This window comes from Ips typographus, linkage group LG1, assembly GCF_016097725.1.
Source record: "Ips typographus isolate SLU linkage group LG1, UJ_Ityp_2.0, whole genome shotgun sequence".
Taxonomy (NCBI): Eukaryota; Metazoa; Arthropoda; class Insecta; order Coleoptera; family Curculionidae; genus Ips; species Ips typographus.
In genome coordinates, this window is record NC_138422.1 from 15,609,835 (window position 1) to 16,763,267 (window position 1,153,433).

The 1,153,433-nt window shown below is 34.7% G+C and overlaps 55 protein-coding genes, 18 long non-coding RNA genes, 1 other non-coding gene and 1 pseudogene across 126 annotated transcripts; 41 read left to right on the forward strand and 34 right to left on the reverse strand.

Moving 5' to 3' along the window:
- The first annotated feature begins 27,063 nt into the window (after positions 1 to 27,063).
- Positions 27,064 to 53,243, forward strand: LOC145724408 (putative polypeptide N-acetylgalactosaminyltransferase 9). The gene is made up of 10 exons (XM_081972686.1): positions 27,064 to 27,229; positions 40,955 to 41,146; positions 41,207 to 41,333; positions 43,025 to 43,175; positions 43,573 to 43,681; positions 44,658 to 45,246; positions 50,631 to 50,883; positions 51,775 to 51,914; positions 51,972 to 52,082; positions 52,138 to 53,243. Exons 2-10 carry the CDS (start codon positions 41,127 to 41,129, stop codon positions 52,408 to 52,410), a joined length of 1,773 nt encoding a protein of 590 aa, XP_081828812.1. The 5' UTR covers positions 27,064 to 27,229; positions 40,955 to 41,126; the 3' UTR covers positions 52,411 to 53,243.
- A 739-nt stretch (positions 53,244 to 53,982) lies between these two features.
- LOC145724416 (enoyl-CoA hydratase domain-containing protein 3, mitochondrial) lies at positions 53,983 to 55,748 on the forward strand. Of its 2 annotated transcripts, XM_081972700.1 has the most exons (5): positions 53,984 to 54,151; positions 54,379 to 54,494; positions 54,916 to 55,051; positions 55,106 to 55,290; positions 55,342 to 55,748. In XM_081972700.1, exons 1-5 carry the CDS (start codon positions 54,116 to 54,118, stop codon positions 55,730 to 55,732), a joined length of 864 nt encoding a protein of 287 aa, XP_081828826.1. In that variant the 5' UTR covers positions 53,984 to 54,115; the 3' UTR covers positions 55,733 to 55,748. The 2 variants fall into 2 exon arrangements, with proteins under 2 accessions (XP_081828834.1, XP_081828826.1); XM_081972708.1 differs by lacking the exon at positions 54,379 to 54,494 and having other exon boundaries at positions 53,983 to 54,151.
- A 3,010-nt stretch (positions 55,749 to 58,758) lies between these two features.
- LOC145740479 (28 kDa heat- and acid-stable phosphoprotein-like) lies at positions 58,759 to 60,135 on the reverse strand. The gene is made up of 5 exons (XM_081996086.1): positions 59,972 to 60,135; positions 59,545 to 59,747; positions 59,342 to 59,484; positions 59,157 to 59,293; positions 58,759 to 59,106 (listed from the first exon to the last, which is right to left on the reverse strand). The coding sequence occupies exons 1-5, from the start codon at positions 59,979 to 59,981 to the stop codon at positions 59,045 to 59,047; spliced, it is 555 nt and encodes a 184-aa protein (XP_081852212.1). The 5' UTR covers positions 59,982 to 60,135; the 3' UTR covers positions 58,759 to 59,044.
- A 231-nt stretch (positions 60,136 to 60,366) lies between these two features.
- Dhdds (Dehydrodolichyl diphosphate synthase subunit) lies at positions 60,367 to 61,541 on the reverse strand. Its single transcript, XM_081996085.1, has one exon. It carries the CDS (start codon positions 61,312 to 61,314, stop codon positions 60,433 to 60,435), a length of 882 nt encoding a protein of 293 aa, XP_081852211.1. The 5' UTR covers positions 61,315 to 61,541; the 3' UTR covers positions 60,367 to 60,432.
- Positions 61,542 to 61,684: 143 nt separating this feature from the next.
- LOC145740480 (COX assembly mitochondrial protein homolog) lies at positions 61,685 to 62,366 on the forward strand. The gene is made up of 2 exons (XM_081996087.1): positions 61,685 to 61,888; positions 61,942 to 62,366. Exons 1-2 carry the CDS (start codon positions 61,801 to 61,803, stop codon positions 62,265 to 62,267), a joined length of 414 nt encoding a protein of 137 aa, XP_081852213.1. The 5' UTR covers positions 61,685 to 61,800; the 3' UTR covers positions 62,268 to 62,366.
- Tsen2 (tRNA splicing endonuclease subunit 2) lies at positions 62,257 to 63,642 on the reverse strand. Of its 3 annotated transcripts, none has more exons than XM_081996083.1 (5): positions 63,512 to 63,642; positions 62,968 to 63,411; positions 62,725 to 62,844; positions 62,504 to 62,661; positions 62,257 to 62,448 (listed from the first exon to the last, which is right to left on the reverse strand). In XM_081996083.1, exons 1-5 carry the CDS (start codon positions 63,585 to 63,587, stop codon positions 62,317 to 62,319), a joined length of 930 nt encoding a protein of 309 aa, XP_081852209.1. In that variant the 5' UTR covers positions 63,588 to 63,642; the 3' UTR covers positions 62,257 to 62,316. The 3 variants fall into 3 exon arrangements, with proteins under 3 accessions (XP_081852209.1, XP_081852208.1, XP_081852207.1); XM_081996082.1 differs by having other exon boundaries at positions 62,950 to 63,411; XM_081996081.1 differs by having other exon boundaries at positions 62,725 to 63,411.
- VhaSFD (V-type proton ATPase subunit VhaSFD) lies at positions 63,616 to 72,510 on the forward strand. 5 transcript variants are annotated; one of them, XM_081996076.1, is made up of 10 exons: positions 63,616 to 63,759; positions 64,371 to 64,452; positions 67,105 to 67,294; positions 67,354 to 67,572; positions 68,596 to 68,730; positions 70,765 to 70,899; positions 70,951 to 71,175; positions 71,229 to 71,363; positions 71,418 to 71,617; positions 71,806 to 72,510. In XM_081996076.1, the coding sequence occupies exons 1-10, from the start codon at positions 63,687 to 63,689 to the stop codon at positions 72,005 to 72,007; spliced, it is 1,596 nt and encodes a 531-aa protein (XP_081852202.1). In that variant the 5' UTR covers positions 63,616 to 63,686; the 3' UTR covers positions 72,008 to 72,510. The 5 variants fall into 5 exon arrangements, with proteins under 5 accessions (XP_081852202.1, XP_081852203.1, XP_081852205.1 ...); XM_081996077.1 differs by lacking the exon at positions 68,596 to 68,730 and adding an exon at positions 69,247 to 69,351; XM_081996079.1 differs by lacking the exon at positions 68,596 to 68,730.
- Positions 72,511 to 74,654: 2,144 nt separating this feature from the next.
- Rpn11 (regulatory particle non-ATPase 11) lies at positions 74,655 to 76,006 on the reverse strand. The gene is made up of 4 exons (XM_081995774.1): positions 75,705 to 76,006; positions 75,543 to 75,643; positions 74,997 to 75,492; positions 74,655 to 74,940 (listed from the first exon to the last, which is right to left on the reverse strand). The coding sequence occupies exons 1-4, from the start codon at positions 75,880 to 75,882 to the stop codon at positions 74,780 to 74,782; spliced, it is 936 nt and encodes a 311-aa protein (XP_081851900.1). The 5' UTR covers positions 75,883 to 76,006; the 3' UTR covers positions 74,655 to 74,779.
- A 122-nt stretch (positions 76,007 to 76,128) lies between these two features.
- On the forward strand, positions 76,129 to 86,665 carry Top3alpha (topoisomerase 3-alpha). 2 transcript variants are annotated; one of them, XM_081995768.1, is made up of 19 exons: positions 76,130 to 76,361; positions 76,418 to 76,627; positions 76,692 to 76,944; positions 76,998 to 77,168; positions 78,011 to 78,186; positions 78,242 to 78,487; positions 78,546 to 78,693; positions 78,751 to 78,887; positions 78,941 to 79,128; positions 82,216 to 82,383; positions 82,439 to 82,573; positions 82,668 to 82,788; positions 82,847 to 82,991; positions 83,049 to 83,093; positions 84,872 to 85,081; positions 85,142 to 85,252; positions 85,306 to 85,553; positions 86,270 to 86,474; positions 86,536 to 86,665. In XM_081995768.1, the coding sequence occupies exons 1-19, from the start codon at positions 76,281 to 76,283 to the stop codon at positions 86,562 to 86,564; spliced, it is 3,027 nt and encodes a 1,008-aa protein (XP_081851894.1). In that variant the 5' UTR covers positions 76,130 to 76,280; the 3' UTR covers positions 86,565 to 86,665. The 2 variants fall into 2 exon arrangements, with proteins under 2 accessions (XP_081851895.1, XP_081851894.1); XM_081995769.1 differs by lacking the exon at positions 76,998 to 77,168 and having other exon boundaries at positions 76,129 to 76,361.
- Positions 86,666 to 86,815: 150 nt separating this feature from the next.
- On the forward strand, positions 86,816 to 89,605 carry Cby (beta catenin antagonist chibby). Its single transcript, XM_081995779.1, has 3 exons — positions 86,816 to 87,108; positions 87,244 to 87,359; positions 89,347 to 89,605. The coding sequence occupies exons 1-3, from the start codon at positions 86,940 to 86,942 to the stop codon at positions 89,416 to 89,418; spliced, it is 357 nt and encodes a 118-aa protein (XP_081851905.1). The 5' UTR covers positions 86,816 to 86,939; the 3' UTR covers positions 89,419 to 89,605.
- Positions 89,595 to 96,058, reverse strand: LOC145740309 (general transcription factor 3C polypeptide 3). Its single transcript, XM_081995771.1, has 14 exons — positions 95,952 to 96,058; positions 95,562 to 95,887; positions 95,298 to 95,504; positions 95,060 to 95,242; positions 94,773 to 95,007; positions 94,606 to 94,720; positions 94,264 to 94,545; positions 91,366 to 91,496; positions 90,862 to 91,097; positions 90,670 to 90,810; positions 90,441 to 90,608; positions 90,092 to 90,244; positions 89,837 to 90,036; positions 89,595 to 89,777 (listed from the first exon to the last, which is right to left on the reverse strand). The coding sequence occupies exons 2-14, from the start codon at positions 95,662 to 95,664 to the stop codon at positions 89,625 to 89,627; spliced, it is 2,307 nt and encodes a 768-aa protein (XP_081851897.1). The 5' UTR covers positions 95,665 to 95,887; positions 95,952 to 96,058; the 3' UTR covers positions 89,595 to 89,624.
- On the forward strand, positions 95,926 to 97,327 carry LOC145740310 (uncharacterized). 2 transcript variants are annotated; one of them, XM_081995773.1, is made up of 4 exons: positions 95,926 to 96,210; positions 96,281 to 96,807; positions 96,857 to 97,096; positions 97,156 to 97,327. In XM_081995773.1, the coding sequence occupies exons 1-4, from the start codon at positions 96,161 to 96,163 to the stop codon at positions 97,314 to 97,316; spliced, it is 978 nt and encodes a 325-aa protein (XP_081851899.1). In that variant the 5' UTR covers positions 95,926 to 96,160; the 3' UTR covers positions 97,317 to 97,327. The 2 variants fall into 2 exon arrangements, with proteins under 2 accessions (XP_081851899.1, XP_081851898.1); XM_081995772.1 differs by having other exon boundaries at positions 95,930 to 96,210; positions 96,268 to 96,807.
- Positions 97,328 to 97,364: 37 nt separating this feature from the next.
- On the reverse strand, positions 97,365 to 98,206 carry LOC145740313 (nucleoside diphosphate kinase 6, mitochondrial-like). The gene is made up of 3 exons (XM_081995777.1): positions 97,875 to 98,206; positions 97,663 to 97,823; positions 97,365 to 97,609 (listed from the first exon to the last, which is right to left on the reverse strand). The coding sequence occupies exons 1-3, from the start codon at positions 98,084 to 98,086 to the stop codon at positions 97,464 to 97,466; spliced, it is 519 nt and encodes a 172-aa protein (XP_081851903.1). The 5' UTR covers positions 98,087 to 98,206; the 3' UTR covers positions 97,365 to 97,463.
- Positions 98,207 to 98,283: 77 nt separating this feature from the next.
- Positions 98,284 to 102,603, forward strand: RnpS1 (RNA-binding protein S1). 2 transcript variants are annotated; one of them, XM_081995775.1, is made up of 6 exons: positions 98,284 to 98,497; positions 101,149 to 101,250; positions 101,360 to 101,479; positions 101,649 to 102,021; positions 102,074 to 102,222; positions 102,280 to 102,603. In XM_081995775.1, coding segments are annotated over exons 1-6 (936 nt in total). In that variant the 5' UTR covers positions 98,284 to 98,495; the 3' UTR covers positions 102,470 to 102,603. The 2 variants fall into 2 exon arrangements, with proteins under 2 accessions (XP_081851901.1, XP_081851902.1); XM_081995776.1 differs by having other exon boundaries at positions 101,372 to 101,479.
- Positions 102,604 to 105,610: 3,007 nt separating this feature from the next.
- On the reverse strand, positions 105,611 to 106,873 carry LOC145727436 (uncharacterized). Its single transcript, XR_014177910.1, has 2 exons — positions 106,521 to 106,873; positions 105,611 to 106,459 (listed from the first exon to the last, which is right to left on the reverse strand). It is a non-coding gene; the product is annotated as an uncharacterized LOC145727436 (long non-coding RNA).
- A 128-nt stretch (positions 106,874 to 107,001) lies between these two features.
- fl(2)d (Pre-mRNA-splicing regulator female-lethal(2)D) lies at positions 107,002 to 114,381 on the reverse strand. Of its 2 annotated transcripts, none has more exons than XM_081980071.1 (4): positions 114,189 to 114,381; positions 113,823 to 114,025; positions 113,554 to 113,678; positions 107,002 to 108,723 (listed from the first exon to the last, which is right to left on the reverse strand). In XM_081980071.1, the coding sequence occupies exons 2-4, from the start codon at positions 114,001 to 114,003 to the stop codon at positions 108,058 to 108,060; spliced, it is 972 nt and encodes a 323-aa protein (XP_081836197.1). In that variant the 5' UTR covers positions 114,004 to 114,025; positions 114,189 to 114,381; the 3' UTR covers positions 107,002 to 108,057. The 2 variants fall into 2 exon arrangements, with proteins under 2 accessions (XP_081836197.1, XP_081835508.1); XM_081979382.1 differs by having other exon boundaries at positions 113,823 to 114,005; positions 114,189 to 114,380.
- A 235-nt stretch (positions 114,382 to 114,616) lies between these two features.
- p115 (General vesicular transport factor p115) lies at positions 114,617 to 127,029 on the forward strand. The gene is made up of 15 exons (XM_081978192.1): positions 114,617 to 114,832; positions 114,959 to 115,131; positions 119,036 to 119,212; positions 119,264 to 119,513; positions 119,571 to 119,723; positions 119,776 to 119,938; positions 119,993 to 120,167; positions 120,230 to 120,342; positions 120,397 to 120,609; positions 120,665 to 120,805; positions 120,858 to 121,070; positions 125,640 to 125,860; positions 125,920 to 126,048; positions 126,103 to 126,230; positions 126,288 to 127,029. The coding sequence occupies exons 1-15, from the start codon at positions 114,755 to 114,757 to the stop codon at positions 126,433 to 126,435; spliced, it is 2,475 nt and encodes an 824-aa protein (XP_081834318.1). The 5' UTR covers positions 114,617 to 114,754; the 3' UTR covers positions 126,436 to 127,029.
- A 5,053-nt stretch (positions 127,030 to 132,082) lies between these two features.
- Positions 132,083 to 179,732, forward strand: LOC145740590 (uncharacterized). The gene is made up of 8 exons (XM_081996164.1): positions 132,083 to 132,576; positions 143,835 to 143,984; positions 144,042 to 144,204; positions 144,473 to 144,748; positions 144,805 to 145,024; positions 175,419 to 175,748; positions 176,250 to 176,484; positions 176,541 to 179,732. Exons 2-8 carry the CDS (start codon positions 143,841 to 143,843, stop codon positions 177,075 to 177,077), a joined length of 1,905 nt encoding a protein of 634 aa, XP_081852290.1. The 5' UTR covers positions 132,083 to 132,576; positions 143,835 to 143,840; the 3' UTR covers positions 177,078 to 179,732.
- A 7,981-nt stretch (positions 179,733 to 187,713) lies between these two features.
- On the forward strand, positions 187,714 to 190,837 carry LOC145730168 (uncharacterized). Its single transcript, XR_014178556.1, has 4 exons — positions 187,714 to 187,906; positions 189,242 to 189,314; positions 189,372 to 189,466; positions 189,656 to 190,837. It is a non-coding gene; the product is annotated as an uncharacterized LOC145730168 (long non-coding RNA).
- A 4,188-nt stretch (positions 190,838 to 195,025) lies between these two features.
- Positions 195,026 to 319,832, forward strand: LOC145730078 (uncharacterized). Of its 16 annotated transcripts, none has more exons than XM_081981103.1 (10): positions 195,031 to 195,544; positions 196,241 to 196,460; positions 196,897 to 196,969; positions 197,027 to 197,115; positions 197,290 to 197,398; positions 203,125 to 203,354; positions 223,711 to 223,743; positions 308,106 to 308,182; positions 319,463 to 319,567; positions 319,726 to 319,832. In XM_081981103.1, the coding sequence occupies exons 3-6, from the start codon at positions 196,963 to 196,965 to the stop codon at positions 203,289 to 203,291; spliced, it is 372 nt and encodes a 123-aa protein (XP_081837229.1). In that variant the 5' UTR covers positions 195,031 to 195,544; positions 196,241 to 196,460; positions 196,897 to 196,962; the 3' UTR covers positions 203,292 to 203,354; positions 223,711 to 223,743; positions 308,106 to 308,182; positions 319,463 to 319,567; positions 319,726 to 319,832. The 16 variants fall into 16 exon arrangements, with proteins under 16 accessions (XP_081837319.1, XP_081837229.1, XP_081837198.1 ...); XM_081981072.1 differs by lacking the exons at positions 319,463 to 319,567; positions 319,726 to 319,832 and adding exons at positions 308,240 to 308,344; positions 308,513 to 309,713; XM_081981111.1 differs by lacking the exons at positions 223,711 to 223,743; positions 308,106 to 308,182; positions 319,463 to 319,567; positions 319,726 to 319,832 and adding exons at positions 203,795 to 203,867; positions 203,925 to 204,029; positions 204,170 to 204,411; positions 302,730 to 303,289 and having other exon boundaries at positions 195,042 to 195,544; positions 203,125 to 203,378.
- On the reverse strand, positions 204,952 to 301,125 carry LOC145730182 (uncharacterized). 2 transcript variants are annotated; one of them, XR_014178559.1, is made up of 3 exons: positions 300,836 to 301,125; positions 294,418 to 294,480; positions 204,952 to 205,272 (listed from the first exon to the last, which is right to left on the reverse strand). It is a non-coding gene; the product is annotated as an uncharacterized LOC145730182 (long non-coding RNA). The 2 variants fall into 2 exon arrangements; XR_014178558.1 differs by lacking the exon at positions 300,836 to 301,125 and having other exon boundaries at positions 294,418 to 294,521.
- On the reverse strand, positions 212,591 to 213,435 carry LOC145734001 (uncharacterized; annotated as a pseudogene).
- LOC145732750 (uncharacterized) lies at positions 213,265 to 215,019 on the reverse strand. 2 transcript variants are annotated; one of them, XM_081985244.1, is made up of 4 exons: positions 214,730 to 215,019; positions 214,456 to 214,668; positions 213,699 to 213,855; positions 213,265 to 213,619 (listed from the first exon to the last, which is right to left on the reverse strand). In XM_081985244.1, the coding sequence occupies exons 2-4, from the start codon at positions 214,599 to 214,601 to the stop codon at positions 213,509 to 213,511; spliced, it is 414 nt and encodes a 137-aa protein (XP_081841370.1). In that variant the 5' UTR covers positions 214,602 to 214,668; positions 214,730 to 215,019; the 3' UTR covers positions 213,265 to 213,508. The 2 variants fall into 2 exon arrangements, with proteins under 2 accessions (XP_081841370.1, XP_081841362.1); XM_081985236.1 differs by having other exon boundaries at positions 214,456 to 214,663; positions 214,730 to 215,016.
- Positions 227,766 to 230,447, reverse strand: LOC145724003 (uncharacterized). The gene is made up of 3 exons (XR_014176901.1): positions 229,745 to 230,447; positions 228,484 to 229,092; positions 227,766 to 228,423 (listed from the first exon to the last, which is right to left on the reverse strand). It is a non-coding gene; the product is annotated as an uncharacterized LOC145724003 (long non-coding RNA).
- LOC145723996 (uncharacterized) lies at positions 232,783 to 237,220 on the forward strand. The gene is made up of 5 exons (XR_014176900.1): positions 232,783 to 232,804; positions 236,471 to 236,521; positions 236,798 to 236,863; positions 236,924 to 237,096; positions 237,151 to 237,220. It is a non-coding gene; the product is annotated as an uncharacterized LOC145723996 (long non-coding RNA).
- Positions 237,242 to 241,390, forward strand: LOC145723987 (uncharacterized). The gene is made up of 5 exons (XM_081972047.1): positions 237,242 to 237,430; positions 238,259 to 238,462; positions 240,586 to 240,693; positions 240,854 to 241,066; positions 241,131 to 241,390. The coding sequence occupies exons 1-4, from the start codon at positions 237,242 to 237,244 to the stop codon at positions 240,887 to 240,889; spliced, it is 537 nt and encodes a 178-aa protein (XP_081828173.1). The 3' UTR covers positions 240,890 to 241,066; positions 241,131 to 241,390.
- LOC145723979 (uncharacterized) lies at positions 249,463 to 254,344 on the reverse strand. 2 transcript variants are annotated; one of them, XR_014176898.1, is made up of 2 exons: positions 250,964 to 254,344; positions 249,463 to 250,898 (listed from the first exon to the last, which is right to left on the reverse strand). XR_014176898.1 is itself a non-coding variant. In XM_081972037.1 (2 exons), the coding sequence occupies exons 1-2, from the start codon at positions 251,720 to 251,722 to the stop codon at positions 250,875 to 250,877; spliced, it is 783 nt and encodes a 260-aa protein (XP_081828163.1). In that variant the 5' UTR covers positions 251,723 to 251,729; the 3' UTR covers positions 250,696 to 250,874. The 2 variants fall into 2 exon arrangements, 1 of the variants encoding a protein (XP_081828163.1); XM_081972037.1 differs by having other exon boundaries at positions 250,696 to 250,898; positions 250,964 to 251,729.
- LOC145724934 (uncharacterized) lies at positions 258,158 to 259,917 on the reverse strand. The gene is made up of 2 exons (XM_081973438.1): positions 258,879 to 259,917; positions 258,158 to 258,390 (listed from the first exon to the last, which is right to left on the reverse strand). Exons 1-2 carry the CDS (start codon positions 259,668 to 259,670, stop codon positions 258,163 to 258,165), a joined length of 1,020 nt encoding a protein of 339 aa, XP_081829564.1. The 5' UTR covers positions 259,671 to 259,917; the 3' UTR covers positions 258,158 to 258,162.
- LOC145726701 (uncharacterized) lies at positions 272,640 to 273,061 on the forward strand. The gene is made up of 2 exons (XR_014177643.1): positions 272,640 to 272,775; positions 272,825 to 273,061. It is a non-coding gene; the product is annotated as an uncharacterized LOC145726701 (long non-coding RNA).
- On the reverse strand, positions 278,404 to 280,054 carry LOC145730069 (uncharacterized). Its single transcript, XM_081981061.1, has 4 exons — positions 279,413 to 280,054; positions 278,930 to 279,015; positions 278,553 to 278,842; positions 278,404 to 278,482 (listed from the first exon to the last, which is right to left on the reverse strand). Coding segments are annotated over exons 1-4 (420 nt in total). The 5' UTR covers positions 279,415 to 280,054; the 3' UTR covers positions 278,404 to 278,440.
- LOC145729983 (uncharacterized) lies at positions 282,795 to 309,713 on the forward strand. Of its 2 annotated transcripts, XM_081980996.1 has the most exons (10): positions 282,795 to 283,692; positions 284,046 to 284,182; positions 284,448 to 284,546; positions 284,891 to 284,955; positions 285,162 to 285,756; positions 286,305 to 286,519; positions 302,069 to 302,141; positions 302,198 to 302,302; positions 302,457 to 302,714; positions 308,786 to 309,713. In XM_081980996.1, exons 1-5 carry the CDS (start codon positions 283,529 to 283,531, stop codon positions 285,183 to 285,185), a joined length of 489 nt encoding a protein of 162 aa, XP_081837122.1. In that variant the 5' UTR covers positions 282,795 to 283,528; the 3' UTR covers positions 285,186 to 285,756; positions 286,305 to 286,519; positions 302,069 to 302,141; positions 302,198 to 302,302; positions 302,457 to 302,714; positions 308,786 to 309,713. The 2 variants fall into 2 exon arrangements, with proteins under 2 accessions (XP_081837122.1, XP_081837130.1); XM_081981004.1 differs by lacking the exons at positions 286,305 to 286,519; positions 302,069 to 302,141; positions 302,198 to 302,302; positions 302,457 to 302,714; positions 308,786 to 309,713 and adding an exon at positions 285,812 to 285,950.
- Positions 316,450 to 318,755, reverse strand: LOC145729818 (uncharacterized). The gene is made up of 5 exons (XM_081980742.1): positions 318,247 to 318,755; positions 317,958 to 318,187; positions 317,684 to 317,774; positions 317,367 to 317,629; positions 316,450 to 317,214 (listed from the first exon to the last, which is right to left on the reverse strand). The coding sequence occupies exons 1-5, from the start codon at positions 318,372 to 318,374 to the stop codon at positions 316,538 to 316,540; spliced, it is 1,389 nt and encodes a 462-aa protein (XP_081836868.1). The 5' UTR covers positions 318,375 to 318,755; the 3' UTR covers positions 316,450 to 316,537.
- Positions 319,833 to 329,174: 9,342 nt separating the features above from the next.
- Swip-1 (EF-hand domain-containing protein D2 homolog Swip-1) lies at positions 329,175 to 345,269 on the forward strand. The gene is made up of 4 exons (XM_081980970.1): positions 329,175 to 329,492; positions 343,870 to 343,978; positions 344,569 to 344,742; positions 344,797 to 345,269. Exons 1-4 carry the CDS (start codon positions 329,323 to 329,325, stop codon positions 344,932 to 344,934), a joined length of 591 nt encoding a protein of 196 aa, XP_081837096.1. The 5' UTR covers positions 329,175 to 329,322; the 3' UTR covers positions 344,935 to 345,269.
- Ero1L (endoplasmic reticulum oxidoreductin-1-like protein) lies at positions 341,557 to 343,740 on the reverse strand. The gene is made up of 3 exons (XM_081980753.1): positions 342,959 to 343,740; positions 342,561 to 342,904; positions 341,557 to 342,317 (listed from the first exon to the last, which is right to left on the reverse strand). Exons 1-3 carry the CDS (start codon positions 343,585 to 343,587, stop codon positions 341,914 to 341,916), a joined length of 1,377 nt encoding a protein of 458 aa, XP_081836879.1. The 5' UTR covers positions 343,588 to 343,740; the 3' UTR covers positions 341,557 to 341,913.
- A 403-nt stretch (positions 345,270 to 345,672) lies between the features above and the next one.
- LOC145729956 (uncharacterized) lies at positions 345,673 to 346,591 on the forward strand. Its single transcript, XM_081980958.1, has 3 exons — positions 345,673 to 345,988; positions 346,042 to 346,193; positions 346,248 to 346,591. Exons 1-3 carry the CDS (start codon positions 345,800 to 345,802, stop codon positions 346,516 to 346,518), a joined length of 612 nt encoding a protein of 203 aa, XP_081837084.1. The 5' UTR covers positions 345,673 to 345,799; the 3' UTR covers positions 346,519 to 346,591.
- LOC145729785 (mitogen-activated protein kinase kinase kinase 7-like) lies at positions 346,588 to 366,657 on the reverse strand. Of its 2 annotated transcripts, XM_081980705.1 has the most exons (8): positions 366,391 to 366,657; positions 365,964 to 366,260; positions 364,905 to 365,084; positions 364,612 to 364,851; positions 362,326 to 362,562; positions 362,197 to 362,272; positions 347,794 to 347,987; positions 346,588 to 347,105 (listed from the first exon to the last, which is right to left on the reverse strand). In XM_081980705.1, exons 1-8 carry the CDS (start codon positions 366,469 to 366,471, stop codon positions 346,854 to 346,856), a joined length of 1,557 nt encoding a protein of 518 aa, XP_081836831.1. In that variant the 5' UTR covers positions 366,472 to 366,657; the 3' UTR covers positions 346,588 to 346,853. The 2 variants fall into 2 exon arrangements, with proteins under 2 accessions (XP_081836831.1, XP_081836840.1); XM_081980714.1 differs by lacking the exon at positions 365,964 to 366,260 and having other exon boundaries at positions 366,391 to 366,656.
- Positions 366,658 to 366,851: 194 nt separating this feature from the next.
- Rim2 (replication in mitochondria 2) lies at positions 366,852 to 377,866 on the forward strand. Of its 3 annotated transcripts, none has more exons than XM_081980814.1 (6): positions 366,852 to 367,126; positions 367,274 to 367,911; positions 371,135 to 371,286; positions 371,474 to 371,575; positions 371,737 to 371,996; positions 376,026 to 377,866. In XM_081980814.1, the coding sequence occupies exons 2-6, from the start codon at positions 367,871 to 367,873 to the stop codon at positions 376,464 to 376,466; spliced, it is 996 nt and encodes a 331-aa protein (XP_081836940.1). In that variant the 5' UTR covers positions 366,852 to 367,126; positions 367,274 to 367,870; the 3' UTR covers positions 376,467 to 377,866. The 3 variants fall into 3 exon arrangements, with proteins under 3 accessions (XP_081836940.1, XP_081836930.1, XP_081836949.1); XM_081980804.1 differs by having other exon boundaries at positions 366,856 to 367,126; positions 371,414 to 371,575; XM_081980823.1 differs by lacking the exons at positions 366,852 to 367,126; positions 367,274 to 367,911 and adding an exon at positions 370,338 to 371,067 and having other exon boundaries at positions 371,414 to 371,575.
- LOC145730186 (uncharacterized) lies at positions 373,299 to 373,822 on the reverse strand. Its single transcript, XR_014178560.1, has 2 exons — positions 373,685 to 373,822; positions 373,299 to 373,509 (listed from the first exon to the last, which is right to left on the reverse strand). It is a non-coding gene; the product is annotated as an uncharacterized LOC145730186 (long non-coding RNA).
- Positions 377,867 to 380,946: 3,080 nt separating the features above from the next.
- On the forward strand, positions 380,947 to 386,954 carry LOC145729730 (uncharacterized). The gene is made up of 2 exons (XM_081980612.1): positions 380,947 to 381,689; positions 382,293 to 386,954. The coding sequence occupies exons 1-2, from the start codon at positions 381,335 to 381,337 to the stop codon at positions 385,469 to 385,471; spliced, it is 3,534 nt and encodes a 1,177-aa protein (XP_081836738.1). The 5' UTR covers positions 380,947 to 381,334; the 3' UTR covers positions 385,472 to 386,954.
- On the forward strand, positions 385,680 to 386,683 carry LOC145740106 (uncharacterized). The gene is made up of 2 exons (XM_081995464.1): positions 385,680 to 385,717; positions 385,789 to 386,683. The coding sequence occupies exons 1-2, from the start codon at positions 385,680 to 385,682 to the stop codon at positions 386,681 to 386,683; spliced, it is 933 nt and encodes a 310-aa protein (XP_081851590.1).
- Positions 386,955 to 388,105: 1,151 nt separating the features above from the next.
- Positions 388,106 to 389,323, reverse strand: LOC145729995 (uncharacterized). Its single transcript, XM_081981016.1, has 3 exons — positions 389,102 to 389,323; positions 388,856 to 389,008; positions 388,106 to 388,350 (listed from the first exon to the last, which is right to left on the reverse strand). The coding sequence occupies exons 1-3, from the start codon at positions 389,232 to 389,234 to the stop codon at positions 388,154 to 388,156; spliced, it is 483 nt and encodes a 160-aa protein (XP_081837142.1). The 5' UTR covers positions 389,235 to 389,323; the 3' UTR covers positions 388,106 to 388,153.
- Positions 389,324 to 393,610: 4,287 nt separating this feature from the next.
- LOC145729976 (UPF0047 protein YjbQ) lies at positions 393,611 to 405,942 on the forward strand. The gene is made up of 3 exons (XM_081980983.1): positions 393,611 to 394,030; positions 398,323 to 398,459; positions 398,517 to 405,942. The coding sequence occupies exons 1-3, from the start codon at positions 393,871 to 393,873 to the stop codon at positions 398,730 to 398,732; spliced, it is 513 nt and encodes a 170-aa protein (XP_081837109.1). The 5' UTR covers positions 393,611 to 393,870; the 3' UTR covers positions 398,733 to 405,942.
- On the reverse strand, positions 401,285 to 530,641 carry LOC145730057 (uncharacterized). Of its 2 annotated transcripts, none has more exons than XR_014178531.1 (2): positions 530,528 to 530,635; positions 401,285 to 401,418 (listed from the first exon to the last, which is right to left on the reverse strand). XR_014178531.1 is itself a non-coding variant. In XM_081981044.1 (2 exons), the coding sequence occupies exon 2, from the start codon at positions 524,717 to 524,719 to the stop codon at positions 524,291 to 524,293; it is 429 nt and encodes a 142-aa protein (XP_081837170.1). In that variant the 5' UTR covers positions 524,720 to 529,585; positions 530,528 to 530,641; the 3' UTR covers positions 522,370 to 524,290. The 2 variants fall into 2 exon arrangements, 1 of the variants encoding a protein (XP_081837170.1); XM_081981044.1 differs by lacking the exon at positions 401,285 to 401,418 and adding an exon at positions 522,370 to 529,585 and having other exon boundaries at positions 530,528 to 530,641.
- Positions 408,215 to 413,551, forward strand: LOC145729777 (uncharacterized). The gene is made up of 8 exons (XM_081980692.1): positions 408,215 to 408,407; positions 408,766 to 408,861; positions 409,617 to 409,785; positions 409,846 to 410,016; positions 410,068 to 410,413; positions 410,627 to 410,939; positions 410,998 to 411,165; positions 412,985 to 413,551. Exons 2-8 carry the CDS (start codon positions 408,791 to 408,793, stop codon positions 413,430 to 413,432), a joined length of 1,686 nt encoding a protein of 561 aa, XP_081836818.1. The 5' UTR covers positions 408,215 to 408,407; positions 408,766 to 408,790; the 3' UTR covers positions 413,433 to 413,551.
- LOC145729943 (uncharacterized) lies at positions 414,313 to 415,420 on the reverse strand. The gene is made up of 4 exons (XM_081980937.1): positions 415,224 to 415,420; positions 415,022 to 415,174; positions 414,781 to 414,960; positions 414,313 to 414,720 (listed from the first exon to the last, which is right to left on the reverse strand). Exons 1-4 carry the CDS (start codon positions 415,281 to 415,283, stop codon positions 414,463 to 414,465), a joined length of 651 nt encoding a protein of 216 aa, XP_081837063.1. The 5' UTR covers positions 415,284 to 415,420; the 3' UTR covers positions 414,313 to 414,462.
- On the forward strand, positions 415,562 to 436,520 carry LOC145729739 (uncharacterized). Of its 2 annotated transcripts, none has more exons than XM_081980626.1 (10): positions 415,562 to 415,698; positions 415,749 to 415,802; positions 415,865 to 416,000; positions 421,634 to 421,808; positions 421,866 to 423,590; positions 428,536 to 428,788; positions 428,840 to 429,039; positions 429,083 to 429,231; positions 429,293 to 429,411; positions 435,434 to 436,520. In XM_081980626.1, the coding sequence occupies exons 3-10, from the start codon at positions 415,875 to 415,877 to the stop codon at positions 435,648 to 435,650; spliced, it is 2,964 nt and encodes a 987-aa protein (XP_081836752.1). In that variant the 5' UTR covers positions 415,562 to 415,698; positions 415,749 to 415,802; positions 415,865 to 415,874; the 3' UTR covers positions 435,651 to 436,520. The 2 variants fall into 2 exon arrangements, with proteins under 2 accessions (XP_081836752.1, XP_081836762.1); XM_081980636.1 differs by having other exon boundaries at positions 415,563 to 415,698; positions 429,095 to 429,231.
- On the forward strand, positions 438,712 to 440,239 carry LOC145730175 (uncharacterized). The gene is made up of 2 exons (XR_014178557.1): positions 438,712 to 438,852; positions 438,913 to 440,239. It is a non-coding gene; the product is annotated as an uncharacterized LOC145730175 (long non-coding RNA).
- On the reverse strand, positions 446,354 to 501,319 carry shep (RNA binding motif single stranded interacting protein alan shepard). Of its 5 annotated transcripts, none has more exons than XM_081980665.1 (12): positions 500,932 to 501,319; positions 490,857 to 491,295; positions 469,734 to 469,881; positions 468,499 to 468,725; positions 466,215 to 466,495; positions 464,850 to 464,908; positions 462,566 to 462,657; positions 461,038 to 461,167; positions 460,828 to 460,985; positions 460,630 to 460,767; positions 457,674 to 457,922; positions 446,354 to 453,523 (listed from the first exon to the last, which is right to left on the reverse strand). In XM_081980665.1, exons 2-12 carry the CDS (start codon positions 490,923 to 490,925, stop codon positions 453,407 to 453,409), a joined length of 1,668 nt encoding a protein of 555 aa, XP_081836791.1. In that variant the 5' UTR covers positions 490,926 to 491,295; positions 500,932 to 501,319; the 3' UTR covers positions 446,354 to 453,406. The 5 variants fall into 5 exon arrangements, with proteins under 5 accessions (XP_081836791.1, XP_081836775.1, XP_081836797.1 ...); XM_081980649.1 differs by having other exon boundaries at positions 462,518 to 462,657; XM_081980671.1 differs by lacking the exon at positions 490,857 to 491,295 and having other exon boundaries at positions 462,518 to 462,657.
- Positions 495,556 to 495,961, forward strand: LOC145730190 (uncharacterized). The gene is made up of 2 exons (XR_014178562.1): positions 495,556 to 495,740; positions 495,799 to 495,961. It is a non-coding gene; the product is annotated as an uncharacterized LOC145730190 (long non-coding RNA).
- LOC145730041 (cytidine deaminase-like) lies at positions 502,341 to 503,295 on the forward strand. The gene is made up of 3 exons (XM_081981043.1): positions 502,341 to 502,660; positions 502,770 to 502,938; positions 502,992 to 503,295. The coding sequence occupies exons 1-3, from the start codon at positions 502,603 to 502,605 to the stop codon at positions 503,212 to 503,214; spliced, it is 450 nt and encodes a 149-aa protein (XP_081837169.1). The 5' UTR covers positions 502,341 to 502,602; the 3' UTR covers positions 503,215 to 503,295.
- Positions 503,226 to 504,245, reverse strand: LOC145729949 (AN1-type zinc finger protein 2A-like). Its single transcript, XM_081980950.1, has one exon. The coding sequence runs from the start codon at positions 504,032 to 504,034 to the stop codon at positions 503,384 to 503,386; it is 651 nt and encodes a 216-aa protein (XP_081837076.1). The 5' UTR covers positions 504,035 to 504,245; the 3' UTR covers positions 503,226 to 503,383.
- On the forward strand, positions 504,417 to 506,109 carry LOC145729885 (erlin-2-like). Of its 2 annotated transcripts, none has more exons than XM_081980844.1 (5): positions 504,417 to 504,712; positions 504,803 to 504,906; positions 504,958 to 505,147; positions 505,204 to 505,355; positions 505,495 to 506,109. In XM_081980844.1, exons 3-5 carry the CDS (start codon positions 504,979 to 504,981, stop codon positions 505,960 to 505,962), a joined length of 789 nt encoding a protein of 262 aa, XP_081836970.1. In that variant the 5' UTR covers positions 504,417 to 504,712; positions 504,803 to 504,906; positions 504,958 to 504,978; the 3' UTR covers positions 505,963 to 506,109. The 2 variants fall into 2 exon arrangements, with proteins under 2 accessions (XP_081836970.1, XP_081836962.1); XM_081980836.1 differs by having other exon boundaries at positions 504,565 to 504,712; positions 504,767 to 504,906.
- Positions 506,279 to 508,344, reverse strand: LOC145729860 (uncharacterized). Its single transcript, XM_081980792.1, has 7 exons — positions 507,816 to 508,344; positions 507,686 to 507,767; positions 507,464 to 507,628; positions 507,324 to 507,407; positions 507,045 to 507,270; positions 506,719 to 506,858; positions 506,279 to 506,668 (listed from the first exon to the last, which is right to left on the reverse strand). Exons 1-7 carry the CDS (start codon positions 508,013 to 508,015, stop codon positions 506,405 to 506,407), a joined length of 1,161 nt encoding a protein of 386 aa, XP_081836918.1. The 5' UTR covers positions 508,016 to 508,344; the 3' UTR covers positions 506,279 to 506,404.
- LOC145729848 (uncharacterized) lies at positions 508,664 to 511,154 on the forward strand. Of its 2 annotated transcripts, XM_081980778.1 has the most exons (8): positions 508,685 to 508,924; positions 509,172 to 509,331; positions 509,381 to 509,447; positions 509,499 to 509,660; positions 509,711 to 509,788; positions 510,081 to 510,282; positions 510,721 to 510,839; positions 510,899 to 511,154. In XM_081980778.1, exons 1-8 carry the CDS (start codon positions 508,744 to 508,746, stop codon positions 511,127 to 511,129), a joined length of 1,200 nt encoding a protein of 399 aa, XP_081836904.1. In that variant the 5' UTR covers positions 508,685 to 508,743; the 3' UTR covers positions 511,130 to 511,154. The 2 variants fall into 2 exon arrangements, 1 of the variants encoding a protein (XP_081836904.1); XR_014178476.1 differs by lacking the exon at positions 510,899 to 511,154 and having other exon boundaries at positions 508,664 to 508,924; positions 510,081 to 510,394; positions 510,446 to 510,833.
- LOC145729810 (SET domain-containing protein SmydA-8-like) lies at positions 510,916 to 515,561 on the reverse strand. Its single transcript, XM_081980733.1, has 9 exons — positions 515,411 to 515,561; positions 515,233 to 515,350; positions 513,422 to 513,635; positions 513,182 to 513,359; positions 512,973 to 513,133; positions 512,202 to 512,428; positions 511,949 to 512,108; positions 511,551 to 511,738; positions 510,916 to 511,426 (listed from the first exon to the last, which is right to left on the reverse strand). The coding sequence occupies exons 1-9, from the start codon at positions 515,423 to 515,425 to the stop codon at positions 511,182 to 511,184; spliced, it is 1,506 nt and encodes a 501-aa protein (XP_081836859.1). The 5' UTR covers positions 515,426 to 515,561; the 3' UTR covers positions 510,916 to 511,181.
- LOC145730163 (uncharacterized) lies at positions 515,710 to 518,511 on the forward strand. The gene is made up of 3 exons (XR_014178555.1): positions 515,710 to 516,356; positions 516,420 to 516,489; positions 518,310 to 518,511. It is a non-coding gene; the product is annotated as an uncharacterized LOC145730163 (long non-coding RNA).
- Positions 530,642 to 531,768: 1,127 nt separating the features above from the next.
- Positions 531,769 to 534,586, forward strand: LOC145729931 (putative gustatory receptor 28b). Of its 2 annotated transcripts, none has more exons than XM_081980924.1 (4): positions 531,769 to 532,064; positions 532,933 to 533,444; positions 533,505 to 533,594; positions 534,238 to 534,586. In XM_081980924.1, exons 1-4 carry the CDS (start codon positions 532,040 to 532,042, stop codon positions 534,286 to 534,288), a joined length of 678 nt encoding a protein of 225 aa, XP_081837050.1. In that variant the 5' UTR covers positions 531,769 to 532,039; the 3' UTR covers positions 534,289 to 534,586. The 2 variants fall into 2 exon arrangements, with proteins under 2 accessions (XP_081837050.1, XP_081837041.1); XM_081980915.1 differs by lacking the exon at positions 531,769 to 532,064 and adding an exon at positions 532,685 to 532,824.
- A 1,193-nt stretch (positions 534,587 to 535,779) lies between these two features.
- Mnr (Membrane-bound Notch regulator) lies at positions 535,780 to 626,138 on the reverse strand. Of its 4 annotated transcripts, none has more exons than XM_081980880.1 (6): positions 626,075 to 626,138; positions 539,967 to 540,040; positions 538,961 to 539,063; positions 538,778 to 538,902; positions 538,258 to 538,563; positions 535,780 to 536,471 (listed from the first exon to the last, which is right to left on the reverse strand). In XM_081980880.1, coding segments are annotated over exons 1-6 (789 nt in total). In that variant the 5' UTR covers positions 626,077 to 626,138; the 3' UTR covers positions 535,780 to 536,292. The 4 variants fall into 4 exon arrangements, with proteins under 4 accessions (XP_081837006.1, XP_081836992.1, XP_081836983.1 ...); XM_081980866.1 differs by lacking the exon at positions 626,075 to 626,138 and adding an exon at positions 545,978 to 546,147; XM_081980857.1 differs by lacking the exon at positions 626,075 to 626,138 and having other exon boundaries at positions 535,780 to 536,225; positions 536,352 to 536,471.
- On the forward strand, positions 559,741 to 827,966 carry stg1 (stargazin-like protein). Of its 2 annotated transcripts, XM_081980762.1 has the most exons (8): positions 559,741 to 560,391; positions 624,215 to 624,780; positions 817,943 to 818,035; positions 818,093 to 818,233; positions 818,290 to 818,485; positions 826,141 to 826,326; positions 826,389 to 826,433; positions 827,057 to 827,966. In XM_081980762.1, the coding sequence occupies exons 2-8, from the start codon at positions 624,513 to 624,515 to the stop codon at positions 827,460 to 827,462; spliced, it is 1,335 nt and encodes a 444-aa protein (XP_081836888.1). In that variant the 5' UTR covers positions 559,741 to 560,391; positions 624,215 to 624,512; the 3' UTR covers positions 827,463 to 827,966. The 2 variants fall into 2 exon arrangements, with proteins under 2 accessions (XP_081836888.1, XP_081836896.1); XM_081980770.1 differs by lacking the exon at positions 826,389 to 826,433.
- On the forward strand, positions 620,149 to 622,353 carry LOC145725839 (uncharacterized). Its single transcript, XM_081974734.1, has 2 exons — positions 620,149 to 620,304; positions 621,966 to 622,353. The coding sequence occupies exons 1-2, from the start codon at positions 620,238 to 620,240 to the stop codon at positions 622,295 to 622,297; spliced, it is 399 nt and encodes a 132-aa protein (XP_081830860.1). The 5' UTR covers positions 620,149 to 620,237; the 3' UTR covers positions 622,298 to 622,353.
- LOC145730944 (uncharacterized) lies at positions 638,630 to 642,472 on the forward strand. The gene is made up of 3 exons (XR_014178714.1): positions 638,630 to 638,871; positions 640,570 to 640,628; positions 640,695 to 642,472. It is a non-coding gene; the product is annotated as an uncharacterized LOC145730944 (long non-coding RNA).
- On the reverse strand, positions 678,464 to 678,920 carry LOC145728734 (uncharacterized). The gene is made up of 2 exons (XR_014178152.1): positions 678,753 to 678,920; positions 678,464 to 678,693 (listed from the first exon to the last, which is right to left on the reverse strand). It is a non-coding gene; the product is annotated as an uncharacterized LOC145728734 (long non-coding RNA).
- Positions 794,306 to 795,488, forward strand: LOC145726207 (uncharacterized). The gene is made up of 2 exons (XR_014177537.1): positions 794,306 to 794,623; positions 794,720 to 795,488. It is a non-coding gene; the product is annotated as an uncharacterized LOC145726207 (long non-coding RNA).
- LOC145733477 (uncharacterized) lies at positions 804,327 to 811,323 on the forward strand. Its single transcript, XR_014179218.1, has 2 exons — positions 804,327 to 804,400; positions 810,535 to 811,323. It is a non-coding gene; the product is annotated as an uncharacterized LOC145733477 (long non-coding RNA).
- Positions 827,967 to 830,820: 2,854 nt separating the features above from the next.
- On the reverse strand, positions 830,821 to 855,441 carry LOC145725348 (calcium-activated chloride channel regulator 1-like). Its single transcript, XM_081974072.1, has 4 exons — positions 854,905 to 855,441; positions 835,008 to 835,161; positions 833,102 to 834,949; positions 830,821 to 832,910 (listed from the first exon to the last, which is right to left on the reverse strand). The coding sequence occupies exons 1-4, from the start codon at positions 855,055 to 855,057 to the stop codon at positions 831,439 to 831,441; spliced, it is 3,627 nt and encodes a 1,208-aa protein (XP_081830198.1). The 5' UTR covers positions 855,058 to 855,441; the 3' UTR covers positions 830,821 to 831,438.
- Positions 855,442 to 907,151: 51,710 nt separating this feature from the next.
- Dhpr (dihydropteridine reductase) lies at positions 907,152 to 917,493 on the forward strand. Of its 2 annotated transcripts, none has more exons than XM_081980903.1 (4): positions 907,152 to 907,323; positions 915,562 to 915,803; positions 915,865 to 916,050; positions 917,007 to 917,493. In XM_081980903.1, the coding sequence occupies exons 2-4, from the start codon at positions 915,563 to 915,565 to the stop codon at positions 917,282 to 917,284; spliced, it is 705 nt and encodes a 234-aa protein (XP_081837029.1). In that variant the 5' UTR covers positions 907,152 to 907,323; position 915,562; the 3' UTR covers positions 917,285 to 917,493. The 2 variants fall into 2 exon arrangements, with proteins under 2 accessions (XP_081837029.1, XP_081837019.1); XM_081980893.1 differs by having other exon boundaries at positions 907,153 to 907,323; positions 915,507 to 915,803.
- Positions 917,494 to 961,193: 43,700 nt separating this feature from the next.
- Positions 961,194 to 962,981, forward strand: LOC145740108 (uncharacterized). Its single transcript, XM_081995465.1, has 3 exons — positions 961,194 to 961,615; positions 961,734 to 962,332; positions 962,936 to 962,981. The coding sequence occupies exons 1-3, from the start codon at positions 961,229 to 961,231 to the stop codon at positions 962,979 to 962,981; spliced, it is 1,032 nt and encodes a 343-aa protein (XP_081851591.1). The 5' UTR covers positions 961,194 to 961,228.
- Positions 962,982 to 981,081: 18,100 nt separating this feature from the next.
- On the reverse strand, positions 981,082 to 981,768 carry LOC145736309 (uncharacterized). Its single transcript, XR_014179885.1, has 2 exons — positions 981,602 to 981,768; positions 981,082 to 981,544 (listed from the first exon to the last, which is right to left on the reverse strand). It is a non-coding gene; the product is annotated as an uncharacterized LOC145736309 (long non-coding RNA).
- A 38,444-nt stretch (positions 981,769 to 1,020,212) lies between these two features.
- On the reverse strand, positions 1,020,213 to 1,020,302 carry LOC145740536 (U6atac minor spliceosomal RNA). The gene has a single exon (XR_014181473.1). It is a non-coding gene; the product is annotated as a U6atac minor spliceosomal RNA (small nuclear RNA).
- A 27,848-nt stretch (positions 1,020,303 to 1,048,150) lies between these two features.
- Positions 1,048,151 to 1,049,956, reverse strand: LOC145730001 (uncharacterized). 5 transcript variants are annotated; one of them, XR_014178519.1, is made up of 7 exons: positions 1,049,827 to 1,049,956; positions 1,049,557 to 1,049,752; positions 1,049,257 to 1,049,491; positions 1,048,774 to 1,049,145; positions 1,048,563 to 1,048,715; positions 1,048,350 to 1,048,509; positions 1,048,151 to 1,048,292 (listed from the first exon to the last, which is right to left on the reverse strand). XR_014178519.1 is itself a non-coding variant. In XM_081981041.1 (5 exons), exons 1-4 carry the CDS (start codon positions 1,049,915 to 1,049,917, stop codon positions 1,049,340 to 1,049,342), a joined length of 396 nt encoding a protein of 131 aa, XP_081837167.1. In that variant the 5' UTR covers positions 1,049,918 to 1,049,942; the 3' UTR covers positions 1,049,010 to 1,049,145; positions 1,049,224 to 1,049,339. The 5 variants fall into 5 exon arrangements, 4 of the variants coding, with proteins under 4 accessions (XP_081837167.1, XP_081837161.1, XP_081837168.1 ...); XM_081981041.1 differs by lacking the exons at positions 1,048,151 to 1,048,292; positions 1,048,350 to 1,048,509; positions 1,048,563 to 1,048,715 and having other exon boundaries at positions 1,049,010 to 1,049,145; positions 1,049,224 to 1,049,350; positions 1,049,414 to 1,049,491; positions 1,049,557 to 1,049,743; positions 1,049,798 to 1,049,942; XM_081981035.1 differs by lacking the exons at positions 1,048,151 to 1,048,292; positions 1,048,350 to 1,048,509; positions 1,048,563 to 1,048,715 and having other exon boundaries at positions 1,049,027 to 1,049,145; positions 1,049,257 to 1,049,350; positions 1,049,414 to 1,049,491; positions 1,049,557 to 1,049,743; positions 1,049,798 to 1,049,942.
- A 3,195-nt stretch (positions 1,049,957 to 1,053,151) lies between these two features.
- Positions 1,053,152 to 1,054,528, reverse strand: LOC145730157 (uncharacterized). The gene is made up of 2 exons (XR_014178553.1): positions 1,054,363 to 1,054,528; positions 1,053,152 to 1,053,289 (listed from the first exon to the last, which is right to left on the reverse strand). It is a non-coding gene; the product is annotated as an uncharacterized LOC145730157 (long non-coding RNA).
- Positions 1,054,529 to 1,055,660: 1,132 nt separating this feature from the next.
- LOC145729799 (putative inorganic phosphate cotransporter) lies at positions 1,055,661 to 1,078,497 on the reverse strand. 2 transcript variants are annotated; one of them, XM_081980728.1, is made up of 9 exons: positions 1,078,347 to 1,078,497; positions 1,076,050 to 1,076,267; positions 1,063,586 to 1,063,799; positions 1,063,434 to 1,063,532; positions 1,063,158 to 1,063,384; positions 1,062,951 to 1,063,100; positions 1,062,764 to 1,062,896; positions 1,056,190 to 1,056,431; positions 1,055,661 to 1,056,128 (listed from the first exon to the last, which is right to left on the reverse strand). In XM_081980728.1, the coding sequence occupies exons 1-9, from the start codon at positions 1,078,393 to 1,078,395 to the stop codon at positions 1,055,946 to 1,055,948; spliced, it is 1,515 nt and encodes a 504-aa protein (XP_081836854.1). In that variant the 5' UTR covers positions 1,078,396 to 1,078,497; the 3' UTR covers positions 1,055,661 to 1,055,945. The 2 variants fall into 2 exon arrangements, with proteins under 2 accessions (XP_081836854.1, XP_081836848.1); XM_081980722.1 differs by having other exon boundaries at positions 1,076,050 to 1,076,279; positions 1,078,347 to 1,078,487.
- LOC145729723 (uncharacterized) lies at positions 1,056,953 to 1,065,643 on the forward strand. Its single transcript, XM_081980602.1, has 3 exons — positions 1,056,953 to 1,060,891; positions 1,062,442 to 1,064,773; positions 1,064,837 to 1,065,643. Exons 1-2 carry the CDS (start codon positions 1,056,953 to 1,056,955, stop codon positions 1,062,496 to 1,062,498), a joined length of 3,996 nt encoding a protein of 1,331 aa, XP_081836728.1. The 3' UTR covers positions 1,062,499 to 1,064,773; positions 1,064,837 to 1,065,643.
- LOC145730188 (uncharacterized) lies at positions 1,078,483 to 1,080,700 on the forward strand. The gene is made up of 2 exons (XR_014178561.1): positions 1,078,483 to 1,079,267; positions 1,079,333 to 1,080,700. It is a non-coding gene; the product is annotated as an uncharacterized LOC145730188 (long non-coding RNA).
- A 65,936-nt stretch (positions 1,080,701 to 1,146,636) lies between these two features.
- LOC145738747 (uncharacterized) lies at positions 1,146,637 to 1,147,445 on the forward strand. The gene is made up of 2 exons (XR_014180847.1): positions 1,146,637 to 1,146,838; positions 1,147,308 to 1,147,445. It is a non-coding gene; the product is annotated as an uncharacterized LOC145738747 (long non-coding RNA).
- The last annotated feature ends 5,988 nt before the right edge of the window (positions 1,147,446 to 1,153,433 follow it).

A 1,153,433-nucleotide genomic window follows, 5' to 3' on the forward strand; every position in this document is an offset into this window, starting at 1 on the left:
AAAATTGAAATTGAATAAACCAATCACGTGACGTTAAAAAAATTAAATTTGTAACTGTCAAAGTTGAAATGTCAACAGGATAAAAAAAGTTGTTTAAAACAGAGTCAAAACCAGTTACGTCACTCTAATAAATACAGTGTTGAACTTGAAAATTGTCTGGGACGTCAAATTGAAGCTGTCAAAATTTAAATTGATTTGACACCCCCTCGATCGTATTTTATTTATTATTAGCGACGCAGAGAAGCTACAAATAATTTTCCATAGAAAATTTAACGTATTACACACCGTTTTTAAGATATTAACCAAACATACTGTTTTTAAAAATAAAAAGTAAATTTTTGACTTTTTTATAGATATGTTTGTGCAGATTTAGAATAAGCTAAGGTTTACGTTTTCAAAAATATTGAAAAAAATATATAACAAATATATAACAATTTAAAATTAAAAAACAACGTAGAAATTTACACTTTTTTGATATTTTTCCATATAACCGTGTAACACCTAGGTTTAAACTTGGTTACAGTCTTTTAAAGCACTTTTTGTGCGTTAACACATTTTCGAAAATATCTCCCTGAGAAGGCCCTTTAGAGCAAAAGTATTGCAATCTGGTGAAGGGTGAAATTCCCTACAACTTTCCGTTTTAACACTTTTATCATATTTTTCCAAATAACCGAGTTACGCTTGGCTGAACTTGGAGATGACACTTTTTGAAATATTTTTTAAGAATTACCAAAAAAAATAAGAATATATTCATTATAGATTCATTTTGACATGTTTTAATTGTTTTATTTCCACCAGTTTTTCCAAGGTCCCGTGATATCTGTCAAAGTCACGTGACTAAATTCCGCCAATTTGGCCGTTTTTTGTGAAGTGTCACTTGACTTTTTTCATCATTACCCGACCATTTTTCTACGTGTTTTTTAGATCACGTGACACGTTTTGCCAAATTTACGTTTTTTAAAACTTTTTATTCACTCTTTCATTCAATCGTGAATAACTTATGTATTTGACATATAATGTATGGACTTTTATATGTCGGTGGATAGCCAATAAAATGGCTTTTCCAACGATGTTACTACTTTGCTTGATCCGTTGAACCATTTTGCCGATAAAAAGCGTCAAAGTTGACTAATGATTTCTGTTTATCATGCATTTTTTTGTTTGAACCTAAATAACTTCCTTATTTGACTGACATGGTAAATACTTTAATATGTCGATGGATAGCCAACAAAATAGGCTTTGTAAAAATTTTACAAATTTGGTTAATCGGTTTGACGGTTACTAACCAGTGAAGTTGACCTTTTTTTTTTGTTTTTTTGATGCAGTATTTTACTCAATCGTAAATAACCCGCCAATTTGGTACACTCTGTGTAAACTTTTATACATCAATGGATAGCTAATAAAATGTGCTTTCCAACGATATGGCAACACTGGTTGGATTATTTATTGGTTGAGCCGCTAGATGGCGTCAAAGTTGATGCATTTATTTTCCACTTTTGTTAGTGCAGTGTTTCATTTAACTCGCTTAATTGGTCCATACTATATAAACTTTTGTACGTCAATAGAGAGCCAATGGGCTTTCTAAAAATATGACAACACCGGTTGGTAGGTTAAACTGTTTGGCCGTTAGAGGGCGTCAAATTTAATAAATTTTTTTCTCAACCTTCAGATTCCAAGCAACTGTTTTGAAACGTCTAGTGACATTTTAACGGATCAGAATCAACTTATGCCATCTTGGTGTTTCTGACCTTGAAAAACCGTTTGAGAATCGCTTGTAATACTTTCAAGACTCACAAGACCGTTTGAAAGACACTGGTGACATTTTGGTGTTTCTGAGCTGCAAAAAACTGTTTGAACGCTTCTAGTGACTTTGTTTACGCATTAAAACACAGTTTTGGAACCACTAATACAATTTTGGGGTTGAGCTGCAAAAAAAATACCCAAATAATACCCAACTATACTCAAATAATAGAAAAACCTTGACACCCACGGACATAAACATGCTCCATAAAACGCCATTCATTTGTTCAGCCATCATGCTGTTTTACTCATGACTTACTCGATTGCAGTATAAAATTTCTACGTTGATCTTTAATTTATTTCCATAATGTTATATATTTTTTAACAGGTAGTTTTTCGCTTATTCCTGGTCTGCAAAAATATATAGGGATTTCCACTTATGGATATGTAATAGTATATTACGTTACTAGTGCTGTAAGAAGCATTTAACGCACGATATGAAAAAAGTTACGCGTAAATTACGTGTAATTCCATGAGTGCGTAAAATGCCTTGAATGAATGAATGAATGTAGTTAGATGGGCTTCCTTCGGAGAAGACACTTAGGCCGCTAGCCGGGCTCATTGTGACCCATCACAAGCTAGTACCCCTCCAATTCGGTGGCCCTGACAAAGCTGCAGAGCCTTCTTGGCCGGGTACCTTGAATATCTAAGGGGTTGATCACACTCTTACCCCAAAGCTCTTTTCTGATCGTCGCAAGTGACGGACACTGTGTGAGAACATGTATCGGAGTTTCCTCGTCTTCCAGACACAAGCGACATATCGGATCCTGTGACAGACCCAGAATGTGCATGTGTCTTCTCATCTGACAGTGACCCGTGAGAAGTCCTGTCACACATCTGAGGTCCTTTCTGGATAATTCCATCAGTGACTTCGACTTGTTCTTTGAAAAGAAGCCCATGAGACATCGCGACTGCCGCATGCCTCCGGCCTCCTCCCAAGCAATATCGGATCTTTGCCAGAAGATACGGTCCACAATGGCGGATCCGACCGCACCGGCAAGTCCTACAATAGGTTCGGGCCCTACGGGTCTCTCTTTGGAGCCACATAGGGCCAACCTGTCCGCCTCCTCGTTTCCCCTAACACCGGAGTGCCCTGGGACCCAAGTTAGGCGTACCTTGGCCATCCGCGCGAGCGACAAGAGTGTTTTCTTACACTCCAGCACTGCTGCCTTGCTGTCCGTACAGATAAATATATCCTTCCGGTATAGCGGTGAGTTTAAAATGAACTCCCCGCATCGGATGATCGCAAAGATCTCGGCTTGGAAGATGGTACAGTGGCAGCCTAGAGGGAAGCTAAGCCTCGTCCCCGAAGTTGCACCATACACACCTGCCCCTGCCCCCGTCACGGTTTTGGATCCATCTGTAAACCAGACGTCTCCATGCGACGGGAGGATAGAGTTTTGAGAGAAATTCCAGTCCTCCCTCTCGGATACTACAAACTTTAGAGATCCGCTTGACAGAAGCGTCGGAGGCACCCGATCCTGCTTCATCAACAGTTCCGGGCACTCCCTCAACGCCTCCCCCCAGCCCCCGAGATGACCCCACGATTCAGCTGAGTCTGTAATCAGCATATTGGGACCTGCCAGTCTGTGGGCTGCCCTGGCGGCTTCTTTTTGTATAAACAGGTGCAGCGGCTCGAGCCCATATAGCCGCTCCAGTGCCCTTGTTGGGGCAGTTTTCATTGCACCTGTAATACAGACACAGACAAGTCTTTGAACTCTGTCCAACAAGGCTCGTGACTTGGCCGTATCCATAGCTCCGGACCAAACAATCGCTCCGTATGTTATCATTGGGCGAACAACAGCGCAGTAAATCCATCGAAGGATTCTCGGCTGGAGTCCCCACGTTGTATCAGAGGCCCTTTTGCACGCCCAGAGAGCATTGCGGGCCTTCCCGGTTTTGACTGCAAGGTGCTCGTTCCAGGTCAGCCTGGAATCTAGAATGACCCCTAGGTATTTGACCTGGGATTTGTACCCCAGAATGTGGCCGAACAGATTTAAGTCCGGCAACGGCCCGAGTTTTCGTCGTCTCGTAAAGATGACGACTTCCACTTTTTCCGGGTTCACAGAAAGCCCCTCCCCCTCACACCAAACCTGTGTTGATCGAAGGGCAGCGTGGATATTCCTCCTCGACAGGCCCCCGACGGCACGACCACTCGAAAGAATGGCCACATCGTCCGCGTAGGCCTGGGCGTAGACATCTGCGGAGTTGAGTCTCCACAGCAGAGTATCAACAACTAGGCACCAAAGAGTGGGCGAGAGAACGCCCCCTTGGGGGCATCCCCTGGCGACCCACGCCTCCGACGTGACTGCGTTGAGCTCCGCAAAAACCTAACGGTTGGACAACATGGTTTTCACCCACCCGGCCACCACCGGATGGGCGCCACGCCGCTCAAGGGCTTGGCATATCGATGCAAAGGAGGTGTTGTCAAACGCCCCCTCTATATCCACAAACGCCGCCAGGGTGGCGCATCCGGGCGCTCTGCCCTTCTCCAGCCTCTGTACGAGGTGATGAAGGGCGGCCTCCGTAGACTTACCCGCCCTGTAAGCGTATTGCTTCTCGTGTAGAGGAGCCACAGTGAGCAGCTCCTCCTTAATATGACAGTCCACAATGCGCTCAAGAGTCGAGAATACGAATAGAAGCTCGAGAGGCTGATGGGACGAAACGATTTCGGATTAGAATAATCCGCCTTTCCCGGCTTAGGAATGAACACGACTCTCACTCTTCTCCAGGCCTCAGGGATGTACCACAGAGTGAGCGATTGCCTAAATATCCTCAGCAGGACCAGGGTCATCTCCTCCGGGCTCCTCTGGAGAAGCGCCGGAAAGATACCGTCAGTCCCCGGGGACTTAAACGGGGCAAACGAGCATATAGCCCATTTCACCCTTTCAAAAGTAACGATACGGTCTGCAAACGCACGGTCTGCCCGTACGTCACACTTTCCGCTATCCGTGAGTATTGGCCTTACCTGACTCGACCGTGACTCGAAGTGAGTCCCAAGCATGATGCCTAGGGTCTCCTCCGATGTCTCGGTAAAGCCCCCCTCCGGCCGGGCCACAGAGCCCAGGCGCAAGCACGACTCCCTCCTGAGGATCCGCGTTAATCTGGACGCCTCAGTGGTGTCCTCAATGTCCGAGCAGTACCTCCTCCACGTATCTCTACGGGAGTCTCGTATCGCTTTCTTGTAGAGCTTCTGAGTCAACTTGTGGTTGTCCCAGTGTTCTACAGTATTGATCCTTTTTGCTTTGTTAAAAAGCTTACGGACCTTCTTACGGTGTCTCTCTAAGAGAGAGTTCCACCATGGCGTTCCTCCAACTACCCGTTCCTTAGCCGGGCAGTTGTGCTCGTATGACGCTAGTACGGCGGCGTTGAGTTCCTCAACCGAGGCCTCAACGTCCTCTGCCGTGCGCGTCCTTTTATACATGACCCTTATCCTACTGGCCAGCTCCTCGCTGTAGAGGCTCCAGTCAGTAGTCCGGGGGTTCCTGTAAGTGGAAGAGGGGATTGTGCTTATCCCCTCGACATCGAAAAGGATGTGTCGGTGATCGGAGAGGGAATCCTCCTAAAATGCCTTAGAGCACGTGTGACGTACTATACTTTACCTACGACCAAATGGAAAGTCCTGTTTTCGCATTCATATAATTCAGAGTAACTTTTCATTAAAAAGGTATATTTTAAATGTATTGACATCATATTTGTACTAATCATAGGTATTATGCCATTAAAGAAAAAAATAATAACGTAATAAAAAAAATTCACAAATCATGTTACTTAAATAATTATTAGTGTTGTTCTTAAAATAATTATTTATGGTGACATTACAGTTATTAAGAAGAAAGGGAAAACTTGCAGTAATATTACTTGATGTGTTTGCTATTGCAGATAATATTAGACGAAGTGGTATTTACTTAAAACTGTATGAACAATGCATTACGCGATGATCTCCATTTAATATACTCTGATAAAGAAAGAAATACCAGGTGTCCAAGAGCACCCTGGACATAGGAGATTAACATGGGAAAACGGTTTTGATTTTTTTGCGCCTGTACGGTTGATTTGATTGAAAAATCGTAATAATGAAAGTTGTAGTACCTATCACGGACTAGTTTTCTGTATTTTTTTCAGATCTGTAACTTGAGCCTTTTAGTCGTAAAACACGAACATAAATGAGAAAATTTTAACTTTTTACCTGCACTGTATAAGCGGTTGTCAAGCAACCGTACCAGCAACAATGATCTGTTTACCCGTTGCCCGACAACCGCCTATACAGTGCAGGCCAAAAGTTTAAATTTTCTCATTTTTGTTCGTGTTTTACGACGAAAGGGTTCAAGTTAGAGATCTGAAAAAAATCCAGAAAACTAGTCCGTGATAGGTACTACAACTTTCATTATTACGATTTTTCAATCAAATCAACCGTACAGGCGCAAAAAAATCAAAACCGTTTTCACATGTTAATCTCCTATGTCCAGGGTGCTCTTGGACACCTGGTATAAACAAAATCAATTTTTCCCTACATAGAGCGATAGTTTGTGGCCGATCTTAAAACTGTGCGTTTTTTTACAGCTGTGCGTTTTTTTTACAGCTGTGCGTTTATTTTACTACTGTACGTAAAGATGTTCATTACGTAACTATTTACACTGAGGTCGTAAGTAAACTAAAATTAAACCCTGTTGTGCAAGTAACAAGCTTAAACATCTGTTTTGTCCCTATTATTGCTTCTTTAACATATTTTACAGCTACATGTCACTAATATTAAGACTTTATTGGTGTTTTACGTTTTTGGACGCGACAACGGAATATTATATTCGATACCGGCAAGCGCATATCGCAATACCCGTCCTGTTGCGCTAAATTAACGGTAATGACAGACAAAATGCGGTAACTGTCTTATTTGTTATGCAACTTTAAGCTCAACCGGAGCTCGGAGACTTCCACGCCGATAATTTAGTATCAGAAACATGTGCCCAAATCGGGCCGTTATGACTGGAAGCTCGTAAACTTTGACATAGTGCTCTTTTCAGGCTAACTATCGGCGAAACCCAGTTAGCCACCAATGGTGCGGTCTATGCCCGAAGTTCCTAGACTTGGACGAACTTTTACGAGCAGAAAGGCAGCAATTTATGGTTTTAAACTAAATCCGTTATGCAACGTCTGCTTTAGAAGCGGTATTTAAACTGAACATCAACAAAACATTCAATTTATTTCAATTGAGTTTGCTCGATCATAAATCAGTGGTAAGAACATAGATTATAAATTTTTCAATTAAAGACGGTTGTTTTCCCTGCTACCTAATGATAGCGTAATATAGAATCGTGCGATCATAAATCTTCCTGCCCAGCTTGCTTTAATATCGTTAAATAAAAGGAGGGTAAACAGTCAGTAGTATTCTTCGTTGGCTCAAAAATAAACACCTGGTGGTAGTAAGAAAAAAAGTGGAACGAAGGAAGGAAAAACAATAATATTCTCTGTTTAAATCTAAAGTTCCATTGCCTCCCTAAGCCCGCTCAACTTAATGTGAACAAATGGGTCTTATTGAGCCTGGCAAATAGGGGAAAACGAATAACGCTTCCGATAAATTTAATACCTGAACGAAATCCTGTCCTGCCTCGCTCTTGATCCTTTAATTCGCAAAATGCAGAATCACACATCCCCATTTAGCATACGCTGATTTATACGGCCGCTCTTTGCAATCTCCCCTATTTTAAGTTTAAATCATCGATTTGCTTTTGTTTATCTTGCGTCATCTACGCACAGATAATCCTTAAAAAAAAGTAATAAAGAAGCGTTCATGACGTGCAAACCTTATGTGCTCTAAATGAAAGGATCAGAGCAGGTGTTTCAAAATGAATTTCCCTCGAGTCCAGTTATGGAATTGCCTGTTTCCGTCTGCCGTATCTGTCGGATCATTCGCTAGTGGCCAATTTGTCTGGGCCAATTTATCTTTTTGTTAATGATTTACTACTTACACAAAATCTCTAAAGGTGGATAATATTGTACTTAAGACACTGTAAACGTAACTCTAGTCTAGACAACGCAGATTTCTTCCTTTGTAAGTATGATGACTTAAATGACGACAGCAGAGTACCTACACTGCCCTGTTAGTTAAAAATATGTTTTTATCCATAACGACCTAAATTGGACTTCGCTACGAATAATTCTAATTAAATCTTTAATTAACTTAATAATGTCAACAGCTTCTTTAATTTTTATTTTCTTAACTTTTGTGTTTTTCTTTATTTTATTGTTTATCGGTTAGAAGCCCGTGAAATAAAGTTCAATTTGTAAAAATTTTTGATTAGTTTCGAAAACCAATTTTTTTGCTTTTATTTTAACATAAAGATGTGTTGTTTAGATTAGTATTTCTGGATGATTTTTGTCGATTCCCAATACAACAGTCTATGTCTCAAGAAATATCAATTTATCTGAAAAAATTGGTAAAAACAGAGAGTAAAAGTGAGTAAACTGTATCTGATAGGGAGGGCAAATCCAAAAAAGCAAAATTTCAGTGACATCTTCCGGGAAGAAGACGTATTGCTTTTTCTAGTAGGAAGTAGCCTAGTAATTCAGAAACAATCAACTCTAATTCAAATATAATAAAGTAAAAAGGTGTCCATATCCACTATAGCCAATTATTTGGAAAGAAAGTCAACAGTGAAACAAGATAATAACGAACTCTGCTAAAAATAAGGAATAAGAGCAGAACTATTTTGACAACTAAACAGATTTGTTCAACAAGGTAAACAAATTGTTTGGTTGAATGAGACAGGCTTTAACTTATTTTGTCGTCGAACTGTCCAAAGACCCCAATGTTCATTTAATCGGAGTTATTTCAACTGCTGGTATTGTAGTAATGATGGAGAAAGGAAGGGGTTGGTTTACCAAGAAGTTGGCGAATGGATGCAGTCTCTGTTTCGAAGATGGGAAGATATGGGAAACCATCTGCGGGATCTTGTAGTAGTATGTGATAATGCACCTTGTTTTACACCTCTTTTAGAAGGTGTGTTTCACGGAACAGAGCTCATCTGTTTAGCACCTTACTTCCCAATGCTAAATCAAATAATGATTTGGTAAAAAGTAAACACATTTGTAAAAAAAACTTAAGAAATCCAGATGTTTTTTCTTCAGGAGTAGCTGAGCAAAAACTTCTTTACCTGGAACGTACAATCAATGTGGTCATTGAATTCGTTGTAGGAGGTGATTGTGGGAAAGCAGACCATCATTCTTCAACTTTTCTAAATATGGCTGATGCTGTTGTTGGAACCTACATTTTCAGATTTGTTAATTTTATCCACAGATAATGTATTTTATGAAATTGCCTTTGAATGGTCTGAATTTCATTTGTGGGTTCTGAATTACAGTTGCTATTTCTGAATTACACGTGATGGTTTCCGAATTGCAGTTCAACTGTGAAATTCAGAATAGGTAAACTGGACTTTCCTGAACTACATTTGGAAATCGTATAGTAGAAAATAAATAGATTGATGTTGTTAGAACTGCTGACAAAAAAGACACAGGGGAAACATCAATGTCAAATTTAAATTAAAAAATAAATGATATTACAGGTTATTATAGAAAGTGATGTTAACGACTGTAAAAGAACAAAATGATGCTCGATTGCACCCTTAGCCTAAACATTGATTGAACACTTATTACGCGATTATCTAAATCTAATCTAATTTATGATTGGTAATTAAAACAATCACACACAGTATTTTAAAAAAAAGTATTACAAACTAGAAAAACGCAATAAAATCGAGGAAAGAAAAATCACGCGATTCGTTGCCCACTTTAACGCGATTCGAGTCGTTTTTTTGCTCTAAAGTCATTATCTTGAGCAACACAAAAAAAAATAAATGGAGGCTATTCTCCGGCATTCATTTAACATTCCGTGACACAACTATGCTGCCGCTAGGGCCGGAGAAGAACCGTTGACAACATAAAGGTTTTACATATTAGGGTCACGAGAGGCGTAAATGGAATTTCGGTAAAAATTGTAGGGATTTTTCAAGTTTTTGTCTTCTCCAGACTTTTTTGTCGTTGTAAAGGGCCGTTTTTTGTCTCAGACGAATAAACACAATTGGTCTTGTGAACGTACATTTTGGTGCTAAATTTTACTAATTTTTTATAGAATATTTTAATGAGTTACTGTTAGAGCACAGTGTAAAAATATAAAACCAATTAAGCAGGTTTTACACCGCAGTTTGATGTTAAAGACAAACTTTTTAAAATCTTCAATCCCAATTCAGCTGGAAATGTTATTTTATTAACGTCATCGGTCATTTTTGCCAATGAAAGGAAAAATACATAACCTCCAGAATAAATGTGTTAAGCCTCTAATCGGCAAAGGAGCCGCTCAAGATGTTTCGGACATAAAATTCTCATCCTCAGGAGCTACAGAGGTTACAATAATTTACAAAAATGATTCTTAAAAATAAAGAGAAAACCTATCTGACCAAAAATGTTTAATCTGTCATTACCGAATTTAGAGGATTAATTTATAGTTTAGTTTTACATGTAATTTAAATTAAATTGTATCAAGTTGAATTATGTATTTAGTAGCATATAACGTTAATAATAAGTACACATTTTTCCTAACTTTTCAAAACTTATAACTTGATTGCAGATGAAGATGATAGTTGGTTTCAGATTACTGAAGACAGTCGGCCATCTTGTAATATTTCTTTAGGCATGTGTATTTCAAGCAGAAATTTCTAGAAAGAAAAAACTTCACTTGTATAAAAGTATTAATTAATTGGCTACTAGACAACTAAGATTTAATTAAAAAAACTACCTTTCGTTTATTACAATTAAAACGAATCAAAGCCACCGATTACAATCTCGTGTTGCTAAAACCGTCCACCTGACCAACTAAACTGTAGCAGTAACGGGGAAATGCAAATTTTTAAATCCCACTGTTCTGGAAAAAGCGCAATTCAAATAACCACAAACCGCGCAAATAAAACTCAATTTAATCGATCCAATTTTTGAGAACAAACCTTATTCAAACAGTTTAGTTTAAGTGAAACCGAAACTCGCAAGAGCAATGTCAACATAACTGTGAAACTTCGCGCAAATAAACGTCTCTCAAAGAGGTAAATTTGATTAAGTTTACCTAAATGCTGGTTCTGCTTTTACGAATATTTTGAACCATGTTTGTTTCGAACGGAAATTACTGGAAAGTTTCGCAGTATTTAAGGTAACTAGACGGCAGCATTAAACCGACAATTTGGAAAAGAAAATTAAAGAAACCGCCTTTATAAACTCTAAAATGATTACAAATTGGCTCCAATATCGATTCCCGGAAATCCCTGATGAAGAACGCCTCGAAGGAGAAACGAAAGAACCCCTGATTACATCTTCATATTCAAATTTCTTTTACATCAACCAAATTTTTTCGGTTTTGAAGTGAAATTATTAACGCCCTACTGATTGGCAGTTTGTTTGAGGTGGATTTCCATAAAGAAAAAGCAATTATAGAGCCATAAAAATGGAACCAATTTTTTTCCTCAGCGCGTCCAGTATTAAACTGGAGGTTAAGAGATAGCCATCATGACGAACTGCCTCAATTAGATTACTGGACATGTTGAAATCCTTAACCTCATCAATCATTGTGTCTGCCTGGTGTATATTCTACTGTGATATATGGATTCACAGAAATGTATTAAGAATGCGGAATGAGCGTTTTTTTATGTCGGGAAATATCAGGACCGATCGGGTATTGTTTCGATCACTTTCCAGGAAGGATTAGCATAAATATGGCTGGAAACTTGGGGCCACTTTGCAGCCCAATTTGCCGGTCGTATCGGCCTCAAACTTTTCACATAAAATCAACTAACTAATAGGGGATGGAAATGGGGTTGCAAATTGCAAAATGGCACCTAGTTATAAATACCATCAAGCTGGCACTGTTGCCAAGTGATGTTTATGATAATTTCTCGATTGTCGGTAGCGGACCATGAACTGTAATTAGGGGTAAAATATATTGATAAAAAGAACCAGTAGGTACTATTTTTAATCAAAGTTCGAATTTTCATAGACTTTATACATGGTAGTCCAGTAATTATCACTATTGCTAAATTTTGTCAAATTAGACAGCAAGTTCAATCCAATGTCCAAATGTCTCCTCTCTACAGTTCTGCACTTTTAGTTTTTCAGATATCGTCACTAACCTCAATTTTTTAAATACAAACCTGGATTTGACAGTCCCGTTGTTTTACAATAACTTATTTTGGTCTTCCTCAATGCAAAACTTTCATAACTTTTCCAAATATTGTCAAAAATAGCCATACAACACTGTACTTATAGATATTATCTTGTTTATCCTAAAATCTGAAAGAACGATTTGGCTTATAATACTTTGGCGGTATTTTGGAAAGTTTTAGATATTATCCTACAAATTTGCAAAATGCTTCAGAATCTCTTCAATGGCTGAATATTACAAAACAGTTATATAAACCTTAAGAAAATTCTGAATAATCAATCATTTTGGTCCAAATACATGATTTCATTTTTTTTGATAGTTTTCAGAAAAAGTTACATTTTGACAATGTTTACATAAGATCGCTCGGTTTTGCGTTAGAGGGCGTCAACTTAAAAAAATATTAGTCTGTTAATACCCTCGAAACCTGAGTTAAGAGAGTTACAAAAAGCAACATTTTGTTATCACTATCAAAAAAGGGAAAAAAGAACTCAAAATTTGTTCGCTAACTCTCAGTGTTTTAAAACTCTTTCCAAGGACTTTCAAGCATGACAAAAATATTCCAGAGACCAAAAATAGACAAAAATTGTCAATGTCATTTAAACTTAAAAAAAAGCAACGTATTTAAGATCAAAAACCAAAATGTTGGCTTTACTGTTGTTGCCCTATAATTTCTAGAAAAACTGGCAGTTTTGCAACGGCATTTCGGCAGTATTTTGTGAAAACGAGAAAAAATACTGCTTTCAAAATCAAGTAAAATTATTGATTTTGTAAAATTGCCACATTAGATATTCGTAGCAATTTTGAAAAGTTGATTTTTAAAACAATCAGTAATGGTAAGCTTGCAGTAAGTTACTTTCTCTGAAGACTGAAAAATCGTTGTCTTCTAGATCTACGTTCAAAAACCAGTGCATTTTAACGCTCAAAACTCCTTGAAGATTGTTTCAAGCGTTTTCCAGGACAGTGTTCTTCATTCTTCTTATTTTTATAAATTACGTGTCTGTTCATATGGACAGTGGATCTTTTTGCCGATGATACGAAGCTCCTGAATACTCTGCCGTTAGTGCGTCTATCTCAAAATATTTCAAAAAATGTCTAGATACTGTTTCCAAAATTCTTTGAAACTTAACGAAGAACGGAATGAGTTGTGTTTGTGCAATACACGAATTGCATCTCAGTATTTTGGTTAGAGGTAAAACCGGTTAAATATACTTTTATGAATTTTAATTCCTAGTCATTCATTATGATTACTTACTTTTCCAATTTTCCTGCTGCCCTAATTTAAATGCAACTCCACAAGTCCATTACAATTAACTGTATAATATTCCTAACACAGATGATGGTATTAACCGAATATTAAACGTTCCATTCCCGCTAATTAAACTGATTTTAATTTCTGTAATATGCTTCAATGTATACATTTCTGTTACACTTTAATGTAAATGCAATACTCAGTAAAACCAAGAGAAATCGGAACTGTAAATGCTACAGCCTCGGGTCGTTTGCAAACGAGACAAACGCAAAGCAAAACACTCGTTAAGCAAAACGGTCCGGTAAACAAAGTTAGGAAAATTTACATTCGGAAATAATTCAGTACCTTTTACAGTTTCTTATACACTCTCTGATTGTAGGACATCTAGAATGAATATTATTTTGTGTGCATTTCCTGCAATGCAATAGATAAACAAAGAATGGCGGAAATCCTCATCGAAATTCAAGCGGGAGCAACTTTAACTGAATCCGAAATCTTCGGGGGCCCAACCGCTACCTGCGAATTATATGCAGAGTTCCGCAATAATTTTAATGGTCCCACTGGATTTAGAGGGAAGTTGTTTCGTAACTGGGATAAGGATTAAGAGAACGTCTCATTTGCTAAAACGCTTCAACCTACCTACTCCGAATATATGGATTTCGATTTGCACTGGAAATTTGTTCCGGTAGCTGTTTTGGATTGTTATTGGCTTGTTTCAATCCTGTGATCATACCGAAAAGTGTACTTTAAAGCACGATTTTTTATGACGGAAGTAGTACTTCACGCAAAAAGCAAATCACAATTTGAAAAAACTGAAACTACACACCTTTTTCTTTAAAATGCTTACGGCGCTTTACTATCAAATAAACTAGAAACTACATCATTTTTATCATCTTCATTTTCTGGCACACTCTCACTAACTTCATTGTCTGAGCTATTAGCCTCTTTTTCTCTGTGGGATTAGTCACTTTAATCTCAGGGATTGATCTATTTGATGTGACTTCATTTTTCCCAACAGCTTAAATTATTAAATTTTTACTCAAACTTGGCTCTCAGTAGTGGTGGATGGTTGAAGGTGCTGCTGCTACAACTTGCTTCAAACACATTCACATCATTAGTACTACTACTGCTACATCCTCCTTGAGCATCTAGTGAATCTACCTCTCTGCTTGAGCTTAGAGGACAACTAATCTGGAAATTGAAGTAACCAGAATTATAAAAAGAAATGTCTTAAATTTAATTTAACTTTGAGAACAGGATTCCTGCTTAGCTATTACAGGAGATCTAAGTATTATATCACCTCTTTTCAAATTCTTAAGTGTAGGATTTACCAAATTTGTGTAGTTTACTATACCTTTTTTTCACACTTCATATAAATGATTATAAGTTTCTTCTCGATCTGATTCTTCAGCTTCCTACAAAATGGAAATGGAGCTGATGTTCTACAAGAGTATATACCCTTTAAAACTCTATCAATTTCAGAGGTTGCAATTGATATAGAGCCTTCTCAATATCATCTTTCTTGTAAGCTTCTGTGTCTAATAAACTGAGGCAATTCCTGTGAACCATACTGAGTTACTTCCTGCCCTCCATGACCATCATACGCTGCAAAAAATGCTGTGTCCTCATCAAAGTCCAGAATAGCATTATGTGCATCCTGAAAATAAAAAAAGCACCCACATTAAATGACTACTAAATGTTTAGAAAAAACTAGCTGGATTTAGGTACTTTGATTAGGTAAATAACTACGATTGTCTTCGATGGTTCAACTGGTCTAAAACGAAAAAAACAACCCTGAGGAACAAATAGCCTAGTCTAACAAAGACGAATAGTGTTTTAGAAGTTCGTCGTTCGTATGACACCTTGATGAAGAGACCGGTATTAAAATTTATAGGTCTGAAAGGCTCTAGCCCCAACGTCATTTGTTACCCTTGTCCACCCCAAATAGACAATGCTAGACGATCTAGCAAATTTTCGTTATTGCTGATTCACATCCAGATAAACTGGCATTGAGTGTTTCGCTTACACCTTCGGCTAAAAACGAACGTAATTAGACTTGCTGGCGATATTTCATAGGGCTGTTTCGTGTTTAGAGGAAGCGACGACAATTTACGATAAGCGACACAGGTACACCTATGCAAGTCCGTAGTAAATTAAAATTATGTACAGTCCAGGATTTATTGCCCATTTTTATGGTACTGTTGTACGTGCATGACCACCGCAGATGTAATGGAACGATACATAAATCAAAATCCCACGTTTTGCACCGAGTTGTAGGCGGATTAATGTTAACTGAATTGGTTATCTTCTTGGGAATAAGTCTGCAGGATATATCTAGATAGGTATTATAAATAGATGTCAACTCTAATCTATGTAGATGACTGGGTTTGAATTTAGCACCTACAGCACAAATTGACTAATTTTTGGATTCAGTTTTTTTAGTTTTAATAAACAATGAAACCATGGATAGGCATAATTTTGCTATACAGTACACTGTGACAATAACTTTGTCTAATAAACTGGACTATTATTAAAAAGTGAATTAGCCTGGGGGAATTAGAATCCTATGAAGATGTTGTTTGATGTCCGACAAATAAACGCAGCAAAAGCCTTAAAATCAACGAAATAAGCATTTTTCAGAGACTTGAGATATTTCTTTTGTTATAGTAATATTTATTTTATGAAAGTCTAGAATATTAAAATTTTAATATTGATTTACTAAAAGGATAAGAAAAATACAGGATGATTGATAGTCAATAGTATCTTAGATGCTTGATGATATTTGATGATTCAGTTATCTAAGTTAAGAGTGTATTCTACTATAATTTCAAGCCTCAAAAAGTGGTATCAAGTTTTATATTTTAAATGAGACACCCTGTATATTATTGTACTTTTCTTCCACTATTTAATATTACATTTTTTATACTTCATTCTATGGTTTATATTTGGTATTTTCATTACTTCAAAGTATTCTTTCAATTAAATTTTTATATATTTCTGGGATTATTAGAAAATTTTAATTTAAGTAGCTTCAGTATATCATGCATTATAGTTTGGAGTCAGAAAATTGGTTCTATACCAGGTTTGTCAAAATTATTTTTTCATCACCAAACACAAAGGACATAAAAAGTTTATTTTATCAAATGGATCCTCTTGTGCTTCTAAAAATTTGTATCATGTTACTGATTTAAACAATGTCACTTAATTTGTCTATTGTCTACTTATTTGAAAAATGTATACTTTTTGAAATAAGCACAAATAAATGAATTTCTATGCTACATTGTGGGGCACTGTGTTCACCCTGTATACTATACTCACCATCGTATTATAGCAGATAGTATTTTTTACTAAAATGGCATGTCCAATCATTATGTAACTATGAAAATAACAGTGTTAAGAACTACCAAAGTGACAACTCTTAAAATCCTTTAAAAAGTATTAAATAACTGTCGTTTGGCATTTTAACTATACAGATTGTTTCAATCTTTTGAAGTGGTCACCATTAAGTTGTATTTTAAAAAATTTAATAAAACGTACAGACAACATGAGCTCTTTTTTATGTTGCATAGACTATTTGAATTTGAAAGATGAGGAGCTTCTGCACATATTTTACATTTTTCTTGGCAGTAACTTTCAATGGCGTAGGTTTTAAGGTTGAGAACAATAATTTTACGTCTTCTACGTCACTGGAGAAATGAGCGATTTGAAAGCAGGGTTCTAAAAACAAATGTTTTCTACACAAACAAAGGTGTCAAAAGCTCGAATCATTTTTATAACGATAACCAAAGAAAAAATAATTAACAAATTAATAATTAATTGTTAAAAGTTTTATTTTGTGTTCAGGTTTTTATTTTATTTATTTACACCCTTTATAACTAGACAAAGAGTTTGACAGGAAATTACTAAAACATTAAATTGAAATCTGAACTTAACAGTGTTCAGATTTCAATTTAGTCTATCAATCTGTACCCTAAAAATTTCTTTTATTTGACATTTTATACTATAAAATAGAGGAAAATGATATATTGGAAACACCATGTAATTGTTAAAATAATTAAAGTTAGTAAGTTAAAGTGAACCAACAATGAGAAACTTACATTCAGTTCAATCCATACTTACTATTAAATAACTCAGTTAACTTGAAATTTTTTGTAAATAACAATTATACAGGATGTTGAAACTCGATTTGAACTGCTTGTTTTCATATGTTTTTTTTTATTTTGACTTTTGACATATTTGACACCGCTGTATTAGTTTTCTAGTGATGTTTTTTTGTACAGTGGAATTGGTCAAATTGAAATTTCCATTTAGGCTAATTTGTATTTATCACTGTAAAGTATTGACTACTAAAGAGTTATTTTTTGTATTTGTTTTGTTTTTGCATGTTATTTGATATTTTCACTAACGAGACAATAGGGACACCACTGCTCATTAGTACTAATTCTTTAATTTGTCATCAAAAAATAGAAAACTGAAATACCACACTTGAGACGGTCGGTGTATCAGCAGATCAAGCTCATTAATCCCTCTGACGCTGTATGATCCTTATTTAACTTCAGTTAACATACATGATTGAGTAGTGGTGGATATATTTAATTAAGTGATTAAAATAATCCGTAATATCTCTTCTGTACAATAAAACTTCTGCAACTCTCCATCTAATAATACCCTTATTAGTTATCTACCTACTTGATATAGGAATGAACCTTTCAGCTTCAAAACAATTTTTCTTTTCCTGAAACTCAACTTGATAACGTTTTAACTAAAATAGATCTTCCCTGGAAAAATTTCCACGAAAAATCCACTTATTCTTGGTATAAGTCTGGATAAAAAAGCACAAGGAGAGCCTCTTTCTGGATATCAGGACGGTTTCAAACCTGTCTCGGCCTGAAGAAAAATGAAGCGGAGGACGAAAGCCGGTACATGGCGAGGTGGGCTCTAACTCTATTACAAAGACATCAAAGGGCGAGAAACTTGATAGGTTACATGTCGTAGGCATCATCTATTATATTACGTCTGAAGGCACATAATTAAATTCGACAAAACGTCGTTAAGGACGCCTTGAGGTAATCCTTGGCGACAAGCGTATCCCTTTACGCGTTATAACTATGAACAGAGGAACTTGTCAGGGACGTAAGTGGAAATTTTAATCCTGCGGTCCGGTTGTTCGGCACCAGTTTACGGATTAATATGGAAGCAATTTAACTTTAGTGTTGGTTTAATTCAATAATTATGCAATCCAACCTTAAGAGAACTAAAAAGAAAAGTGCATTATAGCAGCTGACGAGTATTGTTAGATCATCTTCCGGGAATTCAAAATGGCAAGGACGTGGATGGTTTTATGCGATTTTATTTGAATATCCTACTTGATAACCATCTTGGAACCTTGATAGAATTAGCACAGCCGGTTGGAAGTGTCGTCATTATGTGTAACCGGTAACATTTTTTCAATTTATTTCTTTACTGCTTTTGCAAATTTATAATACCTAGTGCCTGTGGAATTCTACCTCATATTTTGGGGTCAAAACATGATGATTTAACCAAATTTGTCTAAATAGTGATGGATGAAAAGCCCCTGATGAGTAATTAGAGGTATGTGACAATCAGGATTAAATTGAAATAATAAGTGACAGTTCGATTTTGGTCGGACAGTTTGGGAAAGATTTCATGAAGGACTAAGGAATTATAAGTGGAAAGAGATACATGATGAGAATGATCTAGTAAGAGAAAGCAGTAAAAATGCAAGAATTCTGCAAGGAGGAATAGAAGATAATTAAAAGGAAAAAACTAGACGGAAGTGATAAGAGTGAATGGTGAGATGAGAAAATGAAGAAGAATAGAAAATTGTTGAAAAAGAAATATCAGTCAGCCTTGGTTGGTTTAACGATGCTGCTCGAAATCTGTCATCAATTTTGTCACAGACTTTGTCCTTCTCATGATCATGCGTTGTGTGATGGTGTGGAGTGAATTGGACTGTTTACCACGTGATGGTTATACATAAATAGCAGGGTCTATAACTTATTTAATTTTTAAATTACGTCGCTTTTTAACCCGGGCATGCTCAAACTTTAAGTCTAACTTACCTAACCTAACCTAATCTAATTAACTTCATGAAAACTTCGATTTGCCTCATTTAGCTCTTTTTCTATCTCGAAATCTTCTGACTTTATAGTCAAATTTGGCAGCACAAATAATGAAATTTACGGTTTTAGTGCTCAAATTTCAGTAAAAATACTAAAATTTACAGTTCTAGTGCTCAAATTTGACATGAAAAATTATGAGATTGACTGTTTAACTGCAATTTGCACCGTCGAATTTCAAGCCCGGCTTAAATTAAGCGAGGTTTAGGCTGTGACGTTATACAACTGTATTCTACACAGTCTGAACCGCACTTAACTTAAGCTTGGCTTAAAATATGACGGTGCAACTGGGGGTAAGTCCCCAAATTTTACAGCACAAATAATGAAATTTACTGTTTTAATGTTCTAATCTGACAGTACAAATAATAAAATTCACTATTTTAGTTGGCAAATCTGACAGAAAAAATGATGAAATCAACTGTTTTAGTGCTCAAATTGAACAGCCTAAATAACGAAATGTACTGTCTTAATGTTGTAATCTGACAGTAAAAATTATGAAATTGACTGTTTTAGTGTTTAAACCTGACAATATAAATAGTGAAACTTAACTGTTTTAGTGTTAGAAAGAAGGCAGTAAACATGAAAAAACTGGATATTTGTCTAATCAAATTGGTCGCCTAATCTGATAAAATAACTAAATTTTATTAATAAAATTGACGATTCGTATTTAAGTTAGTGAAATTTAAAATTCAGCAACCAAGTTTTGCATTTGAAGTTGACAAAATTAACTTTTTATTGATAAAATTTACTGTCAGAGAAACCGAATTCAAAAAATTGAGTATTTAAATTTGCAATTTCAAATTAGGAATTGATCTGTTTTATTGCTGAAATTGAGTGTTTACTTAGCCGAATTAATAAAAATTTTAATTTATAATAATTATGAAATTTACAAAAAAAAATTACCGCTTGAGAAATGCTATTATCATTACAAACACTTTTTTCGACGACTTACTTTGAAAGTACCTCATGTACGCTTCCATTTAGAAGCAGAAAGGGGTTATTTGCCGCGCGCGAGCAGAAAGAGAGATTTTCTGCTCTAGAGCGTTTTCGCTTTCTACTAACAATCTAGTCACCAACTTTTTTCGGCGTTTCCATAACAACGCTTGACATACCTGTTTGAAATAACCACATTCCGTCAAAGTGATTTATCGGTGACAATGAGTTCGAGCGACGAAAATGATGTGAGTTGTCCTTCTAATCCACCCCACAGCAGTCGTCGAAAAAATATCGTCTATATTTCGAGCCAAAAGTACTTTTGCCGCTTTTACATGATTGCAGCGTTCGGCTTCGCCTCAAGCTGCAAATTTCATGTGCAAGCGGCAAATATATACTTTCCGCTCTTAATATAGAATATACTATTATCACACTGTGCATTATGTGACTCCAAAAATTGCTTGTAATGTTTAGGTTACGTGCTCTAAAATTGAACAAAACTGTCATTTGGGTGTTATTCGACGTTGCAATATCTCCGCTGTTTTAAACACTTTCAATTTCTTGCCAAAAATTTAAAAATCAACCTTTTTGATTGAAACTGCTAACAATAATATTGAAAATGTATGCAAACCGATTAATCTTCTCTTTTAGAAAATGGAATGCCACATTGGCGTAGAACTAAGCAAATTAAATCATTCAGTGTTGGGAGTTGGGACACAATGTATTTGAAAAACTAAACTAATAATATAATTTTTAAAAATTGTAAAACTTTGTTATTTATTAACGGAAATTCAGTGATTTTCTTGAATTTACAATGCAAATGAGAGATATAAACATAATCCCAGAAATTCAAATTATGTAAATTTAATGCTGCAAAAGAAAAAGTGAAACAATTTCAACACCTAAGCATAAATCATATCTATCTTGAATCTCGTCACTTACGTAAGGCCGTTTTTCTAGTGCATTTCATATAACCAGCAATTAAACTGTTTGTCTGGTTTTCTATAATAAGTATAATCGAGGAAGTTCTTCTCAGAACGGTTCACACCGTATAATTTCGGATATATTCCCACGATTGGTCGGTTAATAGGCAAACGTGTAATCTTAGTATGATTTCGATGAAAGTAGATAAGTCACACATTTCAGCCACGCCGCATTTTTTCTAAACTGGTAAATCGCTCCTTCTAGTCACATTTCCAGGTCAAAACTAGCCTTAACATACTTCCAATTCCTTCAACTTTTAGTTCATCGACAGTACCGGAAAAGTATAAAGGTGAACAAGGCCATTTACACTTCTTGAGTGATTGCTGTATTAGGTAATAATTACCAGAATGATCCCGTTCTTCTCATCTCCTTTGCAGGAAAATATTTGCTGTTCAGTTCAATCTCTTAAAAGCAGGTAAACAAGCCGGGAATACACGTTAGCCTACGTGCTTAAATCTCCACCCTCTGAAAGTGGTAATCGGCTTATTTGCAAGTCTAATCAAGGCAAATTTTGAATTTTGTTAGTTAAAGTCTTAACATCAGATTATTTCTATCGGATAGACGGTTTTTAAACATTTCAGCAAAGCAACTCTAACCGTTTTCGAAATGTTTGCAAAAAGGGTCAATAAAGACAAAATTTGTTTGACGAAATTCAGTGTGCTAATGGGATTCACCGTAAAGTTCGTAAAGCACGTCGGCCGGAAACCAACCTTATCATCTTATATTAGTTCGAGGTGAAAATTTTTGATTAATTGATTTATACCTGTTCAGCAAATTTTCTTTCATATTAACTCCACTTGCATTTGTAGAAATCACGACAGTGTTGGTAGTTTTGGTCAAAACCTGCCTTTTCTGGACAAATCACATACTATGAACATACTGCTCATTATGTGGATTGACGATTATCCCGCAAATTACCACGAAAAGGTTAAAAAAGATGACATTTTTGAATAGTAAATCTGACAGAAAATAACACAAAGTTTAGCTAAATGATTATAATAATAATATATTTACTATATTGTATAACAAGGGTGAATAAGATGTCCTTATCGCACAAGGACGAAAGCTTGAGATTTGACATTTTCCTGAAAAATGGTTCCTAAGGAAAATACAATCCTTCAAAGTTTTTGTCATAAGTGTCAGACCGTTGCAAAAAATTAATACAATAAATAACACAAAAAACGAAAATAATACTTAAGTGTTCAAGTTTAAAAAGAAAATATTTTACAATACAGTACATCCTATCTACATTATTGGGGCCAAACACCAAAATAAAGTGGAAATTTCCGTTTTGCCATTGTTTAGCATTAAAACTAAGAGCATAATATGGTAATTGCGGTATCATACAAAACTATTTAACACAAACATCTGTTAAATTATAGTTGTACTGGTTCAGCTTTAGATCATTTCAGTAACGGTTGTTCATATTTTAAGAGCTTTGGCATACTCAAGTGCTGTTAAAAGTCAACTTATACAGAAAAAAACCAATTTATGATTTTATAATTAAATTTTCTTTGCTGTTTAGTAAATTTGAAATACTTATGCTTCAGTATAATAATAATAAAAATATACTTGTTAAATTGTGTTTAACAATACTTTTTACAACCGTTTTTAAGGCAAAAAAAGAACTACCTTTGTAGCACTGTATCTTTTTTAAATAAAGTCTTTCTTTTCTACTTAAAACAAAATGTAGACTAATATTATTTAATACACTATAATGGCCATTTGCACCTGTACTGTCACATTCAAATTGTAAGTTAGTAGAAGAGAGAAGTGAAATTAAAATACGTTACTGCAATCGATTATTACATCTTCTTTTGAAACGTATAACAACAACAACAATAATAACAATTCATAATAAGATGCAGGAAAGGTTGGGTTAACTATCTTTATTATAAAATCGTTTAAGATGCACTGGGTGCTTTATGATACAATGACTATGTCTTATCGAACCTAACCTAACCTCGTAGTCTTTGACTAGTAATCGAACTATCTTTTTGACATATCGAAAAAATACGAAATGGCAATATTTAATTTTGGCTTGTAATTGTTCAATAGCTTTTATCACTGCAGCTAAAGTGTGATGTAATTAAAACACTTTTTTGTTTTGTGTTTCTAAAACGCCACAAAGAACTGTAAATTTCCTTTTGATCATGTTGGATTGTTTGATTGTCGGTTAAAAATTGCCATTTTTTAAAACCAATGTAATTGGTTTATTTGCATATCTCACTCTGAAAATTGTCTGAGATGGTTCATATGCGTTCAGCCAGTGACAATTGCATAATTATCCGTATCTTTAACTGGTAATGAAGTAGCCAATCCTGAAGGAGTAAACAAATATTGTATTTTTTTTATAAAACATCCTGTATTAAGCAAAATTTAGAGTGTTATGTTATTAGCTATGGATAGTGCAATCTTGCAATACAGATCACTGTCAGAAGTATTCCATTAAATAATTGTTTTTTTTTATTTGAAATAATATTTTTCAATTATTGACAAATTAAAATAATAATTTAAGTTTTACGTATTTAAGTAAACGTATCAGACAGTTTAAACTTCATGTATCTTTAAAAAACTATTGACAGCTTAGTACTATAGTACCAATATAATACTAAGAAATTAAAATCTTGTCAGTGTGGTGTCAAATTTAAAAGAAAAAAGAATAAACCAGATTTTTTTAATTTCATTTAACTGTCACTTAAAATAAAACAATATGTTTACCGCAATAAGTACCACATTGGTAAAACTCTTCTTACGGTACCACTACCAAGCAAACAATGACGGTTTTTTCACCGCAAGGACGTCATTCACAGATTCCTAATTTAACGTATGTTAAACTTAAATGCCAGATGACTATTGCGGCTCCTTTCACTTTCTTAACCTACAGAAGATCTTTTGTTGGCGTATACCGCAACCAATTTGTTCATTATTATTGTGCAAAAAGGCTATTTTGAGAGATATTTTAAAGTTTAACGCCACTCCTACGATATTCTTTTAAATATTTACTTAATAGTTGCCCAACAAATGCGGAAAGTGATGTTATTCCGTATGCCGATCAATGCGAAGTACAGTTCGGCTCTGCAGTTAGTTCTATGTGGAAAAGTATTTATTTACAACATTTTTTCTTTGGGTCTATTATAAACGTCAATTTTAATGTGTACGGCCGGATAAGAGCGAAAGTAGAGCGGAAAGTAGCTTTATCGTACAAGAGCAGACTGAAATTATGTATTTTTTTACTCCTACAGGAATATTGATTCATTTCTTAACAGTGTAGAGAAAGGATAAGTGGGCCACCTACCGAACGAATGTGGAATCCTAAACTTTTCACAACTGTGAGATATGAAATAGACCAGTCACAAGAAATTTTCAGCGTGCGATATGAAATAGACCAATCACCGACAATCTTCAGCGTGGGATATGGATTGTCATCCTCACTGACAGTTGGCACCGAAACATTGCATTTTGGCTTATGTTTTGGGGTAACAAAAAAGCTTTTCTAGTTTCCGTTTGTGTTCAAAAATTGAGTGTTCCAAGTAATTCCAATTAATCGTAGAAAATATACCCTGTAAAACTCGAGCGAATTGTCTATATTGCCCTTGTCTGATTGGTAATTTGAAACTTTCGTCCTTGTACGATAAGGACATCTTATTCACCCTTATTATACAATATACTAATTTAGTTCATGTGTTTACATATTTTTTTAAACAAATTATAGGGCAATATACAGGGTTATTCACGTTATTCGACACGGAAAATTGTGACTATACTATTTATTAAAAAAAAGTTTTGATTCTAAGGGATATAGACCTATTGGAGGTATCTTTTAAAAATATTTTCAAGATAGTGTACTGGTTGTCCCAAATGCAGAAAAAGTATCAAAGTCATGTTTTTTTCAAATGGAACACCTAGTATATTACTTTATTTTCAGAATCTACGTTGAGGTTTGATAGGTCTAAACTTTACAGTTTTTCCGATATTCGTTATTTTCTAAAAATGTAGACCAACCACCATTACCCACCATTAACATTTAAACATTCGATCTATCTTTGAGTTTTATTGATCAAAATTTGGCTTGGGTGCTGATACCAGATTTGTATGATCCAAAAGTGAAAATTATCTAGCTCATATAGAAAGTCTCAAAAAATCACTCAAATTCGGTGCGAGTTTGAGAAATGTTCACTTAGAAACTGACAAGAAAACGCGAACAGTTAACCATAGGAAACCTCAATAATTTACGATAGATAATTAAATTTTCCATCTACTTTAACCATAAAATAGGTGGTGTTTAATTTAATTTTGACAAGTTATTAAACAAGTTGTTAAAGTAAAAATTTTGAGACGTATGAGCTAGGCAATTTCTAACTCATGGATCCTAAAACTTGATCATTTAGCAGTTAAAACCTTAAAATGTGTTCTAAATTTTTACAAATTAACGAATATCTGAGAAACTGTAAAGTTTAGACGTATCAAACCTCAATGTAATTACCTTTTATTTTCAGCGTAGATTCTGAAAATCAAATAAAATACTAGGTATTCCATTTGAAAAAATACCACTTTGATACTTTTTCTGCATTACATCTTGAAAATGTTTTTTAAAGATACCTCAATAGGTCTATATCCATCTCAGAATCAAAACTTTGTTGAAAGTGAATACTTTAGTCACAATTTTTCGTGTCGAATAACGTGAATAACAGAAAGTACAGAAATAAAATTTGACTGTCTTAAAAACTGATGCCAAATTCATGGTTAATTATAAAGTGACCATACGTCCGTCATTGAAGAGGTCCTTAACATTCGTCCGTCAAAACGTCCGTATTTCCAGTATTTTCAATGTATATGAAATTTTACAAAATAATGACAACTTATGTCCTGCCTAAATATTACTACACAGAGTGGTTCAGTAAAAAGCGTATGCTACGTGTAAATATTTACACGTAACAAAATATTTGCACGTAGCATACGCTTTTTACTGAACCACCCTGTGTTCTTCATCGTGCACGCTTGGCGTTACCCGCTAATCTAAATGTTTCTAGTAGAAATATTTACATATGTCTTTTCTTAGTTTTTTTTTAATTTACATTTTTAAATTTTTGTTACCAACCAATTCAAAAAGTACCTAGTTAGTAAAAGTAGAGATATTCTATCAAATATTTTGTTGAAATTTTTCTCAGTGTTTTACATGCAGATTTGCATGTAAAATGTTTTCTGTTTTTTTTTGTAAATTATCTTTTAAATTGTAGATTTTTGGGCGTGGTTTTTAAAAATTTTTTGGTGCTAATTTTTTTTGCCCGTCATTGCCACTCAACAAATATGGTCACTTTATTAATTATTTGATTAATCTAACAAACTTGAAGAAAACCAACTTGATGGTTATATACACATCCTTAGGGGCAACAATCTTGAAATAAGATCGTGCAACTGGCCCTAAATTCGAACAACTAAAGCCGTATATTTCTATATGCAAATCAACCCGTCAGATAAAGTTGGTGCTGGAAAGTTGTCCGGCGAAAAGTTCTTTTACTTGCGGTGTGCATATCAAAGTTACGTCTTTTGACTGCAACGAGTTAAAATCGCATTTTTTGAAATTAAACCCGACTAGTATCAATAACAATTTTTGTAGCGTATGGAAGTTTTCCTTTGGAAAACTTTTCCGCAAATTATTAACGTGTTTAGTTGAAAGTTTTGGTGCGAAAACTGCCGATAGCTTCGCAGTAATCGCAGTTCGCCGAGGAGGTTACGATAAACTCGTCTTCAGTTTGTCGTAGCGTGTGTTGGGGTACAGTTATTGGATTCGATACGGGCATAACTTCTCGATCGTCGAACTCCTCCAATTTACTCGAACAAGTGTTTTTCCCGGTGAATTTAGTTTGAAAGTTTAGGTGATTTTTATGCTGGATTTTAAAACGTAACAGTGCAGAAAGTGTGAGTAGCGTTGTTTGTTATTAGTTTAGTTGAGCTCTTTTTTTTAAGCAAATATTTTTTTTAACTAAAATTTTATTTACATGTTGTATTATTGTATTCGTTTATCAATTTTTAACAATTGAAAAAACATGCATATAAAAGTGCAATTAAAAACCCCAAACTGAATTAATTTATAAAAAATCAAACAAAATGATATTGAATTTTAGATGCGCTTTGAGTTGTTTAACTGCAATGAACAGTGGAAACAATACAAACTATTTAAAAATAATTTTAGTTTTGGTTTTACTATAGCTATTTATGATGGTTAAAAGTTATAATCAGTGTCAATCATTTTCTTTAAAAAGAAAATCTTTTTATTTTAATATTAGTGTTGCCACAGTATTGCAACATTATTAGATAGTGAAAATTATTAAATTAAATTTTTTACTCAATTTTTTATAACATGTCAAGTAAAATAAACTTTTCCTATATTTATACTTCAAAATTACACATAGTTAGTTATAATAAAATATGAAAAACACCAAATTCAATTTATGTATTGTGTAAAACGACTAAATTATCTATTTTTACACAGAAAAGTGTATACCAGTGCGACATATTATATTTTTAGATGAAAAAAACTCGTTTTATTCATTTCAGTGATGTATTACTTTCTATGATTTGTTTGTAAATAATCAAAAATTTCAATAAAATCTATAATAATATTTTTTGTTGGCCTTGACTTTTTTTCAAGTTTCTGTTAGGTTAACATCAATTGACAATACCTGTCAAACAAGATTCAGTGATTGTCACATATTTTTTTTATCAATACTCTCTTAAGTACTTGACTCTAAGAGTAAGTATTACCAATGTAAAGTAATAGAATTTTTTGGTAGGTGGTTTATACTCCTTGTCTGGAGCAAAATAAAAAAATTATTTTTTTTACAAGTTACGACATTTTTCCAATTTTTGGAAAGTTTAAAGTGCATTTGTTTTGCTTATTTCACCTAATATGAGGTCATTTCGAGGGTTAGACCGCCGATAATTTTTTCTACACCAAAGTGCCTTTTTGCATACAAAATACCGTGAAAGGCCTTTAAAATACCTCACAATGCTTCTATTATTGCTCAAAATGCCTTATAGGGATAATGCCTTAAAACTGCCTTGAAATACATCAAAATGCCTTTAAATTATTTAAACTGCCTCAGGATACCTTCAAATGTTTACACATTTGTGGCATTCTTAAATTTAGTTATAAGTCCCCTGGTATTGAGATAATGATAAATCTTGATGAAATACACCCTTGAAATTATTTTTTTTTATGGTCACGTGGCAGTTTTTCAAAACGTCATAAGGATTATTGATTCAATAAAAATTACTTCCTCAGGTTACGTGACTGCTTTCCAATAATTTTAAAGATCCAAAAGCTTAAAATTGATTTTTTTAAAGGTCCCATGACAGTTGAATTGATTTTCTAAGGTCAGGTGACTGTTTTTCCAAATTCTGACAAACAAAAAATATTTTTTGTACAGTTGCCTGAAATTACGGGTTATGTTTTGACGTTTGCACGAATCTTCTAACTGTCATAGTAGCCAAGTTAGCACGTGTCAAATGACACTTATTATTTAAAAGAAACAGTGGAAAAATTGGTAGTTTAAATTTAGACTGTAGTCAAATTGTAAGAACTAGGTCACGTGAGTTAATAATTCAATTTTTAAGCTTGCAACATTGTAAAGGCCAGTTGACATTGTCAAAAACAGTCACGTGAACTTCAAAATGTAGTTTAAACTTTAAAAAACGATAAATTAAATTTATACAGTTGTAAAAACTTAAATTGCCAAATACACGTTACGTGACGTTGAAAACGCAATTCTGCATGTTCTTGCAACACTGTAAAGGCCAGTTGACATCTGTCAAAATTAGTCACTTGACCTTTAAAATGTGGTTTAAAATTAAAAAATTTGGTAAATTAAATTTAGACTATTTTAGACAGTTGTAAAAGCTGAAATTTTGAAGAGACACATTACGTGACTTTGATTATGCCATTTTAGAGGCACCCGTCAAAAACAGTCACGTGACTTTAAAATGTAGCTGAAAAATTGGTACATTTTTGTAATAATTTGTAATGAATATGTTTCAACTCAATATCATGTAACAAAGATTTAACCATAATAATTACATGTGCCTATGCTGTTCTGTTCAATTTTCAGTCAATTTTGTTATATTAATACACTACATTTTGAAATATACAGGCAATGCCTCAAAATACGCTCAAATGCATAAATATCTCAAAATGCCTCGTAATACCTCGAATTACCTCGAGTGTGTACACCAAATTACCTCGGCGATGTATCCCTCGGGTCATTTAGTATAAATGTCCCCTTTGCTGTACATTGGAACTCTTCTGGAGCAAAATAAAAAATTGGCAAAGTTGCAGTTTTGATAAAATGTGCATTTTTCCAATATTTGAATTTATTTTCCATTTATTTAAATTTCTATCAATTTCGATATCAAATTCATTAGAAATAACTTGAAAATACTATAAAATGAGCCAAAACTGGTATCTCTAGCTGTTCAAACTTCCAAGATATTAAATTTCAAAAAGTTGTTGAAAAACGCCTCCTAATACCCCCATTCTTTCATATTTTTTAAAAATTAAAAACTTTAAAGTGCTTTTTTATGCTTATTTTATCTAATGTAAGGTCATTTGGTATAAATATGCCCTTTGCTGTGCATTGGAACCCTTCTTCAGCAGAATGAAAAATTGCACGTTTTTCCAAAAAATGTAATTTTTTTCAATTTTGAAAGGTTTTTTTGGTTTAAAGTGCTTATTTCATCTAACTTAAGTATAAATATATCTTTTGTTGTGCATTAAAACTCTTCTGGAGCAAAATGAAAATTTGCATTTTTCCACTTTTTGAAGGATCGTAGCTCCTTTATTTAAACTCCTATCAATTTTACTAATCCGTCACTAGAAAGAGAACTAAACTAAACTAAAATTATGAACTAAAGATTACATCAAAGAAAAACGTTAGTTTTGTAGGTATTATTAATACAAAGGTGACATCTTTTGGAAACACCGAGGGAAACACTTTGTCAACCGCCTTATGAATATTTAAAATACAGTAGCTTAGCAATACGTTATCTAGCTAGTATATAACTGAACAAAATTTTATTAATAATAATTAAACATTTTTTTGATCAGTAAATATCGTTACCTCATAAACATTGTTTAAATAAGCATCTATAATAAACTTGATTACCTAAACACTGATTCATCTTATTAAGTTACTGGAAAATTCACACATTGTATGTAAAATGTTACGTTGGTGGATTATAATATGACACGATAAGTATTGAGAACAAAACCGTTTATAATAATCAGGCAGGTCATGTTTATGTATGGGAAAACCCAAATGACTAACTGCGGTTAATTATCGCAAAAAAAAGTTTACAAGAACTCTCACGAAAACCACTTCTGGTCCACTCGAATTTTGTAAACCTCCCATCAATTTAGGCTAGTTTCTGACACGCTACCGAAAGTGCTATTAGGCCAGACGAGTTTACGTTAAAACCAACTGTTCACACATTATTAAATTAATACTTTCCTTTGCAATCTTTCCAATTAGGTTAGATGAATTTCACCTGAACATCCACCTACAAAGCAGCACGCAGGAATTCCTAATTAATTAAAATTGAAACTTCCGTACATCATAAATAATATCTCAAGAACTTTGGGAAAACTATTCGAAAGTTTTATTTGACGTCTGAAAATCTCCAGCCAAATCGATGAACTTTCGTAGTTTTCTCGTAGCAATAACCCCGAGTATAAATATTTGAGGCGTCGATAAAACATGACTGAAATTAATCATCAAGTAGAAAAGTGGTACTATTTCAGGCTTTTATTAATAGTGTGGTCGTTTACCATAATAGAAATAAAGGTTCCAAATATAAACTTTTTAAAAGTGATGCTTTAAAACGAGCTTACATATCAAATATTGCATTGCTAGTGTGATGTGCCAAGCACAGTCTCCTGTGACGTAGAAAAAGACATTTCAATTTTATAACGTTTTCTCGAAAAAATATCTTAAACGGCAATTTTTCCAGCAGAAGATAACTTTATAAACACAAATCACTATAAAATAAACATAAAACAACGTATAATTTCAGTTTCGTTTTCCTCGATGGTTGACGTTTGGTTAAAATTCCTATTAGACATACGTAATGAATTCCATCTCACTCAACTCACATGTGCCTTTCTACGTCATAGATGAATAGTGTACCAAATAAGTGTGGTTTTCACAGAGGTTTTTTTCGCAGTAAAAAGTTGTCAAATATCACTTAATCAATTTTATATGGGCTTAATCCTCTAACTTAGAGGAAACACAAAATTTCTTAAGGCCTTTCCACGTGAAAGATAAGCGATCTCTGCTTTGCCGATGACCCATAGCCCAGCCACACAAAAGATAATTAATGATGATAGATTAGGAAAAATCGTGACTGGTCACGATCCCGGAATTGCAAGTCTGTTTTGTGGTCATTATTGTGTTTTATTTATTGACGTTATACGTTTCGTGTTATGTCCCCGAAACTTGTAGAGTCATTGTGGTGCGCCTGAAGAAGATACTTACCAGCAGTGATGCCATTTCTACTGAATTGTCCCAGGGACAAATGATAAAAATAAGTTTTCTTTTAGTGAAAAAAATTTTTGGAATATTCTTCATAAAAACCAATATGCAACTGGTATGGTTAGATTATACAGGGTGGTTCAAATCATAGCACATAGCTATTTTCAGGTATCGGCAGAGTCAACCGTTAATTACAATAAGTCAATTGTTGCATTTTATTTTTTTTTTATTAGCAAAATTAAATGACAAAATGATGATTTTTAGTGTTAATTAAAACAAAATTGGACATTTCTCTGTCTTGAAAAGTAGTAGTACATATTCTCGCAGTGTAAGTGAAAACGAAACTCAGAGTCGATCTCCACAAAATATTTATTTATTAAGTTGTTATCTGTCTAAGGCATTGTCTTCTGTGTTGCCTAAGGCAGATAACAACTTAATAAATCGAAAAGTAGTAGTCCATATGCACGCAGTGGAGTAGTGAGTGTAAGTGAAAGCAAAACTCAGAGTCGATCTCCACAAATATAATAGTATATGCAGAATTGCATTTTTAATGCAGAATTGCATTTTCAACGTCACGTAACGTGTATTTGGTAATTTAAGTTTTTACAACTGTATAAATTTAATTTACCAATTTTGAAAGTTGCATTTGAAGTTCACGTGACTGTTTTTGACAATGTCAACTGGCCTTTACAATGTTGCTGCAAATTGATTTATGAACTCACGTGACCTAGTTCTTACAATTTGACTACTGTCTAAATTTAAATTACCAATTTTTCAACTGTTTCTTTTAAATGATAAGTGTCATTTGACACGTGCTAACTTGGCTACTATGACAGTTAGAAGATTTGTGCAACACGTCAAAATATAACCCATAATTTCAGACAACTGTACAAAAAATATTTTTTGTTTGTCAGAATTTGGAAAAACAGTCACCTGACCTTAGAAAATCAATTTTAAGCTTTTGGGTCTTTAAAATTATGAAAAAACAGTCACGTAACCTGAGGAAGTCATTTTTATTGAATCATTAATCCTTATGACGTTTTGAAAAACTGTCACGTGACCATAAAAGAAATTAATTTCAAGGGTGTATTTCATCAAGATTTATCATTATCTCAATACCAGGGGACTTATAACTAAATTTAAGAATGCTACAAATGTGTAAACATTTGAAGGTATCCTGAGGCAGTTTAAATAATTTAAAGGCATTTTGATGTATTTCAAGGCAGTTTTAAGGCATTATCCCTATAAGGCATTTTGAGTAATAATAGAAGCATTGTGAGGTATTTTAAAGGCATTTCAAGGTATTTTGTATGCAAAAAGGCATTTTGATGTACAAAAAATTATCGGCGGTCTACCCCTCGAAATGACCTTATATTAGGTGAAATGAGCACAACAAAAGCACTTTAAACTTTCCAAAAATTGAAAAAATGCTCCAGACAAGAAGTATAAATCACCTACCAAAAAATTCTATTACTTTATATTGATAATACCTACTTACTCTTAGAGTCAAGTACGTACCTAAGAAAGTATTGATTGAAAATATGTGACAATCACTGAATCTTGTTTGACAGGTATTGTCAATTGATGTTAACCTAACAGAAACTTGAAAAAAAGTCAAGGCCAACAAGAAAATATTATTATAGTTTTTATTGAAATTTTTGACTAATTACCAAGCAAATTATAGAAAGTAATACATCACTGAAATTAATAAAACGAGTTTTTTTCATCTAAAAATCTAATATGTCGCCCTAGTGAGAGTGAAATTTGAATTACTCTCCATACACTTTTCTGTGTAAAAATAGATAATTTAGTCGTTTTACACATAAATTGAATTTGGTGTTTTTCGTATTTTATTATAACTAACTATGTGTAATTTTGAAGTATACATACAGGAAAAGTTTATTCTACTTGACATGTTATAAAAAATTTTCACTATCTAATCTTGTTGCAATACTGTGGCAACACTAATATTAAAATAAAAAGTTTTTCTTTTTAAAGAAAATGATTGACACTGATTATAACTTTTAACCATCATAAATAGCTATTAAAACCAAAACTAAAATTATTTTTAAATAGTCTGTATTGTTTCCACTGTTCATTGCAGTTAAACAACTCAAAGCGCATCTAAAATTCAATATCATTTTGTTTGATTTTTTATAAATTAATTCAGTTTAGGATTTTTGATTGAACTTTTATATGCATGTTTTTTCAATTGTTAAAAATTGATAAACGAATACAATAATTCAACATGTAAATAAAATTTACAAAACTAAGGCATTGTCTTCTGTGTTGCCTAAGGCAGATAACAACTTAATAAATCGAAAAGTAGTAGTCCATATGCACGCAGTGGAGTAGTGAGTGTAAGTGAAAGCAAAACTCAGAGTCGATCTCCACAAATATAATAGTATATTTGTGGAGATCGACTCTGAGTTTTGCTTTCACTTAAACTTAATAAATATTTTGTGGAGATCGACTCTGAGTTTTATTTTCACTTATTTTTTTGTCTGTCTTAAGTAAAAGTGAAAGTAACTAGATAAAATTCTTTTTAAAAACTATCTAGAAAACAAAACATAATACTCGTTCTGATAGTTGGTAACATAGTAACTTATGTTTAAAAATATGTTCATCCATTGGTAACTCAACAAACACTATTAAGTAGTAGTAACTCGGTTCTTAAGTAGAGAATGTACATTTCTTCAATTAGAAAAAAAGTCATTTTGGGTAATTAACCTGGTAACTGCAATAATTTCAAAGTTAACTCTCTTAAGTCTAGAGATTGTTTTTTCCCAGTCTTCTTCGTCCTTAATTAAAAAGATTGACTCGAATTTAAGTCTAAATTTGACGGTTCTCAGGTTAACAGTTGAAAATTCAGTTATTTCAATGGTTGACAGAGTGTTCCGATGAATTGATTGGTTGCCTTGAAGTATCTTTTTGACCACCCTGTTTAGTCATATAATGAAATTGTCGTTGATTAAATTTTAAAAAAGCTGAATTCAACCGTTTTCTTTTAAACTCGGAAATTTTACTCTCTCATTTGGGACTTTATTTCGTAAACTAATCCCAGCATAGCCCATGGCTGTCCTATAGTAAAACTGGCAAATAACTAAGTCAATTAGTAATAAAAAAGCATATTGCCACCCATTTGCACCGTCGTATTTTAAACCGAGCTTAGGTTGACTTTGATTTTGAATGTGACAGAACGAGTGAAAAATGTCACAGTCTGAACTATACTTGACTTAAGTACGACGGTGCAATAACCCCTAAACTAAATTAAGAATGTCTCAGAATTAGAGTGTCTCAGAATTTATGTGCCAACCAATGCAGTGGTTAATTGGGAAAATTATTTTTTAATTAATATTTTTTTGTTGGCATTATAGGTAACATGCCTTCTACTTTCAGATAATACTACAGGGTGAATCAAAATGCAAATTGACTATAAATTATTTTTGTGGGATCTCTTCTATACGTAAAGTGTTAAAAATTACGCTGTTGCCAATTGTTTAAAGGTTTATTAATAAAACTTTTTACTATCAATTAACTGAATATAATAACAAAACAAAATGGCCTGATATTGACAGTGTCTACTATATTAGTCCAGAATCTGGTTACACACAACTAACTACAGATTGATATATTTTATTTTAATAGTGAGTTCAAAAATTGCTCTTACTTTCAGAAAATTCAGTTGTTTTAACTTTTTAACAGTTACAAGCTGATTTAATCAAACATATTTGTACAAAATCGTCATCAATCACTTCAATCATTTCATGTGAATTTATAAAATATAGACTCTACATTATTATAAAATGTAAGAATACAGAATTTCTTTGAATTGAATTGAATTACATCTAGCTATTATAAACAGTAGCCACTTGGCAACCGTGCTTTCCAAGAGAATGTAAAAGATCATGCTAGATGATAATCTTTTTTTGGCGAAAAAAATCAATTACGCAAGTACACGTACAGTTTGAAAATGAGATAAGTTCAGCAAAATAATTACGTACTCTGCGTTTTAATAAAACAAGTTTTTACTTGTGATGACTATCTCAGACATGATTTGTGTAAAACCTTGCTGAGGATGCGCCCGAAGATTAAATCTTCTGTGTAATTGCGGCAAAAGTAAACAACTTTTCACTTTCTTCCAATCCGAAGAGAAACTTAAAATGTATTCTATATGTTTAATCTTCCATAGTATTAGTAACGACCAATTTCTATTTATTGTAAAATCAACGCCACATTGCACAGACACTTGAAATGAAGAAATCGGCCATACAAGCAAAATTGCCACATTTAATCTTCAATTAATGTTAGTGAATTGTAGGTAGGTAATGAAATGTCGGATTTGCATTACTTTTATTAACGCAACACTCTAATATTTCATACTAAATTATAATTGATTTCAACTAGTTGAAAACCGGAAGAAAGAAGAGAAATAGATGAAGATAATGGAGTATTAGATTAAAACAAGAAGTATTAAAATTTAACAAAAGAGAGGAGAGAAGGTCATCAGATTAAAAGAAAAGAAGAAAAGATTCAAAATTTAGGTTCAATATGGTTATTATTTACATGACAAGTGTCATGTAAGGTTTGATGTATTATAGTTAATATACAGGGTGATTCCAAAGTTGGTGCTTTCCTTTCACCTGCGAATAGGGCTTCAAAAAATAAGGTTTTTTTTCTTTGACGCTTTTTCGAAATATGAACAATAACGAAGATACAGGGTGTCAAAGTTTTAATAAAAAAATAAAAATTTAATGATTTTGGCCAAACCACATGAAGTAATTAGACAAAATTTTGTAGGTGTCAGTAGCTACGTGGAAAGGAAATTTTCCAAGAAACAACAATTTTCTTGCGTTTACCAGTGACGCGCGTATAATTTTTTTAAAACATTTTTGAAAAAAAATATTACTCTACTGGCTTTTTTTCAACATGAAATTTATTATTGAATTCCTTGTTCAATTCTAAAAATAAAACCCCTTTTATTATTTTTTGCACCGACGCACCGCTTTCGAGTAACAAAATAAAAACCGTCTTAATGCGTGCCTAAAATTAAATGCTGTTTTAATTTAAAATGTCAAATTATTAAAACTTAGTTCGAAGGCGGCTGAAATATTTTGTTTTTGTTTATGTCTGTTGATAAGGAATAACCTGTAGTTAGTTAAAATTAAATTTATGTTATTTTTTATTTTGTTTTATTTTCAGTAAAACTTTGACACCCTGTATCTTCGTTATTGTTCGAAAAAGCGTCAAAGGAAAAAAAACTTATTTTTTGAAGCCCTATTCGTAGGTGAAAGGAAAGCCCCAACTTTGGAATCACCCTGTATAAATAATAACCGCTTGTTGAAGGATGTAGGTACTATTATTTTAGCATTTACACTCAGACGTTCAAAAATGGACTAAACATTTTTAATTTACATATTTTATATCTATATTTACTACACACAGACAGTATGTTAAAGCAGTTAAAGATAAGAAAATTAAATAAACCTTGAAATTATTAACAGCAGGTTCTAGCACCCGGCTGTAAATTCTATAACAAGTTTTTGGGTCACCAAATCTAAACATTATTGCAATAATTATTAATGCTAAGACAAGTTCTGACGAAATGTTAAAAAACAGTTATATTTATAGAATTATTTTTACAAAAACGATAAGTAATCTCATTTACGACAAGGTCAATAACCTGGCTCATTACAATTTGACCTAAGCTTTGATTGTCAAATATCCCAATAAAAAGTCAAACTGTGCCAAATCTGGTAACTTAGCAAGCTATTTTGTCCCATTCGGTCAATTTCACTGAGATAAGAACGGATGCTTTTATCATAATAAGAGGATGTCGTTTATAGTGCTTTTAGAAATTTACTACGAAATGAAGTGAACCAACTGTCTTTTCATCGAAAAATTACATAATTGTGAGGAAACTCGAAATGTATTTAGTATAAAAGACTCATATACATATAGTTAGTTAGATAATACTGTAAATATTCTTGGAAGAATGTTTATTGTGAATCAAAGGCTTATTATTAATAATAATAAAAATCTTTTGATACTAAACCTCATTTTGCTTACTTCGGTTTGTACTAACAATTTATTTGAATATGTATTTGACTGCACTATGTATGTATGTATTGTATACGTAACCACCCAGTCCTGGCACGGACTGCAACAATACAAATTATATCAATTTTCTACCTTGAGATAATATCGTCATAATTTGGCGTCACTGATTGGCCAGTGGAACTCCCATCAAGCATCAATGCACTATTCCATCATTTTAGTATTAATCACGGCGGTTTAATCGATAGAATTGTTTTACGATACAAATGTACTAATAGATAACTTAATCAATCAAGTTATTAAACAAAAGCGTATTGCTTTTTTTGTGACACCCTGTCAAGTCACCAATTTTAGGAAGATTGACGCACTCTTTTTTATTTTTCCTGTGCCATTAGATCTATCATTTTAACACATTTTTTCGTTCTTTTTTTTATCAGTTAGCCTACTTTTCAAATATTTGGACATTTAGCCATCTTATTTATTTCAATACATTTTTCCGCTCTCATCAGTTTTTGAGAAAACAGGATTTGAAAGGCCGTTTCTTCTAGAATCAGGACTGTTATTCATTTTGCCTTAAAAGTGATTTCTTCACAGATATACGAGGTAACGAAAAATGTGCTGCAAATTTCAATCCAGTGCATTTGATGGGTGAGATAATTTTCATCCATTTTTTTTTAATTAACATTCTTTCTTATGTCATTTTATGAGTTTGACTGATATCTCGGGACATGTTTGGGGGTTTTTCAATTTTTGGTCTGCAACAGAAATTACGTGGTGTTAATGAAAATGTCGTTCTTTTTTCCCCGATTCACCGGAATAACATAAATGATCGTAATAAGATAAATCGTTTCTAAAAGTGTATTCTATGTAAAATCAGCGACGTACATTGAAGGTTAATAAAACATTTTTATTTTATGTCGTACAAGAGTGGCAAAAAATGTAAGGAACTGGCACGTAAACGAGGAAACTTTCCAAAAGTTGATGTATTTTGTTTCGCTTGTTAGTCGTGGAAAAAATTGGATATTTACATTCTCTTAATATTTATACAGGGAACAGTAACACTCAGTCTTCACAATAAATTTATTAGGTCTTTAAAAACTTGTTTGAAAAATGCCCAACATGTTTCGAGCGCAGTAGCAGCTCATCATCAGGGGCTTTACAAAATTACAAATTAAGCTGTCATTCAATATAAAAGTGTTTTTTAAAGTCAGAACTGTCAAATTTTACTCCATGAAGCTGTAAATACAACTTACAATGTCATTCCTCTAAGACATATAATTAACATTTTAAACTTTCATATCGTGGATGAGTGAGTTTTGTCAAATTTGGCTCAATAGAGCTGTAAAAACAATTTACAGTGTAATTGCTCTAAGAAACACATCTATTTGAGAGTTCATACTTTCATGTCACTGGTAAGGGAGTTTTGACATTTATGACAGCTGTCATGTGACGCAAGCAAAGTATAAAGATGTTCCTTAACGTCAAAACTGTCAAATTTGTCTCCATAGAGCTGTAAAAACAACTAATTGACATTTTATACTTTCAGTTCACTGATAAGTGAGTTTTGACAATTGTGACAGTTGTCACGTGATGTAGGAGAAAGTATTAAAGTATTCTTCAGAACTGTCAAATTTGGCTCCATGGAGCTCTAAACACAACTCACAGTGCAATTCCTCAAAGAAACAAATCTATTTGACATTTTATACTTTCAGGTCACTTATAAGTGAGTTTTGACAATTGTGACAGCTGTCACGTGACGTAAGCCAGTATTAAGTAGCCCATTAACTTAAATTTTAGAGGATCCTAGAAAAAAATAGAAAATGTATGTCCCTAAAATGTATGTTTTGAGCCTCTTTAATTTAAACTCAATAATTATGTAATTTTAGTTTTTTTTTCTCCATTGTAAGATTGTTACAGCTTTGAACTTTAAGTTAATGGGTTTTTGAGAAGTTTCCCCTTAAAACCTAATAAATACTTGACAGCTTAATTTGTAATTTTGTTCTAGCCCCTGACTATACATAGACATACAAGTTGGTAAGTAATTGGGTAAAATGTGTATATTTCCTTTAAAACAATTAAACAGAGTTTAAAGAATCTTTCGTAATGATTTAACCTTAAGTTTTAACAAAACCGGTTGGAGATGAAAACCATACCAAAAAAGTTGTTGTGGTAAATGCCAAATAAGCGTAATATGAATACTAGCAGATACCACGTACTGAAGCGAGAGTATTCAAGGTAATCTGGTAGGTACAAAACAATAACATGCCATGAAGCAGGCACATCTGCCCAGTTACAAAAATCAGAACTAAACGCATTAAGAATTGGTTTCGTCATTTCTTGTTTTCGATTAACACGGATTTTGATAAAGGCCGTCTACTTTGAAGTATCGAAATTATTCGGTGGCTTTTTGTCTGACGAAAATGTGAATGTCAACGGAATTTTAATTATGCATCCTTAATAATGTCGGAGCCAACCAATTAAATTCGCCATGAAAGCTAAAAAGCCAGTTTTAGGTTTTATGAGCGTTTTTTCTCGTTCGGGCTTATTTGTTGTTCCGTTTTCGATTGATTTCAGTTCATTAAATCAGACTATTTCAGAACATCCAAAGTTATTGGCAAAAAACATGAAACTAGTGGCAACATCGGTTTTATCAACAGTCTTAGTAGCTGATGTGTAGATCATTTATGTTCACCTAGCTTCTCAAAACTAGATATGGGCTCTAATTCTTGAAAGCAGGAAACGGAATAGTCAAGAGTTGATGGGATGTGTCAGAACTCAGAAGTAGCTGACAATAGCAAGTTCTTGTCACATCTTTCTCTTGATAACTCTGTTCCCTCATTTCAAGACACACCCTGATCGACCAACACATCTAATTCTAAAATAAACAGAAATTTATTATACAGCGTCAAATAAGCCTCTGGGGATTATTTTTAATTGTCATAACACATTGTAAACCATCAAAATTATCATTCAATTATCTCCACAGTAAAATCTTGCCAACTACCACCTACACAAACCTTATCACCGATGTGTTCATCAAACTTGTTCTATTTAATTACAGATATCCACTGGCTTATATCTAAAAAAGTCAGCTGTTCGACACTAGACCGGTATGGCAATCCTGCAACGGGTTTCTTCATGATAAACGAAAGTTCTAATCTTATCTGGAAATCGTAATAATGTTGATAAGAAAGTCTTGATGCCAGTTGGAGTTGGACCGGTGCATACACAACATGGTGTTTTGTTTCAAAAAGTAAGCAACACCTTAACCACAACCAAAAATAGTTAACTAATTGGTGTTTAACGTTTTCAGGTCGTTTCTGTTTAAGTTGGCTGTAATTGTTGGTACAGCATGGTTTACCATTGTAATGCTGATATCGTGGGATTCTGGTTCGGAAAGGAGGGCCAGAGTGCAAAGTTGGCAACGAGAACGCAACGATGTAAGTATGTTTTTGATTGCTGGATTCAACAATTTAATCCCTGATTATTTCTAATTTTGTGTGTAACGATGTATAGGGTGATTATATTTTATTCAATAGCTAACTCCGTTAATTTTTACCTGTCAACATAGTTCTTTTTCTCAGATATTTGGATGTACTATTTCTACTTACGGTTGAGACACCATGTTTTGTTGCTTCCATTATAAGTTTAATTAATTATAAATGTAATTTATCCAATGGTTTTTCCTAATATATTTTTGGAAGAATCAAAATGTTTATGGGTGAAGAAGGATCCGGTTAACTGGAATATGCAAAGTGTAAATAAACTACTGAGAATGTGGTAGTTATCAGGAAAAGGAGCAAATTTGTTTAAAAGATTATCCAAATATTAGATACAGTAGCGTGCACACAGACAGATAATAATGAGTATTAAAAAGTAATAACCAAGTAAATCGCCCCTACTGAAAATATAAGTTAAATACAAACAACATGTTTTTGCATCTCAAAACTCAGTTAATTTTTACAAAAATTATATCAATGAGGACGAATTTACGTTGAAACAAACCACTGGTTTAACGGGATTTACCATTATAATAAACAGAGATGAGAAACAAAACTTTACCCTATTGACAGTTCATTAAATCAGCCAGCCAAATAGCCATTAACATTAATTTGATTAAAAATATAAACCCAAATTTATAATGCAATTTTTGACTTAAAAAGTGTTCTACACGGTTCAGTTAAAAACATAACTTCTGCTCCTCAAAATTGACAGCTCAAATTTACAAAAATCATGTCAATAAGGACGAATTTACTTTGAAACGAATCACTGTCTTGAGGAAATTTATCATTTGTAATAAACAGTGATGAGAAACAAAGTTAAACCTTATTGACCCTTCATTAAATCAGCTTGCTAAATTATACTTATTAACATTAATTTCATTAAAACTTTAAAAACTGGTTTATAATGTAATTTTCGACAAAAGTGTTTAAAAGACAGTTTTACACAGTTGTGTTAACCTTGTGGTTTACTAACCATGACCAATTTTGACGAACCTAAAAGAAAATTCTAAAAGATACAAAAAAAGTGCAAAAATAAAATAGTTTCAATGAAACCAAGAGATTGAAAGAAAATGTTTTTAGACATCAGTGGCGTACCACAATAAATTTTAGGCGACATGATTCCTAAAAAGTATTAATTTGTACAATCTTGCAATCATGTGACAACATTGAACAATGTCGATCACAAAGCGTGTAAAAACTGGGGTAAATATCTGATGAACATCTAGTAGGTAAACGGTAAAACCGGTTAGATTTCAATTAAAAAAATCAATCAAATTTCAACATTCTGTATACCAGAAATAAAGCTTTTGTCAAGAAAAATAATGTAATACTAACAATATAAAAACTTAGTTGTTTCGCTATACTTTAAAAACTCAGGCAGGAAAAGTTACGGAAAAAATTTTAAATAGAAAAACAAACCCCATAATAACAGACTTTTTTCACAGTCAGGAAATTAATCTGCTCCGTAATTTTATCGGCAATTATCTTTCATCTAATTACGGAAATAAACACTTCCTTTATTAGCAAGATAAGCTTTGTCCTATACAGTTTTGTGTACAACAAAAAGTCAATATGATATCATTTTTATCTAATAACAATTAATTAATTTAATTGGTTTTTAATTTTAGATCAACGAAGAAGCCGGTCCTTTAATACCCTTTCAAAAAGAAGAACAAGAAGAACCAAGAAATGTTATTGACGATAATTTAGTATTAGCACCTCCACAGGATTTGCCTGGTGAAATGGGAAAGCCAGTAAAGTTACCAACTAATCTAACAGGTAATTTGTTACATTGTGTTTGTTAAAAAAAAAAACAGAATTAAACTTCTATTATAACAATTTAATTCCTGAAAATTTTTATAGAATAATAATAAATAAATAAGATTTTCAGAGGGTCAAAACATATAATATTTTCTGAACCGTAAATAGGAAGAAACTTTTGAAACTTGGGAATAATTCAGGATTATAGTATTACCATTCGAGTTAATTCATGAAAAACTATTGCATTTTTGGTGGTTTTCGAATATTTAGCACCTTAATTAAATTGGCTTGCAACAGAGACACATTTTATCAAATATCTGGCATATTAAAACAGCAAAAAATCTAAAAACAATTTTAATTACCTCTCAAACTGACTGATCAAAAGTTTTGTAAATACAAATTTATTGCTTTTTAGGAGCTGTAAAGAAAATGGTTGATGATGGATGGATGAATAACGCCTTCAATCAGTATGTTAGCGATATGATCAGCGTACACAGAAGTTTACCTGATGCCAGGGATGAGTGGTATGTATACAAAAGTGCAGTTTTTGTCTTAAAATATCTCTACTTGTTCTTCTTGAGCAATTAATGTCATTAGAATTAATCTCACCTGGAAGCATGGAGAAATAATAAATGTGAATTCAATAATTTTCAATACTGCGACGGGTGTTTAACCGTCTAAAACCAGCCATACACACATTTCTACATTTTTTTAGTATTTCGAATATTTGGTAAAAAATTGATAACAAAACTACAGTTTTTACTGTGTTTAGCTTGCTACTCACACATTTTTCACTAAAGGTCTTATAAATTGATTGATTGTCAAAAGCATAGATGTAAACAAACGTTTCTACAAAATATGTTGCTAAAAACTATAGACAAAAATTAGCCCTACCCGAAAATTAATAAGATTAACTGATCGATGTAAAAACTCAACATAAAAGAATTAGTGCGCCGATTTTGGTCTTAATCAAATAACTGACTTATAATAAAACACACATTAGAACAAACTCAGGAACAAAGTTAATAACAGTTCACTTCATTTACATTGTTCCAAGTTTTTTTCTATTTTATAACGTCATCCAAATTTTGTTTGATTTTCATTATAAATAGGCTCAACGTTTTAGTAACTGATCCATATCGGTGGGTTTTACAAAATAAGCATATAGTTCGGAATTTGAAACATCAAATATACAATACCGTTAATAATATTTATCGATTCTTACCCTCGGTCGCTTTATGAAACTTTATATCAAAACCCACCGACAACAATACGAGATTACCAAAAGTTTCAAAATAGAAACTACCCAAAAGGGAGATAATTAGTATCAGTGAGCAACTAAACACTTAATAATTAGTATAAATGACAATCAGTAGCTGATTACGATTAATCAGAGTTAGCTTAATTACAAACGGGGACAGGGCTTAAAAACTTTATCCTTGAGTAGTAATTTGATGTGGGGGGAATCCATTAATCATGTCAAATTTTGAAATATTTCAGGTGCAAAAAGCCAGGCCGCTATTTGAAAAACCTCCCGAAAACTTCGGTGGTGATTTGTTTCCACAACGAAGCTTGGTCGGTACTTTTACGTACAGTACATTCAGTTATAGACCGCTCACCTCCAGAATTGCTTCATGAAGTAGTGCTAGTTGATGATTTTTCTGATATGGATCATCTAAAAACTCAACTAGAAGATTACTGGGCCAAAGAACCAAAAGTTAAAATCGTAAGAGCCCCTAAACGTGTAGGTCTAATTCGTGCTAGACTGTTAGGGTACGAGCAGGCCACTGGGGCAGTCCTAACTTACCTGGATTCTCATTGCGAGTGTACGGAAGGGTGGTTGGAGCCGCTTCTAGATAGAATAGCGCGTAACTCCACCACTGTAGTATGTCCAGTAATCGATGTAATTGATGATACTACTCTAGAGTACGTTTATCACGATAGTACCGGAGTTAATGTGGGTGGATTTGACTGGAATCTGCAGTTTAATTGGCATGCGGTACCACAGCATGAGAAAATACGACACGAGAATACGGCGGAACCTGTGTGGAGTCCTACGATGGCTGGTGGACTGTTTAGCATAGACAGAGTAAGTTGATTTTTTATTCACATTTAAGTAAAAGGTAGTTGTGTGCAACATCTGGTGACATCTGTACTCAACTCTATGAGTTAGAAAGTACAGATGGCGTTCCAAAATCTAGGAACAGCACCATTAATGCCGCATCATTCGGTAAACACCGATCTGATTGGTTGAAAATGGTGAGATTTTGTTTTTTGTTTATCAATCCCAATCCTCTGACCGGTTTCGCCGTATTACGGCTCATCAGAGAGGCTATAGGGCTTGATAACCAAAGAACAAAACCTTCGTTCCAGTATAGTCAACTGGATGCCAGAAATGATAGTTGTGTGCAACATCTGGTGACATCTGTACTCAACTCTATGAGTTAGAAAGTACAGATGGCGTTCCAAAATCTAGGAACAGCACCATTAATGCCGCATCATTCGGTAAACACCGATCTGATTGGTTGAAAATGGTGAGATTTTGTTTTTTGTTTATCAATCCCAATCCTCTGACCGGTTTCGCCGTATTACGGCTCATCAGAGAGGCTATAGGGCTTGATAACCAAAGAACAAAACCTTCGTTCCAGTATAGTCAACTGGATGCCAGAAATGATAGTTGTGTGCAACATCTGGTGACATCTGTACTCAACTCTATGAGTTAGAAAGTACAGATGGCGTTCCAAAATCTAGGAACAGCACCATTAATGCCGCATCATTCGGTAAACACCGATCTGATTGGTTGAAAAGGTGTAAAAGGTGTCGCACAAGTTTTAAGAGTTATTATTGGACAGGTTGATGGTCTGATTGATATCTTCTGACCAACAATCTATATCACATCTGCTTCGACAGACTGGCAATGTGGCAGACCTTTTTTGTCAAGTTCATTGATTTGTAAGGATTATCTCTTCTCACCAGTGATTCACTATAGATAATTTTAAAATTTCTATTTACATGTAACAATTTTCTCTTTTTATCACCCCTTAATGGTTATTAGGTTAAACTTGTGCAACTACTACATCCTACATCTGATACTTTGTATACAAGTGAAGTAAAAGAAAACCGACTATAGGGATAACCGTGTAATGGGTGTAACGAACAGAAACAAACATTGATAATTGCATGGGTGAGATAATGACAGAAAACCAAATAAAACGCCTAGTCGGCGACAACTTCGCCGCCCTATAGTTTGCCAGGGCCACCAGAGATGGACGAGCTGACGAAGAAAGAAGAAATGTAGGACAATAAGAGCGCCAGAAGAGCCCCTCCATCATCGGGGATATCCTTCTCCCAGGGCAGAGGAAGCCGATGCCACTCTAGGAACTTCCCGAAAGGGAAAATTCCTGGACTTGTAGCGACTTCCTCTTCCAGACCTATCCTTTTGGTCTACAGCTATGGGAGGGTAAAAAGCAGTAGAAGCAGTAGTCTTGCTTACCGATCAGACTACTTACATAATTAAAACCACAAACAATTGAACCAATCCTAATATTTATTTTGATGACAAGGGTTTTGTTTATCTGGCTTTTGTATTTATTAATTAACCTAAACAATTCCTAAATATTGTTACGATTTTCCCGTGGGTTCACACAAAGTCAATTTAACTCAACAATTAATAAATTTATTTACACTTCAAAACACTCCGTACAATAATTAACACAGCTACTAAAAACACTACTACAATTCCACAATTACTCCGCTATTTAAACTTTACCGCGTTCCCAAATTCACTACTTCACTACACTCTCGCCGACGTCGACACCGCTTCTTTTATATTCGCAAACCACGTTCTAGAATGACCGCAAAACGCTTCGCGATTTGCTTCGAATATTCCAGGTGTCGCTTCCAAAGTGTGGCCTACTTTAACACGCGCCCGGCCAGATATTGCGGCGCATCGGTTTCATCGAGTATCGAGCATAGTAGGCCCAAACCGTAACACTGCCCCCCTTTTAAAGCTGATCGTCCCGATCCGCTTCATCTAATCCCTGGTATTTCTTGAGTCTGTCCAGATGGACAATTTTCATCTTGCCTTTGGGGCTGCGTTGGACTCTGTACGCGACGTCATTTAACCTTTTTACCACATGGTAAGGTCTCTCCCAGTGTCGTTGCCATCTTTGACTTAATCCTTTGCTCCTCCTGGGTTGAAACATCCACACAGCATCACCTTCCTTATAATTGCCACCAGTTGGTCTGTGGTCCAGCGTCATCTTCATACGGTCGTTGTTTGGTTTCATCTTTTCTCTCTCAAGTTCCCGAATTGTGATGGATCCCTTCTGTAACGAACACTGGTCACACCGTTTACACCATTCCTCAACGTCCTTTCTGAAGTTAATCCAGTAAAATCGATCTCTTATTCTAGCCAAAGTCTGGTTTACTCCAAAGTGTCCTCCTCCGCGACTGTCATGTAGTTCTCGCAGCACATTCTCTTTGCAGGAATTGGGCACTATTGTTTGGTAAACAAAGCGTTTTCCGTCTGGACTTTCCCATTTGCGAGTAATTAAGTCATCTCGCAGTCGAAGCGAATTCCACTGCAACCAGTAACCCCTTACTGTTGGTCCATATCTGGAAATCTGTTGCCAATCCGGTTTCAAATCCTTCTCCAACCATCTTCTGATTACTTCCAAATCAGAGTCTGAGCGCTGTCCTTTTATTATGACTTCCTTAGAAACGCTGCTCTTCATTCTTTTTGTAGCCTCTTTATCTGTCACCTTCGCGATTTGACCAATCCTCCAACCATTATGAATTTGTCCTTTCCGGTACCTTAAGTCACTATCAAAAACTTGACGATCCTCTACATATCGCGGTAAATGTCTTTCCGGATTCTTCATTTCCTGCTCCTGGTTACGCCAGTTCTGCGGGGTCGGTAAACGAGACTGCTGTCTGCAATTCCATTGGTAATGTCCTTTACGTCCACAAATATAACATGTAATGTTTCCTTTAGCAGAGGAGTTCCGGTGATTTGTTCTGATGTCCTGGTTTCGTCGACACTGTGGGTTTGGAGAACAAGACCGCTGTCTGCAATTCCTTCTAATGTGTCCCGTACGTCCGCATCGATAACACTCCACTCTCGTGATCGGGCGTGATCGTTCTAATTGTGTGGACTGACTATTTCCTGATGCTGCCATTTGTTGCACTAATTGGCCTACCATTGCTTTAATTTCATCTATTAATGTAGCAACATGATCGGCTGGCGGTACTCTTTCCTCTTGAATAGGCTCTGGCTTTAAATCATTGCACGCAGCTTCAATTTCCAGCGCTCGAATCAGTAATTCGCTGTTGTTGCTCCCTTTGAACATCTTCAGCCATTTCTTTACCTCCGGATCTCGAATCCCATCTACAAAATACTGTGCCACAAGTTCTTCTTGGACTTCATCCGGGACGGCTGGGTAAGCCAGATGCACAAGGCGACGAATTTCGGTTTCAAACTCTTCTAGATTTTCACCAGTTTTCTGCTGTCTTGCCATTAATTGCGTTCGATACAGTCCTTTCTTATGTTGATCCCCATAACGACGTTCTAATGCAGCTACTAATGCTTCATAGTTGCTTCGTTGGGCGATAGGCACCGTCTGTAACAGCTCCAATGCAGGTCCTCGTAATGCCACTATTAGTGCTACAGCCATTTCCTCGTTACTCCATCTATTTGCATTTGCAGCGGCCTCAAATTGGAGTTGGTACATTGCCCATGAAGTTTGACCATCATATGTGGGAGGCTTGATCTTGTTGAACCCGTTTCCGGTGAACACTGTAGAGCTGACTCCTCTGCTGTCAATTTTCTGCTCTAAGTCGCGTAGCTTAATCTCAACATCATTCTGAATTTTATTAATGTCGTCCCGAACATCATTTAATTTTCCCTCAACATCACACTCCATCTTTTTGAGACTATGGGTTACATACTCTTGGATTTCTGTCTTGTTCCGTGCTAGAACGTTCAATATTTCTACGTTACGTTTTTCTTGCCGCTCTCTATCTTCTTGACGCATTTCTATATCTTGTTGTAGCATTCTTTCTTGTTGTTGTCGAATCCTTTCTTGTTCTTCCCTCTCTTGTTGTCGAATCCTTTCTTGTTCTTCCTTCTCTTGTTGTCGAATCCTTTCTTGTTCTTCCTTCTCTTGTTGTCGAATCCTTTCTTGTTCTTCCTTCTCTTGTTGTCGAATCCTTTCTTGTTCTTCCTTCTCTTGTTGTCGAATCCTTTCTTGTTCTTCCTTCTCTTGTTGTCGAATCCTTTCTTGTTCTTCCTTGTCTTGTTGTCGAATTCTTTCTTGTTCTTCCTTGTCTTGTTGTCGAATCCTTTCTGTTTGTTCTTGTTTCTCTTCTTGTTTTTCAAGCATTGCCATAATAGCTGCAAGTTGGGCCTCCATGTTTGCACTTTGACGTCTTGTTATTGGCATAAAATAAATTTAACACACCACTGTTCCGAAAATCTCTAGTCCGGTTCTGAACACAAGTCTCTAACCCGAAGTTTAGTTCCAATTCACGTCGCACTAAAGTCTGATCGCACTTCTGACACCAATTGTTACGATTTTCCCGTGGGTTCACACAAAGTCAATTTAACTCAACAATTAATAAATTTATTTACACTTCAAAACACTCCGTACAATAATTAACACAGCTACTAAAAACACTACTACAATTCCACAATTACTCCGCTATTTAAACTTTACCGCGTTCCCAAATTCACTACTTCACTACACTCTCGCCGACGTCGACACCGCTTCTTTTATATTCGCAAACCACGTTCTAGAATGACCGCAAAACGCTTCGCGATTTGCTTCGAATATTCCAGGTGTCGCTTCCTAAGTGTGGCCTACTTTAACACGCGCCCGGCCAGATATTGCGGCGCATCGGTTTCATCGAGTATCGAGCATAGTAGGCCCAAACCGTAACAATATTTAGCAATCGAATTACTGTTGCATTGCAACACCTTGTCTACTGGATTTTTTATCAGGATTTTCTGTCTTTTTCTCCTATAATCGGTTTTTCTTTTACGTTCAACTTTAGATTGAGATACTAGAACCGCAGAACGGTCCGATTACTGTAACTTTAGTTGAACGTCATCAAAGTGAAAAATAACAGCGTTTTAGCGTAATTCCTGAGGTTGTTGCGTTTTTTTTTTTGAAAAACTAGTTGAACACTGTTTGTACTTGTCTCTTCTCGTTTACTTTGTAATTAACGTATTGCAAAGTGCCATTTTTGGTGAAGCTACTTAAAGCCTGAATAACTTAATTTAATTAAAATGAGTCCGTGTCTTCTCGTTAAATGTTATAAAAACAACTTTCCTTTCTTAACCAAAGTAAATAAACTAGTTCAGGGTCCACCATTTTGTATCACAAAACAACAACAAAATCAAAACTAAAGTTATAATAATCAGGTCGTATATTTAGTTTAATAAAAGTTACTAAATTACTCTTTGTTTTTCAGGAATTCTTCACCAAACTTGGAACTTACGATGACGGTTTTGATATTTGGGGTGGCGAGAACTTGGAACTGTCCTTTAAAACATGGATGTGCGGTGGTACTTTGGAAATTGTACCCTGTTCGCATGTGGGTCACATTTTCAGAAAACGTTCGCCCTACAAGTGGCGAAAAGGAGTGAATGTTTTGAGAAGAAATTCGGTTCGATTGGCCGAAGTATGGCTAGATGAATACTCAAAGTATTACTATCAGAGAATAGGTATGTATTCCATATAATTCATCCAGGGTAGTAGTCAGGTATAATGTTACTTAAAACTTTAATTTAATGGAAAATCCAGTACTGTATGAAGTTTCAATAAAGCACATTATACATACCTATTATAAAAATTAAGGATTGAAATTATCTAATTTTTCTGATAAAAATTTAGGTCAAGACACATTTTTATATGAAAAACTGCATGAACCAAACTGAAATTCCCTGAGTATTATTATAAATAATTTTAAAGATATTGGACGTTAAACTATTCTATGGCCGGGCAATGAAACTGAAAAATCCTTTATAGTAGGTATTTAGAATAATGAAACCATTATAGTGGAGACAGTTCATTAAAACAAAACATAGCAAATTATGACAGTTTGATAATTAATATAAACCAATAAACCAGCCTGCAGTCAGAAAAGATATTGCGGTCATATTTCACCACAAGAATTTATGACAAATACAATAGAGAGAGAATGATAATAATAAATAAATCAATGTCTGCATTATCGTATATTTTATACAAATTATTAGGAACACGTTTGGGTATAGGCCTCTGCATTCATTAATGTCAGTGGTAATATGATTCAGCGGCGTTCAGAATAAGTTTCAATTGAACGTAATCAATTATTCCAATTTAGTGTTATTTTTTAGTGTTTTGTAGATGTCAGTGAGTTTACGAGATACTTTGAAATCTTTTTTCCATACCTCTTTCATACGTCACAGAAAAGTAAAGTTTTCCCTAACGTTTTTTCGCAGTAAAAAAAGAAAAAATAGGTGTCAAATATTTTTCTGCATACTTCCTAAATGTTTTGGTTTAGGAACCCATTTAGGCAATAGAACTATTCAGTCTTCGAAACAATACTTAATTTGCCAAACATTTTCTTAAAGGAAACGACAGAGGTGATTTTGGTGACGTCAGCTCTAGAATAGCCCTCAGAGAACGGTTGGGGTGCAAAAACTTTAAATGGTACCTGGACAACATTTACCCTGAACTGTTCATACCTGGGGAAGCCGTAGCTAGTGGAGAGGTACTTTTTAGTTGGTTTACATTTATTTATTAGACCTACTGAATTATGAAATTTTAGATGCGTAATTTGGGTTTTGGTGCCCGAATTTGCCTAGACTCGGCGGCTCGCAAAAACGACATGCACAAACCAGTCGGACTTTATCCTTGTCATAAACAAGGAGGCAACCAGGTGAGATTTAGGTTTTTTTCCCAAAAAAATATTAATTGGTGGTGTTTCTGTGCAGTTTTGGCTGTATAGTAAAACAGGTGAGATCAGACGTGATGAAGCTTGTTTAGACTACAGCGGCCAAGAGGTTATTCTCTACCCATGTCATGGTAGCAAAGGCAACCAGTACTGGGATTACGATTCTGAGAAAAAGCTAATTAAACATGGCAGTAGCGGTAAATGCATGGCGATAAATGCGGCCAAAACGAAAATTGTGATGGAGTATTGTGATCCACAGTCTGAACCACAAAAGTGGGAATTGGAGAACTACGACAAATCCAAGTTACTATAAATCTGTGACTAGTCAATTAATTAATGTACATTTTCACATTTTACTTAAGACTCTTTTGGAGTGAATTAAGATAGGATGAGTGAGGACGTGTGAGTGTGAGAGTAGATGGAAATGCTCAATAAAGTTAAAATGGCAGTACTGCTCAACATTCCACTTATTGACTGAGTTAGTGTCTATTGTAAATATTATCCGCCGTTAAAGTTGTACTTAATGGTCTTTTTATATTCTTTAGCTTAATGGTGCATTACTGGGTAATGCAGATATCTAAAAGGCATATCTCGATCCATTCATCACTTTTTGTACCTATACATATCAAAAATTTATATGTATATTTCATTGTGAATGAGTTAGAGAAAGTAGGTTATTATCGAATTTGATTTAACTGCCTGCTATATTGTTTACGTTATGTATTATTACGTTTAGCGTTGCCTAATTCATTGACTTTGGTTTGCTTAAAATGTCACTTTTATTACTGTAAAGTTTAAATTGAATGTTATATTAGAAGACATATAAAAGGCTAAGTGCTATAATACGTGAAATTTTTCATGTACGTAACTCCTCTTCAACTTCTGATGAGTATAGAAAGCGCAGGTGTTAATTGAGTTAAAGTATATAAAAGCTTTCTATACTTAAATTTGGCTTGTAACAATTTTAAATTGGCATAATACAAAATAATGAAACACGTAAACAGTTAGTGTCATTCATTGTCTAGATGTTAATCTATAGGCCAGTGTATATATTATGTTGTATTTTAACTTAAGAAATATTTTTATAATGTGCCTTATTCTGTTTAAATGACAGTCGAAATGTTGGATTAAATAAATTGAAATTTTTGTTATAGTATTATTTACTTATTCAACTTTTACAAATTATGAAATAAAGAAACAAGTTTTAGTTTATTTAACTAGTATATTACTATAACCAAAATAAGAATATTAAAAAAGAAAAGGCTTCCTGTCCAAGAGATATTTTTAGGAATTTTGTATTTCACCCAGTACTATTTCAGTAAATTAATCTAACTCCAAAATATAAGAAAAATAAAAACAAAAATTTTCTAAATATTCGAATTATACAGGGTGATTCCTAAAGAATAAGAATTTTGGAAACTGGAAATACTACACATGAAATGGTGGCGATTAAGGGAAACATGCCTAATCCGACTGTTGATAGTTTCGAATATAATTTTCCATTCTTTATGAATCACCTTTTATTTCCGAGCAAAATTAGTTAGCAGTTATTTTTTACTTATTTATTTATTTAATAAAACCTGAAAAAAAAATTTTATAAAATTTTTTGCCACTAAATTTATATATTTTTAGGACGATAAAATCAAATGTATTAAGAATAAATAGGTACTCAGAACTGCTCAGAAACTAAAATTTGTCTCCCATAGAATATTTTCGTATCGCCTCTAGGTAAATACATCATTCATGGCTTAGATGATATGATATGAGACCGAGACTCGCGTTAGTCTATCCTGCTCTTTAAAATGCTATTAAAACAGTACAACAAATGCACCTTGTCAACATGTCAACACACTCACTTTGACAAATGACAGAAATACAAACTTATAAATTTCATTTTTGAAAATAGTTAGGTTAAGATAGGAGGTTTTGTTTATTTTTGTTACTTTTTTAAATGTTGAAAATTAAATTTAATTTGCAGTAATCGTGTACCTTACCCAATAAGGTCGGATCGGAAACTGATGAACAACATGTTTGTTCACAGCTTTTTGTTCAAGGTGAGTTTTCCAGTCTATTTGGCAAGCTTGCAAAAGTGAAGATATTGCACATCATCCTTATCATAAATATTCAATTATTGCTTTTATATCAGTTGTTTTAGCAATTTTTAGTGTATTAATTATGTATGCTATTAATGTTATTAAAATGCATTGCTTCATTCACTGCTTTGCTTTCTCATTTGACTGTAAATTATAAAGACTATACATTATACAATTTTATATTCCAGACTTCTAGACCACCATTCAAAAGTTGCCTATTTCGACATTTATCGCAGACTCCAAATCTAGTGTCCAAATTTACTAATGGTGTTAAAGAAATTGTTATGTGTAACTCAAAAGCCAGGTAACTAACATACAAAAGGCCAAGCAAAAGGCACAGACTGATGAACAGTTTAGCATTGGGATCATTTCAGCTATAACTTTTTTACCTGTCAAATGATGAATGAACTCAATATCACTCAAATACTATATCAAATATACTATTGATTGAATATGCAAGTAGCTTTGTTTAGAATTTATCTAGTGTAGTGTCACAGAACAGAGTTAACAATCACATTTTAAAACAAACTGGCTTTGAATTATTGAGGGTCCCCAATTTTACTGCTCATTATGATTCATGATTCAATATACTTAATGTAAGGTAGTAGTTTTTGATTAAATAATAAAGTTTTCTCAAATCCCTACATAATCAAAAACTTGTAATCCCAAGCTTAACTAACCATACTGTACTTTTCTACTCAATATTGAACTTTTAAATTTTAAAGGAATGCTCTTTCAATATCAATGATGACTGATCTCATAAATCAAATACACCAGGATGAGCACAATGAAGAACTGAGAGTTATAGTAATTTCTGGTGAAGGTCCAGCATTTTCAGCTGGTCATAACTTAAAGGAGCTTGTAAGTCACTAGGTTGGTTATTGGTATGCAAGCTGAGTGGTGGAATTATAATAGGCCGACAATCATGATAAGCAAATGACATGCTTTAACACAGCCTCCCAACTAATGAACACTATAATTGACTGTCCAGTGCCAGTGATAGCAAAAGTTGATGGTATTGCTGCTGCAGCTGGCTGTCAATTAGTTGCCCAATGTGATATTGCAATTTCATCTAATCGCAGTAAATTTTCAACTCCTGGGTAACAATAAATGGATTTTTATACATTTAAGTTGCATTTTGGCTCTTCCAGAGCCAATTTTGGTATATTCTGTTCAACACCAGGGGTAGCTCTAGCCCGGTGTATCCACAAAACTGCCGCTTTATACATGTTACTAACAGGTAATCCAATATCAGCAGAAGAAGCCTATAGAATGGGTCTGGTTACTAAACTATGTAGTGCTGAGGAACTGGATGGAGAAGTGGAATCAGTTTGTAACTCAATTAAAGCAAAAAGCAGAGAAGTGATACAACTGGGAAAAAAATTCTATTATGAACAAATACAATACGATATTCGGCAAGCTTATGAGAAAGGTGGCGAGAAAATGGTGGAGAATTTACAAATGCCTGATTGCAAAGAGGGCATAAAAAGTTTTATTGAAAAGAGAACGCCACAGTGGGGAAACAATTCAGTCAAAAAATAAATTATCTAACAACTGACTTTGTAGTTTATTTTCTTGGAAAAATATAATACCATAAAAAAGAACCATTAAAAATACATATAAATGTTCAGGCCAAAGAGGATGAAAAGAAAACCTTTTTTGTATTTCCTACCAATCAAAATTCCAAATTTAAGCTAATGCTGTAGAAGTACAACACCAGCTTAACATACAAGGTGTGCATTAAGCACATGATCAAAAGGGTACTGTGACATTCTTTAGATCGAAAGGTGACGATTTGGCGTAATTGTCATTAGAAAAAAGTGTATGGTTCCAATGCTATTGATGGTCAAAGTTCTTGAAAAAAAATCTATTTTCGGAAATATTTAGAGAACGTTTCCATGGATTTTAAGTAAACTTGCTGCGGATTTGTCTCTAAGTAAGGCTCGTGGTTTTATGAAACAACCACGTCCATTTGCCTTTGGCAAGTGCTAAGTTCTTCAGTGACTGGGTTCAAAAATTACCAGAACTTTTTATTTCATCGTTGAAATTAATTAATCTGATGTATTGGTCCTTTTTCAAGGCTTTACTATTCTTGGTAAAAACTTCTAGCATTCATAGTTCTTCCGCAAAAAATGTTTTTTTGTGTCCCCCTGCGATTTACCATTTTACACATTTTTATTGCAAATAACGTAGCCACCAGTTAATTTGATAACTACAAACTAAATATCAAAGTTTTGACGTTGGTAAAAAAAATAAAACATAATTTTCTATTGAAACTACCAGCCAGATCTCAAAAGCAGAAGATTCTCAAAAAATAGAAATTACAACAAATGTTCGATATGCCCACCATTTGCTCTGATGCATAGCTGGATTCTTCAAATAAAATTGAATTGAACCCTACTCAACATTTCTGCATCATCCCGAATTACGTTCGCCTCGTTCTGCACCCTCACAGCAGTAGCGTAGACTATATATTTTAAGGCAGCCCATAAAAAAAAATCTAATGGTGTTAAGTCGGTGGACCTGTGGGGCCATTCGACACTTCGACAGGAACATCTCTCCCTATCCTTCCGATCCAATTGTGTGGGAAAGTGTAGTTTAAATGTGCCGTTACATTTCTATTAATGTGAGGAGGAGCACCATCGTGCATGAACCACATCTGAGCACGCACATTGAGAGGGACATCCTCCATTAGAACAGGCAAAGTATTCACTAAGAATTCCAGATAATTTTCACCATTCAAGCGATGGGGCAGGATATAAGAACCCAGAAGAATGTCTCCGATGATACCGGCCCATACATTTATGCGGAATTCCAGCTGAAAGTGGTTAATACGCCTCACATGAGGGATTTCTTCTGCATAATTATGGAAATTATGTGAATTAAAAACACTACTTCTAGTAAATCCAGCTTCATCAGTGATCACCAAATTGCCCTGTCTCCCGTAAACTTCTTTCAATCCTTGCAAATGTCCGGTAATCTGGAACTCGTCGATTTGGATATCGCGCAGCGTAGACGCGAACTCTCTCAAGCAAGTTGTCTTCGCAAAACCCTAAGTGGGCGGACATAACGGAGCGCCGACCATCGCTCTGACCATAGCATCGTACCCTAGCATCGTTCACAAAAAATAATAAACGCATAGTTTTAAATATATATGGTCATAACGGAGCGCCAAGCCGCGCTACGCGCATAGGTCGGAGCCAAGGTCTGGCACCATCGAACCGAGCTTAGTATTTTTTAGACCTTGGACCAAGGGGCATGCTCATTTAGTTTGTTTAAAAGGTAATCGAAAGTAGATCTTCAATCTCATATATTCAAAAAAACGGTCCAAATTTTTTCTTAAGTCCTGATATATAGATGATGAAATTCTCCATAACATAAACAAACGTTTTTTGTTGAGAGGATGCACTGTTCTTTATTGTGATGGATTATACAGGTGCCACATTTTAGCACTTGGGATTTCATAAAATGTCTTCCTCATCTGAGAGGATAATCCATGTTTATCTCAGCCTCGTTACCGTTTAACAGGCGCAATGGCGCAAATTAACAAAGGTCGAAACTTCGATGACCACTCTTGAGTGAGGCCCAAAGCAAGGGTCGACAGTACCATGCTTTGGTCGGAGCGAGGGTCCCCGTTATGTCCGTACCCTAAGACTTGGATCATGCCAGTCATTTCTTCATTTAAAAACGCCATTAGCTTTGTTTGATAGTTAATTTGTAGTTATCAAATTAAATGGTGGCTACGTTATTTGCAATAAAAATTTGTAAAATGGCAAATAGCAGGGGGACACAAAAAACATTTTTTGCGGAAGAACTATGAATGCTAGAAGATTTTACCAAGAGTAGTAAAGCCTTGAAAAAGGACCAATACATCAGATTAAATAATGAAAAATTAATTTCAACGACGAAATAAAAAGTTCTGGTAATTTTTGAACCCAGTCACTAAAGAACTTAGCACGCAAAGGCAAATGGACGTGGTTGTTTCATAAAACCACGAGCCTTACTTAGAGACAAATCCGCAGCAAGTTTAATTAAAATCCATGGAAACGTTCTCTAAATATTTCCAAAAATAGATTTTTTTTCAAGAACTTTGACCATCAATTGCATTGGAACCATACACTTTTTTCTAATGACAATTACGTCAAATCGTCACCTTTCGATCTAAAGAATGTCACAGTATCCTTTTGATCATGTGCTTACTGGACACCCTGTATAATTTATTGTAACCCCCATCTTAAGTTATCAATATCACATTTAATCAGGGACATAGGCTAGTGGATAGTGAGGCAACAGTCAGCACAGTGGATTGTTTGGGATTGGTCAAAAAAAGCACCTTTCTCTGCTTTTTCTTGACCAATCACAAACTGCCAAGGGAACTTTGACTGACTTGTTTAACAAAAATTGTGTTGTGCTGATGTAATTATCTGTCTATTGAGACTATTGTCATTTATTTATTATTACTTTATCCAAATATCCACAATCTGGTTTTCATAACATTTTGAAGAACTTTCTTGTGAATAAGTATTTCTGGGAAACATGCACACTAAAAAACTACTTACAAAAAAAAATTGTAACTGCTAAATGATTTTATTAATGTAAAAAAGTATGACAAACATCATTAAAGTAACTTTTTTGTCAAGACCATTTTATGAATTCGAATCCTACAAAAATGTATGTAACTAGAGTCATGAATGAAAAACTTGAAACAGAGAACTAATATGAAAAAAGTTATTTAGTGTTGACTTTTAATTGAAAAAAAATGAAAATTAGTGCAAATATTTCAAAACAAAACTGATTACATTCATTATGTATAATAACATGAAGTGCTTAAAATTTAAACTGCACAATTTAAAGCTACTTCTTTCCTAAAGCTTTTGAAGTGGCAGCAGTTTTAGCTTTGGCAGCATCTTCTTTTTCTAGAATAATATTAACTCAAAAAGTTGTTAAACTAAGGTTTTTTACTAACCTTTCTGTTCAGCTTCTCTTCTCTTTCTTGCTTCCTCACGTTGCTGCTTTATAATAGCTAACCTAGCCAAATCGGCCCTAGCTTGTTCAGTTTTACCTTCTGCATGCAGTTTTTGGTAATGAGCTTGAGCTTTTTGCCTACAACCCAGTTTACTCAGATTGGCCAACCCCCACTATCTTACTTACTTTTCAATCTCTTCCCTTTCCCTTCTAGATAATTGAGGCTTATCACCTAAATCGGCAGTGTCTAGTTTAGTAACCTTTTTCAGTTTTTTTTGGACCCTGTTTGGATTTTCTATTTCAATTAGGTTGGAAACACCTTTGGCCTTCTACAAGACCACAAAAGGTGCAATATAGTACAAATGGTGTTCAGTCTTTACTGAACTTACTCCTTGTTCATCCTCACTACTACTCTCCTCTTCTTCACTTCCAGACCCCTCACTACCTTCTTTTCCCTCACTTTCCTCACTACTAGTATCACCACCATGCTGTTGTCTCCACCTTTTTTTCTGTTCTTCTTTTCTTCTCTCTTCTTCCAATTCTTCAGGGTTTGTAAACTTGCGATTGCGTCCTTTGTGATTAGTGTATTTACCTATGAAAATGTGATGCAATTTTAATGTCTGTTTTTTCTAGAAACAGTTTTGGCGACAAATGTCCACTATGATTTGGTCTAAATATATGAACACAGCGAGAAAAATTTGGCAATTCTTTCTCAATACGGTCAAAGGCGTGGAATGCTAAAGTTATTTTTTAGTTTAAAAACAGTTACTTAACCTGTTATACCTTCATGTTTTTTGAATAAAATAGGGCACTTACCTCGCGGCATTTTGGACAAACGTAAATTAATAAAATCAGGAGCAAGAAAGTACGAAAATTTGAAACAAATTCCCGGACAATTTTTTTTAAAAGCACTAAACTTTTAGTAAACCTTTTGTCTTTAAAGTGGAATATAAAATAAAATTATTTTCACTGACAAAGGACAATATTGACAAAGTTAAACGACATTTGACAGCCTATGTGGGAAAAGTTCAGTATGTGAAGATAAAAATAGTCATGAGGAACAAACCAATAGTGACGTCATTAGTTGGACACTCAAAAATTAAACCCGCTATTACTGCCATGTTCTGGAGAAAGTAGTATGTACTAATGGTAACGCCTTTTATAAGCTATTTTTTGACTAATAATAATTACACTAATAAAGTAAAACACAATTCTACAATAAATGTAATGGAATATATTATTATGTCTATAGATAATATAAACTGTACCTAAAAAGTTTACTTTGCATACACTTGTAACTGCTCCAATCTGTGTGAGTTTAGTTTGCTTAAAAACTCTTTAATCCTATCATTGGGTTCATATTCCTTACTAGAATTCTCATTCTCAGTTTGATCATTTAGTTCTTGATAACCAACTTGGAATTGGAAAATACAGCCAAGCAAGTGCCAGATACCAAACTCAGGCCATAGAACTTTGTTAAAATAAATCTGACTCCTGGATGTTTGCCACAAAAGAAAATCACTAAGGCGCACCTCACCAGAAGTTCTTATCAAAATATCAGGATCAGGACTTTGATTTGTGTATAAACAATGTGACACTAAATCTTCATCTATATCTTCAGCCTGAATTTCCCCTCTTTTTGCTGCTTCAACAATGACTTTTACACTGTTGGTAATTTCATCTCTTGAAGTATAAGGGAATGCAACATTAAGAATGGCATTGGAATTGTCTTGTGTCATTAGAACTGCTTTGGCCATGAGGTTTCTTAAGTCTTCTGGAAGAAGTGTAAGATTACCAATAACTCTTATACACACACCATGTTCCATAAGTTTCTCTTGCTCTTCAAACAACTTGCTAAACTTTTCTCTAGCCAACTGCATTAACTGGTTCACCTCCTCTTCACTCCTCTTAAAATTTTCAATACTAAAAGCGTACACAGTCACCTCTTTAATACCCAATTCCAAACACCAGCTCAGACAATCAGATAGTTTATCAAACCCTTTCGAATGGCCCTGGACCTTTTCTACATGCTGTTTCTTGGCATAACGTCTGTTGCCATCCATTATAATGGCAACGTGCTTTGGAATTGGACCGCATTTGAGGACTTTGATGCAGAACTTTTGGAATGTTGTCAGAGAGTTTTCAGCAATCCAGGACATGTTTGTTGTACGTTCTTAGTTTTTTTCACTTAACACCGATTAAATTACTCTGTGTAAGATTTATAGCATAGTAATTGTTAGTCTAATGATATGATAAGTGTTATATTATAAATATTTCATCATTTTTTCCTAATTACATGATACTTTTGTGTTGTCACTGTTGTCAGCTGCTCCAGTGATCCCACTCCTAAACTAACCTAACCTCAAAACTCAAAGTTTATGTTAAATTTTATAGGTTATGTTATGTTGAAAGATTTTTTTAAACCAGTTGACAGTCGAAGCTGACATTTTGTGGGATATCATGTGATTCATAGAGAAAGTAAGCTATGATGATCACATGAGCAGCCAAGAATTAAAGGGATATTTTGACTATTTCTAACTTAACCTAACCCTAACCTAACAATTTTCAACTTCATCTTTACTGTGGGGCTGATTGGGGCTTTATATTGATATTTTTATTTTAAGACATAATTGTTTAACCAATTTATGTTTAGTAATATGCCGCAGCAAGAGACCCAAACCCCAACCAAAACTGTACTGTCCCCGAAACTGGGTGGTGGTCCCCATGGAATTGGTACTTTTAAAAAAATTTCTGTTAGTCAGAAACTTCTATGCCAATTAATTTAGGTGACCCTGATGATAAATCTTTACGTAAAGTGGAGGTGGATGTGCTGGTTGCCAAAAAAATGAGAGATATAGCCAGAGAGGAAAAGTGTTTCAAAGAAGTTGCAAGCTTCACAGAGTGTTGTAAGGAAAATAATATACTAATGGTAGTGAAGTGTCGAAAAGAAAACTCTGAACTGAAAGAATGTCTAACCAAGTGGTATAATGATGAAGGATTTAAAGAACACTGTAAAAATTTGTACTTAGAAGAAAGGACTGAGTATAGGCGTACTGGAATCCCTACAAAACAAAGACTAGAAAGTGCAAAAAGACTTGGAGTAAATATGTAGTTAAAACTTTATTTATAAGTAGTTTGGAGTGATATTAAAGTGTTGTTATTTATGTGGGATCTTCTCGTTCTTGAGAAGCAATCCATCTTTGAACCAGAATTTCTTTAATTTCAATATTAGTGAAATCCTCATAGTTGATTGCATTGTTTTCAGGCCATTTTACCCTACATATCAGTAATTCCTAGAAATATTATTAGTTAATTTGTAGGTTTAAGGTATGTGCAAATTTTGCTCACTTTTCCTGAAGTTTCACACAACCTGTTCAGGCTTAACACTGAAAGGTTATCCATTGAATGATTGGTTAAGTGTTGAATTGTCTGGTTGTCTTTGTCCACTACCTCAATGATTATCACATAAGTAGAGTGATAAAATGGTGGGCCCTGTTTGTATAACACTACAAATTATAGAAAAAATTAGGTATTCATAATTAAGTTTCAGTTAGTGAAAGCACACTTACTGAAGTCACCCCCAAATTTAATTCCTGGTTTAACAACCCAGTTTTTAGCTCTGTAGTAGTAATATACTACATAGTTTTTTACAAAATTTGGATCTGTGGCTTCAAACAGCTTCCACAAATCTGGAATTTGTAATGTATAGTTGTTTGAAGCAACATCAAGGCATTTAACCACACTGACAAGGAAAAATGCCTCTTCAAGCCCCAACCACACAGTTTCTTTCAAACCTGAATAGTCAATCTCACTTTTTGGTTGTAAATTTGTGAAATAGTCTTCAGTGTCTGAGTCACTGTCTGGTACTGTAATAACCTTCTCAGGCCTTTGCCCTTTGCAGTGTCTTGTCAGTTCTTTCCTGTGGTCAAATTGTCGTTTTCGTATAATGTTAGTCAGACCAGGTTTAATAAGTTGTGGATAACTTCTAGAAAAGTTTGCCTTGCCAAAGTATCCCTTAGAAATAATGGCTTTCATGGCTTCAATATCTTCCACAACAACTGTGAAGCCGTTAAAGGAGCACTGAAATCTTTTCACGCTACCATCCTTTTTTAAAACAATTGGTAAAGGCAAATCGGGTGCCAGTCTGCAATGTTTTTTTCCGTTTTGGTTCCGGGACTTCCATTTTATTGAGGTTTGTATTACCCGCTGGGGCACTTTAAAAACTAAAATATGAGTGGATTTGTTCTTTTCTAGTCCTAAAAGATAAAAAGGAATACTAACTGTTTAAACTAAAAACAGACCTATCCGCTAATTATTTAAGGTTAGAAGATTAGTAAACAATTTCCATCAACCAACCCACGTCTCCCTTTGCAAGGCACGTGACAATTGTCATTGTCAGCTGGTTTTGGTGGAGAAGGGTTACGTCAAACATCACAAGACCCTTGTCTTTTGCTAAAATTTTCTGTTCCAAATTCTGGCATAAAAATTTTGCCTAAAAGTAAAGAGCAATTAGTGCAAATTAAGTGAAACAATGGCGGGTAATTTAGCGGGGGCCGACCCTAAAATCAAAGAAATTATGACGTCTCTAGACGACGATAAAATCGGTAAGTTTTCTCAATCTTGTTTGAACCCTTTTCAACCTAATGCGGCTGTCTTATTAAAAAAAAACTGGACTCCAAAGAAGCTGAATAAGCAATGGCATAACGCAAATAACAAATCCAAATCCAGTTTTATCAGATTCGATTTTTGAAAAAGTAAAAAAATAGGCGTATACTCACGTGACTGGGTCAGATCACAGTAAATGGGGTACCTACTTGTTTACATTTCAGTGGATTAGGCTCTAAAAATACACAGAGGCGCCAAAGTTCACTTTCTCTTTCAATTGGTGACCTTCACTTTACAAATGACTTGTTAGTTTCATAAATTAAAGCTAATTAGTGTATTATTACTGTGTATAGTGCACTAATTCATTATAACTAAAGCACCATTTATTAAAAAAAAAACTACACACTGCATTTTCTAGTGCAATTCAATGGAATAAAGCTAAATTTAAATGTTTACCCTTGGTTTCAATTTATTAGTATAAATAGGATTACAATGTGAATTTCCAAACTCTGGCAATCTTTGCTGATTCTATTTTGGTGCTCCTAGCAATTCAGGACTATTGTCATTTGTTTTTGCCAGTTTTAAGTGAACAATAGAATACCCATTACAGACATGCTGGCGGCCACTAGTGTTCTGCAACAAAAAGCCACTGACATCAGGAGTCAGAAAGTCAACTGGCAGTCTTATTTCCAGTAAGTCATTTTAGCTTAATATACAAGTGATCAACTGATACAGTTTTGCTGTCAATGTAGTGTTTAATATGTTTAACAAAGGGTCAAATTATGACAATTTAAAACAAGTGTGTACAAAAGTGATAAATTAAAGTTCAAATTAAGTGTGAACTTTAATTTATTAAGGTTATTCTGTGTGTGAGAATCTGATTGGTACATTCAAGAATAGAGTCAGTAGACATAAAGTAGTATTGGTTGGAAGTTATGTGTGAGAATCTCTCATTACAAGATAGAGAGAGAGAATATCTAATTACAAGTATCTGGAAAATGCTCAGGAAAATGGCAACAATTGTTTGAAATTGAAAAAACCTTGCATTTTCAAAGGAGACTCTCCATATACAGGATGTACCAGTGTGTACTAGGAAATGTTAGTAATACAAATCTCTTGAAAGGGTATAGGAGATTTAGATAGTAATATTTATTTTGTTTCTCCATTCTAAGTTTTAAAGTTTTTGAGATTTTAACAAATTTTTAACTTTGGTGACAAAATTAAATCTTCATTCTCTATAGCCAATTTAATGTGGATAACTTTTTTGTAAATAGTTTTGACCATTAATAACTATTACATTAATGCAATTTGGGTTACTCACTGTAATCTGAACAATAACCTTTACAATAACCAGCATTAACTATAGTTTTAACTACAATGAGTTATTGGCTTATGACGTTTTTAAAACGATTTCAAAATTCAATTTTTGATTATGGTTAAATGTCACTTGTTGTTACTTTACTACTTTAATAAATAAAGAACCCAAACCCAATTATTAATTTAAACTGTTAAAAGGATAAATCTAAGAAAATTGGCATTTACAGGTTGACAATAGACAATTTTGCAGTATTTTTTCAATTACAAAAATTGTTTTCATTTTGAAGGTGTTTCCATGCTATTTCTATCCTGATACAAACCCAAAAAATTATCGAATCGACATTGAGGTGGAATAAGATTGAAACTGAATTGAAAACAATTCACAGAGGACAAAATTCAAAACTTAAAACGTTTTAAGAACGTTTTAAACTTGTATGGAAACATTGTAAATTGTTTAATGTGTCTAACAGCTGGAAGAATATAATATGATGAGGTCGGTGATATTTTTTTAGAGGTCATGTCGAATTGATGGGAAGTTTTATGAGTACTTGTTAAACTCAATTATTCTCTGTAGTCTGCACATTATAGAAGCAGTCCTGCACACTATTTCAGAAGTAGAGCTTTGTCACCATTATCTTTGTGTTGTGCTTAAAGTGTGTTTGTAAAACTGTGCTTTAACTGTTCCTTAATGTCTTCAAGAGAACTGTCATCATTGTAGGTATATCAAATTTTGATTTTTTATTATTAGTTTCTTAAGTTCAAATAATTCAACCCAACTTTTGAAAACATCAAATTCAGCCAGGTTGTTGCTTTTCCAGAAGCTTTATCATAATATTATCTCGTTTTTTTTTGAAAGTTGATTGATGTTGATTGAAAGTGTGTGCTGGGAACCAATTGCCTGTAACCAGTACTGGCAAGTAATGTTTATAAAACTTCTCATTAAAATTCGTTTTTATTGAATTATTTGACCATTTATGAAGCAATAAAGTCATACATCACTGAAATCGGATTAATAGTTGGTTTTTGCCTAAAAAGTCAATATGACGTTCATAAGAAACAAAGTTGTGATGATGAAACGTCAGGTGTCCCACAATAAAAATCAGAGATGGGAAGTATAATGCACTTATGTATTATACATAACTTAATACATATAGAATATGTAAAGTATAGAATGTTTTATACATGAATATTGTACATTTTTTAATATTATGGCGGTAAGTTAGAATACTCAGTGTTTAAATAGGTATATAAGTTAGTAGACACACCAGCAAATAAAAAAACAGTTTTAGAAACAAATAGTTCTGCCCACATTTACCATTCTGACACTGATATTTTTTTTTGGAGTAGGTTGTGTCCTGGTCGGACATGTACTTATTTATTGAGATATTATTGTCTAGTACTAGCAGGATTAGTCTTATTACTGCAGAAACAGTGCTCATTTTTTAAATATAATTGAGCTATTAAAGAATCATAACTGATAATAAACAGAAACAACAACCTAATTCCAACCTTAATCAGACAAAAAGTGACTGTATTGTCACTGTTTGTGTGTGTGTGTGTTGTTATGTCATGTCATTATACACACTTTATACATTTTTCATGTATAATACAGGATTTTATACATGTAATGTATTGTATATATTTTATTAATTATACATTTATACATACATTTACCCATCCCTGATAAAACTTATTAGTTAGCGTTAGCGCATGCCACGCACAATGCAAGCTTTTACGAATGTAGACCATGTATTATGAAAACCAACAGAGAATTTACGTCCTGAGTTTGGTATGTGAATATTGCCGGTTACAGAAATGTTTCTGTCTATCACCTTACCATTGATTAATGCCCATATGACTGGTTGTCTGCATTTCGGAACAAGTCCAATTCGTTTGTTAATTTGTGTATCAAAATAAATAACTCATTAAACCAGATAAAAATCTCAAAATGTTTTGATGTAAAACTGTATCAGTTGATCATTTTTTTGAACTACAGCAAACAGCAATTAACCTCACTCTTTTGGTAGATCTCAAATGATATCTCAGGAAGACTACAACTTTATTGTAGCCTTTGACATCAATGACAGCCAGAAGAAAGAGGCTCTATTGAAACGCGACAGACATCAAGCAGCTCAAACTTTGTTAAACTTGTTAGGTCATGTTTCTAGGGATCAGACCCTCCAGTACATTCTTGTTTTGATCGATGACATGCTACAAGTACGTTTCCCATGTTCTTGTATACTAGAGAAAATAAATTACTACTTGATTAATTGCAGGAAGATCGTTCCAGAGTGGAAATCTTCCACGAATATGCTAATGCAAAGAAGGAGTCAGTGTGGGCTCCGTTTTTAAATCTTTTGAATCGTCAGGATGGTTTTATTACCAACATGACCTCCAGGATTATTGCTAAAATAGCTTGCTGGGCTCAGACACCTATGGAAAGGTCTGACTTACACTTTTACTTGACTTGGTTGAAAGATCAACTGAAGGCCCAGGTAATTATTGCAAAGTGCAATGGTTTGCTTTTGGACTTTTGCCTGATTTTTTTTAAGGATTTCTTTGGTGGAATTTGCTCAAAGTTTGCTTTTTGAGCAGGTTCTTTCTTGGTTGCTTTTTATTCAAACTAATGCTTGCGAATGCTTGCTTGTGACTGACCACATACTACTAAATTTGGTAAAAAAATTTTAACACTACACCCAAACTAACTTTTATTAAGTAATAATTGAGGTTATTTAACATGAAGCACTTTACTAAGTTAACATGATACATTTAAATGGAGCCTGATGATAATTTAATCCTGTATAGATGGAGTTGTTGTTGAGATTTGAGTTTTAGGGGAGTATTAGTGAGTGGTTTTTCTACAGGGTGTTTTACGAAAAATGCGTCACAGTTCAGGATATGATTATGCATGAAAAAATAACATTTGTTTTAGTATTCAAACTATGTTCTTAATTTGTTTTGTCACGGGTATACAGAGTGTTAAAGTTTGAATGTGAGGTAATTTGATAGTTAGTGTCATGGACTAACTGACAGTTGACATCACAACCACATGGCATTTGTGAAGTTTTGCTCTATATTTGACAAAAGGATGAATTTCTACAATTGTACATTTGGAAGATCTTCTTTCTGTTGTTTTTCTCAACAATTTTGAAATTTAATTTTCATGTCCGTAGATTTGCAATCAAAGTCAAAAACAGAACTGTATAATATGTATAGAGCTTAGAGTAATTTATTTATTCCTTATGAGTAAAAATTTTCGTTTTGATGGAACATGCGGACTCAGAAACAAAGTCTTGGGGACAAATGTGTATAGAACAGATAATTTAATATTTTGACTTATGGTTAATTTGGATTTATGGCACATCTTGGATAGCAAATTAGAGTTATTTTTTACGCATAATCTAGCCCTAAAATATAACACATCAATTATGTGAAACACCTTGTATATTTTAAATTCCACAAAAACTGATGTTTTCCTAAAATGCGCAAGAATAAAGTACTGATCAGCTCATATACAGGAACTAAAAAACAAACTGCATTCAGCTAAAGTGGTACCGAAAAAAGAAATCCGCGGGTGCTACAGCATCATTGCGGGTGCGAATTCCATCTTGTTTGGTATGTCACTGGCAGATGACGCCAGGATTGCCCAAGAGGTATTGTGCGCGCCCCTTATAGCCAGTTTTTGGTAACGTTTTGTGTTTAGTGTTGTTTGTGTTGCCAATAACACACACTAACAACGCTTATGTCTGAGTTTTTTAATACAGAATTTTCAATAATTTTATAGTCAATATGTAGTTATTAAAAATGATTTCCTAGATAAGCAACAATGTATCAGTCAAGTGTGAGCTCGTTTTTATTGTCTTATGTTTTTTTTTATGTGTTAATAATTCATTGTCATCCAGTTACATTCACATACACTGACTTCACATTAACAATGTTTTAGGGAGAATTTCTGTTACGATTTGGGAGGTATTAGGGACGGTTGCGGGCTACCATTGTGCGCGCTTTAAAAACCAACATTAATATCTCCTGACCGGGAATTTTTTGTGCTGATACACCCCTTTTTAACTATGTATTGTAATTTCCAAGCACGAAAACTTCCTTTAGTCACTTTAGGCTAATGCATCCAGTAAAATTGTCATAATTCCATTCTGGATGATTGGTTTTAGTACGATGAATTGGCGGCCTCACAGCCTTCAGATTCACTTAGGGGCGATGCTACAGAACATTATTCGGAAAGTCGTTTTGACGAGCAAGGGCTTGCTGAAATTTCGGTATATACACTTTTACACCATTACACTATACACATCCAGTAACATGGTCTAATAGTTGCCTCATTATGATCCTCTTGTGTTTGGGTTTATTTAGAAATGAGGCAGCTGTTAAGCAATATTATTAATTAGTCAGGGCATGCATTTCATTTTTCAATCCTTGCGACACTCTCAAAATTAGACTACATTTTACTTTGTAAAACAATTCCTCCTTTAAATTAGCAAATAGAAAGTTAATTTAAACCCTGATTTTGAGACATCAAAACTTTTTACTTGACTAAAATATTGTTTAACTTTCAACAAAACGACTACATACAATAAATACCACAACATCAAATACATGCATATTTTTGGTTTTTCGGATTTCTCTATAGGGATATAAAGATCAATAATGGAAGGTAATTGCATGTTTGTTGTTTCGTATATCAGATATATTTTATAATGTTTAAATGTTGGGTGTTAATTTAAAGTTGGTTATATGTCATCAAAATTGCATGGTATAAATAGTGGTAGGAATATTTATAAATAGACCCAAATTGCATGCCTTATGGCCGATTGCACCAACGTGTTTAAGAACAGCTACAGATTGCATCTTATTTGTCACTGGTTAGGCCAGACATAAATACCTACATTAGTGCAATTGGTTATTAATAATTTAAGTTTACTGTAGTTTAATATGTTAGAGGTTATGTTGCAGTAAGTCATCTGTATATTATACATGCTTGTATGGGTAAAACTTTATATTTTCACCAAAGATTATGGAGTAGGATTTTGTACAGACACCTTGTATATCTGAGATAAGTCGGCTATTTGATATTTTGTAATATACAGATGCACTTACTACTAAACTGTCCATGATAGTTTTGTATCAAACACATTTTGCTGGTAAGTCTCAGTTAGTTTTGCATTTAATATTACAGAGACGGTGCCAAGGGCACAGCATTCGTTTTCACGCTCCATGGAGCGTGCAGAGCGTTTTTGACGTCACAATGACGTAATTTGACAGTTGGGCAAATTCTGCTTTTGCCAAATTACGTCATCGTGACGACAAAAACGCTCTGCTCGTTCCATGGACCTTGAAAACGAATGTGGTCAAGAAAATTTCAATGTCTTTGACTACGTTTTTCTCGTAACCTTCAATCTGATTTTTAAAGCGCATTAAACGTCAAAAAACAATTTTTTGTCATTTTAACGGTTGATACCTCGAAATTAGGCTGTCCCAATTACCGTGAGGAAACTGACGTAAAGATTGTATTTACACTGATAAAAATCTGAACTTAAATCATGTCCTAACGTAAACAGTAAAATTAAACCCGCAAATCATCTGATCGAATTGAATTGGTCCGAGATCAACGTAGTAACACTGTCTTCTGGCTTTAACTTCCTAAACCGTTATTAAAACTTTCCGTTATCTAGAACAATGAATACATCCAATCAGTTGCCAGATGTCTCCAAATGATGCTCCGCATCGACGAGTATCGTTTCGCTTTCGTTTCGGTTGACGGGATTTCCACTTTGTTGGTCGTGTTGGCCGGCAGAGTTAACTTCCAAGTAGGTTGACTTATTTGATTGACGCTGTTATGTTAATTACGGTAATTTAAGGTGCAATACCAGTTGATTTTCTGCTTGTGGGTGCTCACTTTCAATCCTCTTCTGGCTGAGAAAATGAACAAGTTCAATGTGATCCCGATTTTAGCGGACATTTTGAGCGATTCCGTTAAAGAGAAGGTCACCAGAATCATCTTGGCTGTGTTCCGCAATTTGATTGAAAAACCTGAGGACGCTCAAGTTGCTAAGGAGCATTGTATTTCAATGGTTCAGAGCAAGGTACATTAACTAAATCCTAGATTTTTCTATAGTTAATTATTGGATTGGTCAAGGTTTTGAAGCAGTTGCAAATTTTGGAACAACGCAAATTTGACGACGAGGACATAATGGCCGACATTGAATTTTTGTCTGAGAAGCTGCACTCCTCCGTGCAGGATCTCAGCAGTTTCGATGAGTACGCCACTGAGGTAAGGTTTGATTATGTTTGTAAACTATTGCGTGTACGTTGAGAGTTATTAAAGGTGAAATCGGGACGCTTGGAGTGGTCGCCAGTGCACAAGAGCAAATTCTGGCGCGAAAACGCTCAACGACTTAACGAAAAGAACTACGAACTGTTGCGCATTCTAATTCATTTGTTGGAAACCAGCAAGGACCCTCTTGTACTGTCTGTAGCTAGCTTTGATATTGGGGAATACGTGAGACATTACCCCAGAGGAAAACAGTGAGTATTGCCTAAAATTACCGACTTTTTTGCTATTCATTTGCTAATAATGATTGTAATTACAATAATACTTGTAAATGTATTAACTGATGATACTCTGTAAATCATGTGTGTATAATGATGATCTTATTTATATATATACCCTTGATGGGTTATCTTATACGTTAAATAACCAGTTTTAATTTTAGCGTGATTGAGCAATTGGGCGGAAAACAGTTGGTGATGCAACTACTGGGTCACGAAGACCCCAACGTACGTTACGAAGCCCTGTTAGCCGTTCAAAAATTGATGGTGCACAATTGGGAATATTTGGGACGCCAATTGGAGCAAGAAACCGGTGTCGACAAGGGAGCGCCTAAAAGTGGCGCCCCCGTTGCGGGCAAGGCGTAATTTCACCCCATCTTCAACCACTTTGAGCCAGCCTTAAGTCGTAACAGTATTCCCATTGTTTTCTTTTCTTTTTGTAGATATGGCAACCGAGCGCAGAATAGTTCCGACACTTCTGTGACTTGGCTAGCGTAATTTTACTCTTGTCCGTTCTTGTATATAGAAGTGCATGCTAGAGTCGCCACAGCTTGGTATTTTAAAGGATGGTCTATATTAGCCTAGCAATATGTTTTCTCGTTTTTTCAGGTTTAAACAAGTGTTGAGGTCCGTAATGTTTTGTAAAGCTGTGGTATCTCTTTATACGGTTAAACCACGTGTTAGTTTTTGACATTCCCAAATAATGGTATTACTTTAAAAATATACATACATATAAACTTCATTTTAAAAATTGTTTTCAATGATCTTTTAAAGGATATTTAAAAAATAGTCTGAAGATTATTGGTTATTGTTATTCGCCTGTTTGTTTCTGTAAAACATTATAAATAATAAAGATAGTCTATGATAAATGGTTTTATTTATTTTTTTCCTGTGATTTGTTCTGAATTTTGGAATGAGTAAGATGTTAACAGATATGGAAATTTTAAAATTATGCATATGATAACGAAAGTGAAATATCGGTTATTTGTAATTTTTGAAAGAAAATTGTATTCAGGTAAAAGAAAGCCAAAATCACGTGCTACATTTTGACGTGTGAACGAACCTTCTAGCTGTCATAGTAACCAAGTTAGGAACTGTCCAATTGTGACACCTTCAACATTTCTAGTACAGTTGCACTCTTGTATTTCATGTCATATATCTTGGTTATTTGTAATTTTGGAAAAAAATGTATGTAAATCTATGCCTGAAATAGACTAAATGATAAGTATACACACGGTGGCAATGGAACTGAAAATTAATTTAAGTAAGCAGCGTGAGATGGCACCACCAAACGCATATTCACGTAATTTTAAAGCCAGACGCAGCAATTCCCATCTTAACTGTTGGAAAACATCAGTTTTAATGCGGCGTTGTCTAGTTGACAAATCACATTTTTTGTTTTGTTTCTAGGCAAAAAATAACAGATTTTGTGTGTATTTTCTTTAATTATTGTGTTTCACTTCCTTGTATTTTTAGTTTAGTTATTTGTTATTAGTTTATTTTTAATATTTATCAAGGGCTCTTTTATACTTAATACATTATGAATTCCATGTTTAATCTTAAAACACGTCACGTCACCATTTGCACCTTAAAATGAGTCACAAGATTTAGAGTTTAAAACTAAAAAACGGTCACGTAATCTTAATTTAATTATTGAAAATAGTCACGTGACCCGTCAAATAATATTTTGGCATTTACAGTCACGTGATCTTTAGGGTTCCGTTTTGGCATTAAATAAGAGTCACGTGACTCTTTTAATAATATTTTTAACATATCTAAAACAGTCACGTTACCTTTAGGATTCCGGTTTGACGTGAACACGTTTTTAATTGAAAATGCATTATAAAGAGAGTAACGTGTGTCTTTAAAAATATCAGTTTAAACTGAAAAACGAGCATGTGATCCTTTAAATAACATTTTGACATTCAAAACTGTCATGTGACATTATAAAATCCATTTTTCTTAAAAAAGTCAGGAGATTTGAAAAAAAAATAGTCTAAACATAAAAATTGTCACGTGACGTTAAAAATTACATTTTAATCTAACAAATAGATACGTGATTTAGTGGATCAGTTTAAAACTAAAAATCGGTCACGTGACCTTCAGGATTCTGTTTTGACGTTAAAAAAAGAGTCCTGTGACTTTTAAAATAAATAGAATCTTTATTATCATTACCTCAAACCAGAAATTCTTATCTTGTTTAGTTTTCAAAATACGCGGAATTTAACTCAAATTTATTTGAAAAAATCAAGTTTTCTTACGCAATTCAGATGGAATAGCAAAAGAAACCGGATTATAGTAAATACTGCAAAAGTTGGCAACTATGTCTGCAATGACGAGCTGTATTAGCGCCATCTCTTAGGGTTTCCCTACAACTGAAGCGGCCGAAATACATTAGGAAGCCGTTCAAGCGTAAACGGCTTCCTTTTTGGGTGCCACTTTAATTACATTGCGCTGGTCTGTACTTATATTCAGTTAAAAGAATGTCAAAACTACGACCTACTAACTGTCACAGGGGCTGTCAAATTATGACAGCTTCAAAAAGATTTGTTTAGATTTTTAAAGGAAGACAAAATTACCAGGGACATTTGGACGTTTGAAGGAACCTTCTAACTGTTATAGTAAACAAGTTAGCACGTTTCAAATAAGTACACCTCTCATCTTAAAAGAGATACTGATCTGGGGAAATTGAGTCGACAGATGTGGCAACCCTGAATAGTTAGTTCACTTCGTCAAAGAGGCCCACGTTTTTCCAACCACAGGAATTAAAAACTTCTGGAGGTCAAAATTACTGAATCAAGAGTTTTGACAACTTTGGCAACATTGATATGAATTTAATTTTCAAGCTTTTCCACATGGAAGAGATGTTTTAGCATATGAAAAACTGACATTTTTCTGGTTTGTGAAAATTTGGAGTGAGTTTAAATGCCAAAGATATGCTGAAAATTCTGATTTTTTTTTGATCCCCTGTAATAAAATTCTTGTATAAGTGGTGATAATAAAAACAATGAACTTACAAGAGCATTCTTAATTTTAATTGAAAAATAAAAAGACAAGACTTAAGGTAATTACTTAAAATCCAAATTTAAATTAATACAGAAAAGTAATGATATAACCTTATAGTAGTTCTGAAGATATTTACTTAAACACCACAGTATCCAACATAGCCCCAAGATACTGAACAATGTTATTAGTCATTAAAACATCCACTTTTTCTTCCAAGTGTCTTTTTGGGTCTTGTTTTCCTACATTCTTAATTGCCAGTTGTTCAGGTGTCATCTTCTCTTCCTCCTCCAAAGCTAAATTAATTTTTAAAAACTCATTAAAAACAGCACAACAAAACAAATAAACAAACCTTTATTGTAATTCTTGGCCAATTCCAACATCTCAGCAACAGTTTTCTCATTAGTACTGCAATTTTCTGTGTAATCAGCCAAAGTAAGACCATCCATCCAAGATTTTTTATGTAAATTCAACAGCATTTTCTGTTCCAATTCATTTTTTCTGTAGTTTATACTAATTGAGTAGTAGTGTCTGTTTAAACCATGGATTAATGCTTGAACTGATGGTTTTTGCAGATGACCTAAGTTGGAGGTTGTTTGTCTAGGTTCCTGACCCAGAACCATCATATTCGGGTTTATCAGTCTGAAAGCGTCGATAACAACTTTGCCCTTTACTGACTGGATTGGGTCCACAACCACAGCCACTGCACGTTCTGACAAAGCTTCAAATGATTGTTGTGTGTTTATGTCTACTCCAGAGAGCCAACAGCCGAAACCTGGATGAGAATGGTACCAACCAACTACCATTTCAGGTCGACCAGTTTGCCGAAGCATGTCCAACATTTTTGCCTAAATTTCCATACTTTAAACACAAATTATTAATAATTCAATTAACTTACTTGAAATACCGGATCTACAGCTTCTACACTGACTCCTGTACCAGTCTGGGGCATGGCAAACACATCTATAACTCTTACTGTATAGTCATCAACAAATTCACCTAAAATAACCCAGAAAAAACACTTAAAAACTGTCTTAACTAAAAATGTTGTGATATTCACCTAACATTAGACCCATAACTTCCATAGGAACGCCAGCCCTACCATGTTTTAACATTTTTAAAAGGGCTAATGAGGAAATGTATACTTGTTCAGCAGTGTCCACTACAGGGGCATCACTCGGTGCGGGCGCTTGACTTAATCCGGGCATTCCACCGCCTAATCTTAATAGTCTGTCCATTTTAAATTTACTTTAATTGAATAGTACCGAAAGCACACTCAAAAACTTGTGTTTTGTGATGAAGAACAAAAAGTTTTGTGCAGTTGCTGGTTTTGTGACTTGCAATTAAAAATTTATGGAAAATGACAAGTCATGGTATGACAGACAGTACATAAAGTTTAAATGTCAAATTTGACATTCTTTTTTAAAGAAATCTGGTCAAAAAGATGTTTTGTAGGGTTATGGTTTTATTCCTTACGTCAATGTGCTCAAAAAGACGAAAACAAATGTAAGGCATGAACATAACCTTAAAATGTTTATAAACCGGGAGAAATGAAAACAAATGAGAATATACAAATAATTTAATGTTAAGCCTTAAAGTAATACAATTTTAATGCCACGAAGCTAACACCCCAATAATGAAGTACTTAAATGTTGCCGAGAAGAACGACGCGGCTAAAAACATTGCTGCCATCCTCGCCAGAGGAAACTCTCGAAGGGTAAATAAAATAGTTCAATAAGTTTAAAAAAATTAACTTTCTAACTAATTATTCAGAGAGAAGGTTTATCCCCCTACAACAAAATTTACGAGTTTAATGCCACTGTATTTGGTGAAGACTGCCAAATGGTGATGACCTCAGTTTCAGGTCATTTACTAAATTATGAATTTGCTTCCATATACCGGAACTGGCAGGGCTGCAACCCTTTAGTGTTATTTGATGCTGATGTAATAAAGTGTTGCCCTAAGGATTATGAGAAAGTTAAGGTGTGGGTGTTACAAACATTATAATTTGCAATTGTCCCTGTAACTGAGTTACCTTGAATTGCAGAAAACACTAGAAAGAGAAATAAGGTCCTGTCAAGGCCTAATAATATGGACCGATTGTGATAGAGAGGGAGAAAATATTGGTTTTGAAATTATCAAGGTTTGTACTGATATCAAACCACAATTGAGAATATACAGGGCAAAATTCTCTGAAATCACTGCGGCTTCAGTTTTTAGAGCTTTAAACACACTAGGTCAACCTAATAAAAATATCAGCGATGCTGTGGATGTACGGCAAGAGTTGGATTTGAGGACTGGTAAGTTTTGTTGGGGTGATTGAGGCTTTATTAAGTAGTAAAGGCTGTTGTAGGGGCAGCTTTCACCAGACTTCAAACATTAAGGTTACAACAAGTTTTTCCTCAAAAGTTGGCTGATAAATTAATCAGTTATGGCTCTTGTCAGTTTCCTACTTTGGGTTTTGTGGTGGAAAGGTATCAGGCTATTGAGGATTTTATTCCTGAAAACTTCTGGAGAATAAAAAGTTGGTATAAGATTAACATTTTTAAGGGAATAAAGAACTAGCAAAGTTTCTGTAATAGTTAGAAACTATCACTTTTTATAGGGTCACAATTTTTTTGAATCTAATAACTATGAGGTTCTTGTGTATTTTAATAGATAGAAGATTTTGAATTATTCATTAACATTTCCTCTGTTTTTACACACGGATATGTTAGAAATAAAGCAAAAGTATGATTTTTTAAATATGCAATTTATTTTTTAAATTATTTATGTTATACAGATCTATAGCTGGGGGTAGTTTAATTAAAAAATGTAATTTAATTATTTTCAAGAGTTTGGAGTAATTTAATCAGTTTTGAAAAACAAAAACTAATAATTGATTTTTCATTATAATCAATTGTTCAACTAAGCAACACAAACATGCAATATAAAAATGTAAAGCAATATAAACATGTTTTAACAGAAAATAAGATAATATTATAGTGATCTTCATTTTAATGCGCTTCTTAGTTTTATTTTTACTCTTTGCTATTCAATTATCTTTACAGAAAAGGCCAAAGGTCTTAAATCAGGGGATCTTGATGGTTCTTGGGAAACACCTTTTTCAATCATAAATTTCACTATAACTATACTGAGTTTAGGTAAAGAACAGTACAGATTAAACCTAATTACTTAATACCAGGCCAAGTTTAAACATAAAAAAATTGTTTTTATTTTACTCATTTTTAGGCTACCTTCTCTAAAAAAATTAGTATTTGATCCAAACTTTTTTTTTTTTTAAACTAACCCTTTAATTGAAATTTAATATTTGTAACATTTGCACTGCATAACTTTATAATTTTGTTTTTTTTTTGCAATTTAAAGTGAATCACACTGTAAAGGAACTGACCACAGATTTCACCTGGAAACGTGACAGATTATTTGATAAAAACTCCTGTGAGGCTATTTTAGATCATTGCAAGGAAAATCCACTTGCCACGGTGGAAAGCGTGGATAGTAAGCCTAAAAGCAAATGGCGACCTTTACCTCTAGACACTGTTGTATGTCTTTAATTCATAACATTGTACCAAGCTTTTCATTCAAACTGTATTTAAGGAAATGGAGAAAAACATTTCTAGAAAATTGAGAATCAATGCTAAAGAAACAATGAAAATTGCAGAAAAGTTGTACACTCAAGGTTTTATCAGTTATCCTCGTACCGAAACAAATATTTTTCCTAGAGAGTTGAATTTGGTTAATTTAGTGGAGCAGCAGCAGGTTGACAATCAGTGGGGCCCTTTTGCCACGAGAATTATGAATGAAGGAGGCCCTACGCCGAGACAGGGCAAAAAATCAGATCAGGTTAAGTGATTGGGAATGATGAGAGCGTTACATTAGCCCAGTTTTGGTTATTTTGCAGGCCCATCCTCCGATTCACCCCCTAAAATATGCAGATAATCTGCAAGGCAATGACAAACGCGTCTATGAATATATTGTCAGGCATTTTTTGGCCTGCGTGCATAAAGACGCCCAGGGTTATGAAACTACAGTAAACGTTGACATTGCAGGTTTGGTTTTAGCTGTTTTAAACGCGATTTAAACTTACAAAGCGAGTTGTTTTGTAGGGGAAAAGTTTACCGCCAAAGGACTGATAATTTTAGAACGAAACTACCTAGACGTTTATACTTATGAAAGGTGGAATGCCAAAGAAATAAATAATTATGAACAAGGAGATACGTTCAATCCAACCGTTTTAGAAATGGTACTTCATTTTGTCGTGTAAACGATTTTAAACTAGTGCGCAGTCAATTTTAGACAGAAAGTCAAACGTCTCCCCCCAAATTGTTGACAGAAGCTGACTTGATAGCTTTAATGGAAAAACACGGTATTGGAACTGACGCAACCCATGCTGATCACATAGATACAATTAAATCACGGGAATATGTCGGTATGAATGATATTTATTTTGTTCCTGGTACTTTAGGAATGGGATTAGTAGAAGGGTAAGTACTGATGTAGTTTTTGTTTCCAAGTATCGAAAAAATCGAAAAAAATTTGTAATAACAATAATAATAAATCTCTTTATTTCAAAATTATGTTATAACAACACAAAGTGAAATAGCGTCAGGGAGACAAAGCATGCACTTCTTATCTTCTATAAGTTGCCGTAAAAGTCTACTAAACTATATGGCTCTAAATCAATCAAGTAACGACTTAGTTGTATTTTCAATGGTGTCGGACCACTTAGGCATATTAGTCTTTGTGGTAAGCTGTTGAATATTGACAACTTCCGCAGGCTGGTTCTTGTTGATTCCCCGAGTTACTTTTGTTACTGAAGGTACTCGTTATAAAAAAAATTGTGAGTAGTTTATTTGACATCGGTAGTTTTTGAGTCTTCTCTGATATGCCAGACAGTTCATGTCACGCACTGAATGTTGACTTTTCTGCGCTGTGTATTTCATTTTAACACAGTTAGTACACTTCAATTCTATTGAAGGGCAGTCCCTGCCTCTATGATCTTTTGCTCCACATTTATGATAACATAACTACAGTACTTTGCCACATGTCCAAAGCCACAACTTTTAAAACACATAACGAAATTGAAAAACGTTCTTGAACGTAAACTTTCATCATATCAAAATTTACCGTTTTGAGTTTCAAAAACCACTTAGCGATTGCCGGTGGGGCTTGAATAATCCAATTCTCTTTGGCGGGGTTACGACATGGTCTCTTAGCTATGACTTTGATCTCTGCATTTATATTAGGTATATTCAATTCGGTTTGAGTTTCGTTATTCATTCTAATCAGCTCGTCAACAAATTCTGTTTCTGAGTAGCTTTTTAGGATTCCCGTTATCATAAACATTGGATTGATTACTTCAGTTTTATATTATTCTTATTTTCCAGTGTGTTCTTCAGGTTCTTTTGTTGACATTTATTTCGGCTTTCAAAAACTATTGCTACGCTTTTCAAATGCTTGATATTCTTAAAACTACCATCTGTAATCGATCCTTCAATTTCTTCTTTTAGTTGGCGCATTGCCTCTTTTGGGACTAATGTTATCAATTTTAACAACCGTTTCCAGCTTTTTTGAAGTTTCCGTGTTGTCCACGTTTGCTTTTGCTGTCCATTATTTGGTTTTGTTATTTCCACATTTTGTGGTACGGCAGCGTATATGTTTTTTGTTTGGGCTTAACTGTTTCTTGGTAGCCAGGTTGGGGTGTATCTACTGTTTCCAAGTTGTCCTATTTGGAGGATGAAAAAAGCCAAATTTCTGTACATGACAGTGGTCATTAACTTCCTCATTTGTGTGATGTTTAATTTGGTCTAGGGCTTCAAACATATCATTAAGTATGTTGCTCATTAGGATTTCTGTTTGCTTTTTAGGTGTTGAAAGTACATTGTCTAGACTTTCACTGAAACTTACTGCATTTTCTTTTGCAACTTTTATTCCCTTACATGGCTTTTTGTGGCAGTTTTTCTCTCCCGGTGACATAATAACAATACGATTTCGTTTGCACGGATTATCGGCTACTAAAATTTCGTCCGTCTTCTTCCTTAGGTCCTTTATTTGTTCTTTTGTCGGTTTAGATTTAAAGGCAAATATGGAACATTTGTTGGGTCTGTTACAATTCTTATGAAATATTCATTGTTCTTTCTAACTGTCTTTACTACAAACAGATTTCTGCCTCGTAGATCGATTTTTTTATAGTTTTACGGGAAGGCCGAATGTTAAACAGGTTTTGTTTCAAGCATATTGTACCATTCTACGCATAGAAACCCCACTACAAACTTTTACTTCGCACTATACTTCGTGTCTTTACAACCAATAGTGACAAATGATTATTTAATTTTGAACTGACAACTTCAGTCAACCATGGGAATATCTTATGATTTTTTGAAGAACAACCAAAAAAAATAATATTTACATTTTTTATTATTGAAAATATTCTCTTTAAACCCAAAAAAAAAGTTTTAAAAACTATATTCTTTAAAAATCCTGCCAGTATGACGTAGAAAGCTATTAACCGATGAACGATCAGAGATTGCTTTAAGGAAATAAAAGGAAAATTTACCTTAACTCGAACCAACGTTCAACAATAACAACAACCTTCCAGTGGTAGAGGTTGTTGGTGCGAGTCCAGCTGAATGAAACAATTTTTAATTTTTTTAAATGGCAACCTTGCTTTTGTTCTGCACGAGGTTAAAGAGCATTTAAACTTACCTAGTTCCGCCGAGTTGTACTTTTCAACTCCTAGCGGTTTGTTTCATAAGACCGCAACAAAACGAATTTTATGTTCCAACATTATTTTATTTCCCAATGATCTAAACCCAAATGTAAGTATCTGGCTACAACAAGATGGAGCTCCTCCTCACTTTGCAAGGGCTGTTCGAAATTATCTTGACAGAACATTTCCAAACAGATGGATTGATTTCACCCCATTAGATTTTTTCTATGGGTTATGGGTTATCTTAAAAATATGGTTTATAAGGTGAAGCCAGGAAACATCGAAGATTTAAAAGAACGGATTAAACATGAATGCCAATTAATAACACCTGCGGTTTTAGGAAATGTAAAGCAAGAGTTTAATTTGGGATTAGGGTATTGCCAGCCACAGAATGGTGATTTGAGTAATTGATTTGGTAAGATGTTTATTAAAAGTAATGTTGGAACATAAAATTCGTTTTGTTTCGCTCTTATGAAAAAACCGCTAAGAAGTAAAACTCGGCTGAACTAGGTAAGTTTAAATGCTCATTATTTAACCTCGTGCAGAAAAAAAGCAAGTTTGTCATTTAAAAAATTATAGTTGTCTATCATGACTTTTTTGGCTCAGGCTGTATACGTCTGGACTGGTTCATAAAACGCGCAAGAAAAACTTATAGTTGACCTATTTCAATTGAGTCAATTTAATTATAGCGAATTTATTCCAAGTTACTTCATCTAACAACTTTAACAACAAAAAGTCATGGGAGATTTTTCAACATACTAAAACGACATTTCTAAAATATGCTGCTCTATCGAGTACCATATTCTTGCTAATATAAACCGACTAACTGCCGTCTAATTAAATAAACCTACACTTTTTCTAGATATAACGACATAGGACTGGAAGTGTCTTTAGCTAAACCAAATTTACGTGCCGAGTTCGAAAATGACCTGAAATTAATCTGCGATGGTCTGAAAGACCCTGAAGTGGTTAGACAGGATCAAATCGCAAAATACAAAGCTGTTTTCACAACTGTCGCCGAAAAAATGAGGCATGTCTTCAACCATTTTGCTAAATTTGACATTTTTAATAAATTAAACTTTTAGGCTCATCGATAATACGTTAGCGAACAGATTAGGAGATCAACCGCATAATGTTGGAGCAGTCAATGTTCGGAATGGCGGTGACGATTTTAAGCCCGCTTTAAAATGCCCTAAATGTGGTAGAGACATGGTGGTTAGGTTAGTTACGTTACTAATGGTCACTTGTAGTATGAACCTATACAACTGACTAAATAAATTCAAAAAAGGTGTTTACAAAAATATCAAATTCTAGGACTAAAAAAGACGGAATTGGAAAGTTTTTGTCTTGCGTAGGATATCCAGATTGTAAAAACTCGGTCTGGTTTCCTGATATTGTCACTAACGTAGAGGTCGCAGATCAATCTTGTCCAGAGGTAAATGCATCTTTGCAGATTTCGTATATATGATTATTTATTATTTCGTATATTTTAGTGTGGACCTGATTGTAAACTACTCAGGTTCACTTTTCGACCAAATCCATATCCCGGAGAACCTAATCCTACTAATTTATGTATAGGCGGCTGTGATACCAATGTGACTGAGTTGCTAAATATAAATCTTAGTCGTGTTAGAAGTGGTAAGTGTGCTTTAGTTGGTTTTTTAGGTATTTTTGTAATTTTACTTAAAACTTTAGTCAATGGGGTGCGGCAGCCACAGGCAACTAATAATGCTGCTTGGGGTAAGTTATTGAGGTAACACTTTTTTAAAATTTGAATTATGTTTGCAGTTTTTATAATACACCATGTTTAGGTACAAACCAAAAACAGTTTAGGTAAAAACAGAAATCGATCGGTTCGAAAGAAACAGAAAAATGTGTGCTTCACAGTTTCGTGAATTTACGTTTGACAGTTGTGACAAATATTTAAAGATGCGTGCTTCCTCTGAATTGACAGTTCAACGTAAAAACTGTCAAAATTCGCTCGTAAAAGTATAAATTGAATTTTTTGCTTTTGATAAGCAATTTAGGCGATTCTCACTAAAAAATATCACTTTACATTTCCATGAATCGAATTCTGTTCTTCGAACAGCTGTTTAATCATCTGCCCACCCTCTATATTGATGATCAAAACGTCAAAATTTTGTGTTTTAAAATAAACTAATTTAATTATGAAAGTGTAAGAAAAAGTTGTAGTTTATTTGTTATGTTAAATGAACCACGTACATAATTGTACAGTAAAATAGCATTTTCTGAAAAAAATTAACTTTTGAGAGGTGCCTGAAATATTTGTTTTAGTTTCTCTTTTAAAATGAGTTTGTTTTGAGGTTTGCGTCACTAAAGCTGGATTCATAGTTCTAGTTCCGCAAGAAGTAAGAAGTAATCAGTAAGCCGCAGTAAAAATAACCAATATACTTGTAACACTCTAATTCATAGTTGGATAAATAAGCACAAGCCGCATAAACCACAAGCAGTAAGCAGCAACAAATGAATCATTTTTATTCCTTACCTTGCTCTTTACTGCTTCCGACATAGACAACTGGTCTGTCTTTACCCCCCTTCATGGATTTTTGGAATATCATTTGACAAATATGTCTTTTGCTTTTGCCTAAAAATGGCAACCGGCAAGATAATAAATAAAATTTTGATGGTTTATAAGACTTTGGGTTATTTCCTTCTTACTAAAGTCGAAATATGAATTGACATGGCTACTTTTTACTCCTACTGCTTGCTGCATGCCGCTTACTTCTTGCGGAGGCTCAAGAGGCCTGATTAATCAGTCATTTGGAGCTCTTTGGAGCTTTAACTCGAGTTTAGCGACTATACTAGCCAATAAAAACAGTTCTAATAAAATTAGCGGAAAGGCATTAGGCCTATGGATATAACAACTAATGATTATCTGAGTTTATTTCAAAATTTGTGCCTGCCACTGTGTATTTTTTAAGATTGGCTCTATCGAATAGAATACCTATAATAAAATAATTACCAATGGATTGCCATATTCGTGCTGTCCTAGTACTAAGATAGGATTTTCGCGCATACTAAAAAAATTTATAAAAGAAACCGTAGCAGTATTAATGACGTTTTTACAATTTACAGCCCATCCCTCGATTTTTTGAGATATCATTAGTTACTTAGAGGTATTTAGGCTTTTTAAAAATCGAGTAATCTTTTCTATACATTATTGCCCTTTAAAAATTTACTTATTAGTTTATAGGTTGGTTAGAAGAGTCACATTTTCTATAAAAATACACCTTAACAACAATTTATCTTTATTTTTTTTATACATTTATAGCTATTCTAAAAATAGTAAAATAAACAAAAAATTTGTACCTCTAATTTTTGTTTATTTATTTTTTCAATGTATTGCTGTTTCTTGTACCAACTTTATTTGGAAGGATTCTTCTAGCGAACAGCTTTGAGTCTTACCTTTGTACACCCTGAAGTTCACTGCAGCTCCTTCATTTAAAGTTCAAATTCAAACTTTATTTTCTGTCTTAAATGTTTACGATTCGTTTTAGTTAATCTTGATCCTCCTCCGCCTCCTCCTGTAGTAGGAAATCGTGTTGAAAACAGAAACAATAATTTTATCAACCAAAATCCGGCTCCAGGTGGATCGAGGAACCAAACTGTAAACAATATGAGTTTTAACGATCCACCCCTAAACAGAACGACCACTGGAAGTGGTACTGTTAATAGGCCCAGCCTAGGTAACATGCCTGGTCCTTCTGGTATGTTCAATCACATTTTTTTTTAGGTTTGTTTCCTAAAGCATAACTTTGTTTTGACAGGAAGGAGTAGTTTCGGACAGCCAGGAAATACCAGTCAAAATGACGATATCGTATGCAGTTGCGGGGAACAAGCCAAAAAGCTTACAGTAAAAAAGGATGGTCCTAATAAAGGTTTGAATCACAATTAATTTCAAATAAAGCTAGCAAACGCCAACATTTTCCAGGTAGACAATTTTACGCATGTGCCCGGTCGTCTTGTCAATTTTTCTTATGGGATCCGGACGATCCCGATACAACTAATCATAATAACACTGACCGAAATCAACCTGGACGCGTTAACAACGAGGTTAAGTGTCAGTGCAACCAGATTGCGGCTTTAAGGACTGTAAACAAAGATGGTCCCAATAAAGGTCGACAGTTTTACTGTTGTCCTAATATGAATGGGTGCAAGTTCTTTCAGTGGGCCGATGAGGTAAGACTATAACAAGAAAAATTTAGTTTTTTTGGGCCACCCTGTAGCAAGTTAGAGTGAGTCGTTCAAAACCCGAAATCACCAATTTTTTAAGGATTTTTACAGAAGTTTTGCCCTTTGAAGTTTTTTCATCTCTCTCTCGCTGCTAGTTTAGGAAATATTTCACAAAATCAATTTTGGTAAAACTTTGCCTGTTTTTTGAAGCCCAGCAACGGTAAACCACTCAAAAAATACCATTTTCCTTCTCTTTCCAAGTGGTGTGTTCCAAAATTACTTTGTGGTTTTGGTGTAAAGGATGAGTAAAAAAAGTGAAGGTTGTTAATGTTTGGTCACCCTGTACGCAGTTTTAGTGAGAATTTGTCGGTTTAAAATCCAGATTCAATTTTCTTGACCATTTTTACCTAATTTTCATCCTCCGCACTTTTTCCGTATCTCTATTAGGTTAGGATTTATTCAACAAAATCTATTTTGAAAACCAGAACTACATTTCCTTGAAAATGTGATTCCACCAAGAATTTTGACACCTGTTGTTACACTTTGTTATGACTTTTCTTCTGTAGCTAGCGAATTAAACGAACTTTTCATCGACGTATAAAAGTTGGTTGGTTGGTTTTAAAGTTAGGCCGCTTGAGAGCGTCAAAGTAAAGCAAGTTATCTTTGATTTTATTTAACTTTGAATAACTTCTAAAACTAAATCAAAACTTATATTTAACTAGACTAGAGATGGAAATGGAAATGATGGGGGCGATGATAACGACTTTGGTGGTGGGGGTGGAGGAGGTGATAATCTCAATTGGAGCTTCAAGGCTAGACCCTCAAGAGGACGGGGGCGAGGTCGTCCGGCGCCATATAACAAACCTAAAAGAGGCGGCGGTACCGGTACTAGAGGTAAACGGAAATGCGGCCGGTGTGCTCAAGAGGGTAAGTAGTAATATTTTGTGGTTTGTTTCGTCAGTTTACATAAATAAACTTTTTTTAACAGGTCACACTAGAAATAATTGTCCCAATTAATGCCGTTGTGTGCTTTAATTAATTTTAAGAAATTATGATTTTGTGTTATAATTTATAATGGAAGAGAAATATATTTTTGCAATATCGATTTTGTAAATTAATTGCAGTTTTATTTTGATAACGGAGATGTCGGATAATTTAATCGTGACGTCACATTTGCTCTGCCCACTCCATGGAGCGTGAAAACAAATGTATTTCATCTTTCCATCACGCATGAGAAACCACGTAAAACTGTTACCACGGCAATAACGAAGCAAATACAAACAAAACAAAAACTTCATTCAAAACATTTCACAGAACCTTTCATAGCAAAAATCTAGCATCAATTTTGTGACTTTCTTTAGTTAAACAATTTTAAAAGTATACTTACCAGTAATGCCGTTGTTTGGTAATAAATTTTCACCGCGAAAAACTCCGATAAGAAAAAGCAATGTTAACGTAAACTCGGATAAACTTTTGGAAGAACTGATCGGTGAAAATCGAGCAGTAAAAATTTCATTGGGTGATCAGGCTTTGGTGTTTGAAAACGGCGAATGGGTTCCATGTAAGACAATTATTATTATTTTCTTGATTGAGGTTCTTACCCGTTTTCCTAGAGTTATATGATTATTAAAGTGGCGATCAGCGGCTTAGAAGATAAATAAGCAGTTATAGTTTTTGCCTTTTTATAATTTTTTAGGTTCCGGAAAGAATAGTTCAGCTCATAAATTGAGTCAAAAGCTGAAGAAACGCAATCAAGAACTGCAAGAAGAAAACAATTTGTGGAAAATTAAATTTGAAGTCGTCCTGAATATGGTAAATATACAAAATATTGGAAAATCTAACTAAAATATACCATCAGGTGTCTGAATAAAAGTGGTCAAAGGCTGTCTCTATATCGTTTGTTCAGTAATAAAAATACAAAATAAGCTTCTCGTCACAGAAGGAAACAGTGCAAATCTTTTTAACTCATTTTTTAGCCTCGTTATTGAAATATTGAAAAACGCTTCTCAACGGCTCTTCTTCTTCTTCTTCTCAGCCCGTATTTATCCCACACGCCTTTCTATTTCTAGCAGTCCAGGTCCAATTCCTTCCTGCAACATTCTGAATATCGTCTCTGGGGCCTAACCAATGCTTCGTTTGGTCTCTCTTGGTTTGGCACCAAACTAGTATCCTATGTGCCCACCTGTGGTCGTCCTGCCTTGCCACATGACCAGCCCATCTCCATTTCAGTTGTGCCACAAGCCTTAGAACATCTGTCACATCAGTTCTACTACGAATTTCCGCGTTGGGGATTCTATCCCTTCGAGTGATTCCTATCATAGCCCTCTCCATTGCTCGTTGGCTGGTTTGCAGTTTATTGGAAAATTTGCGGGTAGTTGCCATTGTCTCTAGTCGATATGTGAGAACCGGCATCACCCAGGCATCAAACACTCTCCTTTTCAAATTTTTAGGAAATTCACTAGATTTAAGGATAAATCCTAGTCTGTCAATGTTGGAGGCCTCTACAAGTGTCCTAAACTTTTCAGAAATCTTTTAAAATTGGCAGAGGCCTCTAGAATCATTTTGGAAATGCCAGAAGCCAATAAATACAACTCAAAACCTCATAAAAATTGCCAGAGGCCGGTAGAATTATTTTGAAAATGCCACAAGCCTATAAATACCACTCAAAGTCTTTCAAAAATTGCCACAAGTCTCTAAAATATTTTTGGAACCTCTACTAATGTCCCTTACCTTCTAATATTTTTTTCAATTGCCAGAGGTCTCTAGAATTATTTTGGAAATGCCAGAAATCTGTAAACACTACATAAATCCTTTCCAAATTTGTTAGAGGCCTCTAAAAGTGTCCTAAACTTTCCAAGAAATTTTTAAAAATGGCAGAGGCCTGTAGAATCATTTTGGAAATGCCAGAAGCCTATAAATACAACTCAAAACCTCACAAAAATTGTCAGAGACCTCTAGAATGATTTTGGAAATGATACAAGCCACTAAATACTACTGAAAACCTTTCAAAATTTGCCAGAGGCCTCTACAATCATTTTGAAAATACCAGAGACTTCTCAATATTCCTGAAAATCCCTCAAAAACTGCCGGAGGCCTGTAGAATTATTTTGAAAATGCCACAAGCGTCTAAATACACCTTAAAACCCTATTCTTCTTGTGATTTCGGAAGATTGATTTTCTTTGCTAAGTTGAATTTTGTGGCCTAAGTAAACATATTCGGAGACAACCTTCAGGGGTTGGTAGTTAACGGTCACCTGGATGTCTTCTGTACCTATGATCTTTGTTTTGTTCAAGTTCATCTCAACCTCCCGAAGCATGTTTTTCAGCTCTTCACCTGTGCTGGCAACGACCACAATATCGTCGGCAAATTTGAAGACGTTTTGGAAAGTTTTGGTGAGAGGTGTCTCCTTGCCTTACTCCTCTTTTGATTGGAATGCTGTCGGTTTTTAACTCATCATCTATTTTTACATGAATGGAAACGTTATTATAGATTTGTTTGATGAGGTTTTGAGTATCTAGAGTCGATCCTTGCATTGTCTAGGGATTCTAGAATTGCCCAGGTTTCGAAAGCCTTTTGGTAATCGACAAAGGCCAAACTCAACGGTTGTAGAGCTTGATTGATTGGCTTCTTGCTGATGTGAACAATTGTAGTTTGCAGATACTATACAAGGAATAATACAAAGGAAAATCTTTCTTTTTTCATTCCCAATGGTTCATCTAGCATTTTTTTACAACATATATTACAGAAATGGTATATTCAAAACGACCTAAATATGACAGAAGCATTTTTTATTTACAGTTAACGGAAACTACCGTCGAAAAAGAACTGCTAGAAAAGGAGCTAGAGAAACTTAAAAAGTCCAGAAGATAACCATTGTTTTATCAGATATAAGTTCACGAGTAGTTTATTAATTGTTAAATTATTAATAAGTTTTTAACAAATTATGTTCCTCTGCTTTCAGCAGCCTCAACAAACATTTTCCCTCCTTCTAAAGTTCCAAATAGACAATACGCACTGAACTCAATGAAATAAATAATAAACAAATAACATTCTTAAAGCTGTAATATGTAACAAAACTAGTCAATCACAACATATTTAAACAAAATTCGTCGGGCTGCTTCAAAATTCCCAGAACTTTTATAGATAATATGTAAGTTGTAGGCGGCCTCCTGTTTAAGGTCCAAATACTCGGGATATTGCTCTAAATACTTGTTTTGCACCTTAAAAACCTGGAAAACAATATACCGTCAACAAAGACTTGTAAAGTGTACAGTTAGATTAACATTACCATTTTGTAAAAATGTTCAGCTAAATAAAAAACTCCTATTTGTTGGTACATTCGACCAAGGTTGTAGTAGACTTCCTGTTGCGCGTATTTGCTGCGCCGCTTCGCATAATTGTAAAACAAATTAGTGACAGTTTCCACCATGGTTTGTTTAGACAGAGCCAGTTTTTTCCTTTGACAGTATTGTTGCAACATTGTTAGCGCTATTTTAATTAAAAATAGTTTATACAAAGTAGACACAAACCGTTATTGACTTACCTATCATAAAAGCGGAATAACAGTTTTCGGTATTTTTATAGTCTTTTATAAAGTAAGTCAAACAATGTGAGTAATGAGCTGCCACATAGTAGTGATTGGCTTTCATCAATTCTTTCAAATCTGGAGGCATTTTGGATTTGACGGTTTCAGCCTCTAAAGAAAATAATAAAGAATGTTTGTAGATTAATTATTGTGTAACAAAAAAATCCTTTAAATGCTGGCTTTTATCACAATCAAACCATTAAATCTGAGACATTTTATTGTATAGGCGTTCGTGGTGACTTATTTTAGTAACTATATTAGTACACTGAATCTCTTTTGCTAAAAATTAAATTAAAAAGTAGCTTACCAAAGAATCGATTGACTTTCATGCTCTCATTCATAGCCATAAGAGAGAAAAAATTCCAGGCATTAGTGTTTTCTGGTTGCTGCAAAATAAATCCCCGGGCTATTAAGTAACCATGATAGTAATCCTTGGTGAAAATGCATGCAAAACAAGTGATGACCAAAATTTCCGCTAAAAAAAATTTGATTTTCTTACTGTTCGACTATGTATTACGATTAATATAAAAACTTACTGAAATGGCTTGTAAACTTTTTCGACGTCAAACCCATAAACGCAAACTTCTGAAAATTCGTATAAGCTTTAGACTTGTAAGCAAATTGTAGAATGTCTAAGTAGAGTTTGTACTCGTCCTCAACTGAAGGCTCAAAAACGCCTAAAATCGCAAAAATTAGAACGGTCTATCACAAAAGAACATCAAACATACTGGATAAACGAAACTCCAAATCGTCTCCACCCTTAACCATTCTCAACTTGGCAATTTTCGTCCATTTTTCTTTATTACTTGACGTCAACACCATTCTCAGCTCCTCGTAGTTTTTAAATACGATACAATGCCTGGAAAGGAGCAGTTCGCAACATTTCCAATAATTATCCAAATCTCCAATTTGCTTCAACAGTTTCATTTGTTCAATAAGCACGGCAACGTGTAATTTTCCTGAACTACAATAATATTTTTGCAAAAATACTGAAAGTACCATATTTTCGGAAATACAATATTCAGTGACGTAATCTTTGGCAGATAAGTTACAAGATGACGTGGTTATACTAGTAACTGACAAATCAGAGTTTTTGTCACCTGACACTATCATAAAAGAATGGCCATGATTTTTACACTTCAATATTTATTTTCTTTTTCCACGTTTTATTGTTACTGTTACCGTTACTGAATATATTTTTAATATCATGGTGTAATCTCGAATTTATTTACCTTAAATCTTGGGAAAGTACTTCCAAAGCTTCATCTTTACGGTCCTGTTGAAGCAAAAGCATTGCTAATGGATACAAGACGTCTATGTGGTTGGGAGCTAGTGATATTACAGTTTTATAGGCTTCAATGGCCTGGAATTTCATTAATATTTACGTAATAACTGATTTTTCCAATTTTGTTATTAAAGCACATTCACATTCATGATTATGAGCAACTCACGCTCATCATGAAGGTAAGAGATTCGGAAAATGTGTACTGTTTGTCTGTACTGTACTGTTGTTATGTGAATAACAACAGTACAAGTTTGTCTGATTATTTTTTTAACAAGTCTATAATTTTGACCCTTATGTTGTTGGTTTGAAAACTAAAAAAATTGAGTAGTTTTTGGAAAATATTTACATGTGCATAGTTTTTCAAAACTGATTACGCTGGTGCGATGTGTTATTTTGTGGAACTGGTAGAGTTGCGCAAATTAAATCTTTATGTAATTGAAGGTGAAAAATTGCAAAGGCTTCTAAAATTAGTTTGGAAATACCAGAAATCCCTAAATACTACTGATCCTCTCAAAAATTGCCAGAGGTCTCTAGAAACACTTTGAAAATTCCAGAAGCCTCTAGGTACTACTGAAAACCTCTCAAGAATTACCATAACCAGAGAACTCGAAATATTATTTAAATAGTCTCAAAAATTGCGAGATGTCTTTAGATTCAGTTCCTTCCTTCTTAAATACTATTGATCTTCTTTGAAATTGCCAGAAGCTGTTATAAAATCATTTTAGAAGTTCTAAAAACCTATAAATTTTACTGAAAGCTTCTCAAAAATTACCAAGGGCCTTTAGAAACATTTTGGACATACCACAAGCCTTTGAATAATACTGAAAATCTCTCAAAAACTGACAGAAGCCTTTAGAATCACTTTGGACATACCAAAAGCCTATAAATACAACTCAAAACCTCATAAAAATTATCAGAGACCTCTAGAATGATTTTGAAAATGCTACAAGCCACTAAATACTACCAAAAACCTTTCAAAAATTGCCAGAGGCCTCTACAATCATTTTGAAAATGCCAGAAACTTCTCAATACTCCTGAAAATCCCTCAAAAACTGCTGGAGGCCTGTAGAATTATTTTGAAAATGCCACAAGCCTCTAAATACCACTCACCAAAACCTTTTAAAAATTGCCACAAGTCTCTAAAATATTGGAACCTCTACTAATGTCCCTTACCTTCTAATATATTTTTTAATTGCCAAAGGTCTCTAGAATTATTTTGGAAATGCCAGAACTCTGTAAACACTACATAAATCCTTTCAAAATTTGTTAGAGACCTCTACAAGTGTCCTAAACTTTCCAAGAATCTTTTAAAATTGGCAGAGGCTTGTAGAATCATTTTGGAAATGCCAGAAGCCTATAAATACAACTCAAAACCTCATAAAAATTGTCAGAGGAATGTAGAATTATTTTGAAAATGCCACAAGTCTCTAAATACCACTCAAAACCTTTCAAAAATTGCCACAAATCTCTAAAATAATTTTAGAACGTCTACTAGTGTCCCAAACCTTCTAATATTTTTTATAATTGCCAGAGGTCTCTAGAATTATTTCGGAAATGCCAGAAATCTGTAAACACTACATAAATCCTTTCAAAATTTGTTTACACACTTGGACACTTGTAGTGTCCTAAACTTTCCAAGAATCTTTTAAAATTGGCAGAGGCCTGTAGAATCATTTTGGAAATGCCAGAAGCCTATAAATACAACTCAAAACCTCACAAAATTTGTCAGAGACCTCTAGAATGATTTGAAAAATGCCAGAGACCTCAATATTTCTGAAAATCCCTCAAAAACTGCCGGAGGCCTGTAGAATTATTTTGAAAATGCCACAAGCCTCTAAATACCACTCAAAACCTTTCAAAAATTGCCACATGTCTCTAAAATAATTTTGGAACCTCTACTAGTGTCCCAAAGCTTCTAATATAATTTTTAATTGCCAGAGGTCTCTAAAACTATTTTGGAAATGCCATAAATCTTTAAACACTACATAAATCTCTTAAAAATGGCCTCTAAAAGTGTCCTAAACTTTCCAAGAATTTTTTAAAATTGGCAGAGGCCTCTAGAATCATTTTGGAAATGATAGAAGTCTCTAAATATAAAGAGAAATAACAAAGTCAAAGTCTCAAAATTAGTTTTATTAGTGTATTTACTAGAGTTTCGCCTGCTAAGGTATAATAATACAATAAAAACTTAAATAATATGTTAAAACAAACACTACACACACAAACACGGCACACATACATTTAAAATAGTACTGAAGGAACGATAATATAAAGTTAAAACGGAAAAAAGTGGTAAAATTTGTCAAGACATTGTTGTTTGGTTGGTGGCATGGTTAATCAGCAGATTCTTCTGCTGATAAACCTCTGAAAACACTTTACCATTTTTTCACCTTCTAACTTTATATTATTGTTCCTTACAAGTAGCCTTACTAGTACCTGCTTCCTTACTAGTACCATTTCAAATGTATGTGTGACAGTAGTGTTGTAGTGTATTCAGCCTAAAGTCCTCTCAAGCTTGGTTATTTAAAATGTTTTGAGTGGTTCTCAAAGTAAATGAGATAATGCTCTTAATTCTATTGTAGGGACGTAATAGATTGTGAAATCAACGTAAATTTCTTCAGTGTTGATCTTTACAAAAAGTATAAATCTTACACAAATCAAAATAAAAACTTTCAGGTAGCAGAACCAGATCAAAAAGGGCAATTTCTGTATTTTTCTCATTTTGGAAAATATCATATCACCAGCTTTTCAGTTTCAATAATTTAAGTACTTGGTAATATACAGACAATTTAAACACAAATACAAACACTGAACATGCATTAAAACAAAATTATTAAAAACTTACCTGATCAAACATTTGCAGATGTGTCAAACACTCGGCGTGTTTCAACCAGATAGCCGCCAAAGAAAAGTTCTTACTTTTCACTAATGGAATCAGCAAGTTTAATGCTTGTTTATAATAATGGTCTGATACAGCTGAAGCCATTAGAGCTTCTGCTATCTCCAAATAAACCATTCCACTTGTTTCAATGTTGTCTTTCTCCAACATGCTTTTAATAATCGGTTCTACCAGTTGATAAGACTGCAGAAAAACTAGACAGACAATAAATTTGGTTTTGATGTCAATCTACAGTAAACCAGTTGTTTGAATTAAATTTTAAATTATAAATTGAGGGATGAGTCTTACATGAACATCTTCAGGCATTTCAAATGAGTTCACTGTTATATCCATGTTTGTTCCTACAGTAACGTCAAATTGAAATCCACAAAACTGAGTGAAGATATCCAAACATTCAGAGTATCTAAAAATATTTAATTTGACACTTATTTACTACTAAAAGGATGATTTTTTACCTGTGACTTGTCAAAAGCAACTCAAGAGTCATATTTAATACATCTTGGGTTACATTTTCTGGTATTCTATTCAGGCAGATTTTCAAAGCATCAATAGCTCGAATGTAGTTTTTTTCTTTGTAATATTCTTTAGCAATTTCAGTGCAAATTGATAAGATTTGACTGGATTTGCTTTTTGGCAACACTCTAGCTAAATGTAACTTTAAAATGGGAACTTTCCTTCTCCATGTAGGACCTAGATTAGATTAATGACTAGATAAAAAAGTAGAGCAGTTTGGTTGACCTACATTTTTCTAAAATCAAATTAATCCTTTTAAAATGCAAATCGGTTTCTTTTGGTTTTGCTTTGATAGCTCTACTATAACAACTAATGGCAGCAATTATTTGATTATCCTGGATTTCTATATCTGCCAGCCGACACCAGATGTCCACATTTGAGGGCTGTAAATGGGCTGCCAGCATCAGAAAACCTAAAAAAACACAAAAACATTAATAGATTTTCAATTTAGACAAATTTCTACTTACCTTTATATTTCTTCACATTATGACTCTCATACATTTGAGCCAACGTTAAATAAGGCTCAAAAGCATCAGGAGCCTGCCTGATAATTTCAAAACACATTTTCTTTGCCAACTCGGTTTTGCCTCGAGCAAACTGAAGATTTGCTTCCCCCATAAGACCTCTCAATGAGGGAGGCAGTTTGGAACTAACTTTACTGGATTTTGGAAGAGCTGAAATGTTAAACATTTCTAGGAAAGGTGTTTAAAGGTAAACGACAGTGTCTTTACCTTCCTCCAAATCTTCTGAAGGCATTTCCTCATCATCTTCATCAATCTCAAACTCATCTGTTATGTTTACAGGGATGTTTTGCAATAACCGTTCTTCTTCCATTTTCGAAAAGTGTATATTACCACTGAACTTATTTGATATGTTTTTAAACAGTGTAATCACAAAAATGTCTCATATTTTGTATTTGGCTTGGAAAGTTATTAGCTTTTTAGGGTTATGTTCCGTTTAGATTACTACCTAACCTAACTTCTTCTTCTTTTTTAATCAACAACAACATGGCATTGGTATTCTGACCAATGACGAACGAGTTCCAACACTGTTGCCCCTAGCAACCCAGTTTGTGTTTGTTATGATTTTAAAAATGTTTATTATTTATCTATTTTTCTTACCTTGACTTTCCCCAATGATAAAAGCTGCATAAACTATTCAACAAATAATCAATGAGTTGACAATGCACTTGACCACTCTAATAATAGCACAGTTCCAGGTAGTTTCTGGTCTTTCCTCCCTTGACATGTGCTTGAGTGACATGCAAAATTTTTGATAACTTTTGTCAAGTAAAAAAGGGAAAATAGAGCCTTCAAAATTGCAAAAACTTATGAATCAGTATGCATTCTACAACTTTGAGGGGCGTTTTCCCCGAGCCAAGTAAGTCCAACTCACCAGTTACACCAATGAAACCACAATGGAATTTTTCACTTTTAGAACCTGTTTACAGGAGAAATTTTATTAAAGAAAACGTCAAGTCCATAAAACAGATGCAGGGTATCCTGCAGGAGGCCGGGGTAATACAGCCCAAAAAGCGATTGTCAGCGCAAGACAAATTTAGAAATGTTCCGCGTCTAATAAAATCTAGAGAGAGTACAACAAGTAAAAGTTTAGGAAATCTTAGTAAAGCTGACGAGGATAAACGACTTACTCACTCAATAGAGTCTCGAACTCTTAGTACAACTAGAAATGTGAAATCTAAGATGACAAAACTGAAACTTCCTAGAAGAGGAAAGCTAGTTTCAGACAGTGCCAAAGTGAATAGTGGAGATGAGGAGGAAAGTAAGCTAACTCATCGTGCAATGCAAACTGAAAGAGAAGAAGATTTGTCTCGGCTGTACGACACTGGAGTAATTAAATATCCCAGCCCTGGGATTGTTAAATCTCCAAAGAAAAGCCCAGTGAAGAGTAGATCACCACCACCAGGTGGACATGGTGATGAAATTGACACAGTTATTACAGGAATTGAGAATTTGAGTAAGTGCAGTAGTAATTGAGCTAGTTTTTACTTAAGTGATTTTTGTAGCAACTGATGAAAACAAAGACTTTATAAAAGAAAATAAAAACATTAAGACAAGGGCTCCAAAGCTTAGCCTGGTAAAAGTAATGGCACAAGCCCCTTCAACTTATCAAAGAGGTGTTGTGCCTAAGTATCTCAGAGATAGAAAAGAGGACACTACAGTGGAAATTGATGCTGAGTGCCCTCCTGGCCATATTTTATTACCTGAAGAAGAGCGCAAAGAAACTTTAAGGGTTTTGAGACAAAGTAAGCTAATAAAAGGAGATTTAAAAGTGTCTACTGAGGTTTTTATTGCTGGGTTTCAGGCTATGCAGATAGAATACAGGAATTGAATATGATGCCAGTGAGGAATGACACCCTAAAAATGAGGAAGAGGAAAATGGAAATTGAGGAAGAGTTGAAGAGGATAGATGGGGGAATCAAAGTGTTTCAAAGACCAAAAGTTTTTGTTAAAATAAATGCTTGAAGCTTTAACAATTTTTGAGTTTGGCTGTGCTTTGAATAAAAAAACCTACAAGATTAAAAAATATGTATTAGGTATACAAAATTTTATCAAACAACAACAATAATGACTTTGTATAAAGGGGTAACTGCATTTCAAACAACCAATATTCTACTGTTCCACTAAATGTACAAATTTGTCTGGTATAAACTTCAAACACCCTGCATGAAACTTTGGTTCTTCTTTGACAAACCACTCGTCATAGTTAAATTCAGGAAAAAATATTCCTATCTCCCGTTTGGCCGTTTCTGGACTATCTGCAACATCTAAGATGCAGTAAATGAACATACACTGCCGAGTTAAAACATACCAGAGCCATGTGTAGCATTTCGTGTGTCTGACAAACCATACTTTCCTCTTATAGTGTCCGGAGCTTCAAATTGAGCTTTATAAACTTTAGTGGGCCCCATAAGGGTTCTCCAGTCTTTTATGGCATTCTCTTTGGCTAGTACATATAAATCAGAATCGCCACTAAACAAAATTGTCTTGATTGTTCTTAATCATTTTTTTGCTCTTACCTACCTAGTCATAAAAGTGACCAGCCTGTTGTAGAAGAACTTGTGCTTATGCTCTTCATAAAACAATTCAGCCTCTTCTAAATTGATTAGTTTTCGTTTTGATTTGACTATTTTAAAGTTGGAGTTTAGAATGAGTTTTTGTATGGCGCTTAGGGCAATGGGATTTTTGATAACGTGAGGTTTAATAATTGCTAGAGTTAGTTGTAAAAGGGCCATTTTATGTTGTTGTGTGTTCTGACAACAATTTTCAGCATTTCTTCAAGTTACTTAAATTTTGGTCACTTGCTTATCATTTTTTTTGATTAACCTAACCTATAAAATTTATTTATTTCCTCTTAAACGATAATCAAACAAAACTGACACTTAAATGACAAAAAAAAAGACATTGACGTATGTCATCAAAACCGCTAAACGCTAAACTAAACATGGCAAACAAAATGGCGACGCCAAACTCATTCAAGCCAAGCTGAAACAAGGGGTTCATTTAGCTTGTTTTCTTTAATATTTCGATTCTGCTTTTGAAGTTTTAGTAGTGCTCTACTAATTTAGAAATTGGTTTAGTCGACGTGGGTAATTTCAGTGAATTTCATTATCCAAGTGTGGTGTACCTCGTTTGGTGCTAAAAATGTAAGTTTTGTAGAAGTTAGGTTAGAGTATGCATTTGGAGTTTAAGTGAAGCTCTTTTAAATATCACCTATTTCACATTTCACAACAACATGTATTTAGTACTGGCGTTTTACTTTGGCAGATTTTAGTACAATTTAATTCATATTAGTGTATGGCCCAGTTTACTGTTTCAACCACATCAGAGTAGAACAGGATGAATGGTAAACTTAGAAAGCAAAATAAATATAGTGCTGACTACTTTTCTAATTCAGACTAAATACTCACAGGTTTTCTGAAATCTTGCCCAAAGTAGTGATTTAACAGACAGTTAAATGCAATTTATACTGTAATTTCTTTCAGTAATTTTTTGTCACATTTAAAACCAAACTCAACTTAAACCTGGTTAAAATGTGACTATGCAAATGGGGGTTTATGAGGTAGTATCAGAAAGAAAACATAAGTGTTTTACTATAGTCTGTTATTAACATTAGTTTTCATTCCAATTCATCAACCTATCAAGTATTTTAGCCAGTGTGGACTGTAGGTCCTGTTATCCAATGAATAACTACTACACTTGTCTCTTTCCAAGTCTTGGGAATTTTTGCTGCTTCAGAGTATCATCATAAGTGAAACATTTCTTCCTTCCATTACATGATTTATACATTATTTATTTGGTATCCTGCCAGGTATTCTGTCATCACCAGATCACCACATTTTTTTTCAAGAAAATTAGTTACTTTGTTACCAACAAAATTCTGTGAGGACAAAGCACTTAGATTATAATTTATACAAGTAACAAGCACCTGCACCAATTCGGCCAATTCCTTACTATTATATAGGTAATATTGTTTCTGATCACTTTTTAAAGTGCAAGAGAGACAAAGATCAAAATATTGACATTGGCATCCATACAGCACAAAATTTAATATTAGCAATAATAACCATACTTCACATTCTTCAGATATTTTGTTTTGTTAGTGACTGCTGTTTTTTTTCTATGTTTTTCTCTGTAAATGCAACACTGGGTGTTTTGTTGTTGTTTGTTTCAAATAGGGCTAGCATAGTAGATTTTGTCTAAATTTTGGAACCAGTGTGAAATATCAATGTTGTGCTATTGTGGAAATCATTTTCTCATAATTAAAAAAAAATCTAGATACCTACCAAAATTAAATAGTGAGCTTTTCACATTCAATAATTATTTAGAGTGAGAGAAGTTACTTACTTTTCAATCAAAATCAAAAGTGGTTGTTGGTTGTAAGGTTGTTTATAACATTAACTATTAAAAATGATAAAATGTTAACAATAAATTTACTCTTAAATGGAATTATTAAGATCTAGAATTTTATGAAACATGGGTTTGTAGTCAAACTTATAGTGACTAGACTATGTGTTTGAGCTTTTCAAGTTTTCTCTAATCTCTAATAAAAGGCAGTGAAACAAATAGAAGTCCCCTTACTAATGAAACCAGCATGTTTCATGCACATGAATATTTGGTTAAGGTTGGATGATATAATAGGGTTGCCGATATAATAGGGTTGCCGTTAAATTTGTCAAATGATAGTGACAAGACAAGGTTGAAGCGATTTAACTAAACATTAACTGAATTTTACTAGGAAAACAATTCCGATAGGAAGGGTTCACATTTGTTTTCTTTTTTTTTTGTCATTTTAAAAACGTTCTCAAAACGTTTTGAGTTTTGAATTTTGCCTTGTAAATCCATTTTCAATTCGGTTTCAATCTTATTTCACTTCAAGGTCGATTCGCCGATTTTTGGAATCGTATCGGGATTGAAGTAGCATGGAAACATCTTAAAAATGAAAACGATTTTGAAATCGAGAAAATACGTCACAATTGTGTATTGTCAACGTGTAAATGTCATTTTTCACTTCTTTAAGTTAGAGAACATAACTAAACATTTTTCATTTTATCATTTGAATTGTTTCTAATTTCCAGGCTAATTTCATTAATTGTTGTTACTATAATTACGTTTTACCTTATCATGGCTACCAGAAATGTTTGGCTGGACAAAGAAGTAAAACTTCTACTGGAAATTTTTCAAACAAAACATCAATCGGTGTTTTGATACCAAGAAGAATAAAAATGGAGAAATTTACCAATTGGTTTATGAGGAATTAGTAAAGAAAGGTGTAACTACTAAGAACGTTTTGCAAATTAAAAATAAATGGAAAGCTTTGAAGTGCATGTATTATAAAATGAAGCATAAAAATGGGACAAGTGGAAAAGTCCGTTCAGAGTGCAACTATTTTGCCATGCTTGATGAAATATTGAGTGCCAGACCATCATCCAGTTTGTGGGGTGGACACTCTTGACGAATATGAAGAAATAAGTGCATCGGAACTCAAATGACACGTCTCAATCGTTTCTGCGTTTTGTCAAACGCTCAATCTAGTTTCAATATGGAATTGAAAACGATTTGAAAATTAGCATGGAAACTCTAACAAATTTCAATTTTGAGATCATTTCCGGACGGACGGATTCCGCCGATTTCCCATTCAATTGAAATTAATTGATTTGTATTGTTTAGGATGATTCTTGATTTTGATACTCATTGTATGTTTTACGAGAAAAACGTGGTCTGTGTCAAAGCTTTTTAAAAATAACCCACATGACTACATATCACTTCAAAATGTTTATAATTTAATTCTATCTAGGGCAAAATCAGGCACGGATCCAGAACAGGATTCCAAAGAAACTAAGAAGGACAGGGGGAGAGAAAAAACCAAACGTTCTGATTCTAGTAGTAGCGATAGCAGGTAACCACAATCATAACATCAGTTCATTCATTTAAAAAACGAAATTAACAACCGGCGTAGTACATCTCTAACAACTTAGCCTAGATAAGATAACAAGTAATCATTTTAGCTCATCTGATAGTTCATCATCGAGCAGTTCAAGTTCCACCTCGTCCTCACGCTCTAGCAGTTCAAGCTCAGATTCATCCAGCAGTTCCAGTGGAAATGACAGGACCAGACCCAAGAGACGGTAAGTTACTCATCGTACAGTAAATCTATTATATTATACAGGTTGTATAAATAGATAGAAATAGAAAATTCTAATAAAGAAATAAAAAAATCTTTATGAACAAAATCTAAAATAAATAAAATCTAATTCTTTGTGAACAAAAGTCACCTTTTCTCATCTCTATGAATAGATCTAGGTCTGCAACTAAAAGGGGTAAGGTGCGTAGCAAGAGTCACAGCAAAGACAGAAAAGACAAGGACAAGGAGAACAAAGATGTGAAGGACAAGAAGGATGACAAAGGTGATGCAAAGAAAGATGATAAAGACAAAGAGAGGCGAAGTTCTCAAACCAAGGACAAGGACAAAGAGAAGGAAAAAGACAAAGATGGAAGAGATGCTCGACATCGCTCCAGGTCCAGATCACCGCGTAAAAGGCGCAAGAGGTCTCCAACTCCGCGTCCCACTAAAATCCACATCGGTCACTTAACTAGAACCGTAAACAGGGAGCATATAATGGAGATTTTCAGTGTGTACGGGACCATCAAGCACGTGGAATTTCCTAAGGTGTTTTTAGTTATACTTGCAAATTTTTCCAAACTAATTTAAATAATTCCAGGATCGTAACCACGCAAATTTAGGTGCGGGTTATTGTTATGTGGAATATAGTAACCCTGACGAGGCCGAAAACGCTATGAAGCACATGGACGGCGGTCAGGTTGATGGACAAGAAATCACCGCCGCTCCCGTGTTGATACCCAAACCGAGGTGAGCATTTCAACTGAAATATATTGAACTGGATGATTTTGATGACTTAAATTGTAGGATGGCGCCATTAAGGAGGTCACCCTTGCCTCCAATGAGACGAGGACCCTACCGAAGATCACCGCCTCGGTTTAGAAGGAGATCCCCTCCAAGGAGGATGAGAAGTCCTCCGAGACGTAGACCGGCTCACTCTAGGAGTCCGCCACCCAGAAGGAGAAAGAGGTCAAGCTCAAGAAGCAGTTCCCGATAAGTAACTAAATATTCCTTTGGTGTTTATACGAATGATGAAACGTAATTATTAATAGGCATTTTGACTTGCGTTATTGACTTTGTGTGTGTATTAATGCATTTTTATTTAAAATAAAAGATTCAAGCTAAGAAGTACCATTGTGGTTTTTTTTTCATCATTATTAAGTCAAATGTTGATTTTATTATAATTGACATTGGTTGGGTTATTTGAGGGAGTAATAAATAAGCTGTGCTATAATAAGTGTAAGTAGAAACAATATTATAACAGTAAATTGTAAATTCACGTTTTTCTTGGTTACAAAATGTACATTCTTGTCGTCTGTAGTAAAACTATTGTTTAAAGAATCAGTATAGTTTCAGCATTTTTGTAAAAAGTGACAAGTTTAGTCGCTCGCATGGTAAGTATTTCAAAATGCCATTTTTGCAGAAAACTTAATGGATGCAGTGTTTTTAAGAGAGTGAAGCATCAAAGACGAAAAAACATGGTGAGCAAAATAAAATTGCTACATTTCCTAACAAAGTTTACAGAAAGTGTAAGTTGGGTCATTTTACTCATATCATTTGTAACTTTGAAGCCAAGCAACAAAAACTGCAGAAAAACTTTGAGTGGTTGACAGTTTTCCGTGAATTTTAAGGAAAAAGTAAAGTCCAAGTATTAAAAACATCAACAATCACAACCAACTCATGAAACAGAGTATCAACTTATTGGACAGAATAACTTAACAATTATTGTCACAAGGATAACCACGTGTGTTATTGTCGTAAGGCTAGAGACTTCTCCAGCCTCCCAAGTATTTATTTTTGTTGTTCCCTCCTCTATAGGTCCTTGAGGCTTTTTAGTTTTAAATTTTATTTTATAAGTAGTTTTAGACCAGGAGCGAAACTAATTAAAAGTGCCAAGGCGGAAGTGGTCGTCATTTAAAAAAAAAAATTGTTGAAAATCAGATTGAAAAAAAAAAACTTCAAAAGTTCTCAAGAGAAAAAATAGTAAAAGAAAAAGAAAAAACTTGGAAGAAGCTCTGAAGAGACTGGCAAACGTGTTCAACTGATGGTGTCTGTCTCCAAGTTTGTACTTCCCCCAGTAATTCAGACATTTGGACCGAAACCTTTAAAGAGACTGGAAAGGTGTTGTTTGGTTAGCAGATTTTCGGAAACAGCTTACGTTTGAGCTATTTTCCAAAAATAAGAAGTTCGGGGAGTTTGTCCTGATCAGGCAACTTTTTCTGTTGATGTTTGGACACTGAATTGACAGCAGAGGAGGATCCGACACACAGGCAAATAAACGCTCAACATATTTTTGTACTATGTTAAAACCGTATTTCATTTTGCAATGAAACTTTGGGTTATTGTAAATAAAGGATCGTTTTATTAAACTGAGGGTGCGTAATGACTCATTTGTATACAGAGTCGTCAAAAAAAAATCATAAACTTGCCACTAAAAAAAATGAAAAATCTCAAGTTTTTTAAATAGAAACCCACATTTTTTATGACGGAATCATTTTGAGCATTAAAAATGACTATAAGTTTCAATTTACTTGCCTATACCTAAATCCAACCCATTTCGTTTTATTTGAGAATAAACATTTTTTATTATTAAAACTCCAGATTTCTCTCTCTAATTACGTGTGGATTTATGTCACACCAGTAGTGCGAATTATGTCTATTGAACATTCCATTTTTAGTGAATTTGGCCTCGTCGCTCTAAATAATATTATTCAAGAACAATTCATCTCCATAGTGAGTCAGCAAAAACTCACTAAAAACAACTCTCTTCGGAAAGTCAACCTCTTTTAAGTGTTGCACTAATTGAAATGTTGATGTCTGATTCTACGGAAACTTGTCTTATGGAGGAAATTGGATTTGCAACAAAATAGCCCAAAATTGCAATTTCTACATTTGTATTGTTAGGGATTGGTTTTGTCCCGTATTGTTAAAATTTTCAATTATTTGCTTGACAGCTTTTGGTGATGGCTTTGGTTTTTGTGGATAACGAGCGGCAAATACCTCACATGTTCTACTCACAACTTTATCACATTCTCCGTAAATAATAAACAGATTTAAGTAATCTTGGTTTGAATAATGTAAGAGCAGGTTTATTTGCAGTTGTCAAAACACTCAAAACTAGTGTTATTAACATGCCCTGCAAAATCACCGTGTGTCAAAAGCATGACAAACTAGAGTACCAGCTAATCCCAACCATGCAGCCTAATAAAAAAATGTTTATTCTCAAATAAAACGAAATGGGTTGGATTTAGGTATAGGCAAGTAAATTGAAACTTATAGTAATTTTTAATGCTCAAAATGATTCCGTCATAAAAAATGTGGGTTTCTATTTAAAAAACTTGAGATTTTTCATTTTTTTTAGTGGTAAGTTTATGATTTTTTTTGACGACCCTGTATACAAATGAGTCATTACGCACCCTCAGTTTAATAAAACGATCCTTTATTTACAATAACCCAAAGTTTCATTGCAAAATGAAATACGGTTTTAACATAGTACAAAAATATGTTGAGCGTTGCAACTGTCACTTTTTTGGAAAACATCAAATATTTCGAAAACGGCTAGAGATAGGCATAGGGCATTCTATACAAAAGTTGGTCAGAATTTTGTGAGGAATCCAAATAGGTAATAATATATAGGGTGTTCTATTTAAAATAAGAAAGTTGTGATCGACTTCCGGTATAAACGGAAGTGCAACCATCTTGAAAATATTTTAGTTAGATTGGGCATGCCCACATCAGTATACAGCCTAATTTTCAAAACTCTCCTATTTCTACGAATGTTTGCAAATAAGCTACTTATTATAAAAAAAATTTCCCGCACACTTTTTAAAATGCTGATTATACCTTGCAACAGTGGTTTTATATAGACTATTATACATAAAATCTGCTTAGAATTTTGCGTAGAATTCAAAAATGTAATAATATTCAGGGGTTTCATATAAAAAACACGACTTTTTTCACATTATTCTTCCGTACAGTTTAGGTAAATAAACCACCTTGTCTCTGTCTTTGAAAATGAGGCTTGTTTCCTTAGAAACCAAAGCTCATTGTCAAACAACGCATTTATATGCAATTTAAAGTCTACAACAGTGTTTATTCTTACTTATTTAAGTTAAAAAAACTATTTTAATAATAGATATCACTGAAGATGAACTTCCGGAAGATGTTCTAAAAGCCGCCAACATGGCTAGTTTGCAATTGCTGCCTCTCAAATCGCGAGAAAAATACGAGAAACAGTACGAGTTGTTTACCCAATGGTGCGAACAAAAGGGGATAAAAACCTTAAAGGAAGAGGTACTTTTAGCGTATTTTGTTACTTTAAGCAAAGAATTCAAACCTAACACAATGTGGTCAAAGTATTCAATGCTCAAAAATGTAATAAAAATAAAAAGAGACATCGATATCGGAGAATTTTATAAGCTCACTGCATTTCTGAAAAAGCAGAATGTTGGTTTTAAACCTAAAAAGGCGAAAATTTTTACAAAAGAAGAAATATTCAGTTTTATGAACTCCGCACCAGATGAAATTTACCTGTTAATTAAAGTTGCCACTATATTCGGACTTGCTGGTGCATGTCGAAGGGAAGAGCTAGCCAATTTAACCACTACAGATATTGAAGACAAAGGAAACCTCATAATTGTTAAAATTAGGGATTCCAAAAATCATACAGCAAGAAACTTTATAATATCAGAAGAAGTTCATAACGGAACCTACCTGCAACTGTACAGAAGATACACCGGCCTACGTCTAAAAAAGTCAAACAATCGTTTTTTCCTAGTTTACAGAAAGGGTAAATGTTTTTCGGAAAGTGTTGGAGTAAACAGTTTTGGAAAAATGCCTTCTGAAATAGCTATTTTTTTGAAGTTGCCAAATCCAGAACTCTACACAGGGCACAGTTATAGTCGATCATCGGCAACGTTCCTGGCCGATTCTGGAGAAGGAATCACTGACATAAAACGCTTGGGGGGTTGGAAATCGACTACGGTAGCTGAAGAATACATTGATGAATCCACAAGTTATAAAAAAGGATTAAGTAACAAAATTCTGACCTTCAATCCTAAAGAAAGTGAAGCAGTTCCAAGTACCAGTATTTTACCTTCAGTTGCTCAATCTGCGATCAATTTAAAAAACGCGACCAACTGTACATTTAACATTAATGTTGTTAATAACAATAAATAGTTATAAGTTGTTGTTTTTAATATCAATAAAAATTAAAAACAAAATGTATAGATATTTCATTCGTAGAAAAAATATTGTTCCTAACACGTGTGCAAAGTAGTTTTCCCGCACTTGAAGCTTATCCGAACTCCGCTTCGCGTCGTTCGTCTAACTGCTTTCGCGTGTGGGAAAACATAACTTTGCACACTGAATAGGAAAACTACTATTTCCAATATCAATCGATGTCTTTCGTCGTGGGACACCCTGTATTGTCCATTCGTTATTTGTTCGTAATGTTTCAACCCTACAAATAACAAAGTATTTTCGTTTCAAAATGGCGCGTAGGGGCAACAAAGAAATCAAAACGCATAATTTTTAAAAAGACATTCAGATTTATTCATCAGTTGAATGCAAAATAGTTTTGCACTACCTGACTGGCGAACAGATACCCGATTGTTAAATAATTTGCGTTAGCGGAAAGCAATAAAAAATAGAATTACTATACAATCGGCAATTGCTTTTCCGCTAACTTTTTTCTTTCAAATTAATTAGAAAAATTCAACTATATTTACAAAATCTGCATTCAATAACCTTTTAACCTAACAATGCTTACGTTAAAAATTTTAATATACTGTTCTTCAGTTTGTATTGATTCTTATTCACTCACTGACCACATGCAAATTACTTGTAGACACTCTCCATGGTACTTTTACAACTGAGATTATCGTTTTACAGGGTAGTCTTCTGGGAATTGTATCAAATGATTATGAAAGATGTACAAATAATAAAAAAATTTGGCAAACCACTTTTTAGTGCGAAAATAGCCTTTTTTTTGGTAAAGTAAACTATTTTGGGGAAATGGTCAATTTTAGCTAAACTATTGCAAAAATTATGTATACATTACATGCATAAATTAGGCAATCGACTGTTAAAATTTATCAATTAAAATAGGACTTTTTAGATGCTGCAGTAAATGATATTCTTGAACTTCATACTGCTGCTACCAAGTGATTGGTGGCTTTCTTGAATGATGGCCAACATACTATAAACAAGCCTATCAAAACAGGTAAACGGACATTGTGTGGTTGATTTTTTGAAGTTAGGTACAAAACATCTCCAACACTGCTTCAGGCAAGTGTTTTATATTGGGATTATTTATTAAGCCTTATTTATTAATTACCCTAGTTAATTTTGATGGGTTGCCAGATATTCGTTTTTTATTATCCTATATTGTTCATAATCAATTGATACATGCAGGAGGTTGACAGGACCACCATGTACAGTTTGACGTGCACAAAAAAATCAATGTAAAAAGTTTAATAGTTTCAAAATAAGTGATTTTAATGACACCAACCGCAGATGTAAAAGTACTTTGTCCTTCCTAAAACAGAAGAAACTTACGTGTAGTAAACCCAGCCGATAAACCTCTTATTCGATATCCGAGGTCATGACGACGTCCCCATTACTACTAATCACTAAAGCATCGTCCTCATTAAAATCGATACTTAGGACAGACGATCTCCTAATTCGTTTATTCGCATGTGTCCGACCTAACTCGCTTTCCGAGTCCGTCCTTTCAGCGTCACAAACACTACTATTTTCACCGTTGGTCCTTCCGTTCGTTACTTTCAACATGCCAATCTCCTTTTGTAAAGTCTGTGCAAGGTCTTTTGATCGTTTCAGCTCGGTTTGCAGGAACAATATCGTGCTCTGCATCCCTTCGACGTCCTCGTCCAAATCTGCAAGGAATGAGTCCAGCTCGTTTTGGGACTGTCGCACCTCTTCGGAGAAGCTTTTTTGCAGGGCCAGGTCGCTTTCCAGTTTGGCTATCCGTCCCGAACTGGTCAGTTTGCCCAATTCTTCGTTTTCCTGGTACAACAGTCTGCATTTCGCCATCAGTCTTTTGCCGGTATTACTGTCCGGGGTAAACTTCCAGGCAGATAGCTCGTTCTGTATGTTTTCCAGTTTGGTTTTGGTGTCTTGCAATTCTAATCTGAGTTGTTGCAGGATGCTGTTTACTGCTGGATCTAGCATGGCCGATCGGAGAGATGGTATCGTAGGAGCTTGCGAGTTCTTTAATTCGTTTAACTGACACTGTAGACAAAAGAAGTTTTAGTAAGGAAACGGCTAAAGGAGCACGGAAATGCGAACCAACCAACCAAAATGTTCTTAACTATAAGGCCGATAGATACTGAAAAAAAAGCTTCAGCGTGGGAATTAAGCAAAAAGAAGTGAATTAGATCTTGCATTTTGATGTGATGTATCATTATTAAAAATAGACTCCTAGTTAAAGTTTTTGATATTGCCTGCACCGTGGTGAATGCACTGCAATGGTACAGTAACTTTATTTATTTTGCGAGCAGATTTCGTTAATAGCCATCCTCATCGTTTACAATTTCTCAGATTTTTAAATACAAAAATCAAGAAAGATTTGTCATTTCTGAGAACTGTCTCCCACTTGATTGTCTCAAAAAAGCAAATCCAATTTTAAGACAGTAATGAATAGTATACTTACACCAAGTGCTAGTTTACAAACCTACTTGTGGCCCTTTTAAAAAAATAACATTCTGTATTCTAAAGATTAAAAAAAGTATTACAAAATTACTCAGGTTGTCCCAAAATTCTTCGGTGACAAAAGAGTAGTGTTCCGTGAAACATTTTGGAAATATTAAGGTGTAGTGTCTAAATATCTTTTAATTTTTGAAGAAAATTTATCATTGTTATATTGAAAACGGGCAAAAATTGGTTATATGGTTTTAAACCGTACGATACACGATTTCAATTTTGTTGTCTTGTAGAGCACGCCATCAAGTACACTTAACCTTACAACTATTTTAGACTAATTTTGAGCAACGCAAATTAAAAGTTTTGTGGAATAACTAATATTTTAAAGCCACCTGATCATTTGACTGATTTTTAACTAATCGTTTTAGTATTAAATTCTGTACCTAGTCAGCCTACAGATTGTGCTAGTTACAGACTGCCATATTTACACAAAATTGAAGGCAGTACAATGAACATTTCTATGTATTGTTAGGTTTACATACAAAAGAAAAGAACACTCCAACTTCCAAGAATCATTTAAATAAGAGGGAAGATCGTTAATTAGTAACAGTTTTGGCGACACTGCATCTTTTTTCCTACACATTATGTAATTATTCTGTAGATCATACGCAAGGTACAAGGATTAATAAAATTTCCATCTTAAGCTCGATTTAAGCCGTTTTTCAAATGTTAATTTCCTATTCCCAAAGTTATCCAGATTATCTTGTATTATGAGCATATAAGGGGGATCCCGTTTATGTTGGCCAAAAAATTATAGAACCAACAGAAATGCTAAAATATGACTATTTTACGAAACTTGTGTTAATAAAATTTCGGATATTTTCGAGATACAGGGCGTTAAAAGTTTTAAAATTAATTTGATTATTCAAGTAGTAGTTACTGAAAATTCACCAAAGTTTAATGCTGTTGGTTTTAGAAAGTGTAATATCAGAATTGATTAGTTTTACGATTAACTAGTAAAGGACCACTTACGCTCTTAGACCTATTTTACCTTATAACCTTTTAGTTTTTTTCTATGTAGTCTTAGTAAAATTTTGAGCAGTAAGTTTGATACTAATGGATAGAACAAACCGTTCTCAAGTTATTCGCTTCCAAACAATTTTTGTGAGAGCAATGAATATTCTATAATAATCAAAGTCAGCAACATTTGAGACACCTTATGTATGTTAAAGTTAAAATACATATTGCATTGTAATACTAAGCATCAATTCTGATTTTGCACTGTTAAAAACCCCCAGCATCAAATTCTGGTTAAATCTATTTTCAGTAACTATAGTGGTTGAATAATCCTAGGAATAAACAAATTCATTCATCAACAATTAATGATCTGGTGATGGACTAAATAATGATCTTAATATTTAACACTCTGTATAAGAATTTTAGTTCAAGGAAAAACATTGATAGTGTAGGTACTTTCCATACATAAAATTAAATCAAATTTTCTCAAAAAGTGGTTGCAGTAATTGAAATCGGCCAAACTTGGTTCTTCAAAAGTTGTCATAGTTACTATTGTACTGTATTTCTAGGTGATCTTTTTTGCAAATTTTCAAATCAGTCAACAAATTTACCTTAAAAAAATTGGGGGATTCGTTATATTTGGTGAGCAGTTTATAATGCTTACAACTTTTTCATAGGAGTGCTGACTGGATAAAGATAGTTTTAAAACAAAAATGTGACAGCTTTTCTCTCTTTTGGGGTCAAAAACTGGCTTAATTGTGGTCATAATAGAGATACTTAGTTTTGAATTTAGGGGATTATTTACCAACATTACAAAACAGAAAATTGGGCGTTACTATCTCTCTCTGTCTGTTAGGTACTATCAACATTTACTATGTCTATGCTATTTCATGCACACTCAACCTTCTGTAATTATTCAGAAACAACGAAATTATGTAATGAATATACATATGAAAAAAAAAACATTCTAATGTTTATAAAGCTCCTGAAAAATGTTTAGTACATTTCTGAAACACTATAATATACTAAACATTATAATATTCAGTAAAATTGCTAGAATTTCTAACTAAATTACCATTATCAACAGCAAAAACAGATGTGTATCCTTATCATGTAATATAAGTAAGGAATTGCAAGAGTCAATAAATATTGGAAAAATTTGTTAGTCATTATTTTACTGAATTTACCTCAGTAAGGTCATGGTCTAATTTCAGGTGAAAATATTGGCAGATGTGTTTTTGGCACCATGAAGTTTAACTGAATTAGATTCCAACAGCAACTAGAAAAAACGGCAAAATGTAAACAGTATAGTGATAACATACCACAGTGAGATAATTGTCTGTGACTTCAAATTAAACAAAATTAGGTATTTCAGTTTTTTTTACTTGGATTAGAATGTTGTGAATGTGAATACATATTTATAAAAAAAACAGTTTTACCATCAATGAATGATGAAAACTGAATTGATAATTTTGAAATGAGAGGCTTTAAAACTTTCTCAAGTCTTGGTGTGGAAGGCAGCAAATGGCTCAGATGCAATCTGACATAAAGGTTTGCTCCTGAGATAATAAAAGAGTCTCTTTGTTTAAATAAATAATTAGATCAACATAAAAACAAAGTTAACAGATATTTAAATTAATGTTCAGCTGTGAGAATTAAGAGCTGGTAATTTTGCTTAAGAATAACTTTATTCTAAGGATAATTTCTATGGAAACTGTGAAATCAGACCCTATTGGTAATTTCTATAGAAATTATCCTAGCAATAAATTTATCTGAAGGGGAATATTAGAAGAACTGATGGTAGATCTACATGTACAGCATTTGCAGAACAAAATTACAGCACTGTTGGTGATTTGTCAAAAACTGCTGGTTTTTCTTGCCCAATCACAAACTAACAATTGTTCTGTAATTTCTCCAAATGCTGTACATGTGCACTTGATTTAAAACACAAAAATTTAGTATTTACTTGGTTATTCATTTTCAATGTGCTTTTTTCCACATACTACCAAAGAAGCTGCTTACTGCATTAAAAACTTGGTTTCTGCTTACCTTACAATCTCTGTTATGGCTCAGTTTATAGTGTCTTTTCATTTTCTGTTATTACTCAGTTAATACAGATCAAGATATTAATACAATAAGATTATTAATTTTTATTATGACTTTTTAGTGATAGGTCATTATGTAAAAAATAGGAAACCTTTAATTGGCGCACTGCAAAAGCAAAAACTACCACATAGTCTAGTATGTTACCTCTTGGCTTTATTCAAATCAATAAAGAGTTCAAAAATAAAAATGTTTATATCACAACCAAAATCACAGATCAAATAAGTATGTAAATAACAATTAAGTCATAAAATTTGATTCTCAATTGAGCAACTGACAACATTTGTTACTGTCCATCATAATCAAGTACTCAAAAATAACATCTAATCTATGTCATGCTCCAAACTCTCACATTAATAAACAAAATTTTATTTCATGAGAATTGTTAAAATGTAGTGTGAATAGGGTTGGATTGATTTAAATTGTGTAGTTTTAACAAAAAAAGTTTATACCCTTTTAAAACTGTAGTAGTAATACCTCAAGTAATACAAAGTGAAAAAATGAAAATTTTACAATGAAAAAACTTTGTTTTACATTTTAATTCAATATATCCTAAAGCAATTTAAAAAAGTCAATCTAAAGTAAATTATATGATTAATTAATTTATTTCCTGTAATTCTTATTCTGTATGACAACACCACAGTTCTAAAATGTTAAAAATAATTTTTCTTTCTATTGAAAAGTCTAAAAACATTCAAAAACTGGTGTTAACATAAAAATATGTGTGGCCATAGACAGATTTAAATACAAGTTAGGTATAGTAACTATCAATTTTTGATTCCTAGCCAACCACTTACAGTTAAACACTGTTTGCTAATAATGTGGTGAAGTAGTTAAACCAATTAAGGTCCTTTCATTATCATGTTTTAAATTTAATTAGCTGAATAAAACCTATCAGCACCATTCAAATGTATATCTTAAGAAAGTTCAGTCCCAAGATTTGTTTTAATAAAGTCTAAATATGCTTATACTTAGAGTTCTTAATGCTCAGTCTTCACTAATTAAATAACTGAAAACTGATAAACTATTATTAGTCTTAAAGTCATTATGTTACTGTGAATTAAGGTCCCCAATAGTTTGTTATTGTCTGCATTTACTTCTGGCATCCTACTCCCAAACTTGGCCACTGTTTCCCAACCCTCCCATTCACTATTATTACTAAACACTCTGGAGAATCAATTCAGGGTAACCCAAAGACCTGTGACGTCTGCATCAACCAATTTGCTTAAACCACAACCGCACAAACACTAGCACATAGTTAAGAACATTTTGCATTGGCCAAATTGGAGATATACTGACCATGTAATCTTGAGTTTCTTGTTCTTTAGCAGTTAAACGGCGTACCAACATTTTTTCGCGCTGTTGAGCTTCATGCAGTTGACTTTGTATTCTGACATTGGTCTGATGTAACTCATGGATATCCCCTGCAAGATGGGGTAAATTACATAGCACCACCTCAGATTTCACAAATTTGCATTCATATTGACGCACTTCACATCACTGCACCAGACATTGATACAGCACCATATTTATTTTTAAAACACTAACATAGTAACTGAACTAAGTACCTTCTTGTAGATTCAGCTTTCTTTCCAAAGTTGCAATGTAGGAGTCTTGTTGGTGCCACCTATTCACCCACTCAGTTGGAGTAAGAGATGCTATTTCCGATTCTGAGATTAAGACTCTCGAAGGCACTTTGTCCTTCTCAGCTGGACTGGAGGGCTGCTGGACGTCACCTTGTCCTGACATACCTATGAATGTTTGAGAAATACTGACTTTATTATGATGACAAAAATCATTTCCATATAGGAGTTTCCAATTGACTTTCGATACAAAGACAACAGTATATTGACTTTTTCTAAAATAAAATGAACAAGAGGGCCCAAAAAGTAGCATTGGCAGCGCCATGTCAAATGAAACCGGTCCATACTTACTTTTATATTCTCTAACGATTACAGGAATAACTTCACTATACTTATTAAAGTATATGGCAAGACTGATTTTTATTTATTTATAACACGCACCGATTAGAAGTTAAGTTAAAACATCGCAAACATTTCGGGCAAAAATAAAGCACAAATCAATTCCCACACGCGGACGCCATTTTGAATGAAATGCTGTAAAAGACTGACAATGACATTAATGACACTTGCCTCCACTATGACTTTACATTATGTTTTATCACGTGAGCTGCTACACACGCTTTATTATATGATTACCTGACCGGTTATACTCGGTCCTTTATGATTGGGCTTCAATTTTATTATGCCACTCTATTATTGTTAAAGTTAGAACGAGATGAAAAGATGACTGAACCACTCGAGAATAGTTGTTTATTTTACATTAAACGTGTTGACATAATTAATCGTATGACGTGCGTAGTAGGTTAGTTTTATTTGTGTTGACAATTTTCCAAATAAAAAAACTTAAATTTGTATATTTTCCTTTTCTCTAAGGAAAACACCCCTTATAAATAGCATGAATATATGGTAAATTAAGAATGGAATATTTTAAAAGCGGATTAAAGTCAGTGTTAGGGGGCCCTGCCCCTGGAACTCAACCCACCGGTGCGGAAACGGTAGGTTATTTAAACTTTGGGCTTCCAACAGATGTTTGTTTATAACTTAAAATTTCTTCAAATCTCTTTAGTTTATTTTAATTTAAATTGTGTGTAACTTTTTATACTATAATATTGCAATTTTAGGTGGAAAGACTTGTGTCAAGAGTCAGTAGTAGCACTTTACTAGAAGACCGAAGGGATGCTTGTAGAGCATTGAGAGCCCTATCTAAAAAGTACCGAATTGAGGTAGGTGCTCAAGGTATGGATGTTTTAAGGCAGGTACTGGAGTTGGACAGGGCAGATCCAGAAATTATAGGGTAAGAACTTCTTTACTTTTGATTTTTAAAATCTCCACATTTTTAAAAGTACCTACCTACTTTGAAAATCATGAGTATTTGTCATTGTTGTTGAGTACATACCATTGTATTAAACAGAGGGTTGATTTATAGAATTATAGAAACAATTACCATTTTTCTGTATTTTCAAATCATTTATGGAAAATTTTGGCATTCATGAGAAACTCAACAAAGAAGGAACAGCAAATTCAATCTTTATTGTCACCTTTGAAAAGTGCTGATTTTGTTTTAGGTGCAGAAAACCTCTCAATGTCTCAACTCCTAAAAAAGTCTCACATTTTGCAGTTAAATTTTTTTTTTGGTGTAACCATAATCAGCCCTTTAAAGAATTCTTTAACATAAATCCATGTCACCAGTCTAGATAACTTATATCTTTTAGGAAATCAGTCACCACTTGATTTGACCACTGGGATTTTTTTAAAGTTATTAAGCTTGTCTCAAAGTATGAGTGCAAATAAAGGTAAAAAAAATTATTTCAAGATTTGTAGACAAGTCAACTAAAGTTAACAGTCTTTGAACTGTAATGCAGGCATTCAGTCATACTGACAATAATCAGGTAGGATGTGACCATAATGGGTCCAAAGACTGTCTGAAAAAAATACATGAAAAAATCATGGCTTCTATTTTGTTTTTAAAGGACCATAGGTCCATGTCTCTAAATTTGGGGGTATTTTCTGTATTATGATTTATATTTGTGCATGTGTTGTGAGTGCTTCTGAGATGTGGGGCTGTCTTGGTGACTTCCAGAGTATCAGATAGGTTGTAATGTTATTTTGTCAGAAGTAATAGAGTGTGTAGGTTTAATCATGATGAGTAGAGTCTGGATTTCTAGAAATTTTGCTTTTTGTAAATAATAAAAGCAACCAACCTTTGACATCTAATGTGAACGATTTATGCAAAAACGTGTCATTTGACAGATTTTGTTAATGCTTTTTTTTTTTCTTTATTTTGTGCTTATTTTAGTTTTTTGTGCTTATTTACTGCTATTTTTGTATGGTTTAACTAGTTTTTTACAAAACAAACTTTTCAAGTTTTAAAAAATAAACTAAATTAATAACTGCTTTGGCAAAAAATTGCTATATTAAGATATTGAAGGCTTCTAAATGACAAAAACATGTTGCAAAATGTATAAATATCAATTTATAAATTTAAACTGACCAAAAAAATTTCAAATGCTACTGAAGTAGTCTAAAACAATGTAAAAACATTCCAAAACACTATAAAACCTCTAAAATGCCTTGCAAAGCTTACTAAGCAGCCTAGAACAGTCTAAAAGCTTCCAAATGCTTTTAAATTTATTTAGAAACTCTCAAAAGCTTCCGTATGCTTCTAAAGCAGTTTAACAGCTTCCAAAAGTTTCTAAAACCGTCTGCAAGGTTTCAAATGTCTTAAAGGCAGTCCAGAACCTTCAAGGCTCTTTAAACTGCCCAAACACCTTCCAAATGCTTCTAAAGTAGTCTAAAAAGGTTTTAAAACACTACAGAAACTCCAAAATATGTCTAAAGCCTTCCAAAACAGGCTAGACGCTTCCAAAAGCTTTTAGAACACCCTAACTCTTCGGTTTTAGGACCCATTTTATTCTTGCTTTATATAAATGACATTGTGAATCTTGACATGTATGGGCAGTTTACACTGTTTGTGGATGATGCAACTATTCTGTGGAGTGGCACAGATGAGCAAACATTGACTCAGCAAATAAACCATGACTTGTGTCTTATGAAGAACTGGTGTGACGCTAATAAATTGTCGCTTAATATTCTAAAGACAAATGTTATGTCATTTAAATGTAATTTGGGTCCTGTGTATGTTGAAAATCAATTATTGAAAGAAACAACTCAAAGCCGATTCTTGGGACTAATAGTGGATGACGCATTAAAGTTTGAATGCCATATAAAAACCCTCAATAAAAAGTTATCATCCAACTGTTTTTAAGAATAATTTCAAATGAGCTGGATAAAGGCTTATCAAGGCAAGCATATTTCGCATTGATAGAGTCCCACTTGCGTTTTGGCGTATGTTTTTGGGGATACTGCACTGGACGGCTTCTGCATGCAGTATTTGTCTTGCAGAAAAGAGCGGTTAAGTACTTAAGCGAGGCTAAACCTGGTGACTCGTGCAGGCCGCTCTTTGTTGCAAACAGAATTTTGCCAGCTTTGTTTATTTTGGAAACGGTGTCCCTGATGCATAAGAAGTACGGCACGACCCTGTGTGAGAGTTTGTCTGCTTATGTCACCAGGCAGTCATATATGTTGCCATTACCTATTCCGGTGACCTCTCAGGTGCTTAACTCATTGGTGTATAATGGACGTGGGCTGTTCAATCATTTGCCTACTGGCATCAGAAAGATTTCTGAGGGGGGCAGATTTAGAAAGGAGGTCAAGATGTTGCTCATTGAGAGAGCCTACTATAATGTTAGTGAATATTATGCAGAACGGTTTTAAATTTCTAATTGTCTTTATGTGCATATGTACCTCTAAGTTATTGAAATTGTTTTTATACTAAACTTTTATACTTACATGTAATTTGTTAGTGATAACGTGACTGTGGGTTGGTGAATTTGTATTTTTATCTTTATTGGTATGTGTATAGTATGGCTTTGTTTACAACTATTTTTAGTTAAAAAACAATAAAGCGTATTTTGATTTGATTTGATTTGATTTAACGGCTTCCAAATAATCTTTAACTAGTCAGAAGCTCTCAAAAAATTTCAAGGCAGTCTAAAAGCTTCCGTATGCTTCTAAAGCAATTTAAAAGCTTCCAAAAGTTCAAATTTCCTATGTCTTAAAGGCAGTTCAGAATCTTCAATGCTCCTAAAGTAGTCTAAAAAGATTTCAAAACACTACAGAAACTCCAAAATGCTTCTAAAGCAGTCGGAAGTCTTTCAAAACTGTCTAGAAGCTTTCAAAATCATTTAGAACAGTCTAAAAGATTCCAAATGCTTTTCAACTAGTCTAGAAGCTCCCAGAAGATATTAAAGCAGTTTAGAAGCTTCCAAAAAATGTTGTGAACCGTGTAAGAGATTCCAAATGCCTCTAAAGCCTTCCAGAACCTTCAATATGCTGTTTAAACAGTCCAAAAACCTTCCAAATGCTCTCAAGTAGTTCAACAAACTTTTGAGAGCTTTCAAAACAGTCTAAAATCTTCTGTATGCTTCTAAAGCAATTTGAAATCTTCAAAAAATTTCTAGAAGTTGTACTCAAAAAAATGTTGCATCTCTTAAAGAGTTTTGTGCTTTTATACATATTTTTATGCTTTTTTGAAGAAAATAATTTTGCTTTTTAAGCGCTTTTTTCACGACTTGTGCCTTTTAATCCAGACTCTAATCATGAGTTTTTGAATCAAAACCATGCAGTTTTGTGTTTCAAAATGGCCGCACAAATGCGGCCTTGATCTTTAGAAACCGCGGTGATCCTTCACATATTTGTAGCAAAATTAAACTTTAAATTCGAGTTTGTTAAAAATGGTATCTTCTAAGCCTTCCATGACAAGTTGAGCTATAGGCGGGTTCTCACATGTCAGTTTCACTGACGTAGTTTGAGTGATTCAGTGATACTAAACACATTATGAACGTGAGAACTAGTTTTTTTTGTTACTGAAAGTGGGAAGTTACTGATTATTTTTTATATTGTTGATTTTCTCAAATTTGTATTTTCTTAAGAGAGTATTTTCTCAAGAAACAAGAAATATAATTCAATGCCATGGATTTACTTTATCAAAAAAACCGCCTCCACAAATAAACTTATTAAACAACAATACACTTTTTAATATGACTTAAATTTTAAACCAATTAGGTACTTATAAATTTGTGGAAGTTAGATGATTATTTCTGGTTCATTACTGTTATTTATCACATTGTGAAATTTAGGTATTGCTTAGATACTCTTTGCAATATCACTTCCAAAGAAGTGTTTGAAGAGGAACAGGAAAATGATATAAATGTCAACATAAAAGCGAATCAAGGTGAACAGTTTACAGAAATGTTTTTGAAAAACCCTGAAAACTTATCATTAGTTCTTGGGCTTTTGGAGGAATACGATTTCAGGTATGTTACAGGGCTAGACAAGTTTTAAATACTATAACTGTTATACCACAGAGTACGTTGGCCAGCTTTAAAATTGTTATTATCATTAACAATGTGCAAGCCTAAGGAAGTGCAGGATTTAGTGTTGGTAAGCCCCATGGGAATGTCAAAGTTAATGGACTTACTGGCCGAAAATAGAGAAGTTATAAGAAATGATGGTGTGTTGCTACTTATACACTTGACTAAGGCTAATGCCAACATTCAGAAAATTGTGGCTTTTGAAAATGCTTTCGATAAGTTACTGACTATTATCAATGAAGAGGTTAGAATTGTTTTGAATTGTGGTGTTGGCCAACTGGAATTTGTGATTTTTTTTAAGGGATATACTGATGGAGGGATTGTAGTAGAAGACTGTCTGCTTCTGATGCTAAATTTGTTACAAAACAATACCAGTAACATTAACTTTTTTAAAGAAGGGTCCTACATACACAAACTTGCCCCTATGTTTGTTTTACCAGAAAATTTAGAAGAGGTACTCTCTTAAATAATTTTTATATACTTTAGATTGTAAAGTTATTTATTAGGTGGGGTGGAGCCCTCAAAAGGTATCAAACTTTCATTGTGTGTTGCATTTAGTGAGGACATTGGTTTCCCCAAACAATCCAGCACAAATTATTACAAGCTGTCAGAAAAATTTGAGAAATGCCAATCTGTTAGAAGAACTTTGTAGTATTTTAATGGCTAGTGGTAAACTTTAAATGTTAATAAATGATTTAGTTTTTTTTACCACGGAATTTTCAGGTGTACCCGCTGATATATTGACTGAAACTATTAATACAGTGGGTGAGGTGATTAGGGGTAATTTAACTAATCAGGAGTATTTTGCTAATGTGTTAGCTCCCTCAAATCCACCAAGACCTGCTCTAGTTGTTTTGATTATGTCCATGGTAAATGAGAAGCAGCCTTTTGCTTTAAGGTAGGACTTTTTTTTTACTTGCAATTTTAATGAAGTTTGATGACTATGTCTGATCTTATTAGGTGTGCTGTGCTTTATTGTTTCCAATGTTTCTTATACAAAAACGAGATTGGTCAAGAATTAGTAGTTCAAACGTTACTACCAAGTTCAGCCGGAAATACAACGGTAACCACTGGTAACTATCATAAAAGATGTTTGATATTACAGTTTATAAATGGAGATTTTTCAGGACAGTTGTTGTGTAGCGGTCTTTTCAGCAACGACGCTTTGAGCAACTGGTTTTCCGCGGTCGCTCTTTCGCATTGCCTAATAGAAAATCCTGCTCAGAAAGAACAACTTCTCCGAGTGCTTTTAGCTACTAACATAGGGGCGCAACCTGTCACTTTGTTGAGTCAATGTGCTGTTTATTTGCAGCAAACTAGTAAACTACAAGCTAAATTAGGTAAGTTTTAAATTTCCCAAACTTACAGACTTTAATAGTGTTGTTGTTATGCCAGGTATTTTAATGTTGCTTTCAATGTGGATGGCACACTGTCCTGCTGCTGTTAAAATATTTTTGAACGTACCTGGAGCTATGGCTTTTTTGACAGCCCAAACTTCAGCCACCGAGTTTGACAGTAATGCCGAGTTACTACAAGGTAAGTTTTTTGTGTGGGTGAAAAGAGTCATTTATTATTTAAATGTTTTCAGGATTGTGTGCTTTTATTATGGGACTTTGCGTTCTTTTTAACGACAATACCGTACAAAACTACTCGAAAGAAAACTTATCACAATTGATAGAAAAACGTGTGGGTTTGGAAACGTACTGTAAGAAGTTGAATGAGATTTCTAGGCACGAGTTGTACGCAAAAGCTGCCAAGCAACCTCAAATTAAGGCAAAACATTCCACCGAACTATTATTAGGTAAGTTTATTTAATTTTTTGTACACCACAATGCCTTTTTGCATTCAAAATACCTTGAAATGCCTTTAAAATACCTTACAATGCTTTATTATTGTTCAAAATGCCTTAAAACTGCCTAAAATGCCTCATATTACCTTGAAATACCTCGAAATGCCTTTAAATTATTTAAACTCTCTCAGAATGCCTTCAAATGTTAACCTACAGGTCTACATTTTACTTTTACTACATTCTACTCTTAAATTTAGTTATAAGGCCTGTGGTATTGAGACAATGATAAACCTTGATGAAATACACCCTTGAAATTATTTTTTTTTGGTCACATGTCTGCTTTTACAGTTCCTTTTTCCAGGTACTTTTGTCCCTTGTCAAAATGTCATAAGGATTAATGATTCAAGAAAAATGACTTCCTCAGGTTACCTGATTGCTTTTCCAAATTTTGAAGACCCAAAAGCTTAAAATTCATTTTTTTAAAAGTCACGTGACAGTTTTTAGGTTAGGTTAGGTGACAACATAAAGGTTTTCCCAATTTTTGACACTTGATTTGATCTTGGTCAAATGGGGAAAGTTTTAGAGAATTTTATGTGAAACTTATTTCCGGTTTCCAAATTAAATTATTTTTTTCCGTTTTTTGGAAAACGTCAGAGGCTGCATTTTAAACACTCTTTAACAAAGCCAAGGAGAGTTTTGAAACTAAGACATTATTAAGGCATTTTTGTACGTAGAACACGATGACGTAATTAGAAAAAATCTATCGTCATTGGTTTCCGAGATATGGATGATAACTTTGTAAATTCTTATGGCCGCCTTCAAGATGGCGTCCTCCATATGTCGGAAACCAATGACGATAGATTTTTTCTAATTACGTCATCGTGTTCTACGTAAAAAAGTACCTTAATAATGTCTTAGTTTCGAAACTCTCTTTGGCTTTGTTAAAGAGTGTTTAAAATGCAGCCTCCGACGTTTTCCCAATTTTCCGGAAAACGGAGAAAGATAATTTAATTTGGAAACCGAAAATAAGTTTCACATAAAATTCTCTAAAACTTTCCCCATTTAACCGACTCTGTAGCTTTTACGGTTACAGAGATCCCAATACATGTAGAACCAATTTGGGACACACCGTATAGTATTTTAAATTTAGACAGTGGTAAAATTGTAACTACTACGTCACGTGACTTTGATAATTCAATTTTTGAGCATGCAACACTGTAAAAACTAGTTGACTGTCAAAAACAGTGACGTGACTTTCAAAACGCAGCTTAAACTTTGGAAAATTGATAAATAAAATTTGGACAGTTGTAAAAAAATTAAATTGCAAAGTACACGTCACTTGACGTTGATAATGCAATTCTGAGCTTGCACCACCTGTAAAGGCCAGTTGATATCTGTCAAAATTATCACGTGACCGTTAAAATGTGGTTTAACCTTTAAAAACTTGGTAAATAATAATTACATGTGCGGTCAATTTTGTTATATTGATACACTTCGTCTACTACAATGTATTCCTTAAAATATCGCAGAATTTCCTTTATTTAGGTTTTATTTTGCTCAAAATTCCAATAAAAATATCGCAAAACATTTTGAAACATACAGTCAATGCCTCGAAATTCTATGAAATGCCTTATCTTGTATTGACTTGTAATATCTCAAAATGCTGGTAATACTAGCGACTCATAATATCTCGAATTACCTCGAGTGTGTACACCAAAATACTTCGGCGATCTACCCCTCGGTTTATGCTTTTGATACATTTTTTGTATCTATTTATGTCGGTTTGATCGTGTATGAAAATTGTAGAATTGTCCATGTTAATACAATGGCAAGGACAAACGCATACAACTCGCTTGTTTCCTTCCACAAAAGGGATGCACTCTTCTTAATTTTAAATTTTGTTTCCGCTGAGTCTTTATTTTGAGTTTAGACTCTTAGCTTTTTGCAAATTTCAGTCCTTAACAGCGTCTTCTTCACGAAAATTTAAAAAATGAAGAAAAGGATTTTATTATGTCACTTTAGGCAGAGTAGACGCAAAATGACATTTTTCGACTACTGATTTTGAAAGTACCTCATGTCAGCTTCCATTTCAAAGCAGAAAGTGGTTATTTGCCGCACGTGTACAGAAAGTGAATCATTTTCTGTCCTAAAGCGTTTTCGCTTCCTACTCACAATCCAGTCACCAACTTTTTCGGCGTTTTCATAACAACGCTTGACATACCTGTTTGAAATAAAGCCATTCCGTCAAAGTGATTTATCGGTGACAATGAGTTCGAGCACCGCCTTCTTTACAAGAAAGCCTAGAATGTGACTTTTAATGGCGGCGTTATCGGATTTTTTTTTGTACGCAAACCTATGGAGATGCAGTAGAAAATATGTTTTTTTAAATTTTTTCGTGTAGTTGATTAGAAGTTGTGAGTGAAAAATCAAAGAACGCTTCATTCCTGATCCAGATATGTATAGATATGGCTTTTTATATCCAATAAAGTCCAGCCAAAGCAAGTTTGGTTAGAACCCTTTGTCTTGGAAAGTACAACAAACTAATGTAAAAACTGCTCAATCAAAGAAAATTTGGAAATCCTTGAATCTAGGTAAGCAAAACTGGTAAATGGGTTTTATATTATTACCAAGACCTTTCTTTTAAAATGTAAATGTGCCAATAGAACTTCTAAAAGCTGTCCTGTTTCTTCAGAGTAAACCTTTGTTGCTCTCAAAATGCAGGCGGCCTCAAAATGTAACTCACATAAGTCACATACCAATGTATGTAAGAGGCAATAAGTTTACTGAATGAGAAAGCATATTGTACTTACCACTGAGTATTGTGTTGGAGTAAAATCATTCCACTTCAAAGCTTTCAACCACTGTTGGGTTCGAGCAGGGTCTTTTGGAAAGTAAAAGACTGACACTTTTGGGCCTTTCACCAAATTGCTTTTAGAAATTTGGCAAACAACCAGTGGACGGCATATTGTAGAGGCAATAGAATTTAAGTTAAAAAACCAACCACAAATTATAGAACAATGAAGGAACAATAACAATAGTGATAACACAATAAAATGAACACAAACTACACTTTCACTAGAACAATAAACATATAAACAACAATTACTTTGGCAAGTAATCCCAAGTCTTGACTTTAAACCTTAAAAATTAATTTAATCATCCAAAAACTCAATTTCCACAATACAAACAAATGCAAACTGTCAATCCCATATTTCGGCCATATTGGAATTTTTGGCATGCACCTTCTTGGCTTTCTTGTACAGAGGGCGGTGGTTCGAGCTATAGTCAAATTTTTACCCTTTGAGAATGACGTCATGCAGTTGAAAAAACACGCATGTCTGGAATTAGATCACAAGTTTTAACCTACAAATGCTTTGAAAAATTAGTGTGTTCAGAAGTGACTGATGATCAATTGGGATGACATCTGGAAACTGTTTCTTTTCGTACTCCAAAAAAAGCAGCACATTTAGAACTAGCATTTGGGCTTGCTCATTGTAGCGCATCATTTTTATACCTTTGATATTTGCTTATATCAAAGTGACAGTAGAGCTCGAATCAGCTAAGAAAAGGCCACAGGCGTCATCAAACGATGATGTCACGATCTCTGTACGTCTCGCTTTAAATATTGCTGCTCTCGTTACTTTCCAAGTTGTTGCAGCCAGTCAGTGGTGTGCTATTATTTTATCAGTAAAATGAAACGTTTTCTTCGTTTTTAATAAAGAAAATAAAAGACAAAAAGTTTTTCAAAGGAATGGAAACTCCTTCTGCTTCTTTCTTCATAAATTGTAAGACGTTACTGACGATTTCACGGCCTTGGCTGTGTATGATAACACCTTTCCTTCCAACCTTTTTGGAAGACATTATGACAAAATAACGTTTTTCATTCATAACACTGTGTGAACTTCAACTGCGACCATCAACAATACAACCAAAACACCAGACTAAAACGGAACCTAACCTAACCCCCTAAGTCTCCCTGTTCGCCACTACATTTTTTTAAACTTGGCAACACCGTTTAGAGTGCCGGCTAGTAAAAGCATATAAAAAGGTCCATCTGTCCCTGGCCGCTGCCGCATCTGTTTTAATTGTGTCCAAGTAAAAACCGTACTACGTTGCCAAGTGGCTTTTTGACCGCTTAACAATTTATTTTCGGGAATATTTTAATAGGACGCCTCTGATTATATCTAATGCGACGGCAACTGTAGAAGGAGAAAGAAATAGTTTTAAAAACTGCGTCATTGATGATGCGGTGGCCTTTTCTCATCTGATTCGAGCTCTAAATGTCAACGTTTTTAATTTGACAGGATGACAAAATTAATAACGTGCCTTTTTTGTTAAAATTGTTTATTTCACATGTTTGATATGCGAGAATACGAAAATATACGAAAATGATGTGAATTGTCCTTCTACTCCACCCCACAGCAGTCGTCGAAAAAATATCGTCTATATTTCGAGCCGAAAGTACTTTTGCCGCTTTTACATGATTGCAGCGTTCGGCTTTGCCTCAAGCTGCAATTTTCATGTGCAAGCGGCAAATAACTACTTTCCGCTCTTAATATAGAATATACTATTTTCTTGTAGAATTCGAATTTTGCAAATTATTCAAAGCAATGGAAGGACTAATCATTCAAGCTCTAGGAGTACAACGAGATTTATCGAATGGAATATCCGAATTGAGTCTCAGCGAGCACGAAAACGCCCTTTTGTTACAATACAAAGACTTGATCCGGGATCAAGACAAAAAATTGCAAGAGTGGCAAAGAAAGTACGCTTTCTTGCAGAAACAATTTGAAGACTTGAAAGTATGGAAAACGTTGTAAGAATAAATAGTAGGGTTATGTAAGTTTTGTTTTGATTGTAGGCCCAAATGGATGAATTACAGCAAAGCAATATTCAACTGACTGATCAAAACACAATTTTAAAAGCTCAAGTTTCAGCCGGAGCTTTACAAGTTAATAACGTTAATCCAGTTTCACCACCTGAATCTGAAGTAGGTTCAGTATTTGTTGGGCATGCACACACAAGTTTAATTTGTTTATTTTAGCGTCAATCCGCTTCTGTTCATGAAAACAACGACGCATTACTTCAAAGAATACATAAATTGGAAGCTGATAATACACGTTTGGTGAAAGTTGAAGAGGAACTGGCTGAAAAAACTTCTGAACTAGAAAGGTAATTATTATAAACAGTATTTAATTTGCAGTGTGATTTATTGATGATACTTTTTAGTTACCAAAGAGACCAAGACGACCTATTGGAGTTATTGACCGCGCAGGACACCAAACTGAATAAGTTTAAAGAGAGGTTAAGGCAACTGGGCGCTTTACCGAAAGAAGACGATAGTTCTTCAGAGCTTTCTGATAATGACAAAGAGTGAGGAGGTGATTATGTCTAGCAGAACTTTATTTAATTAAGAATTATACACACTCTGTCATTCCAGCAGTATTCTGTGTTAAAATCTAAGAGTTGTAATAAGGCTAGATTTAGCTGGACTCGTTTTTTGTCATTATTTATTATTGCTTTCTACTTTTTTTTCAATAGGCTTTTGCTCGAAAATGGCCGTTAACTCAGTTGATTTGAGTTTTGTTTAACTTTTGCGTCATCCGTATTAAGAGTTGAAAACTTAACAAAAGTAAGTAAGTAAATTACAAATTAAGAAAGTATGAAATTTCATTAGTTTCTGGATAAGTTTTTAAAGTTTATCTGAATAAACTTTGGTAGTCTTTGATTTCAAAATTCCAATAGAAAGGCAGTGACTGCATGCAAATTTTACTTTCTGTTATTGTGTTAACTACTTTTTCTCACTGGTTTTTAAATCTGAATTGGACATAAGTAGCTACAACTAACGTACAACGCATAATTTATACTTATTTTGTCATTTTATGGAGCATTTTGTACATACTTTCCTTATCGCATTGTTAGTTTTTACTTATGTTTAATATTTAAATAATATATTATTGTTTTTTTTTTACTTGAAGTCTTTATGTGTCCTAATTAAATCTTTGGTCAAAGAAAGTTAATCTGCGAATCTATGTCTATGTTTCTAAGTTGAACATAGCGGGTTCCGAACAATAAAAAAATACAACTTTTCTTTTCGAGAAACGGCCAACGTTTCGACTTTTATTAGGCTAAAAAAAACCAAAACACATCTCATAAACATATGGGATAATAAACATGCCATCTACTATAAAGAAATGTTAGAATTAAATTTTAATAAATTAAGATTCATTTAAAACTACCTTGTAATAAAAAAAACTAAAAATTATTGCTAAAACCAAAACACAGTGACAGAAATATATGTACAGTGTGACCCATTTAGAATGGAAACACCCCTATAAAATTTTTGGTTATTAACCGATTTCAATGATTTTTTTTTTGAAATAATTAGGAATGAAATGTCTATTACGGGAGAAAATTTTAAATATTTATTTCAGTTTTCAGGTCATATTACGATACTTTTTCTTGATAGAAAATGGAGAAATTTTATTAGCGATTTTTTTATTGAAAAAATTACTACGCCACTGGATCTATAGTGCTTTCAAATAGCTGTGACCAAAATTTCATGAAAATCCATTCATTAATAACAAAGTTATGACAAATTAAAATTAAAAAATCCTCTAAGCTAACGGTCACAAAAGAAGACCCTGCATCAACTGTTGCCATAGAAATGGTGTTACTATTTACTTGTTTATTATTAATTATTAATTGATTAATTTCTAAAAAAAAAAAAAATCAAAAAAAAAAAAAAATTTTGGTCATAGCTATTTGAAAGCACTATAGATCCAGTGGCGTAGTAATTTTTTCAATAAAAAAATCGCTAATAAAAATTCTCCATTTTCTATCAAGAAAAAGTATCGTAATATGACCTGAAAACTGAAATATATATTTAAAATTTTCTCCCGTAATAGACATTTCATTCCTAATTATTTCAAAAAAAAAATCATTGAAATCGGTTAATAACCTAAAATTTTATAGGGGTGTTTCCATTCTAAATGGGTCACACACTGTATAAAAACGTACATGTAAATGGCATTTTCATTAAATTGTAACAACAAAACCAAAAAAATTGTGATTAAATGTGTGCATAATGTCATTTACGTTTTTCTGTATTTCTGTCACTGTGTTTTGGTTTTAGCAATAATTTTTTGTTTTATTTTTTGTTGTATTTTTTCATTGTTCGAAACCCGCTACTCTGTTCAACTTAATATTGTCACTGACGCTAAGAGTTTTGATATGTCTATGTTTCTATGAAAACGTGTTGAAAAAGGAGTTTATAATAATGAAAAACTTTACTTTTCATAGCAATACGGTTTTAGTATTTTTTACAGGTATCATAAACTGGATCATGAATTTAATAAAATGGTTTTGTAAATGGACAAAGTGTGACTGTTTTCGGATTATTAATAAAGCTGCAAAATGTTACTCCAAAATAAAACGACAATATAATGGGCATTTATGTCGCTAATATCGCAGTAATTATCCCACTAAAAGCTGGGATAAGATATTTAATTACCTTGCTTTACGTTCTTTAGATATTATGTTAAGCATACCAGAAAGAGATACTTCAGACCTATACAAGAATTATTGAAAAAGGAATGTATACATTTGATACTAAATATTCCATATATTCTTAGGAAAACTTGGAGAAGTCTTAATTAGAATTATATCCAATTGTTTTTTTTTTAAACGTAGTGACGACTTAACGCCTTAATTTTGATTTGCTCTTATATGCGGACATGACTACGATAGAAAACTAGTGTAGCACCAGAACTAAGGCAGAACCTACGAGGATGGTGGTACCGGGTGAGCGCGTCCGAGGAGCAAGGGGAACCATCGGCGGCCGAACACAGAACAGTTGAATAACGCTCCCGCTGCCGTGGAAGGCCCAGCCGTGGCTACCGCTGCACCAAGAGGTCGCGCCGACCCCACCAGCTCCGTTCAGGTGCAGGGACGTTGGGTTCTATGCGTAGGTACCGGCCGGAAACCGGTCGCTTATCGTTTGGTGCCACCATTTTTCATTACTAATTCATTTTAGTAAACAAAGAAAAATGTCAATTGTTACTGATGTAAAATGTTAATTCTGTGTTGATGGTGGGTTTCATTGGATTGCGATAATTCAAATAATTGTACAGGGTGTCTAAAATAAGAAGTTGTTTTTCGTCCATATCGAACAAGCTATTAATATTTCTTAAATCCTATTGTGATTCCATTTATTTTGTGATTCTAAACGTATCTCAAAACAAATCGACTGATTTGAATGTTTCAACGTGTTTTGACGTATATTCTTTAAACAAGCCATCTTCTAATACAAACCATAACAATTGAATAGGGTAGAAGAGTCAGGTGATACCTTATTTGAAGGGTTGTCGATAAAAATAATTTAGACTAATAAACTAATAAAAATTTCAAAAACATCTAAAATACAATTACAATGTTCACGTTCGCATTTCAACAAATAAAATCTGTTTATCGTTAACTTATATCACATAACAAAAATTTCAAATTATTCGCCATTTTCACACAATAAAATTTTGGATTTTCATAAAGACTTTTAACACATGATAGTCATACTATGTGGTTTTGGTAATGAGAATGATGATTTAGTTTGTTTCCCGTAGTTGTTTACTTCTATGAAGAACTTGGCCACTAAATTACACAAAAACCGAGATTATTGTAAAGTTGTGATTAATTAATGACTCACAATTAACCGACTTTAGTTTATTTATTTGTATTCAATTATAAGGAATAAACATATTAAATGTGGCTGGGCGTTCCCTACTTCATATGTTTCATGGAAGTATGTGTCATAAGTAGAGTCCGGATTTCTAGAAGATTTGCTTTTTGTAAATAATAAAAGCCACCAACCTTTAACATCTTATGTGAACGATTTATGCAAGCACCCGTCATTTGACTGATTTTGTTGATGCTTTTCTTGCTTTTTTCTTCATTTTGTGCTTATTTTAGTTTTTTGTGCTTATTTTAGTTTTTTGTGCTTATTTACTGCTATTTTTGTATGGTTTAACTAGTTTTTTACAAAACAAGCTTTTCAAGTTTTTAAAAATAAACTAAACTAATAACTGCTTTGACAAAAAATTGCTATATTGAAGGTTTCTGAACGACAAAAACATTTTGCAAAATGTATAAGTATCAACTTAAAACTGACTGATGAGACTGAAACAAATTTAAACTGACCAAAAAATTTCCAAATGCTCCTAAAGTAGTCTAAAAAGGTTTTAAAACACTACAGAAACTCCAAAATATGTCTAAAGCCTTCCAAAACAGTCTAGAAGCTTCCAATGGAATGGCTTCCAATGGAAGCTTCTAGGACACTCTAAAGACATCCAAATAATCTTCAACTAGTCCAGAAGCTCTCAAAAAATTTCAAGGCAGTCTAAAGGCTTCCGTATGCTTCTAAAGCAGTTTAAAAGCTTCCAAAACTTCAAATTCACATGTCTTAAAAGAAGTCCAGAACCATCAATGCTCCTAAAGTAGTCTAAAAAGATTTCAAAACACTACAGAAACTCCAAAATGCTTCTAAAGCAGTCGGAAGTCTTTCAAAACAGTCTAGAAGCTTCCAAAAGCTTTAAAACACTCTAAAGGCTTCCAAATAATCTTCAACTAGTCCAGAAGCTCTCAAAAAATTTCAAGGCAGTCTAAAAGCTTCCGTATGCTTCTAAAGCAGTTTAAAAGCTTCCAAAACTTCAAATTCGCATGCTTAAAAGAAGTCCAGAACCATCAGGCTTCTAAAGTAGTCGAAAAAAGATTTCAAAACACTACAGAAACTCCAAATTGCTTATCAAGCAGTCTAAAGCCTTTCAAAATAGTCTAGAAGCTTTCAAAATCATTTAGAACAGTCTAAAAGATTCCAAACGCTTTTCAACTAGTCTAGAAGCTCCCAGAAGATATTAAAGCAGTTTAGAAGCTTCCAAAAAATGTTGTGAACCGTGTAAGAGATTCCAAATGCCTCTAAAGCATTCCAGAACCTTCAATATGCTGTTTGAACAGTCCAAAAACCTTCCAAATGCTCTCAAGTAATTCAAAAAAGTTTTGAAAGTTTTCAAAACAGTCTAAAATTTTCCGTATGCTTCTAAAGCAATTTGAAATCTTCAAAAAATTTCTAGAAGTTGAACTCAAAAAATTTTGCATCTGAAAGAGTTTTGTGCTTTTTACAGATTTTTATGCTTTTTTGAAGAAAATAATTTTGCTTTTTAATCCGGACTCTAGTCATAAGTCTTTACTTTGTTTCATTGTTGCAATTTAATATAATAAATTAAACTTCGTCTTTTTGTAAAGCAATAATTGCTCAAATCAACCGGTAGAATTTGATAATTTGTTTTGAAGAAAAATAAAATGTTCACTCCACAATTTGATCGACTTATTGATAAGTGACACGATACTCTCTACAAGGAGTTTTGAAATTACATCGAAATTTTACAGTCATACTGATACATCCGGTAGGTAAATGTCTAATCTTTTTATATCAGCAGGATTTTAAATTTCAGGTCGTTTGGGAGAAAAATCAGCTACTTTCCTGTGAAAAAAAAAATAAAATAAGAAAAGACGTTAGAAAGTTAGTTTTCAAAGTTAGTTTGATTCTAATTTTTCACTGCGAAATTTTAGGTAGTGTATTAATTTCTTGAAGCAGATTATTGAAGCGTCGTGATCAAATTTTGGTCCTTGTGCGATATGGACATCTTTTTCACCCTTGTTGTACAATATACTATTGTAACTATCTCAGAATGAAAGCCACGCTCTTAAAGTTTCAATTTTCTTAAAAAAATCAAGGGTGTGTGGTGGACCTCATTCACTCATCGAAAGAAACGTTAAAACAATTATTTATTAAGCAAAACATAAAAAATTCATATGTGTGCGTGTGTGATCAATTATTACAAAATTGCTTTTCTCTCATTCTCCTCTTTACGTATATTAATACTGGAAAAAGGTGTGGTTTGAAAAATAAAAAAAGCATGTTATTGTCTTTTTGTGGTGTCCTCTAAAACTCTTTTCAGTCGGCCTCTTTCATTGAAACGATCCCACGCAAAAACTCCGGCCACAACGTTTTCATTAGAATCGTAGGCCGGCAGAACCGCGGTACCAGCATCGGTACCTCTCTCTCCTCAGTTTTCGCTCAGTCCTATTGAAAGTTGGTGCGCGCGTTTTGTCTGATTCTGTACACTTAACTGGCTACTGCACTACCTGACTTTTTCAATGTTGTGGTACCATTTAATGTGACCGATTAGGGGAAACCATCCCCGTAATGTCACCGGATCAGGTGTGCGGTTTACGGTGATTTGTACGGCGAGTTACGCGCTAAGCGTGCGCTTAAGGGTCAGTTTCACTTGTTACGGTTTCGCGTTGTAAAACAATTTTTATTTAACATTTTTGGGGTACTGTTTTTGTTGTTGTTTACTGTGACCCTGAAGTGATCGTGAAGAGTTTTTGAACTGTGAAATGAGGACTGCATTGTTCAGAAGGAAAAGGAATTGAAATTTACATTTGAATTAACGAAAAAAAAAAGGTATGTTTTTTAAAAAAAAACTGGTGTTTTTTTGTTTAACCGTTTAATTTATTTAAACGTTAAGGTAAAATTGATGCTAGAAGATGAATAATGAATGTCTGAATAATTTGAAAGCTCAATACAATGGTACAATGAACATCCATTTATAAATTGTCTCTAATATGATGGTAGTAGCATTTTATGTAGTCATACCATTAACATTATGTATTATATCAGAAAATATACAGGGTGTTTTATAATATATGCGCACCACTTTAGAATAATATGGTAGTTCGTCCAAAAAAAAAAAGAAAGTTTCTATTAACTTACGCTCTAAAATGGTGTGTTTTAGAGATACGGTTTTAAAATTGACCAAAAAAATCGCTTTTTTGCAAATTTCTCCGAAACCTTTTATCGTTACAGAAAACCGCTTTTGCGAGCACTTTCTACTCATAATAAGCTATGTTTTGTGTGATTTTTTCTTTTAGTCATAATTGTTGAAGGGGTAGTGGGTGTTTTCTCCCCCCAAATTCTACCCTACTGGAAAAAGTATGGTTTTGAGACGCCGATTTGAACCGCCTATGTTTTCTACACAAAAAGCGCCATAAGCTGTAAACTCAATCGTTTTTGAGAAAAATCAGCTTTTATGTTGAAACTTTTTTCATATTTTTGGACGAGCTGCCATATCCTGAATTTTGTGCTTATATCATGAAACATTCTGTATTATTTAACCCAATTATTAATTACTAAAAAAGAGTTCCTAATATGCATTGTATACGTATTCTACATTTTGGTATCGTAATTATTTCTGGGACATCCTTTATATCATTTTGTTGTAATAACAGTGGTTTTAGTTTGGTCATTAGCGGGCAGATTAGTGAATGTCTGGATATTTTTAAGACTTTTATCTAAAATAATTTATACAATAAAAAACTGCTTAAATTGAAAAATTTATTTTTCTGTTAGATACCTTTATTTTTTAGGAAAAAATTAAAAATCAAAGACGTAATATCGAAATACAAAATTATTGTAAGATTTATAACACAAACCATTTCAAGTGCATGCGGAGACATAAATAACAATATTTTGAATAAACCTCTTGTATACTATCTGACTTCAAAGTGGAAAAACCTAAAAGAAATGTATTTGGGTATTTTAGTTTAGGATTAAGTTTTTTTTCCATTTAATCAAAAAAACAAAATATGAATCAAGAATATGCAAAATAGGTAGGTATATCTAGCCTCTCTCAACGTTTCCTTTTTGTATTTATTATTAATTATCAAAAACACTATATTTGGTAGAAAATGGTGAGGTTTTGTTTTTTGTTTATCAATCCCAATCCACTTAATTTATTAACTTTTACATGTTTTCAATACTTCAAATGTTTAATGCCAATATACAGGTTGACTCAAACTGAAATAGACTGTTCAAAAATTACTTTTACGTTTTTCATATTCCACAAGTAATCACCTAATTGAAGGTCCCTTAAGTAGAATTCTATGGTGTGTGTATTAAAAAGACAAATTCTGCTGAATCTAGTTTTTGAGATATGATAGTAAGTTACTTTTTTTTTAAATTAGAAATATTATCATTCAGTCTACTGTGATTGTAACCAAAAGCATATCTCTTATAGGTAGAGACGTTAGTATATCTTTTTAATCAGTTGTATAACTTTGTCATTTAAAGTTTCAAGAAAAGTGTAACATAGCACATATTCCGCATATATCAAAAGTTATATGAGCTACTTCTTATGTAAGTGAAAAGAATTTGTTCAAACTACACAACTTTGAGAACCTTTTTTTTTGGTAAAGACACTCTTTACCACCCTGAAGGGTGATGGTTAACCCTTATTTTACCTAGTTTTCAGATATGTATAGTAAGCAAAGTTCGTGTCCCTAAACCTTAAGATAAACAACTAAAGCCAAACGGTCCTTTAAGTATATTTTAATAAGCAATCCCTCGGTAGAGCCCTTATACCTACAGCATTTTTAAAAACAAAAATTTGTTTACTTATTGAAAACGACTTATGTGTGGTTTTTCAAGATCTTTTTCGATTTGACAAAACATTTTCTGAAGAAACCTTAATCATTGATTTGACGTAACTTTGATGGTTTAGAAGATAGCAGTAGCGGACCTTGAAAATTGGTTTACTCTTGATAGATAGGTCTTCTTAAGCGATTAAACATGTTTGAGAAACGATATTGAATCTTCAAATAGTAGTTTGAACATCACAAGAATACCATGTCAAAGAACACATGATAAGGGCAAATCATCTACTCGACAATGCTGGCAAAGAAGATAGTTATAAACCCAGGATCAATAGAGAATGGTCTAAGGTGAGTTGACTTAGTAAGTTTGAACAAACCACCAAAATGACGTTTTCGATTATGAAATTTAACAAGAATAGTACAGGAGAACAAAAAAAATTTTGTTGAGTTTTATTGTGGTTTAATAATGGGAACGTTAATCATCAGCACCAAATATGGTTTAAAAGAGTATTCAAACTTTCAAGAATTCTACTCAGTATTGGTAAGTAATAATCATTGCTTGAGAATTTGAAAACCTCACAATGGAAGAAAATAACATTCACGAATTAATGAGAATCAATCATACGAGCAATCATACCTTTATATCGAATCTAGTCGAGAAATTGACACTTTGAAAAATCTGCGAGGGCACTAGTAATTTCGAACCGAGTATTACCAAGATTGATATGACAAGAAGTTCCACCTTTCACTTCACATCAATCATATTCTCCACTTGCTGCTTGTACGTAGAATCCGCAATATTTGCTTAGAGCTTTTTGTGCTTACTCACTGATTTCTTTGAACATTTTAGTCTCAGTCAATTTACTCAATTCAATTAAACTGCAACCATGTAGTCTTGTTGTAAAATCGAATCAGAACATAAAAGCATTTTTTGCTGAACTGTTGCTCTTGGAAGATATTTTCTGTCATTATTCGATAAATTTAAGTGACTTTAGGATAAAGGTAGCCGGAAACTTCTCTTACATATTAAAAGCAGTAAGTTGGTGGCATTTTTTTTTTCTTAAGACCCCAGGTAGGGTTTAAAAAGGTCTGCTTGAGTGGAAAGTTTCAAGTCAACGGTCAGGTAGATTGATGGTCACACTTTGGTCTTTCTTTTCAATTAATGTTATTGTTCGTATATCAGTGGCATTCTTTGCTACTAAAAAAATATATGAACAGATCACCCTGTACTTTTTCAAGTGATTTCTTATAAATGAGTAAGACAAGTAATAATAAGAAATTGCCACTCCCAAAACCAAAATAGAACACACCAGAAAAACCGCAACGACCGACAAAAGAATGGTTAATCAAGTCGTGCCATAAGAAAAATTCTGGTTAAACCCATTTTGTTTAATTTTTTTTTGCAGGCGGCGTTTCTTCGTATTTCAGTAGACGTGACCATAATTTTTAATAGTCGTTTATTATTTCAATTGAATTCGTAAACAAGCTTATTTTCTAGATCGTATATGCAAAGTGCCATATAAATTTGCATACGCAGCTGTATAACGATGTTAAAATGTAAATATACAAGTACCAGTCTCTTTTAGTTCCAAGAGAGCATATACATTTAATTTTTTTACTCTAAGTTGTTTTAAAATGGTACCGGTAATGGTATAAACTGCTGGTCATTATATGTTTTAATAAGAATGTTCGCTGTCATTTTGTAAAATAATAAAATCTCGTAATTATTAATCTGATTACTTTAGTATTAGTACACTGGGACAAATAATCAAATTTATGCTAAAAGGGAGATAAGTAAGATGTTGACAGTGTAATAACAATTTGAACAAAGTAGTGTGTATTTTCTATCTGAGCCTAAGATATTTTAGCAAAAGTTAAAATTTTGAGACAGTAATGCTCAATTCAACATTGCAATGGTTGGCCCTAAATTAGTAATTTTCTTGAAGTATGAAAAACTTATTTTCTTATTTTACAGTTGCCTTACGTTAAGAACTTCTTTAAAAGAGTTTTAAAATTTTGAAAGTAAAAATTCTGGGCCATTAAATATATCTAAAATTTTGGACTTTGACGCTCCCTAGCGACCAAAAACAAGAAACTCTAGAGACTTGACTATCTCTGGTCTTTTTGCTCTTTTGAGCGAGGTTGTTGAATCATTGAGTTGCAAAGGATGTTAACATTTTTAATTCTGATTTTAAAATTTTGCATAATCAAAAAAGGCCAAACTTGGAGAGTAAATTTGAAAATTTTGGCTTGAAAAAGGAAAAACTTGAAGAGTTAGTTTGAAAATTTTGGGTTGAAAAAGACAAAACTTGACTTCGGTACCATCAAAACACTTTATTTAAAATAGTGCAACGTTGTTAAATTTACTTTTTTTGGTAATTAGGCAAAATTTTACAAAACCCCGTATTTGGGTCAAAAAAAGTTTGTTTTACAACTGGGTTTAAAAAAGATGAGGGTGACACGATTTTTATTAGTTTTTACATTGAAAATATAGATGGCAAAGTGAAATTGGTAAATAGTGCGACAATGCCAAGTTTTTTTAGACAATCAACAATGTTGGCTATTTTTAACAATTTTTGGAAAAAAGATAGTAGTACTAGGTTTTAAATGAGAAGGATTAAAACGATCAATTGTAAATCACAGTAAAACGTTGCCAAATTTTACAAAATGTGGGCTGTTTCAATGATAAACAAATGTTAATACGTTAGACAACAATTAATTCAACAATAAACAATAACATGATTATACAATAAATTTTGAGTAGCCTCAACGGTATTACTTGCCTGAAGTTGTTACATTAGAGATTTAGAATAAAGGTAGGCCAGAAAACATCCAGAAATGGATTTGTATTTCTTTGGATACATTTCCTGATGATAAATTTCCCAAATCAATGTACATGTGGTAGATGACTGAAACCAGAACTAATCTAAAACCAGGTTTGTAATGACAAAATTCAAATTAACCGCTCGATATCTCAGAAACTGACTGTTGAATTTAAGTTTTCATTGTGTACAAAACTAATAAGTTGTGAGATTTGGATTTATTGCCAAAAAACTTTTTTTGTGAATTCTGATGGTTTTCAAATATTTCCAAAACAGTATTTATTTAGCAACAGTGCTTTGAGCTCTTAACTTGTCATCGATTTTGATAACATTTAGCCTAACATTTAACTTATACGGTTTATCAACAAAACCTCCTTGTATTGCATTTCAGTTATTTGAATTTTTTGATTATTTTTGCTTAACAAAATGCCACTTTTCCAATAATGTGTAATTCATTCTGTTGAGAGGAAACACTATTTGTTTACATAACTGTATTCCCTAAGGTGGTGCACGTATAGATGAATAGATCTTTATGAGTGTATAAATAGTATATTATAAACCTAGGGACTAAAGTGGTTCTTTGACGGTGACGGTGAGTCCAGAAAAATCCTCCCTGCTGGATTAAAAGTGTCTCTTTTATCCCTCAAATGAGGGATTAAAAGTGCATAAAGATAATTATTTTTAAATACAATAATTCTTACTTTTACACTATTTACACATGTAGTTTAGAAAGCGTCAGTTGAATTTTAGAAACCATAAGATGAATTTAAAAAATATCACTTATATTTCAGAAAAGGTACTTTCAAATTTAGAATGATAACTTTGATTTTCGAAATTGCAATTTGTATTTCAGATTAGTCACTTGTATAATAGAAAAGAGCAGTTGGATTTTAGACATGGTCATTTGTAATTTGGAAAATTAAAGTTGAGCAAAAAAAGTAAATAAATAAAAAAAGTAAATAGTTTAACGAATATTTTTAATAACATTGTGGTTTCCTGCCTTTCGAAGACGAGATACCTGGTTTTCATGTCAAATAGAAGGTCTCTATCGATAAAACATTAAACCCAATAATAATTACAATATACAAAATGTTTCAAAAGTTACGGCCAAAAACGTTAATTGGAAGGCAGTTCTTTGGGGTTCGATATTTCCCTTAAGAGTGACTTTAAAAAAAAATTATATGAACAAATCGTATTATTTTGACCTCCCCTGCATGCCCCCGAGGGATTGTCATATAGTTATGGGACACACTGTATATTTTATATAAATGAATACTCCCGATGGGCGGGTTTTTTTGCTTAAAGTGATATTAAAAAAAACAATGAACTAATAACCACATAGAAACACAAAAAAATCTGAAATTGAAATAACGGGTTCTAAAATACAAGTGACCTTTTCGGAAATACAAGTGACGAATCTGAAATACAACTTACGTTTTCTAAAACCAAATTTACGAGAATGAAATACAAGTTATAGATTCTGAAATCCAACTTATATTTTTAAAATCCAAGTGATATTTTCTAAACTACAGGTGTAAATGGTGTAGTGACAGTTATGAATACATTAGTAGTAGTAGTTGTAGTAATAGAATTTTGAACCTATTTTAAGAAACAATCTTCATATGAACCTATGCTCCATTCCTCCTAATTTGTCTACCAGTTGAGGTTTATTTCAAAACCATAGACAAAAAAATGCAAAAAACTTGTGACTAGTAGTGTAGTATTTTGTAACTACTAGTTTTTAAAGAACTATAATTCTTAAGCTAATTTTTAATAAACATTCTTATTGCCTTTCAAAAAGCAGCTTCCGTTTAAACTTTACTATTTTATGACAGCCTTCGGAATAACCCCATTAGAACCCAGCAACCCATTGACGACTAACTTTATGACCATCCTAAAATAACTCCTTTCAAACTTGCAAAACCGCTTAGGGGCAACAAAAAGTCTAACTTTAAAGGTCCTAATGGCTTTTATTATAGTGTCTCAAATCGCGGTCTCAGTTTAGTGTTTGTTTTCAGCATCTGGTAGCTTTATTTCCGACTGTTTAGACTCCACAGGGCCATATAACTCGTCTTGCAGTCATAAAATATACAAATAGGAATTAAATAAGTTAAGCTTTTTTTGGTCGGGTTACGCCATCACTCTATAATCTCTAAAATGGTCCAATTTGGGTCATGCCCATTAATGAAGGCTAGCAATTTTTGCTTCAAGCCGGTTGACGGTCGTGTTGTCTGGAGGCCAACGTCCTGTATAACTGCTGTCATTAAAATTGCAAAATCTCCTAGAAATAAATTAAGAGGAAACGTCGTGACAAGCCGAATATATGAGCCATCCGAGTCTATTAAACAGTAGTTTGTTTATTCAACTCCTAACTGTAAATCGACTTCTGGTCGATGTTTTGCATAAACACGTGGGCGCAAAACATCAAAATATCGATAAAGGCTGGCAAATTGCTTGGCACATGTCTAACTGCCGGATTAACAGGCAACAACCATTACGAAAACTGTTCTTTACTTTTTAACGTCGACGACTTTGATGGTGCTGCAGTGAAAGATTTGTCTTTACCATTCCCATTGCCCACGAATACCATATAGCGACCATCTGTCGAGAAGTAAGCCAGTTTACATAGCAGCCATTTTTTTCTGGTCTGATGTGTACAAAGACGACCACAAGTATGTCTTGAGCAAACACATCAAATGGGTATTTCTTGGTTTTCTACGAAACCAACGACAAACACGGTTCCATAATAGATATGTCAACATTCAGTACCTACGGTACACACGACTGAAAATTACTTTGTACCTGAATTGTTGTACGCAGCATCCTTGGCTTAGCTTATGATTGTTGGGTTGGTTTAAAAACTTTCAGGTGCGGAAAAGAGGAGCTTTTGTGCCAAGTTTCGTACCGGAACTAAAGTCAAAAGTGCATATCAACGTCATTCCTACTGCGCTCTACAAATTTGAATACATATTTTTATCTCAGCCTGATAATTTGGGTATGGAGCCATAAACTATAATCTTTACGTAATTATGTAGTAACACAAAGAAAGAACCTGGAATTGCGCGTGTAATTTAATTTTTCTTTAATCACGCAAACTGTAATGACTTCCATATGTATATGAAAAATCAATGAAAAATGGATTGGCATCACAGCATCCCAATAACAATTATAATTTCTTGGTTCTCATAGTCTTGTCAAAAATAAGGTTTCAGTGACGTCAAAAGTACCACTCACACTGTAAAACGTTAAGAGTGATTAAAATTTAACAAACCTTTTTTTTCTTATTAAAAAAAAAAACATTAAAAACTGGCGTAAGATTTAAAATTAAAATCAACTTTTATGTTCTCTCGCATGAACAAATGAAATTAAAAAAAAATAGTTTGGTTCATCATTACAAAAATTGGGTGATAAAAGCAAAAATGACATATTGACAATACTGCAAAATTTAGTTATAGTCAATCTATAACTAAAAAATGTCAATTTGGCAAACACTTTAAGCATTTGGTAATAAATTGTTGAATACGTTAATTTGGCAATACTGTATTAGTTTAGTCATAAATTAAAAGAAATGTCTATTTAACAACATTGTAAAAGTCTGGGAATTAGGAAAAATGTCAGTTTGGCAATGCTGAAGAAATTTTATCATAAACAAGAAGAAAGTAGCAATTTAGAAACACTCCCAGAACTTGTTAACTAAAAGAATGTCAGTTTGACAACACTGTAAAAACTGACAATTAGGCAAAATGCCAGTTTGACAACGTTGCAGAAATTTGATCATAAACAAGGAAAAAGTAGCAATTTAGCAACACTCCAAGAATATCTTAATTACAAATGTCAGTTTGGCAACGAGGCCTGCTGAAGTCTGCTATTAATTAGGAAAAAGACACTTTTGCAACACTGTAAAAATATTTAATCATAAATAAAGATTGCAAAGCAACATTGTCAATGTTTAGTCATAAATTGGAAAAAAAGTCAATTTGTCACAATGTGATCATAATTTAAGTCAGCTTGGTTCAACACAAGTTTGTACATTTGTTAAGAAAAAAAAAATGTTACTTTATTATCATTGGAAAAATGTAATCGAAAATTGAAAAAATATCAATTTGCCAACAATGTAAAATTTTAGGCGGTTTGATTGAAAGAAATGTCATCTTGTCAACTTTACAAAAATGTGAGCCTAAATAAGGAAAAGCAGTGTCAATTTGGCAACATTGCACGAACCTGTCAATTTGTGACGTCATACTAATATTATCTGAGTTTTGATATAGATTCAACGGAGCGTGTGCTGGATTTAGAAACACTTTACGATTGCTATAAAATGACACAAAACTTAAATGTAGATAATTTAAAAACTATGATGTAGATATTGTGACATTGCAACTTGTTTAATTGACAATAATTAACAAACTTTATTGCCGTGATCTTGTTTCAACGTGCAATGAAACACTGTTGCCATTATTTATTGGTGAAATGGCTTTAACAACTTTTTTACATAGAAAATTAGTTTACATGTTTAAAGTACCTTATAACTCATATTTACAAGCTGCACAAGTTCACATGGACAATGTCAAATAACTGCTAAATCTTTTTTTTTTTTACACCCAAATAGAGAAATAGCCTTCTGCCAAAGTCATCATTTACAACAAATAATTTGTGTCATCCAAACCATAAATAAAATCTGGGGAATTTTTTGGTAACTTTTGTTTGAGCATGTTAAACTTCTTCATTTGCTCTACTTTCTTGGAGCCATTATTTCAAAACACACAACCTAATTTAAATCTTCTAAATAAACACTAATCTAAGCTTATTTATTGCTATCAAATTTGATGTTCAGACAGAACATCAGTTTTTATATCTATTAAAAAGAAAAGTTTTCAATTCAAATTGTTCCATTTAGCCTACTCTGTACCATACCACAACGATGCCAACCTAAATCGTTAACTATTTGTAGTAAATGTAATAAATGGCAATATCTATATTTTCTCCAATTAACAACTGGTTTTACAAATGTAATAAAATTAGTCAAATTCATATCCGTTCTATGATGGTGTTGCTAATCGCTTGGCGGCACCTTTGATGATACCCACGACGTTATTTAATAATTTATGTACTAAAAATTATATGACTTGTTATTTAAGTTAGCGGAGTAATAATTTTCGTAACATCCATTTTTACAATGTTTGTGTTGTTACTTTCTGGGTTTATCTCATGCAGTGTAACTCAGAAGTTTTCAAGCAGGAATAGGCGCAACATGTGCTCGATAAACATTTGAATATTCCGCAATAGATAAATGGGTTTCAATTGGTGCGATACACCCAAGAAGCCGAAGGTAGCCACCTAAATATGGTAATCAACTTTATATATTCAAATTAAACCGTATACAGTGACATTATATGTATTAGAAGTGTTCAACCTCCGCTCTGTTTGCTTAGGCTGTCCTGGCCTCATTTATCGTATAGATTAAACGGAAACTAGCAGATTAGCTTTATAGTTTGATAATGACTAGAAACACTCTGAAAATGCCATTTCAAGAACCATCAATGCCCCACCTCATCTACCGCATGTAGAGTGATAATAATAGAACGTTCATTACTCGAGTTGGTGTGGAGTTCAAAGTTCGAGAAGCATTAACTACGAATAAAGCACCATTCAATTTAGAAGTGTAAAGTAAGGCATTAACTGCGTCTCTAATTGCACAAAACCGCTTGATTTAAATATTAATGTGCATGCTAATCGTCTTAAGTCGAAACCTATGCATATGCATCAGTTCCTAGAACTATTAACCGTCCATTACGAATACAGACTCTTATTCAACCTAATCATTAAGGTCAAACTCGTATCCGTCAATAAGGTCATTTCGGTAGCATAGCAATTTACCTAGTAAGTGCGGAAACTGATAATTTTCTGTTCACATGGACAATAAGCATATTATGTCCTGTCACTTTGCTTATATTTGACTTGGTCTTTGAAATCAAAAATAAGCATGAAATATGAGTAGGATTATCATATAGTGCATCTAGAAAATTATATATTGTTTAATACAGTGGTTCTTGATCTTTTTTTTTTAATTTATTGACGGAACCACTGTTATGTTTTATTATTTTTCAAGAAAGTAATTCTTTGAAAAGGAAACTTACACCTTAAGCTGTACTTTTGCGAAACAGACATTCAAATGTAGTTAACCAAACATGATTCTGCACTAATTTTGATGGACTACCTATGAAAATACCTCAAAACCATTTGCAAAAACGATTAAAAAACTGCAAAAAGCAATTACCACTAAATTAAATTTAAAAATTCAAGATCCTGTATACCATAAACCAATGAAACTAATGATATAGCTAGGTTCCACCACTGAAGTAGAAAATCAACTTCAACACAATCACTATAGTACTGAAAAGTACAATATATGCGGAAAAGTAAACTTATCAGCACGCTAGTAGAAAAGTAACTATTTCACTTGTTTCAGGCAAAAATGCCCGAGACTGCGACATCATCATCGTCTGAAGATCGGCCGTTGGCCCTTTCAAGGCGAGACTTTCCCTTGCCTTCACCAGGAGGTTCTACACGCTCATCTTCGGGCAGCCGATATGACGGACAAATTCCTTATCATCATCAAGTAATTTACTCAAAAAAGTTGTAGGGACTTGGGTGATGATGTTATGGATTGTTGCAGGTTCCATTGGCTCCCACAATGGGCCACCACAGAGAAACTTCGGCTTTTGTTCCTGTGGTTCCGTCTAGAAACATGCCTCACCCTATGCTGTATCCCGGGGACATTCATCTTTTAGGTTTGGAAAATCGGGAGAGAACCGCTGAGGGAGGCAAAAATGTTGAGGGTAAGAAACATTAAAAGGATTATGAATTATGAGTAGATCTGTTGAAGTGTATTTTTGCCTTTGGATTTGCTTGTAAAAGCTTGGTATAGACAATTTTTCACTAAAATGAAAAGTTCTACTCTTACATTATACCTACAATATTTGTCCTGATTATTTACTATCTAAATTTTGCTAGTTTTTGTGAAAACATTCTCAATATTTGGAAGATTGTAACAATCATACTGTAACAAACTAACAATAATAGTAAAGTTGTCTTTACCTTTTCCAGCTTCATCTTCAACCATGCGTAAATCCAGCTCTTTTGACATAATGGCAATGATGGCCGACAAGCGCAAAGAATTGCAACTGCGTGAAGAAGCTGTTTGCGTAGCAGCTGCTCACGCAGCTGCGTTAATGTTGCCACCACCACGGCCCGGTCCTCCAGGTGGTATGATGGAGTCTCCAGCTGGACAACCACCCCACGGATACCCTGGATTTTTGCCAACCAGTCCAGCTCAAGCTGGAACTTTCACTTTTCCTGGAGGGAGTGCTTTGTTTCCTCCAGGTAATCTTATGATCAGTCTAGTTGGTAGAATTTAGCTAATCAGTTTGTGTAAACAGGGCCACCACAAATGCATGCTCACTTGGACCGGAGGTTATTAAGGGCACCAGGAAGAGCATCCAGACCGAAAAAACAGTTCATTTGCAAATTTTGTAACCGACAATTTACCAAGAGTTACAATTTGCTTATTCACGAGAGAACCCACACTGATGAGAGGCCTTACAGCTGTGATATTTGCGGGAAAGCTTTCAGAAGACAGGACCATTTAAGGGATCACAGGTGAGTTTTTGTCCACTTAACTGTCGGAACGTAACCTAAAAAAGCGACTATTCATAAGGCTTATTTTCTTACCGCCGCGACTTAATTCGAGAATAAATGGTTCCCAACCAGTTTCTTTTGCTTGACAATCGGCTTGATTCCATTATAAATTATATTATTAAAATCTTCAATAAAAAGTGCCGTCCCATATTTATCAACGGATTAAAGCATTCCGATGGCTTTTTATGAGAAAGCGAGATAATGACGATGATGTAGAAAATTTTGAGCGGATCGTATATGGTGTGTTATAATAATAAGAGGATTTCGAATTCAGTAAGTACATAAATTTATTATTGCAAAAAATAGAGTTGTTAATAGATTCTTCCATATTAAAAACAAATTAATTATTCAGTGTTAAAAATCTCATAATTTTTATATTTTTCAGACAACGCTTTGACAATAACTTTTTTTTTATGATCTGTAAATGAATTAATTTTTATAAAACAACAAAATGCTCACATTCCATTATCAGGCAGCATACTAGCAAAATTGATAAAACCGGAAATGAGTTAACCTTAATAAGAAACATTATAAAATTACAGTCCAATATGATTAACTTAACAATTTAACTTTAATGTTGGATAAACTGGATCATACAAAATTAAATCTCCATTCTTGTACTCTTTAATTGCTAAACAACTGCTAAATGTAATTGTTTCGATTAGCAATTTGCTTTTAGAGTGGAACACGTTGTTAATCTGTAGAATTAGATCTGCTCGATTAAAACTAATCAACGACTATGGGAACGTTATACAGCAAAACATCGCATCAGCTTCTTGCAAGCATTTCGCGTTTAGCAAAAAACTTCCACCTACTTATGGACAGACAAGCGTAACAAATGGGGCAATGACTAATTCACGATGAAGATTAATTGCGTCACAATTTACTCGAGTTACATAGGTAAAATGAGATAAAAATTGTGGAAATTTCATTACGGTGAGACCACCCATCGACAATAGATTAACGTAATCTGAATTGCCATTTCCGACATTTAAACCACGCTATTCTGTTGGTAACTCGTGTTATTGGAATTAAAGAGCAGAATTTCTTAATGTTGTTTTTAAAGTGTCGAAAGTTTCTCTCTTTAACTCAGAAATGCTACAATCTGAAAATGCAAAATGTTTTGGTTGACATGTGGTTCTTAAAAATAAATAATTATAAAGTAATGATTTAGTTACAGTTTCGCTTTACAGAGTAGCTAACTAAAGCTAGAGCTTTAGGTAATTATTCTGTGGTGTTTATAAAGTTCTCTATTTAGACATTAATCAACACTATGGGTTGCATTTGATTTTTTTTGAATTATCTGGTCTTAGTAAAAGCGCCATCTGTCGACAAAAGAAACCAACTCTAAACAATCATTTATAGTGCATCTGATAGATAAATACCTGTTCTTTTCAATGGTGCCAAAATCAATGTCCCAGGACAAAAGGTTTTAAAATTATCGCAGTTTCTTTTAAACCACTTTGACCACACCCACCACTTTATTTCATGAAATGGAGAAAAAAGGTTTAAATCAAAATTGTTACTAATAAACGTAGCTTTCCTTTGAAAGTATTTTAAAAGTGCCATTGTGTTTGAAATTTTAAAGATATGCACATTTTTGAATCAAAGTTGTGTACCTTTCCTAAAATTTAAAATATTTTCTAGCGATTTTTTAAGACCCTTTTTGTTATTTGGACACCCTGTACAAAGTGTGTAAATTATTAAAACATTACAGGGTACTGTGACACTATAAAGAAACAGATTCCTTTCAAGAACTTTGACCATCAACTGCACTGGAAGCAGACAATTTCTTCTAATGACAATTACGACAACTGTAATCTTTCGATCTAAATAGTGACACAAACGCTGTTCAGACGATGCAAAAACAGATTTGCTTTCAAGAACTTTGACCATCAACTGCACTGGAACTAAACAATTTCTTCTAATGACAATTACGAGAACTGTCATTTTTCGATCTATGTAGTGAAACAAACGCTCTTCAGACGATGCAAAAACAGATTTGCTTTCAAGAACTTTGACCATCAACTGCACTGGAACTAAACAATTTATTCTAATGACAATTACGACAACTGTCATCTTTCGATCTAAACAGTGACACAAACGCTCTTCAGATGATGCAAAAAACATATTTTTGTTCAAGAACTTTGACCATCAACTGCACTGGAACTAAACAATTTCTTCTAATGACAATTACGACAACTGTCATCTTTCGATCTAAAAAGTGACACAAACGCTCTTCAGATGATGCAAAAAACATATTTTTGTTCAAGAACTTTAACCATCAACTGCACTGGAAGTAGACAATTTCTTTTAATGACAATTACGAGAACTGTCATCTTTCGATCTAAATAGTAACACAAACGCTCTTTAGATGATGCAAAAAAACAGATTTGCTTTCAAGAACTTTGACAATCATCTGCACTGGAAGTAGACAGTTACAACTGTCATCTTTCGATCGAAAAAGTGACACAAACGTTCTTTAGATTATGCAAAAAAACAGATTTGCTTTCAAGAACTTTGACCATCAACAACACTGGTACCAGACAATTTATCTAATGACACTTTTTTCGATAGAAAAACTCACGGGGCACTCTCTGTATAACCTTTAATTTTCAACCAATCTCACATCTATTGTCATTAATTTTCAAAAACTTTTGAGCTCTAATAACACAATTCCACTAGATTAGAGTTAACAGTCTGAAAGTATTAATCAAAAAGCCGGACAATAGCACAGACCTGAGCCCCTTTGACAGGTTCACTTTTTTTAATCTTCTTGGTTGGGGTGTTTTGTTAGTAGAAAAGGGCCAGGTAATATAACAGTGGCGTGCTCGAACTTTGCACTCGCTGCTGGTGGTTTCAATGGGTTCCTATGTGGTTTAGGTACGTCACTGGTTGAAAGTGCTAAGGTAGGCAACGTGACGCCCACAAATATTCGGTCAAGGGATTAAGAAGACAGTGGAAGAGAAGAAAACACTCGGTATTCAAACCGTGCTTTAAAATGGGAGATCCCTATCTTAAGATCGACTTCCACTATTACAGCCCAGACAAAAGGTTGTTGCGGTTATAAATTGAAAACTCTAAACCATTACGAATTCTGTTTAGGTTTTGCGTTTGGATTCAGCCGTTGTCTACAAAAATCAGCCAATAAATTCCCACGAAATATTCATCCTTAACTCTAAAAAAATGTCTTCCCATCAAAAAATCTTTCCCATCACTTCTAAAAAAATGGTTCTAAATACAGCGGGCTAATTGACCACTTCGAAACCGATCGGTCCTTGAAACGGTAATTATGGGGTTAGGCGGAAGATTGCATGTAAATTTTCGAAAATTATTAACAAAAAATTCATAAGGAAGACCAGCCAGACCTCTAAAAGTAATTACTTTTTTCTCTGAAGTTTCATTAGACTTCGAATTACACGGTTGTTTTTCTACAGCTATTATTATACCACGGATTTGGTGTGGGCTGTTTTATAGGACGCCGATATGTTTTAGTAGGGATTCGTTACAGTTATTGTTTTCGTAATGGCCCTGGAGCATTATAATAAAAACATACACGTTTCTTATCAGGAAAATTAAATCAAAAGTTTTTCCTACAAATCGGCTTTTGTAAAGCAAATCCGTGGATATAAATGACATTGTAAAACCATAAATTTAACCGATTTTAAACAATTTGTTATGAATTTACGTTACTTATCAGTAATACTGGTTATTTGAGGTAATACAAATTACAAACAATCGTTAATAATTGGCAATTTGCTTTGATTTAAAACTCAAACAAAATCTATTATCTTTTTGCTTAGTTTAAAGCGTTTTATTAAAAAAAAGAAAAATTATACAGAAAACATAGAAATTTAAGATTTCGACACTTTCCAGTAAATTAAATCGCAGTATTTTAGCATCAACATTTTTTAACGCATTTAATCTGTCAGATGTGTGAAGCAGCAAGATGAAAAAAGATAACCTGGTGATACATATTTTTGCCTTATGGCTTCATTAAGAATGCTAGCAAATTTGTAGATTACAATATTTGTCGTTTTTCACTAATATACCAATATGTATCTAGATCTGTTGGGATGCTTGATGACATGTCACCGAGTTATCTATCATACTAATCGAACAACTGTTTTTTTATTATTATTAATGATGGGTTAAGTATTTTTGAAACAAAAAATGTTGATGTATATTAATAACACTTACTGTACGAACACAAGAATCTGGAGAATTTTCGATATGGGTGCGGAAGTTTTGAAAGATAATCCTTTAAACGAGACAATACATTGCCAAAATATGCGGTGATTGTAAGCTTTAACTTATTTTTTATCTTCTTTTAGTAAAGGAGTTTATTGAAAGCCCATGGTCATATTACGGCATAATGTGCTATCTCTTTTCTACTGTTTTTTTTACTTATTTTTGCAGTGCTAGCTTGTCTGATTGAGAAGAATGTAGTTACCTAAGTTTCTAAAATGTACAAGGCTATATCAACGTTATTTGAACTATTTTTGTGTTTGAAATAATGCAACCATAGATAACACAAAAATAAATAATTTAGCATTTGTCCAGTTTCCAAACACAATATTTTTTTAACTGTTTTGAATGTTTTTGTTTGGATATAAATAGAGTGCAAATTTCTAGAAATTTTGCTTTTTGTAAATAATAAAAGCAACCAAACTTTGACATCTAATGTGAACGATTTACGCAAAAACACGTCATTTGACAGATTTATCCATGCTTTTTTTGCTTTCTTCTTCTTTTTGTTCTTAATTTAGTTTTTTGTACATATTTGCTGCCATTTTTGTATGGGTTTTATTTTGTATAGATTAATTTACAATTCCAATAGCTATATTGAGATATTGAAGGCTTCTGAGAGATAAAAACATACCAATTATCTGTTGCAAAATGGGTATCAATTTACAAATTTAAACTGAACAAATAATTTCCAAATGCTCCGAAGTAGTCTAAAAATATATAGAAGCTCCAAAATGCCTTGCAAAATTTTACAAAACAGCCTAGAAGCTTCCAACTTATCTATAGAAGCTCTCAACACATTTATGTATGCTTTTAAAGCAGTTTAACAGCTTCCAAAAGATAATCGTCTAAACCTTCCAAAAGCTTTTAAAACAGTCGATAAGCTCTCAAAACATTTCAAGACAATCTAAAAGTTACAGTATGCTTTTAGAACAGTTTAAAAGTTTCCAGAACCGTCTACAAGGTTTCAAATGCCTTAAAAGCAGTCCAGAACCTTCAATGCTTCTAAAGTAGTCTGAAAACCCCACAGAAACTCCAAAATGTTTCTAAAACAGTCGGAAACCTTTCAAAACATTCTAGAAGCTTCTAAAAGCTTTTAGAACAGTCTAAAAAATTCCAAATGTTGTTTAACTAGTCTAGAAGCTTCCAAAAAATTTTAGAACCGTCTAAAAATTTCCAAATGCCTCTAAAGCATTCCAGAACCTTCAAAATGCTTTTTAAACTGTCCAAAAACCTTCCATATACTTCTCAAGTAGTTGAAAAAGGTTTTAAAACAATACGGGAACTCCAAAATGCTTCCCAAACAGTCGAAAGCCTTCCAAAACGGTCTAAAAGATTCCAAATGCTCTCAAACTAGTCTAGAAGCTCACAAAAGGTATCAAAACAGTCTAGAAGCTTCAAAAAAATTCTAGAACTGTCTAAGAATTTCCAAATGACTCTAAAGCATTCCAGAACCTTCAATATGCTCTTTAAACTTTTCAAAAACCTTCCATATACTTCTCAAGTAGTTTAAAACAGTTTTAAAATATTACGGGAACTCCAAAATGCTTCCCAAGCAGTCCAAAGCCTTCTAAAACGGTCTAAAAGATTTCAAATGCTTTTCAACTAGTCCAGAAGCTCCCAAAAGGTATCAAAACAGTCTAGAAGCTTCCAAAAAATTCTAGAACTTTGTAGGAATTTCCAAATGCCTCTAAAGCATTCCAGAACCTTCAATATGCTCTTTAAACTGTCCAAATGCTGCTAAAGTAGTTCAAAATATTTTTGAAAATTTTCAAAACAGTATAAAATCTTTCTTGACTCAAAAAAAGTGAAAAATTTGCATCTCTGAAAGAATTTTGTTCTTTTTTTATGCTTTTGTTGAGGAAAATAGTTTTCACGATTTTAGTGCTTTTTAATCTGGACTATAATCATAAAAATGAAATGTCCAGTCAGCAGTGGACCACCACATCTCAAAGAAAGCAAAATTAAATCAGACCGACGTTCTGGCGGTCTGTGATTTTTTTAATTTAATGGCGGCAGTACCTCATACTGCAGACCGTACCCGAAGTCAACACACTCTCTCGCCAAGATGCCCGAGAACAGGTTTTTGATGGTACTGGAGCATTCGCTACGGACTCGGGACGTCTTCTGCTCTACTACGTGACTAGGGAATTTTCTTCTCTTTTCTCTTTTCGACCAACCCGTCGTTTTTTTTTTCTTTGGGGTGCATCAGAGAATGACGATGATGGAATGCCATCCATTATTGCCTTTTTTCTTTTGTCGTCCGGCGCATTAATTATAGGGCTTTTTTTCGATATGGCTTTGCGCGCGACCGACTGATATTACTTCATTGAACTCTCTCATTGTCCGTCGTAATTCAATTCTAATGGCCGTAAAGTAACGGCACAAATTGCTATTTTATTGCCATGCCGCCATTGTTAATGCCACTTTATTAAGTCAACCATAAATTGTTTTTCTCGTAAAAATCGTCCGTGTTGCGCACGGCGGGGGCTCCTGAATGTGTGTACTCGACTGTTGTGTAACGTCTAATAAGCGTGGCCGAGTTTAGAAATCTTGGAGACCAAACCCTTTATTTTTTACACTTTTAAACGCCCCATTAAGTTTTTAATTATAACCCCCAACAGTAAAAACTCGACTTGCACCGGCACTTTAAGCTCCATAATATTATATTTCAGTACCTCTACACTTGACCATTAGAAATCCTTAGATAAAAACAGGCTTGATGGTCTCAAGTAACATGTATTTATTGAGGCTGTGTGGATACTGTTGCCTTTTATGTGGTATCTTTCACTCGGTCATGTGATATCAAATTTATACGTACTTTCGTAACATAAGGCGTAATTTGATTAAGGCAACAGTGAAATAAATTCTAAGGTGCTAAACAAGAAGACGATAGGATAAATCCTTCTATAATACTGACAGACACAAAAGGCAATTCTTTTCACCGAGAAACACATGTTTAACGCACCACACGTGACTTAAATACTTGCAAAAATGTGAAAAATGTAAATAAAAACTGATTTTCTTTATTGGTCGTTGAATGAATTCAACGAAAATAATAAAATAGTTATTTACATTACTACTAGTGTGGTACGAGCGATTTTATAGTCACAACTGGGAAGTATTGTCATTGCTGATCACACGAGTCCATTAATTTGTCATACCACACGGGTAATGTACAATATTTTATCTACGATCTACACAGAAATTAGTAATTTTTTAACTTTAACTTTGAGTTACGTAATGAGAGATTTTACAGCCACTAGTGCGATAATTGTTTTATTGCACCATCTTGAAGTTTATAAACATATTTACATACGACCGTCAGTCTAAATAGCCAATTACACACAGTTTTAAGTTACGTAATGACCTTCTTTACGCATAGTTATAAAAAAACGCAGTTTTACGGTCGACCGTCAAGGCCAAATTCCAATTATGTGAGTTGGTAAAACGATACTTTATACTCGTAAGTAAAGTCCGTCTCACGTGCTCTAAAGCATTGTACACACTCATGAAATGAATTACACACATTTTGTGCTTAAAATGCTTCTACGTAACATGCTATTATGTAACAAAACTAAAAAAAAGCAAGCAAAACCCAAAACAGTGACAGTTGTAAGAAATTTATTAATTAATTTCTGAATACTAATACTGAATGTTAATAAATTTACCGCCACTGGTTATTTACCGGTAAAGTAAAGTAAAATTGTCTAATTTGGAAGATATCATTTTCCTGTCCTGGCTGTCATTAATTTCACTCAAGTCATTTTCGGTCAATATTGTCAAAATAAAATCCTGAAAAATATAGACTCAATAAAAGGCTGTTTTGATTTGTTATTTATTGTTCTAGAGATTTTGATTTATCAATAATAAAATAAGTAAAGTAAAACTTTTCAGAGAAAGGGATTCTTGTACCACATCAGTTCCAATTATACCGGGTGATTCCAAAGTTGGTGCTTTCCTTTCACCTGCGAATAGGGCTTCAAAAATAAGTTTTTTTTTCCTTTGACGCTTTTTCAAAATATGAACAATAACGAAGATACAGGGTGTCAAAATTTTACTGAAAAAAAAACAAAATAAAAAATAACTTAAATTTTATTTTAACTAACTACAGGTTATTCTTTATCAACAGACATAAACATAAACAAAAGATTTCAGCCGCCTTTGAACTAAGTTTTAATAATTTGACATTTTAAATTAAAACAGCATTTAATTTTAGGCACGCATTAAGACGGTTTTTATTTTTTTACTCGAAAGCGGTGCGTCGTAGCAAAAAATAATAAAAGGGGTTTTATTTTTAGAATTGATCCAGGAATTCAATAATACATTTTATGTTGAAAAAAAACTAGTAGGGTAATATTTCTTTTCGAAAATGTTGTTAAAAAATTATACGCGCGCCACTGGTAAACGCAAAAAAATTGTTGTTTCTTGGAAAATTTCCTTTCCACGTAGCTACTGACACCTACAAAATTTTGTTTAATTACTTCAAGTGGTTTGGCCTTTTGGTTTGTGGTGTGGTGGTGGTTTTTAAAATAAAAATTTAATGATTTTAAATTTTTATTTTTTCAGTGAAACTTTGACACCCTGTATCTTCGTTATTATTCATATTTCGAAAAAGCGTCAAAGAAAAAAAAACTTTATTTTTTGAAGCCCTATTCGCAGGTGAAAGGAAAGCACCAACTTTGGAATCACCCTTTAACTTTTGACAAATAATATGTTTTTGAGATGCGAAAAATGACGTGATTTTTGCAACTTTTGAGCACAGTTTGACAGTCAGGATCAAAGTTGCTTGTCAAATCTACTTGGAGTGAGAAAATGACAGTTTTAAGCAAATTTTTAGAATCCTCATCAAATTTCCCATCCAATAACCTGAGAAAATAGTAAAAAAATTTGGTACATTCAGGGAGAAAAGCAATGTCAAAATTTGAACTGACAGAAACACAGTTTGAAAGGGACAAAATTGCCTGTAAAACCTACCCGGAGTGAGAAAATGACAGTTTTAAGCACATTTTTAGAATCCTCATTAAATTTCCCATTCAATAACCTGAGAAAACAGTAAAAAATTTGGTACAGTCAGGCAGTAAAGCAGTGTCAACATTTGAACTGACACAAACACAGTTGGAAAGGGACAAAATTGCCTGTAATACCTACTTGGAGTGATAAAATGGCAGTTTTAAGCACATTTTTGGAGTCCTCATTAAATTTCCCATCTAATAACCTGAAAAAACACACAAAAAATTGGTACAGTCAGGGATAAAAGCAGTATCAAAATTTGAACTGACAGAAACACAGTTTGAATAGACAAAATTGCCTGTAAAACTTACTCGGAGTGAGAAAATGACTGTTTTAAGCACATTTTTGGAATCCTCATTAAATTTCCCATCCATTAACCTGAGAAAACAGTAAAAAATTTGGTACAGTCAGGGACAAAATTGCCTCTAAAACCTACTTGAAGTGAGAAAATGACTGTTTTAAGCACATTTTTGGAATCCTTATGAAATTTCCCATCCAATAACCTGAGAAAACAGTAAAAAATTTGGTACTGTCAGGAAGAAAAGTGGTGTCAAAGTTTGAACTGCCAGCAACACAGTATTTGTAATTTATCGGTCAAATTTTCCAGGTAAAATAATTTTTGACATTGCCGCTGCTTTAGATTATGGTCCCTAAATCTTAAATATTAAATTAACATTCATACACACCTGACTAAAAAATAAATAAACTTGGCTTAAATGAATGTCAACTACACTCGGTTATTGAAGTGAAGGGTGATTTTTAATTAGTGAATTTATCCTAATTAATCAAGTGTCGCAGCTACTGCACGAATAATCAGTTGCTTAACATTAAAAATTAATTACAATTTGTCAACTTAATTGATCGTGTAATGGATTAGTAGTGATCTGCAATGAATTTAATTCTTGTTAAAGTGGTTAACGAGTAATCAATGGTAAAGCGACAAGGTGTAAAGGAATGAATAACGACTTGTCATTAACAAATCCTTAAAAAGGAAAATGGTACAATTAATATGCATGGTTAGCAGTTTATGTATAATACAGGGTGTCATGATTATTAAAGCACTGTAAGTATTAGAAAAAATTGGATTCTTACCAGTAATTCAAAATTCCACAGAGAGTTGTTGTATACTTTGATTCTTATTATCTAGAATTAAGTATTATAAACGATAGAGAAAAACTTCTGACTCTACATTCTGTTCTAGTTTAGGTAATTAATTTTGTATTATTTGGCCTGTTTTATGTCATCAGTTGGTCACAGGAAATCAATTAGGTTATCTGATAAGTGATCATGTGACCAACTGTTAAATTATGTTACTTTTGAAGTTTTGTGCTATCTTTGTCGAGAACATTGGTTTGCAATGGCTTCTTCTTTCGGTTAATTTCGTTTATCTAGTCATGTAATATTTCCATATTTATGCATGAAAATCAACATACAAAAAATACTGTTTAATAAAGTATTAAATTGTCATTACAACAGTAAGGCCATACACTAGTTGGGCACGAAACATCGAAGATGCTATTAATAAAATACTGGCACTGGCAGGTATTTAGCTACTGTTTTTATCAACCCTATTAAACCACTAACTCGAGGTTAATAGGTATCTTCATTCCTGTTAAGCCCTAAAATATCTAAACGAGCATTACTGTCAAATATTTTAGATAAAAACGGCTACTCTTAAGCTTCGGGGAATAGCAAAAATTCCTCAAACGGCATCTAAAAGTTTCTTCTTAACTATAAACAGCATTTTCAATTAAACCAAATGTTCGAAACTAATTGGCATGTGAAGAAGTGATTAACGAATCAAAAATGGTCGTACGTGATAAAGCCGTACATTCTAATTAAGATAGAGAGAAATAGAAGTCTGTTGCTTTACCTCCCTTTGGTATTTTAACGAGATGTTATGCATGCGTTCGACCGCATCAAACCAATTTGCGATAGTGCAGGAGGCGATATGTGCTTTCTGGAGATTTATTATCTAAAAATGTTTTTTAAATTATGCATCTGTATGCACCTCTTTTCCTGCGTGCGTGTGGCGCTTTTCTTTGTCATTACATATTCAAAACTAAATGTTTTATTTACTCAACTCCCACTTTCGAGAGCGTTGAAATCTTTGTAAGCTAGACTGTTGACCTCTCCTCCAGGTGTAACAATCATAATTGTGCTCGGCCATTACAATATTTCATATTTGGTTTGAATGTTTAAATAGGCTTTCTCTGTTGCGTGGGTTATTTGTACAGGGTGTTTTTTTGTTTTGTTTTGTAATTCGGTGAATTGGTATGAAATTAAAATTGTGATTGGACCACACAGTGTAAACCGAATTCTCCACTGCTGTTTTTAATTGGATTACCATAGATCCAAACCACGCTCAAAAGCAATACAGCTCTTAATCATTTTAAGGAAATTTTATAGGTTTATGAGTTGTTTTTGATAGTTGCGACGTGTGATCTGTCACAATGATGCTACCTGTCAAATACAAATCCGTAAAGCTATCAAACTATAAAACATTGCTTAAAGATGGTACAATCGGTACAAATCATATTTAATGCTTGCAGATAGGGGATTAAACACACAGCCTTCTCCACAGCCAATGTATTAAGTCTTCTAATTAAATTAACCCTTCACACATACACCTCCACTGCGAGAAAATGGACTACTACTAACTACTTCACTATGATATTTAATGCTTGTTTATAGGCCTACGAATACAATTTTGACAGTCCTGACATCCGAAAAATCAGATCCATTAAAAGCTATTGAACTAAAATAATCACTTGAAAAGCGTTCATATTATTTTAAATTATGTTAAATGTACCGGGTGACCCAATAAGACTGTTCCTCGGCCATATCTCGGGAACCATTCGTCGTATGACTTTGGGATAAAAAAAGTACTGGGTAAATTGGCCATGAAGAATCGCTGGAAAATATTTTCAAGTTCGAAAAATGACCACGAGAGGTGCCAACTGCCATCTTAAATTTTGAAATTTATTATTATAAATTTTTAAAGAGAACCAGGTTATCTAGCATTTTCGTAACCCATATATTATCCCACCATATTTTGTCCCACCACATAAAGCTATAAAACTACACAATACCTTTTTAAAAGTACTGTTTTAGTTGTATCACATGACATCTGTTTATTGAGACCGGATGTAACGCTTTTTTGAGCATATTTTAATTAATATTTTTTTTTTAAACTCTGAAGCTGTTAAGTAAATTTAACGTATTTTTTTGTCTTTTAAACTAAAGCAAACACTGTCTTGACAGTAAAAAAAAAAACAAGTTTATTTTTGTTTTCGCTTTAAAGAAAAAATGTCTTTTTTTATATATTTTAACCTGTCATAAACTTGGAAACTGTCAAATACCACTCTATAAAGCTATAAAATTAGAAAACTTGTTTAAAAGGAATACAATCACTTTAAACATATTATTATGTATTCTATAGTTTCGTGAGTTGTTTTTTTTATCAGTTTTATGTAACAGTCTATTGTGGATATATTTCGCTGTCACAATTGTGATAACTGTCAAATACAACTCCATAAAGCTATCAAATTAAAACATATTACTTAACATGGTAGTACAATTAGTTAAAGTTAAACTACGTTAAATGTACTTTATAGCTTCAAAGTTAAGTTTTGACAGGTAACGCGTCTATTTTGTCTGTTACAGCGGTGGTAACTGTCAAATAACCCTCTATAAAGCTATAAAACTACAAAATCTCCTTAAAAGCATTGTTTTAGTTAATACTAATTAATAATTGTCGTATTGTAGGTCCTCGAGTAGAAATTAGACATGTATCTGTTTATTTGAGCATATTTCAATTTTCAATCTGTCATAAAGTTGGAAACTGTCAAAATCTTCTTCATGAAACTATATAATGACTCAACTAGTACAATCATTTAAAATTCACATTAAATGTTTTTAGAACTTCACGAGCATGATTTTTGACAAGTGTGAAGTGCAGCTGTTTTGTTTGAAGCTAGTTCCATATGTCAAAATGCTGCAAACTGTCAAAACGTATGAAGGTCTAAGTTTAGCAAAAGCCGTTGTTAATTTTTGCCATGATTTGCAGATATTTTTTAAGATTTAAAAAAGGCAGGAAAAAATTTTCTATCAAATTTGAGCTTCAGACAGCACAGTCTCACTTTAACGTGTCCAACCTGGCCCACCCTGTACAGTTTTAAAACAAAGTAGTCAAAGCTCTAATTAGCAATAATTAGATGGTGACTTTTCACACCCTGATTGTTTGCTTAATGAGGAGGATATTCATCCAATTATTCACGCGCCATTATGTTCGACTCCTGAAGCAATAAATTTACTTATTAGTAGTCAGGGCAGGTGTTCCACTTTTTCTAAACTTTTTTGCTTTATATGTGGTGACAAGTACAATTCTGACCAATTGACCAATTATCTGGCGACCGTTAGCTCACTAACTGATAATGGCCAAGTCCGTCCCTGGTGGTAGGTCCGAGTAAAAGCAGGAATTTTATCGGCCAAAATCAGTCGTGCGTCAAAGAGGAACTGGTCGAGCGACTTAGCTGATAGTCTCTAGATATCGGTTTCCATCAGTTTCTGGTACAGGTATTCTCTCTTAAGTTAAAAGCAATTAACAGACCGATCTTAATGGACGGGCCCGACACGAACCTTATTCCGGCCAACAAAAATTCGAACCATGATTTTAATAAAAGCAACATTATTGACCTTACATTCGTCCTGTTCAATTGCTGATTTCAAAACCAGAACCGAACGGATAATAATTATTCGAAATTAGTTGCGACCGAGTCAAAATTCTTCGTGACGCCTTCCGGCTAATTTATACGCTCGGTGAACTGGCGATTTTTCAAAATATGTTATTATTATTGTTTAAAAAAAAACGTGTCGTGGGAACCAGTAAGCGAAACACCCGTCTAGGAAACAATTTACATGAGTGTTTGCGGTTATAATGCCGACCGCCTAAAGCACTACCAAAAAATGGGAATGTCTTCGCAGAAATGCATTTTGCAATTTAAAAAAGTATTTTGCAATGCTATGTCTCGATATGTTAGACTTCTGCAATGAAGTATCAAAAGCATGGAAATGCTGAAAATCCTGGATTTAAAATAAAACTGACTAAACTACTGATGTTCTAGTCTGCATATTGGTTACTTTTGAGCTATTCTACGTCTGTTGGGACCACAATGGACGCTGAATTTGGCTCGTTCGTGGTCAATCTGTGCCAAATTGTATTATTTCGTCTCAAATCCGGCATAGATCGATTCTGCTGATGTTCTAGTATGCAGATTTGTTACTTTTGAGCGATTCTACGTCTGTTGGGACTACATTGGTCGCTGGTTTTCACTCGTTCGTGGTCAATCTGTGCCAAATTGTATTATTTCGTCTCAAATCCGGCATAGATCGAATCCGCTGATATTCCAGTCTGCATATTTGTTACTTTTGAGCCATTCTACGTCTGTTGGGACCATATTTGACGCTGAATTTGGCTTGTTCGTGGTCAATCTGTGCTAAATTGTATTATTTCGTCTCAAAACCGGCATAGATCGATTCCGCTGATGTTCTAGTCTGCATATTGGTTACGTTTGAGCTATTCTACGTCTGTTGGGTCTACATTGGTCGCTGGATTTGGCTTCTTCGTGGTCAATCCGTGCCAAATTGTATTATTTTGTCTCAAAACCGGCATAGATCGATTCCGCTGATGTTCTAGTCTGCATATTGGTTACGTTTGAGCTATTCTACGTCTGTTGGGTCTACATTGGTCGCTGGATTTGGCTTCTTCGTGGTCAATCTGTGCCAAATTGTATTATTTTGTCTCAAAACCGGCATAGATCAATTCCGCTGATGTTCTAGTCTGCATATTGGTTTTCTTTTGAGCTATTCTACGTCTGTTGGGACTACTTTGGTCGCTGGATTTCACTCGTTCGTGATCAATCTGTGCCAAATTGTATCATTTCGTCTCAAAACCGGTATAGATCGATTCCGCTGATGTTCTAGTCTGCATATTTGTTACTTTTGAGCTATTCTACGTCTGTTGGGACCACAATGGACGCTGAATTTGGCTCGTTCGTGGTCAATCTGTGCCAAATTGTATTATTTCGTCTCAAAACCGGCATAGATCGATTCCGCTGATGTTCTAGTCTGCATATTGGTCACTTTTGAGCTATTCTACGTCTGTTGGGACTACATTGGTCGCTGGATTTCACTCGTTCGTGGTCAATCTGTGCCAAATAGTATTATTTCGTCTCAAATCCGGCATAGATCGATTCCGCAGATGTTCTAGTCTGCATATTTGTTACTTTTGAGCTATTCTACGTCTGTTCTAGTTTCAGGGGTCACTAAACTACGTCTTTCTAGTTACAAGGTTTCCAAAATGTTTTTCTTTTTCAGTTTTTGTCAATATCGTCAAAATCGTTTTAATGGGCCTGTCCCACAATTTTTTTTTATTTCATAACTACAAAGACGGATTGAAAATATTATACCCGTATTTTTTTGTTTTCAAAAATATTAAGTCTAAATAGAAAAAAAATGATGATAAAAACTACATTAATCTCATGTTTAAAACGCCCGCCGCCGGTGACGTAGGTACTACACTATCAACCAATCAGCGACAAGAAGTCAAACAGATGGCGTGCAATAGCCAATAAAATCGCCCAGAATTACGTACGTCACATGCGCGCCAAAACAGATCTTTTAAGTTTAATGGACAAATTCAAACTAATATAGGAACATTTACGACCATAATTTTTTCTTCAAGAATATGAAAAATTAGTTTTTTGATCCTATTCTTTCGATTCCAGTCACTAAAACAAAAATTTATGATATGTGGGATAAGCCCATTGCAGGACTGAACTTTTGTGCATACATTGCCCTTATTAATCCTCCGTTTTCTTCGACCTTATTAGACAGACATTTTAAGTTATCAAAAGTGTTTCTTTCTTAACTTTAGAGTACTGTATCATTAGTATAAAATCAACAATTTCTAAGAAAAAAAAATAAAACCAAATATTTTAATAACATTTTGAACATCTTTTTTTAGTTCAATTTTTACCGTCAAAAAGACGAAAGTTTAAAATTGAATCATCAGAGTTAAGGTAAAAAACTTAAGAGTTTATGTGTGGTTTAATCTGAAAATTGAATTTGTAAGTTGAAGATAGACTGTATATTGTTACTGTTCTATCTTAGTTCCAAAAATGTGAAATTATACGTTCCAACTAAATTCTGAAATCAATTTATATGTTTTGAAATTGAAATTTGTTTGAACTGGTTATAAGCAGAATTAATTCCTTGTAAACAATGTTTAAGGGTGTAGTCAATTCGAAGCTGGAGAAGCATTCTCAGCTGTTTGACAATAAGGAAACAATTCGAAAAACAAATTTTAATTTTTTTTGAAGTCAATGACCATAATTTAAAACTGAAAGTTAAACATTAAAAACAATTTAAAGTTTGAAAGTTAGAGCAACTTTAAAACTTTAGGACGTCAAGCAGATGATGGATGGTGATGGTGGGCAGATGGAAAACTTTTAGCTAGGTTAATTCAAAATGATACCTTTAGATACTATACAAGTGTTTGATTTGCTGGAATTAAGTCAAATCAACAAGGACCACTGTTGGTTGTCATCCTAAGAGCTCTAAAATGTTTTTATTGTATTTTCGGTAGGATCACAATAAAATACACATCTAGGATGCAAAACTTTAATACAGTGATAAACCTTAGATAAAAAAACGGTTTTTTACAATTTTTTTTTAAAAAATTGTCAATACCGGTATAAAACAAAAAGGCAACAATACTATAACTGATACAGAAACAGACAATACCAAAAACTTGGTAATGTGTGTGTCTCTAAAGTGTAACTGGTTGTCCTATCTCCAATCTAAAACACCTAACACAAAAAATGGATTTTGTTTAATCATATCGTGTAGTAACATTTGGTAATTAAGTTTAGGAGGTTTGTCGCCTAATTGCCTATCGAACTTACATCCATACGAACATCGATTAGCTAAATAAAACCGCGAGATTCGTCTACCGAAACGATTTTACCCACGTCGGATTATTATTAACGATAATTATAACTATTAGCGCATTTAGATAACAATAACAACGCATTAATCATGAAACCGTGCATTCCGAAGATAACGTTGTAAAACGTTTTATAAGGAAACGCGGCGTTAGTAGTGCATCGATGCTGGCTCTCGGGAGTTTCTTCATGAAGAAACCGCTCTTCTTGAGCGCACTAACCTTGAATTGCGTTCAAAGACCGCTCGGTTTAAATGAAGCACAGGGCAGCTATTCACGATGTTACACAAAACTTTCTTCAACTGTAATCAAGTATTATTCTTGGTAAAATAGAGAATATCAGTGTCAACTCATTTACTGATTTGATTTTACCTTTTACTGAAAAATAATTCAAAGTTCTTTACTGATGCTTGATATTTAAATAAGTAATGTAAGAAGAAGACAACAAGAAGTACTTATATTATAAAATTGACTAATCCCTATTGGCAAACGCATCTATTTACTGATTTTCCAAAAGGCTATCTACTGACAAGAAGTTAATTCTTCTGGCATCACTGTAATAGAATAGGCCACCATGGCCTAATCTCTATATTGCTAGATAGTTTTTAATACTGTTCTATACTTCTATCATGGCAATTTACAGGTTTTTGGCCATTTTTTTTCTGTTACGACGTGAAAATATCATATTTGAGTTTTGACGTTTCAGTTTTTGGTAACCATCTTCAATTTTGTTGTTTCTAAACATCAAAAACATTTTACATTTTTCAGTGTTAAAGTTTAGTCTTGTAGTAAAAAACAGATATCTTTTAAAATAATGCTTCATTGGAAAAACTAGTTACCACAGTAGATTAGTAGGTCACGTGATCACTCTGTTGACGTGGTGGACAAGTAGTGTTGATTGACCTGATAAAGCTCATTTTCTGTTAAAATGTAAAAATCCAAAATGGCCTTTATCACAAAATACAATGCCGATGACGGTTGCTGATATCCAAAACGTCGATTTAAAATATGATATTACCAGATATACCTTTTAAAGATATCTTTAGTAGTATATACCCTGAATTTGGCATAATCCGGTAAAAACACAGTAACTTGACAGTTTCACTTTACAACTATTGAGTAAACAAAAATTAAAATACTACAAATCGATATATTGAAACACCCTGTCTCTGTCTAATAATTGAATTATCAACTATCAAAGTGGAAACTGTGAAATTAAAAATTTAGTTCAATCGGTCTTTAATACTAAATGACTAATACTAATGAGTGTTATTTGACAATAGGCCTATCCCACATATCATAAATTTTTGTTTTAATGACTGGAATCGAAATAATAGGATCAAAAAACTAATTTTTCATATTCTTGACGAAAAAATTATGGTTGTAAATGTTCCTACATTAGTTTGAATTTGTCCATTAAATTTAAATGATCTGTTTTGGCGCGCATGTGATGTACGTAATTCTGGGCGATTTTATTGGCTGTTGCACGCCATCTGTTTCACTTCTTGTCGCTGATGGTTGATAGTGTAGTACGTCACCGGCGGCGGGCGTTTTAAACATGAGATTAATGTAGTTTTTATCAACATTTTTTTTTCTATTTAGACTTAATATTTTTGAAAACAAAAAAATACGGGTATAATATTTTCAATCCGTCTTTGTAGTTATGAAATAAAAAAAAAATTGTGGGACAGGCCCATTTCCCTATAGACACATACAGGGTGGCAAAAAAATTTGTTTACCAAAATTAATATATTGACACAACAAAAAAATCAGAAACGTAATTTAGTACAACACTTGATCAAACGATTTTCTTGTTTTTAAACTTTAAACCAATTTTGAAAACTGATTTCTATTGAATTAAAAAACCAAAAAATTTCTAAGTGAGTAAGTTCAGATTGACTTTTGCTCAAAAAGTAAGCATCACTGATGGGAACAAAATTTGGTAGACTGATCATAATCAATTAAAAGTTGAAAATCTATTTATGAGTTAATACTTACTAGAGGGCGTGATATACCAGGTGTCCAAGAGCACCCTGGACATAGGAGATTAACATGGGAAAACGGTTTTGATTTTTTTGCGCCTGTACGGTTGATTTGATTGAAAAATCGTATTAATGAAAGTTGTAGTACCTATCACGGACTAGTTTTCTGTTTTTTTTTCAGATCTCTTACTTGAGCCCTTTCGTCGTAAAACACGAACAAAAATGCGAAAATTTAAACTTTTTACCTGCACTGTATAGGCGGTTGTCGAGCAACCGTACCAGCAACAATGAAATGTTTACCCGTTGCCCGACAACCGCCTATACAGTGCAGGCCAAAAGTTTAAATTTTCTGATTTTTGTTCATGTTTTATGACGAAAGGGCTCAAGTTAGAGATCCGAAAAAAATACAGAAAACTAGTCCGTGATAGGTACTACAACTTTCATTAATACGATTTTTCAATCAAATCAACCGTACAGGCGCAAAAAAATCAAAACCGTTTTCCCATGTTAATCTCCTATGTCCAGGGTGCTCTTGGACACCTGGTATAACAAAAATTACATTTTAAGGTTAGGGTCTTGTTTCTTGACAGTTTAGATGCCTTACATGATATTCTTTGTCAGAATTTTGACTTTTTTTTAAACTGGTAAGTTTGAAATAGCGACTTTTTCAGGTCACATTTAAGTGGATAATCACAACAAATGCACCAAATTTCAATTCAGTTTTAAGATTAAAGTTTTGTGTTTTGATCTACTTGAAACCTTTACCATAGTAATTTAGATAAACAAATAGACAATAATGTCAAAGTCTTCTCAGTTATCTAAGAAGAAATTAAAAAAAAAAACATTTCTTGGTTACCGAAGATTAACTAGCTAAGTTGGCAACCGTGATTGGGATTTGTAGCGAAGAATTCCTGCAATAGCAGCCCAGCAAGAATTCTGCATTGAAGAAACGCACCTGTTCGTAAGCAACAAAGAGGATGGCTATCTTTTATCTTCGTTGGAGCGAAACGGGACAGAAATAGATCAGTCTCGCAATAAAAAGAGATGGGACGATTGCAGCGAGCCGGATGATGGCCGTTCGCTTGTAATAATTTGCATTTGCCGTATCTTCAGTGAGAGAAAGGTCAGCTTTCGGGCCTGTAATTAAAAAAAAACATTCACACAAAATGAAGATAATCTAATGCTGTTTTAATATTATTAATGATCTATACGGAATATCAAACTAAATTAGGTTGACGTCACAAATTTCGACCTACCAATTTGACAGTTGTGGCGTAGGTAATGGTATAGTTGGATTTTTACCTTTTGAAAATGACGTCATCTTTTTACATCTTTGTTTATCGCATATCAAACATATGAAATAAACAATTTTAGCAAAAAAGGCACGTTGTTAATTTTGTCGTCCTGTCAAATTAAAAACGTTGACATTTACTGTCACTTTGATTTAAACCAATGAGTAAAAAGAACAAGTATCAGGAGGTAACAATAATACAAATTATAACCCGTTTGTGCATTAAGCGAGGGGGACGGAAGTCCACCATCTTTGATTGCGCATTCGCCTACTGCGCAGTTGAATTGACGCAGTCATTGAAAGTTTGGAGTTTCAAACCCGCAAAAATTTGTTGTTTGTATTTGTTGTAGTATAGTGTTAGTTTGTTTTGTTTGTTTGTGGTTCTTTAACAGTTGAGTTTTGCAAATTTAAATTAAGTTGTACAGTGGACAAGATTAAATTTAGATCTGATAGTGCCAACCGGAAGTTGACGGCCGCCATATTACTCCCCCCCCTCCCCCTTGTTTCTGTCACCCACTTTGTTTGCTATTGCTCCTTCCTGCTATGTTTACATTTTTTTTATTCATTGATTTAAACGAATATCAAAGGTATAAAAATGCTGCGCTACAATGAGAAGGCCCAAATGCTAATTCTAAATGTGCTGCTTTTTTTCGAGTACGAAAAGAATCAGTTTCCAGATGTCAACTGAAACTCTCATGATCACTCATTTTTCAAAGCATTTGTAGGTTAAAATTTGTGATCTAATTCCAGACATGCGTGTTTTTTCACCTGCTTGACGTCATTCTCAAAGGGTAAAATTTTGACTATAATATGGGACGCTATTCGGACGCGAAATCTTTGATATTTTGTCACCAGTTGCTTAAAATCATAAAACCATCTGGAAAAACTGTCTAAATAATGTTCATTCAGCTTTATTTTAAGGCAAAAGCATGGAAAAGTGTCCAATTAGTGTTTGTAACTGCTGATTGACCACTGCATTGATATTTACAGGGTGTCACAGTTTTCAAAAATGACAGGACACTCAAATACACATTTTTTTTTTTATTAATGAACTAGTTGAAATTTCGGAAATTTCTCGGTGTTAAGATAAATTAGAAATCTCTAAAAACAAAAATTTCAAATTAAAATTTTTCAAAAAAAGGTGGTCGTAATTTGAAAAAAAAAATTTTTGTTTGGTTAATGCAGTATTACTTCAAATGTAACTTATGTTCTTTAACTTAATTGCTTCAATTTAGAAAATAACTACTCTTTTCTATTTTAATTAAGTTGATTTTTAAAAATTTCTAATTTATCTTGACACTGTGGTAATAGTTATTCTGTGACACCTTGTATTAAGTAATAGCTGAGAAAGAAATAGTGTTCAAACTTCCCATAAGCTGTCTGTTTACTTAACCATTTTTAAGACTTTTTGAAAAGGTCAGATACAAAAACATTACGAACAAACTGTACCATGAATATTATTTGCCTTTTTGTGTTCTACGTTATGGCAACATTGCAATTTTTTCAGCTGTGACGCAATCCTAGTTTGATTTTCCGTATAGACTAGATGATACACTTTCTAGTCATGCTAGTTGTAACTCGAGGATCTCGATCGAGACGACGAAGAGAAATAGAGATGGAAGATAGGGAAGAAATATGTTATATTTTTTTAATTAATGGCCGTAGATATAGCGTGATTGGCCGGATGGCGGCGCTGATATTGCAGCTTTTTATCTCCGTTCGAAATTAATTGTCAGCCAGTAATGGAATTGATATTGAATGTGGAATGGCTGCGAGATTGGATTTTATGACGTGCTATTAAAAATTACGTTCGATCGATTCTGCGGTTAATTAAACTTGGGGGGTTTCCAGGCCAAGATTTTCCTAATCAAATTGGACCTGAAAAAAACGAAATTTAACTTCCAAGTTTGATTGAGCTAACAGTGGCAGGAAACTAATTTCCGAAACGTTGTAAAACACACACGCATCACGCTCCCGTGATTCCTTTCCATAGTTAATTAGATGATAATCGTTCTTGTTTGGTAATTTACTTTAACGGTCTGCCAGCCACTAGAACGATTTTTTTTTAAATGCAAGTTAACGTATTCAATCTGTTGTTCTACATGGTCGAGGCATCTGTTTGTTTTTCGCACCCCATTAATTTTACAAACTTGAAAGTTTAAGCGAGTACACGGCATAAAACTTATAAATTATTAATAAAGTCATTGGGGTAGGGCTTGATTAATGATCTTCTTGATAGAACTTTTGCGGGTTATTATAAATTGTGAATATCAGTTATGCGTGCTTGCGAAAAAAATGATGATATACGTTCTCGCTTTTGGAGCATAATAACCGGTACATGGGTAATTAAACACTCGGTATATTATAGCTTATAGGACGATATATCAGGGATCTTGTCGGGTTTCGAAAGAAAGAGGTTTTTTTTATTTGGGACAGAACATTTCTCAATATTGTCAGTTGTATAGGGTGTCCCGATAGACTAAAGGACACCACAAGGTAACAATGTTAAAAAAATTCTCAATAAATATTAACGAAAAAGGGGTATTTTTTGGCTTATTTTAAGATAATTCACGCGAAAGATTTTGTTTGAATTATATAGGGCAAATTATACAGTTGTTGACAGTTGACAGATGACACTAGAACATACTTTGATAAACAATTACGTCGCAACGGTCAAAATATTGACCATCACCATATTATGATTTGACTTCCTGAGCTGTTCAAGACAAACCTTGACAGTTTGACGATTGTACCTCACAATTGGCCAAATAATGGTCATGAAGCTACAAAATCAATGTTGTCTCTATCTATGCAAGTCAACGTACAATTTTTGTATGACATATTGATGACTGCAAATTAAACATTGACAGTTGTGACGTACATGACAGCTGTTACAGGGTGTTAGTACACCCAACAGCACAACTCTCTCAATAAGACCTTGAAGGTATAAAATACATTTTGAATGTAAAACGACCAATAAACTTACTATGATTTGACTGCCTGAGTTGTTCGAGGCAAAGTTTGACAGTTGTCAGGTGACACTAAAACGTATTTTGAGAAATCAGTTATGTCAGAATTGTCCAAATTAAATCATGAAGGTACAAAATCCATTCTGTCTCAATCATTGCAAGTAAACAAAAAATGCTATGATTTTGTGAGTTCTTCAGGACAAACGTTGACAATTGTGACGTATTGGACAGCTGTCACAAAACAATAAGTCACTATTTATACTTTAACTCTCAAAATATTGACCATGAAGCAGTAAAGCATAAGTAAGGTTTTCCAACGTTTTGTGTGCAAATTACAGTGTGATGAAATTTTAATTAGTTTTTCTGTTCCAACTTTTGCAGTTTTACAAAAGTTTTTCTTTATAACACTCATATTTTATATAATTACAGTTGCATGATAAAATATATTCATCACAATTTTTCATTGGCCAAGTTCAGTGGGTGGTAACTAGGCCGTTGTCTGGTAGCTTTTAAACCATTAATCAGTCGCCCAACAAAAGTTCACGTGGTTACAGATGTTATAAGAACACATACTAAGTTGTCTTGCGTAATCATAAACAACGATAAATTATTGATTACTTAATTGTATATTCATTTATTCATTGAATTATTATTTGATATCATACAGGATGGGCCAGTATCTCAGTATTATTCACAATTTAAAAATATAGTTGTTGTATTCACTCTGTTGAACAGAGAAAACAATAATTAATTAAGGCAAAAGTTGCAGAAAAACGATTTGGATTAGTGGCGATTGAAAACCCGCATATTGCACAAAGATCACTATCCATGACATGCTGATCTTAGTGCCGTTCAACAGATCCTGAAGGCAAATATAATTCATCAATAAAACGTGCAACTGCACGAGAAATTACATATTGTTGATTACAATGCCGGACGTACATCTATGGAGTTATAAAACAACAACAAACCAAAAATAGCTATTTATGTAACAAGTTACGAAAAGTGTAAATGTTTATAAAAAACGCAAAATGGCAAACTTTGGTTTTATGTATTTTATTTCCAAAGTTAATTCTGACATTAAAAAAAAAAATAAAACTGTGACATTCAGGATCCGTATAGACGCTAAAAAACGGAGTAACGTGACCTTTAAAATTAAATTTGATTGTTAAGGGGGGGTTTGAGTTATCAAAGGAAATACAAAAACTATCAAATTCACCACTTCCACAGTAACATATGATGGAATTTTGTTCTGTTTTCTTCTGGTGTTTCCAAGATTTTCAACTTTTTTGCAGCAAAGTAGGCAAAAATTATGGACTTCAAATTCTGTCAACCAAACAAGTTAATTAAGTTATTTCTATTGAAAAATAATGGGATGCCAGTATAAGCCATTTTTGCTTGCTATGGTAAATCCTATTGACCATACTGTTTGTTTCAAACCAATATGAACCCTACTGATATTAATGATAGAGCTTTATGGTTCTGATGAACGATCCAAAAATTTTGGAAACTATTGTCTTGTCGTGCAATAGGGACGTCATATCCACCTTTGTGGTACAATATGCTATATTCCACAACTATTAACGATTTTAGACTTAAAAAAAATATTATACTACTACCGCCAGCTAGATTCTGGGCAATTCTGGGTGTCCCTATGATAGTAAAGTACTTACGTACCTCATTTGTTTCTTGAATGGTTAAGAATTTAAATTTGTTGTTAAATAAATACCGAGATGTTTAGTTAACTGTGAAATATGCGTCTAAAATTAGCCAACCATACTGGCTTATACCGACCACATATGGTATGCTGTTGATTCCCGACAAAGACAAACTCGCAGGATTGAAAATAAAAAGGACAGAGAGTCCGGTTTCGATTTAATCTGAGGCTGCTCCGGTTAAAACCCTGAAGAATGCGACCCGGCTTGGGTATATCTTCAGGGATTAGTGCGAAAGCATTAATTTAGATTCCCAGAGGTATGCGACTCCTATCAAGCATTTATTTATGAAGCCTAATAATTCATTAACCGTTCTAAGCTGAGCTTTTGGTGAGTTAACGCGGAATTAGGTTAACAAATTTGCAAAATAATAACTCACGTTTCGCTCCTTTTTCGTTCGGTCTACACGATTTATGGTGCTCAACTACCATGAAAATCTCGGATTGTGTCGTTGTAACATGGTTCATTACGCAAAACGATTGACCTCCGAGTTAATTTACACCCAGTGGGCTAAATTAGTGACTGAATAATCAGAAAGGGCTTTGTAGGTAGAATTGAACCAGTCGAAAAGAACTGAGAGTTAGTTAAGAAGAATCATTATTTATTGGAGGTAAACACACTCAACGTTTCTATTTGAACTATCAATTTGTAGATTTTTTACAAAGTTTTGGCAACATGTTTTATACACCTGACAACTAGTAAATTAGTAAAAAAATTAATTAATACAAATTTTATAGGACCTTATTGGTTCTTCTTAATTATTGTCTCTACTACCTGTCAAGTTGAATATCCAGTAAATTATTTAGATGGATATACAGGGTGTTACGTATTAGTGTTAAGTACTTGTGCAGATGAAATGAGTACAGAGGAAAATAAATCAGAGTTCACTTTTGACAAAAATTGTGAAAAAGCTCCATCTTACAGTTCTTTACCTAAATTTTACGATGGTATAGTATATTTGAGTGAAAAACGAGTACAGTTCCTGGAATAAAATAAAATAAGAACACTATGCAATACATAAACGATCAGCATCCGAGCAGTATTACATCTGAAGATGATCCTAACGACATTATTGACTTAGCACAAGTGGCGAGGACAATAAGAAATGGTGAATTTTAATAGCAAGCTACTATTTTGGTTTGTTATTAACCATCTACTAAGTATCTTTTGTTTATATAAAATAGTACTTGTTTAACCACCATATTTTTTGAGCTGAAATTTTCATTTTCTGTATACTGAAAAACCTAAGAAAATGGTTTTCCTTCTTTGTTTTTTTGTATAAAAAGAGTTAGAAACTTGTTGTTCCTATTTCCACAAAAATGTTCTGCGTGACTCTGACCTTTTTTTTCCTGTACTCTTCAGATATTCAGAAGTTTTGATGATTCAAGATGTAAAAGGTTTATTTTTCCAGTTTTTTCTATACAGCCAATACCGTTTTTGAACTACTTAGCTCAAACTCGGAAAACAATTAACTTTCTCTAGAGCTGTGTTTGAAAATTGAAATTAATTAATAACTTGCAAACCATTAGAATTAGGTATAGGGTTTTACAAAAACATGTTTCATTTAAAATACCATTTTTTGATACAAATGGCAATGGCGCATTTTTGAAAACTTTTAGAACAATAGATCAGGAGGTATGGAAGGCCCACGTAATCAAGTTTTCAAAAGTGTTTCACTTTTCGTTTTCTAGAAACGTCTAAAATACTATCGACCATCTTTTCCCTTGTATATAAAAACTTAAAAAATCTAATGGCTCAAATTGGCTTCAATCAAATCGCATGTTTACAGATATAGCAAGCAAACATGGTCCATAATGACATCATTTAATTTAATAGACTATTTAAGAAACAAGTTCAAAGTTGTATTCATTTTTGCTTCAAAGGATTTCTAATGCCCGCAGAGCCTCAACTTTTGAAAGCATTTCTGTCACTTCCTCTTTATGTTACTTATGATAACTCAGGCAAATATCTGAGGAAAGTAGTAATAAAACTAATCAAATGACATTGTGATTTAAATTTGCCTGAAACAGATTTCTATGATTACATGTTTTCACTATCAAACCACTCTATAAAATAACTGGAGCAATACAATAATTAACAAAACTCCCTGTACACTACGCCAATAAAGTTTAGCCACATAAAATTAAAACGCCCTGTATATATGAGCAAATCGAACTGTCCCCGATATATTTGCTTGATCAAAGGCAATTTGAAGTGATTTCCTGCTAACTGATAATAATCTCCAAAATGAGCCCCGAAATCATTTCCCAAGAATTTCGATCGGTTCGTTAATTGGCAATAATGATGCCACTGCAGTTCGCACGATAAAATGCGGTTGCATGCGGCCAAATATAAAACCAAACTGATTTGGAAGTATAATTAGGGAAAAAGAAACCTAAAAATAATTTCGGAACGGTTTGTTTGCCATCCAAGTTTATGGCCAAGCCGAGTGAAAAATACCATGCATAAAAGGAATACGTGACAAGCGTTAAGAAATATTTTGATGAGACTAGAACACGCAAGTGGTACTGTTCGCCTGCCATCAATAACATATTTATGTCCACCCTATTATTTTTTAATTAAATACGTTAATCTTTGTCAATAACAACCAACCATATCGAATAAAACCATTTAATATAAAAATATACCAAGCAATTTTCAAACAATAGATACTAGATATGATCTGGTTACCTGTACTATCTGGCTGGACTAATTATATGCAGACGTATTTCCTAACCAAGTGGATTCGTTTTTGAGATAAGCCGTTGATTTATTGTCTCGAAAAACTAAGATCCATTACCTTAAACCTGTTCCATTCAAACCTGAGATTGAGACTGTCCGTTTCCTGTAAGAAGATTAATCTGTCGTTTGCTCTTTTAAGGAGTGTTTTTTTTTTAGAGTCAGAAACCCACACAACTCTCCCGAGACTATTTTAAATGGACCACAGTCTAGTACAGACAAGTTAAATTGATGTATTTATGTTTATGATGGTGTATAGTTTGTGAAAGTTGTTGCAACTGATGTAGAAGAAAAAATCAATTTTCTAGCTTATGTTCGGTTTTATATAATTATTCCTTGCTAAAAGAACTAAAATTGGTGGACTATAATTACAACAAATTTTATGTTTAGTTTGAGTTTTCACCACTCCTTTAATAACTTAAATATTTTATTATTCCAGATCTTCGAAAGTATATTTTTTCTTATCGAATTTTTCTGTTACAGAATTTGAGACATTTTACACTACTGACGTCAATTTTCTGAGGCAGCTTACATAGGCAAAAATCCTTTCCAAAAGAGATCCTTTCTTCATTTTCCCAGATATTTTGCTGTCTAAAGTTATAAAGACAAACCTGTATATGTATGTTTTATTTTTCAAATGTCAACAAAATAAGAAATATTACACCTTTTGCTTTATAAGGTGCAGTTCAATTAAAATGGCCGTTACGTCATAATCTTTCCTCTTTTTGTTGTTGCATATAATTTAAAAGTGACAACTAACCTAACCCAAACTTTTTTTTTACATTAGTTGTCCTAATTTACAAGGAGAGCTCTTAAATAATCAAACAGAATTATGAACACGTCATAACCGCTTAATAAGCGTTCTTTTCAAAAAATATTACATAATTTAAAAAAAACATCTTTTTTAAATTTTGAAGAGTTTTAAGAATTTCTTTTAAAAACACCAGGTGCTTCTAGAATAATTTAAATAAAACCTACAAGAAGCCCCTAAACTTTCAAGCAAATTTGGGTTATTTGCTGATGCTATTTCTTCACCTTCTTATTTTCAAAACTATGAAATATGACGCATTTGTAGTAAAACACCATGGAGATTTTTTATAAAGTGGCTGAAACTCCTAAAAATATTTTCAAAACGCCAGATGCTTTTACAACTATTTTAAAATTGCCAGAAAATTCTGAATATCTTTTAAGATCTATTGTAAAAAGCAGATGCTTCTGGAATTATTTTAAAATTACCAAAAGCTCCTAAAACTCTTCAAACCAAAATTTAGACTATTGTTCATTATCGCCACAATTTGATTAGTATTTGGTGTTTTTTAAATGTATACAATACTAATTAAAATACAAGGTTTTTGAATCACTCTAATGACCATCATTAACAACGATCGTAATAAACACTTTATGGCTGCTATTGATGAATCAATTTAAAACTTCTTTTAGATATCAATAGATACACTCCAGTTCCATTAAAACCCATTAGTACCTACAAATAATTTATTGTGCTTTTATATTATGAAATTTTTGGTTGTTACTACAATTTTCAGGCAATATTAGAGACTTTAAAATAAGTTAAGTAGTAGCAAACAAGTAATCATCCAGAAATTTTTAATAATATAACAAATCCACTTAGCAAAAACCCAAAATGTCGATTTCACTCCTACTTTTACCGACTTTCACATATTAATTGATGTTTTCATTTAAGTTTTACACTTACATAATTATTAGCATTAGTTCACACATTGGCATGCGGTAATTAATATTTTACAGCCAAGCAAATACCACATAATTTGGTTAAGTTTTCATCATTCTTTGAACAGGAAAATTTCTAATAAATTGTGGGTGCAGTTCAATAATGTTTTGTTCAGTATTCTCGTGCAACAATTTCAAAATCTGCTCTATAAACCGGACTTGAATTTTTGATCGTGATATGCAAATAGTTGCGGTTTTTCCTACTGCTGATTTACGTTAATAATTTATAATTTCTTGGAATGGAATTGTCCGGTGACTTTAAACGCTTGCAATTTTCTAATTATAGAAAAAAATCATAAAACTTTTAATTGCACTAATACCTTGTAATGTTCACACGCAGGTTTTTACCATAAACCACTTAACACCATCTAGAAACCGACCTTTTCACTACCTTGACCGCAAAAAGCCTATAAAAAAAGCTAAAAGCATTTTTGTCGGTTTATAGAGGTGTTGGAACTAATATCACCCAGTCGTTACGTCCATTAATACGGACTTGAAATCCCGATCTGATAGCCCCGTCATATTATATGAAAGGCATTAACCCAAACTTGTTCCTATAAAGGTATTCTCGAGGCTCGATTAATGATGATCCAGTTACGCGTTACCCGATACCAGTGGCGTAACACTTTTAATCTCTGTTACAGATACATCCATTCGAAGGAAAAACCGTTCAAATGCAACGAGTGCGGCAAGGGATTCTGCCAGTCCAGGACTCTGGCCGTGCACAAGATCCTACATATGGAAGAGTCACCGCACAAATGCCAAGTCTGCTCCAGGTCTTTCAACCAAAGATCCAACCTGAAAACCCACCTGCTTACCCATACCGATCATAAACCTTACGAATGCAATAGTTGCGGAAAAGTTTTTAGGAGAAATTGTGATTTGAGGAGACACGCCTTGACTCATGCTGTTGGTGATGTACCTCCTGAAGGATTGGAGGAGGGGGAGAGGGAACGGATGTCACCCAGACCTAGGTAAGTTAGTTTTTGGTGGATCTACCACTTGAAATGTCCTAAAAGCAATTGTTTAATATTGTGTTAATTGATGTATAAAAGAATCTGCCTATGATGAGAAAGGATTTTTATGGTGATACTAAGGATACCAACTCTGGTATTGTTTGAAAGTATTAATATTTGTTGAATTTGAAGATATTCAAAGATAAGTTAAAATTTTAGTTGATAAAGAAGTTTTACAACAACGTGCACTTTTTGCTAGCCCTATTTGTGTAAAAGTATCGCCAGTACTTAAAATCTGACTTCAATCAGTTAATTGAAAAGAAAGTTAGTGACATTTGCACAGATTTTCCTTAATAACAAAATTTAAGTGACTTTTCACGCTTAGTGATACTATACAAAAGATTTCGGTTTTGAACCTTCCAATCAAAACCCAATATCTATCAAATTTCTAATTTGTAAAATGAATTTTTACTACTGTCTGATTTCTATTGAGTCCTTCAAGAAGCATTCCGATTTCAGGTCACCTTCTCAAGATTCAAAAGATGACGGTTCAATTAGAGTGTGTTCACCTGCACCAGAACGCACCCACTGCCATGAACCGACAACCACTTCATCACCCTACACAATGAGACCTTCTATGGATAAATTAGACTACAGACACGAAATCGACGATGAGGACGACGATGAAGATGATCCAGAGATCGATCCTGGTCAGGAAGATTGTCCGGAAGTGCTTAGCGAGTTGGAACCCGAGGTACTTTACACTCTACCTTAAATTGGTTTTTGGTTCTAAATTAAAACTTTTTATAGATCCCAGTGCGGCCATCACCACCACCACCTATGCCCCAGCTTCAGATACGTAGGGACTTACTAGCTAAACCAAGCACGATCACCAGTACCATCACCAAACCTTTAGAACCCACTTTCTTGGGAACTTTCCGGAAACGAGCCTTTGACCAGGACAGACCCAACTGTTCCGCAAGCTTAATGGGAAGAACCCCGTTAGGATCACCTAGACCTAGAACCCCATCAAGTTACGGGCATTCCAGACCTCTAAGCCCACCGATGACTTTACGCATGGGAATGAGCCACTCGCCTTATCATCAAACATTAACTATGGCCGGTATTCAATCTGGAGGAATGTTGAAACCTCCGGATGGCAGTAGTGGAGGGATGATGTGCATGCCGGGGACTTCGAAGCAAGGAGGCCAAGTGTCTCCTAATAGTACACCTAGTGATTTAAGTATGAAGAAAGTGGATCATGGAGGTGGTTCGCCAGCGCCAGCTCCTGCTAGACAGCCTCCCAAAAAAACTGGATTTACTATAGCAGATATTATGGGAAGATAAGTGTAGGATAGATGTGACAAACTGTTGTACAAATTTGTATTTTGTTGAAACTCATGTATATTGAAATGGTGTTCCGGTGCCTTGCTGAAGACTTTAACAGGTAATTTAAGTTTATTTTGGCTCACCTTTTTGAAGTTGAGTTAACTAACATTAGTGTAAAGATTGACTAGACCAAAGGTCATATTTATGTCATCAGGCCCTTTGACGGCATGAAGTAAACTTTTTTTTATTACCAATAAGAACTAAACTTAGTTATTATCGAAAAAAAAAATATTAAAAATACCAATTTGATTGAAAATGATCAATATGATATCTTTGTGCAGATACTGGAATTAGAAACATAACATTGAAATATCGCTTGTTTTTAAGTTATAGGACTTGCAGAATTATCTTAATTTTGTCAAGCAATAATTGTTATTAAAAATAAAAATTTTATACGAGTTTTCAGTAAACATAAAAACAAACATTAAACTTATTATTTAATATTGCAACTTTCTAATGCAAAACTTTTCCCAAATTTTGAATTGTGCATTTGACAGATTTATAAATTTGAGGAAAACTTCTGCAACGGATAGCATAAACTGTTTTCGTGATCGTTCCCAAAAAATGTTTTGCTAATGATCCTTAAAATATAAATTGTTACAAATTATAAAAATATAGAAGAATACATCTTTACATAGATTGGAAATCAGCATTATTCGCAAGTTTTACGCATAACCCATGGTATTTTGTGTCATTAGAACGCAGGTGGAAGGTAGCATTTTACCGCCCACAACGCAAATGCGGGCCGTAAAACTTTAATAATTAATTGAAAAAATATAATGACTCACAATACAATTCAAGGTGATTATGGTGACTATAACTATAAACTGACAGTGTTCATATGGACTACTACTTATCGATATAAACTGACAGCTGGCACGTCAATAAGCCTCTAACAACTACCTAATTGTGATAAGACATGCACAATAACTAGGTAGTTTGTTAATTGTAACTGCCCATTCAAAACCCATGATTTAAAGTCCCATGTGCAGTAATTGTGTATATCAACAGGTATATCACAGCACTGTTTGCAACTTGCCACTAAGAAATTCGAAGTATTTCTAGATTAACCTAAAATGGGATGTTGCCAGCAAATTTTGGTTGTTTTACTAGAGTTGAAATAAATATGGTGTAAACTACAGTTTGAACTGAAATATCAGCTGTAATTCTTTAGTTTCAGCCTTATGTATCCCATGACATCTATTCACTCTATTGTTTTGACTACCAAATTTAGCACACTGCTCATATATGAAAGAAGATGAAATGACGAAAACAATAATGAGAACTATGAATATAATTTACTAAACTAAGAAGAAACATCAAAGAGCAACATGAACATGTAGGAGAATGGTGTTTATTTTTGTTTCTAAAAGTATAGGATTTTTGAAACAAGCCATTTTCCACATACACTTTAAATTGGTCTTTGTCTTCTGAACGCACTTCTCACTATTTTTCTCATTTTTTTCTCACCAAGATAAATTTACTCATTTCTGTATTTTACAAGTAATTGTCAATTGTCAATAAACGCCCTTATTAGATTTTTTTACAGAACGTTTTTGTTTGTAGTGTGATTTTTTTTTCTCATATTTCACAAAAAATTAACAATAACTAACGTTTACCAAAAATTCTAAAAAATGGAATAAATTTAAATCTTCTACACATTTAAAAGAAATGTCATATTGGCCTTTACAGTTTAAAGAATTTTTATAAATAATAGACGTAACTGAGTTTTGTATTAAATATAATATTCCCTAATATTTGGGATGGCTGCTACTGCCCCAGAGGCTAACTTTTCTCTGGTTTCCCCTAATTATTTCAATCAAAATGTAGTTAACTCAACCTTTTAAAAGCTAGTCTTACAATTATTTAATAAGATTTTTAGTAAGTAAGTACCATCACATTTTGTAATTTTTATTAATTTTAAGTATTAAACTGTTCCTTGTTTATATTTTTGTATAATCAAATATATTCTTTGTACATATAATATTAAAAAAAGGGACCATTACTCGCAATTGTGTACATAGTATTATATTTTTTTTATGTTATCATAGACTCAACGCAGAATTATTGTTTAAGTTGTATTGGTTATTGTCTCACTCTGTGTAAATGTGGTTTATTATTAAACAAAATACACGTTTTAGTACAACCTTCTTAGTGTAAAATAGTTACACCATAATTAATCATTCTGTTACGCTTTAATTTATGTTCGTTTTTGCAATATTTTGTTAGAATTAACCAGTTATTTTTATTATAGAAATTAAGAACATTTATGTAATAGTTTGTCCATTCGACACTTCTAAACCGTGATTATGTATATGTGGTTGGTTGTCCGAAATCGTTTAATAAAAATACAATGTTGTTAAAACGGCTGTTTCTTGTAAATCACTGTGTATTCGAATTAGTTGATATGGATTGATACATACATAATAGCATTATTATTATATGCTTTTAAGGATTATCAAAAATCACAATGTATTGGATGTTTTCGAAAGATCTCATCAATGGTTAATAAGTTGTAAAAAAATGATTTTATATTGTTAGATTTTTTTGTTTAACTTGTTTAAGAATTGTGTAATTTTGTGATTTTTTTCAAATAAATGCATGTCATAAGAATTGATTTTTATTCCAATCCGAGCTCAATTTAATTATAAAAACGATATTTGCAGCTGTCCTTGTGTAGAGTAAAAGCAGGATAAGTACGTAATCATGCGAATACATTAACAATCGTACTGTCATCGTTCGGATATAAATTATCTATGCAGGTTGCGGTTTTGTTTCAATTTTTACTTTAATTAAGTAAGATGCAAATTAGATTATTGGGTAGGGCCGTGATCGGGACTTATTTACAACCGTGACTAATATCAATAAAATTACGGTTCAATTAAGCCTTCAGTTTTATGTCTTACACGGTTGTCTATTATACAGGTTGTTCTACGGCAAAAAATATCTATCGATTTATTATAATGTTTAAAATTACCTTTTTCGACGACTTACTTTGAAAGTACCTCATGTACGCTTCCATTTAGAAGCAGAAAGGGGTTATTTGCCGCGCGCGAGCAGAAAGAGAGATTTTCTGCTCTAGAGCGTTTTCGCTTTCTACTAACAATCTACTCACCAACTTTTTTCGGCGTTTCCATAACAACGCTTGACATACCTGTTTGAAATAACCACATTCCGTCAAAGTGATTTATCGGTGACAATGAGTTCGAGCGACGAAAATGATGTGAGTTGTCCTTCTAATCCACCCCACAGCAGTCGTCGAAAAAATATCGTCTATATTTCGAGCCAAAAGTACTTTTGCCGCTTTTACATGATTGCAGCGTTCGGCTTCGCCTCAAGCTGCAAATTTCATGTGCAAGCGGCAAATATATACTTTCCGCTCTTAATATAGAATATACTATTATTGCTGCTAAATACACTTTTTTAAATGAATTAAATTTTTATTGCCAAAATCTCACATTGGCAGTTATTCTGTCATATTCAAAACCAAACTCAACTTAAGCTTGGTTGTATTTTAATTAGTGATGAGTAAATTACCGGTAAAGTAAATAATTTTCTCCCTGACTGTATCAAATTTTGTAGTGTTTTTCAGGTTATTGGGTATGAAATTTAATGAGGATTCCAAAAATGTACTTAAAACAGTCATTTTCTCATTCCAAGTGGGTTTTACAGGTAATTTTGTCCCTGACTGTTCTTTCAAACCGTGTTTCTTGCATTTCACACTTTGACACCGCTTTTCTCCCTCACTGTACCAAATTTTGTGGTGTTTTTCAGGTTATTAGGTATCAAATTTAATGAGGATTCCAAAAATGTGTGTCATTTTCTCACTCCAAGTCGGTTTGACAACCAACTTTGTTCCTGACTGGCAAATTTTCAAACTGTGCTCAAAAGTTGCAAAAATCAGAATTTAGAAAAGCTTTCTTGCAGTTTTTGATACAAAACGTGTTTCTGACATGTATGACAGTTATTTTGACAGTGGTCACGTGACTTACTAGCTAAATTATCCTCCAAAAACCATGTGATATCTGTGACTAAAGTCAAAACTGTAAAAATTTGACTAGAATTTATAAGAACTACAGTTTAAAACAGTTTTCGAAACAAGACGTGTAGACAATTGTCATTTTATAAATGTGAGTTACAAATTGTGTCAATAATAATATATTCAGATTTGCATCATTTTTCTCATCTCAATAACATAAATTAAACATGAGATAACAAAGAAAAGTGACAAAAGCTGAAAATGCTATTTTTTTAGAAAAGGCTATACTTGTTCATAACAAAGTTATAAAGACTGGAACATTTGGTACAAGAATAACTTTGGTAGAAAAATTTTACTTTTATTTTTTTTATTATTTATGAATCAAAATTTCTAAAAAATTAACAAATTAATGACAGCCATGCCAGGAAAATTATATCTTTCAAGCAAATTTCAATTAGACCGATACATTTATTGGTCAAATTGGAATTTACTGGTAAAATTCGTAAATTTTCTTGTCACAATGAATTTTCTTTTTAAATTTTACTTACCTTACATATTTCAATCTCACCACCACCCAGACATATAATAATATTTTGACAAAAGCTCCCATTTATCAAAATATAGGTTTACATACACGTATTGTGTTTATATTTGTATGTAAAAACATACATTTACCAAACCGACAATTTCACGCAAAATAAACTGACACGAGAACAATAACTATTATTATGAGTTTAAATTGCAGGAAATGCACCTGCACACCACATCCTCTGTCACAGCCTGCAGTAATGTAGGATACCCAGTGGCAAATTGAAAAGTTCACCTGCCAAAAATTACCTTCGAATACTGCAAAACCAATTAAAACCCATTCGTACTTATTACATCCGGTTAGGGCTTGTGTAGCACTTTTCTAGTGTACTGATCATTAGTCATTGAATACCAGCATGGAGGTCAATACAGCACAATTTCACTATAGGAAGCCGTTTATTATGTTCGAAATGGCGATAGGTGTCGATTTCATTGTTCTAGAAATAACTTCTCTATAAATGTGCAAATTGATTGATTCTCATTCAAGTGTTGTAAGGGGACCACACCCTTTCCTGCGAGTAGTAGCCGTACATTTTAATCTAGTCGTGTTGAATAAATAATAGAGCTCAATGAGTTCACAGAATACTCTGTTACTCATTCTATTCATCTTGTGTGGTAAAAAGCTGTCAGTTTTCTAGTTTCCCGTATAAACAAATAAATTTCTTATTTTAAAACCTTATATTTTCATTAAGCCGTTGAGCTAATTCAAGCACAAGAAGATTACAACGCGTAAACCAAACAAAAACTACAAAAATTACTGAAATTACAAAAAAAAAAATACAATTTTGAAATTTCCGCCTACATCAATGATATTTTTAGATTCCTGAGAAACATGCCTGGCACATAAACTAAAGGGACAAAGTAGCCAGGCACGTATTGGGAATATACTTTCATATACTGGGCACATATCTGGCATATATTTGAGAATATACCCCTGTCTGAAAGTAACTGCCAGGCATACAATTTTGCTATGTGGGTTATTAGTAGTTAGTGCCAGATATACCTATTTGGTAGAAATTACATTTACTCTGATACACAACTAAAACTGTGTATATTGATTGATGTTAGGACAAAACATTTTCTATGTTCCTATTTTACTTTTCTGTGCAAATAACTTTTGCTGTTGTTCATAAAACTTCTCATACTAAACTCAAACCAACTTTTTATTGATTACTTGGTCATTTATGAAGCAAATCTTAAGTTATCATATACATCACTGAAATCAGAATAAAACGCACTATTTTGTCATAGGTTATATCCCGAGACGTTCAAGTTTTATCGGGTAAACTGTGCATAGGTGATTTTTTGCAAAATTTTGCTTGGAAAATGATTGAGACTAAATAATTCGAAGATAAAATCCTGAGACCGCAGGTCGAAGGATTTTTTCCAAAGAATTATTTAGTCGAAACCATTTGCCTAAAAGAAAAATTTTGCAAAAAACCTACCAATGCACATTTTACGTGATAAAACGTGAACGCCGAGGGGTATATGTCAAGATTATTTCCTGAAAACTCACATTTTAGTTTATTAACAAGAAAACACCTTAGTTAGAACACAAATACTAAACTAAACGTGATGAAATTAATGATAATATTGAACTCACCCCAGCAGACGACAGATTTTCGTTCAGCCATGTATATTTTTGTTTACATTTCAGATTGACAATCAGACGTCATAAATATTTTAATTTATGTAATTTTTTAATGGAAACTACGTTATAGTTTTTATTAATTGTTAATATTGAAGAAAATAGCTTAAATTTTATAAGTGTCTAAATCCCGTTTCGTTTAATATCAAATTTTCTTCAAAAAACGTATTCGAAAAAGGTAGGTGGTGTTTAATCACTGTTAAATTTTAGCAGCCAGGGATTTAATCAGTATAAAACGGTTTCCATTGGTGGAACTAGAAAGGTTCTCGGAATTTGATTGGCTGCTGGTACAATGAAGGAAATAATCGTCTAAAAATCTAATATGGCACCTACAACAAAAAGTAATGCTGAGATGATGACGACCGAAAAACGAAACGGCAAATATGAAACCATCATCGTATATTTAAAAAATAGTGAGAGTAAAAATGTGCTTTCGGTTTTGGAATATCTTTTCATATAATCTTATAAATAAATAAAAACGAAAATAGTTATTTTCCTAGTAAGTGCGGAAAATGATATTTTCCCGCACGCTGACTGAAGCGCTCGCTAATAGGGAAGGTACTTTCCGCACGTGATAGGAACATCATTTTTTGTACAAGCGTTTCCATTAATTGTAAAAAACAATAATTGAAATTAAATGATAAATTAAATTGAAAATAAAAATTTTAATAATTGTGAATTTAACAATATTGTTCCTTACATATACATTCATATTAATGTAACTAAAGTATATAAAAGCACTTTAAAAATATTAAGTACAACAATAAAAGTTGATTACCATAAATGGGTTATTGATGTGATGAATTACCTCTAATCTACTTGTTACTTATTAATAATAAATGAACAATTATTATATGGAGTAATCATTTAGAATATGAAGTGCGGGGAGATCCTATCGGTGAGGGTCGAATTTGAATTACCCTCCCTGTAGAGGACACTTAAAAATTATGTTTGAAACCAACGTATTTATTGGCATTTTAAGTGCCATTTGAAACTAAATCAGGCAACCCGTTCAAGGTTTGCCTGATTTAGTTTGTGGTACCGTTTCTTCATTACACACGGTACCAAAGTTTAAGTTAACAGCGAAAAATATCATAAAATTATTTATAATAATACCATATTAATATACACTGTGTGTAAAAAGTCCGGCAACCCTGAATTATTTCGCAAAATATACAACTTATTGAAAAATATCCTATATAAATATTGACGCACTTTAAACGTTTTACCGTTAGGTGACATTCAGGAATATACAGGGTTAGCCACAATATGGCAATGAATTGAGGTTATGTTTTTTCTTATGGAATGACCATGTTTCAATGACATTTTCTGATTCGCTCTCTCATTCTAATCACATTTCATGTAACATGTTGTATGGTTATCTTAAACAGTTTGGCAGCTATTTAATTATTAAAGAAAACTACACTTTTAAATAAGTAAACATTTTTTATTTGATTAAATGCTGAAAATGTGCCCCTTGAACTTTCTGACAATGAGCTAAATTAAAATAAAATTTTTCAATGACGTTTTGTAACATGTCGCGTGTTATAAGGTTGCATTCATCCATAATTCTTCTTCTTAAATCATCTAAATTTGTCGGTTTTGTTGCATATACCTTATTTTTTAAGTGACCCCATAGAAAATAATCTAGAGGCGTCAAATCCGGTGATCTAGGAGGCCACTCTATTGCACCTCTACGACCTATCCAACGGTTAGGAAACACCTCATCCAAGTACGCCCGTACATGTCTTCCAAAATGTGGTGGCGCACCATCCTGTTGAAACCAAGTATGCTGGAAATTCGGTCCGACTATGTTAATAATTGATGGCACAATTTTTTAATTAATGTTAAACTGTTCCACGGTTTCAAAATACGTCCTCTGCCTACCGCCAAAACCTCTTATCATAAGCAGAGTTACACGTTCCTTTTCTGTAAGGGACATTGTGTACAAAAAATTATTGACACTACCAGCTAATGTCAAAAATAGGTACCCGCAATCTACTATCAAATGTAACAATCAGGTAAAGGTGAGAATTACTATCGATAAACATGGGATACCATGAAAGCAAATTTGTCTTTAATAATTAAATAGCTGCCAAACTGTTCAAGGTAACCATACAACATGTTACATGAAATGTGATCAGAATGAGAGAGCGAATCAGAAAACGTCATTGAAACATGGTCATTCCATAAGAAAAAACATAACCTCAATTCATTGCCATATTGTGGCTCACCCTGTATATTCCTGAATGTCACCTAACGGTAAAACGTTTAAAGTGCGTCAATATTTATATAGGATATTTTTCAATGAGTTGTATATTTTGCGAAATAATTCAGGGTTGCCGGACTTTTTACACACAGTGTATAGTTACTCAGTACATCTGATAAAATTAATAATTTTGGTGAGAAAATAGTATATATTTTTAATTTTGGCGACTTGTACTTTTTATTCTTCTTTCAATTATTCTTTTTTTAATCTGATGGTAAAATACAAATTGAAGCCCGAGAATTGTATTCTCTAATTTTGAGGCTTTTTCTTTTTTTTCTTCTCCTTTTAAATTCTTTTGATCTGATGTTTTTTGGAACGATAATTATATGATTTATATGCTTTAATTTTGACGCTTTTTTTTCTTCTTCTTTCCTTTGAATTCTTCTTAATTTAATATGGCAGACATAAAGTATACTTCCAAAAATTATTTTGTCAAAGTTTCGAAGATATTATGTTACATATGCCAACAATTTAGTGTTTGCTAAAATTATAAGAACAAATAACAAACATCTGATCAGCATCGCCCTCTAGTGACTAAAGTTAAAAAGTATCCAACTGATATCAATTTCTGCTAAGTTATCGTCAATTCAAGAACATTTCCTTTTTTAACAGAACGCTTCATAGCTTTTTCTATGCCTGTAAATCAAACCCCAAGTATTTCTGTTTACGGAGAGAGGGCGCTGTATGTTAAATGCCTACTGTGCGTTGGGCATAAATGACGAGCTGTATTAGCGCCATCTCTTAGAGTTTACCTACAACTGAAGCGGCCGAAATACATTAGGAAGCCCCCTTGAAGTGTAAACGGCTTCCTTTTTGGGTGCCACTTTAATTACATTGCGCTGGATGTCTGTACTTATCATAAGTCTATGGCAATAGGAAGTAAGAGGTTGTCTTGGCTCAGAAATGACTGAAGTCAGACTGTTGAGCTTATGCACATGCACGCCGCTCGAGATTGAGAAAGATATAGACATCAGATCGTCATCGAGACTACCAACGTTTCAATTTTCTAGACATAGTACCAGAAGAGAAGATATTTAAAATCTAAAAAATAATAAAAAATAAATAAATAAATAAATGTATCTGAAATCCCGATACTTGTTAAGTAAAGCAGTTGCTTCATGTCTCACTTTTGCATTGAAATTTTGAAAAGAGCCAATATCAACTCTAGATAATTGTATATAGGTTTAGCTGTGTTTGAAGACTGTTTTTCAGAACAGGTCCACTCATCTATTTTGCCGAATATTTTATTTGCTGGGTTGCTGCGGCTTTGCCATCTAGTATTAGTAGTAGCTCCAATAGCTTCCAATTTGTAGTCAGGAATTTGCTCCCTGAACTTGTCCGGTCTCGCCACGCGGATTAAGCGTTGTCGCTAAACCTAGTAAGGGCAAAACCGTTGAACGCTCTCATTTAATACGCATGTGTTCATATTGGAGCAAGCCATCGCGCGGTTTCGTCGTAACTTGTCAGTTTCTGAAGAAGAGGGCGCCAACATTTTTAGGCTGGAGGGCGCACCGGCATAGGTCCCGGCAGCCCAGCTCGGGCCTGCAATTGCATACGAAAACCTAAAATAACACTAGACATTAGACATTTATTTAAAGATATCTATTTTACTATCACATTTGACAGAATGGGTTATGTATTTGAATATTTGGTTGCATACAACTACCAAAAATATTATCTTTGTTGATCAATGTACTGTTGAATTTTGCAAATATTTATATTGTACCTAGATCTGTGCAGTTATAAAACCTTGTCAACCGGCTAATCCGAATCTTATAATCTTGATGCTGGTATTGCTGGCCTTCAGTTTTTTGTTAAACAGTATGAATATGAACTCAATATATTTTTGACAACCGTTGTTATTTTATGGTTAATCACTGAACTAAACACATTTTAATTTTGTAATTTTTATTATAAATACGTCTTGGCGGTTGGGCTCTGATCGAGCAAATCTTAACAAATGTACGTTTGAATAATCTTTTAATTTTGCGAAAATAATATCCTAGAATTTTAAACTACCCGCACTATTTTCACCGGAAATAGTAGTGGGCGGTGAATTGGTGCTAGTTGCCATGCTCCCATTTGTTTCAAGAACTTTGATATTGATCTTCACCTTCGACTCGGGTCATTTTGCCAGCGGGCGTTCGAGAGACTAGACCGACGGGAGCGACTTTAGCTGACAAGATGGATTTTCTTCTACTTTCAATGATGTCTGAAGACAAAGTTTGGGAAAATGGATAGTTCGGACAACGTTTTCCACCACAACCACCAATTTTTACTCAAAAAGCAGTTATACCAGTTAGGTAATTTTGCCTTACCGGCCATTTTGTTTTTCAGGATTCCCATAGCTGCTATTTTGCTTTCGAATAGTGGGTCCATTTGTAAACGTCCCTGTATTTATAAAATAACATTTTTTTATTATTTAGCACAGACGAATTTCAGGCAATTAGTTGCCAAAATATTGATTTTCTAAAGGAATGCACACATTGACGCGAATTGATTCGCCGCGATAACGAAGCGAATATTTCGCGACACAGGCGGTAGAGAAATTCGTCTCTCCTATCACATTTGCGCGAATATTTCGCGACACGTAGGAAGTCAAAATTTGTGGGTACACTTGCGCAAAAATTTCATAAGACATATTTTTTTATTGATTATATAGAAAGATGGATTCTTCAAGCTTTGAAGAAGAAGCAATAGTATTATTGGCTGCTTTAGAAGATGAGGAAGGTGAAAAGTAAGGCATTCTAACAATTTTTTATTAAATATAATTATGTGGAAACTTTAAATTCAGTAGCGCCTTAACATTTACAGGACAGGAAAATGTTTAACGTCAATTGAGTAATAAAAAGTAACATTTTGTGCTAAAGTTGGTGTTTTTTTTTTTTAGAAAAAAGCTCTGGACACATGATATAAATTTGGAAAGAAAAGAAAAAGACGAATTTCATACACTCATGCCACAACTGCGACTAGATAAAAAGCGTTTTTATAAATATTTCAGAATGGACATTGCTTGTTTTGATGAAATATTAAATCTAATTAAAGATGACATCGAAAAACGATATACCAATTTACGAGAACACTACCAATTTACGAGAAGACTTAAATCGTATAAAATCGGATATTTCTTCACAAACTCCATTATCATTTCAGTTGAAGCCATCTTTGATTCGCAACGAAAACGACAGGAAACGCGGCTTGTTGCGAAAGAAATAAAATTCGCTGGAGTTTCGTTGTCGCCAGGGGAAATTTTCGCGCCAGTTTGTTGCTCCTCGTTATACGCCAAAGACTTTGAGTCGACGAATATTTCGCGAGGCGAAAATTTCGCCGTCGCACCGAATTATTCGCGCCAGTGTGTGCATTCCTTTATGCCTCGTAAAAAGGGATGGTCTGGGTCCCATGGCGGCCATTTTGTGATGGTTTACGCCTTTTTTGTTCATGTTTCCGCCATTTTGAATCACCCAACCCAAATTAACTACAATTACTTTTGGCTTTACTTTCTTTAAAAGGGTGTGGTCATCCTAGCATCCATTTTGGTTTCATTTCAGTTTTTTTTTGAACATAAATTAGAAATTTGCATCTCCCAATCATACCTAAATACCTAATTATTGAATTAAAAACTTACATTTCTGTTCCAGGTTTGAAGAGATGCCATACTTTCCAACTTCCTTAAGGACCCTTGTAACGTGTGAATTAATTATTTTATGACAGGTGAGAATCATAATCAAGTTTAAATTTTCTTTTTTTAATAACAGTTTTATTGTGCAGAAAGGAGCTGAGGAGTGAGGAAGGATGAAAACCAATCTGACTTGTACCATGCAACCTTCCCTGAGGACTTTGATACTACAACAGTTGACAATCAGGTAACATACTTTTGAATTGAATTTGGTTTCCTTTGTTGTAAGTGAAAGGAAAACTAGTCACACAGTCTCCTATTTTCATAATTCTTGTTACATTTAATTTTTAGTTTCCAATTCTAATTATACATTTTTACTTTTTTACATCCAGACTTGAAAGAATAATGTGTTACTTAACTATTTTTTAAAATTCAGGTGGAGGTGGACTGAAGCTTCTGGTCACATGGCTAGGATGGAGGTACAGGAGGTGTTCAGCATGGATCTGGAGTCTAGCAAGAAACTATGAATTTACTCATATAGGTAGGTAGGGTTCTTTTTACTTATCACTTTAGCCTAGTTACCTAGATAAGTTTAAATTATGGTTGAACATACCTTACAAAGTTTTACCTGGTGTACTTTGTTTCCTTGTGTTGATGTTTCTCTATTTCAATATATTTTGGTTGTATATGGTTAGTGCTGCAAGTAGAGGCATTAATGCTATTTAATATTTCTGCAGTGAAATATTGATTGATTTTAAAAAGTACAATACAGGAGTTTTGGCTGTAAGCTTTTAAATCTTTATTAATCTCTTAAAATTGAATTCAGATTTTACTATTGATGGAAAATCATAAAAAAAATGGTTTAGGTTTGTCTACCTGCAAGTATGTTCAAGCAAAGCAAGAGTCTCAAAAGGACCAGTTTTTATTATCAATATTTCTAACCTTGATAGAAGTTTGTTTGGGAAATCAAGATAATATGCTTACTTTACAAAAAAAATCAAATTTTTATTAATAACTCTGGTGGTAAACCTTTTGAGACCCTTCTGTTTAGTTAGTAATTGTATTTTTAAGGTTACTGTTTTTGTCTCTTTATTAACTCCACCATTAGACAGTTGGCCCAGTTGATTTTCTGAAATAACCAGAATCAAATGGGTCCACTTTCTAAAGTAACTTTTCGGATTATCAAAACTGTATTAATTTCTCATGCATTATTTTTGTAAGCTTCACAATCAAATAAACATAATTTAAAGCTGTGATCACTCAAGTACAGAATTGTGAAGCTTATTTTCAATATCCCCTTATTTGTGATTATTTTGCCGTTTGTTTGTTTTCCCTGGTATTTTTTCCCATTTAAACCAAAACAAATAGCATCAGTTTAAGTCATTGTAAAGTTTAATGTTTGTTTAAATATTTAATTTTTAACTGTCAATTGCAAGTTTTTAAAGTTAAACCTTACATTGACATTAAACTGAATCCCAAACTGGACAAGATGCCCGCAAAAATGGTTCAAAGCCAACTCAAGGATATTTTGCTGTGTATAATTTGAAGATAAGCAGATGCCATCCATAGAAGCCAGGCTAATGAGATTGTAATTGAAATAAATGCTTATTATAAAATATTAAGTAGTTTAATTTCTATACCGTATAACTCACAGTTTCAGGAGATAGGTACATAAAAATAATAGGTATACCTACTGAAAAGATATTGATATCTTTTTATCACACAAATCACTCCTGGTATTTTTTTTACAGGGATGTTAAAAAATAGATAGTTTGTAGGTAGTTAATTGTTGAGCGGTTTTTGTTTTCGGAAATTTAATCAATTTTGAATGATTGACTGGCGGTTTTTTGGAAGTCAAGAAAAGAAAGAAGATTAGAAATAATAAGCATCGAATTGATTTGAGTATTCCGCTGGAATTCGAGAGGTCTACACCGGGCGTGTTAATTAGGCTACTTCCCTTGAGGAGATCAAGCGAATTGGTCGAGGCGTGTGACATTAAATCCACAAATCTCACCAGGAAGAGCTATCATTATCTTTGGAAGACGTCCTGCTGCAGCAGGGGAAGAAGATTCTAAAAAGCCAGAAGTTTCCACGTTCTTCGAGACCGTCTCGGGTTTGAGATAAACCCTTTGGCATCACAGCAGATAAAGGATTATTCTATAGTGCGGGGAGAGAGGGCGTGACGTGCGGTGATATTAAAAGAACAGTAACAGACTGTAAGTAAAGTAATTTCTTTTTAGAATTAAGAATCTTTCGAACTCATAGATAACAGTATTGTAGCAGTAATTTTTAGTTTTGTATTTTGTGAGAGAAAGTAATTATATAATAGGTTAGTTTAGGTTTATTCGTTGTCCTAATAACACAACGTTTTGGCATCCCTGTATGGTATTTCTTGTTTTGCTGAATTTAAATTCTAAATTCATTTGTTATTTTATTTTGTGGTTCGACACTAGGAGTGATTTTTTGTGAGGTAAAAATGTTCAAAACAAACGGGCCTTCTTGTACTGTTGGAGAGAACCGGGATGGCAGTCAGGAATCCGTTCAGGAAAGTGAGGTGGACATTATAATGCAAATTAATAAATCCAACCCATTTCTCTCCACGTCAGTACAAGGAAGGTCATCCAGTGTGAATCATAACACTACATAAATAATTCTTAAATTAGCTTGCATGTCATTAGTCATGTGTTACCATAATGAAGTTACTTTGGATTTAAGCCCAATTTTTGCGACGTAACTGGTTTTACAAACTAGAAACCAACGTACTTTTGCGAGGAAGGCTGACGTCATGTCACATTTTTCAACCCGGTTTGAGGAAAGCGAAACAACTCAGAAGCTGTGTTCATAAAGACAGTCATTTCAGATTTTTTCCTTAGTTTTCAGTTTATAGGTGAACTAGCTAGTAGGGCTAGGACGGTTAATCCGTCGCCAAAATACGGTTTTTATCTCCAATATATCTCAAAATGGCGCAAGATATTGGTGAGCTCATAGACATCACTAAATTACGAAAACTTGAATACTTAAGATATATTTTTCGAGGAGGAAACTATTCGCTGTTACAACTCGTTCTGAACGGTAAGATCCAAGGGCAACAGGAAGTAAGAAGTTGTCTTGACTCAGAAATAATAATTTATTTAAAATATGGTGGCAATTTGCTGGGCCCCTTGCTAGGGCGGTGGACGCCCATAGCCAGAGGGTGCCAGCACTTACATACATTTAAAAAAATTATCAACATTTACTACTTAATTTCCTAAGGAATAGCTATTTATGTATTAAGCTCGCAAACATTCACTTTTATGCGTCGAGAATGAAGTTGATTAATTCGAAAGCATGAAAGTCACATTGTGCGCATAATACATACTGTACCGTCGTACTCCTTAATGACACACTTCTTGTACAACACTGTATATTGTTTACAAACAATAAACTGACACTGACTTTTAACCTCGTTATCTGACAACTTCGACTTCACTACAACCATCAACTCAACAACTAACTAACCAGGCCTGGTTCAGCTGCTTATATAGGCTTCCATGGTTTCTAGAAAGTTCCCAAATATTCATGAATTTCTCTCTCACACTCATTAAGCTATAACATAAATCTCTCTCTATATAAGCAACGGAGCCAGGATTTTCTAGAACACAGACAAAAGAATGTAGAACGTAAACAAAGCAACGTAACATACAGGGGTAACAACAAATAACTAAAGAAATCCTAACTAATAATCAAAAGTTCGCTTCGCAACAATACAATATCGAAAAATGCATTATTACTGAATGTTCGTAGAAAAAGTAACAAAAACAAATATGTTCACAAATATAAAGTTCTTGTTTACAAATTAAACTTGAAGACTTTTTGTCGTAGCCTGGATTGGCAAAGATAATCAATAATGGTGTCTGAATCTAAGGAGTTCAAAATATCAGCTTCTGAGTGCATTAATAACAAAGATTTTAAATTTTCGTTTGTCAAAGACGACCTTAACTTGGATTTAATAAGTTTTAATTTAGAAAATGCTCGTTCGCAAGAAACTGGAGAATGGAATGGTTAGAAGAAATTTGTATACTTGTACACATGTTATATTCTAATATAATTTTATAAGCACACTTGATGCAACTGTTGCATGATGCCGACGCGTTGCACTGGATCTCATGGTCTTCATCATCATCTTCTTGATCGTCGTCATCATCATCGTTTTTCTCGTCTGAGACATCTTCATACGCATACTCAGCGTCCAATCGTCCATACTTACATTTTAAATCTGGGGCCAAACATTCATGAACGATCTTTAATACGATCTTTATTTCTTTAAGCTTTTTTTCGTCAACGTTTAAAAGTAATTTTATTTTCGTTAATGATTTAGGATCAAAATATTCTTGGGTCGAAACATGCCATATACAAGTAGAGCGATTTGTGCTGCACAAAGCGGCTTTCTATAGTTTGAACAGCCTCATCCACAATTACGAAAAAGATCTTTACTGTCAACACTGTCATCTTCAGCAAGTTCTCCTGCCATTTTCTTTACTTTCTTCTTTCTTTTATCATCAGTTATTTCTTTGCCAATAACGATGTCATTAAGAGTTTCATTGTTGTTTGCTCTTTCTTCAAGTCTCTGCGTCATTTTTAGAACAAAGCATTGGGCTGCTTTTAAAGTTTCAGGAAACTTGTCTCGTAAGCGTTTTAGTCTACTATAAGAGAGGACTCAATATTCCTCCATGCTTGGGCGTAGTCTAGATTCTTTGTTTGGAGATAATCCGATATATAGTGGCGTAGTGATTTTGAACACTTGCAAGAATACCATGCCAATAACTATTGTATCGAAATCCAGATACTTGTTAAATAAAGCAGTTGCTTCATGTCTCACTTTTGCAATGAAATTTGTTGATTGTGAAATTTTGAAAAGAGCCAATATCAACTCTAGATAAATATCTAGTAAATGTGTTTAGGTTTATAGCTGTGTTTCAAGACTGTTTTTCAGAACAGGGCCCGTCATCTATTCTGCCGAATATTCTATTTGCTGGGTTGCTGCGGCTTTGCCATTTAGTAGCTCCAATAGCTTCCAATTTGTAGTCAGGAATTTGTTCCCTGAACTTGTCCAGTCTCGCCACGCGGATTAAGCGTTGTCGCTGCAGCGGTAACCGGTAAGGCAAAACCCTTGAAACGCTCTCATTTAATACGCATGTGTTCATATTGGAGCAAGCCATCGCGCGGTTTCGTCGTAACTTGTCAGTTTCTGAATACCTAGGAGGGTGCCAACATTTTTAGCCAGGAGGTAGCACCGGCATAGGTCCCGGCGGCCCAGCTCGGGCCTGCAATTTGCATACGAAAACCTAAAATAACACTAGACATTAGACATTTATTTAAAGATATCTATTTTACTATCACATTTGACAGAATGGGTATGTATTTGAATATTTGGTTGCATACCACCACCAAAAAAATAAAATTAGAAAGCCTTGTTTTCTCTTATCACGTGGTACTTCTATCTGAAAAGTTCAGGCGGTCCCGTGATCAAAGCCTTTGGCGTATCATGTGACAGACATTTGACAATACGTATTCTAAAAATAAAAAAATAATATCTTTGTTGATCAATCTACTGTTGAATTTTGCAAATATTTATATTGTAGATCTGTGCAGTTATAAAACTTTGTCAACCGGCTAATCCGAATTTTATAATCTTGATGCTGGTATTGCTGGCCTCCAGTTTTGTGTTAAACAGTATGAATATGAACTCAATATATTTTTGACAACTGTTGTTAATTTATGGTTAATCACTGAACTAAACACATTTTAATTTTGTAATTTTTATTATAAATACTTTTGGCGGTTGTGTTCTGATTGAACCAATCTTTAACAAATGTACGTTTGAATAATCTTGTAGTTTTGCGAAAATATTATCCTAGAATTTTAAACTACCCGCACTATTTTCACCGGAAATCGTAGTGGGCGGTGAATTGGCGCTAGTTGCCATGCTCCCATTGTGTCAACAAGCTTCAACTTTGAACTCCACACTCCACACCGCCTTCTTTACAAGAAAGCCTAGAATCTCACTTTTAATGGCGGCGTTATCGGATTTTTTTTTGTACACAAACCTATGGAGATGCAGTAGAAAATATGTTTTTTTTTTATTTTTTCGTGTAGTTGATTAGAAGTTGTGAGTGAAAAATCAAAGAACGCTTCATTCCTGATCCAGATATGTATAGATATGGCTTTTTATATCCAATAAAGTCCAGCCAAAGCAAGTTTGGTTAGAACCCTTTGTCTTGGAAAGTACAACAAACTAATGTAAAAACTGCTCAATCAAAGAAAATTTGGAAATCCTTGAATCTAGGTAAGCAAAACTGGTAAATGGGTTTTATATTATTACCAAGACCTTTCCTTTAAAATGTAAATGTGCCAATAGAACTTCTAAAAGCTGTCCTGTTTCTTCAGAGTAAACCTTTGTTGTTCTCAAAATGCAGGCGGCCTCAAAATGTAACTCACATAAGTCACATACCAATGTATGTAAGAGGCAATAAGTTTACTGAATGAGAAAGCATATTGTACTTACCACTGAGTATTGTGTTGGAGTAAAATCATTCCACTTCAAAGCTTTCAACCACTGTTGGGTTCGAGCAGGGTCTTTTGGAAAGTAAAAGACTGACACTTTTGGGCCTTTCACCAAATTGCTTTTAGAAATTTGGCAAACAACCAGTGGACGGCATATTGTAGAGGCAATAGAATTTAAGTTAAAAAACCAACCACAAATTATAGAACAATGAAGGAACAATAACAATAGTGATAACACAATAAAATGAACACAAACTAGGTACACTTTCACTAGAACAATAAACATATAAACAACAATATATAATAGCAAACAAAAATTACTTTGGCAAGTAATCCCAAGTCTTGACTTTAAACCTTAAAAATTAATTTAATCATCCAAAAACTCAATTTCCACAATACAAACAAATGCAAACTGTCAATCCCATATTTCGGCCATATTGGAATTTTTGGCATGCACCTTCTTGGCTTTCTTGTACAGAGGGCGGTGCACTCCACCCTCGACTCGGGACTCGGTCATTTTGCCAGCGGCCGTTCGAGAGACTATACCATACCGATGGGAGCGACCTTAGCTGACAAGATGGATTTTCTTTTACTTTCAATGATGTCTGAAGACAAAGTTTGGGAAAATGGATAGTTCGGACAACGTTTTCCTCCACAACCACCAATTTTCACTCGAAATGAGCAGTTATACCAGTTAGGTAAGTTTGCCTTACCGGCCATTTTGTTTTCAGGATTCCGATAATTGCTATTTTGCTTTCGAATAGTGGGTCCATTTGTAAAGGTCCCTGTGTTTATAACATAACATTATTTTATTATGTAGCATAGACGAATTTCAGGCAATCAGTTGCCAAAATATTGATTTTCTTTTGCCTCCTAAAAAGGGATGGTCTGGGTCCCATGGCGGCCATTTTGTGATGGTTTACGCCTTTTTTGTTGTTCATGTTTCCGCCATTTTGAATCACCCAAATTAAATACAATTACTTATTGCTTTACTTTCTTTAAAAGGGTGTGGTCATCCTAGCATCCATTTTGGTTTCATTTCAGTTTTTTTTTGAAAATAAATTAGAAATTTGCAACTCCCAATCATACCTACCTAAGTAATTATTGAATTAAAAACTTACATTTCTGTTCCAGGTTTGAAGAGATGACACACTTTCCAACTTCCTTAAGGACCCTTGTAATGTGTGAATTAATAATTTTATGACAGGTGAGAATTATAATCAAGTTTAAATTATCTTTTTTTAATAACAGTTTTATTGTGCAGAAAGGAACCTGAGGGAGGATGAAAACCAATCTGACTTGTGCCATGCAACCTTCCCTGAGGACTTTGATACTACAACAGTTGACAATCAGGTAACATACTTTTGAATTTGGTTTCCTTTGTTGTAAGTGAAAGGAAAACTAGTCACACAGTCTCCTCTTTCCATAATTTTTGTTACATTTAATTTTTAGGTATTTTATTAATTATACATTCGATACATCGACTTGAAAGAAAAATGTGTTACTTAACTATTTTTTAAAATTTAGGTGGAGGTGGACTATCTGGAGCTTCTGGTCACATGCCTAGGATGGAGGTACAGGAGGTGTTCAGCATGGATCTGGAGTCTAGCAAGAAACTATGAATTTATTCATATAGGTGGGTAGGGTTCTTTTTACTTATCACTTTAGCCTAGTTACCTAGATAAGTTTAAATTATGTTTGAACATAGGTACCTTACAAAGTTTTACCTGGTGTACTTTCTTTCCTTTTGTTGATGTTTCTCTATGTCAATATATTTTGGTTGTATATGGTTAGTGCTGCAAGTAGAGGCATTAATGCTATTTAATATTTCTGCAGTGAAATATTGATTGATTTTAAAAAGTACAATACAGGAGTTTTGTCTGTAAGCTTTTAAACCTTTATTAATCTCTTAAAATTGAATTCATATTTTACTGTTGATGGAAAATCATAAAAAAATGGTTTCGGTTTGTCTATTACCTGCAAGTATGTTCAAGCAAAGGAAGAGTCTCAAAAGAACCAGTTTTTATTATCAATATTTCTAACCTGGATAGAAGTTTGTTTGGGAAATCAAGATAATATACTTACTTTAGAAAAAAAATCAAATTTTTATTAATAAAATCTGGTGGTAAACCCTTTGAGACCCTTCTGTTTAGTTAGTAATTGTATTTTTAAGGTTACGGTTTGTGTCTCTTTATTAACTCCACCATTAGACAGTTGGACCAGTTGATTTTCTGAAATAACTTCAGAATCAAATGGGTCCAGTTTCTAAAGTAACTTTTCGGATTAGCAAAACTGTATTAATTTCTCATGCATTATTTTTGTAACCTTCACAATCAAAAAAACATAATTTAAAGCTGTGATGTTCACTCAAGTACAGAATTGTGAAGCTTATTTTCAATATTCCCTTAATTGTGATTATTTGCCGTTTGTTTTCCCTGGTATTTTTTCCCATTTAAACCAAAACAAGTAGCATCAGTTTAAGTCATTGTAAAGTTTAATCTTTGTTTAAATATTTAATTTGTAACTGTCAATTGCAAGTTTTTAAAGTTAAACCTTACATTGACATTAAACTGAATCCCAAACCGGACAAGATGCCCGCAAAAATGGTTCAAAGCCCCCTCAAGGATATTTTGCTGTATTATGGTTTGTACACCTTAAGAAGAAGATGCCCGCCATTAATTTTGAAGATAAGCAGGATGCCATCCATAGAAGCCAGGCTAATGGGATTTTAATTGAAATAAATGCTTATTATAAAAAATTAAGTAGTTTAATTTCTATACCTTATTACTCAGTTTCAGGAGATAGGTACATAAAAATAATAGGTACCTACATAAATAATTCTTAAATTAGCTTGCATGTCATTAGTCATGTGTTACCATAATGAAGTTTGGATTTAGTCTCCAATATATCTCAAAGTGGGGCAAGATATTGATGAGCTCATAAACATTATTAATTACGAAAACTTAAGATATATTCTTCGAGGAGAACGCTATTCGCTGTTACAACTTGTTTTGAACGGTAAGATCCAACCAAGGGCCATAAGTATAGACAAACAGTGGCAATGGAACTGAAAATTAATTTAAGTAAGCAGCGTGAGATGGCACCAGTAAACGCATGTTCACGTAATTTTAAAGCCAGACGCAGCAATTCCGATCTTTTGACTGTTGGAAAAACATCAGTTTTTATAGACAACGCCGCGTTGTCTAGTTGACAAATCACATTTTTTGTTTTGTTTGTAGGTAAAAAATAATAGATTTTGTGTGTGTTTTCTTTAATTATTGTGTTTCACTTCGTTGTATTTTTAGTTTATTTATTTTTTGTTATTAGTTTATTTTTAATATTCATCAATATATACTTAATACATAATATTATCACATAAATTCATAAATTTTATACTTAATGAATTATGAACTCCATGTTTAATCTTAAAACAGTCACGTGACCATTTGTACCTTAAAATGAGTCACGAGATTTAGAGTTTATAACTAAAAAACGGTCACGTAATCTTTAAAATTAAATTTAATTATTAAAAATAGTCACGTGACCCGTCAAATAATATTTTGTCATTTACAGTCACGTGATCTTCAGGGTTTTGTTTTGGCATATATGGCATAAGAGTCACGTGACCTTTAAAAATAAAATTTGAGTATTAAAAATCGTCATGCGACTTTATGAACTGTAAAAAGAGTTACGTTACTCTTCAAATAATATTTTTACACGTTTTTAATTAAAAATGCATTATAAAGATGGTAACGTGTGTCTTTAAAAATATCAGTTTAAACTGAAAAGCGAGCATGTGATCCTTTCAAAACTGTCATGTGACATTATAAAATCCATTTTTAATCTTAAAAGAGTCACGTGACCTTTAGGATCCGTTTTGAAGTTAAAAAAGAGTCACGTGGACTAAAAAATTAAATTTGAGTATTGAAAATCGTAACGTGACCATTTGCACATTAAAAGGAGTAACGTAATTTAAAAAATCTCAGTTCAAACTGAAAAACGGTTACGTGACCCTTTGTGTGTGTTGTAGTTACGATGGCCACTCGTCAGTGAGACGTTCAGCCAGATTAAATAACGCGATTACGCGATACACGATTACATAAGTTCCGCGGAAGAGGCACTTGCGTGCGTCTGAGAAACTCTCATCTCTCCCGCTTGCGTAAATAAGACTAAAAATTGCCTTAAGGGCACGATCCGAGTGAAAGATATAGTCATTCCTCGTGGAAACTATAACCGTCACTGTCACATCCACGTGGTCTTGACCCAAGGACGGTAAACAGTACAGGAGTGCTTAATCCCATAAGCGCAATCTTGCCGGTATCGGCTCGGGCCGGTGACGATTTTTACGTCACCATGGGTCTCTCGCGTTCGCGCGATTGTTTTGCGCGATGCGCGATTGCAGTCGATCATTCACGAATATGATCTCGTACATAGCATCTCGGGCGAATATTTAGCGTATTGTGCACCCGAAGGCCCACTGTGACGTCAGAATTCATTCGCCGCCGGGAAACAAAATCGGCCGATCGAGCAATCCTTGACTGTTTAATATCCTTGGTCTTGACCTAGGTTTTCACCCTTTCCGCCGCTTGGAAGTGCACCGCACAAGACAATTCCCCGTAGACCTTTAGGAATCGACGTTTCTACTTAGAGGCCCCACATTTTCACTCGACCGGCTGCGGGATTCGGTCGTCAACTTCAAATTTCTCTGAACACCGTTTCAAGAAACGTGGTTTCTTAGCGACAAAAATGGCGCCTAAAACAGACGTGCGATACGTTTCAAGTTGAAAATCGAAGTCCTACGTGACCCTTTAAAAATTATTTCGATATTTACAGTCACGTGACCTTCAGGATTTCGCTTTAACATTTAAAAAGAGTCACGTGATTTTTAAAAAAATGTTTGATTATTGAAAATCATGCGACTTTATGAACTGTAAAAAGAGTCATGTGACCTTTAAAAATATATTTTATTTTTGAAAATCGTCACGTGACCATTTGTACATTATAAGGAGTCAGGTGACTCTTCAAATAATACTTTGACATCTAAAACAGTCACGTGACCTTTATGATTTCGTATGATTTGCACTGTAAAGAGGGTCACGTGTCAGGTCACAAAATATCAGTTTAAAAACTGAAAAACGATTACGTGATCCTTCAAATGACATTTTGGCATTTAAAACTGTCATGTGACATTATAAATTTTATTTTTAATCTTAAAAGAGTCACGTGACCTTCAGGAACTGTTTTGACGTTAAAAAAGTCAAGCGATTTGAAAAAAAAATAGTCTAAACATAAAAACTGTCACGTGACGTTAAAAATGACATTTTAATCTTACAAATAGATACGTGATTTAGTGGATCAGCTGAAAACTAAAAAACGGTCACGTGACCGTCAGGATTCTGTTTTGACGTTAAAAAAGAGTCCTGTGTTAAAATAAATAGAATCTTTAATATCGATACCTCAAACCAGAAATTCTTATCATGTTTAGTTTTCAAAATACGAGTAATTTAACTGAAATTTATTTGAGAAAATCAAGCTTTCTTAAGCAATTCAGATGGGATAGCAAAAGAAGGCGGATTATAGGAAATACTGCAAAAGTTGGCAACTATGTCTGCAATGACGTGCTGTATTAGCACCATCTCTTAAAAGCCCCCTTGAAGTGTAAACGGTTTCCTTTTTGGGTGCCACTTTAATTACATTGCGCTGGTTGTCTGTATTTATCATAAGTCTATGGCAATAGGAAGTAAGAGGTTGTCTTGGCTCAGAAATGACTGAAGTCAGACTGTTGAAAAGCTTATGCACATGCACGCCGCTCGAGATTGAGAAAGATATAGACATCAGATCGTCATCGAGACTACCAACGTTTCAATTTTTTAGACATAGTACCAGAAGAGAAGATATTTAAAACCTAAAAAATAATAAAAAAAAAAATAATAAATAAATGTATCTGAAATCCAGATACTTGTTAAGTAAAGCAGTTGCTTCATGTCTCACTTATGCATTGAAACTGTGAAAAGAGCCAATATCAACTCTAGATACCTAATTGTATATAGGTTTAGCTGTGTTTGAAGACTGTTTTTCAGAACAGGTCCACTCATCTATTTTGCCGAATATTTTATTTGCTGGGTTGCTGCGGCTTTGCCATCTAGTAGCTCCAATAGCTTCCAATTTGTACTAATTTGTAGTCAGGAATTTGCTCCCTGAACTTGTCCAGTCTCGCCACGCGGATTAAGCGTTGTCGCTGCAGCGGTGACCGGTAAGCGGTAAGGCAAAACCGTTGAAACGCTCTCATTTAATACGCATGTGTTCATATTGGAGCAAGCTATCGCGCGGTTTCGTCGTAACTTGTCAGTTTCTGAATAGGAGGGCTCCAACATTTTTAGGCTGGAGGGCGCACCGGCATAGGTCCTGGCGGCCCAGCTCGGGCCTGCAATTTGCATACGAAAACCTAAAATAACACTAGACATTAGACATTTATTTAAAGATATCTATTTTACTATCACATTTGACAGAATGGGTTATGTATTTGAATATTTGGTTGCATACAACCAAGGACGGTAAACAGTACAGGAGTGCTTAATCCCATAAGCGCAATCTTGCCGGTATCGGCTCGGGCCGGTGACGATTTTTACGTCATCATGGGTCTCTCGCGTTCGCGCGATTGTTTTGCGCGATGCGCGATTGCAGTCGATAATTCACGAATATGATCTCGTACATAGCATCTCGGGCGAATATTTAGCGTATTGTGCACCCGAAGGCCCACTGTGACGTCAGAATTCATTCGCCGCCGGGAAACAAAATCGGCCGATCGAGCAATCCTTGACTGTTTAATATCCTTGGCATACAACCACCAAAAATATTAAATTAGAAAACCTTGTTTTCTCTTATCACGTGGTACTTCTATCTAAAAAGTTCAGGCGGTCACGTGATCAAAGCCTTTGACGTATCATATGACACATTTGACAATACGTATTTTAAAAATAAAAAAATAATATCTTTGTTGATCAATCTACTGTTGAATTTTGCAAATATTTATATTGTAGATCTGTGCAGTTATAAAACTTTGTCAACCGGATAATCCGAATTTTATAATCTTGATGCTGGTATTGCTGGCCTCCAGTTTTATGTTAAACAGTATGAATATGAACTCAATATATTTTTGAAAACTGTTGTTAATTTATGGTTAATCACTGAACTAAACAAACACATTTTAATTTTGTAATTTTTATTATAAATACTTCTTGGCGGTTGTGTCTGATCGAGCAAATCTTCTTAACAAATGTACGTTTGAATAATCTTTTAATTTTGCGAAACTAATATCCTAGAATTTTAAACTACCCGCACTATTTTCACCGGAAATCGTAGTGAGCGGTGAATTGGCGCTAGTTGCCATGCTCCCATTGTTTCAACAAGCTTTAACTTTGAACTCCACCCTCGAGTCGGTCATTTTGCCAGCGGCGGTTCGAGAGACTATACCATACCGATGGGACCGACCTCAGCTGACAAAATGGATTTTCTTCTACTTTCAATGATGTCTGACGACAAAGTTTGGGAAAATGGATAGTTCGGACAACGTTTTCCACCACAACCACCAATTTTCACTCAAAATGAGCAGTTAGGTAAGTTTGCCTTACCGGCCATTTTGTTTTTCAGGATTCCGATAGTTGCATAGTGGGTCCATTTGTAAACGTCCCTGTATTTATAACATAACATTTTTTTATCATTTAGCACAGACGAATTTCAGGCAATCAGTTGCCAAAATATTGATTTTCTTATGCCTCCTAAAAAGGGATGGTCTGGGTCACATGGCGGCCATTTTGTGATGGTTTACGCTTTTTTGTTGTTCATGTTTCCGCCATTTTGAATCACCCAAATTAACTACAATTACTTTTGGCTTTACTCTCTTTAAAAGGGTGTGGTCATCCTAGCATCCATTTTGGTTTTATTTCAGTTTTTTTTAACATAAATTATAAATTTGCAACTCCCAATCATACCTAAATAATTATTGAATTAAAAACTTACATTTCTGTTCCAGGTTTGAAGAGATGACATACTTTCCAACTTCCTTAAGGACCCTTGTAATGTGTGAATTAATTATTTTATGACAGGTGAGAATCATAATCAAGTTTAAATTTTCTTTTTTTAATAACAGTTTTATTGTGCAGAAAGGAACCTGAGGGAGCTGAGGAGTGAGGAAGGATGAAAACCAATCTGACTGGTGCCATGCAACCTTCCCTGAGGATTTTGATACTACAACAGTTGACAATCAGGTAACATACTTTTGAATTTGATTTCTTTTATTGTAAGAAAAACTAGTCACGATTAATTTTTAGTTTCCAATTCTAATTATACATTTTTACATCCAGACTTGAAAGAAAAATGTGTTACTTAACTATTTTTTAAAATTCAGGTGGAGGTGGACTCTGACGCTTCTGGTCACATGGCTAGGATGGAGGTACAGGAGGTGTTCAGCATGGATCTGGAGTCTAGCAAGAAACTATAGGTGGGTAGGGTTCTTTTTACTTATCAGTTTAGCCTAGTTACCTAGATAAGTTTAAATTATGTTTGAACATACCTTACAAAGTTTTACCTGGTGTACTTTCTTTCCTTGTGTTGATGTTTCTCTATGTCAATATATTTTGGTTATATATGGTTAGTGCTGCAAGTAGAGGCATTAATGCTATTTAATATTTCTGCAGTGAAATATTGATTGATTTTAAAAAGTACAATACAGGAGTTTTGTCTGTAAGCTTTTAAACTAAAAAAATATCTTAAAATTGAATTCAGGTTTTACTATTGATGGAAAATCATAAAAAAAATGGTTTCGGTTTGTCTATTACCTGCAAGTATGTTCAAGCAAAGCAAGAGTCTCGAATAGACCAGTTTTTATTATAAATATTTCTAACCTTGATAGAAGTTTGATTGGGAAATTAAGGTAATATGCTTACTTTACAAAAATAATCAAATTTTTATTAATAAAATCTGGTGATAAACCTTTTGAGACCCTTCTGTTTAGTTAGTAATTGTATTTTTAAGGTTACGGTTTGTCTCTTTATTAACTCCACCATTAGACAGTGGACTCATTTTCTGAAATAACTTCAGAATCAAATGGGTCCACTTTCTAAAGCCACTTTTCGGATTAGCAAAACTGTATTAATTTCTCATGCATTATTTTTGTAAGCTTCACAATCAAAAAAACATAATTTATTAAAGCTGTGATGTTCACTCAAGTACAGAATTGTGAAGCTTATTTTCAATATCCCCTTATTTGTGATTATTATGCCGTTTGTTTTCCCTGGTATTTTTTCCCATTTAAACCAAAACAAGTAGCATCAGTTTAAGTCATTGTAAAGTTTAATCTTTGTTTAAATATTTAATTTTTAACTGTCAATTGCAAGTTTTTAAAGTTAAACCTTACATTGACATTAAACTGAATCCCAAACTGGACAAGATGCCCGCAAAAATGGTTCAAAGCCACCTCAAGGATATTTTGCTGTATTATGGTTTGTACACCTTAAGAAGAAAATGCCCCCCATCCATAGAAGCCAGGCTAATGAGATTTTAATTGAAATAAATGCTTATTATAAAAAATTAAGTAGTTTAATTTCTATACCTTATAATTCACAGTTTCAGGAGATAGGTACATAAAAATAATAGGTATACCTACATAAATAATTCTTAAATTAGCTTGCATGTCATTAGTCATGTGTTACCATAATGAAGTTACTTTGGATTTAAGCCCAATTTTTGCGACGTAACTGGTTTTACAAACTAGCTAGTAGGGCTAGGACGGTAATCCGTCGCCAAAATACGGTTTTTATCTCCAATATATCTCAAAATGGCGCAAGATATTGGTGAGCTCATAAACATCACTAATTTACGAAAACTTGAATACTGAAGATATATTTTTCGAGGAGGAAACTATTCGCTGTTACAACTCGTCCTTGCTAGGGCGGTGGACGCCCATAGCCAGAGGGCGCCAGCACTTACATACATTTAAAAAAAATTGTCAACATTTACTACTTAATTTCCTAAGGAATAGCTATTTATGTGTTAAGCGCGCAAACATTCTTTTATGCGCCGAGAATGAAGTTGATTCATTCGAAAGCTTGAAAGTCACATTGTGCGCATAATACATACAATATCGAAAAATGCAATCATTATTGAATATTCGTAGAAAAAGTAACAAAAACAAATATAAAGTTCTTGTTTACAAATTAAACTTGAAGAAATCTTTTTATGTCGGAGCCTGGATTGGGAAAGGTAATCAATAACGGTGTCTGAATCTCTGGAGTTCAAAATATCAGCTTCTGAGTGCATTAATAACAAAGATTCTAAATTTTCGTTTGTCAAAGACGACCTTAACTTGGATTTAATAAGTTTTAATTTAGAGAATGCTCGTTCGCAGGAAACTTGATTACGAAAATGATCTTTATTTTGATTTCTTCTTCGGGAGAAGTTCCAACACTGTCATCTTCAGAAGGTTCTCCTGCCATTTTCTTTACTTTTAGGTTCTTTCTTTTCTCATCAGTTATTGCTTTGCCAATAACTATGTCATCAAGAGTTTTATCGTTGTTTGCTCTTTCTTCAAGTCTCTGCGTTCATTTTTAGAACAAAGCGCTCAACGCTTTGTTCTAAAAATGCTTTTAAAGTTTCAGGAAACTTGTCTTGTAACCTTTTAGTCTACTAAGAGAAGACTCAATATTCCTCCATGCTTGGGCGTAGTCTAGATTCCTTGTTTGGAGATAATCCGATAGTGGCGTAGTGATTTTGAACACTTGCAAGAATACCATGCCAATAACTATTGTATCGAAATCCAGATACTTGTTAAGTAAAGCAGTTGCTTCATGTCTCACTTTTGCATTGAAATTTGGTGATTGTGAAATTTTGAAAAGAGCCAATATCAACTCTACACCATTTACACGTAGTTTAGAAAGCGTCAGTTGAATTTTAGAAACCATAAGATGGATTTAAAAAATATCACTTGTATTTCAGAAAAGGTACTTTCAATTTTAGAATAATAACTTTGATTTTCGAAATTGCCATTTGTATTTCAGATTAGTCACTTGTAGTATAGAAAAGAGCAGTTGGGTTTTAGACATGGTCTAAACAAAATGAGAAATTATATGAACAAATCGTATTATTTTGACCTCCCCTGTATGCCCCCGAGAGATTGTCATATAGTTATGGGACTCCCTGTATATTTTATATAAATTAATACTCCCAATGGGCGGGTTTTTTTGCTTAAAGTGATATTAAAAAAACGATGAACTAATAACCACATAGAAACACAAAAAAATCTGAAATTGAAATAACGCGTTCTAAAATACAAGTGACCTTTTCTGAAACCAAATTTACGATAATAAAATACAAGTTATAGATTCTGAAATACAACTTATATTTTTAAAATCCAAGTGATATTTTCTGAACTAGGTACATGTGTAAATGGTGTAGATAAATGTCTTTAGGTTTAGCTGTGTTTGAAGACTGTTTTTCAGAACAGGTCCACTCATCTATGCTGCCGAATATTTTATTTGCTGGGTTGCTGCGGCTTTGCCATCTAGTAGCTCCAATAGCTTCCAATTTGTACTAATTTGTAGTCAGGAATTTGTTCCCTGAACTTGTCCAGTCTCGCCACGCGGATTAAGCGTTGCCGCTGCAGCGGTGACCGGTAAGCAGGGATGGGCGACGTATCATAGCAAATGTATGTAATTAATGACATGTAATTAATTAATGGAAGAATTCTTCGTGTATTTATTGTAATTAATACACCAAAATCTAGTCCACCATATTATCCAGAAATATACGTTCTTGGATAGTATTAAGGATTATTATCTACATAATTTTTTTTGGAATATAACGGTTAAAATTTATTTTCAAACGCGTTCTTAGCGTAAAACCATGCTACAAACTTTATTACACAGATTTATTACTTCAGAAAATAAGTATCAAATAAAAACACCTACAAGTAGCACAAATAACAAAGAAAATATAAAATAAAAAGTGAATTTAACATTAGAGAAGGTCATGAATTCAAAACTCAACAACAACTTTGAAATTTTCTATTCTGCAACTGAAAAAATTTCATCTTCGGAGCCGTAATCAACTTCAACATAAGGATATTCATACTTTAATGTAAAATATATTTGTATTAATTTTTTTTGAATTGTCAAAAGTTAGCCTATTTCCAAGTAGGCTATGAATATTTCCCCAGTTTGAGAAAAGCCTTTCAATTTGAGCAGACGAAGCGGGAACTTGTAACAACTTCAGAGCTAAGTCACCCAAAATTGGAAATTCAGTTTTTGCTATTCGCCAAAATATTAATGGTTTGGAAATTTTCTTTTCGGAAAGTACTGCAAACATACCTGTGAATTAATTCAGAATATTGTTACGATTTTCCCGTGGGTTCACACAAAGTCAGTTTAACTCAACAATTAATAAATTTATTAACACTTTAAAACACTCAGTACAATAATTAATTCGGCTACTAAAAACACTACTACAATTCCACAATTACTCCGCTATTTAAACTTTACCGCGTTCCCAAATTCACTACTACACACTCCCTGTCGTCGACGACGCCGCTTCTTTTATATTCGCAAACCACGTTCTAGAATGACCGCGAAACGCTTCGCGAGTTGCCTTGACCATTCAAGAATCTTCCAGGCGGCGCTTCCTAACTGTGGCCTACTTTAATACGCGCCCGGCCAGATATTGCGGCGCATCGGTTTCATGGAGTATCGAGCATAGTAGGCCCAAACCGTAACACTGCCCCCCTCTTAAAGCTGATCGTCCCGATCCGCTTCATCTAATCCCTGGTATTTCTTGAGTCTGTCCAGATGGACAATTTTCATCTTGCTTTTGGGGCTGCGTTGGACTCTGTACGCGACGTCGTTTAACCTTTTTACCACATTGTAAGGTCCCTCCCAGTGTCGTTGCCATCTTTGACTTAATCCTTTGCTCCTCCTGGGGTTGAAACATCCACACAGCATCACCTTTCTTATAATTGCCACCAGTTGGTCTGTGGTCCAGTGTCATCTTCATACGGTCGTTGTTTGGTTTCATCTTCTCTCTCTCAAGTTCCCGAATTGTGCTGGATCCCTTCTGTAACGAACACTGGTCACACCGTTTACACCATTCCTCAACGTCCTTTCTGAAGTTAATCCAGTAAAATCGATCTCTTATTCTAGCCAAAGTCTGGTTTACTCCAAAGTGTCCTCCTCCGCGACTGTCATGTAGTTCTCGCAGCACATTCTCTTTGCAGGAATTGGGCACTATTGTTTGGTAAACAAAGCGTTTTCCGTCTGGACTTTCCCATTTGCGAGTAATTAAGTCATCTCGCAGTCGAAGCGAATTCCACTGCAACCAGTAACCCCTTACTGTTGGTCCATATCTGGAAATCTGTTGCCAATCCGGTTTCAAATCCTTCTCCAACCATCTTCTGATTACTTTCAAATCAGAGTCTGAGCGCTGTCCTTTCAATATGTCTTTCTTAGAAACGCTGCTCTTCATTCTTTTTGTAGCCTCTTTATCTGCCATCATCGCGATTTGACCAATCCTCCAACCATTATGAATTTGTCCTTTCCGGTACCTTAAATCACTATCCAAAGCTTGACGATCCTCTACATATCGCGGTAAATGTCCTTCCGGGTTCTTCATTTCCTGCTCCTGGTTACGCCAGTTCTGCGGGGTCGGTAAACGAGACTGCTGTCTGCAATTCCATTGGTAATGTCCTTTACGTCCACAAGTATAACATGTAATGTTTCTTTTAACAGAAGAGTTCCGGTGATTTGTTCTAATGTCCCGATTTCGTCGGCACTGTGGGTTTGGAGAACAAGACCGCTGTCTGCAATTCCTTCTATAGTGTCCTTTGCGTCCACATCGATAACATTCCACTCTAGTGATCGGGCGTGATCGTTCTAACTGTGTGGACTGACTATTTCCTGATGCTGCCATTTGTTGCACTAATTGGCCTACCATTGCTTTAATTTCATCTATTAATGTAGCAACATGATCGGCTGGCGGTACTCTTTCCTCTTGAATAGGCTCTGGCTTTAAATCATTGCACGCAGCTTCAATTTCCAGCGCTCGAATCAGTAATTCGCTGTTGTTGCTCCCTTTGAACATCTTCAGCCATTTCTTTACCTCCGGATCTCGAATCCCATCTACAAAATACTGTGCCACAAGTTCTTCTTGGATTTCATCCGGGACGGCTGGGTAAGCCAGATGCACAAGGCGACGAATTTCGGCTCAAACTCTTGTAAATTTTCACCAGGTTTCTGCAGTCTTGCCTTTAATTGTGTTTGGTACACTCCTTTCCTATGCTGATCCCCATAACGTCGTTCTAATGCAGCTACTAATGCGTCATAGTTGCTTTGTTGGGCGATAGGCAGAGTCTGTAACAGCTCCAATGCAGGTCCTCGTAATGCCACCACCAGTGCTACAGCCATTTCCTCGTTACTCCATCGATTTGCATTTGCAGCGGCCTCAAATTGGAGTTGGTACGTTGCCCATGAAGTTTGACCATCATATGTGGGAGGCTTGATCTTGTTGAGCCCGTTTCCGGTGAACACTGTAGAGCTGACTCCTCTGCTGTCAATTTTCTGCTCTAAGTCGCGTAGCTTTATCTCAACATCATTCTGAATTTTATGAATGTCCTCCCGAACATCATTCTGAATTTTACTAATGTCCTCCCGAACATCATTTAATTTTCCCTCAACATCACACTCCATCTTTTTGAGACTATGGGATACATACTCTTGGATTTCTGTTTTGGTCCCCGCTAGAACGTTCAATATTTCTGCGTTACGTTTTTCTTGCCGCTCTCTATCTTCTTGACGCATTTCTATATCTTGTTGTAGCATTCTTTCTTGTTGTTGTCGAATCCTTTCTTGTTCTTCCTTCTCTTGTTGTCGAATCCTTTCTTGTTCTTCCTTCTCTTGTTGTCGAATCCTTTCTTGTTCTTGTCGAATCCTTTCTTGTTCTTCCTTGTCTTGTTGTCGTTCTTCTTTGTCTTGCTGTCGAATCTCTTCTTGTTTTTCAAGCATTGCCATAATAGCTGCAAGTTGGGCCTCCATGTTTGCACTTTGACGTCTTGTTATTGGCATAAAATAAATTTAACACACCACTGTTCCGAAAATCTCTAGTCCGGTTCTGAACACAAGTCTCTAACCCGAAGTTTAGTTCCAATTCACGTCGCACTAAAGTCTGATCGCACTTCTGACACCAATTGTTACGATTTTCTCGTGGGTTCACACAAAGTCAGTTTAACTCAACAATTAATAAATTTATTAACACTTTAAAACACTCCGTACAATAATTAATTCGGCTACTAAAAACACTACTACAATTCCACAATTACTCCGCTATTTAAACTTTACCGCGTTCCCAAATTCACTACTACACACTCCCTGTCGTCGACGACGCCGCTTCTTTTATATTCGCAAACCACGTTCTAGAACCACCGCGAAACGCTTCGCGGGTTGCCTTGACCATTCAAGAATTTTCCAGGTAGCGCTTCCTAACTGTGGCCTACTTTAATACGCGCCCGGCCAGATATTGCGGCGCATCGGTTTCATGGAGTATCGAGCATAGTAGGCCCAAACCGTAACAATATTGTTACGGTCTGGGCCTACTATGCTCGATACTTCTTAACGGGCGCTCGCTTCGGGATGAAACCGATGCGCCGCAATATCTGGCCGGGCGCGTATTAAAGTAGGCCACAGTTAGGAAGCGCTACCTGGAAAATTCTTGAATGGTCAAGGCAACCCGCGAAGCGTTTCGCGGTGGTTCTAGAACGTGGTTTGCGAATACAGTGCGTTTTTTTTAACGCGCAACATAGGATTTTACGTGTTAAATTTTTAAGCCCATGTTAGACCATGTTGTTTTGGAACTACAAGTGTAAAACTTGACGGGTGTGTGTTTAGTACCCTGAAGCTTAAGTAAGTTTAGCAATTCGGTCTAAAAACTGTTTACAAACTAACGAAAAATCATCTTTTTTTGAAAAGATTTTATCTTTCCGTGCTCCCTGTATGCATGGTAGGTGCTTGTTGTTTTTGATACTGGCAGGGCAGGTAGCAGGTAAAATTTGGTGTATAAAGTAAAACAGGGTGGTCAAAATGCGATTATTAACTTTATATCAAGAATTAAGTACAGAAGAAGTATTTTTTAAAATAAATTGTTCAAAGTGACCTCCGTTTGAAACCAAACAGTATACCAAACGATCATAAAATGCCCTTTTGACGTTATAAATAAATATGTCACTCTACCTGCTACCTGCCCTGCCAGTATCAAAAACAACAAGCACCTACCATGCATACAGGGAGCACGGAAAGATAAAATCTTTTCAAAAAAAGATGATTTTTCGTTAGTTTGTAAACAGTTTTTAGACCGAATTGCTAAACTTACTTAAGCTTCAGGGTACTAAACACACTCCCGTCAAGTTTTACACTTGTAGTTCCAAAACAACATGGTCTAACATGGGCTTAAAAATTTAACACGTAAAATCCTATGTTGCGCGTTAAAAAAAACGCACTGTATAAAAGACGCGGTGTCAACCGTAGTAGTAGTGAATTTGGGAACGCGGTAAACTTTAAATAGTGGAATAGTTGTGGAATTGTAGTAGTGTTTTTAGTAGCTGTGTTAATTATTGTACGGAGTGTTTTGAAGTGTAAATAAATTTATTAATTGTTCAGTTAAATTGACTTTGTGTGAACCCACGGGAAAATCGTAACAATATTATCGACAAAAATCTTATGTATTTCAAAATAATACCTACTTGTATTTGTATTAAAGTGATCCAATTCTTCAATTCTCTGTGAATTTAACACCTTTAAAAAAACATGTTTATTTGACGTTTATGTTTTGCTGATAATTTAGGGCTATCATATGTTGGATGAAGAAAATATGCTGCCAACGAATATATATTTAAAGCCATTTCTTTTCTTTGTTCTAATTTCGAAGCAAATTTATCAGGAAGTTCAATGGTGTCGCGATAAGGACACCATCTTGTCTCGACAGGGAGGTTTAATCTGTGTCCTTTAATTATTATTTGTTTTTCAAACTCAGAATATTTAAATGTTTTCAAAACCAGAGAAACCTTGTCTACTATTTTTTTATCCAAAATATCTTTGCCCAGAAGATTTGCTGTATGGCCGTTACATGTGCTGTGCCATAGTACGTGTTTCAAAAGTGAACCTATTTTTACCATATTACTCGCATTGTCGGAAACCACTGCATAGAACTCAACATTGTATTGTTCTTTTGCTATTCTAATAGACTCGCTTAAAATTTCTGCTATTTTTTCATCAGTTTCTGCCTCTATGGTAATGTCCCATGCATTAATAAAAGCTCTTTTTCCGCCTACTGTATGGAGCATTTTTACCAAAATCTTGCTATTGGTGGATGAATTCTTCCAGCCATCGCATAAAATAATACCTTCGGACCCGTTATTCATGTAGATTTTACTAATGCATTCATCATAACATTTTTTTAACAACGTCGTACTACCCAGGCATTCTATTTTCGTATGAAGGCCGAATTGATTTAATGCAATTTTTTGAAAAGCGGTGAATCCACTATGGAAAATGGTAAATTTCATCCAAATATAAATTTAGTCAACGCCTGGTCAATTTTTTGTTGTTCTTGGTCATTAAGAAGGTCAACAAAATCAGTATTTTTTTTTTCGCTTTTTAAGTAATGGAGAGTTTTGTGCTTTTTCGGAAGTAAAATTAGAGGCGGCAGAGTTACTTTAAGAAGTTTCTATTTCAGTGACTTTAACCGCTTGTACTCCGGAAGAAGTTGACCACTGTAACAAAGTTACATAACCATCCTCTCCAACAATGTACTCTTGCAAAGTTTGCTAAAACAAAAACATAATAATAGATTGCAATCATTGATGTTAGTTTAGCTACTAAAAATTGTTTAAAAAGATAACTTACCAATTCTTCTCTATCATTATTGATGGTTTTTGTGTGCAATTTATCAGACTCTTTATTAATGATTGAAGAAGATGACCGAAGTGGTTTTTTAACAGTACGAGTATTTTCGGCAATACTACTATCAACATTGTTGTCACTGACAAGTGTGCATCTATTTCTAAAAAAATATTATACATAAGCTTCAGTTTTACAGCCACAGTCAACCATAAAATAATAGTATATTATGTTACTAGGAGTAGAAAGAGGCGATTATTGTGCTGAGCTCAGAAGATTGACCAAAGCGAAGCTGAGGTCGACAAATGAGCGAATCGCACTCTACTCCCGTGTTACATATACCTACAATTTTTTTGTCAAGCGTTCTTCAGTTTAATTTGCAAGATATCCACTGATTTATTGTGACAACCACAACATCAACAACCACAACCCCATTTAACTTCGCCAAAACGTCAACAAACTGAAAATGTTAATGTCACGCACACCCATTCATAGTTTGTCAAATATGACAGTATTGACAATATTTATTTACTAGTACAATAATGAAAATCCATTGTTGTATTAGTATCATAATGTATTATTTAGTATTATTTTAGACCGCTTGAAAAAATACATTCTCGATTGCCCATTCCTCCTGTTACTCAGAAAATTATCAAACAATTCAAATATTATCTTGAGTCTAAGGGTTTATTACAACTAGTTGCTGTATTATAAAACTAGAAACGCTTAAAATCAAAGATAAATTAAAATTTGTTGTGTTTACCTGTGTAACTGAAGCCTTTCGCCCGATGTATTTCTAATTAAATTGCCGCAAACCTTACATTTTGCCGCACATTTTCCATGTTCTCTTACCACCTCAAAGTTAAGATTGTTGTCTACTTTACTCAGTTTTCGACCTCTTCCAGACATTTCAATTGGTATGTTAGTAAAACCCAACCAATTCAAATACAGGTGAAGGGTATTTTAGGAACCTAACCTCAAAATTGAACAACTGACGTAATTAATTACATTTGCTACATTAACGACGTATTTGTTACATTAACTACATTAACTTCGCGTGTATGCAGTTAATTGCAGTATTCATGTATTTGCCCATCTCTGCCGGTTGTTATGTATCCTGACTTAGGATGTGACAAAGAATTCACAGCATGAAAGTATCCAAAAACTTTTATTGAAAGTTGGAGCACACCATTTTATTATTACATCTAGCTAACCAACCATATGCACCTAGAACCTAGAACCGTCTAACCTTATTTTTATTTACCGTTGTCATGGCGTGTCAATCATGACATGACACTTGACGCTTGACAAACTTAACATTTAAAGTTGGGAACACTACATTTCCCATCCGTTTTATTTTTTTTTTAAATAATATCAAACCATAGGAAAAGTGATTAAAGTGAACAGAAAATATTAAAACTAATCCTTAAACAAAAACTACAAGTTAAGCCATAAAGGTGGTTTTATCTCTTGTCCTGAACGAGATCTAACAACTGCTTGTTCTTGAACTTTATCTTGAACCGGAGTAGAAGTATTAGGAGTTGTAAAACTCCTATTACTCATTAGGCATTTACGAATATTCTACCGGTAGATAGTAGATACCTACCGTATATACAAGTACCCCATATTAACTGTTGAGATGGTGAACGTTGGTACCTCGTCTAAGTCTTCTATGACGTACTCATCTGCACTACTCACTGGGTTCCGCGACAGGCAGTCTGCATCCTGATGTTTACTCCCTTTCTTGTACACTACAGTGTAATCGAATTCTGCTAGCTTGAGAGCCCAGCGTGCCAACCTCCTTGAGTGATCTTTAATATTATGAATCCAGCATAAAGCGTGGTGATCGGTTACTATTTTTACTGGGTGTCCATAAATTAAATGCCTTAAGTAGGTCATTCCCCAAACTGCTGCTAGTAACTCTAATTCGCTGATTGAATAATTTTTTTCCGCTTTTGACAGCGACCTGCTTATATAGGCTATAGGGTGTTCTTGTCCGTCGTCGCTCTCCTGTAGTAGAATTGCCCCTATTCCTTCTGTGCAGGCGTCTGTATGCATTGTGCAGCCAATGTTGGGGTTGTAATGTTTCAGGACTGGTGCTGAAGTGAGTTTTTCTTTTAGTATTTGAAATGCTTCTTCTTGTTCCTTGCCCCAGCAGAATTTGTTCTTTCTTGTTGCCTCATGCAAGGGCCTAGCTAATACTGCGTAATTTTTAATAAACTTTCTATAAAAATTACATAATCCCAAAAAGCTTTGTAATTCCTTTGTTTTCTTAGGGGTGGGAAATTGCTTAATTCCAGCTAACTTATCTTCTTCGGGGCTTATTCCTTCACTGCTTACCGAGAATCCTAGAATTCTTATCTTTTGCTGTAAATATTCGCACTTGCTTGGCTTAAGGGTTAAATGTGCTTCTCTCATTTTTTGAAACACTTTTCTTAATTTTGTGATGTGGTCATCTAGGTTTTCTGAGTAGATTATAATGTCATCTAGGTATATTAGGATGTCTTTCCATTTCATGTCTTTGAATATCCTATCTGCTAATTGTTGGAAAGTTGCCGGTGCGTTGCACAGTCCGAAACTCAACACATTAAACTCGTATGACCCGTGTCCTTGTGCCGTAAATGCCGTGTATTGTTTTGACGACTCTTCAATTGGTATTTGCCAATACCCTGAAAACATATCCAAGGTGGTAAAGTACTTGGCATTTCCCAGATATGTAAGAATGTCGTCGATCTGCGGTATTGGGTAGCAAGATTTTTTAGTCACTGGGTTTATTGTTCTTTTGTAGTCTACGCAGAATCTAGTAGAGCCGTCTTTTTTCTTCACCAGTACAACTGGGCTTGCCCAAGGTGAATGGCATGGTCTTATTACGTCACACTCTAACATTTCTTGTATCTGTGCGTCAATGATTTCTCGCTCAGTTTGAGACACTCTGTAAGGGCGACATTTGACTGGTTTATTTTCCGTGACCTCTATTTTATGTTCTATGAGTTGTGTTTTTCCCATGTACTTAGGTGATTTACAAAAAATGTCCTCATATTCGGTTAGTAAATTTTCCAGCTTCTTTTTGAATTCTTTTTCCGTGATGTGATCTAATTTATGGTCGTCTAGTGTTACTACGTCCTCTTCAGTTTTGTACGTTGTATAGAGGTGGCTTATGTCTTCATTTGTAGATTCTAACCGTGCTATCGTTGTGCCTTTGAAAATTATTCTATTTGTGGGTCCTATGTTTGTCAGATTTACCGTGATTTCCTCTCCGGCCTGATCTAAGCTGCACAAGAGGTTATTGCGGACCAACCACCCTTCGTTTGGCACCATGAGTTTTTTGTCGTACCCTGGGGGCTGAGGTTCAACTTTTACTGCTTTCTTTTCCCCTGGATTAAGGACGCAATCTTCAGACATTCTTATTTTTTCAGCCATGTTTTCTTCGTCCTTTACGAAGTACGGCAGGGCGTCCCATGAGCTGCCTTTGCTCAGTTTATGGGGTTTTGGCCGCGGGTTCTTATCTTTAGAGACCCATAATGTTAGGTTTGTGTCTTTGAATTCCTCGTAGAGTGCATTTTTAATTTCTGTCCAGTCGGTTTTGTTATTTGCCGCAGTCGACCTAGGGATGGCTATGTTAGAGATACCGTTCCGTACTGTCCATTCTTTTAATTTAGTGCAGCAGTTTTTGAGTGTCTGGGCGGGCGTGCATTCGCCATTATTTCCTATTATTGCCATCTGTAAGATGTGCCTGTTTCCTTTTTGAAAGCTGGTCGTACTGCCTAAGCTTATATTGCCTGTTTCTTTTTCCGCTAGGTAATTTCTAATGGCTTTTCCAACTCCTCTGTCTTTGCTTGGCGTTGTGGAGCACGTAAAGGCCCATGCAATGTTGCTCGGCAAGCTGAAAATTGATCCGGGCATTTCTCGGAAAACTTCTCTCCAGCTTCGTATGCTGCTTTCCTGTCTTGGCTCTAATTTAAGATTGTGGGTGCTTTTTATATTCTGTCTTAGTGGTATAATCATGTTTTGTGCCAAGCTGAGCGTGTTCATTATTAAACATATGGAGGCCTTCATTTCCCTTAAAAATTCCATCCCTAATATCAAAGGTTGGGGTGGGCCTGTCAATACTGTCGCTTTCACTTTCAATTTTCTTACTTTGTTGCCCCTAAGTTCAAGGGATGCCCATGTCTCTCCTAGACTAGCTATTCTTTGTCCTCCTGCAGTGAGTAGTAGGGTAGGGTGTTGGCCACGCTTGTACACCCCCTCTGTGAGGTGGTGGCTTATTATGTTTAACTCTGCACCTGTGTCGATAATTACCGGTACATAGTAACCGTTCACCACCGCGTTGATGTGTAGAATTTTGCAGCACGTTGGGCCCTGAGTGGAGAGGGTGACAGGGCTTAGTTTTGCCACCCCCTGGCGTTTGGGTACTGCTGCCTGCTTCTGCAGACTGCAGCAAAGTGCCCTGGTTTCCCGCAGTAATAGCACGCGGGTTTATTGTCTCTAGTTCTTGTGGAGACGTAGTGCCTTTCTGGCGGGGGCGTGCGCCTTGTATCGTACGTCCTTCTGGGTGGTGGCGGGGTTCTTTCTCGATAGGGGCGGTTCACTTCGTAGCTTGACTGTTGCCTGGGAGCTGAATTGTACTCGAATTGGCGCTGGGGTCTAAATGCTGGTGGTGGGGTGGTTTCTACAGGAGCGTTATCCATTGTAATGCACAGCATTTTTATTTCATCCAAGTTTCGAGGGGCCCGGTTGGGGAAATGCGTGAGCCAGTAGTATCTTGCTCTGGATTCGTCTCTTAGGCCGTTGTGAAAAATTTCTTGGAACTCGTCAAGGTCGACCACTTGCTTGTACTCTTCGTATAGAACCCTTAGGTCGTAAAAGTAGTTTTTTGTTGGTTCCAGGGACCCTTGTTTCCTTTCCCGCACTTTTGAGAGTAGCCGTGAATTGATGTCGCCGTCACTAAACTCGATTTTAAAGGCCTGGCAGATATGGTGCCAATTACTGTCGCGGTAAGTTTCTTTATATTCCCTGTACCATATGTTTGCAGCCCCCTGTAAGAAGGAGTGAAAGTACAGTATTTTTAAGGCATCATTCCAGTTGTTAGCCACCGCTGTTCGCTCGTAGGTAGCTATAAATACTGGTGCTGAGTCTGTACAGGGATTGAAAGTTGGGGGGCTGATGAACTGGGGTAGTGCGGGTGTTTTTTCTCCTGTCTCTACAGTGGAGATTGTAACGTCTGCCATGGCGTTGGTGCCTATTATCACTTTTTTTCTGCTTTCTAATCTCTCTGATTGTGCTTGTGCTAGCGGGGGTGAGTTTTTCTCTCTTATTGTTACGTCGAGTTCGCTTTCTGTATCCTCGTTGTCCCCCTGTCCGCCTTCTTTCTTTTCAACTATTGCTTTTTCTTTCTGTCTCACTACAGTGAGGGTGATGTATTCAGGTAGGCCCTCTGGCTCCTGTCTTCGTGTATCCCCCACACTCGAGCTTCTATGTCTCGGTTCAAACGGGCTGTCTGGCTTTATTGACCTCAGGTTGTATTTCCCTCTATTCATTCCTTTTTTTTCCCCTTCGCCTTCAGTGGCTTGGGTTGCGAGGGTGTGTCTACCAATATGGAGATTACTAGACGGGGATTGAACGGAGCGCCTCCACCATGTCACGTTTAGGGGTGCGTAGTGAGGGATGGTAGAGAAACAACCTAGGTCACAGGCAAGCCTCGTTTATTATAAAATAATGTAAACTATACACTTAAGAGGGGTTATGCTTACCCCCAGAATAAAAGGGCCAACACGGCCGTAACTGTCGTATAGCGCATGTGAGTTCGGGAGAGACGAGTGGGGGTTTTAGTCCTTCAGCTACACCGTAAAGGGGCACGCAAAGGTGTTCTTGTACGATGCGACCAAAAGACCAAGTGTACAACTGACAGGGTTAAGGGTTCTAACGGTCACTTCAAGTTGCGAGAGAACCCTTCTCTTATCAGCCTGGGATCCTAAGAGGGTAGCGAGCCGTCCCACCACTTCAAGTTAGAGACTGTTGCTCGCCGACCGACCCGGAGACCAGTAATTTTAGATGGCCAGCCTTGCTGAATAAATACTCGTCGATTGACCCAGATTCCTACTAGACTTGCTGACATATGCGATTATTCGGTGTATAGTACGTTTGTAAATGTTGGGAATCTGTGACAATATGTACCCGGTTTATGATTTATGGATCGAGAAGTTCCGTCGGTAAATTAAGAAAAAAGTGACTTTTGACAGGTTTTCCGTTAAAATTTAGAGTCATAACCTCAAAAATTAGTTTATTGTTGACGGTTTGTCGGTTTGTTCCACAATTTAGCTAGCTTATGAGATTGACCTGTTAAATTAAAATGGATATTGGAATATATTCTGTTCGCGAGATGGAAGTATGCCGATATTATAAAACATTTCAGCAATGAACATCTGGATGCCAGTCAAGTGTCAAAGACATATCAGGAATAGGAATACCAGTCGCGTTCTAAAATTCATTCAACCGTAATGAACCAGATCCTTAAAAGTTACACCGATTGTGGTAAACGGTGGAATTAGCTGGTATAATTTTCGTAAATGCCTTTAGTCTCCCTACGCTCAGTATTTGGTGTTTGTGGTGTCAGGCCAATAGATACACCAGATTGTACTGCCGATGCCGGCTTAATTACTTCACTAGACTGTCCACTAACGTCAATATTCGCACTTTCAGAGGCACTCAACTTATGGGGCTCACCCAATTCCTCACTGGAATAGGTCTCTACCCTAGCACCGCTCGCATCACTTGCACAAGTTCCCGTAGATAAAGATAACTCATCATTTCCAGCTGAACGCAAATTGTCAGCATGTACAAACTTAATGTCGTTACCTACCGATACTAAATAAGTACAAAAACTTAATACTTTATCACTTTTCCTTTCTGCCATAACTTGGTTAACTTATTTTTTGTAAAAACACTTTCTCCTAACTTAAACAACTTTACTCCTCTTTTTGAGTTTGCTTTGGTATCATTTGTAAACTTATTATGGCAAGAAGGTTTTAACAAATCAAATCTTGTTCTAGGTTTTATTTTGAAAATACTTTCCGCTGGAGATATTCCAGTCACAGTAGATGGAGTATTCCGATGGTTAAACAAAAAGTTTTGTAGTTTTGTCACATTAATGTCTTTAGAAAGATTATTTCCTTTCTGAGCATATAACGCCTTTTCCAAACCTTTTTTTACGACCTGTACACTTCTTTCAGCAATCCCATTACTTTGTGGGTGGTATGGAGGTGTTTTAACAAGTTTGATCCCATTGGCTTGGCAAAATTTTTGAAATTCATTAGAACTAAAAGGTGGGCCATTGTCTGAAACTAGCTCACATGGTAGCCCAAAAATAGCAAACATATCTTTTGCATTTGTTCCATTTTCCATTAGTTTGACATCAATCCATTTTGACCTTTGGTCAACCAGTAATAAAAAAACACTCTTAAACTTAAAAAAAAGAAGTCTACGTGAACCCTGTAAAAGTTATGAGGCGCATTAGGCCAAGCTGACAAACCCCTGAATTTGAAAAGTTCTGAAGTTGCTGGCATACTTTACAAGCAGCTATAAATTTATCTAAATCATTATTTATGCCAGGCCACCAGCAATACGACCTAACCAGCATTTTAGTTCTAACTATCCCACAATGTTGATTATGAAACAGTTGAAGTACTTTAAGTCTGAGGTTATTAGGAATTAATCCTCTATTTCCAAGCAGTATGCAATTTTTCTCAACACTTAACTCAAAACGCCTTTTAAAAAATGGCTTTAGGTTTTCATCAGAAACACTATTGGGTCATCCAGAGATAGTTAAATCTTTTACTTTACACAAAAGGACATCTTTAAGCGTTTCCTTAGCTACATCACTAGAATTAAGAGGAATTTGATCAATCAAACTAAATGAGCAAATAAAGTCAGGCACCTCTGTTTTTTCGGTACAGGGAAGGCGCGATAAACAGTCGGCATTAGAAATCAGGGACCCCTTCCTATATTGAATGTCATAATCGTAACCAGAAAGTATCAATGCCCACCGCGTTATCCTAGCTGCTGCCGCAACAGGAATATTTTTATTTCTACCAAATATTAACTGTAGAGGTTGATAATCAGAAATCAGAGTAAACTTACGACCATATAAATACTTATGAAACTTGCGTAATGCAAAAATGATAGCCAATGCTTCTCTCTCAATATTGCTATATTTTTTTTCAGCAGCTGACAAGGTACTTGATGCAAATAACACAGGTCTTTCCAATCCCTGAACTTTATGACTTAAGACAGCTCCCACACCATACCCACTTGCATCACATGTGACAAATATGGGTAAGGTTGGGTTATTATGCATCAAAACTGCATCTGAAGTTAATAGTTTTTTGCTCTCTTGAAAACAATTTTCACATTCATGAGACCAATTTTCATCGAAATCAACTCCTGACTGACATAATTTATAAAGAGGTCCTAACTTCAATGATAAAAGTGGAATAAATTTTCCGTAATAATTTAGTAAGCCTAAGAAAGATTTCAACTCAGTCACTGATTTTGGAGAAGGAGCTGATGTAATTGCCTTAATTTTTTCTTCTGTAGGGTGTATGCCTGACGAATCTATAACATGACCCAAAAACTCTACTTTATTTATGAAAAATTTACATTTTTTTTCGTTCCCTTTAATGCTATATTTATCCAACCTCCTAAAAACATTCATGACATTCGAAAAACATTCTTCAATACATGAACCAAACACTTGAATGTCGTCTAAATAACATTTAGTATTTTTCAACCCTGACAAGACCTGAGTTTCCATAACTGTTTGAAAAATTCCAGGGGCTGAGCTAATCCCATATGTAAGCCTATTATATGCAAATAACCCTAGGTGTGTATTGATTGTCAACAACTCCTGTGATTTATCACTAACCCTTAGCTGTTGGTAGGCCCCTTTTAATAACATTTAACATTTAAGGTTGGGAACACTACACCGGTAAGGCAAAACCGTTGAATCTCATTTAATACGCATGTGTTCATATTGGAGCAAGCCATCGCGCGGTTTCGTCGTAATTTGTCAGTTTCTGAATAGGAGGGCGCCAACATTTTTTGGCTGGAGGGCGCACCGGCATAGGTCCCGGCGGCTCAGCTCGGGCCTGCAATTGCATACGAAAACCTAAAATAACACTAGACTTGACTAGACATTAGACATTTATTTAAAGATATCTATTTTACTATCACATTTGACAGAATGGGTTATGTATTTGAATATTTGGTTGCATACAACCACCAAAAATATTAAATTAGAAAGCCTTGTTTTCTCTTATCACGTGGTACTTCTATCTGAAAAGTTCAGGCGGTCACGTGATCAAAGCCTTTGACGTATCATATGACAGACATTTGACAATACGTATTTTAAAAATTAAAAAAATAATATCTTTGTTGATCAATCTACTGTTGAATTTTGCAAATATTTATATTGTAGATCTGTGCAGTTATAAAACTTTGTCAACCGGATAATCCGAATTTTATAATCTTGATGCTGGTATTGCTGGCCTCCAGTTTTCTGTTAAACAGTATGAATATGAACTCAATATATTTTTGACAACTGTTGTTAATTTATGGTTAATCACCGAACTAAACAGTAAACACATTTTAATTTTGTAATTTTTATTATAAATACTTCTTGGTGGTTGTGTTCTGATCGAGTAAATGTTAACAAATGTACGTTTGAATAATCTTGTAATTTTGCGAAAATAATATCCTAGAATTTTAAACTACCCGCACTGTTTTCACCGGAAATCGTAGTAAGCGGTGAATTGGTGCTAGTTGCCATGCTCCGATTTGTTTCAAGAAGCAAGAAGCTTCAACTTTGAACTCCACCCTCGACTCGGTGCGGTGATTTTGCCAGTGGCCGTTCGAGGGAATTGGCCGACGGGACTGACTGACCTTAGCTGACAAAATGGATTTTCTTCTACTTTCAATGATGTCTGAAGACAAAGTTTGGGAAAATGGATAGTTCGGACAACGTTTTTCACTCAAAATGAGCAGTTATACCAGTTAGGTTAGTTTGCCTTACCGGCCATTTTGTTTTCCAGGATTCCCATATAGCTGCTATTTTGCTTTCGAATAGTGGGTTCATTTGTGTCCCTGTATTTATAACATAACATTTTTTTATTATGTAGCACAGGCGAATTTCAGGCAATCAGTTGCCAAAGTATTGATTTTCTTATGCCTCCTAAAAAAGAATGGTCTGGGTCCCATGGCGGCCATTTTGTGATGGTTTACGCATTTTTGTTGTTCATGTTTCCGCCATTTTGAATCACCCAAATTAACTACAATTACTTTTGGCTTTACTTTCTTTAAAAGGGTGTGGTCATCCTAGCATCCATTTTGGTTTCATTTCAGTTTTTTTTTTGAACATAAATTAGAAATTTGCAACTCCCAATCATACCTAAATAATTATTGAATTAAAAACTTACATTTCTGTTCCAGGTTTGAAGAGATGACATACTTTCGCTACTAACGCTGACGTCATGTTGTCACATTTTTCAACTCGGTTTGAGGAAAGCAAAACAACTCTGAAGCTGTGTTCATAAAGACAGTCATTTCAGATTGTTTCTTCCTTAGTTTTCAGTTTATAGGTGAACTAGCTAGTAGGGCTAGGACGGTAATCCGTCGCCAAAATACGGTTTTTATCTCCAATATATCTCAAAATGGCGCAAGATATTGGTGAGCTCATAAACATCACTAATTTACGAAAACTTGAATACTGAAGATATATTTTTCGAGGAGGAAACTATTCGCTGTTACAACTCGTCCTTGCTAGGGCGGTGGACGCCCATAGCCAGAGGGCGCCAGCACTTACATACATTTAAAAAAAATTGTCAACATTTACTACTTAATTTCCTAAGGAATAGCTATTTATGTGTTAAGCGCGCAAACATTCTTTTATGCGCCGAGAATGAAGTTGATTCATTCGAAAGCTTGAAAGTCACATTGTGCGCATAATACATACAATATCGAAAAATGCAATCATTATTGAATATTCGTAGAAAAAGTAACAAAAACAAATATAAAGTTCTTGTTTACAAATTAAACTTAAAGAAATCTTTTTATGTCGGAGCCTGGATTGGCAAAGGTAATCAATAACGGTGTCTGAATCTCTGGAGTTCAAAATATCAGCTTCTGAGTGCATTAATAACAAAGATTCTAAATTTTCGTTTGTCAAAGACGACCTTAACTTGGATTTAATAAGTTTTAATTTAGAGAATGCTCGTTCGCAGGAAACTTGATTACGAAAATGATCTTTATTTTGATTTCTTCTTCGGGAGAAGTTCCAACACTGTCATCTTCAGAAGGTTCTCCTGCCATTTTCTTTACTTTTAGGTTCTTTCTTTTCTCATCAGTTATTGCTTTGCCAATAACTATGTCATCAAGAGTTTTATCGTTGTTTGCTCTTTCTTCAAGTCTCTGCGTCATTTTTAGAACAAAGCGTTGAGCGCTTTGTTCTAAAAATGCTTTTAAAGTTTCAGGAAACTTGTCTTGTAACCTTTTAGTCTACTAAGAGAAGACTCAATATTCCTCCATGCTTGGGCGTAGTCTAGATTCTTTGTTTGGAGATAATCCGATAGTGGCGTAGTGATTTTGAACACTTGCAAGAATACCATGCCAATAACTATTGTATCGAAATCCAGATGCTTGTTAAGTAAAGCAGTTGCTTCATGTCTCACTTTTGCATTGAAATTTGTTGATTGTGAAATTTTGAAAAGAGCCAATATCAACTCTACACCATTTACACATGTAGTTTAGAAAGCGTCAGTTGAATTTTAGAAACCATAAGATGGATTTAAAAAATATCACTTGTATTTCAGAAAAGGTACTTCAATTCATCAATTTTAGAATAATAACTTTGATTTTCGAAATTGCAATTTGTATTTCAGATTAGTCACTTGTAGTATAGAAAAGAGCAGTTGGATTATAGACATGGTCATTTGTAATTTGGAAAATTAAAGTGGAGCAAAATAATAAAAAAGCAAGAGCAAGTTAATAAAAAAAAGTAAATAAGTAAAAAAGTACATTGTGGTTTAAGCAGTTCAATGAAAAATCGATTTATCTCGAAAACTGTTTATTTTATCGAAATAAAAGAAGAGTACAATTTTTCGATAAAAATGTCAAGAGTATCCATTAATGGCGTTTGCAGCTGAAAATAATGACAGCTGTCAAAGTTTAAGCAAATTGTGTCTTAGGTCCAGTTAGTTCCGGCCTTTCCATGACGAGATACCTGGTTTTCATGTCAAATAGAAGGTCTCTTACGATAAAACATTAAACCCAATAATCATTACAATATACAAAGTGTTTCAAAAGTTACGACCAAAAACGTTAATTGGAAGGCAGTTCTTTGGGGCTAGATATATCCCTTAGGAGTGACTTTAATAGTTATTTACATTACTAGTGGGGTATGAGCATTTTTATAGTCACGAGTGGGAGTGTTGTCACACGAGTACGTTAATTTGCCATACCCCACGGGTGATGTACAACATTTTATCTACGACCATCAGAAGCAGCGTAAAGTAAGAAAAAAATTCATATTTTGTGCAATGTGAACTATTTAGGAACGTCTCGTATATGCTTGCTACGGGTAGTTATTTGTTACCCTTAAATTTTGTCATCTACGCTGTACTGTTTTGGTGTTGTTGCTATGGTGGCCATTTGTTTCCACATATTACTTAAGCGACAATTTAACAGTGTCAGTCACAAATTTTTAAAAGTGCATTTCGTTATGAACATGTCTGAAGAACTTCCGTCAGATATTGAAGAAGCTGCCGCAAACGTGGTATCTGGCTTGTTGCCTGCCAAGTCAAAGGAGAAATATGAAAAAATGTATCAAAGTTATGTTTAAATTCAATAAACAATTACAGCAGAAATTTTCATTTAAAGTTGTTTTATCGCACTAGTGCGATAAAATCGATTATTATCGCACTAGTGCGGTAAAATCGCTCATTACGTAACTCAAAATGAGCTATGTAATGAATGATTACCATGCTAGGAGTAGATAATAGCTATTTATGTAACCAGCTACGAAAAGATCGACTTTGTGTAACGAATGAATGTTTGTAGGGCGAGCGCAGCGAGGTCCTACAATTTGAATGAGTTACACAATAAGACATTTTCGAAACGTGTTGCATACATAATTTTTTCTAATTTTGACCAAAAAGCGGTAAAAACCATCTTTTAAAGTGATTTAACAGAAATATTCACTTTCATAGCACCTTGTATAAACAGTGACAACGACATGTTATGATGGATGTCGCCCATATGTTTCTACGGAAATGCATAAAAACAGGGAGTGATGAAATGAACTTTTCATAACTAGTTACATAAAGTGATACTTTATGTAACTAGTTACATAAAGTAAAACGTTTTGTCACTCTAATCAGTTTTGAAAAGTGTCACTTTATATGCCATAATTAGAAAAAAAAAATTATATGAACAAATCGTATTATTTTGACCTCGCCTGTATGCCCCCGAGAAATTGTCATATAGTTATGGGACACCCTGTATATTTTATATAAATTAATACTCCCGATGGGCGGGTTTTTTTGCTTAAAGTGATATTAAAAAAACGATGAACTAATAACCACATAGAAACACAAAAAAATCTGAAATTGAAATAACGCGTTCTAAAATACAAGTGACCTTTTCTGAAACCAAATTTACGATAATAAAATACAAGTTATAGATTCTGAAATCCAACTTATATTTTTAAAATCTAAGTGATATTTTCTAAACTACATGTGTAAATGGTGTAGATAAATGTGTTTAGGTTTAGCTGTGTTTGAAGACTGTTTTTCAGAACAAGTCCACTCATCTATGCTGCCGAATATTTTATTTGCTGGGTTGCTGCGGCTTTGCCATCTAGTAGCTCCAATAGCTTCCAATTTGTACTAATTTGTAGTCAGGAATTTGTTCCCTGAACTTGTCCAGTCTCGCCACGCGGATTAAGCGTTGCCGCTGCAGCGGTGACCGGTAAGCAGGGATGGGCGACGTATCATAGCAAATGTATGTAATTAAAATGACATGTAATTAATGGACGAATTCTTCGTGTATTTAATGTAACAAATGTAATTAATACACCAAAATCTAGTCCACCATATTATCCAGAAATATACGTTCTTGGATAGTATTAAAGATTATTATCTACATCATTTTTTTTTGGAATATAACGGTTAAAATTTATTTTCAAACGCGTTCTTAGCGTAAAACCATGCTACAAACTTTATTACACAGATTCATTACTTCAGAAAATAAGTATCAAATAAAAACACCTACAAGTAGCACAACTATATAACAAATAAAATAGAAAATATTATAAAATAAAAAGTGAATTTAACATTAGAGAAGGTCATGAAACCAAAACTCAACAACAACTTTGAAATTTTCTAATCTGCAACTGAAAAAATTTCATCTTCGGAGCCGTAATCAACTTCAACATAAGGATATTCATACTTTAATGTAAAATATATTTGTATTAATTTTTTTGAATTGTCAAAAGTAAGCCTATTTCTAAGTAGGCTATGAATATTTCCCCAGTTTGAGAAAAGCCTTTCAATTTGAGCAGACGAAGCGGGAACTTGTAACAATTTCAGAGCTAAGTCACCCAAAATTGGAAATTCAGTTTTTGCCATTCGCCAAAATATTAATGGTTTGGAAATTTTCTTTTCGGAAAGTACTGCAAACATACCTGTGAATTAATTCAGAATATTATCGACAAAAATCTTATGTATTTCAAAATAATACCTACTTGTATTTGTATTAAAGTGATCCAATTCTTCAATTCCCTGGGAATTTAACACCTTTAAAAAAAACATGTTTATTTGACGTTTATGTTTTGCTGATAATTTAGGGCTATCATAAGTTGGATGAAGAAAATATGCTGCCAACGAATATATATTTAAAGCCATTTCTTTTCTTTGTTCTAATTTCGAAGCAAATTTATCAGGAAGTTCAATGGTGTCGCGATAAGGACACCATCTTGTCTCGACAGGGAGGTTTAATATGTGTCCTTCTTTCATTATTATTTGTTTTTCAAACTCAGGATATTTAAATGTTTTCAAAACCAGAGAAACCTTGTCTAGTATTTTTTTATCCAAAATATCTTTGGCCAGAAGATTTGCTGTATGGCTGTTACATATGTGCTGTGCCATAGTACGTGTTTCAAAAGTGAACCCATTTTTACCATATTACTCGCATTGTCGGAAACCACTGCATATAACTCAACATTGTATTGTTCTTTTGCTATTCTAATAGACTCGCTTAAAATTTCTGCTATTTTTCAGTGACAACGACAAGTTGACGGCTGTATCAAAGTTACATAACCATCCTCTTCAACAATGTACTCTTGCAAAGTTTGCTAAAACAAAAACATAATAATAGACAGTGGCGGCTCGTAGTAAATTTGAAAGGTAGTGCATAAAATGAGGGCCAATTAGCGCCGCAGACGAAAAATTTTTTAAGACCACGCCCAAACTTCCTACAATTTTAAAATATGTAATTGTTTTCAAATATTGCACACTAACGTTAGGAAATACTGGAGGCATTTTAAAAAGTCGCGAAGAAAAATAACACGTGACTGATAAGAAAAACCCCGCGAGCACGATCTAATTGTGCAGACGGGCCAGCTTAAAACATCGACTGACTCTAGACAGTCGCGGGGTACAGAGGGGGCGGACGGCGGAAGTTCGACCAATCAAATTTACTATACACATGAGCTGTGCACTTGATTTTATCACGGCACACGGTGCACGGTGGCGGCGGTGATCCGTAATTCGTCCAGATTTCGTTTATTTATTAATAAAAGCTTATTTATTTCCAAGATTAATACTTGGTATTAATAGAAAATTATTTCAATCATTATAAGATTTATAATGAAAATATGCATTTTTGGATTCAAAATTTGGGAGTGCACGTGCACATGTGCACTTATTGAGGAGCCGCCACTGATAATAGATTGCAATCATTGATGTTAGTTTAGCTACTAAAAATTGTTTAAAAAGATAACTCACCAATTCTTCTCTATCATTATTGATGGTTTTTGTTTGCAATTTATCAGACTCTTTATTAATGATTGAAGAAGATGACCGAAGTGTTTTTTTTAACAGGACGAGTATTTTCGGCAATACTACCACAGTCTAAAGATATAACATAACCAGTCCGATCACTCTCCGAAAATCGTAAAATTTACCTCACCTCGCGTCCCCCCTAAAGTCGACTTGCCAAGCAAGAATCTAATATTCACAATGACTAACTGAACATTGTGGGATAAAGACGGGTGAAGTTTCGTATGTTACGTTATTTTTGCTGCAGCGTTTATTTTCTTGTGACTTGTTTTAATGAACTTAAACATGGCTACCAATGGGTATTATTGTTCTGTAGATGATTGTTGTGTCAATTATCTCTCTTTCTGTCTTGAAAATAAATGCTGATTTGCTTATAGAATTCTTTCGGTAATAACAGCTATTTGAAAGCACTATAGATCCAGTGGCGTAGTAATTTTTTCAATAAAAAAATCGCTAATAAAAATTCTCCATTTTCTATCAAGAAAAAGTATCGTAATATGACCTGAAAACTGAAATAAATATTTAAAATTTTCTCCCGTAATAGACATTTCATTCCTAATTATTAAAAAAAAAAAAAATCATTGAAATCGGTTAATAACCTAAAATTTTATAGGGGTGTTTCCATTCTAAATGGGTCACACTGTATGTGGAATTATAGATGTAAAAGGAGAATGCTGGAAATAAAGGTATGCAAATATGTTGTTCTAAAATGTCCTGTGGATAGTGAAAGAACGAAGTAACTGCTCACAATGTTTATTTAACACATTTTTAAGTGAAGAAAAAAATAATTCCGACGCCACTGACCGATCGGACATCTCCGGCTCCGGCTTGCTGGAATCCGGCAGTACTGAATAGAGTGTGTATTTTACAAGTCAGCATTGGAAGATGAGTACCTACTAAAAAACTATCTCCTCCTGCTGGATTTGGTAAGTTTTTCTGGGTTTTTAATGTTTTGTGGGTAAGGGTAGGGCTCTCGTGGAAAACGCTATATTTTTCGTATTTTTAAAGATATGGATCTGAAACTTTCTGTATGTACAGGGTGGGCAAATAAGCGAGGTAAGCGGCTGTACCTCCGAAACTAATGATCGTAGAGAGTTACGGTAAAAAAATTTACAGGTTAAGTAGGCAAGGGAAAATGCTGGAAATTATTTTCAAGTTTCCAAGATGGCTACCAGAGGGCGTTTGCGCCATCTTGAATTACATCAAGTTACGTTTCTTGTGATTTTCCCCAATGAAGGTAACAAAAAAGTATTTGCGTTTTAATGTTAACTTAAACATTTTTTGAAAAAAAACATTTTTCTCTATCTTTCGAAATAAAGTGGTGGGGGGTATTTGAATGTTGTTTTAAATAAATGCCTGTAACTACGAAACGTCTTTAATACATTTGGATAAATTTGGTATCATTGAAAAGAGCATTTCTTGGGCTTTTAGGTTTCTTCTGATAATGACAGTTGTGACCTAAACGGCCGCCGATAGAGGGCGTTATTTGATATTATAACCAAAATAATGGATTTTCTCAAAAAATTTAAATGCAATGATATGACTTTTTGTAGACTAGAAAATAGACAAATGACTAACCAATAAGCCTGCGCAAACCGCATCTTATTTTTTTTTTCTTTTTTCTTTTTTTTTTTTTTTCTTTTTTTATCATTTGTCTTTTTTCTAGTCTACAAAAAGTCATATCATTGCATTTAAATTTTTTGAGAAAATCCATTATTTTGGTTATAATATCAAATAACGCCCTCTATCGGCGGCCGTTTAGGTCACAACTGTCATTATCAGAAGAAACCTAAAAGCCCAAGAAATGCTCTTTTCAATGATACCAAATTTATCCAAATGTATTAAAGACGTTTCGAAGTTACAGGCATTTATTTAAAACAACATTCAAATACCCCCCACCACTTTATTTCGAAAGATAGAAAAAAATGTTTTTTTCAAAAAATGTTCGACTTTAAGTTAACATTAAAACGCAAATACTTTTTTGTTACATTCATTGGGGAAAATCACAAGAAACGTAACTTTATGTAATTCAAGATGGCGCAAACGCCCTCTGGTAGCCATCTTGGAAACTTGAAAATAATTTCCAGCATTTTCCCTTGCCTACTTAACCTGTAAATTTTTTTACCGTAACTCTCTACGATCATTAGTTTCGGAGGTACAGCCGCTTACCTCGCTTATTTGCCCACCCTGTACAGTGTGAAGTGTTGGCTCGAATCTGACGTTATCAGATGCCGGTTCTGTGACCTTGGGGGCGACCTTGAGCTGTCAAACATGACAAATTTCAATTTTTTTTTCGTTTTATTACCCAGAATCGTGAAGAGCATCATCAATAACCCCTATACCAAATTTGAGCACTTTAACTTCAATAGTTTTCCCTCTACGTCAAGTTAGATCTAGCAATTCCTATATGCAGAGTTCACGTAGAAAACGCGATAATTTCATCATTTTTTGAGACAAAATTTTGAAATTTGGTATATGGGCAGGGTAATTAAAGGGTTTGAATTTACCAAAGTCTGTTTTTCGCTATTTGATCTTCAAGGTGACCTTGAACTGTCAAATATATGTCAAAATAAAGGTTTTATAAATGTTGCTTTAGGAAACGATGAAAAGCACTATAGATAATTCACACACCAAATTTGAACCGTCTACGTAGCCCTGATAGCTTTCTACGTCAATATTTTAGTGCGGCTCCTAATGTGAACAAAGCATTTTGTAAAAAACGCCTTAACTTTAACAGTTTTTATAATAAAAACTCGAAATTTGGGATACCAACGTTCATTCTAGATATCTCGAGTGTGCCGTTTTGTCAAATAATCGTGATAATGTTAAAATTTATTTATTTTTTTCTCAAAACTGTAAACGGTACTCTCCAAAATCCCTATTTTGAATTTAGTGCTTCTAGGTTGTTCCGTTATTATTATAGGTGAAATTATTTTCATCTTAAAAACATTTCGAAAAAAAATTTCAAAAAATTTCTTACGAAATCATGTCTTGTACCTGGAGTAGGTAAGATAATACCAGTTTTGTATTACACATAAAACAATTTACTCAACTAATGCTATGAATGATGATTTCTAAAACCCCAAAAAATTATATAGAAGATAATCTCCGCTCTACAGCAAACGGCAGTGACGCAATAATTATATAGTGTCGTTTTTTCAGTTTATTGAATAGGAAATTCAATGAGGATTCTTTAAAGCAGTAATTTTCTTAATTCAAGTGGGTTTTACCGGCAATATTATCCTTTTCAAACTGTATTTCTGGCAGATCAATTTTAACACCGTTTTTCTCCCTGACTGTACCAAATTTTGTACTATTTTTTCAGGTTGTTAAATAGGAAATCTAATGAGGATTCCAAAAATGTGCTTAAAACAGTCATTTTATCACTCCAAGTGGGTTTTACAGGTGATTTTCTGCCTAACTGTCCTTTCAAACTACGTTTCTGGCAGTTTAAACTTAACACCGGATGTCTCCCTGACTGTACCAAATTTTTGAACTATTTTTTCAGGTTATTAAACAGGAAATTTAATAAGGATTCCAATAATGTGCTTAAAAGTCATTTTCTTACTCCAAGTGCGTTTTACAGGCAATATTGTCCCTGACTGTCCTTTCAAACTGTATTTCTGGCAGTTCAAACTTAACACCGGATGACTCTCTGACTGTACCAAATTTTTGGACTATTTTTTCAGGTTATTAAATTCGAAATTTAATGAGGATTCCAAAAATGTGCTTAAAACAGTCATTTTCTCACTCCAAGTGGGGTTTACAGGTGATTTTCTGCCTAACTGTCCTTTCAAACTACGTTTCTGGCAGTTCAAACTTTAACACAGTTTTTCTCCCTGACTGTACCAAATTTTGGACTATTTTTTCAGTTATTAAATAGGAAATTTATTGAGGATTCCAAAAATGTGCTTAAAACAGTCATTTTCTTACTCCAAGTGCGTTTTACAGGCAATATTGTCCCTGACTGTCCTTTCAAACTATATTTCTGGCAATTCAAACTTGACACCGGTTTTCTTCCTGACTGTACAAAATTTTGTATTGTTTTTTCAGGTTATTAAATAGGAAATTTAACGAGGATTCCAAAAATGTGCCTAAAACAGTCATTTTCTTACTCCAAGTGCGTTTTACAGGTAATATTGTCCCTGACTGTCCTTTCAAACTGTATTTCTGGCAGTTCAAACTTAACACCGGATCTCTCCCTGACTGTACCAAATTTTTGGACAATTTTTTCAGGTTATTAAATAGGAAATTTAATGAGGATTCCAAAAATGTGCTTAAAACAGTAATTTTCTCACTCCAAGTGGGGTTTACAGGTGATTTTCTGCCTAACTGTCCTTTCAAACTACGTTTCTGGCAGTTCAAACTTTAACACAGTTTTTCTCCCTGACTGTAACAAATTTTGGACTATTTTTTCAGTTATTAAATAGGAAATTTAATGAGGATTCCAAAAATGTGCTTAAAACAGTCATTTTCTTACTCCAAGGGGGTTTTACAAGCGATTTTGTCCCTGGCTGTCCTTTCAAACTGTATTTCTGGCAGTTCAAACTTAACACCGGATTTCTCCCTGACTGTACCAAATTTTGTACTATTTTTTCAGGTTGTTAAATAGGAAATTTAATGAGGATTCCAAAAATGTGCTTAAAACAGTAATTTTCTTACTCCAAGGGGGTTTTACAGGTGATTTTCTGCTTAACTGTCCTTTCAAACTGTATTTCTGGCAGTTCAAACTTAACACCAGTTTTCTCTCTGACTGTACCAAATTTTGGACTATTTTTTCAGATTATCAAATAGGAAATTTAATGAGGATTCCAAAAATGTGCTTAAAATAGTCATTTTCTCACTCCAAGTGGGTTTTACAGGCAATTTTGTCCCTGACTGTCCTTTCAAACTGTATTTCTGGCAGTTCAAACTTAACACCGGATTTCTCCCTGACTGTAGCAAATTTTGTACTATTTTTTCAGGTTGTTAAATAGGAAATTTAATGAGAATTCCAAAAATGTGCTTAAAACAGTCATTTTCTCACTCCAAGTGGGTTTTACAGGTGGTTTTCTGCCTAACTGTCCTTTCAAACTATGTTTCTGGCAGTTTAAACTTAACACCGGATGACTCCCTGACTGTACCAAATTTTTGGACAATTTTTTCAGGTTATTAAATAGGAAATTTAATGAGGATTCCAAAAATGTGCTTAAAACAGTCATTTTCTTACTCCAAGTGCGTTTTACAGGCAATATTGTCGCTGACTGTCCTTTCAAACTATATTTCTGGCAATTCAAACTTGACACCGGTTTTCTTCCTGACTGTACAAAATTTTGTATTGTTTTTTCAGGTTATTAAATAGGAAATTTAACGAGGATTCCAAAAATGTGCTTAAAACAGTCATTTTCTTACTCCAAGTGCTTTTTACAGGCAATATTGTTCCTGACTGTCCTTTCAAACTGTGTTTCTGGCAGTTCAAACTTTAACACAGTTTTTCTCCCTGACTGTACCCAATTTTGTACCATTTTTTTAGGTCATTTAATAGGAAATTTAATGAGGATTTCAAAAATGTGCTTAAAATAGTCAAAGTGGGTTTTACCGGCTATTTTATCGTTGACCGTCCTTGAAACTGTCAACTGTGTGTGTTTTGGCAGTTAGAACTTTGACACCGCTTTTTTCTCTGACTGTACCAAATTTTGTAGTGTTAGTTCTTATTCCAAGTGGGTCACGTGACTGTCTAGCTAAATTATCCTCTAGAACCACCTGACAATTGTCATTACCTTTAAAACTCTCAATCTGTGCTCAAAAGTTGCAAAATCGAGGTTTCGAAAAGTTTCCTTGCAGTATTCGATATAAAACGTGTTTCTGAGATTTATGGCAGTTATTTTGACAGTTTTCACGTGATTGCCTACCTAAATTTTCCTCAAAAACCACGTGATATCTGTCACTAATGGCAAAACTGTGAAAACTTGACCGGAATTTGGAAGATTTTAGCGTAGTTTAATACCAATTGTAACGCTTTTTAAGTGGTTGCTTTAGTTTAATAGCTCTATGAATCCAATTTTGCCAGTTGACACGTTCGCAACAGGTTAAATTTGAAATAGGCATTTGTATGTCAGAACTGTTATATTCATAGATCTATAAACAAACATTAAATGAGATTTGTCCTGATTGTACTGCCTTTAAACAATGTTTTATAGTTTGATAACTCCATGGAGTTGTATTGACAGTTACCACCATTGTGACAGATCGAAATATATATGACAATAAACAGCTACACGTCACAACTGCCAAAAAACAACTTATAAAACTATAAAATCATTTATACTGAATGTATTGCTTTTAAGCAAGTTTGGTAGTTTTATAGCTTCATGGAGTGGTTTTGAGAGATTCTAAGCTTGTGACAGATGATCGAAATATGGTCAGCGTTCGTTTTCATGCTCCATGGAGCGAGCAGAGCGAATGTGACGTAATTTGAAAGTTGGTCAAAATGATATGATGACATTATACAGTACGTTCACCCGACGTCAGCGGCTTAGAAGCTAAGTAAGCCAGTCATAACAAACTAAATAGGACCGCTTACTTAACCTCTAAGCCGCTGACGTCGGGTAAACGTGCCCAATGTAACGACTGCTTTGGAACAGTGATTACCATTGTATTCCCATTAATTATAATTATTATTTACAATAGCAGACATTGATCCACAAACTGGAAAGTATGTTTTTACGTCGTATGAAATGAAAGGTGAGTTTTTCATGGATAATTTACTTGATATAATTCTACCAGTTGCTATATTTGTCAGCCGAAATAGTTTATTACGTATAGCGGGCAGAAAGAAGATCATTACGGTCGTGGTAGCTAAAAACGCAAATACTGTTATGACGTTGCAAACTCAAACTAAACTGCGTTACGGAGTTGAAGTTACGGAGTTGAAGAACATTTGTGTTATTCTAAATTAACAATTATTGATTTCTTCAACCCCACAAACAGCACTAAAACTGAGAAAAAATTTTTTTTTAGATTTTCTAAAATTTGTCGGTGCTCCTCCTCAAAACCCACCACCAACATTCGGCACTTCCAAACAAGGTATTGCGTTCATTTACATTCTGTTTAACTACACTAAAATGTTTCATTTACCTTGATTAGCCTACGTAACAGACGAAAATGAGCTAAGACAGCCGTCTAAGTATCGTAAATCTACCGAAGGGGATCGAAAAGAACTTTTTCAATCTGTAGATAGTGAACCCCAGAAGAAAGAACAAAAATCAATCACAAATTCAAATGCTTGTCGCGGTTTACTAGGAGTTTCGTCCAATCAGGTTTGTTTAATTTTTGAAATGCTTATTATAGGGTTAACTTATATAAACTTTCAGAAAATGCGTACATAAATGCGTGAAAATGATGCGATGAAAATGATGCGATACATAAATGCGATGAAACAGGTTGCTGTTGTTCAGTAATGGTATGTATATTATGTCGACCATTAGTGAACAACAACAACCTGTTTCGGACAAAAAAATAAACCAGGATCAATCACCGCAACCGCAATTATTAATGGACGAGGAGGTTAATGATGAAGACATTAAAACTCCAGATTCAGTGTCATCTGAAGAGAGTTTTTTACGCATGGAACGATTGTGCAAAGCTCCAAAGGTACTTTCTTATTTAGCATTTTTATTATCTTAATAACAAAGAATGTTACTGAGTAGAATACAGGGTGTTTCTAAATCAGTGTCGTAACAGAAAACTGTAGATTCCGCTCTTTAGTTTTCGAGATACAGGGTGTCAAACGTTAAATTTCTTTTCAGTTTATTACTAATATATTAGGAACCGTTTGAACTACAGGCTTTTATACAGCGTGGCTTAATTTGCTTATTTTTATAAACCCCACAACTACTAAGAAATTTAGTGTCAGTTTACACTATACGTTTAAACCTTCTGACATGTTTTAGAAACTGCAAGGATTTCCTGAAAGCTTCTAAGAGCTTTCTAATGTGTCTAGAACGATCTACAAAGTTGTAAACACTTCCAGATCATTATGGAAGCTTTCAAAGCGCGTAGAATGTTCTAAAAGCTTCTACGAATGTTCTGGACGCTTTCAAAATCTTCTGAGATGTTTTAGAAACTTCCCAATCCTTTTATAATGCTTTATTAGCTTCCAAAAGGTTCTACAACTTTCTTTTTTGTTTTTATGTTTTTTTGTTTCTACTTCCACAGCATTCTAAAATTTGAATCCAAATGCCTAATGCTTCTACGACGTTCTCAAATTTCCCAAAAGCTTCTGAAATGTTTTAGAAGCTTCTCCAAATGCTTCTACGACGTTTTAGACAGTTTCAAACGCCTCTAATAGTTTCTAAAACGTTTTAAAAGCTTTAAAGAGCTTCTACGACGTTTTATTAACTTTTAAAAGTCTCTAAAAACTTCTAAAATCTTCCAAAAGCTTCTACGACGTCCTCAAAGTTAACTTATATAAACTTTCAGAAAATGCGTACAAAAGTCAATATTATGTCGACCATTAGTGAACAACAACAACCTGTTTCGGACAAAAAAATAAGCCAGGATCAACAACCGCAACCGCAATTATTAATGGACGAGGAGGTTAATGATGAAGACATTAAAACTCCAGATTCAGTTTCATCTGAAGAGAGTTTTTTACGCATGGAACGATTGTGCAAAGCTCCAAAGGTACTTTCTTATTTAGCATTTTTATTATCTTAATAACAAAGAATGTTACTGAGTAGAATACAGGGTGTTTCTAAATAAGTGTCGTAACAGAAAATGATGCGATACATAAATGCGATGAAACAGGTTGTTGTTGTTCATTAATGGTCGTGTATTATGTCGACCATTAGTGAACAACAACAACCTGTTTCGGACAAAAAAATAAACCAGGATCAATCACCGCAACCGCAATTATTAATGGACGAGGAGGTTAATGATGAAGACATTAAAACTCCAGATTCAGTGTCATCTGAAGAGAGTTTTTTACGCAAGGAACGATTGTGCAAAGCTCCAAAGGTACTTTCTTATTTAGCATTTTTATTATCTTAATAACAAAGAATGTTACTGAGTAGAATACAGGGTGTTTCTAAATAAGTGTCGTAACAGAAAACTGTAGATTCCGCTCTTTAGTTTTCGAGATACAGGGTGTCAAACGTTAAATTTCTTTTCAGTTTATTACTAATATATTAGGAACCGTTTGAACTACAGGCTTTTATACAGCGTGGCTTAATTTGCTTATTTTTATAAACCCCACAACTACTAAGAAATTTAGTGTCAGTTTACACTATACGTTTAAACCTTCTGACATGTTTTAGAAACTGCAAGGATTTCCTGAAAGCTTCTAAGAGCTTTCTAATGTGTCTAGAACGATCTACAAAGTTGTAAACACTTCCAGATCATTATGGAAGCTTTCAAAGCGCGTAGAATGTTCTAAAAGCTTCTACGAATGTTCTGGGCGCTTTCAAAATCTTCTGAGATGTTTTAGAAACTTCCCAATCCTTTTATAATGCTTTATTAGCTTCCAAAAGGTTCTACAACTTTCTTTTTTGTTTTTATGTTTTTTTGTTTCTACTTCCACAGCATTCTAAAATTTGAATCCAAATGCCTAATGCTTCTACGACGTTCTCAAATTTCCCAAAAGCTTCTGAAATGTTTTAGAAGCTTCTCCAAATGCTTCTACGACGTTTTAGACAGTTTCAAACGCCTCTAAAAGTTTCTAAAACGTTTTAAAAGCTTTAAAGAGCTTCTACGACATTTTATTAACTTTTAAAAGTCTCTAAAAACTTCTAAAATCTTCCAAAAGCTTCTACGACGTCCTCAAAGTTTCCAAAAGCTTCTGAAATGTTTTATAAACTTTCAAATATTTTTCTAAAGCTTCTAAAAGCTTCAAAATGTCAATAAAGGCTTTCATAACCTTTCACGACGTTCTAGAAACCGATAAAAGCTTCTAAAAGCCTCTAGAATGTTTTTACGACGTTCTAGAAATTTTGAACAGCTTCTTAGAGCTTCTACAATATTTTATGAGGTCCTAGGAGCTTTAACGATGTTCACTAACAAATTCCAAAAGCCTCTGGAATGTTCTATACACTTCTACGCCGATCTAGACGCTTTCAAGATTTTCTAGAGACCCAAATGCTTCCAGAGAGTTCTAATAATCTTTGATATGATTGTGATGGTAAAAGTGTTTCATATGCTTCTACGACGTTTTAGACACTTTCAAACGCCTCTAGAATGTTTTAGAAGCTTCAAAGAGCTTCTACGACGTTTTAAAGGCTTCAAAGAGCTTCTACAACGTTCTAACAATTTCCAAATGGCTCTTCGACGTTTTATTAACTTCTAAAAGTTTCTAAAAACTTCTGAAATGCTCTCAATGCTTCCACAGAGTTGTAAAAGTCTTCGATATGCTTCTACTACGTTTTAGACACTTTCAAACGCCTCTAGAATGTGTTAGAAGCTTCTAAGAGCTTCTACAATGTTTTAGACGCTTCCAAGGTCCTGTAGACTGTTTTAGTAGCTTCAAAGAGCTTCTACAACGTTTTGTAAGCTTCCAAGAGCTTCTACGACGTTCTAACTTCAAGGTAATTTGCGAAGGTATAATACTATAAGTATTTTAGATAGTTTTTTTAATTATCATCGTATTATCTGGTCTCCGTAAACATTTCGTCCACCACCCTGTATATTAATACATAATGACGATACAAACTATGGAAAAGGTTTATCTGTTATTCAAAATGCTAAATTTCTATGAGTAGGTTGTTATTTTTCCTGTATTTTGTTTAATTTAATTATTGACTTTGAATACTCAGGACGAAAATGTACCATCGCAGAGTGTCGAGATTGGTCAAAACGATCAGTCTCGAATTATAGCTAAATTGAAACAAGTAGTTCTGTTGGATCAACAATTATCTCAGGAGGTAAGTTGTAGCTTTTGATGTGCATTTATTAGCCTGTTCTTCATCATTACCTTGAATCCTCCTAAAATTAAATTCTCTTGGCATTTCCTCTAAAAATGTCTGTCTTTGTGTTTAGCGAATGATATAGTTATTTCATAGTAATAATAAAATTGAATGTCAGATCGCCGAGAAACAAGCACTACACGCACAAAACTGAGCGACTATAAAAGCCCTGACGGATCAGTTGGCTTCTGGTGACGTAGACAAGCAAGAAAACAAGGAAAATCGTGTTCGCAGATCGCGCAAGTCACCGAGGGACTTGCGCAAGTCAGTTTTAACGAATAATTTGGTCCGTACCGGTCAAAAGTCGACTGTCCGTGATGGTTCTGCACAGGTAAGTTACTATTCCTTTACTAATCGGGACATTTTTGATTTTTTTTTATTTTTTTTTGTGTTAGAAAGCTGTATTTATGTACAATTCGACTAGGAAAATATGTAGCGCCCTTTTAACGCCGAATATTAAAAATGTCAAAGACGGTCAGCTTCGGAACAGTTTGCAACAATTAAGCATGAAAATTCAGGAGCAGTGCCTTATGATACAAAACACTCCCTGAAGGAAGTGAATATTTATATCTACATTATATTTGTTTTGTTATTTAATTTACTTTTCAAACATTTCTGTTTTTAATTATTAATATATCAATAATCAATATAATAATATTTTGTTTTAAATCTCCTATATTTTCATATTGATCTTATTATTCTATAGGTAGGTAACGTGACAAAAGAACACTTAAAACTGAACCACTCTGTATATTGAGTAATTAAACATGGAGGTGTTGTAGTAGTTTCTCTAAAGGTTTTAATTCCATCAACTTGGCTATTTATGATTTTGTCGGGGGCAATACCACAAGAGCTCTCTTGGTGTAACTGCACGAGACCTGTTGTAACTAAATCACGACAGCGTAGCTCGAGTGATTTTGCCAAACAGGTCGAGTTTTGTACCATAAAGAAAGTATGAGAAGACAAGCGGAAAAATTATCCTGTTCAAAATCTGAGCTCCTATGGTATTTGATAAGACAATTCCATGAATATAATCAATAATATAATAAGACTGCGACTGCCTTGTACTGGCAGAAATACATTCTTCTGGTTCTTTTGATTTTCTGCAGTAGAACTCTATCCGAAGCGAGCCATAACCAAAACAATACGAACTAACATCAAAATTGACAGTGCCAGCAAAAACCTCAAGGTGAGACATTGCAACAATAGAAGTGTAGTGAAAATCCGTGGAAACGATGAAATCAACAGCAAAATTTATCCGATTTTTTTATCCGCTAGCAAACTCTCTTCCTTATTAGCCGATAGCAAACCGTGTTTTGATGACGTATACCAGGTGTCCAAGAGCACCCTGGACATAGGAGATTAACATGAGAAAACGGTTTTGATTTTTTTGCGCCTGTACGGTTGATTTGATTGAAAAATCGTGATAATGAAAGTTGTAGTATAGCTCGAATCAGCTAAGAAAAGGCCACAGGCGTCATCAAACGATGATGTCACGATCTTTGTACGTCTCGCTTTAAATATTGCTGCTCTCGTTACTTTCCAAGTTGTTGCAGCCAGTCAGTGGCGTGCTATTATTTTATCAGTAAAATGAAACATTTTCGTCGTTTTTAATAAAGAAAATAAAAGACAACAAGTTTTTCAAAGGAATGGAAACTCCTTCTGCTTCTTTCTTCATAAATTGTAAGACGTTACTGACGATTTCACGGCCTTGGCTGTATATGATAACACCTTTCTTTCCAACCTTTTTGAAAGACATTTTGACAAAATAACGTTTTTTATTCATAACTCACTATGTGAACTTCAACTGCGACCATCAACAATACAACCAAAACACCAGACTAAAACGGAACCTAACCTAACCCCCTAAGTCTCCCTGTCCGCCACTACATTTTTTTAAACTTGGCAACACCGTTTAGAGTGCCGGCTAGTAAAAGCATATAAAAAGGTCCAAATGTCCCTGGCCGCTGCCGCATCTGTTTTAATTGTGTCCAAGTAAAAACCGTACTACGTTGCCAAGTGGCTTTTTGACCGCTTAACAATATATTTTCGGGAATATTTTAATAGGACGCCTCTGATTATATCTAATGCGACGGCAACTGGAGAAGGAGAAAGAAATAGTTTTAAAAACTGCGTCATTGATGATGCGGTGGCCTTTTCTCATCTGATTCGAGCTCTACCTATCACGGACTAGTTTTCTGTATTTTTTTCGAATCTCTAACTTGAGCCCTTTCGTCGTAAAACACTAACAAAAATGTGAAAATTTAAACTTTTTACCTGCACTGTATAAGCGGTTTAAAATCCTTGATCATCTGGCCGAATCACAGTATTAGGCATTTACGAAAATTATACCTGCTAATTCCACCGTTCACCACAATCGGTGCAACTTTTAAGGATCTGGTTCATTACGGTTCAATGAATTTTAGAACGCGATTGGTAATCCTATGTCTTTGAGATCTGGCATCCAAATGTTCATTGTTGAAATGTTTTATAATCGACATACTCTCCCTCCATCTCGCAAACAGAACATATTCCAATATCCATTTTAATTTAACAGGTCACTCTCATAAGCTTGCTAAACTGTGGAACAAACCGTCAACCATAAAGTAATTTTTGAGGTTATGATTCTACATTTTAAGGGAAAACCTGTCAAAAGTCACTTTTTTCTTAATTTACCGACGGAACTTCTCGATCCATAAATCATAAACCGGGTACATATATTCGGTATATGGGTAAAATTTCAGAACGGCAATGGTAGTTACCAAAAACAATTTTCGAACGCTCTAGGTTAAACAGGTATCTACCGGTAGAATATTCGTAAATGCCTATTGTGTTCGGTCCGACCAGAGATCTAAGGGTTTTCCGACCAGAGATCTAAGGGCTTCCCGACCAGAGATCTAAGGGCTTCCCGACCAGAGAACTTTCCAATCGGGGATTGAATAAACCTAACCGGGACTGCTCCGTCCAGGGTTACTTCAACAACTTCAACACTTGTCATTACCTCTGGTCACCTTTTTGGTTGCCGGAACAAGTGTTGAAGCTGTTTGTTCGTTTTCCTTGGTGATCTCCTGTTTTCTGCCTTAGGTACCTGTCACCAGTCTCTGGACCCCATTCCCTACCTGGAAATCAGCGGTGGCCACTACTGGCTACTGGGGACAGGATACTGGAGGTTCCAGGACCCAAACATCGTCCTTAAAAACTGGTAAGGACAGTTAGAGACAGTTTGGCACTGGTAAAACTTTTTCTGTTTTCATTTTATTTTTAAATTCAATTTCATCAGTTTCATTAATTATTTTTAAAATTCTTTCCTTTTGTTTCAATAATTTGTATTGGCAACTTTGTGAATTTTGTTAATATTTGTAAATTGTAAACGTTGTAGATTTTCTTTTGTAATATACACTTTGTTTGTGATATTTGCGATATGATTTTTGATACAGAAATCCGATTTTTCCTGGTTAATTTAACGCTTTATTAACTTTAAAAATACAAAAACAAGCAGAACTGGCTAACAACGAAAAAGTCTCTTCTCTCGTCCGCGTTGTCGCTGCCGTGCGGAAGGTCACCCCACCACCGATTGTCCGCGGCGTTGCCAAATGCAAACATCCCGGCGACCCTTGAAAGACCATGGCTTTCAAGAAGATATGGGCAGAAGGCACAACCTCTGGATAGCTCGTTTAAAGGTCCCCTCACTGGTTTGGACAGTTACGACGCGCGGAACTTCATCTGGTCCCAAGTGGAGGTCGGTTATTCTTCCTAGTTTCCAGTACAAGGGGGGTTGGTTGTCATCAATAAGTACCACCATGGATCCAATTCTTAGTCCACTATCCTCTTCAGAGCGCCATTTTGTTCTCTCTTGAAGACTAATTAGGTAATCCTTGCTCCATCTTTGCCAAAACAATTGACCCATTTGCTGAAGCCTTTGAAACTGGTCAAGTCGATTTTCTGGTAAGTCCGTAAGGTCATATTCGGGAATAGATAAAAGTGGGCTACCTATCAGGAAGTGACCAGGAGTGAGACAGGATAAGTCGGATGGATCATCAGAGAAGGGAGTGATGGGTGCAGAATTTATTGCGGCTTCCACTAGGGCAAATAATGTTGTGATGCCCTCAAAAGTTAAAGTTGATTTTCCGATTGTACGTGAAATATGGTACTTAGCGCGCTTTACACTAGCTTCCCAGAGACCTTCGTGATGTGGTGATCGAGGTGGAATAAAATTCCATTTAATAGCATTACCAAGTAAAAAATTAGCAATACTAGGTTCTTTGACTAATTCTGGAATCTTTTTAATGATTGATTTTAATTCGTTACTAGCACCAGTGAAATTTGTGCCGTTATCACTATATATGATCTTGCATAGCCCTCGGCGGGATACAAACCGCTTTAATCCATTTAAAAATGAAGCACTTGTTAGGTCTCCAACCGCCTCTAAATGTACTGCCTTTGTTGTAAAACAGATAAATATACAAAGATAAGTTTTTACTAATGCTCGGTTGCGTAAAGTGCCATCTTTAGTAAGAAAAGGACCCGCAAAATCAACACCGGCTATATAGAAGGGACGATTTTGAGTAACTCTGTTTACTGGAAGATTAGCCATTTTTTGAATAAGTGGTCTAGGTTTTACCCTGAAACAAGTAACACAGTTTTTCAAAATTTTCCGAACTGCCCGGCGACCGTGAATGATCCAATATTTAAGACGTAGCATGTTTAAGACTGACAAAATACCTGCATGAAGATTTCTATGATGCTCGTGCATTATTATTAACTTAGTTAAAGGATGATCAGGCAGTAACAATGCTTGATGTCTCGCTTCGTAAGGTAAATTCGATTTGTCAATTCGACCCCCAACCCTAAGTACTCCATCAGAATCTATGATAGGGTTGAGAGAAAGTAGTCTTGATTTTTTGTCTAAGGGCTGAGAATTTGTGATACATTTAATTTCATGTGGAAACATTTCTAGTTGAGCTAATTTTATCAATGTACAAATAGAGCGGTCAATTTCATCCACTGCTAGAGGCCCAACTCTTTTAGGTTTAGCGTTTTTGCAATTATGATAGAATCGGAATATGTAAGAAACAACACGAATTAAACGAGAAAGATTTGAAATTCTATGGAATAACTCAATATAATTTAAGTTTCTAACGCTAACACAGGATACAGTCATCTTGGTTTCAGGAAGATCATATGGTGGTTTTGGCAATTTTGGCCATTCAGATTCCATGCTATTTTGAAGCCACTCTGGTCCGCACCACCATAGTCTATTCGTTTTGAGATTTTCTACACTAGTGCCTCTCGAAATTAAATCGGCGGGATTATCATTAGTAGACACATGATGCCATTGGGATAATTCAGTATAGTCTTGGATTTCCGAAATTCGATGCGCAATAAAAACTTTTAGATTACTTGGCGATAATGCTAACCATCCCAACACTATCATACTGTCTGTCCAAAATAAAGTTCTGTTGATGTTAAGATTTAATGAGGCTTTAACCTTTTCACACAGTCGAACAGCCAAAACAGCGCTACATAGCTCTAACCTTGGTATAGTGATAGTTTTGAGAGGCGCTACCTTGGACTTGGCACTTAACAGTCGAGTGCAACATTCATTGTTATCGTTTGTAGATTTTATATAAATGTAGGCAATGCATTTACGGGGCATGCCCCGTAGGCAATTTGTGAGGCATCACAAAATATGTGTAACTCATTGTAGGTAGAATGAGGAACAAAACAATGCCTAGTTATTTTAAACTCGCTCAATGAAGGTAACTCGGCTGTCAGTGTCTGCCAGGGAGTCGACAAGTTATTGGGAACCGGAGAATCCCAATCTTGATTGCATGCCCAAATTTGCTGTAATAAGATTTTACCTCTAACTATTACAGGAGCTATTAAGCCCAATGGATCGAATATACTAGCGACCGAAGAAAGAATGTTACGCTTTGTTATTCGAGTCTGATTTATTTTCAGAAAATTTGTAGAATATGATAAATAATCTAATTCGGCCTGCCAAAATAGGCCTAGTGTTTTTCGTTTCTCTTCACTGCAAATGTACAGTGTAGTTTTATTGTTGTCATGATTATCATTAATTAAATGAGAACAGTTAGATCCCCACTTGCGAAGATGAAAACCATACTGATTTAAAATTTCCGAAATTTGTGTCTTAAGTTTGATTGCCTCGTCAACGCTCTCAGCTCCCGTAATTAAATCATCTACGTAGAAATCAGTGAGAATAATTTTGGAAGCTAATGGAAAAGTTGTGCTATTTTCAAGGGCCGTTTGTTGTAGTGCCCGAGTTGCTAAAAATGAAGCTGACGAGGTACCGTATGTAACAGTTTGCAACTGATAATGGAAAATGTCATCAGTAGGATTTTCCCTCCAAACTATACGCTGAAGGTCATGCTGATGAGCCGCTACTTTGACCTGACGGTACATCTTTGCAACATCAGCGGTCATGACTATAGTATGGCGCCTAAATCTGATTAAAATGGAAAAAAGTTCATCTTGGATACTAGGACCTACTAATAACATGTCGTTAAGTGATTTTCCAGTACTTGACGGATAAGAGCCATCAAAAACTACCCGTAAAGAGGTAGTGGTACTGGCTTCATTTATAACACCATGATGAGGTAAATAAAACAAATTATTTCCCTCATTATCGATGTTAATGCTTTCAGGTTTGATCCTAACCATATGGCCTAGTTCCTCATACTCGCGCATGAACTTGATATATCGTTCTTTAAAATTTGGATTTTTTGAGAATTTTCTCTCCATTGCCTTTAGTCGTTTAACTGCTGAATCTAAAGATTCACCTAGGACGCACTCATAGTTTTTTCTAACAGGTAATGTCACTATAAATCGTCCATCTATATCTCTCCCTACTGTCTCGGAAAATATGGTTTCACATTCATTTTCCTGTTGAGAATAAAATTTCCTAGTTGGATACTCATCCACTAGCCAAAATTGTTTTAACTGTTTTTCAAGATTTTTATTTATTTTTTATTTATTTATTTATTTAGGTACACTTTACAAACACCCTAGGGGGTACTTACAAGTAAAGGAACAGTTGAGCTAAAACAGTAGCTCATAAGGTAACAAAATAGCTTTCAAATCGCTTAAGGTAACAAACAGAATATCTGGTATCACATTAGTAGAGATCAGCTCATTGCACTGTAAAGTCATATCGCTGAGGGGTGAAGCCACAGACCTATTATCAACATAGAAAAGGCTGGGGGATAAAATTCTTAAATTAACTTTAGGAACTTTGAAGTTTATATAATTAATCAGATCACAGCCAGAATGTTTAGTGTTATTTACAATGTGGTAGATGAAGAGAACAGCCTGAGTTTTCCTCCTAGCACCAAGAGCAGTCAAGTCAAAAGTGACAAGCATGCTACTGTACGACACTTTAAAAGGATACACATTGTTTTGTTTTACATATAAATAGCGCAAGAACCTTTTTTGAACCTTCTCAATTTCATTGCTATTAGAAAAATCAGCTGGTGACCAAACATTAGAGGCATATTCAAGATGTGGCCTGACCAGTGCAGTATAGAGCTTGATGATTGTATCGATGTTGAAATCTTTGGTATTACGTATGACAAAACCCAGTAATTTAAACGCCTTGTTTATTATATAGTCATAATGGTTATTGAAAGCAAAATTACTTTGAAATTTAACTCCCAAATCCTTGACCTCATTGCATCTTTCCAATTTAGAACCTGCTATATAGTAATCTCCAGTTACCAACGTACGCCTCCTGCTGTATGTGACAATGAAACATTTTTTAATATTCAGTGTCATATTATTGTTATAAAACCAAGCAGCGACCTCATCCAAGTCACCCTGGAGAATGCTACAATCAGCATCGTTGCCTATCTGTCTAAAAATCTTAAAGTCGTCAGCAAATAACAAGCCGGTAGAGCCTTGCAGGCAATTCGGTAAGTCATTAATAAAAATCAGAAAAAGTAAAGGCCCCAGGATACTCCCCTGTGGTACCCCAGAAGTTGCAACATAATTATCGGACAATGAGAAGCCCACTTTAACAGTCTGCACACGTCCAAGCAGGTAGGAACTCATGAGCCTCAGCACTCCACCAGAGAACCCCGCCTCCTCAAGCTTACGTAGTAGTACACAGTGATCGACCTTATCAAATGCCTTTGCACAATCTGTATAGATGACATCTAATTGCTGTTTATCACGCAAGGCATCTGCCACATGCTCAGAAAAAACGCACAGGTTGGTAACTGTTGATCTGTCAGGCAAAAAACCATGTTGATACTTCGACATGTCACAGCGCACATATGAATAGATGAAATTATAGATAATCCTCTCAAATATCTTACTAAGAGAATTTAGTAAGCTGATAGGTCTGTAATTGCTCACATCCTCCGTGATTCCATTCTTAAAAATTGGTGCCACCACGCTTTCCTTAAGTCTACTTGGAAAAACGTTATACTTCAGTGATAAATTAAAGATATGCTTCAAGGGAGCTACTACAGCGTCTACACATCCCTTATAAATGTATGTAGGAACGCCATCTGACCCAGTACATTTTTTGATTTCAATGATCTAATACTATTGATAATATCATTATCTGACAACAAGGGAAATATGAAGCCCCCCCTGCTATCGAAAGTATTTATGTGTTTGACGGAGTTACCCACTTCATACACAGAACTGAAATGATGTGCAAAAGCCTGCGCAATGTCACGCTCATTTGTAAGCGTAACATTGTGAAAACGCATTTTCTCAGGAATGCCGCTATGTTGCTGTTTCTTTGACATAAATGACCAGAATGTTGTAGGATCTTTAGCTAAATTGTTTTCAATACTTTTTTTGTGGTCAAGATGTTCTAACCTAGTCTGATGTTTAACCTGACACCTCAGAGTTTTATAATAAATTTTATCAGCTTGACTAGCTCTATTCCCAACTAATAAATTATGTAAATGATTTTTCCTCCTTATCTTACGAACCAGATCAATGGAAAACCACGGTGGATACCGGCTTTCCCCATTAAAAGCTCCTAGGGCTCTTAGGGGTACTGATTCATCTAAACAGTTGTACATGTGTTCATAGAACATATTCAAACTATCATCAACATTGTCACAACACAGAACATCTGACCAATTGCAGTGGCCTAGTAATTGATACAGTAATAAAAAGTTACCCTTTGCAAAGTCATATTTATATGCCTTGTGATAAGTTTTAGATTTTGTGTCTCTAGAGAAGAGAGCCGAGACTTCAAGAGCTGGATGATAAGGGTCCTCATACAACAGAGGATTACTAGCCCTTCCAATTTTCAGCTTGACATTCGATAATACCAAGTCCAGGTACCTATTCATAGAGTTACCAACACAGTTCAGCTGCCCCAGATCATTGAGGTTCAAAAACTGTCGCAACAATCCATGCTTGTCACCCCGACCCAAATGAAAAAATGGCAGGTTAAAGTCCCCTATGATTAATACATTTTCTGATTTAATATTTAACAATTTGTCACTAAGGCTGCGTAAAAAGCCCTGAAATGTATCAACATTACAGTTAGGCACCATGTAAACTACACATAGATATAGAATATAGTTTTTAGATTGTATCCTAACCAAAATACTATCACTATCACAGTCAAATTCAATTTTTTCATAGGAGAATAAATTATGCTTAATAGCTATAAGTACCCCTCCACCTCTACTTAATTGTTGACACTGTCTGTCTTTCCTAAAGACTATATACCTATCATCAAAAAGCTCACCATTAGAAATGCCATCACAAAGCCATGTTTCAGTGAAAGCTACAATATCATAATTTTCTGCTAATACACTAAGATAAAGCGATTCAGTTTTAGTTCTGAGACCACGGACATTTTGATAGTAAATATTAAGAAGGGTTGAGCGAACAGGAACAATGCAATCTGAGATGTTATTATGTTGTACCTTTAATGATTGGGATCCAATTCCTGTGTTGGAGTCCTCTTCCTTGCAAAAAAACGAGAAACCAGAGCACCATTTGGCCAAACTTCTCTCTTCCAGGCATTGGCAAAATGTTCTTTCTTGATATTGACCTTAATAGAAGCATACAAATCTGGATGCTTGGACTGATGGGGTTCGCATGTCACTTCAGGAAAATTGGAAATGAGAATTTTTTTCAAATCCTCAGGCTTGGTTCCTGGGCTCAATCTAGATACATGTAGAGAGATATATTTAGGTACCGTTAGAATGTTGTTAGTATCGTCGCCGCCTACAAGAAACTGTCTGCCTCTCCTACGGTTTCCATGCATGGTTGGTAGATTAAAGTTATCGCTGATCTCAGAATCACCCAGCTCCTGAATGTTCTTCATTACTCGATGTTGTTGGGCTTGCAAAACTGCCGTATTTACGGCTGAATTCGGTATTTGTTGGGCACCCAAAGTGCTTCTCACTTGTTTATTTAGGTTGTTATTCGCTGCCGCTGACGCATAAGTGACATTTGGGGTGTTTCCGATGTTGCCACGTCTCGAAGATAACGATAAAGATGAAGCATCCCTAGCAGGGGCGCCAGAACTACTGGGCACCTGCGCGTGTGAGTGACCTTTCAGTCCTTGACCATTGTTGATGTTGACTTCTTGCCGAGAACAAACTGAGCTGGGATTATTAAGTTCTTTTTCGTAGCTGGCAAGAAGAGCCTTTTGTAGGCTAATTGAGTAATCTTTCTCATTTAATAGTTGATCTTTAAGGACTAACTCACGTTTCAAACACTGTACTTCTTTTTCAACAATATTTACTTCCCTTGATATACCCGAAGCAGCCATGATGGTTGTATTAATAAATTCCAGGCACTTCGGTTTGCACTCATCACAAAACCAGAATACATTCCCGACATCCACTAATAACTTTTGCCAGGAGTCCTTAACACCTACGCAAATTAAGTGAAACTTTTTTCGGCACAATTTGCAGCCTATACACTTTGAATTAACAATAAAATTGTCGGAGCAGACTACACACACTTCGACATCGTCCGCCATGTTTTCATGTTTTCATGTTCCCAGTTAATTGCAATTTGATACAACCAAATTGCAATTAACTGGGTTAAGACTAAAATTAGCAGATATTAGACCCGTAACTACCCATCCAAAATAGGTTTCTTGTAAAATTGGCATATTTTTGCCCAATTCCCTTTTTTGAGGAAGTAAGGATTGATAAAAAATGGATACACCGAGTAAAATATCGACTTTACTTGAAATATTGAAATCAGAATCAGCAAGATTAATATTCGGTAACTTTAGTACTGATTCCTGAAACGATTGTGATGGTAAACGTCCCGTTATTTTGTCAATCACCAGAAAATTAACATTTGTTTTATATTGATTGTTAAATGACTTAATATCAGTTGAAGTCAAAAAAGACACATTTTGAGCTGCACTTCCTATGCCAAATAAAGGAACGTTTGTTTTAGTCAACTGTATACCTAATCTGGAAGTCAACCTATGTGTTATAAAGTTTGATTGGGACGCACAATCTAACAATGCACGGCACTGATGCCACTTACCGTTTCCGTCAGCGATTACTACCATTGCTGTTGGCAACAGCGGTTCAGACTCAACGCCTTGACAATGAAACGCTGAATAAGCAGTCAATGTTTGATTGGGTTCGCTTCTAGTATCAGGCTCCAAACCACCTGGAGGAGGTTCTTGATCCTGATGCAGTAACGTGTTGTGCTTTTTCCCACACAATCTACATCCCTGGGCTATACAAGAACTCACCAAATGATTGGAACGCAAGCAATTGAGACATAACCTTATTTGCTTGACTTTTTCGATTTTTGCCGATAATGATAAATCAGTAAACTTTTTACAATGATAAATATGATGATTAGCATTACAAATAATGCACTGCATGCTTCCCCCATTATGCTGCACGGCGTAACCATGCCTACGACCTTGAAAGTTTACCCGTTTTTCAAAATGAGAAGTTTTAACTTCATGTGGTTTTTCCCCTTTATGACGACTCTCTGTTGTTTCTTGTAATTTACTTTTATTACTTAAGAACTGAAGTAACTGCTCTAAATCAGGTTTTTTTATTTTTTCACTTATAATGAATTCCTCCCATTGAATAACTAGTCGTTGTTCCAATTTACTAGTAATTAAATGTATTAACAGTGTTGACCAACTCTCAACAGGTTCACCGAGTAACCTTAATGCTCTAAATCGTTTATTAAAATCATCCAGCAGTTCCCTCAATGTATATTTATCTCTGGAAACTGTTGGAAGATCAAACAATGCTTTTACATGATTTTTTATTGTTAAACATTTATCCTCATATCTCTCTAACAGGAGGTTCCATGCAAGATAATAATTCTGTTCAGTAATCTCTAACGATTCCAACAATCTGGCAGCACTGCCTCCAAGAGAACTCAACAAATAATAAAACTTTTTTACCTTATCGATTGAGTCATCGTCATGGATTAATGCTTTATAAAGATCCCGAAATTGCGTCCACTTTTCGTACTCACCATAAAATTTGATTAACTCGATTGCAGGAAAACCTCTGGTTCCCTGTCCTTGAGAACTAAATCTCGGAACGCCAACTGTTTGATTTGCTATAACAGGTTTTTCTTGTCTTGAATTTGACAAATTATCACTTGTTTGCTTGTTTTCATAATGGCGACGAATTACTTTAATTGCTTTGCCAGTACTTTCATAATATATATTTTCAAACAGTTCACGTTCATCTGATTCAAGTTCCCCTTGATCTAAAATTTCTAGTCTTCTTTGGACATCCAAAAATTCCTTTAAAACTGTACTCTCTATGACTCTTAACCTTAATTCCAAATTTTCGATTTTTTCTTCTTCAAAATTGTCAACAAACCTAGCAAATCTTTTGACTACAGCTTTAATGTGTTCTCGATCAATGCGTAAATTTGCAATTTGATTAACTTCACCCTCGATGCCCCCATTGGGGTCAAAACTAACACTCATATTTCACGATTTAATAAGGTAATTTTCCACCGATAAACGTTATTAAAATAAATAAGCCACAACAAATTTATTAAAGTTTCGGGAGAGGAAAACAGGATTGGACTTACCAGCTGCTTGTTGATTCGATTATCGATTGTTTTCGATCTTGTTTCCATACGATTTAAACACCATAACCTAACATCCGACCTGCCGTTTCTCGATTTTTGATTTTACGCCGATGCTGTGCTCGATTTGATTTCAATGGCAGCCGGTCAACCTTGGTTTGGATTTGCTTGTCGTCTTCAATCTTCGATGTTTGGACGTTATCCACTTATTTTTCCATGCGGCCGAAGGACCAAATGTTTGTGATATTTGCGATATGATTTTTGATACAGAAATCCGATTTTTCCTGGTTAATTTAACGCTTTATTAACCTTAAAAATACAAAACAAGCAGAACTGGCTAACAACGAAAAAGTCTCGTCTCTCGTCCGCGTTGTCGCTGCCGTGCGGAAGGTCACCCCACCACCGATTGTCCGCGGCGTTGCCAAATGCAAACACACTTGTACATAGCATAAAGGTCAGTTTTGATTTCCTGCAACATATTCAAGTGTTCATTTACAGCTAGCTATAATCTCATGCAATTAAACCACGACCTTGAGCAATCTAATTTAAAAATGTTGAAATCTCATTAACGTGAGGTTTCAGCATAACAACATACTCTGAAAAATCATTAATGTAGATTATAAAAAAAAAGAGGACCCAAAACTGATCCCTGCTGAACACCTCGTTTTAGTGGCAAGACAGAGGACAGCTTTCCATTTGCCTCGACACATTGAGAGCGGTCCAGCAGATAAGACTCGAAAAACTTTAGACAAGCAGGGCCAAAATCGATCTTTGTCAGTTTCTCCAACAGCAGAGCGTGGTCAACGCAATCAAATGCCTTTGAAACGTCATAAAGAGATAACTGCACTTGATCACCCCTTTCAAGCCCCTCAACAACGCCAGATATAACAGCGCGCAACGCTTGCACAGTTCTCTCTTAATCTTTACACCTGCCTTCCTTAGATTTGATAAAATTGGTAAATAAGAGAGAATTCTGGTAGAGCCAATTCTTTACGTGGGAAGAAGCAAGACGAATGGAATAATTACCTATAGTTGGGACGTTTTATGAGTGAAAACACCAATGTCACCAATTTTTGCTAAACAAATAGAACAAGGATAGATATAGTTTTGATGATCCCGTCCGACGTTGCCAGTACTATCACAAGCTGCAATTTTCTTCTTGGTTTAATGATATCTAACACGCAAAAGTTAAAAGTGAACTTTTAATCCCTCATTTGAGGGATAAAAGAGACACTACATTAAAAGTAATTTTAATCCCTGGGGGATTTAAAGTAAATTCTTCCAAATTAAACAATAATTTTATTGAAATTTTATTTATTTGTTAAAGTGTAAGGACGAAAAAGGATAATTAACATAAACATAACTTAAATCTAGTTCTTATTATCTAGTTATTATGATATATATTTACATTTATATTGACTTTGGTGCAGTTTGCAAGGCTAACGAAGGGTGGACAATTGGAAGCAACATTTTTAGTAGTAAACATATTCTGCACTGTAGGAGTTTGATGGTACACATCCAGTTATATGTGTATATGATGCGTGTCTTCTGTCTGAATCTTTGACAAGACATTTGTGACAATTGACATTTGAAAGTGCTGTGGCGTCTTGCTGAACTAGGGTTCGATTTCTGTGCTAATTGTCACGTGTTGTGTACCTAGGGTTCAACGAACTTGATCGCCAGCTGAGTTGTTTCTGATTAAGGATACACAGGGATATTAATTCCTTCACAACAGTTTATTGATAACACAACAAATTCCACTTGGAAAATAAAAATTATGATTTTTACAGGCTACACATATTGATTTGCACTCAGAAAAATGCAGAATGTTCATAACTGCTCATCATTGAAAAACGTGTTACTGTCCGCCAACTGCCAAAAGTCACACACTTCACCGTCTGTGTGTTTTCTGTCATCGTGGCTGGATACTCCATATACCCCCCCTCCAGTGACGTCGTCACTGTTGTCCTGGAAACGGACGGTTTTCTTGCTAGACAAGATGTTCTGATTGTGGAAGGTATAGTCATGGTCATGACGAACTGCCGCTGCTTGGTCTTCTTGCAAGATGTATGCTGGCTTGACTCGGTCTAGGCTAACCTTGGTCACATGTCCATTCACGCGAATGTCTATGGTTTTGTCATTCCGTGCAATAACTTCGTGTGGTCCGGTATAAGGTGCTGATAGAGGTCTACGCACCATATCTTCACGCAGAAAAATGTGGGTCGCAGTCTTTAGGTCAGGGCTAACAAACGGTTTTTGTTTTGAGTTCCATTTTGTAGGAGCTGGTTGCATAAAACTCAAATTCTCCTTCAAGTTTTGCATGAATAGGCTTAAAGGTGGTGAATTTTGATTCGGTGAAAACATCTCAGATGGTAATCGTAGTCCTTCTCCATACAAAATTTCGGCTGAGGAATATTTGGCGTCATCCCTTAAAGCTGTCCTTAATCCAAGGAGTACTGCAGGGAGTGCTGATAACCAATCCGGTTTGTTGTGAGCTGTGATGGCAGTTTTTAACGTTCTATGGAAACGTTCTATTTTTCCATTGCTTTGTGGGTGGTAAGCTGTAGTCCTAACTCTTCTGATGCCCAACAAAGTATAAAAACTGGTAAATAAAGCACTCTCGAACTGAGTTCCACGGTCAGTTATGATAATCTCTGGTGAACCAAATCTGGAAATCCAATGCATAAAAATTGATCGAACAACTGTCTCAGTTCGAATGTCTGCTACAGGAATAACTTCTGGCCAATGTGAATAACGGTCAATTAAAGTTATGCAGTATCTAAAGCTTTCACATACTGGTAAGGGTCCAACAATGTCAAGGTGTACACATGAAAATCTAGCTTTAGGTGTGGGTATTGTTAACAATTCAGTTTTTGTGTGTTTATGTACTTTTGACCTTTGGCAAGATATACATGTTTTAGCCCACAAATGTACGTCCTTGTTCATTGATGGCCAAAAAAACTTTTCTGTCACTAACCTGCGTGTTTCCCGGATGCCTGCATGTGCCAACCCATGGATTGAGTCGAATACTTGTTTCCGAAATCCTTTCGGTACGTAAGGTCGAAATTTTCCAGTGGATGTTTCGCAAGTTAGGCTAAGTTTTAGCGCTGGAAATTTTAGGTTTTCAAATTTCATGTCAAGCTGCTGTTGGTATTGTTTAAGTTCTTCGTCGTCAAGCTGTGCCTTTGCGATCTCTTCATAGTTTAAAGAAGCTGTATATGAAATTTCTTGGACTCGAGACAGTGCGTCTGCTGCTTCGTTCTCTTCCCCTTTTAAGTACTTAATGGTTGTAGTAAATTGACTGATGAACTCTAACTGTCTAGCACGCCGTGTTGTTTCTCTGGAGTTACTGCTATGTTTTGTCTGAAAAGCATAAATCAATGGTTTATGATCAGTATAGATAGTTACTTCTCTGCCCTCTAAGTAGATTCTAAAGTGTATCACAGCAGCATATATAGCGAGAAGTTCGCGGTCGTATGTGCTGTATTTGACTTCTGAAACGCTGAGTTTCTTTGAGAAAAATCCTAAGGGTCGCTTATCACTCTGCTGTAAGACAGCTCCAATACTGGTTTCTGATGCGTCGCAAATTAACGCTAATTCTGAATTGTCTGGGTAAGCTAAACTTGCGGTTGAAGTCAGACTTTCTTTGCAACTTTGAAAAGCATTTTCCATACTATTAGTCCAATCTATCGGAGTTTTATCGTTCTTTTTTGTCTTGTTGTGGAGAACGTCATGAAGAGGAGCTTGTAGCTCAGCTGCATTAGGAATGTGTCGCCTATAAAAGTTTATGAGTCCTAAGAAACGTCGAAGTTCTTGAATGTTAGTAGGTTTCTTGTATTCTCGTAAGGCAATGGTTTTCTCTGGAAGTGGTGAAATTCCGGTATTTGTGATTCTGAAACCCAAAAAATCAACTTCCTTTTTACCAAAGTGGCACTTTTGAATGTTAATGTTTATGTGATGAACAGCTAGTTTGTCTAATACGAGTGAAACATGTTCCTGATGTTGTTCGAAGGTCTCTGAAGCAATCAGAATGTCATCGATGTACACAAAAATGAAGTCCAGTCCCCTTAACACTTGGTCGATGAATCTCTGGAACGTCTGTCCGGCATTTCGTAACCCAAATGGCATCTTTAAAAATTCGTATAGCCCAAATGGAGTTGTTACTGCTGTTTTTGGAATGGATTCACTGGCAACTGGAATCTGATTATAAGCTCGCACGATGTCCAATGTAGTAAAAAAATTAGCTTTATTAAGAATGTACACACAATCTAACATGTTTGGAACAGGATACCTGTCTGGCACAGTTACAGCATTAAGTTTCCGGTAGTCACCACATGGCCTCCATTGTCCATTCTTTTTAGGGGCAAGATGTAAAGGTGATGCCTAAGGTGATTTGGACGGTTGACAGATGCCTTCAGCGACCATCTGTTCAAATTCCTTTTTGGCTGACAAGTATTTTTCAGGAGGTAATCGTCTAGGGCGACTTGTGATTGGTACAATAGCAGGAAACGTCTCGATTAAATGTTCTGCGGTCACAGTTGGCATGTTAGCTTCTGGGGTGTTGGTTTTCTCTTGATAACGCTGCAGAATTGCTTGCCAAGTAGTGCTGACCTGTGAAGTTACAAAACATGATAAAGAAATAGAGTGGTCATCTTTATTTATTGTGATCTGATTAATCCTGGACCTGATGTGAGTTGTGTTGTCAATTAGCTCATTGTTGGCCACATCAACTAACAACTGATAATGTCTGAGGAAATCTGCACCCAGGAGTGGCTTTGTCACGTCGCAAATGTAAAAATCCCACTTAAATTCTCGCCTTAATCCTAAATTTAAAAACAATGGCTTTTTTCCATAGGTGTGGATGGGTGTGCCGGTTGCTGTGTACAGTGTGAAATTAGTAGGCTTTAAGTTTTGGTAGTTAAACACAAAAGTTTTTGGAATAACAGAAACGTCTGCGCCTGTATCAATAAGAAATGACAAGTTGTTGCGTTTATCATGTATATACAGCCTATTAATAGTTTGGTTGTCAGATGCCGATTTGTTTCTGGCATCCGAGGTGACATCTGACAACGTATTTAGTTTTTTTGATTGGTACTCACCCCAGGGGTAAAGTTACAAGGTTCTTCGCACTTACGGGCTTTTTCACCATACTTGTAATGGAATCTGCACATGGGATACTTCTTTTCCTCTCTAGTTTGAGAATGCTGTCTACGCCTAGATGTGGACTCCAGTTTCTCAATTCTTTTTACCAGCTTATCGAAATCCTCCATTGTAATTACCTGGGGGCCTTGTTCTTTGACTGGCGGACGTAAAGTGGCCTCATTAAGGTAGGACGAACTGGTGTGTTCAGCAATAGCGTCGGCAGTTACCCCAAGTTCCATTAAGTTGCCTTTGGTGGCACTTAGTATGCCCCTCATGTGGCTAGGCAGTCTCTCCATCCATACATTTTTTAGGAAGGTTTCATCCATTTCAGGTGCTAGGAGTCTCATTTCCCGAAGTAAGGTGGAGGGTTTCCTGTCACCCAATGACATTTCATTCAGCAGTGTCTTAAAACGTTTGGTATCGCTTAGGCTGTTTTCTTTGAGCAACCTCTCCTTTAACTGTTGATAAGGATCGTCGTTTTCCTGAGGGGTGTTGGTAAGTAAGTCTAAAACAATGTCGCATTGGTCCTCTGCTAATACGCTGACAACCGCGTCAAATTTTGTAATAGATCGGGTGATGTTGGCTGCACGGAATTGCGCTTCAGCCCTACCAAACCATGCTGCTGGCTTGGAGGTCCAAAAGGCGGTGAGTTTTAGGGAAACTCTGTTGACGTCCAGTGGTTGTTGTATTATACGATTTGGCGGCTCAACCATGCTTGTGTTGTCGGAATTATCCTCGTTAATCATCATTTTGTGTGTCTCTGGTCTCTTATGATATTTAGGACTTGGGAGAGCTTAGGTTTCGGCACCAATTGTGGCGTCTTGCTGAACTAGGGTTCGATTTCTGTGCTAATTGTCACGTGTTGTGTACCTAGGGTTCAACGAACTTGATCGCCAGCTGAGTTGTTTCTGATTAAGGATACACAGGGATATTAATTCCTTCACAACAGTTTATTGATAACACAACAAATTCCACTTGGAAAATAAAAATTATGATTTTTACAGGCTACACATATTGATTTGCACTCAGAAAAATGCAGAATGTTCATAACTGCTCATCATTGAAAAACGTGTTACTGTCCGCCAACTGCCAAAAGTCACACACTTCACCGTCTGTGTGTTTTCTGTCATCGTGGCTGGATACTCCATAGTGCGAACGCGTAACCTCAAATAATGACTCTGATATATATATACAGTGCGTTTTTTTTAACGCGCAACATAGGATTTTACGTGTTAAATTTTTAATCCCATGTTAGACCATGTTATTTTGGAACTACAAGTATAAAACTTGACGGGTGGCTGTTTCGTACCCTGAAGCTTAAGTAAGTTTACCAATTCGGCCTAAAAAGTGTTAAAAAGCTTGCAAAAAATCATCTTTTTTCGAAAAGGTTTTATCGTTTCATACTCCCTGTATGCATTGTTATTTTTTGTTGTTTTTGATACTGGCACGGCAGGTAGCAGGTAAAATTTGGCGTAGAAAGTAAAACAGGGTGATCATTAACTTTATATCAAGAAAGTTAAGAACAAAAGAAGTATTTTTATAAGTGAATTGTTCAAAGTGACCTCCGTTTGAAGCCAAACAGTATTCCAAACAATCATAAAATGCCCTTTTGACGTTCAAAAGATGTCGGGTTGTGATGCAGTCAAAATGTGTCACTTTACCTGTTACCTGCCCTGCCAGTATAAAAACAACAAGGAACAACAATGCATACAGGGAGTTTGGAACGATAAAATCTTTTCGAAAAAAAATGATTTTTTTCCAGTTTTTAATCACTTTTTAGACCAAATTGGTAGACTTACTTAAGCTTCAGGGTACTAAAGACACACCCGTCAAGTTATAGACTTGCAGTTCCAAAATAAAATGGTCTAACATGGGCTTAAAAATTTAACACGTAAAATCCTATGTTGCGCGTTAAAAAAAACGCACTGTATAATAATAACCACATGGCACGTTTTGTGTAGCCGAATTATCCTAATTAATTTAAACAAAGTTCTTATTAAAAAATACAAAAACTAAGTGGGGAGTGTTTTAACAATATCCCAAAAAACGCAGGATAACTCATTTATCCAAAAATAAAGCAAACTCAAACATATGGTCCTTCGACAAGTGGATATAAGAATTACCAGCCATCCAGCATCAAGAAAGCAATTGGAAATACCCAGGATATCAAGCTGTTTATGTGTGCAGTAAGGGCATTGGGCAACTGAAGAAAACAAATCCTTCTTTCTGTATCCTTTCGTACCTGCTTGGGTCTCAAATCATAATAGCTTCATTAGGACAAACAGTACCAAATAATAAATCAAGCCGAGTGTTTTACTGTTTATATGTCATTTGGGGCATTTTCACTCATTTACTCACAAATCAATTACAGGGAATAGTTGAAAATGACTTCTCCAGAACAACTGAAAGCTTTAACAACTAAGCGTGGACAGATTAGACGTAAAATTACTCAATTTATCACCTACTTAAACAAATTTGAGCTGTCTGGAAATGCTGATTATTTTGAGTTGGATGAGAGATTAAATAAAGCTGAGCAAACTTGGGAATTGTTCGATGAGGTTCAGTCACAGATTGAGCTTATTGATGATACTGAGGTAAGTGAAAGGGACACATTTGAAGATCAATATTATTCTGTAATAAGTAGAGCAAAAGCACTGTGCTCTCAAGATCCTAGAAGAAATGTATCAAATGTAAATATTCAAGCAAAATCAAGTTCCCAGTCTGGTGATAGTCAGAACACAGTGGCAAATAGCTCTACAAAGTCACAAGTGCATTTACCCTCGTTAGATCTCCCTACATTTAGTGGTGCCTATGAGCAATGGTTTGGTTTTGTGGACACTTTTAGTGCCTTAGTAGACAGTAACCAAGACTTAGCAAAAGTACAAAAATTCTATTATTTACAGTGTTCTTTGAAAGGTGAAGCTGCTCAAGCTATTAAAGCAATTGATGTCACTGAAATAAATTATGATTTAGTTGGGACATACTTAGGGAACGATTTGAGAACAAGAGGCTAATTGTTGATAAACATATACAATCCATAATTAATTTAACTCCTATAAAACACGAATCAGCATCATTAATGCGCATATTTTTTGACACTCTTCAAAAAAGTGTAAGAAGCTTAAATTCTTTGGGTCAATTAGTGGACACTTGGGAGACTTTATTAATTTTTATTTGTGTGCAAAAGCTGGATTTGCATTCCAGAAAGGAATGGGAAATTATGAATCCTGATAGAAATCAATTTCCCACATTTGACAGGTTTTTAGGGTTTTTATCTAAAAGATGCCAATTATTGGAGAAAATTGATTCTGATTTTACTAAGCAACACAAGGTTAAAGATGAAAAATATACTACTAAAAATTATTTAGGGCTGCAAGGTTCTGTTATTTGCAGTTTTTGCCGTAACAATCACTTTAACAATCAATGTGAAACTTTTTTAAGTTGGCCTGTAGATAGGCGCTTTAAAGAAGTTAAGAGGCTTGGGTTATGCACTAATTGCATTAGGCCAGGTCATACAAACAAACAATGCAAATCGACTTACTCATGTAAAACTTGCAAGAAGCGACATAGTTCATTTTTGCACTTAAATGAAAACAAATCTACAGAACACACAGAGCATATTAATAATAATGTAGACAATTCAAATATAAACACACAAACACCACCACATACATATTTAATAACAGAAAACAATGCCAATTCTAACACAAATTTACATTTACATGAATTATCAAATGGTAAACAGAATCTTGAAACAAAAATATTTAACAATCATGCTAATATTAACACAAATAACTCAAAGATCATACAAACTGTATTACCTACTGCAATAATAAATATACTAGATAATTTTGGCAAAATTCATGAATGTAGAGCCCTTTTGGACTCTGGTTCACAATCATCCTTTATTACTGAGGAACTAGTTTCAAAACTAAAGCTAAAAAATTACAAATTATCATTGCCAATAACAGGCATTAATCAAACTTGTAAACTTATTAAAAATCAATGTAAAGCTACCATACAGTCACAATTTAATGCTTATTCAAAATTTATGTCATTCCTTGTTATTGATAAGATTGCTGGTGAAATTCCTCAAACTTCATTTAACCTAAGTTGTATTGACATTCCAAATGTCAAACTTGCTGATCCTGAATTTTATAAACCAGGAAGAATTGATGTCTTACTAGGTGTTGAAGTATTTTATGAACTTCTTTGTATAGGTCAAGTAAAAGCTCACCCTAATGGTCCCATATTTCAAAAAACCAAATTTGGCTGGATTGCAGCAGGCCAAATGCCATCTCATTCTTTAATGTCCAACTCAGTTTGCAAATTATCAATAATAAAGCAAGATTCTAATCAAATGCTTAGGGATCAAATTGAGTTGTTCTGGAAAACAGAAGAACTTGCATTTCCTAGAAAACTGTCCAGTGAACAACAATCATGTGAGCAGCACTTTATAAATAATTATACAAGAAATTTAGATGGTAGATTTTCTGTGGGTTTACCTGTACGCAATAATATTAATCAAATAGGAAACACCAAAGACATAGCCATAAGGCGCTTTCAAAATTTAGAGCGAAAATTAAGTCATAATTCTGTACTGAAGTCACATTATGTTAAATTCATGCAAGAATATTTAGATATGGGTCACATGACAGAAATTAAGGATACGGATATTGACGATGAGCAAGCACTTAGGGTTTATCTTCCACATCACGCAGTAATAAGAGAAAGTAGTGAAACCACCAAGCTACGTTGTGTTTTTGACGCAAGTTGCAAAAGTGACAATGGTATATCCCTAAATGACTGCTTGATGACAGGTCCTGTGGTCCAAGATGAATTGTTTGATATCATTTTAAGATTTCGTACATTCAATTACGTTTTTGTTGCTGATTTGTGCAAAATGTACAGGCAAATTGAAGTGCACAAAGACCAGAGAAACTTACAAACTATTGTGTGGCGTGATGACTCCTCAGAATCTATTAAACATTTTGAATTAAATACATTGACCTATGGTACTGCTTCGGCTAGTTTTTTGGCAACAAGAACTCTGGTTGAAATTGCAAACTTAAATCAATCTAAATATCCTGAGGCTTGTGAAATGATCAAATCTAGCTTTTATGTTGACGATTTAATGGGAGGTGCTCAAACATTACAGGATACAAAACGAATAAAAGGCGAATTAACTAGTATCATGGCTTCAGCTCAGTTTGAATTACGAAAATGGAATTCAAATGACAAACGTATTTTGTTGGATTCTAACTTAGTTGATATGCCTGAGCATTACATTGCTGAAAATGAAGATAGCAAAGTATTAGGACTATTATGGAACTCAAATTTAGATACTCTTCAATACAAATATCAACCAAGTGAGTCAAGGAATTCAAGAAAAATATCTAAAAGATACATTTTGTCAAGTATTTCAAAAATCTTTGACCCACTGGGTTTGATTGGACCTTCCACAATCCGAGCTAAAATAATAATGCAAAAATTATGGGAATCAGGTAGTGGATGGGATGAGTCTGTGTCGCAAGATGTTTTTAATGCTTGGAACGACTTCGAAGCAAAATTACATTGTTTAAGCCATATTAGATTATCTACTTATATTGACATCCAACTACATGGATTTTGCGACGCGTCTACTAAGGCGTATGGCGCTGTAGTTTACATTCGTGCTGTTGATTCAAATGGCAGTTGCTTTATCAAAATATTATGTGCTAAGTCGCGCGTTGCTCCATTAAAGACTATATCATTACCTAGGTTGGAGTTATCCAGTGCTGTTCTTTTGGCTAGATTAGCTAAAAGAATTAACGATACGCTAAATATTACCTTTTCAAGCATAACCTTGTGGTCTGATTCCACAATAGCTTTAGCCTGGATAGCCTCGGAGCCTAATTTGTACAAGACTTTTGTCGCTAATCGAATCACTGAAATTCAAGAACTTACTCCAAATTGCTCATGGAGGCATGTAGATTCTAATTCGAATCCTGCAGATGTGATTAGTAGAGGCATAAGTCCTGATTTGTTAGAAGAGTGTAACTTATGGTGGCATGGGCCTGATTGGTTGAGTAGCAACCTTGATCTTTGGCCTCGTAAATTTAATGAAAGTGAAGTGACTAATATAAACATACTTGAGAAAAGACCCCTAAAACAATTTACATTTGTGTCTGTTATGAAATTTGATATATTCAAAAACTATTCTTCAATAACTAAACTTAATCGTGTGTTTGCATATTGTATGCGTTTTATAAACAATGTAAGATGTCGTAAAGAAGCAAGAATGCATGGTAATTTGAATGTAACAGAATTGGAAACTTCTTTGAAGATTCTAATAAAAATTGTACAGCTCGAGGAGTTCGAAAAGGAAATTCATTGTTTGGAAAATAAGGTTTCAATTTCTCGAAAAAGCAAGTTGTTACCTTTAAGTCCCTTTCTGGATAATGAGAAAATTTTGCGTGTTGGTGGACGCATTAATAATTCTTCTTTCGACTTCGAACAAAGGCATCCAATATTGTTGCCTGCTAAGCACATCTTTTCTGAATTGTTAGTTAAATATCAACATTCAAAAGTACTGCATGCTGGTGTTCAAACAGTTCTTTTTACATTGCGTAATAAGTACTGGATTATTCACGGTAAGAACTTAGTTAAAAAGGTTGTGAGACAATGCGTAACGTGCTTCAAGGTAAATCCTAAAAGTGTACTTCAGCCAATGGGTAATTTACCTGAGGTAAGATTGAAACCAATTCGTCCATTTTTAAATTGTGGAACGGACTTTGCGGGTCCCTTTATGATAAAGGATGGCACTTTAAGGTCCAGAAAATCAGTCAAGGTGTACGTTTGCGTATTTATTTGTTTTGCAAGCAAGGCTGTCCACTTAGAACTGGCGGGAGATCTAACCAGTGAAACATTTCTTAATGTCCTAAAAAGATTTATTGCGAGAAGGGGAATTTGTAAAAATATTTATTCAGACAACGGCTTAAATTTTGTTGGTGCTGATAAAATTCTTAAAAAACAATTTACTACTGTATTTGACTTTAGTTCGGATGATAATTGCATTCGCGATTACTTGAGTGAGAATGCCATAACATGGCATAGAATTCCTGCTAAATCACCGTCAATGGGGGGACTTTGGGAAGCTGCAGTAAAACAGTTTAAACATATTTTTAAGCGTATTATTGGCAAATCATTGTTGCATTTTGAGCAAATGTATACACTTTTAACCCAAATTGAAGCTGTTATAAACTCAAGGCCCATTACTCCCATATCCAACGATCCTAATGACTTTCAAGCGTTATCCCCAAGCCATTTTCTAATTGGAGACATCCTCACAAGCCCGCCTGAAGAAGACCTGTCCAATTTAGCTCTAAATAGACTGACAAGTTACCGATTGCTAACACAAATGAGACAGCATTTTTGGAGGCGGTGGTCCGTGGACTATATCAATTGCTTACAAGCCCGAACCAAATGGTTGTTTCAAGAGGCCTGTAACATACCAGTAAATACTCTCGTAATTCTGAAGGAAGACAATCTTCCTCCGCTATTATGGAAGATGGGACGTATTACCGAGGTGCATCCTGGTGCTGATGGGATTGTGCGCGTGGTGTCCGTAACAACTACTAGTGGCGTTCTGAAGCGGTCGGTGAGAAGCATTTGTATCCTACCGATTTACCAGGAGGAGCAGGTACCTGATGTTGACATTTCAGTTGAGTCTGTCAAGGCCGGCGGTATGTAGGAGTTTGATGGTACACATCCAGTTATATGTGTATATGATGCGTGTCTTCTGTCTGAATCTTTGACAAGACATTTGTGACAATTGACATTTGAAAGTGCGAACGCGTAACCTCAAATAATGACTCTGATATATATATATAATAATAACCACATGGCACGTTTTGTGTAGCCGAATTATCCTAATTAATTTAAACAAAGTTCTTATTAAAAAATACAAAAACTAAGTGGGGAGTGTTTTAACAATATCCCAAAAAACGCAGGATAACTCATTTATCCAAAAATAAAGCAAACTCAAACATGCACATACGTAGCAGTCGCCGTTGCCGTTGTCTCATTTTCTGAAATTGATCTTTCTATGGTTGATGCTGATGCCATATCAACATCGGAGAAGACATTGGTGAATATTTGATCGGCAACATTCTTCTTTTGATACAATGAATTTTCAACATAACCTTCAGCAACAGAACTGCTTTTCCAGCCACCATGTCTTTTCAACACATCTATGGTTGATCCAGAGTCGGCAAGTAAAGAAGCTGATGATCTGCGAAAACAATGCCCAGTATATAGGTTTGCGTTTGGTAGTCTCAAGTAGCCAGCAATTCTCCTTGGTAGCTGTCTAAATGTATTTTTTCCTATGGGCTGAGTCAGGCATTTCCCATTTTTGTAAGACACAAAAAATCGTGTATGCTTTGTAGGTGGCCTTAGACCAATATACTTTCGGGGGTAATTGCACAAGTGTATAAAAATTACCGATAATTTTGCATGAAAACTTGTTATCTCTTAACTGCATGAGTTTATTTTCATATTTTTTTGGCGAAAGAGCCCGACACCGTAGGTGGAGGGTTTTTTTAGAAAAAAATATGAAAATGACCGAATGCAGTTTGCAAAGATAACAAGTTTGAACGCAGAATTATCAGGTCATTTTTAAGGCACGAATGTAATTTTGGGGAATATTTCCCGAATAAAGAAAATGTTTTGGTTTTGTTGCAACTATAGATTGCTCAATGGAGCTCAATGAGCAAGTTCCAAACCGTTTATTAATTTTTGTTGACATCGCGTTTGACATTGTTTGGTTATAAAAAGTCAAAAAAATGCGCATGGACAACAATTAGTGTACTAGCAATAGGCTCTACAACAATGCAGTCGTTATAGATACGTACAGTGCAATTATCGAAATGCAATTATCACTTTAGAATGCAATTATCGGGGGTAATTGCACGAGTGCATAAAAATTACCGATAATTTTGCATGAAAACTTGTTATCTCTTAACTGCATGAGTTTATTTACATATTTTTTTGGCGAAAGAGCCCGACACCGAAGGTGGAGGGCTTTTTTAGAAAAAAATATGAAAATGACCGAATGCAGTTTGCAAAGATAACAAGTTTGAACGCAGAATTATCAGGTCATTTTTAAGGCACGAATGTAATTTTGGGGAATATTTCCCGAATAAAGAAAATGTTTTGGTTTTGCTGCAACTATAGATTGCTCAATGGAGCTCAATGAACAAGTTCCAAACCGTTCATTAATTTATTGTTGACATCGCGTTTGACATTGTTTGGTTATAAAAAGTCAAAAAACTGCGCATAGACAACAATTAGTGTTGTGTCTTGGGCTCTTGGGATTTGAAGAAGACTCTTTCAATGGGCACTGCATACATTTATTGATCACATTAATATATATATATGTACAAGGACAATTTTTATTAAGACCAACATGTGCCCTCGTTCATGGTTGAGTAGCAAGCGAGCTGGCGGGTCATCGGTCGTCCACCGGCTTCCCCCACTGTCCAGTGTTGCCGCTTTTCGAGGGAACGCAATACATCACATTTCCCTCCCTTCTTAATCTATAACTATACTATATGAGACAACACATGTGTGCGCCATGACAATCGAAAGGTAACCAGGCCTACCCCATACAATACTAATTAGCATACTCAACTAAAGAGTCCGGGACTTCCTACCTAATCCTTGATAAAGTCTCTCAAATGAACAGACGGTTTCGACGCGCGCCCCGACCTTGTGGTGACGCCACCCTTAGCCGCAGGTCCACCCCCTGCCTGTGTACGCTTGTCGTACCTGCACTCCATGACAATGCTGTCTCTTCTCTGACTGGTTTCTACGCCTGGACTTTGTAATCCGGCGCCGGCACCAGCTCTTGTGTCTTCAGTTGCAGCTTTTGAGGGTGTTTGAGAGCCTACATCTACGAACACCTCCTCATCTGTTGAGGTTTCGCTGTCAAGATGCCCCACTGGTGTCTCATTCGAGTTCCCTGTAGGAGTGGCATCCTGGTGGTAGTTACTCTGCTTTCCTTCTTCTGTCCACCCTGCTGCTATTTTTCCCGGTTTTATTGAGGGTTGTCGCGGTTCTGCTGCCTGTGAGCACTTTCTGTTGTCCGCTTGGTCAACAGCGCCTCTCACGATTATCTGATTTTTGTGCCTCTTCCACAGCTGTCTAGTCGGCAATCTGCACAAATACGTGGTTGCTCCTATCACTCTCTCAATGACTGCCTCAGTCCAAGCTTTCTTATTTATTGTTCTATAGTCTCTTACCATTATTTCCTCTCCCTTCTCAAACCTTTGCTTGCATTGTCTTCTTTTACTTGTCTCACGTTCTTGATGCTTTACCATATTTTCCCTGGCGGATGTTGCACTCTGCGTTGCTGGATCTACTACCCTATTTCTTACTTGATCCAGTAAGGTTCTCAGTTTGCGGCCAAGCATCAACTCTGCTGGGCTCACTTTGGTAATGCAATGGGGAGTGGTTCTGTAATTTAAAAGAAATCTTGCAATTATAGTGTCAATGTCAGTGTTGCTATTCCTCTGATCGTTCAGCGCAGCTGAAATTTTGTTTTTGAAGGTCTTCACTGCGTTTTCGGCTGCTCCATTGCTTTGACTATTATAAGGAGGGATTGTCACATGTTTGATACCATTCTTTGAGAAGAATAGTTCAGTCTCTGATGCTACAAAGGTTCTGCCATTGTCTGAACAGACCAACTCGGGCAACCCGAAGCATGAAAACACTCTTCTGAGGTGCTTGATCAACTCTGACGCAGTCATACCCTGGACAGGTACCACTTCTGGCCATTTGGTGAATGCGTCTGTGAGCACCAAGTAATTTTTATTCTTGAATAGCAAGTAATCAATGTGAACTCTCTGGAACGGTCTAACAGCTACTGGCCATGGAGTTACGACCTTTGGTGGGTCAGGCTGCGTCTTGAGACATGCAACACATGATTTTATAAGGTTTTCTATGTCATTATCGATGTTGGGCCACCAAACATATGATCTAGCCAGCTGTTTGGTCTTAACAATACCTAAATGGCTGGTATGAAGTAGATTTAATACCTCTTTCCTGCATGAGCTCGGAATCACCACTCTGTGGCCCCACATAACCATGCCCAATTCCTCATGAAGTTCATCCCTCTTTGAGTATAAGTTCTTCTCTTCTACCTGCAGTTCCTTGGGTTTGCATGGCCATGTTGTCTGTGCGTATCTTGCTACCTTCTTCAAAACTCTGTCTTTCTTAGTCTCCTCTCTAATCTTCTGCGCGTCGAGTGGCCAATGCTTGCTGGTTTCTGCAAAGCTTATGAAGCATTCGGGCTCAATCTCTCCCACGTCCGGCGGTAGCTCGTTCTTGCCGTCTGGTAATCTAGATAAACAATCGGCGATAAAATTGTTTTTGCCTTTTATGTATTCTATACTATAATCAAACCCAGACATGTACAACGCCCAACGCTGTAACCGATCTCGACTTCTTACTGGTATGCCCTTATTTTCGCCGAAAATTCCCAACAGTGGTTTATGATCGCAACGCACGATGAAACGATGCCCGATCAAGAACTGCTGAAAATACTTCAGTCCAAAAATGATGGCCGCTGCCTCCCTATCTATTATAGCCATTTTTTTCTCGGACTCAGCCAGAGTCCTGGATGCCATGGCCACTGGCCTTTCACTTCCGTCGGCCTGTCTATGGAGCAACACCGCCGACAAGCCACTATCGGAGGCATCAGTCTCCAAAATCGTAGTTTTAGAGGGATCGAAGTGGGTTAATACTATGTCCTGGCTAATTAGTTTCTTTATTAACTTAAAGGCATTTTCACATGTGGTGTTCCAATTTACAGCTTTACTACTATTACTTACGTTGTTCTTCAGAAGTTCGTAAATTGGCTTCATTATGCTTGCCAGGTTCGGTATGAACTTAGCATAGTATTGCACCAGCCCACAAAAAGATCTCACCTGTGTTACTGTGGTCGGCCTTGCTGCATTTTCTATAGCTGCTACCTTCTTTTCGCACTTCTTTAGGCCTTCTTCGCCTATTACGTGTCCCAGGTATTCTACTTCTCTCTCGAAAAACTTGCATTTTTCCGGCCTTACGGTAAGCCCTGCTTCCCTCAATCGCTGTAACACTTCTTCACAGTTCCTAATGTGCTCCTGAGTGCTCGCGCCAGTGATGCATATGTCGTCTGCAAACACGGCCACGCCTTTTAATCCCTGCAGAACTTGCTCTATCGTCATCTGGAAAAGAGCAGCTGCTGGAGACACCCCAAAAAGCATTCGGTTTGGCCTGAAAAGACCTAAATGAGTTGTGAGTGTCATTGCTTCTTTTGACTCTTCTGAAAGCATTAACTGTGTATATGCCTGATTGAGGTCCAATTTAGTGAACAACTTACCGCCCGATAACTGATCAAAGATCTCATTTATGCGAGGTAAGGGGTAGTGGATATTTTTGTCTAAACATTTATTCACAGTCGCCTTATAATCGCCACAAATTCTTACCGTTCCGTTGGCCTTCCTGACTGGCACTATCGGAGTTGCCCATCTTGAATTTGTCGTCGGCTCTAGAATGCCTTCCTCGACCATCCTCTTTATTTGCTCTTCCACTTTTTGTCTGTATGCCAGGGGAACTGGTCTATGCCTGAGAAAAATGGGTCTCGCCTGCGGATCTATGGGTATTGTGACCTTGTCGTACCTGTAAGTTCCCAAACGATTCGTCAAGACATCGGAATATTCCTTCAACAGCCTGTTCCTGTGAGAACACTGCAAGACTGAATTAACGTTTAATGATATATTGAAAGCACTGAGAAAGTCCCGGCCTAACAAACAAGGTCCCATGCTATCAACTACATAAATCTTTATTGTTCTTACTTTGCTGAAGGCTCTTACATTTGTCACAAAGTATCCTAATGGCCTAATCATTGACCCTGTGTAACCACGCAGCAGTATGTGATCTACTTCAAGCTGAACATTTGGAAGACCCTTTTTAAACACTGACCTGCTTAGTGTGGTCACACATGATCCAGTATCAACTTGCATGCTGAACATTTTCCCCATAATTTCAACCTGAGCAACAAATCCCCCTGAACAACCCTTATGTGTATCTACCTTAAATATGTCCCTTGCGACCTCTGCTTCTTCACTTGCCTCCATCAGAGCATTTTGTCCCCTCACTGTGGCTCTGCGACAAGCTCTCTCCAGATGGCCCTCTACGCCGCATCTTCTGCATCTGTAGTTTGCATAACGGCAGCTTCCTGGGTGGTTCCTGCCGCACACTCCGCACTTTGATGGATTTCCCATCTGTTTAGCACTTTTGTTATTGTTTTTCCACTTGTCGCCATTGCCGCCTCCATCTTGGAACTGGCTGCGCGCGCCCTCTGACATGCCCATCGCTATGCCTGCGCGAGCAGCAAATCTTCCTCGGTGACGGTCCGCCCTGTTGCCACTGTTCGCTCCGTTTCTAACCCAATTGACTTCCTCACGCTCGTGCTGGCTACTTTCTCCATTCTTTACTTCCTTCTGTACCGCCAACTTTAAAAGACTCTCTAGGGGCCTATCTGAATCCTCTTCGCATAATCGGTCCAGTATTGAGCCCTTCCTCAATCCTGCCATAAACTTCTCCCTCAAAACGAAGGTCAAATTTCCTTCAAAAGCACAGTTAATGGAAAGTCCTCTCACCCGCACGTACCATTCTTGCGAGGTTTCGCCAGACATCTGAGTGGCCGCCCAAAATTTGCTTCTCTCGCGCCACACGGATACAATGGGGCTGAAGTGACCACAGAGTAGCTTGGTTAGTTCGGCATACCTTTTGTCTTTTGGTAATGCCGGATAAGTCAGTTCACGCAATATGGTATAGGTGGATGTTCCAATTAGGCTCACTAAGGTTGCAGTTTTTACAGGTTCTTCAATTATTTTGTTGGCGGCAAAGTACTGGTCCAATTTCTCTTGGTATATCTGCCAATCATCGGTGGCATGGTTGTATTCCGCCATGGATCCGATCAAGGCTGCCATCTTGAATATCGCCGGTCCGGTCGGTCCTTCTCCTCGTGGGATCCTAGCCCTTTACTAGTTTTCGGCTAAGTATCCCATCCTCGTCGCCATTTGTTGTGTCTTGGGCTCTTGGGATTTGAAGAAGACTCTTTCAATGGGCACTGCATACATTTATTGATCACATTAATATATATATATGTACAAGGACAATTTTTATTAAGACCAACATGTGCCCTCGTTCATGGTTGAGTAGCAAGCGAGCTGGCGGGTCATCGGTCGTCCACCGGCTTCCCCCACTGTCCAGTGTTGCCGCTTTTCGAGGGAACGCAATACATCACAATTAGTTTACTAGCAATAGGCTCTACAACAATGCAGTCGTTATAGATACGTACAGTGCAATTATCGAAATGCAATTATCACTTTAGAATGCAATTATCGCTGTCATTCTGGTGAAAATGCACTGCTCATATGGGACATTTAACACATGAGGGAAATATTCGCTGTCATTCTGGTGAAAATGCACTGCTCATATGGGACATTTAACACATGAGGGAAATATTCGCTGTCATTCTGGTGAAAATGCACTGCTCATATGGGACATTTAACACATGAGGGAAATATTCGGGGGTAATTGCACAAGTGCATAAAAATTACCGATAATTTTGCATGAAAACTTGTTATCTCTTAACTGCATAAGTTTATTTTCATATTTTTTTGGCGAAAGCGCCCGACACCGAAGGTGGAGGGCTTTTTTAGAAAAAAATATGAAAATGACCGAATGCAGTTTGCAAAGATAACAAGTTTGAACGCAGAATTATCAGGTCATTTTTTTAATGTTGTGTTAACTATTTATACAGTGCGTTTTTTTTAACGCGCAACATAGGATTTCATGTGTTAAATTTTTAAGCCCATGTTAGACCATGTTATTTTGGAACTACAAGTATAAAACTTGACGGGTGGCTGTTTCGTACCCTGAACCTTAAGTAAGTTTACCAATTCGGCCTAAAAAGTGTTAAAAAGCTTGCAAAAAATCATCTTTTTTCGAAAAGGTTTTATCGTTTCATACTCCCTGTATGCATTGTTGTTCTTTGTTGTTTTTGATACTGGCACGGCAGGTAGCAGGTAAAATTTGGAGTAGAAAGTAAAACAGGGTGATCATTAACTTTATATCAAGAAAGTTAAGAACAAAAGAAGTATTTTTATAAGTGAATTGTTCAAAGTGACCTCCGTTTGAAGCCAAACAGTATTCCAAACAATCATAAAATGCCCTTTTGACGTTCAAAAGATGTCGGGTCGTGATGCAGTCAAAATATGTCACTTTACCTGCTACCTGCCCTGCCAGTATAAAAACAACAAGGAACAACAATGCATACAGGGAGTATGGAACGATAAAATCTTTTCGAAAAAAAATGATTTTTTTCCAGTTTTTAATCACTTTTTAGACCAAATTGGTAGACTTACTTAAGCTCCAGGGTACTAAAGACACACCAGTCAAGTTATAGACTTGTAGTTCCAAAATAAAATGGTCTAACATGGGCTTAAAAATTTAACACGTAAAATCCTATGTTGCGCGTTAAAAAAAACGCACTGTATAGTTTTATCTTAACCCTATGTTATGTGTTTTTGTAAATATTTTTGAAAAGCAATAATACGCCAATACTGTTTGTCATAAACTTTTTTTAACTAGTCATCAACGTACCTGGTCATAGTTAGAATGCCATAAAATAATTTTGATTTTTTATTTCTGGAAAATGTAACAATAATTGAATGTAAAATTTTATTTTAATTGAAAAGTACTATCCGATAATAAACTGCTCGTCAAAAAGAATGGGACAGCAAAATTTTTGCTCTTTTTTGAGCGGCTGCTTCTTCAAATTGATTTACTTGATTCTAATAATTTTTTTGAGGATTAAAAGGTATTTTCTTCCTCTTTCATTTGACCTAAATGATCTTTTTGAAAGGTGCCACGGATCCGAGTATACAGGGTGTGACTGAGGTGTAGTCAAAAAATGAAAAATTCGGTCTAACGCCATTTCTCGCAAAAAAAATTTTTACGTTTTACAATAGCCTTAATCGAGTCTTGTGGTCAATATCTCTAAACGTTTTCGCCAGTTTGGCGATTAAAGGCCGTTTACAAAATTTATTGCAACATTTTTAAAATGTGGTTACTTTTGATTCTCTTGTTTAAAATTAAACAATTTCTTTAGATCTTTTGTGGAAGAAGAGCGGGATTAGCAAGTTTACACTTAAAACTACCCAATTTAAGTAAAAAACATACACTGCAAGATACAGGGTGACCCAAAAAAAAAATTTGAAAAGAAAATCATATGTTTTATCATAAATCTTAGCATGGTCAGTTATTTTAATGGAAAATAATGATATTGGATAGAGAAGCACACTATTTGTTTAGTAATCCAATCCATATCTCTAGACGTTTTCGCCAGTTTGGCGATTAAGGGGCGTTTACGATATTAAAAAAATGGTTCTTTTTAATTCTCTTGTTTTAAATTCGAAATTATTGAATTTAAAACAAGATTAGCAAAATTATATTTCAATTCACCCATTATAGGTGAACATTTATAAACCGCGAACCTTTATAAACAGAGTGGGTTAAAAAATCATACAAAAGATAAATCAAATGTTTTACCATACAAATAAAACATGTATCTTTATTCGGTAAATTTACTCGAAAATAATGGTTTTTAATTTAAAAAAAAAACAAATCCACAGCATTCATATCCGATGACTTTGCGGGCTACAAACCCATTTGTTGTTAATACCTTGTCGGTCCCCCAGCAGTTTTTTGCAACTCCGCAACCCTTCTTGGCATGCTATACACCAACTTTGCAATAAAATTTTGGGGAATTGCCTCCCATTCAACCCTCACCATTTCTGCCAACTCATTCAAATTTTGAAATTCATGCTCTGAGCCATTTATTCTCAATTTCATTCTACTCCATACGTGCTCTATTACGTTCATATCCGGTGACCTTGCAGGCCACTCCATTCGTTCGATGTTGTTCTCTCTCAAAATTTCTTGTACGATTCTGGCTCGATGTGGACGAGCATTGTCATCAATTAAGATAAAACCGTTCCCAAAGTTTCGAGAAAAGGGAACAACGATATCACGTGTACCACGATAACCGCTTATACAGTGCAGGCTAAAACTTTAAATTTTCGCATTTTTGTTCGTGTTTAGCGACAAAAGGGCTCAAGCTAGAGATCTGAAAAAAATACAGAAAACTAGTTCGTGATAGGTACTACAACTTTCATTATTACGATTTTTCAATCAAATCAACCGTACAGGCGCAAAAAAATCAAAACCGTTTTCCCATGTTAATCTCCTATATCTAGACAACAAAATGAAATTCACTAAACATGTAAAAAATACAAGAACTGAACTCATTAAAAGAACAAAACATTTTAGATCACTAACTTACAAAAATAAAGGTATCAGTACCAAAACTGCAACATAAATTTATAAATCCTTCTGCAGACCACTTCTAGACTATGGAAACATGCTAATGGCAAACTCAACTCCGAAAACTAAACAACACATACAAACAACGGAACAGATTGCTCTAAGACTAATAACCAAAATAAGACACCCAGAAAACCCACTCCACAACCCATCCAACCAACTTCTCTATGAACGTACAAACATGACCAAAATAACTGACAGACTCGTACAACTCCAAAACAAATGGAAAAACAATCCACACAACTGGACTATAATTACTCCACTGTGCTTAACAAGACCAACTAGACAATCCCGTTACCTCTTTCCCGCATCCACCCTGTTGGAGCACTTCCAATAGAATTTTTTTTTTTATCTATAATTTGTAAATATTGATTAAAATTAAGATTGTAAATAACTAAAAATCTGTAAACATGGGCAGAAAGACCACGTGTGGTCGATAGCCTTTTTTTTTCGTATGGAAAAAATAAAGATTGTGTATACAGTGCGTTTTTTTTAACGCGCAACAGGATTTTACGTGTTAAATTTTTAAGCCCATGTTAGACCATGTTATTTTGGAACTACAAGTATAAAACTTGACGGGTGTGTCTTTAGTACCCTGAAGCTTAAGTAGGTCTACCAATTTGGTCTAAAAAGTGATTTTAAACTGGAAAAAAAATCATTTTTTTTCGAAAAGATTTTATCCTTTCATACTCCCTGTATGCATTGTTGTTCCTTGTTGTTTTTGATACTGGCAGGGCAGGTAGCAGGTAAAGTGACTTATTTTGACTGCATCACGACCCGACATCTTTTGAACGTCAAAAGGGCATTTTATGATTGTTTGGAATATACTGTTTGGCTTCAAACGGAGGTCAATTTGAACAATTCACTTATAGAAATACTTCTTTTGTTCTTAACTTTCTTGATATAAAGTTAATGATCACCCTGTTTTACTTTCTACGCCAAATTTTACCTGCTACCTGCCGTGCCAGTATCAAACACAACAAAGAACAACAATGCATACAGGGAGTATGAAACGATAAAACCTTTTCGAAAAAAGATGATTTTTTGCAAGTTTTTTAACACTTTTTAGGCCGAATTGGTAAATTTACTTCAGCTTCAGGGTACGAAATAGCCACCCGTCAAGTTTTATACTTGTAGTTCCAAAATAATATGGTCTAACATGGGCTTAAAAATTTAACACGTGAAATCCTATGTTGCGCGTTAAAAAAAACGCACTGTATATATATATCTCCTATATCCAGGGTGCTCTTGGACACCTGGTATATCCATTTAAAAAAAATGGACTTTTTGCAGTTTTTTTATCTGTCCGACTAAAAGGTCGGTATATTAACCACACTGAAGGTTTTTTTCATTTTTTGTGTCTGGGCTTTTCAACCATGTAGTATTGTCTAACTGAAGACAAAAGGTCACATCAGCAAAACTGTCAGGACTTGAGAAATTAATTAAAGTTTAGACCACCGTTTTGCTGACAAGTTCACCATTTTTATAAAATATCTAAGGAACGGTGCGATAGGTATAGGGAAGTATTAACAATTAATTACTAGCCTTCTTGCGAGGAATTCAAAAATGAGATTAAAAACAGACTTCCATTTAAAAATCAAAAGTTGGTGTTTATTCTGACGGATCTGGCAACACCGCAAAGTTCAAAATATTTTAAATAGAGAGATTGGACCCAACCTAGGCTACACTCGAAATTTCAACAAAAAATATTGAGTTGTTCTCTAGATACTTCTAATTAACCATCACCGTGAATCACCCTGTATAGTATATTATTAAACATTCCTAGAAAAAATAAGTTTCAAAATTGTTGCTGTTCAGGGGGCTTATTCTTGAAAGCAGGGAACGGAATTCTCAAGAGAACTGTTGATAGAATGTGACAGAAGAAGCTGACAATAGCGGGTTCCTGTCACATTCTACAGGTCTTTCTCTTGACAATTCCCTTCCCTCGTTTCAAGAATACGCACCCTGGTGGCTGTAACGAGTTGGCAGTAAATAAAGCAAATATGATATTTTCAAACAATTTTATTCTGCATTTTAGCTTTTATTAATTAGAATTGGTTAAATATCTGCCGCAAAAGGGCTGCAGCTAATTGGTTTGCAAAAAGAAGAAAATAGTTATTATTTAAAAAATATATGCTTTATTGCTGTAAGCTTACTACTGGTAAATTGCAGGCCCCAGCCACGGCCTCGCCCACCTCCACGGCCTCGCCAACGGCCACCGCCACGGCTTCGGCCCCAACCTCCCCAGCCCTGGCTTCGTTCTTCGCCGCTAGTACCTGCAGTGCCGCTAACACCTGCAGGACCGCTAGCAACTGCAGGGCCACTAGCACCTGCAAGTGCCACCTTGCACGTGCCCCCCTGCACCTGCAAGTGCAGGGGGGCACGCTGGCCTGCTGACCAGGCTCGGGGCGCTGGGGGCGCGGTTCTACATCCATCGACATCGATTCTGCAAAAAAAAAAAAATACAAATTTTTTCGATTTATTTAAGTTTTGGTGGTGCGATAAATTTGTTGTAAATGTTAATTCTACATACCATCCGACAACAACAGTTCCTCTTCTGGGATGGATGCCAGAGTAAACTCTGGCATCTCACCCCAATGTACAGCATTATTTTCGCTCCTGAAACAATTTGGTAATGTAATTGAAAAGCGGGTAATTTAAACAACCAACAATGTAGTCTAGTCTAGTGATCGACCGATATGAAATTTTGGACCCATACCGTTTTTTCCTTCCCAAAATTGGTAGCTTTTAATTCTTTATAAAAAAATGTCGGCCCCGCGAGGCAGATATTTTATACATATATCGGCCGCTATGTCGGTATCGGTATCGGTCGATCACTACTAGTCTAATTTTACTAAATTAAACGCTGGGCAATTAAAACATATCTCTTAAACTTAGACTAATATTTTAACTGAAATTTCTTTGAAAGAAATCTAGCGGTTTCTTTCAATTTGCCAGCAATTTAGTTACTTAACACTAGATATCATTGATGCTAGACCAGTATTTAATTACTTACATTTTTCCAGCAACTGTTCACTCCACCAACCAAATAAAAATGAATGTACTATCCAGCAAAATAACTGACGCCGGACAAAATTGGAATGGTCGAAACTTTAAAATAAACAAAGACAAAAGACAAAAATTATAAGAAAGATGAAGAACGAACATTTCTGACCGTTACACAAAGCGTGCCGACTTTTTTTTAATATCTCTGACACCAAGTCTTTCAGAGTGGAGAACATTTGTCGGCAAATTAATCCGTGCTTTCCGCGAATTTTTTAAATCTGAATGTCATATGCGCTGGCTTGCTAGACCACAGTCTAAAGATATAACACTAATAGATAGATATATCTTCGAGGAGAACGCTATTCGCTATTAAAACTCGTTCTGAACGGTAAGATCGAAGGGCAATAAGTATAGACAGTGGCAATGGAACTGAAAATTAATTTAAGTAAGCAGCGTGAGATGGCACCACCAAACGCATATTCACGTAATTTTAAAGCCAGACGCAGCAATTCCGATCTTTTGACTGTTGGAAAAAACATCAGTTTTAATGCGGCGTTGTCTAGTTGACAAATCACATTTTTTGTTTTGTTTGTAGGCAAAAAATAATAGATTTTGTGTGTGTTTTCTTTAATTATTGTGTTTCACTTTGTTGTATTTTTAGTTTATGTATTTTTTGTTATTAGTTTATTTTTAATACTCATCAATTTATACTTAATACATATAATTATCACATTCATATACATAAATTCATCAATTTTATACTTAATGCATTATGAATTCCATGTTTAATCTTAAAACAGCCACGTGACCATTTGTACCTTAAAATGAGTCACGATATTGAGAGTTTAAAACTAAAAAACGGTCACGTAATCTTTAAAATTTAATTTAATTATTAAAAATAGTCACGTGACCTGTCAAATAATATTTTGTCATTTACAGTCACGTGATCTTCAGGGTTCCGTTTTGGCATTAAATAAGAGTCACGTGACCTTTATTCTTCAAATAATATTTTTAACATCTAAAACACCTTTAAATGCATTATAAAGAGAGTAACGTGTGTCTCATAAAATATCAGTTTAAACTGAAAAGCAAGCATGTGATCCTTTAAATAATATTTTGACATTCAAAACTGTCATGTGACATTATAAATCCATTTTTAATCTTAAAAGAGTCACGTGATCTTTAGCATTTCGCTTTGACATTAAAAAAGAGTCACGTAATTTAAAAAAATGTTTGATTATTGAAAATCGTTATGCGACTTTATGCACTGTAAAAAGAGTCATGTGACCTTTAAAAATATGTTTTATTTTTGAAAATCGTCACGTGACCATTTGCACATTATAAGGACTCTTCAAATAATACTTTGACATCTAAAACAGTCACGTGACCTTCAGGATTTCGTTTTGACGTTAAATTAATTGAAAATTGTCACGTGGCCATTTGCACTGTAAAGAGGGTCACGTGTCAGGACACAAAATATCAGTTTAAACTGAAAAACGATTACGTGATCCTTCAAATGACATTTAAAACGGTCATGTGACATTATAAATTCCATTTTTAATCTTAAAAGAGTCACGTGACTTTCAGGATCTGTTTTGACGTTAAAAAAGTCAAGCAATTTGAAAAAAAATAGTCTAAACATAAAAACTGTCACGTGACGTTAAAAATTACATTTTAATCTTACAAATAGATACGTGATTTAGTGGATCAGTTTAAAACTAAAAAACGGCCACGTGAGCCTCAGGATTCTGTTTTGACGTTAAAAAAGAGTCCTGTCACTTTTAAAATAAATAGAATCTTTATTATCGATACCTCAAACCAGAAATCCTTATCATGTTTAGTTTTCAAAATACGAGTAAATTAACTCAAATTTATTTGAAAAAATCAAACTTTCTTAAGCACCTCAGATAGTAAAAGAAAGCGGATTATAGGAAATACTGCAAAAGTTGGCAACTATGTCTGCAATGACGTGCTGTATTAGCACCATCTCTTAGAGTTTACCTACAACTGAAGCGGCCGAAATACATTAAGAAGCCCCCTTGAAGTGTAAACGGTTTCTTTTTTGGGTGCCACTTTAATTACATTGCGCTGGTTGTCTGTACTTATCATTTAGTCGATGGCAATAGGAAGTAAGAGGTTGTCTTGGTTCAGAAATGACTGAAGTCAGACTGTTGAAAAGTTATGCACATGCACGCCGCTCGAGATCGAGAAAGATATAGACATCAGATCGTCATCGAGACTACCAACGTTTAATTTTTTTAGACGTAGTACCAGAAGAGAAGATATTTAAAACCTAAAAAATAATAAAAAAATAAATAAATAAATGTATCTGAAATCCAGATACTTGAGTAAAGCAGTTGCTTCATGTCTCACTTTTGCATTGAAATTTTGAAAAGAGCCAATATCAACTCTAGATACCTAATTGTATATAGGTTTAGCTGTGTTTGAAGACTGTTTTTCAGAACAGGTCCACTCATCTATTTTGCCGAATATTTTATTTGCTGGGTTGCTGCGGCTTTGCCATCTAGTAGCTCCAATAGCTTCCAATTTGTAGTCAGGAACTTGTCCGGGCTCGCCACGCGGATTAATCGTTGTCGCTGCAGCGGTGACCGGTAAGGCAAAACCGTTGAAACGCTCTCATTTAATACGCATGTGTTCATATTGGAGCAAGCCATCGCGCGGTTTCGTCGTAACTTGTCAGTTTCTGAATAGGAGGGCGCCAACATTTTTAGGCTGGAGGGCGCACCGGCATAGGTCCTGGCGGCCCAGCTCGGGCCTGCAATTTGCATACGAAAACCTAAAATAACACTAGACATTAGACATTTATTTAAAGATATCTATTTTACTATCACATTTAACAGAATGGGTTATGTATTTGAATATTTGGTTGCATACAACCACCAAAAATATTAAATTAGAAAGCCTTGTTTTCTCTAATCACGTGGTACTTCTATCTGAAAAGTTTGGGCGGTCACGTGATCAAAGCCTTTGACGTATCATATGACAGACATTTGACAATACGTATTTTAAAAATAAAAAAATAATATCTTTGTTGATCAATCTACTGTTGAATTTTGCAAATATTTATATTGTAGGTCTGTGCAGTTACAAAACTTTGTCAACCGGATAATCCGAATTTTATAATCTTGATGCTGGTATTGCTGGCCTCCAGTTTTCTGTTAAACAGTATGAATATGAACTTAATATATTTTTGACAACTGTTGTTAATTTATGGTTAATCACTGAACTAAACACATTTTAATTTTGTAATTTTTATTGTAAATACGTCTTGGCGGTTGAGCTCTGATCGAGCAAATCTTTAACAAATGTACGTTTGAATAATCTTGTAGTTTTGCCAAAATAATATCCTAGAATTTTAAACTACCCGCACTATTTTCACCGGAAATAGTAGTGGGCGGTGAATTGGTGCTAGTTGCCATGCTCCCATTTGTTTCAAGAAGAACCAAGAACTTTGATCTTCACCAATGAGTAAAAAGAACAAGTATCAGGAGGTAACAATAATACAAATTATAACCCGTTTGTGCATTAAGCGAGGGGGACGGAAGTTCACCATCTTTGATTGCGCATTCGCCTACTGCGCAGTTGAATTGACGCAAAGTCATTGAAAGTTTGGAGTTTCAAACCCGCAAAAATTGGTTGTTTGTATTTGTTGTAATATAGTGTTAGTTTGTTTTGTTTGTTTGTGGTTCTTTAACAGTTGAGTTTTGCAAATTTAAATTAAGTTGTACAGTGGACAAGATAAACAAGTATTGACGGCCGCCATATTACTCCCCCCCTCCCCCTTGTTTCCGTCACCCACTGGGTTTGCTATTGCTCCTTCCTGCTATATTTACATTTTTTTTATTCATTGGGTTAAGCAAAACAAAATGAAAAGGATGTTAACAACTTTTGACAAATTCAAATTTTTTTTAGACAAGTCTATTAAAATATTGATATTACGGTTGTAGTTTTTAATTTATACTGATTTATACGTGTGATTTATACTAACTAATTCGTGCGCGGTGTTTTTATAGTGTTTTCTTTCGTTTGTGCAATTTTTGCACAATAGGTTTTTTTAGTTTAGTTTTTTACCTTTTGGCTGGGTTTTACAACGACTTTTGTCACTATGGGCAAGACGGGATGTGCCATAAAGGGGTGCAGCCCTTCAAAACATTCCCGACGATTTCGTTTTCCTAACCCGGAAAAAGACAGTGTTACTTTTTCACTGTGGAAACAATTTTTAAGACAATTTGTTTTACTTCTTTGTTCTAATATGGAAATTTATAGCAGGTAAGTTTTCAAGTAAAGTTCATTTTTATTTGTTATAATGTTAAGGTAGTAAGAGGATTACTATAAGAGGTTTTCAAGGAGGCAAAGAGAAAATAGGTTTAATGATTTGTAGAACTCAACCAAGCTAACAAGCTTCTTAGTTTATGACGATTATTTTGGTAAGTATAGTGGAAAACTAATGTATTCTTTTGCATAAAGTGCGTTTAAACAGTACTATGACTCACTGACTAAGTGACTAATAAATGTATCTGTTTTAATACCCTAGTTTTGCACTATACCTAGGTACTACTAATAGTAGTACTTAATAGAAATAAGGTACAGTAGATAAAAATGAAACTGAAATGTATTTTCAGGTATTATGTGTGTGAAAAGCACTTTTTGCCTGAAGACTTTAATCCATATAACAGACGCATGCTAAAAAAGGGAGTGATTCCTTCAAGGTTCCTACCAAGTCCTTGCCAGCAAGCACCAAAGGACACAGATTTCCCAAGTAATTTTATTCAAATAAAAATATACCAATACAGTGATGTCGCGCATGTTAGTATTAGTATTTTTTTTTAATTAAGGTTTTGTTTTCTGGAAAAACTGCTGATAGCATGTTGGGCAATTCCATTTAAAATCTAATAAAAAAAATTGTGGTGATTGAGTGAGTGCTCTTTCGTTGCACTTACCTAACACCTTCACTGTGTGAAGAATGTGAAGATGAACTTATATACTTTTCGTTTTTGTAATATGTGAAATGTTTGTTTCCCTAGACCTTCCTAATGTAGACCTTCCCTCAAAATCTCTTGAAATCCCCTCCATTGACAATGAAAAATTAAAGAACTTGCCAGATCAAAGACCATCAACTTCTGGTAAATATGAATACATATAATTATTTGGTATAGTTTGTTTTTTTCAAAAGTTTAGCTATATCATATCCCGCGTCACCACATTACGTTTGAATGAACTGATTTGATACATCTATAATTATTAGGCACGTATTCACCAAAAAAACGTGCAAAAATGAACAGGACCAAACATTGGTTTGACAAAAAAACATGCACAAACCAAATCAAATTACATACACTCTTTAATTCTCAAATTCTCATACAGGTATCTGTGCATATCCAGTATAATAAAATTTATAAACCTGTTATGTATACCTAGGTTTATAAATTTTATTTAAGTAAATTTTCACAAAGTAATCAATCAACAGGCAATCCTAATCAAGATGTGCTTCCATCTTCCTCCATCCATCCAAGAATGAATCCCTGTCTTCTGGTAAGTTTCACGTTTTAAAGAAGCAAAATATTTCTAATTTGGGTTTGAGATTGAAGGTTTGCTTGATGTTTATAACTAACAAATAAGAAAGAGGGAAAGAGAAAGAGACATATTTTTTTTTGTATAACAGGCTTTTCTTACATTGCAGTTTAATTTGTCCTAAAGAAATGATAATATTAATTATTAATATTGTTATATTCATTTAGGCATTCTTCAAGCTGTTGGACTGAAAAGGTCCAGTAGATTATCTCCTATAGCTAAGCGGTTGTATTCTGAAGTTGTACATTTAAGGAAAAGCTGCAGGCAGTTAAAAAGAAGAAGGTCGCACGCTATGAAAAATTCAGCTTTTAGAAAGAAAACTTGCTTAAGGGAAAAAGCCATTACTTGGATAAGAAGTAGTTTTACGGAGGTTGTGAAATTTTTTTTTATTTCGCAAATGCTGAGTTCCGGAAAGAAACCCAAAGGTAGACGTTTTTCACTAAGCGATAAGCTGATTGCTATTGCCATATGGAAAACCAGCAGTGCAGCTTACCTATTAAAAAGAATTTTTTCTTTGCCGTCGCTGGTTACCCTATCTAAAGTTTTAAGAAAAATAACAATTAACCCTGGAATTCACACAGTAGTGTTTGATGGACTAAAGGAGTTGGGGACAAACATGAAACCTCTTGACAAATATTGCGTTTTAATGTTTGACGAAATGTCTTTATCTCCAGAAATAAAACCTAATTTTCCAGTTGGGCACATCGAAGGGTTGTTGATTATGGGTATAGAAGGACTGGTGATATCGCCAAGCACGTCCAGGTACTCTCAATGGATTAATATATTACTTCGTAATACATTATTGTTTCTTTTTAAGGTATTTATGTTGAAAGGAATTTCATCTAACTGGAAGCAACCAGTTGCTTTCCATTTTGTCAAAGATTCGGCAAGCGCCCCAGAGATTGTCAGGACTATTAAAGAAATTGTGCGAAACGCCAAAAAGTCGGGTTTTAAAGTAGTTTCGTTAGTTTGTGATCAAGGTACAAATAATGTCAAAGCTATTAAAAGTCTACTTGATGAAACAAGATCAAAATATGTGAGACAAAATTTGGAGATGAGGCATAGAGTTATTGAAATTGATGACGAAAAATAATTCCTTTATTTGACACTCCCCACTTATTGAAAGGAATGAGAAATACCCTGTTGAAACATAACATACAGTTTCATCATGATGGTATTTTGAAAACCATCAAAAAAGTGGGAAGATTTGCGGAGTGCTTGGCAAAATTATTGTGTTGATGTGGATTTGTGCCTATTAACCAAAATTACTGAAGGTCACATTGAGGAGAATAAAATGAAAAAAATGAAAGTTTCAGTAGCCGCACAAACTTTGAACTCCACCCCCGACTCGGTGCTCGGTGATTTTGCCCAGTGGCCGTTCGAGAGAATAGACCGACGGGACTGACTGACCTTAGCTGACAAGATGGATTTTCTTCTACTTTCAATGATGTCTGAAGACAAAGTTTGGGAAAATGGATAGTTCGGACAACGTTTTTCACTCAAAAAGAGTAGTTATACCAGTTAGGTAAGTTTGCCTTACCGGCCATTTTGTTTTCCAATATTCCCATAGCCCATAGCTGCTATTTTGCTTTCGAATAGTGGGTCCATTTGTGTCCCTGTATTTATAACATAACATTTTTTTATTATGTAGTACAGGCGAATTTCAGGCAATCAGTTGCCAAAGTATTAATTTTCTTATGCCTCCTAAAAAAGGATGGTCTGGGTCCCATGGCGGCCATTTTGTGATGGTTTACGCCTTTTTTGTTGTTCATGTTTCCGCCATTTTGAATCACCCAAATTAACTACAATTACTTTTGGCTTTACTTTCTTTAAAAGGGTGTGGTCATTATAGCATCCATTTTGGTTTCATTTCAGTTTTTTTTTAACATAAATTAGAAATTTGCAACTCCCAATCATACCTAAACCTAATTATTGAATTAAAAACTTACATTTCTGTTCCAGGTTTGAAGAGATGACATACTTTCCAACTTTCTTAAGGACCCTTGTAATGTGTGAATTAATTATTTATGACAGGTGAAAATTATAATCAAGTTTAAATTATCTTTTTTTAATAACAGTTTTATTGTGCAGAAAGGAACCTGAGGAGTGAGGAAGGATGAAAACCAATCTGACTTGTGCCATGTAACCTTCCCTGAGGACTTTGATACTACAACAGTTGACAATCAGGTAACATACTTTTGAATTTGGTTTCCTTTGTTGTAAGTGAAAGGAAAACTAGTCACACAGTCTCCTCTTTTCATAATTTTTGTTACATTTAATTCTTAGGTATTTTATTAATTATACATTTGATACATCGACTTGAAAGAAAAATGTCTTACTTAACTATTTTTTAAAATTCAGGTGGAGGTGGACTATCTGAAGCTTTTGGTCACATGGTTAGGACAGAGGTGTTCAGCATGGATCTGGAGTCTAGCAAGAAACTATGAATTTATTCATTTAGGTAGGTAGAGTTCTTTTTACTTATCACTTTAGCCTAGTTACCTAGATAAGTTTAAATTATGTTTGAACATACCTTACAAAGTTTTACCTGGTGTACTTTCTTTCCTTGTGTGATGTTTCTCTATGTCAATATAATTTGGTTATATATGGTTAGTGCTGCAAGTAGAGGCATTAATGCTATTTAATATTTCTGCAGTGAAATATTGATTGCTTTTAAAAAGTACAATACAGGAGTTTTGTCTGTAAGCTTTTAAACCTTTATTAATCTCTTAAAATTCAATTCAGATTTTACTATTGATGGAAAATCATAAAAAAGGGTTTCAGTTTGTCTATTACCTGCAAATATGTTCAAGCAGAGCAAGAGTCTCAAAAGGACCGGTTTTTATTATCAATACTTCTAACCTTGATACAAGTTTGATTGGGAAATCAAGGTAATATGCTTACTTTACAAAAAAAAATCAAATTTGTATTAATAAAATCTGGTGTTAAACCCTTTGAGACCCTTCTGTTTAGTTAGTAATTGTATTTTTAAAGTTACGGTTTGTGTCTCTTTATTAACTCCACCATTAAACAGTGGACTCATTTTCTGAAATAACCTCAGAATCAAATGGGTCCACTTTCTAAAGCCACTTTTCGGATTAGCAAAACTGTATTAATTTCTCATGCATTATTTTTGTAAGCTTCACAATCAAAAAACATAATTTAAAGCTGTGATGTTCACTCAAGTACAGAATTGTGAAGCTTATTTTCAATATCCCCTTATTTGTGATTATTATGCCGTTTGTTTTCCCTGGTATTTTTTCCCATTTAAACCAAAACAAGTAGCATCAGTTAAGTCATTGTAAAGTTTAATCTTTGTATAAATATTTAATTTTTAACTGTCAATTGCAAGTTTTTAAAGTTAAACCTTACATTGACATAAACTGAATCCCAAACTGGACAAGATGCCCGCAAAAATGGTTCAAAGCCACCTCAAGAATATTGTTACGGTCTGGACCTACTATGCTCGATAGTTCTTAACAAGCGCTCGCTTCGGGATGAAACCGATGCGCCGTAATATCTGGCCGGGCGCGTATTAAAGTAGGCCACAGTTAGGAAGCGCCGGACCTGGAACAATCGTTAATATTCGACGTAAATCGCGAAGCGTTTCGCGGTCATTCTAGAACGTGGTTTGCGAATATAAAAGACGCGGTGTAAACCGCGGGAGTAGTGAATTTGGGAACGCGGATAAGTTTAAATAGCGGAATAATTGTGGAATTGTAGTAGTGTTTTTAGTAGCTGTGTTAATTATTGTACGGAGTGTTTTGAAGTGTAATAAATTTATTAATCGTTGAGTTAAATTGACTTTGTGTGAACCCACGGGAAAATCGTAACAATTGGTGTCAGAAGTGCGATCAGACTTTAGTGCGACGTGAATTTGAACTAAACTTCGGGTTAGAGACTTGTGTTCAGAACCGGACTAGAGATTTTCGGAACAGTGGTGTGTTAAATTTATTTATGCCAATAACAAGACGTCAAAGTGCAAACATGGAGGCCCAATTTGCAGCTATTATGGCAATGCTTAAACAAGACAAAGAAGAACGACAACAAGACAAGGAAAAACAAGAAAGGATTCGACAACAAGAGAAGGAAGAACAAGAAAGGATTCGACAACAAGAGAAGGAAGAACAAGAAAGGATTCGACAACAAGACAAGGAAGAACAAGAAAGGATTCGACAAGAACAAGAAAGGATTCGACAACAAGAGAAGGAAGAACAAGAAAGGATTCGACAACAGAGAAGGAAGAACAAGAAAGGATTCGACAACAACAAGAAAGAATGCTACAAACAAGATATAGAAATGCGTCAAGAAGATAGAGAGCGGCAAGAAAAACGTAACGTAGAAATATTGAACGTTCTAGCACGGAACAAGACAGAAATCCAAGAGTATGTAACCCATAGTCTCAATGATGTTCGGGAGGACATTAATAAAATTCAGAACGATGTTCGGGAGGACATTAATGATGTTCGGGAGGACATTATAAAATTCAGAACGGTGTTGCGGAGGACATTAATGATGTTCGGGGAGGACATGATAAAATTCAGAATGATGTCGAGATAAGCTACGCGACTTAGAACGGAAAATTGACAGCAGAGGAGCCAGCTCTACAGTGATCACCGGAAACAAGATCAAGCCTCCCACATACGATGGTCAAACTTCATGGGCAACGTACCAACTCCAATTTGAGGCCGCTGCAAATGCAAATCGATGGAGTAACGAGGAAATGGCTGTAGCACTGGTGGTGGCATTACGAGGACCTGCATTGGAGCTGTTACAGACTCTGCCTATCGCCCAACAAAGCAACTATGACGCATTAGTAGCTGCATTAGAACGACGTTATGGGGATCAGCATAGGAAAGGAGTGTACCAAACACAATTAAAGGCAAGACTGCAGAAAACTGGTTGAAAATTTACAAGAGTTTGAGGCCGAAATTCGTCGCCTTGTGCATCTGGCTTACCCAGCCGTCCCGGATGAAATCCAAGAAGAACTTGTGGCACAGTATTTTGTAGATGGGATTCGAGATCCGGAGGTAAAGAAAATGCTGAAGATGTTCAAAGGGAGCAACAGCAGCGAATTACTGATTCGAGCGCTGGAAGTTGAAGCTGCGTGCAACGACTTAAAGCCAAAAATCAGGGCCGTGACTATTCAAGAGGAGAGAGAACCGCCAGCCGATCATGTTGCCTACATCAATAGATAAAATTGAATCAATGGTCGGCCAAATAGTGCAACAAGTGGCAGCATTAGGAAATGGTCTTTCCACACAGTTAGAACGATCACGCCCGATCACGAGAGTGGAGTGTTATCGATGCGGACGTACGGGACACATGAAACGAGATTGTCGAGTAAGGATACCGTCCCGCTCTCCAACGAGGGACGTACAACCATCCAGAAGGGACCAGGAAAACTCCCACTAGTCAACATTACGGGGCGAATGTTGACTAGCGAAGACAAAGCCCCCAGAATTATCTCCATCAGAAGCCTGGGTAGATCAATGGGAAGCCTGAACGTAGATGGAAAGGTGGATGCGATGAACGTTACTTTTACTTTGGATACCGGTGCGGCAGTATCTTTGATCCGGTCAAACCTTGTGGATAAAAGTCAAGTTAAGCCTTTACGAAGAAGTATTCTCCTGCGCACTGTGACTGGAGAATCGGCTAAAGTTTTAGGAGAAATAACAGTCAAGATTTGCCTTGGAAGGATTACGTTTTACCACACCGTGTTAGTAGCGGATATTGAAGATGAATTTATTCTGGGAATGGACCTGATTCGTCAACATGGATTTTCTTTTGATCCCGAGCAAAATATCCTAAGGTTTGGAAGTGAAGAGTTCATCCTGTCAACCAGTCACCGCTGTGAAGTCACCCATTAATGTTTTGGCATCTCAGACAGTAAAAATAAGCGGCAATTCCGAGCAAATAATTATTGGACAATTGGAGCAGAATTCTGGGAGCTGTGTTGGACTTGTACGAAACCCGGACCGACCAGGAAGATGCCTCATTGGGAAATCACTTGTAAATGGAGGAAGTGAAGTCCCAATAAGAGTTGCAAACATTTTTTCAGACGACGTCAAAATCAACAAAGGCGAAATTATTGCGGTATTCGAGCCTGTAGTCAAATAACCAATTGCGATGGGTTACCAGAACAGGAGGAGCAGTTGGGGGAAAACAAGCTCTTAAATGAACTTGAAAAGACCTGGAAACATCTGTCAACACCACAACTGAAGAAGGCTCGGAAACTGATTTTGGACCATGGCAGCATATTTGGAACACCGAACAATATGGGAAAAACTACCATTGTAAAACACCGAATTAACACCGGCAATGCACAACCGATTCGACAACCACCTAGGAGACTACCAATAGCCAAACAACAGGAAGTGCAGGAATTAGTGGACAGGATGCTTGACGACGGAGTTATAGAAGAATCCTGCAGCCCTTGGTCATCACCTGTTGTTCTGGTCACTAAGAAAGATGGATCAAGCAGATTTTGTGTAGATTACCGAAAACTGAATGACGTGACCAAAAAGGACAGCTATCCACTTCCCCGTATCGACGACACACTGACGACTTTGGCAGGATCCTGTTGGTTTTCTACTTTAGATTTGAAGAGTGGGTACTGGCAAGTTGGCATTGAGGAGCAAGATAAGGAGAAGACTGCTTTTTCTGCTGGAAATGGGCTGTACCAATTCAATGTGATGCCCTTCGGACTTTGTAATGCTCCTGCTACGTTTGAAAGACTAATGGAAATTGTGCTTCGTGGCCTTAACTGGAAGACTTGCTTGGTTTATCTGGACGATATCATGGTGATGGGAAAAAACTTTTGAAGAACATCTGGACAACTTGCAAGAAGTATTTGCTAGAATAGGTGGTGCCCATCTCCGATTGAACGCCAAAAAGTGTTGGTTCTTCCAAAAGCAAGTCGAATTCCTTGGGCATGTGGTGTCGGTCGACGGAATCCAGACGGACGACAAGAAGATCCAAGCAATTAGAGAATGGCCAGTACCAAAGGATAAACACGAACTCAGAAGCTTTCTAGGACTTGCCACCTACTACAGACGGTTTGTGGAGGATTTGCCAACATCGCAGCTCCGCTACATCAACTTACTGAGGACAAAACACCCTACTGTTGGAATACCCAATGTGATCAGGCGTTCAGAAGGTTAAAAGCATCACTTTGCTCCAGTCCCATCCTCAGTTATCCACAACCAAAAGGAAAGTTCATTTTAGACACAGATGCCAGTAATTCTGGTATTGGAGCTGTATTGTCTCAAATCCAAAACGGAGAAGAACATGTCATAGAATACTTCAGTAGGAAACTTACCAAAGCAGAACGGAACTACTGTGTTACGAGAAAAGAGCTACTGGCAATAGTAAAATCAGTCGATCACTTTCACAAGTACTTGTACGGACAGGAATTTTTGATAAGGACTGACCATGCGGCACTCAAGTGGCTCCTCGGAATGAAACAACCGGAAGGGCAAGTAGCAAGATGGCTTGAAAAACTCCAGCAGTATAATTTCAACATCAAGCATCGACCCGGAAAGCTGCATAATAACGCAGATGCTCTATCAAGAAGACCTTGCGCCGAAGATGCAACATTGCCAGAAACGGAACAACGTGAAGGATGTTGTGTCCATCAGAATGGTTCAGCTGAAGACCAATGATGAATGGAGTCCCGATGAGATTAGGAAGGATCAACTAGAAGACAGCGACATAGGCCCATTGTTGTTGAGAAAGGAACAAAGCGAGCCAAGACCAACATGGCAAGAAATCTCTAGCAAAGGCCTGACGTTCAAAGCACTTTGGGCTCAGTGGGACTCGCTTGTGGTTGAAGGCGGCTTGCTAAAAGGGCTTGGGAGAGTGCCGATGGAAAAGAGATAAGGAAGCAGCTGGTAGTTCCCAGAGGAAGGGTCGACCACGTACTGGAGGAAATGCACAATGGAAAGACTGGTGCTCATTTGGGAGTAAATAAGACTTTGGACAAAATCCGGCAACGCTTTTACTGGGTGAACTACTGCCAAGACGTGAAATCATGGTGTCGACAATGTTCCATTTGTGCAGCTAGCCACGGACCACAGACGAGATCCCGGGGACCTATGAAGCAGTATAACGTAGGATTGCCGTTCGAACGTTTAGCCATAGATGTCGCTGGGCCTTTTCCTGAGACCAACAGAGGCAACAAGTACATTCTTGTTGCCATGGATTACTTTAGCAAATGGCCTGAGGTGTTTGCGATTCCAATCAAGAAGCCAGCACAGTCGCTGATATTCTCGTCGAAAATGTCTTCAGTAGATTTGGTGTGCCGTTGGAGTTACATTCTGATCAGGGACGAAAACTTTGAGTCCAAGCTCTTTCAGAGGCTCTGTGATCTGCTAGGCATTAGGAAGACCCGAACAACGCCGCTTCATCCTCCGTCGGATGGCAATGGTCGAGAGATTTAATAAGACCATAGAGCAACATCTCTCAAAGGTTGTTGATCAGCATCAGAAAGATTGGGACCAGCATATTCCGCTCTTCTTGATGCTTATAGAGCAGCAGTCCACAACTCAACGGGACAGTCACCATCTAAAGTTCTGTTTGGTCGAGAACTGCGACTTCCATGTGATGTGGTGTTCGGATCTCCAACAGGCCAAAGCACAACATTGAGAACTACGTTGACGAGTTGCAAGACAGATTACTGAACGTCCATGATCTGGTCAGGGAAAGTTTGAATCTAACTAGCGACAAGATGAAAGCTCGTTATGATCTGAGGGCCAATTCGGGAGGGTTCCAGAAGGATGATAAAGTTTGGTTGTTTAACCCTCAGAGGAAGAAAGGCAAATCACCAAAATTAACACCTGTTTGGGAGGGACCTTACAATGTGGTAAAAAGGTTAAACGATGTCGTGTACAGAGTCCAACGCAGCCCCAAAGCCAAGATGAAAATTGTCCATCTGGACAGACTCAAGAAATACCACGGATTAGATGAAGCGGATCGGGACGATCAGCTTTAAGAGGGGGGCAGTGTTACGGTCTGGACCTACTATGCTCGATACTTCTTAACAAGCGCTCGCTTCGGGATGAAACCGATGCGCGCCGTAATATCTGGCCGGGCGCGTATTAAAGTAGGCCACAGTTAGGAAGCGCCGGACCTGGAACAATCGTTAATATTCGACGTAATCGCGAGCGTTTCGCGGTCATTTCAGAACGTGGTTTGCGAATATAAAAGACGCGGTGTAAACCGCGGAGTAGTGAATTTGGGAACGCGGATAAGTTTAAATAGCGGAATAATTGTGGAATTGTAGTAGTGTTTTTAGTAGCTGTGTTAATTATTGTACGGAGTGTTTTGAAGTGTAATAAATTTATTAATCGTTGAGTTAAATTGACTTTGTGTGAACCCACGGGAAAATCGTAACAATATTTTGCTGTATTATGGTTTGTACACCTTAAGAAGAAGATGCCCGCCATTAATTTGAAGATAAGCAGGATGCCATCCATAGAAGCCAGGCTAATGAGATTTTAATTGAAATAAATGCTTATTATAAAAAATTAAGTAGTTTAATTTCTATACCTTATTACTCAGTTGCAGGAGATAGGTTACATAAAAATAAGAGGTACGCTACATAAATATTCTTAAATTAGCATTGCATGTCATTAGTCATGGTGTTACCAATAATGATTCGTTTGGATTTAAAGCCCAATTTTGCGACGTAACTGGTTTTACAAACTAGGAATCAACGTACTTTGTGCGACGAACTCTGAAGTCATGTGTTGTCACATTTTTCAAACCCTGTTTGAGGAAAGCGAAAACAACTCGGAAGCGTGTGTCATAAAGACAGTCATTTCTAGATTGTTTCTGACCCTTAGTTTTCCAGTTTATGGTGAAACTAGCTAGTAGGGCTAGGACGGTAATCAGTCGCCAAAATACGGTTTTGAATCGCCATATATCTCAAAAGGGCGCAAGAGATTGGGGAGCTCATAAACCTCACTAAGTTACGAAAGACTTGAATACTGAAAATATATTTGCGAGGAGGAAACTATTCGCTGTTACAACTCGTCTTGCTAGGGCGGTGTGGACGCCCATAGCCAGAGGGCGCCAGCACTTACATTACATACATTTAAAAAAAATTATCAACATTTCTACTTAATTTCCTAGAATAGCTATTTATGTATTAAGCGCGCAAACATTAACTTTTATGCGCCGAGAATGAAGTTGATTCATTCGAAAGCTTGAAAGTCACATTGTGCGCATAATACATACAATATCGAAAAATGCAATCATTATTGAATGTTCGTAGAAAAAGTAACAAAAACAAATATAAAGTTCTTGTTTACAAATTAAACTTGAAGAAATCTTTTTATGTCGGAGCCCTGGATTGGCAAGGTAAATCAATAACGGTGTCCTGAATCTATGAGTTCAAAATATCAAGCTTCTGATGGCATTACTAACAAAGATTCTAAATTCTCGTTTGTCAAAGACGACCTTAACTTGGATTTAATAAGTTTTAATTCAGAAATGCTCGTTCGCAAGAAACTTGAGTCAATGGAATGGTTAGAAGAAATTTGTAAATACTTTTGAAAGTTATTGTAAACCGTACACAATTTAATTTTCTAATATATTTTATAAGCACACTTGATGCATTGTTGCATGATGCTGGAGGCGTTGAACTGGATCGCATGGTCTTCATCATCTTCTTGATCATCGTCATCATTGTGGTCCATCGTTTTTCCTCGTCTGAGGTATCTTCATACGCATAGTCAGCGTCCATACTTACATTTGAAATCTGGGGCCAAACATTCATGAACGATATAAGTTCTTCTTTAAGCTATATTTCGTCAACTTTTAAAAGTCATTTATTTTCGTTAATGATTTAGGATGAAGATATTCTTGGGTCGAAACATGCTATGGCTGCTATGTCCAAGTAGAGCGATTTAGAGAGCTTTCCATAGTTTGAACAGCCTTATCCACATTACGAAAAATATCTTTATTTTGATTTCTTCTTCGGGAGAAGTTCCAACACTGTCACCTTCAGAAGGTGTCTCCTGCCATTTTCTTTACTTTCTTCTTTTCTTTTCTCATCAGGTTATTGCTTTGCCAATACTATGTCATCAAGAGTTTTATCGTTGTTTGCTCTTTCTTCAAGTCTCTGCGTCATTTTTAGAACAAAGCGTTGAGCGCTTTGTTCTAAAATGCTTTTAAAAGTTTCAGGAAACTTGTCTTGTAACCTTTTAGTCTACTAGAAGAAGGACTCATATTCCTCCATGCTTGGGCGTAGTCTAGATTCTTTGTTTTGGAGATAATCCGATATGTGGCGTAGTGATTTTGAACACTTGCAAGAATACCATACCAATAACTATTGTATCGAAATCCAGATACTTGTTAAGTAAAGCAGTTGCTTAATGTCTCACTTTTGCATTGAAATTTGTTGATTGTGAACTTTGAAAAGAGCCAATAGCAACTCTACAACCATTTACACATGTAGTTTAGAAAGCGTCAGGTTGAATTTTAAGAAAACCATAAATGGATTTAAAAAATATCACTTGTATTTTCAGAAAAAGGTACTTTCAATATTAGATAATAACTTTGATTTTTCGAAATTGCAATTTGTATTTCAGATTAGTCACTTGTAGTATAGAAAAGAGCAGTTGGATTTTAGACATGGTCATTTGTAATTTGGAAATTAGAGTGGAGCAAAAAAAGTTAATAAAAAAAAAGTAAATAAGTAAAAAAAAAGTACATTGTGGTTTAAGCAGTTCAATGAAAAATCGATTTATCTCGAAAACCGTTTATTTTAATCGAAATAAGAGAAGAGTACAATTTTTCGATAAAAATGTTAAGAGTATCCATTAATGGCATTTGCAGCTGAAAAGAATGACAGCTGTCAAAGTTTAAGCAAATTGTGGTCCTTAGGTCCAGTTAGTTCCGGCCTTTCGAGACGAGATACCTGGTTTTCATGTCAAATAGAAGGTCTCTTGCGATAAAACATTAAACCCATAATCATTACATATACAAAACTGTTTCAAAAGTTACGACCAAAAACGTTAATTGGAAGGCAGTTCTTTGGGGCTAGAATATCCTTAGGAGTGACTTTAAAAGAAATTATATAAATAAATCGTATTATTTTATAATACGATTATAAAAGATGTATATATGCCCCCCTGTATATGCCCCCCGAGAGATTGTCATATAGTTATGGGACACCCTGTATATTTTATATAAATTAATACTCCCGATAGGCGGGTTTTTTTTGCTTAAAGTGATATTAAAAAAAACGATGAACTATAACCACAGTAGAAACACAAAAAAATCTGAAATTGAAATAACGCGTTCTAAATACAAGTGACCTTTTCTGAAACCAAATTTTACGATAATAAAATACAAGTTATAGATTCTGAAATCCAACAAGTGATATTTTCTAAACTACATGTGTAAATGGTGTAGATAAATGTGTTTAGGTTTAGCTGTGTTTGAAGGACTGTTTTTCAGAACAGTCCACTCATCTATGCTGGCCGAATATTTTATTTGCTGGGTTGCTGCGGCTTTGCCATCTAGTTACTCCAATAGCTTATAATTTGTACTAATTTGTAGTCAGGAAATTTGTTCCCTGAACTTGTCCAGTCTCGCCACGCGGATTAAGCGTTGCCGCTGCAGCGGGGGACCGGTAAGCAGGGATGGCGACGTAGCATAGCAAATGTAGGTAATTAAAAATGACATGTAATTAATGGACGAATTCTTCGTGTATTTAATGTAACAATGTAATTAATACACCAAAAATCTAGTCCACCATATTATCTAGAAATATTAACGTTCTTGGATAGTAGTAAGGATTATTATCTACATCATTTTTTTGGAATATAACAGTTAAAATTTATTTTCAAACACGTTCTTAGCGTAAACCATGCTACAAAACTTTATTACAGATTTATTATTTCAGAAAATAAGTATCAAATAAAAACACCTACAAGTAGCACAACTATATAACAAATAAAATAGAAAATATTATAAAATAAAAAGTGAATTTAACATTAGAGAATGTCATGAAACCAAAACTCAACAACAACTTTGAAATTTCTAATCTGCAACTGAAAAAAATTTCATCTTCGGAGCCGTAATCAACTTCAACATAAGGATATTCATACTTTAATGTAAAATATATTTGTATTAATTTTTTTGAATTGTCAAAAGTAAGCCTATTCTAAGTAGGCTATGAATATTTCCCCAGTTTGAGAAAAGCCTTTCAATTTGAGCAGACGAAGCGGGAACTTGTAACAATTCAGAGCTAAGTCCACCCAAAATTGGGAATTCAGTTTTTGACATTCCGCCAAATATTAATGGTTTGGAAATTTTCTTTTCGGAAAGTACTGCAACATACCTATAATTAATTCAGAATATTATCGACAAAAATCTTATGTATTTCAAAATATACCTACTTGTATTTGTATAAAGTGATCCAATTCTTCAATTCCCTGTGAATTTAAACAACCTTTAAAAAAAACATGTTTATTTGACGTTTATGTTTTGGCTGATAATTTAGGGATATCATAAGTTGGATGAAGAAAATATGCTGCCAACGAATATATATTTAAAGCCATTTTCCTTTTCTTTGTTCTAATTTCTGAAGCAAATTTATCAGGAAGTTCAATGGTGTCGCGATAAGGACACCATCTTGGTCTCGACAGGGAGGGTTTAATCTGTGTCCTTCTTCATTATTATTTGTTTTTCAAAGTCAGGATATTTAAATGTTTTCAAAACCAGAGAAACCTTGTCTACTATTTTTTTATCCAAAATATCTTTGGCCAGAAGATTTGCTGTATGGCTGTTACATGTGCTGTGCCATAGTACGTGTTTCAAAAGTGAATTCATTTTTACCATATAACTCGCATTGTCGGAAACCACTGCATATAACTCAACATTGTAATGTTCTTTTGCTATTCTAATAGACTCGCTTAAAATTTCTGCTATTTTTCAGTGACTTTAACCGCTTGTACTCCGGAAGAAGTTGACGGCTGTAACAAAGTTACATAACCATCCTCTTCAACAATGTACTCTAGCAAAGTTTGCTAAAACAAAAACATAATAATAGATTGCAATCATTGATGTTAGTTTAGCTACTAAAAATTGTTTAAAAAGATAACTCACCAATTCTTCTCTATCATTATGATGGTTTTTGTGTGCAATTTATCAACCTCTTATTAATGAGTGAAGAAGATGACCGAAGTGTTCTTTTAACAGGTCGTTGATAGTAGTATTTTCGGCAATACTACTATCAACATTGTTGTCACTGACAAGTTTGCATCTATTTCTAAAAAAATATTATACATAAGCTTCAGTTTTACCAGGCAGAGTCAACATAAATAATAGTATATTATGTTACTAGGAGTAGAAAGAGGCGATTGTTGTGCTGAGCTCAGAAGATTGACCAAAGCGAAGCTGAGATCGACAATGGGCCTATCCCACATATCATAAATTTTTGTTTAATGACTGGAAATCTAAAGAATAGGATCAAAAAACAAATTTTTCAAATTCTTGAGGAAAAAATTATGGTCGTAAATGGTTCCTACATTAGTTTGAATTTGCCCATTAAATTTAAAAGATCTGTTTTGGCGCGCATGTGACGTACGGAATTCTGGGCGATTTATTGGCTGTTGCACGCCAACTGTTTCACTTCTTGTCGCTGATTGGTTGATAGTGTAGTACGTCACCAGCGGCGGGCGTTTAAAAGATGAGATTAATGTAGTTTTTAATCATAATTTTTTTCTATTTAGACTTAATATTTTTGAAAACAAAAAAGTACGGGTATAATATTTTCAATCCGTCTTTGTAGTTATGAAATAAAAAAAAAATGTGGACAGGCCCATTGAGCGAAGCGCAATTATCGCACTCTACTCCCGTGTTACATATACCTACAATTTTTTTGTCAAGCGTTCTTCAGTTTAATTTGCAAGATATCCACTGATTTATTGTGACAACCACAACATCAACAACCACAACCCCATTTAAACTTCGCCAAAAACGTCAACAAACTGAAAATGTTAATGTCACGCACACCCATTCATAGTTTGTCAAAAATGACAGTATTGACAATATTTATTTACTAGTACAATAATGAAAATCCATTGTTGTATTAGTAACATAATGTAGGTCTACGCCGGCAGTACAACTCAATAATAAGCTTATTTTAGACCGCTTCAAAAAATACATTCTCGATTGCCCATTCCTCCTGTTACTCAGAAAATTATCAAACAATTCAAATATTATCTTGAGTCTAAGGGTTTATTACAACTAGTTGCTGTATTATAAAAACTAGAAACGCTTAAAATCAAAGATAATTAAAATTTGTTGTGTTTACCTGTGTAACTGAAGCCTTTCGCCCGATGTATTTCTAATTAAATTGCCGCAAACCTTACATTTTGCCGCACACTTTCCATGTTCTCTTACCATCTCAAAGTTAAGATTGTCGTATACTTTACTCAGTTTTCCACCTCTTCCAGACATTTCAATTGGTATGTTAGTAAAACCCAACCAATTCAAATACAGGTGAAGGGTATTTTAGGAACCTAACCTCAAAATTGAACAACTGACGTAATTAATTACATTTGCTACATTATCGACGTATTTATTACATTAACTACATTAACTACATTAACTACATTAACTACGCGTGTATGCAGTTAATTGCAGTATTCATGTATTTGCCCATCCCTGCCGGTAAGGCAAAACCATTGTCCTTTACCGTTGAAACGCTGTCATAATAATACGCATGTGTTCATATTGGAGCCAGCCATCGCGCGGTTTCGTCGTAACTTGTCAGTTTCAGAACAGGAAGGCGCCAAAATTTTTAGGCTGGAGGGCGCACTGGGACGGATAGGTCCCGGCGGTCCAGCACGGGCCTGAAATTTGCATATGAAAACCTAAATTGACACTAGACATTAGACATTTATTTAAAGATATCTATTTTACTATCACATTTGACAGAATGGGTTATGTATTTGAATATTTGGTTGCATACAACCACCAAAAATATTATATCTCTGTTGATTAATCTACTGTTGAATTTTGCAAATATTTATATTGTAGATCTGTGCAGTTATAAAACCTTGTCAACCGGCTAATCCGAATTTTATAATCTTGATGCTGGTATTGCTGGCCTCCAGTTTTTTGTTAAACAGTATGAATATGAACTCAATATATTTTTGACAACTGTTATTAATTTATGGTTAATCACTGAACTAAACACATTTAATTTTGTAATTATTATTATAAATACTTCTTGGCGGTTGTGCTCTGATCAAGCAAATCTTTAACAAATGTACGTTTGAATAATCTTGTAGTTTTGCGAAAATAATATCCTAGAATTTTAAACTACCCGCACTATTTTCACCGGAAATAGTAGTGGGCGGTGAATTGGTGCTAGTTGCCATGCTCCCATTTGTTTCAAGAACTTTGATATTGATCTTCACTTCACCCTCGACTCGGTCATTTTGCATTTTGCCATGATTTTGCCAGCGGCCGTTAGAGAGACTACATGTCGATGGGACCGACCTTAACTGACAAAATTGATTTTCTTCTACTTTCAATGATGTCTGAAGACAAAGTTGGGAAAATGGATAGTTCGGACAACGTTTTCCACCACAACCACCAATTTTCACTCAAAATGAGCAGTTAGGTAAGTTTGCCTTACCGGCCATTTTGCTTTTCAGGATTCCCATAGCTGCTATTTTGCTTTCGAATAGTGGGTCCATTTGTAAACGTCGCTGTATTTATAACATAACATTTTTTATGTAGCACAGACGAATTTCAGGCAATCAGTTGCCAAAATATTGATTGTCTTATGCCTCGTCAAAAGGGGTGGTCTGGGTCCCATGGCGGCCATTTTGTGATGGTTTAACGCCTTTTTTGCTGTTCATGTTTCCGCCATTTTCAATCACCCAAATTAACTACAATTAATTTTGGCTTTACTTTCTTTAAAAGGGTGTGGTCATCCTAGCATTCATTTTGGTTTCATTTCAGTTTTTTTTGAACATAAATTAGAAATTTGCAACTCCCAATCATACCTAAATAATTATTGAATTAAAAACTTACATTTCTGTTCCAGGTTTGAAGAGATGACATACTTTCCAACTTTCTTAAGGACCCTTGTAATGTGCGAATTAATTATTTTATGACAGGTGAGAATCATAATCAAGTTTAAATTATCTTTTTTAATAACAGTTTTATTGTGCAGAAAGGAACCTGAGGGAGCAGAGGAGTGAGGAAGGATGAAAACCAATCTGACTGGTGCCATGCAACCTTCCCTGAGGAGTTTGATACTACAACAGTTGACAATCAGGTAACATACTTTTGAATTTGGTTTCCTTTGTTGTAAGTGAAAGGAAAACTAGTCACATTTAATTTTTAGTTTCCAATTCTAATTATACATTTTTACTTTTTTACATCCAGACTTGAAAGAAAAATGTGTTACTTAACTATTTTTTAAAATTCAGGTGGAGGTGGACTGAAGCTTCTGGTCACATGGCTAGGATGGAGGTACAGGAGGTGTTCAGCATGGATCTGGAGTCTAGCAAGAAACTATGAATTTATTCATATAGGTGGGGAGGGTTCTTTTTACTTATCACTTTAGCCTAGTTACCTAGATAAGTTTAAATTATGTTTGAACATACCTTACAAAGTTTTACCTGGTGTACTTTCTTTCCTTGTGTTGATGTTTCTCTATGTCAATATATTTTGGTTGTATATGGTTAGTGCTGCAAGTAGAGGCATTAATGCTATTTTAATATTTCTGCAGTGAAATATTGATTTATTTTAAAAAGTACAATACAGGAGTTTTGTCTGTAAGCTTTTAAAACCTTTATTAATCTCTTAAAATTGAATTCAGATTTTACTATTGATGGAAAATCATAAAAAAAGAGTTTCGGTTTGTTTATTACCTGCAAGTATGTTCAAGCAAAGCAAGAGTCTCAAAAGGACCAGTTTTTATTTTTTTCATCAATATTTCTAACCTTGTTTGAAGTTTAAAAAAAAAATCAAATTTGTATTAATTAAATCTGATGGTAAACGTTTTGAGACCCTTCTGTTTAGTTAGTAATTGTATTTTAAGGTTACGGTTTGTGTCTCTTGATTAACTCCACCATTAGACAGTTGGCCCAGTTGATCTTCTGAAATAACTTCAGAATCAAATGGGTCCACTTTCTAAAGTAACTTTTCGGATTAGCAAAACTGTATTAATTTCTCATGCATTATTTTTGTAAGCTTAACAATCGAAAAAAACATAATTTAAAACTGTGATGTTCACTCAAGTACAGAATTGTGAAGCTTATTTTCAAAATCCCCTTATTTGTGAATATTTTGCCGTTTGTTTTTGCTGGTATTTTTTCCCATTTAAACCAAAACAAATAGCATCAGTTTAAGTCATTGTAAAGTTTAATCTTTGTTTAAATATTTAATTTTTAACTGTCAATTGCAAGTTTTTAAAGTTAAACCTTACATTGACATTAAACTGAATCCCAAACTGGACAAGATGCCTTCAAAAATGGCTCAAAGCCACCTCAAGGATATTTTGCTGTATATATTTTGAAGATAAGCAGATGTCATCCATAGAAGCCAGGCTAATGAGATTTTAATTGAAATAAATGCTTATTATAAAAAATTAAGTAGTTTAATTTCTATACCATATAACTCGCAGTCGAATAGATTTGTGTGTTTTCTTTAATTATTGTTTCACTTCGTTGTATTTTAGTTTATTTATTTTTGTTATTAGTTTATTTTTAATATTCATCAATTTATACTTAATACATAATATCATCACATAAATATACATAAATTGATAAATTTTATACTTAATGCATTATGAATTCCATGTTTAATCTTAAAACAGTCACGTGACCATTTGTACCTTAAAATGAGTCACGAGATTTAGCGTTAAAACCTAAAAAACGGTCACGTAATCTTTAAAATTAAATTTAATTATTAAAAATAGTCACGTGACCCGTCAAATAATATTTTGTCATTTACAGTCACGTGATCTTCAGGGTTCCGTTTTGGCATTAAATAAGAGTCACGTGTCCTTTAAAAATAAAAATTGAGTATTGAAAATCGTCATGCGACTTTCAACTGTAAAAACAGTTACGTTACTCTTCAAATAATATTTTTACAACGTTTTTAATTAAAAATGCATTATAAAGAGAGTAACGTGTGTCTTTAAAAATATCAGTTTAAAACGGAAAAGCGAGCATGTGATCCTTCAAAACTGTCATGTGACATTATAAAATCCATTTTAATCTTAAAAGAGTCACGTGACCTTTAGGATCCGTTTTGAAGCTAAAAAAGAGTCACGTGGACTAAAAAATTAAATTTGAGTATTGAAAATCGTCACGTGACCATTTGCACATTAAAAGGAGTAACGTAATTTAAAAAATCTCAGTTCAAACTGAAAAACGGTTACGTGACCCTTTAAAAATTATTTCGATATTTACTGTCACGTGACCTTCAGGATTTCGCTTTAACATTTAAAAAGAGTCACGTGACTTTAAAAAATGTTTGATTATTGAAAATCGCGACTTTATGAACTGTAAAAAGAGTCACGTAACCTTTAAAAATATATTTTATTTTTGAAAATCGTCACGTGACCATTTGTACATTATAAGGAGTCAGGTGACTCTTCAAATAATACTTTGACATCTAAAACAGTCACGTGACCTTTATGATTTCGTATGATTTGCACTGTTAAAGGCGGATTCACGTTCGTACTTACAAAGTCATTGTCGTAAAAAGTCGCACACGTAAAAAGTTAAATTGTATGTAGTTATATGAGGCCGTTTTCAGTAGGGCGTGAAACGACGCAACATAGAGTTCGTAATACGGCGTACTTCTACGTGACGTAAAAGTCTGTACGATTTCAACTTTTGACGTACAAATTAGTACGTTTTTACTCTTGATTGAAGTTGACAATCGACTGACAAGTGGTAATGAATAAAAATTTAGCGGCGTCGGCCGGAAATCTGTCGCAATTAAACCTAAATTGTTTTATTGTTTTTTGAAATGAATGTTATGTTTATATGTATAGTGAAGGGCAGTGTTCATTGTTTAAAAAAAATTTTACTTGGCACATTTCATGACTTGTGCGACAGACGTTCCGCGTACCAAGAGAACTCCATTTGTTGCTTTAATAATTTCTACGCATATCTATGTTATAGTGTTATACGACTTTTTACAACAGAGAAGTCTCAAGTGTGAACGTGAATCCGCCTTAAGAGAGGTCACAAAATATCAGTTTAAAAACTGAAAAACGATTACGTGATCCTACAAATGACATTTTGACATTCAAAACTGTCATGTGACATTTTAAATTCCATTTTTAATCTTAAAAGAGTCACGTGACCTTCAGAATCTGTTTTGACTTGACGTTAAAAAAGTCAAGCGATTTGAAAAAAAAATAGTCTAAACATAAAAACTGTCACGTGACGTTAAAATTGACATTTTAATCTTACAAATAGATACGTTATTTAGTGAATCAGTTTAAAACTAAAAAACGGTCACGTGACCAGGATTCTGTTTTGACGTTAAAAAATAGTCCTGTGACTTTTAAAATAAATAGAACCTTTATTATCGATACTTCAAACCAGAAATTCTTATCTTGTTTTGTTTTCAAAATACGAGTAAATTAACTCAAATTTATTTCAAAAAATCAAGCTTTCTTAAGCAATTCAGATGGGATAGCAAAAGAAAACGATTATAGGAAATACTGCAAATGTTGGCAACTATGTCTGCAATGACGAGCTGTTGTGGGCGACATGCCTTGCAAATACTGTCTCTCACAAATATGCAACCAGCAATACAGTTCTAATTCTCCAATATCACGCCGTCATTCCAACACAGTAGATAAGTACTTATATAAGTTCCACGTCGCATACTGACGTGTGTATAAGGCAAGGAGCTGCCAAGCCTTACTGACGAGTCCAAAGGCAGCTCCTGGGACGAAACACACATTACTACGTCATTCCCCTCTTCTTGGATGTAACCTCCAAACTGTATTAGCATTAGCGCCATCTCTTAGAGTTTACCTACAACTGAAGCGGCCGAAATACATTAGGAAGCCCCTTTGAAGTGTAAACGGGTTCCTTTTGGGTGCCACTTTAATTACATTGCGCTGGTTGTCTGTACTTATCATTTAGTCTATGGCAATAGGAAGTAAGAGGTTGTCTGTCATGGCTCAGAAATGACTGAAGTCAGACTGTTGAAAAGTTATGCACATGCACGCCGCTCGAGATTAAGAAAGATATAGATATCAGATCCTCATCGAGACTACCAACGTTTAAATTTTTTAGACATAGTACCAGAAGAGAAGATATTTAAAATCTAAAAAATAATAAAAAATAAATAAATGTATCTGAAATCCAGATACTTGTTAAGTAAAGCAGTTGCTTCATGTCTCACTTTTGCATTGAAATTTTGAAAAGAGCCAATATCAACTCTAGATAATTGTATATAGGTTTAGCTGTGTTTGAAGACTGTGTTGCTGCGGCTTTGCCATCTAGTAGTAGCTCCAATAGCTTCCAATTTGTAGTCAGGAATTTGCTCCCTGAACTTGTCCGGTCTCGCCACGCGGAAGCGTTGTCGCTGCAGCGGTGACCGGTAAGGCAAAACCGTTGAAACGCTCTCATTTAATACGCATGTGTTCATATTGGAGCAAGCCATCGCGCGGTTTCGTCGTAACTTGTCAGTTTCTGAATAGGAGGGCGCCAACATTTTAGGCTGGAAGGCGCACCGGCATAGGTCCTGGCGGCCCAGCTCGGGCCTGCAATTTGCATACGAAAACCTAAAATAACACTAGACATTAGACATTTATTTAAAGATATCTATTTTACTATCACATTTAACAGAATGGGTTATGTATTTGAATATTTGGTTGCATACAACCACCAAAAATATTAAATTAGAAAACCTTGTTTTCTCTTATCACGTGGTACTTCTATCTAAAAAGTTCAGGCGGTCACGTGATCAAAGCCTTTGACGTATCATATGACAGACATTTGATAATACGTATTTTAAAAATAAAAAAATAATATCTTTGTTGATCAATCTACTGTTGAATTTTGCAAATATTTATATTGTAGATCTGTGCAGTTATAAAACTTTGTCAACCGGATAATCCGAATTTTATAATCTTGATGCTGGTATTGCTGGCCTCCAGTTTTCTGTTAAACAGTATGAATATGAACTCAATATATTTTTGACAACTGTTGTTAATTTATGGTTAATCACTGAACTAAACACATTTTAATTTTGTAATTTTTATTATAAATACTTCTTGGCGGTTGTGTATGATCGAGCAAATCTTAACAAATGTACGTTTGAATAATCTTTTAATTTTGCGAAACTAATATCCTAGAATTTTAAACTACCCGCACTATTTTCACCGGAAATCGTAGTGAGCGGTGAATTGGCGCTAGTTGCCATGCTCCCATTGTTTCAACAAGCTTCAACTTTGAACTCCACCCTCGAGTCGGTCATTTTGCCAGCGGCCGTTGGAGAGACTATACCATACCGATGGGACCGACCACAGTACCGACCTTAGCTGACAAAATGGATTTTCTTCTACTTTCAATGATGTCTGAAGACAAAGTTTGGGAAAATGGATAGTTCGGACAACGTTTTCCACCACAACCACCAATTTTCACTCAAAATGAGCAGTTATACCAGTTAGGTAAGTTTGCCTTACCGGCCATTTTGTTTTTCAGGATTCCGATAGTTGCATAGTGGGTCCATTTGTAAACGTCCCTGTATTTATAACATAACATTTTTTTATCATTTAGCACAGACGAATTTCAGGCAATCAGTTGCCAAAATATTGATTTTCTTATGCCTCCTAAAAAGGGATGGTCTGGGTCACATGGCGGCCATTTTGTGATGGTTTACGCCTTTTTTGTTGTTCATGTTTCCGCCATTTTGAATCACCCAAATTAACTACAATTACTTTTGGCTTTACTTTCTTTAAAAGGGTGTGGTCATCCTAGCATCCATTTTGGGTTTATTTCAGTTTTTTTTTCAGTTTTTTTTGAACATAAATTGGAAATTTGCAACTCCCAATCATACCTAAATAATTATTGAATTAAAAACTTACATTTCTGTTCCAGGTTTGAAGAGATGACATACCTACTTTCCAACTTCCTTAAGGACCCTTGTAATGTGTGAATTAATTATTTTATGACAGGTGAGAATCATAATCAAGTTTAAATTTTCTTTTTTTAATAACAGTTTTATTGTGCAGAAAGGAACCTGAGGGAGCTGAGGAGTGAGGAAGGATGAAAACCAATCGGACTTGTGCCATGCAACCTTCCCTGAGGACTTTGATGCTACAACAGTTGACAATCAGGTAACATACTTTTGAATTTGGTTTCCTTTGTTGTAAGTGAAAGGAAAACTAGTCACACAGTCTCATAATTCTTGTTACATTTAATTTTTAGTTTCCAATTCTAATTATACATTTTTACATCCAGACTTGAAAGAAAAATGTGTTACTTAACTATTTTTTAAAATTCAGGTGGAGGTGGACTTTGACGCTTCTGGTCACATGGCTAGGATGGAGGTACAGGAGGTGTTCAGCATGGATCTGGAGTCTAGCAAGAAACTATGAATTTATTCATATAGGTGGGTAGGGTTCTTTTTACTTATCACTTTAGCCTAGTTACCTAGATAAGTTTAAATTATGTTTGAACATACCTTACAAAGTTTTACCTGGTGTACTTTCTTTTCTTGTGTTGATGTTTCTCTATGTCAATATATTTTGGTTGTATATGGTTAGTGCTGCAAGTAGAGGCATTAATGCTATTTAATATTTCTGCAGTGAAATATTGATTGATTTAAAAAAATACAATACAGGAGTTTTGTCTGTAAGCTTTTAAACATTTATTAATCTCTTAAAATTGAATTGAGATTTTACTATTGATGGAAAATCATAAAAAAAATGGTTTGTGTTTGTCTATTACCTGAAAGTATGTTCAAGCAAAGCAAGAATCTCAAAAGGACCAGTTTTTATTTTTTTCATCAATATTTCTAACCTTGTTAGAAGTTTAAAAAAAAAATCAAATTTTTATTAATAAAATCTGGTGGTAAACCCTTTGAGACCCTTCTGCTTAGTTAGTAATTGTATTTTTAAGGTTACTGTTTGTGTCTCTTTATTCACTCCACCATTAGACAGTTGGCCCGGTTGATTTTCTGAAATAAGTTCAGAATCAAATGGGTCCACTTTCTAAAGTAACTTTTCGGATTAGCAAAACTGTTTGTTAATTTCTCATGCATTATTTTTGTTTCACAATCGAAAAGACATAATTTAAAACTGTGATGTTCACTCAAGTACAGAATTGTGAAGCTTATTTTCAATATCCCCTTATTTGTGAATATTTTGCCGTTTGTTTTCCCTGGTATTTTTTCCCATTTAAACCAAAACAAATAGCATCAGTTTAAGTCATTGTAAAGTTTAATCTTTGTTTAAATATTTAATTTTTAACTGTCAAAAGCAAGTTTTTAAAGTTAAACCTTACATTGACATTAAACTGAATCTCAAACTGGACAAGATGCCCGCAAAAATGGTTACAAATCCACCTCAAGGATATTTTGCTGTATTATGGTTTGTACACCTTAAGAAGAAGATGCCCGCCATTAATTTTGAAGAGAAGCAGGATGCCATCCATAGAAGCCAGGCTAATGAGATTTTAATTGAAATAAATGCTTATTATAAAATATTAAGTTGTTTAATTTCTATACCTTGTAACTCACAGTTTCAGGAGATAGGTATAGTTGGATTTTTACCTTTTGAGAATGACGTCATCTTTTTACATCTTTGTTTCTCGCATATCAAACATGTGAAATAAACAATTTTAACAAAAAAGACACGTTATTAATTTTGTCATCCTGTCAAATTAAAAACGTTGACATTTACTGTCACTTTGATTTAAACAAATATCAAAGGTATAAAAATGCAGCGCTACAATGAGCAAGCCCAAATGCTAGTTCTAAATGTGCTGCTTTTTTTGGAGTACGAAAAGAAACAGTTTCCAGATGTCATCCCAATTGATCATCAGTCACTTGTGAACACACTAATTTTTCAAAGCATTTGTAGGTTAAAACTTGTGATCTAATTCCAGACATGCGGGTTTTTTCACCTGCATGACGTCATTCTCAAAGGGTAAAAATTTGACTAAATAATTCTTAAATTAGCTTGCATGTCATTTGTTACCATAATGAAGTTACTTTGCATTTAAGCCCAATTTTTGCGACGAAACTGGTGTTACAAACTAGGAATCGACCTACTTTTACGACAAACGCTGACGTCATGTCACATTTTTCAACCCGGTTTGAGGAAAGCGAAACAACTCGGAAGCTGTGTTCATAAAGACAGTCATTTCAGATTGTTTTTTCCTTAGTTTTCAGTTTATAGGTGAACTAGCTAGTAGGGCTAGGACGGTAATCCGTCGCCAAAATACGGTTTTTATCTCCAATATATCTCAAAATGGCGCAAGATATTGGTGAGCTCATAAACATCACTAATATACGAAAACTTGAATACTGAAGATATATTTTTCGAGAAGGAAACTATTCGCTGTTACGGTAAGATCCAAGGGCAACAGGTAGTAAGAAGTGGTCTTGACTCAGAAATAATTTATTTAAAATATTGTGGCAATTTGCCCCTTGCTAGGGCGGTGGACGGCCATAGCCAGAGGGCGCCAGCACTTACAATACATACATTTAAAAAAAAAATGATCAACGTTATGGAGACTAACGCCTAAGTGGGCGGACATAACGGAGCGCCGACCATCGCTCCGACCATAGCATCGTATCCTAGCATCGTTCACAAAAAATAATAAACGCATAGTTTTAAATGTATATGGTCATAACGGAGCGCGAAGTAGCGCTCCGCGCATAGGTCGAAGCCAGGGTCTGGCACCATCGAACCGAGCTTAGTATTTTTTAGACCTTGGACCAAGGGGCATGCTCATTTAGTTTGTTTAAAAGGTAATCGAAAGCAGATATCTTCAATCTCATATATTCAAAAAAACGGTCCAAATCTTTTCTTAAGTCCTGATATAGATGATGAAATTCTCCATAACATAAAGAAACGTTTTTTGTTGAGTGGATGCACTGTTCTTTATTGTGATCGATTATACAGGTACCACATTTTAGCACTTGGGTTTCATAAAATGTCTTCCTCATCTGATAAAGAAGATAATCCATGTTTATCTCAGCCTCGTTACCGTTTAACAGGCGCAATGGCGCAAATTAGCGAAGGTCGAAGCTTCGTTATGACCACTCCTGAGCTAGGCTCAAAGCAAGGGTCGACAGTACCATGCTTTGGTCGGAGCGATGGTCCTAAGCGAGGGTCCCCGTTATGTCCGTACCCTAACGCAACTAAAAACCAGCTTTTATTACTGAACCATCAAATAAAAAACGACTCACCAAACATAACCGCAGACGGACACACAACTGATCCCAAACAAGACGTAAAATACTTAGGGATAACACTGGACCAAAAACTAAAATTCACAAAACACCTTAAAAATGTCCGGACTGAAATCATTAAAAGAACAAAACACTTTAGGTCACTAACATACAAAAAGAAAGGCATTAGTACAAAAATGGCAATTCAAATATACAAATCCATCTGTAGACCGGTCCTGGACTACGGATACTTACTTAGAGCAAACGCTACGGACAAGACTAAAAAAATATACACAAATTACTGAACAGATTGCTCTAAGACTAATAACAAAAATACGACATCCTGCAAACCCATCCAACCAACTTCTCTACGAACGTACGAACATGACTAAAATAACTGACAGACTCATACAACTACAAACCAAGTGGAAAAATAACCCAAACAACTGGACAATTGTAAATCCACTATGCATAACAAGACAGACTAGACAATCCCGTTACCTTTTCCCCGCTGTCACCCTGTTAGAACATTTTAATTAATTGGAGCTTTTTTTTTTTTTTTCTTTCTACTCAATGTATAATTTGTATAGATTAATTAGAAATAAGATTAACTGTACATAACTATTAAAAAACATGTATACATAGGCAGAAAGACCGTAATGGTCGATAGCCGTTTTTTCCTGTTGGAAAATAAAGATTGTTTATAGGTATAGGTATATATACAGGGTGTCTAAAAAGTCTGGAATATTGCAAATATCTCGAAAACTGCTGATTTTATTTTTCTCAAAATTTGCGTCTTGTTAAAGTAAATAACAGCGCATGACGTGAGGGTGAAATGAGGTTCGCAAGTATACAGGGTCAGTCACAAAGTATACCAACTTTCTTAATTCAAACCTAACACACTGTATATTACTTCAGATTTTAAGAGTACTCATAAAGACCAATTCAACGATATACGATTTTTTTTTTTTTGATTTTTTTTTTGTACCTACCTATAACAATGATAGGTGTAACAATGACAGCTAACGTCAATATAATGTTAAATTAATTGGCAAATTTTCCTATTACTTAAAATGGTGTTTTAGAGTGAGAAGGAAAAGACTGACATCTTAAGTATCCTTCTCACTCAAAAACACCATTTTCAGTAATAGGAAAATTTGCCAATTAATTTAACATTATATTGACGTTAGCTGTCATTGTTACACCTATCATTGTTATAGGTAGGTACAAAAAAAAAAATCAAAAAAAAAAAAAAAAATCAAAAAAAAAAAATCGTATATCGTTGAATTGGTCTTTATGAGTACTCTTAAAATCTGAAGTAATATACAGTGTGTTAGGTTTGAATTAAGAAAGTTGGTATACTTTGTGACTGACCCTGTATACTTGCGAACCTCATTTCACCCTCACGTCATGCGCTGTTATTTACTTTAACAAGACGCAAATTTTGAGAAAAATAAAATCAGCACTTTTCGAGATATTTGCAATATTCCAGACTTTTTAGACACCCTGTATATATATATATATATGATCAACATTTCCTACTTAATTTCCTAAGGAATAGCTTTATGTATTAAGCGCGCAAACATTAACTTTTATGCGCCGATACTAAAGTTGATTCATTCGAAAGCAAAAATTTCGAAGCACTCATTCGAAAGCATGAAAGTCACATTGTGCGCATAATACATACAATATCGAAAAATGCATCATTCTTGAATATTGTTAGAAAAAGTAACAAAAACAAATATAAAGTTCTTGTTTACAAATTAAACTTGAAGTCTTTTTATGTCGGAGCCTGGATTGGCAAAGATACCAAATCAATAACGGTGTCTGAATCTATGGAGTTGAAAATATCAGCTTCTGAGTGCATTTAATAAGTTTTAATTTAGAAAATGCTCGTTCGCAAGAAACTTGAGTCAATGGAATGGTTAGAAGAAATTTGTATACTTTTGAAAGTTCCGGGTATTGTAAACAGTACACATATGTAATTTTCTAATATAATTTTATAAGCACACTTAATACAACTGTTGCATGATGCCGACGCGTTGCACTGGATCTCATGGTCTTCATCATCATCTTCTTGATCATCGTCATCATCATCGTTTTTCTCGTGCCTTAATAATGTCTTAGTTTCAAAACTCTCTTTGGCTTTGTTAAAAAGTGTTTAAAATGCAGCCTCTGACGTTTTCCCAATTTTCCGGAAAACGGAGAAAGATAATTTAATTTGGAAACCGGAAATAAGTTTCACATAAAATTCTCTAAAACTTTCCCCATTTAACCGACTCTGTAGCTCTTACCGTTTTCGAAATCCCAATACATGCATCACCAATTTGGACCACACTGTATTTTACATGTGTACATTTGACAGAATGGGTTATGTATTTGAATATTTGGTTGCATACATCCACCCAATGAGGAAAAAGAACAAGTATCAGGAGGTAACAATAATACAAATTATAACTCGTTTGTGCATTAAGCGAGGGGGACGGAAGTTGATAGCGTATTCGCCTACTGCGCAGTTGAATTGACGCAAAGTCATTGTCAGTTTGGAGTTTCAAACCCGCAAAAATTTGTTGTTTGTATTTAGTGTTAATTTGTTTTGTTTGTTTGTGGTTCTTTAACAGTTGAGTTTTGCAAATTTAAATTAAGTTGTACAGTGGACAATAATAATAGTGTTTTATAGTGCCAACCGAAAGTTGACGGCCGCCATATTACTCCCCCTCTCCCCCTTGTTTCTGTCACCCCCTTTGTTTGCTATTGCTCCTTCCTGCTATATTTTTTTTATTCATTGCATCCACCAAAAATATTATATCTTTGTTAATCATTCTACTGTTCAATTTTGCAAATATTTATATCGTAGATCTGTGCAGTTATAAAACCGTGTCAACCGGCTAATCCGAATTTTATAATCTTGATGCTGGTATTGCTGCCCTATAGTTTTTTGTTAAACAGTATGAATATGAACTCAATATATTTTCGACAACTCTTGTTAATTTATGGTTAATCACTGAACGAAACACATTTTAATTTTGTAATTTTTATTATAAATACTTCTTGGCGGTTGTGTTCTGATTGAGCCAATCTTTAACAAATGTACGTTTGAATAATCTTGTAGTTTTGCGAAAATATTATCCTAGAATTTTAAACTACCCGCACTATTTTCACCGGAAATCGAAGTGGGCGGTGAATTGGCGCTAGTTGCCATGCGGCATGCTCCCATTGTGTCAGGCCCACTAATCTCAAATAGGCAATGTGAAGCCTTGTTCTCTGATTCTTTCGAGACCCAGGGAGAGCCACTGTATTGTTTTTACATCTAGATGGTTTTGTGGTTAAGCAAAACAAAATGAAAAAGATGTAAACAACTTTTGACAAATTCAAATTTTTTCAAAGTCTATTTATTAAAATATTGATATTACGGTTGAAATTTTTAATTTATAGCTGTGATTTATACTCTTAGCTAATTCGTGCGCGGTGTTTTTATAGTGTTTTCTTTCGTTTGTGCAATTTTTGCACAATAGGTTTTTTAGTTTTGTTTTATAGCTTTTAGCTGGGTCTTTTTTGTTACTATGGGCAAGGCGGGATATGCCATAAAGGGGTGCAGCACTTCAAAACATTCCCGACGATTTCGTTTTCCTAACCCGGAAAAAGACAGTGTTACCTTTTCACTATGGAAACAATTTTTAGGACGATTTATTTTACTTCTCATAGTTAATAATAATTTATAGCAGGTAAGTTTTCAAGTAAAGTTTATTTTTATTCGTTATAATGTTAAGGTACTAAGAGGATTACTATAAGACGTTTTCAAGGAGGCAAAGAGAAAATAGGTTTAATGATTTGTAGAGTATGTGTTTTGTATGTTCATTTCCTTAAAATATATATAATATATTTTGCATACACTGGACTTTGTTTTATTTACCTGTTTCTTGAACCAAAACCATGAAAGAAAGACTTAATTTAATTCAAAAAGCCCGCCAATACCTACCAGTTTATGCAAGTCTACCAACAGATGGCGCTTTTAAAAATCTGTCATGACAATAGAGACGTAAAAATGACATCTGACGACCATCAAATGTGAACATGTGGCGACCCCTATGACTCGAAAGAATTCATACATACAGTGCTTCACCTTATTAACACGGAGATTAACATCTATCTAGTGTATTAATCTATGCATTGTGTCAACAAGCTTCAACTTTGAACTCCACCGGCCACCCTCGAGTCTCGAGTCGGTCATTTTGCCAGCGGCCGTTCGAGAGACTACATGCCGATGGGACCGACCTTAACTGACAAAATGGATTTTCTTCTAGAGATCGAATCACCTAAGAAAAGGCCACAGGCGTCATCAAATGATGATGTCACATTATCTGTACCTCTCGCTTTAAACATTGTTGCTCTCGTTACTTTCCAAGTTGATGCAGCGAGTCAGTGGCGTGCTATTCTCTGCTCAGTGAAATGAAATTTAATTAACGTAAATAGGTGTAGTTTTTGCTTTTTCATTTCATAAATTGTATTAAAACAGGATAGGTAAGTAGGTTTTATAAAACAAACCAAATACATATACATACATAATATTGACGCTTTGAGAACAAAATTGGCCTAGGTCTCTGGTCCCATTTCTTTAAATATTAATTTAAAAAATAAACAAGAAAACAAGCAAAGGGTAAATTAAAAAAACATACAGTGTGTTTCGGTTAAAAAGATCTGTGCAAATTATTTTTCTGCTGTAGCTGCAGGGTGATGATTGATGAAGAATATTAAATACCAATTAGTTTAAATCCAAATTATATAACTTAACTTAGGGCAATGTTAACCACAAAAAAACATTGTCTTGGGGCAATTAATCAATTATTGGAAGATAAAAATAGGCAGCTGGTTTCTTTTTTCAATTATTCTTAATTTGAAGGTCCTACAGTGCAGCTAGACCTTGAAAATGAAGTCTCAAAGTAACTTTCAGCTTGCCTTTGCATCGTTTTTGATATACAGGGTTTCATGAAGAAGAGGTAATATTTGAAATTTGTTATCTTTGTTAAATTTAATAATCATATATTTTTATAAATTTGATAATTTTGTTTATTTATAAATACATATACATATACAAATTACGAATTCATAACATAAAACAAAAATCCAAAACTTAGTCTAGGAGTGAGCATCCTAATTCTTCTTCGGATAAACTGGCATCACATTCATCATCATCATCACCAAAATCTTCATCGCTATCGTCAGATGAACCAGTGTTAACAGTAAAAATAAGCTGGTCCACTGTATCATCAAAAATATGCTCTTTTTTTATGAGCTCCTCTTCATACTTTTTTACATGCTGGCAAATGTCAAACCACTCTTTTTCAGACACCTCTTGAAATTTTTGTTTTGTTAAAGCTTCGGTATCAGACAATTTAAAAGTGGTATTATGAGCTGCTACCCAATTTTTAACCAAAGCCCAAATTTTTTCTATTGGGTTTAATTCTGGATGGTAGGGTGGTAAACGCAACACAAGATGCCCATGTTGTTCTAACAGCCTATCTAAGTTATATTGTGGAGGAAATCTAAATTTATTTTCTTGTATGATTTGATACAGCTCTGGCTTTGTTAAATGAGGATCTGCTGGGATTCCTTTTTCCACTAGCCAACTTAACATATCTCCTTTTTTAGTAGCCGTTGTAATATTTTTGTTAACAGTAACATTGTGGTAGGCTGCATTGTCTATAATAAGGACTGAGCGGTCAGGTAAATTAGGAAGCAATTGCTTTTTTACCCAAGTCATGAAATTCTCATGGTTCATATCATCATGATAATCTCCTGTTTTTAAACCTAAAAAAAAAAAAAAAATCATAGTACAAACATTATGTGTCTTATATGATGTGTAAAATGTGGTTAAACTTATTAATTACTTGTTATATAAACTTATTTTATTTAAGCAGGAGGAAGTACTTAAGTAGGTTTGAGGTGTACATAAATATTACCTGACTTAAATATAAGCAATCCATTTTCAATAAATCCTTTTTCTCCACCTGCGTGCACTATTATAAGGCGTTGTCCTTTAGAAATTGGTTTCCTTTGTCCTTTGTCATGAATATGACTACTGTGAATGTATGTCTCATCTGTATATACAATATTGCGACCTTCTGAGCGGTATTGCACCAATTTTTTTAAAAAATTTATTCGTTTTAAGCGAATGTCATATGATTCACACAAGAATTTTCTTTTGTCTGGTGTCTCCTGCCACCTACAAAAGATAAAGTTATTTTGATGTACATGATTGCCAAGATGTAAAACATACTTAAATCCAATGTTCTTAAGCAATCGCCCTAAGCTGCTTACACTAATGGATTCAGTCAAGATTTGCTGGTCAATAATTTTTTGCAAAATACCTGTAAGATAAAAAATAATCCCATTTTAGTCTAAATTTTGTTGTTTTAAATTTTCAATTAACACATTATCAAGGTTTATACATATAGCAAACTAGGCTTACATTTAATTGTAAAAAACATGGTAAGTTCTGCTAGAAAAACTCTGAAGACTCTGTAGGTATACCTAATGTATTATAAACTTACCTTTTAATGTTGGAAGTTTTTTCTCAAGAATATAGAAATCATAAATAATTTCTCTGATTCTTTTGATTTCATCAGGTTTGATGTTATCCAATTTTAATTTTTTAATCTGTCCCTTCTTTGTAGGAGTCTGAAATGATGAGCTTGGCCCTCCCCATTCAACATGTAGTGCTTCTCTAGATATCTTCTGCACAGTAGATCTAGACACCCCTGTAGCTGCTATAGTTCTCTCTCTAAAATGATATTTATTATATTATTCAACGTTTTCGTCGTTTTTAATCAAAGACAATACCTGTAGTTTTTCAAAGGAATGGAAACTCCTTCTGCTTCTTTCTTCATAAATTCTAAGACGTTACTTACAATTTCACGCCCTTGGCTGTGTATCACAACACCTTTCTTCCCAATCTTTTTTGGAGACATTATGACAAATTAACGATTTTTACTTATAACACGTGAACTCAAACTGCGACCATCAACAATACAACCAAAACACCAGACTAAAACGGAAACTAACCTAACCTAATTTTTAAACTCAACCTGTCCGCCACTACATTTTTTTAAACTTGGCAACATCGTTTAGAGTGCCGGCTAGTAAAAGCATGTAAAAGGGTCCATCTGTCCCTGGCCGCACCCGCATTTGTTTTAATTGTGCCCAAGTAAAAAACCGTACTACGTTGCCAAGTGGCTTTTTGACCGCTTAAGAATTTATTTTCGGGAATATTTTAATAGGACGCCTCTGATTATATCTAATGCGACGGCAACTGTAGAAGGAGAAAGAAATAATTTTAAAAACTGCGTCATTGATGATGCGGTGGCCTTTTCTCATCTGATTCGAGCTCTACTTTCAATGATGTCTGAAGACAAAGTTTGGGAAAATGGATAGTTCGGACAACGTTTTCCACCACGACCACCAATTTTCACTCAAAATGAGCAGTTATACCAGTTAGGTAAGTTTGCCTTACCGGCCATTTAGTTTTTCAGGATTCCCATAGCTGCTATTTTGCTTTCGAATAGTGGGTCCATTTGTAAACGTCCCTGTATTTGTAAAATAACATTTTTTTATTATTTAGCATATACAGCGAATTTCAGGCAATCAGTTGCCAAAATATTGATTTTCTTATGCCTCGTAAAAAGGGATGGTCTGGGTCCCATGGCGGCCATTTTGTGATGGTTTACGCCTTTTTTGTTGTTCATGTTTCCGCCATTTTGAATCACCCAAATTAACTACAATTACTTTTGGCTTTACTTTCTTTAAAAGGGTGTGGTCATCCTAGCATCCATTTTGGTTTCATTTCAGTTTTTTTTTAACATAAATTAGAAATTTGCATCTCCCAATCATACCTAAATAATTATTGAATAAAAAACTTACATTTCTGTTCCAGGTTTGAAGAGATGACATACTTTTCAACTTCCTTAAGGACCCTTGTAATGTGTGAATTATTTTATGACAGGTGAGAATTATAATCAAGTTTTAATTATCTTTTTTTAATAACAGTTTTATTGTGCAGAAAGGAACCTGAGGGAGCTGAGGAGTGAGGAAGGATGAAAACCAATCTGACTTGTACCATGCAACTTTCCCTGAGGACTTTAATACTACAACAGTTGACAATCAGGTAACATACTTTTGAATTTGGTTTCCTTTGTTGTAAGTGAAAGGAAAACTAGGTAGTCACATTTAATTTTTAGTTTCCAATTCTAATTATACATTTTCACTTTTTTACATCCAGACTTGAAAGAAAAATGTGTTACTTAACTATTTTTTAAAATTCAGGTGGAGGTGGACTGAAGCTTCTGGTCACATGGCTAGGATGGAGGTACAGGAGATGTTCAGCATGGATCTGGAGTCTAGCAAGAAACTATGAATTTATTCATATAGGTGGGTAGGGTTCTTTTTACTTATCAGTTTAGCCTAGTTACCTAGATAAGTTTAAATTATGTTTGAACATACCTTACAAAGTTTTACCTGGTGTACTTTCTTTCCTTGTGTTGATGTTTCTCTATGTCAATATATTTTGGTTATATATGGTTAGTGCTGCAAGTAGAGGCATTAATGCTATTTTAGTATTTCTGCAGTGAAATATTGATTTATTTTAAAAAGTACAATACAGGAGTTTTGTCTGTAAGCTTTTATACCTTTATTAATCTCTTAAAATTTAATTCAGATTTTACTATTGATGGAAAATCATAAAAAAGGGTTTCGGTTTGTCTATTACCTGCAAGTATGTTCAAGCAAAGCAAGAGTCTCAAAAGGACCAGTTTTTATTTTTTTCATCAATATTTCTAACCTTGTTAGAAGTTTAAAAAAAATCAAATTTGTATTAATTAAATCTGATGGTAAACGTTTTGAGACCCTTCTGCTTAGTTAGTAATTGTATTTTTAAGGTTACTGTTTGTGTCTCTTTATTAACTCCACCATTAGACATTTGGCCCAGTTGATTTTCTGAAATAACTTCACAATCAAATGGGTCCACTTTCTAAAGTAACTTTTCGGATTAGCAAAACTGTTTGTTAATTTCTCATGCATTATTTTTGTAAGCTTCACAATCGAAAAACATAATTTAAAACTGTGATGTTCACTCAAGTACAGAATTGTGAAGCTTATTTTCAAAATCCCCTTATTTGTGAATATTTGGCCGTTTGTTTTTCCTGGTATTTTTTCCCATTTAAACCAAAACAAATAGCATCATTTTAAGTCATTGTAAAGTTTAATCTTTGTTTAAATATTTAATTTTTAACGGTCAATTGCAAGTTTTTGAAGTTAAACCTTACATTGACATTAAACTGAATCCCAAACTGGACAAGATGTCCGCAAAAATGGTTCAAAGCCACCTCAAGGATATTTTGCTGTATATATTTTGACGATAAGCAGATGCCATCCATAGAAGCCAGGCTAATGAGATTTTAATTGAAATAAATGCTTATTATAAAAAATTTAGTAGTTTAATTTCTATACCATATAACTCGCAGTTTCAGGAGATAGGTACATAAAAATAATGTTAATAAATCTTAAATTGCATATCATTATAGTCATGTGTTACCATAATGAAGTTACTTTGCATTCAGTCTCCAATCCTATATCTCAAAGTGGGGCAAGACATTGATGAGCTCATAAACATTATTAATTACGAAAACTTAAGATATATCTTCGAGGAGAACGCTATTCGCTGTTAAAACTCGTTCTGAACGGTAAGATCCAAGGGCAATAAGTATAGACAGTGGCAATGGAACTGAAAATTAATTTAAGCAGCGTGAGATGGCACCACCAAACGCATATTTGTGGGTATTAATGTCCACAAATAAAAGGAGGCAATTATGCAACAATACTTCTAATAAAATAAACGTATAAACGGAAACGAAGCGTAAGTAGAGTTTTGCGGCTAATTACTAAACGCTCAAGTCTCTAAGTGACAGTCAACAATAACAATTGCCAAACGGTTGCTGAATACGTCACTGAACTAAAGTCTGTGATGCCGTGGAACTACCGGTGGACAAGGTTGGCTCCAGGTGATCAGGGAAAGGCATAGCGACCGCCACAGGTACTCCCCCCCCAAGTGACTTGGCCATAGTCCAGTTCAATCTGCCTGGTCACTGAAACGGACCTTCTTCTTCCGGGAGTAGGTGCGTAGGGGTGCTGTCGAAGTTGAAGGTCTGCCTGAACCACCTTGAGACTGTTGTTGAAGTTCTTGGACTGGACATCGCTCGATAAAGGCTGGCTTAAGCCGCTCCGTTGAGACTGTCACAGCTTCGCCTTGGATCTTGATCTTGAAAACCACGTCGGAAATACGTTCAAGAACTTCATAGGGGCCTTCGTATGGTGGTTGCAGAGCTTTCTTCACGGCATCAACTCTAAGAAAAACATGAGAACAAGTGAACAAATCTTGGTGAACAAAAGCAGCTTTCTTATGATGATGAGCGGCAGGAATTGAACGAATTAATTGCATATGTTGTCTAAATTTTTCAAGAAAAGGTTGAGGATCAGGGAGCATAGCGACATCTGTGAAGAACTCTCCAAAATGGCGGGATTTTGATGTTACTGGCGGCGAAAACAGGCGCGCCTTCGTTGATTGGGCCGTCTCCGTTCATTTTTTAATCCTGGGAGTAGACTTCCTGGTGTCTTCACAGTATGTTGCTCCTCAGTTGATCCTAATGCCTCCACGATCACGTCGGGGTCACCAATTTGTGGGTATTAATGTCCACAAATAAAAGGAGGCAATTATGCAACAATACTTCTAATAAAATAAACGTATAAACGGAAACGAAGCGTAATTAGAGTTTTGCGGCTAATTACTGAACGCTCAAGCTCTAAGTGACAGTCAACAATAACAATTGCCAAACGGTTGCTGAATACGTCACTGAACTAAAGTCTGTGATGCCGTGGAACTACCGGTGGACAAGGTTGGCTCCAGGTGATCAGGGAAAGGCATAGCGACCGCCACATATTCACGTAATTTTAAAGCCAGACGCAGCAATTCCGATCTTTTGACTGTTGGAAAAAACATCAGTTTTAATGCGGCGTTGTCTAGTTGACAAATCACATTTTTTGTTTTGTTTGTAGGTAAAAAATAATAGATTTTGTGTGTGTTTTTTTTAATTATTGGGTTTCACTTCGTTGTATTTTTAGTTTATTTATTTTTTGTTATTAGTTTATTTTTATTATTCATCAATTTATACTTAATACATAATATCACAAATATACATAAATTGATAAATTTTATACTTAATGCATTATGAACTCCATGTTTAATCTTAAAACAGTCACGTGACCATTTGTACCTTAAAATGAGTCACGAGATTTAGAGTTTAAAACTAAAAAACGGTCACGTAATTTTTAAAATTAAATTTAATTATTAAAAATAGTCACGTGACCCGTCAAATAATATTTTGTCATTTACAGTCACGTGATCTTCAGGGTTCCGTTTTGGCATTAAATAAGAGTCACGTGACCTTTAAAAATAAAATTTGAGTATTGAAAATCGTCATGCGACTTTATGAACTGTAAAAAGAGTTACATTACTCTTCAAATAATATTTTTACACGTTTTTAATTAAAAATGCATTATAAAGAAGGTAACGTGTGTCTTTAAAAATATCAGTTTTAAACTGAAAAGCGAGCATATGATCCTTTCAAAACTGTCATGTGACATTATAAAATCCATTTTTAATCTTAAAAGAGTCACGTGACCTTTAGGATCCGTTTTGAAGTTAAAAAAGAGTCACGTGGACTAAAAAATTAAATTTGAGTATTGAAAATCGTGACGTGACCATTTGCACATTAAAAGGAGTAACGTAATTTAAAAAATCTCAATTCAAACTGAAAAACGGTTACGGGACCCTTTAAAAATTATTTTGATATTTACAGTCACGTGACCTTCAGGATTTCGCTTTAACATTTAAAAATAGTAACTTGACAATTCGTTATGCGACTTTATGAACTGTAAAAAGAGTCACGTGACCTTTAAAAATATATTTTTTGTTCAAACGGACGTGAAGTAGTCACTTCACGTACAGTTTAGCAGCCGTAAAATGCACTTTTACGGCCCTACGTCCGAAAAAGAAATACAGGGAAAAAGTAAATTAACAATCACTATGTCACCGTCTATGCTTATTATTGCTTGCTGGTTACGATTTTTCTATGTGATCACTGTGTGCACCAATTACAGCAGTACACCCATCCATATCAGTACAGCAATCTTCGTCTCTCAATTTCATTTTTGCGTAAATGAAAAAATGGAAATTATTTCTGACAAGTAAGAGTCAGTCTATTATTTAACGTAAAAATACCATTCTAGCCCCCCCCCCCAGCCTAGGTATACAAATAACTATTATTTTTGAAAATCGTCACGTGACCATTTGTACATTATAAGGAGTCAGAGGTGACTCTTCGAATAATACTTTGACATCTAATACAGTCACGTGACCTTTATGATTTCGTATAATTTGCACTGTAAAGAGGGTCACGTGTCAGGTCACAAAATATCAGTTTAAAAACTGACAAACGATTACGTGATCCTTCAAATGACATTTTGGCATTTAAAACTGTCATGTGACATTATAAATTCCATTTTTAATCTTAAAAGAGTCACGTGACCTTCAGGATCTGTTTTGACGTTAAAAAAGTCAAGTGATTTGAAAAAAATAGTCTAAACATAAAAACTGTCACGTGACGTTAAAAATTACATTTTAATCTTACAAATAGATACGTGATTTAGTGGATCAGTTTAAAACTAAAAAACGGTCACGTGAGCCTCAGGATTCTGTTTTGACGTTAAAAAAGAGTCCTGTGACTTTTAAAATAAATAGAATCTTTATTATCGATACCTGAAACCAGAAATTCTTATCATGTTTAGTTTTCAAAATACGAGTAAATTAACTCAAATTTATTTGAAAAAATCAAGCTTTCCTTAAGCAATTCAGATGGGATAGCAAAAGAAAGCGGATTATAGGAAATACTGCAAAAGTTGGCAACTATGTCTGCAATGACGAGCTGTATTAGCGCCATCTCTTAGAGTTTACCTACAACTGAAACGGCCGAAATACATTAGGAAGCAAGGAAACTTGTCTGTACTTATCAATTAATCTATGGCCATTGTTTTTAGATTGTAATGGAAAGACAATGCTATGGCAATAGCAAGTAAGAGGTTGTCTTGGCTCAGAAATGTATAATAATAGACATCAAATCGTCATCGAGACTACCAACGTTTAAATTTTTTAGACATAGTACCAGAAGAGAAGATATCTCAAAATATTCAAGAGTCACTAAAATTAATAGATATAATTATTCAGAAAATAAAATGACGGAAAACAAAACTAGAGATATATTTTTTCCATCGGATACATTGCATTGATATCTGATATAGAAAAACAACACCAAACATTTAGTTTTTAATTCTAAGACACTGTATTTTACTCAGTGTTACGGATTGATTGTTCAGTCTAAAATAACAGCATTTAAGTATTAAACTTTTACTTAATAAGTCGAACGACTCCCTGTGTATTAGGCTGTTACAGAAAGTCCGAAAGTTTAACAAGCTTGTTATTTTAGTTGGGTAATTACACTGTCAGGTTATTATTTAAAAAATTACCAACTATGCCTACACGGAACATCTCATTTTGATTAACATTCTGTTACAAAAACGTGTCATGTACCCCACGTACGACTTATGATAATTATGCGTACGGAAACTGAGTAATAACACACTCGAGAAGAAAAAGTTACGTTTAAAGGAGACTGCTCTGCTAAAAGCGGAAACAAGGAAAATCACAATAAACGAAAGGTGAACCGTGAGCAGATTGCCAAAGAGGAAGGAACTTCCGTGTTTTTACACTGAAGAAAACAATGTAATCGATTAACAGGTGACAGAGGATTTCCCATCGATCACAGATTTCACTTTCCTTTTTTTCGAATACATAATCGCGATCAAAATGCGTTTGATACGTGCTACCATTCGGTTATTTAATGGTTACTATCGAAAGTCGTAACCTTAAACAGCTGGTGTATACGAATTAGGCAAAATGTTGGTAAAAATGTGTTAAATTATATTAATGAGAGTGAAATTTCTTATATGCTTCAACAACCAGGAAATAAAACCCTTTGAATGTGAAGGAAGTGGTTAAACCTAATAATGTTTGCCAATCCATGCAAACAGGATGTAAACCCTTGCCCTTTTTTTTTCAATTAACCTAAGTGTACACAGTATATTCTAGCTATTAGATTAGTTTATATCATTCCAAGGATGAATCGCAATCTAGATAAAATATAATGAGACAACCGAGCGATTGTTGAAATATTAGTAATAGTCATTAAGTGGCTAATTATTCAACTAAAATAAACTGATTTAATTAAACTTTATTAGTAATAATGATTTTTAAATCATGCTGGACTAATATTAGCTTAGCTTTATTAGAGTACAGGGTGGGCAAATAAGCGAGGTAAGCGGCTGTATCTCCGAAACTAATGATCGTAGAGAGTTACGGTAAAAATATTTATAGGTTAAGTAGGCAAAGGAAAATGCTGGAAATTATTTTCAAGTTTCCAAGATGGCTACCAGAGGGCGTTTGCGCCATCTTGAATTACATAAAGTTACGTTTCTTGTGATTTTCCCCAATGAATGTAACAAAAAAGTATTTGCGTTTTAATGTTAACTTAAAGTCGAACATTTTTTGAAAAAAACATTTTTCTCTATCTTTCGAAATAAAGTGGTGGGGGGTATTTGAATGTTGTTTTAAATAAATGCCTGTAACTTCGAAACGTCTTTAATACATTTGGATAAATTTGGTATCATTGAAAAGAGCATTTCTTGGGCTTTTAGGTTTCTTCTGATAATGACAGTTGTGACCTAAACGGCCGCCGATAGAGGGCGTTATTTGATATTATAACCAAAATAATGGATTTTCTCAAAAAATTTATATGCAATGATATGACTTTTTGTAGACTAGAAAATAGACAAATCACAAAAAAAGAAAAAAAAAATAAAAAAAAAAAAAATATTAAGATGCGGTTTGCGCAGGCTTATTGGTTAGTCATTTGTCTATTTTCTAGTCTACAAGTCATATCATTGCATTTAAATTTTTTGAGAAAATCCATTATTTTGGTTATAATATCAAATAGCGCCCTCTATCGGCGGCCGTTTAGGTCACAACTGTCATTATCAGAAGAAACCTAAAAGCCCAAGAAATGCTCTTTTCAATGATACCAAATTTATCCAAATGTATTAAAGACGTTTCGCAGTTACAGGCATTTATTTAAAACAACATTCAAATACCCCCCACCACTTTATTTCGAAAGATAGAGAAAAATGTTTTTTTCAAAAAATGTTCGACTTTAAGTTAACATTAAAACGCAAATACTTTTTTGTTACATTCATTGGGGAAAATCACAAGAAACGTAACTTTATGTAATTCAAGATGGCGCAAACGCCCTCTGGTAGCCATCTTGGAAACTTGAAAATAATTTCCAGCATTTTCCCTTGCCTACTTAACCTATAAATTTTTTTACCGTAACTCACTACGATTATTAGTTTCGGAGGTACAGCCGCTTACCTCGCTTATTTGCCCACCCTGTACAAAGGTATACTTTACACCACTAATGTTTATTATTTTATTATAATCTATTCTTATATGTCATTTTGTTTTTAAAGAAAATATTAATAATTGATATCACGTAATCTCTATATATTCAGGGTTTTACCGAAAATTCGGTATAATCGATCGATGTAGTACCACTCGCTAGAACCACCAGGTGGAACGTTCCGTATAAAAGGGCCTATGCGGGTGTAACCTGAACATAAAGGGTGTACCAAACCAAATAGCTTACATATTTACAACGTGGATCTATAGGAAATTGCTGCAGCTGCATTTTATGCTGCATATGGCTGCTTGTGTTTATTTTTATCCATCTACGGATTGTTTAAGTATCGATAATGGATAAATGAAACTTACTAGTGGTTTTGTTTTATCTCACTGAAAACACTGGGAACATTATCGTAATTTTATATAAAAAAGTACTTAATTGTTTATTTTCAAAATTACACAAAAAAACTAAATCTATTCTGCATTGCATGATTGCTGTTATGATCTTTAATTATTATTATACCTAGACAGACTATTAATGTTATCATAGTTTTGTTTACAATTTCTTATCTAGTATACTAGGATTGATGCAATATCATCCTGAAGTGGCTGTGCATTTTGATTGAAAAATTGATTTATGATAGAACAACAAGCACTTTATGTGCAATATAAATGTAACCCTAATTCACTAAATACACTCTAAGCATTGTACTGTATGGTAATTAGACTCCTCGTCTAATTAGAGACCCTTTTCATATTCCCCTGTTTAGATTTTGCCGCCCGCATTTGTATACGGACAAAACGAATGCACTTAATGGCTTAATAACGCACAAGGCTGCTTCAATAAATTGCTGATTTTACAGAATACGTCAATATAGACGTATTTTTTGTCCCTTATATTCATAAAGCATAAATAATGCATGCAAAGCGGGTTTGACATTACTTGATGATTTTTACTTACATTCTGATGATCAAAAGTCGTGAAAAGCAAAATACGCCCTAAATAACAATAATAAGTTTGTTTAATCAATATCACTAACTATAAGTGACGTCAATAAAGTTTACAAAATTTTGGGTTTTTTCAAACAGCTTGTTTAATAGTATATTACATACTCAGGTCGAAAGTGTTTGATTTCTTTCGAGAGATTAGGTAGTTGGTTTATCTCGAGACAGAAATTAAACTTTCCACCGTAGTTTGTATACTATTTTATTTTCAACCATTTATCAAAAGCTCATCGAACTTTTAATAAATCATTCAGTGAAATATTGATTGCTAATAGTCTCTAACAATAAGGTAGTATAGGTGTACAAGTAGTTATGACTTCAACCATAATAAACGACTGGTGATTTGTTTACAATCTTGACAACATCATTATTGTGCTATTCCGTCTTTAATATTTTGAACTGAAACGTTTCTTAAAGTGCTTTTAACATGGAGATTTCTGAAGACATTCACCCGGGTGGAAAGTGACATTTACCCAGGTGGAAAGTAAAAGCAGGTAATTTTCATCTTTCAACCTGGTTTACACATAAGAAATAACGTTATTACATACCTGGTTGAAAATAAAAACTGTTACTCATAAGTAAAGTTGTATCTCTAGATTCTAGAGAACTTTTGCTTTTGTGACTACTTTTCTTTGTTTTGTAGTTGTCACTGTAATTTCATATTATATACCGCTTCTCGTCTGCAACTGTTTTTTTTTGTCTTCAATCTTCATCATGTTCCTTTTCCCTTTTTGTTTTATTAAATAAATGCGAATTTTTACATCATGCACTTATCATATATCTAGTTTACTAGTAGAGTTTTAGCTTAAGCATTTTTATACTTATTTAAAAGTTTGTAGTTATTTTTTCATGTGATTCCTTTTGTCGATCCTTCGGACTGCGCTTCTTTAAGTTCAAGCCTGAACGACATAAGTTTTTAGTTTATTTCACTTTTAAAATTTTAAACCAGTATGGACAGCTTTTTACAGATTTGGTTTTCACGATTGTATATCTAGATTACGTTCAGTGTTTATTCATTCATTGGGGTTTTTGCCGACGTTTCTACGTACCTAGCAGGGGCGTACAAGGGTGAGGTACTGCGTTACGAACCGGCCTCCCCCAGCTCGGCGATTTCCTGGTGCTTGCGCATTCGTCCGAAACAGAGTTTAAAATACTACGGATACCGCAATGTTTTTATCAATTCAAGTTTGAAATTGCGCGCCTTCGGTTCAGTGTTCATTCATCTCACGTGCCGCATTCAGTCGGGTGATTTTGTAATTTTGTGAATTTTGTTTTAACGTGTAATTTTGGTAAACATGCCCGCTGACGCTGAACTTAGCTCGGTTTTAGTCAGGAGACAGGAAATTAACGAGGCCCTGGACAGTGGGGCAGAAGTCAAATTCAAGTACAAGGTGGTCAATATTTTTACGGAGTTTCACGAATTTTCCAGGAAGGAAATCAGACAGTATGAAGCTACTTTTAAAAGGTAACTATTCTGAAATATACAGTAATAATTTCCAGTCAGTTTCATTAACATACAATATTTCAGTCAGAATTTGCTATAGAAATTCAACTTATTGCTCTCTTATCAGTGTTAAACCAGCTCAAGTTTTTACAGTTTTGTCAGTCACGAAATTATTTTTTAATATTTTAATACTTTCGCATATACCTTTGTATTTACATACTTGTTATAATAATCTGCTTATTGCGTTTTTTGATTTTTCACTTCGTAAATACGTTACATGAAACGTAAAAGATGACGAAATCCATATACAGGGTGTCCCTGAAAGGTCTGGTGTCAAAATAAAGCGATTTAGCCATATTTGCCTTAATCCAAAAGTTGATACTTACAGAGCTACTTCTGGAGACTGTTTTAGACTGAGATTAACGTACATTTAGTAGTTCAAACGCATTTTTCTCGAAAACGGTTGCCCATAGCGACATGACTGAGGTATACCTTTTCAAAGCAGAAATAACAGGCAAATACGTCTTTATACTCAAAAGTGATTAACCGTTACCGAGAAAAAAATACAAAGGAATTTAACAAATTGCTTGAAATTTGTTAAAAATTGCTTGAAACTTTTTCCTAGGATACTATACTGACCGCCGCCATGTTGGATTTAAATCTGTAATTTTTACTAACTTTGGCATGAAGAACACGAATCCGGTGTCCGTTTTGCTGTAACTGCCGCCATTTTGTCACCGACCTTAAAATTATGACATTTTTGACAGTTTTCAAGACATGGCACCCAAAAAAAATGGCATTTTAACAAATGACACTTTACCTCACATATCTATCATTATCCTGAACTAATAAATGCAGTTAATGTTTTTCAAAATTCAAACATTTTCCAAAAAAATTATGGGGTAAGTTTTTAAGGTCAACGGGTGAGTTGTACCTCACTCAAATCGTTCTCGAGAGATTTAGCAAAATGTCCGTAAAAAGGTAATCAAATTTGACGCCCTCTAGCGGCTTGTTAAGTTGCCAAACGGGGCAACTTAACAGTGCGCGCTCAACGTCACGTGATAACTTCATTTATTAGCTACCTACGATCATATGATATCTCTATGGAATGTTTAATCAATTCATTTTTGGAAAAATGCACCGACATTTTCTTCAAATGAAGGGTTTTCTTGGCCTACTACACTGATCACCGTCATATTGCATTTGTAACTAATTTTGTCATGGAGAACATGAATCTATTGTCCGTTTTGCTGTAACTGCCGCCATTTTGTCATTGACTTTAAAATTAGGCCATTTTTGACGGTATTCAAAGACAGCTAAAGTAACATTCACATAACATGCAGTGTATTTGTACTGTTAATGGCAAGTGCACTGCAAGAAGTAGACAAATGACAGCATTCACAATAAACTCAAAATTAAAATTATAAAATAGGAATCAGGTTAAGATTTCAGGTACACAAGACATAAACGTCATACTAATAATAGTAACCATTGTCTAGACTTCGACTATTTGTTTCAAAAAAGATAATTAGGTACAAACTAAACAGACAATCATAAACAAATACAAAAAAGCATTTTTCAAATTTTCGAATTTTGAACAGTTAATTGACAACAGAAATACGCATGTGTCAAACGTCTGAAATGGCTCTCCTTATTGGTTGCTTGTATTAAGGTGGCAAAACTTAAGAGTAAAAGCTAAAAGCTAGATAGGTTTTGCACTACTATTAAGTTATTAATTCCACAGTATACAAGTATGAACAGTACATTAGTTTATAATGTACCTAACTTTTAACAGTACACATACCTTACCCTTGCAATAGCCATAAAGTTTATGTGAATGATGCTTTAAGCAACTCATAAGTTGTTGTCATACATCACTGAATTCGGAATAAAATGCTGTATTTGGTCGTGTAAAAATCCAATATGGCGTCCATAACCAAAAAGAAAGTTGATGATGAACGAAACGTCGGACGGCAAATATGAATCCGTCATCGTATAGCTGATAAAAAGTGGTACTGAATTTTTTTTTCGGTTTTGGGATATATCTGCAAATAAAGTTAGAAATAAATAAAAACAAAAAATCAAAATTTCAGTTTTTTAGTAGTAAGTAAGTAAGTAATTAAAAAATCGTAATTTCTAAAACTGCATTTGGTTCAGTTTCAAATCGCTCAACGTTGCCCCAATTTAAACTTTTTCGTATCTCTTATAGTTTCCGAGATCCCAATGGTGAGGGTCGAATTTGAATTACCCTGTTTGGGTGTCAAATTCACCTAAATATACTTCTTAATTCATAAAAATATTTTAAATTTTCCGCCAAAAATGTTAAAACCTAATTTTTCGATTAAATCAGTTACAAAAAAAATAAAAAATGTCTGAAAATCAACCAATTTTAATCATCTTTATTAGAAAATGAATTAAAGGGGAAATTAAGGGTACCTTAATGCGGATCTAGGGAAATCGAACCATAAAGCAGTTTTCTATACACAAACTAATTACTTGAACTTAATGTTATTTACTATACAAGTGTACTGTCTACGTACAGTGCTTAAAACTTGTTGGACTGAACTGCGTTAATTAAACTTTTAATACTTTTTAGTATGGTTTCAGACTAAAAAAATGACAAAACAAGGTGGTGCTATTGACACTCCCTAAATTTGTGTTCATTAACAAAAGTAATTAATCACTTAATCGTTATAAATCCTTAAGGTGCGAATAAGGTTTAATTCCTCCTTTCCAACCCTCTGTTTGCATGCGCATAGTATGATTTCATAATTAAGTAATCAAGTATAAAAGCAAGTACACACTAAACAAAAGATCGAATTTTAAAGTTTTCTCGGATGTCGACGAAATTATCAGAACGACATTTCTTATCAATGTTTGCAGACTGCTTTATTTTATTAATGGTAGACGCTTTTCCTGCTGAACTTTTATTTAAATAGGACAACCGAAAATATCACACAAAGGCCAAAAATGACTTTACGGTATATTCTCTAATTTTAGAAACCATTTACCCCCGGGAACGTTTATTTGCTTTAATAATTGAAATCAGGGTAAATCTATGCGGGTCAGGTTAAAAATAGCCGGTGTTGGTTCACTTTGGCGAAGCTGATGTATTGATTTTCAAATTAGAGCTTTGTCAAGGGTGCACTAATAAATTAACATATACTTTACACTTTTAGTCATTAATGAATCAGTGTGATACGTATCATTAACGATATGAATCATTTAAACTATAACATTGGACCGCGCATTGGCAAGAAAATGACTAACTGTTTACTTCCTCTATATTTTATACTCGTTTAAATTGAATTGTTATTGATATACAACAAATCAACACCGTGAACTTGAGATTTATTTAATTTTTCCTCGCAAATATAAATAGAATTCCTTGGATGGTTGCAAGTTACAAGGCTTCGATCTGCACATGTTACGCATCGTAAACAACTTAAGAAACCCAAAGCAGAAAATAGCGTATCTAGAGATAACAATAATAAAAATTGCTGCAATGTTTTATTATTTTTATGGGTTTCTTGTATATACACATACGTGTCGAGGCGAACGAGATGTAATCTCAGTTTAATGCCTTCTTGTTTGTAAAAGTCATTCCGCTGCGAAGTAAAAGCCTAAAAAACAGGTTGATAAACCATTCCATAGAAATGGAAAATGTGTTCGATTGAACTGTCGATCTGACTGGTGAAAGGTCGTTTCTTCTATCTTTGCACGCAAAAATTATCTTAATATACACAATAATATTGCCACTGAGAATACTTTCACGCTATAATCAAGTATCTAATATAAATTGCCAGCGATTTTGTTGTTAAGACGTTAAGTGAGAAGATTTGATTGTAGAATTGGTCTAATAATACTAGTAACATTTACGCGCAGAAGTATTTGGTTTAAAATTTACAGGGTGATTCAAAATCCGGTGCAGTATTTTTAGGACCGTGCGACCGTCTATTCGAAAAAGTTAAGTTTGACATCATAACTATTACATTGATCGCCTTGTATATGCCGATCCAACGTCAAAAAATGTGCATAAAAAAATTATAAGTATAGTAATTTAGATACCAAGGGCATTATAAGGACCATAAGACGCTCAGACTACACTAACCCAAAGGCTTTCAGGCCCATAAGTCTAATGAGCTTTACTGAAGGCAACGTTGAGCTCTCTCTAAGATAGTGGATTTGTTTCATGCTGTCCAGTCGCAGCATTCAGGCGAAATGCACGGAGATCGGTCCATGGTGGTTGCCGCAAGGTGCTGTCCTCAGGGAGAAGTACTCTCCCCTCTGGCCTGTATGCACAGGCATATGCAGACGACATAGTTATTCTCTGTAACGGAACAAGGGACAGGCTTCGCGGCGCTATAGCTAGGGCGCTGCGAATGGTCGATAACTGGTGCCACCTAGTCGGGTTAAGAGTCAACCCGGCAAAAGCACAGCTTATGCTCTTCAGCAGAAAGCGTGACCAAGGAATACGACCAGAGATAATTCTCTCTGGTGTAACACTAAACTACAGTCAGTCGATTAAGTACCTGGGTATCTACCTGGCCGCTAAATTGTCATGGTGGGAGCACATAACTTGTAAAATCAGGAAAGCTTCGTTTGCACTGAGGACTTGCAGGAGGGCTTGTGGTGGCACCTGGGGATTACAACCGAAGGTGGCCCACTAGCTAAGCTAGCGCTTACTGCGCCATAGTCAGACCTATACTAACATATGGGGCCCTTTTGTCTGGTGGCCATGTGTGGAAAAATATGACGTGCGCACACAAAGATAGGTTACATAGGCTCGCAAGCACTGCGATAACGGGAGGCATGAGAACTGCCCCCACGAGAGCACTTGAAGTGCTGCTCAACTTCGTGCCCTTGGACCTTCACATAAAAATGGAAGCCATAGGGACAGCATATAGGCTGCGCACTATGGATCAATTACAAGTTTGCACGTATGGACACTCTTGTATATGGGATTGGGCCACTGAACGGTGCCCAATACTTCTTAGGAGTAGTGACCATATGCCTAGAAGGCTACAGCCCTCAAACTTCCTCAAAGTTGTAATTACCGAGCGGGAGGAGTGGGAGAATGGAGCTGCTCCGGGGGTCGTCCGTGATGGATCCAACTGGTTTTCGGATGGATCCAGTAGAGGGGGGCTGACGGGAGCAGGTGTCTGCGCTGAGACAGGCCAAACAGCGAAGCACTTTGCATTGGGTACACACGCTACTGTATTCCAGGCTGAGATGCTTGCGATCCTGTATTGTGGGCTAGAACTACTTTTGGGCCCGCGACAGGAAGACACAATTAACATTTGTTCTGACAGCCGAGCTGCCATCATGGCAATCAGTGCTGAGGTAGTGCACTCCAAATTGGTTCTGGAGTGCAAAACAAGCCTGGAAAAGCTGGCCCAAAAGAACGACATACGTCTTGTGTGAGTTCCGGGACATGCTGCTATTCCGGGAAATGAAGAGGCGGATTGACTGGCAAAACTGGGCACTCTGAAAGTGCCTGTTGGTCCAGAGCCGACTGTGGGGATCGCCAATAGCAGGGTGATCCAGTCGCTAAAATCTTTAGCCCAGCAGCTGTTGGGAGGAAGAACGCTGGGACTCCGCCATAGGTATGAGGCAGGCCAAAGAACTCATCAGTGGCCCCTCAGTCAAAAATACAAAATACCTGCTGGAACTAAGCAGAGAGAACTTATAAGGGCAATGACCAACCTACTGACTGGCCACTGCCAGCTGAGACGGCATCAGTACTTGATGAGTATAACCGAGGATCCTACTTATCGAAGATGCTTGGAAGAGGAAGAGTCGGCAGGACACATCTTAATGTGGCGTCCAGCCTTCACTCGTTCGTGGACAACATTCCTGGGACAGTCAATAATGACGCCCAGGGCAATCAAGGAGCTAAGACCTAGCAGACTGGTTGACTTTATAAAGTCGACTGGACTGCTGTAGCTACCAAAAACCTCGGGACGTGACGGGCCCATACAGGAGGCCTATACGTTTCTGGGGCGCTGCACCCCCGGTTCGCCAAACAAACAAACAACAAAGGAAAATAATGCATCAGGTTGATAGGGTAGAACACGAGGGCCTCTGGCCCGAAGGGTCTACTTTGACCGTGGGGATTATTTCGTAGAGAATTGACCTTAATAGGTGTCATTGACGAAATAATAGCCCTCCGCCCTGTTGGACATATGCAAATTATTGCATATGCAGTGTGGTCCAAATTACACTGTATACCACCACTCACTGTATACAGGGTGTCCAACAGTGGACTATTTAGTGGTAATAATTCTCTAAAGGGGGAATAGAATTTGAATATTTAGAGAATTTTCTTTTTTATTTTTGCTAACTTTACTGAATTCCTACTGAGTGAAATACAAAATTTCTTGTAATATTTCCTGCGCTCTGTTCAGAAAAAAATTGTCAAAAATGTATTAAATCTATAGTTTTGTTCTGGCTGATCAATTTTGATTTGCCATATAGCCAATAAGGTTTTAAGTTATTTTATTAGATTTTAACCTACAGGATGCACTTGTTAAACGCACAACAAAAAAACAGGGCATTAAAACCGGCCGACCGTCAAGAAAAACAACTATACATATAAAACATTAACATGCTTTTAGGCTCAAAGTGCTCGTACGTGCGTTCTTGAGCTTTTAATGTGTTCACACGTTATAAAGTTCACAAGTTTGCAGGCCTATATTTGCCTTTTAGAGCCCAAAAAATATAACCATTCACGTTCCACAAACAGAACCGCCTTTTTTAAGTGCACGTGTCATGATTTTACTCTTTTGTATATAGATTATGCTATTAGATCGTTGTACTCTCACTGTGTGTGTGTTTGGTTCAAAGAACGTTTTCTTGTTTGTATTAACTGGGCGTTGGTCATATATGCATCCAAGGCCTACGGCCTTCAAAATGAATGATTGATACTTTATAGTGAATTTATTAAAAATTGGGTTTTAATGGTTTGTTTGCATTATCCATCATCGATCCGGTGGTCCGTGACTAAAAACTGTACGATAAGCTTCTAGTAATTGTTTTATTATGCAAGTAAAGTCACCATGAAATCATTATTAGGACATTTATCATGGTTTTTCCCTAATAGGGACTGACAAAGAAAACTGTGAAGTGGATTGTTTTATATTACACGGAACCGATAGGTAAACTAACAACTTGTCCACAATGGGTGTTAAAAGTGAATCACGAGGGACTTTCACCTCATTTGGTAACCGTAATAATTTAATTAAACAATAATTAAGCAGCGTCATTGTTTTTTTTAAATTTTTCGATGCAAATCAACGTTATAATGAGGTACTAAATTGAGTCAGTAAAAGTACATTAAAAAAAAAGTACTTTCAGAAGTCATAATTAGGTAAGTACCTACAGGGTGTTCAATTTTTGTTGGGATATTATCTGATTTTGGAAGCTTTGCTGTTTCTCTGTTAGTTGTTAAAGTCGATTATTTCCTTCCTATCAATTTTGACCAATCGCTATCAAGAATTAGTATGACAAATGTAAATTTTAAGTGGAAAAATCACTTGACAACTGTCAACTTAGCTGTCAGCAGTTTTTCCGGAAAAAAAATCGAAAAAATTTCACACTCCTCACAGCAACATAAAGAATAGTGTTACCCTTTCTAGCTTGAAAGTTATTGTTCTTATTAATTATTGTTCTTATTGTTTTAATTAAAATAAAATGTTTATTTAACTCAGGAAATAATCTTACCAAATATCCCTATCGTGTATCTAATTTTTCCTGTGGAAAAATTGGAATACTCGTTTCTAAGTAGTTTGTTTTAACAAATAGCATGAGCGAGAGTGGTTTTAAAAATCATCCGAGTCGAAGACGAGGATTTAAAACCTCTTTGTTAAAACAAATTACTTAGAAACTCGTTTTTCCGAATTTTTCCGGAAAAATTAAATGCACTAGGGATATTACCCCCGAAAAAATAAAAACTAACATATTTTTCAGAGAATTCAGTGGCATAGTTTATTTTTACATGTCATGGTTTTTGACATACTGTTCTCGCGGTCTGAGTTTACCCGTGCGTCATCCCCCTGTGATTTAGAAGTAGACATGCATTATTGACTTCATCCTTGTCTATTGTTCACTTTCAGAAAGGGTAAATATCTAAGTGAATGTCTTCCAAAAAAAACATTTACTGATTAGCGCTTCTATTTCAGTCATTGTCAGTTTGACAACCATCGAAATTTATTTGATTTGTTTACTATTAATTCTTTTCCGTTTCTTTGTGTTGTTAATCATTTATAAAGTTTTCTATTTACCACACCACCACAGTTCTTTTAAGAGCTATTGTTTCTACGCTTTTAACATACTGTAAGTACTTTCATAATATTATTAATAATATTTTTATTTTTTTTATGTCGGCTGTCACGATCTAACCAAAATTGGCACAATTACTAACCTGTTTTCAAAAAAAAAGTGGGAGTGTCTATTATGATTTTTATTTAGCCATTTGGTTTTTCCTAAATTCGGAATTACTTACTATTACAGTATTTTTTTAGAAAATGCCTGGAAAAATTCTCTACAGACAAGCCCAGCAGTTAATTCTTAATCTTTGTGAATATTTTGAATTGGAAAAAACTAATGGAGGACCTTTAGAAGCTTTATCATCTGTTCATGAAGAAAATAAGAAATTTTAAGACCTTACATATTCTTACTGACGTATTTTTTGATACTAGAAGGTTGCAGCTGCTTTGAAAATTTCCCGCAAAACTGTTTATTCGATTCGGGAAAAGCAAGCAAGTAATCTTATGATTTCCTCACCTAGAAAACCTAAATTGAGACGTTATAGACGGGTCAAGACCACTGATTTATCTGAAAGCACTAAAATGGATGTTCGAAATACATTATATAATATGTACAACGATAGTATGTTAATAATAGTAAAATATATCTACTTTTGTAAGAAACATCTATTAACATTTCATTGTTTCCAGAGACTGAGATTTTTGGGTTGCATTATAGATTTTTCATAAAAATTTCTTCAAACATATTAATAATAAAGTCATCGAAAAAATAAAATAAGCGTCTAAAATGTTTTCCAGCGGGTTTAAAATAAAATAAGTAGATTATTGCAACCTGAAAATGAAATATGAGATACTACAGCATCACTCAGAATGTCTTATTGAATTTTTAATTTGTTGTATTTATTTTAGAGAAACATGTAACCATCCAGAACCTAAATCAAGAGCTTAAAGTTAAAGAAATACTACATATTGGTGATACATCTCTGCGAATTTTGGTAAATAAATTAGGTTTCAAATTTAGACGGAATTCTATGATCCAAACGGAGACTTCTCATAAATAAAAAATGTTATTTCGGTCAAGATATTTTTGATAGAGCTTTCTGATAGAGCAGAAGATATTTGCTTTGGCATAAGGTTGTTTTAGTGCAAATTTGCAGCCAAAGATGTCTACTTTCTGACTGACAATACACGCAAAATTTTAAACCTGACGAAGCTTTAGACACGCCCTTTTCTATAATATGAACACAACAGGTTTGTTGACAAAAACTTGATTTGATTCATATAATTATAAATGACGTAGCATTCGTGACGCACGGGTAAACTCACTCCGCGAGAACAGTACCTATACTCCAAAGTAGGGGTTTTTAAATAGAACACCCTATACAGGGTGAGTCTGAAAAACGACACCTCCTTGTTATTTCTTAAAAAAAAATTGAATGATTGTTAAATTGAAGGTGTTATACTTATACTGCTAACTATTATTCAGGGTAACTCATAAGTGAAATAACAGTTAAAGCAATGTTTTTTTTTTAATGAAATTCTGTATATTTTATTGTATAGGTATTTATCAAGTACATTAAATTTAAAATATTTTTTATATTACATGTTATTGCCAAATATTAATTATTTTTCAAAAATATTCAACATTTTATAAAATATGACAGTTTTTATTACGTGGTACTAGGTCAGGTTGGGTCTAGTATGGTAGTGTCATAATTTATCCAAATTAATTAAAAATAAATTAAATTCCATTGTCTTCAAATGACCGTCAATTTACAATTATTGTAACCGTCTTTTATAGTTTTCCATAATATCTAATAAAGTTTGTTTGGAAATTGTATTAAACCCAATCAAGGTGCGTCATAATATATCATTTGATTTGATTATCTGCTATGATGTTTGCCTAATTCAAATTTCTAATTATTATTGACAGTAGTCGAAAGGACTATCATTGGACACATCAGATACCTAGTATCAGGTAATAGAAACTTCCTATTATTTAAATACGAAGTTTTGGAAAATGTTGAATATTTCAAAAAAATTATATTAAAATATTGCAAATTTAATGTTCTTTTTAAATATCCAATAAGATATACCGTTAAAAAAACGTTACCTCAATTATGAGTCACCCTGTATAACAGTTTGGTGTTGCAACATATACAGGGTGTCCCATAAGTAATGGTAAATAATTTAATGGAGTCAAAATAATTCGATTTAGCACAACTTATCTCAGACAAAAAGTCAACAGAAACAGAAATACAAGGGATCAAAGTTATTTTTTTAAAATGCAGTTTTTTCACTTAACACGCGCTCCCCTTGTAGTTTCTTGCTAAAATTTAGGTATTCGAGGGTGCCAAATTTAATCATCTACTCAGTTTTAAGCCAGCTTATAGAGATCACCATCTAAAACCAGTGATTTGCTTTAAAATCACTTTAACTTTTTTCTGGTAAGGCAAAGTGACAACTGAAATTTGAGTATCGGTTTTCCAATATTTTTCAACAAAAATGGTATACTTAGTTGGCATCCTTAAGATCAACAGTTTACGAGATATTTGCAATTAAAGTATTCGGTACCAAACATGATTGCAATTTGTAATCTTCTTGGAGGATGGAACCTTAGATCATTTCTCATTACAAGTGAGAAATTACTTAAACAAAAATTTTCTGAATCGTTGAATTGGTCGGAGAAGCCAAATATCATGACCAGCACCCAGCACCAAGTTGATAATTAAATTTGCTATCTTCAAAAACCCCCGAATATCTAATTTTACATGAATAACTCCAAGTAATTAAAAAAAGACCATTTTAAAAAAATAACTTTGACCCCCTGTATTTCTGTTTTCGTTGAAATTTTGTCTGAGGTAAGTTGTGCTATGTAAATCGAATTATTTTGACCCCATAAATACGTCACTAAATTATTTACCATTACTTATGGGACACCCTGCAGAACATATGCACACCTAGAATTATTATTTGATTTTTTTTCTTGTTTAGGAAATAACAAAGGGGTGTCGCTTCCCAGACTCACCCTGTATATATTTTTAATAAGTTTAATATGGCCTTTCTAACAATATACAGATGTGATAAAACTAAAACTGGTCATAGGAAAACCGTGTAACTGACAGAGAAACCCTGCTTTAACTGCTTACCCGAACTCCGCTTAAAAGTACCACTTTTCGCACTTTGAAAAGAAAATCGAGGCCAATTAAACATTACGTATAGATGGTAATTAAACTTATTAAATTTGCGATGTTATTCGGTTCGGCTGCAGTAAAAGAAAGTATTAATTAATTAAATCGGCGGTTCTATTACTGACCAACTTTTGTCGAGATTTGATTACGGAATAAAAGCATCTTTGAATTTTAAATTAACATGATGTTGTCGTGCATATTTTTGAATTAACATCAAACAACAATAATCGATTAATAATTTATCACAAAGATTGGATGGGCAGATTAGAGATGTGCGTCACACCTCTTCTATATTATACCACCATAAATTAACTTTTTTTCGTAATAGTTGTTAGATTTACATCCTACTAATAGAGGATTGCCTATATGGTACAAGTGTGGGTTAAATGTGCGGTGGGGCAACCTTTTTGTGTAGCTCCTCTGTCACTTTTTGACTTGTTAACTCCTTAAGGAGAAAACACCTTAATTACAATCTGGTAGAGGATGAAATTTCCTACAAATTTAATTAACCCAAATAACGGAACTACGAATTAAAGTTTAGTCAAATTTTAGTTTCAAAAAAGCAGTTTGGTGCACTTTCTTTCTTGTAAACTCTTAAAAAAAAACACAAAGGTGGTTAAAAAACTACTAATAGACTGATTTTTATATTAAAATAAACAGTTTAAAAACAATAATAATAAATAATTGCAATAGTATATACATCACAGATTACCTAGTAAATTATAAATGCAAATGCATGTCACTTCTTCTCTATATTTAACATTTTTTTTAGGATTAGTCTAGAGGTGTTTGACAATATTTCAGCAGGATTAAACCAAAAATAAATGCAACTTCCATCCACCACACAAAGTCATGGAATAATTTCCTCTACAGAACATTAAGTATCTTTTAGCCTACAATCTAAAACCTGGCCAAACTGAAATATACAATCAGCACAATTTTAACCAAAATAGTCCAGACAACCAGAATCTCATTCCTCTCGTACTATCTCAACATTTGCCTGAAATCGTCCAATTTGTAAATGCTGGTGGACAAACGTCCTATAGCGTTTAATAGAGACACAATTTCGTTACGACTCAGTTGCATTTCTTTTTTATTGACCAAATTCCCGGACACGTCATAGTCGAATTGACCGCTGAACAAAATCTTCAAGGCTGTGCCCAATCCTTGTGTTTGTAATTTGCCCCACAACCTGCATTTGTCACACCCCACGCAGTCCATTATACGCGTTATATTCCTAAAATGTTGCTTGAATTCGTACTTTAGTTTTTCTGCTTCTTTGGTGCCTTTAAACATGCTAGTTTCGTCGAAATGGTCCGGGAATTTTTGGATGACGGACAGAAGATCTTTCATGGCCATTTGGGTGTCATAATCCTCAGAATCATTACCTGAAATTAAGATGGAGAATTATCAAAGTTTATTTTGACAGAAGAAATATTAAAATTATATAATTTTATATAAATTTATCTTGGACCATCTCTACCTGTAATCAATCAATAATTATCCTTTTATCAGCAGACAGTGTTTATAATGCTCTAAGCTGCTAATACTATTTACAGCCCACACACACACACACATAAGCAAAAATAATGTTATTAAAAGATAAACTGATAATTAGCCAAAAAACCCACCTGTATAGTAACCTTCACGCACCAAATAGGGAGCAGCCTTGGCAACAGCTCTAAGTTCAATCAAGTATACAAAGTACAAATTTCTCAACCAATTTGGACCTTCTCCACTAGTAAATTCTGGTGAAAACCTCTTTGTGAACTCTTCCAAATTAGGTCCCCACTCTCCTTTAGGATCTTTCAAGGACAACCCATTTTTGTTTGACAGCAAATAGTTAGCACACAGATGGATATTGATGCTGGCGTGCAAGCCTGAAATGGCTCTGTAAAAAGCCCTTTCTTCCAAGCACATGTTGTTTAACATGGCTGTTTGTATGTAAGAATTGAAGCTGAAGCTTTTCTTAGGTCTGAAATTTTTTTTTTTAAGTCAAAACTGAGCTGTAGCTAAAAATTTAACCTACCTGAAGCAGTTTTCTAGGTAAATGGTGCGCCAAATTCTGTGGGCGGACTCACCAGCATATCCAGTAAACCTTTCTGGGTTCAAAAGTAAATCCACATATTCCGCCCCCTCACCTTGATCGTCTTCTTGACAAAAATTATCCTGGGCGTCATCATGAGCCGCCCACCGTTGCACATCATGTTGTGCTTTCTGACTAAGGGTCTTATTAAGGTAGCCAAGATTGTGATGTTCATTGCAGTTTTCATTGGGTTTTTCACTGTATTTGTCATGATTGCTCTTTTTTGTCTCACCCTTTAACCCAGCAGGAATGGCAGTTTCTTCGCAGTACTCTACGTGACAATAACGCATAGCGCACCGACTGTCGTCCGCCCAAAAGGGACATGGTCTTTTTAAGTTTACTTTGAAAAATCTAAAGTAATCTTTGACCAGCAAACTCTGCAACCTTGGGTAGATTTTCACATTGTTAAAGCTGTCCACCGTGTCGATATTGCAAGAACACTCGTCTATTTTGCCTTGCAACTGGCAAAAACACTCATCTGGCTGTGGTTTAGTGGGTTGATTGAAAAAAGCCAAACACTGGTTAAGTATGGTCGCGCACAATAGGAGCTTTGTTACGTTGATGTACTGCATTGTTATGTGACTGCTCTCTCATTTCGATAACGGGATAAATGAATGTAGCACCGGTAATTTTACTTATCCATGCCAGAAATTGTTTTGGGTATGTGATGATGCGAACTGATAAGCAAACTAGCGACGTACACGTACACTGGCACGTAAACATTCAACAAACTGTCCGAATCAGCTGTTGGCTTTCACTCAACCGTTTGTCAATAATGTCAAACGTTGCGGTAATACGGGGACTGTCAAAAGTTGAAACCAGTGGCGTTACATAAAATATTTTTTTTGTTTCAGGTTTAACACCAATAAGGATGGTTTTTTGAGCCTGGACGAGTTGAAAAGGATGATGGAGGTTCTTGGGGCTCCGCAAACCCACATTGGCTTGAAGCAAATGATAAAAGAGGTATGTTTTCGTATTTATATTAGTTGTAATTGGAATTTCTACCCCAAAAAACCTTGTGCTGTGTTGCTAGTTGCGAGATATTTAACAGAAACATATAGTTATATTTAGTATAGATAGGACTATGGTAACAAGAAACTGTCAGTAAGTCCATAGACAATCTTCCTGATAAAATGATCACCTGACTGAACACCTGTTGAATGACGTCACATCGGTTTTGGCACACTGACATCTGTCATTAAATTTATTTTACATTTTATATTCTCTATAATTTGGAAATTTTCGAAGATGCTATTAGTTTTGACATATTGATTTACAAAGACAAAATCCAACATTAGAAAGTTTCCAGTGTTGCAATTACTTCTTCAAATTAGGACACCTGTCAAACTGACAAGTTCGCTGTTTTTGACTGGGAACGTTCAAGAGGGTTGGTGTACGTATTAGAGCAACGTTGCCAAGTTATGCAATATATCCTAGAGTCTAGGAAAACCTAACTTAAAGCTTTACAATAGTTTTTCACATGGTTTCAGTTAGATTAAGTACAATCAACATTCTACAAAATTTGTATATTAAAGTTTGATTAATGACATTAGGTGGATGAAGACAATGACGGTCGTTTATCCTTCCACGAGTTTATGTTGGTATTCCGGAAAGCTAAAGCTGGAGAATTGGACGAAGATTCCGGATTGGGTCAATTGGCGCGCTTAGCCGAAATCGACGTGGAAAAAGTCGGTGTCAATGGAGCTAAAGAATTTTTTGAAGCAAAGGTCTGTTCATTTAATTCTCTATTTCATAATCGTAACAATAAACGTGAATTGCAGATAATTGAGCTGTCCAAAAAAAGCAAATTTGAGGAAGAAATCCGCCAAGAACAGGACGAAAGAAAAAGGCTGGAAGAGGAGAAAGCTGTGAGGCGGCAACAGTTTTTGGAGAAAGCGTCCATATTTAAGTGCACTTAAAGTCAAAAATATTGTATGATTTGCTATAGTATTATTGTAGTTTTAACGGATAAATCATATTGATTTTAAACTTATTGATACGTCAGATGCAATAATATTAGTAAAACTGAAATCGGATTTATGATTTTTTTATGCCATTTACTATGAATGTCACTATTAGAATTTTTTTGTAGGTTTGTCATTTTATTTTATAATGCTACAAGTTGTGTTATTTTATTTTTATAAATTTACTTTTACATGATAAAAAATAACTGTTAAAGTTTAGGCGTAAACGATTTTAAGTATATTTGTGATAATAATAATTATGAATTTAATAAACTGTAAATGTTGATTGAGTTTGTGTTTCAATCCATAGAAGAATAATTTGATAAAAGTATTAATGTGAAGTCAAGAAAATAAGTAAATAAATAAAAATAAACTAAATTAGTTATAGGTATAGACTGTATTATAACTGTTTTCTTTTCTTCACTCTGTCACGTGACCGCGTTAGTTATGGACGGCATAGCACCTCGTGACACGTGTCTAGGTCTATCTGATTCTACACATTGACGCTCGTAGTTTTTGTACATTTTTGATAATTGGCAATAAAAATAGGTTCATCTGTTTGTAGCCTCATTCAATTTGTTTTTTTTTATTGCTTTCATTAAAAATGTATATTTCATAAAGCAATAACGGCACTAGTAACGCTACTGCTTTCTAAAATTGTTTTGATTTTGTTAGCACAAAAACATAACCTCACTTTATCTGTCAGTCTGTTATCTTTTTTGACAGAAAACTGTTTGTTGTTAATGTGGATTGCAAGGGAGATTAAAATAAAACATTTCAGATTTCCACTATTTCCAGTTTTAACACAATCTAAACGAGAATGGCGGACCTGAAAAAAGACTTGGACGAGTACCTTCTATTACAAAGCGACCAAAAGAAAAATTTCAAGTTGACAATGCCCGCAATTCCCCTACAAAAACCTAACATTTCAAAGTGGTTTCAAAGAGAAGAACCCCCCGAGGACGAGTCTTGGTATCAAGAAACTAGGAAACAGTGTTGCCCCAGTTTAGTAAGTGTATCAGCTGCTAATTGTAACAGGCTTAACATTGGTGAATTGGTTAGACAAGATTTCAACGAATGATTCTGTTTGCAATCTGTATTGGTATGGGAATCTTGTGTTTTTCCATATCCTTGATGTACTTGCCAGTATTGTTGTTCAAAGCGCGGAAATTTGCGCTTTTGTTCACCTTAGGAAGCTTATTTTTTGTTTTAAGGTAAGGTGGTGTTAAGTTTTTATTAGAGCCAGTACATAAAGTGGATATTTTTAGTTTCTTTTTTCTTTGGGGGCCTTTGGCCTATCTCAAACACATGTTTTCTCGAGAGAGGTTAGCGCTGACTGTGGTTTATGGGGGTACACTATTTGCAACATTGTACAGTGCTTTGCACATGCAAAGCACCCCATTCACTGTGCTGTTTGCAGTGGGGCAAATTGTCACATTACTGTGGACTGTGGTATCAAGTATTCCAGGAGGGACAACAGGGTTGTCCTTTTTCTCAAAGATGTTCACAAGAGGTGGTGGTAGTGCACTGCCAATTTAATGCTCTCCTAAAGGGATTGTTAAGTTGTCTTTATTTATTTGTAAAGTTTTTAGAAATAAAACATCCAAAGCTCCTTAAGTATGTTTAATATAAAAATATCTTTATTACAAACTTTAGTATAATATTATAGTGTTCTATACAAACTTTTTAAAAGATGATAATATCAACTTTGTAAGTAACAATAAATTATCACAAACATAATAGGAAAGATCAATAATTCTTCCCTTATTGTAACAAGTAAGACAATAATTTAATATAATATATAAAAACAGTCTGCATCCAATCCAAACACTCACACTAAGACTTTCATACAATATGGCACAGAAGAGTAATTATTATTGGTGGTTGTCTTCATTTTGGAGGTTGTTTCGGGGCACCATCACCCAACCATCTTCTGAATTTCTCACTGTTGGATTTTGCTGGCCTACGGTGTCATCATACTGCTGCTGCAAGATTCCTCGAATTAACTGCAAAGAATCTCTGTCGCCTTGCAGCCGGGCCAACGTTCTTTGACGTTGCTCGTCTTCGCGTTGACGTTTCAGCAATTCGTCCCGTTTTCGCGTCAGAAGAACTAATTCCGTTTCCATCTAAAAAGAGTTGATTAGATATTAATTTTTGCATGTTCATAAAATCATTAAAATTCAGATTTCAAGAATTAAATATTAAAATTTGAATTAACGCCACCTTTAGCCCTCTCTCCAATAAAAGGAAGTTTTTAGTGTATAGTAAATTTTTTGATTTTCATTCGAATTTTCTGGGGAAAATTGTGAATTTACGGCAAATTTGATTCAACGTGCACAAAAAATTTGGTGACCAAATTCGTGGATGTTCACAAGACTGGTAAATTTTATTGCTACACGAAAATCTTATTTTACTTTTTTTCTCAAAAACCAATAAATAATTCGCGATCCGGACGAGAGCGCGAGTGTTTATTTTCGTTTCATTAGCATTATTCGGCTAGAAAAATAAGCGCCCCGCGATGGGCGATAAACGAAAAATGCTCTCCATCATCAAATAAAATTCCAATCGGATAGGTTAACAAATTACTCGGTTGCAGGAATTCATCCCGGTTTGCGTCAGAAGGCGTTCAAATTCGATTTGAAAAAAAATTTATCGAGGGTCTGCTAAATATTTACGGAGCGCTCGGAACTGGCATATTTTTAGGAAAAATCGACGGCGGGATGAATGAAAACCTCGCGTTGGTTTTACTCTCGTTTTGATTCAGAATAATTGAACGCTTGGTCAGTTAAACAAGGCAACATTTTTTCCACCTACTTTTAAATGCTGGCGGAGGAGTTTTTTGTGCTCCTCGTATTTTTCCATGGAAGCTGGATCGTCCTTGTCGGGCGTTGCCGGTCTCAAGGCCGGATTCAAACTGCTCAACAGCTCATCGTCTAAATAGGGATCTGTGTGAGTGTGGGTGATTTCTGATGTAGTCAGAGTACCGGCCGTAACTGTGTTCTGCGAACCTGAAACAATGTTTATGTTAAAGTAGGGTACCTTGGAAATATAATAACATTAAATCAACATTCACAGCATTGAGGCCATTATCAGGTGGAACAAAGTCTTGTAAACTTCTTTTACTTTTGTGATAATTGACCATCATATGACGGTTATTTCAAAGAAATACTCGGTTGCCAAGGGGTTGACTAGCCTTTCCTTCAATGTGACGGCTAAGCTAGAAATGCATGACCCCCTCACTGACACCGCAGGAACACCTACAATGGGAATGGCCAGTCGCATGGCTCTCCCTAAGGACAGAAAATCGATGGGCGGCAGAAGGTCACAGTTTGCCTACTCAGTGTATACTACTAGAGTGGATGATGAGGAGAAGCAAAACTTTGGGTTGGTTTGCTGATTGCAGAGTGTAAGTACCATCGCAAGAAAAAGGACAATTAGTCAATGGACGAGCTGTGGAAATGATCAGCAAATCGTCTTCGGAGGACGAATTAGGAGTGGGTGACTACACTAGGAATTGGGCTACGCATCTGTTAGTTTCTTTTAACATTCCAGTAATTTTTTCTGACTCACTATAATATCAGAGTGTTCAAAAATTAAAAAATTCAAACCTTCAATTTAAAACTTAATTCTGATAAACAGGTACTAAATACAGTGTGTCAAAGATAAAGAGAGCCACTATGAGGATCTTGAAAACGGTTAGAGATACAGATTTGGTTTTTTGGATTATGGCCTTATCATAAAATGACATTTAGAAAACATAGAATTATTTTTCCGTTTTTGAGATATTTTGTGACTTGCAAGTTTGACAGGTGGTAATAAGAAATCAATCAGGCTGTCTGATAAAAGGGTCAAGTGACTACTTACTGAACTTGTATCAAATAAATAGAAGAATTGACTTGAACCTCTTTACTGGGTAAATGACTGCTTTTTTACAGCTTTCAGGTCAAAGTCTGGACGACAGTCATCCTCATATCGTAAGAAACGTCAGTGTATCGGCTCGAGAAAAATGTTGCCCAAGAGGTACAAGTATCATTCGGCACGTCACTGAACATCCACAGCCTGCCACCACCGTAGACAGTGTGACAAGCCCCAGAAGTGGATGCAAGCCTAATATTTGATCAATCTGGCAACTTACGATTTTTATTATAGTAATCAGAAATGTGACAACAGTACGAGCTGTCAGGACGTTAAGTGATGGAGGCACCCAACGAGTGTAAAATTTGAAATATTGTACAACACAAATTATAATAATAAAGTCGTTTATTTCCAACAGGCCGACGCCCACTTACAGGAAATTGAAAGTATACGAATTCAAACTTAAATAATTAATAACTAAATACTAAAAACTAAACGAAAGACGAACAAGAATGAAGTTTCACAATACAATCACAAAAAGGTAGGGGGAGGAAGGTGTAAAGGATATGTGCTTGTGGACAACAGGATTGAGGGGGAAAAGCCGGAGAACGAGCGAAACCTGTGCAACAAGAACGAGAGACTGTCGCAAAAAATATCTGAGTCAGCCGCTACACAGTTATAGCTGTAACAGGCTTTGTGTATAGGGTCTTGGGATAGGATGTTGGACCTCGCAAATGCCAATGAAAAAGTTGGTTTGACCGCCGTACGAGGAATATTAAACGAAACCCGCTCTAACAAACATGGGCAGTCTATTTTAGAGTTGGTAAGTTTATAGAGAAATGAGGGTGACTGCAATTCCCGACGTACAGCCAGAGGAAGTTCTGAAAACCTAAGAAGAATACGGTTATGCTCCAAACCTCTTTCTGGATATACATTATCCTCTCTAAACATCAAGTATTTTAGGAATCTTCTTTGCACGGACTCAAGAGTTTGAATGTGGGAGTGGTATATAGGGGACCGCACTATTGAACCGTAATCCAATTTTGATCTTACATAGGAGTTATACAGCAGTTTGATAATATCCTGGATAGCAAAATGTTTGCAGTTTCTCAAAACAAAGAGAGTATGTAACAATGGCAGAGCTACTTGACAATTTCCCTCAAGACACCAACTGCTTGCTGACTTGCTACGATAAACCAAATGACTTTCAAATTCGGTCCAAAAGTTAAGCATTAATGCTTCGAAAGTATGAACCATTGTTAGATCTATTAGTATTCACCATAATCATAAAAAAACAATTTGCTGTTTGGGACTCACCGACAAAACATGGTATAATCGTCATAATACACTCGAAAACACTAACTCGTTAACAAGATTTCAATGCAAAAACATCTAAATTTATATCAAAAGATAAACTGGCAAATCTCTTTAAGATAGCGCGGAATTGAATCCACTTACTGCTGAATATCATCTTTATTATGATATGATTCACGAGTGGTCGCTGCCAGGAATTTCACATGATTTGAATAATTTGGGCGTTAATCATCTGAGAAATATACAGAGTAATTCAAAATGTCACAACACATTGACCACATGGTCATCTGTTTTTGATTTGGAATCGTTAGATGACTAAAACAAGGTTTGAGCTATCTAAATGCTTAACCTCCATAGGTGCTTTTCAGTGATTAAATGTTTAGGAACAAAGTACTCCGACGTGTATAGTTGTTCTTCTTTGCCTAGCACCGGAACATTCAAACTAGATTTGAACTGTATATACTTAACGGAGCAACAAGTACCAAACACGGAGCAGTGTAAAAGCGAAAAGTCCGCACCCACTGGAAGGCTCAAAAGTAAAAACCGATCAGTCACTAAAAAGTCGTTCGTTGCATTCACCCTGTATATGATTTTCGGTAAAATAAATTCATCACGTTTTCCAGGTTGTTCGGATACATAAAACTAGTTCAAGGTGGCGGCGCAAAAAGCCGCAAACGTAACCGGAAAACCACTTTTGGCCACCGAAAACACTTAAATAATGGTAACATTAGCGAATGGGCCAATGAAAATATTATGACGATGAATCAATTTATGACAGGATTCCGCTTGGCCAAACCGCATAGCGAACACTCTCGGTTATGTAAACGTAAATACAAAAATGTTGCCAGGAGCGGCGTCGTCTGACTCGCCGCACTCTGAATCACTTTATTAATTTTTTGTTTGTCTCATAGAAAATGCGACTAAAAAAACACTAGTGTTTCCTATTTTAAGCTCACAGGTCTAGGCGGAAGCAAAGCAGTTTAAAAAATCAACGCCCCAAAAATTCTGGCAGCGATTTGGCTTTGAATGTGAAAATTTTAAAAATGAGGTTGAATTGAAGTTTAAATCTATTTTATTGATATAACTAACAGTTTTGTTCTGTATCTTTGTAGATTGTAGTAGAAGAGGTTTGGCAGCATTGTAAGCGAAGCATTACAAAAACAACAACTTTTTCCATTTAACGGACCATGTATCTCTTCCCATTGTCGAAATAGTACATAGTGTTTTAGACACTCTGTATAGTAAATTTTTTCTATTTGTTGTTATATTCTTGTTTGACAAAATTTGAAACAGGAGTTTCCAACCTCTTCAAGCTTCTAACTTCCTCGTGCTTGTGCATGGCTTCTTTTGAACAATGAACATATTGTCAAGTAGTTAATAAAGGCTTTTTTAAATGCAGCCATTTTCTGATTTTTGCGAGTTTTTGTGGCTGAATTAAACTACAGAGACGTTTCTGCGACTTGTCAAAAGTTTATATTTCATCTTCTGTATCAGATCGGGTGCAGGTCTTGGTAATTTTTCTACTATTGTTGTGTGGGTAGCTACTACTGGCTGTGAGATAGGCCCATTTTGTGAAAGAATAGAAATGTTGCTCAATCTCGTGTTATTTCTGGTATAGAGAAGTTCCAAGCTTGGTGTGTGGCAAGTTTTTGATAATTTATTATATTTTACACACATATTGGCCAACATAACATTCACAATCTTGATTTGCTAGAGAACTTTAGTTTCCTTTTTACACACATTTCCTTGTAGAATATTCCAAAAGCAGCTTAAGGACGTCATTTTGCTACGATATTTGTCTTTAACTAAACATTTTTGTGATTTTCTTCTTCATTGTCTAACAATACTCTCCAAACTTGGTTACTTTCGCAAGTTTCCGAGCGCGTTTTGGTTGTGGGTGTATTGAAACGCAGCAGCGTTCAAGTACATGCATATAAACATCAAAAAGTGATTTGCATTCGTCGTGCACGTAAACCGAATCGAAAAGGGTTTTCATTTTTAATGGAGAAACCGATAATCCAAATGTCATAACAATATATTGAGTCCGTCCTCGTAGCCAACGTGTAGGCAGTTATGTGAGGCCGGTGGGCGTATACAATGCCAAAAAACCCGGAAATTTATTAATGAAAATCATTCTATCCGCGCACAATAAACGTTATCCGGGTTATTTTGGCCGGGTTTACCTCGTAAATGTTTCACTTGTGCAGTTTCTTTTTGATGCCACCGTGTGCATAGTTACACTTTTAAGTATTTGTTTTGTCCGTTTTGCTTGTTTCGAAACGGTGACGGGACAAGGTTAACGCGTTTTCAATTATCCAATTTGTTGGATTTCGCGAGTTTTCCCACAGTTTTCCAATGCTTATTTAGAAAGGCTACGTGTAAATACAATTCAGTTGCGTCCAGATTGCCAATCCTTGTCAGCGCTACCATAATTAATTCTCATCTTAAGTTAGATAAAGCCAAAATTCTGCCAGATTTTTGATGTATGGATTTTTTGTCAAATGAAGTATTTGTCCGTCAACTTTTTTTTCTGTTAATTATTACAAAAATCACTTCAAACCCATTTAAAAAAAGTTATACTTTTACATGGTTTTTTGTCTATTTTCTGTTCTTTAGATAAACGAATTTAACCCTGAGGATGGTTTGTATTAACACACCAAAATACAACTTTGACAGTCTTAAGGATGAGAGCACAGTATTTCTTTATCAGAGACGACTCGACAGTAAACTCCTCAGTCCTGAAGAACACACGTTTGGCGAAGTCTATGAGAACATTATAGGGTCTCTGACAGAAGCCACACAAGAGTCAATAGGAATAAAGAAGAACAGCACCAACAAGAAACATTGGTGGAATGGGGAGATAGAGACAATGGTTCAAGAAAAAAAACAAAAATATCTGAAATGGCTAACTACAAAAAATGAAGAAGACCTTGAAGGGTACAAATATATTAAAAGGCAACTAAGAGTGCAAATTAACAGAGCAAAAAACGAGTCTTGGGATAGGAAGTGTGAAGAAATTAACAGCTATATAGGAGGAAGAAAATGTTCAGAAGTATGGAAATTTATATCAACTGTCAAGAACCCAGGAAAAGACGGGGCGAACATTCAAGTGATTAAACCCGAAGAATGGTTAAAACACTACAAAGACCTACTTCAGGAATCTAGACAAGAATATTTAACTGAGTCTCCAAGACACTTCAATGTGCAAGGAGAGGAAGTTGAGGTATCTGAGGAAACAGTGAGAAAAGCTGTTATGAACCTTAAACCAGGTAAATCTAGCGGTCCAGAAGGAATATATTCCGAAATGTTAAAATATGGAACTCGAAAGCTCTTTAGAAATTTAACAGTTATTATTAATAAATGCTTGAACGGACATTCCGTCCCTAAGGAATGGAAAATGGCTCTCATCTCCTCCATTCACAAAAAAGGAAATAAACTGGACTGCAATAACTATCGGGGCATCTCGGTTACAAGCACATTGAGCAGACTGTATGGTAGAATTTTACGTGATCTCATTGAAGAGGATTATAAAGGAAAAGAAGAGGAAGAACAATGCGGTTTCAGAGCAGGAAGATCATGTACAGACAACGTGTTTACTCTAAAACAAGTTATAGAGAAGAGAAGTGCTAGAAACTTGGAAACGCACCTAGCATTTGTTGACCTACAAAAAGCCTACGATACAGTCCCAGTATCAAAACTATGGAGGGTCTTAGAGCAATCCAACATTAATCACACCTACGTAACAGCCCTTAAAGAACTATATAGGGAATCAAAATCAAGAATTAGGGTAGGCAAATGTGTCACTGAAGAGCTTATGGTGAATAAAGGATTGCGTCAAGGATGCTGTGTCTCTCCCACTCTTTTTAAAATATACATAGCGATGGCACTAAAAAACTGGAAAAGAAAGGTCCAGGGAATGGGAATAGAAATTGCTGATAGTTGCTTGTTTACCCTACAGTTCGCAGACGACCAAGTCATAGTAGCCAATGATAAAGAGGATGTGCATTACATGATGCGAAAGCTAATAGAGGAATACAGAGAATGGGGCTTAACAGTCAACATAGCCAAGACAAAGTATCTATGTGTGGGAACTCAGGACGGAAATTTGGAACTGGACAATGGCCAAGAAATCCAGTGTCAGGAATATGAATATCTGGGCATTACATTCGACAACACAGGAACAGATGTAAAAGAAATCGGAAAGCGAATAGTCAAAGCCAAAAAAGTAATCTGAGCTCTGAATGGAATCCTATGGAGCAAAGAAATAACCAAGAAGCGGAAATTTAATATCTATGAGGCAATGGTAAAAAGCACCCTCCTATATGGATCAGAAACCTGGAGAATTTCAGATAGACACAAGAAAAGAGTTGAGGCAGTTGAAATGGATGCAATTAGGAGATCGATGCGCATTTCACGAAGAGAAAGAATAAGAAACGACATCATAAAACAACGGATGGGAATAGAAGACGCAATAACACAGGATATCGAAAACAAGCAACTTACGTGGTACGGACACGTGGAAAGAATGTCAAATACCCGATGGCCTAAAAGAGTACTTCATTGGCAACCAACAGGCAGAAGAAAACGAGGAAGGCCAAAACAGGAGTGGCAGAAAACCATGCATAAATGCATGAGTGAGAGAAATCTAACACCTGAAGATTGTGAAGACCGAAGAGGCTGGAAATTAGGTGTCGGACAACGTCGAAAGACGTTCTAAACCGGCCTATATATATATAGGATGGTTTGTACAGGAGAGGGTGGGTCAATAGTACGAAAAAGTTCCATATCTCTTTTAATTAGGTATTGGAAAGTTATTAATTCTAAGTGTTTGAGAGAATAAAATCAGTTTATAGCTTTTTTTTTGAATGGCCCTGTATCCATTTTCAATAGCCAAGACTTTATTGTTAAGTAATATCTTGAGTTGGTAATAATAATTTAGCTTGTACAGGGTGATTTATTTTATTTTTGCACTCTTGTCCTCCCCCCTTTAATACGCTTTTTTTAAGTATAGAAAACTGGTGGCAACTTAGTAAAAATGTCGTTTTCAACTCGTCAAAACTTTGTTCAAGACACTAAACTACTCATAACTTGACAAATTTAAGTCAAACTAAAAAACTAATTTTTTAGTGTTCCAACCTTCCTTGAAAAGAAAGTAACAAAACGAAGTACCAAAAATACGAAAATTCCTCTTGATCTAATCTCACTATTTCTTCTTTCGTTTGTTTTCGCTATGTTGCCAAAGCAAATGTTCTCCTTGGCCATTACTTTCTTAAGAAATGCACTATTAGATAAAAATGCGAAGGTAGCCTCAAAAATTCCTTTGCTAAGGAGATTCCTTGAAGGAGTGATTATTACTACAACCTTTAAATATTCAACAATTTTAGACAGTACCTCACATTTTTTGCAAGTTTGTTAAAAAGCTGTGTGATTTTTAAATCTGTAATGAGTCACGTATACGATATGCCAGCAGGAAGGATTAAAGCTAGATTCATTTGGTCGAAGATATTGAGAAACGTTATCTGTCATGTTATTACGACTGAACATTGGAAAACATTTGACAGAATAATGATTAAACACTTACCAGTGCTAGTTTTACACTCTCTGAATATAATCCAACTCTTGTGGGTACCGTGAGTGGTAAAAACGCCGGCCAAAGGACAATCGCTCATCATTGTGTCTTTTATTAGAAAAAAAGTCGATAACCGAACCAACGGAAGGACAAAAAACGGACAAGTCCGAACCACTTGTTGATCTACATATAGAAGATCCAGAGTCAACGCACCAAACTGTTCTAAAGGAAAAACTGGCGCGGTGCGTGTTCTGGCACCGGGCCCCAGGCGTATTTTCGAACACGTCATCATCAGGGATAAATTTAGGAACGGGGACTTCGCGCGCCACAAGTTACTCGTAAAAATTATTGTTGTTATTTAGCGATTAATGTTGTTGAACAATTAGTAAAAGTCTCCAAATTGTGTAGTGGCGCCCTCTAAAGTTTAAAACAAAGCGCAGATGCTTTCTAGTGAAATTCAGTAATAAAACACCAATATTTATAAAAAATTAAGACAAAATCTGAAGAAATTATCGTATAATATACAGCAAGCCACAGTAATTGGCGATTACGTATATCTTTTACAGCACCATATTGAAATATGTCGAGGATTAATTCACCATGTTTTTCTTATAATTTCCAAAATGAAACAGTTTCACATTTATTTACATTTGGCAAATTAGAAAAGTGAGAGTTAATTTTTATTGTCCAAATGAGGGTGATAATAGACCATTCCAGAACACATGACTTTGACGGAGATCTGCCATGTTTGCTGTGGGTTAGATGTCACAGTAATACCAATCAATCTAAATGATATAACCACCAATAGACACGGTTGCACTTCAGCATTTTTCATTCCGTGTTCGTATTTTCTGATTTTTTTGAAGCAGATTTTTCTGACCAATCAGCGTATTGACAGCTCTTTTTAATTGACACTGTAATTCAAATTTTCTACACCTTTCAGTCATCTCTGGAAACCGAAACACAACTTCCACGTGTCTAATCAATAAACCGCAAAAATAGTTTAATGAGTTCACGTGGCCTTTTAGTAGAGTAGTTAAGGGACGTGTTGGTGACTGAAATCTAAACATTTGAGTGAAACCTGGTCACATCCTCAACGACGGGAAGTTCTAAGTTAAATTTAAAATCGCTCGATACTATGGAAAACGTAGCGTGTCCTGTAACCTTGCGGGACAGGCAGTCGAAATTGAAATTGCTTGTTTATTTTTCACTCCAATACTTCCAGTTATTTTAGGAAAAATTGTTTACCAACTGGAGAGTCGTAAAAACGAACTTACGGTTCATGCACCGACGTGAATCATTTCCTCGCATAAAACATTATAAGTGTGTATTATACTTGTAATAAGTTAAGAGTTGGTATAAATATCACCTCGCACCGATTAAATTTTAAGTCGATTTGCGTAATCCCAGTTTAGTACCCCCCAGGGGTTTATTTAAAGGCACTTTAAGTGAGCTATCTGTCTCATAAAAAGAAAAATAAGTGTGGTTTGTTTGGATTCCGGGAAATTTAAAGTACTTATTTGTAGAATACACTTTTCAACGAAACGACTGCTGGGGCCGTTTGGTTTATACGAATTGACTGACATTTATTGAGATCTCCCACAAAGTATACACGGTTGTTAATTTATTCGGCTGAATAATTGCTTTTCTTTTTTTAATCCGGTCAAATGCGAGTGTCACACTGTTCGGACGCTAAATTTAACCGAGTGACTAAAGAGATCCGAATCTTGTTTTGGCCGACCCAGCGTCCTCTTTTTTACCTTTTGGCCGGACAGTTTTAGACTTTTATAACCGTCGAGACCTAAATACAGACACAAAATTCCAATCAAAACACGTATATCGTCTGGACAAAGTCTGTAAAATTAACTCTGTAGTATCTTGAGAACAAAAGCTTTTCAAATAGATAATACAAGGTTTCCTATTTTGTCTTTTTCCTTCCTGTATTACGTTTGTTAATTCATTTATATTTCATTCAAATCCTACGCCATTTTTGTTGTGGTTTTAATTCAGAAACAGGCCATTTTATAAGTGAAAATACGTAAGTTATACATATTTTTTCGGAAAAGTGTGCTTAAGTTGGCACTATTCTAGCAACGTCCTAGCTGCCACAATGAAGTGAATTGAAAATTCAAGATTACTCATTCAAAATTAACGGTAAAAAGATTAACCATATTAAAAGTGATCTTTACAGTGTTTTCTTGTGTTGTTCGTTTTACGGAATGACGGCGTCATTCACACACTGCCTGATTTATTAAAAAATGTCTTTTTTAGCCACCTAATCCATTAACCAAACCAACTGTGTCAGTGGGTTATCCTACTTATCTCCAATTTTTTCGATGTCAAGACAGATAAATGTCTGTACCTACTTTAATATTTTGCTATTTATATTCACAGTTAAACACTCTTCGACAGCGGTTTGCTGTTTGTTGCTATATTAGACGTAAAAATAGGCGTTAACTAAAGACTCTTAGAAGTCAGTTCCATTCCCTCAGGCATAAACTCTAATAGTACTAGTATGTACTATAATTATCTTTATATAAATTCAAACTTTATTTCTTTAGCAGATTAGCTTTTCTCAGTTTTCTTATTTGGCTATTTAATAATATTTACGTCAACTTTTTCATTACGATTCCAATAATCAAATATTTGAGTCACTTTTCGTAGTAATTACAATTCCTTTAGCGTTATGTATAGCTCCGGTCGGTTTTATTTTGTAAACTTGTTTTCTTAGGATCGAAAATACATTTTCCAAATTTAGACTATTTTCATTTGAATGCTGGATTTATGTATTCCATAAATTACGGTTTCAAATCAGTCATTCAAAAACATTAGTCACTTTTCTGATTCAAATTTGATCAAATCTGACTTTAATTGCAAAAGCACGTTTCCGGTAACAAAAATTCGACACACAAAATCACCGCCAGATATCCTAGAAACATTGTAACCACATAGTATAATCTGAGATGCAACAACAATAATAATAATGATCGGTGTTGAAAAGATGACATAAACTAAAAATATACGTGGATACGGACTCTAATTTCAAAAAAGTATTTCGAGATTTAGGTTAACGCAAATTTATTGTTCCGGAAAATATGACTAACAGTGTTCTATTTTCCCTGAAACAACAAATGCGTTTTACAAAAAGGAAATCAATGTTATGATTTAGGCCGATATACAATACGAAACCCAAAGTGCAACGGCACTAACGAAATTCAGGCCGTATGACTCACATGGATAAACTTGCCAGACTATTCAAGATATTACAACATACAGAAATAAACTACCACAATATTAATGTGTCGCTGTTATCGAGCAACTAACAATTTTGCTGAGACCTTAATAGCTTTGGGGGTCCAGGTCCTGAGCTCGACAAACTGGCCCAATTTAATTCCCGGGAAAAACAACTACATGTACTTATGTATCCAGCGCTGGCAACCATGACTCAGAAATGAAGAGTTTCACGAAACATTTTCACTGTTTCTGTTATGGAAATGTGACTGGTATTGAGGAAACATAACTACTCACCCATAATAACTACCACCCCAAGTTGTCTTTACTAAATCACTGTTGTGAAGGAGAATCCAATCGAAACCTCTACCGCGTATTAATTAGTCTCAGATCAAGCGATACTAATTAAGTCAGAAGTAAGAAGAGGCATTGAAGCGCGATCGTCCCGCACTGGCCCGGTGGTCGAAAAAAGGACAGAGGGATGTCCGAAACGACCCAATTATCCACGCATAATTTTCTAATGACATGCATTGCGATTCCCGTTCGCCGGTTCGCCAATTAATTTCCACGAAAATAACACCTGGCCGATGATTTAGGACGCGGGAAATGCTCGTTTCGTGTGTCGTTAAGAATGAGTAACTTCAGGTGCTAGTTAAGTTGGGTTTTGTAGTTGCAAAGCCAAAAAATGCTAAAATTTCACTATAGTTGTACTAGACTTGCGCTAGTCCTTCGGATTTTGCTGATTTTTTATTACTTTGGTTCCTGTTTGTAGTGTTAACGATTAAAAACACAAAATATAAACCTCCGATAAACGTATATTCTTCTCCGTCTTAGAATTTTTCCTTTTGTTCCTTTTTCTATTATTATTTTTTGTGAGTTGGTGTCCTTCAATTCAAAGTAGTTTCCTTTGGTAGTCATATCTTTATTTATATATTTCAATTTGAAAAAAAGCGAAAAAGCATAGACTCTAACTGAAAAGACTTAAGTCAGTTAAATAAAAAAGGCGGAACAACCGTAGGAATGCGTTTATGATCAAAAGTGTCCTGATAAAACATGACCGAGATACACGAAGCATTAGCGTAATGATCATTTGATTCCAAATTATAACACAAGTTTACCTTCAATTCAATGTGTTGTCCGGTGCAAAAGCAGTTGAAACTCTCCGTTTAACGCAGACACTATATAACTTGCACTGTTAGCAAACTCATTAATTTTCATGATGGAAAATCAAAAGAAACTAGAATGAAGACACAGTCATAACAATTTGTCAGCAATACTAGTCTCATTGAATAAATGTAATCCAAAAAAATTGCAAGTCAGTTGCTTCTTAAATTGACGTTTTTTTTTTAATTTAAAATGATTATTCTTTTTAACCTGACCTTTTTGAACCTTTATGAGAATATTAAATTTAAAATTTGGGTAACTGCATATAAGATTAAAGACATAATACCCAAACCAATTTCTAGTCAAATAAAATCCTGTTATAATGGATAAAACTTTATATGTTGCATACATCCAATTTACAGAATAATGGAAGCTGAGCATCTTTTTTCAATTCTTACGGATCTTCCGAACGCCATCCAATAATCCAAAATAATCAAAGTGAGTAAAACACGATAACTACGTGACTCAATAGCTATTTATGTAACCAGTTACGAAAAGATCGATTTTGTATAACGAATGAATGTTTGTAGGGCGAGCGCAGCGAGGTCCTACAATTTGAATGAGTTACACAATAAGACAATTTCGAAACGTGTTGCATACACAATTTTTTCAAATTTTGACCAAAAAGCGGTAAAAACCATCTTTTAAAGTGATTTAACACAAATATTCACTTTCATAGCACCTTGTATAAACTGTGACAACGACATGTTATGATGGATGTCGCCCATATGTTTCTACGGAAATGCACAAAAACAGGGAGTGATGAAATAAACTTTTCATAACTAGTTACATAAAGTGATACTTTATGTAACTAGTTACATAAAGTAAAACGTTTTGTCACTAATCAGTTTTGAAAAGTGTCACTTTATATGCCAAAATTAGAAAAAAATCCTTACTTTAATCTTCAATCCGTTATTTCAATCGGATTAACGATCTACAATATAAACGTATTCAATATTGCTTTTTTCATACACCGTTGTATAAACATCTTTTATCAGAATAATAAATATAATGGGTGGCTAGTTTGAAAGGGAATAATCGGGGGCAATACCATAAGAGCCCAGATTTAGCCGGATAATTTTTGTGCTTGTCTTAGAACACTTTCTTTTTGGTGTAACTGCACGAGACCTGTTGTAACTAATTCACGAGAGCGCAGCTCGAGTGATTTCGCCAAACAGGTCCAGTTTTGTACCATAAAGAAAGTATGAGAAGACAAGCGGAAAAATTATCCTGTTCAAAATCTGAGCTCGAATGGCCGATAGCAAACCGTGTTTTGATGACGTATATATGGCATTTTTTGTACATGAGTGGAATTGTCATAGGTTATATCCCGAGACGTTCAAGTTTTATCGGGTAAACTGTGCATAGGTAATTTTTTGCAAAATTATTTCGACGATAAAATCCTGAGACCGCAGGTCGAAGGACTTTTTCCAAAGAATTATTTAGTCGAAACCATTTGCCTAAAAGAAAAATTTTGCAAAAAACCTACCAATGCACATTTTACGTGAACGCCGACGGGTATATGTCAAGATTATTTCCTGAAAACTCACATTTTAGTTTATTAACAAGAAAACACCTTAGTTAGAACACAAATACTAAACTAAACGTGATGAAATTAATGATAATATTGAACTCACCCCAGCAGACAACAGATTTTCGTTCAGCCATGTATATTTTTGTTTACATTTCAGATTGACAATCAGACGTCATAATATTTTAATTTATGTAATTTTTTAATGGAAACTACGTTATAGTGATTTATTAATTGTTAATATTGAAGAAAATAGCTTAAATTTTATATGTGTCTAAATCCCGTTTCGTTTAATATCAAATGTTCTTCAAAAAAAACGTATTCGACAAAGGTAGGAGGTGTTTATTCAGTGTAAAATTTTAGCAACTAGGGATTTATTCAGTATATAACGGCTCTCATTGGTCGAACTAGAAAGGTTCATTGAATTTTATTGGCTGCTAGTACAATGAGGAAAATAATCACATTTAATTCGTTGTTTCTCTCATTGAAATTAAGCTCAAGTATCAATGGCTTACTCAATCCAAAAAAAAAGTGGAAATAAAATCAAACTTACATGTAATTGGTACGCATACGTCTAGGCCGGGTCTAGTCCTAATCTCATAATTGGCATTCTCCAAGTCCCAACAGTGCTACAAGCAACAAAATAAAACAACCTTCTACTGAAAGATTACGAAAATCTTACAGGATCAACTTCAACGTTAAGCGGCGCCATATTCAAAGGCGGTTGGGGCAAAGTGCGAACGACATCGGCATCTCCATTGGTATTGGATACTTCCGTAAAAATGTCAATCTCCTCGTCCTCTTCTTCCAAGAGTTCCTCCTCTATGAGCTCTTCCTCTTCGTACACATACTGAGTAACTTGTATCGGTTGGTCGGCTCCGGGTAGGAGCTCACAAAAGTATTTCATTTTTGTCACGATCTAACCAATAAAAAATTACATTACCTGACAGTGTATTGAATTAGTTACGTTATAATAACGATAACGACACCTATTGGTTTTAAGACCAATAGGTGTCTTTTAAAGCGAAAAGCTACCGCGCCCCATGAAATAGAAAACAAAAACAAATCAGATACTGTTCTCGCGGACTGAGTTTACCCCTGCGTCATCCCCCTGTGATTTAGAAGTAGATATGCATTATTGACTTCATCCTTGTCTATTGTTCACTTTCAGAAAGGGTAAATATCTAAGTGAATGTCTTCCAAAAAAAATCATTTACTGATTAGCGCTTCTATTTCGGTCATTGGGGTCATTGTCAGTTTGAAAACCATCCAAATTTATTTGATTTGTTTACTATTAATTCTTTTCCGTTTCTTTGTGTTGATAATCATTTATACAGTTTTCTATTTACCACACCACCACAGTTCTTTTAAGAGCTATTGTTTCTACGCTTTTAACATTCTGTAAGTATACTTTCATAATATTATTATTAATATTTTTATTTTTTTTATGTCGGCTGTCACGATCTAACCATAATTGGCACAATTACTAACCTGTTTTGAAAAGAAATTGGGAGTGTCTATTATGGTTTTTATTTAGCCATTTGGTTTTTCGTAAATTCGGAATTACTTACTATTACAGTATTTTTTTAGAAAATGCCTGGAAAAATTCTCCACATACAAACCCAGCAGTTAATTCTTAACCTTTGTGGATATTTTGAATTGGAAAAAATCAATGGAGGACCTTTAAAAGCTTTATCATCTGTTCAGGAAGAAAATAAGGAATTTTAAGACCTTACATATTCTTACTGATGTATTTTTTTTTGATACTAGAAGGTTGAAGCTGCTTTGAAAATTTTCCGCAAAACTGTTTATTCGATTCGGAAAAAGCAAGCAAGTAATCTTATGATTTCCTCACCTAGAAAACGTAAATCGAGACGTTATTGACGAGCCAAGACCACTGATTTATCTGAAAGCATTAAAATGGATGTTCGAAATACATTATATGATATGTACAACGATAGTATGTTAATAATATAAAAAAGTAAGTAGTAAAATATTACTATAATATACTTTTGTAAGAAACATCTATTAACATGAGGTTATGAGTTCATAGATTTTTCATAAAAATTTCTTGAAACATTAATAATAAAGTCATAGAAAAAATAAAATAAGCGTCTAAAATGTTTTCCAGCGGGTTTAACATAAAATAAGTGGATTGCAACCTGAAAATGAGATATGAGATACTACAGCATCACTCAGAATGTCTTATTGAATTTTTTTGTATTTATTTTAGAGAAACATGTAACCATCCAGAACCTAAATCAAAAGCTTAAAGTTAAAGAAATACTACATATTGGTGATACATCTCTGCGAATTTTGGTAAATAAATTAGGTTTCAAATTTAGACGGAATTATATGATCCAAACGGACACTTCTTATAAATAAAAAATGTTTTTTCGGTCAAGATATTTTTGATTTGCTTTGGTATGAGGTTGTTTTAGTGCAAATTTGCAGCCAAAGATCTCTACTTTCTGACTGACAATACACGCAAAATTTTAAACGTGACGAAGCTTTAGACACGCCCTTTTCTATAATATGAACACAACAGGTTTGTTGACAAAAACTTGATTTGATTCATATGATTATAAATGACGTAGCCTTCGTGACGCACGGGTAAACTCACTCGGAGAGAACAGTAGGTTAGGATTCAAATTTATTCTCTCCTTTTAGTTATATTGCTGTCTTTTTTTAATTCTTACATATAGTCGAAGCTGACTGGCGAATCCTCAATTAGATAAACGGGATTTGTTGACATGACTTAGAAATTGAAATATAGAAGAAACAAAAAGTCAAACAATATTCCATGGATAGGTGAATCCAAAAACATTGTGAACAGACTTTATTAATACTTCTCTTTATATACAATTTTAGCACACATTTTCGGATTTTTGTGGGTTTTCTCCTTTTTTTAGAACTCCATATTCTATATCAGGTTAGTTTGCAGTTAGTTAACATAAGAAAAATATACCTCTTGCATGCTAGGTCGTTTGTCTGGATTAACATCCCAACTGTCCGTCATCACTTTCTCGATACAAGCAGGACAGTTTCGGATCAACGGAGGTCGTTTTCCTTTATGCACGGCCCACATGATCTGAAAGGCCGTACTTGCTTTGCTGTGAAAGGGCTTTCTTCTGGATAACACCTCCCACAGAATGATACCCCAACTGAAGACGTCGCATTTTTCAGTATACTGCGACGATGTAAACACCTGCAAGATATCAAATTTACGGTACAAACTTGTGTCTAAGTATTTAAAAGTACCTCCGGCGCCATCCAAGCTGCCGATCCTTTGTTGTTCGTCATGTAAGTGTTTTTGTCGGCTGCGGTACCAAAATCACATATTTTCAAATGGATGCCCCCATTTATTAGCAACAAATTGGGAGGTTTCAGATCTCTGTGTATTAGAGGCTTTGGTTTCATTCCATGAAGATATTCCACTCCCTAAAAAAGGATATTGAGTTTATTACACCTCAAAATAGCTCAATAGTAATTTTCTTAACAAGTGCGGAAAGTGATAATTCCCCGCACGTAATTGCCATTGAACCAGGGTGCCTCTTTCCGCAACGGAGAAGGAAAACTTTACTACAGAAAGTTCTAGCAAGCTATAAAAATTAATGTTGTGTAAAACAGTTTAATGCATTTAAAAAGGTGAAACTTTAATTACAGAAATAACAGTTTTGCAGCTAAATAATAAAAAATCATATGCAGAAAACCCAACAACTAGGATTAGAGAAGGATAAATAAAGTGCCTGTCACAGCAAACCAAAGGAGATTAAGTTTTGGTATTTTTTTAAGTTATGTAATTTCAAAACAGGTAGACAGATTCAGAACCATTTTTGGTTTGATTTATGGACCTTATTTAAAACTGAATATCTACTTTGATCCTATAACTTAGAGGGCAGTGCTTGGATTGTTTATCACAATCCAAGTTTCTAGTTCAAAAAACTTGGTCACTTAAAATATGATAAGAGATTGCGTTTTGAATTAAATTCAACCAAACTTGTAAACAACAATCAGAAATCTTTATGTAAACCTGATATTTACCATATTGCTCATGAATTAATCTTGAGAAAGCATTGCCTTTATTTCAGGTAAAACTAAACTAATTTCTAGGCAGCAAACAACCACATCCTACCTTTCATAACATTATTTCCACTTCTCATTAGAGTCAAAAATAATAACAATAAATCTAATTCTTATTTAGTTTGATTATTTTTAATTTTAAATTTTTATATACTTCTCTATATGACTCTTCTAACTATTTCAGTAGCATATCACTTGTTCTACTATTCTTATCAATTTTCTATAAAATAAACTTACTTTGGCACATTGATAAGCCCATGACATTGCATGAGCTAGAGTATAAGCCAACTTGGAGTTGTGTAATACATTAAACAAAGAACCACCCTCTGCATACTCCATAACAAGAAAAAAATTTACTCCTTTGGTGCATGCTCCATACAGTTTGACAATGTTCTCATGATCTACTCGAGATAATTGCCGCACTTCAATCAAGAAGGACTTTTTCTCATCCTCCCTGGTTATATTTTTTATGGCTACAGGTTGGTTTCTCCATACTCCTTTGTATACAACTCCAAAACTACCTTCACCAACAGGCTAAAAACAATAGATTTTAAGTTATACATTAGGAAGTTTTGTCCATGGACTGATACGGTGATAAACGCTGGTTCAAAAAAAAAACTGAACAGAAAGTTGGGGAAAAGTGTCCATTTTCCAAGATATTCACCTGGTAACATTCCACTTCCTCTGGGTCGATTTCTCTGGTATTGAAATGGTTTTCATTGTCGTGGTTTATGGAGGCCGCCATTGAGTCTTGTTTAATCACATATTTGTTGCCGAAATGTTTTAAACAAAACTACTAAACCATTATAGCGACAATGTTTAGAAAAATCACTGGCAAAACTGAAATCAACTTTTTTTTTTGGACATCTATCCAGAAATCAGAAATACTTCTTGACAACCAGTGCAACCACCAGTTGTCACTCAACACACATAACTGTCAGTGTCAATGTTTGATTTCGAAGTCTGTCAGGTGTAAAATGAACGTCAAATTTGAAGGTTTTGATTGGTGAAAAGTTTTTAACATCTTTTTATCTTTTTTTAACTGGTGAAAAGAGATTTCGCTCTCTTTTTCGCAAAAAAATTAACATGAAAAATTCAAATTTAAATGTACGTTTTGTATCATTTTTGGTCTATACGTTTATCAAAGATGTTACATTTTCTGTAAAACCTGCAATTTATTAATCTAGAGTTTGCGCGGAATGATCGGATTGTTTTGCGCAATGTTGTGGGCATTTGCGTTCAACTCGCGCTTCGAATCTTCGAAAAGATCGTTGGGTTCGTTTAGTACAAAGTGGTAAACAAGTTCATTATCGTCGCCAGCAAAGTAAACACGTATTGTGAAACGTTTGGCAGGTTACGTTCGGAATTATTCCATTTATTAATACTCTGCATTGTGCGCTGTAAGTATCTGCTAGTCCCTGTTATCCAAGCACTCTGTCCTGTTTATAATTATAATGTACACAGTCTATTTTTAACCGGACAAAATGTCCGAAATTAATGTAGGTTAACGCTACGTTGTGATTTTCACGTTGTTTTATCGTTTGTAGGTCCTACGCATTACGAAATCGTAGGAAAATTTTTGAAAACCTCCAAAAAATCCCGACAAATACCACGGCCGGCAAAACAACACCACGTGATCAATGCGATACGGCCCAATGTGGTGGGGGTAGAATTCGACGTTTGACAGATTTCCGACCTAGATGTTATTGTCTACAGGGTGTTCAAGCAAAACACGCCCTTAAGAGCAGGAGGACGAAGACCTTAAATTGGACTCGTTTTCGGTTTCCAGCCAGCTAGTGACCGGAATTTTGAATTTTGTTTACGAGTGCGGTGTCACGTAGACGAGGCTTCTCGTTATTCCGCGACAGATGAAATTGTTACAAAGAGACTTGTACACATCTCAGTTTAATCCATATTATCTGCCTGTGAGGAAGTATTCTTTGTATTTACGGTGAACAAACCACCATGAGCCGGTTATAAACCACAGTTCCACATGAACGCTATGTAGAAAGCTTCAAAGTTCAACTAACTACAACAGTCAACAGCATATATCTCTAGTAAATAGTTGTTTTGCAACATTAATTCAACTGTGCCTGAAGTTTCCAAAGTATTCTATCAATCAGGATATCCATCCTATTAATGACATGAACCAGAAGGACACTGTAATTCACTTAATTGCTGGAGGGTAAGTTTATCATTTTTAATATTCCTAGAGCAGGGGTTTTGGCTCTATAGTACGTTAAACCAAGCTTAATTTAAGTGCAGGCCAGATTGTGACTTTATTGACTGATTCTGTCACATTCAAAGGTTATCCATGGTGGGGGGTTTACTAAGTCAGTCATAAAGTTAGAGAATGAAATCAACATCAACAAAACTCTAATATAGATTATTGGTTTTATTATGTTCTCTAATTACTAGTGCAACCAATAAATAAGTCAAGTGAAATCAAATACACTAAAAATAAGATTTTTTTAACTTTAATAAACACCCAATAGTCAGTACCGGTCAGTACCTACTAGTACAAAAATTAATTCATATAAGTTGTGTTTTTAGCACCTAGAACATTTTTAAATTTACTATTGGACCAGTTAGGAACAACTTTTTTAAATAGGTTGATAAAAGTTCTCTATCCCTAAATAGGGAAACTCAGTTTACTGGGTTCAAAAAGTCCAGTTTTTTAAATGGGACACTATTTCTATTGCCCTATGCATATGGAAATTGGAATTTAAAGTAAAAATCACAGTGCCATTTGAAAGTAAACCACCCAGCCAATTCCCAACATTTTTTGTTTATGTTTATATGTTAGTTGGTTGTTGGGGTAGGGTTTCTTGATTATACACAGGTTAGGGCAACTGATGCCAGTTAACCCCTGAAAACACCATAAAATTATGAAGGCAGTGCTAAATTCTTAATTAAAATCATTATTCAGAGTTTGAAATGTGTTGTGCTAAACTGTTAAAAATGGCTTAATTTACCTAATTGAAGTGAACATGTAAAAATAGAATTTTTTATGATGATTCAATGACTTAAAAAATTATATGTTTGGAGGAAAGAATCCCTGATTTACCATCAATAAATTCAACTTATGATTAGTAACATAGGGTTGAGCTGAAGAGATCTGAGATCTGACCCATTCCTCAATATTGCACAATATTGATAGGGAAAGAGCAGAGTTATAGAGACAATGCTGTTATTGTTGATAACATCAATCCGTTTTGGTATTCTTAATTATCCATAGGATATCTAGTTTTGTCAATAACACTTTTGATGTATTGCTTCTTGATTTTCATTCAATAAAAAGTTTAAAACTTTGAAAGAGAATTATTCTAATCTGAAATCATTTAAATGCTTCTGTTATTTTGGTTATATTATACCTTTCTTGTGTCACTCATCTAATCAAGCTAGTTGGTCTTAATGACTTCTCAATTTGGAGTGAATCAAAATCCTTGTTTTGACCTTAATTAAGTTTTTACTCAAAACGTGAATTAATCAGGATTTAGTCACACATTGTTAATGTGATATGCATAATAGATAATTTATAAACAGATCAAGCACATTACACTACACCATGTATTTGTATCATGCATTTGATACAACATAGATCATATTGGCTTTGTTGAACTATTATTATAAACATATGGTTATAGCGGTGTAATTCCTTTGTACATCTCTATTTGGATCGTTGATCACAATTGGAATAAGTATGCATATTAAAAAGTTCAAATACACAGGCAAAACATAATATTTTCACGTAAACAACGCAATATTTTCATTTCATGTGTATCAATCATAATGTAGATTACATTCCAGTTGTAGTAGTTTGCTAAAAAATAAACCATCCTTGATAGGTTTGAGTTGTTTTGAATTAGTTTATTTTTAACTACAGCACATTACATGGTGATAAGCCAAAACTTTCCAAAAGTTAAATTTGTAAGTTTTTCCTCCAATTTTACAATAGTTACAGAAAATAAGGAGGCTGGAGCCAGTCTCAACCTTAATTGGGTTACTAATCCAGACAATTTGTGATGCAATTATGTATTTATGAATTACTCCTCTATAAATAGGTGACATTAAAACTTTTCAAGGCTGGGTAGGTTAAATAACAACAAAATTGCGTGAGAGTATTCTATAAATTGTAGGGGATCAACTGAATCCCAATTTAGTAGTATAAAAACAGTTCAATTTATCCTATCAGGATTATGTTACTCCCAGTTTAGTTACCCGTTATTACTTTCCCATATTTACATCATAGTACATATTGATAAAAGTTGTACGGGAAAATGGAAAAATAATAAATGTTTGTGAAAGTCTTGTTAAAGCCTGCATTATTTATACTCTAGTTCAATTGTTATTAGTTACAGTGCTTGAAAAACAACTTATCACTCTCTTAATTCCAAACTTGTATATTATAATACTCGTTTAAGTCTGGGAGCGAAAACAACACGACGTAGTAGCTACAATAATAACAATAATTGATGTTTTTTTGTTGTTTTCCATAGGAAATTAAACTGCTTTTTAATCAAAGAGTCTAATTTTAGCACATTCTTGGGTGGAATGCTTATAAGATCTGTTGAGACGGTTTCCTTTACATTGTCATTGTGGTTTCAGTTAGAGAGAAGTTTAGTTTTGGAACAGGACCGGAGTTTATTTAAACACAGACTAGGATGTGATTAAATAGTGTATTCAATTTGGAGAAAGTTGGGATTATGCTGTAAAAGCTTGAGTCTAGAGGCTTCTATAGCAATTTTAGAAAATTTTCCACCACACCTGTGTGGTAACTTATTAGACTTTCAGACAAGTGGTTGTTTTGTTATCCATAGTCGTATTTGTAAATTTGGATTTGTTTTTAAATTATGCAATCATATTTTTATGAATAGTCAAGGAATTTGCTATAAATCTCCTTTTCACTGAATGAATTTTAATAAAAAAATATCCGCACAACAAAGCCAACAAACTTGTATATGTATAATTTGTTCTATAAATATATTCCCATGGACTAATAATATCGAAAGTCCAGCGAAATGCCGGTGGTCTATAAAAAAAACCCAAAGTGCTTTTAGATTGAAATTGATTATTTAATTGGGAAAAGGGGGGAAAGTTCTGGACTAATTTAAATTATTGTGCTTCAGTTTTCTCTCTAACTAAATTGCCAATTTGTTGCGATTTATGTATAGAAAAGTTGTAAAATGTTTCAATTTTTTTTACATGTATACTGCGTATAGTTTGGCTCAATGTTAGCACATGCGCACTCTGTTTGTTAGTTAAAATATTCTGCCAAAAATGGTGTGAAACTAGAGGGTACCAGAAATTTGGTCAAAACCCGGCTCACATTACAAAAAGTGTAATATAAATCAAACTTAAGTGACTACATATTAATAAGAAACTGATTCAGACTGTATAATTTTTAGAGTTGCTGGTACAGTGGGCGCCATTGTAACATGTCCACTGGAAGTGGTAAAAACCCGCCAGCAGTCCTCCCGTGGAGGCGGTATGCTGTCGTCACCTGGAAGCGACGCCCCACCCCAATCGAGGAACCTAAAAGTACCACCATCATTCAATGGTAAGCCGCTTACTCTTGGACTTTAAACCCTGTCTAAAAACGACCAGTGACGTATGTATTATAATGTTTATGTCGGTTTAGTCAGTAGTGTGACCGTAATCAATATAGCTCGATTGTTTTACATTAGGTAAGCGTAGGTTATGGACATCTACACCCTATGGCCGGCCTCAAGTTGTGGCTCTTTCAGGTTTGACAGCGCCACCACCCTTACGAATCGGCAACGATATGGGCATTGCCCAATGTATACGGCATATCGTTAGGTACGAAGGACCGATGGCTTTATTTAAAGGTAAACACAACTTTTTCAGTCAAATTTATTCATATATAACTGACCTGCCAAATAACCACGGTGCCAAAAAATCCAGTTATTTTAGTAAACCGTACTTTTTAACAAAACTTTCAACACTGACATTGACTCTTTGTCAAGGATTCAAATAAATGTTTTTGCAGGTTTGGGCCCTAATTTAATCGGTGTCGCACCATCACGTGCAGTATATTTCTCCACCTATTCCCAGGCTAAACGGTTCTGGAATAACGTACTGCCCCCCGATTCGCCGGTGGTGCACGTTTGTTCCGCCTCCTGTGCCGGATTTATGGCCAGCACCCTCACAAATCCAATTTGGTTCGTGAAAACTCGACTTCAACTCGATCTTAACAAAGAGAATCCCATCACTGCCATTCAGTGTGTCAAACGAATTTATGCTAAATCGGTAAGTTTTTTTTTTGAGTAATGGGTAATTATAAATAATGTCTGTAATAACGCTAGAATGCTGCTAATAGGGCATGTTAACGTTTTTTTACCTTTTTGTCATTGGTGGGAATATTTATGGACTTGTTAATTAGACACATATGCTAATATTAACTGAACGCTAATGGAATACCTTATAGAAATTTTCACTCATTAGTTAGTGTTTGCAATTGCCACTCACATGGATTTGTTATTATTTTGTAGTGGTTTTGGTCATCTAATGGTTTTGTTTGTAATATTGTAATAAATTTGGCTGGACTTTTATCACTAAATTCAATAAGTACAGTCAGAGTTTAATTATCAAAATTCAGTGTCTTATTTGGAATTTATCTGGCAGGAAAAAGTTGCTGTCATGTGACTTTTGACATTACAGACATTTTTGTTGGGATATGCAGTTTGCTATGATCACATTGAACAAATCTTTCCAATTAAGAGTGATTTATTTCTATATTTTTAATAATTGTAATTAATCTACTATTATATTAGTAAACAATCTCAGGCAAAAAGAAAAAAACATTCTGAGATTTTGCACCTCTGTTTAATAGCCGCTCAAAACCAGCTTCCCACTTGAATCAATTCTAATAGCAGACAGTAAAAATAATTGTATTGACGTCATACACTTTTTGGAAGAGAGTTTTACATGAAATCTAAGGAATGTTTACGTTTGCCGATTTCTTAAGGTGTTTTTGAAGAAAATTTGAAAAATTTCCAGCCTATATCATTTTATTTCAAATGTGATGCTGGAAGAAGATCTAGTATTTCTTTAAATCTATGGAGAGTATCAAAAATAAACCAACCAATAGGGTCGTTCAGCATGATCTTATTTCAAATTTGTTTACTTTTATTTTGATAGTATTTAATGCTAGAACGCTTTGTCCAAAATTTCAAGTCATCAACTTCAACCGTTTTTAAACTACAAGGGTTTAAAGCAGAGGTTCCCAAACTTTTTTCTTTCATAGACCACTTTTAAAATCTTGCTTGCTTCGGTGGCTCCCCACAGCAACTACATTTTCACTATATTCCCAAAACTTCATAAAACAGATCTAACCAAGGAAATTTGTGTTGCGGTTCAGTTCCAACGACGAATTAAGTTTTCGAAAAAAAAGTGGGAATTAATTAATTGATTTTGTGCTGTGAGTGGAACAAAAGTATAGTTTACTTTTTGACATGTACTCACAGTTAGCAGCAGTTAACGAATTAATTCTCACTTACTTTATTCAGAAAACTCTCCAGTAGGAGTGGTAAAAATAAAAAGAAAAAAATTGTATTTTCTTGTGTTGTATTTATTCAAATATGTAATTATTACACTATTATTAAAAATAAAAACATAACGTAACTTTTACATCTGCAATGGCAAACACAAAATAGTCATCAAGTTTAGTGGGTTTTTGATGGAAGGAAACCAAATTTTAAATAATCGACACTGTACTGTCGACATTTTTTCTTAGATTCAGCCATGTTTCGTATCAGTTTACCTGTAAATAAAAAAAAAATATGTAAAGACAAGTAGAATTTATGAAACTAGTAACTGATCCCGGCAAACTGTACAAAATGTGCAAAAATCAAGTACCTACTTAACCTACCTAAAAATTGTAAAGTAAATGAACAATCCATAAAATTTAAATTATAACAAATAGGCAAAGTACTTACTTTTCTCGACACCGGCAAACACTAACATCAATTCACTTTTCTTGTCAAAACTCCAGAAACAAATGAGTAACGTTTATCTTTGTTATTCGTACTTATATTGGTAAAGAATCAAACAAGTTGCGGGACGGTCGACGTTGCGGACCCCCACCTACAAATTGTGAACCCCCATGTTTTTGTACTTTTTGTTACGCTAACGTGGACCCCCTTTCTGTCTGCCGTGGACCCTTGGGGGTCCACCTGGATCTCTTTAGGAACCTCTGGTTTAAAGTTTAAACTTTGTAGCGCGGGAAAATACGGAGATTCAGCCGTGACGTCACGCCACGCGATGCCCCTATCCCATAGTACGCGGAGCGCCTATACGTTAGCATCTAAAGCCACGTATTCAACAGTGTAAATGATTTTGTTTTATTTTTCGGGACTAGTTATTATTACCTTAACTGTAAAATGACACAATTATTTTAAAAAATGTGCAATTCAAATATGGCTCAAACAGATAGTTTTTACCAAAGCGGAGAGCTACCATACCAACTTCGACAAATAATTTTAAACAATTTAGAAATTCTGTTTTTGTAAATTTAAATTTACAGATTTTCTTAAGTAGAAAGTTCCAAAATTAACATGTTTATGATTATGTATTATTTCAACAGGAACGAAGACTTTATTATCAGTAAAATACCAGAAGTTATGTATGAGGTGTTAAATTGCAATGATTAGCATATTTCTTCCAAACATTCTCACTCATTTGTCGTATTTGAAACTGAGTTTCGTTTTGAATGTGACAGAACGAGTGAAAAGTCACAGTTTAAACTACACTTAACTTAAGCTTGGCTTAAGTACGACTGTGCAATAACCCTTAAATCATTAAAAATCCGTCCGTGAGTAAATAGCTTAATATTTAGTAAATAAGATTGATTGACCGGTTGTTCTATACAGAGTGATCCACATTTTTTTGCAAAAGTTTTATCACGTTTTCTATAACCAAATCAACTTTACTATATAAACTATTCCACAAAAACTTTGTTACAGAAAAACCAGGTGTTCATGTTTAAGTTAAAAGGAAAACCGAGAGAAAAAGAGAAACTTTAATTTGTTAATTCGTTTGAGACATTTTATACACACGCGCATAAACTAATAAAACAAAATACAAAATTGAGCAAAATAAACCTTTACTCAGCTAAACTGTTTTGATTTTTTTACTAGAAAACAGGAAAGAGATAAAGCCCAGAGACCTTTTCTGTTATAATATAAAAATATATCATTTTTATTTTTTGACAATCGGAAGAGTATGCGACTTTTGTGCTTAAAAATAACCATTCATGTGCGACTTTACGCGTCACTAGCAAACCTAACGGTATTTTGTCTTGCAAAATATGCTTCTTCTATATCTCAAATGGTTTCAACATAAAATCGGTTTTTATTTATTTTTTTAAATAAATAAGTATTATTTGTATTATTTCTGTAAACAAGCATTTTGCAAATACAGTTTAGGTAACCTGATTATGTCAATTTTAGTCGAGATTTCTGTGCAGCGTATTTTTGTGTTTCTATTGAAACTTGCCACTGCTTCTTAAACTTTACGTTATTCGGCAAGGCTTTAAGATGTTCAAAGTTCTTCAGGGACATTGTCCGATGTGTTTTTTACAATCTGGTACAACACGATAATTACAAACAGCTTTATTCTTAATAGATAATCTTTATAAACGCACAATTTTCACTAACAAAGTCAAAACACGAAATAATAGTTCGTACTATACGCGTATTCCGTGTATAAGCGTGGCGTGACGTAACGCGTAGACACGCCCCTTTTTGCCGCTCACCAAGTTTGTAGACAGATTTAGATCATTTAGAGATATCAGAAAAAAAAATGTCTTATGTTTGCATAAAGTTTCAAAAACTAAAATAAAAAAAAAATTCTGAACGATTCCATTATGAAAGTTATGTGAATGGGTTAAATATCAGAAATACAGGTTGTTTTAGGGTTAACTACCAACTTACTTTAATAATATTTTTCACCCCTAAAAAAATCACAAAAAAAAACAACAAAAACCATTAAAATGCCTTAAGTGACCTGAAAATTATGTCGGTAACAGTTATAAGAGACAAGAAAGTCAGATAATGACGTCACTGCTATTTGTTTTGATTTGGATCTTACCAACATACCAACCGAGTATCACGAAATTGAGTTTAATTCTTGCACAAGGCTAGTGCAATATCTAAAATCAAAGTGACGTCATTTGACAAGATTGTAATCAGACTTATTGATGAAGTTACTGACTCCACAACTGTTTTGGCACATTGACACTTGTCACAAAGTTATTCTGTATACTTTCATTAATTTCAGGGCATACTGGGGTTCTACAAAGGCATAACCGCCTCTTACATGGGCATCTCCGAGACGATCATTCATTTTGTGATATACGAGGCGATCAAAGCTCAACTGATCTCCTACCACGCGCACGACACGGAGGAGCGCAGCTCTAAAGACTTTCTCGAATTCATGGTGGCAGGCGCCATCTCCAAAACGGTCGCTTCCTGCATCGCCTATCCGCACGAGGTCGCTCGGACGCGACTCCGAGAAGAAGGCAACCGATACACGAGTTTCTGGCAAACGTTACAATTAGTGTTTAGGGAGGAAGGCATTAAAGGCTGTTATAGGGGATTGAAAACGCAACTGGTACGACAAATTCCCAATACCGCCATTATGATGTCCACCTACGAGGCTGTGGTGTATATATTAACCACCCGGTTTAATACCGAGTTCTATCAGAAAGAGGAGCACTGAGTGAGTGATAGTATTTCATACAGGGTGGCTCGTGAACAAAAAATGATGATGTGGGTTTAAATGGAAGTCAAAATGCTGTTAGAAAATTAGGAAAGAAGTCAGATAGTGAGAGATAATGAATTAAATGAATTAATCAAATTGCTTGATTAGTTCCTGGGTGGTGTCACTTTTGCCAACAAGCATTATAAATACAAACAAATTATTAAAAATCCTAGAAGTGGCAATATTTTGCTAAATGTTAGAATGGCTAGAAGACTGCCATATAGACAAAATATGTGTTTTGTTTCTATATTAAAATATACGATTTTTTAAATGAAACACTCTGTATATTCTTGCGTTATTAAACTCTACTGGTTATGGTCTGGAATCTGACCTAAAAAATATCTTCTTCTAAACACAATTCCGAAGATATTTAGATCTAAATTAGGACAGTGATGACAAATGGAATAAATTCTGTTTTAGCATTCAGAAACCAAAAACTATGATTTCTTAAATAGGATACCCTGTATATTTTTACGTCAAATTCTTCTGGTTATGGTCTACAATTAAGCTAAAATCTCCCATGCTAACCATGCACCGTTTCGGAGATATTTAGGGCTAAACTAAGACAGTTAATCAGTGATAACAAATGGAGTAAAATGTGCTTTTTGCATTCAGAGATCCAAAACTACGACTTTTTAAATGATACGCTCTGTATATTTTTACGCCATTAAATTATGCTGGTTTTGGTTTATAATCTAAAATATCCTGTACTTAACGTGTGCAGTTTCTGAGATATACAGGGTGAAACCTAGTCAATTTAAAAAAAAACACTCGACCAGACACTCAAAAATCATTGTTTATGATGATCCATGCTTGCAGATCATTAGATTTAATGTAAATTATCAAGAGATTTAATGTGATAAATGGATCTAGTAGAAAAAATTGGGGAAAGTTACGCCCCCTAAAGTTATAAATTTCAAACTACTTTATCACATATTTTAACTTTCTCCATCATTAATTTTTGCTCAAAGAGTCACACGTTGCCTAATCTACGCTTCGTTTTAGAAGGTTGTTGTTTCCGATCTTAGACTTTTAGTAGATTTTTATCTAGATATAAAGCGGCCATTTTGTTGTGTGAATGATTTACGTCCGATTCGAGTTAATAGAGTTCCGGTATGTTTCTTTAGATTTACCGATCAGGCAGGTTAATAAAGAAATTTTTTGTTTTCTAGCTGTCTTGAACTGTGTTGGCCTACCACGCTGTATATGATTATACTTTATAAATTAGGTTTATCAATTTATTGTTTGTAAGGCTAAAAGTGATAATCGTAGTCAAAATTTCTTTCGTTCCTAGAATTGATTATATTGTTTATTTGATGGTTATATATATAAATAAATACAGCTTAATTTGTATGGTATTCGGTTCGTTTTTATACTGTAATAGCAAAAACTGCTTAAATCCTGGATTTTAAGATTACTTGACATGCAAGTGAAAGCAGGTTAGTGCCATAGAAAACATTATAAATCTAGATCTCCATCTTAAATAGGAGGCCATGAAGACACAAAATTTGACATTTGATCAAAAGCTATTTTGTTAGAATCCGCCGACGGAGGGAACCACTTAATTTTTTTTCTAAAAATCACGTAACCCCATGATTACAAAATTATACGCAAGCCACGTGACCTTTGGATCATATCGCGTTTAGATCCGAAAATAACCGTCTAATTTCCTAGTTGTCGTTGTTGTTGTCACTATGACATCTATTTTGAATTTAAAATTTGAATATCGTTCACTAAAGTGTTAAAAGGTATTAAAAGTAAAGTCAAAGTTGCATATTTGTGTTGTTTGTGAGTTTTGTGAGTGATATGAGGGTGTCAGATTATGGACCAAGAGCAGCAGCAGGTTTCCTAATCCCGAAAAAAACCCCAAAGCTTATGAAAACCTTGTTGAAAATGACCTAGTTTTTAAACTCCCGTCATGAAAATATTTATCAAGTGCGTATTGTTGAATTACTTTTTTGTTGATAAATAACTTATTACCTATACAGTATAAAATAGCATCACAAATAGTATGTTGTAGTGAATGAATAAATGTAGTTTGATGGGCTCCCTACGGAGAAGACACTTAGGCCGCTAGCCGGGCCCATTGTGACCCATCACAAGCTAGTACCCCTCCAATTCGGTGGCCCTGACAAAGCTGCAGAGCCTCCTTGGCCGGGTACCTTGAATATCTAAGGGGTTGATCACACTCTTACCCCAAAGCTCTTTTCTGATCGTCGCAAGTGCGGGGCACTGTGTGAGAACATGTGTCGGAGTAGGACATATCGGATCCTGTGACAGACCCAGAATGTGCATGTGTCTTCTCATCTGACAGTGACCCGTGAGAAGTCCTGTCACACATCTGAGGTCCTTTCTGGATAATTCCATCAGTGACTTCGACTTGTTCTTTGAAAAGAAGCCCATGAGACATCGCGACTGCCGCATGCCTCCGGCCTCCTCCCAAGCAATATCGGATCTTTGCCAGAAGATACGGTCCACAATGGCGGATCCGACCACACCGGCAAGTCCTACAATAGGTTCGGGCCCTACAGGGCTCTCTTTGGAGCCACATAGGGCCAACCTGTCCGCCTCCTCGTTTCCCCTAACACCGGAGTGCCCCGGGACCCAAGTTAGGCGTACCTTGGCCATCCGCGCGAGCGACAAGAGTGTTTTCTTACACTCCAGCACCAGCGCAGACGTCGTTGAATCAGCTTTTAAGGCAGCCATTGCTGCCTTGCTGTCCGTACAGATAAATATATCCTTCCGGTATAGCGGTGAGTTTAAAATAAACTCCCCGCATCGGATGATCGCAAAGATCTCGGCCTGGAAGATGGTACAGTGGCAGCCTAGAGGGAAGCTAAGCCTCGTCCCCGAAGTTGCACCATACACACCTGCCCCTGCCCCCGTCACGGTTTTGGATCCATCTGTAAACCAGACGTCTCCATGCGACGGGAGGATAGAGTTTTGAGAGAAATTCCAGTCCTCCCTCTCGGGTACTACAAACTTTAGAGGTCCGCTTGACAGAAGCGTCGGAGGCACCCGATCCTGCTTCATCAACAGTTCCGGGCACTCCCTCAACGCCTCCCCCCAGCCCCCGAGATGACCCCACGGTTCAGCTGAGTCTGTAATCAGCATATTGAGACCTGCCAGTCTGTGGGCTGCCCTGGCGGCTTCTTTTTGTATAAACAGGTGCAGCGGCTCGAGCCCACATAGCCGCTCCAGTGCCCTTGTTGGGGCAGTTTTCATTGCACCTGTAATACAGACACAGACAAGTCTTTGAACCCTGTCCAACAAGGCTCGTGACTTGGCCGTATCCATAGCTCCGGACCAAACAATCGCTCCGTATGTTATCATTGGGCGAACAACAGCGCAGTAAATCCATCGAAGGATTCTCGGCTGGAGTCCCCACGTGGTATCAAAGGCCCTTTTGCACGCCCAGAGAGCATTGCGGGCCTTCCCGATTTTGACTGCAAAGTGCTCGTTCCAGGTCAGCCTGGAATCTAGAATGACCCCTAGGTATTTGACCTGGGATTTGTACCCCAGAATGCGGCCAAACAGATTTAAGTCCGGCAACGGCCCGAGTTTTCGTCGTCTCGTAAAGATGACGACTTCCACTTTTTCCGGGTTCACAGAAAGCCCCTCCCCCTCACACCAAACCTGTGTTGATTGAAGGGCAGCCTGGATATTCCTCGCCAGGCCCCCGACGGCACGACCACTCGAAAGAATGGCCACATCGTCCGCGTAGGCCTGGGCGTAGACATCTGCGGAGTTGAGTCTCCACAGCAGAGTATCAACAACTAGGCACCAAAGAGTGGGCGAGAGAACGCCCCCTTGGGGGCATCCCCTGGCGACCCACGCCTCCGACGTGACTGCGTTGAGCTCCGCAAAAACCAAACGGTTGGACAACATGGTTTTCACCCACCCGGCAACCACCGGATGGGCCCCACGCCGCTCAAGGGCTTGGCATATCGATGCAAAGGAGGTGTTGTCAAACGCCCCCTCTATATCCACAAACGCCGCCAGGGTGGCGCATCCGGGCGCTCTGCCCTTCTCCAGCCTCTGTACGAGGTGATGAAGGGCGGCCTCCGTAGACCTACCCGCCCTGTAAGCGTATTGCTTCTCGTGTAGAGGGGCCACAGTGAGCAGCTCCTCCTTAATATGACGGTCCACAATGCGCTCAAGAGTCTTCAACATGAAGCTCGAGAGGCTGATGGGACGAAACGATTTCGGATTAGAGTAATCCGCCTTTCCCGGCTTAGGAATGAACACGACTCTCACTCTTCTCCAGGCCTCAGGGATGTACCCCAGAGTGAGTGATCGCCTAAATATCCCCAGCAGGACCAGGGTCATCTCCTCCGGGCTCCTCTGGAGAAGCGCCGGAAAGATACCGTCAGTCCCCAGGGACTTAAACGGGGCAAACGAGCATATAGCCCATTTCACCCTTTCAAAAGTAACGATACGGTCTGTTGTATCTATGTACATTTTCTAGTTTCAACTGTCATCTGTTAGCTGAAAAATTTTGTTTTGAAAAGTAATGTCAACGTGTAACTATAACCTAAAAAAGGGAGATTATTGGCGTTAAGTAAAAAATAGGCACATGTTCTTGATATCTTTTAGGGTTTTAATCCCAATCCAATCTAAAGTTTAGTTCTAACACCGAATAAAGTTGAATTCGAGTAAAGGGTGTTATATTTTTTCCCGATCCAGAGTGCAAGAGACAACTCCAAGGGCAAAACGGGTAGTTTTGTTCGAGGGCAACATTAGTGGCGACCGTGACAGGACTCTTGTGACTTTGGTTGGGGTTGGACAGTTTTGTAGTGTATTTTTTGAGCTTTTGGGGACATAGTATGGAGCAGCTAAGGAAGAATAGAAAAATTCTGCGTACTATGTTTACAAAGAGTGCCAATGATTTGGAAGAGCTACTAACTGGTGAAGAGGTGAACTTAGATGTTCGAGTGGCCTTCGACATGTTGAATAATAAAGCTGAGAAGCTAAAAGCTCTCAATGAGGAAATATATGATCTACTGTTGAGCGAAGATACTGAAGAGGACCTCATAATGACGGAGTTAGAAGCATGTGATAACTACATGAAGAGATTCTCCTTATTAAGTTTACGTTACGAATCCCTCATGCAGAAAGATAGAAATGGATACCATGCAGCTTCAGGAAACCCGGAAACCAATAGTGTTGCACCGTTACAAGGTAAACATAAGTTTAAGTTGCCTGTTATTGAATTTAAGACATTTTCCGGTAATATCAAGGAATGGTTACCATTTTGGTCACAATTTCGCAAAGTTCATGAAGACCCTGACATTGATTGCAATGATAAAATTGAATACCTTATTCAGGCTACTGTTCCTGGCAGTAGAGCCAGGTTACTAGTAGAAAGTTTCCCTGCTGTTAAAGAAAATTATCCTAAGATCGTTGAGTCACTAAAATCTCGTTTTGGCAGGGAAGATTTGCAAATAGAGGTGTATATACGTGGTCTGCTGCAGCTTATTATTAACAATGCTACCTCTAGTAATAATATAGACGTATGTTCACTTTATGATGGCCTGGAAACACAAATTCGTGCTTTGGAGACTTTAGGCATTACCACAAGTGGATATTCAGCAGTGTTGTTTCCTTTGATTGAGTCTTGCCTACCTGAGGACTTATTAAGAGTGTGGCAGCGATCGTTTATTAGTAGTAGTATACCATCAGAGCCACCAGATGTTGAAGCAGTCAGTCTCGAGGCCAAACTAAAACATTTGCTACATTTTCTGCGAAATGAGGTTAATAATGAGCAACGCATTGTTCTTGCAGCACAGGGATTTGGTCTACGTAGTGAAACTGTGGACAATTTTCAAGAGACCCCTGTGAAAGCAAACTCCCGTCGACAGCCTAGTGCCAGTGCACTGTTGGTGCAGTCAAACCAGAAGCCAAGTCCACCACAACGAGAACCAAATAAATGTGTATTTTGCAACAGTTGTCATGACAGCCTAAACTGTTTTAAAGCCCAAGGTATGACTTTGGAGAAGAGGAAAGAGTTGTTGTCTTCCATGAGGGCTTGTTTTCGATGCTTGAAGTTGGGTCATCAGTCACGGCAGTGCCATGCCAGGGTTAAATGCATAATTTGTGGAAAGTCACATGTAACCCTTATGTGTTTCAGTCTATCAACAGGTGGAAAAGCAGTGACAGAGCTGAAAGCCGACGAAACTCCCGCGTCGACGTCCAACGATTTTTTGACTTGTACTAATGGGACGGGTTCTCATGTATTTTTGCAGACTTTGAAGGTTAACTTGAATGGTCCACATGGTTCCAAAAGCGTGAGGGTACTTATTGACACTGGTTCACATAACAGTTACATACTAAAAGCCACAGCAGACTCATTAGGATTTTCTATAAAACAGAATTTTAAAATACGCCACTGTTTGTTTGGAGGAGTGTCATCTGAACAGAACCACAATGTTTATGATATTTGTTTAAGTCAAGGAAATTACAAGTGTACTTTAGAAGCTTTATCTCAAAATGTTATTTGTACAGATGTTTTGCCTGTTTTTTATGGACCCTGGATGGACGATTTGAGGCAGAAGGACATTCCCCTCTCTGATTTTAATACTCCAGGCCCCATAGAGGTGTTGATAGGGTCGGATGTAGCTGGGAAGCTGTATACTGGACGTACCCTTAAGCTGACAACCGGTTTAGTTGCTGTGGAAATGCTACTTGGTTGGACCCTGATGGGAAAGGTACCAATTGATAGACCTTTAGGACACACTTTAAGTGCTATAAGTTTACTTATAAATGATGCTTTACTGTCCCAACTATGGGATTTAGATACTTTAGGAATTCGTGACCCTTATGAACAACGCTCTCGAAGAGAACAAGCTTCGGCGGCAGTACAGCTCTTTTTAGAATCTGTTCAAGTTACACCAAGGGGTCGTTATAAAGTAAGGCTTCCCTGGGTAGATGGACATCCGCCATTGCCTTCAAATTATGAGCTGGCACAAAAACGTTTGAAAAACACTTTGACGAAATTAATCACCAGTCAATTGAGGCAACCTTACGATGAAGTTTTCTTGGAATGGATTAAAGCTGGGATCATTGAAGAAGTTAGAGAAAACCAGGTAACTTCATTGGTTCATTATTTACCTCACAGGCCAGTCGTCAAGGAAAATAGCACTACCAGAATTAGACCAGTGTTCGACGCGTCAGCCAAAGACAAACAGGGACCCTCACTGAATCAATGTTTAGAGACTGGCCCCAACTTAATAGAGCTGATACCAGACATACTTCTTCGTTTCCGTCAACATAAAATAGGTGTGTCTGCAGATATAAGAAAAGCATTTCTACAGATTAGTATTCACGAAGCTGACCGAGACTTTCTGCGCTTTTTATGGGTCGATTCTGAAGGGAATGAAATAATTTATCGACACAAACGAGTAGTCTTTGGTATTAGAAGTAGTCCATTTTTGTTGGGGGCTACCTTAGAGTACCATATAAATCAAGGTTTGAAGGAATGTAGTCTTGAGTTTTCCAAACAAACTTTAGAAAGACTTAGTAAGAGCTTTTATGTAGATAATTGTGTTTGTAGTGTTCCAGATGAAGAAAGCTTGATTACTTTTCGACGAGAAGCCACTACATTTTTGGAGAAAGCATTATTTGACTTGAGAGGGTGGGAGTTTTCTCATCAGACGTTACCAGAAAACAGCGAACCCGTGACTGCGTTACTTGGAATGGAGTGGAACACTGACCAGGATACCTTAGGTTTGAATAAATCGCTGTCACACTGTTTTGAACAATTTCTGAATACCCCTGTAACAAAAAGAATAATGCTGTCTGTAGCTCAAAGAATATTTGATCCTATTGGGTTTACTTGTCCTACGACATTGGTTCCCAAACTGCTGTTGCAACTGACATGGGGAATGAAAATAGGTTGGGACGCTGAGGTTACTCCGGATATTTCCAAAGACTTTAAGAACTGGCTGACAGAGTCAAAACATCTTTTGGACATCAAGATTCCTCGTTGGATTCATGCAGGATTGGAAGACGCAGAAGACTGGACGCTGCATACTTTCTGTGATGCAAGTAAAACTGCTTACGCAGCTGTTGTTTTCTTGCGTGGAGTTAAACATGGTAAGGTTTTTGTTACTCTCCTAGCAGCGAAAAGCAGAATCGCTCCAGTGAAAAGAATAACTATACCACGATTAGAACTATTAGCAGCGGTGATTGGAGCGAGGTTGTATTCTTCAGTCCAGCAAAGTTTACAGTGTAGTTATGGAAGTTTTTTCTGGACTGACTCCTCTACAGTTTTAGCTTGGATTCGACGACAGGAAGAATGGAACGTATTCGTCACCAATCGAGTCAATGAAATAAAAAATGCAACCCCCTTCGATGCGTGGAGACACGTTCCTGGCCATCTTAATCCTGCAGACCTGCCATCTCGTGGATGTTCGGCCAGTCAACTTAAAAAATCAAATTGGTGGGAGGGCCCAGAATGGCTTTATACAGCATCTGATAATTGGCCTAACCAATGTTCACTAACAAATGAACAAGAAGTTCAACGTGAACGCAAGAAAGGGCTTGTTACCTCATTATTAGCCAATAATGATTGTAGTATGACCGTAGATGATTGGCATATGACTTATTTCTCTAAGTATTGGAAAACCGTCCGAATGATAGCTTGGATATTTAGATTTTCTCATAATGCTCGATTTCCTTCCAGACGATTACAAAGTGTCTTGTCTACTGAAGAATTGAGTAAAGCAGAGACGTTTATATTTAAGCTGCTGCAACAACAGTCATTTAAAGGAAATGAAGAAAAACGACTTGGAAGTTTTGATTATTTTGTGGACAAATCGGGTATCATACGTTTGAAGTCTAGAGTGAGTCAACGCGACGATACTGACCAGTTTCGTTACCCTATTATTTTACCTGCCAAAAACCAGCTGGTTGAAAACTTGATATTTGACCTTCATATTAAATCGTGTCATGTTCGAGCATAGGGTCTATTGGGGATACTTCGAGAAAACTACTGGATCCCGGGCGGTAGGCGAGTTATCAAATCCATAATTTCTAAGTGTGTCGTGTGTAAGAGACATAACGGTAAATCGTACGTCGTGGATTCACCTGCTCTGCCGCGGGACCGTGTTCGCGAGGCTGCTACATTCGAAGTGACCGGTTTAGACTTTGCTGGACCTTTATATTTAAAAAATGGAGAAAAGGCATGGATATGCCTTTTTACTTGTGCTGTATACCGTGCGGTGCATTTGGAACTGTGTACTTCACTGTCGGTTGTTAATTTTCTTCAAGCTCTTCGTAGGTTTATCGCTAGACGAGGACGACCACGGACCATTTACAGTGATAATGGGACTAATTTCGTAGGGACAGAGACACTGTTCAGCAAGCTGGACTGGGATAAAATTACTACGAAAACCAGTATAGAACGTATTACCTGGAAATTCAACCCTCCGTCCGCACCCTGGTGGGGAGGATTTTGGGAAAGGTTAGTGGGAGCTGTTAAACAACTTCTCCGTAAGACTTTAGGACGGGCGTCGTTGAATTACGAGGAGCTAGTCACAGTATTGTGTGATTGCGAAGCAATTGTGAACTCCAGACCGTTGACGTATTTGTCAGATGATCCCGAAGAACTAATACCTCTCACTCCCATGTTCTTTTTGAGAGACCAGGCGAGCAGTAGCGTTTGTGACATTGATGCAATAGATGGTCAGTCACTTTGCAAAAGAGTTGTATATCTCAGGAAAATCCGAGAAGATCTACATCGAAGATTCCGAACTGAGTATTTAGGTCAGTTAAAGTTACTAAACTGGGGAAAACGTACAACAGAACCTAAACTTGGTGATATTGTCCTTATTGGCAATGACAATGAGAAACGCCTCGATTGGACTATGGGACGGATTTGTGAGCTGATGCCTGGCAAAGACGGACAAGTACGTTTGGTCAAAGTGTCTACTAACCGAGGAACCTTTATGCGGCCGATTCAGAGACTTTACCCTTTGGAATGTGTGCAGCAGGTTAAGGTATGTGAACCAAGTTCGTCCGAATGTGTTCCTCAAGTCGTGAAAACCACCTCCAAAAAGAATGGTACAGATGAGGCTGATCCAGAACAAGAAGTTCTGATCCCTAGACCGGCTCCAGTGATGCAGAAGATGACTAGAAGCGGGCGTGTGTCTAAGATGCCCAAAAAATACTTGTAAATTTAAATTTGATTTGTGAGTCACTTGATTGTACCTTTTAAGTGACTCAGGTGGGAGAATGTTGTATCTATGTACATTTTCTAGTTTCAACTGTCATCTGTTAGCTGAAAAATTTTGTTTTGAAAAGTAATGTCAACGTGTAACTATAACCTAAAAAAGGGAGATTATTGGCGTTAAGTAAAAAATAGGCACATGTTCTTGATATCTTTTAGGGTTTTAATCCCAATCTAAAGTTTAGTTCTAACACCGAATAAAGTTGAATTCGAGTAAAGGGTGTTATATTTTTTCCCGATCCAGAGTGCAAGAGACAACTCCAAGGGCAAAACGGGTAGTTTTGTTCGAGGGCAACACGGTCTGCAAACGCACGGTCTGCCCGTACGTCACAATTTCCGCTTTTGTAGTGTTATCTATAGTATTATTGAATTTGCGTTGGTAAAAGCGTTATGGTACGACTTACTACTTATTTACTATAGTACACACCTTTTTTTATCAAAACTTGATATTAACAAATAGAAAAAACAATAAAACATTTCACATCTTATAGTGAAGGAACTTTGACGCCCTCTAGTGGCCAAACGGTTTGATCAATCAATTCATGTGGGGATATTTTTGGTAAGCTTGAAATCTGCTCTATCCTTTGTTTTCTATGAGATTTTGACGTAACTTGTCAAATAAGGGAGTAAACTATTCTAGAGTGTTTATTGTTTTATGTAAACCAAATATAACCGGCTTAGCAAAACATATCTAGTGTGCCATCCAAAACGCCCTCTCGCGGAGAAATTATGATAATAGCTATGTCCAATCTCTCAAAACGTGACTTCAAACAGTAGTTGGATTGCGAACGCTCGATTCGAAGTGAGTTGGTATCGAATCGGGATTTTAAATGGGTTTTTGTGATACTTTATGAATTCGAAACAAAGTGAAATATTTGATAGTATATTTGATAAAGCGTTCTCTTTAGTGTCTGACTTGTATCGAGTTCACAGAGTATCACAAAACAGCATTTTCAATCATGATTCGAGACACTCCGACTGCAGTTCCATTGACATGTAAATTGAGATTTATAATGTTTTCTATGGTTAGGGCAATTTTCATTTTAAATTTAAAGAAATGTCAGATACCATATTTTTCTTTAAAAGTTCTGAAATTTTACATTGAAAATGATTAATTAAATTAAATCTTATAGATTTTTTTTACACTATCATTTATCATTAAAATGATTTTTGTTTAATTTCACTAGCAAAAGTACAAACGTTACATATGTTATGTCACGTGAGTAGTGTGCAAGCTTTCAGGTTGCTGCTTTTTTTGGCCAATCACGAACTACCCATCGTGTTGAATTTTTACGCAAATGCTGCACATGTGAAGTTACGATGATGTTTGCAGAACATGTGGACCTAAAATGGACAAGAAGGTACAACACAAGTGAAAAGTGTTTACTATATTAAGATTATGTAAACTAAAACTATTTTAGGCATTTGCGGTTTTGTTGCTAACTGTCATTTTACCGATTTGTATCACGTTCGCCACACCTTTCCGAAAATTGCCTCTCTGGAACGCTGTTGTAGTTGGTATTAATTGTTCTTTTTCGTTTTCGGCCGGATTAAAACCAGCGGCGTCCTCCTTCTGATGACTTTTAAAATCCGCCTCTATAATAATTTCTAGAGCTAAAACACAAAATTAAATAACCTTTGACCATTGTAATTTCGTAATTTCTTACTAATAACAACATGTACTGATTGTCTCTAATAAAGATCTAGAGTTTTTTTAGCTTTTATATGTTCAGTAGAACTATTATTACAGGTTTGATCTAAAAGAAAGAACAACTTGTTGGCACTAAATTCGGTTATAAATAAATGATTTAAAAACGTGCCTGTAGAATGAAGTGCTCAAATGCTCGAATAAGCTTTGAAAGGAGGGATTTTTTGTTTATTTTCCTCTTATAGTTTTACTAAAGAAAGTGTTGAACTAGATTATGCAGTGGCGTGCTTTATGTATATCAATGTAAATTTATTAATTTGTGCCAGAGTACAGAGAATATCATGCTATTGATGATCTTGTTTCCTATTCTCTTAGTAAAGTGAACATTCCACAACAAATATAGTTCTTCTTAATTAATGACTCTTATTTGTGGAACATTCTCTGTTTGAAATGATTTTTGGAGTTAGTTACCTTTTTGTAAATCTATTCCTTCCATATCTTGATTCCTAATTATTTTCAGTCTTTTACGAAATTTTGTAGCAATTTTTTTTCTTTTATAGTCCGCTTCTATTTCCTGCTTGGTTCTAGGAACTCGAATCCGCACGCAGCAACAGATTAACACGACTATAAACACATCGATATGGGAGTTAGTTGCAAAAATAATACAGAACAAAATCAATAAAAGTAAACTATAACAAATAACTGGAAATTGCTTACTCAGAATTCCGAAAGCGCACGAACAAAAGAACATTAAATGCCAAATGCGAAATTTAGCGTCCTGCCACGCGGGTCGTTCAATCCAAGGTTCGTTTTCGCTGTTCGGATTAGGCTCGAAAGTCGCCAGAGACATTTTTTTTTTCGTCCGGTATATTGTACTTATAGTTTTCCGTTAAATATTTGAAAAGGACACGGACAGCGCGAAAAACACAAGGGACGTCTTCGTCGAACTGCCGTCCGGAATTATAAAAGAGCCTTGGGCCGCACCCCCCCGTGGCTATCCGTAATTAACGGAACACACCCTCGACCATTTTTATTTACCCGACATGAAACGTGTGTGTATATTAATTAAAATATCCATACAATTTGGTTTTTGATTATTTATTGTTATATAATAATAATAATAATTGTATTGTATAATACCGCTAACATAAATTGTTGTAATGAAAAAAGTATGTATCAGGAATGGAAAATTTCAAAATTTTCCAAAATCAATATGATAAGGAAAAAGAAACACTACAAATCATGTGCTGGACTGAAGATGAAGAAAAACTCAGTGACATGTTTGCCGAAGCGGATGTGACGTAACTTGTAGGTTAGTCACAAAACAATGGCCGCATTCATAAGAACACATCGATTACCAATCGCTAGACAATGTTATTATGAATGCACTGAAATAAATCGATTACTGATGGAAAAAGCATTACATCGAAGTCAAAATCCGATTTTTCGTTCGCTAATCGATTTGTTCTAAATCACATTGAGTATGTTCACCCAATGACGTGAGCGGCTTTAGACGCTAGAGTAAGCAGGCATAGCAAGCTAAACATAACTGCTTACTTTAAGCCGTTGATGTCGGATGAACGTAGCCATTGATGTCGTTTTTGCACACTGACACATGCCACTTACCTCTATCTTTGTCTAGACTCTAGAGCATTGATTTCCAATAGTTTTTATCAGGGAATTTCTATGTATTGTCAGAGACAAGCCCAGTCAAAGACAATAAGGTATTGTCACATTATTATTGGGAACTGTAAAACTTCCATACCTGTGTGTAATATAGTAATAGTTATTTACCTAACAAGTGCGGGAAGTGACACTTTTCCGCACGTTGATTGCAGGTCCGCTATCGAGTGCGGAAAGGACACTTCCGGCACGTATTAAGTACAATATTTTTCCTACTATCCTGCAGAAAACTACAATGAGAACATACTACACAGAACTGAACATGTAAAAAAATAACTAAATATAACGTATAATTAAACTATAATAATTTAACGAAAGACATTAAATTATCAATGCAATCTAAATCGTGCGGTAATATATTCTATATTAAGAGCGGAAAGTACATATTTGCCGCTTGCACATGAAAATTGCAGCTTGAGGCGAAGCCGAACGCTGCAATAATGTAAAAGCGGCAAAAGTACTTTCGGCTCGAAATATAGACGATATTTTTTCGACGACTGCTGTGGGGTGGAGTAGAAGGACAATTCACATCATTTTCGTAGCTCAAACTCATTGTCACCGATAAATCACTTTGACGGAATGGCTTTTTTTCAAACAGGTATGTCAAGCGTTGTTATGGAAACGCCGAAAAAGTTGGTGAGTAGATTGTTAGTAGAAAGCGAAAACGCTCTAGAGCAGAAAATGACTCACTTTCTGCGCACGTGCGGCGAATAACCACTTTCTGCTTTGAAATGGAAGCGAACATAAGGTACTTTCAAAGTCAGCCGTCGAAAAAGTTTTTTACCGCACTAGAGCGGAAAAAGTGCTACTTCCGCCATGACAAATCGTGCGGCAAAGTACACTTTTCCGCACGATTGTAGGAAAAAGCATAAACCGGCACTAAATGAGTAATGAAACCCTTGTACGTCATCAGTACGTTTGACGTTTTCAAAAACCGTTCGCGGGCTATCGTTCTCTTTTCCTCACACGACGGACACAGGTGTACATTGTTGTCAGATGGTTGTCAAACTGCTAATTTGCTGTTTTTTTTATTGTAAAAAAAAAGGTAAAGCAATTTTCAGAGGGATTAGGTAACATACTCAATATTGATAAAAATGTTATTAAAATCTGTCTGTTAAAAAAAAACTCTCCATTTCTGCATATAAATTTACAAAAATACAAAATTTATATAAAAATCGTGTTTTATTGGTAAAGAAAAATATCTGGCAACGCAGCGCGTTTAAGTTTAACGTCAATGACGTACAACGGTCTCGTTAGTGTCATCTACTATAGTAGATTTTTGTTAAAACACAAATTTTTTTTATCCACATACCTCGCTGTCTCAAGTTAAAAAGACCATCTGGTATATTAAATCACTTGACTTATGCATAAAAAAAGGTGTTCCAAAGAAGCATTAATTCACATACTGCTGTACTTTTCTTTTAATTTCTGCTGAATATACAGCTCCTCTATTCGTTTAAACGTTTCATCTGACACAATTACATCTACACCATTTACACATGTAGTTTAGAAAGCGTCAGTTGAATTTTAGAAACCATAAGATGGATTTAAAAAATATCACTTGTATTTCAGAAAAAAAAACTTTCAATTTTAGCATAATAACTTTGATTTTTGAAATTGCAATTTGTATTTCAGATTAGTCACTTGTATTATAGAAAAGAGCAGTTGGATTTTAGACATGGTCATTTGTAAATTGGAAAATTAAAGTTGAGCAAAAAAAGTAAATAAGTAAAAAAAGTAAATAGTTTAACGAATATTTTTAATAACATTGTGGTTTAAGCAGTTCAATGAAAAATCGATTTATCTCGAAAACCGTTTATTTTATCGAAATAAAGGAAGAGTACAATTTTTCGATAAAAATGTCAAGAGTATACATCAATGGCGTTTGCAGCTGAAAATAATGACAGCTGTCAAAGCAAATTGTGTCTTAAGCAGGTTTTACACCGCGCTTTGATGTCAAAGAAATTCATGAATTTATTCATGAAGCTGCTTCAAGGACAAATTTTACCAGTGTAAAACAAAATTTTATGTCAAATTTACCTTCAAATAATTTTACTTCAAATTTTTCACCAAATAGGACAGGTTCTATTTTCATCCAACTTATTTGATCAAACTTGCCGTTTTGCGTAATGCCAACTGAGAACAGATAAAAACGAAAAGTAAAGTGAGGTTAAAATCAGAGACTGACTATTAGTATTCAGTTGAAGCTGCAGAATTCAATACATAAATACAGTATTCAAGGCGATTATGAGATTTCAAAATATTCAAAAAACCAGAAAAATAAGAAAACAAAGTAGGAATAATCTTCTTGGTTGGCCAAACTGTTTTCATTGACAGCTTTGACATAAAAGTTTGATAGGTGTAAAACGAAATCACATTATGCTTCAAGAAATTCATGAATTTATTTGATGCATAAAATTTGATCAAATAAATGTGTCCAATTTCTTTGAAGTAAAACTTTTGGTGTAAAACCTGCTTTAGGTCCAGTTAGTTCCTGCCTTTCGAAGACGAGATACCTGGTTTTCATGTCAAATAGAAACTATCTTTCAATATAACATTAAACCCAATAATCCTTACAATATACAAAGTGTTTCAAAAGTTACGGCCAAAAACGTTAATTGGAAGGCAGTTCTTTGGGGCTCGATATTTCCCTTGGGAATGAATGACTTAAAAAAAAAATATATGAACAAATCGTATTATTTTGACCTCCCCTGTATGCCCCCGAGAGATTGTCATATAGTTACGGGACACCCTGTATATTTTATATAAATTAATACTCCCGATGGGCGGGTTTTTTTGCTTAAAATGATATTAAAAAAAAAAACAATGAACTAATAACCACATAGAAACACAAAAAAATCTGAAATTGAAATATCGCGTTTTAAAATACAAGTGACCTTTTCTGAAATACAAGTGACGAATCTGAAATACAACTTACGTTTTCTAAAACCAAATTTATAATGCAAAACCATACAAATAATGAAATACAAGTTATAGATTCTGAAATCCAACTTATATTTTTAAAATCCAAGTGATATTTTCTAAACTACATGTGTAAATGGTGTAGTTGGTCACGTGACGCATACTGCTTTTCCCAGCAACATTAACACGTGATAAACTGTCGACTGACGTAAATAAAATAAATGCGCGCAGACATGGCCATTTTTAAGGGTTTTCTGAATACCTAGGTATTTATTTCTGATTAACTTTAGAGAATGAGTGAAATGTTAAAGACTTCCAAGTGAGTCGCATGAATAAAAAATTGAGAACATAACGGCAACGTTGAACTTCCTCTGACACCTACGACTTCTCCATCCTGATCCTGACCCCAATCAGATATTAGGGCTAATAAATTACATTTCTAGTAAAAACAAACCGCATAATGTTTTTTTGATTCCGTGTTGTTCGGAATGCTTAATTAAATGTAAACTACGCGCAAAGAAGGGGGAGGGGCGGTGCAATAAATGTAATAAGAGAAAAGTGCGGGGGCTGAAAATTCGAATTAGGCGCGCACCCCGTCCGCGCCCGTCCGAAAAACACCGGTGACGTCCGAAGTGTCAAATCAGCAGAAAACGAACCGCTCGTACTGCGGTTAGGAAAGGGGAGCCAGTTCTCGTAACCTTTTTTTAGTTTTCCTCCTTTAACAAATAAAAACACTAGTCAAACAAATCTTAAATGAATTGCTCATGATAATAATGAACTCGACCTTTCGCAGTGTATTAGTGGCGTTTGATTATTCGTGATCCGGGTGCACTGTAAAGACGTTCAAACTGGCGACCGACAGCGGCAGTGGCAAGTCAAACATGGCTTCTTCGGCCAGAATTATCCAAACTAATTCGGCCTGGTTTCAAAAGAAGATAAACCTGAGGCCGCAACATCGTGGCGTTCATTTGGTGACCGAGGAGATTTTGAGACAGATCCCTGAAATGTCGCAGTTCGCCATGGGGCTCTGTCACGTTCAAAGTAAGTCGCCCCCTTTCCCCCCAGCACTCTCCTCGCTTACATTTAACACCCTACTTAAAAACGTTACTTTTTAACATTTTTGTTGTCTTTATTGGCCTCACGCGAGGCGTTAAGGCCCCCTTTATAATCTCATTGATTGCCCTCACTTCATAAAAATTCAATAGTGCTCAAACATGTGTGTTTGCATTCTTGGAGGTCACAGGTTGACCCATTAAAAATATTAACATTTTTCCACCCCTGTGGGCTAACTTCCATCATTTATATTATGAACAACTTCTTTTGTACTTTCTATGTATGTCAGAGCCACATGTTGTAAATTATAATAAATCTTTGGCTTTAAATTGCTATAGGAAATTTTAAATGTTATCAGGATATTGTTAACCTTGACAATTTTAAAGCAAGATAAAGTAGATACTTGAAATAACATCAATTATTTATGTTTTTTAGCTTGCCATGTTTCTATACAACTTAATGGTAAATACCATCTACTCTGTGTAGAATTTTAATTATTTTAACAAAAAACAAGTCTGGCAAGTGTTGAGTTGACTGTAAACTGTGTAAAATGACCTTAAATTATGCTGCAAATAATACACAGTTTACTCAGTTAAGTAGAAGTATATTTCAATATTTCTCATATTAAATTCAATTTTGTTGAGGCAATGTAGATTTATCACAAGGATAATAAGAAAATACATTAAACTTCACATTACAATAATTATTATGTGTTAACCCTCAATTTTGTAAATAAGGGTTAAATGCTTGGTTAAATGTCAATCTAGAGTTTAACTATTACAGTTTAAATTCCAGATGGAAGATAAACAAAAACCAGTTGTACAACAGTGGTTCAACCTTCAAACCTGTTTCAAGTAAGAAATATCCTCGGAAATATCACTATGACAGCTGCATATTTTTTAAGCAAAGTTCAACTATCAATTGGCCTTTCAAGATACAAGATAGGTACTCCCTCTGGTGATCAGTTTTGAAAACAGTTTTGGGCATTCCAGCTGTCATTTCTCTGTTTGTTTACACTGATTTTGGTTAGGACTTTAGCATTGGTTTCATAAATATGAAGTGACCCTGTCATATTATTTATAATGTTAGGTTAGGAAGGGGTTGCCCGATTTTAGTTCAACTGGCGCTGTGATCTTAACTTGAAACAACAATAGCAGTTCAAGTGTCATTGTATAACTAACACCTCCATAGTCATTTTTTAGTAGTTAAATAAATAACAAATGTTCTTTTTCTGTTTGGGTAGTTACTTTTTTTGTCTAAACATTCTGTAAAATGTACAATAAAAAGCAATAATTTTTGGCTCTCTCTAAAAATTAGTCTATCTCCACAGTCCACACTCACCTGACATAACTAACATTGAGTTATAGGAATGGGTTGTAGGGTAGGTATTTTGAACTTCCAGACTCTAGTTTGAACCAGTTCAAACTTGTTTTTTTGCTAATTTCCATTAATAGAGGGTACTTTCTGACTTCTGGTTAATTTAGGGGAAGGGTGAGCCTTAGTTTCTTTATCATATTGTACTTTTGTATTGGAATTATTAACAAGCTTTTGTTATAGGGCACAGGGGGAGACAGATGGATGGAAAAGTAAAAACATGTTTAAAATGCAGCTAACACTTTTACTATATTCAAATTGTTAAAGTTGAGCTTTTCTCTGATCTGACTAATAATTGTTTGCACAAGTTTTTCTGGATGTGTTCCATTTAAATGGGGGTTTTTCTCAATATTCCTGAAACCTGTCTTTCAAATATTGATAAAAATGGGAACACCTTATAAACAGTTCAAATCATAATTGGAGCTGTAAATTTTAATATTTTCTGGAAAGCTAGGAGCATACACCAAATAGGTAGGTACTTCACTAAATACAGCAAATTTTAGAAGTAAACCAGGAAGTAAAAATAATGGTATTTTAAATTAAAATTGAATTAATTAAATATTCTTAAAAATTAATAGCTCAAATTGGATTTTTTTTTGTATTTCTCCAATAGGGCATATTTGCTATGTTATGATACATGAAAAATATTTAAAAATACGCCCTCTGGTGGTCAATTTAGGAAAAAGTTTTGGGGCATCTCAGCTGTCATTTCACTGTCTGTTTATGTTGATTTTGATTAGGTTAGGTTAAGAAAGGGTACCACAAACAATTAGGCACTCCAATAAAATCTCAAGGGCAAACACAGCCATTAAAACATACTTTCTTATGAATTTGGCAGGCATTTTATGAAATATCAACTGAAAGTCTTTAGAAAATTGCTAAATTTAAGCTAAAACTCTATGGATTCATAGGAAAGTGTGTTTTAATAGTGATGTTTGCCCTTCCAAAAGTTTCAATCAGTTGTTTTTGACATTTTATTGGAGTGTCTAATGCCCCAACTACAGATAAACATAAATAAAACATGTTAGGTTAGGAAAGAGTTGGCCAATTTTAGTTTTAAATGATGTTGCAATTTTAACTTGAAACGCTAATAGTATTCAAAAATATAATAATATACAGGGTGTATAAATAGTTTTTTTTTTTATTTCTTGATATTAGTCTTTAGTTTAGATTAGTCTATCTATTAAAGGAATTTGACATTGTTTCAGCAGAATTTGTGCAGAGCATAGACAACCAATTTTCCATTTAATAGCTAGGGAAAATTAGGTAAAAACCCTGTAAGGAATAGAGAAACATTAATAATTGTGGAGTGAAGTAGTAGTCCATGGGCCGAGTATGCAGAACCACAGCGCTGACGATTACTGACGGAATTTTGTCTGAATGTTTAATCGTATCTGATGTTGCAAAACAGGGAATCGACGTTTTAGTTGTCCGAAACAGCGTTCTATAATAACGCGCTCTCTTTTATGTAAATTATTATACGCTATTTCTTGAGGTGTGACGGGGTTTCTATACGGTGTTAATAGCCATGGTGTTATGCCGTACCCTTCATCGCGTAACAAAAGTCCATGACTGTCGTGCACCGAGCCAGGCCATTGAGCATCTACGGATGTAAAACATTATTTTCCGTCACAAGTTGCTTGCACATTTATACTACACTAGCCTTTCCTATTGTTATACTCGTCACCATGTAGCGATGGCTTTATTATTGGTACATGAGTGCAATCAATTGCACCAAAAGCACAGGGAAATCTATACAACTCTGCCCATTTGTTGATTGCCTGGTTAGTCGAGTTTTCTGTAGGAAATTTAATCCAAATTCCTGCCTTTTCAACTATTTTTGGTAAAACGTTAGATATCGTTTTACATATTGTTGTTCTATGAACTCCTTCTTTTCCGATCCCTATTTGAAATCCAGGATCACTTAAAAATCGCAAAAATATTTGCATTTGTTTTTTTGGACTCAATGCACCCCCTCTAGTCTCCACTTTTGGCTCCAAAAAATGGTTAGCTATCCACTCAACATTTTCTTCACTAAATCTATACAGACCGTGGTATGGTATTTCAGGATAAAATTTTACAGATCTTATATTCATAAATGCAGCCATTTCTGCCAAACTGTGTAACAATACTAAATTTTTAAGACAAGGTTTAACAAGCTTGCAAAAATGTAAGCTTTTCCTTAATATTCTTAGTAATTGCTTACTTTTATTCACACCATGTTTAGACAATGCTAAAAACTTTAGCTTTTGCTAATTGCATTTTTAGTAAAAGCTAATACTTATTTTTATTCACTGCAAACTAAGCATTTGCTAGGAAAATGTAAGTTTTAGCTTTTACTGAATTTTTATTCACACTGCTCCATGTTACTCACAGTGGAGGTGAAATTATAAAAGCGGTGAAAAAACACGCAACCTTCTCCATAGTCAGGACAAAATGGGTCAAATTTTGTCCTGACTGCCTTTAGGGAACTAGTGGGATTTGGTCAAGGGCTGTAGTTTCAATATGTAGTGTAGTTTCGTGTGTAAATTATTTTTCTTTTTTTTCTCCAAAATAGATTTATTAACTCTGTAATGTTTCACAAAGATTTTTTTATATAAGTTCAACCTGGGTCTCACTGTCTCGCCCCGTCTATAAAGACAGTCGGCGGTATTTACCAAACTTTAAATCTCTGAAGATGAGCATCTATACATGTCAGGCGTTTTGACTTTTACCTCAGTTTGAGGGTCAAATAAATATATTGTGGAGAAGGTTGCGTGTTTTTTCACCACTTTTATTAATAATTGTATGTGCGTGGCAAAGATAGAAACACTCCAAGTAGGCGAAAATTTTGCTGCTCCGTTCATGTTCTATTACAAAAAAATAAGAATTTTTGAGTTCCAACTAAACCTTTTTGTATATTTCAGTACTTCATACGAGTGCTAGTTTAGCGCTAAACGAAAGCTGGGACCCTGACGTCAGAGACGACATGGAAATGATGTTAAACAAAATTGTTCCTGAAGGTTTACCTTATAGACATTCCTGCGAGGGACCAGACGATATGGTGAGCCATCTCTAGCTTTATCTTTGAACGAATAAACTAACGGACAACATATAACAGCCCGCCCACGTAAAGGCGTGTTTCCTCGGTTCCTCGCTTACCATTCCGATCACCGAGGGTAAGTTGAACTTGGGCACGTGGCAGGGCGTCTGGCTGTGCGAACATCGGGACCATGCGGGCTCGCGCAAACTTCTCATCACGCTGAATGGGTGTTTGCGGGACGCCAATTGCACTCCTCTCAGTCCCGTCAGTCCAATGGCGAGCACGAGCAGTTAGGGAAAGCACTCGGGGCATTCTCTGTCCAAGCACTGAGAATGGCCCCGAGTTGAAACGTCTAGTCTCCAATGGACTACAACCAAATATACCTAACGACAATATGTACATAGGTGTACATTGTATCATAATTTTTTGGGAATTGGGTGTGGGGTTATGTTATGTTTTGTTTTGTTTGTTACGGGTCGCTACTTCTAAACATGGAACAGTGATTTTTGAATTGTGTTAGTTTCGCTGCAACGGAAACATCACTGTTTTATGACGTTTAGGTGCTGTGCATTTTAATTGTTATTAGTATATGGTTAATTTTCTAATTTCGTGCATTTAAGCAGCGGAAGCGTTAAGGTTTAAGCGAACTGTACTGAAGGAATATATTAACACAAATCAGAGTACATTTAACGTTGTAAGCGAGTGTTACTCGAGTTTTTTTTTGCCTTAGGTAAAAATCTATGGGATACGCGATTTTCTATCTTTTACAAAGCAAAACGAGCCGATTTAAAAGTTTTTTATAATGTTACTCACAAATGCCTTTGTAGTGTTTGTTTACGCATAGGTTACTATGGCGAAAACAATAACTTTACGTCCTATGGCTTTCCACCATTTTACGGCCCGTTAGGACCATCCAAAGGTCATTTGTGCGTAAAACGTTGCACGTATCATTAGCCGAAAAATCTTTCTTTTTTCAGTTCGTGATACGTAAAAAGCTATTACGCAAATAGGAGCACTTTACGTTTTGCGTGCTAGGAAACCGTCAACGATCTTTGCTATCCTAAAAATAAACAAAAATCTTGTTAAATCTGTTCACCTGTTGCGAGTACTTCTCGGCTTTAAGACAAACTCGACAGATTGTTCGGAACTTCCATCAAAATGGAGTTTCTAACAATCTCAAAATCGATGTAAATAGTGTTATTACGGGTTTTGTATATAGTTGCGTGTTGTTATGGACTGATGAGTCTGTCTTCCTTCTTGATGCAATATTTATTTCATATACAGTGTGGTCAAATTTTCTTAACAATTTTGGTTAAAGAAAAAATTGAGTTTAACTTCTAAACTTGTTATTTGAAAGTATGTAGTTTGTTACTAAACATTACATATTTTATTCAGTCTTCTACTGCATGGAAATTTCAATATTTTAAAGCTATGTTGTCAAAGTTACGCAATTCAGAGCTCAATTAAATGCGTCGTTTCAGTACAGAAAAATGTCGAGTTTTTACAGAAATATTTGCAGAAAGCTAAAACTCTTAATATTACTGATAACCATAGAAAACATTATAAATCTAGATTTACATGTCAATGGAACTGTTTGAAGTCACGTTTTGACAGATTGGACATAGCTATTATGATAATTTCTCCGCGAGAGGGCGTTTTGCATGGCACATTAGATATGTTTTGCTAAGCCGGTTATATTTGGTTTACATAAAACAATAAACACTCTAGAATAGTTTACTCCCTTATTTGACAAGTTACGTCAAAATGTCATAGAAAACAAAGAATAGAGCAGATTTCAAGCTTACCAGAAATATCCCCACATGAATTGATTGATCACACCGTTTGGCCACTAGAGGACGTCAAAGTTCCTTCACTATAAAATGATAAAATGTTTTATTGTTTTTCTATTTGTTAATATCAGGTTTTGATAAAAAAGGTGTGTACTATAGTAAATAAGTAATAAGTCGTACCATAATGCTTTTACCATCGCAAATTCAATAATACTATAGATAACACCGCAACATACTATTTGTGATGCTATTTTATACTGTATAAGTAATAAGTTATTTATCAACAAAAAAGTAATTCAACAATACGCACTTGATAAATATTTTCATGGCGGGAGTTTAAAAACTAGGTCATTTTCAACTAGGTTTTCATAAGCTTTAAATAAGTTTTTTTCGGGATTAGAAAACTTAGGAAACCTGCTGCTGCTCTTGGTTCATAATCTGACACCCTCATATCACTCACGAACAACACAAATATGCAACTTTAACTTTACTTTTAATACCTTTTAGCACTTTAAAGAACGATATTCAAATTTTAAATTCAAAATAGATGTCATAGTGACAACTAGGAAATTAGTCGTTTTCTTTCGGATCTAAACGCGATATGATCCAAAGGTCACGTGGCGTGCGTATAATTTTGTAATCATGGGGTCACGTGATTTTTAGAAAAAAATTGAGTGGTTCCCTCCGGCGGCGGTTCCTATCGAAATAGCTTTTGATCAAATGTCAAATTTTGTGTCTTCATGGCCGCCGTTTTAAGATATATCTATATTTATAATGTTTTCTATGCTGATAACCACTATAGAGATTACCAATGAATAAAAAAAATGTAAACATAGCAGGAAGGAGCAATAGCAAACAAAGTGGGTGACAGAAACAAGGGGGAGGGGGGGGGAGTAATATGGCGGCCGTCAACTTCCGGTTAGCACTATCAGATCTAAATTTAATCTTGTCTACTGTACAACTTAATTTAAATTTGCAAAACTCAACTGTTAAAGAACCACAAACAAACAAAACAAACTAACACTATACTACAACAAATACAAGCAACAAATTTTTGCGGGTTTGAAACTCCAAACTTTCAATGACTGCGTCAATTCAACTGCGCAGTAGGCGAATGCGCAATCAAAGATGGTGGACTTCCGTCCCCCTCGCTTAATGCACAAACGGGTTATAGTTTGTATTATTGTTACCTCCTGATCTTCTTTTTACTCATTGGGGATTACTGATAACCTAACCTAATTTATTTCCTGAGATTAATGTCATATGTAAAATCTGACATTTTCGGTGCCTTAAAGCTTAGTTTTCATAGCCGCGTTTTTGTCTTGCTGTACCAACAGGAAATAAGTGATCTGACGTCACTTATTTCCTGTTGGTAGAAGAAAATTTTGAAAATGACAACCTAAAAAAGCTGACAATTTTAAAATTTAAAAAAAAATTGTACACACATGTTTGACAAATTAGTGACGCGCCTAAAAACGCCCTGTTCAAAGACAACTATTGTTAACACCAAAAAAAAACAAGTGACAGATCTGTCAGTTGAAAATTTACCGTTGACCAATAGAGAATAAGTGGTTAGGACAACTAAGTTTTAGGATTAACATCAATCAACAATCGATTAAAAATTCAGGACCCAGTTTGTCACGTGATCATTCTATTTGCAAATGGCAATGATTCACGTGTACAACATCAAAATGGCTGTCTAACCTAATTAGTGGTTGATGGATGTTAGTTGCAAGGCATTTTTTGTAAAAATCATCACCATAACATTTGGTAAAGACATTCATTCATATTTTGTTTATTTTAAAATGGAAAATTTAATATGGCATGGTCCATGGAGCGAGCAGAGCGTTTTTGACGTGACGATGACGTAATTTAACAAAATCATAATTTGAACAACTGTCAAATTACGTCATTGTGACGTCAAAAAAGCTTTGCTCGCTCCATGGAGCGTGAAAACGAATGCGGCCGAAGAGTTGTCAAGAACCGAAACGTCGTATCTGAATTATGACATTTCCACGTTGTACAACTGGAAAAGTGGTAAAATAATTTTCTCCAAATAACTGTGAAAAAGTTGCCTTTGAGCTTCGGTTTTCTGCGAACATCTTCGAACAACAATTGAGCGAACAAACAGTTAATAAAACTAAATTGATTCAAAATGAATGTAACATCTTATTGACCACACTGTATTACATTAAGGGCCGGTACTTTCACCTCCGAATAAATTTATTCTTAGGATAATTCCTATAGAAATGACGGAATTGACCAATAGCAGCGTCTGATTTCACGGTTTCCATAGATATTATCCTTAGAATAAAATTATTCTGAACTGAAAGTACTGGGCTTAAACTGAATAATATAAGTTTAAACATTGTCCGAACTACTTTATTTCCACTTTGAACACGAACAGGGTATAAAACATTAATTTACCATTTATTTTCTCACTTGGTTTACATTCCAAAAATAATAATCGTAAGAATTGTGTGGTTAATCCGTTAAACGTTAATTTTTCGCCCCCCAATGCGTGAAAGGAATATTTCCACTTTTGAATGTCGCACGTTGTTATTCACACGATTTTCATTTTTAGTCTTGTTACTTTCTGTCGGAATATCGGAGTAATTGTGCTAGGGAAACAAGTCGTAGACGGCAGAAGTTTAGTTTTGTTTTAAAAAGTCTGTTGTTGCAAGTCGTAAAAATTACTGGTTGGAACTTTTTTTTGATTCTTTGCAGTAGTTTTTAGGGTTTTAACAGACTCGGTGCAGCTCAAAAGAAAATCTATGAGAGGTATTATTTAAAGCAATTTTCAAGCAAATAATATGTTTTTGTAGGTGATTAGTAAGTGAAATTTTTTAAGGCGTGGGTTTATAATGTCTCTATCACAGTTGTTATAAGGTAAAATAGACTAAAATCTATGGAAAATGCATTTTATATGATTATTAACAACAAACGGACAAAGTTGCGAGTTTGTGAATATTTCCCAGTCACCTACTCGATAATTAGTGACTTTCATTTTTCTTTTCTTTTATTTACATCTTCAATAACAATAATACTTGTAAATATCGTTGATGGTAATACACAAAATTGTATTACTACTTAACTGTATTCTAGCCAAATCAAGTTTTAGTTTAATGGCAATGTGAAATTTGCTTTTCCGGTACTAACCTAATCATTTGACATTTAAACTGATTGAACTGTCTAAATTACTCTAAATAAATAAAATTGCAATTCGCTAACACTGACAATGCGAAATTCTCAGAAACAGTTTATTAAAATTTGAACACCTTTTCTCTGAAAATAATGAAACTTTTAAATTGTATCAGCATTTAAATATTGAAAGATGATGTTTTCAAGTACTTGCAAATCTTAAACTAATAGACCTTTCTGCTTCAAAAAGATTTTTTTTTATGTTCTAATATAAAGATCAAGGATTTTGATAACTCGTACCTTGGTGATTTGGACAGATCCAGAGACCTAGTTTTAATTATTTTTATTTTGCTTTGTTTTTAGTAATACTTTATATGTTTTTTATATACTTTAAATTGTTCAAAATTTATTGATCACCACCAACGTTAATGTATGCATTGCATATACGTATAATATTTTGATGTACTCTTTCAAAGATGCCAAGTTTGCTTGTATTTCTAAAGGATCATGATCCCATAAAGTCGAATGAGAGTTAGGTCGGGAGAGCGTGGTGGCCATAAAACAAATTTAGCCAAGGTTCGAAAAAACATCTGCAAATATTAATTGAAGTTGGTCAATTTTAAATCACCTGTAAGTGAGTAACACCCTGTAGATTGATTCTATTTAACTGTGTTGTCGAGACATCTATTCCTACGCCTTATCCACTACAGGACTTATTGGGAAAAACTTGCTTTTGCGACAAAGTGCAGAAACAATTTATTAGCGTGTCTAGACTTACGAGTAAAAAATTGTATAGGTAACTTAGTCGATTCACACAACTATTCTTAGGTAACAAAAAAGGAGATTTAAGGTGTTCGCTGTGATCTTGAAACCTTCGAGGATTTCCAGAAACGGTGAAGATCTTAAAATGTTTGTAATCTTAGGACACGAATTTGTAAATAAGTGTTACATCGTTTTCTTACTTGCATTTTTTACATTCCACCACTTACATAGCGTTTATTCGTGTTGTTAAAGCGACTGTACTTATGTTTATCATCTGTTGGTTTGTAAATATTTGAACTGAAGTCCTGTTGAATATTTTGACGATTTATTATTATGAGGTGTGTTGCAATGACAAGGAGTACTTTTTGTATCTTAACTGCTTTGCTTCGATTTGCCACAACGTTTCAGCACCGAAGCACTATGATAAAACGAGCAGGCTTTTTGATTAGTTTTTCAAGAACTGTCATTGTAATAGAGGGAGTCGTAAGGAAAAAGTGTACTGGTCTGATTAGTGCCTTTGATGTTGTTTGAAACGTCGAATCTAAATTTACGTAATAGCCCTTGCCTCAGTTTAAACAAAAGCACTAACAGACCACATTGTGATTTATTAATTAGTATTATTTTTTGTGTAATTTACACTTGGCTTTGTAATAAGAATTACCTTAAATGTGTCTTTTTGGCATTGTTAATCCAGGAGAAAAATCATCGCACAAAGAATTGTGGACAGAGGTATTCCATAGATTATTTATAGCAAGGGTAACTTGTCTGTTAAAGAAGTTGCGCGTGCCTATGTCGTACCTAAAAAAAAAACACCATTTCTTCGATATGGCAAAAATACGGCTTAATATAAGCTGAATTACGTCCCCGTTTTATTTCAATAAGTAATTATAGCGTCCACGCATGTACAGATAATTTAAGCACGTTTTTGGCCACGTATTTTATAAGTATCAAAGTATTTTTTGAATTCTGAATTGATGCGCTTCATTGCAATTCACACACACAAATTTTTAAGCTAACCAAGCCGTTTGAATGATTTTACCCGTCCGTCCTTCGTGTATAACTTTCTAAAAAAATTGTATAACATGTACTTTATTATAAATTAATATAGATTTGCAGCAGCCAGGACACACGCCCGTGTATGTATAGCGCCGCTAAATAGGGTAGCTGTATTTTTGCCTTTCCATCAAGTATAAATATTACGATTGTATCCAATCGGATTTATTCACTGAATCCGGGTCTCTTACTGGTTTTTTCCTTCAGACCCCCAAAAATGTCCTGAAAAGAAAAGCAATAAGCGTCCCAAACTCACTGATCGATTATTAAGTATAGGTCACTGCCACTATCGCAAACAAATCTGTATATATTATTTGTTTTAGATTAGTTTTTTTTTGCTTTGCTCACAGATTGCGTGAGTTTGCAATGCAACTAAAAAGGATCTTAAGCCTCAAATTAAAAAAAAAGCAATGCAATTTGTTATTTATATAATTATGTACAAAATAACTTTTATTATAGTTTAGGAGCCGCGAAGCCCCTTTAGAATGTTAAAAAAAAAATAATAATAATTCGGGCATATCAAGACGATTTTTGGGTTGTCCTCGCAACTCGTTTTCGTTTATCTCCTAAGTTTTTCGGGTTGAGGGAGCCGTGTAAAATCTGTGGGTAAACGGTAAAAAACTGATCCATTGTACGTACTGAGTACCAAACGAGGGTGAGATTTTAAAATGCGATCAACTGTTTCTTACAGTTGGTTTTGCGTTCTATATTGTACCTAGCGCATAATTTGCATAAATGAAATAAAGAAAATATTATAATTTGGATTTTTTTTCACACCCGGTAGTACCAATATTTTTAATTTAGAATGCTAGGTTATTATGAAATTATGTAGATACTACCGAAACTGTACAGTTTTCTGTAGAAAGTGAGTGGGAATTATTTGGAGGTTTAATTATTTTAAATGAAACACCCTGTATTTTATTTGCTCAATCGTAAAATTTCTTATTTCTGATTTCAGATGTTTGTTTTTCAGGTTACTTTTCAGGTATTTTTTTATATTCTAGACGCGCAAAACGTTGATATTTTTTGTTTTTTTTTATAAAAATTGACAGTTTCAGTGATAAAAAATAGTCGTTTTGACTTTTTCCGTCTATTTGACAACAAGTCAAAACATCAATTCCTATTTCTTCAAATGTGACACAAGTTTTGACGTTCTAAACTATTTTTTTACTGTAATTCTGAGCATTTTTGACAGAAAAAATGATCATGATATTTTACTGTTTTTCAACGTTTATGGCATTGAAAATTAACTGAAACGACTGCAAATAGTCCAATAAGTACACTACACTTTGAAATTGTAACATTTTACAGCATTTTGACTTTGATTATTTCCTTCCTATCAATTTTGACCAATCGCTATCAAGAATTAGTATAACAAATGTAAATTTTAAGTGGAAAAATCACTTAACAACTGTCAACTTAGCTGTCAGCAGTTTTTCCGGAAAAAAATTCGAGTTTATGTTCGGTTATGTTTTAAGGGCATCGGTAAAGCAAAACCTCTTATGGGAGATTCAATGCATTTTATGACAATCTTTTAACCCAAATAAAAAAAAACTAGGCTAGGTATTGCAGTTTTTTAAACGGCATATGAAAAAAGACACTTGCTAGAATGTGCGAAAGTCAATATAATTTTAATAGTACGTAAATTAAAATATTTAGAAGCATTTTATCAAAATGATAAAATTACCATAATTTTCAAGTCACTATTTTTCCTACCTGCAAAACTTTTTTGGTGACAAAAATAACTTTCGCACATTCCCCAAACCTTTAGCTATTTAATAAAAAAAAAATCACGTAAATAAGTTAAAAAATTAAAGTCGTAATTTGGGTTAAAAGATAGGACTAAAAAATTGCTCGAATTAAGGAGCGGAAATCTTGCATCTTTGTTCCATATCACTCTAGGAGCCTCGTCGCTTAAACAGTAATGTCTGTGTTAACACTGCCGTAGTTATATCGACAGAAACAAAGAACGAAGACTGTTTTTTATATATTTTTCTACACGTAGGCCAAGCATCGCGATCGAAAAACGTAAAGTCTTTACCGATCCCCTTAAGTTATTGTTCTTATTAATTATTGTTCTTATTGTTTTAATTAAAATAAAATGTTTATTTAACTCAGGAAATAATCTTACCAAATATCCCTCGTGCATCTAATTTTTCCTGTGGAAAAATTGGAATACTCGTTTCTAAGTAGTTTGTTTTAACAAATAGCATGAGCGAGAGTGGTTCTAAAAATCCTCGTCTTCGACTCGGATGATTTTTAAATCTCGCTCATGCTATTTGTTAAAACAAATTACTTAGAAACACGTTTTTCCGGAAAAATTAAATGCACTAGGGATATTACCCCCGAAAAATTGACTAGAATGACTAGAAATAGCGCGTTGAATGTTCATGATATTTGAATATTTTTTTAACGTTTTGATTTTGCAAACTGACAGAAGTGGGCAAGTCCATTTTCATAAAATTTTACTTTTTTTAGTTGTTTATAAACTATTGCAAAACGTGGTTCGTGATTTTCTTCTGTCAAAAAAAAATTGTCCAGAATAACCTAACATTGTAAAAAATCAAAGGTCGCTTAGAAACTTTTTTACCTAAGTCCATGCGACTTTTAGGGTAAGGTACAAGGTCATCATTTTCGTTGGACCACCCTGTACAGCATTCAGAGAAACTGCTGACTCCAAAATTATCGTATGCCAGTTAGATGGAAAACGTTGCTAGGAAATGGTGAGTATGATATTTATAGTTGAACGTCTAATAACTTTTAATCATGTGAAGAAGATTTTTGTTTTAGGCAATATACAGGTGGAGCCACTCATCCATCCAGTTAACAATTTTTATAATTTAGACTCAAGTTATAACATCTTAACGCTCTTCTATGCACTAAAACAATCAAATTGGCAACGTTTTAATGATCTTACCAGCATGACAATAATTAGTAAATTAGTCTTATTTAACTTGTAATACTGTAACTTTTCTTCTGAAATGGTACCAAACTATTCAGTACTACACCGGCATCTGTCGGAATTTACACTCGTTCTTAGGAAAGCACAAACAGAAATCGTAAAGTAGCGGGAGGTCTCGGAAAGGACTTGAAACCATCAGAAATTAGGCTGGCAAGAGTACAAAGTTGCTTCGGGACAGTTCTGGCAGACACATCAGTGCCTTTCGTACGGGTCTGTACTATGGTTAATTAAACTTCAATTAAACTTTATTAAACTAAAAAGGTAAGTTACAATATTACATTTTACCATTTTAGTTGGTTATTATTGAAAAATATCAGGCTTTTCTTAGTGAGGGTATTTATAGTAGTAGTTATAAAGTCCCCTATCACACTTATTTGAGGGTTGAAAATAATTTTCATAAATTTTTCAAGTCAAGTTTTTCAATAATAAATCTAAAAACGACTATTTTGCAACAGTCTCGAGCATAACAAGCAGACCTCGTAGAGTCCAGGGGTCACAGAGGTCCTTTAATCAATATCTCAAAAGCTTATTTCATTTTGTATTGACACTATTTAGCAAAACATACCCATTAATTTATTGCCCCGAACAAAATAGATAATGTGTATTGTGTATTTCCTAGGATCTCACATTAGGAACCGCGCAAAATGACACCCAAAGTTCCTGTTTTAGTGGTTTTTCTGTTGTGTTTCGCTCGGATGCTGGATGCTGCAGTAACGTAAGTAAAATCAAATTATTTATTTCACTTGTTAAAAGAAAAAGAGATTTTACTGCCTGTGTGTTTACACTGAAACCATCCATAAAGTTCAAGCCTCCAAAGATTGAGACATCTGGTCTTTTATGTGCTTTTCCTACCCCGCTCATGATTAATGAACTCAGCCAGTAATAAAGGCACTAAACAAGCCGGTAAACCAGATGTCATAAACTGCCCGAGGATGTGGTAGTAAATCGGGCCCAATTTCGGCCAAACCGGAAATTGAAAACTCCGACAGCCTTTATAATTCATCCTTCAGTATGTTTGTATGTAGCCAAAACAGTCGTACCAGAAAGGGGGTAAACGAACTTGGGTTTATTTTTACATTTCTGCCAGGAAAATAAACGAATGAGGCGCCAGCTGTATTCTTAGCTCATATAGACCCCATTTTAATGCACTTTATTATTACAAGTACAAAATGGTTTAAAAAAAAAGCGAAAACTACATGTGGTGTCTTTTGGTTTTTGTTGTATCAAATTGATATTTAATTTTTTCCCTAATATATTGCAATTCAATCTTTTGACAAAGATGGAATAACATTTTATGACTGATTATGTAGAGTAGTCATGTGGTGAACTATCATATACCCAAAAGTTTTTCCCATTCCACGTTTATTTGATCAGCTGAAATGTTTATTTATTTGACCGTCCTGTATTTCGACTGACTGAACGAATGCAGGCGTCAGTATAATTAACCTCGTTTTAATTGCATTTTTCCAGAACGGAAGATATCAGATTAGCGATTCTGTCCATGGCAAATGTGGCTCGAAACACGGACGACAAACTCGAACGGCACGAATTCCGAGAAAGGCAACTGGGCGAACAAGTGAAAAAAGGCTTAATCAACATTGACAAAAGAATCAAAATGTTGGACCCCTTGAAAGGCACTGTAAATACACTCTTAGTTTAAAGAAGGACGAATATATACAGGGTGGTCTGCTTGTTGTAGGTCAGTAGGATCGACGAGAGGTTGGCCGCGGTTGAAACCATCCTGATGCAAAAAGAAAAAGAGGACAGAGAACTGCAGCTTCAGCAGCAAAAAATCTATGATGTAGTTTTGAATATTCAAAACCAACTACCCAACTTGATTGACCAGCTCAATCAAGATTTGAGTCAGAAGGTTGGTTAGATTCAACCTTTAATAATTTAATTTATTCCATAAAATGTACAGGTGTTTATGAGTGCACCTCCGGCAGCCATAAGCGAACCAGTGATGACCAAAAAAGACTTCACCGAAATGGAGAAGGAGGTGGTGAATAAAATGGACAAGGTTACCACCACCATACAGAGCTTAGAGCAGGAACTAACCAAGATCCGTCAAGAAAATTTGAACAGTATTAACGACATTAGCAACAAATCGTCGGAAAATTTAGAGAAAGTAAAGAGACAACTGGATAATAGTGAAGGCTTACTGGCTAAGTACGAGAACAAATTGGCCGAGTACAATAATCGAATACCTCAGCTACCAACAATCGATTACAAGGAACAAGATTTGTGGAAGCAAAATTTAATGGAAGGTAAGAATAATATAGTATTTTACGGATGGAATTTATAGAATATTTTGCCGGAAATGGCGCTTTTCCATTACTTTTTTTTAAATGTAGTTCTTGGAATGTTTACGGAAATCCGTATTATATTGAATGTTTGAACCTTGTTTGTGAAGTAATTATACAGCTTACTTATAAACTTGCTCAAGTGAACTTTTACTTATTGACAAACATCTATTACAGTTTTGGACAACCAAAGAAGTCAAACCAACGTAATCGTCACAGACCTAAAGCAAGTCCAAAGCCAAATTGGCAGTCTGTCCCAAAAACAAGACGTCGAACTGGCCAACAACCAAACACTCGCCAAACTACAAGAAATCAAAGAGGGTATCCCACAAGACACTTTAGGACCCTTAACCAAGTTGGAGACAACCATTAACAATGTAAGGGAAGAGTCTGCGAAAAACCATGAAGCGGTCAAGGCGTCTTTCAACGAGCTCACCGAAATCACCTCGCATCTGACCGAAAGTTTCTCCAACAATTACGGCAACATCAGGTTTGCGTTGGTTTTTCTAGTATAGAGTTAAGAGAGGGTAATCACAATGGTGTTGCAGAACTGAAATCCAGAATATTGGTAAAATGGAACAGGTGATAATGCAAACGGCAGACAGCGTTTTGGATACTAAACGGCGTTTGGAGTATGGAGTGCATCAAATTATCGCCGAAGTGGATAAACAGATGAAGGCCGGATCGACTGAAATTAATCAAGGAATTAACGAAAGGTATTTTGCGAAATTATTTTGCAGCGAAAAATTAGGATTTCACATTTTTGGCGAGACACTAAAAATATTCAAATAAACAGATTTTGAGAAGAACGTGAGTTAATAAAATAGAAGTTTCCAAATGTGTCCCAGACATAATTATCTCAGATTGTCTGTGGATTTAGTATAATGGGTGGTAAACAAATGATAAATTTGATAGTATCATCTCTTAAACGGCCCATACATTATACAATTAGTTGTACGATAGATTGAACATACAATTGATGCGACAAGTTGCACATGATTTTGGCCACAAACACAAACGATCTGAGCATCAATCGGTCTTGAAGATTTGTAGTACTTTTTAAACTTCTGTAGCACACAGAGCTGACAGAGCATCATGCCGCCTACGTTGTCAAAAACAAATACAGCAGAATTGAGTCCGATTTATCCTATATCAAACGCCGTCGTACGACTTGTTTGACGACAGCATCACACACTATGCAATTATCGTTTCGACGTCGACGGTCGAATCAGTGTTGCCAGGTCCAAAACATTTACTTCCCTAGAAGTTATGTGAAAAAATCCCTAGAATTTCCCTAGACATGCTAATATCATAATAATGTAAAGTTTTGTTATTAAAAATTATCATGGTTATAGAAAACACATTTTCCTGTACTTATTCGTGTTTTTCTAATACAAATAGTTGATTTGTAGTTCCTATCATCAAGTGAAAACAAAGGTTTCCGGCTAAATGAATATCCTCGAGTAAGCTTCTTTGTTTAGGTTCGAGACGGGGAATCCCGTACCTTTTTTAGGGGATTCACCGCCAAGCATAAAAACATTTCCCAACGCACGATATTATAACAGTGAAACTGAAGCAGAGGGCGCGCCTAATTGTAATTTACCGTTTGATCTGAGTGGGCTAGTGTTTATAAAAAGAAGTATTTCACTAAAATATTAACCAACTTAAACGTTTTTATAACAAAATTTCTGCAAATGTCGCTGCTTTAAAAATTTCCCTAGAATACATAAAAAATCCCTTTTTCCCTGAAGTGTCTTTTTTTCCCCTAGATCTAGGGAAATTTCCCTACCACTGGCAACACTGGGTCGAATCTACCTGACGACAAGTTGTACAATGTATGGGCCGTTTTACACACTATACCTGCTAATACATTACGTCATTTCCAATGTTACTTCCCATACTAACAATATCAACTACATATGTAGGTACTATCAAATTTTCAATTTTTTTGTTCACTCATTTTACTACTTTTCATAGAAAGATTAGACAAATTTATGTATTGAACAAGTTTAGAAACTTTCATTTTATGTAAGTTACGTTTTTTGCGCAACTTATTACGCTGAAATCTGTTTGTTACTTAAATTATAGAATTCTAACTTGTTACATTAATATTGCTATTTTCTATTGTAAAATTCATACAAATTGGTAAAATACGTTATATTTCCTCAAACTACTTGATTTTTGATCGGTCAAATTGGTAAATCTTTGGTAAATCTTAAAAGATTACAACTCTAATTATACATACTTTGTAGCAAACATTTGAAAAAATCGCCACTTTCAAAATGTTTTCAATTTTCTCACAATGTGTTGACTTACAACGACATGCACTTTTTTCATCAGAGTCGCTAGTATGCTATTTTGCTGACATTTCACGAAGCTGCAAATATGTTTTAGCGATTATTTGGGTTTATTTTTACCATAAAAGACAAAAAGTCGAAAAAATCTCTTATTTAGACAACCATTCCGTTTTAAAACAAAAGTTAGCATTAAAAGTTCAAGAGGTTGAAAAACTATTTATATGATAATTTTCTATAGATTTGAAGCCTTTGAGTTATCCATTCTAGACGAAGATTCAGGAGCGTTACATAACTTAACATCGAAAATTCAGGAAGAAATCGGTCGAGTTTGGCGTCAAATCGGCATCATGCACCAACAAATGAGCGCCAGCACTGACACTCTGAACAAACTCCAAAACCAAACCGACTCGTACGTGAACGGTTCGCTGGACGTAATGGACAGCATGAAAGGTAAAGTGACGCAAATCACCGGCAGAATGACGGAAGTGGACGAAAACTTGAACTTTCTGCTCGGAAAGTTGTCGTTACTGTCACAAGAATTCAATCGGATCAAATCGGGCCTGGGGTCCACGCTGGACGAGATTCGATCCAGTTTTCAAAAAGTCCAAGAGAAGATTAAAGACAAGGGACCTGGGCCGCACAAGATTGCCAGTAATGAAATTTTGGACTCTCCCACCAGTCAGTGAGGTGAATTTGAAAACGTTGTATTCGTTAATGTTAAGTTAAATACTGTCAACTGATTAAGTGTAGGTGTCTTACTTTTATGTATTTAGGTGTAAAATAAAGTCAAAAAGCGTGGCATTAAGTAAGTTCCTGGTATATTGCCCTATGTCATTGCAGAAATGCGGTTTTTCTCTATAAATGAATTATCAATATCTTTTTTATGAGTATTACTCCATGTATCACATAAAACATACTAAAATGCATACAAATGCCTTGTAATTTTGTTGATTATTTTTGAAAACTATTTTTGAAAACGGTCTTAACGTGAAGTCATTTTACAGTTTGTCACGTGACACCGGTTCATTTTTTAAATACCGCTGAGAATCGGAAGAGCATGAGTATTGCCCATACTATGTAATAATTAAATTGTTGGTTTTTATTTGCACATCAAAATCTATTAACCAGTATTACACAACAAGACAAATAATAGACAAAATTAACAAAATACAAAAAAGTTGGGTTCTGGATCTGTCACAAATTTGCATTGCAGTGTTGCCAGCTGAGCCATTGCTCTACTAACTTTTGGTCTAATTACTTTAATTTTAAACAAAAAAACTTGTTTACTATTTTGAATTATATCCACAGTAGTTGCAGCAATCACATATCCTTGAAACCAATTAAAATCTATTTATGGTAGAACTCATGTTTGCATGCCATATCTCTCATGTTTGCACTTTAAAATAGGGATTTCGAAACAAAAGTGAGAATCGGCCATATTGATGACGACATCCGATGAAAATAGGGCCCCAGCAGGAACATCCACGAATTTGGAAGTCGTCACATGGGACAGACTCAAATTCATTACTATTTTTAGTATTTTTTAATGTTAATGTTGGACAACAGTTAAAAGTAAAAAAAGGCTTTATTTAAAAGTTAAGATGCTAAAGTAATAAATGAATTAACATTCTAAAAAGGGAAAAAGCAGAAATATAAAATGGTACGAATATACCTACTTACTATTTGGCCTAACCTAACCTACACTGAACATTTTTTTCAAAGAACCAACTGGACAATTGGTTCAATGTCCACACTATTACTCAATTCAGCTTCATAATCCAAGTAAAACTTGTAGCAGCTCAACAAACTCCCTCTTTCAGTAATGGTAGCTGTTATATAGTAAGTTCCTGTAAGTAGATTGGAGGACAATGATCTTGCATTTCCTTTAGAAGACTCAGAAGGAAGTGTGTAGGTTATTTTGTCAGGAATTTTAAAAAGTTGAATTTGATTTTCCGAGTCCATGTGGTAAGTGCCCTGTTTGAAGAATATTTTTATTAAATGTTGTAAGTTGTGAATTCAATCTAATTAGATTACCTCTGGAATAGGACACCTGCAGGGAACATTGTCTTTTTGGAAGTGCTCAGGACATTTTTTATTGACAGGTAAACCAAAGGTGCACAAATCACTAAAAGGACAAGATCCTATATTGTCGATACAAGGAATGGGTGTCCAAAAGTTCAAAGCTTTCACATAAAACTTCACTTCAAGTGTTGCCTATAAAAATTGAAGAAATAAATAAAAAAATCACTTGTGCTAAGAAAAACCAAATTATTACCTTAACTGGACTGTTTATGGTATAGTCAGAAGTTAAGGAACCATTTACGTAAACGTAACTATTTTTTATTTCAAAGTGAACATCAGAGACTGTAACTGGGTAGTAAACATTGGAATCGCATTGTTCAATTTTGTAGGCCTTAATGTCAGAGGACTTAAAGACAGAGAATTAATTTAAATTCTTAAAGGAAGTTGACACTCACCCCATAACCTTTGGTTGATAAGAGGAAAAAAAGAAATAATGACAGCAAAGAAAAATTCATCTTTAAACACTAGCAAGTTCTTAAAACTCGATTTAATGTAATTTATAGTATGAATAAATGAATGAACAACAAAAAGCAAGAAACTGGGAAACCCCCCAACTGCACGTTATCCGTTATCACTCACTCACGCAAAACTTGATGTTGATAAGTTGTCCGGCATATAAATCCGATAACTGGTTATCATGTGTCCAGTCTATCTGTACAAGTGATGCCCGTCACGTGGTTTTATTTTTTTGACTTGACAGTTTGCTGTCTTGTGTACTAAATGTCAACGTCAGCCACTAGTTGTCAACTGTCAAATAAAAAAAAACAAAATGGAACATCAAGAGAATAATTATTTTTGTAGTTTGTTTTCTTTAAATTAAAAGAAAAAATAAAGGAAGTAAATTTGTATGCTTTTTGAAAATAGATGCTGGTGAGTAGTAAAAATGTATTGTGTGTTATATTCACTATAATTTGTTACAGAAACTAGTGGTCTAAACCTTGCATATAAAACACCTAATCCAGCCAGCTTTTAAGGTAAATAAATACTCTACATTCTGTACAGGCATTAGGCAAACATGAGTTATTTCTACAAATAGGGACGCATTTATGGATACCCCGGTGTCAGAGTCAAGTGACCACAGTGAAACTATCAAACCGTCTGGTAGTAGCTTATCTAAAGAGGGTTACAGTTTGGCTAAGCAATATGAAACAGACTCACCAATTTTCAGTAAGGTAGGCAAATCTTAAGTTTCTTCTTAGTTTTAAAATATTTAATTAAACAGCCTGCGAGTTTTATTTAAGTACAGTAATTATGCATTGCTCTTAAACCTGGTTTTATACATATAAATTGTAGTGTAAGACAAAGGTATTGTCATCACTTATGTAGCTATACTCAAACAAAAATATCACAATGGAAACATTGCTATTGTAAAGATCATACTTTCTTAATCTGTATCCCAGTATACACATATGGATTGTATGTAAGAACCTCGGTCCTCAGTAAGAACTAATCTCCATTCAGGCAAAGGTATTTGACTCTTTTGCAATCATTGAGACAGACTAATTTGTGGAAAGTAAAATCCATATAACCTAGAGGCTAGAGGTATTGGTATTACCTTTGAAATATATTAGTAATATCTTTGACTGTCAATAGAAGCATGTTCACTGAAGCTTAATAAAAGCCTACCTCATGTCTGTTTTTTTTTAATATGTAAAAACAAACTGCAGAGAGAGATAACATGTAATGCAGCCCAGAGGTAATCAATAATATTGTTAATAGGACTCATTAATGCAAATAATCATGTAGGAATTGATTGACAAAAGTTGAACTACTTTGACTAAGGTTATTCATGCATTACAGTTGAGGGTGTAATGAGGAAAGGACACTTAGAAAAAGAAAAAGGACAATTATTCATAGAGTTGTAGTCTAGAAGTTAACAGGATTGATATGTCTATTAAATCTCCATGACAATTGCATTGAAATCCTCAATTTAATTCACAATATTATTGATAATCTCCAGGATACTTTCCTTATAAACTATCAGCTTTCCAGCAGAGTTTTATAAATTTGTTTTTCGACGACTGACTTTGAAAGTACCTCATGTACGCTTCCATTTCAAAGCAGAAAGTGGTCATTCGCCGCACGTGCGCAGAAAGTGAATCATTTTCTGCTCTAGAGCGTTTTCGCTTTCTACTAACAATCTAGTCACCAACTTTTTTCGGCGTTTCCATAACAACGCTTGACATACCTGTTTGAAATAACCACATTCCGTCAAAGTGATTTATCGGTGACAATGAGTTCGAGCGACGAAAATGATGTGAGTTGTCCTTCTAATCCACCCCACAGCAGTCGTCGAAAAAATATCGTCTATATTTCGAGCCAAAAGTACTTTTGCCGCTTTTACATGATTGCAGCGTTCGGCTTCGCCTCAAGCTGCAAATTTCATGTGCAAGCGGCAAATATATACTTTCCGCTCTTAATATAGAATATACTATTGTGGCATAAAAGTTTTTAGTTTTATCACACAATGGACAATTTTTCTACTCACTTTAATTCAACCTCAAATTTAACTTGAAAATCAAATAACAAATGTTTTGGTCACTTTTAAATGTTTTGGCCAGGTAGTTTAATGGCATTCTTGAAAGTACCATAAAGACACCAAATTTTCCAAATAGGGTATCTAAATACTCTTAATTGGATTGTCATGATAAGTGTATGTATGATAAATTTCAATGCTAATTTTATCAATTTTACAACAGTTTTAAGAAAATCAATATTGTCATTATTACAACATAGCTATTGCTCACAATACACCAGTTATAAAAAGATAGCTAGCTATGCAGTTAAATACTACAAACAAAGCAGTAAAAATCATCAGTTGCCATTTAGTAAGGTATTAATTCAGCATATCTAGAGGATATTTAATAGGAATCCGTTTATGTTAAAAAAGAACACAGAGAGGGATTGCAGAGTTAGTTTCTTTTAAAAACTGATAAGACAAGTTGTAGTGGCTTTATTTTTGCCTTTAGAAATAAGTGTTTATGGCAAATTATAAAGTAAAATAGGGTGACAAAACAATGTACTAGTAAGGTAAATGTTTTGAATGGAACAAATAAAAAAGCAAATGCCACTTTTATAACATTATGTACCTTTCTATTACATTGCTATGTCATCCTATTTTTCTTTGATGTTTGCCATAGTTTTTAGTATTTTCGGACGTAATACTAAACTGCTCGTCAAAAAGAATGGGACAGCAAAATTTTTGTTCCTTTTTGAGCGGCTGCTTCTTCAAATTGCTTTACTTGATTCTAATAATTTTTTTGAGGATTAAAGGTATTTTCTTCATCTTTCTTTTGACCTAAATGATCTTTTTTAAAGGTGCCACGGATCCGAGTATACAGGGTGTGACTGAGGTGTAGTCAAAAAAAGAAAAATTCGGTCTAACGCTATTTCTGGCAAAAAAAATTTTACGTTTTACAATAGCCTTAATCGAGTCTTGCCGTCAATATCTCTAAACTTTTTCGCCAGTTTGGCGATTAAAGGCCGTTTACAAAATTTATTGCAAAATTTTTTAAATGTGGTTACTTTTGATTCTCTTGTTTAAAATTAAACAATTTCTTTAGATCTTTTGTGGAAGAAGAGCGGGATTAGCAAGTTTACACTTAAAACTACCCAATTTAAGTAAAAAACATACACTGCGGGATACAGGGTGACCCAAAAAAAAATTTGAAAAGAAAATCATATGTTTTATCATAAATCTTAGCATGTTCAGTCATTTTAATGGAAAATAATGATATTGGATAGAGAAGCGCACTATTTGTTTAGTAATCCAATTCATATCTCTAGACGTTTTCGCCAGTTTGGCGATTAAGGGGCGTTTACGATATTTACTAATTTAAAAAAAAAAATGGTTCTTTTTAATTCTCTTGTTTTAAATTCGAAAGTATTGAATTTAACACAAGATTAGCAAAATTACATTTCATTTCACCCATTTTACATACAAATTGAACTCTGTATGAATGCAGTTTATAAGTTTTTACTTAAATTGGGTAGTTTTAAGTGTAATTTTTCTAATCTCGTATTTCATCCGAAAAAGATCTAAAGAAATAAATTGTAAAAGTTTTTAGTTTTATCACACAATGGACAATTTTTCTACTCACTTTAATTCAACCTCAAATTTAACTTGAAAATCAAATAACAAATGTTTTGGTCACTTTTAAATGTTTTGGCCAGGTAGTTTAATGGCATTCTTGAAAGTACCATAAAGACACCAAATTTTCCAAATAGGGTATCTAAATACTCTTAATTGGATTGTCATGATAAATTTCAATGCTAATTTTATCAATTTTACAACAGTTTTAAGAAAATCAATATTGTCATTATTACAACATAGCTATTGCTCACAATACACCAGTTATAAAAAGATAGCTAGCTATGCAGTTAAATACTACAAACAAAGCAGTAAAAATCATCAGTTGCCATTTAGTAAGGTATTAATTCAGCATATCTAGAGGATATTTAATAGGAATCCGTTTATGTTAAAAAAGAACACAGAGAGGGATTGCAGAGTTAGTTTCTTTTAAAAACTGATAAGACAAGTTGTAGTGGCTTTATTTTTGCCTTTAGAAATAAGTGTTTATGGCAAATTATAAAGTAAAATAGGGTGACAAAACAATGTACTAGTAAGGTAAATGTTTTGAATGGAACAAATAAAAAAGCAAATGCCACTTTTATAACATTATGTACCTTTCTATTACATTGCTATGTCATCCTATTTTTCTTTGATGTTTGCCATAGTTTTTAGTATTTTCGGACGTAATACTAAACTGCTCGTCAAAAAGAATGGGACAGCAAAATTTTTGCTCTTTTTTGAGCGGCTGCTTCTTCAAATTGCTTTACTTGATTCTAATAATTTTTTTGAGGATTAAAGGTATTTTCTTCATCTTTCTTTTGACCTAAATGATCTTTTTTAAAGGTGCCACGGATCCGAGTATACAGGGTGTGACTGAGGTGTAGTCAAAAAAAGAAAAATTCGGTCTAACGCTATTTCTGGCAAAAAAAATTTTACGTTTTACAATAGCCTTAATCGAGTCTTGCCGTCAATATTTCTAAACTTTTTCGCCAGTTTGGCGATTAAAGGCCGTTTACAAAATTTATTGCAAAATTTTTTAAATGTGGTTACTTTTGATTCTCTTGTTTAAAATTAAACAATTTCTTTAGATCTTTTGTGGAAGAAGAGCGGGATTAGCAAATTTACACTTAAAACTACCCAATTTAAGTAAAAAACATACACTGCGGGATACAGGGTGACCCAAAAAAAAATTTGAAAAGAAAATCATATGTTTTATCATAAATCTTAGCATGTTCAGTCATTTTAATGGAAAATAATGATATTGGATAGAGAAGCGCACTATTTGTTTAGTAATCCAATTCATATCTCTAGACGTTTTCGCCAGTTTGGCGATTAAGGGGCGTTTTAAGTGTAAACTTGAGTAAAAAAATCAATCAATCAATTTGAAGAAGCAGCCGCTCAAAAAAGAGCAAAAATTTTGCTGTCCCATTCTTTTTGACGAGCAGTTTACGAGAGCTTTAAAAATACCGATAACACTAGCGGACAAAAAAGTCCACCAAAAAAGTTTAAAAAAATAACAAGTTTAACAAATTTTTGGAACACAACCCTGAATTGCATAATATCCTAAAATGGACCCATATGCATTGGAAAGGACCAAGAAAAAACTTGTAGCACGTAAGGTTTTCTTGTTACATTAAACAAACCAGAAGCAAAAAGTGGTATTATAATACATATAATATGTATTACAAAATATATTTTACCAGTGATTTAAATCTGTATAGCGACTATATCTAATTTATATTAAGTTGAAATCTGATAACAAAGCAAAGATTAAAAAAAGATATTTGAAACACACTAAATAGTTCTAGTTTTTTCTTTGTATGTGGGGTGACCACTTTCTCTCTTTAAAAACTAGCAAACGTCACCTATCATGGCTGGATTCCATCGCCCTTGTTACCTAGTTTCCATTGTCCTGATGTGTGAACCACCCTTAACTTAAACTTGGCTTAAAGTATGACAGCGCAAATGGGGGTTTGTCATATCTGCTCTGCTCGCTCATGCAGGGCTTAAATTAACTCAAACATGGCTGTTACAAGCCAATGTATAAAGGTCTAATGAGCGTATTAAAATTAAGGTCCAGGTGGGTCCCTCAAGGGTCCACGGGAGTCTCAAAGGGGTCTACGTTGGCGTGACAAAAAATGGGGGTTCACAATTCGTAAGCGGGGGTCCACAAACATTTTTCTGTTTAACTGTTTACAATGTAATATGATAACCATAATAACAGTGTAATAATTACATTTATGAGTAAATACAACAAAAGAAAACATACATACTATTTTCCTTTTTATTTTAACACTCCGAATGGAAGGTTACATTATTTATAAATGGGATTCTATTGGTACTTTACTTTCTTAACATCCATTCACAGCACATCAATTAATAATTAATTAACCAATTAATTTTCACTTTTTTTTTTTGAAAACTGTTAATCGTTGTTAAAACTCAGCCGCAACACAAAATTCCATAGACAATTTTTTTGTTGAGTTTTGAGAATATGGTATAAATGTAGCTTCAGGGGGTCCACCAAAATCAGCAAAATTTATAAAGTGGTCTATGAGACAAAAAAGTTTGGGAACCTCTGTTCTAGAGCTTTATGGGTATTTTTTCTATTACAACAAATCATATGCACTGTAAAATTAATGGTCTGAATGATGTTACAAAAATTGTGTCAGCCTGTATTCATGATAGCTTGGTTTCAATATCCCCGTACTTAATAATCTCATTTTTTCTCAGTTGTACGACCGAGAGGATGTAAATTGCACACCCAGTACATTACACAAAGTAAAAACGTGGATAAACAGTTTAAACAAGTTAAATAATGATGTTAACAGCAACTCTGATGAGGGAGACTTGGATTTTTATGGGTTTGACAACAAATCGGATAACAAGCATGACAAACATACTGAAGGTAAGTCTGCGTTTTTACAAAACGAAATTACATTATATTATGCCAATTTGTGCGTAGGTGGGGTCCGACAGTATCGTCGACCCTGTATCACTTCACCAAACCGACAATCCGAAATTAAGAAACACTCTCATCCCAAAGCTATTAAGAGAAAGAAAGTTATACAGTTCGATTCCCAGTCAAGTAGTAAATCGAACAAATCGGAATTTGACAACCCTCCAAGTCCAGAAAGTGAGAAAAAGAAGGAGCTCTGCAGCTATTTGCAACTCATGAAACCGACCGATAAAAAAACTGTGATGATACTACAAAATCGCAGATCGGTAAGAGTGAAGAACTTGAGTATGTTGCAAGAGAAACGAGAAATGGAGCAGAAACTTAGAGAGGAGAATTCCGAGACTAGTCATGAAAATGACGGGTCAAGATTGGAGATTTTTGAAAATTGCAATGATGATGGTTTTAAATTTCCAGCTCCACAAACAAATCTTCTAAAAATATTTCGGGATTTTAGTGAAGAAATGGATGGTGATTGGTTCAGGGGCTGGAAAACTCAGTCCTTTGATCAAACTTGTAAAGTTAATGGAAATTCAGCACAAACGTCAATTAAATTGAGTAGAATGGATGACTCTGGAATAAATTCACATAAAGATAAGTCGTCCGACCAGTTTAAACTGCCTAAACCACTTCCATTGTTCACAAAAAGTGTTTGCGATTTTGCTGAAACAATACAGAAAGAGGTTTTACCTTTTGGTGATGTAGAGGAAAGGCTAACTAGGAGTTCAAAATCGCAAGTCAATGGCAAAAATTTAACAGAAATGAAACTTTCAATTCCTTTCAGTAATTTGGGAGGTAATTTTCTTAAATCCCAGACTACTGTATTGGAAGAGAAGTTCTCATCTCCATTAATAACCAAAGGAGACAATATACTAAAAACAAGTCTTGTAGATAGTTCAAAAATTAAGAAAAAGAAATTGAAAAATAGCAAGTCTCCTATTAAGTTTCAAAGTAGTTTTAAAATAAAACTAGTGCCGAAAAAGAAGTCATCACCGATTAAAGTAAATTCAGATATAACCCAGAAACCTGAACTTACAACTTTGAAAGTAAAGAAAGAAAATCTGAAAGTACAGTCAAATTCCAATAGCAAGAAAAAAGAACTTAAACTTCTTAATGATGAACTGCCTAAAGTTCCTTTAAAAGACACTAACGATAATCAAGACCTTCTGCCACATGAGAAATGCTTTGCTGCTAAACCATTGCCTTTAGATACTGAAAGTACAGCCGTTGAAGAACCTCAATCCAGGATTTTAGCAGTTTTCACATACAAAGAAGGAACAAAATCACAGCAAACACTATCAGAAGCAAAAACCGAGTTTCTCTCCAAAATTATGGATATAGAAAAAAGTTCCGATGACGAAGACACTATGTCACTAAACGGTCGGGAACACACAAGTCCGGTGACTTCAGTTCATAGTCCGGAACCCTTGGAGCAGTGCAATGTACCACCAACACCATTTATTGCTTTTAACAACGATAAACCGGACAAACCGTTGCACGGTTACTTGACTTTGTCCACTAAACCAACGCGAACTGCGATCGAGCCGCTGCAGAGTCCAGGAAATTGGGTGTTGGCCAGTCCAAGCAGTCGACAAAAGAGAGATCAGCATTCGATACGGGTGGAGAAAACGGACGGGCAGTTGCTGAATATTTTCTATGTTGACTACAATCTGATCGTTTGTCAGGAGTATTTGGTGTCGTTTTGGACTCAGACTGCGCTCGGAAATGTACTAGGTAAGTGTTTGTTCTTAAGTTTTCCTATCAGACATTTCGTATAAAATTATTAAATACTGTACGACTGGGAATTTCTTTGCAACGAACTTATGTGTGAAACTTATTCGGTAAATAGGCTGCATTCATAAAAGCAAATCGACTGACAATCAAAAAGTCGCATCCTAAATGTTAAAATAAACAATTTTACAGAACATCATACTACATAAACATTATGTCATCTAGTGACAATTTAAGATAGTCAGATTAAGGAAGATAGACAGTAATTATTATTCGAATGTGCTGATGTCTTTCCATTGTTTTAATGTCATAAAAATAAAGTGGTATTAAAACCAATTAAAAGTGTCTACAATCGCTTTGACCAATTTACAAAAAGATAAAAGAAGTTGAAGAAATTAATAGGTTATGGGCCCAGTCCAGGAAAACCGGAAAAGTAAGCAGTAATTATCCTAAAAATGGTGAGGTTTTGTTTTTTTGTTTATCAATCCCAATCCTCTGACCGGTTTCGCCGTATTACGGCTCATCAGAAAGGCTATAGGGCTTGTAACCAATGAACAAAACCTTCATTCCAGTATAGTCAATTGGATGATCAATGATATACTGGAATGAAGGTTTTGTTCTTTGGTTATCAAGCCCTATAGCCTCTCTGATGAGCCGTAATACGGCGAAACCGGTCAGAGGATTGGGATTGATAAACAAAAAACAAAACCTCACCATTTTTAACGAATCAGATCGGTGTTTACCGAATGATGCGGGATTAATGGGGCTGTTCCTAGATTTGGAAACGCCATCTGTACTTTCTAACTCATAAGGTTGAGTACAGATGTCACCAGATTTTGCACAACAACTAGTAATTATCCTGTATCCTGTTGGGAAACGTATTTTGAAAACCTGAAGGATAAGACAAATAATATACAAATTAAGGCGACAATCCCAAGTAATTTAATTGTAAAGCCATTTGATGGAAACGGCTTCTCAAATTAGGAGTTTTGAGTAAGATTTTGTCTTGAGCAACAAGGTGTTTTTTGGAAATGTTGGAGAAAGATCCTCCGGAATCAACAGCCACAAATGAACTTGCAGTTTTTTAAAAACGATATAAAAGCTCGGAATTTAATTGTCCAGTTATTGGCTGATAATGTTCTTGAAATGGTGAGAACCAAAACTACGGCTAAAGAAATCATGAATGTGTTAAAAGGTACTTTTCAAAAGCAAGGAATAGCAAACCAATTACATTTGCAGAAGAAATTAAGAAACATGAAATAGTACTTTGGAAAAGGAAAACTCAGTGAATTTCTTTTTGAATTTGAGAAAACAGTCTCAGAGTTAAAAAAAACTGTGGTGGAAACATAAATGACACAGAGGTAGTTACACAGTTATTGTCTGCAATGCCAGATAACTATTAGGTAGTTACCACTGCAATTGATATTATTTTTTGTCAAGGGGAAAGTAACATCTCTCTTGACTTTGTAAAGAACAAATTACTTATGGAGAAACCAAGACAAGAAAAGGACAAGGTAAAAGAGGAGAAAGAAGACACATCACAGTCACATGCTTTTTATGGTAGAAAGGATGATATAGATATCCAGGATGTCAGCCAGTAAACAAACTACAAATCGTTATCATCTCCTGATTATAGAAGTGGTGCGACCTCAAGTGAAAATTTTCCATTCCAGTTTACAATTAATGCGACTTAACTATACGAAGTTACAGTAGAGAGTGATCTAGGAATTTAATAAAATAAAGCAAGCAACCTAAAATGTACAATAAGCATAATAGCAAAATAGCATAGTCCCATGGGAATAACGGAAATAGGCATAACTTCTAGGTGTTTTACCATTGGTAATTTAGCAAATTTAAAAAAAAAAATTGATATGTAAATAACTGTATTTAGGGGAGGGTGGTATATACAGGGAAGTTTTTCTTTTTTCTTTGATAACATTTTTGTTTTTTTAGATATAAATTTCATCTTCAGAATTTAAATAAATGTTACTACTCTCTACCGATCGACATAATAAGGTAATCAGTTTTTTTACATTTGACAGAAAAAAAATTAAGTCCCTTTATATACCATATGTCCCTGAATGGACCACCCCATGGTATAGTCAAATTTTTACCCTTTGAGAATGACGTCAAGCAGGTGAAAAAACACGCATGTCTGGAATTAGATCACAAGTCTTAACCTACAAATGCTTTGAAAAATTAGTGCGTTCAGAAGTGACTGATCAACTGCCTTGAAAATCATATGATCATGAGAGTTTCAGTTTAATCATCATTCATTCAGTGAATTATCACTTAAAGATCTCTTCTACTCCTAATAACATAATATATTATTAATGCTCATTGATTTTGTGGTGTGTTATTGTGCTTTGCACAATAAAGCGAAAATAGTAATTTGGCATACCAACATTACCAACTTCTTTGTTTTTCATAAAAGCGGTTATTTTGGTTTTACTGACCGACATTTTCTTAGAAATGTTGGTGAATTAGGAGTCGTCAGCTGGAATTCCACACTTTTTCATTTGGCATAGGGTAGGCAGTACTCACTTTTATCCTGTGATGCTCTATCATACACATTGGAATAACCAATTGGGATGACATCTGGAAACTGTTTCTTTTCGAATTCAAAAAAAAGGCAGCACATTTAGAATTAGCATTTGGGCTTGCTCATTGTAGCGCAGCATTTTTATACCTTTGATATTTGTTTATATCAAAGTGACAGTAAATGTCAACGTTTTTAATTTGACAGGATGACAAAATTAATAACGTGCCTTTTTTGTTAAAATTGTTTATTTCACATGTTTGATATGCGAGAAACAAAGATGTAAAAAGATGACGTCATTGACGACAAATGCTGTTTTAAAAATTTCGATTTTCCGAGTACTTCCGAAGATATCCGAAAAAAACTGAAAATTTTACTTTTTGTTTTTATTTATTTTTAACCTTATTTGAAGAGATATCCCAAAACTAAAAGCATCTTTTCATTGCCACTTTTTCCTAGCTATTCGATGATGGATTCAAATTTGCCACACGACGTTTCGTTTTTGGTCAGTCATCATCAACTTTCTTTTTTCTTATGGGCGCCATATTGGATTTTTATCCCACCAAATATTACGTTTTATTCTGATTTTAGTGATGTATAATAACTTATGATTTGCTTGGTAAATGACAAAATAATTCAATAAAAACTATTTTTACTTTAGTTACTGGCTTTGAGTTAATGGGCCGTTTTCTAAAATGTCATTATTTGACAGTACTTGTCAAACACGATAATTCGGACAAACATTAGAGCAAGTCAATCGTAGTTAAAAATGTATCTAGATAAGAAACCCCCGCACAAAATGTTATTATTATTCAAGCATTGCTGAACTATTTAGGCTCATCGGAAGAAGAGATTTGTTAGCATTATTTCTAACTTAAACAGTTCATTTATGTTTCCAAGAGAAAGATCATCATTTTAGGAACTTTATTTTTTGCCAAATTTCAATTTTTTATAATGTTAAATGCAAGTTTATAGTTTTTTATACAGTAAGTGACTTAAACCATTTTTTATTCATTCATATTTATTCGAGTGAATAAACCTGTTTAAGTCACGTGTTTGATACAGTATTTTATTAAATTTCGACTTCTTATATTACAAAAAAACTAAAATGACAGTTCTATTAAATTTGCACCGCGCCCCGTAGATGTGACATTGATGTTTGTTTGTCTACATCTATAAATAGGCGAATGTCATTCAGAGTGATTTAATAGTCATTTATACAGCAAGTGACTTAAACCATTTTTTATTCACGAAAAGAACAACTTGGTCCAGAGCGTAGCGAGTGGCCTAAGCTCTTCGAGTGAATAAACCTGTTTAAGTCACGTGTACACCTTTGTGACTAAGTATGTTCAGACCAATTGCGTGTGACAAGTACTACCAAGTAATCTTCATAAAACGTCTCATTAACTCACAGCTAACTAAGGTAAAATTAGTTTTTATTGAATTATTTTGTCATTTATGAAGCAAATCATAAGTTGTTATACATCACTAAAATCAGAATAAAACGTACTATTTGGTGGGCTAAAAATCCAATATGGCGCCCATAAGAAAAAAGAAAGTTGATGATGGCTGCCAAAAAACGTCGTGTGGCAAATTTGAATCTATCATCGAATAGCTGGGAAAAAGTGGCAATGAAAAGATGCTTTTAGTTTTGGGATATCTTTTCAAATAAGGTTAGAAATAAATAAAAACAAAAAATCAATTTTTCAGTTTTTTCCGGATATCTTCGGAAGTACTCAGAAAATCGAAATTTTTAAAACGGCATTTGGTTGAGCTTTACATTGCGCAACTTTGCCCCAATTTAAACTTTCTCGTATCTCTTATAGTTTCCGAGATCCCAATGGTGAGGGTCGAATTTGAATTACCCTGTATAAAGGGACAGTAGGATAAAATTAAAGAAATTGATGCTTAAATAAATTTTTTGCTTTAACTTGTACTAAACATTGAACTAAAATCAGTAATTCTCTGAGTTAAGTAGAAAAAAAAAATTATTTGACATTATATTTGGCAAAATCAAAGTAAAATGTCATATGATTTAAAGCCCGTTCTGTTCCTCCAGCTAATTTCGCGAGTTTACAAATAATATTGTCTTTGGCCACGACATCTTCATCTTTGATATCAGGAAACATGAAATTGTAGGTCGAGGTATTCCTCATAAAGTTAACTTTGGACGGTCCCACTATACACCACCAAGTTACGTCCCACTAAATACCACCGCGCCCTGTCACAATAATCATCAAGAGGGACAAAAATTACAAACAACATACAAGTTTAAAAGGTTCATTAATTTTCAACATGATGGCCCTGGTGGTTGATGTCCCGATATATATCATGTCCCGGTGGAGACATCACTCTATCATACTGTATTTTTATCATTAAAACAGCTGATTTACTGATATTTTAATGTAGGTGCTCAAAACATGTGGTTGAACAAGGGCAGCGTCCAACGATTGTCAATGAGCAACAAATGTACATTAAAGGAGTCACTAGAAATGGTCATTTCTACCGAAACCAATTTTGCTTACTTGGAGCTCTGGACTAAGGAGCACCAAAGCGAAATTCGTGAAGGCCCGGTGGCCGATATATTTGCCGTAGTGTATTTCTGGACAAAAGGTCGCAACTGTTTGGATAAGAAAGTTTTGCAACTAGAAAATATTAAAGGGTTAGTTAGGTAGAAATTGTTCGTTTCGGAGTTGTCAGGATATTCTTGTAGTTTTGCGGATGATGTGCAGTACTCGGTGTTAAAATCCACGCCAACGGTTATAGTCAGTTGGCACCTGACCAGCAGCGAGCCGGAGAGTAAAAAGACTTTCGTACATTGTTACCAATTGACTGCCGATTTTCAGTCAGTAGGAAATATCAGCGAATTTGAAGCTGTGGAACATTATGTCTCATCTTTGCATAACATCGAAGGTATTTTTGAATAAACACGCAGTTGTTAAAGTAGTTTTTAAAGGGGAAATTTTAGGATGCGATACTTTAGTAATGGGATGCGGTGAGAATAAAATCACCTTGTGGAACCTGGATCGTGGTTACGTTCTAGCAACTATTGAAATGTTGGACATCAAGTCGCCGTTGTCCACATTGTGGGTTAAGTGTGACCGCGTAAGTTTTCATGCCCTGTCAAACTTTAGTTTTTTTTTTAATGATTTGTGATTTTTTTTAGGGGTTTTTATTCACTTTACAACAGTGTGTGGATAAGGAACTCAGGCTTATTGCTATTCATGGGATGAATCATTCCTGGAAGAAACTGGCTAGTTATGTTCCTCCTGATGAATATGACAGGTAACAATTTAATTTTTTTAATTAATGGACACCTTGTGCGCCAAATAATGCAATTATTAATTTTATCGTATCATTGAAGATTAAAACGATTTTATATGAAATCTTTATTAATAATTATCAACATCATAAATGTTTATGATTTCATAAATTCCTTCATAAAACCTTAGTTACTAATAATACGTTAATTACGAAGGACAACAGGTTCGATAACAGAATAATATTACAACGACTTTTCATGAATATTCAAAACAATATGTTTTGACAGTTTTCAAACTTAACGGATACTACGTTTGGAGTCTACAATCATATTTATGTGTTCTGAAGGCTGATTAATGGCCGAGTATGCATTCCTCTTCATTTCATCCGGTGCCCTAGGGCTTAATCCACTGCCGGAGACATCGCCGATTTGAAATTTGCGAGCAATGGAAACTTTCTTTTAGATACCCTCTAGCAACCTTCGTTGATTCCCATCCACCAAGTTCTTGTAAATCCAATATATCCCCTCCAGCATTAACAAGAAAGTTTGCCGAAGATCTTCTAAAACGGCCCATACATTATACAATAAATACGACAAGTTGTACAACTCGGGTAGGTTCGACCGTCGAAACGATAATTCCATAGTGTGTGATGCTGTCGTCCAACAAGTCGTACAACCCGGTTGAATCGTACGGTATTTTGACTGACTGGAGAAAAATTTATCGTACGACTGCGTTTGATATACGACAAATCGGACTGATGTATGCGCAACTCACGACTTGTCAAATACAAATTCGACATAAACTTAAAAAAAGAACTTAAAACTATGGCAAATATGGAGACTAATACATTTTGGACTGAATTTATTGATCTCTATCGTGAGCAGGTTTGTTTGTGGGATGTGAAATCCAATGAATATGCCAATAAATATAAACTTTTTCCTAACTTTTCTTTCATCATCAACTAAAGCGACCACTATTGCTGGTCTATACAGGGTAATTCAAATTCGACCCTCACCATTGGGATCTCGGAAACTATAGGAGATACGAGAAAGTTTAAATTGGGGCAAAGTTGCGCAATGTAAAGCTCAACCAAATGCAGTTTTAAAAATTTCGATTTTCCGAGTACTTCCGAAGATATCCGAAAAAAACTGAATATTTGATTTTTTGTTTTTATTTATTTCTAATCTTATTTGAAGAAATATTCCAAAACTAAAAGCACCTTTTCATTGCCACTTTTTCTCAGCTATTCGATGATGGATTCAAATTTGCCACACGACGTTTCGTTTTTTGGCAGCCATCATCAACTTTCTTTTTTCTTATGAGCGCCATATTGGATTTTTAGCCCACCAAATAGTACGTTTTATTCTGATTTTAGTGGTGTATAATAACTTATGATTTGCTTCATAAATAACAAAATAATTCAATAAAAACTATTTTTACTTTAGTTATTGGCTTTGAGTTAATGGGCCGTTTCATAAAATGTCATTATTTGACTGTACTTGTCAAACACGATAATTCGGACGATCATTAGAGCTTTTAGAGATTTTACCTTAGTTAGCTTTGAGTTAATGAGACGTTTTATGAAGATTACTTGGTAGTACTTGTCACACGCAATTGGCCTGAACATACTTAGTCACAAAGGTGTACACGTGACTTGACTTAAACCGGTTTATTCACTCGAAGAGCTTAGGCCACTCGCTACGCTTGTGGACCTAGTTGTTCTTTTCGTGAATAAAAAATGGTTTAAGTCACTTGCTGCAAAGTAACTATTAAATCATTCTGAATGACATTCACCTATTTACAGATGTAAACAAACAAACATCAATGTTACATCTACGGGGCGCGGTGCAAATTTAATAGAACTGTAATTTTAATTTTTTTTTTAATATAAGAAGTCGAAATTTAATAAAATACTGTATAAGACACGTGACTTAAACCGGTTTATTCACTCGAATAAATATGAATGAATAAAAAATGGTTTGTCACTTCCAAAATAAATAACTATAAACTTGCACTTAACATTATAAAAAATTGAAATTTGGCAAAAAATGAAGTTCCTAAAATGATGATCTTTCTCTTGGAAACATAAATAAGCCTTTTAAGTTAGAGATAATGCTAACAAATCTCTTTTTCTGATTAACCTAAATAGTTCAGCAATGCTTGTATAATAATAACATTTTCTGCGGGGGTTTCTTTTCTAGATACATTTTTAACTATGATTGACGCTCTAATGATCGTCCGAATTATCGTGTTTGACAAGTACTGTCAAACAATGACATTTTTTAAAACGTCCCATTAACTCAAAGACAATAACTAAAGTAAAAATAGTTTTTATTGAATGATTTTGTTATTTATGAAGCAAATCATAAGTTATTATACATCACTAAAATCAGAATAAAACGTACTATTTGGTGGGCTAAAAATCCAATATGGCGCCCATAAGAAAAAATAAAGTTGATGATGACTGACAGAAAACGAAACGTCGTGTGGCAAATTTGAATCCATCATCGAATAGCTAGGAAAAAGTGGCAATGAAAAGATGCTTTTAGTTTTGGGATACCTCTTCAAATAAGGTTAGAAATAAATAAAAACAAAAAATAAAATTTTCAGTTTTTTTCAGATATCTTCGGAAGGACTCGGAAAATCAAATTTTTTAAAACAGCATTTGGTTGAGCATTATATTGCGCAACTTTGCCCTAATTTAAACTTTCTCGTATCTCTTATGGTTTCTGAGATCCCAATGGTGAGGGTCGAATTTGAATTACCCTGTATAGTATATAACAACTTCTGTGTGCTACAGAAGTTTAAAAAGTACTACAAATCTTCAAGACCGATTGATGTTCAGATCGTTTGTATTTGTGGCCAAAATCACGTGCAACTTGTCCCATATCGTACTAACTAATTGTATATTGTATGGGCCGTTTTAACGCAGTGACCAGTATACATATTAGGATTTTCAAGTGAAAGATACTCAGCTATTTTTTGAGGTAGTTTAGCGAAGAAATGAATGCCGCAGGGCTGTCCTGTACATTTTCCTTTTCTATATGATAGAAACAATCTTCGGTGAGTAACATGGGATGGCCTTAACATTGCATACTTTTTAAATAAAAGCACAGGAGGCGAACTCCGTAACGATGTAGGAAATAGAAAACGCATAGAAATAGACAAGAAAGAAAATTTCTTTCTATTAACTGTTGGTACTCTCTAAGCTATTTTCACATTCGGCTGACACCGTCAACAGAAAACGGGAACTTATCGTTCCTAAAAACATTGACTAATTTCTAGTAATAAATCTAGGGCTTTTACTTGTTTCGTCGTATTCAGGGTTAATGACAAGTATCAATGACAATAATTTGAATAATTCTACGTTTTTTACTTTCTTTTTCAGTAATTAATCATATTTTTAAGTTTACATTCTAAAATAATTCGTTTTGTTGCCATTTTTGTTGTTGGTTTTATTTATTGTAGTTCTGCCTCTTCGGTTTCTTATTTTCTTGTTGGACCACTAATATTTTTCAGTTGCTTGTAAACAATTTTTATGCATTTTGTGAAGAAAGTAGGATGGGACTTTAGAATGTGTTGATGGAACCCATATAGCCATAACACAACCATTCCATCATGAACAGCTTACACCTCAAAAACAATAGTTAATAGATGCAAGGGGGGTGCAAACACAATCAATTGGTCCCCAACCTTATTGACACAATGTTGACACTGACGGGCATAAAGGTTAAAAAACAAAACATTTGAAATTTAGGAAAAGCAAGATTGGTAAATACAAAATTTCATAACCGCAAGAGATAAAATCGTAGCAAGCCCTCATTTGGTCTTTCTATTTTATACAACCCGAATAGCTACGTTGAGTGCCGATCTTCACCAATTGAAACGTAGAGAGTACCATATATTACGATAGAGAAGGGTTTTCTATGATAGCAAAGAAATTTCCTTGCTATTCGTTAGAGAGTTCGCCTTCAGAATTGACTTTGCCCTCCGATACTATCGCGAACGTCCGTTTTTTGTGGGTTTTGGAGTCGGGAATAGTAACAATCAGCTTGTCCTCTAAAACGTCAACATCTTCCGTGGTCATCTTGGTTAGTTCATTGGTTCGGCAGGTTCCTCCAATTCCAATTAGAAAGGCCACTTTTAACATCAAAAACTCCTTGTCTGGAGCAGAACGTACAAATTCGTTGATTTGTTCTCTTGAACCCTTTAATTTTTTTGCTCTATATCCGACGTTTTTCTTCTTGATAAAACGTATTAAAGCGCCGTATTTGTCGATTTCCACTCTTTCGTTGAATTCTAAGGTCGCTCGTAACATGAAATATTTTGGCCATGAAGACGAAGCAGAATATTCTGCAGCGAGTTTTGCAAAATATGCTAGCAACACCGTTTCTTCTGCACCTCGAACTTGTACTTGGTTTCGCCACACACAAAACTGTTCATATTCTTTCTCGTACTGGAAAGCAAGTTCAACCTTATAGGGCCGAGTTAATAAAAACTAAGCTTTTCCTTTTAGTATGAAGTATAAGCTTTAGCTTTTACTTACTAGGAAAATCTAGATATTTTAAGTAGTTACTTAAAGTTCTTATTTGGTTTTTCTTATTACGTATTAATATTCATGTTGTCTTTTGATATTATATGGTATCGTACTTAGTAGTATATTTACAACTGCAATTGAAAAATTATATTTTTTATTTCTTCTCGTCTCTGTTGACCACGGTGACGGTCGTTGTTCAGCTCATTATTATCTTCCACAACTTCTTCACCATCGTGATCCTCGGCGGCTACTTCTTCTTCGTCATTTGGTAATTGGTCATTTAAATACTTAGCAACATTATGCAGAACCACAGCGCTGACGATTACTGAGGGAATTTTGTCAATGTTCAATCGTATCTGATGTTGCAAAACAGGGAATCGACGTTTTAGTTGTCCGAAACAGCGTTCTATAATAACGCGCTCTCTTTTATGTAATTTATTATACGCTATTTCTTGAGGTGTGACGATGTTTCTATACGGTGTTAATAGCCATCTTGTTATGCCGTACCCTTCATCGCCTAACAAAAGTCCATAGTTCTGTTGACGTCTTCTCATCATACCAAAAATATTTGATCTTCTTAAAATACGACTGTCGTGCACCGAGCCAGGCCATTAAGCATCTACGGATGTAAAACATTCTTTTCCGTCACAAGTTGCTTGCACATTTATACTACACCAGCCTTTCCTATTGATATATTCGTCACCATGTAGCGATGGCTTTATTATTGGTATATGAGTGCAATCAATTGCACCAAAAGCACAGGGAAATCTATACAACTCTGCCCATTTGTTGATTGCCTGGTCAGTCGAGTTTTCTGTAGGAAATTTAATCCAAATTCCTGCCTTTTTAACTATTTTTGGTAAAACGTTAGATATCGTTTTACATATTGTTGTTCTATGAACTCCTTCTTCTTTTCCGATCCCTATTTGAAATCCAGGATTAAAAATCGCAAAAATATTTGCATTTGTTTTTTTGGACTCAATGCACCCCCTCTAGTCTCCACTTTTGGCTCCAAAAAATGGTTAGCTATCCACTCAACATTTTCTTCACTAAATCTATACAGACCGTGGGTATTCTTCGAGCCGACTTTCTTTTCTTTCGGCATAAAATTTTACAGATCTTATATTCATAAATGCAGCCATTTCTGCCAAACTGTTTAACAATACTAAATTTTTAAGACAGGGTTTAACAAGCTTGCAAAAATTTAAGCTTTTCCTTAATATTCTTAGTAATTGCTTACTTTTATTCACACCATGTTTAGACAATGCTAAAAACTTTAGCTTTTGCTAATTGCATTTTTAGTAAAAGCTAATACTTATTTTTATTCACTGCAAACTAAGCATTTGCTAGGAAAATGTAAGTTTTAGCTTTTACTGAATTTTTATTCACGCTGCCCATAGTGTTGGCTGCAGCCAATATATTATCAGGAATATCTAAATTTTGCATGTTTTTAATGCGGACAACAAAAATTACATTACTTTTGACTATTTTTTCTGATTTATTCTAGATTGAAAGGAGTGTGTGTAGAAAACGGCGTAGTCGTAGCGTGCTACGACCAAGGAATCGTCTGTTGGAATGCCCACACCTCCGAAACAATGTTGGAATCGCCCCAAAGCGACGCTCACTACATTTCGGGAAAGTACATAATAACGATAGCGAACGATCAGGTAAACCTCAAACACGCCATTACTTTTCTACTGTCAGCCGATGATCAATCTCTTTAAAAATTACCTTTTTACGTATACTCGTTCGGAAAAAAAAAAGTAATTTGTTGAGACCAATTGTCAGTCTGACGTTCCTTGTAGGGAGATTTAACATTTTATATGAAGATAGTAAATAGTACAAATTATTTCCGTACGTACTGCAAGATGTCCTAAATGTAGTAGGTATTAGTGGGAGACTATGAACTACAATTTTGATGTTATTAATTAATTGGGGCTTAACCCAATATTTGGTAGCTTACTACCAAACGTCAAACCAACTTTATGTGCTACTGATGTAGTTTTTCTAATGGTATTAGCCTGAAATAGGTGAAATTACTAATTTTTTTTTTACAAAACGACAGGAAATCACATTTTTTTAACAATTCTCAGACTTCACAATATTTGAATACTTTCTTTATTTAAAAAGATTATGAATCGCACTTAAAAATGTTTTGTATTGAAAGTGTAGAAGAAGCAGTGCTTCAAGTGCTCAACAGACTAATTATAGGGAGGCCCAGCCAATGGTTTCAAATGGCTGAAAAAAACTTTGTGGCCACAAAAATAGAAAGACGTGACAATGCAAATGCTTGGATTGTGACAAATGTCGAAGCAAACGTCTCATTCAGAACATTTACTTGTCTAGCGCATTGTTGCGTGATTCTATTTTTGTTTTATTTTTCACATCTGTATCTATCTTGTATAATATTGTAAATATTTGAACTGATAAAGTTTCATATGTCGTAAGTTGTATGTAATTGGTAATTATTTTTTTCCTGTACGTGATTTTTGTATATAAATCTAATACGATTGAAGGAAATTAAGTTATCTAGAAGAAGCTATCAACGAAGAAGTGCACTAGTTTTATAACAAAATAAATGTCTGAAATAAGAACGATTAACTTGTAATCAATGTTTAATACCTTTCATACCACGAAGAGAGAACTATTGGCGGAAACATGTGTCAGTCTGACTGTGGGGCACGTGATTATCAGATTTTCTGTGTCAGTGGTCAACTGTCCAATGAGGATCACTTGTGAACATGTTTCCATCTTTGTCGGGAACAATGGTTTGCAATAGTTCTTTCCTATCGTTGATTTCCTTCCTATGGATTTCCAAATTTCCATACCTGTATACAGGGTGTCCCGCGAGGTGGGACAAAATTTTACTACGAGTTCTTTAGGTGAATTCGAGTCGAAAATGTCCTATGAACATGGGTCCGCAAATGCTTCCTTACCAAGATTTTTTTAAATTTAATAGTGTTATGTGCCAAAAACTACAATAATGCCGAAAAATAATTTTATTTAACAATAATTGCTCAAACTGTCCACCTTCACATTGTAAGCATAGTATTGTCACGTTAAGGGTTGGTTGAGGGGGAAGAATACTCAGGTTTCCACAGGTAACCCACTCTTTATTACGTAATAGTGCCTTAATCTCTAGACGATAATCTTACCCCCAGATGGCTAAGATGGCGGGGATCATGACGTGGTCTGGCTTCTAGGCAAAGGTACACGGAGGGCAACGCTTTAGCGGTGGTGAATGAACCCTAGACTTAGGTCCGAGGGCATTCACCGAGCCGGCAAAGACGCGAAGAGCCTAACAAAGGGAGGTAAGCTGGAACGGCAACTCGTGCTGCGCGTCCACACTAATTCCTTTGTTAGGGCTGATCTAGGGTGTGGCACTTGGTCACCTACTGCTCCACTTTTAAGTTGCACAATAGGCGTACCCAGACTAACCCGGAGATCAGTCAGTGACTTCCCTCTGGGGAAGACCCCAGAGTTCGGTAATCTGTACGTGCTTTTGGTGCAGTATTTATACCCACATCATGACCCCAATTCGCCAATATTGCTGACACAAACATTGTACTGGGGGAGACCGGGGCAACTTAGGGTAACGGCGCCTAGTGTAATCTTTATGTTACATGCCCCTCCCCTAGAAAGTGTTCGCCCCGAACACTAAAAGCGAAACTTATACATAAAGTCTACATATACTAATGTTAATCTTAAATGCTATAGGGTGTATAAAGGTGGTGGAACGAGTCCTTTATTTCTTCACCAGATTACAATATAATAGCTTAATATAGTAGAGATAGGGGTGTACTTTAAAATATCACAAATGTTACATTGGGTCACCTTTCAACCTTGCTGTTGCGTCTATCTTATTGCCTTCCTTATTAAGCGAAATTCCGTAAAATTGCTCATTGTACCCTTCTTTGGCACCATCGTCTAAGTGGAAACGCTTCACCTAGGCTTCATCTCATCGTAGTGCCTTCTCTTGGCACTGTATTCTCTAAGCGGCAAACTTCATCGCTTAGCTTCATTTCTTCATATTCTGTCCTTTTGCGTGCTCCTTTAGCACACCTATCCTTGGACAAGTATATTTCTTCCTAATTAACGTGAGCCCATCTGGAGATGCTTCTTCAGCTCGACTTATTAAAGACTTCGGGTGCACACGAGTGTAAGTAGGACCGTCGTGGCGGGACCCATCTGAAGATGTCGGCTTCTTCAAGACATAAGGCTAGTTCGCTTTTCAACAAGGCTGTAGCAGTTGATCGATAGACGCAACAAGATTGCCAGGTTGACCCTAAAAAAAAATAAAACAAGATCCCAATCATTACTTTGTTTGCCATACATCTCTTAAAACATAAATAAAATCATTATGTAAACCTGTACACTTTGTTGTTGTAACCTAGAACTTCATAATTGCACGAATTTGCTAGGTCATCACATACCTACACTTAGGTCAGGGATCGCGACACTGGCCTAGAAATCAAGATATTGTAAATAAATAATTGCGCTAACTATACACATATTCTATGAAACCTAATTAAGAAAATTTTCCTTTTACCATACCCAATATAATACAAAAATAATGTGCTGCTATGCACCAAAAATGTTGCGCTATGGTTGCCTTCTTAGAGCGTCCTACAGGCCCCTCCTTGACATTGCCCTACTCAGTTCAAGCAACTGTGGACCTGCAGGCTAGCCCTTTTTCTTCCACAACCTATCATTGTGTTTTCGCTATGTCTCTTCCTTACCCTTCTGGCCCTTGTCTTAGCTTATCTTCTTCCACTTGAGCTTCTGTACCTTTTTCCTGCGCCGTTAACTGCGTCTGCGAGGGCGTGTCCACTAATGTGAAGATTAGCAGACGGGGATGAAACAAGGCGCCTCCACCATGTCACGTTAAGGGTTGGTTGAGGGGGAAGAATACTCAGGTTTCCACAGGTAACCCACTCTTTATTACGTAATAGTGCCTTAATCTCTAGACGATAATCTTACCCCCAGATGGCTAAGATGGCGGGGATCATGACGTGGTCTGGCTTCTAGGCAAAGGTACACGGAGGGCAACGCTTTAGCGGTGGTGAATGAACCCTAGACTTAGGTCCGAGGGCATTCACCGAGCCGGCAAAGACGCGAAGAGCCTAACAAAGGGAGGTAAGCTGGAACGGCAACTCGTGCTGCGCGTCCACACTAATTCCTTTGTTAGGGCTGATCTAGGGTGTGGCACTTGGTCACCTACTGCTCCACTTTTAAGTTGCACAATAGGCGTACCCAGACTAACCCGGAGATCAGTCAGTGACTTCCCTCTGGGGAAGACCCCAGAGTTCGGTAATCTGTACGTGCTTTTGGTGCAGTATTTATACCCACATCATGACCCCAATTCGCCAATATTGCTGACACAAACATTGTACTGGGGGAGACCGGGGCAACTTAGGGTAACGGCGCCTAGTGTAATCTTTATGTTACAGTATAGCTCTTTTAATGATGTGGCTGATAGCTTTCCCCATAACACGGTTGTTATTACTTAGGTCGTTAGCGATATTATTAATTTTACAAAGCAGTTCAGCCCTGGTATGTGATTTATCTGCATACACTAAACTCTTCATATGTCCCCACAAGTAATAGTCCAAAGGATTTAAATCCGGTGAGCGGGGCGGCCAAGAAACTGCGCCCCTGCGTCCAATCCAACGTCCAGGAAAAGTGTTTCAGTCACATTTCTACTACTGTGGGGCGGAACACCGTCATGCTGTAACCATATTTATTGTCTTCTTTGTATCGGAATATCCTCTAACAACACAGGTAGTTCTTCTCGTAAGAACTGAAGGTAAATTGCAGATGTCAAACGACCGTCAAACACATAAGGGCCGACTAACTGATAACAAACCACACCAAACATTAACCAAAAAACGGTGTTGGAAATTTCGTTCAATTGTTGCATGAAGATTTTCAAACTGATAAGAATGGGAATTCCTTAAATTATTGACACTGTCTCGGGTGAATGTAGCCTCATCGGTGAACAAAATGTCATTAACCAAATTGCGATGTGTAATTAGCCAATTGCAGAACTGCATACGAAGGCCCAGATCAGTGAGCTACAGAGCTTGGACTGGTTGCAGATGAAATGGGTACAAACCAAAGTTATGCATTGTTCTCCATACAGTCATTCGGGTAAGACCAGTGCGACGTGATATTCTGCGGACACTAGTCGATGGTGACCGTTCTACACTATCCAGTATTAGATCTTGGGCAGCTGCTGATGGACGTATGAGAGAAGCATTTGGAAATGATCCTGTTACTCTCAGTTGATTAAAAACTCTCCCAAATACTCGTCTATCAGGTATTATTCTTCGATTTGGATACCGACGGCGGTATTCAACCACTGCTGCTCTACCACTTCCGTTACAATATCCGTATACTAGCAGCTTGTCTGCATATTCTTCATTTGTGAAAACAAACATGACAATAATTTGTGTTTGCACAGATTAGTGTGTCAAACTGACGCAACTACTGTAACAGAATAAAGAATAAGAATCGAGAAAAATAAACAAACAAAAGTATCCATGGCACTTGGCCTACTTGATGTTGATAGAATGTCATACTAGGGATAATTATTATTATAGCATTGTTCATTGTAGTTTTCGGCACAATAACACTATTAATTTTTAAAAAATCATTCTTGGTAAGGAAGCATTTGCGGACCCATGTTCATAGGACATTTTCGACTTGAATTTACCTAAAGAACTCGTAGTAAAATTTTGTCCCTTACCTCGCGGGAGACCCTGTATTTGTAGCCATAAAAAAGTAATCTTTTAATATTGATATAGAATACAGTGTGTTCCATTTAAAGTAACGAAACAAAATTGTGGCGGGCACTCCAGAAAGTCGGTATACTTCAAAACCAGACGATTGATGCTATTTTGATTTTTGAGTAATGCCAGTTCACATGGTGCACCAAAGTGATTTAGTCAATTTTGGCACTCTATAGCGGTCAAACGGTAAAACCTACGGACCACTGTTACTATATGGTTTTAAAAACCCATATTAATGACTATTGATAGATGTATTAAAGCCCTGTGTGTGCCTAATAATCCAGTTATTTAGACTTGAATGAAAGGGTGCACCAACATTTTTTATTTAACAGTAAAAGCAACACACCCCTGGTGCCATATCGTTGGTAAGCCCAATTCAGTGGCTGTCCATGAACATATAAAATGTCCAGAGAATTATGCCAAATAAGCGAGTTATTTAGAATTAAATTACTCCGACTGAAGGTGATATGCCTTTACCGTTTTAAAGCGCATACAAGGATTACCAGGTATAGTAGACGGCAATAAATCGGCCGATGCACGTCATTGACGTTTAACGCGCCACGTTGCCAGAGATTTAGTTTTTCCATTAACACCCGAACTTTACTTAACACACAATTTTGTATTTCTTTACTTCTTATATACAGTGCGTTTTTTTTAACGCGCAACATAGGATTTGACGTGTTAAATTTTTAAGCCCATGTTATTTTGGAACTACAGGTCTAAAACTAGACGGGTGTGTCGTTAGTACCCTGAAGCTTAAGTAAGTTTACTAATTTGGTCTAAAAAGTAATTAAAAACTGGCAAAAAATAATTTTTTTTCGAAAAGATTTTATCGTTTCATACTCCTGTATGCATTGTTGTTTTTGATACTGGCAGGGCAGGTAGCAGGTAGAGTGACATATTTTGACTGCATCACGACCCGACACACCGCCCTCTGTACAAGAAAGCCTAGAATGTCACTTTTAATTATGCAGATGCAGTAGAAAATATGTTTTTTTTTTTTTTTTCGTGTAGTTGATTAGAAGTTGTGAGTGAAAAATCAAAGAACGCTTCATTCCTGATCCAGATATGTATACAGGGTAATTCAAATTCGACCCTCACCATTGGGATCTCGGAAACTATAGGAGATACGAGAAAGTTTAAATTGGGGCAAAGTTGCGCAATGTAAAGCTCAACCAAATGCAGTTTTAAAAATTTCGATTTTCCGAGTACTTCCGAAGATATCCGAAAAAAACTGAAAATTTGATTTTTTGTTTTTATTTATTTCTAATCTTATTTGAAGAGATATTCCAAAACTAAAAGCACCTTTTCATTGCCACTTTTTCTCAGCTATTCGATGATGGATTCAAATTTGCCACACGACGTTTCGTTTTTTGGCAGCCATCATCAACTTTCTTTTTTCTTATGGGCGCCATATTGGATTTTTAGCCCACCAAATAGTACGTTTTATTCTGATTTTAGTGATGTATAATAACTTATGATTTGCTTCATAAATAACAAAATAATTCAGTAAAAACTATTTTTACTTTAGTTATTGGCTTTGAGTTAATGGGCCGTTTCATAAAATGTCATTATTTGACAGTACTTGTCAAACACGATAATTCGGACGATCATTAGAGCTTTTAGAGATTTTACCTTAGTTAGCTTTGAGTTAATGAGACGTTTTATGAAGATTACTTGGTAGTACTTGTCACACGCAATTGGCCTGAACATACTTAGTCACAAAGGTGTACACGTGACTTAAACCGGTTTATTCACTCCAAGAGCTTAGGCCACTCGCTACGCTTGTGGACCTAGTTGTTCTTTTCGTGAATAAAAAATGGTTTAAGTCACTTGCTGCAAAGTAACTATTAAATCACTCTGAATGACATCCGCCTATTTACAGATGTAAACAAACAAACATTAATGTTACATCTACGGGGCGCGGTGCAAATTTAATAGAACTGTAATTTTAGTTTTTTTTTAATATAAGAAGTCGAAATTTAATAAAATACTGTATAAGACACGTGACTTAAACCGGTTTATTCACTCAAATAAATATGAATGAATAAAAAATGGTTTGTCACTTCCAAAATAAATAACTACAAACTTGCACTTAACATTATAAAAAATTGAAATTTGGCAAAAAATGAAGTTCCTAAAATGATGATCTTTCTCTTGGAAACATAAATAAGCCTTTTAAGTTACAGATAATGCTAACAAATCTCTTTTTCTGATTAACCTAAATAGTTCAGCAATGCTTGTATAATAATATTTTCTGCGGGGGTTTCTTTTCTAGATATATTTTTAACTTTGATCGACGCTCTAATGATCGTCCGAATTATCGTGTTTGACAAGTACTGTCAAATAATGACATTTTATAAAACGGGCCATTAACTCAAAGCCAATAACTAAAGTAAAAATAGTTTTTATTGAATTATTTTGTTATTTATGAAGCAAATCATAAGTTATTATACATCACTAAAATCAGAATAAAACGTACTATTTGGTGGGCTAAAAATCCAATATGGCGCCCATAAGAAAAAAGAAAGTTGATGATGACTGACAGAAAACGAAACGTCGTGTGGCAAATTTGAATCCATCATCGAATAGCTAAGAAAAAGTGGCAATGAAAAGATGCTTTTAGTTTTGGGATATCTCTTCAAATAAGGTTAGAAATAAATAAAAACAAAAAATCAAATTTTCAGTTTTTTTCGGATATCTTCGGAAGTACTCGGAAAATCAAAATTTTTAAAACAGCATTTGGTTGAGCTTTATATTGCGCAACTTTGCCCCAATTTAAACTTTCTCGTATCTCTTATGGTTTCTGAGATCCCAATGGTGAGGGTCGAATTTGAATTACCCTGTAGATATGGCTTTTTATACCCAATAAAGTCCAGCCAAAGCAAGTTTGGTTAGAACCCTTTGTCCTGGAAAGTACAACAAACTGATGTGAAAACTGCTCAATCAAAGAAAATTTGGAAATCCTTGAAGCTAGGTAAGCAAAACTGGTAAATGGGTTTTATATTATTACCAAGACCTTTCTTTTAAAATGTAAATGTGCCAATGGAACTTCTAAAAGCTGTCCTGTTTCTTCAGAGTAAACCTTTGTTGCTCTCAAAATGCAGGCGGCCTCAAAATGTAACTCACATACCTATGTATGTAAGAGGCAATAAGTTTACTGAATGAGAAAGCATATTGTACTTACCACTGAGTATTGTGTTGGATTAAAATCATTCCAGTTCAAAGCTTTCAACCACTGTTGGGTTCGAACAGGGTCTTTTGGAAAGTGAAAAACTGAAACTTTTGGGCCTTTCACCAAATTGCTTTAATAACACAATAAAATCATCACAAACTACACTTTCACTAGAACAATAAACATATAAACAACAATATATATTTCTTCAGTCCACCAATATGCTGGTTTCCACCCACCTATTGCTATAGTTTTGTTATTTTCTTGACAACTGTCCAAAGTGAAGTTTTATGTCCAAGTAGAAAGATAGAGAATTTTGTTATGGAGCGGTATTCGACTTAACAACGCGCAGAAATTGTCAAATTGTATTTTCAAAACTTTTCTTCATAATTTTAACTCAACGCGGTTTTAGGAGATCGCATCTCGGCGATCGCCGAGCTCCACACGGACAAACAATTAGTTCGGACTGATGTTCGCGCAGAACCCAAAACTTCCAAAAGAAGACGTGCGGCGCAATTAGGGTTATCCGAGCGAACTTTAAGAAGAATTTTGCACTTAGACTTGCATATGTATCCATATGATATTCCAGTCCATCCATCCAATTGATATTCAAAGACGTTTGCAATACGCACAAATCGTGATACACATAGCGGAAGCAGAACCCAATTTTTGGCAAAATTTGATAATTAGCGACGAGGCAAATTTTTGCCTTTCTGCTCGTGTTAACAAAAAAAAATTATCGGTTTTGGGGAATAGAAAACCCGCGCAGCATTCAAGAGAACGTGCAGTTTGATCGAAAGGTTGTTTTTTGGTGCGCAATATGTTCAGATCGAATCATTGGACCTTTCTTTTTAAAGATGCCAGTGGCGATGCAGTTACTGTTAATGGAGAACGATATCGAACAATGATACGTGAATTTCTACGACAACAGTTGGAAGAACATGGCTTACAAAACTTCTGGTTTCAGCAGGATGGCGCTACAGTCATACAGCTCGTGAAACTGTCGCTCATCTTAGAGACGTTTTTCCTACCAAGCTGATATCAAAAAATGGAGATATTGAGTGGCCGCCTCATTCCCCTGATTTGACGGCACCAGATTTTTTTCCTATGGGGGTACTTGAAAAGTAAAGTCTACATTAATCGCCCACAGACCATAGAAGCATTAAAGGCAAACATTCGCGAAGCAATTACTCAAATTCCACTTGAATTATTGAGCAAAGTTATGTTACAAGCTCAAAATAGAGTTGATGGTCATTGTCTGACTAGTCGTGGCAGTCATTTACTCGATGTTGTTTTTCATACATAATTTTACATGTTTTTATAGAGAGTTTTCATAAAATAAACTTAAATTTTTTGCCCTGAATTTTCTTCTCTCTCAGAAAAACTTGGGTGGGTAAATTTTGCCGCACCCTATATAATAGCAAACACAAATTACTTCGGCAAGTAATACCAAGTCTTGACAATAAACCTTAAAAATTAATTTAATCATCGAAAAACTCAATTTCCACAATACAAACAAATGCAAACTGTCAACCACTATTTTGGCCATATTGGAATTTTTGGCATGCACCTTCTTGGCTTTCTTGTACAGAGGGCGGTGCCCGACATCTTTTGAAAGTCAAAAGGGCATTTTATGATTGATTGGGATACTGTTTGGTTTCAAACTGAGGCCACTTTATACAATTCATTTATAAAAATACTTATTTTGTTCTTAACTCTCTTGATATAAAGTTTGTTTTACTTTCTACGCCAAATTTTACCTGCTACCTGCGGTGCCAGTATCAAAAACAACAAGCACCTATCATACATACAGGGAGTATGGAAAGATAAAATCTTTTGGAAAAAAGATGATTTTTTGCAAGTTTTTAATCACTTTTTAGGCTTAATTGATAAACTTACTTATGCTTCAGGCGGGGTACGAAACAGCCACCCGTCAAGTTTTATACTTGTAGTTCCAAAATAACATGGTCTGACATGTGCTTAAAAATTTAACATGTGAAATCCTATGTTCCGCGTTGAAAAAAACGCATTGTAGAAGTTATACGCAGTATTTCAACTAGCAATCTGGCAACAACGCACACAAGAGCGTCACAGGTCGCAACTAATCGCTAAGCAATACGAATGCATTTTCAAAACGCCAAACTCACTGATGACGTGCATTGCTCCCATTAGTGCCGCCGACCATAGTTCCTTTTACTGTTGCACATATACAAGGTGTTCGTGTCATAACAATTGTAAGACAGTAGGTTAGGACCTTGCAAAACCTAGAAAAACTGTTGAATAATAGCTCTAGTGAGTTTAAACCCGTTTTCTACGACAGTTTAATAATATTATTAACTCGTTTTGAATAGATAATAACACCCCTGGGTAATCAGTCATGGTACATCCTTCCCTTTGGTCATACTAAATTATTTGGGTAAAACATGGTAATTTTTTAGTAAACAAAATGACACTATTGGTGTATTTTGGACAAATACAGTTTTTATTTTACCAACACAAAACTTACAAAATAAAAACAAAACATACTTAAACTTATAACAAAAACACTTACGTTAAGACTTAGTTGCTAGGTTTCTTTCCAACTATCATCTAAGTTTTGGCCAAAATATGAGGTCGCACCACGCCGCCTGAAACGAGCCGTACCGTGATGGCGGCAGTCAATACGGACTAAAAAACGCGACGGTACGACTACACCCTCAGCCTATTAAATATATCTATATAAACAGTAACTTAGTTATCCCATACTTTAGCCAGTATTTTTTTTCTTAAGCCTAACCTATCTTGTTCATTTCTTAGTCTAGAAAATCTATCGTTTTAACGCTAAGTACTAAACACTAGACCTAAAAGCTATTCTAAGCCTACAAAAATGCTTACGCATACATGTACAATGATCGTTCACTTAATAGGTAGTCGTTTGAATGTTCTAAAAATCATTTATACACCGTCAGCGTGGAGGCATGAAAATAACTCGATTATCGTCTATCAATATTTTCATTAAAAAGTAATGTCAATACTATGTTGTCACCTTACTAGCTGGATTCCGATGACATTCCGCGCCCCCAAAAAACGTCGTATTTGTCCAAAACATGTTTTTCTACGATTTTACAACTTAATTAACAAGTTCCATTCGCTCACTATATTCACAATCAGTTCTCGGTCCGAGACTCGTTCCCAAAAAACAACACCATAAACAGTGTGTTTTTACTATCTTCACTAAATAAATTATCTTCAACAAAAAAAAAACAAGCTGTAAGTTTTGCGTCTAAAATGACGCGCGGAATGCCTCCAACCCAACACCTCAAAAATCTCAGTGAAGAGAGCTCGAATCCAACAACAATTTAGGTTCATTTCATTAATAATAGTCTCTGATCCGATACAAAATGAAATTATTATTCGTTTTACTTTAAAAGTCCAAACCGCTCTTAATAATCTACTTTTTCTGTAATTACTCATTTGGGAGGGCGATTACGATTTTAAGACACTGTTCTGCAAAAGCAGACGGTTATATTGTGCCTCGTTGACCCTGGCCTCCGTGTTTAGTTTTTCCGGGCCCCGAACTAACAACGAACGCAACAAAAAAATTTTCATCTATCACACAGAGCTATAAATTTAAAAATTCCGTCTCGTCGGTTCAATTTTTAAGTGGAAAAACACCGAGTTTAAAAAAATATATTGAAATATTCTCAATTTTTCAGTTTATCCCTGTCAATGGACTCTCTGAAAAGGCACGATTTTAAAAAGTAATCATTGAAGCACGTTAGTAGTCTTGTATTGCCTCAATTCACTTAGCCCCCTCCTTTTTTTACACTATAACACTTTTCAGTCTAAACGATGCGTTTTTTTTTTTTTAAATGGTTGTTTGTGGTGTTTCGTGTGGTATAGTGAAAAAGGCAGGGAGCCGCCAAAAAACTACTTCATTGGCTAATTAATCGTAAAATAACCGGGAAGGGGGTCGACAAGTCCGGTGACCATTTTCTAAAACTCCTTCCTAATTACTAGATACGACTGAAAAATGTGGAACATCACAGCTTGTAGGTCACCGACAAGCCGATTGCGCCACCCCCCGGAGATGGTGCTAGTTTATTAATTAGTTATTTTGTCAGTCCATTTTTTTTTCAGAATGAAAAAAACACAATTACTATAAGTCGATAAATAAAAAAATTGCTCCTATATAAATACAATTAAAATAAAAATTGCACTAATAACTTGTATAAATATAAGAAATCCGCGATGAAAATTATCGTTAAAAATTACGACACTGGAATGTCTCATGCACGTGTGGGTGTTTGTGTTGTATAAAAAAAAATTGTTTCAATATGGTGGTCGTGCTGGAACATTCAAACTTATGGTGGTTTAAAAAAAATACGAATAAAAATAGTAGTGACAAAGGGTACAGAGTAGGACCACCATTATGGGTGAGCTAACGCAATAAATACAGGGTGGCAAATCTGAATGTTTACATAAAAAAATCGCAAACTAGAGGAAATTGTTAGAAACGGTTAAGTTTTTTTTTCAAATATTTGATTTAATGGCATGCCACAAACCTAAAACCAGTAGGACACTTTGTAGAGCAGGCGTTAAATACGGTTATTCCATTTGTAGAGAGAGAACAATTGCAATCTAATGCTGTCCACAAGGATGAAGAAAACAATTAAAAGTTACATGTGAAAATCTGCCGGAGTCGGATGTGACGTAATTCGACAGTTGGTCACAAGATATCAATAAAACTTTGTAATAAAGTGGTCATGTGATTAGTTGACAACGACGAACGATATTACACCTGTTCCGGTAAAGCGATAAGTTCCAATTTTTTCTTTATCTTTGTAAAGAAGAGAGTATTGGTTTGCAATAGTTCTGACTCTTCCTATCATTTGATAGTATACAGTAACATGTAACTGTACTTTTGACGTCACTGACACCTTTTCTTTGACAGACTTTAGTTACTTTTTCTTGCTATGCATAAACAATACAAAAATATGACGTTTGTGATTAAACTGCTGTGACCGAGATGAGAGCGACAAATAGTCACTTTAACCATCTTTTTCTGACATAATGTCAATCAAAAGTACACTTTTCAAATTATGTATAGGAACCGGTGGTAAAAAGAAAGAACCATTAGAAACCAATTGGTTAGATAAAGGTGCCGACAAACTTCTGACAAATGAGAAACTTATTGACGTTTCAAGATAAGAGATACTCCCTCTGGTGATCAGTTTTAAAAACAGTTTTGGCCGTTCCAGCTGTCATTTCTCTGTTTGTTTACGTTGATTTTGGTTAGGAATTTAGCACTGGTTTCATAAATATGAAGTGACAGTGTCTTATTATCTATAATAATGTATAATGTAGGTTAGGAACGGGTTGCCCGATTTTAGTTCAACTGGCGCTGCGATCTTAATTTGAAACGCCAATCTGTTGTGTGAGTCACTTACGAAGTTTTCTCCATCTTTATGAGGAAAATCGATTTCCTATGGTTTTCTCTTCTTATCCGTTCCTACCTATGTATAATTATCCTACCTGTCATTTGACACGTAAAATTGTACTTCTCAACTTATATTACTATAATCTGGTGCATTACCCCATGGAAAAAATCTGGAACAACCTGTATCGGCTAAAAAGGAAAGAAACGCCAGTTTTTTTTGCTGGGGGTACTGTACTATGGATTTTCACTTTTGCCTCCCTCAAATTTGTCCCGCTTTTAGTGTTGACACTATTTTGTCAACCCTGCCTTTGTCCTGACCCTGGCTCGATTCGAAAAAATAGACTTGCAAAGCTAATTTGATAGGAATAGAAATATAAATTTAAACAGGACATAGAAAGATGTAAGTCAAAGTAAGATAAAGAAAAATAATTCTTTTCTATTCCCTTACATAGTTCCACTGCTGTTGTATTAACTAATATGTTTAATTTCAAGAATTAATTCGTGGAATTGTCTGATTCATTCCAACTCAGTGTTTTTAATCCAGAATAAAAAAATCCTATTTTCCTGTGATTTACGAGACTGCGTATGTAAACATCTAAATCCACCCTGTACATTATCAACAGTCCAAAATAAGGATCAACAAAAAAAAATATTTAAAACAGTAAAATACGCTCAACCAAATAGACCAATAAGACGATATTCGGAAGTTTTTAAATATAGACGTTTCTCTAAACATTATTTTTTGAGGAAGAAGTGTGTTTGTTATGCGTTATTTGATTCAATAACTCGTGAGCAGTTTCGCCGCTTTTACCTGCAGTATAAGTGTTTACAACTACCTATGTAGATCGTCGTCGAAAAATAAAATACTAAATTTACCTAACCTATGCCGCGGATACCGGCAGCTTGCGGAAGATCAATAAGTTTTATCATCGTTTTCACTGTCCGAACCACGCACGTAATTTATCAAATTTTCGCTCTGACCCCCGTAAATCACTAGTTCGTTTTTGATGGAAGCCACCAAACTCACTCTTTTACCAACCCACCACACGAGAAAAAAATTAAACGTTATTTACATTATGCGTCGTACTTTTTTTGACCGATAGCTGAAACAATAAATATTACAAATAATAATATAAAAGAAAATCTTTGACTAGAATTCCGTTGAATTTGATAATTTAGGTGCGAAGCTTATCGGAAGCGTTCAGCGTTATGGACACTAAAATGGCCTTAAATGTAGGAAACGAAATTCTCGAAAGTGTTGACAGAATGTCACAAACCTGGTTGACAATAATTACAGATTTCCGTCACATTCTGTATACATTTCTATTGACAACTCCGCCTTCTTACGTTTCAAGAATACGGCCCCTGAAGTGTATTAATATGTACAGTATGTCAAAAAAGTATTTTAAAAAAGTCAAAATGTCTGATATTTAATAGAAGATCTGAACGATTTATTTAAACACCCATAACGTGTGAATATACAGGGTGTCCCGCGAGGTAAGGGAGAAAATTTAACTGTGTTCTTTAGGTAAATTTGAGTCAACAATGTCCTGTAGGTAAACATGGGTCCGTAAATGCTTCCTTACCAATATATGATTTTTTTAATTTAATAGTGTTATTGTGTCAGAAATTACAATTCTATAATAATTGCCTCTGGTATATTAAGAAGTATATTAAGCACATACGAAGAGTTTAGTGTATACAGGGTGCCGGTTTACGAGCCTCACCATGGGGATCTCGGTTATTTGAAGAGATACAAGGAAGTTTAAATTGGGGCAAAATTGAGCAATTAGGAGTTGGGTAAAATGCCGCTTTAAAAATTTAAAAATTGTTAGTACTTCCGGAGATACCCGAAAAAACCTAAATTTTGGAAATTAGTCTTTATTTTTTTACTAATTTATTTTATAAGATAACTGAAAACAAAAAACACTTTATCATTGTCACTTTTCCTCCTCTACAACGTGATAATATCAAATTTCAGATCCGACGTTTCGGTTTTTAGTTACCATCATCATGCGCTCATAAGAAAAATTAAAGTTGATGATGGTAACTGAAAAACGAAACGTCGAAAAAAACGAAGAGGATGAAAAGTGACAATGGTAAAGTAAAGTGTCTTTTGTTTTCAGTTATCTTATCAAATAAATTAGTAAAAAAATAAAAACTAATTTCCAAAATTTCAGTTTTTCCGGATATCTCCGGAAGTACTAAGAATTTTTTAATTTTTAAAGCGGCATTTCACCCGACTCCTAATTGCTCAATTTTGCCCGAATTTAAACTTTCTTGTATCTCTTCAAATAACCGATATCCCCATGGTGAGGCTCGTAAAACGGACACCCTGTATAGAGAAATCACATACCAGGGCTGAACTGCTTCGTGAAATTAATAATATCGCTGACGACCTAAAATAACCAATGTGTTGGGAAAAAATGGGGAAGGTACCAGCCACATCATTAAAAAGGCTAAACTATGCTTATAATGTGAAGGTGGACAGTGGAATTATTGTAGTTTCCGCCACAATAACACTATTAAATTTAAAAAAAATATATCTTGACAAGGAAGAATTTGCGGACCCATATTTATAGGACATTTTTGACTCAAATTTACCTAAAGAAGACATAGGGAAATTTTTTCCCTTACCTCGCGGGACACCTTGTAGAGTGTCTAAAACACTATATACAAGGTCACCGAAAAATGATGTTTGAAGATTTGATATTTTTGGCCAATTACACCAATACAATATTTAAGACTAAAGTTTAAAAGATAAATTGGGATTTGTCTATATGAGTGGTTCAAATAACCGTTAATACTCCAATTGCAGCGTTGCCAATCTCTAAGTTTCCCAGATTTCATGTCATGTAGTGAAAGTGATTTATAATTTTAGGCTGTTTTTAAATCAAACTTTTAAATACACAAAATATGCTTTGGATAATGAAGTTATCTCATTTGCATTGAAATTAACTGTAACTGTAAACACAAATGACAGGCAGTATCACCGTCAACAGCTTAACAAACAGAAATTCGTGATCAACCAAAATATAACCCTTTTTGAACACACTGTACATAATCCGCCGAACCTGTGTTAAATCCGTTAAATTGTGTATGTGTACGCTGGGACGCACACGTTCAGTAATACATCTGACATGTTACGCCATTTCTAACATGTCAGTTATTACATACTAAACGTGTGTGTTCAAGCGCCTGTGCCAACAACATGTTTTCTTTTTTTTTTTGAAACTAGGAACATACTGTATCAAAAATATCTACTTTACATTTTCAGTCCGTTTATCATGTTTTGTTTTTGCAGTAACATAATAAAAAGTAAATCTTGAAAACACACACCAGTCGATCGTATTTTTTCCTACTATAAACGAAACGCATCGCAAAGAAAAACTATGTACACGTTACCGTGGTTGAACTTTAAAAAATAAAAGATTCTTTGTATATTTTATGCAAACTACCTTGAAGCGGGGGTAGCCACAAAAACAATTCAACAGACGTGATAAAGTTAAATTAATTACATAGCAAAACACCAGGTTTGGCTAAGTTTTTATTCAGCCACTTTTTTGACTTTGCTAGTGTAAAATCTTAAAACTATTGTGGATCTACCCCGTCACATCTACTAACGACGAGAAATCCACGCACAAACCGCAAAAAAAAAACTAACTTTTAACTAAAAAAATCTTCTTAAAAAACGTTGTTTTCAAAGATTGATTTAGTTAAAATTCAACTGCATTCGACATAAATTGGTTTTTGCCGCGTGCGTCCAAAATTAAACTAAATATAAAAGAGTCGCGTGAACAGCTAAGTACAGGATTTGTACCGGGTCAAATAAATTTGCATGTAGAAAATTAAATACGCAGGACGCGTGGATAGTTAGTTATGAAATGGCACCGTGGATTAAGTAAATTAACTTCATATACTTAAGCGAGTGCCCTGAAGCCCGCGATCTGTCTTTATTGGCCCGGTACCCTGGACAAAGACCTCACTTAATTAATACCAATTACGTTACTGTTTACTTAACACTTTTGTTCACGCCACTCGGTCAATGAAACGACTCTTATCAATAAACTTACTGTTACTAAGTTAGCGTCTAATCTACTTTTGGGGCGCCGACTGGTACGTCACATACGGGTCTTCCGGACTAGTCGCGTTGCTAGTATGCTCCAAATCTGTTGGTATGGGGTGTAGGATAGGGTAATGAGCGAAGTAATTCTGCGAAAAGAAAAAAATATGTAAAGGTGGAATCACAATCAAACAGCTTAAAGACAGAAAAGTAAACTTGTTTAGTTTTTGATCAAGAGAAGATTGATATTTTCAGGTGAAAAAAAAATCCGTTTCAACAGACTGACACAAAGACTATGAAGGCTTTCACGGCCGGTAAAACTGAAATACAAAAGTTATCCGGGCTCATAAGCCATGGTCCAAACCGGTGTAGTTCCAATGTGGTTTTGGACCACGGCTTATAAGCCCGAATAACTTTTGTATTTCAGACTGACACACATGTCACTTCTCTGCAGTTTTTCTCCATCTCTGTCGAGAGTATAGGATTGCAGTGGTTCTTTCTTTTCATCGTTGAACTATGGGTAATCCTAAAATTTCCATACCTCTAGATAGTTATGGTCTTTCCATGCCTGAATTGAAGTGGATTCAGTTCAGTTAATAGCAACTTAACAAGTACGGGAAAGTTTTTGGATTGTGGTTCGAAGTAAAACAAGTATGGTCTATTTATTTTCCCGTGGCGGTTACGTCATCATTTGCCTTGCTTGTCTATTACATGCGTTCCGAGCGCGATAGAATTTTGACGTCATCTAGTCACGTCGGCAATGAATCAGGACGACAAGGCTGGGAAAATCGGCCGCCATTGTTGACAAAAAGTAAACAAAGAAACATTTTTTATTTTTGATGTAAATTTTACAATATTTTTGATTTAACTTGTTTTTAACTGCGATACTACGTGTGAGACTAGATAATGTGTGTGTGTTTCGGTAGTCAGTTTTGAAAATGCCACCTTCTTAATACACTTTACAACTCATCAAGAGAAACATTCTGAAGGAACTAGAGTTTGTGGAACAGAAAAAGATGCCTTTTCTAATAGAAAACACTGTCACAAGGAAACAGCCTATATAGGTATTTACTTACTCCCAAGAAGAGCTTTTACAAGAACACTACAAAAACCAAGTTTATTCAAGCCAGTGGTTCTTGAGAGAAACATGGATATAGAGTAAAGGTGTATTTAGCAGAAGCTGACAAGGTGATTTACCTAATACTATAAAAAGGACTCTGGTAGAGGTATTAATAAGCTGCTAATACTAAATAGCTTATGTTTCAGGTACCTTTATTTGCCTAATCTGGAGTTTGCTTATCATGCTTTGAAAGGGTCCAAATTTAAAAAGTCCCATTATCAATTGCTCTAAAAGACTGAACAAAAGGTGTTTGAAGCAATGGTTATAATGGTGTTGTCAAAATCCATATGCAGAGTGTTGAAAAAACAAATTTCTAATAAGTTTCAGGTAATATTAGAAAGATACAAGTTACTTAATACATAAATTTGATCAAATGCCATTATTTTGCAGAATTAGCCCTTATAAATTTTGCCGTATCTTCTCTGACTATAGTTGGATTTTTACCTTTTGAGAATGACGTCATCTTTTTACATCTTTGTTTATCGCATATCAAACATATGAAATAAACAATTTTAGCAAAAAAGGCACGTTGTTAATTTTTTCGTCCTGTCAAATTAAAAACGTTGACATTTACTGTCACTTTGATTTAAACGAATATCAAGTATAAAAAAAAGAAAATCGGGTATAAAAATGCTGCGCTACAATGAGAAGGCCCAAATGCTAATTCTAAATGTGCTGCTTTTTTTCAAGTACGAAAAGAAACAGTTTTCAGATGTCAACTGAAACTCTCTAAAACTAATTTTTCAAAGCATTTGTAGGTTAAAATTTGTGATCTAATTCCAGACATGCGTCTTTTTTCACCTGCTTGACGTCATTCTCAAAGGGTAAAATTTTGACTATACAGTGTGGAACAGCCAAATGGAATAAATTCGATAACGAATAAATGAGAGCGTTTTGGGAAAAACGCTTGGACACGTCGATTTGTATTTTTAGATGCGCATTTATTAAAAAAAATAAAAATTATATAGGGTGTGTCATGTGACAGTGGCCGATACCAACTTTCTTATTTTAAATACAACCCCCTGTATATTATAATTTTTTTGGATTCTTCAGAAAATTCTAGACATAATTCATGTACAATGTCCCATACCTATCTTCAACTGTTTCGGAAATATTAAGTGTTTTCAGATGTATTACAACAATTAACATTAAAAAAAAAAAATTATTTTATTTCACAAATTCGCTACATTACACTCAATACTTATTTTCACGAATATTTCGAACATCTCTAACATTGAAATTAATGTTTTTTTGTTTTTTTTTACATTATTTGTAAAATAAAATAATTTTCTTTTTTTAATATTAATTTTAAGGCTAGAAACAGATGGTGCTACTGTTAAATACTTTTCCATCAGATAGTAGGTTAAATTGCTATTTTAATTGTATTATTTACACATTATAAAATATACAAATAAAATCTTTAAAAAGTACACTCGTTTCTTTTTTATCTAAGAAGTCTAGTTTTCTTCATAAACAATCATAAAATTATATAATTTCTTTAACTGAGGTACCTACCTGCTCTTACAATAAATTGAACTGAAATTGAAAAAACATGTTAAATAAATCACACAACAAAACCAAATATTTAATGCTGGGTAAATTTACAAAAGAAGCAAGTTCTTAAAACACCAACAATTCTGTTAAAACACTGCTTTAGGATTTAATAGTCCCCAGGATACACACATTGCCTTTCCTTTCTTGCAAATTTTATGGAATAATTCTTGAAACGTTGGTATTGGGCTGTTAATGACTCGTTTGAATGCACCTATTTGTGATGTTCTTTCCAGATAATTTAAATTGAATGTGGTTGTTGTTCCCAAGCCAAAGTTTGATTGGAACTTTCCGCCTTTGTTTACCACCAAATGATGTAAGTTTTCCAGTTTGGTGAAGAAAAATCTTAAATTCTACGAAGGTCTCGCAATAACAACACTAATTAATAAACTTAAACAACCCCAAAATTAAGTTTTTATTTCTTCTGTTTGTAGTTTTTGGTGTTTTTCAACTTTTTAAAATTCCTAACCTCAAAATGTTTAGTCGACTGTCAGTTGGACTATGCCTATATAGTGTATGGTGCCACATCTTCCACGAGCAGATGTGAACCTGATTTCGAAAAAAAAAGCCTTTATTGCATGCAAAACAAGTTAGATTCTTAGAATGTTTTTTTTTCAAAACAATATAGTTTTCTCATTTTCATTTATAATTGCTTAATGAAAGATACGTATTGTGAGGTTTAAAGGAGGAATTTGTCAATACGGCAACGTCCAAACAGGTGATTAAAAAGATGGATAGCCTAGCTTGTAATAAACGACGTGCGTAAATTTCAATATGGCGGAGCACTTGATGACGTAACCGCCACGGGAAAAAAATGAACCATTTCATAAATAGAAAATGCCTGTGTATTTTGAAACCTTTCAAAACCAAACCTCTAAATCAGGGAAGAGACTGCATTCGTGTTTCAGATATTCCGAATAACCTCTCCTAAAATCCCACTTCTTTGACATGTTAGGAATAAATGTGAAAGTATCACGTGGTTTTTGGGAGGGATAAAGCTAGATTCATAGTTCTAATTCCGCAAGAAGTAAGCGGCATGCAGCAAGCAGTCGTAGTAAGAAGTAGCCTTCCGCAAATGTTTCAATTCATAGTTCGACGCTTCGACGTTAGTAAACTGACAGACTACAGATTATTTGACAGTTTATTTTTTCTTGTTTACAATATAAATTTGGTTAGAACTTTTTATTTCTATTCTATTCATGAATGTTTGCTGAATTTTACGGAAAATGGATTATGTCGATGACTATTCTATCATAGTAGCTGCAAGTAAGCCAAGTGAAAACAAAAAAAGATCGGATACTTGACAAATGATATTTCGAAAACCCACAAATGGGTGAAACAGGCAGCCGACGATGCACGAAGCAGTAAGAAGCAAGGTAAGAAATCAAAATGAATCATTTCTTGCTGCTTACTGCTTGCAGTTCATGCGGCTTGCGCTTATTTGTCAAACTATGAATGAAAGTGCTTCAAGTATATTGTTTATTTTTAATTCGGCTTACTGCTTGCGGATTTCAAACTATGTATTCAGCTTAAGGGCCAAAAAACCTCATACATTTGTAGCAAGAATCACTCAGGACTCGTGTTCGAAAAAAAAGGTCGTAACAGTTTTAATTTAAAAATTGGCTTACCTGTGGAGGAATAAAAGTCCCGGCCGGTTGCAGATGCATGGCGCTCATCTGGGCGGTCAGTTGCGGAATGACGTTCGTGTACTGCATGGGCGTTTCGCCAGCAGCTGCGGCCGGCAGCATCAACGGGATACGCGCCTGACTATCGCGCGTTTGCACGTGTCCTTGAATGGCGTACGCTTCGTCTACTTGCTGCACAGTCGCGGGTTGCATCACGTACTGAGGCACCCACTGGTGACTATACCCCGGGTACTGCGATGAAAATATACAGGGTGATTCAGGTTTTAAGACACAAATTTTAACCACGTATTCTACGTCTAAACATAATGCCAGTTTGCTCTAGAAACTATATCCCGGAAATGCGTCTTTCAGGAAATACAGGGTGTTGAAGTTTTATATAAAAAAAAGAAGGTTGCCAATTTTACCAGCAGTCAATTCTTTAGTAGTCCAACGTTGCAAAAAATGCATTGAAGTCGAAGGACACCATTTTGAACAATTATTATAATTTTTGATCAAATGTTTAGTTCTTTATTGCTTACTCGATAAGTTCGAACTTCGATTACTCGAAAACGGTGCGTCGGAAGAAAAATTTCCAAGAGACCTTTTTCCTTCAAAATTAAACGGAAAATGGAAAAATCAATTTTATTTTTATAAAAAGGGTACCTTTTTTTCTTAAAAATTATCAGGTGACTTATTAATACGCGCGCCACTGGTGGAGATAATAACAATTTTTTTTATTTATAAATTATTTATATTATTTATAAACAAAGTTTTATTAAAATATGTATAGGCGTTTTTGAAAAAAATAAATAAATTTTGTATTGTTTTTTATAAAACTTCAACACCCTGTATTTCCTGAAAGACGCATCTCCGGGATGTAGTTTCTAGAGCAAACTGGGATTATTTTTGGACGTAGAATACGTGAATCACCCTATACAGGGTGTCCCACGACGAAAGACATCGATTGATATTGGAAAAAGTATAAATAGGAGAGTTTTGAAAATTTGGCAGAATACTAATGTGGGCATGCCCAATCTAACTAAAATATTTTCAAGATGGTTTCACTTCCGTTTATACCGGAAGTCGATCACAACTTTCTTATTTTAAATAGAACACCCTATATATTATTACATATTTGGATTCCTCACAAAATTCTGACCAACTTTTGTGTACAATGCCGTATGCCTATCTCTAGCCGTTTTTGAAATATTTGATGTTTTTCCAAAAAAGTGACAGTTGCAACGCTCAACATATTTTTGTACTCTGTCCCGTATTTCATTTTGCAATGAAACTTTGGGTTATTGTAAATAGAGGATTGTTTTATTAAACTGGGGGTGCGTAATGACCCATTTGTATACAGGGTCGTGAAAAAAAAATCATAAACTTGCCACTAAAAAAAATGAAAAATTTATTTCAAGTTTTTTTAATAGAAACCCACATTTTTTATGACGGAATCATTTTGAGCATTAAAAATTACTATACGTCTCAATTTACTTGCCTATACCTAAATCCAACCCATTTCGTTTTATTTGAGAATAAACATTTTTTATTCATAAAACTCCAGATTTCTTGAAAATTTCTCTCTCTAATTACGTGTGGATTTATGTCACACCAATAGTGTGAATTATGTCTATTGAACATTCCATTTTTAGTGAATTTGGCCTTGTCGCTCTAAATAATATTATTCAAAAACTTGTCTTATTGACGAAGTTGGATTTGCAACAAAATAGTCCAAAATTGCAATTTCTACATTTGTATTATTAAGGATTGGTTTTGTTTTAATAGCTTTTATCTTCACAGATCCCGTATTCTTAAAATTTTCAATTATTTGCGTCACAGCTTTTGGTGATGACTTTGATTTTTCTGGATAACGAGCGGCAAATACCTCACACGTTCTACTCACAACTTTATCACATTCTCCGTAAATAATAAACAGATTTAAGTAATCTTGGTTGGAATAACGTAACCGCTACGGCATATTTGCAGTTGTCAAAACACTCAAAACTAGTGTTATTAACATGCTCTGCAGGTCTCCAATATCACCGTGTGTCAAAAGCATGGCCAGCTAGAGTACCAGCTAATCCCAACCATGCAGCCTAATAAAAAAAATGTTTATTCTCAAATAAAACGAAATGGGTTGGATTTAGGTATAGGCAAGTAAATTGAAACGTATAGTAATTTTTAATGCTCAAAATGATTACGTCATAAAAAATGTGGGTTTCTATTTAAAAAACTTGAAATTCTTCATTTTTTTTAGTGGCAAGTTTATGATTTTTTTTTGACAACCCTGTATACAAATGAGTCATTACGCACCCTCAATTTAATAAAACGATCCTTTATTTACAATAACCCAAAGTTTTATTGCAATATGAAATACGGTTTTGACAGGGTACAAAGATATGTTGAGCGTTGTCACTTTTTTGGAAAAACATCAAATATTTCGAAACCGGCTAGAGATAGGCATATAGGCATATACACAAAAGTTGGTCAGAATTTTGTGAGGAATCCAAATATGTAATAATATATAGGGTGTTCTATTTAAAATAAGAAAGTTGTGATCGACTTCCGGTATAAACGGAAGTGCAACCATCTTGAAAATATTTTAGTTAGATTGGGCATGCCCACATCAGTATACAGCCTAATTTTCAAAACTCTCCTATTTATACTTTTTCCAATATCAATCGATGTCTTTCGTCGTGGGACACCCTGTATAATTAATATCAGGCTCCTTCAGTTTTGGATGTAAGAAAATCAACAAAACCAACATAACCAAATATGAGTTATACATGAAATTATTAGTATATTAATTAATATTCATTTTCGCGTTCAGTTGTTCAAGAACGACCTCATAATAATTTCAAATAGTGACGGTTTTGCAAAGCTCAACATATTCATCCAAGTTTTATAAAGCTCTGTGTATTTGCTGAAACGCTTCTCATTTCTATTCCGTTAATCTTACCTGCCCCAGTCTGTAATTATACGGACCAGCAATCATATGCTGACCAGCTACACCGTTTGTTGCCAAAGCCTCCGCCGGATAGGCCATGGCTCCCATGCTTTCGCTAGTGTCACGCCACTTCATAGCGTTGTCATTATTCTACACAAAAACTCGAACTTAGTAATCTATCAAAGCGAATCTTGCACGTGATTCGCTAACCTTATTGTAAAGATTCTTCTTCTTGTTGCCGCCATCGGCAAACTTGACCAGCAACGGTTCCTTGTAATTGGTCAAACAACTGTTGTTGAACAACTGGATTATTTGCTCGCACTTCTCTTTGGACTCCATACGAGCGAAACCTACTCCCTTCGATATGCCTGAAAATCCACATTCGAGTTCAAACTCCTAGTCGCGTAATCCAATTTATACCTTGAGAGTCACGCAAAATTCTAGTCGATATCACTTGGCCGTACTTGGAAAGCAGAGAATCCAGATCAGCCTCTTTGAAATTGGGTGGCAAATTAGCAATGTATAGATTAGTTGGGTCTTGTTCTTGTTGCTGTTAAAAAAGTCGTGTCAGTCATCTAGTTTGTAGTTCCACAGGTGACAAGTATTATCATTTACGAAGGAAAACCTTCATTTCTTCATCGCGTACAGGTTGAATTGATACGAAAAAAACTTACAATAAAATCCGGGAAGAAATGTCGCTTTCCCCTCTCATCCGTATTACACAATCACTTTACGCTCAGTGTCATTTATATATTAAAACACCATCATCATGTTCAATGCTCTCCACACGTTTTAAATACAAAAAAATTAATATTACTTCATGTTAGTCAGATAGTGCCACAATCCAATCAAGTCTGTACAAATTAATGCATAGTAGATTACCAATATATTCTTGTATTTACTTTTTGTACAACATGCAATGCCTTTGAGGTTACTGTACAGCCATATACACTAGTATTATTATGCCCAGTTCGCAGTAAATTATAGTCAAATGGGGAAACATAAAAAAAACAACAGAAAACGAAGCCGTGCTACATTCGTCAATACCTCCGGGTTTATTTTTTAAAGTGAGGCCAGCGGTGTAAATTCAACACAATCAAAGGTGGTAAGTTTGTTTTTTAAGCAGGCTCGTAAAATACTAAAAAATATTACTGAAAAACAATAAGCAGGAGGTTTAATAATGATCTTAATAAAAAATAGTTGAAGTAATAAAATAATGAGAAAGACTGATCTTAAATGACCTTGTAGCAAATGAAACTGAATAAAGAAATTGAGAGAGTAAATTAAGAAAAAACATTGAGGACTGGACATAATAAGTATTCTACCTGATTACTGATGTTTACTAATCTGCTAACACTGGTCTTATTAGAAATTTCTGTTAACTAAGTTTAGCATGAACGATCACTAAACCCCCTTTTAGTAAAAAATTTAGCTTGAAATAAATACGTTTCGAAGGAACAGCCTTGCTGGTTTCGCACGCATTGCCATAGACGTCGTAGATCGTTTTTCTACGAAAAAGAAAATCTTTAAGGCTTTTAAGTGTTATAACATTATACTAGAACTGGAAATTTAATGACAAATTACTATTGAAAGTCACTTTAATAAATTTGGAAAACCATCTAAAGATATCATGCACCTATGCATAGCACATCACAGTCTAGACTACGAGTCGGTATTGAGAACACAATATACAAAACTAAAGCCGATTCTAGTGCGTAGGTATTGTCGGCAAAGCGCCCAAGCCACCCATTAGAATCGAACTTTTCCGTTTATTATCGAAATTTGTTATTTCAAACGTTGTCACAGTTACTATTCCAAAGCTTACGGGCAACGTTAACACTGACTGAACGACACGCAGTAACCGTGTCAAAGTTTCGGAGTAAAGCTAGGTATTACTTGCATGCAAACGTACAGTGGCTTGTCTACGATGATGATACCAAATACCCACTTTCGCCATTTGTGCCTGTATGTTACGGGCAGTCAGCGCTCTAACCGCTCCTTCGGCCGCCACTGGATTGTCGAAATCAACGAATCCATATCCTGAAAAACGAATTCGATAAAAACATACACTCCCATATAGTGTAGATTAGTTTGATTCGTGAACATCATCAGACTACAGAAAGTTTTCAGAAGTTGTAAGGTTAATAGTAAAAGTTTAAAAGTGTTGTTCATACCAAATACATAATCGGGTCACATAATGGTTTCTGTCGTAAAAAAAATACTGTAAGCATCTCTACCAGCTTTACTGATATAAGACAAATCAGAGGCTTTGCTTTGAGTAAAGCTGTTCTTAATACATTCCTTCTAATAAAATCTACCACATTGTTGAGTGACATCATATTACTATACAAATATGAAAAATTCAAAGTAATCAACGGTAAGAAGAGCTATGCTCTCTTTTGAAATTTTATTTCCTACAAAACGTTTAACCTCTTCAAATTTCTTTTTTGTTCAAACGGACGTGAAGTACTCACTTCACGTACAGTTTAGCGGCCGTAAAATGCACTTTTACGGCCCTACGTCCGAAAAAAAAATACAGGGAAAAAGTAAATTAACAATCACTATGTCACCGTCTACGCTTATTATTGCTTGCTGGTTACGATTTCTCTATGTGACCACTGTGTGCACCAATTACAGCAGTACACCCATCCATATCAGTACAGCAATCTTCGTCTCCCAATTTCATTTTTGCGTAAATGAAAAAATGGAAAATATTTCTGACAAGAGTCAGTCTATTATTTAACGTCACATCAACAATGCATAACCAGCAAACTTAACGATAAACGTCACCGTGATTGCTAGACCCTTCTCATTTTATTTATCAAAAATTAAGAATTTCTAAATAAATATCGTTTGAACAAAAAATTTTGTGTACACCTCGGCCGTGAAATAATTTTTTCGTCCTCAAGATTGTTGTCCTCGGCCGTAAGACGGCCTCGGACGCCAAACTTTCTTTCGGCCGAAAAAATACCATTTCACGGCCTAGTATACAAATAACTATTGATTTACATTTACCTGACAATTACAATGTTTCAAACAGTTTTTATTATTCAAATTTTCTTCTATTCTTAACTTAACCTAAGATGTTGAAAACTTTATGCATAATCCTTTCAAAACAATATTTATTTTGTAAAAAAAGCGAGTTAATAATTTGTTGACAGCAAAAATTGCAACATTTTTGATATACCAAATTTAAGTCTCACACAGTTGATCTTTAAATATTAAGTGTTTTTTTGTTCTGAAACCACGTGGCAAACATAAATCTTATTAAATACCAGTTTTATGTTTTGTAAATAGAATCCAACAAGATAAGATCGATTACGGACAATACAATTTGTACCACGCGAGTAAGTCGAGATATTCTAATCAGACGTAAAGCTAGTGGATGGTGATTTTGTTATTAATCCCTTGGTACAGTCAAATGCCCCCAAAACGTCATTGAAAAAATTCGATATCGTAAAGGGGCGTTGACAATAAAATAATAAATAACATACAAACCCACTTTAGTATTTACGTGGCTGAAAGTGGATTTATTGATTTAATTTATATATTTATTATTATATTGTTCCTATCTTAGGCAATCATTAATTGATGGATCAAAAAGCTAAAGCAAAATGCTTGAAAGACTGTATTTTTGCAATACACACTGATCAAACTACTTGTTTTATTTCTCTTTCCGTGTATTGGACACTAATAGCATCTCGTGTACAATTACCAACTAAACAGATGACAGAACTAATAGGTCAATTGGAAAATCTTTCTCAAAAAATTTAAATTGCTTTTCACCGATTTCATCTCACCAGCAGGTATTTAAAGTCGTAAACCAATAATCAAAGTTTGCAAAACGAGGAAACTGTTATTACACAAATTATAGACATTACTGTTACGTTGTGATTACGATTACTGATTGAGTGTACGTGAAAATTGTCTTCCGTCTTCTTTACACACGTTATCAACTATCTCAACAGGTTTAGTTAATGCACAATCTCTTTTGAGATATCTGTATGTGGATTTTCTATTATATGCTAAACTCCCTGCTGTCAATCAACATGATTTTGCTCTAAAATGTCTACGTAACTGAACCGGCATTCCCGTCATTAAAAAACAGTTCGAAACAATTAACCACGGACGGGTATTAAAAGTGAGGAAAAAGACAATAGTGGGATGGGTGCGGGATTCCCGTTAATTATTGTCAATAAAAGTAACAAATCACCTTCATTAATCAGACTTACCTTTACATTTATTTGTATTCTTATCTAAGATAGCTTTGGTAGAAATAATAGTACCATACCTGAAAATGAAAGTTACGGGTAATTATTCATGATAATGTATACAAAGTGGCTTTGCATCCATAAGAGGCAAATTCTTTAATTGTAAAAAATCTTGGTAAAAACACACATTTTTGTAAAAATAGATAATTGTCCAGGTCATAACAGTTAATTTCTTTGAAAAACACCAAAGTTTCAAGACAAGCTTGGTTTAGGTGATTGCGGAAATAAACATACTACAGGGTGTTCAAACTGATAAGCTGTAGTCTCACAAACTTTGGAGTTTTTCAAAGTGTTACAAGGCGTTATCTTAGAAGCAGTTCGAAATATCTTCTTTTCCAGCTTTAAAAAGTATTAATCAAAACATAATGATTATTTATTAGGTTTTATGTAAAGTCTGCGAAAGATAAGGTTTCAGTGACGTCACACGTATAAAAAACTCTAAAACATTTTTTTTTTCGTTTGCATTAGTTATACAACGGCGAATACAATTCCTTTTATCTTAGGCAGCTATTATAATCAAAGATGTTAAAGTGTTCTAGAAGACATTTTGCTCTAAAAGTGCAAAGCAACTATGATCGCATTTGAGACGACGCTCCGACCTCACAAAGCAGAGCGAATGTGAAGCCACGATGACGTAATTTGACGGTAGGTTAAATTACATTATCGTTATGTCACATTCGCTCTGCTCCTCCATGAACCTTCAAAACCAACGAAGCCTATGTCATCAACCAATTTGTCTTCTGTTTCAGAAATAATGAATGAAATCAAAAAAAATAATAACAAATCATAAAAGTTCTTGAAATAAAAAGACAAAAATTGTTTTGTAAACACAACAGATTATTTCAACAAGTAAGTGTTTAGTTTCTATGTAAATAGAAGATTTAGTCCTGATTAAAAATAACTCGATTAATTTCTCGGAAACAAAAGCAAATTAACTCTATAGAACACTTGGTATATCCTTGCCTGATTAACAAATTACGTTTGAAAAGTAATCAGGCACTCTAATGGGCGTTTTATCTGTGGTTTTACCAAAAATAGAACTATGAGTTTTTACTAATATACCTCTTATTAGTAAACTAGTTATTACTAATACAGAGTGATTCAGGTTGATGGTTAGAAGTATCTAGAAAACGACTCACTATTTTTCGTTGAAATTTAGAGTGTAACCTAGGTTGGGACCAAACTCTCTATCTAAAATATTTGAAAAATATTGAGTTGTTCTCTAGATACTTCTAATATACCATCACCGTGAATCACCCTGTATACCTATAACCTTTTACAACGACTTTTTTGTGACAAAAACAGCAAAAAAAAACAAAAACTTACTGTTGGCACATGTTGACCAAATCCTTGTCGGTCGTAGCTGGGTTAAGACCCCGTATATACAGATTGGTCTTGCTGAGTTGCTCAGAGCCGTGACTCTGGGCGGACCCATTAGACGACACCGAGTTGTTGACCGCGTTGGGCGGTTGTTGCTGCATGCCGCCGGTTTGGTTGCCGCCCGATGCGCCGTTGCCACCGCCTCCCGATTGGCTGCCGCCCGTGTGGCTACTGGAACTACTCGCGTTCGACGGCGAGGTAGCTGACGGAACCCTTTGATTTCCGTACTAAAAAAGATTTCTCATTAAAACACTATCGGTGACATGATTTGCTGTTTTTTATTTTAAATTAAATGTCACTGCACCTAACCGAGTGTTAGAGCAAAATGCGCACAAATCAAACAAAGGTTTGAATGACCAAAAACACAAAGAACTTTAAAAATTTGGTACAAAAGATAAGATAAAACAAATCGATTATTGAAACAATGCGATCAAAACAGTAACTGTGAAAACTTGCAACCTTGTAACTAAAAACTGCAGTTAAATGTAAAGTGCTCAGATTACATACATATTTACCCTTTGTAAACAATATAATTACACTATATTGAGCAGTTGGAAAACTACTATGTGGCACAAGCAATACATACCGTAAGGTAGTAACTTCTGGATTAAACTGAACAGAACCAACCTGTCTGGAAATGGTATGGAGATAACATTACTCCAGGTACTTTTTCGACTATGAAATTACACGCAGAAAAATGCCTCTAATCGGCCGTGCTGATAAGAGTTTTCCAAAAAAACGTCGATAAGTTTCGTTTACATAGCACCACTACCGTCAATTTGCCTTTTCTAGAAAGTACTGATCACAATAATTTCTGGAAATTATACTTATTTTTAATCACAATTATTAAATGTCGAAAAAGGTCATTGATTTAGGCTCAACATTTGATCTAATCTAGATTTATTGAGTAGCATTAAGTTGCAAAATAATGCAATTTGTAGTGTGTGGTTTTGGAATGAGTACGTCAAAATTGATGGATTAAAATGTTGTCATAATAAATTAAACGATGTCATAATAATTACTAAGCGAGCAATTACCGTAAATAAGCGTAACTGACCCTTAGCCAGGAAGGAGAACGAGCCGAGAATATCAATAAGACAGGCCAAAAATGGCCGATTATGATTTTATTTCCGGGCTGGTTGAAATTTCCTCAGCAGAGACATCCGCTTCGAAAATTTGAATAATTAAAGGGGCATTAGACGCACCGAAATCAAAAGTTCGTTGAACTGAAGAACAATCTCAGCCTTCTACTTTATGAATATCAAAAAGGTATTTTTTGTTATTTTTTAAACAAGTTAAAGATTATAACAGTTAACTTGTATCACAATTTGTTGTGATTCTTTGAAAATATGAAATAGTACACAAGCAACACATTTTTGCAACATTCCAGCAAATAGGTCTCAAATATAACTTTCAATACCCCCAAGTTTACAAATAGGTGTCGCTTAATAAAAAAAGTTACACTTGAGATTATACGATTAGCATAAAAACAACATACATTTACCTGGAAACTGACGTGATAAAGAACTTTTCAAAAACTTTTCAAGATAGGATAAAAGTATTAGTCAGCGAAACAACCTAAGAAAATCTCAAAACAGCGATTTTAAGTTAGGAAAACGGTGCCTGCGAGACTGGAAACTTGGGAAATAAGAGGGAAAATATTTGACCTCAAACACTGATTTAGCAAACTTTTTGAAGAGAGCATGCTCCTTAAGATTTAAATAGCAAATATGTAAATTTATGTTTGATGACTATTTTCAAATTGAAGGTAAAAGTTGAACTTATGAACGTACAACTTATCATACGTGTGGCATTAAAATAGGTAAAAACTTATTGGGGAAGCCCTACACTCCTACTACAAAAAGAAGAGTTGTAAGTATGGTAAACTCTATCAACAGAAGCTCTCAATTGAATAGCAGAACAAAAACAAAATTATTAACTTGTACCCGCTGATCTAATAAAAAAGACATTTTCCGACTGTTTTTAGAAAACTGTTTTTGAGTGAATACTGATCAGCATCACCTTAAAACAAAATACACTTCCCACTGCTAAAGTGCATACTTGCAATCAAATTAACCGGTTTAAATATAAATATAAACGTAAATTCTAAAAAAATACGGATCTGCGTCAGTACCACAGCCTAACAGGCAATCAAACACACAATTGTCGCACGGCTTCCGAAAAAAAAAAAACCAAGATCCAAAGTCCAAATGCCCAATATGGTACTAACCGAATTAGCGTTATTGTAGTTGGAAGCGGCGCTACTGTAGGACACGTGCTGCTGCTGGTTCTGCGGTAGCTGGGCGCTGGGTGGTTGCTGAGTCTGCGCCGTGGCTGGATACCTTTGGTAGGACTGGTAGGTGGCGCCGACTGCTGCGGGATGTTGGTGTCCGGAACCCACGTTGTTCCACTGGCCGCGGTAGCCCGGCGTCTGGTGCTGGGTGGCCATGGGTGCACCTAAAACATATTTTATTATTATCTCGGTATGTCAGCCTAAAAAGTGAATAGAGAAGTACATCAACTTTTAGTTCGGTTTATCTAAACTAGGTATGAAGTAGATCACTAGATATGTATTCAGAGAAGAGGGAATACAGGGATATATTCCCTCTGGTCTCCAACTTATACTCGTAAGATATATTTATCGAAGGTTTAGAAAATACCGACCACGAAATGCTGCTGAAAGGGAACGTCAATTACAGGCCGGTACGCAGACGACACAGTAGTATTTGTCGACAGCCTAAGTGACTGAAAATTAACACAAGAAAAAAAAACAAGTTCATGATAATAAGTAAGCAGGAACTGTTTCCAGAGAGTCCAGTAAAAAAGTGTCAAAATTCACTTATTTGGGAACGAATATTAATGAGCAATGGGACCACTCTCAAGAGATTAAGTGCAGAATAGAAAAAGCAAGACAAACATTTATCAAATTGTCAAAACTTTTTAAAAGGCAGAATTGGCACCTAAACATCAATCATCGATGTTACGTTTGCAAAAAACCCAAAAAACTTGAAACATTTGACATATGGGTATCCAGGAGAATTCTGAGGATCTCATGGATGGACAAGGTGTCTAATGAGTGAGTAGTGGGAGAATGAATAATATACCAGCTTTTTCAGGAAATTCTCCAGGGGAAGGTCTATGGCAAGAGAGGATCTCGAAGATGCAGGATATCATGGCTGAAAAACTTAAGAACATAGTTTTCCAAAACTTCTTTCACTGAATTATTCAGAACAGCCGTAAACAAGGTCATCATAGCCAGGATGATCGCCAATATTCGGAACTAACAGACACATGAAGAAGATGATATGTATATATGTTACACGGGAGTAGAATGCGCTTCGCTCAGTTATCAATTGTTCCTCTTCAGCTTTCTTCTATCCGTTTTTGAACATAGACCGGTTTTGTGCTATCCGACACCAGCTTCTACTCCTATTGGGAGAAGAAAAAATTAAAACTGGTACTAACCTAAGGCGCACCCCTTGATCGGTGCTCCACCGGCGCCTGCGAACTGGTGCTGCGGCCCGCCGGGTGACTGCTGGCCGAGCTGGTGATGCGTGTTTTGTTGGTGATAGTGCCGACTAACTCCGCTCACGGCACCGCTAGAATTGTGTGTCTGAAACGGAAGGAAAAAACAGTTAAAAACCGTTCCACGTAGCAAAAGATACATTGCAAGGGAGGGTCAAACAACCAGCGTCAGCCAATTTAAAGGTCATTCAACATCGAATTCCCGACTTTTTTTAAGTGCGCCAATCGAGTGCAACGAGTTAATGCCCTTTGCTCCCGGATGTCACGGTGAGCGTGAAAGTGGCATTCACTTAAATCAAACGACCAAGTGTGTCATAGACGGCGAGATGTGCGTTTTTGGTATGCGGTTTTACGGTGAGTGCCTTGCAATTCGCATTTGGCCTTCACTAAAACGGAATTTTCTGAAGGTCACATCAAGGCGATTTGTGGGTTAAGTTTCTAATGGCCGCAACGTAAAGCGGATGGCCGATTTATAGCCCTTGGATATTTTACTTCTGTTCTGCTGCGAAAAAATGAAGGTTAATTGGGACATCTCGGTCAGGACAATGTGCCCGATAATTAAAAAACCGGAATAGATTGTATCTTTCGCAAATTGCACCGCCTGGCATATGGTCTCAGGCTTATTATCTACCACTAGGTGGCATATTACCACTTTACCTCAAAATCATAGGAAACCGACTGGAGTAATATCAGATGACTGTTTTCTTGGTTCTGTTGGCCTTAAACATTTTGAATTGAACTCAAATGCAACATTCTCACTAACTCTATTAATGACAAATCATTTGTTTTACATATACAACTGTATTTCTTGTATTTACAACTTTGGAAATCTTCAGTTTCACTTCCGCTAAAACTTAAACTGGCAAAAAAAGAGTTATTTCAGTATTACAAAAATGACCATTAATGAAATTTTGTATGTCATGTATAAAAAGTGAAAAAATTTGATAAATAGTGACGTGACTTTGTTAAAACTGAACTAAAATTTGTTTGTACAATAACTATATAACTATTGACCCTACTAAAATTTTGAGTTTTTAAGATCACGTGACCTTGGTGAAATTGATTTCTTTAGGTCTCTGAGATTTACAATTACATTTTGACGATCACGTGACGATTTAACACTCTAGACATTCAAAGTTGGAATTATCAATTAGAGAACAATTCCCATCAAGTTTGAATTATAATTTATTTTTAGTATCACGTGACTGTTTCAAAACTTTGAATTTTTAAGATCATGTGACTCTGGTCAAATTGAATTTTTTTGTCTCCCTGAAATTTTGAAGATCATGTGAGCATATTACAATTTTTTGTTTCATATTAAGACGGCAAACCTGAAAGGGTTACATTTTCAATTGCAAGACAGTTTCATTTTTATTATCATGTGACAAAATTAGAAAATATCAAATATTGTGGCTGAAACGATTTGGAGTCCAAATCCAAATATCAACATCACAAGCAACGTCATCAAAACAAAATATTCATCCAGATAAAAAAGAAGAGTGCATTCTCTCTTCTTTTTCCTAATGTTGATAAGACGTTACCACAGATTTTCACTGAAATTTTTGTTGTAGTAGTTGTGTTATAGTTTTAGGTAGTTTTGTTAGAACTTTTCTCTTGAACTCGAACTATGCTCTCTTATTTTTTTAATAGCTCTTCTTTTCTCTTATTTCTTCGTCCAGTTGGGTTGGTTTATGAATTATCAGTTTTGTGTCATTATTAGAATTGTTAATTTTCATTAGATTTGACTTAAGACTAGTTTGATAGAATTGAACCGAACCAAAAAATGATGATCCTGAATTTCCTGAAAGTAATAGAAGACGTACAAAAGTTCGTACAAAATTGACTTTCAGCTTGAATGAATAAACAACAAAACCTTGATTTACCAAAAAAACGGATCAATGAACCCAAACAACATTCTTTGCAGTGTCTCAACTATTCCGCGCTGGTACCGTTAGAAAGTCCAAAAAAACCCAGCAAACGCGTACACGCCGTCCAAACAACAAAATAACGCGACCAAACGGACAATGCAACGGCGACGACGGGCGTCGGGTAGCGGCAGTAAAAGTGGAGCAAGATCAGATCCGAATCCGGAGGACCTGGTGCGAAAGAGGAACAAGTGACTGTCGCTAATTTAAATACGATTCGCATCGTCAAGCAGACGAGCAGTGACCTTGGAAGGTCGACGGCCGTTAAGTAGGCGCTGCCCGGCCTGCTTAGATCGTTTGCCCGCTACGTGCGACCGACGCAAGACGTCAGCGGACGGGTAGCTCGATTGCGACGTTGCCAAGTCTACCGTCGAATATTTCAGAATCGCGTTCCCGATCCCGGATTTTAATTTTTAAAGCCCTGTCAGGGCCACCGACCACGTTGCCAACTCAACCACAAAAGGACAACACAGTAGACTAGTGAGAGAAGTGAAGCGCCGTAGGCGGCGGCTATGTGAACTGTTCTTAATCACTTACATTCTCCTACAATAGGATGAATGAATGACTTGATTGAACCAGAATCAGACAGAAAAGTTGAACCATATCCGTTTCTTTCTCTCTGCGATTTCCTATACATAACGATCATATGAGCTATTCTGCTCGAATTATATACAGAATATAGACATGTTGTTTATCATTGGGGAATGAAATTTACTAGAAGGCTTTTGTAATTATTGTAATGTTGAATGTAGATGTAACAAAACAAAAGTGAGATGAGGCTCAAGAACAGCGGCGCAAAACTGAAATAGAAATTCGCGGGACATACAATAAGACAAAAAGACGACCGATGGAATAAAATTATTCTAGAGTGGAGAACGGAGGGTAACAAACGTAAAAAGGGAAGACCACAAATATGATGGTCAGATGACTTGAAAAAGTACTCTGGAGTAAAATGGACACAAATCGCCAACGATAAAGAGGCATGGAGGAAAGAAGAAGAGGCCCATATCCAAAGATGGATGTTTAGGGCTGTTTAGATAGCGATAGAGATGTTGATGTGGTAATATTTAAAGGTTATTAGATATTCAGGATGTTCAGAAACATGACCTCCAAGACAACCAAAGCACCCAATAATGATACAGAGATGCAGGTCGTTTTAAACAAAAACCAACTGTTTTCCCCTAGAGTTATCAGTCCGCCAGCAAACGATTGACAGTTGCCTGGAAGTCCTAGAAAACTAGAATCTTCCATAGTAGGAATACAAAGACAATTATTTACAAATTGAACAAATGGTTAATGAACGCTGACAGGAAGCATCAAAGATATGTGAAGTCACTGACTTGAATCAAGGCATTAATTCACAACTAAAAACAACGTAACCCAACTAACGAAAGCGAATAACCATATCTTCCGCTTTTAATTGAATTGTTAATTTATATCACTTTAATAATCGGATCTTTGCCGGTACTATGTTAACTGATGTTAATCCACAGAAACATGCTAACCGAAGCGAGCCTAACTAATCAGATGAGCCTATGCTATGTTATTAAATGGAAATGATTGACATTACAGTAGTACTTACTACTTTGCATTTCTTTTTGTGCTGATCAGGTGCAGCACAACGAGTTTCGATCAAAAGCACGATCGAGTAGCTCTCGCATAGGTAGTGGAAACGTTATTTGCTTTTAATAGTATCAATTCCAGAAACTGCATGAAAAAGTAAACATTTCTGACTCGTTAACTTTTTTCGAAGAAAAGTGGACTTTCATCGTTATTCCCCTTTAGTCTTCAGCTATTATTGCTATTTCACCATCTTTTCTTTAGTTGTTCTATTATAGGTTATCTTAGAGGCTTCATCTCCTGCTCAGATTTCGTTAACCAAGCTAAACCGATCACCTGTTAACTCGACTTTACGAGAAGAAACATCAACTATAAGCGCAAACAAACTTGAAAAGTTTATAAATACGACGCGATTACATAATACCAACTATTTAGCAAAAGGCTAAAGGTCTCGTAGATTAACAGTGCTATATAAAGCCGGCGAATTGCAAAAACAACCGAACGGATTCTACAACAAAATCAATGTAGAAAACAGTCTTGATGGTGACTAACAAACATAATATTTTCAATATTACAAAAGTTGTGTATTCCATTAATATTCTCAGAACAGAAACATGTAATAGATAATATATTTTGTGCTGTTTCGTAGAATTTAGTTCCGCCTTTACAATAAGAATATGTCCACAAAAACGTCGTAAATCTGCATAAAGATCAGGTGCTGATGACCCACTTGTCATTTTTTCTAAAAACTTCTCAAAGATTTTTGGCGAGTTCTACCGGATCCTTTGTGCCAATTCTTGAAAATAATAAAATTCAAATCTGTTCACGGGGTACCAACTGGTTATGTAGTCACAACCTTGACCTAAGACAAGCAGCAGCTCAAATTGCACTCTGCCAACCCGAGCTTGTGAGTATAATATGAATGTCCCAACAGGATTACTTCCTTATTAAACGTATTCTCGGCGTGTTGATGATGGATAGCGCGTTCGTGGCCACTGATTAACGTCTAATGTTGATGATCAAGACCCGCTAAAAAATCCGTTACCTTAATATGGCCGACTAATTAGCTCGCACACAAAATGACTCTCTTCCACTTGTTCTTCAGCAACACAGCAAAATGCAGATCCGCGACGAGCCGACAAATTGCTCAAATCAAATCCGCGGTGCTGGAATCTTTCCAATCAGTGCCGAAAGGTGCACCTATGCTTTTCCTCTTCAAGAATCTGGGACATCCGAGGTCGTTTTACTTCAGTTCAGTCGCGGAGATAGTAACCGGGCATTGGCGTACTTCGTCCGCCTACAGGTAAATAGTAAAACCGAATTTCGCACGCTTCGGACACAACGGTCACTAAATTGGTTTGTCGTCGTTGCACGACGATAGTTTTGTGTGGGGGTGGTCGGTTTGACCCACAGCAGATGTTTGTGTTATTTCAGCTGGTCGCTGGGGTGTCCAATGGCACCGATTTGATTGCCGAAAAACCATTAGTGGGTTAACATCCATACAAAATGAGTGATGAGATTAGATTCATTGACTTGCTAGACTAAGTGGTCTGTGTAATATCTATTACTAATGACAGTTGGAGGATTAGACGTCGGGAAACAAATCTTGTCAAACAGGGATGGGTTATACCGGGTGTATCACGTAATGTCACCACTTAGTCAAAGTAGGACAACATAGTTGTGCCATGAGAAAAGCATGTTGCATCCGCACAACGGTTTCCTAATGACTTTCTTTTACGTGTAAAACAGTGATAGACCATAACAACACCCTTGGTCGACTAAACTACTCAACCAATATGATACAACAAGGATTCTTATTTGCTTGAGTCACATGACAAATATAGTTGATGAAAGCCTATTAAAAACTACTGAGGATCTTAGAATACACCTAGTAAAACCAGCTGAACTGATTCGGAATAGCAAAAATTACCAGTTTGTGACTTGAGGGCAATGGTGACCATTTTGCAATTTTTATAGATTAAATTAATAAAAGTTTTAAAAATGTTATCTCCCAGTGGTTTCCAGAAATGGTAAAGGATCCAATTTTGGTTAAATGGGAAGTACGTTACGCTTTAGCACCATATTTTGAATTTCCCTGTAGATACTGATATTGTTGATTTCAATATAGCATAATATGATTGGGTATTTAACCAAAATTGCAAGTCAAATTGTTTCTCATCTCAGTTTTCTTTCTCATCTGTCATCTCAGCAACGGTAAGAGATACGAGATTGGTTAAAACTTTTTCCTAACAGCACAGCAGTTTAACGTCAAAGCAACCTGAGACCCTTTACATTCCTGAAAAGACACAATCGTAACTTCTTTTAAGGTTTAAGTTTATCAGTCCTATTTTGGAAAAATCACCCTAACTACCTAAATGACAGCAATTTCCAAAAGTTTTAGTAAATACACCAAGACGGAAAAACTAGTCAAACTACACAGTTAAAAGGACGGAAAAACAACATTACCAAAGAGTTTGAGTTATGTGTCTTCTTTGACTCTCTAGCTCTTGTTATTTGACGGTTTAGCGGTGTTCGAGTCAAATTCCACCACGTGACTGCTTTCTGCCAAATTGTTAATCATGTAATGTAACTGCTCCTTGCACTACACTTTCAACACTATAACTGTAACTAATAAAACTAAATAACCTCAAAAGAGACAAAAACGGTATATTACCTCCACGCTTGGTTTACCGACTATTACAACAAAAAACATTAACTGAATTTTTTTGCTTAAAAAAAACATTGGTGACCTTTTCATCAGGAATTTCCATACTCAACACCTGCGTATGATTCAAAGCTAGGCGCATTCCTGGGGCCGCGCTATGACGTCACCCGAATGCCAGCGGTGACAATTTTCTTTCCAATAAGCGCGGATAATTTCGTCCGAGGCAAAGCCTTATTCGAAATGGAGGAAGTTGCGCCATGACCGCGCTTTGTTCCATGGGTTTAAGATAGCATACGGGTGTTTTTAATTATTTATTCTCGGTAGTGTAGTGAGTCAGATTTTAATTGCATTTGTGTGACCCTCTACGCGGGTTATTTACATTATAAAAAAGGTTTTAATTTTTCTATAACAACTTAATTCTACTACAAAGGTTGAAAAAAAAGTGATTTGGGGGATGAATAAGTGATACGGGTCAAAATAATTTGGTGGCGGTCTATGAGAGTCTAGGCTAGATGAAAATTAGGTAGTCTGAGAGCGTAAAATCGGGCGGTCCTGCAGGCCCCTATCGATGTAGCTAAAAAAAAAACGAGAACCGTTTTACTTCAAAACTGTCTGTACATTCTCTCTAGCAAAAAGTAATTATCCGGAGGCTAGATGGATAAAATTCGTGGCCTTTTAATAACAGACAAGCACATTTCGATAGAGGAGGATCAGCGTTTTACATTTGGCGGTACCAACCTTTACAAAAGTTCAACGAACGCGTCGAAATGTAAACGTCATGGTACGGTTCGTCTTTGGCCCAGAGATTCTAAATTTCCGTGCCATTTGAACGGTCGACGTCTGGCACGCCCCAAGGCTATTTTGTCAACATTTATTTTTGGGGACGATCACATCTTTGATTCTCTCTATAGAGCGAGCATTCGCCATCGGCGACTTTAACCTTTCTTTCTTCGCCTCGTTTATCATCCGATTAATCCCCGCAAAACACGTTAACCAGGTACCTTTGCCTTAATTAGCGCCCCCATAAGTGCCGTGTCGTAAGCTACCCGTTAACGGGGAATAAACAACTCTTCCGTTTCGACCTAAGCCGCTTTAACCTTGATTTATGGGCCTATTTATCTTCGTACTACCTCAGTACGGTAGGTAAACCCCGAAAAGTTCATAAACAATTCAAGCAAAACACGACTCATTAAGGTATTCCAAGAAAATCTGGAATAAATGGGGATTAAAATACCAATTTAGCTTGGATAAACCAAAGATCTGGACAATGATGCAGTAGACATTTCTAGGAAAAAATGCAGCTAAAAGCAAATATCCAATCTACTGGTAAGTACGTAAATAAAACCTGAACTGCAAAAATACTGATTGCAAGATTTACGTCAGTGTAGGTAAACACTACAATCAGATAAAGCTCCAAAATTAAAGTTGAATGGACATTAGGCATGGAAAAGTTCCTAATTACTAAGGTTCGAACAAATAACGCTTAATCATCACCACAAAGCTCATATTGACGGTATATGAAACGTGTTATTCGGACCTAAAAGGGCCAAGAATAGTCTGAAATACAAAGAAAAAGGTTTGTTGAAAACCCTTTGATGTCCACTCTGTTTACGACCTAAACAATAATTGAGCAGAACACTAGGACTAAATTGGAAAAGTATTAGAATGCCGACCGAAAGTAAAATGTTTACGACCTTTTGACCGAACAATACGACTTGGCTTGAAGGGTTGGCAAACACACCAAGGAAATGTCAAAAACAGCTTGGTAATCTTCTCCGTTATAACTAGTTTTGGATGAGATATTTATCTGTTTTTCATCTTTTGCTTGTGCACAGTTTTGGTAAAAATCTGTCAATATTTATAAGAAAATCTATGTATTTTTTTTATAGTAAAAATTACCAAAAAGGCGTTTTCGAGATTTTATTGACGGTCCTATTGAAACTAACGGATACACATAGGTTTATGACATTATATACATGAAATATGTATAAAATTTGTCATAGAACCAAAAATAAAACAATATACCGGGCTTCAATAAGCGAGTTGGTTCTGTAACTAAATTATTATGGCCAATGCAGTTTTTCCATAATATATCAGAATGGTTTTGTTTTTGGTTTCGAGATATAAACATCATTCAACTTCTGAGGAAATCAACTACATGATTAAACTAGACTAATTAACAGACAGACAAACAAATCTTCAGATAAGATACAGAAAAATAATAACACAAAATGGTAACATTGACATTTAGATTGTGTATTTGTTTTTGATAGGAAAAAGGTGAGAGACCTGTGGAATTCCTAAATATGCGACATGACCTTCACAGGCTATTTCAGTCTGAAGAAACAAAATTAGGCAATATTTTCTAAATCATCTATGTTACCAAGTTGAATGGTCTTCTAAATCAGATAATGACAAACAAAATGTTTAATAGATTAAGTAAAATTCTTAAATTTCGTCTTTTATTAAAAAAAAATCTTAAAAAATTGAGCACACAAATTACCTGCAAAAATCTTTAGAAAACTTGAAAAAGTCATAAAGTAACCAGAATAAATATACAGAATCCATTACATTTGGTACTAGATAATCGAAATTATTTACATCAAACGTGCTAAACTAAACTACCAGCGTCATTCTGAACTTTTGCGGCCCCCACGATGACCTGACTTAGATCCATTTAACTGCATACCAAGGAGTTGTCATACAACTATGCAAGAAGTACATTTTAATTTCTGTTGACGTTAAACTTTTTTATTAGAAATTTCTATTATTTAATGTTAAAAGGTTCATAAATAACTCAGTGATCCAAGGCTCATTCAATCCTTTATCGAGAATTTGCTCTATTAAAACTTCAAATTCTGTTGATGATTGAAGAGGCTAAACACATGAGACTTACAAGTGAATCGTAATTACACACAAAGACTAATAAATATCTCGTTTGCTTCACCTTGAATGTTAGCCAAAACCTTGAGTATGGTTAATTTAAGATTTGAACCAACCCTCTCATTTTTCTTCTTTGTGAGACAAACGAGGATTTTCCTGATAATAATGACTAAATAATTAAAGTACATTTTTCATTGATATTCAGTGAATAATAAATGAAAAACCTACCAACACTTATCTACTGTGGTTTTTTTTACTCTCTAATCCCCGCACGAAAAATGGTGGTATGGATTTTCTTGTTTATTTACAGCTAGTAATAACTTTTCATATTATTTGATAAAAATGTAACACAAAGTGGAGAAATTTGCCGAGTAATATTTATACGGTTACAATCTAAATAGTTACATGTTGTAATCACTTTAATACTAAGTAGTGAGTTATTGACTGGAGTAGGTTATAAAAAAATAGCGTTATGATGTAATGGAGGCAGTAGATTTTAATCTACGAGCGTGAGTAAGGTTTTTACAATTTTTTCAAAAATACAATTTAAGTCCGTAAAACGAAAGGAAACTAGCTAACAATTGATGAGTCACTCTGGTGATTCTCTCTATAAATATTTAACATTTGTGAGATTTTTAGTTGCAAGACGGTGCCACGTAACCTGGTACTTATTGGTACCAACCCTGATAGAAAATCACTGACAGCAGCGGAATTTGATAAAAACAAATCGCCGTTTTATCAGAAAATAGTCACTCACCTAAAAATGGTTTGTATGGGGGATGGAACCGGTGCCTTTTTTATCCTGAAAGCGGCCGGGGGTGGAGAATTTTGACACCGGCGGTCGGTTCAAAACCCCGAACAAAGACCTCAATTCGATCGGAAAAACAACAGAGCGCGAGTCTGACACACAAAAAACACATGCATAGATCACATGATCGTCGCCCCAAAGGTTGTACACAGGAAATTCCGAGACTACCGACTGAGGACGGAAACGAACGAATTCAGCCTCAGACCGACTTTCTCACTACTCAAACGGTGTCCAACTTCGGACTGGTGCCACTGGTAGGTTTGTCCTACGCGCAGCAATTGCGGAAGGCCCAATGAGGTGCGCGGCAACGTTGCCACGTTTAGCCTTCAACAATTTGCGATTCAGGGGCCCCGAATACAAAAAAAATAATGTAAGCGACCTCCGTGGTCGTTCAACTTTTTTATCCAAATGTCTAGTAGATTACGGATACTTTCGGGTTGTAGCGAGTAAACGAACCAAAATCAACGATACACGAAAGATTAGACAAAAACATCAACAGTGTCATTTGTCGCAATTGGTCATTTAATTAATCAGCTTACTAATTTCTTGCTAAAAATAAAAACACAGCACATAATAAGATAATTTGGCTGGATTTGAACCATTGACCGACCTGGGGCTAATGATGATTCATTATGCAGAGTTCAAATCCGGACAAATTTTCAACTAACAGATGATTGGTTATTATTATTTTTATTTTTTAATTTTTATTAATTCTTTGTCCAATTTTAGGCCCAACATTACGTAACGTGTTTTTTGTACGTATTGTACTGAACCAACAAATATCCATGTTTTCCTGAATCGGTAATTAAATAAGCACACTTAGGTGAAGATAAACTCTTGGCAAATTGACATGGATTTATCATCAAAATGCTATAAAACGTAAAAATCAATCTAATTTGAATAGTAAAGGAGAATCAAATCAAAATTAAAACATTCGGAAACGTCAATTCAACTGTTTTTAACTCGAAAACGTGAAAACTAGACTATTAAACCTGGTTTCTTAAAAATTTCGTAATTATTTTGTCACGTAACAGTCAACTCTGTTTAATTCGAAAATGACAACTTCACATTGTTAACTATTGACAATATTCTAAAAATTAAAATTGTTTTGAAGTTAAAAATACAAATTTATACAAAAAAACCGTGATTTGATGGGTAAACCGCAAAACAGAAAGGAATAAACAAATCGACACTGGTTTCTGTTTATTGTCTTTATCAGAAATGTGGCAAATCACTTTTTTTCTATTTATAACATTTGGGCTAAACTTTCTATGTTTTGCACTTTTACAAGTCAGTTACATACATTTTGTTGAATTATTACAAGAAAACTAAAATCTGTATAGTCCCCTAAAGTCCCTAAAGCCAAGCAGCTTATGATATTTTGAAGATGCACACTTCCTGTCGTACCGGAAACCGGAAGTAAGTCTCAATTTGTCTGTTGTAAATGAAACATCCAGTAGTAGTAGTATTACAAAGTATTACATTTTTCAATGCTACTCAAGATTCTTAATATACAGTGAGGACGCGCAGGTTGAAACAAATTCATTTAAAATTAAGGGTTTGGTTTTTTGGAAATACGCTCCTACACGTCGATATTTATTTTTGTCTGCGGTTTTTTTTATTGTAAATGCATGTATACAGGGCGGCCCAAAAACAAGTAACTAGCATCAACTTCATTTTTTCAAATAGAATTACCTATTTTTAATTTTATTTTTGAATTGTGCGTCAAATTCCAAGTAGGAAAAAAAATTAAATAAAAAAAAATAATTTAATTTTTTTCTTAATAAAAAAATAAAAACAAATATTTTTTTAATTAAAATTAACTTATTTTTGGTCCGCTAATTGTATGCATTTACCATAAAAAAACCGCATGTATACAGTGGGGTCCAAATTGGTGATGCATGTATTCGGATCTCGAAAACGGTAAGAGCTACAGAGTCGGTTAAATGGGGAAAGTTTTAGAGAATTTTATGTGAAACTTATTTCCGGTTTCCAAATTAAATTATCTTTCTCCGTTTTCCGGAAAATTGGGAAAACGTCAGAGGCTGCATTTTAAACACTCTTTAACAAAGCCAATGGGAGTTTTGAAACTAAGACATTATTAAGGCACTTTTTTACGTAGAACACGATGACGTAATTAGAAAAAATCTATTGTCCTTGGTTTCCGAGATATGGATGATAACTTTGTAAATTCTTATGGCCGCCTTCAAGATGGCTTGCAAAGTTATCATCCATATCTCGGAAACCAATGACAATAGATTTTTTCTAATTACGTCATCGTGTCTACGTAAAAAAGTGCCTTAATAATGTCTTAGTTTCAAAATTCTCTTTGGCTTTGTTAAAGAGTGTTTAAAATGCAGCTTCTGACGTTTTCCCAATTTTCCGGAAAACGGAGAAAGATAATTTAATTTGGAAACCGGAAATAAGTTTCACATAAAATTCTCTAAAACTTTCCCCATTTAACCGACTCTGTAGCTCTTACCGTTTTCGAGATCCCAATACATGCATCACCAATTGGAACTACACTGTATACAGTGAGGAAGCGTAGTTTGGAATAAATTTTTTTTAAATTAAGGGTTTTGTTTTTTGAAAATACGCTCGTACACATCGATTTTTATTTTTGTATACGGTTTTTTATGGTAAATCCATGTATACAATTAGCGGCCCAAAAATAAGTTAATTTTAATAAAAAAATATTTTTTTTTAATTTAATATTTTTTCCTACTTAGAATTTGATCCACAATTCAAAAAAAATATTAAAAATAGGTAATTCTATTTGAAAAAATTGATGGTAGTAACTTATTTTTGGACCGCCCTGTATACATGCATTTACCATAAAAAAACCGCAGACAAAAATTAATATCGACGTATAGGAGTTAAATAAATTTGTTCCAACCTGTGCGTCCCCACTGTATATCTTCAATGCTAATTATTAATTGTTTTTACTAGAAGTAGAAAAAGTAACCTAATCTTAAACCCGCTGAAAAAAAATTTCATTTTAGCCACTTAAAATTTACCAATCATAATTTTTTTGATACGTCAAATGTCAGATATAAGTCTAAAATGAGGTTATACAGATATAAGAACTTAATAAATAAAAATATATATATAATAAATTTAATAAATAATAAATAAATAAGAAGTTTTTAAGACAAAAAAAAATGTGAATCAGGCAACGCTGTTGTCAACTGTTTTGCGTCACTGTGACGCAAAACACCCAGTTTTATTGATACGTCAACCAGTATAATGTATTGTTATTAATATAGGATTATTTATTAATATGACGATTAGTTCGGTTTACCACAACTCTAAAAAGTCGTTTCAGCACTCTTGAATTTAAAAAGACATTAAGCTACGTGCTCTGTCATGGTAGAAACATAATGTTATGGTAAGTTCACGTGTGCAGCGTTTGCGTAAATTGCAGCACTGTTCGTAGTTGGTGATTGGTCAAAGAAAAAGCAGCAAGCTGAAAGCTGCTTTTTCACCTATCACAAACTACCCACTGACTACGAACAACATTAAGATGTGTCACTTTGACGTATAAGAAAGTGCACCTTATATTTGGTTTAGACTGTACCTAAAAACCCATTTTGTAGATAGTGACCGCAATTAGACGAGAGCAACACTGGTCAAGTACCAGTGGTACCGGCCGAGAGCAGAAAATCGTTCTTCCGAGCGCACGACCAAGAACCTAAGAATGTCCGGTATGCGATTACAGTAAGTGACACAGATGCCGGCCGAGGTTGTCGGCCATTATTAATATTGTTTATCGGTTTTCCATTTTGTTTCCATCGTCCGCCGCTCGCGGTACCACCGGCGTTTGTAGTAAGACCCATTGATGATGATGGTTGATCATAGAAACGAACGCCCTGTACAAATTAGGCTAGCAATTTCGCGTGGCTAACCAGTTTCTATATGTGGAACGGGCCTAATCCCGTTCGGTGGGTTGAATATACTCGCGGTGAAAAAAAAATGGACTCGGATGCTCGTGACGTCAATGATTGGTTCCGGTCTCGTAAAGCCGGGTCAGGCCGGCCATTTGAGTAGTCTTAAGGCGCAATAAATTTGATTTTTATCTTTTCAGCGTAAATCTTTTTGTTTTTAGAGTCACTAAACTTTGATGAAGATATCGCACCGTGAAAAAGTTTTTGCTGAATAGATTCATGAAAGCCACAAGCTTATCTATCTACGTCTATTCCCAAACGACTAGGCTAATATGTTTGTGAATATGACCCAAAATAGAAAAGCTATATTATCCAATTATGGAAATCCGATTAAACTAACAGTCATTTTTTGCTAATACACCCTGAGAGGTCAGTTAAATTCGATAACATGAAAGGATTATAAAAATGGCGACAAGAAACGTGACGCTGTTATATCCGAAACGGCGACACCAAATATGAAGGTTTTGTCGAAAACGAAAAGGGTCATAAACGTACCAATCTAGTACCTGGAAGGCAGAACTCAAGGTTGTAAGCCTTGAAAAGAAATTGCAAGTAAAGGAGTTACACCCTCTAATGTGACGTCACGAGTACCAAAAAGCCTGTGTAAGGCCCAGTACTTTCAGTACAGAATAACTTTATTCTAAGGATAATATCTATGGAAACCGTGAAATCAGACGCTGCTATTGGTCAAGTCCGTCATTTCTATAGAAATTATGCTAAGAATAAATTTATTCGGAGGTGAAAATACCGGCCTTAAGTAAACAAAGATTTCAGTTTCTGTTTTGTTTGTGTTTTCTAGAAAAACTCAATATCAATATCTGAAAATGGATAACTCCCAGTTATTTGACTTTGAAATATACGTGAAGGCAGTTTGAACACCATTTTTTTAGGAGGTTAAGGTCAACTTTGACCTTAAATATCCATACTGGGTTTCGTTTACAAAAATAAAAAAAAACTGCCCAAGTATTTTTTATGTTGAACATTATATCGTGATCAACTTTCATATAAAGATTTTTGTCGAAAAATCAATAACTTTGTTTATAAGAAATTTTATCTTAAATCAAGCTGCTCTATCGAGCGTCGTTGTTTTGTTAGTATAACCTAACTCATCCTGTATAAATATGAAGGTTTAACAATGCGAGAAAGTCTTAAAAATGATAGTTATCTAAATGGGTGCATAAATGAGAAAATAAGTGAAAAAGACTAATAACCCTAATTTCCAAAACAATTAGCTCAAAAATTCCACGTTGATATCTACTACCTACTATCTCTAACATTAACGACAGAGTAACTTTTGGTTACTTAGTTATGATTCATTTTAAGTAAACTGGTCCTATCAGTCAACAAATTGTATAGTCCAACGTTTCAAATTACTTGCTGGGACAATTTGTTGAAATGCACATTTAAAGCGGATTTTATTACCTTCAAGTCATAAAACCGACTCGGTATAAGAGTATTTACGTCCTTGTCATTACTCATTGGTATTGTCTGCGAACGAAGTCTAATTAGGCTTAAAACGTCAGAACCGATTTATCTAATCCCAGTAATGGTTTTCGGAATGTTTAGTCATTATCGCCTCGACTATTCAATAAAACTAAAGGGACATCCTGTTCAAAATTGATAAGGTCCTTAGATAAACAAACAAACCTAAGTGAAGGCTGGAGACAAAATAACTTGGCTGCATTTCCGGAAAGTGCAAACAGAATGTGAATTTAGTAGCATATACGATCGACCTCGACTTCGTATTTACTATAATAAGTCGGTTATTTTTGTCCAGTTATTCCTCACAGCGGCTTTCTTTGTTAAACCGTTAAAAACGACACCTGACAATGCAATACCAAGGCAATGAATGAACTTATTTCTACAGGACATTGTGCAGTTAATTGAAGTATTCGTCAATCATGTCCGTTTATCACATTCAACTTCATTAGGGTGAACCGATCAACATAAGTCATCTTTTATCGGAATCCGTTATCTCGACTGGGATAATAAAATCGTTTTTGGACATGGGAACCACGAAGATAACGGCGTTGAATACTTTGTGACTCTCTAGGAGATGATTGTATGCGAGAGAGAAACAATCGTGAACGCCAAAGATTTAAGTATGTAATTCGAGCAAGTGAAACTGACCCATTCCAATCCAACCTGCGTTTTATTAGCAACTCAACGAAGCGTAATTTCGCAAACCAAGTCGATATCCGAACCCGGATGCTCTTCGTACAGTAGAAACTACGCCTTGGGGGCCCCGTTCTGCACTTTTATTAATGACGAAGCCGTGAGAGATCGATAGTCCTATCCTATTCATAATTACTTTTCTCTTTTCGGATCGACGCGAACGTTCAGTTCAAAGAATGCAGAAAACACGTTTGAGATTGTCTTGGACGATTTGATGAAAAACGTCGCAAGATTGACTGAAAGTGACTTTTCATCCCAACAGGGCGTGGTCACTGACAGAGAAACATTGATAATTGCCGGCGCGAGACAAAGACAGAAAAAGTCTAGTAGACGAAAACTTCGGGGCAATGTTGCCAGAAGTTTATCTAAACTCAACAGGATTAATTGTATAATTTTATTATTTACCTATTAAAACATTCCGATTTATTTCGATGAATCAGTGTTCCCTGTTTGGTCTGGTTTCAGCATTTATTTTTGAATAAAATGAAAGACGATTAGTTCCAATCACAAAATTAATTTTGCAAGTTATCTAAGTTGACAAATTCAAAGAAACATTTGACAACACTTTTGACTTTCTTTAAGTTTTCTGTCTTTGTTTCGAGCCTACAATTACCAATGTCTATTACTCGGTTTTTGTTTTATCACACCCGTACCTAATCTATTATGAATGGTTCTTGACAGTATTGTAGACATATACCGTTGATGAATTCAGTCAGCACTGCCCCTGATGCATTATTTACAACGTTTTGAGGCGACCTTGATAAATACCTAAAAACCTGTAAGTTGGCGTGTTAAACACAAGGAATGTCTTAAATAATTCAGTACGGCATTGATTCGCACGGCGCATATTGATAATGTAATGTCATGCAAATTGGCACCCTTCACCGATGTTACGCAATCGAGATCAAAACAAACCCGTTTCACATGCCAAGCGTTAACAGTTATCTGTATACTGATTTTTTAGCTGAGATTTCATGGTTGCCTCTTTCATTGATTATACAGCCACGACGGTAGTACCTGGAAATTAATCAACTTAACCTCATAATTATGTCGGGGCAATTGCACTACCAGCGATAAAAACGGGTTTCTTATGAGCATATACTTTACAGAGTGTTTCACGTCCTGGACGATCACTGTCATATCGCAGTTACTAATGTTCGTTTCCCTCACTTGGGATTAGGGAGGGCTTAGATATGTTACGTTTAGACTGTGATATTTTCCACTTAATCTGTCTTACCGACTTGCGAGTGTTAAAATGGCTAAATGGCCTAGGCCCCACAAAATGATGTTCGAATTAATTAAACAAAGTTACTCTACGAATTTAAAGATCGTTTGCACGGATTTTTCTTAAAAACAATGAAACTTAAGTGTTAGTTAAAATAAACCAAAGAACTTCACCACGTAAGGCTCAGTTAATCTATTCTGGTTCGTCTTTATCATCGTCAGTCACAGATTAGAACTATGTTTTCTTCAATTTGGAAGTAAAACAACATTCAAGATACCAACCATAAAATAAGTTATCTAAACTTTCCAAGATTCTGTCCTCGGTCTCTAATTAAAATTTTTGGCATTGCATTCCTTGTAGATCAGAATCAAAAGTACCTAATTGTAAGTTCAAAAATAGTTCATTTTTGTATTAGTCCCTTGCAAAATTAAATCAATAGAAATGATTTTTTATTTGCAGAATTTTCTGGTTGAAGAAGCTAAAAACTGACAACAGTTGTTTCTTTTCATTCCAAGCAAAACAACTACACAATAACTAACTTAACTTCTTACAACCACACTACACAAATCAACAATTTATAAAAAAGCAATAAACTAAACTCACATAACCCATTGACGCAAACTGGGTGAATTTTTGTTTAAATCCAATTTTGTCACGCGAAACTGTCGGAAACTGTGCGCACTTATCGAAACTGAAATCGGCAAGGAACTGACAAAGACCCTGCAAAAAAGGTTCCAAGAGAAGATTCGTACTACCCCTCCACCCTCCGCTACCCTTAAGTCTTCTCCTTCCTACCTTGACCCAATATTTTGGCTGTAACCAAAATTTACTGGTGAAACGGTTTACACCCAAGCAATTCTATTCAAATTTAGTCAGAAAGTGAATTCCCAGTATATACAGGGTGTCCCAAACCAAAATAGACTTTTAGTAAATTAAAAAACGTATAATTATAGCAGAGTACTTCTTTCTATATTAATGACTCAATGTTGATGGATTATCAACTTTTATTTTTTACTTAAAAATGGTGCGTTTATAAAATAAAATAAAATTGTTTGATGTATTTTATAAAAAACCAGTAGCGTAATTTTTTCAATTAGAGTAATTTTTTGCAGAAACAATATTTTTCTTGCCACTGCAAAAAAAAATAATTTTCAATTTAAAATAAAAAATTATGTTTTCTTGTTTACAGTTACGTCAAATAAGCTCCGGAAACAAATAAAAACACATATAGAGAGTCGAATTTGGGACAACCTGTACAACGATTTTCTGCCTGATCTGTCCTATTAAAACACACAGAATAGTACATTGATCTTTTGGATTTAGTTCCAGGTCACGTTAAAAATTCTATTAAAATTTATGGAATGGATGGAAAATGGGAGTGCTAGGCAGTATACTAATATACAAGGTGTGACAAAAGTTCGTTTATAACATTCAATGTGCATAGTAAACTTCAATAAGAATCCTTCAGTTTCAATTCAAATTTAAGTGAGTTTTTAGGAACATAGAGAAAGAACCTACTCGCACAATCATGTGTGTTATCACCACAAATATGTTATCTATTTAAGTTTTCTAAACAAGAACTTATTAACAATTATTAATAATTAGTAAATTTGAGAGGTTTTGCATTACCGGCCATATTGAAAAAAATTATAAGAGTTCACTGACATCCTCGAAAAACACTTTTTAGATGATTTTGATAGATAAATCCGAATTATTTGATTGATAACATTCTGAAAGGTTACTACTAAGTGGAGGAATGGCAACAGAATGGCCATCAGGATCACCTGATTTAAATCCTCTGCCCAAATGACCCTAAAAATGGTAATCAACTTTATTGATTATTTCTTGTAACGTATATGAAATAAACATGTAACAGGTGTTTTTGTATCAAAATTAACTCTCCAAAGCCGTTTAAACATGAGTTGAGTAGGCTGTATTGATAACTGCAATTGCAATAATAATAATCAAACGTGACGTAAACGACTCAAACAATTCAATTGAATGCTTAACGTGACAAAGTATGAAAAACGTAAAAGTAATGTAAAAAACAATAAGCGACCCAATACTTATTTAGTGTTATTTCTGATCGTTTGTTAAAACACGCTCTTTGTGACCTTTGTTAAAAAAAAAAACTGATAAGATACTCCTAAAGGAATCATTAAAATTTCTGAGTAACAACATAAATCACTGGCCAGTTTATGATTAAACTGTAATAATGCAAACTTGATAAAACACAAGGACACAGAAATCTCCAAAGTTAAAAACAGTGCAATAACTCATTCGAAACTCTACTATTACATGTGGTTATTTATTAATCTGACACATACAGATGCAAAATGCTAATTTCGAAGGTTACATTATTATAATGTGACGCTTTTTACTGGGAAATAACAAGTTTAGTTTAATACCATTATTACAATTTAGAAAAACACCTTACCAATTATTTTTGAATGTTAGTTTATTTGTGCTAAACAAATTAAACAAGAATAGATATAATCTTAGTGAATCCGATCATAGTTATTAGAATTTTCTGGGTTATAAATTTGAAAAAGAAGTTCAGCCATGATACTTAGTCTGAGTCTAGGCACTACTGCATGCTTTGGGACTCCATTTAACTCCTGTTTCCCAAATATCACAAGAAATAAAGCAAAAAAGCCTGACAACAGTCACAATTAAAATCAAATTTATGAAATGAACAAAATTCCTAAATATCAGTATAAAGATAAACGTTACACTTGTTTCCGCAAAAAAACCATAAGATTTTCCGTTGTATGGTTCTGGTCTGACCACTTGGTGTCTCTAGCCGTTTTTTAAGTCAAAATGCAACAGTTACACCCACTTGTAAATCGTTTTTGTAAGCTCAAGTCGTAGACAGTTTATAGTAATCAGAGTTTATATGTAATTTTGACGTACCTGCCAAAATATCCGAGAAAGATTTAAGTCACAAATCGCACACGAATTTAAAAATTGTATTTTCGAATTGAAAAATTGAAATTGTTATTTTTTGTTCATATTAGGACTTGATACTTTAAAATGCAAAAAATTCACAAACGTCATGAAACATACTTGAAATCCTTAAGAGAATCTAAAAATATTATTATATACAGGGTATTTTAGAATAGTGAAGTTTATAGCAACTTCGGGTATACCTAGAGTGTTTCCGTGTGTGAATGTTTCCGAAACGCATTTTTGAAGCGACACACTGTATTTTAAAATATTTCAAGACATCTTTTCGGAATTTTCCATTAACGATTGGCAACGTCGCAGCTGTCACAGCAAACTAAAACGCAAATAATTTGTCATCATTAATGAAGCGCATTCGCCATCAGTGTAGAAGATTTGCTTTGTTATTGAATAAAATTTGCTTTCTTTTTTTTGTATGGCGGAAAAATATTGACAACCTTGAAGTTGAAAGACGCATCCGCCATTAAAACCGAAAAACAAAAATCTGTTCGTGCAAGCAGTTTCCAGAATTAATTAACTTTTTGCCATAATGAGATAAACTATAAAATTATCTTTCAGTTTCTATGTACCGAAAAACATGTAAAGAAGCAGATATTTTACTATTTACCCGGAATGTTAATTGATAATAATGTTGTAAAACATAACAAAAATAAACACGCTGACGATATCTTTGCATAGTAACTAGGCTTACTGCTATTGTTATTAATTTGTATGACATAACGCTGCGTTTTGAATGGGTTTTGCCCGGCTTAGAATCAACATTGATTAGATTCCCGGCTTGTAAATATAACTAAACTTGAAAACAATTTCCAAGACCGGAAAAACATAGAAAGCGAGTTTGAGGACCGAAGCGATCCATACGGTTAACAAAAAAAAGGGGGTGCAAAGGATGCAAGGCACAACAGAAAACCTACCGTCACTTTATTGTAATTAATCTTATTCCTAGGATTCGAAGAGCTACTATTATCCATTCGAACCGCCATAGTAGAAAGAATTATCACAGATCAGGTTGCATCAATAAGTCAGGGTGTGTCTCCAGCCTTAAATGAGGGTCATCGCACACAAGTCGGAGGTCATTTCGCGGCACTTTTCGTCCGTTTTCGGGTACCTTTTTGGGTGTCGGGGACCGGTCTATTGGCCGCCCGCGATCGCGTCCACGACGTTTTTCATTCGCCACTCCCCTCGTTTTTAATCAGTCGGACACCATTTTGAATTTGGCCGGATAGTTGCGCGAATTTCCTGCAACCGTCGCCAGGGGACGCCGCGTCCTGCGACGACGCCGCCACCGCGCACTGACCGATATCTATCTTCCTGTGGGTTGATGTGCTCGCGACGCCGGCCGTCGACGTCGCCCTTTATACGAGGACAAACCCAAAAGTATTATATTCTATTATGTCCAAAACAATTTAGTAAGGTCAAAATTCAAATAGAACAGTTTTTTATTAATACTCTAAACCTAACCTAAACCAATGTTGCCAGGGATACCGTTTTTGTAGTTCTTCTACCGTTCTCCTGCCATTATGTTGGTTGTGAATCGTTTTATATACTTTTTCCGTTTATTAAATAGGAAATTTAATAAGAATTCTAAAAATGCGCTTAAAACAGTCATTTTCTTACTCCAAATTATTCTCTAAAACTACGTGATGTCTGTCACTATTGTCACAATTTTCAAAATTGTACTAGAATTTGCAAGAATTACATTTTAACACAGTTTTCAAAACGATTTTCTGAGATTTAACAGTTATTTTGACAATTATTGTCACTTCATAGTCTTGCTAAATAGTCTTCTTAAATTGCGTGACAACTGTCACTAACGTCAAAACTGTCAAACTGTGCTCCAAAGTTGCAAAAATTAGGATTTAAAAACGTTTTCTTGCAGTATTTGATATAAAATGTGTTTCTGAGATTTATGACAGTTATTTTGCCAATTGTTACTTCATAGTCTAGCTAAATAGTCTTCTGAAATCACGTGACAACTGTCAATAACGTCAAACCATGCTCTAAAGTTACAAAAATCAGGGCTTAGAAACGTTTTCTTGCCGTATTTAATATAAAACGTGTTTCTGAGATTTATGACAGTTATTTTGACAATTGTCACGTGCTTGTCTAGCTAAATAGTGTTCTACAATCACGTGACAACTGTCACTAACATCAAAACTGTCAAACCATGCTCAAAAGTTGCAAAAATCAGGGTTTAGAAATGTTTTTGGGTCTTGTTAACTTTAGGTATCCACGAATTTTACGTTAATTTTTTTTACAGTTAGATTACGGCTTCTATAGTATAGACCAAAAAAACAGTTGCGGTAAATTCACAATTTTCTCTCACCACCTTAAAATGTACGATAATTTGGTGGAAGAATCACACTTCACCTGTCAGGAAATCAGCTTTTCGGCGCTATGTCGGTTCGATGTTGCCAAATGATCTACATAATACCTATGACCTCGAAAACTGCGGCAATTAAAAACCAAAATAATGCTTGGCAACCTAGTAAATAATATTTACAACCTATACTAACCGGACAGACAGGTTGCCAAGCATCATTTTAGTATTTAAAAACTGCAGTTTTTAAGGTTAAAGGTATTATGTCGACCATCTGGCAACACAGTACCGACACATCGGCGAACAGCTGATTTCACTGTGTTGTAAAGTCTGATTTTTCTACCAAATCATCGTAAATTTTTCTCTTCTACTGACTTTTATCCCGGTTTTCCGAAAAAAATTGGTTATTTATACTATACAGGATAATTCAAATTCGACCCTCACCATTGGGATCTCGGAAACTATAAGAGATACGAGAAAGTTTAAATTGGGGCAAAATTGCACAATGTAAAGCTCAACCAAATGCCGTTTTAAAAATTTTGATTTTCCGAGTACTTCCGAAGATATCCGAAAAAAACTGAAAATTTGATTTTTTGTTTTTTTTTATTTCTAACCTTATTTGAAGAGATATCCCAAAACTAAAAGCATCTTTTCATTGCCACTTTTTCCTAGCTATTCGATGACGGATTCAGATTTGCCACACGACGTTTCGTTTTTTGTCAGTCATCATCAACTTTCTTTTTTCTTATGGGCGCCATATTGGATTTTTAGCCCACCAAATAGTACGTTTTATTCTGATTTTAGTGATGTATAATAACTTATGATTTGCTTGATAAATGATAAAATAATTCAATAAAAACTAACTTTCGGAAATACAACACTTTAATTTACCAAAATACAAATGACAGTGTCAGAAAATTCAGACGAGTGACAAATCTGAAATACAACTTGCAATTTTTTAAATCAAAGTTATTATTCTAAAACTGAAAGTACCTTCAAACAAACAAATTACATTATCTTTAGAAGTTTTTGATCACTCGTAATAAAGATTTTATTTATTTTACTTGATAAAAAATTGTTTTCTAACCTTCAAACTCACTTGACTCGGTCAGCAAAAATCATTTTGCAGGCCAAAAGAATTTAGTAACCTTCAGGTATAAACAACTTACATACAATAGACCCTACCATAAAAGGTGAAGTTCATTGTCTACCCTAGATTTACAATCTACTAGGCTTACTTCTCAAACTTTTTTTAAGATAAGTCAAACAAAATGCAGGTGTTTTCTAAAGAAACCAGTTTTCCACCCTTACAAAGTGGTTCCTTTGAAGAGAAACAGAACTGAATTGATTTTGAAAAGTGCATGTGCAGTAATTTCTGTTTTTAATACAATTATGTTTTAACTTAATAAGCAAACTGGATAACTTCAAATTTAGTATGTGACTAGGCTGCAAAATAAAAAAATTTAAGAGTTTCAGCATTTTTTATTCATTTACTCATTTGGAAAACCAATGAAGTGGTTTCCTTTTGATTGGCTGCCCTGTATACTTGAGGCTAAATGCATACGGCTTCAGTGTGGAACAATTCAGATTAACAACGGATTTCATGATAAGCCGGCATGTCTCTAAGTTAAGATGAAACGCAGTTCAAAAAAGCAAAGATATTGTTAGAAAGTCTTTTTGGGGTATCTGGTTTTAAAATGAGTCATTAGCTTAAAGAGAGGAGTGTTTTTGAGTACACACCTGACATTTTTTATAATGCAGATGATACTACTGTAATCTTATTCACAAGCTGTAAGAAGTAAAAAACAATCAACTAAAGACATTCAAATTGATCATTACGGCGGAAATAATCTTAAAGCTAAGTGGAGATCCGATACTCCGACAGTGAAAGCAAAATCCAAACAAAAACTAAGGATCAACGAATCTAAGACCATTAAACTCGTCCTCATTGCTATGAATCGCCAAATAATTCGGCAGCTGTCCCGCAACCACCAGGCCGACGCTGACTGCTGCTCCAGCGACGTCTAGACTCTAGATCCAAAAGGGCTTTAACCCTTAGCGCGTACTATGCGGAAGCTATCTGTCTACGGGCTGACGCCCCTTTAGATTAGAAATAAATCTTTGCTTTAAAAAAAATCGCCCACCACATTTCGTGAGTTCGCTTACTTTGCGACTATTTTTAGATTTTAGGCCCATTAACGAGCGGTGTCAGCAGGCACGTACGCTTTTTAAAGAAAAACAGCCTCCCTCAAATTTCGGGGGTGCAAATGATTGACATTTCCTTAAAACTGAGCTTAAAACTATGTGCGAGTAGAAGGCATTGAGTGACGACACCCTTAACAGCTCAAGCATTAATTGTTTTTATACAGGGTGATGGATGGTATACTAGAAGTATCTTGAAAACTACTCAATATTTGAGTTGACAGCAAATAACAAAAAAGAAAATTAAAAGGTTCAAACCGTTAAATTAAATAATGTCAGCTGGAAGTAATCACTAATCATCTGGAGGACAAACAAATTTGTGATGAAGACAAATTTAATTTAAAAAAAATACTTGACTTGTTTGTTCAATCACCTGACTAACTTTAATAAGACTATTGACAGTTTTTCAAAAAAAAACATTAAAACGTCACTTTAAGACTGTTACAAAACAGCGATCTTTCTATAGAAGAAAAAGCTGCTGTTGCAACTGAATAACCATTTGTCAAACGTCCTCTCTCAGAGACATTGTCACTACGTTGACAAATCAAAATTTGTAAATAACTAAGTTAAGCTGGGTTTATACAGCGCACAATGCACAACTTAATGCATAACATAGAAAGTTGGCTTTACAGTAATGCCTACTGTCGTTTATACAGCGCACAACACTTGCACAATACCGCATAGAAAGTTCATAATTTGTAACTTTCTATGCAATTCTTATGCGAAAACAGCTGTACGCGTGCGCAAAATTTTGTAATGTCATATTTTGACATCCGCCGTCCGTCATTGTATTGTGTTATTGTTTTGCTTATGAATTGTGGATTTGGATTGTTTAAGAATTGTGGTTTGTTGTTGATTTTGTATTTGTGATTTTTGTGCAATAAAAAGAGTAAAAGAGTTTAGTGGTAAAAATTATCTAGAGCTAATTAGTTTCTCTTTACATCAAGAATTTATTAAACAATTGCAGATGGAACCTTGGCAACAATTGGGGCTTCTACTCTTGATGGGTGCTGCAGCTACAGCATTAAACTTAGATGTCAAGAAAACGAGAATACGGAGGTTTAAAACGCGACCCATGAATAGAAAACACAATGAACAGTGTTTTTGTAAAAATAGTTCAGTTTGCAGAAAAACATGATACAGAGCCGTTTTTCAAATATACGCCTATGACTCCAGAACTGTTCCACAAGTTATTAGCTCTTGTGGGGCCATTCCTGCAGAAAGACAAGACAAAAAATCCAATTAGCCCAAAACAACGTCTTGCCCTCACTCTGCAGTAAGTATATTCTCAATTCCAAATAAAAATGTGTAGTATTGCCAGTTCTGTTTTTCAGTTATTTATCAGAAGGTTATTCTATACAGGAAATAGCATGGAATAATAACACCTGAACGCTGCCATCTTGTGTTGCGAGTGGTGGTTGGAATCATCAGGGATGGCATGGTCGGTTTGTGTTGGCTTTCTAAATATGGAGAATTCTAATATATTGTTGTTATTAAAAATGTTTTTTTTCCCTTTTCCAACTTTACAACAGCAAGCACACCTTTTTTGCCTTATCGTCCTTATCTGGGCTTGACATGATTGACAAATGGCAAGTGACAGAAAAATAACATTTCACATTGCAATGACATTTATCACGTGTTGTCATAAACTCTTTTCATTGGTTAAAAATTATATGTTGTGCGACTGTATAAACACCAAAAAGAAACACTTGTGATTTCTTGTGCAATGTTATGCATTAAGTTATGCATTGTGCGCTGTATAAACCCAGCTTTACTGTAACTAAGAATAAGTATATGATGTAGTGGGACGCCTGAATTTTTATTCTAAATTGGTATTGACGTATTTATCTTAAGACAATCAAATCGTTTTTCCGTAACGTGTGATCCAAGAAAATGAATGATGAACAAATGAACGTAATTGATTTTCAGCGATTTGGCAACAATGCAATTTTCTGTCAGTGACGACATCCTATTTATTAGTTTTACCGTATACTAGTTTCTCCTAATGCTCTTCTGCAACTTTGTTGTTTTTGATTTTTTTGGCATATTTTAATCATACTCGTAACTAATGAGTATTGCAATACATATTGTGTTTTTTTTTGTATAAATTTAGCCATTTTAAAATCTAAAATCTACGTAGGTATATTATGAAAAACATGTGCAAGTGACACTACGTAGCACAATTTGGGTCGTGTTTGGTCCCAAAGGGAAAAAGTGTTGTCCCGGATTATTTACGTTCCAAATAGTCGGAAACGGCTATTAAAAGCTCTAGGAAAATGGCATAAGCTCAGGGAAACCCAAAAATCGTATTTTTCGAGTTTTTGCCAAAATTTGACGTATATTTTCCTTATTTCTTCTTTTCTTAATATAAACTCAGAGTTATTGAGAACAGGCAACATCAAATTTTGTTATAAAGTAATTTTGCAAGAATCGCAAAATTCGTAAAAGTGTACCTAAATTTTTAGTTAACATGTTGGGTTGTTTGAGGTCTCCTGAACATTCTAGTACCTCACTTTGACAAAAACACGAAAAATTTCTTTCCCCGGCTAAAATATAGACCAAATTTTGGCAAAAACTAAAAAAAAAAGCGATTTTCCGATTCGGCTGAGCTTATGCTAATTTTCCAAAGGCTGCCAATAGCTGTTTCCGAGTATTTCCTGTTCCAAGAACCCGCGACAACACTTTTTGTCGAAGGGACCAAACACAGCACAGTAAATAAAGTATGACACATTTAGAAACTACTTTTTAGCTTACTGATCATTCAAATTAGAGAATTCATTCCAAAAATTATCAATTTTTAGTTTTTAAGCATGTATCTCTATTCAGAAAAAGGATTACAATTTTACATACATTTTCAGGAAGTTAATAAGTCAAAAATGGTTACAGTTAGTTCTTTTCTCACCTAAAAAATAACTTCCGGTAGATTTTGTGTCTATCTGACTAAAATCGGTAAATAAAAACCACCCTGTAGGTATTATAGTGCAAGATTTTCGTAAAAGTACGAAACACACTACAATTAAATTAAAAAATGTTATTGGATTTTCCATTTAAAAATTGAAATTGGTATTTCTTTTCGACTGATTGCAATAATACAGTTAGGGCTCGACCTGAGTAACCATACAAATTAAATTAAATCCTTCTAATATACTATCAGGGTGACAGTTATGGGGGACCAAATTGGAAAATTATGGAAAAGCAGCTGCAACTCCGTAGCCGAAAAATAACCCAAATAAAAGGATACGGGGGTGTTGCTATCCGGAATAGTTCATTGACAAAGCAGCTGCGCAGCAGACTTTCACCCTGAAAAGAGACAAGATCAGGGTAGGCGAAAGAGGCCATCGACCTGTGGGTGTCGCATCGAACTTAGAGCTAGAGACAAACCCTGAATAGCCCAAAAACACGCCTGTTAAACAATAGTTGTGCGACAACTGAAATCCCATAGCAGAAATTCTATACAGCTTTGCTCTACTCCAGAAATCCGTGACAAACACGTCAATAACAACCGTTCCAGATTTCAAGACTCTATTCAACTAACGCCCAACACGCAAATATCGACAACGCTCTATTATTGTAAAACGAGATGATAACAAGCGGAAAACGCACCCACAAGGAAGTTCATTGAGAATACGCCCGGTATTCAGCGTACAGAGCGCCGCATCCAGAAATTCGATTTTTCCACTATCCCAAAGCCAGACTGCAACGCCTATACTTTGATTTATCTTCGTGCAGTTGCTATGGCGTATCGATTTTTATTTGTTTCGTGGAAAACCCAAGTCAACTGGTTCTATTTGTTGAGAGTAAATATAGCAATTATTGTGGTTGCAATAAGTACGGTTAAAACACACAAGTTTAGCTGATAATGTGAAATATTCAGATTTTTAAAACATTGCAAAATTATGCTGTTTATTAGCGCATGAAAATTAAATTTGAAAAACATACTTAAGTAAATAAGTAAGATTCCGAAAACACCTATAATATGAGGAATATCAGGATCAAATTGCAATAAAAAAGAGACCATAAATAAAAGAAGTCTTATTTTTCTAATGATTAGTTGCAGATTTATATTAAATAAACTAATCAATAATTGATTAAACAATTATTGTTTTTTTCAATTGGACAAATGAACCTTTTGCTGAACCAGAGATTTTTCAGAATTTTTGAACCAGAGATAAAAATATCTATAATTAAAATAATTTAGAAAACATACCTAGTTGGATTTCTACTTTAATTTAAAGAGTAAGTATTTCTAGGACAATTTTCATATAGATCCTTAAGTATAAGATAAAAATTACTAATTAGTACTTTTGGGTTTGTCTTTATCTAGACAAAATAAACATCATCTAACAAAACCTAGTAGGCTTATAATGATTATTTTACTAATCAAAGATTGGTCTGCTAAGAAAATAATGAATTAGTGAATAGAGAGATACCTAACTAAAATAAATAAACAATCAACACACAAATGCTGAACAAATGGAAAATATGTATAAAAATAAATATGTCCCTATCATCAAGCATATCTTTGGCATTTGGGGCACATCTGGTACTTCTATTTAATTGCTTTGTCAAAGGTTCAGAAAGTCATCTCATTATTACTTGTCAAATAATCAAACATTAGCTTTTCTTGACAGCTTACATTCACAAGTCTTCCTTTCACTACATTTAAATGTGTTCCTCAATACATTCCCAAATATTCAATATTTTTAAAAATTTAAAAAGCAACAGTTTTTATTTTATGACATATTTTAATGTTTATTTACTCACATCCAGTTTGACACTAAGACCTTGAACTAATTCTAATTTTACTTATTTAATCATCCTTAGCTAGCTATAAAACTTTTGTTATCAAATTTCTGAAATAAAAGAGTAAAAGAATCTATTTTGTAAGCATCATTGCAAGCAAACAAAATTTCTTAGAAATAAAAGCTTCTTGCCTTTGTTGCTTGCTTTTAGCATAAAAATTAAAAATATATTATATTTCTAAAAAATTGTCATTAAGAGTAAAAATGTTTTTAAAATGAAGTTTTTCACAGGGTTTTACTAAATATAGTTATTCAAAGTTCTAGGGATCAAGGGAACTGCTATCCACCTAATCACACACAGCACAAAATCTTCTGTGACTCTGTTTGGATTATATAACTTTATCTAGTTTGATCTCTTTGACTCACACTCAATAATGATTCCTGACTGTATCTTGTTGCCTATGTGTTCTTGAGCCAAGCAGTCAAAATGTCAAATTCTTCTGTGGCTAGTTTTAGCGCTCTGTACCTGTATCTTGTGAATAATTATTTTACTAGTTTGGAAGTTTATGTTTCGGAATTGGCTTCCCTTAAGTACTTACCTTCTTCGGAATAAGAAAAGTACAAGTTCATCAAGGAGAGTCTGACATCTGGTATAATTATCGATTCTGGTCATGATTTGGATATGTGTAGTGATTATGATTTGGCTTGAATAATTTACAGAAGCAAATGACTTCCAGATTAATTCAGCTGATGCAAAAAGTGTATAATATGCAGGCTTTTCAAAAATCTACTACAAATGACCTAACAAGTAAAGTAAAATATAGTTTTTTGATTATCACCACTGCCAGCAACATCATTGATTTTCTTCCAAATAAACTATTTGTGTGTGCTGTAGCAGCAAAACTTGTAGAATTTTAAAAAAAACAGAAAAAACTGAATATTTTTTGTTTCCGTTTTGTTGAAATGTTTTTGATTGTCTCATTAAATAAGTAATTTTATTATTAGTAACATAGATTGCAAATCATCTATTATATCTAACTTCTGGGCTGTTTATTATAAATAGTCCAGAAAATCTCAGTCTCTGACTCCACCCCACCACCAATTTATGTTAGAGCATGTCAAGGACTAAGGTTAGAGAAGATAAAGACAACTCTGGCTGTTCATGTTACAAGATTAGAACAATCTCAATTTTAACCTTCCTCTTTTACTTCAAGGATCCCAATTCCTAATTCCTACCACATTTACTCCTTGAAAAAACTATTGACATTTTTTTCATTTAAATTATTTGAGTTTTAAAGAAAACTTGAATGGACACTGGAAGGGAATAACATATTAAACCTAGAACTTATATAACAATTTTCTTGCAGCACATCAACTGTCAAGAAAAGTTGAGATTAATTCAAATTTCTGGAAAGAAAATTCTAGAATTGGTAGGTACCACACCTTGAAAAAATTACCCTAAAGGAATCTGAGACGTTAACTAATTTTGATTTTACTGTTTTATAGTTTCTGGATTTTGCAAAATAATTTTTTCCTCTACTCTTCCATCAAATTGCATCTAAACCAAGAATTGGTCAATTAAAGTTTTAATTGGTATATTATGCAGATAACAGCCTATCTGATAATAAGGGTCAACACTCAATAGTGGGGATTCCCAATTAGCGCTGTTTAAAATGATTAATATGGACAAATTGCCACACATCAAATACTTTAAGGACAACTTACCTGGAACGTTTGGTCGTATTTCTGGATCGAAATTTTGACTGACGATTAAAAAGGCACTTTTCGGTCGCTGCTTTGAACCGCACGAAATTCGAAAAATCAGAGAAAATTTATCAAAAATCACTGAAAACTCAGCCCAGAACGCATACGCCCTTCCGAATTTGACAGATGTCAAAACGCCCCAAAAAAAATTATTTTGGTGGAGCGTAGCGGCTAAGAGGTGCCGGAAAACGTTTCGACAAGCTTTAAAAGGCCGCGACACCGGTACTACGCTAACTAATCGCCGAAAATCTACGGAAAATTGATGAAAAACTTTAATTACTTAGAACCCGATCAGCATCCGACATTTCTGTAATGTCATAAAGATGCAAAATGCAACGAATGACGATCTCGCAAAGATATGCGCATATGTGAACGTCAGCTGGCCAATTGACGTTATAAACATGCAATCGTTTTGCCACATGACTACGATTGTAGCAGTTGTTCTCCTTGTTTGTTAGTACAAGGTAAAAAGGGAGCACAACAGACCAGAATGCACATCAATACTCATAAGAAAAAATATTAAATACCAGTGGTGTTCTGCCATCTGTGATGCACACGGAGAAACACTGCCTTTGGGAATTTAATTTAAATTGTATTAATAATTACACTTTTAGTCGAGTAGAAAACGTACGTAAATCTACAAAATTATTTTAAATTGTAATTATGTAGTTTATTAAAATATAGTACAGTTAATACTTCACAGTATAAATATACATAATTTATGTGGATTTAAGGGGCAAAGCAGAATTCTGTAATAAATATTTTTGTCCTGTTGTCATTTTTATATTTTATCAACTAATGAGAGGTCATCGGTCACAGTCAGTAGTTTTAAGTAGGTAGAAAATCGGATCTTTTATTAAAAAATCACAATTTTTAAAATAATTTTGAAATATTAGCGCATTTTATTTTTTTTTTACTAATTAATCGATTTTATTATTGTTTTTTAGTTTTAGCTTAGTTCTTTGGTTACCTCAAGAGTCTTAATTTATCAATCCTCAAGAGAAAAAAACTTTTTTGTGAAAGATGACAACATATTTTGGGGTAATTTTGCATTACAAAGTGAATTGCAATTTAAACTTAGTTTAATAGTAATTTTGTTTTGTATGTTTTTATGGCTGCAGATTTCTTAATATTATTAAATTTTATCAGTCTCTGAACTCATATTATTGTTAAATATATGTATGTCCTCCAAGGTCCCCATTTGATTGTGATGTAAGATGTAATAACTATTTATCTTCTTCTGTTCTTTCCAGATTTCTTGGGCACTCATCCAGCTCAGGGCTCACGCTCTGATAGAACAATTTAGTGATTTTATAAATGTACATTGCATATGAATTTTTTAAACTTTGAATTTGATAAAAAAACTAACAATTGATTTGAAACTTTAAATTAAATTCCAAACGTTTAGCAAAGTGCTGAATTAATATACCTAAATCAATAATCCAATCATAATTCCACATTTATCATGTGCACAAAAATGAACAAAGGCAAATTTATCTTATCATTTCAAAAACTGGAAATGGAAATCTATAAAAACCCATCCTAGTTTATTATGTTTCACAACAGTTTGCTATCGATTTTTTTCCATACGAACCTACAGTGCCACACCTGTAGAAAAGTGAAACTTAAGCTATGTCCAAAAACTCCTCAAACAACAGTAACAATAATGTTTACAAGCTAAAATTACTGGGCAAGTACACTTTTTAACATAACTAACCCTATCGTGTACATATGTCAGTCCTTTGGTCAGGATTGTGTAGGTTTGTCCTTGAACTACATATAAATAATCCTACTTTTAGATGCCAACATCCAAAATCTTATCAGAGAAGCTACAGAGGTCAGAGAAAATGCTTATTGTCCCTACAGCAAGTTTAAAGTAGGATCTGCTGTACTATGTGAGGATGGTACAGTTTATACTGGGTGTAATGTAGAAAATAGGTCATTCACTGTGGGAATTTGTGCTGAAAGGTTTTATCTAATAATTTAACAAAAATTTTTGTGTATTTCATTTGTTTGTTTAGATGTGCATACAGTAAAGCAATAAGTGAGGGTAAGATGAATTTTAAGGCTGTTGCTGTGGTGGCTTATCAAGCAAATCATTTTACTACACCTTGTGGCAGCTGTAGGCAGTTTATCAGTGAGTTTGGAAATGTTGATATTTATGTATCAAAACCTGGTGAGGATGATGTTTTGTGTGTAAATTTGCAAGAGTTACTGCCTTATCAGTTTCAACCATTCTTTTAAAGAGACTGCTGTGATTTGAAAGCAACATGTAATTGTTTGGTTAAAAATGTAGACTATTTGACAATATAACTATATTATAAATTGTTGTATTACTTAGCTTAATTAAACATTAAAATGGACCCTAAAACCTAAGGAGTGTAAAAGGTAAGTTGTACTTTATTTGTAAAATTTAAGACACATTGCATCTATCTCCTCTAGAACTCCTTGAAGCAGTTGTAGCCTGTTCAGCTTGTAATTGCCTCGCTAAAGCAAAGTCCAACTCTTCCTGACTTTTTTTGCTTCTAGTTGTGTTATCCTGCATTGACAGTGCTAAGGCTCTAGCTAAAGCTTCATCCTCACTCATTCCATTCTGCAAATTATTCCCTAAAGTATTCCTTCTAGCTTCAAAAATCCATCTTTGTCTAGCACCACGTCCTTCACACTGGTGATCCACAGTGTGACGATGTTTTAGGCAAAAATTCAATGAACATTCATTACAAATCACTGGAATCACTTCTTTTGTTTTGCACTTTTTGTAAGAGCACCTGTTTGTGAACACTTTTCTCCGGGACTTGGCTGGATCACTTTGGCAGTCAGCATCTATGTGGTTACCTACTACATAGTCAGGTTGCATACCTTTTTGGACTGGTATGGGAATGTTACACAAAGGGCACACTGGTACCTGATTGTCTTTTTGGTAGGCTTTTTGACATTGGTGGTTTGAGTAGCGAAAGTGGTCATCACAGAACAGCTGCTTGCAGGCGTCACATTCAATCGGTAGAAAATCGAGTTTGTTGCAGTCCTTTTTTGAGCAATGTTGTCCGATGTGAGGCAATTCCATTATTTTTCAGATCTTTGGTATCCTATTTGAAGATAAATAAAAGCTAGAGGGACTGGGCACTGATTATAGACACTACGTTTACTGAACTGAAGTTGACTATGTTTTATTGATTGCTTATATTTATAGTTACTGGAAAGTAATGTGTAAAGATCTTGAATATTCTAGTAGTAAATGTTTGTTTGATGATGAAATTACAAATTTAACAGGAATTTCAAACTTTCAAGTCATTGTTAGTAAAAAAAAATATTTTGACACATGACATGACACTGACAGTTTACAGAAGGGTTTGCTGGTTATTTACTCTTTCTTCTTCTTTTAGTTCTTTTTATTTCACCTTTAACCTTATTTTATTTTAGAAGATATTTGCAGGGGCCCACAATCCACAATGGCAAATAGTCAAATGCTACAGATAAACATAGACAAAGTGACCAAATTCAAGATTTAAATCTTATGGAATTTCTCATTCTCACTTTTATAGCTCTCCATCTCTCTCTCTCTTAAGCCTTTGACAACTTGGCATAAAATGTCACAAAAGTAAACAATAACTCAACCTAAGAAAACAACTTGTTTTGAATTTGATAATGGGCAAAATATCAATATTAAAAGAATTACTTAATAATACGTACTAACTATCGTGAAGCATGTTTCCATAGACACTGAATACATCCTTGAATGCGGGTAAGATCGATACTATCCTCTTTCTTTAGCTTTACAGCCAAATATTTGGTGCAGATTTAGTCACTATGCCTCTTTTTCATTACAACTCAGTATTAGAACACGCGCTTATTGGGGGTATTTTAACGACCCTTTTTCTTATTTCCAATTATTCTTTGCATAGAATTGAGGAGGGACATGTTGCTGTTTATTTTCGGGTATGTTAAGTAGTCTGCGTTTTTCTGGTTTAATTAAACACTTAAATGTAGGGTGGTGCCCTACTACCCAGCATGAGCCACCCCGGTTATCACATGATGATCCCCCTTTTAACCTCATATAAAAGTGTGCAGGTCACTTTACAAACTGATGAGGTCACTAATGTACCCTGTGGTACTAGTGGAGGTGTTATGATTTATTTTGACCGAATTGAGGTTGTAAATTACTTAAATGTTAATTCAGGTACCAACTGGAGTATTTCAATACGTTTAAGATGATGTTAATATTGTTAATTTCAGTCATGGATATTGTAAGAAACTACACTGCAGACTATGATAAAACACTGATTTTTAATAAAATTCATCATGAGTTGAATCAATTTTGTAGCATCCATACTTTGCATGAGGTTTATATTGATCTTTTTGATCAGATTGATGAGAACCTAAAACAGGTGGGTAATTGCATTTTTTGAGAAAATTTGGCAAATTGTTTTCTAAATACACAAAATATAATAAAGGTAAAACACTTGTTGAAATGAGTGCCACTTTGTTTTCTAATTTAACTTGAACTTCAAAACTTAATTTTTACAGGCTTTGCAAAGGGATCTAGTTGAAATGGCGCCAGGTTTAACAATCCAAGCCGTCCGAGTAACCAAACCAAAAATTCCAGAACCAATCAGAAAAAACTATGAATTAATGGAAGGAGAAAAAACCAAATTACTCATATCGATTGAGCACCAAAAAGTTGTGGAAAAGGACGCGGAAACCGACAGAAAACGCGCACTAATCGAAGCTGAAAAAGTGGCTTTAGTCGCCAAAATCCAGTACGACCAGAAAATCATGGAAAAGGAATCGCATCAGCGAATGTCTCAAATTGAGGACGAAATCCATTTGGCTAGAGAAAAGGCGCTAGCAGACGCGGAAGGTTACAAAATGAAGCTGCAGGCCGAAGTTAATAAATTGTTGTTTACTAAAGAGTATTTGGAATTGAAAAAGTACGAGTCATTAGGGAGGAACACTAAAATTTATTTTGGTGAGAACATTCCTCACACGTTTTAGGGTGAGGCTTGTGATAAAAGAGTGTTGAGTTCGGTGCAAGAAAACCAGGAGATTTATGAGAGTTAATATTTATTTATTTTTTTTTGTTTTAGTTTAGTTCATCTGTAATTTTGAATAAAAAGTAATTTGCTTTATGATACTTTGAAATCTGTATTTTTATTATTTAACTGTAGGTACAGGGTGTTTCAAAAATTCAAGCCACATCAATAGTATCTCAGCACCCCTAAGAGATAGGGGGTCGGTTAAATTAGGGTTGCGCAATTTACCCCAATAAAATGCCGTTTTAACATTTGAAAAATTCACAAAATATACAAAATTTTGAAAAATCATTTTTTATTTTTCAGTTTAACAAAAATACTATGAAAACATAAAAACTGATTAAAATAGAACTAATTTAAGTAGAAAATATCAGAATATGGTATACTTTTTGAGCATCTTAATTTCAATTTGAATGACGAGTTTTTAACTCTACAACACTCTTACAAGTGTGGAGTTGCCTTTGCAAGATTTCCCGAATTTTCGTCTTCCAGTCAATGCAAGTTTCTTTGAAATTCGCCTCAAACTCGTAAACAGTTAAATTGCCTGTTTCTTTCAACTTTTGAAAGTCTTCCAGAACCAAAATTTTGGGATTTTTTTTCTCTGGTCCTAGACGCACTTCTGTCATTTTGATGTGCTTTTGGTATATGCGTTGTTCACCATTTTCCTTCTGAAATTTGTTAATTTTTGGCTGTGTTACGAAATTTGAAAAAGTTATACCTTTGTAACAAGTATTACTTTGGAAAACAAGTGGAGAGTGACAGTTTTTCCTGCTTCAATAAATTGGTTCTCAAAGTAGTAAGTTCCGTATTCATTGTAGTGATCCAGGGGGCAATTTCCGATTAAAACCGTTTGAGGTCCTAGCCAATATATTAAATAATATAATATATTTGTAATAATAATTGTCACTATGCGATATTTTAACGGAGTCGTAAACCATATAGTGCAATTTAAGGTTTTAAATATAAACTTTTTCCATTTAAGTTCGTCAATTTTCATTATACCGAAAACAATTTTTGGTTTACGAGCTCATAAAACTAACTCACGGAAAGTAGATTCACTTTTACTGATTGGCCCTAAATTAATCTTCTCCAAAACCAGTTTTTTGTTGCACTCATTTAAAATTTCTGAAATGATTTCCAGTGTTTTTCCAATCAATTTTGTACTGCCAGGGTCAGTGGTAGCACGCTGTAAAGCTTCAAATAAATTCTTGTATTGTACCAAACGTTGGAATAGGAAAGCTCCTAGGCTAATGTCTATTACTTGTTCATCCTAGAAAATGTAAAAATTTGATTTTTTAGTGATTGTCAATAGTAGTACACAACCTTTGAAGAAGATGCTTTGATTTGTATTGAGTGGAACTTCTGGTCTTTCATGAAAAAGCTCTTATACGTGTGGAATAGTGGCTCCTATACAACACGAGATTGTTAATTAACTATGTTTTTACTAATAAAATGTAACTTACATAATCGTAAAACAGTTTTAACATTTCCTCTAATTGATTAGTGGATTTTAAAGTGTTTGCGAATTTCACTTGCAACTGCAGCAAGTCATTGAGAATATTACTAACTTTAACTGAGTCCTGTTTGATTTCTTGGGACTCATAATGTTTAATTGCGTAAATATACACCTAAACCCATATAAAGAACATTTCAAGAATATAAATTGTGTTTTCAAAGTGACTTACCGCAATGTGTCCTTCTAGTTTACTCACATAACTAGTTTCAGTAGATTTTATTTCCTCCAATATACTCGAACATTCTCTAGAACTTTGAACAAATTTTGGTTTAAGTTGAGTTTACTTTTAAAGTGCAAACCTGTTTGAATTGTTTGGAGAAATTGATCGTTCTTGCTGATTGGTTGAATCCTCCGTACTAACATCAGCCTTTTTTCGACTACTTCTGCGTTTTGTGAGGTCATTCTCCAATTTTTCCAACAACGTCAAGCTTTCGGATAACATTCCTTGTAACGTCTTTTTTTCGTCCGTATTCGGTGGTAAATTTTCACCGTCATCCATGACACATATTTTTATATACCTCACACTATTTAAAACCACACCATTATACCAAAAGTTATCAAAACCCAGTTCAGGCTGATAATATGGTTAGAATGATTATGATGATGTGATAAAATGTAATTAATTTACTAGGATAACGATCATAATGACAGAAAAGTAATAAAATTAGTTCGAATTTTTACTAGTCAATTCAATTTAATAAAGTCATACTGAATCAATAAATGCTAAAATTGTTGATAACTGAAATATTGTTCTGCTGTATCTGTTCTGATTGGTAATAACATTGCAAATTTATTAGCAATTTTAAGAAAGCTGTCAATTTGGCAACATCACATAAACTTTTGGTACTATTAGAAAAATGATCAGTGTGGTAACGTTGCAGAAATGAGATAATTGAGATAATTTTTATTACTAATAATTTTAGAAAAACGCCGATTTGACAACATTTATATTTTTTAAAAACCTTGTTGATGTACTTTTGATTAAGTGAGCTAATCCTTTTTTTCGGTTAAACTGTCTAAACTAATACTACCAATAACGAATAATTATCACATTTAAGACATAAAATTATTTATGGCGTTCTTTAATAACTATCAATTATGATAATCAACTATACACCCCAATTTGGAAAGATTAGAGATAATAATAATCTAGACAATAGTCTCAGAAAAATCCGCTGTACGTATGTTGTATTGTGGAACAATCAAAGTGTGACTGCACAATAAATCATGAATCAATCTCCTTACGGTCCCGATAGCTGTTTGCGTCCTGATGAAACCGAGGAGAAATTCAAAACGTTAAGAACAAAAATACTCAGTTCTTTGGATTCGACAGTGAACGATTTGAAAACTATGGGTTTTGGTTTTGCCAATCTTGCCACAAATGAAGTAGAGGATGAGTTCTTATCAGGTAAGTTTTACAATTTATAAAAAAAAGTTGCATCTTCAAATGGTCTGATAGTTTCGCAAGTTTAAGAGTAAAATTATATGTTTTGATATAGAGTATCTTTGCAAATACCTTGAAACCTTCAGAGCAAAAATAAAAAAAAACAGGAAAAAGCTGTTGGAACCGAAGAAATGTCTTTGAAAGTATTTTAGTAGGTTCTTAAGAGAACAAAAAGTTTTTTCAAACTTTCCTCAGACAATTTGTGTTGTAGATGATCACGAGTACGAAAACTTACATTTAAATACCACCGAAAGACTCAACAATCTAAATATCACAGAAGCGTCAGGAAAACAAGCAACAAATGACCATACGGTGTGTTTGAAAAACAACTTTTCCAACACCGAACATCAACGTCAATCTGTGCAACTATGGTGAGTACACAGGGTGTTTCATTATGAAAACTAGTTTTAAATGTTACAGTGTAGAGACTGAAGCCATCAAGAACTGGGAACGCAACTATTTACAAGAACTCCAAGGAATTATTTCGGCAAGTTTGCGCTTTTTTACGGTTCAGCAATTTTTTATGTCCATATTTCAGGTGTACATATTTCAAATTCATAACGAACTCGTGTATCCGCAAGATGAAGTGGAAAAATTGAGCAGTTTTTTGAACGATTTGCTAAAGCATCAGGAAAACTTTCAAAATGCGATCAATTCAGCTGGTTGTCTCGAAGAGGTAGCCCAAACTTTTATGAATCACGTAAGAATTGGAGTTAAATAGAATTTTTGGAGTTATAACAAATGTTTTAGTTGCAGTTGTTCCATTGTTATAACTCGTTTTTGGATGTAGCCTACCAGTTGCCTTTAGAACTTACCATTGACATTACTGTAAGAGTTGTTATGTTTAAAAAGAGTGGAACACCTTTTTTAGTTGAATTTTTACATTTTAAATAAAGGCAAATTTGTGTACTTTTGCCAGTAGCAATATGTTGTTGCAAAAGTTCAAAACATACAGAAAAAATCAAAATTTTTAGGCAACAAAACATTTTTATTACTATTTTCTTCTTTTTACAAACATCATTATATCTAAAAATTGAAGATTGATAGTAACTGTGTATGTCCCCTCTTTTTGAACATTTATTTTTGAAATATAACAATAATTGTTATACATATCTTTCAGAAAACAGGAACGGAATCTATTTCCATAATGAGTACGTTACTTAATGGAATAACTGAGTATAAAATCACACTAGAGAAAATCACAAACATCCGACCAGTAGAGTTTAAAAAACTCATACAATTTTTAGATGGTCTTAGTAAGCGAATATTACGTGACAGAGATATTGAAGTTCGACCGAAAATTATGTTAAACGATCAGGATGGTACGTAGTTTTAATTGTACAGCGTGTTAAATGTGGATAAACGTTTCGTTTTCGTAATACAGGAGTTTAAAGTTTTTAGTTAATTTAATACAAAAAACAACGTTTGCCGACAGTAATGATTACTCTAAATTATTTAACACTTTTGTCTCGTGTATAATGATAGAACATTTTTGTACTAAATGATTTAAAGATGAAATTAATACTTCAACTCCCTATATTATGCAAACGAGACCTTCTTGTACATTTTTGCTTTATTATAACATATTTGTCACATTGTGTTTAAAAAATTCTAATAAGAGAAATTAGTCTTCCAATAGAGAAAATAATATTTCATAAAAGATATGCATCATTTGTGTTCCATCATTTATGGAGTAAACCAATCAACATCTTGTATGAAATAGTATTAACGAATATTACATTTTACTTTTCTTATTCTAGTAACATCTTTTGACTACGGCGACTATTTACAAACTGATATTTTTAAAGGCATAAGTCCCTACAAAACCGACGTGGCCTTGCATATGTTCACTAGGGCTCTAGTTATCTCAGAAGTATTTGTTGAAGTTTCCTGAGCTGTTTGAAGGAAAAATTATAATTTTTTTATTTTTAAAAGAAGAAAAACGACACCGGGAAATTTCTTGATCACATTTATTTAAACCACGCTCTTCTACTGTCCGACGTCACAAAGAAATCCCGCAAAGTTGAAATACAAGACATGGACAAATCGAGAATCAAACACACCACTGTTGTTTACACGTTTAAAGCTTCTAGCGAAGATGCGCGCCAAATTTGGCTGGACAAATTTAAAACTGTAATGTCAACTAATAATGTCACAACTACCCTATAATATAAAATTTACATTACTTAAAAGATTTGAACTATTTTCTTTTGTACGCCATTTAAGCGGTTTCCACCAGCGTATCAAAGTTTTCTCTGAGTTGGTCGTAAGCGGTTTGTGCCATTTGTCCGAGTTGGCCTTCGGGCTGGGAAACCGGTTCGTTTTTTAAAATTTCCACTGCTTTTCCCAGAATGTCGATGGATTCCTGCAGTTTGGCTTTGAAATATTCTTGAGTGATTGCACCATACTGGTATTGATGTCTCGAATGGATCATTATAGGACCGTGAAGCTCGTACAATGTTATTCCTTGAGGAAAAAAAATGTCACTTACTTACTGTGTTTGGTTTTTACTATTGCTTTGTTGTTTTAAGTAATGGCGCAAATTGCCATGTTTGATTAATATAGTTATTTCTACATTAAAAAAAATTACCTCTGATTCTAGATAGTCCAGGCTCAATAACATCCAAAACTTCCAGAAGTTGCTGACATAATTCAATTTTCCTTTCCATTATGATGTCAGGTAAATCCTGTAAAGTGTAGCCTTCGGCTTTTCCATAGAGTTGGGATAAAGCTGCCCTCAGAATGGTCATGTAGGCGTTTTTAGGGTGCAATACCGATCTAAGCATAAATTGTTAACTTATTGAGCCGTTTTTAATGCACATTAATTTATAAAAAGCAACCCAAATCTGTGGTTTCAAAACATTATGATTGATCCTAAGAGCATCTTCAGGCGAGAAGCACTGAATAGTACAGTTCCAGAACATTAAGAAGTAAATAATTCATATCAGCAGAATTTAGTTACTTTGATATATGTTTAAAAAATCTTACTTGTATTTTTTAAAAATGGTCTCTCTCTGTTGGATTCCCTCAGGTCCTCCAATATATTCTACCTGATCGATTTCGTTCTGGATGGCAGCAAAGATCTTCCTTAGAGCAGCTCCGTGAGTTTTGTAGTCGCAATGAGTGCATTTCCATTCGCACAAATCGTCTGAAAATTGGGAATAAAATTCACAATTATCTATATAAAATTAATGGTAAGAAATCTAGACAGGGAAAAACTTTGTAAGTGATTTTCACTTACCTAAAGGATTAGTAGCAATAATGACTCCATTATCGCATCTCTGACACTTCAAACTGCTCATGTGAGTACCCAATTCTGTAGGGTCAGCACATCGAGGGCAAGTACACTCAAAGTATTTGCTCTCCCTTAGGAACTCCCTCCTAACCAAAGTGGGCCAAAGGGAGTAGGTGTAGCTACTATGCAACTCTTCTCCTTTTGGAATGTCCACGGCCGCCCTTACTGTCACCCTTCAAATATACTCCCATCAGTTTCAGAAATAGTTCAGAAATTATAAAGACCATAACTATATCCTACTCAACAAAAAGAGCTGTTAAATCAAAAACTCTCTTTTGATTAATCAAATTTTGGGTTTTGGTTATGTTTAAAATGATATCATAATGTCAAAATAAGATATGACTGGTATATGATATAGTAAAAGTATACGCACATACTTGTTATGCGTATTTAGATAACAGACGAGCAAGACAAACAGCAAAACAGCATCACTTTGAATAGATATAAACTTTTGATCATAATAACTGAGGAAAGAATTAGGCACCTAAATTATAAAAAATCTTTGTTAATCAAGTTTTTTAGAGCTTCACCTAAAATTGGTCAATTACTGGTGCAGTTAGAGTTACTGCTGTATTGACCAGATTCAAATTATTAGATTTGGTTTTTTTAGTTAAAACTAGACTGAATCAGTCAACTTTAGTCCGAACTAGGTGAAATTAGAATTAGTAGATTGTCAATATAATAATGGTTATTTTTCAAATATTATACACCACTTACAAGCAATCTTGAAAATCTCCGGTTCCCTGACAATCAACTGCGTGGTGAATATTGGAGACGCAGTTATGGGAGAGAATAGCCAATTTGGGGTATAGACACCTTATGGTGTAGCAACTGGGGGTCCGAGCTTCGAAAGCGTTCACCTCCAGAATTCCACACACCTGATAAAATTTGTTTACTTAAATTCCTAATTTCCAGTTACTACTTACTGTATGAATCAAATCTTCGGGGTATTGCTCCAGTTTGCAAGGACCCCTGATGTACTCCACCACGTTATGCTGGTTAAACTCCCACACTGGTTTGGATTTTCGGATATCATTGTGGGCCTCCATTTTTGCCACCTGTTCTTCCCATGTTTTAGGGTCGCGATCTTTAGCTAACAACACTCTGTAACATTACTCTTTAACACACAAAATCTAGAACTTAAAGCTAGAATATAGGAAACTCACCTTAAGGGAGTGATGCATTCGTACTGGAGACAAACGTCAGTGGGGTCTTCGACGGACTGGAATTTCACATTGGCTTTAGCGAAAATGGGACATTCGTTTTCTTGGTGTACTTTCAAGGTTTCGCAGTTTGCGCCGCAAACTGGCCAAGAACATTTCGAACATAGGTAAGTGCAATCTACGGGGGCGTGACAGCCTAAACATAAGCAAGGACTATCTAGAATTGATAAAAAAATAAAATTAATTAATTTATAAGTGACATTACATAAAAATAATTTAATTAAGTATTTTTAGTTTTTACAGTGTTTTCAACAATCTTTTGTCAAAGTGGTTATTACAAACATTTTCATTTATATTGAAGAAACGTTTTACAAACGTCGAATGTTTGTCCTCAGGTACATTCGCATCTAAAACACTGTTTTTTGGATGATTTCGCAATTCAAAATGTATAAAGTTTGTAATTAAATAGAAAGACTAGAAAACTAGCTTTTGTTTTTGTAACAACATTGTATGGGTTCTTAAGGCACTATACAGTGCGTTTTTTTTAACGCGCAACATAGGATTTCACGTGTTAAATTTTTAAGCCCATGATAGTCCATGTTATTTTGGAACTACAAGTATAAAACTTGACGGGTGGCTGTTTTGTACCCTGAAGCTTAAGTAAGTTTACTAATTCGGCCTAAAAAGTGTTAAAAAGCTTGCAAAAAATAATCTTTTTTCGAAAAGGTTTTATCGTTTCATACTCCCTGTATGCATTGTTGTTCTTTGTTGTTTTTGATACTGGCACGGCAGGTAGCAGGTAAAATTTGGCGTAGAAAGTAAAACAGGGTGATCATTAACTTTATATCAAGAAAGTTAAGAACAAAAGAAGTATTTTTTTATAAGTGAATTGTTCAAAGTGCCCTCCGTTTGAAGCCAAACAGTATTCCAAACAATCATAAAATGTCCTTTTGACGTTCAAAAGATGTCGGGTCGTGATGCAGTCAAAATATGTCACTTTACCTGCTACCTGCCCTGCCAGTATAAAAACAACAAGGAACAACAATGCATACAGGGAGTATTGAACGATAAAATCTTTTCGAAAAAAAATGATTTTTTTCCAGTTTTTAATCATTTTTTAGACCAAATTGGTAGACTTACTTAAGCTTCAGGGTACTAAAGACACCCGTCAAGTTATAGACTTGCAGTTCCAAAATAAAATGGTCTAACATGGGCTTAAAAATTTAACACGTAAAATCCTATGTTGCGCGTTAAAAAAAACGCACTGTATACAATGAACTTAAATTTAACAAAATAGCACATCTCTTAAATGTAAACCGATCTGGATATTTCTCCAACATTTTAAATGTATATGTTATACTAGTTTTACAGATGTATGATATTTTGTACAGGGTTGGTCCGTATACAAAGTTGATAAATTTTTAATGGAACACACTGTATATTTTCAGAGAGATGATAGATCTTTTTCTTCTGAATCCAAAAAAACACAATAATTTGCCATTTACTTTAGCCGTTTTTTACATTTAAGTGTCATTATCTCATTTTTGCAAAATTAGCAGTTTTCAGATAAAGAAACTAGGTAAAAAGTAATAATCAACATATTTTTTTTACAAACATTCAATAATGATGCATTTTTCGCTTCCAAATCTCAACGAAAAGTTACCCTCGAATGACTGAATTTTTGAAGATTTGAAAGGTCATTCTCAGAGCATAAAAGTCATACTTTTTGCGCTTAATACATAAATAACTAATAAAGCTTCATCAAACGTTTAGATATCGATTGATTTTTGTTTGTTTCAAGGGATTTGACTTACCAGACTTAGGGCCGTAAGCAAGCGGCAATTCGCTAAAAATAACATCCCCCGCTTTCACATCCTGACTGGCAACAGCATACCGACCCAACTTTTCATTTTTCTCCACTGTAAACAAATCCTACAGAATCCCCCACTATTAGCACACCATCACTGGGTTAATAATTTACGCATTACTAACCTTTTTATCCCCCATTACGATTCTCTAGGGTTAATTCGGGTAATTAGTGTACTTTTTCAGATTGTGACTGACGTTCACACAGGCAAATTTGTTTTCGAACTATCTATCGCATAATATACACTGTTTGAGATTGCATTAGGCGGTTATTTATATATTTAGACTCCTGAGGTTAAAAATAGGTTTATTTGGAACCTGTCGGTGTTATGGTTCGAATATTCCAGAGTGAAATTAAACGTCTTAATTTCGTTTTGCATTAATGAAAGTCTGGCATCGTATCAACAATAATGGACAAGAAACTACTCAGGGTTAACTTTTGCTTATAGTATGCAAAGATTCTATAATTGCTCAGTCTGAAAGTTTCAGGCTAGAATTCCCCTGGCTTCATAAATATTTTCAATTTATTTCGGTAAATTAGGCTCTTAGAATGCTAATTGGTCCGCCATTCTTCGTCTCAGGCCTCCTTTTATATTGTCTTTCGTTCTTCCGAGTTGTCCTAACGTTTATTAAGGTAAAGTTTAATTGTCAAATGAACCGAAAAAATAACGCGAATTTCTCCGTAACATTTGACGGAAACGACGCGGATTTCTTCGGAAACGGCCTATTTTATCAGTGTAGCGGATAATTGGTTTTCGGGAATGACAATCTTCAAAATTTAGATTACCGTCGAGGTCTTTTGATGGTCCCCCCTTTGTGAATAATTAGATTTCAGTCAAGAGTTGCGAACCGATCAGACCACAACCAAAAGACTCGACTGAATTGGGTTTTACACTTTAATGCACGTGTCTTTTTCTCGTTACTTTCTATAATGTTAGACAAAGAGAAAAGTGTTTCTTTTTTGTGGTCAGTATCCTATATATTTAAGATTTGTTAGGCATACAAATTATATTGTTTACATATTTTCATTGAAAGACCAGTGTTGTGTAGTAATATGAATTTTATCGCTCTGGTAAGTACTTAATGGGATTTTGCAAGGGAAGGTGGGTTTTTCAGTCCGAAATTATTATTGCAGTGCAAGTATGCTGTTTTTGTGCTATCCATGATGCTGACAGTATTATGGGCAGCTCCTTCATCTCAAACAGGTAACTGCATATCATTATAAAATGTAAATATGAAGCACTTGTAGCACAGGTATTCTCTTCTAGTAGAGGTTTGTGGTTAAATTTCGGTGGTCCACTAAAAACAACTTGTTATACCGAATAATTCCAATTCTTGAAGAAACCTAAAAATATTTCTGCCTGTAAAATACATTTTCAGAAAATGTAGCTTGAAAACTGGCAAGGTGGGTAAGTTTATGATTGGTCAAAAAAAGCAGCTTTCAGCTTATTGCTTTTTTTTTACCAATCACAAACTACAAACAGTGCTGTGATTTAAGCAAATGCTGTTGTTCAGTTCATTACAGTTCATAGTTGCATGTTTCAAATTTTTGCTTTTAGTGTCTGATGAGTCCAAATGCCTCAAAAAGCAAAACTGGTCACACAGAAATAACACAATTTTGAGACTTTAGGACTGTCTCTTTTAGAACTATTTCTACGATTTTGCTATTGAGTGTTAGAAACAGGCTTAATTTAACTTATGGTTAAAGTGGTATAATAGGAAAAAAAGCCTCAGCTATATTTAGGAACTCTTTGAATAAATAATGCAAGATGTAACTAACTTCTGTTAACAATTTCTCGACAAGCTGGTGGACCACACATTTTGGTTTCTATAGAGTTACATTATTACCTAAAATCTAAAAAAATGAAATAAAGTTTCCAATTTTAGGTTGTCCTGTTAAAAATGTACTGATTTTATTGTTTACTATCACAAAAGTTTGCATTCACTAGTGAAGTTAAATAGAAAACGTCATATTTGTCTTTTGACCAACATTCTACATATAAGTTTCTTTTATGGGAATATTATCAAAAATAATATATTGTTATGTATTGTGTCAGCTCTTAAAGTTTAATGTGTGGAAGGGCAATGTTATTGTCATGATTATTATTATTATGAAGTTGAAGATGAGATTCACCCAAATCCACCTCTTTTCCAACCTGCATGATAATACCATCATAACTGGCATCAGAATCACCCTGACCATTCATTCTGTTGCAGTAAATAAAGAAAATTTAAATAAATAAAAAAATATATATATTTGAATAAAAACCTATTTTAGGGATGCCAAGTTATTTTTCCGGTAAATAACTAAACCTATCTAACTTACTTTCTACCTAAAAAAAACCTGCCACTAAACATATGATAATACAATTGTTTTTTATAAACAAATTACAAACTACTTACACCTAATACTCTTCGCCAAAACAGTCCATAACACCCCGTCAGGTAAACAGCTCGGAGGCCTCCTTGGTTACAAATTCAACCACTTCTGGAACCGGCCCTCTTCAAAATCGGCTTCACTGGACAACGTGCAATAATTTTGGTACAGAAGCTGGTAGTACTTGATATTACTCCCAGTAACTCCGGATCCGTAAGGAAAGTAGCTTTCTAAGATCTCCTGATCTTCAATACTGTGATTTTCTTCGAACTTTTAGAAAATTGACTTTCCAGCTCTCATTAAAAGTCTCTTGAGAACTTTTCTCCCACCTTCTACCTCCACGTACCACCTTTTTTTTTTGTTCACCTCCTTTAAAGTTTATGAGGTAATACTGTTAATACAATACTAATGACTACATATACAACCCTACTAAAATTAACTATAATGGAAAACATTTGACATCCCTACAAAAATTTATCTTTTCTATTAAAAAAAAATAAATACATTTTCTTGAAAAATTATTATTTTTTACCATACGATAGTAACATTCTGATATTAAGTTTCTCTTAGTTAGTATTTTAGGTACATTAAAAAAAATCATATTTGTTGATGTTTCTACTTAAAAAACCATAATTTACCCTTTTCCAGATGATAGAAGAGGCAAACGAAATCATCATCGTGGAGTGACAGGTCCAGTGCATACTTTTGTGAAAACGGACAAAAACGCCCACTTCAAATGGGGAGTTCGTCACCACGGTGGTCACCAATATGCTGGAAAATAGTCTTGAAAAATTCCACTTTGTAGTCAAGTATTAAGCTCAAAAATAAAGTACGGATTTTTAGTAGAAAACTGAGTTATTTAACGGCTAAATTGTTGGCGTGCAGTAATTCTCACATAACTCGCAATAATGCGGGCCCTATCCGCCGCCTTAAGGATTCATTTTCATTAGTCCCTAATCAAATTAGAGTGGGTTATTCTCAATTACCGCGAGAGATTTGGATAGAGTCATCCGCAATTTTATTAGGTCATAAAGCAGTTGAGCGTCGTTATTACGTTTTAATGGCGGATTTATTATGGTGTATATAAATGCGACACAAAGATCCGCTTTGATATAAGACTAGCGAGGGAAATTACAAAATATAAACCTATTTGTGCTCAGCGGAGATTTTCATATGTATGTTAGGGTTAATTTTTGGGGACTAATTGCACCAGAGTCAACTATATAAGTCAACAACTTTGAGATAAAATTTGTTTTAGTTTTGGTTGAGTTTACAAAGTTTACCAAAACTGAAAGTGATATAATTTACAGAAAAGATTTTTTTATGTTTAATAACTAGGATTAAGTTGACCTTTACTATTTTTTGTTAACAGACCTTAAGTAATAATATTGTTAGACCATATATATTTTGTAAAATTCGTACAGACGGTATAGGTATATTAAAAAAAAATTAAGTATGTAGGTACATGTGCTGTTTGAGTGAGTGTTTGGGAGTCAGCATGTACAGCATTTGCGTAAATCACAGCTCAAAAAAGCAGCTTTTAGATTATTGCTTTTTCACAAACTAGAAACTGCTGTGATTTACGCAAATGCTGCACATGTGAACATACCATTAACATTTGAATTTCATTGCAAAAATTACGCACCAACTGGTACATTCCTAATTAATTGTTTAAGGTTAACTGCATCAAACCGCAAATACAAACTTTATTTAGGACAAAAAAAACAACAAACTGACACATCTGCCCTCAATCCGGATATTAACGGGGCTGTGCGAACTTAGGGGGCGCCATTATTCGGAATTATGTTCTTACTGCCTACTTTAATCCAGCGCGGCCCTCTATAATATATAAGAGTCGGGGGCTCGGATTTCCCACCCAAATGATTTGCGAATTTGTTTTCTTTCTACCCCTTAATTAAAGGGTTTCGAACGGGCGAAAAGTGTCTGAATTAATTAGGGTTCTCGACCGTTCAGGTGAGAAATATTCGTTTTGTTTTCGGAGGATCTGCGATAAAAAAGTTTGATAATTTATTTTAGAGCGTCGGGATGTTTACTTGATACCTGGATATAAACGGCTTTATTAAATTTTATTGAAATTTGCCCTAAAAAAATTAATGAGAACATAATGAATGGATGAATATTGTTATTTCACTATCCCTAGCGGCCAAAACGGCAAAACTTAGCTTTCGTCGTCATAGATTGGGTCTGTCAGGTGTCATAGGGTGGATTTTTATACCAAATTGTAGCCAAAACGATGCTTTATTTGACCACCCTGTAGAGTTTTTTCGGAAAAATGGTTTGTTATAGCGACAGGAGGATAAATTTTAAAGCAAAATTAGGCTGAAGTACTAAAACACACTGTCTACTTTGACAGGTCATAATTCTGATTCTACGACAGTTACAGAGTTGATTTTTTTACCGGTTTGTAGCCAGAAGAATGCTTAATTTGGCCACCTTGTTGTTTTGGCCACTAGCATTGTCAGTAAAATGATTAGTGATTAGTGGCAGTTCCAGGCGGACAAATCTCACAGTAAAAACGGGATGAACTACCAAAATGCCCTGTTTGCTTTGACAGGTTATAACTCTGGTTCTATGATAGCTACAGAGTAGATTTTTTTACCGGTTTGAAGCCAAAACTATGCTTTATTTGACCACCCTGTAGAGTTTTTTCGGAAAAATGGTTTGTTATAGCGACAGGAGGAGAAATTTCAAAATAAAATTAGGCTGAAGTACTAAAATACACTGTCTCCTTTAACAGGTTATAACTCTGGTTCTATGACAGTTACAGAGTGAATTTTTCTACCAGATTGAAGCCAAAACTTTGCTTTATTTGACTAACCTGTAGAATTTTTTCGGAAAAATGGTTTGTGATAACGCCAGGAAGAGAAATTTCAAAGTAAAATCAGGCAAAAAAATAAAAGTTGTAAAATTTGTTTTAAAGATTTAATTCAGCTACTAAAAACACTACTACAATTCCATTATTTAAACTTTACCGCGTTCCCAAATTCACGGAAGCGGCGTTGTTCGGGTCTTCCTAATGCCTAGCAGGTCACAGAGCCTCTGAAAGAGCTTGGACTCAAAGTTTCGTCCCTGATCAGAGTGTAACTCCAACGGCACACCAAATCTACTGAAGACATTTTCGACGAGAATATCAGCGACTGTGCTGGCTTCTTGATTTGGAATCGCAAACACCTCAGGCCATTTGCTGAAGTAATCCATAGCAACAAGAAAGTACTTGTTGCCTCGGTTGGTCTCAGGAAAAGGCCCAGCGACGTCTATGGCCAAACGTTCGAATGGCAATCCTACGTTGTACTGTTTCATAGGTCCCCGGGATCTCGTCTGTGGTCCGTGGCTAGCTGCACAAATGGAACATTGTCGGCACCATGATTTCACGTCTTGGCAGTAGTTCACCCAGTAAAAGCGTTGTCGGATTTTGTCCAAAGTCTTATTTACTCCCAAATGAGCACCACTTTCCATTGTGCATTTCCTCCAGTACGTTGTCGACCTTTCCTCTGGGAACTACCAGCTGCGTCCTTATCTCTTTTCCATCAGGACTCTTCCAAGCTCTTTTTAGCAAGCCGCCTTCAACCACAAGCAAGCCACTGAGCCCAAACTGCTATGAACGTCAGGCCTTTGCTAGAGATTTCTTGCCATGTTGGTCTTGGCTCGCTTTGTTCCTTTCTCAATAACAATGGGCCTATGTCGCGTCTTCTAGTTGATCCTTCCTAATCTCATCGGGACTCCATTCATCATCGCTCTTCAGCTGAACCATTCTGATGGACACAATTCCTTCACGTTGTTCCGCTTTCTGGCAATGTTTGCATTCTTCGGCGCTAGGTCTTCTTGATAGAGCATCTGCGTTATTATGCAGCTTTCCGGGTCGATGCTTGATGTTGAAATTATACTGCTGGAGTTTTTCAAGCCATCTTGCTACTTGCCCTTCCGGTTGTTTCATTCCGAGGAGCCACTTGAATGCCGCATGGTCAGTCCTTATCAAAAATTTCTTGCTTTGGTAAGTTTCCTACTGAAGTATTCTGACATGTTCTTCTCCGTTTTGGATTTGAGACAATACAACTCCAATACCAGAATTACTGGCATCTGTGTCTAAAATGAACTTTCCTTTTGGTTGTGGATAACTGAGGATGGGACTGGAGCAAAGTGATGCTTTTAACCTTCTGTGTAGTGATTCTCGCCCTTTAATTGCATAACGCTAACAAATTCCCTGTCGCGTAAAACCCGCCAAAGATTTAAACGTCCGGACCTGCGTAAGTCATTACCCAGCTCGAAAAACGCTCCTTATTTGGTCATGAAACGGATCGCGATAGAGTGGAGGGGGGTCTACAGTGGCCGAGCAAGCGCGTAGGGGAGCCGGGCGTTGGCAGTCGGGAGTGAGAATTGCGAATGCGCGTGTCGCGGTTCGGGAAAAGGCATAATACGGTGCATGCGTGTGCGAATCTAATTCGAGTTTCGTTCAGAGTTTTTTTTTGTTGCTGTCTCAATCAACAATCGTCTAGGTGGGAGCCTGCGATTGCTGACAAGACTAATTGGGACTACGAGCGGCTATCCTTCTAGGCTGGTCTTTCTTTCCTTGGAGACTGGGTTTCCAACGTAAAAGGCGCAGGAGGGGTAGCGACGTGGTGAAGTCGACCGTCAGGTTTTGTGGTTTGAGTTTTAGATTTAAAGGAAAGTTATTTTAACTGAAAATTGATTCCCATCGTTTCTTTTGTCGGTTTTAGGTAAGAAAACCGACTGGCATCCCTATTTGGATTAATTTTTTTTAATTTGATTCATTTTTATTTGTTTTACAATTTCGGATCTTTTGATCGATTTTGATACCGAGATTTCAAACCCTGATTCTCTCCCAAATCTGTCATATTATGGCCCAGCGGCAGTAGAACCCCCTCAGAGCGCTACAGGGCATCGCGAACCGGTCGCGGGTTGTTTAGAGCGAGGAGACGCCGGTTTGACAAATCGACGCGTCCGTTTTGACGATATCTGAACGCCTGATCACATTGGGTATTCCAACAGTAAGGTGTTTTGTCCTCAGTAAGTTGATGTAGCGGAGCTGCGATGTTGGCAAATCCTTCCACAAACCGTCTGTAGTAGGTGGCAAGTCCTAGAAAGCTTCTCAGTTCGTGTTTATCCTTTGGTACTGGCCATTCTCTGATTGCTTGGATCTTCTTGTCGTCCGTCTGAATTCCGTCGACCGACACCACATGTTGAAAAAGCAGTCTTCTCCTTATCTTGCTCCTCAATGCCAACTTGCCAGTGCCCACTCTTCAAATCTAAAGTAGAAAACCAACAGGATCCTGCCAAAGTCGTCAGTGTGTCGTCGATACGGGGAAGTGGATAGTTGTCCTTTTTGGTCACGTCATTCAGTTTTCGGTAATCTACACAAAATCTGCTTGATCCATCTTTCTTAGTGACCAGAACAACAGGTGATGACCAAGGGCTGCAGGATTCTTCTATAACTCCGTCGTTAAGCATCCTGTCCACTAATTCCTGCACTTCCTGTTGTTTGGCTATTGGTAGTCTTCTAGGAGTCCTAGGTGGTTGTCAAATCGGTTGTGCATTGCCGGTGTTAATTCGGTGTTTTACAATGGTAGTTTTTTCCATATTGTTCGGTGTTCCAAATATGCTAGCATGGTCCAAAATCAGTTTCCGAGTCTTCTTCAGTTGTGGTGTTGACAAATGTTTCCAGGTCTTTTCAAGTTCATTTAAGAGTTTGTTTTCTTCCAACTGCTCCTCCTGTTCTGGTAACCCATCGCAATTGGTTACTTTGACTACAGGCTCGAATACCGCAATAATTTCGCCTTTGTTGATTTTGACGTCGTCTGGAAAAATGTTTGCAACTCTTATTGGGACTTCACTTCCTCCATTTACAAGTGATTTCCCAATGAGTTATCTTCCTGGTCGGTCCGGGTTTCGTACAAGTCCAACACAGCTCCCAGAATTCTGCTCCAAATGTCCAATGATTATTTGCTCGGAATTGCCGCTTATTTTTACTGTCTGAGATGCCAAAACATTAATGGGTGACTCATAGCGGTGATTGGTTGACAGGATGAACTCTTCACCTCCAAACCTTAGGATATTTTGCTCGGGATCAAAAGACAATCCATGTTGACGAATCAGGTCCATTCCCAGAATAAATTCATCTTAAATCAATATCTGCTACCGGTGTCCAAAGTAAAAGTAACGTTTATCGCATCCACCTTTCCATCTACGTTCAGGCTTCCTATTGATCTACCCAGGCTTCTGATTGAGATAATTCTGGGGGCTTTGTCTTCGCTAGTCAACATTCGCCCCGTAATGTTGACTAGTGGGAGTTTTCCTGGTCCCTTCTGAATGGTTGTACGTCCCTCGTTGGAGAGCGGGACGGTATCCTTACTCGACAATCTCGTTTAATGTGTCCCGTACGTCCGCATCGATAACACTCCACTCTTGTGATCGGGCGTGATCGTTCTAACTGTGTGGAAAGACCATTTCCTAATGCTGCCATTTGATGCACTAATTGGCCGAACATTGATTTAATTTCATTCATTGATGTAGCAGCATGATCGGCTGGTGGTACTCTCTTCTCTTGAATAGTCACGGCCCTGATCTTTGGCTTTAAGTCATTGCACGCAGCTTTAACTTCCAGCGCTCGAACCAGTAATTCGTTGCTGTTGCTCCCTTTTAACATTAATAATGTCCTCCCGAACATCATTCTGAATTTTATTGAGACTATGGGTTACATACTTTTGGATTTCTGTCTTGGTCGCCGCTAGAACGTCCAATATTTCTACGTTACGCTTTTCTTGCCGCTCTCTGTCTTCTTCTTTGTCTTGTTGTCGAATCCTTTCTTGTTCTTCCTTGTCTTGTTGTCGAATTTTTTCTTCTTCTTTATCTTGTTGTCGAATCCTTTCTTGTTCTTCCTTGTCTTGTTGTCGAATTATTTCTTCTTCTTCTTTATCTTGTTGTCGAATCCTTTCTTGTTCTTCTTTCTTTTGTTTAAGCATTTCCATAATAGCTGCCAGTTGGGCCTCCATGTTTGCACTTTGACGTCTTGTTATTGGCATAAAATAAATTTAACACACCACTGTTCCGAAAATCTCTCCGGTCTGAACACAAGTCTCTAACCCGAAGTTTAGTTCAAATTCACGTCGCACTAAAGTCTGATCCCACTTCTGACACCAATTGTTACGTTTTTTTCGTGGGTTTATACAAAGTCAATTTAACTCAACAATTAATAAATTTATTTACACTTCAAAACACTCCGTACAATAATTAATTCATCTACTAAAAACACTACTACAATTCCACTATTTAAACTTTACCGTGTTCCCAAATTCACTACTCCACTGTCTGAAACCGCTTCTTTTATATTCGCAAACCACGTTCTAGAATGACCGCAAAACGCTGCGCGATTTGCGTCGAATATCGAAGATTTTTCCAGGGGTGTCGCTTCCTAACTGTGGCCTACTTTAACACGCGCCCGGCCAGATATTGCGGCGCTTCAATTCCATCCCGAATCGAGTGCTCGTTCAGAAGTATCGAGCATAGTAGGCCCAAACCGTAACACTATAAATGAATAATATTGAATTCACTTACTTAGGTAATTTTGCGATGGAATATGTTGATTCGTCTGTTAACATTCGTTTTTTGTTTGAGTGTTTTGGGAAAAGTACTACAGATAAATCCAACAAACCATATATCGTTGAAACCGTCTCGACGTGTTCTATTCAACAGTTGAATAATATACAGGATGTTCCATTTAAAAAAACATAAGTTTGGCCTGTCTCACTTTTTTGGGACATCCAGTATAATTCAAGTAAGTTGCGTTCAAATTTTTAGAGCAAATTCTACAACTTTTGTATTGACATTTTTTTTTCTAAAATCCTTAACCAAAAAGTTAAATGGGGGACGGTTTATAATGAGACACCCTGTACCAAAATGCACTGTTCGCTTTGACAGGTCATAACTCTGGTTCTAGGACAATGGATTTTTTACCGGTTAGCAAAAACTGGCTAAAGTACCAAAACACAAAACATATTGTTTGCTTTGACAGGTTATAATTTTTGTTCTATGACATAGTGAATGTGACCGGTTTGAAGCCAAAACTATGCTTTATTGGACCACCCTATACAGCTTTTCGAGAAAATTGGTTTAATAACAGCGCCAGAAAAGTCACAGTAAAAAAGTTGAAATGTTACATTCCTTTACATGGAATTTTTCAATTTTTAGAGCTGTATTTATCCAAATTGTACGACTTTGCCGAAATTCAACCTTCCTTGTATCTCTTCAAATAACCGCTACCTCCATATGGCTCTAAAAACCGACACCCTGTATATATTTATAGACACTTTAGAAAGTGAACTAATTACAACCCTAAATAATTTCCAGTAGCTTTTTCTCATTAACCGCCAAAACAAACTTGTTTTGTTTGCGTTGGCCATCTTCCAAGTCTCGATGCATCGGAGGGTAATACAGTTTTAAATTGTGGAGCTGCCCTATCGCCCGAATCCATTATCCATCTTGCGCGGAATAATCCCGTACAGGGGTGATTATGGAACGCATAAAAACAACGTAAAAAGGACGTAAACGGGTCTTGACGGGCCTCGGTTGTTTATGATCCTGGATAGCGTCGAATGTGTCGGCCATGAACGGGCGCGCCACCACAATACTCCTTTAAAATTAATGTTTGCCAAGAAACTAGGTTAAGTGGCAGTCGACGTACTTTGTTTACTGATTTTTTCGTCAAAATGGCGAGTGCGCCGACAGTAACTATAAAAATTATAGCCCAAATAAACAGTTCTAATCCAACGTAAAGTGTAGAGTTTTTTCATTCACGTCAAGTTTCTTCCGCCCACAAAACCAAGTAAAGTCGGAAACCTTGTTAATGACGCGAAAAGGTAAAAGTTCATTGGCTGACCTTTCCGAAAAACCAATAATTGCAAAAGGCTTTTCGATAAAACCAGAAAGAGGGGGGTAAACCGACGAAACCCCTGATGCCGTATTTAGTTTTCCTCTCGCTTTTCTGCACTGTTCATTTTTATATCCCCCTCGGGGGATCCACATTTCAAAGGTCCTCGAAAAAGATTGGCAGAGTCGAAATGATAATGTTTTGCATTAAAAAGGGAGAAGAGCCTCCAGAAAGGATAGAAATCCACGGCCGGGGGCGAATAATTACGGACGATTTGGCGAGTGAAGAATACAAATAATAAAAAGGGCTCCCCTCCGTACTCTGGCGTATGTTGGCTTTCAAACCGTTGACAATGTTGTAAAGGAGCTATATTAAAAAAAAAATGTCGAGCTTTACCGCTTCTCTTTCTTCTTTCGTCGAAATTATGTCATAATCGAGCCCGTTAATTTTTTCCAATTGCTTTTGTTTGCTTTGTTAAAAAAATCAGCTTGGAGGATTTTTCCGCCTAATTGCTTTTTTATTTAACAAGTGGTATTTAAATATTACTTATTTTCTTAGACAAACTATCATTACATCCCAGTAGATTTGTTAAATCACCAGATTTATTTTTTATTCAACATTTTTCTTGATAAAAATGAAGGATTTGACAACACTGCGTTTTTTGAGACAGCAACGTAACCACTTTTCTGAAAGTTGTGGAAAACGAAACCGTCAATTGAATGCTCTAGACAAAGATAAAGCTAAAATTTGTAAGCGACATATGTCTCGGTCACAACAACAGTGACGTCATTTAATAGTTAGTCACCTGATCAATCTATCAGAAAGTTTGATTAAAATCTTATCACCAACTGTCAAATGACGTCACATCCGTTTTTGCATACTGACACATTTAGAAAGTTTTGTCTAGGAGCATTGATTGCAACAGTTTTCTATGACATAAATTATCAGATGTGCTTTTGTGTACAAACATTTGAATATTTGTTCAACAGATATAATTTCCAGAAAATAGTATATTATTAACCATGTTTAGACAGAAGCTTTTATTGACCGCATGTCAAGTTTAAATGCCGAGGAGCGAAGTGACGAGGGATTTAAGACATAAGGTTAATAAAAGCTGTCTAAACCGTGGATAATATAGCATTTTTTCCACTATTAACAATATTTTTGAAGGTCCTTTTATTGAAAATTTAAAAATTTAAGATAACAACAAAACAACAACATGAAGAGATAACCCACTGCCCTCTATACTAGAAAGCCTAAAATTCCACTTTTAATGGCGGCGTTAGCGGTTTTCGTTTTATACACAAATGTATGCAGATGCATTTTAATTGTGTCGTGTTATTGATTGCAAGTTGTGAGTGAAAAATAAAAAAAATGTTCATTTCTGATCCAGAGCTTTTTTATACACAATCAAGTCCAGCCTAAACAAATTGGTTAGAACATTTGTCCTGGAAAGCACAACACACAGCAAACTAGTTTAAACACTGCTCAATGTAAGAAAATCTGTAAATCCTTGAAACTAGGTAAGCAAAACTGGTAAATGGTTCTTATGTTATTACCAAGAACATTCATTCAAAGTTATTTTTGTTGCTCTCACAATGAAGGATGCTTTAAAATGTAACTCAAATACCTGTGCATGTAACAAGTACCTAATAAGTTTACTGTACTAGAAAGCACTTGTACCTACCATTGAGTATAGTGTTGGAGTAAAATCATCCCACTTCAAAGTGTTCAACAACTGTTGAGTTAGATCCAGTTTTTTGTAAAGTAAAAAACTGACACGGTTGGGCTTTTTCCTGAATTGCTGTTACAATGTGGCTTGAAAAACTTATGAACGGCAGCAAACAAAAATAACTTACGCAAATAACCTCAAGTTTTGATTTTAAACCGTAAAAATTCATCTAATCCTCAAAAAACTAATTTTCCACAATACAAACTCACTACTATTCCCGCCATATTGGAATTTTTGACAAGCACCTTCTAGGCTTTCTAGTATAGTAGGCGGTGGACAACCTAATTTATTTGTCTCTGTCAAGTCAAGTATATTTCATATGTCAGATGTCTTAATGGACATTGACATTATTATTTACCTAGGTCAATAATATTTCCTTTTTTGTCGTGTTTGTGCCAGACTCTAGTCTGGTTCTAACTAGAGATTAGACTCTATTTTTGACCTAGGTCAACAATGATCATTAAGGTACAGAAAACTAATTTCTCAAGTTACTAATCGGTCAATAATGGTATGTTTATTATGTTAGTAGTGGAAAAAAGTCTTAATTCAATGGTTTTTAAAACCTCTATCTAAATATTCCTAAAAATACACGCCAATGTTCTTTGGCTGGGAATGCGGCCTCAGATAGATCGGTCACAGGGTCAAGCAACACTACTGCGTTTGACCCTCCCATCACGGTAGACCAAAAGGATAGGTCTGGAGGAGGAAGTCGCTACAAGTCCAGGAATTTTCCCTTTCGGGAAGTTCCCAGAGTTGCATCGGCGTCCTCTGTCCTGGGAAAAGTATACCCCCGCTGACGGAGTGGCTCTTCTGGCGCACTTCTTGTCCTGCCTTTCTTCTTTCTTCGTCAGCTCGCCCATCTCTGGTGGTCCTGGCAAACTATAAAATGTCCAAACAGCCGGCTTTCGTTCGTCTGTTTTTACATCCTAAAGTTTTTGGGATGTTAGGGTCTGCTGAGTGGGGGATGGTTTTCCCCCTTTTGCATAGGCAAAGCGGGGGAAAGTGCCAGGAGTGCAGTCAGAGCCCAGTTAGCACCGGGATAACTGCAGAAAGGTTCTACCCAGATTTTGAGAATAAAATTCTCGCCACCCGGGCGGAAGGCTGGTTGGTCCTGAATTGTCGTCTATCTGAAACAGAAAGAAAAACTTATTAATAAAATAATTACCCGTTATCCAGTAACTGGTATCGGGGTCGTTTGTGGGGTGCTTCTAGCTCCGGGTCGTAGTTCACTGCTTCTCGCAGTAACTGATTTTCGCTGCTTTCCGCTTTTTGGAATATCTTCACTGCGCTCTGCTTGATCCAATGAATAAAAAAAATGTAAACATAGCAGGAAGGAGCAATAGCAAACAAAGTGGGTGACAGAAACAAGGGGGAGGGGGGGAGTAATATGGCGGCCGTCAATACTTGTTAATCTTGTCCACTGTACAACTTAATTAAAATTTGCAAAACTCAACTGTTAAAGAACCACAAACAAACAAAAAACTAACACTATACTACAACAAATACAAACAATAAATTTTTGCGGGTTTGAAACTCCAAACTTTCAATGACTTTGCGTCAATTCAACTGCACAGTAGGCGAATGCGCAATCAAAGATGGTGGACTTCCGTCCCCCTCGCTTAAGGGGATCGGTAAAGACTTTACGTTTTTCGATCGCGATGTTTGGCCTACGTGTAGAAAAATATATAAAAAACAGTGTTCGTTCTTTGTTTCTGTCGATAAAACTACGGTAGTGTTAACACAGACATTACTGTTTAAGCGACGAGGCTCCTAGAGTGATATGGAACAAAGATGCAAGATTTCCGCTCCTTAATTCGAGCAATTTTTTAGTCCTATCTTTTAACCCAAATTACGACTTTAATTTTTAACTTATTTACGTGATTTTTTTTTATTAAATAGCTAAAGGTTTGGGGAATGTGCGAAAGTTATTTTTGTCACCAAAAAAGTTTTGCAGGTAGGAAAAATAGTGACTTGAAAATTATGGTAATTTTATCATTTTGTTAAAATGCTTTGAAATATTTTAATTTACGTACTATTAAAATTATATTGACTTTCGCACATTCTAGCAAGTGTCTTCTTTCATATGCCGTTTAAAAAACAGCAATACCTAGCCTAGTTTTTTTTTAATTTGGGTTAAAAGATTGTCATAAAATGCATTGAATCTCCCATAAGAGGTTTTGCTTTACCGATGCCCTTAATGCACAAACGGGTTATAATTTGTATTATTGTTACCTCCTGATACTTGTTCTTTTTACTCATTGGCTTGATCCTTTCCATTGCGGTGGTGAACTTCAAATCTCGCTGGATGTCCACGTTTCTGGATGTCACCGCTGACCTGAGCGCCTAGAAATACAATTTTAATCACACATGCGGTAAGTGGTACTTTTCCGTCTTTGCAAGACGGAAAAACAACTGCAGCAACTGCTTCAACTGCAGTCTCGTGCAAGAAAGTACCACTTTTCGCACTTGTTAAGTGTTGCATGTTTTAATTAACTATCTGTCTGTTGATGTATGGTAAATGTCATATCTTATTTTCCTTATAGTTTAAATCATATTATGTCTTTTATATTATATTGCTCCGTTGTACTGTATGTACCTAACCTAAACCAACATTGCTGACTTGAACATGTGACTAACTATTTTATTTTAATTTATAAACATTGTATGCGTAAATTTGATAATATGAACACAAGTCTAACGTATTTTAGACCTTAGGACCCTCATAAAAAGGCTGAAAAGTCCCCAAAAAAACAATTTTTTTCACAAGATGTATGGACTGCCCATAAAACACCGAAGGCGGCCATTACTGACACTTTTTCTCTTGTTTTATGTTGTCAGCACGACTTTCGGTCAGCAACTAAATCATAAAGGTCCGGAAAGATAGGGTGCGAAAATCTACGAGGGGTCTTCCTAAAGTTTATCCAACAGTCTACCGATAAAGTTACGGTAGATGCGAAAAATCCTTGTACAGGACCATTTTTATGTCCTAATCGTTTCTGGAAAATTGATGTCTTTTAAACGGCTGCAGCTTAACTTTCCTAGTACAAGTTTAAGTCTAGGCCGACCAGATTTACCGTGGTATGGCTAGACGAGTCCATATTTTTGCTGAAAACGTAACTTTCCACTGAATTATGGGAAATTAAACTGATAAAATATATAGCCCCGGTGAAAGCTTAAGGACCCCTCTTTTTTGCTTTCTTTATGAAAAAAAAAATTCCCTAAATTATTTCTGACTGATTTTATCAAAAAACCTGCTCATTAAATTGGAATTCTTGATATTTGTCATCCAGTAATGAGGAAAACATGGAGCTGTCGTATTCTTTGAAGTTATTCCAGTTATTCTGCAATTTATTCGTTATGTGTCCTTACTCTTTTGAAACTAATAAGCGCACTTTTGAAAACAAAAAGTTTACTCCATTTTCCCTATTCCAACTCATAATTATTGTGGTGTTTTGCGTCATTTTTCCGGGAATTGACTATTCTTATTACAGAAATCATTACGTGTCTCTGGGTGTTACGGTAGATACTTTACACACGATTTTCTACTTTACCAAACAACCGTTGTGTGTTGCTTTGATATTACTCATTCATTTAAGACGTGACGATATCAACAGCTTTCTAAACAGTTCAGCTCAACTGGATGAGAAATTTTACAAATTACTTCGTCATAAGATATGTTACCGCACTTTGAAAAGGAGAGCTGACTGTTTTATACTATTAAGTTTCATTGAAGGAGGATTGTACATGTTTGGATTGGTTGTGGATTACAGTAAGTATTGTTTAAGAACATTTTTTCTAGAATTATTATAGCCAAAAGATCTAAATTTGCTTGGAAGAAATTGCTCCTGCAATAAGATTTCCCATGATAAGCAAAAGTATTCGGGTTTTGTGAAGAATAGCTAACCACGAATTTTGAGTCAATTTTTTTTTTTTGGGTTAGGTTACGTCCTATGTAGTACAGATAAAAAAGAAAAAATGCGAACGATCCACAATTTTTGTCACAAAATCGTTCAAAAAATCGATGATTTTACAAGCATTTTGTGGAATCTGATCAGATGATTTGGAAAATTCGTCTGCGCTGTTGCCAAATCGCATGCCTAGTCTAAATATTATTAAAAAAATGCTAGGTGAACCTATGCTAACCAAGTGACTGATCACTTAGATGGCAACAGCGGACCAAGCATCTCGTCGTAGTAAATTCGTGGTTAGTTATTGTTCACAAGACCCAAGTATTCTTTATCTAGATGTGAATATAAAATACGATCTACGATCCTCGACATAATGACAATAAAAAAACAACGAAAACAGTGACGTAGTGTAATTAATCTAATTTTAATGGACATAAATGAAGAAAATCAATTGTTTGTTATGGTCGAAGTTCGTTTAACACAAATTCACACTCTAAAGAAATTTTCCCTAATAATGGATTTGGCGATAAGACGAGAATTGGTTAATTTTACAACGTTGCAAAACTTGATTTTTTGCTCGTTTTAGGAATATGTTCGATATGGCAACATGGCAACAATTTGGTAATAAATATTCTGTGAAAAATATGTTTGTCCTACGGTTTTCGAGATACTCATACTTATTACATAAATACTAACAATAACCGTTTAACATAATTTCTCTTCATACAGGAGATCGTGAATGGAACGTGATCAAAATCGGAAATCTTCTGATCCATCTCTTCTTCCAACAAACTCTGTCAGCAACAAAATACCAGTGGATAGTGTACCACTATATATTAAAAAACCAGATCAAGTTAATGAACCAGTACCTGACAATTCTGAATTCTCCTATTATTCATCCAAGAAACACGAATCGAACTGTTTTGTTGGAGTCTGCCGGTATCTACAAAACGGTTACAAAATTGGCTAGAAAATTGAACGTAGCTTTTGAATGGCAAATTCTGTTGACAGTACCTGTGATACTCACTCTGCTACTGTACGATGCTTTCTACTTAACCCAACTCAGAGAGAAAAACTTGTCTGAGGCGTACCATATACTGTTTGAGATTTTTATGGGTGCTGTTTACCTGTTTACAGTGGTGCTAGCCAGTACCATGACAGTGCAAGAAACTGAGAAGTATGCCATTAATTTGAAGAAAATAGAAGTAACACACGTGAATGATTCGGTGCTTGAAGACATGGTACTGAATGTTATCGTACCATCTAAAAATGTAATAGTTGTTTATTCTGAATGTTTACAGGTTGAGGCTCTTTACATGCAAGTTAATTACGGGAAAATACGATTTTCTGCGGTTGGGGTTTTTGCAATCGATGCCAGTTTACTCACAGGGGTGAGTAATAAACACTGAAAATAGTAGTACATAAAATATGATGGCTAATAGTCGCAAAGTGGCTAACAGTGACGCCAATTTTCCTGAAATGTTCCTAGTACGTTACTTTGACATTTAGTGCATCTTGTTGTTGAACACAGCTAAAGCGAATTTTAACATGGCAGATCACACAATGACGTAACAATGACTTTCTCTATACTAAGGCTATGGCCGCATTCGTTTTTACGCTCCATGGAGCTAGCAGAGCTTTTTTGACGTCATGATGACGTAATTTGGGACAACCATAATTTGACCAACTGTCAAATTACGTCATTGTGACGTCAAAAACGCTTTGCTCGCTCCATGGAGCTTGAAAACGAATGCGGCCTCTATTAAATTAAATATTAAATTTGTTCTTTAGCTGCTATTTCACCTACTTTTTCCATTTTAGCTTTGTTTTTAAAGTTTTTATTACATATAAATGATCGCTGAAGAGAATAATTTGAAAAAAATATAGAAAAATATAACTCATATTTGGGTTAGTGCTAGAGTTTAGAATGACATAAATGCTATGCAAATTACCATTACCAGCACGATAACTTTGAATTTGCATGTTTTCCCGCTATTTCAAATAATACACTTAAAGATAATTGTTTGATTTCAGGCATGGTCAACTCTAGCATCCTACCTAGTAATTCTCCTGCAAAATAACTAAAAAAGGACAAGGAAACGCGCGTTCCAAGTGAATTTTTGGTCGACGTCCTACATTGCTTCAAAGCCTCTTATTTTCTAATTGCGAATGTTTCCTGGACGAAATTAATTACGGCCATTGTTGGCCATCTAAATAAAGGACAAGGCTTGGCAGCGGTAGCAGGACAATCTAGCCGGATTCTTTAAAGCTTTATTGAGTTTTTAAGTAGTGCGCACTTTTCGCTCTCATCTCTTTGTTGACGTGTCAAATATTTTACGTGCCTAAATTAAAATAAGTTTCCTAATAAAGCTTTTCCTCACCAGTTATTGTGGCAATAATTCAGAGGTTTAGGCGATAGGAGACTGACATAAATCCACCTGAAAAGGAGAAAGCACAAAAGGTCGACGACAATTATTCTAGAATAAGTTTACGCTGGTGTGCCCTCTGTCTGTTTTAGTTGTTGCAGTCCCTAAAGGGTGAACTATACCGTCCCCCAACTCTAAATTCCTCTGCATTAAACAAATTACTTTATTACCAGAGGCCGTATTACGAGCAAATGAATATATAGGAAGAGGGATCCAACCGTAATTTTATTAATAACTACTGTAACCCAACTTTCAACATGTGTGTGTGGCCCAGTTGATGGTAGAGTTTCGGTTTTGCAAAGTTGGACAACTCCTTTGGTTCAGGTAACTGGTTTAATTGTGTTTAATAGCAGCTATCTACGCTTCGTTTCGGCATTTACTCACTGAAAGTTTTCGCTTTGTTCTGGTAAATTCAATGCAAAAAATCTAATTTTGCAAACATGTCTGTAAAACAAGTTGAACTTGAAATAATACCAAATTTGAAACAAATTCGAAATGAAGGCACACCAATGAAAAAGCATATTATTTACGTAGAAAGTTAATTGATCTTGCTGTTCTTTTTGCTGATCACAATCAATTTGGACACATGTGGACTTAGTAAGCATGAGAGCTAATATGTTTATTTGTATTTGTTTTGATTGGTACCATACAAATATCTCAGAAAAAGAGGGAATGCGGAAATTGATTGCTTTCTTCTTGGTCAGAACAAGTTAGTCAAAAACGCCATTAGTTTGTATAGTATTGCCTCTCGTTTTATCAAAGGGACTTAAAAGCTTTAAAAAGTATCCAGAAGGAACAATTTTTTTTAATATTAATTTTTAGGTCTTCTGGCATCTTTATAATAAATCCAGAAACTAAATGACATTTATTATAGAATCTTAGAAGGTTTAGGATGCATTTAGTGACTTTTCAGAGTAATTCCAGTTGCATCTGGAAATATTGAAAGTTTTTTGGAGAAACTCCAAGTGTTTAGAAGCCTCTGGCGACTTGTTAGCATGTTTTTAGAGATGATAGAAGCATTTCCGCACTTTTTAAGTAATTTTCAACTAAACTCCTCTCTCTGGTAGAGCTTTTCAAGCAAGCAAAACTTTATAAATGGATAAAAACATCATTGCACAACAACCCTTTAAGGAATAAAAAAACCTCTAGATTTGCTTACAACTAACAGTATTTAATGAGTATTGATTTACAGCTTTGATCTATAACAACAATCAAATGGAGTATATACACTAGAAAGCTCGAGTTAATCACAACTAAAGAATTACAGACAAATTAACTTAATGGAAATGTAAATGCAAGTAAGGTAAGAAAAATTTGCAGAGGTTATTCTACACAACAATTTCAAAACAGGAAGCTGCCAATCACCATTTAAAAGCACAATGACGATACATGTACTCACCATCACTCGTCGGTAGAACACACACACAATTCAAACAAAACAAAACATAATTAATTGGTTACGGAATTATTAAATTTTTTAAAATGTATATATAAACAATTTACAGTCTTTTTTATTAGAGTAATTCTTAAAAATACCGAGTTCTTAGGGTTGTAAACTCCTGGCAAGATAATAGCTTAAGACTGCGTAGAATAACCCTGCAAACAAAAGGGTGGATTAGATAGAGGAAAGTATACTAAACGTAATAAATAAAGCTGCAAGACTTTAGCTGCGTCCTCCACCAGATATAGCCTTGGTAATATAATCCTTTAAGAAACTAGTACCTATTTTCTTCAAGCTTTCGGTGATTTTATCCGTTAAAGAACTGCCGGAATTTCTTTGCGGGTACTGTTGCTGGTAAGGATTGTAACCGCCTTGATAGCCTGGGTATTGTTGGTAACCACCTGAAAATTAGAATCAAGTTAAAAAGGTAAAAATCAGTACTTTAAAACAAAAAAAAAGCGAAAATAGTAGTAGTAAGAAAGTGGAAATATCAGTGTTGAGCATTGAAAGGACAGTAAGAGAGAATAAAGGAAAAACAATAAAAGCAGAAGAAACAGGAAAACTGCTGTAAAGGAAAACTACTGTAAAATAAAAAAAAACACTTTTAAAAGCAGCTGTAGCTTGTAATTATACCTCAATAGAGCCCCAAATTTGTTTGTTTCTTACGACACCTGACAGCTGTCCTGTCAAAACATATTCAGCGCTAACATACTGGGTACTATTTCTTCGATAAATCGCATTACGAGTTGTATTTACAGTTCGGTTTTCAACTTGAAACGTATCGCACGTCAGTTTTGTGAGTGCCATTTTTTGTCACCAAGAAACCACAAGGCGAACTCTCTAACGAATAGCAAGGAAATTTCTTTGCTATCATAGAAAACCCTTCTCTATCGTAATATATGGTACTCTCTACATTTCGATTGGCAAAGATCGGCACTCAACGTAGCTATTCGGGTTGTGTAAAATAGAAAGACCAAATGAGGTCTTGCTATGATTTTATCTCTCTTGCGGCTATGAAATTTTGTATTTGCCAATCTTTCTTTTCCGTCGTCTTTTAAAATTCAAATGTTTTGTTTTTTAACCTTTATGCCCGTCAGTGTCAACATTGTGTCAATAAGGTTGTGTCGGGGACCAATTGATTGTGTTTGCACCCCTCTTTCTTTGTTTTTGAGTTTATAGTTAAAGTGTTAATGCATATATTAGTTATTGTTTTTGAGGTGTAAGCTGTTCAAGATGGAATGGTTGTGTTATGGCTATATGGGTTCCATCAACACATCCTAAAGTCCCATCCTACTTTCTTCACAAAATGCATAAAAATTGAAACGGTGTTCAGAGAAATTTGAAGTTGACGACCGACTTCCGCAGCCGGTCGAGTGGAGATGGTGGAACCTCTAAGTGGAAACGTCGATTCTTAAAAGTCTACGGGGAATTGTCTTGTGCGGAGCACTTCCAAGAGGCGGAAAGGGTGTAAACCTAGGAGAAGACCACGTGGATGTGACAGTGACGGTTATAGTTTCCACGAGGAATGACTATATCTTTTGCTCGGATCGTGTCTTTGAGCGATTTTTTAGAACTTTTTGTAGCTATCTGGGGCTCAGGGGCTCTAGCCCGACTATCTGAGCCTCTCTCGTAACGAGCTGGCACAATACCCCTAGCTGGTAGTGCCATAAAAACCCAAAAACAACAACAAGTTGTGTTTATAGCCTTATAGTGTTAAATTTAACAGTTGTGACATTAACAGAACTTGATATGCTTTTTATGCAGCTGTGTACATTCACAGCAATCACTCTGCACATTGTATTTATAGCTCAATGAATCGAAATTTGACAGTTGTGACGTTCAGTGACGTGAGTATCAAAGTGTTCCTTAACGTCAGAACTTACAAATTTGGCTCCATAGAGCTGCAAACACAACTTCAGTGCAATTTCTCAAGGAAACACATCTATTTGGCATTTTATACTTTAAGTCACTAGTGCTGGTGGTTTTGACAGTTATGACAACTGTCACGTAACGCAAGAAACATATTCCGTAACGTCAGAACTATGAAATTTAGCTCCATGGATCTTTGAGTACAACTTCCAGTGTAATTCTTTGCGCATGACGTAAGAAAAGTATAAAATGGCCAAGAAAGTCCTTTCTGTGAGTTCTTCAGTATACAACCGTTGAGTACTTAAAAAAAGAACCAACCTTGATTATAACCACCTCCTTGTGGGTAACCAGCATAACCATTCTGGGGGTATCCTCCACCTTGTTGGGGGTATCCTCCACCTTGCTGTGGATATCCCCCACCTTGGGCCATGCCAGGGTAACCAGACCCAATTTGTCCACCCTGGTAGCCTGCACCACCACTTATAGGACGCACATTTGGTCTTGGTGTCGTTTCTCCTTTGGGTATTTGAGGGTATAGATTACCACCTCCTCCGCCCGACGAGGAGTCACTATTCGGATCCAACGGGGCGCTTGCGGCGTGAGTGTCGTAACCGACGTGTCCGGCTGGAATTTCCAAGAAAACAAAATCACAAATTTCCCCGATTTGTGTTTATCTGACCGGACTTTTCTCTCTCCGGTCTATTTAATCTGATTAGGGTCTGTTTACGTTTGCTGTAGATAATGGGAAATAAAGTTGTGTTTATTTTATTGGGATTTAACGAAACTTGATAAGGGGGTTTCTGATTCCCCAGACTTGGTTAAAGGAAAGTTTTCTTACATTTGGACGCGTCGTTTACGCATTTGGGCGTCGATCCGTCCATTTTACATACTTGACTGGGCGGACACACGTAGGTGGCACAGGTTCTTGTGTTTCCGCTAGTTTTTTTCTGACATGTTGGATATCTAATAAATACAAATTGAGGTCAACTCTGATTAAAGGGAGGTAAGTAGAAATACCTACGATCCACATTCTCCTTGTCGTTGATAATACGAACAGGGGTCACTTTGCATTACACACTCTTGATTTCCAGGACATCCAATGTCTTTACATGATCTACCATATTCTGGAACAAAAGTTATTAAATCTGGAGTAATTAACATAGAAGGGTAGTTTATTAGACTCTAAAATGTGGTTATTTCGTATTTTTACTCGACAACCCCTACCAGGTGTATTCATTAGTCAATTGTCAAATTTGGATTTTTAACAGCTTGAGTCAGTAGCTACTATTCTGCCTACAATTTGAACTTTTTGAACAGTTTTGTAGGGTCACGTGACTGTTTTATTTAATTTGAATTTTGCCAGTTTAAATTTGCCGTTTCCTAACATTTTCAAGTTCAAACCTACGTATTCGGATCACGTAAATAACACCAATTTTTTTAACCTGTTAACATTTGAAGATGACTGACGTTAATGGTTGTTTTTTTGTCAAACTGATAGATCAAACATTTTTGTGTATGCTTTTGTCAGAAAGTATACATGTGTGGTCTATCTCTCAAACATTGATAGAAAAGTAAATCTCTAAAATAGGATCCACAAAACACTAGTTTAAAAAGCAAGCATTTTAAAGAATTTTTAACCAAATATTTTTTTGCTGTACTCTAATGACAACAATGCAACACTTTTCACCTATGACGTCATAGTGACTTAATTTGATTTCCCGGACACATTTTATAGTCATGTTTTCCTCACCACTCTTATTTAAATAAGCTAGATAGATGTTTTGCACCATGTATAACAAACATTGAACTGAATCTAAAATCAGTGTTTATTTTCTTCCACCATTATTTTTATTGTGTTTTTTAATGGGATAATAATGGTTAACTGCCTGATTACTCTAACCTTGACTTTCAACACAACCCAAAGTCGTCTTTGGTTCGTTTTTAGCAATATTCGTTTAGTTAAGATATATCTCTGGTCAGTAAATGTAAACGAAGCCGAATACTAACTACATAGTTACCAAACTTACTTGTGAAACAATGTCCCGACTTGAGGACGGCCAGGAATGCGACTGCAGCGACAATTTTCCTCATAATGCCAAGCCTAGAACAATAATAAACATCGACTTGATAAATTATATCATTAGATACTGCATATGTTATTTATTTATTAATGTTTAAATGTATATCAAGCATTTGGTCAATTTTAATAGAACAAGTACAGTTTTATATGTTTAATAGTATGTAGGTATGTTTTTTAGTAGGTAGATTATAGTGTCATTAAAAATTTTGTTAATTATCCTGGATTCTACACCTTGAATTACCAACCGAAAAAATCCAAACTTAGACAGGGTAGTTGGAACAAAATTAAATCATATCACAAACGGCATTACGCTAAAGCTAAATCAATCATTTTCTTCTACGCCTTACCAGAATTACGCTTTTCATATTCATCTCCATTTTTTACTAATTTTTGAAAATATTTTATACAGAGTGGTGCTAAATACATTGCCAAATTGTGTGTTAAATGAATTAAGAAAAAATTTGACACAAACTATGAAAAACACTAGTCAATTGTACTACGCTTTAAAAAGACAAACCCTCGATCAAACCTATCGAAAACACATCCTAACCAACTTTACGTCTTTCTGCTAAACCTAATTTTTCAGAATTTCGGAAAGAAAGTTCTTTTGCTCCGAAATATGATTAAAACATTTAAAGAGCGTCTACTTAAGAAGAAAGAAGGAAAAAAATAATAAAAAGGCAGTAATTAGAGGCAATTAACAATACTAACATAATTTCGCTCCTTGCGCGCCCTGTTCGTTTCGTCGCCCCATTTCCTGCTAAGAGTTTATCAAATTTCGTTATAGTTGCCTCCTCTCCCGATAAAATCGAGTTATTCACTTAGATTCAAAGTGCCTATCAATCTCTCCACTTCCCCGTAATTGTCCCCTAAAGAGGGGATGAAGGGGAAGAGTTGACGAAGCAAAGATTCCTTAACTCGATGATATTACATCATTCTACTCCTGTTAATCATTTATTATTCAGTCGGATTTGTTGTTACCCCACCTTTCTAGCCTCAAAACAACTGTCATCTAGTATAAGTAAGCTTTATAAGACTGGGACGGTAAAAGCCCTCTTAAAACACTAGAGAGGCTCCGATCCGCCAAAATTGAATAATTTCTTCTCCATTAGAGCCCCTCTCTCGTTCCCGTATTGATACTGCGGAACATTTTCCCGGGTTATCGGGATATTAAACTTTCAATGTTGTCTTGACAGGTTAACGTAAACCTCTTACGGGTCTTAAAAGGAGTCCTGCATCGGAGGCAATAATCGTCAAGTGGATATGGTGCGTAATCAGATTACTGGATATTTATGGGACCATTAGAAAATGTTTGTGTATGACCTTTTGACCCTATCTAAATAACTTTTTCCTGCAACTGTTATGCTATTCACTAGTTTTGAATAGATAACACCCATTACTTACTCGTGAGTAATGAGTCATTCACGGGTAGGATCATACAAACAAGATTTTTTCATACATTTTGTATTTTTATATGTATGTACCAGAGATTTATTTTTGGAGAAAATGCCAAGAGAAATTAACGAATTTTAGGAGAATTTGAGCGAAAAAAGAAGAAAATTCAAGCAATAGAATTTGGATTAATTGGAAATTATAAAATTCTAAGTAGATGTATTTCTTGAGAATACTTTTATACTTTTCTTACGTCACGTGACAGCTGTCATAACTGTCGAAACCCGTTCACCCAATGAGTAAAAAGAACAAGTATCAGGAGGTAACAATAATACAAATTATAACCCGTTTGTGCATTAAGCGAGGGGGACGGAAGTCCACCATCTTTGATTGCGCATTCGCCTACTGCGCAGTTGAATTGACGCAAAGTCATTGAAAGTTTGGAGTTTCAAACCCGCAAAAATTTGTTGTTTGTATTTGTTGTAGTATAGTGTTAGTTTGTTTTGTTTGTTTGTGGTTCTTTAACAGTTGAGTTTTGCAAATTTAAATTAAGTTGTACAGTGGACAAGATTAAATTCATTAAGTAATTAAGTTGACGGCCGCCATATTATTCCCCCCCTCCCCCTTGTTTCTGTCACCCACTTTGTTTGCTATTGCTCCTTCCTGCTATGTTTACATTTTTTTTATTCATTGCGTTCACCAGTAACCTGAAACTATAAAATTACAAAATAGTCGCTTATTTGAGGACTTACACTAAAAGTTGTGTTTGAAGTTCCTTGGAGCTAAATTTAACAGTTGGTTTATGGAACACAGTGATGCAAAAAGTGTTATAGAAAAAGTGTCCCGTTTCTCAGATGTTTGAGGCCAAAGTTGGACTTAGCCCATAAAATTAAATTGCTAAAATTACTTCTGGAACTACAAAATGAGCAAAACTATAAATATTACTTTTAAAATAAAAAATGGAATACAAATTACAGAAATTATTTTTAAATTATAGTAAGTAAGTATTGCAGTAATTTGTTTTAATCAGCTGTGAATAATATACCCTGGCTCCTGCTTTTAGTCTCTTTAAATATCAAATACATCAGAAGTATATTATTAACAATAGAAACTCAAATTACAACATCAAAAGTGACAAAAAACTCTCTATAAACATAATAATAATTATCAATCGTAGCACTGAATAACTATCCAACATGTCCATAAATATCATAATTATTATTAAACCTTGCGGAAACAGGAGAAGCTTTTGTCCCTTTCAACATTGTAGATTATTATTAATATTCATTATTATTCCGCATTATCTCATCTTGTTACTGGGGCGCTAAATATGCTGTACAGCATTGTTATACGGTATAATAGGCTTTAACCATACGTGTGCGAAAGGGAGACGAAAAGGCTTGTTGATTTTATTCAACAATAGAGAACGCTGTCATGTTTCTAGCGGAAGCTCTTTTATTGCAAAAAGCCTCTGTTAACGTTTTATTACGTGCTGAAAGTGGAGAATTCTCGTTTAACGTTACGTGTATGCTAATGTTTGACGAGACGGATTTAGTTTGCCACCTTTATAGAAGGGAAAAAGACTAGTTTTTTTGTGATACAAATATTTGTCTGATAACTTGTTTGTTTTAAATATTCACGGAGCAAGTGGAATGTATTCTGGCAGGTAAGTTTTGCCAGGAATAAAGCAGCAGAGTATCCAGTTTAAAAAGTGAAGTCATAGAGTATATTGTTTCGAAGACCTTTTGATTCTCGTTAATTACCAAGTAGGTCAAATTAACGTATTTAGTCACATACAAGATTTTTTTTAAAAAAAGTACCATCTGTATTAATTAATAACGTTCCAGCAAAATTTTAATTTTTTTCTTAAAATCACATTGATGACCCCCAGGCTCATCATTAAGACTTTTTCATTTAATGTCACTTTCAGATTCAGTTGAAAACTATAAGATTGTTCCAATCAAACTGAGCTAATTTACATCGGTAGTAAGTCGATCGGTATTTCCGTAGATACTAATTTATTATTGTGAATGCATTTTTGTTCTTTTCAAGGAACTTGTATTATTGCTGGCAGAACCAAATATGGTTGGTATTTTGTCACTGTTTTATCGAATGGAGGTCGCCAATTTGTGTAAAACGTTTCCTATGTGAATTTAAAAATGACTAAGTGATAATGTATGCCGGTTTTCGAGCAAGGATTTCCTCGTAGTATGGCTTGTTTAAATTTTAAATCTAAATATGGAGCTGAGTAACTGCGATGTAAACAAATATGTTTTACTGCAAATTTTTGTTAAAATATTTGTGCTTTGTACCGCTTATTTATTTATGTAGTTGCCATATTGGAAATTTGTACTGCATAAACATTAAACCAAAACAGACGGTTTTATTAAAAAAATTTAAAAAGAAAACAGCTAATCACTTCTCATGAAGTGGTCACGTGCCAACTGTTGAATGACGTCACATCCGTTTTGGTACACTGACACATGTCACTCTGTAGAGCATTGACTTGCAATACTTTTCCCTTGCAATTTGCACGTCATTGAGTCACGATGACGAAATTTAACAAAACAATACATTACATTATACACCGTGTCGTTCGGTTTTTTATTATTCACGACAACGGTGATTTTAAAAAGCAAAACAAATCACAATTTCAATATGCTAATACTCGTAATTCATTTAATTATTTATTTTATTTAGTTAAGGCAAAGTAAATCCAAATTCCCATCATCTGAAGAATCAATTAACAAACCAAGCAAATCCCGACAAAATTGACAAATACCAATAACAGTTTTAGGTGTCAGGTTCAGGTAGTCAGGTGACCTTAAAAAAGATAATTTACGCTGTGAAAATTTGCTAAATGAAATTTAGACAGTGACAAAATTTTTAACAGTCACGTGACTTTGACAATGCCGTTTTTGATCTGGCAACACTGTACTAGCCAAGTCACGTGACGATAAAAAGGTAGTCTGGATTACAAAAATCTTCAAAATCTTATTTAAACAGTTATGAAGGCAAAAAGTTGTAAAATAAAACTGACTAAAAAATGGTAATTTTTAAGCTGGCAACACCGTACTGTCAAAGTGACACTACAGTTAAAAACAGTCACGTGACCATAAAACATGTAGTTTCAACTGTGAAAATTTTTGCTTTTTTTTTTTGCTAAATCTCAGTTAGACAATGGTAAAAGCTTAAACAGTTAAAATATACGTCACGTGACTAAAATTGAAATTTTTGAACTGGCAACATTGTAAAGACACAGTGGCACTAGTCAAAAACAGTCATGTAACTATAAAAAAAGAAATATAAGCTGTGAAAATTTGCTAAATGAAATTTAGACTGTAGAAAAAATTTTAATAGTAAAATACCCGGCACGTGATTTTGGAAATGCAATTTTTGAACTGGCAACACTACCTACCGTACTAGCCAAGTGACTCTAGACAAAAACAGTCACGTGACGATAAAAAAGTAGTCTGAATTACAAAAATCGTTATGAAGGCAAAAAGTTGTAAAATAAAACTGACTAAAAATGGTAATTTTTAAGCTGGCAACACCGTCAGTGACACTACAGTTAAAAGCAGTCACGTGACCATAAAAAATGTAATTTCAACTGTGAAGATATGCTAAATCACATTTAGTATCCTACCATTTTTCAATTAAAAAGTTTATTTTTAGCATCTAAACCAGTCGTTAATACAACTGAAATAAACGAAAATGTGCTGGAAATTGTTCCATATGCCCCACAAAGTCGTCAACAGCTGTGAATGCCAGCATCCGGTTCAATAAAATAATTTTGTTCATGTGAAACGTTCATGGTTTTCCCAGCACCGTGGGTAGTTTGTGATTGGTTAAAAAAGCAGCTTTCAGCTTGCTGCTTGTTTTTCATCACAAACTACGAACAGTGCTGTGGTTAATATTGCAAATATCCCACAAATAGTATTATTCCAGGTATTATTGCACTTCTAAACCATAAAGAATTCCATCATCGTTTGTTGTAATTTGTTGGAAAACTAATTAATAAACAATGACCCCTATATCCTCATATGCCATGCCAAATTGATTACCTGGAGAATACTCTTATAATACTAACATCTGATTGTAATGCTGTATTGTTGTGTTGTACTACAATGTAAAACCTTGAAGCTTTAAGAGTCAGGAGGTAAAAACCAGTATAAACAGAATAATAATTGTAATCTGCGCCATGTAAAAGTATTACAGTTCTTAGAAAATTATAGTGTTAAGGTTGTTGATAAGAAGTAGCAGTGGAACAAGTAGTCATAAAGAACTGGATTTTCCCATCATATTCTCAAAATAGCTTAGATAAGTCTTGCAATATCTTGGCTCTTTGAGTATAATAAAAAGCTGAAATTGCAAATAAACAGATAATGAAAAACCAATAGTGATGATAAACTTTGACCCAAATATCATAAACACTATTTATACACTTTCTAGTGCACAAAAATTTCACCATATTTCGGATCAATCTTATTGTAGTGACGTAGCAAGTGAAAGCACCAATCAATTTGCCAAATCAGATACATCCCTTTGTCAGCCAATTAAGCTCACCTATTTCGTTTCTTGTTTGGGGAAATCCGACACAACTACACACAGAAACTGGCAGCAACACAACACCACAACCTTAATCCTAAACTAAAAATACGAGTAGTCGATTGAAAATTACGCAGCTCGATTCGATTTCGTCGTAAAACCGTATTGACCAACACTACACTAGCTAGACCGAATCTCTTACTTACGGACCTGACCGTGAGTAATGACGTCATTATTTCATGGTTAACAACCATTAGTTAAGAATAATATCATGCTGGCCGGTTTGTGTAGATACAGGGGACCGTTCGATAGTAAGTGGGTGTGGCATAATGCTATATTATGATTTTGTATCTAGTAATTGTTTACAAACACTGTGAATGACCATAAATTGTTATATTTAGGTATGTAATAATGCCGTTATTTACCGGCAAGGTAAAGTAAAATTTGAAATGTAAAAGTCAGTGTGACAGGAAAGTTTATCAATAAATTTATTGGTCAAATTGAAATTTGCTTTAAATATATCATTTTCCTCTCATAACTCTTATTAATTTCTTTAAAGTAATTTTCGGTCAATATTGCCAAAATGAAATCCTGAAAAATAAGCACTGAATAAAAGACTGACGATTTGACTTGTTATTTGCTGTTTTAGAGATTTTGGTTTATCATTAATAAAATAAGTGAAGTAAAACATTTCTGACAAAAGCTATTCTTGTACCAATTGAGTTCCAGTCTTATAACTTTTTTATGAACAACTTCACTTTTCATTATACCTCATGTTTAAATTATGACAAGTAATACGTTTTTGAGATGAGAAAAGTAACCCGAATTTGAAGATATTTTTACTTAAACAATTTGTAATTTACATTTACAAACTGACAATTGTCAAAATAACTGTCATAAATCTCTGAAAACAAGACTTGTTTTCAAAACTGTAATAAAACTATAATTCTTACAAATTCTAGGCAAATTTTAAGAGTTCTGACATTAGTGACAAATATCACGTGGTTTTTGGAGAATAATTAGCTAGGCAGTCACGTGACCACTGTCAAAATAACTGTCATAAATATCAGAAACAAGTTTTGTATCGAATACTGGAACTAACATTTTTGCAACTTTTAAGCACCAGTTTGACAGTCAGGGACAAAATTGGTTGTCAAATTTGAAGTAATAAAATGACTGTTTTTAGCACATTTTTGAAATCCTTATTAAATTTCCTATTCAATAAACTGAAAAAACACTACAGGACTTGATACAGACAGGAAGGAAAGCGGTGTCAAAGTTTGAACTGACAGAAACACAGTTTGAAAGAAAGTCAGGGACAAAATAGCCTGTAAAACCCACTTGGAGTTGGAAATTGGTTCTTTCAAGCACATTTTTGGAATCCTCATTAAATTTCCTATCCGATAACCTAAAAAAACTACAAGATTTTGTACAGTCGGGGAGAAAAGCGGTGTCCAAATTTGAACTTCCAGAAACACAGTATTTGTAATTTGCTGGTAATTTACCGATCAAATTTGTTCTATTATTGTAAAATATTTACTTTACCAGTAATTTACTATCACTATATTTATGTGACTTACTTGCGATTCCTTCTGCTAATTTTAAAGTTAAATTTTCTTGGATCTGGACAAATATCACTAGGAACAGGATGAAAAGCCGTACCGGGGTGACCCAATAAGACTGTTCCTCGACCATATCTCGGGAACCGTTCGTCGTATGATTTTGGGGTAAACATTTTTTTAGGTAAATCGCAAATGAAGCATCGCTGGAAAATATTTTCAAGTTCTAAAAATGACCACCAGAGGCCGTAACTTCCATCTTAAATTTTTAAATTGCATTTTCTATGAATTTTTAACAATAAACTAGAGTTTTTTTTCCTCATTTTTAAAGCGAATCATTATCTATCATTTCCGTAAAAAATAAATTTCTGTTATTTCAAAAACCAAGATGGCGTCAGGTATTTAATTGTTTTTGCAATAATCTGCTTTAACCTCTTAACGGTTTGACCAATTTTAACAAATTCAGTATTGTTGAAAAGAGCATTTCTTGGGCAATAAGAATCAACCAAAATATAGTTAATTTAGTTGAATCTTTCTGCGCCAGGGGGCTACTTTTGACACCATGAGTCAAACTCCAAAAAAAAAATTAAAAAAAACCAATGGAATGATATGACTTTTTCTTTATGAAAATGTAGCCAAATAATCAAAACATCCAAATAGGCCAGTGAAAACCGTTTTTCAAATTCTCGTTCCTAACCTGAAATATTGAGAAAATGAGATTATGAGATATGGTCGAGGAACAGTCTTATTGGGTCACCCGGTACATAGGGATTTCCGAAATTGCAGCAGATTAATGAGGAAAAACATGCTCAATCAGGAGATCTACACGTGATATTGTGTATGAGAAAATTGTTATTAGAGTACATACCTATATTGGCACACATTTGTGTGCAAGTATAAGAATCCTGAAAAAGGTAAGTAGTAATGCAAAGTTGGTCAAATTGTGGAATTATTTTCATGGAAATTCATTATTTAGAATTTCTAGAGTCAATTCAAGACAAATTTCAACTTTATAGTTACCAATTTCGTTCTGTTTTTCCATTTAAAAAAATGTGTTTTTTTATCAACTTGTGATATTCAATTAGTCATTTCCAAAAATTTTAATTTTGTTTTTATTATGTGTGCTTGTTTATCAAGAATCATCCAAAATCAATTGGCAATTTTCTCTTTCAAGTCTTTTTTTCGGCCTTTTAAAACCTTTTTTGTTTATTAAATTCGGCTGAGACATTTAGAAACTCCAAGCCTTTAAAAAAAGGTAAAAAAAATTGTTGTATGGATCTTTTCCGTAAGCAGTTTAGGTCGAAATGACATCACATTTTTTAAATTAACAAATTAACAAAACATGCATTTTCGAAACTTTCACGTTTTGCTACTATTGCTGTTTAGAAGTCATGTTTAGAAAGTTAAATTTTTTTCAAACGGTCTAATTACTTGTAATTACCTACTGTCCTAGAGAATAAAAATTGACGAAACAAAAATAGGATAACGTAACAATTGCAAATTGTGATAGTGACAAATAAAAATGCAAACGTCACATTCACAACGTTCACTACAATCTTGCCAAAACTATCAGTACTAGAGTGTAAAGTTAATTTGGAAATTTTCTGCATTTTGTTTAAACGTGAGAAGGTATAAAAATATTTGTTCACAGTATTTCTGGGTTTGGTTTGGTTCAGTAAAAAATAAGCGATTCATATAATCATAAAGTAAATACGGCAGGCAACCCACAACACAACCTTTATGTTAAAAGTCATCTGGGACGTCTAAACCTACATATTCCGCCTTGTTTAACTCGCTATAAACAGAAAAGAGATAGGAAACCTGTCTCATTCTACGTCACTCGAGACAACAATGTGTATACAGTGCAAGGTTTTTCTGGCAATTAAAGGTTACCAATAGACCTTTTGACAGCTGTTTCTTACTCACATTGTGTTGCCACATTTCAAAATTATCCAGGTCACAGTTTCAGTAAATAAAATTTATTAAAAACAGAGTTTCCTTTGATTTTGCAGTGTAAGTAAATTTTGACCGTTGAAGTTGGATTTTAATCAGTTAAAACCCAAAGAAGACTTCCAAGTTGTGTATAGTGGAACAAGTGTAAACTTCCTCTGGGTCGACGTTTCAGCTGATTTATACAGTTTATATATATTTTCTCACATATAAATGGCATGATTTCCAAAGGGACTCGACGTCGTATACCCGAGGGTTTTAATAAATGGCCCCGCCAACTTTCATTCGCAACTCGGCTCCTTTTTTTATATTTCGGGTAGGTAAAACGTTGCTAACTTGAAAAGTTTACTCTAGTAACGTTGACTTGATGTGCTTTCCTTCCCCTCGTCTCGTACAGTTTTTAAAGGGCGTAAGGGCTGCTGGCTAACTTTGCCAAGTTTGAAGTAAATTACATAACCGGGCGATCATTTTTTAATTTTTTTTGTAGTGTAAACTGCTTCGTTTCGCCTCTAATTCCCGCAGTATAGGGACGTGGTCGTGAGCTCCTGGAGTTCTGAACGGCGATGGCAATATGTGTTTCCCGGGGATTTCCTGTGGATTTTTATGTCAGCCGGTATTACGGCAACTCTTTTAATTTTAAAGAAAATAAATTTGAAAAGCGCAAGGTCGTCGACAACTTTCGGCGTCAGATATTGGCTGCGAAGTTTTCCCTCGAGGTTTCTACTTTTCTTGCGGTATATTGTTTCTGTTCTGTACAGTGTCGTCACGTTTTTACTTTACTTTTATGGAAGTTTTCAAGTTGCTGTAATTCAAAAAACTTAAATTATGCATTACTACAAAATATAAATATTAAATGAACGGGAATAGTAATTATACAATGTTGTTAGAAATTGATATTTACCTCATCCATAATGATTGTAATGAATTTCTTTATTTCTAATGTGACTAAGGCTGTGTTACTTAAAAAAGTTGTATTGTGAAGTAAGTAGTAAGGTTACCAAATGGAGTTTCAAATGATTGATTTGAGATCCAGAAAAACTATGATTGTCTGTCATTTCCCTGAAAATGCTACTTTGCCAATGATATGGAAAATATTTTAGCTTTTATTACGTAACGTTTACTTTTAAAAAAGCAGCATACCTAGTGATCCCCAACCCTCTTACAGTCGCGATTTAGCTCCCTAACTATTTTTTGCTATCTCGACTGAAGACAGTCACGTGACTTAAAAAAATATTCCAAAAAAATTTAAAAATTTTACAAACATTTCTACCATTAAGCTAAACTAATTAAGACAGTAAAAGACGATTTTCATAATTTGAAAATTTTTCAAACAAATTCATGGGTTTGAAGAAAAAATGTTTTATTTAATAAAAGTTGCGTCTCTTTTAGGGACACATGATAAAAATATCACACTGCTAACTCAAACCGTTTTTGAGATATTTAGAAAAATATCCAGAAAAGAAAGTTTGACGCCCTCTAGCGGTCAGTCGCGGCAGCCTACCAGTGCCCACTCAACGTCACGTGATAGCTCCGTTTATTAGCTACATACATTCATGGGATGTGTCTATACGTAATGTGTCAAATAATCAAGTTATTTGCGATTGTTTGGAAAAATGCACCAACACTTTGTTCAAATAAAGGTTTTTCCTGGCATACTATACATATTGGATTTAGACGTGTCAAGGTGGCTATTTTAACTAATTTTGGCATGAAGAACACGAATCTGGAGTCTTTTTTTTCTGTAACTGCCGTCATTTTGTCACTGATGAATGAAATTAGGGCATTTTTGACCGTTTTCAAGATATGACAAATTTTGGTCAAGTTTTAAGTAAATAATGTTATGTACCGCTGTTGCCTTTACGGTTAATTTACAGTTTTTTCATATTATTAACTTACTATCAAATTTGTGACAAAACTTAATTGATTAAATAGGTTACAACAAGTGACTTAAGTTAGACAAAGTTATCATCTATATCTCGGAAACATCGAAGATAGATTTTTTCTAATTACGTAACCGTGTTCTACTTGTCTTAGTTTCAAAACTTGGCTTTGTTAAAGAGCTGTACGCAATTATTTAAAATGCAGCCTCTGACGTTTTTCCAATTTTCCGGAAAACGGAGAAAGATAATTCAATTTGGAATCCGGGAATAAGTTTCACATAAAAACTTTCCTCATTGAACCGACTTTATTGCTATTATGGTTACCGAAATCCCAATACATGTAGAATCAATTTGGGACACATTGTATTCATGCAATTTGACTAGGACTGGACAATCAAAACAACACATTGTTTGCTTCCTTAGTACAATTAAGTAATTTTAAAATTTAAATCCAAAATGGTTCTTAAGAAATTGAATTGAAAAATAGCTTAGACCTTTATACCTGGTGCAACCAGTAGTCAACGTAAATAAAATTAAACACCCGTTACCCTAAGATTCATTGCAGCTTAAACTGGGGCTATTATTTTAATAGCTTAAAATTAAACCCCGTATCTTAAGGTAACATTATTTTAGTGTCTTCAGCGCCCAATTTGCACTATTTATAAAAGCCATTACGTCTCGGATAATAGGGCTTCACCACGTCGTCGTAATTCTGTTAAATTACTCTATCAGTTTGGTAGATTTGAATAATTTTTCGGTTATTTCACACACACATTGATTTGTTGCGTTCTATATTTTCTGTGACTGAATTTGAATAGTTTTCAGCTCGTTGGTCAGGTAATCTCGTATACGAAGATAATCGAAGAGAATAGCCGAAAAGATAATTTACAAGGCGAACTTTTAGCTAGCGTAGCTTGTCATATTTTATTCATACCGGTATGCATGCGAGAGAATGGAAATCATGGGGATTAGCATAAAACTCCTGTCCGAAACAAAAAGAACACAATGATTTACAAGAACCTTTTTACAAGCGTAAAAAATGTTTACGAATCTAAATACGACTTAGTTCCAACTTTCATAATAATATACAAACTGGTGCAGAAAACAAGTTTGGCAGCAGCTGTTCCATTTCCTTAAGGTGGATTGTCTGGATTATAATCACCTACCCTAAAATCCAGTTAAGTTGCTGATTGGGAGATGGTTTTAAAAACTAACCTCAAACTTAGACTTAATGTACACAATTTTGTGGTTGCGGTACGAGTTTTCCAGGAAACTACACTTTTCCCTGAACAAAAGTGAAACACGACAAGTTTACACTAGTTCAGGCAGTCTTAAGACCCTCATCACTGTTCCCTTTCTTTGTACAAGGTAATTCCGGAAATAAAATAACTTGGCTCCTTATTGTTTGGACACCTAAAATATTCCAGTTTTGCGGTGGTAGTTTTCCAGATTTTGTCGTGCCAAATTGTTTAATATAAAAGCTGGGGACTGGATAAGATCGCGCGAAACGTGACTCAGTTTTAATTAAGCAAGTTTACCTTCACTTTCTGGAGACGATAGGTGGATGATTGTTCGTCGTCACCATCTGCGGCCGGTCAATTTATTTAAGATGGCCCTGTCAACCCTAATAGAATTGCTAAAGCGATTCGTACACGTCAAGGTTTCGCTAAATTTATTTCCGGTATCTTTTCGCGCTCGAGACAATCCCGGCTACATTTCTTTCTTTGTCTATCTGAACGAAATCTCTCGTAAACTATCCAGAAAAATTGCATCCAGCCTCCGGAAACCTCGGCTGAAAATAAGCATATCCAGCCAAACGTGAACCCAAATTGAAAAGAATCGTAAAGTTGTTCATAAACCATGAGTAGCGGCGCATATACTCAAAGATAAGGTCCGCGTTTTATGTCTATTCCTCTTTTTCCAACTTAGCCACATTTCTCCGATTTTACGGGACTACATAACTTGAAACATTTGCACCACTCACTGACGTTTTAGGTTAGGTGAGGTTTTGCTAGTCAAACGTGCCAATGTGTTTCTTAGTAGTAGTCTTTGACAGTGTTGCCAATAACTTTTGCTCTTTCCTATTTTTGTTTGAGAAAAAAATATACCTGTATATTTTGGAGTTTGAAGATAAGCGGCCTCTAGCGGATTAGACATAAGAATTTAGAATTAAAATATAATAATGTAATGGCGTTTGCGATTAGCATGTTTAGTGCAAAACTGAACCTATCAATCAAAAACGCAATAAGTCTATATGTACAGTGTGTCCCAAATTGCTTCTACATGTATTGGGATCTCGAAAACGATAAGAGCTACAGAGTCGGTTAAATGGGGAAAGTTTTAGAGAATTTTATGTGAAACTTATTTCCGGTTTCCAAATTAAATTATCTTTATTTTCAACCAGGTATGGAACTACCTAATTTCTCGACAGAAATCAAATACTTTCCACCTGAGTATGTAATATACTATTCTCTGTTTTCCGGAAAATTGAGAAAACGTCAGAGGCTGAATTTTAAATACTCTTTAACAAAGCCAAAGAGAGTTTTGAAACTAAGACATTATTAAGATACTTTTTTACGTAGAACACGATGACGTAATTAGAAAAAATCCATCGTCGATGGTTTCCGAGATATGGATGATAACTTTGTAAATTCTTATGGCCGCCTTCAAGATGGCGTTGTTTGGCTTTGTTAAAGAGTATTTAAAATGCAGCCTCTGACGTTTTCCTAATTTTCCGGAAAACGGAGAAAGATAATTTAATTTGGAAACCGGAAATAAGTTTTACATAAAATTCTCTAAAACTTTCCCCATTTAACCGACTCTGTAGCTCTTACGGTTACAGAGATCCCAATGCATGTAGAACCAATTTGGGACACACTGTATAGCATTTGTGGTTACGTCATGTCATCACGTGGTGTGTGATTTGTCAAGAAATTGTATATTACATACTCAGGTAGAAAGTGTTTGATTTCTGTCGAGAGATTAGGTAGTTTATCTCTAGACAGAAATTAAACTTTCTACCATGGTTTGTATTCTATTTTATTTTATTTATAATAAATCATTCAGTTGAATTGTGATGTTGATTGATATTGATTGCTAATAGTCTCTAACAATAAGGTAGAATACGTGTACGAGTAGTTATGACTTCAACCATAATAAACGACTGGTAATTTGTTTACAATCTTGACAACGTCATTATTGTGCTATTCCGTCTTTAATATTTTGAGCTGAAACGTTTCTTAAAGTGCTTTTAACATGGAGATTTCTGAAGACGCAGATGTTACTCATCATCACCTGAGCTGTGAGCTGTTGCAGAGGTGGCGGCACAGTCTCTTAACTACAAAAAGTAAGCCCAGATATGACAAAACGCATATTGACGTTCACCCGGGTGGAAAGTAAAAGCAATTTTCATCTTTCCAACTGGTTTACACATAAGAAATAACGTTATTACATACCTAGTTGAGAATAAAATCAGTTTTCCTACTCGGGTGCGGTAAAGTGCACTTTGAAAAATGTTGTACCTAACACATGCAGAAAGCGTTTTTCCCGCCTTTCAACTGCAGTCTCGTGCGGGAAAGTACCACTTTCCGCACTGGTTAGGTAACTAACTATTTCAGCTTATTGGAGCAATACTGCTTGTGTGTGTGTGTGTGGACCGTAAAAATCTCACAATAATCGTCTTGAACTGCTCTTACAACTTGTTCTAACCGCAACACGACCGAACATATACAGGGTGTACAAAAAACATAACGAAAAATAATTACCAGTTTACTGCAGAAAGTCATTCTGAACATTTCTGTTCTATTGCAAAATTTCCGTAACTCTAACCGTTTGTGAAATAATCGATTTTTTTCCTTAAAAAGCCCCAAATGTTTGCCTTAAATTGATTTTTTATCTAGTGCTAACGCAACACGATTATACATATAAAGGGTGTTCAAAAAGCAAGAAGGAGAACAGTTAAATTTGAAACTCATGCTCTGACAGTTGTGACCGCGTTTACCCGGTTATAAGTGGGTGTCAACCTAGTCCACTCGATGCAGAAGTCATTTTGAACATGTTTGGTCCCTTTTTGCTGCTAGTTGTGATAGCGTTTAGTCGGTTTTAAGTGGGTGTTAACCTAGTCCACTGGGTGTGCATAAAAATGTTGAAAATTCCGGTTATTTTAGGGGTTTTAAGATCCATAAAAATCTCAAAATGTTCGTCTTAAACTGCTTTTTCATCTCCCCTAAGCCGCAGCATGATTAAACACATAAAAAACAGGAATACTTTATTAGTTTGGATCGTTTTACATTTAATTAGTGTGTGCGGGGTCCTAAGAAGTATTATTTCTTGTAGCCACTACGAAAAGGCCACTAGGATTTAATTAGATTCGACACAAATACTGTTAAAAACTTAAAACACGTAATTAACAAAAATATAAAGTTACAACACTGAGAAGAAGACCGTGCATTCACAAAACCGACCCTGAGTCATTTTTTTTTTCAAAAAACCGGTTTAATGTAAAATCAAACAGTTTTAATTAATCTCTTAACGCCTGTATTCTGCATTTCGAATCTTTTACCAAACCGCTCAAATAACTACAACAAACTACTATTAACAATCAAAAGAAAACAACAATAAAATTAAGTTATTTCTACAACAAACGATTTGGATTCAAGTTTTTTTATTCAAGTTTTTACTGAACTTCAAAAGAAAAAAAATCTTAAGTTAGAAATGATAAATTTGGCGAGTTTACATTTACATTAACTTACTGACAAAAAAAAAACTATATTTGGCTACTCTTTTTTAATCTGTTTTAATCATTATTCATAAAGAGCCTTAAGCCCTTTACATCCTTATTACAGATAAAATTAATTCCAAAAATTTATAGTAAGTTTACAACCACTTAGATTTATAAGCTTATATGGGCACATTAAAGGCTTAAGTAAAGAGGCTTTTAGATGTTCAAGTGCAGTAAACTTTGGAAACTTGATATTTTTTAATTATGAACCAGTTTTTCGTTGAGACAATTTTAAATTTGCTTTTTTTTTAGTGAATGTCTAAAACTTTTGCATTAATGCACTCTAACTACCTTATACAGGGTGTGAAAGTGTGTGAAAATGTGTGAAATTTTCAAGTAGTCCCCAATTGACCAATCATTTTTTGTTTTTTTTTTTAACATAAGCAAGTGTTATTTAGATCAATATCTCCGGACGTTTTTGGGCTTTTCCTAATTAACGTCCCTTGTCTTAAAAAATATTGATTTATCCGAAAAATACGACATTACAGTGCTCAAGCTTGAATTAAGTTATGGCAGCAGCTTTTAATGTCATGTCATTTTAGTTGGGTGTAGATCCGATATTATCTATTACATAATTTTTTATACCAATAAGATCGTACAGGGTGGCTAGAGACAATCAAAGTGGAACAAGAACGTCTGCGAAAATAAAAAAGTATTACATTACACTCACTTTACTAATAAATATTTTTAACTTTTTTCTTTACATAGTAACCGGAAAATGGATATAACCAATTTGCAATTTGTATCTATTGTCTTGAAAATAAGGATTTTTTTTTCAAGAAAATAAAGAAAATTTATTTATTTAATTTATAGAAAAGGTACATTTTTGTAAGGATGTCAAGGGTTTACCATTATACAGGGTGTCTAAAAAGTCTGGAATATTGCAAATATCTCGAAAACTGCTGATTTTATTTTTCTCAAAATTTGCGTCTTGTTAAAGTAAATAACAGCGCATGACGTGAGGGTGAAATGAGGTTCGCAAGTATACAGGGTCAGTCACAAAGTATACCAACTTTCTTAATTCAAACCTAACACACTGTATATTACTTCAGATTTTAAGAGTACTCATAAAGGCCAATTCAACGATATACGATTTTTTTTTTTTTTAATTTTTTTTTTTTTTTTTTTTTGATTTTTTTTTTTTTTATTTTTTTTTTTGTACCTACCTATAACAATGATAGGTGTAACAATGAGAGCTAACGTCAATATAATGTTAAATTAATTGGCAAATTTTCCTATTACTTAAAATGGTGTTTTTGAGTGAGAAGGATACTTAAGATGTCAGTCTTTTCCTTCTCACTCAAAAACACCATTTTAAGTAATAGGAAAATTTGCCAATAAATTTAACATTATATTGACGTTAGCTCTCATTGTTACACCTATCATTGCTATAGGTAGGTACAAAAAAAAAAAAAAAAAATTAAAAAAAAAAAAAATCGTATATCGTTGAATTGGCCTTTATGAGTACTCTTAAAATCTGAAGTAATATACAGTGTGTTAGGTTTGAATTAAGAAAGTTGGTATACTTTGTGACTGACCCTGTATACTTGCGAACCTCATTTCACCCTCACGTCATGCGCTGTTATTTACTTTAACAAGACGCAAATTTTGAGAAAAATAAAATCAGCAGTTTTCGAGATATTTGCAATATTCCAGACTTTTTAGACACCCTGTAGTTAGTTTTAGTAGGATTGTATGTAGTTATTAAGAAGATTAACAGTATTACTTGATGAACTTCAAGGAGGTGAAAAAGGTGGTACGTGGAGGTAGAAGGTGGGAAAAAAGGGTTTTTTTGTTGTTGATTGTCAAGAGAGACTTTTAATGAGAACTGGAAAGTCAGTTTTCTAAAAAATTCGAGCAAAAATCAGACTATTGAAGATCAGGGGATCTTAGAAAGCTGTTTCCTTCCGGAACGGAAGTTACTGAGGGTAATACCGAGTGCTACCAGCAATTGTACCGTCTAGTCCACGTTATGACATGGAGCAGATTGTGATAGAGGACCTATTCCAGAAGTGGTTAAATCGATAACCGAGGAGGCCTCCCGGCTGTTACCGAGATACAGCCTTTGCAGTTAAAAATCCACCTCAACGGAAAAGAAGAAGATTGGTCAACTGGCGGTTTATTTTGGACAATTTGGACTCTTTGACGAAGAGTATTAGTTGTAAGTAGTTTGTAATTTTTTGTATTAAAGATATTTGTAGTTTCAATGATATATTTAGAAGCAGGATTTTTAGGTAGAAAGTAAGTTAGATAGGTTTAGTTATTTACCTTAAAAATAACTTGGCATCCCTATAATAGAATTTTTATTCAAGCTTATTTATTTAAATTTTCTTTATTAAGTAGAATATTAGAATGAATGGTCAGGGTGAATCTGATGCCAGTTATGACGATATTATCATGCAACTAGGAGGTGAGGGAGATTTGAGTAAATCTCATCTTCAGGATGATAATAATCATGACACTATCATTCAAATGCCGTTCTATGTTCAACATTATCTGTTACATAATCTGAGTATTTTTCAGGACAAGGCCCATATTTGGTAAAACCTTACAGGGTGTCCAGCAATAGTGAGTAGTAAAACTTGAAATTGTTTGCACAAGTTGTGCTTCCACTTTAACTGTATCTAAACACCCTCTATGGTTTTAGCGGTCAAGGGAGTTAACTTAAAATTATGCAACACATAATATGGGACCTACACGTGACTTACAATGACAGTTCAAAGCTACTGCCTTAATCGAGATTGAGCAATGCTATGTCGCAATTTTTGGATAAACCGATAATTCTTGAGTCACAGGATGTTAATTGGGGAACGGCTAAAAACGTCCCTAGATAGACCTAAGCAACATTTCCTTATGTTAAAACAAACCCAAAAAAAATTATTGATCATTTGCTTCTTTTCCACCCTGTATAGTACAGTGGCGGTGTATTTAAGTCAGAGTTTTTTTCCATCAACCAAAAGCCAGTAAATTAAGCTCAATGAGAGTCCAAACCGCATCAAAATTTGTCGTTTCGTTTAGAAATGGCAAGGTTTTAGAAATTACCCAAAAAAATCACTGTCCCGTTTGAGGGCAGTTTATTGACAATATAAAATTCTTTTTTTACAAACGGATTAAAAATTCAACTTTTAACACGCTACTGAACTATTAAAAATAGCATTTTAAGGCTCTAGTGCTTTCAAAAAGCGCTTTAAAGCACTGTTAAAAGTAAACGAATAATTATATGTTATTTCGTACTATTGTCGGGACTTCTTTGTGGCCTTTCTTCCAGCCTCATCAATCTGTTCCATGGCACTTTCTTCATTCACTTATGCGAGGAAGTTCATATTAACACAAAATGTTTATAAAATGGATGACAGCCTTCAAACAAATTTATTTTTGAGGGCAACAATGATCGTTATGGAATTATTGACAAATGGAACTGGTAACTGACTGTTTGCAGAAAAAGAATTTCTCAAATAATACAAGGAATCATTGAAATTGTACGGTATTCGTGTTAAAAGTGTTTTTAAGGCATTCAAGCGAATTCCAAATTTTCACATTCGTGCCTTAAAAACGCACTTTTAACATATCATAAACAGCTATTAATTTGGTAATTTTTAATGCTCTTTTCTTTGCTCATATGTTTGTTCATAATGTTGCTATTGATAGCTTGATTGGTAGAATTATCAAAGCATTATTTTGTTCATAAAATTCATTTCAATTAATTCAGTTAGCTGAAAGTTGACAAACAATTATTATTGATGCTTCATGCAGTTTAAATTATTAAATAGTTTGTTACAAGAAGTATTTGTCAAATTTGTCAACCGCACAGAAAAAATTCTCAACAAACTTTGCTCTATACTGAAAACAAAAGGTGCATCATACACCCACCGGTTATGAACTACTGCGGCAACTTCAGATGAGATTTCAATTTACCAGCTTAAACGTTAAAACATCGGCGGCTCTCCATAATCTCGTTCGACCGCACAATGCAATCTTAATCTTTTATCTATTATCAGTGTCTAAAACTTTGCACTTTGCACAAAATTCATGGTAAAATCGGGGCGCAGGCGTTAATATTTCGCCGTCGTAAAGGGCGGTTGACGCTGGATTTTCACTCAGTTAAGGGCGCCTTGGCACGCCGATGACGCGTCGTAGTACCGGTGAAGGGCCGTAGCGCCGTAGTTTCGAAGCCACGTAGATCGTAGCTGGTGAATTTTGGTGTAATTGGTTCGGGGTGGTGTGCTGTGACGTTGGAGGATTTTCTTGGACATTCTAAAACAGGTTTGTTAGCATAACTACACGGTCATAGAAAATAATTCAACTAAACCGGGGTTGAATAGCAAAGTGAAAAATTTAATAAAAGTTTAAGAAAGTTTCCAGGCTGATCGAAATACACGAGGCACCCTCGCTTGATATCGGACGTAATGTTATTCAAATTTATGCCCGGTTCGTAAATCAAAAGGAGCTATTTACGCCGCAAAAAGTTACAGTGTGAATTTACTAACTTTGCCAAGCTACTTGAACTTTAATCAAAATGTATTATTGGTTGCAGCTCTGTATTACCTTAACAGTCCCCTATCTCTCTCTCTAAAAGCTGATAAACGCTACTGCGATCTCCCACTAATTAATCAACAATATCAATTCTGCCAATTATTATACGTAACCTCCCTTATGGGAGACATTATGAATGGTAACCTATTATGCGAAATGAATTTATTTCGGGTTTAAATGTAAACCTGTTTTGTTTGCGTTCGTGCAACTTAATTGAACTGTATGTTTAATGTTGTAATGTTTATTGTAGCGTGTGTGTAACAGGGAGGGGGCAATAGATAACCAAATTTAGAGTCAATGAGTAAGTAAATAATAACAGAGTGATGTTGTTAGTTTCCATGAAAATACTGACGGTAAATGGGATTTTGTTTTCATAATTTCCGATGTTACGACACACCTTTTGTTTATAATTGTTATTGTACTGTTTGTAGTGGTAATGGAAGACTCTGTTTTGTTTGAATCTATATAACTTTCTTATTTGAGTGACATGTTAAGTACGTTAATATGTCGATGGATAGCCAATAAAAAAAACTTTGTATAAATATGACAACTTTGCTTAATTGGTTTGATAGTTTGGCCGCTAGAAAGCGTCAAAGTTGACCATTTTTTTTTTACTTTTTTGAAGTATTTCACTCAATCGTAAATAATTCGCCAATTTGGTACACTCTATGTAGACTTTTATACATTAAGGGATAGCTAATGAAATAGGCTTGTAATACTTTCAAGACTCAGAAGACAGTTTGAAGGACACTAGTGACGTTATGGTGTTTCTACAAAAAATCCAAAATTTATTTTGGAGATACCCTGTAAAACCATCGAATTTGAGACACCCTGTATACGGTGAATGATTGATTTTTGACCATCCTCTTAATGGTTTAATTTTGATTTTAGCAAAAAATTGCAAAATAAGAATCTAGTAGATATTTGTCTGTTTTATTATATTCTACGTAGAACACAGGGTGTCCCAAATTTGAGTAACAACCCAAACTTACTATTTTTACCTTAACTTATTATTTTTTGAATTTAAATGAGAAAACTCAAATTATCTTAGAAAACCAGGTAAACATAGCTTTTCTATTAGGTATATTAAACAGTAGTCTTCCAGTAAATAGAAATTTCTGTATAACCTCAAACAACACAATAAATCGTTAGTCAAACTGAAAAATTGTCTCTCAAATTGTTATAGATTTTCAACATCCTAAATCAAACACAATCATAGATATTACATTAACAACCTGCTTGCTGCTTATATTTCTGTCTGGATATAGAAAAAGGTAGTACCCACTATAATTTCGAGAAAGCTATTTGTCGAAACAGAAAAGTTTCTATAAATCCTAAATGTCAATCAAAATGAATAATGATTTTTCTGGAAATAAACTTGAGTTTATTTGATTTTTTGTTCTTGGGCTAAAATCGTGTTAAAACTTTCCAATAAGCTAAAAAGTTTACTCTGTTATTTTATCTCAAGGGCACAACAGATTTTATGTTTCTAAAATATTGTAATGCACGAATTTTAAATAACATAATTAATTTAATTTAATTTATGTCTCAATTACTCTAATTTTTATTATTTTATGTCTCGTATGTTCTCCATTTTTCATAAAGAAAATTATGTAGTGCAAACTGTTGATTACCTTTCTCATTAACCTTCAAGACAAGATAACACTAAATCTAGTAAAAACTTAACCCTAAAATTAAGTATTTAAAAATTCCACACAATTCCAATTCAAATTCCATATAACCAAAAATAAATTATACTAATAATTACTAGCTGAAGATGAGCTTAATCATTTTCATTTAGAAAGTTTTCTTATACCGGATATCGCAAGCACTCCTTAATACTCCAGTGTTGTTCAGTCCTTGTAACAGAGTTAAAAAGGCTTTTAGACAAAAAACAGTAACAGCACTAAACGACCTAATATTCTGCTCTTATCACACTTTTTTATACTTTCCTCCTTTTCCAACTTCTTTCACTTTTGTCCTCCGAGTTAATTCGAGAGGTAACGACCCGAGAGCCAAAATAACTTCCCAACTTCTCAAACAATATAATTAACTGCTTTGCTGCTGTCTTATCGGGAAGTTTTTAATCAGCGACAATATAACAATGAATTTTCCCCCATTTTTTTTGGAAAAGTATTTAATTGAAAGACTGGCTGGGTGAAACGGTTTATGACATTGATAGGACTGTAGTTTGAGTAAAGGACAGAAGGCGAATGACACAGAGGGGAGGTTTTTAAGTTTCGAGTTTCCTAATTTGCGACCGGGACGTTTTTGCAAAAACGGGTAGTCTCATTAGGGACGGGCTGGAATATCCGGCGGGAATTGCGGAAATTAAGTTAATCGCGCGCATAACGGCAAAAACAGGCATAAAGGTTTTATCAAAAACCGCAAAAATTAAATTAATCCACTGGAATTACCGACGCGTTTTCTGTTTTATCACTAGGCATTCAGAATTACTGCTCAATGACAATAAATGTCTTTTTTTTACCTCTACTTCTCCCCTGCCCTCCTCACTATTAAAAATATTTTCATCTTGCTGTCACTTCCGGTTTAACCGGAAGTTGATGTCAACTAGCTTATTTTAATTGGAACACCCTGTTTATTACAACTCCTAACCAGAATGAAATAGAGCAAAACGGCTTCCATGTTCTTATCTTAGCTTTTTGAGATCTATCATTTGGTAATATTTTTAATTTTGCCAGGTGTCAAAAATTGTATGTCAGTAAAAAAATTAAAAAACCTGTCAAATTTTTCAATATGACCACGCAATAGATATCAAAAAGTTAAGATAAGAACATGCAAGCCGTTTTGCTTTATCTAATTCAGATTAGAAGGTATGACACTCCAAAAATTAAAAATGTCATTTTTAAACGTCAATATTTCGAAAACCGTTGCAGATAACTATAGCTTATGATTTATCAAAAATATTTGAAAAGGACTCTTCAAAATACAATGATGTACAGGGTGTTCCATTTAAAATAATCAAGTTGACATCTACTTCCGATTAAACCGGAATTGACAGAAAGATGAAAGTATTTTTAAAATATAGCACGCTTCGAATTTATCTTACATCCATAATTTCAAATTTCTATAAATATTTTATCCTGATAAACTTTTAATGAACGGTTAGGGTCTTTTAGACAGAAGCTTTTATTGACCGTATATCAAGACACAAGGACAATAAAATCTGTGTAAACCGGGGATAATATAGCGTTTTTTCCACTATTAACCATATTTTTGACGGTCCTTTTATTGAAAATGTAAAAATTTGGATAAACTATATTTGGATCACTATTTGTTTTCTATGACATTTTGACGTAACTTGACAAATAAGGGAGTAATTTAGGGTCAAAGCAATGTGTGTCAAAAAATATATGATTTTATGGTGAAGGAACTTTGACGCCCTCTAGCGGCAAAACGGCAAAGCGGTGTGATAAATCAACTCATATGGTCATATTTTTGGAAAGCTTCAAATCTGCTCTATCTTTTGTTTTCTATGACATTTTGACGTAATTTGTCAAATAAGGGAGTAATTTAGGGTCAAAGCAACGTGTGTCAAAAATAAAGTTTAGTTCAAATAAAAAAGTTCTAATCATTCAAAAATTGAAAAAATGCCATTTTTGCAAAAAGTCTCTGTCAAGAGTGTCAAGTCATATTTTATATGTCATATGTCTTAATAGACATTGACATTATTATTTACCTAGGTCAATAATATTTCCGTTTTTGTTGTGTTTGTGTCAGACTAGAACTAGAGATTAGACTCTATTTTTGACCTAGCTCAACAATAACTATTAAGATAGAGAAAACTAATTTATCAAGTTACTAATCGGTCAACAATAGTATATTTATCATGTTAGTCGTGGAAAAAGTATTTTATATTATACTTATAGCTATTTGAAGATGTCTTATTTCAAACAACAAAGTATGTGTACTTTTTACAAAAATCACATTTCTCACATTTCATGGAAATATCTTACTTTTCCTAACAATATACTATTTTTAAGCATTTTACCCAAAAACGCAAAGTGAAAAAAATATCAGTTTCTGCCTTGTTAGGTAAACAACAATTTTGACGTTTTACAGAGTAAAACTATATAAAAAATTAATAATAACAATTCTTCTGGTCAGAAATAAGATAGTAATTTTCAATAAAGTTGATGCGTCAAATCCCCGGTGCAGACGTAAAGTTTGCCCGTCTCTCCGTTTTCCCAAAAGGAAAGTTATACTAAAACAACAGGCCGGAAGCTAACAAAGTTTGCGAGATTTGTTGGTCACTTTTATTTTGCTGCCCGGGACTTTTATAAGAATAATACGATTGTCGAGTCTTCAAGGCTAATTTCAGAAGGCCGCTTTGTGCCCGCTTTCTTGGTCCCTTTTGCAGCATTATTTTTGTTCCTCCTGGATAAATCCCGTTCGTAGTGAATCCGCACCAAAACTGACCAATTATTATCATCAGAACTGGCAAATCTCTAAAATCAACTTTTCTCGTTTGATTATTTGGTTCTAATGGATGAATTCTCTATCGGGACTAACTCCCGAACAAACTTTTGCCATCTACGTGGGAGTGTTTGTATCGTCTTTATATGAAATTAAATTTCTCGGTTTGCCGTTGTGGAAACTTTTATGAAAGTGCCAATTTCCTAGTTTTTGCGCGTCGATTGGGAAAATTCACTCGATAATAATAAAACTACCAGCACTTTTACTTTCTGCATTCAATTCAAACAGCGATCTGGCTATGATTACCTTTCAATCTGGCTCTCTCATATAAAATGCCTGGATTAACAAATCCTTTTGCCATATCGTTAAAATACCATTTACACGTTCAGGCTGAAAATTGAGTTAGATTTTTGAAAATTTGTTTTTTGTCGATTGATTTCGAATGAAATGCGTAGGTAAATTAATTTTGCTTTTAACAGTTTTATCAGTTGAACAAATGTTGCAACAGCAAATAAAGTCTTCAAAGCGATAGCAATATTAAAAATAGCCGAATCAAAACTAGCTAATTGAAGAACTTTGGACGGTTAAATTTTCAGGTAGAAAATGAATACCTTATTGTTATTTAATATTATAGTAGTACCTAAAGTAATTATTTAGAGTTCATCGGACAACATGACAAGAGGAACCATTTGAATCCATCTTTATTACAAGCACTTCATGCAATAGTTCGTTGTCATTGTTTTCGCATGTTTAATTTTTAATTTTAGTTACCTGTATATGTAAATTTAGTGCCATAAACTATGTTAGTGATTTGAAGTTTGAATGCTTACACTGGCAAAAACCTAGAAGTTAACTGTTGACCTGGACAACAAGAAGTTTGTAAAACTTTGTAAATAAGGTATTGAAAACTTGTAATATGTAATTTCTTTTGAATTTCACCACAATTTGGACAGAAGTCAAGTCTTGTAAAATTCATTGAAGATGTTTAATAAAACTGGGATGGGACCTCTGTATTTTTCTTCCATGTCAACTGCTGAAAAGGACTACTAAAGTCAAATTGGAAAAGCCATCTAAAAGAATGAATTTAAGAAAACTTTCTGCAAAGCCGAAGGAAAATTCAGAACAGTAAAATTAGTACTTAGTAAATAAGTACATTTTCCGAGGCTCTTACAGGGTATTTTATGAATCAAAAAATATTGTTACGGTTTGGGCCTACTATGCTCGATACTTCTGACCGAGCACTCGATTCGGGATGGAATCGAAGCGCCGCAATATCTGGCCGGGCGCGTGTTAAAGTAGGCCACAGTTAGGAAGCGACACCTGGAAGCATCTTTGATATTCGAGACAAATCGCGAAGCGTTTTGCGGTCATTCTAGAACGTGGTTTGCGAAATAAAAGAAGCGGTATCGACGGCGGGAGTAGTGAATTTGGGAACGCGGTAAAGCTTAAATAGTGGAATAATTGTGGAATTGTAGGAGTGTTTTTAGTAGCTGAATTAATTATTGTACGGAGTGTTTTTGAAGTGTAGATAAATTTATTAATTGTTGAGTTAAATTGACTTTGTGTAAACCCACGGGAAAATCGTAACAATATGTATATAACTTTATAAAACTTTTTTGTAGACAGCAAAAAACATAGTAAAATGGTTAAGAAACTAAGGTAATAGAAAGATAAATGATTTAAATGTGTTCAAATAAAATAAATGTGTAAAACATTTACTTTTTTATTAGATTTTTACGTCATCCCTTTTTATTTTGATTTTTGCCATATTGAAATTTTGTACGACTTTTTGGGAAAATCTATAAAAATTACGTTACCCAGCTCTTGGCTCTGGAATTGTGTAAAATAAATTTTCTTAAAATTGATGGGGGCATTAAAAATATACACCAACTCGCTTGTTTTAAATGAAACCCGGTATTTTGTTTCTTTTTCGGAAACTACAACAAATTCTAAACATATTTTACGTATAATGTCACCACCTATCTGTATCCGGTTCTGAGATTTTTATCTTACATCTTACTGGGTGTAACTCTGTTAGACTCCAGTCCACTAACCAGTTAGACTCGAAGAAACATCGAAATAACCGAGTTAAATGGTGTTCAAAGCGTACAAGAAGTGAATCCCACTACACATTACAAGCACGCTGAAAAAAAAATAAAAATAAAAATAAATAGTACAAAATTGAATCTAGAACAAATAATTCAATTTATAAATGTGTGCAACGATGGAGTTACATGTGTCCTACATTTTGAAGACCCTTACTAAGGCGTTTTAAACTACACAGTCCTGAGGATGACCACCAACAGTGGTCGAAACGTCGACTCGTGGTAGACAATAAACGTCTGCTTTTTTCTGGCCTAATCCAACCAATACCACTTAAGAAAAAATACCTTACAGAGGCTACTACCAACCAACTACATTAAAACTACAACCCTGTTAGTTCTGACCGCGTTTACCCTAGCCTTAGTGTGTGTGAACTTAGTTCACGGAATACAAAAAGTCATTCTAAACATTTTTGGTATCTATAAAATTTTTCGTACCTCTAACCGTTTCCAAGATATTTGACTTGACTGACTACTTTACTTTAAATACTTTATAGCACAAAAGCAAAACGCTTACAAACAAATGTGTACAGAGCAAAAAGTTTTTGCTACATTTGGTATAATAAGACTTAACTGCGTGTTGTGTTGTTAAATTATAATTATTTTTAATGAAATTATTCATTTGAAAGTTTCAACTGTTTTAGAGTGTTGGGATACTTCCAGTGTACGACAAAGGAGCAATTAAAAAACTTTTGCAATTTTGAAGTTTTGGCCCATTACCTTTCAAAATAACTACCAAAATAAAAGTTTGATGACTTTTTAGTTTTAATATGATATGTTTTCTTCATATTCAAATGTGGGTTAATTTTTGTGATCAATCTTATATTATTTTGAATTATTTCACACTCGATAAATTAGGCAAGATATAAGAATTGAATTTAATAATGTTTGTCTAGTTTTCTTGTGCAAGAAACAACTATGGCAGCTACATATTTTGCTAAAATAAAAAAGAAACTTTAAACAACAGAATTTACTCTTAATAATAACTAGAACTGATAGCAGCTACGTAAAAACATTTTGAATTTCACTAAACCGTAAAAACATGACCCAGTTGATAAGCAAGTCATTAGTCATTCTCGAACTATAACCTATCCCGAATCCCTCCGGCTATGCTCTGTGGTCTTTTTCCACAAAACGCCATTTTCCTCTGCGGAGCCATTAACTAGCAGTGCCAGTATTTAATAAAAAGGGACTTGACTGACGGCCATTAAAGGAACGCCCGTGGGTCAACGTATTCATAAGGTCGAATTACAAATACAAACAAAACAGGACCTCTCCTATGACGTCCTGCGGGAGAAATCGTTTCGTCTTAATGGCTCTTGTCCCGCAGGAAACTGGCTCCCGTTATTTCTTTATTTCGCTTCAGTTTTTACGGCTTTGTCGACCGACCTCGAACTACAAATATTTATTCGACAAAAGGGGATCGAATGTACAAAAGGTGCGTCCTCTAAGTGAAAATTCCATCAAGATGTTTTTTCGATTGATTCGAGCATTATTGCTCGGACAAATATTTATTTACAACTATCTATTTATATCTATTCAATAAAATATAAAGTGGTTACCCTACTTTAATATCTTATAAAAAATAAACCAAATTGAAAAAGGTTAGTTTAGTCGTCATATAGAAATTAAATATACAAAGTTTAAATACATTACATTCATATTATTAATTTTTGTCTTAAATTTATATTTCTGTTTTCTAGTCTCTGGGATAGTTTTTCTACGTTTTAAAGTCATTTGAATGAGTTTTTCAATTTATCAAAAAAATTATATTTTTTTTCATAAATTTTTCCAGATATCACTTTTCAACAACTCAAACTAGAAGACTTACAATACAATCAAGAAGTATAGTCCTTCAAAGGCTTTTACCATGCTACTGTTTCAGCTTGTTATTTCAAAAAACTTTGCAATTTAGATGTCTTCTAGCGGTCCAAGTGTTTTTTTTTTAATGTTTTTCAATGTACAGGGTGCTGCATTTTCGATGGTTTTACGGGGTACAGAGAAAACGGTAATAGATAGAAAAAAAGGAGCAAACGTGTTCTGATCTTTTTTTCTGAGCTGAGACGACTGGCGAAAAGTGGGCGGCGCAAACTTCTTTTGTTTAAAAGATACGGGGGGTTTTCGAAAATTGGTAATTTTTGAACCTCTTCTGTATTTCATTTGCTTTTAAAGTTATCAACAAAGGAAGAACGGTTCCCGGTAGAAGTTTTCATGTAGAATCCAATGGCGTAGTCAGTTTTTTTCTATTCCGTTTAGTTTCTGACATATGACAGTAAGTTACATTTTTTTAAATGGAACATCCTATATATTTTTACGTCATTTAATTCTGTTGATTTTTACCTTTTCAACGGTGTATTACAACATATAAGTTTGTAGAGGTTAATCCTGATATTTTCAAAAAAGGCCTTTGCTAAGCTAAAAAAAGGCCAATATCTAAAATACCAAACAAATCGGAAATCATATACACTAACACATCAGAAAATTAAATATTTTTAATAAATCTTATTAAAAAATCTAAGTTACAAACAGTTCTACCGTCACTTTAATAAGAAAAGTGGCCATTTCTATTTTCTACTATTTTTAAGGTAGAAGTTGAAAAAACTGTTTATAAACGACATGTAATATGTTAATATGAACATATTTTGTTTCGACTGTGGGTATTTTTATACATATTATTTAGCACTTTTTTGTTAAGGAAACGCTTTTTTTCTAATTACCAAGATTAACGTTTACAAACTTATGTATTTTAATACACCGTTGAAAAAGTAAAAATCAACAGAATTAAATGACCTAAAAATATATAGGGCGTTCCATTTAAAAAAATGTAACTTAGTGTCATATGTCAGAAACTAAACGTAATGGAAAAAAACTGACTACGCCATTGGATTCTACGTCAAAACTTCTACCGGAAACCGTTTTTCCTTTTTTGATAACTTTAATAGCAAATGAAATACAGAGGAGGTTCCAAAATGACTAATTTTCAAAAGCCCCCCGTATCTTTGAAACAAAAGAAGTTTGCGCCGCCCACTTTTCGCCAATCATCTCAGCTCAGAAAAATAGATCAGAACACGTATGCTACTTTTTTTCTATCTATTACCGTTTTCTCTGTACCCCGTAAAACCATCGAACATGCAGCACCCTGTACAATCTAAGTGGTCTCTTAAGTGGGAGAAAATTTGCGTAATTATGGCCTTAATAAAATTAAGGTTTTTTTTTTTCGGTTTTTCAGATATTTTTAAAACAGTGAATTTTTTGTGAAAAAATAGCATTTTGTCGTAAAATATTGAACATTTATTTGACCCTTACGCCATTCTAGTTTTGTTTGATTTTTACTACTTCACATTACAAACTCATACTTTCAGAATTAAATATTAAGGTTTCTTTTCAAGACTTTTTTATGCTAGTATTTTATGGATTATAAAAAAAAATCCAAAAATATCTGGAAAACATGGGCTATGGTATTTCGTAACTCTTAGGGTTATGAAAATAAACTTGAAATTCTCTTGTTATTTTAAACGAATTATTGGTTTATTGGAGCTATATTTATCCAGATCGAACCCGATCGAAAAAAGTTAATAAAATAGAAATATCGAGAATGAAGGAAAAATAAGAAAATATGAACCGGGCGTCGTAACGCGATAAATTATGAAAAATGAAAAGCACACTGGCTGCCGCCATAACAGTCGACAAACTAACTTTCTCCACCCCATAATTCGTTTTTCATGTATCCCTCTCCCACTCGATAAACACAATAAGCATGTGCTCCATATTCTCTCGTAAATTCTTGTCTCGGAGAGTGGAACGACGGCGCCCAAAGCCTGGAACAGCTTTCCCCCGTTTCCTTTCCTCTGGATATGTGTGTGTATATGTATCATTACTTATGGAAAAGCTGGAAAATTGACAGGCCTAAACCTTGGATACGGAGAAATGTATCGGTGACTGTGAGTGTTTTCTTTCATTTTTAATTTTGATGCGTGGCTGTGCACTTTTCTAGATCAATGTCACTTTAAAATGTTGAAATATCGTTTTCGCTGATGGCTTTTTAAAGCTTTTGCCTTTGAATTGTATTTTATTTAATTTATAATATGAAACTTTGAGCAACTAATGTCAAGTAATTATTTCATGTAAAGGGATGTGATTAATAGGTTGATTTTACATTATTTTGTATATCAAAACTGATGGAGTAATGAAGAAATATTTATGTATAACAGCTGCAAAAAATCTGGTTTCGTGTAACGAATTAAATGAAAGTGTGTTATTATTTATTTATCATCGATTATCGAAACAAAAAAATATTGCAATATTTACATAGGAGACGTTCTGTTTGTATTAATAAGATTGATTTCTCAATTCTAATCTATTCAAGTGCATTGAGTTTTATATTGAATTCAGGGTTTCCAGAGCTCTAGCCCTTTTATTAATTATTTATATTCTTAGGGTATACAAACTTTTCGGACACCCTGTATAGTAACAACTGTATGAACAGGGTGAGTCAACGATAGAGTAAAGTTCATTATCTCATTTGTATCGAGAAATACAATAAAATGTTAAATACAAAAGTTTTAGAGAATATTGAGGTGCACACTTTAAAATTCCTTTTGGATATATAAGGTGGTTCATAAAGGCGTGGCAGATTAAATATAACTTTTTTCAATAAAACCCCCGATTTCTTAACACATTTTTAGATTCTCTATGAAATTATTTATTAGGTCCTAAAATTAAACATAGAGTCCAAATATCATTTAAAAAATGGTTTATTTTATAAAAATCTTAAGTTCGGTATGTTTTGAAATTTGGAACACCCTGTATACATAATAATAAACTACCTAAAATAAAGTATATACAAAATATGAATCTAAAAGATTTGTGTTTCGCAATTTTATTAGTGAATTTGATAAAAAAATTAAATAAAGGAGCCCTTCAAAAAATGGAAAAATGCGCATTTCGTCAAAAAGGCAATTTTGACAATTTTTTATACTGAATATAAAAAAATAAGAATAGAAATAAGATCAAACTAAACGTAATTCTAATTTATCAAAAAGAAAGAGAAAAATAGTTGATTACAAGTACAAGACACAGAAGAATAAGGTTAGTACAAAAAGGGTGTGTGTTAGTGGATAACAGGATTTAAAGAGAAAAGCCAGAGAAAATGATAAATTCTGTTAACAAACCTTGAGGGTGTCCAAAATAGCCATTAAGATATACAAATAAAATTGTAACAGGCCTTATGCTGAGCAATTCCACACAGTTGTGAGTATGTCTGCCCTCCTAAAACTCCATAGAGATTTTAATTACAGCTAGTCACTATAGACAAGAGAATATTGACCAAAACCTACTACTCCACTGAGAGTGTTAAGTACCCTTTTCTCATGTAAAAAAGGATTATTTGTGTGTAAAATGATTACTGAATTCAAGCTTTGGCCGCATACGTCAGGACATACGTAATCTTTGTCTTTTCACACCCTATACGAAAATTTACTACTGTTTGTGTTTTTGGTAATTACTTAATAGTTAATAGTTACTTTTTACATCACGTGAGTGCCACCAAATTTCATTGACAAACGCTACACTTCCGTACAGTGAAGAATCCTTTCAACTGTAATATCTCGGAAACTGCACTAACTAGATAAAAACAGATAATTTCGAAATCGTCAGCCAGACAATTTACGAGGCAATTTTGAAAGCTGGAACGCACTTGTTCGCCGCAATATTCCAATCGGGGACCGATTTCCAGATTTTTAATTAAATAGACGGTAAAATGGCGTCAAGGACCCGGGTACTTAATCTTTCGTCATAAACGTCGGTGGCGGGCGCGGGCCCGATCGTCCAATAAAATATACAATCGAAAATTCTAATACCGGTTATCCGTCAGGTTTAAATTAAAACCGGGAGCGAATTTATTGCCCTTATCTCTGTCGAATATCAATGGAACACCGGGGAGAAGCTGGAATTTTTGCTCGAGCGTAATTTTGCGGGATTATTTTTTGATCGAACCCCGGACACCTGTTAAAAGGGCGTGCCCCGACGAATTAGCTTCGAAAACGAAAAATAAAAACACCGACCATCTGTTGCTGTGACTCGGCAATTTAATACGAAATTGTAAAGTTTACACAGAAAATATGAAAGGTAAATGTTTAATCTGGAAATGGCTCGGGGATGGGGGGCGATAAAGAGGGATGTCCCCGTAAAATTTTTATAAGGGCGTTAAGAGGAAATCCTGCACGAGAATCGAAAACGCTCGTTCCAAGAAACGTAAAACCTTTAAGGCCCAATTTGCATTTTTGTATCGTCTTGTTCCGATGGCTTCAAAGTCGATTGCCACTTTCCTGGATGTTTATTTCGCTGGACCCAACTATTAAAAGAAAACACGATTCTATCGGTTCGTTAATATTAGATTGAAAAATCTTTCGCAAAATCATACTTCCTTGCAAGTCGTGAAATATCAGACTGACAACAAATTTTCTTGACTATCTGATACCTTTTAACTGGGGGGCGATCCACCAATTATGGCCATCCTTCTAGTTATGGTCACTTATCTACAATTATCTTTTTTTAAGACAAAATTCATAATTTTCCTAAATTAGAAAAGAAACCTTTCGAGTTTTTTTTAAAGTAGCGTCCGATGGAAGGTAGTAAAACAGAGTGGTTGATGTTTCCTTCTGGGAATATAAATACATATTCGAGTCATGCTTGCCTAATAAATATCACAAAATATCATTTGAACTTACAATACATTTATAAATCGATAATAAGAAAACTACCAGTGGTTTCAATTTGTATACTTTTGTTTTCAAATCTGACCTTACTAAAACAGTCCCACACAACAGATTCGGCAGTATACTAGGTTCGCTGAATGGCAGCTTGACACATATTCCACCCTCGATAGATCCAAAGCTGAGAACGTATATAACGTTTTATTTCCACAAAACAAGAGAGCCGAATTGACACAACATGGAAAGGGTCTTTGTGAACCGTTGAGGGAAATGGCGTTTGATATTTGGCAAGTTACACAGGCAACCGGATGACGATACGATTTAATTCGGCTTATTAAGTTGTTTGCGGTTAGGAACGCTTTGAATTCAACTTTATGAGTTTTAACGGAATAGTTCGTAATAAAATATTAATAAACTAAGTTCAGTGGGTAAATTCGGAATTGCGGTCGATTCGACATGAATGAAATGCGGGCATAATTATTCAATAGTGCATAAAATTGAGAGCCATTGAAATGAGCGTTTTCTTTAAGATTACACTTGCCAATTTATTACAAAATTATCAGGGGTAATACTACGAAAGCTTTAAAATTATCGATAGATTTCATGATAGCATGTTTTCCATAATTTCACGAGTCTTTTAGAACGAGGGAAATTTGTAAGGAAAACATGCTAGAATGAAAATTCCCTGGTTAATTGAAAAGCTCGAGCGGTATTTAGTGAGAATATTTCTCGAAATGTCACCAAAATGTTTCATTTTTAGGTTGAATTATATTTAGCCATTAACCACATTAAAAATAAATTATTATACTGTAATGTTAAACAAAAAATATCGAATATCCGTTTATTAATACTTTTGCGGCCAACGTCACCATGTTTGAGTCAAATAATCATAGGTTATATCCCGAGACGTTCAAGTTTTATCGGGTAAACTGTGCATAGGTGATTTTTTGCAAAATTTTGCTTGGAAAATGATTGAGACTAAATAATTCGACGATAAAATCCTGAGACCGCAGGTCGAAGGATTTTTTCCAAAGAATTATTTAGTCGAAACCATTTGCCTAAAAGAAAAATTTTGCAAAAAACCTACCAATGCACATTTTACGTGATAAAACGTGAACGCCGAGGGGTATATGTCAAGATTATTTCCTGAAAACCCACATTTTAGTTTATTAACAAGAAAACACCATAGTTAGAACACAAATACTAAACTAAACCTGATGAAATTAATGATAATATTGAACTTATCCCAGCAGATGACAGATTTTCGTTCAGCCATGTATATTTTTGTTTACATTTCAAATTGACAATCATACGTCAAAATATTTTAATTTATGTAATTATTTAATGAAAACTACGTTACAGTGATTTATTAATTGTTAATATTGAAGAAGATAACTTAAATTTTATAAGTGGCTAAATCCCGTTTCGTTTAATATCAAATTTTCTTCAAAAAACGTATTCGAAAAAGGTAGGTGGTGTTTAATCACTGTTAAATTTTAGCAGCCAGGGATTTAATCAGTATAAAACGGTTTCCATTGGTGGAACTAGAACGGTTCTCGGAATTTGATTGGCTGCTGGTACAATGAAGGAAATAATCGGAGGTAATATCCCTAGTGCATTTAAATTTTCCGGAAAAATTCGGAAAAACGAGTTTCTAAGTAATTTCTCTCGCTCATGCTATTTGTTAAAACAATTACTTAGAAACGAGTATTCCAATTTTTCCACAGGAAAAATTAGATGCACGAGGGATATTTGGTAAGATTATTTCCTGAGTTAAATAAACATTTTATTTTAATTAAAACAATAAGAACAATAATTAATAAGAACAATAACTTTCAAGCTAGAAAGGGTAACACTATTCTTTATGGTTGAAAATGGTGAGGTTTTGTTTTTTGTTTATCAATCCCAATCCTCTGACCGGTTTCGCCGTATTACGGCTCATCAGAGAGGCTATATAGGGCTTGATAACCAAAGAACAAAACCTTCGTTCCAGTATAGTCAACTGGATGCCAGAAAAACTTGCACACAACTACTATTCTTTATGTTGCTGTGAGGTGTGAAATTTTTTCGAATTTTTTCCGGAAAAACTGCTGACAGCTAAGCTGACAGTTGTTAAGTGATTTTTCCACTTAAAATTTACATTTGTTATACTAATTCTTGATAGCGATTGGTCAAAATTGATAGGAAGGAAATAATCATAATTATAATTTATAATCTGGTAAAATCGCAAAATAGATTAAAAATCAAAAAACTCAAAGAAAAATGGAATTATACGTGGAAATACACCAAAAAAAGTAGGTAGGTATCTGCCAATTTGACAATTAATTATACAGAGTGAGTCAGTAACACCTAATTCATGAAATCTACTTTGCTATTATCATTATCTAGTCCATTAAAGCTTCTATACAAATTACACAGGTTCTGTCAAATCATCAATCAAATCAAAGTGCGTTAATTGTTATGGAATGTTATACAAAAGGTATACGTGATATTAATTAATTCACTCCCTACACGAGTTTTGTATCGGAACTTTAACTTTTTTTATTACTCCACGTTTTTTCATTTTTTTCGCCGAATAGTCAGAATAACTCCAACATCAATAACCTGAATATTTCACAGCAGGAATTCGATTTGTTGGAGGGCGACGATGGCTCGATCGTGTTTAGGCCATTTAGTTAAAGCGGCGATTCGCTGAAAGATATTGTAAAACGGAATTCGATAGACTTTTTATGCCAGAAACGTTCTCATAATTCAGATTGCAAAACGATTTAAACCTGGCTTACCAAAAGTCACAGTCTAAAATAGTATATTCTTCAACGAGAATATAATTATAGCTGTTACTCACGAATATAAAGTTATAAATCGAGTGAGTAATTTAACCATTACATGCGAGCAGAATGTTTTGGTTTTTTGGGTACGTGTGTTCGCTGCTCTTTTAATATTAGATGGATTTAAGTGTTTTTCTGATATAATGTTACATTGGTAAGGTAAACATTTAATTAACGAAATAGAGTAACACGTTTTGTCTGGTGTCACAACTAAACGCATGAGAAATAACCGTGAGTACTCATTACTCACGAATAGGAGGCAACAAGTGTTATTATCTACTCAAAACTACATACTACTTTGAGCAAAAGTGCCTATTTTCTAAATTTAAGTAGTTTTTATACACCTACAGGATGGTTAATTTTTGAAAATTGGAAAATCAGTTGTGGGCTCTATAAAATAAGAAGTCAAATGAAAAAGTCTGAGGATGTGAAATACACTTTACATGTACAGGGTATCCGATTATAATTTACTAAATAGGTTTTTAACTAAATTTTGATTTTATATGATAGAATGTTCCACTCAAATGCCACTATTTTGAAAATATTTTTGATAATCCAATATAGATAGCTCTTCAGCTTCGTTACATCAGAATATGATTTGTCCATAATGGATTGCGGAGGTTCATCGTGGTCCACCCGGTATATAGCACATCAGGTGTCAAATGTCAAAAATAACAAAGCCCTCTCGTTGGGCTTTTCCATTTTTATTTCACATGATAATTTAATCCCCCACATTGGATTTTCAGGATAAAACGAAACAAACCGGTCCCGATGCCACAAAAACAGCAGGGAAAAAGCATTCAATCAAAAGGTCCGATCAAATAATCATAATCTATACACACTTCGACCCCTGATTTTCAGACTTTCATTACTTCCGGTGCCAGTTTATCGATCCGTTTCTTCGGCGAAAATGAAATTGTCCGTTCTCCAATCTCCCCATTTTCGGTAACTTTATTTTTTTTTGCTTTGAGGGAGCTGTTGTGTTTTTTCTTGGTTCGCCATAATCTCGTAAAAATTACTTTTGTCAACGGTTTTTATGGGGCTCGGATAAAAATCAAGAAATCGAAATGATGTCTTGTTAAATTGCTACGTTGATATATTGCGCTTGGTGGTTGTTTCTTTTTTTTGTCAGTTTTTGCCTCGGACTGTAGTAAATGGATCGCGATTACTCGACCGGGATTCGATATTGTGGGTTTCTTTATTTTTTGTTTGTTTTAGATTGGACCACAACGATAGACGCGAGTTTTTTTAGATAAATATTTTCTGTCGTAGAATATTTATTGGATAATTTATTGAACGGTCAAAATTGTATGAAGACCAAGAACTAAGCCAAGATTCTTAAGTCAGACAATTTTTGGTTAAATAATGAAAATCAGCCGGTTTCCTGTTGAACCTTTCACCCTGTATATCTCTGGAACTGTACACAGTGTACAGGGTGCTGCATTTTCGGTGGTTTTACGGGGTACAGAGAAAACGGTAATAGATAGAAAAAAAGTAGCATACGTGTTCTGATCTCTTTTTCTGAGCTGAGATGACTGGCGAAAAGTGGGTGGCGCAAACCTCTTTTGTTTCAAAGATACGGGGGGTTTTCGAAAATTGGTAATTTTTGAACCTCTTCTGTATTTCAGTTGCTCTTAAAGTTATCAAAAAAGGAAGAACGGTTCCCGGTAGAAGTTTTCATGTAGAATCCAATGGAGTAGTCAGTTTTTTTCTATTCCGTTTAGTTTCTGACATATGACAGTAAGTTACATTTTTTTAAATGGAACATCCTATATATTTTTACGTCATTTAATTCTGTTGATTTTTACCTTTTCAACGGTGTATTACAACATATAAGATTGTAGAGGTTAATCCTGTTATTTTAAAAAAATACCTTTGCTAAGCTAAAAAAAGGTTACTAAGATTAACGTTTACAAACTTATATGTTTTAATACACCGTTGAAAAAGTAAAAATCAACAGAATTAAATGACCTAAAAATATATAGGGTGTTCCATTTAAAAAAATATAACTTACTGTCATATGTCAGAAACTAAACGTAATGGAAAAAAACTGACTACGCCATTGGATTCTACGTCAAAACTTCTACCGAAAACCGTTTTTCCTTTTTTGATAACTTTAATAGCAAATGAAATACAGAGGAGGTTCCAAAATGACCAATTTTCAAAAGCCCCCCGTATCTTTGAAACAGAAGAAGTTTGCGCAGCCCACTCTTCGCCAGTCACCTCAGCTCAGAAAAAGAGATCTGAACACGTATGCTACTTTTTTTCTATCTATTACCGTTTTCTCTGTACCCCGTAAAACCATCGAAAATGCAGCACCCTGTACACTCTTTGTAGTGAACATACTCGTAGTGTAATAGGCAATGACAAGAGCTGAATCGTAAACCGTCATAATATACAGGGTGTCTCATTTGAAATAGTGCCCTTTTTAACCTTTGAATGGAAAAAAAGTTAAAAACAGGACAGATACTAAAATATTAGTAGGTTGGATCAGATTTTTGATAAACGAAAGATATTTAGATTTGCAATACTGATTTTGAAGTATTTAATTGGGACCTCTAATTGAAAAAGGAGGAAATATTAGAACGCAAAGCCTCATTGAAAACATTAGTTGATAAACATATACAGGGTGTCCCATAAGTAATGGTAAATAATTTAATAGCGGATTTAAGTGACCAAAATAATTCGATTTAGCACAACTTACCTCAGATAAAATGTCAACGAAAACAGAAATACAGGGGGTCAAAGTTATTTTTTTAAAATGGTCTTTTTTTAATTACTCATGAATAAGTTGGAGTTTCTTGGTAAAATTAGATATTCGGGGGTTTTTGGAGATAGAAAATTTAATTATCAACGCAGTTTTAAGCCAGCACGCAGAAGTCGCCACCTGAAGAAATTAATGCGCTTTAAAATCGACATAACTTTTTTCTGGTACAGTCAAGTGACAGCTGTAACCCGAGTATCCGTTTTCCAATACCTTCTTGCAAAAAAAGGTATACCTAGTAAGTATCCCAAAAACAAACGGTTTTCGAGTTTATTGCAATTAACCATAATATTTATTATAATTTTTTTTTATAAATGCAAGTGACCTTAATACATTTTTAAAAAAAAATAACAAATTAATTGAAATAACTATCTATTATTGTTCCAAAATGTCTCAACAGTATTTTAAGTTGAAATTAATAACTTGTCTTGGTTATCTATTATTTCTTCATACCCAAAATGCTTCAGGTAAAAATCTGGAGGACCAATTTTCGAACTTGGTGCTGGTCATGATATTTGGCTTCTCCGGCCAATTCAACGATTCAGAAAATTTTTGTTTAAGTAATTTCTCACTTGTAATGAGAAATGATCTAAGGTTCCATTCTCCAAGAAGATTACAAATTGCAATCATGTTTGGCACCGAATATTTTAATTGCAAATATCTCGTAAACTGTTGATCTTAAGGATGCCAACTAAGTATACCTTTTTTGTTAAAAAAATATTGGAAAACCGATACTCAGATTTCAGTTGTCCTTCGCCTTACCAGAAGAAAGTTAGAGCAGAGTGATTTTAAAGCAAATCACTGGTTTTAGATGGTGACCTCTATAAGCTTGCTTAAAACTGAGTAGATAATCAAATTTGGCACCATCGAAAACCCTCGAATACCCAATTTCAGCAAGAAACTCCAACGGGACCGCGTTAAGTGAAAAAATGCATTACAAATTCTCAGTAAAAACATTAACGAATCACTGTTTTGATTATTCTGCATTTAGGATTAGATCGTTCATAAGTTTTACCATCTCCATAGTAATACAGTTCAACTTTAGCCACAAGACAAATTTTGAATGATTTATTCTAAAAAAGATCATGAACTACACGAATGGTTTACTGAAAACCAGCTATAGCTTTTCAAGGTTGTAGTAGTATTCGACACATTATTTAGATCTAAATTATATTACTATAATAATTATTATCGAATGTAGTCCAAAGAAACTTTCCAATATCACCAACTGAATTTCGTACAGAAATTTACTATTTACCACACGGGTGCTGTAATTAAATTTTACCGCCCTGTTGTCGACAAATAAAGCAACTGCGTATTGTCAATTGAATGGGCGTCGTGAGCTGAACAATGCTGGAAAACATCACACGTCATCAGTTGTACCAACCCCAATAGGCCACTAATCTGAAATTTTTGCTATTTGGAGCGAAATGGTGTCGGCCTAGTAAATCGCGAACGAGAGCCGAATTTTCGGTTATAATTAAATATGTTTGTGTTTGGAAAAGCGATGACGTGACCGGAATCCAAACGAAGTGCAATGATTGATTTCGAGTTGGCATTGAAATCGGGTTCGATTTCCGGACCAATAAACCGGTTTGGTGGAGAGAAGGGGGAGAAAACTTGAACGGAAAGTTTAAAAATTTCGCGTACATTATTCACTCGATACAATCATACGGGGGTTGGAAAAGTTGGTGAACAGATAAAAACTGCAACCGTTCGGTGGAAAATATAAAATGTCCGGGGCGTGATGAGAATCTCAATCTGGACACTTTGGCAACGAGAAACGATATAAGTTTCCAAAAGAAATAACATAATCTAATAACGGCGTACGCTTTTCCTGGACGTTGAATCGAATAAATGGTGAAACCGGCGATATCATCACAAAGGAAGCAACTTTAGCCTTAATTAAGTGTCCTGCCATTGTTTCAAATAAACCCCTCGAAATTTTGTAGCAATTTAACTTTTAATTTTTTTTCAGTGTTGAATGTCCGGCCTTATTAATTGCGTACTAAAGCGGCAAACGTAAAAATAATTAAAAAAGTTCCCTAAGACTGCTCGCCCTACAGCCATTCTGCAGTTTGCGAGATTGTTTAAGTGTTACTTAAACTGTTTCAATAAGTTTTTTTTAATGAGAAAACTATCGTTTGTTTTAATACTACCGAAACTGAACTTTACAGATTAAAGTTAGTTGAAATGGATTCGTCAGTATCTGTTTACCCATTAAGTCCAACAGTTCGTAACAAGCTTATTAATAAAAGCTTTAAAAGTTTTAATTATTATTTTTCTTGGCTCGTTCTTGTTTAAATCTAATAATAATTATAAAAGAGCGATTGCAAATTTGAATGAAATAGTCATAATTGCACTAACACCAAAGAAAAGTATTTATTATATATTGATATTATAAATAAGTTATTACGAAACTAAGGAAAATTTTGTACAAAGAGTTTTAGTTGAAACAAAAAAGTAAAAAGTAGTAGAGTAACTTAAGATGATAATCTCTTTTATTATTAGCAAGTAACCGACATTTTGCTCTTTTATTGTAATCTTCCTCAAGTCTATTTTTTTTGGTAATTCACTTATCTTAGTTTGAGTTGTGGTGTAAAATTTCAACATTCTGTAACTCGATTGTTTTTTGGAGTTCAAGGAGGTTGAACCACTCAAATTAACCGTCTTGAGCTCCTCTTTCCAATGGTGTTGAGCAAAAAATTCTATCTGAAAAATTGCGTGCAGTGTGGGTAAAAACAGTCAATCACCATAATTTTCATACACACTCTGTATACTGGGGTTATAAGCCGTGGTCCAATTGAATTTCTTCCTGACGTTTCGTCCACATCTGCGGCGGACATTATCAAAGGCGATGACGTAACGGTCGAAGTGCTCTTCCGTACCTCTCGACGATGACTGGCTCGACCTTTTTTTTTACATGTCAGGAAGAATGGCCTCAGATAAGCGGGTCAAGCAAGACTACTGCTTTTTACCCTTCCATCGCTGTAGACCAAAAGGAAAGGTCCGGAAGAAGGACTCCGTTAACAGGCAGTGGCATTTCCCTTTCGGGAATTACCAGTGTTGCAACGGCGTCCCCTGTCCTGGGTAAGAATGCCCCGGCTGACAACGGGGCTCTTCTGCGCTCTTCTTATCTTGAATGTTTCTTTCTTCGTCAGCTGGTCATCCTGGTGGAGGTCATGGCATATTTTTGGATGATCAATAGAGTTAGAGGGCTAATCAATTAATCATCCAAGAATATTTGTGAGGAGTTTGGATCGGAGGTTAGGAGGTTGATTTCCTTACCCTATTGCCTATATAGGCAGGCGGGGGGAAATCTGGGAGTGGGGGGCTGTTCGTTTCCACTCCGGATCTAACAAGGTGATCTCTTCCTTTCTGTTGATGATGTTCTCGTGCTTAAAGACCTCAATGGCTTCTTTAGTTAATCTAGGATAGTAACGCTGTGATCGATCCAAAACCTCCACCTCTTCAAAACGAATATCATATCCTCTAGAAAGTGCATGTTCTGCTACTGCTGATTTTTCGGTCTGTCCTAGTCTGCAACTTCTCTTGTGCTCTGTTATTCTTGTGTTGACACTACGTTAAGTCGTTCCAATGTATGCGGATCCACAGCTGGAAGGGATCCTGTAAACTCCAGAAGCCGATAAAGGATCCCGTTTGTCCTTGGCCGATCTGAGACTGAGTTGTATCGTGCGGGTTGGTTTAAAGACGGTCTTGACCTTGTGCTTCTCTAAAATCCTTCCAATCCTATCTGTGACCTTGTGTATGTATGGTAAGCAAGTCCAACCAACTTTCTCTTCAACATCCCCCGTTTGTTGTCTACGTAGTTCGATGTTTCTTGGGCGAGTGGCTCTGTTGAATTGTTGTCTACTGTATCCGTTCCATCCGAAAACCCTTTCCAGATGTTTAAGCTCCTTTTCTAATTCTGATGGTTTGCAAATCCTTTTTGCCCGCTCCGATATGGTTTTGATCAGTCCTCTTTTTTGGCTAGGGTGAGGATTAGATTTTTTGTAACTTTCACCGTTTTCGAGTTATTTAAGAAAAACTGTTTGTTGCAACAAATTTACAAATCAGTGAAACTGTAACCTAAAATTTGAACACTGTTAAAGACAGTCAGGAACAAAATCGCTTGCAAAACCCACTTGGAGTGACCGAATCATGTTTTTAAGCACATTTGGAATCCGCATTAAGTTTGCTATCTAATGACATGAAAAACACTCAAAATTAGGTAAAGTTTTGGAGAAAAGTGGTGTCAAAGTACAAACTGTCTGAAAGACGGTTTGAAAGAACAGTTAGGAATAAAATCGCCTGTAAAGCCCACTTAGAGTGAGAAAATTACTGTTTTAAGCACATTTTTGAGATTCTATCTAATGACATGAAAACATTACAAAATTTGGTACAGTCAGGGAGAAAAGCGGTGTCAAAAATATAAACTGTCTGAAAGACTTATCTAGACTAACCTAACCTATAGTTATATGCCTTGGAATTAAATCACTATTTTGGTAATGATTAAATCCAGAAATAAAGGACGTTCAGAAGATCCTGAAAAAGTAATTGCAGAAATAGGACTGTTCCGGTTCTCTTTTCTTGTTTCTCTCTGGCTATTTTTGTAGCAACGAAAAGGGCATCGTTTAGTGCCGCGTGTAAAACATTCGGTTAGCCATATCGGTTTTCCGACTCAAAACCCCCCGAATGGGGGCCTATTTAAATGCAAAAATCTATTTTTATCCCCTCTCGACGTTTTACTACACAATTCAACGCGTTACACTTTACTTTATTGTCAGTCGACATAAACACAAAACAAAATTGAGAGTTTTACGGCGAGTCGTTTCACCTTTTTCCTTCGAATCGAAACCCGTTACCTTTACGACGACCGTCCTTTGTTTTAGTTCGTTAAACGGCAAACGATGGAAACGCAACAACTTTTTTCAATGAACCTCGCCCGGAATCAAAGACACAAAAGAAATGTGGAATTCAATTATGAAGTTGCAACGCTGGCCCCCTGGTTTGTCCCAATCAGACATTGTTGTCGGGCCGCGAGTTAATGAAACCGAACAATCGAAAAAATAGTTGATTTTATGTGTTTTGTGTACCGTGTCATTCATTGATAATTAAAAAGTGTTTGATTTACGAATAGGTTTGATGTTGTATTTCATAGAAAGTTGCTTTTGAGTGACTATGGCAACATTCAAAGTAAAACAGGATGAAGCAACAATATGTAATGCAACGGTAAAAGTTTTGAATGTGATGTTTGTTTTTTTATTTGTCACATTCAAAACATTTAGTTTTCTACATTGTTGCGACATTCTCTTTTTTACCTTCAATATGGACACACTATAAAATGTGTGTCATACATTTATGAATTATGCTACAATTTAACTTTTAGGAAACGTCTAATCTTAATTAATCTTTTTCATTGCTTGATTGATTGAAGTTTGGAATTGTTAGTTTATTATCTCATATCATATCATTATCACCCAGTATACACACCAAAAACTGTTAATAAAATATTTGATGCAAATTTTCACCTGCCTTAAAGACTTTAAGTTGTAGTATAACGCTTTTTCCCTACTTTTGAAGGCTAATTATTTTTTCTTTAAAATCCCAGCAATATTTACGAACAGACAAAATTCATTCATCAACCAAATTCATTCAAAATTGAACATTCCCTAGAATTCTACCCCTCCTTCAATAAAATACTCTTTTTCAAAAGATATGTGGATGACATTTTTTGTATTTTTGACGGAACTATTCATATTTCTTAATAATTTACACCATTCAATCTCATTCACCATGGAATTAGAGAAATCCCATAAACTACCTTTCCTTGATATTTTGCTTTACAGGTTTTATAATCACATTGAGTTTTCCATTTATCACAAACCCACCAGTACTGACTGCATTATCCCCTTAAACACCCCCCCCAATCCAATCATCCTCTCAATCAGAAGGTTGCGTCCCTAAACTCTTTCTTTAACCGCGTATTTAACATACCAATGTCTGAAACAAACTTTAACTTAGAACTTTCTTGGATCAAAACAGTTGCAACCAACAATAAATTTCCCAATACACTAGTCAATAAAATTTATTTTAACCATTTTAAAAAATTTGTTAATAAGAAATTAATACACCAAGACACGTCTGAAAATCCAAAATTCTTTTCCATTCCCTTTTTAGGCTTTCTTTCACTTCAGATGAAAAACATTTTCAGGTCAAATAACATAAATATTTGCTTCAAAGTTTCCCATACCTCCAGACATTTCCTTTTTAACTCCAAAGATCCTACTCCCCAACTGCACAAATCAGGCGTTTACCAACTGTCCTGTTGCACTCCCGGATTTAATGCTCTCTATGTTGGTCAAACGGGCAGTAGGTTCTCCACTCGTATTCACGAGCACACTCGGAAGTACTTGAAGTTCACCAACAACCCTAACCTAAATACCATCTATATGAAATCCAATTTTTCTCGGCATCTTCGTCTGAATCGCCAAACCTTCAATGCTGAACAGGGTTTCAAGATTCTGCACGTGTGTGCTAAGGGCAGCCTCCTCAACCACCTTGAGGTGCTTGAGATCAACAAGGCTTCTGATGATAGTGGGCACAACTGCCTGAATGATCAGCTTAACCATACATCAACTTCCTTTTTTAGGTCTCTAACCTTTTAATGCTTCCTAATCCCTTGTAAACACCCCCAGCACTCCCTCTTCCACCATCCCCTCCTTCACCAGCGTGTTGGTCGGTGTTCGCACTTTTTCTGGGGTTTACCATCTTATTTGAGCCCTTAGCTACCCTCATTTTGCTCATTCTGTTGTCCACTTGCCACCTGTTTGCTAGTTTGGTGCATTGTTTATCTAATTTTAACTTTACATGTTCTTGTATGAATGGTTGCGGCTTTAAACCTTTTATTGTTAATCTTTGATTGATTTGTGGGTTGCAGAACTATCTACCTGTCGTCACTTAGGTTATTGATTTTATTGTAATCCCCTCTTAAACGCTCCCCCTGCCTTTGAATTAACGGCTTATCACTGCAATTTTTTCAAAAATTTTACATCTCCATTTTGTTTCCTGTTCGATTGTCTCTGCCGTGGATGGTGGATTAAATCTAAAGTTATCTTTTTCTCCTCATAGGGTCTAACCCAGCCCTTAAAAATGGGTCTAGTTTAAGGTTTTTGTTTTGCAATTAAATATGTAGTGTCAGGTTTTTTTCTCCATAATCAGGTAATTATTCAATTTTAAACCTTTTTTATTCATACTACATGTGTTAAATTTTATAGCTTTATCCCCCCTTTAAACAACTATTTAAATTCATAAAATCTTTATAACATGGCTCTCACTGTCTCCCCCTTTCTAAAAAGACAGCCGGCGCATTGATTGTCGAGTTGAGGTAGGTTTTCTCGTTTCTTAAACATCTGTTACACATAAGTAGAGTAAGTTATTCTTGTAGCTCCTGAAGATGGCCATTTATATGTTCGAAACTAGTAGAGCAGGCCTTACCCTTTGAAGGTCGAAATAACGTATTGTGGAGACGACTGCGTGTCATTCCCTTCCTTTCGTCATTCAAAATTGCCTCTGAAACTTAGTTTTTCGTTTTTCATCCACATTTACCATTGATATTAATTAGAGAGTGATCAAAACAATTTCAGTTGACACTGAAACTCTGTATAGACTGCATTTTATGCAAAATTCAACTATTTTAAACTTAATTATGTAATAACCAGAAAATAATTCACTGCATTATTTACAGTTAAAATTAAATTAAATTTACAGTTACATCGTTCTTTAATTATAACGAGATTTTCTCTGAGACTTTTGTAACGTTTCAACGCCTGTTCACTTTTATCTGCATTTTTGGTCGAGTTGTTGCGAATAGCTTGAAAAAAATTGCAATTACGCCAAAGGTTTTGCTGGAAAAAGTCGATCGATTTCCGTTTTCCATTATTTCCAGCGAATCGTCGCTTCAGCTAAATGGCCTAAACACGGCCGCGACATCTTCGCCCTTAACGAATTGATTTCCTGCTTTGGAGAGATTTGGCCGCATCAAAAATTAATTATTCCTCCGTAGCCCGTTTATTTAAATTGCTGTATAATTGGCACGGTATTGGATTCTTATTGAACCCACTTTAAAACCTGAATTTTGACGCTCACACTTCGATAATCAAGAGGTCGTTAAGTCTCTTAAAACGAAGTCTTAAATTTGACATCTACCTATAGCTTATAAAAAGTAGATAAAGCATTATATTGAAAAATATAAAGCCTCGTTTATATAGCAAATAAAATTCTAAAGAAAATAAAACAGAAGAAAATAAGCATGTAGTAAAATTCGATAGTGTGCTAATACAGTAAAATAAAATAAATTAATATAAAAAATAACTTAAAAGTTTGGCAAAAATGCAACTTTTATTTAATTTTGCTGCTAGTGCAAGCCACCATTATTTTCTGATTTTTAAATGTTATTGCTGCATTTATTGCCCTTATTATGCAAAGGAGGATGCTGTAACCCTGTAATATAATTGGCTGTATAAACCAACGATAACATATTGATTCAAAATCAATAATAGAAGTATGCTAATGTAAATATTTTATTTGTCAATTTATTAGAAGTTATTTTCCGACATAAAACAAATTGTCACTAATAACTTAATATACCCTAAATATTGTTATTTTAAACTTAAATCACTTTTCATTATCAAAAATTTACATATTTTATACCCTGAACAGTGACTAATCCGTCTTAATCCGTCTCCGGTCTAATACACCTCTTTGTCTTCTGCCGGTATTTATCGGCTTCAAACGGATCCTGAATAGATCCAACTCGTTTCGCGTTATCTACCCTAAGATCAATAAGAAACTTTAGCAGTTTACCAAATACCGACAAAATTAGGAATGTTTAAAAGTTGTGTAAAGAGCCCGCGTTCGTTTTCAAGCTCGAGAGCATTTACAAAAACTTTTGTCCCATCGACGTGTGCAAATCCTCGAAAATGTCGTTTTCCATGAGCGCCCCATTTTTTTCTCTTCTTTGTCTTTGGATACTTTTTGTATTGTCGAGTGTTATTAGCTACTTTGAAATCTGCAGTTTTATTTACTTTATGATTTCTGTAAATTAAATGAAATTAGCAAGCGACAATACGTTCAAATTAGTGTAGCACCATTTTTGTTTGTAAAATGTTTGATGGCAAAGTTAAAAATAACCGACGATTATTTCGCAGTCTAGACCGGTTCCCATTGATTTAAATTTTTCACCAGCCTGTGCCGGACGTTACGAAATATCATTTTCCAGCCTAAATTCGAGTTCCAAACCAGATTAATGGGTTTTTACTCCCGCACAGAGCTATTTAGCTAGGAAAAACACGAATGCCATTTTTGCATACATTAAACAGAAATATTATGTCAATAAAGTTGTTCGGACTGAGGTTTTATTACTCTAGCGGTGATTGATGAACGTCCTATTTTAGCTTTATGGGACGGCTTTATTTGACGTAGATTTTCCAACAAGTTTACCAAACAAAAGTCGTATAAATTACAACAAAACTGGTGGATTTTAAAAGTGTATTATATAACAAAAGATTGGTAATTTAATTGATGAGCTTATTCTAGTAAATTGAGATTACTAAAATTATATTAAAGTAGTCATTTAAGACCAATATTCCAGCAAACAACTTCTGAAATAGGAGTATTTTCAAAAAGGTTGTTTTAGTAAATTTAGGTGACAAAATTAATATTTGAAAAATTGGTAGATTACTGAAATTTCTTTTTTTTATTTTAAATGAAAAACTGTTAGATTGTTTTTAGAAAGGTTATTCTAGTAAATTTAAGCAACTAAATTTACATTAATAAAATCAATAGATTAGACTTAAAAAAAATATATAGGCAAGTTTTAAAAGTAATATTGTCAATACAAAAAGGTTTAAATGTTCAACATTTGTTTATGTGAAAATTAGGTTAGAATTCGAAAAAAGTGTGACCGTACCTTAAATTATTGGAACAAATTTATCATTATTAAAAAATTCAATTTTCTGCGTCGATTTTCGGAAATACTTTCTTGAGATATATTCAAATACTATCTACAATACTTTAAATTAGCTCAGCAACAAGAACATAATTTTTGTTATTGTTGCAAAATTGCAAGGCAAACCACATCGTAATCAGAAAAAAAAACTATAATCGAAAATGTAAAATTTGAATATGGTTGACGATGGTAAAGAATAAATATGATATTGCCACGTTGTAAAAAAGGAAAAGTGGCAATATTAAAGAATTCTTGTATTTTCAGTTAACTCATCAAACAGATCAAACAAAAAAATCAGAACTGATTGAAATGTCCGGTTTTTCGGATATTTCAGGAAGTAATCAGAATTTTTCATATATTTGATTCTATCAGCGCTTGTGAGATTCTTTTACTTACACACCAATTGTGCCATCCTGCAGATTAAGTTAAGTTAGGTTAGGTTATCGGTAGGCAGAATTGGTGGGTCATAACTGCAAAGATTGTGAAATAATCATTTTTGCACTGTACTCAGGATTGAGACAATTATTTGGTTCTTCTAGCTAGACCAATTGACCGTTATTTGCACAGTTTTGCAATAGCCGCCTCTGTACTTTTCATAAACTTTCTCTGGTTAATTTTGTGTCTGGGAGTTTCGGGAATGGCCACTTTTTCCTTAATATAGTCGATCGATTTAAAAGTGGAAACGGACGAGAGCCCCCATCTACTCCAATCTAAATTTAACTCGAAGCTGAGTGAAGGTTTTTAGTTCTGGCTTTATGGTTTTTGGTCTTCAGATAGCTACGTTCGTTTAGGAGATTGGATTTCTTCAATGCTTTTTTTCCGCCGGTAAGTGACTCTAATATTTTCCGAGTAGCTCAGAGAGTTACCGTTATTGTCGGTACAAAGTGTACGACAGGAAAATGTCCGAAAAATAAAAAGTGACATCTTCCTGTTTTATTACTTGGGAAAGTTCTTGGTGATCACGTACTAACTTTGCAGCAAGACGACCAAACTGAAAGCTTCCATCATTTCACTCGTTGTCAAGTTTTTTTTTTTTGTAAATGGCTTGGGAGGGTGGGTAATGCTCCCACCACAGCTTTTAAACGGCATTTTTCAAAAGGCCTGCATTGTCGCTTTTATGATATTATTTGGAACGACGGCGGCGTGCTCTGAATTGTGGCTGAATAAAGAACAGACGAAAAACAACATATTTCACTGAAACCGACGGCCGACCGTCAAAAATAACTCGTTTAATAGAAATATGAATTTCAACCGGGACAGAGAACCGCTTTTTCGGTACACTGGAAATAGAGTCCGCGCAATTTACGTGACGAGAACGAGTTGTCAGATAAATTCTTCTCGTTCATCGTTTTTTTTTGTTGTTGTTTAAGTAATTAAAATTTATAAAAAAATTCCTAGAATTTTTGTTTATTATGGAAACAGTCAGCACTTTTGCTGGCTGATGAAATCCGTAAAAGCAATAGAGCGGTGTCAATATGTTCCTGTTCTTTGGTAAAACATTTTGATGCCATGTTGTCGAATGAATTCGTAAAAAAGGATTGTTAAGTCATTTCTGCACTGACTGAATTTGAATCTGTCAAATTTTTTTAACGGTTCAATATCTGTCTATGTATCTAAATTATTTTTATAAATTGAAATGATTCTCAAATGAACATCACTTGAAAATAGTTAAAAAGCATAGCAAATTTTTTGTTTACAAATTATAATAAAAAAATAGTTTTTGTTAGTCACATTTAGGGCCTTGGACCACCTTCTAGTTATTTCTTAATAAAACTCTACAATCAAATTAGGTAATAAAATAGGCTAAAACCTTCTAAATAATATCGTGCTAAACTAAAACAAAACATTACCATCGTGAATATAATGAAATCAGATAATCGTATTTTCGACAATTTCATAGATGATGTCTGCATCAAAATTAAAAATTTACTTTGGCGAATAATACATTATTTGCAGATATTGGACAATATGTATGCAGTATAATTAAATCAAACTGGTTTATGTTTTTTTTTCTGTGCCGCTTGATTGTTTGTTATCTTTTAGCTAGCAATTGTTTTAATGGTAGTTTTGGAAATGGGTAAAAATTAATAAGAGCTGTTTTCAGTCAAACACATCAATTTTTTTTGGAAAATTATACAGTGTGCACTAAAATTACAATACAGAGTGGATAGCGACAATTTGTCGTGGTCCTGATTATGTAAAAGCCGTAAATAAGGACCATAATTCTGAAAATTTGAAAAGGACAGTTCATAGACAATATTTTCAAAAAAGTGCGGTTATACTGCAAGTAGATAACAACTCGCTTACTTTGAAATTTAAATACAACACCCTATACAGGGTGTCCCACGACGAAAGACATCGATTGATATTGGAAAAAGTATAAATAGGAGAGATTTGAAAATTTGGCAGGATACTGATGTGGGCATGCCCAATCTAACTAAAATATTTTGAAGATGGTTGCACTTCCGTTTATACCGGAAGTCGATCACAACTTTCTTATTTTAAATAGAACACCCTATATGTTATTACATATTTGGATTCCTCACAAAAATTCTGACCAACTTTTGTGCACAATGCCGTATGCCTATCTCTAGCCGTTTTCGAAATATTTGATGTTTTTCCAAAAAAGTGACAGTTGCAACGCTCAACATATTTTTTGTAGTTTATTCTGAAATAAAACGAAATGGGATGGATTTAGGTATAGGCAAGTAAATTGAAACGTATAGTAATTTTTAATGCTCAAAATGATTCCGTCACAAAAAATGTGGGTTTCTATTTAAAAAACTTGAAAATTTTCATTTTTTTAATACGGTTTTGACAGAGTACAAAAACGTTTTTGGATAAACATCAAACATTTCGAAAAAGGCTAGAGATAGGCATAGGGCATTGTACACAAAAGTTGGTCAGAATTTTGTGAGGAATCCAAATATGTAATAATATATAAGGTGTTCTATTTAAAATAAGAAAGTTGTGATCGACTTCCGGTATAAACCATCCATAAGTGCAACCATCTTGAAAATATTTTAGTTCGGTTATATCAATCGATGTCTTTCGTCGTGGGACACCCTGTATATTGTTTCTTTTTTGGATTCTACGACAAATTACCATATTTAACATATTTCAGTTCATGTACAGGGTGGGCCAAATTGGACGTATTTAAATGGGTGCTCTTATTAATAGAGATCCATGCAAAGAGAGAGATGCGTCCAAATTGACCCACCCCGTACAATGTCTTATAATTATCTGTATCTGTTCCTAATATCATTTTGTGCATTTTTTTTTCAAAACTTTTCTAAAGAACAAATTGGAGAAAGAACTCAAAAACCCACAAGTCCTTTGTGCTCAAGGCTACTCTTACCATTATTATTGTAAATCGAATAAAAAATGTAAGTAATGAAAAGATGGGAAGAAGATGAGGTAATTCCTAGGACAACTCACCAACAGAACTTGATAACTTTTGTTAAATTTAAACAAAAGATACACTCAACAAGTAATAGTCATTACGTAGTTACAAATTAAAATATCATCTGCTGTTTTGATCAGTTTGGTACCAGACAGCTACAGCAACAATCAAACTAAATTGAGATACAAATATTATCTTTGCGATATACTGATCAAGTAAGAACTTATTGAAAAAGTACTTTTTTTCGCATTACTTTGGAATCTCAGTATTCTTGTTGTTGTTTCATTTATTTGTTCAAAAAAATTGGTTTTCTATTGGATCTGCTAGGGTATAAGGGCACGGCCATAAAACTGACCTGAACCGTACAAAATCAGTTGATAACGATACATTATTAACGGGCCAGAGATGGGACTATCCGGCACATAAAGGGAGTAATGCCGACCGGTGATGCTTAAAATACTAATAAAATTATACCGCGATTCCCTTGAGGGTTGAATAGTCTTCGTGTGTAAGAACTACTTTGAAGCCTATACGGAATGCATAAAATATTTCCCCTAACAAACGCCACGCGTTTTATTAAAGCCGTTAACGCAGGCACGAGGACATATGTTTAGATAGACGCGTCTAGATAGAAATTGATGATAATTGCTTGTATATGGTAGCTGGATGTGATAAACGAGCAACATTTTGGAGTATGACAAATTATACGGGTTGCGATTTTGGGTAAGCTGTCGATTTTACAGGGATTCCGCCTTGAATGATATCCCTGCCATGGTTCGCGGATCGATTTACACTTTAATGGGAAATCAACTCGAAAAAATCTAAATAAATCAGTCTCTAGATGATTTAGTGCTGCTGCAACGCTCAAACTAAAAATATTTAAGTATAAAATGGTGATTATGAACTATTTTGCTATTTGTTATGATACTGCCATGCCATGCCTATGCAAATATGCTACGACATGTTTAATAGTGTGTTGTTATTTAGTTTGGTCTTGGGTATGGTAATATTCTTTTATGGTATTCGATCGTATTATTGAAGCAACTGAAAATAAAATAACTTAACATGTTCCCAAAGGCCGAACGCTGCATCTCGTATTTTAGAATTCCCATCACGCTCTTAGAACTGGCTAATAAACAGTTTGGGGTGGCGGTGGCGGTGGCGTCTGCTATGATCGAACCTATCACAGACAAGGCTGCCGGCACGTTCTTGGCTATATTTTATCCAAAATATCGCACGCTTCAAAATTACATGTTAGTCAATTTGGGCGTCGTCCTCGAGTGCAATGATTAAAACAAGGGAAAAGATTAAAAACAAGCCTACCGCCATACCGTCGCCGGCACGCTGAATTAATTATGCGCCAAAACATACACGAGGGCGGCGGTTCACGGCTCACTACTGTTAATCACATTTCGGCTCGTGCGAAACAAAAGAGCAAAAACAAAAGAAATATAGCGGAAAACAAAGGACGCTCGGCTTGCTTCCGGATACGACCGTTTTGGCGGCAAACTTGTTTATATCAAAGCCGGCTGCGCTTCAGGTCTTCATTTGCTTTATAAACCGTGGTAAACGGCTCAACGTTTCAATCCACTTTGATCTCTAGATGACAATTTGACAATTCGCACCATAAAAACAAAACGAATCAAGGTTACTAGGACCGGGACAGCGCAGTTAATTAAACGTATGTACGCGACGCGATAAAGCCGGACGATGCTAATTGGGAAATGAATCGAACTGCCATGAATAAAAGGGCTCTGTTCATTTATCAGGATTATTTTGTATTTTGCAAATGGCTTTAAAGACTTAAAAGGTCGTTAAGTTAGGCGTCAACTTAATTCCTTTGGAATTTGAAAATTACTACAATACCGGCTGTTTCGAATGTCATCCATGGTAAAATGCCACTGAAAGAATAATCTTGTTGGTGACATGTATAATTTGAGTTTTAATTATAGTGACGTCAAAATTTCAAATCCGCTTCAATATGCAATAACAGAATATTTCACGTACAATCAGCCACTTCAAATCTTTCGAAAATAAAGTAAAATACAAACAATTCACTAACCCAGAAATCCAATCATTTGTTTTAAAACTCTTAAAATCTTCAACTACTATCACTCTACAATTTAAATAAAAATAAAATAATGTTAATTTTTGCTTGAAAAAAACGAGTGTTTCAGTGGGATTAATTACTTTAATAAACGCTTTTACCGATACCTTGTGTCACAGGTAGAATTAAACCACTTGGTAGAAAAAATATAATTTAATGACTAAATAGCAGTTCAAATTAAATGACAAAATGGTCGGTTTATCAATTCAGTACATCGGAATAAAACCATCAAACATAATTCCCAAAAGTAACACTTCAAACAATACCTTTTACATGCACAAAATATTACAATAATTAAATCATACTTACACTTGTTAAACAATGGATTCTGGAGGGTTTGGCACTCGCGATTATTATAATTTAGAATTGGTTTACTGTTTCATAAATTTACGAACCCGATGCGGGTTGCAGAAGTTGGGACTACTACATTTTGTGGCACGAGACGGGGTTTTCTGACTGTCTTCTACCGTCTGCCTTACTCACCAATGTTACCAAGTCAACATATTTAATGACGGAAGAATAATCAGTCAAAAAACGGTAGATCAAAACAAATTCATTTTACATTATTATACAGGGTGTCTTTTAATAGTTGTCAAAAATTTTAATCATTGATTTTTGCTATAAATAATATAAAAACCGTACTTCAAAAATACAGATTTTTCATTCATCATTTTCATTTTTTTATTAATAATTGTTAGAACACGTGGTTTTAAATGATAATTTAGCTAAACAGTCACGTGACCATTGTCAAAATCATAAATCTCAAAAACACTCTTTATATCGAATACTAAAAGAAAACGTTTCTAAATTCTCATTTTTTTCAATTTTAGAGCATAGTTTGACAGTTTTGACGTTAGTGACAGTTGTCACGTCATTGTAGAACACTATTTAGCCAAACGGCCACGTGACAATTGCCAGAATAACTGTCTTAAATCTCAAAAACACGTTTTATATCAAATACTACAACAAAAAGGTTTCTAAACCCTGATTTTTGCAACTTTAGAGCATAGTTTGACAGTTTTGACGTTAGTGACAGTTGTCACGCCATTGTGGAACACTATTTAGCTAGACGGTCACGTGACAATTGCCAAAATAACTTTCTTAAATCTCAAAAACACGTTTTCTATCAAATACTACAACAAAAAGGTTTCTAAACCCTGATTTTTGCAACCTTAGAGCATAGTTTGACAGTTTTGACGTTAGTGATAGTTGTCACGTGATTGTAGAGCACTATTTAGCTAGACGGTCACGTCACAATTGTCAAATAATTGTAATAAATCTCAAAACCCGTTTTATATCAAATACTACAAGAAAACGTTTTTAAACCCTGATTTTTGCAAATTTAGGGCATAGTTTGACAGTTTTGACGTTAGTGACAGTTGTCACGTGATTGTAGAGCACTATCTAGCTAGACGGTCACGTGACAATTGCCAAAATAACTGTAATAAATCTGAAAAACACGTTTTATATCAAATACTACAACAAAAAGGTTTCTAGACCCTGATTTTTGCAACTTTAGAGCATAGTTTGACAGTTTTGACGTTAGTGACAGTTGTCACGCCATTGTGGAACACTATTTAGCTAGACGGTCACGTGACAATTGCCAAAATAACTTTCTTAAATCTTAAAAACACGTTTTCTATCAAATACTACAACAAAAAGGTTCTAAACCCTGATTTTTGCAACTTTAGAGCATAGTTTGACAGTTTTGACGTTAGTGACAGTTGTCACGCCATTGTGGAACACTATTTAGCTAGACGGTCACGTAACAATTGTCAAAATAACTGTAATAAATCTGAAAAACACGTTTTATATCAAATACTACAAGAAAACGTTTTTAAACCTTGATTTTTGCAAATTTAGGGCATAGTTTGACAGTTTTGACATTAGTGACAGATTTCACGTGATTGTTGAACACTATCTAGCTAGAATGTCATGTGACAATTGTCAAAATAACGGTCATAAATCTCAAAGACACGTTTTATATCAAATACTACAAGAAAACGTTTCTAAACCCTGATTTTTGCAACTTTAGAGCATAGTTTTGACGTTAGTGATAGTTGTCACGTCATTGCAGAACACTATTTAGCTAAACGGTCACGTGACAATTGCCAAAATAACTGTAATAAATCTGAAAAACACGTTTTATATCAAATACTACAAGAAAACGTTTTTAAACCTTGATTTTTGCAAATTTAGGGAATAGTTTGACAGTTTTGACGTTAGTGACAGTTGTCACGTGATTGTAGAGCATTATCTAGCTAAGCGGTTACGTGACAATTGCCAAAATTACTGTAATAAATCTAAAAACACGTTTTACTATTAAATACTGCAAGAAAACGTTTCTAAACGTTGATTTTTGCAACTTTAGAGCATAGTTTGACAGTTTTGACGTTAGTGACAATTGTCACGTGATTGTAGAACATTATTTAGCTAGACAGTCACGTGACAATTGCCAAAATAACTGTCATAAATCTCAAAAAATCGTTTTGTTTCGAAAACTGCGTTAAAGTGATCTTCTTGCAAATTCTAGTCAAATTTTGACATTATTGACAGACATCACGTGGTTTTAGAGGATAATTTGGAGTAAGAAAATGACGTTTTAATTAATTCAATAAACTGAAATAGTAATAATAAATTCCTTCCCGTAATACTAGTTAGAACTGGTGACTGACGTGTATTAAGAAATATTTATTGAAGGATGTTAGGACTGACTCAAATGCAATTTTTATCATTTCTAGTAAAGCATATGGGCATAAATTAATAAAAATTGATTCGGCAGGTTTGACAAAACACGTACGTACTTTTAGTTCACACAATTTTAGATAAACAAACCGTAAAAAATGTCAATATTTGAAGAATGAAGTTTACTTATAATGATATCCCTGTAACATTAAGTCTTTATGGATCTTTATTTATAATTCAACGCCTTTATTTTTGTTAATTATTTCATTTCACAAAAAAAAACACAAATGCCTATCATATTCTCCTGGATTATGCCTTATAAAATCGTTCGTTGCGAGCGATATAGCGCTAGGAATTTATAATCTAAATCAACACGAACACCTTTATTCAGAGCATAACTCCGTAGATCTTTGAAGTGAGTTAATAAAAGTGCGCAAGTGAACTCGGTTTTTCGCATTTTCCATCCCGTAAACACATTCTAAACGTCCGCGTTCGGATTAAGCATAACTCGGGAGGTTATTGTGCAAGCGGAAATGCGCGTTATTGGCAATAAAACTTTGAATCAGGGTTTATGTTGTTTGCCGAACGCGCGCATTATAAAACTTGGGGAGAGCGGTTTCAAATAACTGTTAAAGGACCATGAAAAAATTTCATTACCGGTCATAATGGTGCCGACGTGTTCACTTGGTAATGCGGTTTTGAAAAACAAATTTGCGGTTGTTGCGTTATCCTGAATAGAGTTGTCAAAATGAAATTGTAATATTCGCTTAAAGTCAGAGTTACTGTTATTTTTATTTGGAAAAATACACTATAAAGTAAAAATTACTAGAATTTAAATGAAAGTTGTGTTATTCAGGGAATTTGTAGGTGACGGAAATCTGGAAAAGCGAAAAAAATATGAAACATTTTACTGATAAACCCAAAGAAATTGAACATAAATAAAAGGAAATAAATAGATAAGCAAAGAAAGCATTTAAAACTGTCTAAAAATTCATAGAAACGTAGAATTTTCATTGAATCAGAACAGTTTACTACTGGCAAAAGTGCTGTCACCAATAAAATTCCGTTTTTTGGTAGTAAAAAAATATTTTTACCCTAGTTTGGTGGTGCTCAATAAAACTTTTAACAGCCTCAATTAAACGACATTAAGCGTCCGCATGTAAAACGTTCCAACAAACCGCACAGTTGGGAGTTGTGCAAACGTGTCGTAACATTCAACCGTGTCGCTTGTGTAAATGGGGCATTAAGTTGTTTATGAATAGGACAGTATCACTCTATTTTCTAACCTTACACGGTAAATGCCAGTCAATCATGTGACTCATTTTCAGGCATGTCATCGCATTTTCATAAATTTCGGGCCATACTCAAAACTGGGCCTCTACGAAAGGTCCAGTTTAAGATTCATCCAGTTCTGAAGCAGTCGCCGGCCAAACTTGTTAATTTAGAGACAATCAAAAGGCTACCCAAACTCACTGAACGGATCGTTGAAAATCCAGGACAGCAGGAACATGTCCGCAAACAGGCTAAACGAATTCAAAAAACAATTAGCATGATTCAGTTAAGAACCAAACGTAGAAATGAATTCCGTAAAGTGACCGATTATCCCGATGATTTAATGTAATCAAATATGGACTAACAACCTAATAAAGTTTTCATCTCATTCGTTTTACGTGGTTTTAATCCATCAGAATCTTTCTTTGTGATTAGGGTCCCCAAATTTTTGTCCTGGACTTATTATATTTTAAAAACGAAGGGGGCCGCCGATATTAAATTTCCAAGATTAAGGTTGTAATAAAGCTATTTTTGGATACTTCTGAAAATTGCTTTGTTGTCCTTTAATACTTAAAAGGTTTTACTTATTAAACCAAGTTATGCGGTAAAAAAAAAATCTTCAATGAAATCAGAATTTTAATTAAGGTAATTTTTTTTTCAGGTTAGTATGGTGAGCCGTTGGACGAATGGCATTGCACAGATAAGAAATAATAAAATATCCATAAAAGATTCTTTGAAAATACGCTAATAAGGGTAAGTAAGATTGAAATGTTAGAGAGATATGGCAACATCTTTTAGGGTCTGTTTTAGGGTATTTCCTACATATTTTGGTTATAGGTTAACCGTCAGTTTGGCAACGTTGGAATACTCTAACAATAGTTTGTTTTTTGTAAATGGTTTATTTGACAATATTGCAACAAGTTTGTTCTAAATTGCAAAATAATCAGTTTGGCAAAGTCTGCAGTTCGGCAACTTTGGAAAAGTGAGAATATAATTTATTTTTTTGGAAAACAGTTGATAATGTTAACGTAGGCATTATACAGGTGGTCGTCCGAAAACTACATCGAACAATGGAAAAAGAGCAAATAAAAAAATTGGAAAATTTTGCTACTCACTAAAGTCACAATTTTGACAGGTCGTAGACCCTTTTTTTGAACTCTTTTTTTGAACGCTATAGAGAATAGTATACAGTGCGTTTTTTTTAACGCGCAACATAGGATTTTACGTATTAAATTTTTAAGCAGATGTCAGACCATGTTATTTTGGAACTACAAGTATAAAACTTGACGGGTGGCTGTTTCGTACCCTGAAGCTCAAGTAAGTTTACCAATTTGGCCTAAAAAGTGATTAAAAACTTGCAAAAAATAATCTTTTTTCGAAAAGATTTTATCTTTCCATACTCCCTGTATGTATGATAGGGGTGCTTGTTGTTGTTGATACTGGCACGGCAGGTAGCAGGTAAAATTTGGCGTAGAAAGTAAAACAGGGTGATCAAAATGCGAATATTAACTTTATATCAAGAAAGTTAAGAACAAAAGAAGTATTTTTATAAATGAATTGTTTAAAGTGACCTCCGTATGAAGCCAAACAATCATAAATGCCCTTTTGACGTTCAAAAGATGTCGGGTCGTGATGCAGTCAAAATATGTCACTCTACCTGCTACCTGTCCTGCCAGTATTAAAAACAACAATGCATACAGCGAGTATGAAACGATAAAATCTTTTCGAAAAAAAAATGATTTTTTGCCAGTTTTTAATCACTTTTTAGACCAAATTGGTAAACTTACTTTAAGCTTCAGGGTACTAAAAACACACCCGTCAAGTTTTAGACCTGTAGTTCCAAAATAACATGGTTTAACAGGGGTTTAAAAATTTAGCATGTAAAATCCTATGTTGCGCGTTAAAAAAAAAACGCACTGTATACCACAAAACGAGTCAAAAATTGCATTTATAGAATATTGAATGACTTTAAAACCCTAATATTTCATATTTCTTTTACGAAACATTTGTGACAAAAACGTCTGTTAGTAGAAAACACTGTTACAACAACACGCATCACAATGAAGAAAAACTCATAAGTATACAAGTACTTAAGTTAGCAAATTTACAATTTATGATTATAGGAAAACTGTTACAATAGTTACACTTTTGTAGTTTTTGTGTCATTACAGTAAATCATCAACATCACAGTTAATGAAGTTAGGAAAGTAAGCTTTATAAGGAGCTTAATGTTAATTTGACAAATTGGAATAATAATATAAGGAATAAGAATAAAGAAGCAGTATTTAATAAACAAAGACTATATTATGTACCAAATAAAAATTGGTCAATTTGAATACTTAACATATTTAAATTTTAAATTCCAAAAAGTCAAAAAAAAAATATAAATTTATATAAATTTTTTAAACTTGCAGAAAATCAAAATGTTTACTCAAAGTTTGCATTCATACAAAGAAGTCTAAAAACACGATAAAAAAATAATCAAAAAATCAAATTTTAATCGAATTAAAGAATAACGGGATTGTCGTATCCCTTACTATTATGTTCACCAAATCTACAAACATGGACCTCATCGGTCTTAAATCAAGCGGTAAGCAGAGCCCTAAGGCGGAAAAAAACGAAGTCCACAAATTAAGGTTTTACTTCGATTACGAGCTTATGCAGGGTGTGAACTGGAAGGCAACCCGACGGCAATTACCAGAAACCAAAGACCTTTTATTTGCCTCGATGACCGGTCGTATCGTTTCTGCGATCAAAACCCTGCGGCTTGGACAAAAGCCAGCAGGAGCTGGCAAAATTAAGCCAAGATTTACTCGCGGGAGTTAGACTTATCCCATGGATCTCTGCAGTCTTATCGGACAGTTTTTTTAAATGTTTGCGGTATAATTACGTCCCTTAATCATAGATTACAATTTTGCTTTATGTTAGTCTGTTAAGAAAATTCGCTTTATGAAAATATGAATAATTTTTTTTTTGCGTAAAAGCTTATTACTGTGAAGATACAAAGGTTGATGTAAAGTGGTTTGAGAATAGTTCAGAAAGGAATTAAATGTGTAAACCAGTGATTTGCTTCGAATTTTCTGTGGATTCCAAAGGTTTACTTAAAAGTATTACTGTTTATTAAAGAAAAACTCTTGAAGATTTTTTCTGGCATCTTTTCTGTTTTATTTCTACTCTAAAAGTAAAAACTTCAAAATTATTCAAGCATTTTTCTTCAAATACAATTGCCTAAATTTAAAATGAATAGGTTCCACACTTTTGACGTGCTCCGTAAGTTATGACCTTTGGATCATATGGACTTTGAGTTTTTAACACTTTTTTACTAAACTGAAGTTCAATATTTTATAATTTTTCCGACAAATTTGTTTATGGCTCGAACGAATTATCAAACTTGTTGTTTTGTCTGTTGACAACACTTGAAAAAAAAAACATAGTTTACTATTTTCTTTTTGTCATGTCAAATTTTTATTTTGCTCCAATGAACAGCAAAGGGTATATTTATACCAAAGAATCTTAAATTAGGTGAATCAGGCGCAAAAAAAGTTTACTTTAATTTTTTAATTTTTAAAAAAAATTGAAAGAATGTTTTTTCTCAACTACTTTTTGAGATATAGTATCTCGGTAACATGAAGAACTAGAGAGACGAGTTTTGGCTCATTTTGTAGTATTTTTTATCCTTTTTCTAATGGCGATTTAGCGAAATTGATTCGAGTTCAAATAAAAAACATGAAAACTTATAAAATGACAGTTTTGATAAAAAGTGTGCAATTTTGGCAAAATTTTGAATAAAGGACCTTAAATTAGGTGAAATAACCACTTTGAACCTTTCGAAAATTGACAAAATCTATAAGAGGGTTAAATATTTCATTTCCTTTCACTTAAGTATCAAAAAGTTTCAATTACAGCCAAAATAACATTATGGTTCAAATTTGCTTGAAATAAGTCACTATTTTAATGGGTTTTGTTGTAACAATAGTTTGAAGCAAGACCCAAATTACATAATTTTTGTTCTAAATAAATGAAGACATTAAACAATTTTTCAAGGAGAATTTTCACGTTTTTGACACATCTGTTTCCTCCAGGTCCCAGAATGCTTTAATTACAAAAAAAAAAACAATCAATTCCATTACGGTTCTTTTTGATTTAAAACTTTTGATAATCCTCTTAAGAGATATTATTTAACATCATCTCACGCACGTCACATGTCAGTTGTCAAACAAACCACAACAAAAGCTATCTACAAAAGAGGCAAATAATTAGATCGGGATCCGTTCTAATTTCATTCAAATTTGAATATGGCGCGGCCCGAAGCGATAAAAGGTTTTATCATCAGGACTTTTTTATGCTGCGGTCGGAAATTAATTTAAGGCTTAATCCCAACTTTTCGGGGGTCCGTTTGAGTGAATTCGTTTTATAAAGGGCGATTTGTTGGATGCGGTCGTTAAGGGTTTGCCCGCTGTCAGACCTTCCGGACCGACCGCAACTACGGCCCTAGTGGCCGGTGAAAAATGGCGTCCAATGCGTTTTTGGTCATCAGCACCGTCCCTTTTAAACTTGTTGTTCTAGCAGGTGTTAAGCCTGCAAATTTGCCCGGCGTCGATTAAAACGTCGGCCTGTTAACACCTCGTAGATAATCCAGTTATTGCTTTTTCACTGATTTCTTATTACAAGTAAGAAAATTTGCATTGTTGCCATAGTGTAGGAAAAAATGAAATTAACTTTAGTTAAGATTATTTTCAATAAGAGAGAAGGGTGAAATAAACATCTGTGATTATCGTTTAATTCGGATCAGAATTATTAATTCTTCAAATTAAGAGGTTTGGGATATAATTTCTAAATCCAACCAATGAAATAAGCGACGAAATCTTAGGTGAAATATAAAACGTATTTAAATTCAGTTAATAAAATACTTCAATTATATAAAAACCCATTACGCATTGTTATTTCGACAATACAAATTTTAATTTCAGTTTTAGTGCTGCTTTTCTTAAAAATAGGGGGCTTAGGTTAGGTTGGAATTAAATAGAACTCAAAAATGGTATGAAATTATCTGTTACCTACGAAATACTAAGACTATATCCAATCTAGACCAGATGAGCAAAAGAAACAAAATCAATACTTTTTTCTTTCTTCTTCTGTTACTTGTTTTCAGTTCTATTAACATCAGACAGTAGCTAGGTCAAATCAACTTGATAAGGTTTTTTGTTGTAATTTATATTAGCACACACTGATATCAAAATATGTGACGTCATCATAAAGGAGTTTGATTTTCCATATAAATTACAACCTCAATGGATTTGGGTGGCATTCAAGTACAAAAATCGAACGCCATATGTCAGCCATTGATAAACCTGGAAAGGCCATTGAAAAGCTAATAGATCATTGCAATATGGCGCATTCAAAGACCAACGTACCACATTCGTCTCTGTTTGGCTGCTGAACAATACCAGGCCGCACTTGTGCACGTCACCTGTATAAATCCTGACAAAAAAACTTTTGGAAAAAAGCCTTTACTGTTTATTTGCCAACCAGGAAAACCCATGAAAATATTATTTTACATATTTCACTGGCAAACAACGCTCGGTAATATTTCGACATATTTTCTACGTCACGTCTGAGATACTTGAACATTTTTCTGCGAATTCTTGTTAGGAGAACGCCCCGAGGCAATGTGGATGCGGGAGAGTGAGGCAAAGACTAACAGTATAAAGTTAGAATTTTACACTATCACGGTGGAATTTCCATACAGAAGCGTTTCGGAAAACTTTCCGTTGGAGAAACGATATATAGAGATTACGGTTTGCATACAAAGCGCTAAAATAATAGCCTGGCTATTTTCTCCAAATCGGCATAAAGGCGACACGATTTCAAATCTTACTCGATCAGGTGCTTCACAATCAAACGACTATCATATCCACACAAGTTATGACTTTCACTCAATGATTTTTATTCCCTTTAACCAAGCTGGAAAGTTGGTCTTTCCAACAATTTTACGTATAAGTCATAATATAGAAGTACGTAGACCATATTCTTAAAGAAACAGTCAATAATTAGCATCACTTAACAAAACAATAAATTACTGCACAATAATGCTGCAAATTAACGAATTCTTAAGGTTCTTATGAAGAATGAATGTAATTTAAGCTTTTGTTTACCATTCACTCCAAGACATCAGAAGTTTTCTGAGTCTTTAACTTAATTAAATTGGTTAACTCATCACTGAGGATGACATTTTAGGCCAGTTTGATGGATTTTAACAGTACTCCAGAAGTCTGGATCTTCCATTCTTTAAGAAACTCATCAGGATAGTCACCAGTCTCTGGTTTCGTTTAATGGGATTATACTCATTATATCATTCTTTAGGAACATTTCCAACTGTATTTCTAATATCTTCCTCATCACTAGTGTCATGGTCCTCATGCTCATCACTCACACTTAGTTTAGGTTCATTATCATCTTTCACTACATGTGCTAATCTGTCATTATCTGCTTTACCTTCTTAAGCAGAAGATGAAGCATAAAATAATACGACTTCTTCATCTAAAAATTTTTCTTCATGGAGTACAGAAAATCCATAACTTACGCAAAAATAAAGTTAACAAAAGAAAAGTTTTCGACATGACCATAGACAAGGCAATAAATCGGAAACTGGACCAGCATCGAGTTCGATAATTTGGTCGTCACTTTACAGCACTAAAAGCGAACAAACGCGTCTCCGTGTTCCTTCTTTTGATAAAAGATTAATCCGGCAAGGTCTGATCTCATTCTCACGAAACAGTAAATCCAGGATTGCAATAATGGCGAGAAAAAGCTGAAATCCACACACCCTTTCCGCCATTGTTAAGCGGAGTTAAGTGAAGCCATCCAGCCGAGTCTTTATGGCTTCCTGCATTGATTCCGGTCTATAAGATTCGGCCGTGAACGAACGATTCGGGAAATGTGCAAATGTTTTAAGAACGTTCCCGAAACTTTTATCGGACACGTTGATTGCGGTTAACAAGTGGAAAATATTTACTACAGGGAGGCAATTAAATGAAAGGGAAATTTTACGAACCATTTTCAATCCTCCCCCAAACCTTCAGCAAGTCTTTAAAACTCCGGACGTTTATTAAATCACTGTGAAACTTTAATGTAATTTACAGGAGCCGCCAGGAATTTATTATTTAATAAGGGTACCGTGGTAATGGGCGGGTCGCTGAATTATTATTTTAAATTTTCGGAAAACCTTGGGGTTATAAAAAGCAACTACCCTCAAATCAGCACCCTTTCAATATATGCGCTCGTTAAACCTCCCCTTAGAGTCCCTTTTTCTATCCAGTATCCAGTTGAACGAATGGACTGAACCTCCGATTCGAATCTGGGATTATCGTCTTTCTACAATGTTCCAGAAAAACTCCCAGAGAGATGCATCGATATTGTTACCGTCGACACCCCTGAAGTATAAAAGGAGACGGCATGAATGAAGAAGACATCATCATCGGAAAATCGACATCCTCGCTCAGTTAAGCCCTCAAAGATGTAATGCGGGATAAGTCGCCCAAGCAAAATCTAATTTGCTGCCACGAATTTTTCCGTAATCACTCTAGCTCTAGCTAGATCACTAATCTTTCTTTTGATGCCGCCACATCGTCGTTTTCTATTGAACCGAGGGGGGATTTAGCAAAATAGCAGATTATCGTTTCCTGAATTTTCCATCCTAGAGAACGTCAACAGAAACTTGCTCTCTATTAATGTATCTTATTTAATATATTCGTTTATCTGAATTTGCCATTTTTCTACTTCAAGCGTGGTATAAATGTGAATAAACGGCACAAAACTACCCCGTCAGCCGCCCACTTTGCATTTCTGCCACTCGAAACTAGGCGTGGCGTGAATTATTGCTCTTATTATTGCAAAGGCCATTGCGGCCATACAAGAATGATGATCCTCGAAATGAACTCTCTTAAGCGGTTTCGTATTCTTTCGCGGTGCCAGAGAAAAATCCATTCGTTCTGTATTTAATGGCCATAAAATAAACCCGAGTGAATAAATAAATTTATAATTTAGCTATTAACAATATTCAAACGTCAAATCAATCAATGTGTGAAATTAACGTTTTCAAACTAAAAAAACTTTTGTTTCTTAGTTGGTGCATTTTTTCGTATTAAGTAGGGTCTATTTCTAACAGTATATGTGCAAATTTTAGCAAATACTTGTAGTGTCTAAAATATTGGTAAAAAAATAACATTAAATAACTGATAATCAATTTTTTTTTTTTTTTTTATTTTGTCGGCAATCCAAAATAACGGTAAATTTAAATAAAGATTTCTGTTCAAAAAACGAGCACTTTAGTTTAGTTATACAGGGTGTCCTTAAAATGTGCTAAAAAAAATGCTGCCACAATTTCTTGAGGCTTAAATATCACAATCTAACCCTACTTATTTTAGTCCAAAACTCGGTCCAAAAGTGGCTGATTTAGTCAAAGTAGCAAAAACACAATTTAGTTTTAATTTCTTGTAATTATTTTTTTTATAATTAGCGCATTTCTTTAAAATTCGTCTGGGGGACATTTTGTAGGGTAAAATTTGATATAATTTTTATTGGCAGATTTAGAAGGCGCTATGCAGGCGCCAACTTTTTTGAGACCCACTGTATTTAACAGGTTTATTTAGGGCTTTTGAGACATTTGAAAAAAAGTGCGGCGTTTTATTATTTATTAAGTAAAATAAGCACAAAAAAACATTTGAATTTTTTAGGAAGTTTTTCAAAGTAATTTTTGAAATTTAATATTTTGGAAAAGTGAAGAACAAAAAAGGCGAATTTTGGCTCATTTTTCAACCATTTGATAGAACAGGATAAAAATACATTTTTTTTTTTTTTTTCTTTCTCCATGGGTCTGTCGGCTGTCAGCTCCAGATAGCACGTAAGCCTAATGGCTTATTATACTGTCCCCATGTTTGTGGTACTTTAGTTACACCAGTCCATTATCCCTGTTTCCCGTAGGAGGTGAAGAAGGTCCTTGCTTGGTGCTCTTTGTATCTCTTTCAGTACTAACTTAGTTTTCCCGAAGATTGTTTGTCGCCTTTGACCAAGTGCTTCACATTCACATATGATGTGTTCAAACGTTTCGATTTCCTCCCCGCATAGTCTGCAGTCCAGGTTATCATCGAATAGTTCCATGGTGGACAGGTGTTGTCTCACAGGTCCATGCCCTGTGAGAAGCGCTGTTAGGTCTTTCAGTTCTTTCCTGCTGTACTTTAGCAGTTCTTGAGCCTTATTTTTATTTGGTCCTGCAATAGCTTGCTTCCCATGCTTATTTCCTGGGTACGTCTTCCAGCGTTCCAGGTGTTTTGTGTTGATCCATTCTCCAGTGACCCGTCTTGTTGAGCATCTAGGTATGCCTACAGATGGTTCTGGTCCAATCATGTTTGCATTTGAGCCTTGCCTGGCAAGTTCATCTGCTTTTTCATTTCCAGGAATGCCTGAGTGACCTGGTACCCATACAAGTTTTACCCTGTTATGTTCTGCCAGTTCCGTAATTCTCTGTAGACACTCATCTACCAGTCTTGACGATGTTTTGCACGTAAGCAGTGCTTTCAAGGCCGCCTGGCTATCAGTTATTATTAGAATTTGCTTATTTTTGTAAGTCCTTCTAATGTTTTCTTCTATGCACCATAACAGAGCATATATTTCCGTTTGAAAAACTGTGGCGTGTTTTCCTAGTGGTATGCTGATGCTTACCTTAGGTCTCTCGCCATAAACTCCTGCACCACTTCCCCTTTCCTGTTTAGATCCATCTGTGAACCATATTAGACAGTCCTGGGTCAGTTTTTTCGCATTATTTACCCAGAATTTTTGATCCAGTATTACCTCAAATTTCCTCTGAATGTGATATTTAGGACACATGTAATCCGATCTCATTTCAAGAATTGGATCCCTTACTGTGTTCCAAATTGATGTTGTACCTGTCGTTGTTATGTTCCCCGGCAGGTCAATCAAGTCCCGGAGCCTTTGGTAAGCAGATCTTGCCTCCCCTAAAATTATTAGGTCCAGTGGAGGCAGGTCTAATATAGCTTCCATGCTCGCAGTAGGAGTGGTTCTTATTGCACCAGTTATGCCTAGACAGGCCATTCGTTGAATCCTCTCTAGTTTGTGTATCGCAGTGTTTTGCATGACTTTTGGCCACCAGCTTACAGCTGGCGTAAGTTATTGCTGGTCTGATCACCCTGGTGTACACCCAGTGCACCATACCAGGTCTGAGACCCCATGTTTTTCCATACATTCGTCTAACCATTGCAAATGTGGTTACCGATTTGTTTATGACCTTTTCCAGATGCTGGTTCCAGGTTAGTTTTGAGTCTAGGATGACTCCTAAATACTTAACCTCTCCCTTGAATGTTAACTCTTCACCATGAAGATAAATTGGTCCAATTCCATCCAATTTTTTCCTTCTGGTAAATGAGACGATGGTGGCTTTTGTGGGGCTTATATTCAGCCCTTCACTTGCAGTCCATCTTGCTACAGTATTTAGGGCCATCTGCATCCTTTCCCGTACTGTACTTGTGAACTTCCCTTTCACCATGATAACTATGTCGTCGGCATATCCATTAACATGGAAGCCTTCCCTGCTCAGCTTATTGAGCAGTCCGTCAACGACAAGGTTCCATAGGATAGGCGATAGGTTACCACCCTGGGGACATCCTCCAGCTACTTGCACTGAAAGACTTTCACCCATGAGTGAAGAGTGTACCAATCTGTTTTTGAGCATGCCCTTGATCCACCTGCAGCAGGTGTCATCAAGTCCTCTTTCTATAAAAATACATTAGTTTTGCACTGAACATACGAAAAAAAACGAAATTACTCACAACACGACCACCTGAGTTTACACCATGAATTTATCCATGAAGTCATCTCCTGTAAAACCCACTTGGAGAAAGAAAATGACGATTTTAAGCACATTTTTGGAATGCCCATTGAATTTCCTATTCATTAACCTAAAATAACACTACAAAATTTGGTACAGTCAGGGAGAAAAGCGGTGTCAAAGTTTGAACTGCCAAAAACACCGTTAGAAAAGACAGTCAGGGACAAAATTGCCTGTAAAACTTACTTGGAGTAATAAAATGACTGTTTTAATAACATTTTTGGAATCCTCATTAAATTTCCTGTCCAATAACCTAAAAATAACACTACAAAATCTGGTACAGTCAGGAAGAAAAGCAGTGTCAAAGCTTGAATTGGCAGAAACACTGTTTGCAAGAACAGTCAATGACAAAATACTTTGTAAAACCCACATGGTGGAAGAAAATTACTGTTTTAAGCACATTTTTGGAATCTTCATTAAATTTCCTATTCATTAACCTAAAAAAAACACTATAAAATTTGGTACAGTCAGGGAGAAAAGCGGTGTCAAAATTTGAACTGCCAGAAACACCGTTAGAAAAGACAGTCAGGGACAAAATTGCCTGTAAAACTCACTTGGAGTAATAAAATGACTGTTTTAATAACATTTTTGGAATCCTCCTTAAACTTCCTGTCCAATAACCTAAAAATAATACTAAAAAATCTGGTACAGTCAGGAAGAAAAGCAGTGTCAAAGCTTGAATTGGCAGAAACACAGTTTGCAAGAACAGTCAATTACAAAATCGTGTGTAAAACGCACTTGGAGGAAGAAAATGACTGTTTTAAGGACATTTTTGGAATCTTCATTAAATGTCCTGTCCAATAACCTAAAAATAACACTACAAAATTTTGTACAGTCAGGGAGAAAGGCAGTCTCAAAGTTTGAATTGGCAGAAACACTGTTTGCAAGAACAGTCAAGGACAAAATCTCCTGTAAAATCCACTTGTAGGAAGAAAATTACTGTTTTAGGCACATTTTTGAAATCTTCATTAAATTTCCTATCCAATAACCTAAAAAAACACTACGAAATTTAGTACAGTCAAGTAGAAAAGATGTGTCAAAATTTGCACTGCCAGAAACACAGTTTGAAAAGACATCCCTCTGGGAATCAAATGACAGTTACAAAAAAAATAGGATTTTAACGCCCTGTATCTCAAAATTTTCAATGAATGTGAAGGGGCTCATTTTGTAGTATTTTTCGTGCTTTTCCCAATGCGTTTGAATGAAATTGGATTAATGTTGAATTAACCTACTTCAAAATACTATTTCTTGTACAATCAACACATACATTCCTAGTTAAATATAATAGTCCCAGTTAAAATTTATAACGTACAATTTGTTTTGTACTTCCGGGCGTTTACGCCCCTATTTGCGGGCGTAAAATATCACTTTTACACCCATGGGCTTAAAATTAAAAAAAAAACAAATTAAGCAAATAAAGCGAAACCCCGTGAAATAAAATCAACATACGGGATGACTAAAGTGATACTTACACCTTAAAAGTTAAAAATATAATTATTTAATTATTCCCGTTGTACAAACAATTTTGTTTGCACCTCTGGCGTAAACCACTTTTACGCCCTTGGTGCAAAAATAACTATTTTGTACTTCTGTGCGTAATAGACCACTTTTACACTCTCATTTCCGAGAGTAAAATAGTACTTTTACGCCCGTGGAACTAAAAGTGCCACTTTTACGCCATCAGGGCTAAAAATAACTATTGTCTTGGCAACGTTAAACTATTCTGCTTGCTATTGAAATTTAACAATGACACTATGAAATAAAGTAACACATTCAAATTACCTTAGAAAATAAAGAAAGTCAAAACTTAAAAGCAAAATAACTCTCAATTTTCTGTCTGGCTAAAAAATGAGTTTGAACCTCTGGCGTAAAACATGTTTACGCCCGCAGGTAATTGCGTGAAACTCCCTTGATACAAAAAAAAAACTATATCAGTTATTTTAAATATGCTTGCTCCAGTTTACTGTCCATGTTCCCTAAAATAGGCAATGTACGACCCCAATTCCACTGATATTGGACCCATTGTTTATTTGTTTAGGACCGAACTAACAAAGACAAACACGATGCATTGATAACCAAACAAACATCTGAAAGGCCCTTTGAACTGTTCGTCCTGATTTATTGTTTTAAAATCTTCCCCAATGTCAGTGGCGTGGTGTTTTACGGTATAGGATTATTGCCGGAAAATTTTAAATTTACGATCAAATTATGCGCGACGCTGAATTTTTAATAGGCGAGCTTTGATTATTTTGTTAACGGTTTTAAATAACGTTAAAATGATTCGTTCGAGGTTTCAGTGCGGCAAAATAAATAGAGAGGAAAATTAATTAAATTTTGATGCCACCTAATTTCGATTTTTGATGAATTTATGAAGTTTTTTTCCCTGTTATTGTGTTTTGTTTCGAACGTGCACCTTTTCCCTTTTGAAGTAAATTAAATTTCACGCTTTCTTTTCTGTAAAGGTATAAAAAGGTTCAATTTTCAATTTATAGCCAGTTTTTCTAATATTCGCAAGACATCAAAATATTATGTTACGTTATTTACATAGTTCCCATATCAAGATCCGGGTAAACACGCTTGAAAATTTATTCCACTGTTAGCATTTCAAATATGTGCCCGCCGTGCAATATTTTATTTAAATATTTTTCTGTATGTGGCTTTTCCTTGGTAAATGTAACTTTAAACTTAGTGTTGGATAATTGTGTTGGAACCATGATTAACTAAACTGTTTGGCTAATCTCCAGCTACGTCAATACACTAACTAATTAATTAATATAGGGTTGTAAATCGACACAATCAATAATTTAGCGTTCCTCGTGTTGACTTACGAGATATTCAAATTATATCTGTATGCCGATATGTAACTAATTGGCTTCGTGTTATGCACGCCCTTTGAGTTTACAGCGCATAATCAAAAGGGCCCTAATCAACAATACTGTATGTAGCTTCACACAAATCGGTCGCAGTCGGAGCGGAAATTCACACTAAAAATTCGCGAATCTCTTTTTCAAAACATCTACGTGTGGAACTTTATCGAGGAAAGTTGCCGGTGTCTTTAGAATGCAAAAAAGTTCGTTTTCGGTCGTAAAGAAGGGAGCGCCGCAAACAACGTATTGTCAGAGGGCAAATTGAGGCAGCTTAGCGTCTCCCTTGGGAAAAACGGTTCTATGCGACCCAAACTGGCACGTGAATACCCTGCTAAGTTATTTGATAATGCTTTGAATTTCTCATTGCTAATAAACTCGGCAATTTAAAAAAAAATGTGGCAAACTAATTAATTACAATACAATCAACTATTTTTAGTTTGTAACATAACTGGAGTAGATAAGACTCTACCTTACATACATTTTATCTATCCACGTTGTCAATAGAGCAAATCTGTATTTATAAAGGACTTGACGTTCTAGCATGACGTATGAAGTCATCTCAGAGACCTCAGAATGTCAAATCTTAATGACGTCATTCATTGACTATGAGAAAAGACTGTGTGTTCTTTCGATTTTGGTAAATCAAAATACTTACTTAATCAAGTAGGTACATTTAGTTCTCTACGTGATTAAGTAGACTCTTGAATTATTTTGTAGCCCAAAAATTTCAAAACCGCCAAATTTGTTCTGAGATATTGACCGAACCCATTATATGACTGACTATGGATGTTCTAAAAATATATCAGCTATTCAGCTTTAGGTTGAAATGCAACAAATTTGCAGTGCATTTTTCTGTACTTTGAATATCCATGAAAAAATCTATTTTGTTCAAAATCAGTCTTTCAAACTGTCTCTCTTTTTTTTGTGTTTTTTTTTGTTTTATAAATTTGGCTGAAAAAATTGATTTACCCCATTTTTGATCAAAAACATGAATGAGTTGAAATGATTGAGATGGTTAATTGACCAGAAAATTCAAAAAAGGAGACGAACTGATAAAAGAAGATCTGTGGAATGAGCTAATATTTTATTAAGTATCCATTGTATTGTTACGATTTTCCCGTGGGTTCACACAAAGTCAGTTTAACTCAACAATTAATAACTTTATTAATACTTCAAAACACTCCGTACAATAATTAACACAGCTACTAAAAACACTACTACAATTCCACAACTATTTCACTATTTAAACTTTACCGCGTTCTCAAATTCACTACTACTCTACTACTACTTCACTTCCTGCCGTCGTCGACGCCGCTTCTTTTATATTCGCAAACCACGTTCTAGAATGACCGCGAAACGCTTCGCGGGTTGCCTTGACCATTCAAGAATCTTCCAGGTAGCGCTTCCTAACTGTGGCCTACTTTAATACGCGCCCGGCCAGATATTGCGGCGCATCGGTTTCATTCCGAAGCGAGCGCTCGTTAAGAAGTATCGAGCATAGTAGGCCCAGACCGTAACACTGCCCCCCTCTTAAAGCTGATCGTCCCGATCCGCTTCATCTAATCCCTGGTATTTCTTGAGTCTGTCCAGATGGACAATTTTCATCTTGCCTTTGGGGCTGCGTTGGACTCTGTACGCGACGTCATTTAACCTTTTTACCACATGGTAAGGTCCCTCCCAGTGTCGTTGCCATCTTTGACTTAATCCTTTGCTCCTCCTGGGTTGAAACATCCACACAGCATCACCTTTCTTATAATTGCCACCAGTTGGTCTGTGGTCCAGTGTCATCTTCATACGGTCGTTGTTTGGTTTCATCTTCTCTCTCTCAAGTTCCCGAATTGTGATGGATCCCTTCTGTAACGAACACTGGTCACACCGTTTACACCATTCCTCAACGTCCTTTCTGAAGTTAATCCAGTAAAATCGATCTCTTATTCTAGCCAAAGTCTGGTTTACTCCAAAGTGTCCTCCTCCGCGACTGTCATGTAGTTCTCGCAGCACATTCTCTTTGCAGGAATTGGGCACTATTGCTTGGTAAACAAAGCGTTTTCCGTCTGGACTTTCCCATTTGCGAGTAATTATGTCATCTCGCAGTCGAAGCGAATTCCACTGCAACCAGTAACCCCTTACTGTTGGTCCATATCTGGAAATCTGTTGCCAATCCGGTTTCAAATCCTTCTCCAACCATCTTCTGATTACTTTCAAATCAGAGTCTGAGCGCTGCTCTTTTATTATGTCTTCCTTAGAAACGCTGCTCTCCATTCTTCTTGTAGCCTCTTTATCTGTCACCTTCGTGATTTGACCAATCCTCCAACCATTATGAATTTGTCCTTTCCGGTACCTTAAATCACTATCAAAAGCTTGACGATCCTCTACATATCGCGGTAAATGTCTTTCCGGATTCTTCATTTCCTGCTCCTGGTTACGCCAGTTCTGCGGTGTCGGTAAACGAGACTGCTGTCTGCAATTCCATTGGTAATGTCCTATACGTCCACAAATATAACAAGTAATGTTTCTTTTAGCAGAGGAGTTCCGGTGATTTGTTCTAATGTCCTGAATTCGTCGGCACTGTGGGTTTGGAGAACAAGACAGCTGTCTGCAATTCCTTCTATAGTGTCCTTTGCGTCCACATCGATAACATTCCACTCTAGTGATCGGGCGTGATCGTTCTAATTGTGTGGACTGACTATTTCCTGATGCTGCCATTTGTTGCACTAATTGGCCGACCATTGATTCAATTTTATTTATTGATGTAGCAACATGATCGGCTGGCGGTACTCTTTCCTCTTGAATAGTCTCTGGCTGAAAGTCATTGCACGCAGCTTCAACTTCCAGCGCTCGAACCAGTAATTCGCTATTGTTGCTCCCTTTGAACATCTTCAGCCATTTCTTTACCTCCAGATCTCGAATCCCATCTACAAAATACTGTGCCACAAGTTCTTCTTGGATTTCATCCGGGACGGCTGGGTAAGCCAGATGCACAAGGCGACGAATTTCGGTTTCAAACTCTTCTAGATTTTCACCAGTTTTCTGCTGTCTTGCCATTAATTGCGTTCGATACAGTCCTTTCTTATGTTGATCCCCATAACGACGTTCTAATGCAGCTACTAATGCTTCATAGTTGCTTCGTTGGGCGATAGGCAGAGTCTGTAACAGCTCCAATGCAGGTCCACGTAATGCCACCACCAGTGCTATAGCCATTTCCTCGTTACTCCATCGATTTGCATTTGCAGCGGCCTCAAATTGGAGTTGGTACATTGCCCATGAAGTTTGACCGTCGTATGTGGGAGGCTTGATCTTGTTGAGCCCGTTTCCGGTGATCACTGTAGAGTTGACTCTTCTGCTGTCAATTTTCCGCTCTAAGTCGCGTAGCTTTATTTTGACATCAATCTGAATTTTATTAATGTCCTCCCGAACATCATTCTGAATTTTATTGAGACTATGGGTTACATACTCTTGGATTTCTGTCTTGGTCCCCGCTAGAACGTTCAATATTTCTACGTTACGCTTTTCATGCCGCTCTCTGTCTTCTTCTTTGTATTGTTGTCGAATTCTTTCTTCTTGTTGTCGAATCCTTTCTTGTTCTTCCTTGTTTCGTTTTCGAATCTTTTCTTGTTCTTCTTTGCCTTGTTGTCGAATTCTTTCTTCTTGTTGTCGAATCCTTTCTTCTTGTTGTCGAATTCTTTCTTCTTGTTGTCGAATCCTTTCTTGTTCTTCCTTTTCTTGTTGACGAATTCTTTCTTCTCGTTGTTTTTCCTTGTTTTGTTTTCGAATCTTTTCTAGATCTTCTTTGGCTTGTTTAAGCATAGCTTCAAATTGGGCCTCCATGTTTGCACTTCAACGTCTTGTTATTGGCATAAAATAAATTTAACACACCACTGTTCCGAAAATCTCTAGTCCGGTTCTGAACACAAGTCTCTAACCCGAAGTTTAGTTCCAATTCACGTCGCACTAAAGTCTGATCGCACTTCTGACACCAATTGTTACGATTTTCCCGTAGGTTCCCACAAAGTCAGTTTAACTCAACAATTAATAACTTTATTAATACTTCAAAACACTCCGTACAATAATTAACACAGCTACTAAAAACACTATTACAATTCCACAACTATTTCACTATTTAAACTTTACCGCGTTCTCAAATTCACTACTACTCTACTACTACTTCACTTCCTGCCGTCGTCGACGCCGCTTCTTTTATATTCGCAAACCACGTTCTAGAATGACCGCAAAACGCTTCGCGGGTTGCCTTGACCATTCAAGAATATTCCAGGTAGCGCTTCCTAACTGTGGCCTACTTTAATACGCGCCCGGCCAGATATTGCGGCGCATCGGTTTCATCCCGAAGCGAGCGCTCGTTAAGAAGTATCGAGCATAGTAGGCCCAGACCGTAACAGTATTAAGGATCGAGATCTCTTTTCAATTCTTTTTCTTTTAATCTAAGAAGAATCCAATTTATTTTACAGAAAATATATTTTTTGCAATATATTTTCTGATTTTCTGATCTTTAAATTTTTCCTTTTTTTAGTTTGCTAGAATATAATTCCAATTTCAATGACGAATGTTAAAAATGTTTTTATTTGCCGCTGAACCTCGATTAATTTTTATTAGTTTTTTGCTTCTAATTTGTATGCCAATTACATTCAGGTTGTTAATTATTAATTAAATTTATTTCAATAAATTTACAACAATAAACTCAATTAGTATTGAAAGTGTGTGGAGAAATGTATAACTAGTGTAACCTACAAAAACTAAAAATAATAATAGTGGGAGTGACTACGTTACCGAAACTTGTGAGTGACTCTATTAACTGTACAAAAAAAGGCAGTGTCTACAGTTTATTTAACAACTTTTATTGCATATTTCAACAGTAACTCACTTAAAATAATTATATCAACTAGTTTTAGCGTCTTTTCTTTCTTTGCTTCCTTTCCTTGGTGTTTTTTTTTCAATCTGCTTTTTTTTTCTGGAGACGTTTAGATTGTCGATTTTTCTATATCCAATTTGATAGTCTTCTTCTTTCTATTCGGTTTTAAATTATTTGGATTTTATTCTGGTAGCTTTTTTTTCTGCTTTTCTTATCTTTTTGTAATTCATCTCGTGTTTTAGCCTGGCAGAAATATAATTTTGGACGCAAGAATTATATAGTTTTACTTTACTTTACTTTACTTTAAAAAACAAATTTTTTTTCTTGTATTAGTGATAGATGAATGTTGAGAAAAATTTAATTTATAAAATAATTGCTATGACATACATAAAGCGATCAAAATACGTTAAAATAACCTGAGAAAATTGTCAAATGCATGCAGTTTGCGGTTTTGGTTTGGTAACAAACTAGTTTCAGCAAACGTGTTTCTGCGTTAAAAAAAATCCTCTATAAACGAAAGTGTGCCTCAGAAAACCAATTTGACAAACATTTTACAAATTTAGACTAACTAACGCGTTATTAGTAGCTCTGCAAACAAGACCAAACACGAATAACCAATAATAAGAGCAACAAAATGTATAAATCCATCTGAAATTCAGGTCAAAACTTGATGATTAACAGAAATGTTTCTTGCAATAGTTCGAATGCTACTTGATGGATATTTTTTAGTTTTAAGCAGTTTTCATCCGGAAATTATTGAGAAAATGATCTTACAAACAAATATTGGGGTAAAAAAGAAGCAAACTGAAAACTGCATTTTACTACTACTGTGCTGAGATTTAGACTGCACATTAGATTCCACCAAAACACGCTTTATATTAAAAATTTTAGTTTAATATTGACTTGACGTAAATTGATGACACTATTTCAAAGTGTCTTATCTCTAATGATAACTCTACATGTGCACCATTTATCAAAATCTCAGCATAGTGGGTATAGTTTGTGATTGGTAAAAAAATAAACATCTTTCAGCTTACTGCTTTTCACAAACTACGAACAGTGTTGTGATTTACGCAATTACTGCATCTGTGGACTTACCTTTACATAAAACAAATCATTATTAAAGTGTACTCACCATTATGTCATCATTCGCAAACTTCCACTAGGTTAACGAGCCTCAAGCAAACTCGATTCGTCACAAGCCATATCTAGATTACGAAATCTGAATTTAATGATGTCGTCCCATTAAAATCCGGGTCTTTGGAACCTAGTCGAATGATTTGCAAAACATGAGTGAATTAAGAAAACGGGGGGGTCGTTCCAGATTCATTGGTGAACGCATCCCTTGATAAATTACTAACCCCTCCGGGGGGGATTGTTCGCGTTCAGTCATTTCCGATAACTCGTCATGGTGACTTATTATGGATGGACCGGCTCGGCTTTTGTACCGCCTTCGTAAAGTATATTAATCTTCTTGCTGTTTTGGTGCAGTGCAGTCGGGCGTCGAATACAAAAGAGTTTTCTTACGTCATTATCATCTGCATTTAGCCGGAAGCTTCATTATCTTGAGGTGAACGATACCGGAGGCGTTATAATACATATCTGCCACAGTGTTTTTCCATAGAACATTAGCGTAATGGACTGGAAAGGACACACACACACACACACTCAACTTGCCAACGTAATTATCTGCGAACTAAATATGAGTAAATCCAATTAGAAGTTATTTTATTCGGTCGGCAACGTTATAACCGGATTAGTTGCGCTCGGGACGTGTTTATTCAGTGTCCGACTTCATCCTGTTGTCGCACCCAAATCAGCCTCGACGAAGATTCGTCAAGCTTGAACCTTTCGGGACGTTTTATATCTGAGCGGTTTGTTAGCTCCATGTAAGACTTCGTTTAGCTCGATTACATTAGATGTTTTACAAAAGGAAAACCCAAGGGGAGGGTCGGTTTTATTTAATCATGGGATTCGCTTTTAGATTGCTTTTGCTTTTGTAATGTGTATCTCTTGGCGGTCGGGTTATTCTTTCAGGCAAATTTTCTTCGGTTAAAAAAAAACGGGTTTTGTAACGACTCAAAAGTAAATAAATTACATTCTTCTACGGTTCCTCAAAAGCAAACATTTTTAAATTTGAGATTGTTACACACCAACAAAATATTTGTAAAACTTTTCAATGTTCTAAAGTCAATATTTAATTTAGTTTGATAAGATTTTCATTATTTTGTGACGTATGATTCACATTTATTTTCTTACATTGACAAGGTTCTAACAAAGTGTCCCGAAAGATATCGATCAAAAAAGGAAATACCACAAACTACAAGTTCTCAGTCAAACTATATATTAATGTCCACTTTTTTCCTTATAACAAATATGATTAATAGGAACAATTAAACAAAAAAGTTTAAATATCTCAAAAACAGTATAAATCCATTGTAAATTTGTACTGTCAATCCTAATAGTACGAGATTGTACCTTATCAGCGTTTTGAACAAATATTGTAATAAAAAAAATTGTAATGATTACAGAGAGTTAAAACAGGTCAACATGCTTTGCTGATTTTAGTATAAAAATTCAACAATTTTCAAGCGTTAGTTCATCAAATCAACGACCACGATGAAAGGTGCGGTCTCTCTATTTTTGGTTGTCACTATGACAGTTTACGTCAATTCTAAGGGTTTAAGTAAGTATTCCAACTTGTTATTTGTATACGTTGGCTATGAAATACCATTATGTTGGTAAAACTAAAGTTTCACGGTCGAAATTTACACAAATTTTTTTGTTTAAACGACGTAAACTATACAGGGTGTCCGTTTTACGAGTCTCACCAAGGGAATCTCGGTAATTTGAAGAGATACAAGGAAATTTAAATTGGGGCAAAATTGAGCAATAAGAAGTCGATAAAAATGCCGCTTTAAAAATTGAGTATTTCCGGAGATATCCGAAAAACAACAAAATTTTGGAAATTAGTTTTTATTTTTTTACTAATGGCTTTTTCGATTGGCATGTTTAATGCAAATCAGTGTATTGGCATGTTGTTTCAATGACATTTGATAGAGTAGGATAGAGATACATTAGTTTTGCACTAAACTTGCCAATCGAAAAATTAAGATAACAGAAAACAAAAGACAAACCATTGTCATTTTTTCTCCTCTACAACGAGGCATCATCATTTTTGATGTTTAACGTTTCGTTTTTTAGTTATTATCATCAACTTTCATCTTTTTTTATGGTCGCCATATTACATTTTGGCATGTTTGAATAGAGCCTATTTTTCTGATTACGATGATGTACCATATTTTATGGTTCAGTCTTGAAATTTCGTAAAAATCACAAAAAATATGTTTTTGCAAAGAGGAGCCTTTAAAAGGACATCTCAAAAGTCCCTCGATTAGTCAAATGATACTAGCCACGTGACATTACTGCCATTTGCAAACTAATGATCATGTGACAAACTGTCAGATGATGACACGAAAAGCGCTCTAATTTAATAAATTGTTGACTGATATCATGTACGTGGACACTTTTAGTGAAGATACAATTTGTGTTATTTTAGGTAAACTGTAACAAAATACATTTTAAATAAGAAAAATTCCATCTAATATGGCGTGGCCAAAACAAAAACCTAAAAACTGATGATGGTTGTCAAAAACTGAGATTTTTATGAAATATTATAAAAAGACAAAAAACGACAGAAAAATTTCAGTTATTTTTAGATTCCTCATCAAATAAATCAGAAAAGACCCAGAAGTGTACGATAAAATAACGTCAATCAATAATTGATTAAAAAGTGTTTGAAAATCATTGGTTTGAAAATTTCAATGATGTCACGTGAAAAAGTGTCAAGTGACTTAACAGGGAATTGTTGAGCTGTTATTTTCAAGAAACTTTTAATTAAAACATAATTTTCGTTATTTTCAATAAACTGCCAATTTGAACCATATCATATGACACATCCCCATAATCAGAAAAAATATATATAATTGTAGAGGAAAGAAAGTGGCAATGGTAAAGTGACTTTGTTTTCAATTATCTTATCAAATAAATTGTTAAAAAAATAAAAACTAATTTCCAAAATTTCGTTTTTTTCGGATATTTCAGAAAGTACTAAGAAATTTTAAATTTTTAAAGCGGCATTTTAATCGACTTCTAATTGCTCAAATTTTCCCCAATTTAAACTTCCTTATAACTCTGCAAATAAAAGAGTTCCCAATGGTGAGGCACCCTGTAGATACCGGCCGTAAAAGTGAATTTCACGGCCACAAAACAGTACGTGAAATAAGTACTTTACGTCGGTTTGAACAAAAAATATATTTTAGGTTATGTAATCTTGTGGCTTGCTAGGAGTTCGTCGAGGCCTTTCGGAAGTCGACTGCTCTAATAATCAAGGCGAACTGCTAATTGATCCCTGGGACTGTACTAAATTCCTCCAATGTGCCAATGGGGTGGCCGTTGAAATGCCTTGCGCAACTGGAACCGAATTCAGCTTGAGCAATCAAGTTTGCGTCTGGCCTTCTGACCCTACATCTGTATGCAACCTGTCTGTGACCACTACAACAACCACAACCACAACAACCACTACAAGACCTACTACAAGACGTACCAGACCCACAACACCCACTAGACGTACAAGGCCAACCGGCACCACTCTAGCTACAACCACACTTTGTTTGTAAATTGTTGTAAAATTCAAAACAAAAATGAAAAATATTAAATACACGTTAAATATGAACGAGTAAAATTTTGCTGTACTACCTTGAACAGTGCAGATAAAAAAGTTAATTAACCCTACTTGACAAGTGGAAATCCTAAAGCAAGCAATAGAACAAAGAAATCAGATAATAAAAAAGTCAACATTTAATTAAATATCATTGTAATGTATTGTTACTCTTAGATGCAAAATGACAAGCCTTGACAAATTTTATATATTTTTTAAATTTTTATATTAAATAATAGGAACAGGTGGAAAATGTTTTATTGTTACGTCAGCCTTTTTTATTTATTTTTTTCGCATATGCGACACCCTAACTAATGTGCTTGTATTTAGTTCTATAATAAAATATTTTTTTTAGAAGTCAAATTAATTATTTCCCATATTATAGAGTATACACAATACAAATAATAATATTTTTGCTTTTCAATTTTCTAATTAAAGGAGTTAGAAATAAAAATTTAAATGACATTTTTGCCTTTAATTAAAACGCTGAATGTGTTCTTTGTTTTCTTTTAGTTTATAGTGTGTTATTTCGAGCAAATTATACAGGGTGTCAGGGTTAAACGACCAAACCTATACCATGCCTAGAGAATTGGATTTTAAGCAGAAAGTTGTAATAAAGTTGTGTCCGAGAAAGTTGTAAATGCGTTGATACAGAGATACAGGGATTCAGATTTTTTAAAGATTTTATAATATAACCATTCATTCTTGACATAGCAAGATTCATTTTTCTACATAAACTTTAGGATCTCCGCAATTACAGTGGAAAATTTTAATTGTAACTGTTTCATACAATTTTTTATGGGAATATTCATGCACTTCTAGACATTTTTGCAAATAAAGAACATGGAGACAGATACGAAAAAAATGCAAGAGACATAAACGTTTCTAAATTGAAGAAAAAATTAGATGGCGTTCTTCAAAAAGGTTTGGGAGGATAAAATTGACCCCTGAAAAAGTATCACCCTGTACATTTTCACTACAATCTGAACACTGTAATTGTGGAAGTCCTAAAAAGTAGTGTATGTAGAAAAACTAATCTTGCTATGTCAATGTATGTAATAAAACCTTTAAAAAATCTGAAACTTTATCACCCTGTATCTCGGTACAACTTTCTGCTTAAAATCCAATGCTCTAAGCATGGTATAGGTTTGGCCGTTTAACTCATCCTGTATATTACACTTTTTATATCGGTATTTACATAAAAATTTGAAGTACAGATTTCTTAATTTTGTAATTAGACATTTCAACCCTTTTGCTTCTAACCCCTTTAATTAGTTATTATTTTTTGTTGTTAATAGAGGAAGAAATCTGTAATTCTTTTCAACAAAAAAAAAATTAGCTAATAATAGATTTTCAATTTTGACGTTTTATACTACTTTATTCACCTGTAATACCACGGGATTGTAAATCATTTAGCGGGAAAAATGGTAGCTTAATCAAAACGTGCAATCTCGACACCGCAGCAATGTAAGCAGTAACTAGAACTGCACTAAGCGTTATCAGTTCGGGCTGTACGTAAAGATTTAGCCAAAATCCATAAAATATATCACCCGCTGGGGATTTCCCCCCTGGAAACGAACGAAATTGGTTTAATTTATAACCCGGTTAAAGCAGCTCAATAGCGTTTCTTTGGCGCTTAAGCCGGGATATCCGTATTAATACAAATGTTCCACTGAATTGACTTGTTCTCGCGGTCCTTGAAAGCTTCGGTTACGGTCCTACCGCAGTACATTGGTAAAGTGAACGAGATTTAAACCATCTTTGAAAGAATGTTTTAATAGTTACTTATCTATTTAGTGCGAAAAGTGATACTTTCTCGCACGAAAATTGTTTTAAGTGACAGTGCTCAATCATTAAATTTTTTTTTATTTTTCAGGTCTACCATGTTTGAGGTCTGAATAAAACCAACTCCAAGTGTCCAATAGTTGGATTATCATCAAGATGGCGTCCACAAAAAAACGCAAACGCTAAACGGTCGCGATTTACCGTTGTTTATTCGGTACATAACTCAAAACCTCTATGAAAATAACCAGGACAAATTTAAATTAATACTTGGAGAATAATATGTAAACAACCGCTAATAAATCTAGAATAAAATGTCGGGGGTTTTTGCGTGCGGACGACGATTTCGGACATTTAGCCGCGGACCATAAATCGTTTTTGTCCCGTCCAGAATGGCCCGCCTAAATCATCAGAACTCCGAGGAGTCGGACGAGGAGGAATTGATTATAAAACCGCTGAAAACGAAACTGGACGTGTTTTGGTTGTTAGTGCCGGTTCTGTCCACTCTTAGTGTCGCTAGTGTCGTGGTGTCCGTGTGTACCAACGGATGGTTGCATACTATGGAGCGCATGCCCAATCCCCGCTACAACGGCACCGGAGACATGGAGTTTTTGTCCAAACGAACCGTGTCGGGTTTGTGGACCTACTGCTTCACTAACCGTAAGTTAACTGCAACTTGTTTAACCGCATCTTTATGAGGATTATCCTTTGTGTTCACTCGGTGAGCTGGTATATATAAGTTTCGCATAAAAGCGGAATTTCCATATTTAATCCCCTTGAAGGCTGCGGAGCTCAATTTACCAACACGCGTTAAGCTTGTTATCGCGTTTTCGCCAAGAGTTCTGTTTTACTTTCTCGCTTATTTTAAAGCAATTTATCAAAATATATAAATTAGCTACCGACGTTTCGGATCATTGTTTCTTCTTTAATTAATTACCTAGTCGTGAGGGTAATTAGCGGAACAGAACTTCTAATATGTTTAGTACGCATAATTTACCGGATATGACACACATTTCGGTTAAGAAATTTATGAATATTTTACCGCAAATATTTGAAGTTTGTAGTAATAAACCATATTAGTACTAAAAAAATATTTATTTATTTAATTTCATAAGAAACTAAAATAAAATGTAACTTTTGACACACTGTATCCCGAAACCGTTGAATTTTGATTTAGGAATGTATGTTAAGTCTGATTGTTATATAGAATAGAGTTTGTTCAAGAAACACATGAAATGATTATCAAAAAGCTTAAAATATAAAAGCATAAAAATACCGAAAGCAGTTGCTAAAACAAGTAATTTGCATATATCTTTAACTGTTTCTCAGATATTTTATGTCAAAATTTGCTTTCGCAGACCAAACTAGTGTATAGTGTAAGTGTAGTACGTTTAGTGTAATACTTGTATAGTCACCTACGATTCTAGTGATTCAAAGCAATTTATGAATTGCATTTTCTTTCTTCTCTCAGTTGTTCCCCATATAACTTTTTAATTTTATCATATTGGCAGGAAAATCTTCACAAGTTTTTGCAGTTGCTCTTGTGATGGTAGTCTAACAAAATGATGCAGTAGCACTCATTTGGTAAACAACAACTCTGCATTATTAGAACACGTATTTTGTAATATACTGTTAATTAATATTTTCTGCCGCCACTAACTACACGAAAGATAACAACATTACATTTAGGAAAAACCCCATGAATTTTAGTTAAAGTGATTACAACTCGACTGCAGAAATTTAGAATTTAACCCGGACTTCAAAGACAATCTAATAATAAGTTAAATTAGAGATGGCTGTTTTCTCTAATTACTCCACCAGCTACTACAAACGTGGACCGTTTCAATTAAAGTCACTTTACAGTCAATCTTATTTCATAAAATTGTCCTCTTTAATGGGAAAGAGCACACGAGTCAGACAAATTAATTTACATCCCAGTTAATTAACGACTTACATGCTTTTGACGGTAATTTTTCGACTACGCCCAGCCAAATGCGGACCCTCAATACGCCAATTAGAGCCGCGCTCTGTGTTTCGTCACTATTGCGAATGCATTTTGCGACAACCGGAGAACAACTGCGATGAAACTCGTTTAAGAAGGAACCATACAATCGTTGCGACTGAGCGGGATTAGATGGGTAATTAAAAGGTACAAGTTTAATTTCATTTAATAGTTTGCCGACTACACTGTCGTATTTCTAATTAGAGATGCTGAACTCGCCACAAATACGCTCTGAAAGTTTCAGTTTGCTTCAGTTTTCAACTTATTCGAGTACCGGTTTTGATGATGTATGCTTTAAAACTCTTAAAGGGATTGCAAATTAAGTAATTTATTATAGGAAAAAAGTTTGAATTTACCTGCGTCTTAGTGGATGATTAAAATAGTAAATAGCTTGCTTGAAATGTTTTATTGACAAAAATTGATTGTCCCAAAAGTACAGTGTTTTGTCTAGCTTGAGTATTTGTCCTATGAAAAAGGATAGTTCGTTCGACATTTTTTCCGTTATTTTTGACAGTTAATACAAACAATTCTTCGGCCACTTATTCCTAATACTCCTCTTTTTCAAATTATTTAGTTTATAGGGTTTCACTGGATCCTTTGGAACTGTTCTAAATAGTTGACTTTATGTTGATGTCGTAAGATTATACAAATTAGAAAGAACATAATGCACTATCTAGAAATACGATAGACACAAATATACAGGGTAATTTACCAAGAACTTATTATGGAAAAAACCGTAATGACCAATTCGGAACATTTGGTAGTATAGGTACCAAACACGATAGGAGTTCCAAGTTCATCTAAAATATATTCAAAATAATGGCAATTTAGGTTATACCGGAACCTATTTCATGTTAACTGTCATATAATTAATTGTATGCGTTTCTGATGTATTTCTAAAGTCATAAATTCAATAAATTATGGCTGCTGGAGCAAAAGAAGTTGAATGTCGATACAGACATTTTACATCAAGTAAAAGGCGTAAAATTTGACTTAAAATTCAAATAAAAATTGGTTTCTCTATGTAAAAAATCATAAGCTTTGGTTTGATAGTTGTGTGCAACATCTGGTGACATCTGTACTCAACTCTATGAGTTAGAAAGTACAGATGGCGTTCCAAAATCTAGGAACAGCACCATTAATGCCGCATCATTCGGTAAACACCGATCTGATTGGTTGAAAATGGTGAGGTTTTGTTTTTTGTTTATCAATCCCAATCCTCTGACCGGTTTCGCCGTATTACGGCTCATCAGAGAGGCTATAGGGCTTGATAACCAAAGAACAAAACCTTCGTTCCAGTATAGTCAACTGGATGCCAGAAATGATAGTTGTGTGCAACATCTGGTGACATCTGTACTCAACTCTATGAGTTAGAAAGTACAGATGGCGTTCCAAAATCTAGGAACAGCACCATTAATGCCGCATCATTCGGAAAACACCGATCTGATTGGTTGAAAATGGTGAGGTTTTGTTTTTTGTTTATCAATCCCAATCCTCTGACCGGTTTCGCCGTATTACGGCTCATCAGAGAGGCTATAGGGCTTGATAACCAAAGAACAAAACCTTCGTTCCAGTATAGTCAACTGGATGCCAGAAATGATAGTTGTGTGCAACATCTGGTGACATCTGTACTCAACTCTATGAGTTAGAAAGTACAGATGGCGTTCCAAAATCTAGGAACAGCACCATTAATGCCGCATCATTCGGTAAACACCGATCTGATTGGTTGAAAATGGTGAGGTTTTGTTTTTTTGTTTATCAATCCCAATCCTCTGACCGGTTTCGCCGTATTACGGCTCATCAGAGAGGCTATAGGGCTTGATAACCAAAGAACAAAACCTTCGTTCCAGTATAGTCAACTGGATGCCAGAAATGATAGTTGTGTGCAACATCTGGTGACATCTGTACTCAACTCTATGAGTTAGAAAGTACAGATGGCGTTCCAAAATCTAGGAACAGCACCATTAATGCCGCATCATTCGGAAAACACCGATCTGATTGGTTGAAAATGGTGAGGTTTTGTTTTTTGTTTATCAATCCCAATCCTCTGACCGGTTTCGCCGTATTACGGCTCATCAGAGAGGCTATAGGGCTTGATAACCAAAGAACAAAACCTTCGTTCCAGTATAGTCAACTGGATGCCAGAAATGATAGTTGTGTGCAACATCTGGTGACATCTGTACTCAACTCTATGAGTTAGAAAGTACAGATGGCGTTCCAAAATCTAGGAACAGCACCATTAATGCCGCATCATTCGGTAAACACCGATCTGATTGGTTGAAAATGGTGAGGTTTTGTTTTTTTGTTTATCAATCCCAATCCTCTGACCGGTTTCGCCGTATTACGGCTCATCAGAGAGGCTATAGGGCTTGATAACCAAAGAACAAAACCTTCGTTCCAGTATAGTCAACTGGATGCCAGAAATGATAGTTGTGTGCAACATCTGGTGACATCTGTACTCAACTCTATGAGTTAGAAAGTACAGATGGCGTTCCAAAATCTAGGAACAGCACCATTAATGCCGCATCATTCGGTAAACACCGATCTGATTGGTTGAAAATCGTGAGGTTTTGTTTTTTGTTTATCAATCCGGCGAAACCGGTCAGAGGATTGGGATTGATAAACAAAAAACAAAACCTCACCATTTTCAACCAATCAGATCGGTGTTTACCGAATGATGCGGCATTAATGGTGCTGTTCCTAGATTTTGGAACGCCATCTGTACTTTCTAACTCATAGAGTTGAGTACAGATGTCACCAGATGTTGCACACAACTATCATTTCTGGCATCCAGTTGACTATACTGGAACGAAGGTTTTGTTCTTTGGTTATCAAGCCCTATAGCCTCTCTGATGAGCCGTAATACGGCGAAACCGGTCAGAGGATTGGGATTGATAAACAAAAAACAAAACCTCACCATTTTCAAGCTTTGGTTTGTTATTCAAGTCAAATTGTGCTGAAATATTTTTAAATTTGACGCTCTGTGGCAGCCAAACAGTACGAACTACGGTCTTTAATGTAAAACCGCAGATTTTGACTATTTTGACTCATTTTTTGTAGGTCGTCAAATAATCGAGTCATCAGGGGTCAAAACAAAATGTGTCAAACAAAATTGGACTTTTAGTTTTGAAGTTTGGTATACCCAAAAACACAAGTTTAGTATAGATTTTGGGTCAAAAAAGGTTTACGTAACATGAATAGCGTCGAAACTTTGTCATTTTTGGCAACATTGCCTAATTGTTATTTCTCTAAAAAATGTTTAAAAAGTTATATTTGGGCCAAAATCACTGATTTCCAACTGACTTGTGTCTGATAGTCTATGATTATTTCTGTACTGTATCACTCAAAAGTTCATTGGATTAAAACATTTTGTAATATTTTTTTTTGTCGAATCCGCATTGGACATTTGTGTGAGTTTGCCCAACTTGGACTACAATACAACATAACTACCACTTTTGTTGTTTTTTATTTCTCTTTTTGAATTGATTACATAAACGAAACTAACGCTCTAAAATACTCAGGTGGAAAGTGTTTGAATTCTGTCGAGAGATTAGGTAGTAGCTTTATCTCGAGACAGAAATTAAACTTTCTACCGTGGTTTGTACACTATTTTATTTTCAACCGTCTATCAAAATCTCATCGAACTTTTAATAAACCATTCAGTTGAAATATTGATTGCTAAGAGTCTCTAACAATAAGGTGTACGAGTAGTTATGACTTCAACCACAATAAACGACTGGTGATTTGTTTACAAACTTGACAACGTCATTATTGTGCTATTCCGTCTTTAATATTTTGAGCTGAAACGTTCCTGAAAGTGCTTTTAACATGGAGATTTCTGAAGACGCATATGTTACTCATCGTCTCCTGAGCTGTGAGCAGTTGCAGAGGTGGCGGCACAGTCTCTTCACTATAAAAAGTAATAAGCCCAGATATGACAAAACGCATATTGACATTCACCCGGGTAGAAAGTGACAATTACCCGGGTGGAAAGTGAGTACTTTTGTGTGTGTGTGTGTGTAGCTGGTTTACACATAAGAAATAACGTTATTACATACCTGGTTGAAAATAAACGTAATTTTTCGACGACTTACTTTGAAAGTACCTCATGTACGCTTCCATTTAGAAGCAGAAAGGGGTTATTTGCCGCGCGCGAGCAGAAAGAGAGATTTTCTGCTCTAGAGCGTTTTCGCTTTCTACTAACAATCTAGTCACCAACTTTTTTCGGCGTTTCCATAACAACGCTTGACATACCTGTTTGAAATAACCACATTCCGTCAAAGTGATTTATCGGTGACAATGAGTTCGAGCGACGAAAATGATGTGAGTTGTCCTTCTAATCCACCCCACAGCAGTCGTCGAAAAAATATCGTCTATATTTCGAGCCAAAAGTACTTTTGCCGCTTTTACATGATTGCAGCGTTCGGCTTCGCCTCAAGCTGCAAATTTCATGTGCAAGCGGCAAATATATACTTTCCGCTCTTAATATAGAATATACTATTACATATCGCGTCTTATAATTAAATTAATAAATAACGTACACAAATAAAATATTTGTAGTGTTTATTTGTTTATTTTTTATAAGCAAAAGTGAAATTGAATTTAGTTTTCAGCCTTTTTTAAGAGCCCTGCAGGATATTTCAGAACATAAACTAAAAAGTAATTGTTTTAGTTTAAAATGCAATATTTATGTTATTGTCCAGCACTGGTATTTTACCTTTAAAATGACAATAACATTATTTTTTTATAAAAGCAAAAACTAACATAATTTGCTAAAATTGAAATATGACAAAAACTACCAAGGTTAGATGCATGACATTATAATTATAAAAAAAAAATTAAAAGCCACAAGAAACCTAAAAATAAAAATACAGGGTGTCCCACGACGAAAGACATCGATTGATATTGATATACAAGTATAAATAGGAGAGTTTTGAAAATTTGGCAGGATACTGATGTGGGCATGCCCAATCTAACTAAAATATTTTCAAGATGATTGCACTTCCGTTTATACCGGAAGTCAATCAAAACTTTCTTATTTTAAATAGAACACCCTATATATTATTACATATTTGGATTCCTCACAAAATTCTGACCAACTTTTGTGTACAATGCCCTATGCCTATCTCTAGCCGTTTTCGAAATATTTGATGTTTTTCCAAAAAAGTGACAGTTACAACGCTCAACATATTTTTTCTAATTTTGGCATATAAAGTGACACTTTTCAAAACTGATTAGAGTGACAAAACGTTTTACTTTTCGTAACTAGTTACGAAAAGTATCACTTTATGTAACTAGTTATGAAAAGTTCATTTCATCACTCCCTGTTTTTATGCATTTCCGTAGAAACATATGGGCGACATCCATCATAACATGTCGTTGTCACTGTTTATACAAGGTGCTATGAAAGTGAATATTTGTGTTAAATCACTTTAAAAGATGGTTTTTACCGCTTTTTGGTCAAAATTAGAAAAAATTAATTACTACACATATTACAAATTGTACAAACATTCATTCGTTACACAAAATCGATCTTTTCGTAGGGTTAGGTTTCGTTAGGTTACATAAATAGCTATTTGTACTCTGTCAAAACCTTAATTCATTTTGCAATGAAACATTGGGTTATTGTAAATAAAGGATCGTTTTATTAAACTGAGGGTGCGTAATGACTCATTTGTATACAGGGTCGTCATAAAAAAATCATAAACTTGCCACTAAAAAAAATGAAAAATCTCAAGTTTTTAAATGCAAACCCACATTTTTTATGACGGAATCATTTTGAGCATTAAAATTTACTATACGTTTCAATTTACTTGCTTATACCTAAATCCAACCCATTTCGTTTTATTTGAGAATAAACATTTTTTATTCATAAAACTTCAGATTTCTTGAAAATTTCTCTCTCTAATTAAGTGTGGATTTATGCCACACCAGTAGTGTGAATTATGTCTATTGAACATTCCATTTTTAGTGAATTTGGCCTCGTCGCTATAAATAATATTATTCAAAAACAATTCTTCTCCATAGTGTCAGCAAAAACTCATTAAAAACCACTCTCTTCGGAAATTCAACCTCTTTTAAGTGTTGCACTAATTTAAATGAAAAAGGGTGAAATTTATGTTTCTTCAGGATCCTTTGAATTGAGCTTTTGGATATGCCTGATTCTACGGAAACTTGTCTTATTGACGAAGTTGGATTTGCAACAAAATAGCCCAAAATTGCAATTTCTACATTTGTATTATTAAGGATTGGTTTTGTTTTAATAGCTTTTACCTTCACAGATCACGTATTCTTAAAATTTTCAATTATTTGGTTGACAGCTTTTGGTGATAGCTTTGGTTTTTCTGGATAACGAGCGGCAAATACCTCACATGTTCTACTCACAACTTTATCACATTCTCCGTAAATAATAAACAGATTTAAGTAATCTTGGTTTGAATAACGTAACCGCTACAGCGTATTTGCAGTTGTCAAAACACTCAAAATTAGTGTTATTAACATGCTCTGCAGGTCTCCAATATCACCGTGTGTCAAAAGCTTGGCCAGCTAGAGTACCAGCTAATCCCAACCATGCAGCCTAATAAAAAAATGTTTATTCTCAAATAAAACGAAATGGGTTGGATTTAGGTATAGGCAAGTAAATTGAAACGTATAGTAATTTTTAATGCTCAAAAACTTAAAATTTTTCTTTTTTTTTAGTGGCAAGTTTATGATTTTTTTTTGACGACCCTGTATACAAATGGGTCATTACGCACCCTCAGTTTAATAAAACGATCCTTTATTTACAATAACCCAAAGTTTCATTGCAAAATGACATACGGTTTTGACAGAGTACAAAAATATGTTGAGCGTTGCAACTGTCACTTTTTTGGAAAAACATCAAATATTTCGAAAACGGATAGAGATAGGCATAGGGTATTGTAGACAAAAGTTGGTCAGAATTTTGTGAGGAATCCAAATATGTAATAATATATAGGGTGTTCTATTTAAAATAAGAAAGTTGTGATCGACTTCCGGTATAAACGGAAGTGCAACCATCCTGAAAATATTTTAGTTAGATTGGGCATGCCGACATCAGTATCCTGCCAAATTTTCAAAACTCTCCTATTTATACTTTTTCCAATATCAATCGATGTCTTTCGTCGTGGGACACCCTGTATAAATAGTCAAAAAATGCATCTAAGCATACTCTAAGTCGATTTTAAGGACAGCTTAAGCCTAGTTTATAAAAGAAATTTTATTTTTAGCCGTAACTTTAGCATTAGCAATAAATTTAGTAATAACCTTAAGAAAGAAGGGGTTTTATAAAACTTCTAGTTTAACCATAGAGTTTTCTGAAAATTAACCTAACTTTAATGTATTGCTGCCTAATGCTGCACTACTGCACTAAATCAATAGTAAAACATTTCTGTTTAGATATTTCATAAATAAAGCACAAATTCAATCTTAACAGGAAGTTTAAATATTAGAGATTTAACTTTAGTATTAGCTATAAGAAAATTTCAAACCAAATTCAGCAGTTACAGCTAAATTTAAAGTAAAAGTAAAATTTTGTTTATGAACATCACAATTTAAAACAACTAGCTCTGTTCTTAATGCTGAAGTTAAATTTTGTTTTATAAATCAGGTTTTAGGCTAAGTTGAGATTTGACTGTGACAGATTAGTTGCAAAATGTCGTATTCTAAACACCCCTTATCTAAGATATCTTTCAAGCCATCTTAGCAAGTGTCAGGGAAACTGGCAAAACTATTGTTTATATGTCTGGAAACCAATCAGATAATGGGCTTTCTTTACTCTTGACTCACTTTGTAGAATAAACTAGCACTTATTTCTGTAAAGGTGTCACATTACATATAGTCAACAACTAGACTTTAAAAGGAAAAATCTCCACTTGTCATTTGCAGACACCGCGTAATACTGCCGTTGGCAAAAAAATGGGGGAGGAAATGTGTACGGGAGAGGAAAAGGTATATACCATTACGTAAAATGGGGGGCGGAATAAGAAAATATGGGGCGGCAAAGAAACGATTCGCCCAACGCATTTGCCTTTTTTTCCTGTTGAGATTTTACTTTCAAATGATGACGGCAATGAAAGTGACAAGGCGAAGACGTAAAAAATTGACTTTTCTCTCCCAGATGTCTCTGTTAAGTTGGCGAATTTCCCGGGGCAACGATACAATGTCAAAAAGGCATTTTTCATCTGCTTTTGCCCCACGTACAACCACGTTCAACATATATCTCGCATAATAAAGATTCATTGCGGCAATAAACAGTTATTTCGAGACTGTCGCATCTTCATATCGTTTAAGCGCAAACACCTCGTCCTGCAATTTTTCCATGAAATAAATCTGTCCCCGGGCCTTACTTGGTTATTCATACGTTTCTGCATACATCATGCAACGTTTGAGAAAGTGGAAAACTAATTTGTTAAAAAGAGATTTATTCCGAAAGGGGGCTAGAAAAAGCACCACCGACTCCAAAAATCCCCGGGCCGATTTGTTTTTATTACCCGGACGTTTGTAAATAAATCTGTTGTTTTGTGAAAATTTAATCACAACTTTTCTAACTACGTCTGGAAAATAAATTTCAATTAACGCCGAGCAAAAACAACAACTAGAAACTAACGTACGACGTTGCTGCAATATATTCTACGTTTAGGGTCAGCAGAATCTTTTATAAGGGCAAAACTCGTTTCCAAGTTGCTACAGATCAAGGAAAACCCATCAAAAAATCTCCAATCATATTAACATAACTTTATTAAAATTACATTCGGTTCGCTGCTGTTTTAGAAGCAATTCCAAGATTGAACCTCGAACTTTTAATAAAACGGAGCGAATTTGAAACGGAAATGAGCTCCTTGAATAGACATGTCGTTCTCCGACTTTAGTCTCTTTGAGTCAGATTTTTTCCACTGTTATTGCCATGTCGAACCCTTTTCATTCATGACCAGGACACTTGCCCAATCTTGGCCAGTTGTTCGATATGATTCTTCGCGAATTCCCCATCCTTAAGTCTATAGGTGTAAAACTGACGGACTGGGAAGCCTTTAGGGTATCGATGGATTTTTCCCTTTAATGGAGTTGTCATGTTCGCGGTGAAAATGTTACTTTTTCCCTTTTAAGGATGTGAAAACATCAGTTCCGTAAAAGTGGCGCTTTTATAGGTTCCCTTTGCTAAAAACTACCGTACCCCAAAAAGTTATTACGTCCTTTGTTGTTTGTAGTGTTTGTAATATCAAATTTACAAAAAAATTTCAACTCTCAATTATTTATGGCGTTTTTGATTGACAAGTTTAGTTCAAAACTAATATATTTGTATCCTGCTCTATCAAATATCTTTGAAACAGTGTGGTCACCAGTTTTGCACTAAACATGCCAATCGACAACGCTATTAGTCTCTAGCAAGTTAAAACATGAGGGTCTCGGGATATGATCTATGAATATACTGGGGGATGTATATTGGGAAAATTAATCAAGTTCCTCAATAATCTAGTAGCTAAACAATGTGAACCTAACTGAAATGAGAACAGTCAGGTAATCAGTTGACGACAAAACGGGAAATTAATAAACCATCTAGCAATCTAATTAGATTTTGTTGGCAACAGTTTAGGATAATCGCGATAGCAAAAGGGGTCCAGAACGACACGGAACTAATTAACGGGCCGTTAGTCTCGGCTTACACAGCGAATTCTTGTTGTCGGTGGCCAATTTCCGATCGATCTATTGTTCCCATTAATTGGCCCACTTCGACTTGTTCAAACTTGACACGTCAAGTACTGTTGCGACAAGGATCGATCGTTTTCGGTTTTAACGGCCCGCGAAAAAACGCCATTTGTTATGATATTACGTTGCTTTTGATTGGTGCTAATATCTGGTAAACCCGATAGTTTTTTCTGATTTTTGCATTTTGAAACAATCTGAAAGTAAATCAGTTTTTAAGTTATTATGATGTGATTTTTTTTCGCTTTTGATCGGATTTTTTGCGTGTCAACTTAATGAAAAGAGAAACAGATTTAATAAAAATTATAAAATAATAGTGCATCTGTGTACTCCACAGAAGAAACATAACTGTTAAGTGTTAACTACTGAATTGCTTCTAGTTAAATAATCATGAGCTAAAAACAAACAAATTTATGTAAATAACACCCGCAAATTCCATTAAGATATCAGTTTAATTCGTACCATTGTCGATCCTCAGTAAATTTAATTTTGTATTATAAAACCGTTAATTTTACGAAGAGAAAATGTGTTAAAGATTCAGTTGTCTGCACTAATTCACCAAAATGCAAATGCAAATGAAGTCCAAAATCACTGATCTAACAGAAAATCCCTTTAAAATGTTAATAGGTTTGATGCCAGTTTTGACCTTTCATACATCAAATCATGAAGATACAACTGCTTATGTTCTTTTCTTCCGTTTGTCTTTGAAAGAATAAAGTAAAACACCTCATTAGAGTCAGAAAGTAATTTGAATTTTTAAAATTTAGAATACAATGTTTAGATTAAATTTTGTCACAATGTAACCAACTCTGTATCTTTTACTGTTTTTGAGATTCATTCACTCCATCAATTCTTCTCTCCTTTTTTTCTTTCCGCTTCTTTTTTTCACCTGTTTTTGTTTTTTAAATCTTTAATCTAGTAAAATACAATTCTTTCTATCCATTAATTTTGCCGCTTTTCGTTTCTTTTCAATACTTCTTTTCTTCTATTCTGTTAATTCTTATAATTTTTTCTTGCGTGTCTATTTTAAATGGAACACTCGGTATTATATTTTGCTTTGCGTCCCAACCAAATCTACCGCGGTCCTGTATTCGAAAACTACAAAAAATAACTTTTTCAAAGTTTCAGAGTTTAGTATTTGACTTTGGTTGTTCAACTTCACTTTTTTTAATTGACTACTTTGTATATTGTTTATTCTCCGCTTCTTCTAACAATTTCAATTACGTTTATATTCATCTGTTTTCGATATATGTACTATAAACTTTTTCAAATAAAATATACACATATTTCAATCTGTCTAGAAAATATGACATAAATTAAAAATGCCATTTTTTAAATGATTTTGACACAGCCGACAGTCTGAACCAGCTAAAAGAGGTTTTGATACACTCTCTAAAATATACTTTGACATTTGTAGTTCTTAATTAAGGTGGTTTATAATTGTTAAGATATTACTTTTATTATTTTATTACTTTTATTGTTGAAGCTATTTCACTAAAAAATTGTTACGTCGCTATAATTTGATAACCATAATATTTCGACAACTTAAGCTCTTCCTCCCTTTTTACCTATTTTTGGTTTCGCAACTGCTTTATGTTGTTTGTATTTAACCTCTAAATTAGGGATAGAATTTAGTTAAAAAGTGACTAACGAACCAGTTTTTGCTTAGAACAAAACTGCGTGTAAATAACAGGGAGTGTCACGTTCAGTGACAGCCCAACAGCATCGACTAGGGGAGAGTAAATACTCCCAAGCAGTAATCGCTATTAAATTGAATAACTTTAGCGTAGATTAATCTTTTTCTCGACGTTAAAAGCATTACTTTGATTAACGTAATAAGTGCTCTGGTAATTGGACATCGTTAAAGTGTATCTCGGGTTCTTTCGTTAAGAATTCTACGAGGCGAATATTGCCAAAAAACTACCACCAACTGCTCAGGATACTGTACACTCTTTGAGGGAGAAAGAATATTTTAACGTAAATCAGCCGCGGTTTAATTATTTTATTTTAAATTTCAAATTACGCTCGAGAGTCGATTTCCATTTTTCTGAGTGGTCGCGAGAGACTTTTCGCGGCCCTCTCTGAATTATGTGTTCGAAAAATCGGACAAACGGTTTAATTATGTAAATCCTTATTTTCGTTTACTCAGTTTCACTGTTCCGGGTTCTGTTTGAGGTGGGCTTATTTACTTACAAATGGATTTAGGACGCGAGTTTTATGTAATTTTGTTGAAATTTAGACTCGTCTGAACGGTGACTTTTTATAGAAAACGTATAAATTACTCATTTTTAAGCTTCAATTTTAATGCATAATAGTAGGCATTATAAGGATGAGGTCGTAGGGTAGAACACGAGGGCCTCCGGCCCGAGGAGTCTACTTTGACCGTGGTCAGAGGGCATTATAAAAAATAATGCCCTCACCTAAGGCCCTTATAAAAAATAACGCACTAGGGCATTATTTCTTAGATAATTGACCTTAATAGGTGTCATTATTGATGAAATAATAGCCCTGTCGGACATTAAATTGATTAATTGTCACTCTAGCATCTAGAGCAATTTCGGTTGTCGTTTTTCGACTTTGTCGTGAGAGTTAAATAAAATACATCACAGACACTTTTTAATTACTGAAAAAATGGTGTCAAAATTTACAAACTATAATTAATTTTTATGATATTTGAAAAAAACTATTATTTCAGAATCGTCTTATTACTATATCTTATCACCAAATTTTGGCTTATTTTTACTTTCAACTATATCTTATAAATAGTAGAAATTCAACTTTTAAACTTTTTTCTACAAACATTCAATAATGATGCATTTTTCGCTTCCAAATCTCAACGAAAAGTTACCCTTTACTGAGGAGTTTACTTTATCACGCGTTGCCAAGGGTAGCGAGCGATAAAAATTTTTTCGCTTGCTGTCCAGAGCAACGGCCACAATGCATGCCATTATTGGAAATGTCAGTGTCACCAGTTCGATGTCAGTATTCAATTGTGTGTAGTTTTGATCCTGTTTTTGTGTACCTACGCAGTAAGTTTAGTTGTATTAGATATTTAGCGATGTTTGTAGAAAAAATATTGTATGTATTACGCGCACAATGTGACTTTAATGCGCTTGAATGATTGCTTGAATGAAAACTTCATTCTCAGCCCATTAAAGGCATACTTTCTGCGCTTAATTTTGTAGTATTTTTTATCCTTTTTCTAATGGCGATTTAGCGAAATTGAGTTTGAAAAAATTACAACCTTCCAAAAATTTAAAAAATGAAATTTTTGGTCAAAAGTACAACTTTTTATTTTGCTTCATAAGGGTTTCGATGCACAGCAAAGGGTATACAGGGTAATTCAAGTTCGACCCTCACCATTGGGATCTCAGAAACCATAAGATTTACGAGAAAGTTTAAATTGGGGCAAAGTTGCGCAATTTAGCTCAACCAAATGCTGTTTTAAAAATTTGGATTTTCCGTACTACGAAGATATCCGAAAAAAACTGAAAATTTGATTTTTTGTTTTTATTTATTTCTAACCTTTTTTGAAGAGATATCCCAAAACTAAAAGCATCTTTTCATTGCCACTTTTTCCTAGCTATCCGATGATGGATTCAAATTTGCCACACGACGTTTCGTTTTTTGTCAGTCATCATCAACTTTCTTTTTTCTTATGGGCGCCATATTGGATTTTTAGCCCACCAAATAGTACGTTTTATTCTGAATTTAGTGATGTATAATAACTTATGATTTGCTTGATAAATGACAAAATAATTCAATAAAAACTAATTTTACTTTAGTTATTGGCTTTGAGTTTTTTATTGAATTATTTTGTTATTTATGAAGCAAATCATAAGTTATTATACATCACTAAAATCAGAATAAAACGTACTATTTGGTGGGATCACGCGAAAAATCCAAAAATCCAAGAAAATCCAATATGGCGCCCATAAGAAAAAAGAAAGTTGATGATGACTGACAAAAAACGTCGTGTGGCAAATTTGAATCCGTCATCGAATAGCTAGGAAAAAGTGGCAATGAAAGGATGCTTTTAGTTTTGGGATATCCTCGGGGATATCTCTTCAAATAAGGTTAGAAATAAATAAAAACAAAAAATCAAATTTTCAGTTTTTTTTTTAGTCGAATTTGAATTACCATGTATACCAACGGACCTAAAAAAAAATTAAAATTAGCTGAAATAACTACTTTAAACCTTTCGAAAATTGCAAAAATAGCATTTTTTGTCAAAATCACCAATATTTTTTTGCCCCAAAAGAGTTCCAATACACAGCTATCCTTATAGGTAGGAGATCGTGAACAGACTTTACTATACGATTTTTTGCTAATAAATAAATAATCTTTTATCACCGCGCATCTTCAAAAAATTTCTTTACTTACAATTCCTTCAGATTCTCTAAATTTAAACAATAATGTTGTCAGCTGTAACAAATTTTTAAATCTAATATTTAAAGCTTGCAATAAAACCACTAGTTTCGAATGTGGCAATTAATAAATCCTACAACCTTCTACCCTCATCGCTCTAATTAATGTGCCGAGTCCGCACCCTGAAGTGTACACAGAAACATATATCTATCAGCGGTTGTGATAAATTCGAAGTAATTTGACTAACATACGGTAAAATTACAACGAAACATCACCGATGAGACTAAAAAGGGAATCAGTAGTCGGACCGTGAAATTCCCAGTCACGACTTTCCCTCTAATTATTTTGTTTTTAATCAGAGTCTGGCGGAATGAAAACGGTTGTTGCAGTTTCCACGACCATTTCAGCGAAATATCAGGTGAACATTTATTACATATTATTAAAGTTGTACGCTAAATCGCACGTGTCCTTCTTTACTATTCAGGTAGCGTCACTAGGCGCCCCATTATAGAACGTAACATTGACGCCTATTGTTGATGTGGAAATGCAACCAACGCGACTACAAATTCCACTACTTTGCAGGTAATTGATAATTTTGCGCCATTACGGAATGGTTTCAATTTTATCAGCGTCCAATAGCGTCTCAAAGAAACACCGATTCCAATAATGGGACAGATGACGTAGGGGACAATACCGGTCGTTATCCCTAAAGTGCCACGTCGAATATTGAAACAAAACGGCCAGCATATCTATTTATGGTTTATACACAGTCGAGCAGAAACGTGGGGGGAAAAATTGGAACGTCGTCCTTTGTTTTCAGCGGTTTCAACTGACCCGGATGGTCAACGAAATATGAAAAGGAGTAGTGCAAAAGCGATCCGGAATATTCCATGACCGGATACGAAGGAGCGTTTCCGATTATTCCGCCAGAAAAAGCCTTCCGGACATGATCGCTTTGAAAATTCGCCCTAGCGCGTTTTCGCGCGATGCAAAAGTCATCGAGATCAATTTTTAGAGTGTCGATTTATTTTTTTGTGGTTACTTTCTGATATCAAAGAAGCGGATTGCTTTGAAACCGCCCTAGCAAATGAGAGGGGATGAATTTAATTCATCTAAAATGGGTTTAGTGAACTCGGTGATACACGTTTTGCATTCTAGGCATTAAATGTTCTATGCACGTTAATGGGACTAATTGCTATTCTACTGATAGATTTCGCATTATTTCCAATTTAATTGGAAATTTAATACTGCAGCTTGCTCCCGATACAAAGCCGGTCTGCATTAGGTATTTAGTTTATTAGAGCTTTACGCCACAACTACGTTACTTTGTTAGAATGAATGAGTTACTGTTAAGCGAATGAGAAAATTTCACTACCTCCATTGCTCTAATTAATGTTTGATTCAAGGGTCAGATAGTTTAATTATCACATTGTATTTATATAAAAAAGGAGTAGTAGTCCATATTCTTTCAGTGGAGTTGTACAAGTACAAAAGGAAGGGAATGACACGCAGTCGTCTCCACAATACTTTATGTCGACCTTCAAAGGGTAAGGCTTGCTCTACTAGTTTCGGACATATAAATGGCCATCTTCAGAAGCTACAAGAATAACTTACTCTACTTATGTGTAACAGATGTTTAAGAAACCTACCTCAACTCGACAATCAATGCGTCGGCTGTCTTTTTAGAAAGGGGGAGACAGTGAGTCCCATGTTATAAAGATTTTGTGAATTTAAATAGTTGTTTTAAGGGGGGGAATAAAGCTATAAAATTTAACACATGTAGTATGAATAAAAAAGGTTTAAAATTGAATAATTACCTGATTATGAAGAAAAAAACCTAACACTACATATTTAATTGCAAAACAAAAACCTTAAACTAGACCCATTTTTAAGGGCTAGAGAAAAAAGATAAGTTTAGATTTAATCCACCATCCACGGCAGAGGCGATCGAACAGGAAACAAAACGGAGATGTAAAATTTTTTGAAAAACCTCAGTGATAAGCCGTTAATTCGAAGGCAGGGGGAGCGTTTAAGATGTGATTACAATAAAATTAATAACCTAAGTGACGACAGGTAGATAATTCTGCAACCCACAAATCAATCAAAAATTAACAATAAAAAGGTCAAAGCCGCAACCATTCATACAACAAGATGTAAAGTTAAAATTAGACAAACAATGCACCAAACTAGCAAACAGGTGGCAGGTGGACAATACAATGAGCAAAATGAGGGTAGCTAAGGGCTCAAATAAGGTGGTAAACTCCAGAAAAAGTGCGAACACCGACCAACACGCTGGTGAGGGTGGGGATGGTGAAAGATGGGGTGCTGGGGGTGTTTACAAGGGATTAGGAAGCATTAAAAGGTTAGAGACCTAAAAAAAGAAGTCTCACTATCTTCCCCTTTCTAAAAAGACAGCCGGCGCATTGATTGTCGACGTAGGTTTTCTTGTTTCTTAAACATCTGTTACACATAAGTAGAGTAAGTTATGCTTGTAGCTCCTGAAGATGGTCATTTATATGTCCGAAACTAGTACAGCAGGCCTTACGCTTTGAATGTCGAAATAAAGTATTGTGGAGACGACTGCGTATCACTCCCTTCCTTTTCTACTTGTATTTATATGTTTTGAAAGCTGAAATTAGCAAACAAGTTACATTCTGTAAACCGTTAAAGAATAACAAGTGTTGTAAGACACATTTTACGCACGATTGGAACAGTTCCATGAATGGTTGCTTTATAGCACGAAGTATCTATTATATTTATAGTATATTCTATATTAAGAGCGGAAAGTACATATTTGCAGCTTGCACATGAAAATTGATGCAATCATGTAAAAGCGGCAAAAGTACTTTCGGCTCGAAATATAGACGATATTTTTTCGACGACTGCTGTGGGGTGGAGTAGAAGGACAATCATTTTCGTAGCTCGAACTCATTGTCACCGATAAATCACTTTGACGGAATGGCTTTATTTCAAACAGGTATGTCAAGCGTTGTTATCGAAACGCCGAAAAAGTTGGTGAGTAGATTGTTACTAGAAAGCGAAAACGCTCTAGAGCAGAAAATGATTCACTTTCTGCGCAAGCGCGGCGAATAACCACTTTCTGCTTTGAAATGGAAACGTACATGAGGTACTTTCAAAGTCAGTCGTCGAAAAAGACTATTACATACTGTAGTGTACAGGGTGTCTTAAATTCGATGGTTTTACAAAGTATCTCCAAAACTAGCAAGGATAGAGCAATGCTCGATTTTTGAGAAACGAAAAATGATGCAGTCGTACCTTTTTTTTCAAAAATACTCTAATGGAATCTTGTAAAACGTAAAATTCTCTACAACTTTAACCTGTTACACTTTTTCGATAATTCTTTAAATAACCGAGTTACGCTTGTTTGAACTTGTTTAGGGTCTTTTACAACAGTTTTTTGTGCTTTGACACAGGTTTTAGGGAATATCTCGCTGACAAGGCCCTTTAAAGCAAAAGTTCCCTAATGCAATTTTATAGAAAGGGAAATTTCGTATAACTTTCCCCTTTTACACTTTTTTGCAACTTTTCCAAATAACCGAGTTACGATTGGCTGAACTTCGGGGTCTCCCAATATTTTTTTTGTATTTCATATTTTTCAAGAATTACCAAAAAAATATTAGATTTTATGTTCAAGCAGGTTTTGACAATAGTTAAGGCTTTTAACCAGTTTTTTTAAGGTCACGTGATTTTTTTTCCGGTCATTTTGACTTACCTGTTTCTAAATGTTTTTTAATTTTATGTTCTGTCAAAGTCACATGACACGCACACACCATTCTGTCATTTTGACCGTTTTGTTTTGTCTCGTGACTTTTGTCCGCTATTTTGACTTTTTTTTTATTTTAAATAAAAAAAAAATCACTTGAGTTTTTTCATGAATATCCAACTATTTTTTTCACGTGTTTTCTATATCACGTGACACGTTTTGCCAAATTTATTTGACACAAATATAATGTATGTCGATGGATAGCCAATAAAATGGGGTTTTCAACAATATAATTTTGCTTGCCATTTTGTAAAAATATGACAACGGTGGTTAATTGATTTTACGGTTTAGCCGCTAAAAGGCGTCAAAGTTAACCATTTTTTTTTCCTTTTTTGATGCAGTATTTCACTCAATCGTAAATAACTCGCCAATTTGGTACACTTTGTGTAGACTTTTATACGCCAATGGATAGCTAATTTAATGGGTTTTCCAACGATATGGCAACACTGGTTAATTGATTCATTGGTTGGGTCGGTAGAGGTCGCCAATTTTTTTTTTTAGTGCAGTGTTTCATTTAATCTTAAATAACTCGCTTATTTGGATCACACTATACAGGGTGTCCCACGACGAAAGACATCGATTGATATTGGAAAAAGTATAAATAGGAGAGTTTTGAAAATTTGGCAGGATACTGATGTGGGCATGCCCAATCCAACTAAAATATTTTCAAGATGGTTGCACTTCCGTTTATACCGGAAGTCGATCACAACTTTCTTATTTTAAATAGAACACCCTATATATTATTACATATTTGGATTCCTCACAAAATTCTGACCAACTTTTGTATAGAATGCCCTATACCTATCTCTAGCCGTTTTCGAAATATTTGATGTTTTTCCAAAAAAGTGACAGTTGCAACGCTCAACATATTTTTGTACTATGTTAAAACCGTATTTCATTTTGCATTGAAACTTTGGGTTATTGTAAATAAAGGATTGTTTTATTAAACTAAGGGTGCGTAATGACTCATTTGTATACAGGGTCGTGAAAAAAAAATCATAAACTTGCCACTAAAAAAATGAAAAATCTCAAGTTTTTTAAATAGAAACCCACATTTTTTATGACGGAATCATTTTGAGCATTAAAAATTACTATACGTTTCAATTTACTTGCCTATACCTAAATCCAACCCATTTCGTTTTATTTGAGAATAAACATTTTTTTATTATGCTGCACGGTTGGGATTATGTGGTGTTCTAGTTGGTCATGCTTTTGACACACGGTGATATTGGAGACCTGCAGGGCATGTTATTAACACTAGTTTTGAGTGTTTTGACAACTGCAAATATGCCGTCGCGGTTACGTTATTCAAACCAAGATTGCTTAAATCTGGTTATTATTTACGGAGAATGTGATAAAGTTGTGAGTAGTCCATGTGAGGTATTTGCCGCTCGTTATCCAGAAAAACCAAAGCCATCACCAAAAGCTGTCAAGCAAATAATTGAAAATTTTAAGAATACGGGATATGTGAAGATAAAAGCTATTAAAACAAAACCAATCCTTAATAATACAAATGTAGAAATTGCAATTTTGGGCTATTTTGTTGCAAATCCAACTTTGTCATTAAGACAAGTTTCCGTTTCCGAATCAGGCATATCCAAAAGCACAATTCAGAGGTCCTGAAGAAACATAAATTTCACCCTTTTTCATTTAAATTAGTGCAACACTTAAAAGAGGTTGACTTTCCGAAGAGAGTTGTTTTTAGTGAGTTTTTGCTGACTAGTCACTATGGAGATGAATTGTTTTTGAATAATATTATTTGGAGCGACGAGGCCAAATTCACTAAAAATGGAATGTTCAATAGACATAATTCACACTACTGGTGTGACATAAATCCACACGTAATTAGAAAGAGAAATTTTCAAGAAATCTGGAATTTTTATAATAAAAAAATGTTTATTCTCAAATAAAACGAAATGGGTTGGATTTAGGTATAGGCAAGTAAATTGAAACTTATAGTAATTTTTAATGCTCAAAATGATTCCGTCATAAAAAATGTGGGTTTCTATTTAAAAAACTTGAGATTTTTCATTTTTTTTAGTGGCAAGTTTATGATTTTTTTTTGACGACCCTGTATACAAATGAGTCATTACGCACCCTCAGTTTAATAAAACGATCCTTTATTTACAATAACCCAAAGTTTCATTGCAAAATGAAATACGGTTTTAACATAGTACAAAAATATGTTGAGCGTTGCAACTGTCACTTTTTTGGAAAAACATCAAATATTTCGAAAAGGGCTAGAGATAGGCATAGGGCATTCTATACAAAAGTTGGTCAGAACTTTGTGAGAAATCCAAATATGTAATAATATATAGGGTGTTCTATTTAAAATAAGAAAGTTGTGATCGACTTCCGGTATAAACGGAAGTGCAACCATCTTGAAAATATTTTAGTTGGATTGGGCATGCCCACATCAGTATCCTGCCAAATTTTCAAAACTCTCCTATTTATACTTTTTCCAATATCAATCGATGTCTTTCGTCGTGGGACACCCTGTATAACGATTTTTACATCGATAGATAGCCAATAAACTGAGCTTTCTACAGTTATGACAACATTGGTTGATAGGTTAAACCGTTTCTCAGTTGAATTACTATTAATATATTAAGAAGTAAGTTTGTTATTGTAAACTAAATACCTATATCCTAAACCAATTGGTAGTTATTTAAAACTATATGATCGTAACAATTACGTTATGATTTCTATCTAATATTCTCTGATATAGCAAGAAATGGTAAAGAAATCATTTTTCTTTAAAAATAGGGTCATATATAGGGTGTCCCATAAGCAATGGTAAATAATTTAATAGCGGATTTAAGGGACCAAAATAATTCGATTTAGCACAACTTACCTCATACAAAATGTCAACGAAAACAGAAGTACAGGGGGACAAATAATTTTTTTAAAATGGTCTTTTTTTAATTACTCATGAATAACTTGGAGTTTCTTGGTAAAATTAGATATTCGGGGGTTTTGGAAGATAGCAAATTTAATTATCAACGTAGTTTCAAGCCAGCACGCAGAGGTCGCCACCTGCAGAAATTAATTCGTTTTAAAATCGACATAACTTTTTTCGGGTATAGCCAAGTGACAGCTGTAACCCGAGTATCTGTTTTCCAATACCTTCTTGCAAAAAGGTATACCTAGTAAGTATCCCAAAAACAAACGGTTTTCGAGTTTTTTGCAATTAACATATTGACCTCAACGCATTTATAAAAAAAAAATTAAAAAATTGGTTGAAATAACTGTCTATTATTGTTCCAAAATGTCTCAACAGCATTTTAAGTTGAAATTAATAACTTGCCTTGGTTATCTATTATTTCTTCATACACAAAATGCTTCAGGTAAAAATCTGGAGGACCAATTTTCGAACTTGGTGCTGGTCATGATATTTGGCTTCTCCGACCAATTCAACAAATCAGAAAATTTCTGTTTAAGTAATTTCTCACTTGTAATGAGAAATGATATAAGGTTCCATCCTCCAAGAAGATTACAAATTGCAATCATGTTTAGCATCGAATACTTTAATTGCAAATATCTCGTAAACTGTTGATCTTAAGGATGCCAACTAAGTATACCTTTTTTGTTAAAAAAATACTGAAAAACCGATACTCAGATTTCAGTTGTCACTTCGCCTTACCAGAAAAAAGTTAGTGTGAGTGATTTTAAAGGAAATCACTGGTTTTAGATGGTGACCTCTATAAGCTTGCTTAAAACTGAGTAGATAATCAAATTTGGCACCCTCGAAGACCTTCGAATACCCAATTTCAGCAAGAAACTCCAAGGGGACCGCGTGTTAAGTGAAAAAATGCATTTTAAAACAATAACTGACCCCTTGTATTTCGGTTTCTGTTGACTTTTTGTCTGAGGTAAGTTGTGCTAAATCGAATTATTTTGACCCCACAAATACGTCATTAAATTGTTTACCATTACTTATGGGACACCCTGTATAGGTACATTGTCGGTTGTAAGTAAAGTCAAAAATGATCAAACCAGTGTAATAAAATTGCTGATTACCTAACTTAAAGTCAGCTATGTAATTAATCATTACCATCCTAATTGTAGATAAACAATGTTTTGGAAAGCACAGAGTAATAATTTGTAAAATACGAATATATTTACAGAAGATATTTAATTTAAAATTTTTTGTTTTGTTTACTGGCCTGTAACTGCACTTCCATGCAAAAAAGTATTACTTAGACAATCTGGGTAGAATTTCTATCTAGCAAATCTTATTACGGCTATCAAAAAAAAGTGTAGTCAACAGCTTTAATAATCTGCACCCAAAATCCATAATAGAAATCCAACTTTATGAATGTGAAGTGAAGTAAATTTTATATGCGATATTAAATACGCCAGTAGAATTTTCAATTTTGCATACCGAAAAGTTGCAAATCCCGTTGCTCGCTGCATGTAAATGCATAAAGTGCAGCGGATCATGAAACACCATAACTTTCTTCACAATTATTCGGTTTTCCCAGGCAAAAACACGCCGAACGCGAAATCTTGTTTATGGCCGTTGGACGTATAAAACAGGCTGGAAACGCGCCAAGAAAATCCGGCGACCGTGATGGATTTTTAACGGGACGTATTTGATATATGGCAAATATTATCCAACGGCAAAGCGTATTATCTCCAGATCTGGTTTACGGGCAAAGAGAATCAGAAAATCAAATAAATATTGTCCTATTTGAAATGCTGTGGAGGAGTTTGCAGTTGTCGGGGAGACCTAAAATAGAAGCTGCTCGAATTTCTTTATTCTTTGAAATGTACCTAACGATGCGCTGAATTACTGCAGCGAAATCTTATTTGGGAAATGCACCAGACGTATTTCTTTACAAAACATGTAATGTTGTCGTGGTTGGTATTATGTCTGTCTCATATTTTATTCAAAATGCTCTTGTAAAGACAGTGTATACCAGAAATTACTTTTTCGGTTTGTTACCAAAGTTGTAAGCGATATTTGTCATAACCAGTCATGTTATGATATACGCTTGTTTATTGCATACATAGTGTCAAGTCTCTGACAAAAAGAAGCCACTTTTCTGTTCGCATCCGTTCGAGGCGGAGGCATATTTTTATTATATATACGTCTTGAACCTTACCCGGAAATATGAACTTATGCTCGAATTGAACCTTTTATGTTCCACGAATAAAAGTCTTCGAAACCATATTGAGTGCATCGCATAAATTCGAGAGCGGCTTTTATCGACATGCACTTTTTTTTGCAAAAAAACGCACTTGAAAAAACAAAGCAAAACAAAAACTCGTTTTAAGAGGCCGCTTGTCCTCGCGAATTTGAGCGTATGCCCTTTTCGTATGCGGCTGCTAATTCGATTCCGTTACACTTTACGCCTCTGAAAAGTTGTAAAAGCACATCGTCGCGTTTCCGATGCCAGTAAAAATGCTTTGTTGCACGCTCTCTTTAATCTTCATAAAAGGCAATTTGTAATACTCCTCTTGTAAAATTCCTTTCCATACGTATCGACATAAAAGCTATATAACACTGTTCAATGACTCAATTATATAATTTCCATACAGGAATAAAGTATTAGGTTAAGCTATACTGGTCTTTAAAAAAAAAGAACTTTATAGTAAAACCCTCAGTGAAATTAAAGTTAGAGACTTTTAAATGCTACTGGGAACCTTTTTCAAAGTGCCAAAGGGTTCTACCTTCTTAGAATTGTTTTAAATTCTAACTTTCCAATTCTAGCTATTTTTTTATATTCTAGCCTCTGGCCTCTAGCTAGAACCAATTTAAAAGTGAAACATCTCAATCCTGCTGAGAACCTTCTGGAAAATGTCAAAACGTTGTACAAGTATTTAAAACATTTCTAGAGTGATTTTAAATTGTGAGAGGTTTCTGAGACCATTTTGAATGTTGTAGAAACCTCTAAATGTTACTGAAGACCTTTTTAAAAGTGCCAGAGAGTTCTACAAGTGTTTCAAACCTTCCTAGAATTGTTTTAAATTGCCAGAGGCCTCTAGGACCATTTTGAATGTGTCAGAGACCTCTAAACGCTACTAAGAACCTTTTTAAAAGTGCCAGAGGGTTCTACAAGTGTTTTGAACCTTCCTAGAATTGTTTTAAATTACCAGAGGCCTCTAGGACCATTTTGAATGTGTCAGAGACATCTAAACGCTACTAAGAACCTTTTTAAAAGTGCCAGAGGGTTCTACAAGTGTTTTGAACCTTCCTAGAATTGTTTTAAATTGCCAGAGGCCTCTAGGACCATTTTGAATGTGTCAGAGACATCTAAACGCTACTGAGAACTTTCGAAAAAGTGCTAGAGGGTTCTACAAGTGTTTTGAACCTTCCTAGAATTGTTTTAAATTGCCAGAGGCCTATAGGACCATTTTGAATTTGTCAGAGACCTCTAAATGCTACTGAGAACTTTCGAAAAAGTGCTAGAGCATTCTATAAGTGTCTTAAACCTTCTTATAACTACAAAAGGAAGGGAATGACACGCAGTCCTCTTCACAATACTATATTTCGACCTTCAAAAGGTAAGGCCTGCTCTACTAGTTTCGGACATATAAATGGCCATCTTCAGGAGCTACAAGAATAACTCAACTCGACAATCAATGCGCCGGTTGTCTTTTTAGAAAGGGGGAGACAGTGAGACTCATGTTATAAAGATTTTGTGAATTTAAAGTTGTTAAAGGTGGGAATAAAGCTGATTATGGAGAAAAGAAAAAAAACTGACACTACATATTTAAAAAACAAAGACTTAAAATTAGACCCATTTTAAGGGCTGGGTTAGACCCTATGGGGAGAAAAAGACAAATACTTGATTGATTGTCGAGTTGAGTTATTCTTGTAGCTCCTGAAGATGGCCATTTATATGTCCGAAACTAGTAGAGCAGGCCTTACCTTTTGAAGGTCGAAATAAAGTATTGTGGAGACGACTGCGTGTCATTCCCTTCCTTTTGTACAGGGTGATTGATTGAATTTTGACCACCCCCTTAACTTCCTTAATTTTGATTTTATCAAAAAACGTTAAATACAAAACTAGTAGATATTTAGGTCTACTTTATTCTTAGATAAAAAGTTATTATAGGGTGTCCCAAATTTGAGTAACGAACCAAACTTATGTTTTTTTAAATGCAATGACCGACTTTTTAATCGATATTTGAATTCTACGTCAAATTCTAGGCCTAATTGATGTAAAATGTCTGTATCGATATTCAACTGTTTCCGCAGCGGCGTTCTTCATTGATTGAATTTTGACCACCCCCTTAACTTCTTTAATTTTGATTTTAGCAAAAAACGTGAAATGCAAAATTAGAAGATATTTAAGTCTACTTTATTCTTAGATAAACAGTTATTATACAGGATGTCCCAAATTTTAGTAACTAAATTAACCCTTAATCACATAGTCGAGGCAACATTGCTAAAGTAACAGATGCTGCTTCGGAAACAGTTGAATATCGATACAGACATTTTACATCAGTTAGGCCTAGAATTTGACGTAAAATTCAAATATCAGATAAAAAGTTGGTCATTCTATTTAAAAAAAACATAAGTTTGGTTCGTTACTCAAATTTGGGACACCCTGTATAATAACTGTTTATCTAAGAATAAAGTAGACCTAAACATCTACTAGTTTTGTATTTAACGTGTTTTGCTAAAATCAAAATTAAGGAAGTTAAGGGGGTGGTAAAAATTGAATCAATCAAGGACGCTGCTGTGGAAACAGTTGAATATCGATACAGACATTCTACATCAATTAAGCCTAGAATTTGACGTAGAATTCAAATAACGTATAAAAAGTTGGTCATTGTATTTAAAAAAACATAACTGTGGTTCGTTACTCAAATTTGGGACACCCTGTATAATAACTGTTTATCTAAGAATAAAGTAGACCTAAATATCTACTAGTTTTGTATTTAACATTTTTTGCTAAAATCAAAATTATGGAAGTTAAGGGGGTGGTCAAAATTCAATCAATCACCCTGTACTTGTACAACTCCACTGAAAGGATATGGACTACTACTTCTTTTTGAAAACTTCTTATAAATGTTTTAAGGTGCCAGAGGACTCTAGATTTATTTTGAAAGTGTCAGAAACGTCTAAATCCTACTGAGAACTTTTTTAAAAGTGCCAGAGGGTTCTACAAGTGTTTTAAACCTTCCTACAGTTGCTTTAAGTTTCCATGAGACTTTAGAACCATCTTGATTGTGCCAGAAATCTCTAAATGCTACTGAGAACCTTCTTAAAAGTGCCAGAGCGTTCTACCAGTGTTTTAAACCTTCCTACAGTTGCTTTAAGTTTCCATAGGCCTTTAGGATCATGTTGAATGTGCTAGAAACTTCTAAATGCTATTGAAAACCTTCTTAAATGTGCTAGAGCCCTCTACAAGAGTCTTTACCCTTTCCATAACTGTTTTAAATAGCCAGAGGCCTCTAGAACCATTTTGAAAGTGTCAGAGACTTTTCTAAATGCTATTGAGAACCTTCTTAAAATTGTCAGAGGGTTTTACAAGTGTTTTGAACCTTTCTTGAATTGTTTTAAATGGTCAGAGGCCTCTAGAACCATTTTGAAAGTGTCAGAGACCTCTAAATGCTACTGAGCATTTTACAAAAAAATTCTAAACCTTCTAAGAATTGTTTAATGGTTGGTATATAAACATTGATTAATTGGTCGCATAATTTATAAATTATTGTAGCCTCTGTTTTAGTTATCAAACTGTAATCATTTTGACAATCAATCCATATCACATTTAAACACCGACATACGTTTTTTGCTGGTCATTGTGGCGCAACAGTTTGAATATTGTATTACTATTCTAGGCTTTCTTATGAATCCAAAATCACTAAGACGCTACCTACATCCAGATTAATAAACGAAGACCTGGACCGACAAAGCATTGCCGTGCTTTCAATTATCCAAATGGATGCCGATAACGCAGATGCTCTACTAACAATGGAGAGCTCGTATCTAATTAGCGATGCATCATCCTTAGCGCACAATTTGATTTCGGTTGACGGTTATAATGTAACCTGGGCACCGAAATGAACTGATTTATGCCGTAGATAACGCGTAAATTTATTATTAGAGGGTTGTTGTCTAAATGGGTGCGTCAGGAAATCGATCCGGACTTTTCCACCTCCGTGGAAACTTGAGAGTGCTGGGTGATCTATTAATGCCTTGTAGTGAGTGAGAGTGTTGCTCGTGACGGCCCGGTCTAACGATTACCTCCAATTACGGCTTTAATTAGCACGAAGACGGATAGTAAAGGGTTGCCGATGTAGATAGCGGTATTGTTAACGATGCTGGGGTGTAAAAGGCCAATAAAATGTGAGTAATGTAAACTATAACGATAAGACGGGCGAGACATAACACTTAACGCGCCCCCCGTGGAAAATAATCTAAATAGGGCATTATTTCGACAAAATAATAGCCATTATTAAAGCGAAGAGTTTCTATTTTCTTCTGGCGGAACGACGCCCTCGAAACTCAACACTCGGTAACGTAATCCCTCGCGAAAGTTCATAACTCCGTAAGTTTCAGATTTAAGTTTAGGAGCCCGCGAAGTATGTAATCTTTATTAGCATTCTCATGGTTCTTGTTTAGCTTCTTTTATTAGCCGAGGAATGGGTTGTAAGATAAGAGTTATAATTGCTGTGGAATTTCGTGTGCTTAACACTACGGAACTCTTTTCGTTTTAGTTTTCCAGAGAAAAATCCCATTCATTGAGTTTTTCAGTTGGAGAATAGTTGCAGACGGCTTAATCTGGACTGCCAGCACATAAACCGACTTTAATCAAGACTTAATTCGACCGTAATTTTTCGCTAACAGGAACGAAGGAGCTCCTTTGTATTCATAATAAACCGTTCCGACTATAAAAAGCCATTTTTGGACGTTAACACGAAAACTCCTTAATAAAGGACTGCTACACAGACGGTAGACTTTAGTACGTGAGAAGAAAAGGCGAATATGTTTTACTCGGCTACCAAGTAATTTTTACTCCGGGAACGTTTAAAATTTTGCTCAGTTTTTACCCGGCAGTATCGCTTTCCGTCTGGCTGAAAGTTTGATATGTTCCAGGGGGAACTCGAAATATTCCGGCCGTGTTCCTCAGGCTGAAATTTCAAATTAATATCGCGTTCTACCTCTGATTCCGGTGTAAAATCTCTTATTTTTGCTTTTTCTTCAACACTTCCCGGTCGCCTTTTGCGGTTCCGCAAAAGTTGGATAGTTGTGTGTTTGCAATTTATTGTTTTACTGCTTTTCACTTTTGTTAATGGATTGCTTGTTCCTGGACTGGAGATGTAAAATGTGAAAACTTTGTTTCACTCTACAAGTGCTACGCTGCTATAAAATTGCAAAGTCCAAGAACGTAGTTGTTGTTTGTACAAAATATATGGATACATTTTTGTAAAAAAATTGTTTCTGCAATTACACAAACTTAACTGAAGCAGGTTTTTGACAATCGATAATAACTTCTATCAGTGCTCATTATTAGAATAACTATATTATTGTATTGTTGTCTGATATTTTCTAAAAATAAATGTTTAGATTGGGGATGTAATATTTAGTGACTAAACTATGTAAAGTAATGAATTGTAATGAATTTCCTTCACATTTATCACCTTTAATGGGACCAATTAAACAACAGAATAGTTTAATACCATTTAATTGATGAGAATGACTTTACAGCCATTTATAGAACAAAACTGCACACATCTTAATACACTATTCACTAGAAGCTATAGCTACGAAAACTTAGCTTATAAACTGCCACAAAGGCTTAATGCTACTAACTTAGTTAAGTAAAGTACAAAACCCTTTAATAATATTTTGCCTCATCGACAAAACGTTTTTTTTTTGGGTTTCTTGGTGTCCATATAGTTGCAAACGGCCATTAAGAGCTTTTGGAAAGTTATTATCATAGGCTCAGGAAAATCGAAAAATCGCACTTTTGGAGTTTTTCCTAAACTTGGCCTATATTTTAGCAGTGAGCAGAAATGTCCGGTGTTTTTGTCAATGTCAGCTCCTAGTATAGTCAAGGGACCTCAAAAGGAGCCAACCCACAATTATGGTCCTAACCTAACCTAACCCATAATCTACTTAAATTAGTCCATTGTTACCCATTTCACGTTCATTCATTTTCTTAAAATTTTTATTTTTTGATCGGGCCTGGACGAAAGGACGGAGGAAGATCCATATTAAATAGAACAGAATTTTTCGACACCAGTGGGATTCGCTAAAATATCAAGAACTATAGTATATTTAACTAAAAACATTGATTGTTACCGATTGTGGAATTTTTGTTATAACTAAATTTGATGTTGCCTATTTTCGATAACTATTAGTTAATATCAACAAAAGGAAAAATGAGAAATAATAAAACAAGAAATTGCTCCACAGAACCAATAATTATATCACATTTACAGGCAAGTTGCCGCAGTTAAAAACATTGCCAATAGTCCGTTTTTTGACTTAAATCAAAAAAAAATTACTATGGAACCTGCTCCGCTATTCTGACCGGGTTAGGTAAAAATTTTTTTTTTTATAGTTAAACAAAAAACCGAAAAACGCTTATGATGGGTAAAAATTGGCCTAAAATGACCCCTGACCCACCTAAAACCTCACATTGACCAAAACACCGGAAATTTATTCTCCCTGCTAAAATATAGGGCAAATTTTGGCAAAAACCTATAAAGTGCCATTTTTCCTGACCTTATTCCATAACTCTGAAAGTTCCCAATGGCCGCTTCTCACTATTTCGGACCCAAGAAACCCAAAATAGTATAATTTTTTTTGTGGTTTGTTTTTCCCGTGCGTGCGTGACAGTCATGCGAGAACGGGAAAACCCATTTCGAACGTGTAATGAACGATACTTTTCATTATCAGACTCTGAATAGTATATTTCATTACCAGTACAGAAATGAGGATTTTTCCGCGCGCGCGTGACAAATGTCATGCGCAGCAGTCATGCAAGAACGGAAAATCCATTTCTGGACGAGTAATGAACGATATTTTTTATTATACTTAGGTACCTGAAATCAACATAAACAAAAAATATCGCAAAAAATTATTAAGAATATCGGGAATATTTATTTTTATTTTTAAAACAGTAAAAATGTAAGTACATACAACTCAAATTAACAAAAAAAATACAAGTAGGTAATTCTAAGAAAATTAATTTTGGACAGAACCGTTATTATTAATAGTAATATTTATTGTACAATTCGTATTATTGTTGAAGCTCAATCCCTTTTGCATTTCTTTTTGTTGAACTAAAGACTCTGCTAAAGATGTTGAAGCGGAGTGTTCGTGTGTGCTTTGGTTCTCTTGATTGACTGTTACAGATGTTGTAGTTTCCAAGTTACAAGGGCTAAACAACTTCCGTGATACTTCAATTTTTCTTTGTATGGATTCTTCTATATATCCTTCTGCTACATTGGAAGAAAGCCATCCTCCGTGTCTTTTCAAAGTGAGCAAATCACCGCCGTTTTCCACCAACATGGTTGCCGAAGAGCGCCTTAGCCCATGTCCGGTATATTCTTCGGGATTTTTTAGTTTTAGGTATTTTGCAACAAGTTTTGGAATACCACTGATAGTATGGCACCCAACATGTTGAGCGTAACATCTTTGGTTTCGGTATGCAACAAATAATCTTCTACTCTCCATATGTTTAGGGCGGAGATCTGCGTATTTACGGTAAATTGTACAGGGATCGAATTTGCAATTTTCATTGGTAATGGTAAAACTTCTTGACCTGTGAGTTTTTCCATCTCGTAAGAACACGACAAGGAAACGCCCATTATCTTCCACATCATCTAAACTCAAACGTATTAAATCATCTCTGCGGCATGCACCGAAGATGCCAAACACTAAAATTACTTTTGCTAGTAGATATTCTCCATCTGAAGCTACACATTCTTTGGTATATATCCTACAGCTTGTCGTTTCAAAAAAGCAATCGTTTTTGGATATTGATGGTGAGTATTTTCTTTTATTGCTAAACAACTCTTTAACATAGAGAATCGACTCCATAAAGTGGAGGATTTCATAGTGTTGGCTTTTTCAGAAAAATATACTAAAAGAATATCGTCACTCACAATTTTGAGTCGTTTCTGAGTCCGCCATTCGGTAAAACTGTTATATTCTTGTTCATATCTCAACCTGGATTTCACTGGTAATAAATCTGCACTCACTTCTGCCGCTCGTTGTAAGATATTTTCGGGAATATCCCGATTTTCTTCACAATCTGAATTCATTTTTGCAAAATGTAATAAATCACCGCCCTCTGTACAAGAAAGCCAAGAAGGTGCATGTCAAAAATTCCAATATGGCCGAAATATGGGATTGACAGTTTGCATTTGTTTGTATTGTGGAAATTGAGTTTTTGGATGATTAAATTAATTTTTAAAGTTTAAAGTCAAGACTTGGGATTACTTGCCAAAGTAATTTTTGTTTGCTATTATATATTGTTGTTTATATGTTTGTTGTTCTAGTGAAAGTGTAGTTTGTGTTCATTTTATTGTGTTATCACTATTGTTATTGTTCCTTCATTGTTCTATAATTTGTTGTTGGTTTTTTAACTTAAATTCTATTGCCTCTACAATATGCCGTCACACTTGTTGTTTGCCAAATTGTAAAAGCAATTTGGAGAAAGGCCCAAAAGTGTCCTTTCCTTTCCAAAAGACCCTGCTCGAACCCAACAGTGGTTGAAAGCTTTGAACTGGAATGATTTTACTCCAACACAATACTCAGTGGTAAGTACAATATGCTTTCTCATTCAGTAAACTTATTGCCTCTTACATACATAAGTGAGTTAAATTTTGAGGCCGCCTGCATTTTGAGAGCAACAAAGGTTTACTCTGAAGAAACAGGACAGCTTTTAGAAGTTTCATTGGCACATTTACATTTTAAAAGAAAGGTCTTGGTAATAATATAAAACCCATTTACCACTTTTGCTTACCTAGATTCAAGGATTTCCAAATTTTCTTTGATTGAGCAGTTTTTACATTAGTTTGTTGTACTTTCCAAGACAAAGGGTTCTAACCAAACTTGCTTTGGCTGGACTTTATTGGATATAAAAAGCCATATCTATACATATCTGGATCAGGAATGAAGCGTTCTTTGATTTTTCACTCACAACTTCTAATCAACTACACGAAAAAATAAAAAAAAACATATTTTCTACTGCCACTCCATAGGTTTGTGTACAAAAAAAATCCGATAACGCCGCCATTAAAATGACATTCTAGGCTTTCTTGTAAAGAAGGCGGTGAAGAAATACATAAATACTTAATTTTCACTGACAGAAAATAAAATTTGTCATTAATAAATAAATCGTTGCTATAGACACATTACTCGTTTCTTTTTTTTCTTCGGGTTGCCATAGGATATCTAGTATCATGGATATCTATGTTTATTATTAAGCGCACGGAAAGAGTATTTTATAAACAGTTGAAAATGTAGTATTTTCTGTTAAGTATAATAAAAATACCTTGACATTGATAGTGACAAGAAAATTATTGTTGTTTAAAATTCATGCAGGTAGTTGTGACATGTCAATGTGTTATAATCGATTTTAGGTGCAACTTGAGCTCATATTGTAGCATAAAATCCATATTGGATAGTAATCTAACACACAAGACTCTTAAAAAAATGGTTTATATGCAAGAAATAATACGTTTTTGTTAGCGCCCCGAAAATGGGCACTTTCGAGCGTCCTCACGGACGAATACGGAAAAGATACATTTTTTCGATAAATTAGGCGAGAAATAGATAGTTTTCAGAGGCGTATAATGAAAAAACATTTTTAGTCGATAGGACTTGGAATCGTTTTGGGTCTTATACCTAATTTAACATAAATCTTATACTTCTAAGTACTACCTAATATACAATATACATTATTTTTGTTGGATGATTTGGAAATGGCTTATTTTAGCGTTATAATTTGAATATTGTTTTAAAAAATGAAATTCTAAATTCAAAGTATAAAATCCATATAATATGAAACCCTCAAAAAAAAATTTCTTGCTCATCAACAGACTTTGACATGTTGTGTTATAACTCATCTTTAAGTTAATGCAGACCTATTTTCGAATCCGATCAATCATTGATTAGAATCCTCGTCATATTTGACACTACCATAGACTGCTCATATGCAAGTAGCATTCATCCGGCATACCCCAATCAAATCGTAACATTAACATTATAAATAACACTGATTGATTTTAGAATGACGCGATATATCCACCCGGGAACTAACTGACAAAGTAAATAGAGCAAACCACATTAGAGGCTCTCTCAAATTCAGCGTTATGACATTGAAACCATTACGTTCACCTGTCTGTTGAGTATTATCAATTATTATTTCAACCCCGGCTGCGAAATGCTCAAGAGAATGACGTGCTAAATTGATTCGAAACCACGACAAACGAGACAGACGAACGTCTGAATCATATTCAATAGGTTCCTTACGGCTTCGCCGTGTTACCCTGTTTTGTTCTTCTTCTCGGCTTACGATCTATCAATAAAAAGCGATTGCGAAAACGATGAGGGTATTCGCAACAATAGTTTCCCCTCAACGTAACGGCAATACAAAACGTGCGGTTTAACGACACAATAAACGTAAACGTTTATTACGCCCTAATTGCAAATCGTACCGAAAGATATAGGGTAATAGCCTTCAGGCTCTTGTATTTTATTTGGGAGTTGCCTTTTTGGGGTAGCTTGCCTTGAATATTAAGCGACTGGTTGATTTAGTTGATCTAGGAGTTTAGAAAGTGTGCCTTTAAAAGAAAATATAACAATATAGTCGTTTACGTTTTTTTGAATAAGTTTCTATAATTATGATACTGCTTTCATTCCATTTATCAAACGCGTGTTGGCATAATTTATATTTGTGAAGTTTCCATTTATTATAAAGGTGGAGGTGAAGGTTTCACATATATAAAATTGACTACTTTTGCCAGGAATTATATATATCACGTTTCTTGTATATTGGTTTTAATTTTAAGACTTTGTCTTAGTTAAATGTTATCTTAATGTGTTTTGAGTTTTCAATATTTTGTTAGGTATACAAGGTATAAACAGGTTTGCAAAAAAGTAAAATTTGATTCTGATTTCTAGATGGTTTTCGCTGTTCTAAACAATAACGAAGATACAGGGTGTCCAAGTTTTACTGAAAAAAAAACAAAATAAAAATAACTTAAATTTAATTTTAACTAACTACAGGTCATTCCTTATCAACAGACATAAACAAAAACAAAAGTTTTCAGCCGTCTTTGAACTTAGTATTAATAATTTGACATTTTAAATTAAAACAGCATTTAATTTTAGGCACGCATTAAGACGGTTTTTATTTTTTTTACTCGAAAGCGGTGAGTCGTAGCAAAAAATAATAAAAGGGGTTTTATTTTTAGAATTGAACAAGAAATTCAATAGTAATTTTTATGTTGCAAAAAAAACCAGTAGGGTAATATTTTTTTTCGAAAATTAAAAAAAAAAATTATTCGCGCGCCACTTGTAAGCGCAAGAAAATTGTTGTTTCTTGGAAAATTTCCTTTCCACGTAGCTACTGACACCTACAAAATTTTGTCTAATTACTTCAAGTGGTTTGGCCAAAAACATTAAATTTTTATTTTCTCAGTAAAAGTTTGACACCCTGTATCTTCGTTATTGTTCATATTTCGAAAAAAACGTCAAAGAAAAAAAAAACTTATTTTTTGAAGCCCTATTCGCAGGTGAAAGGAAAGCACCAACTTTGGAATCACCCTGTATAAATGTATTACGAACAAAAATCAAAATTGACAGTGCCAGCAAAAAACTCAAGGTGAGACATTGCAACAATAGAAGTGTAGGGAGAATCCGTGGAAACGATGAAATCAACAGCAAAATGTATTCGATTTTTTTATCCACTTGCAAACTCTCTTATTCCTTCCTTATTAGCCGATAACAAACCGTGTTTTGATGACGTATATATGACATTTTTTGTACATGAGTGGAATTGTCATTTTCATTTAGAACATTTTTAACGAACAATTTCTCTGTCAAATTTTTCATATAAATAATATATGGTTTTTTTTCTTCTTGTAGAAGATTATTAATATGACTGTTGCAATTTGCATGTTCTTTACGTACTTTTAAGTGCAAAATTCCACTTTCCCAACAAACCTTTTTGGAGCAGTGAGATCAAAATTCGGGTCAACGAAAAGAAATGAGTAACTCGTCTCAACCAACTTACAGAACATATCTCCAAAAACGGATTGTTTTGATGAGAAAACTGTAAAGATAAGCTTTAAGTAGTTTATTTCATATTTCACGCTTAAAACTGCCTGTGAACTCATATGTTACAGTTAGACTGTGAGTGATTACTTATCCGTTTATCCACTGGCAATATCCTACTTATCCGTTCTCTAAATTGTTTAGGAATAGACAAAGTTTGTTATATAATTTTTTACAAAATTCTTAATGAACAATCACGGTTTCATCTACAGCACTACAGCCACTGAATATATTAGTCAAAACCTCCTGTATGAAGCTGGATATTAAACGCGTTGCGGTCGGATAACGGTTTACGCCAGAGAGTTGATATTCTAACCCAATTTACCCCTTTTGATCCAATAAATAAATGCGTGTTGCGCCATTGGCAAATTGCAACTGCAGAACAAATTAATTAATAGAAACGCAACTTTGACTATTACTCGCACTCGACTGGCTGCTCCTTATTAGGACCAATGGGGTAGAAGACAATGGCCGAGCCCGAAGGGTCGTTAAGCAGATTGCAAAGGCCAGATAGCGGACGTAATCGTTATTAATGTGCCGCTGCGGACCAATTAACATAATAATCGTACCTGAGTTGTAAGTTGTATATGTTCCGCAGTTTGTGTATATGTTTGAAACACTTTCGACGGGTTCAATTACTTTGAAAGCCTACGAAAAAGCCAATTTCCCTACGAGTCTCCAAACCGCCACCTGATCTTTTAAAATGCCGTCATATATCGCGCCGACAAATATACAGGGTCTTTACCAAAGGGGGCGGGTTCTCGGTATTAATTTAACGACGTCAGACGTCGCTATGGCGCATACTTAAGGGGGTGAAATTTAAGATTATGTATTGTGTTTGCGAAAGTTATTTACGTGATGGAACTTCCATACACACAAGCGTCACGTTACTTCAAACCGAAACAACGAGAATAATCAATACGAAGGCGAATGATGAGCAAAGAATGCATAAGTAAACAACGGGCACAACGTCACCGATTCGCAAACTTTCTTAGCTTTACTTAGAGCTAGCGCTAATTATAAATCTTAGATAAACTTTTTCTGGAAGCGCCACTAAAGCACTAAAACCAAGTTTGTCAAAGGGATTTCAGCGGCTTCGGCATGAGCTGAAACTTTGAAAGGAAAATTAAAAAGCGCGTTCTTAAATTATGCGAAAGTCGTACCAACTTTCTTTTTTATTGAAAGCTTCAAAGACCTCGTTAAGATTACGTAGATTAGCAACAAAAATTTTCTCTCTAAAAACTTGCATGTAACCTTACAGCATTTTTAAAATTAGTTTTAAAAATGTTAACAAACTCTCAGCCCTCATCAATTAAATTTATTTGCTTTTTACCGTAATTTGTTTCTTACTTATTGGTTTTCTGTCAAAGATTGTTTTATTATAAAAAAAATTGTGATATTATAAGTAACATTATTTTACCGATACCAAAGTACTTGTGCATACGCACGTTTTTATTAAACTTGTTGGGTGGCTGCATGGGCCATTTTTTCCATTTCGTGGGGGGCCCATTTTATGGGATTTTCCGCCATTTTGTATGTACGATGAGTCATTATTTCCTTGAATATGAACAAAACAGAAACTGTGCTAATATTGTTGCTTTAAAAGTTGCAATAAAGTCAAGAATTATTGTTTCTGGTAAAGTTGCCAGCGCATTAGTCATAGGTTATATCCCGAGACGTTCAAGTTTTATCGGGTAAACTGTGCATAGGTGATTTTTTGCAAAATTTTGCTTGGAAAATGATTGAGACTAAATAATTCGACAAAAAATAATTTTTTCCAACGAATTATTTAGTCCAAACCATTTGCCTAAAAGAAAAATTTTGCAAAAAACCTACCAATGCACATTTTACGTGATAAAACGTGAATGCCGAGGGGTATATGTCAAGATTATTTCCTGAAAACTCACATTTTAGTTTATTAACAAGAAAACACCTTAGTTAGAACACAAATACTAAACTAAACGTGATGAAATTAATATTTCAGATTGACAATCAGACGTCATAATATTTTAATTTATGTAATTTTTTAATGGAAACTACGTTATAGTGATTTATTAATTGTTAATATTGAAGAAAATAGCTTAAATTTTATGTGTCTAAATCCCGTTTCGTTTAATATCAAATGTTCTTCAAAAAAACGTATTCGAAAAAGGTAGGAGGTGTTTATTCGGGGGCAATACCACAAGAGCTCAGATTTAGCCGGATAATTTTTGTGCTTGTCTTAGAACACTTACTTTTTGGTGTAACAGCACGAGACCTGTTGTAACTAAATCACGAGAGCGCAGCTCGAGTGATTTTGCCAAACAGGTCGAGTTTTGTTTCATAAAGAAAGTATGAGAAGACAAGCGGAAAAATTATCCTGTTCGGAGCTAGGAGGTATTTGATAAGACAATTCCATGAATAGAATCAATAATATAACAAGACTGCGACTGCCTTGTACTGGCAGAAATACATTTTTCTGGTTCTTTTGATTTTCTGCAGTAGAACTCTATCCGAAGCGAGCCATAACCAAAACAATATGAACAAAAATCAAAATTGACAGTGCCAGCAAAAATCCTAAGGTGAGACATTGCAACAATAGAAGTGTAGTGAAAATCCGTGGAAACGATGAAATCAACAGCAAAATTTATCCGATTTTTTTATCCGCTAGCAAACTCTCTTCCTTCCTTATTAGCCGATAGCAAACCGTGTTTTGATGACGTATATATGGCATTTTTTGTACATGAGTGGAATTGTCGGGGGCAATACCACAAGAGCTCAGATTTAGCCGGATAATTTTTGTGCTTGTCTTAGAACACTTTCTTTTTGGTGTAACAGCACGAGACCTGTTCTAACTAAATCACGAGAGCGCAGCTCGAGTGATTTTGCCAAACAGGTCGAGTTTTGTACCATAAAGAAAGTATGAGAAGACAAGCGGAAAAATTATCCTGTTAAAAATCTGAGCTCGAATGGTATTTGATAAGACAATTCCATGAATATAATCAATAATATAATAAGACTGCTACTGCCTTGTACTGGCAGAAATACATTTTTCTGGTTCTTTTGATTTTCTGCAGTAAAACTCTATCCGAAGCGAGCCATAACCAGAACAATACAAACAAACATCAAAATTGACAGTGCCAGCAAAAATCTCAAGGTGAGACATTGCAACAATAGAAGTGTAGTGAAAATCCGTGGAAACGACGAAATCAACAGCAAAATTTATCCGATTTTTTTATCCGCTAGCAAACTCTCTTCCTTCCTTATTAGCCGATAGCAAACCGTGTTTTGATGACGTATATATGGCATTTTTTGTACATGAGTGGAATTGTCAGTGTAAAATTTTAGCAACTAGGGATTTATTCAGTATATAACGGCTCTCATTGGTCGAACTAGAAAGGTTCATTGAATTTTATTGGCTGCTAGTACAATGAGGGAAATAATCAGACTAATACAAAACTTTCTGTGTTTATTGCTAAATACAGGGTGTCCCACGACGAAAGACCTCGATTGATATTGGAAAAAGTATAAATAGGAGAGTTTTGAAAATTTGGTAGGATACTGATGTGGGCATGCCCAATCCAACTAAAATATTTTCAAGATGGTTGCACTTCCGCTTATACCGAAAGTCGATCACAACTTTCTTATTTTAAATAGAACACCCTATATATTATTACATATTTGGATTCCTCACAAAATTCTGACCAACTTTTGTATAGAATGCCCTATGCCTATCTCTAGCCGTTTTCGAAATATTTGATGTTTTTCCAAAAAAGTGACAGTTGCAACGCTCAACATATTTTTGTACTATGTTAAAACCGTATTTCATTTTGCAATGAAACTTTGGGTTATTGTAAATAAAGGATCGTTTTATTAAACTGAGGGTGCGTAACGACTCATTTGTATACAGGGTCGTCAAAAAAAATCATAAACTTGCCACTAAAAAAAATGAAAAATCTCAAGTTTTTTAAATGGAAACCCCCATTTTTTATGACGGAATCATTTTGAGCATTAAAAATTACTATAAGTTTCAATTTACTTGCCTGTACCTAAATCCAACCCATTTCGTTTTATTTGAGAATAAACATTTTTTTATTAGGCTGCATGGTTGGGATTAGCTGGTACTCTAGTTGGCCATGCTTTTGACACACGGTGATATTGGAGAACTGCAAAGCATGTTATGTTGAGCGTTGCAACTGTCACTTTTTTGGAAAAACATCAAATATTTCGAAAACGGCTAAAGATAGGAATAGGGCATTGTACACAAAAGTTGGTTAGAAATTGCAATTTCTACATTTGTATTATTAAGGATTGGTTTTGTTTTAATAGCTTTTCTCTTCACAGATCCCGTATTCTTAAAATTTTCAATTATTTGCTTGACAGCTTTTCGTGATGGCTTTGGTTTTTCTGGATAACGAGCGGCAAATACCTCACATGTTCTACTCACAACTTTATCACATTCTCCGTAAATAATAAACAGATTTAAGTAATCTTGGTTTGAATAACGTAACCGCGACGGCATATTTGCAGTTGTCAAAACACTCAAAACTAGTGTTATTAACATGCCCTGCTGGTCTCCAATATCACCGTGTGTCAAAAGCATGGCCAACTAGAGTACCAGCTAATTCCAACCATGCAGCCGAGCATGCAGCCTAATAAAAAAATGTTTATTCTCAAATAAAACGAAATGGGTTGGATTTAGGTATAGGCAAGTAAATTGAAACTTATAGTAATTTTTAATGCTCAAAATAATTCCGTCATAAAAAATGGGGGTTTCCATTTAAAAAACTTGAGATTTTTCATTTTTTTTAGTGGCAATTTTATGATTTTTTTTTGACGACCCTGTATACAAATGAGTCGTTACGCACCCTCAGTTTAATAAAACGATCCTTTATTTACAATAACCCAAAGTTTCATTGCAAAATGAAATACGGTTTTAACATAGTACAAAAATATGTTGAGCGTTGCAACTGTCACTTTTTTGGAAAAACATCAAATATTTCGAAAACGGCTAGAGATAGGCATAGGGCATTCTATACAAAAGTTGGTCAGAATTTTGTGAGGAATCCAAATATGTAATAATATATAGGGTGTTCTATTTAAAATAAGAAAGTTGTGATCGACTTCCGGTATAAGCGGAAGTGCAACCATCTTGAAAATATTTTAGTTGGATTGGGCATGCCCACATCAGTATCCTACCAAATTTTCAAAACTCTCCTATTTAAACTTTTTCCAATATCAATCGAGGTCTTTCGTCGTGGGACACCCTGTATAGCTGCATATAGATAATAATGGGTTTAGCATAGGGTGAAAAATAGTTTATTTTCAACCAGGTATGTAATAACGTTATTTCTTATGTGTAAACCAGGTGGAAAGATGAAAATTACTTGCTTTTACTTTCCACCCGGGTAAATGTCAGTTTCCACCCCGGTGATTGTCAATATGCGTTTTGTTATATCTGGGCTTACTTTTTAAAGAAGAGACTGTGCCGCCACCTCTGCAACTGCTCACAGCTCAGGAGACGATGAGTAACATATGCGTCTTCAAAAATCTTCATGTTAAAAGCACTTTAAGAAACGTTTCAGCTCAAAAAATTAAAGACAGAATAGCACAATAATGACGTTGTCAAGATTGTAAACAAATCACCATTCGTTTCTTATGGTTGAAGTCATAACTACTGGTGCACCTATACTACCTTATTGTTAGAGACTATTAGCAATCAATATTTCAACTGAATGATTTATTAAAAGTTTGATGAGATTTTGATAAATGGTTGAAAATAAAATAGTATACAAACCACGGTAGAAAGTTGACTACCTTATTTCTCGACAGAAATCAAATACTTTCCACCTGAGTATGTAATATACTATTTCTAAATATTTTTGGTCTTTTGGAAAATGTAGTAGTGTAAAATAGGTTTTTGATTTTTTTTTTTGGAAATGGCACTGAAATTTTCAAAATTCTCTATATCCACTAAATTTAAGGTTTTAGGGGCCGTAAAAAGCTTAAAATGTTAGTTTTGAAACTCTCTTTTACCCTCCATTAATCTTGAAACTGTCAGATACATACAGGGTGTTCACAAATGCTGAAAAATCCATTCATAAATCAAAAACCTGCATGTCTGCCCTTTTAAAATTTATTTTAGAATCATATCTTATTCAGAGTGATCTGGGAGCAGAATTTTCAAAATGTCTCTCTAGGTTTACAAACAAGATCAACCATCCAGCTTAAATCTAATAGTAACCAAACAATGTCTTGTATTATTCATGACCTTCGCAGTCGACAGCCCAAAAGGTCCGATACCTCAGACGACGGCAAATCCCAGTTTCATATCTGCTAATGAATGTAGGTCCGTGTTTCTCCCTTAAATCCCAAACCGGCAACCTGTTGCCGTTTGGCTTTAAATATTTTAAGGGCTCGCGTTGCTCAGATCGAGCTTAGAAAAACCATCAGCCGAAGGGTCGCAGACCATGCTAATTGCCTGGAGAGTATAGACAGGACCAGTTCAATTTAATTTTGAGGGTGCTTTGTATTTGTGTTTGAGGTTTTGGGGTTAGACGGTTAAGGACGGATGCATCCGTTCTTATAAAGTTCGTTAGGCAAATTTCCGACCCACTCTTACGTATGAATAAGGGGAACGGTCCATAAATCGGGGAAATCACGTCAAAAAAGCCATAATCTAAATAAATCTTTGTGGAGAGAATCAAAGCGGTTTTCAACTACTTGATATTCATGGAAAGGCCGAACTGAGGTCTACCATAACCAATCATAGAGGGTCGATCCTTTACGATACTAAAAATAGCACCTGCAGGATTATCTTGCTTGGCTGCATTTCTTATCACTGTGATTCTCTTTATAGCCACGGTGGTTTCGTGACTTTTGTATGAATTGTTATACAAGGTGTTCTTTAATATACGAGCAAACTTTCAGTAGAGTTAAAGAAAGTTTCTATCACACTTTACACATTAGTTCGCAATGAGGACGATTCTGTGTTTTTCAGGAAAAAAATTACTTCATTTTGAAAATTATATTTTTTTCTTCTAACTTGACTCTTATATATTATACGTTGAAAAAAGTTGGTCATATAAAATTGTTAAACGCTGTCAATTTTCAAATTTTTGAACAGCAAAGAATAATGACTTTTCAACTTAAATTTGTCTCCTTAACTTTAAAGATTAAAAATTTTAAACACTTTGAAGTAAATTTTGATTTTTCTTACTTTCAACAAACGTTTAAAATATGATTTTTAGTCCATTTCAAAATCTAAAAATTAACTTTTTAATTCAAATTTTAACAGTATACATACGTTCTTAAAAATTGATTTAAAAACATTTACAAGCAATTTTGATCTGCTTACTTTGAATACTGGATAATTGACTTTTGAATACGAAATTTAATTTGAACCTTTATTTAATTTATTAAAATATTTGTATATAATTTTTCTCAAATTGACTGTGAAATGAATAAGTCAGGATTCACGTATTTTAGCTGCATAAACAACTCTATATCTGCTAAATATGCTGTATTGAAATAATACAATGAAGCAGTTCCACTAACGTTAATTTAATGATATTAAGTTATTTAAAAATAACCTGAAGTACAATTTATTATCTTAATAAGATAAATGGGACAATTTGAAAATTTCTCAGAAACACAAAAGAACTAAAGTGCCTTAGTGAATTCTGTCAAGCGTTTACCTGTTAAATTCGGTGAAATATCGGGCTGTTCTCCGTAACTGGAGTATTTTAATCCGACTGCGTGATCGATCTTTTAAGCGCAAAATTACGGACTATATAGCCCGAAGATCCAGTTGTATAGAAGCCAGACACTCCATCTCAATCAATTTCGATTGGACTTCCTATATTTGTACTTTACTCTGCCGCTCTAACAAATACTGACTGATTAATTGATAACGTGAAACGGCTAGACGAATGGGTGTAATTTTGTCCTCCGGATTAAGGTGATTCGCTGTCTCTTTTCCGTAAAGCTTTTGGATTATGTAAGGGCCGAATTTCGGTACTTTTGTTCTTCTCCTCCATCAAATTGTCCGTAATCGCGAAAATGTCCTCGCGTAGCAATTTATATAAGCCCCGATACGCCGGTTGCGCCTAATGTTTCTGTCGGCTCGGTCGCATAAATCAAAAAGGAAAAGTTACTCCAGAACACATTTGCCTTTCCTGTCGACACGATAATATATTGTAAAAGTTTTTGCTTTCTCCTACCGCAAAAAAAAATCGTATCGAAATTTCCAGACCATTCTTCTCGCCGGCGCAATCCTGAAAAGAAACTCCTGACCGCAGTAAAAAAGTTTACTAGCTAGTTTAAACAACGCTTTAAATTGATGATGATAGCTTCCATAGACCACTGGAATAAAATTGCTCATCCGCATTTCCATTAGTGGCAATTAACCAATTTATTTACTGCGAAAACATTGTTTGTAGTGTTTTGGTTTGAAACTGGGTTAACGTGATGGATTTTGGTTGATACACCATCCGAAATAAGTGTATTTTCTGCAATTTTGTGTGAAAACATAATGGTTTTCAGTTGGAACCTAGTGAGTACATGTATCGTTTTTTCGGAAAAATCTCAACTTGAATCATTAGTTTGTAAATCGAGTCTCTAAATTCAGCTTCCTTTTGCATTTGCCTTAGTAAATACAGTACCTAAATTCGAGTCAAATTTAACCCAGGTGTCGATAAAGTGGCCCCGAAACTAATAAGCGTGTTTCGATCAATTTGACTGCTTTATAGCGCTCTCGGATTCACTAAAGGTAACTCCACACTAGCAGTAAACTATTTCGGAATGGAGTTAGTAGTTGGAGCAATATTCGTGAATATTTAATAGCGATTAATTGTTTTGATCTTCAGATGTCGATAAGCACCGTTTGATCGATACTAAATTTGGTATCGAATCGGTTTTGTTAAGTGTTTGATCGGCGGATTTATAGTGACAGGCAAAATTTACAGTAGAAACAGAATTAAATGCAAATTTAATTGTTTGGCTTTTGTTTTTCGTTGTTTTTTTTTTTGTCAACGTTTATAGCAAAATTGCAATAATTGTTACAGGATTTGCCACCCAACTCTATATTTCGTTGCCAAAATGACTAGCGCCAGTCATTTTGTCAACGTTGAAAAGCTCAAGAAGCTTTAAGTTGGTGTGGTTGGAAAAACGTTGGTCATTTGGATAAACTGAAGTATGTCGTTTAATGACAGGCTTATAGTCACCATAGACAACTTAAAAATAGACACTAAACTGAGATAGAGTAGCCTGAATTCAGGCATATGAGTATTCTTTGAAGAAAAAATGACCGCAAGAGAAACTCAAGTCATGTTTCATCATCAAGATCAACCTGTTTAATTTTTTTTCTGAATCCTAACCCTATTTCCTATTTCTAACCTGCGTTTCTAAGGGAAACAATTGTTTTGGTTGTATTTTTTTTTGTTTTGTGAGTGTGTGTGTTTCCTCAATCCGTTATTTTAACAACATGGGAAAAGCTGGTTCAGTGATTCCTGGTTGCCAACCAGACAGTGGTGGTAGCCGCTTTACGTTTTCCAACCCTTCTAAAAACCCTTTCCGCTTTGCTCGTGGAAAAGGATTTTGAGCTTTTTGTTGATCTGAACCAGGATCTGGACAATGCGAACAGATATAGAAGTAGAAAGAAGTAGTAGTCCATATTCTTTCAGTGGAGTCGCAAGAGTACGAAAGGAAGGAAATGACAAACAGTCTTCTCCACAATACTTTATTATGACCTTAGATGGTAAGGTCTGCTCAACAAGTTTCGGTCACATAAATGACCATCTTCAGGAGCTTAAATCGGTCGATCAATGTGACTACTGTCTTTTTACAAGGGGAGAGACAGAGAGACCCATGTTATAACGAAATAGTGACTATAACATAGTTAAGTAGGTGAACAAAGCTCATTATGGAGAAAAAATTAACTATAGCACATTAAATTAAAATTAAAACTTAAACTAGACCCATTTAGGGCTGGGTGAGACCCTAGGGGGAAAAAAAGATCTTAAAACTCGTGCACCATCCACTGAAGAGGCGATCAAACAGGTTTTTCACCTGTTTGATGCCTGTTGTTGATTTTAAGATCTTTTTTTCCCCCTAGGGTCTCACCCAGCCCTAAATGGGTCTAGTTTAAGTTTTAATTTTAATTTAATGTGCTATAGTTAGTTTTTTCTCCATAATGAGCTTTGTTCACCTACTTAACTATGTTATAGTCACTATTTCGTTATAACATGGGTCTCTCTGTCTCTCCCCTTGTAAAAAGACAGTAGTCACATTGATCGACCGATTTAAGATCCTGAAGATGGTCATTTATGTGACCGAAACTTGTTGAGCAGACCTTACCATCTAAGGTGCAAATTAAGGTATTTTCTCAATATTTATACAACATACCTAATTTAGGTGTTACTAAGATTTATTAAATTAATACAAGGATATTAATTAAGATGTCAATATTATGTTGCAGTATCCTCTGCTATCTTTATTTACTTCCTGTTATTTTACTAAATAAATTTATATCTATCTTTAGTTGCGACATATGTGACAGAAAATGCAGTCAATGTCTCTGAAATTACATACTTACCTACTAAGTATGATTTTGTAACTTTTATACGTCGATGTTATAAATCTGTGTTGATTTACCTTATAGTTATTTAACGCTAAGATCGACATCGACGTAAGAAAGTCGCAAAATCATACCAATTTTAACGTCATAAATTATAAAGAGAACCGTTTAAATCCCACCACATTATAATTTCCTTTACCATTCAGTAGATGGCTCTTCAATCAATATGTGTGGTGCTGGGGCCAGCTAGCGGCGACAAATTCTTCAAAGAACTGGCAAAACAGTGACTCACCGCTTAGTATTGCAGATTTAGTTCTATTTATGTTAGGTTATGATAGTCACCTGACGGCTGTCAAAACTTATTCGCGCAACAGTGCCGTCAAACTGTAAAATTTCAAATAATCGTGTCTCTTTGATGAATCACGCCACAAATTGTTTTTTATAACTCTATGGAGTTAAATTTGGCAGTTTTGACATTAAATGACAGTTTAAGACGTTAAATTTGACAGTAATGACACTTCACTGTGTGGCTTATAGTCAAGTGACACTTGTTATTACTATTAAAACTCATTCAGCGGTGACATAAAACTATCAAATGTAAAAGAGTCTTACTTTGTATTTACACCTCAATGGAGCCATAAATTTGACATTTGTGAAACTAAGTGACACTTTGATATGTTTCTTACATCACCTGACAGCTGTCAACTGTGACGTAAGTATCACAAAGTCAGTAGGTACTGATAAATTTCGCTCCGTGGAGCTGTAAACACAAGTTACAGTGTAATTCCTCAAATAAGCACCTAGTCGTAATTTTATAATTTCAAGTCACTGGTGAAAGGATTTTGACATTTAGGACAACTCTTACGTGATATAAATATAAACGTGCTTTTTAACGTCAACACTGAATTTTCGAATAGTCTAAATTCCATCTCCTGAATGATTGCTTTTTTGAATGTGCATTTGTCAGTTATTTCTGCATCGTTTTCTTCAAAAATTGTTTAAATTCTCGTTGACACTTTCTCCAAAGAGAATTTTGAGAATTTTTCATCTCTAGGTGACATTGTTCATCTGCAGTCATCTCAGAAAATCTATACTTTCTATACATTGGCCTTAAGTAACCATAACAAAAAAATCATACAAGTTTCAAGCTTTTGGTTGTTCCAAATCTGTTTACATACTGTCAGCACAATTTTACGGAGGAGAGAGGAGCAAACGCACTTGTAGAGGCCAAACCAATGTAGTCACTACTTATCTATAGTCAAATTTTTACCCTTTGAGAATGACGTCAAGCAGGTGAAAAAACACGCATGTCTGGAGTTAGATCACAAGTTTTAACCTACAAATGCTTTGAAAAATTAGTGCGCTTAGAAGACTGATGATCAAGTGTCTTGAAAATCACATGATTATGAGAGTTTCAGTTTAATCATCATTCATTCAGTGAATAGGTGGGCTTGCATTCACTTAAAGATCTCTTCTACTCCTAATAACATAATATACCTATTATTAATGTTCATTGATTTTGTGCTGTGTTATTGTGCTGTGCACAATAAAGCGAAAATAGTAATTTGGCATACCAATATTACCAACTTCTTTGTTTTTCATAAAAGCGGTTATTTTGGTTTTACTGACCGACATTTTCTTAGAAATGTTGGTAAAATAAGAGTCGTCAGCTTAAATTCCAGCCTTTTTCATTCGGCATAGGGTAGCAGTACTCACTTTTAAAGCCTGTGATGCTCTATCATACACATTGGAATAATCAAATGGGATGACATCTGGAAACTGTTTCTTTTCGTACTCCAAAAAAAGCAGCACATTTAAAATTAGCATTTGGGCTTGCTCATTGTAGCGCAGCATGTTTATACATTTGATATTTGTTTATATCAAAGTGACAGTAAATGTCGTAGTTTTTTTGTTTTTAATTTGACAGGATGACAAAATTAATAACGTGCCTTTTTTGTCAAAATTGTTTATTTCACATGTTTGATAAGCGAGAAACAAAGATGTAAAAAGATGACGTCATTCTCAAAAGGTAAAAATCCAACTATATGAGGTTTCCTATATTTATTCATCAGTCAGCAACATTACAATCATTCGAACACATTAACATTGTATTCATTTACCTAATATTTGTCAAATTTATCATACAGGTGAAATACAAAATCGTTTTTTTTCTGTGATAGGTAGTCATTTTGCCGAACTGGAAATATTTATTATTAAGTTAAGCGAACGAGGGGGGAAATTTAGTTGCGACGACAGGAAAATAAATCAAATTTAAAGCGATGCAATAAATTTTCGCAAAAAGGAATATCGAGGCTTTTGACAATTCTTATTTTTCCCTTATATCTGTGTTCCTCGAGGATGGATCGTCGTAATAATGCGATACGAATCCGTTTTATTTTTAGAGTGGGGCCCCGGAGCAAAAGTGATCGAGAGTCTGATCTAGCTAGGGCCAAATCAGATTTAGGCGCTCTCTAACTTGTATTTGTAGCCACTTTGGTTGATTACACGGGCAACGCTTTCCACTTCTAAACTGTTTAGTGAAAAACCGAGTTTCTTTTCTTAATTCAACCAATCGGACTGATTTGTTTCGAAATGAAAAATGGAGGGGCCAGTCGGGTATTACTCCCCGTTAAAATTCCACGTTTTCCATTTCTCCATAAAATGAGATTCGCAGACGTTGCGTCTGTACGAGCTCAAACTACTGACAGAACTTCGAAATCCGGCCGAATATCTACCAGAATACAAAATAGAGACTGCTCTCGTCCTTCTGTTTCGTTGTGTATTGAAAGTGTCTTGTACTTCGTTTATGGGGAAAACCCTTTAGACTAGACGTTTTTCTTGTTTTAAAAGTTGGATAAAGTTTTCGTAATGTGTCGGGCACTATTTACTTGAAACAAATTTGAAGAAAGTAAAAAAAAATCTAATTTTCTTTTTCCTTCTTTTCTTTTTTTGTTTTTTTTTTTAGAATTTCTCCGCTTCTTAATCACTGTATGTAGAATAGTTTCCGATTGTTTTTCTTCTAATCATTTCTTAATACAATTTTTCCGTTGAGATTATCAATCCTTGAATGTAAGCGAGATAATTTGGACAAGATTATGTAATTCGTTTACTGCAAAATTAATAAAACAAAAATTGTTAAGCTGCTGAAAAAAGTGTGCAAAAAATAACTTGTACTATTTAGCTAAAAGTGTCTTTGCACCTCTTTTTGGCTCTAGACGGTCGGTAATATTGTCAATCGTACTCATTAATCGAATTGATCGTGTAGAAAGCGATTGATAGAATGATTGAGGTACATGGACAGAGCAGATATCAAAGGACACTTTAAAAAGAAGATAATTACTAGGTATATTATAATCAAGATTAATAGAATTTAGAAATTTAATTAAAGAGTTACTGGGCAGTGGATAAAATATTAACGTTTGGATTGAATCTCCATTAAATGGAATTGCAGTTGAAACAACCAATTCAATTTATTACCTTACCAACATAAAAAGGTCTTTCTACACTGCCACAATTCCTGTTTTTAGCAGAAAACTATAGCTTTCTGTCTGAGTAATTTGTTTCTATTCTACGTGCAAACTAATCTATTAGCAATTAATATAGAATTTTTGATAATCGAAAACTTTTACGTACACACATAAGTATTGGTCCTCATTTCCATTTTTATACAAGGTTTTAAAAATGCGGTATTCCTTTGAAATATAAAAGTTAATTAAGACACTCCTTAGTTTTTGCAGCTTAAAACTTGACTTATCAAAATCACATGACTAATTTACTTGCTTTTATTTTTAGCAGCACAAAAATTGAGTTGTTAACCTTAACTTGTATTTCGCTAGTTTTTAACTTAATTTTAAATTTGATTCTTAATGTTTTCAGTTCTAGTTTTTGCATTTCTTTTCCTTACTATTATATTAAAAAAATTAAAAAATAAAGATACTTTATTTTAACAATTGATGATAACCTATCTTAAAGTGTTTGCCCTATTAGCTCTATTAAATCACAATTCACCTTAATTGAACAGCTTTAGCATCCAATACAAGAGTTACTGCTATACTAAGAAGCCTCTGAAAATTCCTTCTGAATGGCAATTCGCTATAGTAATGTGTTCAAATTGCTTCCTAGTTGGCGTAATTGTACTGTCAACCGGCAAAATGCCCCATTATTATGCCTGTTTGTAATATACAGGGGCGTGTTTTTTTGCCGGCGTTCCTGTTCCTTGGTTAACTCGACAGGCTGCTACCCACCTCCTGTTACTTTGATGATTAAGCCCTGAACCCGTTAAGCCCTTGGCGATTACGAAACGCAAAAAAAGTGGATTTTTGTGGTTTAACGTGAGTCTCCGATCTGGTCTCTCCTTGTATATCAATACAGCAAATCATTATTGTGGGTAATAAGAAAGATCTTTAGAATCGCGAACAACATTCCTCAATGGCAAGTCGTAACTTTTTTTTTCACTGGATGAGGAAGCCGTACGAGATTTAATTTAGTTTTATTATAGCGAACGAGAAGATGCGTTACAGTTTATGATACCGACCGAGATAATCTTAGTTCTTGCAATACGAGCACGCAGGGAATTAAAATTTCTTAAGCCATTCACTCGTTTATGCCGTTAGATAAGGCTTTTTACGCTTCAAAGATGGTTTTCTTAGCCCGGGATCGTTGATCCCGGACGAAATTTTGGGGTCCTGCTGCGTTGCAATTGTCAGGAAATAATTATTGATACGTCCTTTTTGCAGGCGACGATCGTCGAACAGCTGCCGCGATTGCGTGACCGTGCACCAGTTGGTGTCCTGCTGCACCCCAAAAGGCGCTTGCAATTTGTTATTAAGGTTCGCCGAAAACCGTATTTCATTCTTAATTTAATTTTATTTTATTTTTTGGTTCTTAATTACGATCGAACCAACACGCCAATTTTTATATACAGAGTGATTGTTTTATGAGTTGATTGAGATGAACTTCTTTTCGTTAGTTCGGATTTTTGTCTTACCGCACCAAAGAGGTTTGTTGGGAAAGTGGAATTTTGGACTTGAGGAACAATACTGTGGCAGTTTGAACATCCTGTATAAACCGTACAGCACAACGACCGTCAAATCAATATGATAATCAAACAATATATTTTGTTTTGAAGTGCGTGACGACGTCTCAAAATTGTGTAATTTTCGGTCTTGTTAAACCTTTTTTCGGAGAAAAAACCAGGTGATATTCTATCAGACGTATCAGTTTTCCGTTGCTCGTAACACCTTAGTCACTTAGGGAGGTGTAAATATGGAGCTGACATGGGAGCGATACATGCTCCATTATTTATGAGCAGCAGGCGGGGAGTTACGGCTACGGGGCTTTTGTTTTAGCGCCCAGTTTTATACGCTAAATTAATCCTCGGCTTGTGAAATCGTGTTAAATGTTTTGAACCGTTTTATTAAAACCCTTTTACTGGGTTGAAAATGACTTTTTTTGAAAATGTATCTAGCGAATTGTGGAGATTAACACGTAAGCACAAATTTATGCACATTTTTTCTTGATATACCTAATTACGCAAGATTTTTTTTTAAAGATCTTCAGAGGGAAACTTTACTGATTTTTTGCATTGTGGAAAAAAAGGTTTTTATCCACGCCGGTATATTATGAAGGTTTAATACGTCTGTTTGGCGTGGATTAAAGACCTTCTCATACACGACTATTAACCGTTTACCTGCAAAGTCAGTATCTATTATTATCAAAAATATTTTTTTCTTCTAACCAGTTTAGACTGTAGTCGGAATCACAATAAATACCACCCTTCGATTATATAGTATTTAATTAAAAATTATTATTAACATTAACATTTATGTCAAAAACAAAATTATGTTGGTCAGCAGTTTTCGAATCAACTTGATTTGGAGTTTCTGAATAACTGGAGAAGCCAACAACTTTGCGGTCTTTAGGTAATACTTTTATTTTTCCAGCAATTCCCATTTTGCTGCACAATGAATCTTCAATATAACTTTCCGCTACCGTAATCGACTTCCAACCTCCGTGGCGTTTGAGAGTGGTAATATCAATTCCAGCATTGACCAATAATGTTGCCGAAGAGCGCCTCATTCCATGTCCGGTAAATTTTTCTGGATCAGGGAGTCCAAGAAACGACGGCACTTTTGAAAAAGTTTTTGAAATTGTGTTGACGCCTGTAAGTTGTGTACATAGTACAGGGTGATTGATTGAATTTTGACCACCCCCTTAACTTCCATAATTTTGATTTTAGCAAAAAACGTTAAATACAAAACTACAAGATATTTAGGTCTACTTTATTTTTAGATAAACAGTTATTATACAGGGTGTCCCAAATTTGAGTAACGAACCAAACTTATGTTTTTTTAAATAGAATGACCAACTTTTTATCCGATATTTGAATTCTACGTCAAATTCTAGGCTTAATTGATGTAAAATGTCTATATCGATTGTTAAGGACCTAACCTTTATCGGTAGTGTTCCGCGAATTAATTTTGGAACGCATCCCAGTGTCGAGAGCGGAACGCGCAGACTAGACGTAACCTAACAAAATTTCAATAACAATGATTTGCATTCTGACCTTGAGTGAACTCTCACATGGTTAATTTTAACTGGTCTTTTTTACCCCAAAAAACGGGCTTTGTAGTTTGTAAAATAAATAGGTGTTAGTAAAGCTGTGGTTTAAAATCATTAATATATTAATACAGTTTGCTAGACGCAGGAGTTTCAATTCAAAATACAAGAAGTAAAACATCGATCGTCTACATGGTCCTTCGTAGCCACATTGTTCATTGTTAAATGAATCAGTGCTCAACAGATCACAGCAGAATAACGCCTCAACTAATCCCTGACAAAAACTGATCGTCAAATCCAGCAATCAAACACACAGCCTGGAGTTGAAGACCCTACCTGCAAGAACTGTAAGTCCGTTCCTTTTTATCCATCTTTAGCATTCAAACTTTACCTTGCTTATGTTTATCTTACCCTATCTTTATCAGTTTTGAGCAGGTAATGTCTGAATCACTTATTAGCTCTGATTTTCTATGATAAACTTATCCTGAACCTTTACACTGTTTTGCAGTAGTTTAATCAGCCTCAACATAACTTTAGCAAACTTATCTTCTTATCTTAATCACTATCATGGCTGAAAACAGTCTAGACTCTTTAATTAAAGCACGTAAAGTCATAAAATCTACCTTCACTAGGTTTATCACCTACTTTAACTCGATAAAAGATACAGAATGTACATCAGACATTCTTATTCAACTTAATCTAAGGCTAGAACGCTCTGAGCCGCTCTTAACTGAATTTATGAATGTACAAGATTCAATTGACAACATCTTAATTAAAGAAATGCCTCAAAATGTCTCATCAACTGACAGGGCAACAATTGAAGCAGCAGAGCGAGCTAACTTAGAGAAAAGTGAGCAGGAACGAAGTAGTTTTGAGGATATTTATTACAATCATATAGCTCAAGTCAAATCCTACATTGTTAGAGCAAATCAAAGCACTACCACCTCAATATCTACTTCAAATATTCCTCAAAACAACTCTGTGGGCTTAACTTCTGGAGTTAAACTTCCAAACCTAAATCTGCCTACATTTACAGGTTCTTACAGTGAGTGGATGCAATTTAATGATATCTTTAAATCATTGATTGACTCTGACACAAGTTTATCAAATACTCAAAAATTCTATTACCTCAAAAGTTGTCTAGAGGGAGAAGCAGCTACCATTTTAGACTCTTTAAAGGTTACGGATTTAAACTACACTATTGCTTGGCAGTTATTGCAAGATAGATACCAAAACAAGAAAATAATTGTAAATAATCATTTAAAACATATCTTTGACCTTGATCCTATCAATAAAGAATCTCATCAAGCCTTAAGGCACATGTTTGACACTGTTACCAAGCATGTTCGCTGTTTAACATCTATTGGCCAGCCAACTGACCAATGGGACACAATCTTAGTATATTTAGTATCAAACAAATTTGATAACAACACAAAGCGAGCTTGGGAACAGTTCGATTGTGCTGGTGATTTACCAACCTTTGCGGAACTCAGTGCTTTTCTCAAGAAGAGATGTGAAATCTTAGAAACTTTAAGCTCAAACTTTAGAAAGCAAGAACCAAACATTTCTACTAAAAAACCTAATATACACAGCTATCATTCTAACACAGTACAATCATGTGTTTATTGTGCAAAATCTCACAATGTATATAACTGTTCCGATTTCCTAAAGTTACCAATCACTGAAAGAATCAAACAAGCAAATCTCAAGAAATTTTGTACAAACTGTTTGCGCAAAAATCATTTTACAAAAGATTGTAAAGCTTCAAATTGTAGAGTTTGCAACAAGAAACATCATACATTGTTACATATTGTTTCAAATACAAATCAAACTCAAAACGGACAAAATTCAAATGTTGCCAATCCTCTGAATGGAAATGCTGACAATAACACACCTGCTGAAACTTTTGCAGCTTCTTCAGTTATAAATATGGCCTCTAGTAATTTTAATAACATTTTACTAGCAACTGCTGTAGTTAAAGTACTTGATTCTAATGGCATGTTACATCCATGCAGAATACTTCTAGACTCTGCATCACAATCAAACTTTATAACTGAAAACTTATGTAAAAAGTTGAATCTCAAAATGCACCCAACTAACTCATGTGTTATTGGGATAAATCAAAATCAATCTAACATAAAATTTAAGACTGAGATTAAAATTGTCTCAAATCATAATGCATTCACTGTAGACTTATCTTGTTTAGTCTTAAATCAAATTACCGGTCATTTACCATCTGTATCCTTTGATGGTTCAGCCATACAAATACCACCAAATCTCCGCCTAGCAGATCCTGACTTTAACATATCAACTAAAATTGATGTCTTACTGGGAGCTTCAGTTTTCTGGAGAATTCTCTGTGCAGGACAAATTGATCTCGGCTTTAACAAACCAATCCTTCAAAAAACCCAGTTTGGGTGGATTCTTTCTGGTAATTGTGAAACAAAACTATCATCTAAAGAGTCATCTAACTATGCATTTCTCTGTACTGAAGATCATTTTCTAGAACGGCAAGTTTCAACCTTTTGGGAGCTCGATTCAGTTCAAACAAAGCCAAATTTATCTCAACAAGACTTGATTGTAGAAAAACATTTTCTTGAAACTACTCAGCGAGATAACAATGGCAGATACATAGTTAGCATTCCTTTTAAAGAAGCTGTATCTAAACTAGGAGAATCTAGATCTTCAGCTATTAAAAGATTACAGAGTGTCGAACGTAAGTTGACTAATTACCCTGATTTATCAAATGACTACCATTCATTCTTAATAGAGTATGAAACTCTAGGACATATGACCAAGGTCATAGAGTCACCTAATGACTCAGAAACATACTATCTCCCACATCATTCAGTCCTAAGGCCAAGTAGTACTACTACTAAAATCAGAGTTGTTTTCGATGCCTCAGCAAAATCCAGCTCTGGTCTATCACTTAACGATCTTCAATATACCGGTCCAGTTATCCAAACTGATCTTTTCTCTTTGCTTCTTAAATTCAGAAGATATCCTTATGTCATGACAGCTGACATAGAGAAAATGTTTAGACAAGTTTTAATCAACCCTAAGGATCGTAAACTTCACAGGATTCTTTTCCGCGATAAACCTTCTGATGAATTGAGTTGCTTTGAACTTAATACCGTAACATACGGTACAGCATCCGCTTCATATCTCTCTACGAGATGTTTAAAGGCTCTAGGAGATGAATTTCAACAACAGTTTCCAAAAGCATCTGATATTATCAAGAATAATTTTTACATGGACGATCTTTTAGTGGGAGATGATTCAAAGAAGTCTCTAGAAATCATAAAAGATCATGTAACATCTATCTTAAAATCTGGTGGTTTTAACCTCAGGAAGTTCATGTCCAATGTACCCTCTCTATCAGATCAATCCCTATCTGAAGATCATTTCTACAACTTAAAGCTGGAAAGTCAACTTCAAGAAGCTAAGACATTGGGAGTTGCTTGGAATCGCTATACTGACTGTCTAAGTTTTACGATAAAGAGCTTTAGCAATGAAGTCGTATCAAAAAGAACGATTCTGTCTTCCACAGCTCAAATTTTTGATCCGCTAGGATTACTAGCACCCATAATTGTACAAGCTAAGCTTCTGCTGCAACTTTTATGGCAACAAAAATTGAGCTGGGACGAATCACTTCCTCTTAATTTACACACCTCCTGGATTACATTTAGAAATCAGCTTCAACACTTAAACTCGTTGGAAATTCCTCGATTCATCTCTTATGCGCTAAATCCAAAGTAGCACCTCTTAAACCCGTCACTCTACCTCGACTTGAACTTTGCGCTGCTTTGTTGTTAGCTCGATTGGTAGCTAAGGTCAGTGAGTCGTTAAATCATCTTTCTCGAATTTGTTACTATACGGATTCAACCATAACTCTCGCGTGGATACGTGCAGATCCACAAAACTGGAAGGTTTTTGTTTCGCACCGAGTTGCGGAAATACAAGAGTTAACCCAACCTCTAGATTGGTTTCATGTCGTTTCAGTGGAAAATCCAGCTGACTTGGTGTCAAGAGGCACTACACCCGAAGCTCTAATTCATTCCAATTTGTGGTGGCACGGCCCTGCTTGGTTATCTGACTTTAATCTACCTGCTTCTCATAAAGACTATGACAGGCCTAAGAATTTGAACCAATATCCTGAACATCGTAAAATCGCCACCGTGCTGACTGCAAGCACCAGTAATTTCGATATTTTTAGTACATTTTCAAATTTTACAACTTTACAACGAGTCGTCGCTTGGTGCTTACGTTTTAGCACAAACTCTAAGTCTTCTAAAAATAAGCGCCGTTCTGGATGTTTAACAGTACTTGAACTCCAAACAGCCACTTATAAGTTAATAAGTTTAGCCCAAAGACAAGTTTTTTCTCATGAATTCAGTGCTCTTCAACAAAACGTAAATATATCAAAAAAGAGTAAAATTCTAGCTTTGAATCCTTATTTGGAAAACGATCTAATCAGAGTGGGTGGTCGTCTCCAAAACTCAGAATTTTCTCACGACAAAATTCACCCAATAATTTTACCTAATCACCATCCCCTTACAAAATTGATAGCACGTTATCATCATGAAAAACTCCTACATTGCGGACCTCAACATCTTCTTTCTTCGTTACGTCAACATTATTGGCCTATTGGCGCCCGCAATATAGTCAGACAAATTGTACACTCTTGTGTAAAATGCAGACGTGTAAAACCAAATAAGTGTCAGTTTTTAATGGGATCCTTACCTGCTGATAGGTTCAAGGCGAAGTTTCCATTTGAACATACCGGCGTCGATTATGCTGGTCCCTTTGTCGTCCGTGACAGAAGATCAAAACCCTTTAAAGAAGTCAAATGCTATGCTGCGATATTTATTTGTCTTTTGACTAAGGCTATCCATATTGAACTTGTGACAGATCTTTCAACTGATAAATTCTTACAAGCCTTTAACCGTTTTATCGCCCGTAGAGGTAAACCTAGACTTGTATCATCCGATAACGGAACTAACTTTGTCGGTGCTCGAACTAAACTCTCAGATGTGTCAAAATTCATTTCAAATGAGAAAAATCAAAATAATATTATCAATGCTACCCATAACTTGGGAATAACCTGGAAATTCATTCCTCCTCGCGCTCCTCACTTCGGAGGGTTATGGGAGGCAGGGGTAAAATCCTTTAAAGGACATTTACGTAAGGTAATTGGTTCTCAAGTTTTGTCATACGAGGATCTCGCTACAGTTATGATTCAGATAGAATCTGTTCTTAACTCTCGCCCGCTACATCCTCTTTCCCCCGATCCTACTGACCTAAATCCACTAACTCCCTCTCACTTCCTGATCGGACGACCATCTGAGGCTATCCCGGAAGAGGATTTAAGAGATCAACCTTACAATCGCTTACAAGCTTACAAGCGACTTCAGAGGCTACACCAGTTGTTTTGGACTCGCTGGTCAAATGATTACATTTCGGAGCTTCAGATGAGAAGTAAGTGGAAGGAGAATTCCTCATCGACAGTACAGCCTGGAATGATGGTAATCGTCAAAGAAGACAATCTTCCACCTTTAGCTTGGAGGTTAGGACGTGTTCTCGAAGTCCATCCTGGGAAGGACAGCATCGTGCGTGTTGTGACCGTACAGTGCGCGGAAGGTGCAATAAAGCGTCCGGTGACGAAAATTTGCCCACTCTTTTATAATGACTCTCAGCAGTCAGAGCCTGATTTCTAACTAAGTTATGGCCTGAGTACGTTGAAAGACATTTAGTCTTTCAAGGGGGGACTATGTTAAGGACCTAACCTTTATCGGTAGTGTTCCGCGAATTAATTTTGGAACGCATCCCAGTGTCGAGAGCGGAACGCGCAGACTAGACGTAACCTAACAAAATTTCAATAACAATGATTTGCATTCTGACCTTGAGTGAACTCTCACATGGTTAATTTTAACTGGTCTTTTTTACCCCAAAAAACGGGCTTTGTAGTTTGTAAAATAAATAGGTGTTAGTAAAGCTGTGGTTTAAAATCATTAATATATTAATACAGTTTGCTAGACGCAGGAGTTTCAATTCAAAATACAAGAAGTAAAACATCGATCGTCTACATCGATATTCAACTGTTTCCGCAGCAGCGTCCTTGATTGATTGAATTTTGACCATCCCCTTAACTTCTTTAATTTTGATTTTAGCAACGTTAAATACAAAACTAGTAGATATTTAGGTCTACTTTACTCTTAGATAAAGAGTTATTATACAGGGTGTCCCAAATTTAAGTAGCAAACCAAACATGTTTTTTTAAAATACAATGACCAACTTTTTAATCTATATTTTAATTCTACGTCAAATTCTAGGCCTAATTGTTGTAAAATGTCTGTATCGATATTCAAATGTTTTCGCAGCAGAGTCCTTGATTGATTGAATTTTAACCACCCCCTTAACTTCCGTATTTTAATTAGTAAAAAAACTAGTTGTAGCAACAGTTATAGATATTTGGGTCTAATTTTACTCTTATATAAACAGTTATTATACAGGCTGCCCCAAATTTGAGTAACTAAATTAAACTTTAATCACATAGGCGAGGAAACATTGTTAAAGTAACAGATGCTGCGGAAACAGTTGAATATCGATACAGACATTTTACATCAATTCCTAAAATTTGACGTAGTATGCAAATATCGGATAAAAAGTTGGTCATTGTGTTTAAAAAAACATAAGTTTGGTTCGTTACTAAAATTTGGGACACCCTGTATAATAACTGTTTATCTAAGAATAAAGTAGACCTAAATATCTTCTAGTTTTGTATTTAACTTTTTTTGCTAAAATCAAAATTAAAGAAGTTAAGGAGGTGGTCAAAATTCAACCAATCAAGGACGCTGCTGCGGAAACAGTTGAATATCGATACAGACATTTTACATCAATTAGGCCTAGAATTTGACGTAGAATTCAAATATCGGATAAAAGTTGGTCATCGTATTTAAAAAAACATAAGTTTGGTTTATTACTCAAATTTGGGACACCCTGTATAATAACTGTTTATCTAAAAATAAAGTAGACCTAAATATCTACTGGTTTTGTATTTAACGTTTTTTGCTAAAATCAAAATTAAGAAAGTTAAGGGGGTGGTCAAAATTCAATCAATCACCCTGTACATTTTCCATCTACATATCTCAAGAAGAATCTCCCATCAGCAGTTTTAGATCGCAAATTTATGTATTTTCGACATATTTCTACAGCATTGACTGAAAAGGCTTCTTCAAAAATCGTGAAGCTTCTTGAATTGTTTGTTTTCGTATTCAGAGTGAGTACATGAAAGTAACTGCCTTTGTCTTCGACTTCCAAAAAGGTTAATTCGTTGCATCGACAAGCACCTGCGACTTCCCTAATCATTGCAACCTGTAAAAGGTTCAAAATAAAACAATTCATAATGTGAAATAAAATATTAACATCGTAAACGTAAGGTAGGAACCTAAACTTGTAAATATTCCTGATCCGGTGCTTTTCTCAAAAATTCTTCGATTTGCTCTCTCTCCAGTATCTTGGCCCTCTTCGGTTTGTAATTTCTTGGTGCGGATTTTAAATATGAAGTAAGTTTACCATACTTCGAAATATCAATACTTCTATGCACTTTTAACATAGATTTTAACAACGAATATTTTGTCCACATTGAAGAAGCAGCAAACCGTTTCTTCACATTAAAAAATAAGATAATAGAACTTCTTCTGTAATTGGTCCTTCTGCTATACCCCTTTTTTTTCTCCAGTTGTTGAATTCTACCGATTTCAGCAGGAATAAAGGGATTCTCACTCATTTTTTGATGATGCCGATTTTGTAAACTGACAGTAAATGTCAAGCTTCATTGGTTGAATGCTCACGTGACTATGACGTTTTCTGACTTGTGGCCAATGGATGTATCTATTTCTCTGATTACTAGTTGGAGATTCTCTCGACGAACAGACCTTACAGAAACGATATCAAGGCTTTCTACTTTTCAGTTTTATTTCATTTTTGTAAAAATAAATTTGCCAAACTTGACATTTTTGCCTGATTTTTCTTGTATTAAAATCCGGGGATTAACGGCCTAAAGGCTTGTTAATCCCCTTATATAATTAATAACTATAACAGTTATTTAATAGCTATTTATGTAACCAGTTACGAAAAGATCGATTTTGTGTAACGAATGAATGTTTGTAGGGCGAGCGCAGCGAGGTCCTACAATTTGAATGAGTTACACAATAAGACATTTTCGAAACGTGTTGCATACATAATTTTTTCTAATTTTGACCAAAAAGCTGTGAAAACCATCTTTTAAAGTGATTTAACACAAATATTCACTTTCATAGCACCTTGTATAAACTGTGACAACGACATGTTATGATGGATGTCGCCCATATGTTTCTACGGAAATGCATAAAAACAGGGAGTGATGAAATTAACTTTATCTACTCCTAGCATGGTAATCATTCATTACATAGCTCATTTTGAGTTACGTAATGAGCGATTTTACCGCACTAGTGCGATAATAATCGATTTTATCGCACTAGTGCGATAAAACAACTTTAAATGAAAATTTCTGCTGTAATTGTTTATTGAATTTAAACATAACTTTGATACATTTTTTCATATTTCTCCTTTGACTTGGCAGGCAACAAGCCAGATACCACGTTTGCGGCAGCTTCTTCAATATCTGACGGAAGTTCTTCAGACATGTTCATAACGAAATGCACTTTTAAAAATTTGTGACTGACACTGTTAAATTGTCGCTTAAGTGATATGTGGAAACAAATGGCCACCATAGCAACAACACCAAAACAGTACAGCGTAGATGACAAGATTTAAGGGTAACAAATAACTACCCGTAGCAAGCATATACGAGACGTTCCTAAATAGTTCACATTGCACAAAATATGAATTTTTTTCTTACTTTACGCTGCTTCTGATGGTCGTAGATAAAATGTTGTACATCACCCGTGGGGTATGGCAAATTAACGTACTCGTGTGATCACCACAACTCGGTCTACGACCTCGTCGTGGCAACACTCCCACTCGTGACTATAAAAATGCTCATACCCCACTAGTAATGTAAATAACTATTTCATAACTAGTTACATAAAGTAAAACGTTTTGTCACTCTAATCAGTTTTGAAAAGTGTCACTTTATATGCCACAATTAGAAAAAAATGGTTTTTATGGTTAATAATTTAATAGCTATTTATGATATGAGTGTTAAAAGTGCATTTTTAACACTAAACCTTTTTTAAAAGCTATTTTTAATAGTTCGTTACCGCATTAAAAGTTGAATTTTTAATGTCTTTGTAAAAAAAAGGTGTAAAGAACATGTAATTTTGATATGCAATTCATACATACAGAATATATCTATACCAAAAATTATGATGACGTCACTGCCGTAGAGATCGGCGAGGACGTCAGATTGACAATTCAGATTCAGAAAAAATGTAAACTGTATCAATATAAAGCCCCACGCTAATGTATATGAAAATAGTCAAAAGCCTCTAAGAAGGTAATATCGTCTGGCTGAGATTTAGGAAGTGGGGTCTCTTTTTAACACATTGTTTCTTATGGAGAAAGCAGTTTTTTATTAATATTTAAAAAAATACTATATGAAACTATACTCGTATATTATTGGAGGTTTAGGTAAGGTTGCTCCATAAGAAAAAAAGGGATTTGCGTCAAAAATACTGAAATTAAAAGTGGCTACCCTGTACAATTGAGTATTAAAGTAAGTTTAGGCATGATATAGCATAGCTTTAATGGGTGTTGTGGGTCGTATAAATAAAGTGTTGGTGAAAGTCTGGATTAAGACATTAAAATAAGCCATTTTCTGCATGTAAAAATTATCAATTTAAATAAGTTGACTCTGCTAAGGAGGGTTAGAAAATAATTATTACGCTTAATTTTACAATTTGGTACAATTTTTATTAGGGTACATTAAAGGTACAAATTGGTACAATTTTTATTAGCTCTACATAAATATTTGTACATTTTCAAGAATTTTAGCATGACATTTTCATGTTAAGTCGAATGTTTCGGACTTTTTCAGCAAATTCTTCAAGCTTGTGAAGCGTAAATGTCGACACCAAAGAACCGTCCCGACAACTTTCACTTCCCAGTTGAACGGTTTGACATCCGGGAGTTTTCGTTCTAATTGGAATTATCCACATGCCTCAACTGTTTTTCCACCGTAACAGAAAAGCAAATCCGCGGAAGCTATATATCCCTTTTATTATTTCACCGACGTTTGTATCTGGCATATTTCCTAGAATCGAATGTGCCTTAGGAATGTAAACCAAAGCGGAGATATGAGTATAACTAATATCGCAGAAATGCCCAGAGAGTATCTCCGCATATTTGCCATTGTTCCTGGTCGTGTTGATTTTGCCCGTGCGATATTTCAGCTTAGGAAACGGATGAGCGAAGTTGAGCGATTACCAGTCGAAAATCCTTACTAAATCTTTGTTGGCGCAATATTAACAAAACTTGGAATGTATTTGTTCTTAACAGACGCGATGCGAGTAATGGTTAATCCTCCGGCCTAAAACAACCCAACAACCACCTAAACTCTGTATATTCCTGGCGGCAACGACACGAACCTAGATTGATAAGAGTCTCTAAATTACTAAAGTTGCTCTAACGCAGCTTCAACGTCGCCAACTTCTTGTTACACGTTGGTGAAAATTCATGTTTGTTTAACTTAATAATGTGTCTGCTGCAGTTAACTTCGATTGTCTCTAACTCAACTTTATAAAAAATATTAACAAAATGTTTTATTTTTAATCACAAAAAATAACATTTTTTTAAAAAACTCCTGGCTAGACTATTAATACTACGGTTTTTATTGTCTTTTATGCACTTAGCAAATAACTTTGTTTTTTATTAAATAATCTTTTTTTACAACTAATTATACATGTGTGGAAATATCAAAATTGTCTATACAAAATAAAAAAAACACAATAAACCAATTTTCTCGATAAAGATAAAGCAAAAGTGACATGTGTCAATCTTCCAACAAAGTTTTTTTCAAATTTCACAACCTTTCTTCTCTCTGGGGACCGTTTGTTTCCTATGAACAATGTTATATTTACCATATTTGTATACTATAGCAATGATACATTTTATGACCTCTCATTTCTTTTTACTGATATTAAACTGCAAAACTTTGACCTTTTTTTACTTATACATTTTGGTTTTTGCAGTCAATTTTACTAAGCATAATGCCGAAAATTTAATGTCGTTATGGCTTATTTTCTTTTACGTACAACTGCAATTGTTCTGGCAAATTTCATAGATTTTCTAATTTTTTTGAAAGCAAAATTTGACCTTACAATCACTATGTATTATCACTAAAATTGTACCTTATTAATTTAGCAAAATTTGACACTCAGCCTAACAACTTATAACTTTTCTATTGTACCTACATCATAAATAAAAGCTTGGTTTGGAAAAATCCTTCTACAAATTTTAAAAATGAAAATGGATGCCACAAATAGGTTAACGAGCAAAAAAGTAAATTAACAAGTAGTCTGTTCTAACAGCGCTAAATAAATGTTAGCACTAAAAAAACTTCCACACTTTTTTCTTCTTTATTTATATTTTCTTCGTGTGTTTATATTTTTTTGTCCTCTCCTTTCCTCAACTTTTTTTTACGAATACTATTTCCTCAACTTTTTTTTACGAATTTTTACTTTTAATACGTTTTACAAATATTTTATTTTTTCTCCATGTTTTAGCCAGCTTTTTTTCCTCTTACTTCTTCCGCTCTTCCTTCCTTCGTTCTTTAGGTTTTCCTATAATGACTTTTTTTCTAATTTTGTCCATCTTTACATATTTGGCATTTATGTTGGTCTTCTATTTACACTTTTCATGTTTGTGCGTTTTTCTTAAATAGTTGATAGTCGGTTTTTTTCTACACATTTTTTGGCATTACATTTAAATATTTCTGTTTTTACATCTACCATTATTATTTTTTCTATGTCTCGTCTGTTCTCATACCCTTCCTCTTGTTTTTTTAGAATATTTTTGACACACCGCATCATCTCTCTCTCTAATTCTTCCTATTTTTTTCTTTGCTTTGATTCGTCCGCCTTTCTAATTTGGTTTTTGATTTCTTCATAGTTATTCGCTTTTTTTTCTTTTTATTTTTTTTTCTTACTTTTTTCGTTATTCTTTACCCTTTTGACATTGATATTTTTACGCTCTAATTTCATCTTTCTGGCAATTTATCCTACATTACTTTATTTATTGTTCTACTCTTTTTTCATAATTCTTCTACTCTTCTTCTTAATGAGAAATATCCTGTTTTACATCTACTATTATTGTTTTCATCTTTGCCTCTTTTTTCAAAGTTTTTACGGTCTATTTTTTCCTCCTTTTTCTATTATTTTGTGCCTATATTTTTGTACTTCTAATTCTGCTATTCCATTTTTTTGATATATTTTCTACTTGCTGTCCTTTTATACTTTTCCGCTTTTTCTTGCTTCTTCACATTTTCAAGCTTTTTTCTTTTCTTTTTTATATCTTTCATTTTTTTTTGGTTCTTTTCCACTTCTTTTGTATTTTTTTACTTTTTGACATTTTGACATATAATTTTACGCTCTAATTCATCTTCTGGGCAATTATTCCTAGCTTCTTTATTTATTGTTTTATGTACTCTTCATTCTTACATGTTCTACTCTTCTACCGCTTATGTAGACTTCCCACTCTCAAATGTTCTTAATCACTTTTCTTTCCTTCATATATTTATTGTTTAATGTTTGCCTGTGTTTTCCTTCTTTTTTTATTCTTCGTACATTCTAAGTTAATAATTGTTCTCTGTGACACCTTATCCATATTATTAAGTTGATCCTTAGGTAGGTATTATTCCCTACCCATATCCATATTACAACTTTTTGCTATTTTTTATGTTGTTTAGTTTGTATGCAAACATTGATAATAAATAATGAAGAAGCACTATGAGACCACCCAAAAAGCAATTGATATCCGTCGTTGAGAGGATTTGCTCAGATTACCGCTTTATTGCGTAATAAAGTAATTCTTTGTGATAAAGTGAAACTAATTACGCCATAAAATCTGTCAAGAGAGGAAGAGAAAACTGATCGCCATTTACGTTTGATCGGCCGACCAACACATCGGTATGACCGATCAGTGTATATGTAAAGTAACGGGCGGTCAGATATCGACACTCTGTATATGGCAAAACAACTTTTCGGTTATCGGTTACGCGGAAAATTGGCGCAGGTTTTCGGCCTCCAAACGTAAAAGAAGAAGAAAAATCTCTGACACGGTTAAGAGTAATACGTTGTTAAAACCGAAATGCGAACTTTACACGACTGTCAGCTTATCTGAAAAGGATGTTGATATATTATTGTCTTGCAGGTATGTGCCGCATCATTACCGTTAAACTTACCTGAATCTTGTACGAGCCCAGGTAATGATAACGACAAATCCCAGGAAATAATGATATAGGAACTGATCCCCCTCCTATTTTATCTTTTGATAAGCTGTCTAGTAGTACAACGTAAGAACATTGGAAAACAGTATGTTTCCATCAGAGATCGTACAGATGGTATAGGTGATTTCAAATTAATGTGAACTACATAATATGAATGTTGGAATTATTTCATTAAACATATAACTTTAATACGTTGTCACTGCATTTTGGTGTGGTAATAACCTATGGTAACAAATACAAAAAAAAAGTATATTGTCACAATTATAGAATCTTATACTTTTTGCACTGAACAAAAAAAAAAACAAAAACGTCCTTGGAGTTCATAGGCAAAGTATAAAACTCTGAAGATATGTTGGTTGGGACGAGTTACTCATTTCTTCATTTTGAGTTGGGTTTTTGTGTCAAAAATGGTATGTTGGGAAAATAGAATTTTCCAAAAAAGTTTAAAATTTTTCCAATCTAAAAAAATAGATTTTCCAAAATTTTTTTTTTATTATTTCTTACCAAACTTTTTTTCTGTGGTGAGACAGAAAACCTAACTAGAAACGAAGAAATAAAAACTCTGGTTGTAAAAACACAAATATGTGGCAAGTTTCAAACTGGTTTCTGTCAGTTAAGTGTGTAACTGTCAGGTGTCAAGTGTGTGTCTACTGTCACTCAGTTAAAGGAAAAAGTGTGAAGTTGTCTGTGATTAGTAAAGAATAAGCAGCAAGCTGAAAGCTGCTTTTTTGACCAATCACAAATTGCTCACTTTGCTGGGATTTACGCAGATGCCAAGACGGTTAAAAGATGTGTTTTGTGGAGCCCTCTAGCGGTCAAATAATCAATCTACGATTCTAAGCATGTAGTTTTGGAAACTTTATAGTTTTGACTACATTTATCCTTCAGTGACCTTTTGACGTAAGTCGAGTTATTCGAGTTATTAGGGATCAGTAATGTCCGTTTTCCCAACATTGTGTTGTTGTTTTCAGACAAAAAACAACTTTATAAAACAATTTTTAAAATGGCGTCGTTGCCAACTTGCTAACAAAATCTTCATATTAGACAAAAACCCTTATATCTTTTGCTATCAGTGATAATTACCAAATTATTTGTGATAAAAGGCCAATTTCCTCGATCAAACTTTTTGGAGTAGTTAAGTTTAAGTCGTGACGACACACATTCACAGTAGTTAACTTTTATGACGTCATAGTTAACTCTGTCATCTGTCAACGTGAAACATCCATAAAAAGTGGTTTGAATTATTTGAAATTTTATTTGTTTACTAACAGAACAACAACATCTAACAGAAAAGCTTTTATACTTTGTAGCAAATTATAATTTTACAAAATAAATCAGCAGGTCACAAAATAACAAAAAAATAAAACTCTTGGCTAGGGTACTTCTCAAAAATTAAACTCAAATATAAAAGAAAGAGATTACACAAATAGGTAATAATTGAAATCTTAATTTTAATTAGGTTAAGGGTTCATACATGTTTTTAACTGTTAAGCTATTTCAGCTGGTTCATATGTGTTGTAAAAACTTTGCCATTTACAAAAACTGAACACTCCATTATGAATTTAAATTATTAATAATATTAATACTAATTAAAACAAACAACTTTTACACTTTTGACAGCTCCTGTTGACACGGATTTTACCTAACAATCCTAACTATGCGGGCAAACCATCCTCCAAGGCAGGTTAGGTCGTCTGGTTAAGTTTGACGTCATCGTTTAAACCATAAGTCAAGGAAAATTCAGTGGTTAAGTTTAATCTTAACCTGGTTTGAGTGGTTTAGTCGAGGAAATTCGCCTAAAACAATCAAAAAGAGAAGTTAAAAAAAACAAGTGTAAAAGTTTGAATGTGACAGTATCAACATATCTTCCATTAAATGTCATAATTCTATATTTTTTACAATACTATAATATACAGGGTAGCCCATTATTATACAGGGTTTTCCAAAAAATATATTACATCAAAGTGAAACTGTTCAAATAGAAATGTATTTTTTGTTGTCCTTCAATGTCCAAGAATTTTGTGCATTTATTTATTAAATTTTAGTTTTACTTTTTTAATAGACTTTGACGCTGTTGCCACACTATTTTCATTTCTTCTTTACATCCGAAGAAAGCACCCATTATAACTATCTGACAGCAGCAACTATATGGACAGATGAATAATATTTTGAAACAGACCAAATGCAAGTACCAAATCGATGAAGTCGGCTCCCATTCTGACCTGCCTTGGAGCGATTTCTGTTTAAAGCCATAACATGCCGCAAAATTTTTGCCTTCTAAAGTATTTCAGCAGCTGCGAAAGCATAATTCTCGAGGAGATTCTCAGGCCGATACCGTTGCACAGATAAACACTAACATATCTTGTTAGCGGCTTGTAAGTGTTATTTTTACCGGCCACCTAGACTTTGCCAACAATTCATTTTCTTCGTCTCGGATTTTAATGAGTTTTCCGCATTAATTTCATAATACTCAAGACTGGTCGGTAACACCTGAACTTTTCTCACATCTGAAATAACCAAATGTTATGTTTTATGCTTCTCGAACCGTAAGTTGTTAACGTGGATTAATTGCATTGCAAACGCAATTTATTAGTTGCGCATTTAGGATTCGATATCCGTGAAATTTTCAGTCTTATCGATAAGATCGTAAAATGCAATCTGTAAAGCTTTAAAGTGAAATTATCCCGTAAATTTGTCAACGAGTTTATGGCTAGTAAAACTTGTTCGTATTTAATGGACATGTTTATTTTTGTCGTGTAATTGAGATCTACAATCAATTCTATGATTACCACGCACTACAAGCCTATCATTCTGTATAACAATGTTACGATTTTACGAGCTCTGTAATTAAAATTATTTTATAGTTAATTAGATATTCTTGTTATTCGTGTCAATTCTGTTTTGATACTACAAATTTAACTGTGCTAAATCAGAGATAAAGTGCAATTAAAGATAAATGTGTGTATATCTTTATGAAACTTCTTTAAAACATTGATTCTAAAGTTTACTAACAATATAAATCGCTAATATGAATTTTATTGGTATCCATCATCATTTTACCCATTAAGTCAAAATGAAAAAAGGGCTACCTTTAGTGACTTTAGCATTAAGACAAGATTCTATCAGTTATACTTTGTTTTTCTAATTAAATGACGGTAAACAGTCAAGCTAAACTGTAAACTTACCAAATTTTGAGCACGAATGTAACAAATACCACGTGACTCCACGCCATAATTTGACAGTCAAACGTGACAAATTTCCATGAAGCTGTAAATTATAACTTTCTTAAACTGCAAATTCAAACCAAACCAACTCGATGATAAATGTTGTGTTACATTTCTACAGTGCGTTTTTTTTAACGCGCAACATAGGATTTCACGTGTTAAATTTTTAAGCCCATGTTAGACCATGTTATTTTGGAACTACAAGTATAAAACTTGACGGGTGGCTATTTCGTACCCTGAAGCTTAAGTAAATTTACCAATTCGGCCTAAAAAGTGTTAAAAAACTTGCAAAAAATCATCTTTTTTCGAAAAGGTTTTATCGTTTCATACTCCCTGTATGCATTGTTGTTCTTTGTTGTTTTTGATACTGGCACGGCAGGTAGCAGGTAAAATTTGGCGTAGAAAGTAAAACAGGGTGATCATTAACTTTATATCAAGAAAGTTAAGAACAAAAGAAGTATTTTTATGTGAATTGTTCAAATTGACCTCCGTTTGAAGCCAAACAGTATATTCCAAACAATCATAAAATGCCCTTTTGACGTTCAAAAGATATCGGGTCGTGATGCAGTCAAAATAAGTCAAAATAAGTTTACCTGCTACCTGCCCTGCTAGTATCAAAAACAACAATGCATACAGGGAGTATGAAAGGATAAAATCTTTTCGAAAAAAAATGATTTTTTTCCAGTTTTAAATCACTTTTTAGCCCAAATTGGTAGACTTACTTAAGATTCAGTGTACTAAAGACACACCCGTCAAGTTTTATACTTGTAGTTCAAAAATAACATGGTCTAACATGGGCTTAAAAATTTAACACGTAAAATCCTATGTTGCGCGTTAAAAAAAACGCACTGTATGTGCAAGTTTTGAAAAGTTGTCACGTGACAGCCAAGCGGTAAACAAGCTCAAAACTAGTCTTATTGCGAGTTGATATTATATTATCTAAAATAAGATACCAAGGGCATTATTTTCTATAATACACGTTAAACATTCAAGACATCACAGGCATTATAGGAAATAATGCCCTTACTGAAATAATAAACTCCTCGGACCGGAGGCCTTCGTGTTCTATCTTATCGCTCTCATGCATTATTGTCCTTATAATGCCCTTGGTATCTTAATTACTATTATAGCTCCATCTGAGCAATTATTGATAATTGTGACTAATGTCATCAATGCTCATGTGACATCGTCACATCGGTTGTACAAAAACATCATAGATAGCTAATTAGACTGTGATATTCGTTGCACTGCATACTATCAAACACTCCCAGCCTTAACTTCAATTACACTTACACCATCCAAATAAATTTTGGTGCGTTTCGGCACAGTTGTAAAAGTTGCCTCCATGAAGCTCTAATTTCATAAGTAACTTATTTGAAAAAAAAGGTTGTTTTATAGCTCTATGACAGCCTTAATGAAATTTGATAGTTACCACGACCTACTAAGACAAAATTAATTCCGTAGTGATAAGAGAGGAAACAGTGGTTTACAGTTTTGGGTCAGATTAATCGATATTTGACCAGTGTCACGTGACGCCACACCCCTATTAAGCTATTAGTATTTTCTGGTTTTAGTCACAATCTATACTTCTTTGCTACGGTTCTAGGACCTTGAAAACATAATAGGAAATGTGTCAAACATTTTATTACAATTTGGCAAATAGTGCAAAAAATCACTAAAACTTAAAATTTTTCATAAAGAATTCTTTGTGGAAGAAAGAAAACATGTCATTCTACAGATTATCACTGGCAGCTGATACCTGTAATTATATGAATATGTATCTAAATATATTATGAAAAAATATTTTTAAAATGTATCCTTTACTCAAAATTTGCGTGTCAAAGTGTCAAAAAATTTTGAAAAAATTCCGAAGAGACTGCATTTTTTTAATGAAGCATTTTCGAATATTTTTTATTTAACAAACTGGGTTTATTTTTAGATATAGAAAGTTCTACACTTATAAAATATTAAGCCAAAATTCAGATTTCTTATCAAAATTTGTTTTAGAATAATTTGAACCGGAAGTTTTAAGTAAGGCATTTAAAAAACAAAAAAAAATATTAAGATATACTTAGTGGACATCCGACAATTTACTATACATAAAAGTATCCCTATAGTGATGAGAATCTTTTTCAGTCAAAATCATAAATTGTTAAGACAAATAAATTATCTATTAAAACAATTTCTGTGTGAAGCACATAATAAATCAATTATTAATCTTGTTTGCAATAGTCTAAGCAAATTTAACGGTGTAATAACACATTCTACTATAACTACCTCTGTATGGTACTTTCAGTATTTATGGAACCACCGAGTAGGAAGGCAACTCTGATTGATTACCTATGTAAAGCGTGGTGGATCGAGATTGTACATCAAGAAGTTACGGGACCATGATATTGGTATTAATCTCAAAAGACCACGAATTAAGGCATTAAGAGCCCCTGGCCTTGCTTTATTTCCTCGATGAACTGGAAACGCTTCGTTATAACTAGATTACGCAATTTGTTCTAGTGAATTATTAAAGTGAATAATCGTTTAAAGAAACACAGAGACTCTTAAGCATGGGTCATCGAAAGGCGAAGAACGGTACTCGAGCGAGTTTCGGTCAAAGGAAAACCGATTTGCCGGATACAATCGAGATTATTAAACCGACGACTACTGCCGTGCGCAATATTAATCTTACCCGTCCAGGAACTGTCACACGTACCTTTATTAAATCCCGATTAACTTTGGGATTGTGCGTGATTTATGTCGGGAGGTGTGGCGGAATCTGAAGAACTGCTTTACCCGACTTCATCGTAAAGTAACTAAACCTGACAATCAATCTAATGGAGGTTTTGGCAATTTATTCAGAGAACCTTAATTAGACCGGATCAGTCGTAAATACGCGCCCGTTTTCAATTTCATGTCCGATTCGACCGAAAATCAAATATCTACATAACATATAATCTGTTTAATCTATGGCTTGCATGCAAATGCTAATAATATTCCGGGAGCATTTCGCTTACAAATTTCGGTTGTAACTTTAGTTGATGCCGCATTTGAATTATTCAATAATTTACAAAAGGGGCATTAAAATGATGCACGGGGGCTTTGTGTGTTCGGTACAATTCAAAATCCATTCTCTCAAAACTTGGTAAAATGGTGACGGCGCACGCAGTTTTGATAAGGTTTTCTGATATTAACGACGCCCTCTATAATAGGTCAGGTTTCAAATGACCTAATAAAACAGTCCCATTAACTTTTACGACAGCGCTAGACAAAAGCAAAATATGCTCTTATTATCCGCCAGAGGGAGACATAAATTACTACGCTTTGCAGTTTCCAGAATTAAAAATGTCGCACATGCTTCCGCGGTCTGTGAAGTTATTCGAATGACATTTTTTTTTGGTATTTTGTTTTGTTTTGAGTCACGTAAAACAAATGAGAGTTTTACTTCTTATATTATTTACATACATTTAATTCTCTTTCCGTCCTATAAATACAGTGTGTCTTAAATTGGTTCTATATGTATAGTGATCTCGGTAACCGTTAAGCTGAATTCATAGTGTTACAAAGGCCTCATAAACTGAAATTTAGGGAAAAACGAGGGGTCACTATATAGAATTTCCCTAAATTTAGGGAAAAAGTGCACAACTTGGCAACACCGCATCCCAGGGGTGTCCCAAACTTACCTCCTTAATACGAAGTCTCAACCCTCTAGGCCTTAAAATAAGGGAGTTACCTATTTAACCCCATGTAAAATGCAAATCTACAAAACAACTACTTTTCGACATGTCCCGGTGTCTTTAAACTTGGATCGGCGCATTGGATGGAATGTTCGCGATACAATAACTCACTTATCAAAAAGAACCCAGTAAAGTGTAATATTTGGTGTCAGAAGTGGGATAAGTGAGTGAAGAATTGTGCTCTACGTGAATGATGAATACAAGATCGACCAATTACGACGCAATGAATGGCTGATATTAAGGATTTGATCGAGATGTTCAGAGCTGATAAAGAGGAGCGACAGAAGGAAAAACAAGCGGAAGAGGTACGACGACAACAAGAAAAACAAGTGAAAGAGGAACGACGACGGAAAGAAAAGCAGGAAGAGGAAGAACGACGACGACTTGAAAAAGAGGAGCAAGAGAGACGCTACCAACAGGATGAGGAACGACGACAACAAGAAAAACAAGAGGAGGAAGAACGCAGACAGAAAGAACAACAAGCTATTCTGCAAGCTTTGGAGAAAAACCAAACAGAGTTACAATCCTATATTGATCAACAACTGGAGATGGTAGACAATAAAGTGGAAGAGGTGGATCACAAAGTTGGACAAATGGAGACTCAATTTGGACAAGAAATTGCAACTTTAAGGAAGGAAATCATGAGCGTTCGGGAGGAATCGAGGAACTTAGTCGAGGTATCTCCGATAGGAAACTGCCCAAAAGTTCGACCGGTTGCGACAATGAATTGTAAGATGCCAAAGTTTGACGGGGAAACGTCGTGGGAGTTGTATAGGAAGCAGTTTGAGGCTGCCGCCGTGGCTAATGGGTGGACCGAACATCAAAAAGCCACCGAGTTGGTTCTGGCACTACGTGGTAAAGCTCTCGAAATACTCCAGAATATACCGGAGTGTAAACAAGGAGATTACTATTCCCTTGCAAACGCGCTGGAACTGAGATACGGGAATAAATACTTGACCCAGGTATACCAGAGCCAATTGAAGAGTAGAGCCCAAGGGTCATCAGAGACTCTGCAAGAATTTGGAGCTGAGATTGCGCGATTAATCCGACTGGCCTATCCACAAGCACCGGAAGAGTTTCTGAAAATTTTACCGATGGTGTTAGAGGAGCAGATCTACAGCAGGCGCTTCGCCTTGGCCGTTTTAGGAACTTAACTGATGCCGTAATCTACAGCTTAGAGTTTAAAGCCGCAAAGAATATCTCCTACAAAAAGGAAAGAGTGCGGGAAGTAACATTTTCGGATGACCAAGACCAAACAGATTATACCATGAATTTGATTGTTAAAAAACTTGATCAAATTCTGCAAAAAGGCGACAATAACGGAAGAAGTCACTCTCCATCTAGAGAAGATGTAAAATGTTACAACTGTGGACGCAAAAGACACTACAGTAGGAATTGCAGGCAGCGGTCTCGTTCACCAAATCCACATTACCTAAGTACCCGGGACCAGGAAAACTCGAGGTTGCCGGATTAAGGGGGCGACCCCTGACAAGTAACCCTTCAGCCCCCAAATTGAGGATTTCTATGATTAAGAGGTGTAATGGTAGTTTAATCACTCAAGGACTAGGAATAGCAAGGAATAACAAAGAATGTGAGTTTTGTGAGTGATCTATTGTGAGGCTTGACCCGATAACATCTACGCCGATGCAGAAACTTCGACAAACGCCTATTTTGGAGACAGCGAACGGCGATCGAATAGTTGTACATGGCGAAGCAGTTCTACAGATAACAATTGGCAGCTTTAAACATCAAGCCAAAGTCCTTGTAGCTGATATCGTCGACACATTCATTTTAGGAATTAACCTAATGGACGAACTGGACGTAAAAATTGACTTTAAGAACAAGCTTTTAAGGATTGGAAATGAAGAAATAGCTTTCTTGGCTGAAGAAACACCGATGGGACGACGTGAACGGATTTAACTGATTTTGGACCAATTAACAGCTATCCCGGCGAATTCAGAGATTTCACCCACTTGGAAAGGGAGGCAGACTTGGGTTTGGTCATCGTAGAACCCCTTGAACATGAAATGGAGGATCTTTTAACAGCAAGATGCTTAGTGGATTCGAGCGATGCTTCACATACTATTCCAGTACGAGTTGCCAACCTCAAGGACAACCGGATTACTTTAAGGCAAGGAAAAGTCTTTGGCACCTGTGAACCAATTGTACGTGTGTCACGCTGCAGCGAGGATGTTCAAAAGACAGTATCACGTCATCCTACCACAGAGGAACTGTCAACCTTCAAGAAGACCTGGACGCATCTGGACCAACATCGAATGGCAAAGGCTGTTGAATTTATTTATTCTGAAGCAGACGTCTTTGCATGGGAGAAAATTGAAGGACGAACAAGTCTTGTGCAGCTTCGCATCAATACCGGATTAGAGCAACCCATTCGACAACGACCTAGACGACTTTCTTTTATGAGACAGAAAGCAATAGACTACATGATAAAAAGGACTACGGTAACGGGATCATTCAAGAATCTAGCAGACCATGATCATCTCCAATCGTACTTGTGACAAAGAAGGATGGTACAATTCGCTTCTGTGTTGACTATAGCAAGCTTAACGACATCACGAAGAAAGACAGCTACCCACTGCCGCGTATCGATGACACATTAAACACCCTGGCTGGTTCCAGATGGTTTTCTACCTTGGACCAGAAGAGCCGCTATTGGCAGGTGGAAGTTCATAAGGACGACAAAGAGAAGACAGCCTTTACCACCGGCAGCGGCTTATATCAATTCAACGTTATGCCATTCGGGTTGTGTGGGAGACGTGCTTGGTTTACTTGAATGACATAATGGTTATTGGAAAAGATTTTGATGACCACATGAAGAATCTTAAAGGAGTTATCTCAAGACTTAGGAATGCTCATCTACAATTAAATCCAAAGAAATGTTCATTCTTCCAAGAAAAAGTTCATTTCCTCGGACATGTTTTCTTTTGTTGTTCAAATGGATTGTTTCTTCAAATGGAGTGGAAGCCGACCCAACTAAAATCGAATCTGTGAAGAATTGGCTCATATCCAAGACTAAAGGAGATATCAGAAGCAGATATCAGTAAAGTGTAACAATAGTTTGAAATCCGCAAGAAGTAAGCAGTAAGCCGAATTAAAAATAAATAATATACTTGTAGCACTTTCATTCATAGTTTGACAAATAAGCGCAAGCCGCATGAACCGCAAGCAGTAAGCAGCAAGAAATGAATAATTTTCATTTGAGTGATTTTTTGAGTTTCATTTTGAATAATTTTCATTTCTTACCTTGCTTCTTACTGCTTTGTGCATCGTCGGCTGTCTGTTTCACCCATTCGTGGGTTTTCGAATTGTCATTTGTCAAGTATCCCATCTTATCTGGTTTATTTTTCTGGTTTTCACTTGGCTTACTTGCAGCTACTATGATAGAATAGTCATCGACAAAATCCATTTTCCGTAAAATTCAGCAAACATTCAATGAATAGAATAGAAATACAAAATTCTAACCAAATTTATATTGTAAACAAAAAAATAAACTGTCAAATAATCTGTCGTCTGTAAGTTTACTAACGTCGAAGCGTTGAACTATGAATTGAAACATTTGCGGAAGGCTACTTCTTACTACTACCGCTTACTGCTTGCTGCATGCCGCTTACTTCTTGCGGAATTAGAACTATGAATCCAGCTTAAGAGCTACAGAGTCGGTTAAATGAAGTTTCAAAGAATTTTAGGTAAAACTTATTCTCGGTATCCATATTAATATATCTTTCACCGTTTTTTTGGAAAATTGGAAAGACGTCAAAGAGATGCGAAAGAGAGTTTTGAAACTAAGACATTATCATTGCCTACAAATGCAAAAAGAGGGTTTTACAGTCAATTTTGTCTTTGACTGTTCTTTTAAACTTTGTTTCTAGCAGTTCAAATTTTGACACCACTTTTCTCCCTAACTTTTCCTGATTTAGTGGTGTTTGTTCATGTCATTAGATAGGAAATTTAATGAGGATTCTAAAATTGAGCTCAGAACAGTCATTTCCTCACTCCAAGTATGTTTTACAGACAATTTTGTCCCTGACTGTTATTTCAAATTGTGTTTCTGGCAGTTCATACTTTGATATCACTTTTCTTCCTGACTTTGCCTGATTTTTGAGTGTTTTTTTATGTTATCAGATAAGACATTTAAAAAAGATTCCAAAAATGTGCTTAAAACAGTCATTTTCTCACTTCAAGCGGGTTTTACAGGCAATTTTTTTGACACTACTTTTCTCCCTGACTTTAACTGATTTTGTAGTGTTTTTGGTCTATTACAGGGTAATGTTGCAATGCTGGGCAGGTGATTTTAATTTGATTTTTTGCAAGTAATTTTTCTACTAATAAAAAAAAATTTTGACACCTGACAAATTTAAAGATTTTACCGGATGATACAGCTCAAAAAGTTAAAACAAAACACGAACGCCGTTTTGATCGATTCAAATCCATAGTGCAATATGGATACAGGTTAGGTTAGGTTGTCCTAGGATTGGGCATGCCAAATTCCCAAACTTTCCAAAAATATTGCCAAACTTTCAAAGCTTAAATCTGTGTAGATTTAGGTACTTATAAATGTCTTTAGTCCTGGAACCCCCTGTATCTATTCCGCTGAACAGCGTGATGTTCAATAATAGGGCAGTCTTTGTTTTGCTTACCCTAAAAAGAAAAAATAATGTCAAAAATCAAACTCGATCTTTTGACGCCGTTTTTTTATTATTCTTTTTAATTTACAAAAAAACAAACAAATAAAGAACCCCAACCTAAACTAAAGAAACATAATGGAGCAAAAAATATGAATCAGTGTTTTGTGGTCAATTTTCTACTTCTTTTTAATTACTGGAAAAATGGCGTCAAAACCCCCAACCTAACAAAACAAAAAGCCCTTTTCATTTTAAATTAAAAACGACGTACTTTATCTTCAAATTTTGGCTGTGTCCAAAGACGCCTACTTTTTTAGACGTAGCATGTCACAATTTTGACATAGCAAAAACCAGAAAATGCTCGAGCAAGACAAGGTTTTCAGAATAACCCACAATTTTGGATAAGTTTGATAAGTCACCTAGTAATTATTATGGACGAGTATGACGGATTAGTCCTTAAATTTTAAATAATTTTTATATAACGAACTAAAATGTTTAAAAATTCAAAAAAACCATCATTTCATTTATGTAGGTACTCACGTAACTCAGCCAGCAGCAGATCTTAAAAGCACGCAATCGTAAATTACCGGATTCCTTTACATAGCTAACTTTTCTACGTTATTATCGTTTTAGTACCACTAGTACCACGGTTCCGTAACTTCGCGATATACAACCCTGCGCACACATATTTATAAACTTGCTTAATCAATCATTACAGATTTTCCAGTGCCCTGTAATTTTGCTTGAGTGAAAAATTCAAACTGAAATAATTGAACAAAGTGATGGACCGTTACGACTAACTTCCGTAACAGTAGCGGCAACTTTATAATTAAGCGTCATCAGATTGAAGAACTACTACTGTTTCATCTCAGTAATTTTATATCAAATAGTGCCTTAAGCTTTTATCATGCTATGTTAATTTTTCGCCTCAATGGTGGTCTGTTGTCTATCAAAAAACTGTTTTTATTATATCGAATTAAAGTTTCATAAAGGTTTTATGTTATCGGGAAAAGTTTGTCAGGCAATATTTATTAAAGACACTTTGTGGGTTAATTTAATGCAAAAAAATATTTCATTATTTGAGGAGCTCATTTCATAGTTATTGATGCAACCAGTTGAGAAAAGTGCAGTTTTGTATAATGAATAAATATGTTATGTCATTTGAGTTTGTAATTTGTTGATTTTTCATCATGACTTTTCATCTGCCGTTCAAAATAAAAAAAAATCAAGTAAGAATTAAAACACTAACAGTGACTAAGACAACCTTGAACTGATTCAAGCTTGTCTTACTTCTTGAAATAGTTAACCAATTTAGCAAACAAATCTTCGGCACAAACGATAATAAATGTCATCTAAATAGCTTACTAATGTGTCTTACGCACGCACATTGTATCTGAGAAAAATTTACAAAAATGAATTCTACTCGTACATATTCTAGAAACACTCTCAGACTTTGCACCAACTGATACGCCAATTTGATCCACTAAAAGTTCGCAAAATCCAACTTTCCCAAAAGTTAGTGTTTTAAGTACTCCTTTTAAGCATACCACGTGACATTTTGAAGTGTTTGCGATCAGATTAATCGTCTCGAATATACGGTTTCCGATGACGACGTAATGGAGCATAGCCTGCAACACCTGCACGAGACCAGTCTCCTCTTATAGTACAAGACCACAACGTCATCCCGTTATGTTAATTAATAACAGTCATTACGATCCGATCTGACTGATGCAAAAAATCATTTGAAAGTCCACAATATCTGCATTATCTGTATTGGAGTCATGATAGATTCGAAACGGGATCTTCGCTCCTCTATGATTGCCTTCTTCGACAATATTAATTATTTGCATTCGCGTTATGAGCCTTTGTTGACCAAATAGGAAACGGAATGCTTGTGCTCGTGCCTTGTATGGGAATTTCTATTCAGTTTCTCTTATTTATCCCTTTTGCTTACTTACACATGTGAAGTAGTTACAATACGTTTTAATTATAAAGACTCTTGATTTACAACATGAAACTTGAACCAGAACAAAGAACTATGCTCTTCAGTACGGCAAACTTAAGTTATTTACTTCCAAAAGAAACTAAATGTCTTCTTTTAAAGTTCATGTAATGGCTTATACAATAATTAATTAAAGCTGAATAAAGAAGACTACCATTTTAGTAAAGCTATTTTTAAATTACAGTTTATTTGCTGATTTGATGTTCCTAGATGTGTTAAGGTTTAGATTACGCATATTTTCGTTTTCTTAAAGTTCTACAAAAAATTTCAAGTTGTTTACACCATTTCAAACTGTAATTCAGAATAGTCATTTGAAATTCAGAAAATGTCAAGCGTAATTCAGAATAGGCAACTGTAATTCAGAAATTGTTAATTGCAATTCAGAAAGTTTTCCGAATTTCTGAAGAAAAGAAAAATCAATCGAATTTAATACATCAGCATATGTCTGCTTCATCGATTTGATCAAGGCATTTGATAGGGTTTGCTTCTCCGACATCATAAATATACTGATAGCGAAAGAAACGCCAGACACCATCGTAAGAGCAGTCCACAGTCTCAATACGAACAACATGACTAAAGTAAAGGCAGGAGACTTATACGGAAGAGATACCGACACCAGGAGACATCAGACAAGGTGACAGCCTTAGACCATTTCTGTTCAATCTCTTAAAGGACAGAATTATAGAGGAAGTATAATCACTAAATATGGGATACCGAATAGGACAGAATAAAATAATCAGCATGGTATGCTACGCCGATGATGCAGCTATTCTTGCGGAAATGGAGGACGATCTACAGAGACCAAGTACACAAATTCTGCCAAGTCAGCCAAGCGATGAACATGACCATATCTATAGAAAAAACGAAAAGCATAACCTTTTCTAAAGATCCCGTAAGATGTAAGCTGGTAGTTCAGGACAAAATCATCGAGCAAGTCTCACAATTCAAATATCTGGGTATGGATCTGTCGAGTTATCACGACCCAGTGAAGAAGCCAAATCAACAAAGCGTCTGCCGTGTCGGGCTGCTTAAGACAGATAATATGGGCGAACGAATACATGCAAAAGGATAGCAAGGTCAGGATCTATAAGACTTGTATCAGGCCAATCATGACATACGGAATAGAAACCAACAAAACGAAAAGAATGCTTCGAGCAGCCGAAATAAAAACGCGCAGGACTATAATGGGAAAAACAAGAATAGACCAAGTTAGGAACACTGACATTAGGGAACAATGTGGGAAGCAAGACATCGTAAGATGGGGGGAGACAAAGAAAAAGATATTGGTATGATCACGTGAGAGGAATGGAAGAGGGGACTGCCACGCATCGCACTTGAAGGGAAACCAATAGAAAAACGAGCACACGGAAGACCACCTGAGAGATGGAAGGACAGCTGGCAATCCACCCCCCAGGAACTGATCCAGAGGAACCTGGAAAACTAACAGATCGCAAGATCTTAAATATAAATAAGAAGACGTCACGACAGACAGCTGTCATAACTGTCGAAACCCGTTCACCAGTAACCTGTGTTTTTTCCTATCTAGCTGGGAAATGGGGTTTTCCTGTCAAAACACGCTAAATCTGGACACCCTGTACTTAAATTACTTAACATAGTTTATGTCTAACACTAAATTTTATGCTACTCTAACACATAAATAAAACTGAAATTACTTCCTAAACGAATAGAGCGCCATTTTAACTGCAAAAACTCCAGCTAACTTCCAGGTAGTGCCGCGCTTCTTAGAGTCGAAAAATTAAGACGCTCAAATTACCTCGTAAATGATACAATTTTTCATTTTCATCAACTCGCCCCGGTTACTATTATTACTTAAACAGTTTCATTTTATGGCGGCAGCAAATCATAAGAAAAGCAATTTAGCCTGGTGGATTATGAGCGAAGAATAACGACCGAAACCGGGCGAAGAAAACTAATACGACATTCTTTTTCAGTTAACGCAAACAATCTCTAATTTTTTTTTCCTTTTGGTAGTGTGTCTGAGAGGGGGATGTGGAAGCTGATAATGGTGACAATATTTAAGAGAAATCGTGTCCGTGTAAACTTCCCCTTTAATACTACAAACAGATTGGAGAAAGTTTCACTAGAAGGGTGGTGTAAGCAAACTCCACCAACTGTGCTAACTATTAAAACAAAATTTATATCAATTCGTACTCTATTACACGAAGGCAACTTTAATAGAGTTGATATCGGAACGTTACTGCTAGTTTTAGGTAAATATTCGGTCTTGGGGAGTTTAAGGATCCATTTCGGCATGATTTACTCTTTCTAATTCCGCTCTTGTGTTTACCACTTGGGGATAACGCCCGTGCAATGTCGACTAACTGTAAACTAAGCCAATATCACTACACACATATAAAACTGAAATAAATAAATTTTAAATTAAGAAATGAATGTTTCGCTTATGTATCGGTCCCTACTAGGCAACCAAAAATTTATGGATCGCTCGGTTGCGAACCAGAATATCCATAAATTCTGTTTTACCTGATTAGTACGACCATTTACGTGAGATATGGCGTGTAATTTTAACGGTACGCTTAGTACCATCGATTATAATGGTTCTAAGTGCTTTATGAGTTTTTTAACCTAGTTGTGTTCTGGCTATTTTACTTAGTGGAAGACATTTGATACATATTGATTTTGTAAAATTGCATTAAAATTAAAAACGCTCCATCTAAGCTAATCTATTATTGTCATGCATAGAGAATTTAAAGTTTGAACTAAATATCTCAAAAGAATAGTTCATTTAGGGGACAAACAGAGCGTTATTGTACTTATGTTAATATAAGTTATTTGTCATATTTTTAGACGTAAACTGTGTTAAATTGTTGCATACCAAATTTATTAAGCAAACAAAAACTATTGCCATTTCAGTGTAACATAAATGAAAACAATCAATCAATGTTTCTCAAGCCTGTAACGAAAGATGAATTGTTAGAAATCGCCGGTAAACTAAAAAATAATTACACTTCGGGAGATGACAATATCCCAATATGTATTGTTAAATCAAGTGTAATGCAACTTCTGGATATATTGAGGTATCTTATCAACAAATCACTGTATGCTGGCATCTTCCCTGACGAGCTGAAAATTGCCAACATAAAGCCGTTATTCATAAATAAGGGACAAACAGAAGACCCTAACAATTACAGGCCGATATTTATACTTCCCAGTTTCTCCAAAATATTCGAAAAAGTAATGAGTACTAGGATTCTAAATTTCTTGAATTGCAATAGCTTGTTGGCAAACAATCAGCATGGATATTTGCCTGGCAGATCTACAAACACGGCTATCTTTCAATTTATCAAAACTGTTATGGACCACTTAGAGCACGGGGATATTGCTTTGGGTATTTTTCTGGATCTGAGCAAGGCATACGATTGTGTTAATCACGAGAATCTGCTAGGCAAATTATCAAAATATGGGATAAGGGGAAAAGCAAGTAAATGGATCAAATCATATCTGTCAAATAGGCCGCAAAGAGTGGTAATAAATTCGGCAAAATCCGAAATAGGTATAAGCAATACGGGGGTTGCTCAGGGAAGCATTTTGGGTCCAGTTCTTTTTGTTATTTATATTAATGACATGTACAGGGTGCTGCATTTTCGATGGTTTTACGGGGTACAGAGAAAACGGTAATAGATAGAAAAAAACTAGCATCCGTGTTCCGATCTCTTTTTCTGAGCTGAGATGACTGGCGAAGAGTGGGCTGCGCAAACTTCTTCTGTTTCAAAGATACGGGGGGCTTTTGAAAATTGGTCATTTTAGAACCTCCTCTGTATTTCATTTGCTATTAAAGTTATCAAAAAAGGAAAAACGGTTTCCGGTAGAAGTTTTGACGTAGAATCCAATGGCTCAGTTTTTTTCTATTACGTTTAGTTTCTGACATATGACAGTAAGTTATATTTTTTTAAATGGAACACCCTATATATTTTTAGTTCATTTAATTCTGTTGATTCTTACTTTTTCAACGGTGTATTAAAATATATAAATTTGTAAACGTTAATCTTGGTAATTAGAAAAAAAGCGTTTCCTTAACAAAAAAGTGCTAAATAATATGTATAAAAATACCCACAGTCGAAACAAAATTTGGCTATGTTCATATTAACATGTTACATGTCGTTTATAAACAGTTTTTTCAACTTCTACCTTAAAAATAGTAGAAAATAGAAATGGCCACTTTTCTTATTAAAGTGACGGTAGAACTGTTTGTAACTTAGATTTTTAATAAGATTTATTAAAAATATTTAATTTTCTGATGTGTTAGTTTATATGATTTCCGATTTTGTTTGGTATTTTAGATATTGGCCTTTTTTTAGCTTAGCAAAGGTCTTTTTTTTAAATAACAGGATTAACCTCTACAAATTTATATGTTGTAATACACCGTTGAAAAGGTATAAATCAACAGAATTAAATGACGTAAACATATATAGGATGTTCCATTTAAAAAAATGTAACTTACTGTCATATGTCAGAAACTAAACGGAATAGAAAAAAACTGACTACGCCATTGGATTCTACATGAAAGCTTCTACCGGGAACCGTTCTTCCTTTTTTGATAACTTTAAGAGCAACTGAAATACAGAAGAGGTTCAAAAATTACCAATTTTCGAAAACCCCCCGTATCTTTGATACAAAAGAAGTTTGCGCCGCCCACTTTTCGCCAGTCATCTCAGCTCAGAAAAAGAGATCAGAACACGTATGCTACTTTTTTTCTATCTATTACCGTTCTCTCTGTACCCCGTAAAACCATCGAAAATGCAGCACCCTGTACAGTATGGGAGAAGAATTTATGTTAACGAGCTATGCAGATGACACCAACATTCTACTATCTGGCTCAGACCTGCCTGGCATTGTGGTCAAGGCTCAGGATGCCTTACACTAAACCTCTAATTGGCTCAAACAGAATCAGCTAATACTGAACACCGAAAAAACAAAGTTAGCAATTTTTAAAACAAAAAATAAACGTCTAACTGTTAATGATTCAATACATGTAAATAATGAAACTTACAGACTAAACAGTAACGTGCAGTTTCTTGGAATTACACTTGATGAGTTTTTGTCATGGGAGAGACATATTGAGTACTTGACCATAAGGTTAGCCAGAATAGGTTACGGAATAAAGACAATCTCGTAATATGTAAGCTTGGACTGTGCAAAAATTATATATCATGCAAACTTCGAATCTGTTTTGCGATACGGAATAATTTTTTGGGGAAGTGATTTTAGAATACAGAAGGTTTTTATAATACAAAAAAGGGTTATTCGAATAATACGGAAAATGAGACCAATAACTAGCTGTAGAGGTGTTTTTAAAGAACTAAATGTGTTAACAACAATTGGTGTGTACATTTTTAAATGTTTAATGTTTGTATATAAGCATAAAGATAATGACCCAAGTACGTCAATATAATACCAGATCTAATAGTGTACATATTATTCTTGTATTAAGTTGTATAATAGTTTGCCAATGTCACTTAAGAATCAAACCAACGTAATAAGTAAAGTAGTAAGATAGGTAAAATCAGCATCCACCTATTGATTTATTGACGCTATTTCATTTTATGTACTATAAATATGTAATTCGAAATAAAGAAACATTATTATTATTATAAATTGTTGCAGACTAATTCTGAAACAACCTGTATATCTATAGTCTGGGGATTAATTATAATATTTCTTCTTTGGTAAATGATTACGACTTCCATTTACAATATTTCGAATTCCGCTCGTCCTAAAACCTTATTTCGCCCATCGAAAACCACTTTTTGCTTGAATGAATTGCGTAATTTTGTGTGGCTTTGGCGTTACAAACTTTACCGCACACTTTATTGACTTTTTAGCCCCAAAAAAAAACGTCTTTCTCCAAACAACTTCGATCAATTGGCTCGTATAAATCGTCGATATAGAGTTAACAGGCGTGACAGCTAGTTTCATCTGGCTTCGACGATGGTACGTGTCTGTTTTTTTTTTCACTTAAACCAACTGTTAATATAACCGTCCTGTTTTTAAAAAAAAGGGACGGTAATGACAACGCACAAAACAACAAATCAGTCATTTCATCATCATCAACAACGAGATAATGATGGATGACATTGCTGGCAGAGTGATACATCTATTTAGCCGGTTAGTTTTCCCGACAGTTTATTGAAATTTACTGTATATACATATTATCATAATGGCATCTAGTCACTGTTCATAAATCTTATCTTGATTTTATTACACTTCGTATATCTCAGGTTTAAGGTCTCGAACTTAATTTAGATACCGCCTCGGCTGTTCTTCCGTTTCCATTCGCCATATGCCGCGAGCAGACAGGAAAGATCGAATAAATCCAATTTGATGACGTTTTATTAAGGTTCTATGAAATTATATCCTTCCTCGACCTTTCTAGTTAATACGGTCCTGTAATTATAGGTAACCGAAAACCCTCACGCATACTGGGGGTCTCACAAAACACGTTCATATTTTCATTAAAACTAAAACAGGATGTAAACGCAAGAAAAAACGACGATTTAAAAAACTCGCTCATAAAGAAACTGGATCTCTTTTATGTCTGGGTCCTTTGTCAAGTTTTATAGGTTATTTTAAAGGAGGAAACCTTTCCTTATTGTGTTGCGCTTTTAAAACGCGAAAGGCGAAATAATGCGCCTTCCTCCCCTTAAACAAAGAAGGAAAAAACTGTTGAGGTGGTTTTTATGTTCTATTTTGCCATTAAATCCGTTAATAGTATATTGCACAACAAGGGTGAAAAAGATGTCCCTATCTATATATAGTTTTACAGGCTATTTTTTTACGACAAATTGGAATTACTTACCAAATTTCACACAAATAAACTCTCAATGTTTAAAACGTTTCCGTGTTTACATTATCACTTTTGACGCAGCCAAAGTTTGACCGGTGTCCCGGATTGTCACCGGGTGACAGCTGATTAACGTCTTTTAGGTTGAAGTATTGAATGGATTTGATTTATTGTAAATTGTAAATTTTCATTGCCTCAAAACATAAGCCAAAATGCAATGTTTTGATGCCAACTGTCAGTGAGGATGACAATCAGAAGAATTATTTTGTTTACGTTCAAGATTAGCTGTAATTGGTCTATTTCTTTACGCACGCTGAATATTGTCTGTGATTGGTCTATTTCTTTACGCACGCTGAAGATTGTCTAGGATTCTGTATTCGTTCAACCGTTGGCAATTGCCTACTTATCCGTTCTCTAAACTGTTAAGGAATGAACCAATATCCCTGTAGGAGTAGAAAAATTAACATTAAATCGTTTGGCCGTAAGGTTCAGAATCCACTAATGCCAATTTGGTGTTTCTGACCAGCAGAAACCGTTTGAGTCTGAAAGACATGAGTGCCATTTTGGTGTTTCTGAGCTGCAAAAAACTCTTTGAAAGTCTTAAGTGATTTTTTTTTAGGATCAGAAGACTGGAACCACTAATAGGATATTTATTTTTCTGAGCTGCAAACAAATTTGAACATGAATGCAGCCTTTATATCATCCAAATAATGGAAAAACCTTGACACTCATGGACAGATAAACATGCTTTATAAAGGGGGGTTCTAAATTGTAATTTTTTCAAAAACACCCCGCAGCTCAGAAACTAGGGCAGCTGTGGAAGGTACGACTGCACCATCGAAGGTTTTCCAAAAATCCAGCAAATGTTTGCGAAAATGTACTGCTTTACCTTTGCTAGTTTTGGAGATACCCCGTAAAACCATCGAATTTGAGATACCCTGCACCGGGTGAGTCAACAATAGAGTAAAGTTCATTATCTCAAAAAATACAAAAAAAAATGTTAAATAAAAAAGTTTTAGAGAATATTGAGATGCATAGTTCAAAATTACTTTTGGATATTCATGGTGGTTCATGAAGGCGTTGCAGATAAAATATTAGTTTTTTTAAATGGAACCCCCTAATTTTGAACACATATTTAGATTCTTTATGAAATTTTAAAACTTTTTTGTTAATAATGTTATATACCTAAATTTAATATTTTTTCAATATTTAAATTTTTTTCTACATAGACGACCAAAAAGATTTATCCAAGTAAACTTGCATTAGATGCTACAGGGTGCTCATTTTTTAAAAACATATTAATTACTAATACTAATACTAATTCAACTTGAGAAATCTCGACTTTTTTTGAATGGAACACCCTGTGCATTATTTTTTTATCTGATAGGTTTCATGAAACACTTTAACTTTTATTAAGCATTTCTAATAGTCTGCGATATTAATAGTCTGCGATTTATTTATACTTTCTAATTTTTACTTTCGTTTTTGTTATTTTAACTAAACTAAGTTTCATAACTAAATTGCTTACGACAAATCAAATATGCAGGTGTTGCCAAACTTTGACATGTAAAATAAGTAAGTTAGTTAAAAAATTGCTATTACTTATTTTTGTTAGTCTTTCCAAAAACGTATATAAAAATGATTCTAATAAATTCATATATTTTTTTTTAGAAAAAAACCTTAAACGTTTAATTTTTTTACGTTAGTTAAAACAATTTAAAATGTTTATTCTTACTCAACTGATATCAATGTTCAGATTTTACTTTAGTTAATATAACAAAAAGGTAAAAGTAAAAAAATATAAATAAATCGCAGACTATTAAAATTTGGTATATGACATACTTAATAAAAGTTGAAGTGTTTCGTAAAAGCTATCAGAAAAAAGAATACACAGGGTGGCATTTAAAAAACTCGAGATTTTTTAAGTTGAATTAGTCAAAGTTTATTTTAAATAATTGAATGCCCTGTAGCATCTAACGCAAGTTTATTTGGATAGATAGAGACAATTTTCCATCATAGAAAAAACTAATATTTTTGTAGAAAAATTAAGATATTAGAAAAACTATTAGGTTTAGGTACAAAAATTTTTTTAGAGATTCTAAAAATGTGTAAAGAAATATGGGGTTTCATTTAAAAAATATATATATTTTATCTTCCACGCCTTTACGAACCACCCTATTATGCATTTCAATATTCCGTAAAATTTCTCGAAACACATGAGATGATGAACTTTACTCTATCGTTGACTCACCCTGTACAGCTATGATATAGGTTAGGTTAGGTTGGTTAGTTAATAGGCTAAGGCCATTTTCTTACAAAAATTTAGCATGTGAAAGTTAACTAATCATCTATCAGAGTTAATGCATCAAAAGATTTCTTTAAAATGTATGTTAGTCTATTACAAGTAATGTGTTGGATATAAGAACTCGAAGACGCTGACGCAAGGCTTAGAAAATATTATTTTAAACCAAATTTTTGTTAAAAAAACTGTGACTTTAATTTGAATTCATCATTATTGCTCATGGTGGTATAAAGGCACCAAAGTTCAGATAATTTACTGTAAAATTTGATTACAATGACTTTTGATTTACACCTTTAATAAATTGTAAAATTTCCGCATTCAAGAGCGCTAAAACAAGGAAACGAACCCATAAATACCATTACTTTTACCGTAAACTAAAATACCAACGAGACTGTTAAAAAGCCTACGCTACTAACGTATTCCAAACCATACAAGCTTTATTCCCTTCATCCTTTTTAATTTGAATAATAAGAAAACGCCTGTACTTAACGACTACAACGTATACCAATAACCAAGGAAAGTTAGGAATGATCAAGAAGCCATAAACGTTGATCGCCTTCTTAATGATTACAATTTCCTAGCAGTTTCATTACTGTGCCAGTGTCGGTGTCCACAGGATACCATGCTCAAATGCGTTGCCCAACAAAATATTGATCAATTAAAAGTTGCAAAGATTCGCAATTTTGATAGTACATTACATATGGTCCTTCGAGCCTGTGTTCGTCATTATGTGCATAGAGAACGGAAGCTGTAAACACTCAGGAAATGGGATGGGTAAATAATAAGGGCCAAGCCTAAAGTTTAGTCGACCTCGATTTTGAAAGCTGTCCCGACCCTTTTGATCTATGAGTGTATGTATAGAAGGTTTCAATGTTATTTAATAGGAAAATGATTGGTTGTCTACTACAAAATCGTGTGAATATCCACCAGGTAAGTAAAGAATCCCCAGAAAAAAAATAAAACGCAAAACCTGTGTCTGGTCTGGGTGAGTTTAGTAATTTTTGTGCCTCGTCGAGCGTGTAAATTTCAGAATTCATTAACTGAACATCCTATTGTAACAAAGACTTAAGTGAGACGAACGACCGCAATTTTGTTATCTTTGAATGCCATAAGTCTAGAAGAAACTTATTAATTTTACGCACAAATGAATTGAAAATGTATCTCAGTTATTAATTTTCGTGAATAAAAAATGGTTTAAAGTCACTTGTTTTATAAATAACTATTATCTACAATAGTGCGATAACCAAATTAAAAATGAACGTGACAATAGCCGTCACCTGCTATTGGTTTGGTACCAGACAATTTGACTGCTATTCCAAAAGTCCAAATACATTGAAACCCGTGACTATCCTCATTACTTATCAAAGTGAATATTCAGCATATTATTAAACAGTAGTAGAAAAAAAAACTATTCACACGAGGATATTAAAACGTCAATAAAGGCGTTGCAATGCTCGTAGAAATTTCTTGAAGGATTTTATTAGAAAATAATTTATTTTATTAGAAAACCACATTCTGATTGCTCTTTAAAGTTTTTCTAAAAATTGCTGTTTTAAATCATCATAAAATAAACTATAATGATTCTTTAATTTACTACATGTTTTAACATAAATTTCCTAATTGAATTAGATAACTTTTAAGTACATTAGTTTTAATTATATTACAGGATTTGGATCATGTTATAAAAATTCCTTTAAAATATAAAAAAAGTTGGTTAACGAGCAAACAACCGTTCCATCTTTTTATAACATACTTAAAGTTATCTTTTCTTAGGTGAGTAGTTAAAAATTATAATGTTTATTATAATACATAGAGTATCAAAATAGCTATTTATGTAACCAGTTACGAAAAGTTCGATTTTGTGTAACGAATGAATGTTTGTAGGGCGAGCGCAGCGAGGTCCTACAATTTGAATGAGTTACACAATAAGACATTTTCGAAACGTGTTGCATACATAATTTTTTCTAATTTTGACCAAAAAGCTGTGAAAACCATCTTTTAAAGTGATTTAACACAAATATTCACTTTCATAGCACCTTGTATAAACTGTGACAACGACATGTTATGATGAATATCGCCCATATGTTTCTACGGAAATGCATAAAAACAGGGAGTGTTGAAATGAACTTATCATAACTAGTTACGAAAAGTAAATCGTTTTGTCACTCTAATCAGTTTTGAAAAGTGTCACTTTATATGCCAAAATTAGAAAAAAGTATATATTCTAATAACACGTAAGCAGAAAATTATAATAATCACGCCAATATACCAATATATCACGCTTAGAGTAATTTTTGTCATGACAAAACAAAACTACGGCATACAGGGTGCTACAAATTCTATACGTGCGGGGTTTAATTAATTGTTTTCATAGAAGCTATAGTTGATATAGTCAAATTTTTACCCTTTGAGAATGACGTCAAGCAGGTGAAAAAACACGCATGTCTGGAATTAGATCACAAATTTTAACCTACAAATGCTTTGAAAAATGAGTGATCATGAGAGTTTCAGTTGACATCTGGAAACTGTTTCTTTTCGTACTCAAAAAAAAGCAGCATATTTAGAATTAGCATTTGGGCCTTCTCATTGTAGCGCAGCATTTTTATACCTTTGATATTCGTTTAAATCAAAGTGACAGTAAATGTCATGGTTTTTAATTTGACAGGACGACAAAATTAACAACGTGCCTTTTTTGCTAAAATTGTTTATTTCACATGTTTGATATGCGAGAAACAAAGATGTAAAAAGATGACGTCATTCTCAAAAGGTAAAAATCCAACTATAGAGCTTTATAATTAAAAAAAAATACAAAGCAGTTTATTGCTAAGTCAAAACCCGTCAATGTTTCAATGAATTTTGCTTCTTTGAATTGTGGGAAAAAAATAATTTAAGCATTTTTTTCACCAATTTTCCTAACTTTTCATCGAGAAGGTTTATGTCAGATGACTCAGGAGGTCAAAGAAATAGATTAGATCAAAAAATAAATCGAGTATTTTGGACTTTATTTCCAAATTTTGCTGTTTTTTTTTGTTATAGAATAAACCAATTTTTTTTGGCAAAAATCGGTTAACTTATTATTGAGAGCAGTTGCGAGTTTATTAAAACTTAAACTTTAAACGAAAAAAAATCAGGAATTTCTTGTTTTAAAGGCATGGAAGCTTTTGTGGCACTGACTGTCTTTGGATTTTGATTTTTTTTAAAAAACTGAACAGATAATCAAAATGATGGTTTTTTGTCAAAAATCGGGTTTAAAATGTCTTTACAATAATTTGAGAGCAGGTTGTGTCATACAAATTTGTCGTTTGCGAAGGTTTTTCAAACTTAAAAATTTTTTGAAAAAAATCACCAATTGCCTGTTTTTCCGGCATAGGAATCTTCTATGAGTTGTATAACGTGCGTATGATGGGTTGTATGCTTTTTATTTGGTAGTGTCATTATTCCCACGCCAAGTTGCTTGCAGAAATGATGTGCTTTTCGCACTTGTGCGGAAAGTGACACATTTTTAAGAAAAGCTTCTACAATTGACCCTTCACCAATCTGTACAACATAAACCAAAGTTGATATATCGGCGTCCAATTAGGCGGTGCTGTTAAAGAAGATTTCCTCAGGTGGTCAACTAAGTGGTGTAACTAACTAGTTTTACCGTAATCATATGTATCATCAGATTTCCTTAAGTCATATGTCGGCAATTACTCGTTGCTCTGAAATACGCCAAATCGTTAAGCATTGAGTGGCATTTGCGAAATGCGAATTAGCGTCATTAAGACGTGAACGTAATTATGAATTAATGAAGTTCCATCGGCGATTTGTGAATAGTTTTCATTCCGTCTTTAACAGCGGAAAAAAACCACTTAACGTTATACACTAAAAATATTTTGAAAAGTGTACGGGGTTTAATTAATTTGCAGGTTTTTTAGCAGCTGCGTTTCCTCTTTGTCCGATATGGGGAAAACTGGAGCTCGCACATTTTACAAAAAAGCTATTATACAATTACCAACTTTAGTTTCAGAAACGAGAAAATTAAACTCGAAATTTTTTAATAACTTGATTAAGGTTTATTTATGGTGAGGTTACTCGAGTACTTATTAACGCTTCTATATTGATTCTACACTATTCTATAAAAAAAGAGTTATTTAAGTCCAAATCCAGCAACAATACAATTTAATAAATTTTTTTTTAAGTTTTTTTGTCTAATATTGTCAAATAAAGTGTGGATTTTTTTACACACAAGTGACAAAATAGTAAAATTAGTTTCACAATGCTCAAGTGCACCCACTGGTCTGTCCATCTTCGCCTGGAATATTGGTTTTGTTCTCTCTTCTTACAGCTGATTTTCTATGGATAATTCCCATTTTTTATTAATTTTCACATATTTTATTTGATTACTTTAATTAATGTTTGTAATTAAAAAATTCGAATAGAAACAACCATTTCGAATAAGTAATTAATATTCTGTGTATGTGTGGGTTGTTATGGAAATAACCCGCTAGGTAAACTTACTTAAACCGGCATAACGCTGAGTTTTGTGATTCGTTGACAATCAATCTCTGATCTTTGTTTACCAAACAGATTATTTGTGGGGAAAACGCCATATCGATCAACAATTAATGTAATGAATTTGGGTATTGGCGTGGAATTAATTTTTCTTTTGTTAAACTTGATATCAATAAACTGCCTTAACTCTCAGTTTTGTAGCTTTTGATGACTGGAGATATTCACCAAGTATGACAATAAGATGAGATGATTTTTGAAAATGAATAAAACGTTTGTGCAAGGTAATTCTACTAAAGATACCTCATAATTAAATTGGTTTATTTAGAAAAAAAACATTTAAATAGGTCAAGTGCGATTTTTACTAATTTTAGTGAACTAGTTTTAGACAGCAATAATTTCAATATTCTTACTAATAATTTGTAATGACAAATAATTTGTTTAGATATTACAACTTTGAGCCTTTTAGTTTTATTTCGACTAGAACTAAATCTGATCAAAATAAGAGTTACGAGTACTTTAGAATTACAAAATTATCATAAATGACAGTTTTGCAATTTTATTTGTATGGTCATGTGACGATATTACAATTTCTGGCAATAAATTTACCACTACATACATTCAATGCTTAAAATATCAATTGTAGTTAGTAGAACAATTCTCAAGCTTCAGTTATAATTTTTAGTACCACGTGACTGTTTCAAAATTTTTGAGTCTTTTAGATCACGTGACACTGATCAAATTGGTTTTGTTTCTCTCAGGTTTAAAATTAGATTTTAACGAACACGTGAGCGTATTACAATTTTTTTGCTACACATTTCCAAGCTTGAATAATAATTTTTATTATCACGTGACGGTTTCAAAATTAGATCACGTGACTATATATGGTCTTAAATTGAGTTTTTTTAATCTCTCTGCTTTTAAAATTACATTTTAACCATCACGTGACCGTTTTAGATTTTTTTCATATTGGAAGGCTCCAGACCTGCTAAAGTTAAATTTTTAATTGTAGGACAGTTCGCAAGCTTGAATTATATTTTTTAATATCACGTGATTGTTTCAAAATATTGAATTTTCTGTCTGTTTGAAGCTGAACTGATTTGGAGTTTTAAAACCTTTAAAGAGAAAATGTTTCGGTTCATTGATTCATTGAAAAAAAAAGTTTATTCTTAATTTCAAAATTGTGTTTGTGGTCTATCAAAATTGTCTATCAAATACCATTTGAGACCAGATTTTTAATTCGATGTTTTTTTCTTACTCTCTCGTATTTTTCTATTTATACTAAATTTTACCTGTTTAAGAAAATCACCCAAACAATGCTCTCTTATTTTTTTTTAAGAGTTCTCGTAAAGTTGACTTTAAAAGTAATTCTAACCGGAAAAAAAAACACTTTTCACATCTGAGCTTTTGTGGTAATGCTTACAAATACAGTTTTTTGAACATCATTCTATAAATGAGGTATTAAAGTTCTCTAATTTATCCCAATTTTACTAGTTTTCTGTTCAATAGGACATTAGGTGACATACACTACAGTTTACTACAGTTTGGAACGTGGTTAAATTCTGTATTAAAATGTATTAAAAATGTTGAATTAATTTTTTTGTTGTATTGCGTTGAAACCAAACATCATTTTTGTTTGTAAAAAGATATGAAAATATCTATTTTTTTTATTTGGTTTTTCTGAATGACTCTTTTCTCTAACATATCAATAAATCCGATTAAATTTAAGCCGAAACATAAAACCGGTAAATAAATTCCATCCCACTCGATCCGGTTGAAATATAGCGTATTAAATAAATCAAAATAGTTGGCAACATTGTGTGAGTATATGGGTATTGCTCGGTCTGATAAATGGCACCGAATCATACTTTGTTTACAATGAAGAGCGTTGGGGTTATAAAATTTGGAAGCCCGGTCCGAAAATACATCCACAAGGAGATTTATCAGAGAGAGAGAGGACGAGCAACAATTGGCCTTATTGTGGATTTACCATAAATCTTAAACGAAAAATGCAATCGTATTTTACGGGGCCCGTTGTAAAACTGCGATGGGATGAAATATTTAAGAATCCAGATTTTTCCAGTAGAACTGGTCAATAAATTCCTGTCCGGACGAAAAGCTGCACAGTTCCTGAAAGAGTGCAGGTGTCAGGAAAAGTTTCAATAATATTCGTATACAAGGTATTCCAAATGTTCCACCTTTTTCCACAAGGTGAAACCTGCAAAAATTACATTTTTTGGAATATGACGTAACGTTAAAATAAATCCTCCAAAATTCTTGTAATCAAAGTTTAACAAAGTTTTATGACAAGTTTTGAGATCTCTGAGTAAAGTGCGAGAAAATACCTAATAACATCAATTTAAAATGTAGATTGAGTTTTCTATCCGTCCAAAATAATCAAAATTAGTTGACATTTTGTGTCAAGTCACATTGCAAATTGATTAGAAAATGATTCAATTGAACAGAAGAGAACGAGTAACCCTGGTGGTCAGAGATAGAACGACAGAAGACGATCACATCTCCGATCATCTCACATTTCTCGTCCTTAATCTACTTTATAATTAGACGTTATTGGCTATTTTAGTCCACAATGAAACCTCTTAATCTTTTCTCAAAGTTGTCAGAGATCTCGAAACTTACTAAAAACCTTAACTGCGAATTATAGGAATTTTGGAAGAACAATCCATTAAAAAAAAGGTGGTGGATGTCGTTAGTTCAAAGACCTAGATTCTAAAAATTTTAAATTTCCATTTTCATCTTTCACCTTGTAGAAATAAGACCATTCCGGAACATTTGGAATACCCTGTATAGCGTATCATAATATCAGAATAATCAGTTACGTGAAAGCTTACGAAAGCAGTACACACCTCGGCTATAAGTTGTAATTTTAGTAACATACCCAAAGGCCGAATACTGTATTATCTAGTTAACCTCTTCGTAGACGCGTTTGCTGGTTGGATACCAACCATTTGCGGCATACCTAAAAACACGATTTTGAAGCTGGTTCCATCAGAATAACAATATGTTTGCTTATTATCGGCAAAGAATGCCGTTTAGACGCTGATTAGTGTATACGTTTAAGGACAATTTGCGATTTGTCCACTTCAGTAACGGAATTTAGCGTTTCTTAATGAATTTCCCATACACAAAACTAACAGTTTACTAAGTAAAGAGGAGGATATTGTTTTTTCTGCAGGGCAGTAAAACATACATAAAATTTTAAAATTACGATGATTGACTAAAAACATGGTATATGAAGAACACTTTGATTATTGATTTTTTGTTTAGTGTATGACGCACCACCGCCAGGTATTTATTATTTTTTTAATCTATTTTTTTAAACTTTAAATTTTAAGATTTTGCTGCATATTGAGAGATATTGAACCCTAAATCATTATGCGGTTATATCTAACTTTACTTTGGCTTTTAACTCCCTTTTTAAAAAGAAAGTCAAACTAAAACCTGATCAAAAATAAGATTTAAAAAAATACTGATAAAATGTTAAAACCAGAAAGATTTTTAAATTTGTTGTTAGTTGTTCTTCTCTGAAAAAATACTGTAATTAATTTCAAAAAAGTCACATAACAAAGTACAGACATTAAATAAACTTTCTGAGATATCATAAACAATTTAATTTTAGAATATTTTTTTTTTATAATAAGTCATTAAAAAACTTTATATGATGACTGGACTTTTTAGATGGCCGCGTTATTTGAACAACTTTTGTCCGAAAAATCTCGTTCAACGGTTAGAGAGCAATTTATAATATTTGCTTTTCATTATTCTCCCCGTATCCGAATCTCCTCGGTGCCAAAATTAATTGATGAACGTACGTATCATTTATCTCTCCGTGTAATTTCGTTATAAATCGTTCTGTTTTGACATTTTAATAAAGGGCCTACGATATCGAACGACCTCCTATTATAAATAATTTCGTAAAATCGAGAGCGGCTTGAAAAATTACGTCCCGTTTTTTATGTGTTTGGTCAATTTTACGCAAATCATTAAATATACACGTGAGTTTTTGTTTGTTAGGTCTGTTCTATCGGCCGTTATTAATTTCAGCCCCGTCGTTTATCTGAATGTGGGTGTGAAAAACCAGTTTTTTTGTGTTTTGAAAAATGTGTAGGCTGAAAAATTCGTTTATTTGTAAATCGACTTTTATTTAGGACAGGACAAATACAATTTTTTTTTTGTTAACTCAATCGACCGTTTTATGAGACAATTTTATCATTCTGTGAAAATATCCACATGAATTATTCTGGATAATTTCATAAAAAGCAACATTTTTTTTTAGATTGGGCTAGCAATAACACTAATTTAGGGTATTAACAAAAACTATTAGTTTTAAGAAACTAGACAGATATGGAAAATGTAAATTAGATAGTAGAAAAAATGTGCATTGTTGCCAGAATATAAATGAAAAAAATGCCGCATATCCTTGTCACTAAAGAGAAACGACTTAAAAAGTTAGTATGTTAATCGCGAAACGTTTAATACGATTTTTAAACTGCCTAAAACAATCGAATTCTAAAATAGACCCTATCTTATTGGAATTGTTAAAACCGCTTTATACAATCCCAACAAATCTAAGAAAGACAGACAGATAAATAAAAAGAGATTAATTTTAAGTCAGACGACCGAAACCTGAGCCTTTACTTTAACTCAATCTAAAATTTACCTGCAATATTTTAAAATCAAACAGCACAAAGAACACAAGTTTGGTTAAGTTGTTCTATTTTTATTATTCATCTTCATATTTCACCTGTCGACATAACCTTAAGCTGGCAATTAGCCAGCTTAATCATTTCAACACGTTCTTCCCCTCTTCTTTTCAAACATTGATAAAAATTAGTTCTTCTGTAAGATATTGGCTTGTGACAATTTCTGGGCAACTAGCTCAGAAAACAATGTTTTTGAGATTTAAACAATTTGTAATTTCAATTTACAAACTAAGAATTGTCAAAATAACTGTGATAAATCTCATAAACACGTCTTGTTTCGAAAACTGTTTTAAATTGAAATTCTTGTAAATTCTAGGCAAATTTGGACAGTTTTGACATTAGTGGCACGTGGTTTATGGAAGATAATTTAACTAGGCAGTCACGTGACCATTTTCAAAATAACTATCATAAATTTGAGAAACACGTTTTGTATAGAATACTACAAGAAAACTTCTTTGAACCCTGATTTTTGCAACTCTCAGGGCACAGTTTGACAGTCAGAGACAAAATTGCTTGTTAAACCCACTTGGAGTGAGAAAATGACTGTTTTAAGTACATTTTTGGAATCCTCATTAAATTTCCTATTGGATAACCTGAAAAAATACTACAAAATTTGGTACAGTCAGGGAGAAAAACAGTGTCCAAATTTGAACTGCCAAAAACACAGTTTGTAAGAACAGCCAGGATCAAAGTCGCCTGTAAAATCCACTTGGAGTGAGAAAATGTTTGTTTTAAGCACATTTTTGGAATCTTTATTAAGTTTCCTATCGAATAACATAAAAAACACTACAAAATTTGGCAGTCAGGGAGAAAAGCGATGTCCAAATTTGAACTGTCAGAAACACAGTTTGAAAGAACAGTCAGGGACAAAATCACGTGTAAAACACACTTGGAGTGAGAAAATGGTGGTATTAAGCACATTTTTGGAATGCTCATTAAATTTTCTATCGAACAACATAAAAAACACTACAAAATTTGGTACAGTCAGGGAGAAAAGCGGTGCACAAATTTGAACTGCCAGAAACACAGTTTGAAAGAACCGACAGGGACATAATCGCCTGTAAAACCCACTTTGAGTGAGAAAATGTTTGTTTTAAGCAAATTTTTGAAATTCTCATTAAATTTCCTATTTGATAACTTGGAAAAATACTGCAAAATTGGGTACAGTCAGGGAGAAAAGCGGTGTCCAAATTTGAACTGCCAGAAACAGAGTTTGAAAGAACCGACAGGGAAAAAATCGCCTGTAAAACCCACTTGGAGTGAGAAAATGGTTGTTTTAATCATATTTTTGGAATGCTTATTAAATTTTCTATCGAACAACATAAAAAACACTACAAAATTTGGTACAGTCAGGGAGAAAAGCGGTGCACAAATTTGAACTGCCAGAAACACATTTTGAAAGAACTGTCAGGGACATAATCGCCTGTAAAACCCACTTGGAGTGAGAAAATGTTTGTTTTAAGCACATTTTTGGAATCCTCATTAAATTTTCTATCGAATAATATAAAAAAATACAACAAAATTTTGCACAGTCAGGGAGAAAAGCGGTGTCCAAATTTGAACTGTCAGAAACACAGTTTGAAAGAACAGTCAGGGACAAAATCGCTTGTAAAACCCACTTGGAGTGAGAAAATGTTTGATTTAAGCACATTTTTGAAATCCTCATTAAATTTTCTACCGAATGGCATTAAAAAACACTACAAAATTTGATACAGTCAGGGAGAAAAGCGGTGTCCAAATTTGAACTGCCAGAAACACAGTTTGAAAGAACCGACAGGGACATAATCGCCTGAAAAACCCACTTTGAGTGAAAAAATGTTTGTTTTAAGCAAATTTTTGAAATTCTCATTAAATTTCCTATTTGATAACTTGAAAAAATACTGCAAAATTGGGTACAGTCAGGGAGAAAAGCGGTGTCCCACTTTGAACTGCCAGAAACACAGTTTGAAAGAACCGACAGGGAAAAAATCGCCTGTAAAACCCACTTGGAGTGAGAAAATGGTTGTTTTAAGCATATTTTTGGAATGCTTATTAAATTTTCTATCGAACAACATAAAAAACACTACAAAATTTGGTACAGTCAGGGAGAAAAGCGGTGTCTAAATTTGAACTTCCAGAAACACAGTTTGCAAGAAGAGTCAAGGACAAAATCGCCTGTAAAACCCACTTGGAGTTAGGAAATGTTTGTTTTAAGCACATTTTTGGAATCTTTATTAAGTTTTCTATCAAATAACATAAAAAAACACTACAAAATTTGGCAGTCAGGGAGTAGAGCGGTGTCCAAATTTGAACTGTCAGAAACACAGTTTGAAAGAACAGTCAGGGACAAAATCACCTGTAAAACCCACTTGGAGTGAGAAAATGGTGGTATTAAGCAAATTTTTGGAATGCTCATTTAATTTTCTATCGAACAACATAAAAACACTACAAAATTTGGTACAGTCAGGGAGGAAAGCGGTGTACAAATTTGAACTGCCAGAAACACAGTTTGAAAGAACTGTCAGGGACAAAATCGCCTGTAAAATCCACTTGGAATGAGAAAATGTTTATTTTAAGCACATTTTTGGAATCCTTATTAAATTTTCTATCCAATAACCTGAAAACACTACAAAATTTGGTGGTCAGTGAGAAAATCGGTGTTAAAATAAACCTACCAAAAACACAGTTTGAAAGGACAGTCAGGAAAAAGAGATTCTTTCAAAACTTCTAGACAATTAGCCAACATAATTTAAACTTATTTCTTACATTAATAGAATTTTGGGCTTCTTTAAAATAGGTTTAAAATTACCGATAATTTTTATGAAGGCATGGTTTCTATTATTTCAGAGTATTTTAGGACAAGTGAAATTTTGCAAGGAATTCCTAGACTGAAAAATTATTTAGCTAATTTAAAAGCTCGAGCAGTATTTAAATAAAGAGATTATTTCTCAAAATGTCTTCAAAACGTCTAATCAATCGTGCAATGCCGTTATTATAATTTCATAACGTGACATTTTTTAATCGAATTATCGTTTATGTTCTATAACGTTACTATACTTGACATAATCAAGGTTAATTTTGTCATTGTTAACATTTTTCACTAAGTTAGATTATTTTACTGTGTGGTTCGCTATATTAATCTACCTTTTTTTAGATTTCTGGTTAAACTACAAACATTTCTACGCAACTTCTGCGTATAAACTGTAACATAAAACAGCAAATCTCGCGGACTTAACCAAATCGGTTCCACGTAAATCCATTTCTTGTAATAGCACAACTGGTTTTACGATTAACTCATCGTTTCCTTGTTTCGAACCAAACAAACTTAACTGTACTCAAACAGTACTTTGGTCGTTATTTACGATGTTGAAACTGGGGAGACGATATTTTATTGCGCGTGAATGCGTGGGAGTACCATCCAATCACACACATACGTTTCTTCTTATTTTCACAGTTATCTTTGGCGACGTACGTGTGTGATTTAACTAACACCGGTTGTTACCGGTCAGGTAATCATAATAAACTTGGTTATGTAAGAGGTTTTGGTATTAGGAGTCATATTTGAGACGTGGATTTAAGAAAAATGTGGTCCATTATACGCGAAGGAAAACCTTTGACTCATAAATTGACGATTATCATAAACTAAAAGCTGAAACACGTCCATAAGGAAGTACAGAACCAGTCGCAAGTAAACTGTAAATAATTTTAATAAGGCACAACTACACGGTCTACGAGAGTCTTATCGATCTTTAAAGATTTTTTTGCGAACCTTTCTCCAAGAAAGTTGCTTTATATTCGCATGCACAAACAGCAAATACACTATTCTTATCAATATTGGTATAAGACAGGCTGATAAAACAGCACGAGCTGTTTCCTGCTACACATCCAAATAGTAATAACGCTTTCCCTGCAACACCGCTGCTTATACAGCTGGTGTATCAACATAGTAGGTCCATAGTTACAACAACAAGCAGCTAGATTATTCTTAAACCAACTTTTATTGATAACAAAATAACGAGACACATTTCCATTCTTAGGAATACGTCATCAAAAATGTCCACTAATTGTGTGCAAAACGAAGACTGTTAAGTCCTTATTATTTGTACAAAAACACTCGAAGGTGGGAGTCCAGTATCGAGTAGGTACAGTTATTCTCGTGTACGAGGCCAGCGGTAAAAATCGCTTGAAAATAATTGATTGTCGGTCATTAAAATTCCTAAAACCCAATCAAAAGGTCGTTAATCATTTTTCGTATTATTCGTTGTCCGTTTATGTCCGGCGAAGAGTCACCGGGGTATTTGAGAATTAATATTTTACCTACAGCATCGGCAAATAATTGGACGAATAATTGAAGTAATGATTCAGAACTTGGTGAAAAACAAACAAAATTACAGAAAGCAGAATACAATTAAGACAAATCAATCAATTTTTTTATTTTAATGTTAATTGGATAATATCCGTTTTTTCAACACTCGACTGATTTAAGAACAACTTAGTTAAGTTTAAACTGTGATATTTTGCATATCTGTCAGGTACAAAACTCAACTTAGCTTAAGTTGTTCTTGAAATCTAATCAAATCTATGAGGTATTAAAAACTAGGTCAATTTGTTAAGTACCTAATAGACAAAAAAAATAGGTAAAGTTTAGTTTTGGGGTATTGATGGAAAGTCAACTTTAAGCTCAAAGTATTTTGATAAGTTTTAAATCGAACCCCTTGTACCTGGTATAGTACGCTATTCTTACATTTTTCTATTTCACTCTTGTGTATTTTCTTTGTAGTCCCCCTTAACCGTCTAACAAAAATATCTATTAATTCGTTTTTCTGTCTTGATTATAAAAACTAGAACACCCTGTACAGAATGGTTCAATTGTTATGTGCTAGTATTTCATAGCCTAAACCGTTAGTTAGAACGGTACAAATTCGGTCAAATTAAACAAAAGTTGTCAAATCTGATGACAAAAAAATATCTCTGGACACTGTTGTCAAATTTTGTTCGATTTAGGACATATTTCAAAAAGTACGGTCTGAATAAGTCTTTTTTTGTAAGTAGGTATACTGAACAGTACAAGTTATTGAAATAGTATATTTCATTACCAGTACAGAAATGAGGATTTTTCCGTGCGCGCGTGACAAATTCTCGTGTGAGGCGCAGCCGAACACGGGAAGTCATGCAAGAATTACTTCTTAAAACTTACTAAACTAAACTAACAAAGTAGCATTGTCAGTTACTACCTACCATTTTAAATACGGAAATTTCAAATGTATAGCCTAATATCATTTTTGCTGATATTTTTTTGGACAAAATCATCTTAATTTGCATTTTAAAAATTGCAAGGCCGGTCCTAGATTAGGGTTATTACATGTTTCATTTGCTCACACATATTTGTAGTTTGATCATTTAGAAAACTTAGCTAATAGTCAATATGGTCATATGATTGAATTAAAAGCTGTTTTAAGTATCAAAGTATTTTATCATTGAAACAGTTCGGTTTTGCGAAGTTTGGCAACATCGCACTGCTTTACAATCAGTAATTTTTACCTATTTCAGTAAAGAGAACATTTTTTGAAAATTGACAAAAATGGCCGACATAAAAGTTTGGCAACATCTCAAATTAGCACTGCTTAAACCAAAAAGTTTTTTTACTGAGTTTTCTTCTAAAAACTAAAAATAGTATATTATTAACCAAGGTTTAGACAGAAGCTTTTATTGACCGCATGTCAAGTTTAAATCCCTCGTTGCTTCGCTCCTCGGGATTTAAGACATAAGGATAATAAAAGGCTGTCTAAACCGTGGATAATATAACATTTTTCCACTATTAACAATATTTTTGATGGTCCTTTTATTGAAAATTTAAAAATTTAAGATAACAACAAAACAACAACATGAAGATACAACCCACCGCCCTCTATACTAGAAAGCCTAAAATACCACTTTTAATGGCGGCGTTAGCGGTTTTTGTTTAATACACAAACGTATGCAGATGCAGTAAGAAATATGTATTTTTTTAAATTGTTTCGTGTAATTGATTGCAAAATGTGAGTGAAAAATCAAAAAAATGTTCATTTCTGATCCAGTTATGTATAGATAGAGCTTTTTTATACACAATCAAGTCCAGCCTAAACAAGTTGATTAGAACATTTGTCCTGGAAAGTATAACACACAGCAAACTAGTTTAAACACTGTTCAATGTAAGAAAATCTGTAAATCCTTGAAACTAGGTAAGCAAAACTGGTAAATGGTTCTTATGTTATTACCAAGAACATTCAAAGTTATTTTTGTTGCTCTCACAATGAAGGACGTTTTAAAACGTAACTCACACACCTGTGCATGTAACAAGTACCTAATAAGTTTACTGTACTAGGAAGCACTTGTACCTACCATTGAGTATAGTGTTGGAGTAAAATCATCATACTTCAAAGTGTTCAACCATTGTTGAGTTAGATCCGGTTTTTTGTAAAGTAAAAAACTGACACGGTTGGGCTTTTTCCTGAATTGCTGTTACAATGTGGCTTATAACCTCAAGTTAATACGCAAATAACCTCAAGTTTTGATTTTAAACGGCAAAAATTCATCTAATCCTCAAAAAACTAAATTTCCACAATACAAACTGTCACCACTATTCCCGCCATATTAGAATTTTTGACAAGCACCTTCTAGGCTTTCTAGTATAGTATAGGACAACCTAATTTATCTGTCTCTGTCAAGTCAAGTATATTTCATATGTCAGATGTCTTAATGGACATTGACATTATTATTTACCTAGGTCAATAATATTTATTTTTTTGTCGTGTTTGTGTCAGACTGGAACTAGATTAGACTTTATTTTTGACCTAGGTCAACAATTACCATTGAGGTAGAGAAAACTAATTTCTCAAGTTCCTAATCGGTCAATAATGATATGTTTATTATGTGAGTAGTGGAAAAACTTTTTTATAAACGTCTTTGTCAAAAATTACAAAATATTGCAAAATCCCTTTAATTGACCATCAAATGATGTAAAACTATTAAATGTCCACCAGCCCTTTGTACTTAATCAGTAATTTTACCGCAAATTTGTGTTTTTTTCAATTTGCTCTTAATTTTCTAGAACATTAATAGTTTGTGAAGTATTTTGAATAAAATGCGACGTTGCTGAGGTCTTGAGAGCCATTTTTGAGCTAAAATGGATGGTACAAGTTTGTCCTATTGCTGAGTCCAAGCTGAAGCTGACATTTGGAAGAACAACATAAATCTAGTAATGTCAATACACAACTGAAGAACGTGGAAAATTTAAAACTAGGCAACACAATTAAACAGGAAAAATTGTCATTTTCAACAGCAAAAAATTTTTTTTTAACAATTTCTGGACAGTTTTTACTTTGGCACTGAATAACAGTTGTTTGAAGAATTACGACAATAATAATAGAGACTCAGACCGTAATTTTCTTCTTTTAGCCTCTAATACGTAATATTAAACTATTCAGTACCATTGAGTTTCTGACTCAACTGGTTTACAGTAAGGTAGTAAATCAGCATCTGGTGACGTTTGAGAAACACAAATAACTATTTTAACCTCTCAATTCCTAAAATCAGAATCATCTGCATGCTAGAGAATTAATCAGTCATGTTACAACAATTAGTTTACACTAACTCTATCATTAAATAAACTAATTGAACGTAACTATATCGGACATACTGAATTGCAAGATCAACATTGGCTAGGATACCAATCGTGTAACGTCCTATGGCAGTGATTGTTTTGCTCCTTTATCGTATACTAAGGGCCTGTTTATCATCGAGTTAACGAGCATGAGTTAAAGGGAAAAGTGGGGTTTAAGGGAGTCTAATAAAACCGGACTGAAGCACTGTAACAGCTCATTAATAAACTAGTTAATATTACTGAGTGCTGACATTTTACCGTGACGTTTATTGGCCGCGACTTGAACAACAAAAGTGTTAATAAATGTCGATCTACAAGATCTACGGTCATCTGTTAGTAGAAGTTACACGGTTTGCGTGTTTGCCGTACACTGGTTAAAAGTTCTATTTCACTTTAAACGAGCATAACAGTCAATTAGTCACTAATAATAATTTTCCCAGCTGAAACCGTTTAGCTGCTGCTTTTAATTAGCTCAACCCCAAGAGTGATTATCAAATAAACCGTTGAAAATCGATTAAATATGTTAATATTATTTTTAAAACCAACCTTTAAAGTCACAACAATATTGGAATTTGGTACTTTTGACAGGAAAGTACGTGGAGTGTCAGTACTGTGTGTCATCATATACAGGATGATGCATTGCAGGACCGTCTATTAGAAAGTTTATAATGTCAAACGTTTTCTTTATTTTTTTTTACCGCCATTTGCATCGTCATATTGAAAATGGTATTCCTGCCACATTAAAAAGAAGAATTCAAAAATGAGATCCACCAGGTTAATAGAAGAAGAATAGTTCTCCATCAGGTTGAAAAAATAATTGACAAGTGAGAAGAAAAAACGTTGTGATAAAATTTTTGTTCCAAAAATGTCTAAAGTAATTTAAGAGATTTTGATTCATGATACTATAATTATTTTCTTATCAACTTGCTCTGCTCAATTATAAATACCATTTGATCTACTTCTACATAATTCTACGTGATGTTATTAAATCTGACTTAATTTTTATAAATCTGCGCTTTAATATCTCAAAAACTCATCGTTTCTCACCATCCCCGTCTCATCAGCGTAAACCAGGAACTAATCAACGAAAAGCGGCCGGACCGATTTGTCATAAGAAAATTAATGCGTATATCGTTATCATTCGGTCAGCGCAGGAGGAAATTAGAACGTAATCGGTGCAAAACGAAAATTAAAATCTCCAGGTGGTGCTTGGGATGTATATCTTCCATGAATACGAGTTAATTGCAAATTTAAACCCTTTGCCAATCCGGAAATGTAGTTTGGAGTCATTTATTGCCGAAATTAGGAAAATTAAAATTTTTTCGTCTTTATGAGGACAAAAAATTAAAAAGTAATTAATATCCACCCCCACCTGTTTGGATAACATTGTTATTCCAATAACCCTCCAAGGTGAAGATAAAAAGTTAATTAACAAAATTCGAGTTGATGAACCTAAATCCTGTAAAAAGTCCCAAAGTTATGAATAAATTTTGCTTAATTAATTTTTGGTCCTCAGTTATTAATAGTTTTATCATAAAGGATTAATTGTTAAAAAAGTCGACAAAGACAAACTTTAAGAGTAGAATTTGGGCAACAAAAAGACGTTGTTGAACCAACTCTAAAATAACAGAATTTTACCATTTATAGGGCTGTTTTATTAAAGGGAAGTTAACTTTATCATTAGCACAGCCCTTAGGAAAATAGAACAGGCAAACTGATGATTTTCAAGTTAACGACACCAGAGTTTACCAGAGTTTTAGTACATGGTTCTTAGTTAGTTACTTAAAATGACATTATGTACTTAGTGATAATATTTAATAAAATACTGAATACTACTCTTCTCTCTCATTTCCCGCATCGATTTTGGTAAGATTCTTGTCGATGATCATCCTTATCTTTTTCTCTTTTGCTTCTTACCTCAAAATTTCGCATTCAGAAATAAAAAGTTGTGAAACAGATGCTCTTTACCACCTCAAACTAATGTCAGAATTGAGCATGATTCTAGGACTTAATTACGTACTTTACTGTAATTTATTTTTCAGAATGAATTTTTTTGTTGCTATAAACAGTCCAAAGTAAATTATACTAGGTTGTAATAGATCTGCTAGATGGCGCTATTTTTAATGGCAAATTTGCATTCAGTAGCTCCTTAGCAGTTCCTTACTTGAGTTTTTGCTCAAGTGAGTGTAAACTTAAAAGCTTGTGAGGTAACGGTGAGGAGTTTCTCAATAACGATTCTGAATTTGGGCCTAAGTCTGCATAAATCGCAGCATTGTTCGTGGTATGTGATTGGTCAAAAAACCAGCAAGTTGAAAGCTGCTTTTTGACCAATCACAAACCATTCAGTGTGTCCTGAGAGGCTGAATTTGTCAGTTTAAGGTTATAGAGTTTTGTCTGTAGAGAAACGAATTATACACAGTAACTACAAAATAAATGCTCCAGTAGATGGTTTTAAAATCAAGCTGCATTATGATTTGATTGGTCAATACAAACTGATGTCACGTGCAGCTGTTGTTTGACAAAGGCAAGCAGGCCGGGACAAGTGCAATTTGACCATATAGAAAAAACAAAGTTGCACCGGTCATGACCTAAACGCCAAAGTTTCGAATCGTGACATCGCCATCCCACTGGTCTCGGTAAAACAATCGCGAATCGTCAAAGAAAACAGTTAACAGCTAACCTAGCCTAGATTCTGGTCTGGCTCTTCCTTTATCGGTCTGATCCATTTAACAATGTTGTCAAGCCTAGGAAAAAGTCATATTAAACGAGAAATGTTATATTAAGTTGAGTTGAAAAACAAAAGTTGCAGACACTCACCAGAAAAGGCACCGTTCTTTTTGGTTCCACTTTAATGCATTTACTGATGCATTAAATCACGATGTCAAATCAAAATACAGCACAAAGTCTGGCAACACTGTCCATTAACAACACTATCAAATATATCATCTCCGAAGTGCTCCTCGAGCTGGAGGAGACTCCAGAAGTAGGCGCTGACGACGGCGTTCTTTTGTTTCGCGTTAACATGACTCATTATTCTCACTTGTTTTCTAGCTCATTATCCCGTTATCTCGCTCAGTCGGGACCATTATTAGCCCGGTCGTTTGTTTGATATTCAATATACACAATATCTCAGTTTCTGTCGGTTTCTTTTGTTTCTGGTTGTGTGGGGGTGCTGATTGACTCCGGAGGAAAGTTGTCGACCCTCTATATCCTCTATAGGCCGGGACTAGTGCAATATTTGTTTCAAAACATCAATATTGTCACGAATCACGGACTACAGAGAATACTGTTTTTGATCCATCAGCTGAATGTACTTCTAAAGCTGAAAGCATTAAAAAACAAGAAAAATACCCACCGAAGAACCTTTAAGTGCAAGATATCTTAAAAACATACAAACTTTTAAAAAAATTGATTATGAAGTTAATTTATACAAAAGGATAACAGAATATAAAATTAAAATCATAATTATGTACCAATTAAAATATACATAACTATCAACCGAATTAAATCTCTGAACGAAAATCCCTGCTAGTTAAAATACTGTTTAATTTATAATTAAATTTTATATTCTGATTCAATCTGTAATCTCGTGGCAGTTAAACAGCCTAACCAAATTTATATATTAACCCATTTTATTACTAAATCTAAATTTAGATAATGTTGGATGCATTATATAAATCAATCAATATTATTATACTAAACTTACTTTTAACAGAAATTAAATAGTTTACAATTAATACAAGTGGTTGAAATTTACTTCAAACAACTCCTTATACAATAGAATTTGCCATTGGTATATCAAGTTTAAGCAAGCAAAAATAGACCATAATAACATTAATGATTTATAATTTTTGTCTCTACAAAACCACAACTCGCAGTTTTTTCTCTTCATCTTAATTAAAGATGAAATGTCACCATTTTATTAACTTTAGTAATTGCAAAAAAACTAATATAACTAACTAACTATATACATATAACTAACATAACTAACTAATATAATTTCCAAGCAGAAATGTACAGGGTGCTGCATTTTCGATGGTTTTACGGGGTACAGAGAAAACGGTAATAGATAGAAAAAAAGTAGCATACGTGTTCTGATCTCTTTTTCTGAGCTGAGATGACTGGAGAAGAGTGGGCTGCGCAAACTTCTTTTGTTTCAAAGATACGGGGGGCTTTTGAAAATTGGTCATTTTGAAACCTCCTCTGTATTTCATTTGCTATTAAAGTTATCAAAAAAGGAACAACGGTTTCCGGTAGAACTTTTGACGTAGAATCCAATGGCGTAGTCAGTTTTTTTTCTATTACGTTTAGTTTCTGACATATGACAGTAAGTTATATTTTTTTTAATGGAACACCCTATATATTTTTAGTTCATTTAATTCTGTTGATTTTTACTTTTTCAACGGTGTATTAAAACATATAAGTTTGTAAACGTTAATCTTGGTAATTAGAAAAATAGCGTTTCCTTAACAAAAAAGTGCTAAATAATATGTATAAAAATACCCACAGTCGAAACAAAATTTGGCTATGTTCATATTAACATGTTATATATCGTTTATAAACAGTTTTTTCAACTTCTACCTTAAAAATAGTAGAAAATAGAAATGGCCACTTTTCTTATTAAAGTGACGGTAGAACTGTTTGTAACTTAGATTTTTAATAAAATTTATTAAAAATATTTAATTTTCTGATGTGTTAGTTTATATGATTTCCGATTTTGTTTGGTATTTTAGATATTGGCCTTTTTTTAGCTAAGCAAAGGTCCTTTTTTTAAAATAACAGGATTAACCTCTACAAACTTATATGTTGTAATACACCGTTGAAAAGGTAAAAATAAACAGAATTAAATGAACTAAAAATATATAGGGTGTTCCATTTAAAAAAATATAATTTAGTGTCATATGTCAGAAACTAAACGTAATATAAAAAAACTGACTACGCCATTGGATTCTACGTCAAAAGTTCTACCGGAAACCGTTTTTCCTTTTTTGATAAGTTTAATAGCAAATGAAATACAGAGGAGGTTTCAAAATGACCAATTTTCAGAAGCCCCCCGTATCTTTGAAACAAAAGAAGTTTGCGCAGCCCACTGTTCGCCAGTCATCTCAGCTCGGAAAAAGAGATCGGAACACGTATGCTACTTTTTTTCTATCTATTACCGTTTTCTCTGTACCCCGTAAGACCATCGAAAATGCAGCACCCTGTACAATAACAATATCAAATAAGTTAGATTTTGATCTCTAAAACACCAAAACGCAGTCAGTGTTATTCTTTTTCTGTGTTTCTCCTTTTCTCACGCAAGTAATGTTATTTTAAATAAAAATTTAATTCAATTATTGGCCTAGAATATGGTCCAAATTAACTTGAAATGACTGATAACAAGCAAAAATAAACGATGATGAAAATACATCAATATTACTGAAATTACGACTTTACAGATTACTTACGTAACATTGTTACTACAAAAAGGTAAGTAACAAGGTTTTTGGTCACTTTACTTACTTACTACTTTACAAAAAGTGAAATATTTTAGATATACCTATATGTTGAATAGTGTGTAAGAAGTGAGATGTTTTAGTAATGTTGTGCTCAGTGTTTTTCACTAAATATCCATTTTGTTAACTTTTTTTTTACTTTAAATTTCTACTACTTGTCAGTTATTTCAACTGGTTTAGTAGGATGAGAGGCGTTTTACTAAAACATGCCAAAAATGATTCCTGCTATTCAAGTAAATGACAAGTAGATTGATTCAAAAAGTACTAAAAGACGCAAAATTTCAACAAAAAACAATTAATCCGGTTCCGGACTTTCAACGCAACCACATGATCAATGACACTATTGCCAAGCATAACAAAAACCAAGACCACACAATTTATAATTCCACTACACTTAAAGCAATTCAAAAATAAATATGGCGACCCGCTAAAAAGGTACCGCTACGCTAATGTTTTGATGGTACTTCATATTATATACGATGACACTAATCGACGGTTTTATCTTCAAACCAACTTTACATGTTAGATGCGGCCAGTACTATCTGACAGTTGAAAAATGTCGACAGGATCATATAGAGCTATAAAGTAAACCGCGAGCATGCCTCTATTTAAAAGGTGCATTCCTGCATAATAAATGATACTTCGATGACTGAACTAAATATTTCCTGAATACTAGATTGAATAAAAATAGCTAAGAATGGTATAATGTGTTTATAAAATATTATTTGGGATGTAAATGCAGAATTCAAGACAAAAAACACAAAAAGAAAACCATTTTTTACTTGTGTGCATTATAGACTTTTAGATCACCTGACTTGGCGCTTTTAGATTTTTTCATCTATATTTCTAAAATTGATTTTCAGTATACCAAATAAGTGAGAAAACTGATTAAAAAGTAACATTTATGCGATTTTTGCAACCTCCCGAAAAAATTCAGGATATTTGTACAGGCTTCTAAAACTTTCCAGAACGTTTTAGAACCCTCAAAAACGTTCTACAACATTCGAGAATGTTCTAGAGGTTTCTAACACTTTCCAGAGGCAGAAGAACTGTACAGATAATTGTAAAAGGTTCTTGAACATTTAAGAACCTTCTAAACCAGCTAGAACGTTGGGGTGACATGCAAACGTAATCAATTAGAATGTGATGCCACATCTGCTTAGTTCAATTATCTTTTACTCTATTGTATTTGAGACAGTTCGTTGGTCTTAACAATCAGTCGCCTAGGTCAATAAACTTACAAAAAACAATAATAATGTTGTAAAATAATGATTTCTGCTAAGTATCCTGGTTCCTTAACAACCAGTTCCAAATTTGGACTGGTGGAAATTTCACCGTTATCAATAATTCATCTCCGGACACCAAGTACCCAACACGCAAGATTTATGAACCCGTAAATAGTCGCAAATATACCTAATTAAATTGTCCGATCCAATTAACCAAAGCCAGTTCGAGAAAAAAAAAGGTGCTCGCATTGAACCTCCTGACTAGTTTTTGTCGAGAATGTCTTAATAAGGTAACGGCACCACTTAAAAACCGACTAGGTCCAGCAACATCAGAAAACGCTTTTAATAAGACTGATTCGTATTCAGAATAGTAAAAACTATGACATCTCACGCTCTACGGTAGTTTCGTTATCTGATAATGGCACGTAATTGGCTACGAAAAATGGACTTTGGCAGGCGAAGCAGGAAGCTTTATTATCTTCCATGATATGCATATATTAAGATGTTGTGTTGCTTCTTTGACTGAGCGATGAGGGAATTGTATCGGCCAGAAAAGGCAAGAACTCAATTATCGCTTTTTCTGATGGTGTAGTCGCTCATTTGCTTTGATTGACGGACATTAGACGTCCAAATGTTTGCTTTTGCTCTTCCTACATTATGTATACAAAGTAGATGTATAAAATAACGGAGAAAAAGTAAAGGAAATTAGGATAAGTACTTTACAAAAGTTGTGTGTTGGTCAGTTGTCGTGTAGCCTAGTAAAAACAGCAAATGATAGCATTTCTGTAAGTTTACCTATAAGAATAAGAAAAAATTGTGATAAATGAGGATTATCTTAGAAATGTTTATTAACGCAAAGCTGATAATACGAAAAAAAAAAAATAGTTTGAACGTATAATCTCCTAAAAAATATTGTTAGCAACCAAGTAGAAAATTGATGGGTAGAAATGACCTAAGGTAATTTTCTCAACCAAAATTTTACGAGAAACGATAAAGTATCGAGATTTTTTTTACTAATTTACTCTTTATTTAAAGGTTTTGAATAAATGCTTGCTTTCTACTACAATGAATTCAATTATTACTCCATCAAAATATTATACACTAGTATTATGTAAATTTACTAATGTAAGCTATAGGTACACTAAATAGTCAATGTTTGTTTCCATAACCCATAATAGTAATTTCAACATAAATCATTAAATTTAAAAACTTTTTTAATGCTATTATGAAATATTTGTGGTTTAGAGAATAAAATTATAATATCAAACTGCAATATTCATTAATTTGAACTATTGATGGAAAACAGTATTAACGGAATTTGTAGATAAAACAGTCTATGGGATATAAAATGTTTTACATAAAATTTAAATCAATTTGTTTATCATCAAATGTCGTTTGGCACATTCAAATATTTTGCTGAAGATGACTCACAGTAATAAGAGTTTTATAAACAAAAAGTCCAGGAATTTATAAAAGTTAGCTACAGCTTCCAAGCCGGCATGTTTGTCACTCCGAAATAGTGTAATTGGCCAGTTTGACAGAAATGACAAAATTGTTTATAAATGGTTTGTCTACCTAATCATAGAAATATTTAACATTTTTAAGGTATTTTTTTGAAGAATATTGTAGATTTTCCGCAAAAATTATTTTTGATCTGTACTAAATAAGCCGCAAATTACCTATTAAAAAAATGCTTCAAATTTCTGGAGATTATATTATATTTATGTTCTCCAGACCCAAGTTCATTATTTTGTCAAGTTATATTATCGTGACGTCACCTTGGTACTGCAGACTTTTATCAAAAATTCCAATATGGCCGAAAAAGTGGTTGTTCCTTATGTCACACCCTCGTATTATTTGCCTAGAATTTGTAGTTTTGAGTAGATTTTTTTGTCTTCATTAATGTCAAAATTTGAAGAAGAATGTTTGATTCCATTATTTGATAAGCATGTAGGTTTAGACGCTTTTCATTGTATCTCTTGAAGAAGGCCTGTTTTGTTATCTAGATAAAAAAAAATCTGGAGTACTGTTCTTCAAAGACATTATCGTGATTTCTTCTGTATTTAGCTGCACCAACGTAGATTTTTCAAGCAATTCGGCATTGAATTTAAAAAAAAGTTTAGGTTTTTGCTATCAAAAAGTGCGACGTTTAGATACCTCTAACTGTAACGATGCAGTTTCCAATAAACTCGTTCTAAGCCGATACTTAGCGGGATTGTGAAAGGAAAGAGCAAACCCAAGACTTTCCAATTGTACGTCGCAACCTTGATAAGTGACCTAACTATCCACTTTGGCCGTATCGTAAAGACATTATCTTTGTTGAAGCTGAAGCCGGGCATAATGCTCTCGTCCATTTACCCAGAATATAACCAAAGCTCGCATGCTTGTCGTATATTGTTATGGCAAGCTTCACTCAGCAAAACACGCTTTAGAGCCGGAGTTTCCACGGACAATGTACAATGTCCCAACCGTTTATTCTTATTTATCTATATGCCATATTGGTGAGCATGCAACGGGTAAAATAGAAGCCATTTTAACACCAGCGATCATTACGATAATTCTTACGAATTTTGTGTACGTCTTAAAACCTTGGAAAACATTTTTTTATTGGAATATGTGATTTTCTACGACAGTAAATTCCACGATTGTGGGCGTGAGAATGATGATGTTGTTTGAAGAAAAAGCCATAAAAGTGATTACATTATCTAAATATTTAAAATTATGTGCGGGCATTAGCCTTTCTTAGGATAACCGTAATGGTGTAGCAGGTTTTTCACCGTAAAATTTAGGAAAATGCTAAAACGACAATAAAATGATCAATTAATATGATGATTGATTGAATTAAATTTCAATTATTTGCTACTCGAATTTATTAAAATTTAACGTTATACGTTATCGTAAAAGCCAAAAGCGTGTTTATCCGAGTGTTTATCTGTGTAAGCCTTGGAGATATGGACAGTCCAGTAAGTTAGAAACTCGGGTATAAACCATTTTCTGCATGGTTGTTGTTTCGAAAAATTAAAATAAAATTAACATTTATTTATTTATAGCATTAAGTAATATTGGGCAATTTGAGTTAACTGCTTATCCTTATTTTTTGTTAATTACAGTTATTTGTACTGAAGTTGCATTAAAAATCTAATTTAAAGATATTTAAGAATACTGTATTCACCATAGTACATACCAATCTTTAGAAATGTTACCTAAGAAAAAGTATATTGTCCGGTTGAATTTCTGTCAGCTCGGTATCTTCTTGCTCCTAAAAAAAAGAAAACCTTAATTTAAAAACATATTTGAGTTACATAATATACAACGTTTGTAAAATTTTTGCATTTTTAAAGCTTTTCAATTAGACTTTATTACCCAAGAGTGGAAAGCTTCAAAGTTTTTTAACTTTTATCATTGGCATATCTTTTAAAAATTTGATGATTTTCCATGAATAATTTTATTTTACAATATAGCGAAAATGTAAAAAACTACACAGTTACATTTTTCTAGAAATAAAGACTTTATACACTATACTACGTACTATTCATACACTATTTCAGCACTACTTTAAGTGCGTTAAGGCCTTTAAAACACTGATAAATTGCGAAAATATCAATTATCTCATAACAAGTAATAATAACAAATAACATAACAAACACAATGATTGTATCTATTTTTCAGTAAAGGCTTTAGCTTTAGCATATTTTTGGTAGATTATCACCAAAAAAAAAAAGCACAATTTTGTGAAACAAATAAAAAACTTATAATAATGTAAAAATTATAGACTTTTTAGTTTTATGAAATGCATTTTCAGTTCTGTTATTTTGAAAAGTGATAAACTTTCTAAAAACTTGTTTTAAAATGCATATTTCCAAACTTAGAACCAAACCCAAATAGAAAGTACTTAGAGTCCAGTAAATCAAGTTTTTTTTGTTTATTCAGAATATTTTGTGCTTCATTAATTATTTAGATCTTCATTATATAAAATGTAGTGAATGCTAACCATTATCCAAAGTCAGATTATTTGAAATATTTACTTAACAGCTGATTCAGATTTCTTGGCTTCTTTATGTGCATTTTCCTTTTTTTCAACATTCTTAAAACAGCGGTGGTTACCAGAACATTTGAATAAGACCGCGGGCGTTTCGCAAACCGTCCAGATGGCACATTCTGAACGCGGAAGACTTATTATTTTGCACCATATAAACGTATGCGAGTTTAAAAACACGAAAGAGCTTCTTCCGCTCCGTTAAAGTCGGCTTAATCTTATCTGCCCAGAACGAAATGGATGTCGTCGCTTTTAGAACGGCATAAATTAGTCCTGAAAATTATGCGTTCCAGTTTGATGGTTCTCGACTGGTTCTAGTTTACAACTATTATCATTCGCCGTCTTTAGTTTTAAAACTGAATTTTTTGTAATTTTCCCGGAAACGTACTTTCTGTTACTTCTCGCGACCAAAGTCGATAAGATAGCTGAACCATTACCATCGTCTCGTATGCTTAAGTAGCGACTAACGGAACCGTGAGCTTTCATGCTAAAACTCAATACCTTTAAAGCATATTTTTAATTTGCTTAGCCCACGCCAGGTAAAATTTAAAAGTCCACCTCGTCATTATAACCGTAATCCTTTTAGGCTGGAATTCTTCACTTGATTTAACGGTACCACACCAGTTTTTTTCTGCTGTGGTACTATCGGTTCCGAAAGCTCCCAGTCCGCTTGATAAGCATTGTTACAGTTTGGTTCAAAGCTGAAAATCGTGACTGACCAATGTGGATCCAGCTCGACCGTAACCATCTAAATATACACAAACAAACAATCATTTGGTCGACTGAAATTGCCTTAACTGTTTCTTAAAAGCCAGCAGGAACAATCGCGAGGATGGGCGACAGAAAAACTGTTACAGTTTAATGATGGTACCGGTACCAGTGTCGTATATGTAATCGATATCGTTGCTAAAGTCATCAAATCAGTTTGTACTGCAGTTTACAAAGGTGTAATAATGTCCGCCTTATTAACTTACAGAACGTTTTAATTATTTAAAATGTACGGAATTTGTGTTTTGATCTGTAACTTAAAAAAATGTAATGAATAAACTGGTTGGCGTAAAGACAATTCAAAATATGGGCGGATACGTCTCTGGATTCATACGGGCAACGGTACTTATATGCCGTTTGTCATTGCAATGGTACTTTAATGGTCAACTGTGATTGAGAGGTGACGTCTTTAGTCTTTTTTTCTTTCAAGATGTGGGTACTTGTTTAAAGTGGCTATTCAAACCAATTTGTGGGTACTATTTAGTTTGAGATGACATTTTTAGGAATTATTTAACCATCTTATGTTCTTCAAAATGGTATGAGTACTTTGTGTATGCTTTTATGAAATTTTTTTTTTCTTTCACCACTTGGACCTTAACTTTTTTATTATTGTTTGTTGTAAAATATGACTTTTCATACAAATATTATTTAAAATAATTTAGTAAAAAAGTCAGTATAACATAAATCCAGTGGTTTTGTTATTTTTTCTTTTGTCATATTGTTTTTTTTTTAATGCGTAAATTTTGTCATAAGTGATTTTTCTTATTAGCATTTCCAATTTTAAATTTCTAGACTTTTTTTACTATTTTAGTACCTACTATTTATATACTCACTCTTTCTGTTGCTTTTCTAGTACATTTCACTTTTTGATTATTTTTTATTTATTGATCGGTTCTTTTTACCACATTCTTTAAACTTTAATTTTTGTGTGTTTTACACATTGTTCGTTAAGTTGATTTTTGCAAGTTTGTTTCTCTACTGTTACTTTTGAAACTGTTAATCTTAGCTCTTAAACTTTCCTTCATATCTCTTCTCCCATCATTATGTGCTGTATTTTATTAACTGCATTTTAGTTGAGTTTTAGAATATTATTTTTTATTTCTTTTACGATTTAGTATTCAATAACCTGCCCATATAATTAATGTCCTTTTGTTGTGGGTTTTGCTTTTTCTTGGATATAATACCGAAATTCAAGCAAAACTAAAAACCATATTATTTGCATAAAAATCATGTTGGATTTGACGTTCTTTAGGTAAGGTTAGGCAAAAAGCGTTGTTGCCACATTTATATTTTTTTATTGTCATTCTAATTTGGTTTGACTTCTAGTATATCGAGTTATATTAAATAGGTCACTCTCATAACGGAAATCTGATGTTAATTGGAGGTATTCTTTATACGTATCCACTTTTTTAACTGTTTTTTTTTCAGTCAAAGTTTTTTAAAATTACCCATTCCTGATTTATTTAATTAAAAAAATATCCACAGTTAATTTGAACACCAACTGTTATTTCAAACACACAATTTGTAATACGGTCTTTGGAATCTAATTTCTATAATATGAATTAAAACCGCATCTTTATTAAAAGGTCCACATGGCTGATCTAATTATCAGTGATTTACAGCCTGATCCGTGATTCTATCTGATTTAGAGACCAATAAAATTCGATAATGTTAATTTAATGTATTTGATTCCAAAAGGCTACCGCCAAAAAAAAACATCCGATTAACTAGGCAATCAACAGGTATTTACGAGGTTAATTAATAATTTATCAGAGAGTTTCGCACGATTAGAATATCACTACAGATTGCAAACATGAAAATCTATCCAAGAGCGCAGTATAAGTTAATCAATAATTAGATTAACTTAATTTATTACATTATCAGTAGTTACATTTTCACTGAAGTTGTTGACTTTCTATTGAATATGAAGAAGGACATTTTATTTTAGTTTTTGTTTCTGAACGTCAAAAACGCTCAGCTCGCTCCATGTGTGAAAACGAATGCGGCCTATATCACTGTGGTAGCTGCAGTGACCTTGTGAATTCCAATGTTCCAATGGATTTGGCTGTATTTTACTATTCTTGGTAACTATTTTATCATGAACAAAGTAATCATGGCAGTAGAAGGACAAAAACGTTAAGTCATCGCATTAATACAAAGATCTCAGCAAAAATTCCTTAATATTGTCGAAACTAATGCTAAATTTGAGAACCACTGATATTCAGCTGAGTTATCAGTTATCAATGATTTAACTTAATAATAAACGTTCAATTTTTAACATTTTGCATGTTTTATTAATTTAGTTGATTCGGTCGTTTAATAATTATTGTTGTTCGGTTTTTTAATTAATTTAATTTAAGAGTGAGAGTAGACTTTTTAGTAAAACTTTTTTAGAGCGAGAGAGATTATTATAAAACGTATGAAATTAATTGTTATAAATACGTTTTAAGCGAATTGGTATACAATTTTAAACAAAGATTTCTCTAAGTTAGGCGTTTGTTGCCATAACTTTCAAACGTGAAGAAATCACATCAGGAGATTTTGACTAAGTGTACTAATCACGTATACAAGGTGACCCAAGTTCTAATTGGAAAAAAGCATCAGAGGATACACCTAATACAACACAAAGGAATATTATAAACATTTATTGAAATACCTCGTTTTTGACATGCAAAAGATGTCGAAATAAAAATGTTTAGAATCGCTTTAGATTTTTTGAATTGCGTTATTTATGTATATTTTTTCTTTAATCAGTGACGTCGAAAAAGCTATTTACTTTTTGTTTCTTAGAAGCAATTAATTAATGATAAAACGACCTTAAGTTTGATTTAGTGTATTTGCAATGCAAACAGCAAGATCCGGCAAGAATGTTACTCAGTCTCGCACACTAATCCATTATCTCTGTTACGCAGTCAAAAATGATAACTAAAACGTTACATTATCAGCAGGAGCGAGGATCGAGCCGATGGGTGCAGTGACCCAGACCTGAAGGACCTCGAGACAAACAGTGTTTTCCTGGTGCAAATTTGCCACTTGCAATTTTTATATTTTAGTATTAGCTGGGTTGGTTAACAAAAAATCTACGACCGGTAATAGAGCAAGTTTTGTGTTGCCGGTTCATTGCGAAACAATAATACTATTTATTTCCTGCCCACGCGTACTGAATATTTTAACGGTCTGATTTATCGCCATTAACGTTACTTGTCCTGCTCAAATCGAGTTTACGCGCGGAATTTCAATCATATTTCCCTTCCGAAATCAACGAAATGTAATGAATCGACCCACGAATGCGAAGGTTTAAATCGCGGAAAATTTCAACTTGGAACACGGGAAATCGTTTCCGGTTTGCGGCGATGGTAAAAAGTGGTGTTACTGTAACGTTAATGTCGCTAAAACTCTTCGACTAACAGTACTTCCAAGTCCGTGTTGAATATGAACCCGAAAGAGGTTGACCCGATAATTGTCATCAATCAGCATTAAAAAGTTACGGGGTCCGCGTTTATTTACGTTGAGCCGTGTAATAATTCCTGAATTCCACTGTCTCATTGTCAATTTCCATGTTTTCAGTGCCACACACACGGTTATTTAGCCTAAAGATGGCCGTTAAGCAGATTACGGCCTTCTTGGGCATAATTCAATGGTAATGAGATGCCTTTAAAGGAGGTTGACTTCCCGATAGAATTTTTACTATTTCCTCAACATTGTTTCAAAGAAGTGTTAACTCAATTTTGTTATCAGCAAGAAATTCTATTAATGTTTTAGGGACTTAATTTTTAGGATCATACTGCAACTGGTAAATTCTAATTTTTTGACAAAAACATAAGTTGTAAACATTGTTATTTTCTGGAACTCAAAATTCTACTATAAATACGGCGATTTAAAAAAATGGGAAATGTAATAATTTCATTGAAAAAAATTGTCAAATTGTATGATATATATACACTTTGGACTCTAAATGGTTCAATACGTTTACCTATTACCCCTGACCTAGATTCTGCTTTCTTTGTAAAATAATTAGAAATTACATTACAAATTATTAACCCATTATATCATGGTATGTCAAAATTAAATCCCGAGGAGCAAAGCGACGAGAGATTTAAGACATAAGGTCAATTAAAGCTGTCTAAACCGTGGATAATATAGCGTTTTTTCCACTATTTACCATATTTTTGATGATCATTTTGTTGAAAATTTATTATGACATGTAGTTTATTACTTAAAAATAGCTTCACTCACTTCAGTACTAAGCGAGGGGTAGACCGCCACTAATTTTTTGTACATCAAAATACCTGGAAATGCTTTTAAAATACCTCACAATGCTTCAATATTGCTCAAAATGCCCAACAGTAATAATGCCTTAAAACTGCCTAAAATGCCTCATATTACCTTGGAATACCTCGAAATGCCTTTAAATTATTTAAACTGCCTCAGAATGCCTTCAAATGTTTACCTACACATTTGTGGCATTCTTAAATTTAGTTATAAGGCCCCTGGTATTGGGACAATGATAAACCTTGATGAAATACACCCTTAACATTTTTTTTTGGTCACGTGGCAGTTTTTAGGACAGATTAGTTAAGTAACATGTCTGCTTTTACAATTTGTACATTGACAAGGATCAAAATGTCATAAGGATTAATAAATGTAACTTCCTCAGTTTACCTGATTGCTTTTCCAAATTTTGAAGACTCAAAAGCTCACGTGACAGTTTTTAGGTTAGGTTAGGTGACAACTTAAAGGTTTTTCCAAATTTTTGACAATTCAGGTCAGGTCAGGTGAATGTTTTTTCAAATTCTAACAAATAAAAATATTTTTTGTACGATTGTCTGAAATTACGGATTATATTTTGACGTTTAAACGAATCATCTAACTGTCATAGTAACCAAGTTAGCACGTGTCAAATAAAAACACCATCATTTAAAAGAAACAGTTGAAAAATTAAATATATAGTATTTTAAATTTAGACAATGGTAAAATTGTAAGAACTACGTCACGTGACTTGGATAATTCAATTTTTGAACTTGCAACACTGTAAAGAGTAGTTGACATTGTCAACAACAGTCACGTGACCTCCAAAACGTAGTTTAACTTTGGAAAATGCATAAATAAAATTTGGACAGTTGTAAAAACTTAAATTGCAAAGTACACGTCACGTGACGTTGATAATGCAAATCTGAGCTTGCACCACTGTAAAGGCCAGTTGATATCTGTCAAAATTAATCACGTGACCGTTAAAATGTTGTTTAAATTTTAAAACCTTGGTAAATTCAATTTAGACTATTTTAGACAGTTGTAAAAGCTGAAATTGTAAAAGACACATCACGTGACTTTGATTATGCAATTTTGGAGCTTGCAACACTGTTAAGTCCAGTTGACACCTGTAAAAAACAGTCACGTGATCTTAAAAATGTAGTTTAAATGTTGAAAAATTGGTTAATAATATGTAATAAATATTGTTTTAACTTAATATCATGAAACAAAGATTTTACCATAATAATTACATGTGCGGTTAATTTTGTTACTGTTACTGCAATATATTCCTTAAAATAACGCAAAATTTCCTTTATTTAGGCTTTATATCGCTCCCCCCAATGAAAATATCCCAAAACATTTTGAAATATACAGTCAATGCCTCAAAATTCTATGAAATGCCTTATAAATACCTTAAAAATACCTCAAAATACCTTGTAATACCTCAAAATGCTGGTAATACTGGCAAAGTGCTTCGAGTGTGTACACCAAAATACTTCGGCGATTTACCCCTCGGTAATTACGGAGATTGAATACAAAAAAAAGTAATTAAAACATAGCTTAGTTTATGCAGCAGTTTAAGCATCATTTTATACAAAACTAATATGGTTTTACCATACGGAAATATAGCCATAAGGAATACATCAAAAATATTTTCATGATTTTCGTTCGACAACCCTACTAAATGATGCTATTTCTTAATTTTGTTGCAAATATGAAATTTTCCGTTCACATTCACGAGTTTTTTCCTTTTGTATCTTTCACTTAATTGCACAAAACAAATCTCAATATTACAGGTATCAAATCTAATAACGCTTCCATTTCAAATTGTCACTGCAGTCTTATTGGCACATTTTGTACAGTCATCGAACATAATAATGTTGAATTTTAAGGCGCAAACTACATTCGCAACTAAAAAAGCTGTTACATTAATTCAGGGAACTGGATCCAGTCGATCTTGCACTACAAAAAGTGGCAGTCTCGTTAAGATCTTCTGTATTTGCTTACTTATTCTCTGCATCTGTTTATTTGATTTTTGAAGCAAAAGTAGACCCAACAAATACAACTTTTTTTAATCATAAGTGTGATTAATAACGTAATAGTTGGTGCAGGAATAAATTAGCAGATGTGTTGGTAAACTAAAAGAAGCAGCGGCATTGGTGGCTTACGGTTACGACATCCATAAAAGATCAATTTCAATTACAGATAGTGGTGGAATCTCTTTTGAGATCTCGCAATTGATTAAAGGCAGATTAAAATGGACTTTACGATGGACGTAACGACCGCGAGATTAGAAAACGGCCCATGTTAAAACGTTTTACGACAATCGGCTCGTTTTAATTGACCCGATGCCATTCAGCCGTTTTGCGTGCACCTCTATACGTTATGCGAGATACGGACACTCTTTTCGGCCGTTTTTATTCACGTTCAATGTGCAAGAATCGCCGTTATTGACACAGCCATCAGTTTATCTATTTGGACGCATGGGTTTGCTCTTGTCGCTGCTATCCGGGACAGGATGTTTAAACAGTGACACACGTCGTTTGAATTTAAAAGGCCGTTTCGTTGAAATCTTTATTGGTTTTATGTTAAACTTATAAAGTTGGAACCGAGCTAAACAAGCGTGGCGCCTTCTCTGTATCGATAGCTTAAATTGCCTCGTTGAAGCTTGCAACGGTCGGTTTATCATTATTGCCCTGACACTGCCATAAATTTCCAACCGTGCCATTCTTGCTACGCATATTTTCCTTCAATATGTCTTGAAATCACAATTTATATACCTTGGCCGAAATTTATATTCTAGTCCGTAGTCCGGTAGGTATTAGTAGTTTTGTGACTTTTAAGTAAACCAAACTTTGATATTCCCGAGGGGTAGATTGCCGAAGTATTTTGGTGTACACACTCGAGGTAATTCGAGGTATTATGAGGCACTTTGCCAGTATTACCAGCATTTTCAGGTATTACAAGGCATTACTAGGCATTTTGAGGTATTTTTAAAGTATTTATAAGGCATTTCATACATTTTTGAGGCATTGACTGTATAGGTGTTTCAAAATGTTTTGCGATATTTTCATTGTAATTTTGAGTGAAATAAAGGAATTTTTGCGATATTTTAAGGAATACATTGTAGTAGACCAAGCAGTAGACAATATAGTGTATCAATATAACAACATTGACCGCACATGTAATTATTATGGTAAAATCTTTGGTACATGATATTAAGCTGAAACAATATTCATTACAAATTATAATAATTTACCAATGTTTCAACATTTAAACTACATTTTTAAGGTCACGTGACTGTTTTTGACAGGTGATAACTGAACTTAACAGTGTTGCAAGCTCTAAAATTGCATAATCAAAGTCACGTGATGTGTCTCATACAATTTCAGCTTTTACAACTGTCTAAAATAGTCTAAATTTAATTTACCTTTATTTAAGTTTTTAAAGTTTAAACGACATTTTAACGGTCACGTGATTAATTTTGACAGATATCAACTGGCCTTTACAGTGGTGCAAACTCAGAATTGCATAATCAACGTCACGTGACGTGTACTTTGCAATTTAAGTTTTTACAACTGTCCAAATTTTATTTATCAATTATTTTCCAAAGATTAAACTGCGTTTTGAAGGTCACCTGACTGTTTTTGACAATGTCAACTGGTCTTTACAGTGTTGCAAGCTCAAAAAATAAATTATCAAAGTCACGTGACGTAGTTTTTACAATTTTACCACTGCCTAAATTTAAAATACTATAAATTTAATTTTTCAACTGTTTATTTTAAATGATAGGTGTCGTTATTTTTATCACGTGCTAACTTGGTTACTATAACAGTTAGAAGATTCGTTTAAACGTCAAACTATAAACCGTAATTTCATACAGTCGTACAAAAAATAGTTTTGTTTCTTAGAATTTGAAAAAAACAGTCACCTGACCTTAGAAAATCATTTTTATGCTTTCGGCACCAGGTCAAATCAAGTGTCAAAAATTTGGAAAAACCTTTACGTTAAAAATGAATTTTAAGCTTTTGGGTCTTCAAAATTTGGAAAAGCAATCAGGTAACCTGAGGAAGTAATATTTTTTTGAATCATTTGACAAGGGTCAAAATGTCATGTACAAATTGTAAAAGCAGACATGCTACTTAATTAATCTCACCTAAAAACTGCCACGTTATCATTGTCCCAATACCAGGGACCTTATAACTAAATTTAAGAGTTCCACAAATGTGTAGGTAAACATTTGAAGGCATTCTGAGGCAATTTAAATAATTTAAAGGCATTTCGAGGTATTTCAAAGTAATATGAGGCATTTTAGGCAGATTTAAGGCATTATTACTATGAGGCATTCTGAGCCATAATGAAGCATTGGGAGGTATTTTAAAGGCATTTCAAGGTATTTTGTACGCAAAAAGGCATTTTGGTGTATAAAAAATTATCGGCGGTCTACTTCTCGGCTATTCCTGTTAGAAGTGTTAATAAGAACAGGCATCAGCTAAAACAAGAGAAAATTGATTGATTAAAGTTGTAGTTTTTGGGTGTAAGGTAAAAGGATAAAAATTAATTATAAAGTTATAACCATAAATATATGTAATGATGCCAAACTGTACGAAAAATATGAGAAAACCTATTATATTTGTCAGATACCTTAGGAGAGAGATATTTACGTCAATGATGGAATCTACTAAAAAAGTGTCCTAATAATATAAAAACAAATTTAAAAAAACGAGATTAAAAAAAGGTGTTTTGAAATCGCAAAAGATCGGCTCTTTTGAACTGAACCGAAAAATTGTTCTTTTTGTTAAATTTTTTTATACTGCACTAAACATATTTGAAAAAACAGACTAGGTTATTAGATTTCTTCCATCTCTAATAGTTTCCGAGATCTACGGAAAGATCGAAATTTGTCCACTCTATACAGGGTAGCCTAATTTGCTTGTTTTTATATGGAGACTTGGAAATAAGAAAAAATTCAAAAATTCGTCTATCGTCTGTTTTCTTGTAACTGGAAAATTCTTATTCTAGTAAATCTATACAAGTAATATTTACAGAATACCAGGTGTCCAAGAGCACCCTGGACATAGGAGATTAACATGGGAAAACGGTTTTGATTTTTTTGCGCCTGTACGGCTGATTTGATTGAAAAATCGTATTAATAAAAGTTGTAGTACTTATCACGGACTAGTTTTCTGTATTTTTTTCGAATCTCTAACTTGAGCCCTTTCGTCGTAAAACACGAACAAAAATGCGAAAATTTAAACTTTTTACCTGCACTGAATAAGCGGTTGCCGAGCAACCGTACCCGCAACAATGACCTGTTTACCCGTTGCCCGACAACCGCCTATACAGTGCAGGCCAAAAGTTTAAATTTTCTCATTTTTGTTCGTGTTTTACGACGAAAGGGCTCAAGTTAGAGATCCGAAAAAAATACAGAAAACTAGTCCGTGATAGGTACTACAACTTTCATTAATACGATTTTTCAATCAAATCAACCGTACAGGCGCAAAAAAATCAAAACCGTTTTCCCATGTTAATCTCCTATGTCCAGGGTGCTCTTGGACACCTGGTATATGTAAAACAGTGCTCTAATTATGGAAAAGTTATTTTCACCAAACTCTCAAAAACTATTAACAAAATTACAGAAACTTGTTCAATATCTCAAAAATTCTTGTATTTTACGATTTGATTGAACGATTTTACCATTTGTGACGTAATTCCAATCTTGTTTGAATTTTTGTATTAGTTAATAATATTATAAGGTGTAAGAGATCAATAAAACAAAGTAGATAGGTGAAACATAAAATTACTAACGACTGGCATATTTTAGTGTTGATCTAATTGGCTCTCAATCGGAAGGAGACTCATTTACATTTATTATTTGATCTTATTTTGAACCAGAGTGTGTATACATTAACCAGTTTTTTTTGTCTGGGAATTCATATTAGGTGAACGGTTCTGAAAAATGTCCCTGTCATAAAATACTCTATATGCAGTCCGATAAATTTAAATCGATTTATTATTCACAACACAGATACCGAATTAGTAGAATATTCTAATTTGCTACTACGTTATTAATTTTTAATGACGTAATCTCGGTAAATGAGATTTAGTAGGTTGGTGTCACTGCGAAGGATTGATTGTGAGTCAACAGAAGGAATTCCAGATAAGAGCTCAATGAATGTAAGGTTAATTGCCACTGAATTCTAGAATTTTATTAAAAGTCCTGATTTTTGTGGTCTTGGTAAATGTTTTGATTATTTTCCAATGTGGATTTGATGGCTTTAAAAGAATCGAGTAGAATATACCAAACAATAACAGTTTTTCCAGTTAATTTGATTTCTCAAGTGAAAATATTCATTATTATCATCTAATTAAGATGGTCCGGAAGATTATCCTCAATAGAAAATAAAATAAATTTCATTCTTTCTGTTTTGGTAGAAAGATGTCTCCTTCAATTTACTAGGAAGGCATGAATGTGTACAAAAAAGTACTGACAAAATGATTTTTTTTCTTTTACTTTAATCCATAGTAAACCTAACCTTATTTACCTTAAATATAAAATTAAAGTTAATTTATCATAAAAATTACAATTTACGAGTATTAAACCGTTTCCTTAATCACTTTTATGATTTTTTTAGCATTAGATTTTGCTTTGTCATATTTTGAAATGTTTTTTTCTTTCACTTAAACAATTTGTTCATATACAGGCTGTTTCAAAACTTCAACTCTTCTTCAACTCAAATAACAAAGAATCTTTTGAAAAAAACTTGTCATACAAAACAAGTTCAAGATACTAGAGTCAAAGCCTACAGGATGGTACTTTTAAACATTAAGACCTCTCTAACCTGATTATACCTACATAACATTTTTCTATTTTGCTGTTGATTCTAAAATTATACACATTCCGCATATCTTGAACTTTCAAAGCAAAATTTTCAATAAAAATTAAATTTGAAAAGCTGAAATACAATACTGAAAAAACCTTTAGTAAAGTAATTATTTGAAGTATTCTAACTGAGATTCTAACTATGCACCAATTTATATAAAAAGAAAAATAAAAAATCATTTTATTTATCATTAAGTTATTTCGGTACAAAATGCTGTAAAAATACCAAAAATTATTGAGATAAAATGGTTTTAGTGCAAAAACTAATAAGCAAACAAGTCGAGAAGATAAAGTTTAGTATTTGTAGCAAATACTTTGCTTTCAATTGTGGTTTTATTTGAGTATATTTTCACTGGATACAAGGTAATTTAAATAGCAAATTTTTGAAAACTTTACATATCACAGAGTATCTGCAAGTTAGAGCTTAGATTAGTACTGAACATTCTGGAGTTAAAACTGATGGATAATAAAACTTGGAAAAGTCTCAGCTTCTCAAAGACACTCACCTAAAACAAAGCACCATCAAAATCCCTGCAATTTGACAACCACCATTAAATCCAACAACCATCAAGCACTCGCGTAATAATAATTATCGATCGATTTGGCTGTCGATATACGCCCGCAACCCAACCCGACTGGTCGTAAACTACCAACTACCATACCGTCGCTGGGCCGATAACCACGACGACGGCAAAAACCGTATCGATGGTAAACATAACCCGTAAAATGGTGGGGAGGTCAAACGGAAGAGAAAACCCCGACCAAACCTTGACTCGAAGACTTGCGAAGCAACTAAACGTAATCGACCATATGGTAGCTCTATATACGACCCCGATGGGGTGGTGGTAGTGGGGGAAACACCATTGTGTTTAGGGTGTCTTTTGTTCCCGTGTACCTGGTGTTTAGACGAGGGAAACTATAGTGCGGTGTTGCCGCCTACTACAAGCAAAATGTTAGTCTTGATTTGATTAAACACAGTTGTCAAATTTTTAAAAAAATGCAACTTTGTTATGTACTTAATTTAAGGAGCACCCTGTATCATTCCAATTAATTTTGAGAACTTTGATTTGATATTCCTCTACATTTTTATTAAATATAGCGTGGTTTCCGAAATACTTATACAGTGTGAGTAAAAGTTTTGGCAACCCCAAAATCTCTAGAAAACTACACATTATTAAAATATTTCTTGTAATTAGAAAATGTTTTATAAGAAAAAGCGTAACTACGTTCTCGACTGTGTTATGAATCACTCTGTATATTACTCATACTGGACTGGATGTATGTACAGGGTGATTGTTTCAATTTTAGTTAATAGCAAACTGTGAAATCTGGCAGAATATAATTTTTTTCTGCTTCCATTTTATACCTAAAATGGTATATTCTGAGGCAGATTAAATTGATATTCTGTTAGTTTTCATAACATTTTGCTGGACAGGAATATACATAGACGAAAAATAAAACAAAATTTTATAATTTTTTTTTATATAACAATTATTATATATTTAAAAACTTGTTTACTCGTGTTTGGAAAACAGAGATATGTTATACAGTGTTGTTAAAGGTTAGGTTAGGTTAGGTTAGACCTAATTATAATGATCAATAATAATCATTCAGTTGACTTCAGTATGTGTAGGTGTTTATGGATTGAATAATTTAATCTTTGACAGTCTAACTCTCTAATTGGTCACGATCATGTATTTTTGATGATTTTTAAATGACGTGAAAAACCGATTTGACTGAAAACCGGAAGAATTCAAATTCAAAAATTGCTTCAACTTTTTTGACACCAATTGTAGTAGGGAAACATTTTTAAGTTTGGCAACACTGTAATTACAACCCCTAACCTTGAACTCAGATTACTACCAACTCCACTAAACATTTGGCGGGAAATTCAGTGGCAGCAGGCGAGATTGATGGACGTGCACGTGACCGAGCCATTGAAACCCAAATCGAAGGGGGGTGTAATAATACACGTGCCCTTGAAATTTCCCGGGGGGTTGTTCGGGCTCACTATATTCGGTTTTTTTTTTCGACGCTTACTAGTTCGTGAAACGACATCGAGCTTCGAATCGGTTAATGGGGCTTTAACCACACCTTGCCAATGTTTCACACTCGAACCTCTATTAGGCTTGGAGCAATTTAAATGTCGCGCAGCATCGACGGGGATTTAATTGAATACACGCCAAATTAAGTTCTTACGCGTCGCCTAGCTGTCTCTATCTTCATAAAATCTATCCCATTAAATTCCCTTATTTCGTCGATTACCTATCGGTCATTTTGCACTTGAGGCTATGAACCAATTTGGAATGGACGTGCGGTAACTAACTGCAGCGTTGAAGGACAAAACGCTTAAGAAAGTGAATTTGAGTTCCTTTGGTATAAATATGCTTTTTGCTGTGCATTGGACCTCTTCTGAGGCAAATTAAAAATTTGTCAAAATTCCACTTTTTACCAAAACTGTCATGTTTCATCAAGTGTAACAAAATTTGAGTAGTCTTTGGTTCCATCGACATCGTTCTGTCCTGAGTTTCTTGGTTCCCAAATAGTCGGAAAATTGGCTGGCATAAGCTCAGGGGAAACGGAAAATCGCAATTTTTTGGTTTTTGCCAAATGTTTGCCCATATTTCAGCTGTTTTGGTGTTCTAGAATGACCAGGAGACCTCAAAAGAAACTAACCCAAGATTTTGATTGAGTTACCTAACCCATAACCAAAGATGTTTCCGACTCTTTGGTACTCAAGTAACCCAAATTTGGTTATGTAGTGTTCTCAGTAAAATTATGAGCAAAGACGCTACAGAAGAAATTTTAAAGTTTAATCACAATCTTACTAAAAGCAGAGGTGCAACTTTTTTATTTTCCACACAATTTTCACATTTTGACAATCTCAGTCAGTCAGGTTGACAGATGTGTATTCTTTTAGGTAGAACGTCATTTATTGTTTAATAATAATGTTGACATTTCTCGATTTGACATTTAATTACAATATTTAAGAAAATGCTGAGGTAATTGACTTAAAAGGATATTTTGTAATCATACAAACTTTATAGCCTTTCTGAATTTCTAATAAGTCCTGAAGTTTTCTGACACATGTCAACCGTAAAGCGTCCAGTAATTTTTGGACAATTTACTGGCAATAACACAAAACAAAACTGTTATTAAAGCTACGTATTTTCAAAACAACCTTTACAACATACTGTACGCCGCAGAGGTCTAACTGCATTCGAACCTTTTTGCCCCGACCAGGCAAGAATCTAGTTTTAATTCACAAAAGACGTAACATCTGGTCCAGGTGTGATCTTAATTCTCATCCTGAACGAGATATTTCTGTCATACCTGAGATATTTTACACAAGTTTGATTTATTACCTGCGCTCCGAAACTTTTACAAAAGCGCGTTACTCGCCTAACCCACTGTTGGTATCCCAGAGACTCGAAGGCTTTTTAAAAAACCACTCGAGTTGGCGACTATAATTTCTAGACTCACCCTATTTACTAGTTGAAATTATAATCACTTGCATTATTAAAAAAAACTACCTGTTTTTTGATGCAACTAGTTTCCCACGACTCCGATTTTCAATAGATTCTAATTTCTATCCAACCCTCTTTATAAAATAACGGGGTGTTTGATTTATCAGCGACATGTGGATACGAATGCGGTCTCATGCTTACGGAATTATTATTTACGAACTGTAACTCGCTTGAACAAAAATTTAGGGACCGTTTTGTAAGGGCAACCATTTAAAAACTACAAATTGAGAGGTGGTTGTAAACCTCGGCATTAAACTGACAATAAAAATCACTGAAACCAATTGACTTTTATCGTTCTTATTGGACATCAACCCCCTGTATTACGCTGCTATAAAACTTTATTTACAAGAGGGTAATAAAATATTCGGCTGTAAATAATGACGAGTGTTTTGTTCTGTTTCGAAGAAGTCAACAAGTTTGTTCAGGTGGTTTGGATAGAAAAAATACAAAGTTGGAATTTTCGAATTATTGGAACTGTAGTTCAGAATTTATGAGGCAATAAATCAGCATAACGTGGATTGTTTTGTAAAGAACAGGTGCATTTTATTAGTTTTAAAATTTAGAACACAGAATTAGAGTCAAAAGTTTATTTTGACCAGTGACTTCTTCACCGATATACATGGTAAAAAAAAAGTGCTGCAAATTTCTCGAATTTCAACCCAGTGCATTTGATAGTTGGAATAATTTTAGAAGATTTTTTTTGTATTATAAGGTACAGCAACAATCATCCACTGAAAAATCCTTCTTTCCCTCCTCTTTCTAGTGGTGTCCAAAACTACCTTGTCAGTCTCTGTTATACAAGATGAGCCAAAAAAGTGGCGATAGTTAGAGTTCGGTCACCCTGTCTGCTGTTCCACTTGGAAATTGTTATCCCAAAGTTTGGATTTACTTTCATTGACCTTTTATACGCAATTTTTACCCTTTGCACTTTTTCTGTATCTCTTATAATTTAGAAGATATTCCACAGAATCCATTTTTGAGATCAGAACCTCCATTTTCTTCTAAAGGAGGCTCCAAACTTTAACCGGTAATATCTCAGCTAATTTTTGGGGTAGAGCAACGCTAAAGCATTAAAAAAATCCGCCATTTCTCTTCTTTGTAGTGGTGTTCTCTAAAAGAGTTTGGTCACCCTGTATGCAGTTCCAGTGGGAAATTATTAATTCAAAGTCTGGATTCAGATTCTTTGATCCGTTTTACGCAATTTTTACTTTTGGCACCTTTTCCGTATCTAAACTAATTTAGGTGATATTCCAGAAAATCCAGTTTTTGACTTTTACTCGGCAATTATATATTATACGACGTTTCGACCGATGTTGGAGCATCTTCAGGACGATACTAAACATAAAAATTCTTAAGAATTTTTTCTCAAACTCACCACAATGTTAAGTTATCAGCCTGAGCAGCTCTTTCATGCGTTTGTGCTGAAACAAAACTACATCACCCTTTATAATTAAAATTTTGACAGTTCAGACGTTTGTGACAGTTAGATGACATTTTCCAACTAAAATTTGACATGTAACAGAACTGTCAAAATTCGCACCGTAGAGCTGTAAAGTAGACTTTTAGTAATATTACCAACAGTCGAGTGTTTTCTAATTAAAGGAAACGGTTTTGGATGGCATTTTGACAGTTTGGCGACACTTTTAGTGACAAGACATCTCTTCGAGAGGTCTGGATGTAAGAACTTTTTTAACAATATTAACAATAGTTAAATGTTTTCTAACCTAACGAAGAGGTTTTTGAATTTACCAAAAATCTCCTGATTTTCTAAAAATCAAATACATACAATTTCAAAACCGCCATGTAAATTGTGAAGAGTGGCGTAGCGAAAAACCAAGCAACTCACCCTTATAATTTAATCAGTTGACTCACAACAAATTCCAGGAAGTCTCCCTTGTAACTCTCCCCCCACCCCATCTGCTGAACAAAACGTGCAAGGGCAAAATCAGATTTTAGTGGCAAATCTAATCGCCTCAAATATTTGCCTAACTCTTTTTCAATACAAACGTGTGCGAAAGTCGTAAATTACACCCCACCCTCAAGTTTGCAAAGGGGGTGGAAACGTGGCACGTGGCGCACCCCCCTCTGTTTTCAACTTTTTTTTACAAACTGCACTACATATTAGATTACCCCCAAACAATGTTCAAAGTTATTAGCCGAACAGGAGGGAAATGAATGACTAAAACAAATAATAGATTTTGGTACATCGAATTTGCAAGACTAAAATTGCAACTACATTTTCGGCCGCAGGGGTGAATCAGATAGCAAAAACAATACGGGCGAAATTAAATTTCTGTCCCAAATAGGGTTGATATTGGGAATTTTTGCTGATTCTCCGCAAATCGGTTTTCATATTCTCGACACTTTGTGGGGAATTTTTAGCGGTACTGAAAATCAAAACGTTTATGGATTAACAATCTTTCGCGTTGTTGCCGTACTGTTTTTATTTTAGTTTAACACCATCGTAAAACGTCCTACTATAACACTATAAAATTTTATTGAGGCGGTTTATTAGTGCTGACAGTCACTCAAACAGTCATTTCAAATTTTTCACTTCAAGTGACACAAACTGAAATTAAGAAAAATAGGTTTTAAATACAGCAGCAAAATCGTGAAGGGTTTCTGGAATGCTTTTAATTGCATGAGAATTTGCATGAGAATTGTTTGCCAATTAAGCCCGAATTCATCTGGGAACTTTTGATTTAACGTCTTTTGTTTTGCTTTTGTATTAAAAGTTTCGGTTTACCCTCAATTAATTTTTAAATAATTTTACGGCATCAAATTTGCGAGTATTGTTTGGATGTAGGTCAATATTAAAAAATATTGAATAATTAGTTGAATAATGAACTTGGAAAACGGATAATTAGGTAATGCTACTATAGTTAAATTTTATTAAAAATGTTTCGTTTTATCTTAAAAATGATATGGGAACATCTCTATAGCACCCAAGTTGGGTTAGGAGGAGGAGTGAGTATCTCTATGAAATCTAGAACTGTTCCAATTAGTCGTAGAAATACTAGACTGTATTTGGTGTTTTTGAGTAAATGCCGACCAAAAATCGAAAATTTACACTATTAAAAATTCGTAAAACCACCAAAATATTAATTAAAGACAAAATTTTGCATGTTCATATCTTAGTTTTTTATAAGTTCTTTAAAAACGCCACTTTTAATTTAAACTGAAAACTGTTCTAAAAATATAATAGTTAATATATTTTTTACATACCTACTTCGTCAAACTTATACATAGTTTCATGCTAATGTTTATATTTTTTTACAGGTACGTATCAGCCCAAGATGACATACTACAGCATTAATCTCTATCTGGTTCGGTATTCAAATAAAGCTAACGAGGAATCTCAGAATACTGCAAAATATTGGCATCGGATCGTAAATCAACCGGACATGATCTTCAATCACACGTATGCATGGTTTGCATATGCCGTTATGGTAAAAAAACTGGATGTGAATAAACAAATACACCAGTATTTGTATAAATGTACAGTAAATCTTTCTAGGCCTGCTCCACCTGTCTTTTGAATGATTATGGTAAATTATTGACGATCATTCAAAATGTGGTACTTTACTGAGCATATTTTACGAAATAATTTGATTACGCTTGTCAATATGTCCCAAGTGTTAAATTGGGAAAATTTTTAAGATTCTATAAAGCAAAAAGAGATGTTGAATGAAACCAGATATTTTGCTTATATTTGCTACTATTGGCGTTAGCACTAGACCTGTACAATTAGTCATAGAGGTGAAAAAACTGACAATTATTTAAATAAAATCAACGACAACAACAAAGGATTATTTAAAACAGTGGTTCGAAATTGTCTTATGGTTTTGTTGATGCTAATCAATCAATGATTTATACATCCTTGCATGAATTGCTTATTTTTGACATTTCGCTCTTGTCGTTTGATTGACATTTCAAATATGATAATAGGATGAATTTTAAGTTTAATTCTGTAAATTGAAATACCGTCTATAATTCTCACTTGACTTGCAAAGTTTATTTTTAGTTTAGAAATTTTTAAAATCATAACTTTGAGCTGGGTGTATGAAAAAAAAAATTTCAGAAACGATCACATTACTAAAATTTTGATTTTTCTGAATAATAAAAAATGTCAAGAATATCCTTCTTCAGAAATGTGAAAAAATGTCGTCTGTCAAGAATGTCTTTTGTCAATAATGTTAAAAGGGCATTTATGCGTATTTGGAAACTTTTATTAATTTTTTCAAAAAACTTAATGGCAACATAAAGTAATTTTGAACAGGGTGTAAAAAAAAATAAAAAAATAGGAGCATTCTATTTCAAAAACTGACGTTCTTCCCTTTTTAAAATCGATTTTTTGACACCAATTTTTGACCACCCCGTATCAAGATTTTGCTGCACCCACTCTAGAACAGACTTCTTGTCTAAAACTGTTTAACGACATACACAAAAAATAAGGAAAAAACGATTTCTGATATGAATAAATTAAAATGGTTTTTGGGACTGAAAATGTCAAATTTACATGAAATATACCAGGTGTCCAAGAGCACCCTGGACATAGGAGATTAACATGGGAAAACGGTATTGATTTTTTTGCGCTTGTACGGTTGATTTGATTGAAAAATCGTAATAATGAAAGTTGTAGTACCTATCACGGCCTAGTTTTCTGTATTTTTTTCAGATCTTTAACTTGAGCCCTTTTGTCGTAAAACACGAATAAAAATGAGAAAATTTAAACTTTTGGCCTGCACTGTATAGGTGGTTGTCGGGCAACGGGTAAACAGGTTATTGTTGCTGGTAAGGTTGCTCGACATCCGCTTATACAGTGCAGGTAAAAAGTTTAAATTTTCGCATTTTTGTTAATCTCCTATGTCCAGGGTGCTCTTGGACACCTGGTATCTAGAATTCGACGTAGAATCCGAAAAATGCAAAAGTTGATTTTCGGTCAAACCGGAAAAATAATAATATTTATAAAATATAGCACGCATCGAATTTATCTTCATTTCAAAGTTTTCAAATTTCTTTAAAAATTTGATCCTAATAAGTTTTAAAAGCATCAATTCTCACAAACATAATAAGTAGTTTCACACCCTGTATTTATCCATCTCCCCCATTTTCAGAAATCGCAAATGGTTCCTTTCCATCTCCGTCTTTTAGCGGTGTTGTCACGTTCAATTTTTAGTCGCAATTTTCAGAATTATTCGGTATGGTATTTGAGGTGAGCGAACACCTTTCAGCCGGATGTAATTTGGCAAATTTCGAACGTCCTGACATAACAAAAGCAGAAGAAAATGAAAAACAATCGGACATCTTAACATGACTGGTCGCAGGCAGCTGTTCCTTCAACTTCAACTGTTTTTTCCGTAGCACCAATACGAATCCGCGCGTAAGGAAAGGTGGCCCGTCCCGCCGATTTTCTTTTGTTTGGCCCGTGTGCCGGCTGGCGGCCGAGGGCAGATGTGAAACCAGGTGTCCCTACATGTACCCAACATGTGTCGTTCAGTGGTCCTTTGAGACCTTGCTTAGTACCTAACGGGGGTACCCTAATCTTATGTCCATTTCAAAAAGTTTGTTTTTCTCACTTTCAAAGCCAAATTTACCCATCAAAAATAGTACTCAAGGTTTATTGTAACAGATTGTAATAACTAAGTCGAAAAAGAAACAAAATTAAAGTTATGCAAAACTGACGCCCTCTACAATCTATCGCAATATTGAGTTTAGATTTTGATTCCCCACTTGAAACGTAAAACTAATTAGGAGAATATTTTGGAAACTTTAACTAGTAAAGTAAAAACCAGCTACAAATTTACAATTTGTCTTGCTGCTGCCTCAATCTAGAATTTTAGCAATATCTAAGTAATTATTCTAGGGGTAAAGTTAGAACATATGCTTGATATCCAGAACCAACTCCAGGTCCTCCACCAGATGCTTTTGCGTCTACAAAAAGACTTGCTTTACTAACTTGTTCGTTGTGCGAATTTCTTCAAAAAGTGTTTTATTGAGAAAGATCAGCAGATGATCTGAAAATGTCCATTTCTCTGAAAATTAAATTAACCGACTTTTTTCCAATAATACGGTAATTTTTATAACAAAAAAAGCTAAAAATAATCAACTTCTTGAGGGAACTTTAGAAAACTCTTTAATCTTTAGATTCCTTTAATTTGAAAATTTTGATCTTCTTCAATATTGAAACTTCCAGCTGCTCATAAATTTGCAAGTCAAGACAAGTTTATTTTTAGGACATTTCTCTATTCATTGAAAATAAGACTCAGTTCTCGTTTTCGATACATTTGGATGACCTAGTTCACCCCCATGGAGTGGTTTAAATTCCTTGAAAACCCGTAAACCAATCGATTTATTTTAAAAGCGATTAGGTGGCAAAATACCTAAAATCTACCTGGAGGACACAATATAACCCTGACCGGCAAATGTAATTGAAGAAGCATCTAAAAAAGTTTATGAAACACCATGAAAAAAAAATTAAGGGTTTGAAGACTGTTCTAGTTAATTTAAGCTGAATTTATAAGCTCTATTGCTCCCGTTGTTCTCGAGTTTGCCTTGTTCGACAATTAATTGTACGGAATGGCATGCAGAGCTGTGAATAACGCGCTAGCTTAAATCTATCCAATGTTAAAGCATTGATCAATATGTTTCAAGTTCAAAATGATAGTTCTGCCAGATTAAAACAAAAAGAAATGAAAACAGACACCATACTAAAACATTCAAAAAGCAAGAAAAGGCGTAAAAATTAGCTGATTCTACCAAAATTTTATAATATTCTTCTTCTCATTTTCGTAAAAATCATATTTCTACCAGATTAAAGTAAGTAAGTTTTTACAACATAATTTGTTGTAAAAACTTGTTATTTCATCATAACATATCAATTAACAAAAGAACGAAAATATCCACTTGAAACGATTATAAAATGTAAAATTTTGATTGAACGACCAGAAAAACACAGAAAGGAAATTACACAATTCAATTCGAAATTTAAGAACGATCTTTTCCTTTTTATTAACCTCCGGTTACAATCGGTTAAATTATAAACCCGTGCAGTTGTATTACCACCGTAAATCCTGGGGACGTCGGGAAGAACTGCACACACAAAGAGGCATCAAATTTTTATGTCCCTACTTAAAATGTGTGTATGTGAATACGTTGCTCGTTTTTTTCTTTCTTTTAAGGCCCATTGTAAAACCATCTTAAGGGCATCGACACAAAAAAAAATTATATGTGACCGAACATCTAAAAAGCATTAAAAATTAACCGAGTTTCTTTTCACAGCTGCTATTTTTTAAGGAGAACTAAAATCCGCACCAATGAGTAAATAATAGTGCTAAAAATCGTTCTAAACTGACAACAGGTTGTAATTGATGTGATTGGAGTTAATAATAACGCAAAAAAAATAAAATCTGTAATGATATACTAAACCAACCAGAGTGAATCCCAAACTCTTTTCTACAACTCGGTCTCGGTCAAACCTTTCTGTTTTATTTTTATTCAATTACCTAATTTTTAAATGCCATTTAAGTCAATGATTTTAAATGGATCACCTGGACTTCTCCAAATTTAAATAGAGCAAAAAGTCTTTTAAAAGTGTTATTGAAAGTCTTTTATCTAGAGTTGTATTATTATGCTTTTGCTTTCCGTCAAAATTCAGCCGATTTCTGACAGAAGTTTCTACTGTCAAACAAATCAGAAAGCAAACTGAAACATAGCAAATTATTATATTAATCGTGTAATTGATTTGAATGATTCAATTATTGTTCAGACAGAAAAGTAAGCATGGTGTCTTTACCAAACTAACCATGATAATTTGGTACTTATGAAGAATTCATACTGAATACGTGACGCTTGAGATATCGTATCGTGAATTTGAATTAGAATCTACAGGACGACCAGAATAATAATTTTGAATTTTTGACAAAAATTAGGTTTTCTATAAATGACATATTTTGTATGGTTTTAATGAACAAGTAAGCAGAAAAGAGTTAGAGAGAAAGAAAGTTTATAACTAACTCACATGACATGCACGAAATGAAACATACTCCGGGAATAGGAAGGAAAAAACGGATGTCACAACTATGGCCAACCGTTTTCGACCTTCCATTTCTCTCAAAGCAAATGAGATAGATAATACATCATTCGAACACATTATTAAATCATAAAAATCAAGAAACTAAACACGCACACTGGTGCAGATGGTTCAGGATCACAAATTGGAACCGTTTTCATCTGCTTAGGACCGGGGGGGCATGTTCTTTAAGGGCCAGAGGCACCGGACGGGCAGGTGACCCCACAGTTTTCGTGTTTTATTTTTATTCCTTTTTGAAACGCGTGGCACAACCACCGATATTTTCTGGTTTGCCATATGTCGACGGTACTACCTGGACGTTTTCCTTTCGAACACCACTCCAACATCTGTTTTTTTTTTGGGTCCGATACGTGAAGAATATTATCGGAGAAGAAGAGTAATCAAGGGCCATCACCGAAAAAGCATTCCTTCGTTAATGCGTAAGACACAAGGTGCTGAACCTGCCCATAACAACCTGCAGCCCCTATACACGCTTTCGGGGGCCACATTTATTAAACTACAGGTGATGGAAATCAACGCTTATCATCAGGGACAGCTGTGCCTATATGACATGTGTGACTTGTGTTTAATATAAAGGCGCATCTTTTTGTTTTTATGAAGCAGGTACACACAGTTTTTTTTTAGAAGCGCCTGCTTTTCTTTTTGTAAATTTAAAATTTTGATATTTTTTCTGATTTGCATGTTAGAGATCCTCATTTCAATTAAGACTCGGTATGCTAAAGGCTCGAAAATTCCGTTTTGTTTAATTCCATTTTAAACGAAAATAATCCGCTTAACTTAAAGGGCGAATTCCTAATTAATGAATCTGCGAGATCAATACTCAAGTTATTTTACAGTTTTTTACTGTGCAGAAAACGCCATTCATTCTGTCTCAGATAAAAATGAAGCCGGTTCTGATATACGTACGTAACGAAAAATAGGGATATTAGGAAGCGAAAACATAAAAGCGTCATTCCTTCTGGAACTGTTTAAAATTCAGGGCGCAAAATGGGGTCGGGCTCCTGCTTATCTTACAAGTTACGAGTCCTGTTAAACTGGGACAAACTTCGGCAATTATATGTATTTATAAAGGATTCCGGATGATGCTCGAATGAAGACGATTTTTTTATTGAATCAAAGGGTTTTCTTTGTACCCTTCAACCTTTTGAGTGAAGTATAGGTAGAGTGGTGCCAAGTGTAGATAATTGCTTTCAAGTTGTTAAAGAAAAACTGTGTATAATCTTAATTACTGTTTAAATTGGATTCGAGGATAAAACAGTGGCAACAAGCGGAAATTGATATGTCAAATGCACTTTTGAAAAAAGTCTGAAAATACCCTGGAATATAAACCATTTTTATAACGATTCGTTCTTTTAGTAAGCAATTTAGGTTTCTAAAAGTTACTGACTTGCAATCAATACAAGAAAGTTAAAAAGTAGTTATAGTATACACTAATAAACAATTAATTAAATGCTCTCAACAATAGTAGCATTAGCCTCTATTAGATCACTGTATAAACCGTCAAATGTCTGTCAATTTAATGACACACTTCAACAAAATTACGACAGATACATTGTTGCCAACACTTTAGAATTATTCAACAAAAGTAACAAACATGTGTAATCTTTCACATGTGTTTTTATTTTAATTACGTAGTATCAAAAAATCTATTTATTTGAAAATTCGATAAGGTAAAAAAGTTTTTACAAATTGTCTTAAATAGGTCATTAAAATATTATACCCCATTAAACAACTGTTTCACGAGGTTTTTCCATTAGAAAAAAATTTGACATTTGACAGAATTTATTATATTACCTTCACATAAATTACTCGCTCCTGAAGGTTTAAAAACACCCTAGAAAGCACCCTAAATAAGTGTTTCAAAGTATGGAAATGATGTCGTTATCGTTCATTTCTGCTTGATATCACATTTATTTCTTTCATTTTTCTGTACCAGAAATTTGGTTGGAGCCAATTTGAACCATAATGACAATTGATTTTTTCTAATTAATATACTGGGTGTCCCATAAGTAATGGTAAATAATTTAATGGCGGCTTTCTGGGATCAAAATAGTTCGATTTAGCTCAACTTACCTCAGACGAAATGTCAACGGAAATAGGTATACAGGAGGTCAAAGTAATTTTACGATATTTCGTTTCCCCGACCAATTCAACGATTCGGAATATTTTTATTTAGTGCATAGATTGAAATAGTAGTCCATTCTCACTCAGTGGAGCTGTACAAATACAGGGGGGACAGTAACACTCAGTCGTCTCCACAATAAATTTATTAGGTTTTAAACCTTTTTTTAAAAATTGCCCAACATGTTTCGAGCGCAGAAGCAGCTCATCATCAGGGGCTAGAAGAACATGCTAAGTATTAAGAAATTATACAAAAATACAAGTATATAAAAGGAAGCTTACCTAGTACCGTATTAAAAAAAGGTTTAAAACCTAATAAATTTATTGTGGAGACGACTGAGTTCTCTATTTTTATTTAGGTTATTTCTCACTTGCAATGAGAAATTAGCTAAATTGCATCCTCCAAGAAGATGACAAATTGCAATCATGTATGGCACCGAATAATTTAATTGCGAATATCTCGAAAACGGTTGATCTTAGGGATACCAACTAAGTATACCTTTTCTGTTCAGAAAATATTGGATAATAGATACTCGGAGGTCAGTTGTCATTTACCACATAAAAATTAGAGCGATTTTAAAGCAAATCATTTACTGTAGATGGCGCCCTTTAGAAGCTGGCTTGAAACTGAGTAGATAATCAAATTTAGCATCCTCAGAAACATTGGAATACCTAATTTTAGCAAAAAACTCCAAGGGGATCGCGAGTTATTCGAACAAGTGCATTTTAAAAAAATAACTTTGATCACCTGTATTTCTGTTTCCATTAACTTTTCATCTAAGGTAAGTTGTGCTAAATCGTATTATTTTGACCCAATAAATACGCCATTAAATTATTTACCATTACTTATGGGACACCCTGTATATATAGGTATAAACAATCTTTATTTCAGAGGAAAACGGCTATCGACCTACAATGGTCTTTCTGCAAATGTAACAGAAACAAAGCTTAATGTATTTACATAAATATTTACATGTTAAAAAAAATGTTTTACAAGAAAAAAGGTTAAAATTTACAGTTAGTCCGTTTTTAAGGTAAAATGCTCCAACAGAGTATATTGGGGAAAAGCATAGCGAGATTGTCTAGTTGGTCTTGTGAGGGAGAGGGGGGTTATTATTGTTCAGTTGTGGGGGTTGCCTTTCCATTTTGTCTCTAGTTTTGTTAATCGTTCTGTTATTTTGGTCATTTGTGTCCGTTCGTAGAGTAATTCGTTAGATGGGTTATGTAGCGGGTTTCGGGGGTGTCTAATCTTGGTTATTAGTCTAAGTGCAATTTGTATGTGTTTTTTGGTTTTGATGGTCGCATTAACTCTTAGTATGTGTCCGTAGTCGAGTAGAGATCTGCAAATAGATTTGCATATTTTAGTTGCAGTTTTTGTGCTTATACCTCTGTTCGAAAAGTACGAAAGAGCTCTGAAATGTTTAGTTCGTTTAATAATTTCAGTTCTCACGTTTTGTGCATGTTTTGTAAATTTGAGTTTTTGGTCAAGTGTTGTCCTTAAGTATTTTATTTCTTGTCTTGGTGTAGTTACCTTACCATCTGTTGTTATTGTGGGAGAGTTGTCTTTTATTTTGTGATTTGGTAAGAGTAGTTGGTTTTTTGTGGGGTTTGGTGTTAATCTCCATTTGTAGAACCATGCCGTGGTGTTCTCTGTTAATGTCTGAAGCTCTTCTACAGCTTTTGCCGTAGTTTTGACATGAACTATAAGTGCAGTGTCGTCAGCATATTGTAAAATAAAGTCATGTTTGCTTATGTAGTTTTTGTCAAGTAGATTGTGGCTGTATATGTCATTATAGAGGAAGGGTGATAAAGGTCCTTGTTCAGGAATCAAAGAAAAGGAGAGGGTGCTGTCTATACGTATTTCTAGTTGCCTGTTTTCCAGTAAGTTCATAATAATGTGGATTAAGTATTTAGGTGTGTTCAATTTGTGTAGTTTGTACTAGTGCCAAACACTGTCAAATGCTTTATTGATGTCCTTAAAGAGACATGCTGATTTCTTGTTTTCAAGATGCGTAGTTTGAATGTTGTTAGTTAGCCTGAACAAGGGGTGAACGGTTGAGTGCTTAGGTTTAAAACCGAATTGGTATGGCGGTATGTGTTGTCCAATTAAGTGTTGTAGTCTATTCTTTATAATATTTTTAAACATTTTGCTCAGTACTGGAAGTAGTGTAATGGGTCTAAAGTTTTGTATTTGTGTGTTGTTTAGTCCCGTTTTTGCAATGGGAATTATTATTCCCGTTTACCAAGTTTCTGGTATTACGTTACTTTTATGCATTTATTGAATAAGTTAAATATACTTTTGTGCGTTTGTGGAGTTTTTCAAAATTTTACTTTTTATGTTGTCTTTTCTTGGTGCTGTGTTTTTCATGTGTGCAAGTGCTTCGTCGTATTCTACGTCAGTAATCAATTGATGTGTAAAGTGTAAGTCGTTGTTGAAGTAGTTGTCGTACCAATCAGTATTCTAGTCCAGTTCTGATCATCAAAATTAGGGTTTGTTGAAATTGCTCTTTGAAAATGTCTGGCAAATGCGTCTGCTTTGTCTTTGTCTGTATCTAGATCAGTACCGTTTTCGTTGATTGTGCCAAGTTGTTTTTTGTAGCGCGAGAGTTTTTTTTATTTTTTGCCAGTAAGTTTTTCCCGCGTCACGTTCGATTTCTTTGCAAGCTTCTAGCCATTTTTCTTGTTCTATATTGATCTATTAGTGTTTTTACGTTTCTGTTCAGTTCGTTTAGTTTTCTTTTCAGTTCGTCATCATTCGTTTGTGTGTATAATCTGTATAATTTTCTTTTACGTTTGAGAAGTTTGAGTATGTACTTCGGAAGAGTATGTTGATAGAAGGTGTTTTTTATGTGGGGAGAAAATTTTTCTATGTTTGTTGTCAATTGCTTCTGTAAGTTTTCCATAGAACAAGTTTCTGGCTGCAATGAATGAATGAAGTCATGTACGTGTTGTTTTACTTTATCTACGTCTGTTTTATTTAGATTTTAGGTTAATTAGCTTTTGTGAGTTTTTCTCTAATCCCGTCGTTTGAATCTGTCCGAGGTCAATATTAAAAGTCATCGCCAAATGGTCTGACCCGAGTTCGTTTGTCAAGTTGACATTTGTAATCACATTAGTCAAGTTAGCTGTATGTAGTAGTAAGTCCGGGATTGAGTCTTGGTTTCCTATCATTAGAAATGTAGGTGGTGTCTGTTTTCTTTTAAAGTCGGAGTTGTTCAAAAATTGGTTCAGTTGCGCTGTCTTGTGTCGGTTTACGTTAAAGTCAGAATTGCATACTTGTAAATGCATGCTTTCGTGAATATATTCGGTTCGATATTAGAATGAGGATGTATACCAGGTGTACAAGAGCAGCCTGTACGGTTGATTTGATTGAAAAATCGTAGTAATGAAAGTGTAACAGGCGCAAAAAAATCAAAACCGTTTTCCCATGTTACTCTCCTATGTCCAGGGTGCTCTTGGACACCTGGTAAATACCACAAATATATGGATGAGATCTTGTAAGTAGGGTATAGTAAAATGTAGTCAGTCATTTAGTAGATTGTTAAGAGACGGGGGATTGGCTTTTCAATTTTATTTTATTCGTGAGTAATACTGTAGGACCTCCCCTGGCATTCTGAATTGTATTGCCATGTCCACAAATATAATTCCAGTCTCTGTATGTCGGTGTTTCTCCAGGTTTAGTCTTTGTCTCCACAAACATACAGCAGTCAGTGTTATTTCTTTCTATACAGGGTGTCCCACGACGAAAGACCTCGATTGATATTGGAAAAAGTATAAATAGGAAGGTTTTGAAAATTTGGTAGGATACTGATGTGGGCATGCCCAATCCAACTAAAATATTTTCAAGATGGTTGCACTTCCGCTTATACCGGAAGTCGATCACAACTTTCTTATTTTAAATAGAACACCCTATATATTATTACATATTTGGATTCCTCACAAAATTCTGACCAACTTTTGTATAGAATGCCCTATGCCTATCTCTAGCCGTTTTCGAAATATTTGATGTTTTTCCAAAAAAGTGACAGTTGCAACGCTCAACATATTTTTGTACTATGTTAAAACCGTATTTCATTTTGCAATGAAACTTTGGGTTATTGTAAATAAAGGATCGTTTTATTAAACTGAGGGTGCGTAATGACTCATTTGTATACAGGGTCGTCAAAAAAAAATCATAAAGTTGCCACTAAAAAAAATGAAAAATCTCAAGTTTTTTAAATAGAAACCCACATTTTTTATGACGGAATCATTTTGAGCATTAAAAATTACTATAAGTTTCAATTTACTTGCCTATACCTAAATCCAACCCATTTCGTTTTATTTGAGAATAAATATTTTTTTATTAGGCTGCATGGTTGGGATTAGCTGGTACTCTAGTTAGCCATGCTTTTGACACACGGTGATATTGGAGAACTGCAAAGCATGTTATGTTGAGCGTTGCAACTGTCACTTTTTTGGAAAAACATCAAATATTTCGAAAACGGCTAGAGATGGGAATAGGGCATTGTACACAAAAGTTGGTTAGAAATTGCAATTTCTACATTTGTATTATTAAGGATTGGTTTTGTTTTAATAGCTTTTATCTTCACAGATCCCGTATTCTTAAAATTTTCAATTATTTGCTTGACAGCTTTTCGTGATGGCTTTGGTTTTTCTGGATAACGAGCGGCAAATACCTCACATGTTCTACTCACAACTTTATCACATTCTCCGTAAATAATAAACAGATTTAAGTAATCTTGGTTTGAATAACGTAACCGCGACGGCATATTTGCAGTTGTCAAAACACTCAAAACTAGTGTTATTAACATGCCCTGCAGGTCTCCAATATCACCGTGTGTCAAAAGCATGGCCAACTAGAGTACCAGCTAATTCCAACCATGCAGCCGAGCATGCAGCCTAATAAAAAAATGTTTATTCTCAAATAAAACGAAATGGGTTGGATTTAGGTATAGGCAAGTAAATTGAAACTTATAGTAATTTTTAATGCTCAAAATGATTCCGTCATAAAAAATGGGGGTTTCCATTTAAAAAACTTGAGATTTTTCATTTTTTTTAGTGGCAAGTTTATGATTTTTTTTTTGACGACCCTGTATACAAATGAGTCGTTACGCACCCTCAGTTTAATAAAACGATCCTTTATTTACAATAACCCAAAGTTTCATTGCAAAATAAAATACGGTTTTAACATAGTACAAAAATATGTTGAGCGTTGCAACTGTCACTTTTTTGGAAAAACATCAAATATTTCGAAAACGGCTAGAGATAGGCATAGGGCATTCTATACAAAAGTTGGTCAGAATTTTGTGAGGAATCCAAATATGTAATAATATATAGGGTGTTCTATTTAAAATAAGAAAGTTGTGATCGACTTCCGGTATAAGCGGAAGTGCAACCATCTTGAAAATATTTTAGTTGGATTGGGCATGCCCACATCAGTATCCTACCAAATTTTCAAAACTCTCCTATTTATACTTTTTCCAATATCAATCGAGGTCTTTCGTCGTGGGACACCCTGTATAGTTATAGACGTTTTTTACTATTTAGTCCGTTAATGTTGGCGTATGTAAGTCTTAGATTGAATGTTCTATATTTGTGATTGTTTGTCTAAGCTGGTCGTGGGGTTCTGTCGGGGAATTTCTGCATGTCAAACATCAGTATGTACATGTAGTTTCCAAAGAAAACGACGGAAGTGTCAACGCTGTGGTCGTCAATCATCTGTTTTTTAATATAACATAAGTTTTTTAATTAGTTCTTCTCTGTTGTTGTTGTTTGTTTTGTTCAGTTGGTGTTTGTATTTGTTTATTATGTAATCGTGTGTAGTAATTGGTTTGTGAATTCGGCTGTCTGTTGCGATTGAACCCGACATCTCGTCCGTTCTTTTTTTGAGACATTTTACCTTAACATTTGGAATTCCATCTTTGGGTGCTGTAGGACGTTTGGGACACTTCATGCTCCATGCTGCATGATCGTCCGAGTTGCAAGTTGCACATTTAACTGGAAGTGGTGAAGTGAAGACACTAGTTGGATGGTTTCCTTGGCATTTGGTGCACTTAACGGGCTTCCTGCAGTCCTGCGAGCGATGGTCGTATGCACAACATTTACTGCAGGGTGCAGGGATTGGTACAGGTGGCTTGCTTTCTACAATACATCAGGCTTTCGTAAGTCACGTGATCTCCCGTAATTAGGCGCATCATTAGAGTAGGTGTTCCTCTTTGCCTTGATATAATTCGCTTGCAGAATCTTATCTATAGATACATTTCTTTAAGGTGGTTTATTTCATGGTGGAACATTTCATCAGTGATGTCGAGATTGACTCCTGTGGCCACCACCGAAAATGATGGCCGGACACTTCGGTTGACATTATTAGTCATTGGTGGGTTGGAATTGAGCAACTGCATCTTAAACGACGTGATTACTCCCTGTTGTTTGAGAAGTTCTAGTGCTTTAGTTGTGTTGAACTCGTCGTTGGTTTTGATAAGAAAGTTAGTCTCGTATTTAATGATTACGTCCTTATTTGATTTGTTTATTTGTTCCCATTTTATTACCAGCTGAATTCTCGTTAGTGTTGGTGGTGCAATGACGCAGAATGATAATTTAAACGTTAGGTGTCTCGTTTGGTTGGAGTTGCTCACTAATGTTGCAGAAGATGTTATAGGTGTTGGTGTTGATGGGTTTGTAGAGGTGGATGTTGTAGCGCGTGGAGTTGTTTTGTAGTGCCGGTCCTTTCATGTCTTGAGTGGGTGTAGTTGGATTTTATTATTCGGGTGTTGATTTTGGTTTTCTACCCCGTTTTTTTCACTTGGGTACTGCGAGTTTATCGTCCTGGGAGGCCAGTCCGATTCGGACTGAGAACTCCCGGGATACATTATAATTTTTGACCAGACCCTGTATTTCTTTCTAACGGGGTCCGTAAAAAACGTTTCAAATACTTTAAATTCTTTTAGATTGGTGCGTTTATCAGCAAAAAATTGTTTTGATACACTCGCACCAGGCACGTCCGCTTCCTATCGAGGTTGCAACGCGACCCTCTTATTAATATTTTGCGAAGATAGTTAGAAAAGCACTTAAAACTTTGTATCTATGGAAATAATTGAATGTCGTTATGGTCCATTTTTACGTGATACCGCTTTTAATTGTTATGCCAACTGTCTCTGATTCAGCAATCGATTTCAACCCAATTTGAACCATAATGTCATTCGTTTTGTTATTTTTCAAAGGTTTTATGAAAGGATTGTCAAAAACTTATTATACAGGGTGAGTTTTTTTGATGTTTAGTGAAGAAATCTCGAAAGCTAGCGGAGCTTCAAAGTTTTTAGGTGCAAAAGGTCACAGTTAAATTTAATCTTAACTAAGTAAGCTCCTTCCAAGTCGATTTTAAGTACATACAACTTAAGCTTAGTTGACATTTTAATGTGCAAAATACCACAGTCTAAACTAAATGTATCTAAGCTGTCCTTAAACTCAACTTAACCAATATTAGGAAAACGGACATAAGTATCAGTCAGTTGTTGCTTTCAGTTGAAATAAATATTCAAAACATCACTATTAAATATTTAAATGAACAAAAAACCTTAATGCATGCAATAATAAAAATTGGTAGTTAATTGATTGCTAAGCTTGTCAAGTACTGAATAGGAACAGTTACTTAATTGAAAATCAAAACTGACGAGATTAGTAAGTTTTGCAATTTGCTTTGATATATGAAACATTCCATCAGTTTGAGGATTTAACTTGCTATTGCCAGTTTTAAATAATTAATTTCATCGGATTATAGGATTACGATTTTTGCCACTTGGGTTTGTTACGTTTGTCGATAAAACTGTCAAAACTAACATGCAAAATAATCTGCTCATAACCAATAGATTACAGGTCCCTGTGTTTGAAATGTGTGTAATTCAAGCATTAATTGTTTAAAGTAAGCATCAAAAAACCTTCGAGATTCACTATAACGTTTTGTGATAATCATCCGCTAATGAATAGAAAACCTAACAACAACCATTAATCTCCACAAAACAATTCAGTAATTTTAGTAAGAAAAGCATTGAAAGAGCAAAAATTGCGGGTGTTGGTTCTTTCGAAACCCTTTTATTTATAGGATCGGTTACTGTCGGGTAAATACGACTTAAAATCAGATTCAGCAATTTGAAGGGCACTCGAACATGTGTGTGTGTAGGGAAAATTACTCAACGTCGCTCATGGAGGTTCCTTTTCAGGAAAATTTATGGACATTTTATACGAGACCGGTCGAGGATTATTGGGAATTATTGAATTATTATTATAAGGGGGTTTTCCGCTTGCTCGATTCTTATTTTCCGCCTGATGAGTTTGCTCCTTTTCCGTTACAATCAGGAAAAATGTAAAGTCGATGCAAAAACGAGAGTTTTTTACGTAACTACGAAAAGTTTTAAAATGTCACTTTTTCTCTGCTTCCTTTGACTTCGGAGAAACAAACAACGTGGGCAAGAAAAATATAGAGCTGGATAATACGTTTCGAGCTAATGGAAGGCGGATTCTGGTATTATATTTCTCAAAATGGAATTATTCAGCTTTCATTGTTCGCAATGGGAAAAATGCCAACTAAATTTATTAGGTTATTTCCTACTTGTCGCTGTTATTTTCCTCCCGGAGTCACCTTTTTGTAACAAAAAAAAACTGAAAAACGAAGTTCGTATTGTGGCAAGTAAATCGAGCATAGTTGAAGACACTGGATCCTACATCAAAAGCGGCAAATAGACAAAACAGCAACCAGTACAAAGCCGCTCATACATTTTGTATAGAGTCTTTCTCAGCCGAAACGAGCGTGTTTACCTCATTATTTAAAACTCTCTTTGTCGCCGCTGCTATGCTTGGCACCTGTTGCTTTTAATTTACTGCAAGCTAATATAATGAACCATCTCGGGACGGTTTCTTTGACGCTTTTTATCAATTTTATCTTCGCTTTACTAAGCATCAGTATACAGTTAAAAAAAATGTGATTGAATCAAATGAATCTATGTCTGGCGGATGCACATGCCGCTCCCAGATAACTTTGTGTGTAAATCTGATACTATCTGATTTGTTTGGCTGTAAGAACTGATAAAACGAAATTAATGTCAATTTTTTTGTCATGGTTTGATAGCTGTAAAAGGTTTTATTTCAAAGAAAAAAAACATTCAATTTCTGCACACTTTTACCCGTTTTTTTTATATAATTACTTTGGGTTTACCTAGAGTTTATTTAATAATTGCAGTGAAATGTACACACATACAAAAAATATAATTTGAAATATATCAGGTAGTTATCAAATTGTTCCCTTATTACACTGGCAATTGGCATTGATGCTAAATTTGTGTTAATGTTCATGAAGAAAAATTCAATTTTTCGCGACTTTAGAGCAATCAATGAGCCAAGAAGACTCTTTGCGGGTAAAAATCAAAATTCTCTCCAAATCAGCCAATTTATCCATCAACAAGTTAGGAGGAAAAAAAGAGAATTTCAAATCAAAAGTCTAATAGATTCGCGTAAAGTGTGAAAAAGTAGCCATAACTAGTGCAAATTTGCGCACAAGAAAGCTCAGTCCTGTAGTTCAGACGGTTTCTAAGATACTGGCAAAAACTAAAGGTTTGTTGTATCTCAAAAATGAAAGAAGAAGAAATTGCGAAACGAAAAATAGCAATTATTTGTAAAAGTGCCAATTTTTCACTTTTTGGGTCACTGTGTAGCCCTGAGTGTGTGCAATCCACTGATCTAAAAATATACAAGATGCCCCATTTAAATTCTCATTTTTCAGAAAATGAAGCTTTAACCTTAAGTTTCTCGTAAACGGAACACTTTTTCTATAGCACTTTTTGGGTTTTTCGTATATCAATGAGTGTGCGCAATCTATTGATGTAAAAATAGGTATACAGGGTGTCACATTTAAAATTTTTGAATTTTGGCCTTTTAAATGTAGTGTATTCCTTCAGGGAGTAAAGGGCAACTTTGATCTGAAATATCTCTATAAAAACGGGACACGTCTTCTAAACCAATTTTTGAGTCACTGTCTTTTTGAGGGTGCGTAATCGACTGACCTAAAAATGTACAAGGTGTTTCATTTAAATTTCCTGACTTTTGGCACTTTGAACGCAGCGACGTCACTTTGCAAACAATTTTTTGAGGAAATTAAAGTCAATTTTTACCTCAAATATTTCAGAAACGAGACACTTTTTCTACAGCACTTTTTGGGTCACTTTGTATGTATATGTTTAAATGGCGCAAAATTGAAATTTTACATTTTCGATTACCGCTTTTTGTTTTGATTACGATGATGATCATTATTGGTTTAGTCTTGCAATTTTGCGAAAATAATAAAAATTATGTTTTTTTGTGTTGATGGAAGGTAATTTAGATAATTGACACTTTTAATTTATCGTCATAACCGTTTCTGTTTTTGGTAATTAACATCAACTTTATTTTTATTTGAAATGCGATTCTATTTTTTTACTGGAAATACTAAAAAAATTGTTTAAAATTTGGTTTTACACAGTTGTTTTAACCGACTTTACAAAGGTAAATTTTGTTGCTTAAATTTGCTGGAATAATATTCCTGATCATTTTCTAGAAGTTTTTTCCGTTTGAAATTTGGTCTCAAGGAGCTATTTTTGTAATTTTCCGGTTTTTCAATTGTCAGTTTAGTGGTCCAAATTTTCTAGAATACACTTCCTGATATTCCAGAAAATGTCCACTAAAAATTTGACTCAAATGTGATACTGCTACATTTTAGAAGGGCAAAAATTTATTTTCAGTTATCTCATCAAATAAATCAACAAAAAAATTGCTAATTTTCAAGATTTCGGATTTCTTTGGATACCTCTGAAAGAAATACGAATTTTTGAAGTTTTAGATGACAGTTATAACTAACTCTCTTACTCTTACCGTTTGCGCGATTCTCATATTTACACCACCCTGTATATCAGCATTTTAAATTACCTAAACCTAATAATATTCCTTAAATTTGATTGTAGGTTTATGAATGATTTTATCAAATCAGTTCATTAACAATTCAAGTCTGAAAGATAACTAATTCGAATACAGTTGCCTAGACTATGTAAATCGCCAATATAATCCCGATAAAACCGTAAAGGGCGTATCATTAAGCGCCCCGGCTTTCGTCTAAATCAAATTTGGGAAACAATACCCAAATTCCTCGGAACGATAATAAATCGTTCCCGGGAGAAAAAGCGGGAGGGAAAAATTCCGGAATATCGGCATCGACCGGCCAACTGTAAAAGATAACACGAGTTTCCGTGTTCCGCCAGGATTTTGCACTATTTGCCAACTCCCTAACTTCAGCTCGGCCCGATAAAAACTTCGTAACCCACACCGTGAAGTGGAAACCTTATATTTTCGCTCGATGATGTTTTATTGTTTTCGCATGAATTATTTAGAAGAACGAGACTGAAAACCCACTACGTGATACGTTTTATGTAGTATAATAAAAAAATTGTGTCTTATTAATGGAGACGAACTGACGAACTTACGGATTTCCTTTTGGTTAGAAACCTTTGGTAAACGGAAGAATTCGGATCAGATTTCCATACAGGAAAGCAATCTACTAGAAACCCGATTTATTTTTTAAGATACAGTATCTTGTAACAAGAAGTGCTGGAGAGGCGAGTTTCGACTTGTTTTGTAGTATTTTTTCCCTTTTTCTAATGACAATTTAGCGAAATTGATTGGAATTCAAAGAAAAAATTTACATCTTTTCAAAAATTGAAAAAATTATATTTTTTGACGACTGACTTTGAAAGTACCTCATATCAGCTTCCATTTCAAAGCAGAAAGTGGTTATTTGCCGCACGTGCGCAGAAAGTGAATCATTTTCTGCTCTAGAGCATTTTCGCTTTCTACTAACAATCTACTCACCAACTTTTTCTGCGTTTCCATAACAACGCTTGACATACCTGTTTGAAATAAAGCCATTCCGTCAAAGTGATTTATCGGTGACAATGAATTCGAGCTACGAAAATGATGATGTGAGTTGTACTCCACCCCCCAGCAGTCGTCGAAAAAATATCGTCTATATTTCGAGCCGAAAGTACTTTTGCCGCTTTTACATGATTGCAGAGTTCGGCTTCGCCTCAAGCTGCAATTTTCATGAGGCGGCAAATATGTACTTTCCGCTCTTAATATAGAATATACTATTTTGGTCAAAAATACAATTTTAGGCAAATTTTTATTTTGCTTCATAAGGGTTCCAATGCACAGCAAGCAAACAACACTTTAAACAAGGGGGTATTAGGAGTCTTTTTTAACTACTTTTTGAGATACAGTATCTCAGTAACATAAAGAACTGGAGAAACGAGTTTTAGCTCATTTTGTAGTATTTTTTATCCTTTTTCTAATGACGATTAAGCGAAATCGATTGGAGTTCAAATAAACGTTACAACCTTTCAAAAATGTAAAAATGACGTTTTTGGTAAAAAGTGCAACTGTGGCAAATTTTTATTTTAGTTCATAAGGGTTCCAATGCACAGCAAAGGGCATAATTATACCAAAGAACCTTAAATTGGGTAAAAAAAGCGCAAAAAATCACTTTAAAATTTTTCATTTTTCAAAAAAATTGAGAGAATTGGTGTATTAGGGGTCTTTTTTAACTACTTTTTGAGAAACAATATCTCAGTAAAATGAAAGGAGTTTTGGCTCATTTTGTAGTACTCTTTATCCTTTTTCTATTGGCGATTAAGCGAAATTGATTGGAGTTGAAATAAAAAAGTTACAACCTTTCAAAAATTTAAAAAATTACATTTTTGATCAAAAGGGCAATTTTGGCAAATTTTTATTTTGCTTTATAAGGGTTCCAATACACAGCAAAGAGTATATTTATACCAAAGGATCATAAATTACGTGAAATAACCAATTTGAACCTATCGGAAATTGGAAAAATGGCATTTTTTGTCAAAATTTTCCATTATTTTTTTTTGCTTCAAAAGGGTTCCAATGCACAGCAAAGGGCATATTTATACCAAAGGACCTTCAATTAGGTAAAATAGGCGCAAAAAAAGCACTTTAAAATTTTTAATTTTTCAAAAAAATTCAAAAATTTAAAGAATGCAGGGGGGGGGGTATTAGTGGTCTTTTTTACTACTTTTTGAGGTACAGTATCTCAGTACCAATGTAAATGACGTTTTTGGTAAAAAGTGCAACTTTGGCAAATTTTTGTTTGGTTTCATAAAGGTTCCAATGCACAGCAAAGGACAAATGTAACTTTTAACTACTTTTGAGATACAATATCTCAGTAACATGAAGAGTTAGAGAGGCGAGTTTTGGCTCATTTTGTAGTATTTTTTATCCTTTTTCTAATGGCGATTCAGCCAACCATTGATTGAAGTTCCAATAGAAAAGTTACAACCTTTTAAAAATGACGTTTTTGTATTAAGAGTGAAAAGTACGACTTTTTTGCTCTGTGACGTTTGCTTTTCCAATCGAAGCACCAAGCTTCTTCTTATTTTTTATTGCGTCAGTAATTTAACATTTTTGTCTCTACTTTTAGCACCATGATAAGAGGGATCAATCATCAATTTTTGGCTTTCATTCTATTAACCAAAATTGGAAACCAATAGAACTAGAAAATAACATTATACACTCCACAAACATGGATAATAACAATTCATTTTGGATTTTCGTTTAGAAAGAGTACCCTCCTAACCAAACACAGCAAGGATTAAATCGGTTCCAAGAAAGGCGCGCACATACACACAGGAAACGAGTATGAAAGGGCCTGAAACCTATTGAAAAGGGCACAATACGGGGCTCTGGAGCTTTGTTCTTGGGCCACCTGGACCCCTTCGTACGGTGACGCACGTTATTATTTGAGATACGCAATTATTTACACTGATTTTACTCCTCGGAGGATGCCCGCAGCCTATACCTTACATGTACACTGTATTCCGTTAGATTGGTACCATTGTACACCAATAAATGCTTGCATTGATCCGATTTGCTTGACAGAAGAGTACTAAGGTAATTTAACCCACTGAATGAAGACCCTTTCTGTATATTTGTTTTTTTGTTAGAACATTTTTGAGTGAAAAATCCGAAGGTATAGACTCTACACGACCTTGTCCTAAAACATCATACAGGATATGGCGAAATAAACCATCCAGTTTGGCACGGTGCGGATCCCGAAATTGTAACCTTGTGTACCTACCTTTAAGAAACGCTTCTCGTTAAACACCTGAAGGGCTTTTGTTAGGGAAATTAGGGCCATTCAGTGGCGGAATTCGGGGTGTCTTTTTAGGGTCGTTACCTGCAAATCTTCCTTCTAGTTCCACCGGGGTGGGTTTTGACGGTTGGGAAAGGTTTCCACTGGTTTATTTTTTTCGAAAAGCTCGTCGTTAATTTCTCTGTCACGTGTTTTTCTATTTGACGTGTCACAAAGGGTTCAAAATTCTGCAGACGTTATTACAAGTTTCATAGACTAGCAGAATAAGAATACTTAATATTTTTAGAAGAGTTAAAGAGTTAAATTTTTTTTTGAATAGGACAACCTGTATATTACTAGAAGGCTACGACGGACTCAACGGACCGTACAAAAAGTCAAAGTTCTGATGTATTTCAAGTCAAATTTGACTGCCCTAAAAATTACAAAAACTATACTATGATGACTTAAGAACAAACAAATGATGAACACAGAATTCAAATAGAACAAGAAAACTATTCAAATTGTGTGTTAAGAAAATAGAAACAACATAGAAAAACTATTGATTGTATGATAATTCAAAGTGTCATACAGGGTATCCTTGAATTGGTGTCATAAACTGTAAGCAGTGATAATACTTCCAAAAAGATGAGAAAAAGTTTCTAAAAATATATCCTCTTAAATGCCCCTTATTCAAGATACAGGACGTCCAATTTAAAAAAAAAAATCGTTTTTTGTAAATATATCTCCGGGACCGCTTCTTGTACTGATAAGAAATTTTCCAGGATTAGTTTTCTATGATTAGAAAGAGACATTTTAGGATCAAAAACGACTAAAATTTCATTTTTTACGTTATCATTAGAAAATGTTTAAAATTTTAAGACGGTTAACTATTTAGTAACTAGTTGATTGTTAAATTTAATTTTGTTAAACATTTTCTTAAAATCTGCTTTTCGTATAGTGCAAATGGTTTCAATTCATTAAAGTTTACATGTTTTTTGCTCAAAAAATTACATTTTCCTCAAAAAACGGTCGGTTTTTTGAAAAACTACTATGTAGTACTCTCCAAGGCTTCAGAAAACCTTTTTCAAACATCCATTTTTTCCAGTAAGTTAGAAACTAAAAACGCATTGTCAATCTAAAATCTCCGCACTTGCTTTATTCTCAAAACCAATCGAATAACACTGAAAAAACTGCGTTTCCTCGGAGACTATTCAAGTCGTTCTCAGTGTGACAAACGGTTCCGGAAGTACTTACAAAACTATATTTTTTTCAACTTTGACACCTTGTACCTCGAAGAAGTGACATTTAACTCATTTAAGAGGGTACGTTTGTAGAGACTTTTTCTAATATTTTTGCATGTACTACCTCTCCTTACAGTTTGTGACCTTAATTCAGTCGAATCACTGGCGGAGCTAGAAGCGAACACTAAAAGTGAGCTACAGTGGTATATTTATTCTATATTAAGAGCGGAAAGTACATATTTGCCGCTTGCACATGAAAATTGCAGGTTGAGGCGAAGCCGAACTCATGAAAAGCGGCAAAAGTACTTTCGGCTCGAAACATCGACGATATTTTTTCGACGACTGCTGTGGGGTGGAGTAGAAGGACAATTCACACCATTTTCATAGCTCGAACTCATTGTCACCGATAAATCACTTTGACGGAATGGCTTTATTTCAAACAGGTATGTCAAGCGTTGTTATGAAAACGCCGAAAAAATTGGTGAGTCGATTGTTAGTAGAAAGCGAAAACGCTCTAGAGCAGAAAATGATTTACTTTCTGCGCACGTGTGGCGAATAACCACTTTCTGCTTTGAAATAGAAGCGTACATGAAGTACTTTCAAAGTCAGTCGTCGAAAAAAACAATTTTTTTAAATTTCAATTCCTAAATGAAAAAAAAATCACTCAAATGAAATTTGGTTTACATTCACCATTTTGAAGTGGACATTTGAGATTTTTGAAAATAGTCTGGACTTCTATAAGCTGTACTTTTAAGGCATTCTGATGTGGCACATGTGTCTGCACATTTCTTTTCATAGTTTTCCAGATACCGTCATTTTTATACGCTAGTGCATGATGAAAAATTGTCAGCAACAAAATCCTGGCTATTTTTCGAATACAAGTAACTTTTTAATTAATATTCTCTTTAACATTTTTTCTCTGTGAGCACCAGAGTTATAAGTCACTTTAATAAATATTACATGCGGTGATAAAAAACTCGTTTTTGACGTGTTCAAAGGGAAGTTTACAAAGGAAAATGCAGTGAAAAACGATATAACGTACTTGTAAAGTTTCAGTTCAGTTTCCATACGCTTAAAAGCACGTTTTGGTCGAAAATCGATTTAGTTGAGAGTGGACGCGAATTTCCTATGGACTTTCCGCCATGAAAATTGTATAAAGTGAAATTTAGCAAGAATGAGATTGGTCTCGTTCTCGTTGGCTGCAATTTTGGTCTTTAAAACATTTAAACAAAGATTCATGAGATGATTTGATGTGACACAAAAAACTTAGTGGGGTCTCGTGGAATTTTTCGACATGTGAAGAATATCATCATCAGAGACAACGAGAAACACCACGACCAAATTGTAATTCAAGCTGACGTCCATCCGCAACATCTGCCTTCTTCGACGAAATGCACTCGTAATGTCTTTTTAATTGGGACATTATACGGCCACCGGGGCTCTCTATAATAGTAATCAGTTTTGTTGTTGCAGAACCGAGATTATTCGATACGAAAGCCCTAATTAATTAGATTGTATAGTAAAAAGAAAGGACATTTTTTAGAAAAAAACAAACTAACGCACTTGGCTAACCGCCAAGTGAATCTTTATTTTATGGTGAGTTTTGGTTTTTAAGGCATCTTCAGTGAAGCCTGAAGCTTTTTTTTTAATTAAATAGTGACATATTTGCATATTTTCAACATTAAACACACAACTTCTTTCTAATGAATTTGAAAAGTGTGCTACATCAAGCTGAGCTGCCATCAACGTAACGAATGATTTACAAGTGGAATACGTGTGTATAGACATTTTATTTTTTTTTCTCCTTCTGATGTTAAATTGAAGGAGTGCCTTTGAGCACCCATAAAACGGTACTGCCTGACCGTCGTAAAACCCGCGCACAAAAAGTCCCATCTTGGAGCTTCCTATATGTTTAATACTAGCCGAAGAACGTCGGAGTTAACAAAGTGAAAGGAACCTCGACTACTGTAAATAGCTGTTAATAGCGGTAAAATAATAGGTTGGCCTATCGTGCTTTTTAAATCTATCGCTATAAAATTGCCATTTGGGATCGTTAAATCATCGTTTGACAGTGTTTCGTGGCGATATTTCATCTAGAATTAGCCGCCTTAATTTACGACTGATAATCCATTGATGCGTTTACGTGTGCGTGTGTTTGGATTAAGTACATACAAGTTATGTACACGTGGCTGAATCGGTTCATTAAAAAATATCCGCAATTCGAAAGGGAATAATCCAAGTCAACCCCTTTGGCGCATTTCCTGCCCTAGATTAAACTGAAATTTAGTTGTCCTTTGGGCCTTGTTAATTCTACATGAAATATCTCTTTGTGTTCACTCTGCGCAAAATTCACCCAACATAATCAATTGGATTTCTGCCGAAGAATTATTCTCTTTTGATTTTCAATTTCGACGTTCCGCTTCTAATTACGACCCGACTGATTAAACATTCTACCTTTATAGAATCTAGATTCTAGCTTGATCAAAGAATTTTAGTTATACAGGAATATCATATTATTTTGAAAATGTGTTGTATGTTATAATTAGAGATGGCCCAAGGTAATTTTTTCCACAAAGAATTTACGGACAACTGTAAATTATATCGAAGATTTTCTCACAATTTTGAATACTATTTCTTCTTCGTTAAATTCTCAGTAATATACCGAGAATACTCTCTTACGCTTTTTTTTTATTTTTTAGTTGTGAATAAATGCCTGCTTCTTACTACAATCAAAGCATTGGATTCAAATTTAATTTGAAATACAATGCTTCAGATTAAATGCAATTAATGGACCAATAAATTTAAAACAGCATATTAGTTTGTGAAAGGCATTTTTATTACAAAACTTTTAAAAGTCGGTACTTTCACAGACAATTTCTATAGAAATAACGGAATTGACCAACAGTAGCGTCTGAGTTCATGGTTTCTATAGAAATTATCTTTGGAATAAAATTATTCTGAAGTGAAAATGCCAGGCCAAACCAAAAAATTGTCAGCTAAAACGTTGCAAAAATCTAATTTCTCTTGATTCAGTCATTTTGGCAAAGTCGAAAATTTCAGCTTTTAATTTGTGTAGTTGAAAACACTTGAACGAATTGAACTAGCTATGACATTTAATGACAGGCTTATAGTCACTTGACAGCTGTCAAAATGTGCCGCGAAAATGTAAAATGTCAATTGGTGGCGTCTCTTTGATAAATCACGCCGATAATTGTTATTTCAAACTCTGGCCTGTGGAGTTAAATTTGGCAGTTGTGACGTAAATGACAGTTAAAGATGTTAAATTTGACAGTTATGACACTTCACCGCGTGACTTATAGTCGGGTGACACTTGTTATAACTAGAGTCCGGATTTCTAGAAGATTTTCTTTTTGTAAATAATAAAAGCAACCAACTTTTAACATCTAATGTGAACGATTTATGCAAACACGCGTCATTTGACTGATTTTGTTAATGCTTTTCTTGCTTTTTTCTTCATTTTGTGCTTATTTTAGTTTTTTGTGCTTATTGACTGCTATTTTTGTATGGTTTAACTAGTTTTTTACAAAACAAGCTTTTCAAGTTTTTAAAAATAAACCAAACTAATAACTGCTTTGACAAAAAAATGCTATATTGAAGGCTTCTGAACGACAAAAACATTTTACAAAATGTATAAGTATCAACTTTAAAAACAAATTTAAACTGACCAAAAAATTTCCAAATGCTCCTAAAGTAGTCTAAAAGGTTTTAAAACACTACAGAAACTCCAAAATATGTCTAAAGCCTTCCAAAACAGTCTAGAAGTTTCCAATGGAAGCTTCTAGAACACTCTAAAGACTTCCAAATAATCTTCAACTAGTCCAGAAGCTCTCAAAAAATTTCAAGGCAGTCTAAAAGCTTCCGTATGCTTCTAAAGCAGTTTAAAAGCTTCCAAAACTTCAAATTCACATGCTTAAAAGAAGTCCGGAACCATCATGCTTCTAAAGTAGTCTAAAAAGATTTCAAAACACTACAGAAACTCCAAAATGCTTCTAAAGCAGTCGGAAGTCTTTCAAAACAGTCTAGAAGCTTCCAAAAGCTTTAAAACACTCTAAAGGCTTCCAAATAATCTTTAACTAGTCCAGAAGCTCTCAAAAAATTTCAAGGCAGTCTAAAAGCTTCCGGATGCTTCTAAAGCAGTTTAAAAGCTTCCAAAACTTCAAATTCACATGGTCAGAAGAAGTCCAGAACCATCATGCTTCTAAAGTAGTCGAAAAAAGATTTCAAAACACTACAGAAACTTCAAATTGCTTATCAAGCAGTCTAAAGCCTTTCAAAATAGTCTAGAAGCTTTCAAAATCATTTAGAACAGTCTAAAAGATTCCAAACGCTTTTCAACTAGTCTAGAAGCTCACTGAAGATATTAAAGCAGTTTAGAAGCTTCCAAAAAATGTTGTGAACCGTGTAAGAGATTCCAAACGCCTCTAAAGCATTCCAGAACCTTCAATATGCTGTTTAAACAGTCCAAAAACCTTCCAAATGCTCTCAAGTAATTCAAAAAAGTTTTGAAAGTTTTAAAAACAGTCTAAAATTTTCCGTATGCTTCTAAAGCAATTTGAAATCTTCAAAAAATTTCTAGAAGTTGAACTCAAAAAATTTTACATCTGAAAGAGTTTTGTGCTTTTTTACAGATTTTTATGCTTTTTTGAAGAAAATAATTTTGCTTTTTAAACGGTTTTTTTCACGACTTTAGTGCTTTTTAATCCGGACTCTAGTTATAACTAATGAAACTTATTCAGCAATGAGATAAAATTTTTAATATGTTAATTTAGTGTGATATTTTTAAGGAAAACAAGTTGCAATTTTCCAAGTGACTCTTACAAAAATCGTACAGCTCCTAATACGATTTAGAGCCGGTACTTTCACTCCAGAATAATTTTTTTTTCAAAAATTCCAAAGATAATTTTTATAGATACCGTGAAATTAGACGCTACTATTGGTCAATTCTGTCATTTTTATAGAGATTATCCTAAGAATAAATTTACGGAGAGGAAAGTAGCGGTTCTAAAAAGAATTTGGAGCCTCTGTTAACTGGGGGAAAACGTAACGTTTTTTGAGGCAGAGCATCGCAGCGTTATCTGGTGGCTAAACTCAGAAACTAAGATTTTTGGCCGTTATTTACAGAACAGGTTAAGTTAGATTAGGTTAGGGTTATAAGGTATAAAACTTATTCTGAAAAAAAATCTACAAACTTAAAGCAGGTCAGGTTAAAGAGTAATATGTAGTACAGATAGTTTTGGATATACAATATTACTTTTCGATTTATCACTCTATAACATGACAAATTGATGCATTAAAATTATTTGACATAACTTTTTAGCAATTTGGTCGAGTGGCAACCCTGCGGATATCCAACAAAAACGAACACAGGGTGATATTAATTTAAATTTCAAAAGATACAATGGTTTGCTACTTGTTAGGAAGTCGTCGGAGCGCGTTTAAGAGCCAGCTAAAAATACGTTAGGGCGATTTGCATTCCGTATAAGAGACACGAAAAAGTTGCCCTTGCCTTTAAACAATACCCCCTGCCTGGTTAAATCGGTTTTGATACACGTGCGCCAAATTGCCAAAAAGGGGTTCGCGTTCTTTATTTTTTTTTGCCCATCAACATTTTTTTGTGTCATTAATTATATTAGTCAGTGGCGTACAAATAACACATTGACGTTTTTATTGCCGGCACATTTTGTACTGTGAAACAGGTTTAAATGGATATAACAAATTACAATACACTGACACAAAGTTTGAAAATGTAGTATTTATTTAAGGATTTTCATAATTTAACGCTTTTTTCGGAGATTTGCATATATTTTAATTTCCCAGCATGGCTACAACCGTAAGAAAATTAAATGACATGCAAATTTAATACGCCTTATTGAATAATCTACGCATAGGCTCATGTTTCCCTTTAGGAATTTTTATATTTAAAATAATCTAGTAAATTAAATGGACATTTATAATACTATAATATTTTAAAAGTGTTAACTAACTGTTAACTAACTTTCAAAGGAATTTATAGGATTTCGTATCGGTAATTCATGATAGATGGAAATTTAATGGAAAAGTTACCGCCGGACAACAAGATAAAACAACATCGAGTTATAACAAATAATTCCATCTATACTGTAAGTATCGAGAATAAGATTCTCATTATTTGGGGATTATGTTGCTTCCGTAAGGAGCTTTTATACTTTGATAAAAGTTTTCTCTTGATTAAAGCGTGCTCTTTTCAAAATACGACCAGACAAAGAAACAATTTTATTTTTCGCGGCTTTTGCTATGTCGTTTCTGTTTACCTTTGAAAATTGACTTTTTACTTCAGTTTTTCAGCAAAGCAGCGCCGAAATATACGCGTGTACACACGACTGAAATTGGAAATACATAATACCACTTTTCCACGTTTGTCTCAAAAAAAAAAAATTTGAAACGTAGAAAAAAGTCGTTATTAAAATTTTCCCTTCCCCGGTTTTCAAACGCCTGTCTCGTTATACTAAAATCAACATAAAGTAGAGGACTCCTCGTAAATCTGCCCTTTGCCTCTTTCATTTCAGTTGTTTTGTAAATTTATCTTTTCAGATTCAAACGGTTTTTTTCCCTTTTTGAGGCGGACTCGACGATTTATTTTGCGGTTGAAAAGTTACCGTAATTTTGTTATTTTTTGCGCTCACAACTGAGTAAGCCACTTTTACCTCTCTCTTAATTACTACTCTGGATATTAGAAGTGTGTTTTACATCCCATATATGAAAATTTGGTTGAACATTTTTATATACAGGGTCCAAATAAAGCTTCACAGAACTTTGGATAAAAAAATATTGCTAATCAAAGCAGGTTCAAGGAATCTCAAGAAAACATTTTCAGTTTCGTAAATGAGCTTTGGGCCCGCATTTTTTTTCCAAAGTTATTTGAGTAATCAGTTCGTCAACACTCTTATTTAGCGTATTTTGCTAGTATAAGTCAGTTTATACTAGCAAAACACTCCACCCTGTATATAAACGTAGTAAAAACTATAATAGCAACTGCAAACCAACGTTTTTGAGCAACGTGCTTAAAAACGTGAGCGTAACGAGAATTATTCTTTACCTAAGTCACGGTATAGTAACGTCACAACATTATAACTTTGAACCTAAAAACAACCTTTTTGTCATTGTACGGTACATTTAGGCAATTTTTACGTAATAAACCACTTTTCTCAATGTAAAAGTGTTTAGGGCTTGTTGGGATTTAGTTTTAGATTGAATTTAAAAGGAAATAATATAATATTATACAGTGTGACCCATTTAGAATGGAAACACCCCTATAACATTTTAGGTTATTAACCGATTTCAATGATTTTTTTTTTGAAATAATTAGGAATGAAATGTCTATTACGGGAGAAAATTTTAAATATTTATTTCAGTTTTCAGGTCATATTACGATACTTTTTTTTGATAGAAAATGGAGAATTTTTATTAGCGATTTTTTTATTGAAAAAATTACTACGGATACTGGATCTATAGTGCTTTCAAATAGCTGTGACCAAAATTAAAAAAATAATTTTTAATTTTATTTTTTTTTTAATTTTTTTTTATTAAATTAATCAATTAATAATTAATAATAAACAAGTAAATAATAACACACGATTTTTATGAAATTTTGGTCACAGCTATTTGAAAACACTATAGATCCAGTGGCGTAGTAATTTTTTCAATAAAAAAATCGCTAATAAAAATTCTCCATTTTCTATCAAGAAAAAGTATCGTAATATGACCTGAAAACTGAAATAAATATTTAAAATTTTCTCCCGTAATAGACATTTCATTCCTAATTATTTAAAAAAAAAAATCATTGAAATCGGTTAATAACCTAAAATTTTATAGGGGTGTTTCCATTCTAAATGGGTCACACTGTATATAATAAGGAAATAATATAATAATATTTCCTTTTCAATTAAATAAAGTAAAAATTGTACTCCTGAACTTATGCGGAAAATCCAACTATCCCACTACGAAAGACATCGATTGATATTGGAAAAAGTATAAATAGGAGAGTATTGAAAATTAGGCTGGATACTGATGTGGGCATGCCCAATCTAACTAAAATATTTTCAAGATGGTTCATACCGGAAGTCGATCACAACTTTCTTATTTTAAATAGAACACCCCCCCCCATATATTATTACATATTTGGATTCCTCACAAAATTCTGACCAACTTTTGTGTACAATACCCTATGCCTATCTCTAGCCGTTTTCGAAATATTTGATGTTTTTCCAAAAAAGTGACAGTTGCAACGCTCAACATCTTTTTGTACCCTGTCAAAAGAGTATTTTATTTTGCAATGAAACTTTGGGTTATTGTAAATAAAGGATCGTTTTATTAAACTGAGGGTGTGTAATGAGTTATTTGTATACCGGGTCGTCAAAAAAAATCATAAACTTGCCACTAAAAAAAATGAAAAATCTCAAGTTTTTTAAATAGAAACCCACATTTCGGTTTATTTGAGAATAAACATTTTTTTATTAGGCTGCATGGTTGAGATTAGCTGGTACTCTAGTTGGCCATGCTTTTGACACACGATGATATTGGAGACCTGCAGAGCATGTTAATAACACTAGTGACTTGAGTGTTTTGACAACTGCAAATACGCCGTCGCGGTTACGTTATTCAAACCAAGATTACTTACATCTGTTTATTATTTACGGATAATGTGATAAAGTTGTAAGTAGAACATGTGAGGTATTTGCCGCTCAACCTCATTTAAGTGTTGCACTAATTTAAATGAAAAATGGTGAAATTTATGTTTCTGCAGGATCCTCTGAATTGAACTTTTGGATATGCCTGATTTTACGGAAACTTGTCTTATTGACGAAGTTGGATTTGCAAAAAAATAGCCCAAAATTGCAATTTCTACATTTGTATTGTTAGGGATTGGTTTTGTCCCGTATTCTTAAAATTTTCAATTATTTGCTTGACAGCTTTTGGTGATGGCTTTGGTTTTTGTGGATAACGAGCGGCAAATACCTCACATGTTCTACTCACAACTTTATCACATTCTCCGTAAATAATAAACAGATTTAAGTAATCTTGGTTTGAATAATGTAAGAGCAGGTTTATTTGCAGTTGTCAAAACACTCAAAACTAGTGTTATTAACATGCCCTGCAAAATCACCGTGTGTCAAAAGCATGACAAACTAGAGTACCAGCTAATCCCAACCATGCAGCCTAATAAAAAAATGTTTATTCTCAAATAAAACGAAATGGGTTGGATTTAGGCATAGGCAAGTAAATTGAAACGTATAGTAATTTTTAATGCTCAAAATGATTCCGTCATAAAAAATGTGGGTTTCTATTTAAAAAACTTGAGATTTTTCATTTTTTTTTAGTGGCATGTTTATGATTTTTTTTGTGATGACCCTGTATACAAATGACTCATTACGCACCCTCAGTTTAATAAAACGATCCTTTATTTACAATAACCCAAAGTTTCATTGCAAAATAAAATACTCTTTTGACAGGGTACAAAAAGATGTTTAGCGTTGCAACTGTCACTTTTTTGGAAAAACATCAAATATTTCGAAAACGGCTAGAGATAGGCATAGGGCATTGTACACAAAAGTTGGTCAGAATTTTGTGAGGAATCCAAATATGTAATAATATATAGGGTGTTCTATTTAAAATAAGAAAGTTGTGATCGACTTCCGGTATAAACGGAAGTGCAACCATCTTGAAAATATTTTAGTTAGATTGGGCATGCCCACATCAGTATCCTGCCTAATTTTCAAAACTCTCCTATTTATACTTTTTCCAATATCAATCGATGTCTTTCGTCGTGGGACACCCTGTATAGGGATGACGTAACAACGTTTTAAGAAACACCAATGTCACAGTCAAAACGTTTACTTGTTTATTACATTATTCTATTTTTGTTTTTCTCATAAACTGAATCTGTTTTTAGACAAATTTTTTGTTTAATTTAGACTCCCAGATTCATTAAGTGGTTGTTCCATGATGGCATATATCTATCTACAGGGTGATACTTTGCATACTTTTAGCATCGGATACTAAACTATTTAATTATTATTCAAACCCAAAAATATACATATACACAGATTTATTGTTTGCTTTTTCTCATAATTTCTTGCAATATGAGTAATAAGTTTTATAACAGTAATTTAAGATACTTCAAAAACTCTGTGACCAATAACAAAAAACACATAACTTGTTTTACATTTTTATTTCAATAATACTTTTGTTACTAGTGAACAATATTTACTTTCATCTGTCCTTTATCAGTCTTAAAAGTAAGTAACAATCATCAATTAACATTTTTTTGGATTTTTAATTCAAAATCTTATTTAACTTTGTTTAACCGTTTTTCTCGGAATTCAGTAATTATTCCTGAAAATCTAATAAAAGTAAAAAATAAAAAAACAAAAATTCACATACCCAATTGTTTTAAAAGATGTTGAATATATCTAAAAATAATTGTTTACCTAAACATTTTATAAATGATGCCCAAACAATTACCAACCAAAAAGCAAAATATTTGAAATAGCCACATTAGGTTTTTTTACTTTTATTTAATTAGTACTACTAGTACCATCTTCCGGCCTACTTCAGAAGCAACACACATTGACTGGTGACAAAATAAACCACTACACAGGTACACGGTACACTAGAAAGTTTGCATCTGCGATGAACAGATGTCGCCACTGTGACATCTGTTCATGTTGTGTAAAAAATTTAAAAGACTTTATTATTTATTTTTTATAACTGAATTTGTTCATCCTTCCGTAAATTTACTAAATGGAATCACATATCACTTATAATATATGTGAAACTCCTATATACCAAACCTGTTAGTTAGGACCATACCCACTGCAAGGATTTGGCGCTGTATAAAAATCTACGTTTTGCATTCTAATAATAGATGTCACCATCATATCAAAAAATCTAGGAGGAAGGTAAGACAAAATAATTGGTTAATTGGTATTTTGACTAGAGCTGCCATTATTTTGAAAAAGTGTCACGTTTAATTTGCAAACTTATTTGTTCCATACTTGTTATATATATTTATGATTTTTTAAGTTTTTATTTAAATAGTTTAGTAATTAAATTTTGTTCATTTCGTTCATTTCGTTAAGTTCAGAGTTTTAGAAGTAAAATAAATATGGAGTGTTATCGTGTTCGTTATAAAAAGTGCGTCGTTCCGGAGTGTTTGGACGTTTTCTCAAAACGTCATACGTCCCCGAAAAAAAATCAAGAACTTTTTAAAAAATGGGTCAATTGCGTCCAAAATCCCATTCTCAAAAACAAAAGCAATGACCAAATTTACAAGTCCTACTGGGTTTGTGATGTTCACTTTAGCGATTTTGACAAAGTTCCTGGTACTCTAAGAGGGCTTCGAACAACGGCCATTCCCACGAAATTTTTGCCCCGATTGAAAGTACCATCCATACTGGGTAAGTAGGTACACAAATATATTTTTTTATCAATATTGGGTTTCGTTTGGGACACGTAATAACAATAATGTGCTTACATGTTTTTCTTTATTCTAGGAACAAGTAGTTCATCTCCGACCCTAAAAAATGACGATGAGAATAGATCAAATGAAGAATCTTATAATAACATTCGCATAAATAATGATTCTTCTGAAATCATCAATCCATCCGTCGATTTTAACGGACACAATAATTACAATTCATGTAAGCCATTTTTCGTCTACGGCGAATTTAACTTTCATATCAATAAGATTCAATACCGGATGATTAATTTTCTGTTTCCTTCACAAAAGGTGTAAAAAAATCTTAGTTTACAGATGCATATTAACAAAAATTCAAAAGGTATGTGAAAGAATAGAGGCTAACAGGCTATATCAGCATAACGTCCCAAATTCGCTGGGGACATTCATTTCCATTTTTTTTGCATTGTATTCTAGTTGTTTGCAAAAGTATCGATCAGGAACATTTAGAGAGTTTTACATATGAAACTAATAAGAAATATATTATAGCTGATTACTAATTTTTTAATTAATATTATTAACTGAGTGAAGAGAGAAGTAGCGGGTAAGGGACAAAGGAATTATAAATAACGATTTACCTACTAACTTTTAAGTTATCGTCTAGCTTTCTAAGCAAATATTATTAAAAGTTTGACGTGTTTAATAATTGTATGTTTATAGTGTCTTCTTATTATTGTAAAGTACACAAGCTCACATCATGCAGATAGTTTGCTATTGACAGCACCTCTTCAAAGTTCAAATGTACCTAGTATGTATCCATATTATTTATAAATAGCAAAAATAAAAATTTTATACGACTTTCAGAATGTGAGATATAAATTTCTTGGTGATTTGTATAACTTTACCAACATTATTTTCCAGAATTTGCTGAGTGTGGAGTGTGCACAAGCGTTTTCAATATAGGGGGAGTTTACTTTCATTGGAACGATTAAGAATAATCGACCCATTATAACACATGTGGTTAAATGAGCCAACTTTCTTATGCTTGAAACGCATCTAATAATAAAGGGTGTTTCTTTTAACCTATACGCCTAAATTTAGGGAATGATACCTTATGAAAAATAATGATTAATAATGTGAAAAAAGTTTAGTAAAAGTGAAGTTTTTTTATTTACAGAGACAAATTTGAAAAAAAATACATTACCGTGAATTCAAAATTATAATTGAAAGTGCATTATTAACTAATATGATTGATACCAACTGTTTGAAGTTATTTCCATCATTTTCTATAAATTGCTGAATCGATGAGACCTACTCGCACGGCCTAAACCGGGCAAAAACATTTTTACGATAACTGTGAATTGCATTGCAAATTCACTGTATTATCGATTATCTTCATAAATAAAATACTTTTACTAAACTTTTTTCCATGATTACTCATTATTTTTTTATAAGGTATCATTCGCTAAGTTTATCCGTATAGATTAAGAATCGCCCTGTATGTAATATTCTAAAAATAACAATACCTTTTTATAACTTCCCCTGTATCGAAATGTATGACAGCCGGTAATATAGAAAACTTTAGTACAAACACTTCAAAAAGTTAGGACCATACCCACTGACAGCGCTGTAGTCAGCAGGTATACCCTGATTTTTCAACAATTGGTTAGCATGGTAGTTGCCCTTATATAGTAAGTGTTATGTGAATGGAATATCCCAAAGAATATATTTAACTTAAAGAAGTCAAATTTTGGTAAAAATTTTGTTCCGAATTTATTTGGAACCTAACCCAAATTATTTGACAAAAACTATTTACAGTCTAGTTGAATTTCCCACTTACACTCCTTTTTTACAGACAAAACTATAACTCTTAGAACCAGAAAATCTTGATAACATGACTGATTAACTGAAATTCAATGCAAAAAGGTCTAGTTTTTCAAATTTTTGAAGAAGTAATATTGAAATTGATTTTTAAGACTTTCACACTGCCTTTAGTCCTAAAATTAGCTGTTTCAACATCTGAGAAGTGCCAATTATAACTTACGGTCAGTACGTGAAAACTTTAAAAGCACGAGATTTTAATTGAAATGTACTGCTGCAAAGTCCAGTTTTAGAAATCCTTGACAGTTATATTTCAGGACTTTCACAGGGTCTTTAGTCCTAATATTTGCTAATTTCCACATGAATCAACGTTGACAAATTCCTGTTCAACTCTCTAAATTCTATTTTTTTTTCCATATCTTCTATAAATTTCTGAAAAAACGATCTAAGTTAATGTTTTCCTGACGTCTCAATGTTTTAATGTATTGAGAAATAACGAAGGGCGAAAAGCGTTAAGGTTGTGTCTGAAAAACAAAAACCAAAAAAGACAGATATTGTCACTGAATTTTTGTTTGTCATGCTGCCGGATTTTCTTTTACGATTTAAACTGTCATTTTATATTGTATAAACCTGTTTCTATTTTATGAATAAATAATATTTGACGGTATAATTTAAAGAAAAGACTTTATCGCAAATTCACTTCATTCTAGGGAACTCTTTATAAAATAAGAATGATTGTTCAGAAAAGAATGATGGTTGCACTTGTTTGATTAATCCCATTTTCTGTTTGTAAAAGCCGAGTTAAAATAAACCCCTAAACCAAACCCATGTAATTTCACGTATTTGAGTCGAGTTGCAGTTAAAAATCGAAAGTCAATATTTACGTTATACAGCAATATTCAATTTATTCGGGCTGGTAGAGATGAGAGATGCAATGCGATACTTTTATATTTACATTTTCGACTTTGAAACAGTCAATAAAAATGTTCAGGAAAAGTCCAACAGAAAAACACGAAGAAATTTCGGCTAATCTGGCGGACGGCACGAAATAATTAATGAGTCTCGGAACTCTTTCAATTAATCATCCTCGGTTGCTTTTTAATACCGAAAAAGGAAAGAAACACGACTTGATTACCTGTCAAATGTAGGTTAATAATAATTTTGTTTGCTGTAAGCAATCTATCTACTCTTGCAAATTCGATGAAAGGAATTATACTTTATTGTGGCTGCTTTTATTAATGAAGTTTTATTGCTAGCGCCTGCTTTTAAAGCTCTACAAAGTAAATTTACTTAATTGAACTTAAAAATTTACTCAGTAGGAGTAATTTCAGTAATAGTTTTAACTACTCACCTATAATGAATCACATATTATGCAGACACTAAATTACCGCTTCTTGATGAGTTTTTAATTAAACAATAACAGCAATTAATGTCGAGAAGTTATTTTATTTAATTGAATTGTAAGGTAAACCGTTAATGGGGAACTACGTTTGCCTGCATGTTGTATTTTCTAGTACAAAGCAAACTAAATATGAACATTACATAATTCGACAATAAAAACACACTTTTACGGCACACGATCAAAGTGAGGGCCTCAAAGGAAAAGCAGGAAAATCCCGTACGGAGCGAATATATGGAGCACTCCGTTTTTACAAATCTGGATAAGCGAATTCAAAGGTGAAATCGATTGAGCCTTCTCTCCCAAATTTAAGGTCACATGAGCAGGTTCATTTATAACAAAATCCATTATCTTTTGCTCATTTTGACAGTTATTGATGTAAAAGTTTAGTTTTGAAAGTGCGTAGAGGCCGAATAAACTGTTTAAAGATATCCTTACAATATAAAAAAACTGAGACAAATAAGAGATCATAATCGTAACTATTTAAAGCAAAAATCCTATATTTTGTGTTTTTTTACGCTGTATCTCTTAGGCCACACTTTAATGAATGAAAAAGGGAGCAGGTTGGTTTTCAATTATTTTTTGTTTCATGGATATACAGAACGTTTGAAACAATTTGCATTTAAAGTTTAAGTAAGTTTATTAGGATACCTTGAACTAGCATTTTAAAAAACATAATAATAATAATAGTATTTATTTAGCGATAATGCTACAGGAAAAACAAAACAATACGATGCACACATGTCCCAAAAATTAACCAACAAGCAAATCACTAGCAAATTACATATACATTTTTTCTCAAATGTGTGTTCGCAGTTCTATTTTAAATAGTTGTACAGGGTGATTGATTGAATTTTGACCACCCCCTTAACTTCAATAATTTTGATTTTAGCAAAAAACGTTAAATACAAAACTAGTAGATATTTAGGTCTACTTTATTCTTAGCTAAACAGTTATTATACAGGGTGTCCCAAATCTGAGTAACGAACCAAACTTATGTTTTTTTAAATAGAATGACCAACTTTTTATCCGATATTTGAATTCTACGTCAAATTCTAGGCCTAATTGATGTCAACTGTTTATCTAAGAATAAAGTAGACCTAAATATCTACTAGTTTTTGTATTTAACGTTTTTTGCTAAAATCAAAATTATTGAAGTTAAGGGGGTGGTCAAAATTGAATCAATCACCCTGTACATTAGGCGATTTCTTGATATTGACTGGCAACCGATTAAATCGAAGAAGGGTCCTATACAGTAATGAATTAAAACCTAAATTTGATTCACATTTTCTACTAATTATGAAATCTTTACAATGTCTTGTATTATAATTATGTACATCAGAAAAAAAATCTATCTTTTTACAAATGTAATCAGGCAATAATTTATTCTTTAGTTTGTACACAAATACATGGGTATCAAACGATATTTTTTGTTCTACAGGGAGTATGTTGAGTGTTTTCTGCATTGCGTGTATGGAAGTGTACCTATTACATTTCAAAATTGTTCTCATTGCTCTGTTTTGAACCACTTGAAACTCACGTATTTTTAAGTCGGGTAGGCTATATAGAAGTGTCGAGCAGAACTGCAGATGCGATGACGCAATACTATTATACAACATCAACCTAGTATAGACAAATGGTGTCCCATTTTTGAAATAAAATAAATTTTCTTTGAATATTTTCGCATAACATAATCCGCATGTACTCGGAAATTTAGATTTGGATCGAAAATTACTCCAACATACTTTATGTTTTTTTCATACGTTACTCTACTTCCGTTCATTTCAATGTATATGTTGTCCACATTTATATTACTAACTCTCTGTTTTCTCCCAAATATGCTGAATTTAGTCTTAGTTACATTTATACTTAGGTTATTTTTACACAACCAGATAAACAATTTTTTTAAATCATGGTTCACATCTTGTTGCATTTGTCCGAAATCATCTCCAGTTATGTAAATCATAGCATCATCCGCGAACAGCTCCATCTCACACCTCTCAACCAGCCCGACCACATCATTGATATACAATAAAAACAAAAGAGGTCCCAAGACAGTCCCGTGGGGTACTATACCATATTTAACATCAATTAGATCTGATAAACAATCATTTGACTCTTTGTTTTCTGCCATCCAAGTAAGACTTAAACCACCCTAACACATTATGTCTAATATCCATTTTTTCCATTTTCTTTACTAAAGTATTCCTGTTTAACAGTTTCGAATGCCCGTCTCAAATCCACAAATAGTACCAGTACAAGGTTACCACCATCTATACTATTTACAAAATCATCACAAACATTTATAACTACTGTTTCACAAGAGTGGTTTTCTCTGAACCCGGATTGGTTTGGTATTATTATCTTGTTTATATTACAGTGACGCAACAGCTGTGTCTTAACCATCACCTCTAATACCTTTTCATACACTTCCACCGTATTAATTGGCCTAAACTCACTGTGCAGCTTTGTATTTTGTATTTTTGGTACTGGTATAACAGTGGACTCCTTCCATTCTCCGGAAAGGTGCCAGTTGCCAAGGACGCGTTTATTATTTCCAGCAGGCAATTACCCGCCACATTACATACATCACTTAACACTCTATTTGAAATACCGTGTTGACCGCCTCCAACATTTTTTAAGTCCCTAACCACCCCTTTTAATTCATGCACTGATATTTTTCGGAACTCAATAAACTCTTCAAGTATGGGATATGTCATTACAACATCGTCCTGGCTGATATACTTTGGAATGCTATCGATAATGTCTACAATGCTATTTATAAAATACTCATTGAACTTCCTGGCAATCACATTTTCGTTTACTATTATTACATTGCCAAATTGAATCTCTTCTGGTACGCATTTTTTTTCCGGTAATAGGGTTTTTAAACTCTTCCACATTTCTTGCTGATTGTTTTTATTATTATCAGTAATTTTTTCTCACTGCTCTAACATATAGTCTGTCCCTCTGTTGCATATTTAGTTTAATATCATCCGAAATCCATTTCTTATTAGCGTATTTTTCTTCATAAATTATTTTTTTAATGGGCACAGCGCATTAATTATACATGGTGATCCAGTTTTAAGCGTCAATAATTCACCATTTGATAGCTAACCAAAAAATAAGTTGACGCATTATTTAATTTTTCTGAAAAACGTTTCTTAAGGAAGATACAGTCCTCCAAATTTCCATTTAAAAAATCGTTTTATAGTTTAAAACTGAACATTCAAGACTTGTGAAAGTCCAAATTTGTACTGAATAGTCTAAAAACTTTTTTACTACTAGGAATGGTCTTATGATTCGCTTTCTCAGACTGCTATCCTGGTTGAGTGTCTGAAACTGGCATTCAAGAACTAAAAAAAGTCCGGAAATCAAGACAAAGATTGTATTGTGCATGAAACTAATTTTTTACTACTAAAAATAATATAAAAGTTGACTTTTAATGCTAGAACTGACTTTACTAGGACTAAAGAGAGTCCAAAAGTATATTTTCGACTTTAATTGGTGTACAACTCAATGTTCTGGACTGGACAACAAGTCTAGAAGTAAATTAAATTTTTGGACTATTTTATTTCTAAAAATTAGTTTTCAAGACATTATTGTAGTATTTGGTACCAACATTTTTTACTTTTATTACTGAAGAAACTTAACTTTTGGAAATAGTCTTAAACTCGATTTTTCAGTCTTAAAAAGCACTAAAAACAGTCTGAATTTCTTAGAGATGCTACAATTTATTGCACCTATGAGTGTAGAAGTCAATTTAATAGTGAAGAAGCTTGAAATAACATTTTCAAGATTATGGTCAGTGGAAAAACTGGCTTTTAGGCCTGATAAGTCAAAAACTTTGTAAAGATAGTCTTGAAACTCGATTTGAGGCACTGAAAACAGCCTTAAAACACTAAAAACAGTCTAGTTTATTAAGAAATACCCGAATTTTTAGCACTGAGGTGTCTAGAAGTCGATTTAATAGTAACAAAGCTTGGAATGCCATTTTAAGTCTATGAAGAATGTAAAAATTGTTTTTTAAGTTTGCTATGTCAATAACTTGGTAAAGATAGTCTTGAAACTCGATTTTCCAAGCTGAAAGCAGTTTTGAAGTACTAAAAATAGTCCACAATTCGAAGAAAAGCAAAGTAAAAAGCACGAAAAGTTTGTTTTCAAGACAAATTTCATGAATCTAATGTCAATGTCCTGCATCTAAGACTATTTTCAAGACTAAAATATTGAAATTTGTCTTCAAATTATGAAAACTTACTTCAAATGCAAATTTTAAGCTTCTGATGTCACTTTTCATTAGTTCAGTCACATTTTGGGGTTCAAGTCAATTTTTAAGGTTTAAATGTATGAATTTGTAGCAACAAATTCTTGAAAAGGTAGTTTTTATGTCTACAAGTCAATTTTTAGTATAAAAGTCTCTCGATTTGCATGAAAACTGGTTACAAACACAATTTTTCTAATTATGGCATATAAAGTGACACCTTTCAAAACTGATTAGAGTGACAAAACGTTTTACTTTATGTAACTAGTTACATAAAGTGATCACTTTATGTAACTGGTTAAGAAAAGTTCATTTCATCACTCCCTGTTTTTATGCATTTCCGTAGAAACATATGGGCGACATCCATCATAACATGTCGTTGTCACTGTTTATACAAGGTGCTATGAAAGTGAATATTTGTGTTAAATCACTTTAAAAGATGGCTTTTACCGCTTTTTGGTCAAAATTAGAAAAAATTATGTATGCAACACGTTTCGAAAATGTCTTATTGTGTAACTCATTCAAATTGTAGGACCTCGCTGCGCTCGCCCTACAAACATTCATTCGTTACACAAAATCGAACTTTTCTTAACTGGTTACATAAATAGCTATTGTAAGCTTCTGAAATTTTTATCTTTTCTAATTCAATTTTCAAAACTAAACTCTTTTAGTTTATCTGGAAACTATGAAAACTTGCTACAATAATATTTTTTAAACTTCTTAAGTGAATTTTCTGGTTCTTTGACCGTAATAACGTGTAATAAAGTGGTTAATCCAAATTTGATCAATATTGCTCCAACGGTCTGACACAAGTTCGTCGGACAAACAAAACGATTTTTTAAACAGAAATTTGAAGGACTGTATTTTCCTTAGGCAGCACTTTTCAGGAAAATGACATAATGAATGTCAACTTATTTTTTAATTGGCTATGGATTGGTGAATTATTGACATTTAAAACTGGACCACCCTGTATATTTCATATCATTAACAAAATTATCTGCCAAAATATTAGCATCGGTCACTGTTCCATGGCGAATCAAATGCAAATTGCGATCTTCCATAACAAGTGATCGTTGATTTTTTGACACGTTTTTGGAATAGACTAAGTTTAGGTGTAAAGGTGGACTTTATGCTGTAATAATTTGTTATTTGTAATTACGTAATCGCTCAAAGTTTGACTTCTATCTGTAATACGTGTTGGGGACTCACCTATCTGTACAAAGCCATTCGAGTATACACTATCTAGTATCTTCTCGCCATAAAATGAATGTTTCAGAATATCAAAATTAAAATCACATAGAATTAAATTTATTCCGTTAAAAGTACTGACCCTATCGAGAAAGTTATTAAAAAATTCAACAAATCTTACGTCTTCTTTCTGAGGTGGATGATATAAGACCGTGCAAAGATACACATTTAGTTTTGTACATTTAAATATTTTGACAGATGTTACAGAATTTTTAAAAGTAAAATATCTACTTTTCTGGTCTTCTTTTCCTATAACAAAGTATTGGACAAAACTTTTCAGATTTTTCTTACCCAATTTACACTTTTCTCATTATCAATTTATGAAGATTTTTCGTATAGTTTATTAATTGAATATATTAACCATTATCTGCAATAAAAGTGAATTTTACAGGGCTGTGAAAAATTTGTTTTAAACTGATTATTCAACATTTACTCAAAGATGAAATACAGATAGTGTGTTTAATTAATACAATAATAAGTTAAGTAATTAGAACAGGTTTTTCCGAAAATTAAAAGGTTGGTAGATGTATCAGAAAATTAGAAATAGAAAAAATGAATAGAAACACATGTAACAGTTTTCAGCAAAATGATCATAATTACAGGACGCTGATTGGTTTTGGACATATTCCATAAAGTTAAACAATTGAATAGCTTTAATAGTTAGTTTTAAACTAAAAGTGGACTTTACATGTCAAGGCATTTTAAAAATATTATTTCAGTTTATTTAATATAGTGATTTTAATTATTGCGAGTTATAGTACAAATTTTAAACTAAATCACTTTAACCATCAACATTTACTGCTCTAGGTTTGAACATACTCCAGTACAGAATTCGTTCACCAAAGCCCACCAATAGTTATTGTTAATATAGGTTTACTCTTATCTTTCTCTAACCAATACAACAAAAAGGACTTAAACACAAACAAACATTTCAATAATATCGTACCGTCAGTGGAAATCAAAATTTAAGTACAAATACCACTTAGTTATGTTTAAACATTGGGAGGTCCGATACTTCTGCGGTTGTCATGAGCTCAAAATCAAAATAAGTAAGTGGGGAATAGTGATATAATTGTGATAATAGAAGCAGGTAGTTCCGCAGAGGTGACTTCGGCCTCCTTTTTGCATTTTTTTTGTCAAAAATATTAGTAAAAGCTTAAGATAATTAATACTGAAAGAAGAAATTTTTTTTTTAAAAGACTGAAATAGCCCATATTTATTAATACCTACGTTGCAGGTTTAACGTTTATTTAAAACATAATTTTATTATGTTTGATTTGTAAAAAAAATATTTTAATACACAATAACACCTGACAATAATAATAATTGGTAATGTCAAGTTGTAAAGTAGTGTATGACGATGACAATTAATGCTATTTAAGATACAGTAGTTTTTAAACGTATTCCTAAGAATACAATAAAAGGGACGGTAGGTACCAAACACCTAAATACAACAATATCTTGCCGTCGCTGGAAATCTAAATTTAAGTACAAATACCATTTAGATATGTTTAAACATCGGGAGGTCCGATACTTCTGCGGTTAGTCTGTTAGTCAGCAGCACAAAATCACACCATTAGTAATGTAATATAATCAGTTTTTCCCGCAGGGGTGCCTTTGGCTTCCTTTTTGCATTTTTTTGCCGAAAATTTTAGTTAAAGTCTGAAAAAATAAATAGTTAAAAGGCAGAAAGACCAAATGTGGTCGAAAACCTTTTTTCCTATGAAAATAAAGATTGTATGTACCGGGTGACCCAATAAGACTGTTTCTCGACCATATCTCGGAAACCGTTCGTCGTATGACTTTGGTGTAAAAAAATTATTGGGTAAATCGGCCATGAAGAATCGCAGGAAAATATTTTCCAGTTCTAAAAATAACGCCAGAGAACTGCCATCTTAAATTTTAAAATTGCATTTTCTCTAAATTTTGCACTAAAAAGTTTTGTTCACATTTTGAAAGAGAACCAGTTTATCTATAATTTTGATTAAATAAAATTTTCAGTTACTTCAAAAACAAAGATGGTGTGGGGTGTGCAATTGTTTTTGCAATAACCTTTTTTAACTTTTTAACGGTTTTACCGATTTTAACAAATTTGGTATCGTTGAAAAGAGCATTCTTTGGGCAATAAGAATCAACTAAAATATAGTTATTTGAGTTGAACCTTTGTCCACCAGGGGGCTAGTTTTGACACCATGACCCAAATACTAAAAAAAATCAGAAAAATCAAATGAAATGATATGACTTTTTCTTCATGAAAAAGTAGCCAAATGACATCGAAATAGGCCAGGGAAAACCGTTTTTCAAATCTCGATCCTAACCTCAAATATTTGAAAAATTAGATTAATGGATCTTTGAAGGCCAAGGATCGCGCTGTAAATGTTCTAAAACTATTAATTATTTAGCTACAAAATGAATAAGATGTTAAAGAGGCAGTTGTGAGTCTAAATAGAATTCATTTAGGCATTATTTAAAAAAATATATGTATATCATCAGAACATTCATGTTGCTCCAAAGGTACTAAACGCATCCTGAACTTATTAAGTCACTTTAATATTACTCTTGGAATTCTTACTTACCTTTAGTTTAAAAAAGAAGGCTAAAAACCCAAATAAATATACTATATCCAAATTACACATATTTTGGAACCATTAACAAAGATTTTTTGTCAAATTTGATACCCCAAATCTATCATTTTGCGTAAAATTTTAAACTGTTTTTTATGGGGTTATCTGTAACTTTGTTAATGGTTCCAAAAGATGTGTAATTTGGATATAGTATATTTATTTGGGTTTTTAGGCTTCTTTTTTAAACTAAACGTAAGTAAGAATTCCAAGAGTAATATTAAAGTGACTTAATAAGTTCCTTTAGGAGAGATATTTGACTGACAGCGATTTGTTATGATTTTGAAAGGTTGGTAGCACGGCCGGATATAAACTTTCCTTAACGACCGCTTGGCGCGAGATTTAAAATTTCCGAATTTTAGAGCCGTTTTTCGTCTTAATGGTAAAATCTACGGTATTGAAAAAATTACCAGTTGATAGCCGAAAATGTGCTCTACAACTTTTACTAAAGCGCTTTTCCATTAAATGAACCGAACAGGCGCAAAAAAATCAAAACCATTTTCCCATGTTAATCTCCTATGTCCAGGGTGCTCTTGGACACCTGGTATACCTAATTAAGAAAATACATAAATATTGATATGACACAGGATGTCACAAAATCGTGTGTAAGTATGGAAATCTGTCTATCTGGGGTTAAATTATGGCAAAATTGCGCAAAATAAAGTCCATCCATTCATCCAAATTTTGCAATTTTATATCTCTCCAACTCTGTATCTCTTACCGTTTGCGAGATTTCTATACTTACAAATCAATTTGATTTACATTCAATTTACATTGTTACGTCATCCTATTTTACTTTAATTGTTTTTACCTAACCTTGAAAGGACATAATGAATTTAGCATCTAAAAGACAGCTATTTCACATACTGATATGTTATTTTCCATCGAAAACAAATTAATCCTACATATAACTGGCTCTTACCATAAATATAAAGTGGATAATGGAGAAAACAAGGTATCTAACACACTTCTTTTATTTCAATTATTGTAAAAGCAATGCGCTTTGTCTAAATTAATTAAAAAAGTTTAAGGGTCGGTTTTACTGCCCCACCGAGTTGAATTGTCTACAAACAATTCGCCGATGCTGCATTTTTAATTGAAAACTTTCCTAATGATTATTATTCGGCTCGTTTTCGTTTTTGTGCCAGGGTAATTGGATTAAAATGGACCGTTGTGCAGCTACTTTACAGCTTTTCCAAGCGATTTTTACTGAAACTAACTGGTTTCGTCGCAAGACAAAGATGTAACACGCCACTGTTTTTTGTAGTTATACCTATCACGTTCTGTCGCTGATTGCGTTTCCCCTAATTGCGAACCCAACAGGAGAAATTTAATGTCATTTGGCTGGGAAGTCGAGGGAATTATTCTTGGGCCCGTTATCAGATTAGTCATAACCCCTTGAACCGTAGTCGGATCAAGGAACAACAAACCGATCGAACCAGTCTAGTTACGACACTTTACACGAGGGTCGTAAACTTTTATTACAAAACCGTAAGACGACCGAAATGGACAATTAAGGGTTGAATTGCATATACTTCGTATGTCGCACTTGTGCCGTAAAGTTTCATACAGGAAACAAATGGTTCTTGCAGATAATTTACTTTGCAACCAGCCCCTTTCTGGCGGATCGAGAGAGGGAAGGGAGGAAAATAACTCAACCTCCTTATGTAACGTGGCCGGTCGTAACTTTTACTGGCAGTGATGGAGGTGAGTTTACGCAAAGTTAAATCTTAGTTTAAACTTGATTATAAATGAAGTATAAATCCATAAAATAATACGCAGAATATAGAGAAAATCAAAGCCACTTATGAAATTGCAAGTTAAAGTAATCATTTACAAGTAACCAAAGAAATTAATTCTTTGAAAAGAAAGCATGATATTTCATAAAACTTTACCCTGTAACTTTTGAAAATCAAACAAATTCACGCATAATGTAACTGAAAGTTAGCAAAAACATTCAAATTTTGAATGCCAATGAACGAATTCGAGATTTACAGATAGATAACTAAAAATAGATAACTATTTACTTTAAATTAATTAAAAACAGTAAAAACTGATTTATATAATATACTACTTTGCTGCGTCACGTGACACCTGTCATAACTGTCAAAACTCACTCACCAGTTATCGGAAAGTATAAAATGACAAATAGATGTGTTTCTTTGAGGAATTGCACTGTTGCACCACTTTAAGTTGTGTTCACAACTCCATGAAGCCAAATATCACAGTTGGAACATTAAAAAATAATTTTATTTTCAACCAGGTATGTAATAACGATATTTCTTATGTGTAAACCAGGTGGAAAGATAAAAATTACCTGTTTTACTTTCCACCCGGGTGGAAAGTGAGTACTTTCCAGTGAGTACTTTCCACCCGGGTGGAAAGAGACTGTGCTGCCATCTCTGCAACAGCTCGCATCTCAGGTGATGATGAGTAACATATGCGTCTTAAGAAATCTCCATGTTAAAAGCACTTTAAGAAACGTTCCAGCTCAAAATATTAAAGACAGAATAGCACAATAATGACGTTGTCAAGATTGTAAACAAATCACCAGTCGTTTATTATGGTTGAAGTCATAACTGCTCGTACACCTATACTACCTTATTGTTAGAGACTATTAGCAATCAATATTTCAACTGAATGATTTATTAAAAGTTCCATAAGATTTTGATAAAGGGTTGAAAATAAAATAGTATACAAACCACGGTAGAAAGTTTAATTTCTGTCTCGAGATAAAGTTCACCTCGACATCGTCTCGGCGAACTACCTAATTTCTCAACAGAAATCAAACACTTTCCACCTGAGTATGTAATATACTATTGTACTTCTCTTACGTCACGTAACAGCTGTCCTAACTATCAAAACTCACTCACCAGTGATCTGAAAGTATAAAATGTTAAATATATGTCATTTTATGAGGAATTGCACTGTATGTTGTGTTGACAGCTCCATAGAGCCAAATTTAACAGTTGGGACGTTAAGGAGCACTTTCATACATTTCTGACGTCACGTGGCAGATCTCATAACTGTCAAAACTCACTCACCATGGACCTGAAACTATAAAATGACAAAGTGGTCATAACTGTCAAAACCCACTGAGGAGTGACCTGAAAGTATACAATGGTAAATATATGTTTGCTTGAGGAATTGCACTGTAAGTTGTGTTGACAACTCCATGAAGCCAAATATCACAGTTGGAACATTGAAAACAATTGTGTACTTCTCTTACGTCACGTGACAGCTGTCATAACTATTAAAACTCACTCATCAGTGATCTGAAAGTATAAAATGCCAAATAGTTGTGTTTCTTTGAGGAATTGCAATGTAAGTTGTGTTAACAGCTCCATGAAGCCAAAACTACTTGCATAGCTATATTTTAAACATAATTGACATCTGGCAATACTGATTTCCTGATATAATGACAAAACCCAAAAGATTTTGGAACAAAACAAAATTGTCTAAAATTACTGTTATAAGTTGTTTTCAACATACTGACTGAATTTCTGTATTAAGTGTTCTCTATCCTTTATTAGGGCCATTGAAATAAGATGAGTACACCAAGATGGCGTTGTCCCGAAATTAACCACGTGGCAGTTTTAATAAATAACGGCACCATTTCCAGACAGACAATTTTCAATCAAATAGGAAGAGCAGCAACCCTCGAAGGGAGCTACTTGCCATGATCACAAATCTCTGGAGCTTTATTTGACTTCAATATAATTAGTTAACGCACTAACTAGCTAGTTAATCAGTGACCCTTCTAATCTGCTTTTAGAACTTAAATTAAGCGACATCGTTACCAGAATTATTTGGAATTTAGGTGTTTTATTTCGGGAGATTTCATGCACGTAATAGGGAGAAACTCGGGTCGTTTTTGGAAAATATCGAACTTAAGCTGCCCGAATCTAAATTGAATCCAATGACCGCGTATATAAAGTAATTACATTAAAAGGCTTCGCAGTCTATAGGGAGGACATGCCAAAGTGGTGCGGACAGCCTTTATAGACTGTTTCCTTGCCAAAACTTTAATGCACCGAGGAAATGGTAACTTTAATGTAATAAAGGCTTTCAGTGAATTTCTGTTTAGTTGTCTCGCCAAGTTTTCCGCGTCTTGACGTGGTCGCTTTAGTCGTAATGCCACAGGTTCACTTTTTGTGTTGTTAGTAACTCTGAGAAATGCACAAATCAAAAGTTAAATTCACTCATCATTGTTTAAAATAGAAATAAATAGATTTTATGTGAATGTATTTTTTATTGTTATTTTATTAAATTATTTAAAAAATCCTAACACACAGTTTCAGAATATATACTATACCAATTTAGAACGCATGTAGAAAATACAAAAATGATTGTAAAATGATAGGTTGCAAGAGCTTTAGGTTTTGAGATACAACAAAATTTAATGCAAACCATGAAAAGTTACGTGACTGAAAATTGCTTATATTTACATTTTAGCTTCTTGTGACAAAAGTCAAATACAAAGTGCCTGAAATGACTATCACTTTTTGATGTACCAAAACTTTGACTTTATTTAACCGAATTTGTATCTCATATTTTTTCAGATTTCCACGCTTCCAGTCGTATTGGAGACACGTCTAGAATAGTAGCCATATTATGCAACTCCTTAAAAGCAAAATCAAGATTCAAAAAAGGAGAAAATGTTAGAAGTTTTTAACTCTAATCGAAAAACAACAATGACAGTAACAAAGTCGCAACTTAAATATGCAAAATCCAGATAGAAACGTTAATCAAAAACGTCTTTCTTCTACCGACTAAATCCGTGCCATCGCATCCAGACTTTTGATAATTAGCATCCCGAAATTGTCTAGTTTCTTCCTGAAAACCAAATCAACCTCAAGTCAGGACGACTCGCGATTTATTAAGTCAGCTACAATTAACCACCCGGAAAATTTTGGCCGTAGAGACGAGAATATTCCCGAAAAGATGGGTGTCTCTGTATATCCTAATTTACGTTTCGATGGAATTACACAAGGGTTATTGCAGCCTCAAACGAAAACAAGCATCCCCCATCTAGTGCAGTGTAGTTGTTGAGAGTTTTTGGTTAAAGTTTAAGGTTATTTTCTTCTTAATTTCCCGGCCCCGTGAGCGCGCGCCCTATTGTTCCGGCGAAAGCTTAAACGGGAATTAAACGGGATAAATTTAACGCCACACGTATTTTTACGCTCATAATTAAAGTTATATGAAAGAAGAAACAAGAGTATTAATCAGGAAAAACTTAAAATAAACAAATCAATACCTTCATAAATACCTTTATTATTTATATTAGCGATTGTTAATTAAATTGTGTCGTCCAGAAACATGGTGTGTGTATAAATAATTCTTAGTTACTATTCATTATATTATTTTTTAATATCTTCTTTATTTATCTTCTCTATTAAAGTGTTTCCAAATGGATTCAAAATTGGTGCAATATCATTTTTGGTCTTTCGTTTAAGTTAAACTAAACTACCTAAAACTCACTTTTGAGGAATTTTAACATTTTTCAATTAGTGAAAAGTAGTAGTACATATATCCTCAATGAAGGTGATAGAAGGTAAGTGTAAACAAAAACACACAGTTCATCTACACAAAATTTCTTAAGCAGCTCTCAGTTTTCGTAAAGAAACGTAGCCAACATTTGCTTTGGTTTGGACTGTACTTGAGGTTAAACGTTGATGTAGTTAGAGGTGGTTTTTAAATAGTTGTATGTGTTTAACTAATTTTGTAATATTTTTCAAAATTGCATTTTTGACAAAAAATTGCCATCTTCAATGCACCTTTAAATAAAAGAAACATTGTTATTTTTACTAAATTGCAAAGTTACTAAACTGTAACGTAAAACACGTTATCAGCTAAATAGCCCATAAGGAAAAATCAAAATTTGCTAATGGGTTTAGAAACCTTAAGTATACCATTTATAAAAATTTGAAATTTTGAAATTAAGATAAATTCGATGCGTGCTATATTTTCATCTTTTCACTGGAAGTAAATGTCAACTTGCTTATTTTAAATGGAACAAGAACACCCTGTATATTATTATGTTTTTGAATACTTTTATCGATTTCAGTTATTTTTTATGTATCGTATCTGCAACAGTTTTCGAGATATTGACGTTTAAAAAATGATTTTTTTTTATTTGGGGTGTCATCCAAAGGAGGCTCCTCTCAAAATTGAAAATGTTATCAAATGATGAAAAAGTTAAGATAAGAGCATGCAATCTCATTCCGGTTAGGACAGACTTTTCGGTTATTTTGACAGTTATGGGGTGTTTGATATATCACTTTGAAGCTCTTCAAAAATATATTTGACCACCATGTTTTCACTGAAAGTGTTAAATAACTGGCTTATTTTCTGATTAAACTGAATAAAAAAAGTCAAGAAATTCTGTCAATAATATGTACTTTTAAATATTCTTTTTTGAAGGTACCAAGGATATCACAGTTGGCATACTACGCTGTCAAACCATAAATTACCATTCCAGCAAGTCTTGGAGGTGGTTGGTGGACAATACAAAACTCATACATTTCTACATAAAAAAAATTGTAATTTTTTACACGTACCATCTCAATTTCTCTAAAGTTACTGAAAACACATTAAACAGAAAACCCCAACATGTAAAATTCCCTCATTTATAAATCTCAAATCCTCATACAAAAAAAATATGCATTGCACGTCTCTGGGTTAAAAAAAGGAAGATTTTTCCAACCAAAAATATCGCCCTTTCATGGAATAAATTACATTCTGACCAGTTTCGTAAATTTACTCCAATATGCAGCGCCGCGACGGGATTTTTTAATTTGCACCCGCAAAAGACCGGCGTCGGTTCTTTAAACAGTTACAATAAACGAGCCGGAGACATAATGCGGGTCCGTGCTATTGCCGATACTGCATTTAATCTTTTTATTAACAGTTTTACTATTTTCGCTAAACAGCGAGGAGAGTTTTTAATTAAAATTTTGTCCCATAAAATTTCCTTTACCGGGCTGCAGCAGCTTTATAGAGAGTCAGTGAGAGAATCTATTATTTTTTTTGGTTTTGTTGACAGACATAATGTTAATCTTATATTCAGTGTCAAAAAAGTTGTATTTTCCACGAGCATGGAATGATAGGTATTACTCACAAAGGTAAAGTTTTTATAAAGCCCATTTTATTTTCTATCCATTGATATACAGGGTGATTCCAAAGTTGTGCTTTCCTTTCACCTACGAATAGGGCTTCAAAAAATAAGTGTTTTTTCCTTTGACGCTTTTTCGAAATATGAACACAATAACGAAGATACAGGGTGTCAAAATTTTACTGAAAAAAAACAAAATAAAAAATAACTTGAATTTAATTTTAACTAACTACAGGTTATTCTTTATTATCAGACATAAACATAAACAAAAGATTTCAGCCGCCTTTGAACTAAGTTTTAATAATTTCACATTTTAAATTAAAACAGCATTTAATTTTAGGCACGCATTAAGATATGATAGAAGGTTTTTATTTTTTTACTCGAAAGCGGTGCGTCGTAGCAAAAAATAATAAAAGGGGTTTTATTTTTAGAATTGAACAAGGAATTTAATAATAAATTTTATGTTCCACGTAGCTACTGACACCTACAAAATTTTGTTTAATTACTTCAAGTGGTTTGACCAAAATCATAAAATTTTTATTTTTTCAGTAAAACTTTGACACCTTGTATCTTCGTTATTGTTCATATTTCGAAAAAGCGTCAAAGGAAAAAAACTTTATTTTTTGAAGCCCTATTCGCAGGTGAAAGGAAAGCACCAACTTTGAAATCACCCTGTATAAAAATGTTGCAAATAAACGAGTTATTTCCAAATAAGATTGAACTTGACCGGTACTACTTTAACTTTCACTAACTCGAATATTTTTACAGCTACAGGATGGTTCAATGTATCAATTTTAGAAATGACTTTTTTAAATGACTTAATACAAACTTTCCTTAATTTTGAACCGAGAATCAGACAAAATTATAAGAATAAGGAGGGTTTCATTTGAAAGACTTTCTGTGTTTTTTGAGGCCATTTTTTGACCACCCTGTATAATATATTTTGACGTTTTTCTACATCTTCTCTTAGAACAAACCTTATTTAACAAGACGAAACAAGAAAACCAAGAAAAATACATTTCTGATTTGTGCTGTTAAAATAATTGCTTTGGAGACTAGACTGAAAATATCAAATTTCACATAAAATAGTAAGCATCTCAGAAACGGATACAGGTAAGTATATGACATTAATACGCAAAATATGTCTAGAATTTTACGTAAAATCCGAAAATGGCAAAATATTTAGGATGTTCTATTTAAAATAACTAGCAGTTGATATCCACTTGCACCCATATTTTCTATTTTTTACTTTTCTTAAGTAAAAAAGTATTTTAAGTTGGGAATTATTAGGAATTACTGGGCATTATTGGCATATTAGCAATTAGTTTACCCCTCGGTGTAAATCCTGTGACTCATTACTCACGGATTATTATCTAATCAAAACTAGTGAATAATAACATATTGTCAAACAGTAGTCGAAAAAAGTCTGTTTCTGCACCGCCATTTATCCGAAAATAAATTGCATTTCCTAAACTTTGTGACTGGTACATGACTAACGGAAGCTGCTGAACGGTCTTATATTATACCCCAGAAATGTCACTCCTTCGCGTTTCTTGGCCCCGAATATCATTAATTATTATTTCCAAGGGAAGTTGGGGTCATTTAGGATACAAATTATATCTTGTAATATTAATAGCGTGGACCCGTGGTGTTTTGCCGGTGTTACCCTGTATCATCTCCAAGTCTGCAATGAAGAAAAACTCCCCCGGAAAAACCTCATTATCTTTAAAAGCCAATTAAAATTATTTTCAGGTTTCTTTTTTACATAATTTTTAAGAGGGGAATGTAAAATTCCGCTGAAACTCGGAAGACTTGAGACCTAATTATCTACTAAAATTACTGGACCAGTTCCGAAAGAATTGAAAGCCGGGCTAATTAGTGAAATTGGGTGCTTTAATTACGATATAAAACGAAGCTAAAGTTCCATTTTTGTTACGAAAAGCTGAAAGTTGCTTCCCCGAGAGTGCTTATTATTCAAAAACGTTTTAAGCTCCTCTAAACTAATACGTCTTCGCAGACATCAAACAAGTAAATTTCGTTCTTGGAGGCATAAATCCTTCTTTAAAATGAGCCTCGCGAGCCCTAATTTTACCTTAAACTTCTTAATTTTCACCTCGCCAAACTTCTCGGCAACGAAGTTGGCCCCTTGTACAATATTTATAGACATCACAAAAACTTTATCAAAATTTCAGGGAAATTAATTAGGCTCGTCGAAATTATTCATTCTCCCCCTAAATTATTGCCTTTGTTTAGATGTTTACGTATAAATGCCAACTTTGAGAGATCCGCCCTCTCATCACTACCGAATTTCTCGTGAACACGTCAAAATAACGATAAATTATTTAATCTCGACCAGAATTTGGAGAGTTGATTTCCAACTCGTTTTTTTGCCAATGTTAGAGCCGAATAAAAAGACTCTAAAAGCATCGGTCGGACGTATCCGGGATGCGGGCGATAAAAACAATGGCCGAGTATCTAAAAGAGCCTTTCGCATAAAATTTTTACGAATAATGGCCCGAATCGGATTAAAAGTTTATGCCGCAAAGTTTTAAAAGGTTTACCGAACGATACTGCCTCGTTAGTTCATTGTTTTTCGATTTTTATTTGATTGGCTCAGGTCACCGGTTCCAATGTCGACGTCGATTTTATTCGAGCTCGAAATTGTATTCATCCCAATTATCCTGAATTTAATGTAGGTCAGTACAAATCAACAGGTTTAATAGCAAAATAATGAAAATGGTAACAAAAACAGACAATACCACGTTAGTTTTGAATAAATGTTTCAATTATAATTGCCAATGTTCCAGTTCGAATTTGCGCGATGAATGAGTCTTATTTTCTTTTTTTGAAGAAGAAACAATAATTAATTTGTTTTCAATTTTTGTTGACAACAGTGCATTTGTCAAGTACTATGTCAGCATTGAAATCAATAAAATCTTACACAGAAATTTTAGTAGCCTATTAACCCATGAAATTTTCCTGTAAAAAGTAACAAAAATGATTCTGAAACTAGCCATAGTAGAAAGGAATCCCTTGTTCTTGTTAGGCGACAGACAACGAACGGACCAATTCGAAGCGGACTAACGACAATTTAGACTCCTTTAACTCCCATGGCAAAACTAGTAGAAACTATAATGGGGCACGAAACCCAGCAAATACACAATTACAGGGAAATTGGCCTCTCGCATGCATCCGCGTGAAGCAAACATTAATGGCGGTTATAAATACCCCCCGGGCATACTTCCCTTCTCCACTCCTTTTGCAACCGCTAACAAGTGCGGTCAGAGGGGCCTTTTTAGGGTTCAAAAACCCTTGGCAGAAATTCAAAACTGACCAAGTGTTGTTTTTATATACTTTGCTAAAGTGCATAAGTTACAGTTATGCTGGTTATTTTTAATAGTGTCCCTACTAGTATATTGTACAACAAGGGTGAATAAGATGCCATTATCGCACTAGGACAAAAGGCTTTTTCATCACCCCAAAACTTTTTCATGTTTACTGCTAAGTTTAGTCCTAATTGGTAATTTACATTACGCACCATACAAATTGCCTGTATTGTTCTATTTTATATCTCACGGTTAAGGTTAGACTGGGATCTATATATCAATGTCCTACTTATCCATTCTCTAAACTGTTAAGGAATTAACCAATATCTCTCTATGAGTAGAAAAAAGTAATTTTGTACGAGTTGGTGAATGCGAGCTTGTGAAATTAGTCAAGTAATCCCTAATTTATAATTCTATTTATAATTCCGTTTATTTTAAATTATAAAATATACCATAAAACTAAACTCTTTTTATAGTCACTATAATCCTAGATATATAATAATATAATAAGATATTATAGAAAGAAATAAGATATTATCCCACAATAAATCCAACTGAATCCAAAGTGTTGAATATTCAAAATGAATGATAAAACATATTGAGCCCCTTTTAAAAGGCATTTTGTCGGCCTAATTATCAACAATCATTTGACAGGTTAATTAAAACATTTTCCAATTTCGAGTCAAATTAATTGTGGGTTTTGAATTTTAATTAAGTCTGGTCGAATGGAGATTTAATGATAGTTTTATTGAAATTCTCTACGTTTGTGATAAAAGCGTTGTTCATTTTAAAATTATGTAGCCAATAATTGTTGTTTTGGTGAAACAGTTGCATATTTTCCTGATTTTAGGGACTTCTTGAATGAACATAAAAAATGAAAATTTGAGGTAGAGTATTTTTTGAGTAAAATAACACTCTGTCTGTCTGTCTGTCTGTCTATACAAGACGGGCAACGGAAGTCACCATATTGCTCAACCACTTTGAAAATAGGTCTTCCACGTCCAATAAATAAAGTAATAAAAATATTATGATTTTGACCCCCCCCCCCCCCCCCTTTGATTTGAATACAAACCCCCAAATTGGCACTCAACTGCACTTCTCACAGTTTTCACATTTTTTTAGGTACATTTCTCAAACATCTACTTTTAATTCAATTTACACTCGTAAATAAAAAAAGCACGTCACATAAAAAACAAACAAACGCAAATGGGCCACTTTGGCTCCGGTTATACGAGTCAATTTGTCCAAATCAAAATAAAATCCGCAATGGCGGCTCTATAATCAAGACTCTAGCGTCATTTTCCCGGGGCCTTAAATGAAAGGCCCTTGAAATATGGACGTTATTTGTTTAGCATGTCAACGGAGGCCCTCCCGGATCTGGCAATGTGACGGCGAAAAATAAAACGGGCATCACGTACGTGCGCCCGGAAAAATGCCCGAAACGTTGACGGAGCTTTCCTCGCTCTGATTAATCTTACACACGACAAATAGCCCAAATCTCTAAATTATATTTGCTCTATTTTTTTTCAGCGGGCGAGAGCCAGTTTTACTGCAAGCGGATCGACTATTTTGCTCAAGAAGACTACAGTCCGGATATAAAAGACTCAACTTTAGTTATACCCTGTAAGTTTATCACCATCGAGATTGCCGTAGAAATTCAATAAACCTGAAATGTTACAGACGTGGTCTCAAAAGCGGCCATTTTTTTCCTGCTAGCCAGCTGTCTGATGATGGCGGCGTTCCTGTGCTGTATCCTGGGGCACTGCGTTCGATATAGGGGAATTTACACCTTTATATCCGGATTATTTTTTATAATTACAGGTAATTGCGACAGTTGATTAAAATCAGTTCGAAAGTTTAATTCATTGTTTTTTCAGGGTTAATAATGCTGCTAGGGTTGATAGTGTATATATCTGTGTTCAAAGCGGAAGTAGGTAGCAAATTGAGGCCTCAATCGCAAATCAGGCCGCCACTGTTGGAATACCAGTACGGATATTCGTTCCTTCTGTATGTGGTCGGGCTGTTCTCAACTAAACTGTCAGGAATAGGCTGTGTTTTTTTATTTATTTATAGGTAAGTTAACAATAAATTGTAATTCAGTAAATACCTATACCGACCAGTGTGACAGAATGTCTCGATGTTTTTGAAGAAACAAACTGTTTGTTTTAACATAACAAAGTCGTGTTTAGGCTCAAGAAGATTTAGTTTCCAAGAAATGTTTTTAAAACTTTTCTAACATGGTTACTACAGGTTCAGGTCAGAATCTCGGAACGTTTCTGGACGGTTCCTAATTAACGTCCTAGCTATTGTAAATTTGACTAAGCTGTTGTAAATTTGACATTTTTTTACTTATTTTGTACACTTATTGCATGTTTTCGGATACCTGCCTACTAACATCATAAAACCTCTTTCTCTTTTTTTTTTTTTGAAACTAAAAATTCGTTAAAAAGTGACTTAATAGTGACTAGCAAAGACAATATTGTTACTATTGTAAATTTACAAATTTAAGGGTTGTCCAGTCAAACTGTGTTAAACCTAACTCTATATACAGGGTGGACCATAAGTAATGGGACATAGAGCTACAGCATATTCCTGACATAAAAATAATACGATTTAGCGAAATTGTTCTATACCGAAAATTAATATTAAGAAAGATACAGGGTGTGAAAGTTGAAATTTTATTTTTGTTTTTTTATCATATCTTCACGGTCGTTTGATATAAATTACTGAAAGTTGGTATAAAGGGGTTTTGGCAGGCGGGAAATACGATGCTTTCATTTGTTTTGTAGTAGCTGATAGGGGGCGCTAGCTGCAACCATATCCGTTCCTTCAAGAGACTCTAACTTTTTTTTACGGAACTGAAACGACCATATGCTCTCAAAACATGATTCTAACATGTTTTCTATGTAAAAAAGGTATACTTGTTGTAAGTCTTAAAAGTTGACTGTTTTCGAGTTATTTAATGTTTTATTATTGCATGCATTGTCGTATGTTAATACGATATGTGCTGTATACCCTTAAGTTACACACATAACAGTTTCTGTATGTAAATTTGACCGTTTAAAAAATGTTTGTAAACTTTAAAATAAAGCTAGTTGTTATGAACGCCCTTTTTGTTTTTGTATCAAATCCTACTTAGAATTAAAAAAAAAATAGTAATTAAAATCTGCTGTACATGTAAATGCATGCAATAATAAAAGATCAAATAACTCGAAAACGGTCGACTTTTAAGACTTACAACAAGTATACCTTTTTTACGTAGAAAACATCTTAGAATCATATTTTGAAGTCATATGGCCGTTTCAGTTCCGTAAAAAAAAGTTTGAGCCTCTTGAAGGGACGGAGATGGTTACCGCTAGCGCCCCCTATCAGCTACTACAAAACAAATGAAAGCATCGTATTTTACGCCTGCCAAAACCCCTTTATACCAACTTTCAGTAATTTATATCAAAAGACCGTGAAGATATGACAAAAAAGCTAAAATAAAATTTCAACTTTCACACCCTGTATCTTTCTTAATATTAACTTTCGGTATAGGACAATTCAGCTAAATCGTATTATTTTGATGTCAGGAATATGCTGTAGCTCTATGTCCCATTACTTATGGTCCACCCTGTATATATATATATATATATATATATATATACAATCTTTATTCTCCAAAAGAAAAGGCTATCGGCCCTAGTGGCCTTTCTGCCCATAGTAATAACATCGTTTAGAGATTAATAATATACACTATTTATAAGCTATCTATATGTATGTACAATTTCAATAATACAGTACTTATATCTAGAGTTAATGTATGTCTTGGTAGTGTTCTGTCAAAGTTGTGTTTGGCGTCAGGTATCGTGAGGTTCGGGTCTGTCGGGTGAGGCATAACTTATTAATTATTGTCCAGTTGTCTTTTTTGTTTTTCCATTTTGTTTGTATTTTTTGATGTCGGTCCGTTATTTTAATTAAGTTAGTCCGTTCATACAGTAGATCATTAGATGGGTTGAAAAGAGGATTTTCTGGGTGCCGAATTTTTGTAATTAGTCTCAAGGTGATTTGTTCTGTCGTTTGAATGTATTTTTTGGTTTTGTCGTTTGCGTTTGCTAGTATTATGTTACCATAGTCCAGTAAAGGTCTGCAGATGGACTTATAAATTTTTGTAGCTGTATGTGTACTAATTCCGGCTTGTTTGTAAGTAAGTCCTCTGAAGTATTTTGCTCTTTTAGTAATGTTAACCCTAATATTTCGTAAGTGTTTAGTAAATTTCATTTTTGAGTCCAATGTCATACCTAAGTACTTAACGAAGTAACTTGGTCTAGTCGTGTATCCGTCAGCCGTAATTGTAGGTGAGTTTGGTCCTATTTTGTGGTTTGGCAAAAGAAGTTGGTTTTTTGTGGGATTAGGAGTCAGTCTCCACTTGTAGAACCATTCCATAGTTTTGTTTGTGAGTAATTGTAGTTTACTTGTCGCGTTTTTAGTCGTCTTGTCATGTACAATCAAAGCAGTATCGTCAGCGTATTGTAGCAAGTATTGTCCAGAGTTGTCAAACGTAAGTTCGTCTTTTTGATTGTGATTGTAAATGTCATGACAGTAAATATTATACAATAGAGGAGACAGCGGCGAGCCCTGAGGAAGGCCCTGTTCAGGGGAGAAGGGAAAGGACAAAGTGTCGTTGATGCGGATTTCTAAAAGGTTGTCATTGAGAAGGTTTCTAATGGTATATAGTAGGTATTGCGGTGTTCCGAGTTCGTAAAGTCTAAAAAGCATACCCTTGTGCCAAATGCTATCAAAAGCCCTATTTATGTCCATCAGTAAAGTAGCTGTTCGTTTGTCATTTAGGTGAGTAGTTTGTATATTGTTTGTTATCACAAATAGGGGATGAATTGTCGAGTTTTTGCTTTTAAACCCAAATTGGTGTTCGGGTATTCGTTTTTGAGTTAAGCGTTCTAATCTTGTTTTGATGATTTGCTCAAAAAACTTTCTCAACACCGGTAGCAAAGTGATAAGTCTATAGTTGTGTGCTTGTGAATTGTCTTGTCCGTTTTTGGGAATTGGTATTATTATACCACTTCGCCAAGCCTGTGGAATAAAGCCCTTTTCCAGACATTCATTCATTTGGGTACGTAACAGTATGTGCGTTTCGCGAGATAAGCCCTGTAAAATTTTGCTTTGAATGTTATCTTTTCCAGGGGCTGTGTTTTTAAGTTTTTGTAAGGCTGTATGGTATTCTGCGTCAGTAATTGGTATGGATTGTTTTCGTACAGTGTTGTCGTTAAAATAATTGTTGTACCAGATGTTTACTTGAAGCCAATTGTCTTTGTCAAATTTGGGGTTATTGGACATCTTAAAGCTTTCGCTAAAATGTCGAGCAAAAGCATTTGCTTTGTCTTTGTCCGAGTACAGTTCAGAACCATTTTCAGTGATGTTGCCAAGCATACTGGATTTTTTGTATTGGCTCAGCTTTCTGACTTTGGTCCAGAAGGATTTACCTCTGTCGTTTTCAATGTCTTGGCAGGTTTCTAACCATTTGTCTTGTCGATAATGTTGTATTAATGTTTTGATATTTCTGTTTAAGCTATTTAAGGTCCGTTTAAGTGAGTTGTCCTGTGTTCGTACATATAGTCTGTATAATTCTCGTTTTTGTTTTATTAATCTAAGTATAAATCTGGGTAGAGTGTGCTGGTAAAAACCAACTTTCTTCGTTGGTGAAAATTTTCGAACCGCATGTGAAATTTTGCTTTGTATGTGTTCTAAAGTAATTGTCTCAGTAGTTAAATGTAGGTGGTTATGAACATCCGTGGAAACTTTACTCACGTCAGTTTGAGATAGGTTAAGTTTTTCTCTATTTGCTATGTCTGGTATTGGATGTTGCATTACAGTTAGGTCTATTTCAAAAGTTATTGCCAAATGATCTGATCCCAGTTCGTTCGTTAGTTGAATATTGTCTATAAGATTGGTTAGGTTTGTTGTGTGAAGTAAAAGGTCCGGTGTTGTGTCGTCATTCTCAGGCATCAAGAATGTTGGGGGTGTTTCTCGTCGAATAAAATCAGAGTTTTCCAGAAAAGTTTTTAGCTGTTTCGATTTTCGCCGATTAATATTAAAGTCTCCAATAACAATAGCATGCTTGTAAAGGTTTACTTTATTAAAGATATTCTGTTCAATGTCAGAAAAAGGATGTATATACACAAGGAAAAAGTGGATTTTATCGTTCACACATGGAATTGTGAAATGTAGACATTCAGGGGGTTGTTTAATGATGGAGGATTAGCTTTGCCAATCCTTGCATTAGGTTTAAACAAAGCCGCCGCTCCCCCTCGTGCATTATTCAATACACTACCATGCTTACACAAAAACTGCCAATCTCTGTATGATGGGGTTTGATCAATTTTAGTCTTAGTCTCAACAAGCATACACCCGTCAATGTCGTAACGTTCTAGATAGTTCTAGATAGCGTATACCAGTTTAAGAGACATTTTGAATATTAGTTATAGTTTGTCTAGTTTGGTCTTTAGGTTCAGTAGGAGAAGTAGCGTCAGGTTGTGTAAGATCAAACATTAAGATGTACATATATGAACCAAAAAATACAACCGTTGTATCTATCTCAAAATCGTCAATAAAACGTCTTCTCAATTTTTTGAGTAGTTCCTCTCTGTTCGTGTTGCTAGTCTTGTTTATTTCGTGTTTAAATTTGTTTATAATAAAGTCATGTGTCGTGATAGGTGTGTGAATTCTACTTTTAGTTATGTTTGTTGGCAGTTCAGTAGACGTCTTGTTAGTACATTTTATTCTTACGTTAGGAATACCTTCTATTGGCGCTGTTGGTCTTTTCGGGCATTTTAGGCTCCAGGCTGCGTGCTCGTCTGAGTTACATGCCACACATCTTGCTGGCAGTGGAGATGTGCAGTGTAAGGTGGAATGTGGACCCTGACACTTGCTGCATTTAGTAGTGGCCTTGCAGTCCTCCGTCCTGTGTTCGAATTGGTTACATTTTGCACATGGAGATGGAATGGGCGATGGTGGTCTGCTTTCAATGACACGAAAGACACGGCCGAGAAAATGCAGCAGTCTATCAGCCATCAGTTTTTCGTAGATTGCCAAATCCGAAGTGATGAGCCTCATCATTAGCGTTGGTTTACTGAGCTTTCTGGATATTATGCGTTTACAGTAACGGACCCCTAAGCCCATAGATTTAAGATGCTGAGCAAACATATCATCTGTAATTTCCAGGTCAACACCCGTGACTACTGCAGAGTATGAAGGTGGGTAGAGATTTTTGTTGGAGGATGAACTTCCTGCTGGAATGTTGGGTGTGGGGTTGCTTTGTGGTTTAAATTGCGAAATTGTTTTGTTGTCAACCAGTTGCTGAAGCGCAAATCTGGCTGTTTCTATGTTGTTGGTTTTAAGAAGAAAGTTGTGTTCCTGCTTTATAATAACGTCTTTGTTTCCCTGAATTAGTTCCTCCCAGCGCACAGCAAGCTGAACCCGGGTGATAGACGAAGGTGCATGTATAACAAAACAATGCGCGAACGAAGGAAACGCATAATTAGGTTTTTTTAAAGTTATGTTGTTTGTGTTGCTGATTGGTGTTATAGGGTTTAACATTGTTTCCAGAGGATTGGTGTTTGCTTTTTTGCTTGTTCCTTCGGGGGTAGTTGGATTTGAGTTTTTTGGTCTACCTCTCTTTTTCGATTTTGGTTTTTGAAAACCATCATGCCCCGAGGATCTTTCCGATCCCGAGTCCTGTGAATACACAGAACTCATGCTCGGACCACGATGCAGGACTAGCCTTTCAAAGATAAATCTTCTTTAGCAGTTTATTTCGATACTTTGCACTACTATACACGAACTATATCAATTAAAAAAAAAAAAACTGTTTACACTTAAATTGTTGGCGTTCCCGACACACGTCCGCTCGCTACGGTGTCTATCATCCAACCATCACCTAACTCTATTTTCAACGTTTTTGAACATGTGACCACCAAAATAATAAACGAGAATATTCTGTTCAAAGCTTGAGAAAGTGACTTAAAATTGACATAAATTAAGTTTCAATTGATTTGTTTATGTCTTACACTCAAGATGTGTAAGATTTGATTTTTTTATGGGCCATTTTGCACACTTTTTGGTTATTTTTAATATTTTATACAAAAATGCAAAACTTGCGTAAAGATTGACATAAATGACGCTTATTGTCAATTCACGAGTTTTTGTTTTTGATCATCTGATCATAAAAATAAAAGCGCAAGATCGAAAAATTTCTTAAAATTGACATAAACCAGTTTTTCTAAAATCCAGGGAAACTAAAATTTTGTTTTTGTTTCAAATTTTTAGTACTTTTCAGTTTCAAAATCAGAAAAAAAACCTTCTTTTGTTTCAAAGAAGTAAAAAAAAATCATTTTTCATATGTTAGAGGTAATTTAAATATGTGGCACGATATCCGATTGGAAGCTTTTTCGTAATACGTATATCTTCCGTAATACCTCTAAAAGCGAAAATAGTCTAAAAAGCTTGTTTGAAACACTGTTTAACACTTCTGCCAACTTAAATTCCGTTTTGTGGTTTTTTTCACTTTTTTTATTAGCTCCATAGTAATCCAACTCTTGAAATAGCTTAAGTTGAACTCTGACGAGAAAAAATGAAAGCATAATGGCTTTTTTGTATACAGTGCGTTTTTTTTAACGCGCAACATAGGATTTCACGTGTTAAATTTTTAAGCCCATGTTAGACCATGTTATTTTGGAACTACAATTATAAAACTTGACGGGTGGCTGTTTCGTACCCTGAAGCTTAAGTAAGTTTACCAATTCGGCCTAAAAAGTGTTAAAAAGCTTGCAAAAAATCATCTTTTTTCGAAAAGGTTTTATCGTTTCATACTCCCTGTATGCATTGTTGTTCTTTGTTGTTTTTGATACTGGTACGGCAGGTAGCAGGTAAAATTTGGCGTAGAAAGTAAAACAGGGTGATCATTAACTTTATATCAAGAAAGTTAAGAACAAAAGAATATTTTTATAAGTGAATTGTTTAAAGTGACCTCCGTTTGAAGCCAAACAGTATTCCAAACAATCATAAAATACCCTTTTGACGTTCAAAAGATGTCGGGTCGTGATGCAGTCAAAATATGTCACTTTTCCTGCTACCTGCCCTGCCAGTATAAAAACAACAAGGAACAACAATGCATACAGGGAGTATGGAACGATAAAATCTTTTCGAAAAAAAATGATTTTTTTCCAGTTTTTAATCACTTTTTAGACCAAATTGGTAGACTTACTTAAGCTTCAGGGTACTAAAGACACACCCGTCAAGTTATAGACTTGCAGTTCCAAAATAAAATGGTCTAACATGGGCTTAAAAATTTAACACGTAAAATCCTATGTTGCGCGTTAAAAAAAACGCACTGTACATATTTACCTAGCGAAAAAGCATACATTTACATAGAGCTTTTTAAAGATTTGGCTTATTTCAGTCTACTGAAAATAAACAGTTTTCAAATTTTTACTTTTAGGAAAAAGCTTTTCATCCATGCAATTTTCTAGAATATTATATTCAAATTGGGTTCTCGAATCAAAAAATTTTACAGATTTTATAATCATCAGTTTGGTTTTAGCTGTATCTCTAAAAAACGAATAGAGTTTCCATTGTAAACTACAGTAATTTTTTACTGCAATTTAGTGTAAAATATAGAATAATTTGCAATAAAATGATTCTTGTAGCAGTTTATAAAATTTTGCACTTTTTAGAGTACGTTATCACTGGAAAAGAAAAATCTACGACGAGCTGAAAAAAGGCAATCGACCACCCTCATTGGTCAATTTGCACAGAATTATAGACGTCCCTCTACCAGTGGAATACCCTTGCAAAAGACACCCTTACTACTACATCAACTCTAATTCACTCACGTTTCCCAGAAGCCCTGCAAGAAACACGTATGTATTTTTTAATTTACTTTTTAATGTAGTTTAAAAAATTTCCTCTTCTGTCCTCCCAGTCTCCTGGTCTTTCCGACGTTGCTCTCTGAAAGCTGTTCACCCAGGTAACTTTTGATCTTCTTCGTTTCCTCATCCTTTCTGTTGGGATCCACATCATCGTACCAAATTAACTGTTTATGTTGATTGTCCTATATTATCGTTTTTTCTAGCTTTACCATTTCCCTAATTCTTTTATTTCTTATTCTATCTAATAGTTTTTGTTCATAGTCCTTTGTTAACTGTCATGTTTCATTACCACATAAGACGATGCTTTTAAACACTTTGGAGTAGATATAGATGTTCTTTGACCATGACTTTAGGTATCTAATTGTAGTTTATTCTTGTCCTATTCTGGCTATCTATTTTCTTTTGTGTTCTTCCATCTTTTTCTTTTTTTCATAAATGAACTTATCGAAACCAAAATATCCAAATGTTGTTTAAATTTTCTTTGTTGGAGCCTTCAGTTCTTTACGATTTTATTAATTTTCATGCCTCTGACGATTTTGTCCTTCCTATGTCTGACTCTATTTCTTGACATTTTCATTCCCATGTTTCGTTTTTGTTTTGAATCACCATTAGTTGCTTGTTCGAATGTGTACGCTAATTAATCGCTGTCATCCTTCGTATTTAGCCACTGACTCAACTGACCGTTATATTTTTTATAATTTTATAATAATAACTTATATAGGTATCCACCTCTACCTCCAAAAGAACTCCCCCACGAGTCTCCATGTTCGTTGCATCGTTCACGCTTCCACCAATCAACGCCCTCATTGAAAGACGTTTCCACGTCATTCTACGACTTTCCACCACCACCACCAACGATATCCTATCAGTTTGACGATCACTACAACAATCGGGATAGGGTGGGAATATCACGTGACGTAACAGTGAATACCATGTCCACCACAGCCGATGTGAATCTGGACGAGTTGCCCGAGCCCTACTTTGATGAATTTTCGCCGAGTTTGCCTCAGGAATTTGTAACTTTTGATCTGGATCAACCATTGCCCATTAGGGCGCAGAGCATCGTTAGTATTGGGGGTAGAAAAAGTTTTGAGAATGACAGTATGAGGAGGACTACGCCCGTTTAGTGACATGTTCAAGGTGATTGATCAGTGATCGCTTGTTTACACTATCAGACATATCGCGTGAGACCCTGCAAGTTAGTTTTATAATTCAGTTGATTAGTTTCTTGCTAAGTTCTGTAGAATTGATTTTATATATTGCTATAAAATTAATTCTCCTGGTAACTTTATCAAGACGTTAATCGCTCAGCCCTTAGAAAAATAAAAAAATCGCACTGATACGTATACAATAACTTTTCGTGGGGGGGGGGGTAACTAGAAAACGTGTGACCTTTAAGTTTAAAATAACAAATAAAATTGTTACTTAGTTACACTCGTTATTGTTGTTTGGTGTTTTTATTACTTTTAAATTTATTTAGCAAATAAAATCCATTGTTAATTATTACCTAATAAAAATAATTGTCCCTTTGACCCGACCTGAATATAAGTTTCTTGTACATAAATAAAGGACATTTTTTATTTGTATGTTATACATATGGACTATATTCTAAATAAAACTTATACGGAATTTCGAAATTCGTTCTGTTTTGTATTATTAAACTAACAACCCCAAACCCTTTAATAGCTTTAATAAAAAAGAAAACAAAATTAAGATCTCTACAAATGTATTTACAAAAATATCAGAAAGAGAAAAATCAGAAATACATACATACTCTAAAGTCAACAAAACTAACCAGCTAATGTTTTTTAAAACTACTAAGTAAAAAGGGAAATACATTCTCTTTCCAAAATGCTTCTGCTGCTTCTATTAAATTTTCAGTGAATTCTTGATCGTAGTCCACATACAACAAACTCACTTTTCCATTAGTTTCAAAAAATGGGTCTGCAACACAAAAGATACCCTTTTGTTTTCCAAAAAGGTGCATTTGCAACTGTATTTGTGCTTTACATTTATTCACAATTTCTCCATTCTCAATGTACAAACACACTGTTTTTTCTTTTGAAGGACACTTTATTTCCAACACATATTGTTCAGAGATTCCATCTGGTGATGCCCCTAGAAGTGTCTTGTTAATTTAATTTCCATTATTTTGTTGGTTTCTAAAGTTTCTACACAAACGGTAAAAGGTCGATGCCGGCGCCCTCTCCAATTCGTTGTCTTAAAGAGCCTCATCGATATTACAGTTATTTGTAATGCACATCTAATCCAATAAGAAATAAGTCGATGCTAATTAAGTATTTCAAGTGGAAGATCAGAGATGGCAGCAAGAACGTTTTTTAAAATATTTTTGTTTTCTGTTTATATTCCTTGACTAAATTCTATTAGATGACCTTCCTTATTTGAAAAACTAACTTCATCAGCCAATAAATGTCGCTGAAAGGTGCACTAAATTACAGATTTCTGTAATAATTTAGCACTTAACACTAAACGGCAGAACGCTAGTTATTACCAAAATATCGACGCAAGTAGTTTTCTGTCCACCGCCGGTAAAACAGAAACCTTTCTTGTACAATTTTCTATATGCGCCATATTGCACTAAGTATATTGAAAATTTCTACCCAATAACAAAACTCAGGTTATTGGTTTCTTGTAGGTTTACATAGATGGCGTATTGTTTGCTAACCAAATTTTTATGAACGTTATTAAAAACTAGGAATGTAATCTATTTTATTTTCAACCAGGTATGTAATAACGTTATTTCTTATGTGTAAACCAGGTGGAAAGATGAAAATTACCTGCTTTTACTTTCCACCCGGGTGAATGTCAATATGCGTTTTGTCATATCTGGGCTTACTTTTTATAGTTAAGAGACTGTGCCGCCACCTCTGTAACAGCTCGCAGCTCAGGTGATGATGAGTAACATCTGCGTCTTCAGAAATCTCCATGTTAAAAGCACTTTAAGAAACGTTTTAGCTCAAAATATTAAAGACAGAATAGCACAATAATGACGTTGTCAAGATTGTAAACAAATCACCAGTCGTTTACTGTGGTTGAAGTCATAACTACTCGTACCTATACTACCTTATTGTTAGAGACTATTAGCAATCAATATTTCAACTGAATGATTTATTAGTTCGATGAGATTTTGATATTTGGTTGAAAATAAAATAGTATACAAACCAAGGTAGAAAGTTTAATTTCTGTCTCGAGATAAAGTTCACCTCGACTTCGTCTCGGCAAACTACCTAACTTCTCGACAGAAATCAAACACCACCTGAGTATGTAATAAACTTTTTCTAATTTTGGCATATAAAGTGACACTTTTCAAAACTGATTAGAGTGACAAAACGTTTTACTTTATGTAACTAGTTACATAAAGTATCACTTTATGTAACTAGTTATGAAAAGTTCATTTCATCACTCCCTGTTTTTATGCATTTCCGTAGAAACATATGGGCGACATCCATCATAACATGTCGTTGTCACTGTTTATACAAGGTGCTATGAAAGTGAATATTTGTGTTAAATCACTTTAAAAGATGGTTTTTACCGCTTTTTGGTCAAAATTAGAAAAAATTATGTATGCAACACGTTTCGAAAATGTCTTATTGTGTAACTCATTTAAATTGTAGGACCTCGCTGCGCTCGCCCTAGAAACATTCATTCGTTACACAAAATCGATCTTTTCGTAACTGGTTACATAAATAGCTATTTCCTACTCGGTGGCAATAAAGTGCACTTTTCCGCACTCATTTGAGTTAGTAATTTTGTTTAGTAATTGTTTAGTAATTTGTTTTTGTTTAGTAATTTTGTTATACATTTTTGTTCAATTTATTGAAAAATGATACTCGTAGGAAAAATTTTGTACCTAACACATGCGGAAAGCGTCCTTCCCGCCCAACCAAGTGCGGAAAGTACCACCACTTCGCACCGCACTTGGTACGTAAATAACTATTGTACGTATCTTAACGTTATAAATTATATCGACTAATTTTTTTATTTATTTTAAAATTTTTCAAAAATTACTAATTAGGTGTTACAAAACAGTAGATCTCTGATTTTATTGATTTTTAAACTGTGATATTGATTGTGGTGCAGGTTATGGAAACTTTCACAGTATAATCGTAAAGTAGATCAACGGACTTTTTGAGCAGTTTTGAGATATATCAGTCATTAAAATCTTCTTTTAAGAAAGAAAAATCCACCTTGCATGTTAGTGCAAAAATCAATAAATTAATTACATATATATTTGAGTAATATATTTTATATTAAAGTCTGGTTGAACTATAAAACTACCCAGTCAGCAAAGTGACGTTTACTAAGGTCATAATTTACCACGGGACGTCAAAATATGACGTCGTAAGATTAGATAATAATATTAACCAACTGGGCTAGCCTGTATAGTTGAGCTATACAAATTTAAAGAATGATGTAATGTGACTGACCAATCAGATGTAGGAAAGGAGGGAATAAAACTCAAAATTATTAGGTTTACGACAAACATTTACTGGCGTCAAAGTTTTTAAGCCTAAAACTACTTTGTACAAGATATTTATACAAGTAAAAAAAAACATGTATTTACAATAAAATATCAAAATAATCAATCCCACTCAACAACAAAATAAAAAAACAAACAGCTAATCATTAATAGTGAGATCAGTCTTTTCAACATTCCATTCGCGATCCGAACAAAAAAGTGTTGATCCCTTACATTAAGTCCGTTTTTTTGTACAACTTACACTTAACACTAAGTACTGGCTTTATTATAGTTAGTAAATCGAATCTATTCGAAAAACTAATTTGGACAAAAATGTACACAATGTGATATGGTTCATGTAGTTTAGGTACTTTTACACAAAGTTGTGCGCTTTTACAAAACTAGTTAAGTAATTTATTGCTTCTTAACGTTTTTAGCTCGAGTATAATTCAGTGACGTAGCCTATAAAGATGTGTTCATATAATAAAAGCGTCGCCACTGTTTGAAAGGTACAACACAAGACACCAACAGTCCTGACTAGCAAAGTTATGTACACACTTTTACAGAAAACTGGTGCAAGTCTCATTTTCCTTTACACTCACACTCTTGTAGACAACGTATTGTTATACCATCGTTACGTTGCGTCGTTTCTTTTCACCGCTATTGACCGAACTCATGGAACCCTGAAGACTTTGGTTGAATTGTACTCCCTGCTCGGCTCTGGGCATGCTTTGGTAAATTTGGTTTTGGGGGTTGGTACCCTGATGTACCCCATAAATGGCGTAATTCACCGGGTAGCCACCATTGTTGAAAGCTGGCAACGGCGGTACTGGAGGTGGGTACTGTTCAACCATGGCGTGTCCATTCACACTCATATGATCCATGTTTTGACCGTTAATGGACATGTGGTCTACTTGAGCCAGGACTTCCTGGTGTGTCATTAAAGGTTCTTCGTTCATCATATTCTCCATGGGGCTGTACCTCCTTTCGTGCTCGTGAAGAAGTTGAGACGCGCTCCAAGAATTGTAAGGGCTCAGTGGTTGACCACCATTTCTAGCAATGGTGTTGGTGGAAATGACGCTTAAGCCTGAGTAAGCTGGAGGTAAATTATTGTCTCTTTGAAGTTGCATTTGCTGTTGTTGCTTCAGTTCTTCAATCAGTTGCTGCTCCTGCTGGTTTACTAAGGAGTAACGCTTTTTCGTGTCATCTTCATAGGCGTAGTTGTTAACAGGGACTCCAACTTGGTGTGGATCTGGGGCTTCAGTGCCTTGGTAAGTAGTGTGCTGAGGTGAGTTGTGTTGAGGACTGCTAGGCACTATGGTGATAGTGGAGTTTAAGTTGTCTTTTTTAATTGCGTTAGCTTTGGCTGCTTTATGGTTACTGTTGGCCTTCTTTCTGACCACGCAGAAGTAACAGTAAACCACCAGTAGGACTATAAGCAAAATTATTCCAATTACAACGGGAAGGATCAGTTCTAGTCCTATGGACATGCTTTTAGCAATTCTGGGTCCTACAGTGTCAAGACCAACTGGATGAACGTGATCAGGCCAAATAGCGTTTGGCGAATTGGTCACTGCAATAGTTGAAGGTGGAGGTGGCGATGGTATTACCACTCTAACAAAATTAGACACTGGTCCTGAGAGGTCAGACCCTAAGGTTCCATAAGATTTCACCGCAAAATACATGGGCCTGTCCAACAATTCCTTATTAGTTGACACATCCAAGATGTAGGTAGTTTCCGATCCAGGATCCATAGGGTAAGGCCCGTTACTACCAGTGTCCCACAACATGGTAGCCGTCTCAAATTTGTCCAAAATATCCAAAACGTTATGGGCAAATTTAATTTCATAACGGGACACTCGATGTCCACCCATATCAGGAGCGGTCCAGGTCAGTTTCGCTTTCATATCTTCAGGGTACACTTCCACCCTCAGGTCTCCAATTCGTCCTACTTGTATGTTCGGGCTTTCAAGTTGTTCTTTGATGTCTTCAACGGAAATCATCAAGGTTTGCTTTGGTAAGGATCTTTGGAATGGTGACAGCTGTTGGGCGCCGTTGCTTTTGATGGAACTTCCACAACAAGGTTTGGCTTCATCTGAAAGAAAGAAAATAAAAATATAAATTTGCTAAATAAGAAACATAATTGCTTGTATATCCTAAACTAGGTGTGCTGTTAAATTGTGTATATTTAACAGCACACCTAGGTGTGCATCAAGCTGAAAGCTATTCCATTGTTATGTATACACACGATTAATTCATACTCGATTCCATAAAAAGTGAACTTACCGGAACTTTTCGACGAACTCCACGTATAAGCTGTATTATCATTGTTGGTGACGACAGCTTCAAAAGTGTACAACCCAGCATCCTCAGGACTGAAGTATCTCGTGTAAACCCCATCACCTTTGGTAATATCCGGATCACCAGAACCAGAATCCAACAAGTACACAATGGACTTGTGTGGCATTGTGTCGTTCACCCCCATTTTGATTAGTGTCACTTCCACTTTAGCCCCCAAAATAGGCAAATCTCCGTACTTAGCTTCAGCCAGCAACACGAATAACCCGGCGCTCAATTTGTGAATTCTGAAGGATGTTCTTACAACCGGTACAAAGGCTGAAGATGGCGTTGCGATTACTTGCAAGTAATGAGGCTGGGGATTTCCAGAATAAGGTTCCAGATTGTAAGTCCAGGTGCCGCTTTCTGATAAATTGGCGTTCAAAGTAATCATTTTGAAGTCAATGAAAATGTCGGTTCTAGTGTCATAGACGTGGTTACTAGGGCTGGTCAGTTTCAAGCCTTTGAAAAGGGGAGCGTAGTTGTTGTAGGTGAAGAAGGTGAACTGAGCTGGTTCTGTGAGACTGGGATCCATGATAAAAGTACCGCTGACCAGAGGACGTCCAGTTTTGTCTGTGATTTCTCTTCTATGAATTTCCATGGGTAGATCAGCCTGACTGCCCGAGTAGAAGGTTTTCACCACATCTTGCAGAACGTTATGCAGCTCAAAGTAGGTTGTAAGTAAAGTCATTTCAACGTTGGATTTTTTCTCAAAAACTGTATAGTCAACTCCGTTAGTTTCTTCAGCTAGGAAACGTAAAGTGTTGGGTCTGACTATGTTTGGGTAGTTTATGGTGGCAACTCTGATGCGGTTTTTCTTCAGGTCTTCTGCCATGTTTCTAATTTGGTCGGTGAGGGTCATACCTGGAGCTATGACTACTATTACGTTGCTGGCAGGTCCGTGGGTTCTGGTTCGATCTAGGAGCATATCCATGGCTACTTTCAGAGAACAGTGTAGACAGCCAGGATGGGTGGTTTCACTTGGTGTGTAAGGTAATGCAGAGTAGAAATTATCTCTGTGTGATGTGGTTCCTAATTTGTTAGCACCATTAGTGACGCTCAAAATTTTGAATGGTTTAGTAGGGTTGGCTGTGGATAGAACCATCCCCAATTCAGTGTTGTCTGGCACCACATATTTAGCCCAAAATCTCATAGCCAGACGGAGATAACTCCACGACTCTCTTTGCAGCATATCTTTGCTGTTTTCAACCACAAAGACGTATCTAGTTAGAAGTTGCTTCTTGTAGACTATCAAAGGTGTTGTGTCAGCTATTTGGTTGTTATTGTAGCTGTGCTGGTCAATTCCCGCAGTAAAGTCCTGGTGTTTCATTATCACATCTAAAACACTTCTTCTTTGACACATCAAATTGTGCTTGGTTGGAGCAAAACGATCATGGTTGCCATCATCACAGAACATGGTAACTTTAGGAGATTCTGCAGCAAACATTATGGAAGACCTTGCCTCAGGATCTACCATTTCACTAGCATTGTAGTGGAAGTTGTAGTCTGCAGAACAAATTCCATTGTCGTGGATTTCCACATCTGAGCAACCAGTCACTTTAGGTTTCTTAGCAACATCATCAAAAAAGCATGTGGGATAAACAGGATCATTGAAGTAACCCTGTTCCTCAAAAACTCCATATCGGTACATGGCAAATTCCTTGATCAATGATCGGCTTAACGTAGTATTCTTAAGCTGCAACGCTTCATAGCTCAAGAATATTTGATCACCAGGTTGGCCACATCCCAATGATTGTTGGGTGAAGAGTTGGCCTCTGATCGGATCACCTGGCAGTACTGCAATTAATTTTCGTTGATTATGATATTCGAGCTGGGGGAAAAAAGGGTTACTTACCAGTAATATCAGAAATTTCGCCAGAAGCTCCCGAAACTGCAGAAGGGGAACAGGATTCCGGCCACGAAGCCGGAAGCAAAACAGTTGCCGATCGAAAGTAGGTTCGACTGTCTAGGGCGGAAAACAGGTATTGCGATGCACTTGTTAGGGTTAACTGAAATAAAAAAACGAAAGAGTGAGTAAACGTTGTCGCGTGGTGTTGTAAGCAAATCGGGGTTGGTTTAGTGGTTTAATCCACCAAGAAGGAGAAGTAATATTGACATTTGCAGTTGCTGTAATGTATTCAAATCATTTATATGCAAACCGTTCTATATATAATACGAGTTAAGTAAAACTTGAGTTAACTTAGTTAACACCAGAATAAATTCAAATATACATAACAGTGATTAATCCTATTTTCATTCTAATATAATCTAGATCATACCCCAATTCGAGCAGTAGGCACAGTCAAACTAAACAATTTTGTATGCTACTTTAATAAGACAGATACACCAGTTCGGAACAATAGATTCATTAGGATCGGCATTCCGTAGGCGAACTAAATGGCAACAAAGAAAATTGCTGCCTACCGTTTTTTCATTTCAAACATTTTCGGTTTGTTAACCTTGGCATGAGAAAATCATACTTTCCGGAGGTTGGCCGTTTCATTGCCGGTTGATGTCTTTTGGATATCAATTTTATTTGCTGGCCGGTAACCCAAAGATTTCATTACTACCACCTATAAATTACAGTACAAGACCGACGGGCATTTCAATTTTAGTTGAAATTGTTGCCTCATACCGGAGGCTTTGTTCTTTGGTTTTTAAATTTAACTTGAACGTTTAAAATTCAGTTTTGTATGCAAATAAAACTGGCGTGTATATAACTATCTATTCTTTGCATCCTTTCAAGGATTATTCGTCACGATTCCAATTCCCCTTCTCTTTCGTTTTAGTCACCAGGACAGGTGCTGATGTATTTTAGATTTACTGCTTCACCAAGCTTATTGCAAAAGTCAAGTCAAGACTACATGTAGTACCAACAACAGTAATCGAATTATTCTAGAATTGGCGGTTTTTGCTTGCTCGGTTTCGATTAATTACCGGGTGATCGGAAAAAAGCTGGAAATAAAAGCCTCGCGCCCGGATTTTAATCGAATATTGGCTTTTTGTCGATCTAGTGAAGAGGAGACGTGATGTTTTCACGGTCGAGTTCCGATTATCGCACCACTTTAAAAACCGCTGTAATATTTGGTCCGCGTCATTTTTAAAAAATGTTAAGCTTTTTATTTAGCGCGTTGCTTCGATAACTGACAATACCGCCAATTGCCCTATATCTGCTCCATACAATTTTAATTGTAAAGACTTTTGTGATTGTCCAATCAGGAATTGCCAACCCGACGCGACGTCCGGAACAAATTTTATGAGTGCATAGGAAGTCGTAATTTTGCCATTTTACTGCTTTCTGCGGTTTAAATTGCAATTTGGGACGTTAGGTAGTAAAATATGTTCATTAAAAGGAGAGCAAGTTTTGTGTGGTTTATAGAGAAAACCTAGCTAATTACAGCACAAATTACAGTTCCTTAAGCTTTTAAATTTTCAATCAAAAACAACAAGTATTTAAAGCGAAATCAATGTTGTTCAGATAGGTAAATAAAATTAACATAATAAAAAAGTTGTTACTTGCACTTTTCAGGAGGGGTAGATCGCCAAGGTAATTTGGAGTACACACTCGAGGTAATTCGAGGTATTATGAGGCATTTTCCCATTTTTACGAAGCATTGTGAGGAATTACAAGGCATTTTGAGGTATTTTTAAGGCATTTGAGAGTATTTTGATTTGAGACATTGTTTGTATATTTCAAAATGTTTTGTGATGAATTTTGAACGAAAACTAAATAAAGTAAACTTTGCTATATTTTAAGAAATACATTGCAGTAGACAATATAGTTTATTAATATAACAAAATTGACTGAAAATTGAACATAACAGCATAGGCACATGTAATTATTATGGTAAAATCTTTGTTACATGATATTGAGTTTAAACAATATTCATTACAAATTATTATAATAATTCACCACTTTTTCAACATGTAAACCAAACTACATTTTTAAGGTCAGGTGACTGTTTTTGACAGGTGTCAACTGGCCTTTACAGTGTTGTAAGCTCAAAGTTGTATTATTAACGTCACATAACGTGTATTTTACAATTTCAGCTTTTACAACTGTCTAAATTTAATTTACCACATTGAAGATCCACATTGAAGTTACATTTTAGAGTCACGTGACTATTTTTGACAGGTGTCAGTTGGCTTTGCCAGTGTTGCAAGCTCTTAAATGGCCTAATCGAAGTCACGTGATGTGTCTCTTGCAATTTCAGCTTTTACAACTGTCTAAAATAGTCTAAGATTAATTTACCAAAATTTTAAACTACATTTTAAAGGTTACGTGACTAATTTTGACAGATGTCAACTGGCCTTTACAATGTTGCAAGAACATGCAGAATTGCATTTTCAACGTCACGTAACGTGTATTTTGCAATTTAAGTTTTAACAACTGTCTGTGACTAGGTGACTGTGTTTAATTTACCATTTTTCAAAGTTTAAACTGCGTTTTGAAGTTCATGTGATTGTTTTTGACAATGTCAACTGGTTTTTACAATGTTGCAAGCTCAAAAATTGAATTATCAAGTCACGTGACGTAGTTTCTACAACTTTAGTACTGCCTAAATTTAAATTACCAATTTTTCAACTGTTTCTTTTAATTGATACCCAAGTGTCTTTATTTGACACGTGCTAACTTGGTTACTATGACAGTTAGAAAATTCGTGCAAACGTCATATTATAACCGGTAATTTCAGGCAACCGTACAAAAAATATTTTTTGTTTGTCAGAATTTAGAAAAACAGTCATCTGACCTTAGAAAATCAATTCAACTGTCACGTGACCTTTAAAAAAAAACAATTTTAAGCTTTCGGGTCTTTAAAATTTGGAAAAACAATCACGTAACCTGAGGAAGTCATTTTTATTGAATCATTACTCCTTATCGACATGTACAAATTGTAAAAGCAGACATGCTACTTAATCCAACCTAAAAACTGTCAAAGGGGTGTATTTCATCAAGATTTATCATTATCTCAATACCAGGGGAATTATAACTAAATTTAAGAATGCGACAAATGTGTAGGTAAACATTTGAAGGTCTCCTGAGGCAGTTTAAATAATTTAAAGACATTTGTATGTATTTCGAGGAAGTTTGAGGCATTTTAGGTAGTTTTAAGGCATTTTGAGCAATAATAGAAGCATTGTGAGGTATTTTAAAGGCATTTCAACGACATTTCAAGGTATTTTGTATGCAAGTGTAAATTAATAAAAATTATCGGCGGTCTACCCCTACTTTTCCAGTAAGTATAAAGTGCTCTGAAGCATTCTGAATAATTAGTTTACAGGGGTGCGTTTCGAGTTTCTGTTCTTTACTCGAAATTTTATAACATAACGCGACAATCTTTTTTAAAATGCAACCATATAAGAAACGCTTTAATCACGACACTGAAGTCTGTTAGGCTTCAAAAGTTAACACCTTCAGGGAATTGCAGTTAATTAAAAACCCCATTGAACAAGGATGAAAAATTTTAATTAACATTTTATCCACGAGTAACTTTATTAAAAGCAGCAACCCCTGGAGAGTGATAACACCATTTTACAACACTTTAAACGCATTTATGAGAAAATAAATATAATGTAAACTTATTTTCATGTTTTTGTGGCTGAAATAAAAAAAGTGTGGTTGTATTAAGGTTTTCACGTTATGTTAGTCACAAACTATTGAAATCTGTACACAACCTCTATTTTAACTTTATGAAGCAGATCAAAGGTGCAATTTGGAAAAACATTCCTGTGTAGACCTCATAATTCTTTAAAAATGTAAGTAGTTTTATTTTATAAAATCCCAATTTTCAGTTCCAGTTATTAATAAAACAATTAAGACTAAAAACGCTTTATCAGCAAATTCGTCAAAGTTCGTCTAAAACTATTTTTTTGTTCATATTTTATGAAATGACCGTATTAACGCTAGTTAGCGTTAAATCGACCGACTTAAAGTGTACAATTAAGTTTCACCTGTTGGTTTACCTAAGCAAAAATGGCTAGAAAAAAGCTATCCCCAAGCGTTGCAAGTATAAAAAAGACAAAAACAGACTTAAAGACAGCGTCGGGTATTTTTAACGTACCTAATTCGAAATTAACTGTTAGGCAAGCAAAGCCATTTAGAGAACCCGTGAGAAAACTGTACAGAACATCTCGTGATTGTGAAGATCCCCGTACGGAGTCAACGTAAAGTAATGTAAATATAAATACAGAGTCTTGAAGATCTTTTACCTTCTGGCCAATTACCACTTTGAACGGTACAGGTCCGGCCTTATGATTTTATGAATTATAGGCTTCGTCGGGTTCTAAGTAATTAAGTTTAGAAATCCGGGTCTGTGGCTTTTTAGAGAAAATGGGCATTGTTATAATTGAATAACTATATACCGGACTTCAGTGAGTAGTAATGGAAAAATTAGAGTGTGATCTTTAATCTTGTCAAAAAAATGATGGCTTCTTTGACTCTTGAGTAATGGATTTATAGTACGCAAACCCAAAATTACGTTCGAGGGAAAAAAAGTTAAAGTCAAACAGTGGTTTATTTGCTGATGGGTTAACACCTGAATACAAATAGGCGAGGAGTAAAATTGCGCTTTAGTATTTTCGAATCCCACGGTTATTTTGGTTGTAGTGTGTTCAGTTTTGATGAAAGTTAATTTCTAAAATGTAATCATGTTAATAATGGTGTTGGCACCCTCCCCAAGAATTACGAAATTAAATTACCAAGGACAAAAACTTTCCCCTCCTTTTACGTCGAAAGGAACAAAAGGCCATTTTCCAGAACGTTGTGTGTACATCAGTGAAAGATTTCAAAAATCGCGAGGGAATAAAAGCTCCTAATACAGTGTATAATAATTTAACGCTTTCGCTCTAAAAGACTCGTCGTTTTGTTCGGTTCAACAAAAGAGATTTTCAATCATCCTGATTCGATGTAATTTAAAAGGTGCGAACGAGCTCGTAGTGGAAAATCTTTTAAATTAGAATATAGCCTTTTTCGAGCTCGGTTTAAACGGTAATTTTATGGTCGATAATGTGGTGTTAAGAGGGGAGTTTTTAAGACATGACAGTTTTACATGTATCAACCACTTTCAGTGCTTAAAAACCACGACATTTTGACATTACAACAATTATAATTGCAATTACGCTGGGTTATTAAAAATTTGACACACTTCTGAAACCAGTTAGAAGAAAGTGGCTTTATAGTTAGTTGTTAGTAGTAAAACACTTACATAAAACAGTAGAAATCTTCTCAAATTTAATCGGAAAAGTTTCTTTTTTTGTGTGAAAACGTTTTGTTTCGCTTTTAGTTGACTACCAGAGCAGTTTTTTATGGTTCGGTCTAATGAAGCGAATCTCGCGAACTCTGATGATGTGTCAATACTTCTCAGTATTTTCAACAAGATGACGCTAACAAGCGTACATTTTTCGATTCAGTCTGGCAATCAGCCCCTACAAAGGAACAATAAGGTTAAAAGGCAGGATGCCCAGTTTTTTTTCTCCTGTAAAGGAAATACCGCAAAAACACCTAGTTTATATACAAATTCGACGAAATCGACGAATCGAGATCGGCATTAGTGGGATGAAGATGCCCAGATCGTGACCGAACATCACGATCCGCAACAGTCTTAAGTAAATGGCAAAGGATCAAATGAACGTTGCATCGATGCTGTGAGAATGGTATTTTCTGGGTTTATTGAGAGTTAATTTGTTTGGTGCATCTTGCGTAATTTTTGTTACGGTCTGATTAAGGTTGCACGATTCAGATAGAATATTTATGAATTATTATTATATTTTCAGCTTAAAAAGTTGTTACAACAAACCAGTACATTTCTCAAATATTGCTTTTACTTCTTATTTTGGTTTTTTATATTTACTTAATTTTTACGCATATCGCCGCTAGAGGGCGTCAAAATCCGAGACAATTTTTGTGTATTTTTCCAAAATTTTCAAAAAAGTTAATTAGGCTTTGGCCTAGTAACGGTTTTATATAGAAGCCGCTGCATTTATTAAATTTTAACACTAAAGGGCTTTGTCTTTACCTCCTACAATTATTTGTATAATACAGAGTGTCCAATATAAAGATGCATTGTGCATGTGCAGTTAAACTAGGTTAGGTTAGATTAAGTCAAGTTGGATACGTGGCGTTTTCGAAATTTTTTTCATTCTATCTGATGAACCATCATCAACTTTTGTTTTTTATATGATTCGAAAAAAAAAAGTAGATAATGTATTAAATAGCCTTTTAATTATCAGGTCAACCTGGTATAACACACTAAGTTTGTGATTGGTCAACACTACCAACGCAAATGCTGAACATGTGCTTGTACCCCCTAATCTAACATAACCTACAACTTCAGTAGCACACAGCTCAATAACATGACTCAACAATTTTTTTATTAATTTCCTACACCAAAATTACTCCTATAAAGACATCAAACAATCTTGTTTAAATGTTGTGAACAATGATGCGTTACTAACTAATCATTCTCAAATTTGCTGCATTGTCCTTATTGTGTCTTTAAATAGCAATATAAAAAACTCCGATAAAGACAATGGTTGTCCGGAAATGCTTCTTTATCCACAATCTCGTTATATTTAGTGACCTGATTGTTTTTGGTGCAAATTAAACTATTCCTAGAAATTATTTTTATTTTAAGCGTCTGATGCACACCTTAGAATCAAGTTTTTGAAGACTTTTATAATATATTATTTTCTTCAAATAGGCAACCAAAGACAAATTTGCATTTTTACGTTCTTTGCCACCTACGCCATCTCCAACTAAACAATTTAATTTCCTCTCGAATTAGCATTTTTATATAAAACTTCAAGGTATTAAATGGCCCATTAATATTCAATCGGAACCGGTGATAATCCCATCTCGAGAACACTTTGGAGTACATTATCCGCTCGAAAATTATTCTCGAACATCTTTTTTTTTTCTTCTATTCTATACGATAAAGTGCTATTGGATAATAAAATGCCACCGAACAAGGAAATCGTCGAGTAGGTGAAGCTGGTGAAGGTAAAAGGATGAACAATGCGGCAAAGATGATTACTTTCAAGGCTAATCCTGCTTGTATGAATATTGTTTACAATTATTTCAGCTTGATGAGTAATTGACGATTATGACTGCGTTAAATTAATAGGCAATCACATTCAAGGTGCAACCTTGGGTTTTTGTGCTGAATACTATAAATTCTTAACATCACTTGAAAGAGTCATATTTCTTTAGGAAAGCCAGCGATATAACAAACCGCAACTGTGACACAACTTTATAACCCCGATAAATAATATAATAAAACTCTTGGGCAATTCAGGGTAATAAAATAACAATACGCTGAACAATAACTTGTAAGCAGATTCAATATTGCCATTACAGTACGAACTTTATTTACAATTACCTTCATCAGTCATTTTTAACTTTATAGGTTTGTGTATTCCATTAGGTTGTTGATTTTTTTGGTAGGAAAAAATAATGCAATCGGAACTATAATATCCTGTTTGCTACTTGTTTACTTAATAACAGTCAATAACTATGTTATTTTCGAAATTATTTTACTTCCATTAGCTCCATAAATAGAGACAATTTTTAAGAACATTCAATTATTAAAAAGGTAAGAAAACGACAACAAAATTGTGGTTAAAGTATAAAACCAAATTTTGTAAGTATTTCAAAAGTATCTCACCTGTATCTGAGTCTTGTAACTCAGTTATTTTGACAGTTACAGGGTGATTAATTATATTAATTTATAACTTTTTGAATTTACTTTCGACCACCCTATATAGTGCCTATACTAAACCTGTCAAGTAAATGCCACCCTCCAACTCGGTTATTTTGAGAGTTACAGAGTGATGCAACATACCAATCTTTCTTTAAAATTAAATTTCAACATGCTGTATATTCCTAATAAAGTTTTTTCGGACTAGGAGTGTTTTGACATCAAATTTATGACTTACATAACATGGCCTAACCTAACCTAACTTTGACTCACTCTGGCATTTTGTGTGATATAGAAAATGTAAATCACCATTTGTTTGACTTACATTAGGATAAACGTATGAGTGTTCAAATAACTTTTTGACTAGAAAATCACTTTTTGGCCAAGTTTGATCCTGAATTAACCGAATTAACCAATCTAAAATTACCTAGTTGTATTTTAATAAAATAAAAGAAATAGTATCCAGTAAAAAAACATTTTTTTTTTGTTTAAATTTGTATAGGACCTTTTAATGTAATTTTGCAGTTGATGCCTGTCATTTTGCAGTAAAATTCAACAATTTCTTTTCTGTCCGTTTCTGAAATTTTCATCAATTCAAATGGCGTTTTTACAAGCAATTTTGCAGTTCATTCTTGCGATTTATTTGAAACGGAATTCTATGCAGGTTTTAACAAGCAATTTTGCAACTAATCTCTGCTAAAAGGTATTCTCAACAATTTTGTAGTAAACTGTAAACTGACCTCTTTGCCAATTTCTGCATTTTCAATCAATGCAAACTCGTGCAATAATTCATTTATAACGCAACTTTGCGGCAAATTTGAGCAAGTTTTATCAGCGTTTTTTTTGCATTTTTTTATTATATTTAACTACAGTAATTACAGTTTTTTACACGCAATTTTGTTGTCGTTTTGATTCATTATTACATATCCAGTTTGCAATATTTGTTTGTTTTGTGCTTGGTTTCCTGAACAAATAATGTCCCGAAATTTTTCTTGGTGGTTTTACAAAAAAACTATTTATTTACTAAGTAGATTCGACGTTTTTAGTGGTATCAAAAAAGACAGAAAAGTGTAAAATTGATGAACAGAACTCCTCAGTAGTAGTAGAAAACAAAAAATACTACTTTTTTCTTGGTGGGGGTGAGCAAAGCCACTTACATAATGTAAAAAACAAGAATATGGAAGAAAGCCTTTAAAATTGAATCAGCCCTAAAGTAAAAATTGCGAAATATTAAATTGTAAAAAAAAAATTAAATCTTTACTGGAAAAACCTTTACTAGAACACCATGCTAATCTGAAAATGTTAACTGATGTAAATAGAAATTACAGTAAATTGTAATTATAGCAAAAAGGATCCGTGATTGAAACATTTCGAATACTTTCAAAATTAATTAATTTTTAAAAAAGTGAAAAAAGTTTTTCAACTTTTATAAACAGCTTAGTTTTGCAAAGAACGTTCAATATTCATCGAAAAAAGTTTTCATAGTGTAACTTTTGTCACAAACGAACTTCAAACAAATTACTTGTAACTCCGTGAGTAATTAAAATCTACTTTCTAAGTTAGTTTAAAGTTTTACTAGACTTTGAGCAAAGTCTAGTAAGTAAAAAACTGGCTTCACTTTGAAGTATCTTGAATTTCCTTAGATTCATTCTCTTTCAGACAAATTCCTAAGTTGCTCTTTTCCTGATCTGAGTCGTTAAAAGTTTGCCGGTAAACACCACTTTTACGCCCAATATTATTAATGAAACTTGTTTCTACAAAGTTTGAAAGCAAAACTTTCAAGTTTCCAGCGGCAATTCGGACAATCTTAACAGTTTCTCGACAAAGCGAATTTTAAGAAAGTCGGTAGCGCGCTTTTCGCTAACCATATCGGCCATCAGAGTGTGTCCGAAACTTGTAAACGAGGACTAAGAAGTCAAAGTTCACCAGCGAACCGAACTATCCGAAGTGTGCCGCTAAAACTTAAAGTACGAAACGGTGTTATCGTCGACCAATGAGTCCTCCACGGCCATTAGGAAGTTTTGGGGTCGACCAATGTCGCAACAACCAAGAACAATATCTCATTGTGGTGTCGTGCTTATATGAATTCGTGTAGACGAAATTTGAATATGGATTATTGTTGTTACAATAGAAGTCCGACTGGTTTTAGCTAGAAATATTCGTTTTACAATGGCTAGGCGTGTACGGTTTAAAGGTCGATCTGCAATTAGATCCCAAAGATGCTAATGCCAACTCAATGAAAAATTCTTTGAGAGAGTTCCTTCAACAAAGATCAAAGCCGCTCGAGTAATTTCGATCTCCCTTTAAATAGTTTTCTTTGTCTCTGTCCCCTCGTCCCTTTTGACATGTAAATAAAGCCTTCTCTAAATTGCAGAAAGTATGCAGATACGTTTAAGTGACATTTGCACGGCCTGAAATTTAATTATATCGAGGACCTGTTCAAATCCAGATAGGGGTGCATAAACGGTTCTCGTTTTAAGTTTTAATTAAGGAAGATTCCCCACTGATTGTCTGCGTTGGTGGGAATTGATGTAATAGTTCCCTGTAAAGGGACACGTCCTTAGCAAAGGACAGTCATTACCGATTCCGTTTGTGTCGTCACGATTCAGAACAAAACCGCTGAGTCTGTTAGTCACATATCGAGTAAGCTTTCTCGGAAAATCACTATTCGCTAATTTGTTGATCAAACTTTTTCGATGTGGCAATGCGGTAAATACCAAGCGGCGAGACCTTTACTGGCATCTATAACCCACTTTCTTGCCTTGCCTATACGAATGTTTGGCTCATCACTAGAATCGGTGTTGTTAATAAACTGCCATCGTTGAAAACAACCTTTATTGGTGTTGTATAGTACGTGCAGTTACTAGGAATGCACTATTACGTCTACCCAAAATTGACATTACACAGAGAAAGTTTGTAAATTATGAATGTTTTGACATCTTTAAATTGAAGGTTCAGTAGCAACAATGTATACACTGTGGCTTGCTTACAAATTTTATTACATTTGGCGAACAGATGTTAGTTTAAAAACGAACTTCTTGCTATAGTTTAGTCATTGGAGCAATAAAACTGTCAGGGAGGAAACTTAGGTCAGACTTTGACTGTACTAACCCAATCAACCCACCTAACATAACAAACGAAAAAAGGTCTGTTTGCAGAGAAAATCTCCAACTAATAGAGAAATGTCATTGTCCTGTGAGCTTTTAACAAATGATCACCAGATGTTGTACGACCACTATCAAATGAGAGATTTCTCTGATTTTCAATTGGAAACTGGTTATTAAAAATTGCTTCTGCGAACAAGCCTGAACAAATGATGCTACACTGTAAAACAAACTTCAAAACCATAAGTGCTAATGTCTATTTTGGTCCCGTTTGTTTTGATTATCTACATAAAATATAAATTTACGATCTTTTTGGATCTTTTCTATGTATGTAAGTTAAATAGAATACGTTATTTTATGGTGAACACCAAGCCTATTGTCAAAAATGATAAATTTACAGCTAAAATCAGTGGTATGGTGTTCTAAAGAAGACAGACCCGTTTTCGTTAAAAAAAATGAGTCAAAAAATATTTAAAAGTTAATTTTTGAAAATATGTTTTTTGGGCCCCATTGTTTTCTTACTTTTGACAGTTGTCTAACGCCAAAAATGAGTTTGCAATACGTTTCGATAATTCGAAGATGAAGAATCTAACTTAACTAAAATTATACGCATATCTTCAATCCTAACGTCAAAAATATCAAGTTGACAGGTAAAAATCCTTTTTCTGGCGTTTTAAAATAAAAACGTTTTTTGAACTCTCTGACCCCAAATTAAATTGAAAAAGAGTATTAAACCCCATTTGTTGACATTGGGAGCTGTCATTTTCTGTTCCGTCCTCGTTCTCTCTAGTCCGAGATTATTCTACACCTAAAGAGACACCATAAACCAATAATACCAAACAGTTAGATTTGATGCTTTTTTAGTGTGGTTTTTAAAAGTCGTCGTCAAAACACAAATTATTGCATTGCAAATGTAAAACATTTAATTAAAATGTGTTAATAATATTTTTTTTAGATTAGGTTAGAGGATAATTCAGTAAAAATAATTATTTCTAGTAATTGTCTTGTTTACTAAGCTTCTATAGTACTATAGTAAATCATATATTTTTAAAAATAATTCCTAACACCTAGACAGACATAAACTTAAAGGACTGTACTGAATCTGATCAAAAAACTGGTCGAGCTTTAAAAATTAGATCAACCAAAGATTGCCGGTTCATCTTATGTGTGACAAATTTGGTAATGTCTTTTTGCCTAGTAACCCAACATAAATCCAGCGTGAAATCAAAACATCATCTATTGTATAGAAATTCGACCGCAAAATCTAAAAATCTCTTCTACTTTAGGTAAAACATAAATTAGTGATGCTTTTACAGCATGTGCCCAGTATCAACCGTACAACCATATGGTTGCCAACCAAAGGTTTGCAACCTGTTTTTGGTGGTGCGTAAAAAATTGGTACGTGCAGAAAAAAATAGCCGACATACGGTTTGTGAAGGAAGTTAATGAAGTAGCAAAAGTGCTAAAACTTCTATGGAAACAAAAACCGTTTAGGTAGGTGATGGCTTTGCGGTGTCCAGTTTCAATTAAGTCCCGGTGTTTTATAGGGTTTCAACGTTTAAGAAATTAAAAACCTTCTTGTCAAAGTAGTAACGTCGTTCCGTGCTCTTAGACTCGGATGTTATTTATTAATTCAAGACTCGGGCGAGCAAATAGATAATTAAAAAACATAGCTGGGACCGAAATTAAAGTGGAAATTTGCACAATTTTAACATAAACAAGAACTGCGGACGACGTTAAAAAGGCAGACTTAACGAAATTAAAATTCAGCAACATTACGAGCGTAGCAATATTCATAACTTAAAAAGTTATTATCTGATATTAAAGGTCCACACGTTCGTTGCAGCAGCCGGGGCACAAAACGAGGATATTTTATCAATTTTTGTTTGTTTTCAGTAATTACCTGTTAGTTTATTCTTTTAAACGAGTTTTTATAAAAATTACGACCAGAAAACTTTCCACCCTCAGATTTACAATCACTAAAGTCTGGGTGTGCCGCTGCATATTCATTACTGATATCATTAAAATTGCAGGGTGTTTTTACCCCTTTGGGGCCAAAACACCTGACTAGAGGGGGCGCAGATCAGTGTGGGAATCAGTATTCGTTCAAGGAACACAAAAGCTCAAAACCGAAACGACCTGTGTGTGTGAAAAATAACGTAAGAAAAGGGATATTTGAAACCGGTCGCACGGATTTATTGATACTGGGGCACCTGATTTCTGATGGGTTCTCTTTTTCAATTTCACAAAAGGTACCCGGAATTATCCCACGATTTGATTTAAACCAGTAGAACACGATGAAATGCTTTATGTTTGATTATCTATTGCGGTGTTACAGGTTTAAGAGATAGTTTTGATACCTGAAGGGAAGAATGTATATATTATCTATTATACATGGTAGATTAGCAGTTTATCAGCATTTTGGTTTAAAATGTAATTTTAAATCCTTTAATTCAGCACTGTCAGTCATTTAAAAAGGGTTACAATTTCAATTATTGTCAATTTCATTAAAAATTATAATTATTGTAAACATTTATAGCATTTGGTTTGTCAATTTTATCAAATAAACCATTCTTTATTTCAATTTCAAATTGTATACATTGTGCTGTGATGTCATTAAAAACGTCATTTTTGGACTTTTCAGTTTTGTTTCAATTGGTTGGTATTTTTGTTTTATTTTAATTACTCTATACTGTTTTTAGTTTTGACTTAATTGTTACTTCGTCACTAAACTTTATTTTTCTTTTTTGTATTTTTTTCACGTTTCGTTCGGTTGGTTTTTAGTCGCTTTTAACAATGCGACACAACATCACACACAGTATCTAACACAACATTTAAGAGCTTTTCAAATTTACAAAAGTTTTTTATACACTAAATGGTATTCTTTTTTATTGTGTTTCACATTATTCTTTTTCTTCATAATTTCAATACAACATACTCATCTCTATTTAGATTTTTCATTATGTACCTTATTACACTTTAAAACTTTACTTTTACAATAATTTTTAGAGCAGCTAAATAGAATACGTCATTTTTGGTGTTATGTTAGGTTAGGTTTTACACTTTTGATTTCTTTTATGTACATTTATAAAATTGAGGCTTAATAATAATAGAAATATTTTCTCCTTTTTTGACCTTTTTTAGATACTTAAAAAAATGGAAATTTTGGAAAACAGATTCCGAAAATGAAACAAAATTAGGTTGACGTCACAGCTGCAAAAATTGGCACTTTCAGATGCCATCCTAAACTTCATACGCTCTTCATTCAATTCATAAATTTTTGAAAATTGTCAGAGGCATCTAGAGCTATTTTGTAAATGTCAGAAGCCTCTAGATACTATTGAAAACCTGCCAGAGACAAGAGTTCTAAACTTTAAAGAAATTTTCAAAATTGCCAAGTGTCTTATTATTTTTGGAAATGCTATAGGCCTTTCATAGGTCCCAAAAATTACTAGAGGGGCCTCTAAAAGTGTTATAAACCGTCCCCATTGTTTAAAAAATTATCAGAAAGCTCTGAAACCATTTTGGAACTGTCCTAAGCTTTTAAATACTGCTGACATCTTCTCAAACCAAGTTTGCAGCAATGAGTCAAATAAATTTGTATATTTTGGAATGTGTAGCAATTTGTATACACTGAATCTTACTTTTAGTTGTTAGTATTGCAGGCTGCGAAATATTTTTGGTAACCTAGAAAGGTGGTTCGAGTCTAACAGAATGTGTAACAATTTTTTTGATTAGTGTTGGTCAAAACTGCTCAAACTATTGACTTCGAATACATACATCATTTCAAGTGGTTTGTAAACTTTGAGTTGCACTGTAATTAAAACGCTGCAAAAACAACAAATATTGGACTTTTGTGCAGTAAAAAGTCCATGAAAAAATCGGTATATACGCTGTTGCTTGACGGAAAAAATCACGAACCGTTGCGAACCGAATAATATAACACTAGAGTTCCCCTTTCCTGCGGAATATACTTCCGGCGTATACCGGGCGTGTCAACCTCCGGGGCCAAACCTTTTATGTATGTTTGACCGATAAGTCTATGTATAATCACCCTTTCCTGTATAAAATTAGTACTAAAAATCCCGGGAAGTCAATAAAACCAAAATATGACTAAAACTTTCTTGGTTTTTAGTTAGAAACGCCTCTGACACCTCTGACCTCAACTCGCAGCATCACCGGACCCAGATCCCAAGAAGTAACGGTACATCGTAGCGGCATAACACTTTCCACACCGAAATTATATTCGGTATAAAGGCGCTTATCGTCGCATTCAAATCTAGCAAAGAAATATGTTAAAGTCGTTAACAAAAAATCCTAATTAATAGCGTATACCCTGAATAGTAAAGCTCGTGCCACAACTAAATACGATTAGTGCGGTGGATGTGCTTTAACGGTAATTCTTGATTTGTAAGCGTTTAAGCCAAAACCGGTAGTCGTTTTAGGCTTTACAAATCGTGTGTATCAAGGTCGGAAGGTCAACTGCAAAGCTTAAAAAACTGCCAGCGCTAATGAGCTTTAGATGGGAAAATATCGAGAATGTTGCATACAATTTATTATAATAATAAAGCTTTCGCCCTAGTAATTATCCGTATGGAAATAGCGGAATGCTTCCTCGTCTCACATTAAAAAAAATCCCCTTAGATGAATGAAAGAGAGTTGCACTCGATTTGCAAAATTATAATTTTATTCCTTCCTACTTCCTAGGTAAAACAGCAGTAATACAATTTTTTTTGCTTTGTGAAGAATTATTTGCAACCAAATAAACAAGACATTACACACATCTTTTTCTTCATATGTCATCTTCCTTAATTCGCAATTAAAACGTGAAAAAACTGATCAACACTAAGTTTAGTCCACTCTCTGATACTCCTCAGCCAAGATGTCCTGTTTCTTCCTATGCATTTTTCCCTCTATTCGTCCCTGCATTATAGTAAGAGAGAGATTTTCTTGCTTTCTGCCGTGTCGTTTTCTTAGTTCTTCATGTGAGTCTGTAGAGCCACATTTCAAATGCAGAACATTCCAGAAACCTTAATGTAATGATTCTTCTATTTGTGAACATTGACCTTACCAATCCTTCCCAGGCTTTCTTAGCTTTAACTCCTCATTTTGGTACAATTGGGAATTTATGATTGCTCCCAAGTAGTAGTCCAACTGCTTACCTTCCTGTAGTGTGTGTCTTCAATTGTAGTTTTTGAGATTACCAGGTATTTGTTTTTTTTTGCTTTCCCTGTTAAAAATATCATCTAAAAGGACTCTCTGCCTTTATTGCTGTATCGTCTGCAAACCTTATGTTTGTCTGACACTTCTGTGCATTTCTATCGGGTTTGTTTTATTTATCATCTACCCGTATAACAGCTTTTTGGTAATCTATGTAACACATGATTGTAATAAAAACCGTCATTGCAAACAACGATTAAAGCATAATGCGAGGCATAATGATTAGGAAATGGAGAAAAAACGTTGTCAAGCTTGTTGGACAGGAAAAATTACCTAATGTCCCCAGCTTGCAATCGTGTGTTATTAACGGGTTCAATTGAGCATTAAAATCTTAAAAATGGTTGCTCAATTTGCGGATTGGTTGCCCGATGAATATAACTACAGTGCCGGACCGGATGTTGTTTTAAATACCGATATGTTGCATTAGTATTCCGCACTACCGTTTCTACTCTAGCTTTCCTAGAATGGTTTACGACTTCCTATGATGACGACCAGTATTACAAATTATGGTAAATATATCCCCGATTAATATCATTATTAGACTGGTTAGTTGGCGTTTAGTCTAGACCTTAAGTACAAGACGTCTATTTTGGATTAACTCAAAATGGACACATACAATTTTAGTAAAGTAATGAAACAACTTAGAATTACATTTTAAATTAAAAGAATTACAAATTAGATTCGTAAGTAATTCTTTTACTTTTTCTCTTTATGCAACCAATAACCAATTTGTGATATGTAACTTATGAGAGGATGTGATGTATCACTTGATCATGTAAGTATCACCATTTTTGATATTTTTCGTTTTTGCAGTCTTAGTCTTTCTTTATACTAATTTTAATAATTAACTGAACTAGCTGTATAAATATTTTTGAAGCGAGTTTCGTTATACAGGGTGTCCCTGAATCCCTGAATTGGAGAGATTTAACTTTCACGCTACTGGAAAAAATGGGTGCTCTAAAAACATGAAACTTGACTTGAACTTTACATTTTTAGCATCTCAACTTGCAACATTTCTAAAGTTTTTTGATATTAAATTATATGTATAATAATAATTATTACAGTAATGTTGATTTCAAGGTTCATTTTGTTTTAAAGCAAATTCCTCTAAATCAGAAAAATTCAGTCAAAAACATTAAAAGGGTTCATTTTTTCCCCTTTATTCCACGCACCGACTACCTTAAACCCCACTTATTCGATCCTAAAAAGCAACGTGTACCTTTACGGAAAGGAGTATTAAAAAAAAGACATTTTCTCAGAGTTTTCCGGCCCTTAGGGCGCAAAAAAAGCTGAAACACTCACAAAGATCGGTCTCCGGCATTCCGAAATAATATTTCCCGGTAAACGAGCTTTTATCTTTCGTTATGAACGTTATCTTTGCTGCAAGAATGCTAAGTGTCGTTACGGGCCTTGCGCTCGACGTATAATTGTTTTTTATATTAGAAGTATAAAATCTTTAAAGCGTCATAATAGTTTAACATGATTATTGAGAGAGTTGAGAACACTGAAGACTGTAATTACCATTCTGAAGCGAAAACGTATAATGACGGTAAAGTATTATTAATCACGCTTGTATGTGAAACCTTATGTAAGCTTTTGATACCTCCCTAGATTAAATCTAAATCGTAGTTGTTTGGTGAGGATTGAATAGCATTCGTTGCGGTCATTACTACGTTGGTGGTGATTCAATTTAGTTCTCAACTATCCAGGGTTTCAAGATCGATCATTTTTGAAGCTGATAAGACTTAATGGAGAGATGATTATATCCTTACATTTCCTCGAAAAAAAAAATCATAATTTGGAGTTAATTAGGCGGCTAGAGTTCAGCGACACTTTATTATCTTGGAGCTTGTTTGAACGGTGTCTTTATCTATGGAAGTGCACTTTACCGTGGCTTAACGAGACCGGAAAATAAACTCTAGATAACAGTTTTTTTTTTTTATGTTTTTCAGTTTTTAACGTGTGGTAGAATATATTGATTTTTTTAGCCTCACATTAATAACTTTAAACTGTTTCAAAATTGGTGCAGTCTTAATTCTCTGTACTACAGAAAAATGATTTTTATTAATGATGGACGTAAATTTACCATGACCGGTTATTTGCCGATATAGTAGAGTAAAAATTGGAAACCCTGATTTTTGCAACTTTTGAGCATAGTATGACAGTCAGGCATATAATTGCTTGCCAAACCCAGAGCACCCAGAGTGAGAAAATGACTGTTTTATCCATACTTTTTCATCTAATAACATGAAAAAACACTACAAAATTTGTTACGGTCAGGGAGAAATGCGGTATCAAAGTTTAAACTGCCAGAAACACAATTATATTTATATTTAATTTACCATTAATTTACCCATCACTATTACAAATATTGAAAAAATGTTTTTCTTATTTTGGCATATAAAGTGACACTTTTCAAAACTGATTAGAGTGACAAAACGTTTTACTTTTCGTAACTAGTTACGAAAGGTTATTTTAAAACTTTATGTAATTAGTTATGAAAAGTTCATTTCATCACTCCCTGTTTTTATGCATTTCCGCAGAAACATATGGGCGACATCCATCATAACATGTCGTTGGCACTGTTTATACAAGGTGCTATGAAAGTGAATATTTGTGTTAAATCACTTTAAAAGATGGTTTTCACAGCTTTTTGGTCAAAATTAGAAAAAATTATGTTTGCAACACGTTTCAAAAATGTCTTATTGTGTAACTCATTCAAATTGTAGGACCTCGCTGCGCTCGCCCTACAAACATTCATTCGTTACAACAAAATCGAACTTTTCGTAACTGGTTACATAAATAGCTATTTAATACTCTAAATTTTGTTATTTTAAATTATGCGCATTATGCTGTGATAAGATATCTTTTTATTTTTTTTAACTGAATTTTTAGGAAAAATGCAAGATTTCAATAATTTGTGTTTTGGTACATTTGGTAAATTCTAGGCTATATTTTATCTGAAGGTTGTTAGGTTAGGCATTGTGAGGCAGTTTAAAGAATTTCTAGTAATTTCGGGGTATTTCAAGGCAATTTAGTCAATTTTAAAGCATTTTATGAGATTTTGAGCAATAGTAGAAATATTTAATAGGTTATTTAGGACATTTATTTAATAGTTTGAAAAAGGCGTAGACGGTCTACTCTTCGGATAATACTACTCATTATCCGAGTTGCAACCTACATTTCTGATGATGTGTAGTTTTCCATAAAAGCAGTTAGGTACAATAATTGAAAACATTCAAACTTGTTTTTTTTTAAATAATCATTGCTGATACCAACAATCGAAATACGACTTCCTAATTTCTTGGAGAAAATAAAATTTGTTTTCAAAATACATAGTTTAACTCAAATCGATCCGTGCGTTCGAGGTATTTTTTGGTAGTGTACTTGAAAATTATAATAATTTAAAAGTTTTACTAGTTTTAGGTGAAATAATTATTATAAGACATAATGACGGCTCTTTCATTAAAAACACTGACTAAAAGTTTGATCAATACTAAACACACTACCCTCAGCCTGCATATTTATTATAATGAGGACCCTTTCAAAAAGTTTTCAGACGACAAATGATGGTAGTTTCAAATCACACAACCAGGGCATTTAAATCCTATTACTTAGTTCATTAATTAATAAGCTCAATTAAGTGCGTTACTTCACATCACGATGGGAAACGGTTTGCGGTATGACGAGCGTAATTATGAATAATTGGTCGTGTATTTCTGATCAAACTTACCTCTAAGTTGGAGAGTATATTCCTGCAGTCCGTTTCAGGTACGTTGTCCGCAATTTTGATAACCAAATTGTCGTAGGCGCCATCCCGCATCTCCAAACTGGCCACGCAATTTAACAGTCCCCAAATCCACACAATTGCAATCCATTTATCCATTTTGATCCAGTCAATACTCAAAATGATTATTTTTTTAATTCAAAACTGTCACTGATTCATCGCGAGTCCGCAAGTAAAGTAAAAGTTCCGCAAACTAAATGCAGGTGGTAAACTTGAAAGTTCGTATCGATTCCTCAACTTCACCAGGTTACCACGACGACCAACAACAACACAACAACAAATCGGACTTGACGTTCCGCTTCGCTACCAGTTTTAATTCTCGCTCGACGTAACAAATGACGGTCAATTTTGAGCGAGTTGGTGCGCTCTACTACGCTAGTCGGCCGATGACGGACTGAAGTTTTCGCTCGCTGAAGATGAGCGGTTTCGAAGCTGATCGACTCCCACTACTTCCACGACGCGGTGCAGGATGCAATTGATGCGATCGACGGTAAAGCACGAGTGTAAGTCAGGTAGCTTTCGCCTCGGGCTTTTCGGTCCTCCCCACCACCAACACACAACATCGGGCCTGGTGCATATTAAAATGAAGGAAAATGCAGCCGAAGGAACTGCGATGGATTGGCGAAAGAGCCGGGAGCAGTAACGAGAAGACTATGGTTTTAAAGCCGTTTTATCTTACAGCATATCAGTCCAACTTCATGCTAGAAATAAGTTTGTCAGGTGAAGTTAAAGCTTGAAAATGTCTTCACAAATTTTAGCGGTTCCGAAAAGTTGAAAAGTTTACTTTAAGTTCAAATTATTTAAATAACCAAATTTAGTTGGAAAACAATCAAAGTGGAGGGTTAAGTAATATGTCCAGAAACTTTAACTACTATTTAAATTTCAAGCCGGAAATGATCAAAACTGATTGAGTTAATCATTCTATTAGTCTATTACGTAACTAGTGCTGTAAGAAGCTTTTTACGCACGAAGCCGAGTAGAGACGAGTGCTCCATAAGTCCTTGCGTTATCAGATCTGAAAAAGTTAAGAACATGAAAACCGTTCTGCTGTATCTTCATTTGATCAAATTGTGTAAATGTCAGTTTTCAATTTTCTCGAAAACAGTTGAATATACATAAATATAAGTTATAATTCAGGAAACATACTTGAAATGAGCCTGGCACGATCCCCCATGACGTAATTAGAGACTCTTCAATTTCGTAACGTAGTTGGAAGGCTAGTAATTCATTTTTGTAACTAGTGCATTGTTGCCAAAGTTATCAATACTCTGCCTAATAATGTCTTTTTTAAATTTAAACCAGTAAAACACTAACTAGAAAACAAACATTCTGTATTTTAAACTGAATATGGCAGCCTGCAACAACATTAGAATGTGATTCAGTGAATCACAGTTGAATCTTTGAAAAAAGGAAGTTGAAAATTTTTTTTTTGGTCAGTTGTTCAGCATAATGAATAAACATTTATTGTTCATACGGTTTTAAGTGAATTCCAATTCTTGCGTTTTTTTACAAGAGTGCGCAAAGAGGGTATTACGTAACTAAAAGCTATGCGTAATTGGCTATAGTTACACTGACGGTCGTAGGTAATAGTTATTTATTTTCAACCAGGTATGTAATAACGTTATTTCTTATGTGTAAACCAGGTGGAAAGATGAAAATTACCTACTTTTTCTTTCCACCCGGGTGGAAAGTACTCACTTTCCACCCAGGTAAATGTCACTTTCCACCCGGTGAATGTCAATATGCGTTTTGTCATCTCTGGGCTTACTTTTTATAGTTAAGAGACTGTGCCGCCACCTCTGCAACAGCTCGCAGCTCAGGTGATGATGAGTAACATCTGCGTCTTCAGAAATCTCCATGTTAAAAGCACTTTAAGAAACGTTTCAGCTCAAAATATTAAAGACGGAATAGCACAATAATGACGTTGTCAAGATTGTAAACAAATCACCAGTCGTTTATTATGGTTGAAGTCATAACTACTCGTACACCTATACTACCTTATTAGTCGCAATCAATATTTCAATTGAATGATTTTTGATGGTTGAAAATAAAATAGTATACAAATCACGGTAGAAAGTTTAATTTCTGTCTCGAGATAAAGTTCAACAACCTAATCTCTCGACAGAAATCAAACACTTTCCACCTGAGTATGTAATACCAGGTGTCCAAGAGCACCCTGGACATAGGAGATTAACATGGGAAAACGGTTTTGATTTTTTTGCGCCTGTACGGTTGATTTGATGGAAAAATCGTAATAATGAAAGTTGTAGTACCTATCACGGAGTAGTTTTCTGTATTTTTTTCGGATCTCTAACTTGAGCCCTTTCGTCGTAAAACACGAACAAAAATGAGAAAATTTAAACTTTTGGCCTGCACTGTATAGGCGGTTCTCGGGCAACGGGTAGAGCTCGAATCAGATGAGAAAAGGCCACCGCATCATCAATGACGCAGTTTTTAAAACTATTTCTTTCTCCTTCTACAGTTGCCGTCGCATTAGATATAATCAGAGGCGTCCTATTAAAATATTCCCGAAAATATATTGTTAAGCAGTCAAAAAGCCACTTGGCAACGTAGTACGGTTTTTACTTGGACACAATTAAAACAGATGCGGCAGCGGCCAGGGACATTTGGACCTTTTTATATGCTTTTACTAGCCGGCACTCTAAACGGTGTTGCCAAGTTTAAAAAAATGTAGTGGCGGACAGGGAGACTTAGGGGTTTAGGTTAGGTTAGGTTCCGTTTTAGTCTGGTGTTTTGGTTGTATTGTTGATGGTCGCAGTTGAAGTTCACATAGTGTTATGAATAAAAAACGTTATTTTGTCAAAATGTCTTTCAAAAAGGTTGGAAAGAAAGGTGTTATCATATACAGCCAAGGCCGTGAAATCGTCAGTAACGTCTTACAATTTATGAAGAAAGAAGCAGAAGGAGTTTCCATTCCTTTGAAAAACTTGTTGTCTATTATTTTCTTTATTAAAAACGACGAAAATGTTTCATTTTACTGATAAAATAATAGCACGCCACTGACTGGCTGCAACAACTTGGAAAGTAACGAGAGCAGCAATATTTAAAGCGAGACGTACAGAGATCGTGACATCATCGTTTGATGACGCCTGTGGCCTTTTCTTAGCTGATTCGAGCTCTAAACAGATCATTGTTGCTGGTACGGTTGCTCGACAACCGCCTATACAGTGCAGGTAAAAAGTTTAAATTTTCTCATTTTTGTTCGTGTTTTACGACGAAAGGGCTCAAGTTACAGATCTGAAAAAAATACAGAAAACTAGTCCGTGATAGGTACTACCACTTTCATTAATACGATTTTTCCATCAAATCAACCGTACAGGCGCAAAAAAATCAAAACCGTTTTCCCATGTTAATCTCCTATGTCCAGGGTGCTCTTGGACACCTGGTATACTATTACCTACCTAAAATAGGGAAAATAAAAATTTTTAATTTGACGTATTAGTAGCTCATAGAATTCAATCTTACACTGACAATCACAATATTTTACGTTTTCATCATCAAAACTATTTTGATTTTGGGATTTGTCAATATGAAGCTCAGCACAATTCATGTTGATTTACTAGCATCAATCACGTAACTTTAAGGTTTAGTTAAGCTCTAATCTGGCACCTTGACATCTGTCACAATCACACGAGCTTTTATATTTGCAAGTGCAAAACTGGTACAATGTTTCTTCTTTTTCTCTTCTTTTTGCACGTGATTAACCTAACCTAATATTTCACTGTTAAAAAGGCCTGACGTGACAGCTGTCGAAGTAATTAAACTTATTTAATAGTTTGTAGCTGCTCCTAGATGCGCATTTTCTAGACTAGCCTTCTTAGTAAACAAATGTGAAAAAGCGAAAGTTTTTCACCAAAATGGAATACAAAAATGTGCATGATAAGTTAAGCAAGGGCTGTTTTTAATTATTTGAAGCAACGTTAATTAAAAATTTATTATCACCATCAAAAATATGAAGAAAAAACAATAGAACGCTTTTTTAAAAATTTGGAGCTGTCACGTGACTCACTTGGACCAATAACATCGCTTGACTTTGTCTAAATCACAAATTGCAAAATTTTAATAATTAAATGCCCGCTATAGTGTCCTGTGGTTGCTATTATAGCAATTAAGATACGAAGGGTATTATAAGGACAATAATGCATGAGGTTGATAGGGTAGAACACGAGGGCCTCTGGCCCGAGGGGTCTACTTTGACGTGGGCACTTTTTCCTATAATGCCTGTGGTGTCTTCAATGTTTAATGTCCGACTTTCATTCCGTAAATATGTGTTTAAAAAATGGTCGGAGGGCATTATAAAAAATAATGCCCTCACCTGAGGCAATTATGAAAAATAACGCCTTAGGGCATTATTTGTTAAAAAAAGAAGTAATAGTCTTTCAGTGGAGTTGTACAAGTACAAAAGGAAGGGAATGACACGCAGTCGTCTCCACAATACTTTATTTCGACCTTCAAAGGGTAAAGCCTGCTCTACTAGTTTCGAACATATTGTTACGATTTTCCCGTGGGTTCACACAAAGTCAATTTAACTCAACAATTAATAAATTTATTACACTTCAAAACACTCCGTACAATAATTAACACAGCTACTAAAAACACTATTACAATTCCACAACTATTCCACTATTTAAAGTTTACCGCGTTCCCAAATTCACTACTCCACTACTACTCTAACTAACTACGCCGTCGTCAACGCCGCTTCTTTTATATTCGCAAACCACGTTCTAGAATGACCGCGAAACGCTTCGCGGGTTGCCTTGACCATTCAAGAATATTCCAGGTAGCGCTTCCTAACTGTGGCCTACTTTAATACGCGCCCGGCCAGATATTGCGGCGCATCGGTTTCATCCCGAAGCGAGCGCCCGTTAAGAAGTATCGAGCATAGTAGGCCCAGACCGTAACAATATAAATGGCCATCTTCAGGAGCTCAACTCAACAATCAATGCGCCGGCTGTCTTTTTAAACTGTCTCTCCCTTTTTATAAGTGGCTAAAATTAATTTAATGTTCAAGTTAATCAAATTTTAAGATGGCAATTATTACAACTTAAATTTAATTAGGATTAGGTAGTACGATAGTAGGTTTGTAGTAAGTTACCAAGAATACCCTGTATACTGTATATTGGTATAGTTGGATCAAACTAATTCAATTTTTTTTCATAGAAAACCAATAATTATTAATTGAACCTAGTTGTATCAGAATCATATTTATATTTTCGAATACACAATAAAACTATCATCAAACTGATCAAACAATAACTTGATTTTTTGAAAGAAAAATTCCGTTTCACTCATAACCACAGGAAAACAATTAGCACGTCGTTAACGGTTGACCGAGATTAACGCAATCATATTTTTGTTTAAACTACCTTAAAATAAACGTTTATTATTTTGAAATTGAATTGAATTCAATAACAATGCCCGCATTGAAAAATCGGTGTTTGGTGAATAACAAATTAACACGCAATATCCTGTTAGATGTCAAAAATTAGGGTTGGTTTAATTGAAAAAAAACGGAAGTCCACGCATGGTTATTTCATTGTTTTTTTGGCTGCCCACTTTTTTCTGGTTGAAAGGAGGCAATCCAAAAATTTGGATTGTTTAACTTTAGCTTGCCAAAGGGGGGACTCCTACAAGCTTTAGAACAACGTCGTTCTGTTGATTTTTCAGATAAATTTAATTTTCCGCTACAAGAAACCTTCCATACGTTTTGTACGACCGGGGCTTTGTGTTTCCTTCGTAATTTAATATTCCACGGCGCATTAGACGTCCGCTTTTTGCCCATTTATGCCATTAATTATGGAAATTTTGATAACGCACTTTCACCCAATTTAAATCTGCGATTCTCCAGGCCAGGAAAAGCGGAAAAGGAATGCGGCGGATTTGGGCTCGTTTTATTATTAAAAACTATAGCATCGTCCCCGGCCAAACACTCCCCCAATTCTAATTCAAGAATCTCCATGTAAAATTTATAGTCATTATCCCCTAGAGCCGTGTATTATCACGTTCCCGTCTGACTGACTGGCATCAAGGGTTAAATAGCTCGAGCGATATAACGTAGAGAAACATGTTTCTTTTTTCTAATAGACAACACATGCTCCTTGTTAGAATAAATCTAATTATGTGCCAGGGAGTTAAATGAATGATCCAGAATCACGAGACTATACAAAATTATAGCTCTTTTTTTAGACGTCTACGTTAATTACCCCAACATATACCAGACTGGATGTCTTTCCGGACGAATTGTGTTAATTTCGGGGAACATAAACAGCTCTACAGGACTTCCACTATGCAAATAAGTGAGAGCCACAAATATCAGACGTGGTGGCATCTGTACCGGGGAAACAAACTGGATTAAGGAATGGCTGGAGCATCCTTTAAGAGGAAACGTTATTACTTGAGAGCATGATATATAATCACCTGATGGCACGGTTTGCTTTCAACTACCTGAAAACCAAACTATAAAGTTGCTACTTTACGGTATCACTTGCTTTGCTAGTTGGGGGAAGTTTGGCAGTTTCTAGAGATCCTAAATTTTGACGGAAAATTATGGTGAAGGCACCGCAAAACATCACAAAACTAAAATATTAGAATAACGAGTAAACTGAAAGTAAATGTAGTCATGAGTATTTATGAATAAAGGTTGACCTCTCAATCTCTCAAAAACTAAGAAGGCAATTTTGTTTAGTTTTTAGTATATCTGTAGGATATCGCTGTGAATCTGGCCGTAATTTTTTTTATAACGTTGCACTCGAACTAACGTAATTAAAGGAAAAACGAAACCGGGTTCATCGATCCAGGTCATTTGGTTTCGAGACCGGCGAAGCCTGACGAATTTTAAGAACCATTGTGTCCGATTTGTATACGCGCGACATGCGACGTGCCCGTTGGCAAAAAACCAAATTGGATTAAGGTTAAAATGTGGCAAAACTGCTTAAAAAGAGCATTGAACACCATTAAGGACTGTACCGACGATGAAATTATGTTCAATCGAGTGTTCAGAGCTAGTGCGACGAAAAAGTTGTCGAATCTGTCTAGTCACCGAAGACGACGATCGAGAAAAAGAAAATTTGTTTGCAGTGGCTGCACGTAGGGAATTGATCACCTCTGTGAAGAGGACTTTGTTCTTAAATCATACAGTTTACTAAAAGAAAACACTTTAGAAATATGGTATTTTCATAATATTTTAATGTAATGTCAGATAAAAAAAGGATTTTGTACAGCTTTTTTAAGTTAAATGAATCACCCTAAAGCGTATAAGCAGTTTTGGAGATATTGCAAGGGTTTCATGCTTTTAGCTTTTTAATTCTAGCATACACCCGGTACCAGTTCATACTAATTACTACTGGATCCAAAAATTACATTTTGCACATTATAAATTAGTTAAAAAATTACTTTCATAATATTCTGATTTTCAAACGTTTCGATTATTTTTTTAAATAAATCTCGCTGTGCACATTATTTAAATTTCAACCATTGTAATTTCAGTTTTCATTTATAAAAAAAACTCCGACCACATTTAGTTTGTAACAAACAGTGACGTCATTAGAAACCCATTACGTAACAGCGAGGATAGACTCAGACTGATTAAAAATGCGATTTTTTTCCATGTTGCAAAAATGACAGAAATTCGGAGTGCAGTTGGCTTTCGGTAGATGAATGGAGTGTTTCGTATTCAAGAAATGTACGGTAAAAACTAACGAATCGATAAATGACAAATTGATTATTAATTACGGCGGTTGTCGAAACGAGCCGGATGAGCAATAAAAGGATTTCATCCAGTTTTTATCAGTTGCGCTGGCATGTGGACTAGTTTTTAATTGAATTTCAATGCCTGGGTCTGGTTTTGTTGTGGCCGAGCAAAGAAATTTTAGCATTTTCAACTTTCAATAAAGCTAATTTGTTAGAATAAAACGTATGTTAAATTAATCGCGAAGCGACACAGAAGACCGACTATTATGAGTTTTGCTTATGGCAAATTTTCCAGTTTATTGTTTACTGAAATTGGTTGCTTTTAAAATTAAAATCCTTAATTAAATATTAATAATGTTTTGTTGCCTCGTATTATTTGCGACGCGTACCTATGCGGAATTTTCATTAATCACGGTTTGGAGGATATTTTCATTGTACCTGCAGAAATGCCCCCCGGAAGTGTGTGGAGTTATTAATTTATTGGTGTGTTTTTCTAATAAATATAGACTTTTGTTTAATTACATTAATTAATTTCAGTTTAAAATAGAATAAATGCTTATACAGGGTGATTCCAAAGTTGGGGCTTTCCTTTCACCTACGAATAGGGCTTCAAAAAAAATGTTTTTTTTCTTTGACGTTTTTTTGAAATATTAACAATAACGAAGATACAAGGTGTCAAAGTTTTACTGAAAAGAAACAATATCAAAAATAACATAAATTTAATTTTAACTAACTACAGGTTATTCCTTAACAACAGACATAAACAAAAACAAAATATTTCAGCCGCCTTTGAACTAAGTTTCAATAGTTTGACATTTTAAATTAAAACAGCATTTAATTTTAGGCACGCATTAAGACGTTTTTTTTTTTACTGGGAAACGGTGCGTCGTAGCAAAAAATAATAAAAGGGGTTATATTTTTAGAACTGAACAAGGAATTCAATAATAAATTTTATGTTGAAAAAAAAAACCAGTAGGGTAATATTTTTTTTCAAAAATGTTTTAAAAAAATATTGCGCGCGCCACTGGTAAACGCAAGAAAATTGTTGTTTCTTGGAAAATTTTCTTTCCACGTAACTACTGACACCTACAAAATTTTGTTTAATTACCTTAAGTGGTTTGGCCAAAATCTTTAAATTTTATTTTTTTCAGTAAAACCTTGACACCCTATATCTTCGTTATTGTTCATATTTCGAAAAAGCATCAAAGGAAAAAAAACCTTATTTTTTGAAGCCCTATTCGCAGGTGAAAGGAAAGCACCAACTTTGGAATCATAAAGTATCACTTTATGTAACTAGTTATGAAAAGTTCATTTCATCACTCCCTGTTTTTATGCATTTCCGTAGAAACATATGGGCGACATCCATCATAACATGTCGTTGTCACTGTTTATACAAGGTGCTATGAAAGTGAATATTTGTGTTAAATCACTTTAAAAAATGGTTTTTACCGCTTTTTGGTCAAAATTAGAAAAAATTATGTATGCAACACGTTTCGAAAATGTCTTATTGTGTAACTCATTCAAATTGTAGGACCTCGCTGCGCTCGCCCTACAAACATTCATTCGTTACACAAAATCGATCTTTTCGTAACTGGTTACATAAATAGCTATTATCAGTAGCCACAGCCCAAAAATCTGGTAAGTTGCATTTATAACCTCATTCAATGTCTCTACCCAACTTATTTACTTTGTAGCAAAGTTTTTGAAGAAAACACTGGTTTTGCTTGTAAATATTTAATGAGGATGACCGAATCACCTATCTCAAGCCTCTTCATAACACTACCAAACGATTTAAAGTGATGAAAACAGTGGACAATGAAAAGATCAGATCTTTGAAGATAAGTTTCCTACTGTACCGGGTGATCGACTATATCTCATAATCTCATTTTCTCAATATTTCAGGTTAGAAACGAGAATTTGAAAAACAGTTTTCACGGGCCTATTTGGATGTTATTTGGCTACTTTTTCATAAAGAAAAAGTCACATCATTCCATTTGTTATTTTTTTAATTTTTTTTTTGGAATTTGAGTCATGGTGTCAAAAGTAGCTCCCTGGCGCAGAAAGATTCAACTAAATTAATTATATTTTGGTTGATTCTTATTGCCCAAGAAATGCTCTTTTCAACAATACCGAATTTGTTAAAATTGGTCAAACCGTTAGGAAGTTAAAGCAGGTTATTGAAAAAATAATTGAACACCTCACGCTATCTTTATTTTTGAAATAACAGAAATTTGTTTTTTACGAAAATGATAGATAAATTGGTTCGCTTTAAAAATGAGGAAAAAAAAACTCTAGTTTATGGTGCAAAATTTATAGTAAATGAAACTTAAAAATTTAAGATGGTAGTTACGGCCTCTGGTGGTCATTTTTAGAACTTGGAAATATTTTCCAGCGATTCTTCATGGCCGATTTACCTAAAAAATTTTTTACCCCAAAATCATACGACGAACGGTTCCCGAGATATGGTCGAGGAACGGTCTTATTAGCAACAGTACAGGGACAACAACAAAGGGGCCAAATACTTCCTTCAAAAGTGATGTGATTCGGCTTCAATGTGCTTAACTTATCAACGACATTTGCAATCATATGCATCATTATTTGCATCATATCTGACTTAAATCTCAACATTTTGAACACAAAATGTGAAGAATCTTAAACTGGCTATAAAACCTCTGAGAAACCCCTTCTAGGAACAGAATATGGTCTTACACAGTCAAATTATCAGTCAGGTGACAAACGTTTTTGTATATGGGTAGGTATTGTGGAAAAACCAACTTTTCCATCTACATGAGCTGTTCTATTCTAGATTTATTAACATTATAATTGTGTTCTTTTTTCCACACACTCAATTGTTCTAAATAAAACTTTGTACACTGAACGTTTGTATTAATTATTTATTCACAGTTCAAGGTACAGTATACATTTTCTTCAAGTGAAAAGCTTAGGTAAAATAGGTGGCAAAGAAAACTGGTCTTACCACATAAACAGTGATTGTTCCACAGATTGAGTGTGAGTGGGTGAACCTTTCACCATACAAGCTATGCTAAAAACAACTTTGTCTTACTAACCTAATGTTTGTTTGGATAATAGTGGAGTTCCAAATTAGCAAAGGTAGGTGAAATGTAGTGATTGAAAGTCTCTAAAGAGAAACAATTTGCTTCTAATTCAATAACACCATTTCACACGACATACCTTTACCAATCAAATGTGAACTCGAGTTACACATTACTTGTAAAAAAACTATTTTTGGTTAGTAGACGTTTTACAAGTATCCTTGTAGGTAAATGATGTTCAAGTTAACTAATAGAGCTAATTAAATATCAGTACTTACCTTACCCTGTAGAACTAGGGAAAAAACATTGATAATCAGTTATAAAAAATGCCTTTTTATTAACATCATACAATATAAAACCACTTAAACACTATGGTGTGTTGACAACACTACAAAACAGAAGGATACAATAAAACTAGCAGTCACATAGGTCCCTAAATTGCATCACTTTTGGTGGTCCCTGTATAGTAAAGCAACTTATCTTCAAACATCTGCAGGCCTTCGTAGTCCATTATTTTTATCACTTTAAATCGTTGAAAGTGTTATGAAGAGGCTTGAGATAGGTGATTCGGTCATCCTCATTAAATATTTGCAAGCAAAACCAGTGTTTTCTTAAAGAACTTAGCTACGAAACAAATAAGTTGGGTAGAGACATTGAATGAGGTTATAAATGCAACTTACCAGATTTTTGGGCTGTGGCTACTGATAAAGTATTTTTATCACCATTTATTTTTATTTTCTTTGCATTATGTCGGTAGTAACTCAAAATTATTACTAAATAAACTTGTTTTGAATGTTTTGATTACAGAATGACTGACGGCGATTTGTTATGATTTTGAAAGGTTGGTAGCACGGCCGGATATAAATTTTCCTTAACGACCGCTTGGCGCGAGATTTAAAATTTCCGAATTTTAGAGCCGTTTTGCGTCTTAATGGTCAAATCTACGGTATTGAAAAAATTACTAGTTGATAGCCGAAAATGTGCTCTACAACTTTTATCTAAAGCGTTTTTCCATTAAATGAACCGTACAGGCGCAAAAAAATCAAAACCGTTTTCCCATGTTAATCTCCTATGTCCAGGGTGCTCTTGGACACCTGGTGTTATGCTGGTGCTGTACTTCTACAGTATTAGCTTAAAACCGGAATTTTGATTGGTGTGAGATACAAAAATACAAAATGTTTGCATTGGTTTTCTTTTCATACCGTTGATTTCTTATGAAATTTTGTCCGGACAGTAGATTCCAAAATGCCTAAAGCATCAGAAATCCTCTTTAAACGATAGTTAACAGACAGCACGTTATTAAAAAAACTTGAAAACAGCGCTGAGCGTTAATAATGTTTTTCCAGCCACTTTTTCTTTCTGGATTTGTTGCTTTTCACTGTACTTACTTGACAGGTATTTTGAACACAAAACTACTCTTATTGTTTATTTACGAAACTGATAAAGACGTCAAAATAGCCTGATTGATTGATCTGTCGAGCTGACAATAGCTCGTAGTACGATGTTATAAAACACACATTTTTTGTCGATCTTTGTCTAATGAAATGAGATAATAATGAAATGACTAATCTTGAACATCATTGATCAAAAAACATGTTCACTCATTCTTTATTCATACTCAAAGATCTTTTGTTTTTGTCTCTAGTTTTAGGCGAGTTAAAAAAAAATCACATATCCACATAAATCACAGCTTATAATTAACAACATTTTTGACAAGTTACTGACTTATTTTCCAGTTGGAGATAGTTTTCTGCGACTATTTAAGTTCCTTACATTTTTATAAGTTTGATATTTGTTTAAATTAAAGTGATAGTAAAGTTTTTAATTAGACAGGATGACAAAATCAACAACGTGCCTTTTTTGCCAAAATTGTTTATTTCATATGTTTTGATATGGGAGAAACAAAGTTGTAAAAAGATAACGTCATTCTCAAAAAAATAAATAATAGGTAAAATCTTAACTAGATTTGATAAAGCAACTTTTATAAGATTCAAAGTCTGTACACTATTACACTGAAATTGCAGATAATCTTGCAAGAATTTGTAAAGAAAAATTTTATTATAAAAGAGAAATCTTCTTTTTTTATAAATCAATGGCAAAACAAAGAAAATTGGTTTCTCTTCTTAAAAACTCATCTCAGGACATTTTTTCTTCCCAATTGCCTTACAGTGTTTATTCAAATATTAACTGTAAACAAACAAACACAACAGAAAAGTTAAACAAGTTTTTATGACACGGCACCCGAATCTTTTGCCGAACTGGCCCTAAAGGGAAATAAATCTGACTGAACCGTCAAAGTAATGTTTATTTTCGGTTTGCCTAAACCTAAACCAACAAGTGGCATTAGGGTGCCTTTTAGATGATCATCACAAGTTTTGAAAATCGTAAATTCTAAAATTTGCCCGGCAAAGGACTAGTGTAAAAGCCCCTAATAACATATTGTTTTACTTGTGGAATTAATGCTACATCACGTCCCTAGCCTATATACCAGATTCCTCATTATCATTTCATAAAACAAGTAATTGCAGAAAGAATTTCTCAGCTTTGTAGTCGTTTCTGTTTGCAGAATTCTCTATGACTTGCACTATTTCATTGATTGCATGACTTTTATCTATTTAACCACCATTTTTTTTATTTTTCAATCTCTAACCTTATTTGATTATGTGACCCTCACAACAAAGTGGAACATCAAACAGTACATTACTTTGAATGGAGTTCCATTACGAGGCATCCAAACAGTGAAGCGGGCCATTAGGGTAGATAACCTAATTACTGAATGAGAAAAATACATTTTGACGATTTTAATGGATAAATTAGATTTCCGACGAATTTTTAACTCGCACCGTCTAGGGATAGTGCCATGCAGTTTAATGGATGCATTAACCGTGTACTACTGTTTAAAATTAATGGAAACGGTGCACGGGAAACGACTACGGTTTGACCTTTTCCAGTTATTTTTAGACCGAATTGTGACACTTAGGGAATATTTAGGGCTCATTTAGCGAACTTAACTGTTTTTTAGCTACAATTTTTATAATCCGTAATAATCGTGATGGTACAATATGACCTTACAGCGTGTAAAGCGCAAATGAAAGAACGTTCACTGCAAGTTTAAGAACACATTCACATGGGTATGTTTAGAACTTACTAACTGTACCTTTCGATAGATACCAAATCAATTATCTTTCGTAATCGACGATCGGTGATTGTCAGCATGAGGCGTGAAAAAGCCCATTTGATGCAGTTGATGGGTTTCAAAGCTTTATAGGAAAATGGCTATTTAAAAATAATATCAAAAAATTCAGGTTATTCGATGATTGTGAATGTACAGTTTTTTTTCTTCTTTACCGATCAATTTTTTTAAATAAAATACACTTACACGCAAAGTATAATATAAAATATTTCCGGAGTGGAATAAGAAAAGTATTAAATAAGAGCGAAACTGATATTGGAATATTTTTTTTTACAGTTTTGGATAAATGTATAGTATACAGCGTGTTCCAGTCTTAAGTGTCAATAATTCACCATTCGATAGCCAATCAAAAAATAAGTTGACTGAGCATTATGTCATTTTTCTGAAAAACGTTTCCTAAGGAAGATACAGTCTTCCAAATTTCGTTTGATAATGTAAAACTGAACATTCAAGGCTTGTTAGAGTCCAACCTTGTACTGAATAGTTTAAAACCTGCTATTTACTATTAGGGATAGTCTTATAATTCGTTTTCTCAGACTGCCATCCTGGTCGAGTGTCGGAAACTGGATTTCAAGAACTAAAAACAGTCCGGAAATCAAGACAAAGATTGTATTGTGCATGAAACTCATTTTTTACTACTAAAAATAATCTAAAAGTTTACTTTTAAGGCTAGAACTGACTTTACTAGTACTAAAGAGAGTCCAAAAGTCTATTCTCAGGACTTTAATTGGTGTACGACTCAATTTTCTGGACTGAAACAAGTCTAGAAGTAAATGAAATTTTCTATTTCATTTCTAAAAATTAGTTCTCAAGACTAATATCGTAGCATTTGGTAACAAAATTTTTGACTTTTATTACTGAAGAAACTTGACTTTTGAAAATAGTCTTAAACTCAATTTTTCAGTGTTAAAAAGCAATATAAACAGTCTGAATTTCTTAGAGATGCTACAATTTATTGCACCTTTGATGTAGAGTCAGTCTAATAGTGAAGAAGCTTGCAATGACATTTTCAAGACTATGGACAGTGTACAAACTGGCTTTTAGGCTTGATAAGTCAAAAACTATATAAAGATAGTCTTGAAACTCGATTTGAGACACTGAAAACAGCTTTAAAACACTAAAAACAGTCTGGATTTTTAAGAAATACTCGAATTTTTAGCACTGAGGTGTCTAGAAGTCAATTTAATAGTGACCCAGCTTGGAATGACATTTTATGTCTATGGAGAGTGTAAAAATTGTTTTTTAAATTTGCTATATCAATAACTTGATGAAGATAGAAATTGAATTGAAACTCGATTTTCCAAACTGAAAGCAGTTTTGAAGTACTAAAAATTGTCCAAAATTGTAGGAAAAAGAAAAGCAAAGTAAAAAGCACGAAAAGTTAGTTTTCAAGACAATTTTTATGAATCTAATGTCAATGTCCTGTATCTAAGACTATTTTCAAGACTGAAATATTGAAATTTGTCTTCAAATTAGTTGAGTCACTTATTTGCGTTTAAGCCAATTTTTAAGGTTTAAATGTATGTAGTAAAAAATTCTAGAAAAAGTAGTTTTTTTATGTCTACAAGTCAATTTTCAATATTAATGTCTCTCGATTTGTATGAAAACTGGTTACAAACATAATTTTTAAGCTTCTGAAATCAATTTTTATCTTTTCTAAGTCAATTTTCAAAACCAAAGTCTTTCAATTTGTCTGAAAACTATGGTATGAAAACTGGCTAGATGAAATTTTTTAACCTTCTTAAGTGAGAGACGTAGAAACGCAAAAACATGAAAACTATTTTCCTGTATTTACGCTACTGGAGAATTTTGGCAAACGTCATTCATAATGAGTATTAATTTCATAAGTGCTTGTTCCAAATTTGATCAAAATTGCTCCAACGGTCTGACAGTTATGACAACAAACCGATTTTTTAAACTGAAACTTGAAGGACTGTATTTTCCTTTCTTCTTCTTCTTAATCCGCCGTCTCCCGCCGGAGGTTTGCGATACAATTGGCAATCATTATTCTGGATGTAGCAGCTCTGAAGATGTCAATTGATGTACATCCAAACCATCTTCGTAAGTCTTTCAGCCAGGAGTTTTGTCTTCTTCCCACTGACTTGATCCTTAGAAAGCATTTTTCAGGAAAATGACATAATGCATGTCAACTTATTTTTTAATTGGCTATGGACTGGTGAATTATTGACATTTAAAACTGGAGCACCCTGTATATGTGTACCTATGCTTTCCACAAATTTTACTGATGCAAATATGTGGACTGTAATTCTATTTAATGTTCTTTCTCAAACAAAACAACATATTTTATACAGAAATACCAGTAATATTTTTAAGTGCCTTAATTGCACACAAAGCATATTCAATTATGCAACCGCTGTCTACATGATGAGATTAAGTCCCAGACAAGTTTAATTCTTTTTATGTCCCGAATAACTTTTGTTAAACATCCCAGAAGTTTAATACTGTCACACACATACAGACTTTTTGTAATAAAACTTCTTTGTTGATAGTAGCCGAAATTTCTCAAGCGTATGTTTTGTATAACCCAGACGTTTATCAAAGCCTCACTTAGGCCCAAGTACCTTAATTTTAATTGGTTCTGGCGTCATAACACTCCAACGGAAAAAAAACCGACACCAATATTTAAAAATTAGATTCGAAAAATGGACTAAACTGGGTAATCACACATAAATCCGAGAAATTGACAGTCGCGAGAGCACTTTTAACTAGACAATACGACTCTTAACCAGGGATTTTGGATCTAAAATCCGGGATTTACGACACCCTGCAGGGTGTCAGGAATTATTTTTAATTTCCATGAGGGAGCCACATTCGCAAAATTAAAATTTCAGCCCTTCCGAACTAGCCAGGGGGTTTCAAATTTGAATTCGAAACCTCCCGACAGCTGGATTCGGCTAATCTAATAAATTTGGCAGAAGGGTTGCGCCCTTCGTGGTTTAAGCCATCCTGATATGACGTGCAGATGGATTCACGCCTTTTAATTTTTTATCACGTATTCAAATGAAAAACAAAGGGCTAATATACACGCCCTTACCGACAATATCGATGTGGAACTGGTTGTCGGCAATTTTATGTCCGAGTACGATAAGTGGTGTATTATCCTTTCAAAAGCTTGAAAAGGACAGACGAGGCGGATTGTGATACTCGGGAATGGGAAAATGATTTTCAGCTGACCCTTGCTGTATTTGCTCCGACCTTTTTCCCCCCTTTTGGTCGATTTTGGACGGGAACGTTTTTCGGATAGCAAATACATATTCATGTCAATACAAATATGCCTGTCAGGGGAAAGGATGCATGTTTTTACCCGTTGTTTTTAAAGGACATGACAAAGCATCCATTTAAATGCATTATTCCGTTATTGACTAAAATTTTTTCTGACTGAAACATGTTTTAATCTTCTTTCCTAACAACGTTTTCTAACAAGTGCTCAAAGTATTTAGCAAAAGTTAGGAAGGATTTTTTAAATTTTTTTATTTTTGTTGTTTGAGTCTAACCCTTCCTGGAGAATTAATATTATGACGCGCTGTCTACACACGTAATTCTTCTCAGTATTGTTATTTTCATAAATGCCCAATAATGTTCATGACATAATGTTATGCTAAAAATTAATCTGTTAGAAATAAGTGTAGGTACTTATTAGGATGACAACTATTAGGCAGATTTAATGATGAATTAATGCAATAATTGAAATCCATAATAATGTACCGTCGTACTCCTTAATGACACACTTCTTGAACAACACCGTATATTGTTTACAAACAATAAACTGACACTGACACTTAACCTCGCTATCTAACAACTTCAACTTCACTACAACCATCAATTCAACAACTCACTAACCAGGCCTGGTTCAGCTGCTTATATAGGCTTCCATGGTTTCTAGAAAGTTCCCAAATATTCATGAAATTGACTTTCTCCCTCACACTCATTAAGCTATAACATAAATCTCTCTCTATATAAGCAACGGAGCCAGGATTTTCTAGAACACAGACAAAAGAATGTAGAACGTAAACAAAGCAACGTAACATACAGGGGTAACAACAAATAACTAAAGAAATCCTAACTAATAATCAAAAGTTCGCTTCGCAACACTGCCCCCCTCCTAGAGTTGATCGTCCCGATCATCAACTTCACCAGCTTTGGGTGGTCGGTAAGGTGCAAGTCGATCCAGGTGAACTATTTTCATTTTCGCCCGATGTCCTCGCTGTATTCTGTAGACGACGTCGTTCAGACGCTTTATAACGTCGTAGGGTCCCTCCCATGACCTCTGTAGCTTCGGTGACTTTCCTTTCTTTCGAGCAGGATTGTATAACCAGACCTGATCACCGGCTTGGAATCCGCTGCTGTTGGCCCTTTTGTCATATCTTGTCTTTAGTCGGTCGCTTGCAAATTTCAACTTCTGCCGGACTTCCTCATGGATCACGTGCAAGCGTTGCGCCAATTTTTCTGAATAGCTATCACAAGAGGCTGGGGGTTCTTCCGGTCGTCCAAAAAGAAGATCCATTGGCAAACGAAGCTCCCTTCCAAAGACAACACTAGCTGGTGTTTTGCCAGTGGAATCATGTACTGCCGATCGATAAGCCATCAGGAACAACGGAATGTGCTGATCCCAATCTGTCTGATTGTTATCGACGACTGTCCTTAGGTAGTTGTCTAGTGTCCGGTTGAAACGTTCCACCATTCCGTCTGACTGTGGATGTAATGGAGTAGTTCTGGTTTTCTTAATTCCCAATCGGTCACACACTTCCGTGAATACTGCCGATTCGAAATTACGCCCTTGATCCGAATGCAGCTCCCTCGGTACTCCAAATCTGCAGAAGAAGTTGTCAACCAGAACTTCTGCTACAGTAGCGGCTTCCTGGTTTGGTATTGCGTACACTTCTGGCCATTTACTGAAGTAGTCCATTGCGACCAAGACATAGCGATTTCCGGAATTAGTTTTGGGAAAAGGTCCAGCTACATCAACGGCAATCCTCTCAAACGGAGCTCCGACATTATACTGCTTCATACATCCTCGGCTCCGAGTTTTGGGACCCTTGCTACTGAAACAGTCTGCGCAACGCCGACACCAATCTTCTACATCTGAGCGGCTTTGTAGCCAATAGAACCTTTCCCTAACTTTATTTAACGTTTTGTTGATGCCAAAGTGTCCTCCGCCAATTCCATTATGGACTTCTTTCAGTACGTCACTAACTCGGTTTCTTGGCAGAACTACCTGTAGTCGTTCTTCTTTCCCATCCGGACTTTCCCATTTTCTTTTTAGTAAATCTCCATCAATAATAAGGGACTCCCATAATGCCCAATATCCCTTTAATGTTGGAGACTTAGCGGAAATCTCCTCCCAATTTGGTCTTTCCCCACGCTCTTTCCAGTTAATTATCTGTCCTAAATCGGGGTCTTCTCGTTGATCGGCAGCCAAGTTTTCCCGATCCCATGCGATGTCATTTTTCAGAGCGATCCTTCGACAAGGCTTTCCAAATTCGGCTATCTCCAGGCGTTTACAGTGATTGCAACCTTCCACACAAGGTCTTCGTGACACTGCGTCCGCGTTTCCGTGCAAACGTCCTTTTCTGTGTTCAATCTGGAAGTCATATTCTTGAAGTCTTTGCAACCATCGAGCTATTTGTCCTTCTGGATTTTTGAATTGAAATAGCCATTTCAGAGAGGCATGGTCCGTCCTTAGTCTGAATCGTTGTCCGTACAGGTATTTGTGAAACTGCTCGACTGTTTTCACTACGGCTAACAGCTCCTTCCTGGTTACGCAATAATTTCTCTCTGGCTTTGATAGTGATTTGCTGAAATAGGCGATCACTCGTTCTTCACCATCTTGGATTTGAGATAAAACTCCGCCTAAACCAATATTACTAGCATCTGCGTCCACAATAAACTCTTCCCCAGGTCGTGGAAAAGCCAAAACTGGTGGAGAACAAAGGGTTACTTTCAGTTCTTCCATGGCTTCCTGACATGTTGCAGTCCATTCGAAGGGCTGGTTATTCTCCGTCAATTTGTGTAGGGGTCTGGCTATATCAGCAAATCCACGAACAAACCTTCTGTAATAGGAACACAATCCCAGAAAACTCCTTAATTCATGCTTGTCTTTCGGAACAGGCCAATTTTTTACAGCTTCAGTTTTCTTCGGGTCGGTTTTTACTCCTTTTGACGATATAACGTGTCCCAAGTATTCGACTTCTTCTTGGAAAAAGCTGCACTTCTTCGGATTTAATTTCAGGTTTGCCCCTCTGAACTTCTTGAAGATTTCTTCAACGTTTTGCAGGTGTTCTTCAAATGTTTTGCCCATAATAATGATGTCGTCTAAATAAACAAGACAGGTTTTCCAAGTCAATCCTCGTAGAACAGTTTCCATTAATCTTTCGAAGGTTGCCGGAGCATTGCAAAGTCCAAAAGGCATGACATTAAAATGCCACAAGCCATTTCCAGTTGAGAAGGCAGTTTTCTCTTTGTCCCGTTGATCCATCTCCACTTGCCAGTATCCACTTTTTAGATCCAAGGTGGAAAACCACTTTGCGTTAGCCAGAGTGTCTATGGTGTCATCTATTCTGGGCAAGGGATAACTGTCTTTCTTAGTAACTTCATTTAGTCTTCTATAGTCCACGCAGAATCTTGTCGACCCATCTTTCTTAGTAACAAGTACCACAGGAGAACTCCAAGGGCTGGTGGAAGGCTCAATGACGCTGCGATCCGCCATGTCCTGTATAAGATTTTCCACTTCTGCCTGCTTAGCCAATGGGAGTCGTCTGGGTCTTTGCTTAATGGGCAAATAATCCCCTGTTTCAATTTTATGCCTCACTAAATGAGTTCTTCCCAAATCCGTTTCATTTAAGGCGAACACGTCCTTGTAGTCGTGAAGCAAACGGCCAAAAGTCTGTTTCTCTTGATCAGTCAAAATTGAGCTCGTCTTTTTCATTAAGTGCACCAAACACTCAGGAAGGTCACTGTCGGGGTTTGGTTTTGTTTCGTGCGACTCCTTAGTCACCATAAGTACTGGTTCGGATTTGGCTATTATATCGCCTTTTTTAAATCTTTGACCACATTCTTTCAAATTGGCGACTTTTACGTATGCTTGGCCGTTTTTCTGCTGGACTAGGGTGCGGGCTACAAGAACTCCCTTCTTCACAGCATCATCTTCCTCTTCATAACTCGGTTCTATCAGCTGAAGTTTGCTCAATTCCGTTTTTCTATCCAAATTAACTTTAACGATGGTCTCTGATCTTGCAGGTAAGTTGACATCTTCTTCCAACGTAACTTTCCTCACACGCATATCTTGTTCGGGTGTCATCATAACAATCTCGTCTTGTCCAGTCTTGATCAGTCTATTCTCCAAATCCAGCTGGAACTTGTGTTGCTCCATAAGATCTAAGCCCATTAAGACGTCATCAGTTATGTTGGCCACAAAAACGGTATGGTTGAAGACATGCCGCCCAAGCTTCACTTCCGCTTCATGGATTCCCAGAACAGGCATTGACTCACCAGCGGCAGTTTCCAATATAAACTTTGTACCAGTGTCGCTAATCCTGCAGTGTTTCACTATGTCCGGCCTTACGATAGTATGACAAGAACCGGTATCAACAACCATTTGGCAATCCTGGCCGCAAATCTTACCGGTCACTATTAAGCTGGTGTTTTCGTGCTGAAGACGGGCTACTTTAATTATGGTTGGTGGGGCTTGACAGTGTTGCGTAGCCAGCTTTTGCCCCGGAAAACTGGCTACTCTTCGTTTTCCTGGTTCTGCATTCTTCTAGGTTTGCGGCACTGCGATTGAATGTGCCCCTTTTCTCCACAGTTCCAGCATTCCAATGACCGAGTAAACGTGGTGGTTTGAGCGTTTCGGTTGTTCTGACTTCTTCTATTTAACGCTCCCATTAGTTCTTTTCGAAATGTCTCCAGTTGACGATTCAAGTCTGACTGAGTGATTGTGTGATCTGAATTGGAAGATCGGTTTCTCGGTTCCGGTGTAAGGCTTCTGACTTGACGCACTCGAGTATGTCCTCGTGATACTTGCTTGACCGCCTCAAACTCCAAAGCGTAGGCAAGAGCATCATGCAATGTTTGGCATCTCGCTAATCGTATTGCTTGCTCTGTGTCACAATCTTTAAGACCTCGCACAAAAGCCCGTACTGCCATTCGCTCTCTAATGTCGTGAGAGGCCGTTGGATAGGCCAGACAAACTAATCGAGCAATGTCGGCTTCATACTGTTGAAGTGTTTCCGTGCTTCTTTGGGTCCTACTAGACAACTGAGCTTCGTATACTTGTTCTAGGTGCTTATTTCCAAATCTCATCTCCAAATGTTGGATTAAGTCGTCGTAGTTTTTGTACTGGCTCTCGTCCAAAGTCTGCAAAACCTCCAGTGCTTCTTCTCGAAGTGACAAAACCAAGGCAGTGGCTTTGTCACTTGATGTCCAATTGTTGGCCTCTGCGGCAGCCTCAAACTGTTTTTTTGTAAACCTGCCATGAGGTCTTACCGTCGAAAACTGGTGGCTTAATATTTGAGCAGACACTAGAACTGGCGACTACGGTTGGCTTTGAAGACTTTTCCTGTAGTTTGTCAAATTCCTCTCGCAAGGTCTGAACGGTCTCCTCCACACCGCTTATCCTCTCATTTACCTTTTCTTCCAAAATTTCCATCCTGTTGTCCATTTCTCCTTTTATTTCATTTATTACTCGGTCTAATTTTTCATCTTGTCGTTGAAACTGGTCTTTAATTTGGTCTTGGCTTGCTTTGAACTGCTCTTGACTTATTTGGCTTGCTTTCATTTCTTCGAACTTCTGGTCTTGGCTCGCTTTCATTTCTTCGAACTTTTGGTCTTGGCTCGCTTTCATTTCTTCGAACTGTTGGTCTTGGCTCGCTTTCATTTCCTCCAACTTTTGGTCCTGACTTGCTTTCATTGCTTGAATCATCTCCATAAGTTGTTTCATTCCTTCATCCATTTTGGCACTTTGTTGTCGTGTACTCACAGGCATTCAACACACCTTCTGCTTTTGTCGGTTTATTCTGTCTTCCTCTGGAACTCTTCTTCGATTCTCCAATCCCACTTCTGACACCAAATGTACCGTCGTACTCCTTAATGACACACTTCTTGAACAACACCGTATATTGTTTACAAACAATAAACTGACACTGACACTTAACCTCGCTATCTGACAACTTCAACTTCACTACAACCATCAATTCAACAACTCACTAACCAGGCCTGGTTCAGCTGCTTATATAGGCTTCCATGGTTTCTAGAAAGTTCCCAAATATTCATGAAATTGACTTTCTCCCTCACACTCATTAAGCTATAACATAAATCTCTCTCTATATAAGCAACGGAGCCAGGATTTTCTAGAACACAGACAAAAGAATGTAGAACGTAAACAAAGCAACGTAACATACAGGGGTAACAACAAATAACTAAAGAAATCCTAACTAATAATCAAAAGTTCGCTTCGCAACAATAATAACCAAAATTAAAGAATGTTTTTTAATAGAATTTCTATAAATTAAAAAGATACAATGTAAAGAAACTACAAAATATCTAAAGAACCAGACGAAAAACATCAAAAAGTAGAATAATTGTGTACAGAAGAAAATAAATGACAAAATTTTTTAAAACATTAATGTGTACAGTGTACGTCCCTTTGGCGGTTATAATAATACTAAAATATGTATCACAAGCAAGGAATAGTGATAGATAATAAGTGAGAAGAAAAAGGGAAAAAAATATTGAAAATATTTATAGAAATACATATAAATGATTTTGAATTAAATAATCCTAACTCAAATCTTGTATCGACCATTAGTTATTAAAATTATCAATTATTATTAATCTAAATAAAAAAATATAAGAATATTGAAGTCGCAAAATATTTGTATGATGAATTTTAATACAGCACACTGAGATAATGAAAAAATGTTGAAAAATTGACAAGTTCAACTACTTTGTTTCCAAATGTGTTGGCAATGTTGACAAATTCTAACAAATTTCTCTCGAAATGTATTGATAATGTTATTAAAAAGAAAAGCAGAACGACTCTAAACAAATATTGAAAATTGACTGTATGAACTAGGGAAACTCAGAATATGTATTTAAAAAAAATGCACAGAAACCATAAAAACAAATTAAATAGAAAAATGGAATAGAAAAATCAATTATACTTAGTCAAGTAAAACAACTTAAAAATAAATTGCAAAATATCAGGAAGTGCAGAAAATACAGTTTTTTTTCTTCCGTTGGTTGGAGTGCATCTCTCTGCATTAAAAGTATTAGTAAAAAAATTGCAATAAAGAAAAAAACGTATAAAGAAAAGAGAAAAAAAAATATAAGTGACAGGACGCAGACAAGCAAATAATAGTATATTATTAACCAAAGTTTAGACAGAAGCTTTTATTGACCGCATGTCAAGTCAAGTTTAAGACATAAGGTCAATAAAAGCCATCTAAACCGTGGATGATATAGCATTTTTTCCACTATTAACAATATTTTTGATGGTCCTTTTATTGAAAATTTAAAAATGTAAGATAACAACAAAACAACAACATCAAGGGACAACCCACCGCCCTCTATACTAGAAAGCCTATAATGCCACTTTTAATGGCGGCGTTAGCGGTTTTCGTTTTATACACAAACGTATGCAGATGCAGTAAGAAGTATGTATTTTTTTAATTGTTTCGTGTAGTTGATTGCATGTTGTGAATGAAAAATCAAAAAAATGTTCATTTCTGATCCAGATATGTATAGATAGAGCTTTTTTATACACAATCAAGTCCAGCCTAAACAAATTGGTTAGAACATTTGTCCTGGAAAGTACAACACACAGCAAACTAGTTTAAACACTGTTCAATGTAAGAAAATCTGTAAATCCTTGAAACTAGGTAAGCAAAACTGGTAAATGGTTCTGATGTTATTACCAAGAACATTCATTCAAAGTTATTTTTGTGGCTCTCACAATGAAGGATGCTTTAAAATGTAACTCACATACCTATGCATGTAACAAGTACCTAATAAGTTTACTGTATTAGAAAGCTCTTGTACCTACCATTGAGTATAGTGTTGGAGTAAAATCATCTCACTTCAAAATGTTCAACCACTGTTGAGTTAGATCCGGTTTTTTGTAAAGTAAAAAACTGACACGGTTGGGCTTTTTCCTGAATTGCTGTTACAATGTGGCTTGAAAAACTTATAAACGGCAGCAACAAAAATAACTTACGCAAATAACCTCAAGTTTTGATTTCAAACCGTAAAAATTCATCTAATCCTCAAAAAACTCAATTTACACAATACAAACTGTCACCACTATTCCCGCCATATTGGAATTTTTTGACAAGCACCTTCTAGGTTTTCTAGTATAGTTAGGCGGTGGACAACCTAGTTTATCTGTCTCTGTCAAGTCAAGTATATTTCATATGTCAGATGTCTTAATGGACATTGACAATATTATTTACCTAGATCAATAATATTTCCTTTTTTTTCGTGTTTGTGGCAGACTAGAACTAGAGATTAGACTCTATTTTTGACCTAGGTCAACAATGACCATTAAGGTAGAGATAACTAATTCCTCAAGTTACTAATCGGTCAATAATGGTATATTTATTATGTTAGTAGTGAAAAAAAGATTTATTTGCTAAGCAGTTAAGTTGCTAAAAATTATATCGTTTATGCAGTGTCATGGCAAACATATTTTTTAAAAAAATTAGCAAAGAGACTAAACATTTGCTTCGTGTAATGCCTGCTTTACTCTTTTAAGGACTAACACCGGTTTCAAGTTAAGTTAATCCATTTTTAACTAATCAGCTTTGACCATTGTTTGATACATTTTTATGACCTAATGGAATTGCCACCTCTGAAGAAGATCAAATCGCGTTGAAACGTCGTCTTTCGGCAAAGGGTGAACAAACCAGCACCGTCATTGCCCCTTTCACCCCTTGGAAATCCGCGTTACGACCTGTTAATTCGCACGAGAGGGTGGAGTTAAGGGCTCGTTTAAAATTCATTAAAATCAGCATCGGTTTTAACCGTTGAATGTTTTAAAACGTTCCGGGGGAGTTGATTTAGAGGACCCCGGAGGATCAGCGAATTTTAATTAACTCACCCCCTTAGTCAAAGGTGACTTGTCCGGGTTGTACCTGGACAAAGTCCCGCCTTGACCAAATAATCCTTTTGCAAATATCTGGCAATGACGTTAATTTTCTCAGGGCTTAACCATGATTAAAGGCTGGGAACGCCGCACGCATATTTGGCATGGAATTAGGATTCAAGTGTCCAGATAAGGCAGAATTAATTGGAAACCTGGCTATTTCCGTATGGATTTCTAGGCAGGATCTATCTATCGGTGTGTTTTAGAACGTGATATCTCTATCGATAATGTTCCAGTTTAATTATTATCATTTTTGCGCTTTGACCGTTCCGAATTTGTTTTGCAACAATACAATTTGAAACGGAGGCGGTCCTGTATAGATCGGCATACAATAGACTATTGCGGTGCATAAACTTCGTTAATAAAGGCCTTGACTAATTTTGATAGAGTTTATATTGAAAGTTGGCCGTTTCAGGAGAGGAAGATCGATAATTTCCTCCTAGATGTTTGGGGAACAATATAACAATCACTGCACTAAAGGCATATTGCTCTATTATTGAGTCTATGGACTTGGTGAGGAAGGTGGTTTTAGAAGTTATAATGGGCTAGGTGTGTACAGGATGTTCCACATAAGACCACAGTAAAATAGTCATGTGTTGTCATCATATGACAACAGTGTCATATGACTAACATACAGAGTGTACCATTTTAATTAAAAAGTTTTAATAAATGTATTCCCGATCTACTTTTGTTTTTGAGATACAGGGGGAAGACAATTCTTATGTCTGTTCACTGTGTATACCTATAAAAAATCTCAATCATTGGGCGTAAATTTACCGTGACAGGATATTTACCGGTAAGGTAAAGTAGAATTGGAATACTAAAATTCAGTGCGACAGGAAAATTTACTAATTTTACTAGTAAATACCGATTTGGTCAGTAAATTTAAAAGGTTATAATTGAAATTTGTTTGAACGATATCGTTTTCCTTTCATAGCTGTCATTAGTTTTATTATCATTTTCGGTTAATATTGATAAAATAAAATCCTGAAAAATAAAGACTGTTTTTTGTTATTTATTGTTTTAGAGATTTTGGTTTACCAATAATAAAATAAATGAAGTAAAACTCGAACGGTAAAACTTTTCTGACAAAAGGAGTTTTGTACCAAATAACTTCCAATCTTAAACCTTTTAGCCTTCTTTAAAAAAATTACATTTTCACTTTTTTGTCACTTTTCTTTATTATTTCATGTTTAACTTGTGACCAATAATATGTTTTTGAGAAAAATGAGAAAAATTAAACGAATTTGAAGATATTATTATTTAAACAGTTTGTAATTTACCGGTATTAAACTTTTCTAAACTCTGATTTTGCAACTTTTGAGCACAGTTGAGAGTCTAAAATTGCTGGTCAAACCAACTTGGAACGAAAAAAAATTAGTTTTAAGCCCATTTTTGGAATCCTTATTAAATATTTCCTATCCAAAAACCTTGAAAAACACTACAAAATTTGGTACTGTCAGAGTGAAAAGCCAGCAAAGTTTGGACTGTCAGAAACACAGTTTAAAAGGACAGTCAGGGACAAAATCACCCGTAAAACCCACTTTGAAAATTTAGAGTCCTCATTAAATTTCCTATCTAATGATCTGAAAACACACTACAAAATTTGGTACAGTTAGGGAGAAACGCGGTTCAAAATTTAACAGAAACTCAGTTTGAAAAGACAGTCAGGGACCAAATCACCTGTAAATACTTCTTAGGGTAAGAAAATGACTGTTTAAAGCACATTTTTGGAAACCTTATTAAATTTCCTATCCAGAAACCTTGAAAAACACTACAAAATTTGGTAATGTCAGAGAGAAAAGCAGTGTCAAAGTTTGGACTGTCAGACACACAGTTTGAAAGGACAGTCAGGGACAAAATTGCCTGTAAAACCGACTTCAAGAAAGAAAATGACAGTTTTAAATACATTTTTGGAATCCTCATTAAATTTCCTATCCAATGATCTGAAAAAACACTACAAAATTTGGTACAGTTAGAGAGAAACGCGGTGTCAAAATTTAAACTAACAGAAACTCAGTTTGAAAAGACAGTCAGGGACCAAATCACCTGTAAATACTTCTTAGGGTAAGAAAATGACTGTTTAAAGCACATTTTTGGAAACCTCATTAACTTTCCTATCTAAAAACCTTAAAAAGTACTACAAAATTTAGTACAGTTAGACAGAAAAGCGGTGTCGAAGTTTGAACTAACAGAAACTCAGTTGGAAAAAACAGTCATAGAAGAAATCACCTGTAAAACCCTTTTGGGGTAAGAAAATTACTATTTTAAGCACAGTTTTGGAATCCTTTTTAAATTTTCTATCTAAGATCCTTGAAAAACACTACAAAATTTGGTACAGTCAGAGAGAAAAGCAGTGTCAAAATTTGGACTGTCAGAAATACAGTTTGAAAGGACAGTCAGGGACAAAATTACCTGTAAAACCCACTTGAAGTAAGAAAATGGCTGTTTTAAGCACATTTTTGGAATCCTCATTAAATTTCCTATCCAGTAATCTGAAAAAACACTACCAAGTTTGGTACAGTTAGAGAGAAAAGCGGTGTCAAAGTTTGAACTAACAGAAACTTAGTTTGAAAAGACATTCAAGAACCAAATCGCCTGTTAAACCCTCTTGGGGTAAGAAAATGATTGTTTAAGTACAAAATTGGATTCAGGGAAGAAATCGCCTGTAAAACCCTCTTGGGGTAAGAAAATTACTGTTTTAAGCACAGTTTTGGAATCCTTATTAAATTTCCTATCCAGAAACCTTGAAAAACACTACAAAATTTGCTACTATCAGAGAGTAAAGCAGTGTCAAAGTTTGGACTGTCAGAAACACAGTTTAAAAAACAGTCAGGGACAAAATTGCCTGTAAACTCACTTGAAGTAAGAAAATGACTGTTTTAAGCACATTTTTGGAATCCTCATTAAATTTCCTATCCAATGATCTGAAAAAACACTACCAAATTTGGTACAGTCAGGGAGAAAAGCGGTGTCAATATTTGAACTATCAGAAACACACTTTGAAAGGCGACCAGTCAGGAAACAATTCGCCTGTAAAGCCCTCTGGGGATAAGAAAATGATTGTTTTAAGTACAAAATTGGATTTCTCATTAAATTTCTTATCTAAGATCCTTGAAAAACACTACAAAATTTGGTACAGTCAGAGAGAAAAGCAGTGTTAAAATTCGGACTGTCAGAAACACAGTTTGAAAGGACAGTCAGGGACAAAATTGCCTGTAAAACTCACTTGAAGTAAGAAAATGACTGTTTTAAGCACATTTTTGGAATCCTCATTAAATTTCCTATCCAATGATCTGAAAAAACACTACCAAATTTGGTACAGTCAGGCAGAAAAGCACAATTTAAAAGGAGACCAGTCAGGAAACAAATCGCCTGTAAAACCCTCTGGGGGTAAGAAAATGATGGTTTTAAACACATTTTTGGAATCCTCATTAAATTTCCTATCCAAAAACCTTGAAAAACACTACAAAATTTGGTACAGTCAGGGAGAAAAGCGGTGTCAACCTTTGAACTATCAGAAACGCAGTTTGAAAGGAGTCAGTCAGAAACATAATCGCCTGCAAATGGATGTTGGAGTGAGAAAATGACTATTTCAAGCAAATTTTTGAAATCCTCATTAAATTTAATATAGAAAAACCTTGAAAAACACTACAAAATTTGGTACAGTCAGGAAGAAAAGCGGTGTCAAAGTTTGAACTGCCAGAAACACAGTATTTGTAATTTACTGTTTACCGGTCGAATTTTCCTCGTCAAGTAAAATATTTACTTTACCGGTAATTTACCCATCACTACTTATATTAAAAAACCCTGAGTATATTAATTGAATAGCGTCAAAGCGCAGTATACTTTTACCTATAATTAGTTTACGAGTAGTTACCGAGGTGCCTATTAATTCACACACGATCCCTTTGATTATAGTTAGAAAAAAGCCCGGTAATACAGTTTTGAGTCACGCACAACCCGTAATTGAAGGCCAGTTTAACTAAATATGGGGCAAAACACGAACCCTAAATGTTTACGACAGGTGTCACGAACACTCAGCCTCATTTTCATGGTATTTCCGTAGTTGTTGAGCTATAGTGTGGACCCCCCTTTAGGAAAAATGTCTTGGCAATATATTTTATTCAGTTAATAAGATACATCTTAGTTTGTGTCAAGGAAAAAAGTTATTTGACTATGAGGAAAATTAAACAAAAATAATGTTTGCTTATTTACTGGTCACATTCAAAACATTTACAGCACGTATTTCATAGTTAGATCGACAAATTTTTGTTTTTAATTAACTGGTACAATAACGTAAACGTGCAATCATTTTGCTTTGAACTCTTTTGTACACATACGTGTATGGATAGTGTAAACATATCTAAACAAAGGGCTAGTGACGTTACAGCATCCAATCTCCCATCAGTGACAAGCATTAAGCCGGGTTTACAAAACGGGGACCCAAAAATAAGCATTCCATTTTCCAATTAAATGATGGGCGACACCCGATTTTGTTTTGTTTAATATAAATATCGCGATACGGCATCGAATAAAATGTAAAACAACGCAAAAACAAAAGCTTATTTCGGTCTGGCATCCAATCCATTAAATGAGATTTATTCCATTTATATCAAATAACACAATATAGGTCCGATATTATTGATGCCGAACAAAAACCGTGAAGGCCCATTTCAACGCTGATTACCAGCCACTCGACGTTTATTGCGCTCAAACTCGGAGCTTTTGGCGCCATTACACCTTTTGGATCTCCTTTTTTTTAACATGGAACGTCCATTAAAAAGTGTTAATGAATTCTTTGTTTGGTCGGTTGTGTGGATTCATTTCTGTTTAAAATAACAATTATTTTTTCAAAATTAGTTTGGTAGATATTAAGGTTTAAACTTAAACCATAACATTTTTAGTAATATCCAATATAAAATCATAAAGTTAAAAAAAAAAATTAGTAAAGATAGGCCCGAAGGAAAAAATGGAAGAAACGGAAAACATCTTAATCAACGTTGACAAATTTCTGGTAATTTCGTTAAATCTATTTTTGAAAAATGATCAGAAAGGAACATCCTCATTCACTGTTGTAATTTTGTAAGAAACAACAAATTACATTATGTCTAATTTAATTAACAACTACTTATTCAACTAAACCGTAATTTTAATTTTCCACTATTTCAAAGTAAAAAAAGCAAAGAAAATCGAAAAAAGAATGTCACGTGCGTGGCTTATTTCTCGTTAAGATTTTGTCACGTGATGTTAAACATATAGATATACCTAAGCTTCAAATAAACTAAATAGTCTAGTTGAAATAGGTTATAAAAAATGGATGAGTTAAATGAGTGATTTTTAATAATGTTATTAGCTTATGTGTATAATTGAGTGAAAATTAAAATTAGAGAACTAACTCTAACGGAAACGCCTATAATAACATTATAATTAATGCGATTTCAATTTATATCATCATGTCAATATAACAAATAATATTAATTATTAAACAGATATCTGATAATAATATTTACTAGCAAGTAATTTTGAATTTTGATTATTGGTGAAGTATTCAAAAACAAAGTAAATCTAACAGAGTAATGGTTCTGTGCAATAATAAATAATAATTATAATAACGTAAGAAAATAGTAATACAATACGAGATGGAAACTGTTTCATACATTCTAAACAGTAGAAAAAAAAGAAGGAAGAAAGGAAAAAGGGGATTAGCAAGATTACATTTAAAACTACCCAATTTAAGTCAAAATTGGTGACTCAACACAGTTTTTTTGTCGCAAAGAATCTAAAGTAAAAATATCCCTAGTTTTAAAATTTTGCAATAAATTTTATCAATAAAACTAGATTAAGGTTAATTCAAAACACCAAAAACATATTTTGTGAAAAAGGAAATTGATGTATTTGTCATTTTTGACTACACCTCAGGCACACCCCGTATACAGATCAGTGACTATCAAAAACACTGTTTAGGTCGTTAGAAAGAGAAAGGAAAAAATCTCTTAAACACCGAAAAAATTATTAAATTCGAATCACCCAATTTGAAGAAACAGCTGCTTAGTAAAAAGAGTACACATTTTGTACAGTACATAGGAAACATCCTGTATATTTAAGTTGAAATGAAACAGGACTTTAAAACCTGATGGTGCTTGGTACTACTTTCAGTTCTTATGGCAAAACTCATTAAAGCAGTAACTTATTTAAAACAAATTTGAACCGCAATTACAACTGTTGCTTCGATCTGTTCATTATTTAAATGGGATATTTTCAAAAATACTCAAAAATATGAAAAACAAAAAAATTCTCTTTAAAAAAACGTTTTTTTATTTTATTTATTGAATCAAATACATGCTATTATAAATTATGATATATTTCCGGTTGCTACAAAACCCACATCATTTGTTTGAACAGCAAAGACATTTTATTTCTTTTTTAATTATAAGTTTTGGAATCTGAAGAAACTTCGGATATTAAAAAAATTATGTCGACAATTATTATAAATTGCATAACCATCCCTTTTTATAAAAAAAAACTGGACCATGGTCTCTCAAACCCCAAAAAATACCGAGATACAGAATTTTCATAATTTTTTATGAAATTTTCAAAAAAAAGCAGAATATCTCCGAAACTGTTAGAGTTGAACTGACATTTTTAATGTCACGTTTTTCAGCTTTAAAGTGATATCACAGAAAAAAGTTTCAATCATGTTCACTGTTCATGTGACTGTTTTAAATGGCAAAATCGTATTTGAGAACCCACATGTCCGTTTTTTAGTTTTAAACAATGAATCTTGACTGAAGTAACATTTTTAAAGTGCCAATGGTCACGTGACTTTTTTAATATTAAAAATGGTTAAATTAAGTTAAGTATAAAATTTAGCAGCGGGCGGTGAATGAGTTAAATCCGGCACTGTCTCAGTACAGTGGGTCTAATTTGTATTTGGCCAAAAAAGCAGCTTTTTCTTGATCCTGAAAAGATATTGATATCTTTTTTGTAACAAAAATCACTCCTGATATTTTTTTTACAGGGATGTTAAAAAATAAATAGGTTATACGTAGTTAATAATTGTTGAGCGGTTTTTGTTTTAATCAATAATTTTCACGACGGTTTTTGAACTTGTCTTCTTAATTTTTGAGCTGTTTCTTCAAATTGATTCACTCGATTTTAATAATTTTTTTGAGGATTAAAAGGTAATTCTTTCCTCTTTCTAATACCCTAAATAATGTTATTTTTAGGTATTCACGGATCCGATTGTACAGGGTGTGACTAACTTATTAAATAACTAAAAACCGTTTTTATTTAGTATTTGTTAATATGTATTTTAACTAATATTTGAAAACGAGTTTTGTTATTAAATTTTGTTTAACTTTACAGAAATGAGGTTAATTTAATTCTAAACTTTAAATTGTCCACATGATCATTGTAAATGCAGGTGAGCTAAACCAATAAAACGGTGTCGCCTGCATAACAAATATCGGCTTTCCATCAACATGAATGAAAGGAGAAGACACATTGACCTGACACACATCCACTTATCATCAGTATTGAAGCCAAACAGGTGAATTTGAATAAACCGCGTTTTATACGATTTTTCGGATAGAAAACGGTGCAAAAATCGTAAAAGTTTATTGCGCATTCAGAGTCACGTCCTTTTCGATAACCGACATTGTTTTTGGTTTATGGTCGGATTTATCACGAAACGAGCTGCAGGTGAACAAAAACCATCGGTGATTTATCCGCCATTACATATACGCAAACGATTACGTAGTATTTGGTTGATTTACTAACCGTCCTGACATATTACCAGACCTATCTCCCTCTGACCTGATTTGTATAAAGTTTAGGCAATACCTCATTAAAAGTAAACGGTTACGTCCAACAACAAATTGTAGGTTTTTGCAAAACCTACTTCCTTAAAATACTCGGTTTGAAATAAATTATGATAATTCGGCTCGTTTTAGAGTCAAATTAGCATGCATCGCTAATTTGTAACACAATCGCCCGACTATTGTTTGTTAATACATAAACAAGTCGTGTATGTTAACAGTTAGTAGCGAACAGTTTCAAATTTCTCTTATTGAATAAAAAAATTAAACCAAAACAGAACTTAATCCTCACCCCAAATACAATGCGTGTCCGGCAATAAAGCACGAAGCTTTCACATTAAAACCCTCATTACTGTTTGGTAGGATAATTTATTCGTTATGTATAGTGGGTCATAAACCTATGAGCTGCACAAAGGGGCTGCATTCAATGGAGATTAAGCGGGAATTTTCATATTTTATTATAACGAGCAGCCTCGTAAACTAGAAAAAAAATCGTTAAACGAGATTGATTTGTGGTCTAAATCCTGTCATGAAACTAATTTCAAAAAATTGGTAGGTAATTGAGCGGTGCATATTTTACGAATGCGCTCAATTTGTTCGAATTGAGTGCCTGAATTTCAATTTTACGAGATAACAATGCAAAATAGTAGTTAATAACTAGCGAAGTTAATAATCAAACCAATCACAAAAACATACAATTTTCTCGATTTTTTTTTTTGTAACTAGTTGATGTTCATTTTTGGAAATTAATAATCCCTCCACCTCCACCAAGACAGTATTTTTTTAGGTAAGGTTAGGAACTTAAACCAATTTTACAGAGAAACTTATTTAAGGTAAGTTTGTCATATAAAATGTGTTGTCGAAGACTGTCGCCCAATTAGCCCAATAGGAGAAAAATGGCGTAAACTGCAGTTGGCTAGCACTCCTGAGTAAAAAGTTGTACAATCCTGTATTATCAGTGCATTTTGTAACGTAAGTAAAATCCAAAATCCAATCATGTGCTGGCTTTCGCTTTAACAGACTGGTAGTTGATTTGTGAGCCAAATCCTAAAAAAATTCATTCAAAAGATCATTTCTGATTGGTAATTACTACGTGCATATTTCATGAAAACGCTCAATTTGTTCTAATTCAGTGCCTAAAATGCAATTTTCCCGGATAAAAACACCAAACACGAGTTAATAACAGACGCGGTTAGTCAATAAACAATAACCGAAAAAAAATCCCATACAATATGAAATTTTCCGAACGATTCTCCTCTCCATCCAGGGGCCATTAAGGTGTGCGGTGTAACTAATGAACGTCATTACTCTTAATGATCTTAAAAAATCACTTCAACGTTAATCCACTGTAATGAAACAATTAGGTTATGGTCTCCCCGAAGTTCAGCCCGACGTCATGTGTCTCTATTAAGCAAAACATGACATTCCTAATGCACCGAAATTATTCCATTATCTATAGAACGTACCATGGACCTGACCAGTGGGTCGACGCCCATAGAAACCAAGACAAAAACATTTGTTGGTCTAGTACTAAACTTTAAAAGTGAAAAACGTTATATTAACATGACATAAATGACAGAAAATAATTTGTCTGAAGCAAAATTAATGTTATTGATTAACATGTGAATTTGTTTTTATTGTTTTCAAAAAATATGTTTGACAATTTAAAAATCAATTACAGTATTATCACTTTTCTTAACTAAACTTTGAATAGCGAAAGTATTACAGGATTGCCAAATTGCGTTTTCACGTTTAGACTGTGACATTCTGCCCTGTATAACATTCACAGTTTTGACAGTTGACACGACAAAGCTTTTGCAAGGCAAAAGTGTAATTTTGAATATACAGGGTGATTCCAAAGTTGGGGCTTTCCTTTCACTTACGAATAGGGCTTCAAAAAATAAGTTTTTTTTTCTTTTGACGGTTTTTCGAAATATGAACAATAACGAAGATACAGGGTGTCAAAGTTTTACTAAAAAAAAAAACAAAAAAAAAAATAACTTAAATTTAATTTTAACTAACTACAGGTTATTCCTTATCAACAGACATAAACAAAAACAAAAGATTTCAGCCGCATTTGAACTAATTTTTAATAATTTGACATTTTAAATTAAAACAGCATTTAATTTTAGGCACGCATTAAGACGGTTTTTATTTTTTACTGGGAAATGGTGCGTCGTAGCAAAAAATAATAAAAGGGGTTTTATTTTTAGAATTGAACAAAAAATTCAATAATAAATTTTATTTTGAAAAAAAACCAGTGGGGTAATATATTTTTTTTGAAAATGTTTTAAAAAAATTATACGCACGCCACTGGTAAACGCAAAAAAATTGTTGTTTCTTGGAAAATTTCCTTTCCACGTAGCTATTGACACCTACAAAATTTTGTTTAATTACTTCTAGTGGTTTGGCCAAAATCATTAAATTATTATTTTTTCAGTAAAACTTTGACACCCTGTATCTTCGTTATTGTTCATATTTCGAAAAAGCGTCAAAGGAGAAAAAACCTTATTTTTTGAAGCCTTATTCGGAGGAGAAAGGAAAGCACCAACTTTGGAATCACCCTGTATAATTGTGCAAATATCAGAAAATAATGTCGTTTTATAATGAGAAAAGTCACATAAATGAAATAGTATATTGTACAACAAGGGTGAATAAAATATCCCTATAGCACAAGGACGAAAATTGCGATATGGACAATTCACCCGAGTTTTACAGGCTATTTTTTGTACGGCTAATTGGAATTACTTACCAAATTTCACACAAATAAACACTCAATGTTTGTTTGAAACCTTTCCGTGTTTACATTATTATCAGCCAAAGTTTGACCGGTGTCCCGGATTGTCACCGTGTGACAGCTGATAACTTCTTTTAGATTGAGGTGTTGAATGGATTTGATTCATTGAAAATTGTAAGTTTGTATCATTTGCTTTATCATATAATAAAGTAGATGTATTTATTTTTTATTTGAACACTAACTGAAGCTTGATCGACTTTTTCATTTCCTTAAAACATAAGCCAAAATGCAATGTTTTGATGCTAAAGAATTATTTTTTCTACTCAATCTCCGGATATTGGTTAATTCCTTAACAGTTTAGAGAACGAATATAGAATCCTAGACTTTCCGCAACTGTACGATATGAAATAGACCAATCACAGGCCATTTTCAGCGTGCGATATGAAATAGACCAATCACAGGCAATTTTCAGCGTGTGATATGAAATGGACCAATCACAAACAATCTTCAGTTTGCGATATAAAATAGACCAATTACAGTTAATCTTGAACTTAGACAATAGTATATTGTACCTACATCAAGGGTGTTTACGTGGGTTGGGTTGTTTACGTTCAAGATTAGCTGTAATTGGTCTATTTCATATCGCACGCTGAAACATTCCTAGGATTGGTCTATTTCATATCGCACAGTTGCGGAAAGTCTAAGAATCTATATTTGTTCAACCGGTGGCAATACTTATCCGTTCTCTAAACTGTTAAAGAATTAACCAATACCTGTGTAGGAGTAGAAAAATGTTATTACCAAACGACTAAAACCATGCAGTTTTGAATTTAAAAACAAACAACGTTTAGCACTTTATTGATTCACAGTCATATATGGAACCCACAAAAACAAGTTTTTAAACCCTATTTTTGGCCAAGTTTATAATGCAACATTTTCCTTTTTTTTTTTTCATTGCGGTTGCATGGTAAAATTTATCGAGTAGTGCTTCAAGCCAGTTTAATATTCCATTATGTTCCGCAAGCACCCCGTACAATAAATATTCAACCCTCAACCCTGACCCATCCATAAAAGTAATACGACCGTAGTGATCCGTTATAACAAGAAAAGCGTGCCGTATAAAGCCTTTTTTGGCCACATTTCACTGTTACGCTTGGGAAAAAGAGATAAACCTAGATAGGGGTGGATATCATCCGGGGGTGGCGTAATTGTTTATCATGTCCATAAATTGAGCGGCAAAAATTGCCATTGAAAATATGTTTGACTAGATTTATTTTGTGGACGCGTGCCATATCCTAGTTTCTCACGACTTTTACTACAGCGTTTTTTTTAGGGTTCACACTGTCAGGACCACTCAAACACCCGGTATACTGTTTTGGCTTGAAAAGATTTAAATTGAATTGTAGGGCCGGAAATCAAAGGTTCCCAAAAACAGGTAGGGTGTAACGTAATGATTTCCGTGAAACACAAAAATCTCATATTTCCGGCGCAATATTAGAAATAAAAAAAAGTCCCGGTACGGTGAAGAAAAAAATGCAACAGACCTCGTCCCCCTCGCACATCAGGAAGAACCATTACACTAAAATGAAATCGCAATACAGCGTAGACAGACCAAATCATTGGGGGTGGCATCACAAAAAACTTTATCTTTTACGATACTCTGTATCGTTGATGTCCTAAGAGACCCAAACACACGTGTAGACGTAATACACGGTGGCGTACACCGTATAGACGATTTTCTAACCTGCACATCCGCCTTTATGCAAAACCACAAAGAAACAAACAGACATTTCGCCACCCTCCCATTCGAATCGGTGCCCCATTCAGGGCAGGTGTGCCCCAAAACAAAATAAAAGTTTCCTATGAAATTTTTATGCGGGATGCATCCGTTGCTTATATTTTACGGAATGGGCGCTTTGAAAAGCTTGGTTTTCGCCTTCTGGATGATGCTTGCTCTATCTTAAGAAAGTGAACTGTTGAGAGTTTCTTTCAAAGAAGTGCTGAACGAAAAGTAATACAACTACAGGGTATCCCATTTTATAGTTTGCCACTTTTTTTGTCATTTCACTGACGCAAGCAGAATTTTCATTGCTCTTTTGGTTGTGAGATGCTGGTTGAAACCAAAAAAAATCAATTTACAGACACAGAAATTGTAATAACAAACTGAATACACTCTCTTTTCTTGGTACAGGTTTGCAGATATTAAAAGTTTACTTAATCTTTAGTCAATTTTTTTAAAACGAAATATTTTAGAAAGGAACTGATTAAATTACCTAGAGTAAGTAGCAGAACCTGAAAATGACATTAGTTCTGACTTCGTCACTGGCTAATTTAGACGACATCATAAATCCTGGTTACACACAGAAATCACTTACTGTATACGACTGTTGTTGGTGAATTTGATATTTGTAGTTCTTAAATAAAATTGTTTTTGTACTTTCGGATGTAAAAGAACAATCTTGATAACTCAAAAGCTCCCTTACTAAAAATATTTTTCAATAACTTTTAGTAGGTAGTATCTTTGAAGGATTGTTACTTACCATTCCTGCTTAAGCGGTTTAAACGAGATTCTCAGTTTCTTTCTTGCAAGGTAGATAAATTAAAAATTATGTGTCGTTTTCCAGGTTCTGATCGTTTCGATTTGTCTTAATTCGGAAAAAAAGAAGATAGAAAGAGATTTTGTTTATTGGAAATCAATCCTAATCCATTCACACGTTTTGCCCTATTAAGGTTCAACAGAGATAGCTTGATAATGTCATTTGTACGTTTACTCTCTACCTTTACAATAGAGTACAGATGTTACCAGAAGTTCCAAAACATCTATCTTGTAGATATGTCGCATGTTGTGTAAAGTTAAGAAAAATAATTGCCATTGTTCAAAAAACCTTGGATTTATACGAATATCACGTTTTTAACACAAACTTTTCAATCGAAAATTCGATTTCAACTTCACTTCTTTGCAAATTGTAATAATTTGAAAGTATCTACTTCGAAAAGAATAACATTCAAAGATGATCTGCTTCCGGGAAACACCAATATTGAATGTTTAATACGAGCCCGACAAGCAAATCTCATAACCAGAATGACTTTTCTTTTCCCGATTTCCAATTTGCCATAAAGGACTTTCTAAGGAGACCGTTTCCAAGATCCGACTTTCTTTTTATACGGGCGATTATTACCTCATATTCTTCGGTAACGTAGACGTCGAGAAAACTTTTCCGTTCACCCGGTCCAAAGCAAATTAAATATTTACCGGGAAACGTTCCCTAGTTTTCCAAACCGGGACTCGAAATTCCGATACTTAATTTACAGAGAAAGCATATTTTAGTGGCAGCTATTAAGGCGATAAAAGGACTTCGTAGACGATCTTTGTTTACCTTTAAAGTGCAAAGAAACTCTCGTCGGCATCGTGGGATTTTCATTTCAGAATTTGTATTAAAGATTTACTAGTGTTAAAGCTGCTTTTCCGGAGTTGAAAGCTCCAAGGACCCTTCCGTTTTGATCCTTCCCTCAAAGTATGTCTTGTCACTTCGTTTGTAAAAACCATCAAAACTCAAATATCTTTTAACCACTAAAAACTCCCTAATATATCCGGTTAGATCCCATTTCCGGGATTTACGAAACTGCAACTCCTTTTGTGTCCGTCCGTTCTTGAAATATAATAATCCCTGATTTGGAATCTGAAGGAAATTGCAAATCTGCGGAAAGAGTTTCCCTTGCGGCGATTCCAATTTATTACCAAGAATGTCTGAGAGACGGAATTGTGAATATCTTTTCGGATGGCGTAATTATGTCACCAACAAAGCCGCTTTCTGGGAATAGAAACCGAAATTAACAGCTTATTTTCGACCAATTTTTTTGGTTTAGCGAAAACTATATTATTTAAGACTATAATAATTTACAGACCTGCACGGTGGGCGGTTTTGTGGAACTTTACCGATATTAACCAGAAGTCGCAGGCTGTCGTCGAAAGAATAATCACTTTCGATGCCACACATGGTGTTTGGTGCAATTTTCTTCTTATAAAACCGCAACTTAAAACCGAGTAATTTTTTTAATGTTTAGTTGACATCAGGCAACCAAAGTGTGTGTTAGCAAGACCTGAAATTTCAAGCAGAAATCACTTAGGTCATAAAATATTGAAAGATTTTGTTTACGAGAAATTATTCGTTACTAACTAATTTACTAATTTCGGAAATTACTTAGAAACGAGTATTCCAATTTTTCCACAGGAAAAATTAGATGCACGAGGGATATTTGGTAAGACTATTTCCTGAGTTAAATAAACATTTTATTTTAATTTAAAACAATAAGAACAATAATTAATAAGAACAATAACTTTCAAGCTAGAAAGGGTAACACTATTCTTTATGTTGCTGTGAGGAGTATGCAATTTTTTCGAATTTTTTTCCGTAAAAACTTCTGACAGCTAAGTTGACAGTTGTTAAGTGATTTTTCCACTTAAAATTTACATTTGTTATACTAATTCTTGATAGCGATTGGTCAAAATTGATAGGAAGGAAATAATCGACAGAAATCAAATACTTTCCACCAGAGGATGTAATAGACTATTTGTATCTAGGGAGTAAAAGTGCCACCAGTAAAAGTAAAATCAATGCTGAGTCTCTGATATTCTTGACAAATTGACAAATATATCATTGGTAACAACACCTTCTTTTTCATCCAGGTATTATTATTATCCAACATTATTAACAGAACGAATCTCAAAAAAGTAAAATAGGAACATGTACCATAAACCGTTTTTCTCTCCTTTGCCTTCTATAGCGATCCAAGTGTAGTGAAAATTGCAATGTTCCAATAGTCAATATCTCGAAAACAACAACATTTAAAAAGAAACTGATGCTAATAAAAACTGTTTACATTAAACAACACAATCAAGAAATTATCATCAGTTACTAGGGTTGTCAAACAAAAATCCGTTGTCGCCACTGATTTCATGTGGATATGGATTATATTACTTAATAACATTTTTGTTTCAAACATATTGAATATTTTTGGTTTCTTAGATACGGTATCTTCCATTCTTAGTTGCTCACCCTGTACATTCTCGGTTTCAGGACTGTGACCGTTATCGATAACTAAGCTAAAGAAAGTTAGCAAAATATGAATATTTAAATGTTCTTTTCCAAAATGTTTAGGAACGTTAAAAACTATAGCTTTTTATCTTCGGGGGTAATAGCTATCATTACATACTATTTCTTGAACAGTAGTAAGTATATGTTTGATTTGCATTTATAATAATCAAGTAAATATGTTGAAATTAATATTGTGTACTAATTATTATACAGGGTGTCCCATAAGGAATGGTAAATAATTTAATGGCGGCTTTCTGGGATCAAAATAATTCGATTTAGCACAACTTACCTCAGACCAATTGTCAACGGAAACAGATATACAGGGGGACAAAGTAATTTTACGATAATTCGTTTCCCCGACCAATTCAACGATTCGGAATATTTTTATTTAAGTTATTTCTCACTTGCAATGAGAAATGAGCTAAATTCCATCCTCCAAGAAGATGACAAATTGCAATCATGTATGGCACCGAATAATTTAATTGCGAATATCTCGAAAACGGTCGATCTTAGGGATACCAACTAAGTATACCTTTTCTGTTCAGAAAATATTGGATAACAGATACTCGGATGTCAGTTGTCATTTCGCTTTACCAGAAAAAAGAGATTTTAAAGCAAATCATTGATTGTAGATGGCGTCCTCTATAAGCTGGCTTAAAACTGAGTAGATAATCAAATTTAGCACCCTCAGAAACATGTAGATCATATAGTCAGACCGAACGAAATCGAGCTGAATGTGAAATACGATTGTATGTCAGTCAGCTCCCTAGGGAATTTATGTCGCATTCCATAAACATATCAGAGGCTTAATCAGTAATTTCATTTAAATATTAATGCCGTCAAATTACGCGACTTCCAAGTGGCATTAGCTATAAGCGCCTGGCACAACTGTTATTATTATTATACTAGGAATTTGCCAAACGTAGTTAAGACAAAATATGTGACGTAATTCAGAAGGATTTTCCTTTTATCTACATTGCTATAATACGATTATGTAGGAACGTAGGTGTGTAATTATGCGAGTTGAGTAATATTCCTAAAACTACGTTCAACTAGTTTGAAATGGTGCGTTCCAGTTTGGTAAACACGTTTATTGACTGGACGTTACCGGAAACCATTATCGGATACTCAAGGGTACTACATGGGCAGATACGATCTGATTGTTTTTAATCAGGTGTCTGCAATTCAATTGTTTGTTTGAGACTCACCGTTAACGCTATAAAATTAAGCGATCTTTACAAAATAGGCCAACAAATGAATCAAGTTTCAATTGAGTCTGACTGTAATTTATTAGACTTTCTTTTCTATCAGAGTCCGGAGACAAACGGGCCTTTTTCGGTACGAACCATGCAAAATGAAAAACATACTTCATAGCCTTGAAAACTAGTTTTTAAAATAATAAGAACTGGATGAGAAGCGTATAGAGGAACGTGACAATCAATCGGTCCGAGGGATGAAACAAACGAGAATTTCTTTTATCCAGACACGTCTGGGCTTTTGTTGGACTTTTCTCTTTTAAACTAGCCTTCGTCTACCGATCTTTCAGCGTATAGAATCATCTTTATTGTGCCGTTAATGCACCTTGAATTATTTTTCATCTCCTTTGTCATTTTCGGTGGACGCAGTTAACAACAGTAGCACGCACAGTGGTTCGATGATTTCAATTTGTGAGACTAAATAAATTATTGTTTACCAGTATTTTATTTTAATCTATCGTTTGCTTAATCGAGTTTACCATAAGCATTCAACACAGCACATTCAATAATTTTTCAATAGGAAAAACAGACCCTTTCTTGACATGTTTCTAGATCCGTGTTTTGGCTTGTAGTACTGAGTGTTTGAGTTTGACACGAAAACCTATCAATTTATGAGATGTCTAAACGCCAAATTTCCACGTTTTTCTGACCACGTTTCCAACAGAACACACATTAACCGTATATTTTACAAGTAAAAATAGACCAAAAAGTTTTTATAAACATATGCCCTTTAAGGTTTTTCTTAAATAAGTCAGCTTCCTGAAGGTGATTTTTCTGTTATAATTTTGAAACCGGTTGTGAGAAACGTTTAAAAAATTTGGATTGATTTGTAAGGAACACATTCCCTGGTTCTTTAGTGGTTAAAAAGTTTACGAGTAAACTGGAATATTCATTTAAGGAATTTGTGTAAAATATTCTTTGACCGATATTTCAGGTTAGAAACAATACATCGAGAATATATTTTGAAAATACCATTATTATACAACAAGCAAACCGTTTTGCTCTATATTCGGTTTTATAGAAAATATTTCGAAAACGACCACATTTAAAGATGTTAAAGAGAAACTAGACAGAATAGTCAGTTTATAACAAAAATTTATGTTTGCTAGTGTTGCTACTAAAGCTGGGTTTATAAAGCGCACAATGCATAACTTAATGCATAACATTGCACAAGAAATCACAAGGGTTTCTTTTTGGTGTTTATACAGTCGCACAACATATAATTTTTAACCAATGAAAAAAGCTTATGACAACACCTGATAAATGTCATTGCAATGTGAAATGTTATTTTTCTGTCACTTGCCATTTGTCAATCATGTCAAGCACAGATAAGGAGGATAAGGCAAAAAAGATGTGCTTGTTGTTGAAAAGTTGGAAAAGGGGAAAAAAACATTTTTAATAACAACAATATATTAGAATTCTCCATATTTAGAAAGCCAACACAAAGCGACCATGCCATCCCTGATGATTCCAACCACCACTGGCAACACAAGATGGCAGGGTTCAGGTGTTATTATTCCATGCTATTTCCTGCATAGAACAACCTTCTGATAAATAACTGAAAAACAGAACTGGCAATACTACACATTTTTATTTGGAATTGAGAATATACTTACTGCAGAGTGAGGGCAAGACGTTGTTTTGGGCTAATTGGATTTTTTGTCTTGTCTTTCTGCAGGAATGGCCCCACAAGAGCTAATAACTTATGGAAAAGTTCTGGAGTCATACGCGTATATTTGAAAAACTGCTCTGTATCATGTTTTTCTGCAAACTGAACTATTTTTTCAAAAACACTATGTTCATTGCGTTTTCTATTCATAGGTCGCGTTTTAAACCTCCGTATTCTCCTTTTCTTGACATCTAAGCTTATGCTGCAGCTGCAGCACCCATCAAGAGTAGAAGCCCCAATTGTTGCCAAGGTTCCATCTGCAATTGTTTAATAAATTCTTGATGTAAAGAGAAACTAATTAGCTCTAGATAATTTTTACCACTAAACTCTGTTTTTCCGTAGACACTTCAATTGTTTTTATTGCACTAAATGATCAAAAAATCACAAATACAAAATCAACAACAAACCACAATTCTTGAACAATCCAAATCCACCATTCATAAACAAAACAATAACACAATACAATGACGGACGGCGGATGTCAAAATATGACATTACAAAGTTGAACTGAAAAACTGTTTTCGCATAAGAATTGCATAGAAAGTTAAAAATTATGAACTTTCTATGCGGTATTGTGCAAGTGTTGTGCGCTGTATAAACGACAGTAGGCATTACTGTAAAGCCAACTTTCTATATTATGTATTAAGTTATGCATTGTGCGCTGTATAAACCCAGCTTAAGTAAGTGTCGTAAAGCAACGCACAACGCTTCTTACAATAGTTTACTATCGGATATACTAGTAACATCTTGAAGGGCTTTTTGCTAGATAAAAATCGGTTCTAGTTCCGTAGTTTCCACGTTTTTTTCGTAACATTTCATCTGTTATGTGTATCAAACTGCGACACAGTCCTTAAAAAGGGATTATCATCAATTGGCTGCCATCGACTCAGTGAAAAGGAACTACCCCTTGTGAAAATCAAAATTCCAAGCCTGAACCAGACATTTAATTTACGTAGTGTGTCCCTTTCAAAGGCATTCAGACGTGGAAAACCCTCGGATCGACGTTTGTTGAATGAAAAATTTCCGCAACACATGTCGCAGACACGTAACGAGTGTCGAAGCTCACAACGTTTGTGCCCTTTTTCTATTTTTCCCTTTCAGATTAGGGTAGGAGTAGCAAAAATTACTGAGTTGTCCTTCAACTAACTTTAAAACCTAATTGACTGAAGAATTTACGAGCCCTTTAACCGGCAAGACCCAAAACTTACGCCCCATCCTTTGGGGATGAAATAATTAACCCTTTAAGAAGAAAAGGGCTCTAAACTTACTAGCGCGGCTTACGGTACAGTTTCTAAGGTCATTAGTTGTTTAGGGCGAGTAAGTTTTTGCAGTGAAATATTACTACCACACCCTGTAACTGCCACCCCTACAAATCACTATCGTGGAGAAGTGGCGGCACATGTGTGCGTATGTGTGCAGAAAGATAAGTTTCCAACCCTGAGAGCCAGGAAGAGGGTGTTACTATAGTGTCGTACACAATATATATGACGACAGGTCAAAGTTGGACGATCTTCCGCACCACATGTTGTGTTTCTCGGTATTAAAAACTAGGAAAAGCAATTTCTGGGACAAATTTCTAGGCGGCGAAAACGGGTCCGGAAACGGATCAAATTTGTGGCCGAAAGGTGGTTCGTTAAGTGGTTTTTGACGAATTAGATTTGGAGCCTAAGGAAACAGTTTGTCGCTGTTTTATCATCAGATTTAATATCTGACATCTGGATGTAGTTTGGAAAAAAGGCACAAGCCATACAAGACATTCTAGCGCCTTGTCCATAAGGCGTCTCAATCCCTAGTTAATCCAACAATATAATATTCTTTTAAGTTTGGGTCACTTCTGAGTTATTTATGATTTTTCAAGGTAAAAGTACAGTTATTTACTGTATTTGACGTCAAAAACCTAATGTCAGGGAAAAAAATTGTATAAAAAAAGGGAATGATTTTTCATCAAAATCAATCATCTGCTTTGGTTGTAGAAAAAATATCAAAATCCTTTGTGTTTATTAAATTCGATGTTTCTAAGATAAAAAGGCGTTAAAAATTTCTACAAATGTTGGTGCTTCGAAGTTTTCTGTTAGCAGTTTCTATTATTTACTAACTACAGAAAGATTTTTTGCGTTTGTGCTTGTGCATAATGATCGGAAAAGGTAGCAGTCTAGTATATTTACCGGACAAAAGCGGAAGATATTTGACATTTTTAAAGTCATAATAAACTCACAAATTAGAAAGGATTACAGACTATTCTCAAACTATCAATGAAATCAGTTTGTTTTTTGTAAGAAACTTACATAGCCGTTACTTCTACGTACCTAGCTACTACATACTTAGTGATTTCCCTCTTCCATAAAAAGAACACTATAAATGCGATGACGGCCAACAATGTCAAACTGATAGTAAGCCCCAAAATAAGTGCTAGCTTACTAAGGGGTTCGGTGGTAACTACTAGGGGCATACTATTTCTGTAATAGTCAGCGGTGAACACCCTGACTAGCACGTAGTATGTCGTTTCGGGCTGTAATGGTCTGTTACAGATCGTTTCCTCATCTGTACATGACGTGTTCTCACCGATAACATAGTCAACACAATCGGAATCTGAAACAAAAGTTATTTGGAGTTTTGGCACAAATGTGCGAAGTTCAAAAAGTATCCAAAAATATTGGATAAAGCATCTCAGATGGAGATATTTGACTAGTTAACCATTTCCAGTTTTCGCAACTGTCATTTCTGAGTTAAGTGAATTTACTTATTTCTTGATATAATACAGTGGGACTTTACCTATTGTAACTTCAAAAAATAGACAACTGCGTGCAAATAATGTGTCCACAATTATAAACATGCAGTATAACCGTTACTTTAAACTGTAGTTCTCTAATGAAACAAAAACCACATGAAAAATGTTGGAAAAATGATGTTTTTAATTTAAAAAAATGCTTCCCGATTAACAGTTAATTTGAATATGTAAACGTGCCTAGCGTACGTAAAAGCTTAAGAACAAATATTTAAAAGGCAAGTACTGAATACTATAATAATATCAATATTGATGTACTAAAAAACGTAATAAATATACCATTTAGTAAATGCGTACTGTACGTTTACTGAAGCAATAAGAAATGTACATTAAGTAACTAGATTTCAACTTTCATTTGTTTTAGTCCGCTGGGGTATTAAAAATACCCTTTTATGGCTCAACAGCAAACTTTTCAACTCCCATCTACCCCAAGTGGCAAAACAGTAAGAAACCAAAACCAAACACACATCATCTGAAATATGGAAACAAAAGAAAACTCAAAGTTTCCCTCAACTTCTTAATGGGCAAATATTTTTCTTGCGACGGTCTCGTTCATAATCAAGAAATAACGTCAGCAGTTAAATGGAAACAACTTTTAAAGGTAAAGAAACTCGATTAGGGCGAAAGTTTTTAAGCAGATTTATGGGCGTCTGCGGCAGCGGAAATATAGAAGCCGTTCGTCTTCATATCGTTATTTGTTATGGGCCCTTAATGAATTGCAAAGAAAATGGCGCGAAAATTAATCGAGCCCGGGGCGGCGCCCCCTTGATTTATTTTATGAACATTGAGCCCCCCTTAAGCTGTAGGAATGTTTTATCGGGTGACTTTTTTGCATGTTTTTCTGCTGCTTTAATTAAGTTTCCAGAGTGATTTAAACCTATGAAACTCAATTTTAAAATTAATTTTTCTATGTGGTTTTATATTTCAGGTAAATCAACAAAGGGCGAATTTACGACAAAGCCGAACATGTCGAGCGAACATCAAAACAACGACGCTAAATTTCCAGTTCCTTTCTAAAACAGAACCATTTGAAAAAACAATATATTATGTTTTATTTTCTTCGTACTTCTAGCACGTTGTTTTCCCGCTACGAATTATGGCATGTTTAAAGTTTGTCGGTCCACGTTCATAATTCTTTGTTGAACGAGACGTTTTATGACTAACAATTCGGGAAAGATTAATAAACAGCTGCATACCGTCATTTTCTTCGGTAACTAACCCACACAAGAGGATGTTTAAAACAATTGCTTCACTTGTTTTACTACCTACAAAAATAAAATGTTTTTCCAAAAAAAATATAATAACGAAGAAACTTTAACTTCAATAAATAAATAAAAAATAAATCTTTCATTATTTTCGTTTATTGAGTATACCATTTCAAATCACTAGAAAAATTGAAAAAATTAAATTTTTTGTCAACTTTTTAAATTTTTTTTTGCTCCAAAAAGGTTTCAATGCACAGCAAATAGTTATTTGTATACCTAGGCCGTGAAATGGTATTTTCTCGACCGAGAGAAAGTTTGGCGTCCGAGGCCCTTACGGCTTGAGGACGAAAAAATTATTTCAGGGTCGAAGTGTACACAAATTTTTTTTTCTACTCCTATAGGGATATTGGTTCATTCCTTAACAGTTTAGAGAACGGATAAGTAGACAATTGCCAACGGTTGAACGAATACAGAATCCTAGACAATCTTTAGCGTGCGTAAAGAAATAGACCAATCACAGACAATCTTCAGCGTGCGTAAAGAAATAAACCAACCACAGACAATCTTCAGCGTGCGTAAAGAAATAGACCAATTATAGCTAATCTTGAACGTAAACAAAATAATTCTTCTGATTGTCATCCTCACTGACAGTTGGCATCAAAACATTGCATTTTGGCTTATGTTTTGAGGCAATGAAAAAGCCGTTCCTGTTTCAGTTAGTGTTCAAATAAAGAATAAAAACATCTACTTTATTATATGTTCAAGCAAATGATACAAACTTACAATTTACAATGAATCCAATCTATTCAACACCTCAACCTAAAAGACGAAGTAAATCAGCTCAGCAGCAGAAAATTTTTATTTTGCTTCATAAGAGTTCCAATGCACTGCAAAGGGCATATTTATACCAAGGAACCTTAAATTAGGTGAAATATCTACTTTTAATCTTTAGGAAGTTGAAAAAATGGCAGTTTTTGTCAAAATTTTGATTTTTTTTACTCCATAAAGGTTCCAATGAACAGCAAAGGGCATATTTCTACCAAAGAACCATAAGTTAGGTAAAATAAGCGCAAAAAAAAAGCACTTTAAAATTTTTCATTTTTCAAAATAATTTGGGGTGTATTAGGGGTCCTTTTTAACTACTTTTTGAGATTCAGTATCTCCGTAAAATGTATTAATTTATGTATTATTTTGTAGTATTTTTTATTCTCTTTCTAATGGCGTTTTAGCGAAATTGATTGGAGTTCAAATAATAGTTATTTATACAGCAAGGGACTTAAACCATTTTTTATTCACGAAAAGAACAATTTCCAGGAGCGTAGCGAGATCTTCGAGTAAATAAACCGGTTTAAGTCACGTGTTTTATACATTTTATTAAATTTCGACTTCTTATATTTTAAAAAACTAAAATTACAGTTCTATTAAATTTGCACCGCGCCCGGTAGATGTGACATTGATCTTTGTTTGTTTACATCTGTAAATAGGTAAATGTCATTCAGAGTGATTTAATAGCTATTTATGTAACCAGTTACGAAAAGTTCGATTTTGTGTAACGAATGAATGTTTGTAGGGCGAGCGCAGCGAGGTCCTACAATTTGAATGAGTTACACAATAAGACATTTTCGAAACGTGTTGCATACATAATTTTTTCTAATTTTGACCAAAAAGCTGTGAAAACCATCTTTTAAAGTGATTTAACACAAATATTCACTTTCATAGCACCTTGTATAAACTGTGACAACGACATGTTATGATGGATGTTTCTACGGAAATGCATAAAAACAGGGAGTGATGAAATGAACTTTTCATAACTAGTTACATAAAGTGATACTTTTCGTAACTAGTTAAGAAAAGTAAAACGTTTTGTCACTCTAATCAGTTTTGAAAAGTGTCACTTTATATGCCAAAATTAGAAAAAAAATTTTTTAAACATCAAGTGAATAAAAAAAAATTTAAATCGTTGCTAAGGGTTAATAATTGACTAGTTATAGGACAAAATTCAATAAAAAAATGAAAATTAAAATTAAGCCGCATAACGATTTTCCAAAATCAAATATATTTTTAAAAGTCACGTGACTCTTTTTTAATGCCAAAACGGAATCCTGAAGATCACGTGACTGTAAATGACAAAATCTTATTTGAAGAGTCACGTGACTCAATTTTCAATAATTAAATTTAATTTTAAAGATTACGTGAACTGTTTTAAGATTAAAAATTAAAAAATGAAATTTTTGGTCAAAAATACAAATTTGTCAAATTCAAGGGTTCCAATGCACAGCAAAGAGTATATTTATACCAAAGGACCTTAAATTAGGTGAAATATCCACTTTGAACCTTCGAAAATTGAAAAAATGACATATATATGTATATTATTTCATCAATAATGACACCTATTAAGATTAAGGTCAATTATCTAAGAAATAAAGCCCTAGGTCATTGAACATTGAAAATAATGCCTTCGGTCGGCCTTATGCATTATTGTCCTTATAATGCCTGTGGTATTTTAATTATTGTTTCGGTCAAAACGTTTTTTTTTTTTTTTGCTTCAAAAAGGTGCCTATGCACAGCAAAGGACCTATTTATACCAAAGAACCTTAACAATGGTAAATATTTCGAAAACGACAAAATTTAGAGAGACTCTTTTCAGAACAAAAATTATCGAGATCAAGTAACAGAATCGAAAAGTGGTATTAGTTATTAGGGTTGGCAAACAAAAATCCGTTGTTGCCACTGATTTGGTGTAGAAGTGGCAATGTTGGAATTAAAAAAAAAAATTTAGATCATATTTTTCTCTTGACTCCTTTAGCTATAATTTTTTTTTACCGTAAAGCTCTACCATGGATAGTTTTTCAAATACAGTATTCTTAGTGGATCACCCGGTACAGGGGTGGTAGAAAAACCAAAAGTTTTTGTAATTTCTGCCACAAAAAAGACACTTTTGACGTTTGAATAGATATATTTTAGTCATTTGTTACTAGTGTATATAATTAAGTGAGGTTAGAACACAAGTTTAGGAGTGTTGTAATTTATAACTTATAACTGTAACTTATTGGTAATATGAAACCAAAAAGGGATGCCACCCAGGCCATTCAGTAAAGACAATTCAGATTGAATTCCCATAACTATACTAAACGCGTCGCATGTACACACCATAAATACCCTTTGTCAAGACAGCATATATCCGGTCAGTTAGGAGGCTCTCGTATCCCCTGCCGGATATTTACTTTTGTGCACAATATATTATTTATGTAGGAATTGCGTTTATTGTGAATGGTAATTTGAACATGTCGACGTTTATGTGTCTGTGACGTAGCATAAAACAGGATGCACGCTTTAAAATATAGATATTAGAGGGAAAGGTTGTGGGTGGGTTATTATTGTTGTCCGGAGGTTGTTATAAAAATGTAATTAAACATTGTTTGCTTGCACATTTTGTAGTGGAAACAAAAGAATTATACGGAGATTAGGCAACGCAGCATCTCATTCAACAAGCATTGGAGCAAGCGTGTGAAGGTGCGCTCGAATCGATATTTCAGCCTTGCGATTCGAGCTTGTGTTGAAAGTGACCTCCAAAAAGTGAAAATCACTGTTTTCAAGAGATTATATTAAACTTTTCAATACTAATTTTGGACTACTTAACATAAAAAATTTGTCTGTGCAAATTTTCATTGAAGAATTGTGCAGGTAAGTGATTGAAAATTAATGTTTTGGTTTTGATGTGAACAGAGACAGAAATGCCTATCAGCTGTTCCAATTTGCGATGTAGAAGCGGTGTTGCCACTACTAATTCATTCACATGTTACAATAAAATATTTTAAACTTTTTGTGATAAGTTTGAAAGTAAAAATATGTGCCAAACGGATTGTTGTTGTTTGGTTAAGTTGGAAGAATCAAATTCTGGAGATGTCAATGATTAGTCGAAACGTTGGAAAATTAACTATCATGATTTTTTTCACAGTTTTTGAGTTTGCATTTCGACCATTGCTATACAGAGTGGTCCATTTGGTATGGGTTACTATTGCTATCTTAAACTGAACAAGCTACAAGTTGATTTCAGTTATACAAAAAAAATTGATAACAAGTTTAAACTAAAATTTAAGGATTGTTTAAAAAAGTTTTTCTTACGTTTAATTACTCATTTTCCAGCTCATTTGATATTCAAAAAGTTGTACACAATAAACTTTTCAATTTCGGAGATATTGCAGAAAATCTGCCAAAAATCCGCTACTTTACCGCTCTCTAACGGCGAAACGATGAGAAGAGAGAGCTACAAACTCAAGTGAAAATATTTATGAAAATCACACTCTCGACTATGTTCAAATAAACAAAGTTATTATTATCAATCATTATCAACATTGCAAAAATGTTTCATATCACATTTCTAGAATATGTCAATCTGGCGTCAGTGCATTTTAGTGCAAATTGGTAGAATTGGCTAATTGAGCAACATTGCGAACACATTTCATACCAAAGTGGTATAATTTGCTAGTTTGGCAAAATTGCAAACCCAATCAAAAATTATTTTAATGCAAATTAGTAGAATTAGATAATTTAGCTACATTGCGAACAAAATTGGACGTATTTGTCAACATTGAAAAACATTTAGTATCAAATTGGTACAATTTTTCAAAAAGGCAACATTGCGACCAGATTGCTAGAATTTGTCAGTTTGACAACATTGCCAACACATTTAGTACCAAATTGGTATTAATCTTTTGTTTCAGAAACTCATCCTGCCTTAACTCTACAAAAAAGTCATCTTGGCATTGTAAACATTTATTTTTATTTTAAAAAGTGTGTAAATGAATAAAAAAGCGACTATTTGGTATATAGTGTGGTCCAAATTGGTGATACATGTATGGGGATATCCGTTATCGTAAGAGATACAGGATCGGTTAGCTGGGAAAAAGATGGCGCCCATAAGATTTTCCAAAGTAGTCATGCATAACTTCGAAACAAGTGCCGATAAAAAGTTTCTAATTACACCATCGTATTCTACTTCAAAAAGTGCCCTAATAAGGTAACATTTTCAAAAACATTTTTATCTTCGTTAAGGACCTATACAGGGTGTCCCACGACGAAAGACCTCGATTGATATTGGAAAAAGTATAAATAGGAGAGTTTTGAAAATTTGGTAGGGTACTGATGTGGGCATGCCCAATCCAACTAAAATATTTTCAAGATGGTTGCACTTCCGCTTATACCGGAAGTCGATCACAACTTTCTTATTTTAAATAGAACACCCTATATATTATTACATATTTGGATTCCTCACAAAATTCTGACCAACTTTTGTATAGAATGCCCTATGTCTATCTCTAGCCGTTTTCGAAATATTTGATGTTTTTCCAAAAAAGTGACAGTTGCAACGCTCAACATATTTTTGTACTATGTTAAAACCGTATTTCATTTTGCAATGAAACTTTGGGATATTGTAAATGAAGGATCGTTTTATTATACTGAGGGTGCGTAACGACTCATTTGTATACAGGGTCGTCAAAAAAAAATCATAAACTTGCCACTAAAAAAAATGAAAAATCTCAAGTTTTTTAAATGGAAACCCCCATTTTTTATGACGGAATCATTTTGAGCATTAAAAATTACTATAAGTTTCAATTTACTTGCCTATACCTAAATCCAACCCATTTCGTTTTATTTGAGAATAAACATTTTTTATTATAAAAATTCCAGATTTCTTGAAAATTTCTCTCTCTAATTACGTGTAACTGACAGAGAAACGTAGATAATTGCATGCGTGAAGACAGTAAACGAAAAACATACCAAGTATCAATCCAATTAATTTTGTCGACGGTATTCACCGCCTTCTTTACAAGAAAGCCTAGAATGTAACTTTTAATGGCGGCGTTATCGGATTTTTTTTTGTACACAAACCTATGGAGATGCAGTAGAAAATATGTTTTTTTTTATTTTTTCGTGTAGTTGATTAGAAGTTGTGAGTGAAAAATCAAAGAACGCTTCATTCCTGATCCAGATATGTATAGATATGGCTTTTTATACCCAATAAAGTCCAGCCAAAGCAAGTTTGGTTAGAACCCTTTGTCTTGGAAAGTACAACAAACTAATGTAAAAACTGCTCAATCAAAGAAAATTTGGAAATCCTTGAATCTAGGTAAGCAAAACTGGTAAATGGGTTTTATATTATTACCAAGACCTTTCTTTTAAAATGTAAATGTGCCAATAGAACTTCTAAAAGCTGTCCTGTTTCTTCAGAGTAAACCTTTGTTGCTCTCAAAATGCAGGCGGCCTCAAAATGTAACTCACATAAGTCACATACCAATGTATGTAAGAGGCAATAAGTTTACTGAATGAGAAAGCATATTGTACTTACCACTGAGTATTGTGTTGGAGTAAAATCATTCCAGTTCAAAGCTTTCAACCACTGTTGGGTTCCAGCAGGATCTTTTGTAAAGTAAAAGACAGACACTTTTGGGCCTTTCACCAAATTGCTTTTACAATTTGGCAAACAACAAGTGGACGGCATATTGTAGAGGCAATAGAATTTAAGTTAAAAAACCAACCACAAATTATAGAACAATGAAGGAACAATAACAATAGTGATAACACAATAAAATGAACACAAACTACACTTTCACTAGAACAATAAACATATAAACAACAATTACTTTGGCAAGTAATCCCAAGTCTTGACTTTAAACTTAAAAAATTAATTTAATCATCCAAAAACTCAATTTCCACAATACAAACAAATGCAAACTGTCAATCCCATATTTCGGCCATATTGGAATTTTTGGCATGCACCTTCTTGACTTTCTTGTACAGAGGGCGGTGCGGTATTGGATTTTGGCAACAGCGTACTGAAAATATGGCCTACTTGGTATTTTTTTCGTTTACTGTCTTCACGCATGCAATTATCTACGTTTCTCTGTCAGTTACACGTAATTAGAGAGAGAAATTTTCAAGACATCTGGAATTTTTATAATAAAAAATGTTTATTCTCAAATAAAACGAAATGGGTTGGATTTAGGTATAGGCAAGTAAATTGAAACTTATAGTAATTTTTAATGCTCAAAATGATTCCGTCATAAAAAATGGGGGTTTCCATTTAAAAAACTTGAGATTTTTCATTTTTTTTAGTGGCAAGTTTATGATTTTTTTTTGACGACCCTGTATACAAATGAGTCGTTACGCACCCTCAGTATAATAAAACGATCCTTCATTTACAATATCCCAAAGTTTCATTGCAAAATGAAATACGGTTTTAACATAGTACAAAAATATGTTGAGCGTTGCAACTGTCACTTTTTTGGAAAAACATCAAATATTTCGAAAACGGCTAGAGATAGACATAGGGCATTCTATACAAAAGTTGGTCAGAATTTTGTGAGGAATCCAAATATGTAATAATATATAGGGTGTTCTATTTAAAATAAGAAAGTTGTGATCGACTTCCGGTATAAGCGGAAGTGCAACCATCTTGAAAATATTTTAGTTGGATTGGGCATGCCCACATCAGTATCCTACCAAATTTTCAAAACTCTCCTATTTATACTTTTTCCAATATCAATCGAGGTCTTTCGTCGTGGGACACCCTGTATAGCCAAGTTAAAATTGCAGTGTTTCACGTTTTCCCGATTTTCCGGAAAACGGCAAATGATAATCTAATTTCAAAACCGGGTATGAATTTGGCATTGAATTCCCTAAAACTTTTCCCATTTAACCGATCCTGCATCTCTTACGATAACGGTATCCCCATACATGCATCGCGAATTTGGACCACACTGTATAGGAAGTTAAAACGCAACTCACATTCCACTTGATTGATTGTTTTTTATCTGTCCTCTTGATTACCTTTGTGCATCAGTATTTTACTTTCGGTTTGCACAAATGTGCGAAATTTAGCGCTAAAAGTTGAAAACAATCGAAAAAAAAACAAAACGATTTCTCGTTTAAACTCTGAGTTAAACTAACTCCTAAATTTAACACCGGTTTTCAAAATCCATACCTGAAAGCTGGCTGAAACTTTTAGTGCGGGCGCGGAAACCCGGCGGGCCAAAACTGACATTTCCCATTTAAATTAAATGGATATAAATGAACGTTAAGCCCCGATTGCACGGACCGGGACAGTTGAAAACTAGACTGAAATTATTAGCGATATGTATTTCCAGATAGTTTCTCGGAACGGGACTTTTTCGGTTCGCCATTAATCAAGCAGCAGTGACAAATCGGTTAAGTTTTTGGTTTCAAAAAGTGGAGAAAAAAAATAAAAAATTCAATTTCGAAAAGTCGTAGTCCCTAAACTTTTTTCGAATGCGTGTTATTTTATCCGGCTCGTTGTTCCTCGAGCTTCTTGCAGCAAAGTTTCGCATCAAAACTTAGATTAGTGTTATTGAAACTCTAATGCTAGGAAAAGTTCAAAATCGGATGCGAGAGATGATGTTTCCGGAATGACGTTGTTTTTTTTTTGGCCGTTCCGAGCCACGTGGGAAAGTTTTTTATGATTTTCGAACAGTTGCGTAGTTTCTTGAGGGTAAATGGAAAACTTTGTATGACTATGCTTGAATAATTGAAGAACGATAGTTTTGGTGACTTTCTGGGTGATATCTAGAAAAGTGGTCTACACTTAGTGAAAGTTAAATCATGTGGTGGATCAACACGTTAGTGAAATATTAACTAGTTCTATTTGGTGAAAAGAAGTTGAGTTAAACAACTTGAATGTCATCCAATTTTACGTTTTTTACGTGTCTCTGAGTGTTTAACTTAGGAAACTTTGTGAAAAATTACATCCCTTCTTATAGTTTTTATTAACTAATTGAATATACGTTAATTTATGAAACTTTCCAGATTTTTTAACAGATATGAGAATTTCAAAGTAAAATTTTCGTCCTTTTAGTATTGTCTGGCGTTTACCGGTTATTTACTCGTTTAGTATTGATTGTTATACAGGGTTAGTCACCCAAACCGTTTATTAAAAATTTATAGAAATTTGAAATTTTGGAATTAAGAGAAATTCGATCCGTGCTATATTTTAGAAATATTTTATCTTTCTGCCACTTAGAAATATTTAGAAATACTTAGAAATATTTTATCTTTCAAGCTTCTTATTGCCTTGCGGTAGTCAAAATCATGCCCAGGAAGCATTTTACTGTCTCCAGATTGTTAAATTGTTGAATCCACAAAGGGTAATGGTGGCTTTAAGTGGTTAAAAATGCTACCTGGAATCCTTCCGAGACATCTTGGCTGGTTAGATAATGTTAGAAGGCTTCTTACTGCCTTGATGTGGTCAAAATCCTTGTTTTGAAGCATTTTACTGTTTCCAGATGATCAAACTGAAGCCACAATGCTTCTCCGTAACTTTGAGAAGTCAAAAATTTCACCGAGACGTCTTTCTAGACACTTTGGGTTGTCAAACAAAGTTGGGAAGCTTCGTACTACCTAACGGTTATCAAAATTGTCACTCTGAAGAATTTTATTGTGGCCAAATCGTCAAACTGAAGCTCCAACACTTCTCGGTGGTTTTGAGTAGTCAAAAATGCTTACTAAAAGCCTTCCTCGAGACTTTGGGTTGTCATACCAAGCTGGAAAGCTTCTTACTGCCTTGCTGTAGTCAAAATCGTTGCTTTGAAGGATTTTACTATCACCATATCTTCAAACTGAAGCCACAAAGCTTCTCTGTAGTTTTGAGAAGTCAAAAATGATTACTATATACCTTTCTAGACAATTTGGCTGGTCAGAGAATGTTAGGAAGCTTGTTACTGCCTTGCGGTTGTCAAAATCGTACCCAGGAAGCATTTTACTGTCTCCAGGTTGTTAAATTGTTAAAGCCACAAAGGGTATCGGTGGCTTTGAGTAGGTACATGCTACCTGGAAACCTTCCGAGGCACTTTGGCTGGTCAGAGAATGTTAGAAAGCTTTTTACTGCCTTGCTGTTGTCAAAATCCTTGTTTTGAAGCATTTTACTGTTTCCAGATTATCAAACTGAAGCCACAAAGCTTCTCCGTAGTTTTGAGTAGTTCAAAATGCTACCTGGAAGCCTTTCTAAACACTTTGGGCTGTCAAACAAAGTTAGGAAGCTTCGTACTGCCTTACGGTTATCGAAATTGTCACTCTGCTAAACTGAAGCTGAACACTTCTCGGTGGTTTTGAGTAGTCAAAAATGCTTACTAAAAGCCTTCCTAGAGACTTTGGGTTGTCACACCAAGCTGGGAAGCTTCTTACTGCCTTGCTGTAGTCAAAATCGTTGCTTCGAAGCATTTTACTATCACCATATCTTCAAACTGAAGTCACGAAGCTTCTCGGTGGTTTTTCTAGACACTGTCTGGTCAGACAATGCTAGGAAGCTTGTTACTGCCTTGCGGTTGTCAAAATCGTGCCCAGAAAGCATTTTCCTTTTATCAGATAGTCAAACTGAAGCCACAAACACACACACACACACACTTCTCGATAGCTTTGAGTAGACAGTAGTACTTCACCCTGTATCTCTAACAAAGGGTATTTAAGAGGGTATGTTTATAGAAAATACCAATTCAGGGACACCCTGTAGAGAGAATAAAAATGTACTTTTTGCTTTTAATTATTATCTCTTATATTTTCCAACATTTTCCATTATTCATCCCACCCATTATTTGAAAAAAAATCTTGATTTTTTTAAATTTCTCCAGAAAGCAAAACTGGTTTTTTCGGTTTTATGCTATTTTTATACTTTTGGATAATATGATTACAACGGAGAGCTAACTTTACTTTTCACTACTCCCTCCTTAATACTGTAAAAATCTGTACTTGCTTATTAATAATTCAAAAGATAATTACTAGGGACAGGCTAATACAAAATTTTATAGCACTCCATTAATGGTTCTTCGATGTATAAGCGGAATAACGAATGGTAAAATTCATTAATAAGTCAATAACAAAATGTTTATTCACCCTACTATAAATAAATTCCTTCATAAATATTTCTTCTTACAGTAAGTTTCCTTTGTTATAGATGAAATTATAAAGTAAAGGATACGATTTTAGAATATTTATTGAAACTGATTAGAGTCTAATATTTTTTACACAACAAAAGTTATTACTAACATTTCTCTAGCTATTAAGATTGTTAGTTTAACTTGGTTGTGAAAATGCTGGAAATATTTATTTTTTCTCTTTTGTTTCCAATCCTTTATGACTTTTATTCTTTTAAACATATCAATATAGGTCACTAGTCATAAATTGATAAGTAATTTGTTCTCCTTTACTTTAATATGATTATTATTTTTCTGTTCTAAATTCCGAACATTAGACAATACTCAATTATTACAGTAGTTACTCTGATTATTATTTTTCACTAAAGTGAAGTCTAATGAGAGTATTTTTAGCGTGAGTCACATTCTAACCATACAGACCATTAAAAACTGACTTATCAGCCTTAACGAGTTTTAGTGACTGACTTATGGAAAATGTCTGGCCTGTCTTAATACTTTAATAGTAAGTGTTTCAAAAATTCCGTGGCGTTTTATCATCAAGAGCCCTTTAGGGCCATGTGCGTGTGTGGTTATAAATACGCCAGCTAACAGACAGATAACTGTGAACGATTCTGGTCTATTTACGGTTTATCCTTGACATTGATATCTATACCAGTCGAAATTTTGTTGTTGCATTAACCAAAGTCAGATTGTCGCAACCAATAACATGATAGAAAGGAAGTAGCGTGCAGGTTACCAGGGTGTCACGTTTCGTTATACTTGTTGATAATTGAGTATGGTTAATAACAATTTATTAAAAAACCAAATCCCCCGTATAATTGACCAGTATATGTAAAGTACCCTCGATCTTGGATTTCCAACGAGCAAAATTCCTTGAACTGGTTACTAACTCGCATTAAATTAACAATAAGCTTTCGCTTTCAGTCATCGAGCAGTAGCTTGTAGACACGCTACTACAATTCTAACTTTTTGAACAAAGAATGGCTTCCGGTCGAGTTCTAGTCTACGGTGGACGTGGTGCCCTAGGTGCCAAATGCGTCACCCAATTAAAAGCCGCCAACTTTTGGGTGGCCAGCGTAGACCTGGGGGAAAATCCCGAAGCCGACGTCAACGTGGCTGTGAAAACCAGCGACACTTTCGTGCACCAGGAGTCAGACATTGTAACCGCCATCTCCAACGCTCTAAACAACCAGAAACTAGATGGTATCTTCTGTGTAGCAGGTAACATTTGATTTCCTGTATTAGTTTAGGGTATCCAGAAAAAAAAACGGCTATTTCAAAGGTGGTTGGGCTGGAGGAAATGCGGCCAAGGACCTGGCCAAAAACTCGGAACTGATGTGGACTCAAAGTGTGTGCAGTAGCGTTATTGCCGCCTCTTTGGCTTCGAAATTTCTTAAAGAGGGCGGTATTTTGCAGTTGACTGGTGCTAAAGCAGCCCTTGCTGCCACCCCTGGCATGATTGGTTATGGTAATACTTTTTTCTTGACAGTTAATTGTATTAAATACAAAATTGTATCCAAAATGTCCGAACTGAATTTGAGCTAAATGTTAAGAAAATACTGTTTTTAAACTTGAATTTACGGTCAGTTTTAACAATGGGCCCGGCTAGCGGCCTAAGTGTCTTCTCCGTAGGGAGCCCATCAAACTACATTCATTCTACATTCATTCATTCTACGGTCAGTTTTTGCTTGATACTACTTTCAGTTATAATGGCAAAATCTATTAGTCCAGTGACTTAATTTTTCAAGATTTCTAAGACCTGGACAAAATTAAATATTTTAACATTTTGAAGATGGTTTTTACAGCAATCTGCAGAGGTATCAAAACGTAAAAATCTTCTTTTTACAGTTTGTGTTTTAAATTTGTTTTTGAAAAAAAGGGAGATGTTATTATGGGCCATTTTTGGTTGCTACAGCTTTAGTTCTTATGGTAAAAACCCGTCAGGACAGTGACTTAGTTCAAGCAAATTTCAACCAAAATAACAACGGTTGTTATTGTTTTGACTAAACTTTTTTAAAGACTTTTAAGACCTGGACAAAATGAAATATTTAAACCTTCTGAAGATTATTTTTACAGCAATCTGCAAATGTATCAAAATACGTAAAACTTTACTTTACAAAAAAATCATGTTTTTTTAATTTATTTGGAGGGTCTTTTGGGCTATTTATATTAGTTTTTATGGAAAAACTCGTTAAGACAGTGACTTATAGTTCAACCAACTTTCAACCACAATGCTTGAAGTGACAAATATTATGATCCAGTTTTGCTTGGTACTAGTTTTAATTATTATGACAAAATCATTTCAAGCAAATTCTAACCTTTCTTTGTGGTTTACGACCCCAATTGACGGACATTGTTTTGAAATACAAAAATCCTGAGTACATAATTTAAGAAATCTCAATTCTAATAGTTAATTTCCAAAAGGTATGGCCAAAGCGGCTGTCCATCACCTAACAAAATCATTGGCGGGACCTGACAGCGGTTTGCCAGCAAACAGCACAGTGGTGGCCATATTGCCCATCACTTTGGATACGCCAATGAACCGGAAATGGATGCCGAAAGCTGACTTTTCCACGTGGACGCCCCTGGATTTCATCGGTGATTTGTTCGTGAAATGGGCCAAAGGTGACGACCGTCCGGCTTCGGGAAGTTTGATCCAACTGGTCACCGAACAATCGAAAACCAGCCTGATTCCTGCCTAAAGACTAATCCAATCAGTATTCTTCAAAATGTTGATTTATTGATATTTTTTTCTACCAAGCTTTGTGGTTTGTTGCGTAAATGTTGAGGTCCAAGGTTTTCTTCCACTTGTATACAGGGTGTAATCAAAGTTTTGGCGCAGAGAGTAATAATAGTCTTGTGATAGAAATGTTATTGCTGCAAGTACAATAAATTGCTTTATAAACAGTAATAGTGGTTTTTGTACTTACTTTACTCAATTACTTTTTATGGTAAGTAACAATAAATTAACGGGACCGTTTGGACAGAAAATCAAAGTCAAGTGGAGACTTTCCTACAGTGTAATAATTATCGGCCATTTTCATTAATAAATATCCTACTGACTGTGCCAACTAACTTGTTTAAAAATTGCCTTAAACTTGTTTTTTAAATAAATTTATTACGACTAAAGTTACAATTTATGCAAGTAATAATAATTTATTTAATAATTTTCTTAAACGTCAAATATGGCTTTTTTATCATGGATTTTTATAATTTATCATCTTAAAAACTGTATGTATTTTATCAAATTATACCTCAAAATCAACTTGAAAAAATGAGAAACTTCAAACGTTACTTTTTTCGAATTTAAATCAATTATTACTTATTATTTTATTGATTTTTTTTTACAATAATACGATAACGATTTTAACCAACTAAAACGGAAATTTTAACAATTTCCTAAGAAATATCAGTGAATTGTAGTTATATTTTTATATTAGTCTAACTGATTTTACTCTAACCTAACCTAGATTTCAAAACCGGTTATTAAACGCTAATTTTGACATTTTGTGATTTTGATTCCGTTACATTTAAGCACTAGAAAATTGGTAAATTTCAAGTTTCTTAAATGGTATAACATTACAATTTGTCTGCTAGTCGAAAATGGACTAAGTCTAACTGTAAACTTAAACAGGCCAGATCAGCCGAAAAGAATACCTTTAGATTGTCTAATAAAACATCCAAATTCTAACTTTATTTTCAAATTCCTCAATGAACGCCTAGTAATTCTTATTAATACTTTTCTATACCTATTTTGCACCGTTTCTTAGATTTAATAAAAATAGTAGATTTTTCAGCAAAACACTAGTTTAAGAAAGTTTAAGTTCTGGAAATTTTCTGAATTTTTGTCTTCAATTAGATAATACCACATAGTTGAAAAGACCAGAGACTAAAGGTGAAACAAACCTACAGGATGGTGCATATTTACCTTTTAGTCGAACAGATAGAAAAACTATCTTTGGACTTTAAACAAAACCATCTAATTAAACAAAAAAACAATAAATTTAGAACAAATCCACGTGTAATTTTCCTGTTTCAACCGTTTCTCAATTATTAACAATTTTACTTTTGAGTGCACTTATAAAATCGTACCGGTATTTCTCCAAAAATATTATTTTTTTAACTTATTTGACAGACATGGAATGGTCTTTTATACGTCAATTCTTTTGAAATTGGAAACATTAATTTATGAACTATATGTAAGTCAGTTTAAAAATACTCGGAGATTTTTTAGTAGAAAAATAACTTTTTTATCATCTACAAAGGTTTTGAAAGATGTAATTGTAAATTCGGCAACTCACTGCCAAATTATCGGGGGTAATTGCACAAGTGCATAAAAATTACCGATAATTTTGCATGAAAACTTGTTATCTCTTAACTGCATGAGTTTATTTTCAAATTTTTTTGGCGATTTTCTTTTTTAGAAAAAAATATGAAAATGACCGAATGCAGTTTGCAAAGATAACAAGTTTGAACGCAGAATTATCAGGTCATTTTTAAGGCACGAATGTAATTTTGGGGAATATTTCCCGAATAAAGAAAATGTTTTGGATTTGCTGCCACGATAGATTGCTCAATGGAGCTCATTGAGCAAGTTCCAAACCGTTCATTAATTTTTGTTGACATCGCGTTTGACATTTTTTGGTTACAAAAAGTCAAAAAACTGCGCAAGGACAACAATTAGTATACTAGCAATAGGCTCTACAACAATGCAGTAGTTATAGATACGTACAGTGCAATTATCGAAATGCAATTATCACTTTAGAATGCAATTATCGCTGTCATTCTGGTGAAAATGCACTGCTCATATGGGACATTTAACACATGAGGGAAATATTCACTAAAATACTTATAGCTTATGGATAGCCAAACCAAAAGGGTTTGTTTCCACTTTTAATACTATGGCAAATGTATACGCATTGAAATATACAAATAATGGAACCCACAAGTACTGAAACGGAAATATGTTTGATCGTTTTGAAGGCTAAAAATACTGTGTAGCTTTCAGAACGGGCTTCCGGTTGTTAAGATAAAATGCAAACAGGGTCTATAGAATTTCAGAGTTCAATATTTGCCTTGCTGATTGAGGTCTTGTTTAGACTAAATGGACCTGCTATCAAGTATCTTTTCTCCTTTTTGTGGCTTTTAATAATCTACAAAAGTTTCTAATTCTCAAATAATTATTAGTAGTAATTAGCTTCCAAAGCTAATGTCCTCAAATTTCATTAAAATTGTACGGTTTCAATTTTTACCGTATAATTTCAGGTTTGCGTATGTCATTACCGTACATGAAGGACAATTTCGAGTATTACCAGAGCATAAAAAATAAACGGATTTCTTGTTAAGAGATGTATTATTGTCACGGTCGAGATAATTTCAAATTTGACAAACTTTCCAAGCAAAATTTTACATAAAGTAGCAACTTTACAACCTGATGCCATCATGGAAAAACTTTCAGGTGTACGTAACTATATTATCTTGGACGCAATCAGGATCGTTAGGCCGACTAACTAGTTAGGACGAAGGAATACCACTTGACGGAATATCAACAATTCCAACGATACCATAAATTTTTTGCGCTTCACAGAAATTTTCTCTTGCTTTTTAAGACGACTCACTGACTCCGCTAATGATAATAAATAATTGTCAAGGCGCGTTATTTATTGTCTCGTAAACGCAACAGAGATCCGGATTTAATACGACACTTGATCTATAATAACAACAAACCTAACAATCGCCATTCCTTTGCTGGTTTTAGTCTAGATTGCGGTTTTAATGACGATGGATTTATGGAAAGTGGTTTAGGGTTTTCCGTTGTTAGTTCGTTGGATTACATTTCCAATTTGATTTCAATTGAGCACTCTCATCAACTTTGTAACAGACACATAAAACGTTGTAATGGAAAATAATTCTGATGGTAGTATTAGTGTTTTCTCCAATTCATATTCTGTGAAAAGCTTAGAATAGACAATTTTTTTGAAAAGATAAATTTGTGTTTAAGAATTGGTAATACGAGTATATCAATAGTACCTACAGGGTGTCACAAGAATATCTATTCCTTATTTCACTTTCCACTTATTATTCCACTTTCCTACCTCCTGCACCCAGTGGACTAGGTTTACACAGTTGTAGAACTGGGTAAACTCTGTCACAACTGATAGAGCGTTTTGTAATTTTTTTGAGCGTAAAACCTTAAAATTTTCTTAAAAATAAAGTAGCCATTTCACATAACAAATTTTCTTTAAGGAAAACTTATGTCTCCGTTCTACCTGCGGGTAATGTTTAGACTACGTAAATAAATAGTGGCCAATTGCTCTAAAAGTGGCAATTTGTTCTAGCTGAGTACTTTAATGAAACCGTACGCTTCTTTTAGAATAATGTTAAGACATTTTTCTGACAGAGCAACTAACAGTAACCACAAATTCTAATTACTCTTCCAATTTATTTTAAATTTCACTGGGGAATTTAAACTGTATTATACCTGGCTGCTACTGTTTCGGTCTAGTTTGGGGTAGAAATAACACAACCCCGGACGTAATTTTGACATTCCAACACGACGTTTGGCCTGTAAAGCCAGTCACATATTTGCACACATAAAACGTGGCTGGTGGCTTATTAATGCCGATATATTGCATCTGCCTCTGTAATATTCTCATCAACCGCATATTTCACTTTGTGTCTGACATGTTTGACGGCACCCTGTAAAGTCAAGTGCATACAACACGAATTATTAATCGATATATTTTAAAATTAGCATCATTGATTTAATAGATCTTGAAACAGAACGTGAATTTATATTAATGTAAACATTTCACATTAGACAAGTTCCGATAAGTTGTAAATTCCGCTGTTTTCCAAAAACAATACAGCAATACTTGGAAAAAAATTGTAATAAATTGCTGAAAATTATTTTTGCTCATCAATTAAGTATTTTGAAATTTCAGTTATGAAGTGATAATTTGTGTTATAAACGTATTTTCCTGTTTTCTTAAAACTACTTTTGTTTTATAAGAATTTTCTTCGTTTTTTATAAGAAAAACTAACATTATTTTGACTTTTATCCCTTTACCATCATATTCAAATATCCAATTCGTTTTTTAACGTTTTTTAATTAAAACTCCGCATTTTTGCAACATCTTATTGACTAAACCTTGTAGCCGCTAAATTGTCAAAGTCAATACCAAAATGTCCAAGTAATTGACAAACAAATTTAATTATAGCTGGACAGCTGTTCTTGATGGACAACGAATGCTGATACGATTTTCGCGCCAAAAATTGCATTTTTCCAGATTAAAAGAAGAAGAATTGAGAACGAAGAAGCAAAGAAGAAATGTTGCCTAAAATAGAGGATTTAATTGGTGCACTATAAATTATATTTTACCAGATTAAAAGAAGAAGAAGATATGAAAGAAAATTAGCCAAAAGTAGAATATATAATTTTTGGGCCAAAAATTGAATTCGTACCGATTTAAAGAAGAAGCATTGAAAGGAAAGAGCAGCAGAAGAAGAAAATTGCGCCAAAAGTAGAGGATAATAGGATGATTTTGTCACTTATTATCTAATGTTTAAATTATGACAAATAATACATATAATCGAAAAGTAGTAGTCCATATGCACGCAGTCTCAGAAACACGTCTTGTTTCGAAAACTGTAAGAAATTTTGTTCCTTACTGTCTTTTCAAACTGTGTTTCTGACTGTACCAAATTTTGTAGTGTTTTCTCATGTTTTTGGGTAGGAAATTTAATAAAGATTCCAAAAATGTGCTTAAAACAGTAATTTTCTCACTCCAAGTGGGTTTGACAGGCAATTTTGTCTCTGACTGTCAAACTGTACTCAAAAGTTGCTAAAATCAGGGTTTAGAAAAGTTTTTTGCAGTATACACAACGTATTTCTGAGATTTATTTGGCAGTGATCAAGTGACTACCTAGCAAAATTATCCTCCAGAAACCACTTGATATGTGTCATCAATATTAAAACTGTCAAAATTTGCTTAGAATTTTCAAGAATTACAGCTTCCTGTTTAATTCTAAGCAAATTTTGACAGTTTAACATTAATGACAGATATTCAGTGGTTTTTGGAGGATAATTTTGCTACTCAGTCACGTGACCACTGTCAAAATAACTGTCATAAATCTCAGAAATACGGTTTGACAGTCAGAGACAAAACTGCCTGTCAAACCCACTTGGAGTGAGAAAATGACTGTTTTAAGCACATTTTTGTAATTCTCATTAAATTTCCTATCTACTAACCGAAAAAAAACACTTAAAAATTTGGTGCAGTCAGGAAGAAAAGCGGTGTCAAAGTTTGAATTGCCAGAAACACAGTTTGAAAGAACAGTTAGAACCAAAATCGCCTGTAAAACCAACTTGGAGTGAGAAAATGACGGTTTTAAGTACAATTTTTTAATCCTTATTAAATGTCTTATTCAATAACATGAAAAAACACTACAAAATTTGGTATAGTCAGGGAGAAAAACGGTATCAAAATTTGAATTGCCAGAAACACTGTTTGAAAAGACAGTCAGCGACAAAATTGCTTGCAAAACTCACTTGGAGTGGAAAAATGACTGGTTTAAGCACGTTGTGTAATTCTCATTAAATTTCCTATTTCATAACCTAAAAAACACTTTCAAATTTGGTATAGTCAGCAAGAAAAGCGGTGTCAAAGTTTGAATTGCCAGAAACACAGTTTAAAAAGACAATCAGGGACATAATTGCCTGTAAAACCCACGTGGAGTGAGAAAATGACTGTTTTCAGAACATTTTTGTAATTCTCATTAAATTTCCTATCTAATAACCTAAAAAAACACTTCAAAATTTGGTACAGTTAGGAAGAAAAACGGTGTCAAAGTTTGAACTGCCAGAAACACAGTATTTGTAATTTACCATTAATTTACTGGTAATTAACCGGTAGTTTTCTAGTACAGTAAAATGTTTACGTAAGTTATTCATTACTACAAAAAATACAGAAAATAAACCGTAAAAACGACTAGTCTTTTGCACTAACTTCCGGTTTTACTAAATGACAGTGTTCCAGATATTAGGCCATATTTTAAAACCACTTTGCCTACCTGATACGGACGCATAAATCACAGGTACCAGACACCAGGAAGTGTGACATGCAACCACTTTTCCAGCCATATTTAATTTTTTTCCAAACGCGATAAAAACTGAATCATTCAAGCTTCCTGCGGGATCCCAACTAGGGGAAGACTAATTAAGTCCTTCAGCAAATGTTTACTTCCTTGTTTTGCCCCTTCAACAAACACAAACCTCGGCCAGATTGTTCATTTCAAACGCTGACACTCGGTGTTATAAAAAATGCAAAAAACCGTCCCCGCCATAAAGCGCGAATCTGACTTGGAGATTTCGTAAACTCGCCCCTGCACACCTATAAAAATTTAATAAAGCGAGCCCCGGCAACTGAATCCGACCCCATGCAATTTGGATGGAGACCGGGGGCTAGAAAAATCCTCATAAAATAATGATGCTCCAATCGGAAATAATATTGGCTGCAATTTATATTTAATAGTTTCATTCGGTCTGTCTGTTGCATTGGGGTGACTTCTATCGTCGACAAGAGGGACATTTCACTTTACTATACCTGGGGGGAAGATGTCTTAACCTTCAGTGTTCAGGACAATTAAGTTGCATCCTTAATTGGCTTAGTTAAGAAGTTTCAATTTTCTACGGTCTATTAGCGTTAAATTGTAAAGTTCCAGACTTGCGGATTACGTCGTCTAGGGCCGGTAATTTGAAAATAATGCGATTTCTGCGAACAATTTCGGCTCAGTAACCCTATTTGCCTAATTCACAGGAAACCGCATTGAATTCGCATGACTATTCTAAATAATGGATTTTTGGCAAATTTGCACCACACGCGTGGAGCATAAAACCAAATTACGATGTAACTATTCAATAAAAGACGACGACTATTTAAATTTTAAATTAGCTCTGTGGTAGGTTCGATCGATCAATTATTCCATAATTAGCCTCAATGAACTGTTTTATTGATCTTGTTAGTCTTAAATTAATAACAATGAACGCGACTAATTGATATTTCCTATTAGTGGGCGGTTTTGTGCCTAATTGTTGGTTTGCAATTATTTGAGCACAATATGTTAATTATTTTCAAACGGATAATGTGATTAGCAAACATATTATAACAGTGCATTGATGATAAATCAAACAACAGATATTATATTTTGAAAATTTACGAAACAGACGTCTTTAAAAAAATGTGTAGCTTTACTTAACTGTGTTATTGTTGCAAAATAAGTATATTATTATTTATATTATTGTACAGCTGACAAAATAAGTAACAATAAGTTAGTAAACCAATCAAAAAAAAATATAAATAAATCAAATAAATGAAATAATGTCTCCAAAAACGTTTTAAAAAATTCACTAAAATTCCTCAGATTGTTTTTAGGTTTTTTGAAGTTTTGGTTTAATTCTGCTATCTCTCATTTTGCAAAACCTTTTAGTGATCACTTAAATTGCTATTATTACGTCTACTCCACATGCATCTCGAAACAAACAAAATTTTGTCGTTGGATTTTTAAAACATGTTTATAATAAGTCACAACCGGCAAAATTCAACTCATTAACATATAAAATTTACTTAAAATGATTTAAAACTCTATGGCTTTTGAGCATGTTTCTTTTTTAGTTTTACAGCTTTATAAAGTGGTATTTGACAGTTTGCAGTATTTTGACATACGCAACTAGCTCCAAAGAAAACAGCTTCACCTCAATTTGTCAAAAATCGTGTTTATGGAAATCTAAAATACATCTAATGTGAATTTTAGCTGACTGTACTAGTTTCAAGAAAGTTTTGTCATTTTACAGCTTCTTGGAGCAGATTTTGATAGTTTCCAAGTTTATGACAGATTGAAATATGCTCAAAATTCACGTCACGACTGCCTAATTTCTACGCAGGTATCCTATAAACAAGTATTTAAGCTGTATTCACTATAACAGTGCTTTTAAGTGGGTTTTGTGGTTTTATAGCTTTATGAACTGGTATTTGACAGTTACCGCAATTTTGATAGATCGAGACATATCTCATAACTGTCAAAAACAACTCATGACACATAGGTGTATACAGTGGTTGGGTTAATATTATACGTTTGTATTACACGGGAGAAGAATGCAATAATCACCTTTTTCTACTTCAAGTAACATAATATTCTAAATGTTTCAAACAGCTTCAGAATACTGCAGCTGGCTCCCTCTAGAAGTTACATCCAGGAATGTAAAATTTTTTAAAAATTAAATTTTTCCAGAAAACTATTATTAAGGTATATTCCAGAAAAATTAGAAAAACTGACAATTCAATAAAAATCGTTTTTAAAGTAGTTGATGGTTGAATGATTCCAAACGTCCAATATGAAGCCAAATTCAAGTTTACCGTTTAATAATGAATGTGGATGATTTGAGTTTTCTCATTAAAATGCATGACAAGTTTGACAATGACAAAATTTGACAGTTCAGGAAAACCTATTTTCAGTATTAAAGAAAATTTTGCGGTAAATTTCTAAGACTGAAAATGTACATTCTTAGCTACAATTATTATCTAATAAGCATTACTTTACCATAAAAGTCTACAAATTAACGGATTGGCCTACTTTGTTGTAACCCTATAGTACGCTAATAAAGCAAACATTCTGTAGTAATCACATTATACTTCTTGTTTTTGTATCATTAAAACAGAATTTATTATTTTAGCGTACGTTTCGAAAAAATTATCCATCATTACCGAGACAATTAATTAACTTAAGCAGTTTAAAGACCTAAGTCGTCGCGAGTTGAAGGGCAATTAATCGACCCTCTGAACTCGCTAAGCAAGGCATTATTCTGGATTTTCGCGATTATAAAGCGCAACTAAGTACTTTTTTAATTCGCTGGTAGATTTAGAACGAATTTTAGGAGGTAATAGACTGGAGAAGTCGAATTTTTATCTGAAAATATTTGAAAGGGCGCTCGAGCCGTCGACCTTATTAAACCCGAGCCGAAAAAATACTGAAGAGGCCTGCGACTTAAAAATCTGAACCGTCATCTAAGCCGATCCGATTAAACCCAGCAAAGAAGCTTTTCTGCTGGAGAAGCTGCAATATAAAGCCAACTTAGAGGATTTACTACTGTCTGGTCATTACCGTTTATCAAATTAATAATACTTGTTTTCGGGGATTTCGTTTTGCTTACCGTTCTTTCGACTACATCTACGATCGACACTATAGTATTAATTCCTATCCAATTTATTCTTGATTAGACAGACAAAAGCTCCAACGCCTTTTATATGCAGATCGTACGTGCAACTGAAAAACTTCATTTCTTTATGCAAGTTCCATAATATAATCAAAGCACCGGATACGTGTGTTGTAGCACAAAGAAGTGAAATTCAATTATAAAGATCCAGTTTTTTTTACAACCTACTCATCCTTGCTCTGTAGCTCGAAGTAAAACGGTTTGGGCGTATGTTTGTACACACAACAACGCAGGGACAAAGGGCTCAATAGAGCCGTTGATAGGTTATAAAAAAGAAACGAGAGTAAGAAGGACATTTGAAAAGGCTAATTTCGATGCAACGTGCTTCAGGTTCTTTATGTAGACGGGTGCACTCGACTTCGTTTTCTGGGCTTTTTTGGTCAGTAATTGAAGGATGCTTTTGGTTAATGGGCTTTCTGTTAAAAACGGTAATCCTCACGCCCATACTCGAAAACGGCCTCGTAGGGATTTTTTCCATTTTCCCCTAAACAGAAACGGACAAAAAAATGCCAAAAAAACCACGAATTTGCTTTCCACATACTGAGCCCATACATCAATTTCTACAAAATGGTTAAAATGAGTAAAAGTGCATCGTTGAAAGTGTTTTAACCGAATTGAATTATTTATCATTAAAATTATCTTAGATCAATCATTTTCAGCGGCTTTATTAATGACGGTTATGTCGGTGCCGTCGAACTGTAATATGAAACATTATTGCGTTATTTATTGATTTTTCATTTAGTATTTGAGTGCACTTTGATGTACATACACAACAGAAAAACAAATAAACAGAGTAAACCATTTTTTTACAACTAGGTTATGTGGTTACTCATTTAAAAGATATTGAGTATATTTCATCCCAATTAGTCAATGTTGGGAAAATATTTGCCGTAATTGGTGTCGTGCTTTATACAGGGTATTCCAAATGTTTCAAAACGGTCTACCTTTTTCCACAAAGTGAAAGCTACAAAGATGGAATTTTGGAAAATCACGTAATGTCATTTCGAATTTTTAGGGCCTAGGTCTTCCTACCACCATTTTTTCTAATGGATCGGTAATAATTTTAATCAATTTTTTTGTTCTTTCAAAATTCCTTGGATCAGCAAATAAAGTTTTGCAAAGTTTTATTCAGGCAGTTTTGAGAAATCTGAGTTTAAACATTGAGCAAAGAACAACAGGTTTCATTGTCGACTAACAAATTATAGAGATGAGAAATATATACGGTAGATGGAGATATGAGTATTCGATCAGGAAATGTATTATTGAATATTTCTCGTGTTTGGAGATGTGAACGTCTGCTGTCATCGTATCTGACCATCACGAGTAATGTTACTCGTTCTCTTTTATGTAATTGAACCATTTTCTATTCAACTTGTAATGTAACTTGACACATTATAAATGTTTGACACGAAACGTCAACCTATTTTGAAAGATCAAAAAGTCATTCCTAATCCATCTTCTAATTAGATATTAACAGGTTTTTTAGTCAACGATGAAACCTGTTGTTCTTTTTTCATAATTTAAACTCAGATTTATCGAAACTGGCTGGACAAAACTTTGTTAAACCTTTACTGCTGATTACAGGATTTTGGTAGAACGTAAAAATTGATAAAAATCATAACCGATCCATTAAAAAAATGGTGGTGGATGTCGCTGGTCCAAAGACCCAATTCCTAAAAATTGGAAATGACCATCAAGAGATAGATTTTTTAGCCTTACGTGATATTTCAAAATTCCATCTTTTTAACTTTAACCTTGTGGAAAAAGGTAGACCGTTTCGAAACATTTGGAATACCCTGTTTATAGAGAATATAATATGCAAGGTGAAAATAGAGTATTTTCAAACTTTTTTAATCAAGTAAATGCTCGAATTGCCATCCGTCAACGTGCATATAGTGTGTTTTTGGAATTTGCCGAAAAGTTCTTCCCCACCCTGTAATTCCTTTGATGGGCCACCCTGTACATGTAATATAACTTTAACTCTGGCGACTTGCTGATTTTGGCATTACTTGCAGAATATGGACATTTTTTATATTTTTTGCTCTTCTAGTTACGGGAGATATTTACCTAAACTAGTCCTTTTGGAAGTTTACTTTAAAAACGAAATTTCGACCACCCAAATAATTAATGCATTAAAACCATTTACAAAGATAAGGACTAAAATATGAAACCAGAAATCAAACTTACGTTGCTCTGAAAAAATCTTAGAGAGTAGCATACAACTGTTTTTTCACCCAAAACAAAGATCGTCAGCATATGCCTGGACGTTCCGTCTAAGAGATTTCGGACTCTGGTCTCTTTTCCCAACTTTTGGTACGCCTTCAGGCCAAATAAGTTGGTTGTAAAATTTTGACCTTATTCAAAAACCGGCAACCTGAAAAATGGTGTTGTACACAGAACTCTAACCCTCTAACTAAGGTTTCTTCTTTCTAGAGCGGATTTTGTGAACTCTGGATGTACTCGGTAGGCGGTTTATCGGTCTACAGAATTTTCTGGTTCTTCTCTGGTATGAGAAGTTAAAATCATCTGAAAATCTCTTAGAAGATTTCGCTGGAGGGAGCAGAGTTCTTTAGTAACAACAATTTTGACACTGAAAGATATGAAAATTCTCTTTTAAGCAGAGGACATTCAGTGAGTCGGTATTTTCAGTCCTATGTAGTTTTTTGTAACAAAACTTGAATGACGGTTTTTCTCTTCAAATTATTTACATTGCTAGGTTTGCACATATTTTTTCTAGCATACAAGTGAATATTAAACACACTTTCAAGTTGTAAACCGCAAACACGGTATAGTCGTTCAGCTACACGACCAAAGCTAGTCTCCTAATTTCCGTCATACGATCGAACAAATCCCATGGAGGATAAACCGAGTTTGGTGCCGAAATTATCGAGTTCGGCCGCCATATTAAACTCCAAAATTACCGCCAGCACTTTGAGGCAATCTCCGTCACTTGGGTCTCATTTACAATTCCGCCCCGTCGCGACCAATTAACGGACTTTTCCCCCCTTTGACCAGTCATGAATGCCTGATGCAAAATTAAGCAGTCGCTTATTCAGACGGTAACACGCGACCCTAAACTTTGGGCGAAACTTAATTTTCTTCCCGTTTGCATCTTAAGGAGGGTCCCGGATTAAATAAACACGCCCGGATTTAGTTTTTCCCTTCGGTATAGCTAGATTAGACCGGAAGTTTTACAACTTCCGCATTGCACAAAGCAACTTTGCAACTTATCCTAGACGTGCACTTTAAAATAGATACAACTGATCGGATATATATTCCCTACTGGTTAAACAAGCCACGTGATATCAAAAGGAGAGAATCTCATTATTTTTTCCTATAACGAGAACTCGATTCTCCCTCAATTGTTCGCGTCATCCCCTTGCTTCCACTTTAATAGTTCCACCAAGTTACTAAGCAACTGTATTATATTCGGATTAAACGTGTTCCCTTGTATGTTCTCGAAGAGAGTTTTAGGGCCCTACTACGTTAACACTCTATACAAATTCAACTATTTGAGTAGTTAACTCTGATTAAACAATACACTAACTTACAAATCACTCTGACAAAAATTGGAACTTGTGTAAGTTTGAAAATCTGAAAAACGGAAATTTGTTAGAATTTCTGATGTATCAAAAACTCCCTTCGTGTTGACACGCGTCCCTTAGAAATCCGTTTAATCCCTTGGAGTGGCCCCAAATAAGGGACGCTGATACCAGCAAATCGCTAATTGTTACCGGCGTGTACACAAAAGACCCCCTTTCTCCACTCAAAAGGGATGTGTACCCCCATTAGAAACTAGAATTATATGCTACAACCGATCCGTAAAAAGGAAACAGACCACCATTTGTAGTTTCCTTAGATGGAGTTATCGCTAATTTGCATCGGCAATTAGGTCCAAGTGAAGAGGTCACCGGCACAATAGAATTCTGGTAATTTTAACGACCTGTTTGGTCATGATCGTTCTCATTATTTGATCGAACACGTAACACGAACCTACAATTAAGTCAATTCGATGGGAAACAGCCTTTAGGCGTGGATTTTCTTCAGTAAAAGTGACAATTGACGTATTTTGATATTAGTGTTTACTAAAATGTTGACTGTCTCATCATCATCTCATCTCATTTTAATTCATTCTGACAAAACAGAATAGCCTATATTACTGCAGTTTAAAATCGTATTTTGGCGTCAGTGTTTTCTAGAGTGTTTACAATGTCTATTTCATTTTAACTCATTCTGATAAAACAAGATGGCCTATGTTACTACAGCTTAAAACTCAGGTTAATACTTCGACCAAAATAAGTCATTTGATTTTCAACTGTCAAGGTGATCAAAGTGAAACTTGGTCACGTGATTGGAAGTACAGGGTGATTTAATTGTTGAGCAGTCTCTTATTTTCTTGAAAAACTGCAAAATACGAATCTGGTAGATATTTGTGTCAAGTTTCTTTTTAGGTAGGACATTAGTATGCACGGTGTCCCAAATTTAAGTAACAAACCATTTTAAATTTTAAAAAAATCCAAACTGTAGCTGAAGGAAGTGCTTTGAACTTTGAAAATGTCAGACATCTTAAACTTTAACTTTGATGATAATATTGTTTGAGTAACTTACGTAGTTCAAAATAATTTGAAACTAATTTTAACACTCGACAGAACTCAGGAACACCTCTAAAACTTTTAAAAAGATTTCTTGAAAATTTTAGATTTTGGAAAAATTGCATAATACGAATCTGGCAGATATTTGTGTCAAGATTTTTTTTGGTTGTACATTAGTATACAAGGCAGTCATTTTTATGATGTTTTTTAAATAAGATAACCAATTTCTTCATTCGATTTATGGATTCTACGTCAAAGTCGACTGCCTATGCTTTGAGATAAATTCGATAAAATGTTTTTTTTAACCAAAAATCTTGTGTAACCTAACCCAAATTTACATCGTTGGTAATTAAAAAAAGTTTAGAGTGTAATAGGGTATATGAGAAATATCGAACTTTCAACTTTTGAAATTTTAGATTTATTCATGTTCCTTTGCTTAAGCTATTTTTATGAATTTACACGTACAATAAATATATAAAAAAACGTGCGAAAAAGAGAATCAGATCATTCTTTCTCTTATCTTGGCAATCCTAATTTGTATTCATGTTTGAAAGTTTTAGTTTGAAGTTTTAGTTTAGTTTTGGTTTACTTACCACAAATGCTGTTTAAAAAATGGACCAATTTTTTAACATTACACACCTTAAGTTGCAGTTTTATCACCCCCAAATGAGCATTTTTAGGTCATTAACCGGTTTACTACCAGATTTAAAATATGAACTTTTTATAACGTTTATTGTCATCATACACACTCTAAACAATCCATTGAAGCTTCCTATGTCAACACAAACACAAATGTTTTGCAAAATGTCTTAACAATCTTCAGAATTCAAAATATAGTTAAAACTAATACTTTGTATAATGACGGTCACACTAACTCTATACAATCCGTAATATTATGTAAAAACAGAAAATTTCATTTTTTTAGAGACAGGTGCAAAATTTTTAGTTCCAAAAATTAAATGTTTTAAAAAGGTAAAAACGACAATTTTGTAAAACACAATTTCATATCACTTAAAAAAGTGGTTAAACCGATTTCTGACAAAGTTTTTTTAATTTTTCGCAAATTTTCCAATATTAACAAAACAGTGAAAATAAAAACTTTGTTTAATATAATTGCAATCATCACACTCTAAACAACCTGTACAAACCTCCTATGGTACGAAAACTGCAAAATTTTTATATAACTGATATTAGTTATAATAAAGGGGTTAATCACCTCATCACGCTAGTTGTATTATGAATTACCAGGCAGATGAAATGTGTTAATCAAACATGAAGGCAGTGGATAATTTAATAAACTAACTAATTGCTTAACTGTTGTTTTGGGTAATTCATTGTTGATATTTATTTGAAATTTAAATTAACGACCAAAAACAGATTAAGATTAGTTTTTTCCTGGTTTTGTGAATTTTTGCTTGCCACATGGTGAACGTAAAATCTGAATAGATATAGTGATAAAATTTGAGTTTTTGTTACAATTTATACTTTTTTAAACTTAATCTTCCTTTTAGACCATTTCAACTAACTTTAACTAATTAATTTCTTTGAAATAAACCAAATAGCGTGCTCTGTTTCAATTAATCAGCGATAAAGAGGTTTCTACTAGTCAGCATTTATGAGGCCGAACAGCTCTCAAATACACATCGAAATGTTCATCGACGTAAAGGTGAAACAAACGTTTGATTTGCAGCAATCATTGCCGGCAACATATGCTCCCTTTCCCTTAATTTGAATCCTCTCTCACAGCATTAGGAACCTGGAACTGTATATAAAATGATAAATGAACCTCGAAACAATAAACCGCGAACGGTCTATCAGTCGGCTTATATCTTCACAACCGCAAAACAAAAGCTTGAAAGCTCTCCCGAAGCTGAAATCGAGGGACGGTTGGTTGCTGGGGGGTTGTATTAGTATTTGCTCCGCCATTAGGAGCTGTCAGAACTGAGTTTTTCCATTTTACCTGCGCGCCCTCCATAAATTCAGGGATTATGGTTTTTTTCTATTTAAATTTGATGTGCAAAGCATCTCCCGCTTTTTAATGCTCTTCCCCCGTTATGAATCATTTTTAACTGCACATTGGAATAATTTTAGAATATATTTTTTGATGAGGTTTATTTTAACATGTTAGATAAACTTTATTTTATAAGATTTTTTATTAAATTATTATTCCAGGTGTAATATAATGAATTCATAGGTCGTAAGTGACGTTTGCTTCTTTATTTCGCCATTCTGTTTTCTTTATTCATATTCTATGTTCCTAAATAATGATCAAACAGCAATTTTTGCTAAAATCACTCAAAATTAACAATAATAGAATTTTTCTAATCAATTACCATATTTTACAACCTTGCTAAACTGATAAATTTCTAATCTATAAAATTTTTACAATATTGCAAAACTGACTTTTTCCTTTAATTTAATAACAATTTTATGCAGCGTTACCTAACTAACAATTTTCTTAATTAAATTCCGTTTTTCAAATCAATAATCAAATTTTGTAAACATTTTGTATTTACATTTTGTATGTTTGATATCTTAATTAAGAATACATTTTTAATTATCTTTGCAAACAGAGATTTTCGTTTTAGTAATTTTACTATACATTTTCGTTCAATTTAACGAAAATTGATACTCTGTTGATTAGATACAATGTTGTACTAGTTTTACCTTACACATGCGAAAACCGTCTTTGGAAAAAGTACCATTTTCCGCAATTATTAGGTAAATAACTATTATAACATCAATTGAGTCAATAAAAAAAGTTTTTTAGTTTAAAAATGGACAAAACAACAACAAACTAAATAAAACCTCTCCCCCAACTTAAAGGGAGGTTGTATTAGTGTTTGCCCGTCCATTAGGACCCGTCAGAGCTCATCTTTTCCATTTTACCTGGGCGCTCCCCATAAATTCCCGGATTATCTTTTTTTCTATTTAAATTTGCTACGCTTGAGCATCTCGCTATAATGCCCACCCCTCTGTCCCCTCGGTCAGGCTTTATCTAAAAACCTCGTTTTTATTCGCGTAAGCCAAATTGCGTAAAGCCCGCATTATAACTAAAGAAAAATGGACAGATTAAAGCTCCTTTGAAGGTATTGCTTTGTGTCTTCACTTTATGCCGTTCCCTAAGAACGTTAACCGCGGGCTGTTTTGGTAAACGATCCCTTTTTTATCGTGTTTTTGTAATTTTTCTGCATGATACCTTTCGATAAGCTTAAAGGAAATAATCGTATCGGTTTAAGGGGGAACCCAAAGATGCTGCGGGGCATCCCTGCAGTTTCGTTTTAAAGGGATCAAAAGGAAGATGTTTATAAGGATTTGTCAAAATATTTGCTTTCATGTTTGTGTCTGTGTGTACGTTAAAGTGAAATTTTCTTTTATTTGGCAGTTTCGTTGACAGCTTACCAAATCTTGATAAAGTGCACGGATTACGTATACAGGGTGAAGCCATCCGGCTCTACCAAAAACTTTCACATAAAACAACGCCAGTTAAAATTTTAGGAATCACAAAAAAACAAAGAATTTTACTATAAGAGTAGTAAGCAGCAATAAATAACAAATTGTCAACTAACACAACTTAAACGTGAGGATTTGAGACTAGTAAATATATTCGTTTTTGAAAGTGCAAAGTTTTACTTTACCGCTCAGCCTGGATTTCATGCAGTAAAGTTTTGAGCCAACTAATAAAAAAGAAATTTGTCAAAAACAGTCAAAACTTGAAATCGTGTTTCCAAACTTTGTGAAGCTGGAAAAGTAAACTTTTGCTACACCAACATAAAAGTGCTAAGTGGTTTCGTATAGTACACTTTTTCTATTGCACTTTTACTAGCTAAGGCCAGGTTTAAGTCACAGTCAAAAGTTAAATTTTTGTTCATAACAACACACAGTAAATAAAGTAGTACAGATTACTTGTTTATTATGTGTTGTTATGGACAAAAGTTAAGCTCATGATTACGATTATTACTAGAAGTTTTACAAAGTTATAAAATTAACCTAAAATTCTACTTACCTAAAAAGTGAGATATTTCCTAGACAAAGCAATGTTTTGAGTAGTTTGATTATTTAATTAATAGTGATCAAGCACCCATCCAAGCAATATGATTAAACGAATCAATACATTAATTATGTTGTATGTATATAAATTTACAGCTAGTAAGTACTAAGAGTTCTCTTTTGGGGTTTCACAGAAGCTTTTAGGCTTTTGTCTCGTCGTTGTAAAGACATAAACTGAACTGATAGACGCTAGCAGTTTATTGTTCGGGGGTTCATTTATCATTTGGTACGTCGCATAATGCAGAAATATGATTTAAATTAAGGGAAAGGGTGCATGTGTTGGCGGTTGCCGGCAATATTCGCTATAGATCAAACGTTTAACTTACCTTTGTGAACGTGAAAATGTCGAATAATTAGAGCTTTGTACTGTTAAAAGTAATAACTGACAGTGTAGTTTTTGTTGCTAGTACTAATTAAAAAGTGCTACACAATGGTAGAAATGTTTTACAGGATTCAAACAATGAAAATATTAATTTAGAGGACATGAAACAATTTAACAATTTTCATAAACTTGTAGTTTAAGGCTAGGCACATACAGATATTTAGGTACGAAATATTGGGAAAGTACAAATTAGGTAGCGTTGTAATGTTAATTATCTACTAAAGTTGCTTTTAATACTTTTTTGTACGACTTGTATAATTTTGAGTGTTTAGAGCACCTGTTTTGAAGGCGGGAAGGATTAGTTCCTGTCTAGTTTCTGGTTGATGGGCTAAAAAACCGGGAAGTAAATACCTGCTGTACTTACCGTTCAGCAGAACGGGAAGTAACATACAGGATTAAAGGGAATTTGTTAGAATATTTTCATTTTATTTAATAATTAGGATGATTGTGTAGTCGTATAAAAAATAGTGTAAGCATCATGAACAGTAATAGCTTCTTTACTGATCGCAGACAAAACTTTGTTATCGATCAGTAAAGCTTACTTACTGTTCTTGATACTTAATATACTATTTATATACAGGGTGTCTAAAAAGTCTGGAATATTGCAAATATCTCGAAAACTGCTGATTTTATTTTTCTCAAAATTTGCGTCTTGTTATAGTAAATAACAGCGCATGACGTGAGGGTGAAATGAGGTTCGCAAGTATACAGGGTCAGTCACAAAGTATACCAACTTTCTTAATTCAAACCTAACACACTGTATATTACTTCAGATTTTAAGAGTACTTATAAAGGCCAATTCAACGATATACGATTTTTTTTTTTTTTTTTTTTTTTGTACCTACCTATAACAATGATAGGTGTAACAATGACAGCTAACGTCAATATAATGTTAAATTAATTGGCAAATTTTCCTATAACTTAAAATGGTGTTTTTGAGTGAGAAAAAAGTGTGTGTTAATGGCCGTGTTTGCCTTCCAAAAGTTTCAATCAGCATTTGACATTTCAATCATGTATTTGACATTTTATTGAAGTGCCTAATAAAATTCACAATCCACTGACAATCCACTACTAATTATTCACGAAATAAAGGAAAAACGTCATATAGCAGGGATCTCTAAAATGAAACTAATAGTGATAGCATTTCCTGTGTTTGCCCTACGAAAAATGACATATGACGCAAACAGCTGATTTGCTGGAGTGCCTAATTATAGTTCTAAGGTTAGGTTCAGACTTTTGGCGCCAGTTTTTCTCTTTTAGTAAAAATACATTTGCAGCGTTTACGTCAATTGCAGCACTATTTATGACTATAACGTTTGTAATTGGTTAAAAAAAGCGGCAATCTAAAGGCTGATTTTTTAACCAATCTCAACGATTAACGCAAATGCTTCACATGTAAACTTAGAATAGGTTAGTGATTTTTGTTTGGTTAGATTTAATGTTTTGGTACCATTTTTTCACCTAATTTTTAAATAATACTATGTGATATTCTATTATCAATAATTTTGACAAATGACTTTTCGAACTGATTAATCTAATTTCTAATTTTTCTGGTGTAACTGTAACCGAGATTAATTTTCGTAAAGCCGCAAACTGGATAGTATAGCATCAAGTTTGGTGTATTCCAAATCAGTTTACCCACTGCACCCATTAAACTTTAAAATCAATAAACCACGATAGTAGTGTGAGAAAATCTCCGATAAAGGAATTTGTTATTGTATTAACTCAACACTGCTGACATGTAAATCTTGTTCCGTTTAAATTTCCGATAAAACGTAAGTCTATACCCGTGGTGACTTGTATCTTGAACAAGAAAAACTTTTATCGAATCAGGGCTTATGTATTATTAAAGGGATGTAGCGATCATCGAACTTCCTTCCAGTTTATAACAAATCATGCACTGTATCCTACGGGGATTAATTTATAGCTACATAACTTCGAAAGCGTGGCACATCCAGGCAAGACTAGTTATGGATGATGGTCTAAAGGGCGTTTTATTCCGAAACTTCCACGACAAATATTATTCCCATTAATATTAAACTGGCTTTGCCCATCGTACACATAACCGAATGACCCCGAACCCACTCTAGAGCTCGATGAATTATTGATTCCACTAAAAGCAAAACGAATTCCAGCCAAATATTTTAGTCTATGATTTTTTAAACAAGCGGTCGACGGGGTATTTGTTTTTGAATTCTGTTTAGGAATTCATCTGTTTGGAACAGACAAATTCCATTTTGAATTGCCCGTTTTTGTTATCATGTCCCAAAAGTAATTATTCAATGAACTGTCCAGAACAGATCAGTTTGCTCCAGTGAGACCGTTTACACCCTGATAAAGTTGAGAGTTGAAAGACGTGACCAATTTGACTTTTATCTGTTACAGTTTTGCAGACACCATAAAATCATACTTAACTTTTAAATTTGTTTGAAATGATAATTGAGGAGAAATCAAGTGGGCCGTAAAATTTTTACAACAACAACAGAGTCAAAATTTTTAGGGCCTGAAGAAGTTCGCAGAAAAGTGACGCCATCCTTAAACAAAGGATTATTGTTCGGGTCTGTGGTCGTAAATTTGAAAATATGCCTTGTCAATTTGGGGGAGGTTATAAACTTGTTCGGTTTTTTAGGAGCCTCATTAATTTTTTTTAGTAAAAGTTTGGTAAATAAACTTTAGACCTATTGAGTCAATATCACCAAACATGCAAGCCATAGAATTTCCACTGTAATTTTCTTGTTTTATACAGGGTGATTCCAAAGTTGGGGCTTTCCTTTCACCTACGAATAGGGCTTCAAAAAATAAGTTTTTTTTTCCTTTGACGCTTTTTCGAAATATGATCATTAACGAAGATACAGGGTGTCAAAGTTATACTGAAAAAAAAAACGAAATAAAAACGAACTTAAATTTAATTTTAACTAACTACAGGTTATTCCTTATCAACAGACATAAACAAAAACAAAAGATTTCAGCCGTCTTTGAACTAAGTTTTAATAATTTGACATTTTAAATTAAAACAGCATTTAATTTTAGACACGCATTAAGACGGTTTTTATTTTTTTTACTGGAAAACGGTGCGTCGCGTCGTAGCAAAAAATAATAAAAGGGGTTCTATTTTTAGAATTGAACAAGGAATTCAATAATAAATTTTATGTTAAAAACAAAACCCGTAGGGTACTATTTTTTTTCAAAAATGTTTTAAAAAAATTATACGCGCGCCACTGGTCAACACAAAAAAATTGTTGTTTCTTGGAAAGTTTCCTTTCCACGTAGCTACTGACACCTATAAAATTTTGTTTAATTACTTCAAGTAGTTTGGCCAAAATCATAAATTTTTTATTTTTTCAGTAAAACTTTGACACCCTGTATCTTCGATAATGATCATATTTCGAAAAAGCGTCAAAGGAAAAAAAACCTTATTTTTTGAAGCCCTATTCGCAGGTGAAAGGAAAGCACCAACTTTGGAATCACCCTGTATATTTTGTAATGAACGTTTTTTATGACACCCATTTTTGTTGATGTTATGTTATGTTACATAACATAACATAACATATCAAATGTAAATTTTAAGATGCATTTTACGCACGAATGGTACCTACAATTATAATTTCATGAGAGGATAATTGCTTAACACCACTGATGATAAGTCCCCATGTGCAGTATCTGCGTTGGTTAGTTACAGCACTAGTTTGTGATTAGTCAAGACAACCAGCAAGCTGAAACTATTACCTCTACAAAAATTTGCGCAAACGCTGCACATGTAGACAATTATTAATATTGTATACACTATTAACAATATTTGTGTGCGAGTATGACAATAACAAATGGACAAAGTGTATAACCACACTTCACAATTTTCAGTTTTTTTTTTTCAAAAACATTTTTTTTTCTGTGTAAATGAAGATTAGAAAATAGGTTTAGAATGACCCGACTCTAATATTTTCAACGTTACCGAATGTACTTTTGTACTCCATTATACCAACAATAAAATACAACAAACTGACTTAAAAACTCCAACTATAATGATAAAGCTCTCCACAGTTAATGCCGATCCGTTAATGTTGTCTATTTTGCAATTTCCGAGAAACTTTTCAAGATGTCTCCTCATCCCTTGTTGTATTAAGCTAAATAAAGACATTCTTCCCATGTTGTACTTTTGCAACGTTCTGTATGGAAACCACTTGACCACTTGCTCTAGGTACCTAAATAATCGGATTAGAATGGGTATTGGAGTGCTCTCGACCACATTGAACCTTCGGTGAGGATTTTGCGTAAGAAAAGCCATTTTAGCTCTATTAGGAACGTTCAGCCTATTAGCCTAAGGTAGTTTAAGCACAAAAAAGTTTTATATGGATCAAAAGACTTTTTTCCGAGCAGATGGCGTGCACTATTCTGTGAAGGATTTTCGGGATTAGAGGTATCACGCTGTGTGTGCATTAATTCAAGCACATGTTTGGACAGGGACTGTGCCGAAAAAGCCGTTTAAATATTAATGGCTGATAATGTGGCGTTCAATACGTTGTTAATCATTGGTCGCGTGTAAATGGGAATTTTAACGGCTTGTTTCGAAAAAAATTCAACGTACAAAGTGGCCTCTAAATTTTAAGGCAATTTGCTTTGGGTGATTAAAGGCCGTTAATGGGTAGCCAGCAAAAACAAAAACTCTTTGCCTGTATAGCCCATATCATTAGTTTCATGTTAAATTTTAATATAACTGGTAAAGTTGGCGGAAACCGCGACTAAATGTTTTCCCGGCTATGAATATTATATTTTATTACGGTCAGTGTTTAGTCTAAAAGCATTTTAAGAAACTGAAACTACTACTATCAAATTCCATTATTCTTCTCGGTAATCATTCCATGTGACCGGTTTCCTCCATACATTCGTATACGTAAAAGTTCAGAGTTCACTTAACCGTTTATCGGAATAATAAAAAGTGTGACCTCTCCGTTTAGCATTTGAAAGCCATCTTCATTCTCATGACTCCATTGCCCAAGCTGGAAATTAACATACTCAACTGCATGTGAATAATTATAAATAACTTGTAACTGAGGAACCCTGTCTGAAAGGCGCCAAACCACGTTGTCGAAAGGGCTTGACAACCAGGAAGTGTCCCGTCGAGGGTCTAGACCTTTAGGGACACTTTAGGGCCTTTTAAAGAGTTTTATCTTTGATCAGATCGGTGATGTCGCGGTAGTCAATTAGCACCGTCTCCACTTGTATCACTTTATTTTCGATATTTTGCCCTATGTTTTGGCAGAAGATTCACTAAAGAAGGATTTAGGATGTTAAATGCATCCCAAAGGGCAATCCATCAACTTCGTACAACTTGTATCATCATAAGAATGTATACTTTGTTACTATAAGAAGGGTTGATTTTCTGGCTAATTGATGTGACAATTAGGAAGGTCAAATATCTAAAGTTCAATAACATTAATTTCAATTAAACACATTTTTGAATACTCTTGATGATTCTAGGTTGGTTTTATGTATTATAACTTATGTCTATATTTAAAAGTTGATCACTCGTTCACATTTTTAATTTTGGTAGGTGCCAAAAACGAACGAGAGTCAAGTTAACAGACCATAAAAAGTGAAACTAGGAACATACAAACCGTTGTACTCTATCCCAATCTGTTTAAGCTATGACACTTCTAATTGTAAAAACTTAATTTTTCAAACATCACTATCTCGAAAGCTAAATATAGTTATAGATTATGATATCTGAAACATTCTTAGAATCGTCTGGAGTATTCAAAAATGTAAAAATTTGTGTGCCATAACATTGAACATATTTTAGTTGGAATGGGCATGCTAACTTTACTATGTTGCCAAATTTTCAAAACTTTCGTTTTTGTAGTCTGTTATATCGATCGATGTTTTGTCCTGGGACACTCAGTATGTTCAATTGGCAATAACTTTTTTGAGAGTGACATTATATACAGGCTAATTCAAATTCGACCCTCACCATTGGGATCTCAGAAACCATAAGAGACACGAGAAAGTTTAAATTGGGGCAAAGTTGCGCAATATAAAGCTCAACCAAATGCTGTTTTAAAAATTTTGATTTTCCGAGTACTTCCGAAGATATCCGAAAAAAACTGAAAATTTGATTTTTTGTTTTTATTTATTTCTAACCTTATTTGAAGAGATATCCCAAAACTAAAAGCATCTTTTCATTGCCACTTTTTCCTAGCTATTCGATGATGGATACAAATTTGCCACACGACGTATCGTTTTCTGTCAGTCATCATCAACTTTCTTTTTTCTTATGGGCGCCATATTGGATTTTTAGCCCACCAAATAGTACGTTTTATTCTGATTTTAGTGATGTATAATAACTTATGATTTGCTTCATAAATAACAAAATAATTCAATAAAAACTATTTTTACTTTAGTTATTGGCTTTGAGTTAATGGGCCCTTTTAAAAAATGTCATTGTTTGACAGTATTCGTCAAACACGATAATTCCGACGATCATTAGAGCGTCAATCATAGTTAAAAATGTATCTAGAAAATAAACCCCCGCAGAAAATATTATTATACAAGCATTGTTGAACTATTTAGGTTAATCAGAAAAAGAGATTTGTTAGCATTATCTCTAACTTAAAAGGCTTATTTATGTTTCCAAGAGAAAGATCATCATTTTAGGAACTTAATTTTTTGCCAAATTTCAATTTTTTATAATGTTAAGTGCAAGTTTATAGTTATTTATTTTGGAAGTGACAAACCATTTTTTATTCATTCATATTTATTCGAGTGAATAAACCGGTTTAAGTCACGTGTACACCTTTGTGACTAAGTATGTTCAGGCCAAAAGTACTACCAAGTAATCTTCATAAAACGTCTCATTAACTCAAAGCTAACTAAGGTAAAATCTCTAAAAGCTCTAATGATCGTCCGAATTATCGTGTTTGACAAGTACTGTCAAATAATGACATTTTATGAAACGGCCCATTAACTCAAAGCCAATAACTAAAGTAAAAATAGTTTTTATTGAATTATTTTGTTATTTATGAAGCAAATCATAAGTTATTATACATCACTAAAATCAGAATAAAACGTACTATTTGGTGGGCTAAAAATCCAATATGGCGCCCATAAGAAAAAAGAAAGTTGATGATGGCTGCCAAAAAACGAAACGTCGTGTGGCAAATTTGAATCCATCATCGAATAGCTGAGAAAAAGTGGCAATGAAAAGGTGCTTTTAGTTTTGGAATATCTCTTCAAATAAGATTAGAAATAAATAAAAACAAAAAATCAAATTTTCAGTTTTTTTCGGATATCTTCGGAAGTACTCGGAAAATCGAAATTTTTAAAACTGCATTTGGTTGAGCTTTACATTGCGCAACTTTGCCCCAATTTAAACTTTCTCGTATCTCCTATAGTTTCCGAGATCCCAATGGTGAGGGTCGAATTTGAATTACCCTGTATAATTCAAAAACATGTTTTTTCGACGACTTACTTTGAAAGTACCTCATGTACGCTTCCATTTAGAAGCAGAAAGGGGTTATTTGCCGCGCGCGAGCAGAAAGAGAGATTTTCTGCTCTAGAGCGTTTTCGCTTTCTACTAACAATCTAGTCACCAACTTTTTTCGGCGTTTCCATAACAACGCTTGACATACCTGTTTGAAATAACCACATTCCGTCAAAGTGATTTATCGGTGACAATGAGTTCGAGCGACGAAAATGATGTGAGTTGTCCTTCTAATCCACCCCACAGCAGTCGTCGAAAAAATATCGTCTATATTTCGAGCCAAAAGTACTTTTGCCGCTTTTACATGATTGCAGCGTTCGGCTTCGCCTCAAGCTGCAAATTTCATGTGCAAGCGGCAAATATATACTTTCCGCTCTTAATATAGAATATACTATTACGGTTGCTTTTTGATGGAGTAACAAAGAAACGCAAACATCGTTAGAGCTCGAATCAGATGAGAAAAGGCCACCGCATCATCAATGACGCAGTTTTTAAAACTATTTCTTTCTCCTTCTACAGTTGCCGTCGCATTAGATATAATCAGAGGCGTCCTATTAAAATATTCCCGAAAATATATTGTTAAGCAGTCAAAAAGCCACTTGGCAACGTAGTACGGTTTTTACTTGGACACAATTAAAACAGATGCGGCAGCGGCCAGGGACATTTGGACCTTTTTATATGCTTTTACTAGCCGGCACTCTAAACGGTGTTGCCAAGTTTAAAAAAATGTAGTGGCGGACAGGGAGACTTAGGGGTTTAGGTTAGGTTAGGTTCCGTTTTAGTCTGGTGTTTTGGTTGTATTGTTGATGGTCGCAGTTGAAGTTCACATAGTGTTATGAATAAAAAACGTTATTTTGTCAAAATGTCTTTCAAAAAGGTTGGAAAGAAAGGTGTTATCATATACAGCCAAGGCCGTGAAATCGTCAGTAACGTCTTACAATTTATGAAGAAAGAAGCAGAAGGAGTTTCCATTCCTTTGAAAAACTTGTTGTCTATTATTTTCTTTATTAAAAACGACGAAAATGTTTCATTTTACTGATAAAATAATAGCACGCCACTGACTGGCTGCAACAACTTGGAAAGTAACGAGAGCAGCAATATTTAAAGCGAGACGTACAGAGATCGTGACATCATCGTTTGATGACGCCTGTGGCCTTTTCTTAGCTGATTCGAGCTCTACACATCCGTACCAAATGTCCAACTTTTATTCGTCGTCGTTGAAAAGATGAAAGAACAATTTTTTTGTAAAAACAAAAATGTACTGAACGGAAACACCCAATATTCAAATCTCAATAATCATTTTTAACGATAAGTTTTTGTTTCTCTCTCATTGAGGTTTTTGTCAACATTCAGAGATTCTTTAACATTAACTGTCCATTAAAAAGTACATTTTCAAAGCCTGAACTGAAACTAAAATGGAACATATGCGTAAACTTTAGAATTTAATACAAAACTTTGAAAAACCCGGATACACTCAAATCGAGTGTTTATTGACCTACAGAAATTCCCAGATTTAAAGCTTTAACGACAGACGGTTAAATGAGCTTTTAAATCATAAAACTCCTCTAAATAAAGTTGCATTGCAAGAGACAGGACTGTACTTTAACTGCTAATTTAAAGTTCGCTTAGGCCCTAGAGACGTAATTTATTCATAACCTTCATTCCAACCGGATGGCGTACAATTCTCAAATGTAAACTTCCTCAGAGTGGAAAGCCGTTCCATTGCTGCGTAATGGCGCACTTTTATACAGAAATAATCCGGTTTAATGGCGGCTTTTTGCCGTGCAACTTGTATTAGGTGTATGGTAGCTGCAGGTGGCGACAACGTAACCATCACCATTTCATTTCCAGTTCGGTCGTTACGGAATCAGTGGGCTAAATGGGCAAAGTGCGTCCCTGATCTTAACGGTGGCCCTCTCAAAAACAGCTCATAAAACCCTAAATAGAACTGTATGCAACAATAAAGTGTCCGGTAACTTCCTGTGTCATCAGGTTTCCGCACAGCGTGTTACCATTTGGCCATAGCCACTCACAATAGAGATGTTTAGGATTAATGCGGACATGGCAATATGTAAAACTGAAGCCAGATTTCGGGGTATTAAAGTTAGTTTATGGCCCCACATATTTCAAGCGTAAATCCACTAGAAAAAAAAACTGAATAGATATTCATGGATCTAGTATATGACGGGATTAAGGGCGGCAGAGCCCCAACGGCCGTTAATTTAATGATCATTTTATAGCGAGTTACTTTTTAGGTCAGCAGTGTTAAATATTGCATCCAGCTACACTGAAACTATTACAAAGGATATAAGACATGTGCAAGGGCACTTTACTGAAGTAGACGTGCCAGTTGTTGCCCTTTTTAGAAAAGAAAAAACAATCACTCAGTTTTTCAAGAGTTATCGTTGACACGGACAGATTAAAACTCACTAAAAATGATGCAATAAAAGTTAATTGCTCCCCTCTTGAAAACTTTATATTTTCTCATAGTTTTATCACACGTCGAGAATTATAGAGCGCTAGCTTTATGGCACTCTCAAGTCTTAGAGCCATTAATAATAATTGCCTTATGGGACTCGTAGGCAACAAGATTTCGCCTTTTTCTGTTTTTCTTTAAAATTTTTACTATCTAGTGTCAAAATTTGATAATAGCTTTTTCTGGAGTCAACCTAATCATGAAATTTTCTGTAGAATAAAATCAGCTCCGAACACTCATACTAAGCATCTCAAGGGTTAAGAACCGTGACCTTAATTATGCTATTTTGACGTTGAAAAGTCAGGTAACCTACAAATTCTTTGTTTGAAAACAATCATGTGACCTTCAGAAATTTATTTCATTCTTAAAAATGGTCACGTGACTGCAAAGATGCTATTTTAATATGAAGAGTCAAGTGAACTTTAAGATTCCATACTAGGCTTGAAAATAACCACGTGACTTTTGTAACCTGATTTGATAATTTAAAACAATCACGGGACCTTTTTAATCTTGTACCGTATTCAAATTATTTACAAATAGAATTCTCATTTGACAGATGACAAGTGAATATTTTTTTCACTATTCAAGGATAATGTGCGTAGCTTGACACGCTAGTGCAGGCAACTGGTTTAGTCGAATTTCCTGTTGGAGCTGTATGCTTTTTGTACACCAAGCAAAACTGTAAAGTAGACCAATCGAATGGCATACAGGATGTCCTATTTAAAATAGTGTGTGTTTCGGTTTTGGCACCAACAATCGGTTTAGTGCAATTTCCTGTTGAAACTTTAACTCTATGGAACTGTACGTACTTTTTGTACAATACAGAATAAGCTGTAAAGTAGACCATATCAAGCTGAATCGAATGACGTAATAATATACAGGGTGTCACATTTAGTGTTTTTAGTTATTATCCTTAGAAAGTTTGACAACACGGCATGTAAAATTGTGAAAGAACCTTTTCTTTCAGTCAATTAATATTTCAATCATTGTTCAAAATGTCAAAATTTTATGAATAAACTTTATCAACAAATAATATAGAAAGCGTTTATTTCAAGAAAAACTGTCCTAAATATATTTATTTTATTAATTTAAAAAAGACGGGTCCGTTTAGATTTTAAAACAAAGTCTAATTATCCATGTGAAATAATGATATTACTTACATTTTCTTCTTTACCTAACCTCATCTTTGTCAAATGGTAATCCACATTGGTTGATCTCTTGCTTGATTTTCCCATTTAAAGTAGTAGAAAATGTATGTTTGGCTTATAAAGACGTTTATTTACTACTTTATTATTATTATGCTTTTTTGGTATTGACTTCTCAGACAAAACAAAAACGTTTTGAAAGAGGGCAAAAAGCAGTTCTAAAGAACTAACAACGATCGAGAGTTATTTACCGGTCGAAAGCCTCACTGCGATCCGTGAGGCATGACTGCGTTTGTTCGCTGAAGCAGAAAAACACCTTTAACTCGCCGGTGTAAACCGAAAAAAAGGGGCTCAACATCGAAGCTATTTGTCAGACACCCGCGAGGTTTATTCCTTCCTGCGCCCCAACCAGATTACAAAACTCTTCCTTTCCCTTTAGTTCTTCGTTCGACGGTGTAGTTTTTAAAGTAATAGCCGCGAAGATAAGACAAAAACGTCAGCTAGTGGCTGATTTAGCGTTTTATGTTGTTTTCGCCAGCAACTGAGACCAGCATCTTTATAAATGCGACAAGTGTATAGGTAATGAAGCGTGTTATTTATGTTATGAAGAAGGGAGCTTTCCATTAGTTTTCAACTCTTGGGAAACTAGCTCTTTGATCTGTCAGCCCTTAACGTGTATAGGGGTGCACTTTTGATTAGCTTGATATGTCGTAAAGGAAATGAATCGTCATATCTATACTTCTATAAGCTTCGTTTAATGTAACATACAGGGTGTTCAGTAAACATATAATTAAAAGGGTACTGTGGCATATTCTTTATATGGGTGACAATTTGACTTAATTGTTATGTTATTGTTATTGTTATTAGGAAGTCCAGAGCAAATTTTATTAAAACCCAATGTTTTCCAAGTATTTCCGAAAATAAATTCTTTTTCAAGAACTTTGACCAGCAATAGCAGTGGACCCAGACACTTTTTTCTAATGATAATTAAAATCGTCATCTGTCGAGCTAAAGAAGGTCACAGAAACCCTTTTTATCGACACCCTGTATAATAAATGATTTGCCGTGTTTAATAATGGTGAAATTGTTATTAATCATGGAAGAGTTTACGCGGATGTAATGAGTTACAGGAAAGTGTTCAATTCCGCAAAAAGGTGAAGCAGAGAGGAACAAGGATGATAACCCCGCGACACGTGTGTCTGCTTTTTGGCTTAATCTGACATGTAACTCCATCTGTATGAAAGGAGGTTTAAAAACTAACTGATATACACATAGTGAAACATATACGGGTGTAACCTGGAAAAGGAGGCACAAAATCAAACATGGATATCACAAACTGTTAGCAGCGACACAATTGTAATAATTATTAATTTCTCGTCATCATAAATTACGTCGCTTAACAAAAATAAATATTAGTAAACGAAATTGGCATTCTTAAAAAGTGAAAAAGTTAAAAAATATAGTTTTTCTAATTTTGGCATATAAAGTGACACTTTTCAAAACTGATTAGAGTGACAAAACGTTTTACTTTATGTAACTAGTTATGAAAAGTTCATTTCATCACTCCCTGTTTTTATGCATTTCCGTAGAAACATATGGGCGACATCCATCATAACATGTCGTTGTCACTGTTTATACAAGGTACTATGAAAGTGAATATTTGTGTTAAATCACTTTAAAAGATGGTTTATACCGCTTTTTGGTCAAAATTAGAAAAAATTATGTATGCAAAACGTTTCGAAAATGTCTTATTGTGTAACTCATTCAAATTGTACATTGTTTGTATTGTACAAACATTCATTCGTTACACAAAATCGATCTTTTCGTAACTGGTTACATAAATAGCTATTTTTGTAGATATCTTCAAAACTGTTTTTCAGTGTTAAATCTATTGATTTTGACAATGACAACCTCAAATGTTTTATTTTGACCGTAACCCCTACGGCATTGGAAAATGGGTCCTTTAAGAGCGTTTTCTAAATCTGGCTTTTCTTATGGTCTTATGGTCATTTTCTTCAAAAAAGGTGGGTTTTTTGAAAAATTAGCCAAAGTAATTTTTGATGTAGAACACTCCTAGGATTTCGAAAACGTTTTTAAAGCACATATTTTTTCAGTGGGGTGGAAGTTAGAGCCAAAAAAAAAATTTCCAAAATCAATTAATTTACACTAAAAAAACTGCTTTTCTAGGAGATTATTTCTGCAAAAGTTGCTCACAGTGCAATACGGTTCCAGAAATACTTAGTGATAGTATTTTCCCAACTTTGGCACCCTGTATCTCGAAGAAGACCTGTGTAGTATCCCTTCTTACAGTTTGTGATACCCACAATTCAGGGACACTAAGTCTATTGGTGCACCATTTGCTTAAATTTCAGCTTTATTCACCAATCACAAACTAAGAACAGTGCTGTGATTTACGCAAATACTGCACATGTGAACTTACCATTCAGATTTAATAAACTATGTTTAGAATGTCAACAATCCGACTAATTACATACATTGATCATTAAAAGCTATTAGAGCCACATTTATTGTTTAAAGACCATCAAGTTTTATCGACATTCCTAGTATTATTTGTTATGTTTTTTCCGTCATATTACTGCTATCAACACACAAAATATGAGGTAAAAATGAGACTATGCGACAATTTCTGATTTAACTAAAACTTAAACAAATATGAGTTGTCGTTAGTTGATTTATGTTAGACAACTTCGTGTTAGAAGTACGGCGCAGAATTTAATTTCAATTCCAGATCAGTGTTCGATAATAGTAAAACGTCACTCGTCCATCCTTCATTCAAAAGTTTCGGTTTCATCAATTATAAACCAGCCGAAAACCTTCAACGCTCCGGGCCATTGTCTTGTCAAATATTCTACTACAAACTTTTTACATCTCCTATCTGAATGTGTGATCAAAAAAATGTTTCACTACATGTTCTCTTTCATGTATCCAGTCCAGTTTGACGTCGAGTTATTTTTAATAATGAACTGAGCGCTTTTCACTCGACTTGCCTCGAAAAAAAGCATCGCAGATTTTTTTTAATGAAAACGTTAGTTTGCCATAAAGCTCGTTTAATCTTAGTCATACTTTCCCTAGAAAGTGAACCCTTTCAAATTTCCAGCAAGTCACTGTTTGGCCCCCAGCAGGAAGATTTATTGGAGACGAGCCTAATAAATGATACAAAACCGTAAAGTCGTTTTTTAAGGCTTATGAAAAAGATCAATTAGGGAACCAAAAAGGGTGAAGCTTCCTGTATGTCTGGATAGGGAATGGTAATTAAATGTAGTGGTGAGAGTGCATCATTTCCTAGAGTCGTTCAAAACTAATATTTTCCCACCTTTCAATTAAGAATAGCCGATAAAATCACAATAAAGATTTTAATCTTGTTTTTAAGAAGATTTGTCTAATCCCTTCGCATATCGAGACCTCACGGACGGGAGTCTTTTAATAGCTTTTTTATAGTTTTGCCATTGTTGAGAGGATAAATGGGTTATAATAGGACAACAATAGATCTAAAAAATATGTAAATAAATCAAAAGGATCGAGGATGCAAAGGTATAAGACGACATCTGTTGAGTCCTACCTTTTTTTCGGAGAGAAAACACTTGATCTCTTTAAAACCTTCTTTCACTCTTACAATGGGTGTTTTGTTGGGCCTGGAATATCCAAACTGAAAAAAATTGAATATAGTAATTTCGCAAAAAATTACTCAGAGTAGTATCTTTGTAGTGTTTTATTGCGTTGATAAAGTTTATCTGGATGCATTCAAACTGGACGAGAAGTTCGTTAATTTACAGTTTAATTAAAATTATTTCGAGTCTGTATGGTGTGTGGAATGTTTAGGAACATTCTCCTAAAGTGAAACAGAATTAATAGTTTTTCTGTTTTATTATGTGAATGTGTTGTTAATTGTAATTACAGTAAGTGCATACTTAAAATAAACCAATTTGCATTATATTGAATAAAAAAACAATGAGAGTATAATTAATAGTAAAAAGATGCTAGTAAAACGTAGAAATATCTGAATGTAAATTTAAATAAATAGAGAATGTTAGAAGAAAAGCTATCCGACAATATAATAACTTTGATTGATTTGTGATATTGTTTGGCTTCTGCAGAGCTTGACTAATGAGAAATTAGCCATTTATTCATTTGATCTTAAATAACCTGTTTATTGGATAAATAGGATCTTTCAGTTTATAGCTATGGATAGCCAATGAAAAAAACTATCCAACGGTATAATAACATTGAAAACGGCTATGATTACAAGCTCGTTGAATAATATACTATTATTTGTTCAAAAAAACATCTTGTACGTTACTCTGTAGTTAGTATATCAATGCAATTACATATCTTAGAATAGAAATTTTTAAAGTAATGTGATCGGGTACAAATACGTCTATACTATTTAAAACTTGTATCATTTTGGTACTTTACTTTTCCCTGGAAGTAATAACAACATTATTGACTGTAAACATTGTTATCCAACTGACCCTGATGCACGTGCATTGAACTTTATTAAAATATTGACAAAATGTTGCATAATCTCTGTTGCATATTGACAGATCATAAATAGGCATTTATTGGCATTTTCCTGGAATTAATCAAGTCAAATTTATCAAGTTTCGACAAAAGTGCAAATAAACCGAGATAAGCCGTTTTGGGTGCATATACACAAAAGTCATTGTAAAAGCTTTCAAGTAAATATATTTTCATGGGGATAAGCTGTATAAAATCGTTCCCACAATTGAGCCTTTGAAAGCTTTGGACGAATAATAATTTATAGACCAAACCTCGAGTTGGAATAAAACTTGCTAAGCAAATTAACGGGCAATTTTCCCGACCGAAGTCCTCCGCATTAAATTATTCAACACTTTAAAACGACTTCGAACCAAGTTGTAATAGGAAAGTTAGCAAAAGAACATAAAAGCTTCTTTAAATTAGCAGTTACCTAACATGGCAAAGTCAACCGTATCAAAAATAAGGCATTACAACTCGTTAATTTAGTTTTTGTTTTTAAGGAGGGCAAAAGGGAACATTGATTTCTTTTGCGGCATTAAGCCCCGTCAGCCACAGCAGGGAAACAATATTAACAAACCGCTCCGAACAAACCGAATTAATTAATCCAGGCACAAAGACGGACACTTTTAGCAAAATTTAATAATTCAAGCGATAAATTTTCCATCGAAAACCCTGCCCGCGTCATTTTAATACGACCGACATTTTGCATACGAGCGGTTTTAGAAGAGGAAGGAGGAGGACCGATCAAATTTTAATGCCTCCCTGATTACATGACTGTTTACCTTATATCCTTGTACAAAGGGCCTCCACCAGCTTCATTTCCCTGAGGACCAGGCTTTCTTCTTATCACAAAAACGCGTGCCAGGGCTAGTGACCCTTGTAATGTAAGGCTTCAGGTTGTGCAATAAAGTTGAATCAGCACAATAAGGGTAGTTGTAATTCAATTTGGCGTGCGACGGGGGTAGAGGGCGGTAACGAAGATTTGATGCGAAAGGTCAAAGGGCCGTGCATTTTTGATGTTTTTTCCACATTGCCGCGGGGGTTTAATAATGCTGAAACTGAAAAATGCTCCTGCCACGTTCCTGTTTTTGTTTTGATAAGGGCCCTGACAGGGCGATTTTTATTGTGGTGTTAACAAGTTTGCGTTATTTTTACGTTTTATATTTTTGCGCTAATATTTTTTTTCAACCATATCGAATGGGATCAGAGATTTTTGAATTTAAACTCGGCAAACCAAATTTTGTTTTTTTTAAGCTATCTATTTAATTGCGTTTTGATCTGCTCGGATTAATTGGTTCAAAACGAGATAAACAGGAATATGTTTATATTATACAGAGTGATTCTTCTTCTTCTGCACCTGACAAGTGAATACAATAGTGCGTTTTGATATTACGGCACAATTTGCAGGGTGCATGGGCTTATTGAGGAAAGTATGTATTCTGTAAGAACATTATATACTACACAGGGTCTATGAAAATTAGTGACTTTTGTAATTGTGTTAATAATAATCACAGTACTTCCTATCGTTATAACTGGTCAAACAATCAGAGATTTATTTTAACTTTCTTCGGTATAGAAACAGTTAAAACTTTCTCGTGTAAAACTTTAGAGTACTTGTAAACTTTCTCTGCAAGTGATAAATCATGGAAACTACCGGTTAGCTTGTTGCTGATACCAGATTCGGGTTCCATCAGGAAGTTTCCGATGGATTTTTTGGAAATTTCGTTATCAGACGACTTGGGGAATGATTAGCGTGAATAATGGAATCGACAAGCTGACGGGAATATTTCCGAAAGTGACAGCTTAAAAATCTGGAAAATCTTTGGAAGCACTTGTTATACCCTAAAAGTTTAGGCTTGCAACAGATTTTAGGGTTTAAAGTAGTAAAACAAAGCTAACTAAAATGCTTACTATAGTTCAGTTTACACAAGAGTAGCATAATAAGAGTAACCAATAATATAATAATAATCTTTATTTAGCACATGGCTACATAAGAAACATATGGTATAAGTAGTGAGAAAATAAAAACTGCAAAACTTAAAATAACAGACTAAAAACACTAAACTATTTAAAACAAAATATTGTAAAAATTTAAAGTTACATTTATAAAACTGTATATGAAAACAAAACTAGTAAACTAACCCAAATTACAAAGACCTTACATGCGCTTTCACTAAGTTTTTAAAAACATTCAGGTCCCTGCAGTCCTTGACACTCTTTGGCAACATGTTAAAATTATACACACCCCTATGCAAGACAGAGTTAAGCATTAGATTCGTATTACACTTATCCAGTAATACAAAGTCATCACAGTTTCTGGTACCATGGTCATGTATATCCTTAAAAGCTACAAACCTATCACAGATATGAAGGCAGCATCTTGTTTTTTAGTTTAAAAATAAACACATACGAACTAACTAAAATATTTTCTTTCACAGATAACATATTTGAGACATTAAGCATGGTAGCAATTGGTGTATACCTATTACATTTCAGTACCGTTCGCATGGCTCTGTTTTGGACTATCTGTATTTGGTCAATTTTGTATGCCGGCAAACCATACAACAATGTGGAACAAAAAGAAAGATGAGGTGCAGCTATGCTGTTGTACAGTAACAATTTAGTTCCCATTGACAGCTGGTCTCCTATTCTGGATATAAAACTAACTTTTTTTGAGAACTTCCTAGTAATATACTCTGCATGCCGACAGAAATTCAAATTTGCATAAAAAAAAAACCCTAAATATTTTATATAACTTTCGTGCTTAATTTGATCATTATTGATAACTATATTTATTTCCTCTATATTGACATCATTCAAGCTGTGTTTTTTCCAAATAAGCAGAACTTGGATTTCGAAGTATTTATGCATAATTTGTTAATGCAAAGCCACTCGAAGATTTGACCAACTTGACACAACTAAGAAAAACCTGAGAATTTGTTCTATTATACAGGGTGCACTTCAAAACTAAATTTGAATGGAAAAGTTACTAAAAACATTCGAGACACAAGGTGACAAAGTTCAGAACTTTTTTCCAGTTCCTTCTGTAGAGAGAGCACTACAGTTTTATTAGATATTTAGCACAAATTTGGAAAACCACTAACTCTTAGAGGTTTCTTCCACAGTTGGTTTGTTTAAGAACACCACCACTGTTTAAGAACATTTTTCTGTAGTAAATATCTAGACCATTAGCTAACCAAATATATTTTTTCCAATTAAAAAATCCTGTCTTTCCTAAAAAATTACACTGTGCCCTATTTTCTCTATCTCTAACTTTTTTTTAGTTCAAAATGGAAACACTAAATTATATTCAATAGATAATTTTACCTATTTGACAAAATGAAATTCATAAATGCTTTCTGTATTTCAAAATATATTATTCCCTTTATAAAATAAACAACTTTCGATACGATTCAAGACGATGAAAACGTGCCATTTCCAAGGAATATTCATTGGTTTATCGACTAAACTTCCAACAGAACTTTCTAGTTTAATAATTCCATTACACAATGGAAGCTCCGGTGATTTTAAATCGCAGCTTGGATTGTTCCGGGAAAGGATGTGGAATATTCGACTAATCAAATTTCAATTCGGCAAGGTACATGTTTGAGTTTACGTGGTTGAAATTTACTGGAAAATCGATTGGGATAACTGTCGAAGAATTATTTCCAATTTAGACTGTTCGCCAATGCCAGATCCCGAATGCATCTATTACAAGGTAATTTTCATTCTCAGAGAGGCGTTTACGTAACTCGGTGGCTGAATTAAAACACTCACTTCTTAAAGGCATTATTAGCATTACAAAGGAGTTTAATCGGGACGAGGCATACTAAGACAGGGCAATATCGTCATGTCCTTTCGACCTCGCTTAGACCCTTAAGGCAGACGTTTTATCGTTAAACAACTAATTTAAAAGGGCTGCCGTTCCCTTTGGGACTACGTTGAACAAAAGGTAATAGGACGAATATTTTCCTATCCAACGCACGAAAACTTGCAACTTTCAAATTACTTTAAGAAGTTGTCATTTGCATGAAAGTTTCCGTACTTTAACTGACGAATTAGTTTGGAGACTGCTTTTGAATATTTCTAATGTTTTTTCCTTGCTTTGTTCGAAACACGAAGGGAACACTATATTATGTCGGAAAATATACACGTATCATTGCTGCAGAAAACTGAAAGTTTTAGCGGAGCTCATTTTAAGAGGAAATGGCTTTAGGGTGGTGAATTATTGTGGAAAAATTCAGTTCTGTAATGGTGGACTTTTCGAGGTCCTTATCGGGTTCCAGAGTGTTTTTCACTGTTAAATTGGAGCACTTTTCAATTTTAGAGTAGCTTTTTATCCAGCGGAAATATCGACTTTGAGCTGTACTTATTTGGAGAGGTAAATATTTTTGTTTTATGGTAAAATGAGAAAGCTTAAGCTGTGCCAATAATGGAAGGCAAAATTGGGATTTTAGAGTAGAAAGTTAGTAAAAATGCTGACCTGAATAACGCGATAGCTATTTATGTAACCAGTTTAGAAAAGTTTTATGTAACGGATTTTTGCGAAATGAGCTTAGCAAACTGGAAATTAGACCTAGTTTTAAAATTAATAGTAAGGAAAAACAAAATCAAGAAAAGAAAAACAAGATTTAAAAAAAATAGAGAAGAAGACAAGATATGCAAAAAACATATTTCTTTTGGCATAGTCTTAACCTGATTTTAAAGTTAAGTTCTCATTTGACATCCATCATTTTCGTTTTTGATTTTTAACAGTTAATATATTTTATAAAGAAAGACTCTTTGTCATTAGCCGGTGTATTTTTTTGTTAGTTATTTTGTCATATGGGTTAGATAACAGTTATTATTATGTATCATATTATTAATTTGTTACACAAAATAATTTATTGGTTACATAAATAGCTAATTAGAAATCTCATTGAAAAGGTTCTTAATAAAACTGGTTAAAAAATTTCTTCATCGTCTCGATCTTTCGACCTAATCGCGACAATCCTATCTTAATCGAACGGCTTAAAAAGGATTTAAAAAAAAACACGTCAAAACCGACCATTAGCAATTAGTGATGCGATTAAAAGGTCAATTTAAGCGTGGCAATGCTATAAAACGTGGATTTCCTTTCAGGTTTTTTTCCTCTCCGTCCCTTCTTGTTGCTAGAATCTGATACCAGTCGATCGGTTTTACCTGCAGGAAATTGGCCGTAGCTCGTGCTGCTGTCGTCGATGAATTTACGTTAAAACAGAACTAATCCGCCATATAAAGCTGCAAAAACAAGAAATTGAGCTTTAAATGCTATTATTGCCGGTTTACATGATGACGGTTCAAAGCTCAGTTACGGTGATAATCCCTCCAATTATGGTCCGGCTTATCGATTGAATATTGATAGAAAATTTTGAGATAATGCAAAAATGTTTTGCCAATTCGCAAAAAAGCAAATTATAATAATATAAACCGTTTAATTAAAAATTGCTTTTCAGTTTATTACCAGAAACAAATATGCGCATACTTACCTACGAAGGATTTAAAAAAAATTAAAAAAACCAAAAATAAAAAACATTAAGAAAAAAAAAATGTAAAGAGAATTGTGAACAAAACAGAGAAGAAAATGAATATTTACTTTTTATCTTTCTCTTATTTTGTTATATGTATGTTCCTATTTCTTAAATAAATGTTCTAAGAGGGACTAAAACCTTACCTTACCACTTAGAACCGGATAAACGCGATTACAACTAAAAGAGCGTTAGTTTAAAATGTAATTGTTTTTTGAACACCCTGAATATGTTGAATCGTGTTGTGGTTAGCATGAAGTGAAAAAGCAGTTTTGACAAATTTTGAACTTTTCACGGCCGCTGAAACCCCAAAAATCGCGGAGATATATGATTTAAAAAAAAATATTTTCAACCAGGTATGTAATAACGTTATTTCTTATGTGGAAACCAGGTGGAAAGATGAAAATTACCTGCTTTTACTTTCCACCCGGGTGGAAAGTACTCACTTTCCACCCGGGTAAATGTCACTTTCCACCCGGGTGAATGTCAATATGCGTTTTGTCATATCTGAGCTTACTTTTTATAGGGAAGAGACTGTGCCGCCACCTCTGCAACAGCTCGCAGCTCAGGTGATGATGAGTAACAGTCAGTCTTCAGAAATCTCCATGTTAAAAGCACTTTAAGAAACATTTCAGCTCAAAATATTAAAGACAGAACAGCACAATAATGACGTTGTCAAGATTGTAAACAAGTCACCAGTCGTTTATTATGGTTGAAGTCATAACTACTCGCACCTATACTACCTTATTGTTAGAGACTATTAGCAATCAACATTTCAACTGAATGATTTATTAGAAGTTCGATAATATTTTGATAAATGGTTGAAAATAAAATAGTATACAAACCACGGTAGAAAGTTTAATTTCTGTCTCGAGATAAAGTTTACCTCGACTTCGTCTCGGCAAACTACCTAATTTCTCGACAGAAATCAAACACTTTCCACCTGAGTATGTAATATACTATTATTTACAACCATATATGTAATGCTGTCATTACTAACGTCATTGAAGGTTAGGAAGTATCATATTGCGCACCTCTACTTCCCGCCCTCACTTCCCGCCCTCATTTCCCGCCCTCTAAAATTGTGATTGTTAATATTTTAAAAAAAAAAAAGATGATTGAATCAAATTTTTTAAATGTCAGATAAAGTCGGATCGATATTCAGTTCGCAAATAATAAATTGAGAAAAATGTCCTGGATTACAACTCGAATTGTATGCATTCTAACGGTTATAATGCCTATAATACATTACAATACTAAAATTAACATGATCTAAACTAAAACAAACTACTTATTGAAATTAATGGTTACATTTGAATTATTATAAGTGTTTATAGAAATATTTAGGCCAGTACCAGCACTGGCGTCTCCAACAGTTGTCTCTTTGGTCGACAAATTAATTTGCTGCTGAATGACTGAGGTTTGTGAACTACTTGCAACAGCTTCAGAAGACATGGCACGTTGGGACAGCATAACAGAAAAGCAGAAGAAAAGCATATAGAAAAATGACTGCTTGGTAGTTTTTTGTTAAATGTAATATTCTAGATATGTTCAGAATGAAACAATGAATTGTAAATTTTGATAGAAATATGATGGTTGTAAATAAAATAGTATACAAACCTCGGTAGGAAGTTTCATTCCTGTCTCGAGATCCTAGCTAAACCTCGACGCTTCGCGTCTCGGCTATCTAACTAATCTCTCGACAGTAATGAAACTCTTCCCACCCCGGTGTGTAATATACTATTAATATTATTTAAAAAAATAAAATTAACAAAAAGTCGAATATCTCGGAAACGGTGAGTTACGGAAGTTTTATAAGAGATCAAAAATGTTCAGCTTTTAGAAAATAAAATAGAAAAAATAGAAAACTATAAGTCGCTGAAACTAGAAAAATGGCAGAGAAACGCAATTTTTAAAACGTTGCTTGTAAGAAAACTGTGTTCAACTGTATTTCTTGCATATTTTAGGCAAATTTTGACAGTTTTGACACAAGTGACAGATATCACGTGGTTTTTGGAGGATAATTTAACTAGGCAATCACATGACCACAGTCAAAATAACTGTCATAAACATTTATTTATTATATTTATTATTTTTCAAGAAATAAAGAAATAAAATATCGAATATCTCGGAAAAAATTAAAGTTAAGAAAATTTTACATGTGACCAAAAATATTCAGAATGACTTTCTGCACCCAGTAGGCTAGGTTTACTCCCACTTGAAACTGAGTGTGAGTGAAGTGAGTATGCTAAATTCCCTAAAAACGACGGAGAAAAATTCTATTGTTTACGACTTGCATGCTAATTCACTATATTATTTCTTCTTTTTTTTAGTTATCTACTTTCGCCTCTCTTTTTGTATTTTTCGGCTGCACACCTTTTAATATAATTAAAAAAAAGTTGACCTACTTAATTCACAATTTTTACTTCCCGTATTTAACTTTTCCTACAATTTGATCAAGCAAATTAACTTTAAGAGTTACTAGAAACTTTGCCATGACACCCTGACTAACTATTTATACAAAACCGATTTCAAGACGTGGGTAATTCAAACTTTGAAACACTTCTGCATTAATTGAAATACCCAAAATTAATGCAATGCACTTTGGGGCTAACAGTTAAACGTCTCCTCGCAATTCCACCATGGTTGGACCAATTTACACCACTTTGATTATTCACGAACTACACAGCCAAGTCTAGAAAGGCCGTTTCCGTTAAAATATTGTATACATCAATGCAAGCACGTGCGTAAATTTCAAAGATAGAATCGATCGAACATTTTTCTGCGAGATTCCCCGGATAAATTTATCGAAACCAGCCAAAGCGTGAAGTTAATAAATTATGTGGAAAACATGCGTTGCACATGTGTTTGACTATCAGGGAAAACGTATTGCCCTTCAAAAGTTCAGAATAATTTTGTATTGTTTTGCTTTATATTTTAATAGAGTTGATTGGGGGGCAAGCCCCCAAAAATTTTACATACAATATAATGACACCGAAGCCGTGTTTTCTCGCCATCGAACACGAAAAAATTACTGTAGACATTGTATTCGTAATTCGACATGTAACTTTTTTTGAATATATGATTAACCGTGAATAATATCCGTGTGTATGTAACCGGTATACCAGAACAAGAACCAGACAATATTGTATAGATTGCATGCATAATGTAGCGTGTTTTCCTACTTGGATCGGCGATTTTAAGCAACAATGTTTCTAAATCTAAGACAAAATATAAAACAAAAAGATTCCAAGAACTATACACACATGACCCAAACATGAGAATGTGGCCCCCCCATACTTTGTGCCACTATAAATCGTCGGGACTATTGTGAGAGCAGAATTTCGTTTCGGAGGCGTGGCGGGACTCTTTATGCCGTTTCCTGTCCTCCGTACATCCAAGATTTACGCACACGTGTTTTTTTCTTCAGTTTCAAATACCAAAAATTTGCTCCTCCTACGCTTTTTATTCAGACGATTCATTCAACTAGTGGGCGTCTAAATATTCGATACGATTTTTTTTCCGATTTGAAAAAGATACGAAAAACAGGAAGTTTAAATTGGGCCATTGGTGATGTTTATCCGTATTTCAGGATTCGGAAATAGAATATCAGGGATACTCGATACGGAGTATACTTTCTAAAATACTTGAACTGAAAAATGATTATTTTACGGTATTTTTAACTCCAAATAATTATCTAATTAATTTTCTGATTTTAGTATTGATTTGTTACTTCATTATTACAGTTATTTATAAATAATATCTACCTACAGTTCTATAAAATAGAGATGTTAAATATAGACAGTAGAGTGTAGGTGTACAGTATACAGGGTGTCCCTAAAATTTCACAAAATTCTTGAGGCTTAAATATATCTATCTAACCTAACTTGCCTTTAAAAGATGTCACGACTGTCATTAATTCCATTAAAATCATTTTCGGTCAATATTGTCAAAACAATAGTATATACTATTTTATGCACTTTAGAATGCGAGAAACTAAAAATAAAAAAAATTACAAAACTAACAGTGGTTACAACGGTACTCTCGTATTACTGATAGTTGTTATTAATTGTTGTTGGCATGGTGGATTCACTTAAAATTTATTGTGCCCTGGAAGTGTTGCTATGGCACAAAACAAATGTTAATCAGTTGTTATCAAACGGTGAGTCCAGAAAAATCGTATTTTTTGAAAATGAACATTGAAGAGGCCGCCCAAGAGGCCATCGTAAGCCTTCTTCCAGAAAAATCTCGCGAAGCTTACAAAAAACAGTTTCTTGTTTACCAAAAATGGTGCGTTGAACAGAATGCAGAGAATTTTACGGATGAAAAGGTGCTCCTGGCTTACTTCCTGCAGAACTCTAAGAAGCTCAAGGCATCTTCTCTATGGAGCCAATATTCCATGATCAAAGCCACGATAATATCTGAAGCAAACGTCGACATCAGCAAATACAGTAAACTCCAGGCATTTCTAAAGAGACAGAATGACCATTATAAGCCGAAGAAGTCCAAGACATTGGATTTCGACCATATAAGAGATTTTCTTCAAAATGCTCCAGATGAACAATATCTAGCCCAAAAGGTAAGATTATTTTCTTTACTTTGAATATTTTCCTGAGAGTACTACTAAAAATAACACCATTGATTATTTTTGTCTACAAAACTACAAAATGTACTGACAGGAGACAATTTTGTTGCAGGTGGTGCTGATTATGGGAGTCGCTGGAGCATGTCGAGGAAAGGAGCTCTGCCAGCTAGACTGCAACGATGTCTCGGATCATAAAAGCTTTTTTCTGGTAAATCTACGGGGTACAAAATCAGGAAAGGATCGCTTGTTTGTGATAAAAACGTCTGGCGAAAACTCTACGAATGTAGTGGAATTAGTGAGAAATTATATTGGTCTAAGGCCACCTACAAAGCATACACGATTTTTTGTGTCTTACAAAGATGGGAAATGCATGACTCAGCCCATAGGAAAAAATACATTTGGACAGCTACCAAGGAGAATTGCTGGCTACTTGAGACTACCAAACGCAAACCTATATACTGGGCATTGTTTTCGCAGATCATCAGCTTCTTTACTTGCCGACTCTGTATCAACCATAGATGTGTTGAAAAGACATGGTGGCTGGAAAAGCAGTTCTGTTGCTGAAGGTTATGTTGAAAATTCATTGTATCAAAAGAAGAATGTTGCCGATCAAATATTCACCAATGTCTTCTCCGATGTTGATATGGCATCAGCATCAACCATAGAAAGATCAATTTCAGAAAATGAGACAACGGCAACGGCGACTGCTACGTATGTGCAGAATATGTTTACTACTAAAAATGTTGCTTCCAATTGTCCACCCTTCGTTAGCCTTGCAAACTGCACCAAAGTCAATATAAATGTAAATATATATAATAATAAGAACTAGATTTAAGTTATGTTTATGTTAATTATCCTTTTTCGGCCTTAGTACACTTTAACAAATAAATAAAATTTCAATAAAATCATTGTTTAATTTGGAAGAATTTGCTTTAAATCCCCCAGGGATTAAAATTACTTTTATTAAAATTACTTTTAATCCCTAAAGTGCATAAAATCATGAAAAATAAAGACTGAGTAAAAGGCTGTTTTGATTTTTTGTTATTTATCGTTTTAGATATTTTGGTTTATCAATAATAAAATAAATGAAGTAAAACTTTTCTGACAAAGTGATCGTTGTACCAAATGAGTATCAACCTTAAATCTCAGAAACACGTCTTGTTGTAAGAAAACTGTGTTCAACTGTATTTCTTGCAAATTTTGACAGTTTTGACATAAGTGCCAGATATCACGTGGTTTTTGGAGTAGAATTTAGCTAGACAGTCACGTGACCAGTCAAAATAACTGTCATAAACACGTTTTGTGTATGTATAGTTTGTCAGCCAGCGACAAAATTGCTTGTGAAACCCACTCGAAGTGAGAAAATTCCATTAAATTTCCTATAATATAATCTAAAAATACACTACAAAATTTGGTACAGTCAGAGAGAAAAGCGGTGTGAAAATTTAAACTGCCAGAAACACAGTATTTGTAATTTAACAGTAATTTACTGGTAACGAACAGAAAGCCACTTTACGCACTTAATTCTTAAATAACTATTAATATTTTAATACATAATTTTTACAAGTGTAATATCTTATATCTTAAATTTTGTTTTGATGGACGTCCCCATTAGTACAGTTCAAAACAATTTTCCTTCTGGTTGCCTTTCTGGAACTGTTTCCTGTAAAATAAATTTCCCAAGTGTGAAAGTCTGTACTAAAGCAGGGTGTTTTCTAGTCTAGGGACGGTCTGGATTGTAGGGGAGGAGATAATAATATATTTCAGGCCGATTGCACTGATATATTTCTCTTTTATCGACATGTGTCTTTCCATACCAATAGGGACTAATCATGGGGTGGGAGCCCTGGCCAAATTACACGGGATTAAAGGAAATAATAGACCTTGAGATAATCACATTTTTTCTTGCTCACAATCTGAATGATAATTTCATCATCCATGCAACTATATGTTAAAAATATTTTGTTGGAGCACAATAGTCGAATTTCTTACATGAGCCATTACAATGACTAATGGCCGTTTAAAACGCAATAGTGCTGTAGTGCTTCACAAAAGAGATGGTTATCAAGTGCCATCAAGCATCTAGATAAAAAAAATCACACAAAAAGCGACACGCATCATTGCTTTTATATTATGTCCTCAACAAGGACGTTACTAACAGTTATTAGATTATTTTGTGGCTTCAAAGCCATTAACGAATTAACGAAGCATACATTTGCCTAGTCAACGTCACTATCATGCCAATTCATTCACGAAACATAATGAATATTTAAACACCATTCCCGAGAACCTAATCAATTATTTGCGTATGATGGTCTAAAGATAAATGCAATTTTGACAGGTTGGAAGAGGTAATTGGGGACAGGATTCAGTCGCTGACAAGCTCGTGGGAATTTCACTTTACTGTTCGGGCTAAAGTCTTAAAGTATCAACGTCTCAATTAACAAAATGCTAATTTTAATATTTTCTCGATACTTGGACTGAAAGTTTGTCGATATGAAGTTAATTTCAGCTAAAATAGGATATCATGAAGTCATGTAGAAAGTAAGGAAAGTCATCCCATTGAAACGTATAAGTAATAAAATTGTTTTTGCAGCTCGGTGTTAATAATTTCGACACAACATGTTGGCTTAGTTTCAAAGTTCTAAATTAATTAATAAAGCTCAGGAAAAGCATAAACGTTTTGTTTTTGAATCAAATGTTCATTTTAATTTGAATCTGTTTACCAAATCTTGTTTTGTTAAAAGTTCTTCCCAAAACCATTATAAAAGTTAAATTCTATTTTGTGGCAAATCACACTTTGCTGCAGCTTAAATGCAATAGATTTCTGGTAGAAATTGCGTTTGATGTATTGAACCGTTATTTCCTGTTGATGGTCGGTCTTTTAGTGAAAAACTTTTGGAAACCACTAGAGTTTCTTGTTTTTCTCAAGTTTTTTAATAGTTGGCGAGGAATTTACAATTAGATGTTTTGAAAGAAGACTGGAAAACAACGAATTGAAATCCTTTGAAATGGTAAGTAATATACAGGGTGGTCCACCACGAACCATAAATGACCATAATTCAGAAAATTTGGTAATATACCGAAATTGATACGGCAGTTTATCTAAGATATTTTCAAAACCAACTTCCGTTGGTATTTATTGCTTGGTATTATAGTTATTTATTATTCTCCCATTTTGTGAGCTGGTCATTCCAACTTCACTCACTATACGATAGGCTCACCACAGTTCAGTAAAAAGGGTGTTTGCACCTCCAAGCTTAAGTAAAGTGTAGTACTTATAGACTGTAATTTAGTTTCACTGTCACATTTAAAACTAAACTCAACTTAAACTCGGCTTAAAATATAACTGTGCAAATGGAAGGGAGGGACAGGCTGTGGACATTCCAGAGTGCAGAAAGCAGGGAAAAAAAGAAGGCTAAACGTTCGAAAACCTGCAAAATTGTGTTATCTCGATACCTTCTAAAAGGTTTAAAAGCTTGCCTTTTTCGTAAAAGTGTACAACTTTGAAGCAATTCTTTATATTAAAAGTATATTGGTTGAAGCGAAAATATTGTGAGTTGATTGAACGTTGGTTTGACTTATTTGACTTTATCTGATCTCTTGTTCTGTTTATTCGTCACTTGAATATGAACAAAACCATCGGATGCAGCTATTTAATTCTTTCTGGGGGTTACGCCCCCAAGCCTAAATCAATCGAATCGTAAACATCTGACTGTAGATAAAACAAAAGAACGCTGACAGGGAAATTATATCACTACAGGCCCTACAAGATCATCAAAGATTGATGCGGGGCCGATAATTGCCGGGGCCCAGAAATACCGAAATTTTAAGTGGAACAAAACACTAGCTTTTGTTTTTCACGTGTAGATTCGGGCTACGTGGTAATTATAGCAGTGGATGGTGTTATTAAGTATCATTAAGTTTTTACGTAAACGTCGGCTATTTTTCTGGGTTGGTAATTAATTATTTTTGGAACCTTGCACTAGGTAGGGAGTCGGAGGAATCCTGACCAGCGTCCATAACGTATTTTAAAAAACGCGACACGTTTAGGATTTTTTTCAAAGATTACTAAGTTGGTCGCGTTCTGGGTTAATTCCAAGGCAGAGCGTGTGATAGCGGCTAACATAAAAGAGATGTTAGATGTCTTTTTATTATGTCTTATAAATACTGGTCGCGTTTACTTACTAATGGAGATAAAACAAATTCCACTAAAATGAACCAGAGCGTAGCTTACGCACCAAGTTGTCACACAATACCGTATGTCTTCAGACTCAGTGTGTTTTACTTTATCTGATCGTGGAGCAAAAAATCGGGCAGATGGTTATAAAGTCTTGATTAATAACGTCGCTGACAAGACTTCTTTGTTTCTTGTCTTCGTGTCCGGGACTTATAATAGATAAAAATTGGTCGTGGAGTCGTGGCTTTAGTTAATTGAATTATTTCACCGTTAAGTCCGCTTTTAGGCTTAATGGCCCTAGTATGATGCAGTCGATTTGTGTGGAATTAAAGTAACGTGTAGACTGAATATTAGGTTAGAGAAAACGACCACCCTGTATGTAGGTGAATTACTTTAATCGAAGAGAATGCTCTTGCAGTGTATTGCCAGCGGGTAATTGAAGTTTCAGCGTATTGCACGTTACCCTAGCACGTACACCGTCTCTTGATAACTTGTATTAAGTTTATATTTGCCATAGTAGCTGAAAAGTTTTAACTTTTTTATCATTGAGAAGAGCAAGAAAGTTTAGTATAAGCCAATACATATCATAGACAAAGATATTTTGTTGTTTTTGAAAACCACAAAATTAAAAAAAATTAACAGTAATTCTACTGAAACTTGGTATAAAACCTGCTTTAGTATTATAAATACGATAATTTCTTGCTTTGTATAACCCAAAATAGTAATAAAAGTTTAATCCAATTCACATGAAATACGCTTCAAAGGCAATAAAGGGAAAGTTGTATATTCAACATTCTCTCAGATTGGGTTCGAAAGGGCTCTTACATATCTACAAACCCTACTAAAGTGATCTTAAAGCGAATTTTCCAGTCTGATAAAAATCGAAGTACCCCTGTACAAAGTCTAGCATCGATTTGCGGTTAAAAAGATTACTTCGAATATCGATGGATGGCTTAAGATAAGCGTTTTGAGAGCCGGCTTTGCGGTAAATCACCTCAATTGTTTTAACCGCATTAATAAATTCTCACACTGTTTTTGCGCGCAGTTAAATAATGTTCTCACCGTTCGGGAAAAGAGGGAAAAACACTTTTCCTCTCGGAAATGCGATTTTGAACCCCCGTATTAAACTGGATTCCAGTCAGTGAACTCATCTGAAAAAGCACTTTATTAAGCGATCCCGTACACAATAATTATATTAAATTCCCATTAAGCAGGTTGAAGACTGTTTACTTTTATCGTGTAATTAGTATTAATCGATGTAATTTATGTAACAAGTAGGTTTTTGGGAGTAAAATCCGAAAACAAAAAAGCATTCTCATTAATCATAATTTAAAAACAATTTTGGGCTGCCATTGATTAGAGCTTCAATCCTTCACTTTGATAACTCTTTGCCCCGATGTTTTGTGGTCGGGCAAGAATGTTACTAAACAGTTTTTGTTCGATAAATTAGCCGGAGACCCATTTAACCGATTAATAAAGCCGACTTTTTCCTAACTGGTCCTAGAGATTGATTTTAACCGAGCGGATTTATCTTTCTAAGCTTCTGAAACCAATCAGTGAACAATTAAACGATATTCTGTTTCCGGTCTTTATGGTCGACTTTTTTGTTTGCTGATCATATTTATCAGTAAGAAATTCATTAAGTATGAATAATCGACTGCTTTCAACAATCACCCACACCTGCGACCGATAATGTGGCCCATCCTAGTATTGTCTCGTGCCATAAGGTATGTGTCTCTTAAGCGTGTGCCTCGGTTTTTAATGAATTTTATGCGGCTTAACCATTTCATCATCACCACCGTTTTCTTTTTTAAGCGATGAAGAATGCTTATACAGTTATGTTTAAAGCTTATAGTAATTACGGCGGAACGCTACTTCAACATGCAATATTATATTAAAAGTAGTCAAAATTGATTTTATTGGTTTTGTCGCATGGGATTTGGATCAATAAAAACAAGTTCAATTGAACTAAAGGAACGAACACGCTAGAGCAACATACCTGGCATTTTTCTGTAAAAGAACGTCAGTAAATAGTTTACTTTGTATAATCAATTAAATATTATGGTAATTTTAACGTTTCACCATACCTAAAATGGTTTGTACAGAGTGATCAAATAAGAGAGAACGCCTGCTGTATTTCAAAAATTCTACAGCCTGGGGAAAAAACTGTTATAATGAAAAATTACTGGAAATTGGTTTCAACTCTGCCACAAGCTAAAACAAAACTAAATAAGATGAATAAGTAAAAATGGTTCAAACTTCTCACAGCTCATTCCTAAAATACGTTTTAAAGTTTGCTGTCAACTTAACATCTGCAAATATTGGGTTAGTTACAAAACTGCTGTTAGTTTTACAGTTAGTTGACATCATTATTTTAGGGGCCAAAATTTGAAGGTGTAAATTTGAAAGTAATAGATTAGAGAACAAAGTATATAGATACAAGAACAAAGTTCTGAAGAAGGCTCTTTCTAGGCAAGAAATGTAGCTTCTATTAGTTTTGTTCTCAATTACATCGAAAAATCGTGTTTTATAATGATCATGTAAAACCTCACTTAATTCAACTCGCTGCTATGTCGTATTTTTGCTCGTATTGTCGTAAGTTTGATAATTTTACTGTTCTTAGTAGAATTTTACATATTCTCTAAAGCTACATTTACAACCAAGTCCACTTCAAATTTGAGAGTTCTCTATTTACCATTTACAATGACATGGTAAATCTGTAAAATTTTAGTTTAGATACATCAGCATTTAAAGTGTGATTGTTGTATACATAACATCTACTTAATCTAGTACAAATTTTATGTTTAAAAGACAAAACTCCTTCGAAACTTCAAATTGTAGTAAACAAAACATCGTTTTAACCTATAAATTGGTCATTTTGCTTGCATCTGCCAAGCAGCTTGAAGCACTTTGAAGTCAAATTGGAATTATTTTTAATGTAAATGTCACTATACACGTCCATATGTCAAGCTTGCCAATTTCATAACAAAGTTGACTTTGAAGTGAATGTAAATGCAGCTTAATAGAATATCCAAGAATATCATTTGCGATATTTGTGCGTTAGCAGTGCCCAAATGAATTACTTTACGCACTAGTGCGGAAAGAAATGATTTTTCCGCACTAGGGTGGAAAAATTAAATTATGTTAATTTATGAATCGTGTAGTATAAACTTACAAAATGGCAATAATTGTTTATTTATTATTAATATTAGTAAAAAGTAGATTAGAGGTCTGGTAATTTATAGTAATCAAGTTTGTAGATTATAATAAAGTATCAGTTTTGGTACTTAATAATTATAATGTGCTGTTATATTTTAGTTACATACATATGAATATGTATAAAAGAACAAATGTTAAATTCACTATTACAAATTACAAATTTCTTTTTCAATTTCAGTTTATCATTTATTTTCAATTATTGTTTTTTTTTAATTATTGGAAACTTTCGTAGAAAAACTTACTTTCCCGCATTGCAAAATTAATTTACAATAAATGTATAGCGAACCTGCAATTTTGAAGTTTATATGTGCACAGCGAAAATAGTTAAAGTTACTTTTCCGCACCCATTTTATTTTTCAAAAAAATACATTCAAATCAAAATTTCCCACTTAAGAATACACTTTTAATCATCTTTGCTAACTTTTACTTGAGGCTTTTATTTTAGTAATTTTACTATACATTTTTGTTCAATTTAAAGGAAATTTATACTCGTAGGTCCGCTTTACGTCGTTCGGGCAACTGCAGTCTCGTGCGGGAAAGTACCACTTTCCGCACTTGTTAGGTAAATAACTATTAATTTTTCTAGCTACGTCTTTACGCGTCTTCTAGCGGTAGCCAGAGACTTAAACTTGTTATGCGTAAATAAATTTGTTATACATCAATAAATGACTAAAAGTGTCCTTTTTCCAATGAGTTTGTGAGTTTGAAAATCGGCCGAGAGGTTCTCGGTTTATTCGTAATTTAAAAAAAAAGTTGAAAGCGCCAACTACTGTTTATTTCAAGAGACTTTTGAAAGTTGTGCGGAATTAAGTTCAAAGAAGAATGAGTAATAGTGTAAAGAGTGTAAAGCATAATTCACACTTTATGGCTATTGCAACGGTACGGTATGTGTACTGCTAAAGGTTAGGTACATTATAAACTACGGTACTGTTCATATTTGTATACTGTGAAATTAATAACTTAATAGTAGTTCCAAACCTATCTAGCTTTTAGCTTTTACTCTTAAGTTTTGCCACCTTAATACAAGCAACCAATAAGGAAAGCCATTTCATACTTTTGACACATGCGTATTTTTGTTGTCAATTAACAACTGTTCAAAATTCGAAAATTTGAAAGAATGCTTTTTTGTATTTGTTTATGAATGTCTGTTTAGTTTGTACCTAATTATCTTTTTTGAAACAAATAGTCGAAGTCTAGACGATGGTTACGATTATTAGTATGACGTTTATGTTTTGTGTTTCTGAAATCCTAACCTGATTCCTATTTTCTAATTTTAATTTTAAGTTTATTGTGAATGATGTCATTTGTCTACTTCTTGCAGTGCACTTACCATTAAGAGTACAAATGCACTGCATGTTATGGGAATGTTACTTAATGTAAATTATACAGTGTGTCCAAGATATAAGGACGTCACTATAACTATCTCGAAAACGGTTAGAGGTACATTTTGGTTAAACGAGAGAAAAGTGGCGTTATCATGGCCTTAATAAAATGATATTTAGCAAACATGTTTTTTTGGTCTTTGAGATATTTTAATAGTTATTTACATTACTAGTGTGGTAGCATTTTTTATAGTCACGAGTGGGAAGTATTGCCACGAGTGCCACGACGAGATCGTATACAGAGTTGTGGTGATCACAGGAGTCCATTAATTTCCTATACCACACGAGTAATGTACAATACTTTGTTTTTTAACTCCAACGTTACGTAATGATAGATTTTACAGTCACCAAACTTTGTCATCAATCAGAAAAGCTTACTTACTGTTCTTGATACTTAATATACTATTAGATGTTATTTAAATGTATTGATATTATGAATTTTCAGATTTATGTTTTTCTATAATGGATCGCGCCGATTTATGAATAAAAAAAACATTGGAGTCTTTCATTTTATATGTAAAATTTCCCAAAGATCTATTTCGATATAGACTTTTCAGTTGGTTTTTTAGCTACCCTGCAAAAAAATTGGGTTTTAAATCCGTTCGTGAGAATATAGAAATATGACAACTACAGAATGACTGTTTGTTTGTCGTTCAGGTCTGCCATCGAAAAAAAAATCCCACACCATTTTTCACCCTTCCGCTTGACAGGTCAACCTGAAAACACCTTTAAAACCATCTAAAATGGTTTCGGACACGTTTTGTATACTCACACATACACACAGGTAGCAAAAGTGTTAAAGATGATGTTTGGCGATAAAGAGGGTCCTTTTTAATGCCGGCAACGATGAAATCAAAATTTATTAATAAAAAATGAAACTAAAGTCAGATAGTGTCGTTCGATAAAGCTGTTATTCCTTTTTATTACGTGTCAACTAGCTGAGTTTTTAAGAAGAAAAATACCCTGATTGGACGATGTTGATAATAAGAAAGTGTCAGATTACAGCTGCTGACGGCAAAATACGTGGGGGAATTGTTAAACTAGAATTCAACATTCCATTTTGGGACCGTGAATGTGTATGCGAAAGATGAATGTTTTACAGCTCATAAAGCTAAATTTCGGGCCGTTTCCAGTCTTTTAGGACATTTTAAGAGTCTATTAAACCAGTTTATAAGTCATTCATCGTTCCTGGACAAAAGTCCCTAAAAGAAGCCGTTGTACCGTGTCTTAATACATGGTTTTCAAAAATTTGTTCGACATGTTTGGATCTTTTGTGTTTGATGAGAGAAAAATGATCGTCGTCGTACAAGAGAACTTTGATCGGACACAAAGGGTCGCTCTGACCTAGCGTGTTTTGACCGCTAAAGTAACTTAGCATATAAACGATCGTACTTCTAATTTTTTTTAATAGGCATATTTCCGAAGTCCAAAGCACTAAAGTCGTGGTATAAATCACAATTACGCGCGCCGGTGCATGTTTACCGACAATTTCCTCGGACGTATTTAAAAACAATTCCGTAATGGCTGATAAAGGACCCAATATGTAGCCCATTTCCATTTTACACAAAAGCACTTAAGCACGTGAAATAGCCCTCTCAGATACACACCGCAACTTATAATGCATAAAAGTCCATCCGTGAGGTGAAGAGTCAAAAATGTCGAAATGCATGTTATTTTTCTTGTTAATGACCACTCGTCGATTATATCTTAATGGGTTGGTAATGTGGTCGTCCTGTAAGTTATGACTTGTTTTTGGGTTCCTAATTTGGAAAATTTTAGTGGTTGATACCACACTAAAACATACAAAAAATCACCGAATTAACTTTATATTTTATCATCTATAAACGTGTCTCAAACGAGCTTTGCTGTTTGTAAATCAGAATTTAAATAGAAATTCTTGAAAAAGCTAATGTAAAGCAACTCCGGGAAAAACTATTAAAATAGTACAAATTGTTGCTTCGAACGTCACATTAGTTGGAATCAACCATTGCGTTTTCTGTTTCAACTTTCAACAACCGTCCTGAAAAAATCTGATATTGACTTCAACAAATATCAGAATGAGACATACTATGTTCAATCAATAAATGAAGTAACATACCAACATTGATCAAAGAGTGATGGTCCTTGGCACTCATTGCATTGGTTAAAATGATTAATTACATCTGCCAATAAGATTGCAGTGACGTCGACGAAACTATTAACATTATAGAAATTGGGCTTAAAGGACTGATACTACACTTTAACTTTTACAACTTTTGTATTCAAGAACAATCAAAGAAGACAAGATAAACAGAATAATAACAACTAACATCTGACTGACAAACAGACAGACACCAGATTAAGTTTTACTTCTAAACTTAATTAGAGATGTGCAAAGTTAAAGGGAAATTATTGCTAATTTTAACACTTCCTCACAATAATTTACCTTTACACATTTTAACTAATTTTAACATGTTCCTAAGTTTAGAAAACATGTATATTCCAAATGCTTAGTCAATATATCTGCAATTTGTTCAGTTGTACAAACATATTCAATCATAATTTTCTTATTCTCAACTAAATCTCGAACAAAATTATACCTCACGTCAACACGCTTTAAGCGTTTATGTTGATGATGTTTCGTTAAACTTATACACGTTGATTATCTCCAAAAATTTTAAATTTTGTACCCGTATAACTAAAATCATCTAATAAGATGACAAAATTTCCCATCATGGGTCTCAGCTGTTAAAGGGCCACAAATATCAGAGTGAATCAATTCCAAAACCCTACTTGATTTTGGTTCACTTTTCTTATTAAAAGGTAACTGAGTCATCTTACTTTTAACACTCACTTCACAAATTGATTGAAACTCCTTATTATTAGTAACATTTTTACAAACAAAACCTGTAACCATATTATTTGACAACTTTATCATATTCTGATATCCTAAATGCCCTAAGCGCTTAAGCCAAGTCATCAAATCAGTTTGTTTATTCAATGTTCATGCTGAACATTGACAATTGGTTGCTTTAAACTTCCTTAACTTGAATGTCAATTCATATAAACCATTAATTCTGTTCTCAATGGCAATGTTCTGCATTCCTTTATTAATAAAAACTTTCCCTGCTCTAAACAATTTTTTGTACTGACATTAAATTATGTTTTAAATCTGGCACAAACAAAACATCTTTCAATGTTAAATCTACATAACCAGTTTCACTTTTTAACATTCCTTCAATATTTCCTATCTCTGTGGCAAAAACTGCGACTCTATTCTTAGCAATATTAATCTTAAGTGGTTTGTCTAACTTACGGCTTTCTTTGAAATAGTTTGCTACTTTAACCTTGTGATCAGTTGCTCCAGAATCCAAGTACCATTTAACATTCCCTAGAGCAGCTTCTCCACTGGTCACCATGCATGCAGAGGTCAGGAAAGCAAAACCATCCTCCTCTTCTTGGTCCTGGTCAGCTCTGTCCGCATTATGACCTTGTCGAGAACCCCCATTGTTGTTTTTCCAGCAGTTTGACCTTTTATGTCCAGCCTTCCCACAGTTATAACAGTTGAATTTAAAGTGTTGTCTCGGACCCACATTTTGACCATTCCCTTCAGTCCAACTATGCCCTCTTTTCATATAATTTCCATGTGGTTTTCCTGATCCCTTTCCACGAGTATTAAAAGCTGAACTTGAATTTGTATTCACATAACTATCATTTTGATTCATTCTCTTGACTTCCTGATCCAACAATTTCCCTTTAACAAACTCTAATGTGAGTTTGTTTGGTTCCAAAGTTTCAAGGGCAGTAACAAGTGGATCATAATATTTAGGCAACGTCAACAAAAGATGGCAAACAATGTTAGTTTCTTCTAATTTGGCACCCACTGACTTCAACTCACGAATGGTCTCTTCAAACTTTACAAAATGAGTTTCCAACAAGTCACCTTGAGATAGTTTCATTGATAATAGCTTTTTCCTCAAAAATAATTGACTTGCAATTCCTTTGCGCTGAAACACAGCTTCCAAAGCCTTCCACATTCCATAAGCAGTTTTCTTGTCCTTGACATATTCCAAATGGGATGATTGGCAATGCACTGTATTAATAGGGCCTTGCACTTCTTATCCTGTCTCTGGAATTCTTCATTTGGATCCATTTCCTCATTTTCTATGCATTTCTTGACATCATTACTGTCTAGAATAGTTTCCATCCTAAACTTCCAGTGGTCATAGTCCTTTCCACAAAATTGTGATATGCCCAACTTTTCCAGGACTAACTTTTCTCCTGATACAGCCATTTTTAATGAATGTAGATCCCACACTTCCAGGAACAACTACATATACATGACTGGGCCCATAACCTGTAGAAATTGGGCTTAAAGGACTGATACTACATTTTAACTTTTACAACTTTTATATTCAAGAACAATCAAAGAAGACAAGATAAACAGAACAATAACAAAAGAATCTCCTAACAACTAACATCTGACTGACAAACAGACAGACACCAGATTAAGTTTTACTTAACCTTAAACTTAATTAGAGATGTGCAAACTTAAAGGGAAATGATTGCTAATTTCAACAAACATGGTCAATATCCTTTTAACATGCTCATAACCATGTAAGTACCGTATCTAACTACTCAAATTAGATTTTCTCCATTAAAATTTTTAAAACCATAATATTGATATTGATAAGTCAAAGTCATAATTCAAAGAATTCAAATTCGACTTCAAATTAGTGATTGGACTTTTCGTTTCTGACATATCACTAGAGATGGGTCGAAGGAAAAAATCTCTCTTAAACTTTACCTGTGATGCGTATTCGAATTATTCGAATATTACAATAACCCAGTATGAAATAGTAGGTACTTAATATTTGATTTAATTAATTGACCGGATTATAATACTAAATTACTAAAATTTGTAATATTTTACCAATGGACAGAACCAAGACAGTTGAATACTGTAAATATTCGAATAAGCTGGTGTTGCATATTGGATTTTCGCGAATTCAGTGACGTCAAACTGACAGTTGTAAGGGATTCCCAACAACAAAATTAATAAAAAATCGGTATAACTTTAGTTTTTGATTTCGGACCACCATATTGTATTTTCTGGAAGTTAGTGACAGTTAACATCAACTGACACTAGGAATGGATTTTTTGAACTCAAATTAGTCAAAAATAAGTATAAACTTCCTAATCCTCTATAATCTGCACAAAAACTTGAATTAAGTGACAAATTTAAATACTACAATGGGTGAATTTTATTACATAATGTGATTTTTCTAGTTTATGTAGTATTTAAATTTGTCACCTAATTCAAGTTTTTGTGCAGATTTTAGAAGATTTCTGAGAGAGTTCATAGACTGTATACAGGAGGTAATCCAGTTAAAAACAAAAGAATAGTAAAGATCATTAAAAATCGACTTTTTCAACAAAACATTACTATATCATCTGCATTTTCTTTTTCAGGAATACCGGATATTCTTCAATCCAGCTATTTGTGTTACTTCTTTTAAATATCCTAAATAGGTACGGACGGAACATTTTATTGTCTTCTGCTTTTGATTGATAAAAAACGACTCGTACTGTTCACACATGCAAGCTGGTACCTTAAACCGGCCTATCCCCGAACCAAAAAGAGAGTCAACAATGGCAGAACCAGTCGTTTTCAGGGATCGTTTAAAATTATAACCGACCCGTTCGTATTGAACTGCTGAAAACAATGGGCAATAATGTTGACAATAATACCCGATAAAAATGACTTATTGTTAAATCGAAGATGATATTTCAACCAATTGCGGTTCATCCGCACCAAAGCGCCTTTAAGTCTGATTTTGGTAGTTTTATTGGTTGATAAATTTCAACTAAGTTTTACGGTAAATTTGGTGCAGTTGAACCATACACTTTTATTGCAGGATTGGGACTTTTAATATGGATTATTCCAGTTGACCGTAAATATCTGTCTTGGGATTCTATAAGAAATTTGTCACATTTTTTTTTTCGCGTTTTGTTATCTGGTACCTTTCGACCAGCCGATATCTACCTTGGTGATATATAGGGATTCCAATCGTTGCGTTTTGCATTTCCCATAAGTTACGAACCTAAATAATGGTTTGGTTAGTTTGAATGTTGGAAATTTATGCGATCCGTTCACATGATACATGACTTTCAAGGTATGGCAACGTTCCTCACTTATGAAACGAAAGGAAAATCACGCAACCGTCTTTATTAATAGCCCTTTGATGTTTACAACAATTCCGCACGAATGTCTCCAACTTGATGGAATGTCAGTTACTTTTTACGGTTGGAAAAAAAAGGGTCGTCTCTATTGACCGCCTAAAATCTACTGGCACCTTTCACAAAGAACTTAAACCTCTTAAGTTGGGAACTGATAAAGAGAAAGAAATCGGTTTGATACACTTTTTTATACTTTTTTGAATGGGCCATTTTCAATCCGGACCATACAAAACTGGGATGAAAAGATCAGACACGAGATTAAGTTTTTTTCTTCTATATGGCCAAAGGGTTTCGTACTAAACTACCTTTCAGCGAGATTATAGACTTCGATAAGACGTTGATGCAACGCGAATGCAACGAATAAGATATTTAGCTTTTTCATTGGGGGTGCAATTTGCAGGGTTGTCACATTTTACGTGGTGTAATGAGTTTTTCAAAAAGTGAATTTTTTATTCATTAAATCAACCTGCAACTAACTTAAAAGAAAATGAAAAATTGTTTTTAGGGTAAATATTTATGTATTTAATAACTTTTGATCAAAAATAACCACATTTTTAAGTTCATAGTTACTGATTAATACATTCATATTGATAATAATGCTTCGGTCTACGTTTGTCGCAATTCCTAAGAAGCAGGAAGGAAATATAGCCGATACTCAATTTTTTTCTAAAAGGTCTACAAATGCTTTATTGACTATAACAAAGCATTTGATAAAGTGAGATACAAACAACTAATAGAAGCTCTGAAACAAAAAAACCACGACAAAAGAGATATACAAATAATTGAGAAGTCAGACAGGGATGTGTTCTTTCGTCACTCCTCTTCAACCTGTATTCAGAGGAAATTTTTACTAAATCCCTCGAAAATTAAGAGGATGGAATACGAGTTAACGGCATTCCACTGAACAATTTGCGCTATGCGGACGATACAGTACTTCTCGCCGAAACCATGTCTGACCTTCAAAATATGTTGAATAACGACATCATATCTAGTCGAGAATGTGGTTTAACACCCAACGTTAAGAAGACCAAATACATGATTGTTATCAAAACTGAAGTGTCAAATGAGGATCTGTATGAGGAAGGCGAAAAGCTGGAAAGAGTTGAAAGCTATGACTACTTGGGGACAACTGTTCTGTGGCCTATTGTTGACAAATAAAGATTCGCATTGAGAAAGCCCATGCATCCTTCGGTAGTGAAGGATGGACTCTCAATGCTACTACAGAAAAAAAGCTGGACGTTTTTGAGATGTATTTATACCGTATGTTAAGAATATCGTAGGTGCAGAGAATTACCAACTTGGCGCATTTTAGCCGTAGGGCATTTTTGCGCGGATGGGAAAATCAAAAGAACTGATGCTGATCGTTATATAGGACACATAATGAGTGGCGAAAGGTATGAACTCTTGAGACTGATCATTGAAGGATAAATACAAGGAAGAAGATCAGTGGGAAGAAGACAAAACTCCTGGCTGAAAGACTTAAGAAGATGGTGTGGATGTACCTCAATTGACATCTTCAGAGCTGCTACAACCAGAATAATGATTGCCAATTGGATCGCCAACCTCCGGCGGGAGACGGATTAAGAGGATGCATTCTTCATGAGGATGAAAGCTGCTCTGGACCTACGAACTCGTATGATCAAATGCTATGTACTCCCGGTCCTTCTGTATGGTGTGGAGGCTTGGACCTTTAACGTATATTGCCAGCAAAAATTGGAAACTTTTGAGATGATGAGAATACCATGGACAGAACATGTTACAAACGTAGAGAATAATCTACTTTTATCTAGGTTGATAATAAAGTTTTACATAATTGATTTTCTCAAAAGGATATTCAGATGAAGTAAAGTTACTACTTCATCTAAAAAACCAAAATAAGGTAACTTGTCTTAAGAGTTACGATGTAAATCTAGTCAGCTAAAAGCCTCGTACACAAATGTACGTTGTCACAGCATACAAGCATATAAGCGACGCCCACTCATGTTAAATATTGTATAAAAACCGACGTGAAAAAAGCCTGAAACCGACCTAATGCAAACAGGATTTTCACATACAAGCAGACCTTACCGGAGTCTTAACTTATTGATGGTTCTCGAGTGTTTGCTGAATTTTTATCCTAACTGGCCACTTTGGAGATTTAGGGTTATGCATTAAAGGGCGCCCTTAATATTCAGCTCGTCAGTAAATTGTCACTTCATAAACCAAACAAAGCCCAATTACGTAAATATGCTCGCAGTGTGTTCGGCTGTTTCCTAAACTTCGTGATGCATATTAATGCGCCCTATAAAGACAATATTTGGATTTGCAATTTAGCCACTTATAACGTTACATTTAACAGTTTGTCCTCTATTATCCGTGCAAACTGGTGGCTTTTCAATACCCCCAAAAGACAATTATTATACATCCCAGTCGGGTTAGCATATGTTATTGTCATCGTTGCAATTGCCAAAACAATGAAAGGTTGTAAAACGTCAGACGTCTCTGGCTGGCAAAATAAACATCCCCGGGAACAACCTTTTTTATTGGGTCTAATGCGTCACCATAAACTTTCCTACTATTGTAACGAGTAAAAATTACTTAAATATATAAACAAAACCGGGCGGTTTCGTTTTCTTAAGGCCCGAGATGTTTTAGTATCCCATTACCGCTGTTTACATTTCGCTCTCTTTAAATTACACATATGCAATCAGAACGGTGATTGAAATATTTCGCCAAGTGTAAACACAGTCTAAGTGGCCTTATAAACAGTATCGAACCCGTCAAAAACCAACGGGGCCACTGCACTACATTCTTCTTTAATAATCCTCTATACCCAAACACAATTTTTCCAGTTTTATTAAAAGACTGGCATAACAAAAGAGCTTATGTGCACATAAGCTAAATGAAAATTTTAAATTTTCATCCCTCTATTACTTTGATTAATTTCTAGCGTATATTGAACGTCATATGTAAACGTAGAGAAATTCGGTTCCGGAAGAATGCAACTTTTATGCAGCATCCCTAAGGGATGACGTTGATGTGCTTTATTAAGACGGGGAAAAATTGCGGCAGATACTATAAATTCGGATAATATTAAAGTTGTAGCGGATAATGGAAGACGATGTCCGTTATATTTACCATTTCGACCAGCATCTAAAACAGCTACTTTCCATTATTCCTTCGGATAGTTTTTAAGTTCAGTTCTATTTGACTCTGTCGCTGTAGTACTTGTTATTTTATCTAAAAATTAAGTATCCAAAATAATTCAGTGCAAAGGGAATATTGTTTTTCACTTCTAAATAATATCCTTCTGAAAGGAAGCAAACGTTAAAATAAGAAAAAAGTGTAGGTTTTTTAAAATATTCGCACGATAAGCTTCAAGTGCGGGAAAACTACTTTATCTACTCCTAGCATGGTAATGATTCATTACATAGCTCATTTTGAGTTGCGTAATGAGCGATTTTACCGCACTAGTGCGATAATAATCGATTTTATCGCACTAGTGCGATAAAACAACTTTAAATGAAAAGTTCTGCTGCAATTGTTTATTGAATTTAAACATAACTTTGATAATAGTTATTTACATTACTAGTGGGGTATGAGCATTTTTATAGTCACGAGTGGGAGTGTTGCCACGACGAGGTCGTAGACCGAGTTGTGGTGATCACACGAGTACGTTAATTTGCCATACCCCACGGGTGATGTACAACATTTTATCTACGACCATCAGAAGCAGCGTAAAGTAAGAAAAAAATTCATATTTTGTGCAATGTGAACTATTTAGGAACGTCTCGTATATGCTTGCTACGGGTAGTTATTTGTTACCCTTAAATCTTGTCATCTACGCTGTACTGTTTTGGTGTTGTTGCTATGGTGGCCATTTGTTTCCACATATCACTTAAGCGACAATTTAACAGTGTCAGTCACAAATTTTTAAAAGTGCATTTCGTTATGAACATGTCTGAAGAACTTCCGTCAGATATTGAAGAAGCTGCCGCAAACGTGGTATCTGGCTTGTTGCCTGCCAAGTCAAAGGAGAAATATGAAAAAATGTATCAACGTTTTGTCACCTGGTGCGAGACCAAGAACATAAAGAGTCCCTTTCAAGATAAAGTGTTACTCGTGTACTTTGAATCCTTGGCAGCAACCTATAGTTCATCCAGCCTTTTTTTTTTTTTTTGTGTAAATTCGATCCAAGAACTTTCTAATTCAGGAATTCATTTCACTTTTAATATTTATAAAAAGTAAAATATAGTTATTATTTAAGATAGGACTGTTCATGGTTTTATCAAAGTTATGTTTAAATTCCATAAACAATTATAGCAGAAATTTTCATTTAAAGTTGTTTTATCGCACTAGTGCGATAAAATCGATTATTATCGCACTAGTGCGGTAAAATCGCTCATTACGTAACTCAAAATGAGCTATGTAATGAATGATTACCATGCTAGGAGTAGATAAAACCATGAACAGACCTATCTTAAATAATAACTATATTTTACTTTTTATAAATATTAAAAGTGAAATGAATTCCTGAATTAGAAAGTTCTTGGATCGAATTTACACAATGATTTGAAGACGAAGAAACAGATTTAATCGAAGAAAATTCTTCTTTTACATTTGTCTTCTGCGTAGGAACTTTTTCACCCAGTATTTTCTTAGCGGTTGTCTTTTTATTTGCCGTTGAAGTGTCAATGTATCCTTCGGCAACAGAATTACTTTTCCATCCTCCATGGCGCTTGACAGTTAGACGGTCTACTCCTGAATCAGCCAACAAGGATGTAGAAGAACGCCGGAAACAATGTCCAGTGTATTCATTCACGTGAGGCAAATTCAAAAAGGATGCGATTTTTTTGGGCATACTTGCAAGAGTATTGATACCAACAGGCTGCCTTATGCACACTCCTTGTCTAAAGCCGACAAAAAAGCGTCCGCTCTGAAGACCTATACAAAATGTTGCGTATATTTTTTGAAATCGCATTTCCAAAAAATGTAACAAACCTGAAGGACGTAAAGATATGTACCGTCGTACAATATCAGTCATGTTGACAGTTTCCATGCTTCCAGCAGTGATATAAAATTCTCTGGCAATTTTTGTTTTTGTATTTGGAATTTTTATGTGAAAAACACTGCCTTCATCAATAACGTCTCCATATAATAAATCTGTCATTTCCGGTTTTCGACAAGCCCCAGCAATTCCAATAATTAATACTACCTATTAAAACATGTATTAAAAATAAGAATAAAACACCAGGTAAAGCAATAAGATCAATATCTCAGCAGATTTTTGTAATAGGAGGTTAAACAAAAACACCTTACCTTGGTAAGCAAAAAAGTCTTATCGTCAGCTTCCTTTAAAACCTTTCTATTTCTTCTCGACTGAAGGTTCTTGATTTTTTTGGTACATAACCCTCGGACTTTCTTTTAAGAAATGCTTGTAGCTGAGTATATTTGCTGATGTCTACGTTGTTTTTTGTAGAAATAGTAGCTCGAAGCATCGAGTAAAATGACCAAAGGCTGGATGAACTATAGGTTGCTGCCAAGGTTTCAAAGTACACGAGTAACACTTTTTCTTGAAAGGGACTCTTTATGTTCTTGGTCTCGCACCAGGTGAGAAAACGTTGATACATTTTTTCATATTTCTCCTTTGACTTGGCAGGCAACAAGCCAGATACCACGTTTGCGGCAGCTTCTTCAATATCTGACGGAAGTTCTTCAGACATGTTCATAACGAAATGCACTTTTAAAAATTTGTGACTGACACTGTTAAATTGTCGCTTAAGTGATATGTGGAAACAAATGGCCACCATAGCAGCAACACCAAAACAGTACAGCGTAGATGACAAGATTTAAGGGTAACAAATAACTACCCGTAGCAAGCATATACGAGACGTTCCTAAATAGTTCACATTGCACAAAATATGAATTTTTTTCTTACTTTACGCTGCTTCTGATGGTCGTAGATAAAATGTTGTACATCACCCGTGGGGTATGGCAAATTAACGTACTCGTGTGATCACCACTCCCACTCGTGACTATAAAAATGCTCATACCCCACTAGTAATGTAAATAACTATTGCACACGTGTTAGGAACAATATTTTTTCTACGAATGAAATATCTATACATTTTTTAACTTAAATAAGTAAGAATAAACACTGTTGTAGACTTTAAATTGCATATAAATGCGTTGTTTGACAATGAGCTTTGGTTTCTAAGGAAACAAACCTCATTTTCAAAGACAGAGACAAGGTGGTTTATTTACCTAAACTGTACGGAAGAATAATGTGAAAAAAGTCGTGTTTTTTATATGAAACCCCTGAATATTATTACATTTTTGAATTCTACGCAAAATTCTAAGCAGATTTTATGTATAATAGTCTATATAAAACCACTGTTGCAAGGTATAATCAGCATTTTAAAAAGTGTGCGGGAAAAAATTTTTCTTAAAGGTTACATGGCTGTTTTGTAGTTTTAAAATAATGTGACTATTTTTAAGGTTTAAATGTCATCCTTAACGTCACGTGATATTTTTTAAGTTAAAACTGACAATTTTAAAGTATTTTCAAAGTGAAATTAGCCAGTTGACAATTTTTAATTAAATTTATTTTCAAAAGGCACGTGACTCTTCTTTAACGTCAAAACAGAATCCTGAAGGTTACATGACTGTTTTTTAGTTTTAAAATGACGTGACTATTTTTAAGGTTTAGTGTCATCCTTAACGTCACGTGATATTTTTTAAGTTAAAACTGATAATTTTAAAGTATTTTCACAGTGAAAATAGCCAGTTGACAATTTTCAATTAAATTTATTTTCAAAAGGCACGTGACTCTTCTTTAACGTCAAAACAGAATCCTGAAGCTTACATGACTGTTTTTTAGTTTTAAAATGACGTGACTATTTTTAAGGTTTAAATGTCATCCTTAACGTCACGTGACATTTTTTAAGTTTAAATTGATAATTTTAAAGTATTTTCACAGTGAAAATAGCCAGTTGACCATTTTCAAAGGTCACGTGACTCTTCTTTAACGTCAAAGCAGAATCCTGAAGGTTACATGACTGTTTTTTAGTTTTAAAATGACGTGACTATTGTTAAGGTTTAAATTTCATCCTTAACGTCACGTGATATTTTTCAAGTTTAAACTGACAATTTGAAAGTATTTTCAAAGTGAAAATAGCCAGTTGACAATTTTCAATTAAATTTATTTTCAAAAGGCACGTGACTCTTCTTTAACGTCAAAACAGAATCCTGAAGGTTACATGACTGTTTTTTAGTTTGAATGACGTGACTATTTTTAAGGTTCAAATGTCATCCTTAACGTCACGTGATTTTTTCTTTTCACAATTCAAATGGGCACCTGACGATTTTCAATCATCAATTTTTTTTAAGCTTACGTTACGTTAAAACAGAGTCCTGAAGGTCACTTGACCGTTTTTTAGTTTAAACTGATATTTTTAAAGTCACGTGACTCTTTTAAAATTAAAAACAGAATTCATAAAAATAAAAAAATCAATTTTTTTCTTATTTATATTTGAAACTGTGTTGTTCTTTGTAAGGACAATATTTACAGAATACAGTTGAGCTAGAAACATCATTCAAAAAAATCCGAGAACAAAGCATTTTAAACCCTCCAAAGCACTGAAAGTGTTAAGTTACTCCATTCATAATTTATTCGATTGTTGCCTGAAAAAGGTAAGGTACCCAAAAATGTCATGGGAATCTGCCTCGCTACACTGTTTATACAGGGCAATACAGGTGTTAAAACTGGTGTTGGGTTTACATTTAATAAAAAATCCCAACATGGGTAGGTGGGAAAATCGAAAGGTGTATGTTGTATGTGTGCAGGACAATTTCGTGACGTCAATACGATGCGGAATCGTAGAAGAAGAAGAAATTCCCGAATTCGAAACAGACACGTCCCGCCAAAACGTGACTAATTTATGTGCATTTGCGATGCCACGGTTTAAATTAAATTAGAGCAGAACTCCGTCTTTCTAATGGTCGTGGCGAAAAGTGCCGCCGTCCTGGAACGAACGAGAATTCCTTGGAAGAACAGTATTAGCACAAGAAACACTTGTGCCGAAACGTTAAGATAATAGTGTAGGAAGTTAAACCGGATTAAATGTTGATTTTACTGAAATGACTTCAATTTTAGACGGTTACGAAATATTCATGTATGAACACACACACCTACGTTTCGAATCTTCTGCATCAGCGACTCCTAAATCCACAATGATGATAATATGGGACGAAATGATCCAAAATGGCCTTAACTGTCCCTAATAACAGTCAAACGTTTTAAGCGAGTTAAAAGCCGTGTCCGTTATCGTTTAGAATATGCATTTTAAGTCACATAGACGGGCCATTATGTACGGAATTAAGTTGCCCACAGTAGACCTCTGTTTACATTTAATTACTTTAGCGCTAGCCTTTACCCATAGAATGAGCCTCTTTGTGTTTGACTTGATAATAAATTGTACAGAAACCATAGAAAGAAAGTGGATATGTGCACTCAAGTTTTTGACCCTAACAGCAAAATTGCCAAAACCGTAAATATATCAATGTACCTACTCATCGACAAACCGTAAATTAGCTTCGAAGGTTCGATGGATCTAAATTTCAAGTGTTTGGAAAAAAAAGTACACAAAAAGCTTTTTTGGTACCTTTATTTAATTAAAGTCTGTAAGCTCTCTAGTAACGCCTACTCAATGTCTCCGCACAACGAGCTTTTGGTTCAAAAGGTCACTAGTTACGGTGAATCGGTAATGGATTAGTCGCCGAAGAGCCAAAGTGAAGTGGCTACGTTTGTTTGGTTTGCCTTTCCTTATTTGAGTCACTTTTTAATACAAATCCTCTATTTGTTTTGGTTAAGTTGCAGTTTAAGCAGTTACCCCTTTCTTATACTATGGCAAAAAATGCGTATTTTTTTTTTCGACTCTGACGCCATCTTAGTTTACCTTTGAGTAAAAATTGCGTATTGAACATCGAAGAGATATAATACGAATACTCACGAAAAAGAGGGAGAAAAAAAATGACATGCACCAGTTTTCCGAAGCGCATATGAGTTAAGCCTGATTTATAAAATAAAATAATTTTAGTATTAGTATTAGAATTAGTAATAATATTAGTGTTAACTGTAAAAATGGAAGTTTTTAGACCATCTTGTTTTATCGGAATGAGTTAAAATGAGACAGATATTATAAACACTCTAGGAAACACTGACGGCAAAATACGTCTCAGGTGTTTATAAATGATGATGATCAATGATCATATATGATGAAGGTGCAGAGACTTGCATGCCTTTGCATAACGAGAGCATTGAGATCGACCCTCCCTGCAACACTAGAGGTAAACTGCTTGGGGAGCACATCTCAGGTTGGATAAGGCCAGATTTAAAAGGAGAGCACACAGTGCAAGGTAAGGGACTCACTACCCACGGGCAGTGCACACCTCGCCGATCTCCCAACCGCCACAACTCATCAGGAAGTTTAGTTTCGAAAAACAATTTCGAACGGAACTGAGCACCAAGAGAGATTGGAGCAGAGAATCCATTCCAATTCCATACAAACATTGGGAAAAAATACCATAATATGGTATACGGACGGATCTAAAACTCCCGAGGAGACTGGAGCAGGAGTCTACGTGCCTCGCACCAAATACTCCGAACCCATAGACCAGTTCCCTAGCATTTTTCAAGCGGAAATTCACGCCATAGAAAGGTGTATTCAGTTCAACCTCGACAGGAAATAACGGAACAAGGAAATTGCGATCCTTTCCGATCAACTCGATGATGGATCTGGAGTGCCTAGGAAAGCTCAATGATCTAGGAAGGAACAACAAGGTCCAACCCTCCTCTGGATTCCGGGGCACGTCGGAGTAGAGGGTAACGAACAAGCAGATACTCTGGCACGAAAAGGAGCATCAGCACCACTGATCGGGTCAGAACCATTCTGCGACATTGGAAAAGCATATGTCCAGGAATAACTTAATAAAGCTGAAGAAGAACTGAGAGCAACGCACTGGCAAAGACTTCCAGGACTGAGGCAGGCCAAAGATCTCATCGGCAATTTTAACAAGGCACTGATTAACCTCAGCAAAATTAGTCTCAAGGCATTATAGGGGGTTTCTAACGGGTCATTATCGACTCAGAGAACACCTAACGAAGCTAGGCCTAGAAGAGGACAGTACCTGCAGGTTCTGCGGAGAAGAACCAGAAACACCCCACCACATCTTGCTGGAGTGTTATGCTGTACGCCACAGAAGATTAATAAATACACTGGGTTTTTCGCATCTGCGCTATTGTTAACATTGACAGATGAATATTATCGGGGGTAATATCCCTGGTGCATTTAATTTTTCCGGAAAAATTCGGAAAAACCAGTTTCTAAGTATTTTGTTTTAAATAGTACAGTTGTCAAGTGATTTTTCCACTTAAAATTTACATTTGTTATACTAATTCTTGATAGCGATTGGTCAAAATTGATAGGAAGGAAATAATCGGGGGTAATTGCACAAGTGCATAAAAATTACCGATAATTTTGCGTGAAAACTTGTTATCTCTTAACTGCATGAGTTTATTTTCATATTTTTTTGGCGAAAGAGCTCGACACCGAAGGTGGAGGGCTGTTTTAGAAAAAAATATGAAAATGACCGAATGCAGTTTGCAAAGATAACAAGTTTGAACGCAGAATTATCAGGTCATTTTTAAGGCACGAATGTAATTTTGGGGAATATTTCCCGAATAAATAAAATGTTTTGGTTTTGCTGCAACTATAGATTGCTCAATGGAGCTCAATGAGCAAGTTCCAAACCGTTTATTAATTTTTGTTGACATCGCGTTTGGCATTTTTTGGTTATAAAAAGTCAAAAAAATGCGCATGGACAACAATTAGTGTACTAGCAATAGGCTCTACAACAATGCAGTCGTTATAGATACGTACAGTGCAATTATCGAAATGCAATTATCACTTTAGAATGCAATTATCGCTGTCATTCTGGTGAAAATGCACTGCTCATATGGGACATTTAACACATGAGGGAAATATTCGGGAGTAATTGCACGAGTGCATAAAAATTACCGTTAATTTTGCATGAAAATTCGTTATCTCTTAACTTTTCTAAAAAATTTGCCAAAAAAATATGAAAATGACCGAATGCAGTTTGCAAACAACACACGCGTTACGCGTTTAGTTAGTGACTTGAAAAACCTGGCAAAATTGTACAGTTGGTAAATGTTAATACACTTCTGTCAATAAAAAAATATAGAATTATGCCACTTAGTTGACAACAAATTTTAGATGTTTTTACTTTTTACAATCTTTATAAGCACTTTGGCAGTAAGTGTAAAATTCTAGTGGTAATAGTGGTTAGATGAGAGAAAGGGTAGTAATAAGGTAATTAACCGTAATTAAAAAATATGAAGATTTCGTGTTTGATTCGACAAATGGCAACAATGCGCCTTTAATCAACAAAAAATCGATAACTTCTAAATCGATAAATCATCAGCTTGACTATCGATGGATCTCGCAAAAACTGTTCCCATTCATCGCGATGGGACAACGAATTATGAAGGTCAATAAATATTATAACCGACTGCCAGGTTAAATGACTGAAAATAAGCCCTAAAAACATGTCGGATATAAAAATTTATATTCTTCCATCGAGACAGTCGCTCATATTTCCGCAATCGCGGCTTAACATCTCCGCCACTACGCGTTTTTTGCCCCGATTGTGACCGGAATATCAAAATTTAGTTCGGCCGCATTTTTTCCGATCTCAGGTGGTCCTGATTTCAACCCATCCCTAAATCTGTGGGTTCTATTCATCTCCAAATCACCCTTTATCCCATCTTCAGCGCGGCACGTAATTAAAAAACCGTTCTGGGTAAAAAAAAACAACGAGAAAAAGACGGTAAAGCCATCCGATATTTGCTGGACAAAGACAGAGACCCCATTAGATTAGCAGCAGTGGCCCAAAAAAAAAATCGAGTCCTTTTGTAATCGAGTTTTGTGCCGAATAATGGGAGGTAATGGGTTTTGATTAGTTCAATCAGTTTTTGTGTTTGGGCCGCCAGGTGTTGAAATCTTTCAGGAATTTTCTTTACTTGATTAGGAAAGCTGCGGAAGTTGTGGGAGATACAAAACAGGTGATAGTTTAATTACAAAGGTAAAAACCTTTTAAAATTGTGATTAATAGCAAAAGTTTGTAAAAACAAACTTTATTTTACGTTCATAAAAAATTCGCTTAAATTCGCAGCTGGCAACACTATAAAATTAAATTGACAGCTGTCAACAACAGTCGCGTGACCAGGAAAATGTCATATTTAGCCTCGAAAAGTCTGTAAATTACATTTAAACAACTGGAAAAGCTGAAATTATAAAATCACGTCAGGTAATCGTGACAATTTCAATTTGCAGCTGGCAACACTGTATAGTTAAATAGGCAGCTGTTGACCACAGTCACGTGACCCGGAAAATGTCATCTTTAATCTTGAAAATCTATAAATTACATTTAAACAGCTGGAAAAACTAAAATTGTAAAACCACGTCATGTGATCGTGACAATTTAAATTTGCAGCTGGCAACATTGTGTAGTTAAATTGACAGCTAGCAACAACAGTCACGTGACCCGGAAAATGTCATGTTTGGCCTTGAAAAGTCTGTAAATTGCATTTAAACAGCTGGAAATCCTGAAATTGTAAAACCACGTCATGCGATCATGACAATTTATAGTTAAATTGACACCTATCAACAACAGTCATGTGACCCGGAAAATTAACCTTGAAATCATCCAAATCCATGAAAACTGTGATTTTAAACAAACACAATAAAATCTGTAAAATTGCTAATATTTCGAAAACGGCTAAACCAAATGTCATTATTTATATATTTTTGAAATCAGAAGAAAAAGATCTATCAACTCACCAGAAAATATACACGGTGTTCAATTAAACATTTATCAACTTTGAATTTTTTCCACTTACGGACCAACCCTGTATATATTTTAAACAAATCACAGTCGGACCTTAATTTAACACATTTAAAGTAGCAATGACGAAGTGTATTTAACATATGTAAGTAGCAAATTTTGCATAATCTTTAACCATGTTAGCTTCATCAGGAAATAAACTAGATCATCTGATTAAAATAAAAAATGTTTGCCAAATATTGGCCAATAATTCAGCTTTACAGTTGAAAAAATGTACTAAACTTAAACTTTTTGAGATTGACACATCAAAATCTTGAAATTTTCTTTCCAACAAATTGGGCGGAAAGTCGAAATAGTCGCACTTAAGTGAAAATCCCGCTAAAAGGTCCCGACAGTATTTACAACCCTGATACAGTAAAGTGGCGATTTTAAAGCTGCTGGAAACGTGGTGAATTTTTAAATCGAACTCCTGTTTCGGGTGTAAAATAGTTGTCGAAACGGTTTTGTTCCAGGTCAAAGACAAAGATAAATTTTATTAAATAAACACGACGTTGATTTGTAAATTGTTCGTGTCAGAGCTGGCTCGGGTTTGTTTGTTTTATTAAAATCTAGGGCAAGGAATGAAAAATGTCTCTAACATTAAATATCATTATCGCTATGGCCGGCTTTGAAGGCTTTTTGTGGCCACTGTTTGATTTTGAAAGATTTATTAAAGCGTGTTTAGCTTTAATTTCCAGAGCGGACAATTATTGCGATTAGCGATCGGGGAGTTAAAAAAAAGCTGGAAATGAATAGTGGGATTTGAAATCTGAATAATTTTTAGAATCCCATCAATCAACAGTTAAGGGGGATTAACTTTGGACGATTTTTACCATTTCGCCCAAAAGCGGCTTAACTTTGTTTATTCAATATTTTGCCAGATTTGGCCGCAATCCAAATTTATTTTCCGGTCAATTCTCGTGTGAATTTTAAGCTTTTTAACTATACTTTTAAAAATTCTAAAATGTTAAATGTCACATTTACTAATAATGGTCGCATACAGGATGTTCTCAAGAAGAATGAAACATTGGATTTTGATGTTGATTTAGCCGAACGTGTAAAAAAAGTTGTCTTTTTACCCAATAAATGTTCGTGTCTCCAAAAAGTCTCGATTTATCCAAAAAAGATAACATTGAAATGCTGAATCTCTAATTAAGCCATGGCAGCCCAATAAAATGTATTTCCAGTATCTGTTATACAGGGTGTTTCACGATAAATGCGTCATATTTTGGGGTTTGATTAAACGTCAAAAAATAGCACTAGTTTGCTAAATAAACTATGTTCCAGGGTGTTAAAGTTTGGATGAATACATCTAACTATATTTATTTCTTCAATTTAGAACAGAAAAGTTATTTAGTAACTTTTCGGTACACTTTTCTGTTTTCCAATAAAAAAATAAAAACCATGAAAATGTACCCATAAAATCAATAAAAAAAATCAATAGTAAATCGTCGACTCTGTTTATTATTCAATATCTAAATTTTTATTAATTTAGTAGTTTTTTCAAAAATTATATTCGTTATTCGATAGGAACAAGCAGTATATTGCTATTTTTTTTAATAAAAAACTGAATAAATCAAGATTTTATAATTGAATAGAGACGAAAGTCAAAAATTTAGTATTAATTGTAATGGTGCTTTTGCAAGATTTTAATTACGAATTAATTTTTTAAAAACATTTAAATCTTTATAGTCCTTAAGAGCAGTAGGCAGCATATTAAAATCGAGCAAGCCTCCATACAGTACAGAATTGTGCATGTGACTAGAATTACATTTCTCTATTAATGCAAAATTTGTACAATGCCTTGTACTGTAGTTGTGAATATCCCTGAAAACCTTAATCCTGTCACAAATGTAAGAAGGCAACAGATTATTTCTTAACTTAAAAGCAAATACGTAAACGCTAAACACAATTTTTTGTTTGACTGATAAAAGGTTTAAAACATTGAGCATTGTTGCAGTAGGGGTATACCTATTGCATTGCTTGCTTGATTTTGCACAACCTGAATTTGATCAATTTTAAAAGATGACAAGTTGTACAACAGAGAAGAGCAGAATTCCAGATGTGGGGCAGCTATGCTATTATACAATAATAATCTGGTACCGAGTGATAATTGACCCTCCACTCTGGCAATAAAGCTAACTTTTTTCGCAAATTTGCGTGTGACACAATCAGCATGGGCATGGAAGTCCAAACACGAATCAAATAAAACACCCAAGTTCTTGATCTGGTGAGCGTACTCAACTCTCTGGCTGTTAATGGTTATGTTCAAATGTTCAAAATTCACTCGCCTCAAGTGAGCTTTTTTACCAAATACACAAAACCTTGACTTTGAAGCATTAACACAAAGCTTATTGATACATAACCACTTAAAAATTTTCCACACTTTCCTTAAAAATTTTTAGTTGCAATTCTATTTTTTGAACTTGATTATCATTACAAATTATATTACTACCTTTTAACCTGGTTAATATCCACTTAACATATAATACTGATGTTAAAGGCGATTTTCAAGTAAATATAGCTTTAATCTACTTAGCTATAATTGAATAACACGTCAAGGGAATTAAAGTGGTGAGCGAGGGAATAATAATTTGAAACGTGTTTTTTTACTGAAACGGTTTATTGATGGCCGGGTTCAATTTCTCTAAAAAGTCGAACGGTTATTTATTCATACTGATTAAATTGCCTCAAAACGCGTACAAAAAGCCGCCGATCCAACAAAAACCCAATCTAATAATTACACACGCCATATGAATACTAAAATTTGCAATGTAAGTTTGGATAATTGAATTTGGGGGATTACAGAAAAAAATTGCATATTTTCAACCAAACGCTACCTGACCAAAGTAGATTTTTACTTGATATGGCTTTTATACAGTAGCACTAAAAAGCAATTTTTGAAATCTCATCTTAACGCAATTAATCAATGTGTGTTGTACCTGGCAACCAAAAATTTCACAGGGTCACGCAGGCAGATGTTTGCTTTAGAAAGAAGTCTTAAAGTGAACTCGAGTTGTCAATAAAACCATTCAAGTCCGGTAATAGATGATCGATCCAAAGAGGCGTGTAACCACCGTCTTTACCGCCCATTTGGGGGGTGATTTATGCACGTGTATTCTCTAGTTACACGTGGAAAACTGCACAGAAAACTAGTCGGAATGATAAATGTTCCAACGTTCCGATTTAACAGTTTCATCATTAGTAATCAGACCTGGTATAAATTAGTGACCAAGCATTGAAAAACTCGTGTCAATACACTGTTTATGTACGACGTGCCGGAATCGACGTGCCACCCATAACAACAAAATATAATTTTAATAGAGTGTGAAACACATTTTTAAAATTGATATTGACGTCTTGTCCTATTTACCTTTAAATTGCCAATATGTTCTATTTGCTGTGTATATACAAAATTGGTTCAATTTTCTAAGAAATATTATTGTATGGCTAAAAGGAATGGAAAGTGCTGTTTCATTTTCCTGGGAACTTATTACCTTTCGTTCGTATGTGTGTGTACGTCTACTACCATCGAGTCGTTTCTCTCCATTATTTATTAAAAACGGGAAAGTTAATAAAAGTCAAAGTTGTCGTAAGGGCTGACTTTGCAAAAACCATAAATCATTCGAAGCAATAACGTGTTGATGAATTCGTTCCTGTTCGTCTACAAAATAGTTTTTTGATGTTTAGCAGTTGAAATAGTTCAAACATGTTAATGCCTTGTTGGTATGGTGCAAATCAAAGGAAAGTTGGATGACAACAATTTTATTTGCTTCTTTATTTGTTAGATTTAAAACATATATTTTTTCTAGAAACATGTCAAGGAGGGCTCGCGTTATTAAGGGTGTCCTTGTACGTTGGAAAGTATCAAAATCTATTTTAATTTTAATTAAGAATTACATTTCTGTTGTGACTGATAAGTCTAATAAATATAATATGCAGCACACCTTACGGACTTGAAATCAATCAAGTTACGCCAGTTTTTCTTATTCAAAAATGACTATATGAAGTATGACCTATTTTTCCTTCCTATTACATGGTAAAACCAGTTGAGCACACAGTTTGTTTCAAGCCAATATGAACCATAAAGATATTTGAGTTTTTGTACAAGGTGTTTATATTTTATTCAGAAGCTAACCCTTAATACTGTATAGGGGTGTTTTTTTACTACTTTTGAAATTCAATGTCTCGGTAACATGAAGAGCTAGAGAAGCCAGTTTTGGCTCATTTTGTAGTATTTTTTAACCTTTCTAATGGGGTTTTAGTGAAATTTATAAGAGTTTAAATAAAAAAGTTACAATCATTCAAAAATTAAAAAAATGCCGTTTTTGCAAAAAATGCAATTTTGACATTTTTTTTATTTTGCTCTAAAAGGCTTCCAATGCACAGCAATCGGCATATTTTTAGCAAAGGACCTTAAACTAAGTGAAATAAGTACAAAGAAAGCACTTTAAAATTTTTAATTTTTCAAAAAAAATTAAAGAAAGGGGAGGTTTAGGGGTCTTTTTTTCCTACTTTTTGAAATTCAATGTCTCGGTAACATGAAGAGCTAGAGAAGCCAGTTTTGGCTCATTTTGTAGTATTTTTTATCCTTTTTCTAATGGCATTCTAGTGAAATCTGTAAGAGTTCAAATAAAAAAGCTACAATCATTCAAATATTGAAAAAATGTTATTTTTCCAAAAAGTGCAATAATGTCAATTTTTTATTTTGCTCCGGGAGGGTTCCAATACACAGCAAAGGGCATATTAATACCAAAGGAGTGAAAATTAGGTGAAATAAGTACAAAAAAAGCACTTTAAAATTTTCCACTTTTGAAAAAAATTTAAAGAATGAGGGGGAATTAGGGTCTTTTTTATTACTTTTTGAAATTCAATATCTCGGCAACATGAAGAGCTAGAGAGGCCGGTTTTGGCTCATTGTGTAGTATTTTTTATTTTTTTTCTAATGGCGTTCTAGTGAAATCTGTAAGAGTTCAAATAACGCTACAATCATTCAAATATTGAAAAAATTCTATTTTCCGAAAAAGTGCAATTTTGTCAAGTTTTTTTATTGCTCCGGGAGGGTTCCAATACACAGCAAAGGGCATATTAATACCGAAGGAGTGAAAATTAGGTGAAATAAGTACAAAAAAAGCACTTTAAAATTTTCCACTTTTGAAAAAAATTTAAAGAATGAGGAGGTATTACGGTATTTTTATTACTTTTTGAAATTCAATATCTCGGCAACATGAAGAGCTAGAGAGGCCAGTTTTGGCTCATTTTGTAGTATTGCCTATTATTGTTTTGTAGAGTTGGTTTAGTAGTAGCTCTTCTAGTAGTTTTGAAAATTTCCGTTTTCCATCTTTTATGACATGAAGACCATTAATACGAAAAAGTACGCCAAAACGAGCTTTTTGTTCGTCCTCGATCGTCTCTAATTTATATTCGATAGATACACGAAGAAATAACGTGACGTTCATGCGAATGATTTACGTAATAAACAACGAAGAACATCGTGCACCGGACTGGTAGAAGCCGGAATGGTCGTGTACTGTTTATGTTTATGAGTCTGACATGAAAACGTCCCTTGTCCCACTCAGAAAACAAAAAGTGCGACCACGATTTGAATATATCCCGGACAGAAAAAAAACATGAAAGGGTCAGAATAGGTTAATAAAAAGGGGTTTTCAAACTTGACCGATAACTGATGGCTTTCCATCTAGAGCATACGATTAACCATTAGGAGATAACCTTTCGAGATAGCCGGGCGGAATGTAAAAAAATTACAGGGTACAAAGCGCTTTAGGACCCTAACCGAATTATAAATTTAAGCTGGGAATTAAAAACACATTTTTCTATAATTTAGGTGTGCAACACTACTAAAAGGGTTATAATTTAGTGAAAGGAATGAATTATTTGTTACACGGTAGTAATTAGACTAGGTTCTTTTATCACCTGTTATATAAATTTTGGTACTTTTTATCATAAATAATCTTTGAAATGTTAAACTGTTAAAAAATGGTTGAGAATTGGCCAGTCTGGTGCGACAATTTCTAAGAATAAAAACAGGACAGCAATATGACTAAAAAATAAAACAAATTTGAAGCCTTACCTTACTGAATTGTTTTTGTTTTCTATTATTTGCCAGTCATTACTTTTTGCTTTAACTTCAGTTTTTTGTGCAATTTTCTATAAACTTCAATTCAGTTGTTTAGTTAAATTTCTTCTTGGCACTGTCAAAAATTAATCTTAACCGTTTCATCATTCAAATCATGCATCTTTTATTAGGATTTTTGGATAAACTTTCTCTCATCCAGATTTGAACAACCTACCCCTAAAGGAGACTTTTCAGAAAACACTGAAAATTTCTTAAAGAAGGTGTCAAAAAAAGACTTTAAGAAAGGAAAATAAAGTATTAACTTTTTAATGATGGTTTAGTACAGACAGGATATGCCAATGTCAAAATGCTGGCTTAATTCATATGAAATTAATTGACTTAACTACATTTCAATCAAATCCTCTTACTTATTTTGACACCCTTGAAACTTTCAGAAAACCAGAACAAAATCTTTTCTGTTCCCAATTCAGTGACTGATGATACACTTTCATTTTCTTTGAACCGATTCTAAACATCTTTTAAAAATCATTCACAATACGGTATAGTTACACATGGTGACTTTCAGCTTTGAATCTCATTGTTCCTTCAGACCCTTGAAATAGATGCACAATAGGCAAAGTTGAATTCGTTAGTTATGCCCATTATAACGATACCTTAAACGAAGGGCATGTGCAAAATGCGGCGCGGCCCTTTTGTCAAACAAAACCTCAAGAAAACCGAAAGGTGTGTGCGAAAGCTTGTATAGAATTAGCGCTGATTTATTTTAAATGGGTGGAGAAGCTGGTCAAGATTCCTGTGGGTATGAAACACCCTATAAAACATTTTTTTTCCTTGAACCGGAACATCTGGTTTGTATAAACGATGTAAAAAATGTAGGTTTGATTGATTTAATTAATTTGAAGAAAAGTGGTTGTGTAATATCTTGAGAATACACGAAAAGCAAGCAACCCTTATTTTTTACTTAACAAGAAAGAAGCATCTGTCTTGCATAGACGACGGCAAAAAAATTTGGTTACTGATATCTACCCTCGCAACATGGGGTAAATTAATTCCCGTATCACTCAAGAGGGCTCTTGATGTTTTCCGTTGTTTGCCTCGCCTTGTGCATCAAATTTTAAGATGTAATTTGGCTTTTAGAGGGGGTTGCTTTGTATCTGCCACCAGGGTAAAAGGAAGGGGTTGCAACATATTCACGGTAATTGTCGACTCTGCGTGACAACAGCAGGTGAATCACCACAAAAGAATTATTTACTTTTTTACTGAAGATTTCCTGTAAGTATAAAAATAATTATTAACAGCTTGATGGCTGAAAGGGATAAAATTATTATTCTTTTTCTTTTTTTACAGTGCTGTTTTAAAGAGCACCTCGTATAATCTGAGTGGATAATTGTTACAATAAAATTTCTTCTAGAATACTTCTCAATCTTTGCTATCTCACTGTTGAGTCAAAACTAAAAATGAGAATGTAGGAATGTAGTTTTTGTTGAGGCTTGACACAAATTTAAAACCTAAGGCTTAAACCCTAAAATCTGTTAAATTCCAATCAATTTTGACAGCTCATAATTAAGTTATTTTGACAGTGATTTAGTTGATTTTTTGCCCTGATTACAGCCCGCTTTATCTTCTTAAAAGTGTCAGAACATCTCTGTAAGAAAAACTGTCAAATAACTGGGTTATTCTACGAACCACTGCCAATTCAACTAAATTGATTCAATACTCTATTCACTCTTTAAAATTTTATGACCTTCTAAAGCTTTAAATTGAATTTGTATGGCCGACCTTTTCCAAATATATTAAAATTTTGTAACTAAAATTTCTAATACTTTTCTAACTTTACTATTTCTAAAACCATCAAAAGTGTAAAATTAAATTGTGTAATATTCTAAAACTTGAATTTTATCATTTTTAAACTCACGTGACCGTATTGCAATTTCTAGCTGCGATTTAGGGCTCCAACCCTGTAAAGGTAAAATTTTTAATTGTAGAACAATTCCCAAACTTAAATTATAATTTTTAATGTAACGTGACTGTTTGAAACTTAAAAATTTATATTTAATGTTACGTTACTATATTACAATTTGTAGCTAAAAATTTAGATTTGGGGTTTAAAACCCATCAAAATATAATATGCAATTGTAAACATACGTAATATAGAAATTTAAGGTCACATGAAAATATGACATTTGACAATGTCAGGATTTTGAATTTCATGATTTTCTAGAGCTTAAAATTGCATTTTTATGGTCACGTGACCGTATTACAATTTTTAACAGACGGGTTGAGTATTTTTTGGGTCTCAAGACCATCAAAAATGTAACTTTGGCAGCTAGTAACTCTGTTGATTTGACAGTTATCGAGTTGTTTTTTAGATATGATTGTAGCCCGCTTCATCCTCTTAAAAGTGTGACATGGGTACGTGACCATAAATCACGTGACCATATTACAATTTTTAACAAACAGGTTGAATATTTTTTGGGTCTCAAGACCATCAAAGATGTAACTTTGACAGCTCGTAACTCTGTTGTTTTGACAGTTATCGAGTTGGTTTTTTGATCTGATTGTAGCCCGCTTCATTCTCTTAACAGTGTGACATGTCTGCGTGACCATAAATCACGTGACTGTATTACAATTTTTAACAAACAGGATGAATATTTTTTGGGTCTCAAGACCATTAAAGATGTAACTTTGACAGCTCGTAACTCTGTTGATTTGACAGTTATCGAGTTGGTTTTTTGATCTGATTGTAGCCCGCCTCATCCTCTTAAAAGTGTGACTTCTGCAGAGAAAACTGGCAAATAACTGGGTTTTGACTACTAGTGACTATTTTGACAGTTATGGAGTTGATTTTTTCACTCGTTTGTAGTTGACGATGTTTCTTTGACATGTTTAGAGTAAAAAACTATCAAACATTGGAATATTCATAGAAAAACTGATAAAACTATGAATGATGTTTGGAATGTTTGCAATTTGCTGTTCATATTACAGATTTCAGTTGCGCCATTGCCAGATGAAAATAAAGGCTATTTTGTCTAGCTAGGTTATTGGTTTTGCCACTATTTTTTCAGTAATTAAAAAGAAGATAAAATGAAGTCAAAACTTTAGAATTTATACTTTTGACGCCATTTTTCAGTTATTATAAAGAAGAAGAAAAAATGGTGTTATAGCAATGGCTTATACAATTGTTGGTGCAGTTTTTCTTCCGTAGGTTAGGTTAACACCTGGATTATCGTGTATTTGCCTTGTAGTGAAACTGTTCGTTGTAGTATTTGTGTGACCTAGATTTGCAAGTTTCAGCTATGAAACTATATCACAAATAATTTTAACTTATTCTGCTTTCCAGTTAACGCGTTTCTGTATAATAGCACAATTCAAGAAACCTGAATTTGAAAACAAATTCTTTGCTTTTTGTGGAAATAGACATAAATTTTAATTTTACACTGAAACACAGTTTCGATTTACAATTCACCAGGTTTCCTGCTACTATTAAAGTCATCACTGCACCGCCTTCAGGGTTGTAAATAGTGTCGGGACCTTTTAGCAGAATTTCCAGTTAAGTGCCGCTATTTAGACTTTCAGCGCCATTTCCCCGTGCTAAAAACTGGTCGCATTTCGCACAAAAAAAAAATCTGTCGCGTACCTCTCGCAGAAATTCCAGTACTAATAATGGTCTACACCTGCAAACTCGTACCGGAAAATTATAAAATAGTTTCTTTCTATCTGCGAGGACGCACGATTTAAGATTGTCCCGAGAAATATGGCGTCGTTAAAAACAAGAGCACTTGAAGAAGTTTTTGTTCTTGTTGCGGTTTCCGCCTTCGTCGTGGAAAAGATATAAACTGGTTTAAACTGCGGACTCCTCCGTTATTAGACCTGTAGATAAACCGAATGAATCTTCCCGTGTTTTATGGGCTCAAAGTTTCAACGTTTTGTCCAGATTATCACCCCTTTACACCCAGTTTTCCACTCTTATTAGGTCACAACTAAACTAAAAAAATGCAATTTTTAAATTTTTAAACACTACAAAAATACTAAAATAGCTATTTATGTAACCAGTTACGAAAAGATCGATTTTGTGTAACGAATGAATGTTTGTAGGGCGAGCGCAGCGAGGTCCTACAATTTGAATGAGTTACACCAGAAGACATTTTCGAAACGTGTTGCATACATAATTTTTTCTAATTTTGACCAAAAAGCGGTAAAAACCATCTTTTAAAGTGATTTAACACAAATATTCACTTTCATAACACCTTGTATAAACAGTGACAACGACATGTTATGATGGATGTCGCCCATAGGTTTCTACGTAAATGCATAAAAACACGGAGTGATGAAATGAACTTTTCATAACTAGTTACATAAAGTGATACTTTATGTAACTAGTTACATAAAGTCAAACGTTTTGTCACTCTAATCAGTTTTGAAAAGTGTCACTTTATATGCCAAAATTAGAAAAAATGTTTTTCGACGACTGACTTTGAAAGTACCTCATATATGCTTCCATTTCAAAGCAGAAAGTGGTTATTTGCCGCACGTGCACAGAAAGTGAATCATTTTCTGTCCTAGAGCGTTTTCGCTTTCTACTAACAATCTACCCACCAACTTTTTCGGCGTTTTCATAAGAACGCTTGACATACCTGTTCGGCTTCGCCTCAAGCGGCAATTTTCATGTGCAAGTGGCAAACATCTACTTTCCGCTCTTAATAACTATAGATTTTTTTCTCTTCTTTCGGTGCCGTGCCTGTCTTCAAGCGTGGGCTATCTCCATGACAATTTGGTTGAATTGGTCTCTATCTGTTGCTACTCGGAATAGTTGTTCTACTCCCAGTCCGGTCTAGTTTCTAATATTTCGCAGCAGCCACGATAGCTTTTTGCGACCTATCCATCTTCTGCCTTCGACCTTTCCCTGAATAATCAGGCAAGGGGTGTGATATTTATCACCTCGCATTATATGCCCGAAATAACTGACCCTTCTTGTTTTTATGGTGTTCAGGAGTTCTCGATCCTTATTCAGCTGTCCGAGTACATCTTCAATACTGGTATGTGCAGTCCACGGGATCTTCATATCATGATGTCAACTTTAATCGTCCATGTCTCACATCCGTACAAAAAAATGCTCCATACGTAACAGCGGAGTGTTCTTAACCGCGTTTGAACTGTGAGGTTTCTATTAGTGAGAGTTGGTTTCCATTTGCTGAATGCCCTACGTGCCATTTCAATCCTCGCTCTTACCTCTTCGTCGCACGTTATGTCATTGTTCAGCCAGCTACCCAGATATTTGAAATGTGATACCAGTTCAATATTGTGTCCGTTGATTGTAATCGGAATTGGTTCTATGTTTATTCTGCCCACAGTCATCCATTTCGTTTTCTTGATGTTTATATTAATACCCCATCTTGGACCAGCCTCGTTCACTCTATCCAGCAGCATTTGCAAGTCTTCCATGTTTTCTGCAATGATGACAGTATCATCTGCGTACCTTACGTTGTTTACAATTTCGCCGTCTATCTTTACTCGTTCTGTCCTGCCATATAAAGCCTCGTGAAATATGTTCTCTGAATAAAGGTTGAACAACAGGGGTGATAAAACACATCCCTGTCTTACGCCGCTTTTTATTGGTATTTCATCTGTAATGCTGTCATCTAGCCTGACTACTGCTGTTTGACTACGACTAAGATATAGGAAGGGAAGGAAGATATAGGATATAGGTTTATCAAAAGGCGCATATCATGATAGTCTACGTTATATAATTTCAAACATTGGAAAAGTTTTGTGTGTTTGACTCGATCAAACGCTTTTTCGGGTGATCTGGAGGACTTTATTACAGGAATTGTCGATGACCGTTGACCTTCCCTAATTGATCGACTAGCATGCAAGGTCGATTTGCCAGGCCACGAAATCGTTAAGTCAAACATTACCATCATCAAGCGAGAAGCAAAAAATCGACAAAATTACCCATCACTGTTACCCACCGGCATTGATTACTAATGATGGGTGGCAGTATCGAACGAGAGTCAAATCGACTTAAGCCAATGCGTTTTCAAAAAATAAGTCATTCTATTAAAAGAAAAATCACAAAGAGAGAAAAAAATAAAAATTTAAAGGAAAAATCATGAATTTAACAGAAAGAAAAAAATCTAATAATTGACAGGAAAAAAGAAGTTAGTGGATATTATTTTCGCACCAAAAATTGTACTCTAACAGATTTAAAAAAAAACGATCACAAAGAGAGACGAAAACAATAACGCAAAGGACAAAATAAAGTAAGATGAAAAGAAGAATAGTTGACAGGGGAAAGGAAGTGAAAAAAGACACCACAATTCAACTTTTAAATTACGGTAAAGTAAATATTTTTCTTTACCAGGAAAATTTCACCGGTAAATTACAAATGCTGTATTTTTCGCAGTACAAAACTTTTGTCCCTGACTGTATCAAATTTTATAATGTTTTTTCAGGTTATCGGATAATATTTCAACGAGGATTCAAAAAATGTGATTATAACAATACACCACTTCTTCTTGCAAAAGTGTTTTACAAGTGATTTTGTCGCGATTGTCTTTTAAACCGTAAATTTCAGACAACAACTGATTTAAATATTTGTTGCTCTAGTTATTTCTAAATAACTCGAAAATGGTAAAAGTTACAAAGAAATTGCAAGATACCAAAAACGCTTTTAGTCAACTCCTTAACCCAGCATCGTAAGTTTGCAGGACCGATCTTGCTTCCAGTATCCAGGATGTGCATGAAGATTATATTGATTTACTGTTTTCGGTCACCCTGTACGCAATTTTTCAGATATAATTTTTTACTCTACACCACTGGAAAGAGGAGCTCAAGGCGGTTAATTTGAGTGGTTCTACTTCCCTAAACTCCCAAAAATAACTGAGTTACAGGATGTTCAAATTTGAAACCACAATTTCAACTGTTTTGAAAATTTGTTGCACCAAACCAGTTTTTCCTAAATAAATCGAAAACGGTGTAAGTTACAAAAAAATAGCAAGAGACCAAAAATGTTCCTAATCAACTCCTTAACTGAGCACCGTAAGTCTGCAGCACGGATCTTGCTTCCAGTATCCTGGATGTGCATGAAGATTATATTGATTTACTGTTTTCGGTCACCCTGTACGCAATTTTTCAGATAGAATTTTTTGCTCTACACCACTGGAAAGAGGAGCTCAAGGCGGTTAGTTTGAGTGGTTCAACTTCCCTAAACTTCCAAAAACAGCCGAGTTACAGGGTATTCAAATTTCAAACCACAATTTCAACTGATTTGAAAATTTATTCATCAAACCAGTATTTGCTTAATAACTCAGAAACGGTGAACGTTACGAAAATTTTGAAAGAGAGCAAAAATGTTCGTAAAGAACTGCTAAACTCATCCCTCGAAACTTTAAAGCCCGTCAGTACCGTTACTATACAGGGGATGCATGAAAAGTGTATTCAGATTTATGACTTTCCAAATTAATGACTGAATTAATGAGCCATGAAAATGATATCATTCAAGCAAAATTTACACCCTAAGGTTCACCTAGGCTAAGTTGTGATTTGACTGTGACAGACCATGTGCAAAATGTCATAGTCAAATTAAAACCTAGTCTAGGGTGACCTTAAATATGTTGGTGTAATCGGCCCTTAGACTCATTAACTAACTGGTCAAATTGGTAAATTTGAACCTTATCGATAAATAACCGATCACGGTAAATTTACGCCCATCATTAATCTAAATCGACTTATTTTGGTACTGACACACATATTTTGTATAGAGGATGTTATTTTTTTTTGTTTCACCTTGTAAATTGCGAGTAACTAAATTTTTCATAGCAACCTCTATACATATTTGATAACCCTGAGGTGATATCGATACTACACCTTATCGATAGATCATGTGTCGAGATGAAGGTGCCCAGTACCATAAGTGCACATAGTAGTGCGGCGGGGGTGCCCCTCAAGCCGTTCTGTGGGAAAACGGACACGAAGAACCCGCCGAACCGCCATACATGAGTACCAGTGACGCCTATAAATGGTACTATATTCATTCGGGTACTGATTGCGAGCAGCGTTTGTACGAAATTGGTTGAGACAAAGACGGCATTTTTCGTAGTATTGCTTTCATTTTGTTTTTCGATAATATCTCAGAAACGGACCGGCACGTCTGGCTGAGTTATTAAGAGGAAAGGCATGTCGCCCGGTTATCATCCGTTAATCGTTTCAGGAAATACGTTTTTATTTTAAAAAAAAGTAGACGGGCAAACGAACTAATTTACTTCCAAAATGTTTGGGTTTTATCTTGAAAATTAATAACTGAAAAAGCGGCTTTAAAACATCTCCTAACTTAACCTAAAGGAACAAAAATGACGCCAAAAGTACAAACTCAGTCTTTTGGGGCCATTTTATTTCTTCTTTTTAATAACTGAGAAAATGGTCACAAAAGTATAAATCCTAGTGTTTTTGCACCATTTTTACTTGAAATTATATTATATTACTGAAAATTTGAACCTGCAAACACACAACTTAACCGAACAAAAATCACTAACAAACAGTCAATATAAAATTTAATATAACTAAAACTAACTGTGATGAACAGTCTCTGAAAATATTATAGATTAAGATCCAAATACAGAATGGCGCAATTTTTTTTAATATAAGACGTCAAAATTTAATAAATATTTTATAAAACATGTGATTTATTTAAACCAGTTTATTCACTCGAAGAACTATAGGAGTCGTTGATACGAGTTCAACAGAATGTGGCGAAAAGTAATTTTTAATAATTTATTATTATATGGTATTGGAACTACAAAGGCGTCCAAAATGGCGACATCAAGGAAACATATACTTTAAAACCGACTAAGTTGTGATAGTTTGGTGTTTAAATCAGAAATTAACGAAATAGAAACCGCCTTTGCTTGCGTATTACGGAAATTATGCCAAGAATTTTAATTAAACAGTTATAACTCAAGCAGACGTATGCAAAGTACGGGATTTATCCTCCCTTTTCTTAACAACTCTCAAACAGGCTTTAAATATCTAAATTCAACGTCTGGAAACCCGTCAGAAGCTTCTGGTTTCTTGAGGAACGAGCGAATAATTTCCTGTAGAAGAGCTGTTACCTTTGTTAATTAATTTCTTTGATAGCGCGTTTCATTCCACTTTGCATTATTACCATATTTAGGTTAGAATTCTTCAGTTTAAAGAGAAACTTCCCATCAAAATTGATCGGTCAATCGTCAAAAGCGGAAACGGTTCAAACCGAAAGTCAACAAGTAAAGTACCAGAACAAATATTTGTACGTTGTTGGGAGTTTTATGGGGTGGTCCATTCAAATTGCGCCTTATTTTCGAAAACTTGAATGGGCCCCACGGTCATAAAAGACTTGTGGTGTGGTCGATTTTCTGGTTCAAAAGTCGATGATCTATCAATATCGGATGTATATAAAGGTCCAGCTGAAGTAACGTTACCGAGCTTTATTCAGACACAATGTGGCAGGGAAATCAATTGGGACGGCCGCAAATAGCGTTGTTGTTAGCGAGAATTTGGGCTTAAGTGATGAAGTACGCTTTTAAGGTCTTATTAAGCTAAAGAGTTGCTTAAAATGATGAAAGTTGCTGCAGTAATTTTACAGGCAAGCCCTTTAAAAAGAGCGGCAGCAGTGAAGTGAAATATAGACTTTCCCATCTCAATAAAAGCAGTTTGTAAAAAAACATTAGTAAATACAGTAAACACAGTGGTTTGTACTAATTACAGAACAGTGCAAATTAGTAGTAGTACATTCACAAAAAGATTTTCGATATAATAAGCAAGATAACTTCTAACCTTAAGTAACTTTTTAATTAGTAATAAATCTGATGACGGCTTAAACAAGCGAAACTTGGGTGGCGTATTATTCAAATTTATGGGACTTGAGTTGTTGTTTCTTGGGTTTATTATGAATGACTTTATGCCGCTACTGCACCACACAAAGTCAATTGTAACAGCAAATATTTGCCGACAGTGTCTGATTGTAGATAAGTCGGACCCTTTTAAATCATTGTTATTTTCAATTCGTTGTTTGCCGGCGTATTTGTGTCAAATTTTTACGAATTTGCTTCTTAGGTGGGTTTCCTGGTGACTCATTAAAGTTTTAAAGAAGTGACCATAATGTAAACAACAGCTCCTCCATGGAAAGTGAGAAAAAGTTTTATAGACTTCTGTCAGCTTCCAATAACTGCAATCTGCACCGCACAACAGTAGACAAGAAAACACTTTTTTCAACTGAAACACCCTGTATAAATTATTACACTCTCTTCACTTAAGAACTGCGATTTGACATTGTATAGTCTATGGTAAAAGTAGGCAGCTTATGAAATAAGGTCAGTCAAAATTTGCACCTACTTTCTTAAACTTACAGAAACGTTACTTATTCAAATCACGTGACTGATTCCGCGTAAATTTTGCCTAAAATTCACAATTTCTAAATCCGGCGTGTACCGGCTGAAAAATTGCATTCTGACGGTCACGTGACTGTTTTTAGAAGAACAACACAGTTTAAATTTTGTCACATATCAAATACCGAATTTACAAAGATAAAAACAAGATTTTTAATGTCACGTGAGTGTCCTGTTGTGACTTGGATTCACCAACACGTGACTACTTTTACAACAGAAATGGGATTTTACCATATTCAGAAGGGGTAATTTTCCATTTGCAGTATTTTTTATGTCACGTGACCGTTCTTGTCCAGTTGTGACTCTCTCAACAGAAAAAAAATGTTTTTGAATATTACGAGACCGATTTTACACAGATTAAACATTGCCATATTGTACAAAGTGCTGCATTTTCGATGGTTTTACGGGGTACAGAGAAAACGGTAATAGATAATAAAAAATCATCGAAAATGCAGCACCCTGTACAGGGTGTCCCAATTAAGTGGTGGGAGTAGTCCAAAGTTTGCTTTGAAACAAATGAAATATCTCGAAAACGGCTAATCGTAGAGACTTTGTTTTTGCGGCATTTTGAAGAGCATTTTCTGTCCTGTAGAGTGTCCCAAAACAATGTTCCATTTAGTTTTCGGTCTTTTCGATAAAGGGCGTTTTAACAACAATTGCATTTTTATCTTAGATATCTCGAAAAAATCAAATCCAATGGTATAGCTTCCTATTACTTTATTCCATAAACAGTCAGATTATCTATCGTTGTGTGAAAAAAAAATGATTTCAGTAATATCTCGTGTTACAAAAGAGATAGAGTACTGCAGTTTTCACACAACGATAGATAATCTGATTGCTTATGGAATAGGTAATAGGAAGCTATATCATTGCATTCGATTTTTTCGAGATAACTAAGATAAAAGTGCAATTTGTAAAAACGCCATCTATCGAAAAGACCGAAAACTAAATGGAACATTGTTTTGGGACACTCTACAGAACAGAAAATGCTCTTTAAAATGCCGCAAAAACAAAGTCTCTACGATTAGCCGTTTTCGAGATATTTCATTTCTTTCATAGCAATCTTTGGACTACTCCCACCACTTTATTTGAAGAGATAGAAAAAAAGTTAAATATGAAAATTCTTCATAGAGAATAGGGGATTACTTTTATGAGATTTTTACTATACCTTTCCATTTGAGTTTTTGGACATTTTTCATTTTTGGTGGTGGTATGGTAGCGGTGGATTTAGAAAGCTGAAAATTATTTTCAGTATTTTCTCTTGGCCATATTTACTAATAAAAAAAATTTCTTGTAGCCATACTACGTATAGTTTCCGAGGAACAGCCGCGTGCACGGCTTATTGGGACATCCTGTACAAAATAACTAATTTTATATTTACAGATTTTTTTAATGTCACGTGATTTACAATCAACGACAATCATGAATTGCATTGTGCAGGTCACGTGACTTATTTTACAGCTCAGATTATATAGTTTCGTTAGCAAAAGCGCTAATTTTAGTTTTTGATGACTTTAAACAAGTTAAAAGTGGAATTTTTTAAATGACGTCACCAGTTTCAGCCCGTTGGTCACGTGCCTGATTTTGTAACTTTTGCATAACTCTGCCTTATGCAAAGTCTACATGCACAGTAGTGTGTGGTTTGTAATTGGTCGAAAAGGCAGCTTTCAGCTTGATGCTTTTTTGGACCAATTGCAAACTACGAACAGTTGTCGATTATAAAATATCCACTGTACGCAGAAAAAGTATAGTATTCTCACCTATAATAGGTATCATTCACCTTGATTTAACATAATTTCAAATTATCTCCACGTTTCTTTAATATTCTTGGAGTTCTAACGCATCCTGGAAAGGCCTAGTGAGCTGCTCCAGAAGAATTTTCCTTTGACCTCTGAAATCATTGATGTAATAGTAATTAATAGCATATAGAAATTTCTTCCTTGATCGAAATTCTCGAGGTGGACCCTGTCAACTTACGTAACCATCACTGAATCTTTTATAGAAGTGAAAACTTAATAATACCCTTCAGAAGTTAAATTACTTTCAGTTATTAAATACAGTCAGACAGTTTTAATAGGCGGTTATTTAAAAAGACCACTCCTGGCAACGTCGATAAATTTCCTAAATTACACACACAGAGAAAAGCTTAAATTTAAGCTACACACCATTGATTCAGTCGTGAAAAATTCACATTTTAACGGTCAAATTACCCGATGATCAAAGGCCCCAAATAAAAAAAAAAAACAAAAAAATTAATTACGAGCTGCTTTTAAAGCATTTTTTTCAGTAGCAAAGTTTTTATCAAAAAAGCAAATAGTTTGACTTGCCAAGTAATTGAATCGGGCAAATGTTATGAATAATGCATTTTTCCTAGTCACGAAATACTTGAATTCCGTTTCCATTATACTATGTACATATTTAGGGTAAAAAAATGTGTATTTTAATTTACATTCTAGCCTGGTTAAAGAAATCATTATAGTGTTGACTTTTTAGGGTAATTTATGTTCAGAAAGTTCAAATTACTAGTAATTAGTGGGCTAAAACAGTGCTAGAAAACGACCAAAAAGCACAGGCGCCAAACTCATTCCCTAATTACTATAATTCCAATGACACAATATCAATTTATCACAAACTTTAGGAAACACATATAAACGATTATTATTAGCTTTCATGACAAACGTAAATAAATAGTTAAACCGGTCCCACGCGGCTTCTTAATGACTGATGTTATTGCTTGTTCCGTTTAGTTGTTAGTCCCCAATTATTCTTGTTGTTGTGCAACCAAAATCCGATTCTTATCTACGTTTTTGGTTTGCTGCCCCATTAGCGACCCACACAAGTAAAGGAACAACATGGGATACAGATAATGTTGGCTAAGAACACACTTTCTGTCTTCGGATGAAATTCTTTAGAGAAGATGTCTCATTGTATATCTAAACAAATTACATGGAATAAGAGGCAAAAACAGCTTAAAAAGTGTAAAGCAAACAGGGAAAAAATAGGCTTTAAATCTGATAATTTAATAGTAGAAACTTGTTTTGTGGAACCTTTGTTTTAGGAACAGCAGCTATATACAACTTTTCTATTTAAATAGTGCTTTATGCATAAATGGATCTGGAATGTTTGTTTACGCCTAGATTACCAAGGTGGAAATAATGTCTTTACGCCCAGGGCATTCCATCATTTTTACGGCCTCAGGACAACAGATAACACTTTTTCTAGCTCAAACCTAAACAGTTAATTAGACACCTGTCTAGACATAAAAAGATTCTTCTGTTTAGTTGTAATGTTGAGCCACTTGTCTAAGCTTCTTTCTGTTTTTTTAAGGTTTGTGTCTAGACAGGAAGAGAAAAAAATGATGTATTTTTCTGTCTGTGCTACCAAGTACCAAATCTGTATTTATTGTGTATTTAGACACTAACGGATTCACCTATTCGTACTTCAGTCAAGACACCTGTTTAAGTTTATTCCTGCCTAGCCACAAATCTCAGTATCCTGTTTAGCTTGCTGCCTAGACGCTATAAAATTGAAACATTTTTCTGTCTGTATTGGTAGACACCTGTCTAAGTTCCTTTCATGTCTGGACTCGGCACTGAACCTAACCCAAACTTAAACAGATGCCCTACGTTTTTCTATATCTCTCTCTCTTTCTTTATCTAGTTTATCTAGTAAAACATTGGACTATTTTCTTGTCAATAAGTTTTTTTCTTTGTCTGGTGTTCATTTAACACTACTTAGTTCAAACAGAATGAACCTAAACAGACAATTTCTTTAGACACCTGCCTAGACAGAAATGAGTTTTTTTGACCAATCACAAACTACTGTGCTGCACGGAAATACTACGCATGTAGATTTAGCATTAGATAGTGATTAACGGCTTTTTCTTGACCAATCATGCTAAATCCACATGTGCAGCACTTGCGTAAATCCCAACACAGTGTTTATCATGTGATTGGTCAAAAAAGCAGCTTTCAGCTTGCTGTTTTTTTTGTCCAATCAGAAACCACAAATAGGGCCTCAATTTACGCAAAGGCTGCACTTATGGGCTTATCCATTAATATCACAGCAACATAAATACGTTAAGGAAATGTCCTAAAATTTTATAAAAAAAGAGTAATAAAATCAGTTTAATTATTTCTAAATAGGTTCATTCATTCTAACCATTCAAAATCTAACCCATCATCTTCGCACCTGGACACTGAATAAGAAATATCGGTCTACAATAAAAAAGCCCCCTCACCTCGAAATTAGAGGTACTTTGAGTACTACAAAAGGATATCGAATAAAAACTATTAATATCGGATATCATTCCCGAGACGGCGGCTTCACATCGAGAATCAGATTGTCTCTCAGCGAGCGGCTTATATTTCCCATAAAACAATCCTTTTAGGCGTCATCGTTTTTAATAGCTTAGTCCTACGTTCTCGAATTATTTTAGTATACTTATCACAATCAGTTACAATCACACAAGTCGATAAAATTAAAGAACGCAGTCGGCATTTACCAATCTTCTTCTCTAATTTCTTTGATTTTTGTTGTGATTGGATGTGGATCCTGGCAGGGCCCTCCAAAAGGGCAATTACAGACTTTCCCTCCCCTCTTATTTTGTTTATTATAAAAGGTGGAAAACAGTGTTTAGACACGATTACATTGGGGGATTCGTAGAATCTGAGGAACAATGACGACCAAGTTAATAATTTAGGTAAGCAACGAAGCTGAAAGCCTAATCAGGATTCACACATTGTTCCCTTTAAACCGAACGTTAATACGAATATCAAGGGAACGTGCCAGGCCTGGATTAAAATCAATTTATCCATTCTCGAGAATTCTAAATGGAGGATAACAGATTGCTTATATTGTCTGTATTAAATTCTATTTACCTATACACGTTTCGATGATTCTATTTTAATGGTGTATGTACAACTTATTTTTTCGACGACTTACTTTGAAAGTTCCTCATGTACGCTTCCATTTCAAAGCAGAAAGTGGTTATTCGCCGCACGTGCGCAGAAACTGAATCATTTTCTGCTCTAGAGCGTTTTCGCTTTCTACTAACAATCTACTCACCAACTTTTTCGGCGTTTCCATAACAACGCTTGACGTACCTGTTTGAAATAAAGCCATTCCGTCAAACTGATTTATCGGTGACAATGAGTTCGAGCTACGAAAATGATGTGAGTTGTCCTTCTACTCCACCCCACAGCAGTCGTCGAAAAAATATCGTCTATATTTCGAGCCGAAAGTACTTTTGCCGCTTTTACATTATTGCAGCGTTCGGCTTCGCCTCAAGCTGCAATTTTCATGTGCAAGCGGCAAATATATACTTTCCGCTCTTAATATAGAATATACTATTATTATAAGCATAATAGGCTTTGTTGTGCACTTAATGAAAGTTAATAACGTCAACTCTGAACGCATCCTGTTTGGTCTACTTGTACAAACTTAAAAGCACAGATGTAAAACCGGTAATTTTCGGGTCGGATAATTTTAATTTTTGGAAAATTTTTCTTATTGTCAAACTTATCATGCATTCTAATAAGATAATTTAAAACATTTAACCGCCATTTGAACCGTCGTACATTAAGCATAGCTTAAGTTAAATGTGGTTTAGAGTGTGACTTTTTTCACCTGTACTGTCACAGTCTGACCCACACTTAAATTAAGCTCGGCTTACAAAACGACGGTGCAAACGGTGGTAAATGAAAGTACATTAATTGAATTGATATTGGATTGTTGTACCGGGTGACCCAATAATTAAGACTGTTCCTCGACCATATCTAATAATCTCATTTTCTCAATATTTCAGGTTAGGAACGAGAATTTGAAAACGGTTTTCACTGCCCTTTTTGGATGTTATTTGGCTACATTTTCATAAAGAAAAAGTCATATCATTCCATTTGTTTTTTTTTATTTTTTTTTTTGGAATTTGAGTCATCTTGTCTAAAGTAGCACCCTGGCGCAGAAATATTCAACTAAATTAACTATGTTTTGGTTGATTCTTATTGCCCAAGAAATGCTCTTTTCAACAATACTGAATTTGTTAAAATTGGTCAAACCGTTAAGAAGTTAAAGCAGGTTATTGCAAAAATACCTCACGCCATCTCTGTTTTTGAAATAACAGAAATTTTTTGTTGTGCAAAATTTATAGAAAATGCAATTAAAAAATTTAAGATGGCAGTTACGGCCTCTGGTGGTCATTTTTAGAACTTGAAAATATTTTACAGCAATTCTTCATGGCCGATTTACCTAAAAAAAATTTTACCCCAAAATCATACGACGAATAGTTCCCGAGATATGGTCGAGGAACAGTCTTATTGGGTCACCCGGTACAATTAATTAAAAAACAAATTATTTTTGAATTTTCAGATTTTTCAATTTTTTCCAGAAAATTATCGGAAACTTTCTGACAAATGTTGTATACCTAAACTCAACACTTTTCAAAATAATATGAATTTTGTAAAAAAGATTATTTATAAATTTATCCCTTCTGGACAACACATTCCCGGTATAAACGCTTTAATCTTTCGCTAGCCTGACATTTCTACTATATATGATATACAGGGTGATCAAAAGACAATTTCAAGGGCTGCAAATTGGTATATTGAACCACCCTGTAACTGTCAAAATAACAGAGTTATGGGCTGTAAAAACTGTCAAAATCAAACAACTCAGTTTTAACAGTAAATAACTCACTTATTCGACGTTTTAGGTAAAAACGCTATACAGGGTGGTTAAAAGAGAATTTCAAGGGCTACAAATTGGTATACTGAACCACTCTATAATAATTGTCAAAATAACCGAGTTATTGACAATACAATGGAGTAGTTTACAGGGTGATTCAATGAATTTTTAACACCCTTGTAACTTCTTTTTAATTTTAATTTTATAAAAAAAATACAAAATATGAATCTTGTCGATATTTGCATATACTTTATTCCTAGATAATCAGTATACAGGGTGTCCCAAATTTGAGCAACAAACCACACACACACTTAATAAAAAATGTTTGTATCGACATTCAATTGTTTTTGCTCTAGCGGTCTTATTTTGACCACTCTCCTCGAAAGCAGAAATTCCCAACTTTAGCGAAATTTTAGTGCACTTTTCCAGAAAATCGTTCCTAACTCACTTATTTGAAACCCCCTATATAAACACGTCGTGTAACAAAAGAAATATAATAAAAGGAGCTATCACGTGACGTTGAGTGGACATGGCTAAGTTGTCCCGTTTAGCCGCTAAAGGGCGTCAAAGTTGACTCTCGTTTTTTGCAGTTTTTGCTCAATATCTCAGAAACTTTTCAGGTTAGAGGTCTGAAATTTTTTACCACAAATGCACCTCGATGGGATGCAACTTTTACCTTTTATACACTTTTTTGGTACCATGCACCGTTTGACATTGAAAAATTAGGAACTAGAATTGTCAAGAATTTTCAAGGGTGTGATATCTAATTTTTTTCAAAAAATTTTTTATTCTTAAAATTAACCACAACTGCCTAAATACCTTTAGGTTGATAGTACAAATATGACGTAAAGTGTAATTTGTTAAAATGTCATTTTGCAAGGGTGCCACGCCTTAAAGTGTCAAAATTGACATAATTTTAAGGTCATCTCCGAAACGGTGCCAGTTAGAGCAAAATGGACGTCAGATTTGTATTCCCCGGGTTCAAACTAGTTAAAAAAATCACTTTGATTGAGGAAAATCCAAAATGGTCGCCGTTAGTATAGTAGGCCCAAAATATCCCTAATTTAGATTAAATTTTGGTGCACTATTCCAGAAAATCGTCCATAACTCGCTTATTTGAAACACCTTGTATAAAACCACCATATAATAAAAGAAAGCTAATGAAAGGGGATATCACGTGATGTTAAGCAGATACGGGTAAGTTGCCCCGTTTAGCCGCTAGAGGGCGTCAATACACTCTTTTTTTTACCACACACTAGAATTGTCAAGAAATTTCAAGTAAAAATTTCTTATTTTCAAAATTAACCTCAACTGCCTGAATACCTTCAAGTTGATAGTACAACAATGTAAGAAACTAATTATTTTTGAATTTTCAGATTTTCCAATTTTTCCGGAAAATTACCGTGGAGATGGAGAAAACTTAAAGTGGAGTTTTATTCCATGATGACGTCATTTGACACTATGTACCTAACATATCAGAAATCAGATAACAAAATGTGTCAACGGCATCGTTTGTTTCTGTACAAAGTAGCCAAAATTCGCGAATATTCAATTTTTTAATGTCCAATATTAACGTTTTGGAAACCGAAATACCTATATTTTTTCCCATTCAGGAAAAACTAACTTCTTCATAGAAAACCTTGGGCATTATTACAATTTAGAAAGTGTCGAATAGAAAATTTTTTTTTGCTATTTTCTTTAGAAATGGTTAATCATTGGTCAATCATTTGACTGATAATTGTAAAGTGTATTGAAACATCTCAACACTGTATTTAACTTTATACTAAAAAGTTTACAGTTTTCCAGAACAACTTCAACTATTATAAGCAAATAACACTGGAATAACTTTAAAAGTGGGTCATTTGGCTTAGTTGGTAAAAACATTTGACACATGTAATGTTTAATAAATTCTTTATGGTTTTTGTTACATTTTATTAAAATTGTTGGAATAAAAGTGCTGGCAGGACTCCAAACATAATGTAAATTCAGTGAAAACCACATAACAAAGCTTTTACTATCCAATAAATAATACAAAACAAACAAAATACACAATTGGCCAGATAGAAGGTTTGCGTATTTTTTTAAATATTTGATAAACCAAACTCAACTCGACAGGTTGACTGGATTTATTTATATTTTTGCGTAACAGCGCATCATATGTTAAAAAAATAGTCTCTCCACGCTTCGTAAAACCACTATATAAAAATATTGATACGTACATAAAATTGATTTATTTGCTAGCAATAACAAAATGCAATAATTTAACATTGTGTTTATTTAATGGAACCATTGAGAGGAGTTTAGCAGGGAGAAAACTTAAAGTTTACTTAGATTTTTTTTACACTAGTAAGACAAAGTTACTTTTGCAAAATGATCAATAAGAAATAATCATTATTTTGGCCCCTTAGACGACCACACACGTGTGCAGTTTTTTGATTTCTTATGATGAACAACAGATTAAAAAAAATCTGCTCTTAAAGCAAAACCATTTTAATTAGAGAAGAAAAAATTTTTTGTTTTTTGTCTCTCATAAGCCTAAAACTAACACTTGCGGAAAGTGTTTTTCTGCACTTTTTAGGTAAAATAACTATTTTAAACTGTTTGCTTTTCAACACGGCTTGTCAACAATGTTGTACAAGAAGAAACCGGCCAGGTTCATTTTTTAGATCGGAATCTTGGTTTTTTTTAAATACCGGAGAGCCCGCTCATCTCGTCGTTGCCTCCCATTTTCTTATCTAAACAAAACCATCGCAATTAAGTAAAACACTTCTTGTTTGTCCCATGGCGTCCTAAACGGGTTTAATTTCACAGTCTTTACACATCGGTAAGGCGGTCACGATTTTGGGGCCCGATGATGCTCTCGTTACGATTAAAAGACGCTTCTGCACACGATTTTTTCGCACCAGTTTTAACACACTTTTTATGCATTTTCCCGTCATTTTTAGCATCTTTCTACATTTGAGTACACTAAGCTCCATGCTCCATGACCTGTATGACATGAAATGCAAAGTGATTCTAGCGGCGTCTGACATTTTCAAAATTACTTTAGAGGCTTCTGGCAAATTGTAATAAACCCTAGCTGAGAGTCTAGAATACTTGTAAATGCTTCTGACAATTTTTAAGACGTTTTTATAGGATTTTGCTGCATAATTGGGTTGTTTTCTGTAATTTCTATAAAGGCACTAACAAATTTTAATAAAAGAATAAAAATTCTGGGTATGTCCAGAACACTTGTAAAACCCTCTGACAATTCTTGGAAGGTTTTAAAAGGTTTTTGCTGTGTTTCTGTTAAACTTAGTTTTTAGAGGCTTTTTGGGGTAATTCTAGAGGTTTATGACAATAATTGGGATATTTTCTGAATCAATAAATCTTGTCTTTCATTCGTATTTAGAGGTTTCTGGCATATCCCAAATAAAATGTAGAAGAGGCATTTGACAATTTTTAGCTGTTTTTCTGAAATGTATTTAGAGGCAAATATCACTTCCAAAATGATTCTAGAAGAATCTGGTAATTTAAAAAAAAATTCTTGGAAGGAGGATTTTGGCAATTTTGGAAGATTTTCAGTATTATTTAAGGACTATTTCTAAAATGATTCTAGAAGCATCTGACATTTTTGAAAAGTTTAACGTTTCGTAATTGTAGAGGCTTATGGTAAATTTAATAAAGTTTTCAGTAATATTTTAAGGGCGTTTTTCCAAAAAGCTTTTGAAGCCGATTTTGGCAGAGTTTTCAGTAGTACTTAGACTTCTTCGGGTTTTCAAAATGATTCTAGAGGCATCTGTAAATTTTAAAAAGTACATAGAAAGTTTAAAACAATTGTAGAGATCTCTGCCACATTTTAGGTGCTTTTCTCTCTTCTCTATCTATAACAGTTTCTCAAAGGCTTTGGAGGCAATTTTTGAGTGGTTTGGTTTCGTATAGTTTTTAGAGGTCTCTGACAAAGTATTTTTCTGTTCAGCACTTTGTCTAACTTGTCTAATTCTCAAAATATACATACATATACTTTTAACAATTTTCTATCAAATAACAATGACAACTGATACAAATGACGTAATAGAAGCTTTTGCTATTGACATGACCTACTTTGCGCTCGAAGAGTTTTATGGGTGAAAGAGTTCTTAAATGTCAGATTATTTTTGCTAATAATTAAATAACTAAATAATATTTACAAACGAAGCCAACATTTCTCTTAACCAAAATCATCATAACGTCAACCCAACTGTCGCTTGTCTTTTTAAACCGTTATACTGTCAAACATCATTCATTTCAGTGTCCACCCTGTCACGCTAAGTATGATGGGCTGCATACCTAGTCAATACAACATAAAGTTCGTAAGTTAAAAAAAAAAATTCCATGTCCAAAAATACACACACAAAGTCACAATTTTCTTCGACAGACTGTACAATTCTGAATAATTTTAAAATGTAAATCTACATTTTGTCTGATCACTCATAATTTTCATGTTATTTGATACATAATCAGACATTATAGTATAATTTCACTTAGATTTATAATATGCTTTCTCTTAAGTTTGACACCTTCTTGACAGAAAATCTTATTTAAATCTCTTGGGTAACATTTTATAGCTATACAACAAAGCTATACGGCAAACCTTCTACTGAAATTTTAACGAACCAAACTGTTGTTTAATTAGAAAATTAGACCGAAATGAAATAAATAATTAATGAAAGGACCCAGACTGATGATGGCGGGTGGCGGACACAACAAATTAAACAATCACCACCCGCGGTTTGACAAACACACCGTATAACTCCCACCGACTTGTTCAACATGCAAAATTAAGTATTTTTGTCCGGGTCTTTATTTTATATCATTTCTAAATGGTTGATAGGGGGGCACTCGGCCACTAAAAACACATTTCCTACTCGAGTACAAAGTTTTACATATTAAAAACATAAAAAACTTCCGTAGTTGTCTCGTCTAAAATGCTGTTTATAAATCACCCGGGGCTCGAAAAGAGAGGGGCCCGACCTGTGTATTTAATGGACGCATTTTGAATTTTAAGACAGTAAATTCCATAAAAACCGCTTTTTTTCTATACAAATAAAGGCCCCCTTCGAATCGTCATAATTTACGCAAAGGGGGGCGCGACCCTTTTAAAATTAGTTTACGTCCAAGGAAGATTCATTTGAAATGGATTTCTGCACCAATTTAAGAAAAAAACCGAAATACCTCCATTTGGAAAGTAACTTTAATGAGTTTAGCAATCAGTTTCGTTGTTAAAAATTCAGATTTTTGCTGTTTTGGGAAACTTATAATTTGACACACTGACCATAGGTCATCTTCTATTATGATGCAGTTTGTCTATGGCCCTTAAATTTCAAGGCAACAAAGGGCCACTATGCCCTTTCAATCTTACCGCAGATAGAATAATAAACTTGTAAACTGTCCCTTATCTACAAAATCAAGTTGGTATGCTACGTTTATTGAATAATATTAGCAATCTTGGTCAGACGAAAAAAATAAGATTTTTTGGTGTTTTTATACAGGGTAATTCAAATTCGACCCTCTCCATTAAAAAAACTATAAGAGATACGAGAAAGTTTAAATTGGGGCAAAGTTGCGCAATGTAAAGCTCAACCAAATGCCGTTTTAAAAATTTCGATTTTCCGAGTACTTCCGAAGATATCCGGAAAAAACTGAAAAATTGATTTTTTGTTTTTATTTATTTCTAACCTTATTTGAAAAGATATCCCAAAACTAAAAGCATCTTTTTATTGCCACTTTTTCCCAGCTATTCGATGATAGATTCAAATTTGCCACACGACGTTTCGTTTTTTGGCAGCTATCATCAACTTTCTTTTTTCTTATGGGCGCCATATTGGATTTTTAGCCCACCAAATAGTACGTCAATTTTACCTTAGTTAGCTTTGAGTTAGTGAGACGTTTTATGAAGATTACTTGGTAGTACTTGTCACACGCAATTTTTCCTGAACATACTTAGTCACAAAGGTGTACACGTGACTTAAACCGGTTTATTCACTTGAAGATCTTAGGCCACGCTACGCTCTGGATCTAGTTGTTCTTGTAGTGAATAAAAAATGGTTTAAGTCACTTGCTGTATAAATGACTATTAAATCACTCTGAATGACATTCGCCTATTTACAGATGTAAACAAACAAACATCAATGTCACATCTACGGGGCGCGGTGCAAATTTAATAGAACTGTCATTTTAGTTTTTTTGAAATATATAAGAAGTTGAAATTTAATAAAATATTGTATAAAACACGTGACTTAAACCGGTTTATTCACTCGAATAAATATGAATGAATAAAAAATGGTTTAAGTCACTTACTGTAAACTAAACTTGCATTTAACATTATACAAAATTGAAATTTGGCAAAAAATAAAGTTCCTAAAATGATGATCTTTCTCTTGGAAACATAAATGAACTGTTTAAGTTAGAGATAATGCTAACAAATCTCTTCTTCCGATTAACCTAAATAGTTCAGCAATGCTTGAATAATAATAAAATTTTGTGCGGGGGTTTCTTATCTAGATACATTTTTAACTTTGAATGACTTGCTCTAATGTTCGTCCGAATTATCGTGTTTGACAAGTACTGTCAAATAATGACATTTTAGAAAACGGCCCATTAACTCAAAGCTAATAACTAAAGTAAAAATAGTTTTTATTAAATTATTTTGTCATTTATCAATCAAATCATAAGTTATTATACATCACTAAAATCAGAATAAAACGTACTATTTGGTGAGCTAAAAATCCAATATGGCGCCCATAAGAAAAAAGAAAGTTGATGATGACTGACCAAAAACGAACCGTCGTGTGGCAAATTTGAATCCATGAAGTGACAATGAAAAGATGCTTTTAGTTTTGGGATATCTCTTCAAATAAGGTTAGAAATAAATAAAAACAAAAAATCAAATTTTCAGTTTTTTTCGGATATCTTCGGAAGTACTCGGAAAATCAAAAATTTTAAAACAGCATTTGGTTGAGCTTTACATTGCGCAACTTTGCCCCAATTTAAACTTTCTCGTATCTCTTATGGTTTCTGAGATCCCAATGGTGAGGGTCGAATTTGAATTACCCTGTATTTTATAGAAGTAGAGTAGTCATTTTGATTAAAAAATATAAATATGTCTAATCAGTTAAACTTTTGACCTACTTTAAAGCAAAGCTTAAGTTAAGTGTAGTTCAGACTGTACCTTTCTTCTCTTGTTCTCGCACATTCAAAACCAAACTGAAGCTCGGTTTAAAATGCGACAGTGCAAATAGGGATTAGTAGCCTATTGTCCTACAATAAAATAAAATTTTAATTTTGAGACTATGTATTTTAAGAGAAAAAAATGATTTGTTTATATTTTCGTATATTATGCTTATTTAGGAATAAAGAAATCATTATTAAAATTCTCTGAGAATCATATTTTTATCTAATTCAAAATTAATACTTTTAAATAAAACAAAAAAAATTGTTGCTTAAGTGTGCCTTAAGCAGTATTTGTGTTCCATCCTTGTCTAGGGGAGTGCTAACCGTCTCTCCTTTCATACAACACGCTAACGTTAGCCAAACTTACTGTATAAGTACTTATCTCACGTAGCGACACAGCGGCTTGATATTACTTATTTTAAATGCAGATGGCGCCACCTTTCGGCGATAGCGTCAAGCTTCTCAAATAACGGCAAACTGGCGAAACTAGACAACGCAATGTTGCCATGTTCTTGAAGTTAAGCGCACTCTAACTAAAATCATTTTTTTATCATGAATGGTTTCAAGCAGAAAGAGTTTTTATTTTATTTATTTATTTATAATTCAGTTACTAATATCGCAACCGTTTAAAAATAACTTAAAATAGATACCATTTTTGCGATAAACATTTGCGTTTGTGCTAGTAAGTCATAGTAAGTCAATCGTAAGTCCATTGCTTTTAGTAAGTCCACTCGTTATAAGATAGATCATGGATCAGATTGTGACAATAAAAGTAGTTAATGAATTATAAATAATTATTTTCGGTTTTATTATTTGTTTTGATGCAGCAAATATTTTATTTAATGACAACAATACTCAAGGGTGCGTGGAGGCATAGACTAAATGATAAGTATAGACAGTGGCAATGGAACTGAAAATTAATTTAAGTAAGCCGGGTGAGATGGCACCACTAAACGCATATTCGCGTAATTTAGAAGCCAGACCCAGCAATTCCGATCTTTTGACTGTTGGAAAACATCAGTTTTAATGCGGCGTTGTCTAGTTGACAAATCACATTTTTTGTTTTGTTTCTAGGCAAAAAATAACAGATTTTGTGTGTGTTTTCTTTAATTATTGTGTTTCACTTCGTTGTATTTTTAGTTTAGTTATTTCTTATTAGTAATATTTATCAAGGCTTATTTTATACTTAATACATTATGAATTTTATGTCACGTGACCATTTGTACCTTAAAATGGGTCACAAAATATAGAGTTTAAAACTAAAAAACGGTAACGTAATCTTAAATTTTATTATTGAAAATAGTCACGTGACCCGTCAAATAATATTTTGACATTTACAGTCACGTGATCTTCAGGGTTCCGTTTTGGCATTAAATAAGAGTCACGTGACCTTTAAAAATAAAATTTCAGTATTGAAAATCGTCATGCGACTTTATAAACTGTAAAAAGAGTGACTCTTCAAATAATATTTTAAACATCTAAAACAGTCACGTTACCTTTATGATCCCGGTTTCACGTGAACACGTTTTTAATTGGAAATGCATAATAAAGTAATAAAAAACGAGCATGTGATTCTTTAAAAAACATTTTGACATTCTAAACTGTCATGGGACATTATAAAATCCATTTTCAAGTGTACGTGACCTTTAGGATCCGTTTTAAAGTTAAAGAAAGTCACGTGGACTAAAAAAAATAAAATTTGAGTATTGAAAATCGTCACGTGACCATTTGCACATTAAAAAGAGTCACGTAATTTAAAAAATCTTAGTTCTTACTGAAAAACGGTCACGTGACCCTTTAAACATTAGACGTATTTTGGCGTAAATGTTTACTAGAGTGTTTACAATGCCTGTCTCATTTTAACTTATTCTGATGAAAAAAGATGGCCTATGTTACTACAACTTAAAACTCAGGTTAATTCTGCCGCCAAAATACGCCTTTTATTGTGCTATTTACAGTCACGTGACCTTCAGGATTTCGGTTTGACATTAAAAAAAGAGTCACGTGACCTTTAAAAATGTATTTTATTTTTGAAAATCGTCACGTGACCATTTGCACATTATAAGGAGTCAGGTGACTCTTCAAATAATACTTTGACATCTAAAACAGTCACGTGGCCATTTGAACTGTAAAGAGGGTCACGTGTCTTTACAAATACGTGATTACGTGATTCTTCAAATGACATTTTGACATTTAAAACTGTCATGTGACATTATAAATTCCATTTCTATAATCTTAAAGGAGTCACGTGACCTTCAGGATCCGTTTTGACGTTAAAAAGGTCACGCGATTTGAAGAAAGAATAGAATCTTTACTATCGATACTTCAAACCACAAATTCTTATCTTGTTTAGTTTTCAAAATACGAGTAATTTGACTCTTTGAGAAAATCAAGCTTTCTTACGCAGTTCAGATGGAATAGCAAACGAAAGCGGATTATAGGAAATACTGCAAAAGTTGGCAACTATGTCTGCAATGACGAGCTGTATTAGCGCCATCTTTTAGAGTTTATCTACAACTGAAGCGGCCGAAATAGATTAGGAAGCTCTTGAAAAACGGCTTCCTTTTTGGGGGCCACTTTAATTACATTGCGCTGGTTGTCTGTACTTATAATTGAGTCTATGGTGGAGGTAACAATAAACCTACAAGCAAGTACGTAAGAATAAAATAAACTAAAGACAAATGACATTATTTGAAATTAAAATGCCAAAGTGCTGAAGGATGAAAAAGGTTGCTTAGAACTAGAACTGGCAACGTTGCAAAACGGCACGTCTGACAGGAATGACAGCCGACACATTTTGACATAACCAAACCTTGAGAAGTAAACAAAAACTCTGATTTACAAATTACACTTAATTATTATTTATAACTCACTTTTAAATATATATCTGTTCTTTAAATTCTCGTTTGATTTTATATTAGCATTTAGGAACAAAATTCTAGTCCAACTAACATGTCGTTTTTAAATTTCTGGTCTAAACCAGACCCTAAAGGTAAAGCCAATATCACATATTTTTTCCCAGACTTAACTAAGCACAAACTCAAACATTGAAATCATGTAGAAGAGCAAAAAGAAACTGTTAGAGCCTTAAGGAAAGTGGGAAGAGATTTGGAACGGGATGGTCTAAAGCTGGAGAGAGAAGAAAAAAACTGGTACAACCTCTGCCCCAAAAATTCTACACTCCATTACACTCATAATCACTTACAGGAAGGAGAAATAAAAAAAAACTAGCCAAAGAGGGTAATCAAGAAGGATGCCGAATTTTAGCTAAGCAACTAGTCCAATTGCACACAGAAAACTCTGTCCTATGCAGCTAGTACTAAAGTAACTGGATTGCAGTTCCAAAATAAAGCAATGGGGGCTAATGTTAAACTAGCGGAATCTATGGGAGTTGCTGGCCGTACCATGGCTGACATGAATAGAATTATGAAACTGAGCAAATTGTTTCCACTGGGAATGCCTTCACCAAGGAGAATATGAAAATGGAGATGACTGATGAAATGAGTGAGTCAAGATTATTCAGTCTCATTGTGTTTGTTACCTGATATTGTTTTTTAGTCAATGACACTCTGGATGACATGTTGACTGAGTCTGGCGATGAAGAGGAAAGTGACAACATTGTCAATCAAGTGCTGGATGAAATTGAGATTGAAAATTTAAATTAGTGGAAAGGTTTGTTAAATTTGTATACAGTTTCAGAAGAGGGATTTGAATGTTGTATTTTTGTATATGTCAGGTGTTCCACTTCCAGAATCAGGAAAAGTGGGTGCAAAATCTAAAGGTTTTACAGATGATGAAATTGAGACTCAGCTGGCCAAGCTATGCAGGTAAAGTGTCTTAAATTATTTTTGGCATTTCTGACAGCCTCTTAAGTTTCCTAATAAATTAACTAAATAATATTTAATGGTAAATAATTATTATTTTAATGAATGAGGGCTGATGAGAACTGCATTAATTCACTCAGTCAAAATTGACATTTTAGTATGATTTTTGGGAGTGACCTTATTGTTTCTTTTTATACATAGTATTACAAAAGAGTAGGACCTAATTACTTGACTAACTCTGAATCAGATTCAGGCAATTCTGGAAAAATATTGCAACATTGTTAATTTAAACTAAGCTGTCAGATTCAAAACTACAAACAGTTCTGTAACATCTTAGCTTAGAATGTATACTTTAGTTTTTAATATTTCCATATTAAAGACTTCTATCAAGGTCACTATTATGCCTTATTTAATTCTTACTTTCATATTTTTCATGTGCAGTACAGTTCAGACTCAGTAATTACATTATCTGACCTAAATAAAATAAATAAATAAATACTTACAAATTAAAGAAAATAATATCAGCAAAGGAAACAGTTTAAAATTTAAATTATCTGTGAATGTGAGTTGAATCTGTACTATTTCCTTATTATTTGACCAGACAAAAATAATTTTAAAAATGTATAAAGTAATAATTAAATATTAAAAAGCTTTATAAAGGAATGTCATGCATGTTGAAATTGGAATGCAATAATTAAAAAAAAAAACACCTTTTTTCCTAATATATCTAATGTGCAACCCCAGAATCTGGAGTACCCTGCCTGCTGCCACTTCTCAACTGGTATCTAGAAGTATAACCTTCCAAAAGTCTATGTTTCCTCTTGCTATAACTCCTATTACTAAAACTATATCACTTCTGTCATAGATTTTGTCTGATTTTTTATTAACTATATGTGGCAAGTCTAGCAAACCCTTTTTACTATCTTCTGTAATAAAATCAACTGTAGTAGTGATTGAAGGTGTTTTGCTTCTTCTCAACTTATCCACAGACTTGAGAAGCTCACTATTTTGTCTTTTAATAGTAGCCAACAGGCACAAGTTTTAATAATAATAATAATGTTTATTTATTTAGCAAGTGTGCTACATATAAAAACAGATAAAAGAAAGATAATAAATATAACAAACTCCATATAACATCACAATTTGCTAACCACATATAATCTCAAAAGAGTCTTAAATTGGTTTAAGTTATCACAGTTCTTTATGTGTACCGGCAACTTGTTAAAATCACTTGTGCCCTTATACAAAACAGATTTTTGCATTCGACAAGTGCTACATTTCTGCAATATAAAATCAGTGCAATTTTTTAGTACTATACTTATGAATATCCTTAATAGTATATTATTCAACGAGCTTTTTATGATAGCCATTAATCCCTAACGGGGATGTTTACGTCACGAGCCGCAGGCGAGGGACGCAAATCTCCCGTGGGATTAATGGCCATAAAAAACGTGGATAATACTATACTTTGTCCACGACCACTGTCCATTACCACTAATGCCAAGTGCAGGCAAATTAGAAGTTGATACTCTTTTATGTAGATAATAAATAATATAGGTAATCTCTCAAATCCGCCATAACAACTGAAATGTCATACTCGAGACGTACAAGTCGTGACAGAATTTGGGAAAAAATGGATCACGTGAACAATTTATTTACATAACTATATGGTGGCATGTGACAAAGGCCACGGTGCGCACACCAGCCCTATTTCTGAACGCACTGACGTTGTCAATGTCAACTTAAAAAACCACAGAACTAAGGACGGTCATACACCAAAAATATTTCAAATATAAATTATGGAATTTACCTAATGATTTGGCAAACTCCTGTACTGTGTTATTGCGGTGTATTTGTTAAAAATGGTATTCTGAATTAGCAGTAATTGCAAAGACATAAGTGGATGACTACATGCAAGAAATACCGCATATCCCATGTTTTATGCTTGGTGTGCAACCACCTTTAGGTCGAGAGGGAATAATGATCATTATTCCTCTTCATTAATCACTCTGACGCTATATGACCTTCATTTAGCTTCTGTCAACACCAATGAGTAAAAAGAACAAGTATCAGGAGGTAACAATAATACAAATTATAACCCGTTTGTGCATTAAGCGAGGGGGACGGAAGTTGATTGCGCATTCGCCTACTTCGCAGTTGAATTGACGCAAACTCATTGAAAGTTTGGAGTTTCAAACCCGCAAAAATTTGTTGTTTGTATTTGTTGTAGTATAGTGTTAGTTTGTTTTGTTTGTTTGTGGTTTTTTAACAGTTGAGTTTTGCAAATTTAAATTAAGTTGTACAGTGGACAATAATAATAGTGTTTTATAGTGCCAGCCGGAAGTTGACGGCCGCCATATTACTCCCCCCGCCTCCCCCTTGTTTCTGTCCCCCTCTTTGATTGCTATTGCTCCTTCCTGCTATGTTTACATTTTTTTTATTCATTGGTCAACACGCTGAATATTAGTACATTATTGGTTGGTCCTGGACAAAAAGTTTTAATCTATCACAGATATATTCAGGTAACAAGTTGTGCTTCAGCTTAAATACAAACAAATGCATGTTGAACTCAAGTCTTTGTCTAAGGGACAGTATATTTAAAACATTTAACATTGATTTAACGGGAGCACAACGATTGCACTTTAGAATGATTCTCAATGCTCTTTTTTGGGTTTTTTTCCAATTGGTCAAGTTTGTATTGTGGCAAATTAACCAATAAAGTTGAACAAAATTGTAAATGAGGAAGCACAATGGCGTTGTACAGTGACAATTTTGTGCTCATCGACAAACTTGTACCTACTCTTGACAGAAAACCAACTTTTTTTGAGAATTTTCTCATACCATAATCCACGTGGCTATGAAAACTCAAACTAGAATCTAAAATCACACCTAGATACTTTATTTCATTACTGTGACTAATATTTTCCCCATTTACATACAGAGATATTAATGTTTTCAAAATGTATAGCATTTATTCTTGACTTTTTGGCGAACAAACAAAACTTAGATTTAGTTGTATTCAAGCTCAGCTTATTCTCGCACAACCATTTAAACAAATTACTGAGTTCATCTTTCATATCATTTTCCATTTGACGTAAATCTTTACCGGTTTTATAAAGCATTGTATCATCAGCAAACAAAACAGTTTTACATTTATTAGTACTACCGACTAAATCGTTTATGTACAATAGAAACAGTAATGGCCCCAACACGGTTCCCTGAGGCACGCCAAATCTTATATTTACAGGTGCAGACCCACAATTACCATAAATCACGCGTTGGCTCCTATTACATAAATAAGACTTAAACCAATTTAAAACATTATGAGTGATACCCAACATCTCTAATTTTTGAATTAAAATTTCCCTATCAACAGTTTCAAAGGCTCTTTTAAAATCAAGAAATACTGCCAAAATAAAATTATCACAATCAATAGATCGAACAAAGTCATCACACACAGCGACAATGGCAGGCTCACAGGAGTGACTTTCACGGAAACCCGATTGATTTTCAACAATTATACCATTACGAGCACAGTAATCCACAAGCTGTTATTTTACACAAACTTCTAAAACCTTCTCATAAATTGGGAGAGTATTAATCGGTCTAAATTCGTTATGACAGTTAGTATTCTAAACTTTGGGTACAGGAATTACAGTGGACAGCTTCCAGGAGTCAGGAAATTTACCCCTACTTAGTGACGTGTTTATGACATCCAGAAGACGGTCACCAACAACACGCACGACATCAGTGAGCACCTGCTTAGATACAGCACTTTCGCCACCCCCCACATTCTTTAAATTTTTAATTATTTCTTTCATTTTTTGCTCTAACATATTACGATAAGTTAGGCCAACATAAAGTACAACAACAGCACATAAAAATGAAAAACCATACCTAGAACACCACACAAAGTCATAGAGATTACGATACAGGGTGTCCCATGACAAAAGACATCGATTGATATTGGAAAAAGTATAAATAGGAGAGTTTTGAAAATTTGGCAGGATACTGATGTGGGCATGCCCAATCTAAAATATTTTCAAGAACACAGCCACTTTTCATATTAACAAATAACTTACAAACTACACACTTAGATAACAAAAAATCAGCATGCTTATTTATGGATACCAAGTTGTAGCGACTTAAATTCTCTACAAGATTGCATCAGGGCACTTTTGCCCTAAAGGGTCATTTAAGGAAGATATTCCCTCAAAACTGTTTTAAAAAACGAAACGAGTGCATAACTCCGTTATTTCGATAAAATATCAAAAAAGCGAATTAAGAGGAGTTGTATCGAATTCGATTCGATATCATTACGGCACCTTTGCCCTAAATAGTTATTTGTATACCTAGGCCGTGAAATGGTATTTTTTCGGCCGAAAGAAAGTTTGGCGTCCGAGGCCGTCTTACGGCCGAGGACAACAATCTTCGGGACGAAAAAATTATTTCACGGCCGAGGTGTACACAAAATTTTTTGTTCAAACGATATTTATTTAGAAATTCTTAATTTTTGATAAATAAAATGAGAAGGGTCTAGCAATCACGGTGACGTTTATTGATATGTTTGCTGGTTATGCATTGTTGATGTGACGTTAAATAATAAACTAACTCTTGTCAAAAATATTTTCCATTTTTTCATATACGCGAAAATGAAATTGGGGGACAAAGATTGCTGTACTGATGTGAATGGGTGTACTGCTGTAAATGGTGCACACAGTGGTCACATAGAGAAATCGTAAACAGCAACCATAAGCATAGACGGTGACATACTGATTGTTAATTTAATTTTTCCCTGTATTTTTTTTTCGGTCGTTGCTATTGACATCGGCCGTAAAAGTGCATTTCACGGCCGCTAAACAGTACGTGCAGTGAGCACTTCACGTCCGTTTGAACAAAAAGGTCATTTAAGGGAGATATTCTCTCAAAACTGTTTTAAAAAACGAAACGAGTGCATAACTCCGTTATTTGGAAAAAATAACAGAAAGATGTAATAAGAAGAGTTATAGCGAATTAAATTCCCTACAAGAAGGCATCAGGGTACTTTTACCCTAAAAGGTCATTTGAGGGAGATATTCCTCCAAAACTGTTTTAAAAAATGAAACGAGTTCATAACTCCGTTATTTGAAGAAAATAGCAAAAAACTGTAATAAGTACAGTTGTAGCGAATCAAATTCTCTACAAGACCGCGTCAGGGCACTTTTGCCCTAAAGGGTCATTTAAGGGAGATATTCCCTCAAAACTATTTTAAAAAACTAAACGAGTGCATAATTCCGTTATTTGGATAAAATATCAAAAAAATTAAATAAGAAGAGTTGTATCGAATCAAATTCTCTACAAGATCGCATTAGGGCACTTATGGCCTAAAAGGTCATTTGAAGGAGATATTCCACCAAAACTGTTTTAAAAAAAGAAACGAGTGCATAATTCCGTTATTTGGAAGAAATGTTAAAAAAGTGTAATAAGAAGAGTTGTAGCTAATTAAATTCTCTACAAGATTCCATCAGGGCACTTTTGCCCTAAAAGGTCATTTGAGGGAGATATTCTTCCAAAACTGTTTTAAAAAACGAAACGAGTGCATAACTCCGTTATTTGGATAAAATATCAAAAAAGTGAAATAAGAAGAGTTGTATCGAATTAAATTCTCTACAAGATATCATTAGGGCACCTTTGCCCTAAAAGGTCATTTGAGGGAGATATTCCTCCAAAACTGTTTTAAAATAGGAAACGATTGCATAACTCCGTTATTTGGACAAAATGTCAAAAAGGTGAAATAAGAAGGATTGTTGCGAACTAAATTCTCTACAAGATTGCATCAAGGCACTTTTTCCCTAAAAGGTCATTTGAGGAAGATATTTATCCAAAACTGTTTGAAAAAAATTAAACGAAAAAAAAAAATGAAAAATGGAAAGAGCATAGCCTTGCTTTCCTAGGTACTCTCTTCAATCCAGTGGTTAATGGTACAAATTCGATCCACCACGTATAGATGGCGCTGAACACTGAAAATCACTGATATGTAAAGTAAAAATGGAAAGGGCATAGCGTTGCCATTCTAAGTACTCTCTTCAATTCAGTGTTTGATTGTACAAGTTTGAGCAGCCACGTATAGATGGCGCTGAACACCACTGATATGTAAAGGAAAAAATGGAAAAAGGTCATTTGAGGGAGATATTCCTCCAAAACTGTTTTAAAAAACGAAACGCGAGCATAACTCCGTTATTCGAACAAAATATCAATATAGTAATAAGAATAGGTTATATCCCGAGACGTTCAGGTTTTATCGGGTAAACTGTGCATAGGTGTTGCTTGGAAAATGATTGAGACTAAATAATTCGACGAAAAAATCCTGAGACCGCAGGTCAAAGGATTTTTTCCAAAGAATTACTTATTCGAAACCATTTGCATAAAAAAAGAATAATTTAGCAAAAAAAGTACCAATCCACATTTTACGTGATAAAACGTGAACGCCGAGGGGTATAGTCAAGATTATTTCCCGAAAACCCACATTTTAGTTTATTAACATGAAAACACCTTAGTTAGAACACAAATACTAAACTAAAGGTGATGAAATTAATCAAAATATTGAACTCACCCCAGCAGACGACAGATTTTCGTTCAGCCATGTATATTTTTGTTTACATTTCAGATTGACAATCATACGTCCAAATATTTTAATTTATGTAATTATTTAATGAAAACTACGTTATAATGATTTATTAATTGTTAATATTGAAGAAAATAACTTATGTGTCTAAATCTCGTGTCGTTTAATATCAAATGTTCTTTAAAAAACGTATTCGAAAAAGCTAGGTGGTGTTTAATCGGGGGTAATATCCCTAGTGCATTTAATTATTCCGAAAAAATTCGGAAAAACGAGTTTCTAAGTAAAATCCTCGTCTTCGACTCGGATGATGTTTAAAACCACTCTCGCTCATGCTATTTGTTAAAACAAATTACTTAGAAGCGAGTATTCCAATTTTTCCACAGGAAAAATTAGATGCACGAGGGATATTTGGTAAGATTATTTCCTGAGTTAAACATTTTATTTTAATTAAAACAATAAGAACAATAACTTTCAAGCTAGAAAGGGTAACACTATTCTTTATGTTGCTGTGAGGAGTGTGAAATTTTTTCGAATTTTTTTCCGGAAAAACTGCTGACAGCTAAGTTGACAGTTGTTAAGTGATTTTTCCACTTAAAATTTACATTTGTTATACTAATTCTTGATAGCGATTGGTCAAAATTGATAGGAAGGAAATAATCACTGTTAAATTTTAGCAGCTAGGGATTTAATCGGGGGTAATTGCACGAGTGCATAAAAATTACCGATAATTCTTCGTTCAAACTTGTTATCTCTTAACTGCATGAGTTTATTTTCATATTTTTTTGGCGAAAGAGCCCGACACCGAAGGTGGATACATTTTTTACAAAAAAATATGAAAAAAACCGAATGGAGTTTGCAAAGATAACAAGTTTGAACGTAGAAATATCAGGTCATTTTTAAGGCACGAATGTAATTTTGGGGAATATTTCCCGAATAAAGAAAACGTTTTGGTTTTGCTGCAACTATAGATTGCTCAGTAGTGTTCAATGAGCAAGTTCCAAACCGTTCATTAATTTTTGTTGACATCGCGTTTGACATTGTTTGGTTATAAAAAGTCAAAAAACTGCGCAAGGACTACAATTAGTGTACTAGCAATAGGCTCTACAACAATGCATGCAGTCGTTATAGATACGTACAGTGCAATTATCGAAATGCAATTATCACTTTAGAATGCAATTATCGGGGGTAATTGCACAAGTGCATAAAAATTACCGATAATTTTGCATGAAAACTTGTTATCTCTTAACTGCATGAGTTTGTTTTCATATTTTTTTGGCGAAAGAGCCCGACACCGAAGGTGGAGGGCTTTTTTAGAAAAAAATATGAAAATGACCGAATGCAGTTTGCAAAGATGTTTGAACGCAGAATTATCAGGTCATTTTTAAGGCACGAATGTAATTTTGGGGAATATTTCCCGAATAAAGAAAATGTTTTGGTTTTGCTGCAACTATAGATTGCTCAATGGAGCTCAATGAGCAAGTTCCAAACCGTTTATTAATTTTTGTTGACATCGCGTTTGACATTTTTTGGTTATAAAAAGTCAAAAAACTGCGCAAGGACAACAATTAGTGTACTAGCAATAGGCTCTACAACAATGCAGTCGTTATAGATACGTACAGTGCAATTATCGAAATGCAATTATCACTTTAGAATGTAATTATCGCTGTCATTCTGGTGAAAATGCACTGCTCATATGGGACATTTAACACATGAGGGAAATATTCGGGGGCAATACCACAAGAGCTCAGATTTAGCCGGATAATTTTTGTGCTTGTCTTAGAACACTTTCTTTTTGGTGTAACAGCACGAGACCTGTTGTAACTATATCACGAGAGCGTAGCTCGAGTGATTTTGCCAAACAGGTCGAGTTTTGTACCATAAAGAAAGTATGAGAAGACAAGCGGAAAAATTATCCTGTTCAAAATCTGAGCTCGAATGGTATTTGATAAGACAATTCCATGAATATAATCAATAATATAATAAGACTGCGACTGCCTTATACTGGCAGAAATAAATTTTTCTGGTTCTTTTGATTTTCTGCAGTAGAACTCTATCCGAAGCGAACCATAACCAAAACAATACGAACAAAAATCAAAATTGACAGTGCCAGCAAAAATCTCAAGGTGAGACATTGTAACAATAGAAGTGTAGTGAAAATCCGTGGAAACGATGAAATCAACAGCAAAATTTATCCGATTTTTTTATCCGCTAGCAAACTCTCTTCCTTCCTGATTAGCCGATAGCAAACCGTGTTTTGATGACGTATACAGGGTAATTCAAATTCGACCCTCACCATTGGGATCTCAGAAACCATAAGAGATACGAGAAAGTTTAAATTGGGGCAAAGTTGCGCAATTTAAAGCTCAACCAAATGCTGTTTTAAAAATTTCGATTTTCCGAGTACTTCCGAAGATATCCGAAAAAAACTGAAAATTTGATTTTTTGTTTTTATTTATTTCTAACCTTATTTGAAGAGATATCCGAAAACTAAAAGCATCTTTTTATTGCCACTTTTTCCTAGCTATTCGATGATGGATTCAAATTTGCCACACGACGTTTCGTTTTTTGTCAGTCATCATCAACTTTCTTTTTTCTTATGGGCGCCATATTGGATTTTTAGCCCACCAAATAGTACGTTTTATTCTGATTTTAGTGATGTATAATAACTTATGATTTGCTTCATAAATAACAAAATAATTCAATATAAACTATTTTTACTTTAGTTATTGGCTTTGAGTTAATGGGCCGTTTTATAAAATGTCATTATTTGACAGTACTTGTCAACACGATAATTCGGACGATTATTAGAGCGTCAATCATAGTTAAAAATGTATCTAGAAAAGAAACCCCCGCAGAAAATATTATGATTATACAAGCATTGCTGAACTATTTAGGTTAATCAGAAAAAGAGATTTGTTAGCATTATCTCTAACTTAAAAGGCTCATTTATGTTTCCATGAGAGAGATAATCATTTTAGGAACTTTATTTTTTGCCAAATTTAAATTTTTTATAAAGTTAAGTGCAAGTTTATAATTATTTATACAGCAAGTGACTTAAACCATTTTTTATTCATTCATATTTGTTCGAGTGAATAAACCGGTTTAAGTCACGTGTTTTATACAGTATTTTATTAAATTTCGACTTCTTATATTAAAAAAAACTAAAATTACAGTTCTGTTAAATTTGCACCGCGCCCCGTTGTTGATTACTGTCTAGTTTATTTATTGACTTGATCTTGTGTTTCATAAACTCTAAAACTTGTCTCTTTTTATGCGCTTAAGGACCTATAAATTTCGTATTTTATTACCTTTTTTTCCGCGACAATACGGCACACTGTCTATCATAAGGGACACCTAGAACTGCGTGCGCAATAGCGACAGTACCATTAAAAGTGTCGGCCTAGCAGCATCAAGCTAAAAGCGTACTCAACTTGTCACGTCTTTTTTGACTTTTTTTCGTATTACCGCGACTCGCGAGTGTTACTCACTCCAGTCCATCCAAGCCGACGAATCCACATTTCTTAACGAGAGCGCTCTCCTTCAAGCCAGGAAGTTTTAGACAGGTGAGTCCCGTTCAGAAAGGTGGTGCGCCGTTTTCGAATTTTAATTATATTATTTTTCGATAAAACCTAAAGCCAGCAAATTTTACTGGTCTACAACGACACCCGTAGATGTAACATTGATGTTTGTTTGTTTACATCTGTAAATAGGCGAATGTCATTCAGAGTGATTTCATAGTTATTTATACAGCAAGTGACAAACCATTTTTTATTCACGAAAAGAACAACCAGAGCGTAGCGAGTGGCCTAAGCTCTTCGAGTGAATAAACCGGTTTAAGTCACGTGCACACCTTTGTGACTAAATATGTTCAGGTCAATTGCGTGTGACAAGTACTACCAAGTAATCTTCATAAAACGTCTCATTAACTCAAAGATAACTAAGGTAAAATTAGTTTTTATTGAATTATGTTGTTATTTATGAAGCAAATCATAAGTTGTTATACATCACTAAAATCAGAATAAAACGTACTATTTGGTGGGCTAAAAATTCAATATGGCGCCCATAAGAAAAAAGATGTTGATGATGGCTGCCAAAAAACGAAACGTCGTGTGGCATATTTGAATCCATCATCGAATAGGTGGGAAAAAGTGGCAATGAAAAGGTGCTTTTAGTTTTGGAATATCTCTTCAAATAAGATTAGAAATAAATAAAAACAAAAAATCAAATTTTCAGTTTTTTTCGGATATCTTCGGAAGTACTCGGAAAATCGAAATTTTTAAAACGGCATTGGGTTGAGCTTTACATTGCGCAACTTTGCCCCAATTTAAACTTTCTCGTATCTCTTATAATTTCCGAGATCCCAATGGTGAGGGTCGAATTTGAATTACCCTGTATATGGCATTTTTTGTACATGAGTGGAATTGTCGCTGTCATTCTGGTGAAAATGCACTGCTCGTATGGGACATTTAACACATGAGGGAAATATTCGGGGGTAATTGCACGAGTGCATAAAAATTACCGATAATTTTGCATGAAAACTTGTTATCTCTTAACTGCAAGAGTTTTTTTTCTAAAAAAGCCCTCCACCTTCGGTGTCAGGCTCTTTCGCCAAAAAAATATGAAAATGACCGAATGCAGTTTGCAAAGATAAAAAGTTTGAACGCAGAATTATCAGTTTTGCAATTGAGTACGGTTCACCAAGTTGCAAGTAATTTTCTTTTAATGGTAACTTGACTACAAACCGTCCGTTTACATAATTTTTCAATCAAGCTCTTTATTAGTTAATTTATTTTGATTGAGTGATATATTTTTGACTTGCCAAAATTGTTGAACAGCATTTAGTAGAGAATTTTCAGAAGAATCATTGATTGCTAAAATACAAGAACTGGTTTTATTCCTAGTCAATTTATTAATCTTTCCTAATTGTTTTTTTTGTGAATGTAAAGGTATTACCCACCTAAATTGAGTGTTTTGTAGAATCAGCTTATTATTACCTAAAATTATTTGTGCTCCCTTAAGACAACGGAAAAATAATTCTGTTCCTGGCAACATATCTACTGTATTAGTCTCGTAATAATAAGGATCAGCCAGTATTATGTCACTTGGAATGTTTAGGTGATAGCAATAAAATCTAAATTATATTGAACATCATAATTTGAGGATTTAATTGTTGAACTACATTTGCAAAGAATATTGTAAGAAGCACTATTAATTCCCATTACTGTAGGGTTTATTTCTTTTGAAGAAAGACCTAAACGATTAAACATTGCTTTTGTACAAAAGTTTGACTGACTATCTGAGTCTAATACAGCTCTGCACTTTATCCAAATATTGTTTGAATCAATAACTTGCACTTCTGCAGTGGCCAATAACATTTGTGAAACATTGTGATGTAATGTTTATAAAGTTGTTCTCTATCCGATATGAACATGCATGGTGTAGATTCTGCAGTCTCATTTAGTTCACTTACTAAAAATAACTTACTTGTGACTTAGAAACTTGTGCAGAATGTTTATTTTTATAGTTTGGATCATGTAATATTGAATTATGTTTTCTACAACAAAATCTACAAGTTTTTCCATTACAAATATTAGCGCTTTGACCAAGTTTAAGACAATGGGCCTATCCCACATATCACAAATTTTTGTTTTAATGACTGGAATCGAAAGAATAGGAGCAAAAAACTAATTTTTCATATTTTTGAATAAAAAATTATGGTCGTAAATGTTCCTACATTAGTTTGAATTTGTCCATTAAATTTAAAAGATCTGTTTTGGCGCGCATGTGACGTACGTAATTCTGGGCGATTTTATTGGCTGTAGCACGCCAACTGTTTCACTTCTTGTCGCTGATTGGTTGATAGTGTAGTACGTCACCGGCGGCGGGCGTTTAAAACATGAGATTAATGTAGTTTTTATTATAATTTTTTTTCTATTTAGACTTAATATTTTTGAAAACAAAAAAATACGGGTATAATATTTTCAATCCGTCTTTGTAGTTATGAAATAAAAAAAAATTGTGGGACAGGCCCATTGGTACAAACATTTAAAAGTTTAAGCTCTGATTGAAAAATGATTTGTTTGTTTACAAATTGAACTGTTTTGATGTAATTGATTCGACATTGATTTAGAAGAGTTTTCATTAACCCCCACATGAGCTAAGACTCATCGGTATTGACTTTTAGTTATTGTTGTTTGTTTGTTATCAATGGCTTCTAAAATGTGTCATTTTATATTTATTTTATTTTTTTATATATATACAGGGTAATTCAAATTCGACCCTCACCATTGGGATCTCCGAAACCATAAGAGATACGAGAAAGTTTAAATTGGGGCAAAGTTGCGCAATTTAAAGCTCAACCAAATGCTGTTTTAAAATTTTTGATTTTCCGAGTACTTCCGAAGATATCCGAAAAAAACTGAAAATTTGATTTTTTGTTTTTATTTATTTCTAACCTTATTTGAAGAGATATCCCAAAACTAAAAGCATCTTTTCATTGCCACTTTTTCCTAGCTATTCGATGATGGATACAAATTTGCCACACGACGTTTCGTTTTCTGTCAGTCATCATCAACTTTCTTTTTTCTTATGGGCGCCATATTGGATTTTTAGCCCACCAAATAGTACGTTTTATTCTGATTTTAGTGATGTATAATAACTTATGATTTGCTTCATAAATAACAAAATAATTCAATAAAAACTATTTTTACTTTAGTTATTGGCTTTGAGTTAATGGGCCGTTTTAAAAAATGTCATTATTTGACAGTACTTGTCAAACACGATAATTCGGATGATCATTAGAGCGTCAATCATAGTTAAAAATGTATCTAGAAAAGAAACCCCCGCAGAAAATGTTATTATTATACAAGCATTGCTGAACTATTTAGGTTAATCAGAAAAAGAGATTTGTTAGCATTATCTCTAACTTAAAAGGCTTATTTATGTTTCCAAGAGAAAGATCATCATTTAAGAACTTCATTTTTTGCCAAATTTCAATTTTGTATAATGTTAAGTGCAAGTTTATAGATATTTATACAGTAAGTGACAAACCATTTTTGATTCATTCATATTTATTCGAGTGAATAAACCGGTTTAAGTCACGTGTCTTATACAGTATTTTATTAAATTTCGACTTCTTATATTAAAAAAAAAAAACTAAAATTACAGTTCTATTAAATTTGCACCGCGCCCCGTAGATGTAACATTGATGTATGTTTGTTTACATCTGTAAATAGGCGAATGTCATTCAGAGTGATTTAATAGTTATTTATACAGCAACTGACTTAAACCATTTTTTATTCACGAAAAGAACAACTAGGTCCACAAGCGTAGCGAGTGGCCTAAGCTCTTCGAGTGAATAAACCGGTTTAAGTAAAATCACGTGTACACCTTTGTGACTAAGTATGTTCAGGCCAATTGCGTGTGACAAGTACTACCCAGTAATCTTCATAAAACGTCTCATTAACTCAAAGCTAACTAAGGTAAAATCTCTAAAAGCTCTAATGATCGTCCGAATTATCGTGTTTGACAAGTACTGTCAAATAATGACATTTTATAAAACGGCCCATTAACTCAAAGCCAATAACTAAAGTAAAAATAGTTTTTATTGAATTATTTTGTTATTTATGAAGCAAATCATAAATTATTATACATCGCTAAAATCAGAATAAAAAGTACTATTTGGTGGGCTAAAAATCCAATATGGCGCCCATAAGAAAAAAGAAAGTTGATGATGGCTGCCAAAAAACGAAACGTCGTGTGGCAAATTTGAATCCATCATCGAATAGCTGAGAAAAAGTGGCAATGAAAAGGTGCTTTTAGTTTTGGAATATCTCTTTAAATAAGATTAGAAATAAATAAAAACAAAAAATCAAATTTTCAGTTTTTTTCGGATATCTTCGGAAGTACTCGGAAAATCGAAATTTTTAAAACTGCATTTGGTTGAACTTTACATTGCGCAACTTTGCCCCAATTTAAACTTTCTCGTATCTCTTATAGTTTTCGACATCCCAATGGTGAGGGTCGAATTTGAATTACCCTGTATATACAATCTTTATTTCGTTTACAACGAACAGGCTATCGACCAGTTTGGTCTTTCTGCCTATGTGATAAGAAATACATACTGTAATATGATTACAAAATAAAGTATAACTTAACTAGGTAAAGTATTTACAAAATAACATATTTAAAAAAAAAAAAATTTAGTCTAAAGTAGTTTTGAGGATTATGTTATGTGTAAGTGTTCTAGTAGGGTAGTTGAAGGAAATAGGAAGCGAGATTGTCTTGTCTGTCTTGTGAGACACAGAGGATTTAGTATGGTCCAGTTATGTGGGTTGTTTTTCCATTTTGTTTGAATTTGTTGTAGTCTTTCTGTTATTCTTGGTAAGTTTGTGCGTTGGTATAGTAACTCATTTGAGGGGTTATGAAGTGGGTTTTGGGGATGTCTTATTCGTGTTATTATTCTTAGTGCGATTTGTTCTGTTGTTTGTAAGTGCCGTTTATTTCGTTCAGTTGTGTTTGTCATAGTTATATGTCCGTAGTCTAACAAAGGTCTGCAGATGGCTTGGTATATTTTTGTGGCGGTTCTTATGCTTATTCCTTTGTCTTTGTATGTTAGTGAGCGAAAATGTTTTGCTCTTTTAGTTATTTCTGTCCGGATGTTTTGTACGTGTTTTGTATATTTAAGTTTTTGGTCTATTGTGAGTTTTAGATATTTTACGTAATTTTTTGGTTCAGTTATGTGACCGTCTGTTGTTATTGCAGGGGATTTTCTGTTAATTCTATGGTTGGTTATTTTTTTAAAAGTCAAGAAATTTTGCAAATGTAGGTAAATCTTTTTTATTACATGTTTCCTATTCCTTTCTAGTGTTATTATACAGCTTTTGACAGATAATATACACTAGTAAGGTGTCCCATTGCCCTACTGGCTGTTCAAGACTTGTTAAAGCTCGTAAGGTTCGCATTACTGATCTGAAATTTTGATGTGATTTTTTAAATACAGGTGGTATCTCGAAAAGGTTCCGTACATGATTATGAAACAATAATCTTTTATTTTCATAATATCATTCTTTTAAAAGATCAATGGCCTTTTTAGAATTAGCCTCACAAATCTCCAAGGAATGCAAAATATGGACTTCTTCACCAGTTAGGCATGATTGTAGGTAATACAATTTTTGAATGTTAGATAATTTATTATTATTATGTACTAAAGCCTGAAATATTTCATAAAACTGTAGCCACTCTTCGTCAGACCCATGAAATTTTGTCTGATTGCAATGAAATTGTTTGAAGTTTTGGTGCATTTGATATGATATTACTACTAGAAGAACTTACTTGTGGCAATGACATACTTGCTCCCGGTACATTGATTGAATTGAAGTTATTTGTTATGTTATGTTCATGATCTTCTATAATTTTTGATGCAAGTGCCATGGCCACAAAGTAATCTTCCTCAAAAGATTCTCTTTCTGTGTTCTGAGTTGAATTGGATAAAATTTCTAGCCTAGATTGAACTGTGTCAAACCATGCCCAAGTAGAATACATTTTTGTGATTCTTAATTTCAAACTCATTACATCAGGGTTTGATTTATTAACATATGATGAAAATCTAGTTAAAGTGGCTTTTAATTGCCCTCTACGACTTACTCAGTCTGACTGCTGTTTTAGGAATAAGTTAGGAATTAAATGTGGTAATAATAGATTTTTTCTACAAACATTCAATAATGATGCATTTTTCGTTTCCAAATCTCAACGAAAAGTTACCCTTTACTGAGGAGTTTACATTATAGCGCGTTGCCAATGGTAGCGATCGATAATAGTATATTATTCAACGAGCTTTTGATGATAGCTATTAATCCCTAAGGGGGATGTTTACGTCACGAGCCGCAGGCGAGTGACGCAAATCTCCCGTGGGACATTTTCTCCCGTAATAGACATTTCATTCCTAATTATTTCAAAAAAAAAATCATTGAAATCGGTTAATAACCTAAAATTTTATAGGGGTGTTTCCATTCTAAATGGGTCACACTGTATATAGAAGTTGAGGCAGTTTTTCAACAGATAAGTTTGAATAACATTATTAGTCAATATTCAGGTTTATTTCCTAATCCTTTTGAAAATTGCTAAAACTATTTTGTGCTTCTAAAAGCAAAATCAAAAAAATTATTTAAATTTAATGTTTTTATTAAAAGTTATTATCTTAGAACTAACAATTATTATACTATTTATAATTAGTTTAAAAATCTACATAATTGCAAATAAGTAATAATTACATAAATATTTTAACTTGAATGTGCTGTTGGGAATCTAATTAAACACTTTAGTGGACTGTAAACACTGTATTTATTAATTATTTGAGCCGCTAAAGATAATGCTTATTTCAGACGAAACGGCTCCTAGAATCATTTATTCTCGACTGATTTTCTTGCGTTCGCTAACATAGACGTTGTCACGTCTTTTCGATCGACAAATAATTTTTTAGAAACTAGAGGTTCTGTACTTAACATACCGCCCGGCCTTGAAGGTACGCAGTACTTTCAAAAGAAAATAAAAAAAAATAACGTACAGAAACGTTTCTAACAAAACCTCCAATCCTGAACTTAAGACTACAGATGTTATCAGTAACAACTAATACAAAGAACAAGCTAACAAAATATTAACAACGTTAACCAAAATGTTTATTACTAGGCTAGCACCAACGCGAATGAATTTATTTATATATATTTTGTTTTAAATAATTAGTCGAGCGGCAATGCACAAACACGGGTAACTGCACGTGTCAAAGTACCACCATGCACTTTTAAGTCCACCACTCGAACTACTCCGTCTTTTCCAGGGTGTAACGCTAAAACTCTTCCCAACTTCCAATTCATCGGAGGTGCCTTGTCATCCTTAATTAGTACGAGCGAAAGTTTTGTTTCCATTTAGTTCTCACTTGCAACTCAGTCAGATATTCCTGATGCCACCTGCGCCAATAATGTTGTGTCATAGCTTGCAGATGTTGCCATTTGGACAAACGATTTTCAGGAACATTAGATTAACTTCAGGTAAGCTAGTCAGGACTCTTCCAATCAGGAAATGGCTGGGTGTTAATGCAGCTATATCATCAGGGTCTTCAGTCAAAGGGCAAAGGGGCCGCGAGTTTAGTATTCCCTCAATCTGAGTCAATACAGTGCTGAATTCTTCTATAGTTAAATGTGTTTCCCCTACAACTCGCTTAATGTGACTTTTCGCGCTTTTTATACCGGCCTCCCAAATACCGCCGAAACTGGGAGAATAGGCAGGAATAAAGTGCCATTATATATTTTCGTCTACTAGTTGACTGGAAATATAATCAGAGTTGGTTTTTAGAAAATCATACATTTTGTTAAGCTCATTATTTGCTCCCACATAGTTTAACTCGTTATCCGAATACACATTAGCTGGTCTTCCCCGCCTACTAATAAATCTATCGAATGCTGCCAAAAAGGCTTCGGTGGTTAACTGCGATACCAATTCAATATGTATCGCTTTGGTGCTCATACACACAAACAAACAAATGTAGGCTTTAATGATCTTTGCACCTCTAGTCTGCCTATCTTTCAATAGGAAAGGCCCACCATAATCAGTGCCGACATTTAAAAAGACAGCATACGGATTTACTCTTATTTCAGGAAGGTCACCCATCAAATATTCTACACTCCTGGGAGCAACGCGAAAACATTTGATGCATTTCCGAATTATACCCTTGCAAGCATTTCGTCCTGAGACAGGCCAATAATTTTCACGGATTGAATAAAGTAGTTGTTGAGAGCCGCAATGCAGCAACCTCTCATGAGTATATTTCAATATTTGATTAGTTAAAATGTGACTGCCAGGTAAAATTATAGGATGATTTTTTTCAAAAGCTTGTCGTGAATTCCCAATTCTACCACCCACTCGCAACAAACCCTCTTGTAAAAATGGGTTAAGAGATAGAATTTTACTATTTTTGTGAATTTCCTTCTTATTCGATAAGTTGTTATACTCTTGCGAAAAACATTCTATTTGAGCATTCTTTATTAGTATCTTTAAGGCTACATCAATTGCTGTGGGAAGCAGAGGACCTAAGCTACTCTCAGTGGCTTTAAGTTTCAGATTTGACATGAAACGTAACATGTACGCCATAACGTGCAAAGTTTTTTTGAATGACGAGTACCTTTTTATAAAATTACTTAATTCATCACTGCCTTTTATTATTACATAAGAAATGCTTGTTTGCTCAGGGATTTCATGTACCTCAATTTCGGGTTGAGAAAAATTCCACGATTCATTTGCAAAAGAAAGCCAATCAGGGCCGTGCCACCATAACGTTGACCTTTTTAATACGTTAATTGATGTACCACGCGATAATAAATCAGCGGGATTCTCTTCCGATCTGACATGATTCCAATCTTGCACACATGTGAGAGATCTTATTTCACCCACTCTATTCGATACAAAGATGTTCCATTTTGTAAACTCATTTCTAATCCAGCACAACGTTATGGTGGAATCAGTCCAAAGATACTGCTTATTGAAAGTAATTTGTAATGATTCAGTAACCCTTTTTGCTAAATTGGCAAGTAATAATGCGCCACATAGTTCTAAACGACTAATTTGTTTTAGTGGTGCTACACGTGATTTTGCGCATAACAAGTTTGAGACGAATGTACCAAATGAAGTTAGGCATCTTAAATAGATACACGCTCCATAGGCCTTTATGGAAGCATCGCAGAAACCGTGTATTTCTATACTAACATATTGAGAAAAAAGAACATTTCTTGGAATTTCAATGTAACTAATTTCGGCTAACTCTCTATAAAGGGATGTCCAAGTATTTTGTAATGGTTCTGGAATTTCCATGTCCCAATCTAACTTTAGTTTCCATAACTCTTGAATGATTAACTTTGCAACAATTATTATTGGACCCAACAGTCCAAGAGGATCAAAAATTTGACATATTAGTGATAAAATTATCCGTTTCGTTGTTTTATTTTGGGGCAAACTTTCTTGCATGTTGATCCTGTATTTAATAAAATCATTGTTCGAATCCCAATACACACCAAGTGTTTTACTTTGTTCGTTTTCTCCAATGAATAAAAAAAATGTAAACATAGCAGGAAGGATAAGCAACTCAGCAAGTGAGAAGGAAAAGACTGACATCTTAAGTATCCTTCTCACTCAAAAACACCATTTTCAGTAATAGGAAAATTTGCCAATTAATTTAACATTATATTGACGTTAGCTGTCATTGTTACACCTATCATTGTCATAGGTAGGTACAAAAAAAAAAAATCAAAAAAAAAAAAAATCAAAAAAAAAAATAAAAAAAAAAAAAAAAAAAAATCGTATATCGTTGAATTGGCCTTTATGAGTACTCTTAAAATCTGAAGTAATATACAGTGTGTTAGGTTTGAATTAAGAAAGTTGGTATACTTTGTGACTGACCCTGTATACTTGCGAACCTCATTTCACCCTCACGTCATGCGCTGTTATTTACTTTAACAAGACGCAAATTTTGAGAAAAATAAAATCAGCAGTTTTCGAGATATTTGCAATATTCCAGACTTTTTAGACACCCTGTATATACAATCTTTATTCTACAAAAGAAAAGGCTATCGGCCCTAGTGGCCTTTCTGCCCATTGTAATAACAGCATTATAGATTAATAATATACACTATTTATAAGCTATCTCTATGTATGTACAATCTCAATAATACAATACTTGAAGGGTGCACGGGAAAAACAAGCTAAGTCAATTTTTGGCCAAATTGAGAAAACAGCGTCACCCGATAGACAATAGCGATGCTATACAGGGTCCAAACTTAGTCAGAAGAAAAACAAGCTACGTCGTCTAATAGAACATATTTTAGGATAGGCGTACACGGGAATGACCTACTTACCTTTCAATCTTTTTAGTAACTAATTAGTTTAATAATTTTTTATCAACAAAAAAAAAACAAGGTTTCAACTAATTATTTTTTGACATACATTTTAATTTATGAATTACCTTGTTTGCTACTTTGACGAAGTTTGACGAATTTAATATTTATAATATAAATCTGGTGAAAAACAGGCTAAGTCAAGACCTATTTTTGTATCTTCTTCAACAACAACCTTGTAATTATTATATTAAATAAAAAAGCATGCTACTTTATATATAAAAAAATATTTATGTTTCTAATGCGTATAGGTGACCAGTTAACAACGATTTTAGAGATAAAACTGCTGTACTCAAAAACTTCAAAATTTGACTTAGCTTGTTTTTCCCGTGCACCCTTCACTTATAACTAGAATTAATGTATGTCTTGGTAGTGTTCTGTCAGAGTTGTGTTTGGCGTCAGGTATCGTGAGGTTCGGGTCTGTCGGGTGAGGCATAACTTATTAATTATTGTCCAGTTGTCTTTTTTGTTTTTCCATTTTGTTTGTATTTTTTGATGTCGGTCCGTTATTTTAATTAAGTTAGTTATATTTACTTGATTATTTATGTTTGTCAACGTCTGACCTACTCCTTTAACTGCATGATTTATTTTTGAATATTTTAAATTTAGTTTGTTACAAATTTCTTGTGAAATGAAATGACTTTGAGAACCGTTGTCCAATAATGCACGTACAGTAATTGATCTGGTTCCGTTCACTAATTCAATTAATGCAGTTGAAAGGAGTACCTGTGAATATCCTGCTAATAAATCTGACTTGGCAACCGCGCACACGTGAGCATTTATGGATGGATTTAAAACCTCACTACCGCCTATTTGATTGTTTCCTGCTTCTTGAGACCGTTCGTTATTGTCACCATTAGTAGCCACTCTACTTATACTCATACTCACCTTATTGTATGATTCTGAATGGAGTAATGAATTATGTGCCCTTTTACATTTATAACATTTTGGTCTGGTGCATTTCCAAGAAGGATGAGAGTTCCCTAAACAGTTTAGACATAATTTATGCCTTTTAATTTCTGCGATTCGATCATTTACTGCTAGATTCAAAAAAGATTCACATTTATAAATAGAGTGTGCTTTACTGCAGTAATAACACCTAAGATTAATATCTCTAGCCTCTGTCGAGGAACAAACAGTACTATGTTTCCTACTATTACCAAATTTGGCACCTGACTTTCCCCATTTATCTGAGTTTCCGCTATTATTTTGACATGAAACCTCCAACTTTTCAAGAATCTCACATTTTGATTTTAAAAAATTATTTAAGTCTTTCATGGTAGGCAAATCACCTTCATACCTATATGTTTCCCAGTCCCGACGAGTGATTAAATCTAACTTACTGGTTATTATATAAATAATTAGCCGGTCCCAAGAATCAGTCTGCTCACCTAAAGTTTTTAATGATCGTAAATGTTTGGTTATAGAATCAAATAAATTTCTCAAATCCACATATGATTCTTTTATAATATTTGGATGCTCAAAAATTGCACGAATGTGATTATGGATAATGAGATTTTTATTTTCAAACCTATCAATTAAAAACTGCCATGCAGTGGTATAATTTGATGCTGAAACCTCAATCGATTTAATTATTTCGAAACGAAAAAGAAAAGAGAAAAGAATTCGAAAAAGAACGTCTCTATCAAGTGAAGCTCGAAGATAGTAGAATTTGAATTGATCTGAATATTGATTTGAATATCATTAAGTCCCGGACTATTGTGGACCATTGCCATAAAGGCATCTTTAAATTCTAGCCAACTACTATATTGGCCATTAAATGAAGGCAATTTAATAGGTGGTAACTTAACCAACTATTGTAAACTATCCAAACTGTGTAAATTTAAGCCCGCATTATTTGCAGCTACTGAGTTAACCACCGAACCTCTAGCTAAATCTGATTCAACTTTAAAATTTTCACAAATAGCTTTTATATCTCCAGTCAATTTACAATAAGTATTTTCAAATAAACTTCTCTCAGCTTCGTCAGATTCAAATTCAACGCCCTCTCTACATATTGATTGTTCTATTTCAAACTGAATATCATTGAACTCCTCCCAGAGAGGTTCAAGTTTCTCTAATCATACACACAAATCATTGATTGTATTTGATTCTAAGCTTTCTTTATTAATTGAATCAAAATAATTTTTAAATCGAGTTAATTTAGCTTTAATTGCAGTTCTTTTTGATTTTAAAGACGCGAATTCAGCCATGTTATTGACACAAACCAAAACAATACCAAATCAAAACGATACTTGCCCGATGCCCAGACCAGTTAAACGACGAGCCGTTGGTGGAATACAACAGGATTGATTTTTGTAGTTTCCTCTCTCTCGCTCTCGTACGGAGATCGGGCGGCGTGTGTCTATCGGTGACGACCATTCGCTATTGGACTACTGTACAAGAAAGCCAAGAAGGTGCATGCCAAAAATTCCAATATGGTCGAAATATGGGATTGACAGTTTGCATTTGTTTGTATTGTGGAAATTGAGTTTTTGGATGATTAAATTAATTTTTAAGGTTTAAAGTCAAGACTTGGGATTACTTGCCAAAGTAATTGTTGTTTATATGTTTATTGTTCTAGTGAAAGTGTAGTTTGTGTTCATTTTATTGTGTTATCACTATTGTTATTGTTCCTTCATTGTTCTATAATTTGTGGTTGGTTTTTTAACTTAAATTCTATTGCCTCTACAATATGCCGTCCACTGGTTGTTTGCCAAATTTCTAAAAGCAATTTGGTGAAAGGCCCAAAAGTGTCAGTCTTCTACTTTCCAAAAGACCCTGCTCGAACCCAACAGTGGTTGAAAGCTTTGAAGTGGAATGATTTTACTCCAACACAATACTCAGTGGTAAGTACAATATGCTTTCTCATTTAGTAAACTTATTGCCTCTTACATACATTGGTATGTGACTTATGTGAGTTACATTTTGAGGCCGCCTGCATTTTGAGAGCAACAAAGGTTTACTCTGAAGAAACAGGATAGCTTTTAGAAGTTCTATTGGCACATTTACATTTTAAAAGAAAGGTCTTGGTAATAATATAAAACCCATTTACCAGTTTTGCTTACCTAGATTCAAGGATTTCCAAATTTTCTTTGATTGAGCAGTTTTTACATTAGTTTGTTGTACTTTCCAAGACAAAGGATTCTAACCAAACTTGCTTTGGCTGGACTTTATTGGATATAAAAAGCCATATCTATACATATCTGGATCAGGAATGAAGCGTTCTTTGATTTTTCACTCACAACTTCTAATCAACTACACGAAAAAATAAAAAAAAAACATATTTTCTACTGCATCTCCATAGGTTTGTGTACAAAAAAAAATCCGATAACGCCGCCATTAAAAGTTACATTCTAGGCTTTCTTGTAAAGAAGGCGGTGGACTACTGGAACCATGCATTTATTTGCTGGATTATCTTCTTAAATCTTCCAAAAACTGTTATTGATTCCCACAACTTTTTGATCCGGTCGAAGAGACCAATGTTGGGAATCTAATTAAACACTTTAGTGGACTGTAAACACTGTATTTATTAATTATTTGAGCCGCTAAAGATAATCCTTATTTCAGACGAAACGGCTCCTAGAATCATTTATTCTCGACCTCGACTGATTTTCTTGCGTTCGCTAACATAGACGCGACGTTGTCACGTCTTTTCGATTGACAAATAATTTTTTAGAAACTAGAGGTTCTGTACTTAACATGTGCAATATAGCAATGTTAACAAGCAGATCTAATATCTAATTATTTTAGTTTAAAGTGCGTCTCTCTTTATTGAATCAGTGTCATACCAAAAAAATTCCGTTTATGGTTTTCCTTCCTTGTAATAGGTCAAAGCAGTGTCTCAGGTCCATTTTTAAACAATAAAAGTTATGTAGATGTAAGTAACAAAGTAACAAAGAAATCTGTTCTTTTTTACTTACGTAATTTTAACTCTTACATTTTTAAAATACAATTTACTTAATAACCTAAAAATAGAAATGTTACATTAATCTGAAAAATGAATCATCCTGTTGGTCGTCTACACATATAATCAGTGGTTGTATTTTTTCTCGGTCCATAACCTGCTCTCTATTGTACCATTTCATAATTTCTTCCTCTGTATGACGAATACTATTTTACCATACGGCTGGTGTCACGGTTGTTAAAGCTTCCTTCCACATATTAAGAGCGTTATCAATAGATCTGAAACATCATAGCTGGTAAAACTAGTCATAGAGACTTTAGACAAATTTTACCTGCCAATATGCATATTATAGTAGTTTTTGGACACTGCTTCCCATATTAGTTCAATTGCATTGAAAATGCAGTGATATGGGGGTAAATGAAGAATCGTATGGCCATGTTGCTCTGCTATCTGGTCAATAAGGAGTAGCTTCTGAGGTTTGTTCCTATAAATACTTAATTTAAGCAACTGAACAGGTGAATGAATGGTTATCAACATCTCACCGCTTTACCAGTCCTAATAATTCATTTTTAAAGGCATCTGGGTTAAGTTGACGTTCTCACTTCTTAACCATTCCTGAATACTTTTGGAATTTTTTTGATTAATTGATTGTGGTAGGGTGCATTATCCAAAACAATAGCGGAAGGCTGGGTTAAACTTGGCATCAATTGTTCTTGAAACCATTTTAGAAAATTTTCCTGGTTCATCTCACTATGATAATCCCCAAACTGGCTCTTTGAAGCAAATATGAGCTCAGCACCCGGAATAAATCCATTTTCATTACCCGCATGAAGAATAATGAATCTAAATGTATCTCTATCTAGTAGCATTACTTTCAGCATCTAATACATAAATCATAATTTCCAAATGGAATTCTAACAAAAAACATCAAGATTAGTATCATGCAAAATTAAAAACAAAAAGATAAGCATTTTCTAAAAAAATATAGTTACATTTTGACTTAAAGAGTTTTGCTTGTAGCTAACCTTTTGCCATCTACCCTGGTGCTCTTCACACTATGTTTGCTTTCATCCTGCCAGGAATAGCCTGGGGTCACATTTTGGAATATCTATGTCTCATCTATAAAAACAAATTCATAGAGATCTCTTAACCACTTAACCCCAATTTTATGAAGCACTTTACACAATGATTTTAATCCGCCAACAAAAATTTCTTTACTCCTTAACTTTTCATAAATACTTTCCCTGGTTATGTGTTCTTCTACAAAAAAGTGTTACCAAAACATTAATCAACAGGACATACCTAAAATAAACAAAACAACTTACTTTGTTCATACATCTCATATATGGAGTTGCGAATGCGAATAGCTGCAACATCAATATTGGCAATGTCCCTAATAGACTTTGGCCTACCTGGACTTTTCTTTGGTGAACTTAACGGAATGCCTTGCTTGACTTTCTGTGATATAGCACTTACTGTAGAAAAACCAAGCCCAAGTGCTTCAGCTACAGGCTAAAAATACTGTTGGTAAACAAAAATACTCTATTGCAATAATTTTAGTTTTACTTCTCTCACAGCAGCCAAAGGGATAAAACGACCTCCGTGATCTCGTTCACGTTCAAAAAATGATAATAAAGCAGCGACAAGCTGCTGGCTTTGTTTATTTAAAGCCATGTTTATTAACATACAACACTCACTTTTGAAAACCAAAATAATAAGTAATATGTACACAGACACACACACACTAACGAACTAAATAACTATTAACTATTGCAATAAATAATGCCAATTAACCGTAAAAACACTTGAATAATATGCGATATATCCACAAAATTCTCAAGATGGTCAAATCATTTGTGCAAGTCATCAACAACAAAATCAAAAACAGCAAACGGTCATTTTCGAAACGTCAAACTCACTGATGACGTGCATCGCTCCCATTAGTGCCCTCGACCATACGTTCATGCTAGAACGAGAGAACCACAGCCAACTACGACCATAACAATTATTGAACACCGGTTATATAAATATTCAGCATTCCGCAAAAAACATATGTCTTTTTTAAAATTACTTTTCAATATTTATAAGATATATTGGGTTAATTTTTTAGGTTATACCTAAAAGTTTTTGGAATATATTATGTATTTAAAAAATTAATTACTCAAACCAATAAGTTCAAAAGTATTTCATTTTATCTTTAGATTTATAGCAATCAAAATTAACAATTTTTGTAAAAATGGTGCATGTGATTTGAACTCGCTAGCAGTTTAATTCATGCAGTAAATTTACGTTGCTCTTGACTAACGACTTTAACGAGAAATGGTTACAATAAGCGTATAGGATACTAAAAAAAGTACGCAAGTTTCAGATTTAACATATCAACTGGCAATGAGGCAAGTAAAATCAGGTCGCCGCTAGCGCCATCTTTCAAAACTAGAGCGAACTACACTACGACGATGCAAAATGCGGCTTGGAAGCTTGGAAGGCGAGCAACAGCAATTTGGACTTGCTAAATAGGTAAATTAGGTAGATACCATCACTTCCACAAGATCGGATTTAGAGACTTTTGTTAAGTTTTACTTTGTTTTGTTTTTTTGTTCCTGTTTACAGTGTGTTTCAAGTTCACCACATAATTGTTTTTCCACTACAAACATGATAAATATATCATTCATTATTGACCGATTAGTAACTTGAGAAATTCGTTTTCTTTACCTTAATGGTCATTGTTGACCTAGGTCAAAAATAGAGTCTAATCTCTAGTTCTAGTTCTAGTCTGGCACAAACAACAAAAAAGGAAATATTATTGACCTAGGTAAATAATAATGTCATTGTCTATTAAGACATATGAAATATACTTGACTTGACAGAGACAGATAAAATAGGTTGACTTTTTATGTTGTTATCGTAAGTTTTTAAATTTTCAATAAAAGGGCCATCAAAAATATGGTTAATAGTGGAAAAAACGCTATATTATCCACAGTTTAGACAGCCTTATAGTCCTTGACCTTATAAGTCCCTTGTCGCTTCACTCCTCGGGATTTAAACTTGACATATGGTCAATAAAAGCTTCTGTCTAAACCTTGGTTAATTATATACTATTAGTTTGTTGTACCTATGTTGTATGTAAATAAAAAGGATTTTTTAGGTAAGGTTTCTTAGATGTCTTAAACATGATGTGTTGATGTTTCTTGAACAGGTAGTTTTAATGATTTTGTTCAGCCAAACTTCAAGATGGCCTTATAGCTTAGTATAATGAATCACTAGGGGTTTTGTTATTTTAAGCTAGGTTTTTGCTGGCTATACTTTATAGAACTTTTTACTACACTGTTGTAGATTGCATGGGGTGACATGCTTAAACCAAGTTTCTTTTGTCACCTGTTTTAAGCGGTTGAAATGAAAAGTATTGTTGCGGTTTTTTCGTGGGTTTACACAAAGTCAATTTAACTCAAGAATTAATACATTTATTTACACCTTAAAACCCTCCGTACAATAATTAATTCAGCTATTCAGCTACTAAAAACACTACTACAATTCCACTATTTAAACTTTACCGCGTTCCCAAATTCACTGCTACCACCGTCGAGACCGCTTCTTTTATATTCCGTAAACCACGTTCTAGAACCACTCTGAAACGTTTCTCGCTGTATCAGGCAAGGCGCAAATTGAGGCACGTATAGCACGTGTGGCACTACACAGCGCAGCGCGTGTTTTTGTATCCTACAGGATCCAATGAGACAGCGCACGTTGATGACATGACGTGAGATGGCGTGATCAGCGCTGTCTGTCGATCGTGCGGCACAGTGGTCGAGACACAGTTTCTCGTGCCGGGCCGCCACGTGTGTGTGGAAAGCCACAAGTTGTTTTCCCTTTTTTGGATAAAAAAATGGCAGAAGAGAAGTTGATAGAGGCGGTAAGGGAACACAAGGAGCTTTACGACACAAAAGATGAGAATTATATGAAGACAAAACTGAAGAACCGGATTTGGGAGGATATTGCTAATGATTTAAATTTAAAAGACGGTAAGTTTATAGATATTTTGAAATACTAGTACATATAGTCTCAAAATTATTCCTATGCGTACATCAAAAAATATATTTTTCTTGAAAATGTTTTTATTCGTACCTGCACAAAAAAATGTACAAATGAAAAGCACTATATTTTCCAAGCGTAACGGATTGATTTTGCCACGGAACTGCTCCCCAATTGTTAAAATATGCTGTAAAATTCTCCCTGACTCTAAACGCAGGTGATGAAGTTCTAACCCTGTTTCCTTGAACATGTAACAGCTGAGTTTGTGGCAGCTGTTCGATATCATTTACATCTTCTACCGAAACTGAGGGTCGTAAGTAGTTGTGCAAAACACAAGCGGATTTCACAACATTTCTTACAGTGTCCACTTTACTTTCAAATGGTCTCCGGAATACGCGAAACCGGGAAGACAGTATACATAAGGCACATTCCACTGTTTGCCGAGCACGAGAAAGTCGGGCGTTAAAAACTTGGTGTTCATAATTTCCAGTTACTTGCCTCCTTGGATATGGTCTCATTAGATTTTCCGATAAAGGAAAAGCCTCACCTCCTACAAAAACGTACGGCAGCGACTCAGAAATCGTAGGTATTTGTTCAGGATTGGGAAGTTATAAAGTGTGTCTCATCATTTTCTTGCCCAAGCCACTACTTGCAAATACATTTCCATCGCTAAATCTTCCCATAGCTCCAATATCAACGGTGATAAATTTGTAATCCGCGTCAAATGTTGCCATTAGAATAACAGAGAATGTATGTTTATAGTTAAAGTATGATGATCCGCTTTTGCCAGGTTTTTTAATAACAATATGTTTTCCGTCGACTGCACCAACGCAGTGTGGAAATTGCCATCTTTGCTCAAACCGTGAAGATATAGATTTCCATGTTTCTGTTGTTTGTTCGAGTAATTATATCGATTGCATATTATTCCATATAGCGACAGCTACTTCTTGGACAATATTAGACACTGTGCGATCTCCCAACAGGTAGTTATAAGCAATACTTTTGTAGCTGTCTCCAGAAGCCAAATATCTGAAACAAAACGAAATTGATTAATAAATATTATATTGTGAAATAGCGATTCCTCAAACAACAATTCTTATAAATAAAATAAAAGTTTAAAAAAAAATTATTTAAAATTAATTTTTCTCTTATTCATTTCTTTGGTTGGATGATATTTGTTTCAGGGGAAGAGGCGAAAACTATGTGGCTTAAATTGAGAAACTCCTATCGAGATGCACGACGGCGACAAATGAAATGTATTAAAAGTGGTGCTGCTCCTGAAAACATTAGGCTTTGGCGATTTCAGAAGCAAATGACGTTTCTTGAACGTTTTATGTCCTCTGGACACCGTGAAGGAAACGTAAACGATAGCGATGACGATTCACAACTTCCATCTGCGCTACCCATAAGCAATGAAATTTTGGACTCCGAAAATGTAGATGGGGATAATTCACACGAAAGTGTAACGCATGAACAATTCAACAATGCTGATGTTGATAGAGACAGAGACAACATTGAAGAATCCACCAGAAAAACGTCAGGTACATTAGTTCAAACTCCAGTGGCCAGCAGCAAACAGTCAAAAAAAAGAAAGCAGGACGATATGCAAAGTCTACTGAAGCGAGCTCTACAGCAGCGAGATGAGAGAACCAAAAAACGGCAGTAAGAAAGAAGAAAATTGGAATCAAGGGATAATCTTACAGACGACCCTCTATATAATTTTTTCATTTCTATGTACCAACTAACAAGAAAAATGCCCCCAATTATCAGCATAGGGTGAGGACCCAACTTTTCGAGGCTGTGTCAAAAGCAGAAGGGGAAATTATGAACATCCCAAGCCGACCACCTTCGACATTAACTTCTTCTCATTACTCAGTTGTAAGCTCTCCTTATCCGTCGCCCCATGATTGGTCAGATTCCCAAAGTCAGACACTGATCCACTGTTCTCAACAACAAGAAGATGGAAACCTGCAAGATCAGCCTGGCATTTCGGGTTTGGCAGACTATGTAAGCCGATTTGGAGGACATTGATTCTCATAACAGATTGTAAAAGTAAAATGAAATAAATAACTTTACTATGAATTTGGCAATATGCTACTTACCTCAAGAAAACTGCAAGTTTTTCTTCACTTGCTATCGGCCTTTGAGCATTACATCCATTTGAGTCAATGTGTTGTCGAATCATCCCATGAACTTCAAAAAACTGATTGCGATTCATGCGGAAGTAATTGGTAAAATCAGCATCACTCATCATAGTTGTAATTTTGAACTGTCCGCTCCTTTTTCTCTCTGATAGAATGTACTTATTAGGGGATTTAAATTTCTTTTTTATCAAGAAATACAACAAAATTTCCTCTTCAGCATCATCTGATTCTGATTCAGAACTTAAGTTTAATAGTAACAGTTGCTTTGTTCGTGCCTCAGATATTTTCTAATGTGGCGGTTGCGAGTGTAGGTAGAAACTGCGTCTCAATATGCGGATCACCGCGCAGCACGTGTGACATGCACGCGCTGTGTCTCTCGTGTCACGTCACCTCACACGTGCTATACGTGTCTCAATTTGCGCCTTGCCTCACTATCTAACGGTGGCCTACTTTAACACGCGCCCGGCCAGATATTAATTTGGACCCACTTTGTATTGTGGTCTCTAGATTTGGGGAGTTTATTTCTTACAAATAAAGCTTCATACTCTTAGCTCATTATGGTTTACATACCTGATTTGAAACATCACTTTTCGAATCAGAGACTAATTAAAAAAATAGATAATTAATAACTTTGCTCTTAATAAGTTTTAAACCTTTCTTGCAGGTAGTATGAAGATGATATTTATGTGCTTATATTAGCTTTGTTGTCATCTGTTTGAAGCTCTTGAAGGAACTCTAAAGTGAAGTGGGAATCAATACATACATACTTCCAATGTATACATCGTTTTTATTTGGAATCATTGGGTGTGGAGAAGAGTGAGAACAACTAAAAAATAAGCTCATTTTGTAATCAGGACCATTCCTAATCAGGGCACAGTTTACTCTATTGTTAACATACCTGAGAAGAGAAAAGTGTAGATAAAAGATACTGATTTGAGGTTAGGGCGTTATAATGCGACGAGAATTTTGCAGATTTATCCCCCATAGCTTCTAATAATAAGTATCTTTATCAGCTTTCCGTTCCATTTTATTTACTTTATGTGAGTACTATTTCAAAATTATTACTACACTAACAAGTTTAGCAAAGAGTTGAAATGACTTTGTTATGATTCTAAAAGGTTGGCAGCGCAGAAATTTATTTACGGGCCATAGTTACCGTGCGGCGGAACATTCAACTTTTCTGAATTTTAGAGGCGTTTTGAGTCTAAACGACTAAATCCACAGTATTGAAAAAATTACAGGTTGGTAGCCGAAGATGCACTCTATAATTTTTATTAAGCAAGTTTTACGATTAAATCAACCGTACAAGCGCAAAAAAATTAACACCGTCTTCCCATGTGAATCTCCTATGTCCAGGATGCTTTTGGACACCAGCTTATTTTAATCTTCTCTTAAAAAACAAAAATAAGAAAATCATAGAAACATCCCATTTCAATTTCAAGATAAATTTTAAAAAACAAGAAACATCTTAATAAGGTCAAAGCTAGTAAAATCGGCCCCGTATTTTAAGAGAAAACTAGAATATAAGTCAGATCTTCAGATTAGTACCCCGTGACACTAATAATCGACTGCTTCTTCAGCTTTGTCGTTTTTTCTTCAACATTGCTAATAGGTCCATCCCACTCTTGTCTTGTCGCAGAAGCGAACAATGCAAAGAAGGTGGCGGATACAAAGTAAATCACTGCTGCTACAAGAAAAACTAACCTCCATTGACTGGCATCTTCCTGTCACACATACAAACATAATTATTATAGTTGTGTTTTATTGTTGTCAACGAGGACAAACCTTATCTCGAACAACGAATTGGACTAACAACGGAGAAAATGAGGCAAACAGCTGACTGGTACCATTGCAAATTCCTTGCAGAATACCAGCAAATCGTGGTGATAAGTCCATATGATTGATTGAGTATCCCGCTATTGTGCCCGCATGGAATGCATTGCCTAGTGCTATCATAATGACTGAAGTTGTTTGACTTTTAGCAACGTATGCTAGCAATAGTAGGCAAACAAGCGATCCATATAATGCTATAAATTTTTCCGTTTTTATGTGTTACGCAAATATAAGTCGTTAGTTACCTGTGTCAGAAATGTTGGGTATAAGAGACGGTTGAATGGGGCGGAAAAGAAGAGAAGTAGAAGACAACCTAAAAAAGTGTGGTTAAGCAAGGTTGTTATTGGATGGATGTAGAAGGGAAAAAGATAGCGGGAAACTTTATTAGATTTTGCTAGTTTTGTCAGGAAATTAAAGTGTTTGGTACAGACCTTCCGTATTTTATTTAACGAACCGGTCGACGGCCCTTGAAACGGGTAGTTTCTTTGGTGCACGACACAACATTTGGCGACCGTGACAGGACTTATTGTGGAAAATAGTGGAACTCTTTTTCGGTCTGTAAATAAGCTGGAAAACCCCCGTGTTACTCTGGAAAGTGCGTGGAAAATCCGTACCATTGCAGTCGAGTTTTGTAAACTTTTACCGGGTTTCGAACTTTGTCGTTTTAACCTCGAAACTTTGAGTGATTTTGAATCGGGTTTGCAAATCGTTTATTATGGCTACGGGACTTGAAATTACAAAGAAAAGCCGTACCGTGTACCGGAGTGCGTTTACACGAGCCGCGAATGAACTAGAAGTGGGGTTACAGTCGGAAAATCCTGACAAAGACTTAATACAAGCTTCCCTCGAAATGTTACAGTCAAAATTCGAGTGTCTGAGCAAAATTGACTGTGAACTATATGATCTTTTGTTGGAAACGTCGACAGCCGCTGAACTGGAAGCTGATATAGAAAGCTGTGATGTTTATGCCAAGAAATTTACTATACTGAGGCTGAAATGTAACAAGGTTATTGAATCTAGTACCCTAACTGGAAGTAGTGATAACAGGGGGGCTGATGGAAGAAGCACTGTGAGTATTGAAGATAACCACACAGGTATGCGTAAATTTAGACTTCCTCGTATTGAGTTCAAACACTATGACGGTAGCATCAAAGACTGGTTGGCTTTTTGGGCTCAATTTAAAAAGGTTCACCAAGACGAGAGTATCGATAACCATGATAAAATTGAATATTTAATCCAGGCAACTTTAGCTGGAAGTCGAGCACGACAACTTGTTGAGAGCTATCCGGCCATGAGTGAGAACTATTATAAAATTATAGAAAGCATGCAAAGTAGATTTGGCAGGGAGGATCTCCAAATAGAGGTATATGTTAGGGAGTTATTAAAGTTGATTTTAACCAACACAACCTCTAAACAAAAGATGGAGATAAGCAGTCTATATGACCAAATTGAAACTCAGTTGCGAGCTTTAGAGACACTTGGGATAACAACTGATAAATGTTCCGCCATGTTGTATCCATTGATAGAGTCTTGTTTACCCCAGGATTTACTTAGGGTTTGGCAACGTTCAGCTATTTTTAATAGCCCTGCTAGTGGTGACGACCCAACCGACTTTTCGTTGGAAATTCGGCTAAAGCGACTTATGCTTTTCCTTAAGCAAGAAGTGGAAAATGAGCAGCGCATTAGTCTAGCAGCTGAAGGCTTTGGTTTAGGAAGTGGTATGAGGTCGTCTGGAGGAGACAATGCCGGTCAAAGACGGGGAAAAGACAGACTTCATAACGAACCAACTGCTTTGGGTCTTGTAAATGCAGAGGTTGGTCGCATTAATCGCTGTTTGTTTTGTTCAGGTACTCACTTGTCCGAAGCCTGTTTTAAAGCCCAAAAAATGAGTCTAGAACAACGGAAAGAAGTGGCCGCTAAGTATAAAGCCTGTTTTCGTTGTTTGAAAATTGGTCACCAGTCGAGACAATGTAGGGGCAGAATGAGATGTTTGTTATGTGGTCGTTCACACATTTCTTTAATGTGCTCAGAGTTACTCGCCACTACTAAACAGGATGGTGGAAATGACAAGCAGTGCGAACCAACTACGACGGAGGAACCAAGTGGTAGTCATTTTCGTGAACATACGCTAGCTAATCACACGTCTACTCAAGTATTTTTGCAAACGCTGCGTGTGACAATAAAAGGAGATAGAGGGTCAAAAGTAGTTAGGGCTCTGATGGATACTGGCTCACAACGGTCGTATATACTGAAAGATACTGCCACACAGCTTTACTGTCAACCCAAAAGAGTGGAAAAGGTTGTACATTGCCTTTTTGGGGGATCAGAGATGTGGGTGACACATGAGTGTTTTGATATTACTGTTTGTAGAGGTCTATTTTCCCATACTTTTGAAGCCCTGGATCAACTTACTATTTGTGGAACTGTACCACCGGTGTTTTACGGACCTTGGACCAATGAGTTAGACATTTTGGGCGTCCAAGTATCAGATAGTGGGCAGTCTGGTCCCATAGAATTGTTGTTAGGGGCTGATGTTATAGGCATGTTGTACACCGGACGACGAGAACAGTTACCCTGTGGATTGATCGCCATGGAGACTCAACTAGGCTGGACACTTATGGGAAAAGTTTCAAGCAAAAATGGCGCTCGTTCAACTACCGTCATGACGACGTTAAATTTGTTCGTGCAAAACGCGTCCCTTACTCAACTGTGGGAACTGGAAGCTCTTGGGATTAAGGAACCCTCGGATAAACGCAGCAAAGAAGAAGCTGCCATTGCTGCCAGGGAACTTTTTAATCAGACAATCCACATCGATTCAGAAGGGCGATATGAAGTCAGGTTACCATGGATAGAAGACCATGCTCCACTTTCCAGCAATTATAGCTTAACACAGAAGAGATTAGAGTCTGTTGTTCGAAGGTTGAAATCCACCGGTTTATGTGATCAATACGAACAGATTTTTGCCGAGTGGGAAGCAGAAGGAATTATCGAGAAAGTTAGTCCAGACAAAGTTAATCATCTTCTGGGACATTACCTGCCCCACAGGCCCGTCATCAAAGAGAGCAGTCTAACTACAAAAATAAGGCCGGTTTTTGACGCTTCGGCCCATGAGAAAGAGAAACCTGCTCTAAACCACTGCCTTGAAAAAGGACCCAATCTGATAGAACAAATCCCTTCCATGTTATTGAGATTCAGAGGAAAAAGGATTGGGGTAGTGGCGGACATTCGTAAGGCTTTCCTGCAAATAAGTGTACATACTGCAGATCGCGACTTCTTAAAATTTTTATGGCTAGACTCTCAAGGACGCGAAGTCGTATACAACCACCGAAGAGTAGTTTTTGGTTTGAATAGCAGTCCTTTCCTTCTTGGGGCCACTTTGGATCATCACCTGTCCCAATGTTTAAATTTATGCTGTTCCACTAAGTCGAGTAGTAATCTGCTGTATACCCGTGAGACGGTGGAAAAATTGAAACGAAGTTTTTATGTGGATAATTGTATGGTTAGCTTATCCACAGAAGCAGGAGTTGAAAAGTTCATCAGAGAATCAACAATCGTCATGAAACAAGGACTGTTTGATCTAAGAGGGTGGGAGCGCACTGGAGGAATGGATTTTGGTGATTTTGAAGAAACCTGCGCAGTGCTCGGACTGAATTGGCACCCCAAAGGAGATTATCTTACTTTGAATTATAGTTTCATGAAAGACGTTACTTTGGAGATGAACGCCCTTACTAAACGACAGATACTTGCTTTGACACAGAAAGTTTTTGACCCAATTGGTTTTGTCAGTCCCACTATGCTCATACCGAAGCTGATGCTTCAACAATTATGGAAGGACGACCTGACCTGGGATCAACCAGTGACTGAAGACTTAGTTCACAAGTTTATGAGTTGGATTAATGAGTTGCATTACCTGCAACAGATTAAAATACCTCGTTGGGTAATGGCTGGTACCAACGAAGCGGAGGAATTGAGTTTGCACACGTTTTGTGACGCCAGCCAATCAGCATATGCTTGTGTCGTCTTTCTACGAGCTGTCCGAGGCGGTAAAGTGTCGGTATTTCTGTTGGGTGCAAAAGCAAGGATATCGCCTCTGTGTAAAGCAGCTACAAAAATGACCATACCTCGACTGGAACTGTTGGCGGCCACCATAGGCGCTCGTCTTTACTCATCCTTGGTGGTAAATTTTGAACAAGAAGTTCCATGTTTTTTTTGGAGCGACTCTTCCACTGTGGTACATTGGATTCAACGAAAGGAAGAATGGGGAGTGTTTGTGTGGAACCGCGTAAACGAGATAAGAAAGCTGACATCGGCAGACGACTGGCGACATTTACCTGGAGTGTGTAATCCAGCTGACTTACCATCCCGTGGGTGCTCTCCGAAGCAGTTACTCGACTTAAAATGGTGGGAGGGACCCCGATGGCTTTACGACGACCCGGTTACTTGGCCAACTGCCGTTGAAGTTCCCAATGAGGAAGAGATTAATGGGGAAAAGAAAAAGAAACTTGTCACTACATTGAACCATTTGGAAAAAACCGATATTTGGCACTTTAATTACTTTCAGAAGTACACCAAAACCGTACGTATGTTTGGGTGGATCCAGAGATTTATTAACAATTGCAAGCGCCCAGATACAAAGAAGTATGGTGAACTTGATGTGGACGAGCATAACGCGGCAGAGGTACAAATCCTGAAACTAGTGCAAGCTGACTGTTTCACTGGATCGAATGACTCAAGACTAATTGGTTTTTCCCCCATGTGTGACGAAAAAGGATTAATTCGTCTCATGTCCAGAATATCTACAAGGTCAGATAACGATGACTTTCGTTTTCCCATAGTGTTGCCATCTAAACATCCTATAGTGAAGAGTATGATCATGGAAGTCCATATTAAGTCATGTCATGTCGGAACCCAGGGTCTACTTTCACTCCTTCGAGAGAGATTTTGGTTGCTTAACGGAAGGCGTACCATTAGATCCGTAATAAAGCACTGTGTGGTTTGTAACCGGTTTAACTCCAAGAACTTGTCGGCGAAAACGCCACCGCTACCTATGGATCGTGTACGAGATGCGGCAGTTTTTGAGGTGACCGGAGTAGATTTTGCGGGACCGTTGTATCTCAAAACTGGAGAGAAGGCTTGGATCTGTTTATTCACTTGCGCCGTGTATCGAGCCGTACATTTAGAACTTACGACTTCACTCTCCACTTCTAGTTTCCTCCAGGCACTTCGACGATTTGTAGCGCGTAGAGGAAGACCTAATACTGTTTACAGTGACAACGGTACGAATTTCCTAGGAGCAGCAAATGCTTTTGCGACATTAGATTGGGAGAGAATTACGCGAGAAACCGCTATCCAGCGTATTACCTGGAAGTTTAACCCCCCTACTGCAGCCTGGTGGGGCGGATTTTGGGAAAGGTTAATAGGTGTTCTAAAACAGATATTAAGGCGAGTGTTGGGACGAGCCAGCCTCAATTATGAAGAATTATCGACGCTATTGTGTGAGTGCGAGTCAGTAGTCAACTCCAGACCTCTCACCTACTTGTCAGAAGATCCCCAAGATCTGACTGCACTGACTCCCCTCATGTTTTTAAGAGAACAGATAGAAGACCGATTACCCGATTGTGACGTCATCGACAAAACTTCATTCAGCCGTAAGATACGGAAACTTCAGACTTTACGTGAAATGTTGCGAAAACGTTTTCGTTCAGAATACTTGGGACAGTTGAAGTTATTTTGCGATGGAAAAGTGACCCGCCCAGTTGACATTGGTGAGTTGGTACTCATCGGCAGCGACAATACGAAGCGTTTGGAATGGCCTATCGGACGTGTTGTAGACGTACTTCCAGGAAAAGATGGGCAGATTCGTTTAGTCAAGGTGGAGACTATCAAAGGGTGCTTACTTCGTCCGCTACAACGACTATTTCCATTGGAGTGTGGACGTGATCCTGAAAGACTCTCAGAGTTGGGCGATTTTAAGCTTCGTGTTCGAACTGAGACTGAAGGGGATTCGCCTGTGACTTCGACAGAATGCGAAAACCCACAGATACCGCTTTCTCAGGAGAGTTGTGAACCTGAGATGGAAGATGTTGGCATTGAAGTCGAGAAAACAACTAGGTGTGGACGCATTAGTAAGATTCCAAGTCGTTATTTAGACTAGTGTTTGTTCTATAGGAAATTTGATGTAGTTACCATCTTTGGTTTGTTTAGCTTTACGAGCTTAATTTTAGTTTTAAGAAACATTTTTTTGTCAGCAATGTTTCTTAGGTGGGAGAATGTCAGAAATGTTGGGTATAAGAGACGGTTGAATGGGGCGGAAAAGAAGAGAAGTAGAAGACAACCTAAAAAAGTGTGGTTAAGCAAGGTTGTTATTGGATGGATGTAGAAGGGAAAAAGATAGCGGGAAACTTTATTAGATTTTGCTAGTTTTGTCAGGAAATTAAAGTGTTTGGTACAGACCTTCCGTATTTTATTTAACGAACCGGTCGACGGCCCTTGAAACGGGTAGTTTCTTTGGTGCACGACACAACACCTGTTACGTGGAAAATTCTTCTTGAATTTACTCTTGAGATATAGTCTCTACGAACAAGATAGTCAGACAAAGGTGCTACTAATGCTCCAGTAATTGCTGAACAGATATAAGGAACTGAACTGGCCAAACCGGTCTAAAATTAAATTTCCATATTTGTTGCTTTAAGGACGATACTTTAGTTCCCTACCGAAGCAATTTCCAATTTCATAACTTTGGCCAAATACGTAGAAATCTCGGTCATTCCCATCGTAAATCCCCAAGAAGCTCCCACGTTTGCAACCAATACAGCAAAAACTGGTAAGCTGCTTAAAATAGACAACCAGGGAACTGGAACCTCCTTAGAAAAATTAAAAAAACATCTAATTTCAAAATCAAATAACACTTTTAAACTAACTTCTTCATCTTCTCCACTCTTTTGCTCTAGAGATGCCTCAATATACCGCAGTTCTTCATCTGATATACTCGGATGGGAAGCAGGGCTATTGTGCGCCAAGAAGTAATATAAAACACACCAAGCTAGTCCTATGGCACCAAACAAGTAGAATGAAGCAGGCCATCCAACCCATGAAGATGACAAGTAACCAGTTATGATATAAGAAAGAATCGGGCCGATGTTGAGACCTAAATTTCAGGCAGTTAAAATATCATGAGTTAGCTAAACTTAATTTACCCGAATAGACAATCATTCCCATTGTTGATCTTTCCTCTATGGGAGCCCATTTTCCTAAAACGTTATGAGCTGACGGAAATATAAAACCTTGAGCAAGTCCTGCAAAACTAAACTGTTCAACGAACACTTTTTATTAGTGTTGATGTGTTTACCTTGAACCACTCGGCAGAGCATAACTCCAATAGACCCTAAAATGTTTGCTGCAAATGGAATGAGAATAAAAGCCACAGAGTTGATGGCAAAAGCGGAAAACAAAAAATATTTGGGTGCGTAGATACTTCCTAAATATCCAGCCAAAACTTGAAGACATACGTAGCCCCAAATAAACGATGACAAAATTACGCTGGTGTTGTCCCATTGATATGTCTGAAATGTAGGTATAGTCAAATTTTTACCCTTTGAGAATGACGTCATGCAGGTGAAAAAACACGCATGTCTGGAATTAGATCACAAGTTTTAACCTACAAATGCTTTGAAAAATTAGTGTGTTCAGAAGTGACTGATGATCAAGTGCCTTGAAAATCACATGATCATGAGAGTTTCAGTTTAATCATCATTCATTCAGTGAATAGGTGTGCTTGCACTCACATAAAGATCTCTTCTACTCCTAATAACATAATATATTTTTTATTATACTTAACCGAAAATACTACATTTTCAACTGTTTATAAAATACAGTAAATATGACATTTTCGGCACAGCGCACGGAAATTTTTTCCCGATCCCTCTTTCCGTGCGCTTAATAATAAACATAGATATCCATGATACTAGATATCCTATGGCAACCCGAAGAAAAAAAAGAAACGAGTAATGTGTCTATAGCAACGATTTATTTATTAATGACAAATTTTATTTTCTGTCAGTGAAAATTAAGTATTTATGTATTTATTACATTTTGCCAAAATGAATTCAGATTGTGAAGAAAATCGGGATATTCCCGAAAATATTGTTACGTACGAAATAGAGTTTTCGTCCGTTAACTCGTTTGATTTGTGTTTTTAATGTACATGGGCCTAGTTACACTGGTAGACCGATTCCGATCGCTTAAATCCTCCAATTGCACTTTGTGCACATTTTGTTGTAAATGTGGGTGCGTGACCTGATAAGTTATCAGGTGCCGTAGTCACGTGATTGGTTTCGATTTTTGTCGGGGGAGCGTCGGTTTGTGGTCGTGTTTCTTTGTGTCAGGTGCCATGTGCCTATTTAATCACCCTACTTTGTGATATCGGTCTCTTTACCACTACAGCACTCGAACTGCCGACATCTGATCCTTTTTTCTGAGCCGTGTGGCGTGTGTGTGAATTTGATTTTTAATCCGTGATCATCTGGCCGAATTACAGGTAAATTGGTTTTATTGTTAGTTCTTTTGAATTATTTTGTATCGGCCCAATTTTCCAACACAGCATTGTGTTCGGCCCATCCGGATATTCGGAGATTCAAGGACTTTTCCCAACCGGAGATTCAGGGACTTTTCCGACCGGAATTTCAAAGACCTTTCCGACCGGAATTTCAAAGACCTTTCCGACCGGAATTCCAAGGGTCTCCTGACCAGAGGTCTGAGAGTTTTCCCGAGAAAAGAACGTTTCAATCGGGGATTGAAAAGTAAAAGTCCAAAAACCAGCCCACGTGTTGGGAAAGCCGATCACCGGCCACAGAGGTTTAGAAAGGTCAGAGTTGAACCACCAAGACAATTCCTCATTTGACTTAGTTTTATTTGATTTAATTTGATTTTTGTTTTTTAGTTTATATCAATTTGCTCTGAACAACTTCAACACTTGTCACCACCTCTGGTCACCTTTTTGGTTGCCGGAACAAGTGTTGAAGCTGTTTGTTCGTTTTCCCTGGTGTTCTGCTGTTTTCTGCCCTAGGTACCTGTCACCAGTCTCTGGACCCCATTTCCTGCCTGGAAATCAGCGGTGGCCACTACTGACTACTGGGAAGAGGATACTGGAGGTTCCAGGACCCAAACATCGTCTTTGACAACTGGTAAGGGCAGTCAATTGCAGTTTGGCACTGGGAAAACTTTTCCTGTTTTTTTATTTCAAATTTAACTTCTCTTGTTTTTTTTTTTCATTTGTTCAAATTTAACTTTCTTTTTGTCTTTTTAATTTTCTCGGCAACTTTTTGTAAAGTGTGTAAATATTTTTGTAAATTTTTGTAAATATTGTAGTTATTTTAATTTGTAATATACACGTGTACATATACAACGAGTGGTTCGTTTGATTTCCTGCAGTATATCCAAGTGTGTTCATCTATAGCTAGTTATGAACTCATGCAATTAATCCACGACCTTGAGCTATCTAATTAAAGGGTGTTGAAATCTCATTAACGTGAGGTTTCATCATAACAAATTGGCGACCAACGTGAAGGGCCTTTTTGATTTTTCGTGGATTGAGCACGCTTGGATTGTGGGTTATCGGACTGCCTTGTTTGTGCATGTGTATTTTTGCTTCTGCTGGAGACCTTTTTGATTCGCAAGCTTGGACTTGGTGGTATAATCATCATAAAAAGGGGCGTTTTATTGATTGGGATGATTTAGTGGGTAAATTAAAAGAGACTTTTTTGCGTGACCACTATGATAGAAACTTATTAGAAGAAATCAAAGCTAGGAAACAAAACCCTAAAGAACCAGTTTGTTTATTTATTAGTTCTATGGAGGGTCTTTTCAATCGATTAACTGAGGCTCCTTCTGAAAAAGAAGTTGTAGACATTATCAGAGAAAATTTAATGCCGGATTATGTTAGGACTTTGGCATTGCATGACATAACCGCTGTCAGTGACTTGACTTCTTTGTGTAAACGAATAGAGAACAGTCTCTATGTTTCAAATCAGTACCGACCAACTACATACACATAGAGGTAATTTAATGGAACCTGATCTTAGTAGGCCAGGCTTTTCTGGAAATATTAGTTCTGTTTCCTCCAGTGTGGTTTGTTGGAATTGTAGGAAACGCGGTCATATAAACACTGAATGTACTGCCGAAAGGAGTTTGTATTGCTACAGTTGTGGTAAAGAAAATTTTACGAAGTCCAACTGTCCTAATTGTTCAAAAAACGTCACAAGACCTGGCAGGAAGACCAACAATCCTTCTGTCAGGTCGACAAAAAATTCTCAAAAGAAAGAGAACAAAAAAGACAGTCAGTAGTGACTGATCTTTTGGATTGGCATAAATGGTTGGACCAAGTGAAATTTTTTTTGTCTGAAAAAGTTCCTATTGTTGGTGATAGTCAGGTTACTGAAGACGGTGCGTTGCCTTTGTCCACGGAAATTTCCGTTAATCCTGTTTGTGCTAAAAAATCGTTTGATGACCGTCCATATTTAAATGTTAGAATTTCTGATTGTTCGTTTTTGGCTTTGATCGATACTGGTAGTTCTATCTCTATTCTGGGTTTTGATGGTCTGCAGATACTTAAAGACGTAGACTTATGTTTGACCGAAGATTCGTCATTTCACGTCACTACTGCTGACGGAAACTTACAGAGTGTGTCAGGTTATTTTTGGGCTCCTATAACTTTAGGTAATGTTACCAGACTGTTGAAAGTTTTAGTTATTCCTTCTTTAAAACATGAGTTGATTTTGGGCATTGATTTTCTTAAAGCATTTAATATTCAATTAAATTTTAGAAACCTGTCATATCAATCAATCTTTAATTCAGTGTCTGTTATAAATAAGATTCAGTCCGCTGAAGAGTTAACTTTGACACAGACTGAAGAACTTAATAAGATCAAGGATCTGTATAAAACTATTGCACCAAAAAATAAATTGGGTTTAACCCATTTAATTAAACATACCATTAACACCGGTAATGAAAAGCCTGTCAAACAGAGACAATACCCATTATCATATGCAATGCAAAAGTGTCTTAACGAGCAGGTGGATGAAATGCTGGAGCTTGGTATAATAGAACCTTCTAATTCACCTTGGTGTTCGCCTATGTGGCTTGTCAAAAAAAGTGATGGCTCATTTAGAGTGTGCTTGGATGCCCGGAAGCTTAACTCTGTTAGTATTCCTAGTGCATATCCAATGCCTCTTATTGATTCTATTGTCACCAAAGTTCGTGATGCGAAATTCCTGTCTTCAATTGATTTAAAGCAAGCTTTTCATCAAATTCCACTTGATGACACTTCAAAAGAGAAAACCGCTTTTGCAGTGCATGGTAGAGGGCTTTTCCATTATAAAGTTTTACCTTTTGGATTGAATGATAGTGCCCAAAGTATGTGTCGATTAATGGACATGGTTATAGGACCGGCTTTAGAGCCTTATGTATTTTATTATCTTGATGACATTATTATTGTCACACCTGACTTTGACACACACTGTGAGATTTTGAAAAAACTATTTATGCGTCTTAAGGATGCTGGTTTGACTATTAATTTGGACAAAAGTCAATTTTGTAGGTCGTCTCTCAAATTTTTAGGTTATATTGTTGATCGTGATGGGCTTAGGACCAACCCTGATAAAGTTTCTGCTATTTTGGATTACCCTGTTCCTAAAAATACTACGCAAATTCGTAGACTTGTCGGTTTGATAGGTTATTATCGTAGGTTTCTTAAGGATTTTTCGTCCCTATGTAGTCCAATTACAGATCTTTTGAAAGGGCGTAAAAAAGGTCAACCTATTGTTTGGACCCCTGAAGCAAACATTGCTTTTGCTAAAATTAAAGAGGCACTTACTACTGCTCCTGTTCTTGCCAGTCCTGATTATACCAAGCCTTTTAGTTTAATGTGTGATGCTTCTGACACAGGAGTTGGCTGTGTGTTGTATCAAGAGGAGGACGGTTTGGAACACCCTATTGCCTATGCGAGTAGAACTTTGAACAAATGTCAACGTAAATATACAACCACTGAAAAGGAATTGTTAGCTGTTTTGTTTGGCATTGAAAAATTCCGATATTATTTGGAAGGGACACATTTTACGGTCCATACTGATCATTCCTCTTTAGTTTGGTTGAATAACATGAAAAATCCTTCTGCTCGTATAGCTAGATGGATTGTTAAGTTATCTCAGTATTCATTTAATATCGTGCATAGAAAGGGTGTTGCCAATACTGTAGCTGATGCTCTTTCGAGAAGTTTGGAAGATGTTGCAGTTTTAAATTTGACCAATCTAATTTTGGATAAATGGTATCGTGACATGTTAGTGAAAGTTCAAGAATCACCTGATAAATTTCCGACTTTTAACGTGAGGTTTCATCATAACAATATCTTACAACGAGCGGCAGAAGTGAGTGCAGATTTATTACCAGTGAAATCCAGGTTGAGATATGAACAAGAATATAACAGTTTTACGGAATGGCGGACTCAGAAACCAATCAAAATTGTGAGTGACGATTAGTATATTTTTCTGAAAAAGCCAACACTATGAAATCCTCCACTTTATGGAGTCGATTCTCTATGTTAAAGAGTTGTTTGGCAATAAAAGAAAATACTCACCATCAATATCCAAAAACGATTGCTTTTTTGAAACGACAAGCTGTAGGATATATACCAAAGAAATCCAAGATTCTTACAGCAGAACAAGTAACCAAATTTTTATGTGAAGCTTCAGATGGAGAATATCTACTAGCAAAAGTAATTTTAGTGTTTGGCATCTTCGGTGCATGCCGCAGAGATGATTTAATACGTTTGAGTTTAGATGATGTGGAAGATAATGGAACGTTTCCTTGTCGTGTTCTTACGAGATGGAAAAACTCACAGGTCAAGAAGTTTTACCATTACCAATGAAAATTGCAAATTCGATCCCTGTACAATTTACCGTAAATACGCAGATCTCCGCCCTAAACATATGAAGAGTAGAAGATTATTTGTTGCATACCGAAACCAAAGATGTTACGCTCAACATGTTGGGTGCCATACTATCAGTGGTATTCCAAAACTTGTTGCAAAATACCTAAAACTAAAAAATCCCGAAGAATATACCGGGCATGGGCTAAGGCGCTCTTCGGCAACCATGTTGGTGGAAAACGGCGGTGATTTGCTCACTTTGAAAAGACACGGAGGATGGCTTTCTTCCAATGTAGCAGAAGGATATATAGAAGAGTCCATACAAAGAAAAATTGAAGTATCACGGAAGTTGTTTAGCCCTTGTAACTTGGAAACTACAACATCTGTAACAGTCAATCAAGAGAACCAAAGCACACACGAACACTCCGCTTCAACATCTTTAGCAGAGTCTTTAGTTCAACAAAAAGAAATGCAAAAGGGATTGAGCTTCAACAATAATACGAATTGTACAATAAATATTACTATTAATAATAACGGTTCTGTCCAAAATTAATTTTCTTAGAATTACCTACTTGTATTTTTTTTGTTAATTTGAGTTGTATGTACTTACATTTTTACTGTTTTAAAAATAAAAATAAATATTCCCGATTTTCTTAATAATTTTTTGCGATATTTTTTGTTTATGTTGATTTCAGGTGCCTAAGTATAATAAAAAATATCGTTCATTACTCGTCCAGAAAAGGATTTTCCGTTCTTGCATGACATGACATCATTTTCATTATCATCGAAAAAAGTTTACATCATTTAAATATGCTATTAGGGAAATACCTTGACATTGATAGTGACAAGATAGTTAATGTTTGAAAATGGTGAGGTTTTGTTTTTTGTTTATCAATCCCAATCCTCTGACCGGTTTCGCCGTATTACGGCTCATCATAGAGGCTTTAGGGCTTGATAACCAAAGAACAAAACCTTTATTTCAGTATAGTCAACTGGATGCCAAAAATGATAGTTGTTGTGCAACATCTGGTGACATCTGTACTCAATTCTACGAGTTAGAAAGTACAGATATCTACCTATAGAGTACCGATCTGATTGGTTGAAAATGGTGAGGTTTTGTTTTTTGTTTATCAATCCCAATCCTCTGACCGGTTTTGCCGTATTACGGCTAACTATCATTTCTCGCATCCAGTTGACTATACTGGAATGAAGGTTTTGTTCTTTGGTTATCAAGCCCTATAGCCTCTCTGATGAGCCTTAATATGACGAAACCGGTCAGAGGATTGGGATTGATAAACAAAAAACAAAACCTCACTATATAATTTTTTCTACGATTTAGGTTTTATGAAAAAAAGCAGCACATAAATACTATCTTTATAATGTTGAATAATAATAGTACCTGGATGAAAAAGAAGATGTTGTTACCAAGAATAAGTTGGTCAAGTTTTTTAGAAAGAAAGTGCTAGAGATCACAGATTTACGGACCCAATTGCTGTTAAAAGCCTGAAGGAGAACGAAAAATTCATGCCTAACGATATTCCAGAAGAAGCAATATCTACCTACAACAGACAAAATACCAGGTGTCCAAGAGCACCCTGGGCATAGGAGATTAACATGGGAAAACGGTTTTGATTTTTTTGCGCCTGTACGGTTCATTTAATGGAAAAAAGTTGTAGAGCACGTTTTCGGCTATACACTTTTAATTTTTTCAATACCGTATATTTGACCATTAAGACGCAAAACAGCTTTAAAATTCGGAAATTTTAAATCTCACGCCAAGCGGTCGTTAAGGAAAATTCATATCCTGCCCTGCCTACCAATACCTTTCAAAATCATAACAAATCGCCGTCCGTCATTCTCTAATCAAAACATTCAAAACAAGTTTATTTAGTAATAACTTTGAGTTGTTACCCACATAATGCAAAGAAAATCAAAATAAATCGTGATAAAGATACTTTATCAGTAGCCACGGCCCAAAAATCTGGTAAGTTGCATTTATAACCTCATTCAATGTCTCTACCTAACTTATTCACTTTGTAGCAAAGTTTTTTAGAAAACACTGGTTTTGCTTGCAAATATTTAATGAAGACGACCGAATCACCTATCTCAAGCCTCTTCTTAACAGTTCAAACGATTTAAAGTGATGAAAACTGTGGACAATGAAGCCAGATCTTTGTAGATAAGTTGCTTTACTATACAGGGACCTCAAAACAGGGCAAATACTTCGGTAAAAAATGATGCGATTTAGTTACCTATGTGACTGCTAGTTTTATTGTATCCTTCTGTTTTGTAGTGTTGTCAACACACCATAGTGTTTAAGTGGTTTTATATTGTATGATGTTAATAAAAAGGCATTTTTTATAACTGATTATCAATGTTTTTTTCCTAGTTCTACTGGGTAAGGTAAGTACTGATATTTAATTAGCTCTATTAGTTAATAGATCGTAGTAGTGGCGTCCCAAATATGTGAATATTTAATGATTATTTGGCGGAGTTACGGACAAATAAGTTCTACCAGTTCTTGGCCACTGTTTCGATATATTAAACATATATCTTCATCAGGGCTAAAAGGTATAAAATGTTCTGTAAGATGGTGAAACATGTACCGACCAAACGCTTACCTCGAACTGTCTTAAAATATGCACATAATTCATATAAGATGTTACAAACATGTAAGTGCACCAATACATAAACATGTAATAAAAAGGTTAAAACAACACATAACAATGAACTAATTACAAACAAAAATGGGGAATTGTCAAGAAACGTGCGGTCGGGCCCACAGCTAGACTGCAACAGAACGCATAGAAGATTGTTATACTAGGGCTTTCCACCTGTCCAAAAAGTTCTTGAAAGAAAAAATGATAATCTCATAGTCACAAGGGCCGACAAGGGCAATGTCACAGTATTGATGTACAGGGATTTTTATGTGAACAAAATGGCAGAATTATTAAATGACCCTGAGACTTATAAATTACTTACGAAGAACCCCACTACGTCTTACGAAAATAAAATTAATTCTCTAATTAAAAAAATGTATAATGACAACTGTTTAGACAAAAAAAACCCACGATTATCTAATAACAAAAAATTCATTACCACCTAGAATTTACGGTTTACCTAAGATTCATAAAGACGACACTCCCCTTAGACCGGTAGTGTCGTGCGTACAGTCACCATTATATAAATTGTCCAAATATTTAAACAACATCCTTTCAAATATTAACCACTTGTTCAAGTATTCAATCACTAACTCATTTGCACTGGTAGAGGAAATAAAACAAATAAACGCTGTCCCCGATGGATACGTTCTCATATCATTAGATGTGAAGTCACTGTTCACCAATATCTCAAAAGAATTGGCTTTAAATACATTACAAAAACATTGGCACTTAATAGTACCTCATACTAACATCCCCAAAGACCAATTCTTTCACATCATTTCTCTCGTTTTTGACTTTAATTATTTCTCATACAACAATGTGTTTTATTCCCAAGTTTTTGGATGTGCCATGGGTAATCCGCTGTCTCCCTTCCTCGCTAATATGTGTATGCATGAGCTGTTGTCCCACACATTGCCCAAGTTACCTTTTTTGGTTCCTTTCCTCTATATTTACGTAGATGACATCATAACTTGCGTGCCTTCCAACACTTGTGATATGGTCTTGAATATTTTTAATTCTTTTGAGCCACACTTACAATTTACTTGTGAAGTGGAGGAGCACCAATGTATTCCATTTTTGGATGTATTAGTCATTAGAAATAATGACAATACCCTTCTTACTGACTGGTACCAGAAACCAACTGACTCTGGAAGAGTTATTAATTTCAAGTCTACGCATCCCCTATCACAGAAAATTGCCATATTGAAGTCCTTGAAGAACAGAGTCACAAAGTTAAGCCACGAGAAGTTCTGGAAGACTAACTTTGATAAAATCAGACATATTGCTAATCTTAATGAATATCCCTCCATCGTAGTTAACAAAATCTTAAGTCAATCGGACTCTCGTGCCCAACGTAACAATCAACATCAGACAACACCAAATTCAGAACCTGATCTACATTATTATAAAATACCTTTAATCTCAGGTTTAAGCAACCAACTAACGAGAATCTTGAATAATGACCAGATAAGATTAGTCACATATCCCAAAAAAACAGTAGGGGATCTGTTCTCAAAGCTAAAGGATAAAATTCCGCTGTTGGAGAGATCTGGCGTAGTTTACCTAATTCCTTGTAAAGATTGTAACAATAACTACATTGGGCAAACAAAAAATAAATTAAACCTAAGACTAAAACAACATCAATATGATTGTACTAGGTTGACACATAATGGAGGAGAAGGTGCAACGGCTCTTGCGTGTCATTACCAAAACAACGGCCATACATTTGATTTTTCGCAGCCGAGGATACTGGATAGTGCAGTGAATTACAAAAAACGGGTGATTTCTGAAATGCTGTGGATAAACATGGGAGGGACAAAGCCGTAAATTTTAGAACTGATACCCAAAATTTAAACGTCATTTATTCGAATTTAATTGACATTTTTATGAACAGACCGATCTAACTCTTTGTGGAAATAAACATTAATAATTCTCGCTTACACTCATTCATACACCTGAATATGCTAAATGTTTATATTCAACCGACACAAAAAAAACAACTTTTTGTGGGTCATCATTCTATGCGTTCTGTTGCAGTCTAGCTGTGGGCCCGACCGCACGTTTCTTGACAATTCCCCATTTTTGTTTGTAATTAGTTCATTGTTATGTGTTGTTTTAACCTTTTTATTACATGTTTATGTATTGGTGCACTTACATGTTTGTAACATCTTATATGAATCGGCCTGTCCCACAATTTTTTTTTATTTCATAACTATAAAGACGGGTTGAAAATATTATACCCGTATTTTTTTGTTTTCAAAAATATTAAGTCTAAATAGAAAAAAAATGACGATAAAAACTACATTAATCTCATGTTTAAAACGCCCGCCGCCGGTGACGTACTACACTATCAACCAATCAGCGACAAGAAGAGAAACAGATGGCGTTCAACAGCCAATAAAATCGCCCAGAATTACGTACGTCACATGCGCGCCAAAACAATCTTTTAAATTTAATGGACAAATTCAAACTAATGTAGGAACATTTACGACATAATTTTTTCTTCAAGAATATGAAAAATTAGTTTTTTGACCCTATTCTTTCGATTCCAGTCATTAAAACAAAAATTTATGATATGTGGGATAGGCCCATTATGTGCATATTTTAAGACAGTTTGAGGTAAGCGTTTGGTCCGTACATGTGTCACCATCTTACAGAACATTTTATACCTTTTAGCCCTGATGAAGATATATGTTTAATATATCGAAACGTTGGCCAAGAACTGGTAGAACTTATTTGTCCCTAACTCCGCCAAATAATCATTAAATATTCTATTAGTTAACTTGAACGTCTTTCACCTACAAGGATACTTGTAAAATGTCTACTAACCAAAAATAGTTTATTTGCAAGTAATATGTAACTGGAGTTCACATTTGATTGATAAAGGTTAACAAACATTAGGCTAGTAAGACAAAGTTGTTTTTATCGTAGCTTGTAAGGTGAAAAGTTCACCCACTCACACTCAATCTGTGGAACAATCACTGTTTATGTGGTAAGACCAGTTATCTTTGCCACCTATTGTACCTAAGCTTTTCACTTGAAACATGAATAAAAAATTAATTCAAACGTTCAGTGTACAAAGTTTTATTTGGAACAATTGAGTGTGTGGAAAAAAGAACACAATAATCATAATGTTGTTAATAAACCTAGAATAGAACAGCTCATGTAGATTGATTAGATAGCTCAATTGAAAAGTTGGTTTTTCGATTATACCTACCCCCATATACAAAAACTTTTATACGGCCGGATAATTTGATTGTGTAAGTCCATATTCTGTTCCTAGAAGGAGTTTCTCAGAGGTTTTATAGCCAGTTTAAAATTCTTCACATTTCAGTCAGATCAAATTTTGAGATTTAAGACAGATATCAACACTGAATCATTTTAAGTTTTAGTTGCAACACTGATGAAGACCCTCACTGATGATAGTCCATGCAGTTAAGCACATTGAAGCTAAATCACTTTTGAAGGAAGTATTTGGCCCCTTTGTTGTTGTCCCTGTACAGTAGGAAACTTATCTTCAAAGATCTGGCTTCATTGTCCACTGTTTTCATCACTTTAAATCGTTTGGTAGTGTTATGAAGAGGCTTGAGATAGGTGATACGGTCGTCCTGATTAAATATTTGCAAGCAAAACCAGTGTTTTCTTAAAGAATTTTTAATAAATTGAATAGAGAGAGAGACCCAGATTTTTTGGCTGTGGCTACTGATTAAGTATTTTTATCACGATTTATTTTTATTTTCTTTGCATTATGTGGGTAGTAACTCAAAATTATTACTAAATAAACTTGTTTTGAATTGTTTTGACTGCGATTTGTTATGATTTTGAAAGGTTGGTAGCACGGCCGGATATATCCAGACAATTTTTGTGATTGATGATGATGATGATGATTTGTATCAGTTACATGCTTTTTAAATCGCGATTCTGGATGTCAATATTTCAGAAACAGTAAAGCCCCTATATTAATGTTTATTTTCCACCTAACTAGGAAAAGTTTTTTACGAAATGCAAGTATTTTAAAGCTTTCCATAAAAGAAGCATAAATGCAAGTCGAAATTAGAATTTTTATAAAATCAGTTATGCCGAAATGTAAGAAATGGGCGTTTAATGGTACGTGACAATAAAATATTTAAGATTTAGATAAATTTGGCAATAACGCTGAACTCCACTTTCATACTTTCAGTGATAAGTGGTTATAATGTCATTCTATTTTAGTTTTGTTTTCGTTCTTACCGGCACGTTGGGATTCGATGAAGCGTTTCTATCAGTCATAGCTACAATCGCCACTGACAAGCTGAACCTCATCGCAATGCCGATTGTGAGACACAAAAACATGAGAAAAACTTGAACATGTCTAGCTCCGACTATTGGTCCTTTGTTCTCAGCATCATAGCCTTTAATGTAAATTTCTCTTTCCTTCGAGTCTTGTATGTCACTCAAGCTGACTTTGGCTGTAATGTTTTCTAGAAGGTTATTTTAGGCGTTACAGTGCATTTTTTTTAACGCGCAACATAGGATTTTACGTGTTAAATGTTTAAGCCCATGTTATTTTGGAACTGCAGGTCTAAAACTTGACGGGTGGGTCTTTAGTACCCTGAAGCTTAAGTAAGTTTACCAACTTGATCTAAAAAGTGATTAAAAACTGGCAAAACATATTTTTTTCTCGAAAAGATTTTATCGTTTCATGCTCCCTGTATGCATTGTTGTTCTTTGTTGTTTTTGGTACTGGCAGGGTAGGTAGCAGGTAGAGTGACAAATTTTGACTGCATCACGACCCGACATCTTTTGAAAGTCAAAAGGGCATTTTATGATTGTTTGGAAAACTGTTTGGCTTCAAACGGGGGTCACTTTGACACACAATTCACTTATAAAAATACTTATTTTGTTCTTAACTTTCTTGATATAAAGTTAATGATCACCCTGTTTTACTTTCTACGCCAAATTTTACCTGCTACCTGCCGTGCCACTATCAAAACAACAAGTACCTATCATACATACAGGGAGTATGGAAAGATAAAATCTTTTCGAAATAAGAGGATATTTTGCAAGTTTTTAATCACTTTTTATGGCGAATTGGTAAACTTACTTAAGCTTCAGGGTACAAAACAGCCACCCGTCAAGATGTATACTTGTAGTTCCAAAATAACATGGTCTGACATGTGCTTAAAAATTGAACACGTGAAATCCTATGTTGCGCGTTAAAAAAAACGCACTGTATAATTAACGTTACAACTAAATAATAAATTTAATTCTCAAGTGTCTATTTAGATACCTTATTGTTTTTTGAGTGCACGAGTAAGATTAATTTAAATTGATAAAGGTAATAATTATTTATTTCTAATTTTTTCGAAGGAAAATACGTAGGTTCTAAAACGCAACAAACTTGTTTTAGAACTAGTGAAAACGGTCAGTATATTGCATACAACCCAATAAAATCTACAGTGTGACCCATTTAGAATGGAAACACCCCTATAAAATTTTAGGTTATTAATCGATTTCAATGATTTTTTTTTTTGAAATAATTAGAAATGAAATGTCTATTACGGGAGAAAATTTTAAATATTTATTTCAGTTTTCAGGTCATATTACGATACTTTTTCTTGATAGAAAATGGAGAATTTTTATTAGCGATTTTTTTATTGAAAAAATTACTACGCCACTGGATCTATAGTGCTTTCAAATAGCTGTGACCAAAATTTCATGAAAATCCATTCATTAATAACAAAGTTATGACAAATTAAATTTCAAAAATCCTCTAAGCTAACGGTCACAAAAGAACACCCTGCATCAACTGTTGCCATAGAAATGGAATGAATGAATTATTTACTTGTTTATTATTAATTATTAATTGATTCATTTCTAAAAAAAAAAAAAAAATAAAAAAATAAAATAAAAAAAAAATCAAAAAAAAAAAAAAAAAAAAATTTGGTCACAGCTATTTGAAAGCACTATAGATCCAGAGGCGTAGTAATTTTTTCAATAAAAAAATCGCTAAGAAAAATTCTCCATTTTCTATCAAGAAAAAGTATCGTAAAATGACCTGAAAACTGAAATAAATATTTAAAATTTTCTCCCGTAATAGACATTTCATTCCTATTTATTTCAAAAAAAAATCATTCAAATCGGTTAATAACCTAAAATTTTATAGGGGTGTTTCCATTCTAAATGGGTCACACTGTATATTTCGAATGTAAATGTAATGGTACTGGTAAACAGTTGTGCCTTTGCAATACTTGATTTTTATTGTTTTTTTACTGAACTAGCGTTATATAATCACGGTTTGACTACGGCCACACGAAAGTAAAATATTATAAAAACCACGGTGGAAAGTTTAATTTCTGTCTCGAGATAAAGTTAACTACCTAATTTCTCGACTGAAATTAAGCACCTTCCACATTACACATTAAAAAATATCTGTTGTGTTTTCCTAACTCTTAATATACCTACCGTGATAATTGTATCGGGACTAAAGGTGTATAGCTAATTTACTATTTTAAATCGAAATTAAAAAATGTATAATTCCCACCTACCTGTAACGACTTTAACTGCTACTTTTTTATGTCTAGTTGCAGCAAACATTTTCCTATACACTTTTACAAATTATTTGGTTATACCACTCTTTTTCAAATATATTCCTATAAATCGTTTTAGAGAACACTGTTAGGCAATTTACGTCTACAACAAAATTATCCGGTTTAAGTGCTTTGAAAATGGTAGCCGATTGTTATATCAAAACAAGTAACTAACTGTTATCTTTTGTGTCCAGGATTTTAAAAATACGTTCGATTGGGTGATATCTTATTTCAAGTCTGTAATTTAAAATACTTGAAATATCGTAAACCACATGTAACAATAGAATTTGCTTGATTGAAAATACTACAGATTAAATGAAAGATTTTATTTTACAAAAACAAGATTGGGTGGTCACGGGACCTCTTCAAGCCACTCGGTGAATGCCCCAGGCTAACTACTCACGGAGAGTGGTGTAGGTTAATAAGATAGATTTCAATGGCGCCACCCACTTTGCACCGTCGTGTAGGGCTTGAAAAGAGCAGTAAAGAAACGCTAAAGTGGGAAATCCCCAAACGCTAGACCAAATATCAGTAATGCAAAATACAAATCCTAAATAATACTACCAAGTACCCCGTTTAATGGCAAAGGCCTCTTCTTTAATTAAAAACAAAATTAACGACTGTCAAAAATCAAAGGTATACGTAAATTGACGTTAATGTACTGACAAGTGACAATTCAGAACCTAACCTGTCAATACCTAACAACCTAAAATGTCAAGTTTAAAAGCACAGCAAAATGTACCATATGTTGTGTATGCTATTTATAATCATATAATTTTACAAAAGGGGAGGGTAAATGGTTATTTTAATGATGGGCTCAAAGTTGGGTATTTGGGAATACGGAACCTTAACTATAGAATGAGTAATGAGTCTGGATAGGTGAGTGTTAAATTGTGTCCACCGAAGGTTGGCAAAAAAAGGTAACCTTCAATCAAATATTTTAGATCAAATTAGACAAACTTGTGCTTTCAAGCAGCACTGGACCCCAACTAAATGCATTTAGTGTGTGCTTACAAACCCAAAAATCTTAGTAAGCACACTCTCACTGGTAATGGAAGATGTCAAAGTTCCATATTACTACTATACAGGGTAATTCAAATTCGACCCTCACCATTGGGATCTCAGAAACCATAAGAGATATGAGAAAGTTTAAATTGGGGCAAAGTTGCGCAATTTAAAGCTCAACCAAATGCTGTTTTAAAATTTTTGATTTTCCGAGTACTTCCGAAAAAAACTGAAAATTTGATTTTTTGTTTTTATTTATTTCTAACCTTATTTGAAGAGATATCCCAAAACTAAAAGCATCTTTTCATTGCCACTTTTTCCTAGCTATTCGATGATGGATACAAATTTGCCACACGACGTATCGTTTTCTGTCAGTCATCATCAACTTTCTTTTTTCTTATGGACGCCATATTGGATTTTTAGCCCACCAAATAGTACGTTTTATTCTGATTTTAGTGATGTCTAATAACTTATGATTTGCTTCATAAATAACAAAATAATTCAATAAAAACTATTTTTACTTTAGTTATAGGCTTTGAGTTATTGGGCCGTTTTAAAAAATGTCATTATTTGACAGTACTTGTCAAACATAAGAATATCGATGGCTTGTGGTGAATCAGAGACCAGAAGGCGAACTCTCTAACGAATAGCAAGGAAATTTCTTTGCTATCATAGAAAACCCTTCTCTATCGTAATATATGGTACTCTCTACGTTTCAATTGGCGAAGATCGGCACTCAACGTAGCTATTCGGGTTGTGTAAAATAGAAAGACCAAATGAGGTCTTGCTATGATTTTATCTCTCTTGCGGCTATGAAATTTTGTATTTACCAATCTTTCTTTTCCGTCGTCTTCTAAAATTCAAATGTTTTGTTTTTTAACCTTTATGCCCGTCAGTGTCAACATTGTGTCAATAAAGTTGGGTTGGGGACCAATTGATTGTGTTTGCACCCCCCTTTCTTTGTTTTTGAGTTTTTAGTTAAAGTGTTAATGCATCTATTAGTTATCGTTTTTGAGGTGTAAGCTGTTCATGATGGAATGGTTGTGTTATGGCTATATGGGTTCCATCAACACATCCTAAAGTCCCATCCTACTTTCTTCACAAAATGCATAAAAATTGGTAGCATGTTTACAAGCAACTGAAAAATATTAATGGTCTAACAAGAAAATAAGAAACTGAAGAGACAGAACTACAATAAATAAAACCAACAACAAAAATGGCAACAAAACGGATTATTTTAGAATGTAAACTTTGAAATATATGATTAATTACTGAAAAAGAAAGTAAAAAACGTAGAATTATTCAAATTATTGTCATTGATACTTCCCTGAATACGACGAAACAAGTAAAAGCCCTAGATTTATTACTAGAAATTAGTCAATGTTTTTAGGACCGATAAGTTACCGTTTTCTGTTGACGGTGTAAGCCGAATGTGATAGAAAACAGCTTAGAGAGTACCAACAGTTAATAGAAAGAAATTTTCTTTCTTGTCTATTTCTATGCGTTTTCTATTTCCTACATCGTTACGGAGTTCGCCTTCAGGAAACTGTATTTGCAGCCAGCAGATTTGCTTATGACTAGACTGACCTTATTTCAAGATGGCTAATACTCCCTGGACACTTCAGTTGTCCATGCTGCACAGGCAGGCCTAATGTGTCAATTAATCAGGACAGCTTAAACTTTCAGCAAGGGCTGATTGCAAGTGTATGTGCTGGTGTTCGTTGAGTTGGTGATCGATTGCTGTAATTGTGTCAAGTGCTGATTTCCTTGTGGAGCACCGGAGGTAAAAGTGGGAAAGGAAAAGCCTAGAAAACATGTTCTAGTTACAATGACTGTCAAGCACGCTAGGACTGACAATAGCAACCTACATTAAGTGAGTACTTATAAGCACAAATGCAACTTAAACTTACCCGAGTTGTTGATGGGCTTTTCCTGGCAATACAAAATAGGAATTTACCCAAGTCTTTTCTTTAAATCCCCAAGAAGGTATTTTAGAAACTTAATTCTATAATATTTTAAAGACTGACGAACCTATTTTGATTTGAAAAATCCGCTGAAGCGTTAATGTCCACCATGTGGAATCAAAATCCAAAAAGAAAATGGCAGTTTGCCTAAACTAGATTCTAGACCATTTTTAAGTTAAGCTGCAATTGGTCAAAATAGTCACCTGTAATAAAACTATTGTACGATTTGTCGATGTAGTGGCGCATCCCTAGTTGTGACGGGCGACGTTCGACAAGACAATGACATTTGATTTTCGGCAGTTTTTTTTGTTTTTGACGGATGATAGAATTAAGTTTTAGCGGTAGTAAAAATTATGGTTAGAAATTTTGTTGGATTTGCATGTAAATGTGCCCGAGTGCACCCTATTTTTTTTGATACAATAAACAAGTCCACAGAAGCTAAGAAATCGTGCCTTCATTACTTTTCATGGTCTTTCGAGCGAAATCAACAAGCAAATCCCGGTATATGAATCAACAACAAGTTCTAACCTAAAAAAATAAGGTGGGAATAAGCACCGTTTCCTGATCGTGCAATCTCAATTTTCCAAAAAGAAAGCCTTCAGTTCAGAAGCCCGAGACAGCAAGTGCTCCGTGAGTACGTGTATGCAGAGTCAAGCAGAATAAGGTGGGTCGTATCCTTTTACCTTGGTTGTTCAAAATAAGCTATTTTTAACCTTATTGAAGTTATTCCTTGTCCCCATGTTTAATGCCCATATTGATTAAGCAAAGATTTGGGTTTTTGATCGTTATTAAGCTTCTTTAAAAAATAGTAAACAATGCCTAATGAAACGGAGGTATACCCAGACCCCACAGAGGTGGAGGAATTAAAAAAGTTAATATGTCGAAGAGGCCAGTTAAAGGCCACTCTAACGAGATTTTCCACTTATTTAAATGGGGAAGAAGTGGACCCGATAAGTTTAAAGTTAAGGCTATCCAAACTCGAGTCTACTTGGACTGAGTTTGAGGTTGTCCAATCCAAAATAGAATTACTGAAACCAGAACAGGCCCTTGAGAGAGATTCTTTTGAGGATGATTATTTTTATGTAGTAACCAAAGCATCTAAGATAGTGTCTTCTCATGAGCAAAGCATGAACAGCCCTGGAGCTGGTGTAACAAATTCCAGTGTTAGTGCAAATGCAAATCCTAATTTACAAAATCTAGCAGTTAGCAATACGGTTACGAGTTCAGCCAGATTACAGGCAATATCATTACCAAAATTTAGTGGTACATATGAAGGTTGGTTAAATTTTTTTGAAATTTTCCAGGCTCTTGTACATAATAATACTGAAATAAGTACGATTCAAAAGTTTTATTATTTGCAATCTTGCCTTACTGGTGAAGCAGTGCAAGTGTTGCAGTCTTTGGAGATATGTGAGGCAAACTACCAACAAGCTTTAGATTTGTTAAAAGAAAGGTATCAGAACAAAAGATTACTTATCCATAATCATGTTAGGAATTTGTTTGACATTGAACCAATCATTAAAGAGTCAGCCCAAGGTTTTCGCAAACTGATTGACAATCTTATGCGGAATATCAGGGCTCTTGCAAGTTTAAACCAGCCAGTTGAACACTGGGATACTATCTTAGTGTATATGATCTCACAAAAGATAGACCTTAACACAAGAAGAGAATGGGAACTTTTTAATAAAAAAGATGCGCCCACATTCCAAGAATTTTTAGAATTTTTAAAAAACAAATGTCAGGTATTAGAAACAATAGGCAATAAAGAAAAGATTCAGAAAGAAAATGTTTCAAACCGATATTCTCAGTCCAAGCATTCTGTCAACTTTAGTTTATCCAAGCCTGATGAAGTGACTTTAGTCAACCAGGTTAATAACAAAGCAAACACTTTAAATTACAATAATTTAAAATGCTATTTTTGCAATCAAGTTGGACACTTTACCTATAAATGTTTTAAGTTAGTTTCTCTTTCTTGTAAAGATAGGTTGGTCGAGTTAAGGAAAATAGGTTTGTGCACAAATTGTTTAAAACCTGGACATACAGCTGAAACTTGCACTGGAAAAAGGTGCAGGATTTGCAATAAAAAGCATAACTCAATGCTTCATGATTTTACTTACAATATCAATGAAAATAAACCAAATTTAAACAATTCAACTAGTAGCTGTAATTTAGTGGTTCAAAATGACACACATCAGCAATGTGTGACCCCAATAAATAAGTCAAATAACTCTAATCCCTTGCACACTGACAACACGGTTGCAGGAGAGTCCTTCGCTACTTTTAATACTTGTACTTTGAGTAATCAAGAGCCAATTAATACTTCATATTCTAAAACTCAGGTTTTGCTACCCACAGCAGTCATCAATGTTTTGGGCAACAATAATAAATGGTTTAAATGTCGAGCACTGTTGGATTCCGCTAGTCAATCTAATTTTTGCTCATCCCGAATATTACAACAGCTTAATTTAACAACAAAGTCGGTAGAAATTCCTGTGGCAGGGCTAAACAATATCACATCCAGCATTTTATCAAAATTCAGCACAACTATAAAATCAGTGAGTGAGTCGTTTGCATCTAACATAAATATTTTAGTGGTGGAAAATATAACGAGTAGACTTCCACAAATGGCGTTTGATATTTCACAGCTAAAGTTGCCTAGCAACATCAGATTAGCTGATCCATCTTTTGGAGACTCAGCAGAAATAGATTTTTTGTTAGGTGCAGAGATTTTCTTTTCATGTTTAGAGGGAGACCAAATTAAGCTAGGCAGTAGATTACCTATTTTACAAAATACGAAGTTTGGTTGGGTATTAGCTGGGCCCCTAGATTTTGAAATGGCAAGAAATAAATCTGCTTGTTTTCTGACTTTAGATTGTTTAGCCGACAATCTGTTGCAAAATACTGTGCAAAAATTTTGGCAGATTGAAAACATACCAAGTGATCGAAGTAAATTTAGTAAAGAAGAGTTAGATTGCGAGATGCATTTTCGGGAAAACGTAGAAAATGATAGTTCAGGTAGATTTATTGTCAAACTACCTTTAAGGGACAATTTTACAAGTCTAGGTGAATCATACTCTATTGCGGCAAGATGTTTCAATTCTTTAGATAAGAAATTAAGTTTGAATCCTAATTTGAAGAACAGTTATAAGGAGTTTTTGAACGAATATGAACAATTGGAACATATGTCTAAAGTAGATCCTAGCCTTGATAAACCTGAAGATTTACATGTTTATTTTAGTCATCATGCAGTCTTAAGAGAGTCGAGCAGTACTACAAAACTGCGAGTTGTATTTAATGCTAGTCTCAAAACTTCGACCGGTTTGAGCCTGAATGATGTCCTAAAAGTCGGTCCAAAAGTTCAACCAGATATTTTTAACACTGTCTTACGTATGCGTACATATTTGATTTTATTAATTGCAGACATTGAGAAGATGTATCGGATGATATTGGTACATCCATCCCAAAGAAAACTACAAAGAATATTATTTCGTGACCCGGTGTCTCAAAAATTAAATCATTATGAGCTAAATACCATAACTTATGGTACAGCTAGTGCTTCCTTTCTTGCCACACGTGTTTTACATGAAATTGGTTTGCGATGCAAGGAGTCCAATCCTGAAATCAGTGAAATAATAATTAATAATTTTTACATGGACGATTTAATTTTTGGACACCATGATGTAGAACATTTAAACAGCTTAAAGCAGCAAATTGATTCCACATTACTTTCATATGGATTTAAATTAAGAAAATGGCTTTCAAATTGTAATCTTCTCATTGAAGGTCATGAGGGTTCAGGTCAAGACGAATTTTACATTCGAGCTGATTCTGACACTAAAACATTAGGAACCGTTTGGAAACCTGCTGACGATACGATTAGTTACGATTTTGATGTGAAATCTCCATCAAGTTCAATAACGAAGCGTACTATTTTAGCCAGTATTGGTCGGTTATTTGACGTCCTAGGTTTGGTTAGTCCAGTAATTGTCAAAGCCAAGCTTATCTTACAAAGCGTATGGCGGATTCATTTAGACTGGGATGAGGAGGTACCCAACCATTTGGCTCAAACATGGCTTAATTTCAGTTCAAAGTTGTCATATCTGAATAATGTACAAATTCCCAGGTGCGTATTAAATGCCACAAACCCGCCTGAGTTTACAGCCCTATACGGTTTTTCTGATGCCTCTGAATTGGCTTATGGTGCGTGTGTATATATTGTTTCAAGAGATACCAAAGGCGGCGGTAGCCAGTCGCATTTATTATGTGCAAAGTCTCGTTTGGCTCCGATGAGTTCCTTGAGTCTACCTCGATTAGAGCTCTGTGGCGCTCTTTTGTTAGCTCAGCTTTTTAACAAGGTAGCGTCAACCTTAAAATTTTCTTTTGAAGACGTAACTCTATTTACTGACTCGAGCATTGTGTTAAGCTGGTTAAACTCCGAGCCAAACAGATGGAAAGTATTTGTCGCCAATCGCGTGGCTGAAATCCAGCGGTTGACCGAGCATTGCGAGTGGAGGCATATTGACTCCAAAAATAATCCAGCTGACATTGTGTCCAGAGGAGTTGATCCTGAAACTTTGTTAGATTTAGACCTTTGGTGGCATGGACCAGAATTCATGACTAAACCAAAAGATGAATGGCCCTTTAATAAAATTTCTCCTGTTGAGGTTCCAGAAGTACGCAAAGTAAAGTTGCAACTGTCTTTCCCGGTTGTCCGAAAAAACGTTTCTACTGACGGTCTTTTTAAATGGTCTTGTTTTTCTAAAACTGTTAGGGTTTATAGCTACATTCGTAGGTTTATAAATAATACTAGGAAAACTATTAAAATTCAAGGTCCCTTGACAAGTATTGAGTTGGATGAAACTTTGTTTCTTCTCTGTAATTTGGTTCAATCGGACCATTTTTCTGCTGAACTGGTAGAAATTAAAAAAGGCAATTCCGTACCTCGCAGTAGTAAATTGTTGAGTTTAACACCATTTCTAGATCCTAAGGTTTATTGCGGGTAGGCGGTCGACTTAGCAATTCTCAGCTAGAATACGAAAATAAACACCCAATTATTTTACCGGCCAAGCATATATTTACTGAAATGCTTATAAAATATTATCATTATAAATTCTTACACGCGGGACCACAATTTCTTTTGACTCAAATTAGAAATAAGTTTTGGATCATAAATGGACGGCAAGTGGTTCGTAAGGTTCTGCATCGTTGCTTGACTTGTTTCCGTGTCAAGCCGTTGTCCATCAAACAAATAATGGGAGATTTACCCGAATCGCGAGTTGTTCCTTCTCGACCATTCGCTTCATGTGGCGTAGACTATGCAGGTCCTTACCTGCTGAAAGATGGCAAAACTCGTAACCGCGTTTTAATTAAATGCTATGTATGCATATACATTTGTTTTACCACCAGAGCGGTTCATGCTGAGTTAGTTTCTGATTTAACTTCTATTGCATTTATGAATTCCTTTAAAAGATTTGTCTCTCGGCGGGGATTACCTAGCGATATTTTTAGCGACAACGCTACTAATTTTGTAGGAGCCAATAATGATCTCACTAAATTATGCAAGCTTATCGAAAACACCACTAGCTGCGATAAATATAACAGGTATTTTTCGGAGCATAAAATCAATTGGCATTTCATTCCTGCCAGATCGCCACACTTTGGCGGGCTCTGGGAATCTGCCGTGCGTTCAGTAAAGTATCATTTGAAAAGAGTATTGGGAGATTGTCACTTAAACTTTGAAGAATTTTATACTTTGCTTAATCAAGTTGAAGCTATACTCAATTCCCGACCTATCCTTCCCTTGAGTGACGACCCTACCGACATGGAAGTGCTTACGCCAGCACACTTTCTGATTGGTGGCAGTCTGGTAGCTGTTCCTCAGTCACGAGTTCCTGATGTAAACATTAATCGCCTGCAGCGCTTTAAACAAATTCAGCAAATGCTACAGCGATTTTGAGCTATTTGGAGTAGAGACTATCTTAACACTCTTCAGCAGAGATCCAAGTGGAAAGTAGTCCAAAACAACCTTAAAGAAGGTGTTTTAGTTCTAATCAAGGAAGATCACGAACCCCCGATGCACTGGCCATTAGGACGAGTAGAGGCAGTTCATCCAGGCAAAGACGGCTATGTACGAGTGGCGTCCGTGCGGACAAAAGGAGGAGTCTGTCGTCGAGCTGTTACTCGATTGTGTCCTTTACCCCTACTGGATTAGCCAAGTGCCGCGTTTAGTGCAGCGTGCTTGTGTATGTGACCAGTTCTGAGCGAGTGTTTTTTTGTTAATCTTGAAATAACGGGATATTTCAAGGTGGCCGGCATGTACGATTTGTCGATGTAGTGGCGCATCCCTAGTTGTGACGGGCGACGTTCGACAAGACAATGACATTTGATTTTCGGCAGTTTTTTTTGTTTTTGACGGATGATAGAATTAAGTTTTAGCGGTAGTAAAAATTATGGTTAGAAATTTTGTTGGATTTGCATGTAAATGTGCCCGAGTGCACCCTATTTTTTTTGATACAATAAACAAGTCCACAGAAGCTAAGAAATCGTGCCTTCATTACTTTTCAACTATTTTACCATTGGTCGTTAATTTGAACTCTAAATATGACAGAATACAAAACCACAAAATCAATACATCAATCAACCGTCGCTGAACCATCACGTCAATGTCAAACCAGAAAATGTTTACATATATTTATTTATTGAAATTAAAGTTTTATGTTATTGCTATTTTTAATGTTAGATTACTTTAGAAGAAGTGAAACATTTTGCTTACTTGCTCAGATAGTGTGTGAATTAGTTAAAAAAATGGTAATTTGTGAGAGCCGGCCTACTGTAAATTGCAGTAGAATAGCAAAATGTAAGTACCCCCCAAAATCAAGGAAAACAAACCTTTTGCCAAAAAAATAGCCCCTAACAAACAGAATTAAATAAATGCAAATTATTTCAAGTACTGGTTTTATCGTAATTTATTTATGCGAAAAAGATTTTTTAACTTAGAGTAAGCAGTAGGATAGTTATTTTGTGTTACCCCGTATAGTCTTGATTAATTTTGTGTTACCCCGTATTTTGATTGTTTATGTTCTCGAACGTCGTAGTTCAGCTGTTTTGTGAGAGAGAGGAACTTATGTCACAATTTCAAGTTTATGAGAGAATGTCAAATTCATAAATAATCCCGAATTCCTTCGAATCAATGGAAGCCTATACAGTGAGGACGCGCAGGTTGGAACAAATTCATTTAAAATTAAGGGTTTACTACACGTCGATATTTATTTTTGTCTGCGGTTTTTTTTATGGTAAATGCATGTATAATATAGGGCGGTCCAAAAATAAGTTACTACTATCAACTTCATTTTATCAAATGGAATTACCTATTTTTAATTTTATTTTTGAATTGTGCATCAAATTTTAAGTAGGAAAAAAATTAAACTAAAAAACAAAAAAAATATTTTTTTTTATTAAAATTAACTGATTTTTGGGCCGCTAATTGTATATATGCATTTACCATAAAAAACCGCATACAAAAATAAATATCGACGTATTTACAAAAAACAAAACCCTTAATTCTAAATGAATTTGTTCCAACCTGCGCGTCCTCACTGTTGTATGCATGCATGTATACCAGGTGTCCAAGAGCACTTTGGACATGGGACATTAACATGGGAAAACGGTTTTGATTTTTTTGCACCTGTTCAGTTGATTTGATTGAAAAATCGTATTAATGAAAGTTGTAGTTCCTATCACGGACTAGTTTTCTGTATTTTTTGCAGATCTCTATCTTGAGCTTTTTCGGGGGTAATATACCTAGTGCATTTAATTTTTCCGGAAAAATTAGATGCACGAGGGATATTTGGTAAGATTATTTCCTGAGTTAAATAAACATTTTATTTTAATTAAAACAATAAGAACAATAATTAATAAGAACAATAACTTTCAAGCTAGAAAGGGTAACACTATTCTTTATGTTGCTGTGAGGAGTGTGAAATTTTTTCGAATTTTTTCCGGAAAAACTGCTGACAGCTAAGTTGACAGTTGTTAAGTGATTATTCCACTTAAAATTTACATTTGTTATACTAATTCTTGATAGCGATTGGTCAAAATTGATAGTAAGGAAATAATTGTCGTAAAACACGAACAAAACTTCAAAAATTTAAACTTTTTACCTGCACTGTATAAGCGGTTGTCGAGCAACCGTATCAGCAACAATGACCTGTTTATCCGTTGCTCGACAACCGCTTATACAGTGCAGGCTAAAAGTTTAAATTTTCTCATTTTTGTTCGTGTTTTACGACGAAAGGGCTCAAGTTAGAGATCTGAAAAAAATACAGAAAACTAGTCCGTGATAGGTACTACAACTTTCATTAATACGATTTTTCAATCAAATCAACCGTACAGGCGCAAAAAAAAAATCAAAATCGTTTTCCCATGTTAATCTCCTATGTCCAGGGTGCTCTTGGACACCTGGTATATACAGTGTGACCCATTTAGAATGGAAACACCCCTATAAAATTTTAGGTTATTAACCGATTTCAATGATTTTTTTTTGAAATAATTAGGAATGAAATGTCTGTTACGGGAGAAAATTTTAAATATTTATTTCAGTTTTCAGGTCATATTACGATACTTTTTCTTGATAGAAAATGGAGAATTTTTATTAGCGATTTTTTTATTGAAAAAATTACTACGCCACTGGATCTATAGTGCTTTCAAATAGCTCTGACGAAATTTTTTTTTTTTTTTTTTGATTTTTTTTTTGATTTTTTTTTTTTTTTTTAGAAATTAATCATAATCATACATTACATAATCAAGTAATAATTAATAATAAACGAGTAAATAGTAACACCATTTCTATGGCAACAGTTGATGCAGGGTGTTCTTTTGTGACCGTTAGCTTAGAGGATTTTTTAATTTGTCATAACTTTGTTATTAATGAATGGATTTTCATGAAATTTTGGTCACAGCTATTTGAAAGCACTATAGATCCAGTGGCGTAGTAATTTTTCCAATTAAAAAATTCGCTAATAAAAATTCTCCATTTTCTATCAAGAAAAAGTATCGTAATATGACCTGAAAACTGAAATAAATATTTAAAATTTTCTCCCGTAATAGACATTTCATTCCTAATTATTTAAAAAAAAAATCATTGAAATCGGTTAATAACCTAAAATTTTATAGGGGTGTTTCCATTCTAAATGGGTCACACTGTATAAATAATAATCTTTATTTTCAATAAAAAAAAAGGCTATCGACCACTTGGTCTTTCTGCCTATGTTTACAGTGGGATTTTTTTATAGTTTTAGTATACATGTTAACTTATTTCTAACTATTTATAATTTATTTACAAAAAAAAAAGTCTTAGTTAAAGTGCTGTAGTAGGGTGGCAGTGGGAAAGAGGTAACGGGATTGTCTGGTTTGTCTTGTTATGCACAGTGGGTTTATTATTGTCCAGTTGTTTGGATTATTTTTCCATTTGTTTTGTAGTTGTATGAGTCTGTCAGTTATTTTAGTCATGTTCGTACGTTCGTAGAGAAGTTGGTTGGATGGGTTGTGTAGTGGGTTTTCTGGGTGTTTTGTTTTGGTTATTAGTGTTAGAGCAATCTGTTCCGTAGTCTGAGTATATCTTTTAGTTCGGTCAGTAGCGTTTGCTCTAGTAAATGAGTGTCCGTAGTCTAGAACTGGTCTACAGATGGATTTGTATATTTGTTGTAACGAAGTTACTAATTCTTTTGTTGATATGTAGTATTAGATTAAAGAAAACAATGCGCAGCCTCACACGCTTAAGTTACAATGCGTCTTCGAGACAGAATGGTGAACGCACCGCCGCGATCGATAAAAGTTCATCGCGCAGCCACGTTGGAGTAAACGAATCAACAACGCGCCGTTGCGACTCGCGAGCTGGTAAACCGGTAATGCGCCGCGCGCAACATTGTCAGTTCTTCCCGAACCATCGCACCTCATCCGCGAAGCCGAAAAGAACTCGAAACCGACCGAAGCTTCAGCCAGGAGAACGGTAAATTTTATTGTCCCTGGGGGCAAGCTTTGAAGGTATTTCAGAGTCGCTTTTTCCTTCGGACCGCCAGTACAGGATGTTATAACACTGCTGGTTAACTTCGAAGGCCACGGCTCCGAAATCCTGTAACCAAACCTGAATTCACCTAGGTCTTTCCGAACTGATTTCTTTGGACTGTCAGCTCCGGCCGTTTTAACGAACCGGCGAACCCCCAACTGGTCAACTCCGAGGGCCGACCTTTTGAAAGCTGGATACCGATTCATTGACCCCGTCTGTACCCCAGAGCACAGTTTTCGTACGGTCCGAATCTGTCATTCATCATACCGTCTGTACAAAACACACACCTAGTAACACTAGGTTGTGTTGTCCGTTTGTTTTCCGTTTCACAGTTACCGTATTAATTTAGTTGGGATCTCCAGGTCCGACTGTACCGTTTATTGATTTGAACACGAGGCTGTGTTGTTCTCCGTTTGTTTTGTTGTGATAGAGTTTTAAGTAAGTTAGTATATGAATGATTGTTAACTGTTCTGGTTAACACGACTTGTTTAGTTTTGCTGAAAACCCTGTGTTTTCTTATTTTTGTCCCACTCCCTTCATCCATTTACAGATAAACGTGAACTCTGTCTTCGACTGTGTAAAAGCTCCCCAGGTATACGAAGCGAGTTCCTTAGTTACGCTTCTCCAAATAAAACTAAGGTGGCGCCCGAGTTTCGAAGCACCTACCCCTAGGTGTGGCAAAAACCGTATAAGGACCGGTACGAAAAGGCGTTACAAATTGGCGCCCAAGAGCAGGGACCGTTTTTCTGATTTGAGTGAGGGACCGTTTTTCTGAATTTTCCGTTTTTCCGTTTTTACCGAAAGCCGATCTCTGTCTACGATGAATACCGAACAGGAATTGCCGACTACCACTTCAGGCTTGCCTGTGTCCGTCCTTTCCGTTCTCGATTCTCAAATTACGTACATAAACCAGCTCAAGAAGGATGGGCTTATTGTGGAACTTTCGAAGATGGGTTTAAGCACAACTGGGACACAGCCGTAACACTGTAACAACCGTCACCGTTGGAGTACATGGAAACAATTTGCATCCGATTTTCGCTCATTTTATTTTCCGTTGAATTATATCGACGACTTGGAAGCCCAGATTAGTCGCCGTTTGCATCGTTCTGATGAAACTGTTAATGATTACATCACAGAACTTCAGACTTTGATCCGACGCCATGGAGACATAAGTCCAGAGCAAGAAGTCAGATGGTTATACCGAAATCTGTTACCGCAGTTCCGACGTACGGATTTTTATGATGTCTTCACGTTGTCTCAAGAAGCTCGAGAGACTGAAAGTTTATTGAACGAATTACAACATACTCAAGCTTGTAGTGTTCCGCCCCGTTCATCATTTTTGCAAAGAGAAGCCGAAACAGAGCGACCGATCAGACCGTTACCGCGACAACATTACCGAGAGTCCCGAGAACAAAGACTCTCAATGACCGAAAAAAATAACCGTCAAGAAACAACCGAACAAACCAGAAATTTTCCCGTTGAGAACCGTGTCACTACCTCTTGGCGCTGAGGAGAAATAGGTCATTACCGCACGGAATGTACACGACCACCTAGGTTATTCTGCTCCAGATGTGGGCGACAAGGTGTACAGACACGACAATGTACTTGTCACCAACAGGGAAACTAGATAGGCGTCGTTTTACCCCGAGGAGTAGACGACGAAGCGACCAGCAATCCTCGAAGCTGACTACCGAAAGTTTACTGACCGTTTCTGTACCGTCTGTTACCGTACCGTCCGTTTCCGTCCCTATTGTCACCGAAAATTCACCGTCTGTTTCTGTCCCGTCCTTTACCGAAAGTTTACCGACCATTACCGAAATCCCAGAGAAAGTAACCGCAATACAGAAACTACCGCCGCCGATCAATGTAAAAGGGATACGTCGATTTCTTGGCGTAGCTTCCTGGTACCGCCGTTTTGTCAAGGATTTTTCGAAAATCGCCGCTCCCTTGAACCGACTGTTAAAGAAAGGTGTCAAATGGACATGGACTCTTGAACAGCAACAAGCTTTTGATACGCTGAAGACTTGTCTAACCGAAGCCCCAGTTCTGGCTTGTCCAGATTTTTCTCGTCCGTTTGTGTTGCAAACAGATGCCTCAGATAATGGATTAGGTGCTGCTTTGATTCAGCATAGTTCAGATGGTGACCACGTCATAGCTTATGCAAGCCGAAGTTTAGTTTTTCAAGAGTTCTCAACAAGCCGCTCCTGGATTTATGCAACCGTCCCGAAACAACCGCTGTCAGTACTGATTTAGTTGGTCCGTTACCGCGGTCCGCCAAAGGTAATAATTACCTGGTAGTCTTTAAGGATCGTTTTACCAAGTGGGTGCAATGTAGGGCCATTAGGAAAGCAACCGTGCGAGCAGTAAGTCAATCTTTCTACGAGGAAATCGTCACTCGTTTTGGTTGTCCAAACATAATCATTTACGTGAACTCTGTCTTCGACTGTGTAAAAGCTCCCCAGGTATACGAAGCGAGTTCCTTAGTTACGCTTCTCCAAATAAAACTAAGGTGGCGCCCGAGTTTTGAAGCACCTACCCCTAGGTGTGGTAAAAACCGTATAAGGACCGGTACGAAAAGGCGTTACACGGTTTTCGTGCTAATACCTTTTTTTTTTGAATGTCAGTGATCTAAAGTGTTTTGTCCGTTTAATAGTTTCAGTTCTTGCATTTTTTAAGTGTTTTGTAAATTTTAGTTTTTGGTCCAGTATTACGCCTTATTTACGCGCAAGTATTTTACGTCATGTTTGGGTTCAGTTATGTGGCCGTCCGCGGTTATATTTGGGGAGTGGTCTTTGATTTTATGATTTGGTAGTAAAAGTTGGTTTTTAGTAAAAATATTTAATTTTTGTTTCGTTTTTGAATTACTTTCGAAAAACCAAAAACGACAATTTTCAAAAAAGTGCTGTGTTGTGTTTTAAAATTAGGCTTAAACATTGTTAGAGCAGCATTTTAAGGACTATCTCTCTGTGTATTTCGTTTCCAGTTCCGACGTTTCGGTATCGAGATACCATCATCAACTTCTTTTTTTCTTATAGACGCGTTTTTTTTCTAGTTAAAAAGAGCACGTTTTTTGCATTAAAATGACGTATTACATGTCACTAGATGTAGATTACACCCTTCACGAAGTTAATTTCAATGAATCTACCCTGGTACACTGTATTACATATCTAAACCTCCCTACAGCTCTAATATGAACTGTTTACAAAGTCAGATTCTTATTTTATTAAGCTTATTTGGAATAAATATTAAGGGTAGATTATACCCTTCACGAAGTTAATTTCAATGAATCTACCATGGTACACTGTAGTACATATCCGAACATCCCTACAGCTCTAATATGAACTGTTTTCAAAGTAAGATTCATATTGTTACGATTTTCCCGTGGGTTCACACAAAGTCAATTTAACTCAACAATTAATAAATTTATTTACACTTCAAAACACTCCGTACAATAATTAACACAGCTACTAAAAACACTACTACAATTCCACAATTATTCCACTATTTAAACTTAACCGCGTTCCCAAATTCACTACTACTGCGGTCGAGACCGCGTTTTTTATATTCGCAACCCACGTTCTAGAATGACCGCGAAACGCTTCGCGGGTTTCCTTGATCATTCAAGAATATTCCAGGTAGCGCTTCCTAACTGTGGCCTACTTTAATACGCGCCCGGCCAGATATTGCGGCGCATCGGTTTCATCCCGAGGCGAGCGCTCGTTAAGAAGTATCGAGCATAGTAGGCCCAGACCGTAACACTGCCCCCCTCTTAAAGCTGATCGTCCCGATCCGCTTCATCTAATCCCTGGTATTTCTTGAGTCTGTCCAGATGGACAATTTTCATCTTGCCTTTGGGGCTGCGTTGGACTCTGTACACGACGTCGTTTAACCTTTTTACCACATTGTAAGGTCCCTCCCAAACAGGTGTTAATTTCGGTGATTTGCCTTTCTTCCTCTGAGGGTTAAACAACCAAACTTTATCATCCTTCTGGAACCCTCCCGAATTGGCCCTCAGATCATAACGAACTTTCATCTTATCGCTAGCTAGATTCAAACTTTCCGTGACCAGATCATGGATGTTCAGTAATCTGTCTTGCAACTCGTCAACGTAGTTCTCAATGTTCGTGCTTTGGCCTGTTGGAGATCCGAACACCACATCACATGGAAGTCGCAGTTCTCGACTAAACAGAACTTTAGATGGTGACTGTCCCGTTGAGTTGTGGACTGCTGCTCTATAAGCCATCAAGAAGAGCGGAATATGCTGGTCCCAATCTTTCTGATGCTGATCAACAACCTTTGAGAGATGTTGCTCTATGGTCTTATTAAATCTCTCGACCATGCCATCCGACTGAGGATGAAGCGGCGTTGTTCGGGTCTTCCTAATGCCTAGCAGGTCACAGAGCCTCTGAAAGAGCTTGGACTCAAAGTTTCGTCCCTGATCAGAGTGTAACTCCAACGGCACACCAAATCTACTGAAGACATTTTCGACGAGAATATCAGCGACTGTGCTGGCTTCTTGATTTGGAATCGCAAACACCTCAGGCCATTTGCTAAAGTAATCCATGGCAACAAGAATGTACTTGTTGCCTCTGTTGGTCTCAGGAAAAGGCCCAGCAACGTCTATGGCTAAACGTTCGAACGGCAATCCTACGTTGTACTGCTTCATAGGCCCCCGGGATCTCGTCTGTGGTCCGTGGCTAGCTGCACAAATGGAACATTGTCGACACCATGATTTCACGTCTTGGCAGTAGTTCACCTAGTAAAAGCGTTGCCGGATTTTGTCCAAAGTCTTATTTACTCCCAAATGAGCACCAGTCTTTCCATTGTGCATTTCCTCCAGTACGTGGTCGACCCTTCCTCTGGGAACTACCAGCTGCTTCCTTATCTCTTTTCCATCGGCACTCTCCCAAGCTCTTTTTAGCAAGCCGCCTTCAACCACAAGCGAGTCCCACTGAGCCCAAAGTGCTTTGAACGTCAGGCCTTTGCTAGAGATTTCTTGCCATGTTGGTCTTGGCTCGCTTTGTTCCTTTCTCAACAACAATGGGCCTATGTCGCTGTCTTCTAGTTGATCCTTCCTAATCTCATTGGGACTCCATTCTTCATCGGTCTTCAGCTGAACTATTCTGATGGACACAACGCCTTCACGTTGTTCCGCTTTCTGGCAATGTTTGCATTCTTCGGTGCAAGGTCTTCTTGATAGAGCATCTGCGTTATTATGCAGCTTTCCGGGTCGATGCTTGATGTTGAAATTATACTGCTGGAGTTTTTCAAGCCATCTTGCTACTTGTCCTTCCGGTTGTTTCATTCCGAGGAGCCACTTGAGTGCCGCATGGTCAGTCCTTATCAAAAATTCCTGTCCGTACAAGTACTTGTGAAAGTGATCGACTGATTTTACTATTGCCAGTAGCTCTTTTCTCGTTACACAGTAGTTCCGTTCTGCTTTGGTAAGTTTCCTACTGAAGTATTCTATGACATGTTCTTCTCCGTTTTGGACTTGAGACAATACAGCTCCAATACCAGAATTACTGGCATCTGTGTCTAAAATGAACTTTCCTTTTGGTTGTGGATAACTGAGGATGGGACTGGAGCAAAGTGATGCCTTTAACCTTCTGAACGCCTGATCACATTGGGTATTCCAACAGTAGGGTGTTTTGTCCTCAGTAAGTTGATGTAGCGGAGCTGCGATGTTGGCAAATCCTTCCACAAACCGTCTGTAGTAGGTGGCAAGTCCTAGAAAGCTTCTGAGTTCGTGTTTATCCTTTGGTACTGGCCATTCTCTAATTGCTTGGATCTTCTTGTCGTCCGTCTGGATTCCGTCGACCGACACCACATGCCCAAGGAATTCGACTTGCTTTTGGAAGAACCAACACTTTTTGGCGTTCAATCGAAGATGGGCACCACCTATTCTAGCAAATACTTCTTGCAAGTTGTCCAGATGTTCTTCAAAAGTTTTTCCCATCACCATGATATCGTCCAGATAAACCAAGCAAGTCTTCCAGTTAAGGCCACGAAGCACAATTTCCATTAGTCTTTCAAACGTAGCAGGAGCATTACAAAGTCCGAAGGGCATCACATTGAATTGGTACAGCCCATTTCCAGCAGAAAAAGCAGTCTTCTCCTTATCTTGCTCCTCAATGCCAACTTGCCAGTACCCACTCTTCAAATCTAAAGTAGAAAACCAACAGGATCCTGCCAAAGTCGTCAGTGTGTCGTCGATACGGGGAAGTGGATAGCTGTCCTTTTTGGTCACGTCATTCAGTTTTCGGTAATCTACACAAAATCTGCTTGATCCATCTTTCTTAGTGACCAGAACAACAGATGATGACCAAGGGCTGCAGGATTCTTCTATAACTCCGTCGTCAAGCATCCTGTCCACTAATTCCTGCACTTCCTGTTGTTTGGCTATTGGTAGTCTCCTAGGTGGTTGTCGAATCGGTTGTGCATTGCCGGTGTTAATTCGGTGTTTTACAATGGTAGTTTTTCCCATATTGTTCGGTGTTCCAAATATGCTACCATGGTCCAAAATCAGTTTCCGAGCCTTCTTCAGTTGTGGTGTTGACAGATGTTTCCAGGTCTTTTCAAGTTCATTTAAGAGCTTGTTTTCCCCCAACTGCTCCTCCTGTTCTGGTAACCCATCGCAATTGGTTATTTTGACTACAGGCTCGAATACCGCAATAATTTCGCCTTTGTTGATTTTTACGTCGTCTGAAAAAATGTTTGCAACTCTTATTGGGACTTCACTTCCTCAATTTACAAGTGATTTCCCAATGAGGCATCTTCCTGGTCGGTCCGGGTTTCGTACAAGTCCAACACAGCTCCCAGAATTCTGCTCCAATTGTCCAATAATTATTTGCTCGGAATTGCCGCTTATTTTTACTGTCTGAGATGCCAAAACATTAATGGGTGACTCACAGCGGTGACTGGTTGACAGGATGAACTCTTCACTTCCAAACCTTAGGATATTTTGCTCGGGATTAAAAGAAAATCCATGTTGACGAATCAGGTCCATTCCCAGAATAAATTCATCTTCAATATCTGCTACTAACACGGTGTGGTAAAACGTAATCCTTCCAAGGCAAATCTTGACTGTTATTTCTCCTAAAACTTTAGCCGATTCTCCAGTCACAGTGCGCAGGAGAATACTTCTTCGTAAAGGCTTAACTTGACTTTTATCCACAAGGTTTGACCGGATCAAAGATACTGCCGCACCGGTATCCAAAGTAAAAGTAACGTTCATCGCATCCACCTTTCCATCTACGTTCAGGCTTCCCATTGATCTACCCAGGCTTCTGATGGAGATAATTCTGGGGGCTTTGTTTTCGCTAGTCAACATTCGCCCCGTAATGTTGACTAGTGGGACTTTTCCTGGTCCCTTCTGGATGGTTGTACGTCCCTCGTTGGAGAGCGGGACGGTATCCTTACTCGACAATCTCGTTTCATGTGTCCCGTACGTCCGCATCGATAACACTCCACTCTCGTGATCGGGCGTGATCGTTCTAACTGTGTGGAAAGATCATTTCCTAATGCTGCCACTTGTTGCACTATTTGGCCGACCATTGATTCAATTTTATCTATTGATGTAGCAACATGATCGGCTGGCGGTTCTCTCTCCTCTTGAATAGTCACGGCCCTGATCCTTGGCTTTAAGTCATTGCACGCAGCTTCAACTTCCAGCGCTCGAACTAGTAATTCGCTGCTGTTGCTTCCTTTGAACATCTTCAGCATTTTCTTTACTTCCAGATCTCGAATCCCATCTACAAAATACTGTGCCACAAGTTCTTCTTGGATTTCATCCGGGACGGCTGGGTAAGCCAGATGCACAAGGCGACGAATTTCGGCCTCAAACTCTTGCAAATTTTCACCAGTTTTCTGCAGTCTTGCCTTTAATTGTGTTTGGTACACTCCTTTCCTATGCTGATCCCCATAACGTCGTTCTAATGCAGCTACTAATGCGTCATAGTTGCTTTGTTGGGCGATAGGCAGAGTCTGTAACAGCTCCAATGCAGGTCCTCGTAATGCCACCACCAGTGCTACAGCCATTTCCTCGTTACTCCATCGATTTGCATTTGCAGCGGCCTCAAATTGGAGTTGGTACGTTGCCCATGAAGTTTGACCGTCGTATGTAGGAGGCTTGATCTTGTTTCCAGTGATCACTGTAGAGCTGGGTCCTCTGCTGTCAATTTTCTGCTCTAAGTCGCGTAGCTTTATCTCAACATCATTCTGAATTTTATGAATGTCCTCCCGAACATCAATCTGAATTTTATTAATGTCGTCCCGAACATCATTAATGTCCTCCCGAACACCGTTCTGAATTTTATTAATGTCCTCCCGAACATCGTTCTGTATTTTATTAATGTCCTCCCGAACATCATTCTGAATTTTATTGAGACTATGGGTTACATACTCTTGGATTTCTGTCTTGGTCCCCGCTAGAACGTTCAATATTTCTTCGTTACGTTTTTCTTGCCGCTCTCTATCTTCTTGACGCATTTCTATATCTTGTTGTAGCATTCTTTCTTGTTGTTGTCGAATCCTTTCTTGTTCTTCCTTCTCTTGTTGTCGAATCCTTTCTTGTTCTGGTCGAATCCTTTCTTGTTCTTCCTTCTCTTGTTGTCGAATCCTTTCTTGTTCTTCCTTCTCTTGTTGTCGAATCCTTTCTTGTTCTTCCTTCTCTTGTTGTCGAATCCTTTCTTGTTCTTCCTTGTCTTGTTGTCGAATCCTTTCTTGTTCTTGTCGAATCCGTTCTTGTTCTTCTTTGTCTTGCTGTCGAATCTCTTCTTGTTTTCCAAGCATTGCCATAATAGCTGCAAGTTGGGCCTCCATGTTTGCACTTTGACGTCTTGTTATTGGCATAAAATAAATTTAATACACCACTGTTCCGAAAAATCTCTAGTCCGGTTCTGAACACAAGTCTTTAACCCGAAGTTTAGTTCAAATTCACGTCGCACTTAAGTCTGATCCCACTTCTGACACCAATTGTTACGATTTTCCCGTGGGTTCACACAAAGTCAATTTAACTCAACAATTAATAAATTTATTTACACTTCAAAACACTCCGTACAATAATTAACACAGCTACTAAAAACACTACTACAATTCCACAATTATTCCACTATTTAAACTTAACCGCGTTCCCAAATTCACTACTACTGCGGTCGAGACCGCATTTTTTATATTCGCAACCCACGTTCTAGAATGACCGCGAAACGCTTCGCGGGTTTCCTTGATCATTCAAGAATATTCCAGGTAGCGCTTCCTAACTGTGGCCTACTTTAATACGCGCCCGGCCAGATATTGCGGCGCATCGGTTTCATCCCGAGGCGAGCGCTCGTTAAGAAGTATCGAGCATAGTAGGCCCAGACCGTAACAATATTTTATTAGGCTATTTTGGGAATTAATATTCAGGGTAGATTACACCCTTCACGAAGTTAATTTCAATGAATCTACCATGGTACACTGTAGTACATATCTAAACCTCCCTACAGCTCTAATATGAACTGTTTACAAAGTCAGATTCTTATTTTATTAACGTTTTTTGGAATTAATATTAGTGGTAGATAACACCCTTCACGAAGTTAATTTTAATGAATCTACCATGGTACAGAATAGTACATATCTGAACCTCCCTACAGCTGTAATATGAACTGTTTACAAAGCTAGATTCTTATTTTATTAAGCTTTTTTGGAATTAAAATAGATAGATTACACCCTTTACAAAGTGAATTTCAATGAATCTACTTTGGTAAACTGTAGTATAAATCTAAACCTCCCTACAGCCCTAATATGAACTGTTTACAATGTCAGATTCTCATTTTATTAAGCTATTTTGGAATTAATATTAAGGGAAGATTACACCCTTTACGAAGTTAATTTAAATGAATGGTGATGGTGAATGGTACACTGTAGTACATATCTAAACCTCCCTACAGCTCTAATATGACCTGTTTACAAAGTCAGATTCTTATTTTATGAAGCTTTTTTGGAATTAATATTAAGGCTAGATTACACTCTTCACGAAGTCAATTTCAATGAATCTACCATGGTACACTGTAGTACATATCTAAACCTCCCTACAGCCCTAACATGAACTGTTTACATAGTCAGATTGATATTTTATTAAGCTTTTTTGGAATTAATATTATGGGTAGATTACACACTTTACAAAGTTTATTTGAGTGAATCTGCTATGATACACTGTAGTACATATTTAAACCTCCCTACAGCTCTAATAAACTGTTTACATGGTCAGATTGATATTTTATTAAGCTTTTTTGAAATTAATATTAAGGGTACATTACACCTTTTACGAAGTTAATTTCAATGAGTCTACCATGGTACACTGTACGTAGTACATATCTGAACATCCCTACACCTCTAATATGAACTGTTTTCAAAGTCAGATTCTTTTTTTTTTTAACGTTTCTTGGAATTAATATTATTGGTAGATTACACCCTTCACGATGTTAATTTCATTGAATCTACCACGGTACACTGTAGTACATATCTAAACCTCCCTACAGCCCTAACATGAACTGTTTACATAGTCAGATTGATATTTTATTAAGCTTTTTTGGAATTAATATTAAGGGTAGATTACACCCTTCACGACGATAATTTCAATGAATCTACCATGGCACACTGTAGCACATATTTAAACCTCCCTACACAGCCCTAACATGAACTGTTTACATAGTCAGATTGATATTGTCGCAGATTCCAACATTTACATTCACCATACCTATCGTACAATACACTGAATAATCGTTTATGTCAGCAAGTCTGGTAGGAATCTGGGTCAATCGACGAGTATTTATTCAGCAAGGCTGGCCATCTAAAATCACTGGTCTCCGGGTTGGTCGGCGAGCAACATTCCCTAACTTGAAGTGGTGGGTCGGCTCGCTACCCTCTCAGGATTCCAGGCTGAAAAGACAAGGGTTCTCTCGCAACTTGAAGTGACCGTTAGAACCCTTTAGGTCTTTTGGTCACATCGTACAAGAACACCTTTGCGTGCCCCTTTACGGTGTAGCTGAAGGGCTAAAACCAAACTCACCCTCCCCGAACTCTCATGCGCTCAACGACGATTACGGCCGGGTTGGCTCTTCTATTCTGGGGGTAAGAATAACCCCTCTTAAGTGTTTGGTATATTTTTATAATAAACGAGGCTTGCCAGTGACCTAAGTTGTTTCTCTACCATCCCTCACTACGCACCCCTAAACGTGACATGGTGGAGGCGCTCCGTTCAATCCCCGTCTATTAATCTTCATATTGGTAGACACACCCTCGCAACCCAAGCCACTGAAGGCGAAGGGGGAAAAAAAGGAATGAATAGAGGGAAATACAACCTGAGGTCAATAAAGCCAGACAGCCCGTTTGAACCGAGACATAGAAGCTCGAGTGTGGGGGATACACGAAGACAAGAGCCAGAGGGCCTACCTGAATACATCACCCTCACTGTAGTGAAACAGAAAGAGACAGCATTAGTTGAAAAGAAAGTAAGCAACGAAGATATTGAAAACGAACTCGAAGTGACAATAAGAGAGAATAACTCACCCACGCCAGCACAAGCACAATCAGAGAGATCAGAAAGGAGAAAGGTGCCAAACGAAGGGTGATTCCTCTTGTGCAGCTTAGATCAGTCCGGAGAAAAAATCACGGTTAATCTGACAAACATAGGACCCACAAATAGAGTAATTTTCAAAGGCACAGCGATAGCACGGTTAGAAGCTACAAATGAAGACATAAGCCACCTCTATACAACGTACAAAACTGAAGAGGACGTAGTGACACTAGACGACCATAAATTAGATCACATCACAGAAAAAAAATTCAAAAAGAAGCTGGAAAATTTGCTAACCGAATATGAGGACATTTTTTGTAAATCGCCTAAGTACATGGGAAAAACACAACTCATAGAGCACAAAATAGAAGTCACTGAAAATAAACCAGTCAAATGTCGCCCTTACAGAGTATCTCAAACTGAGCGAGAAATCATTGACGCACAGACACAAGAAATGTTAGAGTGTGGCGTAATAAGACCGTGACATTCACCCTGGGCAAGCCCAGTTGTACTGGTGAAGAAAAAAGATGGCTCCACCAGATTCTGCGTAGACTACAAAAGAACAATAAACCCAGTGACTAAAAAATCTTGCTACCCAATACCGCAGATCGACGACATTCTTACATATGTGGGAAATGCCAAGTACTTTACCACCTTGGATATGTTTTCAGGGTATTGGCAAATACCAATCGAAGAGTCATCAAAACAATACACGGCATTTACGGCACAAGGACACGGGTCATACGAATTCAATGTGTTGAGTTTCGGAGTGTGCAACGCACCGGCAACTTTCCAACAATTAGCAGATAAGATATTCAAAGACATGAAATGGAAAGACATCCTAATCTACCTAGATGACATTATAATCTACTCAGAAAACCTAGATGACCACATCACAAAATTAAGAAAAGTGTTTCAAAAAATGAGAGAAGCCCATTTAACCCTTAAGCCAAGCAAGTGCGAATATTTACAGCAAAAGATAAGAATTCTAGGATTCTCTGTAAGCAGTGAGGGAATAAGCCCCGAAGAGGATAAGTTAGCTGGAATTAAGCAATTTCCCACCCCTAAGAAAACAAAAGAATTACAAAGCTTTTTGGGATTATGTAATTTTTATAGAAAGTTTATTAAAAATTACGCAGTATTAGCTCGGCCCTTGCATGAGGCAACAAGAAAGAACAAATTCTGCTGGGGTAGGGAACAAGAAGAAGCATTTCAAGTACTAAAAGAGAAACTCACTTCAGCACCAGTCCTGAAACATTACAACCCCAACATTGGCTGCACAATGCATACAGACGCCTGCACAGAAGGAATAGGGGCAATTCTACTACAGGAGAGCGACGACGGACAAGAACACCCTATAGCCTATACAGGGTGGTCCGAATTAATTGTAGGATACTTAAAGGGTAGAAAGTACCTGAAAAATAAATGCCAAAATGCCTTATAAACTAGGGTCGAAAAGTGCCACCTAGCGGAGCTAGCAGGCTTTAAGAGTGTGCCCCTAAAATCAGTTTTTTAATTTTAATTCCTAAATGAAAAAAGTTACGCGAATGAAATTTGGCATGCATGTTCACCATTTTTAAGTAACCATTTGGGATTTTTTTTTGATTTTTAAAAATAATCTGAACAGATACGAGAGCCGTTCAAAAAGTTTGACAAGTTCAAATTTCTTTTAGTTGTGTTTTTTTGGCATTCTGATATGGCACATGTGATATCCCATACATTGACCTAAAAAAGCTTGTCTTGACATTTCTTTTTATGTTGCACAGTTTTTCAGATATCGTCATTTTTTTAAGCTAATGCATGATGAAAAAAAGTTGCACTAGAAATTAAACTGTATTTTTTACCTTCAAAATGACAAATTAATGTTATCGTAATAAGAAAAGATTAACTAAAACTAGAAGATAAACAGTAACGCAAATTAAAACTAAGTAGAAATTGAATTATTATTATTATTTAGGGGCACACCTTTAAAGCCTGCTAGCTCCGCTAGGTGGCACTTTTCGACCCTAGTTTATAAGGCACTTTGGCGTTTATTTTTCATGTACTTTCTACCCCTTAAGTATCCTACAATTAATTCGGACCACCCTGTATAAGCAGGTCGCTGTCGAAAGCGGAAAAAAACTATTCAATCAGCGAATTAGAATTACTAGCAGCAGTTTGGGGAATGACCTACTTAAGGCATTTAATTATATATTATGTTATGGACACCCGGTAAAAATAGTGACCGATCACCACGCTTTATGCTGGATTCACAATATTAAGGATCACTCAAGGCGGTTGGCGCGTTGGGCTCTCAAACTAGCAGAATTCGATTACACTGTAGTGTACAAGAAAGGGAGTAAACATCAGGACGCAGACTGCCTGTCGCGGAACCCAGTGGTTAGTGCAGATGAGTACATCATAGAAGACTTAGACGAGGTACCAACGTTCACCATCTCAACAGTTAATATGGGGTACTTGCAAGATCAAGACAAGAATTTACAGGACTTGAAACTTGCAATACGCAATTCTAAAGAAAGCAGTATTAACGCACTGACACGCAGAAAAGCAAAAAATTATAGACTAGAAAACGACATTTTATTCAAAACCACCCCTAGGAAAGATGGATTGGAATACGCACTCGTAATTCCAAGGGCATTAAGAGAAGAAATCCTATGGGAAGCTCATAATGCACCAACCAGTGAACACATGGGCGTCACGAAAACACTAAGCAGATTAATCCCTAAATATTACTGGGACTGGGATGATTAAAGATGTCCGCGGGTACATTAGAGGATGCAGGGACTGTCAAGCAAGAAAGGGCTCCACAAACAGAAAGCCACTATGGTTACTTCAACCCATAACAGTTGGTCGGGTTTTTGATCAAGTAGGAATAGACTTACTTGGGCCATTCAGGAAAAGCAGCCAGGGAAAAACCACCATTATAGTAGTAACGGATTATGCAAGCAGATATGCCATTACAGCAGCCCTACCCATTGGAAAAGCAGGTCCCGTGGCAAAATTTCTGTTTAAAGTTTTTCAGTCGGAAATAGTACAAAAATTGCAGCAAATCATGGGGATGAGGAGTATCTTTACAAATGCCTACCATCCATCCTGCAACGGCCTTACAGAACGACTAAACAAAACACTGGCAGACATGTTGTCACTCTATTGCAGCTCTGATTAAACAGACTGGTGCTCATACTTAAAAAAATAAACAATTTTTATTTCACTGTTTTTGTATTTGTGCCATGTGGCGTGATGTGTACTGTTTTAAAATGTCTTTCATTGTTACTAAACGTAAGTACTGTTACCCCTTTTTAAACAAATTATAATGTTTTGGTATACAGGGTAATTCAAATTCGACCCTCACCATTGGGATCTCGGAAACTATAGGAGATACGAGAAAGTTTAAATTGGGGCAAAGTTGCGCAATGTAAAGCTCAACCAAATGCAGTTTTAAAAATTTCGATTTTCCGAGTACTTCCGAAGATATCCGAAAAAAACTGAAAATTTGATTTTTTGTTTTTATTTATTTCTAATCTTATTTGAAGAGATATTCCAAAACTAAAAGCACCTTTTCATTGCCACTTTTTCTCAGCTATTCGATGATGGATTCAAATTTGCCACACGACGTTTCGTTTTTTGGCAGCCATCATCAACTTTCTTTTTTCTTATGGGCGCCATATTGGATTTTTAGCCCACCAAATAGTACGTTTTATTCTGATTTTAGTGATGTATAATAACTTATGATTTGCTTCATAAATAACAAAATAATTCAATAAAAACTATTTTTACTTTAGTTATTGGCTTTGAGTTAATGGGCCGTTTCATAAAATGTCATTATTTGACAGTACTTGTCAAACACGATAATTCGGACGATCATTAGAGCTTTTAGAGATTTTACCTTAGTTAGCTTTGAGTTAATGAAACGTTTTATGAAGATTACTTGGTAGTAGTACTTGTCACACGCAATTGGCCTGAACATACTTAGTCACAAAGGTATACACGTGACTTAAACCGGTTTATTCACTCGAAGAGCTTAGGCCACTCGCTACGCTTGTGGACCTAGTTGTTCTTTTCGTGAATAAAAAATGGTTTAAGTCACTTGCTGCAAAGTAACTATTAAATCACTCTGAATGACATTCGCCTATTTACAGATGTAAACAAACAAACATCAATGTTACATCTACGGGGCGCGGTGCAAATTTAATAGAACTGTAATTTTAGTTTTTTTTTTTAATATAAGAAGTCGAAATTTAATAAAATACTGTATAAGACACGTGACTTAAACCGGTTTATTCACTCGAATAAATATGAATGAATAAAAAATGGTTTGTCACTTCCAAAATAAATAACTATAAACTTGCACTTAACATTATAAAAAATTGAAATTTGGCAAAAAATTAAGTTCCTAAAATGATGATCTTTCTCTTGGAAACATAAATAAGCCTTTTAAGTTAGAGATAATGCTAACAAATCTCTTTTTCTGATTAACCTAAATAGTTCAGCAATGCTTGTATAATAATAACATTTTCTGCGGGGGTTTCTTTTCTAGATACATTTTTAACTAGGATTGACGCTCTAATGATAGTCCGAATTATCGTGTTTGACAAGTACTGTCAAACAATGACATTTTTTAAAATGGCCCATTAACTCAAAGCCAATAACTAAAGTAAAAATAGTTTTTATTGAATTATTTTGTTATTTATGAAGCAAATCATAAGTTATTATACATCACTAAAATCAGAATAAAACGTACTATTTGGTGGGCTAAAAATCCAATATGGCGCCCATAAGAAAAAAGAAAGTTGATGATGACTGACAGAAAACGAAACGTCGTGTGGCAAATTTGAATCCATCATCGAATAGCTAAGAAAAAGTGGCAATGAAAAGATGCTTTTAGTTTTGGGATATCTCTTCAAATAAGGTTAGAAATAAATAAAAACAAAAAATCAAATTTTCAGTTTTTTTCGGATATCTTCGGAAGTACTCGGAAAATCAAAATTTTTAAAACAGCATTTGGTTGGGCTTTATATTGCGCAACTTTGCCCCAATTTAAACTTTCTCGTATCTCTTATGGTTTCTGAGATCCCAATGGTGAGGGTCGAATTTGAATTACCCTGTATATTTTGAAATTAACTTGAGGGACTGGTACACTTTTGTTATCAAGCTTGCGCGGATGGAAGTTTTAACGCCAAACATTTTCTCCTTTTTACAGTTACAACGTTTACGTTTACAACGTTGGTTTAAATAAATTAACAATGTTATGAGGCTAAACACCGCCTTCTGTGTTTGATTTTTAATTAAAAAACTCTATCAAAAACTCTATCTACACATATCTGGATCAGAAATGAACCTTTCTTTGATTTTTCACTCACAACTTGCAATCAACTACACGAAATAATAAAAAAAATACATATTTCTTACTGCGTCTGCTTACGTTTGTGTATAAAACGAAAACCGAACTCCGCCATTAAAAGTGACATTTTAGGCTTTCTAGTATAGTGGTGGTACCGTAACACATTCAGATGTGTATTCCTACATTCCCCCTCAAATCTGAGTTTGTTGTAATTGTTGCTTACCTAAACCGTTTAAACTAAATCTTACATTCTACAACATTCAGTATGTTTCTAAACTTAATAAATTTTTGCTGTGCTAATGCTACCGGAGACATGTTAGCAACGATTCTCGGCAACGAAATCGGCAGTTCGTTTTTCCACCAGTGGTCGCGCGTATTCACTTTACGCTTTCTACCGTTTGTTCTCCCGTCTAGCCTGCTCTTGCTATAACTACTGTAGAAATATAAAATACAGTTAAATAATTAAAAATGTATTATAGTAATTACTAAGTAATTATTGTGCATCATTCTAGGATTAAGTGTTAATGAAATGGGAAATGGTAAGAAAAATAAACCAAGTATTTTGTTTAAACATTTTTTAAGGGTTGAACATCGACCGTTGCTGGGGGTTTTTTTCACTAAATCCACTAAGGGTAGATATAGGAATATTATCCTATCAAAAACTCAGAAAGGCCGGGTACTTTAAGGAAGTGAGGGTTAATTAAATGCAAGGTGGTGGAAAAAGTAGAAACATTTTACAATTTAAATTGTTTTTAAGGGTTGAAAATGGACCGTTGCTGGGGGTTTTTTTCACTAAATCGACTAAGAGTAGATATAGGAATATTATTCTGTCAAAAACTCAGAAAGGCCGGGTACTTTAAGGGAGTGAGGGTTAATCAAATGGGAAATATTAAGAAAAATAAACCAAGTATTTTGTTTAAACATTTTTTAAGGGTTGAAAATGGACCGTTGCTGGGGGTTTTTTTCACTAAATCGACTAAGGGTAGATATAGGAATATTATCCTGTCAAAAACTCAGAAAGGCCGGGTACTTTAAGGAAGTGAGGGTTAATTAAATGCAAGGTGGTGGAAAAAGTAGAAACATTTTACAATTTAAATTGTTTTTAAGGGTTGAAAATGGACCGTTGCTGGGGGTTTTTTTCACTAAATCGACTAAGGGTAGATACAGGAATAATATCCTGTCAAAAACTCAGAAAGGCCGGGTACTTTAAGGGAGTGAGGGTTAATCAAATGGGAAATGGTAAGAAAAATAAACCAAGTATTTTGTTTAAACATTTTTTAAGGGTTGAAAATGGACCGTTGCTGGGTTTTTTTTTCACTAAATCGACTAAGGGTAGATATAGGAATATTATCCTGTCAAAAACTCAGAAAGGCCGGGTACTTTAAGGAAGTGAGGGTTAATTAAATGCAAGGTGGTGGAAAAAGTAGAAACATTTTACAATTTAAATTGTTTTTAAGGGTTGAAAATGGACCGTTGCTGGGGGTTTTTTTCACTAAATCGACTAAGGGTAGATACAGGAATAATATCCTGTCAAAAACTCAGAAAGGCCGGGTACTTTAAGGGAGTGAGGGTTAATCAAATGGGAAATGGTAAGAAAAATAAACCAAGTATTTTGTTTAAACATTTTTTAAGGGTTGAAAATGGACCGTTGCTGGGGGTTTTTTTCACTAAATCGACTAAGGGTAGATATAGGAATAATATCCTGTCAAAAACTCAGAAAGGCCGGGTACTTTAAGGGATTGAGGGTTAATTAAATGCGAGGTGGTGGAAAAAGTAGAAACATTTTACAATTTAAATTGTTTTAAGGGTTAAAAATGGACCGTTGCTGGGGGTTTTTTTCACTAAATCGACTAAGGGTAGATATAGGAATAATATCCTGTCAAAAACTCAGAAAGGCCGGGTACTTTAAGGGAGTGAGGGTTAATTAAATGCGAGGTGGTGGAAAAAGTAGAAACATTTTACAATTTAAATTGTTTTTAAGGGTTGAAAATGGACCGTTGCTGTCGGTTTTTTTCACTAAATCGACTAAGGGTAGATATAGGAATAATATCCTGTCAAAAACTCAGAAAGGCCGTGTACTTTAAGGGAGTGAGGGTTAATCAAATGGGAAATGGTAAGAAAAATAAACCAAGTATTTTGTTTAAACATTTTTTAAGGGTTGAACATCGACCGTTGCTGGGGTTTTTTTTCACTAAATCGACTAAGGGTAGATATAGGAATATTATCCTATCAAAAACTCAGAAAGGCCGGGTACTTTAAGGAAGTGAGGGTTAATTAAATGCGAGGTGGTAAGAAAAATAAACCAAGTATTTTGTTTAAACATTTTTTAAGGGTTGAACATCGACCGTTGCTGGGGGTTTTTTTCATTAAATCGACTAAGGGTAGATATAGGAATAATATCCTGTCAAAAACTCAGAAAGGCCGGGTACTTTAAGGGATTGAGGGTTAATTAAATGCGAGGTGGTGGAAAAAGTAGAAACATTTTACAATTTAAATTGTTTTAAGGGTTGAAAATGGACCGTTGCTGGGGTTTTTTTTCACTAAATCGACTAAGGGTAGATATAGGAATAATATCCTGTCAAAAACTCAGAAAGGTCGGGTACCTTAAGGAAGTGAGGGTTAATTAAATGCGAGGTGGTGGGAAAAGTAGAAACATTTTACAATTTAAATTGTTTTTAAGGGTTGAAAATGGACCGTTGCTGGGGGTTTTTTTCACTAAATCGACTAAGGGTAGATATAGGAATATTATTCTGTCAAAAACTCAGAAAGGCCGGGTACTTTAAGGGAGTGAGGGTTAATCAAATGGTGTAACAGACCGACCGCCCCGTTGGGAAGAGGAGAAGAGTGACAGTGACAGTGACAGTGAGAGAGAGAGAGGGAACGAGAAGTGAGTGACTAGAATGTGGTTAGATTAGATGACTAAGCTTTTTTTGGATTCTGTGGAAAATAATATAATAATTTTCGAGTTAAGACCTGTGTGTGCTTTTCCTCGTCCAGAACTACTAATTGCTTCTTACCGAACCCCTTAAACCAGTCGAGGGTGATAAACCCCAGGCTACAAATGGCGCCCTAACTTGTGGCAAGAAGCATTCCCTGAGGTTTTGTGACTTGGAAATACTTTGAATGTGAAAGGACACTGTGCGCGGTTCCTACAACATTCCTGGATTAACCTGTCTGAGATTGACACTGTCTTTCAGTTCATCTTAGATCTGTACATTCGTTTATGTACCAATATTGTGAAAGGACACTGTGAGCAGTTCCTACAACATTCCTGGATTAACCTGTCTGAGATTGACACTGTCTTTTAGTTCATCTTAGATCTGTACATTTGTTGATGTACCAATATAGAATTTGCAAGTTTTTGGACTTCCTTGAAGCAGTGCAACAATTACAGGTTGTATTTAACTAGACTAGTGTGTAATATAACCTATTAAGTGACAAACAGGGCAAGTTGTGTTACTTTGCATGTTTATGGTTGCTGAAGACATTATATAAAGTACTTGCTAAGTTGTGGACCTTTCGCGTTCGCGTTTATTTTAGTCAATCAGGGCTGAACTGAGTAGGTTCTATTGGCTAAACGTTTCGTTTCGTTCATCATGTCCGATGAGGAGGTTCCACCTATGGTCACCCAGGTCATAATGACCCCAGACATGTTGCATACCCTTCTACAAGAACTACGAGTTGATCATACACCTACCGCAGTCTCAAACCATGGCAATTTTTCCCAATGCACATCTAGATTTTCAGGAGGCAGGGATGATGTTAGTGCATTTATTGATGGTGTCTCTGTGTACAAAGAATGTTTAAATGTATCAGATGAGAATGCACTTAAGGGATTATCTATGCTTTTACAAGGTGATGCTGCTACATGGTGGCAAGGAATTAAAAGTAATGTGACATCTTTTGATGAAGCTTTAGAGGCATTAAGACACGCATATGGTAATGTCAAGCCAGCTTATCAAATTTACAGAGAACTGTTCTCCTGTGAGCAAAAAGCTGATGAAACCACAGACTTATTCATTAGTAAAGCAAGAGCATTGTTAGCTAAACTTCCAAAAAGCCATCCTCTACCAGAAGCTGCCCAATTGGACATGGTTTTTGGCTTGTTAAGTCCTCAAGTAAGAGAAAGGCTTAACCGTGACAGTTGTCGAACCTTCAAGGATTTAATAGAAGCTGCTCGAAAAGTGGAACTGGCCATCAATGAACGAAAAGGGTTTAGTACCACTAAGTCAGAGTCAGAAATGAGGAAACAGAAGCTGCAGTGCGCATATTGCAGAAACTACGGACACTCCAAAGCTGATTGTCGAAAACTGGCAAACTTAAGTGTTAATGAAGCTCCAAGAAGCCCAAATCAAACCGTTTCCACATCAAAGCCACCTGAAACAAGGTCATCTTCGCTTGTCTGCTATGGATGTGGGAAAGTTGGACATGTTCGAACTATGTGTCCAACTCATAAAGGCCCTCGAACTTCTGCAAGTTCACTTGAAGCTGAGTTTTTTTGCCAAACGTTTAATCGTGAGCCATGCAGACGCCCAATGTTGGAAATTCAGATACTAAAAGCCAAAGGTTATGCATTAGTTGATACTGGAGCTAAGTCGAATATAGCAAGTGCATCACTGAGAGCCTTATTTATAAAACATGGTCTGCCTTACAACCGCCAAACTTTGTCTATGACACTAGCAGATGGTATTGAGCGTCTTATAGAAGCTTGTATATTTCCTGACGTGATTGTCAGGATTGGTCAAAGGGATATAGCCACTACTTTCATATCTGTTGAAGACCATCACAAAAGTAGAACACTTTTAGGCGTTGAGTTTATCCAACAAGCTGGAATAGTTTTGGATACGCCAGGAAATAAATGGTTCTTCAAGGATAAACCCTGGCAAGAAGAGGACATAATACTGGAACAGGAAATTGTCCTAACCACCCCTAGAGCAAGCAACTTGGAAAGAACTGATATTGCGGAGATCAGTGCACCAGAAATTTCAGAATTTGACCTTCGAACAGATGAAGGAAAAACAATAAGTAAAGAAGAACAAAGACAACTTAACACATTGTTAAACAGATATTCTGATTTGTTCTCACTTGAGGCAGGAAGTGAATCCACTCCTTTTGCTGAGCATGCAATAAAATTGACAGATGATGTTCCAATTTCTGTTCCACCCTATAGGATGTCTGAACCAAAGAAAGAAATCTTACAAAAAGAACTGGACAAACTTCTGGAAAAGGGATTTATTGAGGAATGTGAATCTGCTTATTCATCCCCGGTCGTTTTGGTGCCGAAAAAGAACGGCGAAACTAGGTTGTGTGTCGATTACCAACGACTTAATGCCATTACCCAACCAGACAGATACCCACTACCAAGACTTGATGATCTTTTGCACAAAGCCAAACAAACACCATTTATGACAACTTTGGATCTAAAATCAGGTTATCACCAGATAAGTGTTAGACCAGCTGATCGAGATAAAACCGCATTCATCACACCGTTTGGACTGTTTCGTTACAATGTGATGCCATTCGGACTGCGCAATGCCCCTTCGACATTCCAACGCATGATTGACCGGTTTCGTAGTGGACTACAACAGCTGACTATATTAGCTTATCTAGATGATCTGATAATATTGTCAGAAACATTTAACGAACATCTTCAAGCCCTTCAACTGGTGTTTGAACGACTTAGGCTGTTTAAATTGCACTTAAACAGGACCAAGTGTTCTTTTGCGTGTGAACAAGCAAATTACCTGGGACATGTCATCACACCGCAAGGTATTTTACCTAGTCCAGAGAAAACCTCAGCAATCCAGGATATGAGACCCCCTCAAAATGTCAAACAGCTGCTGACCTTTCTACAGACCTGTTCATGGTTCAGAAGATTTATTAACAATTTTGCAGAAGTTGCTAGACCACTGACAGAACTGACAAAGAAAACAGCTAAGTGGAAATGGGACAAACGACAGCAGGAGGCATTTGAAACCTTAAAGGAGTCGTTGATAAGTCAGCCGATTTTGCGACAAGCAGACCCCACAATGCCTTACATATTGAGAACTGATGCCGCAATAGGGGCAGTTTTACTCCAGGGGGAGGGGCCTGATGAGCGCCCAGTGGAGTACGCGAGCAGATTATTGACCTCAGCCGAACGCAACTATGCTACAACTGAAAGAGAAGCTCTTGCGGTAGTTTGGTCTGTAGAGAAGTTTAGAGGTTACCTAGAGTCGTCAGAAGTTGTAATTAAGAGTGATCATCAACCTTTAAGGTGGTTGTTATCTTTAAAATCGCCTAGTGGACGCTTGGCAAGATGGGCACTAACACTCCAAGCTTACGATCTTCGAATTGAGTACGTACCAGGACGAAGCAACGTAATTGCCGATACATTGTCAAGACCAACCATAGATGCAACAGAAACAAATCTTGTCGCTGTTGACATGCCAACAGAGAGTGCGGCCAAGATCAGACAAGCCCAATTAAGCGACCCAGATGTAAGAAAGATAATACAGTGTTTTGAGTCACCTGAACCAAATGAAGTAGACTATAAAAGATGGACTGAGAGAGGGTACCATATGGTGAACGGAATCTTATATAGATATGACCCAGAACTAGACGAAGTTTTAGTGGATGTCCACGCCTTGAGCCAAGCGAGGAATTGCTATACATCCAAATTTGCACCGCGACGCGATGGAACCTACCTTATCGTAAAACAATGTAGTCCAACTACATTCCAAATTGCGAGTATGGATGAGCCGGAAATTGTATTGGGGAAGTACCATGTATCAAGCTTAAGGAAGTTTACCCAACCCGAAGAACCTAATCCTAAGCCATTAAAACCAATACGAGGACGAGGCCGACCTAAACTAGACCGACACAGAGAACCACCTGAAATTGAGACTAGAAGAGTTGAAATGATAGAAGACTCAAACCACCTTACAGAGCGAGAATATGAGGCGGAAGGAGAGATAGACCGAACAAGAAACCAGAGAGAGGAGAATATATGTGAAGGAGAAAGTAGGAAAGGCACCCGGAAAAGGAAGAAAGCTACCAGGTGTCCCTGTTGTCCAAATGAAGTTTCCTCTTGCAACACAGACGAGGACGTAACTTGTGTTGCAAAGGGGGAGTAGGTAACAGACCGACCGCCCCGTTGGGAAGAGGAGAAGAGTGACAGTGACAGTGACAGTGAGAGAGAGAGAGGGAACGAGAAGTGAGTGACTAGAATGTGGTTAGATTAGATGACTAAGCTTTTTTTGGATTCTGTGGAAAATAATGTTACGATTTTCCCGTGGGTTCACACAAAGTCAATTTAACTCAACAATTAATAACTTTATTTACACTTCAAAACACTCCGTACAATAATTAACTCAGCTATTAAAAAAAACACTACTACAATTCCACAACTATTTCACTATTTAAACTTTACCGCGTTCTCAAATTCACTACTACTCTACTACTTTACTAACTACTCTCTCTCGTCGACGCCGCTTCTTTTATATTCACAAACCACGTTCTAGAATGACCGCGAAACGCTTCGCGATTTGCTTCGAATCTTCCAGGTGTGGCGCTTCCTAACTGTGGCCTACTTTAATACGCGCCCGGCCAGATATTACGGCGCATCGGTTTCATCGAGTATCGAGCATAGTAGGCCCAAACCGCAACACTGCCCCCCTCTTAAAGCTGATCGTCCCGATCCGCTTCAACTAATCCCTGGTATTTCTTGAGTCTGTCCAGATGGACAATTTTCATCTTGCCTTTGGGGCTGCGTTGGACTCTGTATGCGACGTCGTTTAACCTTTTTACCACATTGTAACGTCCCTCCCAGTGTCGTTGCCATCTTTGACTTAATCCTTTGCTCCTCCTGGGTTGAAACATCCACACGGCATCACCTTCCTTATAATTGCCACCAGTTGGTCTGTGGTCCAGTGTCATCTTCATACGGTTGTTGTTTGGTTTCATCTTCTCTCTCTCAAGTTCCCGAATTGTGCTGGATCCCTTCTGTAACGAACACTGGTCACACCGTTTACACCATTCCTCAACGTCCTTTCTGAAGTTAATCCAGTAAAATCGATCTCTTATTCTAGCCAAAGTCTGGTTTACTCCAAAGTGTCGCCCTCTGCGACTGTCATGTAGTTCTCTCAGCACATTCTCTTTGCAGGAATTGGGCACTATTGTTTGGTAAACAAAGCGTTTTCCGTCTGGACTTTCCCATTTGCGAGTAATTAAGTCATCTCGCAGTCGAAGCGAATTCCACTGCAACCAGTAACCCCTTACTGTTGGTCCATATCTGGAAATCTGTTGCCAATCCGGTTTCAAATCCTTCTCCAACCATCTTCTGATTACTTTCAAATCAGAGTCTGAGCGCTGTCCTTTTATTATGTCCTCCTTAGAAACGCTGCTCTTCATTCTTTTTGTAGCCTCTTTATCTGTCACCATCGCGATTTGACCAATCCTCCAACCATTATGAATTTGTCCTTTCCGGTACCTTAAATCACTATCAAAAGCTTGACGATCCTCTACATATCGCGGTAAATGTCCTTCCGGGTTCTTCATTTCCTGCTCCTGGTTACGCCAGTTCTGCGGGGTCGGTAAACGAGACTGCTGTCTGCAATTCCATTGGTAATGTCCTTTACGTCCACAAATATAACATGTAATGTTTCTTTTAGCAGAGGAGTTCCGGTGATTTCTTCTAATGTCCTGATTTTGTCGACACTGTGGGTTTGGAGAACAAGACCGCTGTCTGCAATTCCTTCTAATGTGTCCCGTACATCCGCATCGATAACACTCCACTCTCGTGATCGGGCGTGATCGTTCTAATTGTGTGGACTGACTATTTCCTGATGCTGCCATTTGTTGCACTAATTGGCCTATCATTGCTTTAATTTCATCTATTAATGTAGCAACATGATCGGCTGGCGGTACTCTTTCCTCTTGAATAGGCTCTGGCTTTAAATCATTGCACGCAGCTTCAATTTCCAGCGCTCGAATCAGTAATTCGCTGTTGTTGCTCCCTTTGAACATCTTCAGCCATTTCTTTACCTCCAGATCTCGAATCCCATCTACAAAATACTGTGCCACAAGTTCTTCTTGGATTTCATCCGGGACGGCTGGGTAAGCCAGATGCACAAGGCGACGAATTTCGGTTTCAAACTCTTCTAGATTTTCACCAGTTTCCTGCTGTCTTGCCATTAATTGCGTTCGATACAGTCCTTTCTTATGTTGATCCCCATAACGACGTTCTAATGCAGCTACTAATGCGTCATAGTTGCTTTGTTGGGCGATAGGCAGAGTCTGTAACAGCTCCAATGCAGGTCCTCGTAATGCCACCACCAGTGCTACAGCCATTTCCTCGTTACTCCATCGATTTGCATTTGCAGCGGCCTCAAATTGGAGTTGATACGTTGTCCATGAAGTTTGACCATCATATGTGGGGGGCTTGATCTTGTTGAGCCCGTTTCCGGTGATCACTGTAGAGTTGGGTCCTCTGCTGTCAATTTTCTGCTCTAAGTCGCGTAGCTTTATCTCAACATCATTCTGAATTTTATTAATGTCGTCCCGAACATCATTAATGTCTTCCCGAACATCCTTTAATTTTTCCTCAACATCACACTCCATCTTTTTAAGACTATCGGATACATACTCTTGGATTTCTGTCTTGTTCCGTGCTAGAACGTTCAATATTTCTACGTTACGTTTTTCTTGCCGCTCTCTATCTTCTTGACGCATTTCTATATCTTGTTGTAGCATTCTTTCTTGTTGTTGTCGAATCCTTTCTTGTTCTTCCTTCTCTTGTTGTCGAATCCTTTCTTGTTCTTCCTTCTCTTGTTGTCGAATCCTTTCTTGTTCTTCCTTCTCTTGTTGTCGAATCCTTTCTTGTTCTTCCTTGTCTTGTTGTCGAATTCTTTCTTGTTCTTCCTTGTCTTGTTGTCGATTTTGTTTAAGCATTTCCATCATAGCTGCAAGTTGGGCCTCCATGTTTGCACTTTGACGTCTTGTTATTGGCTTAAAATAAATTTAACACACCACTGTTTCGAAAATCTCTAGTCCGGTTCTGAACACTGTCTTTAACCCGAAGTTTAGTTCCAATTCACGTCGCACTAAAGTCTGATCGCACTTCTGACACCAATTGTTACGATTTTCCCGTGGGTTCACACAAAGTCAATTTAACTCAACAATTAATAACTTTATTTACACTTCAAAACACTCCGTACAATAATTAACTCAGCTATTAAAAAAAACACTACTACAATTCCACAACTATTTCACTATTTAAACTTTACCGCGTTCTCAAATTCACTACTACTCTACTACTTTACTAACTACTCTCTCTCGTCGACGCCGCTTCTTTTATATTCACAAACCACGTTCTAGAATGACCGCGAAACGCTTCGCGATTTGCTTCGAATCTTCCAGGTGTGGCGCTTCCTAACTGTGGCCTACTTTAATACGCGCCCGGCCAGATATTACGGCGCATCGGTTTCATCGAGTATCGAGCATAGTAGGCCCAAACCGTAACAATAATATAATAATTTTCGAGTTAAGACCTGTGTGTGCTTTTCCTCGTCCAGAACTACTAATTGCTTCTTACCGAACCCCTTAAACCAGTCGAGGGTGATAAACCCCAGGCTACAATGGGAAATATTAAGAAAAATAAACCAAGTATTTTGTTTAAACATTTTTTAAGGGTTGAAAATGGACCGTTGCTGGGGGTTTTTTTCACTAAATCGACTAAGGGTAGATATAGGAATAATATCCTGTCAAAAACTCAGAAAGGCCGGGTACTTTAAGGGAGTGAGGGTTAATTAAATGCGAGGTGGTAAGAAAAATAAACCAAGTATTTTGTTTAAACATTTTTTAAGGGTTGAACATCGGCCGTTGCTGGGGGTTTTTTTCAATAAATCGACTAAGGGTAGATATAGGAATAATATCCTGTCAAAAACTCAGAAAGGCCGGGTACTTTAAGGGATTGAGGGTTAATTAAATGCGAGGTGGTGGAAAAAGTAGAAACATTTTACAATTTAAATTGTTTTAAGGGTTGAAAATGGACCGTTGCTGCCGGTTTTTTTCACTAAATCGACTAAGGGTAGATATAGGAATAATATCCTGTCAAAAACTCAGAAAGGCCGTGTACTTTAAGGGAGTGAGGGTTAATCAAATGGGAAATGGTAAGAAAAATAAACCAAGTATTTTGGTTAAACATTTTTTAAGGGTTGAACATCGACCGTTGCTGGGGGTTTTTTTCACTAAATCGAGTAAGGGTAGATATAGGAATATTATCCTATCAAAAACTCAGAAAGGCCGGGTACTTTAAGGAAGTGAGGGTTAATTAAATGCAAGGTGGTGGAAAAAGTAGAAACATTTTACAATTTAAATTGTTTTTAAGGGTTGAAAATGGACCGTTGCTGGGGGTTTTTTTCACTAAATCGACTAAGGGTAGATATAGGAATATTATTCTGTCAAAAACTCAGAAAGGCCGGGTACTTTAAGGGAGTGAGGGTTAATCAAATGGGAAATATTAAGAAAAATAAACCAAGTATTTTGTTTAAACATTTTTTAAGGGTTGAAAATGGACCGTTGCTGGGGGTTTTTTTCACTAAATCGACTAAGGGTAGATATAGGAATAATATCCTGTCAAAAACTCAGAAAGGCCGGGTACTTTAAGGGAGTGAGGGTTAATTAAATGCGAGGTAGTAAGAAAAATAAACCAAGTATTTTGTTTAAACATTTTTTAAGGGTTGAACATCGACCGTTGCTGGGGGTTTTTTTCACTAAATCGAGTAAGGGTAGATATAGGAATATTATCCTATCAAAAACTCAGAAAGGCCCGGTACTTTAAGGAAGTGAGGGTTAATTAAATGCAAGGTGGTGGAAAAAGTAGAAACATTTTACAATTTAAATTGTTTTTAAGGGTTGAAAATGGACCGTTGCTGGGGGTTTTTTTCACTAAATCGACTAAGAGTAGATATAGGAATATTATTCTGTCAAAAACTCAGAAAGGCCGGGTACTTTAAGGAAGTGAGGGTTAATTAAATGCGAGGTGGTGGAAAAAGTAGAAACATTTTACAATTTAAATTGTTTTTAACGGTCGAAAATCGACCGTTACTGGATGTTTTTTTCGCTAAATCGACTTAGCAGTTCATTCAGACATTTTCAGTAATTGTAGGTTATGGTTGTTGACTCATTTGCCATATCAATCATTATTGTATTTGTAATACCACTTATAAGGGTATCTAGATCCTTTATTTAATTTTGTTAACTATGACAACACTGCAGACATTTCGTATTTCAAGAAAATTTGACTTCTTTATATCAAAGGAGCGCCGACAATGATTATGGAACGCCGCGTGCCGGTGGGGGACGCACTTCTTTTTATGGAGAGTAGGATTAAGATAATAAATTAGGCCAGTCAGCTTTTGTCTTCGCCTATTTTTATATTTTTTAACGGTCATTTTAACAAGTAAATATAGTCTCTTCAAACAGAGAAATTACAGTCATGTAATTCTCTTTTGCCTTGGTGTTGGTAATTCTAATTTCTTGGATATTTTACAAAGCTTTTACTTTGCTTGGAAAATCGTTATTATTGCAACCAACTTTATAAAATTTGCCAGTTACTTTGGCACGGTTAAATACTTCACAGTTCATTCGCTTCTTGTACGTTGTTGTGCTAACTGGGAATTGCCTACTCGTTTCCCAAGTGTCCCAAGGGAGTTATTTCCAAATTGTTCATCTAAGAAAACTGTTTCTTATTCGCAATGTAAGTATGTTTGAGTAGAAATAAATTACAGTTTAGCATAAAGAAAGTTGAAAATATCACAAATTTGTAACTTATATCGGGTGTCCAGGAGAACACGGGGACATAACAGATTAACATTAAAAATCGTTTTTTTCTTGTGTCTGTTCAGTTGGGTAATTATTGTAAAACTTTTTAAATTGAAGTCGTAGAGCGTCTATAAAACTATTAAACTGAACTGGTCATGTTGAGGGTTGTGATCATAATTTTGATTTTTTATTAATTTTGGATTTTGTATGTACTTTCTACAAACTAATTGTAGTTTTATCATTCATGAAAATTTTTTAAAAAGCTAAATAGACTGAAAACAATCAAGATGTCTGTTTCTTGTCGACGGTAAAATTGCAAGATTGAAATTTAAACTAAAAGTTTTTAGTTTTCCAACTAAATCATCCTTACAGAGGAATAAAAATAACCATATTAACCTCTCTTGCTTTTTCTGGACACCCGGTATGTGGTTTTACACAAAACTCAAGATAGATCGTTCTTATAGTGCGATGTTATTTTTTTTATAAAATAACGAATTGTAAGCATTTGAATTTTTTAGGAATAGGATCAAGGAAGTCGAATTTCGACATTTTTGGGTTGCGTTCAATAGAGGAGAAATAAGTCCAGCGGCTGTACTTTCAGAGGTCGACAGGGATTTATTTTCTTTTCACCCCGAGTATGCTCTGGTACACTGCGTGTCTGCCGACTTAAAAATGTCCAAGGGCATTGCACGAAAAATTAGGTAATTTTTGTGTTTGCTATCTCTTATTTTTATAGATACATTATTGCAGTTTTAACAACAGTTTTAGTACATTTTCGTGTAATTTGCGGATGTGACCAGCAATTTTTATTTTGGTTTTTACTACAGGGTGAAATTGAAAAACTGTACTTATTTATAGACATTTACTTTAATAAAACTTGAAGTATTTTTTTATAATAAAAAAGGTGCGCACTACACACTATACGTTTTCTGTTTATGCTCACTAACAGTAACAGCTTTTTTGTGGTAGTATTGAGCGCTTTTTTTGGTTTGAGTAAAAGGACAAAATGTATCAGAGACAATATGAAAGGTGGGTTTATAAAATCAATAAAATAAAATAATTGTTGAAAGTTGCTGTTTGCTATGTCGTTGCGTTGCGTTTATAAAAAAAATAAATAATATATAAATAAGAGATAAGATAAAATAAGATAAGCTTGCGAACTTATTTTAACTTCCTTTTTTGTTAACCTTAAACACTAATTTTGATTGGTTCTGTTTTGAATAAATTAAAATTTTAAATCGGGAAGTCCTTTAAAAGCAATTATTTAAAAACAAATTAGGATTAAAGCAATTTATTTGCTGGACTTAAATTATTATTTTGGAAATCACGCTAGAAGACATACAACTACCTGTACTTCTTTTAGGGATGGCATCAGCTGAGGTAATAATAAATATCTGGTAGTTTCTCTATAGTAATTTTTATTTTGTTCTGTAAACCCTTTTCAACCACAGCAGATCATTTATATTATTAAATTATTTTTATTTTATTGGTTTTATAAACCCACCTGAAGCCGAGTTGTTTTCGGCTGAATAAATACCTGAATGTTTTATGTTTTATTTTATATTTTTAGGTCAAAATTTGGGGTTGGTGGTTTTACCCATTAGCCTCAGCAGGGCAAAGTGGGCTATGCACTTCTGCAGTTTTCCAAGGGTTTCAAAATAATTCATTTGATCACAAAGCCCAAATATTTCCACAAACCTAAATATTTGTACTTATGGAGGGCATTGGTAGATTAACGGCAGTTGTGCATCTCACGAAATTTAAAAAAAATTGTTATGCCAAAAATAGCGTGTGGATTAGATAAAAAAAATTATAAAATCGTGAGATGCATGATTGCTTTCATTTTCTACCAGTGCCCTATGGAAATTATAATTTGTAAATTTTAGTTTTATTTTTACTGTTTTCAAGATTCCCATGCTTTACACATGAACTTGTTTCACACTATAATGTATTATTTATTTTTGTTTTTTGGGCTTCGCGTCAAAGGTTATCTATTGTTTTATTTTTACAACCATTCACTGCAACAATAGTCGAAACATTTATGTCAATTTAATTGACAAAAAATCTTTCTCAGAATTCAAAATTACTAAGTATCAGGTTGTTTATTTATTATAAGTTATTGTTTGCTGTGTTCTGCTGTTTTTTATTTTTCAGATTTCTTGAAGTTTTTCAGGTTCAAGACCGAACCTAAGTCAGTGGTCTTGTGTTGGGACGACTAGGTTAATGTTATTTTCTACTTAGTTAAAAATAGTGCAAAATTCCATTTTCCCAACAAACCTTTTTGATGCGGTGAGACGCAAAGCCCAAAAATCGAAAATAAATGAATAACTCTCCTCAACCAACTTATAGAACATAGCTCCAACAATTTATTATGTTTATATTTCAATAATATACAGGGTGTCTTAGAAATAAGTACCGTAAATTTAGGGATAAGCTGAGCTGGCCCAAATATGAAAAAAGTTAAAATATACGTGGATCCGAAAACTCTTCGTTTTCGAGATATAGAGAGTCAAACACTCTAAAAAATACAAAACTATAAACTTCTGCAAAACCGTCTCATCAATTTAACTCAAACTTTGTGGGTAGTGAAGGTTGTTTATTTTCAATAATTTTATATATTTTTTAAATACATTTATTTGTTTTATTCTATTTATTCTTTATTTATAATTACATGTATTTCTGAGATACCCTGTATTTTTATATTTTATTAGGAAAATAAGTGTGTTTGTGTCATTTCATACAAACTTTTATTGAACAATTAGTTTTATAAAATGATGAGTCAATAGAGCCCGTTTATGTGCCTGATTTTATGTACAATTGTAACTGGATTATATACATTTAAAAATAAAACAAAAACCTACGATGTTTTCAATTTGTCAATGACGTTGAGAATGGGCCTGTCCCACAATTTTTTTTTATTTCATAACTACAAAGACGGATTGAAAATATTATACCCGTATTTTTTTGTTTTCAAAAATATTAAGTCTAAATAGAAAAAAAATCATGATAAAAACTACATTAATCTCATGTTTTAAACGCCCGCCGCCGGTGACGTACTACACTTTCAACCAATCAGCGACAAGAAGTGAAACAGTTGGCGTGCAACAGCCAATAAAATCGCCCAGAATTACGTACGTCACATGCGCGCCAAAACAGATCTTTTAAATTTAATGGACAAATTCAAACTAATGTAGGAACATTTACGACCATAATTTTTTCTTCAAGAATATGAAAAATTAGTTTTTTGATCCTATTCTTTCGATTTCAGTCATTAAAACGAAAATTTATGATATGTGGGATAGGCCCCATTACTTTATTTTACTAGTACTATTAGGTCTACTAGTTTTTATTAGGTTAAGTTAGGTATTATTGTAACTCGTATTGGGTGTTTCAACCACGGAGTATAGCACTCATAACAAAAATAATTGTAAAGTAGGCGTCGTGACATAAGATGACAATGTAATAGAAAAGTTTGACTCTTGCCATATACGCCCCACAAAAAAGACGCCAACAATGACAATTATACTTTCACTAAAACTGATGTTTGAAAATAATAATTAATGTTATAAAGATTTGTGTAAAAGTATAAACCTGTTTTCGTTTTAATTATGTTACTTTATTTGCAAATATCAAAAATTGAAATGCTAGAAAGTCGCTCTTATATTCGCTAACAAAACCAATTCAACCACTTTGTCAGATATATTCAGAGCAACTAAACTAAGCCTAAAAACGTTAAAACAAAAGCATACCTACAAGACGTGAGGAAAAGAAATAAATAATACGATATGACTCTTATTCTTTCTAGACAATTTTTATATAGGCTTTGCCAATTTTTCGGCGGTTTCCAACTACTTCGGCTTCTTATACGTCGGCTTACATCAAAGAACACCGTCCTGGCCGTGTCTGGATCTAATGTAAACAGACATCACGCGTGAAAATAGAAAACGCTGAGCCTTGCAACAAGCTCCTGGTCAAAGAAGGCAATGTTGCCAATACGAACGTACTTAACCACCAACTGAATTATCTTTCAAAAATGTTTTTTTCTTACGATACATCCATAAAAAAATAAGAATCGGGCTTTCCAAGGTCTTCCAAAAATGTGATAGCTACATGTATCCTACTTAGAGAAAAATCCTTACTATTTTCATCAGGGCTCATTTAATTCACCTTACGTCCCTTAAAAGGGTCGGTCTTAAAAGTCGGCCTTTCAAAGGTCTCTCCAGAATGTAATAGATATATGTACACTAAGTCCTTTTAGTGAAAAAAACCCCCAGCAACAGTCGATGTTCAACCCTTAAAAACTGTTTAAACAAAATACTTTGTTTATTTTTCTTAATATTTTCCATTTGATTAACCCTCACTCCCTTAAAGTACCCGGCCTTTCTGAGTTTTTGACAGGATATTATTCCTATATCTACTTTTAGTCGATTTAGTGAAAAAAACCCCCAGCAACGGTCCATTTTCAACCCTTAAAAACAATTTAAATTGTAAAATGTTTCTACTTTTCCCACCAACTCGCATTTAATTAACCCTCACTTTCTTAAAGTACCCGGCCTTTCTGAGTTTTTGACAGGATAATATTCCTATATCTACCCTTAGTCAATTTAGTGAAAAAAACCCCCAGCAACGGTCCATTTTCAACCCTTAAAAACAATTTAAATTGTAAAATGTTTCTACTTTTCCCACCACCTCGCATTTAATTAACCCTCACTTCCTTAAAGTACCCGGCCTTTCTGAGTTTTTGACAGGATAATATTCCTATATCTACCCTTAGTCGATTTAGTGAAAAAAACCCCCAGCAACGGTCCATTTTCAACCCTTAAAAACAATTTAAATTGTAAAATGTTTCTACTTTTTCCACCACCTTGCATTTAATTAACCCTCACTTCCTTAAAGTACCCGGCCTTTCTGAGTTTTTGACAGGATAATATTCCTATATCTACCCTTAGTCGATTTAGCGAAAAAAACCCCCAGCAACGGTCCATTTTCAACCCTTAAAAAATGTTTAAACAAAATACTTGGTTTATTTTTCTTAATATTTCCCATTTGATTAACCCTCACTCCCTTAAAGTACCCGGCCTTTCTGAGTTTTTGACAGAATAATATTCCTATATTTACCCTTAGTCGATTTAGTGAAAAAAACTCCCAGCAACGGTCCATTTTCAACCCTTAAAAACAATTTAAATTGTAAAATGTTTCTACTTTTCCCACCACCTCGCATTTAATTAACCCTCACTTCCTTAAAGTACTCGGCCTTTCTGAGTTTTTGACAGGATAATATTCCTATATCTACCCTTAGTCGATTTAGTGAAAAAAAAACCCAGCAACGGTCCATTTTCAACCCTTAAAAAATGTTTAAACAAAATACTTGGTTTATTTTTCTTACCATTTCCCATTTGATTAACCCTCAATCCCTTAAAGTACCCGGCCTTTCTGAGTTTTTGACAGGATATTATTCCTGTATCTACCCTTAGTCGATTTAGTGAAAAAAACCCCCAGCAACGGTCCATTTTCAACCCTTAAAAACAATTTAAATTGTAAAATGTTTCTACTTTTTCCACCACCTTGCATTTAATTAACCCTCACTTCCTTAAAGTACCCGGCCTTTCTGAGTTTTTGACAGGATAATATTCCTATATCTACCCTTAGTCGATTTAGTGAAAAAAACCCCCAGCAACGGTCCATTTTCAACCCTTAAAAAATGTTTAAACAAAATACTTGGTTTATTTTTCTTAATATTTCCCATTTGATTAACCCTCACTCCCTTAAAGTACCCGGCCTTTCTGAGTTTTTGACAGAATAATATTCCTATATCTACTCTTAGTCGATTTAGTGAAAAAAACCCCCAGCAACGGTCCATTTTCAACCCTTAAAAACAATTTAAATTGTAAAATGTTTCTACTTTTCCCACCACCTCGCATTTAATTAACCCTCACTTCCTTAAAGTACCCGGCCTTTCTGAGTTTTTGACAGAATAATATTCCTATATCTACCCTTAGTCGATTTAGTGAAAAAAACCCCCAGCAACGGTCCATTTTCAACCCTTAAAAACAATTTAAATTGTAAAATGTTTCTACTTTTTCCACCACCTTGCATTTAATTAACCCTCACTTCCTTAAAGTACCCGGCCTTTCTGAGTTTTTGACAGGATAATATTCCTATATCTACCCTTAGTCGATTTAGCGAAAAAAACCCCCAGCAACGGTCCATTTTCAACCCTTAAAAAATGTTTAAACAAAATACTTGGTTTATTTTTCTTAATATTTCCCATTTGATTAACCCTCACTCCCTTAAAGTACCCGGCCTTTCTGAGTTTTTGACAGAATAATATTCCTATATTTACCCTTAGTCGATTTAGTGAAAAAAACTCCCAGCAACGGTCCATTTTCAACCCTTAAAAACAATTTAAATTGTAAAATGTTTCTACATTTCCCACCACCTCGCATTTAATTAACCCTCACTTCCTTAAAGTACCCGGCCTTTCTGAGTTTTTGACAGGATAATATTCCTATATCTACCCTTAGTCGATTTAGTGAAAAAAAAAACCCAGCAACGGTCCATTTTCAACCCTTAAAAAATGTTTAAACAAAATACTTGGTTTATTTTTCTTACCATTTCCCATTTGATTAACCCTCACTCCCTTAAAGTACCCGGCCTTTCTGAGTTTTTGACAGGATATTATTCCTGTATCTACCCTTAGTCGATTTAGTGAAAAAAACCCCCAGCAACGGTCCATTTTCAACCCTTAAAAACAATTTAAATTGTAAAATGTTTCTACTTTTTCCACCACCTTGCATTTAATTAACCCTCACTTCCTTAAAGTACCCGGCCTTTCTGAGTTTTTGACAGGATAATATTCCTATATCTACCCTTAGTCGATTTAGTGAAAAAAACCCCCAGCAACGGTCCATTTTCAACCCTTAAAAACAATTTAAATTGTAAAATGTTTCTACTTTTTCCACCACCTTGCATTTAATTAACCCTCACTTCCTTAAAGTACCCGGCCTTTCTGAGTTTTTGATAGGATAATATTCCTATATCTACCCTTAGTCGATTTAGTGAAAAAAAAAACCCAGCAACGGTCCATTTTCAACCCTTAAAAAATGTTTAAACAAAATACTTGGTTTATTTTTCTTACCATTTCCCATTTGATTAACCCTCACTCCCTTAAAGTACCCGGCCTTTCTGAGTTTTTGACAGGATATTATTCCTGTATCTACCCTTAGTCGATTTAGTGAAAAAAACCCCCAGCAACGGTCCATTTTCAACCCTTAAAAACAATTTAAATTGTAAAATGTTTCTACTTTTTCCACCACCTTGCATTTAATTAACCCTCACTTCCTTAAAGTACCCGGCCTTTCTGAGTTTTTGACAGGATAATATTCCTATATCTACCCTTAGTCGATTTAGTGAAAAAAACCCCCAGCAACGGTCCATTTTCAACCCTTAAAAACAATTTAAATTGTAAAATGTTTCTACTTTTTCCACCACCTTGCATTTAATTAACCCTCACTTCCTTAAAGTACCCGGCCTTTCTGAGTTTTTGATAGGATAATATTCCTATATCTACCCTTACTCGATTTAGTGAAAAAAACCCCCAGCAACGGTCCATTTTCAACCCTTAAAAAATGTTTAAACAAAATACTTGGTTTATTTTTCTTAATATTTCCCATTTGATTAACCCTCACTCCCTTAAAGTACCCGGCCTTTCTGAGTTTTTGACAGAATAATATTCCTATATCTACTCTTAGTCGATTTAGTGAAAAAAACCCCCAGCAACGGTCCATTTTCAACCCTTAAAAAATGTTTAAACAAAATACTTGGTTTATTTTTCTTACCATTTCCCATTTGATTAACCCTCACTCCCTTAAAGTACCCGGCCTTTCTGAGTTTTTGACAGGATATTATTCCTGTATCTACCCTTAGTCGATTTAGTGAAAAAAACCCCCAGCAACGGTCCATTTTCAACCCTTAAAAACAATTTAAATTGTAAAATGTTTCTACTTTTTCCACCACCTTGCATTTAATTAACCCTCACTTCCTTAAAGTACCCGGCCTTTCTGAGTTTTTGCCAGGATAATATTCCTATATCTACCCTTAGTCGATTTAGTGAAAAAAAAACCCAGCAACGGTCCATTTTCAACCCTTAAAAACAATTTAAATTGTAAAATGTTTCTACTTTTTCCACCACCTTGCATTTAATTAACCCTCACTTCCTTAAAGTACCCGGCCTTTCTGAGTTTTTGACAGGACAATATTCCTATATCTACCCTTAGTCGATTTAGCGAAAAAAACCCCCAGCAACGGTCCATTTTCAACCCTTAAAAAATGTTTAAACAAAATACTTGGTTTATTTTTCTTAATATTTCCCATTTGATTAACCCTCACTCCCTTAAAGTACCCGGCCTTTCTGAGTTTTTGACAGAATAATATTCCTATATTTACCCTTAGTCGATTTAGTGAAAAAAACCCCCAGCAACGGTCCATTTTCAACCCTTAAAAACAATTTAAATTGTAAAATGTTTCTACTTTTCCCACCACCTCGCATTTAATTAACCCTCACTTCCTTAAAGTACCCGGCCTTTCTGAGTTTTTGACAGGATAATATTCCTATATCTACCCTTAGTCGATTTAGTGAAAAAAAAACCCAGCAACGGTCCATTTTCAACCCTTAAAAAATGTTTAAACAAAATACTTGGTTTATTTTTCTTACCATTTCCCATTTGATTAACCCTCACTCCCTTAAAGTACCCGGCCTTTCTGAGTTTTTGACAGGATATTATTCCTGTATCTACCCTTAGTCGATTTAGTGAAAAAAACCCCCAGCAACGGTCCATTTTCAACCCTTAAAAACAATTTAAATTGTAAAATGTTTCTACTTTTCCCACCACCTCGCATTTAATTAACCCTCACTTCCTTAAAGTACTCGGCCTTTCTGAGTTTTTGACAGGATAATATTCCTATATCTACCCTTAGTCGATTTAGTGAAAAAAAAACCCAGCAACGGTCCATTTTCAACCCTTAAAAAATGTTTAAACAAAATACTTGGTTTATTTTTCTTACCATTTCCCATTTGATTAACCCTCACTCCCTTAAAGTACCCGGCCTTTCTGAGTTTTTGACAGGATATTATTCCTGTATCTACCCTTAGTCGATTTAGTGAAAAAAACCCCCAGCAACGGTCCATTTTCAACCCTTAAAAACAATTTAAATTGTAAAATGTTTCTACTTTTTCCACCACCTTGCATTTAATTAACCCTCACTTCCTTAAAGTACCCGGCCTTTCTGAGTTTTTGACAGGATAATATTCCTATATCTACCCTTAGTCGATTTAGTGAAAAAAACCCCCAGCAACGGTCCATTTTCAACCCTTAAAAACAATTTAAATTGTAAAATGTTTCTACTTTTTCCACCACCTTGCATTTAATTAACCCTCACTTCCTTAAAGTACCCGGCCTTTCTGAGTTTTTGATAGGATAATATTCCTATATCTACCCTTACTCGATTTAGTGAAAAAAACCCCCAGCAACGGTCCATTTTCAACCCTTAAAAAATGTTTAAACAAAATACTTGGTTTATTTTTCTTAATATTTCCCATTTGATTAACCCTCACTCCCTTAAAGTACCCGGCCTTTCTGAGTTTTTGACAGAATAATATTCCTATATCTACTCTTAGTCGATTTAGTGAAAAAAACCCCCAGCAACGGTCCATTTTCACCCCTTAAAAACAATTTAAATTGTAAAATGTTTCTACTTTTTCCACCACCTTGCATTTAATTAACCCTCACTTCCTTAAAGTACCCGGCCTTTCTGAGTTTTTGATAGGATAATATTCCTATATCTACCCTTACTCGATTTAGTGAAAAAAACCCCCAGCAACGGTCCATTTTCAACCCTTAAAAAATGTTTAAACAAAATACTTGGTTTATTTTTCTTAATATTTCCCATTTGATTAACCCTCACTCCCTTAAAGTACCCGGTCTTTCTGAGTTTTTGACAGAATAATATTCCTATATTTACCCTTAGTCGATTTAGTGAAAAAAACCCCCAGCAACGGTCCATTTTCAACCCTTAAAAACAATTTAAATTGTAAAATGTTTCTACTTTTCCCACCACCTCGCATTTAATTAACCCTCACTTCCTTAAAGTACCCGGCCTTTCTGAGTTTTTGACAGGATAATATTCCTATATCTACCCTTAGTCGATTTAGTGAAAAAAAAACCCAGCAACGGTCCATTTTCAACCCTTAAAAAATGTTTAAACAAAATACTTGGTTTATTTTTCTTACCATTTCCCATTTGATTAACCCTCACTCCCTTAAAGTACCCGGCCTTTCTGAGTTTTTGACAGGATATTATTCCTGTATCTACCCTTAGTCGATTTAGTGAAAAAAACCCCCAGCAACGGTCCATTTTCAACCCTTAAAAACAATTTAAATTGTAAAATGTTTCTACTTTTCCCACCACCTCGCATTTAATTAACCCTCACTTCCTTAAAGTACTCGGCCTTTCTGAGTTTTTGACAGGATAATATTCCTATATCTACCCTTAGTTGATTTAGTGAAAAAAAAACCCAGCAACGGTCCATTTTCAACCCTTAAAAAATGTTTAAACAAAATACTTGGTTTATTTTTCTTACCATTTCCCATTTGATTAACCCTCACTCCCTTAAAGTACCCGGCCTTTCTGAGTTTTTGACAGGATATTATTCCTGTATCTACCCTTAGTCGATTTAGTGAAAAAAACCCCCAGCAACGGTCCATTTTCAACCCTTAAAAACAATTTAAATTGTAAAATGTTTCTACTTTTCCCACCACCTCGCATTTAATTAACCCTCACTTCCTTAAAGTACTCGGCCTTTCTGAGTTTTTGACAGGATAATATTCCTATATCTACCCTTAGTCGATTTAGTGAAAAAAAAAACCCAGCAACGGTCCATTTTCAACCCTTAAAAAATGTTTAAACAAAATACTTGGTTTATTTTTCTTACCATTTCCCATTTGATTAACCCTCACTCCCTTAAAGTACCCGGCCTTTCTGAGTTTTTGACAGGATATTATTCCTGTATCTACCCTTAGTCGATTTAGTGAAAAAAACCCCCAGCAACGGTCCATTTTCAACCCTTAAAAAATGTTTAAACAAAATACTTGGTTTATTTTTCTTACCATTTCCCATTTGATTAACCCTCACTCCCTTAAAGTACCCGGCCTTTCTGAGTTTTTGACAGGACAATATTCCTATATCTACCCTTAGTCGATTTAGCGAAAAAAACCCCCAGCAACGGTCCATTTTCAACCCTTAAAAAATGTTTAAACAAAATACTTGGTTTATTTTTCTTAATATTTCCCATTTGATTAACCCTCACTCCCTTAAAGTACCCGGCCTTTCTGAGTTTTTGACAGGATATTATTCCTGTATCTACCCTTAGTCGATTTAGTGAAAAAAACCCCCAGCAACGGTCCATTTTCAACCCTTAAAAACAATTTAAATTGTAAAATGTTTCTACTTTTCCCACCACCTCGCATTTAATTAACCCTCACTTCCTTAAAGTACTCGGCCTTTCTGAGTTTTTGACAGGATAATATTCCTATATCTACCCTTAGTCGATTTAGTGAAAAAAAAACCCAGCAACGGTCCATTTTCAACCCTTAAAAAATGTTTAAACAAAATACTTGGTTTATTTTTCTTACCATTTCCCATTTGATTAACCCTCACTCCCTTAAAGTACCCGGCCTTTCTGAGTTTTTGACAGGATATTATTCCTGTATCTACCCTTAGTCGATTTAGTGAAAAAAACCCCCAGCAACGGTCCATTTTCAACCCTTAAAAACAATTTAAATTGTAAAATGTTTCTACTTTTTCCACCACCTTGCATTTAATTAACCCTCACTTCCTTAAAGTACCCGGCCTTTCTGAGTTTTTGACAGGATAATATTCCTATATCTACCCTTAGTCGATTTAGTGAAAAAAACCCCCAGCAACGGTCCATTTTCAACCCTTAAAAAATGTTTAAACAAAATACTTGGTTTATTTTTCTTAATATTTCCCATTTGATTAACCCTCACTCCCTTAAAGTACCCGGCCTTTCTGAGTTTTTGACAGAATAATATTCCTATATCTACTCTTAGTCGATTTAGTGAAAAAAACCCCCAGCAACGGTCCATTTTCAACCCTTAAAAACAATTTAAATTGTAAAATGTTTCTACTTTTTCCACCACCTTGCATTTAATTAACCCTCACTTCCTTAAAGTACCCGGCCTTTCTGAGTTTTTGATAGGATAATATTCCTATATCTACCCTTACTCGATTTAGTGAAAAAAACCCCCAGCAACGGTCGATGTTCAACCCTTAAAAAATGTTTAAACAAAATACTTGGTTTATTTTTCTTACCATTTCCCATTTGATTAACCCTCACTCCCTTAAAGTACACGGCCTTTCTGAGTTTTTGACAGGATATTATTCCTATATCTACCCTTAGTCGATTTAGTGAAAAAAACCCCCAGCAACGGTCCATTTTCAACCCTTAAAAAATGTTTAAACAAAATACTTGGTTTATTTTTCTTACCATTTCCCATTTGATTAACCCTCACTCCCTTAAAGTACCCGGCCTTTCTGAGTTTTTGACAGGATATTATTCCTGTATCTACCCTTAGTCGATTTAGTGAAAAAAAACCCCAGCAACGGTCCATTTTCAACCCTTAAAAACAATTTAAATTGTAAAATGTTTCTACTTTTTCCACCACCTTGCATTTAATTAACCCTCACTTCCTTAAAGTACCCGGCCTTTCTGAGTTTCTGACAGGATAATATTCCTATATCTACCCTTAGTCGATTTAGTGAAAAAAACCCCCAGCAACGGTCCATTTTCAACCCTTAAAAAATGTTTAAACAAAATTCTTGGTTTATTTTTCTTAATATTTCCCATTTGATTAACCCTCACTCCCTTAAAGTACCCGGCCTTTCTGAGTTTTTGACAGGATAATATTCCTATATCTACCCTTAGTCGATTTAGTGAAAAAAACCCCCAGCAACGGTCCATTTTCAACCCTTAAAAAATGTTTAAACAAAATACTTGGTTTATTTTTCTTAATATTTCCCATTTGATTAACCCTCACTCCCTTAAAGTACCCGGCCTTTCTGAGTTTTTGACAGAATAATATTCCTATATCTACCCTTAGTCGATTTAGTGAAAAAAACCCCCAGCAACGGTCCATTTTCAACCCTTAAAAACAATTTAAATTGTAAAATGTTTCTACTTTTCCCACCACCTCGCATTTAATTAACCCTCACTTCCTTAAAGTACCCGGCCTTTCTGAGTTTTTGACAGTATAATATTCCTATATCTACCCTTAGTCGATTTAGTGAAAAAAACCCCCAGCAACGGTCGATGTTCAACCCTTAAAAAATGTTTAAACAAAATACTTGGTTTATTTTTCTTACCATTTCCCATTTCATTAACACTTAATCCTAGAATGATGCACAATAATTACTTAGTAATTACTATAATACATTTTTAATTATTTAACTGTATTTTATATTTCTACAGTAGTTATAGCAAGAGCAGGCTAGACGGGAGAACAAACGGTAGAAAGCGTAAAGTGAATACGCGCGACCACTGGTGGAAAAACGAACTGCCGATTTCGTTGCCGAGAATCGTTGCTAACATGTGTCCGGTGCTAATGCTTTAGTCAAGATATCAGCTTGTTGATATTCTGTTGGTACATAAAACAATTTAACCTTATTTTGTTCTACGCAATCACGCACAAAGTGATACTTTGTATCAATATGTTTAGATCTTTTGGTTTCCATCGTTGAAGCCATTTTCATACATGATTGGTTGTCCTCATACACTTTAATTAGTAAATTATTACATTTCAGTATTTCTGATAATAACTGTGAGAAAAACAGAGACTCACTTACACACAGTGACAATGCAACATATTCAGATTCTGAGCTTGATAATGCAACAATATTTTGCTTTTTAGATCTCCACCAAATTGCATTATCATTTTATTTTATTACAAAACCACTAATGCTTTTACGATCAAAATCATACTGTTTAAAGAAATTTGTGCATTAGAAGCCTGACTCTTGGTATATTTTAAAGAAAAATCCTTAGTTAGTTTCAAATATCTCAATACAAACTTCAAGTAATTCCAATGTTCTGAAGAGTAATTGGTTTGAAATTGACTGAAATACGTAATTGAGAAACAAAGATCTGGCCTAGAGCCTAACATTATGTACATTAAACAACCTAACAACTCGCGATAGGGATATTTTTCATACATTTCTGTGTCAACACCACGTAATCTTAATTTCGGTTGCATAGGCACATTTGATGTTTTACAATCTAGCATATTAAATTTCTGTAAAACCTTTTTAACTAAGCTTCTTTGTGAAATATATAATTCATTCTTTAACCTTACAATTTCCAATCCAAGAAAGACCATATTTTTATTTGATAATTCATTCATTTTAAAATGTTTACAGAGGTAGAATTTAATTGAATTTAACTCTTTTTCCCTTTTTGATAAAATTAACAAATCATCAACATGAATTAAAATGAAGCTTAAGTCAGTAAAATACAAACAAGGATCCTTCATTGAACGTTGAAATCCGTAGCTCATTAAAACATTATTAAAAACTGTGTTCCAACACTTGGGTGACTGTTTTAGTCCATACAGAGCCTTTTTCAACTTACAAACCAAGTTTTTGTTTTCATTTTTTAAACCTTTAGGCTGCAACATATAAACTGGATTATTCAACGTTCCATTCAGGAAAGCTGTTGTAATATCCATCTGACAAATCATCAAATCATATTCTACAAGCAATGAGAGTAACAATCTTATTGTAGGCATTCTTACCACAGGTGAATAGACGTCTTTAAAAATTGAACTTTGTTTAAACCCACGAGCCACTAACCTTGCCTTTTTCACAATACTCCCATCCACTTCTTTTTCACGAAACACCCACGTGGAATCGATGATTTCTGCATCCTTTGGTGGCACTACTAGCTCCCACGTCTCATTTTCTTCAAGTGATCGTATCTCGTTTTGTATAGCGATTTTCCACTCCTTGTCTTGCTCGATTGCTTCCTTGTAACTTTGAGGCACTTCAGATATTAAATGTCCTACTGACAATGCGGTAAACAGGTTGTATTCTTCTTGATTGTCATCTGGTATGTCATCATCCAGTATGTAATTTTCCAAATATCCTGGCAGTTTTGTTTTTCTATTGCTTTTTCGTGTAGTTGGTATCTGTTGAACTTCATTAGTAACTTCTTTCTCTTTTTCTTGATTTATGTTTTCTTTCTCTTCTATGTCATTGTTATTGTCCAATTCTGTATTATTTTCATCTTCCACTTTTATTACCTTCTCAATCCCATAGTTTTCCTCAAACACTACATTTCTTCCTGTTATTATTTTTTTATTTTCTTTGTCATAAAGACGATAGCCATTATCAGCATAGCCTATCATAATTAATTTTTGAGTGTGCTGGTCCAGTTTTGATTTTCTGATTTCTTTGGGAACAAAATTATATGCAGGGCATCCAAACAACTTGATTTTCTCAAAGTTTGGCTTACCAAAGTTCAGGTGGTGTGGTTGTAACGTCAAGAGCTCTTGTTTGAAGTCTGTTAATTAAATATACTGAAGTTCTAACTGCCTCTCCCCACATTTCATTATCTAGTTTAGCATCATAAATAAGACAACGTGCCTTTTCCATGATGGTACGATTGTATCGTTCAGCGACACCATTTTGCTGGGGGTTGTAAGGTACAGTATATTGGATTCTGATACCTCCACCAAAATTTCTTAAAACTCTGTGATGAATATTCTCCACCATTGTCACAGCGTAATGCCTGAATTTTTCGGTTAAATTTGGCTTCAGCCATTGCCAAGTAATTTTTAAAACATTGTTCAACTTCACTTTTGTGTGAGAGTAAGTATACAACAGAAAAATGTGAAAACTGATCTATGAAGGTAACAAAATATGACTTACCATCAAAAGTCATTGGCGTAATTGGGCCACATACGTCACTTGATATTATTTCCAAAAAATTCTTGGCCTTCCGGTCTGCAGGCAGCTCTCTGTAGGGTGAATGAGTCTGTTTTCCCATTTGGCAAATTTCACATAAACCAACAGCTGGGTATTTGGAAGAATGACCCATTCTTCTATGCATTAAAGAGTCAGTCTCACTAACTGTTACATAATGTCTTTCTGGTACTAAGAAAGTAATCACATACAAATTTCCTTTTAGAGTTCCAGACAAAATAATATTTCCATTTTTGAGCACCAAAACTTTTCCATTACTAAAAGTTATCTGTCTCCAAATCTGTGGTCCAAATTCTAGCATTTTCTTGACTGACAACAAGTTATAGTTTAGGTTTTCACACACCCATACATTATTGAGAGTGACCACTTTTCCTGTTGATGTGTTCAGGTTCAGATTTCCTTCCTTTATTGCATTCATTGTTTGACCAGCTTTAGCAACATGTATTTTATTGTCTATAACTTTTCCATTGAATAAAAATTCCTCAAAATGTCTTCCTAGTAAATGATTGGTAGCCCCACTATCATCGTTGGTAATTAAAGCATTATTTTCTTCCAATGTTATAAATGATATATTCTGGGAGATATCTTCTTCAACATTGCTTTGTTGCACTGAGTGAGCACCCTCTTGAGAGAATTCGGACCTGTCATAACCTCTCCAGTTGCCTCTTCGTCTACCTTGATGTAAATTTCCTCTAGAATGTTGATTTTTTGGGCATTGTGATCTTTTATGTCCAGCTTGGTTACAGAAATGACAGTTAAATGGAAACTGTCTTGGAAATTGTGCATTTGAGTTATAATTTCCTCTAAAGTTTCCAGAAATACCTCTTCTAGAACCTCTCCAAAAACCCCGTTGCATTTGTGACCCCATAAAAGCTACATTTCTTTCCACTTCTGGTTTGGATTTTGATTGTCGAGCCTCTTCCAATAATAACTTGTTTTTAACAAAGTCCATGTCAATTGCATTTTGATTTTGGCTAAACATTATATCAATTGCAGTGGTTACAGTTTGATAGGATTCTGGCATTGATGACAACAACTGCAGCACAAGTTCATTATCCTCAATCTTACTTCCAGCTGATTTTAGTTCACACACAGTTTGTTCAAACTCAGTCAAATATTCTGTTAAAGATTTGTTTTCATTATACTTCATTCCTCTCAACTTTCTTTGTAATATTACTTGATTGGCAATTCCCTTATTAGCATAAGTGTTCTTCAGAGATTCCATGATTTCTTTTGCAGAAGTTTTAGTTTTTAAGGTTTCCAGTATATTATCAGCAACACATTGTATAATTACTGTGCGAGCTTTAATTTCATTTTTCCTGTACTTTTCCAGTTCATCGACTTCAGTGCTTGAAGGCGGATCTTCAGTAATAACATTCTTAACACCTTGTTGTTCTAACAATAGTGTTACGCGAAATTCCCAATTTGAAAAAGATGTACCATCAAACGGTTTTACATAAAACAAATTTTGTTTGTCTGCCATTTTCCGCGTTCCTCCAGTTAGTGTTAGATATGCAAATTTCCAGCAGAATTTCTTCACTACTTCCAGGGTATTTAGGTTATGTCTAACTGTTTCAAATTTGTCCAAATTTTCAGTCAAATTTCACAAAGCATTGTCTGGGCCCATAACCTGTAGTTTTAGCTTGGCATGAGCACTCAAATAATACAACTTATTGAGTCAATGAACTAACTAACTGAACTTTATTCAACAATATTTAAATTAATAAAACCACATGTACAGTACAGTTTTTAGTGACAAGTTTTTGTTGACAAGACAGAACTTATGTCAAGTCACGCACTGACTGAATAAAGGAATAGGTTATGCTAAAGCAAAGCGCTCCCTATACTACAACTAGTACAAGCGTACAACACACTCAGATGTGTATTCCTACACTACTGAGAATAAATAAATCCATATCTATTGTGCAAAGAAAAAGAAATTCTTTAATTTGCTGTGTTTGTAATCTTATTTATTCCTATTCCTAGGAAAACCTTGAATTCAGGTTTGTTTAAATTTGGGCAGCATAACCAGACAAAACCAGAAAGCTAGTGTTTCTACTAAGGAACTGATAGCAGAATTGATGTCGGCTGCTCACATTAGAGAATTACATCAAACTGCAACAATAATAGGAATTGATTACTAACATACATACATTAAAGTAATAATCAAATCAAAATCAGGCGCCAAACCCCCAAGATAAAAATGTTGAAAACTTCAGAAAACTGTCATCGTCAGCTGTTTTGTTTTATAGGCGACGTACCAAATTAGGTTAGAATCTAACCTGAGATAAGTAACTTAACATCTTTTTTCATCAGAATGGGTTAAAATGAGACAGGCATTGTAATCACTCCAGTAAACACTGACGCCAAAATACGTCTAAAGTTATCAGTTCTAATTTAAGTGAGATCTTCAAAGCTATTTCTATGTATCAGTTGATTGTTGTAATCCTAAAATGCAGTATAAAAACGGGTTGTCCTACGTAAACATCAAACGTAACATAAATAACAGATCACATGACCTATTAACGATTTACGGAAAAGCCGAAGACAGCACACATTATATTCTTAGTTGGTTGGATATTGTAGATACTGATCAAAAACAAAAAAGTATATACTTACTTCGGATTTTCCTTGTTTATATTTTGTATTTAAGGTACCATGAGATCCTCAGTAGGTATCACGTTGCTTCATTAGACATTTATCAATTAATAAATGTATCCTTATGCTGGACCCTGGTATACTTACATATGAAACACGTGTAGATGTACCACAAACTGTTAAAGAAGATGACTCTGAGAAAGATATATTACTGGGTGCCTTTCCTGCTTATGCTGGCTGCATCACATAAATAGAAAATATAAAATTATAGGAAAACGTACTTTTAAATTCGTATTCAATAGCAGACAAAACATGACTGGAAAGCATTTCCCTAACTGCAGCAAATTAGTCAACTCAAAGAAAGGAGTTCTTATGTGGCTATCAACTCGATTGAAAGACTGTGCTGAAAGTATCAAGTTGTTCCATTTGTTTCTTTGCTTCATTCCGTTGTAATGGAAGCTGTAACATATTAATGAATGAATTAAAATCGCAACGCTTTTATTATTATATGTAAATTTTTTCACAATTGCACTAAATTTACATATGATGCAAAAAGCTATACAACATAATAATAGTTACCTACACACAATAGTAATATAAACTCACTTGTGATGCAGTATTCTTCAACACACTCTGTGTGCAAATAGGAAACAAGGTCGCTAATAAAAAAAAAACCTAGAAAAAATTGATTGCGCAATTTTTATGTATTTTTATATTATCTTTATTGTTTCAATAATGGGCATTTTTGATTTTGTGAATGTTAGATATAGAAGAGCATAAAGCCCTTAAAACACCATTGTAACTATTTGAACAATTTTGTTTATTGGACAAATTATTGTTATTAGGGGGTCCCTGTTAAAATGGTCATTAAGCCTTTATAACGCCATTGTAACTTTTATTTTTGACACGATTATTGATTGCGCACATCTTATAGGACCCCTCTGTTAAAATGGTGGTTTTTTGTACCTAATTGTTATGGAAGCACGGTGGTGTAGCTATGTCAATGAAGAACATTGGCCCGCCATGCATTTCAAGGAAATAATTGAGAATTTTTTAAAATTAGTAAAAATATTTCTCTTTGTTCGTTGTTTATAGTAAATAATAATAAAGGTAAATTAATTTGAATGAAGCAATTATCATAAATTGTCTTTTCCTTTTATATAACAGTTAAAACAATGAGAAAAGAGAGAATGTGGGGGCCAAAATTTCTTTACTGAACACATTTATTAGGTACATTTGAATGCTACGCCACCGTATGGATGATTGACGGACACAACTAAGATACTATAAAATCATTGACTATATTTAATTTTTTATTTGTATAAATTTATAATTAAAAAGGAAATAAATATATTTTCATTACGGATTTAAGATAATTACTTTCAATGATGATTAAATTGAAATCAATGATTTTAATGTATAAGGCTCTGAATGTCTAAAATGCCATTATAACATTTGCGCTTTTTTTCTGTTAAGGAAGTATCCTTTTGTATATATAGCTATGGAAATAGCATAATGTTCTTATAATGTCTTACTGAATTGTATATTGCACCTTTTCATTTTACAATGAGTGCAATAGACTATATCCAACATTTGTATTTCGATCAGTATCATTTTTGCATTTATTTTATTTCTTTAAGGTAAATTTTGCAAAAATAACAACAATTCTGAAACGACATTTTGTTTCTTTCTAAACAAGAAATACAAAATGCTCTTTTGCAATAATTACATTTATTGTATTCGTGGTTTTCTTTGACGCAACGACAACACAATGGACAATTATGTTGCATATTTTCTGATTCAGACAGAAACATGTATTTGATGTCATCTCGAAAATCATTAATATTTGTTTCGAGTGCTAACGTTTTTCTTTGCGAAAATTGTTTAAAGAAATAGATTACGTATACACCGCAATTATAAGAATCTGTCTGAACGGCGTGGTCATAAGTAACTATTTTCAAATTTAAATCAAACGAAGTGTTAAATTTGTTATTGTAAAAGTTAAAAAATTGTTTAAACTTTTTGAAATAACGTTCACTTTGATTTAAAGCCATATTACGCCTTTGTGTTTGTGGATCTTAAAACCGAACGTAGCTTTTTCAAAATCTGCGATAGCGAGACACCAATGATTTTGATTTACATTCACTGGGAACACCAATATAGGGGCAGTTATTCGAAAATCGTTCAAAAAGTCATGATCGAAGAATCCACCTAAAACGACTTCCACTAAGGTTATATCCATTGTTTGAATTTTTTCATTCTTGTTGCACCCAATATTAATTATGTTATCATATAACCAACCCTCTCCAAAAAGGCTTTCAAATGGGCCTATCCCACATATCATAAATTTTTGTTTTAATGACTGGAATCGAAAGAATAGGATCAAAAAACTAATTTTTCATATTCTTGAAGAAAAAATTATGGTCGTAAATGTCCCTACATTAGTTTGAATTTGTCCATTAAATTTAAAAGATCTGTTTTGGCGCGCATGTGACGTACGTAATTCTGGGCGATTTTATTGGCTGTTGCACGCCATCTGTTTCACTTCTTGTCGCTGATTGGTTGATAGTGTAGTACGTCACCGGCGGCGGGCGTTTTAAACATGTGATTAACGTAGTTTTTATCATCATTTTTTTTCTATTTAGACTTAATATTTTTGAAAACAAAAAAATACGGTATAATATATTTAAAATACAAAAAATAAATTTATTTGATCAAATTTTATGCATCAAATAAATTCATGAATTTCTTGAAGCATAATGTGATTTCGTTTTACACCTATCAAACTTTTATGTCAAAGCTGTCAGTGAAAACAGTTTGGCCAACCAAGAAGATTATTCCTACTTTGTTTTCTTATTTTTCTGGTTTTTTGAATATTTTGAAATACAGTTCGTCTCCACTAGTCCACACCACACAACAAAACACACTGGAACTGAATACTAATAGTCAGTCTCTGATTTTAACCTCACTTTACTTTTCGTTTTTATCTGTTGGCAGTTGGCATTACGCAAAACGGCAAGTTTGATCAAATAAGTTGGATGAAAATAGAACCTGTCCTATTTGGTGAAAAATTTGAAGTAAAATTATTTGAAGGTAAATTTGACATAAAATTTTGTTTTACACTGGTAAAATTTGTCCTTGAAGCAGCTTCATGAATAAATTCATGAATTTCTTTGACATCAAAGCGCGGTGTAAAACCTGCTTTACTGTTCTTGTGCAAAGAAAGCAACTGTACGACTGATTTGGGTCCAACGATGGATCACAAATTTGGTGTACCCACCTGTCACATAGATCGCACTGAACCCAATAAGCGGTGGTGGTCAATGCTCCACAATTACAAATAATGCACACATCATATGAAAAACACTGTTTGCAAAAATAGTTTTCGGTATTTGAAATATTTTTGTATTCTGTTATACATAGGTCGTGCACCCATCCGTTACACATATCGCATTGATGCCATGACACAGTGACATCCAATCCACCAAGACCACAATATAGGCAATTTTCGGTATTAATTGGACCATTTGATTGACGTTTTATTTTGTCATTGGATAGTGAGTGGTTTTGAAAGTGTTTTAAATAATTACCAGAAAAATGCGTTGAAACGGTAGCCTTTTTTCGCTTCCAACTTTCTTGACTATTTAACTCGTTGATTAAAGGGTCTTTGATAAGAGGTGGCCGAGCGAGGTTCGATTTAGATATTCCGCATATCATTTCTTTATAAGCGGCCAAAGTTAGTTCTCTAGACTTAACTTACAAACCTACTACATTTTAGATTACGGTTACCTGCGAGAACGTTCGTTTTTAAATTGCCAAAATGTGTTTCAACATAACAATTACTCAATCTATTTAATGAGTATTTTTTGGAAATCATTATTCCTGACCATAAAGGAAGAAAAGGCATATATTTTAAAGTAATTACATTAGCCCACTCTGGAAAATAAAACTCATTTTTTTTACCTTCACTCTCTGACAGTATGACAGCTTCTTCTAATTTAGAATGAAACAGTACATAAAATGGGCTACCTTTGTGTAATGCGTTATCAGAAGACGACAATTCTTCTTCCACTTTAATTACATTACTTACCGATTCCTCATTACTTATTTCGTCATTTTCCGTAGCACAGCTTTCGAGTTTGCATAGCTTTTCGTAAGCAGTTTGTACATGTTGATTTTCGTATTGGGATAAAACTAGAATGCAAATACATTCGAACCACACAGTAACATCATTAAGTGTTGTTAACATAATACATTTTGCAAATAAATTTTTTTAAATTTTTTCTATATGATCATTATTTACAATTTTTTTCAAATCTTTAGAAACCATTTTCATAAAATGGGCACAACATAAATGTAACAAAACGAAAGATGAACCCACACCTTTCTCGTCATCGTGTTGAGTCAATATATTGTAACATTCGCTCAGATAATGTTGCAAACTCATATCATTAAATGCTCGGGTCACAGCATGCATACTAGCGAAACTAAAATCTGTGACTACGGCACCAAATAACGGCCATTTCCGCAAAGTTAAGCAAAAACATTTAAAATCATACAAAAATTTAAAAATTGCATTTTTCTAATTTTGGCATATAAAGTGACACTTTTCAAAACTGATTAGAGTGACAAAACGTTTTACTTTATGTAACTAGTTAGAAAATTAAAAATTAAGATTATCAAAATTAGAAAAAATTATGTATGCAACACGTTTCGAAAATGTCTTATTGTGTAACTCATTCAAATTGTAGGACCTCGCTGCGCTCGCCCTACAAACATTCATTCGTTACACAAAATCGATCTTTTCGTAACTGGTTACATAAATAGCTATTGTGAAATGCCTTGAAGAAATCATATCCAAGACAGAAATTATTCTATTTGTTTCTGCTATGTGAACAACCCCGGTGTATAAATATATACGCTTGCAATTTTTCAATACTTTTGGCGTTCGCCTGTAGCATCAAAGTACAGAATTGGTAATTCATCCCCAAATATTTGTTTTTCGCAAAGACTAATTTGTTCTTGCTAAATAATTTAATTGAAAAAGGAGAAGAAACTTCTTGAACGTATTCAGGATGATCACGCTGCATAAGAAACATATCAATTAGGTCATCATTATTTCTGTCAAAAGAAGCAAGAGCTTCTGATCTAATTTTTCGAAATGTTGCGTCAGATTTAATATTTTCGAGATTTTTACTTGTGTTTACAAAGTTGGCATCAGCTTTCAGAAGTATACTTTTTTAACATCAGAAGGTTTCCTACTCAGTAACTTTTGTTGCATAGCAGATCTCTCGATTCCCTTGACGTAGCCGGTAAGGACTCTTTTATGGCAAAAATCTTTTGAGGTACTATAAACGGTAACTTTCCGCAATTTATCAATATGAATTACAAATGCTTTGCAATTATTAAATTTATTATGCCGACATACCCCAAATAATGTTAAACTACCGTCTAACATTGTTTTTTGCTTTTAAATGCAATAAGGCAAGTATTATTCACAGATTGAGACATTTTCTTTCTTAAATAAAATGGGTAATTTTTGGAATCTAGTTTGTTGTTTTTACATATTAAATTCCATTCGTTCCTTCAAAATATTTGCATTTTTATATGTAGGCTTTTCAAGTAAATCTACATTTTTGGCACCTACTGGTAAAATCTCAGAACTAGTGCCTGGAGAGGTGTCCACCAGACAACTGGGAAAATCGATTTTTTTCCGGTGTAACGGCACAAAAAATGTCTCTTTTCACCTTCAAAACATTTGTATAGTAGGGCTGCACTGAAGATGAACTACGGGTGCTACGAAGTTCGACGCAACTATTATTAGAATTAACGCAGCTTTTTTGCGAACCAGGAATCAATATGTCAGGATACTTTTCAGGTGTTGATTCTAGCTTACTTACCACATTTTTCTTTAGTGATATATCAGGAATGATTTCGTCGTCATCCTCAACTTTTGCAGGTTTACGTTCAATATTTTCTTGCATTTCAACGTCATTTAAGATTTTCAAATAACTCTAACATGCTTTTCGAACATTCATTAAGTTTTTTCTATTAACCTTCCAGCCTAAATTTAAACAAATACTTTTAATAAAAAGTGGTGATTTCAATTGTACTAAAAGACTTTCCCTAGAAATATTTTTATTCTTTAGTACTTCGACAGCTAAATCAAATTTGACTATACGTTTTGATTTGGCTGCAATATCCATCTCTCCTTGTTTATCATTCCTGTTAAAATATTTCACAATGTACTCCTTATTTCTACTAAGATATAAGGCAACCACGCTAGGATACTTAAGTTTCGGAGTTTTAATACTTCGTGCTATTTCTTGTATTAAATCCGATTTTGGACTCAATCTTAATAAATCCAAACCTTGAATATTTGGGCAAATTGCTACTGCAGTGCTCAAAATGTCGTCAATATTACAATTATTATTAAACATTACGAGATTATTCACTACACCTATCTATCTACTAACTCGATTTATGTAAATATGAACTGAATTATTGGTCACTACTAATTGGTACGTGATATAATAACAAATATGAGCAATTTTCCAAAATAAAATATAACAGAAAATTCCTACCTTAACGAACGAATTTTCCACTTTCCACATTTATGTGAACCAGTTCAACCAGTCAACCATTCTCTAACTTCTACTCTAATACTAGTAAACTAACCAATAATAGCATGCCGTGATTTCACGACGGCAAGGTTTTGTTATGATTGGTTGAAACTATAGACTTGAAACACACAATACAAAATCCGACCACTCTAATAGGTTTCTGTCTCCTTTTAACCTTAGAAAACGCACTGCTGGAAGTTGAAACGGCAACAAAATATTGAACATTGAACGCAAGCGCAACGCCAACCAACGAGTATACCCAAATATAGTAAAATATAGCTTATGAGCGGTGGGGGATAGATAACTCGACTATTTTGGTATCTTCGGCTCCGGCTTGTTAAGTTGTTTCCTTGTTTCGTTGTGGTTTGTTGATAACTGTTGTGTGTGGTGCAAGTTTTATTTATTGTAATAATTGTTATTTTGGGTTTTTTTATCCTCATATTGTAAGTATTGGGGTTTTGTGAAGAATAGCTAACCACGAATTTTGAGTCAATTTTTTTTTTTGGGTTAGGTTACATCCTATATAGTACAGATAAAAAAGAAAAAATGCGAACGATCCACAATTTTGTCACAAAATTGTTCAAAAAATCGATGATTTTACAAGAATTTTGTGGATTTGATCAGCTGATTTGGAAAGTTCGTCTGCGCTGTTGCCAAATCGCACGCGTAGTCTGAAATCAAATATTACATCATTCTTAAAAATTGTAGAAGTGTTTTGAATGAAATAATGAATATGAGAATATGTGAACCTATGCTAACCTAGTGGCCGATCACTTAGATGGCAACAGCGGACAAAGCATCTCGTCATAGTAAATTCGTGGTTAGTTATTGTTCACAAGACCCTAAGTATTGTTTGTTAACCAAACCCCGTTATAGTTTGTTAAGTAGTTTTTTCCTTTAAAAAACTTTCAGAATTAATTAACATGCAAAACTCTAAATTGCCCAAGTTAGCAAACTTAAGCCTGAGAATAGAGTTTTATTATCCGAAGCTCAGGCAGCTCCAGCTTCCAACACAAATCAAAATGCAATTATGAGAGCCCCTTTAAGACGTTCGCGCTCTGTCACGGATTTAACGACTGTCACAGATCAGCAGCCATTAAACAATTTACCTAAGGTCACAAACTTAATTTGAGAGCTAGGGCTGCACCCATCAAAACAGCCCCAGCCATCCCAACAGCCTCCCTTAAAACCACCAAGCCACCAGTGGGTACAAAACGACCTTTGGATAGTCAATCTGAAGATGGAGCCACTAAACCCAAGGTGTTTAAAAAAATCCCTGATTGGGACTATAAGGCGAGATTTAATCAGTTGAATGAAAGTACCAAATTAGCCAAAATGCACTGAAAAACTATGAAACAGATGTTTTAGGTATGTTTAGGTAATCATTGCAACTCAAGTTTTAGGCTTTGTTTTCCAGAAATTGAAGAATTGAGAGCTCAAGTGAAAGGATTAGGTGCTGAAACCAGCACAAGTCAAACCACGGAAGAGAAAAACCTCATAAGCGACTTGAGAGCAAGCAATGCTGAATTGACTGCCCAAGTGACATGTTTGACTGAAGATAACCAAAGCTATGTATGTTGCAGTATAGCTTTTGGTTATCTTCAGTCAACATGCTATACTGCAACATACCAGGTGTCCAAGAGCACCCTGGACATAGGAGATTAACATGGGAAAATGGTTTTGATTTTTTTTGCGCCTGTACGGTTCATTTAATGGAAAAACGCTTTAGATAAAAGTTGTAGAGCACATTTTCGGCTATCAACTTGTAATTTTTTCAATACCGTAGATTTGACCATTAAGACGAAAAACGGATCTAAAATTCGGAAATTTTAAATCTCCCGCCAAGCGGTCGTTAAGGAAAGTTTATATCCGGTCGTGCTACCAACCTTTCAAAATCATAACAATCGTTGTCAGTCATTCTGTAATCAAAACATTCAAAACAAGTTTATTTAGTAATAATTTTGAGTTACTAGCCACATACTGCGAAGAAAATACAATAAATCATGATAAAAGACTTTATCAGGAGCCACAGTCCCAAAATCTGTAAGTTGCGTTCATAACCTCATTCAATGTCTCTACTCAACTTATTTACTTTGTAGCAAAATTCTTTAAGAAACACTGGTTTTGCTTGCAATATTTAATGAGGATAACCGAATCACCTATCTCAAGCCTCTTCATAACACTACCAACGATTTAAAGTGATAAAAACAATGGACTAGGAAGGCCTGCAGATGTTTGAAGATAAGTTGCTTTACTAAACAGGGACCACAAAAGAGGGTAAATACTTCCCTCAAAAGTGGTGCAATTTAGTGACCTATGTGACTGATAGTTTTATTGTATCCTTCTGTTTTGTAGTGTTATCAACACACCATAGTGTTTAAGTGGTTTTACATTGTATGATGTTAATAGAAAGGGCATTTTTTATAACTGATTGTCAATGTTTTTCCCATCTCTACAGGGTAAGGTAAGTACTGATATTTAATTAGCTCCATTAGTTAACTTGAACATCATTCACCTACAAGGATACTTGTAAAATGTCTACTAACCAAAAATAGTTTATTTGCAAGTAATGTGTAACTCGAGTTAACATTTGATTAGTAAAAATATGTCCTGTGAAATGGTGTATTGAATTAGAAGCAAATTGTTTCTCTTTAGAGACTTTCAATCACTACATTTCACGTACCTTTGCTAATTTGGAACTCCACTATTAGGTTAGTAAGACAAAGTTGTTTTAGCATAGCTTGTATGGTGACAGGTTCACCCACTCACACTCAATCTGTGGAACAATCACTGTTTATGTGGTAAGACCAGTTTTCTTTGCCTATGCCTTGTACCTAAGCTTTTCACTTGAAGGAAAATGAATACTGTACCTTGAACTGTGAATAAATAATTAATACAAACGTTCAGTGTACAAAGTTTTATTTGGAACAATTGAGTGTGTGGAAAAAAGAACACAATTATAATGTTAATACCTAAACCTAGAATAAAATAGCTCATGTAGATAGCTCAATTGAAAAGTTGGTTTTTCAACAATACCTACCCATATACAAAAAGTTTTGTCACCTGACTGATAATTTGACTGTGTAAGTCCATATTCTTCTTAGAAGGGGTTTCTCAGAGGTTTATAGCCAGTTTAAGATTATTCACATTTCACATGCACATCAAATTTTGAGATTTAAGTCAGATATCAACACTGAATCATTTTAAGTTTTAGTTGCAACACTGGTGAAGACCCTCGCTGATGATAGTCCATGAAGTTAAGCACATTGAAACTAAATCACATCACTTTTGAAGGAAGTATTTGGCCCCTTTGTTGTTGTCCCTGTACAGTAGGAAACTTATCTTCAAAGATCTTCATTGTCCACTGTTTTCATCACTTTAAATCGTTTGGTAGTGTTATGAAGAGGCTTGAGATAGGTGATTCGGTCATCCTCATTAAATATTTGCAAGCAAAACCAGTGTTTTTTTAAGAATTTTGCTACAAAGTAAATAAGTGTTAGTAGAGACATTGAATGAGGTTATGAATGCAACTTACCAGATTTTGGGCTGTGGCTACTGATAAAGTGTTTTTATCACGATTTGATTGTATTTTCTTCGCATTATGTGGGTAGTAACTCAAAATTTAATTTTAATTAAATTTATAATTAATAAGCTAAAAACTTTATAATTATGTTAATTGATTTTTCCGTAGGATGACCAAGTACAACATGCATGTTCATAGGCGTTTTGACGCCAACTTTCCTAAGCTCTTCATAGATATTAAAAGTAGGAACACAATGAATTGGACACTCAAAAAATATATGATCCAAGTGATCAACGGAGCCGCAATCGCATAAGGGGTCGTCTCTAAGATTTAATCTAAATAAATGCTCTCTCGTCAGACAGTGCCCAGATCGCATTCTGATTATTGTCGTAAAATGTTTTCTGCTTTGAAATGGAATTTTAGAAAACCACGGACATGACAAGAAGTCTTCCTGAACTCTACTATAACGAGAACTGTCATTTAACTCTCTCCATGTCTCTCTAAACTGCAAAGACAACTCATTTTTAATGATGTTAACTAGTCTCCAATAGGAACAAAAACTTCTTTAGGCACATTCAGAATTCTGCCAACGATTGCCAACTTATCTGCTTCTTCATTCCCTAAAATTCCCACATGACTAGGAATCCATCCTAATAGAATTTCACAGTTATTAAGTTTATTAATCTCTTGAATTAAATTCCGAGTTTGACAAGTTAGAAAATCATCATCCGTTGTAAGGAGTGCACGTTGAAGTCTTTGATGGCGCTCTGCGAGTCTGTAAAAATAATTGCCTTATCCATATGTTTCTTGACAGTGACGATAATTGCTTCGTGTATGGCAGCTAACTCAGCATTACATATTGATAGTTCTTTGGGTAGTTTTGATGCAAAATTAAACTTTATTCTAGGTATTGCGATTCCCATACCGACGTTTTCCCTTTTAGAGGCATCAGTAAAAACAAAAACGTGAGTATCTTTAAGGTGTTCAGTTTTTAATAGAAATTGATGTCTAGCGTCCGAATCCCTTTTATCAATATTAACGTAAGAACTTTAATGGGGGTTATTTGATTTTCAAAACCAAAAACAAAGCATGGAAGAGACGGACTTCTGAAAATTCTCCTATGATAAGGAAAAAATCTGAATAGCATCTGAACCAGCAACGGGACATTAAGGGTTCTGGTAGTGGTGTTAATCAAGTATTTTATTCTGAGTGATTTCAATAAGACAAGCAGGGGGTGGTCAGACAAGGAAAAGATTCTGGACAAGAATCTTACTGCCAAAACATTTCTTCTCACCGAAAGAGGCAAATCAGCTGCTTCACAGAGCAGTACCTTAATAGGGGTCGATTCATGGAACCCAAACAAATACGTAACCCTTCATGATGCACTGTATCTAATTTTTTAAGAAGTGTTTTAGCAGCATTGCCAAAACAAAAAGAAGCAAAGTCCAAATGAGATTTAACCAAAGCATGGAAAATCGTAAGCATGGTACGAGGGTCCGCCCCCCACCACACTCTGCTTACTGCCCTCAGAACATTCAAACCTTTTGTGGCCTTATTTGAGATGTTTTCTACTGCATTTTCCATTTTAAATGCTTGTCCAAAATCACCCCTAAATATTTAACTTCGTTTTATATGGTATAATTGTATTCTTGATAATCACGTTAGGTGGCATCTGTCTGCGTCTCCCTTTTGTAAAGTGAATTGCTTCACATTTTTGTAAAGATAGTTGGAAGTTTTTATTTTCCAACCATTCCAGTGTCATTTCCAACGCCGAGTTAATATCTTTTACCAATAGTTCTATATTCGAACCCTTAGTAATCAATACCAGATCATCTGCGTAACCCATCAGAATGACGTTTTTAAATTTAATGTTGAAAAGTTTCCTGATATATATATTGAATAAAATCGTACTAAGGGGCGAACCTTGTGGTAAACCAGCCGATGTTTTTGGGCCAAAAAAGGAACCATCATTCTTTCTGGTAAAAAACGTCTATTCTGCAACAATTTAAGGATTGCGTTATTCATTTCAATTGGAATATCCAAACTGTTCAAGTCCTCATACAGTGCGTAAGGATCAACGCAGTCATATGCTGACTTTAAATCCAAGAAAACTGCAATGGCCATTGGTTACTCTTGAAAGCCAAGTCAACAGAAGAACATAAATAAGATATATTATTCTGTATACCCATGCCCTTCCTAAAACCCGTTTGAAAAAAGGAAAATGTGATTTTGGGGCTGTATACTTCGGTAAATTGTGGTGTCATAATTATTCTTAGCGGCACTAGAAGGCGATTGTGATATGTTATGGTATGATAGTGAATATTCTGAATCTGTATTGTAAGAGTTGCGTGATGTATAAGGCATGGAATTAGAGATTGAAGTAGAGCTGTTAGCGTTTTGGGTTCTACCATTAGGGAAATTTAAGTTATCGTTATGTGCTTTTTGTCATAACCTGATTGGTGGTGGATTACTCTTTTTCGAGTGGGCTCATTTATAACTGTTTGGCTAAAAGTTCTTTTTTTGAATTGTTATTAAAGTGTACAGTTCTTTGGTTTGGGGTAATAACGTTTTCATTGTTAGGCTATGCGAAGTATTAATTGGGGAAATTCCGAAGGTTTAAAAAAGAAATCATCTCTAGTCTGATAAGTTTTTTTGCAAGCCGAAGATGCATCGTGAAAAGTCATATTTTCATGCCATCAATTTTTTAATGTCCATTTGTCTTAGATATTCGGGGCATTTTTGTAAGAGCTTTTATGAGCCTCCTTGCAGAAATGGCATTTAGTTTCACAAGTGTATTCAATTTTATCATTCCCATTATCCATGGTTTATGATTTTGAGCATTTTTCTCGCCGCAATTAAAGCATTTCTCTTGCCCTTTACAATTCTTCTTAGTATGTCCGTATAATAAACAAGAATAACATTGTGTCACTGGTGAAATGTAAACTGCAACTGGCAGAGAAAGACCAAAAAATTTAATTTCTTAGGCATTATTGTTCCCTTGAAAGTAAATAGACAAGTCCCAGTTGGAACATATTCAATTGTATCATTTTTAAATACTTTGCGATTTAACCTTTTAATAGTAATTATATCATTTCTACAGCTACAAGCTTCCAGAAGCTTGCTTCTGAAAGATCCAAGCCTATTTCCCTTACTAATCCTTTAGATGTGGTAAAATTTAAAGGAATAAAAATGTTATATCCTTTGTCTTTAAGATTTTTGTTCTCTATAAATGAGTTAGCTGCTTGGGCAGAAATGAATTCGATGCAAACACGGTTCAAACCTTTATTTTTTATGGTTTTAACATTTTTCAAGTGTAGATTAAATATATCTCTTGCTATTTTTAGATGCGAGAACCTGCCGATATTGTCCGTACTATTTTGCGATTCTATATAAACAAAAAAGGGACCAAAATCCGTATCATCGTAAAAAACTGTAGGTTTATTAACTTTAACTTTATCTTGCAATACAAGTTGGTTTGACTCCGTATTAACTCTTTGAGAGTCCAAGGATTTATT

What these genes read in the sequence shown, in the direction of transcription:
- LOC145724408 (XM_081972686.1), top strand. Translation starts at nt 41,127, where the DNA reads ATGGTGTTTTGTTTCAAAAA. An exon ending in ATGGTGTTTTGTTTCAAAAA is followed by an intron (nt 41,147 to 41,206) that starts GTAAGCAACACC and finishes TAACGTTTTCAG; the next exon opens with GTCGTTTCTGTTTAAGTTGG. An exon ending in GACTGTTTAGCATAGACAGA is followed by an intron (nt 45,247 to 50,630) that starts GTAAGTTGATTT and finishes TTTGTTTTTCAG; the next exon opens with GAATTCTTCACCAAACTTGG.
- LOC145724416 (XM_081972700.1), top strand. Translation starts at nt 54,116, where the DNA reads ATGAACAACATGTTTGTTCACAGCTTTTTGTTCAAG. An exon ending in GTCATAACTTAAAGGAGCTT is followed by an intron (nt 55,052 to 55,105) that starts GTAAGTCACTAG and finishes GAATTATAATAG; the next exon opens with GCCGACAATCATGATAAGCA. An exon ending in AGTAAATTTTCAACTCCTGG is followed by an intron (nt 55,291 to 55,341) that starts GTAACAATAAAT and finishes TGGCTCTTCCAG; the next exon opens with AGCCAATTTTGGTATATTCT.
- LOC145740479 (XM_081996086.1), bottom strand. An exon ending in GTAGTGAGGATGAACAAGGA is followed by an intron (nt 59,485 to 59,544) that starts GTAAGTTCAGTA and finishes GTGGTCTTGTAG; the next exon opens with AAGGCCAAAGGTGTTTCCAA. An exon ending in GAAAGGGAAGAGATTGAAAA is followed by an intron (nt 59,294 to 59,341) that starts GTAAGTAAGATA and finishes ACTGGGTTGTAG; the next exon opens with GCAAAAAGCTCAAGCTCATT.
- Dhdds (XM_081996085.1), bottom strand. Translation starts at nt 61,314, where the DNA reads ATGTCCTGGATTGCTGAAAACTCTCTGACAACATTCCAAAAGTTCTGC.
- LOC145740480 (XM_081996087.1), top strand. Translation starts at nt 61,801, where the DNA reads ATGTTTAGTAATATGCCGCAGCAAGAGACCCAAACCCCAACCAAAACT. An exon ending in TGGTGGTCCCCATGGAATTG is followed by an intron (nt 61,889 to 61,941) that starts GTACTTTTAAAA and finishes CAATTAATTTAG; the next exon opens with GTGACCCTGATGATAAATCT.
- Tsen2 (XM_081996081.1), bottom strand. Translation starts at nt 63,587, where the DNA reads ATGTTTGACGTAACCCTTCTCCACCAAAACCAGCTGACAATGACAATT. An exon ending in TAAATTTGGGGGTGACTTCA is followed by an intron (nt 62,662 to 62,724) that starts GTAAGTGTGCTT and finishes TATAATTTGTAG; the next exon opens with TGTTATACAAACAGGGCCCA. An exon ending in TGTGTGAAACTTCAGGAAAA is followed by an intron (nt 62,449 to 62,503) that starts GTGAGCAAAATT and finishes TAATATTTCTAG; the next exon opens with GAATTACTGATATGTAGGGT.
- VhaSFD (XM_081996076.1), top strand. Translation starts at nt 63,687, where the DNA reads ATGGCGGGTAATTTAGCGGGGGCCGACCCTAAAATCAAAGAAATTATG. An exon ending in TGATCGATGACATGCTACAA is followed by an intron (nt 67,295 to 67,353) that starts GTACGTTTCCCA and finishes GATTAATTGCAG; the next exon opens with GAAGATCGTTCCAGAGTGGA. An exon ending in TTTCAATGGTTCAGAGCAAG is followed by an intron (nt 71,176 to 71,228) that starts GTACATTAACTA and finishes GGATTGGTCAAG; the next exon opens with GTTTTGAAGCAGTTGCAAAT.
- Rpn11 (XM_081995774.1), bottom strand. Translation starts at nt 75,882, where the DNA reads ATGGACAGACTATTAAGATTAGGCGGTGGAATGCCCGGATTAAGTCAA. An exon ending in AGTTATGGGTCTAATGTTAG is followed by an intron (nt 75,644 to 75,704) that starts GTGAATATCACA and finishes GGGTTATTTTAG; the next exon opens with GTGAATTTGTTGATGACTAT. An exon ending in GGCCAAGAATTACAATAAAG is followed by an intron (nt 74,941 to 74,996) that starts GTTTGTTTATTT and finishes AAATTAATTTAG; the next exon opens with CTTTGGAGGAGGAAGAGAAG.
- Top3alpha (XM_081995768.1), top strand. Translation starts at nt 76,281, where the DNA reads ATGAAGTACTTAAATGTTGCCGAGAAGAACGACGCGGCTAAAAACATT. An exon ending in CCAGAGGAAACTCTCGAAGG is followed by an intron (nt 76,362 to 76,417) that starts GTAAATAAAATA and finishes CTAATTATTCAG; the next exon opens with AGAGAAGGTTTATCCCCCTA. An exon ending in AAACTTCTGGAGAATAAAAA is followed by an intron (nt 77,169 to 78,010) that starts GTTGGTATAAGA and finishes TGCAATTTAAAG; the next exon opens with TGAATCACACTGTAAAGGAA.
- Cby (XM_081995779.1), top strand. Translation starts at nt 86,940, where the DNA reads ATGCCGTTGTTTGGTAATAAATTTTCACCGCGAAAAACTCCGATAAGA. An exon ending in AAACGGCGAATGGGTTCCAT is followed by an intron (nt 87,109 to 87,243) that starts GTAAGACAATTA and finishes ATAATTTTTTAG; the next exon opens with GTTCCGGAAAGAATAGTTCA. An exon ending in TTGAAGTCGTCCTGAATATG is followed by an intron (nt 87,360 to 89,346) that starts GTAAATATACAA and finishes TTTTATTTACAG; the next exon opens with TTAACGGAAACTACCGTCGA.
- LOC145740309 (XM_081995771.1), bottom strand. Translation starts at nt 95,664, where the DNA reads ATGGAAGAAGAACGGTTATTGCAAAACATCCCTGTAAACATAACAGAT. An exon ending in TAATTTGATTTTAGAAAAAT is followed by an intron (nt 95,008 to 95,059) that starts GTAGGTCAACCA and finishes AATCTAATCTAG; the next exon opens with GTCCTACATGGAGAAGGAAA. An exon ending in GAAAGTCAATCGATTCTTTG is followed by an intron (nt 90,245 to 90,440) that starts GTAAGCTACTTT and finishes TATTTTCTTTAG; the next exon opens with AGGCTGAAACCGTCAAATCC.
- LOC145740310 (XM_081995772.1), top strand. Translation starts at nt 96,171, where the DNA reads ATGCATTCTACAACTTTGAGGGGCGTTTTCCCCGAGCCAA. An exon ending in GGGCGTTTTCCCCGAGCCAA is followed by an intron (nt 96,211 to 96,267) that starts GTAAGTCCAACT and finishes TTTCACTTTTAG; the next exon opens with AACCTGTTTACAGGAGAAAT. An exon ending in TTTAAGGGTTTTGAGACAAA is followed by an intron (nt 97,097 to 97,155) that starts GTAAGCTAATAA and finishes GCTGGGTTTCAG; the next exon opens with GCTATGCAGATAGAATACAG.
- LOC145740313 (XM_081995777.1), bottom strand. Translation starts at nt 98,086, where the DNA reads ATGGCCCTTTTACAACTAACTCTAGCAATTATTAAACCTCACGTTATC. An exon ending in CTGGTCACTTTTATGACTAG is followed by an intron (nt 97,824 to 97,874) that starts GTAGGTAAGAGC and finishes AATTTTGTTTAG; the next exon opens with TGGCGATTCTGATTTATATG. An exon ending in AAATGCTACACATGGCTCTG is followed by an intron (nt 97,610 to 97,662) that starts GTATGTTTTAAC and finishes TAGATGTTGCAG; the next exon opens with ATAGTCCAGAAACGGCCAAA.
- RnpS1 (XM_081995775.1), top strand. An exon ending in AGGACCAGACCCAAGAGACG is followed by an intron (nt 101,480 to 101,648) that starts GTAAGTTACTCA and finishes CTCTATGAATAG; the next exon opens with ATCTAGGTCTGCAACTAAAA. An exon ending in AGCACGTGGAATTTCCTAAG is followed by an intron (nt 102,022 to 102,073) that starts GTGTTTTTAGTT and finishes AAATAATTCCAG; the next exon opens with GATCGTAACCACGCAAATTT.
- p115 (XM_081978192.1), top strand. Translation starts at nt 114,755, where the DNA reads ATGGAATATTTTAAAAGCGGATTAAAGTCAGTGTTAGGGGGCCCTGCC. An exon ending in TAGTATTTTAATGGCTAGTG is followed by an intron (nt 119,939 to 119,992) that starts GTAAACTTTAAA and finishes CGGAATTTTCAG; the next exon opens with GTGTACCCGCTGATATATTG. An exon ending in TTTCACCACCTGAATCTGAA is followed by an intron (nt 126,049 to 126,102) that starts GTAGGTTCAGTA and finishes TGTTTATTTTAG; the next exon opens with CGTCAATCCGCTTCTGTTCA.
- LOC145740590 (XM_081996164.1), top strand. Translation starts at nt 143,841, where the DNA reads ATGCCCGAGACTGCGACATCATCATCGTCTGAAGATCGGCCGTTGGCC. An exon ending in GAGTGCTTTGTTTCCTCCAG is followed by an intron (nt 144,749 to 144,804) that starts GTAATCTTATGA and finishes TTGTGTAAACAG; the next exon opens with GGCCACCACAAATGCATGCT. An exon ending in TTAGCGAGTTGGAACCCGAG is followed by an intron (nt 176,485 to 176,540) that starts GTACTTTACACT and finishes AACTTTTTATAG; the next exon opens with ATCCCAGTGCGGCCATCACC.
- LOC145730078 (XM_081981103.1), top strand. An exon ending in CTACAACAGTTGACAATCAG is followed by an intron (nt 197,116 to 197,289) that starts GTAACATACTTT and finishes TTTAAAATTTAG; the next exon opens with GTGGAGGTGGACTATCTGGA. An exon ending in CTATGAATTTATTCATATAG is followed by an intron (nt 197,399 to 203,124) that starts GTGGGTAGGGTT and finishes CGGAAATCGTAG; the next exon opens with TGAGCGGTGAATTGGCGCTA.
- LOC145732750 (XM_081985244.1), bottom strand. Translation starts at nt 214,601, where the DNA reads ATGTCTGGAAGAGGTCGAAAACTGAGTAAAGTAGACAACAATCTTAAC. An exon ending in GAAAGGCTTCAGTTACACAG is followed by an intron (nt 213,856 to 214,455) that starts GTAAACACAACA and finishes ATATTTTTTTAG; the next exon opens with AAATAGATGCACACTTGTCA. An exon ending in ATAATGATAGAGAAGAATTG is followed by an intron (nt 213,620 to 213,698) that starts GTAAGTTATCTT and finishes TTTTTGTTTTAG; the next exon opens with CAAACTTTGCAAGAGTACAT.
- LOC145723987 (XM_081972047.1), top strand. Translation starts at nt 237,242, where the DNA reads ATGTATATTATGTCGACCATTAGTGAACAACAACAACCTGTTTCGGAC. An exon ending in GATTGTGCAAAGCTCCAAAG is followed by an intron (nt 238,463 to 240,585) that starts GTACTTTCTTAT and finishes TTGAATACTCAG; the next exon opens with GACGAAAATGTACCATCGCA. An exon ending in ATCAACAATTATCTCAGGAG is followed by an intron (nt 240,694 to 240,853) that starts GTAAGTTGTAGC and finishes ATTGAATGTCAG; the next exon opens with ATCGCCGAGAAACAAGCACT.
- LOC145723979 (XM_081972037.1), bottom strand. Translation starts at nt 251,722, where the DNA reads ATGGCGGACGATGTCGAAGTGTGTGTAGTCTGCTCCGACAATTTTATT. An exon ending in GGAGAGGCAGACAGTTTCTT is followed by an intron (nt 250,899 to 250,963) that starts GTAGGCGGCGAC and finishes ACATGTATCTAG; the next exon opens with ATTGAGCCCAGGAACCAAGC.
- LOC145724934 (XM_081973438.1), bottom strand. Translation starts at nt 259,670, where the DNA reads ATGATGATTAACGAGGATAATTCCGACAACACAAGCATGGTTGAGCCG. An exon ending in CTTGTAACTTTACCCCTGGG is followed by an intron (nt 258,391 to 258,878) that starts GTGAGTACCAAT and finishes GTAACTTCACAG; the next exon opens with GTCAGCACTACTTGGCAAGC.
- LOC145730069 (XM_081981061.1), bottom strand. An exon ending in GGAACTGTTGTTGTCGGATG is followed by an intron (nt 278,843 to 278,929) that starts GTATGTAGAATT and finishes TTTTTTTTGCAG; the next exon opens with AATCGATGTCGATGGATGTA. An exon ending in GGGCCTGCAATTTACCAGTA is followed by an intron (nt 278,483 to 278,552) that starts GTAAGCTTACAG and finishes CAAACCAATTAG; the next exon opens with CTGCAGCCCTTTTGCGGCAG.
- LOC145729983 (XM_081980996.1), top strand. Translation starts at nt 283,529, where the DNA reads ATGGGCAAGACGGGATGTGCCATAAAGGGGTGCAGCCCTTCAAAACAT. An exon ending in AAAGGACACAGATTTCCCAA is followed by an intron (nt 284,183 to 284,447) that starts GTAATTTTATTC and finishes TTGTTTCCCTAG; the next exon opens with ACCTTCCTAATGTAGACCTT. An exon ending in TCAAAGACCATCAACTTCTG is followed by an intron (nt 284,547 to 284,890) that starts GTAAATATGAAT and finishes ATCAATCAACAG; the next exon opens with GCAATCCTAATCAAGATGTG.
- LOC145729818 (XM_081980742.1), bottom strand. Translation starts at nt 318,374, where the DNA reads ATGTCTCCAAAAAAGATTGGGAAGAAAGGTGTTGTGATACACAGCCAA. An exon ending in ATTCCTTTGAAAAACTACAG is followed by an intron (nt 318,188 to 318,246) that starts GTATTGTCTTTG and finishes ATATCATTTTAG; the next exon opens with AGAGAGAACTATAGCAGCTA. An exon ending in CTTAAGAACATTGGATTTAA is followed by an intron (nt 317,630 to 317,683) that starts GTATGTTTTACA and finishes TATCTTTTGTAG; the next exon opens with GTGGCAGGAGACACCAGACA.
- Swip-1 (XM_081980970.1), top strand. Translation starts at nt 329,323, where the DNA reads ATGCCCGCTGACGCTGAACTTAGCTCGGTTTTAGTCAGGAGACAGGAA. An exon ending in TGAAGCAAATGATAAAAGAG is followed by an intron (nt 343,979 to 344,568) that starts GTATGTTTTCGT and finishes TAATGACATTAG; the next exon opens with GTGGATGAAGACAATGACGG. An exon ending in AAGAATTTTTTGAAGCAAAG is followed by an intron (nt 344,743 to 344,796) that starts GTCTGTTCATTT and finishes CGTGAATTGCAG; the next exon opens with ATAATTGAGCTGTCCAAAAA.
- Ero1L (XM_081980753.1), bottom strand. Translation starts at nt 343,587, where the DNA reads ATGCAGTACATCAACGTAACAAAGCTCCTATTGTGCGCGACCATACTT. An exon ending in TACCTAGAAAACTGCTTCAG is followed by an intron (nt 342,905 to 342,958) that starts GTAGGTTAAATT and finishes AAAAAATTTCAG; the next exon opens with ACCTAAGAAAAGCTTCAGCT. An exon ending in GCGTGAAGGTTACTATACAG is followed by an intron (nt 342,318 to 342,560) that starts GTGGGTTTTTTG and finishes TCTTAATTTCAG; the next exon opens with GTAATGATTCTGAGGATTAT.
- LOC145729956 (XM_081980958.1), top strand. Translation starts at nt 345,800, where the DNA reads ATGGCGGACCTGAAAAAAGACTTGGACGAGTACCTTCTATTACAAAGC. An exon ending in AACAGTGTTGCCCCAGTTTA is followed by an intron (nt 345,989 to 346,041) that starts GTAAGTGTATCA and finishes TGAATTGGTTAG; the next exon opens with ACAAGATTTCAACGAATGAT. An exon ending in AGCTTATTTTTTGTTTTAAG is followed by an intron (nt 346,194 to 346,247) that starts GTAAGGTGGTGT and finishes GGATATTTTTAG; the next exon opens with TTTCTTTTTTCTTTGGGGGC.
- LOC145729785 (XM_081980705.1), bottom strand. Translation starts at nt 366,471, where the DNA reads ATGGCGGCCTCCATAAACCACGACAATGAAAACCATTTCAATACCAGA. An exon ending in AGGAAGTGGAATGTTACCAG is followed by an intron (nt 366,261 to 366,390) that starts GTGAATATCTTG and finishes TATTGTTTTTAG; the next exon opens with CCTGTTGGTGAAGGTAGTTT. An exon ending in CAGCTTGGATGGCGCCGGAG is followed by an intron (nt 364,852 to 364,904) that starts GTACTTTTAAAT and finishes GATATCTTGCAG; the next exon opens with GTGTTTACATCGTCGCAGTA.
- Rim2 (XM_081980804.1), top strand. Translation starts at nt 367,871, where the DNA reads ATGAACCAGAAGGACACTGTAATTCACTTAATTGCTGGAGG. An exon ending in ATTCACTTAATTGCTGGAGG is followed by an intron (nt 367,912 to 371,134) that starts GTAAGTTTATCA and finishes TATAATTTTTAG; the next exon opens with AGTTGCTGGTACAGTGGGCG. An exon ending in AGTACCACCATCATTCAATG is followed by an intron (nt 371,287 to 371,413) that starts GTAAGCCGCTTA and finishes GTTTTACATTAG; the next exon opens with GTAAGCGTAGGTTATGGACA.
- LOC145729730 (XM_081980612.1), top strand. Translation starts at nt 381,335, where the DNA reads ATGGAGCAGCTAAGGAAGAATAGAAAAATTCTGCGTACTATGTTTACA. An exon ending in TAGTGTTGCACCGTTACAAG is followed by an intron (nt 381,690 to 382,292) that starts GTAAACATAAGT and finishes TTGTTCTTGCAG; the next exon opens with CACAGGGATTTGGTCTACGT.
- LOC145740106 (XM_081995464.1), top strand. Translation starts at nt 385,680, where the DNA reads ATGGAGAAAAGGCATGGATATGCCTTTTTACTTGTGCT. An exon ending in TATGCCTTTTTACTTGTGCT is followed by an intron (nt 385,718 to 385,788) that starts GTATACCGTGCG and finishes AGCTCTTCGTAG; the next exon opens with GTTTATCGCTAGACGAGGAC.
- LOC145729995 (XM_081981016.1), bottom strand. Translation starts at nt 389,234, where the DNA reads ATGTCTCTGGCGACTTTCGAGCCTAATCCGAACAGCGAAAACGAACCT. An exon ending in GTGCGCTTTCGGAATTCTGA is followed by an intron (nt 389,009 to 389,101) that starts GTAAGCAATTTC and finishes ATGTGTTTATAG; the next exon opens with TCGTGTTAATCTGTTGCTGC. An exon ending in AGGAATAGATTTACAAAAAG is followed by an intron (nt 388,351 to 388,855) that starts GTAACTAACTCC and finishes TTTGTGTTTTAG; the next exon opens with CTCTAGAAATTATTATAGAG.
- LOC145729976 (XM_081980983.1), top strand. Translation starts at nt 393,871, where the DNA reads ATGGCTTCTTCGGCCAGAATTATCCAAACTAATTCGGCCTGGTTTCAA. An exon ending in GGGGCTCTGTCACGTTCAAA is followed by an intron (nt 394,031 to 398,322) that starts GTAAGTCGCCCC and finishes TGTATATTTCAG; the next exon opens with TACTTCATACGAGTGCTAGT. An exon ending in GCGAGGGACCAGACGATATG is followed by an intron (nt 398,460 to 398,516) that starts GTGAGCCATCTC and finishes AACATATAACAG; the next exon opens with CCCGCCCACGTAAAGGCGTG.
- LOC145729777 (XM_081980692.1), top strand. Translation starts at nt 408,791, where the DNA reads ATGACACCCAAAGTTCCTGTTTTAGTGGTTTTTCTGTTGTGTTTCGCT. An exon ending in ATCAAGATTTGAGTCAGAAG is followed by an intron (nt 410,017 to 410,067) that starts GTTGGTTAGATT and finishes TAAAATGTACAG; the next exon opens with GTGTTTATGAGTGCACCTCC. An exon ending in AATCAAGGAATTAACGAAAG is followed by an intron (nt 411,166 to 412,984) that starts GTATTTTGCGAA and finishes AATTTTCTATAG; the next exon opens with ATTTGAAGCCTTTGAGTTAT.
- LOC145729943 (XM_081980937.1), bottom strand. Translation starts at nt 415,283, where the DNA reads ATGAATTTTTCTTTGCTGTCATTATTTCTTTTTTTCCTCTTATCAACC. An exon ending in TATCAACCAAAGGTTATGGG is followed by an intron (nt 415,175 to 415,223) that starts GTGAGTGTCAAC and finishes TCTGTCTTTAAG; the next exon opens with TCCTCTGACATTAAGGCCTA. An exon ending in CCATAAACAGTCCAGTTAAG is followed by an intron (nt 414,961 to 415,021) that starts GTAATAATTTGG and finishes CAATTTTTATAG; the next exon opens with GCAACACTTGAAGTGAAGTT.
- LOC145729739 (XM_081980626.1), top strand. Translation starts at nt 415,875, where the DNA reads ATGGATACCCCGGTGTCAGAGTCAAGTGACCACAGTGAAACTATCAAA. An exon ending in CAACTAGAAAATATTAAAGG is followed by an intron (nt 428,789 to 428,839) that starts GTTAGTTAGGTA and finishes ATATTCTTGTAG; the next exon opens with TTTTGCGGATGATGTGCAGT. An exon ending in ATCTTTGCATAACATCGAAG is followed by an intron (nt 429,040 to 429,082) that starts GTATTTTTGAAT and finishes TAGTTTTTAAAG; the next exon opens with GGGAAATTTTAGGATGCGAT.
- shep (XM_081980649.1), bottom strand. Translation starts at nt 490,925, where the DNA reads ATGGCGGTTCGAATGGATAATAGTAGCTCTTCGAATCCTAGGAATAAG. An exon ending in TTAATTACAATAAAGTGACG is followed by an intron (nt 469,882 to 490,856) that starts GTAGGTTTTCTG and finishes CTTCCGTTTCAG; the next exon opens with ACACACAATTCTAGCGGTGC. An exon ending in AGAAGAATCTTTACAATAAG is followed by an intron (nt 460,768 to 460,827) that starts GTTAGCGAATCA and finishes GTTTTTGTGTAG; the next exon opens with AATAATGACAACGCTATGAA.
- LOC145730041 (XM_081981043.1), top strand. Translation starts at nt 502,603, where the DNA reads ATGTCCAAAAACTCCTCAAACAACAGTAACAATAATGTTTACAAGCTA. An exon ending in TTACAAGCTAAAATTACTGG is followed by an intron (nt 502,661 to 502,769) that starts GCAAGTACACTT and finishes TCCTACTTTTAG; the next exon opens with ATGCCAACATCCAAAATCTT. An exon ending in GTGGGAATTTGTGCTGAAAG is followed by an intron (nt 502,939 to 502,991) that starts GTTTTATCTAAT and finishes TTGTTTGTTTAG; the next exon opens with ATGTGCATACAGTAAAGCAA.
- LOC145729949 (XM_081980950.1), bottom strand. Translation starts at nt 504,034, where the DNA reads ATGGAATTGCCTCACATCGGACAACATTGCTCAAAAAAGGACTGCAAC.
- LOC145729885 (XM_081980836.1), top strand. Translation starts at nt 504,778, where the DNA reads ATGCCTCTTTTTCATTACAACTCAGTATTAGAACACGCGCTTATTGGG. An exon ending in ATGTTGCTGTTTATTTTCGG is followed by an intron (nt 504,907 to 504,957) that starts GTATGTTAAGTA and finishes ACTTAAATGTAG; the next exon opens with GGTGGTGCCCTACTACCCAG. An exon ending in TTACTTAAATGTTAATTCAG is followed by an intron (nt 505,148 to 505,203) that starts GTACCAACTGGA and finishes TGTTAATTTCAG; the next exon opens with TCATGGATATTGTAAGAAAC.
- LOC145729860 (XM_081980792.1), bottom strand. Translation starts at nt 508,015, where the DNA reads ATGGATGACGGTGAAAATTTACCACCGAATACGGACGAAAAAAAGACG. An exon ending in TCAAAGCATCTTCTTCAAAG is followed by an intron (nt 507,271 to 507,323) that starts GTTGTGTACTAC and finishes TACATTTTCTAG; the next exon opens with GATGAACAAGTAATAGACAT. An exon ending in TAAAAGTGAATCTACTTTCC is followed by an intron (nt 506,859 to 507,044) that starts GTGAGTTAGTTT and finishes TATATTGGCTAG; the next exon opens with GACCTCAAACGGTTTTAATC.
- LOC145729848 (XM_081980778.1), top strand. Translation starts at nt 508,744, where the DNA reads ATGAATCAATCTCCTTACGGTCCCGATAGCTGTTTGCGTCCTGATGAA. An exon ending in TATGTTAAACGATCAGGATG is followed by an intron (nt 510,283 to 510,720) that starts GTACGTAGTTTT and finishes TTCTTATTCTAG; the next exon opens with TAACATCTTTTGACTACGGC. An exon ending in TAGTTATCTCAGAAGTATTT is followed by an intron (nt 510,840 to 510,898) that starts GTTGAAGTTTCC and finishes TTTTAAAAGAAG; the next exon opens with AAAAACGACACCGGGAAATT.
- LOC145729810 (XM_081980733.1), bottom strand. An exon ending in ACCATTTTTAAAAAATACAA is followed by an intron (nt 511,739 to 511,948) that starts GTAAGATTTTTT and finishes ATTTATGCTTAG; the next exon opens with ATCGGTATTGCACCCTAAAA. An exon ending in TGGACTATCTAGAATCAGAG is followed by an intron (nt 511,427 to 511,550) that starts GTAATTTTTTTT and finishes TTTTTCCTCAAG; the next exon opens with GAATAACATTGTACGAGCTT.
- LOC145730057 (XM_081981044.1), bottom strand. Translation starts at nt 524,719, where the DNA reads ATGCCAATAACAAGACGTCAAAGTGCAAACATGGAGGCCCAACTGGCA.
- LOC145729931 (XM_081980915.1), top strand. Translation starts at nt 532,794, where the DNA reads ATGTTCGATATGGCAACATGGCAACAATTTG. An exon ending in GGCAACATGGCAACAATTTG is followed by an intron (nt 532,825 to 532,932) that starts GTAATAAATATT and finishes CTCTTCATACAG; the next exon opens with GAGATCGTGAATGGAACGTG. An exon ending in ATGCCAGTTTACTCACAGGG is followed by an intron (nt 533,595 to 534,237) that starts GTGAGTAATAAA and finishes GTTTGATTTCAG; the next exon opens with GCATGGTCAACTCTAGCATC.
- LOC145725839 (XM_081974734.1), top strand. Translation starts at nt 620,238, where the DNA reads ATGAAAGGTGCGGTCTCTCTATTTTTGGTTGTCACTATGACAGTTTAC. An exon ending in CGTCAATTCTAAGGGTTTAA is followed by an intron (nt 620,305 to 621,965) that starts GTAAGTATTCCA and finishes GTGGCTTGCTAG; the next exon opens with GAGTTCGTCGAGGCCTTTCG.
- stg1 (XM_081980762.1), top strand. Translation starts at nt 624,513, where the DNA reads ATGGCCCGCCTAAATCATCAGAACTCCGAGGAGTCGGACGAGGAGGAA. An exon ending in CTCAACTTTAGTTATACCCT is followed by an intron (nt 818,036 to 818,092) that starts GTAAGTTTATCA and finishes GAAATGTTACAG; the next exon opens with ACGTGGTCTCAAAAGCGGCC. An exon ending in AGAAGCCCTGCAAGAAACAC is followed by an intron (nt 826,327 to 826,388) that starts GTATGTATTTTT and finishes CTGTCCTCCCAG; the next exon opens with TCTCCTGGTCTTTCCGACGT.
- Mnr (XM_081980880.1), bottom strand. An exon ending in GTCGGGACATTGTTTCACAA is followed by an intron (nt 539,064 to 539,966) that starts GTAAGTTTGGTA and finishes CTTTTGTTCCAG; the next exon opens with AATATGGTAGATCATGTAAA. An exon ending in CGACAAGGAGAATGTGGATC is followed by an intron (nt 538,903 to 538,960) that starts GTAGGTATTTCT and finishes TGTATTTATTAG; the next exon opens with ATATCCAACATGTCAGAAAA.
- LOC145725348 (XM_081974072.1), bottom strand. Translation starts at nt 855,057, where the DNA reads ATGGATAAATGGATTGCAATTGTGTGGATTTGGGGACTGTTAAATTGC. An exon ending in ATATACTCTCCAACTTAGAG is followed by an intron (nt 835,162 to 854,904) that starts GTAAGTTTGATC and finishes TTTTTATTTCAG; the next exon opens with TTAACCCTAACAAGTGCATC. An exon ending in CGAAATTTCTGATATTACTG is followed by an intron (nt 834,950 to 835,007) that starts GTAAGTAACCCT and finishes AATTAATTGCAG; the next exon opens with TACTGCCAGGTGATCCGATC.
- Dhpr (XM_081980903.1), top strand. Translation starts at nt 915,563, where the DNA reads ATGGCTTCCGGTCGAGTTCTAGTCTACGGTGGACGTGGTGCCCTAGGT. An exon ending in TGGTATCTTCTGTGTAGCAG is followed by an intron (nt 915,804 to 915,864) that starts GTAACATTTGAT and finishes GCTATTTCAAAG; the next exon opens with GTGGTTGGGCTGGAGGAAAT. An exon ending in CCCTGGCATGATTGGTTATG is followed by an intron (nt 916,051 to 917,006) that starts GTAATACTTTTT and finishes AATTTCCAAAAG; the next exon opens with GTATGGCCAAAGCGGCTGTC.
- LOC145740108 (XM_081995465.1), top strand. Translation starts at nt 961,229, where the DNA reads ATGAACATTGAAGAGGCCGCCCAAGAGGCCATCGTAAGCCTTCTTCCA. An exon ending in AACAATATCTAGCCCAAAAG is followed by an intron (nt 961,616 to 961,733) that starts GTAAGATTATTT and finishes ATTTTGTTGCAG; the next exon opens with GTGGTGCTGATTATGGGAGT. An exon ending in ACGGCAACGGCGACTGCTAC is followed by an intron (nt 962,333 to 962,935) that starts GTATGTGCAGAA and finishes GTGTATGTATAG; the next exon opens with TTTGTCAGCCAGCGACAAAA.
- LOC145730001 (XM_081981027.1), bottom strand. Translation starts at nt 1,049,917, where the DNA reads ATGTTAATAAACATGGCTTTAAATAAACAAAGCCAGCAGCTTGTCGCT. An exon ending in CTTTGGCTGCTGTGAGAGAA is followed by an intron (nt 1,049,744 to 1,049,797) that starts GTAAAACTAAAA and finishes CAGTATTTTTAG; the next exon opens with CCTGTAGCTGAAGCACTTGG. An exon ending in ATATGAGATGTATGAACAAA is followed by an intron (nt 1,049,492 to 1,049,556) that starts GTAAGTTGTTTT and finishes ACTTTTTTGTAG; the next exon opens with AAGAACACATAACCAGGGAA.
- LOC145729723 (XM_081980602.1), top strand. Translation starts at nt 1,056,953, where the DNA reads ATGGCTACGGGACTTGAAATTACAAAGAAAAGCCGTACCGTGTACCGG. An exon ending in AGAAGTATGGTGAACTTGAT is followed by an intron (nt 1,060,892 to 1,062,441) that starts GTGGACGAGCAT and finishes TGGTTTGTTTAG; the next exon opens with CTTTACGAGCTTAATTTTAG.
- LOC145729799 (XM_081980722.1), bottom strand. Translation starts at nt 1,078,395, where the DNA reads ATGTTTGCTGCAACTAGACATAAAAAAGTAGCAGTTAAAGTCGTTACA. An exon ending in AAGAATTTTCCACGTAACAG is followed by an intron (nt 1,056,432 to 1,062,763) that starts GTGTTGTGTCGT and finishes AAAAATTTATAG; the next exon opens with CATTATATGGATCGCTTGTT. An exon ending in AATTCGTTGTTCGAGATAAG is followed by an intron (nt 1,056,129 to 1,056,189) that starts GTTTGTCCTCGT and finishes TATGTGTGACAG; the next exon opens with GAAGATGCCAGTCAATGGAG.